The 1,153,433-nt window shown below is 37.3% G+C and overlaps 5 protein-coding genes, 8 long non-coding RNA genes, 1 other non-coding gene and 1 pseudogene across 35 annotated transcripts; 6 read left to right on the top strand and 9 right to left on the bottom strand.

The window, feature by feature from the left end:
• Nucleotides 1-137,478: 137,478 nt before the first annotated feature.
• Nucleotides 137,479-142,385, bottom strand: LOC130454643 (uncharacterized). The gene is made up of 2 exons (XR_008912432.1): nucleotides 142,106-142,385; nucleotides 137,479-139,859 (listed from the first exon to the last, which is right to left on the bottom strand). It is a non-coding gene; the product is annotated as an uncharacterized LOC130454643 (long non-coding RNA).
• Nucleotides 142,386-189,549: 47,164 nt separating this feature from the next.
• Nucleotides 189,550-194,169, bottom strand: LOC103106811 (uncharacterized). Its single transcript, XR_473457.3, has 3 exons — nucleotides 193,758-194,169; nucleotides 193,343-193,448; nucleotides 189,550-192,503 (listed from the first exon to the last, which is right to left on the bottom strand). It is a non-coding gene; the product is annotated as an uncharacterized LOC103106811 (long non-coding RNA).
• Nucleotides 194,170-249,554: 55,385 nt separating this feature from the next.
• SKIDA1 (SKI/DACH domain containing 1) lies at nucleotides 249,555-272,142 on the bottom strand. 2 transcript variants are annotated; one of them, XM_007504889.3, is made up of 3 exons: nucleotides 271,926-272,142; nucleotides 269,161-271,827; nucleotides 249,555-252,923 (listed from the first exon to the last, which is right to left on the bottom strand). In XM_007504889.3, exons 1-3 carry the CDS (start codon nucleotides 271,981-271,983, stop codon nucleotides 252,844-252,846), a joined length of 2,805 nt encoding a protein of 934 aa, XP_007504951.2. In that variant the 5' UTR covers nucleotides 271,984-272,142; the 3' UTR covers nucleotides 249,555-252,843. The 2 variants fall into 2 exon arrangements, with proteins under 2 accessions (XP_007504951.2, XP_007504950.2); XM_007504888.3 differs by lacking the exon at nucleotides 249,555-252,923 and having other exon boundaries at nucleotides 265,906-271,827; nucleotides 271,926-272,139.
• LOC103106113 (uncharacterized) lies at nucleotides 272,128-275,354 on the top strand. Its single transcript, XR_473455.2, has 2 exons — nucleotides 272,128-272,231; nucleotides 273,259-275,354. It is a non-coding gene; the product is annotated as an uncharacterized LOC103106113 (long non-coding RNA).
• Nucleotides 275,355-278,743: 3,389 nt separating this feature from the next.
• On the top strand, nucleotides 278,744-550,066 carry MLLT10 (MLLT10 histone lysine methyltransferase DOT1L cofactor). 16 transcript variants are annotated; one of them, XM_016426361.2, is made up of 21 exons: nucleotides 278,744-278,760; nucleotides 289,594-289,753; nucleotides 292,356-292,435; nucleotides 361,129-361,183; nucleotides 379,336-379,445; nucleotides 390,510-390,613; nucleotides 394,797-394,890; nucleotides 396,602-396,697; nucleotides 436,049-436,144; nucleotides 442,548-442,803; nucleotides 445,964-446,533; nucleotides 491,255-491,433; nucleotides 519,980-520,097; nucleotides 521,436-521,508; nucleotides 526,203-526,357; nucleotides 528,040-528,228; nucleotides 528,577-528,665; nucleotides 528,759-529,120; nucleotides 530,415-530,511; nucleotides 531,820-532,041; nucleotides 533,275-535,566. In XM_016426361.2, the coding sequence occupies exons 2-21, from the start codon at nucleotides 289,594-289,596 to the stop codon at nucleotides 533,347-533,349; spliced, it is 3,180 nt and encodes a 1,059-aa protein (XP_016281847.1). In that variant the 5' UTR covers nucleotides 278,744-278,760; the 3' UTR covers nucleotides 533,350-535,566. The 16 variants fall into 16 exon arrangements, with proteins under 16 accessions (XP_016281847.1, XP_056656109.1, XP_056656108.1 ...); XM_056800131.1 differs by lacking the exon at nucleotides 278,744-278,760 and adding an exon at nucleotides 289,102-289,232; XM_056800130.1 differs by lacking the exon at nucleotides 278,744-278,760 and adding an exon at nucleotides 289,124-289,274.
• LOC103104883 (uncharacterized) lies at nucleotides 487,601-488,211 on the bottom strand. Its single transcript, XR_473453.2, has 2 exons — nucleotides 488,085-488,211; nucleotides 487,601-487,845 (listed from the first exon to the last, which is right to left on the bottom strand). It is a non-coding gene; the product is annotated as an uncharacterized LOC103104883 (long non-coding RNA).
• Nucleotides 550,067-552,381: 2,315 nt separating the features above from the next.
• Nucleotides 552,382-811,547, bottom strand: DNAJC1 (DnaJ heat shock protein family (Hsp40) member C1). Of its 2 annotated transcripts, XM_001376748.4 has the most exons (12): nucleotides 811,009-811,547; nucleotides 718,220-718,321; nucleotides 717,638-717,684; nucleotides 711,454-711,619; nucleotides 710,339-710,436; nucleotides 709,025-709,118; nucleotides 667,011-667,101; nucleotides 654,716-654,882; nucleotides 590,087-590,206; nucleotides 560,528-560,576; nucleotides 556,626-557,074; nucleotides 552,382-552,597 (listed from the first exon to the last, which is right to left on the bottom strand). In XM_001376748.4, the coding sequence occupies exons 1-12, from the start codon at nucleotides 811,174-811,176 to the stop codon at nucleotides 552,529-552,531; spliced, it is 1,620 nt and encodes a 539-aa protein (XP_001376785.2). In that variant the 5' UTR covers nucleotides 811,177-811,547; the 3' UTR covers nucleotides 552,382-552,528. The 2 variants fall into 2 exon arrangements, with proteins under 2 accessions (XP_001376785.2, XP_007504944.2); XM_007504882.3 differs by lacking the exons at nucleotides 717,638-717,684; nucleotides 811,009-811,547.
• On the top strand, nucleotides 557,074-562,400 carry LOC103104052 (uncharacterized). The gene is made up of 2 exons (XR_008912431.1): nucleotides 557,074-557,979; nucleotides 561,694-562,400. It is a non-coding gene; the product is annotated as an uncharacterized LOC103104052 (long non-coding RNA).
• A 90,032-nt stretch (nucleotides 811,548-901,579) lies between the features above and the next one.
• Nucleotides 901,580-902,962, bottom strand: LOC100617987 (dnaJ homolog subfamily A member 1-like; annotated as a pseudogene).
• Nucleotides 902,963-954,759: 51,797 nt separating this feature from the next.
• Nucleotides 954,760-1,019,443, bottom strand: LOC130454642 (uncharacterized). Of its 3 annotated transcripts, XR_008912429.1 has the most exons (6): nucleotides 1,019,288-1,019,422; nucleotides 1,016,738-1,016,772; nucleotides 1,002,084-1,002,252; nucleotides 959,631-959,768; nucleotides 955,742-955,795; nucleotides 954,760-955,037 (listed from the first exon to the last, which is right to left on the bottom strand). It is a non-coding gene; the product is annotated as an uncharacterized LOC130454642 (long non-coding RNA). The 3 variants fall into 3 exon arrangements; XR_008912428.1 differs by lacking the exon at nucleotides 1,016,738-1,016,772 and having other exon boundaries at nucleotides 1,019,288-1,019,443; XR_008912430.1 differs by lacking the exons at nucleotides 1,016,738-1,016,772; nucleotides 1,019,288-1,019,422 and adding an exon at nucleotides 1,011,403-1,015,026.
• A 549-nt stretch (nucleotides 1,019,444-1,019,992) lies between these two features.
• Nucleotides 1,019,993-1,020,066, bottom strand: TRNAN-GUU (transfer RNA asparagine (anticodon GUU)). The gene has a single exon. It is a non-coding gene; the product is annotated as a tRNA-Asn (tRNA).
• A 32,961-nt stretch (nucleotides 1,020,067-1,053,027) lies between these two features.
• On the top strand, nucleotides 1,053,028-1,053,873 carry LOC107650177 (uncharacterized). Its single transcript, XR_001625187.2, has 2 exons — nucleotides 1,053,028-1,053,256; nucleotides 1,053,722-1,053,873. It is a non-coding gene; the product is annotated as an uncharacterized LOC107650177 (long non-coding RNA).
• A 2,636-nt stretch (nucleotides 1,053,874-1,056,509) lies between these two features.
• COMMD3 (COMM domain containing 3) lies at nucleotides 1,056,510-1,138,972 on the top strand. The gene is made up of 10 exons (XM_016426356.2): nucleotides 1,056,510-1,057,149; nucleotides 1,123,016-1,123,232; nucleotides 1,134,629-1,135,169; nucleotides 1,136,555-1,136,666; nucleotides 1,136,757-1,136,820; nucleotides 1,136,911-1,136,945; nucleotides 1,137,291-1,137,351; nucleotides 1,137,435-1,137,491; nucleotides 1,137,579-1,137,638; nucleotides 1,138,573-1,138,972. The coding sequence occupies exons 1-10, from the start codon at nucleotides 1,057,058-1,057,060 to the stop codon at nucleotides 1,138,630-1,138,632; spliced, it is 1,299 nt and encodes a 432-aa protein (XP_016281842.2). The 5' UTR covers nucleotides 1,056,510-1,057,057; the 3' UTR covers nucleotides 1,138,633-1,138,972.
• Nucleotides 1,138,973-1,140,622: 1,650 nt separating this feature from the next.
• BMI1 (BMI1 proto-oncogene, polycomb ring finger) lies at nucleotides 1,140,623-1,150,510 on the top strand. 3 transcript variants are annotated; one of them, XM_056800129.1, is made up of 11 exons: nucleotides 1,140,623-1,140,846; nucleotides 1,145,767-1,145,900; nucleotides 1,146,247-1,146,343; nucleotides 1,146,974-1,147,029; nucleotides 1,147,127-1,147,177; nucleotides 1,147,339-1,147,447; nucleotides 1,147,543-1,147,588; nucleotides 1,148,013-1,148,111; nucleotides 1,148,463-1,148,543; nucleotides 1,148,630-1,148,768; nucleotides 1,149,079-1,150,510. In XM_056800129.1, the coding sequence occupies exons 2-11, from the start codon at nucleotides 1,145,789-1,145,791 to the stop codon at nucleotides 1,149,216-1,149,218; spliced, it is 930 nt and encodes a 309-aa protein (XP_056656107.1). In that variant the 5' UTR covers nucleotides 1,140,623-1,140,846; nucleotides 1,145,767-1,145,788; the 3' UTR covers nucleotides 1,149,219-1,150,510. The 3 variants fall into 3 exon arrangements, with proteins under 3 accessions (XP_056656107.1, XP_056656106.1, XP_007504940.1); XM_056800128.1 differs by having other exon boundaries at nucleotides 1,148,630-1,150,510; XM_007504878.3 differs by lacking the exon at nucleotides 1,140,623-1,140,846 and adding an exon at nucleotides 1,144,951-1,145,681 and having other exon boundaries at nucleotides 1,148,630-1,150,510.
• Nucleotides 1,142,373-1,144,943, bottom strand: LOC107650178 (uncharacterized). Its single transcript, XR_001625188.2, has 2 exons — nucleotides 1,144,846-1,144,943; nucleotides 1,142,373-1,144,432 (listed from the first exon to the last, which is right to left on the bottom strand). It is a non-coding gene; the product is annotated as an uncharacterized LOC107650178 (long non-coding RNA).
• Nucleotides 1,150,511-1,153,433: the final 2,923 nt, after the last annotated feature.

Genomic DNA, 1,153,433 nt, shown 5'->3' with positions numbered 1-1,153,433 from the left:
TCTATGAACTCATTTTTTCCCACCACTCACCAGTTTTATGAAATAATACTACTCATAATCTTCTACCATACTCCTTTATAGGATTTTGAAAATCAGTTAATATTCTAAATGGATTCTGCACTTTGCTGCCACAACAAAGCATTATTGTATTGTTCAAAACGCTAAATTGTCATTTTCCTGCACTGCCCTACAATTGACCTTGCATCCTTTCTATACAATACTACTTAGCCTGATTGAATCAAACAAATATTTGTAGAGTACCTACTCTGTAAACACAGCACATGGCCACTATGTTCTTCACACAGTAGGGATTAATAAACCTTAGTAAATGATTGTTTTATTTTTCTAGCATCTTGTATTATGAAGATCAACATAGAATTCCAAAGCAAGAAGTCTATGTCCCCAAGGAACTTACAATCTAGTTGGAGTAAGATCTCTATGCATGAAACAATCAGAGCAGAACTTTAACATAAAAATAATTCTTCCCATGAGGCAATGTAGCTTAGTGAAAGAATTACTGGACTTCAATTAGTAGAGACCTGAACGCAAATCTGTTGACTAGTAAAAACTGGATCCCTTGGTATGGCCTTAGCCTCTTCAGAATGCAAGCATGGCAAAGCTAAAAATCCCAAAGATGGATGCCCTTCAATTGGGGAATGGCTGAACAAATTGTGGTATATGTTGGTGATGGAATACTATTGTGCTCAAAGGAATAATAAAGTGGAGGAATTCCATGGAGACTGGAACAACCTCCAGGAAGTGATGCAGAGCAAGAGGAGCAGAACCAGGAGAACATTGTACACAGAGACTGATACACTGTGGTACAATTGAATGTAATGGACTTCTCAATTAGCGTCAATGCAGTGATCCTGAATAACTTGGAGGAATCTATGAGAAAAACCACTATCCACATTCAGAGGAAACACTGTGGGAGTAAAAACACCAAAGAAAAACAACTGCTTGAATACATGGGTCAAGGGGATATGGTTGGGGATGTAGACTCTAAATGAACATCCTAATGCAAACACCAACAACATGGAAATAGGTTCTGATCAGGGACACAAGTAATACCCAATGAAATTGTGCGTTGGCTGTGGGAAGGGTGGGTGGAGGGGAGGGAGGGAAATATTGTGATTATTGTAACCAAGGAATAATGTTCTAAATTGACTAAATAAATTAATTTTTAAATAAATAAATAAATAAAAATCCCAAAGATAGGGTACTAGCCTCTCCATTTTCTTACTGCAATGGTACCAATAGGGTTAAATTTCCTACTTCCCTGTTTCTTATTCCTGAATCCTTATTTGATGACTTGGAAAATACTCTCAATTTACTGGTCTTAAAGATAACAGGGCAGTCTCCCATTGGTGTCTTTATCTCCAATGTTGTTTTGAGCCCTGAAAAGATTAGGGTCTTTGACTAGAACACAGGCATCCCACTTCACTGTGTGCAGTCATAGAAGCTACACATTGAAATTTACCTGCTAGCAGCTGTCTTCCTCCTTCCCCTTGTGGCTAGCAAAGAAGTTTTGCTCTTCAGCTCAGCTCCCCTGAACTACAAAACCTTCATACTGGGTAATTTAACTTATTTGAGCTAGGTCTTTTATCTATAAAACAGGGGAAATAATATAGGTAATATCTTCCTGACAAGATTGCTGTAAAAAAGAAATTTGTAAAATTTAAAGCACGTAAAACTGTCAGTTATTATTAATTATTATTATTAGTACCATAGTATGGCCAAGAATGCATACTCGAGTCCTAAAGGAATTTAAAACATGGGAATGATTGTGGAGTACAATGAGAATTGGATGGATTTATGGAGCTACTGAGTTGATTTTGAACTAAAAAAAAAAAAGGTTAGAGTCTATTTCAGAGCCTGAATAATCATTGCCCATCTCCCATCTCTGTAACCATGAGAAGAGTTATCTTTTCTGAGATATGGCCCCACTTACCTCTCTCTTCCCTCAAAATTCTAATAAGTACAGAGAAATTCTATCCATCAGAGGCAGTTCAGGTTGGTACAGTGGATAGAGCCTTGGGTCTGAAGTCAATATAACCTGAATTCAAATATGTCCTCAGACACCTATTAGCTATTAGACCTTGAGCAAGTCACTAGACTTCTGTTTACCTTGGTTTCCTCATCCATAAAAAAAGAATAATAATACCACCTAATTTCCCAGGGTTATTGTCAGGATCAAATGAAATAATATTTGCAAAGTGCTTAGCATAGTACGTGGCACATAGAAGGCACTATATAAAGCTAGCAATTATTATTATTATTATTATTAATTTATTCATCTGGGAAATAAATTCAGTACAGATTCCTGGGACATTCTTCCCTCCACAATGTTAAAAAGAATGCCACCAAAATGAATGCTATTTAATTAGAAACCATTTTAAATTTAATTTAAAAAAAATAAAAAATTACACCTTCATCTTTTCTCCCTCCCAAATGGATTGAGAAGCCCTAGACTTCTGACCTAGACAGCCTGTACCTCTGAGGCCAGTTGACCTTTTAGAACTGCTATGCATGGTGCTCATGAATTCTGATTGAGAAAAAATACCTTTTATTTCAATATAATCAGTTTCCTTTATGATCCTATATATTTAATTTTCTTTATGTTAAAACCTCATTCTGAGAAGATGTGAATAGGCTTCACCAGGTTGTCAAAGGGGTCCATAGTGTCCACATGCTTAAAGAGGTTAAGAACCCCCTTTCTAGCATGAGGGCCACCTGGAGTGGATCATATATACGCATGTTGCATATATATCTAGAGACTTTGAAATGGACCCAGAGCCCAGTAGTGTACCCAGTCTAGAGTCAGGGTCTGCTGATCTCTGACATTAACTGACCAGCTATATGCCAGGACAGTCCAAATCTTACAGCAGGAACTTTTCTTCCCTTGTCCTTTATTCGGTGCGTATTTAAAATTAAATAAAATGGCATCTTTTCATTATAATTAGAAATACTCATTCTTAAGATGGATATTTTCCTTCCTTTCAAACAGACTTGGACCTGTACTGCTGCTTTTTAACCTTTCCTTGGTTTTTAGTCTTCACTGGACTGTTTTTTTTCTGCATTTGGTATTGTTTCCAGCCAGGAAACCTCAGGCACTAGATCATTAGCTTCCTCTGTTTTCCCTTTTCAACCAGTAAAAACAGACAAGTGTTTTCTAACCAGCCCTCTAGGAGTCAAGTCTGCCTTGAATGCCACACGCTGGTCCTGAGAGCAAGGGAACCATCTTAGAGTAACTCAGGAATTCAGTCTCCTAAGAGGGAAAAATGCTGACCTTCACTTTGCCCTTAGAAGAGTTCCAGCACCCATTTTTTTTTCTTTTTACCTCTGTTAGCTCCCATGAAAAACCTTTAAATTGTACGTCATTAAGTTATTTCACTACTGATTGCACTGTAAATGTCAAGGGGGGAACCACAGTAAAATCATTAGGATCAGAGGAAATTTCTTCCGAGGCTTCTTAAAAGACTTAACAACAACAAACTAGAACCTAGCAGGGAGTCTTGCAAAAGATGGGATGGGAAAGAAAAATTCCCCTGATCCCTGACTATTTTCAAGGAATGTATATAGTAAGTACTGATAGAGTCTGTATAACTTTATTATATATAGATATATAGATATAGATAGATAGATAGAAAGATAGATAGATAGATAGATAGATAGATAGATAGATAGATAGATAGATAGATAGATAGATAGATATAAAGAGAAAGGGGGAGGGAGAGAGAGAGTACTCTATAACTTTAATTCATTTTCTAAAGAAACTATGAGTCACTGAAAAGCAGTTTCTCAGTGTCAATAAATGCTTTAAGCTGCCAAAACATTAGTAATCATAAATGCTTAGATCTCTATAGTACACAGTTTCATAAAGCATTTTGTAGACATTATCTCATTTGATCCTCACAACAATACCGGGGGTAGATGTTATCAATTTCAGCATTTTATAAAAAAAGGAAACGGAGTCTCAGAGACATATAATGACTTCCTCAGGGTCATGAAGTTGGTTAACTGCCTGAATCTATATTGAAACCCAAGTCAGGGCCATGAGCCTGCCCTTTGCTCTCCTAAAATCATGGTTTGAGGAGCTAAAAGGGACCATAGAGAACATCTAGTCCAATGTCATCATTGTACATAGAGAGAAACTAAAGCCTGGAGAAGGGAAATTATTTTGCCATTTGTTTTTCAGTTCATAAGATCTGAGATTCAAAGCTGGAAGGGACCAAGGGATCTGACAACCTCTCTAACCCAACCCCTCTCATTTTTATAGATTAAAAAACTTGCCCCCAAGTTACACAGGAATTATCAGAGGTGAGGGTGGAGCCAAGGTCCTCTTTAGCTGATACCTATTACCTACTTTCTCCAGAAAATAGTCCTTTCCTTTTTCTTATGCTCTCATTAGGAATCTGAGCAAAGAGGAATCTGTGAACTTCCACCCAGGCTTTGGAATTTCCTAATACTTTTCCTGTGATCCAGAGAATCCTGTTAGTCTTCCAAAAAGAAACAAAAACCTTTTTGCCTCTAAGGAGTACAAAGCATTTTTGGACAGATACGCTATACTGTAGTACTTCCACATGGGAGATAAGGTGATGAGCACTACAGCTACATCAAAGGTGATGATAGCTACACACACTGTCCCACAAAATGTCTTTGAATCCTCCTTAATGAAAAGAAGAAGGTCCCGTGCTATAGCTGCTGCTCCCGGAGACAGACAAGTCCCTGCCGGAAAGAAAGACAGCCACATGAAGTTAATCCAGACTGGTTCAATCAAAAATATCACGCAGGATAATAAGCAAAAGGTTTGAGGATTTTGAAACCAAAAGTGCTTCTCCTTTGTGAGGTTATCCCTCTGAAAGCCAACCCAAAAAGGCAAGGGGGAGGGTAGGAGAGGAGGAAAGATGAAATAAGACAGACTTTGTCTTATTAACCTGGCACTCATGCCTAAGGATTAGAAACTGGCAGTGGCGGGCACCTCAATGGGGATTCTAAACTCAACAAGTGAATGTCACTATGGAAACGACTCAAGTGAACCAGAAGTATGAAAGAGCTAAATCTCAGAAAAATTTCTGAGGAGAAGGAATATGGCTATGAACCAATCAGTGAGTTTGCAAGGTATGCTGGGAAGGCTAAAGCCACTGACCAAGTCACCTTTTGGTACTGAAATAAACAGAAGGTGATTGTTCCTTGGACTGCAGGCAAGAAGGATTTTGAAATTTGTGGGTAACTTTTCTCCCCAGACACACATATATATATGAATAGACACACAATGCATTTTTCTAAAGGAGAACCCTAGTTGGATCACTTGAAGTTTTCTAGTCCAGTTGGCCAGGAGTTCAGTTACTCAGAGCCTCCAAATGGATAGTGGGTTGGCAAAGTACAGCATACTGACAGGTTGCGACATGGAGTGAACCAAGGGAAACCCATATCCATCTTGAACAGAAAATAAACTAAGGTTTAAAACTAATCCAAGTCATTGAATAGGTAGGTATTTTACTCTAAAAAAGGAATCAGATTCCAGATTGTATTTTTTCACCTATGAGAGGAGGGGGTAGATTTTCAAGTCTAAGAAGCAAGAAGGCAGACCTGATCACCACTGGGCATCCCCTCCTGTGTTATGAGTCTGTAATAATAATTACTTGGAGTATCCAGTGATTTTCAAGTACAAATTGGACTTGATCATCTCTTAGGTGCCTTCTACCTCTAAATTCTGTCATCCTTTGACCTTGGGCCTTTTCCTGCCTTTTCTTCAGATTCTTACTTTAGTATTTAAAGGATTTGGGATTTCTACTATAACAAAGTGAGCTCTGGCCCACTCCTGAAAACCAGGCTGATCCATCTGGTCCTTAGTGAGTTGGGGTATGTCTCTTTCTCTACTGCTACTAGCTTGAACCCTCACCATCTATGTTCTACCCTCTAACCCCATTATTAGGGGCTTGTGACTATGTCCCTAGATCCATTTAACTACTTATTATCAGTTACCTTTTACAAAACAATATTTACTTCAAAGAAATTGCAAATACTAATGTTAAAACATTTTCCCCCAAGATACAGAGGCAAACTCCCCCCTATATAATTGTGGACTTAGCTTAATTCTTATATAACATTGATCCCATCCAATTCAAGTCTAAGTCTAGCATAAATGTTGGATGAGTCCTTGTCTAAGCTCCTGCTGGCCTGGGTCCAGAAGATCACTCCCTAAGGGTATTCCTTGCTCCTCAGGACTAGGCTAGCCACAAAATCCAGCCTGAACTCTGATTCTCAGATTTCCTAGGGCTCACTCTCCTACATTTCTAAATTCCCAGGGTCAGAAACTCCTTCCCCTTGCCCTAGAACAGAAAAGAACAAATGAAAGGATCAAGGACTAAAGCCATTTTTCAGAGCCACATGGTCACTTCTTGGTGGTCAACCTCGTAGTGAGTTTCTCTAGGCAAATCTTTAGATGACAGACATACAACCCATCAGCAGGCAGTTCCATATTTCAGATTCCAAAGGTCAATAAATACTGACCTACACAGTGATAACTACAAGCAATTAGAAAAATTCTTTTCAGAATCAGAGCAGAGGGAGCCATTGGACAACTGTGGAGGGATAGAGATGCAAAAAGAAGAAAAGTGGTTCACTGTTTCACATATAATTCATTTTTTTGTTCTTTTTTATATTCCATAGGTAGTAAAGATATATCTTTTATTATATATATACAAATATTTTATATTTACATTGTTTTGTATATTTTGTTTTTTAAATATAACATATTTATATATTCTTTTATATACTTGTATATTTATGAACATAAAATATATAACTATATTTCTTTTTATTATATAATTTGTGGCTCCATTCATAATAAAGAAGACATTTTTTAAACATGAAAAGAGACCCTCAAATAGTCTTTTTGAGAATGTAAGGAGATATTTCCCATAAATAGGATGGATGTGATGCTTTATATTTAGTAATATAGGTGATAAGAAGAAAGATGAAGACTTTCTACCTACCTCCAAAGCATCCCCAGTCCAACTCTTGGAAGATTATTTAAAGCAGAGTCATGCTGATAAATATTTAATAACTGGCTTTATAAAAATGCAGAACATACTTTTTCTCTATTACCTTAAGTCTAGATAATCAGCAAAATAATAAATCACAAATGGATTTGTAGCATTTGCTGATTTCTAAGTTGTAAATACTTCCACGGAAAATTTAACAACCAGTTTTCACAAGCTAGTGTGAGCTGGTTCCAGCAGATACCTCTGATTTAGGGATAGGAGTTCAAGAGAGGAAAAGAGTTGGAAGCAAGTAGTGACAGGGATTTTACCATAGCATTCCCTGGCTTTCCTCAACACATTCAAAGCCTGCCTTGAAAAGAGAAATAAAGAAAGATCTCTTTTTGCCTGCTACATTTTGAATTCTGACAATGATAAAGAAATTCCCTAGTATCAAAGGCACAAAGTAGATCCATGAAATCCAAGATAGCTCTTGAAAACAGAAGTGTGTCCAAGATATCCTGCAAGATAATTATTAGTACTTGACCTGAACAAATCATGCACATGTAGATCCATAAGATCCAAGACTCAAATGAAAAGTTAAACTCATCAGCAATAGTTTTCACTAACCTACTGATGGCCCTTCTTTCTGAAGTTCTCACCCTACGCATTGTTCCTTTTCATCCTTCCAGTCCCTCTGCCTTGGCTGGCCATTTCATTAACTAGTGTTTCATCTGACCAGTGGATCTTATCAAAGCACGACTGATATAGGAATTTCTACGTGTAGAAATGAGACTTAGTGAGAGGAAAGGCCCCTGAATTGACCACTTACTGTCTAACTGAAGCAATAAGTGCACTTTCTGCGATTCCTTTTTAAGTAGAAGAAACACTTTCATTAAGTATAGCATATTATAACATTTATAGCTTAAATCTTAATGGTTTTCTTGAACTTCCCTATTTCCATTAAGAGCATCACTATCTTTCCAGGTACTCAGTTCAAAATCTCAGTATCCTAAACTGGTAAAATGTTAAATAATCATCTCTAGGAGAAAGGGGAAGAAGGAATGTTTGCAAAACACAATTTTAAGTTTAATCTGCATTATTAACATTTTCCCATCATTTTCTTAAATCTAAACAATCAAGAAAAAATCAAATTGAGCCCTTTATAGCATTTGCTCATTTATGAGGTATAAATGTTCACACTGATTTTGTTTTTTAAACCCTTACTTTCCATCTTAGAATCAATACTGTGTATTGGTTCCAAGGCAGAAGAGTGGTAAGGACTAGGCAATGGGGGTTAAGAGACTTGCCTAAAATCACACAGCCAAGAACTGTTGGAGGCCACATTTGAACCCAGGACTTCCCTCCTCTAGACCTACCTCTGTAACAGTTAAATTAGTTTCTCTACTAAAAGTATTATATTTTTAGAGATTTATTAAAGATTATTAGAAATCAAGGATAAAGAAAATACAAAATAAGAAAGCATGTGCCTAGGGCACATAGCCCATTCACAGCCACTTACATCTTGCCTGCATGTGCTTAGAAGCAGAAGCAGAGAGACCCAAAGTAGGCGGAGAGTCAGTTTAAATACAAATTTTGTTCTCGGCCCAGGTGGGGATCTCAGGTGAGATTATAGGGCATTCTGGGAAGTGCCAAGGACTTCTGGGGATTGAAGTCTGGGGTTCAAATCTCCATTTTTACACCTCTCAATCCACAAGTTTCCCCCCTCACAATGGAATGGTAACAATGGCTGGGGATAAGATTGCTCCATCTCATCCTTGTCTCAACTCCTCACTCCATCCCACCTCCCATATCCAATATCTACAATACCAAACCCTGCCATTTTGATGTCTTGCATTCTTCCCCTTCTCTCCATCCATACAGCCACCAGGTAGTTGAAGTCCTCATCACTGATCACCTAAACTATTATGATGACTTCCTAGTTGACCTCCCTATTGTCTCTCCCTCTTCAAGCCATTGTCCATACAACTGCTGACAGGATTTGTCTAAAGTGTAGATTTGACCATGTTAACGCTTCTCCTCAGTAAAATGCAGTGGTTCCCTATCAAGTTCAGAATCAAATATAGATTTTTCTGTTTAGCATTTAAGGACCTTCTTGATACTCTTCACACATGATACTCCATCTCCCAGCTCCACACATTTGCACTGGCTGTTCCCTATGCCTGGAATATACTCCCTCTTTCTCTTCACCTCTAGAACTCTAGATTCCCATGGAATCCCTTCATGATTCAGCTTAAGTCCTACTTTCCCTATTAAACCTTCCTTTAACCCTCTTCTCTCAAATTGTTGGCATCTTCCTCTCAAAACTTACTTTGCGGGGGCATCTGGGTGACTCGGTGGATTGAGAGCCAGGCCTAGAGATGGAAGGTCCTGGGTTCAAATGTGACATCAGACACTTCCCAGCTGTGTGACCCTGGACAAGTCACTTAACCCCCATTGCCTAGCCCTTACTGCTCTTCTGCCTTGGAGCCAATACACAGTATTGACTCCAAGATGGAAGGTAAGGGTTTTTTTTTTTTTACTTACTTTGTGTCTATTTTGTATCTAAAGTAGCTAGATACAATTTTTATACAATCAACATGTTCTAAGATCCTTTGTGTAAGCTGAAAACCAGGCATAATAGCAAACACCATTATTTAAGAAGTATTTTTTATTCAAACATACTGAGATATTTTATAACTTTTCTTAAGACTTATCAGAGCTAATTGCTCGGACTTTGGGATGATAACTAATAACTAAATAGCATTAATGAAACAAAGAGAAGCACTGCTCTGTTATGGACATGACTTTTTACAGGTGAAAACTCCAAGATTCCAGACAAAGAATGATGTGAAAGCTAACGTTTGGCACAAAACAATGTAATGCTCCTTACAGACTCTTCTCAAAGCGAGAATAAATATAATTGGGTGAACTGCTGTGAGACTTTACATCACCTGGGAAAATGGCACAGTTAATTAAATTTTTATTTTACACATTTTTTTCTGCCTGTATTGTTTTTGATTGTCACTTGTGTAGACCTGAATTCTCATGTACTGAGTTCAAGTAAAACAAGGTCCTGCTTTTACTTATATAAGTACATGATGTCTCCTTATTTAGAATTCTTGAGGACAGGGACTCTTACTTTTCTTTATAAATGGTTTTAACACCGATGAAAAGCAACTGCTTGACTACAGGGTTGGAGGGGATAAGACTGAGGAGAGACTCTAAATGAACACTCTAATGCAAACTCCAACAACAGGGAAATGGGTTCGAGTCAAGAACACATGTGATAACCAGTGGAATCATGCGTCGGCTATGGGAGAGGGAAAGGCGGGGGTGGGGGGGGGATGGGAGGAAAAGAAAATGATCTTTGTTTCCAGTGAATAATGTATGAAAACGACCAAATAAAATAATGTTTAAAAAAAAATAAAATAAAATGTAAAAAAAAATAAATAAATGGTTTTAAGATGCTTGCTGAATTATTGGAGTATAACCTCTTATAACATCAGAGTCAGCATGCTAAAAGTTCAAATATTTCTCCCCCTTTTTATTTTTTTTATATCCCTTACCTTCCGTCTTGGAATCAATACTCTATATTGGTTCCAAGGCAGAAGAGTGGTAAGGGCTAGGCAATGGGGGTCAAGTGACTTGCCCAGGGTCACACAACTGAGAAGTGTCTGAGGCTATATTTGAACCCAGGACCTCCCATCTCTAGGCCTGGTTCTCAATCCACTGAGCTACCCAGCTACCCCCTCTCCCCCTTTTTAACTTCTGAAAGAAGCCTAGGCTTTCTCATTCAATATCACTCTAAAATAACAGAAGTATCTTCAAGGTCTGTATTAATGCCTGACTTGGGCAGATCACCCACATGAAGCTAACAGCTATCACCCAGTGTCACTGAATATATGTCATCCTTAAACTAATCATAAGAAACTGCCAAGTAGAGCACCTCTCCCCTCATCACAGACCTCTATACCTGAGGTTGATGAGGAATTGTAAAATTAGAAAAATAGCATTTGCACTACCAATCTCAGCAAGTTATTGCGGCAAATGTACTTTGTAAACATTAGAGCATTGTATAAACATAAGAAGCTCTTGTTACCATTTTGTTAAAGTCTATTACTTGCTCTATTGTTTTTTATGGTAAGTAGAATACAAAGAAAAATTCCATCAGATAGGAACACAATTCAAGAATTCATGCCTAACTCTTCATTTCTCCCTTCTTCAAGAGCACTCTAAGGAGCTAGAGGTATGAGCACAGTAATAATAAATAACATTTTTGTAGCTCCTCAAAGTTTTCGAAGTTCTTTCCTATCCCATTTGAACCTCACAATAACACTGAGAAGTAAGTACTAGAATTAACGGTTCCATTTGGGAGCAGGAGGAATAGGAGCAGGCTTGTCATTTCAATTGTGTAGAGAAAGTGTGCTAAAGAATTCAGCATCTACTCTGCACCTTCTACTCTTCTACTACTCCTCTTCTATAGGCAGATGTCCTCTTGGGAAGAACTAAAAGAATGCAGAGCTAGAAGTTTACATTTACATTACAGACCAAAGCAATATACTGTTACGAGAGGTGCCCAGGTCACTGAAACGCTAAGTGATTGTTCAAACAAGTAGTCAGTGTCCATGGTAGGACTCCAATCCAGGACCTCTTGGATCTGAATCCGGCACTCTAGTTAATTCCTCAGCATGAGAATTTCCCAAAATAGAAATCTATCTTCTGAAGCATCACTTTCAGCAGTTCTCTTTCTGATGCTTCGTTTTGGAGATGTGTCTGTCCTGGAGAGTGAAAGGTGGTTTAATGAGTGAAAAGTTTTAAGCTCAGCTGTAAAGGATGATTCAGATATTGATATCCAGCTCCACAGCTTTTAGCCTTGGTTCAATGACATTCTTTCACAAATCTAAATTTGTACAAATGACTCAACCTCTGAAAGTCAAGATATCAGTGGATCAATGAGCATTACTGGTTCCCTTCCTCTGGACGTCCTCCAACTTGTCTATGTCTTTCTTGAAATGTGGCACCCACAAATGAGTACAGTATTCTTCCTTCATTCTAGACACTACCCCTCTCTTAATGCAACCCTCTTTGGCTGCCAGTTTTTACTGTTGATTCACATCCAAAAAAACACAGTTGCCTCACCTGAGAAAGAGAATCTCTATAACTTCCTCCTAGAACAGTCCTTCATTTGCTCTCAGCAGATATTGTTGTAAATTACTTCCTTTTTTTTAACCCTTACCTTCCATCTTGGAATCAATACTGTGCATTGGCTCCAAGACAGCAGAGTGGTAAGGGCTAGGTAATGGGTGTTAAGTGACTTGCCCAGCTGGGAAGTGTCTGAGACCAGATTTGAACCCAGGACCTCCCATCTCTAGGCCTGGCTCTCAATCCACTGAACTACCCAGCTGCCCCCCTGTAAATTACTTCTAAATGTTGTTTTGTATATGGGAAGGTTTGATTTATTTATTCTAAATAATAAATATATCGATATGTTTATTTATATTCTAGACTTACTAGTGATAGGCATCTAGAAAAGGCACATGCTTGGAAAAATCTGAAGAAGTTGAAGTCAGTTACGAAGGAGTGAATATGCATTGGACTTAGAACTAAGTCAATTATCTGGACTCTGCAAGTAAGCTGAGAACTAGAGATAGTCCCTCAGCCTGGAAAAAGGAATGTTTCTAAAAGGATGACTAGGGTTCCCCACTTTGAAATGAAAAAATGATAGCATGTGGCTGACCTTTATGGAAAACACGAAGAAGATAAACTTCTGGGGGTGGTAATATGGTTACCTAGGCTTGCAGAGCCCCAAGAAGAGCACTGGTCTAAATGTTAGCCAAGAAAAACAACTGAAGGAGCCAAGTTTCACCTACAGTTTGGTAAGACTTGCCTTGACAACTGGCTAATGAATTCTCTGGCAGAGAGACAAGTCAAGGCTGGGACAGAGATTCCTAAAGTGAGAGAGCCAGCAAGACCTCCAGTGAGGGCAGAGGAGACAACCATAATGATGTTAGGACTGGATGTGTCAGAGTCAAAGGGCAGGATCTTTGGAGAAGATGATAATGATGGTTGCCCTTTGCATAGCACAGACTGGATTTAAAAGGACTTTACAGTCATGATCTCTTTGGATCCCTTGGAATACCTACCCTTCAGAGCTTTCATGGGGTTCAAGTGAAACAAAACATGAAGAGCACTTTGCAACTAAAACTTAATTGAAATATCAAATATCATCATTCCAACAACTCTGTGAAGTAGGTGGCAGTATAAATATCCTCATTTTACATATGTGGAAACTGCGGCCAGAGGAGTCTACGGGACTTGTCTTCCTTTAACTAGGAGTTCTTCTTCCAGGAATACGGTGAAGACCCAGACTAGGAAATGGGTTCCAAGAGACCTTAGGAATCCTAATGGTATTGCCAATTTGAATCAACCTTGGCTAGAAGCCTGGAACTTTGTCCAGCCCAGGCAGAAGGACTCTTGGGAAGAACTAAAATAATACAGAGCTAAAAGTTTACATTTACATTGCAGACCAAACTAGCTACTACTATGAGCTTTAAGATGCCTTAAAACTCTTCCATTTTGTTTATTATTTTAAGCCCTATAGTTTTCCCATGAAAGGTGTTCTGGCTCACTGGCTAGAGGGCTGGTCTTGGAGTTAGGCATCAAGTCCTGCCCCTGATAGGTATTAGCTGTGTGTCTAAACAAGTTGCTTAACCTCAGTGCTCCAAAGCCACTCTCTAGGACCATAATTCCATAGCACAAGAAGTTCTTAACTTTTGTATGAAATCATGGACCCAATTCAGCAATCCAGTGAACTTTATGGACTCCTCAAAATATTTTTCAAAATAATAAGTGAAGAAAATGCTAAGATTCAGCCAGATATAGTAAAAATAAAGTCATACTTTTTTCTCCACCCAAGTCCAGAGACTTCCTGACATGTAGAGGTACAAGTTCAAAACTTTGTTCAAAAACTTTGCTGGAGAACTATAAATGACCTCAATAGGTAATTGCATGTTAGGAGTTAACCTACATTGTTGAAATCATACATCTACACATATGTCTATGTGTAGATCTCCCTACAAAAACCATTTCTCCAGTTAAAATGCATAGAAAAGCCTTTTTATTTAAAAAATAAAGTTGTATGCTTTTTTCAGAGGCAGTAGGGGAAAGAAGCATTTAGAAATCTGTGCCCCCTTCTTCAAGAGATCAAGAAAAATTTTGACCTTAAAAGAATGGGAGACTGGGTGGTGGCCCAGACTTCCAAAGGAAAGGAAGCAGCACACTCAGTAGGAGGCCCCCAGGGCAACCTCCAGCCACCAGGAGAATTTATTATAGCAACATCAGGATTGTTTAGAATCCTTCTTTGAGAAAATCAAATGACACTCAAGTTACAAGAAAAATGATAGCTTGAATCCTAAATTGAAGTCAAAGGACTGGGGATAGGGTCCTGGCTCTGACTTAGCCCATGCTACTATAGAGTCTGATACTAGATTAATGGATGTGGATTTTGAAACATAAAGCTTTAAACTGCTCTGAGTGCTTGGAGATCCTTTAAAAAAAATACAATAGGCTGTGATTGCTTTAATGGATTGCTTTCATAGCCTTTGCCTTCATCCCTCCCCTTCCTCCCCTCTCCCCTTCACCAAGGCTTGGTGATCTGAGTGTTTCATATTCTAAAACAGACCTTAGTTGCCAAACAAATGATGAATTGTTCATGGTTAGAGGCATTGCAACTCCAGAACATTCTGACTTCATCCAATAGGGCATTCTCTCTCATTATCAAATATTACTAAATATTAGCACATTAGGATGGAGCCCACAGACTCATTAATGGTGAATGTAATTGAATCAGGCTGGCCATAGAAGCTTTTTCCACTGGGCTAAATCTGTTTTTTATCAAATTCCCCCAAAGTGAATATATTTGCATATACATCGGTGCATATGCTATGGAAAAAGAAAAAGAAAAAGAGACAATCTGTAATAGAAGAAAATGTGGAAGAGCGTGCTAAAGGCAGTAGTTTCATTTCCCAGAGTGCCTTGCCTGGAACCACTTTCTTATATGCCCCCACTCAGTAGGAAGGTCTAGAGCAACAGATAAGTGATAGCCTGTGAGATCAAAGATGCTGCAACTTCCCAAATGTAACAGCTTAAGATCCATACATATATGAAGCTGTTCCTTTGCATATATGCTCATGCATCTGCATATCACATGAAGCTGCCAACAAGGAGATAATTCATATCTTAAAATGTGTCAGCATCTTTGGGTCCATGAGCTCAAACTAGCCAAAAAATGTTTTGCAAGGGCACAAATTTCTAGAATTCTACTGAATGGTGGCACCATCTGGTGGATGCAGGGAGCACTACAATAACTCTACAAGACTATTCTCTAATTTCACCATGTTTGGGGGGCTGGGGGAAGGGTAGTACTCTTTTTTTTTCCCAAAGATGATTTTAGAAGTTTGATTTTAAAAAATTCTTTCCAACAACCCACGTTGATAATCTCCCTTCTCTAAAGAGCTCTAGCATTTATCAAATGTGGCATGAAAGGAGCACATGATTATAGACGTGGGCTTGTCATGTTCTCTGGTCGATTTTTGTTTGGGTTTGGGGTTTTTTTGGGTAGCGGTTTTTGTTTTTTGCTTTCGTGTAATGAAGGAATCTCAGGCTACGCTAAGAAACGCATCGTGTCCGATTAGGCGTTAGGAACTCTGCTGTACTTTGCCCTGCTCAGACTTCATCTGGACAATTGTGGCCAATTCTGAGTGCCACGTTTTGGAAAGGACATAAAGAAGGTGGAAGCATCCAGAGGAGAAGAGCCTTAAGATAAAAGGATGAACTGATGAATGAATGAAAAAGTATTTATTAAGTGCGTACTATACACAAAGATCAAACCAGATTGAGTATCTATGTAAGTAACAGTCAATATCTGCTCTATGGAAAAATCAGACAAAGGTAGGACAAGAGAGCTGGCTTCAACGATTTCAAGACCACTCACTGGAAGGATTAGACTCATTCTGTCTAGCCCAAATGGCAGAACTCACAGAACTGGATGGAAGCCACAGAGAAACATTTTGGTTTGATATAAAGAAAAAACTTTCTAGTTGGGGTTTAGGTTTTTAAAGATTATTCTATTACTAATATGAAAAACGGGTTGTGAGCAATAATACATGTATAACCCAATGGAATTGCTTGTCAGCTCTGGGAAGAGAGAGGGAAGAGGGGGGAGAGAGAAAATGAATCATAACCATGGGAAAATATTTTTAAATAGATAATTTTTTTAAGAAAGAGAAAAAAGAAAAAAGGAAGAAAAAACTTCCTAACAATTAGATCTATAGTGAGAACTAATGGATTCCCCCTCCCTGAAGATGTTCTGCCAAAGAATAGATGAATATTTGTTAGTGATGTCATCAAGGGGATACTTGTAAGGACTCCCTTTGTAGCAGCCCAGACAAGCACAAATGTGCATTTCTCAGGCTACTCAAGGACTATGATTTCTAAAGGGAAACTGAAGTCATTAAGCAGCTAGATGGCAGTACATAGAGAGCTGAACCTGGAATCATATTCATAAGTTCAAATCCTTCCTCAGAAACTTATTAGTTGTGTGAACCTGGGCAAGTCACTTAAGCTTCAGTTGTATCAGTTTCATCAACTGCAAATAAGAATAATAATAGCTTCTGCTTCTGTGAGAGTCAAATAAGATATTTCAAAAATGCTTTGTAAACCTTAAAGAGCCATATAAATGTTTGCTGTTGTTAGTATTCACACAGCAATGAGAAGAAATTCTTACCAAAGTAGGAAGAAGAAAGGGATGTCACAAGAGCACTTTCTTTGCCATCACTTCATTTAAAGCAGAAGGATAGTAATTTTGCTTTTTGCAATAAAAAGGTAATGAAGAGTTCAGTATAGGTGGGGTTAATATGCCCTCTAAATAGGGACAGATCGGGGCAGCTGGGTGGCTCAGTGGATTGAGAGCCAAGACTAGAGACAGGAGGTCCTAGGTTCAAATTTGACCTCAGACACATCTCAGCTGTGTGACCCTGGGCAAGTCACTTGACCCCCATTGCCTAGCCCTTACCTCTCTTCTGCCTTGGAGTCAATACTGTGTATTGACAAGACAGAAGGTAAGGTTTAAAAAAATAGGGACAGATCATAGGATTAGAGTTAAAAGGAATTTCTCAGGACATCTAGCCCAACTCCCTCATTTTGCAGATGAAGGCAACTGAGAGCCAGAAAGAATAAATGATTGGCCCAATATCACCAGAAAAGATCAGAGCTAGGTTTTGAACCCAGGTCCTCTGACTCCAAATTTAGCATCTTGCCTGCACCAGCTGCCTCCTATTAACACAAGAGGTGGGGGTTTGAAAGCAAACATAACCAGCCAGCAGGAGTTGTAGTTTTCTAACACTCCTTACGGTAACTCATTAAAAATGGGACTATTTCTAACAGTGTCCTAATAGAGTCTGTTGCTGGTGGTGTTCATTATGTAGTTCTAGGGAAGCCAGAACAACTATTTTTATGTTACAGTGATAGATTCTTTTGATACATCAAAAAACTCATAGATGTTGGTATTCCCTTGAACAATGCAGATTGAAATTTTCTGTCCTCCCATAAATCATTCCCAAAAGGTACTTCCTCTAAACCAGACCTCTGATATCATACGGATTCCAAGGAGTCCATCAGTCTATCTCTTATTCTCACTATGTGATGGGTCCATCTTTTGAGATCTCTCAGATGACATCTTTTACACTGCCTTTCCAGAATCATTTTTCCCAATATACAAACACTGAAGGCCCTTCAACACAAACATATCATATTCTGAATAATAGACATTCTTCATCCACTTGGTTTTTCCTATTTGGATAGTTAAGCCAGTCCCTTTTGAATGATCATGAATCTTATTTTTAAGAGGGTCTGCAATGTTCCAGATCTTGATAAAATCATGACAAATAAACAGGAGCATACGAAGGAATTTGACATCTAGAAGAGGGATCCTTTAACTGTAGCCTATGAACTTTTAGGAAATAATTTGATAATTATTTCAATATAATTAATTTCCTTTGTAATCCTACATGTTTAATATTATATATTTAAATATTATTCTGAGAAAGGATCCACAGGTTTCACCAGACTGCCAAGGGTTCTGTGACAAAAAAAAATGTTTAAGAATCCCTAATCTATAAGGAATCCCTCTTCCATTTGGAACTTGACATTGCTGAGTAATTTTGGCTAACCTACCTTTTCCTGTATTATGACTCTCATGATATAGATAATCAAAGGGCTAAACCCAAAACTCTTCCTAGAACCTGGAGTGGGGAGAGCTTTGGGGTTTCTTCCTAATGCTATTGATCCAAACCCTGATCCTGGTGTGTTCTCAATAGTAATTGCTAAATACAACTAGTATCTCCCCTACAAATAAATCATTGGTTGACCCAGTGATTAGTATCCTACTATCAATTTTACCAATTAACATCAACTAGCTTTTACAAAAAGAGATTAACCAAAATAGATATAGCACAAACAGAAGTACAAAAACTCCTTCCAAACCAGGGACACACTTTTTCACCCTGTAACCATTTCAGTTCCCCTGGGGACTGGGGCTCAAATTTAGGGCAGTTCCCATAAAGTATCTGCCCCTAAAAAAATCTCTTCCAAATGCTGCATGACTGATGGGCAAAGTCGCACCAGAAAATGGCATTTCATCTGCCAGGTCCCGTTCATTACTAGACTAGCATGTCACTTCTCTCAATAGGCTAGGTAGCCATAAAACTCTGGCAGGAACTCTACTTCCTAGGACTGTGTAGACTCAGACTTTCAAAACTCACATCTGCCTACAGCATTCCTTTACCAAAGAAAAGGAAAGAATAGACACAAGAATTAAGACAGAAACAACAGTAGGATCATGTACTCAAAAAATATGGTCCAGATTTGAAGTCTGAGTCCTTTACCCACCCAGAAGCCCAGGCACTTTGTTGTCTTTGCTCAAAGGCAGCCAGGGAAGAAAGAGATGAATTTTTCTCCACGGAAGTCCCTTATATGCACATTCAGTTCCAGTTCTGCAGCCAGTCAAAAAGCCTCTCCTCCCCACACAGTAAACAGAGAGCAAACAGTCATCTGATACCTATGCATGCTCCAAAGATTACATGGGGATTGCATTACATGGAGAACTCTCTGCCTGGCCAAAAGGATGGTACATTTATTGTCCAGTCCACCATTACATAAATGTTTTATAATTTCTTATCTGTGTACGTGTTGTTTCCTGCCTTTCAAAAGAATTTAAATTCTTTGTAGACATTAGATTTTACTTTTTTAACTTTTGTATCCCCAGCTCATCACAGAGCCTAACATACAGTCTTCATTTAACAAATGTTTATTGGATTCATTAAGGATTCCCATAGGACTCATGTGTTATTCTCATAAATGTGATAGAAACAAAACAGGAAACTAGGTCTGTGGTCAGCTGTTATTGATACTGTCATGATCACTTATTTTTTGGTAATGATAAAATATAAGATTTTTTACACTTCTTTGGCATGCTTTTCACTTTCAAATAATTTGAAAACTGATCCCTCAGTGGTCTCAAAATTTGTATCAGCTCCAATGAGGAGCTCTCCAGTGTGTATTTTGTCTAGTCCAGATGTTCTTCTCATCCTTTTTCTTCAGTGATATTACTACTTCTTCCTATAGCGCATTTTGAACTATGAAGTGGCAGTCCAAATATGATGACTCTACTGTCATATATGGCAAAATAAAAAGTTTCTTATAAAGCTTTTTACGGATTTTTTTCCATCTACTTGTTCCTATTTTGTCCGATTTTGTCCTTAAATGCCCTCAGAATGACTTTGTTGAGTTTCTCACCAAGTTTTCTGCAATCTTACTTCTCCATTCCAACTGCTTCTCTCTATTTCATGAACCCATATTGCCTGCACATACCTTTCTTCCTCTTTAAGATATTACAAATTTATATTTTAAGCTAGTGTTCCTTTTTACTGTTGTATATCTCTGCTTAGCCCTTGCTAACTGAAGTAGAATCTTGTTTCTTTTGGTCCCCCTCTTTGAGACAACTGATTTATATCCAACCAACTTCTTTAACAAACTATGATAATCTGTGTTGTTGTCTAGTCTTTTATCTCTTTCTTATATTTCATTCCCATTAGGTTGTTTGTATAGATCAGTATGGATTTGCCTTAATTACATCTTTTTCTCACTTTTGGTTTCTTAGTTGGGCACTAACTTTGATCATTGCTTTAATAACTTGATGGTCCGACTATAAGAAGACAGTTGTTTCAGAAATGATTTTATATCCATTCCTAGTTATTTTCTGTCTGTTAAGATATATTTAGTTTTATTTTTGTCAATTTAGGCACATCAATGCACTGCTGATAAAGCTGTGAAATAACCCAGCCATTTAGGAGAGCATTTTGGAACTACCAAAAACCAAACTGAGCACACCCCTTTGACCCAGCAATATTACTATGAGGCACATACCCCAAAGAGCATAAAGGCAGAAGATAAAGGACTCATGGATTTAAAAATATTTATATTATCACTTGTAACAAATAGTTGGAAAATAAGGAAATGCCTTCAGTTTGGAGATGGTGAAACACAATGTAATATGTAAATATAATGGATTATTATTATAGTATTAGAAATAATGAAAAGACTGGATTCAGAAAATCATTGGAAGACTTAATATGATGATGCAGAGTAATTAAGAACCAGGAGAACAATTTATAGTCTATAACATTGTTGAGGGGTTTAAACTCTTTGAAAGATTTAATCCTGCTCAATTTAATGACCAACAAGAAGATGAATAATAAGGCATTTTACCCAACATCTGCCAGAGAAGTAGTTGATATAAGAAGTAGAATAAGATATTCCTTTTCCAGCATGGTCAATGTATGAGTTTGGTTTTGGACTATTATTTGCCATAGGATCATAATGCTAGAACTAGTCTAGTCCAACTCCACACTGCCAGTGCCTTCCCTCTAACATTACCGACCGTTTATACTATCTATATCTTGTATGACAAACAACCTCATTCCTGATATTCTGAGAGAGTCAAAGGAAAAATCTTAACTAGGGGCGATTACCCTAACTGGAAGAATACTCCCTTCTGAAAAGATCATAGGAGCACCATACCCAGTTAGTGACTGAACAAGGGAAAACCAGATTACAGTTTCCCATCAAAAAGTTGAGCCCAGGAGACTTAATGAAACAATCTGTTCAACAGAAAGAAAACCAGCAAATGAGCAACCTGCCTAGCCCAGCCAGGAGCCAGGCTGATAGCTGCATGGCCTCACACAGACTGATCCAGTCAGCGTAGACACCATGTCACCAGTTGTAGAAATGTATAGTAAACCACAAAGAGAATCAACACTAAGACCCTGCAGTTCTAGGGCTGTGAGACTCTTTGGCCAAATGTGTCTCCTACAAATAGGTCTCATCACCCTTGAAGGTCTTTAAGTTCATGTCCACTCTTTCCTCCATCTTTGTGGGAGAGTAATGGCCCTAGAATTGGTTTTGTAACTATTGTTGTTGCTATGGCATTTGAGTAAATATCTTTGCTAAAGAATTAAATCTGATTGTTGAAGGGAACCATACTTACGGGGGCTTGATAAACAGTGTTTTAATAAATAGCCACCCACAAAATTACCTTAGAAATCTGAGAGTAATCATAGTCTTTAGGGACCCAAGTTGTCAGTAATGGTGATGGTAATTGAGCCCCAAGAGGGCATAACACACACAGATATATTGTAATCTGTAACTGTTCATATTATTTTCTCTTGCCCAATAGAATGTAAGTTCTTTATGTACAAGGATCATGTTTGTTTTTGTCTTTATGTTCCCAGCACTTAGAACAATGCTTGGCACACAGTAAGGACTTAAATCTTTGTTGACAGAATGGATGCAATTATTGTAGAGATAAGGAAACTAACTGAGGCACAGGGAAGTTAAATTATTTACCTCTAAGGTCACAGAAATTAGAGACAAGAGGCGAAATTTTAACCCAGATCCAGATGACTCTGCTCTACCACAAAATTGTTTTTTGTTTTGTTTTGTTTTCATTTCAGGGAATGAGATTTAGATGGAAGAGGCAAGTATTAAGTATATTTTTTTAAAAAAGAAATATTAGAAAAGAGGATCATTGAACTGGAAAGACCTCCAGGAATTCATGCAGAGCAAAAGGAGCAGAACCAGGAGAATATTGTACACAGAGACTGACTGATATATTGGGGCTCACTCGAATTTAACAGACTTCTCTACTAGCAGTAATGCAATGATCCAGGACAATTCTGAGGGACTTATGAGAAAGAACACTATCCACATCCAGAGGAAGAACCGTGGGAGCAGAAACACAGAAGAAAAACATGATTAATCACATGGTTCAGTGGGGATATGATTAGGGTTTTGAACTTTAAATGATCACTCTAGTGCAAATATGAACGTGGAAATAGGTTTTGAACAATTATACATGTATAACCCATTGGAACTGTTTGTCAGCTTCGGGGGGGAAGAGCAGCAAGGGGGGATCATGAATCATGTAACCATGGAAAAATATTCTAAATTTTTTAAAAAAAATTTAAGAAAAGAGGGTCATTAAAAGATTTTTTAAACCATTGGGAAAAATCATAGAAGAAAATAGAGAGAATTTGGGGAACACCAAAAAGCAGGAAAATTTTTAAATTAACATGAATTTATTATATGCTTTAAAAGTCAAACAATTTGTAATGGAGATTTGATGTTTCCTATACAATCTTTTTTTTTCCTATTCTTTTTTGCATAGGAAATTTTTCACATTAATTTGTATTTGTCAGCTAAAGAATAGAAAAAAGAGTTGTTTTTAAATATATGGTGATAGGAGCTGGATATATGATTTCACTGGCTAAGGGAACCCTTGGGTGAAGTCAATACTTTCTCTACAAATTATTACCTTGAAATGTTATTTAAAGCAATGGCATTAAGTTCAAATAGCCACTTAAGGATCCCTATGAGTACTCTTTGATTTAGAAAGTTACAATTTAGCATTATCTACATTTTATTGTACTTTTATTTATTTGTTAAATATTTCCTAATTGCATTTTAATCTGCTTTGGCCACACCATCATGGAGAATGTGATGATCAGTTTCATGCTGTTGGACACCTCCTCACTGGATCACTAAGCAGCTGAGTGATTTGCCTAGCATCTCATAGCCAGTATTATCAGAAGTGGAACTTGAGCCCAGGTCTTCCTGGCCCCCAGGTCAGTTTTCTATGCCTTAAACCATGATGCTTCTCTTAAACATATAAGTATATATACACGATATCCCAAAAGTCTTAGTGCAATTTTATACTAACAAAGCTTAAAACTACAGTAAGACTTTGGGGATTCTCTATATACATAAACATATATATGTATATACATATATAATCAGTTTCATCTTTTGTCTTACTGATTCTCTTCTTAAAGAAATTATTCATGGTAGATAATTGAAATACTTCTCTATAGATCACGCAGACCTTTGGTCTCTCTTGTTTCTTTCTCAACCACATTTTCTAACATTTTTGCTGTCCTTCCTCATGATATATATACATATATGTATATGTTTGTGTCTATTCTGTATAGCATATATAACAGACATACGTGTATATATGTGCATCTGTGTTTAAAATCTTTCTATTTCCTCAATCTCTGCTACAGATTTTGTGATGTAAGCTGAAGTCCTCTTGAGTCTAACTGCTGCTTGTTTATGACGTTGAGTATTATATATATATATATATATATATATGCCACCACTCCTTACCCTGGTCTGCCAGGACCCCTGGCACCGTGGCCCAGCAGTGAGTATCAAGCAAAAGAGCTGCCTATCTATACACTATGCACAAGATCAGACCCCTCCACAATTGATCTGGGTCAGAGCCAAAAGCAAACCTTTGTTCAGCTTCTGTGCTGGGAAGCTCCATGCAGCAGTTCCTGGCTAGACCCGTCTCCCTGTGTAGGTAGAACTCTTTGTACCCCAAAGCAGACTTGGGATAGAAAATTACTTACTATAGGGTTTTTCTCCCTTGGATTGCCTGATCAGAACCCAACCTAGTGTGTTTTCTAGATCTTTGTGAAATAGTTGTTGGGGAAAGTCCAGATGTACCGCTCAGTTCTACTTCATCACCTTGACGAGTCTCTGCTTAGGCTATTTCTAAGTAACAGAAAGAACTCCAGATGTTGAGACAGGTGAACTTAATTGTGACTCCCATCCCAGTTACTTGTAACATTTTCTGAGCCTCTGTTTCCTCATCTACAAAATGGGAACATTTCCTCTAGTTCTTACTTCACAGAGTTCAATTGAGATGAGGCCAGTAAAATTAATTTCAAATCTTAAGGTAGTAGATTAATGTCCTTCCTGCTACCACTGTGATTATGATATTATTTTACACTACTATTTATTATCCTCCTCCTCTGCCTTCATAAGCCTGACCACAGCCATAACTTGGTTTAGTTTGTGGTTCTGCATCCCAAATCACAGTGCCTCTTTACCCAAGCTCTAGAATCCTTTTCCCTATTGATATGCAACAGCCACATCCTATTTCCCATCTTAATTCCAAGCTCAATACTCATCTGTTTGTTCTGCTATTCAGGCACTAATTGCCATCCCTGATTCTGTTTGAGATGTTTGACCTGGTATTTTAGAACCAACTCTTAATTGTGTTTTTATTTAATATGGACAGCACATATAAAACATGAGCAGAAGGAATGCTATATATATGCAAATTTTATTGTATTTTACTCTCTAACCTAAGAGACTTGCCAAACTGGGTTAGACTCTGAAGAAGTTTTTCCCTGAAAAGCTTCTGTATGCTTTTCTCCCCTCCATAAGGAGACAGAGAGTCTGTGGACACTGGGGACAGGGTTAGACCAATAGCACTGCACAGGCAAGACTGACTTAGCATCTTGGCTGTTCATCTATGTTTACTCTAGAAATCTTGCATAAAATTGGCTGATTTTACAGCATTTCACGGTGTTCTCTACATTTTCCTTTTGTAGGATCAATCAATCAACAAATATTTCTTAAGCACCTGTTATTCACCCAACACTCTGCAGGATGCTTCAAATCAAGATGTTAGATCCTAGGTCAAGTTAGTGTTCTATAATCTAAACTTTAATTTTTCCAATATGAAAGTGTCTTAATCCATTTACTTTCATATGCCTCAATGTGGCATGAACAGGCTACCAAGATCTACAAGGATATCTCAGCCAAATGAAAGATCTGGAAGGTTCTGCCCACCCAACTGGAAAGACTTTGAAAACAAGCATGGTGACAGATTTAATATCTATTGCCCAAAGATCAGCCTAGCTAAGCATAGAGATAGGTTTATCACCAAAAGATTGGTAAAAAAAAATAATAAAGTTTCATGCCATGGCAACACATGAAGACCTTTAATAAAACACAAAAGGAATTCCAAACAGATAAAATCATGGAACTCTGAAATCCCAGGGGATTTTTTTGTACAGACTAGCCATTTCAGAAATTTCTCATTAAATAAATGCTGGGTAAGCAGTACAACTTAAAAGATTCCACTTCCAGCCCCCATCCAAATCTATCCTTCACATAGTTGCTGAATTGTTAATTCCTAAGACATGGATCTGGACACATCCTTCCTGTGCTCAAAAACTGCAGTGGCTCCCTGTTAACTTTAGGATAATAAATAAAACCCATATCCAGAGATTTTAAGTCTTCCATAATCACTTCCCATCTATATTTCCAGTCTTGTTTCAAATTACTTCCCTTTATCCATTCTCCATTCCAATCAAACTAGCTTGCCAGCTGTTCTCCATACACAACATTCCATCTTCCACTCCTAACCTCCATGCCTCTGTAGGCACCCCACCATCCCCCCTCCCCAAGACATGTATGGAATGTATTCCCTCTTTAACTTTGTCCCTCCTCCTTCAAAGCATAGCTCAGGTGTTTCCTTCCCAGAGACTCTGAATTGATAAATGCTCTAACTTGCTCTTGAAATTACTTTTATTACTTTGTATAATTTTGTATTTGCTTGCCTTTATATATATTATATCCTTTAATAAGACATAAGTTCCTTGGGAGCAAGGACTATGTGTTGTTTTCATATATCCAGCATCCAGCATAATACCTTACACCTAAGAGGGGCTAAATAGATGTTGATGAGTTGAATTGTTTTATTAGATGAACAATATGTTTTCCAAGGGGGGCCAAGAATTTAATATAATAAGACATGAATTCAGGGACAGCTAGATTGTTCAGGGTATAGAGAATCAGACCTGGAGATGGGAGGTCCTGAGTTCAAATCTGACCTCAGATATTCCCTACATATGTGACCCTAAGCAAGTCACTTAACTCCAATTGCCTAAGCCTTACCACTCTTCTGCCTTAGAACCAATATATAGTATTGATTCTAAGACAGAATGTAAGGATTAAAAAATAGGAATGAATTCTTTGGGAGGCACATCCAAAATGCAAGAGTAGAAAGAAGTAGGAGTGCAAACTCTCCTCCAAACAGATCTAGAAAATTACACTGGCTGAATTCAGATAAAGAAATTCAAGACAAAGTCACAATGGGTCATTTGTCCAGCCCAAATCAACATAAGGGGACAGAGAGTCTGTGGACACAGGATTAGACCAAGAGCATGCACAGCAAACATTCTAGCACAGACTGAGACTGTCCATTGGTTCCAGACACATACAGGGTATCTACAACCCTATATTAAGAGCATGAGGGACAAGAGCTACCAGGTATTCTGTCACCACTACCCACAGATCCAGGGTAGAAATATGATGTCCCAGGTAGAGAGGACCTGGGTGGCATATTGAGAAAAGCAGTAAAGTATAGTAGTAAATTATAGTAATGTGTCTCTGAAGCCTGCAGAGTAAAGGCAATTAGCCCAGGCATGAATTCCAGACCAAAGGACAGGCTGCAGTTAAGTCCTTTTGAACTTAGTAGTTTCCCAACAGGCTGACGGTGAATGAGTTCAACAGTTGTCTCCTGTTACTCAAACCCAAACTCGGATCAGGAATGTGTGGAGCTCAGACCAGAGGAACACTATTCAGTTGGGAGCATTGAAAGCTTACATGTCACCAACCTGAGTTGTCTCTGAGATCCTAGAATGACTCAATATTCAACACCCCAAGAAAGCCCCAATGTTACCAACCCAGAGCTTCCCTCCATAAATGCATAGAGCCTGGCTCTCACATCAGGTTGAAAGTCAGAAAGTAGGTGGAAATAATGAGAAAAAAAGAAAAAGAATCCCAGCATAAAAAACAATTATGATGACAGGGATACTTAAGATAAAAACTCAGATGAAAAGAATGACTCCAAAATATCTATAGGTAAAGCATCAAAGAAAAACATAGCCTGGGCACAAATCCAATGAGAATTCCTGGAAGATAGGATGCAAGAATTTCTTTGAAAAGAGTTTAAAATGTTTTTGTCAATGAAATAAGAATACTAGAGAAAAACTGGAAACAACTTATGGTCTATACATGTGATGAAATATTATTATGTTTTAAGAAAGTATAAAGAAGATGGTTTCAGAGAAACTTGGGAAGTTTTATGTCAACTGATACAGTGATAAACAGAATCAGGAGAACAACTAATACAGTATTAATATTAACAATAGAATAAAGACAAACAACTGTGAAAGATTGGTGATCTATGTAATCACCAATTGATTTCAGAAAGAGTCATGGAGGACTGAGAGTGCAGAATGAGACTATGTGTGTGTATATATATACATACATACATATGTATTATAGCCAATGTGAAGGTGAATTTTTCCTGATTTAAAAAATAAAATATAATTTTTAAAAAGAAAGTAAACCACATAAAATAATTGAATTTTGCAAAACACAAAGAACAAACTTAACCCTAAAAAAGAGATATGAGGAGATACCTCCCCCTTCCAATTTCCTTGAAGAGATGAAGGATCCACTGGTGCATGACATTGCATACAGTATTTTAATTGATCAGTTTTGCTTATTTTTCTCTTATTCATCTTTTTTCTTTTTAAAAAATATGTATATGGGATGGTTCTCTGGAAAGAGAAAGAAGGATATAAGGGGAAATTTAGGGGATATGAAAACAAAAGATATCCAAAAATGTACTTAATGTGTTCCAGACCATTACCATAGTTAGAATTTTATCATGCCATTATAAATATGTATATATATATATATATCATATATTTTCTCTTTCTTTTTTTTCCTGTGTCTTACTTGGTTTACCTCATTGCTGACTTACTACAAACTAGGTTTAGGCTATATCTATAAGCACTTAATAGAATAAAACATGATTCAAGTTTTCAGTCTTGAGCTAAGGAACTAAGGAGTCAGCAAAGCAAGGTTGATCTAGAGAGGTTAGAACTGGGAGAGGTGTATGGTAGATCAAGTCTTAGCTAAACTGTGACTTAAGGGCTACTAAAAACAAAAATCAAGCAAGGGATCAAAAATCTAGGTAGTCAAGGACAGAAGCAAAAGATTAATTGATCACTGGATAATAGGGATGGGTGCTAGACAATTGCAACCTAGCCAAAGTGAATCATTGTCAAGTGTGAAGAGTCAAAAAAATCCAAAAATTCGCAGTAAAATCAAGGGAACAAGCAGATATGTCTTATAAAGAATCAAAAGCCTGAAGTCCAAAGAACCAGGAGGGAGGCTCAAGCACCAGTAATTATTGGGGGGAAGGGTAGTAACCAGAAATTGAGGCATGGATGGTTTCATAAGAGACCTGCTTTCATACTTGCAGTCAAAGAAGAATCATCAAGATATCCAGGTATCAATGGTCCTAAAATGACAGTTATGAGCAGTAATTGTAGCTTGTTAAAGAATCAGAGGACAGTGGCAACACAAGAGTTTTGGTGCTTGGATGGATCAAGGAGTGAGAGAGTGAAGATTGTAGAAGGGCCATTATAACCATTCCAGTGCACTTGTGGTTCATTAATACATCCATAAGTAATAGAACCAGGATATTGAACCAAACATCTCTGCTGAAGAGAAACTTCATCCCATTATTACAAGAAGAACCTCCATTAAGAGACTTGCCAGAGTCTCTTTACTTTAAGAGTTGCCATTACTGAGTTTGAAGCATCAGTTTCCTCTGAGTTTTACCAGAACTCTGAATTTAGACTTCTGGTGGGATTACTTCATATTCATATTTTTTTTCCTCAGACTGAAAGTTGACCTTGAATTTGTGTTGTAAATAGACACAGATGCTATTCAGCATCTTCCACTCCAGTTTCCCATTAGAGAAGAGCATAGATCAAGTCCTAGCTAATGCTGCCAGCCATATTGCTAAACTGTGAGATTACTTTACATCTTCAAATGAGTAGCATTCAGCTCAACGCATTACAATCAGAAAGAAGTGGGAATGGAGCATCAAGGAGATCATTAAAAATGGAAATACTGATGAGACCACAACTTCAATAGTTCCTCCCACAAAAACTATGGATACTATTATTCTAGCTTTAAGAAGAAATAGAATTTGGTGAGAGGAAATTTAATTATCTTCTAGACTAGAGGAATCACATACTCCCTGACTCCCTTGGTGCAGTCCAGACCAGATTAAATTATAATTGGGAAATATTTTACAAAGTAAATAAAAATACAAAACTGCATAAATCATGTTATATTGCGGTTTTCCAAGTTAATATGTACCCTGCAGGGATCCATTACTAATTGAGTTTGACACCACTGTTCTAGACTGTTAACCCTCTTGATTGGATAGAGGCTAAGAACAGAGAAAAAGAACTAAAAGAACTTCTTTCCCAAGGATTTAGTTTTAAGCCAAACATACGCTTAAGGATGTTCAAAAATGTTATACCTCTTTTTGAAGTGGCAATTAAAAGCTGAGGGGGTGCCCATCAATTGGGGAATAATTTGATTTATCTTGTGGTGAAGATATTTTGAAGAAGGTTCTTAAGAAACTTTGTTATCCTGAGAGAACTAAATCAAAAGACTGAGTCTCCAGAGTTGAAGAAAAATGAATAATTGCAGCTGATGGCTAAAGGTGACTTTAGCTGTGATCTTCCTCATTGCAATACATTGTTATAGTACTTAAACATGTTAATTTTTAAAATCTGTTAATAAATTGTATAACTAGTAACATTTAAACTTGTGAGACTAGGAAGTGAAGGAGAGAGGGAAGAGAGACAGACACATACACAGAGAGAGGAAAACAATGAGAGAAAAGAAAACTTATAGTAGAGAGTTATTTGTCTTATTGAATAAGTTGTGGTGGGGGCTCAGGGCTAATTGATTAAGTATTGAGAGAGACTGTATATTTCTGTAATTCATGAGGGAATAGCAGAATATACCCCATGATTGCTTTAGAAAGAAAATGAAAATTACTAAGGAAATGAGTCAGTAGCAATGACCTCCCCATCAAGGCTACATTGAAAAATAAAGAGAGAAAATCCACAAGACCTTGAAAAAGCTAGAAAGCACAGCAAAGGATGGAAGCAACATCAAGTTCCTCCCATCCAGCCCTAGGCTTGAAATGGAAATTGGATCATGGTGATGATAATTATGATAAATTAAAACCTGATTGTTCCTTTAATTCATTCCATATGCAGATTATAGCTGCTCTTACAACTTGCTCCTTTTCCAAAAAAACAAAAACTCACCATGTAGTCCAACTATAACTGTAGTACTATAGTTAAAGCCAGCATAATAGAACAACAACAAAAAAAAATCAGATAGTTCAAGGCATTTGTTTTGGGTTCTGCTTCATAATTTGTGTTAGCCTTTCCATGCTTTGCATTTCTGTGGAGACTTTCATCAAAGCATCTCAGTTAGGGGCTTGTGTTTTATCTTTTTATAAAACTCACATACTTTCCCCAGACTAAGAACTTGTGGGCTGCATTTCCCCTAATCAAGCATTTCAAGGTCTGAGATATCCAGATCTTAATAACATGAGGTGATCAGTAAAGCATACTAGGGGAAAAAAAAAGAAAAAAACATGTAAATCAGAATTGTATATAATGCTTTAATTGGAGCCTTTCAAGGCACCCTGCCCTGATGTTGAAAACCATATTCATGGGGGGGGGGGGGGGATCTGGATCATTTTAAAGCTGATATTTAGGCCACTGAATTAATAAATGGTTATGGGATGGGGGTGGGGGGTAAATGACTTGAAACCTAGAAACCAGAGGAAGGGAAATGATAAATATACTTAATTCTTGGGACAGAGAAAACTCCAAACCATCAAAACCATGAAATCAGCATATTGACAAATTTTATGGCTAAGTTACTTCGCTGCCTTCCTGCATAAAAGAACTCAAATCATTGACATTCTTTGCAGTTCTTCCACCCACTTCAGGCAGCCAGCAGGAATGCAGGAATCAAAGCAGCCGCATTCCTGTCTCTATAAAAAGTGAGCACACTCAGCAAATGGCAAAGATTCAGGTCATCATTTAAAGATGATTGCCAAGCGGTAAAGATGAGCTCAGGAAGAGAGCAAATAACTGGATCTAAAGTCAATGATCTATCATGTTGCAGGAAACAGTCCAAATTTTTCTGTGTCCCAAGGGGACGTGGTTCTTAGCCGTGCTCCCTTTGACGCGCTAAGTGGGGCAAAAGTAGCTTGCACCCGTGTGGGACTTTGATGTTCACTTAAATTGTTTTTACATCTAGTCCAAGAGAATTGAGGTAGAATTATATTTATTACAACCACAAGGCTGTACAAATGTATTTACTGTATAAGCCACTCTTTCTTCAAGTCGGAGCTGTCAACGGCTCTTCTCGGTATTTTTCTTAGAGCCCTTTAGGAGCCAAGAATGTTTTGTTTCTTAAGCCATGTACCTGAAGAGCTAAAATAACAATCTTGTTAATGAGAAGACAATAAGGCTAACTGCAGTGCTGTACCATGTTATTGTAAGCCTTACCTTTTAATTGCCTGGTGCTGGCAACTTAACAGACAGTAATGAGTACGTTCTTCTGGGGCTTTTTTCTCCCCCCTTTTGCACAGAACTCCTTAAGTGCATTGGAAACAGAGTTTATCTTGTGTACTGAGTAGGGAAAACTCTTATTAGGAGCCGCCTGAAGCATGTGGAAGGAGCAGTTTATTTTGATGAGTAAGGTATGTCTTGATATTTTGCATTCAGATTCAAGAGGAAAAGGAGATAGGGTGGATTAGCCTCAATCATCTGGGAGATGACATTTCTCACTGTGTTTGAAGTATTTTATGAATTAGGGAATGGGACTGATTTTGAAGCTTAAATTAATTTAATCTGTTTGCTTTTGTTTGATGCAGCAGCTGGACTGCCACACCCTATTTCTTTGAAAATACTCAGCTTCAGGGCCCAAGTGTAAAGCAGAGGTGGTGTCTTCCTTTCTGGGGAAAAGCGGAAATCAGTTTTCAATTTCCCCTCCTGGACGTCTGGCATCCTCAACTAAGGACTGGCCTCTGATAGAAAGGTAGAGGCCATCAGGCTTGCAGATCATGCTTTCAATTAAAGGAGAACTTGCCAGGGAAAGCAGACATGACAAAGAAAAGGGAAATTATTATCCCCACTCGGAATCCCAAGCACATTTTCATTGAAAGGGCCTCAGGGTGAGAATGAAAGGGGGAGAAAGGTTAAAAATGGTTTGGGTCCATTAATGATGATTGACACCCAGTTTGCCACATACTTGACACCTCCCATAAAATTTTCCCTTGAGTCTTTCAGTTTTATATTTCACATCTTACCTATTGTAGGTGCTGAGTTAAACATTCCTCTGATCTGAGGGGGATTCACAGGTGTAAGACCATGAAATACAAACTTGTACTAACTACTGGCATCTGTCCTCACTCTCCATAGCTATTCTTTTGCATTCAAATATCTGGCACATTTTCTTATTGATACTCAAAAAAATCAAAGACAGGCTGGGTCACTAATAGATTCATTAGGCGATTTGTAGGTCAGGTGCCAAATAGCACTTCTCAGATATTTACTCATTTATTCACTGAACTTATGGCTAGATCTTCTCTTCCTCTCTACCACACCATAGAGAAATCTGACCCAGCTCTAGCTAATCATCTACATCTTCTCCTTTCCTTTCCCACAGGGGAACATTAACTATCAGGTCACAAACAAAGGTCCTGTTTTCCACAGATACATAAGCAGATTAAATAGTTTTTCTTGTGCCCAGCCCACAAAGTGTGGCACCCGGGAAAGAAGACCCAAACTCAAACACCCAGACAGGGAGAAAGGAGATTCTCTGACAGCCAGATGTGGAGAGATGTTACTCGGGTCCTAAGGCTGGAGTGAAGAGGAAACATGTCCAACTCACAGCATGCATTTCTGCAACACTCACTGTAGTACTCACCAGAATGAAGGATGATCCACCGCCATCTGCAGAGATTTGCACCTCCCAATGAGTTTTGCTCTTTGGCAATTACTCTCAGAGGAGAGAAGGTGTGAATGAAGATGCCACCAGCAATGACTCCTTGAAGGGATGGGTTCCAGCTGTTTTCCAAATCTCCCTGATATTGCTACTGCTTTAATGGTGAAAACCAGGCCATGGCTCATGCTATCTATACATGCCTTTCTCTTTATTCCTTTTCCAAAAGATTTAAAACTAGAATAACATAGAATCATAAGTTTAAAGATCAAAGGGGCATTCGAGGTCATCACTCAGTCCAACTCTGCCATTTTATACATGATAAAACTAAAATCAAAGAAGTGGCTTGCCCTGAAGTCACCAAGATATTAAGTAATAGAGCTGGGACTCAAACTGGGTTCTTCTGAATCCAAACCGAGGACTTATCCCACTTGACCATGGCTTGAAAAAAGAAGTCTGGTTAATAATAATAATAAAAATAACAAGGTCAAATTAGTTTTCACTAGTCCGATTCTCCAAAATTCTTATAGTCTTTTCCCACATTTGACCATTATAAAAATGATGGGAAAGGTGTAGTTGACTACTATAATGCCTGATTAGCAAGAATAAAGAACCACTTAGTCAGAATGGTCTGGGTTCAAGTTGTCTTTGATACATATCAATTATATAGTACAGAACAAGACACTTAACCACTCTGCACTCCAGGCACTTTAAGACTATAAATTACAGAGTAGGTGATAATCTGTATTAGCAGAGGGGATTTCTTTACCAGGGAGTTCTTTGTACTAAAAAAAAAAAATTCCCAAATCCAAACTACCTCTTTAACCTCACAAAAAAAAAAAAAAACTTACTTCATTGTACCAGCCACAAACAGAGCTGCCTCTTCTCAAATTCCTTCTGATGGGGTATGAAAGGGGGAAAGTCTGGTCTCTTTTTGGGAAAGAGGGGAAAAAAAGAAAGAAATAGCTAGCATCCTCTCACATTACTGCATCCCTGTTAATTAATCAACATCTGCATAGCCAATATCCTATAACAACCACATGAAATATCACTGATGGGTCTAATACTGATTGACCATTTTGTCAAGTAATGATGTTTGTGCAAAGAAAGAGCAAGAGTGCTCCCAGAACTTACTATCCAAATGCCTTTGAGTCTCTTCAAGTTTTCCAAGAGTGATAAAAAAGTGTCAAGCTTTTCTCACAGAGACTTTCAAGTTACTCCTGAGAACTGTTCTTCAGATAACAAATAATAAATAATTATCTTGTCAGCTAGAATGATATTTTACATTTTTCTTCAAGGAATGATGTTGAACATTTGACATCTTAATTTTTTTTTCTTTTTGTTTAAAGAAAAGTTCCTACTTGTATCTGTGAGAAGAAAGTCTCATCTTAAGCTGAAATCAGCATAAATGTTAATTTCCCCAGATGTGTCTTGTCCAAGTCTTCTAATACTCACTGCCTACACAGACCAAAGATGGCAGTAGTAAAAAAGAGCATGGAGCAGATCCCTTAGTCCAAATGGCTTCAATGATCAAGCTTTAAGTCATGGCCTTCTTAAAATCCTGGAAGCCCAGACCAAATCTTTCCTGCTGTTGGTAGGAGGAGAAGTAGAAGAGAGAAAGTTGGAAGACAGAAGAAGAGCACCTGGTTCCACAGAGGAAAGCAATCTGAAAATAGCCAGGGACTCAGAGATAGTCAGATTCCTACTGTGGCTGCATTCCCCAGTGCCGTCCCTTTTCCCTCCCTTTTCTTTCTTTCCTGAACTGCCCCTGCTGTCTCCAAGGCCAATCCCTGGATGGATTCCACCCTTCCTTCTACTCACTGTTCCATCTCCTCCCCTGCTCCCTGCAGAGGATTGAAAATCTTCCAAAGAACTAACAGTTAGAGCAGGTTTTGCCTCCAAATAAGCAGCTGTGGCAAGTAACCAGTTAGCGTGAATAAATGCAGTGTCTCCATTATACCTTAGACAAAGGTCTTCTCTTACAAAGCTACAATGGACTGGAGCGGCTGCTCCAGCCGTGGTTAACCAAAACATCATCTTGCTGGGCCAAACCAGTTTCCCGGGGGCACCACCCACCATTACTTCCACCAGTCTGCTATTCATGGAAACGGAGATTTGGTGTAAACACAGGCTTTCTACTCAGCAACAGAGTATGAGCAGAGTAAATGGTTTGTAAAGAGAATTCCTTACAGCTTGCCACTCTATTTGTCAAAATTTAGTCCTGCAGTTACATTTTCCATCATGCCTTGACCCCTGTGGGGAAAAGCACAGGGCACTAATTTGAATGGGTTATTTACTGTATTTAATAGGCACAAAGAACCACCAACTGTGTTTCCATTCCAAAGATACTTGTTAGATAAGCAATTTCTAACTTCCATAGGAAGCATCTCGGTCAATCCATCATTACACATTTATTAAATGTCCCCTATATTCAGCTCTGCTAGACGTTGGGGATACAATAACCCCCAAAATGAGGCCATTCCTGTCCTCAAAGAGCTCATGTTCTATCAGAGAAACAACATGGATCTATAAAAGTAGATTATATAAATATTTATTATACATATATGTACATATATACATAAATATATAAATAAAGCTTCTCTTGGAGAGAGAAAGACAGAGACAGAGAGAGACAGAGAGAAAGACAGAGAGACAGAAAAACAGAGACAGAGAGACAGAAAGACAAAGACAGAGACAGAGACAGAGAAAGACAGAGAGACAGAGAAACAGAGACAGAGAGACAGAGAGATAAAGGGAGTCCAGTGATGAAATCTAGGGCTGCTTACCTTTATCTGGCCACAAAGCTCATTATTAAATTGAGAGCAAATAAAGTTTAAAGAGGGCAGGAAATGCCTGATCATGAGCAATGCCAGTCACTTGACAACAATGGGAGGCAGTAGGGGGGAGAATGTGGAAAGGGGATAAATTCACCACAATAACAGCAGTTAGGGAAACCATCAAATTCTCTCCAGGCAGATCACTCTTTAAGGGGCTCAGCAAACGTGACAAGACTCCAGCTGGTCATGATTTATGTCCAGTTTGGGGTAGTAGCCCCCTTAATCTGCTATCAGCTGGTAAATAGCCCTGCTGTATTTTGGCACTCCAATGGCATTTTTCTCTCTCTGGGGCTAAAAGTTTCCAGGCTTTTCCTCCTCCCCTCAGTTTCTGCCTCCTTCAGTTTCTCCTTCCCAAATAGGAAAAACTACCCTTCCCATCAGCCTCCTTGCTAATAAGGGCTCACCAAAGATAAAGGCAAGATAATTTAAGGAGGGATGGGAGAGAAGAAGCAATGGCAGCTGGGTTCCCAAGGAGAAGAGGTAGGACTTGACACAGAAGGTAGTACTGGAGTTTCCTCGAGTTCTGTAAGGCTGGAGAACACATACTCCATCCAGATCTCCACCTCGTAGAGTGCTTCTTGAAAGCCCAAGCTTACAAAGAGTAAATCTCATTAAACCACAGTCTCTTTGTGAAACCAGTTGAATAATCCCTGTTTTACAGGTAGGCCACAGAAAGGTTAATTATCTTCCCCATGCTACCTTAGAAACTCAGTAGGGAGCCAGCACAGGAGGAGCTCTATCCCCCTGCCACTGCTAGCTATCAAATCGGGCTGCCTCCTTGATCCTGCTCAAAGTTCCATTGCATCTTGGAAGATGCACCACCTTGTTGCCCTCTAAGAAAATAATAGCAGAACTGTAACTTTGACTAGCTCAAAATCAATTTATTTTTCCAGGCTTAAACCATATTAATGGTAGCAGCGCATAACTACAGACCTTGATGTTTGCATAGTATTTAACAGTTTACAAGGGTCTCTCTTGAACATTATTTCATTTGATTCTCACACTAGATCGTGAGGGAGGTAGGGTTGGAAGGGATTTAGCAAGATCTCGCAGCAAATAGCTGGGAGAGCCAGAATCTTAGAAATAATCTAGTCTAGCTCTCTCATTTTAAAGATAAGATGAAGAAGCAGAGGCCAACAGATGGCAAATGTCTTGCCCAGAGCTAGCATTAGAACCCAGGTCCCCTGATGACAAGTTGGGTGACTTACTCTACCATACTGCCTTTCTAATAACCTGATTTCAACAGATAACTGTGGTAACTTTGGACTACTCACTTAATTCTGTTTACCTCAGTTTCCTCATCTGTAAATGAGCTGGGAAAGAAATGGCAAGCCACTCCAATATCTGTGTCAAGAAACCCTCAAGAAAGATCGTGAAGTATCAGACACAACTGAACAACAACTTTAAACATATGCCAGGGAGCAGATACTTGCATACTATTTACTTAATATTGGAGCTTTTACAATGAATTATAAGGAAAATCTAAGCTGGCTTCATTAAATTGTAAATTCATTGTCAAAATAATGATACCCCAAAGTGACTAGAACAAGAACAGGGAATAAAAATTACCCATAACAGAAAAGTAAGAACAATCTTTTCATGATGCCTAACATTCTTCAAAGGATAAGTGAGTCAGGTAGCCAAGCAGAAATGATCCTACATATGATTGGGGACTCTAAGCGATCACCCTAGTGCAAATATCAATAATATTAAAATAGATCTTGATCAATGACACATGTAAAACCCAGTGGCAGTGCGTGTCAGCTGGGGGGGGAGGGAAAGGAAAGAACATGATTCTTGTAATCATGGAAAAATATTCTAAATTAACTAGTTAAATAAAAATTTCCAAAAGCTCAAATAAATAAATAAATAAATAATATCTCAGACACAGATAAAAAAATTAATTAATTAAAAAAAAAAGAAATGATCCCACACAAGGGCTATGGCATACAGCAAAATTGTTCCAACAAGCCTTCACAGAACCAGCTCCTACAAACACAAACCATAAGCCCTACAGCCTCCAATATTCAGTTACTCTCATTTGATTAAGAGTTTTACTTTGTGCCAGGCACTGTGCTGATCACACACACACACACACACACACACACACACATAGTGAAAACAACCCCTGATTTCAAGGAGCTTCAATCCTAATGAAAGATCTAAATTTGGACAAAAATTCAAACTAACATTGAAAAAGAACACTGTCCATATACCTACTATGCTCTTATGGTGAAGATAGGATTAATTCTTTTATTCAAGATATCTTTTAAATAAAAATTAGAGATTCTATTGATGTTTTCATCTCCTATACCAAGAATAATTTCTTCACAATATGCCATGATTTGTTCATTATGGGCTATGATTTTTGCTATCACTTCTTAATTGTAAGTTTGCAGAGAACCCACCTTTCTTAAAAATAATACTAATAATAGTAATAAACCTGCAATTTTATGGTGCTGTCACTAGGTGGCAGGAGTGTCTCAGACTCAATCTTCACTATCAAACCCATGGTTTTGGAGAAAATTGGATGGGGCTCTCCACCGAAGCAGCCAGAGATAACTAATCAGGAATCCTCCACCTTTTATCAAAAAAGAAAGATCTTTAATTAATTAATTGATTTAAAATAACTTGATCTTGTCAACCGCTGATTTAAAGAATGGCATTCTAAAGAAAAGGTTCCAAAGACAAACCACTGTGATATAATTTGGTACCTTTCTCACTCACCTTAACTTTTGCTTCCTCAACTTACCTGGAAGTTTAAATAATTGCCAAAAGCCCATTTCCGGGTTTTCTTTTCATTCTTCTGAGTTATCTCAATATTAAAACGCCAAAGCTACTTACGTCTTAAATGGCCAGTTCTAGATCCTCTGTTTCTTCCATGAGTGTGATTTTTCCCGCTCTGCCCTAGCTGTGGGAAGCTACTTAGAGAAACAACCTTACTTTGCCTTTCTAGCTCTCTGAGCTTCTGAATCCCTGCCTCCTTTGTGGGAAGCTTTGGGGGAAGGGAGAGACAGCGGAGGGAGAAATTACTAAGTAGCTATGTAATGCTAGTGGAATAAAAGCCCTATTTTGGAAGCTTTCTCTTTTATTCACAGTTTTCTCCTTCCACAGCTCTCAGGCTGTGAGCACGTTTAAATTATATTACATACAATAGAAAAATTACATATTAGCCCTAGGTAACTGATTACCCTTAGTAACTTCAAACTAAATGGCGGCTTCTGTTACAAACTGCCTCAGTTTAAAGAATGGTATTTCTTACACAGAATAGTATATTCTGAATAAGATTCAAATGTAACTTTTGGAACAAAGATCTAAAACTTCTCTTACATTTCTGAGATTGTGGTTTAATTTGCCATGAATAGGTTTGTAATCTGGGGAGCAAAAAAAAAAAAACAAATATAATCGCAAACTATCACAATTAAAATACAAGTAATGGGTTTGCTTAATCTAATCATTTGAAGACAATGGCTTACTTCTGGGGAACTCAAAAGGTTATTACAGGCATTATTCAGTTGTCCAGCTGAAAGGACCCAGACTATGAATTCCTTAAAGCTTGGGGAAGTGGAGATCCCAGACTTAGCCCTCTTCCCAGAACCCCCAAAGCTTTCACAGCAGTCAGGCAAGTCACTTAACCACCCTAGGTCTTGTATCCTTTGTAAAATGAGGGTCTCTGAGGTCCCTCCTAGCCCAGGAATGACCATTATGGAAGTATACCAAGTTCCAAACCTTCCTGAATATGGACTCTTTACGGGGGCCAAGAGGGTACAGAGACCAATAAGGGATACTTCTCAAGGGAGGGAGTATTGAAATTTGGGGGTTTGATCCTTTGTAACAGGGAATTTTTGCAAGCACATCAGTCAATCCCAAAGCTTTGAGTTCAAATCCATCCTTAGACACTTATTAGCTACATGACCCTGGAAAAACCATTCAACTACTCTTTGCCTCAGTTTCCTCAATTTTAAAATGGGAATAAAAAGAGCCTCTACCTTACAAAGTTGTTGTGTGAAACAGATGAGGTAATATTTGTAAAAAGCACTAGCTCAATACCTGGCTAAACCAGATTGAGGGTAACTGACATGTTTCAAACCCATCAGTGAATTATGGGAATATCTATGTGAAAACGTCCCCCATTGGAATGGGCAGATGACAATAGTCTGTTCCATTGATCACCAAGTAGGCGCTGTGGGGTACCTGGAGCTTGGTCATACATCGATGAGCATCTACTGCATCCTGGGCCTTCACCAGTCACCCTAACTTTTGACTTGTCACTGGACTTCAATGACTAGAAGAGAGATTGAGGCTCATGACTTTGAGCAACTCTGACTCACTTCAATACAATTTAATTAACAAGCAAGTCAAGACATCACCCCCTGATGTCATTGGTCCTCTTCAAAAATGAAAGATGAACGACAAAAGGGAATCTGTTTCATAAGCAATCATATCTTTTGGTGCTTTGTAAATGGAAATGGCCTTTCTTATCGATATTCAGGAAGTGCACAAAATTTAAATAAGTAAATATTAAATATGTACACAATAAACAAAAGTAATTGATGGGGGTGCAAACATCTAAGCTGAAATAACATGTACTGGATAGAGCAAGTAAGCAAATTTGCCTGAAATGCAAAGTGCCTGAGAGAAGAAATAATGGACTGAAAGATGGACTGGAGCCAGATGATGAAGATCTGTAAATTCTTAAACCATAAAGTTTGTATTTAGCCAAGAGGAATTAAGGAACTTTTAAAGAAGAGACAAGAGGCACAAATTATCTCCCAGGACAGACCTTGAATGAGTCATTTGGAAGCCACATATGGTTAAAGACAAAGGTTCCACCTCCTTGTGGCAAAACCACCACTTTCTAAGTAATCACCATCACTAAGCCATTACTGTGGAAACCTGAACTCTTCCTAACCCTCTCCATTTTCATGTTGACTTTATTTTAAAAGTTTTGTTCCTATAGCCAAAAGGTTATAAAACTATGCATACCCTATGACCCAGCAAAAGCACTACTAGGGCAGTAGCCCAAAGAAAATTTTTTTTAAAAAGGAAAAGGACCTTTTTGTACATAAATATTTGTCGTAGTTCTTTTTGTGGGAGCAAGGAATTGGAAACTGGGGGGATGCCCATCAATTGGGAGATGCTTGAACAAGTTGTGGCAAGAAGGAGATCTCAGAAAACCTGAAAAGACTATGAATTGATGTAAAGCAAAGTGAGCACAATCTGAACACTGTAGACAGTAACATCAATATTGCAAGACAATCAATTGGGAATGATATAGCTATTCTCAACAATACAATGATCCAAGACAGTACTGAAAGACTCATGATGAAAAATGCTATCCACCTCCAGAGCTGTTACTGTTGTTTGTCCTTTGTTTTCCTAGAGAACCAATGATATCACAGGATGACATCTTAACTTGATCATGAATTGGAGGTAAGTGAGTTGCATAAAGTCATCGCCTCATTGTCTTTTCTGGAGTCAGGGAAGTCCAGAGACAGGACAAAAAGCAGGATGACTGGCAATGGCCTGGAATGCAGTGGATGACTTTGGCATCTTCAATATCTGGTCAAGCTCTAGGTGCTTCACAGTATCTGTTTTGGCTGTCTTCATGGTTGTTGGACCAAATCGTTCTCATCTGCTCATTCTGTTGGAGGAAATCTTCAGGTGCTTGGGGTGGACATCCCCCTAACTTAATGACCCTCAGCCTGGTTTAGCTCATTTTCCAAGATGGTGTTACTGGAACTGGGGATTCACTGTGCCTGCTACTATTTCTTGGAGTCACAGGTGAAAGTTGGTGAAAGGTGAATCTTTCATGACATCCTCTCCAACCAGCTTGCAGATGGATAATTCATTTGGAAGGTTTAGAAGGGGCCAAGATCACCAAGTTCTCCATTTCAGTCAACTAAGAAACACTTCCAAGGACTATTAACTAGGCACTGGAGATTCAAGACAAAAAAAATAAATAGATGTATTTGTCCTCAAGGAACTTAGATTCCACATTTCTTCAGAGGAAAACTCAAAAAGGTTAATGCACAAGCATACCCAGGGACAAAGCAAACAACCAAATGGAATGGGGAAGGAGGGCAAGTATTTGTGAAACACCTTCTAGGTACCAAGCACTTTGCTAAGCGCTTTACAAATATTATCTTATTTGGTCCTTATAATAACCCTGGGAGGTAGATGCTATTGCTACTGCATTTTACAGATGAGGAAACTGTGGCAGACAGTGGTTAAATGACTTGTCCGTGATCCCACAGATAGTGTCTAAGGCCAAATTTGAACCCTGGTCTTTCTGAGAATGTCATTCCTTCTGTTCATAGTTCTTTCTTTTCAAATAATCTTTTATTTACTGGTCTGTATATATATGACGTGTCCCAACTCTGCCTTTGTCTGCCGAGCACCTGACGTGGTCCTTCCATGACCTAACCACTGTATAGTTAGAAATTCTTGAACCCCTAAAACTACATTACCCAAAATTCTTTTCTGTATTACCTAGAATCCTTTTCCCTTTTCCTGAGTCCTTGCTTGGGTGATGGTATTAAAGTTGGCTGTGACTCCTCCCATGCTCTCTTTTACTCTTGACTGGGTTGAGTTCAGTTAGTTCTTTTACTTTAGTTATTATTAATAAAACTTCATAAAATATAATAGTTATTGAATATTAATTTTAATGTTTACAGCACCTAATAAATAATTGTTTAATTGAATTTCCATTTAACCCTTAAATTATCCATCTTGCAAAATTGATGTTAAGCTCACATGAGACAGTGTACCTATCTAAACCACAAAAATGGCCACAGCTACTCAAACAGCATTTTTACGCATGAGGGAAACCATACATGGATGGGGCTTGTACACAAATAAAACGCCTTCAGAAGTACAAGGGATAGAAGCAGCTAGGTGACTCGGTGGATAGAGCACCAAATCCAGAGTCAGGAAGACATGGATTCGAATCATCTGACACATCCTAGCAGTAGGATAGTCCCTTAATCCCCATTGCCTAATCCTTCCTGCTCCTCTGCCTTGGAACTGATGGACAATATCAATTCTAAGACAAAAGATAAGGATTAAAAAAAAAGGACTAGAGGTATGGGATGAGCCCCCCAATACTGAGACTCAACAAGAAACGGTCCTTTCCTTGCTTAGAAATAAGCAAATTGGAAAGAGAGACCTCTCTGCCAGGTTCTGGAAGTCCTGCCTGGCCCTAGGCGATGCTTCCTTGTTCTGTTATTTGGACACCAGGCTACTGATCCTCTATTCTTCTCAGTCTCTTGACTCTGACCCTTGTTCACCAGTTGCCTCCTATCAGCTGCTCTGACAACAGCCCCTGTTGCTTCCAGCAAGCTGCCCCTTTCCTTCTGATCTGGGACGAGGTTACACATTTCTGCCGCCCTGTCCAACCTGTCCAAACGGCCCCCGTCTGTCTTGTTTCATAACCTATGCATGGAAGGCTTTCTGCTCCAGCCCCTGACCCTGCTCTGCCCTTCACACCACACCCAGTAGGGGCCAGAGAGAGCTACACAAAAAGCAGCATATGTGTCAGCAATTATCAATACTCGCCCTGAGATGCTGACTGTGAGTCATGGAAAACCACAGAGTACAAAGAATTAAAGGGTCATTCAAGGGGCAAATTGAAAAGCATGTTGTTTGGCCAGGCCTGACTTGGGCTGATTAGGGGTGAGGGGTTTCAGGTTCACAATTAGGGGGAAAACGAGACGTTCAAAGACCATCCAGCATTTAACAAAAAGAAGTTTACGGAATAATGGCACGGAAAGGATATTCAGCAAGGACACAGCATTGTTTCAGTTGGGTTCAACGTTCTTGTCTCTATTTGACACAGGGAAACATTTGGCCAGAAGTGTGTCAAGTCTGAGGATTTCTCATTAACTGGTCTTTTGTATTAAGTGAAGAGGAAGTCACACCAACAGCTCCAATCTTATTCTTCCAGACAAATTAAGTCTCTAAAACAGTATCATCACCTTTCAGGGGAACTAGCCCAGCAGCACAGACAGGGGTGTCAGTACATTTTGCTCTGGACACATGTGTTGGGTATGAATAGAACATGACCAAGTCTATCCCCAACTAAGAATTATCTAGGAGGATAAAAAAAAATATTATTACAGGAACCAGAAAAGAAAGGACAATTATAAAGTAAAAATGATCAATAACCAATGGAAGGATTTTGCAACCCCCTTCCCCCAGTACTAGGCAATGCCAAAAAAATTTTGAGGAAGCCTCTAGGATATTGAATGTGTATAAATGGAGATTTTGAACCTTTGACTTCATTCCCCAGAAGTCCTTAGTATTTCCCAAAATTCCCTATAATCTCTCCTGCATCTCCACATTGGCGAGATCACATTATTGGTATTTAACTGGCAGTAAAGCCTCCCAGACTCTCTTTTTTGCATGATGTAGCATCAGCAGTGATGGTGGTAAGGTGGGGAAAATTTGAAAATGGCTAACCAGCCATGGGCACATGGTTTTTATTTTGTATCCTCTTTATTCCTTGATTTCTAATGATCTTTGATAAACCTCATAAAATATAATGTTTTTATTATTAGAGATATAAATTTAGATTTTACAAATGGACTTCTTTTGTAGGTCTTACCAGGAGAAATGGACCAGAGTCAAACAGGATGAAGTGTCAAAGGATCATGTTTGCAGTAGAAGGCAAAACCTACATCAGAGAGAGGAAAAATCCATCAAAGATATATCATGGTCTAGTGGAAGAACTATTGGATTGGAAGTCCCAAAACAACCCTCAAGGACCAGCTCTGCAACTTTCTGCTTGACCCTGGAAGAACCATTTAATCTTTCTTTCTGAACCTCAATTTCCTCACCAATGAAATGGGGAGAAAATGGAAAGAATACACATTTATTAAGCACTTGCCTTGTACCAAGCACTAGGCTAAATAGCTCTATAAATATTATCTTATTTGATCCTCACAACAATCCTGAGAGATAGGTGCTATTATTATAATTGTTCTTTGGACTAGAAGAGGACCAAAATGACATGAACCATGGATAAAGTAGATTTATGTGAGGCATTGATGCACAGACCTCAGCCTCATTCTCCCTTCTAGAGACATTCAAGTCCAATGGCAAGACAAAGTGGCTGGTGATGCAGTGAATGACCTTGGCTTCTTCTATGTTTAACCCAGCTGTAACACTCCATGGTGCCTGCTTCTATTGCTTCCATGGCCATTGGAACAAATGGTTCTCTCCTGCCCCTTCTGCTCAGGGAAGTCCTCACATGCCTAGGGTAGATAGACATCCCCCTCCCAACTCACTCCAGGTTTTAAGCTTGTCCATTATCCTTCACCTGGTTTAGCTCTCCTGCCAAGATGGTTTACCAATGTGTGGCCATGAGCTTCTTGAAGCCATGGATTAAAAGCTGGGTGGCAGATAGATACCAAAAAAAGGAGAGCAACCCTGAAAAGAGACTCAGCAAGCCCTCACACCAAAGGTACTAGTCTTTCCTTAGCAGCCCTTATACTCCACTATTATTATATCTACTTTTCATATGAGGAAACTGAGGCAGAGAGGTTAAGTGGCTTGTCTAGGATCACAAGGTTAGTAAGTGTCTAATGCCAGAACTCAAGCCTTTCCGACTTTGAACACACTGCTCTCTCCACAGTAACATCAAGCTGCCTAGAGAGGGGAATCGCCGCCTATATCACAGGGCTGTTGTGACAAACAAATGAAATCACATATGTGAAAGTGCTTTGTAAGTAATAAGAACTAATACTTATATCTGCTTTAAAGTTTGCAAAGTATTTTATGTACTTTTTTCATCTGAGCCCTAACACAATCCTGTGAGGTAGACATGATGGGCATTTTCACCTCTATTTTACATTTGAGAAAACAAAGGATCACAAAATCAAAGTGGCTTGCCCATGTTCACATAGAGATAAAATATCAGAAACAGGATTTGAATCCAGGCCTTGCAAACTAACAAATTCAAAACACTGCCCACAATATCAGCTAAAATCCCTCCTTTTAAGCTATTTTCAAACCTTGTGTGGGGGCTCTTAATTGTTGCTTTTTGTGTGTATTTTAAATATATATACATATATTTGTATGTGTGTGCGTGTGTGCGTGTGTGTGTGTGTGTGTGTGTGTATCCCCAAGCTTGCTCTGATGGCAATCAATCATTTATGTAGAAATAATCCTTTTCATTTCCTTAAAAGTATATGGAAGGACTTTTCAGAGAATTGCAGCATCTGTTCCATTCTGTAAATTAGTAAGTAGAAGTTTAAGGGGTTTGAATAACTTGTCTAAGCCACCCAGAAAATCATTAGTAAACATGGGAGCAGATTACAGGAGTCAGATTACCATGCCTGGCTCCCATCAATAGCAAATATTTCTTTTTGTCCAAATTATTTGGTAACTGCTTCACTTTGTCAAGTCAAACTGCGTATTCTCTTGGTTATGGATGGTGAGTTGATGTTACTTCTATATCTGTCTGGGCCCTTTGATGGCTTAATTATGTCCGACTTCTCTGGATTGCCAGTTCCCTGGCTAAGTTCCAGGTCTCCCTTTGTGTTCTGCAGCACCTAGCATAATTTCAGTGGGTGTTAGATAATAGCAGAAAAAGGAAGGAAGGAAGGAAGGAAGGAAGGAAGGAAGGAAGGAAGGAAGGAAGGAAGGAAGGAAGGAAGGAAGGAAGGAAGGAAGGAAGGAAGGAAGGAAGGAAGGAAGGAAGGAAGGAAGGAAGGAAGCAAGGAAGCAAGGAAGCAAGGAAGCAAGGAAGCAAGGAAGCAAGGAAGCAAGGAAGCAAGGAAGCAAGGAAGGAAGGAAGCAAGGAAGCAAGGAAGCAAGGAAGCAAGGAAGCAAGGAAGGAAGCAAGGAAGCAAGGAGGAAGGAAACAAAGAAAGCAACAGAGAGAGAAAGAGAGAGAGAAAGAGAGAAACAAAGAAGAAGGAAGGGAGGAAGGAAACAAAGAAAGAAACAGAGAAAGAGAGAGAAAAAGAAAGCAACAGAGAAAGAGAGAAAGGAAGGAAGGAAGAAGGAAGGAAGGAAGGGAGGGAGGGAAGGAGGGAGGAAGAAAGGAAAAAATTAAACATCCTGAGAAAAGGCTTCCATAATCAATGCAGGAAGTCTCCCAGGAAAACAGTTTTAAAATAATGTGATTTCCAGATCTCAGCTCCCTCCCCCTTTCTCTTTTTTCCCTGTCTTTGCCAAAGTCTTGCATCCCATTTCTTTAATTAAGTCCCCAACACTTTCCATGGTGAAAGGATGGCCTTTGTATTAGTTCAGCCTTGCAGAAAACAGTCTCAGGGTAAACAATGGCCCCAGCAAACTCCAGAGCTGTACCACCCACAAGCCCCCCATTCACCTCAATGAAGTGTTAACTCCAAGCTTATGGGGGCTATTAAAATGCCAACTTTATTAAGCACACCAATCAGAGAAACAAACAGTCACTAGAGTCAGGGCATCTGGGTTATGCATTTGCCTCTCTGCATAGGTATCTTTGCGGCCTCGGTGTTCACGTCTTTTTCTTTTTCTTGCCTTTTTAGCAGAGGACTCACTTGCTGTTCCTACCAGGATGATGGACCAGTCCTTTACCTGTGGCCCTGCTCATAGAGCTACTTCAGGACAAGCTAAGTGAACCTGAGAGCCAGCCAGCAGTCCGACCTGGTCAGCCCTAAACCCAGGCAAGTTTAACACTGGCTGCCTGTCACACTGGGGTTCAAAGGGATGCTTTTCAGACAGGCGCTGTCACTTAAAGAACAAGTGGCCCCATGATTGCTTACAAGAGTTCAATACCTACACATACAGCTGGGAAAATTAAGATTTTTACGTGCACACGTTTGAACTGCCTCATTTTATTTCTGACCCCCTCCCCCCTTTTTTAATCACAAGTGTTTTTGTTAAACTGAAAGGGTCACACCGTTAGCAAATGTCTGAAAGGAGATTTGAACTCAGGTCCTCTACCTCCAGAGCCAGCACTCTGTATCCTGAGTCATCTATCTAGCTCCAGCTACTTGCTTTTAAAACCCTGAGATTAAGGATGACTCCTGTGTGAAAGTCACAACACAACCATCTTTTACAAAATAGAAATTAGTCAATATACCAAAAGTCTATCCTCTGCCACATCAGGAATAGATAGATCTTCAGTCATCTCAGATATTCTGTTAACAGAGAGGTCTGCAGCTTTTATGAGGAGAGTTCTTCCAAGATAGATCCAGCTAACCAGGCTCCTCTGATCACATGCTGGATAGGTGTGGTCATCCTGGGATGATAAGATTTAGAGGAGACTCTAAGGATTATCAAGAGCTACACTGGAAAGATTTCTCACTTTAGAATCAAGCTGTTATCGTCCAGTGGTGTCTGACTCTTCACCATCTGATTTGGGGTTTTCTTGGTAGAGATCATGGAGTGGTTTGCCATTTCCTTCTCCAACGGTCTAATTAGAAAAAAAATCCTTTTACCTTTGGACTCCATCTCCCAGAATTCTTTTTCATCTCCCAGCATCCCTTTCCCTTTTCCACCTCCTTGCTGGTCACATTTGAATATAAGTTTTGGTAACTCCTCCCTCTCACTCTCTTCTCCCCAAATGTGGCTTGAGTTAGCTCCCTTTTTACTCTTGCTTTTTTAAATTTTAGTTATTATTAACATATATTAAATATATAATTTATATTTTAAATTTTTATATATTTAAATTTTTATTTATGTTTATTTTATATATGATGTATATAAATATATTTATATATTAAATCTTATAAATATAATACTTGGAGTACTGGATATTAATTTTAAAATATAACACCTCATTTTACAGATAAGGAAACAGGCAAACAGAGCTAAGTGACTTGCTCAGAGTCACACAGGTAGGAAGTATCTGAAATTGGATTTGAACTCAAGAAGATGAGTCTTCCTGACTCCAGTTCCACCATCCACTGAGCCACTTAGATGCCCAGGACTTGGGTTTAAATGCTGCGTCTGCTCCTTACTACTTTGTAAACTCGGGCAAGTCACTACCTCTCTAAACCTCAGAATTGGACAGAATGTCCTCTAGACTTCCTTTCAGTCTCTAAATCTAAAATCCTAATGCAATCCTCATTTTACAATTGAGGAACTTGAAACATGGAGTTTAAAATGATAACAAAAATCAAACCCATAACCCTAACCCTATTCCCATTCCCTCATTTTACAACTGAGGAAAGCAGTGAAGAATGGATGATACCAAGGGTCACATGAGTTGTATGAAAGGTAGCAGGATATTGGTACATAGAGAAACATTTTTAAATATGTGTTTTCTAACATTTTGTGATCCAAATTCTGTCTTCCTCCCTCCCTTCTCCCTCCTCGAGACAGCAAGTAATCTGATACAGTTTATACATGTGCTGCCATGCAATACATATTTCCATGTTTATCATCTTGTGAAACAAGACACATATTGCACATACAAGAAGAAACTAGTGAAGGGAATAAAGTGAAAAATGGTGTACTTTGATCTGCAGTCAGATGCCATCGGTTCCTTCTATGGTGGTGGAAAGCATTTTTCATCGCGGTCCCTTGGAGTCATGTTGAATCTTTGCCTTGCTGAGAATAGGTAAGTCATTCACAATTGACCATCCTGCAATATTGTTGTCACTGTGAACATTATTCTCCTGGTCCTACTCGTTTCATTGTGACATGGTTTATTAAACAATCGCTACATAGAGGCACCCAACAAGAATAGACACAGTAACAGTGGATATAGTCATAAGTGACAGGAGAGGAAACTGCACAAAACACTGACTTTGTGGTGGTAGATCCAAGTCATCAAGAGAAGCATCACTCAGGAATACTATTGTGACTTTAACAATGGCAAGCCCAATGCTTTCAGAAAACCCTGGAATGACTTACCTGGACTGATGCAAAGTGAAGTGAGAAGAACAGGGAGAGCATCACACACAGCAATGGCAATATTGAGCGATTCTCAACAAGATCCATGATCATCGTGATGAATAGTGCTATCCACTTGCCGAGAAAGAACTGATGGAGGCTGAATGCAGAGGCTATTTTTTATTTTATTTTTTTTGTCTGTGTTTTCTTTCATAACATGGCTAATATGGGAATATATTTTACATAACTGCACATGTATAGACTGTATCAAATTGCTAGCCTCTCAATGAAGGGAGGAAGAAGGCAGGGAGATAGACAATTTGGAATTCAATTTTTTTAATAAATGTTTAAAATTGTACATGTAATTGGGAAATTTTATATATACACATTTGTGCATATGCTCATGTATACATATGTGTGTATATACATATACATAAATATAAATTTCTATGTGTGTGTATGTGTATATATCACCTAGTATCAATTCTAAAATAGACAAGGGTTTTTTTTTTTAAATAGTCATCTAGCCAGATGCCCCTCTATTTTTTTTTAACTTTTCTGTCTTAGAATCAATACTGTGTTTTGGTTCTAATGCAAAAGAGTAGTGAGGGCTATGCCGTAAGGGTTAAATGACTTGCCCAGGGGTCACACAGGTAGGAAGTATCTGAAGTCAATCTACACTAAGAGAGAATGCCCAAACCCATGAGATCACGTACCCATCAAAGGGATTGATTCTCAAAGAAATGGAACCTATAGGAGTGTGTCAGTAGGAATCAGCATATTACTTTTCAAGCTATGAATCGAACTTTTCTTAGCTCTTGAGCAATGCCAAATTATAGATAAATTGGAGGCTATTTCTTGTTGGTGTACAATGGATAAAATGTCAGAAAGATTCAGAAAATAAAATCCAGGAAGAAAGAAACAAAAACAATTCCTACATGAGTGAGAGGATACCACATATATTAAGGAGTGTCATATTTAGTAAATATGAAAAGGCAAATGCTATATAGCACTCTTGAAAAGTGGCAAAAGTAATAAACTTGGTCATGTAAAAGATCAACCTGCTTAATAGTAGGAGAAGGAAACAAATGTTTGCATCTAACACCTACTACATATGAGACACTGTGCTAGGAGCTTGACAAATATCATTTCATTTGATCACCACAATAATCCTTTGAGGTATATGTTGTTATCCCCATTTTACAGTTAAGGAAACTCAAGCAAACAGAGGTTAATTATCCAGGATCACAGTTAGTGTCTAAGATTGGATCTGAGGTCAAATATTAATACCTAGAAAGCCATTATTGCTGATCATGTTTCATTAAATCAAGCCCCAAGGTAATGTCCAAATTATTCTGTTTTTCTTCCATTTTGTTATGTTTAATATTGCATGAAAGAAGGAAACCATCTGCTATAATTTGGAAATGGTTTGTTCTATAAAGATTTTTGTTGTAATGGTATTTTACCTGTAGAACGCTATTAAACAACTTATATTCAGTCACCCATAAGAGCAGAAAAGCCTAAAAAAAACAAACAAGATGGCTTTATGTACAGCAAATCATATCCTCTGTAATAAAATGACAGGTCCTATCAAGAATTACAGAATCTCTGAGTTGGAAGGGACCTTGGGGACCAATTAGTCCAGCCCATATCTGTACAATAAACTCCTTTGGGACATATCAGACAAGTGCTCATCCAGCCTTTGCTTGAAGACCTCTATCTGCTACTTCCCATGGCAACCCATTCCATATTTAGATGGCTCTAATTACTAGGAATTTTTCCCTTAGATTGAGGCAAAATCTGCTTCTCTGTAATTTCCACCCATTATCCAGAGTTCTGGCCATGACCAGTCTAATCCTATTTTCACATAACAGCCCTTCAAATCCTTGAATACTGGGCTCCCCACTTCTGCCTAAGTTTTATCTTCTCTGGGTTAAACATCACCATCCTCCTAGGGAGTGATCCCAGGACCATTCAGCTTCCTGTTTGCTCATAATGCTCTATAACTTATCAATGTCCTTCATAAAGTAGAGAACCTAGAACCTGACAGAGGACTCTGGATTTGGTCTGGCTGGGATAGAATACATCAGTACTATCAAACTCCTTAGTCCTGAACGTTATATTTCTCAATGCAACTTAAAATCACATCAACTTGTTTTGGATACCACAAAGCCCTGTTGATTAGTCAGTTCATTGATTTGTATTGATCTTGGAGCTTCTTAAAATCTTTCTCAGATGAATGATAATCCAGTCCCATTTCCCCAGGCTGACTTTTAAAAATCCAATTATACCAATATAATAAAAATGACCATCCTACCCAAACTTATTTATCTATTTAGTGCCATACCCATTGAATTCCCAAAAAATTTCTTTACTGATTTAGAAAAAAACATAACAAAGTTCATTTGGAATAACAAAGGATCAAGGATATCCAGGGAAATAATGAAAAAAAAAACACAAATGATGGGGGCCTTGCAGTCCCAGACCTCAAACTATATTACAAAGCAGCAGTCATCAAAACAATTTGGTACTGGCTAAGAGACAGAAAGGAAGATCAGTGGAATAGACTGGGGGCAAGCAACCTCAGCAAGACAGTATATGACAAACCCAAAGATCCCAGCTTTTGGGACAAAAATCCACTATTTGATAAAAACTGCTGGGAAAATTGGAAGACAGTGTGGGAGAGATTAGGAATTGATCAACACCTCACACCCTACACCAAGATAAATTCAAAATGGGTGAATGACTTAAACATAAAGAAGGAAACCATAAGTAAATTGGGTAAACACAGAATAGTATACATGTCAGACCTTTGGGAGGGGAAAGACTTTAAAACCAAGCAAGACATAGAAAGAATCACAAAATGTAAACTAAATAATTTCAACTACATCAAATTAAAAAGATTTTGTACAAACAAAACCAATGTAACTAAAATCAGAAGGGAAACAACAAATTGGGGAAAATTTCTAAAGAGCTAAATCAATTGTACAAAAAATCAAGCCATTCTCCAATTGATAAATGGGCAAGGGACATGGATAGGCAGTTTTCAGATAAAGAAATCAAAACTATTAATAAGCACATGAAGAAGTGTTCTAAATCTCTTATAATCAGAGAGATGCAAATCAAAACAACTCTGAGGTATCACCTCACACCTAGCAGATTGGCTAACATGACAGCTATGGAAAGTAATGAAAGCTGGAGGGGATGTGGCAAAGTAGGGACATTAATTCATTGCTGGTGGAGTTGTGAACTGATCCAACCATTCTGGAGGGCAATTTGGAACTATGCCCAAAGGGCGATAAAAGAATGTCTACCCTTTGATCCAGCCATAGCACTGTTGGGTTTGTACCCCAAAGAGATAATAAGGAAAAAGACTTGTACAAGAATATTCATAGCTGCCCTCTTTGTGGTGGCCAAAAATTGGAAAACGAGGGGATGCCCATCAATTGGGAAATGGATGAACAAATTGTGGTATATGTTGGTGATGGAATACTATTGTGCTAAAAGGAATAATAAAGTGGAGGAATTCCATGAAGACTGGAATGACCTCCAGGAAGTGATGCAGAACGAGAGGAGCAGAACCAGGAGAACATTATACACAGAGACTGATACACTGTGGTGTAATGGACTTCTCCATTAGAGGCAGTGTAATGTCCCTGAACAATCTGCAGGGATCTAGGAGAAAAACACTATCCATAAGCAGAGGACAAACTGTGGGAGTAGAAACACCGAGGAAAAGCAACTGCCTGACTACAGCAGTTGAGGGGACATGACAGAGGAGAGACTCTAAACGAACACTCTAATGCAAATACTAACAACATGGCAATGGGTTTGAATCAAGAACACATGTGATACCCAGTGGAATCACGCATCGGCAATAGGGGGTGGGGGGAGGAAAAGAAAATGGTCTTTGTCTTTAATGAATAATGCTTGGAAATGATCAAATAAAATATTATTTTAAAAAAAAACTAAAAAAAATCAATTATAAGACAATACTGATCCTTATTTTATTTCATCTTATTAGTTCCTACCCAACATATTGGATTCTTTTTTTTCTATCCAGTATGTCCTCTTATTTATTATTATTTATTTATTAGCCTCTTAGTTTGCATCATCCACAGATTTGATAAGTGTGCCCGTAGGCAAGTCACTGATTAAAATTTTAAATGGAGGGAGAGGGGGGCAAAAATGTGAGACACATCCCTAAGGTTACCATCAACTCAATAAATACTATTCTTCCAGTCTAGTCATTGGGTCAGTTTCAAGTCCACCTAAGTGTACTATTGTCTAGCCAAGATCTTTCCATCTTGTAAAAAAAAAAATGGAATGCAAAAATTGCTCAACTGCTTTATTGAAATCTAGGCAAGATATTGCTATTTGTCTAGGCAGCATCTTCCACCCACTCTAGTGTAGGCCATGCCTTGATTATTGCAATAGCCTGATGATGGGTATCTCTGCCTCTCTCAACTCTCTCCTCACTCCATCTGTCCTCCATTTAGCCAGTAATTTTTCTAAAACACGGGTCTTATCATTTTACCCCTCTGATCAATAAACTCCAGTGCCTTCCCATTGCCTCCAGAAACAGGTATAAAACTCTGTTTGGCATTCGAAGTCCTTCATGACCTAGTTCCCTCCTACCTTTCCAACCTTACACCTTACTCTGAGACATGAACCCTTTGATCTAGTGACTTTGGTCTCCATTTCACAAGCAAAACTCTCCAGGCATTCTCTCTCATTGTCCCTCTTGCCTGGAATGCTTTCCCACTTCCACTCTGACTCTTGACCTCCCTGGCTGGCTTCCTTTAAGGTCCAACTAAAATCCCACAGTCTACTGGAAACTTTCCCCAGCCCCCTTAATTCCATTGTCTTCCATCTGTTAATTATTTCCTATTTCTCCTGAATATAGCTTTCTTTGTATATAATTGCCTCTTTTTGTATGCCCAAAACAGTGACTGGCACATAGTAAATGCTTAATAAATGTTGATTGATTGAAAGAGTTAGTCAATTGCTTTCTTGAAATCTCTGTAAACTATTTCTAAAGTATCCCCTTGACTAACCAATTTTATAACCACTTCAAAAAAAAAATGAAAAGGAATCCATTCTGGCATGACCTATTCTGGGTGAGCATGGACTCTGGTTCTATGGCAACACTGCTTCTTTCTCAGGATGGTCAATAATTATCCCTTAAAATTCTAAAATTTGAATAAAAATCTAACTGAAGTTTATAAACTCTCCCTCCTCCAATGTTCTGAAAATTGGGTTATTTGGCATTTTCCAGTCCTGAAACTTAGAAATTAAGTTAAATTACCCAGTGGCACAACAGTCAGTGTCTGAGGTAGAATTCAAGTCATCTTGATTCCTGGTCCATCAGTAAATCCAGCTATCTGTTTCTTTAAAGTTAGGTGTACAGTGGTTAGAATCCTAGGAACAGAATAGATCACCAAAGAAGATGGTATAGAGGGAAGAAAAGGGATTCCAAAGCAGAATCTAGGGGGACAACCATATGTATCATGTGGGAGTCAATTATGAGCAAACTTTAAAAAAAAAACTAAGAAGGGATAGAGATATAGATATCAAAAGAACTAAGTACAGTGTCAAAAAAACTAAAGCAGAAGAGGATATATGGGAAGAGGGGGAGGGAGTGTCACAAAAATTAAAAGTTAAAAGAGCTGAAAGTTAAAGAAAAGTCAAGGAGGATGAGGACTTTTAAAAAGGCCCCCAGATTTAGAAGCAATAGAATATATTGGAAAGAGCCCTGGATTTGGAATCAAGAGAACTCAGATGTGAGTCCTAGCTCTGATGCTTACAAACTATATGGCCATGGACAAGTCACTTGATTTTAGAGTCTCAATTTCATCACCTGTAAAATGAGGCTAATAAAAGGGTAGGAAAGGGGTTCTTAACCTTCTATTGTGTTATGGATCCCCTTGGCAAACTAGTGAAGCCTATGAACCCTTTCTCAGAATAATATTTGAATGGACAATATAAAATATAAAGGATGACAAAGGAAGCCAAAAGTTATTGGAAATGAAGGCACATTTTTCCCCCGTCCAAGTTTACAGAGCCCCTGAAATCTTTCCATAGACCCATATATGTGTTTTTAGGTTAAGAAATCCTGGTTATCTCATGAGAAACAAAGGACTTCATGTAAGGCATTTTGTAAATATTACATCGCTAACTAAATAAATGGTAGCCATTCTAGTCTATGAAGAACTTAATAGAGAGGGAGGACAATGAAAACATGAGATAAGAAGGCATGGAAGAGTTGTGGGCTATACCATTAAAGAGTTTACCTATCTCAATAAGATTGAAAACATTGAAACATCAAAGCACTGAGCTAGAAAGAGTAAACTAGTTACTGATCTTGGAATCAGAAAGAGCTGCCTTCAAATACCATCTCTGACACTTACTAGCTGTGTGACCAAGAGCAAGTCAGTGTACCTCTTTGAACTTCAATTTCCTCTTCGTAGAGTGGGGGTGGTTTGTAACACTCCCTCAACAGTATCCTTGTGGGGCTTAAATGAGGTATGCCAAGTGCTTTTCAAATTTTAAAGAGTTATGTGTCCATTTGTTTTATTATTACTAATCACGAGGGGAGCTCCACAGATCCAAAGGAAATAGTCTCTGCCCTCCAGGGGCTTACAATCCAATCATTCAACAAGGGAAAGAAAAAGAGATGAAGCAAATCAAAATGCTTGAAGCTTGTTAACTATTCTAATTTTTACAAAAATCTTGACGAAATAGGAAAGAAAATTATGGACCCAAAGAAGTTCTTTAAATTAATTCAAGAACTTAAGGAAGATTTGTAAGGCATTACTATGTGCAAGACACTCCACTAGACACTTGGGATAGAAACATGGAAACAAAACATTGCCTTCAAATCCGCTCGTGTTTCTGACCAAACATTGATGTGGATCACTTAGAGATGAGCATTCCATTTGTTAATGATTACAGAAAACAGCAGGAACTTAGAATATGGAAAGGTCACCAGCCCTCGCTAAATGTGTGAAAGCAGGGGAAGGTTACAAATACAAGCAAATGGAGAGTCTTAAATTGAATCCACACCAGTGTTATACTTACACAGGAAAGTAAATCCATGGAGGAAAGAAATATTATGTAATAGATCAAGAGTCTTCTGGGAGGAACCTGATATACCTCTGGTTGGTTACCATGACTACAAGTTCATGCATCATGATCCCATGTCTTAGAAACCACTTTCTGCTGACCAGTGCTATATAGTCTTCTCTCTCTCTTCCCTGCCAATCCCCAGTAGAGGGCCTGGGTAAGAAAAGTTTGGTGAAGCAAGGGCCTCCCTGGCAGTCTGTCCCCCATCTCTATAGCCTCCCTCCCCAGTTCATTTCCTTTGGCCACCAAAGTAAAAGGGATATGTCACTGTTGTGACATAAAGAATCCTTGGAAGACTCAGTCTTTGGGACCCTGGTCTTTCCCTCTTTTTATTCTCACCAGGAATTCTTCATTATACTATGTTCAGTCTTTTAAAGTAAAGAAAGTTTTACAACAGTGAGGAAATCTCTAGGTACAAGTCGTAGGTGTAACTAAAAGTAATGAGATTCATTTCTTTGAATGTTTTGTGGAAGACAGGGACCAAACATTCTCAAGCTAGCAGCTGCAGTGAATAAAAGTTTGCGGCTGACATAAAAAAAAAAAAGAGTGATGGCTATTTTTAACAAAGAATCAATTTCAAAATGTATTCAAGGGAAATGTGACATGTCAGCATCAGCTTACGGGAATGAAGTCATGTCAAAAGCAAGCATTTTCAATACAAAAAAGGATTATTTCCAATTTAGCTTTAAAATTTTTAGTAAGAATTTTTGTGTAGAACACTAACTAAGCAATGAGGATATAATGTTTTTTAATGTCATCCCTATAAGTTTTCCTGTTGGGATCTCTTGCAGGTAGTTGGGAGAAAAATTTTAAGAACAGTTTCTCAGAGAGAGCTCTGTCTCATATCTAAAATACAGAGAATTTTGTCAAATTTATAAGAACATAAAGGCATTCCCCAACTGATAAATGGTCAAAGGATATGAATAGACTTTAAGGGGATGAAGAAATCAAAGATATATAACTATATGAAAAATTGTTCTAAATCATTATTAATTACAGAAATGAAAACCAAAACAACTTTGAGACATCACACCTATCAGATTGACTAAAATAATAAAAGGGCAAAATGGCAAATGTTAGAGGGAGTCGACCGTTTTGGAGAGCAATCTGGAATTACACCCAAAGAGTTATAAAACTGAATATACCTTTTGACCCAGCAATCCCACTATTAGGTTTATTTCCTAAGATGATCAGGGGAAAGGAATGGAACCTGTGTGTTCTAAAATATTTCTAGCAGCTCTCTTTGTGGTGGCAAGGAACTGAAAATTGAAGGAATACCCATCATTTGGGGAATAGCAAACAAGGCAAATCATATGATTGTGATGGAATATTGTTGTGACATAAAGAATGACAAGCAGGTTAATTTTTAAAAAAAGAGACCTAAATGAATTTATGAAGAGTGAAACAAGCAGAAGCAAGATAATGTTATATACTGCAACAAAAATATTACTTGAAAAATGACTTGTTTATGTTCAATAGAATGATAAATAGAAATAAGACATAGTTTCATATATATATACATATATCTTTTTTGTCAAATGATGCCTTCTCTAATAGAGGGAGGGTAGGATGGAGTTAACTCGGTATTTTAGTATAACAATCAAATAAATTTAAATAATAAAACATAGCTAAAAATGAAATAAATAACATCCCTTTGCCCTTATATAGTGGAAGAGGTGTAGGATTTGGAATCGGAAGCCCTTGGTGCAAATCTGTGTGCTGTCACTTACTAATTTTATGACCTTGGATAAGTCACATATCTTTGTCTCAGTTCCTCACTTGTAAAATGAGAAGGATGAACAAAATGATCTCTAACATCTCTTCCAGCTTTAAATCTATGATCTTATAGCCAGTTAAAACATTTACACAAAGAACATTAATTCAAGATAGAATGTGACTAAGTTCTTAGGAGAGGTTCATGGGAGACAGATGAGTGACTCAGGGAGAGGTCATATCTAGCTAAGAAGATCAAGGATGGCTTAATGGAGAGGTCTGGGTTGACTCTTGAAGGAAATAAGATTTCAACAGATAGCTTTATGAAAAGAGTTTGTTCCAGGAATAAGGGACAGCCTGCCCATGGAAGGTAGAAAAAGAGAGAAAGAAATTAGCAGCTAGTTCATTGTCTAGTCAAGATGTAATACAGGGAAGTATGAAATGAGGCTGGAGAGAGAGCTTTGAGTAAGAGCATAGAAAACCTTGAATGCTCATGTAAGGGCTTCATAAAGCATTGCTTGGGGGTACTGGGAGGTTCAGTCACCCAAGATCAGTATATGCAAAGGTGAGACTTGAACTCAGATCTTCCTGACTTCAAAGTCAACACTATTGACTGATCTACCTGAGAGATGTAGAAAAAAAGTGGATTCTGGTGGTTGTGTTTTTAAAAGTCAGCCAGGCATGGTGGCCAGAGGATCTGTAATCTCTGCTGGTGGATCTCTTAGGCTAGGCACTTCTGAACTACATTGGACTGTGTTGATCAGACATCCACATTAAGTTTAGCATTATGATGAAGAGGAGGGAGGGCGAACCAGGTTGCCCCAGGAGGGGTTCTGCCCACATTGGAAACAAAACAGGTCAAAGCTTCCAGTGCCAGTGCAGGGGAATCTGGTCTGTGAGTAGTCCTTGCACTTCCAGCTTAGGCAAGATGGGGAGACTCAATCCTTTAAAAAAAAATTTTTTCTCCATGATTTCACAAGTAAAATCTATATGAGATTGCTTACCGTCCATCTCCAGGGGAATAGGGAGGTTGATGGGGACGGAAGGCAGAGAATTCGAGATATACTATTCTTTGAAAAATGTTGGAAGCTGTTTTAACAAGTAATTGGGGAGAAATAAAAATAAAATTTCATACCTTAAAAACTTTAAAGATCAAAATCCAAAATTTAAAGACATTCATAGCCATTAAATGTCCACAAAAGATTGGCCATAGATAAATACAAAAACAGACTTTCCAAGAAGGTTTGCATCACAGCACTAATAAGAGCATCCTCCCCCGAGAAGGACTCCCTTGAAGGGGACATCCAAATGACTGTTTGTTGAAAATGAAATTTGTTGAAAAATTAATCACATGACTTTACCGTCTCTCTTTAGCTATAGGGTTTGGTAAATGTTAGATCTACCTTATTCATTAAATGTGCTTCATGCAATTGAACCACGCACTAATCAGGCTCTCAACAAAGGATCTCCACTTTCACCTTCTAGACCCACTTTTGCTCCAGCTCCCAGCCTAAATAAAGCCATCTTTCTTAGCTCTTCTGCTCACTGGAAAAGAAAATCCCTTCTGTCTAGGCTCTCCCCGCTTTACACTCGTGTTCAGGTTGGATTGCATTCCAAAGCGCCCCCTGACATCCCAAGCAATAATACTTCAGTTGGTCCTTCACTCATAGAAATTCCCCTGAACTCGTTTCCTTCTTTCCTGGGTACACAGACCTCCATTCAGCTCCAATGAGCTGCCCCCTGCTTCTTTCCTGCTCTGCACTTTTCAAGCCTTCCCTAATGACTGCTCCTTGAAGCCTTGATCAGCTCTTTCCCACCCTGAAGAATGGTCTCTTTTCACCCAAACAGTGTCTTCTTTATTCTGCCTATCTCTGCTGTTTTTTCTCCAAACTAGACATTCTTTACCTGGGACCCATGAATATGTTTTTTTTTTACATTTTGATAACCATATTTCAACATATGGTTTCCTTTGTATTTTATGGTGTGCCTTTCAAAACAATATTCTGCAAAGGAGTTCATTGGTTTCACCAGACTGCTAGAGGGATCCATGATCTCCCCCCAAAGAATAAAAACCCCTGCTCTAGACCATTTTTAATGCCTCCATATTAATCTCTTCTCAATTACATGAGATCTGTCATCCTTATTCACCAGTCTCCTTCCACTCCAGTCAAGACTTTCTGGCAATTGTCCTTTTCATTAAAAAAAAAATGTATATTGTTTTGGTGGTGGTGGTGGTGGTGGTGGTGGTGGTGGTTTTAAACCTTGCCTTCCATCTTAGAATCAGTACTGTGTATTAGTTCCAAGACAGAAGAATGGTTAGTACTAGGCAATGGGAGTTAAGTGACTTGCCCAGGGTCACACAGCCAGGAAGTGTCTGAGGTCACATTTGAACCCAAGACCTCCCCTCTCTAGACCTGGCACTCAATTCACTGAGCCACCCAGCTTCCCCTGAATGTATATTGTTTTTAAACTCCTCCATTTACATTTCAATTTCTCTTGTATCACACAATTGGGGTTACTCTCAAATCTGAGGATATTTGGGGGTGGGAGGATTCTCAGGCCCGAAGAACCAAAGAGCTGCCTATTAAACAACACAATCCAACGATGAATTATTAAATTCTTGTTGTATTGCCAATATGGAAGTATACTTTGTATGATTTCACATGTATAATTATGTCAAACTGTCTTCTCAAGGAGGAGGTTGAGTGAGAGAGGAAGAAAATCTAGAACTCAATTTTTTTTAAATGAATTAAAAAATTTACATGTAATTGGACAACATTTAATGAAATAAATAAAAATGTCAGAGAGGGGAAAAACTCTTCTTATGTTCAAGGGACTGAAATCACATCGTCTTAATATGTATTAGAACTACCATTGCCAGAAAAAGAGACAAATGCTCCAAAAGTCTGATGTCATATGGAAGTAATACCAGATCTATAGTGTGGACATGGGCTCAGTCGTGGCTCCCTTATTTTCTATCTGTATGATCTTAAGTGAGTTGCCTTATTTTTCAGGGCCTCAGTTTCCCCATTTGCAAAATGAAGGTGGTGTACTAAATTATATCCAAAGTCAAAGAAATAACCAAGAGAATTGAAGGGGATATTTCTGACATTCAACCTGTTCCCCTCATGCCCATTAAATAGTAATAACAATAATAGACAGCTCCATAAGTGAGAGTATTTAAGCAAAGGTTCACAAGAATATTTTAACCAAAGCAGGGCCAGAGATGGGAGTAGGAGGACAAAGGGACCCTGAATTGGGTAACAGGTTAGACCAGATGACTTGTAAATTCCTTTCCAACTTGACTCTCTGCTTTTTATTCCATCAGCCAAGTCTGGAATATATGTTCTGTCTAAATCAGGTCAGGAGACCCAGAAGGCTAATGGGACAAGCCAAGGGGCAGCAGGGAAGTATGTTCTCAGGTGCAGTGCTCAGATGTGGGCAACTGGTACATTGAAGGATCATGCATTTAGAGCCAGCCAAAACCTTAAAAGGCCATCTAATGCAATCTTTCATTTTACATGTAAGGAAACTGAGGTCCAGGGAAATAGGTCATACTGGGAGTAGGTGGCAAAGTCAGCATTTGAACCCAGACTTTCTGTGCTTCTGCACTGTTCCATTCAAGGATTCTCCAGCTCTCTTAATGGGCTCTCCACTCGTTCCCAAACCTCATACATAACCTAACTGAAAAAGAATCAGGGAGGTTGGGAGCCCACTTTGTGAGTGAAAACAGTGTCTTTCCTTGCAAGGTTTGAAAAGAGGAACTGATATTTCCTAACCTGCTGCCAGTCCCTGAGTTCAGGTCTTCTAAATACCTTTTCCCCCTTATAATATTTAGTTCAAAATGGAACACCACCTCAGAAACCTTGCAGGGATCAGAGGAGAGCCACAAAGACATTTAAGGGGTTGGAAAATAGGACCTCTGAGGGAAGGCTAAAGGAACCAGGATTATTTAGCCTGAAGAAGATAAGGCTCAAAGGCAACTTAATAATGCTCTTCAAATTTTAAGGATTATTCCACAGAGTATGGAGACCAGCTGTTCTCTGTCTCCAATGAGGAAGAAACAAAAGGAAATGAGCTTCAGTCTCTCCGTGAGTGATTTAGGCTAGAAAATAATTTCTGACAATGAAGGATATCAGACATTGGAAGAGGTTATCAAGGGAGGTTGCGAGCTCTCCTCTCTGGAATTCTTTAAAAATCCAATAGAGTCTCATTATTCTGGATAGATTTAGGTGTGATCCAGTCAGCAGACAGGGGAATAGATGAGATGAGTCTCAAGTTTCTCTTCAAACCCTCTGAGTCTATGATTTTATGTTACAAATAGCTGGGGATTTTCCTCCCTCAGAATGCACAGCTGCAGAGCACTTTTTGGACTCTAACATTTGAAGAGCACAGTTGGGGGCTGGGAAGGGGGGGGGTAGGAAAGGGGAAGCAGAGAGGAGAAAAAAGGAGATAAAGATAGATAGGAGAGATAGACATAGGAGAAGAGAAAAAGAAAGGGGAGAAACAAGGCAGCAAGACTGTAGAGAAAGGAAGACAGAGAAAGAAGAAAGAAAAAGAAAGGAGAGAAAGAGAAGACAAATAGACAAAAAAGAAAAGGAGACAGAAGCCCAGAAGAGCAAAAAGAAAGGTAAGAGGAAAAAAGAGATAGACAGAGATCTAAGAAGAAAGAAAGAGAAGGTGAAAAGACTGAGAGAAAAGAGAGGGAGAGAGGTGGGGAAAGAGAGAAAGAAAGTGAAGATAGGGAGGGAAAAGGGGACCTGGAATTCAGGCAAGGCATACAAAAGGGAAGAGGAGAGTGGTACCTTTTTCCTTAGGAGAATGAAAAAATCCCAGCAAATAACTAACTTAGGTCCTTAGTAACAGTAGCAATTTCTAAAGTGAGAATTCCTCACTTTTTCATATGAAAATTAGCTTTTCCCATAAATACACTAATTGGCAACTCTTTTTTTCCCCTTCCCTTCATGGGTTTTCTGGCATCAATTTGAACCCCTTTGTACTTTGAGTTCCTCTTTTCCACATACAATATTAGCCCTTTTCAGTTTCCCATGTAAGAAAAAGCCATGCTTGTTTCTTATTTCTATAACCATTCCCTGAACAGAATCAAACCTTTGGTAAAGAGTTGTCACCACCACCCCCCGTCAGGCTGATGCCCTCTTAATACTTCATATTTTTAACTTCAACAAAATTTTTGAGCCTCTGTTTTCTTTCCTTCTTCCTTAACAAGTATAAACTCTAAGAGTTTCTATGTTTTTTTTTTTAAGAAAGTGAATGTCTTTTCTTAAGGCTACCTTTTCATTCAATCTATAGAAAGGGGGTTGATTATCTTCTGATCTTTCTGACTCTCACAGATTCTAAGAAAACACAATGAATGCCATGTGAAGAGGAAGGATGAATGAATATCTAGGTATTGGGCAAAAAAAATTAAATTTCTCAATTATCTGGATAGTTCAGGCTAAAGCCATTATGTGTTTGGGTTCCTTGTCATTGTGCCTATATAGACAAGAAGGCTGACGACTTGATTTAACGAGCATTTACCAAATGCCTGTTATGTCAGATACGGTGCCATTCTAGAAGAAAGAAAGAAATGGGTTTTTGCCTTCAAGGTGTTTATGTTCTAATAGGGAAACAATACATGTGTACATAATATGAACATAAAAGGAAATACAAAATATATACAAGATCTAAGATTTGAAATAAGACTAGGATCATGCGGAGCATAGATATGCCTCTCCATTTGATTGTGGGTTCCTTGAGGGCAAGGTCTGTCTTTTGCCTCTTTTTGTATCTCCAGTGCTTCACACAGTACCTGGCATATGGTAGGCACTTAATAAACATTTATTGACTGATTTATTGATATATGGAGAGATCACGACCATTCCAACTCACTTCCTAGGGAAGCTGGACTGCCACCTTTGTGGGGAGTAGGAAGATGGTGGCAGCTGGGTACTCACTCACTCTCCTGTTTCCTAGAGGATTATCAGGCTTGGAATTATATCTATCTATTACATATCAGATTTTATGTAGTCTATGAAGATGATTCTTTGGGGATGTTTGGGGAAAGCCACTTCCACTGGTTAGTAGGTGTGAGGTAGAAATCTAGAAACATAATTCTGCCTCAGATGTAGACAGTAACAACAAAACCCTGAGCAACTTAATTTCCCTCTCTACCATATGCTTATTGCACAAAAGACAGCAATAGATAATGAGCAATCATATTTATCAAAACAAGCAAGTAAAGCAATAATTGGGGAAGCAATATAGATTGGGCAATAAAATATACAAGAGTTAGGGGACCAAGACCCAGGAGTAAGAGATCTCAATTCAACTGGAAAGAGAATGTTCCTACCAAAGAAATTTACTCTTAAAGTTTCTGGGGAAGGAGGAAGAAAATGAAAAAAAAAGGGGGGGGGGGTAAGGGACAGTTAGGAAGTGTAAAAATTAAATTAGTATCTAGTAATAAAAATATTATATTTTATGAGGTTTATTAAGGAGGATTATTAGAAATTAAGGAATAAAGAAGACACAAAATAAAAACCACATGCCCATGGCTGATTAGCCCATTCAAAATCCCCGCACTTGGCTTACTTGCTACACTTGCTACATCATTGCAATGGAAGAGAAAGAGGGAGGCATTACTGCCAGTTAAATACCAATTGTGATCTCACGTGGGGACTCAGGTGAGATTATAGGGAATTCTGGGAAATACCAAGGACTTCTGGGGATTGAAGTCTAGGGTTCAAAATCTCCATTTTTACAGTAGCACAGCAGATAGAATGCCAAGTCTAGAATCTGGAGGAACTAGGTTCAAATCTGACCTCTGGTATGTCCTCATTTCATGATCCTTGACAAATCATTTAACCCCGTTTGCCTAGCCATTGCCCTTCTGACTTAGAATTTACTATGTCAGAAGTAAAGGTTTTTTTCAGAAGTTTCTGGAGATGCAAGTGCTAGGAGTCAAGGGATATGTTGGAATACCAGTTCCTCCCTACAGATTTTAATGTGGGGGCTTCCCAATCACCATTCAAAGTCGGTCCCTTCTAAGGATTGCTCAGCCATTGAAACTGCTAATACTGTGGACTCCAGCACCTTTCAAGTCTCTCCTCCATTGCCTCATGTTTAATTTCTCTTCATCGTTATACACACAGCTGATTCCCCCAACACACAATAAGTGCCTAGAAGGCAGGTCCTGCCTTGGAGTTTTTCTGTATTTATATCACCTGGACCTGGCACCTACTGGCATAGCAAATGCTCAATGGATTCATGTTGACTAATTGATTCTTTGAAGGCAAGGGGGCCTGCTTCACTCTTTGAACCTCCCCCTATTCCTTCCACAGTTCTTTGCCCACATTCTGGAGTGGGGAAGTGGGGGGCCACTTCTGTTCATTGAAGGAAAGTCTTTAGCACCTGTCTGTGCAAATGTTCGTAAACGAGGAGGCTGTCACTTCCTGAAGAGAGGGAAAAACCAGCCTGTTTTTCCCTTTTCCTGAAGGAGGAAAAAGGTGGAAATCTCTTGAAAAGGGGGAGAGAAGGGGGCATGGAGAGAGATGGGGATGAGATGAGATGAGATGCTGGGCAAGCAATTTTATTATAAATCAAAGGAGAGAGAGAGGAAATGGAACAAAGCCTAGAGAGACTGACTAACTAGATGGGGCTAGTTTTTAAGAACAACTTGCTATTAAGACAGTCAGGCAGTCTCAGTGGATAGAGAGGCAGGCCTAGAGATGGCAGGTTCTGGCTTCAAATCTGGCTCAGGCACTTCCTAGCTGCGAGGCCCTGGGCAAGTCACTTAATACCCATTAGCCTAGTTCCTTACTTCTACCTTGGAACCAACACATAGAATTGGTTCTAAAATGGAAGGTAAGGGATTAAAAGAAATAATTTTTTTAAAGAACAGCTGGCTACCACCATTGCTGATTTTGCTTTTTGCCCACCTGGGGCCAATCAGGCCAGCCTACATCCCAAGTGAGAGGGGTGTCCCATCAGCAGCAGCAGATCAAGTACTCAAATCCCCTCCTCTATTCTGTTCAGAAAAGCAGATCCAAATCTGCTAAATCCAAAGTTTTCCAGAATTTAAAATCCGTGTATACTTTCTCTTTTAATTAGCACTGAAGTCAGTTTAGATGAATATTTGATCAACAACAGTAAGCACTTAATGTTTATTGATTGATTATTGATTGTTGTGAAAGAGAAGTCAAACAAAAGAGGGCTGTGATGGCAATGTATACAGATCCAAACGAAAGGGACTGAAGTTTGGGTCCATTGTCTAAATCATGAAGAGACTATCTCACCTGAGGGCTCAGGACCTGACAGAGAGAACAAACCATATGAATCTGAAACTCATGATGGTCTTACATGATCCCCACAATCACCCACTGGGGTAGGCAAGCACTGGACCAGGATCTGCCCCTTTCTATGTGTCACGAACCCCTTCTCAGAATACTTCTTTGCTTATATATATATAGTAGGAGGAGACAGTAAATTTAATTACTTTTCCCCATCCAAGTTCATGGACCCTCTGAAATCTCTCCAGGCATCTTAGGCTATGATGCTTTGCATTCTAAGTATCGTTGTCCCTCTTTTTCTTTTTCACGTCAGGAAACTAAAGCTCTCAGTGAAATACAGTGACTTGCCCATGGTCCAGGCTGGTAATTTAGGGTGGGATTTGAACTCAAATCTTCCTGATTAAATGCCTTATCCTCTGCAAAGCCTCTGGCCCACCCCTGATGATAGATTCCATGGCAGGGGCTAGAAGCAAGCAGCAAGATCAGTGTGATTTTTTACCAGAGAGCAAGCAGTCAGGGACCCTAATGCAGCAGCCAAGAGCAAGGTCTGGCATTGTGGACGGACACTTAGGGAGCATCAGGATCCAAAAAGGGAGAACTGGCAGGCCTGGTGGATGAGTGGACAAGCATCCAGCAAAACCGGGCATCAACACAAAGGCTGACCTCATCCAAAAAGTATATTTTTCAATTTGGTTCAGTTGCTCACTGAACATGGTGCACTTTCAAGCCTTCACTCCTCAGTAGGACAAGCCTCAACCCACATACGCCTCTCGTTGTGCTTCAGCTGTTGACAGCTCCCCATCACTGCTAGTGTTTTCTCTATTGGAAACAGCTGAGTCTGGGCAGCCACAGGAGGCATCCAGGTGCAAAGATCCTGAGTCAAAGGACCTAAAGTTGCATCCTTTTTGGGCCAGTTAATCCCCATCTGTTTGCTGTTGGGCAAGTCTCCTAATTTCTCGAGGCCTCTTTCCTCCTCTGCAAAATAAACTAGGTGACCTCTGAAGTCCCTTTCAACTCAAAATCCGGGATCCCAAGCAGACCTGTGCCTCTAGACATTTCCCCAAAGTCCTATAGTCCCTTTAAATATCAACACATATTGTGTCTCATTTCCTCGGGGCCTTAGTGGGGTGATAAATTCCTAATCTGATCAATTAATCCACAATAAACCATTAATGAGCCCTAATGGACTAATGTGTTACCCTTCCTAAGTAATATCCTAACATTTAACTAGGGCCTCCAGGAAACAATGCTGTCATCCAAAGAAATTACTGTAAGGATGGGAAATGCAGGCACTAGGAAGCCAGCCAGCATGGCTTAACTACCACCATATCTATTTATATTATACTCACTGGAGTCCCATAGTTCAGATATGGAGGGGACCTTAGAGATAACTAGATCCAACCCTTTCATTTCTAAGAAAATGGGGGATGTCATGTAGGAGAGAAAGGTGTCATGGGCCAGGCAAGCCAAACCACCACCACCACTTTGGCCACCATCTCCCCTTTGGTAACTACTAAAGACAGAAAAGAAAGCTTTCCCTATCAAAATATCCATCATTTTGGGAAGAGAAATGACAGAGAAAATGACACTGAAGAAGATGCATTGCCCACTTTCTGGCTTCTACTCCCTAAGGACCATCAGGATTTCCTGCCTCCAGCTGACCCCTCTTAGATGTCTTCCCTACCCTGACTGCCCCACTACCCCATCCCCATCCCCATCCAAAGCTCTTTCCACTCCACACTTCCCTTGGAGGGGGAGATGGGTAACAACTGTGTTTATTCCTTTAGATTCAAGGAGAGGGAGAAAGTCCTCAAGCAGCTAATTGGAGCTAAACAACTTGAGATCCTAGATTTTCTGTACCAATGAAGTAAAGATTTTCTAGCTTACTCTCTTGGAGTTTACTCCCCCAACTATAGCCATGGGTTCCATGCACAGAGGAAATACTCTATGAAGATTTAGGAAAGGGAGGTCCTAACCACTCCAACCTAGATACAGCCCAGATCCATAGTCAGACCTGTTCACTAAAGTCCAAGAGTATAACAAGAGTCAATTCAAACAGATTTGATTATGCACTGGGACTAGGACATTAGCCACCATTTTCACATAAATCCCTCTAGATTTTTGACAAGTGGGAAATTGACCCAAGTTTTCTCCCTCTTCCTCTGCTCAGAGCTAGAAGAATTGGCCTGATTTGGTTAGATGGATTCAACCTTAGTTAGCATAACCACTTCCTTCACTGCCCAGGGAAGTTAAAGTAGCCTCCTAATATGCCTTTAGGCAGAGGGCTAAATTATATCCTGAGCTACTAGGCCAATCTGTATAAATCTTCTAGCTCAACTTTTTTTTTCCTTTTTTTAAGACTAAAATTTTTTTTAAAAATATATGTTTTCTCTCTCTCCTACTCTACCCAACTATCCTCCCCCAGTGGAAAAAAAGAAAAGAAAAGAAAACCTTTGTAACAAATATGGAGAGTCAATAAAATAAATTACCTTATTGGCCATGACCAAAAAATATATATGCCATCATCTCTTGGAGTCAATGAAGTCCAGTGAAGGCTTAACATAACTGAAAAGAAGGAAGCATTTGAGGATTTTCTGACCACTACGAGCCTGTGATCTCTCCACACTAGGATGTTACATAGGTCCTTGTCTTTATCCCACTCTGCAACAGGGCCAGACCTAGCAGGGATGTCTAAAGATCCCAATATCCCCTCACAAAATGACAGGCTCCTCAAAGCTTAATCATGCCAGCTGACTAAGATGGAAAGAGATACCAAATCACAGGGAATTTCCAGTGCCACAGCTCCTGATGTCCACTCACTGCTTTTATTGCAGGGCTAATAGGTAGCGACTGTGCCTGTTATCATTGACTTATCAATAAACACTCAAGTGCTAGTAATATCCATTCACCCGTGAGAGGGAAGGAAGTTGATGTGAGAGTAGTTAACAGACAGCTTTGCAGAGTGATGAAATGTTGGAATCAAGAAACCAGAAAATGAATCCCAAGACTGACACAATAGCTGTGTGTGACCATGGGTCCCACATGGGTAACACATCCAAGTTTTTTGAACCTCAGTTTCTTCACCTGCAAAACAAAGATAATATAGATAACGCCTACCTGTTAGGCAATTTAGCATTAAGCATTAAATTTTGGACTTGGAGACAAAAAGACTTGAGTTCAAAGCTGCTCCGTGTACTTACTAGCTACAAGACCCTGGACAAACTACTTGTGAGAGATGAAAGTCAGATTCAGCATGCAAAAGAGCAACCCAAGCAGGGGAGAAGCAAGGAAGACAGAGAATTCCAGGAAGGAAAAGAGGAGCTGAGAAGATTCAAGAGCAGTTACTTCACTTCTCTTTGGGAACTCCTCAAGGGTAGTTGGTCTAAGAGAAATCTTTGAAACAAAAAGACCTTCTGAGCATTTGACCATCTCTCTGTAAACTCAAACCCCTTGGATCCAGCTGATGAGAAAAAGAGTGGATAGAACTTTTATTATAAAGCCATCCATCCAAAGAAGATTTTCCTCTCTATCCCCTAAAGTCTGCCCTTGAACTTCGTACTACAACCTGGGTAGATAGAAGTCAAGACAGCTCTCACAACTGACCTAGGAGAGTCAGGCAGGCAGCCTGGCCCTTCAGGATTTGGGGAGGAGGCCAGTTGTTAGTCTTAGGGATATCCTACTTCCCACTTTCCACTTCCTTACCCAATAATCCTATTTACCCTATCTTGTGTGTATCCCTTTAGAAGAGTTATTCCTTAGATCAAGTGCCTGCCTTATAATATCCAGGGAGAGAGACCTGAAGCTTAGGGAGAAGAGATATACTTTCTCCTCAAGAAAGAAGAATCAGTTTCAGTCCTTGACTTTACATTCCATCCAGTCTCTGAAGAGATATACTCTGTAATTCTGAAAACTAGTGCTGGTTTCACTAAGGAAAGAGAAGGGAGGAACAATCTATACCCCCTCTCCACCTTCTTGCTCCATTCCATCTCTCTCACTCTCTAGCCTCAAGTAAATGTAATGGGTGGCTCCATCTCCCTATCCATTACAGCTGGCACCCCAGACAACAAAAATCCATTACCAACAGTCACATCTAGCAATTGGAAGAGACTAGGGGGAGGGGGGCAGCCATCTTGGGAGACAGAATTCTAAGCAAGTACATAGTAGTAGTCTCTTGGTAACCGAGGATGACGATTGTCTTTGTACGTTTTCATCTATGATAGATGAGTGTGCACAAAGACACTTGTGCGTGACGGAGATTTAAGTGGAAAAGTCGATGCACAGAGACAGTCCCACTCTCTTGGCGTTGGAAGCCTGGGTCCAATGGCACGAAAAATCGTTACACCTGGAGACTTCCTCAGCTGCATTGGATGGCCGTGTTGTCCTTTGTGCTCCAACACACCCTGAGCACATCACAATGCTTTGCTGCGTCGCCCTCTCAGCCGTTGAACCTTCTTGTTGGTTTCTTCTGCCTGTTCCACCGAAACAGTCTTCACATGCTGGGTGAGCAAAGCCCTAATTCACCAGGGGTTGACGACCCGATGGCTACTCTCACAAGGTTTAGACGGCCTGTCGAAGCCGTTGCCCATACATACATACATACAGGGATTAAAACAGACATCTTTGTTCCTGTAAAAAGAGAGGTTTATAAAAAGCAACTGAATAATGGGTGAACATAAGAAGAGAAAATGTACCAGAAAGTAATGTGGACCTTACTAGTGTTAGCCATATTGGCACACTAGTACTATTCAATATTTGGTACCATTACAAACATGGTTAACAGTGTGATTGGGGCTGCAGTTAATATCACTAAATATTGGGACCAAATATCAATAGAGATATCCACACTATGGCCAACTTTCTCTGCTGTCTATGGTACAATTATGATGATATGGCAATTATACACCACCATCAGAAAGGGACTTAAAATAATTCTGGGTAGAGACATCAACAACAACCTAGAAAATAGACTGGATCAAATGTTCTCCCAAATGGCAGCCATTAGTGATATGTACCAGGACTTCACAACAAAAAAATGAGAAACTGGGGAAGGGAAAGGAACTTGTGACAGGGAATAATACCAATGATACTGACAATGGCAATGACAAAGACAAGGACACTGAGATAGCAACAACAACAGCTTTAACAGTAGGGGTTTGCACTGAAAAAATACTGACAGATAAATAGATTAACACAGAACCCATGTATCCTGAAGAAGCCCCAGGAGCACAGAAAATCATGTCTCTCAGGGACTATGCAAAAGTTATCCCAGAGAGGGGATGCCCTTCAATTGGGGAATGACTGAACAAATTGTGATATTTGTTGGTGATAAAATACTATTGTGCTAAAAGGAATAATAAAGTGGTGGAATTCCATGGAGACTGGAACAATCTCCAGGAAGTGATGCAGAGCGAAAAGAGCAGAACCAGGAGAACATTGTACACAGAGACTGATGCACTGTGGTATAATCGAATGTAACGGACTTCTCCATTAGTGTCAATGCAATGTCCCTGAACAATCTGCAGGGATCTAGGAGAAAAAACACTATCCACAAGCAGAGGACAAACTGTGGGAGTAAAAACACCGAGGAAAAGCAACAGCTTGACTACAGGGATGGAGGGGACATGTCTGAGGAGAGACTCTAAATGAATACTCTAATGCAAATACCAACAACATGGAAATGGGTTCGAATCAAGGACACATGTGATACCCAGTGGAATCGCGTGCCGACTATGGGAGAGGTGGGGGTGGAGGGAGGAAAAGAAAATGATCTTTGTTTCCAATGAATAATGTTTGAAAATGACCAAATAAAATAATGTTTAAAAGGGAGAAAAAAGTTATCCCAGACTCAGGAGTTTTACATATGAAAGTGTCCAGGACTTAGAGACCCTAAAAAAGAGAGTACTGAGATTTTGTTCCGAACCATTCAAGTGTTTGCGTGAGCTGAAAAGAGCATTTAAGTTATATGAACCTAGCTTTGAGGATGTGGAGATTTTACTTTCAGAACTGTTTAGCCCCCAAGAACAAGCCCAATTCATAAAGAGAACTAGGGAAGACAATAATTTGACAAGCTGGCCCGAATTTTGTGAAGATTTTGATTTTTCTGGACCTTTGAACCTCATTTATCACAGAAAGGCTCATAAGGACTTGTCAGAAGCAATTAAATCATTTTGCAACAGACCAAATGCATGGAGCAAATTCGAGAGACTGGAGCAGGAACAGAAAGAGCATCCTTCTGTCTATATCAACAGACTCATGTAAAATGCTGAGGCGATATTAGGTTACACGCAGGATAACCTGGAAGCCATTCCCCATGTTAAGAGGCAGTTCTTAAAAGGATGTTTACCAACACTCAAACATTTCTTTAAGAACTTTTGTCCCAATTATGAATCATTGTCCATCCAAGACCTGAGAGATTCAGCGACTTTCCTGAACAACACACATACCCAGCAGCAAAAAGAAAAAGAAGAATTGAAACAAAAACTGGAAGAAACAAAAGAAACCCTCAGGCAGAAGGAGATAGAGGAGGTCAAAAACTTTGGAACTATTAGAACCTTTGCATGACAAAGACCACAATATCAATCTAGGGGACAAGAAGATAGTAGGAAATGTTTCCTGTGCCAGAAAATTGGACACATAGTGAGATTCTGTCCAATGAAAGCAAGATATGAGCAGGCTTACAACAGAAACTCACAACATCAGAACCAGGCTGCACAAAATAAAAGATACAAGAACTATGACAGGGAACAAACCTTCAATAATACAAATAAGCCCAAATGTTGTGACCATTGCCAACTAAAAGAACAGACAGCACCCGACCTCAAGACAATACAGCATTTGATCAATGAAGGCTCAAAACCCAAATATTCGGATGTCCTTTCAAAAGGAAACCCCCGATACACAGCATGAAGCCAGAAGAAAGCAAGATTTCATGCACAGAGGGTGCAGGGAAGGAAAACAGGAGATGTCACACCAGGGAGGACAATAAAAGAATTGGTGGTGGGAGAATGAAGTCCAGAGAGAGAGAGAAAAAAAAAACAAGAATTTAAAACAGGGAAATAGGAGAGATGGAAAGGGAGTTACAAAATGACATATTAGACATAAAGAACAAGATATTTGAGTAACATAGGGGCACAGAAGAAAGCAATGGGAAAACTAAAGAGAAAATCAAGAAATACTTGGAAAATTTCCTGACATGCAAGTATGGGTTGGATAGAGAGAGCACAAAAAGTTTTAACAAGTCCTCCAGTGACAGACAGCATCACAAAATAACGTTGACAGTAAAGGGGCATTGTACTGATTCTCTAAACCCCAAAGACAAAGAAATGAGCATAAAGCAAGAGACAGCCCAAGGAGAGTCCAAAATAGCAGATCCCAAATCACAAACAAGCATACCCCCCAAAGGCTGGTGTGCATGAGCATACATTTACACTCAAGAAACAAGGAAAAGCTAAAGGAGAGTGAAAACAAATCAACCTTAGACCCAAGAGCAAAAGATTTCTAACCAAACACTAAAAGAGATTCACAACACCCAGAAACAAATAATCCCATACCATCAATAGAATTCAATGAGAACAGATACTGGGAAGAGGAGAGCAGGCTCTCCCAAGGACCAGAAACTTCAACAAACTCCAGGGAGAGGGTTAAAGGAGAACAAAGTAAAGAGCTAACAGCCAAGTAATCTCTTGAGTAGCTCAGAGCCTGAAAATTCTAACAGGCTAAATGCAGGGGGACTCTCTCATCAACATTCCAATGGCTGTCACACTCTACTGGAGACAAACTCCCAGGCTGAAAAATCAAAGGAAAGATAACCAAACCATCAAAATTTCTCAAGAAGGGGTAGAGATCCACAATTTAACAGATGGGGAACCAAATTTACCAGCAGAATACACAGAACTACAACAGATTAATGGGCAAGAGCTAGTTCAGGACTTGGGGAATGTAGAGTCAATAAACACGATACCAGTCCTGCAAAGCCACCACAATCAAGAACCTTATGTGTGGATTAAAGTTGGGAAAAAAAAGACTACAAAGCTCTGATGGACATCAGGGCAATGAGATCTGTTCTAAAGTCATTCCCAGGGAATGGCACCATAGATGGATCAGTCACAATAGCTGGGGCCACCAGGGAAATAGAGAGAGTTCCAAAACCAAAACCAAAGATGGTGAAGCTAGGTCCTTTATCTATAGATCACACATTCCTATTGATACCTGGGTATCCTGACAACCTTCTGGGTAGAGATTTTCTATGTAAAATCGGGGTGACTATCCACGGTGAACAATCAGGGAAAATCTATTTACATCTACCAAAACAATCTTTGAAGCACTATCCATGTTTTTTCTTGGGGCAACTTGATAAAACACCTAATCAGCTACACACAGAAACACCAATATTTGACATCCCCAAAAGCATCCCACAAGGCATAAGGGCTGCATATCCAAATGATGTAGGGAGGATAAAATCAGCAACATCAGTGAAGATTGAGGTGAAAGAAGGGACACCTCCCCAAATCCCTCAATAAAAATTGAGCAAAGAGGCTATAGAGGGCATAACACCAGTCATCAAGAGTTTGCTGCAGCAGGGCATTATTGAGATCCATGATCTCAGAGTTCAATAGCCCAATATTTGCAATCAAAAAGAATAAGAAAAACCCTGATGGAAGACCAAGCTGGCAATTCATTCAGGATTTGCGAATGATCAATAATTTTATAAAAAAAGAGCCCATTCAATCAGTTGGAGACAAAAAGACTTGGGTTCAAAGGCTACTCCATGTACTTACTAGCTACAAGACCCTGGGCAAACTACTCAACTACTCGACCTCAGTTTCTTTACCTGTAAAGTAGGGATAATTCTAGCACCAAACTCATGGGGCCCTTGTGAGGATCACATGAGAGAAAGTATACAGATACTTTGCAAAGCTCAAAGGAATATATAAATATTATTATTACTATTATAATTGCTATTTATTATCTCAGGATTGTTGTGAGGAAAATGCTTTATACACCTTAAAGCACTGTCAAAATGTGAGTTTTAATTATTATTATTTTTCTATTTTAAATTTTACTATTTTAATTATATATATTACATATATATATATATATATATATAGCTAAAAATGGTTAGGATGGCTGTTGGCATGCCTGCATGTAATCAAACTATGTGATGATTCTGTTCATTAATCTACTGATTGGGAAGTTTAAGAGAGGACATCCTCCACTCAGGGTTTTGTAAATGTAAAATTTAGGGTTGTTGATTGAATATATTATATTAGTGGTCGCCAGGGATTGAAATTCAATCCCAATGAAATACTCAAGTTAGTTTGGGATTTTGAAACCCATAGTTTACCCTTATTTAAAAAGAGGTAAGTAGCAGCCAAGCCACTGATTATAAACAGCAGGAATAAAAATGTGAATGATGTGATAAAAAGCCTTAAAAGTCAATTAGAGGAGGCATCTAGGTAGCACAGTGGATAGAGAGCAAAGCCTGGAGTCAGGAGATCCTGGGTTCTGCTCTGGTCTCAGATACTTCCTAGCTGTATGACCCTAGGCAAGTCACTTAACACCCATTACATAGCCCTTACCCCTTTTCTGCCTTGGAACCAATATACAGTATTGATTCGAATATAGAAGGTAAGGGTTTTTTAAAAGCCAGACAAAGGACTTTATATTTTATAATAGAGTTAACAGGGAGCCACTGACATTAATTCCTCCCCTTGGGGAGTCTAGTGACTAGCACCTGATCCCATTTAACCATTCAACTTTAGATTAACTTTTATAAAGGGATATTTTTCTGAAAGATATAGCAAGAACAGACATACAAATATTCTCCCCAGAACATAGGAGGAATAATCCCCCCCCCATCCCACCTAATTCTGTCAAGGAGAGGATCAGACTCAGTTTTACTCTAGTCCTATATAAGATTAGTTCCACCAAGTTCATGTAGAAAGCCAAATCTCTGCCAACTTCTGCTGGGCAGAATGGATTCCTGGACTTCTCAGATTTCTGTGAGTTTCAATCTAGGTAAAGATCAAAACCTCAAAGACCCAGGTCCTTTTCTTAGGGCTATATGGGAAGGAAGGAGCCAATTCTTAGGCCATCCCCACTTGTAGGAGTCATCTTCACCTTTCAGATGGGAATGCTGCAAAAATCCCTAAAGGTAATGGGTTTGGCCATTATAAAGAGGCTAAACACTCTGGCTCCCCTGCCAATGAACAAAAGCTGCTCCCAATCCCAGAGGAGGAAAACCCTGAAGGTCCACACCTGTTCCGGGCCTTGGGTCTCCCAAAAGTTATCCCTAGGGCAGTGAGGTAGTACAGTGGATAGAGTACTAAGCTTAGAATTGAAAAGACTCATTTTCAAGAGTTCAAACCTGGCCCCAAATATTTATGGAGTGACTCTAGACAAGTCGCTTAACCCTATTTGCCTCAGTTTCCTCATCTGTAAAATTAGCTGGAGAAGGAAATGTCAAACCATTCCAGTATCTTTGCTAAGAAAATCCAAATGAGGTCATAGAAAGTTGGACACTCCTGAAACAATCAAACAAAAGCCTCTCTAACATATTTACAGAGAAAAAAAAAGAGGGCAGTAAACTAACACATTAACCATAGATGTATCCACTCCTCCACCTCCCAGTGAAAGGATGGTTAAAAAAAAAAAAAGCAGGGGGGCGGAGTCAAGATGGCAGCTTAGCAAGCAGCAAAAGTTCAGACGTCGTGGAAGACCCTTCCTTACTGATACAGACTGAATGCTCCTAGGGCACCGAAATTCAATCTGAACAACAGGACAGAAGTGGGGAACCCTCCTTCTGGACTCAAATCAAAATGTACACCCCCCCCCAAAAGCCAGAATCCGAGAATACTCAGGGCTAAGGGGAAGGCAGAGGGTAGGTCCCAGGACCCCTCCCCCCCACAACCCAGAGGGCTGAGCCCCCAGCAGCAGCAGGAACCTCTGAGCAGGCAAAGGTGCTGGTTTGCAGGGTCTATCTTGTGAGCAGCGGGGCGCCGGGCTCAGAGCATCCAGCCTGGACAGTGGGGAGGATGCCAGGGAGAAATGGGCCGTCCCTCCATCCAGTCTCACCATTGCCTCGGGGCACATCCAGACCAATCCAGTTAAATCTAATCCCATCAGAACTCCTCAGAGTTTAGGGAGGCTGGCAAAGGCCTGGCAAAGGCACTGGAGAAGCAGCTGGAGAGAACTGGAGAGAGCCTGGGTGGCCCAGCCTTCCAGGAGTCTTCAGAGCTCAGAGTTTCATACCACATACAGCCCAGCCCAGTTGAATTCAATCCAATCAAAAGCCTCCAGAGGACAGGGAAGCTAACATTCCTCCACTAGAGACTGTACCAAGAGATCTGACAAAGCTCCAAGAGGGGAGACTGACAGCCCCAAAACCAAAACAAAATGAGAGGAGCAAGAGCACAGCCAAATACAGGGAGCAAAGAAGGGATAAACTCGAATAAACAACAGAAAAAGAAGAAAGAAATTACAATAGACAGCTTCTGCACAGGTAATGAGCAAAGAGTGAATGAAACCGAGGGGGAGGACCCAGGAAAGGAAAACTCAGAAATCCCAACGAATTGGATACAGGCTTTGGAAGAACTCAAAATGCAATTCAAAACACAATTAAGAGAGGCTGAAGACAATTGGGAAAAGAACTTAAAAACTAAGATAAGTCATCTGGAAACAGAAAATAGTGTCTTGAAAGCCAAAATCAACCAGCTGGAAAATGAGGCAAAGGAGATGAAAGATGAGGAAAAGCAGATGAAAGATGAGGTGAAGAAGATAAAAGATGACCTCCAAAGAAAATCCAATCAAAAGGAAAAGGATGACCAAAAAACTAAGGATGAAATCCAGTCTTTAAGAACCAGAATACAACAACTAGAATCGAGCGACCTCACAAGGCAGCAGGACACTATAAAACAAAACCAAAAGAATGAAAAAATTGAGGAAAATATGAAGCATCTCATTCACAAAACAGAGGATTTAGAAAATCGTTCAAGGAGAGACAATTTAAGAATTATTGGCCTACCAGAAGACCATGACAAAAGAAAAAGCCTGGACATTATATTACAAGAAATTATTAAAGAAAACTGCCCTGAAATCCTTGAACAAGAGGGAAAAGTGGAGATTGATAGAATCCACAGATCACCTCTGTACTTAATCCCCAACTGACAACACCCAGGAATGTTATAGCCAAATTCAAGAACTATCAGATCAAAGAAAAGGTATTACAAGCTGCCAAGAAGAAGTCATTCACACACCAAGGAACCACAGTGAGGATAACTCAGGATCTGGCTGCATCCACACTGAAAAAAAGAAAGGAATGCAATACGATATTCCGGAAAGCAAGGGAACTAGGTCTACAACCAAGAATCAACTACCCAACAAAACTGACTATATTCTTACAGGGGAAAGTATGGTCATTTAACAAAATAGAAGAATTTCAAGAATTCATAAAGAAAAGACCAGACCTGAACAGAAAATTTGATGTCCAAGCACAGAACTCAAGAGAATCATCAAAAGGTAATTAAAAAAGAGGGGGAGAAAGAAAAACAAAAACAAAAAAAAATTTTAAGAGACTCAATAAGTTAAAATGATATGTATCCCTATAAGAAAAGAGGTCATTGGTAACTCTTAAAAACTGTTGTTATTACCTGGGCAGCAAAAAGAAGTATACTTAGAGGGAACAGCAACAAACTGTATAGGATGAAAGGACAAGACATAAATAGGTATATAGATATATGCATGCAAAAATACATACGCATGAGCATGCATATATATATATATATATATATATATATATATATATAACTAGAGCTTAAAAATAGGTTAATATTAAAAGAAATGGGAAAAGAAACAAATGGGGGTAAATTTATATGTCATAAAGAAGCTCATGGTGGGAGGGGGGAGAACATCAATACACTGGAAGGGTAAAGAGGTCAGAGACAGGAAATACTCAACTTTTACGTGCTTTGAAAGTGACTCAAAGAGGGAAAAACAATCCAATCCATTGGGGGAAGAGAATAGATTTCCACCCTATAGGGGAGTAGCAGGGTAACAAACGGTCTGGTGGGGAGGGAAACAGTACAAGAGAGGGGATTAATTTTAGAAAGACTACAGGGAAAATAAGTGGGGATAAATAGGGTGGGGGGTAGAAAGGGAAGCAAAATAAGGGTGAGAACAAGGGGGACTGTTCAAAAGCAAACACTGGTGTAGAAGGAAATAGTGAAAGAAGAAAAGGCAGGAATAGAAGTGGAAATCAAAATGCAGGGAAATACACAGCTAGTAATCATAACTCTGAATGTGAATGGAATGAACTCACCCATAAAATGCAAGCAAATAGCAGAATGGATTAGAGTCCAAAACCCTACCATATGCTGTCTACAAGAAATACATATGAGAAAGGCAGATACATAGGGTGAAAGTAAGAGGGTGGAGCCAAATAATATTGGGCATCAACTGACAAAAAGAAGGCAGGAGTCGCAATCATGATACCTGACAAAACCAAAGTAAAAATAAATCTAGTTAAAAGAGATAGGGAAGGTAATTACATCCTGATAAAAGGCAGTATAGACAGTGAGGAAATATCTGTACTCAACATGTATGCACCAAATGGCATAGCATCCAAATTTCTAAAGGAGAAACTAGAGGAACTCAAGGATGAAATAGATAAAAAAAACTATACTAGTGGGAGACCTGAACCTTCCTCTATCTGAACTAGATAAATCAAACCAAAAAATAAATAAGAAAGAGGTAAGAGAAGTGAATGAAATCTTAGAAAAATTAGAGTTAGTAGACATGTGGAGAAAAATAAATAGGGACAAAAAGGAATATACCTTCTTTTCTGCAGCACATGGTACATTCACAAAAATTGACCATGTATTAGGGCATAAAAACATTGCAAACAAGTGCAAAAGAGTAGAAATAATAAATGCAACTTTCTCAGATCACAATGCAATGAAAATAATAATTAGTAAGGGAACATGGAGAGGTAAATCGAAAATTAATTGGAAATTAAACAATATGATTCTCCAAAACCAGTTAGTTAAAGAACAAATCATAGAAACAATTAATAACTTCATTGAAGAAAATGACAATGATGAGACATCCTTTCAAACCCTATGGGATGCAGCCAAAGCAGTACTTAGGGGGAAATTTATATCCTTGAGTTCATATATTAACAAATTAAGAAGGGCAGAAGTCAATGAATTGTGCATGCAAATTAAAAAATTAGAAAGTGAACAAATTAAAAATCCTCAGATGAAGACTAAATTAGAGATCCTAAAACTCAAAGGAGAAATTAATAAAATTGAAAGTCAAAGAACTATTGATTTAATAAATAAGACTAGAAGCTGGTACTTTGAAAAAACAAATAAAATAGATAAAGTACTAGTCAGTCTAATTAAAAAAAGGAAAGAAATAAACCAAACTGACAGTATCCAAGATGAAAAAGGAGACCTCACCTCTAATGAAGAGGAAATTAAGGCAATCATTAAAAACTACTGTGCCCAATTATATGGCAACAAATATGGCAATCTAGGTGATATGGATGAATACTTACAAAAATATAAATTGCCTAGACTAAAAGAGGAAGAAATAAATTACCTTAACAACCCCATTTCAGAAAAAGAAATTGAACAAGCCATCAAAGAACTCCCTAAGAAAAAATCCCCAGGTCCAGATGGATTCACAAATGAATTCTATCAAACATTCAAAGAACAACTAATCCTAATATTAAACAAACTATTTGACAGAATAGGCCAAGAAGGAGTTCTACCAAATTCATTCTACGACACAAACATGGTACTGATCCCAAAGCCAGGCAGGTCAAAAACAGAGAAAGAAAACTATAGACCAATCTCCCTAATGAATATAGACGCAAAAATCTTAAATAGGATACTAGCAAAAAGACTCCAGCAAGTCATCACAAGGGTCATCCACTAAGACCAGGCAGGATTCATACCAGGAATGCAAGGATGGTTCAATATTAGGAAAAACATCCACATAATTGACCATATTAACAAGCAAACTGACAAAAATCACATGATTATCTCAATAGAGCAAGGATGCCCATTATCACCTCTATTATTTAACATTGTGCTAGAAACACTAGCAGTAGCAATTAGAGAAGAAAAAGAAATTGAAGGTATTAAAATTGGCAATGAGGAGACCAAGCTATCACTCTTTGCAGATGATATGATGGTTTACTTAAGGAATCCTAGAGAATCAACCAAAAAGTTACTCAAAATAATCAACAACTTTAGTAAAGTTGCAGGATACAAAATAAACCCGCATAAGTCATCAACATTTCTATATATCTCTAACCCATTTCAGCAGCAAGAATTAGAAAGCTAAATACCATTCAAAATCACCCTAGACAATATAAAATACTTAGGAATCTATCTGCCGAGACAAACACAGGAACTATGTGAACTCAACTATAAAACACTTTCCACACAGCTAAAACTAGACCTAAAAAATTGGAAAAACATTGATTGCTCATGGATGGGACGAGCTAACATAATAAAAATGACAATCCTACCCAAATTAATTTACTTATTTAGTGCCATACCCATTGAACTACCAAAAAACTTCTTTACTGAATTAGAAAAAACCATAACTAAGTTCATTTGGAAGAACAAAAGATCAAGGATATCCAGGGAAATCATGAAAAAAAAATGCAAAGGAAGGAGGACTTACAGTCCCAGATCTCAAACTATACTATAAAGCAGTGGTTATCAAAACAATTTGGTACTGGCTAAGAGACAGAAAGGAGGATCAGTGGAATAGACTTGGCGTAAATTATCTCAGCAAGACAGTTTATAACAAACCCAAAGACCCCAGCTTTTGGGACAAAAATCCATTATTTGATAAAAACTGCTGGGAAAATTGGAAGACAGTGTGGGAGAGATTAGGTTTGGATCAACACCTCACACCCCACACCAAGACAAATTCAGAATGGGTGACTGACTTGAACATAAAGAAGGAAACTATAAGTAAATTAGTATACATGTCAGACCTTTGGGAAGGGAAAGATTTTAAAACCAAACAAAACTTAGAAAGAGTCACAAAATGTAAAATAAATAATTTTGACTACATCAAATTAAAAAGTTTTTGTACAAACAAAACCAATGTAACTAAAATCAGAAGGGAAATAACAAATTGGGAAACAATCTTCATAAAAACCTCCGACAAAGGTTTAATTACTCAAATTTACAAAGACCTAAATCAATTGTACAAAAAATCAAGCCATTCTCCAATTGATAAATGGGCAAGGGACATGAATAGGCAGTTTTCCGATAAAGAAATCAAAACTATTAATAAGCACATGAAAAAGTGTTCTACATCTCTTATAATCAGAGAGATGCAAATCAAAACAACTCTGAGGTATCACCTCACACCAAGCAGATTGGCTAACATAACAGCTATGGAAAGTAATGAATGCTGGAGGGGATGTGGCAAAGTTGGGACATTGATGCATTGCTGGTAGAGTTGTGAACTGATCCAACCATTCTGGAGGGCAATTTGGAACTATGCCCAAAGGGTGATAAAAGACTGTCTGCCCTTTGATCCAGCTATAGCACTGCTGGGTTTGTACCCCAAAGAGATAATAAGGAAAAAGACTTTTACCAGAATATTAATAGCTGCGCTCTTTATGGTGGCCAAAAATTGGAAAACTAGGCGATGCTCATCAATTGGGGAATGGCTGAACAAATTGTGGTATATGTTGGTGATGGAATACTATTGTGCTCAAAGGAATAATAAAGTGGAGGAATTCCATGTGAACTGGAACGACCTCCAGGAAGTGATGCAGAGCGAGAGGAGCAGAACCAGGAGAACATTGTACACAGAGACTGATACACTGTGGTATAATCGAACGTAATGGACTTCTCCACTAGGGACAATGCAATGTCCCTGAACAATCTGCAGGGATGTAGGAGAAAAACACTATCCACAAGCAGAGGACAAACTGTGGGAGTGGAAACACTTAGGAAAAGCAACTGCTTGACTACTGGGGTGGAGGGGATATGACTGAGGAGAGTCTCTAAATGAACACTCTAATGCAAATACCAACAACATGGAAATGGGTTTGAATCAAGAACACATGTGATACCCAGTGGGATTGCGCGTGGGCTATGGGAGAGGTGGGGGGGGGGGGGGAGTGCAAAAAAGAAAATGATCTTTGTTTCCAATGAATAATGTTTAGAAATGACCAAATAAAAATTAAAAAAAAAAAGCAATCCCTAGTAGCTTCCATGTAGATGATGCCATCTTCAGTAGTCTAGATATTCACCCAACCCACAATATAGATGCATGGACCATGGGGTGGGCAGGGAGGGCTAGGGGGAGTTTGCTAGAAGAAAATAAATTCAAAATATTGTTAGTTACTAAATCTGGGTAACAGCAAGCAGAATAGATTCTCTGGAGCGTAGAATTCATGAAGAAGTGTCATGTGAAATGTCTAGAAAAGTAACAGGAGCCAGATTGCCAAGAGCTTAAAATGTCAGACTGAGGAGTTTGTATTTTTAGCCTAGAAATAATAGGGAGCCACCAGTGGTTTTTGAGCAGAGGAATGATGTGCCTTCAAGCCTTGTCCCACAGACATATAACTTGGAGTAAAGAATGACACAAAGGCTCTGCCCTAGGATCAGAACTCCTCTGTCATGTGGCTCCTTAATTTCTCCATTTATATGACTTCTTGGCTCAGTTCCCCTAAGACCTACCCAATACTTGCAACCAAAGCTATGTCCTGACTGCTTGACCATATTTTCTGGTTCCTTCCAAACCTGGGTTCCCTGCCCAGTGATGCTCCCTATAATCCACTTTTCTCTTTCTTATATAGAATATAAGAATTTCATTGCAGGGTGAGATAATTTGCACTGACCAGGAAGTTGGACTTAATCTTGATTTGTAGAACTGAAATCAACAGCTCTAGGCTATCTCTGAGCAAAGTTCTTGGTTATGCCTCTCAATTCTAGAGGAAATTCTAGAACCTCTTGGCAGGAGTCAAGAACACAGACTGACAGTCATTCATAAATAATAACAATGCAAGGGGAAAGGGAGAGGGAAAACCTGAGCCCCCAACACCAGGGCACTGTCACCCCACTATCCCTCCCAGACTCCATTCCTGAATTCCCTCTTAACATTTTTACACCAAGCACTTCTTGACCAATCAACAAAGCACCTACTCTGTGCAAAGCATTGTGCTATCCACTAAGGATTCATAGACAATAATGAAAGAATCCCTGACCCTGGAAGCTTACATTCTTCAAGGATAGACATGTATACATCTAAATACAAAAAAATAAAGAAAGAAATACACATTAGTTTGTGAGCAAGGGAGGCACTAACAGCAGGCATTAGAAATGGCCTCATGTAAAAGGTTGAAGTTGAACTGTAAGTATTCTGTAACTTAATTAATTTATGTTACAGCTTAATTGGTTTACTTATAACTTAACTGTAATCTCAGAGAATTCTACAATGCATGTCTATGATTAGAAAATGATAATGCCTTTTTTTGCTCTGTAATGGAAATTAAATTTTAAAACCACACTTTCAGCCACCATAAAGTCACAGTCGGCTTGGATAGACTTCCCTGAAATAATTAAGGACAGAGCAGAAGCCCCATAGAAGCAGACCCCAACAAATTCAGTCTCACACTAAGCATCATGTCTGTCAGAAACCTAACAGAATATTCCACTCCTTTGTGAAAGATGGCTCGCTCCTATTAGAAACCACTGGGTTGTGGACTCTGAGGTGGCTACTTGGCAAAGTATGCATGTTCCTGTTGAGTATCATTGACTTAATCAACTAAGTGGCAAAAATTGACTCCTTTCTTGGCTCAGAACCCAGAGTAAAAATCCTCCTAGACCAATAGTTCTTAAGCTAGAGTCTATGGCCTTTTAAAAAACATATTTTGATTGTTATTTTAATATAGCTTAATAAATAGCAAATATTGTTATTTGGGTGTTTTAATAATATGGTTTAATTTAAATTTCATTTAATCTTTTAATAATAAATTTAATGTTTTAATAATAATTTAACTGGTTTCCTTTGTAATCCTATCTACTTTATTTCATACATTTAAAAAACATTATTCTGAGAAGGGGTTACTAGGGTCCATCAGATGGCCAAACCAGGGCCCTTAACATTCAGAAAAGAGTAAGAACTTTGGGATTAGACTGCCAGTTGTTAAACTAACATGTCATCTTACACTAAGATCCTTCTGGGATTTTATTTAATGTTATTTAATGTTATTAATGTTAATATCTGGAAGAATGCTAATGTCCAAAGCACTATGTTTTTTAAATATTCAACTGTATAGCACAGAGTATAGAGTACAAAACTTGGAATCAGGAAGACCTGAGTTCTAATCCTGATTTAGACTCTTCTAGCTCTGTGATATTGAGTAAGTCATCTATTAAATGGAAGAAAAGCTATTAGGAAGCTCAAATGAGTTAACATTTGTAAAGCATTTTTTTAAACCTTAAAGTGCTATGCAAATTCTAGCCATCATTATTATTATCAGGGAAAGAAAAGGATCTGTTTGTTTGTCTTTTAAAGAAAAAAATTATCCTAAAGGATGGCAAAAAAAAATCTGTACATATAATTACCAGTAGCAAAAGTTAAATTCTGGACCCATAAGCAAAAGTATTATCTTGGCCTTTGTTGTTCCCTCAGAAGATAAATTACAGATTGCATGCTAATCTGCTTTGAGAGAGGGAATTCCCTTCACCAATGAAATCATGTATGTGTGTGTGCATGTGTGTGTGTGTGTGTGTGTAACCATGGATATCTACTATACATTGTATGTGTATAGTATCTATGTGCATTTATATATCCACATATATAATTATATATTCTACTTTTATTGATTAATCATAAGGAACCTAAGGGTCCCTCTCTCTATGTTGCCATTAATAGGAGATAGATAGATAGATAGATAGATAGATAGATAGACAGACAGACAGACAGACAGACAGATAGATAGATAGATGGATGGATAGAGATAGATATTCTATTTTATTACATTTCTATTTTTACATTGCCATTAACAGAGAATATGTGTGTATATGTGGTTTATATATATGTACACACACGCATATGTCTATATGTGTGCATGTCTGTTTATATGCATATGTGTATAATATATGGTATATATTTATTGTATTATATTATATGTATACATTGCATGTATGTTGTATGTGTATTATATATTATATGTATTATAATATGTGTACATATGTATACCTATGTGTTATGTACATAATATCCATCCTTTGTTAACGGTAACCTAGACAAAGAGACCTTAGACCCCTCAAGATTAACAGTCTTTAGTTTTAAACTTGAATGGGGCTCTCCCACCAAGTGAAATCAGCAGGCTAGAAAGCCTCAACTATCTCCTGATTTTTAGCATCAGTAAAATCCTCACTGTTTTTATCATGAAGATATACACAGGTCCTTCACTCTCCAGCAGGTGCTGCTGGTACTCTAATCCTAATGCAGTGCATTGGAGGATATAAATCATAAATTAAAGGGACACACTGAAAGGATTTTATGTGCAAGTGACTCAATGATTTCCTTATTTATTATAACTGACATGCAATTAGTTGACCTTCTAACCAATGGTTTCTCCTAAAACAAAGCCCTTTTTATGTTCTTATCTCTATAAAATTAGTGTTCCCTGCTGACTTTTTAAAAAAAGGAAAGAAAGAAAGAAAAGAGAAAACCTTAATGGAATGTGCAGCTCCTTTTCTAAGTCTGGCTAAGAGAATGTTCATTTCTAGGAATCTCATTCATCACCGTTATCTCAAAAACTTTTTTCCCCTCAACTCATGAAAGCTTGGTTTTAAGGAAATATATTTTGTTGTCTTCAGCGAGAAAAGAGAAAAAGAGGATACTCATTCTTTTTCAAGAGAGTTGTACAATCTCAATTAATACATAAGCAAGGGGGTCAATTTGACTGGCCTATTTACAAATGAGCCAAGATGGTTGGTGAAGATTCTGAGCAATCTAAACTAGGAACAGTAGATTCTCTGGTACGAGCTCAAGTATGTAGCCATTCAGGACCACAGAGCATTTTAATCATGTCCTGAATTCTTTTCCTCAAATGTTTCACTCATTTCTTTATTGCCCTTCTAGGAAGTGGGGAATTCCTATTAAACACTGTTTCAGGCTTGTCACTTTTCCAAACTTGTCCTCTATGGAAGGTCATTTAGAGAAGCAATTTTTTTTATTCTAATGAATTTTTCTTAATAAGATCCAATGAGGTAATGTATGTAAAGTATTTTTTACAAATCCTAGCACTAGCTATTATTATTACTGTTATTAGTATTAATGGCCAGCCTTTTTCGCCTGATCATTAAGAGAACAAATGGTTTCTCTCTGGGTAAGGACAATCTGGTACCATCAAAAATCAATATATTTCAGCTTTTACAAAAGAGTAATCAAAAGATAACTAAGAATTTGCTTCTGATGATTTAACCCAAAACAAATACCCCCACAAGGGGGAGAAAAAGCAAAAGCAAATCTTTCTTCAGAAGATCCAATTCCACAGGTAAGGAAACAGCATATCAGAAGAAAGTTTCAGGAAGCTTTGGTTAATGACAAAAGTGGCTGAGTAGCAATATTTGTGCCCATGGCAAGATACACGACAGGCATGCTCAGTTGGGGAAATGGGAAGAAGGGACTCCCCTTTTGGGGTACTTGGGGTTACACAATGAACCTGGAGACAACAGCTGCAAGGGGCCGGGGCATCCTTGGGGCATAAGGACTGAAAGTATTGCCCTTACCTTCTAAATAGAAATCAAGTGAATCAACAAATGTAAATTGATTTGCAAACCTTAAAGCACTATGAAACACTAGCTATTAATATTGTTACTGTTGTTAGTTTTGTGCTCAGGCAAAGAACTGGTGGTCCCACCCTAATTATGGCTGTATCTGAGCCACAAGGACATAATCACTCATCACAACTCCAGCCCCAAGATTAAGCAGCTAAAATCCTAGAAAGAGGACCTCTTGTTCATCAAGGTGATTACCCTGCTCTGTCCTTCTGCTTACTTTCTCAGCTTTGCCCTTGACTGTAACAGCTGGATTTTAACTGCATCCAATCTATACATAATAGGTTTGCTCTATTCCTGCTAACCTTGGCATCAGCCTCCTATGGTCCAGGTGAGAGAAAACTGGACTCATAGAGTCTCATCTATCTGGGTCAGGAGTTCTTTTCTTTTAATAAACCCTTGCTTTCTGTCTTAGAATTTACACTAAGTATTATTTTCAAGACAGAAGACAGGTAAGCACTAGGCAATTGGTATTAAGTGACTTATCCAGGGTCACCCAGCTAAGAAGTATCTGAAACTAGATTTGAACCAGCTCTTCCTGACTCCCAGCCTGGACTTCTATCCACTGTACTACCTAGTTTCCCCTTTGGTCAGGATTTCTTATCCTTTTTTTCATCATGGACCCCTTTGGCATTCTGGTAATACCTGGAACCTCCTTCTCAGAATCATATTTTATTTTAATTCATAACTGAAAGAAGTGCTAAATTTCAGTTAGAGGTTATTGAAAATAAAATGTGTTGGAGGGTGGGGTGTGTTTCATCCAAGTTCACACATTAAGAATCCCTTGCCTCGATCATTCAAAATGAACACAAATCAAACTTAAGAGGAAATTAATCATATGCTAGAGAGCCATTTTGGAAAACTTCTTGCCTCTAAGCTTGTTGGCTTAACTAAAATGAGTATCCTACGTAGAATGATTTTTCTGCAGCCACCTTCCATTGAAATTACAGAAATGTAGCAGCCCTTATTTCCTATGACTGCCTAGTCAGTTTCCTTTAAGTCCCATACTTCCTAAATCACTTCTTTTGAAGAAGTGTGAAGTTATAGGTATAAATGTAATCTAAGATATAATTGTTTGTTCTACATGTTTAAAGTGGAAGTTGCAGAATTTTGTGGAATTCAGGTTTTTTCAGTCTAAGGTTCCAAGCCTAATGACTTCTTTTAGGAAGTTCCAGTAGCTCCATCATAGGATCCTCTTAATTCAACAAACCAACACTTGCAGTTATCAGCTGTGTGATCCTAGGCAAGTCATTTAGTCCCACTTGCTCAGCCCTTACCATTCTTCTGCTTTAGAACAAATATCAATTCCAAGATAGAATGCAAGGGTTTTAAAGAGGAAGGAAGGAAGGAAGGAAGGAAGGAAGGAAGGAAGGAAGGAAGGAAGGAAGGAAGGAAGGAAGGAAGGAAGGAAGGAAGGAAGGAAGGAAGGGAGGGAGGGAGGGAGGGAGGGAGGGAGGGAGGGAGGGAGGGAGGGAGGAAGGAAGGGAGGAAGGAAGGGAGGGAGGGAGGGAGGGAGGGAGGGAGGAAGGAAGGGAGGAAGGAAGGGAGGGAGGGAGGGAGGGAGGGAGGGAGGGAGGGAGGAAGGAAGGAAGGAAGGAAGGAAGGAAGGAAGGAAGGAAGGAAGGAAGGAAGGAAGGAAGGAAGGAAGGAAGGAAGGAAGGAAGGAAGGAAGGAAGGAAGGAAATAATGCAGATTAAACTAAAATGTGTCATGGATGCTTCTAGGAACTCTTACCTCTGGTGTAAGGCTCCATCAAACACTGTGCTTTTATACAATTTTGTCTCTGAATTTGAAGGATCCAATCAACCCCTGGGAGCAGAGGAAGGTTTCCTCTCTAGAGGTCTCTAGAGACCAAGCAGGAAAGAGGAGAACATCTGTAAGGGCTTGCTTTTTCTTTCAATTCAGCAAAGGACAATTAACCAAAAGAATCTCTAGTATCCATGAAACAAAGAATTTAAAGACAATACTGGCCCACCTGGAGAAGGCTTGCCAGCATCTCTCTAAAAGCCTTGCACAGAAAGTGGGCCAGATAAAATCCAACTAGTCAGGAAGCTGGATAAATAAGGTTGCTCTGCATTTCAAAAGTAACACTTAAAACTGAAACAGAAGTCAGCTGGAAGTCTTGAAGTCATAAGATTCTGAAGACCATTGGGGTTGTTACTGGTTAGAATCAACAGAATTTGAAAAGGTAGAAATTGGCATGCAAATTTAAAAGTTCCATCTGAATAGATTCAGCAAAGCAGAGAATCAACAGTAGAGGAGGGAAGAAGAAGAAACATAAAGGTAGGAAGTAGAAAGATTCAGAAATTGATGAATTACTGACATTCCAAAAATAAAGATTGAGCAAAAGATAAAACTTGAGCTAATGTTCTGATATAAGAAGTGTACACAGAGATCTGGCACTGAACTCAAGAAGACCTGGGGTCATCATGATCAGAATCATTTATTAAGCTTGACTGTGTGCCAGGCATTGTGCTGAGTGCTAAAGATACAAAGAAAGGCAAAGGACCAATTCCAATGGGAAGAGGCAACATGCCAACAACTATGAACATACAAATACATGACATAGACAGAATAAAGGGAATTAAACTCAGAGAGTTCAAGTCAAGGGTGTGCTAGAGCTAGACTTGATAAGCCTAGTAAATTTTTCAGTGTGAACATCTATACCTAGAAAATCAGCCAACACTGTAAATCAAATTTCAAATTATTCTTGGGTTGTTTCTGGATCTAAAAAAGTGATGAAGAAGGGGAAGCTAGCTAGATAGCTCAGTGAATAGAGAGTGAGATCTGGAGTCAGGAAGTCTTGGTTTCAAATCTGGTCTCATATATTTACTAGCTGTGTGATCCTAGGCAAGTCATTTAATTCCACTTGCCCAGCCCTTACCATTCTTCTGCTTTAGAACAAATATCATTTCCAAGATAGAAGGCAAGGGTTTTAAAGAGGGAGGGAGGGAAGGAAGGAAGAAGGGAGGGAGGGAGGAAGGAAGGAAGGAAGGAAGGAAGGAAGGAAGGAAGGAAGGAAGGAAGGAAGGAAGGAAGGAAGGAAGGAAGGAAGGAAGGAAGGAAGGAAGGAAGGAAGGAAGGAAGGAAGGAAGGAAGGAAGGAAGGAAGGAAGGAAGGAAGGAAGGAAGGAAGGAAGAAAGATAATAATGCAGATTAAACTAAAAAGTGTCATGGATGCTTCTAGGAAGTCTTGCCTCTGATGTAATACTAGCTGTGTAACTTGGAACAGCTCACTTAACACCTGAATATTCTAGATAATTCTTTAAAATTACACTTTGAGGAGGCACCTGGGTAGCTCAGTGGATTGAGAGCCAGACCTAGAAATGGGAGGTCCTGGGTTCAAATCTGACCTCAGACACTTCCTAGCTGTGTGACCCTGGGCAAGTCACTTGACCCCCATTGCCTAGCCCTTACCACTCTTCTGCATTGGAACCAATACATAGTATTGGCAGAAGGTGGCAACCTGGTCTGGTAAAGGAAGTTTCTCACCTGAAGCTTCCTACATCAATTAAATCAGAAGTGCAGTCCCTATCATTAACCTTCCAGTATAAAACTAATTCACTACCTACCAAAATAAATCCAGCAACTATATGAACACAATTACAAAACACTTTACATACAAATAAAGTCAGATCTAAATAATTGGAAAAGCATTAATCATTCATGGGTAGGCCAAGCCAATACAATAAAAATATCAATTCTGCCTAACACAAACAATTCAGTGCCATATGAATCAAACTTCCCAAAAATTATTTCATAGAACTGGAAAAAATAAAAAGAAAATTCATCTGAAAGAACAAACAGTCAAATTTAGTGGAAAAAATATGAAAGATGGAGGCCTACTCATACCAGAACTCAAACTGTATTATAAAAGCAGTAATAATCAAAACAATCTGAGACTGGCTAAGAAATAGATCAGTGGACCAATAGGTAATCAATACACAGTAGTAAATTACTATAGTAATCTAGTATTTGGTAAGCCCAAAGATCCAAACTTTTGGAAAAAGAACTCATTATTTGACAAAAATTACTAGGAAAACTGGAAAGCAGTATGGTCGAAACTAGGCATAGACCAGTGTCTCACACCATCTACCAAGATAAAATCAAAATGGATACATGATCCTGAAATAAAGAGTGATACCATAAACAAATTAGAGGAACACAGAATAGTTTACCTGTAAGACCTATGGATAAGGGAAAATTTATGACCAAATAATACATAGAGAACTATAATGTAAGTAAAATGGATAATTTTGATTACATCAAATTTAAAAAGGTTTGTACAAATAAGACCAATACAACCAAGATTAGAAGGGAAATAAATAGGAAAAAATAATTATAGCAAGTATCTCCGACAAAGGCCTCATTTCTCAAATATATAGAGAACTGAGGCAAATTTTTAATACAAGTCTTTTCCTAATTGATAAATGGTCAAAGGATATAAACGGTAGATCCCAGATGAAAATTGTCAAAAATATCTATAGTAATAAGAAAAAATGTTCCAAATCACTATTGATCAGAGAAATGCAAATTTAAACAACTCTGAGATGTCACCTCACACTTATTAGATTAGCTAATAAGACAAAAAAAGGGAAATGATAAATGCTGGAGAGAATGTGGGAACACTGGAATACTAATACACTATTTGTGAAGATGTGAACTGATTAAACCATTCTGGAAAGTAATTTGCAGCTATGCCCAAAAGGCTTTAAAACTGTGCATATCTTTTGACCCAACAATACAACTAGAAAAGAAAACAGGATCTATGCATACAAAAATATTTGTGGTGACAAAAAATTGGAAACTAAAAGGATGTCCATCAATTGGATAATGGCTGAACAAGTTGTAGCATATGGTTGTAATGGAATACTACTGTGCCATAAGAAATGACAAATTGGATGATTTCAGAAAAACTTTGGAAAGATGTCTGAACTGATGCAAAAAAAAGTGAGCAGAACTAGAACATTGTATACAGTAATGGAAATGTTATATGATGATCAACTAGGAAGAACTAAAATATTATCAGCAATGCAAGGACCCAAGGGATAGCAAATGCTATCCACAGCTATAGAAGGAATTGTCAGAGTATAACAAATCAAACCATGACATTTCTTGTCTTATTTCTGTCATGACTTTTTCTTACATGTGTGATCTACTTCTTCCTTCACAACATGAGGAATAGGGAGATTTGTATTGCATGACAAAACTAGAATGAACTATATTAAATTATTTGCTGCCTGAGGAGGGGGAAAAGGAATGAGAGAGAGAATTTGGATTGTAAAAGGTCAGAAAGAAATTGTTTAAAAATTGTTTCTACAAGCAATTGAAAAAAATAATAAAAGGAATGAATTTGTTATTAAAAAAAAACTGATTCTCACATCTAAACTCTACTATTAGATTATAAGCTCCCTGAAGGCTTGAACTGAGCTTGATTTTATTTTAGTTTTACCAATTTTAAGGGAAGTACCTCTAGCTTAGAAGACACTTAATAAATCTTTGTTGAATCAAATGGTTTTATTTAGTTCAGTTAGGCTGAAAAGAAAGGTAAAGTGTTATTTTTAAGACTTCCCTTAAAGGAATTGAGTTTAGAAAGCTATAGTGCCTTTCAGAAGAAGAAAATAGTATTTACTATGTGTTCGTGTGTCCTCAGTAACTTTTCTGTGAACAGCTGTAAAATTTGACAAGCTCCTCTGATAATAATTCTTTTTATTTTTATTTTTTTTTAGGAATTAGGGAAAGGGGAAAGGTAACAGGCTAAAACCATGGTGGTGAACCTATGGCACACATGCCAGAAGGAGCACTTATAGCCCGCTCTGTGGGCATGCAGGCTGTCTCCCCCAGCACAGAGTTCACCAAAGTTCATTACTAGAAACCCAGAGAGACATGAGACTGGGCTGTTCCCCTCCCCCTCTCCATGTGTGCCTGAGAACATTTCTCACATCACCTGCCCCTCTAAAAGGTTTGCCATCACTGATCTAAACCACTCATTTCACTTGTGTAGAGAAGCTCTACTAAATGGAAATTTCCTCCATAATACATATTTGCACCTTTTCTTCAACTTGTTGCCATAGTCACCTAGCACTGAGAAGTCAACAGAATTGCTCAGCATCATATAATCAGTATTGTGTCCGAGGCAAAACTTGAATCCAGGTCTTCTGAGGACCAAGGCCAGCCTTCTATAATACCACATTGCCTATCAATAACAAAATAAATACAAATTAAAACAAACCTGAGGCTTCCCACCAGATTGGTAAAGATGAAAAGACCAATGGGGGAAAGTGGGCAAGGCTGGAAGGAAGATAAATGCACTAAAATATTGCTGGTAGAAATGTGAGTTGGTCATTTGTCCTTCATTTTTGAAGAGTACTAAAAACATCATGAGGTGATGTCCTGACTTGCCCTTGAATTGGATTTAAGTGAGACAGAGTTGCACAAAGTCATCAGCCTCACTCTCTTCCAGAATCATGGAAGACCAAAAGCTAGACAAATGTCAAGACAAATGGCAACAGTCCAGAATGCAGTGGATGACCTCAGCATCTTTAAGGTCTGACCAAGCTCTAAGCACTCTACAATCACCTGCTTCAGCCACCTTCATGGTTTTTGGAACAAAATGTTGTCATCTGCCCATTCCATCAGGGGAAGTCTTCGCATATTTGGAGTAGACGGCCCCCAGGACTCACCCAACTCACAAGTTTATGGTCCAACCTGGTTACTCTCAACCTGGTTTATCCTATCTGCCAAGCTGGTTTACTGGGATGTGGCCACTGTGAATGCTACAGCTTCTTGGAGCCACAGGTTAGAATTGAGTGTCAGGTGGAAACCAAAGTAGAGGAATAACCCTGCAAAGGACTTGATAAGCCTTCACATCAGAAGTACTACTCCTTGAACACCCATATACCCCATTGTGAATTGGTACAGCCATCCTAGAAAGCAATTTGCAATCATTATGCCCCAAAAGTCACTAAACTAAAAGTCACTAAATAAAAATATATGCTTTAATACAGCAATACCACTCTACGCATATAAACCCAAGAGATCAAAGAAAGAGGAGAAAACAATATATGTACAAAAATATTGATAGCAGCTGTCCTACTCACTTGAAAGTCATGTTTTTAAAAGCCTGTCCTTTTACTTGCTTATCTAAATATTCCTCACACATCTTCCTGACCAGTTGTTCCAAGTTGTTTTCTCCTACTAGAATCTGAGCTGCCTTATTAGGTGTCATGAATTTGATGATGTTCCTGGTGTATGTTAGTGTTTGGATTGCTGCCATGGCAAATACATAGGCTTATGTGATTATTTGCCATGCCACTGTGTTATTAGTAAATGGCATAGTTGTTATGAAAGCAGTTGAATTAACCATCATTCCTATAGTGTCCATCACCACTCCAGTAACTGCACTGTACAAAATATTGTAAATCCAGTAGCAGGCAAAAGCAGTCAATACCATAACTCCACACACTATTTGCAGCAGCATCTTTTCACTTTAATTTGTATCCCTTAGCCTGGGGTGGGTCAGACTGTTCTTGGGGTGCCAAATTGCAGCAGATATTGATACTAGGGGAATTATGGTAATGGAGAAAGTTAGAGAGGTAACACCAGGAAGCAAGCCAGGGAAAGACTGAATTTTGAGCCCCTCCCCCTGCACTACTTCCTGTTCCTTTCCAAGTGTCTTAGAAATATTCTCCTTCACTAATGGTAAGCTTGAAAATTTCCCCTAATAACCAAATCCCACAATCAAATCTTTCAACTAAAAGATCTTTTATTCTTTTGGGTAGAGGAGGGAAGAAGAATGGAAGGGTGAGAGGAAATTAGGTTTCCCTAAATTTTCTAAGTTATCTTGTTGATTGAAGATTTCAAGATATATTCAAATTCAGGAAACAAAGTTATCTTTCCCTAAGGGGAGATGTGACAACAATGCTGACAGGTTTCTTCTGGGCTAAAAACCCAAAAGTCTTTTCAGCACACAATCTTATGGATAAGGCAATAGCTAGAGAGAAAGTTTATCTTCTACCTTTTGGTTCAACAGCCAGAGAAGGAATCTCTTTCAGCCAGCTCAAGCTGCTTAACTGCTTTTCCCAAAGGTTCCATGGAACTGTTTCCTCATCTCAGTTGATTGGTGTTTCACAAAGTTCTGAGCTCCTTTTCTTTTTTGCAGATGCATTTGTCACTTCTCAAAACCTTCATTTACAGTCACCAAGAAACAGATCACCCCTCAAACATTTTGAATGTACCCTCATTTCTAGCTCCTTAGCCAATAAGAAATCTCCTCATCCTCACAATACCAGCTCCTCAGTCTCTCATGGCTGCAAAAATGCTCCCTAAGCTTCTACATCATGTGTAAGATTGAAACCAGTCAAAAGCTCTGAATGGTTCACCAATAAGGGTAAATATGAGCATGTTCTAAGGACTGGACTCTTATAATCCAGTCTCTTCCTTACAAATGCAATGGACAATAATAACCCTAAAAGACAGATAATAAACCATTGTTTCTTACTTCTAGGAAAAGTAGCAGACTGCTCTTTATGTAGAATGACTTCTGTTTTTCAGACAGAGCTTACAAGTAGATTTGTTTTCTTTGACTATATTTAATAGGAGGGAAGGTTTTCTTTTTTTTAATAAAATAAATGTGGATCAATATGGTAAACCATACATTTAAATGTAATGGACTTCTCTACTAGTAGCAATACAATGATCCAGGACAATTCTGAGGGACTTATGAGAAAGAACGCTATTCACATCCAGAGAAAGAACTGTGGGAGCAGAAACGTAGAAGAAAAACATATGATCGATCACATGGTTTTATGGGTATATCATTGGGAATTCTGACTTTAAACTATCACTCTATAACAAAGATTAATAATATAGAAATAAGTTTTGAACAATGATACATGTATAACCCAGTGGAATTGCTCATCAGTTCAGGGAGGGGGGAGGGAAGAGGTGGGAAAGAAAGAATATGAATCATGTAACCATGGAAAAATATTCTAAATTAATTAACTAATTTTTAAAATATGGTAAGCCATCAGGAATAGAGGGACTACCAGACTTCCTAAGGAACCTGACCAGTTGGAAAACAGAGCAGGTCAAGGTTTCCATGACAATCAACCATCAGATCTGGTCTATGAATAGCCTCTGTATGGCCACCCTGCATGAGATAGAGACCCAATCTCCAAAGAAAAAGAAAAGAAAAGAAATTACACTTTGTTTTGATCTTAGGTCTACATCCTTTTCCCAGACAACTAGCATATTTCTATGAAGTGTTAGACAAGCATTTGATCTGGGCAGAGCACCCTAAAACTGGCCTCCAGATGAAGGATAGGCCTTAAGGAATACAAACTAGAAAAGTTGATTGAAGACAGCTATGACAGATTCATAGACACTGTAATGTTAGCCATCCGGTAAGGGAATGTCCTTGCAAATAGCCTTCTGATTTGTGAATGACCTCCCCACCCTAAAACACCCACAAAGCCAGGAGCATCAGACACTGTCTGCCATGTACTACTGGTGGACTCTTTAAACTAGCAAATGTGTAAACGAAACTACTGAGCCTGGCGAGAATCTACATTGGAAAACTTCTTCTATGGGGATACAATTCCCCTTAGCATACAAATTATACTAAAATGTAGAGGACTTGTGATTATCCGGGTTACTTTTTGCCAACAGCCTTCATTTTTGAAAAAGCACCCAGGTTCTCAAGCACTGATCATGGTTTAACTTGCGACCCTGAATGCATTTTAGCCTACACATTACTGCCCAATCCCTCCTGAAAGGAGCCTACTCCATACAACAACCAAATTCGACTGATCAGAGATTCTCCAAGTTTTGTATTTGGTCTCCAACACCATTAAGAAGCACCACACAAATCAGAGGTCCAGCTTACTTTAATTTGTTTGCTAAGAAAAGTTTTTCAAAACAAAGTAGTCAAAGGCCCTTGGGTGTACTTGCGATTATATACCTATGATTTGTTGAGCAGACTTCTGGGGATGGAACTGTCTCTTCATATGACTGCAGCTGAAAAAATAATTCTTTGGCAGCAAAATAAATGTATCTCCTTGAGTGCCCGAGACCCAGCCTCTAATTACACCAAAATCACATTGAGAGTTCTGTAAGGTGCTCCCATTGCCTCACACAAGAGATCTGAGGAACTGACAAAGGACGGTCAGATGGGAGGGAAGGAGGGAATATTTATATAGTACCTACTATATTAGCCAGACACCATGCTAAGCATTTTATCCTCAAAATAACCCCAGAAAGTAGATACTATGATTATTCCCATTTTGCAGGTGAGGTAAAGAGAAGTGAAGTAACTTGTCCAGGATTAGACAGTTTCTAAACATCTGACAGCATATTTGATATCAGGACTTCCTGACTCCTGACCCGGGGCTCTCTCCAATGTAACACCTAGCTACTCTTGGAAGGAGAATGTTTCTTTCTCCTTTAGGCAACTGAGACATCAGAAGAAAACCGAGGAAAGCACAAAACAAATTATTTTTATTTTTTATTATTTTATTTTACATTTATTTTTAATGTATTATATTTTATATATTATAAAATAGTTAATAATTTACAACCATAACAATAACAATCATAAATAAAAAATAAAAACAACTAAACATCATAAATAATCATTTATAAGCCACCTTGGAAAGAGTTTTTCATATTTTCTCTTTTGAGTCTCACAACAACCATCTGAGGTAGGTGATATTATCATCACCATTTTACAGATGAAGAAACTAAACTTAAAAGAAGAAACATGACTTTCTCAAGGTCACACACCCAGTAAGAAGCTAAAATAGGACTCAAACCAATTCTTCTGATTCTCGATCCACTGCTCTTTCCACAATGCTTGAAGTTTGTATTTTTGCCAGTGTGGACAGTTCCTTTTTAAGGGATCTAAAAATCCAAATGTGAGGCACCCCTACCTAAGAGTTTCTTCAATGAGGGTTGATTTGATGAGAAACTGAATTCAGTACTCAAATTGTCTATCGGTTCAGCAATGTTCCTATCAGTGTGCAAATCAGAAACCATCCATAGGGCATCTGGGTAGCACATTGGATAGAGCATCAGATCTAGAGTCAGAAGGACCTCAATTCAAGTCTGTCCTCAGATGCATCCCAGCTGTGTGACCCTGGACAAGCCAAGTAACCCCATTTGCCTAACCCTTGTTGCTCTTCTGTTTTAGAATTGCTGCCAAGAGAGAAGGTCAAGGTTAAAAAAAAAATCCATGCCCAACCATCATGTATAACTCTTGTTCCTCTCCTCCCAAAAAAATTGTCCCAGGTTGGAATGATAAGCATTCCAGCTGTCTACATAGGACTTCAGTGAACACTTCTTTTGAACCCTTACATTCTGTCTTAGTAACAACTCTAAGACAGAAGAGCAACAAGGATTAGCCAAATGGGGTAAAGTGGTTTGCCCAGGGTACACAGCTAGGGAGTTTCTAACTCCTGACTCCATGCCTGGCTCTCTATCCACTGAGCCTCCTAGCTGCCCCCTTTAGTAACACTTGTAAATGAATATTTTATATTCATATTTTATTTTTATATAATATTTTACATACTGTATAAATAAATTTTATATAATAAAGTTATATTTTATTGATCACAATAGCAGTGATGGAGGAAATATGGTACAATGTACAGAGAACTGGCCTTGGAGTCAGGAAAATTTAGGTGGAAATTCTACCTCTGATACATACTAACTTTATGACCCTGAGCAAGTCATTACATTTTCAATGCTTTAGTCTAGGCAATTCTATTCTTTTTTTTCAAAACTGATATATTTATTTGGAGAACAGATGGGCAGAGATGATTTTTTTCAACTCATTGAGCAATTATTGAGCACCTGCTATATACTAGGCACTGTGCAAGTCAGGAATAAAAATGACAGTCTCTGCCCTCAAGGAGATGACATTCTATTTCTTTTTAATCTTTACCTCCCATCTTAGAATCAATATTTAGTATAGGTTCCAAGGCAGAAGAGTGGTAAGGGCTGTATAAATGGAGATTTTGAACCCTAGACTTCATTACCCAGAAGTCCTTGGAATTTCCCAGAATTCCCTATAATCTCTCCTGCCTCTCCACATTGGTGAGCTCATGATTGGTATTTAACTGGCAGTAACGCCTTCCATGCTCTCTTCCTTTGCAATGATGCAACAAGGATAGTGGTAAGCTAAGTGTGGGGATTTTAAATGGACTAATCAGCCATGGGCACATGGTTTTTATTTTGTATACTCTTTATTCCTAATGATCCTTAATAAACCTCATAAAATATAATATTCTTATTATTAGAGATATAATTTAATTTTTACAGGGCTGGGCAATTGGGATTGAGACTTGTCAGAGGTCACACAACTAGAAAGTATTTAAGGACAGATTTGAACCCAGAACCTCTCATCTCCAAGCCTGGCTCTCTAGTCACTGATAAGCAACTCTTTTAAGATCAGAAGTTATAGAGAAGACTCCAGCCTGTATTGGTAAAAGGAGTTTCCACATCTGAGAGTTGGCTTAAAATTGGAGGGACAATCCCTATCCCTACTATTTATAGAGCAGTAATAAGTATATTCAAGACACTCTCTGCAGAAAGTATGTTTGTCTATCCTGAACTGCACTGCCAATTTTGTGGATACTAAATTAAGCTTGAAATGACAATGATGGTGGGCCCTTGTGAACTTGGGGATCCTTGGACCCCTTGTAATAACTCCAAGTCACCCCAGGGCTCTTCAAACAGAGTAGAACCCACTGCATCATGCCACAATCTTTCATGGCTAGACATCCTTACAAAGACTAATTCTGTGACATGGGCATGGAGAATAGACTCTGGACCTATGATGTAATTGGTGTGAGGAGCTCCTGGTGAGGAGTTCCCTCTTCCAATATAGCTTGGCATCTTCTCTGTACCATGTAGCCTTAGAGCTGGACCTGGAATCAGGAAGATCCAAGTTCAAATCTAGCCTCAGATTCTAGCTATGTGATCCTGGGCAAGACACTTAACCTCTGCCTCAATTTCCTCAACTATAAAATTGGGACGATAATAAAACCTCCCTTTAAGAGTTATGAGGATTAAATGAGATAATATTGATAAAGCACTTAGCACTGTGTCTGGCACAGAGTTGTTTAATCATTTCAGTTGTGTCTGATTTGGGGTTTTCTAGGCAAAGAGCTTGGAGTGGTTTGCCATTTCCTCTTCTAACACATTTTACTAAAAAGGAAATGGAGGCAAATGGGGTTAGGTGATTTGCCCAGGGACATACAACTAGTAAATGTCGAGGCTAGTTTTGAACTCAAGTCTTCCTGACCCCAAACCCAGTACTCTATCTTAGTTGATACTTATTAAGTTTGGAATTCTTTAATGGGAGTATTATTCAGGGAGTCACACATACAGTCCTTTCTGTTCTGATGAGTATGTGGAAATGAACATTTTAGTTGATATTAAGTTCCAGTGCTCTGTCTGCTGTGCCACCTACCTGCCTTGGTACATTGTAGGTGGTATATAAATGCTTATTCCCTTCCATTCCCATTAAAACAGGAATTCTTAACATTTTTTGTGTCATAGACCCCTTTGGCAGTCTACCTCTGATATATACTAGCTGTATGTTCCTGAGCAAGTCATTATATTTTCAATGCTTTAGTCTAGGCAACTCTATTCTTTTTTTCAAAACTGATATTGTAGGGGGTAGCTGGGTGGCTCAGTGGATTGAGAGCCAAGCCTAAAGGTAGGAGGTCCTAGGTTCAAATCTGGCCTCAGTCACTTCCTAACTGTGTGACCCTGGGCAAGTCATTTAACCCCCATTGCCTAGCCCTTACCACTTTTCTCCTTGGAACTAATACATATAGTATTGATTCTAAGATGGAAGGTAAGGGTTTTAAAAAAGATTGATATTATATTTATTTGGAGAACAGGTAAGTAGAGACAATTATCAAAATATTTTTAAACCAAATTCACAGACCCCAAATTAAGAACTCCTGCCTTAGAGAGTTGCCTAGAGTAATAAGAGTCTAAGTGTCTTGGCCAGAGTCACACACTCAGTATGTGACAGAGGCTGAATTTGAACCCAGGTCTTCTAAGATCAGAGGCTGGCTCTCTTTATTCTGCCAAAAGGTATAATTAATTAAGCACTAGTAGTCACTCCATTGCTAAGGATATTTATTTGGTTACCATGTCATGATTCTCTGTTCAGCTGTAAAATATCTTGAGGCTGAGTGCTGACAACTGTGAAATTTAAAATATGCAAGTGAATATTAAATAATAATTCTCATTTCTGTAGCATTTTACAAAGCAGTTTTCTCATAACAGCCCTGTTAGGCAGGTGGGGCAAATGAATCATCTAAAGAAAAAAATCAGATTGAGCATAGTTAATCTATATCAAAATTTGAACTTGGGTCTTCTGACTTCAGGGCCAGTGTTCTGCCTACCATGCTGTCCTCTCTTGCCACAAAGACCTTCAAACGATGTCAGTAAAATACCTCTATAAGTTTGGAACTATGCCCACACTGCTCTAAAACTGTGCCTTCCCTTTGATCCTGTCATGCCACTAACTGGGTCTGTATTCCAAAGAGATCATAAAAAAGAGGAAAAGCCCTACTTGTACAAAAACATTCATAGCTGCTCTTTTTGTGGTGGCAAAAAACTGGAAAATGAGGGGGTGTCCATCCATTGGGGAATGGCTGAACAAACTATGGTACATATTGGTGATGGAATACTATTGTGGTACAAGAAATAATAAGCAGGATGATTTGAGAAGAAGACTGAAAGACCCCATTCATTTAGGATGCAGGGTGAAATAAGCAGAACTGAGAGAACTTTTTACACAGTAATAGCAACATTGTACAATGATCAGCTGTGAAAGAATTAGCCACTCTCAGCTAGCAGTCCACCCCTATCTATGGGCAAGGGAAACAGTATGTACAGAGTGGCTTAGAAGAGAGCATGCTCAGGCTTGCGCATGGCTGGGAAAGCCTCTGACCCTTGACCCCAGCTTCCCCCAGGTGAGGCGGGAAAACAGGTTTCTTTGTGCTCACCTGGCTAAGAGAAGCCACACCTATACCTTGTCATTAACCAATGATAATCATCCCTATGTATTGCATCATATCAAAGAGATTAAATACTGGGCCACAGCAAGTTCCGCCCCTCTTCTCTCTCTTTCACTTGGACCTCAGCTCTCACTGATGCCTGTCCTTGCTGTCCTTGCTCCATCTTTGATTCCTTTCCTTCTCTACCTCTCCCACCTGGGACCTGGCCTTTGGCCAGGCACTCTCTTTTCTCTATCATGTCTCTGACCTGTGTGGTATTAAATTTGGATCACTGGACGGGTATGAGCCTTCTGAGTAGTCCACTGATCGGAGTTATTGCTGTGGCTCCTTGATAATTAATAAGGCCTGGATTTCTGACTCATTCCTGCCACCTCATATCTCTAAGTTGGCTCTGCCACCCCCCTCGCGGCATCCAGAACTTCTATCCTTCCTCTATCTTCCTATCTTGAGGCTTCTCGCTGGTTCGAGGAAGCTTCAACAATGATCTGGGACATTACCACGAAGAATTCTATCCCCCTCAGTCAGATGAAGATCAAAGCATTCTTTTCTTTATTTATGATTTTATTTTGGGGTGGATCCCCCCCATCTCACACTCCTTTCCTTCATAATCACTCATTTTACACCAGGAAAATTATGGGGTTTATGTGAGAAGCACCAGCGATGTTCCTCGGTTCTTCTCCCTTTAAATACACCTGTTAATTACACCCCAGCTGGTGCAAAAGTACAGCTATGCTTCCCAGAAGCAGCAGTTGGGCTTGCCTGCCTGTTCTCACCCCTCCCTCTCCCTTGGCAGCACTTCTCACCCATCTATTGCCAGCACTCAGGTCTGACCCACTCTCATGCCAGGCCTCTGTTGCCTTGCATACAGACAGCAAGGTGGCTGTGAGCAGACAGCCCTTTTCAGGATCCCTTATGAGAGTTGTAGCCCAGGGGAAAGAAGGTGTATCCCAAGACAGCTGGGTTCAATGAAAAGACTTGGTAGTTTTTGTAAGGGACAGAGGTAGCCATGCCACATCCAAGTACCAAAGAGACTAGTCAGTCAACAAACATTTATTAAGTTAGTGCCAGGCACTATGCTAAATACTGGGAGTGCAAATAAGGGGCAACACACACACACACCCAAAAATTCAATCAGTAGGATTTTAGTGGTCAATTTTACAAAATTTAGAATCATAAACCTAGAACTGTGAGGACCTTGGAGATCATCTAGCCCAACTCCCTCATTTTATGGTTGAGAAAACTAAGGATGATTACTTGCCCAAATGGTAAATGGCAAAGTTGGGATCTGAACCCCAGAGCTTCTCCCTCCAGAGATGCTGCTCTTGTACTATACTGCTTGCCCCAACTACATAAGACAAGGTGGGCTACACGATAGAAACAGACATTTTCATCTGCCAAGCAGACAGAGCAAACACTCAGTTCTTAAGAATGACAAGCTGTCCTGCCTCTGTGTAGGAGTTTGGCAGGAGTTTGGCAGTTGGATAAATTGTTATACCTACCTTTTTCCCCCATTTGCCTTGGTTCTCCCAGTTTTTGTTTTCTACTCTGTGTCCAGAAAACTAGAAGCACAAACCACTTTATTCATACAGACAAATAGCTTTCCTTGGCTTTCTAATTATTCCCTATCTCCCCTTCCTTCCATATATATATACCATAAACCTTCATCTCTCACCTGGACTCTTATAAGAGCTTTGGAGTCAGGCTCTCCCTGCCTCCAAACTCTCCTTCCAACCCATCCTCTACAAAGTGACCAGAAGGATTTCCCTAAAAGCATGTCTAATCATATTACCCCCGATCAAAAAATCTCAGTGGTTCCCTACTGTCTCTGAACTAAAATGCAAACTCTTCTCCTTGGTATTGAAAGCCCTTCACTATCTGGTTCCAAGCAATCTTTCCAGGCTGATTACACATCATGCTCCTTCACTCACACTATATTCCTGACAAGCTGGTCTACTTCCTGTTCCCTAAATAAATTTCATCTTCAACACTGATGCCTTTGCATAGGTTGTCAATTATGCCTGGATACTCCCTCCTCACCTTTAGCTGTTAGAATCTAACACCACAAACAAACAAACAAACAAAAAATTCAGCTCAAGTTCCATTCCCTAAACAATAATTTTCCTGACCATCAATCCCAACTAGAGCTGCCTGGGAATTAGGATGACCGAAAACAACACTATCATATAGATTTTGAATTTTACCTATATACATTTTTTGAAATTTTTATTCTCATCCAAAACACTCTTCCATGTTGATCATTGTTGTAAGGACACACTGATCAAAACCAAAACCCCAAAATAAAACTGTAAACACACTGATGTGAAAGATAGTATGCTTTGATCTGCATCCATCTGAATCCAACAGTTCTTTCTCTGGCGGTGGATAGCATTCCCCATCATAAGTCCTTCAGAATTTCCCAGATCATTGCATTGCTGAGAGCCAAGTTTTCGCAGGTGATAATTGCACAATATTGGTGTGACTGTGTACAATATTCTTTCAGTTCTGCCTGTTTCATTCTGCATCAGTTCCTGCAGATCTTTCCAGCTTTTTCTGAAATCATCGTGTTCATCATTTCTTAAAGCAAAGTAGCGTTCCATCACTGTCATGTACCACAATTTGTTTAGCCATTCCTTGATTGAGGGACATCCCCTCAATATCCAATTCTTTGCCACTACAAAAAGAGCTGCTATAAATAATTTTGTGTGAGTAGGTCCTTTCCTCTTTTTTATGATCTCGTTGGGGTACAGACCCAGTAGTGGCATCACATAATCAAAGAATATGCAATCTTCCTTCAAGACTGAACACATGAAGCATAATAATTTACCTTCTGCAGGAAAATCTTTTGTGATCTCTACCTCTCGGATCCAAGTGTCTTCTGTCATTTACTCTGTATATACTTTGCATGTATTTGCACATGATCTCCCCAATTAGAAAGTGTGCTCCCTAAGGGAGGTGACCAAGTTTTTGCCTCTCTATCCTCAGAATCTGGTGTAGTGCCTGGCACATAGTAAATGCTTAATAAAAGCATGTTGCCCAACTTAATACACTCTAAATAGAGCAGCAGGCAAAGAAGGAAAAACGCATTAGCAGTTACCACATATGAAAATGCTCAAACGCCCTAATGATATGAGCAATATCCAGCCAGCCAGCCTTGACTTACCACTTTGCACCAAACAGAATTGCAAAAAATGAAAAAAGTTCAATAACGGTAAGACTTTGGGGAGAAACAGGCACATTGTTGGTGGAACTAAAAACTAGTACAATAAAAGTCACAGCATTGACTCTACCTCTTGATCCAGGAATTTTGCAGCTAAAGCTTTATCCTAAATGTATATGTGTATACATACATATGCATATATACATATATGGGGAAATGAACTTATATACACAAAAATATTTGTAGCTATTGTCCAGAGGTTGGAAATTGGCTAAATAAAATATGGAATATTCATATAATGGAGGATTAAAGTTCCATTAAAAAATTGAAGAATATAAGAAAAAATGATAAGAAGGAACATATAATAATCATCTTTGGAAGCAAGGACTATTTCAATTTTGTCTTTGGGGGGCAGCTGGGTAGCTCAGTGGTTTGAGAGCCAGGCCTAGACATGGGAGATCCTAGGTTCAAATCTGGCCTCAGACACTTTCTAGGTGTGTGATCCTAGACAAGTCACTGGATCCCTACTGCCTAGCCCTTTACCACTCTTCTGCCTTAGAACCAAAACACAGTAGTGATTCTAGAACAGAAAGTAAGGGTTGTTTTTTTTTTTAATTATATCCTCAGCAACTAGTACAGTTTCTTTTTTTTTAAATAATATTTTATTTGATCATTTCCAAGCATTATTCATTAAAGACAAAGACCATTTTCTTTTCCTCCCCCCACCCCCTATTGCCGATGCGTGATTCCACTGGGTATCACATGTGTTCTTGATTCAAACCCATTGCCATGTTGTTAATATTTGCATTAGAGTGTTCATTTAGAGTCTCTCCTCTGTCATGTCCCCTCAACCGCTGTAGTCAGGCAGTTGCTTTTCCTTGGTGTTTCTACTCCCATAGTTTGTCCTCTACTTGTGGATAGTGTTTTTTCTCCTAGATCCCTGCAGATTGTTCAGGGACATTGCATTGCCACTAATGGAGAAGTCCATTACGTTTGATTATACCACAGTGTATTAGTCTCTGTGTACAATGTTCTCCTGGTTCTGCTCCTCTCCCTCTGCATCACTTCCTGGAGGTTGTTCCAGTCTCCGTGGAATTCCTCCACTTTATTATTCCTTTTAGCACAATAGTATTCCATCACCAACATATACCACAGTTTGTTCAGCCATTCCCCAATTGATGAGCATCCCCTCGCTTTCCAGTTTTTGGCCACCACAAAGAGCGTAGCTATGAATATTTTTGTACAAGTCTTTTTCCTTATTATCTCTTTGGGGTACAGACCCAGCAGTGCTATGGCTGGATCAAAGGGCAGACAGTCTTTTATCACCCTTTGTGCATAGTTCCAAATTGCCCTCCAGAATGGTTGGATCAGTTCACAACTCCACCAGCAATGAATTAATGTCCCTACTTTGCCACATCCCCTCCAGCATTCATTACTTTCCATAGCTGTTATGTTAGCCAATCTGCTAGGTGTGAGGTGATACCTCAGAGTTGTTTTGATTTGCATTTCTCTGATTATAAGAGATTTAGAACACTTCTTCATGTGCTTATTAATAGTTTTGATTTCTTTATCTGGAAACTGCCTAGCCATGTCCCTTGCCCATTTATCAATTGGAGAATGGCTTGATTTTTTGTACAATTGATGTAGCTCTTTGTAAATTTGAGTAATTAAACCTTTGTCAGAGGTTTCTATGAAGATTTTTTCCCAATTTGTTGTTTCCCTTCTGATTTTAGTTACATTGGTTTTGTTTGTACAAAAACTTTTTAATTTGATGTAGTCAAAATTATTTAGTTTACATTTTGTGATTCTTTCTATATCTTGCTTGGTTTTAAAGCCTTTCCCCTCCCAAAGGTCTGGCATGTATACTATTCTGTGTTTACCCAATTTACTTATGGTTTCCTTCTTTATGTTTAAGTCACTCACCCATTTTGAATTTATCTTGGTGTAGGGTGTGAGGTGTTGATCTATTCCTAGTCTCTCCCACACTGTCTTCCATTTTTCCCAGCAGTTTTTATCGAATAGTGGATTTTTGTCCCAAAAGCTGGGATCTTTGTGTTTATCGTATACTGTCTTGCTGAGGTCGCTTTCCCCCAGTCTATTCCACTGATCTTCCTTTCTGTCTCTTAGCCAGTACCAAACTGTTTTGATGACTGCTGCTTTGTAATATAGTTTAAAGTCTGGGACTGCAAGGCCCCCATCACATGTGTTTTTTTTTTTCATTATTTCCCTGGATAACTAGTACAGTTTCTAGCACAAAGTGGAGATCACTGACTGTCTCCCATGTCCAGGATGCTCTCGCTTCTCATCCCCATCTACCAATTTGCCTGGTTTGACCCCTTAAGTTCCAACTAAAATCCTACCTTCTACAGGAAACTTGTCTCTAATTCCTTCTTAATTCTTGTGCCTTCCCTTTGTGAATTATTTCCAATTTATCATGTAAATCATTTGCTTGGACATCATCGTATAGATGTTGTCTCCCTCATTAGACTGGGAGCTCCTTGGGGACAGATTTTGCCTTTCTTAGCACAGTGTCTGGCACATAGTAATAATAGTAGGTGCTTAACACTGATCAATTGACCTATATTAAATGGTAGGTTTTAATTGTTTATTTTATATGTTTAATTGTCTTTGTGAATAGTTATAAATTTATAATTAAAATTTGACTGAATACTATATGTATAAGAAAATTACAATATTCTAGAGATAGCTATTTATTTTAAAGTCTTCTGATCTGATAAGTAAACATTAAAACTGCAATGGATAGCAATTAATGGCAAGCCCCCAAATTTCCTATACTTATTTTTTTTTCCTCTCTTAGGCTTGTGCTTGCAAGTGTGGGAAGCAAATTGATGATAATAAGATAGCATGTTGATGTGAAAAAGAAAGGGGGGAAATATAGGAAAGGAATGCATTGCATTTGCTCAGATTTCACCTATTTTAAGCAACTGAGTAAAAAAACAATTTTTAAAATTATAAAAAATACCTTCATAGTTTCTCCTTTAACTATACCATATATTTTCCCTTTTGGTAATTAGAGCATTTCAAACCTTCTACAATAGTCTGTCCTTCCACTTATCCTTATGTTTTTCTCTTTAAATTTTTATTAATGTAGTTGGAAATTTTTTCATGCATAGGGATGCTTTTTAAAAAGAAATATTTGCATGGTACTTGGGATTATCATTCGTAATCCTCTTCTTTCCTACCCTCCTTTTCCCACTACCTTCTTATCAAATAAAAAAAGCTACTAGTGATATTACAGTTGCCAGAGAAACAAAAGCTATCCCAATTGCTTCCTTGTTAAAAATGGCTTGCTATTGCTAATAGCAAATAAAAAATAGACAAGAAATCTCGTTACTGTTGCTTAGTTGGTGGGAAAGTTCAGGGCACAAATAAGGTTCAAGATGACCTTCAGGAGAACACACCGGCCACATTGCTGCCAAACCACACTCAAGAGGATAAAATCTATAATGACAGTTAAAAACAATTTCCCCCAGTAATACCCGCCACACCTGTCATAAACAGCAGCAATTGAGCTCAAGAGATAACTAGGTCTTTGACTACTGGATAGCAGTCATTACCAGTTCTGGCTTCCAGAATCACTGAAGTTTCTGGATGACAGCAAATCTTTTATAAAGTCTGATTATTATAAGAGATATTTTCAACTCATGGAGATGGGAAGCTAGTGTGGGTCAAAGCAGATGAACAATGGGGGTAGAAAGGCAAGAGAACCAGCCCCCAGCCTCTCCCCGATTTGTAGATTGCCCTCAAGCAGTAGAATTTCTTTTTTTAAGTGGAAGAAGACCAAGAACTTCTGAGCTACAATTCCAAAATTGGCCTTGATGCATTGGCTTCAAAGCCTGTTGCCCTGATAAAAGAGAAAACAAGAGAGCCATATGCTAACGCCTGCCCAGATAATGCACCAAAAGGCTGGGTGGTGATGTTATACCACAAGGTCAGAGACAGCTATATCTTTTCTAACACCTTCTAACCCTTCCCCCAACTCTTTCTGGTACGGCTGTATCAGAGGTTGCAGGACTCTCACAGCAGGAAGTTATATTTGCCTAGACTTCAGCATACACTCCATTGCTAACAGATTTTTTTTGGGGGGGGTTCCCCTTTTTTTGGTGTGATGCCTTTTGTTATTACATCACAGTAATTTCAAGATATACCCTTCCTCCCCACCCCACCAGCTTTCCCTTGTGACAAATAAGTTAAGAAAAACCAAGTGCCACAGAGAAGGTATCTGACAGCATAGCCAACATTTCACACTCAGTCCTCCATCTCTCCAACCAAAGGAGGAAGATTCTACTACTCGTCTATTATGAGAACTGACAGATTTTTTAATAGTATTTTATTTGATCATTTCCATGCATTATTCATTAAAGACAAAGATCATTTTCTTTTCCTCCCTCCCACCCCCCGTAGCCGACGCGTGATTCCACTGGTGTCACATGTGTTCCTGATTCGAACCCATTGCCATGTTGTTAGTATTTGCATTAGAGTGTTCGTTTAGAGTCTCTCCTCTGTCATGTCCCCTCAGCCATTGTAGTCAGGCAGTTGCTTTTCCTTGGTGTTTCTACTCCCTCAGTTTGTCCTCTGCTTATGGATAGTGTTTTTTCTCCTAGATCCCTGCAGATTGTTCAGGGACATTACACTACCACTAATGGAGAAGTCCATTACGTTCGATTATACCACAGTGTATTAGTCTCTGTGTACAATGTTCTCCTGGAGAACTGACAGATTTAACAAGCTGTACCCTCCCTGTTTTTACAAAGGAAAGGATGCCACTGAATGGTTCCAAATTATAATGACCAAGCTTGATCTCAAAGAAGAAATAAAAGAAGACATCTCTCCCTAAATCCTCTTATTTGCATAGATGAGAGACTACAGATATGGAATGTCAGACTTTTAAAATATATTTTGCTAAACTTTTTTTTTCTTTTTTATCCTTTGCTACAAAGGATGGTTCTCTGGGAAAGAGAGAAGGTGGGATCCACAGGGAATTATAGGTGTTGTAAAAACCATATATAGCAAAGTGAAGCGAGCAGAACCAGGAGAATGTTATACACAGTAACAGCAATAAGGTCTAGTGATCAACTGTGAATGACTTAATTATTATCAACAATGCTAAGATTCAAGACAGCTCCAAGAGGCTCATGATGAAAAAAGCTATCTACCACTACAGAAGGAACTAATAGCAATACATGGTTTCTTCCACAACATGATGAACGTGGAAATATATATTGCATAAAAGCACATGTATAGCCTATATCATATTACCTGCTGTCTCAGGGAGGGGGGACAAGAGAGGGGGAGAAGACAAAGCTCACAAAATGTCATAAAATGATTATTTAAAATTGTATTGATATGTAAAAAAACTATTTTTTTAAATAAAGGTTAGCACCATATGCAAAAAAAAATAAGAGTATCACTAAATGTTTTTCAAATATCTCTTGCTTCACAGAGATATTGTGAGATTTAGCTGTTGAATTCTAAGGAAATGTTTCAAGTGTCTCTAATGAAATTTGCCTTCTAAATATTAAATGGTATTTTTGTCAGAGTTCCCCAAATCAGTGGAGTCAAACTCAAATAGAAAAAGAACCATTAATCCATACATAAAGACCCCTATAGGCCACACAGTGACTTAGTTTTAAAATATAATGTTGGAGGCAGCTAGGTGGCTCAGTGGATTGAGAACCAGGCCCAGAGCCCTGGTTTCAAATTTGATCTCAGACATATCCCAGCTGTGTGACCCTGAGCAAGTCAGTAAACCCCCATTGCCTAACCCTGATCGCTATTCTGCCTTAGAACCAATACCCAGTATTGATTCTAAGACAGAAAGTGAGGGCTTAATAAATAAACAAATGAATTAATTAATTAATTAATATAATCTTATCTCTATTTTAATTGCATTTTATTTATTTTGTTAAATATTTCCTAATTATATTACAATCTGGTTCAGGCTGCACTGTAGAGTAGGAGGCCCACTTTGTGACCTCTCAACTGAATCACTGACTACTGGAGCTTCTTATATGGCAGCGATGGGCAACCTTTTGAGCTTGTTGTGTCAAAATTTGCCAAAAAAACAAGCATAACCCGGGTGGTGTGTCACTTCAAGAAAAAAACCATAATTTTGTGATATTTATAGTTTAAATAACAAAAATGTATAATTGTAGTATGTAACTGTATTTAATAAACCAAAAACTAATTATTTAACTTACCTGCTTAGTGACTTCTTTGTTCATCTGTCAGTCGGTTTCTTTGTTGGTTTTGATATTATTTAATGCTGAGAATAAGGTCTCACCAAAGTACGTAGAGGGAGAAATTGTGAGTAAAGCCATTGCTACATTTTTCAGGGTGCTAAAAGTGTCTGGTAATTGGTTTCAGTCTTTCGCAGGCCAACCCCACCCTGCCCCAGCCAGCTGGCCTGGGGGCACCATGAGAGCAACAGCTGTTGCCCCCCAGCCTGCCTGCCCATGGGTTCCTTTCCCATGCACACTCCTCCTCCCCACCCCCGTGGGAGCCCCACACAACCCAGCTGCCTGTCACACGCTGTCCACTGCTGGCCCCCACCCCTGCAACCAGTGTGTGGAGCAGCCCTCCCCTAAGGGGCTGGGTCAGGCCATGGCTACAGCCGGCTATGGGTGCCTGGCTCCCTGGGTGGCTCCTGGGCCCAAGGAACACTGAGCCCTCATGAGGCCACATGTCATCAAAAAAGGCTACATGTGTCAGTGCTGACACACATGTCATAGGTAAACCATAATGGTTATATAGTCATACCTGAGATAATAGGAAAGAGCTCAGAAGGCTTTTTCAAGAATAGAGCCTTCATTGACCTTATGAAATGAAGTTACTATCGCCTAGGCCTTGGGTAATTCTGTGCCTAAATCTTCAAGTATCATTCTATAAACAAGAATATAAACACCCACCCTCCCCAGGATCAGAACACTAGATCATAGGAAAAGACACCCACACAAATTTCTCAGAGATGTCCTGCCCTAACACAAAAAAGCTATCATTTTACAGATTTAGAGCTGGGAGGGACCTTAGAGGTTATTTATTTCAATTCCTCACTTTTACATATGAAGAAAGTGATACCTATTTGTCATAAACATCTCCTTCTCTACACTCACAGTCACCACTCTAATTCAAATCACCTCTCATTTATTCTAGTGAAGTAACTTTCTAATTGGTCTTCCTTGCTTTCCCTATTCTAAATCATCCTCCAAACAGCTGCCAAAATTATTTTCCTAAAGTACAGGTCTGATGATGCTACTTCCTTCTATAAATTTTAGTGGCTCTATATTAACTATAGGATCAAATGTAAAAATCTTTGGTATTAAAACAAAACACAATATAGCCTTTCTTCTTTTGGTTTTTGTTATCTTTATTTATCATCTTTTTTGTTATTATTTATTTTATTATCTATTTTTACCTTATTGTTTTATTATACTTATTCTGGCTTTTATTCTGAGATTCAAGTATACTGACCTACTTTTTGTCCCTCATATCATTCCATCTCCCCATTCTTGCTCTAACTGTTCCTCATGCCTAGGATGCCCTCTCTCTTCACTTAAATCATACTTTCCCTGATGAAGAAGTCCTTTCTTAGCCAGCCTCTCCCTTTCCCTAAGAGATTACCTTCCATATGCATTATATATATATATGTATATATATATGTACACACATATATATCACATATGCAATTATCTGACTTAAAACTGACTTAAAACTACTCCACCCTTCTCAGACTGTACTTTAAAAGATTTGATTTAGCTATTTCCTGATTTGTAACAATGGAGATACTTGGTCTGACAGAATCTGGTCTTGGGAACTCTACATTGCTCCACCCTACTTAGTTTAACGAGGTCAGGAATGTCTGCACCCATACTTAAGAATTAAGTATCTAAGAAGATGGCCTTCAGCAACATGTGCAGAAACAGCTGACAGACCCCTGCGCTGTCCTAAGTCAAGCTAAGCTAACATTGGTACAGATAAGACGCAGGAAAGTGATGTAAAACCATCTATATAGGGCACGTCACTTCCTCTCTTTGGCCTTTTTCCCTGGAGAGGTGGCTCTGGCTGGCAATGTGCTAAGCGTTCTGACATCTTAGCGTGGTGGCAGCTATTTGTCTGGGTTTTGGTGGTGAGTTTTCCCTTGAGCTAATTCAGGTTCAGGCATCCTGGCTGAGCCCTTTTGGAGTTCAGGCTGATTCCTTCCTCTTTACTCTCTAAAGCCTTACCTTCCTAAAGCCCCTAATCTTCCCCCTGGAACAAGCCAGGAGGGAAAAATCCTACACCCTTTCCTTCTCCCTTCTTCTTAATTTATTTCCACTATATTAATTAAATCACCATAAATTTCCAGCTGACTTGGGTATTTTTTTTATTTGGGATATCCATGGCAACCAATAATTAATATAGTTTAGGTCACAACACTAAAATTATCCTTTACAGATTATTGTCTCCTCTGTTAGCTTGGGAGCTCCTTGAGGTCAGGGACCATACACACTTTCTTTGTATCCCCAACCCTTAGCATATACCCTGTATATAGTAAAAGCTTAATAAACGCTTGCTGATTGATCAGGGTCACATGGGTAATAAGTGACTGAGTTGAGATTTGAATCCAGGTGCTCTGACACAAAGCCATCACATTTTCTCCATTTACCTGCATTACTATCAGCATAAGGTCTTATCTCATTCTATTTTCTCTCCTTCCAAATTGAAGACCACAGTATAACAAACCCACATAGAGCCTCTGATGCTCTCTACTTTTATATGCTTCTTACATAAAACTACAGAATAAGAAAGGGAAAGGTGCCCTTCTAAAGCCTCTTGTCAACAGCTGCTACCTTCCTATTTAAGGTAAAGTATTAACCTTCTAAGGCTCTTCCACTTTGGGGGGCAAATGAGTTCCTGATTCATCTTCATCTCCTAAGAAGGAACAATGTAGGACTTGATAAGGTCTTTATTTGCTTGTCATACTGAGTTAGTGATAGGTACTGTTGTTGGATTTATTTATGGTTGGACTGAATAATTAATTGGTGATCATCAGGGATTTAATTTCTAAATCCCACAATAAATTACTAAAGTAAAATGGAATTTATGGTAGTTTATTTTTACAATAGAGGGAAGATATTAAGGAAGAGAGAAAAGGGGAGAGAGAAAGCTCTGACTTCCTCTAACCCAGGTAGAAATTCTTAGCACCAGTCAGGGGAAAGGAGTCTCAAGACAATGGGCCTTTCTCAGAAGTTCACACCACCAGAAAGACAAGGAAACTAAGTCAGCCTTTCACTCACTACAGTGACCCTCTAAAAAGAAAGCAGTCTGAGGTTTTCTGCACAAGCTCCTCCAGGGATCCAGTTCCAAAGCCAAGTGTTTTCACTCCAAGTCTGAGTGTCTATCTTCCAGTCTCTCCTCTGAGTGACTCTTCTTCACTCCAACCCCAAGTCACTAATCTCCAGTCCAGCTCTAAGTGACTGATCCTTTGATCTAATACCCATGTGTGCCTCTATTTCCTCTATTTAAAGACCTTTATCTCTTGTGTCACCTCCCCTAAATTTTACGTCTACCAATCACAGCAGATGCTCCTCTCCAGGACTGCCCACTCAATGTATGAAATGGGTGTTCACACCTTTTGTAGTTAGTTAACACCTTTTTTGTTAGTTAACACCTTTTTTGAAGTTAAAATGGGTAGATCTACTTTAAATACTGAGTTAACACTTTGGGGATTAAAATCTAAAAATAAACAAGAGATTACAATTTAATCTTCCCAATAAAGGAAGAGCTAAGTACCTTCATTGTTACAATCAGGAGATAGCCAAATCCAATCTTCACACTGTCTTCTCCTGAGTCAATAAGTCTTCTCAAGACCACCATGGTTCCTTTGTGCTAATTGTCATTCCAAGTATTCCTCTGCCTTCTTGTACTGAGAGGACTCTACTAAGGAAGGTAAACAGTGGGCTTCTGTACTTTCCCTTCTTGAGATCATCCAAGGCCAGGAGAGGTTTGAATTTGTATTAATCACAGACTGACTTATTGTTAAAGATATCATAGAGGCAGTTGGTGTAGTAGAAAAATTGAGAAAATGGATGTGAAAACAGAGGACCAAGTTCAAGATCTCAGTGACTTGACTACCATGTGTCATTGGGGAAATCACTTAATCTCTTGGGGTCTTGGTTTACTCATCTGTAAAAAGAGATTGGATTGCCTCTAAAGTTCCTTCCAACTCTAAAACCTATCTGTACGTGTCCTATCTCCCCAGACTGATTGTAAAGTTCCAATGGAAAAAGTTCTGGAGTTTGAATAAAGAAAGAGTTAGATTTGGATATTTATCTCCAACCCTTTTAGTTGATCCTGAGAAAACCATTTGACTTCCTGAGTCTCTATTTTCTAATCTGTAAAACTGAAATAATAATAGTTATAATACCTACCATACAGGTTTATGAGGATCATATAAAACAGAGGTATTTAACACAAGACTTGCCATACTCCCAAGTGAAGATGAACCAGATTTGAGGGACAACTAGGTAGTTTAGTGAGTAGAAAGTCAGGCCTAGTAAATGGGAGGGTCTAGATTTTAATATGACCTCAGACACTTCCTAGCTGTGTGACCCTGGCCAAGTCACTTAACCTCAGTTGCCTAGCCCTGACTGATTTTTTTACCTTAGAACCAATATACTATCAATTCTAAGAAGGTGAGGGTTTTTTTTTATATTATTGAGAAATATTGAACAAAATAAATAAAAATATGACCATCATTTCTATTTCAGTTTCCTACCATGAATATAAGACAAATGTATGTTAAAATGCTTTGCAAAACTTAAATTATTATATATAGTGCACATGTAGGTGCATGTATGTGAGTGTATATATATATATGTATATATATATATCAATTAGTCATTTTGCTTTCCTCATTATCACCTAGCCCCTAATTTTACATATAGTAGATATTCAGCCAGTATTTGCTGGATAGAAGAATTAATTAATATTGTTCTCAGGGTATCCATCTAATATAACTGAATCTTTTTGTTTTCAATCTATTCAAAAGAAGGGCAGAGACCCAAATAGGGCCAAGTTTTTAAATATGTTGGTAGGATAGCTCACTTCCGTAATATTTAATTACAAGAAAATGGCATAAGCATATATACAAGGAAGGGGTGTAGTCTTAATGGTTTACTTTGATTTCTTTGTGTTGCTGTGATTTTTTTTTTGCTGGCATTTCGTCTAAGTCACTAGATATTGCTGTCCTAGTCACTCAGACATTCATGCCATGGCAGGCATTGCACTATGCCTCAGTCTCAATGATTTATTCCATTTCCTCCACATAGAATGATTGTCTTCAACACAGCCACAAAATCCTGCACACACCCCACATACACCTCATCAATTACAGTTCTGCACAATTCTTCCCTGCCCCCCCACCCACCCAGTAGCTCTAGGCCACTCTGTATTTCCAAGCTTCAATGGCCTTTAGCAAGGATAGCAATGGCTCATCCTGACAGCAATATCGGCCATTTGACTATCGGGCTACAGCTACTTAAACCATCCAGGCACTGTTGACTGAGAAAACTGAACTGTGCAAAGTCCAGTCTAGCAAATGAACACAGAGGCCAGCAACCCACCAAACATAGAATTAATGGATGGTCAAGAAATCACTCTGCTGACACTACCTATAAAAGCAGACAGAGAAGAGCTCAGCCCCTTTCCACTTTAAGAAAGTCGACTTACCACCAAGGTCCCAATCAATCGGTCAGTCAATCCACAAGCATTTATTAAGTGCCTACAATGTTCCAGGTATTGTAGCAGGCTTAGAGCAAAGATGACTACAATGACAAATATAAAACAGCCCCTGCCTTCCTAGAACGTATATTCTTTCTATAAAGGGGGTCAGTATGCACACATATAATATGTATGTACAAAATAATTACAAGGCAATGAGAGGTGGGGGGAAAAGGAAAGGCTTTATGTGGGAAGTGGTATTTATGTTAATAGATGTAAGGAGGAAGCATATGAATATGAAGACTCAAGTTCAGTTCGAAATTCTAAATCTCGTTCTTATCCCCTCTTCTAAAGTGGCAGGGGAAATATAAACTATTTATGGTAACTGAATATAGTTCTCTCTGCCTCAAGAAAGGCAGAATATGGGGCAATCTCATTGAACTGAGAGCTAAGTCTAGAGATGGGAGGTCATGTGTTCAAATCTGTCCTCAGATATTTCCTAGCTTTGTGAACCTAGGCAAGTCACTGAACCCACATTGCCTTGCCTTTAACACTCTTCTACCTTAGATCTGATACTTAGTATTCTAAAACAGAAGATAAGGGTTTAAAAAAATTGTTTGAATTTGGCCACAGCAGTAAATTCTGTTTTGTTACAAATAAAACTATGAATTTCTTTAAATAAACCTTTAGAGTAGAGAAACATTTCCCTAACTAAATTAGTTAAGATACAGTAGTATCTTTTACCATTTACTTGCCTAAGGCACTACTTATAACAAATGAGGACTCTTCCCAATGCTGATTCAAATTAATAATGGCTAGTGGAATTGAGGATGGGAGGTGAAGCTATTTTGTTTCAATGTAGAAGACTTTGAAACCCATTATGTTTATGGCACACAGCAGTATCCACATGTATCCCCAACACTTAGCACAGGGATGCGTGCTTGCTAAGCAAATATTTGCCATTGAATTGAACAAGGAACAAGGAAACCTTTGTTAAACATTATAATCAATATAAAGGAGCACCAGCCAATAAGAATCCAGTCTTTAGAAGCATAGCCAGTATGCTCTGCCTTGGAGCATGTACAGGTATTCTGTGACTGTTTCTGGTCCAGTTGATAAATGATGAGAAAAGTTTCTGAGCAAGAACAAAGCCTGAATATAAAAGACCACAATGGCCTATCTGAGGGAGGAGGCAAGAACTTTCTATAAGTTTGGGGGGGTGGGAGGGTGGAAGAGAAAGCTAGTACCAGAGGCCCACTTTCCCTAAGCACTACATGATTGTTGCTTCTATCCATTTTGTGTCTAATCTTTCCTGCCTTCAAGAAAGAATGCCAGAGTTTGTGGAAAGCCAAGCCCAATTTGCCACACCGTCCAAAAAGGCATCAGGGACTCAACCCAACAGTAGACTGATCCCATAACCAAGATGCCAGAACCAACAAGGATCTGATCATCAGTGATGCTGAATTCAGAAGTGAACTCCTTTGGATAAATGCTTATAAAAGCCAGAGTGGTATAGGGAAGTATAGTCCCAGTTGGGGTGGGAAGAAGAATGTGTTTGTATTTCTGTTCTTGCTATATCTCCTCCATAGATATTTCAGTATATCTGTTGTAAACACTAGTTGATTTTAATTGGCTAAATGATACTAGAGAATTATTCAGTGATGATTTATAATGGAAGGGATACAGTGGAATGGAATTCCATCAAGCGGATAGAATTTAAAGGACACCTCCTGGGGCAGCTGGGTTGCTCAGTAGTTTGAGAGCCAGGCCTAGAGATGGGAGGTCCAGGGTTCAAATTTGGCCTCAGACACTTCCCAGTTGATTGACCCTGAGCAAGTCACTTAACCCCTATTGCCTAGCCCTCACTGCTCTTCTGCCTTAGAACCAATTCACAATATTGATTCTAAGATGGAAGGTAAGAGTTTAAAAAATAAATAAAAGAGATACCTCCAAACCCTCAAGGGTACTTTCTAGAACGCTGAAGAGAAGTAGCCAGCCTTATTCTGAGGACCCAATTCATTGGAGTAAGTGGGAGCTTGGATAAGGATTTAAAGAATCTAATATGGCTATATTGAGAGAAGGGGGGACAGCCTCTAGTTTCAGATTTTACTAATTCACAGAGATTAGATTAGACCAGTGATGGCAAACCTTTTTAGAGGTGGAGTTCTAGGCCCCACCCCTACCTCACCCCCTAGACCAAGTGCTGTGCCAGCTCCCTGTCAGAGATCAAGTGCTATATCCCACCGCACCCTTTCTCCAGACAGGGGAGGGAGGAAGTGCTCCCATTGGGCTGCAGGATGGAGAGCCCAGTGAAGTGAGGAATGTCCTCAGCAAGTATAGAGAAGGGGATGGTGTGGCCCCAGCACTCTGCTCCCCTCTAACCCTGCCATCTGTGAGCTACCCACCTTACACCTGTGAACTCCCATTGGGCTGCTGGGCAGAAAGGCTGGTGATGTGAAAAAATGTCATCAGGAACAGTGGAGAGGGGAAGGGAGCAGCTCCACCTGAGTTCTTCTGCCTCTCTAGTAATGAACTCTGGGAAGGGAGTTGGGGAGAGAGTGGCCATGTGCCCACAGAAAGTGCTCAGCATGCCATCTTTAGCACCTGTGCCATAGGTTTACCATCACTGGACTAGACAATGTCTCATAATGCTAGACCACAAAACAAGAGTTTTACAAGGTATGCCAGGTCATGCCTGCTCCCTTCCTCCCTACTGCTTCTTCCTTAAAACATAGAAGGAACCCCAATAAATTGTCCCATTGTACTACAAGGTAGCCCTGTGTAGTCCACATACTTATCAGCATAGCTACTATTAGTAAAAATTAATGTATTAATTATATGGCTTATAAGATCATACATTATAAACTGAAGGGAATCTTAAAGACTATATATTCCAAAGTCCTCATTTTATAGGTGAAGAAACTCAGGTGGGAGAAAAGAAGTGAGTTGCCCACAGTCAGATCAGAAATAAGGGATAGAACTATCCCATCAGTTACCCTCCATGACTTTTTTCTACTATGCCATAGATGTTTCCTGAGATTCAGAAAAAAAATTCATAAAGAAAAATCTCAAGTGGTCATAATTTTGGAGTATTTCTCACAAATCCTAATAAAGAAATCCTGTGTTATTCACTACAATACAGTCTCTAGAAAAATCCAATCTGGTGTTGGCTTTATTTGTGGTAACTAACAAATAACTAACTCACTTTGGCTATCCAAGGACAAGTCTTTATAGCAAAGAAAATATAATTGAATGATTGGCAAGCATCTATTGGCAAAACTTGATGGAAATGGATATTTTTAAGATAATGATTAATTTTTAAAAGGTGTTATGTCTTTACTGACTTTTCTTTAAAAATCCTGTAAAACTGAATTAGCCTATAATAGAGGGCAAATGAATATAATGAATCCAGGATAGATCTTACCTGAATCCAAACATCTGTACACATTCACTATATATATATATATACATATATATATATATATATATATATATATATTTCTCCTAATGACAAACAATATCTCCCAACTCCATCTCAAAGATCCACTTGCACAGTAGACCAAACCCAAAATTTTCATATAAAACTCAGCTGAGCTTGAGGATGAACCTGTTAGGTGCTGAAAGAATGAGGCTGTTTTTTAAGATTCCCAAGAGGGCTTGACATTTTAAGAGAAAGGAAAATTTTAAGACAACATAGAGGGGAAAAGGGGGGAAAGCATCTGGGCCACACTGGAGAAGAATGGTGGTGGTAATTCTAATTTACAAACAACATCTAGCAAAGAAAAAAAGGAAAAAAAGAGAGAAGAAGAAAAGGGTGAAAGAGAGGATGGAAAGAAGGAAGGAAGGAAGGAAGGAAGGAAGGAAGGAAGGAAGGAAGGAAGGAAGGAAGGAAGGAAGGAAGGAAGGAAGGAAGGAAGGAAGGAAGGAAGGAAGGAAGGAAGGAAGGAAGGAAGGAAGGAAGGAAGGAAGGAACAAAGAAATGAAGGAAGAAATGAAGGAAGAAATGAAGGAACAAAGGAAGGGCAAACATTGACTCAAAGAAACTTAGAGTGAGAAGGGACATTAAAGATCATTCAATTCAGTTCTTTCATTTTATAGATCAGGACACTGAATGCCAGAGACATTTATTTGCCCAAAGTGATATAGCTAGTTACTAGAACAGCTAGGATTAAAACTCAGAAACCTAAACCCCCAGCTTCTGGAAAAGCCCTAAATATTTCTTCAAAGCCTCTCTCTCTTTCTCAATTGAACTAACAGCAAGGAATGAATGAGATGTGCTGGCAATGAGGAATAGCTGGGTCAGTCTGTGAAGGGAGAGAGACAGACAGACAGAGACAGAGAGACAAAGAGAGACAGAGGCAGAGACAGAGTGAGAGAATGGATAAAAAGAGTTACTTGGATATAGGGTGGGGCTGACTTATCTGTGTTTCCAAGTGAGTTGAATGTGCTCCCCCTTCACATCCCCTTCATAGAATCCCTTTCTTCCTTCAAGTGACTATTTAATCACTACCTTCTACAGGAAGCCCTCCCGAATCTCTCCCAAACGGCTTTGGATTTAACTACTTTATATTTATTTTCCTTCCCTTTATCCTGGGCCTACTCATATCTTTGTTGTGCTCCATGTTAAAGTAAGTTCCAAGAAATAAGTATTGTCCTATTCTTTGTTATGGTAATTCTCCTCCTCACATGCCTAACATACTACAGGTGTTTCATAAATACTTGTTGATTGATTCATTCTTATCAGGTGAGTCTCAAAGTGTGTGCATTGGATAAGACAATTTGTAAGGAAAATTCTGGCAAAGGAAAAGATTTTTGGAAAGGATTTACCATTCCAAACCATGATTTCAGAAGCCTACCCACATGGGCATGGCATAGAAGAATGTGTGACGAGAGAAACTATCCTGGATCCCTTCTTTTTTTTTTCTTTTTTAAACCCTTACTTTCTGTCTTAGTTCTAAGACTGAGGAGCAGCAAGGACTTGGCAATTGAGGTTAAATCACTTGCCCAGTGTCACACAACTAGGAAGAGTCTGAGGACAGACTTGAACCCAGATCCTCCCCACTCCAGGTCTGGCACTCTTATCCACCACAGTACCCCATGGACCCCTTCTTAAGTAAGGCCAATGACAGCAAGCTGATTTTAAGTTTAATCTTTTTTTTTTCTGTTTTGAGGGAATCAGAGCAGGAATTTGAACATAAAAATTTTCATCCAGCCTTGCCAAAGAACACTCACACCCTGTACTTAAACTGTGGCAGATAAAATGGTGGAAGATACAAATTATGCTAGATATAAGAGAGGGTGAGTAAATTTGACCACAGAAAATATGGTTCACTACAGTGTCTTGGTTTTAAATCAAATATAAGGTGGTCGCCAGGGAATATATTCCCAAATTATGAATATGCCCAAGTCAACTGGGTTTTATAGAGAATTTAATTAATAATACAATGAGTAATCAAAGAAAGAGAGAAAGAGAGAAAAGGTATAAGTATGAAGGCCTTTAAGCCAACATGGCCTAGACCTGAGTCTTGAGAGAGATCAGTCAGTCAGTCTTTTATCACTCACCACAAGATTTGTCTTAAGCAAGGATGTCTGGGGAACAGAGTCTCCCCAGAGGGAGTTCCAGCCAGAGTCAGCCTCCCAAGGGACTTCTTCTCAAGAGATCTTCAAAGGGCCTCCTCCAAAGGGATCTTTCTCCAAGGATCCTATCTCCAAGGCTCTCAGGATCTCCAAGCATCCAAGCCTCCAAGGATCCTTGCTCAAGAGATTCTTTTTCTTATATAGGAGGTTTTATCCTATGTCACCTCCCCTAAGTTCTTCCATCTACCAATCACCGTAGATGTTTTCTAAAAGACAGCCCATATGAATTCCTGCTAAGTCGACTAACCTCCTCAGTAAGTCTGAACCAGAGAAAACACAGCTGAGTCGACTAATCTCATTAAGAGAAAACTTGCCCGACCCTTTTAGGTACCTAGCATCCCATTGTAGCAATTCTAAAAAACAGGCATGGCTCAAAGAACTCATTGCCTTATTATAAGCATGGGTCCAAGTACTTTCATTGTTTAGCAAGGAGTTTTCTCCCCTAAAGCAGTCTTAAGTATGGGTGGAGTAGAGGTCCTCCCATAGCTGATCCTGACAAGTTCTCACATCAAAATGGGGAATGTTTCCAGTAGGGAATTTGTTCCAATGGAGGATTCCTCAATGTGGAAATTTTTAACATTCAAAAGTCTGAGAAATTTCAAGATTTACAGTGTTCTATTGATCTTGCCTATTTGGGTGTTTGAAAAAAAGGAAATTGACCCCCACAATTCATAGATACCAAAACAATCCTATAGTGAAAGGAAACAGTAAGGATACAAATGTAGTGTAGGCAATCCAGCCATCCCTGGGTCCCAGGCTGGTCCAGATCCTGGGAGAGACTGCGACAGTAACATACAACGAGCTGTGAATTGGTCAGCTCTGCCCAGGACTGCAGACAGATCCTTATGACACATTGCACCCAGGGCCTACATTCTTTTGTACAAGGGAATACATAAGGTACTCAAATTCACTTTACAAACACATCAATCTAAGGCGAGAAGCCCCTCTGCACTTATGAATCTACCAATCATAAATAAGTCAGCCCCAAATGCAGACGCAGGCTGATACAATTTCTTTCCCACCTTGCAGCTGTACTTTATGAATTCACCAGTCATCTTACCTATTCCTGCCAATATATGTTTTACTGGGAGGCAAGGACAGGTCTAACTAGCTTACATCATTATAAGAGATAGCAGTAACTGCTGTCTACATGAAGTCAGGATTTTTTCTTCATCTCATCTCAAAAACAATTGTCGAAAAGGTATATCATTATGCTAGGAAAGTGGCTAAACTTTGTACTCTTAGACCCAGCAATACTTCTACTGGGTCTAGAGGGAAAGGCGTGATATATGCCAAAATATTTCTAATATTCCTTTCTGTGAAAGAAGAAAACTAAAACCAAGTACGTACCCATTAAGAAGAGATGAGGCAAATAAATCTCAATGTGTGGATGTAACGAATATCATAACACAGTAAGAAACAAAGAGTATGAAAAATTAAGAGAAACCAGTAAATATTTATAGGAAGAGATGTAGTTAAATAACAGAAATAAGAGCAATATATATGAAGACTATAGTGATATAAAGGGAAAATAGCACTATTAAAATATTAGGACTCAGATCAGTGCAATGACCAAATTTTACTACAAGGAACTGATAATAAAACCTATTTTTCTCCTATTAGAGACAGCAAAGTGACACAGTAGATAGAGTGTCTGGTCCTAGAGTCAAAAAGACTCCATTCTGAGTTTGACTCTGGCCTCGGACACTAGATGTGTGAGCCTGAGCAAGACACTTAACCCTGTTTGCCATAGTTTCCTCATCTGTAAAATGAGCTAGAGAAGGAAATGGCAAATTGCTCCAGTATCTTTGCCAAGAAAATCTTAAATGTGGTGGTGAAGAGATGGGCAGAACTAAATAATGACTAAACAACAATCTCCTATCAGAAAAAAAAAATTAAACTACAGGTGCAGAATGAGGCAAACAACATGAGAAGTAGTATTTTAGTCTGGTTTAATTGAATCTCTTTGTTATAAAGGCAGATTCTTTGGGAGCAGGATATGGGAAATGATAACCAAGTTTTTTAAATGCTTATTGACTTTAAAACATCAATTAAAAAATGTTTTCAAAAAAAGCATAGTACTGACTATTTGATATCGAAAGATATACCTTCACAATACTGCTCCTAATTTTGTGCTAGTAGCTCTAAACCTCAGTAAATGTTTTACGTGAATCAATTCATTGACACAATATTTGGGTCTGATGATTTCTGATGTGAGGTCAACATTAGAATATTAAGTGTTTGCATTCAGTCTAATTTTGCTCTGCTTGGAATCTCATAACTTGTTCTGAAGATCATGCTATTTGACTTTTTTTTTTAACCCTTACCTTCTGTCTTAGAAGCAATATTTTGTATTGGTTCCATGGCAGAAGAGTAGTAAGGGCTAGGCAATGGGGGTTAAGTGACTTGCCCAGGGTCACACAGCTAGGAAGTGTCTAAGGACAAATGTGAACCCAGGGCCTCCCATTTCCAGGCGTGACTCTCAATCCACTGAGCCACTTAGTTGCCTCTATTTTATTTGATTTTTACAATAAAAGTTTTGCTCATTCATTAAGCTAAATATATTAAAAGTTCAATCCAGATTCTAATCAGTTGGCAGATTATAATAAGTGACTACCCAAGAGGCTACATTATATAAGTACTAAATTAGGAAGGAAAAAAGTAAAGCCCAGTTAGAAACTTTTCCAAGGAAGTGGGCCATAGTTACTATGAAAGCCTAAGCATACCCTTCTCACAGAACCCTATTCACCTCTCTGATCTGTATCAGCCATTCAGAGAGCCTTCAGAATAAGTATAAGCAGGGCTACATGATTCAAGGAAATCTGAAGCTGAAACTAAGGAAGGAGGTCAGTAGGGGGGTAAAATTAAAAGGGTTCGTATTCCTAAATATAGGAAGAAACTGTGATAAAACTTCAATGACTTCCTATTGCTTCTAAGATAAAAATACAGATTCCTCTGTCATATAAATCCCTAAATCTGTCTATAATCTAGCTTTCTAGACTGATTTCATATTTCTCTCATTCTATATTCTGGACAAAATGACCTGCCATTTCCTAAACACAACAGAAGCTCTCCCACCTTTGCACATGCCATTTCCCATGCCTGAAATGGACTTCCTTGTCATCTCTGTCTCTTAGAATTTCTGGTTGCCTTAGAGTGAGTCTCAGCTTAAATGCCACCTCCTAGAGGAGATCTTTCCCAAACCCCTTCAGTTGTTAATTTCCACCAAATTACTATGTGTGTATTTTGAATTGACTTATCTGGTACATGCTTCCCTCCAGGAGAGATGTAAGGTCCTTGAGAACAGAGAATGTTTTGTTTCTGCCTCTGTATCTCTAGTGCCTAACCCAGTGCCTGGTGTTTAATAAATGATGTTGAAGGAATTAATGAATGACTCTGAAAGCTAGCTTTATTAAAGAGGTAGGAAAACGTGTTAAATAGCATTGCTTAAAAATGCAAATACAATACATAAACAAAGTAATTGCTATATGAAAAGGAAAGATTTTTCTAAGAATGGAAATAGAGCCAGGAGAATGTTGGCATACCAACTGAGGGGGGGAAAACAGCCTCTAGGGTAGTAAAAAATAAAATATTCCCGAGTTCAAGATATTACAGGAGAAAATGAAGATAGACCTGAAACATTTGCTTTTTATTACCCAAAGCTTTGTAAAAAAATCATAAGAGTATATTAAAAAGGAAAAAATATATATGTTTTTACTTGATTGCTTAGACAGAACTCTTTTCTTCAATGGAGTTGGAAGTCTAAATGATCCTTTCTGACAATTTGCAGAAAATAATTTCTCCAGTATTTAAAGGCATAGGAAAACACAACTCCCTTCCACCATTTTTCAAACTATCATTGCTCTCACTCTTCTTTCCCTGCAGACACAAAAGAAGTATCCTTTCTGCTCTCTAAAGTCAATCCTGTTATTCCAAGTCCTTCTTCCCTGCTCTAGCACCTCAATGGACCCTTCTGTCTCTTGTATCTTCAGACTCTGTCACCCAATTATGGCCTTTTCATCTGCCTGAAGACAAAGCATAAAGTAATTGCTATATGAAAAGGAAAGATTTTCTGAGAATGGATATAGTGCCTGAAAATGCTGCCTAAGTCTCCCTAATTTAAAAAAAGAAAAAAAGGTTTCACTTGACCTTTTTCTTCTATCCAGATACTAGCTCATCCTTCTCTTCCACTTCACTTCTAAACATCTCAAAAATATTGTTTCAGCACAATGCGTTCACTTTCTAACAATGCTTCCTCAATCTCTCATAACTCTGGTTTCCATCCACATTGATCTTCTGAAACTGTTCTCTCAAATGTCATCAATAAACTTGTCACCAAATTCAATGGCCTTCTTCAGTCCTCATCTCCCCATCTTGACCTCACTGTAACTTTTGACCCTTGTGACCATTTCCTCTTTTCTAGTTGTTTCTTCCTTTGATTCAAAGATGTATGTTATATCCATCATCAGAGCTAACATCTACATACTAGTCTACTTATATGCGAGGCATTGTGCTAGCACTTACAAATGCTATCTCATTTGATCCTTACAACAACTCAGTGAGGTAGGTGAGAGAGACAGGGACAGAGAGAGAAAGAGACAGTGAGAGAGAGACAGAGAGAGAGAGAGACAGAGAGAGAGAGAGAGAGAGAGAGACAGACAGACAGACAGACAGACAGACAGAGAGAATTATTTCAGTGCAACAAAAGAGTACTGGTGTTAAATTTTTTTCTTAAACTTAATATCTGTGTGACCTTGGACAAGTCATGATTCCCTTGCCCTTGGGTTCAACATCTGTAAAAAATTAAAAGGAGTTTGAACCAGAGGGCCTTCAAAGTCACTTCCAGTTCTGAACTTTGAAGTACAATTAAAAGTCTTAGCAAAAATGATAACAGAATAAGAAATAGATAAATAAATAATTAAACTAATAAATGAATAGACAATAGAAAAATAGATAAATAAATGAATGACTAAATGAATAGACAGATGGAAAATTTGGTAAATGAATGGTGAATAGGTAAACTGATATAGTCTTAACTGCTGCAGCACTGAGAAATTCAATAACTTGCCCAAGATTATGATGTGGTGTTAAACCTTCATCACTTAAAGCTGACTCTCCACTCTCCCATGCTACCAAAAACATATGAGATTATTTTTACACAAAAAGACTAGTCTGAAAGTCTAATAACAATGATAAGAATAATAGGTGACAGTATAGCATACCAATTAATAAAGCACTATACATACATTCTCTCATTTGATGCTCAACAATGGCATACAGTAGATGCAATTTTCCTCTATTTACAGATAAGCTAAGAGTTGCAGTGACTTCTGTGGCTACTCACATGTCAGTAGTCACCTAGACCTTCACACTCTCCAAGGTCATCTCTTCACTGGGCCATGAGCTCTCCAGTTATCCTCATCAAATGAGATAATATTTGTAAAAGTGCTTACTTACCACCAAACCTAGACTATAATAGATGTTTAATCAATGCTTGGGGCAGCTAGCAGGGGAAAGAATCAGGAAGTCAGGAAGAGCAAAGGTCAAATCTGACCTCTGTGATACTAGGCAAATCACTTAATTCTGTTTGCCTCACTTTCCTCACTTGTAAAATGAGTTGGAGAAGAAAATGGCAAACCTTTCCAGTATCTCTATCAGGAAAACATGTAATGGGGTCACAAAGAGTTGGATATGACTAAAAACAACTAAATTTAAAAAATCAGTGCTTATTCCTTTCCTTTCCTTTCCCTTCCCTTCCCTTCCCTTCCCTTCCCTTCCCTTCCTTTCCCTTCCCACATCCTCCTTTCTCTAGCAAGACTGTAGAATTTCCATATCAATTAGAGAACCTAACTGCTTAGAATTCCCATTCTAAGTAATAAAGATAGCTCCCATCTCTGTGGGAGTCCACCATATGCATTAGATATGCAGTAACTTGGGTTTGCAATTGCTTTAACTCCAGGATTTTCATGCTTAAAAAAAAAGAATATATTTTTAAAATTCTAATACAAAAATTAAATGGTTACTATAGAGCATTTCAGCTCCTTTCTATCAGCCTTATTGATATTTTATTCATCAATAGAGGGAGCCCCAGATAAAAACCTTCCCCCTTCCCAGGTAGACTGGCATTTTCATTGCAGTTTATAGTCTTAGGAAGTCCTCAGAAAGACTAGATGACTTACCTAGGTCACAATGGATACCTTTATGTCAGTTCATTTGAGGCGGTATTGAATGCAGCTTCTCTGACTGCAAGGCTAACTCTCTATACGTCATGCTGAAAGAATAAAGGTATCTCCATAGACTTTTCTAGCTAGAGACCTTCTCCAAACATAATTTTATAAGCAGGGAAGGTTAGGCATATAATGCTAAGGTTTTATGACCTATCACTATCCACATCACTCAACCTTAAAGCATATGCCCAGAAAACTAGAGAAGGGATCATAAGATCATATTGACATGGGCACTGTACCCCAGAAACCCAGGCGAACTATCGCCAAGGGAACTCCCTTGTTGTTTTCCTGACTCTGAGCCTAAAAACATCCAATGACCCCTCTAGGGTCCTGTGATGACTATCTTCCTTTGATCGTCCTCTAGATGGTCAGAAAGATGCACCTTCAGACCACACCTCAATCCTATCAGACATCTGTTTGTCCCCTAAAACTAAGGAATCTTTATGTCCCCAGGCAGACCCCAGTAGGATCACCCCACCTCATGCCTGAGTGACTAACTGTTGTGAAGAATGTATAAAATCCCCAGAACCGATGTCATGGTGGGGGGGGGGGGGACAGCCTTTCCTTTCATGCTGTCCTCCCAGGGAACTGCTCCCCATCTTGCTGTTCTGCCTTGCTATCCTCCTGGCCACTCTCAACATTACTTTCTGAATTAATAAATCTCTTTTTGTTTTTAAGCTAAGTTTTGGAGTCATTGCATGCTTGCAAAAGGCATCCTTCCCGAACCCCAAAGGGTATCCTTCCGTGCCCATAACAATAAGATAATACAATTTAAAGCTAGAAAAGTCCTCAGTAGCCATCCAGGCCAACTTCCTTTTGCAGAAGAAGAAACTGAGGCCCAAGAAGGTTAATTGATTGGCCCAAGGTTGCACAGGAACCAAATGTCTGAGGCAAGTTCTGATTACAGGTGAGTTACCCCGATTACATCCATTATCTTTGTAGTAATCCATTAGTAATAGTAATCCATTAGCTTTGCTAAATATGCTTCTATATTTAAAGTGCATCGAAGACATTTATATTTATACATATATATATATATATATATACATACCCTGTATCCAAAGATGGTATTTAATAGTTGTCATGGCCAATATGAATCCTACATATGAGTTCCAATAAATCATTGTGTTCAACATGAGCAAAGGGGTGAGTGGCTAACAGAGTAATTCTTTTATCTAAATTAACAGAAAAAGTGCAAGAAGAATGGATTGTAAAAGACAGCGGATAATCCAGAAATAATTTCTTTTCTACTTTGGAATGTGTTTTTAGACTTAGATTTAGATAGGAATATATCTGGTGTTCTGGGAATCACTTCAAGCAAAATAATGACCTGACTCTGGAGAAGCTGGGAAGCTGTCCAATTTTCACATCCTGCTAAGTAAGCCCCTCCCTGAAAACCATTCCATGCTGGAAAGTTCTCTCAGATCGTTGCAAAGTTTACCCTCTCTCAGAACTTCCACAGGCCATTTTCCCACTTTTTGTCAGAAGCATGGGGGCCATGGATGTAGAATGTTGCATGTGCTGTCAGAAGTATTTAATGAGAATTAATTAATAAGGCAATGAGCTAGCTAATGATTAAAGAAAGAACTTCCTTTTTAAGTCCCTCCTCCCAGGTGAATTCCTTCTGTCTATCTTCCTGGTCATGCCTGTTAAATTGATGAAATATAAATAATAATCCCCAGAATATCCAGCTCGAAGGATTGACATGAGTTTCAAAGTGCATCACATATATGTAAAACCCTGAAAAATCTTAAAGCTCTATCTACATGTGACCCATTATTAAATCTGTCTCAACTCTAGTGTTTCTGCCAGTGTCATTGTGATTCTTTCCCCTGCTTCAATGTGTTCACCATATTTATTCATAACCTGAACCTTTCTTGAAAGAGTATTTTTGTTGGTCTGCCACCCCTCTTGATAAAGACGTTCTAGACTAATATCCAGAATAATACATACATTTTCCCACGTGGCACATATGGCAATTTGTTTTACTTGATTATGAATATTTATTATAAGACTTTTCTTTTCTTTTTTTCCTAATTGGGAAGGGGGAGTGGGAGAGGAAAACAAATGCTTGATAATTCAAAATCAAAAAAGTTTATTTTTGATTCTGATCAATTCACGGTCAACCATGATTCCAGAGGTCCAGTGAAATAGTATGCTACCCAGTTCCTGGCAGAGGGATGATGAACTTTTGGATATAACCAACATGAAAACTTGTTTTACTTGACTCTACATATTTTTTAAACCCTTCTTTCATGTCAATCAATATTAAGTAGCAATTCCAAGGCAAAAGGATGATAAGGACGAAGCAATTAGGGGTAAGTAACTTGCCCAGGGTCACACAGCTTGGAAATATCTGAGATCACATTTGAACCCTGGACCTGGTACTCTATCCATTGACTGACCTAAGTGCCCTGGAGAATTTTTAGAATAATATTTTAATAGCTACAATATTGCAAGCTTTCCTTTTCAGAGAATTCATATCAAGCATGACAAGAAGAATCCCTTATCAGGTTATGTTATTAGGAAATTCCTTTTTGAAAAAACAGGTTTAAAGCTGCATTCTCTAGTGTCATTGATTTAACATTAGACTTCATGTAGATTGTGAATTAAATTGGCCCATGTGGGCTAGCCTGGGAACCTACCCATCATTTATAACACAGTTTCTATGGAAAAGTGTGTTCCAAAGTCCAAACCACTGCCTTGTGTAGAAACTTTTGGAACAGGGCATGGTCATTAGCTCCTGGCTGCCTGGATTTCACCATGGGGGGAAAAAAGGCCAATAAAACACACAGTTCCTTGTATAAAGTACACTCCACAAATTTGTATACAGTAGACACTCCATAAATATTTGCTGATAGATTGATTAAAGTTGGGAGCTAAGGAATTAGTCAATTAACAAGCCAATAGAGCAATAACCAGTCTAGTTTCCTAGTGTATTTAGGACCAAAAAAAATCCCCCAAAGCCAGAAAAAAGCCTCAGAAGGCTTATCCCTCCACAATAATATCTTTCTCTAAAACTGCTGCCCCAAATCTTCTTTTCCCATTGCCTCTGTGGACACGTTCTCCTCTTGGAAAGTCCACAGAAAATCCCACAAAATACCTCTTTGACAATTACTCTGCCCTCAGAAGAAAAAGAGGACCTGAGACTAAATGAAGTGTCTTCTGTTCCTAAATTACATTTTCTGGTTTGTGAGAAAAAATAAATAAATGCAAAACATACACTTTGGGGGGGGGGCTTCTGTTTGTGGTATTGCTATTCAGCATAATACTCCCTTCATGGCTCTAGCCCCATTGAGCCTTTTGGCTCCACAAACCAATTTTCTCTCATGTGAATCTGCTTTAGGACCTCATATTGTTATGTAAAGTGAATCAATAAGCCCTCCCCCTCCCCATCCCATTTTTATTTGGAGAAATAAAAAGGACAAACCCCAGAAAACTGTGTGACTCCAACTAAGAGGGATAATGGATGAGTGACCTGTTTATGGTTTAACATCACTGATTCCTGTGATATGCAGGACATGGATGGATTCCTGCTAAGGATGAGCCTATAATAGTTTGCAGTCTGAGTTTTGCCACTGTCTTTCCCAATGTCTTCAGCCATTTGAGTTCATAAGCAGTGAAGATAAGTGGTTAGAACAGTTGGTCTGGACTCCTGAGTTCTATTTCTGGCTCTACTAATGACTTCTTGTATGACCTAGGGGCAGATTTATGCCTTAGTTTCCCCCTGTGTCAAGTAAAGATAGGAATACCTGCCTGGTTCTCAGGAATTATTACCCATAATGAGTCTGGCCAGGTCTTCCCCACACAGAGTGAAGAGGAGAGTGGGCAATTATATGGTACATTTAGAAAGCTAAGGCAGACAATTCAGGACAAAACTAGGCTAGAAAGAATCATTCATCCATCCAGCAAGTATTTATTTCTTGCCCATAATGTCCATTATAATGCTAGGAAGCTGGGGGCTGGGGGTGGGGGGAGGGTCTGCTACTGGGGGTCTATTTATAAAGATGGTTTAGAAACAGTTGCTGTTCCCAAGAAATTTATAATTAAGCCCAGTGGTAGTAAAAAAAAAAATCATAGATTCAGAACTAGTAGAGCAACTGGAAGCACAGAGGATAGAATGCTGGGCCTAGAGTCAGAAAAACCTGAGTTCAAATCCACCCTCAGATACTTATTAGCTTTGCTACCCCAGGCAAGTTATTTAACCTCTATTTGTCTCAGTTTCTTCTACTGTAAAATGAGCACCCATTTTTCAGGGTTTTTATAAAAATCAAATGGGATATTTATGAAGCATTTAGCACAGTGCCTGGCACATAACAGATACTATATAAATATTTTTTCTCTGCCTTTCCTCCTTACAGATCATCTAGGTCAATCCCTTCATTTTACAGAAAAGGAAACTGAGGCTCGTGGCAATTAAGTGATTTGACATAGGTCACTCACACCGGCTGCATATGGCTATGCTTGGATTCAAATCCAGGCCCTCCAATTCTCAATTCTCCTCTCTTCCCACTATCCCAAATACATACAAAAATAACTATAATACAAAATACCGACATCATAAGAAAGGTATGAACAAAATGCAAAGAAACTTCAAAGGAAAAGGAGATTAATACAAAAGCACTTTCTTCTTGGTTTTCTTCTGAAACCATTCATTTGGCTGATTATGGGATCCCAGTTCCAAAGTGCTTGACAGAAATCTTAGCTGAGGGCTATGGTATTGAAATTGTTATTGAAACAAGGTTGGGTATTTTTTTTCCCTTCAAGCATCCAAACTGTTTAAATGATTTGAAAATATAAAAGTGTTATCTCTGTTCTATCAAATACTATTGAATGCAGGGAAGCTAGATAGCACAACAGATAGAGCACCAGAGCTGGTGTCAGGAGGTCCTGGGTTCAAATTTGGCCTCAGATACTTCCCATATGTGTGACCTTGGGCAAATGATTTAATCCCAGTTGCCTGGCCCTTACCACTCACTTTTCTGTCTTGGAATAAATGCTTAGCAAGCCACTTGGCTCAGTTTTAAAGGAGACAAGAGGTTCTAAAATACAAAAGTGAGGAGGGAGTTTATTCTAGGTATGAGAGAGAGCCAGTACAGAGGCTCAAAGACAGGAGATGGACAATAATTAGGGAGGAATATCGAGAAAGCTACTTTGGCTGGACCACAGAGAACAGAAATAGGAATCATGTATGAAAAGGCTGGAAAGGTGGGTTGGATCCAGATGATGAAAGGTCTTAAATATCAAATAGAGGAGTTATTTTATATTTGTTTAGAAAGAGAGACAGAGAGTTTTATATATATATATATATATATATATATATATATATATATATATATATATACACACTAGTATAGATCAGACAGACAGACAGACAGAGACTTGATATCTGGTCCTGGGGATAGTAGGGAGCCACTAGAGTTTATTAAGCAAAGGAGTGACATAGATATCTGCATTTAAGAAAAATCCCTTTCAGCAGTTGTATAGAGAATAGAGCTAGGGGGTGGTAAGGAGACCAATTACTAGGCTATTACAATCCTTCAGGTGAGAGATAAGGTCCTAAACTAAGATTGTGGCCATATGAATGGAAAGGGACAAATTCAAGAGATATAAGGGCAATAAATATAATAAGATTTGGCAACAGATTAGATACAAAGGGTTAAGAAAATTGAGACATTGTATATAATATCAAGGATTCTGATCCCCTTAACAGAAATAGAGAAGTCTGGAAGAAAGGCTGATTTGGGGAGAAAGAGGAGTTCGGTTTGGATGTGTTGAGTTTGAGATGTCTTTAGTATTTCTATTTGGCAATCTAACCACGGAACTAGAGCTCAACAATGAGGAGAGGGATCTACATACAATATATTCAAAGTCTTATTATTACATCTCATCTAAATCTATCTAAATGATCTTCTGAAGCATATTTTAAAATTCAAAAACATGCATGTGTAATTTTGATCTCATGAATTGTTGTTTCTTGCAGTTGTTGTTTGTCAAGGAACAGAGAACAAGTGACCCAAAGGGCAACATCAAGTCTTGGTGGATGTAAAAGTAAAACAATACATTCCAGTTATCATAAAAGATACCATCAAGGACCTGTCTGATTAGAAAATGAAATGTGCCCAAGTCAAGGAATAAGAATGAGAAGCAATTGATAAAGATCTCAAGGGCTACGCTAGTACCCTTAAGATATTTTTAAAAACCAGAAGAAGGCTTCTATCATGTCGGATGGATTCCTCGGCAAAAAAATTTACAAAATAAGGACTCATAATGAAAAAGGATAGTCAGAATCACAGAAGGAACAGACAAAGTCTGAATGCAATTGAAGCATACCATTCTTCTCTGTATTTCCTCCATGAATTTTTCTCTAGTGTAAGCAATGTATATCTTGTTTTACAACATGATGAACAAGGAAATATGTATTTTATGATAATATATGTACAATCTATATGATATTACCTGCCTTCTTGGGGAGGGAGGAGGCACAGGAATAAAGGGAGAATGAGACCTAGATTTCTGGACATAGCTAACATGAGATTTTGTTTCTCTAGGATAAGCATATTTATTATAATTTATTACATATTTATAATAAATCACATGCATTATATTGTTATGTTTCACATTATATTGTTATTTCTTAAAAAAATAAATTACAACAAAAAATACACGAATGAGAATGAAATAAGAAGTCAGAAAAGTAGAAAGGCTGAAATCTGTTTTTATTGAGATGTGCCCATTCCATAAAGTCCACGTTCACTGATCCATTGAAGCAAATGGTTGTTTATTTTCTATTTTATTTCAACTGGATACAAATAACGACTCATATTTCAGTCACCAAGCATTTATGAAATGTTTATCATATACAAGACACATTGCTGAAGGCAGGAGATATTTAAAAAAAGAAACAAAACAGAGCAGCCCTACTATCCTCCAGGAACTTACAGTCTAATGGGAACACAACATGTATAAATCAGAAGATACAAGATAAATACAGAGTAAATCAAAGGTAACAATGACTCTACCAACTAAGGGTGGGAGGCAAGAAAGACCTTTGGAGCCAATTCTTTTTTTTTTTTAAACCCTTACCTTATACTTTTAAACCCTTACCAATACTGTGTATTGGCTCCAAGGCAGAAGAGTGGTAAGGGCTAGGCAATAGGGGTCAAGTGACTTGCCCAGGGTCACATAGCTGGGAAGTGTCTGAGGCCAGATTTGAACCTAGGACCTCCCATCTATAGTCTGGTTCTCAATCCACTGAGCCACCCAGCTGCCCCCCTGGAGCTGATTCTTAAAGAAAGTCAAGGTTTAAAAAGAAAGCACTTCCATCACAACCCTACTCCAAGTCCCAGGGAGTGGAGATATTATTTATTATATATCTTCTCTGGGAAAGGCCAAAGTTTAAGCATTAGAATTATGAGGATCCTTAGAGACTCTCTACAATTTTTCTTAGAGAAGCACTGTGGAAGAGAATATATGAAGAGCAAACTCCTTCAACTTGACAAACAAGGACACTGAGGCCCTAGGAGGTTAAATGACTGGTCCAAGATCCATAACCAGAACTTTGGGACTTCTAAACTCCCAGGCCTGTTCTCTTTCCCCTAAAGACAGATCATAAACTTTCAGAGATGGTGGGAAAGGGAAGCTCTTCATTTTACAAATGAGGAAACCAAGTTAGGGGAAAAAAAAGTCCAAGCTCATGCTATTAGGTAAGCAGAAGAGCTGGGGTCCAAACCTATACCCTCAAGGTCTAGATGAAACATTCTCATTTTGCATTCTATGTTCTTTACCCTGTATGTTTTACCCTGGAAAAGTTCTGTGTACTTGATAAATGTTATAGACACCAGCACCTGACACATAATCTTGAGATCTTGTGCCTGCCACATGAGAATAATTTATGGAAATAACCATGCAATCTCATACCATACATCTGTTGCTTAGACCCTCCCTATTTTCAACTTGTACCGGATGTATTCAGAAGGAAGGGTGACTAACCACCCCTACCCCCACCCTCCCCTGACCTTGGCTAATGGGAAAACATCTTCAAAATAGCAAATTTCTTTAGTCTGTTAATGAATCACTTGGATGGTTCTTTCAGAGGCCAGACAATAGTTAAACATGTGCATTTTACCAAAAAACATGGGAACAGTCTTAGCTAAGTAAAAAGGCAGGAGTTACTGTTGACATAAATCAAGTTGGTTTTTCATGAGTTGTTAAGGCAGGATGGAAAGTTCAGCCAGTCAGAGAACTCGGCTGGTTCAACATTCCACACCTCATAAAATCAGACTGGAGGTACCCAGTCTGAGAGCTGCTCAGCCCTTACAATGCCAGAGCCAATGCGGAAGAGAGAAAATGTGAAAAGCAAACAGCCAGGCTTTAAAAATGCAAATTCAACATGTTTGGGTTCAACTTTTTTAAAATATGACCCTCTCTACCCCACTAGTCATTCCATTCAGAAGGAAACTCTTAATTGAGTACTAAGGAGTACCAGGATCTGTTAGAATCACAAGTCTCCTCATCTAGTCTCATGATTTAAGAAAAAAAAATGCCTCTGGGAGTATGCCTAGAATAACTTTTGAGAGCCTGTACTCCAATAAAGAGTCCTTTGCTAAAACTTGGATCAGATGTTCATTTATTACTCCCACCTCTTAATCAATTAAAAATATATTATAAAAGCACATTCTTTAGAAAAGGCAAAACATAGGAGTTATTCTCCTCACTACACACACAGAGCACAAATTCTCCAAAGTGAAAGGAAACTTACACATATGTCCAAAGTGGAGAAAATGTGCTTGCATCATGGGATAGCTGTATGAAATATTATTACACTATCAGAATCAGACAGAAATTGATGGGTAGGAGGTAATGATTTCCCCATGCAAGAACTCAGCCCTGAGTGGGAGGATGGGCCAGAAGGTAAGAAGAGCATGTTGATGAAGAGCAAGCCTGACGATGTTACGAGCACCCATCTAAATTAAATCTCCAGACCTCCTTATCAGACCCGGATGGAAGACAAGGGTCCTAGCAAATCCTGCTTCTTCTACCGTGCTATTTTTGATGCTCCAGCAGATACCTGGGAGTGGCCTCACCGATTTTCCATGCTTCTTGGCAATTCTTGGCACTGGTCTGTTGCTGGCCCGGCCAGCTCCTGTGGACAGACATTGACATAGTGCCATAGATATATGGTTCTCCATCCTACTCCCACCACTTATAAATAATGGCAACATCTTCAAAAATCGTGCACTTGTAGGGGCAGGGGGAGGGGGTGGTGAGAAAGAGTGAAAAGGTGTAGCTGGCAGAGGGAGTTGCTTTTACTAATCAGGCTCATCCTGATTCCATAGCTCTCAGCAGGAGCCCTGAGCTCAGAAAGGAATGCTTTAGACTGTGGATATATAAATCCCTTTTAAAATAATGTGAGGATTTTTTTTTCCCAACCGACTCTGATAAATCCTGAAACAGGATCGTTTTGCCATGTTACTCACCTTTGTCCCTCAATTGGGACCAATCAATCAATGGGAAAAGTGTTTATGGAGTGACTACTCTGAGCCCAGCTCCAATAGTCTCTGAGGGGATAAAAGAGAAGAATAGCATTCCTGCCCAAGAGGAGTTTATGGTCTAGTTCAGGGGTTCTTAATCTAGGGACCAGGAATAGATTTCAGAGGAGAAGAGTCTGTGAACTTGGATAAGAAAAAAAGTCGATGCTTTTCACTCACCTTTTGTTTCCTATTTTATTTTTATGCATTTAAAAATATTCTGAGAAGGGGTACGTACATTCACAGGCTTCACTGGACTGACTGCCAAAGGGGCCCATGATCCTCCCCAAAAAATAATTAAAAAGCTAAGATAGGAATCCTAGGAGGCAGCTGGGAAGTGTACTAGATCAAGTGTTTAACTGCAGAGAATCACAAATCAATCAACAAATATTTACTAAGCACCTGTCATTTTGTAGACTCTGTACTAGATGCTGGGGATATAGGAATAAAGACTGAAACCATCCCTATTCCCAAGTTCTAATGAGGGACACAACAATGATATAAAAAAATATAAAGTTAATAAATGCAAATATGTAAGAAGGCATTAAATCAAAGGAGTTTGGGTGCTGTAGAGGGATCAGAAAAAGCTTTTTCTAGAGAGTGGTGCCTAAGCTGCTTCTTAAAGGAGGATAGAGACTTTATGAGGCAGAGGGAAAGGCTTGGGGGATGGCCAATAAAAAGGCACGGAGATGGGAGATGGGGTGTTGTGATTGAGGAACAAGAAGGCCAGCTTGACTGGACTGTACAGTACGGGAGGGGAAGTGATGGCCTATGAATCTAGAAAAATACAATGGGGCTTCAAATCTGGCCTCAGATACTGCTCTTCTGCCTTGGAACTGATATCTCGTGTCCGTTCTAAGCCGGAAAGTAAGGGTTTAAAAAAACACACTGGGTCAGGTTGTATAGGTTGTTAAAAGTTAAACAAGGGGTTTTATGTCTTAACCCAGTGACACTGAAGGAAAAGTTCCCTTGGCAAAAGTTTGTAGGATAGACTGGAGTAGGGAGAGACAGCAGACTAGGGCTAAATTTGAATCCTGTCTCAAACATTTACTAGCTCTGTGACCCAGGATAAGTCACTTAACCTCGTTTCCTCGGGTGCTGATAATACCACTTATCTTCCAGAGTTGTTGTAAGGACAAAATAAAACAACATATAAAGCATTTTACAAACCTTAAAGCTCTATATTAATGTTAACTATTATTATTTGCAGAGAGAAGATTAGCACATGAAACAATTAAAAAACAATATAGGCAGCATGAAAAAAATACGATACAGTCTGATATACACTATAAGGACAATAGAACTTCAAAGAAAAAAGAATTTAGTGTCAGAAAGTTTTCCTAGAGGAGTTAATATTTTATCTGGACTTGCAAGGGTAAAAATCTAGATTATCAGAAAGGAAGAAGGATAGCATTCAAAGGGAGAATGTATCTTATTGAGTCAGTGGTGCAGTGGATAGAGTGCTGGGCTTGGAATCAGGAAGACTCATTGTCATGAGTTCAAATCCAGCCTCAGACACTTACTAACTGGATGACTCTAGGCAAGTCATTTAACCCTGCTTGCCTCAGTTCCTCATCTGTAAAATGAACTGGAGAAGGAAATGGCAAACCACTCCAGTATCTTTGCCAAGAAAATTCCAAAAGGGATCACTAAGAGTCAGACATAACTGGAACAACAATGTTTTAAGGAAAAAGGAAAATATAAACAAAGGTAAGGTACTTGGAGTATCTTGCATGGGCATTTCACTTTCAAAGACTGTCCTGGCTCCCTCAAAGATTAGATGCTGGAAAACAGAAATCAAATTGAATGGGCAGCCGAGTAACAGATCACAAAAGGGCTAAGGAGAGGAACATAAACCTACCTGCAGGAAGCAACCCTGGGCTTTAGCAAATATCTTCAGCTGGGCAATAACCAGATTCTGTGTTAGCTTCTTCAGTTTCTCTTGGACCATAAGCACAATTTCAAATATCCCCAAATCAGGATTTATCCTTATATGAAAGGAAAGAAATTGGTGAATAAATTCCACAAAGGAAGGAAGGAAGGAAGGAAGGAAGGAAGGAAGAAAGGAAGGAAGAAAGGAAGGAAGGAAGGAAGGAAGGAAGGAAGGAAGGAAGGAAGGAAGGAAGGAAGGAAGGAAGGAAGGAAGGAAGGAAGGAAGGAAGGAAGGAAGGAAGGAAGGAAGGAAGGAAGGAAGGAAGGAAGGAAGGAAGGAAGGAAGGAAGGGAGGGAGGGAGGGAGGGAGGGAGGGAGGGAGGGAGGGAGGAAGGAAGGAAGGAAGGAAGGAAGGAAGGAAGGAAGGAAGGAAGGAAGGAAGGAAGGAAGGAAGGAAGGAAGGAAGGAAGGAAGGAAGGAAGGAAGGAAGGAAGGAAGGGAGGGAGGGAGGAAGGAAGGAAGGAAGGAAGGAAGGAAGGGAGGGAGGGAGGGAGGAAGGAAGGAAGGAAGGAAGCGAGGAAGGAAGGAAGGAAGCAAGGAAGCAAGGAAGCAAGGAAGCAAGGAAGGAAGGAAGAGAGAGAAACAGAGAGAAACAGAGAAAGAAAGAAACAGAGAAACAGAGAAAGAAAGAGAGAGAGAGAAACAGAGAAAGAGAGAAAGAAAGAGAGAAAGAAAGAAAAATCCTTTCCAAAGATGGAGTCACAATTTTGCAAGAAGTATCAAAAAATGCTAGGAAATCTTATACCCTCAGAATGGCTCATCATATGGGGGAAGAGGGGCAGTTTACTCATTCATTTCCTGATATGAGAGTTGTGGGAGTGTGGGGAATGGTTATTCTGATATAAAACTGAACTAAGAGAAGTTGCCCACTAGATCAGGACAGTAAGATCTAAGGGAGGTAAATATTGGCCATTCTTTTCCATCCCAACCCAAAAGCCCTAGCTTGGCAGCCTGTCCAAATTATCATGTAAATTTAGTGTCATCTTTCAGGCTCCTCCTTTTGGAAACTTCCCATGCATCTTACAATCAAAGAAGAAAAGTGACCAATGTAATTTGAAAGAAGCTGGGCTTTGGGTTTTTGGTTTTGTTTTGTTTTTTAATTAAAACTACAAAGGAGAATGCACTACTCTGACTTTAGAAGTGAAACCTCCATGTTTGATAGGGGGAAGTCGGAGAACTCATTAGAAGTTAGGGCCCCCTGAGACCAACAGGCAGCCTCATTAAATACAGTCTCTGTGGTCCATGCCAGATGTGCTGGACACTATTTTAGAAGAATTTTTTTTTTACTTTACCTACTAGCAAACTCTATGTTTGGCAGGTAATGTCCTCTGGGCAACTGGATTTTAGTGAATGGTTAATGGCCATTGTCTGAGTCCTACCAGAGCTTGTCTAGAGACTTTCAAATTGAATTGGATTGGAGAGGGAGAAACACAGCAAGTTTTAATCACTGCAATTCCTTTTTCAGAGGATTAAGTTAATTCCTCATTTCTGCTTTGAGAGCCAAGATCAAATCAAGATCTTTAAAAAAAAAGTCAATAGATGATAAAACAAGATGAGAGCAAAACTGTTGCATTGATTTTGCTCTATGGAAAATTGCATGAACTCTCCAACCCTGTTTTGAAGCAACTTAAGTTTAGTGAAATCCAAACTAATCCAACAAGCATTTATTAAGTGCCTAATAATAACAATAACAACATTTATATAAATAAATGTGAGATTTGCAAAAGGCTGTGTGTATATATATCGTGTGTATATTCATTTGATTCTCACAAAAAACCCTTGTGAGGCAGATGTTATTATAATTACCATCTAATAGATGAGGAAACAGGCTGAGGAGTTAGTTCTATGACTTGCCCAGTTTTACAAAACTAGTAAACATCTGGAACAGAATTCAAATTCAGTCCTTCCTGACTTTTAAGTCCATCACCCTATCCATTGTGATACCTACCTACCTACTATATATAAGGCTCCAATGGTCAATTACAGTTTCTCTAGAAGTCTCTGTCTCTGTCTCTGTCTGTCTCTCTGTCTCTTTCCCACTCTCTCCATCTCTACTATTCCACCCTTCCTTCCCCTGGTCATCACCATGATGTATAAAGGCACCTACTGGAGCTAGCGACCTTCTCCTAATGAGCCAGCTAATAAGCCTAATTGCATCCTGAAAAATCTTGTCTGGGACAGGGCTACCTCCAGTTTGTGTCTTCTTTCCTTTCATACAGAGTTTTGTGAAATCTCAAAAGATTGCAATAGCCAGCAGAAATCTAGGAGGCAAAACTCCAGCAAGAACCAACCCTGAGGAGTGACTGACTAGCCCCAGCCCAACAGTGGATCAACCCAGAGGCCAAAATGTCAAGAACTTCAAGCAAGGGAGCAACTCCATAGTTATGTTGCACCCAGAAATGAACTTGGGTGGAGGGGAAGATGCTTATACTACAACTTTAGGTTTAATCCTTCACTCTCCCCAAGCAAGATATAGACTAGAAAGTGTATCTGGTTAAGGTAGAAAGTTTTTGCACTTTGGTTCTTGCTAGTCTTTTGAGAAAATAATCCTTTAGTAAAAGATAATTTTTACTTGATACTAATTTTAAATTATTTATTAAGGAGAAATCAATTGGTTAAATTGTTAAAAGTATTCCAATCACTGATATGATGATACAGAGATATTAACTGACAGTGAGTGAGTGAGAGGAATAGGGAGAATACTATAGAGAATGCTCACTAGATAGAGACTCAAACCCTCAAACCCTCAACCCCTCAGAAGTACTCCTAGAACTCTTAAGGGAGATGGAGAAGGAGCCTACTGTCTGAGGACCTTATCAAATAATGGAACTAGGGTACTGAGAATGAGCTCAGAGCCTGGTTACACATGAATAAATAAATTCAATATACAGAATCATAGATTTAGGAATGAAGGAACCTTGGAAACTATCATTTTACAGAAGAGGAGAGGGGTATGGAAAAATTAAGTGACTTGTCCAGGGCCACATATGTTTAATGAATGTCTGAGTCAGGATTTGAAATCATATCTTTCTGATCTCAAATATAGTGCTTAATCTATTTCAACTTACTTCACCACTTAAATGTAGTAAGGATTCTCTGAGATCACCATCCCAGAATCTGGATGATACATCTGCTCAGGGTTGGGTGATGTCTCTTTTTCTACTGTCATTGACTTGAGCCCCCTTCTAGGAATGTTTATCTCCCTGACTGACACTATTGACCAGCTCCCAATACCATCTAACCAATTAGCATCAATTCAATTTTACAAAGAAATATTTGCTTTAAAGATATGGCAGGAAAAAAGCATAAACATTTCCCCTCCAACACCTGAGGAACATACTTTCTCCTATATCACCTTGATTTCTGGGGAGAGTCAACTCACATTTTTAATGAGATTTCTCATAGCATTGGTCACACCAAGGTGATGTTCAATGTTGTTGGATGAGACTGAGTGTTGAAGGTTTCTCCTTGTTCTAAAGCTGGCCCAGCAGCAAAACTCAATGAGGAATTCATTCTAGGATGCTTGGGTTCCCATATTACTGTGCAATCCCCTCTTTGGACCTTTTGAAACTTGGCGGGTCATTGCCTCAAAACTAATCACACTTATCTAAAATGAAAAAACAAACATGGAGGCAAAGGAAGAAAGAAGGTCAATATTCCAAAGGGCCATGTGTAGGACTCAGGTGGGGAAAAGACCCAAAGTCTCTCTTCATTGACTCTCACTGGACACCATTTAATAGTAATATATCAGCCAAAGAGAAGTCAAACCCAAAGGGAGAGAGAGACCACCAATAGAGAGGGGCAAAGGCAGACCAATGGCCTTTTGAATGCCACCACAGCCAATCAAAGAGCCTCTTATTTGTCCCCTGGTTAGTCAACCAAGACCAGTTACAGAATGTTAACCCATGCTTTGAAGTCCCTCCATGATATTTCCTTTAAACATTGTCAGGACTCTACTAGGAGATGGCACACCAGGTTTCCTTCCACATGAGGAAACTGAAGAATTGCTTGTATTTGTTCACTTCCAGAGAAAGAATTGATAAACAAAAATAAGCAAGACATAGTATTATATATACATATTTTCTATACATATGTATATCTATATATACATATTAGAGAAAAGAGACTTTCTCGAACAGGAAGAGAAAAGAGAATGAGGGAGTTACCTGAATATTTTGATGTAACGAACAAACAAATCAATTACTTAATTTTTTTAAAAAATAAAAATTGAACCAGCAGCACTCTGAGCAAACTTATGGGGACTGAGTTCACTAGTCAATCCCCTGTTACACAAATACAAAGTAATTTTCAAGAAGTCAGGAGTGTATTAGAGTCAACTCTAAACTGCTCAAGAGAGCCAACTATTAAATTTACAGCTCAGAAATTGCACAAACTACAAATCAGGACTTGTTTTTTCATTTTATTGATTGTCTAGTCTTTAGAAAGTCTTGGAGATCCATGTTAATAACTCAAATTAAAATTTTTCAATGTTGTTTGTACTTTTTTTCCCCCAGAGAGTTGATTGTTAAACACTGACTAGCACACCTTTGGGAGCAAAACAACTGGGCAGATTAGGAAAGACTTCATGAAGGCTGTGGCATTTGAATTGTCTTAGAAACTAGAGACGGTATAAGAGAGAAGTGAAAAGGAAGAACATTCCAGGTATTGGGAACCATCTGTTCAATAGTACAGAGCCTGAACATGCTTAAATAATACAATCTGGTTTGCACATAACACATTTTTCCAGTGACCTGCAAACTCATTAGGTTGCTGTTAAAGAATAGCCCATTCTCCATAAAGCAAGGTCCTTGTAAATGCTCAAATTCAAGCTATGAAAGTCAGCATCATACAAGCAAACCTAATGAAAATCAGGCAGGGGACCTAAATTGAAAAGCAGATAGAAAGCCTTAAATAAATTCATACTATGCCTCCTTTCTCTTTGCTTCCCATTTGGTTTCCCAGGGAATCAGCGTTTGTGGAAATGCATTTTCTGCGGGAAAGAGGTTTGTGTTGCTAGCACCTCCACAGGGTTACTGGGAAAAAGGGGCCTGGTAAACCTCACAGCTCTCTGGGCTAGTGGACGCTTACTAACTGAGCTAAGGTCATTACTCTACATTTCCCTTCAACCTTTCCGATAACAAGATAAAATTAGTTAAAAGGATTATAGGACTCAGTTGTCAGCATTCCTCTCCCCTTTTGAAGGTCTGGCAAAGACAGAAAGGGGACAAATGACTTCTCAGGTTCATGCAGCTTGTCAGTTACTTAACGAAGAATAACTCTCTGAGATAGCCAGCCTGCCAAGCCTCTGCTGGAAAGATGGCGGTCCAGAGTTGTATGTTCCTTTGCAAAAGATACTTTTCCAACTGGTCATTATATATTTCTAGAGCTCAGTTAATGGGCACTTTCCACACTGGGGAAACATCTTTGTTGGAATGGAAAAAAGGATGCAGAGTACAAACCCTTTATTTGTGTGAGCACAGTAATTATTTACAATGATAATAATTTTTAGAAGTCTAAACATCAAAAACAAATGAGCGCAAGAAAAAGTCTCCCTTAAACAGAATTGGACTGCTCAAATCCTTGCCACCCTGAACTTGTTACACTCAGTCCTGGCACCTGGAAACCCTTCTCTTTGGGACTGAAAAATGAATTCCAAAGAGGATTTATCTGATAAAATAAACCAAGATCTATTAGCATTACCAAATAGCCCTGAAAATGGATCATTAAAATCCAAAAGGAAGGTTCTGGTCCATTAATGAGCCAATAAGTCATTGAGCTGTGGCCTTCCCTGGCTCTCTCAGCATCTCTGGAAACTGACACCCTAGCCTCAATGGCAAACCTTTTCTGAGAGTGCCCAGAGGGCAAATTCAAGTTTTCTGTGAGCCCCCAGATTACCAGAGGGAGTTGGGGGACAAAGTGCTTGCTTTGGGTGGCTGGACAGAGGGGTGGGGCATGCAATAAATGTTCCTGGGTATTGGGAAGAAAGGGAACACAGCAGCTCCCCAAGTGCCAGCTCTGCACAGGTGTCACATCTTCACCAATGCTGCCCTAGAAAATGTACTGTAAACCTGTTATTTTGGTGTGTACCTTTTACCCAGTTTCATTCCTTTTTCCTCACTTTAACTACAGACAAGTGCTTAGCACAAATGTCTGGCACATAGTGGGAGCTTAATAAATGTTTATTGATTGCTTGATGTTTGAAAAAACCAATTGTTATGGACAGCAAAGAGGATTTCTTTTTCTTTTTTTTTATTGCCAAGCAAAATACCTTTCCATATTGGTTATTATTGTAAGAGCACACCCATACATAACCAAAACCCCCAAATAAAACCATAAATACACTGATGTGAAAGATTACTCCAAAAGTTCTTTTTCAAAAGGTAAATAGCAGTCCCCATCATGAGTTTTTCAGAACTGTCCCAGATCACTGCATTGCTGTTTCACAGATAACCATTGTCCAATATCACTGTTACTGTGTAGAATGTTCTCCCAGTTCTGCTGATTTAGCTATGCATCAGTTCCTGTAGATCTTTCTAGCTTTTTCTGAAATCATCCTGCTTATCATTTCTTACAATAGTATTCCATCACCAATCTGTACCGTGATTTGTTCAACCCTTTCCCAATGGATGGACATCCCCTCAATTTCCAGTTCTTTGCCACCACAAAAAGAGCAACTGTAAATATTTTTTTACAAGTAGGTCTTTTCCCCTTTTTTTAATTTCTCTTTGGGATACAGACCCAGTAGTGGCATTGACTAGATCAAAGGGTATGCATAGTTTTATAGTCCTTTGGGTATAGTTCTAAATTGCCCTCCAGAATAGCTGGAGCAGTTCACAACTCCACTAACAATTCATTAGTGTCCCAATTTTGCCACATCCCCTCCAACATTTACCACTTTCCTTTACTGCCATACAGGCCAATCTGATAGGGTGGTACCTCAGCTTGTTTTAATTTGCATTTATCAAAGAGGATTTCTATCTAGTTCCTCACAACAACAGGACCATGATGTATCATGAAATCCCAAGGCTCTGGATAGAAAAATGGAAATACTTTCCTTGTTTTGTCAGAGATAACAAAGAAGGGATGATGACTTATATTCCCTTTACATTTTTTAAAAGTTCTATTTAATAGAAGACACGAAAAAAGATTTCCCAAGCTAAAAGGGCTAATATAGGAATAAAAAAATAAGAATTCATTAAATGCCTACTATGTACAGATATCTCACTTTATATAGTGGAAAGATCACTAACTGGGTGTCAAAAGATCTAAATTTGAGTCCAGGCTCTGTTCCCCTCCCTAGTTTTCTGTGACGTTGGGTAAATCACAGAATTTCTCTAGACCTCCGTTTACTAGTCTGTAATGGGGGAATAATAATAATAGCTCAAATTTAAATAATGCTTTAAGGTTTGCAAAGCACTTTACATGTTATGTCATTTGTTCTTCATAATTCCCTGAGAAATAGGTACTATTTTTATCCCCATTTTAAAAGTGATAAAACTGAGAGAAACAGAGGTTGGTTAAGTGACTTGCTCAAGATCACATAGTAAGTGTCTGAGGATAGATCTGAACTCAGGTCTTCTAGATTCCAAACCTAACAGCTGCTTTTTCCTATGCAAATGTAATGTATAATTCTTTTTAAACGTTCTGGTATCAAAGCTTGTGGAGATAAACCTCTGAAGTCTCCAGCAAAATCCTCTTCTTGTGTTCACTCTCCTTTTCCCCCTCTTTCTACACTCATTCTCCTCTACTTCCATCCCAACTTAAAGGAATATAAACTGGAGGAAAGGGACCATTTCTCTTTTGTTTACATTCACAGTGAATAACCTGGCACCTGCACATGTTGTTTAGTCTTTTCTGCCTCTTCAAAACCCAATTTGATGTTTTCTTCACACAATTGTTTGCGAAATCCTTATCCAGTTCATTTTACAAATGAAGAAACTGAGCCAGAATTTAGTGACTGACCCAGAATTACACAGCTTGAAAATATCTGAGGTTGAATTTGAACTCTAGTTTTCTTGACTACAGGTCCCTCTTTCTAACATACTACTTAGCTGCCTGTACTTAGTAGGTACTTGATAAATGTTTGTTGAATTAAATTTCACATTCACACCTTGCTAAACTTCAAACCCAGATTTCTCACACCACCTTGGTCACCTGCTGTCCTGTTCATATGTTGATAAACAGAGCTGGAGTTTCCCCAGAACAATACCAATAATATAATATCCCCAGGGGGGCAGGACTGGGACCAGACTTCCCCAGGTAAGGATGAGGAAAAAAATAATAGAGGAATACAAAGGTGGATATTATAAGGACCTTGCCTGTAGGTAAGGACAAGGAAAAAGATAAGAATCAAAAGATAATAGACACAGTGTGGAGTCAGAAGGGTTTCGCCTAACTGCCTGATGGCAGGCAAATACACTTTACTGCATGTTGCTAACATCTTTAAAAGGTACTGAGACAGTCCTTGGGAAAGTGTACCAAGAATGGTAGATATGACACCTAGTGCAGGATAAAGGATTCCAGGAATTAGGGTGAGAGAACATTTCCAAGAAATGTAGATAGGCCACATTCAGAGGAAAAATTATGGGAGTTAAAACACCAAAGAAAAACAACTGCTAGAATACATGGGTCAAAGAGGATATGATTGGGGATATAGACTCTAAATGTACATCCCAGTGCAAATACCAACAACATGGAAATGGGTTCTGATCAAGGACACATGCAATACCCAGTGGAATTGCACATCGGCTATGGGAGGAGTGGGGGGAGAGGAGGGATGAATAGAAAATGATTTTTGTAACCAAGGAATAATGTTTGAAATTGACCAAATTTAAAAAAATTATGTCAAAAAGAAATGTAAATAGGCATTTGGGGTAAGGAACAGTCAGCAACAGCATGTCTTTGCCAGCAATAGACATGTAATACTATGAGAGACCTAAAGAAAGGGAGGGAGAGGGCACTTGGGCTCATTCTCAGACAAACTCTGAGTTTCAACCTCTTGACAGAGGGCGCTCAGATCTTTATCTTAGATGGGCTCCAAGTTATCAACCTCTGACACAATAAGATCCTTATGTTATCTCCTCTCAACTGGATCCTCCCAATAGGCTATAAGCAAACATTCTGCTAGTCCCCAAGACTGGCACAGACTCTACAAAGAGACCATTCCAAATCTTCTCATTTCTCTTTTAACTTCCCATGGCACCCACTCAACTCACACTTTCAAACAAATATCTTTCCATAGGCTTCAGGTGGGAAAAAAAAAATAAAGGCCATTCTCAAAGAGCTCCCTCTTGTTTTCTCCTTTGCATCTCACAGTTTTCAAAACATCTTCCCCTATAACCTTCTCCTTCACCCTGATCTTAGATGAAAGCATCGTCCTTTTCCCTGCAAAGGTCAACTAACCCCTCTCTACAGTCCCTTAATCCAATCCCATCCCATCTTCTTCCAGAGAGCCTCCTCTATCTTTCCCATTCTCTTATCTTCAATTGATCTCTTTCACCTGCTTCCTTCCCTGTTGTCTCTAAGCATGCTCATGTGTCTCCCTCCCCATCCTTATAAAAGCCCTCACTTCATCTTAACAGCCCCAATAACTATTACAGTAGGCCCTTGTTTTACTCAAACTCAACACAAATTAATTTGAGTATCCTCGATTGGCAATCAAAATAATAAAGGCAAAAAAAATTTTTTTAATGTTTTAAATTATTTTCAAAACCCATGCCATTTCCCCAAGCTGTGTAAAGTCTCAAAACAGCTTGAACAATCACACTCACTCCCACTCAGAGAAGCATTGGTGTGACTCATTATATGGTCTTGCTACAAACTTTAGCTCCCACATCCATCTTTGTCCAGAGTTCTCACTTGTAACGAATTGTGTCCACATCAGAGCAATGCTTCAATTTGTTTCATTAATGCTATTTAGTTATTAATAATGAACCCAAGTACAAGAATAGAGATGCTAGGAGCTCTGATAAGCCTAATAAAAGATATAAAATACCTAGGTATATTCATATAAGAAATACAAAATAAAGGGTTCACTATTATGCATAATTTTCAACTTATACAAAGGGTCTCGGAATGTATAAGAAGTGTAAAATGAGATCTATGCAATCTGATTTTCAGCTAAAATCCTTGAGAAAGCCAAAGATATACTAGATGGCCCTATTTCTCCTCTCTCTGTCTTCTAAACCTACTGCATTCTGGTTTCTAGGTGTATTATTCAATTAAAGCTACTCCTCCATAGTTATCTATGATCTCTTAATGACCAAATCTAATGCCCTTTTCACAGTCATTCTTCTTGATCACCTTTGGTAATCAACTCCCAAGATTCAATTGTTAATATAATTCTCAGATTTAAATGGTCAACTCCATCTCTGGCTTGTAACCTATCAAACACCATACTCTAGCTCCTGTCTCCATGTCTTAGAATTCCCAGAAGTGAAATGCTGTCCCTCTTCACATCTACCTCTTGGTTCCATTTGTCTTTTCTAGAGATTCAACCCAGATCCTACCTTTTGCAGTTGGCTTCTCCTTGTTCCCTTCACCACCACCACTGAAGCTATCAATGCCCTCTCCTTTGAGATTACTTTCCATGAACTCTGTATACATTTTGTATATTCCTACTTATTTATGGGTTGTCTCCACTATTAGCATGTAGGATTCTGAAGGTCAGGGACTGGTCTTGCATTATTTTGTATACCCAGGTCTTATGTACCATAGTGCCCAACACATACTAAGCTCTTAAATTTTTGCTGATTGAATGCTGCCTAAAAATCATAGGAGAATAACAGAATCATTACAATTTACTTTTAGAATAGGAATCCATTAGTCCTCTGCACACACAAAGAAAGAGAGGTGTCTGTCAAAAGCAAAAAGGTAGGATAAACAAATCTTTGACTTCTTAAAATCTTCCCAATTTAAAAAATATAAAACCAGAGGATAAGAACGGACAACAGATAAGGAAGCACACAAATTCATCTTGAAGAAGGATAGAATTCAAGGGCAGCTAGTGGATAGAAAGCCAGGCCTGAAGATGGGAAGACAGGTTCAAATCTGATCTCAGATACTTCCCAGCTGTGTGACCTTGGACAAGTCAATTAATCCCAATGGCCTAGCCATTGCCACCTTTCGGCCTTGGAATTAATATTCAATATCTATTCTAAGACAGAAGGCAAGGATTTTTAAAAAGAAGCATAGAATACAGCTTCAACCCCCTTCTCAGTGAACTTCAGAAACATTTTCCAGAATGGGCCTCACACTCTGGACCAGTGAACTCTCAAAAAAAGATGGTGACTCCAGTCTTTAGATGTAAGTGGCCCCAATGAAAAGAATCAGAGAATTTTAATCTATCGATAAGCATTCATTAAGTGGCCCCTATGTCCAAGCCCAGAAATAAAACAGTCCTTGGGACTTTACATTCAAATGGGGCAGTGGGGAGGGGAGGGAAGGAATAACATCCACAGATGGGTATGTGTAAAATACATAAAGAGTAGATTTTAGAGCCACAAGAAACCTTAGTAATCAACCAATCCAGTCCCTTCATTTTACAGATGGGGAAACTGAGACCAGGAAGGTACATTAACTTCAAGACATTTAATAATAATTGACACTTAGTATTATATAGTGCTTTAAGATTTGCAAAGTACTTTACAAATATTATCTTATTAATAATGCTACAAGTATTTGCTATTATTATGCCCATTTTACAGATGAGGAAACTAAGGCTGAAAGGATTCAATGACGTACTCAGGCTCACACTACTAATATCTAAGGCAGAATTAGAACTCCAAATCCAGGCCGTTGCCAAGTCCAAAAAGTTAAGTGGTGCAGTGGATAGAGCTCTGAACCAGATTTGGGTTTCCTCCTCCATAAAATGGGAGTAACACCACCTACCTCCCGAAGTTATCCTAAGGATCAAATGATATAACATCTGTAAGGCACTTTGCAAAACTTAAAATGCTAGATAAATGCTAGCTAGCCACCACGCCTTCTTATATGGTTCTGAGCCAGCTAGACTGGATTCTGCCCAGGATTACAAATGGGGAAACCAGTTGAGAACCAAGACCTGGAAAAACCAGGGCGTCCCGGCGCTCTCTCCGCTTTTCTCCAGCTCCTCTAAAGCGCTAAAGCAGCTCTCCCCTTGGAAGGAAGATCCTCCTACTGGCCCTTCCCCCAACGTTTCCTTGTAGTCCAGCCTCAACTCCATCCCCCATGGGCTCCTAGGGTCCTCCCGAATTATCTTTTTTTAAAGCCGTTTTTCACATTCGCCAACTGCAGTGAGAGCAAGAGGGGATAACCACAATGAGAAAGAGGAAGCGTCCGAGGTAAGAGCCTCTTGTGGGGGCCAGAGGGAAATGGGGGGCGGGGAGACGAGAACGGGAGAGGGGAGAGGGGGAAGGGGCTTGCAGCTTAGCAGAGTAGACTCCTGGGAGCTCATCTGGACCACCAGCAAGGTCCATGCCTGCCGGGGACCTCGGAAGAGGGCAGGCTGGAGTAAGCCGGTGACTGTTTATGCATGTGCATAATGGGACGGAGGAGGGAGGGGGGAGGGGAGAGCAGGAGGGCAGGCACTGGGTGTGACGTGATGCAGCTGCTCCCCCGAGCCCGGCACATCCTGACTCTGAAGCCGCACCTCCTGGAGGATGTGCAGTTCCCCTGCGTGGCAATGTGCACTCCCTCCAGGTTGGGGGGGGGGGGGGGGCGGGTAGAGAGGAAGAAGAGGAGGAGGAGGAGGAAGAAAAAGAAGAAGGGGGGGATGCTTAACGGAACACAAAGCAAATTCAGGTTGGAACAGACTGAAACAATCTGCGGAAGAAATATGAAAGCGGCAAAGGAAATCGAATCATGAATGGAAGAAAAGCGACATTGTAGAAAAAGGCCACACATTTCATGAATTGGAAAGAAAAGGCAGGCTACTAGGGATCCTCCTCACTGAGCTTGCAACTAAGATCCTGTTAAAGCCGACCTAACTCTGTAGCAGAGTTATGGTAATAAACCACCATCACCACCCCTCAAAAAAAAAGAAAAAGAAGGCCAGGAAATGTAGCTGCTTTCTTGGGCTTTTATTTACATGCCAAAGAGACTTCAACCGGGTTCAAAAGCATATTGGATGAAGTCTAGCATGAGCTCCGGAGTTCTGTGGGCATAAAATGTGATTTAATGCACCACAACTATTAGAAAGCAATTAAAATCATTGTTCTGGGGTGCAAAACCCTAGGGAAGATATTAACAATTTCTCTTTTCCAATTAACAAGGAAATGTTCATTATACTTTCTGAAGAGAATACAAAATAGCATCCATTGTGATTGGCTTTGAAAAATATATAAAAAGTGTGATTTTTAAATATAACTAGTGTTAGTGTGAAATATAAACAACACAACAGAGCTGAGAAACCGCCTAGAGCTTTCTCTTGAACTTGTTACCTTACAAGTGGAGGTATTTCATAAATACTTTGTATTGGTATAATGCCTTTTTAATTTTTTCAATGAATTTTTGTGTGGAATATAGGTAGGGAGAGTGACTTCTTTGATATAGGAAACTCCTAAATGAAGAAATTCTGCAATGCTATCCTTTCTTTGCAAACAGAAGACTGGGAGAGATCCCGAAGCACTGAAAAATTAAAGGATTTCCCCAAGGTCGTACAGTTCAATATAAGAAGTGGGTATGGAAAACAAGTATTTCTGCTTGCCTACCTAGCTTTCTTTCTGCTATGCTAGCTAATCGGTGTCCATCTATTATCTCATCATCATCATAATACTTCACATTTGTATAGCGTTATAAATTGTGAATTATTTCACATGATCACATTTGTAAATTATATTATTACATTTAGTTCTCACAGCCCTATACTCTAGGTAGATGAAGAAATTGAAACTAGAAATATTCATTGATTGCTCATGATCACACACCTATTGTTGAAGTAAACAAATATGATGTTCTCTCAAGATTCTATCTTTAGCCTGTGTTACTGTATGTGGTCCTTGTCCTCAGCAACTTCATAGTTTAATGGGAGAGACTATGTAGGACCAAAGATAAATTGGAAATAATAAAGAGGGGAGGCACTAGAAGTGAGGAGGATTTGTAAAGGTTTCCTGTAAAAGTTGGAATTTTACCTGGGACTTAAAAGGAGAGAGGGAAGTCAGGAGGCAGAGAGAAGGAGGGAGAACATTCAAGACATTGGGTCAGAGAAAGGAGAATCAAATGTTTTGTAAGTAAAATCCAGTATCACTGGATGCAGAGAAAGTGGGGTGGTGTAAGGAGGGTTGTTTAAAGTTTAAGAAGATTGGGGGGGGGCGCCCGACCAGATAATGAAAGGGTTTTGAATGCCAAACAGAAGATATTTGGGTTTTGATTTATACTTAATATATATTTTCTCATTCTGGAGGAGATAGGGAGCTTCTAGAGTTACTAAATAGGGAGCAGGGTAGGGTAGTGATATGCTATACTTTAGGAAGATCACTTTGATGGCTAAGAGGATGATGGACTAGAGTAGAGAAAGATATGTGGCTGACTTATGGCAGGGATGCCAACCAACAGGTTATTGGGATGGTCCAAGGGTGGGATGATAAAACTCTGAATCAGGGTGGGGGAATATCAAAGGAGAGAATATAAAAGTAATGTGATGAAGGGAAGTAAAATCAAGAGGTCTTGGCAACATATTGGATACAGTGGAAAGAATGAGGAGTGGTGGGTGACATCTAGGTTTTAAACCCAGGTGACTAGGGGGATGATAGTCCCCTTAAGAGTAAAAGGGACAGAGGATAAACTGTGGGAGTAAAAACGCCGATGAAGAGCAACTGCTTGACTACAGGGTTGAGGGGATACGACTGAGGAGAGACTCTAAATGAACACTCTAATGCAAATACCAAAAACAGGGAAATTGAAAAGAAAATGATCTTTGTTTCCAGTGAATAATGTTTGGAAATGACCAAATAAAATAATGTTTAAAAAAAAAAGCCACCAGAGAGGAAGAAAGCAAAAAAAAAGAGTAATAGGGAAAGGGACAACTGTAGTGAACAGAGACTCGGGGTCTGGAGTCAGGAGGTCCTGGATTCAAATTTGACCTCAGATATATAATAGCTATGTGACCTGAGCAAGTTACTTAACCCCAAATGCCTAGCCTTACCACTCTTCTGCCTTAGAACCAATACTTAGTATTGATTTGAAATAAAAATCCTTCCTAGATGAATGGTGAAAGATTAGTGATTATAAGATGGAAGGTAAAGGTTTAAAAAAAGTAATAGAGAACTTAGGAAAAGGTGATGATATGGAATGGGGAATGAGGGGGTACAAGTTTAGTTTTAGACATGTTGAATTTAAAATGTCTACTCAATATCCATCTAATCATCTAGTGCTCTCCCACCAAATTCCACATATAAATATATTATATATACATGTATTTACTTATTTTGTTATATTTACTTATCCATGTTTGTATTGTTTCCCTCTGTTAAATCTGACACCTAGGAGCCACTTAATAAATGCTCACTTATTGATTGTTTCATGCTTTGGGAATATCAGTTTAGCAACTGTATGGAGGGTATATTTGGAGAGAGGAAGAATGAATGCAGGGAAAATGATTAAGAGGCCACCATAATAATAATGCAAGAGAGAAGCAATGAGGGCCTAGGCCAGGGTGGTTGTAACTTCATCAGGAAAAAAAAAAGGCAACAAATCCAAGAGATGGTGAAACAATAGAATCAAGAAGACAGTCACCACTTGGATAAGTGGGAGGAATGAGGAGCCTGAGGTTGACTACTAGATTACGAACTCAGGTGACTGGAATACCAGTGGTACCCTTGATGGAAATAAAGTAAAAGGTAAGTTGGCAGTAGGGATGCATAAGTAAAAGGTAACTTTGAAGGAATAATGAGTTCTGTTTTGAATGTATTAAATATCACAAGCCAGGCAATTGGAGAATGAGATTTCAGGAGAGCTGGCAATATACATCTAAGCCATCTCTGTACAGAGATGATAAATGAATTCAAGGGAGTTAATGAGATCACCTTGAGAATATAAAAAAGAGGAGAGGAGGAGAGTGAATGGTAGAGAAGGGGAAGGGAGTGAACCCAGGCATGAGCCTAAGGATACACCTAAGGTGGGGGAGGGGGGACGGAACAGAGTGGGATGGGAAGATGAAAAGGGAGTTGGATGATGATCCTACAAAGGAAACAGAAAAGGATCAGCTCCCCCAGATAGGAAGGGAATCTAGGGAGGAAAAATAATAAAGAAGGAGGATGTGGTCAACAATATCAAATGTTTCAGAGAAGTCCAGAAGGGTAAGAACAGAGAAAATGGCCATTGGATTTAGCAATAAAAACGTAGAAACTTAGTAAAAGCTGTGGCATCTGTAGCAGCCACACCCCAGGATAACTGTCTAGGCAGATGGACTAAACCAAGTTGAAGATAACAGTTCTCAGACCTGTCTGTGAGTTGAGGGGGTGTCTACCCAAAGCATTTGACCAAATTACATTAAAAGTCACCCATTAGAAAAGGTAGCTGAGAACAATTTGTTCCAATGGCCACAACAGCAGCTGAAGCAGGTATTGTAGAGTGCTTAAAGCTTATTCAGACATGGAAAATATCATGGTCATTCTGCATCCAGGGCCATCAACCATTGTCCTGACTTTTATCTTACCAGTGGACTTAAATGACTGGAAGAAAGAGTGAAACTGATGACCTTGTGCAATTCTTCCTCATTTAAATCTAGTTCACATGCAAATCAAGATATCACTCAATGATGTCATTGGTCCTCTTCTAAAACAAAGAATAAGCAAAAACCAAGAGTAGAAACTTTTGGTCACCTCGTAGAGAGTAGGTCCAGTGGAGGAGTGAAGTCAGCTTGCAACAAGTTAAATAGAATTAAAGCAGAAAGCAACTGTCATAAAAAGCTTTTTTCCCTAGTTTTGTGATAAAAGTGAGACAATTTAGGAGGCTAGATTGGGGGAATTGTGAGGTCAAGTGAGGTTACATTGTGTTTTGTTTTTAAAATAAGATCTTTATAATGTTTGAAGGCAGCCAAGAAGGAGCCAGTCTATATGGAAAGTTTGGAGATTTAGATGAGAAGGAGATTACTGAATGAATTACCAAATGAGATAAGAATAAGAGTATAAGGAAGGAAACAAGCATTTATTAAATGACCACAATGTGCCAGACCCTGTGCTAAGTACTTTACAAATTATCTCATTTCCTACTTATGCCAAAGTAAATTCAAAATGGATACATGATTTAGAAATAAAGGATGAAATCATAAACAAATTAAAGAAGCATGAGATAGCTTACCTGTCAGATCTATGAATAAGGGAAGAATTTCTGTCCAAATGAGACATAGAGAACATTATGAGATGTAAAATAGATAACTTTGACCAAATTACATTAAAAGTTTTTACCCAAACAAAACTAATGCAACCAAAATTAGAAGGGAAACAACAAATTGGGAGGAAATTTTTTATAGCAAGTATCACTGACAAAGTCCTCATTTCTCAAATATAGAGAACTGAATCAAATTTATGACAACGCATTCCCCCATTGACAAGTGGTCAAAGGATTTGAAGAGAAAATTCTAAGATGAAAAAATTAAAACTTTCTTTAGTCATATGAAGAAATGCTCTAATTCACTATTATTTAGAGACATGCCAATTAAAATAGCTCTGAGGTACCATCTCTCACCTATCAGACTGGCTAATATGCCAAAAAAGGAAAATAATAAATGTTGGGGGAGATGTGAAAAAATCGGGACACTAATACACTGTTGGTGAAGAAAGCAATTTGGAACTGTGAATTTTAAAACTATTCCACCCTAATCAGACCATTCTTTAGAAGATGTGATTTAGCTATTTCCTGATCAGTAACAATGGAAATACTTGGAATAACAGAATCAGGTCTTGGAAACTCTACATTCTCCACCCTACTCAGTTTAACAAGATTTTGAAGGTCTGCAAACTCAAGATTTAATTATCTGAGGAGATGGCCTTCAACAGCCATGCAGAAAAAAAAGACAGACTTCTGGGGCTGTCAAGCTAAGTCAAGCTAAGTCCTCATTGGTACAGATGAGACAGAGAAAAATGATGTAAAAACGTCCATATAAGGCATGGCACTTTCTGCCCCCCCCCCCCCCTCTTTCCCTGGAGCGATGACTCTGGCTGGCAGCGAGCTAGACATTGTGACATCTTGGAGTGTTGGGTGGTGAGTTTCGCCCTTGAGCTGATTCAAGTTCAGGCATCTTAGCTAAGCCTCTTTGGAGGTCAGGCTGATTCTTTCCTCCTTCACACTCAAAACCTTACTTTCTAGATCTCCTATCTTCCTGCCCAGGACTAGCCCCTTCCTTCCTCCTCCTTAAAATCTTCTCTACTATATCAATTAAATCACCATAAAATTTGGCAGCTGACTTGGGTGTTTTATTATTTGGGATTTCCCTTAGCGACCACTTAAATTTAGATTTTTTTCGGTCTCAATCATAATTTCACCCTTTACAGAACCATGCCTGAAGAGCCACAAAACTGTGAATATTCTTTGATCCAGAAATACCATTCCTAGGTCTATATCCCAAAGAGATCAAAGAGAGAGGGAAAGGACCTACATATTAAAAAAAAAAAAGAATAGCTCTTTTGTGGTAGCAAAGAACTGGAAACTAAAATGATGTCCATCAGTTGGGGAATGGTTGGAACAAGCTGTGGTGTATGATTATAATGGCAATACTATTGTGCCATAAGAAATGGCTAACAAGATGATAACAAAAAACCCTGGAAATACTTAAATGAAGAGATACAATGTAAAGTGAGCAGAACATTGTATACAGTAACAGCAATAAAATATGATGATGAAATGTAAATGACTTAACTGTTATCAGCAATTCAAGGATCAAGAACAAATCCAAGGTACTCAAGATGAAAAAACCTTATCCACTGCTATAGAAGGAAGTGACAAAGTCTGAATATAGGTGGAAGCATGCCATTCTTCCCTTTATTTCTTGCATTAATTTTTCTCTAGTGTAAACAACATGTGTCTTCTTTCAAAATATGATGAATATAGAAATATGTATTATATAATAACACATGTACAATCCATATCATGTTACCTGCCATCTTGGGGAGGGATTGGGATGGGAGGGAAGAATAGAACACTTTCAATCCATTGAGCCACCCAGCTGCCCCCAATAGTATTATTTCTAATACTATGTTTGCCAGAAATGATAGCCAATATTTGTTGTAGTTCAAAAATGGCTTACACGAGATTCTTAACCTGAGGTCTATGAATATTTTTTAAAAATTAAATTTTTTATTTCAATATAATTGGCTTCCTTTGTAATCATATATACATATGATTTCATACACTTAGAAACATGATTCTTCAAAGAGGTCCACAGGCTACACCAGTTCATTACACAAAAATGGTCAAGAACCTCTATTCAAAAAAAAAGTTCATAAACAAATGAAAATAGAGAAGATCACGAAAGACAAATTGGACAGTTTTGGTTACATGATATTTTAACTGTTTTCACAAAAAAATCCAATGTAACTAAGATTAGAAGGGAAACAGATAACTATTTGGTGGGATGGGGTGGAGAGAAAACTTTGTTGCCATTTTCTCTAACAAAAGCTTCATTCCCAAGATATAAAAAACAGATTCAGTTTTATGAGAATATGAGCTATTTCCCAATTGATAAATGGTCAAAGGACATAGTTCTCAAGGGAAATAATTTTTTTTAATGCTCTACATCATTAATAAGCCACTCTGGGGTTTGCCCATCAGATTGGCAAACAAATAAGGAAAATAAAAAGTGTTGGAAAGGCTACAAGAAAGCAAGCACAATTATGTTCTGTTAATAGAATTGTGAATTGGTACAGCCACTCTGGAAAGCAATTTGGAGCTATACTTCCATAGATGGATGGATGGATGGATAGAGAATTTATTAAGCACTTACTATGAGCTAGACACTGTGCTAAGTGCTTAGAATGCAAATATATGGAAAAAGAAAGACAATCCCTGGTCCTAAGTAGTTTACACTCTAATGGGTGAAGACAATACATAAAAGAAAACTAAAAAAGCAAGAGAAGAGAAAGGTAGAAAGTCTGGAGAGTCTGGAGGCTGCAGGGGTGTAAGCAGCTTCAGCTTGAAAAGGTCCTGGGGGTAAAACCCAGTGGAATTGCCTCTTGGCTCCAGGAGGGAGGAAGGAGGAGGGGAGGGAAAGAGCATGAATCATTTAACCATGGAAAAATATTCTAAATTAATTCATTAAATTTTTTAAAAAGAAAAGAAAATGTCCTGAGGGCAAAGATGGATAATTAGTCTTAGAAGTCTGAGGTTAAAATGTGTGCTCCATTTAGTCATCCAAAAAGTTGCTAAACTTTACATAGTCTTTGATCCAATGATGCCACTCCCAGTCCTATTCCCCAAAGAGATCAGAGAGCAAAGTCTTATATAAATGAATGAATGAATACATGAATTGAACAAATGAATGAATGAAAAAATGCATTTATTAAATGTTCACTATGTACAAACCATTATTCTGAGCCTGAGTGCATAAATAGAAAGTAAGACAGTTCCTGCTCATATTCTAAATGGGAAGATAACATATTTGGAAAGTTTCAGCTGCTAGTCAGAGGAAAAGGTCTCATGATCCTTAGATGCAGCAGCTAAGATAGTAATGACTCTTTAGAAATGCCTGTAAAAATAGACTCGAATCCAGGACTTCAATCCCCAGAAATCCTTACTCCACTTCCCCAGAATGCCCTCTAATCTCACTGAATTCTCACCTGGGCTGAGAGCGAGATGGGGTATTTAAACCTGGTTGTGAATAGGCTCGGGCCTCTTTTTACTTCCACTTGGGAGCACACACGGCTCTCCAACTACCAGGCAAGATGTGAGTGGTTGTGTCTAGGCCTCTCTGTCTCTGGCCTAGACATGTGCTTTTCTTACTTGTATATTCTTAGGTTCTCAATCTTAAATAAACCTCTAAAAAAATAATACTCCTTGTAGAGAGAAACTAATTTCTACCTGCCTCAGCTTCCCCAAAATTTCAATCTTTACATGCCGAATGAGATAATTTCAGAGAAATCTGGGAAGACTTATGTGAATTAATGCAGAGTGAAGTGAGCAGTACTAGGAAATAATTTATACTCAAATGACATAAAAATGCACACTGTTGAAAGGCTCAAGAGCTCTGATCACTGTAGTAATCAACCAGGATTCCAGAAGACTGAAGAAGGCTCCTTACCTCCTGCTAGAGAGGTTGTGGTTCAGTAGGCTCAATGTGACAAACATCTTTGGGCAAAGACAACATAGAAATTTATTTTCCTTGACTGTGTAAATATGATACAAGGATTTTGTTTTTCCTTTTTTCCCCTCAGTTGTATGAAGGAGAAAAGAGAAAGAAAAAATACTTAATAGTTGAAAAAAATTAAAACTAGAAAAAAAGAACTTCTGTCCTAGATGATTTCTAAGGTCTCTTTTACTGCTTAATTCTATGACAACCCATGACAGTATTAGAGAGAGGCCAGACTGCTAGCTGGCTGGTTGCTCAGACCATGGGGTAATTATACCCTAAATCCAGGGTCTCTTTCTTCATTTTATTAGTGATAATCAGGCTCTGGCAGATTGACTTATACTAACCAAATTCACAAGACTGATTGGTGTTGATTTCTAATATGAAATACACGAAATGGGTCATATGCACAAAGGGTGCCTTACAGGTCTACCGAAATTACAAATAACTAAATAAAAATAAAAAACAGTGCTTGGTGCTTATCAAACTGGAACAGAGGGAGTTGTGTATTCTTAAGGAAAATTTCCATTAAGCAAAGGAAATTTAATGAATTGTGCTTGTTCACTTTAAGAATTTCTGTCTAAAAAAGTGGTCATTCAGAGGTCATTTCAAACCAAAGCATCATATCCCCTGAACAGTATTAGACACACAATGAAGAATTCTTTTTCTTTGGCTTTTTTTTTACAAGATTCCATTCAGATTACCACCCTTGGGTTATGACAAACATTACCTTGGCCATGTTACAATACAATTAAGTAGGTTGCAGATTTCTTTACATCAGCTGCATTCCAGTCATGCCTTCCAGAAGAGATTCTGGGGAACACCCTCAGCTCCTAGATTAAGTTTGGGAGAGAGAGAGATCCACAAAAAATGCTGTCAAGAGACAAAATGCTGTGTCCTCATCAGCATTTCCACAGAAGATCTTTTTTGTTGTTAGTTGTGTCTGACCCTTCGTGACTCCGTGGGGTTTTCTTGGAAAAGATACTGGAATGATTTGCCATTTCCTTCTCCAGTTATCCACATTTTACAGTTGAGGAAACTGAGGCAAACAGAGATTAAATGACTTGCCAAGGGTCACACAGCTCGTGTCTAAGAGCATATTTGAATTCAGGTCTTCTTGATTTCAAGCTCAACAGTCTATCTACTGGGCCACCTCGCTGGCCCTTATTAATTTGTTAAGTTAATTCTGGAATTTGCTAACTTCATCCATTTCATGTTTCAGAGAGTAACATCTGCAGATATTGACTCTGAAATCTGGAGGTACATAGGACCAATTTGGGTCTTGTAGTTTCCTCCGAGGCCAGGGTTCTTAATCTTTTCTGTGTCATGGGCCTTTTTGGCAGTGGAAGCCTAGGAACCCATCTGCAGAATAATGTTTTAAATGCATAAAACAAAATACAAAGAATTATAACAAAAATCAATTTTATTGAGTTACTGTTATTAAAATATATGCAAATATATGTTAACACTCAGAAACCCCAGTTTAAAACCCCTGCAAAGAAAGCTACAAATAAAGCTTAAAGTCTCTATAAATGCAAGCTGTAAGTATTACTGAAATGGTCACAAAAAGAATAACTAGAAAATTTGTGAAATATCTTTGTTTATAAGTTTAGCAAACCAGCCAGTTCAGTTGTTCAGGTCAGTAAATCTTTCTTCATTATTTACTCCAAGGCAGAACAATGAGCTGGATGCTAACCAAACGAGATGTTTGTCCCCTTGGAGTTTGCTCTCTAGTAAAAGAGAGAGTGTATATCCATAAATAATTATGATATAAATTAGTCAACAAACATTTATTAAGCATCTACTATGGGCCAGGGACTCTGTAGGTCCTACATATAGAAATATATAATTCCTACCCTCCAAGGGCTTACATTCTATTGGGGGGTGAGGGGAAGACACAATTTGTTCCCAGATAAGTAAATAAATAGGAGACATATGCAAAATAAGGGAACAATGATTTGCATGGGGGAGGAGGAGTAGCATTAACCAAGGAGTAATGAAAAGCATATTTTTTTTAAAGGGAGCATTTGAGTTTCCTTAGAGGGAGCACGGTAGGCATTCTAATAGGGAGAGTACATAAGAGGAAGAAATGAAATGTTTTTTAAAAGATATTTTACTTTCTCAATTATATGTAGTAACAATTTTTTGCATACATTAAGAAATAAAATTTGTATCTTAGTTATATGTTGTCATCAAATAAAATGTTTTCATATTTCATAAACATGTGTGAATCTCCTAAGCTTTGCATATCACAGCAGGAAGCAAAACTAACTCACTCTTTTCATAAGAAGGGTAACTAAATAGTGTAGTGAATCAAATACCAAGCTTGGAGTCAGGTAGACTCATTTTCCTGAGTTCAAATCTAGCCCAGGAGACTAGCTGTGAGACCCTGGGCAAGTCACTTAACCCTGTTTGCCTCAGTTTTCTCATCTGCAAAATGAGCTGAAGAAGGAAATGGCAAACCACTCCATTATCTTTCCCAAGAAAATCTCAAATGGGGTCATGAAGAATCAGACACAACTGAAAAATGATTGAACAACAGCATTTTCATAAGGAAACACCAATAACCAAGACATCTATAGAGTAATTTCTAACCAAACTAGGGACACATCTGACAAAATCTTATTAAAAGTAAACTATTTGCATATAGGATGGGTAGGAAAGTGGAGATCTTACCTTCTTTCTTAGAATTAATATTAATTATTGGTTCTAAGGCAGAAAAGCAGTAAGGGCTAGGCAATTGGGATTATGTGACTTGTCCAGGGTCATATAGCTAGGTAGTGCCTGAGGCTAGATTTGAACCCAAGACCTCCCATCTCTGGGCCTGGCTCTCTATCCACTGAACCACCAAGCTACCTTAGGTATCTTACCATTATGTGGATACCACTGCAGCATATAGCCTTTTTTTTTTACACTATTATTTCTTCTCCTTATATGTCTGGCCCATTTCCTTTCCTAGTCATATATCTTTTTTATATTTTTTCCACCATTTTCAGCAGACAATTCTTCCATTAGTGATACGCTGAAGCAATGTATACCCAGTACGTATCTTTCTATTGCCCTTTGAGGGACTTGTAATTTTGATTCTTTGGAGACTAGCATTCCATGATTCATAGACACACAGCATCACAGAAAAAGTATTAGTATCTGAAAGATGAGATTTTGTTTCAAGGAGCAGCTTGGTGTCATTAAAAGCACTGGGCAATTTTCCAAATACTATCCAACTCACTTTTCTCTTCTTCAGTTCTGGGCTCAATTCACTGTTTATATGAAGTGACTGTCACATACACACACACACACACACACACACACACAGATGGGCCAGTTCTCTGGGCTGTGTTATCGCGGTCTGGTTAATAGGTCATCTTTATCCTTCTGGATTTTTCCTATTTGTATGATTAGATCAAATACTTTTGAATGATTGTGTATCTCATTTCTTAAGTTATGTAATGCTCATCATGTTTGATGCAATCAGCAAGTCATCTGCAAATGATGGCTCGAAAGGGCTGGAAATCCCTCTTCTCTTTGGGCTCTGCATTGGGCATTCTTCAAGACAGTTGCAAACACTTTTATTGGGCATAAAATCTGACTGCCTTATGCCTCACGTGGGATTAATAATGAGAGAACAGCCAAGGAGAGCTGTCGGTGTTGTTGCATCTCTCAAGGAATTTTGTATAATCTTAATATATGCATAATAAATGCCTTATTCGAGGAAACCCTTTAAGGTTGCATTTTGCTCTCCCAAATCAAATACTTTTTTATATCCAGCAATGAGCACAGTGACGGCTAATATTTCCTGTCCCTTTCAGTCAGACGTATGACTGTAAAGATGTGGTCTGCTTTAGAATATTATTTGCAAAAGCTTACTCATTCCCTTTACATATCTTGATAAAAGAAGTCCCTGATATATGAATGTGTACTTTATTCTTATGAAGACTTTTTCAATATGAGAAAGTATGTATATGAATTGGTAGTTATTAGTATCATCTTGATTATCCCTTTGAATAGTAATATGATGAGTTTCCAGAGTCATTTAATATCTTCATTTCTTTCAAATGGATTATTCACATGTTTATGCATGTGTATACATACACTATATATATATGTATATGCTGAAGATCAGTTATTCAATGTATCTGAAAGCTGTGACACTTTCAGAACAGGAACTCCTTTTATACCCCACAATGTGTGTATGTGTGTGCCTCTCTGTGTTGTATATGTAGGTATCTGCTTTTTTATCAACTTCCTATTCTTGTATATCAAAAGCTGGCCTCTGATCACCAGATCTTCTTATTCTTATTTTTTCTTTTAGTTTAGTGTTATTACTTTTGCTCTAACAAGTCAATAATCTGACCAATTGCAGATCCCAAAATGAAAAATGATTCACATTAGCAAATAAAAGTTTCCTATGTTTTAATGCTATTGGAGGCAGTTGAGTGGTTCAGTGGATTGAGAATCAACCTAGAGATGGGAGGTCCCAGGTTCAAATCTGACCTCAGACCCTTCCTAGCTTTGTGACCCTAGGTAAGTCACTTAACCCCCATTGCCTAGCCTTTACCACTTTTCTGCCTTGGAACCAATATAGAGTATTGATTCTAAGATGGAAGATAAGGGTTAAAAAATTGAAAAAAACAATAAATTTTGTGCTATTCATGCTTATCTCTAGTGTCTCTCAATTTTTGTTTTAAAGGAATTATTCATTATAAGAATAAGACAGTCATAAGTCTATAAGGTTTTGGCTTCTTTTAGTTCCTGATCCTGAGCCATAATTTTGGGAAGCTCAAGTATTGGGACTCATAGAAAACATTTTCACCTGAGATTCAGATGACCTGAATTTAAGTTTCAACTCTGCCATTAGCTAGGAGATATTGGTCAAATTATTTTAACCCTCAGCTTCAGTTTTCTACTTTGTGAAGTGGGGATAATGATACTTGCAATGCCTCCATTGCTAGGTTATTATGAGGAAAGTGCTTTTCACACTACAAAATGCTATGTATAAAAACTAATATTATCACTATCATCATTATTATTGATTTCTTGTCCAGCCTGGATCACTCTTTGGCTTGAACCACCAAACTCTTCCCCTGTACCCAATTTTTCAGTGCAATTTGTGAGAATTAAATTTTTTGCCTCAAACCTGTGATTTAATTGGTTTATGGAGCTTCCAATGAGGAAATAATCAGTCTTTCTTTCTTTCTTTTTTATTTCTTTCTTCCTTCCTTTTATTTTCTTTCCCTCCTTTCTCCTTTACTTTCTATGTTAGTAGCAAACAGGAGTAAGTGACTTACCCAGGATCACACAGCTAGGACAGTTTGAGGTCAGATTTTTAACCCAGGTCCTCCTGACTCCAGACCTGGCATTCTCTCTACTGTGAAACCCAGCTGCACTTAGAAAGTGTATTTTTGAAAAGGGGAATGACATGGTCAGACCCACACCTCTGTCAAAAGAGAACTCTATCTCTAGTAGAGATGTAAAGTTCAATAAAACAAATCAATTCATTTTCCTGTAGGCTAAGGGTATGCTTTACTGTCAGACTCTGCAAAAATTCTGCAGTCCTTTTCCACTTTATATCCTCATCCATAAGTTCTCCAGGTTCTGCTTGTTTTACTTTGTTTCTATTGATTTATGTATTCCCAAGTTTCTCTGAAATCTTTAAATCCCTCATTACTTATAGGGCCATACTGTTCAATCACTTTCTATAGCATATCTTGTTCAGCCATTCTTCATTTGATGCGTACCTTCTCAGTTTCGAATTCTCTATTCCACAAACAGAGCTGCTATACTTATTTCTACATATATGGGTCCTTTTCTTCTTTGTTTGATCTCTTGGGGAGGAGTATAGAGCAAATAGATATATAACTAGGTCAAAAGGTATTTATGACTTATTAGCTTTTGAAGCATAACTCTAAATTATTTTCCAAAATAACTGGATGAGTTCATAGTTCCACCAATAATGAATTTACGTTTGGGTCTAGTCCAGAGCCCCAGAGTATCTCTGTTTAAAAAGGACCTCTTTATCTGTGCAAACCTAGAAATGCTGACATCATGTTACAAAAGGATTTATCATCGAATTCCACAAAACAGCCAGCATTAATACATTTCCATAAGATTTGCTTTATAAAAATTCAATTTACATGTCATTTTCCAGAAACACTTGCAGAAAGCAGCATACAAGAAAAAAATACCATTCTAATGAGTTCCACATTGATACTTCAAGGAACTGTGCTCTTCTCAGTCTGGGTATTCCTTCCATTCATGCAAATCACAAATCTTCTAATGTTTAGTAGATAGTCTTTGACCCTTGATGTGTCAAAAATTCATTACTTGGTAACCTTGTAGTGATGACTTTTTTAAATTTATTTTTCCTAGTCCTTAGGTGACAGATAAACAATTCATCACCAGGACCCCAGACCTCAAAGCCTTTCGAGCTTTGTTGGTAAGACCTGACTCAGTTGGTCCTCCATTGGTATCCATGTGGTATCTCTGGAGCAGGATTTTGCCTTTGTATCCCCCAGTGCCTAACATATTGGTTAATAATAGGAGGGAGGGAGTCATTAGGAAATATGAAAAATGGATAATTTGAGCATTGGTTTTATATAACTACATATATAGTTTTATATACATATATCATTATATTGGTTTTGTTTTTCTTGCTTTCTTAGTGGAATGGAAGAACTGAAAAGAAACAAGATAGAATTTCAAATTTTTTATAATGAATTATATGAAGAAGATATGAGAATAGAAGAAAAATGGATAAACAAGCTCTTTAGGTATGAGATTTTAGTAGAGCAGTGGTTTGGGAGCTGCATAAATAAATGGCATCATATGACAGCAATTGGAGATCATTGAAATAAAGAGGCCAAGTGAGTCTTGTTAGAGAATTCCTTGTTTTTCCCCTAGCTCCTGCACCGGCAGTAGGATATAAAACCTTACTGAGAGGATGAGTCAATACAGTTTGTGTATTTTGATATAGAAGATGAAAGCACATTCTTCTCTCCCTAATCTATCCAACTTCAATGGGTAGAACAAGGGAAAATTTAATATCACAATAGATCTTTATTACAGTGACACCTCACGTATCCAGAGGTCACTTATTGGGCAACTTTAACTATTCGGTATACAGGCGAGAACCCTGAAGTAAGCAAAAAGAAGAAGGAAAAAGGCCTCTGAGCAACTAAAACAGATGACACAGCATCGAAGCACTATCCCACCAGGTGGTTGGGAGTTTCAAATGAGATAATATTTATGAAAGCATTTTGTAACTGTGAGACTATACTGAGCACAGTGGAAAGAGCACTCAGCTGGAGCACTAAACACCTCTGTTTGAGTCAGTAATCAAACTGGGTGGGCTGTCTTCTGAGCTAAAGGTAAATCTCCTAATGAAGTCAGAGCCTCAGTTTCCATATTGGAAAAATAGGAGAGTAACTCTTACCTTTAAAGGCAGTTGGGACTTTCTGTTGATTGGTCCTTAGGCCTGGAGAGAGAAAGATCTGAGTTCAAATCCAGTCTCAGATACTTACTGCTATGTGAACCTAGTAAATTAGTTAATCTCTGCCTCAGTTTCCTTAATTGTAGTGGTAGTTGTCTCTCGGTAACCGAGGATGACGATTGTCTTTGTGCGCTTTCATCTGTGATGTAGATGAGTGTGCACAAAGACACTTGTGCGTAAAGGAGATTTAAGTGGAAAAGTCGATGCACAGAGACAATCCCACTCTCTCGGCGTTGGAAGCCTGGGTCCAGTGGCATGAAAAGTCGTTACACCTGGAGACTTCCTCAGCTGCATTGGATGGTCGTGTTGTCTTTTGTGCTCCAACACATCCTGAGCACTCCACAGTGCTTTGCTGCGTCGCCATCTCAGCCTTTGAACCTTCTTATTGGTTTCTTCCGTCTGTTTGGCCGAAGCAGTCTTCACAATCCAGTCTCTTCTGTCTCCAAGTTTGGTGCTCTATCCACTGAGCAACCTAGTTGTCCTATAGAGTAAAATTTTTGAAATGCATAAATTGCTCATAGTTTCATCCTATCAGATGGATGGGGAATTGGATGCTGCTGACTGATCACAAGACATACCCAAGCAGGCAGCTGAGTGTCTCAGTATATTGAGAGCTAAGCCTAGAGATGGGAGGTCCTGGGTTCAAAACTGGTCTCAGACACTTCCCAGCTGTGTGACCCTGGGCAAGTCACTTAACCCCCATTGCCTAGTCCTTACCACTCTTCTGCCTTAGAACCAATACATAGTATTGATTCTAAGATGGAAGGTAAGGGTTTAAAAAAAACTCACACCCAATCCTATGATAATCAGGAAAATGTCTCTTCCCTACTTCTCATAGTGACTTTTATAGCTTTCTGACTAGAGAGTTGCCCATCATCTCCACCTCCAAACCTGCAGAGTCCACATAAGTAGTGTCAAACTCAAATGGAAACAGGGGGCACTTCCCATACATAAGGATCCCTGTGGGCCATATATAGACTTAGTTTTAAATGTAATATTATCTATGGCTTAGGGTGTGTTTGTTTATTTTGTTAAGTATTTCCTAATTACATTTTCATCTGGTTTCAGACTCGGAAATATTGCGGTCCTCCTGTGGCCCCTGGGCTGGTGTTTGATACCTCTTGCCCACATAAGTGAAGGCCAAGGTCTGGATTCACTTCTTCAAATTGTGGCTTTCTATCTCATTGCCTCTTGGATCCAGCCCTTCCTCCAATCACTTCTGTGGCTCTCCATTACTGTTCATTCAACAATTCCATTTGGCGCCATCTGTGCTGTTCCAGGGACCATGGTGGATACATCAGTCTTGAGCACAGATCCCTCCCTGGCTTTCATGCATCTCAGCATCCCTGTCTGGAACTAGCTCTCTTCCTTCCTCCTTCACGGATGCAGTGACTTACAGAACAAGTTCTCTCCAGGTGCAGCAGAGGTTCATCATTCCTTCCTCATCTTTGCCAGCCCCTTTCTGTCCAGCTGTTGCTCTCTAGGTCCAGGTGGTATAACTCTCCATTCTTCATCTGTCCAGAGCACATGGGGACCTTATTATATAGAAACAGCTTTCCCCCTGCACTTGTATCCTGGGAGTTTGCAAGGGAGCAGACAGCCTTATCCACCTTCTCTCTGTGCATGCTGGTTACACTTGTCTCAACTACAGTCTTGGATTTGGGACTGAGATAATAATCATTCTGCTGAGGAAGACATAGCCTAGACCTTTGAAGGAAGAACTTGAAAAGCTTTATGAATCGTTAATTCACTTTTTGTCTTAGTGATGATATTTAGGACAGAAAGGGCAACCCCCCCAAAAAAATGATAAGGTCGTTGCTGACTACCATACCATCTTTTTGTATGTTTATTTAAACTCTTACCTTCTGTCTTAACATTGATTCTAAGGCAGAAGAGGGGTAAAGGCTAGGCAATTGGGGTCTATTGACTGCCCAGGGTCACACCTAGGAAGTATCTGAGGCCAAATTTGAACCCAGGACCTCCAATTCCAGATCTAGTACTCTAGTATACCTCGCTTCCCCTTCATATCATCTTTTTTTAGGCAAGGATTTTTTAATTTAACCTAATATTAATTTTTTCAGCACCATATAACTTCTAAATGATCAGTACTTCCTCTTCAAGCAGAACTGCATTCTCCTTAATACTCAAACTCAATTACAGTCAACATGACCACAGAATCAAGGGGAGAAATGATTTCTGTTTAAGTGAATACATATTAACAAAGGGCAAACAAGTATCAGAAAATACTGTGGCAATGGGCTTAGTTCTTCTACTACTTCTCATACTGGTATGCAACGTAGTTACGGTTTTAATGTAAAAATTTTCAAATAACAAATAGAAAATGTTCATGTATATCGGTTCATGACTTTTCATATTCATTCAAATATAAAATGCTTAGCAATGCATAACCTAAGGGCAAGGTGTGCTGCTTTGCTTAGTTCTTAAATGGTACCTATAGCCAAAGAAGTCAGTACTTAATAAGTAGTAGAAAGCGGAATCTACGGGAAAAACCACTATCCACAGTCAGAGGAAACACTGCGGGAGTAAAAATGCCAAAGAAAAACAATTGCTTGAATACATGGGTTGAAGGGATATGGTTGGGCATGTAGACTCTAAATGAGCATCCAAGTGCATGCAAACAACAACAACATGCAAATAGGTTCTGATCAAGGACACAAGTAATACCAAATGAAACTGCATGTTGGCTGCAGGAAAGGTGGGTGGAGGGGAGGGAGAGAAATAGAGTATTGTAACCAAAAAAATAAAATAAAATAAAAAATTTAAAAAATAAATAAATAAAATAAGTAGTAGAAAGTGCAGTGTATTTTGGAAACATTTAAGTTGTGTGCTCCTCAAGTTTCCCCATCTGGTAAATGAAGGACTAAAATTAGAGGAACCTTCTAGCCCTAAATGCCTCTGGGATCAGACCAGTTTGGTAAACTTTTCTCATGTTTAAATCTTTTCTCAAAGCAAAATAAGCAGAACTGGGAGAACATTGTCCATAGCAATATTGTATGATGATTATCTGTGAAAACTTGGCTACTCTAAGCAATGCAATGATCTGGGACAATCCTGAAGGACCTACGACAGGGAATGCTAGCCACCTCTAGAGAAAGAACCATTGGAGTCATCTTCCATATCAGTGTATTTTGGGTTTTATTTTGGGTTTTGATTACATGTGGCTTTGCTCTTACAGTGATGGCCAACATGGAAGTGTGTTTTGCATGACAATAAAAAATGGGAAAAAATTCTTTTTGCAAAGCACCTTAAACTTACAGAAGCAGCAGGACCTGGTGAATGGAGTGTTGGAGTTAGAGTCAGGAAGACCTAAGGTTCAAATCCTGCCTCAACTACAATGGATGTATAAGCCTGGATAAGTCACATAACCTCCCTAATCTTCAGTTTCCTATGTAATTGCATAGGATGATTATAAGGATCAAATAAAATCCTGGATAATTACTGTCTGCCTCTTCCTCCTACTCATATATAAACTAAGCTCTTTGCAAGTAGAAATTGTTTCATTCATTGCTCTTGTGTTTGCAGCACCAGGAACAAAATAGGCACTTCATAAATCCATGATGTTTTATTGATTTGCAATCAACAAGCTTTATAAGAATGTAAATTACCATCATCATCATGATGACTGACCCAGGTGGACTGTGAAGTAAGTGAACCCTTTCTTAGCAGTTAATGGCAAAATAAATTGAGTCCTGAGTCTGGAGTCATGAAAATCTAAATTCAACTCAAACCTCCAATGCTTAATAGCTGTATAGCCTTGGGCAAGTCACATAATGTCTGTATGTCTCAGTTTACTCATCTGTAAAATGGGAAAAGTAATAGCATCTACCTCCTAGGTTGTCTCAAGGATCAAATGAGATAATATTTGTTCAGTGCTTTAACCTAGTGTCTGGCATTTAAGAAATGCTTGTTCCCTTCCCTTCCCCTTTCTCCTTCTGACCTAATCTAGACCTACCTGGATGTGGCTACAGACAAGAATATCTTAAAACACTTAAGCAAATCACTTCCAATTTCCTGGGCATGACATTACTCTCAATAGACTAGGAATATTCTTTTTGTCCTTTGACTTCCCCAGACAATTCAGGAACCTACCTGGAGATCTGTCTAATCACTGCCCCCGGCCAGAAAAGTGATTATACACCATATAATAGCCTGTCTGGTTTGGGAGATTATCGGGAATAATGTGGGTGGGGGCCATAGTTCCATCAATGTGTGTATAAATTTCAAATCACGACCTGCAGCTGCTCAACTCTGTCCCTATCACCTCTATGAGACTGGACCCCCTGCTCAGCGCTACCATATATTGCTTGGCTAGAACCTATAATCTTCCTCTGTCTTCCTTTGCCTTGCATCTATTTTCAGTCTCCTGTGTCTTCAGCTGTAATCCTCACACTACAAGCCCAGACTGGGCATACCTCTAACAAAAATTGCCTGGGAGGGACATCATTTATCTCAGATCAGTGACAATATCTCCTGCTCGTCTTGCCCATACAAAAACCAAACTGTTGAATGAAGACAACAAATGTCTTTCTATTCAGCCTGTCTTTGGAAGCCATTAATTCACATCTTTGGAAGGCAAGTCCTTCCAAACTCACTACTGGCTCTTACTTATTTTTCAGAATTACATTTAGTTTGGACTTGTATGAACTGACAAAGAATGAAGCAAGCAGAGCCAAGAGAGGAGAGCGCAAAGCACCATGACTACAGCAGTGAAAACAAAAATGCTAAAAGGAAACCAACCACATTCAGCTGAATTGTAAGACCCAATTTTGGTCCTAGAGAAAAGATGAAAATAATTTATTCAATGACAAACAACGTAAATGAAAACAATGTCGAAAGGCATCAAAAGTCTGATCAGTACATTGACCAATGATGACTCAAGGACACTGATATTAAAACAGGTCTCCTGCCTAACAGCAAAGATGTGGTGGAGTACAGGTGCAGAATGAGACATACATGGCCAGATCTGATCAGTGTGTTGGTTTGTTTTGCTTAATAGTTCTTTGTTACAAGAGAGAATTCAATAGGGAAGAAACAAGAGAGGGAGAAGAGTCATTAGGAAATTATAGTAATGTAAAAAAAAAAGGAAATTATAGCCGTGCCTTTTTTTTTAAAAGCACTGAACAAATATGATCTCTTCTGATCTTTGAGACAGCCCTAGGGTATAGGTGCTATTATTATCATCCCCATTTTACATAAGAAGAAACTGAGGCAGACAGAGGTTAAGTGACTTACCCAAGGCTATACAACTAGAATCCCAGAATTTTAAGGAACTTCAGAGGTCAATAAGTCTTACCTGTACATTTACAGAAATTCCCTCTATCACAGCCTTGATAAATGATCTCATATTCCTCTGCTTGAAGATCTCAGGTGATGAGGAAACCAGTATCTCCACAGCTTTTTTCTACTTGGACTGGTCTGATTATGGAAAAGTATTTCTTTTAACTAAGCTGAAATCTTCATCTACTGCTAATTTGTACTGCTTTCTGGAGCCAGCAGAACAAGGTTAATCCTTCTTCCTGGTAATAGCACTTTAAAGACTAGAAAACTGTTCTCCTGTAGCCTTAAGCCTTCTCTGTTCCTGGCTGAACGTTTTTCATCCTCTTCAACCAGTTTTCTTATGGCATGATTTCCAGTCTTCATGCTATCTTCATCACCTAATTCTATACTCATTTCAGTTTGTGAATTTCTCAGTACTCTCCTATGGCTTCCAGATCTGTCCAAAATACTCTAGATGTGATCTGACCAGGTCAACAGATAGCAGATGTATCCCACAGCCTGAACATTGGTTCTCTATGGTCAACTTGAAATCTGGGAACCCCAAGTTTGCTCCTGTCCCTTGGGAAAATACCTTAGGGGAGTCCCAGACAGGTGTTGTTTCAGACTAAGCAATAGACTTTAAAGTACTTAATGATCTTAATTTAGGTGAGACTAGTAGATATAATCAAATGTTGTTGGTTTTTTGGTCTTTGTAGTTTCTCCCACTGTATCAGAGTCCTCACCCAGGAAGCCCAGCCCTCGGCTGGACTCTTTCTTTAGTATCCCTGATAAACCTGTCTTGGACTTCTCATTTCCTTGTAGTCATTGTAAAGCCAATCAATCATACCTTCCTGTCCTTAGTTCTCCAAAAGATATAGATAGAAGTCCCCAAGTTCTATTGTTCTTTGGAGAATCATCTAGCAGTGATTCTAGAGCCTGCAGGGTTCAACTCTGTGTGGTATTTAGCACTTGGCTTTGTGTGGGGGGCAGATATTTAAGGACCTGTCTCTTTCCTGATTAAAGATTCTGGTTTCCTGACTACTTTAGTGGTTCTGTGTTTTTCCAAGTTGACACTATAAATGCAACTTAGGTCACTTTTTTGGCAGCCATGTCACACTTTTGGTCCTCATTGAACTAGAAGTCCACTAAAGGAAACTCTTTTAGTCACATCTCCTAGACTTATATGTGGTAGAGACCTTATGGGTCCCAGCACCAGAGAATGAGTTAGAAAATCAAATCAGCATTAAGACAGTCTGAGTACATAAAAAGTAGGGAGGCAACAAGACAGATTATAGAGCTAGTTGTTATTCAGTCATTCCAGTTGTGTCCAACTCTATGACCTCATTTGGGGTTTTCTTGGCAAAGATACTGGAATGGTTTGACATTTCCTTCTCCAACTCATTTTACAGATGAGGAAACTGAGACAAACAGGGTTAAGTGACTTACCCAGGGTCACACACCTAGTAAGTGCAGGAGGCCAAATTTGAACTCTGGAAGATGAGTCTTCCTAACTCCAGGCCAAACACCTTATTCCCTGTACCTCCTTATATATGTAGTAGAAGAGATCAAAGATAAAGTTGTCAAAGCCAGAGTATTGAGAAGAGCCAGTGAAACAGAAATTTGCCCCTATCCTGCACATGGCACAGCCACTGCAGCCAGAAACCTGAGAGGGCTGGCCAAATCAGTAGTGCAAGGTCAAAGACAGGGTCAGCAAAATCAGGAGATGGGCAGGCCAGGAAAGCTCTGAACTCAAGCAAAAAGTTCTCACCATTTGTCAAACTCAATAAACAAAGTACATCTGCAACTCTTGAAGCTAGAGTGCATTGGGCTAGTCCCTGGCACGCCAATCTTCCAGATGATTTGCAGCTGTGCATGGCTTTAATTCACCTCAGAGGCAGCTGTGTGCAGATGGTGGTCGACACCTTTAAGAAGAATCCTTATGAGAAAAAGAGTCTTTCTCCAACTTATTCCAGGCTCTGCTCCTTACTGTCTGTATGACCCAGGACAAGTCTTTTCTGCTTTCTAGATCTCAGTTTCCTTATCAAGAAAATGGGAAACTAAGATTAGAAGATCTCTACTGGCCCTTGGAGCTCTAACCTCTCTCTCACTGCTTGTAGGCAACTTTCCAAGACTCTAAATTGCAGAGAAGAGGGAATTCTTTCACTCCAGAATTACCCTATAAAATAAATTCACAGGTCTAGTCTCTATTCCTTACTGTGCCTTAATTGTTGCTGCTGTTGTTTTTTCCTGAAAAATTACTATTCTTTTTTCCCAAAAAAGAAATGATGTGTAAAATATTATGAAAAAAAGAAATGATATAATTTTTGAATAGCTTATTAGTGAACACAACCATGCCCCACATTATAGGCTATCCAATATATACAAATTCATCATTATATAAAACTATATAAATTAATATATATTAATATTATTATATATTATATTAAAATAATATATGTAAATATATAAACTATATAAACTATATAAAATTGTATTAAAAATAAATTTATCATTATATAAAAAGTCTCAGGAGATACATGTAGGATAAGAGTGAGGTTTATGCTAGCAGGATATAATAGATATGCAGAATAAAAGCAATAATACATGCAACATGGGTTTTTTTAATTATTTTTACCTAAAGATGTCTCTTTTGGGGAATAACAAACTTTTTTTTTAAGCCTGATTTTCTCAATACACCTTTAAAGGTTTTTAAAAATTGTTTCATATCTGATCAAATTGAGATTTTAAGAACCTCATTTTTTTATTTGTATAAAAGTACACCTACAAATTATAAGTACCTGTTAATAAAGGTCTTTAAATAAATCTAAATAAATAAATAAATAAATAAAAGCAATAAAATAGACCCATGATTAGTCTATTTAAACTAGACTTTGTTCTGGCTCCTATTTCTTTTCATACAAAGATATTCCTGGGAAAGATCACCTTGGTACCTCAGGCTCAGAGTACTAGAAATGGGATTTCAGGACACTATAAAAAAGGACTAAACCAAAATTTAAAAAGAATATTCTGTTGGAACTTGAGCCTCCAAAACAATCAGCATTTCACAAAAGGCATAAAAAGAAGAGATGTAATCTTAGCCTGGTGGCATTCTGCTGGCTTTTGTTGGTTGCCCTGAATATGGTAGCTGCTTAGACTACCCTAATCAAGGAGACTTTCAAGCCTTTACTCCTTGGTAGATGGAAGTGAAGAATCCAGGAAATGTCTCTAAAGCGCTAAAGTCATGTGGACAATTCCAGAAATAGCTTGGTAATCACAAGGCCATGGCAATGATAAAACCAGCAGCAGAGATCAGTTCAATGACATTTCCAGTGGGTGTCAGCAGCCCTGGGCTGCCAGAGGCATGAATCACCTTACTTTCCATTTGACCATGGTCAGATATGTTCTCTTTGTGTCCCTTCCCTATGGGCAGTATGAGAACTTAGGAGAAAGTGCACCTGGAGTATGCATGGGACAAAGAAGAATTTTTTATTTCTTCTTAATTTGCCAAATAGCAGCAAAATGTTTTTGAAATAATGGCTCCTCTTGCCATTAAGGAATTTTCTGTTTGGAAGAAGGGTGTGAATAATAGAACTAGATCCTAAATGTATACAAATGAAATTCATCATTTGAAAGAATGGGGAGATCACTAAGAAGAAGGGAGAAGTCTTCACGAATGATGATATGGCACTTGAAGGGATCTAGAGAGTGTAAGAGAGGAAGGGGAGACAAGGGAGTATGTTCTAAGCATGAGTTCCAAATACAAAGGCATAGCCTAGAGTTAGAGAGCATGAGAAATTTTTAGGTTGAAATACTCACATCCTTTTACACATTTATATTTTCTTTTTCCAGCCTTCCAGAGATCTATACCACCTCTAATTAATGTTTACGTTGTAGTTACTACTTACATTTACACCCTCAGTATACTAACAACCATCCAGTAACAAACACAGACTAATTACTTCCCTCTATAGGGCATAAATGTAAAAGCCAAATTATGTAAATTTCATTAAAGGAGGGTTTTCAGAATGGAACTAAGCTGGAGAACATCTGATCTCTACTCTGCTACATCTGCACTATGATATATATCGGACTATGATATAGATATCATTCCTATATAATGATAAAGAGGGAGGAAATTCAGAGTTGTCGGTTCAAATCAACCGATCAGTAATACAAAAGGATTAAAAGAATAATCTCCTGGAATGGGGTAAGGACAGTGAGAGATGGATGTGCTTGTTTTTGTTTTGATAGCTGGTGAATGAATTCTTAATTAGCTAGGGGTCCCAGGACACACCAATAAAAGGAGCAAAGAGGGATTTTTCTTTTACCTCAAGCAACAAACAACATTATATATAAATGAGAGAAGGAGAATGAAAAGCAGCACCCCTGCATTTTGTTATTTTTGTCAGAGAGAGCTTGGGGAAAGTGAAATTCTGAGAACATTCCCAATGCTGAGAAGCCGTTTGACAAGCTATTAAGGGGAAATCCTTCCAAGCCCTCATCTTTCTAATTTGTCATCCATCTTTCACCCAATAAAAACTGTGGCTGCTCATACATAATGCCCCTACCTAAGCACCTAAATGATCAGCCACCATCACTACATCAACATTTAAAGAGATGAATAGGTAGAGCTAAGTGATGTACTAAGAGACTCTTTGCCTAGTTTGCTTTCAATCACATGAGAAAATACCATCTTTGAAAAATTCCTATAATAGAGAAAACATGTAAATTGGCTTCAGGCATGGTGCAAAATCTATCCACTAAGAATGTGGTCTCTCACTGGGATTTCCCGTATCCAGACCTGACATGCCCCTCCCACCTGGAGCTCAGAGAGATATCATAGGTCCTAGATCTGCAAGGAAACTGAGAATGGAGACATCTGGAGGGAGACATCTGGCCAGAGAAGTGAGAGAAAGATAACCAGAGAGATGAGAGGCAGAGTAAAGTAATAATAGCCCAATTACTGGATCAGATGGCAGAAGCTTAGATTTATACAGACAGCTCTCCTCAAATTCCCCCTTCCACCTCCCCCACCAGCCCCACTCTACCCAGATGGTGGATCTTAATAAGAATAGAGATCTCTTTCCCTTTCCTCTACCATTATGATCATCTCCTCCTGCTACCTAATCATTTACTTCCTTCCACATCTTCCTTCTACCTCTTCTCATGATCCTTCCAATGTTTCCAGACAAAATGATATGGCCTGCCAGCCTTTACCTGATTCCTCACTTTACTCTACCCTTTATGATTTATTTTTATTTATGTCACCTCTTCTCTTTTGGCCATGTAAAATATGGCCCCTCCAGAACAAACCCAGAAGCTCAAACAGCACTAAAAGTTTGGGCAGATGGAAATAAAACTCTATGGAAAGCCTAGAGCTTTTTAGCAAAGAGTTCCTACAAATCTGAAGTGCAAATGCTTTGTTTCTTGCCCTGATTCTTGTAAAAATCCCATTCCTTGTTAGTCTCCTTTACTGCATTTTTGTTCTCTTTGGTCCTTTAAAATTTGGTTTATCCTAAAGCTCTCTCTTTGGTCCTCTCTTCTTCCTCTACATTCTTTCCATTACTGATTTCATCTACACCCAAGGGTGCCATTATCATTAATCTCTATGCAAATTGCTCCCAATCTATGTAATCAACTCTAATATCCTTCCTGAGGATCACCAACTGCCTGATGGACAACTTCAGTTGGCTGTCCCATTGGCACCTCAAATTCAAGTTAAATTAATGTCATCATCATATTCCTTAATCCCCTGCCTCTTACAAATTTCTCTATTTCTGTTAAAGTCACCACCATCATCTTCCTTAAACTCAAACTTCCATAATCTTTCAGTTGACTTTAATATCTTCTCTCTCCCTCACCCCCCCCAATCCAAACCCAACCTTAAAAATTCAGACTTTTCTCTTCTCTCTACTCAAGTGGTCACCAACCTAATATAAGTATGCATTGTCTCTCATCTAGGCATTATAATAGTCTTCCTGCCTCTAGTTTCTTTCTTCTCCCCTCCATCTTCCACAAACTGCCAAAATATTCTTCCAAAGACACAAGTGTGTATATATCACTCCTGACTTAGAAACCTATTCACCTCATCCCAAAAATGTATCCTCTCTTCTACTGTCTCTCTAATTCCTTATATGATCATAGACTTAGAGCTAAAAGGTTCCTTAGAGGCAATCAAGTACTTCCAACTGCCTCCTTTATAGGTGAGGAAAATAGGTGAGGCCCCAAGAACTCACTGTATTGTCCAATATGACACAGAGAGTAGATGACAGAGAAGAAAAATAATATTTTCTAGAAGTTTATCAGCATATAATTTTAAAGAAGAGAGAAAAATAAATTGAGGGAGGGGAACTGGCTTTTTTTTTTCAGAATAAAGAAGACCTGACCATATTTGTAAATCAAGAGTAAAGGACAAGTAGGGTGGGAAACACAGAGAGAAGAGGAGGGAGAGGGAATAAATAATCAATGCTACTTTTTCCAGCATCGTTCTTAATCTTAGCAACAGACAAGGTATATGATGACAACGACCAGAGTTGGAGATGGGGAGAGTGTGGTTACAGAACACAAACAAGAGAATATTTGTGAAATATTCTCAGTGCTTTTGTTCAGACAGTAAATGTTCTTTTCACATTTTTTGTGGATCTATATCTTTCCCTTCCTCAGTTTCATAGTCACCATTAATGTGATTATTTGTATAGCCACAGTTGAGGTCCCAATTAGTTCAAATAATGAATTCCCCTGAAGTGGTTGCATTACTTGAGTTCACATTTAATATTTCTATTGGGTAAAATCAATTATCATATTGTGCCATTGTAACTTTGAATAGCGCAGATCAGAATCAGAAGCATTGCATAGGTAATTCATTGTTTGCACTAATTAGAATATGGCAATAGCCTTGTGCCACCTATAGAGGTGATAGATCTTGAACATTAGACCAGATCCTTAAGACCAGAATTAAGAAAATCAAGTACCCACCAAAATAGAGTTTTCTCATATGTAAGTGCTTTGAGTATCTGCTTTTATTAGTGTGAGCTCTCCCATGACACAGATCATAATCCTATCCCTTAGTAGGGGGTCTTCATATACCACCACGGCTGAAATAGTTATCATCACCCTTTGGCCACCCTTCTAGTGAAGAAGAATCTATCTGAACTTCATTAGGATAATCACGAGACCACAGAAATCGGTCCTCCACTAGATATTTCCTTATATAAAAGTGTTTTAAATGCCTATACATGTAAACCCAAGTTTGGGGTTTTAAGGGCTATGTTTGATCTGGGGACCTTCCCCCCCAAAATAATTTTTATCTCATGCCTCACTTGGGGTTTCAAAAATTAGGGTGTTTTTTTAAAAAAATTCTCTACCAATGTATATAAAGAAGTTCCTAAACTTCTGTGCAAACTCTCAAGCTAACAAATCTATCAAATGATTTCACATATGTAAAACACTTCACAAAACCTTAAAGCACTATCCAAATACTAGCTATTATTATATATTGGAAGCAACAGAGATGCACCACTCATGAAGGAACCTCAGAGTGTGATGGGCACAGCAGAGAACAGACTATGAGAGAACAGTCCAATGACATGACTACATGATATTGCCCTACCATGCGTGTACTTTGTCCACACTTATTCCTCCATGTAAGATAATTATGACATCTCAGATAGATAGGAAGAATTGATTTTGCTATTTTCCTTGCCACAGAATTTCATTAAATGGATCAGCTTTTACCAGTCGACCAGAAGAGAAAATTAATTCAAAATGACACATAAGTGGGGACTCCTGAAATATGATTTTCCCTGAATGCAGTCCTACAGAGTACTTTGAACCAGGAATAGTTTTTCTGAAGAGCCCCTTGTGTGAAAGCATCTTACTCAGTGCTACACACATGATGCTGAACCAGAGAAAGGTCAAAGAGAACATCTACATCATATCAATCAACAAACATTTAATAATACTATGTGCTGAACACTGTACTAAGTGCTATGGATCCCCCCCCCAAAAAAAAGTAAAAACAAACCCTGCCCTCAACGTGTTTACATTTTTTTTAAACCCTTACCTTCCATCTTGGAAGCAATCCTGTGTATTGGTTCCAAGGCAGAAGAGTGGTAAGAGCTGGGCAATGGGGGTTAAGTGACTTACCCAGGATCACACAGCTGGGAAGTGTCTGAGGCTGGATTTGAACCTAGGACCTTCCATCTCTAAGCCTGGCTCTCAATCCACTGAGCTACCCAGCTGCCCTCCAAAGTGTTTACATTCCAATGGAAGAGATATATCTGAATCTGGATTTGAACCTAGGACTTCCCATCTCTAGGCCTGACTCTCAATCCACTGAGCCACCCAGCTGCCCCCTTGAGCTTTTTTTAAAAATATATTTTGTTTTCCCAATGATATGTAATAATTTTCAACATACGTTTTCCAAAATTATAAGACCCAAATTGTCTCCCTTCCTCCCACCCCTTCCCCCACCCCCACCTCGGAGATAGTAAGCAATTTGATCTGGATTATATGTGTATTATAATGCAAAACATACCTCCTTATTGATCATTGTTATAAGAGAATACTTATATAAAACCAAACCCAAAAATAAAAACACAAACAAACTAATATGAAAAATAGTATGATTAGATCAGCAATCCAACTCCACTGGTTCTTTCTCTGAGAGTGGATAGCATTCTTTGTTGTAAATCCTTCAGAATTGTCCCAGATCATTGTATTGCTGAAAATAGCCAAGTTTTCACAGATGATCATTGTATAATATTGCAGTTACTGTATATAATGTTCTCCCATTCTGCTTATTTCACTCTGCATTAGTTCATGTAGATCTTTACATCTTTTTCTGAAATCATCTTGCTTATCATTTCTTGTACCACAATAGTATTCCATCACCAAGTACCATAATTTGTTCAGCCATTCCCTAAATGATAGATATCCCCTCAATTTCCAATTCTTTGCCACCACAAAAAGAGTTGCTATAATTATTTTTGTACAAGTAGATCCTTTTTCCTTTTTTGTGATTTCTTTGCACTACAGACATAGTAGCAGTATTACAAGGTAAAAGGGTATGTGTTGTTTCAAAGCTCTTTGGGCTTAGTTCCAAATTACCCTTCAGAATTGTTGGATCAGTTCACAACTCCACCAACAATGCATTAGTGTCCCAATTTTGCCACATCCCCTCCAACATTTATCACTTTCCTTTAATATCATCTTGGCAAATCTAATAGGTGTGAGGTAGTACCTCAGAGTTGTTTTATTTTGCATTTTTCTAATCAAGAGTGATTTGGAACATCGTTTCACATGATTACTGACAGCTTTGATTTCTTCATCTGAAAATTGCTTGTTAATTTAATTTCTCCTTTAAAAATTTGAAGGCTGGATCACTAGGTGTATATGTTTATTATTGACATTATTTCATTGTCTATGGTACCTTCTATCAAGATATAATTTCCTTCCTTATCTTTTTTAATTAGATCTATTTTTGCTTTAGTTTTTTCAGAGATCATGTTTTCTACTGCTACTTTTTTTTTTACTTTATTAGCTTTAGCTAATAAATTCTTCTCCAGCTACTTACTGTTATTCTGTGTGTATCTCTGTGCCTCAAATGTGTTTCTTATAAATAGCATATCATAGGATTCTGGTTTTCAATCCATTATGCTACCTACTTCTGTTTTATGGGGAAGTTCATACATTCACATTCACGGTTCTGATTACTAACTATGTATTCCTCTCCATCTTATTTTTCCCTTTTGGTCCTGCGCTATCCCTCCTACTTCTCTATAGAATAAGAAAGAATTCTATATGCCAATGAGTGTGGTTGTTATTCTCTCTCTAAGTCAATTCTGATGAGAATAAGATTTAAGCATTGCTTGTCACCACCTTTCTCCTCCCCTCCATTGTTATATTTTTTTCTCACCTCTTTAGGTAAAATAATTTACCTTGTTTAATCTCTCCCTTCCCTTTTCTCAGAATAATTCTCTTTTTCATCATTTAATTTGTTTATCATTTCATCCTAAACAACTTACTCCTGTACCTTCTATGTATACTGATTCTAACTTCTCTAATACTGACGCCAAGGACACAGCCCACACGTGGGCTTAAAAAAAAATTTAAGATTTACAAATATCATCCTTCCATGAAAGAATATAAACAATTTGACTTCATTGAATTCCTTAAATTTTCTCTTTCTTGTCTAACTTTTTATGCTTCTTTTGAGTCTTGAATTTGAACATCAAATTATTGATTTAGTTCTGCTCTTTTCATCAGGGATGCTTGGAAGTATTCTATTTTATTAAATGACCATTTTTCCCCTAAAGGAATACACTCAGTTTTGCTAAGTATGTGATTCTGGGCTATAGACCCAATTCATTTGTCTTTCAGAATATCATATTCCAAGCCTTCCAATCTTTTAACATGGAAGCTGCTAAATCCTGTGTAATCCTGACTATGGTTCCATGATATTTGAATTGTTTCTTTCTGCCTGTTTGCAGTATTTTCTCTTTGGTCTAGGAGCTCTTGAATTTTGCTATAATATTCCTGGGAGTTGTCACTTGGGAATTTATTTCAAAAGGTGATTGGTGGATTCTTTCAATTTCTACTTTGTCCTCTTGTTCAAGAATATCAGGGCAGTGTTCTTTAATAATTTCTTATAATATGATACCTGGGATTTTTTTTAATCATGGTTTCCAGGTAGTCCAATAATTCTTAAATTGTCTCTCCTAGATCTATTTTCCTGATCAGTTGTTTTTCAATGAGAGATTTCATGTTTTCTTCTATTTTTTCATTCTTTTGATTTTGTTTTAGTTTTTCTTGATGTCATGAAGTCATTAGCTTCTACTTGCTCAATTCTAATTTTTAAGAAATTATTTTCTTCTGTAAGCTTTTGTACCTCTTTTTTCATTTGGCCAGTTCTGCATTGCATGACTTTCATTTCTCCTCTCCATTTTTCTTCTAGCTCTCTGATTTTTGAAATCCTTTATGAGATCTTCCAGAGCCTAGGACTAATACTCAATTTTTTTTGAAGTTTGAAGTCCCTCTCTGAGTCTATGCCTTGCTCTTCTTTGTCTCCATAATAATTTTCTTTCTTTAGGTATCTTTTTATGTTTGTTCATTTTACTAGCCTTTTTCTCAACTTTTATTTTTATCTTAAAGATGGATTCTGTTATCAGGGTAGAGGGGGAACTATTTTAAGCTTTAAATTTTCCTAGCTGTTACTCTTAGCTCTAATTCTAGCAAGTTTCAATTCTTCCAAGATAGTATTATGGCCTGTAGGTTGGGAAATATGAAAGCCATATCCCACTGTTGAATCAGTCTCCACCAGGGACTGACTACTGGTATCTTGCAGAGTTCAGAGCACTATGAGATACCTTGTGCTGGGGCTAAGGGCTGAACCTAAGGCTTGGGCAAGAGCTCTGGACTTCACTCTGGATTTACATAGGCTAAGGTACCTCAAAGAAAGGAAATCTAGGAGAAATCTGGCTTTGAATGGCCAACTTGGACTGTTCATGAACATTGTCTTGTGCTGGGGTTCAAGTCCTCACTACAAGCTTGGGCAGGGGCTTGCACCATTCAGGCACACTGTGGACTGCCTTTATACTGAAACACAGGGACTTGTTGCAGATTTGCACTAGGGCTTTGAACTTCAAGGGATGGACATGGGATACTTTGCTGTTGGCTTACATGGATCTCATAGCCTCAAAGTTGACTTGGGGCCAGGTTAAAAACCTGAAGTGGTAGGTATGGGGTTGTGGGGATTACTGTTGGTTTGAATTGGTACTCCTTGGTGTAACCTTACTGTGTGCTATGTGGCCTTGTTGTGGGACTGTATTGCTTTTTACCCCAGTGAACCAGACTTTCTCTGCTTACCTTCCAAATTGTTTTCTGCAGGAAAATTGGTTCACTCCATCTCCTTGTTGGTTCTGTCACTCCACTATTCATTTTGAAACAGTATTTTAAGGTTGTTTGGAGCATTCTTAGAGAAGTTCTGGCTTTCCTTGCCTCTACTCTGCCATCTTGGCTCTTCCTCTCAGTTAAGCTTTTAAAAGTCATTCCTTGGGAAAGATTAGGCTTAGATCAACACCTCACACCCTACACCAAGATAAATTCAAAATGGGTGAATGACTTGAACATAAAGAAGGAAACTATAAGAAAATTAGGCGAACACAGAATAGTATACATGTCAGACCTTTGGGAAGGGAAATACTTCAAAACCAAGCAAGAATTAGAAAGAGTTACAAAATGCAAAATAAATAATCTGGATTACATCAAATTGAAAAGTTTTTGTACAAACAAAACCAATGTAACCAAAATCAGAAGGGTAGCAACAAATTGGGAAACAATCTTCATAAAAACCTCTGACAAAGGTTTAATTACTCAAATTTATAAAGAACTAAATCAATTGTACAAAAAATCAAGCCATTCTCCAATTGACAAATGGGCAAGGGACATGAACAGGCAGTTCTCAGCCAAAGAAATCAAAACTATTAATAAGCACATGAAAAAGTGCTCTACATCTCTTATAATCAGAGAGATGCAAATCAAAACAACTCTGAGGTATCACCTCACACCTAGCAGATTGGCTAACATGACAGCTTTGCAAAGTAATGAATGCTGGAGGGGGTGTGGCAAAGTGGGGACACTAATTCATTGCTGGTGGAGTTGTGAATTGATCCAACCATTCTGGAGGGCAATTTGGAACTATGTCCAAAGGGCGATAAAAGATTGTTTGCCCTTTGATCCAGCCATAGCACTGCTGGGCTTGTACCCCAAAGAGATAATAAGAAAAAAGACTTGTACAAGAATATTCATAGCTGCACTCTTTGTGGTGGCCAAAAATTGGAAAATGAGGGGATACCCATCAATTGGGGAATGGCTGAACAAATTGTGGTATATGTTGGTGATGGAATACTATTGTGCTCAAAGGAATAATAAAGTGGAGGAATTCCATGGAGACTGGAACAACTTCCAGGAAGTGATGCAGAGCGAGAGGAGCAGAACCAGGAAAACATTATACACAGAGACTGATACATTGTGGTACAATCGAAGGTGATAGACTTCTCCATTAGTATCAATGCAATTTCCCTGAACAATCTGCAGGGATCTAAAAAAAAAAATACTACCCACAAGCAGAGGATAAACTGTGGGAGTAAAAACACAGATGAAAAACAACTGCTTGACTACAGGGTTGGAGGAGATAAGACTGAGGAGAGACTCTAAATGAACACTATAATGCAAATTCCAACAACAGGGAAATGGGTTCGAGTCAAGAACACATGTGATAACCAGTGGAATCATGGGTCAGCTATGGGAGAGGGAAAGGCGGGGGGGGGGGGGGGGGGGGGGGAAGAAAACGATCTTTGTTTCCAATGAATAATGTATGAAAACGACCAAATAAAATAATGTTTAAATAAAAAACAAAAAAAAACAAAAAACCAACAACTATTAAATATAATTACTTCCATAAAAAAAAAAGTCATTCCTTTTAATTCCATGTTAGTGTTCAGTTTTTAGTCTCTAACGGAGAACCATTCTTTGAGGAAACCTTCTCTTCAACTTCTGTAAGTCTTTGAATTAGCCATTTCTCTGGAAAGAACAGTCTAAGTTCATGATCAGTATAAAGCCAGATATCATCTAGAGTTCCTTTCTCTGTGGCAGTTTTCTCTAGCCACCTCTCAGCAAATTTTTTCTCTGCATAAGTTATTGATAAAAACTGTCAACAAATAGAGATAAAGGGTCAGCTGGGTGGTGCAAATAGAGTGCCAGACCTGGAGTAGGGAAGACCCAGATTCAAATCTGGCCTCAGACACTTTCTAGCTGTGTGACCCTGGGCAAGTTAATAGACTCCATTTGCTTAGCCATTGCCCCTCTGTCTAAGAGTTATTACTAAGATAGACAGTTAAGGGTTTATTTTTAAAAATTAATATAGTAAAGATGTAGAGGGAGGGAAAAGGGTCCTTGCTATATTTGCTTATAGCAAAAAACTGGGGTGGTTAACTAATACCATAGAAATTGTTATGAGATTTGAACCACATAACTTTTGAGATCACTTCAGGTTCTAAATCTCCAACCCTAGGGAAGGCAACTGAATGAAATAAGCCTGCCCAAAGTAGAGAGTTAATTTTAAGAAGTAGCATGAGAAAAAGTTAAGAAAGCTCTTAGATAGGAAATAGGAAGCCATAGAAGATTTTTGAGCTGGAGAGTGATGAAATGGAAGTGATGTTTTAGGAATGTAGCACCTAAGGGCTTCTCTCCTTCACCCTAAGTTCAAAGCAAATTATGGGAATGAGTAACCCTCCATTCAAAATCATAGTACATGCATTCCCATCAATGATTTTCATTTACCAACCAATCAGAAGACACATTAAAAGCAAAATACATTTAATTAAACATCATAGCAACATCTGGAGAGAAATGATTCCCTCATGCACCAAGAGTTCTGCTCTCTCACAGGTTATACTCCAGCAGTAGGGGAGGAATAGGGGCAGCTAGGTGTCTCAGTGAATAGAAAGCCAGGCTCAGAGACAAGAAGTCCTGGATTCAAATCTGGACTCAGACACTTCTAGCTGTGTGACCCTGGGCAAATCACTAAATCCTAATTGCTAGTTCTGACCTCCCCTCCACCTTGGAACCTGGAATCTAGTCTTAGAGTCTAAAATGGAAGGTAGGGATTTAAAAAAATAGAGGAGGGAACACTTTGAGGACCATGTATCTACATCCTCAAAGCAACTCATATCTCTAAAAATACTATATCTTGACTCTAAATGATTACCCTGGTACAAATATTAATAATATGGAAAAAGGTCTTGATCAATGAACATGTTAAACCCAGTGGAATTGCGTATCAGCTATGGGAGGGGCTTGGGGATAGGGGAGAAAAAAACATGAGTCTTGTAACCATGGAAAAATATTCTAAATCATCTAATCAAATAAAATTTTCAAAAAATAAAAATACTACATCCTCCTCTGAGTTGAGGTCATCTACTTCTCTAATCTCTCAGCTGTGTCACTCTCTGATGGTCATCTTTTCAGAGCCATTCTTTTCTATCATCTTTTGGGCCTTAGATACAATGATGATCCCTTCCTCTTAGAGCAAATGTTCTTTAACCTAAGGTTCTAGGAACTATATTCCAATAGAATGGGTTTCCTTTGTAATCCTATGTATTTTGTTTATATTTTAAAAGATTATTCTGAGAAGGGATTCTTAGGCTTCACCTGATTGCCAAAAAGGTCCATGACACATATACAAGGTGATAACTGGTTATATGGATAATCACAGGAATTATTGAATCATCTTTCTCTCTTTTTTCCCTTTAGAAAAGAAACACAAATAGCATAACAAGAAAACTAGTTATAAGGATCCCTTAGCCAGGAATTGACCAAAGTGAAAGGTTGATTTTTGACTCTTTGACTCCCAAAGGACCTGAGCTTTGAGCTCTGTCACCTCCAGGCAGGAGATTAAAGAGCTCTAACCTCTACAGCTAAAAAGTTCTTCCTCAGAGAGCAGGAATACCTCAGTGAGAATTTGGCTCTATTTTTATGCAAACTACAGCCAACTGGCTAAAGAAGACCTTAAATTTTTTTGTCTTAGGAGCTGATTCTTCTCCAATCTTTTGGACTCTCTTCAACCCTTATCTGATTTATAGTCAAGAAATTCCTTCTAATTCATATCATATCAACAGTCTGGGCAAATCACCTCAGGAGGTCCACTTTAATAAATTCAAAGAAGTTTTAATGAGGAGACTCATACCAATTCCCCACCCTGTTTTGCCCCTAATGTTCCATGCAAATCATGGAGGCTGAGCTGAGTGGTAAAAATTGAAAAGAGACCAATTTCCCATCAGACAAAAAAAAAATCACTGTGTTCCCCAGAGAAAGTTCAGTTAGGCAGCAATATACAGAATAAAATGGAAGTGGGAACAGCCTGGAGACAAAAAGTCCAGTTAGGAGATTGTTGGAATAATCCAGTCAAGAGATGACAAAGATGGCACTGGAACTGGAAAGTAATGGCCAGATCCAAAACTGATTATGAAGGAAGTAAACAAGACTTATTACATGAGAGAGACAAAGGAGAAGGTCCATTTTTCTCATGTAAATTCATCCTGGTTAAATGAACAACTTTGGTTTGAAATTAAATTTTTTTCAACTAACATAGATTTATTTTTATTTCCCCCTCTCCTCACCCCAAACAGGAGTTAGCAAACTTTCACAGATGGAAGAAAGATTCTTGGCAACTCCTTTTCTTCTGGATTGGGGGAATTGAATCAATCAACAAGCATTTATGAAGTTTCTTCTCTATGCCAAACACTGGAGATAAAAGGAAGAAAACAAAGGTTTCACCCTAAGCACATTCTCAAAACTGTTTGAAAAATGGAAAAAGCTTTGCTCCCCTTCCTAAAATGCATTCTTCAGTGTTATCCACCCATCCAAACTGTACTCATCCTTCAAGCCACAGACCAAGTCCTACCTCGTTTATTGAAACCTTCTTCAATAACTCCAGCTTTTGTTTCTTACTCTCTCTGAATTCCTATGGCATGAATTTTCTGAAATCATAGACTCCAGTACTAAATCCACAGATCCTAATTTGTGGACCAAAGAAACTGGGATGCAGTGAGGGTGAAAGGGGCACCATGATGTTATTTCAAGGGCTCCCCAAGCCCATGTTGAATTCATATATGTGTGTGTGTGTGTAAATTCTATTGTGTATATATATATATATATACATATATATATATATTCTATAGGCTGAATAATGTATTTCCTGATTAGCTGTATGATTTTTTCCTAATGAAAATGTTATTGCGGTCAATAAAACATTCATTCTTAGTAGCTTCTGGTCTTTGTGGACTTTCTTTATCAAAGGACACTAAACCAACAAGTACTTTCCCGTGGGGGTCTGCAAATCGTTTTGATGCTAAATGGGACTCCTCATACTTGAAAAGGTTGGGAGTCACTAAACGACATCTAGTTATGTGACATAGGGTGGGGATAGTAGACAGAGGCTGGTAGGTGGCCATTGCTAAGAGCCAGTCGGGGTCTGGTTCAAAGCTGAGGTCTTTTGCCAAAAGGTGTCAATATGGGGAAGTACAGGAGGAAGTCAAAGTGCAAGAGTACTGCTAGGAATGAGTAATCTAGAAACCACTTACCAGGTAATCAAGCCAGGAAGCGAGCAGAGGTGAGGGTGGGCTCAAACCGGCTTCCCAAGGTTTTAAGTATGCCCCACCTCTACCGGGTCCTACTCCCGGGCAGCTGCTGTTCCGTAGAGATAGAGAGAACCCTGAACTTCCGGCTAGAAGACCCCAGGCTAAAGTCCCCTTTTCTCCACTTAATTATTGGCTTATCACGTGCAAATCACCTCACAACTTGGAACTTGTTTCCATATCAATTAAATGGGAATACCGTTTGTCCGACCTATCCCCTGTGGTTGTTGTGATAATCAAATAAGCAAAATATACGGGAAAGAACCCGGAATAACGTTTTTTTGTGATTCTCTAATTATGTCTCGCCATCCCCCACCCCCACCCAGTAGATTGTAAATACTTTGAAGGTAAGAACCAGCACCTATATTTCTTTTATATCTTCCACAGCAACCAGCACAGTGCTAGGCACTTCGTGGACGTTTGTCAATCAAGAGGGGAAATGTTGATTGACAGCTGCGTAGTTAAGTATTCTGCCCGATAGCTCACACTCTGGGTGAGAGTGCTTTGTGCTCTCAAAAGAAAATTCCCTTGAAATCGTTGAGCTTACAAGTATTTCAGAGCCAGTGACTATAGAATGCTAAAGCTCTGTCAGCAGTCCGCACATAATCAACTCTTTGAGCTGTTTTCGTTTCTTTCTGCTCTGAAAGTCTGAACTCCAGAAAGCCCCTTCCCCCGCAATGACAGCTGCAGCAACAATGGAGAAAGTCCAGGGCAGCCAACAAATCACACCACCGTGGAAATTTTAGGTCAGTGTATTTGGATTGTTGGCTGCACAATGAGACAAGGGGTCAGAGATTAAATTTCACTTCCCATACGCAACAAGGGTTAGTGTGAGCCCCTCAAAACTCTCTCTTTAAGCTGGTGTATGCCTATGGCAATTTTTGCCCTTGTGGCAAATAGTCAGAATTTTTTCACTGTGGTTCATGAAAACCTTTTTATAAAAGCCATAAAATAATTTCTCCACGGTCTTTGCCTGAACAAGACTGAGAAGAGCTGTGATTTTTTTTTACTCTGTGAATCATTCAATTTTCTATTTTTATATTACTTTTAGTATTCCTAAATATGAAATTATCCTCCCTAGGGGGCAAAATTCCTATATGAATATATATATATATTCTTAATTGTGGGAATTTTGGGAAGCTAGTGGTTCCCATTGCTCTGAGATAGTAACCAGAAGAAGGTTTCCAAGAATATCAGAGCTTCCCAGCTCCTTAGATCCTTCTCCTTAGGAGGCATTCATTCAAAGATGTCTGCAGCAGCTAATATTAAATCCAAAATGATTAGCTTCCTGTGCATGCAGCCATGACTATCTTCCTCTAGTTCCACAAGACCAAGAAGGATACCCAATAGAAATCTCCTTTATTTGGTATGGTTTGGTTTTTAATAGGTTACAAGATTAGTAGGATGCAGCACATTTTCTATTCCTCAGAGTTGTAACTTCAAATTTTGCATCTGGAGCAAATGAAATAGGTAGAACCACCTTGAAACATGTCCTCACATCACACACTCATACCATGGAGAAACTGAAAGGTTTCTGTCTAGGGCAATGTAAGAGGATCCATTCTTTCTGGGTCATGGAGGAGCTCAACTGGGGACTAAAGTGGGCTTTATGGTCACTTTCTGTTACTTCTCTATCTAGGTAGTCGAGGCACTGGTGATAGAGCAAAACAAAAACTAAATCTAGAAGTTCAGATCCTGTCTCTGATGCTTTCTAACTGTATAGAGAGGTTGGCAATTCATAGCCCTCCGGGGTCTCATTTTCCTCATCTATAAAATAAGGAGGTAGTCACTTTGGACGTCTTTTCTAGATTTAAATCTATGAGCTGATGATGTTATTGTTTCTGCTGATGGACTGTGAGTGGTTTCTAACTATGGATCACCTAGGAAAAGTCCTGATGGTCTCATGTCACCTTCCCTAATTCCAAACTGTCTTTAGATCCTATCTTATCCAAGACCTCGTAAAGTCACCTAGATCTAAGGGGAGAAAGTGATTCCCAAAGGAACTCTGACAAATAGATACTCCTATATCTGACCTTCAGTTCACATCAAAAACTAAAAAAATAATACTTTTATGGTGTTTAACTGGCATTAAATAAAGAAGGGTATTTAGTTGGTGCTTATTGTTGGTCCCAAATCTTGGTTTTTCAATTTGCCTGGGTATTCAGGACCTGGAGAGCCTCTGAGGTTCCAGATAATATGAAATATAGAATAAAGCAGTTTTAGATGGAATATGACTGTTCCTCAGACCCTGTTCAGTCAAAATTACTCCTCTGGCTTCTATGGTTTGTGGAGAGTATCACATCACTCTCTACCCCTGGAGTCCTGATCCCATTGGCTCTATCCTTGGTGCTTGCATTATCAGCTATTAACTTAGTACTTACTCTCTTGTAAAAAGAAACTTCTGCTCACCTCAACAGCCATTTTGAATGTAATTGTCTTATTCAGAACATAAATACCAAATAAAATTTCTCTGTTGAATGTGAAAGAGAAAGGGGTGATTTACATGAAACTGTGAATCTCTTATTGCATATAGCTTGATTTGCCTTTGAAGGATCAAATGAGATCATATTTGTAAAGGGCTTAGCACAGTTTCTGGTATATAGTAGGAGCTTAATAAATGCTTGTTCCCTTCCCTTGTTCACTGACTCCTCACCATAAATTGCATCATAAATTTAACATGAAACTTTGGAAGCTGATCTACTTGTCTGTGTTTCTGTTCTCTGTTTATTTTTTTCTCTTTCCTTTCATTTTCTTTTTTCCCAACAGCCTTCCCATGTGCATTATCTCTTGGACTATGAGATTAAAAAGATCAAAGATCATGTTGTCTATATTTTCTCTGTGGCATTTAGCAAACTAGGAATGCTCACTCTATAGCAAGCAAGCCAAGCACATGGATGGCCTAGAGAAGACAGATAAATCAAGTGGATAACAAGGGTCACCAGGGATCTATGGGACCCAAGAAGTCTCTTTTTAAATCAATTACAAGTTTGCATTTTCTAGCTTTAGAATCAAGAACCCTTGAGTGCAAAGGGCCTCACAAAAATGTACCACCAGCTCTAACATTGGTATCAAGGCAAAACTTTATATAAAAAGGCTTTTCTTTTCTATTTATAATTTGAAATTATATATATACACATATAAAAGCATTAAAATGCAAATTACACCATCTAAAAATGAATTTCACTTGAGTAGGAACTAGAAAATAAATGAGATCATTGTCTTTGGGCACTAAATTTAGGCATAGCTCCCTGTGGTTGGCCAGGTGGGTTTAATTCATAAATAAATAAGCTAGATTAGTGGGAGATATAACAATGAAGAAAGATAAGGAGAGAGATTCCCATGGGTTTCCTTTGAATTGATATTCTTATGTCCAGGCTCTTCAGCAATCCATCCTTTATATAGTAACCTAGCTGTTGTTCTTTCTTTCTGTTTTGTTTTGTTTTATAAACCCTTCCCTTTCCTCTTAGAATCAATACCATGCATTTGTGCCAAGGCAGAAGAGTGGTAAGAGCTAGGCAGTGGGAGTTAAGTGACTTGCCCAGGGTCACCCAGCTGGGAAGTGTCTGAGGACAGATTTGGAACCATCCCTGGCCTGGCTCTCAATCCACTGAAACACCTAGCTACTGCCCCCACCAGCTATTGTTCTTAAAGATACATAGCTGAGCACTTCACTCCCCAGCTCAAAAATCATCAATGGTTCCCTACTGTTTCTGGGCACGTAAAGACCTACTTTTTCCACTTTACCTTCTATAACTCAGCTTCATACACTGGTGTACTGGCTGCTCCCCAAAATCAGCTTTCAATTTCCCAACTAAATGTTTTTGCACACATCTGGAAAGTACCTCCTCCGTACCTCCACCCCTTAGAATTCCTAGACTCTATACACGGAGATTCCTATATTCATGTGCAATCTTTTTTTTTTTCATGGTATTTGTATCAACAAATGTTCATTTCTGGGGACAGCTGGGTGGCTCAGTGAATTGAGAGTCAGGCCTAGACACAGGAGGTCCTGGGTTCTGTAAAGATTAAAATTTAGGGAAACTGAGGCAGATAGAAATTAGTTTCTCTCTGGAAGGAGTATCATATTTTAGAGGTTTATTAAAGGTTGAGAACTTAAGAATATACAAGTAGGAAAAGGACATGCTAGGTGGGCTATGAGGCCCACCCAACTTTCACTCACATCATGAGACACTGTTTGTTTGCCAGCGGAGACAGGAAGTAAAGACACCCAAAAGCCTTTGCAATCAGGTTAAATAACCCATCTCGTTCTTGGCCCAGGTGAGGTTACAAAGCATTCTGGGGAAGTGGAGCAAGGGCTTCTGGGGATTGAAGTCCAGCATTCAAATCCATTTTTACAGTTCAAATCTGGCCTCAGATACTTCCCAGCTGTGTGACCCTGGACAAGTCACTTGACCCCCATTGCCTAGCCCTTACCACTCTTCTGCCTTGGAGCCAATACACAGTATTGATTCCAAGACGGAAGGTAAGGGTTTAAAAAAAAAAAAAGAAACTGAGGCCAGCAGAGTTAAGTGACTTGCCCAAGGTCACACAGCTAATAAGTATCTGCGGTCAGATTTGAACTCAGGCAGATGAATCTTCCTAATTTCAGGCCTGGTGCTCTATCTATTGTACCACCTAGATACTCAGTGAAAGTTTGCTGTATTGCCAATGAATCCCAAACATCGGCATTAGATCAGCACATTCAAACCGCCACCCCATTAACTTGTTCAATAAAGAATTGAATAAATGCAAAGATTCTTGCAAGGTGAAATTGATACCAATTGGTTTCTCACTTCCCTGAACACAAAGTTCCCATAATTACTAAATTATACATAATTATACATATTTATTATAAATTTTATAAAATATATTTATTATAAATTATACATAATTGCTAAATAAATACAGGAGAGTGCGTAAAAACTTTGTGTCCTTGGTGAGAGTTTTAGGGACAGAATGCTAGTTTTTGGAGACAGAAAACCCAGGTTCAAATACTGCCTTGGATTTTCATTTTCTGTGTGATCAAGGAATAGTACCTTAACCTCTCTGAGCCTGTTTCTTCATATGTAAAATAAAGATATGATTCCTGCAATATTTACCCCACAGAAGTGTTTTAGAAGTCTCAAATGAGATCAATATCTGGAGAGAGAACCATTTTCCAGAGAGTATGTCTTTTGCTGCTTTAGCAGTTAGAATACAATGTGAGCCCCAGGGGATACCATGGCAAAAAAGAGCCAGGGGGTTGATGGCAGTCTGGTGGGAGGTGTATCCTGTGATAGTGTTTGCTGATAGAGTACCTAAGAATACAGGATGCTCTTATGGGGAAGCACACTACTATAGATTTGGGGTCCCTATGGCAAAGCCCCTTTTGCCCCATTCTACTTAAAACTCTGTATCCTGCAAACATTTATAGCATTTTCTAATTCACTTACTCTATTCTATTTTCTGTAAAAAGTTATTTCTTCTACAAATATTCCCTCTCCTTACTGGATTATAATCATAAAGACAAAGTCACATCATACTTATGAATTTTTTTTTCTCAGTACTATATATAATGCTTTACACACAATAGGTGTTTAATGTTTGTTAGATGAAATATTTATCTGTGGATTAATTGATCAAATTAACCCTCTCATGTTCTCATTGTTCCACTTTCAGACATACACTAATTCTTCCTTAAAAAAGCTATCAGAGACATTAGAGCATTTAACCATGAAGTAAAGATATATGCTATAAAGTTTATGGGTAAAGGAGATAAATACATATATCACAACATCAGAAATACCAGCTCATACTCAGTCTACAGAGAATTACATAGACTGTCTGTATCGTGACTATTAAGTGTAGATTCTTCAAAAAGAAAGGCCAATCTAAAAAAAGAGAATACCATTGAAAATCCATCAGTATGAAGCACAGAAACTAACACAGCAGTTCATGTTATCTAGAATCAGGTGGTGTTATTCATTCACATGACAGTAAAGCCCTGGTGTTATATTATATTCATAGGGTCAATGTCAGGATGCCTCAGGATATTGAAATATGAATACAGTGGTATTCATTACTGACAATGAGTACAAGATAGATATTGACTCTGGTATGTTCCCTTAATGACTGATTATAATGTCTTCCATGTATTTTCTCATAAAGCCTATTGCCAATATTCTTAAGGCACTGCCATTCATTCTTCAAGATTACAATGACAACTGCTCAGCTGATACTGCTGGAAATTTCCTTGAAGGTATACAGTATGGCTCCTTAATAGAGAAGTTTTCACCCACAGTTGCTAGGGGAAAACACAAAAGCTTCTTAAGAAGGGACTGATTTACTCCATATGGAATCAGTGTCCAAGGCAATCATGCCAACAGAACAATATGAGAGCAAGCATCAAGATTTTGCAATGTGTTCTCCAATGATTCCATTGGGACCTGCCTCAAAGCTTTAACTCATAGCACCCATGCCTAGGAAAAAGATAAATTCATCTAGGATGAAGATTCAAGCCTGAGAGGTATGATGAGCAACTGCAGGCAGTCAGACCACTTCCTCATCCTCTTTGACCTTTTTTTAGAATGATACTATTGACTTTCCCCTCCTGGATATTCTTTCTCCTCAACTTTAGAGAATGTGTGCTGCTGGATCTCCCTTCTCCTTTCTACATTCTCCTTTTATTTCCTTTGATGGTTCCCCATCCTCTTCCTCACTCTATGAAATTAGTACCTCTCAAGGTTTTCCTCCTGACCCTCTTGTCTTTCTTTCCTTTCTACATACTCTCCTTTAGTAAACTCACTAGCTCCTATGAGTTTAACTACCACTTTTTCCAAATAGCTCATTACATATATTTCCAGCCTTGACCACTCCTCTAAATGCAATACTATCCTCATTTTATGTCATATTTGCAAATTTGCTAGATATGAAGTAAAACCTCAGAGTTGTTTTGATTTAAATTCCCCTTATTATAGTTATTTGGAGAATTTTTCCATATGCTTGTTAGTAGTTTACAATTCTTTTGAGAACTGTTTGTTCATATCCTTCTACCATATGTATATTCTGTAGTCACTTTTGATCTGACATATTTCTGTTTGTTGTTTATATATCTTGGATACTAAACTCTTATCAGAGATATTTAATTTAAAGACTTTTTCCAGTCTATAGCTTCTCTTCTTTGCTGAAATGAATAAATTTTATTTATATAAAAGTGCTTCAATTTCATGTAATTAGAATTATTTACCTACTGTAATTACATCTATCCTCTGCTCAAGAAGACATCTCCTCATATGAAAAAAATGTCCTAAATCCCTCCTGATTAGAGAAATGAAAATCAAAACAACTCTGGGATACCATCGGACATGTAACAGAGTAGCCGATATGACAGTAAAGGAAAATAATAAATGTTGGAAGGGATGTGGCAAAATTGGGACACTGATACATTGCTTATGGAATTGTGAATTGATCCAGCCATTCTGGAAGGCAATTTGGAATTATTCCCAAAGGACTTTAAAAGAATACATGCTCTTTGATTCAGCAATACTGGGTTTGTATCCCAAATAGATTAAAAAAAAGGGGGGAAGTTCCATTTGTACAAAAATATTTATAGCTGTGCTCTTTGTGGTGGCAAAAAATTGGAAAAGGAAGGGATGTCCCTCAACTGGGGAATGGCTGAAAAAATCGTTATTTATGGTGGTGATGGAATGCTATTATGCTATAAGGAATGATGAACTCCTTCATTTCTATAATAACTGGAAAGACCCACATGAACTGATGTGGAGTGAAATAAGCAGAACCATGAGAACATTACACACAGTAAATGAAATGTGGGACAATCAAATGTAATTGACTTTGCTGCTAAAATCAATGCAATGATTCAGGACAACTTTGAGGGACTAATGAGAAAGAATGCTATCCACATCTAGAGAAAGAACTGTGGGAAAATAAATCCAGAATAAAATATGTGATTTATCACTTATTTATATGGGTATATGACTTGGGAGATTGGTTTTACAAGATGACTCTATTATAAAAATGAATAATATAAAATTGGATTTGAATGATAATATATGCATAACCCAGTAAAAGTGCTTGTCTACTCTGGGAGGGGGAAAGGAAGAGGGGAGGGAGACAACAAGAATCATGTAACTATGGAAGAAAATTTAAAAATCAAATCAAATCAAATTTTAAAAAAAAGAATTAATCTCCTATCCATAACTGAGAAATTCATATGATCTGCTCTTCTTATAGGTGTTTTTAGAGTATGATCTTTAAATATTCAGATTAGATATCCATTTTGAATTTATTGTAAAACTTGGTGTAAGAAGTCAGTCTGATTTCCGCCAGACTGCTTTATAGTTTTTCAATAAATTCTTATCAAATAAGGAATTCTTTCCCAAATAATTTATGTTTTAGAGTTTGTTGCATCCTGAATTATGGAGTTTCATTATTTCTGATTCTCCTTTTTTTAGTTTATTCTATTGGTCTATTTTTTCCATTTTTAACCAGTAATAAAGGGTTTTGATGACTGCAGTTTATAATATAGTTTTTTGTATTATTTCTCTCATATTATAAATCTTTTAATCCTCAAAATGAATTCCATTATTATTTTGTCCTGGGCTGTGAAGCTTCTCATTGGTAATATGACTGGTATAGTATTAAAACTGTAAACCACTTTTGGGAGTATTTTCATTTTTATTATGTTGGCATGGCCTACCCATGAACAATCAATGTCCCCCTAACTATTTTAGTTGTTTATTATTTCTTTAAGAAGTATTCTATAATTGAATCTTTACAAGCATTGAATGTTCTTTGATGGATTGACTCCCAAATGTTTTAGGCATTTTGTAGTTATTTTGAATAACTTCCATTTCTAGTACTGCTTCTCAGATTTTATTGTCAAGAAAAATGTTGATTTTTTTGGATTTATTTTGTAGCCTGCAACTTTGGACAGCTATTAATTATACCATTTAGTTTCTTTGCTTATTCCAAAGGACTTTTTAAGTAAACCAGGACTAAGAAAATGGTTGGTTTTTTCTACTCAGACTATTTTATGCCTTTTATTTCTCTTTTCTTATTGTTATTACTAGTTGTTTCCAAAATAATAGCAAATAAAAGTGTATAAGAAAGGTAATCTTTTCTTTAATTTATTTTGAAAGCTTCTAATATATTCCCATTGTATATAATGTTTGCATTTGGCTTTGGATGGATTTTTTATATTATAAAAGACTCCCCCCCCCTTCTCCAGCCCTCCCCATACTTTCTAGGACTTTTTACATACATATAAGCTTTAGATTTTTTCAGAGATTTTTTTCTGCATCTACTGGAATAATCATATGGCTGGGTATGTGCTTGTTTTTAATATGAATAATTATTCTGATTGTTTTCCTAATGTAAAAATAATGATGCTGGCCTGTACTACCTGAAGGTTAGGTATGTTACATTTCATCCTTCTCCCAGGTTCTCTAGTGTCATTAAGGCATTGGGGAATTTCTCCTTTCTACCACTGACTCAAATCCCTAACAATTGCATTTCCTCAATTATAGGTGTCCAAACACCCCAATTCCACTCAAAAGTCAGATGAGCTTTTTTTACAAAAGAATATTTATTGTCAAAGATATAGCATTACCAAACATACAAAAATTTCTGCCTAACATCTGGGAGACATAATCTCCAACACATCACCATTTGTTCCTGGGTAAGGGAAAAGAATCAGATTCATCGTTTAGCTGAGTTTCTAAATAGAATTAGTCTCACCAAGTTCCAGTTCCAAAACTTCTCTGTGCTTATCTCTGAGGACCAAGGCTTCTCAGGGCTTCTCTGATGGGCTGGTTGCAACATAAGGATTAGAATACTAAACTCCAAAGTTCCCCTGGTTCAGGCTCCGGGGTTCAGGACTCCCACTCCTTGTATCCAGAACTAAAAATGATAAATGAGAGACCTAAACTTCAAGTCTATTTTCTTGGGTCATAGCGCCTAAGGAAAGAAGAAAATAATTTCAGGTCTTCCCCCCATCTCCAGCTTAATGCATCAAGTCTTTGCTGTGGGTGAATAAGACCTTCATCTCTGGGTGGTGCTGGGGAAAAAAAAAAAAAGAACAACTGTGCCTCGCTCAGGTAAATATAAAGATGCAGGCAGTTCAATTTCCCAAACATGTATAGACCAACACAAATGTGTTTTTCCTGAAGCAAGTACCTGCTATCTCCTATTTGGGTGCTTCCATCTTGGATGGGCTGGACATATGCCAAAGCCCTGTTAGGCAAATATTGAACCATATTTCCATCCCTGGTATATAGTCATCATAAATTATCAAGGTCTTTCTTAAGCCAATGTGCCTAGCCCTGAACACAACAAACTAGACAAGACCCATAAAGGTTCCACATCTGGAAGCAAAGTCTCTTGTAATACAGTCCAACATCACATTAGTTTATTTGTCTTCTCCATCACAAAACTGCCTCATGTCATAGAAAGCTTGCTGGGCACTAAAACCTTCAGATCTTTTTCAGAACTACTTTATCTAACCTTGTTTCCCCATCTCCTAGTTGTGAAGCTGGTTTGGGGGGGACCAAGTGCAAGATTTAACATTTATCCCTATTGAATTTCATCTGATTAGATTTGGTCTAATTCTCTAGGCTGCCAAGATCTTTTTGGACCCAACTTTGTCATATGCTGCGTTTGCTGTCCTTCTGAACTTTGTGTTGTAAGTAACGTTGCTGACTACCATCTAAGCTTCTCTTTCCTCTCCATCACTCCACCTCCCATTGCCATGTTACTTCATATAATTCCATGAAGTGCTCAAAAGTACCCTAGAACTAAGTATCTTGGCAGTTAGGTGCCTCCTCTGCCTTCCTCAATTTCCTCCCCTGCAAAATAAAGAGGATAATAAGAGCACCTAATTCCTAGGGTTGTTGGGAAGATTAAATGAGATAATATTCATGAAGCACTTAACACAATGCCTGGCACAAAACAGGTACTTAATAAATATTTGTTTCCTTCCTTCCTTTCTTCTAATCTACTGTGAGAAATAGCTGAGTAGTCTTGAATAACAGAATTTTTACCAGGGGGCGAGGGGAACTTAGGTTTTATCCTGGGGTTTTTATCCTGGAGTTTCTGCCCTAACCCACCCTGTTCCTCACCTCTGTGCCTCCCCAGTAGCAGCTTTATCTACTCATCATGGAGCATTATCCCACTGCTGCACCTTCAGCTGAGAATATCTTTCATGTCACCTAACCTGTGCTCAAAAATACCTAGTTACAACTCCATTGGACAAGAATTAAGTTTGATTTAGCAAGAATATTACAGAAGGAAAATTATGAACATGAGAAACTCTTTTTTTAAATGGCTCCAAGTAACCCCTAACTCCACTTTCAAATCCCTCATACCATTTCAGTTCTTCAGCACTTTTTAATCAATCAATAAACATTTATTAAGCACCAACTTAATACAGTGCCAAGCACTGTATTAAGCACTACATATATAAGATCAAGCCTTTATTTCAGACAAGACTACATCTTACTCTGTTGCATTTAAGGTATCTATGAGCAGGAATTCCATCTAAGCTGTCACCATCACATGTCATCACCCTCTAGAAAAATGGTCAGATTGAAAGGATGAGGCAGACCACTAAGGATGCCCTGAAGCAGATTGTTGGAAGAGACAGGCCAGTAAGACTTGCCAAGGATCTCACTGTTCAGTATGTCATTCCATGTTAAACCGGTGGAATTGTGTTGAATTACAGATGTGGGCAATATATCAAGATTTCCCTTAACTGTTTTCATCCACAGTTTCCTGAGAATTTACAAGACCCAAAAGAATACATTCTTGATGCTTCTCTGTCTGTGCCTAGTCTTGAAATCTTAATCTATAAATAAGCAGGTTTGGTAAGTAGGGACTACCACATTGAACCATCTGAGCTTGGGTAGTGTCATGCAAGGACTAAGGTACAGGTGGACCAGCTAGCTTCATCCTAGCAATCATCTGTGAAAGTATTCCACGGAGAATGGCAGAATAGCAGCAAAACCATTACGTTGTAAACACGATGAGGACAGGAACCATCTTTTCTATCTTGGTGTCTCCCAGGGCACAGCATAGTGCTCTGCATACAAGAGGCTTATGATCAATGTGAGCTGTTATTGTAGACATACATACATCAGAACTATCTGACACTGATTTTTATCTATCACTCTTGGGGGCCAGTGGAAAAGGTATGGCATTTGCACTTAAAGAAACTATATTCATATCCTAATCTATATTATATATCTAATACCTAAACTATATATAATATATGTTATATATATTAAAATCCTAATCTATATTATATATCTAATACTTAAACTATATATAATATATAATATGTATTCATATCCTAATCTATATTATATATCTAATACCTAAACTATATATAATATATGTTATATATATTAAAATCCTAATCTATAGTATATATCTAATACTTAAACTATATATAATATATATTCATATCCTAATCTATATTATATATCTAATACCTAAACTATATATTTAGAGAGAATATATATTCTATATTCAAATTCTAATCTGACATCTACTAGCTGTGTTATCTTAAATAATTCAAGAAATATTCATTATACATCTATGTGTTCAGGCACGGAGGATAAAAAGACAAATTGTAGCAGTCCTTACCCTCAGGAAGCTTACATTATGCTAGGAGACTACAATTTGGAATTAAATCAATATAAAGCAAGTGATATTTTCAAGAAATGGAAATGAATTCCAAGAGGGGAAAGAGTATTAATAAACACGTAGAATGTGAAAGACATCATATAAAGGGGCAGCTACATAGCACAGTGAATAGAGCACCAGTCCAGGAGTTGGGAGGAGCTGGTTTCAAATATGACCTCAGACATTTCCTAGCTGTGTGACCCTGGCCAAGTCACTTGATCTTGATTGCCTAGCCCTTAGTATCTTTTATCTTAGAACTGATACTAAGATAGAAGGTAAGGGTTTAAAAAAAGTCCTCAAATAGAGGTAGCACCTAAACTATCATTTGAAAGAAATTAAAGATTCCCTAAAGTAGAGAGAAAGTGAGATTATACTCAGAATATGGGAAATCATTAGTGCAAAGATAGAGAGATGAGCTATAGAATGTCATATACTATCATGTACAAGGAAGAGCCAGTGGGCCATTTTGATTGAAATAGAGCTCATGAAAGAAGGAAATATAAAATACCAACAAAAAAAAACTGAAAAGTTATATAGGAGCCAGATCACAAAGAACTTTAAATGCCTGGCAAAGGAATCTGAATCTTATTTTAGAGGCAAAGAGGAGATATTGAGCATTTGGGCTTCATTTAATTTCTTTGAGCCTCAGTTTCCTTATCTGTAAAATTAGGAGATTGAACCACATCATCTCTAAATTCTCAAAATCTGGTTGATCAGAGTCACAAAGGGACAGCAGCAATAAATCTCTCAATACTGCAAATTCCCCAGTTGAGTATCCTGATTTCTACCCCCATATGTTTAATAGTGTAGAGATGAGGTTCCTATTGGCCCTATCCCTCTGTTAAAAGAGAAAGGCATCCTCCTCATGGGCTGTCTTTAAAGACTACTGTCAGAGCCTACAGCTGCAGCACCTTTGGCTGAGTGTGTTAGAAGGGAAAAGAAGGGAAGGGTGGCCAGTACCCTGCCAGTCATAAATACTGATGCCAAGAGCATTATCCTTTCACGAAGCAAATAATGTTCCCAAAGCTCCTTCCCTGTGCTGTTTCCTGATCTTATCCTGGGTGGGCCCCCTGGCTCATGACCTGCTGCTTGTAAATGCAAGTCGAGCCTCCAGATCTGGTATTTCTTGGCTCCTTTAAAGCCCTGGCCTCGAATTCTGGACTGAGCTCACTCCTCTGATCTGTGGTTTCCCCGAACTCTGGCTTTTTATTCAGACCATGCCCTGCCTCATCCCCCCTGGCTGTTGATTCTCTTATACCCTGGCACAGCCTGCTAACTTGATGCTACCCTCTGGCACAATTTATCCATCTCAGCATGGGCCAGTGGAATACTGTAATTCTGCTAACTGGAGGGGAGGGGTGAGAGAGGGAGTTCTGTATGCATGGGCTGGGGCCAGAGGCCACTGGCACAACATTAGTGCTTTTAACCACTTCCTATGAAAATTATACTCCTTTTGAGATCCCGGAGTTGAATGTTGTGGGGATCTTTAGCATGGACTTGTTTGGTTTTTTTCTTTTTTTACCAAAGTGATTTCTGCATTAATTAAAGAACTTTGGCATGACAGCAGGTTTAACCTTCTCCTTAGTAACTGAAAAGACTAACACATGTTATTCCAGAAGCCCCATATACAGGTGACTTCTCTTTAAAGAAATCAGGATGGCAATGCAAAAAGGAAAGGCTGAGTAGGCTCAATTCCATTCCCCACATCTACACTGAATGTATGGGACAGATGGAGAAACAAATTAATAACCAAAAGGTCGCCAGCTTTGACATTCCTGGAACAGAAATGCTTCCAAGTGGGCATAAATCCACAAATTTTCAGCATTTGGAGGACTAATTCATTTCATGACCCTTATCAAATAGTCAAGAAGGAGCAAATGGAGCAAATGAGGAATGGATCTTGAAGTGGTTTGAACACTTAAAAATAAGGCATAGTATTTTACCTGACTTCTGCATTAAACCTCCAAGAGCTTATTTGGAATTTCATTGGCTAACAGGGATGGGGCTGACTACCCAAAAGACAAATTATACATAATTTGACATCAAAGTGTGTTTCCTGAAAGGAGAAACTGGGAGCAGTTATGTGGGGAGAGGGGAGTGAAAAGGCAGGGACTCTGACAAATTCTCCAACACTCTTCTTTTTCCTCTTTTGCTTCTATCCAAGTGAAACTCTGGAAACTTCAGCAACCTAGATCATTTTGCCCCTATCCAGATGGCAATAGAAACCTCAACAGATGGTGTCTCCCTCCAAAAAAGGGTATCTTCAACTCCCCTTCAAGTATCAAGGCTAAGATCTCAAATATGGAGCCAGTTGTATTTAACATAGTATAAATACATAAAGAATGCAAATCACACCCAAAAGAAAATAAGGAAATCTTCTTTCCTTTTTCGGTGGTCCCCCTTCTCTCAGACACCCAGATAATACTTCTTATTTATAATGTTATTTCATATTGAGTCATTCCTCTGTGTCAGGAAAAAACTGGTGACTGAGTCAAGCATTACTTTCTTCTGATGGGTTCCATGTTTCCAGAGATTATAGAGTCAGTCCCAGTTTGTAGAGCTATAGTGAGACCCCCTTAAAGGGGAGAACTCAGAGTCACTAAAGAATTGGTCCCTTCCCCTGGATCTTCCAATTTCATAAGATCCATCATAACCAATGAAGAACCAAGTCCAAGTTTTTTTTTTCCTTTTTGTGGCGATTCAGTGGTTCATTGATCAATGGTGTTGGCCCCCTCCTCCAGGCCTTAGTAGTTTCCTGTTGCTCTAATCTTTCTTCCTTCTTCCTTCTATCACAGGAAAGCTTTTAGCTGTCCCTATTTTCTCTATTTTTCTTTTCTTTTCCTTTACTTGATTTTTTTTATTTGGTCATTTCCAAACATTATTCATTGGAGACAAAGATCATTTTCTTTTCCTCCCCCCCACCTCTCCCATAGCTGACACGTGATTCTACTGGGTATCACATGTGTTCTTGATTCGAACCCATTTCCATGTTGTTGGTATTTGCATTAGAGTGTTCATTTAGAGTCTCTCTTTCCCTATTTTTCCAGTTGAGTTTCAGCCATCTTACCATATCCAAATAGCCAAGAACATTGTGCCTTTGGTCTATTTTTCAGATTATTTTTGCTCTTTCAGACAGTCCCAAGGTTAGAGTATTTCAGATCAATTAACATAGTCCAGATCAATAGTCTGAGGCCAGTACAAGGAACAGCCAAAACTGAACACCAGGTAGGTCAAAAACACAGGGTTCGAGTTTGAGCAAAATATCAGTTGATTTTTCATACTCCGCTTCTTGAGAGTACTTAGCATGCTTTTAAGTGTGGCAACCAGTCTTGTCCTCCTTGTTCTTCCATATGAACTATACAACCCTATATTCGCACTGATGACAGATCTTGGAAGAAAGGCACCTGCCAGGGCAGCAGTGATTACTCGGGCTCTGGGACACGGATGCATGGCAGGAAAAAAACAAACCCATATGCACTCAGCAGAAGCCATTCCACATGCCATCACAGGCAGCAGGATCAGCTGTCGATGCAGAAAGACTAAGAGAGGAAAGGCACTGGTCTATGGCAGAGGGAGGGCAATTACACAAACAGCAGAGCTGTAACCATGATCTTAATATGGGCATCCCTCGCACCTGGCCTTTAAGTTAAAAAAATGCTGCTTTTTTTTTTTTGTAGCACGCTAAGGTTCTCCAAGTGTTTCACATACATTACCTCATTTACCAGCATCACGAACTCCTGATGCTGGTGATCTTTCCAGCTGCCTCACTTAAAGAGGTTATTACAGAGCCAAGAAGTCCTGAACCTCTGAAAACTCCTTTGACTGGTATGGCTACACTGCCCAAGGTGCATGTATGTCAAGCCTGATGAACTCAGACACTGCCCCCAGCCTCTTATTGGACAGCCCAGTTAGGTTCCAGTTGCCTGTGTCTCTTCCTCTCATCCTTTACCCCTTCCTTATAAGGCAATTTTTACAAATACTCTCATATCACTGGTCCCAACCATCCTTCTCTACAACTATACTTCTTCATTAAATTGGGAGCTTCTTGAGGGTAGGGACAGTCTATTGCCTCTTTTTATATCCCAGGGCTTAAAGGCATAGTGCCTGGCATACAGCAGGTGCTTAATAAATGTTTATTGGCTGACTGGCTACTCTCTTCCACTCTGGATGCTGGCACATACTGTGCTGCCAGCCATTTCTATCTAATATATAACTTTGAGCCCTGAAAGGACTGTGTCTTCAACTCAAGTGAAAAAGCCACTGCCTAGTTCCATGTCTATTTCTCTGTTCCATTTCACTATAGGCTGCCAAGGTCGTAGGACCATGGCATATACACAAGACTGTTCTCCACTGGCATCTTGTAAACAATAACAAAATGGTGCAGTGGATGGAGCCCTGGACCTAGAGTCAGGAAGACCTGAGTTCAAATCTGCTCTTAGCCTTATTGAGAAATTCACTAAACTTCTGTTTGCCTCCATTTCCTCAATTATAAAATGAGAATAATAATAGCACTTACTTTCCAAGTTTATTGTGAAGATCAAATGAAATAATATTTGAAAAGCATCTGGCATTTAGTAGGCACTGTAATTATTACTATTATTGTTAATTGCTATTCCTCTGTGTGGCACTGCTAATTCCATTGTGAATTGTTCTAAAGGTGACTTGCCTCCCTTTGCCTTCCTGGTCCTCTTCCTCAAGATTTTCCAGCTTTCTCCACTACTCCTGCTTAATTTTCTACAGTGTCTATTTCTAGATTTCTGAGCAAAGAGAGAGTGGAGGGGGCTGAGGAGTGTCCATTTCCCAATTTCCTCCTACCAGTGTTAGTTCTTAAAAATGCCTTTCCCTTTAAAAAAAATGATTAAATGAATAAATAAAACCCTTACCTTCTTTCTTAAAATCAATACGAAATGTCAGTTCCAAGGCAGAAGAGATATGAGGGCTAGGCAATTGGGGTTAAGTGACTAGCCCAGAGTCACATAGCTAGGAAGTGTCTAAGGTGAGATTTGAACCCTCCTGTCTCTAAGCCTGGCTCTCTATCCACTAAGTCATCTAGGAACCCTTCTCTTTCAATCTGGCAGGCTTCTTTATCTGTTAGTCAATCACTACAGCCTCTTTCTCTGCCCCCTCCCTCTGTCACAGGATGAGAGGGAAAAGGAAAACTTCCCAAACTAAAGACCTGTTAGTCTGCTAAATCTCTGTCAGTCAGTCAGCTAGAACTTAATAGGTATCTGTTACATCCCCAGCATTGTGCTAGGGGCTTCTGATGCAAAAAAGGCAAAAAACCAGTCCCTGCTCTCAATTAACTCACAACCTAGTAGGGGAGACAACATGCAAACAACTATGTGCAATATATAAGGGGTAAATTAAGATAAAGAGGGAAGGAACTGAGTGACCAGTGAAGGCTTTTTGTAGAACGTGGCGTTCTAGTGGAGACTTGAAGGAAGCCAGGAAGTAGAAATGAGGGGAGAGGGAAATCTAGGTGGAAGGGATAGCCAGTGAAAAGATTCCTATTCAGGAGATGAGTGTCTCATTCCAGAAGCAGCAAGAAGAAAGGTATCATTGTATTACAAAGCATGTGGAAGTGTAATTAGCATAAAATAAAACCCTGCTTTATATACTTACTTTAGTCATTATTTGATACATTATTATGATGCATAATCACTGTTGAAATCTCTGTTATATAAAGCAACCTATTGTATGTTTTCTTTTTGTTATAGATTCTGTTAAATTGGTATGAAAAATATATCAATAAATCAAGGCTCTTTGACTTCATTAGCTTAGCAGTTCCCTTTCTTGAGGCAGATTGAAACCCATCTTTTAACTTGCCATTAGGAAACTCATAGAGGTTAAGATTTTCCCAAGCTCACTCAGCTGTTAAGTGTCCGAGAGTGGATTCAACATAGGTCTTCCCAACTCCAAGTCCTACGCACTGATCCTGATTGCTGAGATCCCAGTATATCTAGCTAGCTCCAGAATCAAACTTGATTACTCTCAGCCATCTGGTCATCCCTCCTCAGTGGCCCAGCTTCTGTCCGGGTACCACTCCTGCCTTTCCACCTCTTATTCCAGAAATCATCATTATATCAAAAGTTCATATACGTCTGGAAAAGGCATAGCAATCAACTAGCCCATTGCTCCATTAACCACCCAATAACTTCCTAGACCAAAATATCTGTTCCAGATTGCCACTCTTCTCCTTAAAGGGCCTTATCTCCCTCATTCAAATATGAGTTCCTAATTAAAAAACTAGAAAGTGAACAAATTAAAAATCTTCAGATCAAAACTAAATCAGAGATCCTAAAAATCAAAGGAGAAATTAATAAAATTGAAAGTCAAAGAACTATTGATTTAATAAATAAGACTAGAAGCTGGTACTTTGGAAAAAACAAATAAAATAGACAACATACTGGTCAATCTAATTAAAAAAAGGAAAGAAGAAAACCAAATTGACAGTATCCAAGATGAAAAGGGAGATCTCACCTCTAATGAAGAAGAAATTAAGGCAATCATTAAAAACTATTATGCCCAATTATAAAAAATATGGCAATCTAGGTGATATGTATGAATATTTACAAAAAATGTAAATTGCCTAGACTAACAGAGTAAGAAATAGACTACCTAAACAACCCCATATCAGAAAAAGAAATTGAACAAGCCATCAAAGAACTCCCTAAGACAAATATGAGTTCCTCAAAGGCAGGAACTATCTGACTTTTGTAGTTGTATATAATAAATTTGTAGCACTGAAGAAGCTCCCCCCCCCCTGCCATTTTTTTCCCTCATTCACAAGACCTCACTCTCATAACTTAAAAAATATACAAAGAGAATGAAAGTTTGTTGTTGTTTTTATTTCTCTGTATACTCAGAGAGTGCTTAGGTAGAACCCCGGTCCTAAGATTCAGCGTTTATTAAACTTTAATTATTTCGTTTGTTACAAAGTCAATTTAGAAGTTTGCTTAAGAATATCTGGAATGTGAAAAAGTAATAGGGTTAGCAAAGGTAATTCTCAGTTAGGACCTAATTTACCAAAGCAATTTAGGATACTACATACTTCCTTTGTTTTTACACTAACTCTCACTTAGCTTAAAATCAGAATGAAAACCAGGAGATGAACCTTACAGACTACATTGTTAAGCTGATTGGTTTGAGAATCCATTTGAACTATCTATATTATGCAATGGACTCTGACTATAACACTGCTCCAGCTGTGAAATCACATTGTAGGTGAAACTGCTTTATAATGAAAGCATCTTGGTACTTGGCTACCTAAATGACCTCGAACTGAGATCTAAGGAGATCTGCTTTAAGTGGGATTCTACTCAATAGAGAAGGATGATATTGTGAGATTCCAAGTATCCCTGTTTATAAATATCACATATATGTGTTCTTGGCTAAAATCTAAAAGAGCACACATTAATGCACCTTAATAACTCCAATCTGTTTATAGACATACCTGACATTGAGTTTGAGTTGTTACTTGAAACTTTAATATTCCAAGGACTCCCACGTGGGTAACGGCCACCACCAATGCCCAAAACTCTCCTTTTGCATCTTACCAAAACATTTAATAAATTGTTATGGTCAGCCCTATGTTGATAAAACTCCATTCTTAGCGAGGCTCTGAAATGCAATTGTCACTTACAATCATGAATGCTGTCCCTGGAGCAACCAGTGCCTCCTGCTTCTTTCCAAAGGAACTGGACGGAGTAAAACTAACCAAGATCAGATATTTTCTCTGTGTATCAAACAAAACTTACTTAACAGTAAGTACTTTGGAATTACTTTCTTGCTGCTGGAATAGCCAGAGGCTACATAAAAAAATATGCAAAGCTTCCTTAACTACTTCCAGTCAACCCTGTGTTTTAGCCAGCTCTTGGGCACTTTGAGAATGGCAAATTCTCTGGTTGCTTGCAATCAGCTGTATATGACTCCTGCTTGAACACTTTGAATAATACCCCTTCTCCTTATTGGCCCCTGAGCAGTTAGAACCAATGATTAAGTGGACCTTTAAAAAGGGAGTCCTATCTCTCTCTTCTTTGACTATCCAGGGAGAATCATGTAGCTCATGAAGAATCTGACTCTCCCAGGAGGACACCCAGTTTGGACTGGCTGCATGGGTCCCAAGAAGATGAGCCCCTTGGTAAAGAGGGAGAAGGATATAGTACTCCATGCCCATTGGGCTCAGCAGCAATTTTTATTGCTAAATTGGTATATATTTAACAATAAAAATTGCTGCTGAGTCTAATGGGCATGGAGTACTATGTAGACATGGGGATGAGTAGGAAGGAAACACTGGACCAAGGTCACTGCATTATTACCATAGAAATTTCTCTCATGAGACTCAGTGAACATAGATTATTCATTAACTCCACATTTGCCCTGGCACCCAAAGCATACTTACACATTTATTCCTTCCTGCATGCACTTCCTGAATCCTCTCATTCCAAAACATGCTTTCCAAGATCCCATTTTAATCACTTGAGGATTACTTTGTCCTGTAGAGACACAGAATCCTTGGAATCTGAGAGCAAAAAGGATTTCTGAGACATTTAAATCCAGTCCAAATCTGAGAAAGAATCCCTACTATTACCTACTTGACTAGATGCTAGCCAGTTTTTGCTTAAAGACCTCTAGTGAGGAGGAACCCACTCACCACCATCCAAAGTTTCCCATTCCACTTTTACATAGCTCTAACTGTTGGGAAATTTTTCCTAATTTAAAAAAAACTGAATTGGCATCTTTGTAGTTTTTACTTATTGGTCCTAGTTGAGTCCTTTGAGGCCAAGCAGAGCAAATTTATCCTTCTTCCACTGGATGGCCCAGAATGACTAAACTAGTTGCGGTATATGGTATACTTCTCCTGCACCATAAAAAATGGCAAACAGTATGAGTTCAGAAAAACTTGGAAAGACTTCTATAAACTGATGCAAAGTGAAGTGAGCAGAACTAGAACACTGTACACAGTAACAGAAATGTTATATAATGACCAGCTGTGAAGAACTAAACTATTATCAGCAAAGCAAGCCACCAAGATATCCACAAGGGATTCATGATAAAAAATGCTATCCATGGCCAAAGAAGGAATTATTTAAGTATGATTGTAGATCAAAGTATGCCATCTTCCATTTTATTTCTTTTATGAGTTTTTTTTATTATATGTGTGGCATGTGTCTTCTGTCACAGCATGAGCAATATGTATTGCATGAAAGCACTAATATAACCTATATCAGACTATTTGGGGGGAGAGAAGGAGAGAATCTGAATTGTAAACTATCAGAAAATAACAATTATTTTTATATGTAATTGGAAAAAATGTAAGTAAAAAAACAAATACATGAGGCTATTATGGATCCTCAGGCTCCACTTCTCAAAGCCAAATATCCCCTAGTTATTACAACTGATTTTCGTATGGCATAAAGTCAAAAACTTTCATCATCCTACTTCCTCTCCATTGAATTCTCTATGGCTCATTAGTGGCCTTAAAATGATCCCCAAAATTGAATATAATATTATGGGGGTTGTCTCACCCCCACAGTACAAGATTATCCTCCCTTCCCTCATTCTGGACACAATACCTGGCTAAATGTAGCCTAAAGTTTACATTAATTTTCTTGAATTGTCACATCACACTATTGGCTTATATTGAGCTTGCAATCTTGCATAGGTCCCAGATCTTTTTTCACATGAACTGCTTCTTCATCATACTTCTGCCATTTTTTTTAAGTTGATTGTTTTTAGCCAAAATATCAGACTTTATGTTTCATTTGGACTGTTTGGACCAAGCAAGTCTTCACATTTCTTGCCCACAAATTCCATCTTCTTATTATTCACTTCAGTGTTCTAACTTGTCAAGACCTTTTTGTATCCTGACTCTCATTCATCCAGTGTGTTAGCAATCATTTCCATCTTTGCGTTACGTGCATATTTGATAAGCATGCTATCAAGTCATGAATTAAAAATGTTAAACAGCAAAGGGTCAAGCCCATACGTAGAGGATTCCACTACAGTCCTCACTCCATTAAACTATTAATGACTACTCTTTGAGTCTGGCCATTCGCACAGTAATTATACTATTATCTGTCCATCTCTTCTTTTCATAAAAATAGCACAAGAGACTTTGTCAAATGCTTTGCTAAAATTTAGGTAAACTATATGTACATTTCTCTGCTCTACCATTCTATGATAGGTAAGGGAATACTGTAAGATTAGTCTGGCATAGCCTTTTCTTTATGAAGCCAGACTAACCTTACAGTATTTCCTTACCTAGATGGCTAGTGGCACTACTCTCTCCATGTGTACAAATTTATCCACAACCTATCTACATTTTCTCATTTTATAATCTATGTCTTTCCATTCGCTTAGGTCTCTATCAAATACAGTGGATGTCTTCTTCTGTAATGAAATTATATATATAAATATAGATGGATATGTATGTGTTTCTATACATTGAGCTATGGGCTATAAAATTAAATTTCAAACCTATTCACAATTCTCTAGGAATTAAAATTCTACTAAAATATACATAGGCACTTATTTTATCCTTTCTATTATTGTCCTATAGTATTTGTGGCTTCATGTCTTCTTAACCTAAGTAGACTGCAACTTGTTAGGTAGATTACTAAACTGTAAGCTCTTTGAAGACAAGCACTAGGCATGGAACTTCTATCTTTATCCCCAACAATGTCCAACACGATATTTGGTACATGGAAGTCCTGGACTATTTTTTATTGGTTAAGAGGAAGCTTTTATGCTAAGGGTAGATTTTATCACTCTATTCCAATTAATAGAGAATCCTGGGGAGGGCAGAATTTGGATGAAAGGGAAAATATCCTTAATGGGAAATGTTGTTGGCCAGTCATTTTTCAGTTATATCTGACTCTTCATGACCCCATTTCAGGTTTTCTTGGCGAGAATACTAATGTAGTTTGCCATTTTCTTCTCCAGCTCATTTTTATAGGTGAAGAAACTGAGGGAAATAGGACTAAGTAACTTGCCCAGAGTCATAGAGCTAGTAAGTGTCTGAGGGGAGATTTGAACTCAAGTCTTCCTGACTCCAAGTCCAGTGCTCTTAGTGGAGAATAGAATTTTAAGCAAAATAAATCACTTAAACTAATACTCTCTAATGAAGGGTTTTCATATACATGGAAGCAAATCTCAGTGTGATATCTTATTTGTTAAGAAATACAGAATTGGAAAGAGTAAGAAAAACTTCATTTTAGGAACTATAATGAGGAGGTGTAAATTAATGGTTATTTTCATTTACAAGCCAGAAAGTATACACTTAAGAATCAGATACATCTGAAGATAAATAACAATGGGATTATAACAGGTTCTTAAAGGTCAGTAAAATCCCATTCCCCAGTAAAACAAGCTGGTCTAAGGGAAAGGGAAGGAGCATTTTAATATAGCACTTACTGTGTGCCAGACCTTGTGCCACTTTCACAAATATTTTTACAAATATTTTACAAATATTATTTAAATCAAACCTGATATGTAACATAGGCATCATCAGATGAGATGAGAAAGAGCTACTTTCCATGAAAAGGAGATAACTTTGGTTATAGCATAAAAGAGATCAAATAAGCAACTCCAAGTCTCAGAAATGAGAGACTGTCCTAGCATAAATTTGGTCCAAATTAAGTGATTTGCCCAAAGAAATACAATGCATTTTTGATTGAACCAAGCCTAGCTTGACATCCCAGACAATTTGCAAGAACAATGCTGCCTCTCATGAAATCGGAAATCAAAGCCACTAAAGACTTCTGTCCTGTATAAAAGTCCTATCTATTTACTTGCTTAGATAGGGCCAGAACCTCCTTTAACTTTCATGACTAAAAGAAGAAAATCCAACAATGAGAAACAGCAGAGAAATAGAAAGACTTCTCTGATATGTTGCATACATTGTTGTTAGTTGTATTGTTTGTGCTTAAAATATTGTTGTTTTTTTAAATGAGGAAGGGTTTCATTTCGGGAGAGTAGAACAGGAAGAACATATCTTGAAATGACTATGAATATAAATGAAGGGCATCAATTTAATTATTTTTAAAGAATGACAAGTTCTTAATGTTCACTGCAGAAATAGCCTATATAGGGGGAAGCTGGGTAGCTCGGTGGATTGAGAGTCAGGCCTAGAGATGGGAGGTCCTAGGTTCAAATCTGACCTCAGACACTTCCTAGCCTTGGAGACAATACACAGAATTGACTCCAAGATGGAAGGTAAGGAAAGGAAGAAAGAAAGAAAGAAAGAAAGAAAGAAAGAAAGAAAGAAAGAAAGAAAGAAAGAAAGAAAGAAAGAAAGAAAGAAAGAAAGAAAGAAAGAAAGAAAGAAAGAAAGAAAGAAAGAAAGAAAGAAAGAAAGAAAGAAAGAAAGAAAGAAAGGAAGGAAGGAAGGAAGGAAGGAAGGAAGGAAGGAAGGAAGGAAGGAAGGAAGAGCTTATATAGATTGAGGATTTATACTCTAAATGATTATTCTAATGCAAATATTAGTAATATGGAAATAGGTCTTGATCAATGATACATGTAAAACCCAGTTAAATTTCTCGTTGGCTAAGGGAGGAAGGGAGGGAAAAAATACGAATCATGTAACCATGGAAAACATTCTTAATTAATTAATTAATTAAAATTTCTAAAGAATAATGAATAAATATGTATATGTATATGTATATATATGTGTATATATATAGATATATAGATATAGTCTGACTTTCCAAATTTATAAGAATTTGGGGCAGCTGGGTGACTCAGTGGATTGAGAGCCAGGCCTAGAGATGGGAGGCCCTGGGTTCAAATCTGGCCTCAGACACTTCCCAGCTGTGTGACCCTGGGCAAGTCACTTTACCCCCATTGCCCAGCCCTTACCAATCTTCTGCCTTGGAGCCAATACACAGTACTGATTCCAAGACGGAAGGTAAGAATTTAAAAAAAAAAATACAAGCCATTCCCCAACTAACAAATGGTCAAAGGATATGAACAGGCAATTTTTCAAATGAAGAAATCCAAGCCATCAATAATCATATGAAAAAATGTTCTAAATCACTCTTGATTAGAGAAATGCAAATTAAAACAACATTGAGGTACCGCCTATCAGATTGGCTAATATGGCAGTAAAAGAAAATGGTAAATGTTGGAGGGGAATGTGGCAAAATCAAGAAACTAATGCATTATTGGTGGTATTGTGAACTCATCCAACCATTCTGCAGGACATTTTGGAACTATGTCCAAAGGACTATACAACTGTGCATACCCTTTGATCTGGTAATGCCACTACTGTGTCTGTATCCCAAAGATATAATAAAAAAGAAAAAAAGGACCTACTTGTATAAAAATATTTCTAGCAGCTCTTTTTATAGTAACAAAGAATTGGATTGGGGAATGGCTGAACAAATTGTGGTACATGTTGGTGATGAAATACAATTGTGCTATAAGAAATGATAAGATGATTTCAGAAAAAGCTAAAAAGATCTTCAGGAAGTGATGCAAAGTGAAATAACCAGAACTGGGAGATCATTTTACATAATAACAGCAATATTGGATGATGATTATCTATGAAAACTTGACTACTCTCAGCAATGCAATGATCTGGGACAATCCTGAAGAACTTATGACAGGGAATACTATCCACCTCCAGAGAAAGAACTGTTGGAGTCATCTTTCATATTAATGTATTTTTTGTTTTATTTGGGTGGTTGATTTTGTATGAGTTTGCTCTTACAACAATGACCAATATGGAAGTGTGTTCTGCATGACAATAAAAATAAAGTTTTTAAAAATAAAATAATTTTTAATATTTCAAGAGCCTGACTTTCACCAAATTAGTGTGGTCTCTTGGGGAACCTTTTCCAAATTCAAGTGCCCAGAGGGTAAATTCAAACTGTCTGTGAGCCCTCAGATTACCAAAGAGAGTTGAGGTAGAAAGTGCTTGCTTTGGGCAGCTGGACAGAGGGTTGGGGCATGCAAAAAATTTCCTTGGGCACTGGGAAGAAGGGGAAAAGAGCAACTCCCCAAGTGCCAGCTCTGAAGGAGTGCCAGGTCTTTGCCAATACTGCCTAGGATCTTGGTGAGCTACACTAACTCCCTTAAGTATAAGCTTACTACTTAGGTTAGTGTTTCCTTAGTGGGCTGAAGAGATACTATATCCCAGTGATGGTGAACCTTTTAGAGACAGAGTGCTATGCCATGCCCCTCCCCATCATCACATGCTGGGTACACTCCTCCCCTCCCTTACCCCACATGGGGGAAAGAGAAAGTGTTCCCATTGGGCTGCTGGGTGGGCAAAGTGAGGAATGTCCTCAGGGAGTATAGAGATAGTAAGGGGAGTAGCCTAAGCACTCTGCTCCTCCAGCTCTGCTGCCCATGAGTTGCCCTCCTTATCCTATATGCACTCCCATTGGGCTGCTGGGCAGAATAGCAGGTGATGTGAAAAAATGTTATCAGGTACTGTGGAGAGGGGGAAGGGAGCAGCTCCACCTGAGTCCCTCTGTCTTTCTAGTAAGAAACTCTGGTGGTGGGTGGTAGGATTAAGAGGTAGGGAGGAAGGATGACCAAGTGCTCACAGAGAGTGCTCTCAGTGCCATCTTTGGCACCTGTGCCATAGGTTCACCATCACTGCTATATCCTCTCTTCTTTTTTTCTTCACTTCCCTCAACCCAGCTTATTACCAAGGAAATCCCCAGTGTATTATTAGGTCCTAAGAAGAATAGTCTCCACTTAGTCCAAGTCCTTTAAAAAATTTTTAATTCAGTTAATAAAAATTAATTTTCCTTCTTTCCAACTCCCTTACTCCATTAAAAAAAAAAGAAACAAAGAAAAACCAAATCCTTGTGACATATCAGAAGAGTCGAGCAAAATCAATTCTTTTATTGGCCATGTTGAAAAAATGCATATCTTATTCTCCACTCTGAGTCCATCACCCATCTGTCAAGAACTGGACAGCATGCTTCATCATCACTACGCTGAAATCTTGCTTGGTTATTGTATGGATCCAAGTCCAAGACTTATTATTTAATAATGTTCTAAAGAGTCTCCTTGTCTTGATTATAGGATATTTGGTAGGAGAGGTATAAATTAATAGTCACCTCCATTTACAATCTCTAAGCTGCTCCCCACAAACACATACACAAATATGTACATGCAGCATATGCATAAGCTCACTCACACATACACACACTCATATATACCCTTATTCTCTCTACCTTCCCCCTACCAAAAAAGAAATTTTGTAAACCAAATTTTCTAGCTAGAGAACTACTTTCTCTTAGGAGGCAAAGGAAAAATGCCAATGATTGATGGCTTCAGCTAAAAGCATAGAATGGTGAGGTTATTTATGGTTCTTCTCTTTAGGACCTAATAGAGTCAGATGCTATCCTAAAAGGTTGAAAATCTTGCTGTGGGGATGTTTTTACAGGACAAAAGCAGCTCCTGGAGAAAAGCATAAATACTATCTGAAGGAAGCTATAACAGCTCCTAATTTTGCTGTAAGTGCTCAGTCAAAGACAGATCAACATGTTTCACTTGATTAAAAATGGACAGTGTTATACTGAGAGCTTTAAAGAAGCAGTCATCAGGGCTGGAACAGGACTTTCCACGTCACATTTTAAGATGGAAAGAGGTGGTGTCAACTACCCTGGTTACCCCACCACCGTTAGAACCAGCTCACTGCTTCCTTTTCTGAGATGAAAGTTACTTTATTTCTTTGCCTCTTCTTCTCATCCTCCTTTTGCTAAGACTAAACCCAAGATGACTATTTTGTCTTTTCTTTGTAAAAATGAAGCTGAAAGTCCTATAATTATTGTGATTCATCTTGGTCTTGAAAAAAGAAATGAGAAATGCACCCCACCCATTCTATGCAAAGCGGTGAGGGCCTAGAGGGGTAAAACACTGTCAGACTTTTGTCCTGTATTAAATGGCTTTATCAAACAACTTTCCTCTGTTTTTTAAATGTCCCAAAAAATGGTTCTTTGAGGAAGGGGAATATATTAGGACATGAAAGTGATTTTGTTATAAGGAAGAGCTTAATTTGGAGGAAGTTGAGAAGGAAGAGCATGAACTGAAATAATTATGAACAAAAGGCATCAATGTAATTATATTTTGAAAAATGAAAAGTTCTTAATGTTTACTGCAGAAACAAAGAATCTGACTTTCACCAGATTAGTTAGTTCCTTATGCTAGGGCAGCATTGGTGAACCTTTTAGAGATTGGGTGCCCAAACTCCACCTTCAAGTTAACTGTGAGCCCCAACATTATTCCAGAGAGAGGAGGGAGGAAGTGCTTGAATTGATCTGCTGGACAGAGGGACAGAAAATACAAAAAATGTCCTCAGGCATGGTAGAGAGGGGGAATGGAGCAGCCCCCTTCCTTGGCCAACATGGTTCTAGGGTCTTGGTGAGTTATACTAACTCACTCAGACTAGAAATTTACTACTTAGTTCAGTGGTTTCTGAATAAAATAAATAAAACCTATTGATAATTTTTAAATAAAATCTTTGGTGGTTTTTTATTCACCTTGGCAAGAAAGATGTTAAAAGATGAGGCATTTCCAATGGAAAGTTTTTGCCCACTTCCTGTTTTAAAAAATTTAGAGTCCAGAAAAAAGACACCAACCAGTAGTACCACTTGTTTAATAGTGTTCTTAAACAAAACATTGGATTTAATGAGTGATGGAGAATAAATCATGAACCCAAAGCAATATGGAAAATTTTAAAACAGAAGACTAAATGATTTTGATCAAAAGAAAAAAGAAGGAAATAAAATAGGAGACCCTCCCATGAAATTCTGAAGCAAATGATTTGCTGTTTTCCTGTAAAAGAGGTACCCACAGCAATTTGGAATTATGCCCAAAGGGCATAAAAGAATGTGTACCTTTTGATCCAGCAGTACCACTACAGGTCTGCATTACAAAGAGATTTTTTTTTTAATGGAAAATACAAAAATATTTGTAGCTGTGCTTTTTGTGGTGGCAAAGAATTGTAAACTAAAGGAATGTTCCTCAGTTGGGGAATGGCTGAATAAATTGTGGTATATGATGGTGATGGAATACTATTGTGCTATAAGGAATGAACAGGATGATTTCAGAAAGAACCAGAAAGACCTACATAAACTGATGCAGAGTGAAATAAGCAGAACCAGGAGAACATTATACATAGTAACTGAAATATTGTGGGGCAATCAAATGTGATAGACTTTGCTACCATCCAAGACAGTTCCAAGGGACTTATGAAAAAGAATGCTTTCCATCTCCAAAGAAAGAACTGGGAGTAGAAATGCAGATGAAAACATGATTTATCACATTTATTTGGGTATATGATTTGGGGGGGTTGTTTTTATAAGATTGTTCAATTACAAAAATGAATAAAATGGAATTATGTTTGCATAATAATCAATTGAATTGCTTATCAATTCCAGGAGGGGGGAAGGAAGAAAGGAGGGAAACAACATGAATCATATAACTTTGGAAAAGGAATGTATAAATTTGCTATTAAAATAAAATAAAGATAAAACTAAAAAAAAAGAAAGAAAGAAAGAGGTGCCCACAGAACAAATGTATTGGATGTAAGGAAACCAAAACTTGGTTATATCTTCTAATTCTGGTAATGATTGATACTGTTTCCATATGTATGGTGCCAGAACTGTTCCAAAATTATTCTTTCCACAATTCTGAGTCAAGCTAACCAGCTAGCCATGTTTTCATGTAGTTAACATACAATCCTAAAAACCATTATATGATAAAAGGATGTAAACTCTTTGAGGTCAGAGACCTTTTTTAAAAATCTTCTCTTTGTATCTCCAGTGTCTATTACAATGCCTTGTAAGTAGTAGGTATTTGATAAATTCCTTTTGAATGATTGGATATGCAACAAAAAACTCTAAGTGTACATTGGTATTTATGTCAAGATTTGACCTTCTTCAGATTCTTCTACAGATCACCTGTTGCCTTCCCAGCTTCATAAATTGCTCAGTTGACCTAACATCCTAATTGAACAACAGATCATTTTTATAATTTTAGGTACTCCTCATGGGACCTAGGATGGTGTCTTGCAAGCAATAGGTATTAAAACAAGATTTTGGTGTCAGCTAGGTGGCTCCAGGAATAAAGAGCCAGGCTTGTCCTGAGATCAAATCGCCTCAGACATTTCCTAGCTGTGTGACCCTAGGCAGTTGTCTCACCCTTACTCTTCTTCTACCTTAGTATCAATTCTAAGACAGAAGGTAAGAATTTCATTTTGTTTTGTTCTCAAAAAGAAACAAGATTGGTTAGTTAAATAATCAAAATACAAGAAGTGATTTGGCTTTTCAAACAGCTATATAACAAATCATTTCCACCAACAAAGTCTCTTAATTATTAGAATGCAAGCATCGTATCTTATTTATCTTTATAAATCTGCAAGTGCCTGATGCAGTACATAGAACAGACTCCATAAATGTGAACTTCAGTCTGGTTGAATTCAGAGAATCACAGAATGTTGGAATCATAAAGGATCTCATCAAATCTCTACCTGGCTGACAGCATCCTCTCTCAAAGCCCCAAGATGCAGTTGTCCAGGCTTTACTTAAAGACCTGAATTGAATTAGTAATTTTTATAAGTCTGATAGGCGTGTACCTCCTCCACAACAAAACTGTTTGAAAATATCTCCAAATAAAATTGCCATATTTGCTCACATAACCCCTTTCCTTGCCAGATATTTTCACTCTAAAATGGAGACATTATGCAAGCATCTGGCTTATTGCAGAGAACCTTTATGAGATTCTCACCCTTGTTAATGAAAAAAACAGTGTTACCCAAAGTTATGCAGGAATAGGGGCAAAGCTCATTAGAATCCAGATCTCTTGACATTTCTACCTCCCTCTGTGGGGTTCAAATTCCTTTATCTAGACTTTTGCACCTCGAAAAGTTAAATCCAAAATCCTCCACACTCTAGCCCTGACTTACTTTTCTAACTTTCTTTCCTATGACTTCAGCTGGAATATATTCACTGGCCTGTGAACATTTGCTCACATAAATTGCCACCTGACAATCCCCTCTACTTGTTTTCTCCACCCATATGATTTCTAGTTAGCTTTCAAAGTCTAGCTTGAGTCCCATTTGTCTGATAACCTTAGCCCAGAGTGATCACTCCATCCTCTGAATTTCTCTGACATCTCGTCTTCATCACTCATTCAATATCCATCATAGATTCTCTAATATCATTAATTATCACTCATGTCAATCAATTAACAAGCATTTGCTAAGGGCTTACTATATACCAAGTATTATGCAATGGCGGAGTGAAACAGTTCCTGCCCTCAAGTACACAAAAATTAATTCCAGATAGCTGTGGAGAGGGAGAGACTAGCAGCTAGGGAATGCATTTACAAAGAAGGAAGCATTTGAGCTGAGTTTCAAAGGAAATTTGAAGAAGGAGAGGTGACAAAGCAGTGCATTCCACTCGTTTGAGACACCCAGGGAAAAGATGTAGAAATGAGAGATGGAGTGTTGTCCATATGTGGAACAAAAATGTCCGTTTGGCCAAATAGTATGGTAAGGTCCTTGAAGAATCATAGGATTATATATTGAGAGCTGGTAACAAAAGTAGAAGCCATCTATTCCATCCCCTCATTTTCCAGATAAAAAAGTGAGACCCAGAGAGGTGAGGTGATTTTCTCAAGGTCATACAACATATAAAAAGTCAGCAGTGAAAAAGAACATTGAAGAAGGAACAACTCCTCCACCTTAACCAGGATCCATAGATATTTGGCATCAGGGAATCTTCCGTGTCTCAGGAATAGAAGGATGATTTGAGGAAAAGCATTAACAAGCAGGACAATTATGAAAGCATTATGTACAATAAATTATAAACTTTTTAAAGCAAGCAATATAAAATGGAAACTGATAGCTTCATGTGTAATCCTCTTTTGTGCTCTGCTATGTACATAGAAATATTCTTTCTTGATGTTTTAAGACCAGAATTTAAAATATTTTTAAAGTAATATTGCAGACTGGATTGTTCTTACTTCATAAATGGGATATGGGGTGTCTGTGGAACAATACACAGAATCTACCTCAAGGATTGCCAGCCTCTTCAGGTGAAATCCTGAAAGATTACCCTCTCTGAGATGGAAAACCTCAAAAATCATTTAAAGGAATTATGGATCAGTGACAATACAGAGTCTACCCATAGAAGTGCTATAGAAGAAAGGGAAGTTCTGAGATGCATACAGTTAGGAAGTAGACAATAACATAACTTCAATATGTCCTCGACTATTTGCCAAGCAGCCAGTGGTTTTCCCTATTAGAACTGTTCAGTGGCTACTATCAAATTCTTGTGACAAAGGAAGACAAAGAAAAGACAACTGTCATCTGCCAAGCAGGATCCTATTGCTTGAATAGATACCCCAGACTATCTTAGAGGCTTCTACCCCTTTTCAGTGACTTATGGAGAAAGCAGTTAGAGATGCTGACTGCTTGGAAGTGTTGGTGTATCTGAATGATCTTCTTGTCTTTGGGAAGATGTTGGGGAAAGGGGATTGGGAAGGGAATAAGCATTTATTTAGTACCTACTGTGTGCCAGATTCCATGCTAAGTATTTTCACACATTTGATCTCATTTGATCCTCATAACAATCTAAGAGGTAGATGCTATTATTATCTCTGACTTACAGTTTAGACAACTGAAGCAAACGGAGCTTAAGTGACTTGTCATGGTCATGCAGCTAATAAGTGAATCAGGATTTGAATTCATGTCTTCCTCACTCCAGGCCCAGTATTCTATTCAATGAACCAACAGATGTCTCTAGTATCTTCTTCTTTTCTCATCTAATTTCTTTTTATTTTATGACTTTATATTTCTTGTTCTTAGAGTTTTGGCTTTGAAACTAGAACTCTATAGGAAAAGAGCTAAGCTAAGAGCATGATCTCCTTCCCCTCCTTAAAGACTAACTAAGATGAGACAGGGAAAGAGAATAATGCCTCCCATGTGTTGGGGGAGTAAGTTTGTATATTTGTGATGATACTTTATGAAGTAAATATGCATTTGTTAAAACGAAAAAACCAACAAAACTTGGAAAATGGGTGGAGTTCTGTTATGAAATCTCGGTATGCAGGAAACACACAAGATAAAAGACTGATGTCATTACCAATTAGTTGAAAGATTAGGCCATGTAGCAGTCTTTAAAAATAGTCCCAAAGAGTCATTGGGACCCTACCAAGACAATATATCACAATCACCTTTTGTCTGTTAGGGAGCTAGACTCTCTAGTGAGCAGAAAGAGTGAGAGATAGTGAATCAGTCAAGCAGACTCAGAAGAAACCCATTATTGAGAGATCATTGAAGTCAGAGGGAAAAGGGAATCTGTGAGATAGGGAAAGGAAAAACAAACTCAGAATACTTCACCATTTGCCCCAGTATGTCTGGCTCTGGTTGACATCAGGCATCTTTTTATTTTAGCATTCACAAATAAACTTTCATTTTAAAATATGTGTATATGTAATTTATTGATTTTTGACATTCTTTTCCTTTAAAATTTTGAATTCCGCATTCTTTCCCTCCATCTCACTCTCTTACACCCACTGAGAAGGCAAGCAATCATTGTATTGATCAGAGTAGCCAAGTTTATCACAGTTGATCATCATTATGACACTGCTGTTACTGTACACAATGATCTCCCAATCCTTCTTGTTTCACTTTGCATCGGTTCCTATAAAGTCTTACCATATTTTTCTGAAACTAACACCCTTATCATTTCCCACATCACAATAATTATCTCACAAATGAACAAGCTTTTACTAAGTGCCTTCTGTGTGTCAGGCACCATGGGGTGTTCATACAAAGAAAAAAATAAAAAGTCTCTGCTCTCAAGGAATGCACATTCTGATGAAAGATGTTGCTGTTATTCAGTCATTTTCAGTCATGTCTGACTCTTCCTAACCGCATTTGAGGTTTTCTTGGCAAAGATATTGGAGTGGTTTGTCACTTCCTTCTCAAGCTCATTTTACAGATGAGAAAATTGAGGCAAACAGGGTTTCCTATGGAGGGTAACATATATATGTAATACATATATATGCATATAGAAGATACATATTAATAAATACAAGGTAATCTTAGAAGGAAAGACATTGAGGGGGTGGAGCTCCTTGACACATTCCCATGTGGGAGCTGAATTGTCAACTGAACTTGGTAATTTTGCCCTCCTGGCTACTTGGGAAGGTAGATCTGGAAAGTGAATGGGTATGTCAAAGACTAGTATGTAACACGTGAATTGGGAACAGAATGGGGGTTAAAGTCATGGGGTGAACCTTGTGAATTTATGTATTCTATTTATAAAATATATCATACACTATATATACTATACCATCCAACTGGTTTTTAAAGTATTATATGTGCTAAGTATACAAGCATAATTATGTATATGAACATAAATATATATATCTACTTGAGTAAACACTTTCATAAATTATGTTGGTAGAGGTAAATCATTGAGGGCTATAACCAGTGACATATTACATGGGAATTGCTGAGTAGATGTGGACCATTGTAGGATTTGATTAGATAATTTATATTCCTGGATTAATTTAGGGTATCAGTAGAATCTAAAACATCATGATATCTAAATTGCAGATGTTGTCTGATGGGGGGGGGGGGGTGAGAGCAAAGTACATCAGGATTATTTCCCAAAACTCCTTATTTCCCAAAGCTATGTCCCTCAACAAAAACTAAGATTGTCATTAGCTTTCTTGGTTATTAATGATGCATAATTCAATAATTCATAATGAACTTTAAGTTCTTTTTTTCCAAATCATCTGCTGTCTAGTTATACCACACAAGCTTCTATTCATGAGATTGCTTTTTTAACCCAAGTCTAAGACTTTACATTTATGCCTATTAAATTTCATATATGGTCCTATGATCTAGTCTAGCATGATCTGGGAGAGAACGCTGTAATCATCTAATGTTTTTAACATTTTGCCCCATCTCTTTCAACAAATCTTTATGTAACAGGAGACTATAAAAATAAAAGGCACACTGTAAAAATAATAAGGCAATGGATTGATTATGGATTATAAACTGATTTAGATACTCTGCTTGCTGTGCTTACAAAGTATCTTCAATTTATACAAGTGAAATAAAGCTTATAAGTGAACTTTCAGGGCCAGGCACAAAGATGCCAAAGAGATTCTTGTTATAAAAAACAAAATCTTTATTGAGAATATGGATATAAAAGAATAAAAAGGACTTCTAACTCTAAAGGATTCTAACTCTACCCAAAAAAAACCTCCCTGGTTCCCCAAGGAACCACTTCTGTTTCCACAGGATACCCTGATCCTTCCTGATCTGTCCAACTCATATTTTTACTATTCTAAATAAACTAATACTATTATCCTTATATTCTTGATTTCATCTCCAAGTTATAAAAATAACAAAGGTTAGCTGACTGAGCCTTAGCAAGAACCAAGTTAGGACTCTGAGCCTTAGTAGACTCAGAGTCCAAACCAAAGACCAAGTCTTTCTTTGGTCTTCTCAGAGTTAAAACAATTTATAAAAACAGCAATCAACAGCTTCTCTACTTCTTTTCTGTAAACTAATATAACAAGACCCAATTTCTAATATCATGCTTATAAAACTGACCAATAAACCTAGTCCTAAGTGTATCAGTACACTCAGACAATGCATTTCTCTATGTGGATGAGGTTGAGAAGCCTGTTTCTGGGAAAGTTGTCATAATGTATAAGTGCTTTGAAGAGATTTTGGAGTACATGCAAACATTTCATAACTGGTTCCAGTTAGTTAACCACATGGTAAATGGAAGTCTCTTTGATTGACTGCAGTTATAGAATTACAAATGAAAGAATCTCCCCAAAAGTCTTACTTAGCCTTAGTCTCTTTTCTTGGTTGGACTTCTTTTCTTTGGTTTTCTTTGGACTTCTTCTTAGTTAATAATAGCTAGTGAGAGGCAATAATATAATGTAAGAGGACTCAGGCTTTCTCTACATCCAAAGCTGATATGTTGCTCCATGAATAAATGAATCTCGTGGGTTTTTTTGCCTGCCTTCTGTCATTTTAGGTGAAGGAAATTATATGCTATCATCTTGTGAGTTGTGAAAAGTCAGAAGAATAAGATACCAGAGAAAGTACTCAGGCCAGTGGGGCATCATAGAAAAAGTTGAGAAAATTAGGAGTGTAACTTGGAGAAGAATGAAGACATAGTTGACTTGAACATTTTCCTAAAAATGGAGAGTTTTGAAAGAACCAGCCAATCAGAGGATGGAATTGGCAGGAGTCAATCAATAAACATTTATTAAATGCCTACTGAATACTAAGCACTGTACTAAGTACTTAGGATACAAAAAGAGTCAAAAGAGAGTCCCTGACCTCAATAAGTTTACATTTTAATATAGGAGGCAACATGCAATCAAGCTATATACAGAATACATAGGAAATTATTAAGAGGGAACATACTAGAATTAAGAGAGGTTGGAAAGGGCTTATTGTAAAAAGTGGAATTATAGTGGAAACTTAAAAGAAACCAAAGGAGCCAAAAGGCAGAGATGAGGAGAGAATTTTTCCAGTCATAGAGAACAGCCAAAGAAAATGCCTGGATCCAAGAGATGGGGTATCTTGTTCTTGGAACAACAAAGAGTCTAGTGTAACTGAAACAAAGAGTAGGTACTTAGGATAGTACAGTATAAGGAGAATCAGGAAATAGTGGGGTACCAAAAACATAAAGAGAAGAAACAATCAAGGAGAAGAGGATGATCAACAGTATCAAAGGCTACACAGAGGTTGAAGAGAATGAGAATTTTTAAAAGGCCATTGAAAAAAAGAATTGACAACTCAAAAAAAAAAAATCTTCGTGCCTTCCCTCTGAGATTATCTGCAATTTATCCTGTATCTGTCTTGTTTGTACATAGTTGTCTGCATGTTAGACTGGAAGCTCCTTGAGAACAGGGGCTGTTTTTCCGCCTCTCTTTTGTATCCACAGCATTTAAGCAGAGTACTTCACACATAGGATTCACTTAATAAATGCTTTTTGACTTGGGTAAAAAAAAAAAGCCATTGAATTTGTCTATTATAAGAAGCCACTGGTAAATTTAGGGAGAATTTTAGTGAAATGATGAGATTGGAAGCCAGATTGTAAGGGGTTAAGAAGAGAATAAGAGGAGAGAAAATAAAGGTACCTATTATAGATGGCCTTTTCAAGGAGTTTAGTCACAAGGGGCAGAGTGGATATAGGGAGATAATTAGTGGGTATGGAAAGATCAAGTGAGTTTTTGGAGGATTGGAGAGACAAGGGAATGTCTGTAGGTTGTTGAGAAGGAGCCACTAGACAGGGAGAGATTGAAAATAAATGATAGAGTGGACTTAACCAAAGGAGAAATCTGTGGGAGGAGACTGGATAGAATGGGATCACTGGTGAAGGTAAAAGGGTTAGTCTTGGTAAGCAGTAAGGCCAATCTTTATATGAGACAGGGCTGACAAAGGGAATAGTGGCAGAAGTCATATGAGTTATATGAGGAGAAAGAAGTAAAAGAGAGAGCTCATGCTAACATCCTCAATTTTTCCTATAAAATACAAGGCAAGATCCACACCTGTGAGGCTGAAGAAAGGGGGGACGACAAGAGATCTAAAGAAGATAAAAAAGATTTAGAAGACCTGATGTAGAGAGAGAAGAGGATTTCAAAATTCTTGAACATGGAAGTAGTATATTTGTGAATAATGGCAAGATGAAAGGATATGACCATCTTTGCGTGAGGCTGTGGTGGGGTAGAAGAGTAGATCATGGGAAGTGTGTAGGTTGAGGAACTGCGTGTTAAGGGTGTTTGAGGGAGGGTATATATATATATATATATATGTTGAATTCCCTAATGGGAGGGTAGGAATTTAAAAGGGTAGAAAAATTGTGAGTCAGACACCAAACTCACTGAGGAAGGAAAGACAATGACGTGGAAGTCTGTGGACAACAGCTTTTTTTTTTTTAAACCCTTACCTTCCATCTTAGAATCAATACTGTGTATTGGCTCCAAGGCAGAAGAGTGGTAAGGGCTAGGCAATGGGGGTCAAGTTATTTGCCCAGGGTCACACAGCTGGGAAGTGTCTGAGGTCAGATTTGAACCCAGGACCTCCCATCTCTAGGCCTGGCTCTCAATCCACTGAGCTACCCAGCTGCCCCCTGGACAACAGCTTTTGACTGAATGGTAAATATGAATTGCATGTCACAGTGCCTAGGTCACTGTCAGGTGACTAAGAGATGATCATTAACTCGGGCAGCTACTGTATGGGTTAGTTCATAACCTCTGCGATTTCAAAGTCTAACCTTTGTTTTGATATTTCATAACAGATGAAAAACTTTGGTTTTGATACAAAGCTAACAGCACACAATTCCATATGATGTCATAAGTAATGTGACATAATCAATAAGTAACAAACCACCATTTACTCATGTACTATAAATGTCCTATATCAATTTTCAGCAACCAGCTAAGAGTTACATACAGAGCATGTGCAAACATGTAATGTTAGAACTCTCTAACTCAAAAAATACTAGGCTTTTTTTCAACTTAACAAGGATTGTATTCCTTGGAGGACTATGAATACGTAAAGTTTGAAGTTTTTATGTTCAGCCATTTCTTGAGTTATTTGAGGGCAAAGCGAGGTCACTGGAGTTTTGGTTTTTTTTTTTACGGTAGGAAAAGTGGATTTTTTTCATACTCATTTAATCCAAAAACAGCTGAACTGATTTGACTCAAGCTTCCCCAAACCTTGCACGGAGGCTCAACCTGTAATGTTTCAACCCCTAAAGTATGCGAGGTCTGAGAGAGTGATGTCTGTGGCTGACAAACATTTTGTGTAATGGAATGCTTCCCCAGATTTACTGGTTGGTGGTTATTTTGAAAGGCTTTAGATTGCTAAAGAACCTTCCTTCTTCTAATAAAGATGTCATTAACTAATTACAAAAATGACTCCTATCATATTTGAGTTATAACAAGGAAAAGCCTAGTTATAATTCATTGATGTCCAACAAACCCATCATCCTTCATGATTTGATAAATAAAATCAATTCCTCTGGCAACTGACATGCATTGACAGAAATGAAACAAGAGGATCTAGAAAGGAAAAACCGAAAGTCTATTTTGAAATACAGTGAACATCCAAACTATTCTCATGTGTATTTTGTGGACTAACTTTTTATTTCTCACCAAATGAGATTCAAGTATTTTTTTAATTCTTTGGATTTCTACAGGAACTTGCTTCTAAAGTACTGAAAATGCTCCCATGAACTTTTTCCCTCCATCCTCATAACATTCTTGTGAGTGACACGGTTTCTTGAAACATGGTATGTTCATTTTAAGTGATGAGGTAAGACCTTGGACTCTCTTTGCAGATTTCCCCTGGCTATGGACTATTATTGTCTGCTTTATTAGCTTAGAAAAAAAAAAAACTTTGGAATGAACCTCCTTGAATTATCTGTCACTTGGATTCAAGGAGGAAAAATGTTAGAAAAAAATAAAACTTTCACACACATGAACACTTGCAGACTTGGTTTAAATAAATGATGCAGCTGCATATAGCCTCAAGATTTTAGAAGTCCCCAAATGCAAAGTTTAGCAATACTATTATATAATAGGATCTGTGGCATAGAGATACATGGTACAAGGAATAAAATCAGATCACTTGTCTGATCTCACGTTATTTTTTATTTTTTGTCTAGACCTATAAGTAGTATTCTGTATGCTGCTTGGAAATGTCCTCCACCCTACTAATTGGCTGGGGACCCTGAGAGGAAAAGATAGTAGAGGTCATTTGGTCCGAGGCTTACCCAAATTCTGTCTACAATATATCAGCTAGATGCTGGATTTAAGGGAAAGGGACATAGCTCTTGGTCCCATGGAACTTGCCTATTTATAATTCGTTGATAATAAAAAAAAAAGGCCATAGAAGAAAGATGTACCACTCTAAGAAGTAGTTGGTCACCTGGTGACCTTTTGAATTGATTTGGAACATGCTACAACATTCATGAGACCTAACCAGTCAACTCTCTCAGAACTACAAATTGGCCAAAAATGACCTTAATTTTGTGGCTTACATTTTTATACTAAAGAGGAAAAGGACTTGGCAGCTTTTACAAAGGCACCAACTCTGTGTAACTCTGGGCAAGTCACTTAACCCCATTGCCTAACCCTTACTGCTCTCCTGCCTTGGAACTATACACAATACTGATTCTAATAAGTAAGGATTTAAAAAAAAAATGCACCAACCTAGGGCAAAAAGACTCTTGATACTACTTCGACATACGAATCAGGAAGAGTTTATTTAAGAATGCACAGGATACTCCCTGAACTCTGGTTTCTTCCTCTTCCCATCAGAATTAAACTCTGCCCTACCCCCAGGCCCTAGACCCTAGACTTTCCCATTATCTTGTCCAGAAATGGACCACCAGGGTCATTTTCAGCCATTTACAAACCATGCTACCTTGCCTGATCCCCACACACTTTCTAATTCTTGTTTATCTTCTCCTATTAGAATGCAAGACTGGCAAGAGACTATCTTGCTTGCTTGTATTTGTAGCTCCCATGCTAAGTATATGCCATGTTTAGTCATGTCTCTCCATAACATTCATGGAGTTTTCTTATCAACGATACTGGAATAGTTTGCCATTTTCTTCTCTAGTAGATTAAGTGACTCGCCCTGGGTCACACAGCTAGTGAATTTCTGATATCAGATTTGAATTTAGGTTCTCCTGACTCCAAGCCCAGGTCTCTCTCCACTGAGCCACCTAGCTGCCTCCAAGCATATGCCTGGGACATAGAAATAACTTAATAAATGCCTTTTTACTGATTCATTTATTCCAGTAGAGGCACACTGCCAGTGTGGAGGCACCAAGACAGAAAGGAATGAGTCAACAGTTCAGGTAGGGAGATTAACTTTAGAGAGAAGTATGTGAGATACTTCTCCTGTGACCAAAGAGAATGAGAAAAGAGTTGGGGAAGAGGATAAGATTTAGAGAAGGGAGAAGCCAGGACTGAGAGAATATACCTTGCATAGCCTCCATCTTCCCAGTACATTACTTTTTCAAAAATGTCTAAATTGAGTGAATTAAAGATAACAAGGTAGCTGATTGGGTACAGGAGTCTAAGGAAGGAGTATTTTAGGACCTGAGCATGCTTGAAGACAGAGAGGAAAAGAAAAACAACTGCTTGAATACATGGGTTGAGGGGATATGGTAAGGGATGTAGTCTCTAAATGAACATCCTAATGCAAACACCAATGTTCTGATCAAGGACACATGTAATACCCGGTAGAATTGCACATCAGCCACGGGAAGGGTGGGGGTAGAGGTGAGAGGGGAGGAATAATGTTCTAAGTTGATAAAATAAATTAATTTAAATTTTAAAAAAAGATAGAGAGAAAATTGTACCTGAGTGTGAGCTGGAGAAATCTTGGTGACAACAATAGTAATTACTATTTATATTGTGCTTTAAGGTTTGCAATATGATTTTCAAATAGTATCTTCATAATAACAAGAGAGGGAGGTGCTAATATTATCCCCATTTTATAGATGAAAAAGTGAGGCCAAATTTGAACTTGAGTTTTTCCTGACTCCTGGTGCCACATAATTATCTCTTTTATTTTTTAAACCCTTACATTCTATCTTAGTAACAACCCTGACAGAAGGGCAAGGGCTAAGCAAATGGGATTAAGTGACTTGCCCACAGTCACACAGCTCAGAAGTGTCTAAGGTCACATTTGAATCCATGTCCTATCCTGCTGCTCTATCTACTGTACCACTTTTGTTGCTCCCCTTGTCTCTTCTTTGGAGAGCAAGATCCTAGCAGAGGGGAAAGGAATGAGTTACTAGTTCAGGTAGAGAGATTAACTTTAGAGAGAAAAAGTAGGGGAGATACTTCTTCCACTGTAATCAAAGAGAATGAGAAAAGAGAGGGTGAAAATGATAAGATTCGAAGAAGGGAGAAGCCAGGACTGAAGAATATACCATGGATGCCTGTATCTTCCCAGTGAAGTAGAAAACTAGGTCATCCAGTATTAATTGTGGGGGTTTAATAAATTAATTGTTAATAAATTAGGGAAAGGTTTAGGGAAGAAGATTTTTGGAACAAATCTTGTGGAGGATGAGATAATAGGGAGTCAGTAAGGATGTAGTAAAAGGTTTATGGAAGAAAAGTAAGGGTCTAGGAGAGGTCGAATAATATAAAGATATAATAAGTAAAATCAGCTCCGATTCATGATCCTTCCCAGAAAGATTCAGAAATAGAGCAATTCCATATTACTATCTAAATGAGGAAGGCAGGGCAGTTGAGCTCTAAGGAAAGGAGACAATAGTTGCTGCTAATTGCCCAAAAGAGAACACTAGTTTCTTTGCTACATTGTGGCTTTATAACAGGTAGAAAAAGAGCAGCAGGTCTCAGGAGTTGGTATTTGGGCTGAAGCTCTGTGTTTTGGGGAGATGGAGAACAAAGATCAGGTGAGGCGTTTTTGTGGCAAAACAATTTGGCTCTGAGGTATCCGATGCCCTGTATGTCTGTTTGGATTCCCCTGTGTTGTCTGTGTCCCTGGGAAATGTCTTGTGTATTAGGCTGTGTAATTCACTCCCCTAGGGACACCAAAGGACCAGGCGAAGATGGAATAAGGTTGGTGACAAATGTATCTTTGAAAATACCTTCCAAGTCCTTCCCGATTCTCTCAGGCATGCCTTTGCCAGAGGTCCTGGGAACCTGGCTGTCTGTGGTCACAGAACCCTGACAAAAGCAATCTGGCCCATAAATCAGTTTGCAGTAAGCAGCAATGTTTTACGACACAGTGAGGCAACTGAGGGATACAAAGTAAACTGTATACTTGAAGGGTATCACACAAAATCCTGCGTGACTCAGTTAACTTGCAGTTTGAACTGTTGAATAATCCCTTCCAAATACTTCCTGCCATCACTTCCTTTTTTCATTAAAGTTCCCTTCCCCTAGATCACTGAGTCATAGACCCCTTTGGTAGACTGGTGAAACCAACAAGCCCCTTCTTGGAATTTTTTAAAAATTTATAATTCAAGGAAATGCTAAATTTCACTTAGGGAAAATAAAGATGTAATTTTTTGTCCTATCCAAGTTCCTAGCCTCTTGAAATCTGTTTATGAGCTCAGGGCTTAAGAACTTCTGCTCTAGTCCCTGATATATGATTTTTCTTAATACTGTGTTTCACTGCCTGACCCCAAAAGATGGTGACATGTAACCCTGAGTATGATACAAATATTTTTTCTTTCAACTTTCTCCCTGAAACCCTCCCACCCAGATTCTAACATCAACAGGAAGGGAGTTATTTTAGCATTTTATTAAATTGGGGGGGGGGAAATAAATAATAATTAGTGACTTAGTAGTGCATATTATCAAGGAAAAAAAGAATGATAATGGTTTCGCCATAATCTGTCCTGTTTGTATTACATCTGACATATTTCAATGAATTATGAGTTCACAGGATTATAATTTCAAACCTGGTCATTTAGTCCAACTAACTTTATAGATGAAAACATTAAGGTCCTGAGAGGGAGAAATGACTTCTCAAAGGCCACACATATAGCAAATGGAAGAGCTGAGATTTGAACTAAGGTTCAAATGACTTAAAAATGCATTCCACTATCAGGATTCCCCCGAATTTTTTTGGAGAGGCACTAATAATTATAACTTGAAGTCATATTCTCCAAGGAATAGGTTGAGTGAAATTGTAGGTGTTTAACCTGGAAAAGATTTATGAATCCATCATCATTATTATCAAATATTTAATAAATGCGTATGTAAAAGAGGGACTCAGCATTTCTGATGGCAGATCTAGTATCTATCAATAAGTGAAAAGCATATGGAGATAGATTCTTTACAGAAAAACTTTTGGGGGATTAGGACTGCTGGAGATAACAATACTTAACTCACAAAATTGCTCTGATAAGTTGAGTTAAACATTATGTTCTTTGTAAATTCTCTGTAAATGGTTATAGGAATGTCCGGGTTAGGTTTATTTGTTTTTTTGTTTATTAACTAGACCCGTGATTTCATCAGGCATTCTGAGGGAGGAATTCTCCCTGCCAATACAGATCAGCACCTATCCTACTACTTAAAATCTTAGAAAGTTGCCTAGAAAGGGCAAAAGGAAAATAGACATTCGAATGATGGAGTTGGGGACTGGTACAACTGTTTCTGAAAAGCAATTTGGTGAACTCCAAAAGTCACTAAACGATGTACTCTTTGACTCAGTGATAGGTCTACTAGGCACACTGTTCCTCACAAAAATCAGAGGAAAATGACCTACATTTATAAAAGTATTTATAGTAGCTCTTTTTATTGGCAAAGAACTAGAAACTAAGGGGATGCCTGCCAAGTGGAGAATGGCTGGACAAGTTATAACATATGAATATGATATGGTATTATTGTATATGAATGCAATACAGTACATAAATATTATCATGCCTAAAGAAATTATGAGACAGCTTCAGAGAAACTCAGAAAGATTTGCATAAACCGATATAGAATGAAGTGAGCAGAATCAGAAAAATAATTTCTATAATAACAATATTGTAAAGAAAAACAACTTTGAAAGACATAAAAAACTCTGACCGATGCAATAGCTAATCACAATTTGAGAAAATTGTCTTCTTGCTTTTCATTTAGATTAAGATAGAGGGATCAGCACAGATGAGCAGGCATGGATGGATAGCAACCTACACCAAAGATTTTATTACCTTTCTTTTCCCCAACATTCACCCTCCTTTTCAAATTTCCCTGTTTCTTTTCAGGGAGCCACCATTGATGGTAGAAATTATATACCTTTAACTCCTAACTTTGACCAATTCCACATATCCAAGTAGTTGTCATTTCTATGACCACAAAATCTCTCCAATCCATCCCTTTCACTCTACTCACACAGTCAAAACTCTGATTCTTGGATCCTCATCATCTCTTACCCAGAATATCTTAATGGCCTCTTAATTGGTATCCTTGCTTCAAGTCTTTCCTCATTCTAATCTATCCTCCACAAACCTGCCAAACTAATTTTTCTAAAGCAATATCTGATCATATCACCCCCATTTAATAAACTCTAATGTCTCCCTATTGATGCTAGGATTAACTACAAATTCCCCTTCTTGAAATTAAAGCTTCTCACACAACCTAACCACTACCTACCTTTCCAATCTTTTTATACAATATTCTTCTTCCAGGTGTCTATGGTCCTGACACAGTGGTCTTCTTACTTCTCATGCACATATAAAAATACAACTGAAATATTTAAATAGAAATAGGAAAATAAAGTATGATCATATCCATTAAGTAGAATCATATAAAGAAAGGATAGATTATTGTTGGAGAATTTGGGGTGTGGGTTTTGATTTTTTTTGCAGTATATAGTAAAAATTTGCCTACATAGAAACCTGAAACCTGATAGAAAGATGATATATTTACTAATTGTTATAACCTATTATTTGCTATATTATATTTCTTCCAATAAAAAAGCATCTAGGAAAAAATTGAAACTAACCTATTTGGCTAACTACATTGATCAAATTAATTTAATAATTTATTATTAAAAATAATTGTTTATAAATCTTCTCTATCACGCAGGACACACAGGTATACTTTTCAAAAATAATAATGTCTATTCAATTAGAATGTTATTACGCAAACATAAATAATAATAATTTCTATTTAGTAAGAGCCAAAATTTTATGCTATTAAAAATAAAATAAAAACTATTTTTAATGTTTGCTATTTTATCATCTTATTCTTTTTATTTTTTAAGTATATGAAATACATGAGTACAACATTACATGTATATAATGTATAAATAAGTGTATATTGAGGTCACATGCCCACAAATTTTTTCCTAAAAGCAGTACACAATCAAAAAAGTTTTGAGACTACTCCATTATGGCATACAACTAAAATTAAGAATGATAAAATAATAGAATTAGAGCTGGATGAGATCTCAGAGGTGACATATGTAGTATACCCCCCCTTCATTTTACAGGTCAGGAAAGAGACCCACCAAGAAAAAATTACTTATCCAGGGTCACACAGATGTTGAGTAGTTCATCTAAAATTCAACCAGATCTCTACTCACCTTGAATGCCAAATCAATAGCCCTTTCTATTTTACCCCATTGCTTCCCTGAGTACAGATACTGTAGAGAGGGAATTTATGCATCAAACAGGAATTGAACTGAATGACCTCCAAAACTCATTCCAACTCTGAGATTCTATAGCCCTATACTATATTGTTTTTATCTCATATTAAATGTACTTTAAAACCTCTGGTATGGTGGAAATGAAGGCAACCATGGTGATGATGAAGGAAAGTGTTCTTTGAAACTCTCAGTTTATTTAATAATGAATAGGCATCTGCCTGTGAAAAAAAAGTTGATCCCTGTACTATTCTTACTGAGAAAGTATCACAGGAGCTTTGAGTTTGAGAAGAGGTATGGTCTTTGTTTCCTTGACAACTATATCATTTTGTTCCCATCTGTTATCAAAGACAGCTAAGTGGCATAGTAGATGAGGCTCTAAGGCTAGTGAGAAAGACCCAAGTTCAAATCTGACCTCAGAGACTTACTAGCTGTATGACCCTAGTTTGTCTCAGTTTTATCTTTAAATGAACTGGAGAAGGGAATGGCAAGTAATTCCAGGATCCTTGCCAAGAACATCCCTAATGGAGTTACCAAGAGTCAGAAATGAATGACCAACACATCTAGCACCACATAGCTTGCTTGGATTTTGCTGTTATCACCTGAAAGAACCCAGTTACATGACAAGGAATCAGAATAGATCTGTAATAGAATATCACAACAATCTACATAGTAAAAAAAAGCAAGCACATAGGCAAACTGGATAAAGGAAGCACAGAAATTAAGGAACATATTTTTTTAATATTTACTTGAATATGAGATGGTTTCATGTGTACTAGTTAGAAATCTTACAGACCCTAATTAATAGCAATTTTTGATAATCATTCAAAAGGTTGCATTAGACTTCTATACACTAGCCATATTTGCCAAAAGATTTCTATTTCAACAATAGATTAAAAAATATTGAGCCAATAAGACCAATATTATGATGAATTTATATTTTTGTTTATATAATTCAGTTAAATGTAATTCATAATTGATCAATTGATTCTGATTTCTAAAAGCTGGGGAAAATACAATTTTGAAAATAAGCAAAGTTGTTTCCAGCTGTTATAAAAGGGCTTTGCAAAACAAAGCTCTTAAAACACTTCTCCCATTTTGTTGTAGGTATCAATTCTCTCTAAGTAGCACTTACTACAGTTCTGGATCTTTTAATTTAGCATGTTTCTTTTGACTTTCTTATTATCTATTGCAAGATTTTGTAGATGCTAAAGCTTAGTCGACTTGGCAATTTTTCTTTCCTACTTATTTTGGCAATTTGCCACCAAGAATATAAGTCTCCTGAGACATGCTGTCAGAGACAACACTCCTGGAACTGCCTATGCATTTTTTCCATGCGTGATAGGAAGAGCAAGACTCCCATAGGAGCAATGCAATCTCTTTTGCATCCAAAAAAAAAAAAAACCCTGAGAAGAGTTGGGCACTGATGTGAAGCATTTGGCATGATTTTCAGGAAAACTCTCCCAAAAAAATTTGGATATCTTTGATTTAATGGAAAAGGCTTTCTCTGTTGCTCAAAAAATTTCTGGGATCGAAGGAGACATTTTTCAGAACCTTTAAAGTTGCCTAATGTACTCTAGAGATTCTACCCAAAAGGCAAACTTTCAAGGAAGCTATCTACCTGATATAACCAGTCCAATTATATGTCTAATGTATTTTCATAATTAAAAAAGTTTTTTAAATAACACTATTTGTTTAATTGTATAGAAGATGACTCTGACTAATGCAGTGATAAATAGAATCAGATGGTATTTTTTAAGGAGAAAAGTGGAAAATTACAGGTGCAATAGTCATGCTTCAGATATGATCAGTGTGATGGTTTACTTTGCTAAATGATACTTTGTTATAAGGAAGGGCTATAATGGTCAAAAATAGTTGTTGGGGAGATAGAGTGAGTTAAAAAAAGAATTAAATATTTTTTTTTAAATTTAGGTCAAAAAATAAATTTTGCATTAAGCTTAACTGAAGTTTAATGTATGTAAAGAATGTATATCTTTTCATTTCCTTGGCTTAAACCATATAGTTCAAACTAGTCAAATTTTTAGGGACTCCTCAGGATGAAATCTAGAATGAAGGGTGGAAGACAATAAGAGCTAAGCTATCTGGGTTGCACTGTAGATGTCTGCCGAGTTAGTTACTATGGATGCCAAGCATTCTCACTGAGATTGGAACTTTTAACTTGAGCTAACATTGTAATATTTGCTTAAACGTGGCCCCATCAAGCTCCAAAACCTCCTAGTCTCCCAGAAAGAGAATTAATAAATGGCAGAAAAAACAAACTGGTACATTATCTGCCAACAAGGGAAATAAGATTTTAAAAATAGCTTCCTAAGATAAACTTAAAGGTGGAATTTGGGAGTTTCCATATTGTTATATTGGCTGTAAAAATCAGACTTCTCATTAATATCAATTTCTTTTTCTGATAATGTTCATGGAGCTCTTTGGTGATAGATACTGTCTCCTTGGGATCAAATATTTTCAAATGAAGAGACATGTCTGGATCTTCCTGTAAGCAATTTGTTATTTTCATTTTGGAAAGATTGTTATCTTTGTATATATAAATCCATGTGTGTATTATGGATGATGGATTTATTTAATTCCCTCTTATATTTAATAAATTATCATATCTTTCTGGAGGCTTGCATAATTTTTCCCACTTCTCAAGACTGCTATTGTACTAGACAGAATGTATTATCCAACATACACAAATATGTGATAAAAAAAATTGTGGGTTGTTTTTTTTTTTAGTTCAGCCTTGATTTAAACAGTTATATGCTAGCATTTAAGATCTTTGGATAGTATAGCTGACTAATATATCACTGCTTTCAGGAGGCTTTTCCCCATAGCACTGCAAATCCATGATGAGAGAAAGGAGTGTGGGAAAGTGTGGGTTGAGTAATAAAATGTCCACAAAACAAACCTTACAACTGCATATAATTGAATATTTCACATTTTAACTTATCTAAACTGTGTTAGCTCCAAAGTAGCACTTATTAGACTTTTTTCCTGCCTCTCCATTGACCTTCATTAGACTTGCTTTAGGTTTATGAGGACTGTAAAATTAGAGAACTTCAATAAAAAAAAAAATTAAAACCCACCAGGATGGTTTTCCAAAGCACACCCAGCATTAGTCAAGACTTCATTATTTCAGCTAGTTGGAAATATCATATCTCCAGCTATAGTCTGTTCAGTAAAAGAGTTCTGTGCCTGATGCCTAATGAAACCAATTTTCACTCTGGCAGAACAAATTCAGGTTCTAATACTAACTTGAATTCCCAGTTTCTATTGGATGTCAGAAATCAGATACTTTGAGGGAAAATTGTGTCAGAGCATCTGCCTTTTAAGCATTATTCTATTTATTTCACCTAAATAGCTCACAGGAACACTTCTTCACTGACACCAAATCCAGACAACAAAAACTTGTGGGTTTCCTTTTTCTTTAATAATGCTGATTTTATATGTTTCTTTCCACTATGGCCTGAATTCACCACAAACCCCACCCATCCCTACGATGGGCTAGAGATCTCAAGTCCTTAAAATAAGAGCAAATACTATTGTCACCCACTAAAGCTGACAATCCCAATACAGTCACAGTCCATTGGACAATTCTGAGATTTTATTACCCTGGACCTGATGAGCACTGATGTCTTTGGGTGCTTGCCTCTGTGCTGGAAAGAAAAAATAATAATAATTTCAGTCTGTCAGTTAGGATGTTTTGTCAATAGTTTCATTGTTCTGTGTTTCAATTCATCACATCTTGCCTGATATTGAAATCTTACCTTCCATTTTGACATTATTAAAGTCATTCAGAAGAGATCCCTTTGCAACCCCCATGATATTTTTTTACTAAGAATTGTATTTTTCAGTGCTACAAAGTCCATCATGTTCTTAATGAACTTTAAAAACAAATTTTTTTGCATATTTCCAAAAATTCATGATGAAATTTTCCTGTGGACTGTGATATGATAGGAGATATGATACTTATCTTGCCATTGTGACTTTCCTTCCTGACAAGTATGATGCTGTGAAGTGTTGTTAGCTTAATAAATAGTTATTAAGTGCCTATTATTCTGCCCACCTATTTCAGAAGAGAGCTAAATTTTGCCCCTTTCCCCCAATATTGGTACAAATCAAAGTAATTGATATGACTCATCTTAATTTTAATAAATAAAAATTACTGAACAAAATATAACAATTATCCCTAGAATCACAATAATGCATTCTCATTAAAATGCTTTCTCAGTTTCTGAAAATTAAGGATTGATTTTTCTCAAACCTAATTGTTTTTATTTTTCAGAAAACAAATTTTTCAGTCAAGTTTTGTCAAATGCCAAATAAATGTTTTAAATTATCCCGTGGTTCAGAATTTTCTAATTCATGAATGGAGTCCATATCCGATATTTTCTAAACTGAGTTTTGTTGTTGTTGTTGTTGTTTTTTTGGTTGGTTAGGTGAATATTTCTACATTATACGTTGTTTATTTCATTCTTTTCCAACTGAACCGTAATCAGTTTCTACCCCCTCCAAAAAAAAAAGTTATTCCAGATGAAGTTTTCATTTCTGAATATTTAGAAAAATAATTAGTGTTCTTACTTTAAACATGTTGGTGTTTACAAATGATACTCTTAACACTGTACTCAATTGTTGTTCTTTTAAACACAAAGGAAATAAATTTCCCAGCGAGGGCTTGTGTTTTATTGATTCACCAAAGATCCCTGATGAAGTGTCCACACAATGAAGGGCCAAGTCCAGTTCTTCAATATAGACACTGTTCCAACACAGGCTAGAAAGTTAAAATATGAGCATTGATTTACTGACCATATATTAGGGCATGATTAGAAAAAAATCTGTGGATAATGTGTATACTTTGTGTGTTCATGTGTGTGAAAGAGAGGAGCCCAGAAAGGGAGTGAGCTATAGATGGATAGTATGACTTATCTCTGTTATGAGATTTATGAATGGGGAGTGGAGAGATAACTCAGGACCATTCTCTCCAGTGACAATAAATATTATAAAAAATCAGCCATCACAGAATTATTTATTATAAGGCTCTTGACTGCGGGGTTGGTTACAGTGAATGTAGTGCTTCTGTGTGTGAACATATGTATATCTAGCCATAAGTATCATTTATTTGCCCTTGCTAAAACTTCAGAACCCTATTGCTTGAAAGCAAAATGAATTAGACTTCAAATACATGAGGACAAACTCTTCTGAAAAGTTTGCACCTCCTAAATACTGTGAAAGTTAAATAATAAACAATAATAATTCTGAATTAAATAACATTGCAGGATTGCCTCTGAGTTGTTGTTTTGTTTTGTTTTGAATTCAGGGAAAAGCATTCTCTCTCTTTTGACAAAAAAATTAAAGAAGGAAGGAAATACTGTCTGTCTCATTAAACAATTTGGCTACTAAATATTTGTCTACACATGACGAGCATGAGACAGAACAGACCCCAAACGTGATGGACATCAGTTTTCTGAACCAGTCCCCACCCCCTTTTTTTGCCAGTTTCACTCTAGGGCCTCGGGGCTAATCTTTTGCTGGCTCACTTTCACTCGGACCTGGCGTTTCGCTGGGACTGACTGGGCTTCTTCTCCCACCACGAGCAGCCACCAGCTTTGGCTGGCTTCCCAGTTCCTGCGGTAGCTCCCAGAGCTGAGCCAGTCCAGGAGCGAAAGCCTAAACGCGCGCGAAGCAGGAAATCCTCGCGGCAACCCGGGAGACCTTCCCTGCAGCTCGCCTTCGTTTCTTTCTGAGAGTGGGGGTGAAGAGGTCAAGGGAGGAGGGAGCTGGACAGGCCTGAAAAAGCTGTTACAAGAACCTCCACGCTGCCCCAGAGAGCAAAGCTTAGCCTGCCTGCTGGGACTAACTATGGGAATCCTTCCTATCTCGTCTCAGGCCAGCCGGGATGCCCAGCAACAGAACTCCCAGGCCTGGGTTTTCTTTCTTTCCAGTCCCTTTTCTGGAATCCCATCCTAGCCCAGGTCATCTCCGGCCTGTAGTGCCGTCCCCCTACTGACATGGGCTCATCAGAGGCGGGGGATGTGGAGGCCCTAGTTGAGGGACTGGAGGCTGATAAACACCACGCACTGACAGCATACACACACGAACACACCAGTACAGCAGGGGTAATAGGTACGACTGAGGCTTCTCTTGCTCTTCCCTCTGCCTGAACCTCCAATTGTCTTCCAGTAATCGAATAAAAACGGGGTTTGTTTTTTTTCCCTCGGAGGGAAATGGGTTTGTCGCTGGGGAGATTAAGGTAAATTAAGCGGGGTAAAGAAGGAATGCTATGAAGTTGGTCTGATTGGTTTTCTTGCTTGCCTCTCAATTAAAAAGTTACCGCCCTTCTTGCCTTTATTGTGGTTGGAAACTGCAGAGGGAGAGAAAAGGACCCGACTGCTCCTGGACCAAAGCTAGCTGATATTGACTGGTACCTGTCTCCTCCTCTTTGGCTACCCCCAGGCTAGATTAGGAGAGGGTTCCCACAGCAAAGGTAAACTGAGCGGGGGAGAGTTCAGAATACTGGGGTAGGTAAGAGGAAGAATGGCCAAGGTAACAGAGGCTGCTGGAGTTGCTCCTGACAAATGGGACTTAGTCCTGGCGGTTTGCCAGTCTCCCTTCTCACCTTTCCTACTTCACGAAGGTTTGCTCTGATACCACTCTACTTCTATCTAGTCCTTCCGGGCTTTTCCTCTCACATGACTTGAAAACTGTAAGGAGATCAAACCTAGGATTTTTCCTGCCCTCCGGATGAAAGCTGTAGCTGGGAAAGCTCACCGTTTAGGTCACTGTAGAAACAAACTTGGAGAAGTGGAAGCAAAGAGAGAGGAGAGCATTATCCAACAATCAAGGGAAAAGAAGCCTGGGGTGACACAGAGATAGACCTCCTCTTCTACCTCGGAAGAGATGGGGGGGGGGGGGACGGCAGAAAAGAGGAAGGGAGTGACCAAGTGAAAGGAAAGGAAAGGAAATTGCTCTAAAAAGGGCCGGAACCTAAGCTGATTTTTTTCGTTTTCTGCTTTTTACTTGAGTTCCAATCTAGCTGGTTTTCCCCAGAACTCTAGTTTAGAGAGAAGAGTACTTCTCTTGAGTCAATGGCTTTGCATAACTCACGAAGACGTGCATTTATTCTGTTTAAAACTGTATTATTAAAAATTAGCTTAACGGATCTTCCATCCTCCATTGTAGACTGCATTGTCATATATTCTTCTATCACATGTACATACACAATAAAGAGAAAGAAAGAGAAAAAGAAAAAACTACGAGAACTGCTGGGATACTGGGGCTTTAGTCCCTGCATTGCCGATCAGCGAACCCAGGCCAGTAGTTGTTCCCAGCAGAAGGGTCAGAAGGAGAGAGACTCAGCCCTCCAGAAACTTCAGCCACTTTTACCTCCTACTTTTACAGGAGTGAACTACTGAATATGAAGGGGAAATGGAAATTACTAGGTAACCAGAGAGGGACCTTCTCGGGATTTCCTGACTGAGGTATAAAGGGAGATATGTCTTCCAGGATGTGGTTAGTAGTTAGTAATTAGCACACTTCCACTTCCAGGGTTCTCTCTCTCTCTCTCTCTCTCTCTCTCTCTCTCTCTCTCTCTCTCTCTCTCTCTCTCTCTCTCTCTCTCTACCTCCTGCCTTCCCTCCTTCCCCTCTCCCTTTCTTCCTAATTTTTTTTTATTCAGCCTAAAGAAAAAGGATGTATCACTATTCCAAATGCAACGATTGCCTAGAAGATTGCAGGCACACAATTATTGTAATTATCTAAATCGATGTCTGCGCATCCGCGAACCAAGCTCTACAGGTAGTGATGGTGTGGTACATGAAAAAATTAGGTTCAGCCTCTGAGCAATATAAATGTTTCTGGCGAAGAGCTCAGAGTAGAGATTGTGTGCTGACATATAAAGAGAGGAATACTGAAGGGGCTGTAGACTGGGCTGTAAGCTACTGGGGAAAGGAAAAATAGAAAAGCTCCTCAGGAAAATCCGTTCCACCTTAAAAGAGTCTTCCCCTTTAAGAGAAGGTTGAGTAGGAAATGGCTGTAGATGCGTCTTTCACCTGTAGGGGGAGGTGCTGCCCCGCGATTCCGACTCAGCTAGCTAAGCTTGCGTGTTAATTGCTAAGCACGCTTCTGGAGTCCCACTCCGTCTCTAGCAATCTCCCCCGAGGGGGGCGGGGAAGAAGGGGGAGGGAAGAGGCCAAGCCTCACTTAAATAAGAAATCCAAGTCTTTCCTTGTTTTGTAGCTGCACGGTGCCTCTGTGAGGAGTTTGGGGGAGGGGATTTAAATCATTTTGCTGAGGGAGAAAATATGGGGAGTTGCCTTTTCCCCACCCCCATCTCTCCCCTACCCTCCTTCTGCCCGCCACGATTCCCCTACCCAGCCTGGATCGCGTTTCCCAACCTCTTTGTTCACGTTTTTAGGAGCTGCTGGGTATGGGTTTACCTGGGAAAAGAGGTTCCATTGCAGCATCCAGAGGGGGTACCACTGCCTTTTCTCCCCCTTTCCCTTCTCCCCTCCCAGTTTTTGTCCTTCTTCTTCTCCTCTGGATTTTGTCAGCTCCTGAGACACTTCTTCAAAGGGTTTTGTTTCTGGTTGGGGGTTGAGGTGGAGCAGGGTTGTTTGGTTGGGAGTGGGGAGGATGTTTGTGCAGCCTCTCGTGGGTCTGGGAAACAGGTCCTTTCTCCGCCCTTGCCTGCTGCCTCCTTTCAAAGCTCAACCCAGAGACAGAGGTAGAAAGACTTGAGGAAGGGGGAAGGGAAGTGAGAAGCTCGGGTGCCAAGCCTACGACAGCCTTTACTCCCAGACGCTGTCAAGGGCTGCAGAGCTCTTGGAATATCCTGCAGGACCAGCTTTCTAGGGACGAGTTCCAGACTGGGGATTCCCGGAACCTTCTGGACTAAGGCCCCAACCTCTGGATATAGACTATTTGCGTGGGGTGGCTCGTCTTGAAGAGAAGGCAACTGGAGTACAGAAACCTTAGAACTGGCCCCTGGCTCACAAACATGAACCTCACCTCGAGCTCTCTGCAGCCAAACCAAAAAGCCCGCCGATCCCTTCAGCATCGCTCGGGAGAAATCGGAGAGTGAATGAGCTTTGTGGTTGACGCTTGGCTCCCCAAGCCGACACAGTCGTGACCTCCCCTAGGAGGGAAGAGGGGAGCAAGGTTTCAGGGACCGAAGAAGCCGACTACTAAAGAGTAGCATGCCTGTCCCCCTGCCTCCCCCATTCCCCCCTCGTGTTGAGCCCCCAAGCACTCTTCCCAATTGTGTTTTCTTAATTACAGTTCCAATTTGTACTATACTTAATTTCAAGTTCTATGAAGGCATCTTGGAGTTAAGTGGAAGGAAAGGGGAGAGGGGAAAAGGCAAAGGGGCTAGAGGGAAGAGAGCAAGGCATTGATAAACTGAAATAGCTAGCTAGTCTCCTCGCGGCTCCTTGGAAAATGGACGACAAAACAAATTGAATAAACAGGTTTCAAAAGTTGATCGAGATTTTGTGCAGAAATACACACAGAAATACACATTCCCCAACAGTTAACAAATACAATATAGTCCTAGAGACACCACCTAAATTACACGCACAACACGTCTGCCCCTGGCACTGACTGTATAAAAAGTCATGTCGTAGTCCCTCTCTCCCTTGTCTCCTCCCCCCACTCTCCACCCCCTCACACTCCCGGACACCGCACACACAATCTCGCACACGCTCGTTTTCATTGCACGCCGCGGTGGTTCAAGGTGAAGGAGGCCCTACAACGCTCGAGCTCGGCCAGCAAAAAAGGCATTCAAAGACAAGAGAAAGGAGAGGGAAATGTTGCCAAGGCTCGGTCCGAGACACTGCGTAGAGGTCCAGCGCAGACCCGGCTTCTCCGGTCCCTTGGCACAGCCCAGTTGGTTACCAATGAGCTGGACGTGAACAGTTCAAGTGTTTCCCTCCCCCAATGGCTTCAGCGGGGCAACCCACCACAGGGTTTAGCAGCCAGCTCCACATTTCAATCTAAGCTGCCCCGGCTCCTAGCCAAATTCCGCGCTCATTTCCTAGAGGCAAGGGGAACATTCCCAGTGTTGCGTGTTTTAGGCTCGGGAAACCCCTGGCAGTTTGGGTTTGGGAACAAGTTGGCGGAATGAAAAGCCCCATAAGGCGCCAGTAATGTCACTGCAGGTTGAATTCCTGTTCAGTATCATTTCAGTTTTAATTAATCTTTTAAAACTGTGCTGTCAGGTCGCTTACAGAAAATTAATCAAACCTGGATCTTTGCTGCAGAGCAAGAATTTCGATCGGAGTCCTTTAAAAAGTACTTGACTTTGCAAAGTCATGTCTCTAACAGTATCCCTTATTCTCCCTTTAGCAAAGAAAATATTAGAGGACTCAAAACATGTTTGTTTGGTTCCTCAGAATGTTACTGCTGCCCATTCCTAATCTATCCTGTCTTCCAGCAAAATATAACGAGATAAATTGCCTTCCTCCGTTAATTCGAAATATAATTACATTGAATGATCTTTGTTTAAGAGCCCAGATAAACTAAGATAATCTTAATTTTAATGTGACATGACCCCTATTTTTCCTTGTGAATAATGAGAATAAAGCAGCCATTAATTAATACCGAGATATCTCCATATGAAGATGATATCTAGTTGCACTGAGACGCTGAAACATCAGTTGTATTAGTAATTGATACTGTGTAATTGAACATGGAGATAGTCGTCTATTTTTAACCTGAAAGCTCAGAGTTTATTTGGTGATTACTGAGAACCTAATAATTAATTTTTGTTCCTACTTGCTGCATAAATAATTCCTATGGCTCTGACTTCCCAAGCAACAACAGTGGCTTCTCATTAAAGCCTAAATACTAGGAAGGGACGTTATTATATCGTGCAAAACAAACGGGTCCTCTATTTATAACTCATTCATTGAAATAAGGTATCTTCCTTCCTGTGACACTCACTTTTCCTTGCATTTATCTACTTAAAGCAAGACTGTGACTAAAAACATGCTTTGGAACAAAATTATCTCTGGCTAAGAAAAATTATAATTTTTAAAAAAATTTATCCTATTTGAGGTTGTAGGGTTTTCTTGTTTTTAAACTTTCGGAGTCCTATTGAAGAGTCAAAAATTCTTTGCTTGAAGTTGTTATACATTGTACTCTTATCTAACATACAACCTGCATGATCTCACTCTATTTGGTTAAAAATAGATTTTGTTCAGACACATTCCATTTTCCAAGAATTCAAGATCAACATTCACAATTTCCTGTGTCACATTTGCATGTTAACACAACTTTTCTGCATGGAAAAAAAAAATCCTCCCCTCCCCCAAGAAACAAGAAAATCTTGATAATCAAAAAGGGAGATTGGATCAGATCATTTAAAGAATCTACTTATTTTCTGAGTCAGTGTGTTCCAGAATTAAACTTCACAATTAAAATGTGTTTATAGACTGCCCAGTCTAAAAAAAAAAAAAATTTTTTTTTTGCTGTTATATATAATGAACATGGGGGGGGGGGGGAGGGACTAGACATTTCCTCAACAGCATCTCTCTCCATACCATGAAATGTTTTGTCCCACACAATTGTTCCTAGGAACCCTTCCTATCTGTGCATTTTATTTAATCGTCGATGTTACTGCTAAGATGTTAAAACTATTTCTGCTTTAAGGTTCACATTTTCTCTTCTTAATACAATTAAAAGGTTCAATCAGTATGTGAAGGAGTTATTCTTTCTTTCTCCTCCCAGATCTGATATTTTCCCACTATAATTTAGACTGAAATGGGATTAAAACAGGATCTAGAGTTCTAATCTTGGTTGATGTTTTGGTGTATTCACGGTAATGAGTCCTATTCCCTGGGGTCACGAAGCCCCCAAATGTCAATCAAGCAAACTGATTCAGAAATGCCATTGTTCGACTCCCACGTCACTCGCCTTCCTCTCATTTTACTTAACAATACGGGAGTTCTCTGATCAGTCATTCGGAATATGGGCATTATCTAGGGAAAATTCACAAAGTGTCTTGATCTTCCATTGGAAGATAACTGTTAAGGGGTTTCCGCCAAACAGACTGTGTGTTTATATTTCTGCCTTTAGACTGAGTTACATCTCCGAAAGAAAAAAAAAAGGAAGGGGGGAATCCCCAAAGAATCTCTTGAAAGAAAATCGTAACGTAACTCTGTCAAAAATTAGTTTGTCTAGATGAATGTTAGTTACATTTCTATTTTAGTACCGCAGAAGTGGTCCGACCAGGTCTACTTGCAACCTTCCACTCTTGTCCATTTCACCCTAGTTAGTCCTAATGAGTCTGGCCCATTGAAGTTAAGAAGGCGTTTATGTAGAGAATGGGAAGGGGAAGAAAACACCTCTCCCCAAGAGTTTTAACTGGTTTTTATCTCGGTCAAATCGTTTTTGCTGTTCCTGTTTCCCATTCGCTGTCCTTACGTCACCTCTGCCTCAGTTCCAGCTCTGGAACAACTCCCAAAGCTAAAGCCATAATGTACCGCTTGCCAGGCATTGCTCAAATGAGTAATCAAATAAACGCTCAAGGGTGAACGTGAGGGGTATTGTGGGCCTCTCTATTCGTAGTTCCGGAGAGGTCTTCAGTGCGGGGGACCCGGGTTTCTCCAAGGATTTCCTTTCAGATATTCGGATATCCAGGTGACAAGATTTCGTAAGAAGAGGCCACAGTTGCCTCCGCAGACTCCTTTACCTGGTAAGCTGTAAGGAGACACAAATCAAAAGTCACGTTACGGGTTCTCAGTTCAGCCAAAAGAGCAACAATCACTCAAATACTGCCTTTGCCTTCTTGACAAGGCATCGTGAATAAACAGGAACATACGTCTTATGCTCACACATTTTCATCTCTCCGAACTCACTACGCTTAGAGCTGATTGTGATTGCGTGTGTTTTGGTGCTTCTGTTTCTACAAAATCAAAGCGCATCTTTTAAGCAAAAGGTTCAAAAGTTGGAATATCCTTAGATCAACCAGGCAAATCTCTCTTCCTTGGGCCTGCCTCAGATTTCTGCTTGCTAGAGGGCCTTTTAATCTCTCTTTCCTGAGATCTCCAGCGGGTATGGGGTTTGCCCAGAAAAAGCCCACTTCGTACGGGAGACTTTACGTATAGAAGCGGCGTTGCATCCCAGACTCTTCGCCCCTCCCGCGCCAAGGCGGTCTACTCGAGGGAACTCCGGGAGAGAGGCCGCCCAGCTTGGCAGGAATAGCAGAAGCTCCGAGCCTGCCTGCGGCCGGGCGAGCTGCTTGCTAGGGGGAGATGCTTTTCCCTTTTTCAGGAAGCGGGGAAATACCAGCTACGAGCAGCGGCGCTGGGGCGACCGCGGAGGCTGCTGCTGCTGCCCCCAAGCAGCGGTCTCTGGCCTCAGGCCCAAGGAGATCATCACACTTCCCGCCAGCAGGGTCTGGCCTCTTCGCCCCAGTTCTGAACAGAGGGGGAAAAGCAGAGCAGCGCTGGACAAAGTGGATTATGGGAACAAATTCCTGAAGGCAGCCTGTACCAACAAACTCCCAGACCGAACCTTCCTTGTGAGACAAGCTACAATGCCCTAGGTCCGGGGTGTAAAGGGGAGAAACAAACCTCTCATCGCAACCCCACCTCTCTCTCGACTCATGCCTTGATTTCTTTAGGCCTCGGGTACTCTCTGGCCTGAGCTGCTTCCTCAGCCCTGAGGGGGCCTTCCGCAAGACCACCTCCATTGTCTCCTTCTAGACCATTCTTCCTTCCTGATCATTCTTCCTTCCTTGGCTTGCTTCCGCACCCCCTGGGCTGAAGGTCCAGCCAAGTTCTAACATTCTCCTCCTCCACTCTAGCTCCCTTCCCCCTCGATTCCCTTCTCTACTCCAAATCTTAGTCCCCTATTTCTCCCCAGTGCCCAGGGCTGGCTGGGGTACAGCTGTGGAAATGAAATTGTTCTGGAGGATAATGGTAGAGGCCAGGGGCCTTTGGTCCAGCCTGGCTTTGTTTTGGGTTGAGTTTGGGCATTTTTTAGGAGGGAGGCTTACTTAGTTGGGTTGGAGGTTTTCTTGGGGGGGGGGATTAATCTTGAAGCTTCATGTTAAGTGCAAACTTGTATTTCCCTTCACAAGAATGGCCAAATTTTCTCGGTTATTTGCAGTTTTCCAAAGTCCTACATACAGATCAGTGAACCTTAAGCGCCCCTTTCAAGCCCTTATTGTGGAGGTTTGTCAGGGTCCCTCCACTGTGATCACAATGACAGGTGAATCCAGCAGCTCTAAGGAGATCCTAGCCAGGCCCTAGGACCCAACAACAGAGGAGAAGCTCTGGAGACCCCCTGGAAAGCAGCCAAGAGTAACAGATTCCCCCAAACCCAGAAGGCTTACACATCTGAATTTCCACCCTTCAGTTTTCCATGCCAGGGCCCAGATTCCAAAACATATTTCCCCTGTTTGGCCAAGGTCTGTTTCTTTGGGAGCCAACCAGGTACTGTGTTTACCTGAAATTCCTTTTATCCATTAGTTCCCACTCTGCAGGAGATAAAGAACTTTTTGTCATTTGGATTTACCCAGAACCTCCATATATGCTCATCTTTGACTTCATTAAGACTGTCTGGAAAGACCCATTAGAATCTTCACCCTACTTCTTTTCATATTCATGGGTTGTTTTTTTTTCCCCCCCCAATGGAAGAGAAATTGAGGATTGAAGGAAGCTTCAGGGAGCAGAAAGATTCTGATTTCTAGATCTACTTCATCTATCATCCAGAATCTCTCCTCTCCCACATAGGAGGAGAAATCCGATCTCAATACCTCCAGCTCTCCTCAGAGCTGTCCCTGGGTGTTACTTTTTTGTTCTTCAGTCTACCATATCCCAATTCAGCCTCCCTCCAGCACCCACTTCAGTGCAGAGATGCCTTTTGGGCCCTGGGAGAGGAAGAAGATTTTGGTATACCAGGAATCTTGAATCCTTGACTCATTGCTACACCTTTCTTCTATAGACATATCATTTCCCTGGGATGGGGATGAGGGGTGGGGAGGGAAGGAAGGGAGCTAAATTGAACTTCTCTCTATTCCTTCTCCCAACTTCAGTCAGAATCTAAATCAAAGGCAATTTAGGTAAGCCAAAAAGTGTCTATTCAAGAGTCCTTCTCCCTAACTGAACTCTTTGGAAACCAAGGCATATGCAATTTCCCCCTTAAGCTTGCTTTCCCCTTAAGCCAGAAATGTGACCTGTAAACCTGGTTAGAATGAGGCCAGTAAAGGTCAGAAAGGACACAGACCACGGAAAAAGGTTGACTAGGAGGGGGCCTCTTGTGATTTGGGGCCAGTCATTCTTTTCTTAAAACTAGGGCCTAGCCCCAGGGTCTCCTGGGTCCTGAACATCTCTATGAACTAACAGGAACCTACTTTGGAGTTAACTAGAAAGGGGGGGTGGGAGGGAGGATTTATCGAGAGGTTGAGAGGTTGGTGGCTTCCCTCTGTTCCCTTCACTGGAGTGAGCTCAAGGGGCCAAAGGGAAGGGGAAAGGAACTGGCAGAGGAAATGGGAGACTCAAGCAGCCACAGCAGCTGCTGCTGCAGCAGCCATAGCACTTCTTTAGTAACAAGGCAGAGGACTTCTTTCTCCTCGTTATAGAAATCCTTTGTATGATGTTGCATTTCTTTCTCAGATTTGCAGCGGCTGCGGCGGCGGTGGCGGTAGCAGCAGCAGCAGCATCAGAAGGAAGAGGGGGGGCAGTTGCAGTTGCAATTGCAGTTGTTGCAGGCAGCCATCAGCAACGTGTAGTAGGCAACATACTTGAAGTCCGCAGCTTGGATTTCGGGCTCGAGTTACATGCAGCTCTGGGATTATAAACAATCCCCTTACCGGCAACTATTTTAGAGCCCTAAACATACTCCTGGGCCCAGGAGGATGCACAGGTCGGGTCTTGGTGAGGTGGAGGCAGAGAATGCCAGAGCTGGCCTGAGAAGCCTATGGAGTGTGTATGTAGGTTCTCATATCCGACCATGTGTACAATCCAAATTGACCCATTTGGAATGTTTATCCCCCGTCCAACTTCCAGCACAAACGCATTTTTAAAGTTGTACCACAGAGAATTAACAGGGTGGTGCATCCTCTTCAAACTCCTCTCGATCTCCCCACCCGGGACTTTAATGAAAAGGAAATTTGTGCAAAGGCAACAATCTCTGAGTCAAAACAAAGACTCGCCCACTGACATGGAGAGAAGTCCCCAAAATGTAGCCCTCTCTGACTCTAGAGGAAAGCTCCTAGTGTGATCAACCTATAATTGTGGTTGATATTTAATCCTCCTTAGTACAAAAGCTCATCTTTTTACTGCGCTGAAACGCCATTGAGATGCGACTAACCTTTAGGGTTATATCCCAAACTGGGAGCCTAGAGCTTAAAAGCTGATTGTCCGGCCCTCTTCTAACCTGAACAAAAAGGATCTGCAGAAAATCGCATTTCTTTCCTCGCAACAAAGCATTCCTAATCACTTCAGCTTGTGGGCGAATTTTTATTCCCGTGTCCACTCAGGGTATTGAAATCGATCGCTGCAATATTTAATATATTACACTCTCAGGGTCGTCTCTCTTGTAAGACCGAATTTTTTCTACCCCATACCCTCACTGAAGACGGTATTTTACGGTGTTTTACCCTTCCCCCCTCCTTCAGACCCTGTCTGTTTATCCACCCGAATTCTAAAGACTTCGGTTTGCAGTTAGGCATCTCCAGCTTTCATTTATTCTGCTCCTCCTAGCCCAGAAGACACTATAGAAAGCCACTCTCAGAAGTGAAAAAGACTGGAGACTCAAGAGATCTGAAATAGTGGAAGGAAAACAACTTTATGGGTAGCCACAAATATCACAATTAAAGAAGTGCCCACCAAAAGTTTAGCATAATAGAATGAATAGGGTGAGGGGTAATGAACTGTTGAGTGAAGAGAACCTTAAGTTTCCTTCCATGAAAGTTGCATAATTTACAAGTTCAACAGAACTTTCAGTTTTTATTTCCCTTTCCTAGTGACCTTGTAATCCACAGTTGGGTTTTGCTTTCTGTCCTTCTTTTATCCCCACAAATTTGTAGCCAGGATATTTTTTGTTGATGATGGTTCAAATATTAGTGATGGCATTAATTTTTTTTTTGCTTCTTATTTAAAAACTTAATTACAAGTCTAGAAAAACACTGGAGTTATTTTGGGTCATGATGAGGAGTTTCCATTACAAGAGCATATGCATGTGTGTATTTATAATTTACTTCGAACATATATGTAAATATGTACACATATACATATAATGTTTGGATAGGGAAAACAGGAAAAAAGTTTAATGGAAAGAAAAACTGGACATTTTGTAGAGTGCTCTTGGGTCCTGATGAGCTGCTGTTAACATGGAGTTAAAAATTAAGTAAAGCTTGTGGCTATGGGTTGTAGTTTTTAAAAATAATATTTAATGGACACTGTATTCCATACTGGCAATTTACATGCACAGTCTCATCTTAGTGCATAGTTATATACTTTCTACATCCTAGAACACTAAGATGAGAATGTAATATGGACATTATACTCAATTTTATTGGTTTCAATGAGACTCTGCATATCTAGATTTACATTGTAATGGCTTATCTCTTTCTGGGGTGTTGCAAGGAGATAATTTTACACATTGATATGCTATTCCATTTGCCAGGATCCTGAAGAGTAGAAACCATGTCAATGGAAAAACCATAATGACCCCATTCTTATTATAGCAAGTTGCAGGGACCAGTGGTCTTAACATAATGTTTAAAGGAAATTTCCTGCTCCCCCCCCCCTTTTTTTTTGGTAATCAATGTTATTTTTTTAAGAGATCAAAAATTTTAAAAACAATGGACACAGGGTTTGATTCAAAACAAAAAAAAATGTTTAAAAATTGATGATAATGGGGCAGCTGGGTAGTTCAGTGGATTGAGAGTCAGGCCTAGAGATGGGAGGTCCTAGGTTCAAATCTAGCCTCAGACACTTCCCAGCTGTGTTACCCTGGGCAAGTCACTTAACCCCCATTCTAGCCCTTGTCACTCTTCTGCCTTGGAACCAATACACAGTATTGATCCCAAGATGGAAGGTAAGGGTTTTAAACAAAACTGATGATGATGAAAATGATTTGGATTCTTCCAAGCCATCTCTAAATCGTTCTATTATTTCAAGATACTGTGTAAAGCATAGTGTTCGGGTTGTGTAGGGTATTCTAGGAAGGATCTCATGATATTCAGAGACCCTAATCATATCTAGGTGCAGGCAAGACTGTTGAGGACCTCCTAACTGTCTTTCCTGCTCTGGAAAGCTCAAATCTTAAGGTAGATAGGTAATTTCTGTATAACAATTATTTTACGTTGAAAATTACTTAATGAACATTATTTCATAGAAATATATGGTGAAACAATGCGATTTCCTCAAAAAAACAAACATTTTGGAGTTTATTTTCTAAAGAACATGGCCAAGATTTTGATATCTTTAATTCCATTATTTATTTGTACTTTAAAGCTCACTGCAAATGAAAAAATAAGAAAAAGACAAAAATTTTCAAATACTGATTCTCATGATCTGAAAATTATTCTAATAATAGAAAAATGAAGGATTTGAAAATGAACTAAGCCTATTTATTAGAGAAAAAAGATAACTTTCCTTAATCTTTAAAACACACACACATATATTGAACAACATTGGTACTGTGGATGCTTCATTTTTATCCTTTATCATATCTGAGTAAAACTATTTAAATTTTTTTGATTGCGAACAGAGAAAAATCAAACTGGCTTTCTAAAGACTCATTTACCACATGTTGATGTATAACACTTGAAGCAAAATTAAAAACATCTCTTTTCATCTGGCACTCACTGTGTTGGTGTTAGTGCTGCAGCCCCTGTGTTTATGTAGTTGAGTTTTCTTAGGTCATCAGATTCAATCTGATGTTCATAAGCTAACCTGAATAAAGCTGCACAAGCAGCCTCCGAAGCCCTACCTATGAAGTCACAGCCACTGGTGCTATCACAGAGAAACTGCATCATGCCTTTTTTTTTTTCCTCTCAGGTTCAGCTTGATATAGGAAGGACTGTTCTGAAGCATTGCCTTCTTCAAAGAGGGCCTTGATGGATAATGTCTAAGTGAAATATCATCCTTTCCACCTCTGGAAAAATACTAATAAATATTGGCATTTCCACAAGAAGTCTTCACAAGGGTGCAAGGGTTAGGGAGGGGGAGGGGAAGGAGAAGGTTGAAAGAGAGGAGGAAGGGAAGAATGAAGCAGATACAGAAAAGGCGAGAAAGATAAACATATTAACCTCAAAACCTGAGACTTTGCAGATTTCGCTTTGTGGATGCTTTCTGCTCCCTCCCCCCAAGTCTACCTATCGGTGGATCTCCCTATTATTCATTCAAATGAATACCCATATTCAGCATTGAAGACTTGGGATTTCACCAAGCTGTGATTATTCATTGAGTTTCTAACGACATTGCAAGCACTAACTTAACGACTAGGGTGAAGGGGAACATCTATGCAACTGGGAAAGAGAAAAAGGAGATGACAGGCAAAAATATTTTCAAAATATATGACATTATTACTTGAAAAAATTCTCAAATTCTAAACTCTTTAATAACATTTCAGTCATCTGAATTAAGAGAAGGCAGCAGTCCTTCATCTAACACCCTACTTCCCCCACTCTCAGTCTTTGGATCTGAGTTTATGTCATAAACTAACTTAAGGAAAGAAAAAGAAACACAAGGCAGTTCTTCAACATAGCATAGTCATACTACTGGGGACCTTGCTTCAAATTTAGCTTTCCTCAGTGCTCTCATCGTTTATCACATGAATTGTATTTTCGATCAGCCAAGCAATGTAAAAAGGGAAACACTAACTCTGCTAGCGATATTTCCACCTTATTGGTGTCCAGTATCTGCTTCTCCCCAAAGCCTCTACTCGCTGAGAATTTTTGGTTTATTTATTTGTTTTCCAACAGCAAGCACTGGGTCTGCAGGCTTCCCTGTTTCCTTCCTTTCTTCCTTCCTTCCTTCCTCCCTCCCTTCCTTCCTTCTTTTCTTCCTCCCTTTCCCCCTCCCTCCCTTCCTTCCTTAGGTCTCATAGAGAGGTGACCAAAGACACTGCCAAATTGGTGAAACTTCCCCCCCTTCCCTAACACGGAGAGAAGACATTTAGAAGGAGCTAATGTCTACAAGTCTGTTTTTATTGATAAGTCTTCTGAATTAAAAAAAAAAAGGGAGACAAAACATAGGATCACACCGTGTATATGCATGGATGCTTCCACCTCCCTAAAGAACAGTAATCTCAAACAGGGTTTCTCTTCTCACACCCTTTACATCCCACGCATCCTCCTACACGCTTCACACATTCCGAACTCAGGACACCGAGGTGGACAGTGAGCTAGAAAAGCAGGGAAACCCCAATCCAGCCTATGTATGTGCGTTTGCTGTGTCTTGCAATATGCTCATAAGCATCTTTCCTGGTGAGCAGCAGGCTTAGATGTGTCCTCTCCAAATTCTTTTTAACATCCTCCAAACCTCATCTCTCCATCCTCCCCCTTTCTCTTTTTAATTAGCCATTTTAAAAGCAACATCTCTCCGGTCTTCCTCCCCCCACCACACACACAAAAAAGATATCAAGTCCACACGTCAGAGCAAGCCAGAACCCCAACTTAATAAAGGACTTAATAGAAATGCAGGAGATCCTCCCGACAGCAAATAGCGAGCAAATCGGTGGCCCAAATTGGAACTGCTCTCCAACTATCAAAACGGATTTATTCCATTCTAAACAGGTAGTTTTGGGCTTCTAGGAAAATAAGGGGGAAGGAACTGATTGGTTGTAACACAGTACAAATATGTGGAAGGATTTAGGTGGGTTGCTCTAGACAAGGTTTTATCTCCACGTGTGAGAGAGTCGTGTTTTCCAACTAAACGGGAATGATCTTTGGGGAAAACCAAATTACAACATGATGGAAACATCCTGTTTGGAGGCAAATGAACTGTGGAAGCCTCAGTATCTACTCGGAGTGCAGTAATCTGACTGAAAGGGAATGAGGAAGCCAGGCCCTTGAATTTGGCGAATTCGTGCATTTGAGGCATTTCGACTTAATATTGATCTCAAAACTCAATTTTGAAAATAGCCTCTACCGTAGGAGTGTGGGTTGTGTTATCCCAGTATTTGCACGCATCGATTGGGACTAAAATAAAATTCATCATCTTCTTCGTAGTAGAAGGGCAGCATCCAAGAAAAAGAAGACAGTTATTGAAATAGTGAGGAGGAATAGCAGCAGAAAATGAATAGTTAATATAGGCCGTATGAAAAATCCTCGAAACAAGTGCTTTAAACCTAAACCCAGGGGGATTTCACGTAATAGCTAATTCGGGGTTTGGGGGGAGAGAGGGAGAGAGAGAGAGAGAGAGAGAGAGAGGAGAGAGAGAGAGAGAGAGAGAGAGAGAGAGAGAGAGAGAGAGAGAGAGAGAGAGAGAGAGAGAGAGAGAGAGAGAGGATACTGTTGAGAGAGAGGATACTGTTTTTCTCAGTGAAATTTACATGTCTTTGTGATTTGCATTTGCTAAAGTCCAGACTTTCACACGCTTTCATTCCCAGGCTAGAGAATGAAACTCACAACCACCTATCTGGTGTTTTCTTCGCTTCGGCAAAGAGCTCGAGGCTTTCTCTAGCCGAGTTGCAGAGGAAGCTGGGAAACCTGCGCTGCTTTTCCCCGGTATAGTCACCGAATCTTAGGGAAATGCTGCAGGTCCGAAGACAAGAAGATCACTTTCCTGCCCCCTCCCCCCCCTTCTCCTTCAGGACCCAGGTTCTACATGTTGTCCTTTTCTGAAAGTTAATCAAATAAACACAGTGCTTGTTTGGTTTTGCCCACAACCTTCCCCAAGATCCAACTGTCTGGAAAGACAAGAGGTGGAGGAGCCGGGAAAGGAAAATGGAATGCTTTCTCTTGAAATGAAGAATTATTGTTTATTGTTGGAGAGGTTGTATCCTTTAATTAAACACCTTTTCTCCTATTTCTTCTGTCTCGGGATTCAAAATTTTAAATTAGGTTTCTTAGGCAATGAATATGTGTGAGAGAGAAAGAGGAAAGGAAAGAGAGGGGGGCTAGGATTGAAGAGGGAAGAGGAGGAAAAAGGTCTTCAAACAAAAGCCTAGAAGTGACTGCCAGTGGGTTTATCAGTTCTTCTCTCGCGCCTTGCAGCTTTTCTCACATTGCAGATTCCCTCCTCTGACCCTACATTTGGGGCTTTCTCAGAGACCGGCCGAAAGGGTCTTTCCCCTGAATCCAAGGGCGCTGCTGGAGCACTAAGGACAAAGCCGCTGCTTTGAGAGACAGTGAAAGAGCCAATCACACAACGCTGCTCCCAGCCTAGAGGCCTGGAGGCCCCAACTTAGCCCCGGAATGACAGCAGTGCAAGGGTCGAGGACGCCTGGGTCCATCACCCCCATCGCTACCCACTACAGACTTTCAATTCCTAAGAGAATGACCACCATCCACTTTAGCCTATGTTAGGGACCCCTATACTCTCCCTCTGGGCCTTAGAACTCATCCCGGCAGGATTGCCCCAGAGCCGGCCCTGGGGCTTACCCAGCAGCACTTTACAAGCTGCTCTCCAGTGCCAGCGGGTTAAAAACACACCTTCTAATTAATTAAAATCTGGAAAACCCCTCCACCTCCCTTGCCGAGAGGCAGAGCACGCATAGCCAGGCTATGGCCGCTTCTCGGAAAGGTCAGAGCGCCTCTGCTACGGAGGATCCCAGCTTTTGCGTTGGGCCACAGAAGCAGAGCAGCCATTTACTGCCCCTTGATTGCACCAAGGACCAGGTTACCTCATAAAGCCATTCACACTCAACAATGAGGATTTTCTCAACAATTAACAAGAAACAACATAATAAAGCCATTTACAAAGACCTTGCTATTTACTATAAATTAGGCACTCTTTAAGAGACCAGTGCGTAATTTCACACACTTTACAACTGTGGCTGCATTTTAAACACCAGGGAAAACAAGCTTGTTGCACTTTTCTATTGACCTGTCTACAGTTCACCTCTACTTTCCCTCTTCTGGAAGTTACTGCTTTGTTTGCTTTGCTCACTTTTAACTTCTCCCATCCAGGGATGTTTTTTTGCAATTCACAACTTCATTTTCAGCTGAGCTAGGAGATTCAAAGAACCACCACAACACAACAGCCCACGTTATTCTCTCTCTTTGTGGGTTATTCCCTCCCCTCCCCCCCCCCCCATTTTGTATTACACATTCTCAGCGTGCCTTCTTCTTCCTATGCCATATATTCGGCCATATTTACGTTTTGTGTAGCTTCCCTTCATGATCACTGGTATTTAAGTCGGGCATAGAAACGAATGTGTTTTAGTGACACTTAACCAGCTCTCAGGCCAGAACAAAAAGATGATTCGCGTTTGCACGTGGAAGAGCTTGAACGTGGACTGAGTGGTGGAGAAAGGGCAGGGGGTGGGGAGGGACACGGGGAGGAGCATTAGATTGCTGGGGATCAGACAAAAGGAGAGCAAAGTTAAAAAAAAAATCAGCAGAGAAACTACCAAAATGGGGGAAGAAAGGAGCAGCCCAAGAGATTGCTCTGGAGACTGAGCGCCCTTCCCGGCCTCCCTCAAATGGGAGAGCCAGAGCAGTGGCCCAGCTGAACTGGCCTCTTTGATGTGAGGCCCGGCGAGAGGTGCAGGGGAGAAAGGCGCCGTGGCGGAAGGGTTCAAGCTCTTCCGCCCAGGCTAATGAGTTCGTAACAAATTCAGTGGAGAAGCCCGTCTGGGAAAGAGGAAATTTTTCACAAAGAAATTTGTTTTGCCACTAGGCAAGATGGCGGCATTTAAAAAGTCTTCCTAGTGCCTTGTCGCTACGGCTAGAGAGCAGAAAGCAGTCCAGGGTCAGGCTAGCCCCCGGCTTGCTCGTAAGGTACTAGGGCCCTCCGGGGGCCGGCCAGCAAGAGTGGACCAGCCTGCTAGGATGCCCGGCCATCTCTGACCCCTTTCCGCATCCGGGCAGGCCTTTTCTACTTCCCGTGGTTCCTACGGACTCTAGGCCATTCCCTCTTTCATTTCACGGAGCCAGCTAGTCCCAAATGAAGCTTCCCCAAACTGACCCTTGTTTACAAACATAGCTAATGGGGAGAGGGGTGCGGGGGGGTTGGGGGTGGAGAAAGAAAATGAAGAAGGTGGTATAGCAGGGTGGGGATAAGATTTGGTGGGCGAGGAAAACGAGACCAGCAGTGGGGAGCCCAAGAGAGGGATGGTGCAAGCAAGAGGTCTTCGGCAGCTGGAAAGGACAGAACGCCTTGTTTTAAAAACTGTCAATTCCCCCAACCCCTATTGTGAGAGCATCATGCAAAACATCTCAGGCCTTTTAAAGCTGGAGCTTGTGAGTCCTCCACAATTTGAAAAGAGGTAGAGAGAAGCGGGGGGCCTGGGGCATGGCAAAGAATGATAGCTGGGGCAGTTGTGGGTTTGTTGTTTGTTGTTTTTGTTTTTTTTAAGCCACAGAGAAAACCCAGAAAACAGGTAAAATTCAACCCTTCTCCTTGATCTGCTCTATGTCCCCACCCCCAAGACTAGTTTGCAAAATGCCCTTTGGCCCAAGCCAGCCAAGCAGGCTTTTTGGGATTGTTTTCTTATGGAATGAGCGAAAAGACCAGGGAGAAAATCCTGAAAATGACTAGTGGCTAAGGGAGCAAGACTCAGTAAGGTGGGTGGATGCCTTTATCCTTCTTTTCAATTTCCTGAGGTTAGTTGCTCCCTTAAATTTTTTTTCTCCCACTTTGGAGGAGCTGCTTCCAGTAGCATTAGGAACTCCCTTCATTTACATATTATATTCAGGCAGGAAGCTCTATTTTTCCTGGATGAAACACTATTCACTACATTTTCTGACTTTTTGTATATGCTAATATTTTATTAAAATAACTTCACAGATCATTCCTCAGGACCTGTAGAGTGTTATTTTTCTTGGTTTGTCTTGGGGGGTGGGGGGTAAGAGAAAGGGAGAAAGGCTTTTGAGATGCAAGTTTTTACATCTTTTACATCATTCTTATTTCTGCAGACTCTACCATTTCTAGACAACTAAAACGTTGGAAGGATATTACCAAACTATAGAAAGCCTTCCAGAAAAGGATAAGACAAAAATCTATGTACCAGCCCCTTTAATTTGGGTTATTGCTGCTTAGTGGTAGCTCCTTGTTGTTGTTGATATAAAAATAAACAACCATTATTGAGATTAGTCCACTATAATCAAGTGAGCCTGTAGGAGAGAACACCCACTTTAAAAGATAGTTGAGAAAGGCAAGTTATATATTTTAAGGCACAAGATACCTGACTGTGGAAGGCAACAAAGCACATACAACCTTTTAAAAAAAATACTCGAAAGAATTAGTAGTATTTCAAAACTTTATCTTCACTATTTCCAGGAAATTTCATTATTTTTATGGAAGATGAAACCTTTAATATTTTCCCAAAAAATCAGATACTTTCCTACTTTACTTTCTGTGAGTGTTGATCTTTATAAACACAGGACCCAATGACCCTGGAGCTTCACAGTGAAGTGTGTGTTGTTGTCTTTTTTTTTTTTTAAGTTCAATTGCCTGCAAAGATTTCATGTAAAAGTGTATCAGCAATGTAACTAATTTTTTTCCTCTCAGCAAAACTTACCTTCTTTTGAACAAATGAAACATTTATAACAACTTAGGAAATTTAGTTTTTTTCATTAATCATATAACAATAATAATAAACTGAGTTGAAAATAATTCCCACAGCAGAATGGAAAAAAGCTAAGGGACCCACCAAGTTTTGAAAGTTTACTTGCATTTTTTTAAGTTACTGTAGAGTACTTGGTACATTTCCTCAACAGAAGCCCCTACTCAAGTTTTCCCTGTGGTTGACTGGCTTGCAGTAGAATTGTGTGGGTAAAATTCATGTTGACTATTTAAATTCTCTCCTTTTGATGGTGCCTTTGTTCATAGACCCCACCAGAAAAGTCTGTAGGAATGACACACTCTGGAATGCCTCAGCCTCGATGTTGCTCATTCTCCAGCTCCCATAAACTGAAACTATTGATTCTCTGAGGGCAGGAGAGTAAGTGTCAGAGCTGGATGCCCATATTTTACGTCTGAAATTCCATAGGGTCCATTTGTTTCAAATTGTGCTTATTTCACCTCTCTCCTCCTCTTTCTACCCCTCTCCACAAAAAGGGTATCTGCAGACTCAAAAAATAATGTCCTCAATTTACAATTCAGGAGAAAATAACTTCATTTTCAAGAAATGCACAAGTTCTAGATGAAGTAGTAGAAAGACTTTGACATTTCTCAACTAAGTAGCTATGAAAGAAGACAAATTGCAGACTTTCAAGGTGGCTTACACTCTTAAAAAAAAACAGTTTTCATTCCAAAACAATTCACTATACCTAAATAGTACTTTCCAGTGAATCAAGAACTCAGCCTGAGAGGCCAGCCACAACTTTCTGTGAATGGAACTGTGAAGTACACTGTCTCCAGAACACATTTACAAACACAGATTTAAGGATAACTTTCCCCAATTTATGCATTGTTCATAGCCACCTTTTCAATAAAACAGTTGTTCTAAATTTTCAGTGCATCTACATCTGGCAGCTTTCAAGAAGGGAAGGAAAGGAAGCATTTCCAAAGCATCTGTTTACTCCATCCCATGGATTTGGATGCAGGTATTCTTAGCTTTCCTCCTTTGTAATGAAAGGAAAACCACACCACATATCTATTCATCAGCACTGAGATCAGCCTAGTGTCTTCAGGAGATATTTATAGAGGAAAGAAAAGTTTCAATGGAGGTAAGATTTAAAGATTTTTCAAAAATAGACTGTAAACTAATTTCCACTAGAAATGTTGTCTCCAAACCATAAGTAAACATTTCATTGGTGTTTTGTTTTCTTGTGTGATTTATGATAAGGTATTCTCCAGGTATTGATCAGAAGATGCAATTGCTTAGATTTAATTTGGCAAGGATTTGGGATATGTAACACATTAGGGACAGAAAATTAGAGTACAATTATTAGACCTAAGTTCCGCTAGAATTTCAATTGAACTGGGGCTCTATTTCCTCTAACTTGGAACTTTTTATCCTTGATTTATGACAAGTTTGCAAAGTTTTTTCAAAAGATTTCACCAGCACTCTGTCCATTCCCTGGCTCTTCTCATCTCACTTTTACAGAAAAACACTAACCCTTATATATGCATTTTCTCCAAACAAAACTTAAAATTGAAAAAGCCACGAAAACCATTCATTCCTGTTAATTATACTTCAATCTTGAATAAGTGGAAATGTATGGAACCAGGAATTTTAAACAGTGTTTTTAATTGAAAATAAAGCTAAAGCATGCTTTTCAACAGTGCAAATTTCCATAATTTTGATTTACTGCTTCCATCATCACAACATATTACACCAGCATGGCCCAGACCAAGGGCTACACCCTAGCCATCTGCATGTCCCACTACTTTGATATTAAGTGCAAATATAGATAATCACCTCTGATTGTCACTTGCAGTAGAGATACTCTTGTTCTATATACAGGATGGTGAGAACTAAAGTTTAGAGAGATGCAGGAAAAAAGAGATAGGGAAACAATTCAAAAGCCTGAGTTCTGGTACCAAAAAGGCCCTAGATAGCCTGGTATTCTCATTGGTGGTGTTCTAGCCATTTTGACCCCTTATTTGACTTTTCTGGGTTATATTTAGTGTTTTGCTTTATCCATTATGAGGAGGAAGGCTATAAATTGTCCTCCTACCCAGGGAAATATTTTAGTTGCTTTGCAAGCTTTAAGGGGTAGGTTCAGACCACAACTTCAGTACAACATTAGTGGGTTAACAGTAACCTTATTTAAGACCTTTGGGTGAAAACAACAACAACAACAACAACAAAAACAACAAAAACAACCCTACTTTTCCAATTGCAAGGAATGGCTATACAAGTAAAAACACACCTTTCCAAAAATACAATTCCATATTTATTTTACTCATTGTAGATGAGGCAGCTTTTACCAGTACTTGAGTAAGACTCAAACCCCCAACCTTTCCACTCTATAGAAAAAAATAGCAAGTGCAACTGCTCTTAAGGGATGGGGGTGGGGGTGGGGGAGAAAAAGAAAACGAAAAGATACCCTACGCCACCGGAACAAGAGCTCCAGGAAAGTAGAGTATGGCCACACAGAACCCTCTTGATACCTCCCTGTGTAACCAAGTAACTTAACAAACTTTCACTGAATTAACAGTTACACTTCCATGTCCGAAATCTAGTGCATAAACTTAATGGCTCATTGTAATATTTATTATTCAACCTTTTGACATTTATTTGTAGCAGTTGAATTGAGGTACCCGGTGCATTATTAGCATTGAAACAGTAAAGTGTTCCAGCTCTACCATAATAACTGAGTTTTACTTGAGTCTTTAGCCTGAAGTAGTCTGTGGAATGTAAACCAACCCTCCTCCCACCCACCCCCACCCCACTAAAAAAAAAAAACCACAATGGAAAAAAAAAGTAATCCGATTTCTGTCTTCACAATGTGATAAACCAGGACTCCAAAAGGGGTGTAAAGCATAATGGACTTGTACAAACCATCCCGTGCAGTTTACAACATAAGGAAGGTAATATGGTTCAAGAAAATATCTCCCAAAATATTTTTACGAATTAAATTTCCTGAATTTGTGACTAGGTGGAAGAGGTATTGCAGAACCGCCCAGCTGCCATTTCCATATAGGATGGGCCTTGTGAGGAGGTTGGGAATCCTTAGTGGTGTTTAAGGAATAAGCCGGCAACAAATCCCCATCATTCCCAATAATTAGTGATGGTGGACAGGGAAAATTTGCCATGAAATTAAATGGCCTTTTCACTGCTGATGCTACATTGCTGGCTACCCTTTTTCGTCTATTGGTAACTGTAAAATCATCCAGTGTTCCTTCATGTGTCTCAGTTTTACCTGTAGGACGAGGGCTTCTAGCTGATTTCAAATTTGGTTTGACTGGAGGAGTCTGCAGTACAGGTCGCTTTCCCAGCACCAGTGTCCTGTAATTTTTTCTCACCCTTGCACCAAATTTATACTCCCCATCCTCAGGTTTTGGAGAACCTAAAGTGCATGAAAGGCCCTGACTCTGAGTCAGTGGGTTTAAGGAAGTGGTTTCTTTTTCAGTGCATGCAAAATCTTCCTTGGCTGTTAACAAAGCGTCCTCCTCCTTACTTTCAGTCACACTGTAAAACTCACCCTTTGTATCATTGCACTCACACTTTAGCTTATGTTTAACAAGGTCAGGTTCATATTCTTCATTAGCACTACTGTCCTCTATTTTGATTTTAATATTGTGCAGAAATGGCAATGCTTTATTGCCTAAGTCAGGGCACGGAGTTTCTGTTTTTGTTGCTGCTGCTGCTGCTGCTGCTGCTGCTGATTCTGAGTGTGCAGAAGCGACAGCAGCATCCACCTCAGGATCAGTTTGTAAAGGGGGCAAATCCGTGGCAAATTCAGTACAATGTGGGGTTTTGGAACCTTTTTCTGAATTTGCTGCAGTAGCAGCAAAAGAATCATTATTTAAGAACCTAGAAGGTATGGTATTGTTATCTGCACAGTGAGTAGTAGTAGCTTGCAGGCATTTCCTCCCCTCTCTGAGTATTCTTTGTGGTGGAAATGCATTGTTTGTCTTTGGGCTAGGTGAAGAGGCCCCCTCTGCAGCGCAGTTAATTGTCAGGTCAGTTCTCTTTAGGTTATTGGAAATTTCAGAGTGTGGGAATGTGATCTCAGATACCCTATCGTTCCTTATCTCTGTGAAACAACTTCCCAGGCTGCCCGGGCAGCACACGGGAGGCTCTTTGGGTGCCCAGCTCTGATGACTCCAATCCTCTAGCGATTCTGCTTTGACATTACTTTTGAGGTCGGGCAGCTTGCCGGCCTCCTCGAAAGCAACGGGTTTGGTTGCAGTAGCGGTGGTGGCCAGGTGGTACAAGAAGTTGGCCTGTGCCTGCATGTTGGGGGGTTTACAAAAGCTGGTACGCCTGAAACGGATGCTCTGCACTGAGACCTGGCTGGAGCCGGAGCTGGAATCCGAGTCCGAAGACGTGTCCTCTTCCTCTGAGCTAACCTCGCTCGAGTCCGACAGGCCACTCCCGTCCTCCTCCTCCTCCTCTTCTTCCTCCTCTTCCTCTTCCTCCTCTCCCTCCTCCTCTTCTTCCTCCTCTTCGGAGGACACGGAGTTGCTGGTACTGGATAGGCTGGAGCCAAAATCCGAATCGTTAGCTGCATGGTCCGAGTATGAGCTGGATTCGGAGTCGCTGCTGTAACTCTCGGGGAAGCTGCCCAGATGTGACTGCTGCTGCTGCTGCTGCTGAGGCGGCGGCGGCGGCGGCGGCTGTGGCTGGTGATGGGGGAGGTGCGGAGGGTGGTGGGTAGGTTGTGGTGGTGGTGGCGGGGGTGGCTGCTCTTGCTGTTGTTGTTGCTGCTGCCGCGGGTGGTGGTGGTGATGATGGTGATGGTGGTGGTGGTGAGGGGGACAGAAGCCGTTGACTAGGTGAAACCGTTCCAGACAAGTGGCCCCCGCTGCGGCTGCCGCCGCCGCCGCAGCAGCAGCAGCCGCAGCCGCCGCCTTGGCTTTGTAGGACCTGGGCAGGATGAGGAGGCGCCGGGCGCTGGCGTGGGGATTCAGCAGGCAGTCTTTGCCGCCCACCTCGCAGGCTCGCTTCCGCTTGTATCTGTAAGTCAAGCTGACTGGGCTTCCCGCGGCCCCGGCCCCGAGCTTGGGCTGCGGAAGGGCTGCGGACGACTGGTAGTAGGCGGCGGCGGCGGCGGCCGCTGCTGCTGCTGCCGCCGCCGCCGCCGCCGGGTGTTTGCTGCAGAGCAGGCTCCGAAAATACGGGGGATCTGAGTGGAAGGTGATGTAATTCCCGGGAACCGGAGCAGTTTCATAGTTTAGGGGGGGTTTGCAAGGCGATCGCGCGATTTCCGGGTAGCGCTGACCCGGGGATTTGCTAAAAATCTGAGGTAGATCGACGGCCGGTAGCGAGGCGGCGTCCCCCGGACGCAGAGTCTGCCTGCTGATTGGCAGAGCCTGTGCCGATTCATTCAATCCCAGCCAAAGTTGGTGGTTGTCCTTCCAAAAGCCGGGGTAAGGGTCGGCGGCGGCGTGTTCCGGTTGGAGCTCCTTTGTTGACAAAGCCCTGCTGACTTTCCTCCGCTTGGTTTTGAGGACTCGTTCGGTTTTGCAAGAAGTGTAGAGAGCTTCCACATCTTCCCGGGAGATCAGAGTGCATTTGGCTGCGTGGAAGGCAACGCTGTTGATAGCCTTGAGTTTCCTCAACTCCTCCAGGTCGCAGTGATGCTTTTTCACTTTCAGATGATCCATTCGCTTATGTACGGTGGTCCTTGGAATGTTTTTCAGCAAGTCTGTGAAAACCTGGGAGAGTGCAAACATTTGCTTTCCTTTAATGATGAGGTACCCGAGCCTCACGCCATCCACCTCTTCAAAGCCCGACTTCAAGTCGCCCATTTCGGGTCTTAAATGATTCCCACCATTTGCAGTAAATATATATGTGACGCATACATAGAGATGTATGTATGTTAATCCTCCACCAGATGCTGTATATGTCTCAAGGCATCCTGCTAATAAAATAACAAAGACTGTTATTCCCGGTGAAAGGGAGTGCCAAAGTCGAGGAGAAATAATATAGACATATAGGTGGAAAAAAATAGGAAATTACATTGACTAGATTCTTGATTAGCTTTTGCTTTTGTTTTTTGAAAAAAGGAAAAAATCATCAGGCTCTTGGCTTGCCAGAGTGTCTAAGTTGCTGTTGAAGATCAGTACCTGTGCCCCTTTATTCCCTGCTTCTCCATGGGAGCACTATGATAATGGAATGTGAAGGGAGAAAGAGAAAAGAAATGCAGCTGCTATTCCCGCCGCTGCTTTAGCTACAAATAAAATGACAGAGTGAAGTGAGCTCGTCCGGAGACACCTTCATCAATTAATTCCCCTAAAGCCAACGCTGATTGGACACTCCTGACAGGTGATGCAATAAAAATTGATATTCCACCCCTTCCCCCAAAAAAATCTCCCACTAATTAGCATACCCTTATACTGCCACCTCCCCTCCCAAAGTAAATAATACAGTTAGTATATAAATCTTTCTATTAAACTATCGGAGCTCAAATACACTGACTCACAGACTTCATCGCTAGTAGGACGTGCATGCCTTGTAGGCTTTAAAAAACACTATATATGTATTTAAAGGAATACTGCTTATTTTTGCTTTCTTAGCATTTTACGGACACATGTATCATCCTTTTAAAGGAAAGGGACTTTAAAAAATATTACTACGCCTATATAAGCAATCATTCCCCTCTCCTTTCTCTCTGGAAAATGGAGCTAAGGGGAAATGTGTAAGAATCGCCTGGTATTTCCCTTAAGGGAGTGGGGAGGGAGGCTGGGAACTACAAAGTTAAACCCTCGGCTGTTCACCACCCCTAGCAGATACTTACGTTTTGGATTTCCCTTGATTTTCCTCTTCTGCTTAATCGCCTTTTTACATCCAGTAACAAAGTTATTTGGCTGTGGAGGCTGTCGAAGGCTTCTGTTCCGAAATACGGTAACAGTTGAACAGAATATCTGCTCTGTAGTATGGAGGGAGGAGGTGGTTTCACGTCAGACCCATAACAAAGCATAGATAAGCCAGAAATGTGTACACTTTTCACAATTAACAAGGCAGGATCCCCTGCAATATCGTAGTAGGATCCCCAGCACAGGCGATTCCAGGGTCTTGGATTGTGCAGTCAGGATTCAAGGGAGCTGATTGCTTCTGCAGCAAAGAAAAGAAAATGTAAAACACCCAAGGTGCTTCCAGAGGTTTTACGTAATAATGATGAAAAAAAAAAGTGCTGCTGTGTGATGTAGACTTTCAGTAGTGTATGATGCTCCTGGTTGGTAGTTTTCAGTGAGCTTTTCAGTCTTCTATTTTTCCATGGAAGCCAAGCATTTCGATCTTTTCTTAAAAATTCACTTTGGATGTATAACATTAAGATTTAACTTCTTCTTAGGTACCTCAAAAGACATTTTCGTGTCATTCACGAGGATATCCCAAAGACTGCCAAGTGAGAGCAAGCTTCTTCTCAGTTGGATTACAATGCTTCCCTTGGCAGATTGCAAGCTGCTATGTACAATTCTGCAAAATCCTACTAACTGTCCTCTGTTAACGTTTGCAACTGCAAGCTGGATGCAACATAGACACTTATATAGATTCTTGCTCTTCCAAAAATAGACACATCCGAGTGGTCAAAAGAATAAACGGATATTTGGGGAGGGGGGGGCTGCAATGAGGGGGAAAAGGTGTATAATAATGTCTTCCTTCTCATTCAAAAGTTCCAGCTTCCACTGCCAAGGCCTGGAGAGTTTAGCACCAGTCGATAAGACAAAATAAAAATAAAAATCAAGGATTCACCAAGGTGGGGGGAGGATGGCAGTAGATAAAAAAGGTAGTTTTGCATGACAAGGAAGAATCTATGCCACTGCTCCCCACCCCCACATCAGCTCCTTTGCAATTTCCCAGGAATTCTGAAGAGAATTGGGAATTTCAAGAAGTACATCCGGAAATTAAGGAAGTCTATTTAAGAGAGTCTGTAACTCAGGAGGCTGGGATTTGAAAAGTCAGCCCTGGACTACTGTTGCACTCAGCACCGATGTAATCGCCGCTCTTCAACTTAATCAATGTGTGTACAAACCACGATGTCTAGTTCTTGCCTTTGAAATCTAAGGATAGCATTTCCATCCAAGAAATCAGAGCTACAGCAAATTACATTTTTGTCCCTTGAATGAAAGAAGGCTCATTGAATGGATCTCGTGATATTTCAGGCTTTCAACGTAACCGAGAGGCAGAATGAACAATGCCTCGTCACAGCTCAGACCATCCACCGAGTTAGCTTTCTGGTGCCGCGGATTTCTCCTTCACTTTCACGGGAGGCAGAATGCAAAATCTCTGAGCAGAAAGCAAAGTTTCGAGGCAAAACAGATGCTGGTATTTGTTTTACAAAGTAGAATCATCAGAGCCTTTCTATAGCCTGAGACAATAATGTTTAAAAATTCCTCCTGATGCACTTATATACTGCCAACTCTCCTCCCTCCTCTCTCCCCTCCGCCCAATTCCCCTCCCCCCTGCTTTAAGGTTAAGACTATAGAGTCAAACCGTAAAGAAACAGTAAACTCAGAAAGCCTTTGAGAAGAGATCATAGAAGGTTGGATAGACAGATCTCTCTAGCCAGGTAGTTTAGTTGTTCTCTAGTCTTGTTTAGACTCTCTCTCTCTCTCTCTCTCTCTCTCTCTCTCTCTCTCTCTCTCTCTCTCTCTCTCTCTCTCTCTCTCTCTCTCTCTCTCCCTCTCTCTGTCTCTCTCTCCCTCTCTCCCTCCCTCCCTCTCTCTCTCTCTCTCTCTCTCTCCTGCACAAGGTACCATGATTTTAGTAACTTTCAGGATTACCTGAGTCTTCCCTCTTTGCCATTTCTTAATATATTTGTGGCATAGGATGCTTTTTAAATACTAGTAGAAAAAATCCTGGGTTAAAAAAAGATAACAACAACCAAGATACAGTCAGTGATAGTCAAATAGAGAAAAACAAGAGCCAGAAATCTTGGGAAATGTTAGTTCTATTTATATCTGATATGTATCTCTGTATGTGTTCACATATTTACACATATATACATTTTTATACTTCTTGTAAGAATCTTTCTGAACGTCAAATGTATTCTTTTGTTCCTTTAACTTTCCAGCATGGTTGTATTTGTGTGTGTGCAGAATGTGACAGACAGCTTTCTTGTGGCCATCAGCACACGTTGTATATCCGGGGTCTTCTCCAGGCACCTTGGGGGTCGATCCCGATAAAAAGATCTAGTGGAGGCCCCTGCCCGCACACACATGAAAGGCAGGGGACTTTAAGATGGATTTGCATGCACACAGGGGATTGCGATCAATAGCTACCAACATTTATGGCTTAGATTATTAATGTGAAAGCTGGCCAAAAGAATGGAGATGAAAAATTAAAGGTGTCTGTTATCAATTATGTTTAAAGTTATGCAATAATGTACTTACTTTGAGTGTGTGTACAGATCCAGATGTATATAAAGTGCTATCTCTCAAAAGCAAAGGGGTTTCTTTGATAAATTTGTCGACCATGTCAACCTCCTTTACAATCAACCATGAACCCAATTCAGGAGATGAGCAGTCTTAATTTCTTCTTAACAAAATATCTATTGATTTCTCTGGTTCCCAAATCCATACATATGTTTGTTGATACACCAAAATCCACATATATGCATGTATAGCTCCATGAATGGAATATGTGCATGCTTAGATGTATACACAAGACATACCCTAAATTTATTAATTATGTGTGGTAATTTTTATGGTAAGGAATGTGTAATCAATAACCTATGGTAGAAAGTAGTTCAGCTTTCAAAGCAATGCTGCCTGGTCAAAGGAAAACTTCATTAATAAATAAGGATAAAATAAGATTCTTAACATCCATTTACTACAGTATAAAAAAATTGTGCCTTCATTTTTTAAAAAGTGGATAAAATCAATGAGAATATGAAACTTTATTTTTGCATATCCCCTGTGAATGCACTAAATTTACCTTCAGATGCTGTATTTTGATTTATTTTCCCTGCATTCTTATGTTTAAATACCATTGCAATTCAGTCTGACCTCTTCCCTCTGGAGCGGAGTAATGCACACAGCATTTACAGTCTTTTAAATGGTTAGCTGGGAAATGCAACAGCAATTTGCAGCAGTAGTTTACTAATGGGGAAATTCTTTTGAAAACCTGAAGGAAAACCTAAGGGTACTTTTGCATTTTCCACACTACAACTGTCATATAATTAAAGTACTGAAGAGCATTAAAATAAACCTTTTCCTTCCAAGCTTTCACCCAGACATACATAATTTAAATGAGGATTCAACCCCTCACTCCTCTCCCCCACCTCCTTCTCTGTATACATTTGTTTTAGTGATCCATGGGCACATTTTGTTCAAACTAGATTCAGAAAGAAAAGAGTTTGAGTATATCACATAGACACTAATAATATAAGTATAATAGTTTGAAAGAATAAAGGAATTCATTCTATTAGCAAAATGCAAGTACAATACTTAAAACAGCATAAATTATAATATGAGAAAAATAATCATATTGAATCAGTTGAAGATGTGGGACAATGAAGTACTATCTGACAGTCAAAAGATCCATAACTTAATTTATCCAATATTACATCTTTGAAGGTTTTTTGGGGGAAAGGGGTTAGGATAAATAATAAACTAAACAACAATTTACATTCTAACTAAGTGTTCTTCCCTTGAATTTTCTTCTTCATTTAGACAGTCCAAACTGACCAGGAATAAGGGCATCTTCTAAACTGCTTATCTTTCTATTCTTGGGCATTTTAAAATCCTGTTTTTAACAGGAGTTTGGGACACATAGTACATGCCATGTTGTCTACTGACCCATAATCAAAATGCAGTGACCTTCTACCCTTTTTTTGCCCCTTGACCCATCTTGAATTCAATGCAGCCATTATAAATTTGCAAATCCTTGGAGGTAAAGAGGGTTTTGTGAGGCTTTGTTCTGAAAAGGCCCTAAAAGTGTGCATTTTGAATTAGACAAAGGTACAGCAAGGGTCCCTGATGCAAGAGACCATTTTCTTACATACAGGTGAGCAATATGCCACTCAAGAACTATTCCCAGAAATCATATACTGTGAGCTAAAAAGCATTGATAAACATAGGAGATTAGAAAGTTATGAATTGCACCAAAAAAGCAACGTGGTATACAAATCACTTTGCTGATGTAAGGAATGGTCTGGACATAAACCTCCAGTTCCCCATGTTTCCAAGGACTGTGGGGACCCTGGTGATCAAGAAAGGATTGGGAAGAGAGAGAGAGAGAGAGAGAGAGAGAGAGAGAGAGAGAGAGAGAGAGAGAGAGAGAGAGAGAGAGAGAGAGAGAGAGAGAGAGAGAGAGAAGAGAAGAGAGGAGAGATATGATCTGAATGTACAGGCACATTCCCTTATCTTTCCTGCTATCAGCCAGTTTAAAGGACACCATAATTATGATGGTGATAAAACAATGCCTGCTTATGTGTGCTGAATAAATAAAGAATGTTTACAGCTCAAGAATCTTTTAATTCCAATTAAATGCTATCAAAGAAAAGTCACTTTTCCTTCTGCAAGCGCCTTTCCCCCCAATTATCTTGTTTTGTTGTAATATTTTCCTAGGAGACACAAGGGCATTTTAGAATGTGCCTCTAAATTTAGAAAAAAAATCTGGAAAAGTAGGGTGCAAAACAGATTTCTAAAATGACACCCAAATACCAAGAACCACAATTTATTTGGATCACCAGAGTTTTTATTTGTTTATTTTACACAGGGACCAAATGTGTAGAGATTCAGTGCTAAGTGACACTGAAGTGTCAAGCGCCATCAGTAGGCTGCTGAAGCTTCTCTGGAAAACTCAGTAGCACCCATAGGCGGCAGAGAGCAAGAAAGGATACAAGGGACAGAACTAGCTTCTGAAAGCAGTCTTGGTTCCAGATCCACTGGCAGTAACCCAAGGGCCTCTAGGAATATGGACTTGAGTCAGTATCTTCCACTGCTGCTCTTAAAGGGAGCACAAAAAAGTGGGAATTAAAAAAAACTCATAAGTTCCCATTTAAAGATGCACAAGGATCCTTTCAAATATTAATTATATCAACAGATCTCATCACAATCCGACTAAAACAAGGTTTTTTAGAGCAATGTCCTAACAGCCTGGGCACTAATTTTTTATTGGATTATACAGCAACCAAGAAATTCCCTTTGTTGGTTTGTTTTGGAATCATTGGAGTAAAATTAAAATTAAGTCACTTTAAGCTGAATAGCTATGTTTTGTGAGAACGGTTTTCCCTGAGTAAATGGGAAAGAACCGTCTTTACCCAATTCCTCACACATTCTTCAAATTCAAACTTTCATTTCCAATATTTCTGGGTTCTTACGGTTTTGTTTGTTGTTTTCATAAGCACATGGCACAACAAACGTTATGTAAAACGCATGCATAGCGTTAAATGCTGATACAAATCTGCCTTTCACTCCATCTGTCTAGTATCACAATTACTAAGTGTAAACTTAAAAAAAAACTTTCCATAGATAAAATGTTTAATATTTCTTGGCAAATTACATTTGTGATGTAGTGCAAAACATTGTGTTAAAAAAGCTTGAGTATTTATAAGTTTTCTAGATAGTTGTAGGCCTCCTTCCTATTGAAAGTTTAGACCTCCAATACCCTCGATTCTACTGGCAGAATTAGGATGGACTTAGAGGGTCCTAAACGTGACTGCTTCACTAAGGCGGGGGGCTACAGCTTGCAACAACGTGCTTGGCAACTTAATCCTACACTAAAAGAGGGCAGAGAGCGAAATTGAATGGAATACAAACTCTTCCGACATTTGTAGTTACTTTCGAGGCGGATTGTGTATTTTCAGAAGGATGGGAACTACAGATTTTTGAAGCAAAAAGAAGAGAAGGTAAGTGTCTGTGCTTGTATTCGGTAGTTCTTAGAGAAACAATGAAAGAACAAAGGGAACCCACCATTTCACCATTTGAACATTTTTTATATCTCCTTCGGTCTGAAGCTAAGGGCCAAGGAGCCCAGAGGACTCATTTAACTTTGTCTTTAGGTGATCTGTGGCATGTCCTATGTGGACTAAGAAGAGGCAAAAGTTGAGGGAATATTTAAATAATAATAAAAGCTTGCTATAGCAGATTACCACAGCACAATCAGTAGAGTCCAACCAGAAGTTGCTAAATGCCTGTAGATAAAGCCCATGAAATAGTCTTTAAATAACAAATCAAACTTAAGATCAAATAGCCTTTCTTGAAATTTTAAGGGTTCCTCTTTCTCAAAACAGATGCCTGAACAATTGTGGGAAGGGGGAAAATGGTAAAAAGGGATGTAATATTTAAGGCGTAAAACTAGTTACAAGAATTGATCTCTAGCTGCTGACTAGAAAGGCATTTAAAAAAGGAAAATAGGATTAAAGCCTCGATACGATTGTTTGCTAATGGAAGAAAGTGCAGTAAAAGCTGGGTACAGAGAGGGGATTCGTGTACAAATAAATAGTATTCGCTTTGGCTGTGTCGAATATCAGCAAAGTCTCGCTTTGTCGGTCGGTGTAGCAGAATGAGTAAGTGACCCAGTGCCGGCGGCATTATATAAATAGATCCGAGAGGGAGGGGGAGCCCCCAAAGCGGACCGGCACGTGAAGCACGCGTTTTTACTGCCCCCAAAGCGGCCACCGATTCACCCTACCCCCCGCCTCCACCCCATCCCCAAATCCGTATATTACCTGCCCTGTTACAGTGACACATGTTTATGTTTATAGTCCTGGTTTGTACTAGTGTCAAGAGCCCCAGAAAGAGGGGGAGGGAGGGAGGAGGAGGAGGAGAGGGAGGAGAAAACATAACCACCCCCACTTGTTGTTAAAGCAAATTTACTGCGTTATTGCATGCCGTGTAAAAAAAAGGGGGGGTAGCGCATGGGGGAGGAGGGTGGAGAGGAAGGCGAGAGTTGGGCTGCGGGTTTGTGGGCGGGTGGGGGCTGGAGAGCCGGAGCCCAGCTCCTCCGCCTCGGGGAAAGGCAGGCCAGTACTAAGGGAGAGCGGCGGCGGGGAAACACAGGGGCCTTCCCTCTAGCACGCCGTCTTCACGTGGGGGGCTCGGCGGGCGCGCGGGGCTCCCAGCCGCTGACCTCTCACCCCGACTCCTCTCGGCGTTTTCCTTCAGCAGCAGCGGCCACTTTTTTCCCAAAATCCCTCGCGCGAACCGCGCTCGTGCCGAGCTCGAGACTTCCCTAATCCTCGGCCGGCGCCGCCCCCCCTTTCCCTCCCCACTCCACACCATTCCGGGCGCCTTTCCTTCCTTCTTCCTACTCCCCCCCCCCCCCCCCCCCGTTCCCTAGAGCCCCGGGGAAGGATTCTCCCCAGCTGGGAGCCCCCGCCTTCCCTCTTTTCTTCCCCCCTTCCCCACCCCGCTCCCGTCTCCCCCCTCTTCCCCCCCCCCAGTCCCCAGAGAGCTCCGGCGGAGATGGAGGGAGGAGGCGGGGGTGGTGGCATGGGGTGGAGGTGGGGGAAGTGGTGGAGCTGGGCCTTCCGTGGGCTGCCTGGCCCAGCTGGAGAGGGGGGGGAGGGGAGAAGAATGTAGGGAGGGGGCTCAGAACTGCTCTCTGGGGGCTGCAGCAGCCACCCCGGCTGTGGGGTGGATGGCCAGTACCTGTTGAATATTTCTGGACCCTATTAATCTTAATCCTTTTCTCTCTCCCTACTAACCACAACTCTAGCTCCTCTAAGGAAACGTGGGAGGAAGAAATGAATGGCTTTTCTCTTTGATTATCCGCCTCCTTTCTGCCCCTTTTTATCCTTAAAACAAAAAGAAGAAAGCTCAAACTCTCTTCTCTTTCCCCCTTTTCTGGCTAGTAAGGCCATGGGTTTGCTCCTTCCCCTCCCCCACTTCCCACAATAAAGTACTCTTCCTTTGGAGAGGAGCTCCCTTCTGCCCAAGGGGTTATACTGAGTTCCAGCCCCTCCTCCCCATTCCCCTTGTGTTTCTCATTCCCTCATTTGTGAAATGAGCAGACTTGGTAGTAATTTCTATTTCTTACCTTTCCTTTTCCCTTCTGTCCCTGACCTATAGTTTCCGGGAAAAGTTGTGCTTTTTCTGTTCTCCGAAGCTGCTTCGTTGGTTCCGTGCCTCAACTCCTACCCCCTCCCCCTTCTAACATGCAAAAAACTCCAAACACCCTAAAAAACCAACTTTGATTGTTAATGTGCTGCTCAACACATGCTGTTCTCCTCAGCTTCAGTCACAATGCATTTGGGCTGAAATAGCAACCTAGAGTTGGAAAAAAATCACGTTAAAAGGGAGAAATGAAAAAGGTTTCGCTCTTTTCCCGATCATAGTATAAGTCAGATTTAAGTGAGGAGATTCTTTTCGCTTAATGAAATAAGTTTCCTTTTATTGGCTACATTTTCTCCCTGTCCGTCTCTGTGAAGTGGAATATTCTACCTACAGGAAAATTCACAAAACGTGGGGAAAAACAACCGCATGGATTGCCCTCCCCACCTTTTAAACAATTGAGTCGCTTTTTTAAAACAAGAGAAATATATTGGGAGCTTTGAATAAAGTATCATAAACAGTCGAGAAAAGGAGAGGGCAGAAGGGCGGGCTCCAAGCAGCTTAGCTGGAAGAAGGAAGGAAACGCGGGCAGGTTTGGGAATACTGCAGTGAGGCAGTCAGTGAATGGAACTGGCGGGCGGGCGGAGGATCGCTGCAGTGACGCCTGGGTGGGGTGGGGTAGGGTGGGGTGGGAGTCTGGGGGGAGGGAGGACGGCGGCTGCGGATGGAATCTGGCAGTCTGCAGTTAGGCAGTGAGAGTGGAGCTTTGGAGGGTTCGGGGGAATCCTCGGAGAGGGAGCTAGGAGAGCTCAGGAAGATAGGATGGGGTGGGGGATAAAGGCTGTGAGGGAAGAGGAAGAGGAGGGGGCGCCGGGTGCTGCGGTAGTGAATGTGCAGAATAAGAGGAAATGCAAGTTGGGATCCTTTTCCTCTAGCAGCTTCCATTGTTCAGGGGCCTTCGCGCAGTTTTCTCCAGATTCTCCGGCGAGGGAGGGAGAAGAGCTGGAGCTACCCTGCTCTCAGCCCATCCCCCACCCGCCCTAAACTTCAAACATTGTTGGGTCAGAGCGACAAGTTTTATTATCTGACAAGGCAGGCTAGAGGCTCTCAGCTAAAGACCCGGTGGAAAGGGAGGCTTTAAAACGTGTCAGGAACTGAAGGAAGCCGAGTAAGGCTGCAATTCATGTGTTAAAAGAAAAGGAAAAGGCCAAGCAGCTTATAGATATGTTTATAAAGTAACAGCTGTTAATAGACAGATGTGGACTATATATATGTATACGTATATATATATTAAACCTTTAAAGTTGGAAGGGTTAATTTAAAAAAAAGTTTGAGTTCGGGGAAAATATTTCTAGATGGATAGTAGTTTGGAAAAACATGTTTGTCTTTGTACATAAAGGCTACGTTTACTTTGGAGCACAAAATATCATTGATAGAAAATCAGGAATCAAATTGATTCAGTTAAAGGTAATCTTTGGTTCTTACTGAAAAAAGTTTTCAAAATAATAGTATTGTTTCAAAAGAAAAAAAATTTATGCCTTGTAACCAAAATTTTGATAGAAATTGTTGCAACTACGCTCTCAAAAACTAAACTTATTTTCCCCTGAGTCAGTTGCAATATTTCTGACATAGTCCGAATTTTCCAAAAATTCTAATGAAAAGAGGTTTTTCAACAAGTGATGGGAGACTCAGATAAACCTGTGGTCACCCTAAGTGAATGGTGAAGGAACAAAACAAGCCCTGTAGATCTGTTCTTTCTAGAGAATAAGAATTCTTTCTGAGTAAATTTGTAAATGACTTGATATTCCCTGTAAAATATCCATTCACGAATTCCTAAAAATTCCACTTGGATTTTAAAAAAATTATAATTGACCTCTAATGGAATATTACATTTGCACATCATTATGAAAACATCATTTGACAAGAATTTTAAATTACAACAAAGAAATTAATGGATGATATTCATAAAATGCATCTCTTTGCACATCCCCCTAAAGAAGCAAATTCAAGGTAGGGGTAATGGTAGCTCCTTTTTTTTCCTTTTCTTTTGAAACACCGCAGGCAAATTCAGAAATTGTTTGCATTCATAAACACCAACATATCACTTTTACCTTGTTTTTCCCTTATGGAATTCTCTCATTGATTTTTTTTTTTGAAACGTGGAGGGAGTAAAAATAATCTGAAGAGTAAACATTGTAAAAAAATTTTTTTTTAATTTATGCTTATAATTAAATGCTCTGAATTTAATTCTCCTTAAGGGCTGAAGACCTTCCCTATTCTCCTCCATATTAGTTCTTACTCAGGACCTTCTTCCAAGCAAACTAGAATCAGTTGGAGATTTATTTTGGTTACACCTAGCTAATCTTGGTTTGGAGTTGTGAGCTCAACCTCTCTGTTCCTTTGGTGTCTGAAGGCGGGGGAATCGTTATTTAGATACCAAGTCCTAGATTGTATCATTTAGAAAAAGTATATGTTGTAAACTACAACCACAAAGAGTTTCTCTTGTGAGAAAAGCTGAGAACAATCGGGGAAGAGGGATGGAGGACAGAGGTGGTTTAGTTGTAACTGGAGGGAGAGGGTTATATGCAAAATTCCTGGTCCGTCTTCCCTGCTACCTTTCTTTGATTTTACATATTACCCTATTTCCTACTCTTGCATTCACCAAGGACCATTGCTTTTTTAATTGGGGGGAAGTACCACCATATAAAAATTACCCACATTCCGACTCTGAAGTACCACAGTAAGATTGACAAAAAGGGATCCGAGGCTGGTGTGTTTAATTCGCCAGGAATGTTAAGCTTCATAAGATTCACCCTATGGGGTCATGTTAGACTCTGGCACTGTTATCATACAATTTCAAAGGATAAAATTATACACATTGCAGATTTTAAAAATTGAAATTAGGTGCTTGACAATCAGTTGTAACATATTAATCAAAGGGTTTTAAAAATATAATATTGGAATTGCATTTGTTAAGCTTTTCCCTGAAAAACAATGCAATTAATTAACATATTCTTGGGCCTGTTTTTTGAATTTAGGAAGTAGTGGCCTCTATTGAGAAAACATTTTAAATAAAAAAGTAACCTTGCTTTGTCCAAGTTGTATTTGCAAATCAGTTTCATTCAACTTGAACTGCAATCCCTGGGTACTTCATTTACAATCAAGTTCTCTTCTAATAAGCAGATTTTCCTCTTTTTCTTGATCACCATCTTTTTTCTTACCTAAATTTAATTTAGAGTAATTTTTATCTTTTAAGTAGTTTTTAGTAACCAAAATGTGTTACTTTCTTTAGAAATTCATTATGACAAATACAAATCTAAAGCACTAGGGAAAACTGGAAATGTGGTTATTTAGAACATTATTTGGACAATCACTTTGAAAACTCAAAGTATACAATCTTTTAATACTACTACTAGCCCACCTAAAAATGATTCTTCAAATAAATAGTAAAGGGTTGAAATTTTTATTCAAGTTATATGAGACAAAAGAAATGAAGGTAGACTTCTGATTTACTCCCAGCATTGGTAATTAATTACATGGTATTTGATGGAATGGAACTATTCAATATATAACACTATTATCAGAAATCAGAATCAAATGCAACAGCCCAATTTTTCTCTCATACTTGTCTAATCAAACTTTCCAAGTGAACATTAGACTCTGATGTCAAGAATGTATTTCATTTAAATTGCATGTAATTTAAATTTTCCCATTTACCAACTGGAGATTTCCTGGGATTAATACAATAATATTTAGTGTGATAGTTTGAATTTGGGGCTCTTTTGTAACATAATTGCCATTTATAGACAAAAAAATATTTAGCATTTGAAGATTGTTTAAGTGTAGATAATTACAATCACCTGGCAAATAAAAATCCTTCATCTATGTCCTCTTAAACTAGAGAATCTTTAAAGAAATTAATCACCTATCAGGAATTTTCACTTTAATACCTTCCTTAATTAGAAATTTTAGTTCAATATTTTTCTTAGAAAGCTAAATATGTCTTCACACTTCAAACTAAAACTGGCCCTGAAATGAAAATTTAAATATCAATGTTCGAATTCATTCAATAAATATTTATTGAGAGCCTACTATGTGCAAGTTACTTTGTCAGATACTCTGGCACTTGAAGGCCATTTAGTAAATCTATTCCTGTTTCTTAAATGGAATTTGCCAAAAGCCAAGAAAGGTGATACTGCAATTATAAAAACTAAATTGAAATTATTACTTTAAAGCAGTGGTTCTCAGCCTTTCTAATGCCATGACCCTGCAATACAGTTCCCCATGTTGCAGTGACCCCAAACCAAAAAATTATTTTGGTGGCTACTTCAAAACTGTAATTTTGCTACAGTTATGATTCGGAATGTGAATACCTGATATGCATTCTGTATTCTCATTGCTACAAATTGAGAGGTTGAGAACCGCTGCTTTAAAGCAAGATATGGCTTATGACCCTGGGAATACCATAACATATATGTGGTATATATATAGATATATATATATAGATATACACACACACATATATATGTATATATATATGTATGTATGTATGTATATATAGATGTCTAAAGAGATACAAAGTATAAGATATAGGTATGAATGAACATATAGCATTATAGATATAATAGCAAAATTAGTTTGCCAAAATAGCATGCAAGTAGCTCAGCTTTAAAGTTATTTTACCCAAACTAGCATAAATAAATATATTCCTTTCAACTTTCTAGATAACAGATCTGGATGCTTGGAGACCAAATAGGTAGAAAAACAAAATAAAACAAAACAAAGCAAAAAAAACCTTTCTAATTAATCAAGGATACACATTGTAGTATGAATTGTCTATAAATATATCCTGTCATATAAAATAGATATTGTCTTTTTCTAACTGAAGTTTTATAACTTAAATAATGTGAAACAAAATTATCTAAGTATGGTTATGTGACATGAACTCTATTATTGATCATGGCTAGAAATAATTGCTGGATCTAAGCCAACCTACCATTTAAAACAATATTTGCAGAGGTCAAAAACATGAGTTAAGAAAATACATTATGAAAAGTGACAATATCGCTTATTTTTTCTTAGTTTTATACACATATCTGATTCAAGTATATTTTGATTAGAGTTATTATGATATCTACCAAGATAACCTAGTGATTTATTTCTAAGGGATAAACATGACCAATATTATTGGGCAACTATTGTTCTAAATATTTGCCTCTGGTTAAATACTTTAAAAAAAGGAATATAAAATGAAGGCCCATACAAAAGGAAATCAACAAAACAGTTAAAACAAAGGAAAAATTTAAGAGTTCATACTTCCCATGGAAGAGGAAAAAAACCCATTGTTCATATTTTTCATTAGGCTTGGGTCAGAGGTCAAATAAAAAATATTTTCCTTGAGCCTCTTATGGTAGTCATCAGATGATTAGCTCACAGGAAAAGTTGAGCTATTACTGATATAAATGTTATATCAAGAGAAATATTAGGGAAATCCAGACTTTCATCTTACTCAACAAGTACTAGATATATTTTTCAACATGTTTTAACAATATTGAACAGAACTAAAGAGAAAATATTTAGCAATAATATGCCACCATTTAAAGAAATTTCAAGTTTTTATTAATTTGGGAATTCTATTTAGATTTTTTCATCACTGTTCTTTTTTTTTTTGCACCAAAAGATATAAAAAACAAACCCCAACCCTTTTTCAAACACACACACAGCCCAGTTGATCTTTAATCAATTTTTGAAACTCAAGTATAATGCTCAATTATTTAGAAGTATAAGAACTACGACAGTACTGAACATTTTATAAGTTATCTTGATATATACATGTATTCAGAGAAAAATGTTAATGCATAAATTGTATCATGAAGATTTCCCAATATTCTTCCTATTCACTCTGCAGAGAAATGTTAAGCAATATACTTCTGATATGTTACTTGTAGAAAAAAGTTTTACATCTGGTAAATAAGTCTGAATTAATTTAGATTTACTAGATTCTCATCTGATTGTCATAGTTATATATGGAGGTATTAAATCACTTTCAGAGATGATTTCTCAATGAAAAAAATTGATTACTTCTATATTAGTGCTTAATGCCTCTATATTATTAACAAAATTTCATGCCCAATTTTGTTTCTTATTATGTTTGCTTTTTTGAGGTAATATATTCTTATTTGGTTTTTTATTTCAAAGGTTTTCTCCAAATGATTGTTTTATGCAACTATCTAGAGGTTATCTAAATTTTACTATCAAATATTATAGACTACTAATGTAAGGTAGTGATCATGGAGTCCTGTTCATATAAATTAATTCCATCAAAAGAACTAAGCTTCAATCCATTAAAAATAAAAAATGTATTACTAAATAATTTAGTGCATTAGGGCTTGACTGCATTTTTGAACAAGGGAAGTTTCACATTGATCTTAACTCAGAATTACTGCACATTAGGAGTCTAAGCAGGAATTGGGTATTGAACTGGTATTCCATTGTATTAGTATATGGATAAAGTATATAGGTAAAGGGAGTATCTGAAGCAATGCGATTTTACTTGAATGCAGTTTTCAGTTTTACACATACCAATGAACTAAGGACATAGCTCTGATATCTTCAGAATGTCAATTACTGTTCCAAAAGGAAGAGATCACATTGTACATATTAACATTTATATATTATAATAAAATTTTTCTCAATTTACTGAATCTACTAAGGAGAAAACATTTTCTTTATAGCATCTGGTCAATTTGAATTTTCCTCTGCCTTCTTATAGTCTATTAGACTTTAATGAGTTTCTATGCCCTTTCTTTTACCATATTGTCACACATGTGTATGTATGAGCATCATAATTCTATTGTGAATTTCTAGTGAATTAGCGAAATTGTTTCCATTCTTATCTGGGTTACAAAAATATTTGGATTACTTTAGAAACTAAAGATGTTTCTTTTATGAAGAGAGGAATAGGTAGAAGTAGGGCTCCATTGTTTTCACTTCATATAATTATATTTTTTCTAAATTATCACTCTTAAATATGCTATCCTTCCATAAATACCTTCTCTGAACACTTGCAATTTGCAAGTTCTTAAACTCAAAACTGCAAACCTGCTTTTAACCATGTCTGCTCTTTTAAATGTTATTTACTAATACATTCTAATTTCAATGGAAAGTATGTGACTGGTTGACTGATGTAGAAAGAAACTATGTTAAACTATTATTTTTATGACATTGATGTTATTTTGAATCAAATGCTCAGTTCACAGGAAGGGAATTTTACAGCTTGAAAGTGTTCTATATCCTGTTATGCTAATTAAACAGTTGAGGTCCAATTCATTTTTTTTTGTTGTTGTTGTTGCTTATATGCATATAAAAAGACAGCTTGCCCTACCTAAATATGAATACAAATTTCCAGGAAAAAACATTTAAGACCTGAGTCAAAAATGCATCCAGGCATCTTTTGGGATTAACAAATTAAGAATTATACACCCCCTATAAGGCAAAGGGTTTGTTTAGGTGTTATCAGCTCCTACCACCAACCCTTCAATGTTTAACACTAACACATGGTTTTGGCTTTCAAAATGAAGATGTATTAGAGTTCATTTGTCACTGCAGCCAACATAACTGAGTCGCTGGATTTGGTAGACCTTATTTCCACGTGGTCTACTAACTTTGAGCAGTTTCCATAATGGGAATTAAGAGGCTAGAAAGGCTGCAGCCGAATTGATAAGTTAGCAGAACCAACTACAAGCAGCCATGCTTCATTAACCCACCCTCCATTCTTAGGAAGCCTAACCATATCCCCAATGCTAGAGTCCTTAAATGAGCAAGTGCTCGAGGAGGATTCGTTCAGGTAGACAGAAAGGAGAGACCAGGGATGCCGTCTTCATCAGCAATTCATCGAATAAACCCTCCAACTGCCTTCAGCTCTCATGCAATGGCCTCATTGGTAAGCTTGCAGGCCGAGGAAGGAGGAGGCTGACCCGACGACCCCCTTCGTGCGCGTGCGCGTGCGCGTCCCGGCGCGCTCCCAACCTCACGTTCTGGCCGAAGCTTTCCGCGGTCTGGTCTCCCTCCCATCCCCCTTCACTTCACTCTCAGGGATGGGAATGGGGGAGGGGAAGAAGAGCCGAGGGAGAGAGGAAGGAAGCCGCGCCGTCGTGCCGGAGGCGCGCACGTTTTGCTTCCCCAGCCCCACCCCCTTCCTCCAGCTGAGGCGGGCGCGCACGCTGGATGACGCTAAGGAGGAAGCGAGCTCCCTCTCTCCCCTCCCAGGCTCCCCGCTGCCCCGCGGGAGCCCCCCAGTGCGCCTGTGCGGAGGCCTAGTTGCTATGTGTGTCCTCTCCAGGTTCCTGTGTTAGCATCCCGGGTGGAGGTGGGGAGGGGAGAGGAGAGGAGGAGGAGGAGGAAAAGTAGGAGGAGGAGAGGAGGGGGTGGGGTGGGGGGAGGGGGGGAAGGAGTCAGCACGGACATGGCTCCTGACTCCAGTGCAGAACGTGAGTGACTGAGCAGCAAAGCCCGAGTGAGCGAACAACGAACGGGCGGGCGCGGGCTGGGGGTGGGGTGCGGCCGGGGGGGGGGGGCAGGAGCGGGAGAAGGGGGAGGGGGAAGGAGGCGGCAAGGCTCGAGGGCAGGAGGGGGGGTCCTCGTGAGCTCCCTCCCCCCCTCAATGGTCTTTCTCCCCTCCCCCGCAGATGGTCTCTAGCGACCGGCCCGTGTCACTGGAGGACGAGGTCTCCCATAGTATGAAGGAGATGATTGGAGGCTGCTGCGTTTGCTCAGACGAGAGAGGCTGGGCCGAGAACCCGCTGGTTTACTGCGACGGGCACGGCTGCAGCGTCGCTGTGCATCAAGGTAAACACCCAACCAACCGCCCGCCCGCCGGGCCTCCCCCAACTGCCACCCCGCGCTCCGCCCGCCGCGCCCCCAGCCCCTCGGCCTTTTCCGGCGAGGTCCGGGGGCGGAGGGGAGAAGTGCGTGTGGCCGCGCCGTCAAGGGGCGGGGAGCCCCTCGGGCTGCGAGCTCCCTGCGGCGGGGTGTGGAGCAAGCCGGGAGGGGAGGGGGGGAGGGCAGCTGCCGCCGCTGCGGCCAGCCTAGGGAGGGCGGGGGCCGTGTGCGCGCCCCTCCTCTCAGTCCTGGGGTAGGGGTGGGTGGGGGTCTTTCTTCCCGCCCCTTTGCCTCTGGCTGGCTGGCTGGCTGGCTGGCAGGAGCTCTGCAGACTTCCTGGGCTGTGGGGACGGGAGGGCTGCTGGGAAGCGGGGGTTGCCAGGCTGCTTCAGGTTACTAGGGAAGGAGACTGTGGCGGAGCCTGCGGCGCCTGGTGGTGCTGCCGAGGCCGCCGCCGTCGTTGCTGCTGTTGCTCCATCTCCCCCCTGCCGCCGTCTGTGCTGCTGCTACTTCTCCCGCTGCAGCTCCTACAATTACTGCTTCTGTGGCTGGGGCGCATCCGGGGAAAGGCTGCCGCCGCCACCGCTGCTGCTGCTGCTGCGTGCTCGGGTCTGGTGGCTCAGGATGCTGGCGGCCGACCTTGACCGAAGCTCGGACTGGTGACCAGACGAGATGAACCTGTTGTCAGGGACTCAGGAAGTAGTTTGCTTTAGGATGTTGGTTTGGGGGTCTTTTGACTTGGTGAGTTGTAGAATCTTCAAGCTGAGGGCGCACACTTCGGGGAGGGAAAATTGAACAGTGCTGTCATTAAGCTTTGTGGCTGTAGTATTTTATGAGCCAAAGAAGTAAGACTGAAACAACTTCATTAAAACAACATTCTCCTCCCAACCTCCAATTTATCTACCATTTTCAGGTTTTTTTCCCTTCAAAATTTCGGAACGGTTTTGCAGGTTGACAGTAGTTGAAAGGAAACTTGGATTTTTTTTATTTTCTAAAATGAGGATCCAGTGCTAATGTGATTAACATGAGAAATCAGGTGCTTTTATGCCTTTAAAGAGGTTGAAATGCACTTCTCTTTTAAAGAGTTAAGTTCTCAAAAGAAAGGACTTGAGTGCAGCAATGAGAAACATGAGAAAAAGACAATAATTTGATCCTTTGATACTGGTGTTTGGGGGTTTTTTTATTTTTGATATCAAATGATGTTAAGATTTCCATGAGCAATTATGGAGACTTATGACATGTACATTATAAATGTATTATGTAATTATCTTAATTCCTATACTTGAGCATTTGTATTATGTGTTGCTGTTTTTTTCCCCAAGACCTCTTCTATGCTGTGTAACTTGGGAGAATTAATTTTTTATCTATATAGAGTGATCAAGAAAGCCTTTTTGAGATTTGACTTTTACTTTTGACAATAAATTTTTCCTCATGTATTTAAACCTAATCTGTTTTTACAGATGTTTGAAGTAGTGGTGTTAGAGAGGGAGGGATAGTGTTTAGTACTGGAAATGTACCATTTTCTCTCAAGTGGCTAGTTCAATATCTCAGCAATGAAGAGAAATGTTAAAAGTATAAAAATCGAATACCAGAATGCATATCAAATGTTGGTGCCTTTGACAGCTTAAAAAAATTGACTTAGAACAGAACTTGCTATGATTCTATTTTGTAGCTTGAGGGCATGGTCTCTTGGTATGAAATGTGGGTAAAAATGCCTTGCTAACCTGAATTAATAGGCTTTTAGTAGAGACATTATGTTTTGACCATATTATTCTTAATGCTAAGAAATTTGACTTTGGTAGAACTCTTCTTACTAACCAGCCACCATGAAACATGTTTTCTTTGGAAACATTCAGTTACACTTTGAATTCTGTAATGTAATTTGCCTTAACCAAGCAGCAATCTATGGCCAGAGGTGAGGGCTAAGAGTTGACTGAACACTTGCTGTGTTCTTTGTACTATTGTTTGTGCATAGCTTTAATTCTGAGATGTATCATCATGTTTATTAGTGCCTTGATTAAAATCAAGGAGGTGAAATTTCAAGATAGGTCATAGCACTAGCTTTTAACTACTCTTGATATATTTAGATGCATTTAGAAATAAAAATAGAATGATAGTCATTCAGAACATAGTATGTTTTCAAGGGATTAGAATCTTTGGAGCCACTCCATCCACATGGAGCATGACATTTCATTTTTTAACTTTTCCACTTTAACTCAGTTTTTGAAAATCTTTTCTTTTAAAGTGTAATCTGTAATGTTTGTTATCACTAAATTTATGCCAAAATGAGAGAAATAAGTTTTGAAATTTTGTTCCATAGAAGATTCATGAATTGTGTTAATTTTTATATAATGTTCTTTCCTTTGCAAATGTTTTGGTTCTGATTAAAATGCAACACTGTATATATTTTTAACTTTAAATATAATTAGTTTTTCTTGTTAACTAGAATATTTAAAAATCATTAGTTATATATCCTGTCATTTTGAGTAGTCGTAGAACAGGTTTTGAAAGGGTCTTTATTCTGTGTAATTTTTATATGTCAAAAACGATTTTATTTTTATTCCAACAGCTTGCTATGGCATTGTTCAAGTACCTACTGGACCTTGGTTTTGCAGGAAATGTGAGTCTCAGGAAAGAGCAGCAAGAGTGGTAAGGATTGTGTTCATTGAAAACATTAACCTATTTTAGATACTACAATTTAATATAACCTTGCATTTCTTCTGCATTTTGTGTATTGTCAAGCTTCTGTTTAAAGTTTTAAGAATTAATTTGGACAGGATATTCAAATATATATTTTTAAAAACAAGAAACTTGGGAAATGTTTAAACAACCCAACTACTTAATTGATTTCCTTTGAACATTTAAAAGGCAGTAATTTTAAAATTGAGATTCCTTAGCAATTTTTGTGGATCGAAAAACCCAGAAATATATATAAAGGTTGAATCATCTTGTCACATTTTAGCTGTATATATAGGGAAGCTGGTTAATGTGTTGCTTCTGGGTCTTTTTTAATGAGAAAATATTCAGAATTTCAGCTTAGAGTTTAATCTTTTTACTAAATCTGAAGGCATGCTATATTAGTCATATTGAAAAATACTCTATGTTCATATATTGCCACATTTGACATTACTAAAAAAAAGCTTTTTTACTTGATTGTTCTTTTTATAGTCATGATGGTTTCCTGTGGTGAAATGTTTGTTATTCCTAGACAAAAGCAGTTGTCTAGAAATTTTTTAGGAACACTGAAGAGATGAATGGTTTCATAATTTTTGTGTATTACTCTTGTTTAGTGTGATCTTTCCTCTTAGTTTTGGGTGAAGAAGTTGGTAGAAAACAGGAAAACAATTCTTCTCTTTTTAGACCTCTAGCAAATGAGCAGTTTATATTTTTGTGTTTGGTCATTAAGAGCAACAGGTGCATTGATTGTTTGGAAATATATTGGTCTCATAGCAAAATCTGTTATATATATATTTTGTGCAGAAAAGAGGAAACAGAATATGACTCAGAATAGGAGTATAGGTTGGATATGGTTGGAGAATTTAGCTTTAAAATTTTGATGACTTGGAAGGTTAATTTTCTTAGTCTTTTTTTTGGCTATGACTAAAATGATGGGTTGGAGAAACTGATAGTACATAGCAGAGTTATAAAATTCTTTTAATAGAAGGATTATGTAATGCTCATATATTCTATTTGGAAAACTAACAGATAGGTAGGAGAAAACTAATAATAAGTAACAAGTATATAATGCTCACTCTGGCCCAGGCACTGCTGAGCACTTTATAATTTTTATCTCATTTGATCTTTACAACAACCCTGAAAAGTAGGAGCCATTATGATTTCTGTTTTCCAGTTGAGGAAACTGAGGCAGACAGGTTAAAAAGTGACTTGCCCATAGTCACAGTTAAAAGTCTGAGGCAACATTTGAACTGGAGTTTTTCTGACTACAGGCCTGACATTTTATCCACTTTTCCTTATAGGAAAAGAAAGAGAGAACTGATTAGAAGGAGGCAAGAAAAAGAGCCTTTAATATCTGCTGTAGGTTCCCAATACCTCTTTTTGTCTTTAATCAAAGAATAAGTGGGACTGATAGGATTAACTTTAATAATCTAATTATTTTGTCTGCTGGAAGATGACTAGGAATGGAAGAAATTTTCTAGAATTTCTTTAGATCCAAGAAGAACAGGAAAATAGAGATTCTTTTAATAGTATGTTCTGCTGTTTTAAAACTTTATGAAGAAAGTTAGACAGTTTTATTTTATTAGTCAACTTAGAACATTTTTCCTTGGTTACAAGAATCATATTCTTTCCTTCCCCTTTTCCTCACCCCTTCGTATAGCTAAGGCGCAATTCTACTGGGTTTTTACATGTGTCCTTGATCAAAACTTATTTCCATGTTGTTGATGTTTGCACTAGGGTGATCATTTAGAATCTACATCCCCAATCATATCTCTGTCAATCCATGTAATCAAGCAGTTGTTTTTCTTCTGTTTCTACTCCCACAGTTTTTCCTCTGAATGTGGATAGTGTTCATTCTCATAAATCCCTCCGAGTTGTTCTGGATCACTGCACTGCCACTAATGGAGAAGTCCATTACATTTGATTGTACCACAGTGTATCAGTCTCTGTATATAATGTTCTACTGATTCTGCTCCTGTCACTCTGCATCAGTTCCTGGAGGTCATTCCAGTTCACATGGAATTCCTCCAGTTTATTATTCCTTTGAGCACAATAGTATTCCATCACCAACATATACCAGTTTGTTCAGCCATTCCCCAAATGTAGGGCATACCTTCATTTTCCAATTTTTTGCCACCACAAAGAGTGCAGCTATGAATATTCTTGTACAAGTCTTTTTACTTATTGTCTCTTTGGGGTACAAACCCAGCAGTGCTATGGCTGGATCAAAGGGCAGACAGTCTTCTATCGCCCTTTGGGCATAGTTCTAAATTGCCTTCCAGAATGGTTAGCTCCATTCACAACTCCACTAGCAGTGCATTAATGTCCCAATTTTGCCACATCCCCTCCAACATTTATTACTTTCCATTGCTGTCATATTAGCCAATCTGCTACGTGTGAGGTGATAACCTCAGAGTTGTTTTGATTTGCATCTCTCTGATTATAAGAGATTTAGAACACTTTTTCATGTGTTTATTAGTAGTTTTGATTTCTTTATCTGAAAATTGCCAATTCATGTCCCTTACCCATTATCAATTGGGGAATGGCTTGATTTTTTTGTACAATTGATTTAGCTCCTTATAAATTTGAGTAATTAGACCTTTGTCATGTTATGAACCCCCCCCCCCCCAATTTGTTGCTTCCCTTCTAATTTTGATTGCATTAGTTTTGTTTGCACAAAAAATTTTAATTTAATTAAAATTATTTATTTTACGTTTTGTAATTTTTTATGACTCTTGCTTGGTCTTAAAATCTTTCCTAAAGATCTGACAAGTATACTATTCTGTGTTCACCTAATTTACTTATAGTTTCCTTCTTTATATTCAAGTCATTCACCCTTTTATCTTGCTATAGGGTGAGATGTTGATCTAAACCCAGTCTCACCCATACTGTTTTCCAATTTTCCCAGCAGTTTTTATCAAATAGTGGATTTTTGTTCCAAAAGCTGGGATCTTTGGGCTTATCATAGATTGTCTTGCTGAGGTCACTTCCCCCAAGTCTATTCTACTGATCCTCCTTTCTGTTTCTTAGCCAGTATCATATTGTTTTGATGACCACTGCTTTAGAGTATAGTTTGAGGTCTGGTGCTGCTAGGCCCCCTTCACATTTTTTTTTTCATTATTTTCCAGGATATCCTTGATCTTTTGTTCTTCCAAATGAACTTTGTTATGTTTTTTTCTAATTCAGAAAAAAAGTTTTTTGGTAGTTCAATGGGTATGGCACTAAATAAGTAAATTAATTTGTGCAGGATTATCATTTTTATTATATGTTAGCTTGACCTACCCATGAGCAATTAATGTTTTTCCAATTATTTAGATCTAGTTTTAATTGTGAGGAAAGTTTTGTAGTTGTGTTCATATAGTTCCTGTTTTTGTCTCAGGCAGATAGATTCCCAAGTATTTTATATTAACTACGGTTATTTTAAATGGAATTTCTCTTTCTAATTCTTGCTGCTGAGATGTGTTGGAAATATATAGACATGCTGATGACTTATGTGGGTTTATTTTGTATCCTGCAACTTTGCTTAAGTTGTTGATTATTTCTGCTATCTTTTTAGTTGATTTGATTCTCTAGGATTCTTTAAGTAGACCATCATATCATCTGCAAAGAGTGATAGCTTGGTCTACTTATTGTCTATTTTAATACCTTCAATTTCTTTTTCTTCTCTAATTGCTACTGCTAGTGTTTCTAGTACAATGTTAAATAATAGAAGTGATAATAATGGGCATCCTTGTTTCTCTCCTGATCTTATTGGGAAGGCTTCTAGTTTATCCCCATTGTAGATGATGTTTGCTGATGGTTTTTAATTATTATTTTTAGGAAAGGCCCTTCTATTCCTATATTTTCTAGTGTTTTCAATAGGAATGAGTTGTATTTTGTCAAAGGCTTTTTCTGCATCTATTGAGATAATGTGATTTTTGTTGGTTTGTTTGTGGATATGGTCAATTATGTGGATGGTTTTCCTAATATTGAACCATCCTTGCATTCCTGGTATAAATCCCACTTGATCTTAATGAATAACTCTCATGATCACTTGTTGGATTCTTTTTGCTAGTATCCTATTTAAGATTTTTGCATCTATGTTCATTAAGGAGATTGGTCTACAGTTTTCCTTTTCTGTTTTTGACTAGCCGGACTTTGGAATCAGTACCATATTTGTGTTGTTAAAGGAATTTGGTAGAACTCCTTGGCTTACTCTGTCAAGTAGTTTGTTTAATATTGGGATTAGTTCTTTGAATGTTTGATAGAATTCATTTGTGAATCCATCAGGACCTGGGAATTTTTTCTTAGGGAGTTCTTTGATGGCTTGTTCAATTTCTTTTTCTGATATGGGGTTATTTAGGTATTCTATTTCTTCTGTTACTCTAGGCAATTTATATTTTTGTAAATATTTATCCATATCACCTAGATTACCATATTTATTGCCACGTAATTGGGCATAATATTTTTTAACAATTGCCTTAATTTCCTCTTCATTAAAGGTGAGTCTCCCTTTTCATCTTTAATACTTTTAATTTGATTTTCTTCTTAACTTTTTAAAAATAAATTGACCAATACTTTGTCTATTTCATTTTTTTCAAAGAACCAGCTTCTAGTCTTATTTATTAAATCAATAGTTCTTTGACTTTCAATTTTACTAATTTCTCCTTTAATTTTTTAGGATCTCTAGTTTTCATCTGAGGATTTTTAATTTGTTCACTTTCTAGTTTTTTAATTTGCATGCCCAATTCATTGACCTCTGCCCTCCCTAATTTGTTAATATATGAACTCGAGGATACTGCTTTGGGTGCATCCCATAGATTTTGAAAGGATGTCTCATCGTCATTTTCTTCAATGAAATTATTGTTTCTATGATTTGTTCTTTAACCGATTTTGGAGAATCATTATTTAATTTCCAATTAATTTTCGATTTGCCTCTCCATGTACCCTTACTAATTATCTTTTTTCTTGCATTGTCATCTGAAAAGGTTACATTTATTATTTCTGCTATTTTGCACTTGTTTGCAATGCTTTTTTATGCCCTATTGCATGGTCAATCTTTGTGAATGTACCATGTGATGCTGAAAAGGTGTATTTCTTTTAGTCCCTATTTATTTTTCTCCACATATCTACTAACTCCAATTTTTCCAAGATTTCATTCAATTCTCTTATCTCTTATTTATTTTTGGGTTTGATTTATCTAATTCTGATAGAGGAAGGTTCAGGTCTCCCACTAGTATAGTTTTTCTATTTATTTCATCCTTTAACTCCACTAGGTTCTCCTTTAGAAATTTGTATGCTATGCCATTTGGTGCATACATGTTGAGTACTGATATATTTCCTCATTGTCTATATTGCCTTTTATTAGGATGTAATTACCTTCCCTATGTGAGATTTAAAATGGTTAAGCCCATAAACTGTAGTGAGTTAAAATAGTGGAAGATATAAATTGTGATAGATATAAGAGAGGTTGAGTAAATTTGACCGCAGAAATATGTTTCAGTACAGTGTCTTGGGTTTTAAATCAAATATAAGGTGGTCGCCAGGGAAATATTCCCAATTATTCAAATACCCAAGTCAATTGGGTTTTATAGAGATTTTAATTACAATACAATGAGTAATCAAAGAGAGAGAGAGTAAGAAAGGAATAAGTATGAAGGGCCTCAAGCCAATATGGCCTAGACCTGAGTCTTAAAAGAGAAATCAGTCAGTTTTTTAACACTCACCACAAGGTCTGACTAAACAGGGATACTAGTGACACCAGGCCAGCGTCCTTCCTCAAAGGGTCTTCCAGCCAGAGATTGTTTCAAAGGGCCTCTCTCAAGAGCCTCCAGAGCTCCTACCCCAGAGGGACAGAGCCCCTCAGAGGAGCTCCTCAAGGAGCTCTCCTTCAGAATGAGATTTCCTCCAAGAGCACTTCTCCTCAAAGAGATCTATCTCCAAGGAAAGAGCCCTCAAGCATCAGTCCTCAAGGAAATGAGTCTCTCAGAATGAGATCCTCCAGAATGAGAATCAGAAATCGAGATCCCTGAATGAGATCCAAGCTCTTATTTTTAAGGGCAAAAATCTCCTCTGTCACCTCCCCTAAGTCCCTACATCTACCAATCACTGTAGATGTTTCCAAAGGACCGCCCATTGTGAATTCACAGCTGAGCAGTTTTAATCTTTTTAGTAAGTCAGAAAAAAAATGCTGCTGTGTCGACAAATTTCATTAAGAAAAAACCTCTGAATAAGTTATCACCCTTTTAGGTTTAAGTAGTTTACAAGTTGCCCCACCTTTATAGGTACTTAGTATCCCATTGCATCAATTCTAAAACAGTCATGACTCAAAGAACTTCCTGTCCTTTCCATAAGCATGGATCAAAGTACTTTCATTGTTTAGCAAGCAGCCCTCTGTCCTAAAGCAGTCTTAAGTAGGGTGGAGCAGGGACATTCCCATAGCTAGGAGCCCCCACACTCAAGTAGAGTTCTCACCATCTGCTAGGGAATTTTTTTTTAAGTAGAAGATTCCCCAATGGGGGAAACCCCTAACATTCATAAGTCTGAGAAATTTTGAGGTTTACACTATCTCTTTTAACTAGATCTATTTTTACTTTGGCTTTGTCAGATATTATGATCGTGACTCCTGCCTTCTTTTTCTCAGTTGATGCCTGATAGATTTTGCTCCATCTGCTTAACTTCCCCCATGCGTGTCTACCTTCCTCATTTGTGTTTCTTGTAGTCAACATATGGTAGATTTTGGTTTCTAATCCACTCTGCTATTTGCTTGAGTTTTATGAGTGAGTTCATTCCATTCACATTCAGAGTTATGATTACCAGCTGTGTATTTCCCAACATTTTGATTTCCACTCCTATTCCTGCCCTTTCTTCTTTCACTATTTCCTTCTACACCAGTGTTTTGTTTTTAATCAGTCCCCCTAATTCCCACCACTATTTTACTTCTCTTTCTACCCTCCCTTCTTATTCCCCTCTTATTTTCTTTACAGTCTTTTTAAACTAAATTCCTCTCCCCCCCCCCCCCCCCCCCCACAGTTGCTTTCCTTCCCACCAGTCCATTTGTTACCCTTCTACTTCCGTATAGGGTGCAAATCAATTCTCTGCCCCAATGTATTTCATTGTTCTTCTCTCTTTGAGTCAATTTCAATGCATGTAAGAATTGAGTATTTCCTATCTCCAGCCTCTTTATCCTTCCAGAGTATTGGTGTTCTCCCCAACTTTCACCATGTGTTTCATTATGACATATAAATTTACTCCATTTTGTTTTCTTTTCTATTTCTCTTAGTATTAACCTCTTTTTTTACTTCTAGTTTTTTATATAAATATATATTTATGCATACACACATATGTATACACACATATTTATGTCTTGTCTTTTCATCCTATACAGTTTGTCACTGTTACAATTCTTTTAGCTCCCCAGGCGATAATAACAATTTTTAAGAGTTACCATTATCCTCTTTTCTTGTAGGGATATATATCATTTTAATTTATTGGGTCCCTTAAAAAGTGTTTTGTTTTTTCTCCTTTCTTAATTACCTTTTGGTGATTCTCTTTTGTTCTGTGTTTGGGCATCAGATTTTCTGTTCAAGTCCGGTCTTTTCTTTATGAATGCTTGGAAGTCTTCTATTTTATTAAATGACCATACTTTTCCCCTGCAAGAATATAGTTAGTTTTGCTGGGTAGTTGATTCTTGGGTGTAGATCTAATTCCCTTGCTTTCCAGAATATTCCATGCCTTTTGGTCCTTCAGTGTAGATGCAGCCCCATACTGTGTTATCCTAACTATAGTTCCATGGTATCTGAATGGCTTCCTATCAGCAGCTTGTAATAATTTTTCCTTGGTCTGGGAGTTCTTGAATTTGGCTATAACATTTCTCGGTGTTGTCAGTTGTGGTTTAAGTACAAGGGTTGATCTGGGAATTCTTTCAATTTCCACTTTTCCCTCCTACTCTAGAATGTCTCGGCGGTTTTCTTGGATAACTTTCTGTAGAAGATATCCAGGTTTTTTCTTTTCTTATGATCTTCTGACCAATGATTCTTAAGTTGTTTCTTCTGGACCTGTTTTATAAAATTTTCATTTTGTGGTTAAGGTGTTTCATATTTTCCTCAATTTTTTCATTCTTTTGATATTGTTTCATAGTTTTCTGCTGCCTTGTGAAGTCATTTGCTTCTAGTTGTTGGGTTCTAGTTTTTAAAGACTGAATTTCATCCCTGGCTCTTTGGTCATCCTTCTCCTTCTGATCTTTCATCTCCTTTGTCTCATTTTCAAGCTGATTACTTTTGGCTTTCAAGACACTGTTTTCTGTTTTCAGATAATTTATTTTGCTTTTTAAATTCCTTTCCCAGTTGTCTTCAGCATCTCTTAATTGTTTTTTGAATTGTATTTTGAGTCCTTCCATAGCCTGTGTCCAATTTACTGAAGTTTCTGTGTTTTTGCTTGGTGTTCCTTGATCCTCCTTTGTTTGATTTGCTCTTTGTTCATTGCCTGGATAGAAGCTGATGATTGTAAATTCTTTTTCCTTTTTCTGTTGTTTACTTAAATTACCCCTTCTTTCCCCCCTGTAGTTGCCTGTAGTCTTGTTCCTTTCATTATGTCCTGGATCTGTTGTTTGGGCTGTTCTGTCCTGAAGGGGCTTCTTCTCTGTTTGATCAGATTAGTCAGATCTCAGACTGGCAGCAGAAGCTTCAATGGAGCTGGGCTTCTCATCCAATTTTTTTTTTTGGCTCATCCTTTTGTCAAGGTTGTTTTCATTAGTTTGTTGTAACTTTTGCCCTTGGGGCTTAGTCCAAGGCTCTCAGATTAGTCTGTGGGGGAGGGGTGTTGGAGCTTGAGCTTCCCTGCTCTCTGAAGGCTTCTTATCTGCCCTATTGATGAGATTGAGCCAGGGTAGAGGAGTTGGTCTACCAAGCTGGGTGTTCCCTGAGGCTAAAACCTCCAGGAAAAGGGAGGGGAGAGGAATTGAGTGTTTTGGCTGAAACTGGGCATCCTCCTCTGTGCTTCTCCTCCAGCTGCCTCTATGCTGCCTGTGTTGGACGCCCTAAGCTTGGCACAGCTTTGCTGGTAAGTTACTCCCTCTGGATTAGCACTCTTGCCTGCCCAGAGGTTCCAGCCACTGCTGAACTATAGATGGGGGAGGGGTCCTGGAACCTTCTTCCTTCCCCTTAAACTCATGTGTTTTAGAGTTCAGGCTTTTTTGGGGGTGTACCTTTTAATTTGGGTCCAGGAGGAGGATTCCCTAGCTCTGTTCTGTTGTTAGATTTGGTTTTTAGTCCCCTTTAAGTATTGTGTTTTTGATCAGTTAGGAAGGGTTTATGGAGGTCTGAGCTGTTGCTGTCTCTACGCCACCATCTTGACTGCCTCTGAGTCTGATCAAGGACTCCAGAAAGTTATATTTTAAACACTGCAAACTTTCTGGCATGGAACAATGTATTTTCTTAAGTTATTCATTCAAGAAATATTTTCTGAATACCTGCTTTGTGCAAGATATTGTGAGTTACGAGAGAAAATAAGAAACGGTCATGACTTTTTGGAATTTATTCACAATTCGAAGTAGGGGAAGGTGATATACAAAGTATGATGTGATGGAATTAAAAGGGTTATATGACCTGCAGTTTTGTTAGTTGAAGATGCAGTTTACTTTGTGTGGTATTTTTTCATTCAAATTGTATTTGTATGATGATAGTTTTCCTAAACTTTTATGTTGAAATTGTTTGTAAGCGCTCTTTGAAAACCTTTATCATATTTTTGCAACCTGTGTTTTTAACGTTTGAACAGGAACTTTAAGAAGGTACCATATGAGTGTTTCTTCTCCCTCTAGAGGCAGAATAATACTTTAAAAAAACCCAGTCATATAATTTTCACTCAGATTTATTGTGAGAGCACTTTTAGTAATTGATTTTAAATGGATATCTTTTATTCAAACAAAAAACTAAGTATATATGAAGTACTCAATGTATTTGTGATGTCATCAATGTGGCTGTTGCTCCATGATACAGATTGCATTCCTGGTCTGTCCATTCTGTGCTACCCTTTTCCATGTCCTTCCATAAGAAATACCTGTTATGCTGAACAGCTTGCTCAATTTCTTTTGACACTGACAATTACAATGGAGCACAAAGACTGCTTTGGTTATCACTAATTTTTGCCAAGTGGCCTGCCTATTCTTTTTCAGTCATGATTCTTTGACATTCTTTGTTATGGTCCTTTGTAGTTCTTATTTTGATAAGGATTGCACCTTGCTTATAACTATCATATACCAGTCCATTTCCCTCTAATTGATAATCATTTTTTTTTAAGATTGTAGTATTTTATGACTTATAGCAATAACATTAGTGGAATATGTTTTTTAAAAATAGGACTCTGTTTCAGAGAGGTGTTTGGGGTTGTTGAAGAAATTTTGCATTTTCCGGAGGGCAATCTACCCTCCTCGCCTCCTAATTTATAATTTTGGGCCCAACTCGTGTATTTGCAATGTCCACAGTGTGTGTATGTACCTTCATTGATGGATGATCTTTGTGGATTATCCTTTTAACTGTATATCTGACCAAAAGGTGTTCTTAATATATTTGTTTTTTATCCTTTGTAGATGATTAGGCCATATTCACCCTCCCCCCCTTTTTTTAAAACCCATACTTTCCATCTTAGATTTAAAACTTAGGTATTGGTTTCAATGTAGAAGGAGTGGTAAGAGCTAGGCAAAGGGGAGATTAAATCACAGCTACGAAGTGTCCACCTAGTTTAGAACATGTTCTGTTGAAGAGGAAGGCTTTCACAGCTGATATATTGTAGTATACCATATTGTTACTGTCACATAATTGATTTAAAATGTAGTGAATACACAATCTTACTGTGTTTTGTTGGCTGACTATAAAAAGATTTTTGATTCTTTGGAGTTTGCCACCTTAAGATCTCTCAGTAAAGTCTCCCATGCATGCATTAAAATTTAATAAAACAGCAAAGATAATCTTGTTTGACGTTCTGATGATTAACATCAGATTGAGCATAACGCCAAGAGATAAGCTCACCAAAGGATAATAGTCTATTATGGAGAAATGCTACCAGTAGTAGTAAATAATTATAACTAGCATTTATGTAGCCTTCTAAGGTTTGTGTAGTTCTTTTCAAATATCTCATTTAATCCTTAAAACTGCCTTTAAGTTAGGGGCTGTTATCCCTTTTTATAGATGAGGAAAAGGAAGCAAACAGGTTAAGTTATTTACCTAGAGCGACACAGCTAGTGTCAGTGCCAGGATTTGAACTCGGGTCTTCCTGGCTCCTTCTTCAGTGTCATATTCAATGATCCATGTAAGTTGTCTACTGGAAATCCAGTACTCAGTTGAAGAGTGATTTCCTATCATTGGCAAGATAGTAATTTTTTCTATTTGACGATGACATTATTAGGTTTATATCAAAGGTTAGAACATTGGTGAGACTCCTAAAGAAGATCCATAACCATTCAAGAGTGAAATATTTTAAAGACATTTCCTAGGGTTAAGGAATTATTTTTTTAATTAAAAAAAAAAAGATTTTGCAAAAGGTCACTTCAGAATTGATGAAATGTTCCATGAGCTTATAGTAGTGTGGTCATTTGTTAATTGCCTTACTATAAGCAAAGAGTCATGGTCTTGATATTGATAAAGGAGAAATGTTGATGCTCAATTAGTTTATAAAATCCTTGACCTGTACATATAAAAACGATTACCCTAATTTTAGGGTAGGATGAATGAATTTGTTTTTCAGGTAAGGTTTTGTACCTCATGTGCCAGATTGCTAAATAACTTTGCAATTTTTCTTTATTTTTAATTTCTTTGCTAGTTTTTTCTTCTTGAGTTCTCATTTAATAAATAAAAACGTTTAAAATCTTGCCTCATCTTTCCTAGGAATTAAAATAGAATTTGTGCCCAAACTTTGTTTTTCTTGGAAATTTTGGTTTTATGTTTTGGAGTTTGTGTTTTGAGTGTCCTTGTCACCATAATGGTTTTCATGGTTGAATCCATCCCCCTTCTCCACCTTCCCCCGGTCCCCCACCAATTCTTCCAGCTTTTGGACTTCATGTTTGATGTTAGAGTCTCTCTTTTGATATGTTACATTTATGGAAGAAAAGTTTGGTATGGTTTTATTGCTGTTTTCTGGGGGTGTATCGAGTATTGTGGTTTTTCTAGGCTCTTGGACAATTTAGGTTGGGGCCTACAAGCTTTCTGTGTTCCCAAAGTGATTTGATGTAGTGCAAAATCTGGTTGCTGCCCTTCTAATCTGAACTCTGCAAGTTTCTGACCTCAGTTTGGGTATGACTAACAGTGGAATCCGCTGGATTTGTTCCTTATCAGCCAGCTGGGAAGCTCTCCTGATTCAGCACAATTGAACTGCAGATCTTTCTTTGGTCTGAGATTATTATTCTGAAAGTTTCAGACTGGACTAGAAGTTGGAACTGAAACCCTGTCCTCTTTCTGGAGTCTGAGCCAGCTCCTGTTTGTTTTCTAAAGCCTACAATTCTTCATCACTCACGAAATATCACACCTCAGTGAAGATTCCCGCTCTCAGTCTTCTTTGGATCTTTGATTTGGGAAGGTTGAGGGTGACAGAGCTTCCATTTGGCACTGGTTCCTGCATCTTGAAGGAGTTCACACGGTGCCCTAGCATAGTTCTCAGACTTTGTCTTACCTTGATGCATAGCCTCTCCCAGTGCTGGAATGTTCCATTGACATATATGTGACCAGATGTCATCTCCTATGTCAGCAGACCTCTTTGTCTCCCCATGCCAATGTGAGCTATAAAAGTAACTCCTTGATTTTTTTTCCCTTGAATTTTTCTATCAGAATTCAATCAGATGTATTTTCTAGAAATATTTGGAAGAGTTTTGGTTTAGTTTGCTCTACTTCTTCCTACTCTGCCATTTTGACTCTTTAGTGAGGTGAATAAGAAAAAGTTTAATGGGAAAAATGGCCTTTGATCTAGAATTTGAAGACCTTTTCATAAGCTTCTGCAAAGGAGTGGAAGTATGAAGATGGGAGCATGGAAACATAGCATTTATGCATTGGAAAATATGACTGGAAAAATATTAAATATTTAATCTGTGTTAGCCACTCAGTTAAGCACTGTAAATGCAAAGAAAAGAAAAAAGTCCCTGTTTTCATTGTATTTAAAGGAGCTTACATTCTCTCAGAGAATGAGCCCTTATAAATATAAAACTAAATTTAAAACTACTTTTTAAATCTGTCTCTCTTGTCCCCTGAACCCTTACATTGAGCACATTCTAAAAAATAACTTGAAACCTTCAATATATAGATACAAAAAAACTCTCCCAAATTGGGCATATTGGAAAATATTTATTTGTACTGCCATTTTAAGTGTCAGTCCTTTGACAAGAAGTGAAGGATATGCTTTGTCTTCACTCTTAATTGAACTTATGGATGCATTTACAGTTCCACTTAATATAGTACACTAGGATAACATTTTTCCACCACCCTTCAACATTGTCATTACCCTTTTTTGGCATCTTTGCCAGTCTGATAGACATGAGGTGGAACCTCATATTTGCTTTAATTTTCTTTTGGGGGGGGGTGATTTGGAGCATTTCTTCATGTGGCTTTTGATAACTTTTTTCCTTGAAAATAACTTATCTCTTGACTGTCTATCAACTGGGGAATGGCACTTAGTTTAAAAATTTTAATCAGTTCCTTATGTACCTTGGAAATCAGATCTTTTTTCACAAAAACTTACTACAAAGATTTTTCAGTTACCTATTTCTCTTCTAATTTTTACTACATTAAGATTTGTTTAAGCAAAACCTTTTAAGTTTTTTATATAAACAAAATTGTCTATATTATCTCATGTGAACCTTTTTACCTAATGTTTAGACATGAACTCTTTCCATCTCTATAGATGTGAAAGGTAGTATCTTCCTTGCTCCTCTAATTCATTTATGATGTGATTTTCTATTTGAAGTATGTCCATTTGGACCTTATCTTGGGATTTGGTATGAGGTGTTGGTCTAAACCTACTTTCTGCCAGACTGCCTTCTAGTTTCCCCAGTAGTTTTTGACATTGTGAATCCTTTCAGTAGCTAGTGTCTTTGGGTTTATCAAAACTCTTAACTGTTTTTTTTTTTAATCTTATATCTAGTGATCCCCATCCTCTGAAAAACTCATGCCATGATTCCTGCTTTATAATACAATTTGAATTCTACTAAGACTCCTTTCTTTTCCATTTATTTTCATTATTAACTTTGTTCCTCTATATGAATTTATTCTTTTCCCACCATCCTTATTGATTTTGAGTACTGTAATTTTGAGGCAGTTTTTAAAGATTGTTTTGGAAGGATTGTCAGAGTGATTTAGGCTTTCACTGCTACTAAGATGCCATCTTGGCTCTGCCCCCTTCGAGATCTCCCTACCACCCTTATTTAGAAGGCAAACAATTTCATCCACATGCAGTCTTGCAAAACACATATCCTTAGTCTTGTTGTTAAAGAAAACACAGCATTTTTAAAAAACCAAGAAAAATAATGTTAAAAAAATTATACTTTGATGACCTACATTTAGACCCTCTTCTGTTATTTCTCAGGAGATGAACAGCATTTTTTTTAAATCTTCTGGAATTATCTTATATCATTGTATTGCTGAGAGCAGCTAAGTCATTCACAGTTGATTATCATAAAATATTGCTGTTACTGTGTACAATGTTCTCGTTTTGCACACTTCACTTTGTATTAGTTCATGTAAGTCTTACCAGGTTTTTCTGAATGCATCCTATTTGGTAGTTCTTATATAGCACAATAAGATTCAATCAAAATCACGCATCTCAACTTGTTCAGGCATTCCTCAGTTGATGTGCATCACTTCAATTTTCAATTCTTTGCCACTACGAGCTGTAGAAATAAAAGTCTTTTTCCTTGGATCTCTTTGGCATGTAGACATAGTTGTAATATTATTGGGTTGAAGGGTATGGGTAGGTCTTTGGACATCATTCTAAATTGTTCTCCAGAAAGGCTGAAAGCAATAACTCCGCCAGTTGTGCATTATTGTCCCAATTTTCTCATTTCCTCTCTAACATTTTATTATCAACTTTTTTGTCATTTTAACAAATTTGATAGGTGTGAGGTACATCAGAGTTATTTTCATTTTCACTTCTCTAATCAATTATGATTTAGGTAATTTCTTCCTTTCACTATAGATGACTTAGATTTCTTTTTCTGAAAATTATAGTTAAGTGGATAAAGAGCCAGACCTGGAGTTAGTAGGTCTTGTTCATATCACTTGATCATTTATCAGTTGGAGAATGCTCTCTTCTCTTTCTACTTTACTCTTAGTTTCTAGAATATCTGGACAATTTTCCTTGATAGTTTCTTGAAAGATGATGTCTAGGCTCTTTTTTTTGATCATGGATTTAAGGTAGTCCAATAATTCTTAAATTATTCTCCTAGATCTATTTTCTAGGTCTGTTCTTTTTTCAATAAGGTATTTCACATTTTTCTTCTATTTTTTTTTCACCACTCTTGATTTTATTTCTTGATGTCTAATGGATCCGTTAGCTTCCACTTGCTGGGTTCTAATTTTTTTTTTTTGGGTACTTCCTTTTCCATTTCGCCAATTCAGCTTTAAAGAAATTCTTTTCTTTAGGGAATTTTTTATACTTTTTCCATGTGATATTTTGTTCTTGAAGGAGTTCCTCTCTTCCATGGATTTTTGTGCCTCTTTTACCAAGCTGTTGACTATTATTTCCATGATTTTCTTGCATCACTTTCATTTCTTTTCTCAGTTATTCCTCTTCCTCTTATTTGATTTTTAAAATTCCTTTTTAGTTTTTCTTTGAATTATTTTTGAGCCTGAGATCAAATTATATTTTTTCTTGAGACTTTGCATGTAGCTGTTTTGACAGTGTTGTCTTCTGGGTTTGTGTTTTGACCTTCCTGTCATCATAGTAACTTAAAAAAAAAGAGACTTTTTCTTCTATTTTAGCTTTAGTTCTTTTCCCTCTTTTTTTTTAAAAGTCTTCTCTTCTGTCTGAGAATTGATTCTAAGTATCAGTTCCAAGACAGAAGAGCAGTAAGGACTAGGCAATTGAGGTTAAGTAACTTGTACAGGGCCACACAGCAAGGAAGTGTCTGAGGTCAGATTTGAGCCTAAGTCCTCCTGACTCTAAGTCTGGCACTCTATCCCCTGTGCCACCTGCTGCCCTCACAATAGCAACCTTTAATGGATAGGTTCTTTAGCTGTTGTTTTTTGCTCATCTTTTCAACCTCTTTTCTTGACTTTTAACTTCATGTTAAAGTTGGGCTTTGCTAACTAAGTGGAGGTGGCACTATCCCAAGCTTCATGTTTTTGTGCTACCGTTTTCAAAGCTTGTTATGGGAATTTGTAAGTCTTCTGTTCTTTTAAAGTGGTATGATCTAGGGAAAGGTATGGTCACTTTTCTCCTGGCCTGTTGCTCTGAGCTATGAGTGTCCACAAGTACTGTGGTTTTCAGCCCTGGAACTGTGACCCTTGTTTTGCTAATGATCCTTCTTGCCCTGGGAGTTTGTCTTGGAATTGTGTATGGTCAGTGTAACAGAATTGTGCATCTAGTGCCAGCAATGGGTCCGCCTGGTATCTCTTTCCTCATCTCTCCCAATTTAGTCATCCCCTAGGCTTTTTGTTGAGTTCTATTCTCACCCCAGTGACATCTACCTTTTCTACCTACTTAAATTGTCTTGGGCAAGAAAATTATTTTACTTTGTCCTTCTGTTGTTTTTGCTCTCCAAATTTTTTTTTTTGAGATCTGATTTTAAAGTTATTTGGAGAGGAATTTGGAAGAATTAGGTGAGTCTTTGCCTTGCCTTAGCTCCCCATATCATTTTCAAAAAGTAATAATTTTGTTTCTTCTTTGTGCTTATTCTCTCACTTTCCTTTTTGTTATTGATATAACTTTTAGCCCTATTGTTTTAATAAGTAGTGCTGATAATGGGCATTATTCCTTTATCCTTGATCTTACTGGGAAGTCTTCTAACTTCTCGTATATGTCCTTGGATTTATATCAATAGTATTTACTAGATTGAGGAAGGAAAAGAGTTTGCATTTTTATGGGGGAGATAACATGCAAATAAATGAGCCATATATAAGATAAAAACAGAGTAGATGGAAAGTAACCTTAGAGGAATAGACTCTTAATGGGCAAAGACCTCCAAGTATATGATGAAGCTAGGTTTTGCAGAGATTTGAATACTAGTCAAAAGAACATCATCTTTCAAGAACAAAGTCTACTTTGTAGGCTGAAGATTTTTTTTTATTAGAATTTCTATTGTACAACTGAAATATACTTTTGAATGATTATTTTGATAGCAAGTGTGCAAGATCAGTTTATAATTTATCTGAGCCCTCACTGGGTGAGGTACTGACAGTAGGATTCTTTGCAGTGATAACCTTTTATATCATCTTTATTTCCTAAATTATTATATCTTCTCTTATGTAGCAAGCCAGAATAAGAGATGGAAGTTGGGAAGGGGATTGGATAAATATTTCAGTGAAACTGATCAATACATAAATAAAGCCTGACAGTATAATGGATATTTCATGCCCATATGCCTCTTCAAAGGAAGATGTTGCTTTTTCACACCTTTTCCTGGGCAAAGTTTCTTGGTTATTATATTGTTCTATTGTTCTTTTGATTTACACTGCCATTTTGCTATTGCTTTGTTTCTGCATGTTACTACATCACTGAATTCTGTTTGAGTTTTTGCCACTTAAAAAGAGTGGCAAAAAACTATAAATAATTATAATTTTATTGCATCTTTTCCCTTTGTATTTACTCTCTTGGTAGTACACACTCAATAGTAATATTTCTGGGTCAGAGGGTGTGTATAGTTTGGTAGTTATAGTTTAATTCCAAAATTTTTTTTTGCAAGGGTTGTAGCAATTATACCCCCACCAACTATGCATTATAATGCAATATTGTATCCTACAAAAGGAAATTAACCTTTATTTTGGTGCTTATTATTTGTTAGGTCACTGTACTAGGTGTTTTAGAGACAAAGATGAGTTCAAACATTTCTTGTCCTCTCAGCTTAGAAGTTGTTAGGGGAAATGATATTTATATCAAAAATTGTGATAATATACCTTAGAAAAGAAATGCTGAACAAAAACAAAGTTATATGAGAAATTTCAGGAAGTAATGCTTCCATTGTGTGTGGGCTATAGAATTTAGGAGAGGTAAATGTGAAAAAATATAGTGAAGAATATCTAAACAATGTAGAAGAAGTTGAGTCAAATATTACTCCTAAGCATCAAGCTTCATAGAGGTGATGGTATTTGAGTTAGAACTGAACGGGAGTAATAGCATATTGGGAGAAGGAAAGATCCATTCTAGGTATGAGAGGACAGTATAATAAGCAAGGGCAGAGAAACAGAAGAGAGCAGGATAAGAAATTCAGTATTGAAACATGGACTATATGAAGGGTAATTGTATGAAATGAAGCTAGAAACGTAGGCTAGAGTTTGTTAATAGAGAAATTTTAAGTTAGAGCTACTTGCTGTAGCAAAGGATTTCTTTGTTTAGAGGGAGTTAAAAATGAGAAAGCTAGTTTATTTTCTTCCACCCATTTCAGTTATTTCATGTGGTAGCAAATTTCCCTTCAAAGGATTGATTATATGGCTAGAGGGGAAAAGGAATAAATGGCTAAGGGCTCCAAGGCAGTATTCAGATTGAATTGATGGCACAGTAGCTCCAAATATGGTTTATAATCTTTTTCTTTTTGCAAAGAAAAAGTTCTTTTCTCAAGGATACTTTTCTCAAGGATACTCCTTCCTTGTCAGGGCTAAGCTGAGATTGGGAGTTATGTTTCTAAGATGGGTAGTGGGGAGAAAAATTTAATTTGCTATATATCCCTGTTTCCAAATCTATACTTTAGGATCTTTGAGTTCAATACTTGACTGAGTAGGAGATTATGGGATTGGATCATTTCTGGATTTGCTTTAAATTTTAGCTAAATGGGCAATGTGGAAAATCTATTCTATGATGTCATTTACCATAGAATAGCTTTTTGGATTCAATACTGATAGCTTCTTAGTGAGTTGTAGGAATAAAAGCAAAAATTGAGATATAATTAATATGGTATAGATGCTAATTGTTTGGCAAGTGCCAGGAGGTAGGCCTTAGATTTGTCTCTCTATAGAGCACTTATAGGCTTTAAAGGGAAGCTGCTTAAAGCTTTCGTTGTTGAGATTCCATGTGTAAATTATGAGGATTATAACAATGCTTTACCTTTTTAAAATAAGTTTTTGATACCCTTTTTTATGTCACCATTTTCCCCCACTATCCTAGTCCTCAGGGGATCATTCCATATAACCTAATTTTTTTTTATAGAGGAGGAAAAGAAAATATATCAGCAAAACCATTCAGCACATTAAAGAGCTTGCTTATTAATATGTGTGTATAAATGTTTATATGTGTGTATTTTATAGTAAACCGTGTTAATTTATATTCCTCAGAATGAGGAAGAATAACACCTACAAAAATTTAAGAAGTAAAACCATATCAACATATACATAAGAAGGCTTATAGAACTTAAGAGACCAAGTATGAAAAACAGTGAAACATTCAAGTTTTGTTGGCCCTGCACCAGCCTTGCATGTCAGAATTAGTTTATACTCTTTTTACTAGGTGTTGGAGATCTGTTGTAGGTTTCTGAGTTATTAATCAGAGCAATTCATTTTCTGTTGGAGTGGGAAGAATGACTTAGAGAAGAGATTGGTTGTCATTTATTTTGTTACAAATAAAAATTAACCTGGAGGCCCATAACCAGATCTATAAGCATTAATTTTTTTAAACCCTTACTTTCTGCCTTGGAACCAATACTTTTATTGTATTGTATTGGTTCCAAGGCAGAAGAGTGGTAAGGGCTAGGCAAGGGGGGGGGGGGGTCGGGTTGTCAAGTGACTCGTCCAGGGGTCACACAGCTGGGAATTGTCTGAGGTCTGATTTGAACCTAGGACCTCCCGTCTCTAGGCCTGGCTCTCAATCCACTGAGCTACCCAGCTGCCCCCCAGCCTTTCTAATTTAAGGTAAGATCAGGTCCTAGATTTCAGCCCAGCTTGGGCTTTTACACTGCATTGCCACTTGCCAAGCTCCAACCCAGGGAGTTGGTCTGTTCAAGAGAGAGCAAAAAAAGCCCCCCTCCTTCCTGAGTGTGTCTTTAAAACCCCATCAGTTCCTCCCTCTATGTCAATGTTGCATATTGATGCTTACACTGATGCCAGGGGACACTAACATATGACACCTATGTCCCACCATTGGGGTACTTGGGATAGGTCCTTTAAATAATTTACTTCATATAATCTTAATATTGAGGTTATAGTTGTTTTTTAAATGGAATGGAATCTCCATTATGTAAAGCTTGCTTATTTAGTATATTGTCAATTCAAAGTTACTTTTCTTGTCTTTGATTCCTTTTGGCCTTCTGATTCTATTAGGAAACTTTTTATGATTTTTTTTTTTAAGAGGTAATAGGGCCCCTGAGTAGTTAGAATGGAAAAGGGTAGATGGATATGAAGACTGACCAAGATAATATGCTGTATAACGTGCACAGAACCTGATAACTAATTAGATATAGGTAGGGAGAGGAGTCGGAGTCAAAGGTAATTAGAGTTTTGATATTTGGTGACTAGGATGGTTGGTATCATCATCAAAACTGGAGAGTCATAGATTTTTTAGAGGTCGAATGCAGTTAAAAAAAATGTTACCTTCTGTCTTAGAATTGGTACTAAGTATTAGTTTCAAGGTAGACGAGCTTAAGTAAGGACTAGGAAACTGGAGTTAAGAGATTTGCCCATCTAGGAAATGTCTGACATCTGATTTGAACCTAGGCCCTCCTGACTGTAGGCCTGGGGCTCTATCCATTGTGCTACTTACATTCAGGTGGAGAGAATAAGCAGTTAGAAACATGGGACTGGATCTCTGGGGCAAGGTTTCCAGAATTTTAGATTTGGAAAGACCTCTACCAGTCTCTACCCTAAAAAAGAATTCCTTCCCTGGCAGGTAGTTATCTTGGTTAAAAGGAGAATCCATTGCCTCTGGGGGTAACACATTCACCTTTGGAGAACCCTTACCATTGGGAAGTTTTCCTGTATCAAGGCTGTGTTCCTTTGTACAACTTCTACATTCTGTTCCTAATTTTGTGTTCTGTGTCCAAACAGAACCAGCTAAATTCATTCCTCTTTTACATATGTGAAGCTATCATTTTCTCTCTGAGAACATCTCTTTACCAGGTTAAATGACAAATTCTGAACTTAAACACCAACAAAAGAGCATTTCTGCATATGTAGCAGATTACAAAAAAGAGGATTATATTTGAGACTATGAATCTCCATTTCATACCATTTGCTTTTTTTAAAAAGTGTATAATAGTTCTTCTATGCTTTACTTTAAAAACTGCCCTGAGGATACTAATACATTGCTGGTAGAGTTGTGAAGTGATCCAACCATTTTGGAGGAAAATTTGTAATTATGTCCAAAGGGCTATAAAACAATGCATACCCTATTGATTCAGTAATACTTCTACTAGATGTGTATCCCATAGAGATTTGAAAAAAGAAGGAAAGGACCTATTTGTACAAAACTATTCATAGCAGGGTTTTTTTTTTTTTGTGGTAACAAAGGCTTAGAAATTCAGGGAATGTCCATTAGTTGGGGAATGGCTGACCATTGTGGTTTGTGTTTGTATGGGAATAATGTGCTTTAAGAAATGATGAATGGAATGATTTCTGGGAGAGCTGGAAAGACCTATATCAACTGATGAAGAATGAAATAAACAGAAGCAGGAGAACATTGTACATAGTAACAGCAATACTGTGAAATGATAAATTGTGAAAGATGTAGCTGCTTTCAGCAATATAATGATCTGGAACAATTCTTAGAAATTTATGACAAAGAATCCTATCCTTCTTTGTCCCTGCCTTAGAGAGAGAGGACTCTATTCTCTCTCTCCTCTCCCCACACCTTTATTACATCTCCAGAGAAAGACTGGTGTCTGAATGTAGATTAGATGGTATGATTTTTTAAAATTTTAGTATATTTGTTTTATTTGAATATTGTCTTACTACAATGAACAATATAGAAGTATGTTTTGTGTAATAATACATGTATGACCCATATAAAATTCCATATCAGTTCCTGGAAAGAAGAGGAAATGGAAGGAGAAAATTTGTGTTTTATAACTTTAGAAAACTTACCTGGAAAATTGTTATTACATGTAATTGGTAAAATAAAATATCCTTAGGAAAAATAAATGAAAACTGTCCTGAGGGGGCAGCTAGGTATCTCAGTGGATTAAGAACCAGGATTAGAGATGGGAGATCCTGGGTTCAAATTTGACCTCAGATACTTCCTACCTGTGTGATCCTGGGCCAATTACTTGATCCCCACTGCCTAGATCTTGCTACTCTTCTGCCTTGGAACCAACATATAGTACTGATTCTATGATGCAAGGCAAGGGTTTTTTAAAAATTGCCCTGGGGTTCTGGACTTTTAAATTTTTATGCATTTAAAGACATGTTTCAGTAACTCTTACTTTGACATCCATATTGCTATACCATTTCCCTTTTAATCCTGCCTCTAATTTAAAAAGCAAAAGAGAAAAATGTAGTAAATATCAAGTAAAATGAAATCATATAGCTGTAATGGTCAGATAGCTATGACTGTTTTTGCATTTTGAGTGAATGGCACTTACGGCATCATATGTACTTTGGAGACATAGTTGGTCATTTCAATGATCAAAATTCTTAAATCCTTCAAAGTTGCTTTTTAAAAAAAAATAATGTTGTTTTGTGTATTAGCTTTTTATTCTGGGTCCATTGCTTTTTGTTGTACAAAAGCTCTAAAAAAATAGACTCATTTTTATCTCCTTTCACTTTTAAAGCATTATGATATAGTTTAATAATTTATCCTCTCTTTCCAATTGTGAAAGTTGTAATTAGGAATTTAGAGGTCAGGATTTTCCCCCTAGCAGTTTAGCAGTGGGAAAGAGAAGGTAGTAGCTCATTAGGGATGAATTGGATCATTGGAACATTTTTGCTTTGTTTTTGCAGGAGTTGAGAGATTGGAGAGGAAGGAGGAAAGAATGTGGGAGACTTGAATCTATTTGTAGGGCTGATATAAGTCTGTAGAGTAGTTGAGATTGCATGAGTGAAAGGAGCTGGATAATGGATCAGTGTACTAGCGGGGGTCAGGAACTAAAGTTTGAAAGGTCTAAGAGAAGGGACAGATGAAAAGAAGCACTGCTTCCCCCCTTAGATAGTTACAGAAGGGAAGGGGAGATTTGATCAAGGTTCACAGCTGACAGGTAAGGAGGAAATCCTCTTCAGTCTCATTTCTGGCTTCTTCCCTTAATAATAGATATTATCCTGATCTCCTTAGTACATTAGATGAATAAGATGTTCAGCTTCTTCTGGATTAATAAGATCTATTTTTTTCTTTTTGGCATTTAGGAATGGTAGGTTTGGGGTAGAGGGAAAATGAGGAAATTCCCAATTTCTATTTTTGTCCTAAATTCCCCTCGGGTTGAGGACTCAGGTCTGGGGATCTGAGCCCCTTTTGAGATTGTGGATTCAGGCTGTTGCATTTTCCTGATATAGAGAGATGTACAGTTATTGAAGAGATCAATTAAAAAATCTTCTTGGGGGGGATAGTCTCTTATCTTCCCCAAAGAGAAAAAGTCTCTATCCACCACTACTGAGGAAGGATGGCTAATCTGATTTCTTCAGATGGATGAGGGATCACAACAGGTTGAGCTCAGCAAGATGCTCCTTTCTCTTCCAGTTCAAAAGAGAAGAAGAACCCCTCTCCAATTGCTGATCTGCTTTTCTTAGCTAGAGGTTCTAATACTCTAATAGAGTATCCCCTATTGACAGCAAAATTCCATTCTCTTCTTGCATGAGGTTTTCCTGCAAACCAAGTCCTTGCAATGCAGTCTGTAAATCTCTCATCCACATAAGGTTTGTGGATAAGGGAGAGGAGAGATGGCATATGACCCCTAAAGCCTCTGGGAAAGACTAGTCTTGTCAAGGAGGGATGTCTTCAGAGATTGGAAGTAAAGAATGTGGGATCCGTTGAGGTGCTGAGAGGAGTTGGAAGCTTATTAAGAGAGTGCTTATCTAGGTCACCTGTGTGTGGTACATTTAGGATCTTGAAAAAAGACTATTGTTAGTGTCAGTAAGGAATGAATAAAGCAGGGGTCCCCAAACTTTTTTACATAGGGGGCCAGTTCACTGTCCCTCAGACTGTTGGAGGGGTGGACTATTAAAAAACTATGAACAAATCCCTATGCACACTGCACATATCTTATTTTAAAGTAAAAAAACAAAAACAAAATGGGAACAAATACCCTATTTAAAATAAAGAACAAGTAAATTTAAATCGACAAACTGACCAGTATTTCAATGGGAACTATGGGCCTGCTTTTGGCTAATGAGATGGTCATTGTCTGGTTCCATATTTGTCACTACAAACCGTAACAAGTGTTGCAATTGTGCATCGGTTAGTCTAGGTCTGGTTGGAGATTTCAGATATTTCATTCTGGAAAAAGTCTGTTCACAGACATAAGTGCTGCCAAAGATGGTTGCCATTTTGAGTGCATGGTTCCTGAGATTAGGATATGTCTCAGAGGGAAGATATGTATAGAAATTAGGCAAGCTGCTTGACTTGAATGAGTCAGAGAGTCACAATTCTGTAGTTCAGCCAGTTCCATTTGGTAAATTGTATCCACGTTTTCAATGTCAATAGAAAATGGGTAACGGAAAAGCTGTATGGTCCTGTTCATGGAGATGAAACTCTTTAAATCTGAATTGGAACTCCTTTTGCAACTTTTCTAGTGAATCCACACACGTTTCTTTTGGGAATGCAATCAAGGGTTTTTCCGCTAACAGATTTTGAGTTAAGGGGAGATGGCAGAAATTTTCCTCCTTCACTTGTTTGATAAGGAGGCCTAATTTTACTTCAAATGCTTTCACATATGATTGCATATCACAGATGAGCTTCCCTTTTCCTTGAAGTTGCACATTGAAATCGTTGAGTAGCTCTGTTAACTGTCAGAAAGGAGAGGTGCCATTTCCATTCTGCATCATTGAGCTCTGGTACTAATTTATTTTTTAAAAGCATAAAAGCTATAATCTGTAGAAGTAAGTCATAGGAATGTCTCAAAACTCTCCTTTGACTCAGCCCAATAGACTTCTGTGTGGTACAGAACATCTTCATAGGCAACATTTAGTTCCGACAGAAATTCCTGAAATTGTCTGTGGTTTAGTGCATTAGCTCTAATGAATGAAGTTAACACAAGATACCACAGTTTTCACAACAGAGTCCCACTTCAGTGATTTTTATTACATTAGCAGCACTTGTTAGTGAATGAGGCAGCATATGGCTATTGGATGAGAATGGTTACATTTGTCCATCTCTTGGTTAATGTGAGCAATTACTCCTTTCTTAGACTTCACCATGCTAGGAGCACCATCAGTTGTCACACTGACTAGTTTAGCCCAGTCCAGCTCCAAATCCTCACAGTTTGGGAAACTTTTTTATAGATATCCTCTCCTGAGTTGTTTCTTTGATGCTTTGCTGTGCAGCAAGCTCTTCTGTGACTTCAAAATTGTTATTTGTTCCACAAATAAAAATTAGAAGTTGTGCAGAATCACAAACATCATTGTTCTCGTTGAGTGCCAAGGAAAAATAGGCAGGTTTTCTTGTGGAGTTTTGCAGATGCTGATGCAAATTGTTTTCCATTTCTTCAATCCTTTGTGTAATTGTAGATCCTGAAAGACTAACTGTACTAAATAAGTTTGCCTTTTCTAGACACATCTCTTTGACAACATAAAGAAGGCACTCCTTAACACATTCTCCCTCCATGAATGGTCTTCCAGTGCATGCTATTAACTTGGCAACTTGAAAACTTGCAGTGATGAAATATTTAGCTGCTTCTGCTTCACAAAAGTATTTTGCTGAGTTGTCAATGTATTTTTTGGTTTTAATACTTTTATCTTTTCTCACATCTCAGATCAAACGATCATATTTATCTTTATGTTGAGTTTGATAGTGTCGACGTAAATTGTATTCTTTGTGAGCACAAACACTATATTCTGACATATCAAACACACAACTTTTTCCTTGTACTGCATGAAATAGTAATCATAAGTCCACTGTTCTTTGAATAGCCTACACTCTGAGTCAATTTTTCTCTTTCTTGATGTCATTGTTTCCTAGGGATTCCAAATTGCTATTAGTAAAATACATATACATACATATATTCATATATATACACACAGCTCTACAAAAACAACATACCAACAATAGTTTTGCCCACACAGAGGCATACAGACTGCACTGCCCATCAATATAGTCGGATCTGTGTCCATCAATGCAACCTTCCCAGTCCACATCATTTCAGACTCAATGGTGGCCATATTGGTGGAACTACACTTTATCTCAGGCTCACATTGGTGCGGTGTGGGAACCGGCATAATTACAGAGCCAGTTCCTCCACCACCTTTCCAGTTCACACTAACCTGTGCAAACTGCATTGCAATCTGTGAACTCACGGGAATCTGATCACATGGATAAGATGGACCCATGCGATCAGATTCCATGGCAGGAAAAAAGAAGGCATGATGCTAGTGTGTCCTCTTGCAGTTTGTATTTATGGATCTGTAATTATAGACCATAATAGGAAAAACACATATCTCACTTCTTCCACATAATACAATGGCCCTCATACTCCCCCAGATGCACAATATAATGAGCATAATGAGGGCCATTGTACTACCCTGCTTCCCCGAAAACACTGTCTTATATTAATTTCACTCCAAAAAAACAGGGTGTCTTATAAAACACCCAGTGGCAGTGGGTAGAGGCCCACTGCTGATGTCACAGGCCAGATCACTGCTATCTGATGCCTGTATACAGTACTGGAGGCGGTGCTGGGCCGTTGACACGGTATACCACTCTCCAGGATAGCGGAGGCTACAGCTCTGGCTGTGATGGGCCTGTCACACCTTGTACAGGCCCATCCGTCATCACCATCACAGCATACACAGTGCGGAATCCCCTCCCCCAGATCGACACTCCCCTTGCTGATGTCTTCCATTGTGCAGCCACATAATCCTTTGCAGGGTGCCTCATTCTCGTTCAGTTACTCTCAGAACAAGTTGCCATGCAAACGATTGTCACCAGAAGTAGTACTGTATGTAAGCGATGCTGGGCTTTGTGGTGTTGCCACATACAGTGCTCCTCTCACTAACCACCAATGAAAGAGGTGTTCCTTCCAAAGTGTGGTGGGGGCAAAATAAGTGGCCTCAGGGGCTGCAGTTTGGGGACCCCTGGTATAAAGGATTGTTGTGAAGTTGTGCAAGTCCATTGGATAGTTAACATCAATTTAGAGCATACCAAATCGGCATCAATTCCTTTAGTGCCACTGAGCAACTTGAGAGTAGGAATGAAGAAGGTGGATGGCAAAAGTTATCCAGGGTTGAGGGTTTTAGTCAAGGAACTGCTGCAAAAAGGAATTTCAGAATTTAGTCTCAGCACTTGAAAGGTAAAGGATAAGATGGAAGTAGAATGGAATAATTGAAGAACATAGGTGTTGGAGAATTAGTAGTAGTCTCTTGGTAACCGAGGATGACGATTGTCTTTGTGCGCTTTCATCTGTGATGTAGATGAGTGTGCACAAAAACACTTGTGTGTGAAAGAGATTTAAGTGGAAAAGTTGATGCACAGAGACAGTCCTACTCTCTCGGCGTTGGAAGCCTGGGTCCAGTGGCACGAAAAGTCGTTACACCTGGAGACTTCCTCAGCTGCATTGGATGGCTGTGTTGTCCTTTGTGCTCCAACACACCCTGAGCACATCACAATGCTTTGCTGCGTTGCCCTCTCAGCCATTGAACTTATTGGTTTCTTCCGCCTGTTCAGCAGAAGCAGTCTTCACATGCTGGGTGAGCAAAGCCCTGGTTCACCAGGGGTCGACGACCCGATGGCTACTCTCACAAGGTTTATCTGGCCTGTTGGAGCCGTTGCCCGGGGTGTGGCCGCTGCCGCATGCTAGCAGCTACTTGGAGCCACAAGTGAGAGCTGGGTGTCAGGTGGGGATCAGAGGCTGGAGAGCTGCCCTAGGAGGGCACGACAAGCCCTCCATACCAGAGATACTACCCCTCCCTGAACACCCCATACACCCCAAATTAAAAGCAAGCATAAAAAAGGTTGTTGTTTGAAGGAGGTCAGCTGGGTCTTGAAAAAACCAAAGATAATATTGTATGGAGTGAAAAGTTAGTAAATCATAGGTACCAGAATGATTCTGAAAGAGTTTTATATTACTTAGGAGTTTTGGGAGATGACAAGGGCAAGGATTGGGTAGAAGTAAGTAATAAAAAGAAATCAGTTAAAGTTGATTTTGTTTGCACCAAGAGGTTTGGAAGACTGTGTTTATTGATAAAAATTTTATGCTTTCATTATGTATGTTCTTCAGTGATCCTTGGAAAGATGTATTTTAGTAAACTCTGATATGTCATTTCTGTAATTTTAATGAAAACCAGAGATTGGATAGTATTGAAAAAGAAAAAAAATTGGGTATGTGGTGAGTGGTACAGACTTTGGAGCTAGAATGATGTAACTTCAAGTCCCACCTCTTGATTCAGGCTGGCAATGTGACCTTGGGAAAAAAAATCACAACCTCTAAGTGCCCTGGACTATTCACTAAAACCCTCACTTGCTGAAAAGGTGTGTTATTCAGTATGAGTAACCAGTATGCTTCTAGGCAGGGGAGAGACCAAGGATTTCTAGCTGTCACCTGAATCTTTTTTTTTTTTTAATTTTAATCAGCTCATTGTTCTGTGTTGCCTATTTATTTTTAATTTTTTTTGAAATTTTTATTTAATAAGATGATTTGTAATATTTTTCCATAGTTACAAGACTCATGTTCTTTCCCTCTCCTTCCTCCATCCCCCTCCCATATCTGATGCGCAGTTCCACTGGGTTTAACGTGTATCATTGATCAAGACCTATTTCCATATTATTAATATTTGCACTAGGGTGATCTTTTAGAGTGTACATCCCCAGTCATATCCTCATTGACTCATTGTCACCAGAATCTCAAGTAAAATTGTAAGATAGCCTGGTGTAGTGGTTAGAGCATAAATCTAGGGGATAGGATGTCTAACTTTTGAATTCTACTTAAGACATTGATTACCTGTGATCATAGAGGAATAAAAATTTAGTATCCATCTCGCAAGGAAGAACTTTGGAAAAGCATTATATGAAATCTGTTATAACGTGCAGAATTTGACCTGAGCTCCAGGTATTGCCTTCTGAACTACCTCTCCATAATACCCCAATTATTATATACGATATTATAATGAAGTATTAGGTAAGTGGCCTAATGGATAGAAAACTGGGCTTGGAGAAAAGATTTGAGTTAAAATCCTACTGTATAGACATTTATTAGCTTGTGCTTCTGGAGAAGTAATAGCCTCTGTTTGCCTCATTTTACTGATTTGTAAAATGAGGTAAAAAATAACATCCACCTCCCTGGGTTTTTATGACAATCAAATGCGATAACCTGGGCTTTAGAATTGCTAAGTATTAATAATCTAAATTCTAGTCTCAGCGAATTGGTAAAATAATTCATAGTAAGGTGCTAATGATAAAATAATTCATAGCAAGGTGCTAATGATTGATTAGTTAATCCTGGAGGTATTTACTTAAGAGCAGTTTTTTTTTGGTAGGGATAAGACCTGGACTTGTAATAGGGAATTTTCAGATGGCCTTTACCAGTGGAGATAGGAAACTTCTACACAATTTATAAGAGTTGCCTGTATAAGTGGTGACAAACTTAAATAGAAACTGATCCCCATCGTCTGCAAATAGACTTCAAAAACCTCAAATTAATATTTTCTATTCTTCCTTGTACTTTTATTTATTTTGTTAAACATTTCTCAATTATGTTTTAGTTCAGTTAGAGCTGTACTTTGAAGTTTTGCAGTCTTCCAGTTTGATACTTCTGGCATTAGAGCATTGTCAGGTTAAGCTGCTTGTTCAGGGATTATCAGTATATGTAAAAGATGCAACTTTTAACAGAATCCTCCTTGAACTCCAAGTTATCTTTCTGATCTGAATATGTGAGAAGATAATATCGGTAATTTTGTGGAAATTGGGATTTTCCATGTGTCTATCTGAACTGTTCACTGCCAAATTTCTCTAAGGCTTAGTATCTGATTTAGTACCTTATCTTCCTTAACCACTTGTAACTTGCTCCTACTTCTAATTTAATTGCTATAGGTTCTCTTGATTTCCTGGTTTCAAAATTTCCTCAATCCATTTTTTTCAGTGATTTCTCTGCAGTTGAATATATTAATATTAGGCCATTCTGGTTTTTTTTTTTTGGAAACTTCAATTCTATGCTTTGTATGGCATTACAGTATACTGATTATTCTATCTTTCTATTAACTTTTGTGTCTTCCTATTTCCTCTACCTTCCAAGAGCTGTTCCTTAACTCCTTTCTGAAAGTTCTTATCAGAAATTTTATTCTTCTCATCATTTAAAAAGTCTTATTTGACCCTAATTTCCCTCTCACATCCTAGTCTTTTGCATATCCAGTAGCTTATTGAATATTTTCTGTTAAATGTCCCCCAGAACCTAAAATATATTGTGTTTAAGGTTGAATTCATCGTCTTTCCCCTGCAGAGTAATTCCTTCTATTATCTTAACAGTTAGTTGTGGATATCATGACTGTCCTAGTTACCTAGAAACAAAATCTATGAATCTTTCCTATAATTGCCCCACATATTCAGTTTCTAGTACTTTTGATTCTTTGGAAATGTACTTCATACATGTCCTTTTCACTGTTGTCACCCTATTCTTCTCTGCATGCCTCCTTATCCCCAAGATAAATCCTTATATACTTTAGATGTTGTGATTTAATTGTCATATATTAAATTTTTTAAATTGATGCTCTTTTTAAGAAGTTTTAGGTAATGCCATTTGGTATTATATGAATGAATGAAAAATAATTTTTAAGTAATACTATGTATTGTAAGATTTTAAATTTAGGTTTTATGCTATATATGATAGTTACAAAATAATATTGTGGTTGCTGAATTTAAAATGTTATAGCTTTATTTACAAAGAGATGGAAAGAGTGAAAGTGGAAAAATGTAGCTGAGACAGATTTTAACAAGTCTACCAGCCCTACTCTGGTGAAATGAGATTCAGTCCTGCAGGGGTTTCCCCTTGTCCATTGTCCTTACATGGATTTCCTGGTAATCCTGAGCCAGAAGTCCTGGTGGTGTCTTCAGCTAGAGTTCCAATCAATCAGTAAGCTGATGCAGGATCCAGGGAAAAGGTCTCCTCCAAACAAGGCAGGGATGTCCAGAACCAATCTCTCCAAATGTTAGGAAGGGAATGAATGCTAGACCATGTTGGTCTCTTTCTACCCCTTTTTTCTAGGTCACTTCCTGTCACTCCTTCACAGAAACCTATGACAGTTTTTCAATTTGCCTAGCACAGCCCAAGAGGTGGCAGCAGTGGCCTTTGCTTGTGAACTCATACTTAATGATAAGTAGGGGTAAGAACTTGAGTTCATGATTTGATTAGCTAAAAGTAGTCTTCATATTATAAAACACTGTGCTGCTAATTGTTGAGAATACAGATAAAAAGTAATATTACCCCATTTCTCAAGAAATTCACATTTCTTTTTCTTTCCTAAAATTGTTTATTTTATGATATTAAAAAAATTTGAGTTGTAATTTTTTCCTTCATTCCTTCCCCTCTGATTCATTATTAAGCAAACGATAATATCAATTACATGTGTGAAATCATGCAAAACAGTTCCTTACAATTATGTCGAGGGGAAGCAAAAACCCAATAAAAGCAAAAAACAAAGTGAAAAAAAAGCATGCTTCAGTCTGTGCTCAGAGTTCATCCATTGTCTCTGGAGGAGGATAGGATTTTTCGTCATGAGATCTTTGAATTGTATTAATTAGTGTAGCCAAGTCTTTCAGTTGATCATGTTATATTACTGTCATTGAATACAATGTTCTCTTGGTTCTGCTCACTTCATTTTGCATCAATTTGTAGAAGTCTTTCTAGGTTTTTCTAGCTGGATGCTAGGTTTTAGAAGCATCCAGCTAGTCATTTCTTATAGCACAATAGTAGTCTAACTTGTTTGAGGGCATTCCCCAACTGATGGGCATCCTTTCAATTTCCAGTTCTTTGATACCACAAAAGGAACTACTATAAATATTTTTTGTATATTTAGAGTCTCTTCCCCTTTTCTTTGATCTCTTTGCAATATAGACCTAGCAGTGATATTATTGGATTAAAGGATATGCACAGTTTTGTAAAGCACATAAAGAAACTCATTTTCCAGTGGAGGAGATTTCTTTTTTTTTTTAACATTTTAATAATATTTTGTTTGATCATTTCCAAGCATTATTCATTAAAGACAAAGATCGTTTTCTTTTCCTCCCCCCCACCCCCCATAGCCGACGCGTGATTCCACTGGGTGTCACATGTGTTCTTGATTCGAACCCATTTCTATGTTGTCAATATTTGCATTAGAGTTTTGTTTAGAGTCTCTCCTCTGTCATGTCCCCTCAACCGCTGTAGTCAAGCAGTTGCTTTTCTTCTGTGTTTCCACTCCCATAGTTTATCCTTTGCTTATGAATAGTGTTTTTTCTCCTAGATCCCTGCAGATTGTTCCAGGACATTATACCACCACCAATGGAGAAGTCCATTACGTTCGATTATACCACAGTGTATTAGTCTCTGTGTACAATGTTCTCCTGGTTCTGCTCCTCTTGCTCTGCATCACTTCCTGGAAGTTGTTCCAGTCTCCATGGAATTCCTCCACTTTATTATTCCTTTTTGCACAATAGTATTCCATCACCAACATATACCACAGTTTGCTCAGCCATTCCCCAATTGATGGGCATACCCTTGCTTTCCAGTTTTTGGCCACCACAAAGAGCGCAGCTATGAATATTTTTGTACAAGTCTTTTTCCTTATTATCTCTTTGGGGTACAGACCCAGCAGTGCTATGGCTGGATCAAAGGGCAGACATTCTTTTGTCGCCCTTTGGGCATAGTTCCAAATTGCCCTCCAGAATGGTTGGATCAGTTCACAACTCAGTGGAGGAGATTTCACATGAACAGCTGTAAGACTGATGGAAAGGTCCCTAGGACTTTAGGTATATCGTTAAAGCATATGGTAACTCATTTTCATTGATAAAAGCATATTATTTTTGATGTTTTCTGAGTCTTCAGTAGCTGTGGCTGTGCCCATAGAAGAAATTGCCTAGACTTCGTCTTGACATGATGGCTGCATGGGTTGGGCTTTGTAACAATTAAAATTCCAAGAGAGTGGCTTCTGGGTAAGAATGTCAATTTATTGGTTAGGCTAGCATGAACCAATAAATTAACTGCTCAATAATCTTTTTCCTTGATCAGACTTTGAAGTCCCATCAGAGCAGACCCATAAATAGACAATTTTGTGAGATTATTCAGCCCTTCCTTAGGACATCCCAAGACATCTCTAATTAGTGAATAGCCAGTGAGAAGATGAGCCTTTAAAACTCTCCACTCTTTCGTATCCCCTGGTGATGGCAGATTAGTTATATACAGGTCTTATTTCCCTCAGCTACTGGTAGGGAATTTAGTTCCACTCTATCAAGATTGATTCCTGTAATGTTTTTTAATGAAAGAGTCAAGGACTCATTTGTGCTATATGAAGAGTACCTCAAGCAGAAGCTGATCCTATTTATTGAGTAAGGCAGATCTCACAGTCTCCCATTATCTCACTTTCCTATCTATTCTACAATTGGAGAAATTCTTTGGGTGGGGTACAAAGAAGTGAGTATAGAGGCCAAGGACCCGAGTTGAGCTTTTAATTTAAAACCCCAATATAGAAATAATTCAGTAAATGTTAAAAATAAATCCTCCCAGTGTGGTAATTCTTGGCTTACCTCAAGCCAGTTAGTTAATTGTCAGTTGGTCAGCATTTGGTAACAAAACCAACAGAAAACATGATTATCCCAATAGGTACAGAGCAAAATGAAAAAATATACTCATTCATATTGAAAACACTAGAGAACATGGAAATAAATGGAACATTTAAAGTGATAAATAACAACTATCTAAAACCATCAGCATTACCTGTAATGAGGATAAGCTAGAATCTTTCTCAGTAAGATCAGTAGTGAAGCAGAATTGCCCATGGAACAAATTAGAATAAGCATTGAGGAAATAAAACAATCATTCTTTGCCGATGGCATAATGAAATACTTGGAGAATCCTAGGAAATCACTAAAAAACTTATTGAAATAATTAACAAGTAGCAATGTTGCAGAATATAAAGTAAATGCACATAAATCATTGACATTTATTTATAATACCAACAAAGCCTAATAGTGAGAGATTGAGAAATCCCATTTAAAATAACTTTAGATGGTATAAAATCCCTGAGTCTACCTGCCAAGGCAAACCTAGGATCCATATGATTGCAACTATAAAATACTTTTCACCCAAAGTCGGATCTAAACAATTTGATTTTTTTGGAAATACAGTACAAACTAAATATATATAATAAGTTTTATCACATATAATAAAAATGGCAATTCTAACTAAATTAATTTACCTATTCAGTGACATATCAACTAAACTGCCCAAAAGTTATTACATAGAGCTAGTGAAAATAATAAAATTCATCTTGAAGAACAAAAGACCAAGAAATATAAAGGGGATTAATCAAAAAAATTTATGAAGGTGGTCTCACTATATTGGATCTCAAACTGTATTATAAAATGCTAGCCATCAAGAAATCTGATATTGCCTAAGAAATAAGAGTATTGGCTCAATGGAATAGATTAGCCACTCAACACACAGTAATAAATGACTATAGTAACCTAGTGTTTGACAATCCTAACAGATATTTTGGAAGAACTACTCACTATTCTAAAAAACTGCTTAGGAAACTAATAATCAATATGACAGAAACTAAGCATAGACCAATATCTCATGCCACATACCTAGATAAAGTCAAAACAGATATATGATTTAGAATCAAAGGGTGATACTATAAACAAATCAGGGGAACACAAAATCATTTACCTGTTAACATTTGGTATTGATGGTGGGTAAGTAAAGTGGGTCCCTTCTGTATAGTATTTGTGTAAGAATATAAACTGGGACGCTGGTCCTTAGGATTTTAATACAATTTATAAATTTACTTGAATAGGTAAAGATCAGAATTACATAAAACGATAAAAGTAAAATAGCCTAACCTTAAACTACCAAATGGGTGGTGTCAACTTGAAATCTAGAAACCCCCAAGTTTGACCATATCGCATGAGAAGTTTCTCCCAGAGGGAGAGCCCACATTCACTCATGAGTTTCAGACTTAAAAATAGACTTTAAAGCACTTGATGGTCCCAGTTAGGTGGGGCTAGTAGACACAATCAGGTGTTAAGTACTTTTTTGTCCTGGTAGTTTCTACCATTGTGTTGAAGTCCTTTCTCTGGTAGCTCAACTACTGGCATGATCTTTCCCTTTTGTGTCCTTTGTAAAGCATCAGTCTCTCCCTGATAATCCTGTCTTGGACTTCTCATTTCTTTATGGCCATTATAAAACCAATCAACTATACTCCCCTCACCCCACTTCTCTAAGAGGTATATAAGTTCCCCAAATTCTGTTGTTTATCAGAGCTTTCATCTCTCTTGGTGATACTCCCAGGGATACTGTTTGCCAGAGTGCCAGAGCTTTCAGCTGTGTGTGGTTTTATTTATTATTAGTGCATGGAGACCTAATATTGAACACTATCCCTCTTCCGGATTAAAGACTGGGTTATGTTTCCCAACACTAGACATCCGAATTCTCTATTTGAGAGCAGTCAATTACCCAGCCAAACTGCTAACTGAATTCCTGACTTGAAAACAAATTCTTGTATTAATCATCCCCCAAAAGAGAAATGAAAACAAAATACTCTTTTCAATTTGCATTGTGAGTCTGTAAATTAAAAAAAAAAATTTTTTTTTAATAAACCCTTACCTTCTGTCTTGGAGTCGATACTGTGTGTAAATTTTTTTATCTGGAGATGGATGCCATGTTTCATCATGAGCCCTTTGGATCATTGTGTTGATAGCCGTTTCCAAGACTTTCCAAGTCTTTATAGTGTTGTCATTGTATACACTTAGCATCTATTCTTATGTGCAAGGAAGGCATTTTATTATAATTAGGAGGAATTAGGAAGGGTTTTCTGTAAAAGTTGGGATTTTAGTTGGGACTTAATGCTAGGAATTGGAGATGAGAGAAAACTTTCTAGGATGAAAGTAACCAATGAAAATATCCAGCATCAGGAAATGAAGGGTTCCATTGAAGATCATCAAGGAGGCCAGTGCCACTAGATCAAATAGTTAATTGTGGGTTGTGCCTGTGTGCTAGTGGTGTAAGGTCTTAAAAGACTTTGAAGATGAGTTGGGGCTGGTTGCTAGCTCATGAACAGTTTTGAATGCCAGAGGATTTGTATTTGATGCTGAAAGGTGATAGCCACTGGTATGTTTTGGTTGAGTAGGAGGATAACAGTTGGACCTGTGCTTTTTGGAAAATCACTTTGTTGGCTTGACTGGGGGATAGATTAACTAGAGTGGAGTAATTTGTGACTGATAGACCAATTAACAGACTGCTTCTATAGTTTTTGTGTGTAGAGATGAAGGACTATACCAAAGTGGTGGCAGCATCAGAGGAGACAAGGAAGGGAACTTATTTAAGAGATATTACTCAGATAAAACTGACAACCTCTGGCAACATCTAATATCAAGGTTGATACTTGGTTGTGAACCTGGAGGACCAGGAGGATGCAGGTGAACTCAGCCATCAGTAATGGGAGTAATTTGGGAGGAGATAATATTAAATTTAAGATGTTTACAGGACCTCTAGTTTGGAGATATTAGACTGGAGGTTAATAGAGACATTAGATTTGTTCATATAGATTTTAGAATCATCGGCATAGATAATTTAGTTCAGAGTAGTTGATGAGATTACCAAATAAAATAGTAAGTAGAAGACCCGAGGGCCTAAGACAGAGCCCAATGGGTGGGACATCTATAGTTAAGGAGTATAACTTTAATGAATATTTAGCAAAAGTGTCCCAAAAGCATTGAGAGTAGAGAGTATCAAAGAGAAAAAGATGTTTGACAGTATCTAAAGCTACGAAGAGATCAAGAATTTCAAGGACTGAGAGAAGTTTCATAAGTTCATAAGTTTGGCAATTAAAAGATCACTGAGGAAAAAGGAGTCAGAGGGATTATAGGAAGATATGAAGAAGAGAGACTACTTCACTCTCCAAATTCCTCCACAAGCAAAAATAGCTCTATAGAATCAATGCTAAACGTGGCATAAGCAGAATAGAGTTGGGAGTAAATCACAGCAACTAAGGACAATTTGGGAGGAAAAGCTCAAATTTCTCTGGCTTCACTATCAGTTGATGGAAACACCTTGCTCCAAGGAGAATCGACTATCTTCAAGCCCTGAGGGTGGGGTGAGTCCCTAAAGGCCTTCAGAAGTGGGAGGCAAGCTGTCTGCTTTCAGTGGCAAAACTACCACTCCTCCCCCCATGTTGGAGCACCTGAGGTGAATTACTGACTGGAAATTGGGGGGTTTGGGACAGGGCCTATACCTGGCTCTTACAGAAATTAGAAGAACTGAGTAGGGACTAGGAAATAACAAACACAAAAAATCCTGAAACCTGAGGTATCATTTCCCACATCCTGGAAATAGAGCCAAACTCTAGCAGAAAATTAAGTCTATTGGTTTGGCTAGTATTTTTTTTTTAACTCTTACCTTCCATCTTAGAATCAATACAATGTATTGGTTCCAAGGCAGAAGAGCGATAGAGGATAGTCAATAGGGATCAAGTGACTTGTCCAGGGTCACACAGGTAGGAAGTGTCTGAGGCCAGATTTTAACCTAGGACCTCCAATCCCTAGACCTGACTCTCAACCCACTGAGCCACCCAGCTGCCTTCTGCTAATTTTTTTTTTTAAGTAAGTCAAAGAGAAAGAACCCAACTATAAATAACCACCGTTAGGTGGACAGAGAAGTTCAAATTCAGAGGACAATGAAGTTATAATACCTAAGTCTAAAACAGCAAAGAAAAACATCAAATGGTTACAAGCCAAAAAAGAATTTTTGGAACAGTTTTTGTAGGATTCCAGGAAGAATCTCTGGGCCCGAGTCACAAAAGGCTTAGACCTGGACTGGTCTGACAGCATTCCAATGTATGATTTATGAGCAGACCATGCGGTCTTTGTTCTGGGAGTTTGAAAAGAGCGGGCTGAACTTACCATGCCTCTAGCTTGTACGTCACGGATTTGTCGAGCCAATGTAAATCCACTATATGTGTTACCTGCCTCTGACTATGTGTTACCTGCCTCTGATGTCATCACATCAATAAAGAGTCAGGAAGGATGCGAACCTCCCTCTCTTCCTTTCTTCCTCTGTCTGTCTCTCACTCCTACCTGCCTGCTGGCCACATGGATCTCTCCTGTTATGGAGAGTAAGTGTGCCTCTAAAAATTCTCTCCCTTTATTCTCTCTCTTCCTTCTCACCTCACTCCTGACTCCTTATTCATGCATTCTGGTTAATTTCTATCTTCCTGCATTGTGTGCCCAGCAAAAGAAGATGGAAGGGAAGCCGCGTCCTTCCACAACAAGATATGATCTGGTGTCTATCTCTATTCATTAACCTCTCCCCTCGACTTCTCTCTCTCCTCCTCAAAATCATAATTCCTTTAATTATTCCTTTTCATGTAGCAGTTATAGGTAGACTGCTGTAGTTTTAAAAACTAAATGAGAGAGGTTGAGGAAAAACTAGAAAAAAAGCAAGAGCAATGCAAGAAAATTACAAAAGAAAGATCACCTAGTTGGAAAAAGAGCTTTAAAAACTCATGGAAGAAAATAACTCATTAAAAATTAGATTTGGATAAGGGGAAGCTAATGACTTCCTAAGGCAACAAGAAATAAAGTAAAATCAAAAGAATGGAATAAAAGAAGAGAATATGAAACATTTTATTATAAAAGTAACTGACCTGGAAAATAGTTGAAGGAGAGCCAACATAAGAATTGTTGGACTACTGGAAAGTTCTGATTTTAAAAAAATTTTTAGACGCAATACTCCCAAGAAATCTTTATGGAAAATTGTTCAGAAATTGTATAACTAGAACATAAAATAATATTGAAAGAATTAATTGATCACCTTTGCAAAGAGACCACAAGATGAAAATCCCCAGGAACATCATTGCTAAGGTCAGTAACTCCCAGGTTAAGGAGAAAATACCAGAAGCTATAAGAAAAAAAATTTAAATATGTGGAGCTACAGTCATAATAAGACTTAGCAGCTGTAACATTAAAAACATTAAGGGCATGGAACACAATATTTCAAAGTGCAAAAGAGTTGGGTTTACAACTAAGAAAAATAAACTGAGAAAAACTGAACAAGATTACACAAGGGGAAAAAAATGGATATTTAAAAAACTAAAGGAGTTTCAACTATTGTTGGGGGAAAAACCAGAACTCAGTAAAATATTTGATAAAATATTTGAATCATAAAAAGGTAAACATGAAAGACCAAATTATAAGGGACCAAATTGTTTACCACTTATTTGGGTAAATATTGTCTATAATCCTTAAGAAAGACATCTTTATTTGTGTTGTTTGAAAGAGCATATATAAATATAAAGAGCACATATAAAACTTGAGGGCAAGTCGAAAACAATGAAATGGGCTAAAAATAAACTAGAGTAGAAAAAGGTAAACTGGAACACTTGTCTCATATAAAAGAGGCATGAGTGGAAGAAATAGCAGAGAAAGGGAGAAAAGGTTCTAGGGCTAGTAGTAGTACTAGAACCCTATTCTCACCAAATTTGGATTAAAGAAGGTAACCAGAAAGGTAAAAATCTTCTTAAGGTACAGAGAAACAAGAAGTTAACCTTCCTGAGAATAGATAGATAAGGAAGGGACTAAGAGAAGGGAGTATAGATTAAGAGAAAAGAGGGCACATGAATAAGAAAGGGAGGGATTTCCTAGAAGGGAGTACATAACAAATAGGGCAAGGTGAAGGGATGAAAAAGGTCTCTGGATTAGAAGGAAATCTATATCAAGAAATAAAAGGGTAGGGTTGGGGAATAAAGAAGGGACTTTTGGAAAGGGGGATAGATTAAGAACTAGGAAGTAAAGGGGGAAGGGGCCCTGGAATGACTTTTAGAGGAGTTGAGTTGAGTTGGAACAAGGAGGGCAAGGAGAGAGGATAAGGGAAGGGTTCTAAGAAAGGATGGGAACTGGAGAGACAGTGGACAGAAAAAAATTGGACATCTGAGGAGGGATACCGCAAAAAAGGACAAACAGGAAAAATAGAATGAAGGGAAATGCATAACCAATAATTATAACTTGGAACGTGAATGGGATGAATTCACACATAAAATGGAAATAGCATAATGGATTAATACAATTTACAAGAAACACACTTAAAAATGAGAGACACACAGAGTAAAAATAAAAGACTGCAGCAGAATATTCTTTGCTTCTGTTGATACAAAAAACCCAAAACAAAGCTGGAGTAGAAATCATGATCTCTTTTAAAGCTAAAATAGAGAGCAAAAGAGACAAACAGGGAAACTATTATGTTAACAGGTACCATAGACAATAAAGCATAATCAATATTAAATTGCACTATATTATAACATCCAAAGAAAAGGAAAAGATATAAATTGCAGGGACAGCTGGAAAGTAGTTTGGCAGAAACCTAGGTGTATAGACCAATATTTTATTAATTTAGATAAGATCAAAATGGATAAATGATCTAGACATAAAAGGGAGGCATCATAAATAAGTAAATTAGAATAATAGGGACATAGTACCCATCAAATTTATGTATAGGAAGGAAATTTATGAGTGAACAAGAAATGGAGAGCATTGTGAAGTGTAAAATGGATAATTTTGACTACATTAAATTGAAATTTTTTTGTGTGTAAATAAAGCAAATATTGCCAAAAGTATAGGGGGAAAGCAAAAAAATGGGGAAACATTTTTCATATAGTTTCTCAGAACCTTGTCAAACTTATGGGATAATGGCTCTTGATAAATGGATAAAAGATATGAACAGACAATTGTTGGGTGAAAAAATTAAAAAGCCCAATGTAGGAATATGAAAAAAAAATGCTCTAAATAGTATCTCATTAAAGAAATGCAAACCAAAATAATTCTGAGATATCTCATAGTCATCAGATTGCCTAAAATGACAAAGGGGCAAAACGAAAGATGTGGGGATGTGAAAAAAAGAAAAAAGGTACACTAATATTACTTTGGTGGAACCATGAACCAATTCGACCATTTTGGAGAACCATTTGGTATTATGCCCAGATAATTATAAAACTGTATATACCCTTAGGATGTGAGGATGGGATTAACTCTCCTCTGCCCATTTTTAGATTTTAATCACCAAAAGCATATATACCTCACTTACCCTTAAGTATGGGAAGGTCTGTGACCCACATGTGCTATATATAGTGAGTGACAAATCAGAAGTGACTGACTACCATTTGGGGCAATCCTAAGAAAATTTATAGACTATAATTGGTCCATGTTTAGTAGAGGAAGGCCCAGGAAGCATCTTTAAAAGGAGTCACAACTTCCTGTGAGGACAAGTTTTTGTTCTTTGGCGTTCTGAGTTCAAGTTGGAGGCTGGTGAAAAATTTGCTTCATGGACCTGAGACTGTGGACTTGGTGAGACTGTGGACTTGGTGAAACAGTCCTTAAATCTCTCCCTTTGAACTATCATGTGGGTGAGTGAAAAGGCTGACTTCTCTGATTTTTTGGAGATACTACCCTCCAGAAGGCCCCCCTCTTGGGAGAGGCTTTGTGGCTATAACCCTTGTTTAATTTAACTCTGGGCCCCCCATTGCTGGGCCTCTTAAGCCCTGCTTAGTTTGGACAAGGTTGGAGTGAATATCGACTCTCTTTGATTTCCTTATTTTCATTCTTTCTCTTTTTGTAAATAAATTACCATAAAAAATAATTTGGAATTGAGTAATAATTCTTTGCAACCATATTCTTAAATAATTTAGTCCAACCCTTTAGTTTTAACCCCTTACATTCTGGCCCTGACAAGACTTAGACCTTTGCTGGGTCTATTTCCCAAGGAAATCAGGGGGAAAGGAAAAGAAATTACATGTTCAAAAATATTTATAATTACTCCCTTTGTGGTGACAAATTATTGTAAGTTATGGGGAATGTTCATCAATTGAGGAATGGCTAAAACAAATTGGGGCATATGGTTTTGATGGCATACTACTGCTTTATAAGAAATAATGAGCAAATTTATTTTTTAAAATCTTGGAAAGAACTACATGAGATAATGAAATGAATGGAACCAAGAGACCATTATATACAACTACAGATTTGCTCTTTGAGGAGTAATTTGAATATTCACCTCCAGAGAATGAACTGAGAAATGGAAATACCGAAGACTCTGTCTGTCATCCATCCATCCATCCATCCATCCATCCATCCATCCATCCATCCATCCATCTATCTATCTATCTGTCATCTACCTACCTACCTACCTGCCTACCTACCTGCCTACCTACCTACCTAATCTGAATTAGCTTTCTGTGGTGTGAGAAGGGGTTGAGATATCTGGAAATAAATTCTAATAATAAAACAAATTTTTTTAAAGAGTGAATGACAGTCTAAAATAGAGGTATCTAAAGTCCAAAAGGTCAAAGATTTTGTAACATGAACTGATGAGGTTTGTCAATAAGGAAGAAGGGAGGATACTGAATGGACATTTAAAAAGTAGCTTAAGACCACTTAGCAACCATCTTATAGATGATTCTAAACCAAAATGGAGATTATTGATTAACATCAGTGTTGTAGCCTTGATATCCCCAGGCCTGTTTCTATTCAAAGATTATTGTTTTAGCTTGGGAAATAAACTGTAGATGCCCCCCCCCCCCCAAAAAAAAAAAGATGAAAAAGAAATCACTGGTAACTTTGAATAGATAAGTCTCAGTTGAATGATGAGATCTGAAGCCTGATTGTAGAGATTTAAAGGAGCATGGAAGTGGAAGAACCTTTAGTAGATACCTTTCACAAGACGTTTAACCACAGCATTTCAGAGACATGGGATTTTAGCAGGGATGGATGGCTTATATTGAAGGCCAAGTAGCCATTATTAATGTATCAAAGATCTGCACTGTTTCACAACTTCTAGGCACAGTTTCAAATTGGCTTTCCTTTATGATTGGAATCATTAACAATTCCATTTAATATAGTGCACTAGATAATTATTTTTCCCACCTTTCTTCAATATGTCATTACCTTCTTTTGTCTTTTTTTTTGTCTATACTGTGTATTGGCTCCCAGGCAGAAAAGTGGTAAGGGCTAGGCTTGCCCAGGGTTACATAGGTAGGCAGTGTCTGAGGTCATATTTGAACCTAGGACCTCCCATCTCTAGGCCTGGCTCTCAATCCACTGAGCTACTCAGCTGCCCCCTCATTTTTGCCAGTCCTGATAGATATGAGATGCAACTTCAAAACTTTAATTTGCATTTCTTTGAAGGTAATTTAAAACATTTCTTCATAGGATTATTGATGGCTTTTCTTTCTTTGAAAATACTCATTCATCTCTTTTGACCAAATATTCACTGCTGAATAACACTTAGTTTTAAAATTTGAATCAGTTCCTTAGGAACCTTGGAAATGAGATCTTTTTTTTCAGAGAAACTCTGACTACAAAGATTTTTTTTTTTTATGGTTACTTATTTCTCTTCTAATTCTAATATAATAGATTTGTTTATGCAAAAAAAAATTCTAAGTTTTACATAATGAAAATTACCCATTTTTTCCTGGGAGCCTTTTTGCCTCTTGTTTAGTCATGATCTGTTTTCTCTTTTTATATTTTTGAAAGATAGTATCTTCCTTCCTCTAATTTGCTTATGATATGACCATTTTTATTTAAGTTGTTTGTCCATTTGGAGTTTATTTTGGTATATGATATTGTGTTATTCTAAATCTAATTTCTGCCAGACTGCCTTCTAGTTTTCCCAGCAGTTTATTTATTTAATTTATAGTATTTTTCCACAGATACATGAATCATGTTCTTTCCCTCCCCTCCTTCCATCCTCCTCCCATAGCCAACGAGCAATTCCACTTTCCCTGCAATTTTTGAAAAATAGACCTTTCATTAGCTGGTGTCTAGGATTTATAAAATCTCTTTTTATTTTTATAATTTTATTTTTAAAGTTTTTCATGATTCATGTTTTCTGCCCTCCTCATCCCTCCTCCATCCCAGAGTTGACAAGCAATTCCACTGGGTTACTTACACATACACGCACACACACAGACACACACACAATCACTCCAACCCATTTCCATATTACTCATTTTTGTAAGAGTGATCCTTTAAACCAAAATCCCAAATCACATACCCTTATAAACAAGGAATAAATCAAATGTTTTCTTATAGTTTTTTTTTTAAGCCCTTACCTTCCGTCTTGGTGTCAATACTGTCTATTGGCTCCAAGGCAGAAGAGTGGTTAGGACTAGGCAATGGGGGTTAAGCGACTTGCCCAGGGTCACACAGCTGGGAAGTGGGTGAGGCCAGATTTGATTCTTATAATTTCTACTACCACAGTTCTTTCTGTAGATATGGATGGCATTCTTTCTCTTAAGTCCCACAGATTTGTCCTGGATCATTGCATTGCTATTGGTAGAAAAAAAAACCCTCTTATTTAAAAAAAAACAACAACAAAAAACCCTTACCTTCTACCATACAATCCTGTGTATGGTAGGCAGAAGAGTGGTGAGGGCTAGACAATGGGAGTTAAATCACTTGCCCATGGTCACACAACTAAGAAGTGTCTGAAGTTAGATTTGAACCCAGGTCCTCCCCCTCTAGGCCTGGCTCTCTTCCACACCTAGGGCTCCCTTATCAAAGTTTTAAATTGCTTTTTGTTTGTTTCTGTATGTTGTATACCTAATTTGTTTTGGTGATTTTACTTTTTCCCATCCCTCTCTTAAAAATCCATATCAAATTGTTTTAATGATTACTGCTTTATAATGTGAATTTTGATACTGATAGACCTCTTTCCTTCCCATTTGTTTTTATTATTACTCTTGAGATTCTTGAACTTTTTGCTTCTCCATATAAATTTTGTTTTTATTTTTTTCTAGCTCTACAACATTCCTTTGGTAGTTTTATTGGCATAGCACCAAATAGGTAATTAGATAATAGTTGTCATTTTTATTATATTAACTTGATTTAGTCATGAACACTCAATATTTCTCCACTAATTTAGGGCTCTTGTTTCTGTAAAGAGTAGTTTAGTGTTGGAATCAGGGCTGAATTTTTCAAGATAGACTCTGGTATTATATAGCTTCTGTAATTACTTTGAATGAAATTTTTCTTTCTAATTCTTCCTGTTGGATTTTGTTGATAAACATACTTGTATGAAAAACTGATGATGATGTAGATTTATCTTATATCCTGTAACTCTTGAAATTAATTTTTACTTTCAGTTAATATATAGTTGACAACAGTTTTCCTAAGTAAATCACTGAATTTCTTAATCACATTTTCAAAAAATGATAGTTTTTGTTTCTTCCTTGTGTTTATTCTTAGTTTTTTTAAATTGTTATAGTTTGCTTTTCTGGTACTCTTGTTGAATATTAGTGGAGTTAATAGGCATTCTTCCTTTAATCCTAATTTATTTTATCTCTAAATGATTATATTTACAAAATAGAGAAAGGATCAATGAATTGGGAATGGAATTTAAAAAACTTGATGAAGAATAAATGAAAAATCCTGGACTAAACACCAAGTTAAAAATCCTAAAAATTAAAAGGTGAGGTCAATAAAATTGAATACAAAAAAGTCATTGAATTAATCCAGGAATTGGTTTTATTTTAAAAAATCAACAAAATAGAGAAGTCATTGATTAAAATGATTTTTAAAAAGAGAAGGAAAGTCATAAAATTTTTCTATATTACATGTAATCTTTGCTTTAGGATTTAAATATTAATACATTAAGTAAGATTCATTTTTCTTAGATTTTAAAAATAGAAATATTAGATTTTGTCAAAATACTTTCATCTTTTAGTTATAAACATGGCCTTTTGAAAACATGGTTTATTTATAATGTTAATGTTGAATCAATTATATTTCTGATATAAACCCAATTCAGTCATTATATAGTCTTTGTAGTATGTTTTAGTCAACTTGATATTAAAATTTTTTTCAATGTTTTTAAAAATAATTTTATATGTCCATATATGCATTATGTTACCAGAATTTATCCTAACATCCCTACCACTTATCTCTTCTAGAGAAATATCTCATATGACAGGACATTTTTTTAAGAGAAAAAAAAATATAAAAGCCCCAAATAAGAAAAATTTCATAACTTTGAAAAAGTCTGAAAATATATATGCAGTGTTCTACATCCTTGAACCTACCTGCAAAGGAATAGAGCTACTAGTGTCTTCTCATTTTTATTCTTTAGGGCCATGTTTTTCTTCTTTTAATATTTCATAATTCTTTTTTGGTTGTTTTGTGGTTATTTCCATTTTTGTAGTCATTGTGTGTGTGTTTTCTTATTTCTCCTTATTGTACCAGATCATGTAAATCTTTTCATGCAGTACTCTGTGTATGTTCATTTTACACATCACAGTAACATTTTCCTTACATCCAAGTACCAGTTTGTTTAATTCGCACATTTTTTAATGTTTTGTCGATTTTACTTTTTGGTAAGTTATAGCCACGTTCCAATGACAACTTCTTCCCCTTCAAAACCCCTCAGCCCTCTTGTAACAGGTAAGTACAGTGAAATAAAACTAGTTCCATCTATTATCCCAGGATTCTTTCTTCTCCCATCTGCATTTCACATTCTTCTAATGTAATTTCCCACTATCTCTTACTTCACTTCATTTTCTGAAGTGATATCCCCTAGTCATTACCAAGTCCAATCCTGTTTGTATGCCCTTTTCTCCCCGCCCCTTAATCCCTTACCTTCTACAAACTGTTGATTCTAAGGCAGAAGAGTGGTAAGGGCTAGGCAGTTGGGGTTAAGTAACTTGCCCAGGTCACGTGTTTGGAAGTTTCTGGGGCCATCTGTGAACCTTAGGATCTTCCATTTCCAGGCTGACTCTTTATCCTCTGAGCCATCTTGCTGCCTCATCTCCTATTATCTGTAGTAGTGATTTCCTCCATTATCATCCCTGCTCTCTAATCTTTAGTTTCTTCCTGTCTGATGCCTTATTCCCTCCTGCTTTTATACCATATCTCCCTCATAATAATAATAAAAAAACAAACTCATTTGATTCTGCCATTCCTGTTAGCTATAGTCTGAGATTTTCCTTTCCTCAACTTGTCCTGAAAAAAGGGTCTATATTTGGTGCCTCTACTTTCTTTCCTCTTAACTCTCCTCTAAACCTGAAGTCTGTCTTCTGACTTCACCATTTGATGGAAATTGCTCTTGTCAAAGTTAAAATTTTTTAACCCTTCCCTTCCATCTTAGAGTCAGTACTGTGTATATTGGTTCAATGGCAGAAGAGTGATGAGGACTAGGCAGTGACTTGTTCAGGGACAGACAGCTAGGAAGTGTCCAAGGCTAGATTTGAACCCAGGACTTCAGACCTAGTTCTCAAGCCACCTAATCTCCCCCCTCCCTCCCATGATCTTGTAATTGCCAAATGTCATTTTTTCCCTTCTGGATCAAATGAGACAATGTAATGTGGTTATTAGCATAGTGCCTAACACATAATTGGTCTTAAATGTTTTTCTTTCTCTTTTCTTCCTGCCTCCCTCTCTGACCTCTGAAGTGTTTGATGTTATTGATCATTTTCTCCTGCATACTTTCTTGTCTTTGGATTTTTGTGATATTGCTCTCCCTTCGTTTTTTTCTATCTGTTGGACTGCTCCTTCATGCCCACTAGCCATGGGTATTCCCCAAGACTGTCCTTTTCTCCCCTTTCCTCCCCTCCTCTTTCCTACTTCTCCCTGGGCAATCTCATCAGCTCCCCTTGGGTTCAGTTATTTTTATGAAGATGATTCCTGGTTTGATATATCTAGCTTTATTTTTTCTGAGTTCCAGTTTTGCATCAGTAACTGCCTAATTGGACATTTCAAACTGAATTTCCCAAAGGCGCCTCAGACCAAACTTTGCAGAAATAGTACTCTGTATATTTTACCCCAAACATCTTCCTTTCTCAACCTCCCTTTCATTGTCAAGGACACCATTATTCCTTCAATGCACTGATATTCAAAACTGAGGTGTCATCCTTCATTCCTCACTCTCACCACATATATCCAGTCCATTGTCAACTCTTCGTGTTTTTACCTTGTGTAACATATTTCCTCTGATGCTAATGGATCTGCCCAGCAGAGATTCCTTGATTGCATTTAAAAAAAAATGTGTTCTAACTGTTATAAACTTAAACCAAATAAAATGGACTTTTTCATATATGTGTATATAGAAAACACATAAATTGTTACATGTATGTATATATACACACATATATTGTTTTTTCATCTAACATTTCTATAAAAGTTCTAATATACTTAAATGGAGAAGGCAGTATGTTATAGTACCCAGGATGTTGCATTGATTTTTGAAACAGAACTCTGCTTCTGATGGTGCCATTTCTCTTCCCTGGGCCCCATCAGTAATAATAGTTGTTTCATGAGAAAATTTAAAAGATTGCAATGGACCTTCTGTTGACATCTTCTAAAGCCTCTTGTAGTTCTAAAGTTTTGTGATATCTCTCTTCTTTTGTTATTTCCAAACCTATGGGACATACTAATATTAGCTAGCATTCAAAATGCTTAAAGGTTTACAAAGCACAGCCCTATGACAGTAGTAGTAGAGAGCAGTGTATTTGTTTAGTTTGATAAGTTAGTAGGATACTGAGGCTTAGAAAATGAAAGTGTCTTTTCTTTTCAAGGGTCTCAGAGCTACAGATTTCTAACCCTGACCTAACTCCAAGACCAGTGTTCTTCCAAGCAGTCACACCATTTTTTTTTGCATCTTAGCTGGATTGAGTCTATTAATGTTTTTTATGATGAATTTTAGATATCCATGGCCACATTTTTTGATTCAATTATTTTTTAAAAACAGTCACTAGTGATTACTTCACTATTCCTTGCTGTGTGCTTTAATTAAAAAAAAAAAGTTGTGTTTTTTTTTTGGTTCACTTTATCTCTGGGGATAAAGGTCAGATAAATGAGTTGATCATTGAATTTTAGAGATTGGTTGTTTTCATATCTAGAAATTTTAAGTTTTCAATTTTTTCCTCTAAATCATTACCTATTGTTTTGGCTAGTGCCCCTTCCCCAGCTTGCCTTTTATTTATATTTGCCTTCTTTTGTTTTAGGAGACTTTTATAGGGAGTAGAAATACCAGTTTGTTTATTTTGTACCTACTATTTTTCTAATTTTAATTTTTTTAATGTTCTAGGAAATTTACCTATTCTTCATAGATTTTGTTTGCCTTTCAGTACTTTAAAATACTTGACTATGAAGAGAAGTGCTGTTTTTTTATAATTCATATTAACTTTATTTGTCTTTCTCCTTGTAGCTATGGACTATTTCACATAGAATTCCTAGAAAAACAGACTTCTTAGTCCTTAATTTCCATTAAGCATTTGTTTTTCACATAATCAATATTGAATGAATACCACCAGCAGTATTAGGTAAACTGTAGCTCAATTATTAATAATCCATTTTGGCAGTTAAATTATAGATTCTCAGATGACTGATTATATGAATTGTTTTGGAGCCTTTTATATGGGGGTCCTGCTGACTTCCATATTTTGTTTTAAGAGTTCTGTTATTTAATTTTATGCCTTAGTGTTGTATTCTACTTTTATTTGTATTGCATTCTTTTCTCTGTGGTCTGTATTCTTAGAGATTTGTGTTTTTTTTGTTTTTAACATTTCCTTTTTAGATCTACTCTTTAATTTTTTTTTTGTTTGTTTGCCACAACTTTCTACAAATTATTTTCTTGTTTCTAGAATTCGGTGAGTAGATACTTGGCTTTAAAGTTGGCTTTTGTCTCAGACTCTAGAGAAGTTCTGCAGCTTCTCATTTTGAAGCACTGAGAATTATTCATGGAATGTTTGTCCATTTTGAATCATGGACTTAGAGAAGTGAAGTTTTTTTCACCTTTCCTGCTCACCTCCTTCTGATCTCTATTCCACTTAATTCTTTTGATTCATGGCTAATATTGATTAAGGACTATTTTATTTTGTTAGTTACTCTTTAAGAGTCTATATGTCAGGGGGCAGCTGGGTAGCTCAGTGGATTGAGAGCCAGGCCTAGATACTAGGTTCAAATGTGGCCTCAGACACTTCCTAGCTGTTTCACCCTGGGCAAGTCACTTGACTCCCATTGCTTAGCCCTTACCACTCTTCTGCCTTGGAGCCAATACACAGTATTGACTCCAAGATGGAAGGTAGGGGTTTTAATTTAAAAAAAAAAAGAGAGTCTATATGTCAGACACATTGAAACTCAATTTTGAATACTCTGAGAACTAATATTTTGCAATTGGAAAGAGTGTCATTCAGCTTAACCAATTCAGACTGTAATATTGATTAACTTACCTTTGCTTCTTTGTTCAGAGTTTTTTTGTGTAGTTGAGAATCTTTGTTGAATAAAGGTTAGACAGAAGAAAGACTTTGAACTTTCTAGCTTCTGTCCATTGGGCAAAGGGCAATAATTTTACTACTTAATAGAAAAGTTTGTTTATAGTTTTACTTCTTGTTCTGTCCGACTCTCCTCCCCCCTTTGTACAAGGTTAAAGGTTATTCTTGCATTATTCCAAATTAATTTCCAGGTCAGTAGAACCCATTTTATAGCTTCTCCAGCAGTATAAGTGAGCTTTGGCACCTCCTATCATTGACTTTCTACCTTTTTTGGTAATCTTTGCCAGTTTGCAGGATATAAGATGAAACTTCAATTATTTTATTTTTATTTCACAAGGTATTTGGAATATGTTTTGTGTTCATCATTTAGTGTTTTTTTTTTTAACCCTTACTTTCTGTCTTGGAATCAATACTATTTTTTGGTTCTAAGGCAGAAGAGTGGTAAGGGCTAGGCAATTGGGGGGGGGGGGGGTCAAGTGACTTGCCCAGGGTCACACAGCTGGGAAGTGTCCGAGTTCAGATTTGAACCTAGGACCTCTCATCTCTAGTCTTGGCTCTCAATCCACTGAGCCACCTGGCTGTACCCCCCCCCCCCCCCCAATCATTTAGTTTCAATATCTCTTCTGAAAAGTATTCATAGACTTAAAATTTTTTTTTTGTTGGAGAATGGATATTGTGTTATTTTCACTTATATCTCTTAGATATTAGCCTTTTGTTAGTAATATGTGCTGCAAATATTTTCCCTATTTGGCTATTTCTTATTTTTTAGCATGTTGAGTTTTTTGAGTGTGTACTGAAATAGTGGATTGAAATGGTAGGTACACTGAGGTGTGTTGATGATACCTCAGTCCCCTTTTAGTGCAATAAAGCAGTCTTTGCCTTACAGCGGACTACTGGGCCAGCTGCAACTAAGTTTTCCAAGCAAGTTTTAAAAACTAACAGGTTTATTGGTAAATGAGACGTAGGGAGGGAGGATTTAGGATTGAGGATGCCCTAATCACTAATTCTCTCACTTCCCACTTCTGTCTAAGTCCATGTTTCTGTTTCTTGAGGCTCCCTATAAACCCTTCTTGCTTCGGGGTTAATACCCCTAAAAGCCCTCTCTATTCTTCCTGACATAAAAATCCTCCCTTTATTGGTTTATCAGGATGTGATAGGTTTCAGGATGAACTCTGGATGTTGGATTTCAATCCAGCTGGTCTGGGTCTGAGGTTGAACCTTAAGCCTCATACCAATGTGGTCCAGGCCTCTGGACCATGATGTCCCCCCGTCCTCCTCCTTCTTTTTTCAGGTTTGAGAGTCTGTAGGATCTTCTTCAGGACGATTTCTTCTGGTGAGGAAAGGTACTCCCCAAGAAATCAAAAGAACTCCCTTCTCTCACTCACAGGCTGGTAGAAACAGGGTCAGCAGGGATAAGCTCCTTCCTCTCTCAGCTCTTAAGACAGGAAGAGCACCATTGGTAGTTGCTCCTTGAAAATCTCCTCCCACCTTCCAGAATCTCCTGTCTTAGAATTCCTAGCATGTGGTCATGCTAGCCTCTTCAAACCAACTTTTAACTATACTTAAATTCATTCCTGTTTCTGTAATTTCTACCATACCAGTACAAAATGTTTTTGATTTTATTATGCAAATGGTCAGTTGTGTCTTTTATTTTTACCTTTATTCCAGGGTTCTACCTACTACACCAAGTTATCTTGGCTAAGCATATTAGAATTATACTGTCTTAAAAAAATTTTTTTTTGTTAATGCATTTTATTTGTTACAACTACCATTTCTTAAAAATACTATTACAAAACTTACCCCCCCCCCCCAGTTGATTATACCCTAGTTGAAATGGGGCAAGGGAGGCTATATCTTTAATATCAACACTATAATAGTAATATTGATCAAAAGCCCTTGACATCAGCCCCCATTACCTGTTTTCCCTTCTAATGTTTATTAAGAATATGCATTTCTCATTGACAAGGCAAATTGTTTTCTATGATCCCTTGATTCTACTTCTCCCACATTACTTGAGTCTATCTATTTCCTATCCAGTTTTCAGTCTTTCCTTCTTTATAGCCTTTATGCATATCTATGTCAATCCCATTATTAAAAAAAGTTGATTACTATTCTGTTTTAAAATTACTGATATTCACTGATGTCTTCCTCCAGAGAATAATCCTTTGTAACAAAAAGTAAAAAAAGGATGAGAAAAGAACAGTTCAGCAAAACTAACCAATTATTCAAACATGATCCATATCCATAGTTCAGCCTTTGCAAAGCATTGAAGGATATGCCTTCTCGATGATTCTTTTGGGGCCAAACTTCATTGTTATAATTTGTTTCAGTTGTTTACTGCTGCTTCCTCCCCATTTGTATTGGTTTCCTAGGAATTGTTTTCATGATTTTGTTCATATGAATCTTGTTTAACTCTTCCTTCCAAATCTGTGGGCATTATTTTTATTTCTCGTTTTTTACTGTTATAAGAAGCGCTGGCATATATATTTTGATGGTTATACAACTTTTTGCTTTGTTTTTGACCTTTTTAGGTATATGCCTAGCGGAAGGATCTATGAGTCATGGAATACAGCCATTTTTGCCACTTTAGTCACCTAAAATCTCTTAGCCTCCGTTCCTTCTTCTATAAAATGGATATAACATCAATACCTATCTCTAGATTGTAAATACCAAATGAAATCACATATAAAGTACTTTGTAGCCATAAAATTCTATCATTATGCTAGCTATTATATGTAATATATAATTCTTATTAACTATTCCAAATTGCTAAAATTGACAGGAATTTGAAAAGTATCTCCACTTTACATCCAAGTTATTATATTTATGTTATATGTTTTCCATTTCATGGAATCAAAATGACAAGTTTTAAATTTTGTAATCAAAATATTTAATACATTTTAATAGTATGATTTCTTATATTCATGTAAGAGAAGAAACTTTGACTTAATCTGCCAGAGGAAGAAGACAAGCAGATTCATCATACTAGAAGACCATCTTGAGTGGGGGGAAAAGCAGGGAGGAGAGAGACTTCCAAAGGAAGAACAGAAGAACTGAGAAGATCCAAATGGTTGAACATTCCTCTTTGGGAAGCCTACCAGAGAGATTGATCTGAGCAAACCTCTGAGCCTGGAGCCACCCTCCTGTGAAACCTGAGCCCAGTATCCAGTGAAGATAAACTAGAGTGAATAGGACTTTGCCTCAAAGCTATTCACCAGAAGAAGATCCTCTAAATCCCTCTAGACCAGTGGTTCTCAACCTCTCAATTTGTAGCAATGAGAATACATAATGCATATCAGGTATTTACATTCCGAATCATAACTGTAGCAAAATTACAGTTTTGAAGTAGCCACCATAATAATTTTTTGGTTTGGGATCACTGCAACACGAGGAACTATATTACAGGGTCACGGCATTAGAAAAGTTGAGAACCACTGCTTTAGACAGTCCTTTGAACTTGAAGATAGCTAGGGCAGCTAAGAGTCAGGACAACTCTCACCGTTGACCCCATTGGGACATGCAAGCAAAGCCTGACCCTGCAGGATTTGGGGAGTAAAGGGGTTCAGTTGTTATTATTAGGGAATTCTTCCTATTTTCCTCCTTCCCAATCACCTTATCCCACAATTTACTTGCCTTACCTTTTATATGTTCTTTAGAATAAATAGCCATTTTCTAAATCAATAGTCTGATGCATAGTGTTCAAGGAGGAAGACTGGCAGTTTGGGGGGAAGAAAGTTACCTTCTCTCCTCAGAGAGAGAGAAGCTGTCTGTTTTATATTTTGTTTCAATAAAATCTCTGAGGGAACAGTATCTGTGATTCTGAAGGAAACCGGAGTGGGGTTTACCAGGGATGGAGAGGAGGAAATCCAAAATCTATTCTTTCTCTTCAACCCTTGGGTACATTCCATCTTTACCACACTCTGGTCCTGAAATTAGTGGTGGGAGACTCCATTCCTTCTCCCTCCATTGCAGTGGCACCCCAGAATACAATAGAATCCATCAATTTCAAGCACAGCAAGATAGTGCATTATGTGGATGATCTTGCATCCCCAGATGCTAGAACATGCCTGCAAGACTCAAAAACTCTGCTCTGTAAAGATTAAAATTAATAATAATTATGTTTAAAGTTTTATTAATAATAACTAAAATAAAAGGAAGTACCTGAACTCAGCCTGGTCCCATTAAAAAAAAAGGAAGAGGGAGGAGTTATAGCAAACTTAAATACAATCCCGTAATCATGCAAATGTGGAGATTCAGAGGAAAGGTTAAAGGGAATTTTGGGAAAGCTAGTTTTTTAGGAGTTCAAGAATTTTTAAGTATGCAGCTCATAGAATAATACAAGAGAGGGCATAAGGTCTCACCAAGAGTAGAATATCTCAGATTCATTTTAGAAAGGGGCACTAAGAAAGTCTGATGAAAGGATAGCTGACATCCAAAAGCTGGGAATTCCTAGAACAAAAAGACAACTTAAGGCGTTTCTTGGGATTTGTGGTTTTTTGAGGCACTGGGTCATAAGTTATTCCAACATCTCCAAATGCCTCACTGATTTAACAAAGAATGAGGTAGAAGAACCAACCCCTGCAGCTTACAAAGGATCACACATGCTTATCACACACTGAAGCAAGCAATTTTATCAGTGCCAGCATTAGGATTACTGAAAAATTCAAAAGATTTCCACCTATTCTTAATTGAAGCAAAGAGGATAGCTTCTGGAGTCCTAGCCCAGAACATTGGACTGCAGATGAGACAAATGGCATATTATAGTACCATTCTAGACCCAGTAACCCAGGGCATGGTCCATTGTCTTAGAAGCATAGCTGCTGTTGTTCTGATGGTCAAAAAGGCAAATGACTTAGTGCTAGGATGCAGGTTACATGTCCATTCTGTCCATCAAATTGAAAGGCTGCTAAAGATTAAGGACAGACTAACAGTATGAGGTCATATTGCTAGGAAATGAAAATCTGTCTTTCCATTGATGTGTACCATTAAATCCAGCAACCCTGATACCTGATTTGCCCTTAAGAGAGGAACCATTGCAGGAATACACAAATTATATAGACAGTGCAGTGTCTAGACAGGATTTGAAAGACATTCCCCTCATCACTTTAAACATTTTTATTTGGTCATTTCCAAACATTATTCATTGGAAACAAAGATCATTTTCTTTTCCTCCCCCTATACTCCCTTCCCACCAACTCTCCCATAGCCAGAGCACGATTCCACTGGGTATCACTTGTGTTCTTGGTTCGAACCCATTTCCATGTTGGTATTTACATTAGTGTTCAATTGGAGCCTCTCCTCAGTTGTATCCCCTTACCCCCTGTAGTCAAGCAGTCGCTTTTCCTCCATGATTTTACTCCCATAGTTTATCCTCTGCTTGTGGATAGTGTTTTTTATTTTTTTTATTTTTTTAAAAACCCGTACCTTCCATCTTGGAGTCAATACTGTGTATTGGCTCCAAGGCAGAAGAGTGGTAAGGGCTAGGCAATGGGGGTCAAGTGACTTGCCCAGGGTCACATAGCTAGGAAGTGTCTGAGGCTAGATTGGAACCTAGGACCTCCCATCTCTAGGCCTGGCTTTCAATCCACTGAGCTACCCAGCTGCCCCCTATAGTGTTTTTTAGATCCCTGCAGATTGTTCAGGGACATTGCATTGACACTAATGGAGAAGTCCATTACCTTCGATTGTACCATAGTGTATCAGTATCTGTGTATAATGTTTTCCTGGTTCTGCTCCTTTCACTCTGCATCACTTCCTGGAGGTTGTTCCAGTCTCAATGGAATTCCTCCACTTTATTATCCTTTGAGCACAATAGTATTCCATCAACAACATATACCACAATTTGTTCAGCCATTCCCCAATTTGAAGGGCATCCCCTCATTTTCCAATTTTTGGCCACCACAAAGAGTGCAGCTATGAATATTCTTGTACAAGTCTTTTTACTTACTGTCTCTTTGGGGTACAAACCCAGCAGTGCTATAGCTGGATCAAAGGGCAGACAGTCTTTTATCACCCTTTGGGCATAGTTCCAAATTGCCCTCCAGAATGGTTGGATCAATTCACAACTCCACCAGCAATGAATTAATGTCCCTACTTTGCCACATCCCCTCCAGCATTCGTTACTTTCCTTTGCTGTCATGTTAGCCAATCTGCTAGTTGTGAGGTGATACCTCAGGGTTGTTTTAATTTGCATCTCTCTGATTATAAGAGATGTAGAACACTTTTTCATGTGCTTATTAATAGTTTTGATTTCTTTGGCTGAGAACTGCCTGTTCATGTCCCTTGCCCATTTATCAATTGGAGAATGGCTTGATTTTTTGTACAATTGATGTAGCTCTTTGTAAATTTGAGTAATTAAACCTTTGTCAGAGGTTTTTATGAAGATTGTTTCCCAGTTTGTTGCTTCCCTTCTGATTTTAGTTACATTGGTTTTGCTTGTACAAAAACTTTTTAAATTGATGTATTCCAGATTATTTATTTTGCATTTTGTGACTCTTTCTAAGTCTTGCTTGGTTTTGAAATCTTTCCCTTCCCATAGGTCTGACATGTATACTATTCTGTGTTTGCCTAATTTTCTTATAGTTTCCTTCTTATGTTCAAGTCATTCACCCATTTTGAATTTATCTTGGTGTAGGGTGTGAGGTGTTGATCTAAATCTAATCTTTCCCACACTGTCTTCCAATTTTCCCAGCAGTTTTTATGAAATAGTGGATTTTTGTCCCAAAAGCTGGGATCTTTGAGTTTGTCATATACTGTCTTTCTGAGGTCACTTACCCCGAGTCTATTCCACTGATCCTCCTTTCTGTCTCTTAGCCAGTACCAAATTGTTTTGAAGACTGCTGCTTTATAATATAGTTTAAGGTCTGGGACTGCAAGGCCCCCTTCCTTTGTATTTGTTTTCATTATTTCCCTGGATATCCTTAATCCTTTGTTCTTCCAAATGAACTTTGTTATGGTTTTTTCTAGATCAGTAAAAAAATTTTTTGGAAGTTCCATGGGTATGGCATTAAATAGATAGATGAGTTTGGGTAGGATGGTCATTTTTATTATATTGGCTTGTCCTACCCATGAGCAGTTAATGTTATTCCAATTGTTCAAATCTAGTTTTAGTTGTGTGGAGAGTGTTTTGTAGTTGTGTTCATAAAGTTCCTGTGTTTGTCTCGGGAGATAGATTCCTACATATTTTATTTTGTCTAAGGTAATTTTGAATGGGATTTCTCTTTCTAGTTCTTGCTGCTGAGCTGTTTTGGAGATATATAGAAATGCTGATGACTTATGTGGGTTTATTTTGTATCCTGCAACTTTGCTAAAGTTGTTGATTATTTCGATTAGCTTTTTGGTTGAATCTCTAGGATTCTTTAAGTAGACCATCATGTCATCCGCAGAGAGTGATAACTTGGTCTCCTCATTGCCAATTTTAATGCCTTTAATTTCTTTTTCTTCTCTAATTGCTACTGCTAGTGTTTCTAGTATAATGTCAAACAATAGAGGTGATAATGGGCATCCTTGTTTCACTCCTGATCTTAATGGGAATGCATCTAGTTTATCCCCATTGCAGATGATATTAGTTGATGGTTTTAGATATATACTGTTTATTATTTTTAGGAATGACCCTTCTATTCCTATGCTTTCTAGTGTTTTTAATAGGAATGGGTGCTGTATTTTGTCAAAGGCTTTTTCTGCGTCTATTGAGATAATCTTGTGATTTTTCTCAGTTGCCTTATTAATATGGTCAATTATGTGGATGGTTTTCCTAATATTGATCCAGCCCTGCATCCCTGGTATAAGTCCTACTTGATCATGGTGAATGACTCTTCTGATAACTTGCTGGAGTCTTTTTTGCTAGTATCCTGTTTTAAGATTTTTGCATCTATATTCATTAGGGAGATTGGTCTATAATTTTCTTTCTCTGTTTTTGGCCTGCCTGGCTTTGGAATTAGTACAATGTTTGTGTCATAAAAGGAATTTGGTAGAACTCCCCCTTTGCTTATTATGTCAAATAGTTTGTATAGTATTGTTAGTTGTTCTTTGAATGTTTGATAGAATTCACTGGTGAATCCATCAGGCCCTGGGGATTTTTTCTTAGGAAGTTCTTTGATGGCCTGTTGGATTTCTGTTTCTGATATGGGATTATTTAAGAAATCTATTTCTTCTTCTGTTAGTCTAGGCAATTTATATTTTTGTAGATATTCATCCATATCACCTAGGTTGGTATATTTATTGCCATATAGTTGGGCAAAGTAGTTTTTAATGATTGCCTGAATTTCCTCTTCGTTGGAGGTGAGGTCCCCCTTTTCATACTTGATGCTGTTAATTTGCCTTTCTTCTTTCCTTTTTTTAATTAGATTGACCAGTACTTTGTCTATTTTGTCTGTTTTTTCAAAGTGCCAGCTTCTAGTCTTGTTTATTAGCTCAATAGTTCTATCACTTTCGATTTTACTAATTTGTCCCTTAAGTTTAAGGATCTCTAGTTTGGTTTTTTTCTGGGGGTTTTAAATTTGACCACTTTAGAGTTTTTTGATTTGCATTTCCAATTGATTGATCTCTGCCCTCCCTAATTTGTTAATATATGCACTCATGGATATGAATTTTCCTCTAAGTACTGCTTTGGCTGCATCCCATAAGGTTTGAAAGGATGTCTCACCATTGTAATTTTCCTAAATGAAATTATTAATTATTTCTATGATTTCTATTCTAACTAACTGATTTTGCTGTATCATATTATTTAATTTCCAATTAATTTTTGATTTGGCTCTCCATGTACCCTTGCCGATCAATATTTTTATTGCTTTATGATCTGAAAAGGATGCATTTATCATTTCTGCTTTTCTGCATTTGAGTGCCATGTTTCTGTGACCTAGTGTATGATCTATTTTTGTGAATGTGCCATGTGGTGCTGAGAAGAAGGTGTTTTCCTTTTTGTCCCTATTTATTTTTCTCCATATGTCTATTAACTCTAATTTTTCTAAGATTTCATTCACCTCTTTTACCTCTTATTTATTTTTTGGTTTGATTTCTCTAAATTTGATAGTGGTTGGTTCAAGTCTCCCACTAATATGGCTTTACTGTCTATTTCCTCCTTCAATTCTCCTAGTTTCTTCATTAAAAATTTGGATGCTATACCATTTGGTGCATACATGTTGATTAATGATATTTCCTCATTGTCTATACTCCCTTTTAAGAGAATATATTTAACACTGTGGTATAATCGAACGTAATGGACTTCTCCATTAGTGGCGGTGTAATGTCCCTGAACAACTTGCAGGGATCCAGGAGAAAAAAACACCATTCATAAGGAAAGGATAAACTATGGGAGTGGAAACGCCGAGAAAAAGCAACTGCCTGAATACAGAGGTTGAGGGGACATGACAGAGGATGGACTCTAAATGAACACTCTAATGCAAATACTATCAACAAAGCAATGGGTTCAAATCAAGAAAACATCTAATGCCCAGTGGACTTACGCGTTGGCTATGGGGGGTGGGGGGGGAGGAAAAGAAAATTATCTATGTCTTTAACGAATAATGCTTGGAAATGATCAAATAAAATATATTTAAAAAAAAATAAAAAAATAAAAATAAAAAAAAGAAAGAGAATATATTTACCTTCCCTATCCCTTTTAATCAGGTCTATTTTTGCTTTGGCTTTGTCAGATATTGTGATTGCAACTTCTGCCTTCCTTCTATCAGTTGAGGCCCAAAAAGTCTTACTCCATCCTTTAATTCTAACCTTGTGAGTATCAACCCGCCTCATATGTGTTTCTTGAAGACAACAAATGGTAGGGCTTTGGGTTCTAATCCAATCTGCTATTTGTCTACGTTTTATGGGTGAGTTCATCCCATTCACGTTCAAAGTTATGATAGTCACTTATGGATTCACTGGCATTTTGATATCTTCCCCTAGTTCTGACCTTTCTTCTTTAGCTATATCCTTTTGAACCAGTGATTTACTTTAGGTCAGTCCCCCTAGTCGCCTCCCTTGATATGCTTCCCTTTCTAGCCCCTCCCTTTTTATGCTCCCTTCCCCTCCCACCTCTTCTTCCCTCCCTTTTTGTACTCCCTCCCCTCTCCCCCTCCTTGATTTTCCTTTCTTTCTTACCCTGTTGGATAAGATAGTATTCAGGATCCCACTGGATCTAGATGCTCTTCCCTCTCAGATTTGATTTCACTGAGAGTAAGGTTTAAGTAATTCTACTTCACGCTCTCTTCCTCTCCTTCTCATATGAGAGTTCTTCCCCTCCCCTTCCCATGTGTATCTTTGTATGGGAAAGATTATTCTATTTAGTCCCCCCCCCCCCATTTCTTGAAGTAAATGTTAGTATTATTGATGCTTTCCCCCTCCCTTTTTCTTTGCCCCCCTTTCACCAAATCTTCTTGATGCCCCAATCTTTCCCTATGTATGATTCTTCTTACTACTCTTATGATGCATACAATTTTTGAGAGTTACACAATACATTTTCCCCACATATTAATATATATAATTTGATATAAATGTTTTCCTTATAGAAGAGAGTTTGACTTAAAGATAAAGATAAGATTTATCTCCTTATCCCTTTCTTTCATATTTACCTTTTCATGTTTCTCTTGCTTTCTGTGATTGGATGTCAAATTTTCCACTAAGTTCTGGTCTTTTCTTCGTAAATGCTTGGAAATCTTCTATTTTGTTGAATGCCCATACTTTCCCCTGGAAGTATATAGTCAGTTTTGCTGGGTAGTTGATTATTGCTTGGAGACCGAGCTCTCTTGCCTTTCTAAATATCGTGTTCCATGCTTTGTGGTCTCTTAGTGTGTTAGCCGCTAAATCCTGTGTGATGCTTATGGGAGCCTCCCTATATCTGAAGCTCCTCTTCTTGGCTTCCTGTAGGTTTTTTTCCTTTTCTTGGAAGCTCTTGAATTTGGCGATTACATTCCTGGGGGTTGACTTTTGGGGATTTAGTATAGAGGGTGTTCTATGAACCCTTTCTATTTCTATTTTGCCCCCTTGCTCCAGAACATGTGGGCAATTTTCTTCTATAATCTCCTGTAGTATAGCTTTGATGTTTTTGTTTATCTGTGGTTTTTCAGGGAGACCAATAATTCTGATGTTGTCTCTTCTTCCTCTGTTTTCCAAGTCTGTGACCTTTTCAGTGAGATATTTCATGTTTTCTTCTAATTCATTAATTTTTTGGCTTTGCTTATTGATACTTGCTGTTTTGTAATCTTGCTGTCTTCCAGCTGCTTAATTCTGGTCGTTAGGGACTGGTTTTCCTTTTCAGCTTTGTCTGACCTTCTATTAGATGCTTCCAGCTCTTTCTCCAGTTGTGAAGTCTTGTCTATCAGACTGCTGATCTCTTTTTCCCATTTTTCTTTCCAAAAAGTTTCCATCTTTTGGGCATGCTCACTGTCTTCCAGCTGCTTAATTCTGGTCGTTAGGGACTGATTTTGCATTTCAGCATTGTCTGCCCTTCTATTAGATGCTTCCAGCTCCTTCTCCAATTGTGAAGTCTTCTCTATCAGACTGCTGATCTCTTTCTCCCATTTTTTTTTCCAAAAGGTTTCTATCTTTTGGGTAAGCTCCAGTGTGAGATCTTTCAGAGCTTGTGGATAGTTTCCATTTTGGGAGGCATGATCTGATTTTGTTTGGATTTCATCCTCATTCTCTTCTTTTCCTTGGGTACTCCCTCCATAAAAGTTTTCAATAGTCACTCCCACCCCCCACCCCCCACCCCCTCTTCTTGGAGGCTTGATTTTGGGACATGTGAGCCATCCCTTTAGTGGTTTTATAACACTTTCTTTTTTTGATCTGGGGTCTGGGTGATATGGGCGGCTTTTCTGTGAATTTAGGTTGCCTCAGACTAGTTCTTCCCAGCCTCTGAGGTTTCTTAGAGCGCGGGTCCTTTTGTTCCGCCCAACTGCCCAGGCAATCAGTGCAGACCGTGTAGGTGTTTAGCTCCACCCCGATGTTCAGTGCAACCGCCCTGAGTTCAGCTCTGCATCCCCCTGTACTCAGAGCAGGATTCTCCCGTGAAACAGCCCTGAGAGGTCGTTTCCTTGCAATCTTTAGATCCCAAGGACCCTGGCCCCCCCCCCCCCCCCCCCCCCCCCCGACAGAGACGCTCCTCACTCACTCGCTGTCCCAGTGAGCGTTCTGATAGCTTACTCTGGTTTGGTGGGGGGGAGGGGCGTCTCAGTTAACGTTTTTGTGCGAGCTTTTCCTCCTCCTTATGGTGTGGGAATGTTCAAACCCCCACGTACCTTCATTTCTGTGGAGTATTGGAGACTCCCTCCATTCCTCCAAAGGTGATTTTTATGCTCTTTTGAGGTAGTCTATTTCATTCGTTGCCAGGGAAGGGAAGAGAGTCGCGTCTAGATTGCAGCCATGTTTACCCGTAAAACACACTTCCCTCATTAATCCTGACTTAGAGTCATTTCCTTATGGATCCTTTTATAAACAGAAGGGCAAAAGAGTTATAGGTGCATCTGTGGTCACAAGATGAGATGCTCTGGCATGCTTCTCTGCCTAGCCATGTCAGCACCCAAGGAGCAGAATTCAAAGCTCTTACCTTGGCCTTCATCTTGTGAAAAGACAAAAGAATTAACATTTACTGTGACTTGCAGTATGTATTCTCGATTGTACATGAAATCACCGACATGGAAGAAAAGGGGGTTTGACAACAGTTGGGAAGAAAATTGCGTATTGAAATCTTATATCCCAATTGTTAGAAGCAGTGTTATTGCCAATAGAAGTAGCAGTAATGCATTGTAGATCTTACTCCTTTGGCAAAGATAGGATATCCCTGGGTAATAACAGAGCTGATGTCACAGCAAAATATGTGGCTAGGTTTGGTCCCATACATGTGCTGAACTTCTCTAGCTGAAAAGCAAATCACTCAAGCTTACAGTGAATGAGAGGTTCACTCATGGAAACAACAACTTTGAGCAAAATTAATAAATAGGATATGGAGAGTGGAAGGAGGAAAACCTGTTCTACCCAAGATACTCTACCAGCATCTCTGCAATGTCACACGCTCCAATTGAAATTATGGAATTAACGCATTATTAGACAAAATCAGATGATTTTGGGTAGCCTCAGGGATATCTATATATGCAATAAGAGTGTGTCAGGCATGTGACCTTTGCAGACGATTCAACTAAGGTCATTTCAAAAGCAAAGCATTAAGGGGTAGAACACTAGATTTCACACCCTTCGAATGCTTGCAGATAGATTACATCAACATAACTAGTGACAGAGGATATAAGTATGCTTTAGTGGTAGTAGACAGATTAACCCAGTGGACAGAGACATATCCGGCTAAAAAGAATAACACGGCCTTTGTGGTTAAGATACTATTGAAAGAAATAATCCCCAGATATGCATTCCAAATAGTATTGACTCAGATAGAGGAATTCATTTCACATCCAAGATCCTGAAAGAAATATATCAAAATCTGGGTATTAAAGGGAATCTACATGATATCTATCACCCAGAACGTTCAGGGCAAGTCAAAAGGATGAACAGAGAATTAAAAACTCCAGTGGGAAAATTATGTGCACAAACACACCTAAAGTGGACTGAAGTTCTCCCACTTGCACTTGTTCTACCTTAGAACTAATTTCTTTCAAGGGAAAGGCTTTTATGATCATTTTTCCCTGGGGGAAAATGGGAGAAGAAAAGAGGAATGGTAGTGATGATAAAAGAAAGAGAATAAAATATCAATGAATCATTTTAAAAGTACATAGAAGAGATCATAAGGAAATTCAGCAGGGGACAATGAGAAATGGCAGTGTTGAAACTATCACTTTAAAATTCCAAGTATTCTTTAAAAATTTTTTTTTGTTTTTTTTATTTTTATTGTCATTCAAATCACACTTCCATATTGGTTATTGTTGTAATAGTAAAGTCATACATAATCAAAACCTAAAATATACTGATATGAAAGATTACTCCCAACAGTTCTTTCTCTGGAGATGGATAGCATTCCCTATCATCAGTCTTTCAGGATTGTCCCAGATCATTGCATTTCTGATAGTAGCCAAATTTACACAGATAATCATTGTACAATATTGCTGTTACTGTGTACAATGTTCTCCCAGTTTTGCTTATTTTATTCTGCATCAGTTCCTATAGATCTAGCTTTTTCTGAAATTACCTTATCATTTCTTATGGCACAATAGCATTCCATCATGTAAAAAATAGACTCGAATACAAGACTACAATCCCCATGAGCCTTTGCTCCACTTCCCCAGAATGCCTTGTAATCTCACCTGGGCTGAGATCGTGAAGGTATTTAAGTTGATTTAAAGGCTTTTGAGGGGCACTTGGCTCTTTTTGGACTTCTGTTTTGAAGCAGGCTCGTCTCTTGCGTGATGTGAGGTTATTTTGTCTAGGCCTCTGGCCTAGACACATGTTTCTTACTTGTATATTCTTTAATCTTTAGCCTTTAATAAACCTCTAAAAAAATATAATACTCCTTGCAGAGAGAAACTAATTTCTACCTGCCTCAGTCTCCCCATCTCCCCTAAATTTTAACATGTACCACAATTTGTTCAGTCATTCCCCCCATTGATGGACATCCCCATAATTTCCAATTCTTTGCAACCACAAAAAAGAGCTGCTATAAATATTTTTGTACAAGTCAGTCCTTCCTCCTTTTTTTTTTATTATTTATTTGGAATACAGATCCAGTAGTGACATTACTAGATCAAAGGGTATACATGCACAGCTTTATAGCCTTTTGGGTATAGTTCCAAATTGCCCTCCAGAATGGTTGAATCAGTACTCCTCCAATAATTAATTAGTGTCCTAGTTTTACCACATCCCTTCCAACATTTACCACTTTACTGCCATTTTGGCTACTCTGATAGGTGTTAGGTGGTAAATCATTGTTATTTAATTCTCTAATCAAGAGTGATTTATTTAGAATATGTTTTCATATGATTATTGATGGCTTTGATTTCTTCATCTGAAAATTGCTTGTTCACATCCTTTGACCATTTGTCAATTGGGGGATGGCTTGTATTATGATGACTTAGTTCTTTATCAATTTGAGAAATTAGACCTTTATCAGAGACGTTTGTTATAAAAAAATTTTACAGGTTGTTTCCTGTCTAATGTTGGTTATATTAGTTTTGTTTGTAAAAAAACTTTTTATTCACTATACTCAGAATTATTCATTTTTCATCTTATAATATCCCCTCTCTTATTTGGTCACAAATTCTTCCCTTCTCCAGAGATCTGTGTTCCCTTAATTTAGTTATGGTATCACTTTATGTCTAATTCATATAATCCATTTTGACCATATTTTGGTGTAGGACAGTGATGGCAAACCTCTCTATGGACATGTGTGCCAGCATGGTGCACCCGCCACTGCTGTGGCTCCTCCCCCCCCCCCCCCACACACACACACACACAGGCAGAGGGACTCTTGAGGTGCTGTTTCCTCTCCATCATGGCTGAGGACTTTTTTTCTTCCTCCTCTGTGTGGGGCAGGGGAGGGGGAGCATGGTATTTGGTCTCTACCTATTTATATATTTTGGCCATTTGTCAACTGGGGAATGATTTGATTTCTTATAAATTTGCTTTGCCACTATTTAAAGTGTTTTCTGGCATGAACAAGCAGATTGGGAGAGATTTTATATATATATATATGTATGTAGGTACAATCTCCCTCTCTACTTCTTCTGTCGTCTTTATCTCTCTTAGGTTGTTTCTTGTTTCACTGAGGACACTGTTTGAGAGTAGAAGAAAAGAAGGGGAGCTAGTTTAGCTGAAGTGTTGATGTTCCATTGCCTATAGCTTTATGTGAACTTTAAATGCTCTTCATTTGGAAAATTCCTTTCCTGCCTTTCTTGTTCCAGTGATCAGTTTATAATTTCCTCAAGCTTCCAATAGCACATTTGTAATGATATGTGAACTCAAATTACTCTCCTACTCCATCAACTCCTGTTTGAAAAGGAAAGCTAAACAACAGTAGTATATACTTTACATTGTCTGTGCATGTATCCAAATTGTTGTTCTCCTTATTAGAATGTAATGAATAAGGGCCTTGTCCTGTTACTTGTTTTCCTTAGTGAATAGTATTGGGCTGGTTCCTATAAGAGTTTTAATAAACACTCATCTCTAAGTTTAATAAAGTAACACCTTGAGTGATCCTTTCAAGTTGTAGGAATACTTTGATCTGCCTGGATTAAATGAGGAACAGAAGCTAAGCTGGTTGAGAGGGAAGGAAGTTGAGTAATGCCTCAAATGGGAGAGAGGGAGGCCATTTTTCTTTTTTTCTTTCTATTAGCCATTAGCTATGACAACTACTTAGAGAGAATTCTGTAGATAGAACATTTATTAAGCAAGTACCATATACATGGCACTGTGTTGTGATCTAGAAATAAAAATAAAACAAGGAAAGGAGCCAGTCTTTCCTATCTTGCTGCTTACATAAGAGAAATAAAATCATAAAGTGGAGGAGATCATAGAAGGGAAAGGCAGCTGGTGGAGCCAACTGGAAAATGAGCAGGAAGTCAAACATTATTTATGGGACTGCTCAGGATAGGGATTGTGGACTTTTGGAGATACTTCCTAAACATCAAGAATCCCTATGGGTGGAGTCATCCTGGGGGCCAAGCTAGATGGTGTTTAGATAGATGAGGCTTTTTGGGGGGGGGGTGTGGTGGCAAAGGTACTGAAGTGGTTTGCCATTTCCTTCTATAGCTTATTTTAGACTGTGCCTCCTAACTGCCTGGAAAGCAGTCTCCTTGGCTGATGTGTTGTACCTAAAGAAAGCTTGTTTAGGGACTCTTAAAGGGGATAAAAGACGCCCAAGCCCTGAAGTGTGAGAAGCTGTGCATTGCCATTGCCACCTGCTGTAGTTTATATGTTTATCCTCCCTGCCATTTTACGGTAGATTTGAGTATACTCTTTCCATGGATACATGTATGTATTTGTGGGAGAGTGCTTTAAGGGTCTGTGGAGAAAATGTTTTATAACTCCTGTTGTGTTATTGTGGATTCCCAGTAAATGCTTTTACCAAGAGTTAAATGTGTCTACAGAGGTTGGTGGTTATTGGGAAACTCATGGAAGGGGTAAAGGTGTAGTTTGTGACATAGAAAGTATAAACCCACAAGGTTGCTCCTAAAATTGAGGAGAAACTATCTTGGAAACCAAATCTATGAATGCTATTTGGAAGTATTTACTGAGGGTATCAATATGTTTGTTACTATGGATCATCCTTTTTGGCTAACCCAGACTATCTTTTAACTTCAGTATTATTCAATGTGTTATTTCTGTTTTTGATAACGAAGTTTGTCATCACACAAAGTATATTGTTGGAATATACCACATGTTAGTAGAAGCATTATAATATATTAACTTTTTGCCTGACCGATGATAAAGAAGGATGTTATGGTTGGCTCTGGAGTTAATTATCTTTTTATGTTATTGTGGATAAAGGTTGTAATAGCTATTAGGCCAGCTCTTGTGGGTAGGTCAGAGAAGAGCAGGTAAAATTCACAGCATGAAATTTTAGATATTATTCAGAGAAAAGTAATGTCCCAGTTCTGTTTGATGCAAATGCTGTTTTAGGGTTTGACTTTTTTTTCTTCAGGAAGAGTTATATATACACTGATGTCGACATTGATGTAGAATAATTTAGAAAACTATGTTCCAGGCTTCTGTACTTCAACATCAAAGTTATGTAAAATTCTACTTATTTTCAATGTTACAACTCTTTAAATTGCTACTTTTTGTTACTAATGTAGAAGTTAAGAAAAAATAACTTTAAAAAGAAGTTGGCAACTAGTAATTTGGAAAATGTTGTACTATTCTTAACTAATATGGATTGTCTTTTGGGAATATTTCTTCTTAAATTGTAATATATTGGGGAATTACTAATACGGACTGTGTCCATGATTTTAAATATTTTAGCCTTAATAGGATACTATTGAACAATATGGCATCTTGCAGTTTGTAGAATTGTGTACTAAGTTCATAATTTCCTTCATTTTTTTTGTTTTGTTTTTTCTCTAGAGATGTGAATTATGTCCTCATAAGGATGGTGCTTTAAAGAGAACAGATAATGGGGGTAAGTACTCTAATTTGTAAAATGTTCATTTAAAGTTGGAAAAAAAATATTTTAAAATGTGAATATGTTAATTTATCAAAACTCGGTGAACTTTAGCATGGCAAATTATTTTGAGGCAGTGTGATATAGCCAAAGGATGCTTAGTCTGGGTATCAAAAGATAGAGGATTTTTTTTTTTTTTGCTTCTGTCATCACCTATAGGAATTTAGGCAAGTTTTCTAACTAATTGTTTTCAGTTCCATGTATTCATCAAACACTGAGGTGCTAAATGGTGCTATGTGAGGTTTAGAGGGGAAAGCAAGATGGTATTATTATTCCTTATAGGATGGGCTGAACTTTGGGTTAAAAAAAGTATCACAGAATATATATTTAGGCATAAGAAATTATTTGGGCAAAGACAGGGAGACTGGAAAGCATAGGATTTTTTGGGCAAATATAGAAGTTGTTCAGTTTGACTAGAGCAGACGCCTGCATGGAAAGGAGTGATAAGAAGTAAGACAAAAAAAGGTAAGCTTGTGTCATGTTGTGGTTGACCTTGAACGAGGCAGAGGAGTTTGAACATTGTTGATGAATTGGAAGTCACCGAAGATGTTTGAACAGAAGGGTAATGAAACTAAAACTTTGCCTAAGATGTATTATTCTGTAAGTGGTATATTAAAGATGAATTGGAGTGAGGAAAGAGTAGAGGCAGTAAAACTGATTAGGAGAATACTATTGTAGTTCTTGTAGGTTGTAGTAACATCTTAGATTAATATATGACAATTCAGAAAGAAAGCTATTTTATTGAGGTGTGATTGTCAGGATTTGATCATAAATTAGGTATGAGAGCAAAAGGGGAAAAGATGTGTCAAAGATAATCCATGGATTTAAATGTTGGAAACTGGGCAAATGGTGGTGCAACATGGAGACATTCATTTAGTAAGTTTTTATTAAATATTTACTTTGTTCCAGGCACTGAGTATATAAAGATAAAACCAAATAATTCCTGCTTTTAAACTTGAATTTTCCTGGTTGGGTAGGGGATGAAATAGGAAGTGATATGACTATCTAATTCAGATAGGTAGAAACAAAGTTTAAACTAAATAATTTCCATGTTTATTCCATTACAATAAAATACCAAGTTTCCATTAGTAGAAGGGGGAATCTGGATTAGCAGCACTTGAGCTGCTGAGCTTTGAAGGATGGTTTGGGGATACAACAGTTAAAAGAGGCAACATTGTAGGTATAGTGGACAGCTTGTGCAAAAGCAGGGGCAGAATATGGTGTATAGTGAATCATCTGTGGACCAGTTTGGCTGTAATTTGAAATATGTAAAGGAGAGAAAGATCTGTTAAGTCCAGAAACACAAGCTGGAGTCAAATGGCCTGAAATTCCGAATAGTAGTTTGCATTTTTACAGAGACATCTGGGAACAGCCAGAACAGTATTGGCAAACCTTTTAGAGACCAAGGGCCCAAACAGCAATCCTCTTACCATGTATGAACCCCCAGCCCCTACCTTACCCCATTAGGCTGCTTGGCAGAGGGGCCAGTGATGTGAGAAATGTCTTCAGGTGTGTGTGTGTGTGTGGAGAGGGGGAAAGGCGCAGGCCCTTCTGGTAAATGTGCCATAGGTTTGCCAACATGGGCTTATAGTCAGCAATGATCTAATTTGTAAAACTGAGTAATGGAGGAGGAGGGGAAATGGATTTTTAATAGAGGATTTCTAAGCATTCTTGATGAAAAGATCAGAACCATGTAGAAACTGAAGTTGAGATATAGTAGTGAAACACAACATAAAAAGGTTAATAACACAAGTGAACAGTCATGGAAGTGATAAACTACTTCTATAAGGATAAGGGATAGGAAAAAAATATAAACCTAAATAAACTTGGTTTCCTATAGTCTCGAGGGGGGTTGTGCTTAACTGGCCCTGGGTTGTCCCTAGGTTATTTTTTTTCATCACCAATCCATCTAAGTCCTTCCCAATCAATATATCTCCTTTGGGAGCTAGTTTTCTTTTTCACTTCCATTCTAACATGGGACATGATACAGGTCTTCCTTCTATAATGTATCATCATCAGAGATCATAGAGGGAATATAATTAGACACAAGGATTAGGAATGATTTTGTTATGTCTTAATGTTAAGAGAAGAATGAAAAGAGGGTTAGAGGAATATATTTGTGGGGGAGGTGGAAGAGAAAGGAAGATTAAGGAGAATTATTTCACATAATTAGAGTAGAAAAGGAGAACGAATGGGTGGGCCACAGCTGGCACTTGAATCTCACTCCCAGCTGGTGAAAGCATAGAAGGATGTATACACATAACTTGGATACAGAAATTTCACTTAACAGAGAGGAAAAAGGAGGGAGAAGGGGTAGTAATTAGAATGAAAGTAGATTCAGGGAGAGTTTAGTTCTAAGCAAAACAAACTTTAAGAATGTCCTAAAATATGTCACTATAATAATCTCTATATAGCTGTTTTTGAAGTGTCAAAGTCTGGAGAATATGCGGTAGGGCCCATAAATTATGGAATGGCTGAATAAATTATGATATAGAAATATGATAGACTATTATTATAACGGAGATGGTTTCAAAGAAACCTAGGAAGACTTTTAACATGAAGTGATGCATAGTGAAGTGAACAGAATCAGAACAATATATAGTGATAAAGATATTGTAAAGATAAGCAACTTTGAAAGAATTAAGAACTTTAATGAGTGTAATGACCAATTCTGATTCCATTCATGATACCAGTTTTTTGTTTGTTTGTTTGTTTTTGTTTCTGTTTTTTAATTGCTAAGCCTTGACAGATCTGGAGGTAGAATCAACAGTTTTTGTAAACTTTATATTTGTGAGGTGAGGGATAGCAATGTTTAACTCTATGGTTTTAAATCTAATTGACTGGGATAAGAGCAAAATTAAGAGAAAAAAGAGGAAGTTAGGAAGAAGGGGAGGTTTTAGGGACAAGGTTAATTCTGTTTTGAACATCTAGTTAGGTTCAAAAGGAAGAACAGGTTTAACAGAGAACATTGTAAGATCAGTTTCAAACATGTGCTTGAGGTACTTGCAGCTTATGCCAAATGTTTTATAGTTAATTGGATATCAATTCCAACTGGAGATGTGAATGTGGGAGGAAATGTACATAGAAGAGGCAAAGGAAGTGAATGAGACTGTTGTGAGAAAGAATTTAAAGGACCAGAAAATGTGGATACATAGGGAATACTTTCCTTAAGTGGTAGGAAGGGGAATGAAGGGCCAACAAAGAAAATAGGAAAGGCAAGAATCTCTATTTTGAATGTTGGCAGTAGTAACCAGTGTAAAAAACTGCAAAAAGAATTTAAATTTTCGGACAGAGTTGGCAAAACTTTTAGAGATCAAATGCTCAAACTGCACCTTCAAGCTGCATGTGAGGAGCTCCCTAACCCCCCCCCCCCCCCACCTGCTGGGTGACGGGGCTGGGCTTGTGAAAAATGTCTTCAGGCAGGGTGGAGAGGGGGAACAGAGCAGGTCCCTCCTGCTTGCCAACATGGTTCTAGGAGAATCCTTGAGGTTAACAACTATTATCATGTACTTTTCTGTCTGCATTCCTAACACTGTGCCTTACCTGTGGTATATGCATAAAGAATGCCTCTCTCTCTCTCTCTCTCTCTCTCTCTCTCTCTCTCTCTCTCTCTCTCTCTCTCTCTCTCTCTCTCTCTCTCTCTCTCTCTCTCTCTCTCTCTCTCTCTCTCTCTCTCTCTCCTCTCTCCCTCTCTCCCTCTCTCCCTCTCCCTCTCCCTCTCTCTCCCCTCTCTCTCTCTCTCTCTCTCTCTCTCTCTCTCTCTCTCCCCCCCCTCTCTCTCTCCTCTCTCTTGGATACTAGACCTTATTAGAGAAATTTTATGCAGATTCTTAGCCTGCTTGACCACTTTCCCTTCTTATCCTATGTACGTTAATTTTGTCTGAAGCTTTCCAGTTTCATGTAATAAAAGTTATCTTATATCTTTTGTAATTGACTGTCTTTTGGTTAAGACTATGTCTCCTGCCCATAGCTGTTAGAGGTATATGATCTATTCTAATTTTTTAATAATTTGTTATGTGTTATGTAATGAAACATTTTTATTATATTAACGTTGTATGTCCATTAAGAATTTATTGTGGAATATGATGTAAGATATTGGTCTAATTTCTGCCAGACTAATTTCCAGTGTTATCAGCAATTCTTATCAAATATGGAGTTTTTCCTAGTTGATTTCTTTTCCACTTTATCTAAGACTGGGTTATTGAGTTTCATTGTTTCTCGTTGTTCGTAGTCATAGTTCAGTGTTGCGGAACCTTTTAGAGAGCTGGAGTACCAGGTCCCCTCCCCCCCACTGAATGCCAGGAGCACCCCCATGTCCCACATTTTTGGGGAGGAGGAAGTGCTCTCATTGGACTCCTGGGCAGAAGGGCAGGGGATGTGGAAAATGTCATCAGTCACAGTGGAGAGGGGGAGGGGAGTAGTAGATTGGCTTTTGATATTGTATATTTGTATCCTTTTACTATATATTCTAGATAGCAGTTCTTATCAGAGAAACAAATTTGTCGCAAGGATTATTTCTCAGTTCACTATTTCTTTTCTAAGTTTTACTGTATTTTTTCCAAGCATTTTCAATTTTATATTATCAAAACTATCCATTTTATCTTATGTGATGCTGACCTTTGTTTAAGAACTCTTACCGTATGAATAATTATGAAAATTATTTCCTTTTGTGCCCCTCTAATTTATTTATGCTTATTACTGTTCTTATCCAAAACATATATCCATTCAAAGCTTATTGTGGTATATAGCATAAAATTTTATTTCTGGCAGACTTATTTCCAGTTTTTCTTACTTTTTAAAAATTATCTTTCTCCATGCAATCTAAGTCCTTGGTTTATTTAAAATTTTGCTATTATGTTTGATTGCTTTTAGGTCTAATTTTTAAAATCTCTTTGATTTATATTTTTAAATAGTACCTAATAGTTTTGGTGATTTCATCTTTGTAGCATAATAATCTGGTTCTAATTGGTCCCTTTCTCACTTTTTCCTTATATCCTTTGAGATTACTTGATTTCCAGGTGAATTTTGTAATTTTAATTTTCTTCTAGTTTTTTATAGTTTGCTAAGATATTGAATCTGTAAATACTTTTGTAGAATTAGCATTTGTATTGTTTGCAAGTACCTGGTACATAGGAAGTACTTAATAAATGCTTGTTGAATGATCATTGTACTAAGCATTAGCAATTTATATTTTTAAATACTTGTCTTTATATATGTAAGGAGTATTTTGCTTGCATTCATATAAGTACTGTTGTTTTCATTGGTTAATTCCCATCTATTATGTACTGTATGTAATTATTTTGATCAGTATTTTTTTATTCTTTTGATGAAATTTGTTGGTAATATTCAGAAAAGTTGATAATTTTTCAGTCAGTATTACTATCCTGCTGTGCTAAGAGTTTCTTTTATATATAGCTATTATATATATTTATTATATATAGCTATTATATATATTTATTATATATAGCTATTATATATATTTATTATATATTATATATATTATATATATTTATATGTATATATTCATAGCATGCTCCTTGATTGAAGTTATTGTCTTGATTTTTAAAAAAATTTTAGTTGAATTTCTTGTTTTTTCTAGAGATCAAGTTAGGAAAGGAGGATATTGGATTTGGAAATTAGGTAGGGTGTCTCTCCTGACACTTTTGAGAGCAATTTCTGTAGAAAATTGGGAATGGATAAAAGCAGGGTTTGACCAGACCAATGGTCACTAAAGTTTTTTGATTACTCACACTATTCGCAAAAATTATTTGAGCCTATGTTTCATCAGCATAAGTGTGTGTGTTTTTCTAGTAATGTATACATTATAAAATATTTAAAAGTTGCAAATTAATGACATGAAAACATTCTTGAATGAAAAAATTAGAAATATTTTAGATAGAAGAATGAGATTGAATATGTGTCAGTATTTTAAGAAAACTCAGTTTAAAATTTGATGATACCTTAATTTTAAGATTTGGTTCTAAGATGAAAAAGACAATTTATAAAGATTATGTAGTTTCCAATGGAAGAGAGATACTTCATTGGCTAAGCTTACTAAAAATCATGACCCATAGGCTTCAATTCCTTCTACCACTTGGGAAGAGATTTTTTTTTTTTAGTTTTTAAAACATTATTTTATTTGGTCATTTTCATACATTGTTCATTGGAAACAGATCATTTTCTTTTACTCCCCCCAACCCGCCACCCCTTCACTAGCCCATGGGCAATTGGTCTGGGTATCACATGTGTCCTTGCTCTGAACCCATTTCCTTGTTGTTGGTATTTGCATTAGGGGGCTCATTTAGCGTCTATCCTCGATCATGTCCCCTCAATCTCTGTAGTCAAGCAGTTGCTTTTCCTCGGTGTTTTTACTTTGGGAAGAGATTTTTATTCAAGTTCTGTGAAATATTTTCCTTATTCCTTGATGCTGATGAGTTGATTGCAATGCAACTTTTTTTTAAGTCAGGATTTGATCTGATAGGTTTTCTATATCTACATGTAGTTTTGGATTGGAGTTTTCTACAGAGCTTCCTGCTATTGTGTCATCTTGGTTCCACCTCTCGCTTCCTAGAAGCACTTTTTATTACCTGGAAAGACTGGAATTTAACAAGATGATTCATTACATTTTTTAAGATAATTAAAGTTGGGGTAGGTATTCCACTTAGCAGGAAAAATGGTGGTTAAAAGACTAAATGGTAGAAAGGTAAACCACTACTAGGCTACTTTTTTTTTGTCTTGAGTATTTTCTCATTTGCTATTGGGGTAGTATAGTGGTATAATTAATTTAAAGGCTGAGTAATAGATAAATAATTTAAGTAGGTATTCCTGGGACCTAATGATAAGTAGGTCTTTGTTTTTGTTTTTAAGAACAGTTGGTGTTGCAATTAAGTGTGTCCCAAAAATCTTTGTGCTGTTTTTAAAGATTTAGTAGCTGAAAACAACATAAAAACTTTTGGGATATGGATACATGATATAAATCTTAGAAAGCCATGCTACAGTTAGAGGATAATTAAAGGGTATATCTTTGATACTTGTAAATAGGGTACTAGAGATTAAAACAAAATAGGTAAATTATGACTTAAAAATTCATGTTTGAAAAGCATTTGTTGATAGAAAAAAATGGGATAAATGGAAATTAGCTTCCTAGGCAATTCTATCTTAGTTCCTATCAAAAGAGTTAGGATGTTTCAAAAATAGAATTAAGTTATCATTTACTTATAGTCCCATTTTACTAATTAAAGGCATTCTGAATTCTTGCTCTGGATTGTCAGGAATATATTTCTCTTTGGCAGCAAAACCAGCTCTCCATACCACCTTTTTGTTTTTAGCAGCAAGATTGAGACATTTTTTTTGACTTCTTATGATTCTTAAGTTGGGTAGAGGAATGGTGGCTTTCTTGATAGTTAGAATACGGATACTCTTGAGTACTGGTACAGATAAGCTTTGTTGTATTGCACTTTGAAGATAGTTGACTTAAAAAAAAAAACAAATTGTTTGGAAATGACCAAATAAAATAATGTTTAAAATTAAAAAAAAAAAGAATATCTTCCTCCCATCAGCAGTCTCTTAAGTAACAGCATTGTGGAGATATACAGAAAGTAAATTAAAATCTAGATAACATAAATCTTGATCTGGATTTTTAATAAAAGCTTTTGTTTCATCTTTCAAAAAAAAATACAAATTGAAGGTTTGTGCAACCCTACACTGAACAAGTTGATAGGCATAAATTTCCCAACTGCATATTCTCATATTGTATCTCTATCACAATTTGGTAATTCTTGCAATATTTGAAATTATTTTATTATTATTATATTTATTATGATAATTTGTGATCAGTGAATGATCTTTTATTTTACAATTATATTATGAGGTGCTATAAATTGTACTCATATAAAACAGCAAAATTAATTGATAAATATTTGGTCTCAATTCCCCATCTCTCTGTCTTTTTAGGCCTAAGACAGAACAATATTGAAATTAGGCCAATTAATAACCCTTCAATGCTCTCTAGGTGTTCCAAATGAAAGGAAGGCTCAATGGATATGACATTTAATTATTGTCTTATTTTAAGAAATTGTCCCAGCTAGGGGGCAGCTGGGTAGCTCAGTGGATTGAGAACCAGGCCTAGAGATGGGAGGTCTTAGGTTCAAATCTGACCCTCAGACACTTCCCAGCTGTGTGACCCCCAAGCAAGTCACTTGACCCCCATTGCCTAGCCCATATCACTCTTCTGCCTTGGAGCCAATACATAGTATTGACTCCAAGATGGAAGGTAAGGGTTTAAAAAAAAAATTGCCCCAGCTACTCTTTAGCAGTCACCATCCTGAGCAGTCAGTAGTCATAAACATTAAGGCAAGATCCTCTAACAGCAAAAAGATTTTCTGATTCACTTAAGGTGCAAATGATAGTGTTTTTAAGCAATGAAGTATTTTTAAAAAAAAATTTCTTGATTTCAGAAACAAATCTACACTTAAGTTTTCCAAGGTTATATGATTCATGTTGACTTCCCTTCCCTGTTTTTCCCCCCTCCCATAGCTGACAAGCAATTCCACTGCGTTTTACATGTATTATCACTCAAAACCCATTTCCATATTCATTTTTGTAATAGCAGCAATCTTTTAAAACCAGTCCCCCAAATCATATACCCTAATAAACAAGTGATAATTCATGTTTTCTTCTGCCTTTCTACTAACAGTTCTTACTCTAGATATGGATAGCATTCTTTTCATAAGTCCTTCAGAATTGTACTGGATCATTGCATTGCTTTTAGTAGCAAAGTTTATGACATTTGATTGTTCCACAATGTTTCAGTTAAAGCGTATAATGTTTTTCTTGTTCTACTTATTTTTACTCCGCATCAGTTCATGTAGGTCTTTCCAGTTCTTAGAGAAATAAACTGTTTCATCATTTCTTATAGCACAGTAGTATTCCATCACCATCATATACCACAAATTTTCAGTTGTTCCACAGTTGAGAGACATCCCCTCTGATAATGAAGTATTCTTTTTTTAAGACACAGTATTCTTGCTCACTCAATATAATAGACTATAGTAAAATATAACTTTTATTATATGCACTAGAAAAACAAAAAATTCATGTGACTTGTTTTGTTGTGATATTTGGGTTTTTTGTGATGGTCTGGAACCAAACCTGCAATATCTCCATGGTATGCCTGTAACCTCTTTTTTTTTTTGGTACTAATAACTTCTTAGCTGATATTTTTCTTAAGAAAAGTCATTCCTCTGCATTTGTGTAAGAAAAATCAATTCTGTGTTCATTTTTGGGGATTTTTAAAAAAACTAAAAATGACTTGTTTTCTGTTATTCCTTTGTATTTTGGAAAGAGAAAAAGAAAAATTACAGAAAGTCAAATAAAACATTCTCACATCCATTTACAAAATGCATCTTTATTTTTCTTGAGCCTACCACCTGTCAGAAGGTGTGTATATATTACTATTGGTTCTTTAGGGCCATGGTTGTGTATTTTTGATTGGTTGCTAAGTTTTCATTTCTGAAACATATATAAACAGCCAACAGAATAAGTAAAGTGCATTATTTCAGATTGTACTAACATCAGATTAGATTAGGGGAAGTTATGATAATATAATAATTGCTGATATTTATATAGTGCTTTCGGGTTTGAAGAACTTTACAAATCACTCATTTTATCCTCACTACCAACAGGAGACAACGGTAGGCTTTATTATTATTATTATTATTTCTATTTTACTGATGACCAAACTGAGGTAGACTGATTTCATGAATTACCCAGAATCACACATCTAGTGTTTGAGGTCAGATTTGAATTCCAAGTCCTAGTCTCCATCCACTGTGCTGCCCTAAAACAGGTTAGCCTAAGTGCTTGTGCCTGTTTATTGCCTAGGTTGTTCTATGTAACTGAATGTACATGCCATACAGCTGGTTTTTGTGCATGCGCATGCATCTGTGTTTGTCTTGGACAAGTTCTGTGGATGAATAGTGATTTGGTACTAGAATTCAATTGGATTGGATTGCTTTTGGAAAATTATAATACATTTCTGAGCTTTTCTTTTAAACTGTAATGAATTCAGAAAGTTACTTTCAAAGCTGTTGCTGCTTGTGATCCTAATTTTTTTATTCTCTTCTAAGTTTAAAAAAAAACATTTCAGTGACCCTCCCTCTTCTCCCCTTTCCCTTCTCCCTTCTCTCCTCTCTTTCTCTTCTGCCCTTCCTCTTTTCCTTCACTCTCCCCTCCCCTAATTTTCATCACTCCCCTCCACAATTACAATGCTTTTAATGGCCCTCAATTTTTGGCCAAAATGAAATCTACCTTTTTAATATTATTAGTCATATGTTGAGTGTTATGAAGTGCTACATTCTCTGAAGATGCAAAAAATGCATGTCATGTAAAGGACAGAAGACAGAGGTGCATGGTTAGTGTGAAAAGGTTACAATTTTTTTTTTTTTGGTGAAGTAGGGAGTCCAGCCTCTTCATATGGATCATCTAAGTGGCAGAAAGACAAAGTGACAGACTTGGAGTCTGAAAGACTTGATTTCAAGTTCATATTTGACTGTAAAGACTTTCTATGTGACCCTGAGCAAGTCACTTAACACTGCTTGCTGAATTCAGTATTATCTTCTGTAAAATAAGTTAGAGAAAGAAATGGTAAGCTATGTTGAGTATTTTTGCCAAGAAATTCCCAAATGGGTTTGTTTTCTAATTTCATTAGTCAGCCATGACTAATCAACAATGAAAATGAAATTGAAGCAATTATTGGGAGTTATTCTATCCAAATGTATGTCAATAAACGTAAGTGAAATAGATAACTATAGCCCAAAATACTAACTGACCAGATTAACAGGTAAGGAAATGGAATACTTAAATAACTCCATCTTAGGAAAAAAATCTGAATAAGCCATTAGTGAGCTCCTCAAGAAAAAATTCCCAGATCTAGATGGATTCAGAAGTAAATTTTACAGAATGTTTAAGAAACAATCCTCATACCACATAATCCAAATGTTCAAATATATAAGTTATTTGAAAAAATAAGCAAAGAAGGAATCTTATTAAATTTGTTTTATAACATAAATACTTCTGATACCTAAAGTAGGAAGAGCAAAAACAGAAGACTATAGACCAATTTCCCTAATGAATATTGATGCAAAAATTCTAAATAAAATCTGAGCAAGGTGATTAAAAACAACATTTCATGAAGACTGTACTCTTATGTCCAGGTGGGATTTATACCAGGAATGTAAGGCTAATTTAACATTAGGGAAAGAATCTGCATAATTCACCATATCAATAATAAAATAACAAAAATCATGATTATATTAGTAGATGCAACAACAAAAAAAGCTTTTGACAAAACACATGTTCTTCTAAAAAAAAAAACCCTAGAAAGTATAGGAATAATGGAATTTTCCTTAAAATGATAACTAATATCTCTCTAAAAGCACCAGCAAATATTATTTGTTATGGGGACAAGCTAGAGTCTTTTTTGTAAGATCAAGGGTAGAGCAAAGGTGTTGGTTAACACTACTATTATTCAATATTGTGCTAGAAATGTTCGCTATAATAATAGAAGAAAAAGAAATGGAAATAATTAGAATTGGTAATGAGAAAACAATACTATTACTTTTTGCAGAAGATGTGAATGGTAGTCTTAGAAAACCTTAAGGAATCAACAAAAAAATCTAGTTGAAATAATTAACTTCTGCAAAGTTATTGTAAATGAAATAAACACACAAAGAACATTGGCAGTAACATTGCCCATCATGAAGAGACAGAAAGAAATTCTGGGAAATCTACCTGCCATGACAGACCCAGAAATTTTATGCTCACAATTACAAAATATTTTTTTCCATAAATAATGTCAGATTTAAACAATTGGAGAAATACTAATTTCTCATGGGAAGATTGAGCCCATACAAAAACATGACAGCACTGCCCAAATTAATTTACTTATTCAATGTTATACCAAACTACTAAAAATTATTTTATAATGTTAGAAAAAAATAATTCACCTGGAAGAACAAAAGGTCAAGAATATAAAGAGAATCAGTGGAAAAGAAATGTTGAAGAGAAGATGTCTGAATAGCACCAGAGCTCAAAATGTATTATAAAGTAGTGATTTATTAAAATGAATCAGATCTCAATCAGATCAGATCTCAATGGATAGAATTCTGGAATGAGAGGCGTTTTAAAGATTGGCATGAAAGATTGGTCAGAGCAGTTTTGGTTTTTGTTGCTACTAAGACGTCTTCTAAACTTTCATTACTCAAATATATAGAGACCACACTAAAATTTGTAAGAATATGAATCATTATTCAATTGATAAGTGATTAAAGGATGTGTATGAAAAGGCATTTTTCATATGAAGAAGTCAAAATATAGTCATAAAAAAATTTACAAATCATCGATTTTAGAAATACAAATTAAATACCTGATATATCACCTCACATCTATGAGATTAGCTAATAAGATAGAAAAGGAAATAATAAATGTAAGAAGGCATGTAGAAAAATAGGGACACTAGTGTACTCTTGGAATTGTGAACTGATATAAACATTCTCAGAAACAGTATGGAACTATGCCCATAGGGTTATAAAACTGTATACCTTTTGACCTAGCAGCAACACTACCAAATCTCTATCCCAAAGGTCTCCTCCTCCCCCGAAAATAAAGAAAGGGACCTTTATGTAGAGAAAATATTTATACCATCACTTTCTGTTGTGGTGAATTTAGATTTAAAAATTGAGGGGATTCCAATTAATTGAGGAATGGCTGAATCAATGGTATATGATTGTGATGGAATACTACTATGCTATGATGAGCAGGGTGATTTCAGAAAAACCTTGAAAGACTTATATGAACTGATGGAAAGTAAAATGAGTAGAGCCAGAGAACAATGTATACAGTAATAGTAGTATTGTATGATGGACGATCAACAAAATGACTTGGCTATTCTCAACAATACAGTGATTCAAGGCATTTCCAAAGGTTTTAAGATGAAAAATGCTATTTACCTCTAGTGAAAGAACTGGTTAAGTAAGAATGCAGATCAAAGCATAATTTTAAATTTTTATTTTCTTGGGGTTTTTCTGTTTTGTTTTCTGTTTTCTTTTGTAATGTCTAATATAGAAACAATTTTGCTTAACTGGACATGTATGATCTGCAGCAAATTACTTGCCTTTTCAAGGAGCTAATTTGTAACTCAACTTTAAAAAACATGTTAAAATGGTTTTTACATGTACTTAAAAAAAGTTATGTAGTAAGAAAATACAATACCTCTTTCACTCTAGAACTGCAAAAAATAGTCAAAAAGGCATTTCCTTTAGAAAGGGGGGTCTTCAAAAAAACCTAGAGACATTGCAGAGTAACCCTTGGGTCCAATGAAGTATGGACAGGTGCCTCTGCGGTCTTCAAGGTCCTGTGTCAGAATGTAATTATAAAGAAAAGCTATCTTCAGAAGCCTCATGATGGCCAGAAACTCCACATTTGGAACTTTTAAAGTCCTGGTAAAGTGTAGCTAGCAGTAAGTAACTAGTGATATTTCAGGGTTCAGGTCACTCCTGGCCCAGGTACTTTGGCTTTGCTAATACTCTGCCCTGATATCCTAGCAAGGGCATTTGAAAGTCCAGTGTTCTGATTCAGGGAGACTTCAGCTTGGTTAGTAGAGCACAGTAAAGAATGAAGCCTGGTCCTGGCACAGATCTGAACTAAGAACTGAACATACACATAGCAAATCAAGGAAGATAATGAATGGTGTAAGAAAAAAAATTACAAATGCCAAATGGAATAGTATTGTATCACTACATTGAAATAGCATCCATGATGAGAATTCTTTAATTTCTTAATATAGTTATTCTGAGATTTTTGAAACTACAGACTCAAACAATCCCATGTGATATTATGATTTCCGTTCTTGACTCATCTTCCAAAAACATATTCTAGATCTAATTTAAAAAAATAAACTTGTTTATAGAACTTTTCCTACTTTGCTTAATTTTGTAGGGTGTTTTTTTTTTTGCCAGATTTTTCTTTTCTTCAGTTATTTTAGTATTAATCCAAGTCTGCTTTCTTTCTCTCTGAGCTTATATACTTTTTAGAAGGGTTATTCTACTTATGGATTCAGTTTTTCTTGTTTTTTTTTTTATTTTCTATTCAGTATCAAGAACTCTGGTTTCATTTTTCTTTAAGTTATTTTATATGTTTAATTACTCTTTCATACCAATCTGGAGTTTCTTGGTATTCTGTGATCTTGGAGGAGTTTGTAGTGTTCTTGTCTTTAGGACTGTTGTCTTATTTTCCTTATAATATGTTTAGTGTACTTTAGTTTCTCTTAAATGTTTCAATTATTCTGTTTTTAAGAGATGCTTTGCTGCTTGTGAATCCTGGCTTTTAATCATGTCCTCCCTCCCCCAAATATACTTAGTTTTTCAGTCTTAATCTTGTATTACCAGTTATTGACTTCAAGTTCCCTTTCATCCTTTCTTTCCCTGCCCGCCAGTACTCCACAGATCCCTAAGATTTTGCCCAAAAGCCCTTCAGTGGAATATATGCTCCAGATTGATTAGACTCTCCACTGCTGGGTTTTAGGATACTCTTTTCCCTCCTGTGGTTCTTAATACTTTCCTTGTCCCTTGTCCTCCCTCTCTATTTAATTCTCCTATTCCTTCACTTAACTCTTCAGAATCAGTGTCTCCTGCTTTTTTTTTTTTTTGTATTGTGGAATATGGTTTAGGTGAAGGTTTGTGCTGAATCATTACTTAAGGAGGTGCTGGCCAGGGGTTCTTGTATGTGGAGCATAGATTCTTAACCTGGACTTCATGAACTCTTTAAAAGTGCTAAATGTATTGTATTGTTTGTTTGTTTTTTAACATTTAAAAACATTAAATTGCAAAAGGATATTGAACTTCAACAACTGTACAATCTTGCAATAACTTCTTAGTCATAGGCGTTTGTGTTTACTTGGGCTCACATACAGTATTGTGGACAGGATAGAGACTTAGTTTTGGGGTGTTATTTTCTCAGGTCTTTTCTGTACCTTCAATGGGTTCTTTTTTCTTATATTGTCAATTTACCTTTACTGTGGGCTTTTTCTGAGCAGTTTGGATGACTTTGGGTTCTTGTAAATAAAAGCATTATCTTGACTATCATATCAGAACATTTTTGAGACTAGACATAATTAGAACTATGCAGGGTTGTTTTACAACTAAGATGCATAATTCTCTTAATATCTATCTCTTTCTAGATGTGCCCTTTTAGATGGAATTAATTTATATTAGATAACAATTTTAGCTTTACCTCTAAATATCCAGACTAGTCGATGGCTATTTAACAACTAGAGTATCAGCCTGCAATCTATGTGTCCTTAAATTTTTTTTTCTAAATTTGGGGACCCCCTTTGACCTTAAAATTTGTTAGAATTTTTATTATTCCTTAGGTTTCAATAAAACCATTTCTTTCTAGATAGATATCCCTTTCCTAATCTTACCTCTGTGCCAACACTATTCCCCCCTCTTCTGGCTCAGTGAATGCTCTGTTAACTTGGTGATTTTGAAAACTGTAAGGGATCAAAATAAATTATAGATGGTCTATCCCATGACTGCCACAAAATATATGGTGTTTTCCTTAGATTGCTGTGGGAACAATGTTAATAAAGACTATATATAATGTGCGTTTTAGCATTGGTAGTCTCTATAGGTAAGGAAGGACAATGAGGGAAAAGATGACTTTGAATCCTTTTTGATACTGTAGTACTAGTGGTCTCCTGCTGAGACTGAGAATTACTATCTTATGTTAGATTACCTAGGGCCAGACCTGATGGGGATCCACTCTTTGCTAGGAAGAATTATGGACTAAACTAGTCCCAATTTAAGTTTAAAAAATCATTTGGGAATTAGGCACTTTGAAATAATCATTTCTTTTATTTCACTTTACTTCTTGTTACTCACCATTAATTGAGGAGGTGTTGTATTATTTTCCTCACCAAACATTTATTATTAGGTGCCTAATTACTTATATCATTATTACTGCATATAGCAAGGCTGGGTAGGCAGACCAAATAATTTAGGATCACTGCCTAGAAGTGCCTATCTTTACTGTTCCCATAAACCCTTTACTGTTTCTTTAAACCTCCTCACTTCATTCAAAGGTACATCTTAGATGCAAAACTATGATATGCTAAGAATTGTAGGATTTTACTAATACTTTTTTAGTCTTAATAGAGTAAGCCTGGAAATGGTATGTTTGTCATTCTTTATCTAATGATAAAGTCATCTAAGTGGTACAGAGCACTGAGCCTCTAGTCATCTGAATTGAGTCCACCCTCAGATATTTACCAGCTCTACAACCCTGAGAAAATCACTTAATTTCTCTCTGCTTAGTTTCCTTATTTGTAAAATGGAGATTATAATTAAAGCACTTATTTCCCAGGGTTGTTGTGAGGATAAAATGTGATATTTGCAGAATTTAAAGCAATGTAGGGAGTGAGAAAATACACCTTCCTTTCTTTCTTTGCAGGCCAGGGGAATTAGGTGTTGAATGTATTATTATCATATTTGTAAAGTACTTTCTATATCTTATGGTGATATATAACTTACAGCTATTATCATTATTACAAGTAGTTACAAGCAATCATTTCTGAAAGTTTACAACCTTTAGTACTGGAGTTTGAAAATTAGTGGCTTATCACTAAAGATAAAATAGATTTTGATTACATGAAATTAAGAGGCTTTTGTATTAATATTATCATTTCAAATTTCAATTGAGGAAAATCCATCAAATATCTGATAACATAAAGGTATTTAACATATATATATATATATTAGTAAGAATCTGGTCTGAAGTAATAAGCTATTGAAAGATATGAACAAATGTTTCTCAAAAAAAGAATTGCCAACTACTAACCATGAAAGAATACTACAAATCACTAATAAGAATGCCAGATAATACCTCACAAGCAGGAAAAAGACAAAGACCTGAGTTAGAAATTATCAGTATTAGATTTGTTATGGAAAGATAAGCATATCACTAAACTTTTGAAGAAGCTGTGAATTGGTCATATTATTATTCGGGGGGGGGGATTTGCGATTAGATTAAGAAAATGACAGTTTTGATAGCCTTTGATCCAGAGAGTCCACTGCTAATAATTATATCCAGTCAGATTAAAGACAAGTAGAAAGTTCCAATATTTAACTAAATAGTTGTAGAGAACTGGAACCACAAAGCAGGTGCCCCTTGATTGAAGAGTAATAAGCAAATTTTGATTCAGAACTGTAATGGAATATTACCGAGTAATAAGAAATTATGAAAATGAAGAGTTCAGAGAAGTGGGGGAAGACTTCCAAAAACCGATAGAATAGAACTAGGAAAACAATGTGCATAATGCAAGTAAGTGTAAATTGAAAGAACAAAACCTTCCCAAATTAATTGGGATGATGTTTGGCTCTGAAGAAGGGAGTGAGAAAATACACCTTTCTTTCTTTCTTTCTTTCTTTCTTTCTTTCTTTCTTTCTTTCTTTCTTTCTTTCTTTCTTTCTTTCTTTCTTTCTTTCTTTCTTTCTTTCTTTCTTTCTTTCTTTCTTTCTTTCTTTCTTTCTTTCTTTCTTTCTTTCTTTCTTTCTTTCTTTCTTTCTCTCTCTCTCTCTCTCTCTCTCTTTCTCTCTTTCTCTCTTTCTCTCTTTCTCTCTTTCTCTCTTTCTCTCTTTCTCTCTTTCTCTCTTTCTCTCTCTTCTCCTCTTTCTCTCTTTCTCTCTTTCTCTCTTTCTCTCTTTCTCTCTTTCTCTCTTTCTCTCTCTCTCTGTCTCTCTGTCTCTGTCTCTCTCTCTCTCTCTCTCTCTCTCTGTGTCTCTCTCTCTCTCTCTCTCTCTGGAATTAGTTGTTGATAGTTGTTGAATACTGCCTGTACTTTCAGACTTAGTTGATTGTGTTGGTTTGTTTGTTGGTTAGTTTTGCTTAAAGATTTTTATTGTAAAGGGCATCTTCCTAAGAAGGTTAGATGACAGTGATATTAATAGAGGTGATATAAAACAAGTTAAAGATTAAAAAGAAAGTGGTTTTATTTATAATATAAACATTTTCATGAGGTACCAAGGTAAAAGTTTTTTTCTTCCCTTACTTTTAAGGTTGGGCTCATGTTGTTTGTGCCCTGTATATTCCTGAGGTTCAGTTTGCCAACGTTTCTACGATGGAACCTATTGTACTGCAGTCTGTTCCACATGATCGTTATAATAAGGTACAGTATATGTAATTATAATTTTTATATAGTAATTTAGGAACTTTGGGTTTTAAAATTGTAAAATAATTATTGAAATGAAATGTCCCAGTTCCTTGCTTGAGACGTTTGACTTCTCTATCGGGCACCTAGATTTGAATACTAGATTCAGTCTGAGGAGAAAATGACTTATAATTAGTGTCCATGTGGCCCATAATCCATAAAAGTATGTCCCAGAGTAAAAATTTTGAGCTGACAGTTAATTTTTTTCCATACTCTGATCTGGAACCTCAAAACTATTGCTATCTTGATATACTGATAGATCTTACCTTTTCTCATTTTCTCTTTTCCCTTCTGTCAGGCATGCTTGAAGTATAAACTTTCAGTTTTTAATTAACAAGCTTTTATTTTCTTTCCTTCCCCCATCTTACCCCATTAAAAAAAAAAGTTAAAACTTATACACATAATCAAGCAAAATAAATTTCTATTTTGTCCATATCTAGAAATGTCTCATTTTGTGTTTTGATACAACAGATCAATTTTTTTATAGCTTATTTATAAAGGAACGAATAAATTCAAAATATGCCTAAAGAGATCTTCTGTAACATTTTTTTTGGGGGGGGCCCTAGAGCAGGAAAATGTAAGATACTTGAGGATAGGAATTATTTTGCTTTTGTCTTTGTGTTCCATCTCTACCATACAGAGCAGAAATTGGTAAATGCTTATTAATTTGAATGGAAAAATATTACACAATACACCTTTACCCACCAGCCTTTTTCTCTCTTGATCCAAACTTGGAATGATTGCCTCCTTCTTCGAGACAGCATTCCTTACTTTGTAGTTCCATTTCTATTTATTATTTTCCCTTAATCCTATGGCCTACTTCTATACTTTACCTTAGTCACAGACAGATGGTCATTCTCTCTCTTCTTTTTATCATTACCCACTTCCATGTTTAAAAACAGTTCTCAGTCTCATAATCTATCTTTTCTTGTGACTTACCACTCCTGAATCTGTTGTTCCTGTCTTGCTGGCTTTCAATTGCGTCATTCTGTGTATTCTTCTTTCGGTTTAGCTAATCATTTTAACTCCATAGCATTAAAAAAAAAAACAAAAAACCCCCAACACTTTAATTTCTGTCTTAGAATTGATACAAGTATTGGTTCCAAGGCAGAAGAATGTGGTAAGGGTTAGGCAATGGAGGTTAAGTGACTTGTCCAGGGTCACATGGCTACAAAGTATTTGGGGCCAAATGTGAACCTGACTCCAGGCCTGACTTTACCGGCTGAGCTCCTAGTTGCCTCTAACAGCATTTTTTACTCTTTAATTCTTGCTCTTTTGTTCAGCTGCTGCTCATTCTTTCTCAAACAACCCTGAATTATTCCTACCGTCCCGACCCTCTTCTCCTCCTTACTGTATCTGTAGCAAATTAGATAATTGTGCATATTGGGTATAGGATAAATTCATGTTATCCATTTTTAACTGGGCCCTTTCACCACTGTTACTCCTACCTAATTGATTGCCTCTCTCAATACCTATGCAAGTTATTCTGAATCTTCTTTTCTTCAGGCTTCTTATTACCTAAACCTCATTCATCATTTGAGGATTTTGTCTCATAATTTACTCAGGAAGTTGAGGTCATTTTCTATAACACCCTCTTTTGCCTCTTGTGTTTCATAACACCTTAACCTTCATTCCCCACTCTCTCCTCTTTTACTCTCTTATAATGAAGTATATGACCCTTTTTGCCAGCACCACATCTCTCTTTGATCTTTCTTTTGTCTTCTTTAGAAGATATCCCCTCCAATAATTTCCTCTCACTCAATCTTTCCTTCTCTCCTGGCTTATCTATGCTGTCTTTAATCCTGCCCAGTTTTCCACATCCTTTAAAAAGACCAAGACCTATTTCCATATTATTGATATTTGCACTAGGTTGATTGCTTAGAGTCTACATCCCCAATCGTATCTCCATCAACCCATGTGATTAAGCAGTTTCCCACATTAGACAGTATAGTCCTTTTAAGCTCTTTTTCCTAATTGTGTATCTTAGAATTCTCATTGTGTGTCTTAGAATCGATACGAAGTATTAGTTCCATGACAGAAAAACTTAGGTAAGGAATAGGCCAGGAAGTGTTTTGAGGTCAAATTTGAACCTAAAATGTCTTGATTCCAGGTCTGGGGCTATATCCATTGGGCTACCTACATGTCCCTGAATGCAGTTTTGAGTTTTAAGTGTTGTTAAGACATTCAGTTGAAGAGAACAAGTAGTTGGAAACATGGGATTGACTCTCTGGGGTAAGGTTCACAGAATTTCAGATTTGGAAAGGACCTTTATTGTCCATTCTGTATCCTAAAATGAATTTCTTTTATGTTACCCCTGATAAGGAGTTAACCCATCTTGATTTAAAGAAGGAGAACCCATTACTTCTGGAGGCAATACATTCATCTTTGGAGAACCCTAATAATTAAGAAGTTTTCATGGTATCAAGATTAAATGTTCATTTTGTTCATAATTCTTTGTTCTGTGGCCATACAAAAGTAGCCAAATCCCTCTTTTACATTACTGTCTTCCACATACTTGAATGTAGCTATTATTTCCTACCAGGAGGACTTCTCTAGGTTAAACAACTCCAATTTTTTTCTCTTTAAATTTTATTTAATTAATTAAGAAAGTTTTTCCATAGTTACATGATTCATGTTCTTTACCTCCCTCCTAGCCCCCTCCTGTAGCCAATGCTCAATTCCACTGGGTTTTACATGTGTCATTTATGAAAACCTATTTCCATATTATTGATATTTGCACCAGGTTGATTGCTTAAGAGTCTACATCTCTAATTGTCGTATATCTATCAACCCATATGATTAAGCAGTTGTTTTTGTTTTTCTTCTGTGTTTCTATTTCTGCAGTTCTTTCTCTGAATGTGGATAGCATCTTTCTCATAAGTCCCTCAGAATTGTCCTGGATCATTGCATTGCTGCTAGTTGAGAAGTCCATTACATTTGATTGTACCACAGTGTTTCCGTCTCTGTGTACAATGTTCTCCTTCTCCTTTCACTCTGCATCAATTCCTGGAGGTTGTTCCAGTTCACATGGAATTCCTCCAGTTCATTATTCTTTTGAGCACAATAGTATTCAATCACCAACAGATAGCACAATTTGTTTAGCCATTCCCCAATTGGAGGGCATTCCCTCATTTTCCAATTTTTTGCCACCACAAAGAGCGCAGCTATGAATATTCTTGTACAAGTCTTTTTTTATCTCTTTGGGGTATAAACCCAGCAGTGGTATAGCTGGATCAAAGGGCAGGCAGTCTTTTAGAACCTTTTGGGCATAGTTCGTTCCAGATTGTCATCCAGGATGTTTGGATCAGTTCTCAACTCCACCAGCAATGCATTAATGTACCAACTCCAATTTCTTAAGCCATTTAAAAAATATTTTTGAAAATTCTGAACTTCAACACCAGCAAGAGAACATTTCCACATATATAGCAGATCACAAAAAGAGAATTTTACTTGAAACTGTGAATCTCCATTTTGTACTACTTGATTTTTAAAAAGTATATAATAATTCCATGCTATTAAAAAACTACCCTGGGCTTCTGGACTTTGTTTTGAAAACTCATCTGATCCTTTTATTCATTTAAAGAAATGTTTTAGGGGCTCTCTTACTTTGGTGTCATTATATTGCTATTCTACTTCAGTTGTGCTGGCCAGATGATTGTGTCTTTCTCCATTTTGAGTATTTCACCTTTTTCTCTGGAAGCGAAGGCATTTGCATGTATATCATCATGTGTTGATCATTTCATTGATCAGAATTCTTAAATTGTGGGTATACCCCAAGCCTCAATCCTAGATTCTCAAGATGACATCATCATCAACTCCCCTCAGTTTAAATATTCGCTTTGCCTTTGATCTTCATTTCTATCTGTTCAAATCAATCCATCTGTTCCTGGCCTTTTTCCTGAATTCCTGTTGCACATCACCAGTTATTTATTGAATATCTCAAACTGAATGTTTGGGGAGACATCTTAAATTCGACATATTTAAAGTAGAACTAGTTATCTTTTTTCCCTCCTTCATTTCTAAATTCTCTTCCCTTTTTCCTACCCCACACCTACTCAGTGAGAAGTCAAGAAAATGTTCATTACAAATATGTGTACCATCATGAAAAACACATTCCTGCTTTAGCCATGACCAAGGTAGAAAAGAAAGTATTTCAGTTTGGATTTTGAGTATCATTTCTCTCTCTGTAGATAGTATATTTCATTATGCTTCCTTTGAAATAATTGTGGTTGATCATTGGATGGATGGAATTTATGGATCAGGAATTTATATATTTTACTACCAGCCTCCTCTGCTTCAAAACGGCTATTTTTATTGAGGTCACCTTTAATTATTTTAGACTTCCTGGATTGTAACCTCAGCATCAGCTCTGATTCCTCACTTTTCCTTACCCTTTATTTCAGTCATTGGCCAAATCTTGCCATTTCTGTCTTTTCATAGTAGGCCTTCATCTGTACCCTCCTCTCCATTCTCAACCATTATAGTTCAAGCCCTCAATAGTTCTCACCTCTCACTTGGACTATTGCAATGACCTCTTAATTGATCTTCTAGTCTCGAGCTTCTCTCCACTCTACTCCCATATATCCTTTACACAGCTGCCAAATAGATTTTCTTTATGTGCAAATCAAATCTGACCATATTACTCTATTCTAGTGGCTTTCTCTTGCCTTTAGGATGAAATGTAATGTGGTGTCCAGATTATCATGCTTGAGCAAAACTGACAACATATTGTTTTCCCATCCGTTTTTGAGTTCTGAGGTGCCTAAGGCCAAAGTGTTTAGCAAAGTTTAGTGTCCAAACATCATGTAATACCCTTTTCAAAATGTTTCTCTTTCCCTAGATCTTGTTCCTCAAGCTTGTTCTTTGTTCTTGTTAGGTAATCCGTATATTTTTTCTAGAATGTGGAACCCATATACACCTTCCACATCTAATACATGGTACTCTTATTCTGGGTTCTAAGCCTGCTCTATGACCAATGTCCTGCACTGGGAACTGTGTGATCCTCAAATCTGGAAACCTAAATAAATGTATTGCTCATTCAAATTCCAAAAATGATGGTATCTATTGTTTTGTACTCTTTCTGATTCTGCTGCTTGTCAGTAAACACCTCATTAGTCGATTTCATATCTCACATTACACTCAGTTCAGCCACATTGACTGAAGGATCTTTTGCTCACATGTGAATTCCATCTCTTGTTTATGCCTTTATTTTTTTGTGCTGTAGTTCTCATTCCTGGAATTTACTTCTTTTTCTCCTCTGCCTCATAGGTATCCTTCATTCTTTGAAGACAGTCCAAGCACCATCTTCTAGCTGGAATACTTTGCTGATCTCCCCCACCTTTTAGGGCTTTCATTCCCTAAAGGTCTTGTACTTTGCTATCTTCTATTTATTCTTTATGTACATATGTTTTTAACTTTAGTCTTCTTATCCCTTGTATCTAGTATCATGCATGATTCACAAGAAGTACATAGTGCTTATTGGTGTGCCATTTGATTGGACCTAGCGTTTCAGATTTCAAACATCTATCACTGATCATTCCTTCTTGTCCATTTGACTCCATTGATCTCTGTGTGACTATTGCCTCTCATCATAGTCTATATCAGCAGGGATGAATATTGTCAGCATAGAGCAGATTTTCACTATAAGTACTAGGATTGCTTAAAGGAACCTTACAGGTCATCCAGTACATTTTCTTCATTTTATAGTTAAACTTAAAATCAGAGAAATTAACATGTATTGTCCCTGGTTACAGTGATAATGAATGGTAAGAGACAGGATTTTAACAAGATTTTTCAGTTCAAATTCAGTCTTCTTTCTACTGCAATCCATCACCTAAAATAACCTAAAATCCATCTCAGATTCATTAATATGTCAATGAAAGTAATTAAAATATCATGCCACTTAGTTTTATTTACTCAATTCTAAATTTAGTAACCAGCAGGAAAAACAATTCAGATTTATAAGCAAAATAAAAAGATTAGCATATGTAAAAGTCTAACATCACATCATTTAAATCTTTGTTTTTTAAAAAGTATTAGCTTTTTGTAGAATAATAAATAATTTTTTTTACATATGCTTTGATTTCTTTTATTTCTGGGTATTTTTTTCCTGCAGATTTTGTTGCTGTTAATTTTTTTTTTTGGATAATTGTGATCATTTTGTATTTTGATCTTGTGGTTTCTTTATTTTGAATTACTTCATCTAATTTTAGCATATTCATTTTTATTACACATTATTTTTTATGGCACAATTATATCCCATTGTGTTCACAACTTGTTTGTCCATTTATTACTAATCATTGAGCACATAGCATATCCTGTTTTTCACTAATAATTACTGTGACTTTTAAAATTATTTGCCTGCATTTCTATTGCACAGTCATCCATTTCTTTTGACTTGTGATTCTGGATCTTCTGAGTTACACAGCCAATTTCAATTAAAAAAGTAGCAGTTTTTAAAGGGTTCTTTCAGAAGGTTCTATTTTTTCTCCCCCTTAGCAAAATGTTTGATAGCATCATGGTTATCATATGTATAGGGATAATAGTAAGGGGGTTAATAAAAAGGAAAGGAATAATAAGACTGGAATTTGAGAGCTAGGACGAAATTCACAAATCATCTGGAGTAACAATTCTTATCCTGGGATGTATAAACTTTTAAAACTACATTTCCATATAACTGGACTTCCTTTGGAATCATCTTTATTTAATTTTACTAAAATACTATTCTGAGAAGGGAACCTTTGGTTTCACCACATTTTCAAAGTAATTCATGATGCAAAAAAAGTTGAAACCCTTATTTATTGCCAGAAAAAAATTTCAAATTAGATTCCCTTGTAGATTTTAGTAAGTTGGTCATTTAAATAATTTAATTTTTTATTTTAATTTAATAATTATTTAAAATTGTACTAATTTAAAGAATAATTATATCATTATATGTTGCTGTGGTTAAAAAAATATCTGGGTTGAAGTCTCTCCTCCAGTACTTAACTTTTTGAATTTGGCAAATCACTTAAGTTCCCTGGTTCTTCATGTTTTAAATGGGGATAAAAGTACTTGAATTATTGTAGGTCTAAACCACTACATAAATATATTATTAATGGAATAAATTATATTGCCAGCAGACAAGTTGAAAAGTAGAATTCTAGGAGAGATTTGGAAAGATGATGGATGAATGAACAAAGACATCCTCAGCACATTTGGGGTTGGATAATAGATTTTAAGGACGTGAAATTATCATCAAATAAAAAGCTTTTGCAAAACTCTGTTATATACCATTTATTTATGTAATGTGGTTTTAGATAGCATATATATATATATATATATATATATATATATATATATATATATATATATATATAGAGAGAGAGAGAGAGAGAGAGAGAGAGAGAGAGAGAGAGACACACACACACAGAGAGAGAGACACAGAGAGAGAGAGACAGAGACAGAGACAAATGCACCTTGGAAGTAAGAGTGGTCACTCCAGGACAGGAAATTGCCTTTGACAGCTTTCACCCAGACAGGAATAAAGCTATTGTTAACAGTCATTCTGAGAAAACCCTTGTTTTGCACCTGGATATTTCAGTGTTGTAACTTTATTTACTGTAGCTCTTAACTGATTTCCTCATTTTCCCTTTCTATCCTTTCTACTCTGTGTCTTTACCTTCTTGAAGGAAAATGTAAAACCTTGTGAATGAATAGAGCATTGGACCTAGAAGTCAATTCCAAGTCTCAGATACTTAAAGTCGTGTGTCCTTAGATAAGTCACTTAACATCTGTCTACTTCAATTCTTATCTGAAAAATAGGGATAATAATAGCATCCCTATCTCAGAGTTGGAACAAAAGAAGATATTATTTAAAGACACTTTACAAACCTCAGAGAGGTAGATGACAATAGCTGTTAATACTGTGACAGTAATGACTCCCACTACATTTTCCTACTCAAAGTTTGTGAAATATTGGAGCCTATATAATCGTCTTGTTTCTCTCTTTTGCCCAACATAATTCTTCAGAAGAGAGAAAAATCGTATGTCTTTAGGAAGAAGACAAGGAAATAATAATTTTTGGAAAGCTAAGTCATTGACAGACATCTGAATGAAATCTTCATCAAAACTCTTAAAAGAAGTGAGCTATAGCCATTTTTGGTGCCAGATAATGTTGTTTAAGTGACTTGCAGTTTGAAAAAAATCTTGGTGTTATATTTGCTCACAAATTCTTTTACCCCTTCTGATTTTACTTCTGCTTTTCTGGACACTCAAGTTTCCCTGTATAGCTGCTGTCCATTATTTTCCATTTTGAATGGAAAAATTGTTTAATGCTTTTAGAAAAACACATTTAATGCCCTTTTGATTGTACAATACAATTATCAAATATTTTTAAGGAAAAAGAGGATTATAGATTTATATCCTTTCTTGATATGAGTTCTTGCTATTTTATATATCTCTTCCATCTACTAGTTCTTTGTTTTCTACTCTTTTCTCCAGTTTTTAATTATGCATTAATTTATATGTGATTAATTGATGCAATATGTTGTGATTGATGATAGAATTTCTCCTATAGAGTCATTCCTTTTTCTCTTTAGTCTAAATACCTGTCTTCTCTGAAGAGAACTCATCTTGGCTGAAATTAAGGAGTGTTTCTTTAAAAAAAAAAGAATACTGCCATGATAGAAAAACAATGGTAAAAACATTAGATTTAAAAGGATAAAACAATGCTTATGTTGCTGACTTTTGTCTTTTAGTAGCATGGATAAATCCTTAGCTTTTTTTACCTTCATTTCCCTCAACTCTGAAATGAGACTTATTGTACCTGTTCTGATTCATTCACAGGGTTGTTTTCAAAATGAAATGAAATATAGGTTATGTGAAAGGACTTAGTTAACATTAAAGAAATATAAGTGATATTACTAATAACCTCTATATTAATATCTTGGAAAAGATTAATTCTATATTAACTTCTTCATTTAGCCCTTAGGATAAATTTTCTTTTTCCTTTATATATCAACACTTTATGTATTCCATAAAATGCCTTTCTTTGATTGCTAGGCAGTACATTATTCAAAGTCAGTTTTTCATCCGTTTAAAAATTATTTCTATCTTTTTATTTTTTAAACCCTTTCCTTTTGTCTTAGAATCAATTCTTTGTATTTGTTCCAAGGGAAAAGATTGTTTAAGGACTAGGCAATGGGGATTAAGTCAAGGGTCACACAGGTAGGAAGTGTCTAAGGTCAGATTTAAACCCAGGATCTACTGTCTCCAAATCAGATTTTAAAGAAGTGTAATCAAACCTCTTAGAAAACATGTTCTCAAATTCCACACTCAAGCTGCCTATGAGCAACCTTCATTACCCCAGATAGAGGAGGGAGGAAGTACTTGTATAGGATTGTTGTACAGAGGGGAAGGGTATTTGGAAAATGTCCTAGGGCACTGTGGAGAGGGAGAAGGGAGCAACCCTCTCCGGCACACAAGGGCACACATGCCCTGCCTTGGCCAACATGGTTCTAAAGGATATATCTTTAGGCAGTATAGGTTGACAAGTAAAATATTGAAAATATTTTCAGCCAGTGATGGTGAACCTATGGTATGCAGAACACTCTGAGTACTCAGCAACTGTGGCCCCCTGAGAGGGAGAGGTAATCCATTAGAGCTGCTCCCCACCCCCTCTCCACTGTGCCTGATGACATTTTTTCCCCACATCTCCAGCCCCTCTGCCTAGCAGCCCAGTGGAAGTTCACAGAGACTAAGGTGGGTGACTCACAGGTGGCAGAGCTGTAGGAAAATGGAGAGAAGTGCTTGGGGCCACTGCTATTTCCCTCTCTATACTTGATGGGGCCATTCCTCACTTCTCCTGCCCCACTTCTTAGCAGCTCTCCCTCCCCTCTGTGGGGTAAGGGTGTGGGGGAAGGCATTGCACTAGGTCTGGGAGGGTGGGGTGGGAGCAGGGCCTGACCCTTCAGCTCTTAAAAGTTCACCATCACTGGTCTAAGCTCTAAAATTAGCAATTAAAAGTAGTAAAATTTTATGTAAATTGAAGATAATTTCCTTACAAAATAATGCAATAATGGTTTATCTTCCCAAATTTTAATAGAAGGGATTATTGTTATTAACTTTAGCAGTAATTGTAAAATCAATTTAGCAAAGGTTTTTTAGCCCACAATGTGTGTTAGAGCGCACTACTAGGTGCTGGAAATACAAAAGCAGAACTAACTGATCCTAAGGCATTCATATTTTATAGGAGTAATACAGCAAGGAGGTATTATGGTGTAGTAGAAAGAACATTGACTTTGCATTAAAGAGGATTTGACTTCAAGTCCTAATCCTAATTAATTGCATTCGTTTGCCTTTGTTCACTTAATTTCTCAGATCTTTAGTTTCCTGGTGAGATATTTGAACTAGTCATCTACTCTGAGGTCCCTTCCATTTCTAAATCTGTAATGCTATGTAAACCAGTAGATTATTGCAAAGTAATTTTGAGAGGGAGAGTGTACTAATACTAATACCTAGGCTAAGTTGGGGACCAGAAATGGCTTCTTACAGAAGGTGGTAGCTGAGCTATGTGTTGGAGGATTCCATAGATTTTACCAGGTGGACAGTGCACCTTAGACACTCAGAGCCAGGTACCCAAGTCAGGAGGCGCCATGTCAAGATTTAATACTCTGCTTAAGTGCTACCGTTAGATGCTTTCCTAAAACTTGGAGCAAATGATTTTGGCTTTATGTGTATTCTTTTCTGTAATGCAGATAATCAAAAATTTTCTTCTGTTAAGTATCCTATAGAACTGTGAAGCAGAGAGTACTGATGAGTTATTTCCATATCACATTATTAATTGGGATAGAGGAAGCAATCTACCTTAAGAATCAGCACAGATACTTTGTAATTGTCAGGATTTGGACTTAATTTCATTTTTAAGAGGTAATACTTGATTAAAATGAAGTAAATCTGAGGAATATTTACCAATCATGGGCCAGACTCTTGTTTAAATATTGCTGCAATTTTGCATTGTCATTTTCTTTTTTCTTAAAAAAGACTTGCTACATTTGTGATGAACAAGGAAGAGAGAGCAAAGCCGCTACTGGTGCTTGCATGACATGTAATAAGCATGGATGTCGACAAGCTTTCCATGTAACCTGGTAAGTATTTTACATTGCTATTTTGAAATCTGTGGACATAATTTGATAGTGAAAAAATATTTACAGTAAATATTATAGGTTGGTTTTACATCTATAAATGGCATTATTTTTGTTTAAATTATTATATTCATTATTTCATTAGCACTTGGAGTATTCTGATAGTTTTGAGCCCAGGAACCCAGTTTCCTGTCTGCATCCAGCTTCCACTTACCAACCTAAACCCCAAAGCTACAAAAACTTATTTGTAGGATGTGAAGTTTGGGATGTCATACCGTAGAAGATATTTAATAAAAGCTGGATAATTTAAAAAAATCATTAAGAAATATGATTGATGTATCACAAAATATGATTTAAAAATAGAATTTTTAGATATCAGAGAGAGTACTCTGTAAAGATCAGGAGTGAAATTGAGAGGGATTATTTGGCTTAGTACCTGGTGCCAACAAATATACCATTGCTTCATGGAATATCACAACACATTTCATAATAGCCATTTACAATTGTATATGTTTAGGGCATTCCTCTGGAGATTTCTTTTTTAGCTGACATTGATAATGAACCTGAGGGAAATTTCATTTCCCTTTGTTTGATGACAAATTAATGATTTTTTTTACCTAGTTTTATTATGATCTATTCATATCTCCATCTTTTCTATGAAAATAGAATAAATAAGAGATTCTAAAATGCTTTGCCAAAGTTGGCTAAAACCAAGGTGAACTGTATCTAAAGCAGAAATTCTTTTTTTTATTTTTAAACTCTTACCTTACAGAAGAGTGGTATGGGCTAGACAATGGGGGTCAAATGACTTGCCCATGGTCACACAGCTAGGAAGTATCTAAGGCCAGATTTGAAGCTAGGACCTCCTGTCTCTAGGCCTGACTCTCAACCCACTGAGCCGCATAGCTGCTCCCTTAAAGCAGAAATTCTGAAAAGCTCCAAGAACTTAATTTTTTTTAAAGCAAACTATTTATCATTAATTTCCTTTGTAATACAAGTGTTTTTGTACTTTTAAAAATGTTAATGTTTAAAAATGTTAATGTTATGACCCATTTTAAAGTAGATAAAAAAATTAATTTGGTAATCCTGACATTGCCTTGCTTGCCTATGTACCCATCTGAACTTTATTCTTTTCTGTTTTCCTTTAGTTATCTTAGGTTTTTCATTGATGGTCGTGTGTGTGTGTGTGTGTGTGTGTGTGTGTGTGTGTGTGTGTGTGTGTGTGTGTGTGTGTGTGTGTGTGAGTGTGAGTGAGAGAGAGAGTGAGTGTGAGTGATTTTCTTTTCCTTTATGTTCATTAAACATTCTTTTAATAATATTTAGAATTTTCTAGGAATCAAGGTCTAGATCAGTGTCTTGTACTTATTAGACTCTCTTCCCTTAGTTTTCTTAATTTAAGTTTTGACACTGTTGTCTTTCTCAAAGTTGATTACATTTCTCCCATTCTTTGTAACCTTTCAAGAATCATTGGCACTGACTAGGGAAGCAAACCTTCTTGTTAGTTGTTTTATCACCCAAAGGTTTTAGTGTGGCTGACTTGACTTGAAGTCATCAGACTGCTAGATGCTGTCTTACTATATCTTTCCTTACTGTGAATATTATCTCTAAAAGCCATTTTATTTCAGTTCTAAGTCAAGAATTGTTTTCTTGGTAGAGAAATTAGAAGTAAAACAAAAGTTGTTAAGCTTTCTTTTCGGTTTATTATCTTTTATCATCCTGTCCATCCCTAGCAGTGATCCTATCCTGTTTTTGATCTTTTCCTCCCAGTATAGTCAAACCCTGCTGCCCCCACTTCCAGTGTGATCTTTAGCTTTCTTTAATATTCTTGCCTCATAATGGATTTTACCACTCACGGCAGGATGATGCCATGCTTTTATTTCAAACTTCGTTACTAACTTCTCTCTTTAGTACATGTGTTTTTAAGTTGATTGCTTAATCTTGACCTATTTAGAGAATTCCTCCTTTTCCTTCAAACTTCAGTGGTAATTGCATATTTAAGAAATTCCCATCCTTCCTGGGCTACTTTCCCTAGAGAATGTAATTTCATGGAATTCCACTTATTCTTTAAGAACCTTTGAAATCTGCTCTTCCAGAATACAAGGGTCATGTCATATATTCCTGGCTTTTTTCTGTTTCTGTATCACAGACCCAAGGAGAAGGGAGGGATGTGGATACTTTCTTTCATTGTTCACACAATATTTATCCCAGCAACCAATCTTCCCATTTTGATGAGAATCATTTGCAGAGTAGAAATCTTCCATTTTGGTACTTCTCTTTTTGAAGGATGAATTTATAATAAAACAAGTGAAGGAGATGTTAGATACCCTACTTTGAACTAAGAGAATGTTCTAGATGAAATTTAGATAATTGAAATTTCCTATCACTCTTCTATCATGTTCCTGTGTCAGTTTTGGGTTGTTTTTTTTTTTTTCAAGTCATTTGCTTTGCTAATGTTGCTAAATCACATTCTACCTCTGTTGATCTTTGCCCAAATGATTATTAGTGGTCTGCCAAACCATTTAGCTTTCAGATTTTTTCATATATATACTTACTTACTAATAGATTTTTTTTTTAAACCCGTACCACCTTCTCTCTTGGAGTCAATTGACTCCAAGGTGGAAGAGTAGTAAGGGCTAGGCAATGGGGGTCAAGTGACTTGCCCAGGATCACACAGTTGGGAAGTGTCTGAGGCGAGGTTTGAACTTAGCACCTCCTGTCTCTAGGTCTATTTCTCAATCCATTGAGCTACCCAGCTGCCCCCACTAATAGATCTTATTGATATCCACAAGGTAAAATTTGCCTGCTTGGGATAGTATCACTAGTTCATCAGCATATTACTTTGTGTGTTCCTATTTAGGTATATGAGGCCATGAGTTTTATTACTGGTCCTTTTTGTCAGAATGATCAGATGTTTGCATTTGGCCAGAAGTATAACATTAGTGTTTGCTTCAGAACAAAGATTTAGGGTTTTAACACATTTTGGGGGTCATGTAATCTAGCCCCCTCATTTCATAGATAAGGAAATTCTAGCTCAGAAAGTTAAATTATTTACATCTGGACTCACAACACTCTTTTCTAATACATTATACTATGAACATATTTTAATTATTGACTTTGATTTTACTGTTTCTAAATATGGTCATATTCATTGTAGAAAGCCTATGTGTCTTTTGTGAATTATATGTGATAAAATTTTAGACTGAGGATTTTGATCAGTGCTAACTAAACAAAAGAGAAATATGTTTACTAAGGATTCTAATTAGACTTCCCAAATTCTTTTTGGTATAGTATCGTGTATAGTTGTATTAGATTCTCATTCATTCAACCCTTAGCTTCCATATTGGAATCAATGCTGTGTATTGGTTACAAGGCAGAAGAGTGCTAAAGGCTAGGCAATGGGGCTTGAGTGACTTGCCCAGGGTCAAATGGCTAGGAATTGGCTGAGGTCAGATTTGAACCTATGACCTCTTGTCTCTTGGCTCTCAGTCCACTGAGCTACTCAGCTGCCCCCTGCATTAATTTTAATAAAAGCAACTAGGACAAATTTCCAGACTCAAAAGTTATGGCATTTGTATTGAGTCAGGACAATTGAGTGACATTTTGCCATAGCATGATGTTAATTTCACCATGTCAAACAATATACAAGTTTAAATGTATTTAAATCCTTGTAAAAAGTACTTTGATTAAAAAAAAAGATAAGCTGTTAAGTATTTGTGAATAGAGTAATTCCATCCCATTTTCTGTGGTTACATTCCTAAGAAAATGGCACAGTTACTAACTACAGGAACTTAAACCCTAAGCTGTGAGCCTGAACGTCCTGTGGATATTGTGGATGAGAACAGACTGAGCTGAAGAGAGAGTGATCATTCGGACTTTCGGGAGGTGGGCGCTTGGCAAGAAAGGGAGAAAGAGAAGGAAGGAATGGAACAGGAAAAGGGAGGTAAAGGATATGATGACAGGATGGTGAGCATTTAATATTTTTCTTGCAAGAACTAGGTATAAATTTTAAATCTATGGCGTCGGAAGAACTTTTTCAGTTCTTTAGAGTTCATTACAGAATTTAGTAGTAATCTCTAGAGTAGAGTAGTAAAATACTAAAAATCTTTTGTACCTTTAGGAAAATTTTATGTATTAAGGATATTATTGTGGCTTGAATGTTTTTTATATTTTTGGCTTTTATTTTCAGCGCCCAATTTGCAGGACTCCTTTGTGAAGAAGAAGGTAATGGGGCAGATAATGTCCAATACTGTGGCTACTGTAAATACCATTTTAGTAAACTGGTAAGAATTTATCTTAAATTTAATATGAAAATTAAGTTGTTTTGTTTTGAGAGTAAGTGCATTGTCTAAAAAAGTTTTTCCATTTTTTTTCTTTTATATAAGTAAAATAGTCAATGAATTTTTATTTTTATGTATATTGCTTAAAAGAAAATCTGCTTTAGGATGCTTCTCAACAGAATTTTAAAAACCCAATAATTAATTGAACTTTCAAATATTCTTTTAAATAGGACAGTTACTAAAGATAATTTAGTATTTTCAGCTTAATCTGGAGTTGAAATATTTGAATGAATTATCCACTTTATGAATAATTTGTGCCATTGGTTTTTCCTTTTCTAGTTTCATGACTTCTGTGGATTTGGCTTCTTATTCAGAAGAGCTGATCAAATCACTACATTTTGTTTCTTCTTGTTTTAGGATAGTGAGGTGAATTAAATTTCCTTTGGGAATTAGTTTTAAAATTAATATCTGTGCTTTCTTATATAAGCATTGATATTTGGATTATGTATTAGTCGATGATATTATATTCATATATTCCTTGAGAAAAGCATACACAACGTGCACACACACATATATACACACATATATATATTTGATGTCTTACTGATTTGTACATAATGGTTTTGGGTTTTAGTTTTTTCTTCTGTTTTTTTTTTTTTTACACAATGGCATTTGCTAATGGAGGAAAGAAAAAATAGTTTGTGTGCACATGTGAACACACACAAAATGATAAACATTAGATAGAGCCTCATTTATTAAATCTAATCTAACCTGGAATAATTGTGAATGTCGTTCATTGTAGGTATGAAACTACTTCTATATTATTCCAATGAAATATACAAACGTATTAGCTGGAGGTTTAAAGGTCAAATATTCTAAGAGAAATAATAAACGAGATTTAGTCGTTTTTAGTATGAATAGACCTCTGTTTTCTAGTACTTTAAGATATTGTCCCAATTACCTTATTAATTGTGTGGCTTTTTAAAAGATTTAAGCTGTATGTTTGCATGATACTGCCAAGATCTCGTATGGCCAGTGTTATTTAGTTTTACACCTATTGCTTATGATCACTCAGAGAAATGCACTCACATTTTCCTTTTTTATGCAATGGCTTCAATTTTCTATAATACAGTTTTTCTTACTATCTGTTAGTTATGTTGTTATTAATGTCTTGTAAATGCATGGGTCTGATATTTACATTCTTTTTTCACTTATTTCCTAATAGTAGCTAAATAATTTTTTTGTACAAAGAATGATTTTAGAGAACTGTCTTTTGTCACTGCTATTAGCATAATTGGAAGATCTCATGCTTTGTCTAGGTGCATGTAGTGATTTTCCAAATATTTACTACTTCTAATTTTAGCAGTTGCCTTAAAGACACTTTTCTCCTTTCTAGCTATACTTTTAAAAACAGACATTAAAAATGTGGTGAATTTATTTTAAAATAGTCTATATATTTTCCTTTATCATGGAAACCATGGCATTTAAAATATATCAAGAGCAGAGTTAGGTTTTCTTTTACTTTGCTTTGGATAATTATTTGACGTCTGTCCAAGCTAATTATAAAGAGTGAAAGAATTTTTCATTTTTCCTGTTAAGATATTATATAAATCTCCCACTTGAACTGGCTTATGCCTTTAAAAATAATTCCTTTACTATTTTATATACATATAAACATATGTATATATATATACATATATATTTTCTCTTTTAGAAAAAGAGCAAACGGGGATCTAATAGGTCATATGATCAAAGTTTAAGTGATTCTTCCTCTCACTCTCAGGATAAACATCATGAGAAAGAGAAAAAAGTAAGTGGATTTGTTGTTGCTAATCACCTGGCACATCTACTTAAAAGCATCTTTTTCCAGCTAATTTTTATTTTTGTTAGTTGGAGGCTTTCACATATATTAAAAAATTGAGATTAATAAAGGGTTGTAGGTCAGATTTTATACGACACTTTACAGAAGTATAAACAACATTGCTACCCGTTTCTTTTCAACATTAAAAAACAGCATGAGACACAGCATGATAGGGATATATTTCTTGCATGTATTTTCAGTAGCCTTGTGAAATCTCTGGGTGATTTAAACAATAATGTTGGTTTTTATGATGACTGATAGGTTGTAAATATATTTTTTACTAGATTTTTTTTCCTGTGTCATGGAAGGAGTTTTGAATTTTATGTTGTTTGTTGACCATTATTTTCAGTGATGTTGGCCACCTAAGCCTAGTCCTTATAATGGCAATAATGCCATGCCAGTCACATGAGAACTCTAATCTTTTAATAAAAATATAAATAGCATGCCTAAGAACTATGCCACCCTGCTAACTAACCCCTTTTCTGCTTAGGTTTTAAAAGCTACATGATTAATCATAACCTAGGAGCTAGTGTTCTTTATAATACAAAGAGTTTATAGTTCTTTAAAGACATTTTATGCATTGGTCATAACTTGGAAAAAAAGAGTATGGTATAAAATACTTAAACGCAAATATTTTAAAAGGTTTTGAGAGGTGTTCAAAAGCAAAATGAAATCTTATTTAAAAATTTTTCATCTAGATGTTTTCTACACTCAGGATTTGATGATCATAATGAAACAATTGACATAGTGCACTCTAAAAAGAGCAGTTTTAAAATTTGTGCTAAGACATTCCTGTTCCAGTAGTGTCAGAAAATGTGATAGATTTTGACAGACCAGTTTTTTGTTATATTACTTGTTTTACCTATTTATATAGTCTTTGAGGCCACTATTAAAAAGCAGTTATTTTAAGTAGTTACATAGTCTGTCTGCCCCAAATAATGATACTTTTAGATAGACTTGTTTGGGTTGGTAGTTAAATTTTCCTTCTTTTTCTTCTACCTTCCTCCCCTCATTTAAATTTAACATATTTTTTGGTATATCCAAACTATACTATAGTTTTGGTGTCCCTTAAATTAAGGAAATATCTGCATCAAGCACAATAGGAACACTGTAGTTTTAATGGAAATAACAGATGTGTGTGCTACTGTTCATTGCTATTTTGTATTAGTTCAAGGAACTTAGACCTTTGGTATCAAAGAGGCACGATTGCTTTGAACTTTCAGAGCTTTGGAGGGTTTTATTTAGCCTTTTAGTTTGCATGAACTGGGGACAGTCAATACCATGTCTAATTGATTACAAAGATCCTATCCTTTGTTTTAAATTATATTATGTCTTAACATTGTTTAGAAATACGTAGAAAGAATAATATAATATTTAAATTATTTAAAATTATTTTCCTTCTCTCTATAAAAGAACAAATATTAAGCCATAACCACAGCAACATTTCATTTAAATTACTGAAAGTGTCTTCCTTAATTCTAATATCCATTTATTTATAGGAAGAATTGATTAAATTTCCTGGACTATGGAATTTTTAGTGTCATCCTTAATTGTGAAAGCAAATTAATTTTTGTTGAATATCATGTTTTTTAAATTAAAAATCGATTCACAAGGTTCATATAGCATTTTATTTTGTGAGGTAGTAAAAGTTAAATAATTTTCATTTTTAGACATTACAGCATAATAGAACCCTCATCTTAGTAATATAATCTGTGTTTTGATTATGGTTATGCCCCTAGAATTTTATTTTCCAAACCTAAGTGGAATATTGGTATTCGTCTCTAACTTGCATTTGTGATAGAGTAAAAGGGTTGTTAGATTTGAAGTCTGAAGTCTAAAGGCTGAAATCCTGTCTCTGTGGCTTAATATCTATGTAACTTTGGACTATAGTTAATTATCTATAAAACTAAAGGACTGCATTTTCTCTGAGGTAATTTCTAGCTGTGATTATATAATCCCTTGATCTTATTCCCTATTCCTGGAATGTATTTTTTGTGTATCTATCTGTCCAGATTTTTCTCAAGGTCTCAGCTTGGATGTTCTCTATCGTCAATCATGAAGATTCTTCTTTGATTCTTCCCACAGGATAGTGACCATTTCTTTCTCAAATACTCTTTCAAAAAAATGTTTCAGTGATGTCTTTTTTTTTATTACTATAGCCACTTCCCATTAAGTCCACTATCCTCACTCCCAAGATCTAATAACAGTGGGTTTGAAAGAGAACATTTGAATAATCTTTTGTGACCATTTCACAGTGTGCTTTGATTACTAGAGCATTCATTTGATTTGCAGCCATAACACCTTGCTTCAGATTCTAGGTTTCCCCTACTTCAGAAAGTTATGTTACTTTTATAGAACTCCATTTCTTCATCTGGGTAATGAGAAGTCTTTAGATTAGAAATAGAATATATTGCTTCTAAAGTTTCTTCCATTTTAAACCCATGATCTTATTAACAAATAACTCATTATATCTGAACCATCTATAGAACTAAATGTCTGTAGCCCCCTACTTCTCTACTAAAATTCTTCAAATGTCTGTCTGATAGCATTTTGTATCTTGACCCTCACTTATTCTACATAATAATGAACTCATTTTGTTGAATCATGGAATTTGAGAGTAGGAAGACACCACAATAGTATTTGGGTTAAAGTCATTGTTTGAAGAATTTCTTCCTTCTGTCTGATTATGAGGTTCTGGAATTCTGGGAAATGGAAGCTTTTAATTTTTGTTTCTCTTTTTTTCTTGGCTTTGTATCTTCCAATGTAGACTTTGAGCCATGACGGAGTTGAATGGAATCAACATAGTGAGCATAGACAAGTCACTTTCCCTCTATAGGGCTCTACTTTCTCATTTGTAAAATGTGTAAGTTGGATTAGAGAAAAAGAACTAACATGAAATCTTTGGTTTGTTAAAACAAAATAGAGTTAAATATTTAATTGTCTTTACTACAGTAAGTTTTTTATGTAAATATAAAACATGTAGAATAGTCCGACTAATTTAAGTCTTTACAGATTTTCTTTGATTATCTTATTTGACTTCTCATTGAATATACTTTGTAAATGGTTTGTAAATACATTGCTTTCTTGGCTCCTCTGTATATTTTGGTTCTTGCCATTTGCCTGGAAAGAATAAATTGTTTCTTTTATGGCACAGGTCCCAAAGGAATGATCATTTAGTTTTTTGGTGTCTGAAAAGTTTTGATGATGAGAGATCCCTCAAGCTGAATTTTGAAAAATTAAATGATTTTGCTATCATTATCATTAGGAACAATTATGTTTCAAGACTCTTCCCATTGTGATTATAATCTGTAGCCTTGGAGAAATGAACAACAGAAATCCATTCAAACTATGGTTGTTCAAGATGTCAGATTTACTGAATCATTTTCATGGTTTTCTGTTATTGTATGTATAGTTTTTAAATCCTTTTTCTTAATACTTTGTAAGAATTTTAACCAACTTTATCTCAGATTATGGCAAAAGTATTCTCAAGATGGAATATCTAAGGTTTTAAAAATTAATTTCCCTTCAATTCCCATTCTTCCATTTCTTTATTTTTCTCCTGTTTCTTTGTTGGGTGCAATGTATTTATCAACTCAATTGTTTATATGTTCTTCCGTCCTTTGATCACTTATGATAAAAACAAGATTCAAGTTTCAAGTGGGACCTGTCCGCACTTTTTGGTAGAGACTTCTACCTGAACTCCATAATTATGTGAGATAATTTTCCTTAGCCTTTTTTTCTTTCCTCCTTTAGTATATTTCTCTTCTTTCTTTCCTCTAGGTCTCTGTCTAATTAGATGCCCTCTATGACCCTTGGAATAGTAGCATTTATAGGGGGCAAACATATCAGCTCTCCAACCTTAGAATGTAAGCAGTTAACTTTGTTATATCCTTATGATTGCTTGCTCATGTTTATTTTATGTTTCTCTTGATTCTTTTATTTGTACTTGGAATGCTTGCAGGGCCTCTATTTTATTAAATATATATTTATCCTCCATAGTATTTTGCTCACTTTTGCTGGGTAAGTTATTTTGGCTTATATGCTTTGTGTTTTGGTATTCTAAGTGCTATTCTTTTATGATGGTGGCTGCTAAACTCAAGTGATGCTGACATTCCTCATTACTGGAATTTTTTTTTTCTGTGGCTACTCACAATATTTTTTATTTGATCTAGAAGTTCTAGATGTTGGTCAAAATATTTCAGGAAATTTTGATTTTGGGGTTTTTCAGAAGTAGAGTAGTAGATTCTATGTTTTATTACCTCATTTTGAAATATATATATATATATATATATATATATATAAATTTTCTCATGCTTTTTCAAATAGGACTCATAGGTCCCTTTTTGGAGGGTGGGATTGAGTCCTAGCTTTCAGGTTGGTGATTCTTAAGTTTTCCAGGTCAATTATTTTTTCCTGTGAAATAGCTTACATTTTCTTCTAAGTTTTCAGCCTTTTAACTTTATTATAATATTGCTTGTTTTCTCATGGAGTTAGCTTCTCTTTAATACATTCTAATTTTCAAGGTGTTTGATACTTAGTTTTGTCCTCCTGTGTCAAGTTACTTTTTTCTCTTTTTCAAAACTTGCATTTCTTTTCTTGTTTCTTCCTCTGGCACTCAGTTCATTTATATTCAAACTCTATTCCTCTCTACTAGTAATTTTAGCAGAATTTATGCTGAAACATAGGTGGAATAATATCACAAAGTTCCAAGAATGCTTTAAGAATGCCTTCTATTTCCTCACAAGTTGCTATTATTTTATTTTCCCCCACCCAGCTGTACTTTTGGACAAGAACCTTATTGTGAGGAAATCCTAATCAAGAAGGGAGCAGAAAGCACTGAGGGTACTTGAGAGGTGTGAGTACAAAGACTGATGATACAGTCTTGAAGGATGATTTTCCTGATGATGAGGTTCTTGTGGGTATAGTGGAATCCAGTCCAGAGGAATATAGCTCAGTAGAGAAAATGGGAAAAAAAATGAGTGAGGGAAGATAAAGAATTTTTAAAGCATTACCTGGCACTTTGTGGTATTACTCTATTTTTATTTTTATTTTATGCCTTACTCTGCCTATGGAAAAATAGCAATAAAAATATTTTGGATATAAATACTTTTTATTATCAAATTGTTGCTTTATCTAAATATGTGGATTGGGGTATGTGTGTGTGAGTGTGTACATGCGTGCGTTGTGACTTTATTATATAATGGTTGCCGGGATTCAGTTCTAGTTTTAACATTGTTAAATCAATGAGGGAAAATATAATTCTGTTTTTGAAAGTTATTTGTAGTAAAATTTGAAGGAAACCAATGCATATAATACCTATAATTTCAAAATTGATAGTCATTAGGGAAGCCTTTTAGAAAATAATTTTTCGTGATCATAATAGAAGTAAAAATATCATCCAGTATATAATTTCATTTAACATTATAGAAGTCAAACATCTAAATAACAATAAATGGTCATCTAAATTTTCATTTGACAGTTTAACTGAAGAATATTTAAGTAGACCCATTGAAACAGAAGAGAGTTGTTCTACAAGTCCAAAGGTGTCTAGGCTGTTCTAATACCTGAAGGAAATCTTATAAATAAAATCAAGTTGCCTTTAACATATTCCAGGAAAAAAACAACGGAGTTGATTTTTAATATAAAGAAAATACATTTATTTAAGTTGCCAAGAGCAATTGGAGATGAAAAAGGGGGCATGTTCTGATTTTAGGTGAGGAAATATCCTTGGATCACTACTTGATTCATTATCTGCTTGTCTTCGAGGACAGTAGAAAGTGTTTATGAATAAACCTTTATGGATCAAACAGAAAAACCTCACAATTGTGATTTAGGTTCTGGCTATATTACTTAATTTGACTATAGTTAGGAATTGGAAAGGTAGTGATGTAGTATGGTGAAAAGAGCTATTGACTTGCAGTTGAGAGGCTTGACATTTATTAGGTACTTTGTGACCATAGGCAAGGTGTTTAACCTTTTAAAGTTGCTGCTTTCTCAACAATTAAGTAGGGATGATAATCTGCTGTACATACTTACTTTATAGGATTGTTATATATAATGTGTTTCGCAAACCTCACAGTAAGAGTTTCCTAAATGTTATTTAGTAATTCTTACCCCTGCCTTGTTTATAATTTTATTTTTCATTATGGATTTAATAATCGTTAGCAAACATTTTAATATACATGGAAGAACAAAACTATGAAATCTAAAAATGTGAAAGTTTTTTATATACATCTGTGATGTGGTTAAAATTGTACTTTGTTCTCTTCTGAATCTTTTTGTTATATTCTATAACAATATTTATGCTCTTTTCTTTGTTCTTTAGTGTTTCATGTTCCATAGTGGAAGCTCTGTTATTTTCAGTATGCAAAGAACAAAAAAGAGGGTTGTATATAAAATTATAAATTCACTAGTTTTATTAAATGCACATTACATTTAGCTTTATAACAAAATTAACTTGTTTGTGTCCTGCTTACTTATAAAACACCTTCCTTCTTTCACTCCACACCTTTCCTCCCTTCTTCCCTTCTACTTTTTTGTTTCTTTATACCTCAGTACTATTCCATTATCTTCATATGATACAAATTGTTTATACATTTCCTAGTTGAGGAACACTTATTGAGTTTCCTCTACTTTGCTTAAAAATTAAGAAAATTTTTTTAAAATGTAAAAATCCACAAAAATAGCATTCTCATATAAACAGCAGAATTATATGAATATTGTATATAAAGAAGCTAAGTTTCATATTTCATTTCACTGTTCACATTTTATTCCCTATTATATTTTATTTTTGAAGCCTATAATAAATTTCACATATAACTTTAAAAAATGCCCTTGTTTTTGTTTGCTTTCTAAACTTATGCCTCTATTCTCTGCATTTTAAAAATTGTTTCAGTGATGTTCCCATAATTTTGCATCCATATTGCTACCCTCAACCCCTCATTACCATTATATCCCCCTTCATTTAAAACAGAAGAGGAAAATACAGACAAGACTTAGTTGTTTCAAGCTCTGAAATTCTCGGAGAAAATGGCAATAAGTAGGTTTTGCCAGAGAAAAAGGGAAAAGTGACTGGTTACTAATGCAGTAGTATTTCCCTGATGGGAAGTAATCATTAGATCAGGAAGTAATTTATATCAAATGGAAAATGAATATTCTGGATTCATTTGCTAGATGTAAACATCTCTTTAAGAATTACTATTAAATAATTTTCTTACAACTAAGAAAAATACTATTCCAAATAAGCCTAATCAAGCAAAATGGATCTATAGTGGACCGTTGTCAAAGATACATGTCCATTTTGGAACCTTGTGCTCATCACCTCTATTAGGTGATAAGTGAAATATGCTTCATTCTTAGTTTTCTGGAGCCTTGGTTTGTCATTGCTTTGTACAAATTTCTTCAGTCATTCAAAGATATTTTTCCTTAAAATGTTGTGTAACCTTATACAAATTGTTCTGGCTCTGTGCATCTTACTGTACACTATTTTGTAATGTCCAGGATTCTTTGAAGTCATTTAAGCAAAATAATATTCAAGTCTTTTAATAATGAGCCATATTTTGTTCATCTATTTACCAATTTGTAGAGACCCTCTTAGGTTAGGTTCTTTTCTCTCATTTTTTCTTTTTTTCTTTTAATCTCTCTTTTAGGACTATTAAATTTGTTTTCCTTATGACTGTTTGATATCTAGTGTTATGCTCTTTAATCCCACCCCATCTCTTGTTTCTTAGTTTGATATATGTCTACATTAAACTATTTGAGGATATTCAACCTGTTCCACCCTTCTATATTTCAGATGAAAGAAAAGTTCATATGGTGGCTGCTTTCTTTATTCCTTCCTTCATATTTATTATTCTTGTTTTCACATATATCCTAGATATGAGAAATGGCAAATATCCCTTTTCTTCCTTTTTATATTAGCACATTCTTCATTTATGTCTTTTCCTATCTTCCTCCTATTAAAACTCTTAGAAAAGAAAAAACCCATATCTATGTCATTATCTATGATATAGAATATCATCTATTACAGACCTTTGTTTTTCTTATTGAATACCTTATATATCCTTTGAAGACAAGAAGAATCTACTTCTTTTTCTACTCCAGTAGAATTCTGGCATTACCTCATTACATAGCCCCTTCCTATTGTTCAGATGAACTTATCTTTCCAGGTTATTCTTTACTATTGTATTTATATATTATTATTCTATTCACCTCTGGTCTTTTTATCAGAAATGCATGAAAGATTTGCAGTGAGAACAATATCCTAACCCCCCATCACTTATCTAATTTTGGCTATTTTTTCCTTAAAAGTTTTCAAACCACTAACCATCTTCAGAGATAGAACTGATAAACTCTTTGGTTAACAGGAAGAGATTTACTTTCTCTTATCAGAAATCCATTCTACAAGGCAGGACTTAAGATAATTTCAAGTTGGTTCCATTAAACAAAGCCAGTTCCCTGCCTGTGCTGGCCATCATTTTACACCAGTCAAACATCAGAGGGCATGCATGGAGCTCCTACTCAGGCAACAAGTGAAGATCAAAGCAAACTTTTTTTTTTCTTGATTTAGTGGGGAATGTTTTCTTTTGCAACATGCTGGTATGGAAATATGATGTTATTTTTTTAAACCTTTACCTTCCATCTTGGAATCAATACTTTGAATTAGTTCCAAGGCAGAAGAGTGGTAAAGGCTAGGCAATGGTGGTTAAGTGACTTGCCCAGGGTCACAAAGCTGAGAAGTGTCTGAGGTCAGATTTGAACCTAGGACTTCCCATCTCTAGGCCTGGCTCTCACTCCACTGAGCCACCCAGCTGCCCCCCTGGAAATATGTTTTATATGTTATAGGTATAATTGAGGCATCAAATTGCTTCCCTTTACAAGGAGGGGGCAGGGATGGGAGGTAGAGAGAGAATTTGGACGTTAGAATTAAAAAATAAATTTAAAATTTTTTGTATGTAATTGTGATATATTTAATGAAATGAATAAAATTACATGGGAAAACAATGGTATTACTTCCTCAAGTCTTGTTTGATTTGGGGAATGAAAAGCTCTTGACATCACTTCCTTGTTGCCTGAGTTCAGGAGCTCCATGTATGCCCTTCCTATGTTTGGTGTAAAATGTTGGCCAGCACAGGCAGGGAACTGGCTTTGGCCCCCCTTCCTCTCTTTTCTTGTAGTTTAACAAACTGGATAAACATTTTCTTCCTCAATTTCTTAAATTTAACCAATTAACAAAACAATAAATCAAGTCTCAATTTGTACCATTTCTTTTTTTTAACATTGTTTTTTAATTTTGAACTCCAAATACTCGTCCACCCTCTCCATCCCTTGAGAAGGCAAGCAATAAAAATTATATATAATACCCATTATACATAAAAAGTTGTGCAAATACTTCCATAGTAGCTATGTTGTCTCCTGTGCCTAAAAGAAAGAAAAATAAAAAAATTAAGAAAATGACTTGTCTTCATTTAGAATTTATCAGTTCTCTCCCTGAAAGTGAATAACATTTTTTTTTCCATCCTGAGACCTTTGGAATTATTTTCGATCATTCTATTGATCTTGTCATTGTTATACTAGTTCAATAATTTCCTGGTTTTGTTTACTTCACTTTACATCAGTTGATATACACCTTCCCAGGTTTTTCTAGAACCATCTTGTTTCTCATTTCTTATAACACAATATTATTCTATTTCAATCACATACTACAGCTTGTTCATCCATTCCTCATCTGGTGGGCACCCTCAAAGAATTCCGATTCTTTGCCACCACAAAAAGTTCTACTATGAGAATTTTTGTACATATAAATCCTTTCCTTTTTTCTTTAATTACTTTGGATATCGACCTAATAGTGGGTATGCACAGTTTTAAGGCCCTTTTGAGCATAGTTACAAATTGTTCTCCAAATGGTTGGACCAGTTTACAACTCTACCAATAATACATTAGTGTGCAGATTTTTTTCCATATCTCTGCTAGGATTTACTGTTTTCTTTTTCTGTCATGTTAGCTAATCTGATGTGTGAGGCATTATCTCAGAGTTGTTTTAATTTACATTAATTTATAGTTCTTTAGAGCATTTCTTCTTATGACTTACAAAATGGATTTGATTTCTCCTGAAAACTGCCTTTTACCAATTGGGAAATTATTACTCTTATTTTTATAAATTTGGCTCAACTGTATATGCATTTGAGAAATGAGACCTTTATCAAAGAAAATGACTAAAATTTTTTTTCTTCCAAGTTTTTTGCTTTCCTTCTCATTTTGTGTGTGTGTGTGTGTACTTACATGCAAAAGCCTTTTAATTTCATGCAATCAAAATTATCTATTGTACTTTCTGTGACTCTATCTTTTGTTTGGCCTTAAAACCTTTCTTCTCCAAAGATCTGACAGGACAACCTTGTCCCCCCTCTTATGATATCCTCTTATGTTTAAATAATTTACTCATTTTGATGTAATGTATCTTGGTAGATAGTGCGATATTGTTATGGGTGGGAAGGATCCCTTTGGGGTTCAGGAAGGATACCTTTTGCAAGAATGCAAGACTCCAAAACTTAGTTTAAAAACAAAAAGAAATTTATTAATTTAGAAAGTAATGTTGAGAATGGCCAGGAGGATAGGATAGCAAGGTGGGACAGCAAGATGGGGAGCAGTTCCTGGGAGGACAACATGAATGGAAAGGCTCTTCCTCCATGGGGACAGCATGGGTAGAAAGGCTGTCCCCCAGATATGACATCAGTTCTTGGGATTTTATACTTTTTACATCAGATGCTAAGTCATGGCATGTTATTAGTCCCTCAGGCACTTGGTGGGGTGAGGTGGTCATCTGACTGGGGTCTGCCTGGAGGCATAAAGATTCATCTCTTTGTCCCTCTTAAATCTAGAGGACAATTAAGGAGGATAAACATCTCAGGACCCTAGGTGGGGTCATTGGGTGTTTCTAGGTTAAGAGTCAGGAGGATGCAAAGGCAAGGGAGTTTCCCTGATAATGGTTTCTGAGTTTCTTGGGATACAGTATCCATGTCAATATGATGGCCTATGCTTACCTTCTACTTTACTGCTTTCCAGTGTTCCTTTACAATTTTTGTCAACTAGTGAGTTCTTTTCCTCAAAGCTTCAGTCTTTGAGTTTAATATTGGATTACTGTAGTTATTTACTACTGTATATTGTGTTTATATCAAATACTGACTGGATGGTTCACTATTCGACCTTCGCCGCCTGACTGCAAAAACAAAGACAACAGAGAGACTCATCCTGGAAGCTCTCTTTGCAGATGACTGTGCTCTTATGGCCCACCAAGAACATCATCTCCAAACCATTGTGGATAGGTTCTCTACCGCAACAAAACTGTTTGGCCTGACTATCAGCCTCAGCAAAACAGAGGTGCTGTTCCAACCTGCACCAGGGAGGCCAACGAACCAGCCGTGCATTACAATTGAAGGCACGCCACTTTCTAACATCAACACTTTCAAGTACCTGGGCAGCACCATCGCCAACGACGGGTCCCTAGACCATGAGATCAATGCCAGGATCCAAAAGGCCAGCCAGGCACTCGGGCGGCTGCACTCCAAAATCCTCCAACACAGTGGTGTAAGCACTGCAACGAAGCTCAAAGTGTACAATGCAGTGGTCCTCAGCTCGCTCCTGTACGGTTGTGAGACATGGACACTGTACCGGAAGCACATGAAACAGTCGGAGTAATTCCACCAATGCTCCCTCCGGTCAATCATGAGGATCCGATGGCAGGACCGAATCACCAACCAGGAAGTCCTCGACAGAGCCAACTCCACCAGCATCGAAGTCCTGGTCCTCAGAACCCAGCTACGATGGTCTGGACACGTCATCCGCATGGACCCACAGCGAATACCAAGACAGGTATTCTATGGTGAACTGTCAGCTGGACTCAGGAAACAAGGGCGACCAAAGAAAAGATTCAAGGATCAGCTAAAGTCCAACTTGAAGTGGGCTGGCATGACACCAAAGCAACTAGAACTCGCTGCCTCTGACAGAAGCAGCTGGCGAGCCCACATTAACCATGCCGCCACCACCTTTGAAGATGAGCGACGTCGACATCTTGCTGCTGGGCGTGAACACCGACACCAGGCCACAGCCGCACCTCCCATAACAACTGGCGTCCCAGGCCCCACGTGCCACAAACTGTGCGCCTCAGCCTTTGGACTTCAAAGTCATATGAGGGTACACCATAGATGAAAACGCACAAAGACAATCGTCATTCTCGGTTACCGAGAGACTATTACTATGTTGTGTATCAATTTGTTCCATTAATCAGCAATTTTGTTAGTCAGTATCAGATTCTTTTCTTTTTTTCTTTCCTTTTTTTGGCTTATTACTGCTTTGTAATATAGTTTGAAACCTAGTACTAATAAACCATCTTCCTGTATATTTTTTTCCTATAGATTCCTTTGATATCCTTGATTTTTTATTTTTCCAAATGAATTTTGTTTAAAAAATTTTCTGGCTCTAGAAAACAATTCTTTGTTGTTTTGATTGCTACAGCTCTGAATAATTAGATATTGTCCTTTTATTTATAAATAAAATGAAACCTCTCCATGAATAATTAGTTTTCATCCATTTCTTTAGATCTGTGTTCATTTGTGTGCAAAGTGTTTTGTAATTGTGTTCATTTAGTTCCTGGGTGTGTTTTGGCAGGTAGATTTCCAAGTACATTATATTATCTGTAGCAGTTTTGAATGGAATTTGTCTTTCTCATCTTGCTGGCACTGTATAGAAATGCTGTTGATTTATGTGTGCTTATTTTATATCCTCCAACTTTGCTAAATTTTTTAATTGTTTCAGCTCGTTTTTTAGTTGATTCTCTGGAGTATCTCCAAGGATACCATCATATCATCTGTAAAGAATGATAATTTTGTTTCCTCATTGGGTTTTTTATTTCTTGAGTTTCTTTTTCTTAATTACTAAAGGTAGCATTTCTCTGTTTCAAGTATGTTTCTTGTAAGCAACATGTCGTTGTATTCAGGTTTCTGATTCACTCTACTTTTGGTTCCAATTCACATTCACATTCCCAGCTAAGATTACTAACTGAATTTCTCTATCTCATTTTCTTCTGTTTATCTTTTTTGTACTTTTTTTTTAACCTCCTCAGAGGTTTTGCTTCTGGTCATTGCTTCCTTTTGATCCTTGTCTCCTTTCATCCACCCCTCCACGTTCCCCCTTTCTTTTTACTGTCTTCCCCTGCTACTCCCCTGTTGAATAAAATAGTTTTCTATACCCAGATAATTGAGTATTCATATTCTTCTATTTTTGAAATTTTTCAGATGGAAGTGAAGTTCAAATATTGCCCATCCTGCCCCTCCATTATCTACTCCACTGTGAATATTCTTCCATGGATGATTTATTTAAGTGAAATAACTTTTTTCATTCTTCCTCTGCCTTCCCTTTCTTTTAGTGCATCCCTCTTTTTCACTCCTCCATTTTTTATTTTAGATCATTCCAACATAATTGACTTTGTTTTCTGTCTATGTAGCCTCTTTTAAACTGCTCTAACAATGATAAAATTATTAGGAGTTTCATGTATCATGAGATGATACATAAAAATGAATATGAAAAGTTTAACCTTATTAAGCTCCTTGTGTTTTCTCTTTCATGTTTACCTTTTTAATTCTTCTTACAAATCTTATTTTTAAATGTTGTTTTCTATTAAATCCTGGTGTTTAAATCAAGAATGACAGAAAGTCCTCTATTTCATTAAATGTAAAAATTTTTTCCCCTGATGGATTTTTACTCAGTTTTGCTGCATATATTATTATTGGGTGTAATCCTAGCTCTTTTGCCTTCTGAAATATTATATTCCAAATTTTCCTGTCTGTTGTTATAGCTGCTAAATCTTATGTGATCTTGACTATGACTCTATGGCAATTGCATGATTTTCTGGCTTCTTGAAGTAATAAGAGTTGCTGAGTTGTTCTTGATTTTTTTTTACCATGTCCACACAGGGATCCCCTACATTAATCTTTTTACTGTCTATGATAGATGGGAGGTCCTAAAACTGTTGCTGCAGCCTCCATGCCACACACAGCTCAGGTCATGTTGCTCTCAATCATCTTCTTCCCCATCGTAGACCTCTCTCCTTTGATCCTTCTCATTTGTCTTCAGCTTGAGAAATGATTCACTCTGACCTTTTGTTAGCTATGCTGGTCCCAAATTTAATTGGACAATTCTACTGTAAAGTTACTTCTACACCATCACCCTTGAATTTGCTTCCTCATTTTGTTTCAAACACAGGCTAGCTAGAGAATGGCCTAACCTAGGTCTAGCTCAGAACAAGGTCCAGTTTTCTCTGTAACATTATATTTAACTTTTCAGATTGTTATGCTTGATGATAAGCTTTAAACTTTTTGTGTTTTGGAATGTTGTCTTCCAGGATCTCTGGTTCTTAGTTGAAGATTCTAATTCATGTACAATCCTGATTATTTTTTTCTTGATGTGGGAGCCTAAGACTTTTGATATTTCTCTCTCTCTCTCTCTCTCTCTCTCTCTCTCTCTCTCTCTCTCTCTCTCTCTCTCTCTCTCTCTCTCTCTCTCTCTTCTCTCTCTCTCTCTCTCTCTCTCTCTCTCTCTCTCTCTCTCTCTCTCTTCTCTCTCTCTCTCTCTCTCTCTCTCTCTCTCTCTCTCTCTTTTAGGTGGGGGGGAGAGAGGGAGATGGAGTTTTCTGTAACTATTTAAAATCATAGTTTTCAAGGTGTCTGATGATTCTTAACTTCTATTTAATTGACCTGCTTTCCAAATCATTTGGTATTTCTTGTGTGTTTTCATCAGTTTCTCTTTGTTCCTTAGGCATTTTAAAGGAGTCAGTTAGTTGGGTAGTATTAACTACTTAACTGTTATGAGCTATTCACTTTTAGATTCTTTCCTTTAGAACTTTTATTTTTAAAATTACTTGTTTTATTCCTTCTGGGTAATCATATCTTCCTCATGGACAGTTTATTTTCCTTCAAATGTTTGCTTGAAGTTGTGACAAAATTACTCCCCTTATTTTATGACATCTCTAGGTTTACAATAATTTTTTTTATCCTAGTTGATAGCTTTCTTTTTTAATCCTGTACCTTCCATCATAGAATCAATACTTGATTCCAAAGTAGAAGAGTGGTAACAGGTAGGCCATTGGGATTAAGTGACTTGCCTAGGGTCACACAAATAGGAAGTATCATAGGCTAAATTTGAAACTAAGGATGTTTTGTCTTTGGGCCTGGCTCTCTATCCACTGAGCCACCTAGCTGCTCCATATATCTTCTTTGATTATCCCTTTTTTATTCTCTATTTTGGATTCATTTATTTTATTTTTTACTAATTACATGTAATAACATTTCCACATGATCTGTTTTGATTTTGGATGAGGTGATGCTTCTTGAACTGACCGTTATTTCCTGGAATTCTCTCTTTTGGATTTTTGAGGGTCAGAGTCCTGGATCATCAAGGTGCTATTCTTAGAATTGAGATATAGAGACTTCAGAGATCCATGTCACTGCAGTGCCCATATTAGCTCCTTGTTTCACCTTCTCCTCTAGCCATAGGTTCATAACTACTCTGTCCCTTTCAAGAGGAACCATCCTTTCCTGCTATCTCTGAACAGGGAACCCCTGCAGGTATCTCTGACTGTTTTCTAAATCCATCAGTGGTTTCTATTTCTATTGCCTATATATTCTACTGGCTGACTTTTTGTCTAGTTCTGGTGAGGAAAATAATCTCATATAGTTCTTTTTTCATGATCATCATTTATGTTGTTGTACATTTCAGACTTTTCTAGAATAAGCATGTGAGACCTGGGCAGCCATCTTAAAAACTCAATTAATTTTTACTACACAATATGCTTCTACACCTATTTTGGAATATAATTTTGTTTTAAACAGAATATTGTCATTCCCCCAGATTTTACTAAATAACCTAGGAAGACATTTTTTCTACTATGCCTTTAATTCAAATACTGTTTAGAACTTTATATTTTGTCATCTTGACCATTGTTACAGACAAGAGTGGTTGCCATAAACTGTGACCGTGAAAATATTGGTTCAAGACTTTGAATTGCCAAAAACATAAAGATAATTTTTAGTGTCTTGATTTTATATAAAAAAATAAGTGATTGCCATGGGAAACATTCCCAAATATGAAATACCCAAGTCAGATGGGTTTTATGGAGATTTTAATTAATACAAATGAAGGAAATAAAGAATGTGAGAGAGACAGAGTAAGAGGAAATAATAGGAAGGCTAGGGCCTAGGCCTTTCTTTTAAGAGAGAAAACTAAGTCAATCTTTAAGTACTCACCACAAGATTGTCCCAAGGAAAACTCTAGTTTTCAGAGACACCCTCCAGTTCAGCTCCTGAGCTCAACTGATCCAAACTCCCCTGTACTGGTTCAGGCAGCACCTTTTAAAGAGAATTTTCTCCTATGTCACCTCCCCTAAAATTTCACATCTACCAATCACAGTAGACGTTTTCCAAAGGACTGACCATTCTTAATTCACATCTTGTTATCACCTTCTCTGGGTAGACTAAAACTTCTGAGTATTTCACACCTCTTTGCTAAGGTTAATTGCCTAACCTTTTAGTGACTAATTTGACCTAAGGTTTTGGCCTCATGTAAGTATGAATTAAGGACTTTTTTTGTTGTTCAGTAAGGAGTTTACAACTTTATCTTCCCCTAAGGTATGCCTAAGTATGGGTGGAATAATTTTAAAGTTCCCAGTACATTCCTGATCAAGTACCTCCATTGTTTAAATGGGGGATAACCTTAACCTTAAGATAATGTTCCAAGGTAGAGTTGAGAATTTTTAAGATTCACACCATGCAACTTATAATGTATTATCAATACTTATTCAAAAATGATTTCTAATGAATATTTTAATACAAATTTGAACTCAGTTCTTGAATACTTCAAATGAATATAATTCTCCTTGATTTATCTTATTTTAAAATTATATATTATCTATGATATATATTAATAAAATTTTAAAAATTAAAAAAAGAGAAACCAATATATCATAAGAATACTTACAAAAGTGAATGATATGGTGAAATATAAAAGATTTTATTTTTTACCTCTCCCTTAATATTATTTAACTTCATTAAATATCGTGTATCAGGCAACATGATTATACAACTTAATCTTTATAATGTGACTTTTCAGACAGATTATATCTGAATTCAGATTTGGCAGTATGTTCAAATTTGACCTCATTTGTACTTAAATAACCCCTGTGCTCCATTCACTGTCAGTTGGAATAAATTTGGTTGCATTAATCTCAGTTTTGTTTAATTAGATTTGAATTTTTGTTTTTATAGAAAAAAGTCAATTTTGTGGGTTTTATACTCTATATGCTTAATGTACTATTTCAGTGGATTAGTTATCCAACTTAATTGAGGATTCTTGGTAATAAATGTTTTTCTTCCATTTATTTGTGCATTTGTTTTCCCAGTACTTACCATATTACCTGGCATATAATAAGTGGTTACTGCTTATTTACTGACTTTATAGCCTGTTTACCTGTTCTCTTTTGAATAATCATGCTTTGCATTGAGGAAGTCAGCTTCTGGGAGTTTTATAAGCAGTCTAATGTCTCATGATCGAACTTTTGGAGGAACTTGCCTTTTTGGTTTAGCTCTTTTATTTAGATCTTTTCTATGGAAGTGAATGGTAAATAGTTGCCCTATTTTTTGTCTCATTTGATAGTAAATTTACATTGCTTTCTTTATTTTATACCTCATTTTGATGTTAAATAATAAGGGTTTTTTAAAAAATGGAATTCCCTCTGTAATCTTAACACTTGCATGACTAACTCCTTATTGCTGGTGAAACTCCAGGTGTCTTTTGTTAGGTGTGCTTAGTTTTTTGTTTTAACTCATTTTTTGATAGTTATCAAATGGTAAACACAGTAGCATCTTTGACTTCCTTAACCTTTCAGTCAGTTATGTGACTAAGAAGGACACTGCCACCGCAATTTGTTTATGAAAACATGTTTTCCCATCTCATTTAAAAAAATAAAGGATTTTAATTTGTGTATTTTGTTTTAGTGTTACCTTAATTTACATATGACTCTCCCTTTTCATTTTCATAAATGATATCTCTGAGGATAAATATGGAACCTTCTAAATAAAGAATCATATATGTTTTATATTATTTTCCTTGGAAATATCCTCAGTATTTTTCTCCATTCTATGATGTCTTGTACACTTGTACTTTCATGAATGTGGGACTGTGGTTTTAAAGTCCATATGAATGGTATTAGTTCTGTCACTTATAGTGAAAATAAAGTAGGCAGAAACTGTCTTCAGGGAACTTACAATTGGAGAGAAATGGGTAAATGATGAGGAATATGTTCTGTAGATACAAGTAGAAAGACTGTGACTTTAAAGGGACATGTTTAAGTAGCTTTGATCAACTGGGAAGACCTCTTGGAGAAGGTGGCATTTTTGTGTTAAGAGCCAGGAATATTAGGAAGCAAAAATTGAGGAGGGGTGTGTGTGTGTAGCATTCTAGTGATAGGGGATAGCCAGTTCAAAGATATGGAGATGTGAAATGGAGCATTGTGTGTGAAGAATTAGAAGTTGACCTATAGCACTAGACTTTGGAGTGTATGAGGAAGTAAAATGAGAAGACTGGGTAAGTGGGAAGATTCTAATGTGCTCCAAAATATTTTTTTCCCCTTTAAATTTTATTCATTTATATTGTCCCTCCTTCCCCTCCCCACACCATAGAAAGCTCATCTGGCAAAATATATAGTTTATGTCTTTCATGTTTCCACTTTTCAATTCTCTGGAGGTGAGCATTCACAAGTTTTTCTTCATTAAACCTGTAGTTGCATATAATGTTCTCTTCGTTCTACTTTTTTCACTCTTCATCATAGCATGGAAATATTCTCATAATAAGATCTATTATTTATGTAGTAGCACTTTAAGGTTTGCAAAGCATTTTGCAAGTATCTTATTTGATATTTGCAATAACCTTGATAGCTATAGGTACTATTATTATCCCCATTTTATACATGAAGAAACTGAGGTAAAAGGAGGTTAAATGAATTGTACAGGGTCACATATCTAGAAAATGTCAGAAATTGTATTTCTTATTTGATATTTGCAATAACCTTGATAGCTGTAGGTACTATTATTATCCCCATTTTATACATGAAGAAACTGAGGGAAAAGGAGGTTAAATGAATTGTACAGGGTCACATATCTAGAAAATGTCGGAAACTGTATTTGAACTCATATCTTCCTTTTGCTAACTTTGGTACTCTATCCACCATAATATTTGTTGTTTTTCAGTCATTCATTTATATATGACTCTAGATGATCCTATGGACCATACTGTTCATGGGGTTTGCTTGGCATAGATACTGGAATGGTTTGCCTTTTCCTTTTCTAGTGGATTTAGGCAAACAGATGATAGGTCATTTGCCCAGGGTCACTTAGCTAGTAATAGTATGAGGCTTGATTTTAACTCAGGACTTCCTGACTTCAGGGCCAACTTGCTTTCCATCAAGTGATCTCTAGCTACCCATAAAATGAAATTTTGACTTGGTTGCTATGGTTATTGGTTGTTGCTTACTAACTATGTAGTTGCCTGGCGGTTATAATAGCATCACTGGAATTTATTTGAGCATAATCAAACTTAGGTGTGTGGAAGATAGATTATATTGGAGAAAGACTTGAGACAATGATATGACAGTAGGTGAAAGTATGCACTAGGGTGGTGATTATATAATTGGAGTGAAAGGGAGGTATGCTATAGAGTTGTTGAATATAGATTGGAAAAGATCTTGGCAAGTGATTGGACCTGCTTGATAAATTAACAGTTGGCAAGGTTGGAAGCAGTCTTTTGGAGGAAAAGTGTTTTACCGATGAATATAATTCTTATGTGGTTGCCTTTTCTAGGAATTACTCAATTGGTATACAGGTATTGAATGACATTAATATTTATATTCTCATGACAAATAATTACAGTAGTAAAAAGAAACTTTCAGTGAAATGGAAGGATGATTCTCCTGTTCTCTTTGGGGTGGTAGAGCAAACAAAGTAGTTACCAGAGTTTGTTTCATCGTATACTCAATGACAAAGAAAGTGAAGTTATTATTTTTATGGAACATCAGATTGTTTTGTTTTGCATTACTTAATGATGAGCATAGTAATTGGAAATACCACAGTGAAGATTAATGAAACTTCTTATGCCAATAATTGTGATAGAAGGTTTAAAAATAGAGAGTTTCTGTGAACTTGGCCAACTAAGTCAACTTACACTTTCATATTTGGTTACCTTAATGAAAATGTTAAAAGGGAACAGAGATTTCTTAAAACAAAGTTGAAATGGCTCAGCATTGAGAAATGAAAGAGGACAAAGTCTTATCGACTATACAGCTATCTCAGCCCTCATGATTTCTTCATTTCAAAAGGCACCGGATTTAACAAGTACTGAATGTCACAAAAAGAAAAGAAATTGACTCTTTTTGAAAAGACAGGAAATAACTGGTTACTTATGTGAAAATCATTTCCCAGTCAGCTGTCTGTGTGTAGCCAGACCATGGACTGCTTAGAGAAAAGGTCAAAATCAACATTAAGTTAGAAGAAAGGCTAAAGATGGGGAAGACACTGAATAACTGGAGTACCTTCAACATGACCTATTCAAATGGGCTGTTAATTCAGAAAAATAGAAAGTGGAAAAATACAAAGGTCTTTTATCAACATTTCCTATTAAAAAAAAATAACAGGATATAAAGCAGTCACCACCAGTAACCTGCCAAAAGAGCCCAGAAATTGTGTTAGCCATTAAATATTAGTTTTGCCAAGTTGCTAGTGATGGCAGCCAAGGGAAATATTGTTTTAATTATTCATAATATCTAACCTATTTTGCAAATTGTATTTTAAACTCATTCCTTCTAAAAAACTTCTTTGTGAGCCATAAACATTCATACGTTTAGGGTTAGAGACTGCAACTGTGATTCCATTCATATAGGATAGGACAATCATTCTGAAAGTTTTTGGTCTCAGGACCCCTTCGCACTCTTAACAATTATTGAGGACTCTGAAGAGTTTTTGCTTATTTGGGTTTTATAGCAATATTCAATGTTACAAATTAAAATGAATTATTTAAAATGTTTATTAATTTAAAACCAGTATTAAACCCATTGCATATTAGCAATATTTAAAAAATATTTTTGAAACAAAAAAATAAGCCATGACTTTGCATAATTTTATAAATATTTTTAATGCCTTGCATGATAAAAGATAAATGAATTTTTACATCTGCTTCTACATTGTCTGTTGCAATATGATATAGAAGAAAATTTAGCTTGTACATATAAGTAGTTATAAAAGTAGGAGTATTTTAACAGTCTTTTCAAATAATTTTAGATACTATTTAATGATATACCAAAACTTGACAAACTATTTTCATAGTTGCAGTGTGGAATCTGAAACCATATAGTGAACTTTCAGTATTTTGTTAAATTAAATCCATTACTCTTGTCTTGCAACTTGAATAGATTTATACTGATACATCATTTTTTAACCTCATATATTGGTAATTTATAAAATATTGGTTCATTTATTCTTGTGTGTAATGCAATATCAAAACATCGTGTTTGTTAATATTACCATTTATTTTATCAGAAAAAGCTTTAAGTATTGGGAAGACTGTCCAGCTCATAATGGTAGATTTCCAAAATTTTGATTTTTACAAGAAAGCTTGAAATTTGTCTTTCACAACAAATACTGTTTTATTCAATATATGGTTTTTCTATCAGTCCTTTTTTTCAAGGAAAAATGGTATTAGTGGAAAAATTTGTCATCTCTTTGTCATTTGTCATCTGCAACTCAAAACAGTAGTATGAAGACTTTTCCTCAAAACAACCACTATACTTTGGCATGCATAAGTTCTTTATATGTAATTCCTATTTGGTCACAAAGAATATCAAAAGGACATTTACAATTACTGCTGGCACAGTTTGATACCACTGTCTTAATACTTGCCAAAAGTACATGCAATTTTACCTCTCGTTGCTTTTGTATCATTAGTGCAAGTATCTAGTTATTCCAGGATAAACTATGAGGTTCCAAAAAGTTATTCAATGCTTTCAAGATTTTAGTACTACTTTGATGTTTATTTGGTGCTGAGACCAGAGGAGTATAAACAAAACAATAAGAGCCAGCTAGTTTTGTAGATTCATCCACTTGTGAGGAAGTTATATTTTTTCAGTCAAAATATTAATTCTTCATGTTTGCAGCTAGAAATTTTATTCACAAGTCATTTAGAATCTGAAAAACTGTTTGTGAGAAAAAGGCAGATGTCTCAGAAATGTGAAAATAGTTTTGACCTTAGAAAAACACCCTATCCCCCCCTAACAACCACCCCAAAAGGTTTTTAGGAACCCCCAGGGAACTATGAACTATACTAGGAGATCTGATGATATAGGGAGCACTGGAGAGAGAAAATTCTCACTAATAATGAAGTTTGAACCCTTTTGGTTTTTTCCTAGACACCCCCCCCCCACACACACACACACACAACTGTTTAGTTATCTTGTCAGCTCCCATAGGTTTAGTTATCTTCTCTGCACAGATGAATGTGAGCACTTTGAGTTCAGGCATTATTTGTGTCTTTTTGTGTATCCCCAGTTGTTAGCACAGTACCTGGCACATAGTCAGAACTAGGCACGTGTTAATTTGTTGACTTGACTTCTCGGTATCTTCAGTCACCTAGAGTACTCCAAAGTTGCTCAGTATCATGAAATCACTGTGGTTCATAGACCTGACTTTACCCCACTTTACCTCACTTTTGAATGGCAGGGCTGCTTCAGAGATGGTTAAGTTTTTGCAGATTTTATTTGGAGATAGTGTTTTTGAATGTAACATGGCAAAATATTAGGTGTCATCTTTCATTCCTTCACTTCGTTTTACCATTCTTTATCTAATCAGTTACCAAGTCCAGTGACAATTGTATTTTCTTTTCTTTCTTTTTTTATTAAAAGATATCTTATTTTCCCAATTACATGCAATAACAATTTTCCATATGTGTTTTCTGAAATTATAAGATCCAAATTGTCTCTCTCCCTCCCTTTCCTTCCCTATCCCCATCCCAGAGAAGAGGGGTCTCTAATTTCATAACATTTCTTATATATGCCTCCTCCTTTCCTCAGAAACTGCCACCACTGTAGTGCAGGTCCTCATCACCTCACCGTTAGACTATTGTAATAGCCTATTTGTGAGTTGGCCTGCCTAAAATCCCCACTTTAATTCATTCTCCACCTAGCTGTTTATTTGATCTTAAAATGTAGGTATCTCCCCTTGCAAACAACTCCAGTGAGTCTTCATTATCTCTAGGATCAAATATAAAAACTCTTTGGTTTTTAAAGCTGTTCATAAACTAGTCCCCTTCTACCTCTCCAGTTTTCTGATACCTTACTTCCACATAATTTTGCATTCAGCAGTACTTGGCCCCTTGCTATATTCTTCACAGTGACCTTCCATCCCCCTTCCTGTGTCCTACATTATAGGAGCTCTGTCCCTACTCATCCCCACCACTTAGCTTCTTTGTTTTCAAGTCTTGACTGATTCCACTTTTCCAGTCCTCCTTAATCTTAGTGCCTCACCCCCAATTCATTCTATACATATGTTTACATAGTATTTGCATGCTATTTTCACCTTTAGACTTACAGCTCTTTGAGAGCAGGAACTCTGGTTGTTTTTTTTTGTTTGTTTGTTTTCTTCTAAATTTTTCTTTCTATCCTCAGCATTTAGCACAGTGCCTGGGACATAGTAGGTGCTTAATAAATGCTGACTAATTGACTCAGTGTCCTAGACTGCTCTTTCAATAGTAAAAAGTTGAGGATCTGCATTGTCTGAGAGAATTTAAAAAAAACGAAATCAGAATCTTCTCCTTCCCCTGTAAGAAAAGAACCTAATACCTATGCAAGTATGTTATATATCAGAAGTGCCTGTTGTTCAAAGGCTCTCCCATAGTTGTTAATTCTCTTCCCAAGTGATGTATATGTCTCATCTTTTAAGATAATTCTCATTTTGAACTCTCTCTCTCTGTCTCTCTCTCTGTCTCTGTCTCTGTCTCTGTCTCTCTCTCTCTCTCTCTCTCTCTCTCACACACACACACACACACACACACACACACACACACACACACACAATTTTATAGAAGTCTTCAAGCAGATTGTTTCATGTTTTCCTTATTTAAGACCATCCTGTTTCAATCAAGATACCTTTCTAAACCATCATGGCCATTTTTCTTGCTTACAGTTCTTGTAAAGTGGCACCTATATATTTAAGACATTCTCTTTGTAAGTAATATTCTTAGGAATAGGTTAGAAATAAAACTGGTGAAGGGAGATTGGAAATAATTTGCTTTTAAAACATTGTTACTTGTGTATTTGGTTTTATAAAATTGCATAATATCCTCCCAGGCATCATTCTTCCTCTTCTCAGTCACACCTTATAAAAAAGATTCTTAAATTTTTAACCCTTCAGTATTTTACATGTTGCTGGTTTTCCCACCTCGTTTTCTGTCTCTTTTACTGATTTCTAGTCTTCTTGGTTACTTATTTTGATTGATTCCTCATGGGTTCACTTTGTAACCCCATTTCTGTTTACATATTGTTCCGTGGCTTTAGCTACCACCACCATGCAGAGAGCTTACCAGATGATATATCCTCTGTGATAGTGTTATATAACTCCTACAACATCATCTCTCCCAAGCCTCAGACTCAAATCTCTAGTTATAGGATATATCTAGCTGGATATTACAGTAGAATGTCTAACACAACACTGGCCTTTAAATTTCCACGTATCTACCCTTACCTGGGGTGAATTGAGAGACTTAAGCTATTTTATTTTCCTAATTGCATGTAATAATTTTTAATATAAGTTTTCCAGAATTATAAGGTCCAAATTGTCTCTTTCTCTCTCCCTTCTTGGAGATGGTTAGCAGTTTGATTTGATTTATACATGTATCGGTCACTGTAAGAGAATATGAATATAACACAAGATCCCCAAATAAAACTAAATAAACTAATATGAAAGATCGTATGCTTTGATCTGCATCTAATTCTGATAGTTCTTTTTCTGTAGGTGGAAAGTATTCTTTTGTCATATGTCCTTCAGAATTATCTCAGATCATTGCATTGCTGAGAAAACAGGCAAATTTTCAGTTGATCATTATACAATATTGCTATTACTGTGTATAATATTCTCCTGGTCCTACTTATTTTGCTCTGTATCAGTTCATATAGATCTTTCCATCTTTTTCTGAAATTATCTTGCTCATTATTTCTTATAGCACAATAGTATTCCATAACCAACATGTACCGTTGTTTGTTTAGCCATTCCCCAATTGATAGACATCCCTTCAGTTTCCAATTTGTTGGCATCACAAAAAGAGCTGCTATAAATGTTTTTATAAAAGAGGGGTCCCTTCCCATTTATTTTTAACTTTTTGGGCTGTAGACCCAGTAGTGGTATTACCAGATCAAAGGGTATGTATGCACAGTTTTGTACCCTTTTGTACATAGTTCCAAATAATTCTATAGAAGGTTGTTGGATCAGTTCATAACTCTACTAACAACTTATTAGTATCCCAATGGTGCCATATCCCTTCCTACATTTATCCTTTTCCTTTTTTTGCCATATAGGCCAATCTAGTAGATGTGAGGTAGTAACTCAAAATTGTTTTAATTTGCATTTCTCTAATTGAGTGATTTGGAATATTTTTCATGATTATTAAAAACTTTTATTTCTTCATTAGAAAATTGTGTTTCTCTATCCTTTTACCATTATCAGTTTGGGAATGACATTATAAATTTTACTTTGTTCTCTATAAATTTGATAAATTAGACATTTATTAGAGAAATTTGTTATAAACTTTTCTTCTCAATTTTCCTTGGTTATATTTTTCTTGGTTACATTTTTAATATTATATTTTTACAAAAAGCTTTTTAATTTAATATAATCAAAAGAACTTTATATCTTATGGATTGTATCTCTTGTTGTTCATAAATTCTTCCATTTTCCATAGATTTTACATAAACTATTCTATATTCCCCTGATATATTTTTGGTGTCACTCTTATATCAACATCATATAACCATTTTGAACTTATCTTGGGATAGAGTATAAGATATTGGCCTATACTTAATTTCTGTCATACTATTTTCTGCTTTTTGTAATAAGGGAATTATTTGAATGGTATATGATAACTAAAGTTCAGGGCTATTAATCTTCTTCCTTCCTCCCTTCCCTCCCTTCACCTTTCTTCTTCCCTCCCCTTCCTGTTGATTCTCCTTCTGGTTTCTCTAAATCAGCTCAGGTGAGTTTATGATGTCTCAAATAAAATATTCTTTCTTTTCTCTACATTAAGGGATTTTTTGGGGAAGAAAGGAAATATAAGAAATGGAGGGAAAGAGGGTTTGGGGTTTCCCTAATACTAGAATGAGTCTTAGGTTGAAGGATGGTGGAATATACTTCAATTTGAGAACGTGGGTTGATAGATCTGGAAGTTCAGTCACTATATCAAAATAGAGCAAATCAGAGAGAGCTGGACTTTGTCCTTCTTTCTTCAAAACCAAGAGAGAGTCCTGACGTTACTGTCTTCAAAGCCAAAGACAACAGACTTCTTTCTGTCTTCCAAGCCACAGATATAACAGACTTCAGTTGGTCTCCTACCCTTCCTCCAACTGCTACTCCCGGTCACATTCCAAACAGAATGCTCTTGTTTGAATGACAGGTCATCAGTCCCAGCTATTCCTGCCTCATTGCATGCTTTTCCAATTTCTCTCTTCCACATTTTCCCAGCTGTTTTTTGTTTAATTGAGTTCTTATATCAAAACTGGGGAATTTGGGTTTATCAAATGCTTATTTGCTATGTCATTTACTCCTGTACATCGTGTGTCTAATTTCTTCCAGTGATCCACCACGCTTTTTCTTAAATAGTACCTGACTGTTTTGATGATTATTGGACTTTTCGTGCCAATGGACCCAGGCTTCCAATGCCGCGAGAGTGGGACTGTCTCTGTTTATCGACTTTTCCACTTAAATCTCCTTCACGCACAAGTGTTTTTGTGCACACTCATCTACATCACAGATGAAAACGCACAAAGACAATCATCATCCTCGGTTACCGAGAGACTACTACTAATATAGTATGGTTTGAGAACTGATTCTGCTAGGCCACCTTCCTTCACATTTTTTTTTTGCATTAGTTCCTTTGATATTCATGGCCTTTTATTCTTCCTGATGAATTGTTATTTTTTTTCTAGTTCTAATTATTTTGTACTTTGATTGCTATGGCACTGAATAAATAAGTTACTTTCAGAAGAATTGTCATTTTGATTAGCTTTGCTTACCCATTAGCAATTAATTTTTTTCCTAGTTGTTTAGATCTGACTTTATTTGTATGAAAAGTGTTTTGAAATTGTGTTCATATAATTTCTATAATCAGTATATCCTATAATCAAGGCATTTATATTCCCAGGTATTTTATATTGCCTAGAGTTCTTTGAAATGGAACTTCTTTCTCTCTCTTGCTGTTGATCTTTGTTGGTAATATATAGAACTACCTATGATTTATGTGGCATTATTTTGTATCTGGAAACTTTGCTAAAGTTATTTAAATTAATTTTTTTAGCTAGTTCTCTAGAATTCTAAAAGTGTACCATTATATCATCTGCAAAGAGTGATAGCTTAGTTTCCTTATTGCCTACTTTAAATCCTTCATTTTCTTATTCTTAAAGCTAACATTTCTAGTATAATATTAAATAATAGTAGCGATAATGGGTATCCATTCTACATACCCCTGATCTTACTGGGAAAGCTTTTAACTTCTCTCCATTGCAGATAATACTTGCTGATAGTTTTAGCTAGGTACTATTTATCATTTTAAGAAATACCCCATTCATTCCCATGTTTTCTAGTATTTTTAATAATGATGGGTGTAGTATTTTGTCAAGGGCTTTTTTTTGCATCCATTGAGATAATCATGTGATATCTGTTAGTTTCGTTATTGATATAGTTAATTATTCTGACAGTTTTCCTGATATTAAATCATCTGCACTACTTGGTATAAATCCCACCTGATCATAGTGAATGATCCTTGTAATACATTACTGTAGTGTACTAACTAGTGTTTAAAATTTTTTGCATCTATCTTCATTAATGAAGTTGGACTATAATTTTATTTCACTGTTTTTGCTTTTCTGAGCTTTAGTAACCATGCCATATTTGTGTCGTAAGAAGAATTTGGTAGCAATTCTTTGCCTATTTTCCCAAACAGTTTATATAATTGGGATTAATTGTTCTTCAAATGTTTCATAGAATTCACTTGTGTATCCATCTGGCCCTGGGATTTTTTTCTTTGGGAATTCATTAACAGCTTGTTTAACTTCTTTTTCTGATATGTAGTTATTTAAGTATTCTATTTCCTCTTTTGTTAATCTGGGCAATATGTCTTTTATAAATACTGATCCATTTCAATTAGATTGGCAGATTTATTGGCATATAATTGAAGAAAATAGCTCCTAATGATTTTTTAAATTTCCTCTTCATTCGTGATGAATTCATTTTGCATTTTTGATACTGGTTATTTGATTTTTTTCTTTCCTTCTTTTAATGAAATTAACCAATGCTCTATTTTATTTGATCATAAACTAACTCATCGTTGTATTTATTATTTCATTTAAAAATTATTTATAATATTTTCCCATAGTTATATGGTTCATGATTTTTTCCTCCCCTTTTCCTCCCCCCCTCCTGGAGCTGACATGAAATTCCACTGGGTTAGACATGTATCATTGTTCACAACTTATTTTCATGTTATTTATATTTGTAGTACAGTGATCTTTTAACATCAAAACCCTAATCATAGAAACACCAAAGAAAAACAACTGTTTGATTACATGGGTTGAAGGGGATATGATTGGGGATGTAGACTCTAAATGATCATCCTAGTGCAAACATCAACAACATGGAAATAGGTTCTGATCAATGACACATGTAAAACCCAGTGGAATTGTGTGTCGGCTATGGGAAAGGGCAGGGGTAGGGGAGGGAAAGAATATGATTCTTGTAACCAAGGAATAATGATCTAAATTGACTAAATAAAATATATTTAAAAAATTTTTTTAAAGCCTAATTATATCCTCATCAAACCATGTGATGAATCCTATGTTTTTCTTCTGTGTTTCTGATCCTACAGTTCTTTCTCTGGATGTGAATAACATTCTTTCTCATTTCTTCTGGATTGTCCTGGAGCATTGCTTTGTTGGTAGTAGAAAAGTCTGTTACATTGGATTGTACCACAATGTATCAGTCTCTGTGTACAATGTTCTCCTGGTCCTGCTCCTTTCACTCTGCTTCAATTTCTAGAAGTCTTTCCAGCTTATTTATTATTTCAATGTTTCTCTTGTTTTTTTAAATTTCTCCTTTTAATTTTAGGATTTCAAATTTAGTCTTTTAGGATTTTTATTTGTTGTGTTTTTTAGTTGGCAGGCTCAAATTCATTGATCAGCATTTCCTCTATTTTATTAATATGGGTATTTAGAGATAAAATTTTTCCCTACAAGTATTGCTTTGACTGTATCCCATAAAATTTGATTTGATGTCTGATCATTGTGATTCTCCCTAACAAAATTATTGATTTTTTTCTATAATTCTTTGGTTCACCCCCTTTTTAGAATTAGTTTATTTATTTAGCTTCCAATTAATTTTTGATTGGTTTTTGTATGGACCCTTATTGATTATAATTTAAATTGCTCTATGATTTGGAAAGAATATTTTTTCTGCTTTTCTGAAATTTCATTATGCCTGATTATATGATCAATTTTTGTGTGGGTGCCATGTACTTTTGAAAAAAAGGCATATTTTTTTTTGTTTCCATTAATTTTTCTTCAGAGATCTATTCTAATTTTACTAAAATTTCATTAATTTTCATCATTCTTGTTTATTTTTTGGTTCAGTTTATCTAGATCTGAGAGTAGAAAGTTGAGATTCCCCAGTAGTCTAATTTTGCTTTCTGTTTCCTCCTGAAATTCATTGAAGTTGTCCTTTAAAATTTTTTCAGCTATATCATTTGGTGCTTTATATGTTTAGTATTGCTATTATTTCATTGTCTATGGAACCTTTTAACTACATAATTTCCCTCATTATCTTTTTAAATTAAATCTATTTTTGCTTTAACATTGCTTCAGATCATGATTACTACTTCTTTTTTTACTTCAGATGATGCATAATAAATTCTGTTCTAGCTACATTCCCTTAACTTTACTCTGTGTGTCTTCCTCCCTCAAAAGTGTTTCTTCTTATCAGGACACTTGAGGATCAATGAGACAATGTATGTAAATTACTTTATAATTCTTCTCTCTTTCCCCTCTCCCCCACCCCCCTCCCTATATTTGTCTATTTCTCTCTCATTTTCCTCACTCACTCACTCTCATCACACCAGTAATAGCATGGCTTAATGTACTTAAATTTTGCTTTACAAAAACTTTTTAAATGCTCCAGAAGTGAATAGGACTATGCCATCTTTTTTTTTTTTATGTCAAGAATCAGTGCTGGACGGGAAGATAGCTTCTTCTCTTTTAAGATACACTACTTTGTTTTTCAACTTTCTAATGCCTTGCTCTATGAATATTGAGTTCTTTTCCAAGTGTACAACATTGACTCCAAGGCCTACTTCATCCAGGAAACTAGGACAGTTCTGATTATTAGGGATTTGAGGGGCAGTTGTTGGGGATAAACCAAGGATTTTTTAACTCTTTCAGACTTGATAACACTTTAAACATATCTACTCTAATGTTGGAACTGAATATATGTTGGCCAAATAAAGTTGAAATTTTAATTAAAAAAAAAAAATACATGTACATACCATGCAGATACAGAGACAGAGCCAAGATGGTGGATAAAGTACATAGGCACACTTGATCTCTACCAAATTATACTCCAAATTGTTATGATATAATGTCTCTTAATAAATTCTGGAACAGCATATAGCCCACAAAATTGGTGTGAAACATAACTTAGAAAGTAACACAAAAGATCTACTGCTGCAGGGTTAGAAATGGTGCACAAAGTAGTATGGTGAAGAAGATCCCACTACTATAACAGGCCTTTGAGATAGCTGAATCAGCAGCAAAGGCTTCCTGAGCTCTCAGCCACAGAATATAAGGGGAGTTGGACAACCATTCAGGAGAGATTACAGAGATCTCTTATCTGGCTTTGTGTAGAAGACTTTTGTTGCATTCCCTATATACAGATCCAGATTGCAGTCTTGGTTTGAGGTTTCAGGGCGAGAGAAGCACTAATAGAAAATAAGGTCAATAGTACTGCATCTAAAGCTTCTAAGAAAAATATTGATTGGTCTCAAGAACAAGAAGAATTAATGGAGGAACTGAAAAAGGATTTTAAAAATCAGAGAGAAGAAAAATTGGGAAAAGGAATGATTGATACTGAAAATATGAAAAAAGAGTTAACTTTGATAAAGAAGGCAATAAAAAATACTGAAGAATCTAATACTTTAAAAAACTGAATTGTCTAATTGATAAAAGAGGCACAGAAATCTATTTAAGAGATGAACTTCTGAAAAAGAGGAATTAGTCAAATAAAACAGTATATAAAACTTCACTGAATAGAAGAACTTCTTAAAAAAGCAGAATTGGCTTATTGGAAAATGAGGTATAAAAAAATCACTAATTAAAAAACCTATTTAAAAAAATAGGATTGAGGATGCGAACCCAAGATGGACGAGTAGGTACAGGGATACAACTGATTTCTACCTAATTACTTTTCAAAATCAATAATATAATGCCTGAAAATGAATTCTGGAGCAGCATAATCCATAAAAAGACACATTTTTCAGTCTTAAACAACTTAGAAGGATAGGATGAGGGCTCTAGCTTACCAGAGTGGTGGTGGAGCACAGTACACCAGGACAGGCCTCACTGAAGGACTGAAACAACCTCCAAGGCTTCAGAACTCTCAGTCACAGATTGTAAAAGGAGTAAAAAACTGCTCAGAAGGAGATAAAAGGGTCCTTTTGCTGACTCTAGGTTCAAGACACTTGTTGCATTGTCCATACATGGAACTAGGTTACAGTCCTTGGGTACAGTCACAGGGTGAGGAGGAACACCAGCATACACCAGCACTTGGATCCACAGTGGAGCAGAGGACCCTCGTTATAGTTCCAAGTGATAAGAGTCCTTGGGGTTATTCACAGACCAGAACACAGGCCAGGAGAGTATTAAACACACCTCTCCTTATATTCAACCACCTTGGAGTAAATAAAAGTGAATAGATCACCACTGTCATCTCTGAAGGCAAGTATACAAAGAACCTAATGTTTTGAACAGTGTTCTCTTTACCACTGTTACAGAATCCAACTAATAGTTTTTTTATGCTAAAAGAAAAGGGAAAAAAAGGAAAATGAGCATATAACAGAAGAGAGACTCACTGTAGGAAGTTATTTTGGTGACAGGGTAGACTCAAACTTGGAAGATGACAGCAAAGAACATATGGCTGCACCAAAGCCCCCAAGGGAAAAAAAAATTTGTTGCTCTCCGGTACAAAATAATTAATGGAGGAATTTAAAAAATCAAATGTGAATATAAGAAAATTTGGGAAAAAGAAATGAGGGTGATAAAGGAAAATCATGAAAAAGGTTAAAAGCTTCATAAAGGAGGTACAAAAACATATTGAAGAAATTAATACTTAAGAAAAAGAATAGATCAGTTGGCAAAAGAGGCATAAAATCCAGAGAAGAGTTCCTTCAAAAGTAGATTATCAAATGGAAGAAGATATACAAAAATCCACTGAAGAGAAAAATTTGAAAGACAGAATTGCCCCTTCAGAAAAAGGGATACAAATACTCACTGAGGGAAGAAACTCTTTGAAAATTAGCCAACTGGAAAAGGAATTACAAAAGATCACTAAAGAAAAACGTGTCTTAAAAATTACAATTAGGTAAACAAACTAATTTCACTTCATGAGAAATCAAGAAATGATCGAGGACTGTCAAAAGAAAATGGGGAAAAAAAAGAATAAAAATTGTAGTATCTCATGGGAAAAATGACTGACTTGGAAAATCAGTCCAGGAGACAGGAGAGATCATTTAAGAATTATTGGTCTACCTAAAAACCAAGATCAAAAAAAGAGCTGAGACATTATCTTTGAAGAAATCAAGGAAAACTGCACTGATATTCTCAAACCAGAGGACACAATGAAAATGGAAAGAGTCTACATTACCTCCTTAAAGGATAATTCTCAGGATTATTATAATCACAGTCAAAAACTCCTATGTCAAGGAGAAAATACTGCAAGCAGCCAAAAAAAAAAAATTCAAATAACATGAAGCTACAGTCAGGATAACAAGACTCAGCTCTTTCTACATTAAAGTGCCTGGGATATAATATGTCAGAGGGCAAAGGAACTAAGTCTTCTACAAAGAATCATCCAGCAAAATCTTCTGGGGGAAAAATTAATATTGATGAAATTGAAATCTTTAAAGCATACCTAATGAAATGATGAGAGCTGAATGGAAAATTTGACTCAAATGCCAGGTTCAAGTGAATCATAAAAAGGTAAATGGAAAAGGGAAATTAAAAGACATTCAATAAGTTTAAACTGTCTATATTCATACATGGAGAGGTTGTTCTTATTATGCCAAAGAACTTTGTCATTTTTAGGATAATTAGAAAGAGTGTACATAATTAGAGGGCAACAGTATGAATTAAAATATTATGGGATGATAAAAAATAAAACAAAATTAAGGCATGAGTGAGGAATGCATTGAGAAGAGGGGGAAGGCGAAAATAGAATGGGGCAAATTATTTCACATAAAAGATGTGTGAAAGAGCTTTTACAGTGGAGGGGAAGATGGGAGAAATGGAGAGGAGAGTGTGCCAACCTTGCTCTCATCAGAATTGGCTCAATGAGGAAAGAACAAATAGTCAGAGTATAGAAAACTACCTTACCCTACAGGAAAGCAGGAGGGCAAAGGGATATAGAAGGCGTGGCTCATAGAAAAGAGGGCAAATTGGAGAATATGTTGGTCAGAAGCCAAATGCTTTTTTCAGGATGAACAGAATGAGAGAAAAAGATAAAGAAGGAGTGAAATAGGATTGGAGTAATTAATAGTACTCATAATGGTGAAATTTTTTCCCCCTGCTTAATAAAGGCCTCTCTTCCAAATACACAGAAATAAGCAGATATAAGAAGGTATAAGAATACAGGCCATTTCCCAATTGATCAATGGTCAAAGGATATCAACAGATTGTTCTAAAAATTTAATTAAAGCTCTTTGTAGTTATGCAAAAATGACTATTAGTATTAATTAGAGAAATGCAAATTAAAATAACTGAGGTAACACCCTAAATATATCAGATTGGTCTTTTTGACAGAAAAGGAGAATGACAAAATGTAGATGGGAATATTGAGACACTAATGCACTGTGGAGGGTATTGTGAACTGATTAATCCAATTTGTACCTATGCCTAATGGTTTATAAAATGGTACATACCCTGAGTCCTGGCAATATCATAACTACGTTTGTGTGTGTGTGTGTGTGTGTGTGTGTGTGTGTGTGTGTGTGTGTCTGTCTGTCTGTCTGTCTGTCTGTCTGTCTGTCTGTCTTGTCTGTCTGTCTGTCTGTCTGTCTGTCTGTCTGTCTGTCTGTCTATCATTTCTAGGCCTGGCTTTCTTTTCTTTCATTGAGCTACTCAACTTCCCCTTGTAGAAAGTATATATATAAAGCAGCTTTCTTTGTGGAGCAAAAGAATTGGAAAGTGACCATATGCCCATTAATTGGTGAATGGATAAGTAATAGTATATGATTGTAATGGAATGATATTTGTGTTGTAAGAAATGATGAACAGAAGGACCTCAGAAGAACCTGTAAAGACTTATAGAACCTGAAGCATAGTGAAGTAAGCAGAACCAGAACAAGATTCTACACAGTGACAGCAGTAATGTTCAATGAAAAATGAGTCACTTAGCTAAGAGTCCAAAGGATTCATGATGAAAAATACCATCTGCTTCCAGAGAAAGAACTCATGCAGTCTGGATCCAAACCAAAGCAAACTCCTTCCTTCCTCTCTCTCCCTCCCTTCCTTCTTCCTTCCTCCTTCTTTTCTTCCTCAAAAAGATTAGTGTGATAAATTATTTTACATGATTGCACAGGTAAAATCTGTATCAGAGAGAGGAGGGAGATAATTTGAAACTGAAGATTCTTTTGTAAATGTTCAAAACTTTTCAAATGTAATGGGGGAGATTAAATTAAAAATTTTAAATAATAGATTTGTACAAATCCATATACATCTCAATGAAGATAATGATGATTGATCAATAATTTTTTCTATGTAGAAACTCCTAGCAGTACAAATTACAATCTTTTCTTAACCTTCCCATTCTATGTGTGTTTATTCTCCACTAACAGAGGTCTTGTAACTGGCTGTTTATTGACCTTCAATTTACCAAGCTTAAATATTAAAATGTAAACTCTTTGAGGTTAGGGTTGTGGTTATTTTTGTTTTTGGTTTTTGTTTTTTTTTTTCCTATGTATCCTCAATGGCACATAGTAAGGGTTTAATCAATGTTTATAGATTGATTGCTGTTGTGTGATTAGTGATTGGGCTTGTAAACTATTCATTGGAAACTATTCATCATGTACATTTGACTCAATCTGCATGACCCTCCCACCATCTTTTTTTCAGGCATATATTACTGATTATCTTTTATACTGCTTCTAGAGCACAATTCTTTATTTGTATGTCAAAAATTATAGTTCTGGCTTCCCTGTAGCTCTCTCTTCCTTGTCCTTTTGTGATTTCTTGCTTTAATTCTTCAGAAACTTCTATGACTTTTGGGCATAAGAAGATTTATATTTTTGTTTTAGGTGGGAGCTTGGATTCATTAAAGGAACTATATAAGAGGGTCCTAAGATAGGGCTTTGTTACATCTTTTGGAGAATGATTTAAATATTTGCCTGAGTCACATTTTTAGGAAGATAATCTTTAATGCAGTTTTGTGCTGTCCCAAATCAAATGCTTTTTAAGCTACAAAACCTTAATGTTATAAATAAATACTTAGTATCAGATTTACAAGTATTTATTAGTAAAAGAGAGAGAGATTGATAGAGTAGTAGAGAGAGAGATCTCTGTCTTTCTATCTTTAGGGCTGGATCTTTTTCTCCATTTAGCTGGCTCAGGCTGAGGCCTGCCAGAGATGACCTGATGAGATAAGGAGCAGCTTTGATAGAAACACCAGCCCAGTGACAGGTACAGAAGCAAAGCCTGCAACTCAGCTTCCCGCCCTTAGTTTTCAAACCCCGTCTCTCCACCTCCCTTTCCTTGGCCAGTGTGTTTCAAACGTTATGCCATCTGTCCTTTCATGACTACGTTCACACTGATAGTGACTGTTCCAAGACACAGCATCACTCACATGACTCTGTGACAACTATGTCCCACCTCTGGGGTACTCGGGATCCAAGTGCCTCTAAATAATTTACTTCACACAACCAACACAGTGACATTTTATTTTATTCCATACAGTTTTTTGATGGAAGAGATGAGCTCTTTTGTAGAATATATACACTTTCTGTTCCTGGCCCAAAGTTCATTAAGGATGACTTCAATATGACTTGCTTATTCTCTCACATATTAAACATGGAAGTTAAGACTTTCAATGCCTTTTACTTATATTCTCAATTACTTGTGGGGGGGCAATTTTATGGCAAATATGCCATATGTAAGTACTTTGTATTTTTCTTTCAAATTTGAGAACATTCCTTAACACTATCAAAATTATTTTCTCTCGAATTTTTATTTCTTTCTGGAGCACATTTGGAACTATCATAGTAGAGACTAAGGCTCTATTGCCATGGTATATAAAGAAACTTAAAGAAATCTCAATAAATTTTTTTATTTGTTCTCTTAGAAGGATTTGACTTCATTGAGTCTCTTGCCAATTATCTGTGGACCTGTTTTTCAATTCAGTACTCCTCAGTATAGATTTAATAATGTTAATAATTGTATGCCATTATCTCCCCAAATTTTTCAAACAAGTTTATATTCTAAACATGTATTGCCTTTTACTATTATTCCCTTCTATCCAGGCAATGAACTTACACTTTAAAAGATGAAGTATTTGCTGTCTAGGACAGCTTCCACACCATACCCCTTTTGTATTGCAGAAAAAGAAAACTCTTTTTGCAAATTTGCACAGTCAACAAAAATACATTCCCACTCTGGGTCATGTCCAAAAATATCTATCTCATTCTGCATCTTAAGCTCATTCTTTTGATAGTTTTCTTGAATTACATTTGTTGGTTATGACCTCGATAAGAGTTCTTAAATCTTTCCAAGTTTTGCGTAATTTTAAATCTTCCAACTTGGTAGTGATTTTTAATGTGCCTGATAATCAGTAGCCATTTTTTGTCTCTTCAAATAATAGAATTTCAATTTTTGTGAAGGTTTGTTTATTTGCCTTATGTCTCCTGACTTTTATGGGAGGAGTTAAATTTTCTTTTCTTTTTTCTTTAAATGAACTTAACTGTCATCCACAGAGAAAAGCATTTCAATGTGTAGTTTACGTAGATTGGTCTCTCATTTCTTGCTCTTAAATCGTATTTTCTCATTTAAAATTTTTTTTTCCTTACACCCACCTTTGCATTGAAATTACTGAATTTGGAAGTGTATAGTAAGTTCATTTGGATAGTTTGGGGAGTTGTCCATCTGATTCTCTTTGTAGCAAAAATATCAAATTTGATAAGATTCCAACTTTTGGTCACCAGATAAGAATTTTATATTTAAAGTGCTAATAATCAAGTTAATATTTATAAACGATCTAGAAACAAAGTGAATATTTAATAACTATCTCTACTTTTTTTTTTGGTCCTTCTGCCATTGTTTTTTTTTAAACCCTTACCTTCTGTCTTAGAGTCAATACTGTGTATTGGCTCCAAGGCAGAAGAGTGGTAAGGACTAGGCAATGGGGGTCAAGTGACTTGCCCAGGGTCACACAGCTGGGAAGTGTCCGAGTCCAGATTTGAACCTAGGACCTCCCGTCTCTAGGCCTGACTCTCAATCCACTCAGCCACCCAGCTGCCCCCTCTGCCATTGTTTTGACAAGAATCCAAAGCCAGGTTTTCCTTGACAAATAAGTGAGGGTTTTGTTGTTGTTTTCATGAATTGGGATAAAATCACTTACAGTATTTCTAGTTTTCTGGCATTATTCTAAATTTAGTTAGGTTTGCCTTTTGAAAATAGACCGTTTCTGTTGCTATGACTGAACATGGAGCTTTTGTAGCTGGTTGGAATTTGTCAGAGATTCAGTTCTTCTTAATCTTCACCTCAAAATGATGATGGAGTATCTAAATAGGAGGTTTTGGACCTTTTTATCATTTTCATTCTCTCTCTCATCATTGACACTATTGCATTCTTGTTTGTTCAAAACGTTGATATAAAATTTGACTCTTCTCTATTGAATTACATTAGTTCTGTCAGTTTTATCTCCATATTGGCTGTTATATCTTTTCTTTTTCTCCCTGTGCCCACTGCAATAGGGATCAATATCATTTGTCTCTTAATCTTTCTACCTCTATCAATTGTCCCTTTTCCTATTATCCTTTATTCTGTGAAGAAATGAGGCTTTCTGTACATAACACCTCTGTTCTCAGAAGTCTTCAGTGACTTTTGCCTAATAAGGGAATTTTCAAGTCATTTCCTTGTCATTTTAAATGCTCCATAGTCTTTTACCACCCTATCTTTCCTCTTTTTTATTAATGATTTACCTTCATTTACTTGATGTTTTTGCCAAAAGTTCCATTCACCAAACAAGCTTTCAACTTACCCCACTTTTTTTATTTGCCTCATGGTTTTCTTGGTGCCATCAATGATATTCCTTTTTCTAGGTTTTGGATTCTGTTCTCCTTTACAAAACTTGCCTCAAATGCATGCAGTCTCATGTCTTCCAGGAAGCCTCTTATTATTTCTTCCTATCAATAGTGAGCTTCTCCCAAACCTTGGTTCTAATGCAGTCTGTTTTACCTTCATATGTGCTTTTGTATTTATGATGTGTCTGTCTTATAAGTCACATCTCCCTCCCACATAATATGCCCTATAAATTTCAGTGTTCCCAGTACCTAGGACAGTGCTCAGTGTAAAATAGATGCTTTGTAAATGTGAGAAGAAAAAAAATAACAGAAAAAATCCTTTACCCACTTTGTTCTGGTAAAATAAGCATGGATCATCATATAAACCTAATAAACCTGTATTTTACTTTTCTTAATTTTTAGAAATATAAAGAAAAAGACAAACACAAACAAAAACATAAGAAGCAACCAGAACCGTCACCAGCCTTGGTTCCTTCTTTGACAGTTACTACTGAGAAAGTAAGTTAAATTATCATAATTTATTATGGTATTTTACAGATTATTAAATTTATATAGCATGAGATATAAAATATATAGCATATAAAATAATAGCTCAATTGTAACTTTATTCATGGAATATTATATTTTAGCTCCAGAGGACTTTTTTTTTTTTACTGTTAACTTCTTAGTTCCCTGAAACACTTGCCCTCTTCCCCATCTTAGTTCTTTCATTTCACACTCCTTTACTTTTCCCCATTCTCCATTTATAGACTCTAGATCTTCAAAAGTAAATTAATAAGGGGCATCTGGGGGGTTCAATGGATTGAGAGTCAGGCCTAAAGACTAGAGGTCCTGGCTTCAAATTTGGCCTCAGATACTTCCTAGCCTTGTCATTGTGGGCAAGTCACTTAATAACCCTTATTGCCTTACCCATACTGCTCTCCTCTCTTGGAAACAATACACAGTATTAATTCTAAGATGGAAGGTAAAAGTTTAAAACTCAAAAAATAAATCAATAGGTAAGAAGAACTGAAAATCTGAAGTGCTTACCATAGGAATAGTAATTATAAAATAACTTAAAAAAACCAAGAATGGGTTGCTTAGGTTTTTTTTTTTTTCATAATTAATTTTCATTCAATAATTGCATCCCCTTCCCTAATAGAGATATCCAATCCATCTGACTTTTTAGCAGTCTATATGATTTAATTAACACTGTCTGAGCTCATTTCCAAATTGTACATGTAGTACATATTAGTACACTGGATCTTGAGATAGAGACTTGACAACTTTTTCCCTCAGGGCTTTAGGAATTTTGATATTCCTATTCATGGATCATTCTGATCTAATATAGTCTTCTCCAATATTTATTAACCGGTTGATATTATTTAGCCTTTAAGAAGAGGTATTTGTTGAAATGGTAGCCAGAGCAGTTATTAAAAACATCTCATCTGAGCCTGGAAGATGTATGCTTTTTACTTCTTGCCCACAATTTCTTTCTGGAGGCACATATTTAAAGTACTGTGAAAATGAGATTCATTGGGAGAGATCCTGTTGGGTTTAGATATATCCAGTGATTTCTGATCCTAAAAGTTCATTTCTCCCTTTGCAGGATCACCTCCCAAGTTTTTTACGTATAGTACTGGTACTGTACAGTACAGTTGCTGTGCTGCTCAACTGGAATGGCTCCTTACATGAGAACATAGTATTTATTTAGGCTAATGGTTCAATTAATTGTTGGACTGAATAAAGTTGATCACTCCTCATGGCTGACTTCTTCACAAACCCTTACCTACTGCTGCTCCTCATTCAAGGGATGTGTTCTACTAAATTCCAATGGTGAATGTAACTCTGATAGCACTTGTGGTGCTTTGTGTCACATCTCCAGTTACTTATTCACCTAAGAGTAGGACAAAAGAAACTATAGACAGTATCACCCTGTCATTAGGTCCTCATAGAGATTGAATGAGAGAGGAGAGGAGACTTTCCCTCTCTATCTTAGTATCACAGAGCACACTTCCTCATTTTGAAGCTACCAAGGAGGAGTAGGAGAGATGGTTCGTCCTTAATTCTCTCGCTTCGGCCATTTAGAAGACTATGTTCTTGTAGTACCAGCCTCTTGTCATTCCTGGTCAAATATTTGCCCCCTACCTAGTATCCATCTTAGCTAATCACCCTTTTAGACTGGAGTGATACCTTAGAATTCGTATGGAGAAGACTGCTGTTCTAGAATGACGTACCTTTTAGTATTAGAATCATAAAAGGGCACAGTTTTGTTGTCATGGATGTTATAAAAAAATTATATTTACCTTTTTTCCTTATTTATATTTGAGTGGAAATGAACATAGTCATTTGAAACTCTCAGTATTTCGACTTTTAGAGGAATGCACATTTTGAACCATAATCTTTCCATTTTTTGCCCAAATTTTGTTTTTAACTATGTATTGCATTTGCCAAATGACCATTTCAATTGAATAATTTCCTGCTTAATTTAAATTTTCTTTTAACTTCTTTGTAGTTAAAATTGAGGGGGTAAAAATACAAGTTATTTATTAAATTAAATACCTTTTTTGTTCCAGTTGCTGGGCTAAATGTTTTAGAAATAATAGGTCAGTCTAATTATCATAGCAACTCTGGGAAGTAGATGCTATTATAATCTCCATTCTACAGTGAGCAAGCTTAGACAGAGGTTCAGTAAATTAACCACAAACACAGCTTGTGTGCAAGACTAGAATTGAACTCATTTCTCCTTACCCCAGGCTTTTATTCACTGAGACATTAGCTGCTTCAGCCCAGAGAGATCCAAAAATTCTGAAATGATCATCTTTGGGGAAGTAATTGCAAAATTTTAATTTGAACAACTAAAAGTGGATTATTTGATATCTTGTCATAATTTTCATTCATTTAGTGATTCCCCCCCCCCCCCAATATATATATACACACACACACACACACACACACACACACACACACACACACACACACACACACACACACACGTTTGACTTTTCAGCAAAACACAATTTTGTAGGAACCCCTCTGGACCGGTTTCCAACTAATACTAAACTAGTAAATTGGGTCACTAAATTATGACTGATTTCTTCTCTCAGACTTTTCCAAGGTTACACAGCTAAGAAATGTCTGAATTTGGATTTGAACTCAGGTTTTCTTGACCTCAGGTGTAGCACTCCATCACTGCACCACTGCAGCTTGCTCATTCAGATGAATTGAGTAACAGATAAATGCAATTTTTAAATGTCACTTTCTTCCACATACTTTGCAGTCTATCTTTTTGTTCTTCATATACAATATTCCATTTTTGTTGCTGTGTCTGTCCTCTATGATTCAAATTAATTCCTTCCAGTTTCTTATTATCCCTAATTTCCATTATAATTCAAGTGTTACCCTTTACATAAAGTCATTGCCCCCCCTTCCCCCCGAATGATTTGTATTTATTTTGAATATTGTGTGTGTGTGTGTGTGTGTGTGTGTGTGTGTGTGTGTGTGTGTGAGAGAGAGAGAGAGAGAGAGAGAGAGAGAGAGAGAGAGAGAGAGAATGAATGTATATGTTTACACATATATGTTGCCTGTCAGTAAAATGTAAGGCCCTGAAGGCAAGGACTGTTTTTCTTTTTGGGGGGCCTAGCAGGATAGTCTAGCACATAGTAGACACATAATACATTATTATGGCTTGATCCATTAACATTTGCTTTGTGGGTTGTCATGGCCATTAAAGGATTCCAAACTCCATACTTTAAGCCCTTTAGAAGAATGATATATCTCACATATGGACTCTTTATATAAACTAAACAATATATGTTTGGAACTTATAAGATAACCATAATAATTCTTTACCTAATTATGCTTTGTAATATTGAGTTTAAATTAAGATTACTATAGGGGCGTATTTAACTTTTCTTTTAGATGATAGAGTTTGGCCACTACAACTAATTTTTCCTTCTTGGCTGGCTTCAGGGATTTTGACGAACGAAAATTTTGTTTTGTCATGACATGGCATTTTGAGACAATGTGTAAAAAGGTGCTTTGTAAACCCAATTTCCCTTTTCTTTCTTGAAAATTGTTTTGATGTCTTGAATATTATTTTTTCATAGAAATTTCTGATATCATTGGTTTGGGATTTAAACATTGAATTGCTAATCTCCTGGTTTATAATTTGTGATTGATGTTTATTATATGTGTTATTTGCTCAAAATTTAAATTTTGGATCATTTTTAAAAATCTGTATTTTTGCAATTTTGTGATTTAGCTTTTGTATTTAATAGTTCAAAGGTTTTCTACTCTTAAAATAGAGAAAATGAACCTTTATTTTAGTAACTGCTGCAGACCTAAATAATGAAGAAGGGTATTTTCCAGTTAAGGTTTTTTTTTTTTTATGACATGATTCATGAAGAGTTGTCTAAGAGAAGCTAGGAAGGTATTTGTTACTAACATGTTTTAATATAAACATTGGATTATTTTGTGAAAACGTAACTAGTGTTCAGTTTCATGATGACAGTTGAGCTATACTGTAATTGACATACTAACTATTGAGCCTTCTACATTAAAACTCTTAACTGAAAAGGTAGGGATTGCCTTTTTTTCTTTTTTTTTCTCTTCACCCTATATATGCCCGTGGTCCATTTGACTAGTCCTGTTTTCTAGATTAGTCCCAGTTTCCTCTAATGGACTAAGTATCAATAGATAATGGCAAAAAAATGTTTGAATGACATAGACATAACAAAATTATATGGGTCTCTAAGATTATGCATGAGTATGATTTTATTTGAGAATAAGTATCAGAGTTTTATTTTTACATTTTTTAACCTTAGCTCCACTTTTGTTTAGCTGTTTGACATCACTTATAAATCTAACTTCTCCCTTCCTCTTTTTATTTTTGATAAAAATAGAAAAAAATTAATATTTTAACTAAAGTTCATTTTCTCCTCTGATGGAGTATTTTGAATCCATTATCACTTCACAGTTTTTTAGGATTTAAAATTTCTCTTTTTCGGGGGTGGGGGGAAATTAATTTTGATTAAATTATGGCCATTGAAGTTTATTTGGCATTATCAATCATGGCTTTTTTTGTATTGCCTTTTCTAACATGTTAAATTTTGTAAATAATTTTAATGAATTTATGGTCTTCAGCATATGGGCAGTTTTGTACTTTAGGGCAATAGACTTTCCAATTAAATTGACCAATCCTAATTTATACATATATGTAGAAGCTAATATTATATTTCCATTTCAGTACCCCCAGTGAGTTTTCTCTCCTTCCCTCACTTGACACATGAGTGAAGAGTACCAATGTGTTTTTTTTACATGGCTTTTGACCTGCACTGGGTCATACAGGGTCAGATGTGAGTGGGATGGAGAACTTCAGGACCAGCCCAAGCTAATGGAAAAATGATTGAAAAGTGAGCTGGGGTGGTTTCCAAATTGACCTGCCCAGCATGGAAAAGGTTCGTGTTTCTAAAGTAAGCCATGAAGTTTAACCAACTTAAATCCTATTGGTCTGTTAAATGGGATTTTATCTTTTACTACGCTCACTTTGAAGCCTGTTGGGCATGTTTGTGGATTATATAGTTCAGGAGAATAGTGATCAGCTGTTTTGTTAGGTGTCGTGTTTATATTTGAAAAATGGAAAATGAGTAGTGAGATTAGAGAAAAATCAGAAAATATTCCCATAAATAGTTAATTTTCATCAGAATATACCCCATACTCTCCTTCCTCACTATTTCCAAACGTCAGTTCTACTAAGAGCTTTAACCATTTTGCTCATTACAAACCTCAGAGTTCATAGCCCTCTCCTCATTTTTCAAATGTATCTGACTTTGTATTGAGTGGTGGATATATGGTGGAGGTTTCAGATTCTAATATGTATTTTGCAAGTTTTGATTCCTCTTATCACCTTAGGAATATTGTTGTGATTAAAAAGACAGTCATTTTCTTTTAAAAATATATTTAGACTTAAAAGTATTACTTAAGATTGCGAGAACTAGATTTTTTAAATATATCTAGGGAGATATCTACAAAATCTTACTTTTGGAGGCATTTTTATTAATGTATGCAAATTGCCAGTTTTTGGTTTTCTGATATGCCTTTAATTGGACAGTTTGTAAGCATGCAAATTTTAATAAATTTATTTAAGCAAAATTTTAACTAGCCTTCCAAAAGGAAATAATCTATCGATGGATGATATGTAAGCAATAAAATTTGAAGTGTATTTTGAAGTACAGTAATTCTAAAGTAGCATTGCTCTACAAAATAACCTTTTTCTGTAATTCCTCTTACAAACTGAACACTGAAATTTTTTCCCCTTTGAATATTTAAATCTGTCTTTTAAAAATCTTTCTCCCTCTTCCTTTAGTTCTTTAAAACATTCTTGCTCTGTTCTTAGTAGATTTCTTCCTGTTCTCATGGGCATAGTGATTTAAAGTAGTCCTCCCTAGTTTTTTGCAGTTGTCCTGTTATGCTGAATGCCAAAATTGTTTTATAATTTAATAATAAAAATGTAGTTTGAAGATGTTTTAGGATACCTTCAGTTTTATTCTGTCACTTAATAAATATGATTATTTCTGTAATGTTCACTTTCACTGATTGCTGCAATCTAATGCAATACTAGTCATTGTCAGCTGATATTCCAGTTATGAAGAAGCATAAATTTAAAATAGCTATATGGATAATATTAATTCAATGTTAGAGTAAATTTAAAGGTGTTTTTAGATGTATGATATAAATTGGTTTGATTTGTAGCATTGAAAAAATGAAACTTAGGTTATTTCCTTGTGTATATTCTTAAATATGCAGTAATCATTTTTCATAAGGTGACATGCAGTCTGGGGTTTTTTTTTTGGTGGTCTAATTTAGTCCTTTTATTTTTTTCTTTTTTTCTTTTACTTCCTTTTTTGAATCCAAATGTTAGACATATACAAGCACTAGCAACAGCTCTATGTCAGGCTCTTTGAAGCGCTTGGAAGATACAGCAGCTCGATTTACAAATGCAAATTTCCAGGAAGTCTCCGCACTCACTTCAAGTGGAAACGATGTGTCAGAGACTAGAGGGTCAGAGAGCAAAGGGAAGAAATCAGCAGGTCACAGCTCAGGTCAGAGGGGAAGAAAGCCTGGTGGTGGAAGGAATCCAGGAACAACTGTGTCAGCAGCTAGTCCTTTTCAGCAAGGTATTAATTATGGTGCTATAGTTATAATATTGTTTTCTTGTTCATCAAAGTAGTTAAATTTTATAAAAGATAATTGTTCTTTTAGTCTTGGCTAATAAAATAAGTTAACTTGGTACATTTACAAAATTAATAATTAAATGCCTATTTGCCCAGTCTGGGTTAATATGTTTTGAAATAGGCAAAAAAAATGTTTTTTGTTTTTTTTTTAAGATGACCAATGGTTTCTTTTATATGCTGATATATGTTGAAGTTGATATATGTTGAAGTTGAAATGAATTATCATTGTAAATAAATTAAATATAAAACTTAAAATTGGGGTTTAAATAGCAAATACACCGCTTAAGATTTGGTGATTATATTTCTTTTGACTTAAATTTGTGTACCTCTAGCCTTTAATTTTCTCTTAGTTAAAAATAATTACTTTCTTATGCCAATAGCTTTTGGATTTTTCTATTTATATTATAACATAGGCCTTTTGCTACCATAAATATTTCCTATGCTTTAAAATGGTAATTTTCAAAAGACAAATTCCTTTTTAGACTATGCTTTTTAGGCTTTTCTCTCTTATTGACTAATTTGGCACATTTATTTCCCTTTTCCAATTAAAATTCCATTTCCTAAAATTGTAAGAAAACAGTTTATTGCTAATATTTAATGTATCTTGAAGAAAATGTGTCCTTTAAATTTCTAGTAGAAGACTCATTTTCAGTAAAACACAGTGCTTCTCAAGCATAGTCATTTATTTCTAATGAATATGCTTAAAATCAATTTACTGTGCCTTAGAATATACTAAGATTTTTGTTTTAGTTTTTTTTCTAATAGCTATACATTGGGTTGTTAAGTGTACACACACACATACCCCACCAAACGCCCTTCCCTCCCCCCAACATTTGATCTGTTTTTTTGTAAACTGTTTAGGGATATAACACGCAAATTTTTTTTCTTCCTTTATTATTTCATTAATGTAACTTGAATTTAGTTCAATTAAACAAATACTTATATATAAAATTTCTGTCTGTTTACCCAGAAAAATGTAGACTAGTATATTTTGTACACAAACACTTCAGGCATAATAATTTTTCCAATTCTTTTTCATTCCTTCTATTTAAGGAATTATTTAAAAGGTAAAAATAAAACTGGTAGATACCCCCAAGATTTATTTACTGTATATTTTGGATTAAGAAAATTGTTGATTTGTGAAGTAGAATTATTTTTTACTTTTACTTTTGAAAAATAACAATCTTATTAAAGTTTTTGAATTACATTTATTCTCATTTTAAATCTGATATTCTTAACAGGGGACTCACTAAATTATCTGTAATTAATACCCTGTTTTTCACTAGCATATTTGCATTTGAGTGAATTGTTTTTGTCTTTGAATTCAAAATTCTATGTGTAAAAGTAGTCCTTCATCTTCATAAAAATTTAAAGAAGTTTCAAAAAGCTAATATGATACAAAACACTAGATATATTACTGCTATATTTTAAAAAGCAGACTTTTTGAATTATATACTTTAAAATTTTTTTCTGAATCTTCAATTTTAGTTATAAGAAAATGCAGGAAATTGGTTTTGGTTTATATAAAAATATGGAGTTATGTTAAGGTATTATCAAAGTATTGGGTATATTATATATATATATGCTTAAATATCCTTAAATAGTATTTAATTTATGCTATGGTGAGTTTTTAATAGCAGATGTAAAAACAAAAAAAATTATAGAAGCTAGACAGATGGTGACAGATCAGGATGTATGATGGAGAACCTCTTTATAGCTGTTAATTAAGTGACAAAACTGGTTGTCCTTAAATAATTGAAATAATGAAAATTATATAGTATAAGCAGACTGTTAACATGTATGCTTTTTACTTAAGTAGTTTTCAAATGTAGTTCTTAATGGGCACACCAACATAATATTTGGTGAATTTAAAAGCAGAATGTTTTATTTGTCCATGAAAAGATTGGACAAAGTTCTTATTTTTGAATGGAAAAATCTTTGTATTTAGATGACTTATGTGTTTCCTGATAAAAAATAGATCTCAGTAATATGATTTTTCTTCACATGTACAAATGTTGTGCTGTTAAATTTATTACTTCAAAGTTTCTTTTTGCTCTTAGAAAATGTGCTTAATTTTTGAGCTTCTTTTTGTTGCTGTAGTTAAAACATTGGTTAAGTTTGCAAAGCATATATGCTGGGTCAAAAATCAGTCAGAATTTGTCAGTTCACTTCAATTAATAACAAGTATATTTTGCTATACTTTTATAAGAAGAGATAATAGTTAAACTGTATTTGGTTGTAACTATTAAATTTTCAGTGTGAAATAAGAACAATTAATGGATAAAATGCATACTCCCATGGTGGTCTTAGTTGAGGACGATGATTTGAGTTACTTGAAAGAGATATTTAAAAACATTCTATCTCCTATCTCTTTGCTTTTTCATTTGATCCTGAGGAGAACAAAAAGGAGTAAAAAAGGCACCAAGATTGCTTTTACTTTTAGCTGTTCTGGGAATGGGTTGAAAGACATCTAGGAAGCTGAGGTCCTGTCAACCCCTGATAATCTTGGGTTTTATGGTTAGAATAAAAAATGGCAAAATTAATAATGGACATCTTTTATCAAGTAATTAGTTATTCATTTTATCATTTGACCAAATACTATAAGAGAAGGTACATCATAAAGTGGATGAGGAATACTCAAGTCCTCTTTGTACTGTTAATGTTTTAATGAGGATGAAGTTCCCTTTTCCTTTCTTTCCCCCCCCAAGTAAAATTAAAGTCTTGTTAGATCTCCTTGCTTTTTATAATATCTTAGCTAATTCTGCATAGATACTTGGGAAAAAGTAGAGGGATAAAGGTCTTCCCAAAGGTAGGCTCTTTAGTAGGCTTTAAAATCACATTACAATAGTCATAGTCTCTTGCTTTTTAAGATAAAAAGTATATATTTGCTACTATGTAGTTTTACTTTAAACTGTGATGATTTTAAAATGTGGTGTGTTGGGAAGCCTAGTATTTATTCATTACACAGTAACAGTCTTTAGTTTCATGTTACAATTTTATTCATAATATTTTCTTTTTGTCAAATGAATAATTTAAATTGTTTTGCTGATGTGATCTTTTGTATCCAATTCTTCCCCGTTCCACTCTTGTCTTTTTACTACAGGAAGTTTTTCAGGAACTCCAGGCAGCGTAAAATCATCTTCTGGAAGTTCAGTTCAGTCTCCTCAGGATTTCTTGAGCTTTACAGAATCAGACCTGCGCAGTGACAGTTACACTCACTCCCAACAGTCATCATCAACCAAAGATGTACATAAAGGAGAATCCGGAAGCCAGGAAGGGGGGGTGAATAGTTTTAGTTCCTTAATTGGTCTTCCTTCAACTTCAGCAGTTGTTTCACAGCCTAAAAATTTTGAAAATTCACCTGGAGACTTGGGTAATGCCAACCTCACTGCTGCAGGATACAAACGAGTCCAATGTTCTGGCATAGAAGAGGAAACTGTAAAAGAGAAGAAGAGAAAAGGAAGTAAACAAAACAAACATGGGCCTGGTCGACCAAAGGGAAACAGAAACCCAGAGAGTGCTTCCCATCTTTCTGTTTCATCTGCTTCTCCAACTTCATCTGTAGCATCTGCTGCAGGGAGTCTAACAAGCTCTAGTCTCCAGAAATCTCCTCCATTGCTCAGGAATGGAAGTTTACAAAGTCTTAGTGTTGGCTCTTCTCCTGTTGGTTCAGGTAGGGATTTGTCAGTTTTTATTTTCCACAACATGTCAGTTTTTGTGTGCATATATGTGTATGAGTGGGCGTGTCTGTGGGTGTGTCTGTTTAAATTGCATATGTCCATATGCCCACTGAAAACACTACTTTTTATTGTATTTTAAATTGTAAACCGGCACTCTTCAGTTTAGACTTCTGGGAATCAATTAGAAAACTCACAAGCAGTTTATAGCATAGTACTGTTAAGAGTTTTGGTGTTTTTATTCATCTTAAGTTGTGCTCAGTTCATACAGGACCACCATTTTACTAGGCCAGTTCTTTTCCTTTTCCTAGCATCATCTCTTTTTCTGCTTGGTGTTAGCCACCATAATCTTGTATATGGCATAATATTTTAAAACTTAATTGGATTTATTCTAAAGTTTCCTGCTTATGATCTGTTACTTTTCTGGAATTCAGGCTGAAGTATAGTTATTTCTGTGAATATTTTGTAATTAAAATAAAGACAATGTAGTTTCTTGAGAATTAATGTGAGTTTCTAAATATCTTTACTTTTGAGAACTTTTCCCTTGAAATTTAGGTCTATAATTCTTAGATATCTGAAATATTCAACTATTACTCTTATTTTAATTAAGAAAAATTTGACAGTGGTAAATTAGTTAATTTATGAAGGACAATTGTTATTTGTTTTAATGTAATGATGTCATTTGTGTTTTGAATATGCTAACAATTTTAATACTTTATATATGATATTACATGAATTTTTCCAAATTTGTTTTTAAACCATTTAAAATGTTCTACAGGCCACGATGATTTAAATTGTGGTTATTGTATTATACTTCTGTTTAAACTTTGAAAATGTATGTGATCTATTTAGAAATTTCCTACTCAACGTTTCTTTTTTTGACAGTTTGAGAGAATTGTACTTGGGTTATGGATTTGGGGAGGCTATGAAGAGAATGAAAAGGTCTTTTTTTGTATCTAAATCTTTGTCCTTAGGATATTACTATTAAAAAATCCCAGACTTTTTGACCAAATAGGATTTATTTGACATTGTTGGTTATTTATAAAATACGTTGGTAGGAAAAATGTGGTGAAAACAAAGGGAGAGAGAGCTATCTGATAATGTTATGGTGACATTTTATTAAATTGAAATTATAGTTAATCTTCTGTAGGAACTTTTAAAATGCAGATTTTCTCAGTCAGATTTTCATTCAAGTAATTTCATCAGTATTTAAACATTGTGCTTTTAAAATGTTCTAATAACTAGTTTATATGTTTGAAACAATATTAATATTCAGTGTACTTTAGAAATATTTATCTGTGAAATATGTGAGATCAATGTAACTGAATTTTAGTGGGATGCTTATAATACTGAATATGTAGAGTTTTAAATTTTTTCTCTCTTACAATTTTCTGACATACTTAACCAAGAATTTAAAATTTTTGTTCTTTGAAAACTATTTTTGTAACCTTAATAATAAGTCTTAATAATTTTCTTATATGTTTGAGAATCAGTAGTTACTAGTTTGGTTATTTAAAAGTTACTTAATTTGTGATTTAGCTATATAACTTTGTACTCTTAAGTATTAAATATTGTTTAGGGCATTTCATATATTCCCAAATTGTCAAAAAAAATTATATTTGGTACCCTTAAATTTAACATACTAAATTCTTACTAAAATGTCTAAATATAGTTAAGATTATTTGTTAAATCAGAGTATACTGCATTTTAGAGGTATTTAGACATTTTTTTGTCCAGTGTTTCTGTGTTAGCGACTATTTCCAAGATTGTGTAACAGATGGAATGTATTTGTGTGAAAATGTAGTACTTTACTTTTCTTCCTCTCCCCTTTTGTCTTAATGTATTTCTTAGTGGAGCAGTGTGCTAAATGATATACTGTGATTTCACACACATGTATTTAGTATTTATTTGTAAATTATAGCATATTAGGCTCAGCATTTTAAAGGGCATATGCATATGTAGGGACCAACTGCCTAAAGCATATTTTAAAAGGTTGCTTTTTGAACTTCTGATTAAAACGTTATGATTAAAAATTATAAAATGAGACATTTTAGTTCTGGAAAGCAATTTTGTAAAAGTTTATATTTATATAATACCATTTAAATATATGTATAACATAAAACTAAGTCACCCTGGGGGAGAGACAAAACAACATGTGTTGGCTATGTTAGGCCAACTCCACTCCCTTGATCATATTTTCTCTTATATTTTCTTTCAAATTCTAGTGGAGACAATCTTGGATCTTGAGCCCACGATCTTTGGAGTAGTGTAAATCCCCTAAATTACCTAGACTTGCTTCCCGTCTGGACTTCCAAGTTATTATTGAGGAGAGAAACCATGGAAAGGGCCCACATTCCTTATCAGCAATAGCAGTAGCTGCTGACCAGCTGTCACTGACAGGCAAATGAGCTCAAGATCCCTCAGAATGAGGGATCCTCCACACCACTGTTTTGCTTTCTAGTTCAGCCCTCACAGCCATCATATATGGGAAAGTAATTCCTGTGGAGAAGGAGCCAACTATTCCTTCCCACTGCCAATCATTTGCCAATCACAGAGCAATCAGCTTGCCTTAGTAGCAAGGCCTTGTGGAGGAAAGACAGGTGACAGTATGAGCAGCATAGGACAAGTCTCCATGTCACCACCTCTACCCTCCAATGGAGGCAGCCCAGCCCCAGAGCTCAAGAGCCTGGAATATGACAGTGCTCAGCCTAGTATCCTCAATCATTATCCTGAGAAGTAACCCCTGTGGAAACTGTTTGTACAAGGGACTCTTGAGTCTTTGGCACTATGAAATGCTTCAACCTCAAACTGGTGTAAGGTTATCTGTGGAAATGGCATTCTTACCGGTTTTATTATTCTACCCTAAAGACCATAGGATATTCCTTCTGATTTATATAGCTGAAACATTCTCTATGTAGTTTCTCCTATTAGATTTTGAACCCTTGGAAAGAAGGGTCTGTTTTTTTTTTCATCCCTGCATCTCTATCACTTAGTTCAGGGCTTTGTGTGTGATAAATGTCATTCATTAATAGTTCATTCAAAAACAAGCTTTGTTTCTGATGATCAAGAAAATGTTATATTTGTCCACATTCAGTATGATTTTAATATTTTGGGAGCTAGAGGAGGTTCCATAACTGTAATTTCACTGGCATAGGGAAATTCCAATGAACAGATTTCTTCAACCAGTGCAGATCAGCAATTTGTCATCTTAGAGTTTCCTGGGATGTCTATAAATTAAGTAACTTTCCTAGGGTTACATAGCCAGTATATTTTAGAATCAGAACTTGAACTCATGTCTTGGCAAATCTAGAAATCACATCTATATCTTTTCAATGCTTATAATGAATTCTTTTATTATCCATTGATGCTAGAAAGAGCAAAGAGAATACATATATGTAGCTATAATATATATGTGTGTGTGTACATCTATATGTATTTATAATTTAGCTAGAAGCATGCTTCATAGGCAAACTGGAACGAAATTGACAATCTTTCTCTTTTATTTATTTATTTATTCATTCATTCATTCATTCATTCATTCATTTATTTATTCATTTAGTCATTCATTCATTCATTCATTTATTTATTTATTTATTTATTTGTTCATTTATCTATCTATCTATTTATTTATTTATTTATTCATTTATTTATTTATTTATTTATTTGGGGGCCTAAAAATTTTGACTCTGTACTGGTTACCCTGATCTGAATGAATGGAAAGAGATTACTGGTTCAGTGGAAATAGTGCTAGATTTAGAGGAACATAAATCCTGCACTGCTGTTCCCTGTCTAATTTGTCTTTGGTTGAATTTCTTACCTTATCTAGGCCTCAGATTCTTCATTTGAAAAATTAGTTAATTGCACTTAGTTAATTGGACTAGATGACTTATTTTGTTCTATCTAGTTCTAATCAGCGACTTGTGATCTTATAAAACTAACCCTTTTAGGAAGTCACTTAACACCCATTGCCTAGCCCATATCACTCTTCTGCCTTGGAACCAATACACAGTATTGATTCCAAGATGGAAGGTAAGAGTTTAAAAAATTTTTTAAAACAAACAAAAAAACTAGCCCTTTTACCTATCGATCATCAAAAAGGTGTCAGTAACTCTGCTAAGCATTGTAAAGCATAAAATCACTCATTGCTTTGAAGGAACTTATATTCTAATGGGGAGAAGACAATCCTTCCAAAAGAGCCGGGGTGGGGGGGGGGGTTAGGAGAGTGTTAGGGAAGATACTAGACTTGGGACTTGGTAGAGAAAATTTTGTGGAGTGGAGTTAGAAAGACAGTCTGGAAAGGGGATGAAGATATCTTTGGCCTGAGCTTCCTTAAAATGGAGGTTTGGGAGAAGAACCAGTGAGGCCTCTGAGTTGGAGAATATTTCCAATGTGAGAAGTACTTTACTTTTATCATTCTGTTCTAAATATGCTACTCTTGCTGAATTATTAGGAAGTTAAAATTCAATTACTATTTTTCTATAATGACTTATGCATGTCTCCCAATATCTTAGTGATTGAGCCAATGATATTTTACCAAACCCATTCTTAGATATCATAAGTAATGTGTGGTGTTTTTTTTTTGTTTTTTTTTTTTTTGCTTAATACCTGTAACCATGTTACAGTTTGCTTGCTACATACAATGTTACTCTTAGAATCTGGTGCTTTTTCTGACTAATCACAAAGCATTTATAAAGCATGCGCTGCTTTGGGATACAGACACTAAATGAATAAGTGGAAATCACTTTTGGAGGAATTTTTCATTAAAATGGCAAAATGAAAGGTCATATAGTGCAACATAGAGATCTCATATGCTCCATCAATATTTTATGAAGGTTTTAGATCAAATAAATATTAAGAACTTTAAAGAGAAATAGTAAGTTTCCATCTAGCCAAGGGATAGCCCAGAAACACAGCCAAAAGACTTGAGGTTCCAAAAGAGAGATCAGCACAAACTCAAGGAATCAAATCTAAAGTTCTGCCAGCATTCTGATAAGAGGTTGTGACAGAGCTGAAGCCTAGTGCTCTGAGCACAAATATGCCAATGGAAGTGGAAACTTATTTCAGAAAAAGTGGAAATGTGGGGATAGATAGAACAAAACAGAACTTGACAACCTCATCCAATGGTGTGTAAAGAGGTGGAGCCTGTCCCCAGCACAATGTCCCCAATAGAAGATATTGTGCAAAACAGTGAAACAATAATATTGGCTAAGAGTTGTCCATGTGGTAAAACTTAGAAGAGAACAACTTTACCAAAAGAACCTCAAAGGAAAAAAGAGGTTTGAAAATCAGAGCCATAAGAACATCTAAAGGGTGTATTGCAAGAGATCTCATCTATTGAGAGGGGGGAAATCAGGACAGTAAATAATACAGGAAAGAAGGTAGACTTACCAAGTAGCTGACTCCCTGAAAAATAGAATGGAGTAACCAAGAAAAGTGAAGATTTATATTTCTTACAGAATTTTCTTTTTGTGTTCCTCTAGGGATATAGATTTGCTCTTCTCTTTGATGTTCAGAACTTAATACAAAAAGAAAAATGTTACATTAAACACTTTCCATTAACAAGACTTTATTAAATGAAATAGGAGCCCCTCAGATTTAGGTAGAAAACTAAAATAAAAAGAATGACAGCCATTTTCTGGTAGGGTAAATTGTCAAAGGATATGGGCAGAGAATTTTAAAAGAAAAAAAAAACAAGCATGCAAACAAAAAGTCTCCAAATCACATATAATAATAAAAATAGATGAAAATTGAAACAAAGGTAATACTCTACCTGAAGCCAATCGGATTGACAAAAATTATAATTATTCAAGACTCTGAAGGAAAATAGACTTTAGAACTATGCCCATAAAGTCACAAAACTCCATATTTTTTTCTCAATAATACTACTTTTAGATCTTTAAAGAAATAAAGAAAAAGGAAAAGAAACCTTGTGTATAAAAAGATTTATAATAGCTCTTTTTGTAGTAAATGACTTGGAAAAAAGGGGAGATAATATCCATCACCTGGGATGTGACTGAACAAATTGTATAAGTATAGTGGACACAAAATGGTTTATTTCAGTGAAACCTGGAAAGACTTGTATGATTTAATGGAAAATGAAATGAGCAGACTTGGAATTATTTCCAAAATAAAAACATTGGTAAAGAACTCTGATCAAAGTAGTGGCCATCCAGATTTCCAGAGGACCAATGATAAAACATGCCAAGTTCTTTTTACATCAAAGGAGTGATGGGTTCAAGATGTGTAGAACAAGTTATAAAATTTTGAATGTGGTCATTGTGATATTTTTTGTTTTTAATATGATATATAGATGTTTCACTTATTTTATAATTTTGTTGGAAAGAAGATGGAAGAAAAGATAGACTCGTATGAATAAAGTCATCTCCTTTCTTCCCTCAGAGGGTCATTGAAACTTTTTTTTTTTAATGCTTATGACAGAACAGAAGGGAGACCCGAGGTAATCAGTCAAACTGGGCAACTTTGAAAGTTTAAATAATGAATTTATTATATTTAAAAAGCAATCTTATATGTAGTGATTCATAATGTAATATACATTCTTTTTTGTTTTGTTTATTTGAATATGTTAATATTTTTGGTGTTTATTAAATGCAGAATAAAAAGAAATATTTTTAAAGTGGTATTGGGAGAAATTGCATTAAAATTAAATATACTGTGGATAATGAAATAATATAAAAACTGAAATATATCTAATACAGTCTAGCATCTAAGAACTTAAAGGAAAAAAGTTACTTACAGTACAGGGAGATGAAATTGATAGTGAAATTCCAGTAGTTGCAGGAGTCAGTGTAACATGTCCTCATTAAGATCTAAACAAATATAACAAATTTTATGAAGGAAGTTAAGGAGTTGAATAAAATTTTAGGAAAGTTATATATTCTAGATAGCCAAAGCTTACTGAATATGAGGAAAAATAATTATGTATATCTCATCAACTATTTCTATACAGCATTTAACTATGTCTCAGGACATATTGAAAAAGTTCAATAAATATATGTAAAAAAGAAATAATGAATGCATTCTTTTTGACCATGATGTAATAAAAATTAAAATCACATGAAAATTGAAGAAATGATTCGTACATATGTACGAATGTTGATTAAATAATTTAATCATTAAGAATTGTTAGTCATTGAACATATCAGACATAATGGGCTGTTTCACAAAGAAAATGACAACATTGAGATAATAAAACTTGTGGTCTCCAATCAAAGCAGTCCTTAGGAGAAAATTTATTTCTCAAAACTTTGATCAAAAAAGAAAGGAGAAAAATATCAGTGAATTAAACATGTAACTAAAAAAGCAACATATAAAAAGAAATGCAGTCACATCAAAAACAGAAATTCTGAAAGTTAACAAATAAGCAGAATTGAAATCAGTAAAGCCCATTGATAATAAAGTAGAATTGGGAGCTTTTTGCATGTATATATAGTGTGGAGTTTTATAATATAGATTAACCATTTAATAATCTGATTAAAAAGAAAAGAAAACCAAATTGCTAAAAATCAAAAGTAAAAAATGTGCAACAAATGAAAATAAAGTTAATAAGGACTTGTGTCCAATTACATACTTATTAAATGCGTTTTCAGAATCACAAAATACTCAGGTTAATAACAAGAAATATAATTTAAATAGCCCAGTTTTATAAAAAGAAATTTAGGAAACCATAAATGCAGTTAAAAACACCTATTACCTTCCAACTTAGAAATAATACTGTGTATTGGTTTCAAGGGAGAAGAGTGGTAAGGGCGAGGCAAATGAGGTTTAATGACTTGTCCAGGCTCACATAGGTTAGGAAGCATTTGTAGTCAGATTTCAACCCAGGACCTCCTGTCTCCAGACCTGGCTCTTAATCCACTTAGTTAGCTGGCCAGGGCCTTCTTCATCCATACCAGTGTTCAACAAAGATCTTGGCCTGGGACCTGTGTGTCCATAGTGAGCTCTGCTTCTTTTCAATAAAGCTCTAGTATGTTATTAAAAAAGAAAAGGACTAGATTCTCAACCTAGCTTACCCCAAATATTAGAGTAGGGTCTTTTTTTTTTTTAATTTTAAAGAAAAATAATTTTTTTAAACCCGTACCTTCTGTCTTAGAATAAATACTATGTATTCATTCCAAGGCAGAAGAGCAGTAAGGGCTAGGCAATGGGGTGTCAAGTGACTTGCCCAGATGCCCCCCCCCCCCCCCCCCATTTTAACCTTTACCTTCTAACAGTTCTTAAGACAGAATGGCTAGGCAGACATGGTTAAGTGACTTGTCCAGAATCACAGAGCTGAGTGTCTTAAGGTCAGATTTGAGCCCAAGACCTCAAGGTCTAGCACTGTATTCACTGTGCCACTTGGCACACTTAGCTCACTTAGCTGCCAAATGTACTTCTAAAGAAAAAAATCCTTTATGAGAAGAACGTTAGCAAAAAATATACTATCAGCAACTTGAATTTATAGCGAGTGCAGAGTCAGTTCTATTGTAAATATAATAGACTCTGTTAATAGCAAAACAAAAACCGCAGGATTTTGTAGAGGATTTCGACCATATGTAACAACTTTTTTTTTTTTGTCAATCAGATAATTAAGAAATACTTATTACATCTTTATTATGGCTGGGAATACAAACAGATATAGTCTGTACTTTTAATGATCTTAACTCTTCTAATGAGTCTTCACTCAAAAGGGGAGATACTAAGCTTGTTTTGAAGGCAGGGAATATAATAAATCCTTATTCCTTAGCACAGTGTCAGTCATAGCAGAGGCATTTAATAATGCTTTCTTTAAAAGCATAAGCAATATATACAGTGCAAATGGAAGGTAGTCTCAGAGGGAAGGTTTAGCATTCAGACTAGAAGGGGCTCAGTGGGTATCCTGCAGAAGCACTTTCTTGTCCTGATTTTTGAAGGACACCATGATAGAAAGCATTCTTCACAGGGGAGGCAGCCCTGGAAAACAGAATCAAAAAGGGGATTGTTGTATGTGAGAAATAATTAAGCCAGAAGAGCTGGGTCACAGAGTACATGGAAAGGAGAAAAGTAGATGACTGGAAAGGCAGAAAGAGACTAGGATGTGAATGGCTTTGAATGCCCAATAACATTTTGTATTTTGTTTTGGTGGTCATAGGTAACTACTGGAGTTTGTTGTTTGTGGGTATGAAACAATCCACACTTTAGGAAAATCACTTTGGCATCTGGATGTGGGGGTGTTCGGAAAGAGGACAGACCTGAGGCTGGGAGACCAACCAGAAAAGTAGTTTAAAATCCTTCTTTTAGCTCTTACCTTCATTCTTAGAATTAATCAGGTGGCTACTTTGGGAATGGAAAGAAGGGGAGAATATTGTAGAGGTGGAAAAAAAATACTTGGCAAGATTTGGTAGTTGGGGTGAGGGTGACTAAGAAATCAAAGATGACACTTGTCAGTCTTAGGGATTGAGGGACTGTTAATACTCTTGACAAAAATAAGAGGGAGAAATTTTTTTTTGTGCATTTGAGATGCTTGTGGATATTCAAAAGGTAATGTGAGACTGAAATTTTAGGAGAAAATGGAAGAGTGGTAAGGGCTAAGCAATGGGAGTTTAGTGAATTGCACAGGGTCACTCAGCTAGGGAGAGTCTGAGGTCAAATTTGAAGCCAGGACCTTCTGTCTCCAGGACTAGCTCTCAATTCACTGAGCTACCCAGCTACTCCCTTAACAAGTTTTAAGAATAAAATAAAATCAATCATTTGTAATAGGTAAATATTAGAGGCCTTTCCAGAAAGATTACATAAAGCAAAATTATATTATCACTAATATTTAATGAGAGTTCCAGATACACCAGTTATTATAGCAGTAAGACAAAAACTGAAATAATCCTAAGTAAAGAAGCAAAAAATCTTTGCTCTTTGCAAGTATGTTGTTTTAAATTTAGAGAATACTAATTCAATTAAAAATTATGGAAATAATAGGGATACAGACTGGACCAATACTTTATTAACATGTGGAAACTCCTTCCATCAATGCTAATTGACTCCTCTAACACTCTTATGACTTAAAGATGCCTGGGACTATGAGAGGTTAAATGACTTGCCTGTAGTAGTTAACTAAATAACATTTAGTTAAGTTGTAGAATGTGGAGTTTAATCCACATAAATCATCATCATTTAATGTTGCTTAACTAGCAGAAATAGACTTTCCAGTCAAAATAATGGCAGAATATATAAAATCTTGGGCGGGGGTCACTTAAAAATAGTCATAAGAATTTTATGAAAACAACTACAAAACAATCTTTGTAGAAATAAAGGAAGATAAGTAATTGGAGAGGAATTAATTGTTCATGATTATTCTTTGCTAATCTAATAAAAATGATAGTAACAGATACATTCAATTCCATACCAATCATACCTACTAAACTTTATTGACCTAAACCAAATTATAACAATTTTATGCAGAAACAACTAAGGTTAAGAATCTCAAACATCTTGGGGGGGGGGGGTGGAGAAAACATCCCAGAAGTACCAGAAAGATATCTTAAACTATACTACCAAACTTTATATTTTGTTCATACATAGTACCTTGACTTTCAGCTCCTCCCTTATTAGACTTTTAGCTCCTTGAGGACAAGGTACTGGTGCCCTCAGAGTTTAGTGTCATACCTGATAAATAATAAATGCTTATTGATTGATTATTAATAATATTAATAAATAATAAAAACTTTGGTGTATCTTTAAAAATAGAAAAGTTTACTAGGCGAACAGATTAGGGACACAGAACCAGCATCATTAAACAGAATAGCATACCTTTTAATGCAACTCAAGGAAACTACTACTTAGAAAATATGAAAACTTACTTGGAGATAAACTTACAACAAAGACCAATGAGCTTCAAAATATTTTTCCTAAATTAAAAGGCTATATCATAAATCAGTGAAGAATAGTAATAGCTTTGTTTTTCATAACTGGATTTTAGACAGTTTAAGTATAGGGAGGATCATAGGAAGTCAAATGAACCATTTTGATTTCTTAAGAATGAAAACTTTTATACTAACAAAACCAATATTTGTACCAAATTTCTGTGATGAAGATCTGATATCTAAAAGATAGAGGAAATTGATATATGTTGCCATTTACCAATCCAAATATATGAATAGGAAGTTCTCAAGGGAAGAAATCTGATGTCAACCTCAAAAAAAAATACTCCAAATAACTAATAAGAAAAGTGCAAATTAAAACAGCTCTGAGGATCAACTTTATACCTATCATATTGTGGCACAGATATCAGAATAGAGAGATGATCATTTCTGGAAGTGATGCTTGTAAAAATATAAGCATCAATTGATCAAGTGGTACAAACAAACTAGAAAGCTATTTGAAACTATAAAGGATCACTAAGCTACCATACCCTTTAGGCAGCAATATCAGCACTAGTCATGTGCCCCATTGAGATCAAAGAGAGAAATGACCTATGCACACAAAAAGATTTATAGCAGCACTTTTGATGTAGCAAAAAGTTAGAAATGAATTAAGTACTTACCAATTGGGAAATGTTTGGATAACTTATATAATGTGAATTATGGAATCTTATTGTTGTTAGTCAGCCAACATTTGTTAGATATTTCCTTTAAGCTTTGGTGCTTATTTCACCCTAAAAATTTTTTTTTACCCTGGTCAAAAGGACATCCCAGATTCAGAGAGACCTGGGAAAATTTATGAACTGATGTGAATCTAGAAGAACTATTCTTAAAACGACCACAACATTGTAAAGGAAAACAATTTGTAATAATTATGTATAGTTAATCAAACTTATTTTATTATTCATTGTCTGAAAATTTATTTTCTTGTGCATCTATCTGCAGTCTATTGCTATTTTACTTTTTTAAAAGAGAAGGCTTTTTATGGGCTTAAGGGGAGAGATGTGAAGTAGTAATAGTGTTCTCAAAAAAGAAAAGGTTTTTAAAACATCAATGAAACATTTAAAAATATGCAAAAGTTCAGAAGTTGAGAGTCAAGCAAAACAGTGTCATACCAGCATGTTAAATGGACATATATATCTAAATACAAAATTACATATATTTGTGGGTATACATAGATATTTCTACACAAATGTAAATATATACATATTTATGTACATATGTACGTGTGCTAGTTATACACGTTTTAAAAGCCACATGTAATACTCATGACTTCATATAGAATTCTCTTCCTGGTGGTCTCCTTTGTATGTAGGAAAAAATAGGTTGATTTTCTAATTCATAAGAAAATTTTCTCATCAAAAGCATTCGGTAATGTTCTGTATTATCCAGTTATTTTTCATTTAAAGGATAAATGTGATTTTTATTGACTTCATAAGCCTTATTTGCTGTTCTCAAAATGATTTCTGGATTTATAATAGTAGATAAAATAGTATCCTTATTGAATTTGAGGAGAATTGAGAATAAGCAAAAGCCCCCCCCCCCCATATATATATTTTAAAAAATGCATAAAACAGAAGGAAATACGATAAGTACTGAGAAGACGGTTTTGAAAATAATTTGTGGAATTTGTTACATACTTTTTAAAAAGTAAGTGGTAAAAAATGGAAATTCAGTTTCATATACCATTCTTAGCATTATTTATATATGTAATTGCTAACCTTTTTGGTGTCTAAATTTAAAAAGAAATAAATTTAAAAATAATATTTAACTGGAAAATTTTAGTTTTGGAAGAACATGTCCCATGTCCATTTGATTAAGGGCTTCTGACAATTCTCCATTAAAGTCTTATTTTGATGCCTCAGACTAGTAGGTTTTGACTGTGTTCCTGATAAGCAGTCTTGCCTGTTGTCCAGCAATCAAACTTGCTAAATCTGGCGAAACTTTTCACCAGAAAATTAGCCTTTGGCAGTGACTGAGGGATGGGTGACAGCAATTCATGGAAACTTTCTTCTGCAGCATGGATTGATGGCCAGCTTTGTCTATAGCATCCTCACAGAATTTTTTTTTCTTCTTTCTTTTATTTTGAATATTTTTCCATGGTTACATGATTCATGATTCCCCTCGATCCTTCCCTTACCCTCCCAGAGCTGACAAGCAGTTCCACTGGGTTATACATGTATCTTTGTTCAAAACCTATTTCTTATGTTATTCATATTTGCAGTAGAGCTATATTAAAACCCTAATCACATTCCCATCAAACCATGTGGTTGATCATGCGTTTTTCTTCTCTGTTTTTGCCCCCACAGTTCTTTCTCTGGATGTGGATAGTGTTCTTTCTCCTAAGTCCCTTAGAATTGTTCTGGATCATGGCATTGCTGCTAGTAGAGAAGTCCATTACATTTGATTTTAACACAGTGTATCAGCCTCTGTGTACAATGTTCTCCTGGTTCTGCTCCTCTCACTCTGCATCAATACCTAGAGGCTGTTCCAGTTCACATGGAATTCCTCCAGTTCATTATTCTTTTGAGCACAATAATATTCCATCACCATCAGATACCACAATTTGTTCAGCCATTCCCCAACCAAAGAACACTTCCTCATTTTCCAATTTTTTTGCCACCACAAAGAGCGCAGCTATGAATATTTTTGTACAGGTCTTTTTCCTTATTTCTTTGGGGTACAAACCCAGCAGTGGTATGACTTGGATCAATCACTAGGTTGTGTTTTAGCACCCTTTGGGTATAGTTCCAAATTGCCCTCCAGAATGGTTGGATCAGTTCACACCTCCACCAGCAATGAATTAATGTCCCTACTTTGCCACATCCCCTCCAGCATTCATTACTTTCCTTTGCTGTCATGTTAGCCAGTTTGCTAGGTGTGAGGTGGTACCTCAGAGTTGTTTTGATTTGCATCTCTCTGATTATAAGAGATGTAGAGCACTTTTTAATGTGCTTATTGATAGTTTTGATTTCATCCTGTGAAAACTGCTTATTCATGTCCCTTGATCATTTATTGATTGGTTAATCACTTGATTTTTTGTAAATTTCAGAATTTTTCTTAGTAGTACCTATATAGTATAGTGGAAGGCAACACAATTTGTCTGCTAGTAGGACAGGGCCTGTCTTCAAAAAACAATTCACCACAGAGCTCAAGGAATATAATAAATTAAGAAAGATAGCAATCACATCTGAGCTTCTTAATGAGGTAATAACAGCCTTGAGTAGCAATTCTTCTTCTTTTTTTTTCAAGTTAAACCACTGCCTTTTGTTTTAGAGTCAATACTGTGCATTGGTTCCAAGGCAAAGAGTCATACAGCTAGGAAATATCTGAGGTCACATTTGAATCTGGGACCTCTTATCTCCAGGCCTGGCTCTCAGTGCAATGAGTCACCTAGTTGTTCTCTTGAGTAGCAGGTCTGAAAACCAAGGGAAAAAATAAAATCTTGAAATAGAAGCAATAGATATTTAGCTATATTTAAACTTAGGATAATTTTGGTGAAAACATGACTAATTATATTTGATTGTGGAAAAAATATCTTATAAAGCCTTCATCTCATTTTTATGCTTTTTTTTCTTCAAAAAATCAAAATTAAGACTACTCTAAAAATATATTTTTCTATTTAATGTGATTGTTACAGGAGGATATAAATTATTATCTTTTAAAAATATTTATTCAAACCACAGCTCTATTATAATAATGGAACAGCCTTTCCTGAAAACAAAAACTTTAGTATCTGTAAGTGATTTCTTTGTTTTCAACCATCATCTGTAGTAGTAATGGAGTAATGTGCTACGTGTGAAAATAGGAAGACTTGGGTTCAGATCCTGCTCTGACCGTATTAGCTCTCTCATTTAACTTTTATATGCCATAGGCTGTCTCTAGGATATATTTACTAAGTCATTATCAGTTTCTGTTTCTTTTGTGGAAGGTAGCTTTCCATTTTGATTAAATTGAAGATCCTTCTATATTCCCCTGTCTTTATCTCAAGACACTAATGAATGAAAGTGAGTGCTGGCCCTGGATTTAGGAACATTGGAGTTCAAATCTGGTTTCCCACACTTAGTGCTTTTGACTCTTAACCTTAATCCTAACTTTGTGACTTTTAGCAAATTATTTTATCTCCACTTTAATTACCTCATTCATGCAATGGTAAGAGCACCTATTTCCCAAGAAGGTGGTAAAGATAAAATAATATTTTAAAGTACGTTGTGCACCTTAAAATGCCATTGGCTATTATTGTTGTTGTTGTTGTCCTGTCTTTAACTAGGATCAATAAGCTGATTAGGCACCAGAAGAGCTAAGCAGCATCTTTGGGTGTTGTTTTCATCTGACTGATATAAAATAGTAAAGAGGGAAAAATGAAGTGGGAGAAAAAGAAAAGGAGTGAGAATAGAAGAAATTATTGTTAAGGGAAAACATTGGGCAGGTGATGGAGAAGAGCTGTGTTCTATTGCTATGTTATTTTTAAGTGCTGCCTGCTTTTCACCTCATCGACTAAATCTGGTGACTTTTAACTCCTAATTCTATAGCATTTTTGTTTGTCAGGTATTTAGATTGCACCGAATTTACTCCTTCCACTTTTAGTGTCATTTCTCATTAGACTGTACTTGAGAGTAACTGGGCTGCTATGCTATGCCTGTTCATATACTTTCTGTCCTCGTGTTTTCAAAAAGAAGGTATTAACAAATATTATTAAATCACAACAGAGGCTGTGATTTTAGTCTTGTTGTATTTAATCATTATATACTTATATATGTCCTTTTTTCCTTCTCTGTTAGAATGTAAACTCCTTGTGAGTAGGCATTATTTTATTCATTGTATTTGTATCTTCAGTGCCTAGCACAGTGCCTGACACATGGTAGGCATTTAATAAATATGTCTTGTTTAATTGACTCCATTGTGGTTTTTTAAAAAAAATTAGTACCTCCTGCCTTTGAACTATTCTTTTAAAGCAAAAATTGTGGTAGAACTGAATATCAAGGGCAGGGACCATGCTCCTTCTCTCTATATCAAGAGTTCCTTCATTTAAAGCAACCTAGCAGTTAATTTCTATAAACATTGTTAACACATATGGCTAGAAATTTGCTCATTGCTCACCCTGCCCTATCTTTTAGAGATGACAAAACAACAATAATGGCAGGGACCCCGTGGCAAAAATGCCCAGTAAGGTACAGAAAACACTTTTAAAGATTCCTTTAAAAGTGTGAGATATTTAAATGAACATGATACCATTCCATTGAATAAGATTTTATTAAGTGCCTGTGATGTGCTGCTTCAGACTGGATACACAAATAAAAAAATATCCTTTCTGTCAAGGAGCTTATATTCTGGTGAAGGGGAGTGTACATATATGTGGACAAGAAAAAATGTTTAAAAGTCTATATGAAATAAAGATACCATAATGAGGAAGATCACTAATAAGGCTACCAGAAATCTCTTAATTACCTAATCTAATGGCCTTTTCTCATATTCATTCTTCTTATCCTCTGTAGTCCCTGACCTGACACACAATTACCCACTTTTCCTTTATATTCTTCTTCATTCTTGGTTTTTTGTGTAGGTGTCTTTTGTCACTGTTCTTTCCTAATCTCTTCATAACTGTCGGATTGGTCTTTCTCCAATTCTTTTACTGGATCTTCATTCAGGTTACATCTGTTCATCTGGATGTGCCCCCAAGGCTCTTTCTCTGAACTGTTTGACTTGGTTTTCTCATCAGATTCCATGGCTTCAGTGCCCATTCTAAGATCCTACTCTGACCATGGTTTTGACCTTCAGTATCCTGTCTTCAATTTCCCATTGACATCCTGAACTGAACACTTGGGCATCTTAACCTCAGTGTGTCCAAACCCAAAATTATTCTCTTTCTCCCTAAATTCTCCCCTTCTGTTAGCTTCCCTATTTTTTAAAAAAACTCATCTTCCATCTTAAAATTGATCTCAAGGGTCAGCTCCAAGGCAGAAGAGTGGTAAGGTTAGGCAGTTGTGGTTACATGACTTACCCAGGGTTGTACAGCTGAGAAGTGTCTGAGGCCAGCTTGGAACCCAGCACCTCCCATCTCTAGGCCTGACTATCCCCTGAGCCACCCAGCTCCCCCCTTTTTTTTTTTTACTTTTGAGGATACCACAATCCTCTCATTTATCTGGACTCCCAACATAGTGTCCTCAGCTCTTTGTTTTCCACTCCCTAGCCTTCCCCCCAATCCATAGAGCTGTGGAATCATGTTATTCCTGGCTTCATCATCTTTGCTTTCTCCCCTCTGACACTGTAGCTACCCTGCTGCAGACCCTCAGGAATTTATGCCTAAACTATAGTAATAGGCTACTATTTGTTTGGTCTCCCTCCTTCAAGTACATCTCTAGTCTCCTCCACTCGTTTCTCTAAAGCATGGGGCACCTAAGCAGCACAGTGGGGTAGGGTGCCTGACCTCTAGTCAGAAGGACTCACTTTCCCAAGTTCAAATCTAGCCCCAGGTACTTAACTAGCTGTGTGACCCTGGGAAAACCAAGAAAACCCCAGCAGGAGCATGAAGAGTCAGCCACACATGACTGAAAATGAGTGAACAGGAAATTTAAAAAGCACAGTCTGATTATATCAATCCTCTATTCAGCAAATTCAGCAGCTCCCAATGACTACCTATTGCATCAAAGATCATATAAGGTCCTTTGTTTGGCATAACCTGACCATTTCAATCTTATTAATCCTCTGTATACTCTGAGCCACCCACACTAGTCTACTTGGTGTCCCTCTAACACATTACTCCATTTCCCTCCTATGGACATTTGTACTTGCTGTTCTCCATGCCTCCATTATTTTCTCATTTGCTCTCTCTTCTTCTCTCCTCCCCTCCCCTTTGTGTGCCTCTCACTCTATCTCTCTGTCCCTCCCCAAATGCCAACCCCCCCCCCCCATCTCTGCATCTTTTGGTCTTAGCTAGAATCCCATTTGCTTTCCTTCAAGTCTCAGCTCATGTTCTAGCTCCTACAAACCACCTTCGATCCTACTGCCCTTTCCCTGAGATTATTCTCCAAATAACCTGTGCATGTCTTTCTGCATATTTGTTGACATCTTTCCCTCCCTGGGAGAGCAAAGCCTGCTTTTTTGCTCCTTTTTGTATCTACTAACATTTAGCACAGTTCTTGGCACATTGCAGTCATTTAAATACTTACTGACCCAACTGATTGACCCATGGGGAAAGACCTCTTAAAGCTAGTGATACTTGCATAGTGCCTCAAAGACATTTAGGGATTCTTGGAGGCACAAATTAGAAGAGAGAACTGCCCAGCTGTGAGGAAAAACCTTTGGAAAGACATAGAAGCTTCATGTGCAGGGAGCAGCAAGTAGACCAGGTTAGTTGGAACATTGAATGAAGTGATGAGAAAGTAGTTTTTAATTAGCCTGAAAGATAGGTTGGTGTCAAAGGTTTTAAAACTAGGAGATAACAGAAAACCATTGTTAGTTCTTGAACAGGAAAAAGCTGTGGTCAAATTTTTTCAATTACATCAATTAGGCAGCTGTTTGGCTGATGGATTGGAGAGGGGAAGCGCTGAATGCAGGGGCACCAAATTAGTGCTCTTTATCAAGGGAGAGGATATTGGTAGTCCTTCTAAGTGGTGGGGTTTGAAAGTTCCTAAAGGTAGAAACTGATATTTCTCCTTTATAAAGGAACCTAAATTATGTGACCACAGAATGGAACCACAACCTCATTGCCTTCTGTAGTAATTCCTGCTAAGCAAGTGAAATTGGAATAAACTGTAGGACAGAACCAAGAAGAGTTGGCTGCCACATCTCAAGTCTACAATCATGTACCAATCATTTAATTTCTTTGAGCTTCATCTCATTTTTGAAGTAAGGATAATGTTTGTGTTATTTACCTCAGAGGTAGTTTGCTTTTCATTGATTATAACTTAGTTTGTAAAATAGAGGATTACTAAACTAGTAGATGAAGGTAATAATAAGAATATAATCTGCCCAGATTTTACAAAACCAAGGATGTTCCAAGCATGCTTTAACTAGCTCCAGTGAATTACCTTTTGAATTTTCATCTTTTACTCAAATATATTACAAATTAGGGTTTGATTTATTGTTTTCCTGATTTGTCTAGACTTAAGAAAGTTATGGAGAAAATGTTAATGAAGCAGATTGAGGTTAAACTTGTGGGGCTCACTTACTCCTAGTGAATTGTTAAATGTTGCCTGCACACCTCTGAGCTAATTTTTTAATAAATAATCTTTAGTAAAAGAACACCTTTCCTGTAGGTGTTGTGCTATATTATTCCTGATTTCTTTCCTTTCTACCCCCCCCCCCCCCAATTTTGTTTGTGGTCACATTTGACTCCCTGACTCTGTATCTATTAAGATGCCTAGCTCCCTCTATTCCATGATGACCTTTCCTTTGCTAAACCCCCACCCCCAACACTAGCAAACATTTTAGCTTCTCTGGGCCTACCCCTGAGGTCCCTTCCAGCTTTTAGTTGATGATTCTGTTTCAGTTTTTTTTATTATTATTATTACAACTTTTAGAAAATCAATTTTCTTTCTCATCATATGTTAGCTCTTAAAGGACTGGAATTATTTTGAATCCTCCTTGCTTAGCACAGTGTTTAGCATATAGAAAGTTCATGTTGATTTGATGTAATTCAATTTTATTAGTCGTTATAGATTCATGACACAACTTGAAGAGTGGAGGTAATATTCAGTTCTTCACTCTTTGTGGAGATGGGACTAGGGAAATAGTTTGCTTGGTTTTGCTGAACTGCTGGCCTTTCATCCTCACCTCCCCCTATCTTTTACAGTTTTAAGGGATGATTTTTTACATAGGAGTGTAGGGAAGGATATATTTGGAAATTAGAATGATTTACAATTAAAAGATATCAACAAAATAGATTTTAAAAAGAATCACAATGTAATATTATGCCCACCATACTGATGAAATGTTGATTATAACAAGTTGGATATGTTATTTTATTCCAGATCAGTCATGTTTCTTTCCCACTTTGCCCCCAATTTAAGCCTTCTTTTAAAAAAAATTGAGATCCAAATTCTCTACCTGTTCACCTTTTCTCTCTCGCTTCCTCTTACCTACCACCTTCCCTGAGATAGAAAGTGATCTGATAGAGATTTTACATGTGCAAATATGTAAAATATCTTTCTGTATTAGTTATTTAGAGGAAGAAATCTTGGTTGAAGAAAAAAAAAGAGGAAGGTAAAATATAATATGTTTTAGTTTGCATTCTGATTCCATCAGTTATTTGGAGAGTAGATGGTATTTTTCATCATGAGTCTCCGAGGTCATCTTGGATCACTGTATTGCTTAGAATAATTAGATCATTCACAATTGTTTATCAAAAAATATTGCCGTCACTATGTACAAGGTTGTTCTGCTTCTGCTCCACACTTCACTTTTTATCATTTCATCTAAATCTTCCCAGATTTTTTAAAGAGTATCCTGTTGATCATTTCTTGTAGCACAATAGTATTCTATCAAATCATATGCCCCAACTCGTTCAGCTGCCCTTCTGTTGGTGGACAACCCCTCCTTTCTCAATTTTTTTTTTTGCCACAAAAAAAATATTACAATAAATAATTTTGTTCAAATGAATTCTTTTCCCTTTAAAAAAAATCTCTTTGGGATAGTGTAATGGTATTGTTGGGTCAAAGAGTGTGCACATTTTAGGGTCCTTTGTAGCATAGTTCCAAATTGCTCTCCAGAATAATTCAATCAATAACTACCAACAGTGCAATAATATCCCAATTTTCCTGCAGACCCTTCAATATATGTTATTTTCCTTTTCTCTCATATTGACCAATTTGATTGTTATGAGGTGGTACCTCAGAGTTGTTTTAAATTTCATTACCCTAATCATTACTGATTTAGAGCATTTTTTCATTTGAAAATAGATGGCCTTGATTTCTATATCTGAAGACAAACTGCCTATTCATATCCTTTGGCCATTTATCAATTGGAGAATGACTTATGTTTGACTTAGTTCTCTATATATTTGATTAATCAGGTCTTCATCAGAGAAACTTGTAAAATTTCCCCCTCACTTTCTGTTTTCCTTCAAATCTTGATTGCATTGGTTTTATTTGCATAAAAGCGTTTTAATTTATTAAGATAATTATTTTATGTCTTACAATAGTCTCTTATCTTCTTTGGTCCTAATTTCTTCCCTTTTGCATAGATCTGACAGGGAAACTATCCATGCTCCCCTGTTTTGCTTATGGTATCACCCTTTATATATTTAAGTTATATACCCATATTGTCCTTATATTAATGTACATTGTGAATTGTCTTTTCCTAGTCTCTGCCATATGATTTTCCCAAATAGTTTTTGTCACATACTAAGTTCTTGTACTAAAAGCTTGGACCTTTTGATTTATCAATACTAAATTACCGTCGTGTAATTTATTACTAGGTTTTGTATATCTAATCCACCACTCTTGTTTCTTAGTAACAGCTTGTTTTTGATGATTACTGCTGTGTATACAGTTTGAGATCTGGCATTTCTAGGTGTCAGAGGTATGAAAGGCAAAATTGAGATTATTTCTGCCTTTGTTAATGTTAGAATTTGCTGATTAGAGTTTACTATTATTGGTGGTTTGAGTTCTTTGTCTTTGTTGGTTTTTCAGTTGGTTTACATTAGGGGTTACTAAAATATTCTGAAATACTTTGGATTTTCCCAGGTTTGAGAATTACTATTTTTATTTTACTCATGTTATCCTTAGGTCATTTCTTTATTTTTATTTTAAGTCACATCTCTTTGAGTGTTTCTGATGTACCAGTACAGTATATTTATCTCCTTGGCTCTCTCTTTTACTTGTTAGACCATTCTGTGGTGGGAAATATTTTCTAGACATTTGAAATCAAGAATATATTTAGTTTTGTCCTTCCATATATGGTCTCTTTTGAATTACTGGTTACCCCTTTTTCTATATCATATATACCATTTTAAAATATGTAGTACAATCGTTATATTTTGTGTTCTCCTTTCTCTCCCATTTTGACCTCTTAGTCTCTAAGCAAATATATTGTTATTCCCCTTTGTTAGACATAATTAATTCTTATCCAAGAGCCGAAGAACATTGTATTTTCTAGTCTAGAAAACTGAACTTTTCCTAGATGGTACCTTATTAGCTAGTTTTTATATCTTGTTTACCTCTTCATAATGTCTTGTGCATTCATTTAACAAATATTTATTAAAGGTAAGGGAATAAAAGTCTACTTTGCACCTACTATGTGCCTTGACACTACTCTTAAGTAGTGTATGAATATTATTTTATTTGGTCTTCAAAACAGTTTTGTGTGGGGTAGGTGCTACAATGGGGATCTATTTTACAGTCAAGAAAACTGAAGCAGATGAGTTCATTTACTTGGCCTTTGTCACACAGCTAGTAAAAGGTGAGACTCAATTTTTTCCCTCACTCCAGGCCTAGTAATGTATTTATTGCATTTTCTTTCTTCATGTACATTTTCCCCATTTAATACAAAGCTCTATATGCCACACACCTTGCCTTTAAGTACTTTACATTTGGGGACATGGCACTGACAACAGTAACTGAGATTCAAGCAAATGTGTTTAGGCAGAATCACTCACTGGGCAAAGCTAGACAGTCATGACTGAGAAACAGGATTGAATCCGTTCATTTTTAGACCTTCTATAAATGTTAGGTTAAATGTTGGCACTGTAAATGTGAAATCCTTGTCCAGTGACTGAATGCACATACTGTTGCTGCAGCTCAGCCATATCATTCTTTTTTTTTTTAAACCCTTACCTTCCATCTTGGAATCAATATTGTGTATTGGTTCCAAGGCAGATGAGTGCTAAGGGCTAGGCAATGGGGGTCAAGTGACTTCCCCAGGGTCACACAGCTAGGAAGTGCCTGAGGTCAGATTTTAGCACAGAACCTCCAGTCCCTAGGCTTAGTTCTCAACCCACTGAGCCATCTTGCTGCACCTCAGCCATGTCATTCTTAACGTTCGCAGGAAGAAGACAAAATGAATTTGCTTTCATTTGGGAATTTCTCCTCAGAAATGCACATAAAAGACATTTATGTCAGTTGACATCAGGAAACGTTTCATGGGACATTTGGTCATCTTGTGGTACAGTTTCTTATACTGAATATTTGAAAAAAAGAAAATTATGTAGATAATTGTAGTTTCATATATCCACTGCAGAGGGTGAGAAATTTTATGTAGAATACAGAAGAATATCCAAATTAGTCCAGTACAACACTTTTTAATATTTGGTAGCTTAGTGGATGCAGGCAGGCAGCAAAAACATACAGAGAAATATAGTTCAAGTTTAAGAAACAAAGAAAAGGGACAGATAAGTGACTCAGTGGATTGTGAGCCAGACCCAAAGACAAGTGGCCCTGGGTTCAAATCTGGCCCCAGACACTTCCTAGAATGATGTCTATTTTGTGGTTGCTGTACCCATATTCATTGTCAAAATAGGAAATCTGTTTGATAGAATGACCATTAAGGGTAATGATATCAGTGCCAGCATCAGAAGTAGATAAGTGGGTATTGCTGTTAATTTTTCAAGATAGAACCTGATTCTGTGTAATCCAAACTGCCATTCAGGGACCTTTCTGATACTTGCTTTATCACTTCTTGGTATCATCTTATTGGGCAGGAGGTCAGATCTAGAACTGGGACCATGCTTGTGAGCTTCCCCTGCAGCACCAGGATCACCTTTCCTCTGGGCTTAGTGCCAGTACAAGTAGAGAGGACAGTGTTTTGAGCCACGCTTCACTTATCACACCAGTTTGCCAAAGGGACAGTCTACTGTCTTCTGGGTAGCACTAATTGCATAGATTGTAGTGACCCATCTGCAGCCCTCATCATCTGGAGCAAATATCAAAATCCTTTGACTACAACCTTCCTCATTTTGTCTCCGGAACATGGCTATTGTCACATTAGATCCTGGTGCTGAGCTTGGGCCAATTACAGATTTTTTTTCTAGCATATAAAAATCATATCTCTGCATCATAAATAATAAAATCATGAATGGGCATAAGCCAAATGTCATCACAAAAACCTGAATTGACTATATCTTAGGTCAGAAAATCATTGGTTATTGATATGAGAGTCATTTGCAAATAAATGCTTTATATTCAATCAGACCATCTACTTGAGAGTAAAGATCAAGACCAGATTAGCAGAATAAAAATGGAATGTGGACTATAATTAAAATAGCTCTAAACCGACTGATTTAAACAATGTATTGATTTTGAAAAATGGAAAATTAATTTTAAAAGTCAACACAAAGTATTACCATATCCTGAGGAAGTTCTTGTGATTTGTATAATCACCACTGCTAGGAGTCCAAAAGAGCCTAGAAAATGCCTTAGACAACCAGTGTTCCATATCTTTGCCCAGGAGAAAGATATGACAGCCAAGAGCAACATTGATTTGGCATATAAATTCATTTACAAAATCTTAGAAGGTTAATAAAAGCTTTTGAAAAACATTACTCCCTCATTAACCATGAAAAAACAGTAAAAGAAAAAAACAAGTTTACAAAGCTCAATCAGAAACATAATTAGGGCAAATTACCCTGGGAAGATTTGAGGTCAAACTTGCAATATGAAAGATTTGTCAGAATTTCTGTGGATGAACTCTTTTCTCTAGTAGTGACATTTATTTATCTGGATTTGTAATATGAATCCTTGATGTACAGTAATATGGGAAGGGTGAAATGGTATCTTTGAAATAAAAAAATACCAGCTGGACTAGCAGATGTATACACAGAAGAGATCTGTGCCATAGATTGAACAATTTTCAGGGCATTGATTGTCAAGATTGCACGAAAGGGGGAGGATATCATGTGCTTCAAATACTCTATCCTTTTACCTTAAAAAAATGTGTGTATGTGTGTAGGGGAAGGAGATGAGTTATTAAAATATGGATAACTTCTAATCCATATTCCTACTTTCCTATGTGCCTAATATATTTATAAGAATAATCTACACATGTATGTATAAATTAAGATGATTGAAATTTAACGAAAGTAGGAGAAATGAAGCAGGTTTTTTGAAGTGGTATTCTATAGTAGACCATTTCTTGATAGTAATTTCCCATTTCACTGAAAGGTAGAAAATATAAGAACTTGCTTTTTGTTAATTAAATTTAAATTTTTTATTTAATTACAGAAGAATACATCTTTAAAGGTTATATTCTTCCAATATTGTGTGCCCCTCAAATATGCAAAAATCATACAAGATTATTTGTAAGGTAAACTTTTGGGTTAAGTGAGAACTGTCAAACCCTTCTATTATTAATATGTTAAGGAATAGAACAGAAAATATACACTCACAAATGTATTTGCCCAACAGGAAGGTTGACCAGCACAAAATCCAAGTAGAACAGCAATTGCCTATATATAGTGAAGTCTTACAGATATTCCTCTTTGTGTATATCATGCAGATTATGTCAAAATTGGTACATTTCAATTCCTTGTAAATAAGTGGAATCGGTCTCAAGAGTTTGGCCCAGTCATACACACAGGATAAACCATTTTTGCTTTTTTTGCCTCCATAAAAAATGTTATGATCATTTTTGAAAACTAAAACTGACTTTTGTGTAGGCAGTTTTTATTATAAATCATATCTTTATCAGTATTTTTAATGACTGATAAAGCAAACCAAGGAGACGAGCTTTTCTAATACTGGGGCTCCTTGTGTAATTGAAAACATCCTGTGCAGAATTGAAAGAAAAGGAGGAAGTTTTCTGAATGTATCTCTTCACAGATGACTTTGGATTAATTATATCAACCCCAGAATGTCATGTAACTTCCTCAGTGAAATTCCCATCCATATGAGAAAGATTGAACTAAACTTCTCACCCAATAAACTAAGTGGATTAACAATTCTTTTTCTGCACAGTGTTGGACAGTCATTGTGTTGTGTCATTCTGTCAATTTATGATGGGAATAGAGTTGTGACTTCATTGGAATAGAGAATTCAGGGATGAGGGAACAAACTCCACTAATGCAGTCAGCACATTTTCTGTAACATGTAGTGGTAGAGGATTGCTTAGGCCACTGAAATATGATATGATTTTATCTAGGATCACAAATAGTGTGTGTCAGAAGAAAGACTTGAATGCAAGTCTGGGAACTAAGGCCTGCTCTTATCCTATGCCATGTTACCTCATATCAAAATTTATAGTGTGAGTGTATGAGTGTGTATATACACTTTATTGAATGCATAAACACATATATTCTCTATATTTATACTATGCCAAAAGATTTGCAGAATACTTTTTCCTTGCCCCCTACCTTTGAGGCTATAATTATTATCACCCCAATTTTCCATGTGATAACTTGGAGGATCTAAGTAAGTTACTCATCATTAAAAGTAAACATTTGAGATGAGGTTTGAATTTCAGAATACAGGTACTGTATATATACACTCCCCTACATTGCCTCTCACAATATATAGGATTTTTGCTTTGACCTATAGCACTTTACAAAGTATTTTTGTCTAAACCTCATGCAAAATGTTTCATGTACAGCTCACAATATGTGAAATACCTATTCTTAGTTCATTGTGGGAAAGAAGAATAAACATTGTAATAATATACTTAGATTTAAGTGGTCCTTGCAAATTTGTTGTGTACTTTTTTCACTTTTAATTTTTTATTTAATTTATTAAAATTTTATAAATTCTAAACTTAGAAACAAACTAAAGAACGTTTTCATACACAGCAAAACAAAAAAAGAATTGTATATGAAACTTTGTCTTAAATTCCTAGTCTATACTTTTTTAAAAGAAAAAGTAAGTCTATACCTTACTTTTCAAAACTGTTGTTCGTGTTCTCTGTTTTCTTCTGTATTATTAAAATTGAATGTTATAATAGTCTCTTTTTTGCATTATTATTGTTAACTCTCATCCTCTAGATTCCCCCTTAACGTTAAAAAAAAAAAAGAAGGGGGGGGGAGTTTGACAGGTGAAACAAGAAATTTTGCAAAGTTACCCCATCCAGAAAAATATGTCTCTAGATTTCCTGTCAATCACCTCTGATAGGAAGTGAGTAACATGCTTCATCATAGGTTTTCTGGAGACAGAGTTATTCAAGTAATTCAAACTTGTATTGCTCTCCTTGTATAAATTGTTCTGAGGCCTCTTATGTTACTCAGTGTATACAATCAAAGCTTCTCTAAAACTGTCTCTTTCATCATTTCTTACGGTGTCATTAATATTCTGTAGTATTTACCACAATTGTTTAGCTCTTCCTCGGTTGTCTAAGAGTCAATCTAAGGTACTCAGATTCAAGTTCTTTTCTTTTCTCCCTCTCCACACTCTACTTTAAGATCAGAAAATTAATTTTGCTTCTAACTTTCCCTTCCTGGTATTATCCTCCCTCTTAACTGCCCTTTCCTTCCCATTCATCCAGTCCTGTTGAGTTTTACATGTTACTATGCCAAACTGTATATACATGTGTATGCATGCATCTATGCGCAGCTTTCCTTTTTGTAAGGTTCATCCTGAGCTTATTCTTCCCACTTCTTTCTCCATTTGTGCATATTATCATCATGTCCCCTGGTTATGAGAACCAGTCCATTTTTGTCCCCTTCTTCCAACTAATGTATTATTCTTTTCACCCTCTCTTCTCTTTTCTATCTCAGAACCTTCAGAACAGAACCAGTCCACTCTCAGGACTTCTCTTATTTCTGTTTAATTCTCTGAGTGCCCTTTGAAGCCATTAAGGTTCTGAGTAGACACTTGTTTCTTCTCCTGTGGTTAGAATGTTAAGCATTGCATTATCATATAGCCCCCTTTTAATTGCTCAAGTAAATTTACCTTTCCTGATTTCTCTGTTTTCCTTTATTTCAAGCTTCCTACTCAGCTGTAGTTTTTTTCATCAGAAATGTTTAAAAGTGCTGAGGTCTATTGAAGTTCCATTTTTTCCTTTTTAAGAAAATATGCGGTTTTACAAAGTACAAAGTTTTCTTCTTTTTAACCCTTACTTTTCATCTTGGAATCAATACTGTGTATTGGTTCTAAGGCAGAAGAGTGGTAAGGGCTATGCCATGGGGGTTAAATGACTTGCCCAGGATCAACAGCTAGGAAGTGTTAGAGGAGAGGCCAAATTTTAACCCAGGACCTCCCCTTTCTGGGCCTGGGTCTCAATCCACTGAGCCACCAAGCTGCCACCAAAGTACAAATTATTCTTAATTGCAAGCCATTTTTCGCTTTTGGAATATTATATTCCATGTTCTTTCTTTCTTTCTTTTTTTTTAAACAAGAACTTCTAGGTCTTAATGACCTTGATTTTAGTTCTGTGATAAATCTTGAGAGTCACTTCTTTTGGGATGCTTACAGAATTTATTTTTTTACATGGAAACCCTGGCTTTGGGTTCTCATATTTCTGAGGCTTTTCCTTTTGGGGTTCCTTTCAGAAAGTGATCTGTGGATTCCATCTCTGCTTTCACTTCTTGTCCTCATTAATTTGAACAGTTTTTGTTTATAATTTTTCTTGATGCATGGTCAAAAAGCTTATAATATCATAGATTTCATGAAGTCCACTGATCTTAAATAATTTCTACTCAAACTATTTTCCAGGTCAGTTTTTTTATCCAATATTTTTATATTCTATTCTATTTTTTTCATTCTTCTTTTTTGTTCTAACTCTTTGTTAGCATAACGAATCTTTAATTTCTATTTGGTCTGTTCTAGTTTTAAGGAGCATATTCTATCTTAGAACCAATACTGTGTTTTGGTTCCAAGGCAGAAGAGTGGTAAGGGCTAGGCAATGGGAGTTAAATGACTTGCCCAGGTTCACACAGCTAGGAAGTGTCTGAAGTCAGATTTAAAAGAGTACATTTTCTTAACTCTTAAGATTTACCACTTTCCCTTCTAAGCTACTTACTCCCTTTCTCATTCTTTCCTCCAGAGTTTTTATCTTATTTTTTAAAAATCTCATAATTTCTTCTATGTATCTTTGTGGAAAATCTAATATCCATCTTGAATCTATGCTTGCAGTGTTATAGAGATAGAGTTACAGTAGTTTTGTATTTATCCAGCTTTAATTCCTGAATTGTTTCAGTCTTCAACCCTTGATGCATTTTTGGATGCAGTGGTTAGCCCATTCCTCTTGAACTGATTTCCTGGGGATCCCTCTGGTTCCTTGAGGTTCAGAGTGCTAGATCTTCAGAACCTTTTCTAGTGTCTTGAGTATTAGGAGCTTTACAGTTCCTGGGCATAGGTTATCCTGGTCTAAGTGCTTCTGTACTATGCTGGTAAGCACTGTCATTCTATTTCAATATGCACTTTTAATGCATCATCTCATTTGATTCCCATAACTAAGGAAATAGCATAAATGTTATTATCCTCATTTTTTGACTGAGGAAATTTAGACTCCGAGATATATTTGCCCATGCCTATACCCCTCTAGGAAGGTAAAATTCAAAATCCATTTTTTCTTCTAGCTTTGTAACTGGGATTCTTTCCATTCAACCAGCAGATATTAAGGGTCTATCTTGTGCTGGGAACATAAATACATAGAATGAAATAATTCCTTCTCATAAGAAGTATACATTCTAATACGGGAGAGAAATAAATTTATCAATATGCTCACAATAAATATAAAGGGAATGTATGCACATGTACAAATGAGTATAAATGTATAAATATAATGTAGTTGAGTTTTGGAGGGTTCACTAACAGTACTGATCGCTATTAGGATTAGTTTTTAACTAGAAAACAAATTGGAATTTTAGTAGAATATAGCATTTCACTCTTCATTATTCTAGGTCTAATAAATTTGGGGCTGTGTGAAATTCAAGAAAAGAGTTTGCTGATGAAATTTCATAGACCAATACTTTACTGAAGTGGAGTGAGCCACTTGTACATGCCATGATTTCATTAGAGACCTTTGAAACAATAATTTAGTTTATGATAACATTGGTCATTACTCAGGCTAATTTATTTTAAGTGGTAAAGTTATTTCTAAACTGTAAATCTAGGAAAACTCATTTTTCCTATTCTGTGAACAAATGGGAATAAGCAAGAATTAAATGTGTTGTACCTAGGCTGTTATTTTAAGTTTTTCATATTGATTTTTCATTTTTCTAGCCACAGTATTTGAGAACTTGTTAAAGATCAGGATGGGTCTTGAATGATAGCTTCCCATAATTGTCATTTATTCATTCCATATTTTGGTGTTATATGCATAAATGTTAGGCTGTGAGTCTACTGAAGTCTCTTCACCACCATAAATAGTTTCTTCCTTCTAAGAGCTTAGAGTTCAGTTGGGGATGAATGACCTACATGTGAAGAAGCAATACTGTGTGAAGTACTGTTTGATTAAGTTCCATTATTAATTGGACTTTATGAATTTATTTAAAGGTATTTGAGCTCCTTATTCTCTATTATTCTTATTCCTTTGCCTAGAGTTTTTGTTTTATTTTTAATTAGGTATTCATGTAGTCCTTTAGAAATCCCACCCTCCCTACCTTTGGTTTCTTCTTGCAGTTGTTGCCAAGTTAGGTCATCAGAATTCTAGTAGAAATCTTTGGGCATTTGTGTACCCTGGAGTAATTCCTGAGTCCAATTGGTGTTATCTTTGGTTAACGCAACCTTTAGTTCTTGCATTAGGACTTTGTGCTAGGGCCGGGCTCTATTCCTGACTGAACCATCAACCATCCTGTCCTGAATCACCTGGGTTCCTGTGCTGACATCTATGTTGCAGAGTTAGACAGACAGACAGACAGACACACACACACACACATACACACACACACACACACACACATGCGTGCTGTGAGATTTCTTCAGGATTCTGCCTGATATTTTTTATTCTTATTCTTTGGGCCTGCTTGGAGTATCCTGGTTTGAGCACTGCTTCTGTATCCCTTACCAGTTACTTTCCTGTTAGATTCCAAAGCATGTACCCCTCCCCCCTCCCCCCCAGTGGATTTCCAATGACTCTGGATTTTCTGTTGGAGCCCTTAGCCCTTGCTGCCTAAAAAAAACCCCCAAGTCTTTTGGTCTACATATGTCTGGTTGCATTTGTATGATGCCTGGTTGGTTGCTTTTGCTGGCATTGGCTTTGCTTGATGCCTTTTTCTTCAATAGGTGGAAAGACTAAGTTACCCCTAGGTTCTCATTGTATTGCTTCCTTTTCATTTGATGCAGTACAACTTTTAGGCTTTTGGTGTAGTAACTGGTCATTATCTTGACTAGAGTCTCACCTAGTCTTCCTTTCTCATCCCATTTCCAGCTATTCTAAAATATTATGTCTTGCTCTTCTAAATGCTCTGTACATCTTTGACTCCAACCTGTATTCACATTGTCATCAAATGGATGAGAGTTGAATAGAAGCAGAACCCCCTGAGTGGCCCTGGGTTTTATCTCTTGTCTTGGTCAAGTGGAGGGCAAAATTGGCCTGGCAAATTAGTTAAATATCATTTTCTTCTAGAGAAGGCATTATGAAACATGGAAAAGTTTTAAGTTGCCTATCTCTATGAAAATATTTTAAATAATACTTTCAAATCATACACTGCTGAGACATTTGGTTTACATTATGCCAATGTACTTTACTGTACTATGATCCTTTACATCTAAGCTGTGGGATTCTGTAACAAGTTACAGTAGCATTTCCAGTTATTCAGTAATAATCACCTTTGGATGTAGCTAGGAAGTGATCTGCTTATATTTTCCTGAATTTCATGCCTTAGTGTGGATTATTTTGAGATTCTGATATTTTTAGATGATCTCCTTTTGATTCTTTAGAAAACATGACAATTATTTTAATGTAAATAATTATCTTTTGTATGATCATATAGCATATTAGGTTTAATTTTAGTAGCTAATGTGTTGCCAAAGAAAATATATATCATTAAGGAATCATAGTCTTATCTAAATAGACCTAGGCTTTTAATTTTGATGACTTGTAATTGATCAAGCAAGTGATATAAAGCAGATGTATTGAGATATATTCTACGTATTCATTCAATGCCTATGCATTTCTTTTGTGGGTCTGAATATGATCTTAACAGGAAGCCCTTTTTTTTCTCGACTCAAAAGAGTTCCCACAGTTGATGAATACCATATATACAATGGAAAGTTATATTAGAATCTTCTCCAATGGTTCATTTATCACAAAGGTAGTCTTTTGTGAAGCATTCTGATTGAAAGCCTGCATATTCTATTGATTGGATAAAATTCAGGGCTATAGTGAGTCAATTGTTCAGTACCTTAGTGAAAACTTTGTAGATTGCCTGCAGGAGTCTGATAGGTCAATAGTTCCTCAGGTTGGTTTTATTATTATCTCTTTGTGAGGGAAAATGATAATACTGTTGTTCCAGTTTTCTAGTGCTCTTTTCTCTTTAATTATTTTTATGAATAATTTTTCCTTTTCTTTTGGGCTTCATTCATATCCGTGTAGAAGTAATGTTGTCTATGTTAACAATTTCCTCACTTACTATTCAAAGTATTTCTTCTAACTTTCTTTGAGAATTAGGAATTTTTTTTTTTGTATTTCTGTTTTTATAATTTTGTGTGTGCCATGACTTGCTAGCATGTATTGTATATCATAAGATCATGTATGTATAAATGTAAAAATAATATGTAATTATAGTGAGAGTGCAATTGATGGACTGACTATATTTTCTGTTCAAGAGAATACAGATGGGGAAGTTCTCCAGTACTTTGAGTGAATCCCTTGTTGAGATTGATATAGAACTGGCATGTATCGATTTCAGCCTCCATTTATGGAAAGACTAGCCATGTAGATGAGATTACAGATCTATGGTACTATAGACACTTGATCTTGTTCTTTGTCAGCTATTAGCAACAGATGAAAGGTAGACCGAGTGTTTTTATTTAAGCCCTTACCTTCTGTCTTAACACTAAAAAAGTGGTTCCAAGGCAGAAGAGCACTAAGGGCTAGCCAATTGGGGTGAAGTGACTTTCCTAGTTCACATAGCATTGGTACTATATGAAGCCAAGTTTGAACCTAGCTGCCCTGACCATGCATTTTTAAATTAGAATTCATTACTAATAAAAAAAATTGTTAGTGAAATTGTATTTTCATTTAGTTGTTCATTTTTAAAATTTTCTGGATGTAATTCCAACTCAGATTTATAAGTTGGAAAGATAGCTTTAAATTTGTTTCTTCTAGCGGTTGTTCATCAGCATATTTGAAAGTAGAATCATATATTGAAAGCTAAAAGGGGTCGTAGAGGTCAGTGCTTTGAAAGTCATAGATGCTTAATAAATATTTATTAATTAGTTTATCTAGTCCAAGCCTTTCATTTTATGATGAAAAAACTCAAGCCCAAAGAATTGAGTGATGAATGAATGCAAAAATATTTACTAATGAAGGTAAAGAGGCTTGAATTCACAGAGATCCATCTCTGAATCCAAACCTTTCTTACTATGCCACTCCTAAAAGAAAGTTATGCTGGAAATTATTGGAGGTTAAAAAGATACCATTCAGTATTTGTAGATAAACAAGGTCAATTCCAAAGATAAGGAAGTGGTGTAGAAGGGTAGTTCTGCTAAACAATATATACACCTAAATTATAGATTTGCCATATTTGTATGATTTTTACTAATCTCTTCATTGAGAATATATTTAAGCAAGATGTGTTTTTATAGTTTTCCCATCAAGGCAAGATATGAATAGTGAGTAAAAATGAAATAAATCCCGTGGAGAAAAGAATAAGGAGGACAATAAGGAGCTTAAAATATAAAGTGGTTAACCGAACCACTTTGTGAATTCCTTAAAAACTAATGTAGACAAAACAAAAATCAATGATTCCATGAAAGAGCAGTTATAAATATTTTCATACAAGTGGGTCCTTTCTCCTTTTTTATTATCTCTTTAGGTTATAGACCAGTAGAGGTATTACAGAATCAAAGATTATGTAGTTTAGACATAGTTCCAAATAATCATTCAGAATGGAGTTGGTTGGATCGGTTCATGACTCCCAACAATGCATTAGTCTTCCAATTTTGCCACATCTCTTTCAATGTTTATCATTTTACTATCATATTGTCCAATCTGATGGGGATGAGGTGGTACCTCAGAGTTGTTTTGATTTCCATTTCTCTAATCAAGGATGATTTAGAATATTTTTTTCAAATGATTATTGATAGCTTAGATGTCTTCATCTGAAAATTGCTTGTTCGTATCCTTTGACCATTTGTTCTAAATTTGACTTGGTTCTCTATAAATTTGAGAAATGAGACCTTCATTAGAGAAATTTGCTATAATCCCCTAGCCCCCAGTTTGCAAAAGCTTTATAATTTAATATAATCAAAATTATTTCTTTTACATCTGGTAATGTTCTCTCTCTCTTATTTGGTCATAAATTTTTCCCTTCTTCATAGACTGATAGGTAAACTATTTTATGCTCCCCTAAGTATGAGCCTTTATGTCTAAATCATCTATAGGCCCATATAAATATGGGTTTATGTTTAGTTTCTGCCAAATTGTTTTCCAGTTTTTTCAGCAGTTAAAATCTTTGGGTTTATTAAACACTAGCCTGCTAAGATTATTTATTCCATATCTTTTCCACTGATCCACCATTCATTCTTTTTCTTAGCTGGTATCAGATTGTTTTGATGATTACTGCTTTATGGTACAGTGTGGGATTTGGTACTCCTAGTCTACCTTCATGTTTTTCATTTATTCTCTGATATTCTTGACTTTTTGTTCTACCCAGTGAAGTTTCTTATTATTTTTCTAGTTTTATAAAATAGCTTTTTTGGCAATTTGATTAGAATGGCATTGGATAAATAAATTAATAGGTAGAATTGTCATTTTTATTATATTAGCTCAGACCTACTCTTGAGCAATTAATTCCATTTGTTTAGATCTGACTTTATTTGTGTAATTGTCTTCATTAATTCCCATGTTTGTTTTGGTAAATATATATTCCCAAGTATTGTCTGGTGTGGTTTTTAAATGCAATTTCTCTTTTTGTCTCTTGCTGCTGGACTTTGTTGATATGGAAGTTCTTAAGAGAAAATTGAGAAAGCTCAGAAGGAAGTGTAGACAAAGGAGACCCGAAAGTAGCTCAAAAACCACTTTTCTTCATTATTGCCAGCAGCTTTCCTCATTTTTCTCCCTGCCCTAAGTTTTTTGTGCTCCCACCCCTCTTACATATTACCAAAGAAATGTTCTTTAAGTGCAGATTGGATCCTGCTATTTCCCTATGTCACCTTCCTTTTATCTGTAGAACAAAATGTCAACTACCCTATGAGCTTGTATAGCTTTATGCAGTCTGGCCTCACCTTGTCTTTCCACCCTCCCTGGAACTTTTTCTCCCTTCTACTTACCCCACATTTTGAATGTGGCTAACCTGGTCTCTGTTTCTCACATACCATACTGTCTCCCTTCTCTGTGCCCTTTGCATTGAGTGCCGACTGCACCTGGAAAGCACTCCCTCCTTACCTTTGCTTCAGTCCCTCTCTTCCTTTGTTGGGTAATTGTTGTCCTTCTCAAAGAAGACCAAACTGACTGTTAATAGATTGGATTTCAGTGAGACTTAGCTACAGTCTTTCAGAGTGATCCAAATGCATTGGCATGACAGAAGCCAAGATAAGTGCACCTTTTTTCCATGTCTAGCCAATCTTTAATGATTCCACCAGTACTCCCTTCATGGCATTTGGAACAAATTGTTCTCATTTGCCCCTTCCATACCCCCTAAATCTCTGGTGGATTTAAGGCTTGTTGGTTACTCTCTACCTCATTTAGTCTACCTGCAGAGACAGTGTGCCAGTGTGTGGTTGCTTCTTGGAGCTGCAGCCCAGAGCTGATAGCAAATGGGCATCAGAGGAGGGAAGCAGCCCCTTACTTGATTTCCTCTGTTAATGCCTTCCCAAACTGACTTGTATTTAACAATTTTTGACAATTAGTATCTATTCAGCTTATGTTTATATTATACATATTTGTACATGTACTTGTTGTCTCCATTAAAATATAGCTCTTTGCAAGGAGGAATTCTTTCATTCTTTATACTTGTATCCTACAAGCCTATCTCATTTATGGTTGTAGTACATCTTAGTACTTAATAGACACTGATTTCACTTTTTGATAGACACCGGCTTAATAATTAAGAGATTTTTTTAAAATGAAAATTTCGTTATGAAAGGGAAAATAAGGGAGCTTATATTTAATTCTGGCTGAATCAGAGAAAATTTATTAAGTTAGGGAGTAAAATAAATGATTGTCACTTGTCCTTGTTGAAGATTATTTTGGTAACATTGTGGACAAGGTGGTAGAAGGGAAAGAAAGAGTTAAGGTAAGAGGTTTTAGGCCTTTGTGGTTGTGCAGATGCAATGTGGTCTTGGCTGGAGTAGACTGATGAATGTGTAAGTAGAGAGAGATGGAGACAGATAAGAGGGATGTGGAACACATTAAAAATGAAAAGATTTGGATTTAGGATTGGCTATAAGAAAAAAGAGAAACTGAGAAATCAAGGATGATGCCAAGATTCACTATTCTCTTAGGCAACAAAGATTTGATTGTGTTTTTATTAGAAATGAGATTTAGTAGAGAGTTGGGATGGGGAGCCAGGAGGGAAATAAAGAGTTCTGTTTTAGAGGTGTTTAATTTGAGATATTCATAGAACATCAAGGATTTTTGAAGGCAATTAAAATAAAGCCTATTAAAAATATGTATAATGATGCAAAACAAATTTTTATATTAGCCATGTCAGGAAGGAAGGAAAGAGGAAGAGAGAAAAAGAAAGAAAATAAGCTTCAAGCTGTACACAGAATGTCAGCTCTCTCTGAAGTTGAATACCACATTTTATTATGAGTCCTTTGTAACTGGGGCTGACCATTGTGTTGGTCAGATTTACTAAGACTTTCAAAGTTGATTATCTTTATGATGTTGATGTTATTATATAAATTGTTCTCCTGGTTCTTGTCCCCTTCTCTTTGCGTCAATTTGGGCAAGCCTTCATAGGTTTTCCTGAAACTATCTCCATCATTTTTTTATCTTTTTTTGGGTTACCTAGGTGTGGTATTATCATGTCAAAGGGTATGGACATTTAATAACTTTTGAAGTAGAGTTTCAAATTACTTTCCCAAATGGTTGGATCAGTTTGTCTTCCACCCCCACCCCCACCCCCCCAGCCTTTTTTGTTACTTTTACTATTTTAGAGGTATGAGATGGTTCCTCAGAGTTGTTTTAATTTGCATTTCTTTAATTATTATTGATTTAGAACTTGCTTTTTTTTTTTCAAATAGTTTTTGATAACTTCTTCCTCTGAAAACTGCCTGTTTGTTCCCTTTGTTTGGTTATCACTTGGCACATGTCTTTTATTCTTAAAAATTAGGCTCCTTTCCCCTAATTTTTGCTGCATTGGTTTTTTTTTTTATTCACAAACTTTATAATTTTATATCAAAGTTATTTATTTTACCTGCTGAGAACCTCTCTGGCTCTTGTTTGGTCATAAAATTTTCCACTTTCCATTGATTTTGAAGATAATTTCTTCCATGCTTCACTAATGTCTGTTGATGTCACCTTTTATGAGAAAATGGATTATGTTCATCTTTTGAACTTACTTTTAGCATATAATGAGAGATAATGGTTTATGTCTAGTTTCTGCCTAATGACTTTCTGTTTTCTCACACAGTTTTGCTTGAATGATGGATTCTTTTCCCCAATAGCCAGGATCATTAGATTTTTTAAACATTGGGTTACTATGTCAATTCTCTTCTGAATCTATTGTGTATTTAATCTGTTCCACTGAGCCATCCCCCTTTCTATTTCTTAATCAGACCCAACTTGTATGGACAATTATAGATTTGTAGAATTTCCTTGGTCTTTTAAATTTTTTCATCAGTTTGCTTTAATATTCCTGACACTTTGTTCTTCCAGATGAACTTTCCTATTTTTTTTTCTAGCTCTAGAAAGTAATATTTTGGTAATTTGATTGGTATTCAGAGAGATGAATTCTGAATGCAAAAGTATATGGATAAAAAGTTTTTTAAATTGATGGAATCTTCAGTTTTTAGAACACAAAGGAAAAAATCATTAACTGACAATTTAAAAAAATGAATTATCAGAAAAATAGGTTTTAGCAATCAGAGATTATTTCTATGAGGACCAAGGAAAAAAGATTGAGCAACAAAAAGATGTAGAAAAATCTAAGGGGCTAAAAACATTACAAGCAGGGAAAATTGAAAGTAAAATCTACATGAGAATTTGCTTTGAGATGATGTGGGAAATATTTACAAGGAATTTGTGAAACCCTCTGTAGGTATGAACAAAAAGTCAAATTTAAAAGTCAAGGAATTTTCTTTTTTAAAAAATATTCTAAACTTAATGAACCTCAAATAAAATAAGAAAAAGACATATTGAAAACGGTGGATCTCCCTTATGTATAGCTTGATTTTTCTGTTAAAAGAGTATAATAATTTCATCATTTAATTTTAAAAAACTACTCAGGGATTTTTTTTCAGTCCTCATTTTCTGAGGATCAATTATTTGTATTGGTTCCAAGGCAGAAGAGTGGTAAGGGGTAGACAATGGGGGTTAAGTGACTTGCCCAGGGTCACACAACTAGGAAGTGTCTGAGGCCAGATCTCCCAGCTCTGGACTAGGCTCTCAATGCTTCCCAGGGGATGTTTTAAATAGTGGGGAAGAGACAAGATATGATCAAATACTTCACCATATCTTCTCACTCAGAGAAATTGTTGACAGACAACTCTGAGATTGTACTATTTTTTAAAGTTTGAATTTGTGGTAGTACTTTGGTGAATTTGACTTAGATTTGAAAATAACCTTTCTTTCTCCTTTTTCTTGCCTACCTTTACTCCTGGGGTAGAAAAAATGAAAACTCTTGTTAACAATATTCATAGTAAAGTAGAAAAAATTTCTACATTGTATGTGTCCAGAAAAATATGCCTCCCTGAGCATATTGATCCTGGAGAGGCTACAGGACCCTTCCCTGAATCTCAAAGATAGAATTTACAGAACTGAAATTTAAACCCAAGTGCTCTTACTCTGGAGATATTGTACTTTGTGGTCTACCATTGTCACTTGCCTCCTTTGAAATTGTAAGAGTAGTAGTAGGGTGGTCTTTGGTTATTATTATTATTTTTTTTTTTGCATGTAGTCATCACCAGATTTCACATTTGCTTTATTTGTTACTTTTTGAGTTAAAAAACAAAAATCAGTAATAGAGATCTTTATGGAAATAAAGGACAGGGATATACTTAAAAAAAAAAACTCAAACAAACAAACCAAAAAAACAACCCTTAACTTCTGTCTTAGAATTGATATTAAGTACCAGTTCCAAAGCAGAAGAGTGGTAAGAACTTGGCAGTGGGAAATAAGTGACTTGCCCAGGGATACACAACTAGGAAATGTCAGAGGACCTCCTGTCTCCAGGCCTGGCTCTCAATCCACTGAACCACCCAGCTGCCCCCAGGTATACATTTTATTTTATTCTTCTTTTGAGTATTTTCCCATGGTTACATGATTCACAGTCTTTCCCTCCGCTATCTCCCCCCTCCCGCCCCCCTCCATCTTTGAGCTGATGAGCAATTCCACTGGATTATACTTGTATCATTGTTCAAAAACAGATATACATTTTAAAAATAAGACAAATGCTTAGATTTGCATGGAGCTTTAGCTTTTTTAAACAATGTATAAAAAGTAAAATTAAAGAAGTCTACTATATTTTCTGGTCAATTACTGCATTAGCCTCCTCTTGATAGTTATGCTCCTTAATGAGCCACTTCCTCTTAATGTCATATCTGAGGCTTTCTTTATAAAACTGGTAGTCAATAGAACATAGCTGCTTTGTCACAGTCTTTGGGATGAGTGAGCAGGAACAGTGTGATTTGTGTTTTTAATTTTTCATGTTTTTAATTACCCACATCTTTACTTTTGACCTATATCTTCTGAATCAAACTTCAGACTTAGTAAATGCTTCGTGCCATTTCTATACTGACTCTCTTGCCAACCTCCTGGATTCCTGAGGTACTAATTTTATGCCTCCTTCACCCACCCATCTATCACCCTTCTCTCTTATCCTTTCTGAAGAATCCTTGATCATTTTCTGTGACTGTAATATATTCTTATTCCATTAGGGCATATATCTTTGAAAGTGCTTTAGGATCAGTTGAGAGATAGCATATGATGCATTAAATTACTCTGCATTTGAAAACAATTAATTTCTAATTAATACATGTCAGTTTTGTTCATGCGTTTATGTAGCCCAAACCTATCCCTTTCTCCTAAAAGTCCAAAGCTTAGGGATTATTTTCCAAAAGCTCTCTTTTAGATCAAATGTACACTGAAAAAGACTTTTTCACTAGTGCCTTCAGTTTACAATAAAAGTTTTTCCATTTTATTCTCAATCTTATAAAAAGAAAGCCAGAACCTCCACCCTTTGAAAGTTTGACATCAACAACAACAACAAAAACCCCTTAGCTTTGATGTTGGTTTTATCTAGATCAGTGTTATTTAGAACATTGTCTCATTTTCTCCTGAACCATTCTAACAGCCTCAGTTCATTTTCCCTTCCCCCCTTAAGCCTAGCTTTCATATTCTTTTCAAAGAAACCTTAATACGAAGGTCTGAATATATCATTTGCCTGCTCAAAAACCTTCAGAGCATCTCTCCTGCTTACCCAATGAAAGATAATTTTTCCTTAGCTTGACATTCAAAATCTTCCACAGTGTGGTTCTAATTTATTTCATATTCTTATTTCATAGGACTCTACTTTAGTCATCCTTTAGCCAAAATGGACCACTCCTAGTTCTTAGCCTTTTCTGGACTCTTCTGTCCTACTTGGAATGTCTGTGTTCTCATTATATTTGTTGATCATCTCGTCCATCATCCTTCATGGAATGGGAATTAGCCGGAACCTTAGAGGAATTATTTAATCCAAGCACTTGCACAAATGCCCTATAGAATATTTAATTCCTAAGCAGTCATATAACTTCAGCAGATTTACTTCTGGTGATGGGGAGTTTGTTACTTCACAAAGCAGATCATTCAAATTATGATGTAGAAATAGTCTTCCATTGCTCCAAGTGTGTCATCTAGAGCCATATACAGAATGAATATAGAGTCTAGGAATAGTCCTTATGTGATAAGCTTTCAGGTATTTGAAGACCACTGCTATGTAAAATGTACTTTAATAATGTGTTTCTAGTTTTAGGAGTTATTTGACTTATGTGAAAGAGGCAAAAAGACATCACCACAGTGCTTTAATAAGTCTCCTTTTCAAATCTCCAAGTGGTCACCTGGCTTTTTCTGGACCATGCTCTGTGGTGTCAAGAAGCATTTCGTTCCAGTTTCCAGCTGTATGTAGTATATCTTGCACAGTGTGGAGGAGACAGGATCTGTTTCTCCATTTTGAATGTTACGAAAAATATTTGCATTTTTCCAGTCTTGGAACAGTTCTGTTCTTCCAGTCAATAAACATTGATTAAGTGCTGTGGATAAAAAGAAAGGCAAAAAAATAGTCCCTGTTCTCCAGAAGATTCACAGTCTAACAGAAGTGACAACATGCAAGCAACTAGGTATACAAACAAAGAACATGCATGATAAATTGGAAATAATTAGCAGAGAAAATACACTAACATCAAGGGGAATTAGGAAAGGCTTTTGTACAAGGTGAGGTTTCAGCTAGGACTTGAATTTAGCCCCTAAAATATAACTTATTTAAGCCTACCTAGTTCATTTAGCCATTTTGTGACTTGAAATCATCTAGTCCAGCTATATGTTCTTCTCTGCCTTTTAATTTATTTTGGATTTCAATTCTCTCAGTCATTTTAAAATTCTTTTCAGTCAAGATTTTTTCTTGACAGAAAAAAAGCAAATGATGACAGTGCTTATGTAATAGATGCAAATCATGTCATAATAATCTTATTTCCTTTGTTGTGAATAAATCTTCATGTGGGAGGGGCTGCACTGTTAGACCTTTCTTCCCAGCCCCTATATTTGCTATTCATCAGTTAACCCATCTGCTATAATCATTATTTCCTCTTTTTCCCCCCTTTTCCCTAGTATTCCTTTTTTAAAAATTCCCTATTTGTGGTCTTTATTTTGAGCAATATTTAGTTTATTGTGAGCATATTGTAGATTTTCTGATGCTATTAGAGCTCTAAGCTTCTCAGAGAACTCTTTTTATAGTAACATAGTAACATGGTTCTCTTTAGACAGAAAACTCTCCCTTTGCTTCATTGGCATTATTTTTTTATTGTAAGAATTTTACTTGATAAGCTTCCATTCCTCTTAAGCCATCTTCCCTTTTCAAATTTCAGACCATTAATATCTGTGACATTTTTTCCATTAGTATGGATAATTGAGAGGGAATGGTATTTAGCCATTACATATAATTGCCAAAAAGCTGTATTTCATAAATATAAAGCTTTGGTTGAAAAGTCAATATGACATTTCCCAGAGGACAGATATATTGACTACTAGTGGATATAAAGATTTTTTGAGACTTTGGACTCGAGTCGAGAGCTATTCTTTTGAGATACTGAAGCAAGAGGGTAATATATGTTAAAAGCAGTGTGTCAGGAAGACATTTGGCAGCATTGAATAAAATTTCATTGTGGGGGGGGATATCCAGCTATATATGTTCTTTAGTACATTATTGCTTTTTGAAACTACAGAACTTCCTACTTGTGTGACCCTGGGCAAATTATTTAACTTCATTTGCCTATCCCTCATCACTTTTTTTGCTCTAGAATCAATACTTAGTATCCAGTTCTGAACCAGAAGAGTTTAAAAAAACTTATTACGTGAAACTACTGAAATTCTTTTTTGACTTATGAGTAATCATAATCCTAGTTATATTTTTTTCCTGTAATATTTAAAATACAACACATGCTGGTCATACATATGCCATCTCCAAGGTCCAGGCGTCCTCACAAGCAAAAGAATAAAAATCACACTTGCCTTTAAGGAATTTTAAATGTATGCACATAGATCAAACTATAAGATAATTTGATGGGGAAGATATGAGTCCTTTTTGGCTGAGATTGGGGAAGCCTTTGCCTGGGAAATGATAACTAACCTGAAACTTAATGGAAGCAAGGATTCTAAGGCTAGAAACTGGAAGGGAGTTATTCCAGGGCATGGGGCCTCAGCTGGTTTGAAGGTCCAGAGATGCCCCCTGAGATTTGAAATAAGACTGGAAAGTTAGGTTTGCATGAGAGAGTCATATGATTTTAATTCCAGATTGTGGAGTTTGTTTTTTATCCTAGAGGAGGTAGAGAGCTTCTAAAGTTATTTAATATAGTAGTGACATGGTCAGACTTGAGACTTAAGAAGATAGTTTTAGTTGTGGAGAAGATAGGTTGGAGAGTAGATTGATTGGAATCAAGACTATTTGAAGTAATCCATGTGAGAGATGAATGATTATTAATGAATAGAAAGGATCAGTAGAAGATTATTTTGGAGGTAGAATTAAATAAGATCCAGTAGAACTAATTGGGTATGGGGAATTGAAGGAAGAATTCGAGATCACTTTGAAGTCATGAAAGCGGAGTACCTGTGAGGACAGGGAACTTATCAACTCAAGTCACAAAAAGAAACATTGTTTTAGGTAGGAGGGAAAATAATCAGTTCTGTTGTACATGTTGAATTTAGATACAAATAGCATAGCCAGCTGGAGAAGTCCAGTGTGAGATCAGAGATCAAGAGAACCAGTAGAGTGGAAGCTCTAAGAGAGGAGAAATGGTCTTTTTTTTTTTTTTTGGCACCATGAGTCCTTGCTCAGGTAAATAAGGTCTCAGGTCCAGAGCTCAAGGAACCTCTGAGGCCATTATTCTGACAACTTCATTTTTCAGATGAAGAGATTTAGACCAGATAGGTAAACAGGACTTGGTCAAAGATCACACAGATTCTACACCAAGCAGCCTCCTCAATAGTAAATTTTTTAATGAATGTTGATAGTTGGTGATCTGTGCATAGAGAGATTGGGTAAGTCTGTTGAGTTGAGAAAATAAAGATGAAATCTCTAAAAGAAGACAGTTTAAAGAGAAGAGAGCCTAGGACAAAGCCTTGGAAGATAGCATTGTTTAGTGGGAGAAAAGCAAGATTGATGACCCTGCTAAGGGGATAGAGGAATAGTCCAACTTTCTAGAGGAAAACCAGGAATTATCAGTGCTTTGGAGTCTTGATGTGTAAAAGGAGTGGTCACCATTGTCCCAAACTTCAAAAAGGTAGGGAAACGTGGTTTGAGAAAAGACTTAGTAACTAGTGTCTGTAAGAGATGAAGTCAGATTGCAAAAGGGGTAAGAACAAAAGAAATGAAAAAGCAATAAATGGCCTTAAAGGACTTTTGTAAGAAATTTGGCCACTAAAAAAAGAGAAAGAAATAGAAACATAGTTTGAAGGGGATATTAGTAAAAAGTGATGGGATTTCATCATTGTTTTGTTTTTAAGGATAGGGTAAATTTACTGATGTTTATAGGCTGCAGGGCAGGAAACAGAGAAAAGAATGCAAAATGGCCATGGGAATAATGGAAAAAGCAAGCTCCAAGACACATTCTTGCTCACAGTCCATAATTCTTCCCTATCTTCTTTATCATTAGCTATGATAAAAAATCTGCCTTTTCACCCCTAAACTTTGTAAAGAAATGTTTTCCTATTTCCCATAGCTTTGATAATTCCAATTTTCAATGAATTGTCAAAATTGAATTTTTGATCCCTAAAAAATAAGTAGTCAGTCTTAAGGATCTTTAAGAAGTTAGTATTTGGAAGTTGGTGGTTAGCATTACCACTACTCTGAGCTTTGTTTCCTCTTATTTTCTTATGGAGAATACATTGATGTACCTTGTTGATTAATTTTGGATTTCAGTTAACACAAGAAAATATCTTTTCTTTTAGGTATTTATAGCAGCAATGATGTAGCAGTATCATTTCCGAATGCAGTATCTGGCTCAGGATCCAGTACTCCTGTTTCCAGTTCTCATTTACCTCCACAGTCTTCTGGTCATTTGCAACAAGTAGGAAGTTTGTCTCCTTCCGCCACATCATCTGTAACCACTGCTGTTGCTACAACTCAGGCAAGTAATTACAGTGATCTACAAGGTCACTGGATTTATTCTTGTCATTAAGTGCCTTTTGTCTCCTTTGAGGGGAACTAATTATTAGCAGGAAAAATTGCCTTATCTCATGATTTGTGCTGACATGGCCATTGGGAAATAATACATATTTCTTGTGTATGTCTTAGGAATCATAGGTTTTTAAAAAGATCATAAGATCATATAGAGCTAGAAAGAACTGGACCAGGAAGAGGGTAAATTAGAAGATTACTTTTTATTTTCTAGGTTCGTTAGTCTCTCAGATTTACCTTGGGTTGACACAAAAATTTTAGTTAATTAATGAAACTTTAAATTCTTTTTTTATTCTAAAACAGTATCAATTCAAAATATTAACCATTTTATGTCTTTTTAGACTTCCTTAGAAACATAGATCATGAATTTCAAACATTTTAAAAATAGAATGTCATCTAGCATTGATACTGATAATGTTAATATTTTGAAGAAAAAATTCTTCTAGCCCAATTGACTTTCAACTAATATTGGAAAACATTTAGTATGATCTAAACCCAGTACAGTATAATGAATGTTTGGACCCTCCTTTTGAATAGTATTTCTTGTCATGACTTAATTATTATACTCAAATCCATGATCTCATTGATTCAAGAGTTTCTTTCAGTGATTCAGGTAAGGTCTCTTCTATGCCAACCCAAACTGTGCCGCTCTTTCATATCTTCAGGGGATCCATACTCTCTGCTAAAGACTCTCTGCTAAATGCTCTCATTCTCCTGGCATTGCAAGGGTAACAGTGGAGAACTCTCTTATCTCTTTTTCTTGCCTTATGAACAGACATAGCAACTGATGAAAGAACGTATGACTTTAGGGGAGAGATAAAAAAAATCATCAAATATGATCTTTTATTGTCTTTGGGGATCATAGATATTTATCTTTTAAGAGCTAAAATTAAAAGTATCAAATGAGAAAAGTTTGGTTTTGATTGAGCATTTAAATGTATGTATATCTAGTAGTCAGGAAAAAATACTTAGAAAGTTTCCCTTCTATACATAAAGCATATTAATGTACTGAACACCAATCACTGTTCTGTAGCTGACATTTTATTAGGACAGTAAAATATGCCATAGAAAACATTTTAAGATCTATCAACACTTGTATATTTCTAAATATGTGAGATTCTTTTTCTTACCTTACAGTTCTACTATACTGGACCATTTATTGAGGGTGGGGGATGGTGTGAGTGACAGGAAAAAACATTGAACTCACTGTCTCATAGGACCTGGAGATTTTAAGGACCTCAGAAATCCACCTAATTTATACTGATCATTGTACAGAAGAGGAAAATGAAGCCTAAAGAGATCATTCCCATGTTAGTAGCAATTTAGTTCATCTCCTTCATCAAAGAGGATAAAAGTGACTTGTCCAACAATTCACAGGGAAGAACTGACAGAGCTGACCATTGGACCTTGTCTTCTGACTTCACATACACAACTTTTCCCACAGCAACACAAAGGCACATATGTAGGACATAGGAGACCCAGGAGTTGAACCCAATAGCAATTTTTTCAGCTGAAACAACAGAATTTTTCAGAGAAAAACAATTTGGAATGTTTGATCACTTCAAAAGTACTAATATACTTTTGGTTTCTATTCTAATGCTGCATGTATTGTATTTACATTTAGGTGAGCCCTTACTTAGAGACTTTTGTAAATAAAAAAATTTTAAAAATACTTAAATAATAGACATTTGGTTGTGATGACAAAACTATAACTAGAAACCTTGTGTTTAAGACATGTAGGGTAGGGTGGAAGAGATCAAGTCAAATGATTTTTGGTGAAGTAGAGAACTGAGGAGGATGGGGAAGGGTAAATTAATGAAATACACTGGAAATAGATGGCAGGGATATCCCATTCTGGGGCTTAGGAAAAGTTTGGTCTGAGTTACTACCTGGGGAAAGGAAAAACCTATGGTGCTTTTAAAATATTGTTGCTAATGAAGTTGTAAGCATAGCTATTTCTGTGCTGGTCAGGGTGCCATTCTGAGTATTTAAGTATTTTGATTTATCACCAGAGTTCTGATATTTCATTCCCTAAATTATATGAAATCAAATGATTACTTTTTAATGTTTTTTAAATGTAAGAATAAATATTACTATTTTCTTAAGGGAAATGATTTACAATATTATTATTCTGTTAAGTGTAAGCATTAATAATAATAAAAAAGACTAGGCCAGTGATGGCGAACCTTTTAGAGATCTCATGTTGTGTCATTGCCACATACCCCTTTCCTCACATAGGGAAGGGCATGCTGGAGAGAGGGAGGGGAGCAGCTCTGCCCAAATCCCTCTGCCTTTCTAGTAACACACCCTGGGGGTAGCAATTGGGGAGGGAGGGTGGCCAAGTGCCCATAGAGAGTGCTCTGCCTGATCCCTTTGGCCACCTGTGTCATAGGTTCACCATCACTGCTCTAGGGGAAAAATTGAATATTAGAACAGAACATGGAAAACCTTATACAAATAGTAGACTTCATGAAAAATAGAATGAGGCAAAGATAATTCACTGAAAATTAATTAGGAAAATGTTAAAGATTAAAGTAAAAGAAAAAATGTAAGATATCCATTTTTCAAAAATAGCAGCAAGTAAATGGGTTATAAGAGAGATAATTTAAGATTCATGGGACTTCCTGAAAACATGAGCCATTATTCAACTTCCTGAAAAACTAGACCCTGTTTCAAGGAGTCATAAAAGAAAACTGCTCAGAGCTTTTAGAATCAGTAGGCAAGATGAGAATAAAAAGAATCCACTAGTCAACTCCTGAAAGGAAACCCAAAGATGAAAGTCTCAGAATGTTAGAGCTAAATTCAGAGCTTCCAGGTCAAAGAAAAAATACTGAATGCATTCAGAAAGAACTTTCAGGGACCAAGGAACCAGAGAGTATCACCCTAAAATTATTACAGCTACAGTAAAAGAGGGGGGAAAAATCTTGAAATACAGTATTCTAAAATGGTGAAAAATTAAGACTTAGAACCAAGATAAATTAACCTATAAAATAGAATCATTCTGGTATGAGGAAAAATAGACCTGTAATAGAATAGAGGACCATCAAGGATTTCTGATGAAAGTACCAGAGATGAGAACATTTTTTTTATTAGTAGGACCAAAATTGAGAGAAACTTAAGAAGGTAAATACATTTGAGCAATTGGAAGTAAATAATATAAGCCAGCCATAACCTAGTAAGCACCAAATATTATCCCATTTGATAATATCTAAATCAAGGTTCCTTCACCTTATTTTTATGTCATGTACCCCTTTGACAGTCTGATGAAACCTGTGGACCCCTTCTCATAATAATGATTTATGGCCTACATTCTTAATTGAAGAAAATGCAAAATTTCACGTAGAGATTAAAGAAAATATAAATGTAATTTTTTTCCAACAAAATTTATGGACCCCAAGTCCTTAGAACCCTTGGCCTAAATTAGATTTAAATGCAAATCTGGGGGTTTTTGTTTGTTTTTTTGGGGGGGGAGGGGGGATACATATGTTGTTTTTTTTTTTCATTTTTTCTCATTTACATGTAAACAAAAATTTTTTTAAAGTTTTCCAAACTCTAGGGGGCATCTAGGTAGCTCAATGGATTGAGAGCCAGGCCTAGAGATGGGAGGCACTGGGTTCAAATCTGGATTCAGCCACCTCCCAGCTGTGTGACCCTGGGCAAGTCACTTGACCCCCATTGCCTAGCCCTTACCACCCTTCTGCCTTGGAGCCAATACACAGTATTGACTCCAAGACGGAAGGTAAGGGCTTAAAAAAAAAAAGTTTTCCAAACTCTGTCCTCTCCTTGAGAAAACTAGCAGTTTGATGGAGATCATACACATGCAGTCAAGCAAAACATTTCCTCATTAATAATATTGCAAAACAGACCAAAAAAACCTACAAAAAGCCAAGAGTAAAAAAGTTTTTAAAATCTGCTTCACTCTGTATTCAGCTCCATCATTTCTCTCTGGAGGTAGATAGTATTTTTTATTGTAAGTCCTTTGGAATTGTCTTGGATCTTTATGTTTTTTGGAATAGCTAGGTTTACATTTGCAGTTGATTATCATACAGTATCACTGTTACTGTGTACAATATTCTTCTGGTTCTACTCATTTCACTTTGAATCAGTTTATAGAAGTCTTGTCAGCTTTTTCTGAGAGCACCCTGCTGATCATTTCTTATAGCACAATAGTATTTCAGCACCCCCATATACCACAGCTTGTTCAGTCATTCCATAGTCATTGATGGCTGTTGCCATAATTCATGTTTGCCAAACACTAGATAACTGTGGCCATTCCCTGCTGTGTCTTGTGTGCTTGCTCTTATTCCCCGGAGCCACAACTCTGTTTCTTAGTCAGGGCTAGCTATATTGGTTGGATGGTTATTGCTATGTAATGAAGTTTTAATCTGATACAGATAAGGGCTTTCTTTTTTTTTTAAACCCTTACCTTCCTTCTTGGAGTCAATACTGTGTATTGGCTCCAAGGCAGAAGGGTGGTGTAAGGGCTAGGCAATGGGGGTCAAGTGACTTGCCTAGGGTCACACAGCTGGGAAGTGTCTGATGCCAGATTTGAACCCAGTGCCTCCCATCTCTAGGCCTGGCTCTCAATCCATTGAGCTACCTAGCTGCCTCCCAAGCCAACTTCTTATGAAAATTTTTAATTGATTCCTTTGATATTATTGACCGTTTGTTCTTCCAAATGAATTTTGTTGTTTTTCTTTTTTCCTAGTTCTATAAAATAATTTTTGGTAGTAATTTGATATGTCACTGAATAAAATTAACTTGGGTAGAATTGTTATTTTTATCATATTAGATTGATCTATCTATGAGCAATTAATATTTTTCCTAGTTGTTTAGATCTCACTTTATTTGTGTGAAAAGTGTTTTATAATTGTGTTCATATAGTGTCTGGGTTTATGTTGGTAGGTAGACTCAAGAATTTTATATTATCTACAGTTAATTTAAATTTTTCTATCTCTGCTGGACTTTGATAATATATAGAAATGCTGATGATTAAATGGTCTTGTTTTATAAACTACAACTTTGCTTGTGTTGTTGATTATTTGAACTGATTTTTACCTGATCCTCTAGGATTCTCCTAGATGATATCATATCTTCTGAAGAGAGTTGTTCCCTTGCTGCCTATTCTAATTTTCCTTCAATTACTTTTTCTTAATGCTGTATTTAGTTACAGTATTGAATAATAGTTTTAACAGGCATCCTTGCTTCATCCTTGATCTTATGGGGAAGGCTTCTAACTTATCCTCATTACAGATAATACTTGTTGATGGTTTTTAGATTAATGTTAGTTACCATTTTAAGGAAAGTTCAATTCCTGTAATTCTAGTGTTTTCTGATAGGAATGAGTGTTGTATTTTGTCACAAGCTTTTTCTGCATCTATTGAGATAATTGTATGATTTTTGTTGTTGATGTGGTTAATAATGCTTATGGTTTTCCTAATACATAACTAGCCTTGCATTCATGGGATAAATCTTACTAGGTCATATTATATGATCTTTGTGACATCTTGATGTTATCTCCTTGCTAATCTTTTATTTTTAAAATTTGCTTTAATGTTGGTTAGTTTTTTAAAAATAGTTTATATAATTTTGGGGTTGATCATTCCTTAAATGTTTGGTAGAATTAATTTATAAATTCATCTGTTCCCGGGGATTTTTTTTTTTTTTAGGGAGATCATTTATGGCTTTTCCAAGATAGGGCTATTTAGGTATTCTATTTCCTCTTCCCTTAATCTGGGCAATTTAGTTTTATAAATATTAATTTATTTCACTTAGTTTGCAGATTTATTGGAATGCAATTGGGCAACATAGCTCCTAATAATTGCTTTAACTTCCTTTTCATTGGTGTTGTATTACCCTCTTCATTTTTTGGTACTAGTAATTTGGTTTTCTTTTTTTTTTTAAATCAAATTAAATAGTGATTTATCTTTTTTTTTTTTCATAAAACCAGCTCCTAGTTTTATTAGTTCAGTTGGTTTTTGTTTTGTTTTGTTTTTGTTTTTGTTTTTTAGCTTTCTATTTTATTAATCTCTATTGATTTTCAGCATTTCAATTTTGGTGTTTAATTGGAGGTTTAAAATTCATTTTCTACTTTTTTTTAGTTACTTGCTCAATTCATTGATCTCATTTTTCTCTAAATAATTGATGTAAGTGTTTAGAGATATAAATTTTCTCCCAAGTACTGCTTTGGCTCCATCCCATAAATTTTTATATATTGTCTCAATGATGTCCCTTTAATGAAATCGTTTATTGTTTCTATAATTTGTTCTTTGACCCATTTTTTGTTCTTTTTTTTTTAAGCCCCATCTTAGATTCAAGATTATATATTGGTTTCAAGGTAGAAGAGTTGTAAGGGCTAGACAATGGGGGTTAAATGACTTGCCCAGGGTCACACAGCTAGGAAGTGCCTGAGGCAAGGACCTCAAGTCTCTTTCTAGGCCTGGCTCTCAGTCTACTGAACTGTCTAGCTACCCTTCCATTCATTTTATAGGATTAGGCTATTTAGTATGTAATTAATTACTTTAATCCTTTCTGTAACAACTCTAGGACAAAAGGGCAAGGTCTAGGCAATTGGTATTAAATGACAACCAGGGTCACACAGTGTCTCAGTGTCTGTGGCCAGGTTTGAACCTAGTTCTTCCTGACTCCAGGACTTGTGCTCTATCCACTAAGCCCTAAGCCACCTAGCTACTTCTCTAACTAATTTTTGATGTTTCCATAATCCTTTATTGAACACACACATATATTTAATTGTAATATAAACTGAAAAGGATCTATTTATTTTGTTTTTCTGCATTTGGTTGTGAGATTTTTATGCCTTAATATATGTAATACATGGTTATTTTTTTGTGAAGGTGCCATATACCATATAAACACTTGTTTAGTTTTCTCCAGAGGGCTGTTATAACTTAACTTTTCTTCTTCCTTCTTTAAATTTTATTTTGTCAATTTAGAACATTATTCTTTGGTTACAAGAATCATATTACTTCCTTCCCTCCCTCCCCTTCACTCACCCTTCCCCTAGCTGACACACAGTTCCTCTAGGTATTGCATGTGTCCTTGATCAGAACCTATTTCCATGTTGTTGATGTTTGCACTAAGATGATCATTTAGAGTCTACATCCCCTAACTATATCCCCTTCAATCCATGTAATCAAGCAGTTTTTTGTTTGTTTTTGTGTGTTTTTTTCTTTCTTTTTTTTTGGTGTTTTTACTCCTACAGTTTTTCCTCTGAATGTGAATAGTGCTTTTTCTCGTAAATCCCTCAGAGTTATAACTTAAGTTTTCTAAAATGCTATTCCTCTCCTTAATTTTTTCTTTTTTAAAAAGAGTTTAATCTAGCTCAGAGAAGGGGAGAAAGTTGAAATCCCCAACTAGTAAAGTTTTACTGTCCATTTTTTCCCGTAGCTCATTTAACTTTTCTTTGAAGAATTTGGATTCTATAGAAGTGCATATATTAATAGAGAAGAGAATTCGTCCCTCCAAAATCCCTCTTGTCTTCAAGGGTCACAGAAAACTAAACCAAAGAAACTTAGGGTTTGGATGTGGGTTTAAAATGTTCTTTGGTAATAAAGAATGAAAGAAAAAAAGGAAGAAAAGATACCTTTTGAGTAATTTGGAAGAATGGGAAGGAAAGGTGGGGGAATGTGAGGCATCTTTATGAACCCCAGTCTTACCTGACCAAGCAAAGGATGACTGAATACATACACCTGTTCAAAGAGTTTGGTATAGAAATACATGGAATTCAACAGAGAAACTAGTGGGGATAGGGAGTGTTAAGCAAGGATTAAGTTATAGAGTATAGAGTTTGAGAAGGAATTGTTACAAGCAAAACAACTTTCATCTTACTGTGGGAAGATTACAAAAGAAAATGTAAAAACTTGTCATCAAGGTCTGGGCCTGGTAAAGAAAGAATGGATAGTGGAATGAATCAGACCACTTCTATCATCTGAAGTGAAAATAAATACAAAATTAGTCATTTACCCCTAAAAGTACGGTACATACAATACTGAAGGGAACCAGAGTATAAAAATAAGATCTTTACAAGATGTACAAATGATAAGTGTAATGGAGCTGGAGAAGAATTTATTTTGTTTCAGGCAGACTTTTTTTTTCTAATTACAAATTGTGATTTCTAAGACAAGGCAACATTAAAAATAAAGATGGCTAGCCTCAGACACTTCCCAGCTGTGTGACCCTGGGCAAGTCACTTGACCCCCATTGCCTAGCCCTTACCACCCTTCTGCCTTGGAGCCAATACACAGTATTGACTCCAAGACGGAAGGTAAGGGCTTAAAAAAAAAAAGTTTTCCAAACTCTGTCCTCTCCTTGAGAAAACTAGCAGTTTGATGGAGATCATACACATGCAGTCAAGCAAAACATTTCCTCATTAATAATATTGCAAAACAGACCAAAAAAACCTACAAAAAGCCAAGAGTAAAAAAGTTTTTAAAATCTGCTTCACTCTGTATTCAGCTCCATCATTTCTCTCTGGAGGTAGATAGTATTTTTTATTGTAAGTCCTTTGGAATTGTCTTGGATCTTTATGTTTTTTGGAATAGCTAGGTTTACATTTGCAGTTGATTATCATACAGTATCACTGTTACTGTGTACAATATTCTTCTGGTTCTACTCATTTCACTTTGAATCAGTTTATAGAAGTCTTGTCAGCTTTTTCTGAGAGCACCCTGCTGATCATTTCTTATAGCACAATAGTATTTCAGCACCCCCATATACCACAGCTTGTTCAGTCATTCCATAGTCATTGATGGCTGTTGCCATAATTCATGTTTGCCAAACACTAGATAACTGTGGCCATTCCCTGCTGTGTCTTGTGTGCTTGCTCTTATTCCCCGGAGCCACAACTCTGTTTCTTAGTCAGGGCTAGCTATATTGGTTGGATGGTTATTGCTATGTAATGAAGTTTTAATCTGATACAGATAAGGGCTTTCTTTTTTTTTTAAACCCTTACCTTCCTTCTTGGAGTCAATACTGTGTATTGGCTCCAAGGCAGAAGGGTGGTGTAAGGGCTAGGCAATGGGGGTCAAGTGACTTGCCTAGGGTCACACAGCTGGGAAGTGTCTGATGCCAGATTTGAACCCAGTGCCTCCCATCTCTAGGCCTGGCTCTCAATCCATTGAGCTACCTAGCTGCCTCCCAAGCCAACTTCTTATGAAAATTTTTAATTGATTCCTTTGATATTATTGACCGTTTGTTCTTCCAAATGAATTTTGTTGTTTTTCTTTTTTCCTAGTTCTATAAAATAATTTTTGGTAGTAATTTGATATGTCACTGAATAAAATTAACTTGGGTAGAATTGTTATTTTTATCATATTAGATTGATCTATCTATGAGCAATTAATATTTTTCCTAGTTGTTTAGATCTCACTTTATTTGTGTGAAAAGTGTTTTATAATTGTGTTCATATAGTGTCTGGGTTTATGTTGGTAGGTAGACTCAAGAATTTTATATTATCTACAGTTAATTTAAATTTTTCTATCTCTGCTGGACTTTGATAATATATAGAAATGCTGATGATTAAATGGTCTTGTTTTATAAACTACAACTTTGCTTGTGTTGTTGATTATTTGAACTGATTTTTACCTGATCCTCTAGGATTCTCCTAGATGATATCATATCTTCTGAAGAGAGTTGTTCCCTTGCTGCCTATTCTAATTTTCCTTCAATTACTTTTTCTTAATGCTGTATTTAGTTACAGTATTGAATAATAGTTTTAACAGGCATCCTTGCTTCATCCTTGATCTTATGGGGAAGGCTTCTAACTTATCCTCATTACAGATAATACTTGTTGATGGTTTTTAGATTAATGTTAGTTACCATTTTAAGGAAAGTTCAATTCCTGTAATTCTAGTGTTTTCTGATAGGAATGAGTGTTGTATTTTGTCACAAGCTTTTTCTGCATCTATTGAGATAATTGTATGATTTTTGTTGTTGATGTGGTTAATAATGCTTATGGTTTTCCTAATACATAACTAGCCTTGCATTCATGGGATAAATCTTACTAGGTCATATTATATGATCTTTGTGACATCTTGATGTTATCTCCTTGCTAATCTTTTATTTTTAAAATTTGCTTTAATGTTGGTTAGTTTTTTAAAAATAGTTTATATAATTTTGGGGTTGATCATTCCTTAAATGTTTGGTAGAATTAATTTATAAATTCATCTGTTCCCGGGGATTTTTTTTTTTTTTAGGGAGATCATTTATGGCTTTTCCAAGATAGGGCTATTTAGGTATTCTATTTCCTCTTCCCTTAATCTGGGCAATTTAGTTTTATAAATATTAATTTATTTCACTTAGTTTGCAGATTTATTGGAATGCAATTGGGCAACATAGCTCCTAATAATTGCTTTAACTTCCTTTTCATTGGTGTTGTATTACCCTCTTCATTTTTTGGTACTAGTAATTTGGTTTTCTTTTTTTTTTAAATCAAATTAAATAGTGATTTATCTTTTTTTTTTTTCATAAAACCAGCTCCTAGTTTTATTAGTTCAGTTGGTTTTTGTTTTGTTTTGTTTTTGTTTTTGTTTTTTAGCTTTCTATTTTATTAATCTCTATTGATTTTCAGCATTTCAATTTTGGTGTTTAATTGGAGGTTTAAAATTCATTTTCTACTTTTTTTTAGTTACTTGCTCAATTCATTGATCTCATTTTTCTCTAAATAATTGATGTAAGTGTTTAGAGATATAAATTTTCTCCCAAGTACTGCTTTGGCTCCATCCCATAAATTTTTATATATTGTCTCAATGATGTCCCTTTAATGAAATCGTTTATTGTTTCTATAATTTGTTCTTTGACCCATTTTTTGTTCTTTTTTTTTTAAGCCCCATCTTAGATTCAAGATTATATATTGGTTTCAAGGTAGAAGAGTTGTAAGGGCTAGACAATGGGGGTTAAATGACTTGCCCAGGGTCACACAGCTAGGAAGTGCCTGAGGCAAGGACCTCAAGTCTCTTTCTAGGCCTGGCTCTCAGTCTACTGAACTGTCTAGCTACCCTTCCATTCATTTTATAGGATTAGGCTATTTAGTATGTAATTAATTACTTTAATCCTTTCTGTAACAACTCTAGGACAAAAGGGCAAGGTCTAGGCAATTGGTATTAAATGACAACCAGGGTCACACAGTGTCTCAGTGTCTGTGGCCAGGTTTGAACCTAGTTCTTCCTGACTCCAGGACTTGTGCTCTATCCACTAAGCCCTAAGCCACCTAGCTACTTCTCTAACTAATTTTTGATGTTTCCATAATCCTTTATTGAACACACACATATATTTAATTGTAATATAAACTGAAAAGGATCTATTTATTTTGTTTTTCTGCATTTGGTTGTGAGATTTTTATGCCTTAATATATGTAATACATGGTTATTTTTTTGTGAAGGTGCCATATACCATATAAACACTTGTTTAGTTTTCTCCAGAGGGCTGTTATAACTTAACTTTTCTTCTTCCTTCTTTAAATTTTATTTTGTCAATTTAGAACATTATTCTTTGGTTACAAGAATCATATTACTTCCTTCCCTCCCTCCCCTTCACTCACCCTTCCCCTAGCTGACACACAGTTCCTCTAGGTATTGCATGTGTCCTTGATCAGAACCTATTTCCATGTTGTTGATGTTTGCACTAAGATGATCATTTAGAGTCTACATCCCCTAACTATATCCCCTTCAATCCATGTAATCAAGCAGTTTTTTGTTTGTTTTTGTGTGTTTTTTTTCTTTCTTTTTTTTTGGTGTTTTTACTCCTACAGTTTTTCCTCTGAATGTGAATAGTGCTTTTTCTCGTAAATCCCTCAGAGTTATAACTTAAGTTTTCTAAAATGCTATTCCTCTCCTTAATTTTTTCTTTTTTAAAAAGAGTTTAATCTAGCTCAGAGAAGGGGAGAAAGTTGAAATCCCCAACTAGTAAAGTTTTACTGTCCATTTTTTCCCGTAGCTCATTTAACTTTTCTTTGAAGAATTTGGATTCTATAGAAGTGCATATATTAATAGAGAAGAGAATTCGTCCCTCCAAAATCCCTCTTGTCTTCAAGGGTCACAGAAAACTAAACCAAAGAAACTTAGGGTTTGGATGTGGGTTTAAAATGTTCTTTGGTAATAAAGAATGAAAGAAAAAAAGGAAGAAAAGATACCTTTTGAGTAATTTGGAAGAATGGGAAGGAAAGGTGGGGGAATGTGAGGCATCTTTATGAACCCCAGTCTTACCTGACCAAGCAAAGGATGACTGAATACATACACCTGTTCAAAGAGTTTGGTATAGAAATACATGGAATTCAACAGAGAAACTAGTGGGGATAGGGAGTGTTAAGCAAGGATTAAGTTATAGAGTATAGAGTTTGAGAAGGAATTGTTACAAGCAAAACAACTTTCATCTTACTGTGGGAAGATTACAAAAGAAAATGTAAAAACTTGTCATCAAGGTCTGGGCCTGGTAAAGAAAGAATGGATAGTGGAATGAATCAGACCACTTCTATCATCTGAAGTGAAAATAAATACAAAATTAGTCATTTACCCCTAAAAGTACGGTACATACAATACTGAAGGGAACCAGAGTATAAAAATAAGATCTTTACAAGATGTACAAATGATAAGTGTAATGGAGCTGGAGAAGAATTTATTTTGTTTCAGGCAGACTTTTTTTTCTAATTACAAATTGTGATTTCTAAGACAAGGCAACATTAAAAATAAAGATGGCTAGCCTCAGACACTTCCCAGCTGTGTGACCCTGGGCAAGTCACTTGACCCCCATTGCCTAGCCCTTACCACTCTTCTGCCTTGGAGCCAATGCACAATCTTTACTCCAAGAAGGAAGGTAAGGCCTTTAAAACCCCAACAAATAAATAATTACATAAAGATGGCTAAAGGAGATAAGCAGGAAAAACTACATAATGCCCAAAGATACTTTTTATAGTAGAAAAGAATTAGAAACCATGATTTCTCTTCTTAATTAGGGCATCACTGAGCAAAATATGATATGTAAGTGTAATGTAATATTGTTTTGTTGTAAGAAATAATGGAAGGACTGGGTTCAGAGAAATTTTTTAAAAATGTGTAGGAACCCAGTGAGTAGAATTATCAGAACCAGGAGAATTATTTTTATACCATGACTATTGCTGTGTAACTGAAGGTATCTTTGAAAGACTTAAAAAAAATTCTGATTGATGCCTAAAGCCAAAGATGAATGATGAAGTCTGCACCAATTCCACCTCTTGACAGAAAGGTGATTGACTAGAAGTGCAAAATGATATTAATTTTTCAGACTCGTACAGAATATGGATTTATTTTGCTTGATTATATATATTTGTTGTTATGAGAGACCTTTTATTGGGGGGGGGGTCATAATGACGCTGGGAAAGAATAGAAGAAAGATTTTAGACCTAGAGAGATCAGAAGAGGACATAGGAAAAGTAGGCAACATTAATATAGACTTTAGAAAATCAACATACTCTCTACATAATGGATTTCACAGTGTAAACAATTCATTTTCCTGTTCATGTAAATATTTGTTGAAAGGAAATCATGTGTATTCAAAGAAAATTTAAAAAAAACAAGGGGTCTTCTAACAGTAATTTGTGAATTCTATATAACTGGACATGAAATACAGTTTAAAGCAAGTCCCACAATCTTATTAAATTTTTCGTGCCTTTTTTAAAGCCTTATTTACTAACCTTGTTCTAGGCCACATTCTCATCTCTCCTATCCTTATTTCACAGCTCATGTCAAATTATCCTGTCCCTTCCCCATGTCAAAATGGAGCCCATTTCTGATTTTTTTTGTTTGTTTTGAGCTCCCTTCTTCAGGGCTCCTGTTTTAGCGGCAGCAGCGCCCCACCTGGCCCTTCTGGGGCACTGCGGACCCCGCCCTGTGTTCTTCCCTCAACCCATCCTGAAGTGGAATCCTGGAAGGAGCCCCAAGGCTCTTTGCTGGGCCCCCATGTTTACCACAGTTCCTTTCCCACTCCACAAAGTTCTTCCAGACCTCTTTTCCTCTGCCCACTCTACTGGTCTTTCTTTTCAGGATCCAGAGCCCTCTTCCCCATGGAAGAGCGCTTTCTACCCTGTATCCCCCTTCCCTTTGGCTGGCTCAGGCATTAGCAGCATGACCCTGGGCAAGTCACTTCTCTTTGGATCTATTCCATTTTCCTTCTTTGTAAAATGGGGGTAATAACGGCTGCCTTCCTGGGTGGTTGTATGGATCAAATTGGATAAGATTTATAAAGCATTTAGCCCTGTGCAAGCCTTTCCTTTCCTTCTTTCCCTCTCTGTTTAAGACATTACTCTTTCCAGTAGCCCGGATCGAGGGGGCATGTTCTTGAACCCTTCCCTCTTGTCCCGCTACTCCAGTCAGTCCCACATCCTGCCTCTTCTGCCCCTTCTTCCTATTCACACGCCACGCCAGCTGTTGGTCCCAGGCCCCATTATGGGGTCACTGAATTATTGCCGCAGTTGGGCTCCATGACCTGGCCGCCCCTTGCCCCAGACTGGAAGTTCTCTAGCTTCTTAAACACTGTGCAGCAGCCTGCTCTGTGGTGTCTTGGGCTTCCTGGAAGATCTTCCCTATACTTTCTTACACTCAAGACTATCTCCCACCTCGGAGCCTTTGCCAGAGTGCTGCTCCTCTTCCTCTTGACTTCATAGGCCCCCTCCAGTGGAAGGTGCCACCCCGCCCCTCCCTGGCCCCGCCCTCGGCCCCCCCTGCCTGACTGCTCTGGGGATTGCTTGTCTCTGGGATTCTGATCCCGCCCCGGGGGCTGAGCTCTCCTGTGGCCTTCTTGCCCTCCCTCTGCCTTTTCTGCTCCTCCGCAGCCCCTCCCAGAAACTTTGGGGGGATTTCTTGGCCTTGAGAGCCCTGCTGTGGGCCTGAGGACTGTGAGGAGAGAAGCTTGCACTAACAGAGGCGAAGAGGCACCGGCTCTCTGCTAAACAAGTTCCTGGAGGGGTGTCTGCAGTGCCCCTGGCTCCGGGAGTGCTGGGGCCCGGGCCCGGGCACTCCCCTCCTGGGCCCGGAGGAAAAGGCCCGCATGGTGGGGGACAAGAAGGCCCACTCGGTTGAGGTGGAGGCCTCTCGGTGTGGCAGGGACCGTTTAGAGACAGGATTCCGAGGAGGCCCCTGGGAGCTTCTAAAAGGAGTCCGAGGCCTTCTGGGGTCGTGCCCCGGACTTTGGGCCAGAACGTGCCGGGGACAGCTGGGGCCTGCTACGGGGAGGCTCTCCAGATGGGGAGATGCCAGGAGACTGACCGATGGGGAGAAGGCAGAGTTGTCACGCTTCCAAGCTAGGCCTGCTTTCTTGGCGGGGAGCCCCACGTATGTCACTGAGAAATACAGCTGAAGAATATTCCCTTGTATTGGGAAGGAAGGAGCAGTGTGTAGGCCCAAGGCCAGCACATCCCCTGGCAAGGCAATTAAGTGACACAGCAGGGCACAAGTTCAAATCCAGACTCAGATACTTCCCAGCTTGGTGACCCTGAGCAAGTCACTTACCCTCCTCCTCCCTTGTCTCCCATGAATAAAAGAATGCCTGCCTTCCGCTGTGGTTGTGAGGATCACGTGAGATCATTTTTGCAAACCATAACATGATCTTGGAAGGGTGACTAGTATTAGCACTGTGTACTGCATGGGTAGGAACTGGGATACTACCAGGCCACTCAGCCGTTCAGGGAAAGAAGGGGACTCAGTTACCTCCTAGACTCGAGATGGAGGACCCTCTAGACACAGGCCCCATGTTTTCCTCTCCTGCCAGGGCAGAGGGGCCTTCCGGTGCTGTGGCCTTGGGGAGGCATCGTGGAGGTCAGGATCCCCTACTTCTGGAGAAGAGATCTGAAACCCCTTCTCTGTCTCTCTCTGTACCCCCTCCCCCCCATCTCTCTCCTTTACCTTAAGCAAAAGTTTCTCTCCCAATCGCCTCCTGTTTTTTCAACTCTTACCTCCAAGCCATCCGTTCCATAGTAGAAGAGCAGTAAGGGATGGGCAATGGGAGGTAAGTGACTTGCCCAGGGTCACCCAGTAAGGACCTGTCTGAGGCCAGATTCAAATCTAGGACCTCCTGTCTTCTGGCCTGGCTCTCCATTCACTGAACCTTCTCTCGAAGTATCCTCTTCCACCTGATGCTTCTCCTTTACCTGCCTGAAGCTTTCATTATGATGTTCCAACCATCCAAAGCTCCAAAGGGCAAATGATTCCCTTTTCCCCCACTCAGTCCAAAGATACTTGTGAAGAGTGCTGCCTTGTCTACGCGGCTCCATAGTCCGTGCGTGCAGAGGCGGCTCCATAGAGAGAGGGGCAGGGAGACCCTGGCCAAGGCGCCTCGCGGAAAGGCCTTGGCTTCCTCCTCCATAAATGCTCTCAAGACTGGGGGCCCTTCGAAGGGCTGTGGACAGGCTTACAGAAAAATGGAGACCCTGCGCCAGTCATTGTTCCCTTCCACTTGATGGCTGCGCTTCTGATTTAGAAGGGACTCCCATTCATTCAGATGAGTGTCAGGGTAGATAGGCCGGCCTTCCTGGCCCTTTTTTCCCTCTTCTTGTGGTGAGCTGTCTCCCAGAGGGTACTTGTGTACAAGTGTCTCCTGGCACACACCTGGAGAGTTCTGGGGCCCTCTTTGTGCCCAGAGAAAGAGCAGATCTGGGCTGGCTAGAAAGACTTGACACGGTCCACCGCTTCCACATGTCCGCTCCATCATTTCCTAGTGCTCAGGCGAGGCGAGGTGGCCTGGCTCATGGCAGAGCGTGGGGCTCTCGGTGCTGCCTCTGATGCCTTCCCTCCCTCGGCCCAGCCAGCTCTTCCATTCTGTCCTAAGGGAAGTAGAACAGGACATGACAGGGAAGATGGAGCAGCTCGCGTTTAGGATGGATCGCATTGCTCCAGCACGACGCCTTTGGGGATGCTGGTTGGGGTTGGAGGGTGTCCTGGAGGAATGCTGCAAACAGGGTTTGGATTATTTCTATCAGAGGTGTTCTTAGGTAGAATACCCAGCACCCCACCTCCAGCGGGGGGAGCACCAGTTCTGTCCACACTGGACTTGGCTGCAGTGACTTGGCCAAGGCTACAGAGCCCAGAGCTGAATATGGAAGGAACATGAATTAGCTCTGTTCAAATGAACTCCAGAGATACTATGTCTCTTCTCCTGAAGGAAATACAATTATTTCATTATCTGTCTTCCTGATAGGGCTAAGTTTGACCAGACAGAAATGGAGAGGATTGTGTGGTCCCTTAGACAAATGTTGGACATGAGGTGACTTTTTAAATCTCCAAACACATCTTACCAGTAAATCGTTTTAGTCATTTATTATTTGTGCACATAGTTTTTTCTTGCGATCATAAAGTTCTTAAAGGCATGGATTTTTTTTTTTGAGAATCCCATAGTGCTTTTCATAGTCACACAGATATTAAATTTGATGTATAGGCAAATTGCAGCTTTAGTGTTTCTGCTCTGTATGCTTGAGATCCCTTACAGTTTCAATTACAGAAGTTATTCTCTTTTCCCGAGCTATTTATGTAAGAGTCTTAATGATAGACTGATAAAATGATTGTAACAGTTATGATAATTGTGTAATTATATAAGGAAAAGAAGAGGCACTAAATCCTTGCCCCTGCGATTCTGATTGTCATTTCCACAGCCCCTTCCCAACCCGCACACACAGGAGCAAAGAACTTGTCTAAGCTACCCCGAAGCCCAGGCTTGCCCAGCCTGGGGTGGCTGTCCCCGAGGGGTCTCTGCTGCACACACTGGGGAAGGGAGGGAGAGACCTGAGAGGGACTGATTTAAGCTGGGCTTGCTTGTGTCCTTTTTTGGTAGCAAGGTCAGGGCACTCGGGAATACGGTTCCAGAAGAGAGAAAGCAAAAGGATAAGTGAGGGAATCCCTAAGACGTCCTTTTATTTCTCTTAATTAAATGAAGAGTTCTCTGTTGACATCTTTTTTTATCACTGGACAAAAGCTCCCACTAACATTCTCCAAGTGCATTTCTTTCATTTCACTCTTTACACAAAGTCTGTTTTAATTACTCTCTGGTTACTTCCAGGCTGAATTAAGCAAAAATCTCATCTCTTCTCTTTCATTATGGCTATGGGTTGGGGGGGAGGGGGATGGGGAAGGAGGCAATGAAGAGGAATTTGCAGCCAGAGGGAAAATTCCCTGTAACATGTGACTCTACTCAAGAACAAAGAAAGAAATCTTAGTTGCTGGTAATCCTGGATTCCTTCAAATTAAAATCTCTGCTGTTTCTCCCTAGTCTCCTTCCTGGAGTGGGGGCTCCTCCAACTCCCCTGGCCAGCTTGCCCGAGAGGGGAGAGGCCATGGGGCAGAGGCATGTGGAGAAGTTGGCCTTCTGCTTGGCAGAAGGCCGCCTGCCTCCTCCCGAGGCTTATCTGGTCCTGCTCTAGCAACACTGACCTCTGGTAGTAGAGCTCAGGGTAAAGCTACTTCAGTTTTGCTGAGGAGACAATAGTCCTGGGGCCAAATGCCGCCCGCCAGAAAGGTGGTGGCCCCTCCAAGGTGGAGGAGGGGCTGCCCCCAGGCGCCGGGGATGGCCCCTAGGAAGCTACCCACTCCTTGGGGACCCAACTTTCCCTTAGGGTCTGCCCCTTGTTTTAGCTGGGTGCTCCTTCCTTAAAGGGGGCATCTCCCTGCCTTCCGGCACAGGTACATGGAGGCCTGAGGCCAACGGGTTTTGTTTGTTTAGGAAAAACTTGTTCAACTTAAATAGCTTTTCCTTACATTTTTATTGCCTAATGAGAGCAGCCATTCTTCCGGGGCTGGCCAGGCGCCAGCAGGTTAGAGATTCAGAGGTCATTCTTGATCTTTGTGCACTTGGTTTAAAGAAAAACAGACCAGCCTGTGTTTGGCATCTCTGCCACTATTAGAAAAGTGAGTGTGCAAACTGGGGAGGGAAGGGGGCGGGGAAGCGGGGGGGGGGGGATTTAAATAGGCCCCCGTGATTGGTTCGCTGCCTTTCCTAGGCAAGGCCCTGAGGAGGTGGCAGGCAGGGGGCTGGGGAGGCCAGGGGAAAAATGACTGAGCAGAAAATGGCCTTGAGTCTCTGGAGAGCTGGCTCTCCGCCCGTCTCCAAAACTTACCTGTTCAATATGTTTGTTAGGCTTCTTTTGAAGCTTTAATGAATGACCAATTCAAAAAAAGGTGCTATTTCCTTCCCTAGTCCTCCACCCGCCATAGAGCTACCAGGATAACAATTGCAGTTTCACAGAATTGGAAGATAGAGTGGCTTCTAGCCTTGTTTCTTAATGATTTGATCTGCCCTAGTTGTACAGTGGGCAGAGGTATAAATTAGTTTCTGTAGGTGTGCCATTAATTTTTCATTTTGCCTTTCAAATCCCACTGTTTCCCAGTTACATTCATTCTTGCCTGTCTTCGGGAGCTTGCAAGTGCTGTTGTTTGAAGGGATTTTTAAAAATTAGTGAATTTAAGGCTGAATTTAATTTTTAAAAATACTTCATTAAGGGGCTACTTTTTGGGGTTTGCTTTTGGATAGAATCTTGATATAGATATGTATATACCTTTATGTAATCTAAATTGTCTGTTTCCTCCACATGGTACTATCGGAACAAAGGAGATAGGATTCCCAGGTCTTAAATTGGATGAAGGAAATTTAAGAGGTTTACCTGATGTGGAATAGATGTGGACATCAAAGAGTTTCTTTGGCAGAATTTTTGGTTCCTAAGGTTCTTGAGTTTACACTAAGACTTTTATTACATATTCTTTGTATGTTTTTTATTTTAGCAGGTTTCTGATTGATTTATATGTTTACACAGTTTTAGATAAAGTGAATTAAGAACTGTTTAATCCTACATTTGTGAAAGTATCTTTACTCAGAGTGTCTTAAAACTTTGATAAAATTTGTTCAAGCTCAGGATGTATATTTAAATTTTCACTAAGGATATTTTTGTAATAATTTTGGCAAATGTCTTGATTAATGGTTGAAGTTATAGAAACAGAACTGTACCATTAAGAATATGGCTGGTCTGTGCAAACTTTGAAAGGAAAACTGTACTGTGTTGTTTTGTTTCCTTCTCTGGAGCTGACATGGTGTAAAAGGTGGAGGCCTCAGAGAAGCAGCTTATTAGGAAAAGTAAAACATCCTTCCCCTTTTTAGAAAGAGGGAGATACATCAGATGATTTTTATCATGAGTGAGTTAGACGTCCCATGCACATGAACCCAAACCAGAATGTCTATATATGCAGAATCACAATTCTTCTAAAAGCATGTGTTTTAAAAATATAAAAATGGACACATAAGAGCTTGTGGTATCAGTAGCCTTGTAGCATCCCATTTTACTTACATTGTGTGTTGCTTTAAAAATAAGATTACAGAGATTATTCCTGGTAATAGTTTTGTTTTTTGCTTTTTTTGGTGGGGTTGGGGGGTGGAACCATGGTTTACTTTCTCATAAATCAGTTGTTTAAAAGTTAAGGTAGTTAGCTTTCTGGGGATGTTAACTTTCAAAAACCTTCTAACAGGTAAATAGTTTATTCCAAGTACATTTTAGCTTTAACTCTTAAAAATACATTCTTCCATTGGCATATTAATGTTATTAACATTTTAGTAGGTTTTGTAGGTAATTTTAATTTACTTTTGTTGTTTTTTCAAACATACTATATACATATGCTACAGATTACTTATTTGTGTCTGTGATAACTGGAAGGTAATTCTGGCTTTACCTCTAGGGAACATTTGACAAATTCATGGAAAAAAATACTATGAAATCCCTTTTGCTGTGAGTAACATTTACCTGCCTATTTGTATAGATTGAAATCTTAGTATTAGGGAGGGGAAGAAATGATTCTTACCTTTATACACTCTTTCCTAAATATTATAAAGTTTGTCAAAACATTATAGTACTAACGTGTTAGAATTGACTTAAAAATTAAAAGAAATGGGGTGTACTGATTAGAAATAAACATTAAGAATCTGTTCTGGAATTGGTTGTTAGATCCTTTCCTGTTGTCCTATCATGAATGAAGGAGTTCAGTAATGGTTTAACTACAATTAAATCCCTCCCCCTTCTTTATGGAAACTCAACTGTGGGCATTTCAGCATTAGCCTAAACAATGGTTTTGAATATGTTAAGCCCCTAACAATTAGGGAGCAGTTTGGGGCATTGAATAATGTGGAATGATGCAATTGAACCTGACAGCTTCAACAGTCAGCCTACTCATGGGACCTGAAAGTTGTTCACACTTGGTTTCATCTCTCATCACACGCTGAGTATTAAAACCTTACTGGTGGGGAGCTGAAACAGACAGAAATGGGGCCTGTTAGCAGAAAATATTTCAGAGTATCAAACCTGAAAAGAACAAGGGAATGGGTAGGATTGTGTATTGTCACATGTGTTCTTGTTTCTCAGAGACCATTTGTAGTGTAATTTATCTATAAGTGAATAGAGTTTTTGTAATAATTGTATTTCAGAAACATGTTTCATTTTTCCATTAAAACTTTTTCTTACTCCCTCATAAAAGTTGCACTTGCTAATTTAACAAATCAAAGTATGACCATTTAAAACAAAATTTTGTAATCTTATTTATGCAGTCTTTTGAAGATATGTAAATATGCAAATTTTTGTTACCTTGAAATGTTACCTAACCTTAAAGGAAATGAATGCCTTCATTTTTCTTGATACTCAGTTCAAGATGTTACTATGTTTCCCATTTTTAAATTACTCTTAAATTAGAGTGTTTTTTTAGGAACATATGCAAGATGAGTTTTGCATTAGTTGTGTTCTTCCCGTGAAAATTGAGTGTTCTCTTTAAAAAGAAAAGATTCAGTTTAGGAAATATCATTAGCAAGGCTAAGTACTGCATTTTAGAACTTGTTTGAATCCTTTGACCTTAATGCGTATTGACAGGATGATTACGCATTTTTAATAAATGCTTGCTGCAGCCTGTTTCTCCTATGAGTGTGGTATGAAGTTCCTGGTTCACCTCTAAATAATGCATCATCCCAACCTTTCCTAAAAGGGAAATTGTAGTATACCTAAGATGCTTTTTCAGCCATATACACACATATACATACATACATATATTATATATATGTATGTATGTATGTATGTATGTATGTATATCTTCTCTCGATTACTGCTTTTGTCAACCCAAGTGAAAAAGAAAACAAATTCAATTTTTAGCCTTTCTTCAGTATTTGTATAATTTCAGTTAATGTGACTTTCTCACAAGGAAAGACATGCAGAATATCCCCAAATTCCCTTAATTTAGTTTACATTACATTTAAACTTCTCATGAAACATATGTATGTGGCTGTAAACAAAGATTTAAAATTTTGGGAATCAAATACCAGTTGGGCGAAAAGCTAAAACTGAAATATTTTAAATCATGCCAATATTTTTGATCTGGTGTGCCAGTCTATTTAGAAAACTTCATTTCTTTAATGTCTTCTATTTCAAGTTTCTTCATCTCCTTGAAAAAGACTTGTTAAGCTTTAAGTATATTTAACATAGTAAGTTTATCCAGATTTGCTTAGGAAAGTCAATGTTTTGTCTCAATCACCTAATATGTTCCATCTAAACCTGTGTTGAGTCTGCTGTAATAATTTATAGCAATCAGAAAAGTTTTGCTGCATTGATCTGCATGTTTGTGTAGCAGAAATTGCACTTAATTAGGCTCCAATGAATTATGAAAATCAAAGTAGCACAACTTAGTATCAGAACTAAAAGCTTTGCCTGACTAGAAGTGATTAAGTTCCCATTCCCTAATTTTAAATTGCCTTTTTGAAAGTCTGAATTTTTAAAAAATTTAAAGCAAAGCCCTACTGAGGCTGTTTTAATTTGAAAAATACTATACATTAATTTGATGGATTATTTAAGTTTTTATTAGGTGACTTGCTGATTTTAGGGATGGAAATGAAAGAAAACTTATGTTTTCTTCAGGCAGTTTCCCTGGCCCCAGAGCATAGTCAGTGACCTCTGGTGGTGGTCTATGTAGGAAAAGCTAGAAGAGTCATCAGAAAAGCTAGTTTCCTCATCTACAAAAGAGAGTTCGAACTGTGTTCTCTCCAAAAACCTGTTCCAGAGGATTGTCAGTTCCTTGAAAAGGAAAGGAGGAGAATCCATAAGGAGACTTGCTGAAGCTCTCTTGCCTGGCTGCAGGGAGTGAGTCATGGTGTGTGTTTCAGAGAGAGAGGGGAGAGGTCGGGCACTCTGCCTCTCAGCTTCATTAGCAGCTTGCTTTGCTGGGCATCCCTCTCCTATCCTCCAGCGGGCCCATCCTGTGGGGCTCATCCTGAGCGGCCGGGCATGGCCTTCCAAGGACCCTTCCCCAGAGGTGGCCCACATCTCCAGCCCTGTGTGTTCTTTGGTGGGGATGCATTCGCTTGTGTTCTGCCGGGAAGCTTCGGTGGGCTCGCACGGAGGGCCAAGTTTGGCCAAAGCCCCTCTCTTCGGCAGGTGGCCTTTCCCAGTCTCTCCTCAGCCCTCCCAGGGAGGTTCTTTACCCTCCCTCCACCCTGCTGCCTTCCTGGTCCATAGAAAATCCTCCAGTGGGCTCCCTCTCTGACCACTGGCTCGGGTTCTCCCCCAAGTCCACCATGTTCTTCCTCATCTCTGCCTCCTTTCATGGCCCAGCAGAGACCCCACCTCCTCCAGGAAGCCCTTCCCCACCCCACTCGGTGCAAGGACCATCCCTGGGCAGGTCTGGGGCGCTGAGGCCACCCTCTGTGCTACCAGCAGGTGCTGTGGATGTGGCGGTTGATTGGCTGGTGCACATTGGTTTGGTTGTTCTTATGCTGGCTTCCTTTTCTTCTTTGGTTCCTTCATTGGTGCTCTCGCCCCCCCCCCCCCGGGGGGGGGGCAGGCACTCTTCTCCTGTGCTGGGAGAAAGCCTTAGCTTTTGCCAAGAGCTTGGCCCAGAGTGAGTTTTCCCCCACAATGGTGTTCTTAGCACAATCACCAGGGAGCTCTGGTGGTTTGCATTTGCTTTCCCACGGAGGAATGACTCGCCGCCACTGATATTGTGAAGTGTTTCTTTTTCAAAAAGTAGGCAGGAGGGCAGCTGGGTGACTCAGTGGATAGAGAGCCAGGCTGAAATACGGGAGGTCCTGGGTTCAAATGTGGCCTCAGACACTTCCCAGCTGTGTGACCCTGGGCAAGCCACTTAACCTCCACTGTCCAACCCTGATCGTTCTTCTGCCTTGGAACCAATACACAGTATTGATGCTAAGACAGAAGGCAAAGGTTCAAATAAAAATACATGCAAATGTTTGGCTGTTCAGAATGTTATCCTTAGGTACAAATTGTTTTTCCTTTGTATTTTGATATGCCTTTTCCAGGCTTTTCTTACAGTTCTCACTCTTTATGGATTGTTCTGTGTGAGTCCAAATATTGCTCCTTGGTAAGTGAGCTATATCTCCCTGTCAGTTTGCAGGTAATGGGGAGCCCTCTGTCCCCGGGGAACACTTCCCCTCCTCACACCACCCCCACTCCCCCATAGATTTTGCCAGTTTAAGAGAGAGACAAACAAAACTAGAGCAGGGGTTCTTCATCTCCGCGGCGCCCCCCCACCCCCATCCCCCTGGCAGTCTGATAAAGTCTATGGACTCAGAATAATGCTTTTGAATGAATTTTAAATGGTACATAGGATTTCAAAGGAAACCATTTGTATTCAAATATAGCTATCAAATTGTTCACAGATCCCCCTCAGATTAAGATTCCCCAAATTAGAGCAAGTTGTGAGTTCTTAGATTCTGTATTTTAAAATTTGAAATCCAGAATCCCCCACCTTCCATAATAGACATGAGTCCTAGTTGTTTTAGGTCTGGCCCACTGGAGAAGCATCTCTATCTCCTGACAGAGGAGCCAGAATTGGAATTCAGATCTGTGGACTCCCTCAGTGTGGTCCTCCTTTTATTTACTAGGCGTCACTTTGACCTTTATGGAAGATAAAATTAGTTCCAAGCTGCCACCCAGGTGAAGGCTGGGCTCAACACAGAACAAACTAAGATTGTATGAAACGCTGATGTCTTAGAGGTAGGTCTAAAACCCTGGGAACGCTTTATGGCTTTGGCACAACTTCTGCGAAAGCTTCTGTTTGCTTTCTGGCTGTGACTTAGATAAACAAATAGCCATGCTCTTAGTTTACCATAGCTGATATCCATTGGGTTTTTTTTATTTCTTGTTCATATACATTTTTATACCCAATTGTCCGTATCCATTATAATTCCCCATTAATGTTTCTTTGTCTTTAGTTTATTAACAACCTTTTTCTGTTTCCCTAATCCTTAGGGGTTTTGTTTGTTTGTTTGCTTGTTTTGTTTTGTTTCTTTGTTTTTGTTTTAATTTTCTATTCAGAGTAGACTTTAAAGTGAGCTTCCAGTTTTGGTGCTATAGAAATTGGAATTGTTGTTGTTATTATTATTCTTTCACTTACTACCCTGACTAAGCCCATTATTCCACCACAAAGATTTTAGTATTTTCCTTTAAAAAAAGCAAAACAAAAAACTTTCATTCTCTACTCCAATCCAAAGGCTGTCTTCCAGAACTTCAGATTGCCTCAACAATTCTGGTAGCATATTTTAGAATGATTAGTCAAAAAAATGACAAGTAGCTCAGAGTCCATTAAAATAGAAAATACTGAGACAATACTGAGTTATGCTTTATTGTGCTCTCTAATTAAATAGGGTTCAGTAGAAATTCATATAGAATTTTTAAAAATACTTTATCTTGGAAGAGTAAAAAGGAGGGGTATATTTTCCATCAAAAGGTTATTTATTTTAGATAAATACTCCAGTAGTCATGAATTTTAAACTACTATAGATTTTTTTAGAATGTTCTGAATAAACAATTCTGAAGGCCTTATGACAAATGATGCTATCCACCATCAAATAAAGTACTATTGGACTTGGATGCAGATCAAAGCATACTGTTTTTCACATTGGCTCATTTATGTTTTGTTTTGTTTTTTTTTAATTTGGGTTTTATATGAGTATTCTCTTACAATAGTGTCCAATATGGAAGTATGTTTTACATGATAATACATGTATAACCAGGACCAAATTGCTTACCATCTCCCAGAGGAGGGAAGGAAAGGATGGAGGGAGACAATTTGGATCCTATAATTCTGGCAAACTGAGAAAATAAAATATCTTCCACAACATCACAGAATTAAAGAAATATTATGAAACACCATTTTTAGCTATAGAATTTCATAACAGTAAAAATTCAACTATCTGGAACTCTTGAAGAGTAAATGATTTTCTAGTAGGTGTGTGTGTGTGTGTGTGTGTGTGTGTGTGTGTGTGTGTGTGTGTGTGTGTGTGTGTGTGTGTGTGTGTTTTTAACTCAGCAGTGCCCTTTAATCAACACTGTTTTAAAATTTTTAGCCATTTTAATGGAAATCTTTTAAACACATATTACATAATTCAACTTTTTCTTGATTAGGATCATCACTGCAATATCAATCATTACACTGTGTTGTGATATAATCACATTCTCAGATTTATTAAAGTGTTTAACTCTTTCCTTTTGGGTACTCCTACCCTAGTTGTCTCTGACCCCCCACCACTCCTTCTGTCCGGATTGATTTTCTTTTTCTTTCCTTGCTGCCATACTATTTTTTGTTCCTGCCTACCTGCTTACATGTGGCACAACCCCCTGCCTTTTCTGGCTTGAAAACCAGATGATTAGATTTAGAGAATTGTCTTGCAAAGTAAATCGTTCCTGAAGACTGAGTGTTTGGTACTCCAAGTGCATAAGCTCTTGTGAAAGTACTTTGTAGCATCTCTCTTGACTGCCCAGAGGCCTTTATCCCTTACTTCTGGTTTTCAGGAGTCACATTATTAGTCAGGTAGAAGAACTGGGTTTTTGGTTATGTGATATCCATGAGGAATTGTGTGCTATTTGGCTTGTATTAGAAGAATATTTGTTAATGTCTAATAGAATGTTCTTGTTTGGCAATTTTTATCTCCTTTTTGAGGCTACTAATTGATTGTTAAACAAGACTTATATTGTGAACTTAATGGATTCTTATGCAAATCTTCAATTAAGAGGACAAATGAAACAAGAAACTGACAGATTGAACTTAAAGCTACATGAAATGGTGAACTATAAGGCATACAGTATGGAACAATAAAAAACATGAACTGGATTCTGCATCACTGAAAGCATTCCTGTGAATTATAAAAGTCCATTTATCATACTTAATAAGTTGGCCAGGAGCCAAAATGTAATGGTTGGGTATGATTCCTTCCAGAAACACCGTTTATAGTCCTGTACTATTTTGCTTGTAATAACTACTGTGTCAGCTTGGTCTCTAGTGCAAGGTTATAAAGCCAGACTGGGCCACGTGTTTGACTTCTTTAAATGAGGAATACATTCATTCTTGGAAGTCATTTTTAGATCTTTTCTTTTTCCTGTTTATCTATATGAAATGATTCCATTTTACGGATCAGTTGTCTGAAAAGTGCATTTTGTGCAGTGTGAATCTCGTATCCGAAGCCTACTCTTTTAAGTGAATGTGATGATGCACTTTCTGAATGTAGTATGTGAAGGCTGTAGTATTCTTCGAAAGGGAGAAAGCATGCAGCCCAGTGAAGAAGGCATTTTTATTACATTGGATTATGCAACACTTTGGCCAGCCTCCTTTGCTTCATCTGTTTAAGGGTTCATTTTCGCTTGTTTGGCACAAGTCCCAGTCGAGGCCTTCAGAATTGTGGTTAGCAACATGAATGAATTACAAACTTTGGACGAGCTCTTCAGTAAGTCGAGCTGGCCAGCTGCCAAAAATACAGTGCCTTATATGGGGTCAGGGCAAAGCTGCGATTCGTCGAACCCTGTATTGTATAGAAAACATACTTGTGATGCCTGTTTGCTTTCTTTTAAAATAAAAACAAAACAAAACAAAACAAAAACCCCCACCAGGCTTCTAAGTCTAATAAAATAGGAAGTAACAAAATACTATGCAGGTTTTACTAATGACAGAGTAAAGCAAAGGAAATATGGCCTGGGAGGCTAAACCGGAGAGCTGGAAGTTAGACCTTTTGACCTCCTCAGTGGGCTTGTGATGTCAGGGACCCAAGCATTTGTGAGACATCTGTTGTCTACCTGCCCTTATTTTGTAAATGCCTTAATAAGATTAAATAATTAGTAGGAGAACCACATGGTCACCATGCCCCTGAGTTCTGATATTGACTACAGACTTTCAAACTGGGAACCATAGAATTGACTCTACCTTGCATATGTCATTCATTTGAAAAGTGTTACTGAAAACAAAACTTGCAAATAGCATTTTAAAAATCAGAATTTTGGGAAAGCAGAATTAAACTTCTCTGGTCTTCTCCATTTCATCAGAAATCATAATCTCCTTAGTGCTTTTTCACAGTCAAATTTATTCTCTTAGTTACTATTGTATTAGTGAGAGAAGAATATCTGGTGACTAGGTTTGTTTGAAAAAGCTAAAAAAGCAATAAGTAGTGAAAGCTGTCAAAATACAAGTTATTTATCTTTGTACTTTTTTCCCATTTAGGCAAATACTCTGTCTGGATCTTCCTTAAGTCTGGCTCCATCCCATATGTATGGCAATAGGTTAAATCCAAATTCTGCAATGGCAACTCTTATAGCTCACTCAGAAAATAGTCAAGCAGGTAAGTTTCCAGAAATATTGAAATTCGCCCTAATTTAACTGTCTTCAAAGCTAACTAATTTTATTTGTAAAACTCTAGGAGTAGTTTCTAGAGGATTGTGATTTTTTTTTTTTTGCCAAAAGAATCACAGTTGGAAGTAAATGCTCTGCTGTGCCGCAGAATAGCCATGTGCATTTTTTACTGTCTGAAATGTAAATGTTTAAGCAGAGCCATCAGCAGGCAGGAATGCAGCAGCGTCTCCTGTGACTTCTGTGATTGATGTGTTCAGTTCTCAGTTCTGCGCAATGAAAGTAACATAACACGGGGCTTCTCTGTGAAGGGCCTAAACCTTTATTTGCATAATTCATGAAATTGCATTACACAAACTTGGTTTAAAAAAAAAAATCCTGTTAGAGAACTTCTACAATGTTTAGTAATCCTGTGAATATTTACCAGTTGACATTTTGTAGCATTTCCCTCTTCTCCTGTTTTAATGAGCCCCCTGGATTTGCTTTGTTTCATTCCATCCTTAAGGATTTGTTGACATGTCCAAGTAGTCATGCCTGTTTGGGGGAAGGGAATGGGGTTAGCAGTTTACCAAGAATGGATCAGTCATGTCTTTGCCCTCTCGGGGGTCAGAGGTCACTTGACTCAGAATAAGGGGAGGACAACCTTGAAGGGGGCCAGATAGGGTTGTTATTTCACTGAGAGGCCAGAGGGAAAATAGTCCGTTTCAGACCTACCAATGGAAAGGATTCTGTGTTAGCTAATGAAGTCAAATTTTAAAGGGCTTTAAAAATGGGTCCTGTTTTATTTACTGAATTTTTCATATTAAATTGAAAAACAACAAGAAGAGTGAAAGATCCAGATAATAGTAAATCCAGATCTCAATATCTACACAGAATCAGTAAGGGTCAGCATAAAGCATGAGGTGTTTTATGGCTTGTCTTGGGATGCAAAGTGTTAAAAAATACAAAGCATCAGGATTTGCTGTGATAAGCATACAGATGAGCTGTCCACAGCTGTGATTCATTACTTTCACCGTAGAAATTAAAAGTGGCTGAGGGGAGGGTACTGCAAATGCAAACCACGCTTCCGTGCTGTAAAATTGAAAGGAATGAAAGAGCTGAACATAATCCATGGCCTTCTCCACCCACAGAAACGTGTAGGGACAACGCCTTACATGCTACAGTTCAGCAATTTTAAACTAGCAACATATTAGTTCTTTTACCTTCGTGGTTACTGCAGAGATAGTGCTTAAAGTCTAATGTATGTTTTAGGGAGAAAATCAGAGCCTTGGCTTAAAACCTCTTATCTAGTGAGAGTCACTTTATCAGCTATGAAATATTTACACTGCAGATCCAGATCTCGGAGACAATGGCCGCAGCCTTGTTGGCAGGGGAAGCTCACCCAGAGGAAGTCTCTCGCCACGGTAAGCATTATTTACACTATAGAGTGAAGGCAGAGGGAACATTCACAGGTCTGGAAACTTCTTTATCTATTATCAGTAGCATATACATATGGGAGACCACAAAGAATTAGGTAGATGAATGGCATATCCAGACAGACAAGAAAAGTGGTTTTAAATTCATGTGGATGTTCATTTAAATACATATGATTATGTTTACAAGTTAAAAGAATCTCTTTTCTTAAGTTTATAATTGCTTTTAGCTTACCTGTTTTTATCATTTTTATTTTTGCCTGATGATAACATCTAATCTTTCAGTTTTTTCAATGGCCTGTTTCTGTTATAAAATATGTTGTTTTTAAAAATCACTTACTGTACTAGATGAACATTTTATAAGACTTCTTGGGGAAATTGAACTTATTTCTTTTACAGAATAAAATTTTGATATCATAAAGAAAAATTGATTTTAAAAATAAATGTTTGGTTGGACCACTCAATCCCATTCAGATACAGATGTTTGTTTTTAAACCAAATCATCTTGGTGGATTTATGCTAATATCGTATATAATGTTTATCAGAAGATGTAGATTTTCAAATAAAATCTTTATAAAATTCTCTGTAGAACAGGGAGCATACTCAGTGCAATGTGTATCACAGAAATATGTAAAATTATCCTCATCTCATAGAACGTGCTTGGAAATCTTGGAAAATCTTTAAATTGTATTATTGAATGTTTAGAATCTGCATTAGAAAGAGGCTGCCTGATCTCCATCGAGAAGAACATTTTGATTCACTGGGTGATCTCAGATGATTCTAAGAGACTTTGAGCTGCAGAGCTTTCACCTGACTGCTTGGAGAAAGGGAATTTCCTCACCAGGAGTTCCTTCCACCAATGCAGTGACTCGTCCAGACTAAAGTAAAGGGGGAAAACTGTAGGGGAAAGAACTCTGCACGCACTACAGCTATGGACAGTCCAGGATTGAGAGTGCCAGATCTGGAGTCAGGGAAGCCCGAGTTCCAGTTCAACCTCAGTCTCTCACTGTGTGACTCTGGGCAAGTCACTTAACCTCTGTCTGTCACAATTTCCTCATTTGTAAATTGGAGAATAATCATCACACCGACTCCCCAGGGTTCTTGTGAGGATCAAATGAAATCATATTTCTAAAGTGTTTTGTAAAGCTTAAAGCTCTCTCTAAAAGCTAACAGCTTCTCCTGGCTCCTCTGCCGGAACAACTGGCTTCTGTGCCTTATCCCGTCACTAACAGCTAGTGACAGTGGCTCTCTGGGCCGCCATTATCTCATCTGTAAAATGATGGTGTAGGATTAGAGGGGGAGTCAACAAACCACAGCCTGGGAACCCGATGCAGCCGGCCACCTGTTTTTGTCCAGCATGTGAGCCAATACATGGTTTTTACATGTTTAAATAAAGTTTTATTATATTTTAAAATTAAGGGGAGGGAATCTAACCCAAACCATTCTCTGCTCCAGGCCACGCCAAGTGTATTGACCCCTGGTAGATGCTCCGTAAGGTTTACAAGCGCACAGGTTCCCTGCTTGAGCACTCCAGGAGTTGTGTTGAGTTCTGGGATATGGGTGTTCCCTTGGATCGCTACACATTGCAGCTTGCCGATGGTGGGATTTTACATTCTAGCGGAATATTTCCTAATACAAGTGTGACATGTTTCCTGGTATCATTTTAGTGATATTCTGAGAGTCAGTTGTACATTTCAGGGTCACATGTATCTCTGTACACTCAGCTTAAAGCAAGGTTCATCCTAAACCCAGCGTTTCCAATACATGAAGTCTGACTATGTCCATTGGGCCACTTGCACTTAGTGGGGCAAGAGAAATTGAAAAGGGAATTAGTTTTTAGAGGAAAAGGAAAATTCTAGGCATGGCCATCTCCCTAATATAGTATAGCCTCTCCTCATCCTTGGTTGGTAGTTTCTATCTATAATAAAGAAAACCCTGTAATTATTAACATGTTTTGTAGAATTGAGAGGAGTGAGTTTAGAAATTCTGGGAGGAAAAAAGTGTCCTTAATAGGACTCAACCTATAACCTATATTGCTACCTGCTTTTCTCTCTAAACCCCTATACTAAGGAATTCCGAAAACACAAGTTATAGTCATTTCAGTAACCTCAGAATGTTATGTATATCATAAAAAAATGTTGTTCAGTTTTTTTCCTTCAAGGTATTAGAAAATGTTTTTATTTTGAATTTATCCATGAAAAAAAGGCCAAAAAAGTTAAAGCTTGAGGTTGTGTGGAACAATAATTGAGGGCCCCCTCAGTTCAGAAAGGATCTAAATTTCATTGGACTTACCTTAGTAATAAGCCTCTTGGCTTCTCCCACCTTTCCCCCTCTTCCTTTCCTCTATCTCCTTTCTTACTAATCCTGCCCATGGGGATTTCAGGAGCTAGGAAGGACCCACCCCAGTTACTCATTGTGCATCAAGCCCTGAATGAAATGAAAATAAAGTCTCTCATATGAGAGAAATTAGTCAAACTTTAATCCAAAAAAATTGTAGCCTCAAAGCTTTGTTAATTTTGCAGCATGATGTGCAATGAAATCTTTGGAGAGTCACACTACTTAATAATCTATGAATTGCTAGTGACATTATTGGCAATGCCCTTAAACCTTCCGAACCTCAGTTTCCCCATCTAATGTGGATTAAATAATATTTGAAATACTTCCCTTGTTGGAAATGAAAAATTGTAACCAAAAAATGCATTCTAAAGCGTCGTTAGCTATAAAATGTCAATTGCTCTCTTTCCTAGGTTTTCTTGGGTATGTCCTTAGATGTTTTAAAATGTCTGTTGTGATTTCTTTTTAGAAACACTTCAGTAAGGCTGGTAAATTTAAGTATTAGTTTTTAAGCTATGTAGCCCACAATTAATTTCAAGTAATTTATTTTGCCCTGTTAGACCCACTGGAGTTTCTTTCCTTTGGAAATCAAGAAATGTAGATAATTCAGTGGTTAATTGATCTGCTATGTTTCCCCTTAAGGGTTATTGCTAATGATGGGAGGATTACCTTTGACTTAGAGTTGTAATGTATTTTTTATTTTATTTTTTTAACCCTTACCATCTGTCTTGGAACCAACAAATACTGGGTATTGGTTCCAAGGCAGAAGAGTTAGTAAGGGCTAGGCAATGGGAGTCAAGTGACTTGCTCAAGGTCACACAGCTAGGAAGTGTCGGATCATATTTGAACCCAGAACCTCCCATCTCTGGGCCTGGCTCTCAGTCTACTGAGCTACTCAGCTGCCTCTTGTAATGTAGTTTTAAAAATTGATTTGTTGTGGGAATATTTGTTTATAAGTTTAAAAAACTGAAGGTATTTTCCTTTAGTGGGGAGAGTATATTTCCATGTTCTACCTCAGAACCAAAACAGATTTTTGTCAACAAAGTTACAAATCTAAGATCCTTTGAGATCTGTCCAAACCTTGATGCTTATACTTCCTGTATGATCTTGAGCAGTTCACCTTCCTTTCTGTGTCTTATTTTTTCATAATGTAAAATGAGGTTCCTTCCAGCTTTTTAAATCTGTGATCCCAAGATCTCACTTTAGTGCTGCATGCATCACCCATGTGGTTTTTCCAATTGGCTATATATGTTTTAGGTAATAAAGTAAAGGAGTTTCCTTTAGGCACATTTTATAAGGCATCATTCTTTAAAATCTCAGGAATGGAATAGATCTGTCTTCTGTACTCAACCTCCTTTTTTTTTTTTGCTAAAGATTGCCGTCTAAATTATATCTTAGAAATTATTTTTAAAAAACCTTTCTAACTTTTTTGTATTTAAAACTATTAGATATGTTGAGCTAGATATTTCATTTACAACTTTAAAATGTTTATTTAAAGTTAAGTACCATTTGAAATGTGTACTTTATACATTATAGAAATGTCATTCATCACTCCACAGATTAAAATTGCTTTGGAGTCTCATATAAAAAACAACAAAAATCCATCCAAATAGACCCTAAAGATCTGACACTTTTTATTCATGTCTGATAAATATAAAAAGATCCTCGCCCTTAAAACAATAATTAAAGATCTCTAAATTGTAATAAGGCAGAGTTTTTGTTTCTGTCAACATATGCATGTCTCTTATGTAAATAAAATTTGACCTCAACCTTGATGTTTCTTAAATTTGTTGTGATACTTGAATGTTTTAATTCCTCAAACTTTTTAGTTAGCCATTATGATGGAAGACTGTCACTGAATTTTTCAGTATTTTGGTTACACGTGTTTTTAAGTCCCTGTTTTTTTATCCATCAAGAGTAGAATTTGGTAAGATTGATAAATGAATTCTTTTTAACTTAATGTTTTTACCCATCACATCATACTGGGCAGAGTTGGTTAAAGTTTTAAGGATTCAGCATTTTCATTGGGGGTTTTTTCAGGTCATTTCAAAGATTATGTATGCTATTTCTCTAGCTTGTGCTGGAATAGAGTTTAGGTAATTTCCACATATATCAACCTCATGATAAATTTTGAAGGGGCAATATTTACTACTGAATTTTTGGTGAAGTTTTGTCTCAGACATTTAGCTTAAGCAACTATGTACTGGAAAACTGGATGTATTAGGTAGAAGGCTTTAAATAAAACTAGGTAAGAATGAGAAACCTTAGTGAACTCTTCCTTGTAAGTATTTCCCTGTTTTGTTTTGTTTTGTTTTGTTTTTAAATCTGTGGATTATAATTATTTCCAACAGCTCCCCTGTAAGCAGCTTGCAGATTCGCTATGACCAGTCAGGCAATAGCAGTTTGGAAAATCTGCCTCCGGTAGCAGCCAGCATAGAGCAGCTTTTGGAGAGGCAATGGAGTGAAGGACAGCAGTTTTTGCTAGAACAGGGCACCCCTAGTGACAGTAAGTATTCCTTTTCTTTTATTTGAATAGCTGCTGTGTCTGAAGCCATAGCTGCTGAAGAGTTTAATTGTGTTATTTAGCAGTGTTAAATAAATTATTGTATTAAATATTGATTATTATTGACTTTTGTCGTTTGGTTCCATTCTTATGTTTGAAATTGCAATGATTAGCTAATTATTTTAAAGAGAAATAACTTGTTTTTTGGAGGGTTCATGTAAGGCCTTTTTTCTGAGCATTTTAATATTTTCTCAATTTCAGTTATTCATTGGGGCCCACAAGTTTGTGAAACAAATATCTCTCCACCTATTTCAGCTAGTTTTTAACTGAGAAGGTAGAGTTAAAGTATAGATTTAAAGGGGAAAAAATCAGGAAGGAGTCTCAGGATTTGGGTTAGGATATAAGCCTGCTTTGTCTCATTGAAAAAGCTATTTTTCTTGGTGCTAGTGAGCCAAGTGCTATCTAGTTGGTATTTTTATGAATGGTATCCTGACAAAAATGCTAATTGTGAGGAAATTCATGCCGGGATAATCCTTTAAACATGATAGCTGGAGGACAGGTTTAGCTTAGTCTTATTGCATCTCATTTGGGCACACTGAGGGTTCCTTTGTATGTTCTTGAAGAGGAGGGATAAAAGTTAAATCCTTGGGAAATGACCAGATGTGCCCAGACCAGTGGTGTTGTGTCTGGAGGAGCCCCAGAGGTCACATTAAACAAATACAACTTTTAATACAAAGAAATGTGAAAGTGGTCAAAGTGCCCATCGGGGCTGGGCTGCCCATGGCAAGCTTCTGGCTCTGGCAGGGAGACAGAGTTGGGCTGCAGGCAAGGCGGGACCTGGGATGCTCCTCCTCTCCAAGGATGGTGGCTGTGGGGCACACACAGTGCTCCCTGCTGGGTGATCCCCTGAGCAGCCTTGGTGGCAGCTGGAGGAGGAGGCCCCCAGCCAGGTAGAGAGGGGAATACAAATTAATTTAAAATAAATAACTCAATATACTGTTAGTGGTAGAGGATTTCTGAGTTGATAAGTCAATTTTCTTTTTTCAATGTAGCCTTAATAAAAATTATGTACCTATGAAAGCCAGTCCTTATTTTTATTTGAACTCAAAGTTTTATCTGCCAACATTTCTATTTTGATTGTGAATAACATGGACAGACCTTTGGGACTGAGCTGGGCAGGTTCCCATTCTTTTCAAGGTATGTTCATAGACAGAAATAGAAATTAGACATCCAGAAATAAAACGTGTTTTGCCAACTTAGACAAAATGCACACATTTCCATCCTCCTTGTTTTCTTTATTATTCTTTTACGTAGAACTAAGATTGTTGATGCTTTAATGCCTGATTTTTCAAACAGTGGATTATTTAGAGGTTTTCAGGTAACAATCAAATAGAAACTTGCTTCTAAAAGTGATGTCTTTTAGAGTAGGCCCTGAGGGGGTGAGTGAGGCGGTCCTGGGAGAAGCCCTTTATATACCCAGAAACTGGAATCCCTCTGAGGCCCGTGGGGGTGGGGTGGAAGCAGACCACGTGACATGAAGGTGACCCCCGTGAGGTAACCCTGATGACTGGTGAGCGGGAATCCTGAACACAGGCTGTGAGTTTGGGCAGAGCTGGGCAGGGCAGGAGCCCACGCTAGACTTGGGCTTCTCCCGGCACCCCTCTCACAGCTCACTGGGTTGCCAGTTCTAGGAATGCTGAAGTCCTTACACCAGCTTCAGGTCGAAAACCGCAGACTGGAGGAACAGATCAAGAACCTGACGGCGAAGAAAGAGCGCCTCCAGCTCCTGAACGCGCAGCTGTCGGTGCCCTTCCCCACCCTGACCGCCAATCCCAGCCCGTCGCACCAAGCGCACCCGTTTCCTGCACAGGCCGGTAAGCAGCCAGGACATTCTCTGTGCACGGAGCGGGGCGGCAGACCCCACACTGCCTTCCCCACCTTGAGCAGCTCAGAGCCGGAAGGGCCGGCTTCCAGGCCTGCCCCGCAGCACATTGTCCCCAAGACCGGTGCTAGGCAGCCACAGCAGGCTCAAATGGCATCCCGTCCCTGCGGGGCTGAGTGTTGATTTAGAAAAGCTGTTGTTACTTCGTAGAACTTAGCCTTGGGTGGGCTTGGCGCACCCCCTGCTCTTCTGGGGCTTCAGCAAGAGCATGGGGGGGGGGGATCGCTCCTCCATCTTGGCCTTTTACAAGAAAACCTGGTTTTATTCTTTCTCTTATTAGCTCCCACCGCGGATTCCTTGAATAGCAGTAAGAGCCCCCATCTAGGGAACAGCTTTCTGCCTGACAGTTCTCTTCCGGCGCTGAATCAGGTAACTTTGGGACCCTGGCAGCCTCCGCCCCAACCTGGGACCGCCCTGGGCCGCCGGCTCTTTGCAGCCCCGCTTTCTGTTTCCCTTCCTTAGGACTTAACTTCCAGCGGACAAAGCACCAGCAGCTCCTCGGCCCTCTCCACACCGCCTCCCGCCGGGCAGAGTCCGGCTCAACCAGGCTCCGGAGTGGCCGGAGTTCAGCAGGTCAACGGTGTGACGGTGGGGGCACTGGCCGGGGGCATGCAGACGGTCACTTCCACCCTGCCCGCGGTGCCAGCCGTGGGGGGGATCATTGGCGCTCTGCCAGGTAACCAGCTGGCCATCAATGGCATCGTGGGAGCTTTGAACGGCGTCATCCAGACCCCGGTCACCCTATCGCAGAACCCGCCTTCCCTCCCCCACCCCGCAGTGCCGCCCAGCGCAGCCCACGCGCTCCCCGCACCGCTCAACAGCAGGTAAGCGGCTCCCAGAGTGTGTCCGCAGCCCCGCACTGGCTCCCGGCTTTTTAAAAATGAGGTTTTTGTCCAGAGGGCTGTAGAGCATGTGCAGAAGAAGTTAATCCAGATGTTCCAGATGAAATGACTGAATAAGAGCGCCGGCCTGCATTTGTGGAGATCACATTCCGAAAAAGAACAGGCGACAGAAATTGGCTTTTGTCATCCGTGCTAGCCTGGCAAATTCTAGTTGACTAGGTTTTTGTGTTCATCATTGTTGGTCTGTCGTGTTGTTGTAAAAGCCCTCCTCTCCCAAGCCATCATCTGTGTGTTCCTGTGGCTTTGGGGGAGATGCATAAATTCTCGGGAGAAGTAATATTGTCATGGAGCCAAACGCTCCCCATTTACTCTTTTTTTTTTTTAAACCCATACCTTCCGACTTGGAATCTGTGCGTTGGTTCCAAGGCTGAAGATCAGTGAGAGCTAGGCAATGGGCGCTAAGTTAAGTGACTTGCCCAGGGTTACACAGCTGGGAAGTGTCTGAGATCTGATTTGAACCTAGGACTTCCCGGCTCTAGGTCTGACTCTCAATCCACTGAGCCACCCAGCAGCCTCCTCTATTTACTCTAAAAGAGAAAATGGAATATGTTCGATTACCTTTTCAGAACTAAGATATTAAATTTAAAATTTTAGAGAACCAGTCAAATACAGCATGACTTTAAAGGACTGACCAGATAATTTAGTTTTCTCATCATCCTCTTGTATATTACTCGAAGGAAGCAAGTGACTAGTAAGACCTCAGAAATATTTTTATTCAACAAGGTTTTTGGAATTTGGGTATATTCAAACAAACTTTTAAAAGTGTGATGTTTTAAATTTTCTTTTGCCTCCCCTCCTTTCTTTGAAAGCTTAAGATACTGAATGCTATTTGCAATTGGTTTTCTTTTTCTTTCTTTCTTTTTTTTAAAGATGCAGTTTGTGAACTATTAAGGAAATTGTCCTTGGATAACTTGAGTATGTGTTTTAAAATATTAACTGAGAGTTTGGGAAATTCTGTAGAATAAGCTAGCATTAATTTTTTTTTTAATTCATGGGAAGATAGATATGAATGTGATTGAGAATTTGTAGATGTGCTGACTTCAGAATAACCAAAGAAATGTTTCTCCATATATCTCTTTTTGGTTTTGTCTCTGCATTAAAATACAAAAGAAGAATACTTTGTTTCTAAAAACAAATATATAAATACAAATAAAAACAAATAAAAAAATAAAAAATTATATGGTAGAAAGTCAGAATTTTGATCATTATTTTTCAGTGCCTCAGGACTAGGCTTATTGTCTGATCAGCAAAGACAACTACTTCTACACCAACAGCAGTTTCAACAATTATTGAATTCTCAGCAACTTACATCAGTAAGTCCTTCATTTCTTTTGTCATGAACTTTTGGTTTAGTATTTATGCAACTTATCTCTTTAGTATATCGATTTCTTTACATTTATGGTAGAAGAAATATGTAATAAAAGTCTCACCCTAGGTTGATATATTTGAAAAACTCCATTTAGAAACAAATCAAGATCTAAAATGAACAGGTGTGGGTTTTTTTTTGTTTTGTTTTGTTTTGTTTTGTGGATTATCCTCAAAAAAGTATACTTCCTCCTGTTATCCAGTGAAGTCCTGGTATACCTGGAGTAGATTTTTATTGGATAGTAAAACTTCAAATAACTAGAAAGTTGTTAGACTGGTCTGCTTATTCTATTCTTCTTTTAGTTTAGGATTAACCAGAAAAATCTTTTTTTGCTTCAAGTCTTAAGTGCTAAAAAACCTTTCTGAAATGTGGAAGTATGTTTCCTGCCTTTGTAATTAGAGAATGCTCAATATGATTTATATATAGTATAAATAACAAAGAATCTCTTTGATTTAGGATATTGTAGGCCATCAAAATCATTAACTTGCATATTGGCTTTTACTGTTTAGTAAATATAGATGAGACACTTATCCTACAGTTTATTTGGAAGATCGTGCTTTGGCCAGGGGTGAGGAAGAGGAGGGGAGGGGATCTGATGTTCTTGGCTCTTATTTTCTTCCTCTTGAAAGTAATATACAATAAACTGGTTAATTGAGCATTCTGTTTAATCAAGAGTTACTGTAATTAGTAGATATTACATTTCCAGCCCACATTGAATTACCTTGTTAGGTTTTCTGCTGTAAAGTAAATGCTTGGTAAATATTGTTGAGTGTAAAGTGACTAGGACTAAAATTATTTAAATCTTATTCTCTTTGTTAAGTCAAGACTTGAGGGGATATATCATTCCTGTTATTGCAAACATCTTAGACATAATTGGTTTCTTCTTTGATGATGGGAAAAATTTTCTATAGAGAACTTTCATATGAACAAAAGAAAACAGCTCTTGGTTACCATTTGGCCTTTCAAAAATACATATTTAGTAAAATAGGTTCATTTAATTAGTGAGTTTTCTATGAATTCTCTTTGTTAGGAAAAATGGTTGTTTTTGAGAGTATTATTTTCCCATCAGAAAAAATAGGATAGCATCCCTTCCCTGTGAATTTGAAAAGAACAGATTTGGAAATATCTAAGATTTGACTCTTAAGTATGGTATGGGTTAAGAGACAAGTATGTGCTGAGGGCCTAATGGATTAGGAGCTCATTTCTGCCCCTATTCCTGTTTTCTCTCTAACCCTTTTCCTCTGTCTTTCCTTAGGAACAACACCAGGCCCTCCTTTATCAATTAGTACAGCAGCAGCAACAGCAGCACCAGCAGCAGCACCACCACCAGCCCGAACTACAGCAGCTCCAACTCCCAGGGCCATCGCAGATCCCCATCAATAACCTTCTTGCAGGCCCCCCAGCACCTCCCCTTCACCCAGCTACCACCAACCCCTTCCTCACCATTCATGGGGATAGCCCAGCTCAGAAAGTAACAGTAAGTAGATGTTATTACTCTCCACACCTTACAAGGGCACTGTCATCATTGAACCTTAGAAAGTATCTAGGGCCCATGGGGGCAGCAAACTGAACTGCCAAAGGTTATACACTGCATACGTAGTAGAGCCAAGATTCAGAAGCCCAGCCAGTCATCTTTTCCAAATTTAGTGGTCGTCCCCCCCCCCCCCCCTTGACTTTGATTGACCTAGTCTCCATTTGTATATGGGTAAAAAGTTCCCCTGATAGTTTTTTTAAATTTCAATTTCAAATGTTGTTTAAAACAAAATAACTAAGTCAGTTTGTTATGCATTTTTAATTATATCAGACTATTTTTATACACAGGTTTAAAGAATATTGCATACTCTGATATTCCTTACACACACACACACACACACACATATATACACAACACACTTAATTAGTTCTATAGCTTGGCCACTTAGATTTTAATTTCAGCTTTCCCCAATTTGTTCTAATAACTTTTGCTTTAAAACAAAGTACTAAAATTAACGTGAATTCTGTTTTAATCTGATGACTCCTCCTAGAGAAGCAAATCTCAGTTACTTCCCTGCTAGAACTGATTTTATGAATTTCTTTACCTCTTTTTCTCATTTAAAATTTTTGTGTAAAGTTATAGTCTAAAGTGTACTTGATTGAGATAAAACTAAAGATTGAGATGGTGTAAAAAAAAAAATCTGGTAGCAGGAACATAGCAGAGCTTTCTTCCAAGTTACAGAACAAAATTTCACTTAAAAATTAGCTGAACATGAATCTGACCAAAAGTAAAATTCGAACTCCAAGTCCTAGATGAGAGCAAGCTTCAGGCCAAGTGTGCTGGGAATGGGAGAATGAAGAGCTGCCCTGGGGAGTGCAGAGAGGTCACAAACAGGAAGCACTGAGTGAGTTCTGGGAGTCGCTTTCACTGGGCATTCCTCGTAGCCTGATAAAAGGTTTCTAGTCTGTGCTTTCTGACTCTAAAAACCACAAATTTGGCTCTTGTTGGAAGGAAGGGATTCAGCATGTGTTTAACTAAAAACAGCCAAACTCAGATTCACAATTCATTGTCTGATTGGCCGAGTCGATCACTTTTATTTTTTTAATTGCCCCTGTTTTAAGAACAGTCCCTAGCTTATTAATTTTGAAATAACTGTCATTATCATGGACTTAGTTACAGCTTTATTATTTTGCTGATACTTTGAATTTCAGTAGTTCTATATTGATTTTTGAATAGTTTTGTGTCTTCCTTCCCAGTTCTTCAAACACAAGTTGTTGCCAGACTGATGAGGTGAAGTTACAAGTCAACTAACATTGGATTATACAGCAATATAAATGTATCTTTTGGTTAACAGAGACCAGGAGTGGAGAAGAAATGAAGCCTTGATGAGGATATGGGTGACATTATTTCATTTAGGCAGCTTTGGAGAAATACAGATGTGAGAGGAAGAAGGCCCAGAGCCTAGGATAACTGGAGATATTGAATTAGTGTAATTCTAGGAAGTAATCTCTTTCATGCCTCATAAATAGCATTCCTGGAAAAATAAGAGGAGTTAAACATTCTGGCTTGATACGCTGCTCAATTGCATTTTGCTTCTATCTATAAAGTTTAGAGTATACCCACCCCCAGAGACTCTTGGCTCTCCAGCAAAGAAAGACCTACCTTATTTAAATCCTGTTTTCTATTCCTATGGCACTGATCATGACTTAGGATGTTTTGTTTGCCCAAAATTGATTTGCCAACTTTGATTTAAAATATTTTGAATTTTAATTGCAGAGACTTAATGATAAAACTGGGCCTGTTGCACAAGAGAAAAGTTGACCCATAGAAACATTTTGGAAACTCCTTATCCTGCTGTTTTAGCACTTCTTATGGCTGCTATTGCAGGCCTCCTTTCTGCAACTATGAAGAATGCAACAAGGAGCTAACTGCACAGCAAAGGATTATTTGTCATGAGGACATTCTTCTAACGCTTTGACTTACTTCCTTGTTGCTTTGTTGCACTGAAATGGAACTCTTCTCCCCTCCTTCCCCGAGATTCCATGAACTTTGAAGGAAAGTTCATCAACTAATTATTTTTGTCCATGCAACAACGTACATGCAATGACTGCACCAACTATAAAGTGAAATATAACGTTGGTGCACTAGTTTTTGTTACAAATTGGAGTTATAAATAGCAAAACTGAAGACTTATTCCAATGACAAATTACTTGATTTTAAATACGTAAATTGAAAAGAAACAACCAACAAGACCATGATCTTTTGCTGTGGCTAGATATGCTTGACTGCAGGTCACATCCTATTGACACAATCTGAGGGACTGTCCAGAATATTTTCTTGTACTGGAACTTTATTGTATCGAGAATTGCTTGAAATAAATGGGTCATCAGCTGGGACTTGGGCAATTTTTTTGTTAGACTTCCTTTGTAATGGGACTCGAGCTATATTGTTAATCAAGTTATGATGTTAATGTCTACTGCTAAATGCGTTTACCTTAGAGTCGGTACTGACTTATTTTGTAACACAAAGCTATTAACCTTAAAGCAAGTTTTAGGCTGCTGGGTGAATTCGATCAATTCCTACAGAAAGAATCCTTTCCATAAGAGAAGGCCACTCTGGAAAGTGCTGGTCATGTTTGGCCTTGACCAAGTGCCTGGAAGTACCTCCATTGTGTTGCAATGGCTCTAGACAGCGGAGCTCACACTGCAGGCAGCCTCGTAAGCAGTGGGAGTTTGGGACATTGTACCAGCAGCCTTTCCTCTGGTTCTGCCTTTATTAAAACTTTCTATGCCACTGTAGATAGCTCAGGCAAAACTATTACCTGGGTGTTTTTCCACTAATGAGTCACCACAAAAGAAAGTGGACGGGTAAGAAAGATTGGTTTTGTTTAACTCCTTCCCATGGCTGCCGGTGATGGAAACACCCCAGTGTTGGAAACAGGTAAAACTTGTGTCACGACACTTCCACTTAGGGTAGCTCAGCTCCTGGTGTGATAGTAAGGCAGAGTAGAAATTAAACAATCGGGGAAATAACCACTGATCTGTACTTGGATGTGTGAATTATTAGTGGAAAAGACCCAGCTGTAATTAGACCTCCACTGTGTACTTAGCTGGAAGAACATGTTAATTCTGCAATATGTCTCTTGGTTAAACATTGCACAGTTCTTACCTCATTTCTGTAAATAAGGTTTTGTGAATCTGTTTTGTATTGTGAAAAATTAATAAGAAAACATTGATATTTTGATTTGTAATATTTCTAATTGGTAGATTTAATTGAAAAAGTAAAAAATTAATTTATTTTTATATGTTCAGGGGGATTTTAAAGAAATTGTCAAATCATTTTTGTAGATACTTTACAAAAGGTAAATCAGTGAGGTTTATTTTACTTGGCCCACTGGTTGTTATTCTGTAACAATTTGTATAAATGGTAAAATTTGAATGTGCTGTTATTTTACCTAGATGTAAAATTCTAAATGTATTAAAAGAAATGTACAAAGTTTTTTGTTAATAAAATTTAATAATGTTTATAGATCTGTGGAGAGGATGGAGGTTGGAAGACCTGCATTTGTCACTTAAGCATTGCTTGTGTTATTTTGTGTACTTGGTGTCATAATAATGAATTACGCATTTAAAAATGAACATTCTTTCCACCATCTCAGCCTCCCCCGGCCCTGCTGCCCACACAAATGAGGCCTTTGCTCAGATGACAGACAGTGATCTAGATAAGGTCACTTCATCGATGGGAGCATACTTGTTAAAATAGAATTCCCTTTGTTTTTACAGTTAGCCGCGTGTCTTACCTAGCAGAGAGCGTGGCCAGAAATGGTGCAAGGAAGAAGAGAGTGTGAAGGGCCTCAGATAACTCCGTATCCCCTACAGAGCAGCCTCCAGTGGTCACGAGCTGACCAGGGGGAGTCGACCAGGGGGATCCGGGCTAGCTGCTAGGAAGTGAGTTCCCAACTTTCTCTTAGAGAAGCCGGCAACATGCCTGCTTATGCCTTCTCTCCTGTTTGTCTCTGTCCCAAGTCAGAATGGTATTTATTCTTCTAGGAAAGTGGCAAGTGAGACTGTCCGTCGTCCTTCCCCTTCATTTCTCCCATCCTCTCCCAGGGGTTCTCATGCCCCTCCCTCACCTGGGCATGCCTTGGTGTAGGGGAGGGTCCCCAGGAGACAGCCTGAGGCAGAGAGGCAGCCTTTTCAACCTTTCTCCTGGTCTCTGGGAGGGAATGAGTGAAGAAATGCACTCACCAAGCTCAAGGCCTTGTGCTAAGCGATAAGAGCACAAGTCAGAATAGGCAAGACAGTCACTACCCTCAAAGACGTTTACATTCTTGCTTGGAGAAGAGGAAAAGAGCGGCAAAATGCATCCTGTACTCACTGCTGGCTTTCTTCCAGTTTGGAGAAGCTCGATGACATAATAAGGCATAATCCGAAATCCCCAAGTGTTTCCTCCTTGGACAATGACTCGCGTTAGCCCTCCGGTACGGCACATCCGGGTGGGAAGGGGGAAGTCTGGGGCGTCTGGGGTGCTAAATACAGTGAGGTGTTAACCTCCTGGGAGAGTAGGAGGCTGAGGATTATGAGGTGGTCGCTGCGCCCTTATTTAGATCCAGAAGTGGAGTTGAGGAATACAACCCACCCCAGCCCCCAAAAGGCGGCCAGTCTCAGAATTATAGGATTATAAATTGGATTGGAGACTTTAGAGCTCAATTAGGCCAGCCTCATTTTACAAAGGAGGAAACTTGGGTCCCAGAGAAGGGAGTGCTGGTCAGTGGATGGTGGGCTTCTGCTGTTATTCATAGCAACTGTGCACATCCCATCCCCTCAGATTAAGAACGGCAACTTAATGATGGCTGCTGGCCCTTGATGACCACATCCTCCAAGATGTCCCTGCCACATGGGCTGCCCAGAGTGCTTGCTTGTTCTCTCGGGACAGGGGCGGTTGGCTAACATCCCGACAAGGCAGCATCTCAGCCCAGTTTTTCTAAGCCAAAGGTGATGCTTCGATGTTTTCCCTCTCCGACCTGTTGGACCTCAGCACAGAGCATATCTTCGCCCCACCTTTAAGATCCTGGATGGACCATCCCGTCAGAGACGCCACCTTAGGCATGAGCACTTCCAATGAGTCCAAGGCTTGTCCTCAGGCCACCCTGGCACAGGTGCTCAGCCACAGTGGGCCCAAGGAGGGGGATGTGATGCCCCCATTCATTACTCCTCAGGCTCATGCTGGATGCTGGAAAAGAAGAGAGGGAGAGCCATTGAGAGAAGAGGAGCAAGCAGGAACTCCAGAGATGCAAAGGGAAGCATCCCTTAACAATATCCCCAAAGGGCCTCCCTTAGATTTTCTCTACCCTTGAGAAGAATTTAATTTTAGGATCTTAGATTTAGAGCTAGAAAAGTTCTTAGCATCCTGGCTCATTTGGGGAACAGAAGACCCTCCAAGGGAGGTACTTGTACTAGAAGAGCTGCCTGGACTCCAAACCTCCATACCAAGTCCCATGATTCTTACATGTAAATTCATTTTTGGCCTCATCTTTGTTTCTCAACTTCTGCATTGCATGTTGCTTGGAGCTATCCCGTTTCTATAATCAACTGCCAACATGGAAGGAAATCAAGAATATGACAACCTTAAAACCGATGGAAAGACATGTTTTAGTTCAGTATTTGCTTAGGGCAGCTATAGAGGCTCATGCCCATGGCATCAGGTGTACCTGATGGGGCCCAGGGTTGTGGCCTAATCCACCTTAATATTGTTTCATTTTTGCTCCAACCAGAGCTCTGAAAAGTTTTTGGTCTCGAGTAAGAGTTGATTTTTGGAGCCGTTCTTAACCATGTGACCAGCGGCTGACATTGTATGAGAACACCAAGTTTTTCCTCAATTCAGGGGCTTCCTCTCCTGAGTGGTTGACATTCCTCAAATGATCTCTTTTTTTAATTTAAAATGTTTATATTTTTCAATCAACAAAAATTGACCTTCCTTCCACCAATGAGAAAAAAATGAAAACAATCCCTGTTGCAATCTATATAATAGAGCCATTCTTATTCTTTCACCGGCACACCCTCCCCCATCCCCCACGAGCCAATCCCAACCTCATCCTTAGGATGTGGATCATGTGTTTCATCCTGTCAAGATAATTTTAGGGTTGTGACTTAAAATCTAGATTTAATTGATTGTTGGGGAAAATCCCAAATAAAATACCCAAGTCAGTCTGGAAATTTATGGTAATTTAATTAATATAGAGGGAAGGAATTTAAGGAGAAGAAGGGAAGACTATATAGGATTCCTCCTGCCTGGCCTATGGGGGGGGGGGGTTAAAAATTTCCACCTCTAGGTGTCTGAAAATTAGAGGCTTCTAAGGGTATAAAGTTGGAAAAGTAAAGGAAGAAACTCAGCCAGAAACTCGCCACTGGACCGGACAAATAGCATGTAGCTATGCTAAAATGCCAGAAGGCTCAGCATGCTGTTCTCAGCTAACTCTCCACCGTCAACAAGGTCCCAGAGAGAGCAAAAATTCCAAATATGTAGACTTTTCATTCTTGTGGCTCCTCCTCTAAATTTTCACGTCTACCAATCATATCAAAGGCTTTTCTCCAGGACTGCCCATACTTTTAGTTCTCATCTTCTTTGATTTGATTATATTTTTATAGTTACTTAACACCTTTTTGTATTAAGATCTTAAAATAGACTTAAAGTTCTAGCTTCACTATAAGGTGAGAACTAAGTACCTTCTTTGTTCAATCAGGAGATTAAAACTTTATCTTCCCCTAAAATATGGTCTAAGTAGGGTGGAGTAATTTAGAGTTTCCAAGACATTCCTGATTTTGTTAAACTGAATATCTTCATTGTTACAAACAGGAAATAGCTAAATCCAATCTTCACAATCCTGAATCCCCACCCACTGTGGGGCATGCTGGGGCGCATGAGTGGAAATGTTTCTAAATGGTTTGTCCTTACATGTGTGTGCTTGGGTGAGTTGTTCTCCTGGTGCTCACTTTGCTCGTTCGTCCAAGTCTTCCCAGGTTTCTCTCAAAGCCCATCTCCACCGGAGCCCCACAGCACACCATGTTCATTCTTTGCTACTACAAGAAGTTGCTGCAAACCTTGTTGTCCCAGGATCTCCTCTTCTTTTGTCTCTGTCACATCACAAAATACTCGGCATTTCCTGCCCTTTGAAGCCTTGTTCTTCAGTGCTTTCCAGAATTGGGACATGTCACCGAGGGACCTGTTTTCCCACTGCCTCCTCTGCCGCCATTTCCCTTTTATCTTCACTTTGCTGATATAGTTTGTGAGATGAAACCTCAAGAGTTGTTTTAATTGAAATTTCTCTTAGTCATTTAGAGCCTTTTTCTCCTTCAGGCTATTGATAGCTTCCATTTCTTTGGAAAATGCCCCTTTATATTCTTTGATCCTGTATCAATTATAAAATATATTTTCTTTTAAATTAGAATCAATTCTATACATACGTAAATATTCCCTACATAGAACCTATAAGAAATGGGAGGGACCTTTGTCAGAGAAACTTGCTGTGAAGACTTCTCTCCAACTTGCTTCTGTCATTTTGGATGCATTAGGTTTTTTTTTGTATAAAACCTGTTTAATTTTGTGAAACCTCAATTATTCCTTCTACATCCTGAGATTCTCTCTCCTTCCCCCCTTTCCCTTGTTCCCCTCCTTCCCCCTTCCCCTCCCCCTCTCAGTCTCTGTCACATTGCTTTCTCTGGATGTGGCAGATGGTTTCCTGGTGGCTTCATTCTCTTTCTTAATGCCACTCTTTATTTCTAGGTCACCTGTCCATTTGGAGCTTCTCTCGGCATACAGCAAGCTGTGTCTGTTTGTCTGTACCTAGATTCTGACTGACTGCTCTCCGGGCTGTCCAAAGGTTTTTGTAGAATATTGAGTTCTCATCCCAATAAAGTTCCCTTGTTTCTGCATACTTCTCGAATCCTGTTGATATCCTTCCAATATTCAATATAATCCCAGGAATGTTTATTCAGCCCTGGGGATCCGGTACAAAAAGAAAGACAGATGCCTTCTGGGAGATTATATTTCGGGGATAAAATGCCCCAACCATTTAGGCACACACAATTCCAGTGATAAGTCCGATGCCAGGTACACAGTATTTAATCATTGCTTCCTCATGGACGAGGAAAGGGAATCAAGAAAGACTTTCCAAAGAAAATAGCAAAGAAGCGGAAATTTGAAGGAAACGAAGAATTCTCAGTTGGAGGTGAGAAATTCATTCCAAGCTCGGGGATGATCTGTTCAAAAGTGTGGAGGTGGGAGATGTCAAGTTCAAAAGTGTGGAGGTGGGAGATGTCAAGTTCAAGAGATAGCAAGTAGGCCTGTTAGGCTGGAACAGAGAATGAGAGAAGGGAACAAAGCAATTTATCAGCCTAAAAAGTTCATCTGGATCCAGACCTGGAGACGGGAGGTCCTGGGTTCAAATATGACCTCAGACACTTCGTAGCTGGGTGACCCTGGGCAAGTCACTTATAATGCCCGTTGCCTAGCCCTGAACACTCTTCTGCCTTGGCGCCGACCCTCGGTATCGATTCTAAGAAGATTCGGGATTTTTTTAAAGCCCCTCTGGAGGCAGGTCCTGAAGGACTTTACCTGCTGGACTGAGGCGGTTTTACTTTATCCTACAGCAGAGGTTCTTGAGCTGGGCTCGGGGAACTGTTTTTTAATTCGTATTTTCCCGTTTCAGTATTGCTGGTTTCGTTTGTATCCTGTGTATTTCTTATTGAATGAGATCCTGATGGGGTGTCTGTCGGCCTTAATCAGAAAAAGATCAAGAACCTTTCTTAGCGGTAACGCACAGCCCCCAGCACTCCAATATGGCGGAGTGAAGGGCGCCTTCGGATGATGACCTGTGGGAGGCGTGACGAGGGCGGGAGGCGTGGCTAAATCCCGGCTTGGGCTTTTAGGGCACCGCCTTGGAAACCAAATGAAGGCTCCTGACAAACAGAATTCCTCAGTGTTTCCCAAGCACTCACTGAGTGCGGAGGACATGGGTTGGAGGAGGGGACGGACAGAAAGGAAATCGTTCTCCCCCTTCCGTCTACAATCTTGCTTCCGGGAGATACACCATTTAGAGATACAATTTTTAAAAATTGGGGCTGATGGATGGGGGCCAATGCTCCTCCGATGATAGCAGTTGGAGTTCAGAAAGGCTTCACCACAAATGTGCCCCAATTAAAAAATAATAATTTTCATTTTATTTAAATTATTTAAAATTTTATATATTTAAATTTTAATTTAAATAAAACGAATGAGCTTGATTTTGATTCCTGGTGAAATTCTAGCTCGAGTTCCCAAAGCCTGCGGTGAGTCCACATTGAGGGAACCAACGTGATCACAGAGAGGGATGCCATCATAGCAACCTGAGTTTCTTCGGTGCCAGTTTACCAGAGGGATGGCCCACGGGTGCCTGTAGGGGTTGGGGTGGGGACTAGGGATGTTGACAGGAGTCACCAAAATGTTAGCAAGAATTTGAAACAAATTATTTCATTTTGTCCTTGTCGGGAAACCGTAGATGTAGATGAAGACACAGAATTGCACTTTTAAATGTATTTAGAAGAGCTGATGGCCAGACTTGAAAGTTTTGAATGATTTCATGTCAACTTGGATGGAGGTCTCTAGTATAATTCCTCTGGCATCGGTGCTTGTGCCTGTGCTATTTACCACTTTTCTCAATGACTCGGATAAAAACATCATTTTCCTCCAAAACTGGTAAAGAGATAACAGATTTAGTATCCAAAACAATCGACATACTTTGAAAAAAAACCAATAGAATTTTTAAAAATCCACCATACAAGGTAGAGGAAGCTTGGTCAGACGGCGTTTCTGAAAAAGGTCTGGGAAGCTTGATGGGACAACGCCTGCGGGATAGGATTCAACTGTGATTTAGGAGCCCCAACCAGCTCCTGTTATTTTGGACTTCTTTAAGAGAAGCTTGACTTCCAGGATGCCCCTTCAGCGCTGAAGTACAGCGCTCAGCTCCACAATTTAGAATTAAGGATTGACAGCAGTAAGCCAAAGTACATCCAGAAAAGGCTCCCTGGCCAGGTCATAAGAGGATCCGTTGGAAAAATGAAGTCTGTTCATCCTGGAGAAGATGAGACAAAGGGGAAGTCGGAGGGGGCATGAAAACACTTCAAGCATTTAAAGGGTTGTCTGTGAAAGGAATTAGACCTATCCTTGGTCCCAGAGGGAGGGAAGAGATGGGAGCCGTGTATGGAAGTTGCAAAGAGCTATATTTGGTCTTGACGTGAGGAAAAACCCGTCAATAGACTCTTGGGAATGTGGTTCCCCGTCATTGAAGATTTTCAAGCAAAACCTACGTGACCACTTGTTCAAAATGTTATCATGTAAGAACAGCCTCCAAGGTCCCGTCTGACTCCGAATTTCTGTGAGCGATGAAGGTAGGGGATGTTGTGGCCGCTGCTTGTTGGACGAAAGAGGAAAAGGTAGACGATGACAGCTGGTTGGAACACGCGGTGCCTGGAGGATGCTGGTTCCCATAACAAAAAGGCATCTGACGCTGCCTGGGAGTTGGGTTAGAGATGTGGGGAGGCATCAGGGACTTGGACAGGGAGAACTTGATGCCGAGGGAGCAGCCTGGGCAAAGGTTGAACGTCAAAAGGAGCACTTCTGTGTATGGGGGGATAATGAGGAGACGTCTGACTTTCAGGAAGGAACCGCTGAGCCCAGATCACGGGAATAGGTAATAGCAGAGTCGTCATTCATTTTGGAGCAATGGCAGTGTTTTAGATAGGCAAAAGCAACAAACACATTCCATCCAGGAAGGAAAGACGACGGTCAGGGCACCTCTTGTAGAGCAAAATCACCTCACTGTAAGGTACTGGGACTAGGTGATGACAGATTTTAAGAAATTTTCAAACAGAAGTTGACAAGACTGGATGAAAAAGAACAAGTCAAAAAAAAAAAGGTTTTTAGTCTGAGCCACTGAGATACTTTTTACAGCAATAGTAAAACTTCAAACTTAAAAAAAGAACTCACAGCCATTTTTTACAGCAAATAGTGACTGGGATTTAGAGCTCATTGGAACAAGCTGGTGCATTTGGTTTCTGATACAGGTTTGAGGCAATGGTATGACATTCAGAACAATCCAAGGCAATTTCTCTTCTGTTAGAGATTTGTCCTGTCGCGTTCCTGGGAGTGGAGTGTACAGACCAAGCTGGAACTTGAGGCAAAGGAATTAGAGGCAGAGATGGAGGTTGAAGTCCTGAGAAGAGAATGAACAGGGCGGCCATGTAGTCCCGGGCAAAGCATTTCTCTGCAAATGATGTGGCCTAGTTTGGGCCTTCCCAATGAAGGGTTGTTGTTGAAATCCTAGGCTGGGAGGATGCTTCCGGGATTCAGAGTATCTCTTGGATTGGGATGGACTTTCCATTGCAATTTAGAAGATAATCCATGCACACCTTCACACACTGCACGACCCTCTACGCGTTCTCCCAGACTCCCCTCCCACCACAATGCCACAAAATGGCAGCAGAAAACTTTGTAGAAATTTCTGACAATCTTGTTTGCGTTACAGGATGTCTTTCTTACATCTACCGATTCAGCCTCTTTTTTTGTATGGGTAATCGCTCCCCTAACATGTCACTGGATCAGCAAACCTTAACTTTCTTTTTCTTTTCTTACCTTCCGTCTTAGGATCAATACTGTGTATTGGCTCCAAGGCAGAAGAGTGGTAAGTGCTAGGCAATGGGAGTTAAATGACTTACCCAGGGTCACACAGCTGGGAAGTGTCTGAGGCCAGATTTAAACCCAGGACCTCCCGTCTCTGGGCTTAGCTCTCAATCCATCAAGCCGCCAACCTGCCCCCAGAACCTTTACTCTCACAACCAAAAAACCCAATTTAAGGAAAAGTGTGCATCTGACCCCGCCAGGCCCACGCCACACCACCATCGTCAGTCCTCTGATCCTCCCAGGGAATGGGGGGAGGGGCATTTCCGCACGGATTCTTTGGCACCAAAGTTGGCATGAGATTTAGTCTAGATACTGATCGGAATAATAGCGACCTCTAAGGGAGCAAGTGCTGGCCTGGGAGTGAGAAGGATGGGCTCCGTTCTGGGCTCTGACCCCCAGCAGCTGCGTGACTGGGAAAACGCCCCCCTTCTCCCCTCCCCGTGTGTCCCCTGCCTCCCAGGCGCTGTGCGAAGCACCCACCTCCCCGCCCCCACCCCCCACTAGTACCTCATCTGTGACTAGAAGGAAACCAGGATTGGCTCATCCCCGTTGGCTGATTTCCTTGGAAAAGGAGGAGGATTTTGGAGCGCTGACAGACCGTTGGTGCTCACAACATCCTCGGAAGGTAAGGACGTTCCTCGAAGTTTGAGGATCGGAGCCACACGGAAGTCGGGGGGGCCTGCAGTCATTTCTCCGGGATAAGATTTAATCCTGTCGCTGCCCGGGGGAGCTCGAGGGGGCCAGACGCACAATCCAATGCGGGAAGGAAGTCCCCTCTATAAACAGAAACGCGTTGTCCTTTGGTCATTCTCCTAAAGCGTAAAACTCTGTTTGGAAACGCCAAACTTTCTCTTCTGATGGGGTTTCCTTTCTCACCCGCAAGCCCATGAATACTTCTGGTGTTTTGCATTTGGCTGCCTTAGGAAGCAGACGGGCCAATTAGGAGATTTCGCATTTTTGGCACCCTCAGCATTCAAGTTACAACAGCATTTCTCACTCTCCCGATCTCCTCCCGAGAGCACGTTCAGACAGGTGTTTCCGGCAGCTGAAACGTCTGTAGAATTCTTGAAACAAACAAGGTGCCCGCTTTCCCCCCAACCTTTTGTCCCAGCACTTAGCCGCGCTGCCTTCCTCCATCCTTTCGGCCCTTTTCTGGTGTCTTCAGTAACTTCCCCCTCTGAATCCCCGTAGAATTCCTGCCTCAGCGGGCTGGCCCTGCCCTGCCCAGCGGAGGATGCTCCCTCGAAGCCCGGCTCCCGGGGCATCATCAGCATCCAGCAGCCCGTCAGCTCATCGCATCCAGTGGCTCTCTTTGCTGGGGGCTCAAGCGCCTTGACGGGGTCCAGATGCCGGGCTCCATCCCGACAGGACTCGGAGGTTTGCATGGGAGAAGCCGGAACAGCTTCGTCCTGTGTGCTTTGAGGGACTGATGAACCTCCCAGAGTCTGGACGGCCTTTTCTTGCCTGGGTAGTCCTCGTCTCGCGTCCTTGACGATTTCTGACGGTCGGGTAGTTCTGGCTTCCCGCAGGCTCCTCTTGCCCCGCCATTCTTGAACAGCTTCATAGGTTCTAAAGTGACGACTTTTTCTGTGTTTTTTTTTAATGGTTCACAGAATGGCCTTTTTTTGGCTGGTAGGAATTTTGAGGCTTTATTTCATGACTTTGGTTCCTTTATTTGAGTTGGTTCCTGGATCCAAGTCAGACCCATTTCCAAGAAAGGGTCACAGAAAGTTATCTATTGAAGCGATGAAAGCCTAACAGTAAAGTGAACCATAAACTAAGACCCAAACCAACCCTTTCTCCCCCGGGTGGGTGAAAAACTGTTTTGCATACTCGGTTACCTCTTGTAACAAAGGGTAAGAGTTAATTCTTTTTAAACCCTTCCCTTCCGTCTTGGAATCAATACTGTGCACTGGCTCCAAGGCAGGCAATGGGGGTCAAGTGACTTGCCCAGGATCACATGGGGGGGGGGGAGTGTCTGAGGCCAGATTTGAACCCAGGACCTCCCATCTCTGGGTCTGGCTCTCCACCCACTGAACTACCCAGCTGCCCCCAACAGTTCATTCTTAAAAGCGATGAAGTGCCCTCTTCAGCTGCCTGGGGACCCATTTCAGGGCAGCCCCCATCCTAGCACCCACTGACTTGGGGTGGGGGAAGCCCTTTGTCTGCAGACATCGACCCTATGCCCAACCATTGCCAGCTTCCTAGTCCTGGCACAGACTCTGGAGGAGCCCGGCGGCCCCGGGAACTTGGGATTCCTGCCTGTCTCTTACTGTTGTGCTCTTTGCAGGTGAGACGCCAGCCGGGGGAAGGAAGGAAGAAATCGTCTCTGGAGACTGACGGTGTCTGACTGCCCTCCCCCTGGCCATGAACTCTTCATCGGGTGGTTGGCCATCCACCTGGCATGGGCCAGGGGCAGCATGGGAAATCCTGGATTCCTGAAAAAAGTCAAGGGCGAGGCATTCTGGGAGCAGGAGCTTCCCACCGTCCATCCAGCCGACGACTGCCACGCACGAAAAGCCAAGATGGAGTCACCAAAGACCTTCAGAGGACAGACGGGCTGTCCCTCGGGTTTCCCTCAATGGCAGAGGGTTCGGCCCTGTGGGGCTTCATGGACCCTCCCCCACAGCCCCGGGGCTGGCTGCTCAAAGTGCCCCCAAGTGAGCTCGGTGGCCATCCGCGTCCAGACCCTTTGGTTTGGAATGTCTACAATGCTCACCTCAGAAGCGAAACGGCGTTGAGTCATTTCAGTCGTGTCTGACTCTTTGTGACCCCAGTGGAGGTCTTTGTGATGAAGATACTGGAGGTGTTTGTCCATTTTTTATCCAACTCATTTTACAGACGAGGAAACTGAGGCAAATGGGGCTCAATGACTCACCCAGCATCACACAGCTAGATCTGAACTCGAGGGGCAGCGCTCTATCCACTGCTCCTTACCTACCCTAAAGGACACGAAGGCCACCGTCTCAAAATGACCTTCAAACCGTCTCCTGTTTCACCAAAGTGAAGCTCCTGTTTTTGTGAAATGGATTGAGACCAAAGTCCTTCTGAAAACTCGGAAGCCCTCAATTTACCCTTAAAAATCATTCTCTGAGATGATAAGTCAGAAGATTTCAGGAAAAAAGCTGGAGATCTGCAGGAACAGCAGAGCGAAATAGGCAGGATTGGGAGAACGTTGTACACGGTAACAGCGATGTTGGATGATGATCGTCTGTGAAAACTTGGCAGAGAAAGAACTGTTGGAGTCGCCCTCTGCATCATTTTTGTTTTATTTTGGCTCACATAATGCACAGTTTTATTTGGAGGCTTTGGTTACGGATGCTCTTACAACGATCCATGTAAAAGTATGGTTCACATGGCAATAAAAATACAATTTAAAACGAAAATGAAAACAACTCTCTAAAGCAATCCAGAAAACGGTGTGTTGAAATGGGTTTGGAGACAGAAGACCTGGGTTCAAATACTTGTTCTACCCTCTCACTAAACTACCTGTGTGGGGAAATTGGACTCTAGGGGGCCCTTCAGCTCCCAACTCTATTCTATGGTGCTCTGATGATTCGTTGTGACGAACACAAGGGCCTGGCCTTGCTTCGTGGGCACAAGCTCCAACAGGTGCTGCCATCTTGGGAAGAGTATATCGAGAGCCAAGGAGAGTCTCCAGAAAGCCCGAGACCGGGTGTCCTGTGAGCTGTGGCGCCATGTTTTTCTCTCCGATGACAAGAGAAGATCTGTTCTGCCCATGTACTTCTCTCTCGCCTCACTGACTGAGATATGGGAATGACCACTCTGGCCAGGAAGTCACTTCCATTTGGAGAAATGGGGCACTTCCGGGAGTCCTAGTGAAGAGGAAATAGGATTACCATTGAACATCTGATGGGAATAATCCTGGGAAAATGCATCCAGCCATTCCTGCTGCCTCTCTCCTGGTGTCTGTGCCCAAAAAAGATCCTAGGAGGATACGGGGAAAAGGGACCGACAGCTAAAGAAACGGAGCGCCTTCGAGATGCCGATGTAGGGTCTCTTCCAGGCAAAGCAACGCCACACAGATGGGGAAACTTCGCCATAACTTACGTTTTCTTGGTCTCGCTCTCCTTTGGGTGGACTGTAATGACACGTCCCCAAACCAAACCTGCCCCGACATACGTGTCAGCGAGCCGAACGGATCTCCCAGAGGGTTGAGGCAGGAAAGCGAGCCGGGTCTGCCTTGGACTTCTGGCCAAGACCCTTCTTCCTCTTCCTCCCCGAAAATCAGACTCCTAAAGTGGTTCAACTTTGTATTCTACGAGGAGCATTTCCTTCTCCTGAACCAGAGGGAAAATGAGTGTAACGTCTCTGTTTTACAGGGCAATAATCCAGCCTCCCAAGTGAATCAAGGCCAAGGCTGAAGGCCAAGTAGTTTATTCAAACAAGGGGCTGGGAATGCTGCCAAAGCAAAGACCACAGGGCTGGCCCACCCTGTAACCCTGTTATCACTCCTGGCTTTACAGGTGACTTAGAGACGGGGACAGCCCCGCCAGGAAAGAGAGAAAGAGCAGTTTTGTTTTTACAAGTGACTAAGATGAAAATCAAATCTGAAGCTCGAGCACGGAAGTAACCCTGCACTTTAAAAAGTTACTTCTATTTTTCAGTCGGCCAAAATCTGCCTTTTCTGCGTCTTGCCCCAATTCACTCTCCCACCCATATTGTGAACAAAAGAAAAACAAAACTCATGTATTTTCAAGCAAAATAAATTTCTACCTTGGTCATTGTCTTAAGAGAATTCTCCTATGAAATCAAAACCAACCCACAAAACCATAAATAAATTCATGTGAAAGACAGGAAAAAAAACTCCAAACTAAAAAAAAACTTCATGTCCCAAAATGTATGCCGCCTCCTGCACCTCGAGTCCTTCCCTTCTCTTCTAGGAGAACTTGTTTTATTATTAGTCTTTTGGAATTGTAGCTCTTTGATCAGTTCCTCATTCTCTCCGAGTTGCTTGTGTCTACCATATTGTTTTCATTGTTCTCCATAGTCCTCTTCGCTTCTCTTTGCATCGGTTCACGTCTTCCCAGTGTCCCCTGATTCCCTGTCTCTCCATCGTTTCTTCCAGCACTTACTTGCATGCCATACCTTGTTCAGCCATCCAGAAACTCATTCCTGCTGTCTCAGACTTGATATTAAGGCTAGGCTCTGCCCTCTTCCACAGAGAAGGACTGGGGAGATCTTGCTTTCTTGGGAGTATTGAGTGTTGCATTTGTGCGATCCAGGGCAAAGTCCAATGGCTGCCTCCTTGGTCCGAGCTCTGCAGATTCCTAGCGTTGGTTTGGGTCTGAACAATGGGGTGTCGCTGCTGGTCTCACTTCAATGAGCCAGTTGGGAAACTCTACTGGCTCACCTTCCTCTTGGGGTGGGATTCATGTGCCTCAATTATTCCTCTACAGGCTTCATGGTACCTCTCTCTGTTCCTATGATCCAGAACCTCCGCCTTTCTCAGAACACTTCCTCAAGGCTCCTCCCTAGGACAAAACACCATCCCTCGTCTGCCCTGCCTCGATGAGCTGGAAATAGGTAGAGGGCAACCAAGCTGTCCGCTGGCTCCCCTTCCCATTGCACGGGCTCTGCATGGACCTTTTCCTGTCTGGACACGATCTCTCCTTGCTCTGGATTGCTCTGCATGACCGCAGACCTCTCTGTGGCCATCTGGCCGGAAAAAGGGCTCCCTCTGACTTTTCCCTGGGATTTTCCCACCAGAATTTGCTTTGGAGGAGTTTGGGATGATCCCAGCTCTGCCTCCTCGCTGGGATTTTTGGCAGTAATTCAAATGGGACTCAAGCACTGACAAGTCACCTCATGGGTCAGGTTTTGAATATGGAATTCCCAGTATCCGGGACAGTTTGGGGAACAGATGGGTTCTTGCTCCCCGTTTGACTGGACATCAGAGATCTGGCCTGGCTAACTTTGGAAATGTTCATGACTGAGCAGAACCCAGGACGATTTTGTTTTCTTTTGTTTTGGGGTGCAGCAACTTGCCTTAACCTACTAATGAAGTGGCGGTGGCTTGGGTTGGTAGGTATTAGCTATGCAAAAGACCAATGAGATACCCTGGGTATTGGAAGTATTGATTATTCAATTCATACATTTGCACAAGGTCATCTAGGTGATTTAGCCGCTAAAATACGGGGTTCAAATTTGACTTCAGACACTAGCTGTGTGTCCCTGAGCAAGTCAATCTCTTTTTGCTTCTGCTTCCTCATCTGCAAAATGGGGATAAAAAGAGCACCTGCCTCCCAGGGTTGTCAGGAGGACCATGTGAGATAATAATTGTAAGTGCTATGTAAATGGTATTTTTAAGCCATTATTATTATTTTTTAATTTTTCAAAATTTGAATTAATTTTGTCAATTTAGGTAAATGGCATTTTTTATTATTGTCCCATGGCGAGAGAGTAGGGAAGGAGGCCAAGAACAGAGGACTTCGGATGCCTGCGTCCAGGCGCCTCGGAAAGCATCCCATAGAGCATGGAGAGAAGGATGGGGATGTTTGGTGGCGTGGAAGGTGTCTGTGACGCTCCTCTAGCTGGCCCCAAACACGCACCTTCGCTCCTACGATCCGGCGGTTTGTTTTATAAAATGTGGACCTGAAGAACTTGTTTCTCAGATCCTCCTTTCAGGAAGTTTGCTGGGCCAGACGCTGGGTTCCCGTCTGGAGGGTTTAACGTGCCTCACTTCCAGTTCAGGACGACGGTGCCGGGGCCGCAGGGGAGGACGGGTCACGGGCCATCGGCTAGATCCAGCCCGAGAGAAAAGGTTTCTTTGGGGAAACGACTGCCAAGAGTTGGCTAGTATCACCCCCCTCCGACGGCGGCCCCTTGGAGCTCAGTCTGGCCCACCTTCCTCGGGCTGCCTTTAACTCTTCCTGTGTTCCAGGGAAGGGAAAGAAAAGGGAGACGCGAACAAAGCCGAACCGTGGCCATAGCACGGAGACTCTCTCTTGGGGTGCCTCCGGTTCCCCCACAGGGCGCAGGTCTCTGTTAGAGGTCTCGACGGATGCCTCCACAACATGGGATCTGGGAGAAATTGTCCAAAATGAGATTGAAGAACAGCTTTTTGGGGGGAAGGAAACATCCTCTGAACACCAGCAAGTGGCGGGAGCAGCTCACGTCTTTTCAGAAGCCTTTTGGTCTGTGTGTGAAAAAGGATTCATTAAACACGTCTTTGGATGTCGGAGGGCTTCAGGGGAAGACACAGACGTTGATCGCCTCCAAACATTTGCAAAAGGAAACGTCTTTCTTTCACTTTCCTCTGGAGGACAGACTGTGAGAAGATGTCCGTCCTGGAGAAGAGCCCACTGTTGAAGCCTTTCCCATTGTAATACAGAATAACATTTAAAATTCTGTGTTGGTAAATTCTTTTAAAATGAGTAGTTTAGTCATTTTAAAATTTAAAATGATCTATTAAATAATTTAATAAAATTAATGTATTAATAAATGTTATGACTTGGGGAGTGCGGTCTGGAGGGACAGATGTTGGAAGAGCAGGTATGAAGATCCTGTCCTAGATGACTCACCCTCAGGGATGGGGATAGGAGCTGCCAGGAAGCTCTATTTTTCACCGAATGGACGTCTTTGGGAATTGTGAGGATTTTTAATGACTAAAAAAATGCTCTAAGTCTCCTGTACACATGGAGGTTGCTTTGGGGACAAGTGACTGGGAGGGCTGAGGAAGGGCTCTTCAGCCGCCTCTGGAGAGGGAGATAATCAGACAGACGAAGGTCCTTTTCATCCTTCTTTGGGATGGAGAACCTGTGACATGGACACATCCTGGTTGGAGCCCTTCATTGTAGATGATGCCCAGCGAGGGACGGCCTCCACCTGTCTGCTCTCCTCTCTGGGGAGTCCTTGCCAGTCGCCTCTCCCGTAGGGGACGGGGCAAATGGCTTGATGGCTCTGGGTCCGAGTGTCCTTCCTGGAAACACGAGGATTTCAATCCCCGACGTCCTTTTCTGCCTAAAATAGCAGCTAAATAGAAGAAGCGGATCACAGGTTGCAGGTGTAGACAGCAGACGCTTCATTTGCCTTTGCCTGATAGCCACGGTGCACCATCCAGGGCCCGAGGGTGGCCTGGATCCTGGCTGCTGACTGACCGCGCTCCCTCCCACTCAGCCCATTCCCTCTGCCGCAGAGGGCATCCGGAGGTGGCCGGAGCAGAGCCGTGCAGCGGCTCCCTCGTCATTCCTTCCTCCGGCGTCCAGGCAGTGTGTGTGGCCGCACAGCGCAGCCCCCTGAGAATGGAATGGAGAGAAGAGCCGTGGCGAGAGGCGACCAATCCCCTGGCGCTCTGCATCAGAGCCTGATCACGGAGGGTCTCAAGGAGCTCCAGGGCTTTCACCAAACCCCTTTTTAAGGCTTCCCCATTGGTTTACCGTTTCCATGCATTCCTTTTCCCACTGGCATGAAGTGCAGAAGCGCACATGCAGGTGCGCACATATGTGCACACACACACACGCGCACACACACACACACACACACACACACACACACACGCCAGTAGGAAACTCCCAGCAGGAATTACAATCGACTCTTTCCAATGAGGTGGGAACGACGATGTTCTCCAAATGCAAAAATCCAGTTTCGCTTCTTTAACACAGTAAATGTTTAAGCAAGATGGCAGATTTATTGGCATTTTTTACTAAGGCACATGACGTATAGAAATACTGAGGTACAAAATGCAAACCACCGCAGACATTTAAACTCTTCTCTCATCCCGGAAGGGGAAGGACAGTCTTCTTCCCCAAACATTCAGCTTTTGGCTTGTTTTTTCTTTTGTACTAGTTCAACCAGGAGCTTGTATCGCGCCACACATTCTTCCTGTAGGGAGAAAAGTGAAAACATTGACTTTAACAGGACAACCGGCGGCTTTCAAGGTTCTACCAAGGCAACCATCATGAATCCAGTCCTTTTATAGGCCATGATGGACATTTAAATTTAACAGTATTTATCAAGCATCGATTATGTGCAATTTATTGTGTTAGATGCTAGAGAAATCGAGAAAAAACTAGCAACTCTCGTCCCCTGCGGAGCTTACGATCCAGTACACGAATAAAACAAATACAGAAATACTAAAATGCACATATTTGGAAAATGTCCAATAGGACGCAGGAGTGAGATCTTATGGGAGGAGGAGGAGGAGCAGAGTGGAAGGCTTCTAGGAGGAGGTGGTACCTCAAGTAGGACTTGAAAGAAGGGAAGAAATTCAACAGGCAAATATGGCTCAAGACCCTTCCAGGCATGAGTAGCAGGTAAGCAAGAAGAGATGGAAATGGGAAAAGACAGGACAAATTAGGACAGAACAAAAATAGTTCACGTTGGCCATTATAAAGACTATGTAAAAAGGGTTAGAGCGTCCGATCTGCAGTTGCAGGATTGGGCTGTGGTTGCTATGGACCCCTCAGAGTTTGTCTTTCCTAATATTCGTAAAATCGAGGTTCTTGGTGATCCCTGAGGCACCTTCTACCTTGAAATTGTGCCTCTAAGAGGCTGGCATCCCTCTCCTTCCAGATCTTGCTTCCCTGCCCTAATCCACTGGGACCTTCCAGTTCCTGCCCATCAGCACAGACCCTGACCCCCCTGAGAAATCAAGTGCAATAAATAAGGGGTGTCTTGACCATACCCAACTGCCATGGATTCTTGGTAGTTTTCCACCATTGGGGGACTTGAGAAAAGCTGGATTTAGACTCAAGTTTCCCTTTGTTGATCTATATAATTATCTCCAGCCCTCACTTCCTGACTAGAGGAGATGTGAGAGAAAGAAACTGTCCCTTTGTTCATCAGAGGGACAAAGAAATTGAGTTTTCCTTTATTAGCATCGATGGCTCAGATGATCTTCCTTGGCTTTCCATGCTGTAAGGGCCAGAGCCAAGCTCCTAACTGTAAGGGTTAAAATTATGGTTGAGACTGAATGTAATAATTATATTTGGTCGCCAAGAATTTTATTTATAAAATCCTAATGAAACACCCATACTCAGATGGAAATATTGTGGTGATTTAATTGATATAGTGGAGGAGATTAAGAAGGAGGAAGGAGGAAGAAGGAAGGGGTTAGTACCAGGCGGGAAGATTAGGAAATCTAGAAAGTAAGGTTTTGAGTGTGAAGGAGGGAAGAATCAGCCTGACCTCCAAAGGGGCTCAGCCATGATGCTAGAACCTGAATCAGCTCAAGGGCAAAACTCACCACCCAACGCTCCAAGATGTCGGAACGCCTAGCCCGCTGCCAGCCAGAGTTGCCTCTCCAGGGAAAGAGGAGAGAGGAAGTGATGTGCCTTATATAGACAGTTTTACATCACTTTCCTGCGTCTCATCTGTACCAATGAGGACTTAGCTTGACTTAGGACAGCCCAGGGGTCTGTCCTTTTTCTGCACATGCCTGTTGAAGGCCATTTCCTCAGATAATTAAATCTTGAGTTTGACACAGACCTTCCAAATCTTGTTAAACTAAGAAGGGAGGAGAAATGTACAGTTTCCAGGACCTGATTCTGTTATTCCAAGTATCTCCATTGTTACTGATCAGGAAACAGCTAAATCGGATCTTCTAAAAAATGGTCTGATTAGGGAGGAATAGTTTTAAAATTCACATCTCGTACCCAGGGTCTACTCTGCTGTTAAAAAGAACCTCTGCTCAGCAGAGATGGGAGGGATCCCAATTCCTAGTAAAAACTGTCTAATTGTTCAATTCCCTTCCCTGAAACTTCTGACTTCACTTTAGTTTTGGAGTTTTCTGCGAGTATTTTCTGATATAAAGCTCAAGCTAGAGAGTAGAACCTGATGCCTGAAGGCCTCTTCAAAATCTAACAAGTGATAACTAAAAAGAAAACCTAACACAAAAAAAAGTAGCCTTGGCCAAATAAATTCTTGAACAGGAATGTGTGTGAATTTAATTCTTTGATGACTGTCAATCCTGCAAACAACTAGCTGACTGTGTCTTCCCCACGACCAAGGCCCAGGGAAGAAGCCTCCCCTGGGGTCACAGCTTTGAGCTCCCCCTCCTGTCCCAACGGCTTAGGGGTCCATCAGCAGGCTATTTGGATGGCAGGGAGGGTAATCAATGGCTCCCCCAAATGGCCTGGTCCCATACCCAAAACTAGACCGTAAATGAACAAACTTGGTTTAAGGTAATGAACTGTGGACTGAAAATCTCGATAGTTTCTGGGTCTCTCTAGCTACATAAGTTAGGGGGACCCACCAGCTCCCTATTTCTAAACCCGGGTGAACTAATCAAATAGGCAAATGTCTGTGTATTCTTTTAAGTGAGTCACAGAACAGATGTTGGCAGATGTCCGGCAGACATGGGGAAAAGTGAACTTTATTTCTGATTAACTAGAGGGGATGGACTGGGCAAATCTGAGTCGTCCAGTTTGGCTCCATCAGCATTCTCTACTTGATTTTTTTTAAAGCTGGATCTTTCCCTTTAGAGACATGCAAGGCCACAAGCTTGATTTTCTAATGCAGAATTAAAAAAAAAATTTCTCAAGAATTTAAATGAACATCCATTTGCCCAGAGGCTATTAAGCCATAGGCACATCCAACAGAATAGAGATTTGTTCTTTTGATATCTGAAAGTGTTCCTGGTGTCTGGGAATACAGAGGCAACTAAAGAACAGTTATTACAATAAATAATGCCCTGGGACACCCCCGCATCAAGAAAGACCTGAGTGGGGCACCTGGAAGCTCCACAGATTCCAATTCTCAGCATCCTCGATCACAAGGGAGGGGACTTCCCAAGAAGGGGGAATTCCCAAGAAGAGGGTCTTCTGTGGTTCTTTTTGGAGTCTCCACTGGAGACATCCATTTACGGATGGATTTTGGGGAATGTGAACAATTATGAGGGTTCTCCGGGTGAGAAGCGAGGAGGCAGCTGGCTAAGCCATAGTACGGGTGATAGAACTTAAACTGGATGTCCGACAGTCATTCCAGCATTGGTCGCTGCGTGAAGCAAACCAAGCATCTTGACTAGATGGTCTACAGTGGACGTGCATCATCCGCATCATCCGGGAGCCCAAAGAAGGGTCTCGGGATTGTGAAGAATTTTTGTTTTCCCTCAACACTGCTCGAGCTTTCAAAGATGATAATTCATCGACTTTGGGAGCTTTTGGGGGCAGGGCTGAGGCCGACTTGGGGCCGGGGGCTTAAGGATTTTGTGTCCTGCCTCCCTTTGTTAGAAGCCTGGTGAGCCCACAGACCCAAGTCAGAAGCTGTCTTAAACGCAGACAACAAAATACAAAGGAAACGAATTATAATGAAATATAATGATCAAGGCAGATTTTTTTTTTAAGTTCATGGATCCCAGGTTAAAATCTCTCAGTCTAGAACATGCCTTCATTTTACAGAGGAAGAAATTGAGTCCCAGGGACTTCCCACAACTTGCCCCAGGACACAAAGGGAACCAGTAAATGGCAGAGCTGGGATCTGAACCCGCGGACTCTTGGGGTCTTCGGCATTATATTCTTTGCACCTTCAGCGGCCTGGGTCGTGTGTGCGTTAGGGGGTGGCAGGCTCAGGGGGTGGAAATTGGGGAAACCCTCCCTAGTTCGAGTTTCTAAGCTCTCTTCTCCGTCAGAAAGCCTGGCTTCGTGGAGAAGACAAGCAAGACATTGTCTAAAATGGAGCTACTGAGCCTCTAGGAGAAAGTGGCTCTAACTAGAAAGGTTGGAGGACAGACGACGACGTGATTGGCCTCCACGTCAGAGAGAAAACAGACGATGATTGGCCCCCACGGCAGAGAGACGACAGACAGACGACGCGATTGGCCCCCACGTCAGAGAGACGACAGACAGACGACGTGATTGGCCCCCACGTCACCGCCGGCCTTTCCTCCGTCCTTCCCGCCCCCGGGAACCGACCTTAGACTTGTCTGGGACACACTTGGCTATCTTGTCCCAGCGGTCCGACGTCCCCTTGGGGTACTGCTGCAGAGCCAACTCCAGCAGCTTCTGCTGGTTCTGAGTCCAGAGCTCCTCTGCCGGCGCTGGGCGGCTCCTGGCTCTCCTGCGCGCCGCCTCCTCCTCATCACTGGGCTCGTCTGGCTCGTTCAGGTCAAAGTCTTTCTGCCTCTTCCCTCTGGACTTCTCCTCCGGCTCTTCCCTCGGCTTGCGCCTCCGATGCAGCCTGGTTTCGGGCATTGGCAGCGTCTCCCCCGGCTCTCCCGAGTTCTCTCCAGGCTCCTCGGGCTCCTCCTCGGCCACCTCCTTTTCTTCTCGCTGCGTGATGAGATGGTCTGACAGTGTCACCGCCGCTCTGATGGGCTTTGAGGTCTGCGCTGTGGACTTGAGTTCTGAAAGTCGAACCATTCCTGCGGGAAACGGGAAAACCAACTTAGCTGGAAGGGCAAGCTCGTTTCAGACGGCAAAGAATGCGATATATTTTAAAAAATAATAACAGGGAGGACAGAATAATTGATAAATTAACCTCTATCTGCCTCAGTTTCTTCCACTGTAAAATGGGGGTAATTGCACCTATCCCCCAGGGTCGTTGTGAGGAGTGCCTGCTGCACCGTAGACACTCCATAACTAGTACCTGTTGCTATTGTTACATTTGCAAAACTGCTTTTCAAAGTGTCTCTACTTAGAATTAATATTTGATCATTAAGTGCAAAAATTAAAATTCACTACTGAATTTAACATTCAAGGCAACTATGGAAACTTAAAAGTGCTCATCATGGCCAGGATGTTGTTTTATTGTTTTAGCATCCCTCTGCCTGCTAGAATGGGCAGCATCAGCAGCCAATATTTGAGGCCATTTTGACAAAGTCGTTTCAATGTATTTAACTGAAATTCCAGATCATGATTGAAAAGTGTGCTTCTTTGCCCCCCACATGGCAGGGCATTTCCTCTACTAGGAGCGGCTTTACTGCCACAAACCCACCCCTTGGACCAGCCATTTGACACGAGCTGGGCTAACTGTAAGACCTCGAAGACCTGCAAATGTTCTCTATTCCTTTATTTTTAGGTTTTCAAACTATAGTTATCTTCAAATTGCAAACTGGTCCACTGGGCCTTTGTGAGAACCTTCTCGGATCTTCCTGGCAAAAACTTTCTCTTTTTGGACCCAGGCGGCCATCCGTGCTCCCTGGAGAGGATTCCAGATTTAGGCCATCACAGCTGGGTACCACGAAGAGCCACCCTTGGGGCTCTGCAGAGACACTGCTGGGGATGGAAGAGGCGAGACAATTCTGGGCTCTCAGTCCTACTTTGACATGTAAGCTCTCTCCCCGTCTGTGATTTCATTGACTCTTGCTCTAAATTTCCAGTGTAGAATGCAGACGCAGGTGGCAACGTGTACCTACCTTATTCTCCAGTTTCCAGCTTTTCCTTAAACACAATCTGAGCTCCACTACAGATAGAACTTTGGGGGCACGATAGAAGATTGAAAGAAAAAAAGACTGGGGGCTCTGCCTCGTGGAGTTTGCTCCAGGGGGCTACAAAATCTCCTCAGACACTGAGAATAGCCCATAAAAAAGGAGCAAAGCAGGAAAAGGTGCTAACTGAGCCCCCCGGGAGGCAAAAGGGTGGTTATTACTGGAGGGAAGGACTTAAGGAAGCATCATGGAGATGACATTTGATTAGGACTTTAGAGGATGGGAGGTCGGGAGAAGAGAAGGGAATTCTAGGTACAGCACGTCATGTGGGCAGACACTGTCCAGTCTAGCTGCCGTATCCCCCAGGTAGAGGGAAGTAGGAAGAGAGGAAGCTGGAAAAAGTGGGTGATGTCAGATTGTAAAATCTTAAATATAAGGCTAAGAAGTCTGAGCTTTCTTTTTCAGGTAACAGGGAGCCTCTGTAGTCTTTTGAGCAGCAGAAGAGTAACGTGTTTGGCTTTTACAAGAGTGACCTAGACATGGTATGATAAGACATTGGAAGAGGAGAATAAATGCCAAAAAGCTAACTGGAGGATATAATAAATAGTCCATGAATGTGGAAATGGGGACGAAGTAGGGGTGGAGGAAGGCATGGATACAAAAGAAATTCTAGAGCAGAAACAATAGGACATAAAAATCGATGAAGCAGTGGTGAAGGAGAATTTATTTTTTTTTGGAGGGGGAAGAAGAATTAAAAAAAAAATCAAAGTTAACATCCACATTTTGAATAGAATTAGGGGAACCAGGAAGGGGATCAAAGACTTCTTTTTTTGTTGTTATATTTTTAGCAAAACTTAAGTTTGGTTGGGGGCTGCTGAGTAGCTCAGTGGATTAAGAGCTAGGCCTAGAGAGGGGAGGTCCTGGGTTCAAATGTAGTCTCCAGGCACTTCCTAGCTGCGTGACACTGGGCAAGTCACATTACCTCACTGCCTAGCCCTTAGTGCTCTTCTGTCTTTGAACCAATACTTAATATTGTTTCAAAGATGGAAAGTGAGAGTTTAAAAATATTCAACTTAGTTTGGCATGTGAATTGAATCAGTAATGGTGAGACATTCTGGTAGAGATATCTTGTAATCTTGAATCCAGAGATCTCTTAATTGGGATGAGGAGCTCTTGGTCCTCTTTCTAATGTCCTAATTTCCTCTCTAGAATGGAGGAAAACAACAGGGCAATTCAGAGGACCCCAGAGTGCATCATCAACATTTTTGCTCAGAATTTGAAGGACAAGAATGTTGTTTTGAGAGACAAGGGGTGGTGAAAAGCATCTCCTTAACTGAGTTCAGTCAGGAACCTTGTGGTGTCCACCCAGGCTTGAGGGACCCATTAATTATTCATATGGATCTGATCTCCAATAGATGATAGGGCTGAAGGCGTAGGAATATATGGCAGAAAGAATGCCTGTGCATGCATGAGGAGGGGAAGAATGGTTCTCAGAGACTGCTCTTTAGCAACATGTACGAAACCAAAACATTTTAATTTTAAAAGATTTTAGACTTTTTAAGGCTATTAAATCTACCTGTCTGAGGCAACTAGGTGGCATAGTGGATAGAGTACTGGGACTGGAGTCAGAAAGTCCCATCTTCATGAATTCAAGTCTGGCCCCAGATAATTCCCAGTTGTGTGACCTGGGCATGTCACCTAATCCTGTTTACCTCAGTTTCCTCATGTGTTAAATGAGCTAGAGAAGAAAACAGCAAACCTCTCCAGGATCTTTGCTAAATCTTTGTATGGGGTCATGAAGTCAGACACAACTGAAAATGACTCAACAATAACAATCCATTATCCATCCATCCATCCATCCATCCATCCATCCATCCATCCATCCATCCATCCAATCTGTCCATCCATCCATTAATCCAATCTATCTGTCCATCCATCTATCCATATACCCACCCATCTCTTTCCTGTCTGTCTTTCTATCCATCCACCCAATATCTGTCTGTCCATCCATCTATCCATATATATCTCTTTTTCTCTCTTATCTGTATTCCATTATGTTTTTACTTCTTTTGTTGAATATTTCTCAATTACATTAAAAAAAAAACCCACAAAACTTTTACCTTCTGTCTTAGAACCAATACTATGTGTTGGTTCCAAAGCAGAAGAAGGGTTAGGCAATGGGGGTTAAATGACTACCCAAGGTCACACAGCGAGGACATGTCTGAGGTCAGATTTGAACCTAGAATCTTCCATCTCTAGGCCTGGCTTTCAATCCACTAAGCCACCTAGCTGGCCCTGTCATTTATTTTCTTAAAATGCTGTGTTTTTATGATGGAAGCCATGCCCAAAGTAAGGCAGAGAATCTCTGATCTTGAACACCCCTGCACTAAGACCTCAATGTAGAAGGGGATGGAAGCCTTCCAGGAAGCAGTTGTCAGTCACACCTACCTGGTGTACACATCACTGAGTCCTTCAGCTGCTTGGCTTTCACTGTCACCTGTTTAAAAACACAAAAACCCAACATCTCTCTTTAAATAGCCAACTATTACAACTGGATTTTAAAATTCAGACCCCATAGAGACTGCCCAGAGGGACCGCTGCTCTAGCACCGAGAATGCGTCAGATTATTTCTGTGTGTGGGTATGTGTGTAAGTCAATGAGATTTCACAGGTTTTTATAGAGCTGTAGATTTGACAGAATTCTTTTTAAAGAGTTCTACTTGTAAAGGACCTAATCAAGGCCCCTTAATTTATGGCAGAAGCAGGATTGGAATTCAGGCCACCTCACACTAGCAATCCAGTGATTTTCCCATGATACCACATTCTCTCAATATGCCAGTTTATATTTTTATATACAAGTCACTTTCTAAAAAGGAAACTTCATTTTAAAAACCTACAAACCAAGGATTCTATCTTTCTACTCCTCCTTTTTCTACCTCCAAATAGCAAAACCTAAATCAGCCCAAAAGCATGTTTCCTCCTACCAAAAAGCATAAAGGAAAAAGGGGAAAAAAATTCAGATGTAGGTTGCCCAAGCAGTTGGGATTCACGACTGAAGAGCAGTCTACTTAGAATAAGAAAAGAAAGGAAGTGAGAAATAGAGAAGAATTGAGACAAAACATCAAACTGATATGGATAAGTTGGAAAGAAAGCAGAAATGGATAGATAGGTGATCTCTAAGAGGGAAAAGCTGGGCCCAAGCTCTGCCTTTGAGGCTCTCTTTCTTACTTTATATATATATTTATTATTTATTCATTTATCTAAAAATTATTTAATTTAAAACATTTTTTACATTTTATAAGGCTCTCTTGATGGTGGCTCTGGGCAAGTTACTTACTAATGCCAGTCCTTAGAGGACCTCTCCAAGATTCAAAATGGCAGACAGGGAGCAGTGTGCCATGGGAGAAGAAAAAATGTCTTTATCAGGAGCATTAGTGGTAACCCGGATCTTGATTCCCTGTTCCCACTCTGCCCCTAAAAGGTAAGCAGAAATGAGCCTAACTTTTAAACTAAAATGCCCATGTAGAAGAAAAAAGGTAACACAACTATTCTCTAATATGATATTTTAATTCGAATACAGACTTTTTTCTTTTTTTTACTTTGTATCAAATTCAGGAGCTGGGAAGTTAAGTTCTAAAAGAGCTGTATTTTGGTTTAAGATAATGAAAGCTACAGTGTCACATGTTTCAAAAGGGGATGCGGATCGCCTTCATCTGTCTTCAAAGAGAACTGAACCAAGGGAAAGATTTTGAGATTCTGCTGGAGAATAATTGCATGCAAAGTTGTGCTTAAGTTTAGACTGAACAATTTTGCTATATATTGGTCAGTTGATAAACATTATTAAATTCCATCCATGTGCCAGGAACGTGGCTAAGTGCTGAAACTACAAAGAAAAGGCAAAAGACAGACCCTGCCATCAAGGAATTCCTGGTCTAATGTGGAAGACAACATGAAGAAAGTCTGTAAAAACAAGATATAAATGATAAAAATAGGAAATAAATCATAGTGGGAAGGCTGATCAGGTAAGGCTTCCTGTAGAATTAGGGGTTAAGCTGAGAACCCTTTTAAAATTAAAAAAAAATCTTTCCCAGTTACATGTAATAACAATCTTTTATATATGTTTTCTGAAATTATAATATCCAAATTGTCTCTCCCCTTTCCTTCCCTCTGCTGCTTCCTGAGATGAGAAGCAATTTGATCTGGGTTATTCATGTATGATCTTGGAAAACTATTCCTTATTGGTCATGTAAGAAAATGCTCATATAAATCTAAACCCTCCAAATAAAAACACATGCAAATAAAGTGAAAAATATTTTTCTTCCATCTGCATTCAGATTCCATTGGTTCTTTCTCTGGAGGTGGATTGCTTTCTTTGTCGGAAGTCCCTCAGAAATGTCCTGAATCACTGTATTACTGAAAGGAGCCGAGTCTTTCACATTTGATCACTCCACAATATTGCTGTTCCTGTGTATAATACTCTCCTGGTTCTGCACACTTCACTCTGCATCAGTTCATGGAGATCTTTCCAGGTTTTTCTGAGATCAGCCTGCTTACTGTTTTGTATAGTGCGATTGTATTCCATCACCATCATTTATTCAGCCATTCCCAATTGATGAACATCTCCTCAATTTCCAATTCCCAAAGAGGTGCTATAAATCTTTTCGTAGAATGGCCCTTTTCCCTTAACATTTTTTTTTATCTCATTGGTGTACAAATGTAGTAGGAGCGCCACTGGATCAAAGGGCAGTTTTATAGGTCTTTGGGCATAGTTAGTTCCTCATTGTCCTCCAGAATGGACGGATCAGTTCACAACTCTACCAACAATGCATTAATGGCTCAATTTTGCCCCATTTGTCACTTGCCTTTATTGTCATATTTGCCAATTTGATAGGTATAAGGTGGTACCTCAGAGTTGTTTGAATTTGCATTTCTCTAATCAATGGTGATTTAGAACATTTTTGTATGACTATCTGAAAATCGTCTATTCATATCCTTTGACCATTTGTCAATTGGAGAATGACTTATATTCTTATAAATTTGACTCAGTTTTCTATATATTTGAGAAACAAGGCCTTTATCATAGAAATTTATTTAAAATTTCCTCCCAAGTTTGTTGTTTCCCTTCTAATCTTGGTTGCATTAGTTGTTTGTACAAAACCTTTTAAACTTAATATAATCAATTTTAACTGTGTATTCCCCTTTATACTATTTCCCCTTTTTGTTCCTGTTCTTTCTCCTTTCACTCTGTCCTTCCTCACAAGTGTTAACCTTTAACCACTGCCTCTCTCAAACGACCTTCCCTTTTGCTATCCCCTGCTTCTTATTCTCCTCCTGATTTTCCATAGGTTAAGCTAGAATTTTATATACAACTAAGTATGTTCTTCCCTCTCTGAGCCAATTCTGATGAGAGTAAAGTTTAAACAGTGCCCATCATCACCTTCATCCTCCTCCCCACTTTAAGAGTTTTTTTGCATCTCTTCAGGTAACATACATTATTTATCACACTCCGCCTCTTCTCTGTGTGACTCTTTTTTTCCCCTTGATCTTTTTTTGGGAAGATATGTCATCTTATTCCTGCACCCTTTGTCTATGTATACTTCTAATTGTCCTAATAATAATAAAACTGTTAAGACTTACAAGTAACACCATCTATATAGCAAAAACAGTCTGACCTCATTAAATTTCTTAAGTTTTCTCTTTTCTGTTTACCTTTTTAGACTTCTTTGGAGTCCTGTATTCAAACACCAAATTTTCTGTTTGAGTCTGGTCTTATCATCAGAAATGTTTAGAAATCTTATATTTCATTAAATAATAATTTTTTGTCCTGATAGGATATATTCACTTTTGCTGGGAAGGTGATTCTTGTTTGTAATCCTAACTCCTTTGTTGTCTAGAACATCATATTCCAAACCCTCTGATCTTTTATGTAGAAGCTAGTAAATCTTGTGTAATTCTGAATGTGGCTCAAAGACATTTGAAATGTTTCTTTCTGGCTGCCTGCAGTATTTTCTCTTTAGTCTATGAGCTCTGGAACTTGGCTATAATATTTCTAGGAGTTTTCTTTGGGGATGTCTTTCAAGAGGTGATCAGTGGATTCTTTCAGTTTATATCTTCCCTTCTAGTTAAAAAAATTTGGGGAGTTTTCTTTGGTTATTTCTTGTAATATAATGTTTAGCCTTTTTTTTTTAAATCACGGTTTTTAGGTAGTCCAATAATTCTTAAATTACCACTTCTGGATCTATTTTCCTGATCAGTTATCTCCTGTAGTTTCTAAGAAGTCAATAGTTATGTCACATGCTCTGAAATTGTGACTGTTGTCTTTATCCTCAGTCATTTTTGTCTGCTTTTCACCAAGGGTAAGGTAATAAGCTAGTTCACAGAGGAACTTGGTTGTCCAAATGAAATCTTGTCTTGTCATTATATTTTTAAATGGGCCAAAGTGAACAATCAGAATAAGGAGATGTTCTACATTCTGAGTTTAGGAAACTGAGACTATAATTAATTGAAGGTTTTCTTGTATAATGGAGGAAAAGAGGATGCAGGAAGAACTATGAGAAGGCAAACGAGATAGGTAGATATCAATGTTAATACAATCAAGAACAAAAAAAATGTATATATGAAAATCTTTGAGGACTTTCTGTTCTTGGGAACAGGGACTTATTTGGGGCTTTCTTTGGAACTATGTCTTACCTAGTAGATATTTTACTATACATAGTAAATGCATAATCAATGCTCATTGAGTAATTCCTCAACATCTTTTATTTATATATCAACTGACATGAATCTCAGCTCAGACAAATGATTAACTTCGTAATCTTAATATCTGTCAGTTAATATCTCTGAGCTTGTTCGTTTCTCTGTAAAATGATAATGATACTTGTATAACCTAGGATACATACTCATTATGACATCCAAGTGAGAGCAGTTTATAAAGGATAAAGTCCCATATAAATATCAGCAATTATTTTAGAATGATGACTAACCCCTATTTCTGTAGCATTTCTCTTGTCTTCCTATTAGCCCTTATCTCAGCGGAGGACATGGGAATAGATGATGATGGCTAAATCCTTTGGGTTCACAGATGGGCACAGTATTATCAGAGAATCAACAATGCCTCTGGGCAGATCGGGTAGTCCCAAGATTAAGGGACCTGATAGCTGAAAACTCAGTGTGTTACTGTTTTTACTGAAGACATATTGCCATACCTAGTGTCTTGGTAAAAGTCGTGTCAAATCCAGTTTGGGATAGCTCTTCCTTTTTATGAATGACGTATGAGTGACTCCTAAAGTTTGGCATAATTTCAGCCAAATGTTAATCAAGCACTCCATGTACAATATGATACTATCATATACTCTGTTATTTCACTATAGTTGGCACAGCAGAAACAAGGAATTTGAACCAATTAAATGACCAAAGTTGATTCTAAGGGGCTGATGAGAAGGTTTATCTCCCTACTCTGGGTAGAGAGACTTTAGACTATGGGGATGGAATGGGATACAGATATGGTCCATGGGAAGGCTTATTTTATTTAACTGTACTTTGTTAGAAAAGATGACTGTAGTGAAGAGGAAAGTTTTTAGTTATTAGGACGTAATAATGATATAAAAACTCTCAAAAAATAAAAAGGGAAATGAATGCATATTGCTATTTTCATACAGTAGTCTGAAGTTCTGTGGCATGATTATTTTCTGCCTAAATGCTTATGTCTTATGAAAGCACAATTATTATATTATAAAAATACTAAGAATATACATCTCACAACACTGGAAAAATGACGAATTGTAAACGGTCACAACAAAGAATATTTTGAGAAACAAGATGGATTGCTATCATCATATGAAAATAAAAAAAAATTTGCACAAATAAAGATAAATGCAAATAGAATAAGAAGGAAAGACATAGATTAGCAAAATCCTTGCATGGAAGTTTTCTGATAAAAGGCTGACATTCAGAATATTTAGGAAATAGATATAAATCTGTTTCGTCAAGAGTTATTACTCAATAGAGGAGTAGTTAAAGGATACAGAAACAGTTTACAAATTATAAGCCATCATCTAAAAAGGTTCTCAAGTCCCCAAGAATGCAAATCAACACAATGTGAACATCGATTCACACTCATCAAATTGGCAAAGGTGGTAAAAGATGGAAAAACTGAGTGTAGGAATGTGGGAAAATAACCTCTAAGCTATATAGCATCTCTGAATATCTAAAATTTTTTTTTTGTTTTAAAAATATGTATTTGTTTAACTTACAGCAGGCAATGCTTGGGGCTACTGCTCTGGCTCCGTGCTTATCCAGCATCCCAACTGTGTTTCTTAACAAGAGCTCAGAGAGATGGATATGGCTTATCATTTCCTTGAGGCAGCAGAATGTTTTTTAGTATCCCTCGCAATCCACCAGCACCTGCAAATGGCCTCGCATGATAGTAGGTATATAGTAAACATTTTTTAAATGCTTGCTAAAAGAATGCTTCACGTGGAAGCTGGTGTTTTTAGCTGAATCTTGAAAGAAGTGAGGAATTTTATGAGACAGAAGATGGCAGGAAGAATGCATTTTGGGCACTTCTAGGCAAAGGGCTAGAGATGGGGGATGGAGGAAGAACATAAAAGTATGGCTCGCTCAATACAAGAAAGATGTCAGGAATATTCAATTTCAGAATGAACTGAGCCAAGAGAACAAAAAAGTTGGTTTCTTAAAGCGTTGTTGGGTAAAGAGAAGGATCAAAGAAGGGATAACACAGTGGCTTGGGACGGATGCGATATCATAATTGACAAGTGAGAAAAGACAGAACTATTCAATATTGTCTCTGTTTTCTCTGCTAAGAAGAATGACCTTTGCACTGGAAAGGACTGAACAAAAATGACTATTCAACACAAGCAAGGAGACCAGAGCATAAAGCTGCCCTTGATGAAATGCACGGGCGTCTGGCTCTGACGAGCGACATCCTTGGGATGGGAAAGAACCATTCGCTGTGGCTATGGAGTCGCTGTCAGCTGAATTTGAAAGATGATGGATCGCAGCAGAGGTAATGCAGGCCCAGAGAAGGCCAAATGTTCCAATTTCCAAAAAATAGAATAGAACAGAATCTGCGAACGACAGGCCAGGGAGCATGACTTTAATCCTAGCTGAGTTCTAGGAGCAAGTGGTCGCCAAGTGGCTGCACACGGAACTCCGGGTTCCCTTTTTTGACAAGGATACTAAATTGGTAGAGCAGAGGAAAGTCGTAGACTTTGGGAAAGGATGTGATAAACACCTCATGCTGTTCTTATGGAAACCAGGGAGAGATGTGGGCATAATAATAACATAACTGGATGCATTTCTAATAGATGGGGTGAGCTGGCAATCTCTACCCAGTCCTCTCAATATCCTGATGGATGGCTCAGAGTAATAAAGCTTGCGTGATGCCCATGTCAAATACTTGATTGCCATGAAGGGGGGAGGAAGAGCCAACAAACTGGAAGGCATCACAAAGATGGGCAAAGTAAGGGCACGAGGCTAAATCAAATTAGGCAAAATTTAATAGGGATATACACAGAGATTCACATGAGTTTAAAAAATATATACTTTTCCAAGGATGAGAGAGACAGCAGTTTGTTTGAAAAAAAAAATCTGAGAATTTTAGTGAACTACAAATTCAGCAGATCCCCCCTTTCCTCCCCCTCCCTCTCTTCTCTTCTCTTCCGTTATATAGACTCCGAGGTTGCCTGAAGAGAGGCAAAGCTTCCTGAAAAAAAGAAACAATTCTGCTGTGATTGGCTCTTCTCAGTTATATTCATCCAATCCCGTGATGAGCTGGAAGCATTTCTTAATTCTAGTGCCTTCCCTCTCCGGAGAATTCCCAGTTTCCCCCGTCTCTGGTCTATAGCTGCCGGCGTGTTGTCTCTCCCGTTAGTCAGTGAGCTCATCGAGGGCAAAGACTGTCCGTTCTTAGGATCTTCAGGGCTTACTCGGCACAGTGCCCGGCACAGGGCAGACTATCAGGTTACAGAAGTCTTCCCAGGCTTTTCTGAAACCTTCCTCATTTCTTACAGCTCATCGAATCCCATCACCTTCATATGCCCTAAGTTGCTCAAGCGCTCTCTCGCCAGTTAAAGAGCATCCCTTTCGCGTCCAGTGATTTGCCGCTGCGAACAGAGGTGCTCCCCATCCTTTTATACACGCGGGCTGCTTTCCTGTTATCTTGATCTCTTTGGCTTCCAGTGAGTTTTTAATGCCTTCCCACGGATGCTCATTTACAATCATTTTCATTGCATTGTGGCTTTGGATCTCTTTGGGACATACATGGAATAGTGGTACTGCAGAAGGCAACGTTTAACAGGTTTTTAAACACAGTTCTACATGGCTTTCCAGGATGGAGGGGCAGCTATTCACAGCTCCGCCAACGGTGTATGAATGTGCCTATTTCCCCACAGGCATTTGTCATATTTCATTTTTGCTACTTTTGCTAATTTGATGGGTGTGAGGAAGTACCTCAAAGTTGTTTAATGTGCATTTCTCTAATTGTTAGTGAATTAGAGCAGAGATGTCAAACTTGACCTCATTTGTCTGCAAAACTTCAGGAGTTTTGAACGCTCTTTGAACAGATGAAAATGTAACTGGGAAATGTTTAAAAAAAATCAGGGAGAAAGAACCTATATGTTCTGAAATATTTATAGGAGCTTTTTATGATGGTAAAGAACTGGAAATTGAGGGGATGACCATCAAGGAGGGAATTAAAATCTTGCACAAAAAATTAAAAATACAAGACTCATGATTTAGACTCACAGTTTGACAATAATGATTTAGAGCATTTTATTTCATTTTTTTAAACCCTTACCTTCTGTCTTGACATCAATACTGTGTATTGGTTCCAAGATAGACACACAAGTTGTGTGAACACACAGCAATCCCATAATAACTACTAAGGGATAAAAGGATACACTTCTGGGGGTACTGCTTTGTAGTGGGATTTTTGTGGGGGAAGAGCGGGAGAATGGTGGTTGGGCTGTGGGATGGGATCTAGATATTGTCACACCGACCAAACTCTAGACAGATTTTTTTGACACAACAGCCAAAAAGATTGGAATTTTAAAAAGAAAAAAAGAACAAAGGCAAGGAAATATCACTGAAAGAAAAATCTGTAATCTTTTAATTGTAGTTTAGTTAATTATAAAACTAAATTCTTGGTTAATTCACCAAACTATACAAATCCAAAAAACCCCCAAAAAACCAACCAAACTGGCTTGGGAGACCCAAGATAAGAAGGCCAGAAATTAATGGGGAATGGCATATGACTGTCATGGAATACTACTGTGCTATAAGAAATGATGAGCAAGTTAATTAGGAAAAAAAACACATGGAAAGTCCTACATGAAATTATGAAAAGCAAAATTAATATAACCCAGAGAACATTATATGCAGCTACAGAAATAATGTTTGAAAAAAGACTTGTGAATGTTCAGTCCCAGAGAAAGAACTGATGAATAGAAACATGTAAGGAGTAATTTCCACATTATGGAGGTTTGGTGCCCTCATGATCTGGAAAATCCAAGCCCAATTTTTTGGTCTTTCTTTTGTAACAAAGAAGTCTAGATTTTTTGTTTTTCATTTATGGAGTGCTTACAGTATCTGATTGTAAAATTTGGATTATTTGGTCAGAGGCTATATGTAAATCAATGTTAAGATACCTTTTTATGTGTCATATGCTGGCTTTCACATTCTTTTCAAAAGCTTTTACTTATTTTAACCTTAAAAAAGAAAGATAACATATATTTATATTATAACAATACCACAATATATTTTATGAATTTCTGAGTTTCCAAACTTTTCATGTGTTGTCTGCGGGTCTTTGCATGTTATCTGCAGTTTCTGCAAAGCCCTCAAAAAATTCTCATTTAATTTCTTATGCCAATCTAGGATAAATTGAAACTGCAAAAGGTAAATCATGAGGTGGAAGAATACCTTTATACATATGATGCCTTTTCTAGTATGGGGAGGGTAGAAAGAGAGGGAGATACCTAGGAATTTTAATGTAACCAACAAACAAAATAACAAAAAAATTAAAATCTTGCACAAAAAATTAAAAATACAAGACTCATGATTTAGACTCACAGTTTGACAATAATGATTTAGAGCATTTTATTTCATTTTTTTAAACCCTTACCTTCTGTCTTGACATCAATACTGTGTATTGGTTCCAAGATAGAAGAGTGGTAAGGGCTAGGCAATGGGGGTCAAGTGACAAGACACAAGGAAGAGACACAGCTGGGAAGTGTCTGAGGTCACATTTGAACCCAGGACCTTCCATCTCTAGGCCTGGCTCTCAATCCACTGAGCTACCCAGCTGGCCCTGATTTAGAACATTTAAAAAAATATGACTATTGATAGCTTGGATTTATTCCTTTGAAGAATGTGTCTGTTCATGTGATTGACCATTTATCAGTTAGGAATTAGCCATCCCTTTCTTTCTTCATTTTAAATGTAAATTTATTTATTTGTTATTCCCTTCCTCCCATTAGAGAAGGCATCATTTGACAAAATGATATATGTATATATCAAACTATTTCTTACTTATTTCTATTTATCAATTCTTTCTTTGGAAATGTACATATGCAAGCCATTCTTCAAACAATATTCTGTTGCTCTATAAATATTCTCTTGGTTCTGCTCATGTCACTCTTCATAATTTCATGCAGGTCTTTTCATGTTATTCCCAAATCAACCTGTTTGACATTTCTTGTGGCCCAGTAGTAGTAATCCAGCACAATCATATGCCACAACTTGTTTAGCCATTCCCCAATTGACAGGCATCCTTTCTACTTCTAGTTCTTTGGAGATGCTAGAAATATTTTAGAACCTATAGGTTCTTTTCCTTTTTCTCTGATCAACTTAAGAAATAAACCTAATAGTGGTATTAATGGGACAGAAGGCACACAGATTTAGAACTCTGAATAGAATTCCAGATTGCTCTTCAAAACAGATGGATCAGTTTGCAGTTCCACCAAGAGTGTATGAGTGTCCCTGTTTTCCCACATCCCCTTCAACATTTGTCATTTTGCCCTTTTATTATTTTAACCAATCTGATAGGTGTGAAATGATATCTCAGAAATGTTTTGATGTACTTTCATATAATTTATATATAGCTTTGACTTCTTCATTCAAAAACTGTCTTCATATTTTTTGGTCATTTATCCACTGGGGAATGGCTCATAGTCTTATATATTTGATAAAATTCTCAACATATTTTAGATGAGACATCTATCTGAGAAACTGTCTATAAAACCTTTTCTGCATCTTACTGTTTTCCTTATAATTTTGGCAATATTATTTTTATTTATACAAATTCTTTTAAATTTAATATACTTTTAATTATCCATTTTATATCTCACAATGCTTTGTATATCTTCTTTATTCACATCAGATCTTTATTCTCTTCTACTATCCATAAATCTGATAGGAACTATATTTCTTATTCTAATTTGCTTACGATATTCTCCCTTTATGCCCTGGCCATGTGTCCATTTTGACCTAATTTTGGTAAATGATGTAAGATATTAGTCTATATCTAGTTTCTGCCAGGCAGCTTTCCAGTTTTCCCAACAATTTTTGTCAAATAATGAATTCTCATTCCAAAAGCTTGGCTCTTTGCTTTGGTCAAACACAAGGTTACTATAATCTTTGACTACTCTCTGTTGTATGTTTGCTCTGTTCCACTGATCTGCTTTTCTACATCTTAACCAGCTAGCATCCTTGTTTCACTCCTGATCTCATAGGGAAGGTTTCTAAGTTATCTCTGGTATAGATGTCTGCTGAGGGTTTTAAGTATATACTTGAAAAATACATTTATACCTATGCTTTCAAGTGTTTTGAATAGGAATGAGTGTTTTGTCAAAAGCTTTCCCCACATCTATTGATAAAATCATGATGTTTGCTGCTTTTTTGTTGCTATAATCAATTATGTTAATAGTTACCTCATATGAAGCCATCCCTACATACCTGGTTTGAATTTTGTTTGGTCATAATATGGAATCTTTGTGATATACTGTTGTAGTCTCTTGGCTCATATTTTATTTAGGATTTTTGTATCCAGTTGTGAATGAAATTGGCCTATAATTTTCTTTGTTTCTGCTCTTCCTGGTTTAGGTATTGGCACCATATTTATTTCAAAAAGGAGTTTGGCAGGACTCCTTCTTTACCAATTGTTCTAAATAATTTATTTAAAATTGGAATTAGATGATCTTTAAATATTTGGTAATATTCATTTGTAAATCCATCTGGTCTTGATGCTTTTTTTCTTAGGAAGTTCATTTATGACACAGTTTTTTAATCTTTATCTAAAATGGGTTTATTTCAATATTTTATTTCCTTCTGGGTTAGTGTAGGAAATTATATTTTCATAAGAATTCTTCCATTATACTTAAATTGTTAAATTTATTGGCATATAATTGGGCAGAATAACTCCTAATAATTGCTTTGATATCATTTTCATTAGTGGTAAATTAGTGATAGAATAGGACAGATGATTACAGGAACATTATAGCCAAGTTTGGCAACTTTTCTTAAAGATTTTTTGAAATAAAGAATTTATAACCTACTTGTGGTTAAGAAGAAAGTAAAGGCTCCAGAATATATTCTAGATCTAGAGATCTTTAAGAAAAGCAACAGGAAATGGAATGTACCAAAACAAAATATGTGCTCCTATTCCTTTCCCCCCTAGAAAAGGCTGGTAACAGTGATCTATGCCTCACAGTTTTTAAACTCACCCTAGAATGGTGGTGATATTTTAATTCCTCAGCTGATAATGAAAATTATGCAATTGTGAAGTTCATTGGTCTCATTTGCTCATAATTATTTTTGGCTAATTTTTCTTTTCAAATTTAGCACTTATCACTTGCTGAGAATCAATGTTTTTGCTTTCCAAACCCAATTGCAATTTGTTACCTGAACATTAAATAAAGCATTCAAATAGGTTCCCACCTGGTGGGAAACAGCATGTTGTTCATATTTTTAATATTTCTTCAATATTTCTAAAACTTCTTTCTGGACGAAAGGGCAGAAGATATTGCCACACAAAGTAGAAAACACCAAAGATTTATGTAATTTTTGAGCTGGAAGAGACTTCAGAAATCAAGCCAACATCCCACATTTTATAGATGAGAAAACTGAAGCACAGAGCGCTTAAGTCTTGTAAAGTTCAAGGGCCAGGTCTTGATCCCAGGCCATCGGATGTCCAGATCCATGAGTTTCTTACCAAATGATACTGACATTTTACTACTAATGAAAGGGTACTAAGAACTTGTGGGAGGGATAAAAATGTTCTTATTTGTCACTTTATGGATAAAAAGTGTGTAACTTTTATGCTATAGATTAATTCTGAAGATTTTATTTTAGCCAAAATGGTTAAAAAACTATCAAGTTGTCAACAAACTTCTCCATTCTTAATGGTCCATCTGATGGCAGTGAAAACCAGGAACTTCCCAATGGATAAGGACCATGTCCTGGAGCAATGGACTTCTTTACTTTCCAAGGACCTGATTTCTTTTAAGTCTAAGGTTCATTTTTCTGGTCCCGGGGCTGTGGTCTTATACCAAACTCCATGGATGCTGGTTGGCTTGGCCTGAAAGCCACGTTTAATAAAATCTGTCTTTCACATTTTTCTAGTAATTGGGAGAAAGAGACACAAAATGGCGGGGAAATGCTATGGGAAATAGAAAGCATGACTTTTACCTGGATAATGGACAACAAGCATGAATCATATTGAAATAATTGCGTAAGATGGTCAGTGTGAACTTTCTCTCTCAATAACCAATTAAGACTTCTCAAAGGACAAGTTCTTTCATTTCTCTCTTAGTTTGGTCATCAGCCCAAGGAGACAATTCTAAAGGCAACCAGAAAGCAGTCATGTCATGTATCAAGGACTCTTGAGGGTAGAATTGTTGTGTCTCTAGGCTAGAAATAGCTAATAGGGTTAAGGAACTAGTGGGGAGTGGGGAGGATGGAATAAAAACCCATTTAAAACTACCTGAGTGTATCTAGAAAAAGGTGACATTTAGAATCCTAAGAATGACATTCTCATAATACAACTCGATTGAATATATTCTCATTTTGTGTATTAGATTATAGTATGAATTAAATCAGGGTCCATATATATATATACTCATACTATAATCTAGACAGAAAGAGAGATAGAAATAGAGACCCAAAGACAGAGACTGAGGAAGAGAGGGAGGCAGAGAGAGAGAGAGAAAGAGACATTTACTTTAAGCCGTTTACTACACCTCTTGAAAGAAGAGGGAGGGTTAACCTGGTCCTTAGAGCCAATAACTCCCCAAAACTAGAATGTGTTTTATCTGAACACTGTGTGAGCTTCAGTCACAAAGGCTTCTAGAGGGTTGGCTAGCAGGCAAACTGGGGAAACCAAGAATTTGCAATATTACTAATTAAACATAGTCTACAAATGCATTAATCAACTATAATCTACTTTTGCTGTGCTTTAAACACTCAAATTTGTTAGAGAACATAAATACATTAATATTATGAGAGGAAGTAGGATAAGAGATTAAGAGTTGGACAAGACCTAAGTCGTCATGTAGTCCAACTCCCTCATTTTCTGAAAGAAACCCTGAGGCTTTAGAAAGGCTCTAAAGTCACACAGGTGAGTCAGGGCCACAATCGCATCCCAGGTATTCTGATTTTAGGTCTAGAGCTTCTTCTAAGCAGATTATAGATGACTGGATTGTAGCTGTATCTTTTTTTTCAAATGTGATGAACTCCATCAAAGTTTTATCTGTCAAGTGAGGGAATTGGACTATATAAGAAGTCTCTAAGCTCCTTCCAACCTGAAACCTATGATTTTATAAACAGAAACAAGGATTTAGGTCCAGAAATTTGGAATGTTAAACCTCTGATTTAAGCTAGAAATTATATTTTTAAAGCATAAAAGTTAGCGAAAAAGTTACCAGACATCTCTACACAACAGCTTTCTAGCATCTCAAACTCAACAAAAATTCAATTTTTCTTTTCCCCAAAATATGGTTTGGCTTTTCTTCCTTACTTCCCTATTTCTACTCATTTCCAAGACAACACTACAACAATCTTTCCTCTCCTTCACATCCAATTAGTTGCCAACTCCTCTTTGATTCTACTTCCCCAATATATCTTTGTCTTTTGTTCTTTGCTTCCAGTCAAAACCTGTAGCTGAAGCTCCTGCCACTAGTACCAGTGTCAGGCAAAGGAATACCTGCATCGGTGCCATCCCCCATCATGGGGCTTTTGGAAGGTAGAAGCTGCAACCAACTGGGATATCTCTAGTCTTATGGTGGAGCAAAGTGCTAACCTATTTTTCCTACAAACAGTCATTCTCACCGAGTGAAAACTCACTTTCCTTTGCTATCTTCCCCAGTGGTCTCATTCCCAACCAGTTTTTCTTCTTTGGATTTCTGGACTTTTCACTCAAACATCAGAAAAAAAAAAACCCAACCTAACCCAACAAGCCTCTTTGATATCTTTTTTTTACTCTTTCTTCTTGAACTCAAAGAAATCTGCCTTTCTTGTCTCTCATTCCTGCTGATTCCTGGGCCAGCAGGAGGAGTTGGTTTCCCATTGCCACCTACCTCGGTCATCATTCCCTCAGCACTCTTTTTCTTCTCTGAGGTTCAGTCCATTCACTGATCTCAGAAGATCTGCTCTTGGGAGTTATTGGCTCTGAGGACCAGGTTAACCCTCCCTCTTCTTTCAAGAGGTGTAGTAAATGTCTCTTTCTCTTTCTTTCTGCTTCCCTCTCTTCCTCAGTCTCTCTTTGTCTCCCTCTGTCCCTCTCCCCATCCTCTTCTCTCTCTCCCCTTCTCTCACCCCCCACCTCCAAACGAATCCCAGTCCTCCTATTTGATAATGCAACACACACACCAATGCCCCCTTCCTTAAAGAAGTTCATTCACCTCAGGTGACTTCCAGCTTCCCTCTCCCTTAGTCATGTGCAGGGCTGGTCCTACCTTGAACTTCATCATAATTGTGTCACCTTTCATGACTTTAAATTCTAACACTCGATTGTCCCCACTTCTCCTCTGTCCTTTCATCTTTCCCCTGCCTTCCTTCTGAACCTAATATTTGTCATCACCAAAACTTTCTGACCTTTGCTCCTTTGTACATCTGGTCCATTTGACCTCCCTTAATGGCCTTGACTGGGGAGCCAAGATGGTGGAGCAGGTACACAAATTCATCTGAACTCTACCAAATTACATGATGTAATGCCTCAAAACGAATTCTGGAGCAGAATAACCCACCAAGAGACAAAGCAAAGTAATTTTTCAGCCTATCACAACTTAGAAGGCCAGCACGAGGGATCTAGTGTTCCAGGGAAGAGGCTAAAAGTAGCAAAGGACTCCAGAGATCTCAGCCACAGGTGGGATGGGGATGGGGGAAGTCGAATGGACCAGAGGGAGAATAGAGGGTCCCTTTGCCAGCTCTGCATGTAAGACTCTTATTGTTTTACCAACCAAGTCACAGTCCTGGGGTTCCATCACAGGGTGAGGAGGAGTCCCAGCATACAATAGCCACAGGGGCCCCCAGTCTTAGTTCCAAAAGGTAAGAGTGCTTGGGGTTGCTCCCCGACCAAAGCATAGGCCAGGAAAGTATTAAACACACCTTTCCTTACTTGTTACCACCTAGGAATAACTCAAAGAAGAGAGATCCCCAGTGCAAGCTCTGAAGGGTGCTGTACAAAGAACCTGAAGTTTGAACAGTGTCCTCTTCCCCACAATTACAGAGCCCAATTTGAATAGTTTTTTAAACTAAAAGAAAAGAAAAAGGAAGGAAAACAACAAAAAAAATCAAAAAAAGAAACTCAACTTAGAAAGGTATTTTGGTAACAGGTTAGACTCAAACTCAGAAGACACAAAGTCAGTACTGTTTCATTCAAAGCCTTCAAGAAAAATATGAACTGCTTTCAAGTACAAAAAGAATGAATGGGGAAGGGTCTCAAAAAGGATTCCAAAAATCAAATAAGTAGAAGAAAAATTGGGAAAAAATGAGAATGATAACAGGCAAATCATGAAAAAAGAGTCAACAGCTTGGAAAAGGAGGCACAAAAAATGAAGAAATTAATACCTTAAAAATCAGAATAGGTCAATTAGTAAAAGAGACACAAAAATCCAATGAAGGAAAGAACTTTAAAAGAAGAACTGGAAATGGAAAAAGATATAAAAAAATGCAAAGAGAACTTCTTGAAAGGCAGAATTGGCCCAATGGAAAAAAGAGGTACAATAATTCACAGAGGAAAAGAACTCACAAAACTGGCCAGATGGAAAAGAAGGTAAAAAAGCTTACTGAAGAAAATTATGTCTTGAAAATTAGAATTGGGCAAGTGGGAGTGAATGACTCCATGAGTCATTAAGGAACAATTAAACAAAATCAAATAAATAAAAAAAATAGAAGAAAATGTGAACTATATCATTGGAAAAGCAACTGACCTGAAAAATAAATCGAGGAGAGATAATATGAGAGTTATTGAACTACTTGAAAGCCATGATAAAAAAAAAAAAAGATGTTAGACATTATCTCTCAAGAAATCATCACAGAAAATTGACCTGGTATCCTAGTATCAGAGGGAAAAATAAATTTTTATTTTATTTTTATTTTAATACATTTACAAATAAATTTTCTGAAGTTGTTTCATTCATATGGTCTCTCTCTGATCATCCCTACTCCCTCCTGGTGCTGGCAAGCAATTCAGTCTGGGTTATATGCAAAATAAAAATTGAAAGAATCAATCAAGCATCTCTAGAAAGAGATCCCAAAAGGATAACTGCCAGGAATATTATAACCAACTTCCAGAACTCCCAGGTCAAGAAGAAAATATTGCAAGCAGTCAAAAAGAAACAATTCAAGTGTTGTGGAATCATAGCCAGGGCAACACAAGATTGAGCAGCTTCTACATTAAAGGATCAAAGAACCTGGAATAGAATATTCCAGAAGTCAAAGGAACTAAGGCATCAACCAAGAATCATTTACCCAGCAAAACTGAGCATAACCCTTTATAGGAAAAAAGGGACATTCAGTGAAATAGAGGAATTTCAAACATTCCTGATGAAAAAAAAAAAGAGCTGAATGAAAAATTTGACTCAAATATAAGACTCAAGAGAATCATAAAAAAGTAAACAGGGAAAGAGAAATCGAAAGACATTCAATAAGGTTAAACTGTGGACATCCCTACATGGGGAGACGATTCTTGCAACACAAAATAACTTTGTCACTCCTAGGACAGTTAGAAGAAATATACTTAGAGGGTGAATGTGTGAGCTGAATATGATGGGATTATATAAAAAATAAAATAAGATGAAGGCATGAGAAAGAGGACTGTACTGGGAAAAAGGAAGGGAAGCAGAATGGGTAAATTATCTCAAATAAAAGAGGTATGAAAGAGCATTTATAGTGGAGGGGAAGATGAGGGATGTGGGCAGGGGAGCATGACAACCTTACTCTCCTTAGAAGTGATTCAAAGAAGGAAGAACATACATAATCAGTTGGGTATAAAAAGTTATTTTGCCGTACAGGAAAGTAGGAGGAGAATGAGAGAAGAGAAGGGGAGTGGAACTGATAGAAAAAAGTACAAATTGGGAAAAGTGGAGGCTAGAAACTAAACAGATAGGGTAGAGAGTAATAAAGTTATCATTTTGGTGCAAATTTTTTTTATGAGTCTCTAATAAAGGCCTCTTTTTCTCAAATACATAGAGAAATGAGATGAATATAAAAGAATATATGTCATTCCCCAATTGAGAAATGGTGAAAGGATATGAACAGGCAGTTCTCAGACAAAATAATTAAAACTCTTCATGGTCATGCAAAAAGTGCTCTAAATCACTATTAATTAGAGAAATGCAAATTAAAACAACTCTGAGATACCATCCCACATCTATCAGATTGGCTATTATGACAGAAAAAGAAAATGACAAAATTTGGAGGGGACAGTTGAGACAGGAAGAATGCACGATTGGGGGAGTTGTCAACTGATTCAATGATGCAGGAGAGCAACTCACACGTAGGCCCAAAGGGCTAGAAAACAGTACATACTCTCTGACCCAGCAATACTATTACTAGGTTTGTATTCCAAAGAGATAAAAAACAAAAAGGGAAAGGATTTTTATATAAAAAATATTTAAAGCAGCTCTTTTTGTGAGGGCAATGAATTAGAAAGGGAGGGGATACCCATTCATGGATAAATGGCTGAGTAAGTTATAGTATGTGATTGTGATGGAATACGATTGTGCTATAAGAAATGACAAGCAGGAGGAGCTCAGAAAAATCTGCAAAGTCTTACACGGACTGAAGCAGAGTAAAATAAGCAGAACCAAGAGAGCACTGTAGAAAGCAATAGGAACACGGTACAATGAACAACTATGAATAATAGCTATTCTCAAAAATATAATGATCCAAAACTATCCCAAAGGGTTTATGATAAAAACTGCCATCTACTTTCAGAGATAAATAACTGAGCGTCTGAATCCAGACCACAGCAGATTTTTTTCACTTGCTTTAATTTTTTTCTATTTGAGTTTCCTTCCACAAAAAAATTAATATGGAAAATGTTTTACATGATCACACATGTAAAATGGATACGAGGTGGCTTACTATCATAGCAGAGGTCGGGGTTTGGGGGGATGGAAGGAAAGAGGGACAGAATTCGAGACTTAATATTCTTTGAAAAATGTTAGAAACTATTTTTACACTGAGGAATTATAAAATAAAATTTAATTAGAAAAAATAGTCTTCCTTTGTTAGTTAACTGATTCTACAATCAGTTGTCCTCTACACACGCCCTGACAATTCTCAATCCTGAACTAAGTCTAAGCCGCTGAAATTCCTCAGATGATTTCTCTGACAATTTCTGAGCAAATGGTGGTTCTTCTTGCCAAGGCTACTCTTCTCCCTCCACCTCTGATTGTTTCTCTTCTAGCATGGAGTCATCCTGCAGTTCTGAGTTTAGTGGCGGAGTCTTTGCATACCCAGGTCTATTCCATCCTTTAAAACCCTTTATTGCCATCCCCTCCAGCTGTCACCCTCTTCCCCTTCTGCTCCCCAGGCTCCCTTCTCTGCTAAACTCCCAGAAAGAAGACCCTGGAGAGCTCCGCTCCCTCCTCCTCTCCCTCTCTGGCTTCTGATCTCATCATTTGACAGAAACTGCCTTTCCACAGACTACCTTGTATCTGAAGGCTTTTCCTCCTCTTTTTTGGCTTGGGCACAGCTTCGGTCACTGCCCCCTCCTCCGGGAAGCCCTTGTCTGGCACTCTGCTCCCACCCTGTCACCTGCCTGCTGGACACCTCCTGGACGCCCCCACAAAAGATTCCTCCTCTTTCAAGCTCCCTCTCCCACCTCCACATGGAAGCAGTCCCTGAATCTCATTGGTTTCCGCCCCCTCCGCAGGACACAGCTTGCAATCATCCCCTTCCCTCCATCAGGGCCCTCCTTCCCTCCACTTTTGTCATTATCCTTTCCTGGGACTCCTGGTTTCTCTCCTCTGTCACCCCCAGGTCCAAATCCCTGTCTAAGGCACCGTCTGACCGTGCGACCACACTGTTAAGAAACCTCCAGTGTCCTCTGATGCATAGAGGATGAAGCAAGAGAGCCGGGGCTTCTCCTTACTTTTCAGGCTTTGTCACACTCCCGGGGCAGCTTGGTGGCTCTGTGGTTAGTGCTGGGGCTGGAATTGGGAAGATGCGAGTTCAAATCCTACCACAGATACTTACTAGCTATAGGGCCTTGGGGAAATCACTTAATGTCTCTTTATCTCCTTTTCCTCATTTGCAAAATGGGATTATGATATTCCTACCTCCCAGGGTGGTGCGGATCCAAAGAGATGACAGGGGAGAGGGCTACTGTGACTATTATTAGTATTCTACTTTTCTCCTCTACAAACTATATTTCGGCCAGAATGGAGGACTATTAGCTTTCCCCTGAACTTGGTGCTTCATCTCCCCCTCTGCATCTGCACAAGCCATTTCCTATGCTTGGAAACTACTCTTTCCCCTGTCTGCCTCTTAAAAGCTTTCCTTTTCTTCAGGGCTCAGCTCAGGCTTCACATCCTCCAGGACTGTCCTCTTCCCCTGGCTGTCAGTATCTTCTGTTTACTTCTCCATGTCCCTGCCATCTCCAAGGCAGGGCCTTCCCTTTTGTCTTTGAATCTCCAGCCCTGAGCGCGGTGCCTAAAGCACAAAAGGCACTTAAGGGTTCATAGCCCGGAGACGGATTCCCGGGGCTGCCCCTGGAATTTTACCTCTGACCCTGGCCTTCCTCCCGAGTGGTCAAGGACTCCCAAACGGCCCTTCGCTGTTCATGAACATTCCCTCATTTCCTTGTCTTTGGGGTGCCCATCTCCGCAGGATGGGGCTGTGTCCAGCCCCCAAGACCCGAGTCAAATGTCCAAAGCCTCGTCCCGCCAGTGCAGCAGACAGGCTCTCTTCTGAGAACTCAGAATCCGCCTTTGTGCGTGTCCTGTGCGCGCTGCTCCAGAGTAGGTCTCTGCCTCCTCCTCTAGAGAAGGACCGACCTTTCCCGCTAGTTGTTGAATGCAAGAAATGCCAATCTCAGGGAGCCATCAAGAGGGCCTCTGGGAGCACAGCCCACGATTCCCACGGACGGGCCCGTGAAGCTTCGCTTTCAGAGCAATACGTCTGACTAAACGAATGCTAGGGGCCATCTGGAATGGAGACACAAGAGGGACCCATCGCGTGCTGACCCTGTTGGTTACTCTGGACAGAAGCAATCTTCCTTTTGAGAAGTGGAAGTAGCCATTAGGAAGGAAAGAGGAACTAGGCCTTTCAGGTCTCTCTATCTCAGTGCCATGGGCTCTTCCTGGGTTGTGGAGCTAACGCAACCCTCAGCGGCGAGGATGGATTGATTCTCCTTGTCTTCTGGCCAGGGCGTAAGAACATCTCTTTTCTTCTTGGCTTTGCTAGGTCAAGGTAGGGGTGCTTTTCTATTCTTTCTTTTAGAAGAAGTCACCCCCCCCCCATCAGATTAAAAAAGGGCGAGTTCACAGAGATTCAAACTTAACGAGCGTCTAGCCATCTGTGAAGTTGGTTGGCACCATTCTCCTAAGTGTCGGCTCTTTCCCCAGGAACCAAGGAGCCTCCAAGCATCTCAGCTAATTCTTCCCAAAGACCAAGGGGCTTCCAAAGATAGGTACCATTCTTTTTTGCCCTAATAGCCCTTATACATCGCAATAGCTCCATCTGATGGCCAGAAACAGAGTCCCTAACCCTTTGTTTCCAAGCCTAGACGTCCCATATGAAGGATAGCTCCAAGTCCTCAATTCATTGGAAGACTTCTTCAAATATAAGCCAATATCTTAGCTAAATAAATGCTATGCCCTTAGACCAGGGGTCCTATGATAAGACTTCACAGCTACATGAACTTGAGTGGGGAAAAATAATATCTTCATTTTCACTAACATCTAACTGAAAGTTAGAATTTCTTTCAGTTAAAAACATTATTTTGAGAAGGATCTGGAGGCTTTACTAGATTCCAAAAGGGGTCCTTGATCCCCCCCCCCCCAAAAGGTTTGGAATGACTACCTTAGACCAATACAATGATGTCTAGTCTTACTTGAGTTCTCTTTGATGACTCATCACTTGAGTCCTTCATTTTAGTTTTAAATTGAACATTGAAAATTCTGTTTTCATGTAATAAATAGACAACTTGTGATTTTCTTTTTGAGATTCACTCATTCAACAAGAATTAAGTTCCTTCTATGGCCTAGGCACTGTGCTAGATACTTGGGATATAGAGACAAAACAGTGCTTACCTATAGGGATGTTACAATCTATTAGAAGAAAACAATTTGAACACAGATAAAGAAATTTAAAAACACCATAAAGTAAATATAAAGTAATTTTTGGAGAGAGGGAAAGGGTACTCATCAAGAAGACAAGTTCAGATCTTGCTACAGACACTTACTACCTGTGTAACCCTGGACAGGGGGAGGCTGAGTTAGAGCTGAGCCTTGAAGCAAGCTGGGGATTCTAGAAAGCAGTGGTGAGGAGATGGTGAATTCTAAGCAAGGGGAAAAGACTGTACAAAACATAGGCTCTGAGAAGGGGAAATGTAATATCATGCATGGGAAACAGCAAGCTGGCTAGCTTGCCTGGATTGTGTAGGAAAGTATAAAGAATGAGTAATAAGCCTGGAGAAGTCTGCTGGGATTAACTGGTACAAAGCTTTAGAGGTCAAATCTGGAATAAAAATTCCAGAGTTTGAAAGGAACCACCGGAAAACAGGGAACCCCTGAAGCCTCTCGAGTAGGGGCTTTGCTTCAGGAATTTCCATTTGGCAGTGGTGTAGAGGATGGACTAGGGAGAGAAGAGAGGGGTTTGAGAGAGGAGAGCCCAGGTAGGAGGCTCTTTCAAAAGTCCAGGAGAAAATAGATGAGGGGCTTGTCAAGGGTGGCAGCTGTGTGAGTGGGATGAATGCATGGAAGAAATGTTGTGGAGGTAGAAGGGGCAAGACTTGGGAAACAACTGGATATGGGAAGTGAGGCAGAAAGAAGAGTCAAGGATGATTCTGAGGTTGCAAATCTGAATGACAGGAGGGATGGTGATGTCCTCAAGAAATGGGGAAATCTGTTTCAGACATATGGAGTTTATGACTCCTATGGGACATCCAGTAGGAAATATTCAAAAGGAAGTTGGTGATGTGGAATTGTAGCTCAGGAGAGAGTCTACAGCTAGATCTGCCCAGAGATGATAGCTGAACCCAAGGGAGATGATGTGATCACCAAGAGAAAGATTCTGTTCTGTGGGAGACAGAAAATGCTATCCTGTTGATTATTAAAACCATTTAACACTATGTTGAGGTCCCATCTAGGACCTATTAATATATACTACTGTAGTGTAATTTGAGAGACTCCAAATAGTCTCACTACTCCCAAAATAACGTTTTTGCCAGTATGCTACATTTTTCTGAAATCTTCAAATTCCTATTGGCCGAGCACTTGAAGACCTGCTGAAAAGCAAATGTATTATACAGTGAGCATACTACCTTGGGTAAGGCCAGAAGGAAAAAAGTTCACTGAATGTTGAATAGTCTAGATAGGCTGAAAAAAATCTGTCATTATTGTTAACTTTTTATTTTGAATTGATTCATCACATTAATTAACAGGACACAGAACAAAGTCCTGATAGAATGGGATACAAAGTCAATTTTTTGGCACTTGCATGAGGAGTGCCATAGTGGGGAAATGACTCTAAACAAACGGGGGCAACAAACATGGTGGAAGGGTAGGTAGGTGGAGAGGCAGATGAACAGAATGAAAAGGGGGGATGAAGGGGGAACTTCTGAAAACAACTTTCTTTTACCTCATAATCTTTCATTTCCTTCTGCTTTCAAATTGGCTCAAATCTTTCCTATCTTTAAAAACTAAAAAAGCTTTGCTACATCTTCATCATCTCTTTTTTCCCCTCTAACTCCTTGAAAAACTTGCTTCCATTTATTGCCTCCACTTTCTCTTTTCTCACTCTTCAATCTTTTCCAATATGGCTAATTGATTCAGCTCATCTGAATCTTCTGTCTTTAATGTTAGCCAAATTCTCTTAATTGCCAAATAATGACAGTCTCTCCTAATTCTTCCCAATCTAATTGCTGTATTTGACTGTACTCGGCCTCCTCCTGGATGCTTTCCTCTTTGGGTTTTCTGGGATGCTGCTTTCTTCTGGCTCATTTCTTACCCGTCTGACCATTCTTCCTTGGTGGATCTGGAGAGCTCCTGATCCACATCACAATCTCTTCACTGTGTGGACTCCTCAAGGCTCTTTTCCCTTTGTAGACTCTCTTGGTCTCTCCCATGACTTCCAGTTTCAAACTGGATGTCCTGGAGAGACTTTACATTCAACCTGTCTAAAGCTGGACTCATTTTCCCCTCTGGTCCCCAACCCTAGTCTGAACGTGTCTCTTTCTGTCCAAGGTACCCTCTCCAGGTGAATAACCAGGATGGCCCTGGGCTCCTGGCTCCTCCTCACTCCACATAGCCAATCAGCGAGTTAATCTTGCTCTCACTACCCCGAGGACATCTCTGGACTCCCAGGGCCACTATGCAGCGGTTCCTCCTCCTGTCTTACCTAGACGATTACAAGAGCCTCCTAATTAGTCTCTGACCGGGTCTCTCCCTACTACGGTCCATCCTATATGCTGCTGTCAAAGCAATTTTCTTTAACTGCAGACCTGTCTGTGTGACTCCCCTATTGAATTAATTCCAGTTGCTTCCTCTTGCCTCTAGAATAAAATATAAACGTCTCTGTTTAGCTTTTAAAGCCCTCTACCCCTGACCCCAACTACCCCTCCTGCCTGCAATGCAGTCCCTCCACTTCCCAGAGGAGCTTGCCTTGAAGATGCAGCTCAGATACCACGTTCTGCCTGAAGCTTTTTTTTTTTTTTGGACAACCCCAACTCTTTTTGCTTACCTTCCCATAATGCCTTGCATGAATTACTTTGTGTGTAGGTGTCTTTTTTTAACTTTATATTTTTGCTGTCTGTTTTGCTCTCTCCCCATTAGAATGTAAGCTCATTGTGACTAGCAATAGTTTTCCTTATTTTCATTCATACTCCCAGCCCCTACCATACTGCCTAGCACAGAGTAAGAGATGAATAAATATTTGTTGACTGACTATTTATGGTTACAGCTGCTGATAAAAAAAAAAATCAGTGTTTGTCACTGACATACAGGGAGCCTTGTTAAGGGGGTGATGCAATGAGGCAGTTTCAAAACCAACAAAACTTACACTTCCCCAATGAGCCAATTCTCACCGTTGAAGCTACAGAGTGGGAAGCAAGTTAATCACTTTATCATCTTTCCTCTGACATCTGGGGCAGCTTATCTAACTGTACACCTCTTACCTCACGCTGTGGCCCCATGCTAATCAGGAAAGTCAGTTCCAATCTCTCCACCTGTCTATTGTTCTGCAGCCTACCTGGACCCCTTTCCAAGCAGGCGGCAAATCCCCCATCAGTCTGTTATCACAACCAAAATGCAAGAGATTAGTAGCCAACGAGGGAAGCAGAATCAGTTTACATCCTTTTAGGCAAGGGAACAATATGGCTTCCCAAGTAGGAAACTGGAGATCCCCCTGCCTTTAATTTAGAAAACCTGCAGTTAATAATCACATTAAAATCTGTTTTGCATGCCAGACAGTTTTTGTTTCATCTGTTGTTTTTACAATTTCAAGCACCCTTTGTGGTTACCAAAATTATTTGCTAAAAGGCATAAATTAACATTTTAAGCATTTTATCTAGACTAAGGTAGGTCTTGTCTGGTCACATTTCATTATCAGGTTAGGTATATCAGAGCTAAAAGATACTTATGCTTTGTCTTAATTAAAAAAAACGGAAAGCTAATGACATTACTTGTATTCATCTGGGTTAGAATTTAGCAATCTAACTCAATGTTAATTTGACAGTAATACACTTAAAACCTCCTTCCTAATTGAGGATTAAAATGGGTTTTTCACAATAAATCCACTGACAATCCAAATCACTGAATCACTAAATCACTGACAATCCAAATGTAGAATTTATGATTTTTTTTAAAAGGTCAATTGTTTCTCTAAGCATTCAAGGATAGGAATGAGAACTAAGCCTGCAGCTACAAATTCAACAAGGAAAATGGGTCAAAGAACAGATGTGTGGAGGCTGACAGGGAGCGCTTGTACAGGTAACCAGGTCAGCAGGCAGGAGCTTGTATTACAGTAAAGTGAACCTGGTTTTCTTTTCATAATCAAATGCTTAATGAAACAAATCAAATTAATAACATTTTTTTTTGGTTAAAAGTTGTGCCAATTTTCATTTAAAATGCCACTGGAGCCATTCAGACTCATTTTGACTGGAATTCAGTGAGATTTAAAAGCCACACACTAAATCATGTGTTATCTTTCATGTTGTTATGTGTCTGGATTATGCATAAAGCCACAGAGAATGAGAATCTATCTTTTGGGCTGAGTAACTGAATTTTTTTCTTGTGCTATTAGAATGGAATATGCTGTTCTTACCTATGAAAAAGTTGTTAACAGAATGGAAATACAAAGAAAGTCCTCGAGGTAATTTATGGTGTTGCAAAAATTTAAGACCATCGATTACATTGCCTTATAAATGTTTGAAAGGTTCTTGGAGTTATAAAATTTGTTTTAAAATATCAAACTGTCCTAGTCAATCCCTTCTATGATATAAAGGAAAAAGTAGTTGCCACAGGCACCAATTCAGGCTTCTTTGGGAACTGTTTGAACCATCAAGGTTAAAGATGGACACAGGAGAGTCAGCATCACATGATGTTTTTTGCAACTAGGAAGAGGATTTTTTCTGCATGAAGCTAAGGCAGCTCTGCCAGGGTGGCACTTGGGCACAACATTTTTCCCTTTAGTCTTTAACATAATAACTTAGTCACTCCAAATCTCATCAGGTACATTTTATGCATTCTAAACATTTCTTATTCTCACTATTTTATTCTGATCCACTTTCCCCTCCTACATTTTCTTCAAACAAAGTAGAGAACATTTTCGCTTCTATGTGAGATTTTTGAACAGTAACTATTAATGAAAACCCTCTACAAGCCAGAAAACTCCATATTCAAATGACCTCATCAGTCTTTAAATGCCAGCGTGCCATATTGGTGGAGTTGAGAAAGGGGACTAGGAGATCATTGAATCTAGGGAGGGAATAATTATTTATTAAGTGATGCTACATGCCAGGCACTTTGCTAAGCACTTTACAATTATTATCTCACATTAACAACCCTGGGAGGGAGGTGCTGTTATTATCCATTTTACAGTTGTGGAAACCAAGGCAGACAGAGGTGTCTTCTAAGATAAAAGGAAATAAAGCCCTTTGACTCCAAATTCTGTGCTCTTTCCATTACGTTGCCAGGCTCATCACTTGGTTTCATCAGGTGGCCAGATGCATTGTACAGAGTACTGAAATTGAATTCATCTAGCCTCAGACATTTAGTAGCTATGTGACCCAGGGCAAATAATCTAACCTCTGTTTGCCTCAGTTTTCTCATGTAAAATGGGGACAATAATAGCACCTACCTTCTGGGGTTGTGAGGATCAAATGAGATAATATTTATAAAGTACTTTGCACAATGTCTAGCATTTAGTAGGTTCTACATGAATATTTATCTCCTACTCTACCTCCATCAAAGTCGAACTTAAAGATTTTCTGCTCTTATAAATGAACACTTTGAGAAAAGTGCCAGTTTTGTGGCCTTTTCAAGAAAACACTACCTTCCATTTTCTCAAGTAATTTTCAGCAAATACAACAACATTAGTCACTTTGAGTAACTTCCAGAGAGAAAGGTTCCACATAAATGCCTTCTATTCTTTCAGAATGTTTACAAAAAGATTAACCAATCAATCAATCAATTAATTAATTAATCCTGAGATCCCTTTATTGTAAGACTGACAAACAGTACATTTTGGAAAGTAAATGGAACGTTTCCCCACCTCTGGGAGTCCTAGAAGTAGAAAGGCTCTTTTGAACCATCATTCTCTAGTTAGATTCAAGACAGTCTCCTTTCCCAGAAAATAAAACATGCTAAAAACGTTATCAGGGCACAGATTGTAACTGCTATGCTTCCCAACCTGTCTTTCAACTTAATATAATACACAACTTAAAACTCTAGCGTGCTAGAGTCTCTTTAGTTCTTTATAAGGAGTAGTTGTAACTTGATTAATGACTTGCTCATAGTCATCTAGTTACCAAGTGGCTGAAGTCATGTGCTAAGCCCCTTGGTCCACTGTCTCAAAGTACAGACCTCTTTCCCCTACACCATGCTGGCTCTCCAAATAAATACATACATACATACATATATATATATATATATATATATCTTTCGATATATAATTTAATTTATACCCTTTGAAATGGGGGGAAAAAACCCAAACACCTAACTGGACAGCAGCCTTTCCATATTCCCATTTGTTTCCAAATGCAAAATGTGTAAATTTATCAGGAAAGTGACTTCTAAATGTATATGATTAATTGGCTTTTTTAGAAATGGACTACAAGACATTTTTTTGCCAGGTTTTTCTTGAATTTAAATCGACCCAAGACAAATGAATACTAGAAAGCATAATATAGTGTAAAGAACTCTGGATTGGAGCCAGAAGACCAGGGTTCCAATCCTGCTTTCCCTAGATGTTACTGAGTAACCTTGAGCAAATCACTACTGTTCTTTGACGTGTAACTCTAAAATGAGGAAATCTTTGAGCTCCAATGTCCCTTTAAGAGCTGAACAAAATGGACTTATTTAAAACTTTGCCTTCATTAACCTCTCAAATGATATATAATAATGGTTATCTATGGAGTATAGCTTGCCAAAACTATTGTCAGAAATAGTGTGTATTTTTTTAACTATAAGAAGCTCCCTCCTTTATTGATTTTCTAGGAAGATTACAAAGTGGATTTTAGCATCAACTTTTTGGCATAACCAATCAGGTTCCTATTCTTTGCCTATGATTCTATAACTCATTCAATGGAAAGGTATTAACTTTATTCGAAAGGCAAAAACACCTTTTGTATCATGAAATCTTTTAAAATTTAATTCCCGAAAACCACCTATATAAATATCAGCAAACTGTACCCACATCTATGTCTATGTAAAGAAATCAAATTTAAAATCCAGTTGATATAAAATTGTATTTCACTGGAATATTCTTTCACGGTTAAAAGGAGTCACCAAGAACATCCGCACTGTCATAGTTTTCCTGATTAGGTTAGTCACTCAGCTCTCCTGGCTCTGGAAGTCTGCATACAGCTGATCAGTTACAGCTGTTAATTGCAGGGGGGGGGGGGGACATGGGGGGGGGGGGAGAGGGGGAGAGGACGACATCTGCTTTTTGCTTAGTTAGTTAATGGTTCACTTCCAGGTCCTAAAAGGATCGTAGCCTTCCTCCAAAGACAATGTCGGACCCCATCTCTGTCTGCCTTCTTCTACACAGCCTGTCTTGTTCTGGTTTGTCACTCCCCATACAATGCAAATCTGAGTGAACTCACATCTGTCACTGATCGACCCAATTCGTGAGCAATCTTTTCCCATCGACCTGGGGTCCCCCCTGGGAACTTAACCATACTTCTTGTCAGCTGGCTGAGGTCCTCTTCTGTCCATTCAGGTGCCTGTAAAACATTAAAAAAAAAGAATAATGGGAAATTGGAAAAATTGCTTGCCAAAATGTTTCCACAAGAATGTTAATAAATCACCCGCCACAATGCTTTTTTGCAAAAGGCGCTACATTTTTAATAGGGTTCTAAGAGCTTATGAGGGTTTCCCATTTTAGGAATTAGATGTGGAATAAAAATGGGATGTGGCTCTCCGTTTAAGAACTAGAGTGCAAAAGAAACAACCATTTATTAGTTTTTCAATGGGGGCACATAAGAAAGATCGCTTTTCTCCCCAAAGGAAGGAAAATTTCATTTTTAAAGAGAGGCAGGAATTACTCATTTGTAATCCTTGTGGATCAGTGGTGTTTGGGAAGCCTTCTGTATGCTTATGAAAGGGTATACATAACTTCTAGTACTCACGTATGGAAACCTGTGGGATGAGAGCTGGAAGGTGGGAAAATGAAGGAGAAGCAGAGAAGGAAGGTTTTGGACTTTGAGAGGCAGCATAAGGTAGAGGAAAGAGAGTTAGGCACGGGGAGCTGTCACTGCGCTCAAGGAACACAGTTCCTGTCCACATGGAACCTAGAAACTCGTGGGCTAGGAAGAGTTGACGAACCCCAAGTTTTAGGTTTCTAGATTCCATGTTGACATTCCTCTAAGCCTTAGTTTCCTTATCTGTAAAGTGGGGGTAAGGCTACACTTACTACCTGCCCCACTTAAGAGCCAGTAACTAACAGCCAGTAGTAAGTAGGGAGGGTTTTATCATCCTGTCCTGCTACCACAACTGCTGAGAGCCTCCCACATATTCATCTGTAGAGTCTACTACAGACACCCAGAAATTCGATGTCAGGAAAAGGTTGCCCATGGGGAAAGCCAAGATCGAAGTCCATTGGTAAGTGTGAACCCACCACAGAGATATATATGAGTTATTATTATTAGCTTAAAAGTTTTCTATTCAAAGAAAGCAAAGACCACTTAAAGGTATAAATTAAGCGCGGTTTACTGTGTGCTGTTACAAATCAGAAGAGAGGCGGAGAACATGTCTGAAAAGTGATGCATTTTGGTTGGTCTGGCACTAAAGTACCGTCCGCATTCTGAAGGAATGATTGATCGAGTCAGTCCCAACCAGCCAGTGGTTCATCATAATGGGCTGCCATTTGGGATACTTGGAGAGGCCAGGGTCCGGGCTAGGATTGCACTCCTGAACACACAAAGGTTGCACTTTACTTTGGGGCACACAATGGCTTTCAAAATCCGAAATCCAGCATTAGCTATCTCCAGAAAACCAGAAAATAAGTAGATCCCCCAAATTAAAAAACGGCATTAAAAGCCCAACAAATTCTAAACATTTTCCCTCTCGCTATCCACAGCTAAGACAGAACCTGACCCACTCAAGAGACAATCAGAAGCGAATAGCTAATCATTCCAGGACAAAAATGGACCCTGTCTGGCTTCGCTGAATTATTCTCCGGAGGCATCAGCCATTCCCACATTATAAAAAAAGGAATAAATAAACCCAGCAACAGTTGTAAGTAGAGAGAAGATGCAAAACTAACCTTTTTCCTCTTTAATTTTTATTTTTAAAGAAGCCTTTGAGACAAATACATCTTCTAATCACCATTTCCGATAATGAACAGGCATATATTAAGCAGTCTGCATTACAGATCCAGGAGCAGAGCAGAACAACAGTCAGAGGTGAGTGACCCCAGGGACCATCTCCACAGCTACAGCAAAGCTTCTCCCTGACACTAATCCTCCCTGTCATTCTCCTACTGTGCTCTAACCACACTGACATCCGCCTGCCGCACTGCGAGCTTAACGGCCCTTCCTGACTTTTTACTGTCTCCCCCAATCAATGGTTCAAGCGTGCTCTTTTCACCATGTCCAAATGGCAGCTTCACTCATAATCAACGTGCTCTGCCCCAGTAAAAGGGCTTTCCGAAAGGCTCTCCCATTTGCATTCATTTGCAAAGCAAACTACTTTTATTCACTTTGTTCTGCTATCAAGAATGTTCCCTGAAGCAGATAAATTGGCATAAATACAACCTGCCACTTAAGAGTCAGTAAATAATAGCCAATAGTAGGGAGGATTTTATCAATCATTCTATTTTGTCTCCACTAAATGCTGAAAGCCTCAAACATATTCATCTGCAGAGTCCACTACAAAACACCCAGAAATTCAGTGGGGAGAGCCCAGGGAAGTCCCCAGCTAGGTGGGACTTGGCCGCAGCTGGAACTTCTTTGCTATTTAGAGACAACCAGAAATAGAAATCTTCCCCCACCAGAAGACCTTAAAATGCACTCTGATATTTTAAGCTCTACGCAGAGGGGAAAACGGGTCTGGTGAAGCACTTCTAGGACAGTAAAGCCAGTGAAGACCAAGCGAAGCCAAGGGTGGCTCCGTCCCGTTCTCAAGGTCCACGCTTGCATCATTAGGAAACAGATGCCTTAATAAACTTCCTCTGAGAAACACAAAGGGGTTAAGTTTCAAATTGAATTTAAATGTAAAAGCTTGCTGTACAAAATCATACGTGAATACCAGGAGGTTGAAGCTGCATATAGATGTACATTAATACAGTGTTCGAACCACATAAATATGGTGTATCAAAGCAATTTCACACAAAATCAAATCATCATATTTCTGCATGAAATATAACAAATGCATAATAAACATTTTAGGAGCAACAAAATTGTCTAAAACGTCAAGAGTGTAAAACATTACTTCATATAGGAAAACAATTCTTTAATTCACGCTTTCTTTCAGATTAGATTTCCAAATAAGCGGCACATTAACAGTGAGCATTAAAAATGAATCTAATTTTAGTTCCTCATTTGTAGTATCTAGCTCTGACAATACAGCAGCACCATATCTTTCTGGAAAAAAAAATTAATACAAATTGCCTAATCTAAATTTTACCGAACGTCTGTAAAAATCTTAGCTGCTCCTCATAACTGTGACACCGATACCCTGAAAACCACCCAATGTTATGGCTATCAATCGTCTTGGTTTCACGGTTTTCAGTCATGGTAACTATTACTAAATATTTAAAAATAAAATAAAAACAGACCCCTAAGAACGGACCTGAAAATCGGAAGGGAAGAATGCCCTTTCAGCAATCCATTGTTATCTGCCATGGCTGTAAGGCTCTTGGTGGAATCTGTAATTCCTCAGCAATCCTAAATTGTGTCTTTAGACGCCACAGAGCCTCCTGTGATCTGGCTCCTCCAGCAGCCAGGAGGGTGGCCATGGTGTGAATGCATTCTCCCTGTTCTAATCTGGAGCCAACTGTAGCGGGAGAGTCAAACGAATGCATAAGCATACTGCTTTGTCACTTAAACCATGTGTGTCCAATATTCCTGAAACGCTGGGCCAAAAATTCATCTCTACAGTAAAGTAATGGAAGATACCACATGGGGTGGGGACAGCTGTTGTGACTCCACAAGCATGCAGACTGTGCAGCAGAGAAGCCCGCTCGGGAGGAAATCTCCATATTGAATACAAAATGGTACAAGTAGACAGTTTTCAAATTATTCAGTATTTTAATATAGTAATACAAAAATAGACGCCTAGAAGAAAGAACAGATAGGAGAATTTAAATTACACGTCCAAAAAACACCCACTTAGAAAGAATTTTTGCTATAAAACTTGCCTTGTTTGAAATTTTTCTACCTTTCAATGGAAAGATCTTTAACTCTTTTGGGAAGGAAAATGCCGTACTTTTTAGATAATTGATTTCTTGTTTCACACTTTTTAAAGCTCGTGAAATGTTGGCCACAATGTATGAGATTACTCTTCCCCTCTTACTTCTGTAATAGCCTTTGCTTCTAGAAAAGCAAATGCTGAGTTCAAGGAAAGTAAAAAGGCAGGAATAGGTAATGTTACATATTTTATTGCTGAATCCTCACACTTTAATATCAAAAGGCACATTCCTTTAAAAGGGAAGGAGTACCCTAAAAGCAACTGAAAAATACCGTCATTAAAACATTATGCCCAATCCCCCCCAAATTACTCATGTCCAACAAGAAATTTTTGTAGAATCAGGAATTTGTCTTATAGCATTAAACTGTTTTATTAAAAGGATTCAGCTCAATTCAAAAGGCACATTGTATCCTCAGATAGCCCCGATACATGTTTATGCTAAAGTTACATGTTGTACAAATATCACTAAATTTAAAAATTACTTACCTATAATGATCCACCCAACATACCTAACTTCATAAGTGATATACCTAATACTCGGCTAGTCTTCAAGTTTATATTGAGTAAACTTTTTAATTTTGAAATGTATATCTGCTTTTAAAAATACATTCTCCTGCTAATAACCACACACAAATTCTCAGTCCATCCAGCCTTAATAAATATTCAAGTAGAACAATGGAATATAAATGTAAATTCCATTTCTTCTAAGCCTTAGATACAAAAGGACTAACTTTCATCTTGAAAGTAAAGGTTATAACTTTATTTCAAATTACTGTAATAAGATATCAAGTTTAACACTGGAATCTACCTGAAACCCACAAGTACCCCAAAGAGTATTTAGTGGCTTTGTGGAAGGAAATTAATTTTATCAATAAAAAATGGCACTGAGGAAGAACCTTCTTTCTCAGTTCTTCCTGCCTAGAAGCAATAGCTAAGCATCCTTATAGGAATAGGGTGCCATAAGGCTGTCCTCATTTCACTTGCTACCATTGGTATTTGTTTTTCTTTCTCTTTTTCCTATTGTACCGATTTCTAGCTATCAATGAAAGAGTATTTATTAGGTGCTGTGAGGGATGAGAAAATAGCATATAATGTAATATCTGCTTACTGTCTAGTTAGAAAGACAAAATGAGCTCATGTGGAACATTCAGAAGCCTTAAGCTTTTCTGCAATGACTATAATGCTGCATTAGTAAATAAGCATTTAGTAAACTCCTACTATGCACCAGGCACTATTCTAGTCCCTTGGAAAACAAAAAAGGCAAAAGATGGTCCCTGGCTTTAAGGAGCACTTACTCTAATGGGGAGACAACAAGCAAACAAATAAGCATAAACAATCTATATACACTATAAATGGAAAATCTTTAATAATGAGAAGGCACTAGAATGAAGAGGGATTGCAAAAGGCTTCGATTTTAGTTGGACCCTGAAAGAAGCCAGGAGGAGATGGAGGGGAAGAGGGAGAACATTCTAAAGAGCCAGAGAAAATGCCTAGAGCTGGGAGACGGAGCATCTTGTTTGTGGAAGGGGCAGGTGGCCAGGGTCAGTGGACTGAAGAGTATGTTGGGAGGGCACAAGGAGTAAGAAGACTGGATAGGTAAGGGTGGGCTAGGTGAAGAAGGGTTTTGAAAACCAAAGAGAGGATTCTGAATCAACAAGGAGTCACTAGAGTTTATTGAATGACATGATGGGACCTGCAATTGAGAAAAGGAGGATGGAATGGGGTGAGGAGAGATATGGCAGGAAAGTCAACCAGGATGCTATTGGAGTGTTTGCAAACCTGGTATTGACAAGCCTTGGAAACAGATTGGATATGGGGGAGTGAGGAATTAAGGGCAATATCTAGTGTATGAGCTTTGGGGGATAGTGTTGCCTGTGATTGTAAAAGAGAAATTTGGAAGGGGAGGATTTGGGGAGAAGATAACGAGTTCAATTTTGAATGTGTTGAATTTAAGATGTTACTGGACTGAAGATCCAAGTTTGAGATGCCTGAAAGGCAGTTAAATGCAAGATTGGAGGAGGAAGAGATCACCGTAGGTTAAGGTCATTTTATGAAGAGCTGTGGCTTGACCTAGGCTTTGGATATGCTGATTTGTTCAGTGTCTTTCAACCTTCTTTTGGAAAAAAGTTACTTATGATACATAGGAATGAGTCTTCTAAGTTATCTATAAGACTTTGACCTCTTTCATTTCTCAAAAGTTGAGCCATAGAGGCTGAACCAATATATTTTTTGTCCATCCCTTCCTGTAACTACCTTTGCATTGGAATCAACAAAGCAAAGTATGTTTTTATTTGGTTTGTTGGATCTTGTGAAAGGCTTCAAATAATTTTTCTACCTTTTCATTCTTTCCAATAGATGTTCATGTGTGTGTGTGTGTGTGTGTGTGTGTGTGTGTGTGTGTGTGTGTGTGTGTGTGTGTATATATATATATATGTAAAAATAATTTTCTGTGTGGTCTTTTTTTGTGTATTATATCACCAAACACTTAAAGATAAGATAAGTACATGAAATTGTATTCCTCATTACATTTGGATATATAATGAAATCAACTGTACCAACTCTTTTATTAACCACTGCAAGATGAAACCATGAAGTGTCCTTCCATTTAGTTGTGACTTGGTTTGTTTTCTGGTTTTCTTTATTATGAAAATGACAGTTTTAGCATAAGTTTAGTTCTTCCAAAAACATTTCACCCAAAAGACCAATTTACTGATCCTTGAACAAAGATTTTACATTTAAAATAACTAGAGTGGTGTTTATATTCTAAAATATCTTTATGATTCCTCATTACTACAGAAATTGGTTTTATTTGTTGACATGACTAAAAGATGCATCACTGAATGGTAAGTCTAAGAGGTGAAGTTTCTCTGCAGTTAACTAAGGCTGGTCCTTGGACAGAAGATGTAAGCTGTGTGAAGAACCCTCCTTAAAGTGTTTCCTGCATAGCAGAATCTTCCCAAATTTACACTCTCCTAGTAGAATCTTGGTTAGAATTGTATAGAGAGCAAACAGGAAGAGCAAAAAGAAGTAAAACTACCATAAAACTTAAAAGAAAATTTTAAACCACACAAAACAATGATGCAACTTAAAAGGAGTTTTAACACAATAAATAGATTCAAAGAGTAGAGGACAAAAGAACAAAAACACCACAAAAAATGGAAAAGCTACCAACAATAACATTAGAAAGAAAACTTATTTTTCTGAAGACCCAAACACACATATAATAAATGCATTGAAGTAATATAAGGAAGAAAATCAACTACATTTGAGATAAAATAAAGGAACTAAATAAAAGTAAAAAACTGTAGGCCAAAATGGTGGAATAATTTTAAAATTTTTGAAACATCTGTGGAAAACTTAAATAAATGGATAGACCTGATGAAAACCAATTCTTTCTTTTTTTTTTTTAGCTGATAGGATAGCAAAAGGAATGGAAGAAATAAGAAGAAACTCAGAAATTTTGACTGGTAAAAGATTTGGAAGCAATCAGAAAGTGATGGAACTGGAGGAAATAAGAAGTAATAATTCACTAGCTCTTTACATTTTACCACATGCTTTATGTATGTCATCTGACTGATCCTCAAAAGAGCACTTACCCAGTAGGTGCTATTATTATTATCCCCTGGATTGGGGGAAACAATGTGGAAATAGAAGAGAAAACAATGAATCCACCCAAAGGGATCTCATCGTTGGGCATTCTGGTTGGCAGAGAGGGGGGAGGTCAGAAGGGTCTCAGGTCAGGGGTGGCTCCTGAAGTTGGAAGAATTCCAAGTATTCTAGTGAGTAGAGGGCAGGAGAGAGTGTATTCCGGCGGGGGGATGATCTGTGCACAGGAATGAGATGGGAATACATAGAATAAATACTGTGTATGAGAAAGAGTGAATAGGCTAGTTTGTGGGGAGTGAAGAGAGCCACATGTCAGGTAGGCTGGATTCAGACTGTGAAGGGCACTTCATACCAAGCAGAGAAGTTACTATTTTATCCTCAAGGCAATAGGGAGCCACAGGAGCTTTCTTAGCAGGGTCTGACATGGATGTAGAGAATTAAGAGGGCTTTCAAAAATTAAGAAGATAATTTAGTTATATAATTATGACCCAAAGCGAAGGGCTACTATGAGGGACAGCACTTTCTAAAATCTGAATCTGATATATTTCTATATATTCCTCATGTTTTCCATTGCCTGAGACCACATTATCTTAACATTCAATAGTTTTTCATTGATAAGCATTTTTGTGTGTGGAGTATGAAAGAATTTTTTTTGTTCCATCATGCCTATTTCTTTTCTTTTTAAAAACATTTTAATGAACATTTATTTTTAAGAGTTTTTTGTTCCTTTTTTTTTTTAATTGCAGGGGTGGAAAGGAGAGAACATACATTTTTGTTGGCTGAAAAATAAAAAATTTCTAAAAAAATAAAGTTTCTCATTTACTGTGTTAGATTTTGGGAAGCCAGAACTAGTTTATCAGATGTATGCGAATTAATTTTGAAAAAGTTACTGGATTCCTTGAGAAAGCCATGGCTCCTTCTCTCAAGTAGCTTATACAAAGTAAATCATTTAAGCAAATCAGTCATAAGCCCCTGTCCATAAAGAATTTGTAATATGAACAGACATACATGAATGAAAGAATTAGAGAACAAGCACCTTGGAATAAAGAGCTAAATGATGCAGTTAAGACAATCAGAAGACAGTAATAAAGTGTTAATTGTACTGCATAGACAGTAAATGTAAAAGTCATCAGAAAAGGAGATGCTAAGGGTTAACAAGGAAGGCAACTTGCTGGGGGATTTAGAAAGCTTTTAAAAATTGTTTTTCTTCCCCTCTCATTCTTGGTTATTTTCCGAGTTGAAAAGTAAAGGAAAAAGAGTAAGGAGCCAGGCGGGGAGGAGGATCCCAAAGGTGACAGTGAAAATGATTCATTGTTCACATTCTATTGGCTCCTGTATGCTTGTGGGAAGATCATCCCCCATCCTCGATAGCTCTGGAATTTGTGCGGTCACTTCCAAGTTTAAGGAGAGTTTGAAAGAGTATCCCGTAGGGCCTAACAAGAACCATGGATGACTTGCTCTTTACTTGGATGGCTTTACTAATTTCTCGACCAACTCATCTAGACTGTGAGGCAGAGAGGAAAAAACGTGAATTAAATTTTGGTTATCCTTTTGGTTGGGTCTTCCTGTCTTTTAGCCTTTTCCCACTCCATTTCCTCCTTCATTCAGCTGTCCAATTGATCTTCCCAGAACACAGATCTGGCCAATCAATTTGATCAACTCCAATGGCTTCCTATTTCCTCCAGGATCAAATATAAAATCCTCTCCTTGGACCCATCACAACGTGGACCCCTCCTCCCTCTCCGGTCTTCTTACTCCTTTCTCTCTGACTCTTTGATAGAGCGACACTCAAGATCTTCGTCTCCTGACCCGAAGCATTTTCTCCGGCTCCTTCCCATGCCTGGAAAGTCCCCTGCCTCCTGCCGGCCCTCCTTAAAGTCTCAGCTCTTCTCTGAGAAGGCCTTCTCTCCCCACTTAATGCTCAGTATGGTGTCGGGCACACTGCCGCTGTCCAGTCATTCAGTCCTGTCCAACTCTGTGACCCCACGGACCACTCTGTCCACGACATTTCCTAAGCAAAGATACTGGAAGTTTGCCATTCTCCAGCGGATCAGGCAAACAGATGTAGAGTGATTTGTCCAGGGTCCGACAGCTAGAAAGCGTCTAAAGCCACAGCTGAACTCGAGTCTTCCTGACGCCCTGAGCCACACTTCACAAACGCATGTTGTCTGACAATGAAAGACAAGAGATGAAGTTTCTAGTGATAGAAAAGTTGTAGACAGAGTGTTAAAAGCCACGAAGCAGAACTATTGTTGCTATTATTACAAATAGTATATCTGGTCCTAGTGGATCATTTATTTTAAATATTTGGGGGTTATACTTTCATTAGTCTGATGCTTATTACAAACATGCTGAAGTTTCCCCCATTCACGCTTTGCAGGTGTCCTGCAACCCAAACAGCCACTGCACCCTTTCCTGCTGACCAAATTTGTTTCTATAAGGAGACAAAAGAGGTTGCATCTATCTACCCAAAGCAGGTGCTAAAGAATCCTTGTTGAACCTTCTTTTATGTTGTTTAATTAAACCACCTTCAAATCTCTCATTTTCAATGAATCTGAACTAAGAGGATCCTGGCCCAAATCAGGCCCTCTTCTAACATGGGAAACTAAGGAATGTATAGTTAGAAAATCTTGAACCCCTAAAACTACATTACCCAGAATGCTTTTCCCTTTGTGCACATTTGCATGGTCACATTCTTTTTTATAAGTTCTGTAGCTCCTCCCTCTTTCTCTCTTCTCTCAGGACAGGGCTGGGGTTAGGTAGTTCTTTTTCTTTAGTTATTATTAATAAAACTTGTAAAATATAATACTTAAGACATTGAATATCAATTTTAATCATTATAAGAGATTCAGGAAATGTCCTGGGGAGGAGGAACTCAGAACCCTTTGGGGTGCCTTTGGGTCACTCGGATCCTTTTTGGATATTAAGACATATCTAGGGTATATCTTAGTGCTGGGAATAACCTTGAAACGACGTGGCTCTGGAGGTTTCTCTGACCCAGGCAAGATTCAGTTCTGAGCAGAACTCTGAGCTGGTGCCAGACTGGATGGAACTATTCCAGAACCCTCTGATTCTGTACTTCAAACCCTAGGACTGACCCACAACGGCATCGGTTGCCCAGCTTACTTGCTAGGCTATATCAGCAGTCTGAGTTGACAGAGGGTAAAGTATTTAAGAAAAAAGGAAAATGAAAGAATAAATATTAGCAAAGGAATTAAGAAAAGAAAGAATAAGGGTACTGCCAAAAAGCTAAATTAATCCAGGCCACCAGTTGTTCTTCATATAACCAACTAAGCCTTCTGAAATGTGTCACACCAGTTTATATTATGCCATTAGTTTACACAGAGGAGACAAAAAATAATTTAGAACAGTGGTAGGCAGAGGTGGGGAGCCTCAAGCAAAGGGAGAACCAGAACCTGATGGAGTAATTCAGCTAAAAAAAAGATGACCCAATTTATTTACTAGACAGTCTTAAAAATGAATCTATCAGGCAAGCCTTCAAGCAGAATACTAAACCTAGGAATACCCAGACCAACTTGTAATTTTAAATTTGTCACTGACCAAAACAATCTGAGTCATGTAAAAGAAAACTTGGGTGATTTTTCTTCACATGGCTTTGTCTATTTTTAATGGAAAGATGATTATGAAATGAATGACGAATTATACAAAACAAAATAAAAAAGAGTAATTTATTGAAACTGAACCAGAATGAAATCATATTCCCCCGGGTGCTGACCATTATGTATAGAGAAACTCGATAGTATAGTCTAACTTAAGGATATTCATTTTCCCACTACTACCTTGAACAAGAATTTAGTATCTGTCTCTAATTGGAGGCTTATAAGTTGGGAATAGTATATTACAATTCATAATGTATAGCTTAACAGTGAATATAAACATCATAATTGATGAGAATGAGATCAGACATAAATGTGACCTATTTTAACTGATAGAAGGTATTATTAATTAATAACCCATATTTGTTCTTTCACTGATTACTTGAGAATGAGTTAACCATTTACCTGGTTAAAGACAACTCTGGCTCCAGCCTATCGTAATAACTCAATATAAGAGGACGTGACTTGGTATTAACCCTCCTGGGAGGTTCCTCTGTTTTTCAGCAGAATGTTATTTTGGTCTCTGTTCTTAGGGGGTTTAACCAAAGGAGAAACTGAATGGGCTAGTTTATTTTTCTTTATTTTTTTCTTTATTTTCTTTTTTACAGACTTGTCTGAATGCTTGATAGAATTTGCTAATAAATCCAGTTGGTTCTGGACTTTTGTTTTATTTTATTTTTTGGAGGGTCAGGTTTGGCTTCCCCAACTTCTTCCTTTGATTTGGAGGCAGGAGACTTGGGTTTGAATCTTGATTCCAACACCTAGCTGTGTAGGTAGCCATACGCCAACCTCTCTGAACCTCAAAGATTTCATTTGTGAAAATGAGGTACTTCCATGGTCCTCTCCTCAATTCTGACTCCAAAGTTTCACGGTCAGAGGGGAGACCTTGAGTTCCCCCAAGGGATGCCAGCGCAGCCCAAGCACCAAGAGGTCCTATCGAGGACTCATCAGAATGGTCTTAGGTATGCCTGTAGTTGGATGATAGATAAGCTTGGGGAAGGAACGTAACCAGGGTAGCTGTAGATGGCGGAATGTTTTGGCTTCAAAGACTCTTTACTAGATTATGGAGGAGGTCATCATCTGTACCACAGATAGGAATAATCACATTAATGAAATTAAGAGTTCTTGAGTCATTACTTCCTTACATTCTTACGTCATAGTCTTACTTGAACTACTCATAGTCACATATTTGCTGTGATGAGAGCTTTTGATAAACCTTAAAACACTATTACATAAATTTGAGTTTGCTTACAATATTAAAGGCAAAGTATAGATTATTTTAATTCAAGGATAATTCAGAAAATGTTAATAATAGAGAGTTTAAAGGAAAACGATGGTGGAATGCATTTAAAAATAGCCTTTCCTAGCCTTCTTTTTTCTTTTTAAAGTAAAATATTGTCTCAAACAACAGATATCAGCACTTCTTTGGAAATACTTAGAATACTTCCGGTTGAGATTTTTTTAAATAAAAAATTTGAGAATTCTATTTAACAAAAAAGAATGAGTCAGATTTCTGACAAAAGTACCAAATGAGTGACCTTTATATAGAAAAGAAATAAAAATCTTAGGTTCTCCCTAAGACAAAGATTTGAATTATTTATACTAAATTTAATGATAACTTTATATATGATATGTGAAAACGTAGAAACTATATCTTTCTCAGAGTAAGCCTGGTGAATTGGTGGAAATAAAGATAGAATTTACTATTCTTTATTTTAATAGTAATAGGGAGATTTAGCTAAACTAAAGTGAATACTAGGTCTGTCTATCTAAACTTTATTTCAACTATAAAATAATTATTAATTTTAATTTCACTTCATTCAACTAATTAGGTTTTAAAATTTTCTTTTCAAAATAAGCCTTTTTCAGATCTATAATCCACTGCTCATGCCAGGTGTATCAGGTTTCTTTAACATTCATAGTCTGATTTCCTTTATTGGCATAAATGAAGGCCTGAGTTTAGTTTTTCTTCAGTGTATCTAAATAGATAAAATGACCACCTGCCATTATTCTCTTTTTTTCTTAAATTTCCTTAGAAGAATGTGGTAGATAACAAATTCTTCTCTGTTATTTTTAATTAGGCAAGCCTTTTAAGTCAGGCAGCTGAAATGCATTTTAGTTGTCAAACACTAATTACCACAAATGTAAGAAATAGTTTCTACCTCTTGTTAAATCTATTGAGCATACTTCCCTTTTCCTATCATCAGGGTTCACAAATGATGTATGCAATCTCCATTTTGTGAAGTCATTTGACATACAATATGCTGAAGAAAGGAGGTTCTCTTTCATATACTTTCCAGGTCAGGAGGTGAAATAAGTGGCATTATAATGGCAGTCTATGCAGAACCAATTTGACTACAATTTTCTTTAAGAAAATTGGACAGTTTAAAGGGATTATTATATAAGCATTAATTGCCGTACATGTTGGGCTTGTTGTTACAAAAAGAAAGAAGGATGACATTTATTTTCCTAAAAAAAATCATCTTTAGAAAAATAATATGGGCACATATATAAATGCTACCACTCTGTGCCAAAAGGTTAAGTGAAAATGCAACATGCAAATCTGTCAATTTGCATTATAGAATTAAACCAGAAAATTAAGAATCTAGGCTGGATCTCTGATATTAAATATCATTAATCTTCATTTAAGACTAACTTGAATAATCTGATCTCCTGTTATTTCCTTACAACAACCAAAAATTGTCTCCACTATACTTCATTTGCCAGAGTGTGTTGGATCACAATTAGTATTCTTGATTAGGCTTGTGGGGAAATGAAACATAATAACATTAGAACAAAGTAAAAGAATCCAAATTTCTAACATTATTATCTGTAGGTCCTGCTCTAGCAAAAAATCAAATAGAATTTGTCTCTAATTTAGAGGTAATGCTCATTCTATTCTTCATGTGTAATAGGAATCTATGCCATCCAAAACGTAGTGGGTCAGTAACATGCATCGAAATGGACCATAGCCATAGGCATTACATCAAGCATTATTTTACAGACCTTTCTGGACAAAAACAAGCAGCGGCTGGGCACGTACCTCCATCTGGTGGGCAGAGATCACTAAGAGCCTGTAACGCCCATGAGGTGCAAGGCACCGGGGATGCTAAGATGGAAGATGATAGAAGACCTCTCCTTGAGGAGCTTTAGAAAAACCTAGTAGGAGGCACCAGATGTATATAGTCACATATGATGCAAGTTAGAATTTGATTAGGCACCTCACAGAGATGAAATCGAGCTGTTAGAGAGGTCACTTCTAGCTGGAATGATCCAGAAAGGGTTTTTGGAAGATGAAGACACTGACCTGAACCATACAGAGAGAATAAAGACTTCGATAGACAGAGACACGGGAGCATGTGTAAACTCACAGAGGCAGAAGAGACCTATGCATTAGGAAGATTAGACACATTACAGGGGTGAGCACTTTGAATTTAATTTAGGTGTATTCATTATCCAAGGCTGAGCAAGTAAAAAGAATATAACATCTGTGAAAACATGAAAGATACCTATTAACTGGATTTCTAACAACTGGAGTGGATAACACCCCATCATGAGGGTCCTTTATAATAATGACAACAAGTTCAGATCAGTGGGATTACAGCAGTATAAATGAGCATGCTCTGAAAATAATCCACTGCTACACAATGTCAGGGAGTAAGTGGTCCTGGATGGAGAGGCAGAAGCCCGAGGTTAATCCTTGCATCTAAGGTTCTGGCTGCCCTTCCCCAGTTCCATGGTGAGCCATCCATGGTCTTCACCCCTGCAGGTGAGTCTGGAAGGGGAAGTCCACTTCTCGTAAGGTGCTCTGGGGGGAGTCACCTCATGCTGGAGTGACCACTTGACAGCCTCAGCCCTTTTTGAAATCTCAGTTCAGACAGACCGACAGATACCTCATTGACTGCATGAAGCTACAGGAGAACTATTGACTTGTTCTGCCATCTTGAGAAAGGCTGGTTGAATTGAATGGATTTGCATGGGTTTGGTTTCCTTTTATTGAGGAAAGGATTAGGATCCTTGTCATCAGGTTGGGTGGGAATGAATTTAGAAATATAAAACTTACATCTCTCTCTGAAATAAATAAGGGATATAATAGCAAAATGAGAAAACTAAAACTGGGGCTCTAAGGAATGGGAGATTGCATTTTATACAGTGATTTATATAGTCACAATGGATCATATTTTCTTGTATATCTCTGTAATGGACTTGATTAGACAATGTTTCAAGAATGAAATCAAAGGAATGAATGAATGAAGCCTTTATTAAACTCTTACAATTTACAAAGCACTGTGCTACTATCTGGGTTAAAAATGGCCTTTGATCTCAAGGGTCTGAAGGGAGATGGTGGTTTGACTGCCTGACTGCTCCCTGTCTAGTCCTCAGGGTCCCTGTTCCTTTAGCTTGCCTGGCTTGCCCACCCTCTGAGAGATTGGCAGGCGATGGGCATGGCTGGCCTTCCCTTCATCAGATTTGCTTTTGGAAATGATGGCCAGAAGGGCTCGGCTAGAAGCAGCAATGGCGACCTCGGATGGGGATGGTGCCACCATTCCAAGGACTCTTGTGCCTCCCCTCTCTCCCTAAGAGCACCCATTGCCTGTCCTGTGAGGGGTGCTTGGTCAGCAGGGCATGGGAATGATTAGATCCTTTTCCCCAGGGCTGTTCTCCCAGGATGATGGCTGTGAAGGTGGTCTGGAAACAGGAGAGGGAGTTTGAGGTGTGTATACTGACATCATACATGCAAATACTACACACATAGACATATATTCACACATGTATACAGTGATGTGTACATATGTAATTATGGATATATGTATGTGTACATCCACATAGAGATATATCAATAGCTCAGACATATATGTATAACGCACAAATTTAGATGGCATATATGAAATATATACTCATATAGTATTTGTGTAGATACCTATAAATATTAATGTGTATTATGTTTACATATTCACATAAAATCTAAACTTGCACACTTGAAATCACTTAAAATAATTTTCTGTCAAAACCAGTTAACAATCCATGAACTGCCTTGGTCGAGGAAGCAGGTGATTTCATTAGTCAAATATTCTGGTTAGTAGAAACTTGTTATATATTCTATACATGAATTTCCAATTTTCAAATAAATAAAATAAAAATATTCTTATAATTAAATCTATATTAAACAATAACAATAAAACAACATATTTAAACAGCATTTCAAAGGTTAATAAAATGCCTTCCTCATAAAATCCCTTTAAAAGTAGGTTGTATAAGTATTATCTCCAATTCATAGTTTAGAAAACTGAGACCGAATCATGACTGGGGAGTATTAGCATGATTTAATACCAGGTTTCTCACCTTCAAATCCAGGGCTATTTCTAACCTATTCTACTGCTTCTGAACAGAACTCAATCTTTTTAAAAAATGATTCAGAAGCCATGTGATATTCTTGTAATACAAACAACATGGATTGTTGAACTTGAGAGATGCCAGTTAAAAAGAAAGATTGAAAGCTCACAAAACATCAGACAAATCTAGCTTTTATTGAATTGTGACTTTAAGCAAATCACTTAAACTTCAGGGACCCCAGTCTCTTTATCTGTCAAGTCATTTAAACATTTGCTAAGGACCTACTGTGTGTGTTAGACAACTACAGAACAAAGAGCTATATGAGGGTTGGAGGGAAAAAGTATTGATTATCCCTAATGGTTATAAGGGAAGGCTTTATTAAGGAAAGAAGAGCTCTGACCTACCTAATCTAAACTTTGTGCCAGTAACAGAGCTCAGTACACAGTAGGTGGTTTTTGTTTTGGATTTTAAGACTAGGTAGGTAAGAATTCAGTATTAAAATGAGGAGGAAGGAAATAAATAACTAGAATAGGGAAAGGCATGAAGATTTTTTTTTTTAAACCCTTACCTTCTGTCTTGGAGTCAATACTTTGTATTGGTTCCAAGACAGAAGAGTGGTAAGGGCTAGGCAATGGGGGTCAAGTGACTTGCCCAGGGTCACACAGCTGGGAAGTGTCTGAGGGAAGATTTGAACCTAGGACCTCCCATCTCTAGGCCTGACTTTCAATCCACTGAACTACCCAGCTGCCCCCAAGGCATGAAGATTTTTAGGAAACTTGGGCTGTATGGTCTCTGCCACTTCTCGTTCTATACTATATGGCTTTAAAATCATAAATAATTACATGATGCTCATAAACAAAGAACTACATAGGAAAGGATCTATGACTAAGGATGAACAATGGAGAGAGCACAAATGGGGAGAAGGGCTCACTATAAAAACTGTCAGACTTCTGAATATTGAAAAATTCTACACATCATATTTTAGAAAAATATTTTGTGTTTGTTTTCTATATATTTATATTTCACAGGTTAGGGATCCAACTCAACCAAGACTACTACATAACACACGAGAGTGACAATTTTCCTGCATAGGTAGAGTTATAAATTATTTTTAAGTGAGAAATTCTGACATTTTATGTAACTACATCTTTTCCCAAAAACCTCATTTTAGGTGATAGAACTGACTGTTTGTATATTATTTTGATAGTACAAGATAAATATTGAATTTTATTATTGTTAAGAAACCACTCATTAATTCAATGCAACGAAGATACCTAAGCAACACCTAGACATCAAACCAGTTCCTACCTTCAAGAAGTTTAATACTTTGTTCATACGGAAAAGTGTAATAGAAGATAGGAAATGAAGGGGATAAAGAAATCAGTCCCAGAAATTATTTTGGAGGGCAACAATGCTACCATCTGCATAGAAGTAAGTCACAGAAAGCTTTAAAGAGAAGGTGGTGTCTGAGAGGAGCTTTAAAGGAAGATGTGAATTCTGAGAGATGAGAATGAGGCAGGAATGGGAGTGGGCTAGAAGGAATGCACAGGGTGGGGGGCATCCTTTATTGAGTTAGAGGAAAACAAATAGTCCAATTTGGTTGGAATATAAATTGGATGACAAGGAGTAATGTGAAATAAGATTGTAAAGGTGATGGAGAGTCAGACTGTGGAGAGCTTAAAATACCAGGCTGAGGAGTTTGTGGCTTATATATAGACATATCTTTTTGTGTGTGTGTGTCTCTCTCTATGTCTCTCCCTCCCCATCTCTGTCTCTGTCTCTCTCTGACTGTCTATCTCTGTCTCTCATCAAAGAAGGTTTTTTTTTTTAAAGAACTTTAGCATTTGTGCCTTAGGAAGATTCTTTTGCCAATACAATGAAGGATGAATTGGAGTGGAGAGAGATAAGACACAAGGACCAAGTAAGGTGCTACTAGAACTAGTTTAAGTGAGAAACAGTGGGGCTGGAAGAGGACTTAGACATCTGATCAAAAGCAGGTGGAGAACCCATGTAAAAGAAGCTGCTTGGGAAACTTGCCTTCTCTCATTTTTAAAAGTAATTTTTTCATTTCATAAGAAATTGTCCTTTTAAATTATTTCTTTAAAAATTTTCAGGCATATGAAAAATAATACATGTCATCACCTATTTAACAGGTACAAATGATTAATTCTTTATAAAACCAGAAAAGAAACTTTTGGCTGTCAGAGCAATACTGGAGATGTTCTTGACATTTAATAGTTATAATATTGTAAATAGTTAACATTTTTCCTCATTATATTGAATAATAGGATATTCTTATATTATTATATATAAATATTTTATATACAATCTATATTATATAAATATTGTATATAAATATTTATTATTTTATTATAATTATTTTAACTAATTATATACAATTTTCTGAAAAAGTAATGCTATAACATAATTATGGAGGTATCTCTTACTAAATTTTAATAAAAAACTGTGCACATCAAATTTTAAATAAGTGTGGAACAGAAATGGGCACATTTTAAATAGGCAGATTTAGTGACTAAAAAGGTAATTAATCACCATATGGAGATATATTAATGCTGTTAGGCAAAGGAAAACATCTGTATAAAGCTGAATGTAAAAACTGATCAGTCTGCAAAAAACTTTGATTCAGTATAAAATCCGGATGAGTGTATCTTAGATACTTCAATGCAATAATGATAAATACCAGAAGCCTATGCCAGTAGCAGCTAGAAATACAGTTTCACAGTTTCCATTTTTATAACAATTCTTTTTCTGAGAGTCTGCTGTCTTTCAGGTATGGCCTAATTTCTTTAAACCCTAAGCTGATGGATTGTTGTTAATTTGCAGGGCTCTCTGAGGAAATGCCTACGGTACACTTCACAAATCCTTTCGATAGGATTTATGGAAAGAATTGGAGGAGAATCCCAGAGACTGAAAAAGGGTGGGAGGTGATATTCTCCAGGAGCAGGAGGAGTAGCCACACTAATGAGATCACAGACCTACATACCAAAAGATGACTTAAAAATTTACATATTAAAAAATTTACATTATATATATATAGCGCCCGGCTTTCATCACTGCGGGGAATTCTTGGTGGTGAGGAAACTCCCCTTTCCAAAGGAGATCAGCACCTGCTCTACAATTTATAATCTTAGAGGGTTATCATCTGGAGGCCTTGGGAGGTTAAGTGACTGTGTCTGTTTTTGTTTCTGAGAGAGAGAGACAGAGACAGAGAGAGAGACAGAGAGAGAGACAGAGAGAGAGAGAGACAGAGAGAGAGACAGAGAGAGAGACAGAGAGAGAGACAGAGAGAGAGAGAGAGAGAGAGAGAGAGACAGAGAGACAGAGAGACAGAGAGACAGAGAGAGACAGAGAGAGAGAGACAGAGAGAGAGACAGAGAGAGAGACAGAGAGAGAGACAGAGAGAGAGAGAGAGAGAGAGAGAGACAGAGAGACAGAGAGACAGAGAGAGAGAGAGAGAGAGAGTGAGTGTGTGTGTGTGTGACTTGTCTGTCTGTCTGTCTATGTGTCTGTGTGTAAGGGGGAAAGAATCCTCTGGTGGAATACAAAGCCTTTACAGATCAGCTTACCCATCAGCTCCTATTTACCAACCCCAAAACATTTTTTTTTCCCTGTGGGAAAACCTCTAATGGGACTATTCTCAGTTCCTGATTTCAGTCATTTCCTGCTGCAGGAGGTTGGTAGGAAACTTGCTACAATGGAGAAGGCAGGGAATGGTCCTTGGAACAGGAAGGGGGTCGGTCCCACCAATAAGTCCAACAAGGATGCTCCCATCTCTCCATCTCTCACTCTGCCCGAAGCCAACCTCCCTCCGGCAACAGGCAAGAGAGGAAGCTTCTGGCCAGGGTGTTTACAGTGTACCCCGAAACGCAGGTCGGATTGTTCTGTCAGGAGGCAGAGGGCATGCGGGGCAGCTCTGGGGAATCTCGTTCCCTGTTTCTGTGGTCCTGCGTTTTATCCCCCTGGGTTGTGCATCCCCCTGGGTCGTGCATCCTTGGAGAAGAGCACCCCACAGCCACTGGGTTATATTCTTAGTTGGCAGAGATCTTCAGACAATAATGACAATTTGGTGTCTAAACTAACAGAAACAGCCATCCAGGAAATCTCTCAGTGCCAAAAAGGGTCTTCAGACCCAAGTGTCACATAGGAGGAACTGATTCAAATGTATAAGGCTAAGAACCATTTCTAATAGATACATGGTCAAATGATACGACAAAGTGGTCTTCAGAGGAAGAAATCTAAGCTATCAACAACCACAGGAAAAAAATCTTTCTACCTTACTATAAATAGCAAATTAAAGCAATTTTGAGGCTCCCTCTCATGATCATCAGACTAGAAAAGATAAGAAAGGGGAAAATGGCAGTGTTGGAAGGGCTAAACTAGTGTACTGTTGGTGGAACTATCCAGGCATTCTGGAAAGCAATTTGGAATTCTGACCAGAAGCTTAAGACACTCTGCTAGTTATGCCACTACAGAGCCTGTATGCCAAAGAAATCCAAAAGAAGAAAAAGACATAGGTGTACAGAAATGTTTGTTTCAATTCTGTTTCATTTTTAACCTGAAAATGAAGGAGGTATCTGTTTATTGGAGAATGCCAAACACACTGTGAAATGTAAATGTAGTAGGAATATTATTGTGCCATAATAAATCATGAAATGGACAATATCAGAGGAACCGGGAAAGATTTTTATGGACTGATGCACAGCCAAGTGAATATAATTAGAAGAACGGTTTATATGATAAAATATATGAGAAATCATATGAGAAAAATAACTTTTAGAGACTTTAGAACTCTGATCAGCACAATGACAATCACGAGTCCAAAATAAAAGAAGATAAAACACTTCCTGCCAGAAAGGTGTTGAACTTAAAAATATAAAATAAGACATTCATTTTTAGATGCATCCAATATGGGAACTTGTTTTGATGGACTAGGAAGAATTAATTTTGGACTTTATCTATTGGTTTTTTTTTTTAATTGCTCAATTAGAAGAGGTGGCATGGGAAAGCAAGCTTAAAACATTAAAAAAAATGAATGGCATATCAACAAAAGGCATCAGTAATTAAAAAAATCTTCAGACATTTCTGAAAATTCTTCTGAATGTTACTAATGGTAGGAAATTATGTTTATGATGGCATTCTTTATACCTGAGTCGTAATCCATTTCCTCTTTATATCTTACTGGTCATGATGCTTTTCTTTTTTGGCTTCTTTTTTTAAAGACATCTTATGTACTCTGACAAAGTTGTACCAGGCCTTGGCTTCACTGGAAGTACTTATCATCTTCCAGACAAGTAATCTAAGGCATAAAGAGGTTAAATTATTTTCCTAAAGCCATGTAAGTCTATGTAAGAATCACATCAAGACTCCAAGCTCTTATCAAAAGGACTGAGCTTGATCAGGCTATGGTTTTTCACAGTGATACTGGATTAAGATATAACTTTCACTATATTATTTTATAAGAGAAAGTTGTCTTCGAAAACTAGCATTTGTAAATTTACCCTAGAAAATCTTTCTGTGATCATTACTACTTATTTTCTGCTATTTCTTGATGATGAAAAGCAGAAAAATCTCATAAAGGATTTGATTACTATCTACTTACACTGCCTTGTTATTTTTAGAAAATTGTAGAAGGGTAAATTGTAGAAAATCAAAGGTAGATGCATCACTATTGCACTACTAAGGCTGAAGTAAAAATCACATTTAAAGACTAACATCGTGTTCCAGAAAATTTTTCAGAGCATGACATTGCATTAAATTTAAGGCCACACGACAGATGATAAAGTGATGGAAATTGGTTTAAAAGTTTGGGAAGTGATATAGAAGGGTAACACCTTATAAATAATATTTCAAATGATACAAGTTTTTAAAATGAATTGGCTTATCACTGATATAAAATTATAGAAGCCTAGAATCCTGGAACTAGAAGGGAACTCAGGAAGTCATCAAATCAAGCCCTCTTTTGTCTGTCTGTCTGTCTGTCTCCCTCCCTCCCTCTCCAACCTCTACCTGTTCTGTTGCAGTTTAAGTCTTTTTCTTCTTACATTCATCCTCTTTGGAAAAGAATAGCCAGTACTTCCCTATTAAATCTTGATGAATTAAATGAAGTAGAATTCTTTTCCTGCTACTTTGAGGACAAATGACATAAAAATAAGTTCCTATAAAAAGTGTCTTCCCTTCTCTCCAAATGCAAAGAAAAATAAGAGAGCAACTTTTTAGGATAGATCAAGAGAGAAAACACCAACCACTAGGAAATGGTAGGGAAGGTTTCCTGAGCTCAGCCTTCCAGGAAAGTAAGGGTTCTAAATAGGTAGAGGTAACGAACTTGTGCTTTCTAGAATTAGAATTTTCTTCCAGGAAGAAATTTGCTTTTCTCTTATTTCATCCATCCATCCAAATTCTGTTCTTTGGGGCCAATCACGACAAATCTAAGTCTTCTTTCAGATTACAGCTCTTCAGATACTTGAAGAGAGCTATCATGTCTGCCTTAAATCTACTCTTCTCTAGATGTTTATCTTAGAGGTTACTTTGACTGATCCTTGTATGGCAGCATCTCGGGGCCTGCTTTCTGCTTGGTACCTGTGGGATCAAATCCTTTCAATTTCAATGAACTCATCTTTAAAAGGTGCATTCAGATACTATGTTCCTATTTCTAAAATATTTAATAGTTTTTTGGAACTAGAAAGGACCACAGAGCTCATTTAATCCAATCTCCAAATTTGAAAGATGAGGAAACTAAGTATTAGAGAAGTTAAATGATTTGCTCCCAGTCATGCACCTAGTTAAAAGCAGGTCTACTCCCGAACCTCAACTGCATATATTAGTTTTAGTGTCAACCTAATATATATTGTCATTTATTTTGGTGAATAGTCCATACCTTAATATGATCATTAAAGTGGGAATCAGGAAAAAAAAAATAAAAGCAGGTCTAGGAGAGAAACTTAGTTTTTTTGGATGTTTAAGTTAGGGTTCTTTCTGCTATACAACCTATACATTGACAATTTCACAAGTTATTAGTGGATGGACATTAGAAATCATCACCATTGACAGGCATATAATTCATACTATGACATAGAATATATTTATGAGGAAAAAATTGTTAGATGGAATATTTTGGTGTATTTTTGCAAAATATTGGTGGACTGACAGTATTTAATTGCACTGGTCCTATAACTACTAAAAGAGGCCTGGATACTTCATGTCAAATACTCTGAATAAGTTGGAAATAGAATAGTTTAGAATAAACATCACCCACACACCTTCCTGTTTTGTTTTGAAAAGCATATAGCCAAGGTTTACTAGATATTTGCTGCCTGAGAGAAAGGATGATAGAAGTTTATTACTTAGAGATCACGAATATTTTATAGTATGAGTAATCTTACATAGTATATCATTAACAAGAAGGTTTGCATATATTTAATAGAGAAGAGTAAAAATAACAAAAGAGAAGTCCTTCATCAAACTAGTCAGTCAACAAATAAAGAAATGGAATCCTTTGTAGAATTATGACTATGAAGTAACTTGACATTAAAAACAAGCCATCTATATTCAGCAAATTTGAACCTTAGAGCCTATTACAAATTCATAGATCTTAAGACATAAAAAGGGCCAAAGGGATCATCCTATCCTACTTTCTACACTGTAGTATGGCAGAAAGATGACCAGAAGAAGCAGATGTATGTTCTAATACAGACTTCTCTCTCTGTCTCTCAAAAAATCCTTATCTTCTATCTTAGTACCAATTCCAAGACAGAAGAGAGGTAAGGTCTGGGCAATGGAGGTTAAGAGATTTAATTGCCCAGGGTCACATGGCTAGGAAGTATCTGAGGCCAGATTTGAACCCAGGACCTCCCGTCTCTAGGCCTGGATCTCCATCCATTGAGCTACACAGCTGACCCCTGACTTTTCTCTTAATTGTGACCTTGAACAAAACATGACATTTTTCTAGGTCTCCATTCCTTCTATGTAAAAAAATTTGTTTTGACTAAATGATCCCTAAATTCTCTCCTTGCACTGATTCTATTAGAATCTTGTACTCAATAAATATTTGTAAAACCTATAAATCAAACCAATGGAGAGAAATATAGAGATAAATAAAAAGAAGCTTTTTAAACTGATAAGCACATCCCCCACCTAAGTTCCAGTTTTTTGCCTCCTAAGAGTAACTGCACTAGTTTAGGCTCTCATCTCCTCTTTCCTGGACATTGTAATAATTTCTCAATTCCATTCTTTACTCTTTTAAAATCATTCTCTGCACAACTGCCAAGTAATCTTCCTACACCACAGCTCTGACCATGTCTTTCCCTTGCTTAAAAATAGTCAGTGGTTCCCTATTTCAACTGAAGGATAAAACAAAAAGTCATCAAACAGGCATTTGAATCCCTCCTCAATCTGGATCTGACCTTTCCAGACAGTTCATGCGACTCACCTTCATGCATTCCATGCTCTAGTCCAACTGCTCTACTAGGTATTTCCAGTGGTTGCCATTTTGTTTCCCATCTCAAAATCCTTATCCATGATGTTTGTCCCCAGTATATGAAAGGCATTTCCTTCTGTCTTCCTACCCACTGAATCTGTAGCTTCTTCAAGGTTTAGCTCGGCTGAGCCTACCTTGATCCTCACCGATCTTAGGGAGCTGCTAGGAGAGGACAGGTGATTTGTCAGATAACCAACATGCTAGTGGTGGGCCTGGAACCTGGGTCTTGCTGGCTCTTGATCCAGATCTCTTATCATTTTACTATGTGTTGTCTCAGGATAAAACAAAACTCGGTGCTTTTAAAATACTTGTTAAAAAAATTAATCATTCAAGCCAAACACATATCAGAAAGATGATGACTTTCAAAATGACAAGATTCATTTCACATCTTCAGCACCTTCATAAATATCAACAAAAACATATGAAAAAGGCAGAAGTGGCTTATTTGGAGACACACAATGACAGGGAACCGATGATGAGTTTTGTCTTCGGAGGAGCACCCCTTCGTGGCAGGTTGAGTTTCTTGGGTCCTGTGTTCACCATTTGCAGCAGCAGTGGGTGCTAAAGACAGCGGGTACAAGAGTACAGACAGTTTCAGGGCTCATGAGTCAAGGCAAAGGACAGAAACACGGCACAAGGTACTTGGGCAGCGCAAAGCCAAGCCCTTGGAGTTGGACCCAGAGGATGGGGTGACAGGCACAGCTGATAAACAGAATGAGAGAAGAATGATTAGCAGAACAAGTGCCAAGGAAATGGAATAGATGTCTATGAGGAGAATCAACAAAAATAAATGTTGGTCCTAAAATCCTCCTGCCAGAATTGTCACCCCATTGACAAATCAGATCCCCATGTCAGTGTTCCTGTGAAGAGGGCAAACCCAGTGCTCTCAGAGCCAGAAAGACCCAAAAAGATGTTTAGTTTTACCTGAATCTGCCTAAGAATACCAGGATAACCTTCCCCAAAGATGGGCAGCCTGGCCTCAGGACCTCCAGTAAGGGAAGGCCCATTCCTCTCCTTCTTCTTTAGATTTCCCCATTAAGAATGTTTTCCTTCTATCTATCTATCCTCCCTCCATCTCTCACATTCCCATATATTGCCCCATTCTCTCCTCTGAGAGCATGGGGAATGTCCCAACACACATTCCCAATCTAGGAAGCAAAGCTGGAACACAGGGTAAACAAAGGCTCCCATGATCATAGTTATTAGAGTGCCAGGGATATCTAACACACACATTCAAAAGGGGATTAACACTTATAAGCAAAACCTCAAAGAAAAATTGAGCTTGACTGTCAAGTCAACTAGAACTCCTATAAGATATAAAGCAAGAATTTTTGAGAATTAATTAGTGATAATAGGAATGAAATGAAAGTACTAAGAGGAAGGAATTGGAAAAGAAATGAAAACTATGGAGGAAAGATTTGGATAGAGCATTAACAATTTAGCACAAAAGGGGCAAAAACTTATCCAAGCAACTAGCTCCTTGACAATTAGAATGGACCAAATATAAGTAAATAACTCCATGAGATAATAAGAACAATAAGTTAATAGATTAAAAAGAAAATATAAAGCATCTTATATATAAAAAGCAATTTATGTGGAAAATAAATATCCAAGAGAGATCATTTAAGAATCATTGTACTACCTTGAAAGTCATGAATGAAAGAGTCTGGATATTATATTTCAAGAAGCCACAGGAAAAAACTTCTAAGATCTATTAGAACCTAAGTGCAAAGTGAAGATAGATAAAATCTACCAATTTTCTTTTGAATGAAACCCTGAAATGAAAATTCTAAGGAACACTACAATCCAAATTCAGAACTTGCAGATCAAAGGAAAAAAACAACATACAAAGCATCCTAAAAGAAAGAATTTGAATGCCGAAAAGTGTGAGTTTCAAAATGTTGTGGCCAGGGAACTGCATCCCCCAGCATGCCTCAGGGGTCCCTCCCTAGCTACTTCCTGGCGTGGGATTGGTCTTGAATGGACCAATCCCGTGCTAGGGAAGGCCCTACCCCCCCACTTCCAGGTGCAGGATTGGTCTATATAAGGGACCAATCCCCGGGCCCACGGGGGAACTTTGAATCTTAGTCTGAGAGAGGCTAGTCAGTTTCAGGAGCTCCGGTTGTCTTTCAATTAGTTTTACAGTTTAAAAAAGAAAGGGCTTTTATTTTAGTCATTTCAGAAGCCACAGAAGATCACAAAGATTTAGAAGATATTATTATTTCAGAGGAACAAAGAACATGGAGTACAATACTCTAAAAGGCAAAAGATACAGGGAGAGAGAAAGGGAGAGGTTTATAACCATGAATGACTTATCTAGAAAAATAAGTATAATCTTAAAGGGAAAAAAAGGGTATCTTTAAGGAAATAGAAGACTTCCAATAATCTCTGATCTAAAGGCCAGTGCCAAGTAAAAACTGTGGAATAATAACATCAGTGTTAAGAGAAACATTGAAAGGCAAACATAACTAATAAAAGTAACTATACAAGGATGAAGTGGTTACATTCTAATAAAGGAAAATGACACAAATTCCTCCTCAACTCTAATGTCATCAGAAATCAGAGAGGAAATAAGACAGAAGAGTGGGGATTGGTTGTTTTAATATTACTTTAAAACAAAGGAAAGAAAGGAAAAAAATGAATACATTAGAGAAGAAAGGAGAGAACTATTATATCCTATAATTAGGTTATGCAAATAGAGGATTATACAAAGAGGAAAAGGTAAGAGGAAGGATGGAGAGCTATAGTCTAAATGGATGATGGACTATGGTTATCTAGGAAGCACTCTGGTGAGATAGGTTAAGTTCCTTTTTTGAAAACTTCCAGATATCCTTAGAGAATATTTTGTAACTAAGAGTTCTTAAACTTTTTTGGGTCACGGATTTGGAAGTCTAGTGAAGCTTCTGGAATCCTCAGAAAAATGTTTTTAAGTGCACAAAATAAAAATGTAGGATTACAAAGGAATTCAACAATATTGAAATACAGTAATATTTTTAAAACCCCCCACAAACCACGGATCCCAGGTCTTTCTGAAGATCCTCACTGCTCTGATTTTGAGACTCAACCTAAGATTAGAAACCAATTTTTATTATAAATATGTTTGTTTTTTTCCTGTCCTCAATAGTTGAAAAACTAATCATTCTGGGAACTAGATCCTAGAATTAAAAGTAAATTTACTAAGATTTGATGTAAAGAACAATCCTAGGTTGAAAAGTAATTGTGGTTCTAATTAAAGCTATGAAAAGAAAAAAGGACAGTACAGGAAATGAGGAGAAGTCATCCTATTTTTCAAAGTTTAACATGCATCCAATTTGCAGCATATAACTATATTGTAGGCACATGGTATTTATAACTATCCATGGATAATCTATGGTTTCATATGGCTATGAGATAATCTAAAATTAACAGTGAATGGTAACATAAAGGGGCTAGACATTGATTTGCAGTGGGGAGGCCAAAAAGACAAAACAAAAGTAAATGAAAACTGGAAAGAAGGAGATAGGTTGAGAGTTGATGTATAATTATATAAGAATAATGATGGGATTAAAAAGGGAAATTGAAATGGAAAGCCAAACTATGAAGACTGTGCTAAATAGTCAATTGAGAATACAGGTTTTTTTGTTTTGTTTTGCTTTTTTCAGCATAACCTAACCACTTCTAGAAGAGAGGAAAGAATTCTAGAGCAATGTGTGAAAGTCATTTTAACAGGAGAAGGAAAATTGATAAGTGAAAATTAAAATTTATGGAGCAGCAACTGCAATGTAATTATATTATTTAGAAGGAAAAAATATTCCTGAGGACATAGTTGGAGAAAATCGACAAATGATGTCAAGCCATCACTAGTCATCTCTCAGAGTAGGGTGTGATGTGACTAGAAAATCCATTTCAACAGCAAAACTACAGCTTGATGACAGAAGTGCCAATCCTAAAACTCCATTACCTCAACTTTCCACTCTTCCTTTTTCTGACATACTCTCATTACTCCTACGTGCCTTCTTATATGAGCAATGTCTAGAGCTGTTAATACTGGAAGCCCATAGTTTACGTTGTATCATTTATTTTTGTCATGTCAAAAAGAGGGAAAATCTTACATTATGAATGTACTACAAAAATCTGCATGTATATGTACATATCTACATTTATGAAAGTATAAAAATATTTTGTTTAAGTCTAATAAGCAAATCTGAAAATGTACAACAGGAAAATCTAATGCTTTCTGGTTTGGCATCTCTGAGTTTAATGATAATGGAGGTTTTAAAGATTTATACACATGAAAAAAAATTAGAACACAATTTTTCCAGGTTTTGTAGGAAGCCAAAATGCCTATAATAAACAGTATTTTGAATGAGATTAAGTCTATTGTAAGAAATGGGTTAAAAAAAAACCCCAAAATCAAAGTTAGCTTTACCACCACACAATAACATGATCCCAGCCAACGAGATATGGCAGCTGCATTGATCAGACTAGCAGATTGTCTAGAAGTAGTCCAATTATTTCCTGCCCACATAAAACATTATTTAAGTGAAATAGAAACTTTTAATAAATTTCCATTTCAATCACTTTATTCAAGAAAGCTAGTTAAGAAAAGATGTGACCAAATCATTCAGCCTATGAATTTTTTTTTGTTTCTTTGATTGGTGCTTGTTTTTAATCAATTACCATGAGGACATTAAATTCACATTTTCACTTTGATATGTACTTAATCAGATTAATCAATAACATCTTCAGTTCTGACATGTTGATCTCCCAAGTCACAGCACCAGAGCTCAAGATAGAGTATAATTAAGTGCCTTGTTTCACAGTTCAGTTGATTATGAATATTGTCACCATTGGCCACATTAATTTACATCCATTGTCAATTACAGAATAGAAATAACATGTTCAATTCTGAGATCTAAATGATGAGACGTGAATTTGGGGAGAAGCCAATCCATTGTTTGTCATTCAGGTTTTTCTCTGTCACTAAATGATGAGTCTAATCTGACAGCCCTTACGCGGCCTTTCTATGTACAGAACTCCAATGGTAATCAACAGAACACTGTATACAACAAGAGGAGGGCAGGAAAATTTATTTTTCTCAAATTGCAATCATTGTGAGGACTATTAAGAGCAGTAATCTATCTTTAATTTTCCTAAAAGGTCCCTCCTTAATGAAATAAATATAGAAATAGAAGAGAGCTTGTTTTGAGGTGATATCCTCCTGACAAAGTCAGGTACCCTAAATATAAATCTATAAAATAACAAGAGCGCCTGCCAAATAATCAAACACCAAGAGTAGCGAGATATTTTTTTGGATTAGCTTTACTAAAATAATGCACAAAGAAGCTGCTGAGGGTTTTTTTTTTTTAAATCAGTAATCTATAACAAAGGAATGAGTCTTTAAACAGGTTAATTTTTATGTCTTGTCAACTCTATTAACTATGGAGACATTAGAGTTAATAAGCATGAGTAACGTTTCAAAAAAAAACTCAACAGGTGATAAGTTTACAAGGGACCTAAAGGCTGAAATTTGCTGAAGGCACATCAACCTTCCCTTTGAAAGTTATCTAATTCAGTTACACCCTTAAAATTATATGCAGATATTAGATCAGAAATCGTCTTCAGCAGAGATACCATTGAGAAGTTGGAATAATTTTATTTTGATTTATTTCTAGAGCTTTAATAAATGTGTAGCATTTAAAACCATACATGCTCTAGATTTCATTTAAATCATTTTGCAGGTAAAAAGATTTTCAGGATTTTACTTTTTAAACAAATATAATAAAGACCTGCATTTCCCCAGAAATAATCTGGATCCCTCAAGATACAATCAGTCCCAAGAAACTGAAATGCAGCCCAAATGTTAAAAGATAAACAGACTAAGCCCCTACAAAAAATCCACAGTATTTTGGTTTCTTCCTTCCTTAGGCAATAAGAGTTTCTTCTTTCTCATGGAAAGCTAATGATACACATCTGCAACAACTATTCTATCTACTTCCATTACAGGTTTATGCCAATTTGTTTAAAACTTGGAGAAAATTTACTTAAGGAGGCAAATGCTACAAATAACAAAACCTGGAATATCTTTTTCCATCTTTTGAAGAAATGATATCATTAATAATCAACCTTCTTGTCAGAAGACTGCCCCAGGGAAGGATAAAAAGAGAGTTTGAACAAGATGTAACAGGAATTGCATTAATACTGTCATTTAAAGTAAAACTGGGCACTTTCCTCATGGCAGCACAAATACAAGCACCCCCATTTTAGAGATGGAAACACTAAGGCAGGGAATATAACAGAGAGTAAGGGTCACTGTGCTATCTTGAACTTCGGGTTTCTGACTCCAAGTCCTGGATTCATTTCCTTAATCTATATTTTCTTTGACACTATCTAGCTTCTTCTTAGGGCTAAGATAATCTATGTCAATGATCATTTGCCTAAAAGCCTGTATAAGACACCCTGCATTGTGGTGTGGCTAGTAGCCTGCTCTCTCCAGAAATGGATTTGTGACTTAATTTTATGGAGATTGATCTAGCATGTTTTACTGTGTCATTTCAGCATTTATTAGAAATATATTGGAAAAAAAGAACTACATTGGGAAAAGTTCAAAAAACCCACTTCTGCTAACTAGACTAATTTTTATGAGCCAAGTCCATACAAAACAGCTTGGTTAAGTATGGAGAGACTAGTCGCCAGGAGGTTGGCTATCACTTCTTTGGTCATGCACCCCTTTAAATAAAGAAAAACAGAGCATGCTTTTGCAGTCATGGAAATGGAGTGATGGACACGGAGAGAGGCTGAGAATCATACAGTTTTTAGGCCATCTAAACACGATTCACTGTTGGTTCTCTAAAAATAAGATCTTGGGCTAATGACCGAAGAGCTGAGAGCTTTCTAGAGGAATTGAATCATGTCATGAAATTAAATCGATAATATGGCTCAGGACCACAAATAAGAGAAGCAAACAAAAAGAGAAGTAAAAAAAAAAGTGGTTTGTAGATGACACGAAAGTCTCACCATGTATCCTGAACACACACTTCAAGAAGAGAATCGGGAGGCAATAGACATGGCAAGCACCCAAAAACATCAACTTCAGAAAAGAAATCAACTACATCTCAAGAGAGTGAAAATAATCTGCTACTGTGTACAGTTGGGAGACACTGACTTGTTAAAGCAAGGATCCAAATTAACACCCGACTAAAACTGAGAAGACATGGAACGCAAAGCAAAACAAAAGAAAACGAGCAGCCTCCAAACTCAGATATTTACACCGAAAAATCAGTAGAGCAAAATGGAGTCTTAAAGTTTCCCTTCCACCAAAGTGACTCTCAGAGAGACAAGATTCCTTGAAAGAAGGGGCAGCTAGATAGTCAGTGGATAGAAAGCTGGGCTTAGTGGTGGAAGATCCTGGAATTCAATCTAGCCTCAGACACTTCTTAGCTGTGTGATCCTGGAGGAGTCACATAACCCCCACTTGCCCAGTCCTTACCACTCTCTTCCTTGGAACCAACACATGGTATTGATTCTAAGACAGAAGGTAATGGTTAAAAAAAAATGGTTGAAAGACAGAACAAATAGATAACTTTAATGATCATTTGATTATCAATATTGAGGAAGACACAGAACAGGGAGGGAAACCCATGCTCACCAAAAGTGCTTTAGCCACCAGAAAGGAAACCATTATATTTCACGCCATTTCTATGCATTTGGTAATATTTTAATTTGAATGACAATTCTTTGTGCATAGTTCAACTCTTCCTCTGTTGAACTGGATGCTAACCTCCCTGAAAGCAGAGGCTATGCCATTTTTCTTTTTTTTCCTTTTATATGCCTCGTTTTAATTTCATTTGATCTACTTAATGTTTTAATTAAATTAAGCAATTTATACTAAGGTGGAAAGAATACTGGACTGGGAGTTAGTAGCGCTGAGTTCTAATTTCTGTTCTGTGAACTATCAAGTTTTGAAATCTATGACATGTCACAACTTCCCTGGACTTGAGTTTTTCCCATCTATAAGATGAAGGAGTCAAGAGTAAATAATTTCTAAAGTTCTTTCTAGCTTTAAAAACAAAAGACACTCTGATTTTAAACACCTAACATGTTAATAATTATGTTAGACTCCATGAGGGTCACCACCAAAAATATGTTTTTTAATCTCATTAAGTTTGACAGTTTTGTTTTTATTTTTTTCTTTTACAGCCAACAGAGACGAATCTATATACTATCACCTAGAATCATACTACTTTGAATGAGCCCAATCTTGTCTCTCATCCTGGAAGCTAAGCAGGGTTGTGTCTGGTCAGTACTTGGATGACAGATCACCTGGGAATAGTGAATGCTGTAGGCTTTGCCTTTAAATGTAGTAGGTCTAATAAAGGGAATTCTGGATTTGGAGTCAGAAAGGTCTAGGCTCCAATCCCACATTGGACATTTACTAGCTGAGTGACCGGGGGAAAGTCAGAATCTCTGGCCTGTGAGGTGCCTTCCAGACCTATACTTTGTAGCTTTTGTGGTCTATATTAAAGACTTATGGACATTCAGAGAAGGGACATGATTTCATCAGAGAAGGCTTGTTTCACAAAGGACATAGGCAAGGATGAAAATGGAGTTTAGGGAATATGAATGCTGCAGGAAGAATTGGAAGGGCTGGAGTCAGAGGGCATCCATTCAGAGGTTATTTCTGATCGAGGATAATGACAATATAGGTATGAAGAAAAAGGGGTGAAGAAGAAAGCAATCAGGAAGGCAAAAGAAATAGAACTTAGTGACTGGTTGGACCTAAGTGAGGCAGAGAGGAAGGAGGCAGAGACTATGGTTTGACTTTGGGTTTGAGGAGTTAGAAGCATAATGGCGCCCACTCAAAGAAACTGACAAATTGGAATTGGGTGGGGAATAGATAAATTCAGTTTTAGTCCTATTGAATTTAAAGGTAACACTGTAAGTCCATGGAAATATTCTGTAGACAATGGAAACACAAGGCTAGAGATTAGGGAAGAGGATTCACCGATGGAGAGATTAGGAATCATTAATATACTGACAGCTTTAGTCATGAGCAAGGCAAAGCATAGTGAGAGAATGAAAAGAAAAGGAAAAAAAGTAAAGAACCAAGGTCTTTACCTGGGGGGATGCCCTCTATTAGGAGACATGAAAAAGAACAAGAGCGAGTAAAGGAGATGTAGAGGGAGAAGTCACAGAAGAAGGAAATCCAGAAGGGAACGGACATCTGGAACAAATACAATATTGTTTTCTACATTTTTGTCCATTTCCTCTGCAGAAGGAAAGGAAAAGGAGAATAAAGAGAAACAACTTTAAAATATCCTTAGTTTTCCTTCAGCAAAATTGCTTTTCTCTCCTATAATAAAGATATTTTATTTTATCTTTTAAGACACTGAGCGAAAGGGACCCTAGAGATCATCTAGTTTTATTCTTCCCATTTCTTATTCCTAATCAACCAACCCTTCTCTCTAACCCCAATATTAAATATATTTTCCCATAAGATCAGTGCTCCAATTATCTAAAACTATGTCAAAGAAAGGCAAAGGAAGAAAATAGGAATAGTTTCTGAATTTTTATGTCCTTATAAGGGATCTTGTATAAACTCATCAATTGGGATATACAACAACAACAACAACAAAACTAACACCTTAGGCTTTAAGCTTCTAGGGAACAAAGACAGTATCTTTTAGAATCCAATATAGTTGCTAAGCTTGGTATTCCATAGTAACCAATCAAAATGTCTGAGTAGGAAAGACATAGTTCTTAGGAACAGAAAATGTTTGGAAATGATGTCAAGGACAAATGCAATAAAATGACCTTATAAAGAGAACTATATAGAGAGAGTACATATTTCTTTGGAATAACAACTTGATTCTTTGTTCAAATCAAAGAATATATGCTCCAAATGAATCCTAACAACAGGAAATTAAAATAGTAATCAGTTCCATACCGTCTTTCAATGTTTGGGGATGAATTAAAAGCCCAAACGGTCCTAAATACTATTTCCACCAGATAGTTTTTCATTAAGGAAGGTTTCAGTTTTATGTAAGCAATGATAAAATGTTGAGATTATTAAGAATTCATGGAAGAATACTGGGAATCAAAAATGAAGCTTTGGTTTGTAATGTAAAACAGCACTGTGGCTATAGTATGATTTTATAAATAAAGCTAAAATAGTCCTGTACTTTATAACTTTACCATTTTTTGTTCAGAATAAGTTTCTTTTTTTCTTTTTTTTTGGTTGGGGAGGAGGATTTACTTATCAATCTTAGTTCTGTTTTGGAGTATACTTATTAGCCTAATGTATTTATAATTACTGCCACCATTTCCAGACAAAGGAATGTTTTAAAGACTAGCCCACTAATTTCTTGGGCTAGTAGAAATTATGAATGTTTTAAATCAATTGGATCAAATCTTAAAGGACTCTGTAGAATAATTTCTCTCATATAAACCTGTTTGTCATCTATAAACATGATCACAATGAAATACACTATAAATCTCCTCCAAATCATTCGGCAGTGCATAAATTCTGACCCTCCAACAGGGAAACCAAAGGAAAAAAGTCATTAATAGGAGGTTTGTAAATGCTACACTAAAATTACTGCTTAAGTCTCTATAATTACATAGAAATTAAAATGTAGTTTTAAAAAATTGTCCTATACAACTTAACTAGTGGCACTTAAGACACAAAGTGTTAACTCATTTATATTTTGATTGTTAAATGCTTCAAGGCAATTGGTTTAATGCAGAAAATAATGGCGAAAAACACTTCAGTAAATGTGATTGTAAGACACTCAGGCATGCAGATCAAATAGGCTATAGGTTGGCTGGGTAATTAGATCTGGCCTGTGATACTGCGTATTTACCTCTTTTCTCTATGAAAGTAGTTTATGAATATCATCTTCAGTAAAATTTGATGACTTTAAAAAGACATTTAAAAAAAAAAGCTACAAGGCAGATATTTACATTTTTGGAAGTAAATTGCCTTGTTTTCCCTCCTGAGCTAAGGAAACTCTATGTCAGCTCTTAGTGAGGGTAGCACCCAGTGGTTACCATATTGGATTCCTACTTCCAAGAGAAAATGGTTACAACAGGATCTATTAAAGAAATAAATGATGAAATAAAAGTATGGAAAATCATTTTAATTTGTTTAAATACATGGACTTAAAAGAACAAAAGAAATGAGGATACTGTACTATGAAAAGCCAAGTTGACTCTGACCTGAGAAATCTGCACCATCAGGGACTCAAATATATAAAGGATCTTTCATTTCAATAATATGTGGGACTCTTGAGAAACAACCTCGTCTCTCCAATCTGTCCATGAGTTAGTCGTGGATAAGTGCCAGAAATTTACCAGGGGACGTCAGCAATTAAGTAACCTGCCCATTCGTGGTTTAACAGCTAGTGTCCGAGGTAGAATTTGAACCCACATCTTCCTATACCTAAGCCCAGGATTCAGTCCACTGTGCCATTGTCATTCCTATTTCTTTTCTGAGTAGTGATGAAAATTTAAACAATGGCAGTTCTAACAATATTTTTTCCAACCCATCAGTTGCTGTATAAATCAAACTGAGGGTGAAACGAAAAAAATATGGTATATTCTCTCAGCTGTGGAATGAGGGTTTGGTTTAAAGATGGCATAAGGTAGAGGTTTGTTACTATAAAGGTGAATTCCCTATTTTAGAGGAACCCTATCTATTCCTTAGAGGTAAAGACTGAGTTCTACATATAAGATATAAGAGAAAAAGGTTCACATTAATGACTGCATCTAGGCTATAATTTTTTATAACTATGTCTTTCAGTGCAACTTGCCCAGGTAATTTAACAGCAAAGGGGATGTCAAAGGAAAACAGTGTTATGCTATTTGTAGGAAGTTTCTTATCCAAAATAAATGTATCCCATTTAAAGAAATTCTACATAAGAGAAATGAATTTATAAATATAAATTAATATGGTAAGTGATGAGAATTTAGCAGGAATGCTAGAATTTTGGATAATTTTATAGTGGAATTTTATTACCATTCATTTCAATAAAAGCTAAGATTAACTTGAGGCCAGACTTGTGCCTCAGAAGCTGAGATTGTGCTGAGAGTAGCTAGTACAGTAAGGCCAGTCTTCTTTGTCCCTGTTATGGAACTGTTAGTCCTTTTTCCCTTGAGGGGAGTAAGAGTTCTTACTTCTTGCTACTCCATCTCAATGTTCTTTCCTTCTTTTTTTGGTCCTCTGATTGAAAAATGCAAAATATTATTAAAATTCAAATAATTTCTTTTTTTCTACTTTGAAAGTACATGACAAATATCTATATTAACCATGTCCACATCTGGTCCACATAGGAAATAAAGTCCTCAGGGACAAAAAAACTTTAAAATTTCTTATTGTCCCAATAGTGTGGGATATAAACAGATGTTAAAAGAGTTGTCACCGTCTCATTTTATTTAAGAGCATTATCAATGTTAGCCACTTCCCTGAAAAGTATTGTGGCAAAAAGATAAGGGATTCCTACATAAGCGTAAATCGTAAGAATGCCAAAAAACATGATTAGCAAAACCATAGATTTTCAGTGGCTACTGAATTTCTGCCAAGTGAAAGACTATTTCTGAAGCTAACCAGGAAAATACCTCTAATGATCTGAATTAATACTCTGATGCAAAGCTTTCTCCAGTTTGCCTAATGATAACTTTTAAGTATTTAGTTCAAATGCTAGGCTGGAGGTAGACAGTAAAATAAAATATGTAAGAGAAAAAGGAAATTGTAAACTAGGTAAAAAATATCATGGAGGATATCAAAACAGCAATCCCAAGACTAAAGGTGGAATGGAACAGATGCTCCATCCTACCTAGTTCATCTGCAGCATTTTAAAATTGTAGGACAGCATCAAGAGGGGGGAAGTTAGCTCAGGTTCAGGTCTAGATCTAATCTTCACCTCTCAGTTGAAACTGCCATAATGCATACCAGACACCACAATTTAGTCATTGTGAATTACAGAGCCAAAAACTCCCCATTTTTCAGAATTCCAAAAGCTGCAGCCAATTGTCCATCTTAGCAGAGTTTCCAAAATCAGCCAAGGTGAGGAGAGAAACATTTGAAGTCTGACAATGAAGAGAATTTTTGTTTGTTTTTACAAACATTGCTTCCTAGCTCTTGAAGCCAATCTGAGATAAGCCTAAATTTAAGAAGACGTTAAGTGGTTGGGATTAGTTTGGATTTAGTCCTTTATCTCTGGCATATTGGCCACCTTGGAGCTGCAGGTTAGTGCTAAGGTTGTCCTAGGCTCAGCCTTTGAGTCTGGGAGGTCTTTGTTTCAATCTACTCCTGAGCTTACCACACTGACTTTTGTGTCAACTCCCTAAACTATAGTTTTTGCTAAACAGACTAATCATGGAGAGACCTTAAGAATTTGGGGAAAAGATTAAAAAAAATAAAGAAGTGCCAAAAGAAACATCCAACGGTTTTGTTACTATCTTATTACATGAATATGTTTATATAAAGTGTAATTTTGTAAAAAACTGTAAAAAAAATTTGTAAATAAAAAAATGAGTCCAATTAATAACAAGAATAGCTAGCATTTACTGGGCTTTAAGGATTGTAGTGTATTTTGCAAACATCTCATTTGATCCTTACAACAACCCTGGGAGTTAGTGTAATTGTAACTATAGTCTCCATTTTACAGAAAAGGAAACTGAGACAGATAGAGGTTAAGTGACTTGGCCAGGGTTTCACAGCTGGTGAGTATCTGAGGCTGGATTTGAATTTAGATTTTCCTGACTCTTAAGAGCAGTCCTCTACCCAAGCTGCTATATAGTTGCCTCCTATACAGATTTGTTTGTTTAGCGTATCAACATTTTAATTTTGTTGATGATTAAGTTCATAATAACAATACACATTAAAAATATATATTCATAATATGTGATAAACTTAATTTAGATGATAATAGAATTTTGCTCGTGTAGACATACAGCATAAATAATTTCTCTTCTCAGAAGTTTTTTTTTCCTGTTAAGAAATTTTTGGTCCTTGGTTTTCTAAAAAAATGTCTTCAGGTGTTTTGTTTACTAATACTCTGAGAAGGTTTCTTAGCATCCCACCGCTGATCCCAAGCACAAGCTCCCTAACTTTGCAGTGCCCCAGGCAACCAAGAGCAGATGCCTCTCTGCTTTAGTTCAGGAAGAACCTCATAGGGAGCTACTTAGAGCCAACTCAAGCCAGGTCAAGTCAACTTTCATTTATTAAATGCCCATTATGTACTAGGAATGGTGCCAAAGGGTCTTAACCTGGAATCTGTGAACTTGTGATTTTTAAAAAATATATATATAACTGTATTTCAATATAACTGACTTACTTTGAAATTCCATGTATTTTATTTAATGCATTTAAACACATGATTCTGAGGTGGAGTCCATGGTATTCACTCACTGGATTGCCCAAGTCCCCTTGACTAAGACAAAAAAAAAAAAAGATTAAGACCCCCTACCCCATAGCAATGAAACCACAGGTCCAGTCCAAAAATAAAATTAATTCTTAGAAGCTTACCACAGTTGTCTTGGATACCATATTTGTGTATTGTGTCTACTGTTGGAAAAGTATGCCTTTCCCAACCCTTCTTAATTCTATCCGTTTCTTTCTTTTGACAATTTCCTATTTCTCCGGTATACAGCCTGTTTGTCCATGTCTGTTTGCATGTTGTCTCCCCTCTCAGACTGTGAATTCCTTAAAGGACAGGGGATCTTTTTTGCTTTTTCTTCATTTCCCCAATACTTAACACGGTGCCTGGAATATTTTAAGAGCTTAATAAATGCTTATTGACTATGTTAATATCAGAATACATATTCTTGATGACTCTAGAGATCCTTCTACAGAGTTAAAGTTTATTTGTCATCAGTAATGAGAATTGGATTATTCTGAATAGTGTTAAACTCTCGAATTGATGCTAGTATTAAAAAGGAAAACACCAGTTTAAAAGTTTCTAAATTGATTTGTCCATCATTGAAAACTTTGGGTGATTTTTCTATTAGTTTTAAATAATAAATGATATGCTTCCCTAAGACTTCACTACCTCCAGTGCTGATCCTGTCAAAGTGACAGGCAGAGAGAAAATGGCAGGACAGCTCTGACATAATCCAGGTTAATAGTCCCTCAATAAGAATCACAGTGTTGTTTCTGAACATTACTTCTTAAGGGACCAGCGATGAGATACTGCGCTTGGAATCTAGTCCAGGATTGCAATGAATAAACACCGTCCCTTGTGTTGGTCGTCTGGGCTTTGGGGGAAGACGAATCTTTGGATTCTGTGCAGTTCCTTCCAGAAAAATAAGTGCTTACATCATGAATGAGATCAGACATAGGGGACATATATATAGTATAATAATATATAGGAGAAATATATAATAAATAATAAAATAATATACATATAACATACAAGCCTATTTTTATTTTTTATTTTATTTTTATTCACGAGCACTTAATAGTTTTTTTTTAATAGTTTCAAGTGCAGAATTCCATTTGTGGAACTCTCTTTATTGCTCTATTGAGCTCTATTTGGGACAACTTCAGATTTTTGCTTTTGGAAAGCATTTAGCAAAGTCGAGTTGTTTCCTTGAAAAAGGGAATCTCAAATTTATTAAGCATCTGCTTTATACAACATCGTAATCCTGCTAAGACAGAAGTGGTTCATTTGTGAAGGAAAAAAAGCCCACAGGAAACAGTATTCAGGTAATCTGTAATATGATGTCTGACTAGAAGAGGCAGCATATTATTTGCTACTAAGGGAAAAGCCCTCTCAAGTTTCAAACAGCACAGATGTGGGAAGATTCAAGGCAGAAGAGAGCAGGTGGTATGGTAACAGTCATTAATTATAAGATGTGTAGGCTTAATAGAAGATCCTCTTTTAAAGATTTAATTATCAATATTTTCTTGGCCTTCTTAAAATAGACGTTAAACAGTTTCTATAATGGAAAGTTTCTAAATTAAAGGTAAATCTATCACAAAATTTTGCTGACTTCCACCAAGAAAGGAGAAATTTTAAACTGTAAAAATTACTTTTCTCAACCATCTATGAAATACAATTCTTAAATGAAATTAATGGAACTCAAGGTAGTTTTAAGGGAATATGAATGCATAAATATCCCAGCGAATCAATGTATCACTGTATATACAGTGCCTGAATTTCACCTACTAATGAGATTTTTATAAATGATCTGAAGTCAACATATATTTTTTTCTATTCATTCATGACTCTTTTTTTTTGGAATGCCTACACATTTATATGTAATTGCTGTATATTAGCTCATATGCTGAGCCATTTCCTTATCTAGGTCTTTTAACCAGATTAGAAAAATTTTGAGGACAGGAACTATGTCCTCTTCCTCTGAATATATCACATATTCTTTGTTTATCTAGAAAAATATCTTGTAAAAACTAAGTTTATAATCACTTTTTAGAAATGATGATTATTGATGGGCAAAGAAATAGAATTTTCATAAAGCTTGTTTTGTGAGCAAAATCTTCCAACACACTATTTTTATAAACTCGATGGCGAATACCTCAATGCCTCATCATTCATGTCACTAGGACTTTTATCATCATCCTACCAAAAGAACTGCCCTTTTGTGTTTTTACAGCTTCCTGTAATGACTAATTCATTAAAGCATTTTTATTTTACCCAGATTATTACAGAGAGAACAGGATACATTCAGTGAAAGTATGTTCTTGAGACTGTTACTATTTATGAGGTAAATATATGGAATTTTAAGCACTGAAAATCAACTTAATGATATACGTAGTTTTCCACCAAATGAAACTGAGATTGTTGTGAGGAAATAGCTCTGTAAATATGAGAGCACTATATAAATGTGAGTTATTATTAAATATAATTATACTGATGCAATGGAAATTTTTAATCTCTTCTGACTTTAAGCTTCTAATCATTCTTAGAACATATAAATGCTTTTGAGAAATTATCTTAAATTATTAATTTTATTTAAAGTTAAGCTGATGAATGGCCAAAACATTCAGTGACGAGCTGATATCATCAATATTAAAACAAACAGTTGAATACTAGGGCAAAAGCTTGAGATCTTTCACTAGGGATTTCAGCTGTTATCAAACTAATTACATTAAAAAGCTTTTTAAAAAATCCCAATTCCCTCTTAGCAGCAAAACAGATCATTTACCTATAGGCAGTTTAAGATCTATTAAACAAAATGCCTTGCCGTGGCTTGACTCCAACATACACAAGGCCTGTTCTATACTCTGTCCTATTCTAAAAAGGTATTGGAAAGAAAAATTCATTTTTATTGCTTTAAAAGTCATCTATAGCAATGCTAGGAAGGTAGCAGGAAGGTAAGAGATTAAATGGCTACAGAGTAATCTGATAGGTGGCTTAATAATATATACAGAGAAACAAATTGATGGAGAGAAGCAGGAAACAGACCACTATTTACATCCTCTAAATATCCCCCTAAATCCCAACAGAAGAATCTGCATCACTATTTACAGTGAATTCTGGAGACAGATACAGAGATGAAAGTATAGCTGCAATATGAGCAAAAGAAAATGTTATATTCTCTTCTCATCAAAGAAGAAATTTATTTGAAGGGTCAAAAACAGTAAGGAAACATTTTTTCCCTAGAAGGTTGTCCCCCAAATAAGATAAGGTCCTGCTTATAGATAGGAAACCTTCAATATTAACCAACACTGATAAATGATACGAAACACACATTTCATCAAATTCATGAGTTCGTCGGTGTGGGCGCTCCTTCCACTGACATGCACCGCCATCTTTTCCTGTCTTAGTTCACGAGATGTCACGGTGAAAACATTCATCATCTGGGGCAGGGGTCTCCGATGAGGTCAACGATTCAATTAAAAATATTCATTAATCATCTACTCCCATACAATGAACTGTGCTGGGTACCAGGGAGCCGAAGATGGAAACTGACACAGCCCCCCTCGACTCCAAGGACTTACAGTTTAATAAGGGAGATAAGACTCGGATGCAGATAAGTCCAAAGGGGGGTAAGCTCTGGTAATGGGGCGATAAAAGGTCTGGATAAAGTGCTACGACGAATTTGAGGGAGAGGCTAAATTCACTCCAGAGAAGGAGAGACCCCTTCACCGGAGAGGCAGTGCCTGGGCCGGGCCACTGAGGAAGAGGATCTCAACAGGTAACATGGTGGATGGAGCCTATTCCCCACACGGAGGGCACTGGGCATGAAGGCTATGGATCAGGAATGGGTTTGTCCGGAAGTGGAGTTTGTGATGGAAAGTAACATGAAATACAGCTGCAATCATGGGCTGGATTGTGGGAGGTCTTAAATAAGAGCCCAAGTAATTTGTATTTTAGTCTCGAGGTAATAGGGGTCCAGGGAGGCATCTAACTAGGTTAGTCATCAGAATGACAGATACGTGATCTATCTCGGAGCTTTTCCATTGTGTAAGGCTTTCAAGAAAGCTTGAGCTTTCATTCTGGGGTCTTCATAAGCCCACTAAATAATTCACAAAATATCATTTCACTAGGACCTTAGAGCAGAGGCATAAGGGACTTCAGAGGGCCATTTAACCCCCCTTCATCATTTTACAAATGAAGAGGCCCAAATAAATGAAAGGACTTGCCCAAGGGCAGACACAAAGTCAGCAGCACAGCGGGATCTGAACCCAGGTCCTTTGCCTCTACAACCAGTTCTTTTTCTACTATAGACATACCACATTGAACCACAGAGGGAGAGATTAAAAATTAAAGCATAAAAGTCTGACTTTCAGTGTTGTTTTCAGTACAAAAAGGGAGCAGGAAACACCCAGAGGGCACGGTGGAGTTTTCATAGACATGTATGGATTTCACCAACATGTGCCTGGGATTTCTTTGACATCCATCTCTGTCTGTCTGTCTGTCTCCTGTGTCTATGTCTGTCTTTCCCCACCTCCCATCCCCCTCGTCTCCTTCACAAACTTGGGCATCCTTACTCACAAAGCAACCATTTTCTCCCACTGAACTCTCCATTTACTTCTCTGTTTTAACTATCTACCCTCAATTTGATGAAGGAGTTCAACAAACACTTCTTAAGCATGTACGTGTGGTAGGCGAGAGTGACAGAAAGACAAAAAACAAGAAATCCTTACTCTCAAGAGTACCGTCTGTACCCAGTTAAACAAATACGGGGTCAACATATTGTGATTTGGGGAATGTGGAGGGAGCATTAACTGGGCTTACGGCTGGCTTGTGTGAGCTGCTCCTAAGGGCGCTAGTAGTTTCAAGTGACAGGAATGAGAAGACGCCGACTCCAAGCACGGAGAACACCAAATGTGCCATTTTGGTTAGACTACAGAGAGCAATCTATACAGTTGACCTAAAAGGCACTTTGCACTCAGATGACGAAGGACTTTAAAACCAAATAGGAGTTTATATTTTGTCTTCGAGGCAATAGGGAGCCAAGTTGGGTACTATCAGGATGGGACTTTGGGAATACCAGTTTGGCATCTGTATGAAGGCTGAATTAAGGAAGAGAAGTAGGATGCGGGGGACCAATTGGAAAGCTAGCCCAGGAGAGAGGGGACTGGAGTCTGGAGAAGAGTGATTTTGAGGTATGTGAAGAGAAGGGAACAAAAGTGAGTGATGCTGTGAAGGCAGAATCAGCAAGACCCGACCACTGGCTGGATATGGGGAGCTTCCTGGGTGACTAGGAGGAGGCTGGTGCCCTTCACTGGAGTAAGTCATAGCTGGACTGGGAAGGGCTTTACAGTCGCGTTAGGAGCAGAGGGAATGAATGCTGGACATTAAGTTTCGGATGTCTGAGGTAGATCCAAGGAGATGGCCAGCAGGCCGGTGGAGATGTGAGTGGGGAGTTTAAGAGAGAAACAAGAGCAGGACGTGTAGATTTGGGAGTCACCTACGTGTAGAAGACAGCTGAACCGAGGGGGACATGATGAGATGACAGAGAACACGGGGAGAGGAGAAATGGGCTCGAGATCGAGCCACGCACCGGGAAAGGATAGAGAAGGTCATCCCGCAAAGGAAACAGAGGCATCAGTGAGAAAGACAGGAGAACCAAGAGAGGGCACTACCTGGAACACTCAGGGATGACAGAGTATCCAGAAAGAGGGGCGATCAATAGAGCCAGATGCCCAAGATGGGCCACGAATACTCCTCTATCTCTACTTGGGCGAATACAGATATGAAATCGGGATGTCCATGTCGATGTGGGCTAATCATTGGCATAGGTAGATGAGGGATGGGGATGAGGTCAGTCAATATGAATTATTGGCTAAAACTAGGGATATAGTCATTGATTATAGACTATTTTCTATACGTATAATTGGTGAAAAAAATTAAAACCATAAAATGATTTTTTTAAAAGTCCTGTTTTCTTTGCCATTGCTGCCTCCAATCTTAAAAAATAATCATTTATAAGAGTTGATAAATAGGAAGTAATATAAAAAATTATAAAACAAAAAAGCAATGGTTGAAAGCTAGATTTCAGAGATAATCAAGGAAAATAATGACAAAGACAGTTTTAGACAGTAAAGTGTCCTTTGCTAGAATCCTAATTGAATCCAAGTATCATTCTACCTTACACTTTTCAAATTGAACTGTTTTATTTCTAACTAGCATACCCAAGTAAATATATTTATCACATTTACTAAAACAGCATTCATTTCTGAGGGCCTTGTTCTTAGCAGGTAAATCAATAAAACGGTAAAGGGGAAAGTGAAATTGTAACTGTAGGACAAGGTTTTGTAGAAGATGAAATAGTGGTTGAGGAGGCCTGGGCATAGAAGATGTGTGTTGCACAGCCTTCGATTTCTTTGAGGTCTTCTATCCCAATACTAACCAGTCCCATCTAGCTTAGCTTATGAGATCTGACAAGAGTACAGCCCATGGCAATAACGATGCAGCATAGTGATTTTATTTCTTATTTTATTCATTGCAGCCCCAGGGAGAGAGATAACGAGAACAGGAATGAAACCCAGGTCTCCTACATAAAACACTGCAGAACACTACCACTAGGTCACCAGGAAAAAAAAAAGAGAGAAAGATTTTATTTTAAAAGACTTTATATATTATAATACTCAGTGGCAAATCTATAGCTCAGCTTTCTCAATGACTCATTAAAAACCTCATGTGACTAGCTCATACATGTGAATTAAAATGTCCATATTCAGTAGTCTGATATCTGCCCAATGCTGAGTTAAAGATATAAAATTTAAAATGACTTGTAAAATTTCACTTTTCATCTAATACTTATATTGAATATCTGTTCTTCCAACTTTCTTCTACTTGCTATAAAATAACAGAAATTTAATAACTTATGAAATACTTGGCCAAACAAAAATCTGCTTAGATGTTACCTGGGTGCTATTCTCCTAAGAAAAAAATTCTATTATTAGATACATATTAAATCTAGTCATATATTCAGATCTGTAAATATGGTTATCTTTTATTTTTAAATATGATGTTACTCTAGATCAAATTTCACCTGCCAGAAATCTCACCTAACCAATATTCTACAATGGCACCTTCCACAATATTAGTATTTGCCCAAAAAATCACCCCCAGCAGAAATTATTTTAGCCCCTTTTGCACTTTATCTCTGTACTCTTTGTGATGCCAGGACATTTCTTTTCATATGACCTGCCACCCTCCTTACAATCAATTAAATTAAAAAAATAGTTATAACTGAGAATTAAAAAAAAAAAACCAAAACACCCCAGATATGTGCTAGGTAAAAAAATAAAACAGGTCACTAAGTATCAACAGGAATGAATGAAGGTGTGCATCCTTCTGAATTGGAGACTTATTTAGTTATAAAATATGGAGCTGGAAGGGTCCTGGAGTTAGGCCAGCTGAATGTGGATGGCAGGTCTGTTATTACTTAAATGATTTTGGGCAAACCAACCAATTATGCTCCTTTGTTTTAACCTGTCTGGGTCTTTGCTTCCTTAATTGTAAAAATATGGCAGTTATGATTCTGGGTTCAAAAATTATCTATATTACTAGCTATATGACAGTCATTTCACCCCCACTGCCTGGCTCTTACCATCTTCTGCCTTGGAGTATTGAGTCCAAGATGGAAGGTAAGGGTTTTGATTTAAAAAAAAATAAAGGTTAAAATAGTCTCTGAGGTTCATTCCAGTTCTAAAGCCAGAACCCTATATCTAAATGATCCTTAAGTTCCTCTTCATTTCCTACCAGGCTGCCCTTCTCTGCATTTATCATCACAGCACTCCCCAGGCCCTGTACCTTTCTTCAGTTTTCTCATGTGATTTCCCTTCCTTCCTTGTGTTTTGTTATTATTACAGAGACATGTTGTTGACTTTTAAGGATTTATTTTGTAACCTGTAACTCTACAGAAGCTTCTGTTTCAATTAGTATCCTAGTTCATTCCCTAGGATTTTCCAAGTAGACCGTTGTAGTTTTATTCCCTCTTTATCTACTGGCATGCCTTAATTTCTTTCTCTTGTTTTATTGCTGTTGGTTGTTAAAGAACTATATCAATAATAGTGATGAGTGAGCATCCTCTGTATTCACTAGAAAAAGGATCTAGTGTACCCACACTGCATACTTTGGTTTTAGATAAATGCTCTTTTATATTAAAAAAGATTCTTTTCTGTCTGTACTTTGTAGGATTTTTAGCAGAATAGTATTTTGTCAAAGGCTTTTTCTGCATTTATTGAGATGATCATGTGGTTTTGGATGATCTGGTTTTTAATATGATTAATTATGTTGATTGTGTTCCTAATGTTGAACCATATTTGCATCTCTGGCATAAATCTTACTTGGTCATAATGAATAAATAGGACAGGATTTCATTTAAAATTTCAATTAAAATTTCTGAGTCAATGTTAATTAATGATTTTTAAAAAGAAATCTTTCCTTGGCTTATTGGGACTAAAGTTGTCTTTTATTCTAGTAGGCTTTTTTCCTTAATTTTTGAGAATAATTGTAAAATATCAGTATTAACTGGTCTTTAAAAGTTTTGCAGAATTCTCCTGTGAATATCTTCTCCTCACCCCCCACCCCACCCTCTTTGGCATTATTAATCTATTTTATTTTCTGAGAAGGTTAAGAACTTTCTTAAGTTTTTATGTTTTTGAATGTATTTATTTCTGTGTTCTCACTTTTGTTAACAGAACTGTGCATATGTTCTAATTAATCTTTTTATATCTTCTGGTTTTGCTGTGATTTCACTTTGCTCATTTGCCATCTTAGTGATTGGATTTTCTGTTTTCTTCTTTTTAATCTAATTAGAGTTATAGTCTTTTCAAGGAAAAGCTTTCAGTTAATTTATAATTTCTATGTTTTGGTTCTGGATTATCTGGTATTCCTCTAATTTATAATTTCTCTACTTTTGTGCTTATTTTGTACATTGGTTTTAACATTCAGCTTATTAATCTTTTCTTTTTCTATCTTATTAATTTATGTTTGTAAGCATATGATTTCCCTCCGAAGATTGGGTAAGCTATCCCCAAAACTTAAGTATATTGTTTCATTATTACCATTTTCTTTTATATATTGTTTCTTTTTTGTTTTGTTTTGGTCTGTTCTGATTTGTTCTTTGATTCAATCATCATTTAGGATTTCTTATTAAATCTCCGTTTTGGTCTCCATCTAGTCCCTGGACAAACTGCTATTTTTATTGCATTGTGGCCTATAAAGGATATACTATCTCTTCCTTTTTACATTTGATTGCAACATCTCTGCATCTCTGCATGGGATACTATTATAAAAGTTTCATATAATGTTGAGAAATATATATATTCTATTGGTGTTCCATTTAGAAGACACTATAACTCTAGTTTCTCCAGAAATTTGTTCAGTTCCATATTTTCCTTTTTAAAAAATCTTTTTGTTATCTTTCTCTTTGTTCTGTTTATATAAAATCAAGAGAGGGATAATTAAGTGTCCTGTAACATTTTTTTAATGCCTATGTCTTCTTGTAACCCAGCTGTTTTCTTTATAAAAGAAAAGGCATTTGGAGTTTATTACTGTTATTGGTTTATTTCTACAGTTCCCTTCAATATAACAGAATTTCGTTGTGTATTCCTTTTTAGTTTTTTAATGTTTTGTTTTATCAGATGGTACAATTATAAATCTTGCATTTTTTGATTCACTTAATTCGTACTTTCCCCCCATTCACTCAGTTTTATTTTGTGCATGGTTTTATTTTTCAAATGTGTTTCTTATAAGCAACAGATTGTAGGGTTTTGTTTTCTTATTCAATCTGAATGTTTTTTCATTATATTGGATTGTTTAATCCATTCACATTTAAAGTTATAAGAGTTTGGTTTATATATTCTTCCATCTGTCTCTAATGTTTGGTTGTTTTTTTTAAGTTACAATTCCCCCTAATTTGGTTAGAAACAGAAGAAACATAGAAACAGTTACTTTACATTAATTGTTTTTTAAGGTGGTCTTATTTCTACACTAGCTCTCTTCTTCTCACCCCTGATCCCCTCCTCTTGTTTGTTACCCGGTTTCCCTTAAGGTTTTTCTTATTGGTTCCTTTTTTTTATCTCTACCTTTTATCTGATTATATAATTATTTCCCTACTTTTTCCTCTCAGTTAGTCAAGTAGATTCCTCCTTCCTCTGTTCCCTTTCAATTAATTGTATTCAACAGTTTTAAAATTAAAAATAAATTAAAATGTAAAATTCCTTCCAAAAAGGACTTCTCTTACTATCTTGATTTCCATTCTCTTTCTGGCTACTCTAAATCCTCATTCTCTGATTCATGATCCCTATAATTATCTAGTTTCTCTTTTTTCTCTGTATTCCTCATGCAATCAAAGTTTCTAAGATATCCATTCTAGGCAGTTCCTAGGTAGTTTCTGCCACTTCCTTGTAGATTCTACCCCATTGATTCCCCCTTTTCACTGTGCCTCACTCCCAGAACAATACCAATTTGACAGTGTTATACGAGGACATCTTTTTGTTTAAACGTTTTCATAAAAAAAAAAATTGAAGATATCCAAGGCACAACTTCTTCCCAGCACAGGTTTTTAGTTACCATTTTGAGTATGTCAGAGAGGAAACTAAACCAGAACACTGATTCACTTGCAGGTGAGGTATCCACAAGTTCTGTCTAAGATGCTCCACCTCTTCAACATTACCTCCACCAAATCTTTGCTTTCCCTTTTGCCTCCTTGGGCACATTTAGAAGAAAGTTTTTTATGGGTCTGTCTGTTGTCCTTCTGTAGTTGCTCCATTTTTCACTCCTCTTTCTGTTGTTTGGGGAATGTTCAAGAAGCAAAAAATCTTTTTGATTCTGTTTTTTTTTTCCTAAAAAATTTAAAATTCTTTTAAATAATTAATCATCCATTTTTTTTCCATGAATGATTGAGCTCAGATTTGCAGGGTAGGTCACCAGGAGCTCTACTGCTTTTTTTTTTTCCATTTCATTCCCTCTTACATTTTCAGGAGGGTGCAGAATAGTCTTGCATTATTCAAATTTCCTTTCCTTTGTATATGAAGGTCTTTCTTTGGATTGTTTTTGAATGGAATTTTTAAATTCGACAATTAAGTGTCCTGGAATGTGTGGCCTTGGGGGGGGGGAGGTTCTGGATGTGATATATGAATTCTTTGGGATTTCATTTTCTATGTTTGGAACTTCTGGCCAGTTTTCTTCTATTATTTGCTGTATGATAGTCCTAAATTATTTTTTGTTGTTGTTGTTGTTGTTGTTGTTGTTGTTTTGGTACTATCATGTTCTTCTGAAAGCCCCAAGATCTTTAGGCTGTCTCTGTATCCTGTCTTTGAGGTCAGTATATTTTGTGTGAAGTGATCACATTTTCTTTTCATGTTATTGTTTTTTGTTTCTCTTCTAGTTGGTCCTTCACTTTTATAAATTTGTGTTCTCAATCTATTATTTTATTTGTTTGTTTGTTTCCTTGGTGAGACTTGACTTTGAAGAGTCCGGTTTTTCTCTTCCACTCATTTTTATTCTGAAGGCCATAAATGATGCATTTCTGGTACAGGCAGAAAATTGCCATGCTGGTGCTATGGGGTTGTCTGCCCTAGTACTGGCAGTGTCCATTGTGGCCCAGATAAACTTCTTCAACCTACAGCCTGGGTCTCTATAGCAATGGAAAAGTGGGGGAATGGGGTTGAGGAGTAGGATTTGTTGTAAGCCTTCGTCAGGTCTTTGGGTCTTCAAATGAGATGGTTCCACAAGCTTAGGATCAATGAGTGTCATTTCATGGTATTTTTTTTAAACCTTCTTTTGGATTCTAGGTGTCTTAGGTCATGAGGAAAGCTGAAGTTGTTTTATGTTTGTTGCCCAGTTTCTGTTTTGGTAAAGTTTGAGATTTTGTGGGGAATCAGAGAAAATGTCTGCTCCTCTGACTCATTGCTCCCATGACCTGGAATTGTCTCCATTATAGTTCCTTGAGAGCAAGAGTTGTCTTTCTTTTTTTCTTTTTCTTATCATGTATTTCTGACACTTAGCACAATGCCTGGCACATAGTAAGCACTTTCAAAATGTTTATTGATGATTTACTTTTTCTAGCCATAAATTCTCTACAGTCATCTGAGATTTTAAAAGGAGCAAACTGAGATCTCCAAATACTAAATGACTTGCTTAAGGTTCCAGAGAAAATGACAGAGAAGCCTAGAACCTTTTTTTTTTACTCCAAAATCAGTGTTCTTTCAACTGCACCAGTGTTCTTCACTATATCCCACTGCACAGGTTCACTAACAATAGATGGAATAATAGTCTTGGAAGATGTTAATATTCTACGGAAAGGAAGAAGTCAATAAGGTAAAGAAAATCAAGCCTCAGAGTGAATTGAAGGTGTTTTTAGTTTAACAAGCATTTATTTAAAGATCCTTGTGTATGCACACCCTAGTCCTATGCACCTAGTAGGAAGACTTAATTTCAAATGCAGATTGAAGCATTCTTTTCTTCTCTTTATTTCCTTCATGAATTTTTCTCTTGTGTAAGCAATATGTACCTGGCCCCCATAATGATAAACAGGGAAATACACATTGTATGATAACATATGCACAACTTACAGCATATTACCTGCCTTCTGGGGAAGAGGGCAAGGGTGAGAGGGAGAGATAGAACATGGATTGTAAAATGTCAGAAAATAGTGAATAAATACTGTATCAACATGTAATCTGGAAAAAATTAAAATAGTTTAAAAAGACAATGAAAAGGAGTCAAAGAAAGTGAACATTCTTCATAAACATGGTATTTGTAGACCTACAAACTATACCAGAATACAGAAAAAAAATAAACAGAAAAAGTACCATCATTTCAAGTTAGGAAAACTCTGATTTTTAAAGGTATATCCTTTTTTTTCTATAATAAACATGTTCTTTTAAGTTGTAAATGAACATTTAATTAAAAAGAAAAAACCTCAAAGAGCATTTTAAATATAGTAGGGGAGTTTACTATTTAAAGAGTTCTTTGATGACTTCTTTGATAAAGTGAATAATCATCCCATCCCTTAATTTATCTCTTTTGTAAATGATAATTTTTCATGTTTCTGTTTTTCTTTCACATGGGACACACCTGTAACTCCTTCTTTGAGCACCCCCTGGGTAGATGCATATTTATGCATTTAATGATAGCTTTTAGCACACACTGTCTATAACTTCTGCCCACCAGAACAAATGCTTTTTTTCATAATCCTTTTGCTATTGACAGCACATTATCAGGATAAATAATCATTTATTTATAATCATAGCAGGCATGAAATACTGTGGATTTCACCTGTTGTAAATTTTGTGCTGCCCAAGTTCAGCTTTAAGCCCTGCCAACTCTTACCTAAAGCTTTAGTCAAGGTCACAAATGCCAGGGACAGAACTTGAACTCAGACCTCTTACATCTTGGTGCTTCTCCCGCCCCATTGGGCACAAGCTGAAGAGTGAGGCTCTCTCTGAGAATCCAGACCTAATCCTGGGAATGAGGTCCTTTAGACATCACGACACGACTCGTCTGTATCTGTTAGGTCCCTGGCATGCATGATTGTCTTTTATAGTTATTGTGTATGTCACCTGTCCTTGCAAACCCCAAACCCCATGAAGGCAGGGACCAATTTTATTTAGTCTTTGTATCTCACCAGTACTAGCACAGAATTCTGAACACAGTAGATTTTTTTTTTATTCTTTCCATCTTAGAAGGGCAAGGGCTACATAATTGGGGTTAATTGACTTGTCCAGCCTAGAAGTATCTGAATCACATTTGAACCCAGGTCCTCCTGATGCCAAGCCTGGAACTCCCTCCACTGGGCCACCAGCTGCCCCATGGCACCTTAATAGATATTTACTGGCAACCCCATGAAAAGGAGGAAAGGAGGAAATGTAAAGGAGTAAAAAATGTTCCTGTTAATTCCAAAACCAAGATCACACCAAGATCAGTGGAAAAGCCAGTCCCTATGTGCCTTTCATCTAAGTTGTTTGTGCCATACTGGCATTAGACTTTTAGCCACCATTCTGTTGGCAAGATCTAAATGAAATGGAAGTCATGGTATATTTCTATATATCACCTTGCAAGATTTTGTGGACTATTTATCTTTTCCACTAATTTCTTCTGTGATTTGGAAAAAAATCTCTGTAGTCCCTAAACTGACAATATCAAAAGTCCTTGAAGTTAGTGAAAAAGTCTGAAGAGTGATTTCTGACACATGTCAGACTTAAACATTATCAAATTCATTATGAAGTTATAATAGAATTCAATAGGAAAATATAGTTAGTTATGCAATATCAGTATTATTAGTCTTTTCAGAAGCATTAGTATTACATATAAGCCAACTTGTACAGAAAACTGAAAGGCAAAATTAAATGCCATAAAAAATAAAAATCTTGCCAGAATGAAGGCTAAGAATAATGAAATGAGACAATACAAACATATTTTTTGATCATGTAAAGAGGGAGAGCAACTCAAATCAACTTAATGAGCATTTATTGCCTGTTTTCAGTCTAGTGGGCAAAAATCTAGAGATACAAAGATAAAGACCAAACACTCCTTGTTCTCAAGGAATACACATTATTCTGGAGGAATACAACATGCTGAAAAAGAAACGTGCAGCAATTGGAGAAAGCAAAGACTCTCCATGACTGGGGAAGTTCAGCGAGGTCTCCAGCGAGGTGTGATACTGAGGTAAGCCTTGAAGAGGGAGAAGGATTAGGAGAGGCGCCATAGTTCAGGAGGAAGGACACTGGGCGACATGGGGATGCAGAAGATGGAATGTTGCATTTGGGGGCCAGCTAGCAGTCCAGTTTAGCTGGAATATAGCCTACATGAGGTGAAATAAGGTTGAAAAGGCAGGTTGGAGGTGGTGTGGGGAAAGGCAAAAACACTGATCCAAGGAGTTTATGTTTTATCCTAAAGACAACAGGAAGGGGCAACTAGGTGGCTCAGTGGATGGAGGACCAGGCCTGGACACAGAAGGTCCTGGGTTCAACTGTGGCCTCAGACACTTCCTAGCTGTATATGACTTTGGGCAAGTATTTAACCCCAAATGCCTAGGCTTTATTGTTTTTCTGCCTTGAAACTAATACTTGGTATTGATTCTAAGACAGAAGCACTGTTTAAAAAAAGGCAACAGCAAGTTACTGATGTTTTTTGAGCAGAAAAGTGAAAAATACAGATTCGTGCTTTAGGAAGATTATTTTGGCAGATCTATGGAGAATGGATTAAAGAGGGAAAAGGACAGTGGCATGAAGACCAATTAGGAGATCAATAAAGCATTCCTGGTTCAAAGTGATGATGGTCTGAACTAGGGTGATGGCTACGTGAGTGGAGCAAACAGGGTAGATGGCATGGAAGTGGAATCAACAAGATTTGGCAACTGGTTGGAGAAGGAAGAATAAAAAACAAATCAGAGTTTTGAACCTGAGTGACCAGAAGGATGGTATTGACATGGGCACTGTACCCCAGAAACCCAGGCGAACTATTATCAGGGGAACTCCCTTGTTTTTCCTGACTCTGAGCCTAAAAGCATCCAATGACCCCACCTAGGGTCCTGAGATGACTATCTTCCTTTGATCGTCCTCTAGATGGACAGAAAGATGCACCTTCAGACCACACCTCGATCCTATCAGACATCGGTTTGTCCCCTAAAACTAAGGAATCTTTATGTCCCCAGGCAGACCCCAGTATGATCACCAAGGGGAGGGGAAGGGAGGGGAGGCCCAGTGACTGGAGTGTTTGAAGGAGGTGATGAACCAGCAAAGGAGAACAAAAGGATCGATCTTAGATAGGAAGAGAATCAGAACAGAAGTATGTCTGAGAAGTAGAGAGAGATCTAGGAGAATGGAGATCTTAAGATCACTCCAAGCTAAAAAAAAAATTAAGAAATCCAAAGAGAAACTAGAGAAAGCGGCTTCTCCCACCAAGGCACTGCACAAGAAGTCAGTCAGAAGTGGGTCAGCCATAGAAAGGGGGATAGAGAGAAGTCGGCTCCCAAGTAGGCAAACAAGCAGGAAGCCTTCCACTTGACCAGAGAGATGCTACCAAAGTGTAGGACCTAGAAGGCTCTCTGTCCCAAGAGAGCAAGCATGGAGGGCTTCCTTCAAAAGCCCCACAGATGGGACCTTTGGAACCATCAGGTACTGCGGTAACCAGGGCAGACACAGGAGGGTTTACACTGTCTCTAACATCATATCCTGAGATCCTAGAAAGGTCTGTGAGGATTTGGTGGTCTGAACCTCAAAGATCCAGAGGAACCTAAAACCTGCCAGAATTCTTTGGGTGGACACATTGTAGGTGGTGGAGGCGAATGGAGGAACACAGATGGTTCAGGGTGAGACCAGAGCCCCCGCACCCCCAAATCACAAGGGGCAAAGCCTGTTCTGACCACAAAAGAGTCCACACCTGTACTTTGAAGCACAGATAGGATTTGGACAAAACGGAGAGTAGTATATGAAAAATATTTAAATCTTGAAATAAAAGATGAAGTAGCCAGGCAGCAGAACCAGGATATAACTACCCATGATATGCAATCCCATTAAAGAGGATCCACCTCCAAACCTTGTGTTTGATGTCATGGTAGACAGAAATAAGCCCTGGGGCATGTATAGTGGTAGGCACTAGTGGCCTGGACTGCATGGAAGAGAACTGGTACTGGGATGTAGCAGAGACCTGGAGTGTATGTGAGAAAAGCAGGGTGTGTTTTGGTGGATTCGTGTCTGTGATGGAGTGTTGACAGCGAGGAGACCTGGTGGCTCTGGCTGAGACAGAGGATGTCTTGGGGAACCAGAGATTATTCCCAATAGCTGTCGTGTGTGAATACTGGGGATTTGGAACCCCACTGGCCAACATACAAGAGTATCCGAGTGACTGTGGGTGGTGGCACATGCCTGGAATCACTATTACTTGGGGAGGATAAGCCTGATGGATTGAATGAGCTTCTGACTTCTTCGCTACAGGAGGGCCAAAGCCAAATAGGTGTATGTGTTCAATGTGGCACCATTGTGTCAGCATCAGAGAGAGGGGGCCTCCAAGTTATCTAAGGAGGAGTGGATGGGCACTAGAGCAGGTCAAAACCTCCATGTGATGAGCAGTGGGCTCAGGCCCACAAGGGGCCATTGTACTTCCAGCCTGAGTGAGGCAGGGAGACCTAGACTCCCTCCACCATCACCTTTTGCCCCCCTAAAATGTATCCCCTCAAAACGTTTGTTTGCAATTCCGGTGGATACACTGGGATTTATCATAAAGGAGGATTTGTGTGTCAGGCACTGGGAATGTTCAGTAGCATCACCATGGGAGAGCCACCAGGAGCTCAATCAGATTTCTGTCATGCAGAACATTAGAAAATGCTCCTTCTTTTAGCTCTCTCTAGTAGCTGAATGGGAAGACTTGCAGTCAGAAAGATCTGGGTTTCATTTTGGCCTCAGGCACTAATGAGCTGTATGGCCCTGGGCAAGTCACTTAATCACCATCTAAGTTTCCTCCACTGTAAAAAAAAAGGGTAATAATGGCTATTCCCTCTCAAGAGTGATTTTAAGGCTCTAACCACAGACTTGTAAAGTGCTATGTACATCTTTAGTGCTCTATAAAGGATGGCCCTTCTTATGATTACCACCCTACCTACTTTTGGGGCGAATGTGTCTAGTACCTTTATTGAACTATAGTTTCTACTTAAGAAAAATAAAATGCTTAGCAACCAAGCCTATTCTTGTATTCCTACCTATATAGAATGGAAACAGAGGGGTGAGGACTGCAGAAAAGACTCAAGACTCAAAGGTGTGGATCACAAACTGAACATTAATGAGGACTACAGGCTGTTGTCAAAAGTGGGTACAAAACACTAAAATCTATGAATGAGCACGTGACCTCCAAGAGCAAGGCAGTCATTCTTCTACTCTGCTCGGCACTAATCATGTCCTTATTGGATTGCTGTATTCACTTCTGGTCTCTATAAACAGCCTGAAGAAACTCGAGAAGGACCACAGACAGGCAGCAAACATGATTAAAAGGATGGTTGGGATTATTTAGCCTAGAGAATAGAAGGGTAAAAGGTGGCTTAATTGTTTTTAAGTACATAAGTGTTTATCATAAAGAGATACAGAATAATTATTCTTCCTTTCCCTAGAAGACTAGGCATGAGGAAAGAGACCACATTTCAGCAAGAGAAGGTTCAGACTCACAAGAATGATCTTTTGGATTTAAAATTAGAATTAAAAAATTAAAAAATGAATTTAAGAAAATAAAAAATTTTAAATGGAACTAAAAAAAGGCTTTGAAATCTGTGCCTAGAAACTGGGAAGGCAAAGATCTTGAGCTATTTTTTAAAAAAATCTCTCAAGTAGATAATCAATAAGTATTTAGTGTATGCCGATGATGTGCCAATTACTCAACACTAGCAAATGCTCAGTCTATAGAAGATGTCATTCCACAATAAGACACAGTCACTGCTAGCAAAGCCTTCTGGCTAGTTGGGCAGGCAACACTAATACAAATGAAACAATTAGAGAATCGGGGGCAATAAATGAGACTGTAATAGTTGTTCAAAAGAGGGAGAGATCAGGGTGGTCTGGAATAGTAAGGAAGGTATTTCGGATGATGTAGGACTGGAGCTGGGTCCTAACAAATGGGTAGGATTTGGATAATTAGAGGAAGAAGAGGAAGCATACTAAGCATGATAAACATTTGGTGTAAAAAGAATGCAGGTAGGAATAAACATGGAACAAATAAAAGAGTCTAACCAGAGAGGTAGGTGGATGTTAAAGGGTAGTAGACAAAGAGGGTGGGTGGGGAGGTAAGCTTGATAGATGATGGAAGGCATTAAAAATTAGGAATAGGAGTCTGAATCTGACACAGTAGGTACAAATTTCTCCTGGAAGGCTTTTAAGGGAGCCAGGGATAGGATAGCAGTTCTGTTTTAGGCCTCCAGGATCCATCAGATTGCATAAAGATCAGAGTTGGGGAATATTGTTTTAGCAGTAATTCAGGTATAAGGTAATACAGGAGGGCTAAAGTGATAATAGTGGGAATGAGGAGGAAGGGGTGAATTTAAGAAACATTTCAAAGGTAGGGAAATGGGATAAAAGTGAGGGAGGAGTCAAGGATAATTCCAAGTTCTCTATATTAAAAGCATGGTGGATTCAATGCAACTCAACAAGCATTAAGTGCACTATGTAGTACTATTGACATAAGTTAGGGAGTGAGAGAAAAGGGTTAATTTAGAGGGAAAGAGGATAAGGCTAGTTTTGGTTGTGCTAAGACTGAGGTCGCAAGGTCATAAAGGTGGAGTATTTTAAAGATGGAAGGGAATTTAGAGATCACACAATCTACCCCCCCCCCCCCCAGTATAAATGAGAAAGTTTAAGGTCCCATAGTTAATTAGTGATAGAACTGGTATTAGAGCTTAGGTCTCTTGACTATCAGGGGTCTATTTGGGTAAAGAAAGCTGATATGGAAGACCCAAATGGAGATGTCTCAAAGTGAGCTTATTTAGAATTTATAAGCATCTTCTTTCAAGAGAATTTGGTGCTTAACAGAATTTAAATATACCCCTGAGTGATACATTGGGGATAAAAAGTTTATAAGAAGTAAAGAGGCATCTATGTGTCAGAACTCTGAAATTACCTCCAATTTGTTGGGTAAATATCTTTTCTGTACATAATTTGCATAGTTATCTTCCCTATTTGACTGGAAGTTTCTTGAAAGCAGGGACTGTTTTTTTCTCTCTCTCTCCTTGTATATGAAGAGCTTAGTATGATGCCTGAAATACAGTAAGCACCCAAAAATCTTTGGTGACTTTAACTGATCTTCAGTTTCATATACAAGTCTTTTTCTTATTCTTTCTTATATGGTGAAATGTTTATTTTTGCTGAAAATTGTTAAGTTCAGAATAAAAGCAATTTTAACAAGATGACACTAAATCCTTGAGACAAGCTGAATACTATAAGTAGGCTATGAATTTGGCATAAGTTTTTTTTTTTAATAGCTAAGAAAGCCAGAAGTGCATTGTATTATGTAGTTTTCATCTTCTAACAAAGCAAATATATGAAATTTATCTGTAGCTATAAACTTCTTCCTGGAACTAAAGTCAAGCAGGAAGTTAGTAGGTGGGCTATATGATGGAAATTGGGTAACAGTGGAAAGTATCTTTAATTACAGGTTTACAAAAGTCAGATAAAACTGGTTGAAACAGATGATTATGTATCTATAAAGGCTGAGGACATAACATTAAAATGTAACACAGCAAAGGTATTTCTGTAGGCGGCCAAGATAATCTGATCCAGATTCTTTCTTCTGAAGATGGATCAAATACACAGCTAGAACTTGAACAAGCAAGGCATCTCAAAACTTAAAGGATCTAATAGACTCAATTATTAAACATCATAAATGAACCAGAGAATAAGTTTCTTGACTGTGACAAAATCACAGAATTTCAGAGCAGGATGAGAATTCATTGACCATTAAATCCAATCATATCTGAAAAAACTACTGTGACAAAATCACAGAATTTCAGAGCAGGATGAGAATTCATTGACCATTAAATCCAATCATATCTGAAAAAACTATCTTCTTTCATCAAACCCAACAAGGGGTCATGCAGCTTTTGCCTGAAGACCTCCAATGAGGGGAATTCCACCCTCTCTCAAGGCAGGCCATTTGACTTTTGGTTAGCTCTAATTGTTAAAAGTTTCCCTTTCTAGAACACTATCCTCATCCAGAGAAAGAACTGTGGGAATAGAAACACAGAAGAAAAACAACTGCTCGATCACATGGTTCGATGGGGATAAGATTGGGGATGTAGACTCTGAACAATCACTCTAGTGCAAATATCAATAATATGGAAATAGGTCTGGATCACTGACACATGAAAAACCCGGTGGAATTGCTTTTTGGCTACAGGAGGGGGATAGGAAGAGGGAAGGGAAAGAACATGAATCATGTAGCCATGGAAAATCATTCTAAATTAATTAATTTAATAAATAAACTTAATTTAAAAAGTTTTCCTTTCTAGCTGTGTGACCCTGGCCAGTTACTTGACCCCCACTGCCTAGTCTTTACTACTCTTCTGCCTTGGAACCAATATGTGGTATTGATTTTAAGATGGAAGGTAAGGTTTTTAAAAACATAATTTTTAAAAAAAGTTTTCCTTTCTATTAAAGCTAAATTTGGCCTTTCCAGCTTCCTCTCTGTGTTCCAAGTGATGCCCTCTTGGGCTAAAGAGAGCAAGTTTATTCTTCTGCATGATACCTCTCCCAATACTGGAAACAGCTAGCACGCTTCCCCCTCTTCCCCTTTGTGGTCTCAACAACCCTAGTTCCTTTAACTGACTGTCATACAGCTTCACTGGTCCCTTAACCCTTATGGTTGCTTTCCTCTGGGTGTTCCCCTGACACCGCAGCACCCAGACCCCAGCACCCCCGACATGCATAGTCTGTCTGGGGTAGGAGTATATTTTATTACTGCAGCTCCCACTGATCTTCTCTTCTTCATACACCTCTTCCTACATTTATGTGAATATTGTGATTTCTAGCATTTCATTCGTTTCTGATCCCTCCCCCCCATTTCTATCACTTCTACCTCCCCAGGAAGGGGAATATATGGAATATAAGTTCTATGAGAAAAGAAACCGAGATTTATAACAAAGGAGCCCACCGGAGAGGGGCAATCTGGTCCCCTTTCCGGTCTTCCCCTTGCTCTCACCCTGTAAGCATCGTTTACGTGTCCAGTCCAATTCTAGAAAACGTTCTCCATCATATTACTTGTGTGTAGGGTGGCTGCGTTGGATTTCCCAGCATTGCCGGTCAAACAGAAGTTCCCTTTGCCTTCGTGTCTTATGGTGAAGCAGGGGTTGAAATGGTTACAGAGGAGTCTGATCAAGGGCTAACAAGACCACACGGCTGTGTGAGGCCCTTCCAAAGTCTATTTCTCCCCTAATGATCCCTTTCCCCCGAGGGCTTGTCTGCGGATCAATAGTGCCTCCTCATCAGCCTGGGAAGCAACCTCTGCGGCCAGGCAGCAGCTCGTACAGATAGGAGGGGCCAGAAAAGAAAGGGCTTGCCACCCCAGGCTCATCAGAAACAGATATGACTTGATCCGTGGAAATGGCCCTAGAGGAGAGGAGTCCCCGCCTGCTTGGATGCCGCCCACTAAGAACCAGAGGAGCCCTCTGTCTGACTTGTCGCCGCCACCTTGGGGGGCTCCCTACCAGACGGTGAGCTCCTCGAGAGCAGGGCTCGTGCCGGGGCTTTCCGCACAGCAAAGGGTTCATGGGTGCTTTAGTCTTTCGTTCATTCAATAGCTTGGCGCGATGGAGTAAAACATGTAATTCACGGGTCGCTGTTTCTAGAGCGACGACCTCAGGTTCAGCTGCTCTCTGATACAGATGGCCTCCTTCTAAAGAACAACCGCATCCCCTTCCCAGCGCCAATGTGGTTCTGCAGAGACTTTAGGGTCCGCTCAAAGGTTTTAAAGGGTCCCTGTGACCACACTCAATTTTCACCTTATAGTCTATATACGGAGTCATTTCACTGAAGTGATGGCTATCATCTACGGTACTTAACAGCGATGAGTACAGAAGAGGCAGTGAAAAAATTCTGATGAATTAATCACTTTGGAGAAAACCATTTCAGTAGCATTGAGGGGTGGAAGCCGAACAGCGAGGAGTTAAGAAAGGCGGGTGCTTGAAGGGGGGCAGAGAGAACCAAGTGGAGAAAGTATAACCATAGATCAGACATTCAGAAAGCTTTGTAGCAGAAGAAAGGAGAGTTTGGTCATTACTTAGAAGGGAAAGAGAAAGAAAGAAAGAGAAAGAAAGAGAGAAAGAGAGAAAGAGAGAAAGAGAGAAAGAGAGAAAGAGAGAAAGAGAGAAAGAGAGAAAGAGAGAAAGAGAGAAAGAAAGAAAGAAAGAAAGAAAGAAAGAAAGAAAGAAAGAAAGAAAGAAAGAAAGAAAGAAAGAAAGAAAGAAAGAAAGAAAAGAAAGAAAGAAAAGAAAAGAAAGAAAGAAAGAAAGAAAGAAAGAAAGAAAGAAAGAAAGAAAGAAAGAAAGAAAGAAAAAAATTCATGAAGGTAATCTTGAGCAGTCCAAAGGGAAGCAGCTTTGAGGTCAAAGGGAGCGGGTAATGGGGAGCAGAACTCGGGTACAACAGAGAAAAGAGAGGCCTAAAGCTTAGACGTTAATTCCTGTAAAGATAAGGGAAGGCAAGAAATGCTTTTTAAGATGAAAATTTTTTTTATTTGTAAATATACAAAACCTTTACACTTATTATCTGTGAAATGCTATGCAATAAGAATTGGTTGAGACTGAAAGTAAGGATTAAGATGTCTAATTGCTTGAGCATAGAGATTGAACAAGATGACTTTTTGTGGTCCCTTCCAGCTACATCTACCCCGTCTCCAGGGATTATGTCTGACATTCTTATTATGGTAAATAAACCAACATGTGTTTAAGTGCCATCTACCTGCCAGGTATACTGGAAGGTTTTAAAGGGTTGAAAAACAAATGTGAAATAGCCCCCGTCTTAGAGGCAGCAGGAACCTGAACTGGAGTGATGGATACAGGAATAGGAAGGAGAAAGAAGTGGGAGAGGGAGAGCTAGAAAAACACTGAGAAGAACTATGAATCTGGAAATATTAGCTTAGAGATGATCATGAAACTCATAGGAGCTGAGGAAGTCACCAAGAGAGAAAGCAGGAAGAGAGAGGATCAAGGACTGAGAATGGAACCACACTGACCAATTACTAATTTGTAATTGTAGGAAGGCTGAAGATCTGCAGGAGAGAGGTATCCCTGCATCACCTTCCTTACTGCTCCTACCCTAGGATTTTCTTGGCTTCTGAGTTCCTAGAGTTAAATTCAAGCTCGGTCTGTCATTGCCCAACAACAGCAGCCACAGTGCAGTCACAAGGACAGAAGGAAGATTGAGGCAAGGACAAAAGAAAGAGAAAGACTTTCTGCTTTGATTTTCTGATGATAACAAAGTGGCTCAAGGATTGAGGGAGGATATGATGTGGAACATATTCACATTTCCAGGGTCTAATCAGCATTGGCCTTTACCACAATATGTAGATGTAAATACAACCAGATCTCTCTTTAAATAGGGCTTTAAACCATTAAAAATCAAAACTGCTATCAACAACTACTTTGGGAAAAGGACTAAATGATAGAACGAATGAAAACTAAAAAAGTTCTTGGATCATTAATCTATTAATCCAGTTAAATAAAGCATCAATTTCAGAAATGAACCTTTAAAAATCTATAATTTTCTGTATTTTCTGAGACACAAAGGCTGATTGTTTCCCTCAGTCAAAAAGAAATAAACAAATATACTAATTCAATAACTGGTTTGAATTTTACTTACAAATTTACTTTTCAGTTAAAAAAAAAACTTTTCCCAGGAGGAGCTATGAATGGGTACGATGTTTTTCAATAAAAACTTGACAACTTACAGTGAGAATTATGAACATGCTCATTCCCCTTGACCCCTTGATGTTGCTGCTAGAATTATTTCTTAGAGATAGGGGCTCTTCCCAAAGCATTTCTTAGAAATTGAGGCAAACAGGAGCTGGAGAAGGAAACGCCAACCATTCTGGGATCTTTGCTGAGAAAATCACAATTAGGATAACAAAGAGTTGGCCTTGACTGGAAGGACTTAACAAGAAAAGGCTTGGCTCCAACTGACCTTCCTGGGCTTATTACTTATTACCCTTCTTTGACGCATTTTGCTGTCCTGTTAAACTGGCCTTTTTGCTGTTTTTCACAGGACACTGCATGTCCCATCTCTAAGCTATTTCCTATTAAGATCCCTTCATTCTCTCAAAATTTCTAGTTTTCTTCAAAGCTCAGCTCAAGAGTCTGCAGTCTTTAACAATCCTTCCAAATCCTACTTATATCTGTATGTAGCGTTTCCCACAGAGGAACATAAATTCCATGAGGGCAGGGACACTTTCTGGGTTGTCTTAGAACCTCTATTGCTTAGCACATGTGGCTCTTGTTGTTCAATCATTTTTAGTCACATCCAACTCTTTGTGAGCCCATTTAGGGTTTTCTTGGCAAAGGCAGGTGTTAAAATAGTACTTACAAATAATAATATTTATATAGTACTTTAAGGTTAGCAAAGTTAGCAAAAGTTAGCAGAGTTAGCAAAGCAAAAAACAACCCTGTAAGATACATTTTATGATCATTCCCATTTTAAAGGTGAGGAAATTGAGGTAGGTTTTGAATGCAGGTTCTTTTGCTGCTTATTATTATAATGATGAAAATTAAGTTCCTGCAAAAAAGACGGTATTATTTTCAATAATTTAAATGGGCCTAATTGTTTTAAAATACAGTCCACTATCTGGCTACTAGTTGGCAGCTCTTTACAATTTATGTTATTGTTTTAAATTTTCATTTACCTTCTTTTTTTGTATTTTGTTACGATTCTCTAACCAATCATCCATTTGTTCTTCAATTTCTTCTATTGAAGTTCCATGATCATAAGAAGGCTTATAAACACTGGGTTCCAAAGATGTATACATGGGGAATTCTGGTTTTGCTTTTTTAACTTTAGGTTTCTTTTCCTCTACAAAAAAAAAGAAGAAGAAAAAAAAGTATATCATTAAAGTTTTCCAAGAGTAAGAAAGACTTGAAACATTTTATTCTTAAAGAAATATATCTAGCTAATCTATTGCAAAGAAGACTTTTTAATATATTCAGTTCTTAGTTTTATTCTTTAGCTATCATCACTTTGCACCAATAAACTCATATAGGGAAAAAATCAGATTGTGATTCTTATAGAACGAGAACAATGTGTAAAGTGCTTTGAGTTTTCAAAGCATATTCTTTTCATTGTCTTCTAATATTCCTTTAAGATAGGCAGGATAGGTTGTAATGTTTCCCCTGCTCCTTTTTTTTTTTTAAACAAGGAGCAATCAAAGTCTCAGTACTAAAGGACACATTCAAAAATGTAAAGGTTAGGAGCAGGACTTCAGGACCATATATTCCCTGAACAGAGGCAAAGGAGCCAGGTGAAAAAGTACAATAAGTAGCTTCATCCACTCTAGAATTGCATAAAGGTCTGCCAGAAGTCCATCCACTGGCAGCAGAAAAAGCCAGAAAATACCAGCACAGGTGGTCAAGACAGAAAGCTTTTTGTACAACAAGAGACTGAACAGAGGCACCTACAAAGCTCTGTACCTGCATATAGAAAGAGCAGAGAGCTCCTAGGAGAAACCCATTATTGGATGACAGAAGGATGCTCAGAGATTGGGACAGTTCAGGCACTGGGACTCCAAAAATCACTTTGACTCTATCCAGCAGAGCTATAGACAGCTCTACTGATATAGTGCCCGGAATCTCAAAGCTCTGGGGCATTCTACAATCTACCATTACTCTTAGAATAGACATTCCCCTGGGGGCAACTGGGTGGCTCAGTGGAAGAAGAGCCAGGTCTAGGGAGGGGAGATTTGGGGTTCAAATCTGGTCTCACATACTTCCTAGGTATGTGATCTTGAGCAAGTCACTTAATCCCCATTTCCTAGCCCCTACCAGTCTTTGGCCTAGGAACCAATATACAATATTGATTCTAAGACAGAAGGAAAAGGTCATTTTATATGTGTCTGTATGTATGCATGCATGCATGTATGCATGTATATATGTATGTACGTATGCATGCATGCATGTATAGGCACATACACATACACATTCCCCCAAAGGTAAATCAGAGATTTAAATCAGAAAATCCAATCTAGAAGAAAAGAGTAACTTCACTGACAACTTCAAACAAAAGTTAAGTGAAAAAATGGATTTTACACAATGAATGGCTAGAATAAAACAATCAGATAAAAAAATGAAATCAAGGCTCTGGAGGAAAGAATAGGAGAGAGAATATGTAGCTTGCCACAGAAAGTGGCAAACCTTAACCAAATAATGAACTCCCTGGGGGAGAGGGGGAGAAGAAAGATGGAAATGGAGAGGGAGAGAGGAGACAGAAATGTCTGAGGCCACATTTGAACCCAAGATCTTCCATTTCGAAGTCTGGCTCTCAATCCACTGAGCCACTCACCTGCCCTCTGGAAAAAAAACTTTTAAAAAAATAATATTTTTAGGGCAAAAATGTCAAAAACACTGAAATAAAAGGAGCTTTCATTGATGTGATCAAAAGTATCTGAAGACAGAGCTAAGAAATGATTTAAAAACACAAGGCCTAGTATTATTTGTAATAGAGAAACACTGAAAGTTATTCCAGTAAGATATGGGATAAAACAAGGATATCCAATGTTTCTACTATAATTTGAGGTAATACTAGAAAGGTTAGCTATAACAATAAGATAAAGAAATTAAATTACAGAATAAGCATAATCAAGAAGGACATATAATTATGTTATTTCTAGCTGATGTGGAATAACAAGAAAATCAACTAAAATTAAGACCAAATACCGAAAAAATACAAAAAATACAAAAAAAACCCAATAATAATACCAAAAAAAATTTTTTTAAATCATGGACCTTTTGGAATACTATTAATAAAACCCAAGAGGAAAAGGTAGTAATAAAAATCATTTAAGTTAATAGCAACAAATTAAGTATGTGGAAATTAAACTAGCAAGATATATAAAGAACATATTAAACAGCTATGAAACAATTTTTAATGAAACAATTTTAAAATTTATTTATTTTGATATTTAAATTTTAAAATTATTAAATTTAAATTAAAAGGAAGGAAATAAACACTTATTAAGCTTCTTCTATGTTCCAATGCACAGCACTTTACAAGCATTATCTCTTTTGATCCTCATAACAACCTTAGGAAGTAGATGCTAGGTGCAATTATCATCCCACATTACAAAATGATTTTTACATAAAGAAAATAACACTTAAATAACTGGGGAACTAGTCAATGATTATGATTGCTCTTTGGCTCTATATTTAAAATGAAGATACTCCAAATGAATAACGTGTAATGAAATTAGAAATAAAGATGTCAGTCTTTAAAAGCTAAACAAAGCAGTCTAAATTTTATATTGGAGGCAACAGGAAGCCACTGGAATGGGTTAAAAATAGGAGAGTTATTTGGTAGGATCTGCATTTAAGAAAGATTAATTTGGCCGTATTACTTGGGATGGAATGGGGTGGCAAGAGTTTTGCGGCAGGGAGGGGACTGCACAATTATCTCAGTGAGAGGTGATGAAGGTCTAAAATAAAATGGCAAAGTGAGAGTGGAGAGAAGGGGCAAGACGTGAGGGTAGACACGGCAAGATCTGGCAACAGATCTTACATGGGGGAGGGTGAAGAGTCCAAGATAATACAAAGAGGACCACCCTGAGACGTTACACGCTGCATGGTACCTTCAACAGAAATAGAGAAGTTTGGGCAGGAAACAGGAAAAGAGAATCAGTTCAGTTTTATGTGTATTGTGTTGAAGATGTCTTGAGGGCAATGAGTGGAAGTGATGTTCCGATGGGCAGCCAGAGCCTGCGACAGATTTTGGAGAGGAAAGGAGAGAAGAGGAGAGAATGAAGAGAGGGGGAAGAGAAGCAAGACCAGGAGGGAATCATGAGGCACACCAAGGGCTGGGGGCTGGGATGCAGCAGAGGAGGAGATGGATCTCCTCATCCCTATGTTCCCTCCAGCCCATCCTGCTCTGGACAGCTGCTTTCCCCATTTCTGTTTCCTTTACTACTGTTTCCATGTCTTCATTTGGAATGTCTGGTGCTATGGTATTGGAATTCAACCTGGTTGTTTTACTGTCCTGGAGGTGAAAAAAAAAAGGTTTTACAACCATCTTGCTGGAATGTTTACATTTTTTTCTTTCATCCTCCTGGCAGTTTCCTCCATAAATGCATTTGGGATATCTTTGCTTAGTTTGGTCCATAACCAATCTTTTCACAACTTCTTTCTCCTTATTGGCAGCAGTTTTCAATTTGTCTTTGCATTCCCACATCCTAGAACTGTGTCTGACACTCAACGTGTGTTTAGTAAATGCTTATTGATTGTTGTTCACCGTCCACAATCTTCCACTCCTCTCCTTTGGAATACTTATTCTATTCTATAACACTGGATCATGGAGCATGCCTGGAGTGACAGCCAGAGAAAATGCCCCTTTTGAGCCTTCAGCATCATGACTTGTATATCATTATATTCTAAACTAGAATTATTGGTCGCCATTTTTCTTTGCTTAGAAAGGAGACCAGATGGGCAGCTAGGTGACTTAGTAGATGGAGAGCCAGGCCTAGACAAAGGAAGTCCTGGAGTTAAGTCTGGCCTCAGACACTTCCCAGCTGGGTGACCCTAGGAAAGTCATTTAACTCCCATTGGCTAGCCCTTACCGCTCTTTTGCCTTGGAACCAATACTTGGTATTGACTCTAAGCAGAAGGAGAGGGTTTAAAAAAAGGGGGGGGGGGGGTCAAGTGCTTAATGGCCAAGGCATTTCTGGGCCATTTTAGACTCCTTATTATGGTTACTGATTTGTATCATTTAATCTTCTTTAAGAAATTGTTATGATCAATGCTTATATGCCTTCTTCTATTCGTCTCCCTCTTTTCAAATGTCAATAGTCAGTGGGGCATTGAGCATTTATAAAGCACTTACAATCTGCCAATCATGATGCTAAGAGCTGAGCTGTTTGAATAGGTCAAATACAAGTTGCCATGGCTTTTTCCATTCTCATCCTCTCTTCTAGATTTATACTAATTTTCCCTTTTGCTCTGCTAAGAGGAAAAGTCTTGAACACCCATTGCCAGGCAGTGCCATGCTGTTGGATGACCAGCCCATTTGAGTTGGATGGTGGATGCCCATCATCTAAGATAAGCATGGCTGATTGGGGCTGTAACTGACAGAGGAAGAGAGCAAATTTGATTGTATTAAGGGACTATGCAATATTTTCAACAGTCTCAAGCTATTCTTCTAAGTACAAAAGCGTATATTTTTACCTATATGTTCTCCCAGTAATGAGTGATTATAAATATTGGAATATTATAGAATCTAAACACTCAAAATGGTACCTGACATAGAGGTCGATGAAGCATTTCTTTTATTACTGCATTTCACCCAGGTGGGCACAAGCGCCATATGCTTTAGTTTTTTTTCTACTACTGGAATACAATAGAGTATGGCAATTTTAAAAGATCACTGAACAAAAGTTTAGTGTCCTGGCAAACAAATAAAAGCAAAAGAAACATACCAGAGACCCTGGAATCATCCCCCAAGAGCACATGATTGGCAGTGTTGAGTAATAAATCATCTTTGCAACAATGCTGTAGTGTTTTAGGATTATATAATTTGATATTAACAAAGAGGCCAGGATGTTATTATTCATTATTGATAAAAAATAAATGAACAATCACAATAAGATACAATTCTGAAGTCATTTTCCATCTACAGCTTCTGTTATGTTTAATTCAAGAGTTAAAGCATAACTTGGGCGGCCAAATAGCACAGTAGATGGAGCGCTAAGATTCATCTTCATGAGTTCAAATCCAGCCTCAGACATTTACTGGCTGTGTAACCCACTTAACCCTATTTGCCTCAATTTCCTCATCTATAAAATAAGCTGGAAAAGGAATGGCAAAACGCCTTGGTATCTCTGCCAAGAAAACTCCATATGGGGTCACGAAGAGTCAGATGCAACTGAAAGTGACTGAACCCCAAAAGTGTATCTCATCTTTTGTCAGATTTTGCCTTATGGACTAGCATGCCTGACTCTGACCGTGTATCTGGCATAAAAATAGAGGACCCCAGTGTGAGAAAAGTTTCTAACTCTTGAGTATGGCATTTACTACAGGTAAAGCACAGTGAATCCTGTGTTAGGATTATCCCTGAGGAGAGATATGTTCAGTTATTACTGGAGGTTAAGATTTAGTGGAGAAAAGCAGAGAAAAATAACCTATTTTTGGGAATAAAAATTACCTACACAATGGAAACTGAATGTTTGGCTTAGATTTTTACCATATTTTAAGACTTTGTGAGGCCAAGAAGACAGCTCGGACAGGAGTAATAATGGTAAGAATAAAAATGACAAAGCCAAATTATCATAAAAAGATTTGCCCATTTTTCTCTCCATTATGTAAGGAATATAAATTAGAAAAGTTAAAAAAGCTATAATTACACAAATACTAAAGATTAATATAAAAGTTACATCTTACTAAATAGTCATAATTTAAATTTAAACCATAAAAATAAAACAATCCAAAGAAGACATGAGGAATGCCAAAAAATTTCCCAAGCAGACATCAACAGAATTTTGGCACAAAGATTTCCCAAAAGGATAATATTTACTTTCCAGGAAATTACCTTTTTCACACCTTTTGTCCTCTCTAGCAAAAACCCCATAATTTTAATAAGACCTCCATGCTGCATTTTCTCCGATTTGCAAATTATATGGAATTCCCCCTACACAGTTCTAGTTCAACCCTCAGAGAATATTACACAATCTCAGCAGTAAAGCAGACAGACATGAGGGCAGATTAGCAATTAGGTCATGAAAAACAGGCAGCATAAAACAGCTATTGCTAATCTGCATGAGATGCATTTACTCAATTAAGTAGATGGAAATGTTATTATGAACTCAGTATTCCAATGATGGTCTTTAAAATTAAGAAGGATGGGGGCAAATGAAATGCACACTGGGGGATTTTCGGCCTTTATATATTAATTCTAAAGTATACAATGCAGAACACCATAATGAAGTTAACAAAATTAATTAAAAGATTCTTTGCATGTAACCATTGGAGACTAAATTTTTAAAAAGCCCAAACACATGACAGTTTTTGACATTATTAACAGTGAATGTGTCTGCTCTTTAATATCTTTAACACTGAATACTATCACCTTCTCTAAATATACAATGGATTTCAGAAATTGGAGATGAAAAAGCCCTACTACGTCTTCTAAAGTCCTAATAGGTAAGCATCCAAAGCCAAGCACCAAGGTTTTTTTTTTTTGGGCTGTTGTTTGTTTGTTTTTGGTTTTGTTTTTCTTCTCAACAATATATCTCTGAGCACTCATTTGGCACTCATTCTAATAGCTAGAATTACTGGCTGATCCATCTTTAAACTTCTTAGCTAGTTGAAAGTTTTCAGATATTTAATTAATATAATTTTTAAATAGGTTCCTCAGTCTTGGGACAAAAGAACATGTCCAGAAGAGATTAATACATTTGTATTGGAACAATGGGTATATAGATTCAAATATTATGAATGTTTTTGGCAAAGGAAAAGATTGAAATAAAATAGCTGCATTTTTAAGGGGAGAATTTTTAAAGGGAGAAAAAAACCTTCTGAAAAAAATTTAAAGTGACCCTAAAATTTTGGAAAGTCTCATTAAATTGTTAAGGGGACAGTTACTTTTTATATTGCTGCAACATTTTTTAACTTCTATTTATAAATACTGTAAAATATCATCCATATTTAAGTGCCTAAATAGAAACAATGACAGAATTATTCACTACACCCCATAATTGGAGATACTGAGTATTAGCATAGCAAACAAATATCCAAAAGAAAAGGAATAAAAATGATATGTTTTGTTGGAGGCAGTGAAGAGATTACAAAGAATGAACACTAGCTTTTAGTTGGAATTTAGATTTTTGCCTTTCTTGCTCAGTTTAGAGAAAAATTATTATTTTCCTTTTTTCCCTTAAAAATATATATATTAATAGCCTTATAACCTCATAAAAGTGGGTAAATACATTCACGAACTAACTAAACCTCATCCTGTCCTCCAGGACATTCTCCAAGGGAAGGGGCATGCCAGGGACATCCTCCAAGTCTTTTAACATTAATTAACATGTGCTGGTTACCATTAACATGTACCACTGCAGCAGTAAGAACAACAAGCATTATTCATTCAGAAATGAAGGATGAGGAAACTCTAAAGGAGCCCAGGTTCTAGTGCAGTCCCACACGTCTGTTTTAGAGATGCAAAAGCCTACTGTATTTATTAAGTGCCACGTCTGTGCCAAGTTCCGTGCTGGGTATTTGGAAACAGACAACGTAAAACTGTTCCTGCCCTTAGGAGCAAGGGAATTCTACCAAGGGGAAAAATATGGATGTACACACTCACAGCCACAAATAATGTCTGAAAGGAACAAAAAGCATTCTTTCAAGGGAGAGGAGCCATGAGCAGCTGGGGGACAAGGAAAAGATTCAGGTAGGAGGTGGCAGATGAGCTGAGCTTTGCAGGAAGCTTGGAATTCTGTGAGGTCGTGGTGAGAAAGAAGTGCGTTCCATGAGAGTGTAAACTGTACAGAATAGCCTGGGTCAAGATAGATCTAGAAATTGGCAACAAAATCGAAATACTCAGATTTCCTGTCTAGGTTTCTTTTATTATAATACACCCACTGATCACCTTAGACAAAATTTAAAATATTTCTATGCATTGTAGTAAGTTGGGAAAAAACCCAATTTATTCTAAACTCTATTTTAAATGTGGGGAACCTCATTCAGTCTAATTAAAATGATTAAGGCTTTCGGTGTGAATTCAGATTCTCTGACTGCTGGTCATTTTCTATACAATCAACTATTGTCTGCTTGGGGTCAAGGAAGGTTTTGATTACCTTTCCTATCTTACTGATGATACTTTTCAAAACCTGCCCAGTTTTTGGAAATTATATATTCAATCTCAAATGAATTTAAAAGTTCTTATAAAATACTTTGTGCAAAAGGATTGGAGGAAGTGCTGGGGAAAAGAAAAGGAAGGCGGTCACTTCACAGAGAAGATTTCAGCTTCCAGCTGGATGGAAAGGTCCAGGGTCCTAAGGGCTGAGCAAAAAAGCAGATAGAAATGTATCTTTTTTAATGTCAGCTCCACTGAGAAGACCCACAGAGATTTCTGAAGTTGAACCACTTGACAGTGCCAACCAAGGATTCTGGGGGAGAGAACATTCTTTTCAGGGCCATATAGTAGATGTGGCTTTAGTATCACTTCTTAGGTAGAATATTAGGACATGTAGCATCTTTATTTTAACCGTTAATGCTTTATTTCTGTTTAATGATATGTCTTTTTGTCATTGTTTTCAGGTTCCATTATTAGTGTACATTTTGTGTCCCTGAAGCAAATAATGTAATCCTTTGGGGCAGGTTTAAAATTTTAATTTATATTGTTTTAAAATCTTTTCTATAGGGACAAGGACTGTGCTCTCCATACAGTAGGTGAAACACACAAGTACTTGTAAAGTAATATTTCCCAGGGCAGAGAAAATATTAGCTGCCTTGTGTGGCCTTTCTATTCAGATCTGATCTTGGAATGTCAGAAAGAATGCCAAGGCAATTAGCACCTGATAACCAAGGCATTTCCTATCTGGTGAATGGGAATTTTCACAATTCTACAGAGAGGTCTCCACTTTCCAGTGTAGGATGGAAGCATGCAATTTTTCACTTTGGTTTATTTGGGTTTTTGTCTTGAGGTTTTGATTGTATAGGATTTTTCTCTTATAAAAATGACCAATATGGAAATGTTTTGCATAATAATACACGTAGAACCCAGATGAAATGGGCTTGCCATCTCTAGGATGGGGGAGAGAAGGAGAGAAATTTGGTTCCTATAACTCTGAAAAACATACGTGGAAATTTGTTATTATACATCATTGGTAAAATAAAATAACTTTAAAATAAAAAAGAAGCCTTTCCTGATCCTTGTTCTCCTTTCCCCCATGGCTAGTGCTCTCCAAACCTAAATACCTTGCATTTAACTATTTTGTATTTATTATTCAATTATTCTATATTGTGTCATTGGAATCTGAACCCCCAAACTACAATTCCTAGCACCCCACTCCCCTCATGTTATGGACTGATGTAGGCAGGATATAAATTTCATGGAGTCCCGCTTCTCCCTCTCTCTTCTTGTGATCTCAGGCAGCGGTGGACGTGGGTTTTTTGAGAGCCAGGAGAACTTACGTGGCTTTACTTTTATTAGACAATTGGGTTTTTATGCTTCCATTTTCTTTTTATTCCTTCTACTTCAAGTGATTATTAATAAACTTTATTTGCAGTGGACATTAATTTAAATCTTACAATATTCATGTGTACATACCCACATGCACACATATACACATTTTCTGTATATACAAGTAGCAGAACATAGGAGAGAACCAACTTTAGAGCAAGATGACCTGGATTCAAGTCATGCTGCTGATAAAAGCTGGCTGAAACACTTAAACTTTTAGTGATTTAGGTCAGTGGCAGCAACCTCAAAAAGAAACAGAGGCTGTTACGTGGTACGTAAGGATCCCCTCTGGCCACATTTTATCATATTCGTTTGTATTTTTATTTATCTTGTTAAATATTTCATGATTATATTTTGGGAGGGTTGGAGGTGGCAGTGGCTGGGTATCTGATACTTCTGCCTAGGCAACTCTCTAAGACTCTAAGTTTCAGAGAAAGTAGAGCTTCCTCACCCAGAAATTCCTGGTGATGATAAAATTGTAAGTCCAGTTTTTATTAATAGATAATCAGCATAGGATGCAACCAGATACATGGAGATGATAATGTGGGAATTAATTAAACTCAAAAAGCCATTTATTAAGTTCCTATTGCATGTAAGGCACTTGGAGAAATACAAAGTTTAGGGAATGAAATCTCCTGCCCTTGTCAAACTTATTGTATCCTAGTAGGAAAATATTCACAGGTAACTATAACAATGAATACATGATAACTACATCAGGGATTGTAAAACAAGATGCTCTGTAAGATAAGAGGAGAAAAGTTGTTACTCTCCAAAGGAGATCAGAGAAACTGAGTAGTTATTTAGGCTCTAACAGACTGGTAAGAATTCAGTAGGCAAAGATGATGGTGGTGGATATATTTCAGGCACAAGTCTGAGCAGAGAGATGGTGAGAGAAGAGATCAGAATGTTGGACCAAACATTAAAAAAATGAAATATAAAAGAAATCAGCGTAAAGTCTTATACTTGGGTTCAAATCAATATCATGTAGGGAAGACAGGGCTAAAAAAAAAGGCCTCCGAAAAACATCTGAGTGTTTAGTGGGCAGAAATATCAATGAGCCAACAGGCAGAAAGGCTAATTTTAGATTGTGAGACAGAGGAATCGTGTCCCAGGAAGAGGGAGGGGATGCCCTACGGGCCTGTTCTGGTCAGATCCCAACTGGGGAAGAACCTCCGGAAGAACGCTTGTGAGGATGGCAAAAGGTCTCAGGTTTGTGCTTTGTGAAGATTGCTTTAAAGACCTGAGGATGTTTGGTATGTGAATGAGAAGACATAATAGGGGGAGATGGCATCATTGTCTTCATGTGCTTCAGCAGAACTGCCTTCTGGAAAAGTGAATAATGGAATAATGGCCAGGCACGGGTTGGATTAGATGGTCTCTGGGTTCACTTCAGTTTCTGAGGCTTTGTGAACTATTATTAGACTGATTAAGAGCATTTTAGTACATTCAGAAGTTTGGGATTGGCCGCCAGGATTTGAGAGATTGTGTAACCACAAACCTCTTCTGGTTAGAATATTGGGGGTATTTCAGTGACTCATGGCATTCTCAATTTTTACAAATGTGGGGAAAGGAGACCTAAATTAAGAAATCCAAACTATCAATATCTATATGAAATTATGTTCTTTATCACTAATAATTTGAGAAATGAAATAAATAAATTAATGGAATTAATAACTAATTGAATTAATAAATAATTAATGGAATTAATGGAAACAAATCTGAAGTACTAGCTCATATCTATCAAATCTAAGATGGAAAAGAAGGAAAATTACAAATGTTGGAAGGATTGTGGGAAAATAGATGCACTAATGATTTGTTGGTAGACAACTATTCTGGAAAGCAGCTTGGAACTCTACTCCAACAGTTATTAAACTGTGCATACTCTTTAATCCAGTGATGCTGCTACTAGGTCTAAACCAAAAAAGATCAAAGAAAGAGGAAAAGGATCCATATGGACAAAAAATATTTATACCAGCTCTTTTGGGGGCAGCAATGAACTGGAAACTGAGCGGATGCCCATCAACTAGGCAATTAATTCATATAGTACATGAACATAATGGAATCCAATTGTGCCACAAGAAATGATGGAGAGAATTTCAGAAAAAGTTGGGAGACTTGTATGAACTGATGCCATGAGGTAAGCAGAATCAGGAGAATAATTTATACAAGAACAACAATATTGTAAAGATAACCAACTCTAAAAGATATAGTAACTAATAAACACAAAGACCAATTATAATTTAAATGAATTAATGATGAAACATACTATCCACCTCAAGAGAGAAAGTGAATGGACTTAAGAGTGCAGTGTCTCTCTCTCTTATGCTCCCTTTCTCTCTCTCTCTCTCTCTCTCTCTCTCTCTCTCTCTCTCTCTCTCTCTCTCTCTCTCTCTCTCTCACGCTTTCTCTTTCTCTCTGTCTCTCTCTCACACACAAACACACACCTTCTTCCTTGCCACCCCCCCCCAGCTTATTTGTTTTGCATGATTATACATAATTGTAATAGGTTTTGTTGTTTTTGTCTTCTAAATAGGACAGGGAGCATAAGAGATAGGGAGAGAATTCAAATAGAAAATGCAATAAAAGTGAATTAACAAAAAAAGTGATCTTAATTAGACTCAATAAAAGAAATATGAACATTCGGTTTCCTTTCATTAAAGTGGCATCAAAAAGCCAAGAAAAATTACATTTTTATGCTATTTGAGTAGATTTTTTTGAGGAATTTTACTTGATATTGTTACTGCAATAAGACAATGGTTAAAACTCACTTTGAAGCGTTTCAAGTTCAGCTCTAGCCAAGGCATCTTCTTTTTCCTTCAATTTTGTCTCTTTATATTCTGCATAAAACTGTCTGGCATCCTGAAAAAAGAAGTTTTGAAGAAATTAACAAAAATAGTTTGCTTTAGCAGCACTTTCAACTTAATTTATTGTACACTGAAAAAAACAATTCACTTAATAAGAAGTCACAATGTTTGATATCTTCATATTTCATGGTAAACCAAAAAAAGAATATTTTTCAAGATTTTCTTAGGGAGTTGAGATATTGAAATTACATAAATATAATGCCAATTTGAGTAAATTTTATTTTCTTTATGACCAAGAGCAGAGATAAACCTTATTTTAATTTATCATTTTGTATAATTTTTTTCATTAATGTGAGTGATGACTATTGTTAAAATCAGAAAGGCAGGAAAAGAAGCACTTAGAGAACTGAATTATTTGCAAATTTCATTATAATGGCACTAACAAAACATGATCACCATTAACTTTCCATTTTTATTACTTATTGATTTTATTTTTTTACTTCCATTCTTTATCGTAGAAGTATTAATATCTTAATTATACTTATTGTCATAGATTTTGATCTTATTAAAATAAATTCTTACTCTTAGCTTTTTCAATATTACAAGGTCAGGTCAGATATAATTGTCAAACACTTAAAAATGGAATCTACAATCATTTATTTAATAACTACAAACCAGAAGAGGTTTGAGGAGAGCTCCATGACAAAAATGATATGATCCCTGACCTCAAGGATTTTGCCACCAATTGTTTTTGTTTTTCAGTTTTTAATCAGTCGAGTTCAGTTCTTTGTGACCCCATTTGGGGTTTTCTTAGTGAAGATACTTGGAGTAGTTTGCCATTTTCTACAATCATTTATTTAGTAACTACAAACCAAAAGAGAAGGTTTGAGGAGAGCTACATGACAAAAATGATATGATCCCTGATCTCAAGGATTTTGCCACCAATCATTTTTGTTTTTTAGTTTTTAATCAGTTGAGTTCAGTTCTTTGTGACCCCATTTGGGGTTTTCTTAGTGAAGATACTTGGAGTAGTTTGCCATTTTCTTCTTTAGTTCATTTTACAGATGAGGAAACTGAGGCAAACAGGGATAAAGGACTTGCCCAAGATCATAAAGCTAATAAGTAAAATTAGGTAAAATGAGGCAAGGTGATGATTCCTAAGCAATTCAAAAACTGGTCCAAATTGTATGTTGCTCTATTTGTTAAAAAAACAACAACCAATTATGCAAACCACTTAAGTTAAATATACAACTGACTTAAGAGAAAAGAAATATTTTAAAATTCACTTTTCTCATTTGAATGTTAAAATATAAGATACACATATATTTGTAGCATTTTACACTAAATAGGACAGAAAACAAAGAAAGTTGCTTTTTCTTAAATATTAACCAGAGTAAGCAATACTTTAAAAATTAGGGAGGGGTAAATTATTTATTAACCTATCTATTCATAAAATTCAGCTTTTTTTTTTTAAACCCTTACCTTCCGTCTTGGAGTCAATACTGTGTATTGGCTCCAAGGCAGAAGAGTGGTAAGGGCAGGCAATGGGGGTCAAGTGACTTGCCCAGGTTCACACAGCTGGGAAGTGTCTGAGGGCAGATTTGAACCTAGGACCTCCCATCTCTAGGGCTAGCTCTCAATCCACTGAGCTACCCAGCTGCCCCTAAAATTCAGCTTTTTAAAAAAAAAATTGAGTTCCAAATTCTCTACCTCCCTCCAGCCTCTCACAAACCCATTAAGGCAAATATGATATCACTTATATGTATAAAGTCATGCAAAACATGAAATGTTATATTATCCGTGTTTTTTAAAAAAGTAAAAAGCAAGAAAAATTTAAAAAGTGAGAAAAGTATGCTTCAATTTACATTCAGTTTTCTCTCTGGAGGTGGGATAGCATTCTTCATCATAGATCCTATGGAACTGTCATGGATCATTGTATTGAAAAATAGCTAAATCTTTAATTGTTGATCATCCTCTCAATATTACTGCACAATGTACAACGTACAATGAATTTCTGGTTCTGCTCATTTCACTTTGCATCAGTTCTTATAAGCCTTCCCCTAAAACTATCCTGTTTGTATAGTATTCCATCACAATCACAAGCCACAACTTGTTTAGCCATTCCCCCAATTGATGGGCATCCCCTTAAATACCAATTTTTTGACACTACAAAAAGAACTGCTATAAATATTTTTGTACATATAGTTTATTTTCCTTTTTTTAAAGGATCTTTTCTGGGATATAAATGTAGTAACGGCATTGCTGGGTCAAAGAGTAAGCACAATTTTATAACCCTTGGCTTAGTTCCAAATTGCTTTCCAGAAGGGTTAGATTGGTTCCCAATTCCACCAATATTGCATTAGGGTCCCTATTTTTCCACATCCCTTCAAGCATTTATGATTTTCCTTTTCTTTCATGTTAGCCAATCTGATAGATATAAAGTGGTAGCATCTCAGAGTTGTTTTCATTTTCATTTCTGTAATCAATAGTGATTTTGGAGCATTTTTATGTGATTATTAATAGCTTTGTCATTGTCTTCTGAAAAAAAAAAACAGCCCGTTCATATCCTTTGTTGTTGTTCAGGCATTTTTCAGTCCTTTAAAGATAATGTTGTGGTTTGCTATTTTCTTCTCTAACTCATTTTAGTGATGAGGAAACTGAGGTGAACTGGGTGACTTGACTAGGGTCACATAGCTAGTGTCAGGGGTCAGAATTGAACTCGGGAAGATAAGTCTTCCTTACTCAGGCTCACCATTCGTTCCACTGTGCCACCTAGTTGCTCCATTTATCAATTGAGGAATGGCTTTTATTAAAAAACACACACACACAAACAAAATTGGTTTGGTTATCTACTCTTTATCAGCTAAACTTGCTTTAAATCTCCCCACCCCCCAGTTCCCTGCTCTCCTAATTTTGGCTGCATGTTTTGTTTGTCCAAAACCTTTTTAATTTCATGTAATCACAATTATCCATTTTAAATCCTGTGATCCCCTCTTCTCTTGTTTGGTCATACATTCTTACCTTATCCAGAGATGTGATAAAAAGAATTTTCCATACATCCCTAATTTACTTATGAGTGATATCATCCTTTATGTCTAAATAATTTGCCCATTTCCACCTTACTTTGGTACACAGTGTGAGATGCTGGTCTATGTCTAGTTTCTACCCTTCTACTTTCCAGTTTTCCTAGAAATTTTTGTTATAAATTATGAGTTCTAATCCCCAAACTTGGATCTTTGGGTTTATTAAACACTAGATTAGTATGGTCACTTTACTACTGTGTCAGAATTTTTTGATGGTTACTGATTTGAAATACAGTTTAAAATCTGTAATTGCTGGGTCATCTCCTTTTGAATTTTTTTTCTTGGATTCCCTTGATATTCTTGATTTTTTGCTTTTCCAGGTGAATTTTATTTTTTAATCAGTCTATAAAATAATTCATTGATAGTCTGATTTGGTATGGCTTGAAAAAATTAATTTAAGTAGCACTGCCATTTTTATTACATTGGCTTAACCTATCCATAAGCAATTAATATTTCTCCAACTGTTTAGATTTGTCTTTATTTGTATGAAAAGTGTTTTGTAATTGCATTGATATAGTCCCTAGGTTTGTTTTGGCAGGTAGACTTCCAAATATTTTAAAATATCTGTAAGTATTTTAAATAGAATCTCTTTCCATCTTTTCCTACTGGGTTTTGTTGGTAATATATAGAAATGCCAGTGATTTATCCTATACCCTGCAACTTAGCTGAAGTTAATTGTTACAACCATTTTAAAGTTGATTCTCTAGGGTTATCTAAGTATACCATCATATCATCTGCAAAAAGTAATAATTTTTGTTTCCTCACTGCCTATTCTAATTCCTTCAATTTCTTTTTCTTGTTTTAGTGTCATAGCTAGAAATTATAATACGGTATTGAATAATAATGATGATAATTGTCATCCTTGCTTCACCCCTGAGCTTATTTGAAAGGCTTTTAAGCTTGTTGATGGTTTTAGATAGATACTATTTATAATTTTATGGAAAGCTCCATTTATATCTATTTTCTAGTGTTTTAATAAGAATTAGGTTGAATTTTGTCAAAAGCTTTTTTCTTCCTCTACTGAGATAATGATATTATTTTTGTTGGTTTTGTTACAGTTATGGTTAATTATGTTTATAGTTATCTTAATACTGTTCAGCCCTGAATTTCTAATATAAGTCCCACTTGACCATGGGGTATGATCTTTGTGATATAGTGCTACAATATCCTTGGTAGTATTTTATTTTAAAATTATGCACCAATAAAGCTTTATTTCTCTGTTTTTGTTCTCCCTGGTTTAGGTATACTTGTATCCTAAAAGAAATTTGGTAGCACTCTTTACTTACTTTTCCAGATAGTTTATATAGTATTGGGTTTTATTATTCCTTAACTGTTTGGTCGAATTTGTAAAACCATCTGGTCCTAGAGATTTTTTTCTTAGGGAGCTCATTAATGGTTTGTTCAATTTCTGTTTCTAAGACAGGGTTATTTAAGTATTCTATTTCCTCTTCTGCTAATTTGGGCAATTTATATTTTTGTAAATATTCATCCATTTCACTTAGATTGTCAGTTTTACTGGCATATAATTGGGCAAAATAGCTCCTAATAATTGCTTTAATCTTGTCTTCATTGGCGGTGCATTCACCCTTTTTATTTTTGATGCTGGTAATTTGGTTTTCTTCTTTCTTATTTTAAATCAAATTAACCAATGGTTTATTTATTTATAGGTTTTTTTTTTCATAAAACCAGCTCCTATTTTTTACTTATTAGTACATTTTTTTTGTTTTTCTTTTTACTCATCCTTTTTAGGAATAAGTAATTGACTCACAAAGGGGTATACTCCAACATGGGTGCCTTTTATCTAGGACCTAGATGCCACCTAGAGACAAGGGAATTTCTACAAATGGGCATAATTGTAGGAAAAGAGGCAACAGTTATCAAGCTTTCTGTTTTATTATATTGTTTGTTCCAGACATGTGAATTAATTGGTGCAGGGAACTCCTTCTATTGATACAGACCAAGAACTTATCAGTATGGATTGAGAGCCAGGCCTAGAGATGGGAGATCTTGGGTTCAAATCTAGCCTCAGACACTTCCTAGCTGGATGACTCTGGGCAAGTCACAACCCTTATTGCTCTTCTACTTTGGAACCAATACACAGTATTGATTCTAAAAAAGAACTCATCAGTAACCTTTGGTCTTAGCCAGCTAAGAAGTTGAATGACTTGCCCAGAGTCACAGAGCTAGAATGTCAGAGGCAAATCTTAAAACCAGATCCTCGGGACGCCCAGGTTAGCCCTCTATTTACAATATCACATGATCTATTACAAAATTACTTCTACTTTTCTTTGTGTAACCAGCACACATCCTAATCAGATCAAGGTCAACCCTGAATTGCAGCATCAATAAAAATTGGTTGCAGTACCTCATGCTAATCAATTAGGATCAAAAGAGATAAGAAGGGAATGAGGAAGGGAATAGACTATTCTATATTGGTGCCTACTATGGGACAGGCATTGTGCTAAGAATTTTACGAATATTATCTCATTTGATCTCATAAGTCACTGCCCCACTTCCTCCAGATTCCTAGAATTTATTTGGGGAAATGATGATCTCCCCTCTTTCCCCTCCAAGGTACAAGGTGCTCTGGGTAAGAAAGACGATAAGGAAAGTCTAACAGACAGGCAAGACTGGAAGGGGATCTTTGAGAATGGGGAGCCCTTGGGAGGAGGGACAGCAAGTCCACTGCTCAGGGAACAATAGGTAACAGGAAGGGTTCTGTTGCCTTGGGCAGCAATACGCCTCCAAATGTGCACAATGACTTCCAAAGAAAGGCAATGAAATAATGTTCTGGAGGCAATAATTCCATAGGCAGAGCTGACTATAGAAATGGAGCTGTTGAGGCAAGGAAGAGGAACTGCATTCTGTTTTTTTTAAGCTATTGTTTTCTTTTCCCCATTTTTTCTTCAACCTGTCTTATTTGAATTTTGAATTCCTTTTTGAGCTCTTCAGAGTCTGAGTCCAGAACTGGATTCTTTGGGACCAAAACCCTATTGGGACTCTGAGATGATAGTATAAAGTGTGACTTTAATGTTTTAACTTTCTTACTTTGAAACCATTTGGGAAACATATCCAGCAGCAAGAGTTAGAAAGAAAAATTCCATTTAAAATTACCCTAGATAATATAAAATACTTGGGAATCTATCTACCAAGACAAACACAGGAACTATATGAACACAACTACAAAACACTTTCCACACAATTAAAACTAGATCTAAACAACTGGAAAAACATTAACTGCTCATGAGTAGGATGTGCTAACATAATAAAAATGACAATCCTATCCAAACTAATTTATTTATTTAGTGCCATACCTTTCAAACTACCAAGGAACTTTTTTAAATGAAAAATGAAATGTATAATTTTGATTACATTAAATTAAAAAGATTATATACAGACAAAACAATTCAACAACAGGGAAGCAAATTAAAAACAATAAATAAGAAAAAAATTAAAGCAAGTATCTCTGACAAAGGCTTAATATCTCAGATGTATAGAGAACTGAGCCAAATTTATAAGAATACAAAACATTCTTCAATTGATAAAAAGACAAAGAACATGAACAAGCAATTCTCAGAGGAAGAAATTTAAAAAATTTATAGTCATATGAAAAGATACTTCAGATCACTATTGATTAGATAAATGCAGATTCAAACAACTCTGAGATACCACTTCACACCTTTCAGATTGGATAACATGACCAAAAAGGAAAAAAAAAAATTTTTAAACATTATTTTATTTGGTCATTTCCAAACATTACTCATTGGAGACAAAGATAATTTTCTTTTCTCCCCCCCCCCCCCCACCTCTCCTATAGCCGATGCATGATTCCACTGGGTATCACATGTGTTCTTGATTCAAACCCATTTCCATGTTGTTGGTATTTGCATTCGAGTGTTCATTTAGAGTCTCTCCTCAGTCATATCCCCTCAACCCCTGTAGTCAAGCAGTTGCTTTTCATTGGTGTTTTTACTCCCACAGTTTGTCCTCTGCTTGTGGATAATGTTTTTTCTCCTAGATCCCTGCAGGATGTTGAGGGACATTGCATTGACACTAATGGAGAAGTGTGTTACATTTGATTGTACCACAGTGTATCAGTCTCTGTGTACAATGTTTTCCTGGTTCTGCTCCTTTTGCTCTGCATCACTTCCTGGAGGTTGTTCCAGTCTCCATGGAATTCCTCCACTTTATTATTCCTTTTTGCACAATAGTATTCCATCACCAACATATACCACAGTTTGTTCAGCCATTCCGCAATTGATGGGCATCCCCTCGTTTTCCAGTTTTTGGCCACCACAAAGAGGGCTGCTATGAATATTCTTGTATGTGTCTTTTTCCTTATTATCTCTTTGGGGTACAAAGAGCCCAGCAGTGCTATGGCTGGATCAAAGAGCGGACAGTTTTTTATCACCCTTTGGGCATAGTTCCAAATTGCCCTCTGAACTTTTTTTTTTTTACTGAATTAGAAACCATTTGGGAAAATATCATTGAAGATGTCTCTGTAGTAGCATAGCAGTAGAGAGTTAAATTGGGGCCAAAATACAGAAAGTCTTGAATAGAAGGCTGAGTTCAAATTATCTTGTGGGCAAGGAAACCTTGAATAGATCTGGAGCAGGGTTTTAAAAATGGCTATTTGTGAGAGGGAAACTTGACTGCAGTGAGAAGAATGGATTGAAATGGGAAGAGATTTCAGGCAGGGAGTGGAGTGGTAGACAATTGCAGTGTTTTAGGCATGTAGTGAGAAGGGTTTGGGTTAGGAATGGGGCAGCTGAATAGAAATGGGCAGGAATAAGGAAAATTTTCAGAGTATATGACAGAACCTGATGACTCATGGAACCAAGAAGGAAGAAAACTTTGAGGATGGCTAAAAGGAATATTCCCAAGATGAAAGAAACCCAGGAGGCAAGATCATTTATGGGAGCAATTCCTAGCCACAAACCCAAAACCATGTTGGCTCCACTCTGGCCATCATCTCCATTTCATCCCTATCAAAAACTTGGACAAGCCACTGGATCTACCCTGGCCTCTGATAGGTGAGCCTTTGCCTTATCTTGCTCTGGCCATTAGCCCCACAATCTTCTTTCTACCTCCTCTTTATGTGTCATCTTTTCCCTTCGCAGGCAAGAAATTATCTTCAGCTATATGAAGTGGGTAAGACTTTATGACTAAGCAAGGGATAAAGAGAATCATAGATGATAAAATCAATAATAATTTTAAGTACAAAAATTAATTTTTTTTTGCAAAAACAAAACCAATACATTAAAAATCAGAAAAGAGACATAATTGGAAAAAATGTGTCCAACAAGTTTCTCTGATAAAGGTCTCACTCATTTCCAAAACATATAAGGAATTGATTTAAATTTTTAAGAATATGATATATCCCCTACTTAATAAAATGTCAAAGGATATGAGCAGAAAGTATTCTAAAGAAGGAATACAATCTATTAATAGCTATATTAAAAATGCCTCAAACCATTAATACTTAGAAAAAATGCAAATTAAAGCAGTTCTGAGGTTCTACCTCATACCTATCAGATTGGCAAAGTTAATAAAAATGGGAAATGAAAAAAATGTTGGAGAGGCTTCAGGAAAACAGGCATATTCATGTTCTGCTGGTCCTGTGAATTAGTCTAGTCATTTTGTAAAACAAATGGAACATTGCCCAAATAGTTACTAAATTGTGCATACCATTTTATCCAGCCATAACATTACGAGGCCTATACCCTAAAGAGATCAAAGAAAGAGGAAAAAGCACACAGAGGTACAAAAACATGTATGGCAACTTTCTGTGATGGCAAAAAACTGAAAACTAAGGGAGTGCCATTAGGGAATGGCTGAACAAATTATGGGATATGAATGTAATGGAACACTAGTTGCTATAATAAATGATGTTGCAGAGAAATAAAATATAATAAAAATAAAAACTATATAATAAAAGTTTCAGAGAAACTTGGGAAGCTTTTTATAAATTTTGGAGAAAAAATATATAACAATCACACTGTAAAGATCAATAATTTTGAAATATTTAAGAATTAATTAATGATTAATGTGATGATTAACGATTCCAGAGGACCCATGATGAAACATGCTACCCACCTCCTGACAGAGAGGTGGGATTCAGGACACAGATTGAGACTTTTTTTTTGGGTATGGAAAATATGGGAATTTATTTTGATTGACTCTGCATTTTTGTGGTTACAAGGGCTTTGTTTCTCTTTTTCTTTTTTTAATTGTGGAGAGTTGAAAGACAGAAAATAGGTTTTTGATCATTGAAAAAAATAAAATTTATAATATAAACAAAAGAACATTAGCTCCTTTGGGGCAAAAATTGCCCAGATTTTTTGTTTCCCTAGAGCTTAGCATAGAGCTTAGTATACAGAAAACATTTAACAAATGTTTCATCTGTCTATTCAGAGGAATTGGTAGCTACCTTAGGTTAGTCTCAACTCTGAACTGAACCATTTAAGCCACAGAACTTCAAAGTTTCTTTTTCTTAAAAAAAAAAAAGAGTCTTTTTCATTTTTATGAGCTGGACCAAGGAAAAGGCCTGAATATAAAATCACGGATCTCTGCTATATAAAACTTTTTTATTTGTTTTTCAAATTTGACTAGTAATTTCAACACTGCCCTGCCTAATGCATCACTATTATTTCTTCATTTTCCCCACTTCCTATCCCCCCACCCAAACCCCCTTAATCCTTGTTACAAATAAATATAGTCTCTTTTCTCCTGGGCAACTGCTTTTAAGGTAAATGAATTTATCATATTCAGTTCATAGAAAATTTTTCAGAGGGGAAGTTATGAAGAAAAGAAAAAGAAACTGGTTAACTAGAAGGGAGAGTGGTAGAAAATGAATGGCTGGGGAAGTTTAAAATACAACTCTCTTCTTTCATAATTCTGCCTAAAAAATGGGTTCTCTGGCTCCAGATTCTCAAGTTCACATTTTTCACTTCAGATTCTTCAACTACTTGTAAAATGTGACACATCTTAGTGAATGACATTACTTACATCTACTCTATTTGCATTTCTGCTGGGAAAACGATCTACTAGAGAACTAAGCAGTTCTCTCACTTTCCCCAAAGTTTAAGATCTGAAGCTCATTCATTCAACACTCATTATATTCTTACTGTGTGCTGAGCACTGGGTTCAACATTGGAAAAGATAAATAAGACCCGATTGTTGCCCTTGTGGAGCTAATGGGGGACTAAAACACACATAGATGACTATAGCATATAATCATGATGAATGCATCATGTCAAAGATAACCTAATTAAGCAGTTTTAATCAATTTATATTTATTGTTTTATGCTTTTTTAGATCTATAGCCTCAGCATGAAATTCTATTAGATATCTAGAATAATGATAAATTATAACCAGCTTTAATAGTAAGCAAAAATCCCCATTGTTGATTGAATAATTGTGTATGAGAATCAGTAATCAATGATTATGGTGAGTAAAATAACAAGGAAAATCCCTTCAAGTGCCCTGCAAAAACATCATTGCTGAGAGTTGTATACATGTCTCCAGGGTCCTGGATTATGTACAAACATTTCTGTAGCCTATAGATTAGTGACATCTCAGTTGGCTTTGAAGCTACAGAGTAGCCTTGGCTGTTACCACATATGGAACAGAGATAACATAATCAGCCACAAGATAAGAAGACTTTACTTTTTTAAAAAAATGTATTTATTTAGAATATTTTCCCATGGTTACATGATTCATGTTCTTTCCCTCCCCTCTTCCTGGAGCTGACGAGCAAGGACGTTACTTTCTTGAAGAAGGAAATCTCCTAAAAGGTGAAACTCTAGTTGCCCTCCCAGAGAAGAAACATTCAGCTGACCCTTCCCCTTCTGGGGGCAGGGGAGGGGTGTAATCTGACTCTCTAGCATAGACTATCAAAGCTTGGGTGGTCCAAATCCCAGCATCGGAGTATCTCTGACCCTGACATTTTGTGATCAACAGCTCCTCTGATAAATGTCAGTTTGAGCTCGGAAATTGCTTCCCAGTGTTTATTTTTCTTTTACAATCATAGAGATTTGAAATAAATTATATGAAATGATGAAAGGGAAGAATATTAATCGGGGCAGCAATATCAAGAAGAAAGTGGCATTTGAATTGGACTTCAGAGCAATGGTAGCAATTCAAAAGGGGAAGGTGGGGAGGGAAGATATTTCAGATAGAAGAAACGTGTAAGACATGATCGTGACAGCCAGCTAGATGGAGATGCTGGGTAGGCACTTGAAAATGAGTGTCCTGACCCAGAGAGGATGAAGTAAGAGATCTGGATCTGGGAATTACATCTTAAGTTTGTATTTCATAAATGTTTTCTGGGTTGAATTATCTGGATAAAAAGAGTTAATGAAGACAAAGGAAGTACATGATATTGCTCTGGAAAAATGTATATTGTAAAGATGGTTGAGAACAGATAAGAGGGGAGCACTCAAAATAAGGAAAGAGAAGAGAACGATACTGTATATAAAGAGAACTGGTCTGGACTCCCCAGGGCAAAGGCACGAGTCTTTGCCAGAAATTGCAGCAAATCAGTCTCGGTACCCCTGGAAGTCACTGAGACCACCATGATCTGTGAGAGCTCTTGAACTACTGCAAAACAACAGAGAAGACATTCAGACTCTGAGGATCCAATCTCTTATTCAAAAGGGTAAAGGATAAGAGAAAGGTGTACATCTTCTTCCTTTTCCTAGTGGGAAGAAAAAAGTGTGATCTAGAAAGATTTCTTTTCCTGTTAGGAAGAGGGAATAACACAAGGAGGGCATGTCCAACCAAGTTTGTCTCATAGCTATACCCAGTGCATTTATATATACATATATATATTTTTGCATTAATATTTATTGTCAGATCTCCATTCCCAAATCTACCATGCTGGTGCTGCCTCTTTTTGCCACATCTCTTTTCTAAAAGACAGATCTGCCAATCAGAAGAGCCCTGGTTCCATGTAGAAGGGATAACCAGAAAAGTAAGAAGAGAGCTAGAAGAGTGCGGTATCTCTGAATCCAAGGAAGGAGAAAGTAACAAATGGCTTTTCACATTATGCCAGCCAGTGGTATAATGAAAAAAGCTCTGGACCCAGAGTCAGAAAAATCTGAATTCAAATCCTGCCTTAGAAACTTACTAGCTATGTGATGCTGAATAAGTTGTTTAATCGCTGTCTCAGTTTTCTCCTCTATAAAATGAAGACAATAACAGCACCTACTTGCCAAGGCTGCTGTGAGAATAAAACGAGTTAATATTTGTAAACCACTTTGCAAACCTTACTGAATAAATACCTATGGGCACTTCTCTCCCCCTGCAAAAATTACTTTATAAACACTCTGCATTTAGTTTATATGTATATATTTTTTTCTCAAATAGAATATCATATTGAGACATGGGGCTATGTCATGTTTGAATATGTATTACCAGTACCTAGCTTTGGGCCTGGCGCATAGTAGGTACGAAGTAAATGCTTAATGAATTCTTTGATTGGATAGAATGGAGCTGGTGACCAAAGAGGCAAATACTAATGAGGTTAAGGAGAATGAAAAAATGAAAAAAGACATAGTGATTAAAGAGAGGCATGAAAGTGAAAGATCTAAGCTAAACTTAGAAAAGGCAGACTGAGAGAGGGGCTCAAAGAATAGGAAGGAGTCTTAATACTGAAGATCACAATAAGGTCAAAGAGGAGTTTTATAAAAAATAGTTAGAAATGTGGATGATAAGCCACGACCAAAAGTTAGAATTTCAAAATCCTCAGTCATGAAGGTGGTGCGATTCTGATCATAGATGAGCATCTCTTATGTCTTGTGTGCTAAATTCTGGGGAGAAATCAAAATAAGAAAAAAAGATTCCACTTTCAGGAAGCTCACATGATTACTTAATTACTTATGTTGTGTATAGATAGATAGATCATTATATATATACGTATATAAAAATAATCACAAATATATACAAAATAGTTGAAAACAAGATAGTTAGGGAACAAAAGTATGAACAATTGGGAAGATCAAGAAAAACTTCTTCTAAAAGGTGATACCTGAACTGAGCCTTGAAAGAAGTGAGGAACTCTGAGGTTGCAGTGAGGAGAGAGTGTCAGATGGTCATTCTGACAGCTGTATGGAAGAAGGAAAGACTTCAGCTGGAGAGACAAATTTTAGAAAAGACACTAATAAGCTGGACAAGATACACTGTAGGCAGCTTCTTGCTCAAGCATAATTTGGACCAGTTTGTCCCTGAAGTTCCAAAAGAAGAGTGAGCAGAGCTCCTCTCTCTCCTGAGTTCCCTTCTGACATTACCAACTGTCCCCTTGAACTCTCCCCCAAAGCATATCAAACTCAGTATGTTCAATATAGAATTCATTATGCATCCCCTCATCTACTGGTTCCATTTTTCAGGTTTCTCTGTTTTTGTTATTCTTCTTTTGAGAAGTGTTCAAATCCTTTGACCACTTATCCTTTGGGGATCTCATCATATATTTGCACCAAATCCTGGAGATCAGACTTTTATCAGAGATCTGATGTAATTATTTTTCTCACACACCACTTTCTTTTCTTATCCTGTCTTCCCTGATTTCTATTCACCCATCCAGAATGACAGCTTTCCATCTTCTAGCTCTTTCTCTTGACACACGCTGATTCCCACACCTGAAAGGCATTCCTTCTTCAGCTGCAACTCTTCGCATCTTCAGATTCAATGCTCAGTTCAAGAACAACTTATTTGAAGCCTTTTTATACCCTAAGGGTTCTCTTTTTCTGCAAAGTATGTATTCACTAACATAGATTCAGGCTGTATCTTCTCAAAGAGACAGTAAGCTTCCTGAGGACAAACACTACTTTGATTTTATTTTTATAGGCAGTGTCTTATACATAGAAGGGGGTTAATAAACATCTGTTGAATGACTCAAATTGATGCTCTCTGATATCACACTAAGCTATTTCAGGCAAAGGGCTATGCTGAGCCAAAATTATATTCACCATAGGGGCTACACCAAAGGATTCATGCATCATAGGAACGCTGCTCATGTTTGCTGCTGATGGTGACAACATTCATTTTGCATTTGCTGTGATGCATTCAGCTCAATGTTAGGCAGCTGTGGACAGTAACTCAATGGAGAAATTGCTGTCAGCTTGACCCCTGGGCTTCATTCTTTGGGGATTTTTCATGGCTTTAGGTCACAATAAACCTCCAGCAGAGAGTGACTGTTATGATGACTACAAATTATTGCAGAGCTCTTTAAGTTTGGAGTGAAAATGTCCGCATGGATACCAAATGCTATGTGATGAAATAGAAGTTAAATGAAAATTATTGACTTGATTACACTTCATCAAATAGGAGAAGACAATTCATGGCTGAAAAAATTAAAAGAATGATAAAATGTATAAGAGCATAAAAGGGGAAGCAAAATACTTTAAGGAGAATGTATTTTTCAACACCAGAGAAAATTCTGAAAAATGAGAACATTAATGTAATTTATTGGTACAGTTATTTTCTCTGTTTCTTTTCCAATTTCTTCTGATGTGAGTGCTTGAATAGAAGCTTTCCCAACTTCTATTACTGAGTTAACTACAGTGTTTCCATAATTAGAGTTGAAACTTAAATTGTGAGCTGAAAACTGAGACCTAAATTTCAGAGCATAGGGAATTGTTTGAAATTGTTATAATGTTTATTCCAATATGAATTTAAATAATATTTATAAAGCATTTTTTAAAAGTACCTGGCACATATTAAGCACTTAATGAATGCTTATTTCCTTCTCTCCATTTAAAAAGAGAACTTTGTTAGTGAGAAATATAGTCTATTACCTATTCACATACTAGTAATTAAAGTTTAAGTAACTTTTCTTCATCAAGATATACACAAAATCATATTGCTTTAAAAATTTCACACTTCCCAAGTGTTTGCCATAGGCTGATATATTTAGTACTTTTCTTCTACAAGGAAGTGATGATGGGTTCTTGAAGGTAATGACAGTGGAGCTTAAGCTCTAGAAGGTTCAAATAAGTTGAAAAGAGAAAAAGAAAGGAAGGAAGGAAGAAAGGAAGGAAGATGAAGAGACATTTATTAATATTTGCTATGAATTGAGCAATTTATAGAGATATGAATACAAAAGGGGAGACTCTCCTTACAGTAGAAAGATGGCCAGTAAATTGGAAGTTAGAGTGATGAATAAAGACATAGAGGAGAAGGCTGAGAGATCTTTGCCAGCAGCATTGGCATTATTGATTTTACTGTAGACCTGGATGGAGGAGGAGGGGAGAAGTTATATCTTGAATTCCTTAGCCTTTCATAATTTCCCATTCCATTCTTTCCTATGATTTCTTGTAAATAAAGAACAATACTCTGCTATTTTATTTCCTTTCCTTTATATTGATAGGTCATCTTCTGGGCTACTTGGAAAACTTGCTATTTGTCACTGAAATGGATAAATTTAACCTCCATGTGTCTTGGGCTTGTTTTTCTGGTGGTGGCCTGTTGATTCTCTCATTTGATGTTTTTCAGTCTATATTCCAACATTCTGAACACTTTCCTGGTATTATTTTCTGAATCATGGTAACCAAGTTTGTTTTTTTACATGTCATGGATTTTTAAAATTTAAAATTTAAACATTTATTACAGGTCATGGGCTGGCCAATTGGTGATAAATTATTTGCAGGTAGCAACCAATGAATCAAATTCAAAACGTTCCTGAGGCTTTGGCAGCACCCTTCCACTTTTGTGGGAATGGTGGAAGAATACAGAGAATAGGTGTTGAGAAGTATGGTTCTTTTCCTCTAGGAATAAATTAACTCGTTTGTTGTACAATGATTTTACAATAACAGTATTGGCTAAAAGGATCTCCTCAGAGAGAAAAAAAAGACAGTTGATGGAATTGGTTTCATCCTGTGCCCAAAGGCAACAAGAAACATCACTTAATGAAAACATGGTCATTTAGCCTTACACAATTGATAGCATAAGCAAAAAGTTTACTATAAAGATAACTACAGTTTATGTACCAACATCTATTGCAGAGGATGAGGAGGTAAAGAAATGTTTTGACCAGGATAATCTTCCAAATCAAGTAAACTTTGATGTTCATGACCTACAATGTAAAGTTGGGCACAAGGAAGGATAGGTAAATTTTATATATATTTGTATACATACATATATATATATAAATATATATATAAAGATATGGTTCAGCATTCAGTGAAAGAGACCATAGAAAGGCACAGAGATTATGCCTTCATGCATATTTTCTGCAGAAAATAAATGGAAGACACCAATTGTGGAAAGCACAAGACAAGAACACATAAAAAAAACAAGAAAGTGGAACATGGAAAATGACAGTCATTTTCAAAATCAGACGGTGTGTAATACTGATCAATTAGAAAAAAGGTCCAAATGAACCTCATTTAATAAAAAAAACACTGTGTGCAAGTACAGTGTTCTTGACTGATAAATTAAAAAAAAAAACACTTGACACTGAAAAGTGGAAAATGGATAAAAGTGAAGCCATTTGCTGCTTTATTAAGAAAGTTTAAGTGATGAAAAACAAGAACCAAAATGAGCATCAAAAGGGCCCCAAAATTGCCTCAGTCAGCAAACACTTGGAGACAGCAAAAATAAATAAATAAAAATCAAGTGACCAAAAAACCAAAGACAACACTAGTTATGATTTTAAGCTCATCAGCAAAAACATTATAAAAGGTGATGAAAAAGTACAAGCAGAATCATCTTACAATTGGAAAAAGGCATCAGGAAGGAAACTAAGCTTGCAGAAAGTTTTCCATGTCAGTCAAGCCATTTTTTCTCAAGAGCATTTCTCAATGAAATTTGAATACCCCCCCCCCGCCCCCTAAACTCCCAGGTCAAAAAACAAACAAACTCTTCCTTCCAATGTGGATATTGAATGCATCTTTCTTTGTGATTTATAATTTTAAAGGGTTGTCTAGAGAACGGAGAGGTTCAGTAATTTGCTAATGCTTTCAGCCTGTGTGTGTTAAAGATAGGATTGAGCCTAGATCTTCTGTACTCTAGAGGTACTCATCTGTGCATGGTAGCTATCATTATTTCGGATGCATGATCTCTTCTCATTTATTTCCCATTGCTCTTCTTCATATTTTTGCAGGCTCTAACTCTTTCAATTTCTTCTCTCCAGAGACACCAATTCTCCTGTAGGTCACTATCTTAGTTTATATGGCATTCAGTTCTTCTACTTTTGCTTCCCCCGATGAGGGTCTGCTTTTAGGTGTGCTTAAATCATTTGCCTCTTGGACCTTTGTTAATCCATCGATAATTTCATTACTCATTTACCTTTTGATAATTTAACTTATTTGCTTTTTTAAAAAAATAGGATTACAATCATGCTACCAGATAAAGTCTGATCTTGTCTTTCTTAGTCTGGTTTGCTGGGTCATCGTCTATCTTCAACCCACTAAAAACAGGTATTACCCTAAGATCTGTCCTGGGTCTTCTTGTCTTCTCTTAAGTCCACCAAGTTTGGCGATCACCACTATGCTGATTACTCATATGTATGTATGTGTATGTGTGTAAATGTGCCTATATATTGCCCAAATTTCTCTCTTGAACTCTAGTCCTGCCATGTTAATAGAATCACAGATCTCAAAGTTTGAAGCATGTAACCTATGCATGTATATATACATATAATCAAGCATCTACATGCAGAGTTTCCTACCACATACCTGCCCTGTGCTTCATTTAATGTTTGTTTGAAGATAGCCAGTGACAGTGAACCCTGTCCCCAGTAAGTCAGCCTACTGAGCTTTGGGATAGTTCTAATCGTTAGGGCAGCTAGCGGGTGCAGTACATAAGAGTGCTGGTTCTGGAATCAGAAAGACCCGAGTCAAATCTGGCCTCAGACTCTTGCGAGCTGTGTAATCCCAGGCAAGCCACTTACTCTGTTTGCCTCAGTTTCCCCATCTGTAAAATGAGACGGAGAAGGAAGTGGCAGACAAGTCTAGTATCTCTGACAACCTTAAAAGGGGGTCACAAAGTCTGAAATGACTGAAGAATAAACAACAATTTTTAGTTCAATTTGTTTCCTTACATCAAGTCTTCATTTCCCTTTTTGCAACTTATATCCCTAGCTTCTAATTTTTTCTTTTGGGGTCAAGAAGTATATGTCTAATATTTGAGGCCCGTTTTCATATTCTTTCATAAATCTTTTCTTCTCCAGGCTAAATATTCTCACTTCCTAGAATCGATCCCTTTATGGCATGATTTCCTTGCCATTCACCATCTTCTAGATGCTCTCCTGTGTGTCGCTGTCTCTCCTAAAATGTGGTACCCAGGACTGAGTATGATACTCCAGATATGATCTGATCAGCCCCATTACAGCACCATGCCTTTGCATTTAGCAGTTAAGAGATCATTAGTAACCATGGAGAGAGCCATTTCAGTACAGCGAGCAGGTCTTTTAACCCCAAGTCCTGGATATTATGCCTCTCTTAATGGAGCCTAAGAATGCATTAGTTTTTGGCTACTAATCACACTGTTGACTCACATTAAGCTTGCAGTCCACTAAAAACCCTTCGATAAGATGAATTGCTGCCGAGCCACGTCTCCTACATACAGTACTGGTGAAGGTTGAGCTCTTGAACCCAAGTAAAATACTGTCTACATATCCCTATAAAATTCCATCTTATTTGATGCGGTGCACACGCAGTTGCAGTTTGTCAGAACACTTTGGAATCTGCCTGCATTCTTCTCTCTAGCTTTATGTCAACTTGCAAATCTGATAAACAGGACTTCTCTGCATTTCTCCAGTCACTGAACATTGGTTCAGCAGCCCAGGACCAATCAGAAACCCTCAGGGCACTCTCCTAGAGAGACTGTCTTCCAGGGGACGCGGCACCATTACTGGAGGGAGGGGGTTGTTGATCAACTAGTTATGAATCCACCTAATGATCTAAATAGTGAGAAAGCTGCATCTCCAGTGGCTTCTTATTGCTGTTGGGATCAAATCAAATTCCTTAGCTTGAATTATATGGTGCCTACCTACCTCCTTTCCAGGATGATTTTGTATCGCTCCTATTCACATACTCTGAATCCCAGCCAAACTGTCCTACTAGTTTGAGGGACTCAAAATTCAATTTCTTGTCTCTGGGCTCTTGTACAGGCTTCCCTGCCCTCTTTGCCTCCCCAGTAAGCACCCCTCTCCCCACCTGCTGGGAATATACTCACTCCTTATCTTCTCAATTTTTAGACTCTTTCGTTTCCTTTAAGATTCAGATTGGGGAGGAAGGGCAGCTGGGTGGCTCAGTGGATTGAGAGTCAAGTCTAGAGACAGGAGGTCTGGGTTCAAATCTGACCACATATGCTTTCCAGCTGGGTGACCCTGGGCAAGTCACTTCACACCCATTGCCTAGCCCTTACCACTCTTCTGCCTTGGAGTCAATATTGACTCCAAGACAGAAGGTAAGGGTTTAAAAAAAAGATTCAGATTGGGGGTCCTCCCCATCCCTAGTTATCATTCCTTTTTTCCTCAACAGAGTTGTTATTAATCTGTGTACAAAAGAATTGTACCATTAGCACAGAAATGGAAAGGAAAGGAATAAACAATTTTAATGGCGAGGCAATTTGTCCCTCATTCTACCCACTGAAGCTTATGTTCTGATACAAATTTGAGAAGGGGGGCTTGGATCATCTATTGCTGGGGTTATTGTTCCCTTGACTCTGGTAGTGTGAGCATCCAGCTCATTGGATTATGAGCCTAGAACTTCCACTTCATTATCCCCAGTCTAGTCACTGTATTTGGTCTAGTATTTGGTCTTCAGAGAGAACTAGGCTTAGTGGAACTCCTGAAAACTTCAGCTGAGATCCGAGGGGGCTGCTCTGCCTCCTTTGCCTTTCTGGTGTCCTTTCTTACCTTGCACTAAATTAGGAAGAAACAGAGGGTGGTGTGATCACCCTGTAATGCAATCACATTTACATGCAAAGCCCTTTTGATGCTGTTTTCCCCCTAATTATAAGTTTTCCAGTCAGCTAAATTTTTACCTGTTTTTATTTCCTTCTATTTGAGGAAAAGTCCTGATTGTCTGTCTGACTTTTCTGAGCTTAGTTGGGTATAGAAAAAAAATCAAATTTACATTCCATTATTTCCACACCAACCAACTCAGATCCACCTGAAAATGATACAGATTGCCCTGTTTTACTTATAATTTTTTATCATAAACTAAATCAACATCAATAAAAATGAATATTTCTATATACAAATAACAGAAGACTACATGAAACAAAGAAGAAACTTTTATTACATATAGTTAAATATATATGTATATATTTTTGCAAGTATATACATACATAAATATGCACATTTAATGCTAAAGCATTGTATAGTAAATAGAGAGCCAGCTTTGAAGCCAGGAAGATCTGAATTCCTCTCATCAACACATATAGACTGGGCAAATCACTTAACCTCTCAGCTCTAGGCAGCTTACTACTCCTCCAAGTTGGTAGAGAGAATCTGCTCACTTGGGAACTACCTATATTAATGAAGCCACAAATCTACTTCCTATTTTTATTCAATTTAACATGAGAGCACAACACGGCCCCACCTATCTGTCCCCATCTGGATCTAATTTCCTTCTTCATTCCTTGTATTTTTAAATGTTTCAGCGCTGCTCTTTCATCTTTTTTCTTTCTTTTTTTAATATCAGAATCCCAATGCTGCCTCCCCTAACTCTCTCTGACAAAAATTAGAATCCTTCCCTTTTGGTTAATAAGTTTAGCAGGGCAAAACAAATTTCACATTGACCAAGTCTAGAAACGAATGTCTCATTTTTGTCTGTTGAGTTCATTAACTCTTTTCAAAGAGGTAGGAATCATGCTCTATCAATTTTCTGGAAAAGTGACAGATCATTACAATGATCAGAATTTTGAATGCTTTCCAAGTTGTTTTCCTTCACATTATTAAAGTAATTTGAAAAGTCTTCTCTTGGTTCTGCCCCCTTCCTTCTGCATCAGTGCATTAAAGTCTTCCAAAGGTTCTCTGAATTCATTACTTGCATCATTTTTTATAGCACAATAATACTCCATTACATTCGTACACCATAATTGTTCAGTTAATTCCCAGTTCATAGGCATCCATTTTGCTTCCAGCTTCTTTAGTAAAATAGAAAATAGAATAGAAAATAGATATAAATATCCTTTGTACATATAGTCCTTTTAACCTATCTTTGGCTTCTGTTGGACACATGCCTAGAATTGGTCAGATTTTCTTCTTTGAAAGAGTCTTACTTCTTTTTAATTAAAATGAATTAAAGATACCATGCTGTATTTCTTGGGTGATTTAACAGATTTTTTCAAGGATAATTTTGACTACATCAATTTTCCCCTTTATACAATGAATTTAGAGCATAACCCTTATATAAATTATCATTTTACTGTATACCCTTCAATAGGACATGAGGTTCTTTTGACTAGGAAATGTGTTATATTTGTCTGTGTCCTCAGTGTCTACATTGCATATGTCATATTGCCTCAATAGACTGCAAACTTCTGGAGGGCAGGAAATATTCTTTGTCTTCGTATTCTTCAGTCTAGCTCAGTCCACTGCCCTTGAGGACTGAATAAATTGTTGAATAGAATTGAATTTCAAGGGTTAAAAATGACCTTTTCTTAGTGCTCATTCTCCTGAATCTCTCTTCAGCTCTCAATACAGTGGAATATCTTCTCTTTCTTGTTGCTTTTCCCTCTCTTAACTTCTGTGACACTGTTTTGTCCTGGACCCTCTCCTCATCAATTTGCACTTTCTCTCTTGGTAATCTTTATCTACTGCCATCACCTTTATATTGATGGCTTTAAACATATAGGGTGAGCTTCATCTCTTCCTTGATTCCATTCCCACATCTCCTACTTCCTACTGGGTGGGGGGCTCAAGAACTGGAACGCCTCTAATGTTCTCCTCAGACCCAAGAGAAGCAGTTTGGATAAAAAGTGGGCACTGAGGTGGGAAGGCGAGACACATGCAGGCTGTGACACCTGCATGGGCACATGCTCCAGGCAACTGCGAGATTACAAATTGCAGAGGAGACGCCTGCTGATAGGCATTAGTAGACAAAATATCCTCGCCAGGAGTTTCTACACCAATAAAATCGCAGATCCCAACCAGCTTCCACTGCCTCCCACCAAAACAAAACACAACCCAGGAGCAAAGGTCAATAAGTGGAAGTCTGGAGGAGCTAGATGGAAGCTTAAGGAAAGGAAAAACTTCCTAACAATTAAGATACCCAAGTGAAACAGCCCTTGGCTGAATATGGTGGGTGCAGGCTCCCTGGCAACGTTAGGCAACGTGGGATGGCTACTTGTTGAGAATGGCACCGAAGAGGTTCTGCCAGGGATACAGACCCGACTATCTGACTTGGATCTCCCCTTGGATGCTCTGAACGTGATCCCAGCTGAACAAGCCCAACCTCTCCTTGTTTCTCCATCCCGTGTCTGTTAGAGATCCTTCCATTCTGCTAGTCACTTCCACGGTCCCCATCACCCAAGTGACAACCCTCAGAGGTTCCCTCCTATTTCCTGGAACACTTCTTTTCATTCATTTGTGGAAGTGACCCTCCCAGGAACCTCTCTCCCAAACGTACGTCTGCAGTTGAAGAGAGATTTTAAGAGCTGACTGCTGACCAACTTCCCCATGAGTAAAAACACGGGTCCAAGTCAAATAGGAGCTGCCTCAAATGTTTAAAAATGGCCTCTAGCAAAACACAGTTGTTTCAACCAGAACTTCTCACTGATTAGTGGTCAGGGAACAGTCAGACCCGGTCTCTTTAAGAACCAGAAGGGCATTTTCCTCTTTGTTGGGCAGTCTCTCGGGAGCTCAGGGATTTTCTGGGTAGAAAACAATTTCCCACCCTTCCCAAGCCCAGCTTTCCGGGGACCACTTAGGAGTGGTTGGCTGGGCAGCAGATCGTGGTATGGCTCTCTGCTGCCCTCAGCTGGTACCCAGTCACAACAGCCCTTCTACCACTCACTGCTCAGCGATAGATGCCCGGATGCTGTCTCCTGTTCTCCAAGGCTCGTCCCCACCTTTCCCATCACTTCAACAGCCAGCTACATTCTATTTCTCTCCTCCATCGCCCGTCTCAGGAGCCCTGCTGCTGATCCCACGGAGAGGCTGACTGGTGTACTTTGAATGGAATACTAAGTAACAGTGCTCCAGAGGAACAAAGAGATACCTCAGCCAGTCACTAAATATGGGATCGAGAACAAGTTACTTAACATCTTGTAGCTTTGGTTCTTAAGTGGGAATATTTGTACGCCCTACTTTACAGCGTGGTTGTGAGGCAAGTGCTTTGCAAACATTAAAAAGCCATGGAATTATGGGTTATAATTATTCATCTTCCTTGCCCTCTAGTTTCGTGCTCTTCTTGAAGATGGGCACCCCTGAACAACATTGGCCTGGCGCCTGCACGTTCTTCCTTTCAAATCACAATCTTACTGCCTTCTCTTCGACTTTCCTACCTCCACTCAACAATTTACTTTCTGACATTTCTTTCACCCAGTTACAAACAGTTCTTGCTTTATGTGTAGACCATGCCACAGACCTCCATGTAAAGTGATTTTTAAGTAATTTGAATTTGTCCACAGATGTGGGGAAGGGAGAGAGAGAAGGAAGAAAGGAGACCACACACCTATGGAGGGGAGGCGGGCTGGCACATGTTTCAAAGACATTGTGGGGGCTGGGGACAGACACAGTACCCTAGTACAGACAGAGGGAAGACAGACACGTGGGCTGTGGTTGGTAGCAGATCTCTCCTCACCTCTGTTCTAGTTTCACTTGAAAGCCTTTTTAGGCTTTTTTTTGGGTGGCTGTGGTTCAGGGGAGGCCATGGAGCACTGAGCCCAAGGGGGAGGAATGGGGAGAGCTAGAGCACAGTGCTGCACAGTAAAGTTAACAAAGCTGGGGGGTTTTGGGATTCAGATTTCTTTCAGAATTCTTTACATGAAGTAAAACATCTATAAAGTGAAAATTTACCTAAAACAATTATCTCTGTAATTGCTTTCATTGCCTCCTGATTTCACCAGACCCTCTTTCTGCCCTAGATTCTATAGTCAACTATTTCAGTGACATTCTCAAACTCTGCACTTTCTCCCAAATCTTTCTGCTCACATTTGATACTAGTGACACAGGGAAGAGGAGCACTTAAAGTGGGGCAGACATTACACATTGCATATTGATGCTCACTGAGTTAAACCTGAGCCTCAGATGGCTTGGTTAATCCTTGGGTTACTCTCTCACTGAGACTGAATATACTTCCCACTGCTATTATTGTTAACTCCAACAACAAACATGTATAGGCGATGTTGTAGCAGGCACAATGCCAGCTGAAGTTCCTGCCTCTCTTGAAATTCCTAGTCCTTCAATCACTTGTTTTCTTTTAATGTTTACTCTGGACTGAGCCACACCTTGACCTCAACATATAGCTCTCTTTACATCTATTTTCATACCCTTCCCTTTAGTCTTAGAGGAAGTCTTCTAAGTCTTAGAGTCTCTTCCCTCTAAAGTTAACCTTCCATCCAATATTCAGGATTCCATCCCTTCATGCCCTGAATGGATATCTTTGGGATTGGCCTCATCTCCAACCATCTAGTGTTCTACCTATGTTAGTAGCACACGTGACTTCAGTCTAGTACCTGGACAACTAGACATCTGGCATGAACTCTCTGCTACTGTGGCCGCAAACTCCTCAGTGTTTGGAAAGGGAACATGAAGCCTATTCCACCTTTCATCATCACAAAATTCTGTAAGGAACAGTCACTAATCTCTACTTGACAAAAGTCATCTGGGTCCTGTGGCTAACACATTTGCACCTTCTCTTCTCTTAATTCCAGGGTTTGAGAACCTCCTTCCATTTCTATTATCTATCCCCATACTCTTATCCCTGTTTAAACCGAATCTTGCCATTCCCCAGTTTCTCTCTTGTCTTCCATTTCCATTGTCCTTTAAGAATCCTGACGCAATCATTAACAAATGTGTCTTCATCCATCAGTCAACAAGAATTTATTATGAGCCAGGACACAGGTCCTGAGTACATGATAACAAAAACAAAACAGTACCTGCCTTCAAGGAGTTTCCATTCTATTGGGGGAAAACATATACGTGTAAATACAAAATATCTGCTAAATTGATACAAGATAATTTTGGGGAAGGGGATGTTTTATCCACCGGGAGATTCAGGAGAAATCTCGAGTAGTAAGTGGTGACTGAACTGAGCCCCAAAAGAAAGTGAGTAGAGGTAAAGAGAGATTGTATTTCTCAATCTGTTACTTTTAATACTATTTCCATCTCACTCTTATGGGAACCTGACTCCTCTGGAGAAGATGCTGAAGACCTGACTACACTCTCTTTTGCTGGTTGTTCCTTTCCCACTATGTACTCTGATGTTTCAGTCTAGGAAGAGGAACTAAAAGGTTCCTTTGCCCCCTCTCAGAGGTAGTCCTGAAGTCAATGACCTTTTAGTTCAGGATCAATATTGGGACAAAAGGTTGTTTTCTTAGTCCTGACATAGCAAGGATGGGCAATAAGGACCCAGTGCCATTAAGTGTCTATACTACAGCCTTCTCCTTCTCCAGATGGAAATGAATCTATTTTTATAAAGGCAGAGTATAATGATTCTCATGTTTTTCAGGAATCACCCAAGTCAGAAGGACCCTGACTCTAGGTGATGGGACCTTTTATATCCCTAGGAGACCAGAAAGCTACCATTAACTCAGCCAGAGACCACTAGGAAGCAATATCAAAGGAAGTAAAGCTTGAGTCTTACTCCACTCCATGATAATCAAATCCCCAATTTGCAGCCTTAAAGGGGCCCTGTTGGAGGGAGGGTGCTGAGGAGAGGTCCCACTGGGTACTGGTCCTATCACTCCCTACTGACAATTCTAGACTCTCCTCTCTGCCACTATCACAGAAAAACCTTTTTGTCCCCTCATTCTGTATGGGATGGTTTGTAATAAATACTGATTCATTGTTAAAATTTACCAGAATTCAAGTCACTATTCCTCCTTTTTCAAGCTGTTTTGTACTTGGCTTACACTCTTCTCCACTTCAACCTCTGCTTCAAACCTGATTTCAATATATATTGATATCTCCTCAATATTCAGGCCTTCCCATTTAGTAATCTAATCAATTCCTTTATCCTGTGGCTACCAACAAAAAGATCATAGCTCAGTTCTCATTATCACCAATAACCTTTCTACCTTCATGATTTTAACCTCTGAAGTTTCTCTTCTCCAAATCGTCATATCCTCTCCTTCAGTCTTCCTCTGCCTCACACCTTTAAAACCCATTCATATTGGCAGCAGCCTTTAGTCTCTTTATTACTCCCCAATCCTTTTAAAGCACTGTTCCTATTTTGCTCTTGTTCTATCCTCCCCTTCTTTGCTACAAATGGTTTATCTGTTGTTCCACACATTCTTTTCCACTCTTGTCTTACCATCTTTCATGCCCTCCCAATTCTCAAACCTGGATTATCTGCGTCATCTATCGTCTCCACTTGGATTCTTGAGTCAATGAATGCAGAGTTCTTATCTCTACTCACTCCCAACCTTTCCTATCAATGTTGAGAGCATCACCAGTCTTTCTAGTCATATAAAGTGGCAATCTGAAAATCAGATTCGGCTCTTCCTCCCTCACCCATATGGCTTCTTCATAACACTTCCTGCCTCTCACATTCAATCAGTTACTAAGTTTTGTCAATTCACCCTCCATGACATCTCTCACTTCAGTCCGCTTCTCGACAACTCCCGTTCAGGCTCTCCTCACTTCTCCACTGGACTGCTATGAGAGCCCTAAAGGAATATAAATTTAGATTTAAATTGGAAAATACTCCAGAGGCCACCTAGTCCAACCCCCTCATTGACAGATCAAGAAATAGACCAGAGAGGAAAAATGACTTGCACAGATTCTCACAGAGGGTAAATGGTATAGCTTCCTTTCTAGTTTCCTTGTTTCTAGTCTCTCCCTTCTTTAATCCATCCTCAACATAATCTACATGAGTTTGATTATCCCTCAAACTCAAAAATCTCTAATAGCACCATGGTGTCTCTAAGGTAAAATACAAACTCTTCATCTTGGCATTTAAAACTATCTAGAATTTGACCTCCCACCTAGGACATTTCATATCATTTCCTTTCTGTAAATGCAAGCGCATGCCAATAGAGAACCTTGAGGCATGAGGCCATTGGTCCACAGATTGCCATACCAGAAAGCTAGTACTCAGGGGGGGAGGGGGGGGGGAGATTCCCAGAGGTCTCATTTTCATTACACTCAGCTTCTACTTCCACATGAAGTTTGTGGCATAAAGTTGAACATATGTGCACACTAGTTCAATTTTCAACCCCTACATCATGGGAGATTAGAAGGAGAAAACAGAACATGACAATGATTGGGAATGATACAGACTGTACCTCTGAAATTGTACATAAGTTGTGTAAATGATTAAGCAACAAAGTTGACTAGGAACATCTAAATAGAACTGAAAGTTTTGTCAAACAAAAGATTTTCTCCAATCACATGAAAAACAAGACTTGGGTTTCCTCAGTAATCTGATAAAACACAAATTTGAACAAATCAAAGGCTGATTAGGAGTACAGTTTTGACTACCTCAGGGAGGAGGAGAAGGGGAAGGAGGAAGAATGTCCAAAAACAATCGTCAAAAATTTTTTCTATGTGTAACTGAAAAAAAATTAAAAATTGAAAAGAAAATAATTGTCAAATACTGTTTCTACGTATAATTAAAAATACAATAATAAAAAGGAGTACATTTTTGTTTCTTCATAAACAAATAAGCTTTGAAAACTATATTGTCCCAATTCAAAAGAAATGTTCTTTGCTGTTTGAAAAGTGACTATTCTCTCCTGAGATAAAGTAACCAACCACATACACACACTCATTAAAATTACCTTTCTCGATCAATTCACAATTCACAAAAACTGACAAGTCAATCCTAAAATCACTATCTTTCACAAAACTATATGTAGAAAACAATGACATTCCTATAGAAATATCCAAGTACCAACTGAGAAGTGTATTTTTTTTTAAAAGATGAAATGTAGCACTCCTAAGTAAAGTAATGACACAACGTTGGCTTACATAGTGCTTTCCCCAAGGTGCAAACTATAATGCTTACATAGATTTTTTAAAAAGCTATGGAACTCTATTTTATAGATTATAGCCTCTTCAAAGACCTGATTCAACAAATTTATAAAATAAGTATTTATTAAATGCTTTCCAAATGCAAAGTATTATATTAGGCTATATGATCTTCTGGATATGTTAGTAAAAATGTCATCTTCCATGATCTCAACTGACTAAAGGTGATTGGCATTTGGGCTAAAATAAATTACAAGTTTTTGCCTCCCTTGCAATTGAGATAGTGCCTCTTCTATGCCCAGGGAAAAGTAGGGGTCCCATTTAACAAATGAAGGGCTGGGGATAGATGACATCTAAAGCCCCTTCTAGCTCTACATGCTATGATTCCATGGTTCAATGGAGATGAAAACTCCTGCACACCCTTACTATATCAATTCTCCGAGTGCTCTTCACATCTAGAAAGTAAAAAATACAAATGTCTGCCTACAGGAAATATATCCACAGTTTCCTCTCACATATAGATTTTAGGGTAAAAAATTTTGAAGTATTGAAAGAAAGAAACAGAGTTTAATTTCTTTTAGCCCCTGGGCTAGTGGGTCTATGTTAACATGAATACTTGGTTTAGATCACACACGTTTTTCTGCTACAGAATTATCATGTTTCTCTAGTGTTTTAAGAGAAAGCTTCCAAATTAATTTCCTAAAATGCATTATAGGGATTTGTTTATGAAGTCATTCACTTAAGTATTAGATCAGTGATATGAAAGTACAATAAACTCTTAGAATCCTGACAGCTAATCCACATTTTCAATTTATCTTTCAACTTTTTCTAAAGGAATTCATAAAGGTGATAAAATGTCATCATGGCATTCATTATCTCTTGCTTACTTTCCTCTATGACACAAATGTGATAGTTTACCTTAGGTCAGTGTTTTCCATCAATCTGAGGTGACAGTGCCTATTTTCTATCATAGAATAAGAGATTAAAGATACAGGGAGAAGGAAGAACACTAAGAAGACATTGGATAAAGAAACAAGACAACTTTCTAGCCTCTCCCAGTACATTTTAGATGGACTCATTATTTTGTTTGAAATTTAGGTATCCTTCAATATATGAAACACTAGAGATACTTTCCTAAAATTGTGCTTCTAAAGACAAATACTCCAAAGTAAATTCAATTTTCTCATTGATTTCGTATTGTAAGTGTGATGGACTTAAGAGTGAGGAGGTACATATCTTCAAATTCTTCCTTCTCCAAGTCTCAGGTTACAAACTCTGTAAAATGGGGAGAATACCTGTATTTCTCACTATAGAGAAGTTGCTATAGGGCTCAAATAATATAAGTGTAGAGGAAGTGGCTGCCTCTCTAGCAACCTTATATATAAAGTTCCCTTTCCAGGGAGCCCTAAATCTTATAATAGCTCTGTAATTCTTGAGAGAACAGGCACTTTTCTGAATAGGTTAAACGGTCTGACCACACCATCTATATAAAGTATTTTTCAAATAGTGAAATATATAAATATTAGCTATCATTATAAATACTGTCAGAAATGTGTTCCTAGAAAATCTCACATTATTATTTAATAACATCAGTTGATGTGAGGGAAAAAAACCTTAAAAATAGATTTTTTTTTTGCATAAAGTACTCAAAAGAAACTAGTGAATAAGAAGAGCAATTTCTGGTATTTTCAATTTTAGTCTTCCCGGGGGGGGGGGGTAAAACAGGGAGGTATAGGAGGCAGCAATGCCAATGCTTGTGCCAGAAGGGCTATTTGAGAACTGAAGAATCATCATTGGAGGTAGTGCCATATTTGATGGAGAAAGCATCCTCTTGTGCTGGTGATAGGGAGAAGTGAGCCAGAGTTCTGCCACCAGATAAGAGAGGATGTGGTGTTCTCTTTTATCATGTGGCTTCAACACTAAGCCCTGTGCCTATTTCACACTAGAATAGTTCTCCGAAGGCAGTTTTCTAACAACATCTGTCTCCATGCCTTGTCTTTCCCTTAGTAATGGTGTCACAATTTCTCTTTGGTTACTTATGAAGGTGTTTGTCATTTAATTCAAAACAAAGCTAAACTATTTTATCCCATTGGCCTGAGCTACCCAGTATATCCGGGTGCTCCCCAGGAGAATCATGACCATAGAGGTAGTATGGTATAATGGATAAGTGAAGAGGTATTTGTCCTTACAGTCAGGAAGACCTGGTTTCAAGTCCTGACTCTTAAACATGCTGGTTGTGTGACTCCAGACAAATCACTTCTCTCACTGACTTGGTAACTTTAAGACCTGAATTTCAGAAAAAAACAAAACAAAAACATCCTAGTTGTATTGATAGAAGTTCCTTATTAGGAATTCTCTATACCTAGAGCTCCCTCTACTAAAGAAATGGCAGGCTTGATTGCCTTCCTACTCAGCCTTCCAAATGACCCAAGATAGCATCTAGCTAGAATAGATAAATATAACACATTTCCAGTAAAGTATGGCAGAACCCAAATGGACTGATAGCCACAAAATAGGAGTTTCTGTTTCGCCCTGTTACCAAACCATTGTGTGACATTGGGGAAATTGCTTAACCTTTTGGGGGTCTCCTTTCCTCACCTATAAAATAAAATATTTGAATTAGATGATTTTAAGAATTCTTTTTTCACTTTATTAGCTCCCACTCAGTGTATGAAGGCTTTTGACAGTATATCTAGCAGAGGGCCTCCCCAAGAAAATCAAGTGCATGGTTGGTGAGTTTTAACACCTGGAAATTTTTTTGTATTTCCCCTTTATCTGATCCATTTTAACACTGCTAGTTTTGAATTTAAAGTAACAATACTCCTCCTTTGGATTGTCTGTCACTAGTGCTTAATGCCATCTTTTCAGAGAATGGGAAGACATTACCCTTACATCTTAAGGTATCTAAAAAAGAATTTTTTTTTCTTTCTTCCATTCAATTGACATACTGAACTATCCTGAAAACTCAGATTAGCTTCTTAATCTTTCCTTGTCTTTGACCTTCCTGGCTATAAAACAGGAAGACAAATCTGTTGGTCTGAAATCCTTCTAAAAAGTTATTACAGTATTTTGGGTAACTTTTTGGATGCTCCCTTTTTTGCTTAGAAAATTATTGCTGAGCTTGGAGGAGGTCAGGCAATCTTGTCCCTTTCTAAGGTTTCCCAGTCCATCATAGGCCATTCACTTGCTAATTAACCACGAGTATTTTATTTGTTTGGGTCCAAACCAGCAGAAGGAAGGGGCAGAGAAAGAAAGGGCTCTGAAGGTATCAGAGTCATTCATTGCATGTCCTTAGGAATAGTCACAATGTGAGAAGCACAGAGGTAAAGGAGGCTTTCTATCTCGGAGTCTTAGTAAAGCACAGCATATTTTAAGAGGAAGTGTTTATGATAGCCTCATGAGGATCCTGTTCCAAGATTACTCTCCTAGTCAGTTCTGTCCACAAAACTACGTGGTTCCTCGAAAAGGCTGTGAACTGCTTAAACCTGATCGTTACTACTTTTCTTATGGGCTGCTCTTGTTGGACCAGGCGAAAGGAAAGGTTAAAGAGCTCTTAAGATTTAGGAAGGGTTCAAAACTCAGGATTGTTTTTTTTTCACAAAATGTCATCGAGGAAGTTCTTAATGTTGTTTTCAGATACATTCTATTGAAATATAAGTTCAAAAACACACCCCAAAGGCAAATGCAAATAATGTTTTGGATTAACACATGTCTATCCTGTTTCAAATTCCACAGACAACTGAGAGTTCACTATAATTAAGGTGGAATAACGCATGAAGATTTCCCATTTGTTGATTTTATGTGACAAACTGGCGGTTTTAATGATTTAGTATAAATCACCATATGTTAAAGAAACTGGCTTGTGACTAAAAGGAATAAGACTTTAAATGAAGCAAAGTTTATTTGGCAGGGGGCGGATGAGGAGGGAGGTGGATTGAAGGCCAGTTATCTGAAGACAGAGTCGGCTTTTATCTTGTCCTGAAGGAGGAGGGCAGAAACTTCACAATCAAGAAGTATGGATTATAAAAACTAAGGTGCTGAGTGCAAGATCTGGTGGGGAATTGGAAGGCTGAGAACCAACGGAGAGATAGAATGGAAGCTAAAGAGATAGGTGAACAATAGGCCACCAGTAGACCCTAGCTCTACTCTCCGTGCAGCCTTCATCCACTGTTCACCTCTATGAGATGATAATAATAAAACAGTCATAGAAACAATAATAGCATTTATATAGTATATTTATATAGGTCTGCAACTATTATCTTCTTTGATCCTCACAACAAGCCTAGAAGGGAGATGCTATTACTATTCCCATTTTATAGATGAAGTGTGACAGAGGCTGGGCACATAAGAAAAGTGCCAGGCTGAAGAGTGTGTGAAATTGATCACCTCAACGGGGGAGGGGTCCCAGGATGATATAGTACCAAATGGTACAATAATACTTGACCAAAACAGTGATGAAGAACAAGAATCCTATGAGTACATCAAGCTCTATGGTAAAGTTCACAAAGATTTAGATGAGTGGGACACAAATTGGCATAGTGAATACCTGAATTCAGGACAATCTTTTCTGGTTCTGATTCTGAAGAATCAATTGAAAACATAGGAAACTGTTTATCAGTAGAGGAAATACTGTATATTACAGGAGTAAATAGTTATGAAGAATTTTGTAAGAATTATGACAGGGGACAGTGACACTGAATTGGAAATAATTTGATAGAGAACAAACTGAAAAAGAGATAAACAATGAAATGCTATTATCACATCTGTTTTCTCCAACCTTGAGCATCCCATAACACAACCGATACCATCTATTGAGAAGACTTGGTACCAGGACTGATTTGAGTTCTATAGGGCAGCAAACAACACAAAACCTGATAAGAACCCAGACTGGTACTAGGCATAAGATCTGACACATGATCCATGAAGAAACCTTAATGAAATCAGGAAAACCCCTAAGCCCATAATGACAATCCCTGGCTGAAAAAAAATTTTGAGACTAGTCCATGAACTCCAGTAAATGTAGATGAGAAACATTCAAGATGCTATTGGAGCATCTTACCCAAACAAAAATTATTACGTGAAACCAAAATAGAATAATGGTCAAGACAGATAGTATAAATTTGGGTTAGTTAGATCAGGGAGGATTAGTGGAGCCTGTGAAACACAGGAGAAGCAGTTCCTTGTGGAACCTGGGAGTTTATTTGGGTGGATTTAGAATCCCTTAGAATTATTAAAACTATATACAAATATCCATCTCAAGCCTATACTAAAATATCATTAACCTCTACAATCAACCACAAAGGAATATAATAATTGCCTTACAATCACACATTAAGAAAGATACCTACATTCATTACATAAAAAAAATCTCGCTTGCACACATGAGGATGGCATGAACATAGTGTATAAAGTTTCACTCACATGCATCACATATTCACTTTTACATGTGTGACAAGGAAATCACTTTAAAAGACTGATATATATTAATTTAAGGTCGCCAAGGAATTCAGCTATGTAATTCCTAAATGAAAACTCAAGTCAGCAGTCAACCTTTTATGGAGTTTAATTACAAACAGGAGGAAGAAAGGTATTAGAGAGAGAGAGAGAGACAGAGAGAGACAGAGACAGAGAGAAAGGGGAGAGAAGGGAATAGGGCTTAAATACCCCTTCTGTTTAGGCTGGGCCAAAAGGCCCAAGCCCTTAGATAGCTGAGGCAAAGAAAAGAGATCAGTCCCTATCACTCACGTGACCAAAATGGAGAAACAGTCTCAGGGGCCTCCACCTCCAGCTCCAGCTTCCTTCAGAGCAAGCTTCTCAGAGCACAACCTCTCAGAGTAAAACCTCTCCAACCACCCTTCAGTCCTCAGACCCCGCTATCTTTAAGGAAACCATCCAAGTTCCCTCCCCTCAGTTCTCACATCTACCAATCACTGTCCATGTCTTCCCTGTGCCAATGGTGGCTCTAGCTTAACCCAGGACCGCCCAGAGGTCTGTGGCTTTGCACATGTCTGTTGAAGGTCATATTCTCAAATAATTAAATCTTGATCCTTTGCTACAGCCCTTCCTAAATCCTGTTACCCTGAGTAGGATGGAGATTGGAAGTTCCAAGACCTGGTTCTGTCATTCCAAGTATCTCTATTGTATCAATTCTAAAATCAATCATGACTCAAAGAACTTCCTGTTCTATGCTTAAGCATAGGTCAAAGCCCTTTCCATTGTTCAGCAAAAGGTTTCTGTCCTAAAGTAATCTTAAGTAGGGAGGAAAAGGGTCCTTCTCCCATGCCAAGGGGGTTCACATTCCAATAGATTATCAGTAGGAAATTTTTCAAGTATGAAATTTCCCAATGGTGAAATTTCCAACATTTATAAGTCTAAGAAATTTTAAGGTTTACACATTGGTGTGATAATAGGAAGACACATTGACAACTAGAAAGAACTTTGAATCAAAGACATTATGGGAATGAACTTCAGGAAAATGGGTCCCTTAAGATTATTCGCCAATCACATTAAGTTCACATATAGGGAACTGCATCCACATACACATTGGAATAAATATGCATCCACCATGACATACGAACAAATTTCACACTGATATTAGGGGCTGTGCTGTAAATATGGACAATCCACAAATTGTATATCTGTAAATTGATCTTTAGTATCAGAGGATATATATACCCACATATATATACATACATATGTGTACATAAATAACATGTAACATATGTAAATGTGTAGATAACTCAGACATATACATATGTAGCATACTAACAATCTGATGAACAAATTTAGATAAAAAGGAAAGGGTTAAAATACTAACCATTAACAGACAGGGGCAGAGAAGTTTAGGGTGGAAAAGGAAATGTAACTAGGGAGGTAACATAGGGATAGAATAAACCAGATTTCATTAGATACAAGTTAATATATATACATATATCTAATTGTTATGAATTGTTACATTGGAATTAGCATTATATAAGGCATAGGATAGTTTAATTTTATTTAAGAATTAAATTTTATATTGATTGCAATAGGAATGACTTGTGTTAAGAAACTGTTATAGTATAAAAATTCTGTTGGTACATAATCCTAACCCTCTTCCCACAATTCAGTCTTAGCCTAAGATAGGAACTTAGATTTGCAAATAGACAGATTATGATAAGATTTATTATTTTGGGAGGGGGGAGGTTAGATGGGAACAATAAGTAACATAGATAGATTAGAATAGACATAGAATGTAAGTAACTGGCATGGGCCAGGGTGGCACCGCGAGAACAACAGGAAATGGTGGATTTGTGACAGAGGCTGGCACATAAGAAAAGTGCCAGGCTGAAGAGTGTGTGAAACTGATTACCTCAATGGGGGAGGGTCCCCAGGAGTTTGGAATCTTGAGGAGGAGAAGACTGGCTGGTAGAGGAGTTGGGCTCTCTCAGTCTTAAGAAGCCGAAGGAAGAGGGTGAAAAAAAGACTTTCTCCTGAGGGTTACCCATTTTTCCTGCTCGTTACTGGAAATCTTTACCCCAATATTTCCTAACTGAGGGGACTTTCTAAAGAGAAACCTGAGCAGACTTCACCTCCGCTCCTGTTGCCCAAGGGTGAGTCAACCTGACTTTCTCTCAGGGGGCTCAGGTTGCCAAGGCCTGAGTTCCCCCCAAACTCAAGGAGGGAGGGGAAAGAGTTTAGATAGAGACAGGGACCCTTTTCCCTACACTCCTTTCCCATTCTTCCCTGCCCATTATTCCTTTTGTATTATCTGATTGAGTTGACATTAAAAGTTATCTGTTCCCCAAGCTGAGTGTGAGTGAATAGATCAAGGGGAGACACGTTGGTATTGAGTAGTGGAAAGGGGACAAGAGGGACAAGAGCGGATATGGGAGAGCAACTTTAGCTAAGGAGGGAAGGCAGAAGGGGGAAAATCTTCAAACTCTCCTCTCTTCTCCTCTCTTTGAGCCAACCCTAAACATCAGCTGTCTCCCCTGAACCCCACTTTGAGAAGGGGGGGTGGGTCTCCACTCTTTCCCCGTCTCTATACTGAAAGGCCAAATCGCTCTAAATACAAATTTACCCCCCCCCCATAATATAGAAGAAACGAGTAGGCAGAGGTAAATTGTCTTGCCCAAGATCATATGGTTACAGGGTCACTTTACTAATAAGTGTCCTAGGTCCGATTGGAATTCATGTTTTCCTTATTTCAGGTCTAATGCCTTATCCCCTGAGATCCAAGGGCCAAGGCCAGAGGAAGGTCTGATTACCCTGGACTTTCCACTTGATGAGCCACTTCAACTCTATCCTCTACACTTGAATTGCTTATCTTAGTCCTTTTATTTTTTTTTAAACCCTTACCTTCAGTCTTGGAATCAATACTGTGTATTGGCTACAAGGCAGAAGAGTGGGAAGGGCTAGGCAACGGGGGTTAAGTGACTTGCCCAGGGTCACACAGCTAGGAAGTGGCTGAGGCCAGATTTGAATCTAGGACCTTCCATTTCTAGGCCTTCATCTTAGTTCTGATTTTGTCAAGCCAAGACTTAATCTTGGCTAACATTGTTTGCATTATCTTTCCCCCAAATCCTCTCCTCTTCCAAATTTCCCCATTACTATTGAAGAGAGTACCATCTTTCTAATTATCCCCGCTCTGAACCTAGGTGTCATCCTTCACTCCTCCCTTCCTTGCTCCCCCACCCCAAATCTATAGTTGTAATTCCAGTTGATTGTACTATTACAACAGCTTATAAATATATATACACACATATATTCCCTCTTCTTCTTTGACATCACCATAAGCCTACAATATTTCCAATCCTACCTTCTACAAGAAATCTTTCTTGCTTTCCTTTAATGTTAGTGTCTTTCCTTTGACGTTTTCTACAATTTATTCTGCTTTTTTTTTTAAATAAACCTCCCAACCTGGATAACAAATCTAAGGAATCTAAACTTCATAATCCCCCAGAGCACATGAGTATTAATGGAACGAAGTCCTGGCAAATAGGAAATGATTTCCCTCCAAGGCAATTAGTCTTGGGCAATTTTGCTCACTTCATTCCCTCCAGGGGCATCACCAACTCCATAAATGAAGGGTAAGGGGCTCGGTGAAGGCAATGACTAAGGCAAACGCAGGACCATGAGGGGATGGCTAAAGCTGAGAAAGAATGGCTCTACCCACATGAAGTTGGTGGTTAGGAAAGAGGGAGATAAGAGAGAGTAGCCATCTTTCTGCTAGCCTAAACTCCTCCAATACCCTGTTAAAAGAAAAAACTTTGAAACATCCATCATAGCAATGAACCTATATTTTTGTGAGTTCACTTGGATTCTGCCATAAGATATAGAACACATCAGTAAAAAATGTGGGAAGCATATTTTGTAGACTGGAGAGGAATGTCTAGAAAGAGATGATAACTTATTTATCCATTTGACTTCGTCAAATTCTGAGAAAACTTGTATGTCCTCTCCAAACCAAGACCAAAAACTGACATTTTCTTTGATAAAACTCAAAAAGGTCTTCCATTTAGTGATATAATTGGTGACTTAAAATTCTAAGCTTCCAAAGTGCTTTCCCCGAGGCAATTCCTCTAGAAATACACCCTTGACAATGTAGTTGGGGTCTTCCAGGGCTCCCTCAAGTAATGCTAGAGGTTCCTTTAAAGGTAACTACTAATCATCCTTTATGGGATAGATTCATCTTTAGCAATATACCTAAACTATTGCATCATCTCCTACTTTACATTTACACGTCTATTTACTTGATAAAAACCTAGATGGTTCCTGTCTCCATGTTCACTTTCTTTTCCTCATGTTTTCCCTTCCTTTGTTCATTTTTCTTCTTTTGTGCATCCTTTTGCCTGTACCCATTTCACCCCCATGAGTGTTTCTCAACACAGTACGTCAGATTCTCTAGGTATAGCAAAGATTTAGTCAGGCTGAGAAGCTAAGGGGTATAGAGGATAGATTCCTGGACATGGAATTAAGAAGACTTGAATTTCACCACTGCCTTTGATATTACTTGGGCATGTCTTATAACTTCTTTGAGCCTCAGTTTCTCCATTGTAAATTGGGGATAAGAATCATCCCACAGAGCACCTTCCTCACAAGGTTGATAAGAAGATCAAATGAGATAATGCATATCAGATGCTTTGCAAACCTGAAAGAAACATATAAATGTAATCCACCATTCTTACTTTATTTCCTTGTATCCCAATACTCTCATCGGAAGAATATTTGAGACATACACAAAGGCAGCAGAAATGATGCCCTCCAATACCTCTGCCTTTAGACTGCCACTGATCTTTATATTTCTAAAGTTTTTTCAAATCTCAGATACTATTTGTCTAACTGTCTAATTTTATAAATGATGAAACGGCCCCACGGAATTGGAGTGATTTAACCAAGTGGTCATATGAATAGTATACAGGTAATATTTGAATCTGAGTCCCCAAACTACAAAGCCAGCGGTCTTTCCTCTATCACTTTGCCTTTTTCCTGTCATAGATCAGAGCTAGATGTGAAGACAACTTTCCATTCCATGTTAGAGGAGGGTATGTTTACATTCACTCTGGCTTTACTGGAATAAACTTATGACTTCTTGGTATTTTTATTCTAATTATCCATTTCCTTCCTAATCTAAAATGTATTAATTATCCTATAAACATAAGGTACACATGTTTTGCTGCCTAACATTAGTGATGTTGGGGTTTTTTTTTTTTGGTCTAAATGACTATTATAGGTTATGACATCAAAATGTCAATAATGTCTTAAATGGGAGTAGCTGTCCATGAACGCTGTACCTCCCTCGTCCTCAAAACCCAGTTCAAATGCTATCTCCTCCAAAAGACATTTCTTAAATCTAGAGATTTAGAAATGATTTCTCTTGTCCTCTGAATTCCTAAAATGACAAATCTTCATGTACTACCCTATGCTGTAATGGTATATACATATAAATATATATTTTTTCATTCTTTATGAGATTTTAAACTCCTCCAGGGACAGTACTATGTCTTATTTATCTCCAAATTCTCATTCAGCATCTAGAAGAAAAAAATACCCAACAGCCTTGCATGTAGGGAGTCCTCCATAAATATTTGAGGAATGAATGACTTGAGTTTTTGTTTCAAAAGATGAGGCAGCCCAAGGGAACGGGTTTCCTTTGGAACTTCAGTAAGGAGATGGTCAAAGCAGCTTGAAGCAGGGCAGCCTTTTCTGCCTCTGTGAGGAGTCTGGTGGTTAGTGCTAGCCAAAGAATCTGGATGTCTTGAACTGTGCTCAGAACCTTTTCCATCACTACTGGCAGTGATAGGGCTGAGGGTAACCGTTACTAGTCGGCTCTGAAATGATTATTTATTTCTAGCTTGGAATGTGCTTCTGAACTACTGACTATATAGATTTGCATGGAGGAAGAGCGATTAAAAAATGAGAGGGAGTTTCCTCCACTGGACTCCTTCCTTCTGAGAACTCAAAGAGTTTCATGTTACCTCATTTTGTCCTCATCTGGTTTTTAATTAAAGCAAATTTTATAAGAGTATCACATAGAATAATGTTAAAAAAATTTAAAAAAAATTTAAAAAAAATTAAAAAAAATTAAAAAAAATTTAAAAAAAGAGTATCACATAGAGCATTCTCTTAAGCAGGTAGGGTGCATGCATTTCTAGTACTGTTTTATAGAGGGGGGAAAAAGAAGGACGGGAGAGATTCACTGTAGATTGAAGAAAAAAAAGGCAAAATTTAGACTAAGTTGTAACTATTTGGTGTTCTGTTTCTTTTAACCAATTCTACATCAGTCAGGTTAAAATGTTTGGTTATTACTATAGAATGGCCCAAAATCTTAGTGCAGTTTAAGTTATGTAACTATTTGTTTCCATATCACTTACATTGCTGTGAGAGGAATATTCGAAACTATAATTTAATGTCCAAATAATGAAAATCCAATAAACCTCAAACTTAAATAGAAGCAAATTCAAAGTTTTCTTAGGTGTCAATTAAAGGAAGACATACGTAGGAAAAAAATTAAAAGGTTTTGGTGACCCATTCCCTGAATTCCAAAATCTGAAGACAAGAGAAACCATTTTTTTAAAAGGCCAAAACTTTAAAGAGAGATTACTCCAAAGTCTAAGAAAATATGACTAACTGAAGGAGAAAAACAAGTAATTAGCACAAGGCAGTTATCATGTGGTATCTAAATTCATATTTTACAGATATGCCCCTAACTTTTGTTTACGGCAAAACACAACAGCTCCTGGCATGTGGTTTTAGTTATCGCTGGGAGACAATCTCAAAATAATGAATTGCAAATCCAAACCTACATGATGTATTAGTTTCATCTGGGTTAATTATTCTTCGGCATTTGGTTGTATCATTCCTCGATGTTAACCAGGCAGTATGTAAATTCTACAAATTGGATTTAATTTCAAATTACTTATAAGTGAAGATCATAAAGGAGGGATTAAAATTGACCTTTGTGGCTTTCTATTTATGGTATCTCCTTATGGACTATATTAATATTGTTTATACTGTTACTATCTGCTATATGGATCTTATGCTGACAAAAATTATTTATATGTACAACATAAAATCTGACCTTACACTTTGGTTTTTTTCCTTTCAGGAATACATTTGAAAAAATGCACATGCTTTCTCTCTTTCCTATTAATTCACCATTCTAGGTATCACTATGAAAATGACTCATTTATAAAAAAAAAATTTTTTTAAGGCTAAGAAAATTTTAGAAATTAATTTTAAAAAATTCACATTTTCCCCACTAACTCTAGCCATCCTAAGATAACTAACTATGGAGATTGATGGCAGACGTTGGAAAAGAACTTCTGCCATCCTAGAAACTTGTTAAGCATTTTTAGTTCTATTTCCTCAATTAGGAAATTTTGGTAAAAAGTGGAGGAAGAAAGGAGTGTTAAGAGGTCATAGAAGTCACCAATTTCCTTAGATAATTATATATAGATAACATCTTTAAAATGTGAATCAAGTAGATATATCTGCAGCAGGTAGACATTAGCTTGCTTAATTATGAAATAATATAAATATTATTTTCTGACAAAAAGTATTTTTCGAGTAAGAGTAGCCAAACTCTAACTTTCTGCAGGCTTGGCCTAGGAGATGAATATTGCCCAAACAAACACACACATATATGTATGTGTCATACATACATATATATGCATATATATGTATATATATTCAGCATTAGTTTGAGATGGTGAAAACACTAAATTTCATGGCAAACGTTTATTAGACTATTTATGTAAAAGAAAGGCTTTCTGTTGGCTCACCAACAATTTAGCAGTTCTAGAAGCATTTGAATTTGTTATCAATGCAAGAAATTAAAATATCATTTACTCACCTGAAAAACCACTCGTGTTATTTTCCACTTCTTACTAAATTTCTATCTTATAATAAAAACAATAGAAAATTCTACAAAATTGTACAGATAAATGCATATAATATATAAATGGGAAACTAATTTAAAGTTTTAGTTGTTAAATAATTGGTAATAAGCTATTTCAATCTCACTCTTCACTGAGTATACTCTTTAAATTATAGACTGTGATAATCATAATTTTCTTTGCACATATTTTTATTCATACACATAGAAGATGCTTTTTAAATTTAAAGTACAATGACATTTTAAAAATAAAATAAAAAATAGAAATTATATGTAAAAGGTAGAAAAAGAGCCTTTAATTAGGAATGTATACAGAAGATTCAATAAAACAAGCATATCTTTTATGATAATTAAAGCTTATCATCTACTGATAATTAAAATGAAAGAATCAAATATTTATAGAGAATAGAGAAAGAAAGGTGTCTTTTACCTGTATGAGCTGAGGCAGAGCTTTTAAAGTCAGGCAGAACCAAATTCCCAGCTTGCATGGAAGCAAATCATGCCACTGTGGTTTCATTAGCAATCTAAAGTAAATAAAATTTTGTTTTAAAAATAGTAAAGCTGAGAAATCTGGTAGGTAAATGGAATATTTTAGTAAAAGGTCAAATTTTCCCTGAATACAAACAATACTGAAACATCAGATTATGAATACTTCCTTAAAATGTGTTATGACACATAATAAAATAAAACTTGTTTAACCTTTAGAACACACTCAACAGATTAACTTGAGTTTTGAGACAAAATATAGTAAATAAAGCTAACATAATAAATAGAGCAAGTAAGAGGATCCAGGATTGACGTTTTAAGGCAGGTAGCATCTAATCATCTTATAAAGATAAAGAACAAAAAACTACTCTTTTAACCTGGGCTTTTCATCACTTCTACAAAATGAATTCTTAAACCTTATGATTACTTCAGCTAAAAAAGACTAACCATCACCAAAATGTTCACAAGTGCTGACAACCAGATATGAAGACTGTAGCATAAACAAACCAATACATAAAAATTAATGTCATTTGCAGTTCACTGAAGCATTACTCACTGATGTCATCAGAATAGAAGACAAGCAGAATAGACTCTGATCTCCATTCCACATTGATCCAGTTCATGCCCCTGCTGTGTGAACTATTTAAACCCTTTATTTCTTTCTATGAATCAATAGAAGAAATGGTGGTATCTTTTAGAATGTACTGAATGTCACTCTTTTCCAATGTCACTTCAGAACTGAACAGCAATGACAGAATTTTCCCACTAAGTCTCTTTTTCTAGAGTTTGTTAAATATCTGGCTTAAAACAAAGATAAAACCCTCATCAATTTCACCATCAAATACACACAAAAATAATTTGTCTTCCATTTTTTCAAGTTGATATTATTTAAGAGTTCCCACGGGAGAAAAGAGAGGCACATCGTTCTCTCCCCTTGTAGGAACAGAAATTGTCTTTTAAACGATCCACGAAGTAACTTTTCTTTGGGACGTGCCATTCCCCTGGAGTTTTCTCTATGGACCTCACTCGTGAATGTAAAACAGACACGGAGTGTTTTGCTAACCATCACCTCTCTAGAATAAACAAAGCTGGAGCTCTTCGAAGGTGGAACCCACTGCCTTTAGGGAGACATACACAAGTACTTATTATCAAGAGGGGGAGCCCTTAAAACATTCAAGGCAGTTTCTTTTCTAACAGAAGCTGGGGAACCTCTCCAAGACCTATTTTAGAAACATCAGGCATTCATGCACGCTCCCACCTTTCATTTTTCTCTAGAGCAGTCAGCTTCCCCTCGTCCGCACTCTTGCCTCCTGTCTTTTTCTTCTTTTCTCTCTTTTTTTTGCTAAGCAGTTCATCCTTAACATATAAAGAATTATGGTTACAGGTTATCATTAACACGGACTCTCTGAATGTTCCTGGGACTCTTCTGTGAAGGGCAAACATTACAGAGTAGTGTTTATGCAAATGGATGTAGGGTCCTACATGATTAAGTAAAATCATCTATCTTTAACAATAACTGTTGCCATGGTATCCGCTCCTTAAACACACATGAAGTCCAGCTCTGTCAGTCATGTGGATCTCCATAGCAATCAAAGTTTTCTAAGAAGAAAAAGCATTCAACTTGCCTTTTCTCATTCATCAACTTTAATAATGTCGCTTCAACAGGAAGGAGTAAACAGATGCTAATGCACACATTCTGTTTAAACTATATTTTATTATTTTTAGCATAAAAATAAAAATCCATAGAAGAATATATAACTTGTTCACTGAAGAGAAAACTAAATCAAGAATAAACTGGTAGTTTACTTTTGACTTGACAGGCTCTGGAAGTTTCTAAATTATACTTAAATAAAATTTGTGATTTAGTTAAAAAACAAATAAATTAAAATGTAATATTCTATATGTGGTGACAAAAATGTTTAAAATAATATTTAAGGATTACGAGCATAATAATGGAAGAAAATATTTATTTCTGCTTTTCACTGATCAAAACAAGGCTTCTCTTATGTTCTGATAAGCCATATCTCAAGATTTCTGCTGAAGAGCAAGCGTATGACTATGAATTAAAATGTGAAAATTATTGTGAAATGATTGTTCTTAATGATAAATAACAAAATATTTTTTTCTTGAATTGTTGATTCTGAAATATATCAAAATCTAAAAACAAAAACATATTTAGGAGAACATATATGTTTATATATGTGTGTGTGTGTGTATATTTATAATACTAGATAGGTTTAAATTCTCAAGAGTAAGCAAGGCACTTTCTGAAATACTATTCACACACATGTGTCTAGGTGTATTCATTCAGAATATATACATGCATATCTGGGGTGAAGACTACTGATCATCTGATTTATTACCAATACTTACCAGCTGTTTTTCCAGGTAGATGGACCAAACCACGGCATAATGGCCCACGGTGAGAATAATGAACAAGAGGAATGCCAGCTCAGCATTGCTCATTTTTCTCACCCGCCTATAGTAGAATACAGGCTGTCGCCAGTCTGGTAGTCCATTGATCAGAATATCATCATACCTAGAAGTAGCAAATATAAGAGGCTCTCGTGAGGAGCTCACCAACCCACACACACACACACACACACTGCAAAGAAGGGCTCCAAAATCTATACAAATGACCTGGGGGTGGAATGCCAACATTATGCTCCTTCCTTCAGTTTTAGACAAGAGTCAAGGCTTCACACCAACACAACATGCTGTGGATTTAAACTCTGACTCTAAATAAGGGGCTAAGTCTTCTGCTCCTACAGCACCCCCAAATGATGGCCTCGGGGAACAACACCTGCATGAACTGAACCCTATTCTCCACCTGTCTATCATGGTCAAAGGTGAAGAATACATTATGAAAGTGAGTAACAAAAGGATGGATTTTCATAGAAAAAATGAGTTCTATTTATTATCATGAATCATTTATTAAAGTTATGAACCCACTATAAATGGCTATTTTCTCTTATTAAGTATCTTTTATTTCAATACAAATATTGGGGTTCATAGTTGAAATACATATTATTATTATTATTATAAAATTTCTTAATGACATAAAATATTTCTTCTAATGACAGATATCTTAAATTACTTTAGGGAAATTAAAAATCCATCAGCTTCAGGGAAAAAACGTGAAATGGTAAATTTCCATAGATGATTCTTTTAATAAAATTGTATATTTTAAAAACATATTTAAGTGAAAGTTTCCCATGTTTTTTCCAGAAGAGCAAACAACAGGAACAACTTCTTGTGAATGCTTTTAGTAAAAATTTCGTGTTGCTGTCTTATTTGGCAGATTTAGTACTTTAAAGATTTAATTTCCTTTAAATTTAAATTTACCTGCTAGACAAATACTTTTAAAATAAAAAAGAGAAACATCTAAAATGCAAAACTCAAAATAGGCACATTGAAATACTGTATGTTCAAGATACACAACCTGTTCATCTTAATTGAACACAACTCATTAAATATTCTAATCACACCATTTCCAGAATTAAATCTGCACTGAAAGGCCTAATTTGGTGCAACACATTGACCAAAATATTTTAATTAAAAATATTCTGAGTTAGTCGCAGGCCTAATTACAGGAATAGAAATAGGGCCTATATTGTCAGGCAGGTCAGTAGAACTCAGTAGTAGGTTTTTCTCAAGTAAATTGACCGATCTAGGAATAATAGCGCAGCTGCTAAACTGCCAGTCTTGACATGTAAATCAATTTAAATGCAACAACTGCAGTAGCTACTTTGATAGTTATTAAATTGATACCTTGGAGATGTGCTAAAAAAATAAAAACCATAAGATTTATTACAGGCAAACTTCTGCTTTTTAGCAGAAAAGCAATAATTTTAAATGCAAAATATATTTTATTTAGCAAACCTTGAAAACTTGACTTTTAGACAAACCTATATTATTAATAACACTGTCACATCAGAATGACCATTGTTCAAAGCAAAAGACATTAATTAGTACTAGAGTTTTTACCAGGCAAATTGTTTAATGCACAAGAGTCTAACAAATTAAAATGTGCTTGTGTACTACTAGGCTGATTATGCAAAACTCACTGATGTCAACATTTTCAGTAATATTTAAAAATAATATCAAAAAGCATACATTTTATCACAAGACTTACTTTTTTGTTCTAAATAATTAATTTAAAAATCTTGTGAAAATCTATCCATTTTACAACAGAGGACACTTCAGAAAGCAGTGAATTGATTAAAAAAAAAAAGACATCACAAATTTAAAAGGCATAAAACAAAAACTACATTTAGCTAAAGCCAAAGAAATCTTGTGTTTAATCTAAATACATGTTCTGGGCTATATTTGTTGACTGATAAGAAAGCTGAATAAATACAAAATCATTATCAGTAAATCTCTGATGCAATAATTTAAGATAAAGAAAAATCTGTCTTAGAATTATTTTTCTTATTATAGTGTTTTTTATTCTGATAAAGTATTTTAAACAATGCTTGAAGAAAAACAATGCTGCTAAAATTCCTAAGTATCAATAATAAAATATTATCCTCATATCACATTGCAATACATACTAACAATATGTATCTGTCTTCAGCGTATATAAATCCTATTTAGTGCACAACCAAATTTAAGATAGCAGAATCTCATGCATTAAACACACTAAACACTACTAGGTATTTACTAGGCTACGTCTGCCACTCTGAACAACAGCCTCTAAGGATTAAGTCTTAGAATCAATGCTCTATTGATTTTACTATCAATGAACATTATGGCTCACACGACTGGCCATTTTAAGGGAAGATAGCTTCTATTATAGCCTACTTTTTAGAATATATGTTGTTAAAAGATAAATCACTGCTTTCATTATAAAGCACTGAAAAAAATAATGGAATCTTTCCCAAAACTGGCTTAGGCCAGTGTTTCTTAAGTTATTTAGGAAGAAAAAAATGCCTTGGGGACATGTTAAATTTGAAATGGCACTATATGAGGCACTAATTTTAAAACTTATTTTTCATTGTGAAAATATCATATAAATGAATCATTCAATTTGTATATTGAATTATTTAAATGGAGAAGGCAATTGTTGGAAACTAAAGTCAGAAAAAAAGTATATTCAAGAAACTATTGATGAGTAAATCTCTTCAAATTGTCTTTCTTAAAATACTTTCCTAAGTTTCCTTGAACTAAATTATCTTAAAGAATATTAATTCTTCAAATGCATGTATAAGTATATAGAGTAACAAGTATTCCATTGATTGCTTTTCCTAAAATTTACACAACAACATTCATGCAGGAGTACACATCCAATGATAATGGGATTTATATGATTTATAATGAAAAAATTAATCATCACTCCATGAAATAGCACTGTTTGGAGGTAGAAACCACTGAGAAGCAAATTCAATTTCTAAAAAACCCATTTTAGGCATTTATATATAGTTTGGCAATAAGTAGTTCTATGTTAGAATAATGTTCAAAATATATAATAGTAACTTGATAACAAAGGTAAAAAGATATTTTTCTTAACCAGAAATTCTAGAAATTTGTGGAATAATCTCATTTTAGAATTTGACAATTCTCATTTAGTTTTTAAAAACTGGGTGATTCTAATAATGAATTGAATCTTGACTTTTCCATAATAAGTTTCAATTTAAGGATTAAAAAAAAAAAGAATCCTTTAGGAAATTTACATATTTAAAGACAGGTAAAAACTGTTTCATTTGAAGTGTGAAGGATAGTTAAACATGTCTAAAGTAATTCATGACATTTAATTTTTAAATTCAAATTTTAAAAAAGGCTCATGTACTTCTTTTTTAAAAAGTTGATGAAGAAAAAACTCGATGTAACTGTGGTCTAGTATGGTTTGTACTTTTTTATGTGGTAGATTTATTATACTTCCTCATTAAAGAAGAGGTGTACATGGAGACTTGTTATTTTCACAAGAATGTTTATTTTGGATAACTATTAAACATTTCCTATAGTTAAATTTATATTAATAGAGACATAGTTCACGAAAGTTACTAGATTACCATGATTTTAATTTTATTTAAAAAATTTTTTTTCTTTTGAGAAGTAAAAAAAGATATCAATATCAATCATACATACCATTCACTAAAATAAAGTGATTAAACAAATTAACAGCTGTAACTACCATGATAGCAGGAAATACTTATTTAAAAATCTATTGATTTCACATAAAGGTATATATCTAGATATGTGCATATATAGATAAATTCATGTCCATGAACTAAGAATTATGCAACTATCTAGTCTCTGCTTATGAGTGATTATTTCAAACACCAATCCGACACAAAATTTAATGTAATGGAACAGGCAAAGTTTAAGTTCACCACTTTGACTGTAAGTTAGTTAAAAATTTCAGAAAGGCTAGTCAATGAGTAAAACAGAATATTACTGTGAAAACTATGATTTTCTTTTGGCATTCAAGGTTTAAAAATAATTTTTAAAATTTGGTTAGTTCCTGCTATTCCCTCTTTGAATTAAAAAGAAAAACCACTATGCTTCTAACCTCTTTTCAAAACTGCATTTATATCTAAGAAAAATCAAATCTGAAGATTATCCAGGATATATTTTCTAAAGTTGTTTTTTCCCCTCTAGGGACACAGTATTTTCCATTATTTGTTGCTAATGAATACTTATAATGATGGAATGATTGCAATATCAGAAAGGAACCTTTTAAAATATAAAACTGACTATGACTTTGTTTACAAGCTATTACAAGCTTTAGGTAAATTTCTGGGGAGGAAGGTCCCTCCTGTATTCTCAAACATTCACAGGTCACCTGTCCTCAGGCACGTGGCTTTCAAGGAGTGATTCTCAGCTTGATTAGTTAAGACTTTTGCCTCAAGAAAAACCAGTTGCCAATGAGTTAGTTGTGCCTCGAGGGGTATAAATACTACATCTGTTTGTGTAACTGTCAGTTCCATTTTTCAACCTAGACTCTAATACAAATACAAAGGGAAACTATCCTGAAAGAAGACATAGTAGATGAGACTAAATGCTCTACTCTAATTTGGAAGAAGCATTTTTTAACCAATAATCTTTTCTTCAGAAGATAACAGCAAATCAAGAATGAAAGGAAAACATAATAAAAACACAACAAAGTTTACTGCCTGACCAATAATAGAACTTTAAAAAAATTAACATTTGTATAATGAAAATGCTATGGCAATTCCCAAAGTTTTATTTTCTTTAAGAAAAAGAGATATTTTAAGGTCTTTTTCTTAATCAAGAGATAATAGTTAGAAAATGAAATAAAATTCTCTAACAGAAACTTTCTTGATATAGGAGTCAAATCTGAGCGTTTGGAGAAATTAATTTACAAAGTATTTACAAAATAACCAAAACTGTCTTCTACCCATTTCCAGGACTCTTTCAGCATATAGTATTATCTCAAAGCAGAAGAATCTTTGTTCAGGCATATGAACTAATGCTAAATCAAAGGGGTTTAAGAGAAGATTCTGAATCCTAGTTCCACACCTAGAAAGTGAGGCATTCAAATGAGTTTTAATAAATACTTTGGGAAACAATACATTTCTAAAAAATAACTTTCAAAGAGTTATGTAAAGGTAAACACTCATTATGTTGTCTTTTAGGTATATTAATGCTCAGTGAAAGTTGTTTTTAATGCCATAGCTGCAAATTTCTAATCTCTGCATTTAAAAATCCCAACCTTTAACACCTGAATGTGTGCTAATAAGGTGATCTTAGCTTGGTTCTAGTTTTTGTGTGAGGGCAGGAATATACCACAAATGTGGAGGTAAAAGACATCTAACTCCTGGGTTCTCTTCTGTCCCAAGTATCACTTACAATGACTATATAGGCATCTTTGAAAGTGGTACAGATAAAAATTAAGAGTCCAGTGGCTGCCACTCTTTGCTTGGTGATTCGCATCATCAACCTCGTCTCCCTCTCAAGCACACCTCCAAACTGGGAAAGACAGTAGCCATGAGAAGTTATTTTATTCCTAGGAACATATATATGAGGTCATGAGAGGTATATATGAGAAAGGAGGCTGAAATGAAGAAAAAACAGGTATCGGCAGACCTACCTACAAGTTTATTTTCCAATATGAGGTAGAGAGATTAGGATTGGTATTTTATGGATAAAATAAGACTTATAGGAAAAAACAGAATATTTAAATTCTAAAATATAAATGGAGAGTCTCCAGAGGGAATCCATATAAGCAACAAGTGGGAACTACTATCAATATACAGACCAAAATAAGACAGTTGTTTGATGTAGAAAAGGGGCTTTTATTTCCCAAGGCAAAGAGGCATATGCCTAAAATCTTATTTAATCAAGCCATGACTTGCTAACTTAATGACACATGATAGATGCATTGATGTAACTTGGTGAATTGATGAACTCCATTCCAAGTGCAAACTGTTTCCAGTATGTATTTCTATTTAGAAATGAAAAGAAGTCACTAACTTGTGAACCATCAAAATATGTAAAGTACATGATTTTATTGATTTTATATGGTTCTGTTTATTTTTACAACAACTACACAGAACTTAAAAAGTTAAATTTAAAAGTAGAAATAAAAACTCACCTCTGTCTTCGTTCATCATCCTTTAAAACTTCATAAATAGCCACCAACTAAAACAGAAGCATTACTTTAAGGTAAAAATATTCCCAACTAAAAAAAAAATTACTTGTGAGAACAAAGATGCTTTCTTAAATATATACACATTTATAGTATTTCCTCACACAAAATGTAAATTTAAAGAACCTTGACTAAGAGTTATATTGGCTTTATACTATGTCATTTTGGACATCAGAAAACAGGTATCAAAAGAAATCTTCTGTTGTGCCTTCTTTAAGTGGCATGCTGAATATGTAAACAATAGCAAAACCAGGGATAATAAGGTAGCAAATATTATCAGAGTTACATCCCTTCAAATGGACAGTGCATGCCCTGTCTGAATGACTGAGGCTATAAAAATGAATTCATTTCACGGCATGAAATTAATAAAAAAAGACAAATATCTTCTCTTTTTCCAAATATTCATTTTCAAAAATACATATTCTAAATGTAAGTCATACTTTAGTTACATATAAACATACACACATATAGCTATTTACTTATTACTTGACACAAAACATGTAGTTGTAAACAACATTTGTCACTTACTTGTCTAAACTGAGTTTCTGCATTTTCATCTTTATTCTTGTCTGGGTGTAAAGTTAGTGAAAGCTTACGGTATGCTTTTCTGATGTCTGCAGATGAAGCATCCTGAAGGGGGGAAAATGAAGGAAAAAAAACACAAAGCAAACTTTGTCAGAAACAGAAATTCCCAGAACCTTGTTAAGATCTAAGAAGACAGCCAACCAAGTGCAGGACCTGAGGCAATGTAATTTGAGCAATCATTCTAACAACCAGGCTATGCAACTAGCCTGACCCACATGACTGAACAATCATTCAATCTAATTTGGCTCTCCTCTTAACTTCTTTCATTACCATATATATAGTCATTACAAGAAGACAGTATTTGCCAAAACTTTTCAAACACTTGCCTTCTTAAAATTAACCAATAAATCTTTTTTAGTAATTAAGAGATCAAAAAGAGACAACTTAAGAATTAATATATCTGTGTGCCTTCAGAGAAAGTCTTCATTCATTTCAGATTCTCATAGTCAACTGTTGAATTCAAGGCCTTGCCATATGCTATTTCCTTAATATTATTTACTTTCAAGTCACTATCTCAAAACAGCTTCCTCAATTTGAATTTTACACGTAGAAAAAGGACGCCTATGAAATAACTTCAACTTGGATTTAATTTAAATTCAAATGTAACTATAAATGGTTATATAGCATCTAATTTTGCCTCACTCACTCTGATGGATGATTTCACAGTCAAATTTAGGCATAAGTTTACTTATTTCTTGTGGATAAATATCATTTTGCCTTATTTTAAAAGTTAATACTAGATGGGCAAAGAGGGCTTTCAAGCAAAGATAGCATTAAAATGAAACTGTTTTCATGTGTGTGCATAGATAAATTAAACTATACCACTCTGTACAGCTGAAGCTGGGTTATTAAAAAAGAACAAAAGACATATACTGTCATGATGGCACTCAAAACTGTATCTACAAGAAGGTACGATAATTTAATCAGAAAATATTCAATCACATTTAGCGATGTACTCAAATTAGGGGAAAGTGATAATAAATTTGGTTGTTAAATTTTATTTATTTTGTAGATCAATATTTTGTAAATCAATAGACATTTGCTCAAAATATTAAAATTTATTTCTAAAATTAATTTAACATAAAGGTAAAAAAAAAACAACCTGACTAAAAAACGGTGTCCTATAACTGAATAGGTATCAGAAGAAGGACATAGAAGGGAGATAATTAAAGACATTATAATTACTCTTTCATACTTTCTAATACAAACCATTATTTGCATTACCAGTTTTCTGGGATTTACAGCTATAACTCAATATAAAAGTATGAGTTTTGAAATAGAATATTTGGGTGATTTTGTTGTGATGAAGGAATAAAAGTAGGGAATTAGTTTTGGTTGTATGACAATTAAGCTTTTATTTTTAAAAATTTCAAATATTTTTCAGCCATCACAAAGATACAATCTTTATGTAATACCCATGTCCTTAATAGTTGAATGTGAGTTGGTTTTCTGTATATTTTAAACTATAAATCACATGCTTTATGAGAAATTACTATTTAATGGGAATCTATGGCAAACCCTTTTGTGCAGTGAAGGACCCTTTTGTGATGTAAATACCTACCCTGTAATTTTCTGTTTTAATTTAAACTTGTTATATACTGAGTTTAAGACACAGCTAGATACTATAAAAACCAACTGTATTACCCATTCAAAAGCACCCTAAAATAAATAAGATCACAGTTTTCATGCACATGAGTAATGTTTCTGATCTCGAGCTATAATGTTTAAGTATGTATACTATATTGCACAATTAAATTCCTGAAATGTGAAGCTACACTTTAAGAGGTGCCCTAGAAGTTAAGCAGAGCCACAGAAATAGAGCCCCCCAAAGTAACTGTTTCCAAGCCAAAAGTGAATTAAAATTTCTTGTCCAGAAAAAAGAAAACAAAAAATCCCTTTGAACTAAATTCATAGACTTACAAATAATAAATTTATGATTATAAAGAATCATTTGAATATGGTGGGGGAAAGATATATAATAGAAAACAGTTAGCTTATGCAATGAAAAGCTACAATGATTACAGTATGCTTTTTCTGAATGGGATTCTAAGTGACCTATGTTATAATCTCAACTCTTCCATTGGCCACATTTCTCCTTTTCATGTCAATAATGTGATGATCCCTACTTGAACTTGTCTTGGTTTTGATAAAGCCTAAAATATTTTGCTTTGAACATTCATTGAATGTTTACTATGTCCACACAGGAAACAGGTACTGGAAGAGATGCAAAGTTTAGATTAAGATACGATTCCCCTTCCCCTGTCTAGTTGCAGGAGAGAGAACACAAGCACTAAAATACACTTCTACAGTGTAAACTTGGAAGAGAGGTCCCCCCAAAGCGCTGTGTAATGTGTGAACAGGAAAAGTCACAGAATCACAGAATTTCATAGTTGGAAGCTGCCACATTGTACAACTCATAACCAGAAAATCCCATCCGTAGCAGAGCCAACAAGCAGTCATCTGGTTTTTGCGGTAAAACATCCAATGAAGAGGGACCCACAATCCCCCGGAGGCAAGTAAGCAAGCAAGCAGGCATTTATTGCTTGAGATTCCAGTAGCATGCTGGTAAAGCAGACAAAAGCAGGGCTGGTTCTACCTTCAAGGAACTTGTATTAAATTAGAGATAAAACACCCACACAAGAATGGACAAAACACAGGATACCTACAAAATAAATACAAAGAAACTTGAGAGACACTAAAAACGAGGCGAATCAGAGCAGACATCCAGTTCCAGAAGGTGCTATTGGAGCTTTGCCTGGAAGGGAACAGGAGGTTCCAGGAGATGAAGGGAGGGGGAAAGAGCATTTCCTCATGATATCAGGTAGGTGGGTATCATAGCAAGCCCCCCAATCAGCAAGAACACAGTACGTCAGTCTGGAAAAACAGAGTGAGTCTGACTTGTGAAGGACTGTTGTAATCCTATCCTGCAGATTTCAGAAATTGACCGAAGGTTCTTGAGCAGCAAGAGAAGGCGGATGTGTATTAATTTGGCAGCCATGCGGAGGAATGATGGACAGGGAAGAGGATGGCCATCACCTCTACTCTCTCTTCACTTTCCTCCCTTCTCCATCTGAACTCTCTCCATGTCCAGTTCCACATTCGATTGTTCTCTACTTTTGAATCAGTTGCCCCTGTCTCCTATCCCTATTTTGGCTATCAACCTCCAGCTCCCTACCTCTTCTGTTCCTACTTATGTGCTGCTAATGGTAGCTAAAGTAAGTCAGTAACACATTTTTTGCCCTCTGACCTTACCTGGGCTCTCACTGGAGCAAGAATGTGCTCTTACTTCATCCCTCATGATTCTCTCTCAAGCTCTTCAGGGCTCTAAGTCTAAACTCCTCCTCTTCTCAAGTCTACCCCATGACGGCACTCTCTTCACCCTCTCAGAGCAGGACTTTGCCTCACACGTTATTAAGGAAATAGGAATATTCTCCATAAGCTTCCTCTTCTTCCCTATTCTGGAGTATGAACTTTTTAAACCTGATACCCCACAATTCCTTCCCCTTGATTCTAATTTCTCATCCAAGAGCAGTTCTTACAATGCCTTGATCCTATGCCCTACTGTTCCCTTTGTCATCTACTGTCCCCATAACCATTCCCCCATTCCAATTTTTCATTTTTCTTTATGTTTTGGCTCATTCCCATATTGCCTACCTTGGTCTCCCCTATCTTAAAACAAACAAACACACTCCCTCTACCCCCCAATTTGGCCCTAACATTTCCAACGAGCTATCATCATCATATATGTCCCCCCCCCCCTTCACTTTTTCTTAGAAAAAGATATCTCAATACGATGTTTAGGACTTCAATCTTTGATAAGCAGAAATAGGACATTTCCAACAAGCTATCATCATCATAGACTTCCCCCCCTCACTTTTTCTTAGAAAAAGATATCTCAACATGATGTTTAGGACTTCAATTTTTGCTAAGCAGGAATAGGACATAACACAGCTAACTTTCAGAACATGTTTGGAAAACACGTCAAATGTGAACGTACAGAATGCTAGCTTGTTATTTAAAAGGAAGAACAGCAACCCAAATTGTGGATTCTTAACTTTCTGCTTCACTGCTAGAGCAGTTTTATCTGAAAATAACACACAGCCTGTATTTTGTTAACTTAAGCAAATAAAAGTTGTTAAAAAAGAAAAAGATATCTTTCTTGTTACCCTCCATTTCCCTTCTCACTTCTCACCTTCTTTCAGTCTGGCTTCTAACTTTATCACTCAACTAAAACTACTCTCTCCAAAGTTGCTAATAATTTTTAATTGCCAAATCTGTTAGGTTTCTTAAAAATTAATTCTCACCCTATTGGATATCACTCCAGCATGACACTTCTAACTACTTTCTCTTCCTAGACACTCTCTTTCTTCTCTCTAGATTTTAGTGACTGATTTCTCTTTCTCTCTTGGTTTTCCTCCTGTTTTTACCCACTTTCCTTGGTTGGATAATTATCGATCTTCTGCCCTCTAGGTGTGTGTAGCTCTATATTTAAGGCACAAAATGAGGGAATGTCAACTTCTGAAACTGAAGCCAATAGGAATCTGCATAAAATGAACCAGATTAACTAACTGCAGAAGAAACTGACTTTAAGAGATGATTTATAAATATTGTTGGTGTTAGAGTGCTTCCCTAAAGAAGAAAATTATTATAATAAAATGTAACTGGTGGTAATTGAATTGTGATATTAACACTAACTATGAAGTAATTTCTAAGTGACTATAAAATTCTTGAGAGCAAGGATTGACTTTTGCCTTCCTTTGTATCCCCATTTTTTAGCATAGTGTTTGACAAATAGTAAGCACTTAATATATGCTTATTGACTTAACTTAGTGACTGATAAAGAAGACTGATTAAAAAGGAAAGTGGGAATGCACTTGACTAGCCATGAATCCCAAGGCTGCCTCAATTGACCAGTTCCTGCAGTGAACAATCTTAATAAGTGAAACATGATCTAAGAAAACCCAGTTTCATTTGTACTGTGATTTTTAAAAAATTCACCATCTAATTATTAAGTTTCTTTCTCAGTGTGAAAAACTACTGGGAAGAAAACAAACTGACCATTTGATATAATTATTCCCATAAACAAATTGGCATACAGGATAATTTATTAGTTTCTTTGGAGTTTAATTAGTATGAATCAGCTCGTAGAACTTGATCCTCTCTGGATAAATTAAGAGAACCAAACTTCTTAGCCTTCAGGGCTGAGTTTCAGATGCTGGACCTGAGACAGTATCACCAAGATATTGTACTTCAGGAGGCTTAGCATGAGCAATAAGCTGACTTCTCTTTAATATTCTCCTTTGGCCATAACAAAGTGCCATTGGAGTTCAAGACCAAAGATTAATGACAGTATTAATCATGGAAATTGGTGGACATAGAACTTGAGCTAGACTTTGAAAATAGCCTAAAGGCTGACAAAAGAGTTACTATAGTGAAACCAAAAATATGTTTAATATTCTTTTTAAAATGCTACCCAACCATTTCATATATTTCTGCCAAAGAACCTTTCTAATTCTACTTATAACACTGCCCTGGAGTTGGGCTTGTAAGATGCTTCACAATATGCATACCACTTTATCTTGCCAACCTTACTTTACATTATTTCCACTTACAAACTCTGCTCCTAACTAGTAACCATTTCCAAATATCTTCTATGCATTGCTTCCTTGATTCTTTGTTCATACCATCTCCAAAGTCAGGAACACCTCCATCATTATCTTCACCCATAGAATACCACATGCTTTTAAACAAAGCTTTCCCTCATCCTCTCAATCAAGATTAATCCCTTTCTTCCAGTGAACTCTCAATGATACCTCATTTGTAGCTCATTCCATTTTTATCAAAGTTGTCTAATCTCAATTTCATCTCTCCTCAGTCATGAAAATATGGTTAGCCAAATCAAGAATGCCCCTTCCCTCATTCTGGAATCTTGTGGCCTTATGACTTTACCCAGTTAAGCCTCAACCCTGAGTAATTTCTACCATCTGAATCCCCTTTTCCTACTTCTAAGGTGCAGAGAAGAAGAAATATAAAATCTTGTTAATTGGACCTGTTATGACTATAGACTAACTTCAACCAGTCATTCTCTATAGAACAGAAGTCCTTTTCTTCATCTCTTTAAAAATTTAATCATTAAAATTTATTTTATATAAGATAATTAACCAACAAATCCTGATAAAACATACATTACCCATAAAAGGTAATCTTAAAAAGCTTATCACCTTTTAAAAGAGACACACACCTTCACACTTGACAATATAGTACCACCATTGACAATTATATTAAACTAGTTTTGATGTTTCTCCAGGAGGACTATAATTACATTGTTGTAGTCATGGTGCACACTGGTATTTTGGCTTTGCTTTTTAATTGCACCAGTTTTTTAAAGTCTTCCCATGTTTTTATGTTTTTCATATTCATCATTCCTCACAGATTGCTAATTTTCCATTGCATTTACATACCATAATTTGAACCTTCTTCAATCATTTGTTATATATTTTGCTTCTGGCTTTTTGTTATCACACAAAAAATGTTACTATGAATATTTTTGTGCATAAGGATCTTTTCTTATCACCAATTACTTTCCTAGGATACAATTCCAATTGTGGAATCCTTGGGTCAAAAGGCAGTAGCTTTCTTTCAAAAATTCCATTTCATATTCCAGAACAGTTGAACCCATTCACAGCACCACCATCAGTGAATTAGTTTGTTTTTCCACATCTTGTAACATCCATTGCTAAGAGGATGTATTTGAGGTGTTATCTCTTGTTTTTTTTTATTTAATTATAAATTTACATTTTTTCTCAGTTACTACTGATTCTGAACACTGTTCCAGAGGGCTGTTACTACACACTTTTTCAGAGGGCCATTACTGCATATTTTTTTCTTTCTGAAGTTGGTCTTATGGTTTGACCCTTTTTATTTTATTTTATTTTATTTATTTTAAACTGAAGAATGCTTCTTAATCTGATCTGTGAGATGGTACACTACCTGGATAAATGATTTCACTGTTACAGAGAGCAGGAAGATGAATAAATTCCCCCTCCCACTGCAGGTCAAGGTCTTCTCTAGAATTTAGAACTTAGAAGACTGTTTAGAGCAAGGGGAAGTGACTTGTCTCTATAGTCAGTTACATCTCCAGTCTATACCCTGAACTTTCTGGCTCTGAAAGCAGGAATCTATCCACATCATCCCACACTGCCTCACAATCTTATATATGTAAATCAATTCCTTATAGATCATATTGGTCAGACATTTAGCTGAGATATTTATGGCAGTTTTTTCTGCCCTTAATATATCTTTTTCTTCTGGATTCTACATTTTAATTTGTGAAAAAGCTTTTGACTTACAAATTGAAAAAAATTTTTTTTGCCTTTTAAAAAACTTCTTTTATCCTGTTTCTAGTTACAAAATTTTCACTATGCATCATTCTGAATATTATACACTTCCATTCTTTAATTTTGTAATGGCCTGATCTTTAAATATTTACTTTTATCCATTTGGAATTTGTTGTGATAAAATGTAAAATGCTTAACTAAACTTTTTTTTTGTTATGTTGCTTTCTAATTTTCTCAGTACTACTAGTTAAATAAAGATTCCCTTTTCACCAATAACTTGTATTCTTGGCCTTATCAACTATTAGATCGCTGTGATCATCTCTTATAAGTCTTGCTTATTTTACTGATCTATTTTTCTACTTTTTAATCTAGTATCAAATGGTTTTGATAAATCTTGTTTCAACCCTGATTATTTCCCTCCCCCCACTTTCCTCCATGGTACGCTTTAATATTTTTGGTCATTTATTCTTCCAAATGAATTTTGCTATAATTTTGTCTAGTTCTATAAAGATTCCTCTGGTAATGTGATCAGCATAACATTAAAGCTGGGAGTATGAACTTTATATCATTTTATAATTACTTGGGTCTTCTTTTATTTCTGTGCAAATGGTTTTCTAGTTGTATATATATAAATCCTGTGAGTGTATATATTATTTCCTTAACATAAAATTATTATGAACTTGAAAAACAATAATAAACATGGACATTCTAACATTCAAACCACAGAAGATTTCATATGAAAATATTATCTCATGTACTTTATTTTTCCAATATATAGAAGTAAGAAAATTGTAATGAGTCCTCCAAACTTCTACTTTTCATGAATCAAAAAAATCATTGATGCTCTTTTCTTTCTTTGTATCACTATTGCTAACTATCAGTTGTGCCCCATCCCCTTAATAGAAGTCCTCACTTACAACAAAGTAGAGATGAGTAAAATAAACCAACACATTGCCTAAGTCTGAAATATCTCATTTTGTACTTTTAGTCAATCAGCTATATTTGAACCAAGAAATGAAAAACATCTTCATCATCCATCTTCTAAAGAAATTATCAATGAAGAGTAGTTTTCTAATAGGTTAATTTCTAAATATTTCATGCCAATTTATCATAAATGGAATTTCTTTTATCTCTTTCTCTTGGCTCTTGCTAGTAATGATTTCTATATTTTTATTTTGTATCCTATCACTTCATCAAGGTAATTGTTCTTATTTTTTCCCCATTGATTCTCCAGGAATTACTAAGCAAACTGTCATACAATATGCAAAAAGAGGTAATTGTACCTTCTCTTTGCCTGTGCTTATTTTTTTGTCACAATGTTTTAACTAGCCTTTTGAGTATTACGTCAAATGGTAATGCTGAAAAAAAAAATAGGCAAAGAACTATATTAGACAATATGGAAACAAATCTAAAAATGAAGAATTTCAACCCACGAAATATTTATGATCTTCTAGTCTTCGTCTGAATCTATGTCCTTTGCTAATATTTCCCTCTTTGATTACCATTTTTATTCCATCACATAGAAGATATATTTAATATTTTTACCTTTCTGCATCAATGAAATCATTATTATAGCATGGAATTTGATCAATTTTTGTAGCAATGTCATATGATAGTAAAAATAAAAAAAATTTCACAAGATTTCTTTGTCTGCATTTCAAAACAGTCTAATTCAGATAAAGAATGTGTGGAAGTCATTAATCACATTAAATTTTTATTTTTGACTCTATAGAACTATCTTCAACTTTGTAGGTTAAATTATGCTTCAGCATAAGTTAATTTCCATTGCTTTTCAGTATATCTATCATATTCTCATCTTTTCTTTCCTTTTTCATTGCTCTTGTAGAGTCCTGTATAATTCTAACTGGAGTAATATGGTATATGACCCATCTCCTCTGAAGCTTGGGGAAAAAGAAATCACATTTCTAGAATTCCTTTAGAAACTAATGGATTCTATTAACATACACATTCCCTTCTGATGGCAATTTTCTTTTATAATTCTTGAAATAATATGCTCATAGTTTTTTGTTTGTTTTTATAGCTTTTAAATTTTTATCACACTTTTTGCAGAAATACTCCATTCCATCTTTTTAAAATCACCTTTGCTACATTATTTTACCAAAAACTTCACCCCTCACACCCCATGTATTTTTTAATTCAATAAATATGTTGAATGTATTTAAGCTATTTCCACCACGATTCAGATCATAGCCTTCAATATGCATTTACTATGACTCTTTTTATCGTGAGCTTTAGTATTTGTTTGCATCTGAGAATTTTTGTAACTACGAGTGCCATTTTTCACTTGGGAATACAAAGGTGCTGATATTGCTTGCTACAAAAATAAATATATTTATAATTATATTAGTAATTTGAGCCTTTTATCCCAGGCTAAGATACTTGTATTATAGAAGCTTATATGTCCTTATATGTTTAGAATCTGAGTTGACATTTCTATGCAGAATTTATACATAGAATTTATTTGCAAAAAAAGCTTTATAGTTTTAAAATTAAAATTGTTTACTTTGTCCTTCTTTAAAAAAATCTCTTCTATCTGATGGTACACAAATTTCCTCTATGTATTATTTTGAATATTATAAATTATCTCATTTTTAAATTTAGTCTTTAAATATTTAGAATATCCATATGGAATTTACTATGATATAAGATGTAAGTGTTGTTATAAGATATCAAGCTGCTTTCTAATTTTCGTAGCAGTTCTTGTTAAGTAAAAAAATTCTTTCATCAATAGTTTGTTTTCTTGAGTTTATGAAACACTATATTGTGTGCTTATTTGAAAACTTCTGAACCACTTCTAAAAAAGCAGATTGGGAGAAATTAAACTTCAACAATTATCACAAACTACAAATGCCATAAGTTCTCCTGAAACACATAACTTAGATATGTAAATGGTTATGTTTTTTAAAAGGAAAAAATGTATTAAGTTTCTATGATGTGCTAGGTATTATGCTAAATCCCTCATAATTTTATTTCATTTGATCCTCCCAACAAATCTGGTTAGGAGGTACTGTTGTTATTATCCCAATTTTATAATGGAGTAAATTAAGGTGGAAAGAAGTTAGGTGACTTGCCAAGGTTCATATATCTTTCCTCAGAGAAAACCACCCAAGGCCTCTCCATTGGCAATGGTCAGACAATTTAATGACAACTCTCAGAGAGTTCTTAAACCAACTGCAATGAAAGACTTCAATTTAGCTAAACATTGGGAATTGTTTTTAAAATGACTGACTGTCCTTAAGAACTCTCCTGGGGGAAAAGAACACATAGATAAGTAAATATAATTATAGAGGAATTTCTACATTAGAAATTCCACACATTGATAATCACAATGAAATAAAGGCATCTAAGAGAATTAGGAAAGACAGAAAGAGACAGAGAGACAGAATGAAAATATCTTACAGAGTTTTTGCTCATGACATAAGTACCTAAGTGTTTAAAGGAAAATATAATCAGGCTACATGAAAAAAGGGGGGACAAAAAACCTATGAATAGGGGACTTTAATTTTTCCCTTTTAGGAGCTAGACAAATCTAAGAAAAATATAAACAAGAAAGAATTTAAGAAACCAAGTTATCAAAATAAAAAAAGAAAAAGAATTCAAGAATATTTTTAAAAGTGATTAAAAACTGTTTTGCCTATATGTCAAGGAAACAATGTTTAAAAGAAATGGGTATTTATAAGAGTATCAGTACAAAATACTGATTTTAATAGAAAAATAAATAGAAATTTTAAATAAACTGATTTCACATAAAAAATGGGATAAGGCAGAAATAAACTTCCAGGGGAAAATACCCTAGAACTTAACAATAGAATCATGTTAAATTTTTCAATTTTCAATAAAAACTGCTGTGAAAACTGGAGAGCAGTCTGGCAGAAATTGAGTTTTGACAATTATCACAAACTGTATATGCCATAAATTCTTCTGAAATATGTGACTTAGATATGTAAAAGGTCCTATTTTTAAAAAGAAGTAAAAACACTTATTAAGCTTCTACGATGTACCAGGTATTGTGCTAAATCATAATTTTATTTCATTTGATCCTCACAACAAATCTGGGAAGGAGGTGCTATTATTATCATCCCCATGTTACAATTAAGTAAATTAAGGCATAAAGAAGTTAAATGACTTGCCATGGTTCACAAAGTACTAAGTGTCTGAGGTCAAATTTGAATTCAGGTGTTCCTGACATCAGGCTTAACGGTCGAATCACTGTGTCGCCTCTAGTTGCAAATTAAAGATGAGAAGAGGAGAGGAGATAGCTTTTTCACAACTTCAGATAAGGGAGAGAACCTGATCAAACAAGAGACAGCTAATCATATTAGATAAAATGAATAAAGTAACATAAAACTGCAGAGTTTTTGCATAATAAGCATAAGCAATGCAATTAGAATGGAAACAATGAACTACAAAAATTTTTTGCGGGAATTCTTTGAAAAAGTTCTGATAATACAAAATAAACCCACACAAATCATGAACATTTCTATTTGCCACAAAGTTCAACAGCAACAGATGGAAAGGAAATGCCACTTAAAATAACTATGAACACAATTATAAAACCCTTTTCACACAAATAAAGTCAGACCTAAATAATTGGAAAAATATTTACTCTTCATGGATAGACTAAGCCAATGTAATAAAAAATGACAATCCTACCTAAATTAATTTACCCATTCAGTGTCATACTAATCAAATTACCCAAAAATCATTTCCTAGAACTAGAAAAAACCAATAACAATTCATCTGAAAGAACTAAAAGGTCAATAATGTCAAAGGCATTAATAAAATAATAAAATATGAAGGAAGGAGACATGGCAGAAGCAGATCTCAAACTAGACTATGAAGTTGTAATCATCAAAACAATCTGAAAAGAGGAATGAAGGAGCTTCTACAGTGGAGGGGGAGGATGCAAGAGGTGAGGAGGGGTGTGTGAACTTTACTCTCATTAGAATGGCTTTAACAAGAAAAAGACTACATACCATCAGTTGATAAACAGGAGGAACTCAGAAAAACCTGGAAAAACTTACATGAACTGACTCAGAGGGAAATAATCAGAAACAGGAAAACATTGTTCACAGTGACAGGAATACTGTACAATGCTGTTCTCTACACTACAATGATCCAAAATTATTCCAAAGGATTCAAGATAAAAAAAAATGCCATCTGCTTCCAGAGAAAAAGAACCTGATGGAGTCTAAATCCAGATTAAAAAAAAAAACTTTTTCCACTCTTAATTAACTTTATTTGAAAGGATTAATATAGAAACATGTTTTATGTGATAGCACATGTAAAAGCTATATGAGATTGCTTATCATCTCAATTTGGGGGAGAAAAGGAGGGAGAGAATTTGAGTGTCAGTATTCTTTGAAAAATATTTGAATTAAATTCTTTGAATTAATGACCAAACAAGACATAGAAAACATTGCCAAAAATGAAATGGAAAATTTTGATTACAATAAATTAAAAAGTTTCTATACAAACAAAACCAATGCAACCAAGATTAGAAGGGATGAAATAATTTGGGGGGAAATTTTTTATAGCAGGTATCTCTGACAAAAGCTTCATTTCTCAAATATATAGAGAACGGAGCCAAATTTATAAGAAATCAAGTATCCCCAGTTGATAAGTTATCAAACAGATAGTTCTCAAATGAAGAAATTAAAACTGTGAGGAATTGCTCCAAAACACTATTGGTAAGAGAAATGCAGATTAAAACAACTCTGAGATAACACAAAAGGAAAATGATAAATGTTGGAGGGAATGTGGAAAAATTCAGACACTAATGCAGTGTTGGTGGGACTGTGAAGTAATCCCACCATTCTGGAGAGCAATGTGGAACCATACCCAAAGCACCACAAAACTGCATACCCTCTGACCAGCACTACCACTAATGGGTTTATATCTGAAAGACATCAGGGATAAGGGAAAAGGACATACTTGTACAAAAATATTTTTAGCAGCTCTTTTTGTAGTGGCAAGGAATTCAAAACTAGGGGTGTGTGTCCACCAACTGGGTTGTAATGGAAAACAACTGTACCACAAGAAATGATGATCAGGATGACTTAAAAAAAGAAAAAAAAAACAACAACCTAGACTTATATGAACTAATGCAAAGTAAAATGGGTAGAACCAGGAAGACAATGTATAAAGTAACAGAAATATGGTATGATGATTAACTGTGAAGGACTAAACTATTATCAGTAAAACAAGGTGCCAAGATAGCCTCAAGGGATTCATGATAAAAATATGTATTGCATGAAAGCACTGATAAAACCTATATCAAATAATTTACTGTCCCATGGAAAGGAGGAAGAAAAACACAATTAGAGAATCTGAATGTAATTGAAAAAAAGAAAATTCAAGAAAAAAGAAAAATTTCTGATATCTATGATCTATGGAGAACTGATATCAATACATACAATTATGCACTATTTCTCCTTTTTGAGGGATAGTCAAAAGATACGAATGTGTAATTTTTCCAAAAAGAAAAGCAAGCTATTATCCATATAAATGAATACTCAAAATCTTTCACAATGTGAGAAATGCAAATTAAAACAATTTCTGAGGTTCTTGTCTCATCTTATTACATTGGAAAAGATAAGGAAAAGATTTTTTGAAAAAAGGAAAATAACCATTGGAGAAGCTGCAAGAGGATGCACCATTTAGCCTAAATATTTTGGAAAGCTAAAAATTTAAATGATACCTAAAAAGATACTAAATTGTCCATACATTCTGAGCTGCTATGTTATTGTAAAGTATATACCTTAAAGAAATCAAGACAGGAGAAAAAGCTTCACATATACAAAAATATCTATAGCAACAGTTTTTGTCGTAGCAAAGAATTGAAAGCAAAGTGAGTGCCACCAAGAAAGGAATGACTGATCACATTATGGTATATGAATGTAACAGAACATTACTGGTGCAAGGAAGAGATGCAGAGAAATTTGGAAGATTTGTCTGAACTGATGCAAAGTGAAGTAAGAAGAAAAGAGAGAACAATTTATATAATGACTACAAAGTTTTATGATGAAAGACTTAAAAATGCTCATCAGTGTATGGTCACAACTATAGAAGACTGATGATCAAATATGCATCCCACCTAAGACTGTGGGTACAGAATAAAATATATTTGTAGATAAGACCAAAATTTTATAATTATTTTTCTGTTAGATGATAGGATGAGAAGCTGATAGGACATGAATCTTCCAAATGAAGTAGAAAAAATAAAAGATCTGAAAAGGAATAAACAATACCTTGGGAAAACTTTAAGACCCAAAGAGAGTAATTCTTATTCTAAAAAAAATGACTGAAAATCAATTTACCACCCTGTTGCTACTAGCATTAATGCCTCTAGCCCTGCTCCTACTTGTAAACACAGTCCACTTACTTCAAGATGGCTGAAGCTTTTGGCACAGCCTTTGAGATTTAATTCCTTGGCCGGGTCCAAGGGAACCAGGGTACACTTAGTTGGCTCTAACCCTCTGAGTTAGACTGAGACTGAAGCTTTGGGAAATAGGAAAGGGGGAAGAATGTGGAGGAGAATGGAGAATGAGGGTAAAATGTGGAGAAGAGAGGGGCTGTGAAGTGTGGCACTCTTTTGCAGTTATTTGATACTAGAAGAAGAAAAAGAAAGCTAGTAGAAGGAATGCGAGGAAGGAGAAAAGACCTAAGAACAGAGACTTCTTAGAATTCTACCTCTTAGAAGACTCTTTCCTACTACCTTCAGAGTCAGTCTCTCGCAGTCAGCCTTTGGACTTTAAAGGTCAGGCTCAAAAATGAAAGCAGAGCCCAAAAAATGGGACAGGGATAAGTGGTGGAAGAGAGTAACTACAAAATGGTGCCCCAGAGTCTAAAAATGAAGTTGTCTCAATGATCATTCTTATCCCTCAAAGACAGCAGAACTCATTCAACTGTTGCAATTCAAGAGGATATAAAATAAATAGCAAGGAGTGAGGACAGGATACGATACACAATGTTGGGCACACAGGAGAGAAATCACGAATAAGAAGCACCTCAAAACAAAGACAACACTGAAAAATCTGTGGAATGATTGGCTATTGTTGAGTCATTCTCAATCATGTCTGATTCTTTATAATCTCACTTGGGGTTTTCTTACTATTATTTCCTTCCCAAGTTCATTTTACAATGAGAAAACTGAGTTAATGGGGTTAAATGATTTTACTAGGGTCTCACAGTAAATGTCTTAAGTCAGATTTGAATTCAGGAAGGAAAATCTTCCTGACTCCAGGTCTAGCACTCTATTCATTCACTGTGCCACTTAGTTAAATGACTAGTAATAACACATAAAAGCTGATTAGAAGAAATGAACTATCAAAGAAACAAGCATTATGTTAAATTAGTATTTGGAAACAGATTTCTAGTCAAAATCTACTGAGAGAGTCGAAAGTATTACAACAAATTCTATGAAACCCTTTCTAATTATAATGGAATAACTCCAAGGAAAAACAGCATGCACAATGCCTAGCAAAAAGTAAATAGTTAATAACTGCTTGTTTGTTCATTGAATGGTTCAGAAAATGAGATAACTAACTGTGAACATAAAAGAAACCAAGAAAAGAAATTAAGTTATCTGAAGGCAAAAATCAGAACGTATAGCATATGTAATAAAAATAAATAGTAAGACTCAAAATCTATTAATAGACTCTCTGAAAGAAAGTAGAATTAGACTTAAAAATATAGAGGCATATAGAAAATTAAATTTAAAAAGTCAAAAGACTACAAGATTGGTAGTTTACAGGAAAACATGACAAAACAAGAAAACTGAACCTGAAGATATGACTTGAAAATTTAGTGGAAGGATTACATGCCTTCCAAATATTAAGTAAAAAAAAACACTGAATACCATATTCCAAGAAATCATTTAAGAAAATGGCTCAGAAACATTGGAAGCAGAGAGCAAAATAGATATCATATGAATCCAGAGAAAAATCAATGGAAAAAAATACAAAATTTAATTCGCCTATTTAACTATAGTTAAACTTCAGTATTACAACATCAAACAACAAACATTTCAGGTCAAGGGGGAAAAACTCCTTTCACATTTCAAGGAGAATCAATTAGAACAGTCTGGAAAAACTTCTTCTTTTGAGAAATCAAAGGAAAATTTGGAACATGATGTTCCAAAATGCAAAGTTGCTTGGTTGGCCTAAAAAAGCCATATCCTATAAATCTGAGCCCAAGTATCAAAGAACATAACTGGATGTTCAGCAAAAGGAAAGCAGTTGAGTCATGACTTCTAGAGAACCCAGACATGAGTACAGTGTTCAACATGCAAAGCAAACAAGCAGGAGAAATTTCATCACAGTTAGATAGCAAGGAAAGGCTAAGAAAAGAAATGCTTTTATAGGGCTAGATGAAGTCATACATATTGAGTAGAGGCATCAATTAATTTTTAAAAAATCTTTGTATATTGTCTAAAAGACTGAAACAGAAGAGGGAAATATCAAAGGGCCAAGGAGCAAAAGATATGAGAAAAATGTGGAGGAGAAAAGGAAGAAATGAATATTTCATTGGTAAAGAAAAATCTCATTCCTTCATTAGCAAATTAATAGTTTAAGTAATGGAATAATAAAGAATTCCACTCAGGCAGAGAGAGAAAAGACTAGAACCTAGAAGATGATAGGAAGAGAGGCATGGTAAAAACCTGTTCAAAACTTAGGGGGGGGGGGGGAAGCTTTCAATTTCCCTCCATGGCTTTAGAATGAATGGTAGGATCATAATGACAGGCCACTGGAAGGTAGACTGCCAAGGGAAGAGTGAGAGATGGGTGTTATCCTCATTGGAAGAAAAGGAACACTTTGCTGCTACCATTACAAAACAATCCCAAAGAAGTGATTGAAAGGGATCTTGAAATTTATGGCCAAACAAGGGATAGAGAACATTGTGAGATACAAAATGAATCATTTTAATTATAATAAATTTAAAAGGTTTTATACAAACAAAATCAATGTAATCAAAATTTGAAGGGAAACAACAAATTGGGGGGGGGATTCTACAGCAAATTTCTCTGATAAAGGTCTCATTTCTCAACTATAAAGAACTGAGTCAAATTTATAATGAGCAAGCAATTTTCAGGTAAAGAAATCAAAGCTATCAACAATCATATAAAAATGTTCTTATAGAGAAATACAAATTAAAATAACTCTGAGGTACCACCTCACATCTATCATATTGGCCAATATGACAGTAAAGGAAAGTGATAAATGTTGGGGGGATGTGGCAAAATTAGGACGGTAATGAATTGTTGGTGGCATTCTAAATTAATCCAACCATTCTGGAGAGTGATTTAGAACCATGCCCAAAGGGCTATAAAAGTGTGCAGACCCTTTGATCCTATAATACCACCACTAGGTCTGTATCCCAACGAGATAAAAGAGGAGGGAATCTACTTGTACAAAAATATTTATAGCAGCTCCTTTTGTGGTGGCATAGAACTGGAAATTGAGGGGATGTCCATTTATTAGGGAATAGCTGAACAAATTGTGGTATATGATGCTGCTGCTGGAATACTATTGGGGTATAAGAAGTGACGAGAGGGATTATTTCAGAAAAAGCTGTAAAGACCTACATGAACTGATGCAGAGAGATCACCGATCATTATGATGCTGAAAGACTCTGCTACTCTCCACAATGCAATGATCCAGAACAATTCTGAAAGACTTAGGACAAAGAATGCTATCCCCCTCCAAAGAAAGAGCTGTTGGAATTGGAATGTTGATCAAAGCATGCTATTTTTCACTTTAGTTTATCTGTGATTCTATTTTGGGGTTTTAGTTTTATGTGTGTATTTTGTAACAAGTCACCACATGGAAGTATGTTTTGCATGATAATACATGCAGATCTCTGATCAAATTTCTTACCATCTCTGGGAGGGTGGAGACAGAGAGATTCTTAGGATATTATAATTTTGGAAAATACACGCTGAAAATTGTTATTACATGTACTTGGAAAAGAAAATATCTTCAAAAAATTAAAAATAAAGTAACTTTATCTGGTTAAACAAAAGAAAGGGATCTTGAAAAGAGTGTTATAGTGGATGGATAGGATGAACACTTCAATAAATGAACTTCCTCAAAGATGAGCTCATCCATTTTAGGACTAACTCACAGTACTGCAATATTTCCATAAAATTTTATTTATGGACACTGAAGTGTTAAGTTTACATTATTTTCATGAAATATTCTTTGAGTTTTCTAAACCATTTAAAGTATACAAGAATCATTCTTAGCTTGTGGACTCTATAAAAACAAGTGGTAGGCTAGATTTGGTGAGACAAATTCATACATACTGGTTTGTCTACACAGGCAACAGCTGTCCTAAATCTATAATCCTATGGGAAGACTTAAATGAATTGGTGCAAAGTAAGCAAAACAAGTAAAACAACATAAATAATGACTACAACTTTGTAAATGTAAGGAAAACAAGTAAACATCATTGCAAAATTATAATGATCAAGCCTGGACCCAAAGAAGAGACAGATAAGAAGCTGTTTGGTGTTGGCAGTTAGTAAAAAAATGGTTTCAAATTTGGACTCAGATACTTCTTAGCTGTGTTACTGTAACCAAGACACTTAACCTCATAAAATCTACGAGCCTCTACAATTATGCGAACACTCTTCACCTCAGTCTTAGGAGCTCACTACATTTCTGGTCTACATAATCAAGGTTTGTGACTGAGGGTCTCTAAGTAGCAGGTATGGGTGGTTCAGATTCTCAACCACACAAGACTAGGTTCAAACAATGCAATAAAGGTTTTCTCCCAATTCCCAGAATTGAATAGGAAGGGAACTCAGCTAGCTCCAGAATTGAGTCACAAGAGGGAAGTCAATGTGAATCATTCAGTTCTCACAACTAAACACTTACTGTCCTAATCCCCTCAATTCCTTTACCTCTGCCTGCCTCAGTTTCCTCAGTTGTAGGATGGGGATAAATAACAGCACCTACCTCTATAGTTATTATGAGAATCAAAATGATAGCATACATAAAATGCTTTGTAAAACTTAAAGAGCTATATAATTGCTAGCTCTCATTTGCCATTCCTTTTGCAGAGGTGAAGGACTAAGCTTAGTTTTGTTGAACTAGCTTTTAAAACTTTTTTTTAATAAAGAAAAGTTCCATGGAAGATGGGCATGTTGATAAATGTTGGTAATGGAAAACTAAACATATCACAAAAGTATATTTTAAAATGCAAAAATGAAGATTAGAGGCAGAGAAATGGTTTTTTGCAAGTTGAGAAAGGGACAAGCAAGAAGCTGGAGAAGGAGAAGGGGAAGGAAGGAATCTATAACAATTAAGGCAAATTCAAATAATTTGGGACTGGGATAGGTAATGTGAAGAGGGGATGAGATTAAAATAGCTAAATTCAGGTGCAATGTGCTTATTTAATAGTAAAAGGAAACTGTCCGACAACTTGAAGGACACCGTGAATGAAAGTCTTCCTGAGTGTAGGAACAGGTCTCTATCCATTGAAACCCAAGCACTAATGTCAAAGGAGTTAAGCAGGAATATATTATGAAACACAAAAAATATGGGCTGAATAGTAGGGCATCTAGTTTTAAAAGAAAAACTACGCAAATCATACAAAAGATACAATTACAGAATAGTAGGAGCCTTTATCAAGCAAGACTATAACAATAAAAAACATCAACATGAAGGAAAAGATACAGTTGAAGAGACGGTTGAAAAACAATAAACTGAAGACTGATGTCAAGCCTTTCCTCTCTCTCCAGTCCTTCCTTCCTCTAAGATGCCAGAATGACTCCTAAAACACAAATTGAATCATGTCACATTCCCTGATCCAGCTCCAGTGGCTATTAATTGCTTCTATAACGAAGTCTGAGTCCCTTTGTTGATTATTTAAAAACATCTATAACCTTATTCCAATCAACTTTTCTATCCCTTTATATATTTTATCTTGTGTTTATCATCTGAACGTGAGCAGAAAAAGATTCAGAAAAAGAGAAAGGTCAAGAAATTTTTCATGATACATGGTTTGCCATGAATGATAGCTAATTGACATTAACTCCATCTTATCTACACAAAAATACTGGTATGATGAAAAGATAATTAGGTTATGGTGGAATAAGAGAACAAGCTATATATAAACACTGCTTTTCTTAGTATACAGAGGTAAGACCATCTGCTTCAGGGAGAAGTGGATATCTTTTGCTAGGTATGTTATATAGGGATTTAACAGGTTTTCTATAAATTTGATTAGAAGAATCAATTTCAATTAGGATAACTTTCCATTTTAAACAAATTATACTACTTTGTATACACTTTGACATTTCACCTTTTCCCCTTGAAACAAATGCATTGTTCTCGATATGTCAAAATGACAGTTTTACTATTCTACCATTATTTGAATAATTTAAAAGTAAATAGTAGAACTCAGATGATTAATTCCCAATGCCTTTAGAGTTACTGGACGGCAACAACACTTTTCTTATTCTTAATAATCTTGTTCAGGTGTAAAATTGAGATTTGAACTCTGGACTCCATTCCCCAGGAGTCCTTGCTAGCTCCCAGAATGCCCTCTAATCTCACTGAATTCTCACCTGGGACGAGAACAAAATTTTATTTAAAAGGGTCGTCCCCGTAGGCAGGGCTCTCTTTTGGACTTCCGTTTTGGGGCAGATGTGGCTCTTTCCATAATGTAGGTGAGGTCTTGTCTAGGCCTCTCTGGCCTAGGCACGTTTTCCTTATCCTGTATTTTCTTTAATCCTTAATCTTCAATAAACCTCTAAAAATATAATACTCCTTGCAGAGAGAAACTAATTTCTACCTGCCTCAGTCTCCCCTAAATTTTAATCTTTACACAGGTAAGGAGGTCACAACTTTAAAGGATTTTGTCTCAATACTGAAGTGAGAAATCAAATACTGCTTGTTACATATGGGCAAAAATGGACATCAATTATAAATGATAGTCAAAGGTTGTGCCCACAGAAACATAATATTTAATGACACCAAAAAAAAAACCCCAGAATATTAAGTAAAATATAAATGCCCATATTATTATTAAGAATAGTATTTGGAAAAAAGTTAAAGAAGGAAAGCAAGCTCCAGTATTCTCTATAAGCAAATAATACTTGAGAAACGGAGAAGTGCAACCAGAGATATTAACTAATTGTAGTAGATTTTGGCCTGAAATAAATTTTAACATTTTGTTGTCCTAAAATGCAAACAAAACCAATAAACAAAATATTTTCTATCTCCTCTCCTGCATTCTTAACATACATTCTCATAGTTGATAACTTAAAGGAGTACAGTTAACAGTTAGAATAAAATAATAGTAGATGTAACATTAATCTCCTTAAGGAGATCCCTAAACCTAGTTCCCATTAATAGAAAAACTGCTGTTATAGATGGGCACATCCCATTTCTTTGTATATTTGAATGAAATTATAGGCAAAACATCACATTCACTTTTTCCCTTGCTTCTAGGAGGGCAAAAATAAAACCAGACTTCAAAACATTCAAAGTATTATAGATCCAATTTTACATATAAAACAATATTGTGGCAAAGTAAAAACCTCTCAATGAGTAAGTTGTGGTTTTTAAAAGCCTAAAGTATATTTTCTCTGATTCAAAATAAAATACTTTTAAATCTTATTTTTATCCATCTATCTATCTATTTTAAATCTATACTAAGTTATCAGTTTTAAGGCAGGAAAGTGGTAATAGCTAGGCAATGAGGGTTAAGTGACTTGGCCAGGGTCACACAGCTAGGAAGTGTCTGAAGGTCAGATTTAAATCCAGGATCTCCAGTCTCTAGGTGGAACTCTCAATCCACTGAGCTACCTAGCTGCCAACCCCCAAAAATTCCGTTTATAAGAAATATACTTAAAAATGAGAAACACAGAGTAAAAATAAAAGGCTAGTGTAGAATTTTCTATGCTTCCGCTGTTGCAATGTTTATTAATTCTTAAATTTTCCTCATTCATTCTTGGTATTCAACTTACAAAAAGAATAATCACCACTTGTGTTGGATTTTCTAGCCTAGTAACTTAAGGTCTAGATATACAACTAAAAATATTTGTATATAAGATTTGAAATTTTTTACTTTTCCTTCTAAATCTGTTTTCAGATAATACTTGGAGAAAGGTGGAAAGATCATTTGTTGTTGGAAACATTCTGAGAGAGAAACCAAAAACCCAAGTACTCTTAGCAAATTATGATTTATAGGTCAAGGTGGTCTGTATCTCCATTTCAAGTAACAGAAGAGAAAGAATTGGCCTATAAACTTACATGATTTCATAGTTCCAACCCGTAGCCCCATTTTATCTATCTCTAAAAGAGCATCAACAATTTTTTTTCTAATGCAAAGAACACAAAAATAATATAAATGGTGACTCAGTTTTTTTCACAGTTCAATTGAACATATTTATTTGTGTACATGCACATGAGTTAGTACACAGGTACTTAAAATTTTTTTAATCCAGATTTTAGAACCAAAAGAGCATTTCTACCCACATAGCAATATATATGTGCATATATGTTTAATATATATAAAATAAAGATTGTATATGAAACCATTAATTTCCATTTCAAATAAATTGCTTTTCAAGAAAAGCATAAAAAATGTTCCATGTGTTTATTTTCAAAATTGTCCTGCTTTCTCTGTGCTTCTTTCTGAACTTGTTTCTGAGCTGCCCTTCTATAACTGGCAGGAAGATTGTTAACTTCCACTCTTTTCCCAATTAAAAACTGAGAGAGAGAAAAGGGGAAAAAACCCTTTGTAACAAGTATAGTCAGGCAAAACAAATCCACATAGTGGCCATGTCCAAAACCATATGGGTGGATGGAATGAATGGGCATCAAATGAATCTCACTTATATATGAATTGAACAACAGACAGCTAGAAACACACATCCACAGTTTGGTGCATAAATTCACCAAATTCAATACAGGGGAATTTGGGGGAGGAATGGTTAAAAGAGAGGACAATTCTTCGAGGAGGAAATAGTTATAAGAATAACAAAGCCTTGATAAAGGGCAGGGGAATAAAATGAAAAAAGAAGAGAAATAAATTCTATTGGTTTTCCTTTTAACTGGGAAATGTCTGGATGGCATATAAATAAAATGAAATATTATTTTTCCAAAAGAAACAATCCAGAGAATACTAGGAAATGGGATGCAGATTGAAGAACCAGGAGAAAATTTTATTTAAGGGCAATAGCAGTATAAATAAAATTTTTTTTAAAAGATTTGAGAGTTGATCAAAGCAACTGTGACTCCAGATGACCAATAATGAAACATCTTGCCTACTTTCCGATAGAGTAGTGTTAGATCAAAGGTGCAGAAAGAGATATACACTTTTTGACATGGCCACAACATGAATATGTTCTGCTAGACTGATTATTTGATACAAGTGGACATTTTTTCTGGCTGTTTTTAATTAGATGGGAAATGCAGGAAAGGAAAAGGTCATAATAGTAATGCCAAAAAAAAAATAAAGGGAGATCACTGAAACTTTTTTTAAATGTGCAGAAGAAAGTTCATAAAGAAGCAAAGACAAGAAGGATAGTTTTGAAAATAACCCATGGAATGAATTATATACTTTAAAATATGAAGTGATATGGAATGGAGACTCAGTATAAAAGTCTCTGTATTCTGTTCTATATATGGAGAGATGCTTGTGTTTTTGGTAGTTTAGAATAAGAATGAAATGTAAGTAATCTGTCAATGTCTACTCCTTTATCCATTTCCTTTTTTTTTAGTAATTACATATTACATTATCTCATTTTAATTCTTTTAACTTGGCATAGGATTTTGAATTTGTACCTTAAAAGGCCCTGATCTTACATAGCAAAATGTTCAGAAACAACTTACAAATCAATAACCAGTTATTTCTTTTCTATTAAAACATTCTTACTTTCATTTTGATATGTTTTTCATATTGACCAGTCAGTGCCTTTTGTCTCTCTTCTTGAACAAAGTATTCATGATATAGAGACATAAGGCTTTTGTGTAATTTTTCAAGACTGTCATCTTTTTTCAAAAAATCCAGTTAAAAATCCAGTTACATCTTAATTTTTTTTTTCTGAGAGGCAGAATGATATGGTGGGAAGAATGCTGGACTCAGGTTCAAATCCTAATTCTCAAATTTACTAACTGTATAACTTTGGCCAAGCCATTTAACTTCTCTGGGCCTCAATATGCTTATTTACAAAATGGTTACATTAATAGGTTTATGAATTAGAGCCAATCATCCTGGCAATTAGAATTTTGGCTCCCTGAATTTGAGGAATTAAATAAAGAATCTTGACTACTTTTCCTGTCATTTGCAACTTCTTCACTTGCTGGCAAATATCTCCAAATGAGTGATCATGTGGTAATCCACGACTCCTCAATAGGGAGTAGACAAAGAAGCCTATGCTTGTCTAAAAGGTCAAAAAGAGGCTTATCTTAAAATATTCTCTAGGGCTTATTGGGGATTGCAATGTGATACTATAGGCTTCCAAATCTGAGTTCAGATAAGAGCAATAATAACATGGCAGCTCCCCAGATTATGGCAGTGCAGTGTTTCTAGAGTTTGCTTCCCAATTAAAAAAAAGAAAAAGACCAATTCTAGGGAGCAGCTGGTTGGCTCGGTGTATTGAGAGTCAGGCCCATAGACAGGAGATTCTGGGTTCAAATCAGACCTCAGGCACTTCCTAGCTGTGTGACCCTGTCACTGAACTCCCATTGTCTAGCCCTTACAGCTCTTCTGCCTTGGAACCAATACACAGTACAGACTCTAAGATGGAAGATAAGGGTTTATTTTTTTAAAGTTCCATCTCTGATATATGTCAGATATATCCCTTCCTTTCAATGGTTCTAATTTGGTGAATAGGGCAAGTCATTATCAGCTGCTTCTGCTCCCATATCTATTTTGAGGTCTTTAAGCCTACTAAATGGCCAAGGTACAAGAGTATGAGAGTGGAGTGTTCCTTTATTTACTCAAGATTGGTTAACAAGGGGGACATGGAAGGTTTTACCTATGATTCAAGATGTTCTTGGGACATCTGGACCCAGATAGACAGTAGTCTATAAAGTTATGGGAGAGGGAATACCTTCCTGGCCAGTGTAGAGATAGGAATTAAAATAAAAAGTAAAGAAAAATTAACACTAATAGAAAAACATGCCAATTATCTGCCATGTACCAGAAGAATGACCTTGAGTCATTCTTTGAAGTGAAGAACTGAATGCCTCGGACAGGTGCTTTTTTCCCCCTTTGCAATTCTACATGTGAAGTGCTAACAGGGATTCATTAGGGGATGGCAGAATAAACTTCGAATGCATAAAGATCCTAAGAGGGAAATAAAGGCTTTACTTATTAATGTAGTAATATATAATGTATGCATAATTATTCATTTACACCCTCAGATTTAGAAAGGATAGTACTTGTATTTTCTAAATTCTAAAAAGCAGAAAATAAGAATAAAGAACTATAATGATCAGACTTTTTGAAAAGTGTCATAGAAGTTAAAATTTTATTCATAGGACTAATCTAGGACCAAGTGACATTCTTTCCTAAGCCTACCTAAAGTCACTGAATATTAAATTTTATTTAACTGGGAGTTTTACTGATTTCTTCATTGAATTTACATACTTCCTCATCCTCTTCAACAAATATTTAGGTACATGTTGTGATGGCTTTATGGTGCCCTTTTTTACAAATGCTTTTAATAAACACTGAAACACAGCTGAACAAGTATGCCATGAAAAGAGGTTTCTTTGTTGCATTTGGACATATGATAAAATCAGTTCTTTCATTTATCTCTCCGAGGAGTCCTGGGAGTCATCTCCCTATTTAGCTCCAAATTACTTTGGTCTTTGGTTTGTTTATAGCAACAGTGTCAATGTTGCATGATTCAGTGCTTCTAGTAGAATATCAGTTTGCTGGTCCTTGGACAAGAATCTCACATTTAAATTACTGCCAGTTAAGTACCATTTAAAATAGTTCCCAAACTGCAATTCTTGGCATTCTCTGCCTCTTTCTCTGCCACCCTTGCCTTAGAAATAGATAGAAGAGGGATCCTCAAGAGGGATGATCATTTTGTATTTTACTTTTTTTCATGGCTCGCTGTGGCCAATTCATCATCAAGTGGCAAGACTATTGATAATGAGTTTCTCAGTATATTGCTAGATTCATCCTTGAAAAGTAGTCATAGTCTATCACTGTAACTAATTGTTATATTCTTTTATAACATTTGTCAAGGTATTAGAAATTAAACACATAGGAGGAAAATGGAAGACTATGCACGTATACCTCAAAGGGCAAAACTTCATGGGGGGGGTTCTTCTCAAATTTATTTTCATAGTATGAGCAGTTTTATTAAAGGCATAATATGATAAAACTGGACATGAGGCATTTAATCTCTTAATTTCTAGTTTGTTAATTATTTCTTTATTAAATGCTTTAAAATAAACAAAAGGCTTCTTGCAGAAGAAGTTTCTTGACACACATATATTAGTGATGTTCTAAGAACTCCCATGGTTTTAACCAATGGCTCCAAAGGGCCCCTTAATTTTCATATTAATTTAATGGATTCAGAAAATAAAGAATAGATGTAACTCATAAGCACAATGATTAGCTGCTACATATTATAAATTAAATGATAATGTAAGGCTCTTTTAGTTGTATTTTTTGGCAAATAAAGAAAACATCCATTCTAGGTAAGAGTGAGATAATCAATTTGTTGACTACAATTTCAATAATTTAATACTTTAAATTAACAATTAAATTTAAATACAATTTAATTGTTGACTACAAGTTTAATTTAATACTTAATGCATAACCTTATCATTGAGAATATTCCAACTAATGCTTCAGATCATAGTCTTTCTATTATTTTTTATCCAGAGCACCTGTCCAAGGTAAGCATCTACCCTTCATGGGATGCCTGCCCAATCTGCTAAGGGCCTTCTTCTAAGTCTTTTATTATGAAATAGTTACTAATATAATTGCTCAAACTGTTCGCCTGTAATTTCTCCATGTGAATGAGCTACCACCTCCTCTTCCAGGCATCAGGAAAATACTCAGGCTACTTATTTTGCCCAAGTCATTGTTTTAGTCCACTTAGGCCAATTACATGTCTCTTACTTTGTGATAACACGGGCAAACAATTTTAACAAGCATATGTCTCATTTTATGATCCACTTAATATTAATAGTGAGAAGATTAAATTTCTGATGATTCTGTTGACACTGGCCTCCATTGCTATTCAATCTTTCAGCTTCCTGGTATATTCTGACTATCCCCCACAAATGAAATGCTCTACCGTCTCCACTCAACTGCCTACTAGTTTTCCTGGCTTCCTTTAAGTCATGACTAAAATCCTATCTTTTACAGGAAGACTTTCCCAGCCCCTCTTAATTCTACTGCCTTCCCTCTATTGATTATGTCTTTTTAATGTAGCTTGCGTCGTATAATTGTTTGTTGTCTCCTTCATTAGATTGTGAGCTCCCTGAGAGCAGGGACTATTTTTCACCACTTTCTGTAGCTTTAGTGCTTAGCAAAGTGCATCACATATGAGGTGCTAAATAAATACCCAGTAAAAATGTTCAGAGTCAGGACACAGAGTGTCTTGTTCAAGGAACAAGAGTTCAGGATGATCCTTCGATTGCGAGTCTGGTGACTGGGAGAATGTTGGTATCACTGATAGTAATAGGGAAGTTTTGAAGAGAAGAGTTCAGGAGTGTGGCTGGTCAAGTTTTAGACATACTGAATTCTAAGAGAAATCTGAGGCTGATTTGTGCTCAAGAAGTCAAAGGAGAAATCACAGATGGTCATTTTTCTAGCAGGAGTTGGTTAAAGCTTCCATGTTGATTGGCATTGAGATTGGGTCCATGAGTAGCAACTATACTTCCAGTCTGAGCAAGTTAAGGACTGGACCCCCTCCCCCAAATACTACCAATTAGTTTATAAAAGAAATCTTTAAAATAAAATGTCTCATTTCCAAAATCCAAAGTTTTCAGGTTAAAGAAAAAAAAGGATTGTAGGAGCAGCCAGTACAGTTCAAGTCCCAAAGAACCCCAGTCAGGGATCATACAAAATTTAGGAGTTACCATAAAGGAAGGGTAGAGCATGGAATACAAGATTCCAAAAGGGAAAGACAATGACTTCCAGCAGAGAATGACTTATCTAGCAAAAATAAGTATATCCTGTATGAATAAAATTGGGTCTTAAGTGAAATGAAGACTTCTAAATATTCCTTATGAAAAGACCAGAACTGAATAGAAACTTGGAAAAACAAACACAGGAGTCAAAAGAAATATAAAAAGGTAAACAAAGATGATTCGTTAGAAATTATTTTATAAAGATGGAGTGTTAACATTCTAATGGAAAGAATGATGATTGCTTGGTTGTTGCCCTTTGATCTGGAAGGGAACTAAAATGACATCACTGGTGATATCGTTTGATTCAAGCATAAATTGGATTTCAGTGAGGTAAAAGATACTCAAGTTGTCAAACTCTTTCTCTCTTCCAGAGTCATCAAAGTCCAGTGGCAAGAAAAAGTCAAGATAACTGGTAAAGGCTCAGACTGCAGTGGATAACCTGGGCTTCTTCAATGCCTCACCAAGCTGTAAGGGCTCCACAATGCTTACTTCTGCCACCTTCATGGCCACTGGAACAAATAGTTCTCATCTACTCCTTCTGCCAGGGGAAGTCTTCACGTGCATGCCTAGAAGGGAAACCTCCCCTAACTCACTGCCAGATTTGAGACCTGTTGGTTACCCTCAACTTGGTTTAGCCCATCTGCCAAGGTGGTTTATTGTGGTGTGGTTGCTGTGCATGCCACAGCTTCTCGGAGGTACAAGTGAAATAGTTGGGTGGCAGGTGGACACCAAAGGCAAAAAACAGCCCTGGAAAGGGCTTGGCAAGCTGTCACACCAGAGGTACTAGTCGTTCCTCAATACCCTGCATATCTGTACAGAGGATGATGAAACGAGTAAACCCTATGATAACAGAGATAATGTCAAATAAGATAATGCTTAGGCCTGGGTTTATGAATATTTTTATAATCTTAAAAGAAGAACAGAAGTAGAAGGGGAAAGAATGTACCAGGAAAGAAAAGGGAAGGAAAAAGCAAGGACTTATCTCCCATAATTGGGGGACACAAGTACAAGATAATTACAATGAAGAGAGGATAACAGTAGCACTTGAACCTCATTTTTATCTGAACTGGTCAAAGGAGTGTAGGGCATACATAAAGAGAAAATTTTAAAATAATAAAACCATTTCTGTTAAAAACACTATAAAACATTGAATGAATGGATCTTTCTTTAATATCTAAATAGCATAATCCAAGAGGCAACATTACATGTAACAGAGAAAGGCTAGATTTCCTTTCCAATATGATGAAGGACAAAGCAAAGACATCAATCACTACCACTATTATGTGATAGAATACTAGAAATCCCAACAATAAGAATAAGACACAAAAAAGAAACTGGGTAAATACATATAAGCAAAGAAGGAACAAAATAGCTGGTTTCTAGAGATGATAGGATGATTTAGTTAGAGATTCCTCGACAGTTAACTAAAATTAATTGAAACTATAACATTGGCAATGTTGCATTATGTAAAATTATTCCGCATAAATCATCAGTACTCCAGTATAAATATAAACAAAACAAAAGGGGAAGAGTGAGAAAGTGAACTTCAAAATGAATATAGTATTTAAGACATAATAGTTATCATAGCAAATGAGAGGAATAAGAAATTATCTTTCAGATATAGACCCGGGGAAAAGTTCATGACTAAATAAGGAATAGAGAGCATCGAAGATAAAATGGACAAATTTGATTGTATCAAATTAAGGTTTTTATACAAACAGAACTAATATAATAATCAAAATTAAAAGGGGAAAAGTTAACTGGGAAAAAATCTCTGTAGCAAGTCTCTTTGATAAAGGTTTTATTTCTAAGGTATATTAGGAACTGATTCAAATGTATAAGACTACAGGGTTGTCCACCTATTGAGCAATGGCTAAATTATATATATGACACAAGAAATGAAGAAATGGTGTGTTTCAGAAAAATTTAAGAAGACTTCTGGGAATTATGAATGAACAAAATGTACAGAACTTGAACACTTTATATAATAACATTATAAAGAAAAACAACTTTGAAAGGATTTAGAATTCTGAATGATGCAATGATTAATCAGGTTAGAAGAATACTAAAGATGAAGCTCAATATACACCTTCCAAAAAAGGAAAGGACTTAAAAATGCAGAATATAACACATATACACACATATTTGCATATATATATTTCAACTGGGAAGTACTTGATGAGGGCAGGACAGATAATAAGTGCAAACAAATAATACACAATAAATAGCTTGAACATATTTAACTTTGGAAAGGAATTTTTAAAAAGTTTTAAGCTAATTCCACATGTTATCATCATCCGAGAATTTTCAAGTTCATATTTATGGTGAAATCAAAAGTCAGTCTGACCAAGTCAAGGATTCTGTTATACTTTAAGCCTTGAACAAAGACAGCTTTTAGGCCTAATAACTAGAGTCAAGAACCAGAAATCCAATCAATCCTGTCGCCTTGAGAAAATTGTATAAAAGGCTTCATGACCGAGTCTTTTTGAAAGAAAAATATGCTGGTCAATGCCTCAGCAGCTTGTAAAGTAGTTCAGTGATGTCAAAACACAGGGAGGCAGACTGCAGTCTAGGACACAGAATGTAAAAAATGGAAAGGGGAAAAATCACCAGAAGAAAAAAACCCCTATGCGGCAGATGTGGGGCACATGATGATAAGCTGTTTTAATAACAGAACCACCTTACATTTGTATAGGCTCTTAACTTTTTCAAACCACTTTCACATTCCATTTCATTTTATCCTCGTGCGCCTGTGAGGTATTTATTATTATCCTCATTTGACAGATCACCTGGGCAAAATAGAGCAGCAGCTCAATTGTTCCGAAGTACAAGCCACAGGGAACACAGAATCGTTGAATCCAAATGTGATCAGAGATGCTGCTCTCTGACAATGATCCTGTGTTATCTTACTTGAAGCATCTATCAAAGGACTGACTCTAGACCTTATAGAAAGAGATACTATAGGCCCTCCCAGGCGGAGCCTTTTTGTTCATATGCAACTTTCTCTATTAAAACAGTTATTTTTAAACTTGACAACTATTCCTCGCACACTGCTGAACAGAGGTAAAAGAAATCACAAAACCAGGCTGACCGGGTCTACTACAAATTTATGTTACTTAATTGCTAGTGGCCCTTCCATATGGTACAGCAAACATTCTATTCCTCCCTAATCGAGTCGTTATCCTACTCTCATCTCCCCTCACACCTCTCCTGGCACTTCTGTCTCCATGCGTCCCTGCTGGCCTTCTCCTGACTTTGCCAACCAAATGCACTGCCATCATTTTCTTCTGCCTTTTACCTTAAATCTCTGCCTGTCTCCTGGCTTATTTCCTGCTACCCATGTCTCTCCCAATCTGAAAGAAACTCTTCCTTGGTCCTACCACACCCAGTAGCTATTTTTCTATGTTTCTTGGCCTCTGCATAACTAAACTCCTTGAAAAAGCCATCTAAGCTAGGTAGTTCTATTTCCTCTCCTCCCTCCCAGTACTTTTCTTTAGAGTAGATTATTTATATTCTTAGACCCTTTATTCACTGGGGAATGACTCTTAGTCTTCTGTATTTGCTTTAATTCCCAATATTCCTTGGATATCAGACCTTTCTGAGAGATATCTGATACAAAGACTTCTCTCCAGGCAATAGTTTCCCTTCTTTTCCCGGTTCCATTGATTTTATTTTTGCAAAATCTTCCATTTTATGTAATGGTTGACTCTCCAGTTCAATTCCATTTCATTTCATTGAAGAAGCAGTTATTAAGTATCTACTATGTGGTAGGCACTGAGTATTCAAAGACAAAAAATGAAATAGCCTCTGCCCTTCAAGAGCTTAGTTTTTCCCCAATAGGTACACAGAGAGGTAAATGCAGAATGCATACAGAAGAAATAAAAAGGAGCTATGAGGGGGCAGCTGGGTGGCTCAGTGGATTGAGAGTCAGGCCTAGAGATGGGAGGTCCTGGGTTCAAATCTGGCCTCTGACACTTTCTACCTGTGTGATGCTGGGCAAGTCACTTGACCCCCATTGCCTAGCCCTTACCACTCTTCTGCTTTGGAACCAATACACAGTATTGACTCCAAGATGGAAGGTAAGGGCTTAAAAAAAAAAAAGGAGCTATGAAGGGGAGCAGCAACAAGTAGGGGAAGTAGAAGGTAACCATGGAGCTGAGTAGCAAGGCTCCAAAAAGGAAAGGTGAGATCTCAAGAAAGAGCCCTAGAGGCACAGGGGACAGACTAGGTAAGGCACCAAGGTGGGAGATGGAGCTTTGCATGGGGTGGGGGGATACCACGAGACTATAAACACAGCCTCCTTTTCCCTTCTATGATAGAATGTTCCCCTTTGGGGGAAGATAGGCAAATAGGTTGTATCTGCATGGGCAGAAAAGCCCCAACATTCCCATAAGCCTGTAGATCTGTGATGCTGACAACCAACCAAGACATAAAATGAGGAGACATTTTCACCAAAGGCGTTTGCCATCATTGTGGAGCTGATCTAGAGCAGGAACCAAGATGAAGAGGAATTCTTAAGGGTTAGGGGGCCCCTCCACACATTCCTTTTTGTAGATTGAATCGGGCTGACTATATATCAAAGAACACTGTGGAGTGACCCAAGTGAACATCCAAAAGAATTTGGCTGAACTATCCACAGAAGAGAAATCAAGATGAAAAATACCTGTTGTCTCATTTATGGTTTTTAATGGACAACTGATAGGACCAGTCCTTGTGTGCCTTTGTGTAGGTCTTAGAAACTGAGGATGGGGGGGCAGCTGGGTAGCTCAGTGGATTGAGAACCAGGCCTAGAGACGGGAGGTCCTAGGTTCAAATCCGGCCTCAGCCACTTCCTAGCTGTGTGACCCTGGGCAAGTCACTTGACCCCCATTGCCTTGCCCTTACCACTCTTCTGCCTTGGAGTCAATACACAGTATTGACTCCAAGACGGAAGGTAAGGGTTTAAAAAAAAAAGAAACTGAGGATGGAATGCGAATGGACCTAGAGTTGAGCAGAAAAGGGAAATGGGCTGGACTAGCTCTTGGGAACCAGTGTTCCCACTTTTAGGAAAACAAAAGTCCTGATTTCAACATGAGTATTCTTCCAGGGGTAGGACTACACATCGTTAATACCCCAGTCTCTGAAGTTAAAAGTTCTGGGTGGCACGTGGCAAAGGAAGGCATGAGGAGGCTGCAACCTCTTCCCAATGAATAAATTGAAAGAAGAGGCACATAAAGGAGATCGCCAAAGAGACATATATTCAGAAAAGGAGGAGGGACAGTTACCTGTCAAGAGCAAAAAAATAAACAGGCAGACAACCTGTATGGTCCATCGGTACCTGTGCAATCAAAAAGATCCCGAAGGCTCCTATCACATGAGATAGAACTACTCTAAAGAATTTACTGCAGGATATGGCAAGAGTCACTTGAGATGAGGAGAGAATGGGTTGCAATTGTACAATGGTGGGGAGTATCCAACATTCATGAGGCTATAAATCCATAAATGACTGACTGATGTTAAAACTTTAAACCACACAATCCTTACAGAAGAGATTAGTTACAAAGACTTTTCCTCCTAAATGAGTTTGTTAAAAGATGTTATGTAATAATATAACTCACACTTATATAGAAATTATTTACATTAATTTTTTTCAAATTGACATGAAAATGTCATATATAAATGGCAGTTTAATAAATGATCATCTTAAATCATGAAATAAAAGAGAGATGATCTGTACTTCTTGGCACTGGTATGCAAGATAAATTTGGGATATAGCTTGCCTTAAGAAAACCAAAGGGGGGCAGCTGGGTGGCTCAGTGGATTGAGAGCCAGGCCTAGAGATGGGAGGTCCTAGGTTCAAATCTGGCCTCAGACACTTCCCAGCTGTATGACCCTGGGCAAGTCACTTGACCCCCATTGCCTAGCCATTACCACACTTCTGCCTTGGAGCCAATACACAGTATTGACTCCAAGATGGAAGGGAAGGAAGGAAGGAAGGAAGGAAGGAAGGAAGGAAGGAAGGAAGGAAGGAAGGAAGGAAGGAAGGAAGGAAGGAAGGAAGGAAGGAAGGAAGGAAGGAAGGAAGGAAGGAAGGAAGGAAGGAAGGAAGGAAGGAAGGAAGGAAGGAAGGAAGGAAGGAAGGAAGGAAGGAAGGAAGGAAGGAAGGAAGGAAGGAAGGAAGGAAGGAAGGAAGGAAGGAAGGAAGGAAGGAAGGAAGGAAGGAAGGAAGGAAGGAAGGAAGGAAGGAAGGAAGGAAGGAAGGAAGGAAGGAAGGAAGGAAGGAAGGAAGGAAGGAAGGAAGGAAGGAAGGAAGGAAGGAAGGAAGGAAGGAAGGAAGGAAGGAAGGAAGGAAGGAAGGAAGGAAGGAAGGAAGGAAGGAAGGAAGGAAGGAAGGAAGGAAGGAAGGAAGGAAGGAAGGAAGGAAAGAAGGAAAGAAGGAAAGAAGGAAAGAAGGAAAGAAGGAAAGAGAAAGAAAGAAAGAAAGAAAGAAAGAAAGAAAGAAAGAAAGAAAGAAAGAAAGAAAGAAAGAAAGAAAGAAAGAAAGAAAGAAAGAAAGAAAGAAAGAAAGAAAGAAAGAAAGAAAGAAAGAAAGAAAGAAAGAAAGAGAAGGAAGGAAGGAAGGAAGGAAGGAAGGAAGGAAGGAAGGAAGGAAGGAAGGAAGGAAGGAAGGAAGGAAGGAAGGAAGGAAGGAAAGAAAGAAAGAAAGAAAGAGAGAGAGAGAGAGAGAGAGAGAGAGAGAGAAGAGAAAGAGAAAGAAAGAAAGAAAGAAAGAAAGAAAAAGAAAGAAAGAAAGAAAGAAAGAAAACCAAAGAAAGTTTCAAGTTCATATTCAATCTATTTACTTTAAACCAACACATGCAATTATTTAAAAGAAAAAAAAAAGTTAAATTAATGACATTTACTTCTCTTCTATCTAAATGATAAATAATCTATTTTAGCCATTACTGAGGAAAGATTATTTCTAAGAGGTAGTATACAATGTACATTAAATCCTGTGAATACAAGTCTAAAATTCAACTCAAAAATTGTTCCCAACCAGCATACATTTTTGTAGACCACCAATGAATGGATCTATGGAAATAAACTAAAATGACTGAACTAGAAATAGATTGCCCTTTAGCCACTCTGTAAAAACAAAACATTAACTTTAAGTGTAAAAGTCTAAGCCAAATATTAGCCAGTAGCCCACTCTAACATTGGTCATTATGTTAAATAATTTAAAATTTTTCAATCAGATTAAAAATATGACATATCCTATTACTATATACATTCTTCTCTGTGGGTCCATTAGCAACTACAGCAGTAATAAACAATGTTGAAATAAAAGAACAGGGACTCTTCATTCAATATATTTTAGGCTAGAAACCAAAAAAATATTTCTTAAAATTAGTGATCTTAAAATTGTAGGTAGGAAAATATTTTTAGAAAAATAATTAAATTATATTAAAAAACTGCAAGTTGGCTAAAATAAATTTAAAACTATTTCCTCATAAAATCTCTTACAAAATCAAATAAAAAGTATAGACACAAATGCTGTTCTTAAATTCATTTAAAAAGTACAGCTTCTGAGGATAGAAATACAGACTATAATAAATCATAGCATGGAAGGAAAATATTAATTGATTGAACTATAAGTGCTGACAGCTGGTTACGATCAATCCACAAACCTTGGAAGCTAATTAGTTAAGTAGTAGTTAGAAAAGATAGAACCTATTTATTTATGCAAATGTGAAATTTTTAACTAGCCAGACCTGCATCTACAGTGCATTGGGTGAGGTCTGATCTCCCATTGAGATAAAGTTTCTTTGAGCTGCTCTTCTGCATTAAAGTGTGTTTATCAGCAAAATGCTCCCTTTCCCCCCAAATCATCTCCAGTGAGACAGGATAAGGGAATAGGCTACAAAATGTGACAAGGAATTTCAAGTTATTCTGCTCTTGATTTGTACTGAGCTTCTCTTAGATGAACTCTGATTAACATACCCATAGTACACTTTAAAGGCAGTGAACTAAATCTGCTCAAAATTTTGCATAGTAGGATCTGTCTGTGCAATATTGATTTGAGATAAGGTGGTTGTGTCGCAATAATATATCTATTAAATGCTATTTATACTCAGAGCTTTGTAATTTATTTCCTTCCTAGAATCATTTTGTGAAATAGTTCCTGTCTTCCTTGAATTGCAGTAAATTTGTGGATCTTAAGTGTTCTGAGTTGAAATTGTATTTGACCTTTAAAGTCTCATAGTTGGTTTAAAAGCAGCAGTTGGCACTAACACTTGATGCCTACCTCTCATTTTTTTGAATTATGACATTAGAAAGAGATCTAAGGTATCAAACTTCTTTTGATAGAAAAGAACAATGACTAATATAATTGCAAATTAAATGAACAATTAGCTAAACTAGGGCTATTTTTCCATTTTAAAGAAGAACATTGTATGGTTATATAGTTTTATTTTAGGAAGAAAATGTATGCAATTTAAACAATATTTTAGTTTTCTAGTTTAACCTGTTTCACAATACATACTAAGTTTTAAAAAACTAATAATGAAGCTGTTACCAATGAGGAAAATATCTCCCTCTGAAATCTCAAGATATTATCATAATAATTTAAAAAATCCATATGCCACAAAAAGCCTGGAAGACATTCATGTTAAAAAATGTCAAGAACTGAGATCAAAAGGTACCCTTAATCCTATAACTACAAAATCCCTTTAATAACTGTAGTCACTTAAAATTCCAATTATACAGAGGCAAGTCTTTTAAAAATAAATATTTGCTTCAATAAGGAATTTAATGAGTAGATTTACATTAAGTGATAGGATTTTTTTTTTGGTATGGATATGACATCCTAATGCTTCAGCAAAACCTCAGAATCAAGCTTGATAGTCAATATGTATACTACTGGTTGTCCAAATGTCTTAGTGCAGTTTACAGCTTTAATAGTTTTTAACTACACTAAGACACTTGGAGATACCCTGTATATTATACTGTCTTTATGGTTTTGTCATATTCCATAAAATGGATGATTTTTATACTAAAATGCATTTTATTTTATATAGTTTTCAGAAAGTGCTTAAATTCTTATCCCACCCCATAAAATTTCAAGAACAATTACTGAGTTGCTCTACAGTTACATCTGACTGGTCACTTAAAAAATTGACAAATGTCCCCAACAATCAAAATTTAACTATTATAAATCAAATATTTTAAAATAAAACAGATAAAGCTTTTATCATAAAATTTTATATTCATTGTATTACTGATAGTTTTTCATACCAAAAACATTCTACCCATTATTTGCAAGTCTTTTCAAAAGGGATTTTAGTCATTAATGAGTTTAAAAGACAGTAATTTTCATCTTAAGGATCACTTGTATATAATTTGAGAAAAATTTTATTGATTATAAAATTTACATGTGACAGCTTATTTTAAGCCATAAAATGTTTACAACTGTTCCTCGTGTAAATTTTTCCATTTTCAGAATTCAGAAATTACTCTAATGACCAGACTGAGGTAAATTTAGGCTTAAGCACACATTGCAAATAATACATAACATTATCAATAGCAAACTCAATTAAGAAGTGTATTTCACAAAATTTAATTCTAAATATTTTCAATATCAGAAACAAACAAGCAAAGAATACATATAACCATTAATTCAATGGTAAGGAACCAAATGTAAATATTGAAAACACACTAAATATTTCTGTCTTCTAAAATGTTTTACCTATTACATCTGAAATACAACAAATAACTCATTATTTCTTCCTTTGATTTATAAACCCCCCCAAAAAATTAGTCCTAAATCATGAATCAAATTCATATTATGGAGTATATAATTATAAGATAATTTAATATGCCTATATAGAACAAGATTGTACTCTCATAGGAAATACAATGATGACATTGTTTCTTGTATAGATTCCAGCTGATGCAGAAAAAAGCAGCACTAGATAGAAAAAAAACAATTTCTGAACACTCCATTTTTGGTTTACAGATTATGGGTCAGTGCATATAAACTGATGAAAAAATAGACTTGAAATATGCTATTTCATAAAAATTAACAGATGTAAATTTTTACTAGATGAGTTAATATTCTGATTTATTTACTCTTGATGTGATTAATTATCCTCATAAAAATAAAAGTAATGCAGAAATATTTACCTTTAGTGTTATCTGCATGAAAATTAATGTCTAAAAGTTCACAATGTCATCAGAAAAGTTACAATACTAATCTACATTTAATATAAAAATACCAGACCAAAGAAAATGCTCAGAAAAAACCAATGTTTTCAAGGACGCTTTCTAAGCTTCTAAGTAAGAGATTTATTTATTAGAATAAAGTATTCATTCATTAAAATACATTGAAAACATGATACTATAAGAAAAGTTCAGTGAGATTTCATATTTTACTATACATATAGCAATTACCTGCCTAAAATTATAAAATCATTTTATATACAGATGTTTGTAGTTGAATACAATCTATCTTATGTAAAATAAAAAATAAATTATATTATTCTAGAAAAATGAACATTGAGAAACTAATAATTTTACTGAAAATTAAGTAGAGAATAAAAGGAAACAAATAAGGGCATTCTGACATATCCATATTGGAATTTTTTTGATACAGTTAAAAAAGTAAATATCCAACAGTGAGGAGGTGATAAAACTTTTACATGGAATAAAAAGACAGATGATATTCTACTATACCCATAACTATGATGGTAGAGCTGTCCAGTGATGTTCCTTCTAGAAATTCTTACAATGGGCATGTGTTTTTCAAACTCGGTATTTCTAGCAGGAGCTGATTCAGTGCTTTATTGTAGCTATAATAGGCTGTTTTGACAAATCAAAGGAGATTTGGTTTAAACACCACGATAACTGCTACAGATTGCCTTGTGCTTATTCATTATGTTTTCACCATACAGTTTAATAAAAATCTGTTAACTAGACCACGTTTCAAGATAATTTATAAATTGACTAGTTTAAAAGGAAACATAAGAGGAAATGATAGCTTTGTGAGTTCTTTTCTCAAAGTGCTTTCAACTCCTATTTGGGTACTTAATTTTGTTTTCTGTACACTGAAAAAATGTATGGTAATTGATAATTCTATCAATATAATGTAACATAATTTAGTGATACTTTTTACAAAGGAGACTTTGGGCCAATCAATGGCAGTGCCTCACTGAAAATTCTGGAAACAGTTTCTTCAAAAAAGATGAAATCATTGTTTAAATAAAGTGTTAAATTAGGAAGTTTATGTGTCCATGAAACCAACACAAATGGCTAAGAAGGTAAAAAATAGTAAAGCAATTAAATAATTCCAAAATAAAATTTGAATAAAAATTTCCCATTTAATTGTGAATTTGGTTACTCACAGTCAGAATTAACAGGTGCCATATTTTTCCCAATCTTTAAAATTGTTAGAAGGCAAAATTAACTTTTCTCTCATAAAATAACTTTCAAAACAAAGTAGGAAATGTTGCTGCCTCATTCTATTGTCGAATATTCTAAATGAAAGTATTTTTAATACTTTTGCAAAATCTGTTGAATAATGCAGATTATTCTATAAAATAAACTATATATACAATTCTCAAATTTCTTATATTTCTTTACTAAAATAATTACAGTTTAAGGGTGATAGCTAATTTAAAGGATATCTTAATTTAGAAACAATTAGTAACAAGAAATAAGAAAAAAGTAATGAGATTGCTCTTGAAAATTTAAAGCGATATTCTTGAAATATATTCCCTCCTTATTAAGAACCATAACACTAAACCAGATAGACAAAGAAAGCAATAATACATGCCTTTGGGAAAGCAAAAAAGAGAGTTGGTATTAGATATTACTAAAATAACTAGACAATTTAAAAAAACTATTTGGTAGACCCTAATTACCCTCTAGGATTTTTTTTTGATGGGGAAGGATTTTTTGTTAATTGTGACTACTTTATTATTTGTCAATAGCAGAGAATTACATCCTATGAGCTCTACTCTTGGCCATGGCTAAACTTAGTTTTTCTGAGTAGGGAAAAATTTTCTCTCTCATACCTGTGAACCTGAGGCTTTCCAATTATGCACTCACTTTCCAAGCAAAAAGCAAAGCCCCATAGCAAAAAAATTGGAAACAACAATATAAAAACCTTCTCTATGACATTCTTAATGTTAGAAGATTAATTTGGTATTCATTTAAAAATAAATGTTGACATAATCATGACAAATTGTAAGCTTGGTACTTGTTAAAAAGCTTTGAGTAATAAATAAGATCACAATTAATATGGTATAGTGGGGAAAATTCATGAAAAATTATCTTTTGTAAAGATATTCTCTTTTTTCTTGTTATTGTTCCTTTGAAAAGCCTCAGTAGGAATTCCTCCCCCCCAAAAAACAGAGTATTGAGAATGTTAACAACCGTTCTTAGAGGAGAAAAAAGCAGCCAATAACATCTTTCATTTGACTACCAAGCTAAACAATACTAATAAAATATGAAGATTTAATTTTTAAGTTATTTTGCACCTTATTTTAATTTAAAATTTATAGATATTTGTGCTAGGCACAAAGAGAATTTGAGGTATGTCTATATGAAAAACAAATTTTTAAAGGACAAATGTGTGGGAAAGTAAGCTAAGCTACTAGTCTAAGTTTCTATGTAATTAGAAAAGCAATATCAATTCTATTTCTCTAATTCTTTTAATAAAATAACATTTTATTATCTATAACTTTTATTATGTCAGCCATGTCATCTTATTTAAAACTTGGAAATAATAATTGTACACAAAATATTAAATTTAATGTGGAAAATGTTATTCATTGCAGTCAATGTAAAAGTTGACAATAGATAGTAATTATTTACTTGAACAAAATTCAGGTATTGTATATTCCTAAAAGTCTAAGCTTCTCTCAACCCCCAAAACAATGTAGCCAAAAGTATTGTAAAAATAATAATATTTTTATGAAAATAACTAGTTTATATGAACTTCATTATAAAATACTCATATTCCTAAAATTAAGTATATGTAATATTCAAAGATTTCAAGTTGCTAAAGCTTTTAACTGTACTAAGACTGTATATTTGCCAGTCTATCTGTCATATATTTAATAGCTACATTTTAATGCAATTATTTCTGAAGCCCAAGTTAGTTGGGTTAATTCTAGTTTAGAATTCAAACAGTCCCTCAACTACTAAATGTCTTATTGATTCATTTATAAGGTATAATCCTCAAAAGGATTTACCTTGAATATGGTAGAAATTTAAGAAAATTCTGTGAATGAATAAAAGTTAGTGACTTTCCTTTATATTTCAAAATAGGAATATACATAGATATTCTAATATTCTATCAAAAATATGGCAAATTACCAAGCATTTAAATATAAATTATCTTACGTTGATCAATAAAAATACTTTAATATTTGACATTTCAAATGTTACTCTCAAGTTATTATTATGAACCAGTGAAGAAATAATTGCACTTTTCCTGATGGAAAGAAAAAGGTATAAATTCATTCTTAAATACTATTGGGGGAAGTATGTTTATGTTTCACAGCATTATTTCAAACATAAAAATACATTTAGAAAGGTGTAGAAAATATGCTCCCTTAGAAAGTACTGAAGCTCCATCTAGAGGCTTTTCCCCCCCACTACTGTCACTTGTAATATAAGTAATATCACCTATAAATGTGAATAATATTAAAATGTCAGAGACTTCCTTTGTACCTCCCCTTTTGTTATTCATAATAGGGTCTTGCCCTAACCTTCCCTTGTAGCACTAGTTCCTTCACTGCCATCAAGTGGTAAAAAACTAAAATTGAGTCTTAAAAACTGAAATCTGCCCATTTCATGCCACCTACTCTTTGTTTTAATGCAAAAAGTACATATTATGGACATATATCTGACCACTAGACACAGGCCTTTCCTTATATCAAATTCTAGAAAGCAAAATTTTAGTATTTGCTTTCATAAAATAGGAAAAACCTATATTTATTTGCAAGCCTGAAATACCTTTGTTACATTTTAAATTATTTTAAGGTACAAATTAAATATTATATGACACCAGGTTTTATCAAGTTAAATGTATAAGTAATCTAAAGCAAGACAACTCATCATATTTTTTGCTGATTAAAGAAATATGAAAAAAGCCCATAGTGATATTTACTATTAATGAAATTCAATGTATTCAGTTCATTACTAAAAGGGAAAATACCAGTGATGACATAATTGAGATGATAATCTTTATAGGAGACTTCTCTTAAGTGGGTCATAGTTTAAGGAATTAATTTTTCACAAAGAGAATTATCTTTTACCTCAAATCTGCCTTCTTCTGAACTTTCCTATTATTCTAAAAAATTCTATTCTTCCTGTCATCCAAATTTTCAGCCTTAGGTACCCTGATGCTTCATCCTTCCTGCTCCTACATGTTCAATAAGTTGCCAAATCTTGTCATTTTACCGCCAATCTATCACATTCAACTCTGTTTTAACTATCATTATCTCCCACCTGGACTATTGCAATAGCGTTCTAATTCTTGTCCTTGCCTCAAGTTTCTCCCCCGCTTCAACCCATCTGATGTAATTTTCCCCAAAGCATGAGTCTGAACATGCTATTCCCCTGCTCAATAAACTCCAGGGGCTCTCTAATACTTCTAAAGTCTCTTCAATTTGGCATTTTAAAAAGCTCTTTCCAACTGGGCTCCCAACTAAATATTGTATATTCTTTCCCTTCGGGCACTAGGGTACAGTCAAATTGATTTGATTGCTGTTCACTTCATCCAATATGCCATCTCCCCTCACAGTGCCTTGGCACACAGCTCTCTCCTCTGGTTTTGGAATATGTTTTCTCTCTCTTCATTTATCCTGTTTAGAAGGGCTAGTTACCATCGAATCTCAGCTTAAATATTACCATCTTTCTATTCAAAACCTTTTCTGATCTCCCTCAGCTACCAGAACCTTCTCACCTGAACAAAAGTAGGGGAGGGAGGGAGAGAGGGAGAGACAGAGACAGAGAGAGAGAGAGAAGGGGAGAGAGAGAGACAGAGAGAGACAGAGACAGAGGAGAGAGAGAGAAGGAGAGAGAGAGAAGGGGAGAGGGAGAGAGAGAGTAAGAGAGAGAGAAGGAGAGAGAGAAGGGAAGAGAGAGAGACAGAGAAGGAGAGAGAGAGAAGGGGAGAGGGAGAGAGAGAGTAAAAGAGAGAGAAGGAGAGAGAGAAGGGGAGAGGGAGAGAGAGAGAGAAAGAGAGAGAGGAGGGAGGGGGAGGGGGAGGGAGAGAAAGAAGGGGAGAGAGAGGGGGAGGAGGAGGGAGGGAAAGAGAGACAGAGTGGGGAGAGACAGAGACAGAGAGAGAGAAAGAGAGAGAGAAGGGAAGAGAGAAGGGGAGAGGGAGAGAGAGAGAGAAAGAGAGAGAGAGAGAGGGAGGGAGGGGGAGGGGGAGGGAGAGAGAGAAGGGGAGAAAGAGGGGGAGGAGGAGGGAGGGAAAGACAGAGACAGAGGGGGGAGAGACAGAGAGAGAGACAGAGAGACAGAGAGACAGAGAGAGACAGAGAGAGACAGAGAGAGAGAGAGAGAGAGAGAGAGAGAGAGAGAGAGAGAGAGAGAGAGAGAGAGAGAGAGAGAGAGAGAGAGAGAGATTTTGCTAAAATAAGATAAGCTCCTCAAGAGCTGGGATTGAACTTTTCATGTATTTCATGCATGTTGTTATACCAGGTCTCTGTTGTTGGTCTGTTATTTCAATTGTGCCCAACTCTTCATGACCCCATTTGGGTTTTTTTGGCAAAGATACTCAAGGGGCTTGCCATTTATTTCTCCAGTCTCTAGAACAGTTAAGGTTTAAGAAAAATTTGTCAATTGATTGATTTGAAATCAAAGGCCTGTTTAAGTTTAAATCTTTGGTCTCCTATTTATAACTTATATGAACAAAGTCAAGTCACCGTTATATAAGGGAGTTGATTATGGCCATTTCTAATGTCTCTTCAGCTATCTAAACTATGACCTTATAATCCATTCATAAAAGTTTTCCTTGAGTTCCAAAAAAGTTATACACTGGATAACAATGGCAACCCAAGCTATCTAAACTATGACCTTATAATCCATTCATAAAAGTTTTCCTTGAGTTCCAAAAAAGTTATACACTGGATAACAATGGCAACCCAAGAAGGAGATAAAGATAGGTCTGAGAAAAGATCTAATAGAGATGAAGGCCAAAAGAACCAACAGGAAAATTTCTAAAAGAAGAAAAAGCAACAGAGTAATTCAGGTCCACTGTCTTCTTTAACATAACTAAATGAAAAAATGTCATCCAACTGACAACTTTTAAGCAAATGTCATAATTAAATACATGTGCCGCAAGTCCCATTGACACATTACCAAATAATTGCTCTAACTATAACGTATTTACAAAATCTTTGATAAAGCAATTTATACACAAAATAGTACAGACATCGAATTCTGAATCAGTACTTCCCTCTCCTAAATGCAGAACCAAAATTGTTTAGACAAACAACAAAGTACAGTAGGAAGAAGCAGGGAGAATAGGGAAAATTGAGATAAAATATCACCTACAGTACTCGCTAAGAGATCAAGGACAAATCATTTAACCTCTCCAAGCCTGTTTCCTCATCTGTAGAATGGGTATAATAACTACCATAGTATTAGTATTAACCTCACACTGTTGTTGTGAAGGTAAAATGACATAGCGTTTGTATAGTGCTTTGAATGCCTTAAACACACTGTGTATAAATATCCAAAAATAATTAATATAGAATATATTTTATATGACAACACATTTAGGCCTCAAATATATATGTGTGTGTCATATATGATTAGTAATAACATTAACATTTATAATATTTTTAATATCTCTGAGTCCTTTAGGGGGCATGATTTATAACATAAAGGCTTCACAGTTCTGAATTAGCTTTTTGGCACTTTTCTGTTTAGATCCTGAAATGACCTCATACAGCTATAATTTCACAGAGAAAAGTTAATTCTGGTAAAACTGACAAACTCGGAGGCTTTCACAGAGAGTACCAATTCTCATTTTGAAAAGAAGAGTGACAAAGCAATCAGCTATACTATTTTTTAAAATTGTTATCAATAACAGTGCAACCTATTCCCAATCGCCACTGATTTTTAAATTATATCCCATGATAATAGAAATGTCTTAAGAAGAAAATCCTAGAAATAGGTTTTCTTTTAAAATGACATACAGAGACAAATATAGAAGGTCTAAATGAGAAACAAGCCTTAAAGGACAAAGTACATAGAGGCAAAAAATAAGAACACTCTAAAGGAAAGAAATATAATAGAAGAGAAACCTCCCCTGAAAATTCATTTCAGTTTAAGGCCACTGTCTTAAATGTATTGGTTAAGAGGCATGGCTACAGAGGTCTGTCTACTCATTGCTCTCTGATCAACTTCACCTTAAAAAAGAAATTAATTATATGGTAAGAAGAAAAATGTCTCCAAAGTCAGGATATTAATTTTGTTGTGTAACTAACCATGGCATTGGTGGTCAAAAAGGTTTGACTAAAAGAAGTTGGGAACATTTTCAAAGGAAAAACACTTAAGAGATTTATTTTATATAGAGCTACTTGAACAGATTTACATTTTTATTTTTGAATGTCTTTATTACTTTCTAGAATTCTTCACCATAAAGGTATGTTCTTACCAAGGTCCCATTTTATTAACATAGATTTTTGCTTTTATCATCACTTTTGATTACCCATTTATCTATAAATAAGCATTTGGCTAATAGAAAGATCTTTATTCACTTTATCATGTTAAACAAAACTTTTCACAAAATTCAAAATGTTGTTCAGTTATATCTAACTTCATAGCACCATGATCATAGCATTCTGAGGCTGTCCATGGTGTTTTCTTGGCAAAGATATTGGAGTGATTTGCCATTTCCTTCTCTTAGAATTCAAATAGTTAAAAAATAATCCTATTTTTATAAATTCAAATTTCCCTGTCAATCTTTATTATAATGTTCACATGCATTTCTTTGCCATTAGTGCTTCTAAAGGATTGGATTAGCTTTAATTGAGGAACTTTCAATATTAATTGTTTTATACTCATTATAATACATGCAGACTTGAGAGAAATTTAAATATTGATACATTGGAAACTGTAAGTTTAATAGCATACTAATCAAAATAAGCAACACATTTTAAGTAGTTGAATTTTTTAAATTACCCAATTAGCACAAATTAGCACAATTATCAGAAACTTTTGTTATTGAAATCTTCCAAAAATATAGTAGTATACTGTCCCTGATTGAATAAGCTTAATATGATGAACACAATTGAAGTCCTTCATTGATTACTAGAAAACTTAAAGTGTGTCAGCATTATCATTCTGAACTTCTATTATTAATTTAAAGCAATGTATTTATTATAAGTGTACAAAGTGGTGAACTACATCTTTACTGAAGTCAGGATGGAACCTATGAGATAAAAAATCTATGAAATATTTCACACACTGATACATTAACACTGATAATCAATCTTCACCAAGATTTTATTTCTTATAATTCATCTATGACTAAGCATAGATCTTCCTTTATCTTCCCTCAAGTTTACCCCGGGCAGGAATTGCCCACTAATCTAAGTTACCACTGAAGTCTACTCTTTCATTCCAGGCATTTTTCTCCCTTTTGTTTTCAGTTTAAAGTTAACAATAATCACTACTTCCCTTGCAAACTTTAAAATTACTTGTTTTAGATAGGCATTTAAATGATGTTTCCTAATATCTCTCAATTAGCACACTTCTTTAAGAACACCAAAAAAACAATTTGCTTCAAGTCATAAACTACAAAGCCAAGGCACTAAATCCCCAAAACTTCTGATCACTGGGGCAATTTTCCACCAAAAAAAAAAGTTTTTCTTTAGTCTTTCCTATTTTAGAATAACTAAAATTCATCTTTAACATAAGCAAGGCAGAATTTGAACTCCCCCTTCAATAGTACACAAAATAGAGCCAGTTGTTTTTAGAAAATGTTTTTTCTTTCAATTTTGATCCTCCTTGAGTTCATATGTTACCCTACATCCTTCTACTTGCAGGGATATTATAATATCCTGTTTCTTCCTGGTTCCTCTTCTTACCATAGAGGCAGAGATAGAGGATGGATGAGATTTCACAGGTAGACAAGTGGAAGCCAATTTGGACACATAAGCTCAGTAAGGGGAGAGATACAGAAACACACGTGTCCCCCTAACTACAGCCCTGAAGCAAAGCTTTTCTAAAAATCTGTTTCTTGGTGTAATTGTGCACCCTGCTGCTATGTATGATAGGGGGTGCTGTTGAGTGACACAGCCTATATTTTACTCTTGCACACCCTGTAGATATAATCCCACTGATGCAATGTCTAGCCCTTTAAAGCTTGCAACATAACATTTATCATTTATTGAATTCTCACAGATCAAGCGCTAAAACAAAAATTACCCAAAGGTGTCAAGTTTTATATTTTTATCCTAATGGTAGTTACTACCTTTAAATAGCTAATAATTTCTCATCAAACATGCCACCATTGTCTGTAGTAATTTTTAAAAGAAAGAAGCAAGAGAATTCTATGTGTTTACAAATTTCTAAAATGACTTAATATATTGAAATATTCCCCCTAATTCTTTGATATCTAAACAATTTTATAACTACTAAGTCAACAATTAAATTTAGGGAAATTCTATAAATAGTTTTTTTTTTGGTTTTGTTTTTTCAAAAACCTCTAGATCTGCTATAGTTTTCCTCAGCATACTTCCACTGATATAAACTATGTTCATCAATGTTTCTCCTTCCTTACATGTTTTTATGGCTTTAAATATCAACCAACAAGTACTTATTAGGCATCTCCTAAGTTTTTGTCATTATGCTAGGCACCAAGTATACAAAGGCAAAAATGAACCGGTTCCTTACAATGGGTCAAGGAGAATTTATTTATGTATATTTTATTTATATATGTATATATAAAAGAATACACAAAATATATAGAAATTAAATACATTAGAGATTATAAGAGCTAGGCTAAAAACACCTTATTTTTTAAAAAAGTAAAATGGTAATGAAGTAAAACCCAAGTCTAATATGGGGTAAGAACAATACAATTGATTATTCAATTTCAGAAATAACACTACTCAAAGTAAGTTCCTCAGAAGAGGCAGTCCATGATAAAAACCACTTTTTACTCTTAAGTAAGGATGTAGAGCTTATACATTGTATTACTTTAAATCACTGAAGTTTGTCATGCTTCCTATCTGCTTTTTTTCCAAAAATGCAAAGGGCAGAGACATCTGAGTTAGAAGCTAATTTAGTTACTTATATCCTCAAATTATCACAGCTATCATCAAATGTCTGCCAGCTACAAAAGGCATTTGTAAGCTGTTTTTCAAAGAAGTTCCTCATTAAAAAATGCTAGACTATTTAAATGCTATGTTTACCCTAATTAAAAAAAAGAGTGGGTGCTGTGAATTTTATAATTCTTTGGTATTCTGAAGAAAGTAAAAAAGACTTATTATTTTGAAAACAATTACCTGGAAAACTCACACATTCCCGCTTCTCATTATACTTACATTATTTTAAAAGGATCAATAAAAGAATCAGAAAAATTTGCATTTGTATGTTAAATTTAAAAGATAAAATCAAAATAGAACTAGGTCAGAGCTGAAAAAACTTTAAGGACTATCTCTGGAAAAGTTGCAAAATTAAGAAATGCTTGCCAGAGTAAAAACTCTAATAAACATTTTTAAATGAAAGATTTGGATTTTTTTTTCTAAGTTGGGAGAAAGTATTTGTCATCCTGTTCAAATATTTGTCCCTGTCTTTCCATAATGAATGCTTTCCTCCTTTCTCCTTTGTAAATCTTGACTCCCTTGCATAGCATCTCTATTTAAACCTGACAGACAAAAGATTTATTTCGAAAGGTAACCCACATAAACACGTAAAGTTGATATGTCTTCTTCTGTTACATTGTATAGAAATGTGCTGGTACAGAGTTATTTACTGTTTTTCACTACACCCACTCAACAGGTAGAACGATGAACATCACACAAAGTTGTTGAGATCTTTTAAATAAGTGGTAGTTATAGGTATTGAAGTTAGATATATGTACTACTATAATCGTAATTTAGAAAAGATTTTCTGAAAGACATTTCCAACTCTCTTGGGTTTCACAAAACATGTATACACATGTTCTTTATTATATTAAACTTTAAATGTTTTGAATTTCTGGTGCTTCTAAACTTTTATTTATAAACTGCTTAGAACAAGGATCTCGATATTGCATGCTGTCTGATCACATTTCAAAAAGCTAAATATCTTCATTGTAAAAATACATATAGTTAAGTTGCACAAAAATCACTTATTTATGGGAATCAGGAAAAATCTCTTGATTCTTTATTTTTTCTTCTCACATTAGAGTTGGCACACTAATAAGTCATAGGATAACAAATTAATAATAACTAAGAGCTAAATAAAACATATTTGGGCATTTTTGCTTTTATCAAGCAATATATTTTAGGTTTTCTTAAGAGACAACCCATTGTATAAACAGCCTTCCAAATTCATCACAAGACACCCATATCTGGTAATTTTCCTAACTGTTAACTGACTTCAAAAAGAACTCTATAAGTCAGGCTGTCTCCCTCTCTTCATGGAGTAACCTATTCTTTTTTTTTTTTTAATTATGATGTGAAGAACTTGAGAAATCCTTTAAACAAGAAACATGATTTAAATAACTGGTGAAAGAACACTAACAAATTATTCCAAGTAACTCTCTGGAAGAAAAATAAGATAACTTGGTACTCATGCTTATTTTTAAAATCCTTTGTTATGCATAATTAAAGAAAATTTCCTGTCCAGATCAGTTGTTTTTAGGCTGTATTTTAGTGGCATCCTGAATTAACAGATTACACTGAATATATTCAGATTATTTTACAGTTAGAATAATAATTACAACTCAGGGTCAAATGGTACATTATGTTTGTACAAATACAATGTTTAGGCTATTGCAATTATTTGTTATAATTTAGAATTTAAGCTAACTGAAGATACTAAAAAGGACAAAGAAGTATGCAAAACAAAAGATCATTTCAAATGTAATAAAATGTATTTCATATAATAAATGCAAAAAAAGTGGAACAATAGTCAATATATCAAATACATCCTTTACTTCTCTCTTATCCTGTTTATATGAATGCACAATTGCATTACAATAAGAATTTTGCTCCTGAAGAGCTCATCTGGCCCCTCAGCTAGTTGGCAATGACGAAGCTGCAGAACACAACTGAGTCTTTGTTATGCTTTCAGCAAAGTCTTAGTGATTGGTCTAAGGAATGCTTCCATTGTTTTCTCACCTTTTCAAAAGAATAGTTAAGCCAAAATAAATAAATAAATAAATGAAAGTTGCCAGCTTGGCCCCTCTCAGTGTGCAAAACAAAAATCTAGCATTATTTATTCATTTACTCACACAGCAACTATTTTTTTAAAAAGGAGTGAGGTACATAAAATTCACTCAATTTTGGAAGGGAAAAGGTTGTTTTAATGGAATATACAATCTGATATTTTAAATATGTGCAAAATAGAGCATTCATTATCACAGGGAAAGCAACAACAAAATTCTCAGGAGTACCTAAGCTATCCCTCAAGTTCCAGGTTTTTTATCTTGAATAATAAAGAATAAATCTGAGAATCTATATAAGGTAAGTACTGGAAAAAATTGGGATTTTCTAGGAATTTACACTTAGCCCAAAAGGACAACATGAAGTCACAGAGATCAGGTTTCAAGTGTTCCTTCTGAAATATAATGGTTGAATCAACAGGGACTAGTCAGTCATCTAACCTACATCGCCCCAAGCAACACTTCAAGGCTCTAACTTGTCAAGCAGTGGCCTTACTGCATAGGCAGAAGTATTTTTTTTTTAACTGAGAATTCCTTGTATCAGTGAAATCAAGTCTGGTCAATACCACAACTACAACTACCATCATTACCAAAAAAACTGGGTAGAGGTGACAAAAGCGATCTGATACATAATTCATTTATTCCTTGATAATAATTCCTCAGCAACCAAATGAGAGGCCTCAAACACTGTAAGAACAGATCTTAAATGGCAAAAGTAATGGGAAAACAACTGAAATGTAATTCCCAAGTAACAAGTTTTAGATCATAGTCACAACAATAAATAAATGTATATATTGGAGCTGGAAAAATTTAGAAACCTCCCCTCAATAAAACCATTTAACCAAATTATTAAGACAGAATCCTACAATGCATTTGCATTAAAGTTTTCTTAAAATGAATTTGTATTTCATGGAGTGCTACATTTATTTCTAAGCTGGATAAGCACTAACTCCAAAATGTCTTACTGGATTCGGTGACTGTAGCCTAAATAACATAATAAACATGTTTTATATCTTTCATGTACACACACACACACACACACACATATACACAACACATGCATAAATAAAAAACAAAAAAATTTCTTCTTACAACTAAGTTGTAGAACATGATATTTAAATATAAGTGATCATTTTGAATGTTTGCTATGCAATTAATTTCAAAAATTAAATTAGTGTCTTATTTAAGAAAAATCTGCTAATCGACATTGTTCCCCTAACAGTTCCTCCCATGAATTGTAGTAACTATTTAAAGGAAACAAACAGGCTCTTCTACCCAGAGGTGCAGAGGGGAAGAGAATAAGGATCTGTACAGAACCTACTATGGCAGGCACTGTGCTAAGAGCTTTAGACATATTTTATGAAAGAAACAAGATCAGTAGAAACCACAACTTGCTTAGGGTAAAATGGACATGGAGTCGTTTCCCAGACCAGAATTAGAAAGATGGATTACTATCCTGAAAAGAACACTTATCTTGGGATCAAAAGACCTGAACCTGAGTTCCAATTCTGTCATTCAGTAGCTATCTAATCTAGGATAATTGACTTTAACCTTTTTCATTCTCAGGTTTCTGGTTTGTAAAATGGTAATAATAATAATAATTAGAATTACCTAACCACACAATTGTTTGGTGAGATTTGGGAGCTAGAAGCATCCTTAGAGATCTAACATTTTTACTATACAGATGAGGAAACTAAGGCTCATGGATGTAAAGTGACTTACCAAAGTCACATAAGTAGGAAGTAGCAAAGTAGCAATTCAAATCCAGGTTTTTGATTCCAAATTCAAAATGCTTTACATTTCATCTAGGCAACCCAAATAAACGCTAAATTTAGTGCCAAATAAATAAAATGTGTTTCTGTAATAATACATTGATCTTTTTGCCCCTCTTGTAAAAAGAGAAGTGAATTTTACTTTTCGGTTTTCAGCTTTTTTCTGAAATAAAAGTGTCTCTTCAAAACTTGAATAGCTGCCCCAAAGATAAGCAAGTGATTTCTACCCTATAAATCCCATCTTTTTAAAAGTCCCAGGGAAAGCCTTTGTCACAAAATTATCAAGTACTATGGAGCAATAATGCATATACATATATATGTGTATGCACATAAAGATATAAATATATGCATACTTATGTGTATTTCAAGGTAGTAAGAGACTATTTAAAATGCTAGAAATTGCAGAGCTGGTGAAATAAAAGTAAGAAATTCTCCAATTTGTGAAATCTTATGCAAGGGATTCTAATTGTATAGAATTAAAGCAGGGATTTAATTTGGTACAGATTCAAGAATACCTCTGGATACTAACTATTGAGTTTCTTGGTTCCTATAAAAATAGAATTTCTTATACCAGATTATTGAAGAACACAGCTTGTTACAGAAATAGGAGCAAAGTGGCAATCCTGTACATAAAAACAGAGGAAGGGCTGGCTTATAAAAAAGGTTTTGTTTTACTCTAGAAATCAGAAATAGGTCTAAAGGTTATAAGTTTCATAAAGACATAGTTCAGCTCAATGGAAGACTTACTATTAGAGCTATCTAATAAAGAATCAGCCCCCTGGGGAGATGGAAAGTTCCTTATCACAAGAGATATGCAAGTAGGGGCTAGATAACTGTCTCTAAAGAATAGTAGATTATTGCACTAGAGAGAAAGAAGACTTTCAACTCTACAGAGCTTATAATTCTGTGCTGGGATAGTCAAGGGGAAGGACGAATGAAGTAACTATTCCTTCCAAACACGACCCACCTCCCATTTTACCCAAGGAGTCAATACAAAGACGAGGTATATGTGGACTTTTGTTTTATAGCCAACTGCTGAAATGCACCTAGTCTAGCTATCGAGAGTAGGTATCTAAGTGCCTTCAAACACAAAGAAGTTTAAATCATGCTAATTAAAGAAACATTAGGCATTAGTCCCACAAGATAGAAAAGAATTGTGTTTCCAAATCACATTCAAATGCAGTTTAGTATAGCACAGCTTAACAAACCAATATTAATAAAATGGATTTTGGCAATTAAGTACAAAGTTCACAACAGTTTTATGACCTATTACTTAAAAAGCATAAGAAGTAAAGGAATGTGTTGGTAAATGCTGTGGAGATGTTTTTCTAGTGGTGGATATGATTTATTACCTACAAAATAGATTCTGCTTAACTCAATCAGCCCTGAACATTTTCTTTATTAAGAATCTAAGAAAATAATTCAAAATGACTGCATCAAATTATAAGCTGTGGATGGTGGAACTAGGCTAAATTTAAGGAAGTAGAAACTCAAAAATAGGAGCCAGGTACCAAAAAAGAGGACAAAATGAGAGGAAACAGCAGCTGCTAAAAGGGGGCAGAATCTTAAGCACTGACAAAGGTTAGGCAGGTGGGGAACAGCAGCTGGGAAGCAGTGAATGAGAAAGGAGGAAGAAAGGGGTCCTTTAGCTACTGAGGGAGACTGGTAAACTGATCCTCCCTCATTGGTGATTCCACTGTGTAAATAAAAGGGTAGCAGCATGGTGGGAAAGTACTTAGCAACTCTGTTTACACAGACAACACAACAGGCCACTAAAATGGCAAATTGAACTGTGCGAGTCCAATTAACCCTTTCACCTTAGTGGTTTTTACTGGTTGTCTTTACTGCGCTTATGTTAGATCTCCACTATACATATATTAGCTCCGGCCATAATTATAAATCATCACTGGGGGCACTGATGAATCCTGCAAATTCTTAGAAGCCCATCCATTGCATTTGGTGTTCTGAATCACTTATTTACAATCTTCATCTGTTTCTAATTAGAAAACACCTTCAAAGGGGAGAGGCTATGTAGAAATTAAAATTGTTGGTTAAAATGGACTCGAATACAAATGATTTTTCCATTAAAATGTAAAAATAAAAGTTGACTTAAGTGTCTATTTTCTTCTAAAAACCAGAATATTGGGGAACAGAAATTGGGGGATGACTAAACAAATTGTAGGACATGAATGCAACAGAACACCAAGATACTTTAATAGAAAATTAAGATGAAGAATTCAGAAAGGCAAGGAACAACACATAAGTTGATTTATACACACACATATAAAACAATGGAAATTAAAAGACCAACAAAAAGTGGAAATTGAATGCTGGGTAATTGTAATGACCAAGCTGTCCCTGGAGGATAGCTGAAAAATACATCTCCTTTCCCTTCTTTGCAAAAGTGAGGGACAGTACAAATGCACAACATTGCACATATTGTTGAACTAAGCTGATGTACTAAGCAGTTTTGTTGAAAAGTTTTTTCACTCTTTTAATTTAGGAATATAGGTGGAATAAAGGTGACCAAAAAAAAAATCAACAATTTAAAAAAAAATTTTAAATGCAAACTTTGCAATGTTCAAGCACAAATTAAGGGCCTTTGTTTTATATATGAGAAATCTTATCATATAGGGAAATCTTACCACAAATTGTTAAAGTTTAAAAAACAAATAGCTGCTACTTGGGCAGTTATATTTGTAATTATAATTTGCTACTTAGAAGACACTTTATTATATAAAGCTTAACACTTGAAGTGTTACAAAATCAGGGTCTGAAAAACAATAATCAACCCAGCATTGGCATTTATATACTTGATTTTGATTATGGGGACTATTTTCTCTCTTCTTTCAAACTGTGGGGCTGGGAATGGATCCAGCCATTCTGGAAAGCAGTTTGGAACTATGCCCAGAGAGTTATCAAATAGTGTATACCCTTTGACCCAGATATGCCACTCTTTAGGCCTATATACCAAAGAACTCAAGGAAAAGGGGATAGAACACATTCGCACAAAGTAATATTTATATCAAATGTTTTCATTGTTGCCCCCAAATTAGAAACTAAAGGGGTGTTCTATTGGGAAATAGCTAAGCAAATTGTGGCACAGAAATGTAATGGAATATTATTGTGCCATAATAATGAAATGAACAGTTTCAGAGGAACCTAGGAAGTCTTTTAAGAACTGACGTAGAGAACTAAGTGAGGAGAACTTGGGAACAATTTCTATGATAATAGCATTATTGAGGGGGGGAAAAATCCTAATCAATGCAATGAGAAACCGTGAGTCAAAGAAAATGAAGTTGAAACATGGCATTCCTGACAAAGATTGATTAAATTAAATGTAGGGGGAAAAAAATCAGACATTTTTGGATGTGGCCAATGGGAGACTGATTCATTTATTTATGTATTTATCATTTATATATTATTTTTATTTATAATATTTATATATAACATTAATATATATTATTTATTTATTAAATACAACGGATTTGCTTAATGGGGAAGGGGTAAATGGGAAGGACAGATTAAAATATTACTTTAAAACAATTTAAATGAAGGGAAAACTAAATTATATTTTCCTTGAGGAAAGAAATGTTATCTTCTTCAGATTCCATGAAACTAACTTAGATGTTGTGGACAAAATGGAAGCTCACACATTTGATTATATTCACAATTATGTTACTGAACTACAAAAGAATGATTAGTCTGTCTTTCATGCCAATGATCTACTGGGGAAATTGTAAAAGTGCAAGAAGGGAAAAGTACAAAAACAAACATCTATAATTTTTCAATAGCAATTTAAAGACACTCAGGATGGATATTTAATATTTATTCCTCATTACACTTTATTCATCATTACAGTGGGTGGTCTATATTCTAACATAGGCTTTGAAAAAGGTTGAGGTACTTATCTCTTCATCCACTGATCTTAGAGTCACAGAAATGAATAAACATAACTCCTGTTAACATGGTGGATAGGCAGACTAGTCCCCAAATCTAACCACCATAGTTACTAATTGGGAGGAGCTGAGAAGGGCCAGAATTGGTCTCTTGCCCCAAGAACAGGAAAGGGTAACTTCAGATTCATATTTATCTCTACTCTGTCAGGAAATATTTTTTCCTTTATACTATTTTTACAAAAACATTGCTAAAAACCAATTTCTGATCAATTCCATTTAACACTAGCTATCCTTTTTATCCTTTTATGTATTTGAAATCCTACATAACACATAGGAATGTATTACACATACATGCCCTGGTGGATAAGGTGCTGGAACTGGAGTCAGAAGACCTGAGTTCAAATTTCATCTCTGAGAGGAGCCATCTGATCATGAACAAGTATAATACGACCTCTCCGAATCTGTTTATTCATCTATAAAGTGAAATGATTATCTTTACTTCTTTCCTCACAGTGTTGTTATGAGCATCAAGTCAGAGTACATAAAGTATTTTGCAAATGGCAAGTTTACATATAGCTGTGTATGTACAATTATTGTAAGTATATGGGAAAGAAAAGAGTTTTCATGGATTTTCAGCTTATAATGGGATAATATTAGTGACTCTGGTTGGAATGTGGTAGAAAGCAGGAAAATGGAATGAGAATATCCCCTTGGGCTTTTCTTCTGCAGTGACAGATCTAACACAAGTGCCATAAGAGCAGCTAGAGCAGACCCAGTAGAAGGAGTAAGGAGGAACAGAAGCCAGGGGTTAGCAACTGAGGACGGAGCAGTAATGACCTTACACTAATGCTCACTGTTGAGTGTAAGCATCCTGGTGGAACAGCGGATAGAGTGCCAGACCTGAAGTCAAGAAGATTCATCTTACTGAGTTCAACTCAGGCCCCAGACACTTACTATCGATAGGACTCTGGGCAAGTCATTTAACCCTTCCTCAGTTTCCTCATCTGTAAAATGAGTTGGTGAAGGAAATGTCAAACCACTCCAAATAACTTTGCCAAGAAAACTCCAAATGGGGTCATGAAGAGTCGAGACTTGACCAAAAACAACAAAGCAACAACAATCCTGATGCTTCTTATTACCTGGAAAGACTATAAGAATTAGGGTGCATCCCCATATGCCCTCCTGCTCACAATTCTAAAAGTGCAACACTGGAGTCTTAGTGCTAAATATTTAGGTAAAACACATTCTTCAAAGAAGCTCTAGTTTAGTAACTTTCAAAATACATGCCAATTTGGGGAAGGAAAAACAAAATTGTAAAAATGTGTTAAATTATCCACAAGTAAAATCCCAATCCATCTAGTCTAAGTACTTTATCTAGTTAGTTTCTTTCTAACAGTTTTCCCCATGTTTTCTCAAGGAGTTTTGCATTAGTTTACTTTGCTGGATTTCAGATAGTTATGTAAAAATCACTCACATCATTAAAGGCCTGGATCTTGAAAAAGAAATTCCCCAAAGGACAATGACAAATTTAACCAAAGCAAGGACTTGTGTAGTATAAGAAATCTTAGAAGCAACATTTGGGCAGCAAGGTGGCACAGTGCAGAGAGTGCTGGGCTTGGATTCAGAAAGACCTAAGTTAAGATCCAGCCTCAGATACTTACGGGCTGAGTGACTGTGGGCAAGACTCTAAAACTCTTCCTCAGTTTCCTTATCTTACCTCCAAGGATGGTTGTGAGGATCCAATAAGATAAAATTTATAAGGCGCTCTGGAAATCTAAAAACACTATGTAGATGCAATTATTATTATGATTATTATTCTCACTTCTCTGTTCAACATCCCAAACCCTTCCGGAAATTATGAACTTGAATTTAGAAGTAAATCTCCAAGTTAAGGAGAAATATTTTATAAACACATATACTTGGGACTTATAAAAAAAAGGATCACTTATTGACTCTTCTTAATCTTGTCTATGTGTGTGAACTTGGGCCTTAGTTTTTTCCTCAAGTATAAAATGGAGTTGAATAAAATGTCCTCTATGGTCATCCCTTCTAGACTTAACTCAATAATCCTATGGCCAAATATCATAATGTTTGACATAAGAAAAGAAATTTAGTTACCATTATTAAAAAAACCAGAACACATTCATAAAGTGCCTTAATGTTTATAAGACACCTCTGTCAAATCAACTATTATTCCCGTTTTACAGATGTAGAAAATTAGGCTTAAGTAAATTAAGGAATTTGAGTATATAAGTAGGAATGAGGGTGAGAAAAAGTTCTTTGAAGGTGAAGTGTATCTAATCTAGGCTTAGATACAATGATCACCCTTTTTCCTCCTCCCTTGAAAGCAATCTCTCCTTTCTCAAATATCTTAGAACATTTTTTCTGATACACCATATATAATATTTATAAAGATCCATATCCTTCCTTATAGGCACAACAATCTTTGAGGATAGTGAATGTTTCATTCTTTCATCTATCATCCAGAGCATCTAGCATCATGCCTCAAACATAAGCAAGCATATAGAGTGTGCAGTGTGGACACTTAGTTTGTGGAGAACGCTGACCCAAAGGGGGGAGACACTCAAACATAAGGAATCTAGATTCAGAGTAAGAATCTGGCCCTCTCCAGATGCCTCCATAACTTCTCTTCACAACAACAGACCCAGGGCTATGACTGACAATTCTACTTTTCCAAAAGATCTTGATGGGTAAAACAATCTCAACTCAACTTGAGGGAAGAGGGAATCCAAAGATTTTTATCCATGCCATTGTTCCCCGTATGATGTAAGTAATCAAAGATCAATGCTACTTAACATTCACTGAGATCAATATGTCATAACGTGCAATACGAGACAGACCTCACTGAGGAGGAGAGGTGAGAAGGACCTGAACAAGGACGGTGGCTGTGAGTGAAGAGAAGATCATGTATAACGGAGATGGTGAGGAGGTAGAAATGACAAGATGCCAATAGACTGGAGATGTGGAATGAGTAGGGGCTTCCTTATTATTGCCCAGGGCATCACCACTCTGCCAGTTACCCAGGCTACCGACCTAAGTGCCAACCTTGATTCCTCAGCCCTTCTCACTCTCCATATCCAATCTATTGTCAAGTTCTGTCCATTTTATTTTTCTCACATCTCCTGCACTGACTCCCTTCTCTCTGCTGGCACAGCCACCAGCCTGGTGGTTCTCTCTCGCGCATCATTTCATGCTTGGACTATTGCAATAGTCTGCTGGTTGGTCTCCCTGTCTCTCTCCCTACTCCAGTCCATTTAACTGTCAGATTAGTCTTTCTAAATCAAAGAGTCGATCATTTTTTTCCTTGAACAAAAACCAGACTGGGAAGATGGTGGTGCCCTGGACAGGAACAAGGAAGTTCAGAATGGAACTATGGGGATGGTCAAGAAGTAGTTGGAGATCTTGGCCTAGAGACTAGGGCTGAAGACAGAGAGCTGAATCATCTACACAGAGATGATAACAGAATGTGGATGAGGCAGAGTGAAAGTGTAAGTGAGGGACTTGATGAAGCAGAAGAACTGGTTATTAAGGCAGGAGAACTGAAGTTTGAGTTTCAGAGTCTTAGATCTGATGGTGCATGAGATGTTCAGGTCTCAGGTACAACCATGCCAGTGTAATGGCTAAAATTGGATCACTGGAGTTATGAATAAGAAACTGAGTTGGCAGTATGAAAGAGGGTCATTAACACAAGTACTAAAGTAGATAATCATTCAAGTGAAGATAAAATCCTTGCAGATGGCAGAGATGATGGCAGGGGATGAGTCAGATAGGAAGAGTGAGCTAAGAGGTCGGGTTGGTTCTTGGAGAAGTTGTTATGGATAGATTAGGGCCATAAGAATGTCATTCACTAACAGGGCCACCACTGTAATTCAGGCCCTATTCACCTTCTGGATGTCGCCCCCTCACATCCAAATTTCAAACAGCAACCAAATTGATATTCTTCAAGCACAGGTTTTGACCATATCACTTTCTTGTTGAAGAAGCTTCAATGTTTCCCTACTGCCTCTAGGATAAAAATTCCAACTCCTATGTTTGGCACCTAAAACCCTTCACAATCTGTCACTAGCCAGATTTATTTCACAATATTTATTTCATATTACTCCCCCTCCCACACTCGATATTCTCCAGCCAAGCTGGCCTACTTGCTGTTTCCTGAACACAACATTCCAAAATCTGCCTCCATTTGGAATAAAAGTGTGATCCCAATGCAAGGAATGCTCTTCTTCACCTCCGACCCTTTGAATAGGAAGCTCCCTTCAAGAGCCATTACAGGTACCATTTTGCTGAAAGGCCTTTCTTATTTCACCTCTCCCCCATCGGTGTTTTCTACCATTCACAAAATGACTTTATTTACTTTTAATATAATTGATATTTATTTGTCTACAGACATGTTTGAGCCCTGTTGAATGTAAGTTTTAGGAGGACACAGACTGATTTTTGTTTTGATATAACTTGCACCTCACTCTAATACCTAGCAATACTATGGTAGAGGACTCTTTTTTTTACTTTATTTTTTATTTTTTTAAAATATATTTTATTTGATCATTTCCAAGCATTATTCGTTAAAGACATAGATCATTTTCTTTTCCTCCCCCCCACCCCCCATAGCCGACGCATAAGTCCACTGGGCATTAGATGTTTTCTTGATTTGAACCCATTGCTTTGTTGATAGTATTTGCATTAGAGTGTTCATTTAGAGTCTATCCTCTGTCATGTCCCCTCAACCGCTGTAGTCAGGCAGTTGCTTTTCCTCGGTGTTTCCACTCCCATAGTTTATCCTCTGCTTATGAATGGTGTTTTTTTCTCCTGGATCCCTGCAAATTGTTCAGGGACATTACACCGCCACTAATGGAGAAGTCCATTACGTTCGATTATACCACAGTGTATCAGTCTCTGTGTACAATGTTCTCCTGGTTCTGCTCCTCTCGCTCTGCATCACTTCCTGGAGGTTGTTCCAGTCTCCATGGAACTTCTCCACTTTATTATTCCTTTTAGCACAATAGTACTCCATCACCAACATATACCACAATTTGTTCAGCCATTCCCCAATTGATGGGCATCCCCTCCTTTTCCAGTTTTTGGCCACCACAAAGAGCGCAGCTATGAATATTTTTGTACAAGTCTTTGTGTCCATTATCTCTTTGGGGTACAGACCCACTATGGCTGGGTCAAAGGGTAGATATTCTTTTATCGCCCTTAGGGCATAGTTCCAAATTGCCCTCCAGAATGGTTGGATCAGTTCACAGCTCCACCAGCAATGAATTAGTGTCCCTACTTTGCCACATCCCCTCCAGCATTCATTACTTTCCTTTGCTGTCATGTTAGCCAATCTGCTAGGTGTGAGGTGATACCTCAGAGTATGGTAGAGGACTCTTACTGAACGGAAAGTAAAATAAAAGAGACTCAAATCCAACTAGCCTCCTTGTCTCCAATTCTAAGCTCTCCCTTCTCCAAACCAGTCTCCATACAGTTTCCAAATTGAAATTCCTGAAGCCCAGAACTGATCAGATGAATCCCCTCCTCCAGAAGTTTTAGTAATTCCCAAGTGTCTCCAAACTCTCTGTTGAACATTTAAAATTCTTCCACAATCTGGCAAATGCACCCTTTTCTAGTCTTATTATATATTACTCCCCTCCTTGTATTCTCTGGTCCAGCAAATTAGTCTGCTAGTTGTGCTTAATATATACCATTGCATTTCCTAATTTTATGTATGCTTTTGCTCAAGTCTCTAGAGCCTCGAATGCACGACTTCTTCCTCTTCAACTCAATGCATCTCTGATTTCCTTCAAGACCCCCAAAATGCACCACCTATATGAGACCTATCTTGATGCCTCCAATTGCTAGTAAGTACATTCTCCCCTGGAAACAACTTAGCATAGGTTTTTAATCAACTTATAAAAGTCCCATTCTTCCCCTCCCCCCAACAAATTCTGTAAGCTCCTTGAGGACAGACACTGTTGTGTTTTTGCCTTTATATCCCTAGCACAATGACTGGCACAAAGTGAGAACTTAATACATGTTGGGATGAATAAATTCCTCTCTTTCTGCCTGACTAGCTCAGATCATCTATATAATGTCATCACTGCAAAAGCAGACCCCAGGATAAGAGATTTCTAATAAAGACATATTTGCTTGTATTTAACATCATGCACACACCAACAGATCGGTACTAGGACACTTTGGCTTGCTTGTTAAATGTCTAATGGCATGTACGCACACATGGATATTTGCATATATATGAATATTATAATAATTTTGCTTGCCTGTTGCATTCCTGAAGAGACCTCACTTTACCAGGCCTCCCACCTTGTACACAGAGTTAGCAGATAACAGCTATATTTCCAAGACACATGAAGTGGTTGCCTGCGATGTGTATTATAAATGTGCAAAGTTAACTTAGTTTCTCTCTCTGCCCTCCTCAGCCAATTATTATGTCCAAATACTCCAAGGCCCAGATTTAGACGCAAAGGTAAGAGGTGGCACACTGTTTTTTCTTGTCTATTAAATACTAGAAAGTCTTAAGTAGAAATAGAGGAATGAAGGATAAAAGAGGAAAAGATCATACTGCAGGCCCAATGCCCCGAAAGCATCACGGGATAAAGACTGTGCAGTTGTGTGGTCTCTCTGTCCCCAGAGAAATGGCCTAGAGAAGGGGTGCCCCAGGGAAGAACTGGGAAAAGCACAGGTCAGGGCCCAAGATGCCAGTACTTCCCCTTCACTAAGAACACGTAGAGTGATGAGAAAATGACAAAGGCATCCTCCCCCTTCCCCCCACCCCCGTAGCCTACCTGGGGAGTGAGGCTGCCTTTGTCACTTTCTCACCACAGACTGGGGCGACATTCCACAGCAGTGAAGACAGTTAGGGAATGCTGCCCATAGGACACTGATGTGATTATTTATAGCATTTCTATGACAGTGCAAAATCCTGAGAGTACAAAGAAAAAAAATCTGCCCCTCGAAGACATTCCATTCAGCTGAGGGGAAACAGCACAGACATAAAAAAAATGAAGTCATTTCTGGAAGAAAGGCAAGGGCAGAGATCAGTCTAATTTCCTTTAGGAAAGGATTGAAGTCAACCACAGAGCACACACTAGGCATGGGAGCCGGTCTGTGCACAGACTCCAAGCCAGTGTCTGTCCAAGGGGCAAGAAGTCAGGCTGATATCCCTCTAGCCAATACTGTGTCCTCCATAAGACAAGCTGTCTCCTGCCCCTTTTGCAAGACTGTCTCCATCGGCTGGAATGCTTTCTCCTCACTGGTACTTCGAGGATCTCCCCATCCCCTGCAAGGTACAGCACAAGCCTCCCGCTGACCTTTCCTGATTCCCTCCAGTTCCTTCCAGATTTCTATACCTCTTTCCTGATTCCCCCAGCTCTTAGTATTCCCTTTTCCATCACTATGCATTCCTTTTGTATAATCTTAACATATTAACATGTTAGATCCTCCCAGTAGAATATAAACTATCATATTTATAAACATGTCTAAGATAATGACTGGCACTCAGTGGCCTCTTACAAAACGCTTGGTGATTGATTCCAGCAAAAACAAAGCGAGAATTATTAAAAGAAGGATTGTATTTTATATTATAATAGTGTTATATAAATGTTTATATGATAAGTTTATATATTACCCTATTCAACTGATTTATGTTTTATAAATCATTTATTGTTATATTTACATGTATTCACTTATTTAATTTATAGTTGCCTAAATATGTTTCTATATCTTATTCCATGAAAAGTTGGGAATTAAATCTTTGGTTAGGTAGGTAACCCCATATTTTAGCATTTGACATGCCTATTTTTATATTACAGTATTCTCATGGGAATAATACCCATGATAAATATAAAGAATCCATATGTATGCCATTGGTGGCACAGTGCTGGGTCTGGAGTCAGGAAGATTCATCTACTTGAGTCCAAATCTGGCCTCAGACACTAGCTGTGTGATGTTGGGCATGCCACTTAACCCCGCTTGCCTCAGTTTCCTCATTTCTGAAATGAGCTAGAGAAGGACATGAAAAAATACTCCCAAAATCTCTGCTAAGAAAACCTCAAAAGGGTCAGACATGACTGAAAACAACAATACAGATTCAAATAGTTACTGCATTTACCATCCTTGGTTTACTGATTCTGAAAGAATTAGAATTAAAGATTTTATATTGAACCTAACAAACATTTCATGTTTCTAATGATTCCCAAGCTGCTTTATGATTTCAGTATGACAGACACAGCGATGAATATTTAAAAGTGAGTTAATGGAACAAATCCACTTAAAAGAATAATAGAAAATTTATTTTATCTTACATTTGTTGTTCATAAACTTACAAAGAACTTTCTTCACAACAACCATGTGAAGTCAGTAGCACAAGTTCTATTATCTTTGTCTTATAGATAAAGAAAGCAAAGGTAATGGATTTTTCATTCATTATGCTCAGCATGCCTCCCGCTCCTACAGAAAGGGCCATGAGCTGTGAAGAGGGACGTCAGACAGTGACCAATAGTGCCACAACTTATGTACATGATTTTGATGACTGACCAACCAAGAAGTCCTATCCTCAATGACTACCACAGATCATATTATCAACAAATATATCTTACTTTAGTAATTAATTAGGCATAGCCTTAATTCCATAATCTTGAGTAGGTACCATAATGATCTTTTAATTTCTGATTCTGCTCTCATAAGTTTTAGTGATGATGGTTACCAATAAGAATCAGAATTTCAGAGCTGGAAAACTAGCTAATATATGTTGCAATCAGACTTGCTGTAAATTCAATGGACCCAACCTAATTAAATTTCTCTTCTCACTTCCTATGACTTTAATTGCCCTTTACTACCTACACAATTAAACAAAGCTGCTAAGCCTGGAATTCAAAACCCTCCCCAAACTGAACCTATCCTCATTATCTACAACTCTTCAACATTCGTCCTGCATTCTGATGGGTTCACTGTCCTCTAACATGACATCCTCATTTCCAATTCTAAGCTTTTTTCTTTAGCTGGCTCTTCAATCTGGAATCTCAGCCTTCCTCCTTCCTACCCTCCCCTTCAAGGTCTTAGAACTTAACTCAAGACTGACTTCTTCCAGGGAATCTCCCTCAGCTGCTGCAGCCTAATCATTGCTCCCCCCCAGTGAAGTTCTAGAATACTTGTCTGTAGTAATCATTCTGACATTTAATCAAGCACTATTTCACACAATCATTTAGCTCTTTCATGTAGATATACTCCCCAAAAGAATATAAACTCTTTGAGGAAAGAGATCATGGTCCATAGTTTAAAAAATATGTAACAATACGGAGTATGTAGCAAATATACAAGAAATACTTGTTAATTGACAAGCACACTCATTGCCTTTCACCCTGATGCTTGAATTAAGATGAAATTTTCTCCATAAACGAATGTTTTCCTCAGACTTTAAAAATATGTTTAATGTTCCTTAATTACGAAAATCTTAGATAATATTTCCATTATGACCTTAGGCAAGTTACTACCCCCCTCTTGTTGTCAGTTCCCTCAATAATTAACTCTAAAATCCCTTAGAGATATGAACAGATGTTCCTACCTCTGAGGTTTTAGATCTATGGTCAAGAGCTTCCCTCCTCATCCTTTCCTCCAAACCTATTTCAAACGAGGGATCAAGAATCACATTGCTCGCTAACACTTAAAGACAGAGTTTCAGTTCTTAGTCTTTACTATTGCAGAATCTCTCAGATAAAACAAAATGGAGACTATTTTAGGTTCACAATCACAGTTTAGATTCTCTCTGATAGTACGATGAAAACTCTTAACTATATACACTCCCAAAAAGATCGCATCATTTATGCTGGAGCCAAACCTTCTATCATCTACAATATAAATATGAGTGCTGTTGACTGCTCAGACAAAATATTTCGTAAAATTAAACTTATGTAGCATTTGTTTCACAGCCCAGATTGAAAGCAGCCTCAAAAGCGTGTAATTGTCTCTCCTGTCTAATGCACACTCCACATACTTCTCTTACAATCTTCTCTATCACCTTACTTTTAAGATTCACTGAAATGAATGTTTATTAAACACCTGTTATGCACCTGACCCTTGGGGTGTGTAGATTTAGTCTTGTTATGCAAGCTTGCTTTTCAAAGTAAAACTAGAGGGTAAGGGTTTGAATTTTCAAAACTCAAATCTTTTCATGAATGATCTTCTCTCTTCCTTTTACAGTGGTCTCTAAATTATGAGCAGTGTAAAAGATTTAGAGGGTCAGAATCAGTCTGCAAACTAGGAGATTATTCAGTAGTCTCTACAATCCTGGATTATGGAGATCCTGTATATGTAAATGCATTTAGAATGGTAATGCAGAGGTTGAAAGCACTGAACTGTGTACTCATCATCAGGACCTCATTAGTTGGCTGACTTGGCCAAGCTGCTGGGAATGAAGGCAGTAGTGTTTGTTTACCAGAACGTATAAATATATTCATAGCTTGGCACCAGTGTATTTACAACTACTTTTATTCAACATAGACCATAAATATTCTTCACTTGACCCAGTCTATTAATTTTTCAAGTGACTAGAGCCTAAACTTACGAGAAGATGATTTTAGGGGGATATAATCCCCTAAGTCTTTGTAAAAATCATCAAAAAAGTATTTGGTAATAACTTCTAAAAGAATAAAAAATAAAAACAACTCGTATTTGTCTTTATTGTATTATTAGCTAATGGGCTCCCCCCCCCCCCCAGCCTAAAGTAATAGCTAGCTTTATTTCCCTTAGGGATATTACATAGATTAAAAACAATTTACAGTTATTTCAATGTTCCATATAACCTGTATTAGGACATTTGTTGTTAATTTGGACAATGCTGAATATATTTGAATATCTCAAACTCTCACTGCTCAGTGTTTACTGCAGTTAAAAATGAATTCTGCCACATCTTCCATGTGTCAGAATCAGCTCTGTGCGATGGCAGTATCAGAGTCGGTGAGCTTCTTTCAACAGAGGCACTATTATTGCTCACTGAAAACCACTGCAAAAGGTAGACGAATCTTTGAGAGTTTTGGTTGAGCATTACAACTGCTTAAGAGTTCTACTATCACACATTAAAATTCCACCATCAGTATTATATTCTACATTTTGATTTAAAGAAATAAATTTGCTTTTATTGCCAGATTCATTTTCACAGTATTTGCTAAAAATAGTAAATCTGAATACTCAAGGGAAGGAGATAGTTGGGACAGAGCAAAGCTTGTGCCACAATCTTAATGCAATGGGCTTTATCCTTTCTCAGCAATTACTAATCTTTTAAAATCTGTGCTACCATCACCATTTGCTTAATTGTATAAAGCCCCCTTTCCCCAGAGTACTCTACAGCATGGATTTTTAAAACTAGTTTTGTTGCCATAATGTCTTAATACTTATGTATTGATAGGATCATAGCGGAAAGAAACCTCAGGGATCATCTAGTTTGAATATCAAATTTTATAAACAAGGAAACAGGCCTAGATTAGGTGAAATGGCTTATCCAAAGTCAAAGGGCAGTAAAGAATGAAGGCACTCTGGCATGTCATAAAATCACTAATGGAAAGCTCTTCGTCCTACATTAGGTACTGCTTCTCTTCAAAAATACTGACAATGCCCTTGAGATCAAAGGGAGGTTTTGAAGGGCAATGCACCCAAAGTCCCAGTCATCAGGGACCTCACCTGGCAAGAAGTCACCCACTTTTAGCTTGAAGATACCAGGGACAGGCAAAGCCCTGATGCATGAGGCAACACCTTCCATTTGGGAATGGCTTTAAGGGAAAGTGATCTAATTCGCCCCCCCCCCCAAAAAAAACAACTTAATGAATCTGACTTCAAAGGATGAGTATAACATAAATTTGCTAAAACAACTTCTTTCTGTAAAATGGAAACATATTGTTAAACAGGAATAACATGGCTACTCTGTACTACGTTGGTAAATGTCATTATGTTAAATCTCAGGGACTCAAAGAACAGTGCTTCTATCAGTTGACAGAAGATACAAGAAAACTTACTATGTCTAGCTCACTCATCAGTGGAAATAAGGACTTTCTTTCTGAAAATAACTGTATTGACCCACTGTTGATATCAATACGATGTCTACTTTTGAATTTTTCTAATATTGATAATGGTTTGTTTTGCGTCACTCTTTCCTTGAATTCCTATTCACCAACCATAGATATTTACCAAATGGCAGGTTAAAGCTAGAAGTACACCATGGAATATAGTTTTTCTCTGTGTAAACCATGTTTCTGCATGAAATTGGTCTTTGTGAAGGGTAGGCCCTTAAACAGCCTCATAAACTATGGACTATGTTATGTTTTTTTATTATAATAGCTATGAATTCATATATTCACTTATAGCACCAGACGGAAATTTATTTCCCATATAACCATGCTGAATATTTTAATTTTTAACATTTTTCATAAAACTCTTCTAAAAATATGGTATATATTTCCCTATCTCAGTAAACACAGTACTTATGCTGAACAAACCAACCTCACTACTGTTAACATTATCATGTATTGTACTATAAACATAAACAAGATGAAAATGATATAGTAGTAAACATAATTTTGCTAAAATGAAATAGATTTGAAGTCAGTGGTCTTCAGACAACTGAGCCACACGATCTATCTCCAATTCTCTTTAACTTATTGGTCAAAACCCTCCTGCCATTGCCATCATCTTTGAAAATCCCGAGTCCTTTCCACAAAGTGATAATGTAGTGAAGTGAGCCTTATATAAATGGAGATTTTGAACCTTTGACTTCATTCCCCAGAAGTCCTTGGCATTTCCCAGAATTCCCTATAATCTCTCCTGTGTCTCCATTTTGGCAGGATCATGTTATTGGTATTTAACTAGTGGTAACTCCATCCACATCCTCTTTCTTTGGGATGATGCAGCAAGTATAGTGGTGTGGTAAGCTAAGCGTGGGGATTTTAAATGAGCTAATCAGCCATGGGCACATGGTTTTTATTTTGTATCCTCTTTATTCCTTGATTTCTAATGATCCTTAATAAACTTCATAAAATATAATATTTTATTATTAGAGATATAATTTTAGATTTTACAGTCTCAAGTAGAAGTTCTCCCACCTTGTAGATATTCATATGGTCCTTGGATTTGTTGTGTGGCACTAAAGCTATATATTGATCTCAAGAAGAATAATTTGTAAAGCGATTTTTGTCTTGAGTTCCATTTCAAATTCACCTCCACTGTGATAAATGCCATCATCCATGCCACCAACTCTACTTTCTGGGGGAAGATTGTGGGGTTTAAAATGAATATTCAATAATTAAGTATTATATTTTTAAAGTTTTTATTAATAATAACTAAAGTAAAAGAACTACCTAAACCCAGCTCACTCCTTAAATACAAACGTGACCATGCAATGTGTGGAGAGAGAAGAGGAATTCTGGGAAATACTGAAGGACTTCTGGGGGATGAAGTCTAAGGGTTCAAAATTCCACTTATACAAGATGAAGAAAGGAGGCTGCATGCTCTTGCGCGTGCCTTGGCAGCTCCCATTCTAATACAAGCTTCAGGCTCATGTCCTCAGTGTTGAAATTCTTCACCCCCACCCCCACCCCCCAGTCAGCATCGCCTCTCAGGGTTCATGGGAAGATGGCTCCTGCATATGGCATGACGTTCATAGGCGTCTGACTTCTACCTCAGCATTATTCCACACCCCCAACTGATGTCTTACCACTATATCCCTTTGCCTAAATCAGGGCATACTTTTATATGAAGAACGTACTCATCTACTTTTCAACTTTTGCTCAAAATTATCTCAACTATATGAGTTTCAAGGTCTTTTCCAATTCTGAAATGATGCGTCAGGCACGTAATGAATGCCTGGTGAATATGGAAGCAGGCAAGGGGAGGAATCAACATTTATTAAACCCCTGCTATAGGCCAGGCACTATGTGAGACACTTTAAGGCTAGGAAAAGGAAGAGCCTTTATAGAGTGTCTTCCATATTCTAGAATTGTGCTAAGCACTGTTTACAAAGTTTAACAAAGATTATCTCATTTAATCCTCACAACAAACCTGTGAGGTGGGTTCAGTTCAACAGTTCAGGAAACTGTTGAGGCAGACAGCGTTTAATTGCCTCGCTGGCCATCACACAGCGGGTCAGTGGGGGAGGCTGAATTTGGCTTTGGGTCATCTCGACTCTAAGCCCCAAAGCCCCACGCCTTGGGCTCCCTGATGACTGTCTGACGGACCTCGCTTCATCGAGCCTAGGCGTCACTGTCCTGTTACATTTCCATGAGTCCATGATGGTGCAGGAGTGACAGGTGTTACCTAGATGGAGAATTAACCTGGTCTATTTTAAGCACCCTGCCAATACTATAATCAATACTGAATTATCTGTATACAGATAGCCTCAAGCCTAGTCCCCCCCCCCCCCAGGGCGTGGCATTTCAGAGATGGACCTCCGGGATTCTTTCCTTCCCTCCCACGTTCTCCCAAGGGCCATATCGAGGTCTTACTCCTCCCTGAGTCAGGGGACGAAAGCTGACCAGAGTTACCCGGGACCACCATAACCACCACAACCAAGCGCTTAGCAAGCATCGTTCCCCAACACTTCACTGGTTTATGCTGCAATTCAGTCTAGGCCCTTCCAAATTCATCATTCATTTTTAAATTTCTACTCATTTATTAACTATTTATTTATACTACAGCTAAAACACAAACAAAGGGCTTGCAGGAGGGAAGCTGGGAGTGTCTGGAAATTTTTCACTTAAAAGGTGGTACCTGAGATGAGTCACGAGAGAGACAAGGGACCCTAAGAAGCAGAAGTAAGGAAAGGGTGCATTCCAGGCATGGCAGGCAGGGGGAAATGAGGCACAGAGATAGAATATTATATGTGAAGTACACCAAAAAGTCTATTCTGGCCAGACCAAATGACCAGACCATCATCTAGTATGAGAGATAATGAAGCTAAAAAGGAAAAGATGTGGGGCTGAGTTGCAAAGGGTTTTAAAAGTCAAATAGGTGTTTAAATTTTGTCTAAGGCAATAGGGAGCCACAGAAGTTTACTGATTAAGGGAAGAAAATTACTTTGGCAGCTGTATGGAGGATGGATTTGGAGTGGTAGAGCTCATTATCTATCTATCTATCTATCTATCTATTTATAATATTTATAATATATATAAATATATAGCAAACCAGGTGATGGGTAAGCAGTGAAATTAAATATTTTACACTGGGTTAATGCTATTTCCTTCCATTCATACAAATACTAAATTTTCTACTATAAACAAGGTAACACAATTTCTAGGTATAAGAATTAATTTAAGAAATATAACTATATGGGTGAATAAGGGGAAGGCATTGGTTATTAATGTATGCATACTTCTAAGTTCTTTAATTGCACTGATATGATTAAGTTCCCAGATTACTTCCTCTCCTAATGGAAACTATAACCACTCTCTGACTTGGCAAATGGTCTTTGAGAATTACTATAGTCAGAAAAACATCCCCCTTTGCCCTCTGTGTGGATGGGGTAGCAAAGGGTGGATTGGAAATCAATAAGATCTTGACTAGCTATGGAACCATGGTCAATACACTTATCTCTCTGAGGCTGAGTTTCTTCATCTGTAAATTGGGTATAAAAATATTGTAGTGCTTTCTGGACAGGATTATTGAAAGGCTACTGAGAGGCATGTATAAATCCTGTAAAAATTAAAGAGACTCATAAGTACCCATGGTTGTTATTATTATGGGTGTCTCTGAATGGAGCTAAGCTAAGCTGATGTTTGAAGGATAGACACATAGTTTGACTTTAGGCCCATATTTAAAACCTGTACACTCTGTCATAGCTTGTACTTCATTGAAATAACTGTTTGAAAAGTCAGGATCACCTTCATAACACATGACATGAAAACTTACTGCTAATATCAAAGTGATGTTCTACATATTTATTATTTAGGTCTCAGATTATTCATTTGTAAATATGATACATATATACATATGCAAATATACACTTACCCATTTGGCATTAAAATTAACTTAATGGCTATCAAAACATTTTGAGAACTTGTTTCTAAAAATCATTATACCTGGGCTACAAATAGAGTATATATATTAAAAATTTTGTTTAACTCTTTCATGCCTTAAAAATATGTATTAATACTGATAATCATATATCCTGATATAACATATTAACGATCAACATGCAATCAGTGAAAGCTACAACAGAGAACAAAGAAATATGTAGTAACTTGACATTTTGTCTTTATAAATCAAGAAGCATATTACATCTAATCCCAATGTATTTGATCAAGCTTCTATTCTGATTAATGAAATGCAAACAATTGAGGAGACTCAAATGGAAAAGTTTTGCTTCTGGCCTAAAAAATTATAGTAGCATTAATATACTTATTAGAATGAAATTAAGATTATAGTATAGTTTTTTTTAATCAGTTACTATTCATGACTGTGATTAAGAATATGGTGAAAGAAGAGTTGCCAGCCATCCTGTTCTACATGGTAAATCATTTACAATGTGGGAGGAAGATTACGATTAGAAGAGAGAAAATTTTAGCGTAATTTTAGAAAGCTTGTTCATATACAAAAAATTGGAGAAACAAAGTTATCACTTTGCCTTTATATACACATATATATGTGTGTACACACATATGCACTTTTTGCTTTTGAAATTGTTTTTACAAAAGATTTTTTATGTTTAAGTCAGTATCTATGGTTAAATTTCAGTCTGGAACAAAATTTGTCAGTATAAAATAAACAGATTTCCAGTGGAAAGGAGCCCCTTTTACAGGGTTCCCTAGAGTGAAGTGTTGGCTTGGACAGTGTTTATGTCTATGGTTCCAATGCCTGAATTTTCTTCTAAGATTATTCAATAAGGGAGGACAGCCAGAAAAAAAAGTTTTTGTGAGATGTACACCTGTCTCCTAAAAACAGATGTAGATTCTTTATTTGGTTATATGGTGAAATAATTATTCATGCCACAAAAGGAGTCTGTCTTTTTTCCCCTTCTGCCACAAGGAATTTGATAGAAATATCAAAAGGAGGTAGAAAATAGAAAAAAAAACAAACCAGAAGTTCCTTATTCCATCACTGTGTACTGGTCTAAAATGCTTTCAATTTGTTTTTAAATGTTTGCGGAACAATTATAACATGTAATAAATCAATGGCCCAGCCTCTGCTCCATCCTAAAATGTACCAGTTGTGAGTCCCTTTGAAGAAAACCAAAATTCATAATAAATTTATACCCTAAAATAATTACATTACTTAAAAGGAATTAAATTATTTAAATAGCTCAATAAAAGTTATGAATGGAAATGAAGAATAAAAATGGTTAAAGTATTATTTAAGATTTTTACTCTGCTTACTCCATCAAAAGGACTGGATTCAACAAATGCTTTGAGTATCTGTAAATCATGAAAGAAAAACATTTCTAGAGAGACTTTCTAAATTACATTTACCCAAGTGCTGACACCTATGTTTTATAGACTTTATATAATTTGAACTGCTAATGTTTTGAGTATTTCTATTTACCTTTCTAAATATGAATTTCTATTTTGTTTTCATATCACCTACAGTTAATGCTGTATTTCTCCCATTCCTCCTTCCCCAGAGAGCCATCTGTATAAAAAAATTAACAGGGAGAAAAAAATGTTCCACAAAACTAACACACTTAAAGTATGATTTTATATGCAGGGTTCCATAGCCATAGTACCCCACCCCTGAAAAGAAATGAGGGGATTGTCCTCATATCTCCTTTTGGTGCCTGACTTGATCATTATAATTTATCAGCATTCAGTTTTGAATATTTTGTTTGTGGTGGTGTTCTTTTCATTTTGACTGCTATAGCTGTATATATTATTTTTACAGGTTTTGCTTACTTCTCATCAATTTATGCTTTTTTCTGACCTCTTAAAACCATCAAATAACCAAGCTATTAAAACTATAGATTAAGTGGAGAGAATAAACTTTAAACATAAAGACGTATGAAAGGAAAATAAATGTTTATCCACCACAATGAAATCACAGGCTCTGTCATTATGAGAAGGTAATCACTATAAAAGTACTACGTCCAGGCTCCCTTCACTGTAGCATAGGAATGAACCTGGGTCTTTGAAGGCTTTGCCGGGTCCTATCAGCACACTGAAAAAGCTTTGAGTAGGAATGGGGAAGCCAGCATCTGCTGCTTGAGGACTAGCCTCACCCCAAGAGAATCACCATTAGGTCATCAATTCTGTAGCACTGGTGATCCATTAAGCATCAACATACAGATGTTCCGCAGCTCACCTAACATCTGTGGGGATAATGGCAAAGTATTAAAAGAGCAACTAAAGAAAAATAACCAAAATGACAGTTCTGATGCTACCTACAAACATCTATTTAACATCTAGCCTAAAAATATTAAAGATAAATTAGTCAACATATTCCTGAGTAACTGAATCATATCAGTATTGACATTCTTGCCACAAAGGAAATCAAAGGATGTTAAAATTTATTAATAAATGAAAAGATGACTAAAGGAACTGATGAAGTAGATTTCACTGTGCATGCAAAGGCACACACACATATAGATTCATATGTGTATATATGTGTAAATATATACACACCCATATACATACACACTCACATACGTATATACACCCACACCCACAGATACATGAAAATATGGTTGGTACAGCTCTAAAAATGAAAGAGGCCAAAGACTCACAGGGTAGTCAGATGTCTCTCATCTGCACAGGATTAAAATTTTCTTCAAGGAACTGGAAATGGCAAGCACTAATCAACTTCACAAAGATTAAAAAGTCAATATTTTAATACATATGAAATGGCTGTTTATCAATCTAAAAGTCATTTCAGAACCAGCTATATGCAGTCAGATCACCATCTAATTAAAGAAAAGGTCCAAGTCAACATCACCTTAGAAGGATAAAGATAAGAAAACATGTTCGGTTATAAGAACTTTAACCCAATCTATTTAAATAAGTTGTTGACTTGGAAAAATGGGAAGTGCACAAAATAAGTAACACAGACTTTTGGAGATCAACGTTTCTTAAAGGAGTTTGATAGATTTAAAAGTCATTATAAGAATGACTCAAACAAACAAAAATACATGTAGTAAGCTGTTACATGCACCAGGCACGGGGTTAATTAAATGTTAGGCATACAAAGAAGAAAAAGTCAGACCCTGCCTTTAAGGAGTTTCCAATCTAATAGGGGATACGACGATAAAACAAACAATTACAAACAAGCTATAAACAGAATAAACAGAAAATGATTAACAAAGAGAAGACACTAGAATGATGAGAGATTGGGAAAGGTTTCCTATAGAAGATGGGATTTTAGCCAAGAATTAAAGGAAGCCAGAGAAGTCAGCAGAAGATGAGGAGGGAGAGCATTCCAAGCAAAGAAGACAAACGATCCCCCTTATAAACACTGCCAGTGTTATTTAACCTCATTATCAAATGGTAAAATAGCCGTAAAGTGCAAAAATGTTTGAGAATATGAGCTAACTTGCAAAATATAGGGGAGAATGGTAGAAAGGTATAAGCAATACTTTCTCAGAAACAACAAAAAATCGTGGAAGGAAAAATTATCTGTCAAAGACCTAAGAATGAGAATCAAGTAAGTCAGATCATCCCAAAGCAAATCATAAGTAACACCAGAAGGGCAACAAATACATGTGAAATGGAACAGGTGTTCTAAACTTTTCTAAAGTAACATTCTCAATATCTGGACAATTTTTACATAAGCAGGTGGAGGCTATGCTGAAGAAGTTGAAATCAAGGAAGAGCAGCTAACCTGATTTAAAAAATCATACAGAAGATATATTTATTGTAAGAGATACAGTCTTACAGATATTTAGGAACTTATATGCAAGGTTTTTCAAAGTGGAGATTGCAAAATATCACAGTCAGTATCATTGCTTCCTCCCCCAATAAAAAAAAAAAACATAAGCAACCATAAACAACAGGACATTTCTCTTAAGACTTAGGACTACTTCTACAGAAATCATTTTTATAACAAATTCTTTTCATCTCTGAGATGAATAGATCCCCAACATTTGTAGCATGCTAGTCCTAAAATGTGCTATAAAAGAGGTAAAAATATCACAAAAGAAAAAAAAATGAGTCAAGACCAACTATATAGACTAGAACAAATATATAAAGAGAAGATCCATGCTGGAAGTGATGGTTTGGAGGGCACTGAGGAATTGAGATTCAATATGTCTTAAAGAAGGGAGAATATCAAAAGCATAGAAAACATCATAGACTTTATTTTTTTAAGAACAAAGGGAAAGAAAATATAAGTAACTACCAGCATGTATGCCCATTTTCCCATTGCTACAAAATTGTTCATGAGAATAATCTAAACACATATAGAAGGGATCTTTAATGATGATAAGAGAAGAACAGGCAGGTTTTTACAAATTATACTCTACAGCAGACCACATTTTAGTCATACAATTGATGGAAATGTAAAGAACGTATAATATCCCACTGCACTATTGTTAACTCCACAAGGCATTTGATTCTGTTGAGCAAAATGCCATCTTTAAAGCTCTCATCAACAAGGTGCCTTTTATACACGTGTCAAAATCATACAAGATTCCCAGAAAGATATAACAACAGAATTAACTTTGTTCACTGGCCCACTGATTATTAGTATCAAGCAAAGCATAAAAGAGGGAGACATAAGTTTGGCTTTTATGTCATGCAGGATTTACAGTGCAGAGTCCATAGGGATGAGGGATTTCCTGCTCATGGTACGGTTCTACAAATACTTCTATTTACAGATTGCCTAGTTCTGATGGGCAGAACCCTAGACCTTTGCAGAGGCAATGCAGCTAGATCCATAATTCCTTAAAAGAGTTCACCCTAACTCTCCAAAAATAATTGTCCAGGCTATACAATATGCAGTAGGACGGACGAGCCTTTGAATTTACCTATCAATACATCTGACACTACAAATAAAGAATGCGCTGAGCTCAGAACAGAGCAGGATGAAAGGAGCAGGCTACAATTACCTTTGGGAATTGAGGCAGTTCTTTTAATGACCCTCCTGGCCAAGCTTCTATTTAAAACAAAAGACCCTCTTTCTAACATTAGAACCTTTCCACTGATGTTATATTGTGGTGTCAAAGAGAAAGAATTTAAGTTGAAGAGCACCCAAAGGCACCTGAGTGGGGAACAGTGGACATAAATAGGCTGTAAGACGTTACAAATGAGGAACTCTACAGAAGAGTCTCCTATAAAAAATGTGTAATTAGGAAAATGATAGTTCAGTTGTGTAGCAAGAGCAAGGGATAACTGATAGATGGTATATGTGCCCCACTGAGATCCATCAAATGTCATCTATGGAGGGAAGCCCTTGGATGTTAGAGGAAATCCATGTGGAAGCATTCTCAATGTCCCCAGATCTTGACACAGTGCCTGGCACGTTGCTGTTCAGTTTTTCAGTTGCTCTTTAGTCTTGCCTGACTCTTTGTGACCCATTTGGGGTTTTCTTAGGAAAGATACTAGAATGATTTGCCTATCCTTTTTTGCCTTTGCATTTCCTTCTCCAGCTCATGTTACAGATGAGGAAACTGAGGCACATAGGATTGTCCATGGAATGCTTGTTGACTGACTGATTCATTAAGTACCTGCTATGGGCTGAGGGTGAAAGATAAATAATGAAACACTCTCTTTTCCAGGAACTTAACTTCTATCTGCTGTTAAGACACCAGTGAAGTAGGACCCTCCCTCAGGGAGAAAACTCTCCTATGACAAGGTCAAAACCTGGGGTTTCTACCTCCAAACTAAATAAACTGGGGACTTCTAAATTCCACATTGACACAGTGGAAACAACATTTACACAAGGAGCATAAACAATATAAATACAAGGGAATGGTGGGTGTTTGGGGAGGAATTACTAGCAAGTTGGAGGCACAAGGAAAAGACTTATTTATTTATTTATAGGGTGGCATTTAAGATGAGCTTTGAAGGAAACAAGGGATCCTAAGAGGGAGAGGGAAACAGTATGTTCTAGAATTGTGGCGCCCATGGGTAGCACCCATGTTTAAAGGAAGGTAGGGATCTTGAGAAAGAGGTGAAAAGGAAGAGTGCTCCAGACACATGGGGCCACCAAGTTGGGAGAGAGAACACTGCATATGGGGAATAGTTAACAAGTCAGTTCTCCAGTAACCCAAAGTACATAAAAATATTAAGATGAAATAAGCCTGTAAAGATAAATGAGAACTAGACTGTGGAAAGCTTTAAATGCTAGATTAGGAAGAAGGTAAATTTGGAGCAGGATGGGTTTGAGGAAAAACAGGATGCATTCTGTTTCAGACATGCTACATTTGAAATGCCTTTAGGACACGCAGGAGCTGTCCAGCAGACAGCAGGTAATGCAGGACAAGGTTCAATTCTTGCCTTTACTGATTTTCCTACCACAGTGACCAATAAGGAGCAAGCAACTTCAACTTTGGGGACTTGATTCCTCTTCTAAAAGTGTCAGAGTTGAATTGTACAGTATCTAAATCCCTGCCAGCTCTAAATCTATAATGATCCCAGTTGTGACAGATTAGGGATGGGTATATAGATTTATGAATCATAAACATAGAGAGAGGAATTTTAACCCATGGGAGCTGATGAAATCACCAAGACAGAGTGCAGAGGTAGAAGGAATGAGAGCCCAGGAAAGCATCCTGGAGGTGGCCCATGCTCAATGGACAAGAAGATGATGGTCCAGCAAAAGAAATTAAAAAGGAACTTCTTTATTTCTGTGTAGTTTGTGACAGAGGATGTGAGATCCCATGAAGCTGACTGATGATTGATGCAAACTAGCCCACCTTATCTACCAGCTGCCTTTATGTCCTTGAAAAGCCTCTTGAAGAAAGTTGGATTTGAACTGAATCCTAAAGGAATCTGGCAAACTAAGAGGTACAAGTGAGCAGGGTGAGCATTCTAGTCTTGAAGGATAGCCAGTAAAAAGGTCTGGAGTTGAGGAGTGCTGCGTGTAAAGAAGAGATGTAGACCAGGGTAACTGAACATGGGATATATGGAAGGAAGTAAAGTGTAAAAATACTAGAAAAGTGAGGGGACAGGTTATAAAGAGCTTTAAGTGCCAAAGAGAGCAATTTGTGTTTAATCATGGGTTTAATAGGGAACCACTGGAGATTCCCACAAGTGACTAAAGTGGAGACAATAAGACTCTACCGTGCTGGATGATTTTAAGAAAGGAATGGTAAATCAAATGTAGTCCTGAAAGGACTCCTACCTTATATCAACATCAAAAAAAACTCCAAGTAAAATATAAAGGAAAAATATTTTCAAGAATGTGGAGCGGAGCATACTATCAAAGGAAATATTTTTTTAAAAAGGAAGCATTCACCTTGGATATTTATCGCTTCTTGGAAATTTATCATGTCTTGCACAAAATACAAATAAAAATTATTTAAAAGATGTATTCCCTATTGAAGGAAAAGTTCTCCAAATGCTTCTAATTGTTAATAGCTTATATTAATAGCAATCAAGTACTCATCAAAAAAGTAGGGGAAAAAGTGGGAAAACTATATTGGCTAGATTGTTTCTGAACAAAGAATCACCCAAGTCAGTGTATCAACATGTTTATCTACAGTATTCAATGAACTAAGTCAAATATTAAATAAGAGGAACAGTTTGGACTGGATTCCCTCTAGGAACCTCAAGAGTGCTTTCAAAAAACTCAAACTGATTAATACTGCAAAAAACTCTCTTAATTATCAAAATTCTCTCTGTGGTGCTTTGGGATTATGAATCACTGACCACCATGATCCTAGAAAAACAAAAATTAGAAATGATCCAGTGTACAATGGAAAGATGTCTAGTAAGCCTAAGTAGATTGTAGTATGCCACCAATGATGGCTTTCTAATTAGAAGTGGAATAAAAGACATTAGCAGTGTCATCATAAGACATCATTAGAAAGGGAAAGTTAGCTGGTCTACTACTGAAGAGCAGCCAGAATTATATATCAGGATTCTGATACAGGCTGGTCAAACTTGGTTTCTTCTCCCTAGGAGTAGAGAGAAACAGAATCAGAGACATCAATAAAGATGATTAATCTGTAAGATGTAACCACCAAAGAAATTATACCAACCCAGGGATGCACGCATGACTCGTACATTTTAAAGGGCAGCTGAATAACTTGTTTTCTTTTAAATATGAAGCAAAGTGCCTTTCATGGACAGGAGTTGGGGTCACTCACAGTTCATTGGCATGATGTTTTGGACAGAGCTGGCTGGACCCTGGCTGAAAAATCACATCTATCATGGCAGTATTTTATTCCCTCACAGGACTCCTTGAGGGAGCTTATTGAAAAATCTACTTTTCTCCTGCAGGCCCTACTGTACACAGAAGGTGTTAATTAAGGTTGCTGAAGGAATAGTCAGTTACAGCAGTCAAAAAAGTGAATGTCATTTTTATTAATAGAGACAGTATTCAGAACAAAGCTGGCAACAATTTTATTATACCTGTGATGGAATTACATCTATAATGTTTGGTTTGGTTTAGGGCACCGTGTCCTAGTATCAAGGGAACACTCTGACCATGAAGGAAGGAAGGAGAGAAGGAAAGGAAGGAAGGGGAGAGAAAGGAGGAGGAGAAGAAGGAAGGAATGGAGGGAAAGAGTAAGTAAGGCACAAAGGGTACTTTAAGTAGCTACTAGGTGCCAGGCACTGTGCTAACCTCTTTACAAATATCATCTCATTTTATTTTGACAACAATCCTAAGGTTGGTGCCATTTTTAACCTCCTTTTACAGTTAAGAAAACTGAGGCAGACAGAGGTTGAATAATTTGCTCAGTAGTTTGCAGAACTACTAAGTGTCTAAGGCTGCATTTGAATTCAGGTCTTTCCAACTCTAGGTTCAACATTCTATCCATTGTGCCACCTGGCTGGCTATGGAAAGTAATTAAAACTTTCAACTTCAGATTCTTCATTTATATAGTGAGGAATAATAAAACTACCTGCCTCACAGGATTGTTGTAAGAAAAGTACTTTGTACAATATAAAATACTGGAGTTATTATGATAATTTTCCGAATTGCTAAAGGCACAAAGCTGGGAAGGGTAATTGATCTGTTGAATCATGATCAGTAGCTAAAAAGACTTTGACAGGTAAAAAACAATGAGCCAAATCTAATATTAAATTTAAAGAATAATAAATACAAAATATGACACTCATGCAGTTGATTTTTTAAGTCAAAGCACAAAGCATTAGAGATTTAAGCTTAAAAAGCAATTATCTGAGAAGATTTGGAGGTCTTGGTTGTGAAGAAATAATGTTGATAAATTAGAGTTGTGAGGAGAAGGACGTAATAAGATTCTTGGTTTGTTGTCCACAACAGTACCTTTTAACTCTCCTCTCTGAAGGAAAGCCAGGAGTGGCTTCCCTTCCTTAGGTTAATATAGAAGGTTATATATATATATATATATATGTTTAATAATATGAAAATAAGGATTAATAACAAGAAAATCTGAACACTAACCAGGAATTGTCTCTGCCCACCTGCTACATCCACAGTGGATACCTCACAGTGGAGTCTTCTGTTTTTCTGGCTACACTAAAACTACACTGACACTAAAACCCTAAAAGCTATCTGACCATAAATCTACCCAAAATCCTTATTCAATTAACTTAATTTGATAAAAAGATTCTCTAAGTACATATAAATTCAGTCAGCCAAGATGGCGGCTGCTAACTAACAATCTGGTAACCCTGGTATTGCCCAGAGACCAGACAAACGGCTTCAATCTTTCTCCTCCAAAACTGTTATCCAGCAAAGCAGATCTACCAGCTTCTTCTTAGATGTGATTCCTCTCAATCAGGAAAGTAGAAACCCTCTTCAGATGGTTTTCAGAGTTCTTTCTTCCTTTTCACCAGCCAAGAGTAAAGTCTCTGATGCCTGTCTCCAACAGAAGCCAGAGTGAGAGCAAACTCACTAACCAAAGCCCAGTGAGTGAGTGACCCAGTCCAACCATGACCCAGTCAGTCGGAGGACCTCACCAACTGACAGAACCTTTCCCTGTGTTCTTCCTTCCAAATTGTGGTCTCACGAACTGCTCTCTACCTTGCTTGTACCCTCAGAGATCCATTTATCAAATATCTTACTTTAATCAACATCTTAATCAATATTCTAATTTCCTTACTATAATTGACAATCAAACTAATCAATCTAACTGTGGTTTGGTTGAAGTCCATGAAGATTCAAAGAGATCCCATTTGTGAAGTGCTTTATAAACTATAAAACATTACACAAATTCACTCATTACTGTTAGCCAAAAGTTTGATGTGGCTGCTGAAGAGCCACAATAAAGGATCTAAGGGTTCTTCCTCCATTCTTTGCTGGTGGAAATAAACCTGGAATATTGTGTGTGGTTCAGGGTGCCTCGTTTTATTGTATTTATTTTTAATTTGGAAAATTTTATTTGTGCCTTGTTTTAAAAAGTAAATACTGACAAAAGAATGCATATAGAAAGAGGGACGAGAATGGCAAAGGGAATTGAAACCCATATCACATAAAAAGTGGTTAAAAGAAGTGGGGATACTTAGCTTGGAAAAGACTAGACTTAGGGCAGCATGACAGCTATCATGATTATTTGAAAAAACAGTGTATATAAGAAATGAGGAGCAGGAGGATTTTGGGAAGACTTACATGAACTGATCCAAAGTAAAGTGAGCAAAACCAGAAGATTATTGTACATATTAATGGCACTATTGTAAGATGAGACACAATGAATGACTTAGTTATTTTCAGCAATACAGCCATCTAAAATAATTATGAAGGACTCAGGATGAAAAATTTCATCCCCCTCCAGAGAAAGAATTGATGGGAGAGGGCACTTGGTGGATTAAGAGCCAGGCCTAGAGATGAGAGGTCCTGGGTTTAAATTTGGCCTCAAACACTTCTTAGCTGTATGACCCTGGGCAAGTCACTTGACCCCCATTGCCCAGCCCTTACCACTCTTCTGCCTAGGAACCAATACATAATATTGATTCTATAATGGAAGGTAAGGGTTTTTTAAAATAAAAGAAAAATAACTGATAGGAATCTGAATGCTGATTGAAATGTATTTTTTGCTTTATTTTCTTCTTTTTTATATGTATCTTCTTCTACAACATGACCAAAAATGGAAATGTGTTTTGCATGACATCACGCAGGGAGGGGGAAAGAGAGAGGGAATTTGGAACTCGAAATTTTAGAAAACTAACATCAAATACTGCTTTACATACAACTGGGAAAAAGCAAAATACCAAATGATATGAGAGAAAGGAGGAAGAGGGAGAAGGAGAAAGGGGGAGAGAGAGACAGAGAGAGGAGTGGCAGACAGAGAGAGACAGAGAGATGGGGAGATAGGGGGACAGAGAAAGGAAGGGAGGGAAGAAAGGAGGGGAAGAGAGACAGGCCAACAGATAGACAAGAGACCAATTAAGATTGATCAGCACGTGCAGGAAGAAACAGACATTATCTTTGCAGCGGCAGATGTTGGTTTAATAGGTAGATGATATCAGGCAACAATTTTCAGTCCAACATAAAGAAAACTCTTTTAAAGAGGTCTGCAAAATGGTGCAGGATGCTTCATGAGGTACTAAGTTTCCAATCACCAAACTACGACTTTGCCTATATATTAGGTGAAGGGCTGGGCTATAGGCTTTCTAATGTTGATTCATAGTCAAAGATTCTGAGTCTTTCTCCGTTTCTCCTTCATACATGCCCCTGCTGTCTTTCAGGCCCTATAGACATGGCTTCTTGGACACCTGGAGGCATAAAAGACCCTTCGGACTTGACAGATGTCCCAAAGTCAGACAAGGCCCCACATCTCTAAGAAGGTACCCTAAGGAGGACTCCCAGTTCTGTATATAGGGATGCACAGAAAGACTGAGAAAAGTGAGATGGGCTCCAATCTATGCTAGTAGAAGTAGAACCCACAAATCAATGAGATCATAGATACTTTCATTATTCGGTTATTTTTCAGCATCTGACTCTTTGGGACCCCATTTAGGGTTTTCTTGGCAGAGATTCTGGAGTGGCTTGCCATTTTATAGATGAGGAAACGGAGGCAAACAGGGTTAAGTGACTGGCCCAGGGTCACAGCTAGTGTCTGAACTTAGGAAGATGAGTTTTCCTGATTCCAGGCCCATAACTCTGTGCACGGCACCACCAAGTTGCCCATAGAAACACTAAAATATTCATCTTTGAATATGCTGCTTCTGACACGGAATTCAACTTCACATAACCATCATTGATGATATTCTCTTCACTGTCTTCATTATCCACACGGCCAGGGTACTGACTTTTTATCCTGCGTGGGGATTTGTACCTCCACGAGATCCAGTCACCTCCATGCCTGTGGTAGGGGATGTGGCTACGCAGCAACAGGACATTTAAATAACCCAAACCATGACGCCAGAATTTCTGGATACAACAGAGAGTACCGCTTCAAAGATGTCACCACAGAAAATATCCAAAGATGCCGTCGGTGCTTAAAACACGTCCGAGGCTCCTTTCTTCGGACCCACTTTACAAGTCACAGAAGAAAAACAAATTTATTCTTGACATAGCTACTACACCTCTTACGCAGCCAGGTGATGAAGTGGGTAGCACTGCAGGCCTGGAGCGAAGAAGATCTGAGTTCAAACCCAGCCTGTCGTGGCGAGGACCTCACAGACTCCTCAGGACAGGCTACCATCCTAGATTCTTTGAATTTTAATCAGTATCAGGTATACAGTAGAGAAAAGACGTCAAAAATGTTCTGATGGTCAACTGGAAGAAGAGCAACCAACACGTGCATGAAATTAAGAAAATAGATATTAGATAGAAGAAAGTAAACACACAATGGCTTCTCACAAGCTGACACTCAGGCAACCTCCTTCTCTGCCACGTTCAGCGTCCCCAGTAAAATCAATCCATCTTAATACTGACACATGTGGTAACGAAATAGTGGACAGAGAGGGCATCTCTGAAGCCAGGAAGTCCTGGGTTCGAGACCCGTCTCAACTAATCACACACTAGCTGTGTGATCCTAGGAAAACCGCTTAACCTATCAGTGTCGCAGGGAACCTCCAAAGACTCTAGGTTATCAGGATTCCCAAGAACAATAAAATCCCAGGTCTAGCCTCACATCTTCCCATTAGCACAAGAGGATATTATGTGGAGGCAGCTAGGTATCACAGCGGATAGAGCGCCAGGCCTGGGGTGGGAAAGTCTTAGTTTTAAATCTGGCCCCAGACCCTCCCTAGCTCTTGTGACCATGGGCGAGTCCAATTTGCCAAGCCCTCGCCTTTCTGTCTTAGAATTGTTATTAAGACATAATGTAAGGGTTTTTTAAAAAAGGGTTTTATCTTTCATAAAATCCTGTCATCAGAAGGGTTAGAAATACCTGTGATGATGACAATCTAAAGAAAATACAATCTAGGAATATTATCTATTACTTTAGAGCTTTTTCCCACTTCTTGTTCTCAATTACCAGAGTTTATTAAATTTTTAACTCCACTGGCAAATGGAAACGGGGCATAAAAGCTAAGAATCAAAAGCACACAAAGGACCCAACAGAAAAGTCAGATTTATTTATTCCATAAGCAACCACTACCAATCCCAGCTCCTCATGGATCCATCATTCTCACACCTACCTGAGAAGGGCTGCCAAATACAAAATCTGACATTTGATGTCTGAAAATACTAGTTGGAGTAAACAAAAAATAGTTTATAGGTTGCTATGAAAATAAACAAAACTGGAGGACAGCTGGGTAGCTCAGTGGATTGAGAGCCAGGCCCAGAAATAGGAGGCCCTGGGTTCAAATCTGTCCTCAGACACTTCCCAACTGTGTGATCCTGGATAAGTCACTTGACCCCCATTGCCTAGCCCTTACCACTCTTCTGCCTTAGAACCAATACACAGTATTGATTCTAAGATAAAAGGTAAGGGTTTTAAAAAAACAAACAAATAAATAAATAAAATAAACAAAAGCTCAAATATTTGCAGGCAACAAAGTTCATTTGGAAGAACAAAAGATCAAGGATATCTAGGGAAATAATGGAAAAAAAATACAAAGGAATGGGGTCTTGCAGTCCCAGATCTCAAACTATATTACAAAGCAGCGGTCATCAAAACAATTTCGTACTGGCTAAGAGACAGAAAGGAGGATCAGTGGAATAGACTTGGGACAAGTGACCCCAGTAAAACAGTATATGACAAACCCAAAAATCCCAGCTTTTGGGACAAAAATCCACTATTTGACAAAAACTGCTGGGAAAACTGGAAGACAGTGTGGGAGAGATTAGGTTTGGATCAACACCTCACACCCTACATGAAGATAAACTCAGAATGGGTGAATGACTTGAACATAAAAAAGGAAACTATAAGTAAATTACATGAACACAGAATAGTATACATGTCAGACCTCTGGGAAGGGAAAGACTTTAAAACCAAGCAAGACATAGAAAGAGTCACAAAATGTAAAATAAATAATTTTGATTACATCAAATTAAAAAGTTTTTGTACAAACAAAACCAATGTAACCAAAATTAGAAGGGAAGCTACAAATTGGGAAACAATCTTCATAACAAAAACCTCTGACAAAGGTCTAATTACTCAAATTTATAAAGAGCTAAATCAATTGTACAAAAAACCAAGCCATTCTCCAATTGATAAATGGGCAAGGGACATGAACAGGCAGTTCTCAGCCAAAGAAATCAAAACTATTAATAAGCACATGAAAAAGTGCTCTACGTCTCTTATAATCAGAGAGATGCAAATCAAAACAACTCTGAGGTATCACCTCACACCTAGCAGATTGGCTAACATGATAGCAAAGGAAAGTAATGAATGCTGGAGGGGATGTGGCAAAGTAGGGGCATTAATTCATTGCTGGTGGAGTTGTGAACTGATCCAACCATTCTGGAGGGCAATTTGGAACTATGCCCAAAGGGTGATAAAAGACTGTCTGCCCTTTGATCCAGCCATAGCACTGCTGGGTTTGTACCCCAAAGAGATAATAAGGAAAAAGACTTGTACAAGAATATTCATAGCTGTGCTCTTTGTGGTGGCTAAAAACTGGAAAATGAGGGGATGCCCATCAATTGGGAAATTGCTGAACAAATTGTGGTATATGCTGGTGATGGAATACTATTGTGCTCAAAGGAATAATAAAGTGGAGGAGTTCCATGGAGACTGGAACGACCTCCAGGAAGTGATGCAGAGCGAGAGGAGCAGAACCAGGAGAACATTATACACAGAGACTGATACACTGTGGTACAATCGAACGTAATGGACTTCTCCATTAGTGTCAATGCAGTAATCCTGAACAACCTGCAGGGATCAAGGAGAAAAAAACACTCCCCACAAGCAGAGGACAAATGGTGGGAGTAAAAACATCGAGGAAAGGCAACAGCTTGACTACAGGGATGGAGGGGACATGTCTGAGGAAAGACTCTAAATGAACACCGTAATGCAAAAACCAATAACATGGAAATGAGCTCTGATCGAGGACACATGTGCTACCCAGAGGAATCACGCATCGCCAAAGGGGGGTGGGAGGAAAAGAAAATGATCTTTGTTTCTAATGAATAATGTTTGAAAATAATCAAATAAAATAATGTTTAAAAGGAAAAAAAATTTGCAGGCAGTGGGCAGGCCTCCTCCCCACTTTACACCTTCCCAGAGCCTGGAATGCGTCTGCATATTGTAGGGGTACCATATTTGCTACCAGGAACCTGCCTTTGTGGGTCAGCAGAAGTTTCAAGAGGCAATTGAAATGTAAGCAAAATAGGAGAGAAATGGATCATATTTCTCATTGATCTCAATAGTGGCCTAAAGTAACTGGCAACATGAGAAAGCAGCTAATGACATCTTATAATCAGCACTTCATGTTATTATATAAATAAATGGGCAACTGTAAAATTGGAGTCCCCTCTGCTTGCTAAGGCTACAAATCAAAGGAGAGTTCGAATTCTGTATTTTTTAGGGTTGCAGATGGTAGCCAGGTCTTCTTTGGATCTGTGACCTCATCAATGCCGAGATTCGTTTCAGTGTGGCAGATTTTATAACCTCTCCTTGCCTGCCAGGCCTGCCCGGCTCTTTTCCGTGTCTCCTTTAAGTTCCCTACAGCGTGTCTACCAAACATCCTGGTGGGTCTTCCTCGTGTTCTCTTGACATCACACAGATGCCAGCATAGCATGAAGGCTGGCTGTTGCTATATCACCTACCATGTTACCAGACCATCATATCTTCAGGGATGACACTCCTGACATCAAGCTTTCCTCAGTCATTTCTTATGTATCTGGTGTTTTCACCTGCTAAATGCCACCAGTACCTCCAGTGCCTTTTGGGTAACCCTCAACTTAAATTCTTTGAGCATTATGATGCTCCATGACCCCCTGAAGAATATAAAAAGCCTGAATCCCCAGAGACCAAATATGCAAAAATGTGGATGTCATGTGACTTCGATAGCCCCTCTAAGTACCTGAATGACCCCACCTAGCAGGTTCTATACCCTGAGAAAGGGACTACAAAAGGTAGCCCCTTTGTAACATTGCTTAGGGTTTTCAGAATTTTGGCACTCTGCAAAAAAATATTTTGCCAAAGCATTTTCCCCTTCCCTTCTCCCTGTTCCTTCCATCTAAACCAAGTCAATTTCCCTGGAAAAAAATCCAAAATAATTTCCTGAAAGCCAGACTAGACCGGAATTGTGCTCTATTTTTAACATAATGTCAAAGCTATATGACACCTAATTGGCCAATCCCCTCCTCTCTTTCCCCAATCGATATACACCCAGCCCTGAAGCCCAACAAGAAACCTGCACTTTAGGAATACTCGGCAAGTAGCTTCCCAGTGGTATGATGGCGGAATAGAACTTGGTCATCTACTGAAGGGAAGAAGCAGTGTGGATAAGGGGAACACCCTGGCAAGGCTCTTAAGAAGAGGATTATCATCACCTTCCTGGTGTGGGGGAGACAAAAGACCAACTAATTAATAGAAGAGTCCCGCATCAACTCTCTCTTTAAGTGCTTTGTTTAGCTGTAAGATATTTTAATATAATATTGACCCTGGGCTGAAAATTACATTTAAGAGAGAATTTGAGGGGAAAATTGGCAATATTAGTCTCTTCTGATTTCTAACTGCCCCACTTATTGCAACATTCCAGGCCTGAATCTTCCTAAAGGCACACTGGTGGGAACATGGACTCCCTGCCTGTGGCTTGGGGACACAACTTATCTGGGCCCTCAGTGGGCAAAAGGATGGGATTGAACTACATGATTTCTAAGGCCTTTTCTGGTTCCAAATCTATAATCCTATTGAATGATAGATTTGGAATCAAGGGGACTTGGGTTCAAATGCTGGCACTGCTACTTCCTACCTGGGTATCTCTGGAAAGTGACTTTCTAGTGACTGTTCCCACCTCTATAAAATAAGGGCAGAGAGGAGTGGACTAGATGACCAATATGGTCTCTTCCAACTCTAGCTCCTGGTCTACCTGCCCATCACTAAACACATCCCGTGATTTGAGAGTGCTGAGCCTAGGCTTACTCAGCTCTCCTGAAGCAACCCTTTCTGAAATTCTACCCATTCTGCAAAGGCCAGCTCAGCACCACTACTTCCTTGGAGCAATATCAACTCCTCCCCTTCCCATTCCTGGCAACAGGATCTAACCTATTTAGAGCTCCCAAAGCCAGCAATAGAGCTTGTGCTCTGCATACAGGAGGCACTTAATAAAATTTTGATTTGCTGAAATGAACTGAAGAAGTCTCCTAATCACTTCAAGATCTGATTTTAAATGCCATAATTATTTAAATAATTATTACAACCATGTCCTCCTTCCCAGTAGCAAAATACTCCTAACAGTTTTTTTTTTTTTACCAGTCTTGCTATTACAGTGGACTAGAAGGCTAGCAATTATAATATCTATCTGGGTCCTTCTGTTTCTCCATATTATAGATTTTTGACCTCCATTTTAAATAAGTCTCTCCCCATTTGCCTACATTTCTTTATTTTCTCATCATTGCCATTATGGTTGACTGCTTCCAATTGTCCCCTGCCTAATTAACTTTGCAAAATAAGTTGCATAAAATTATAGGTGAAATTTTATATGATACCATATGCTAAATTATACTATATAACTTGGATCCTAAATCAACGAAAGCCCATTTTCTTATATCTGATTGGATTTCCCCGTTTAGTTTTCTGTATGTTCATAGAAGAACACATTTTATATGAATTATACAGCAAGTATACTTGAATTCTCTTTTGCAAAATATGTATAGGACTTTATATATCTCTGGTATTACGGTTGGTAAAAGCCAAGGAAAAGAACATGTAAAATGATGCATAAAGCAATATATGCTATTTTGCAATCACTTAAAAAAGCTATGATGAATTCTAAACCCTTTCTATATTCTAGACATTAAGAGTTCGCTTCAAGAGCTTTATTATCATTAACTTATTTGTACATAGATTGAAAGTTCATAGACTTTGAAAGTGAGGCAAATTTTGTCCCTACAGCAGGAAGTAGCACTGGGTGACAGCTCATAAACATACAGACAGTTATTACATAATAGCTAGCACATATGGATTGAAGTGTGAAATGCTCACACTTCATGGTTCTTGCAAGAAAGAATGTTAAGCTTATGGTGACATGGCAATTAAGTGCTATATATACAATGATGGAATGAAAACAGAATGTTTGAAGATTAAATTCTCACTTATTCTAAGTTTAGTAGTTCAGGCAAACTATATTTACCTATGTAAGGAAAAAAAGTGTTGCCTGCCCACACTTAAAAGAGGTAGTAAATTTACTTTCTTCACTCTTCAATGGATTTTACAGGTGGGCTAAATCCACATCTCAAGAAATAATGAGCCTCCTAACTTAGGAAAGAAGGTGGATACCCCAAAGGAATGAGAGGCATTATCAATGTTCCTGGAAGGCACCTGTACTCAGTGTATACTTAATGATTCGTAATTGCTTAATTTACCCCTAAGCTCCCACCCCCTAGAGGAAAAACAAAACAAAATCTAAACAGCAAATAATGCCCAACAAACTAAAACCAATTTCTCCTTAAGAAACTTCTAGTCCTTAGCAGAAAGTGGTAGTTTCTATTCTTTTTCCCACTGTATCTCTTTTACCCTGAAAAAAGACATCTCCTGCAGAAGAGTACTCTTGGCCACATCTGCTTTGAAATGACACTAGGTTTGGGGCAAACCTCAACCGGTTATAGTAATCACTCTACTGTGCAAAAGGCAGTGTAGGGAGTGAGAGGGTGGGGAGGGGAAGGAAAGGAAGGAAAGGAAAGAAAAGGAAAGGGAGGGAAGGAAGGAAGGAAGGAAGGAAGGAAGGAAGGAAGGAAGGAAGGAAGGAAGGAAGGAAGGAAGGAAGGAAGGAAGGAAGGAAGGAAGGAAGGAAGGAAGGAAGGAAGGAAGGAAGGAAGGAAGGAAGGAAGGAAGGAAGGAAGGAAGGAGGGAGGGGGGAAAGGAAGGGAGGAAGGAAGGAAGGAAGGAAGGAAGGAAGGGAGACAGACCCACTGCGAAGGTATCTTGGGAACAAAGTTAAGCCTTCTTTGAAGGGGACAGAGAAAAGGAAGAATGAGGAAAAGGGTACGGGAGGGTGAAGATCTAGACTAGGTGAGCCATGGGATCACACACACTTCTGGAATCATGCATGGAGCAGGACACCACTGCCACCAGTTTGTGAGATTTTCTTCCGCAGCAGGGTGGACTGGATAAATCAGGGTATGTGTGATTATGGGTCCGGCACCAGGGCTTTCCTACTTGCTAAAGGGTTTAGAATGGTAGGACAGTAAAGTCACAGAAGCAGGAGAGGCAGAGCAGGGATTCCTTAGACGGGGTGGATGGAACTGATGAAGCCAGACCTGAAGGGGATACCGGGTGACTTAAGCCCCTCTGGGAGCTAGAAAGCGAGGGCACGCCTGCTTCTTTGCTAGAGGAGGGTCCCCTATTTATCCAGAAAGGTGAAGTTAAGTGGCACTCGAAGTTGGGGGTACAGGGCGACCCAATCCCCCATGGATTCCCCACTCGCCAAGAGAAGACACCCACGTACACTCAGGTTTCTGCTAGCTCTAGAGCGTGGCAGCCTGTATAGGGCAGGTTCCCCGAGAAAAACCAAGGGATGAATGGCGCAGAGAAAGAGTCAGTGGGGGGGGAGGGAAGCCAAGTCACGCGTGGGTGCCCACGCGACCCCGCTTACCTGCTGCACGCCGAGGAAGTGGTAGAAGTTGCTCTGCACCTCCTCCACCAGGTCGAACAGTTCCAGGTCCGCGTTCTCCCAGCCCCAAGCGGGCTCAGTCTGCAGCAGAAGCAGCAGCAACGGGAGTAACAGCGGCGGCCACGAGAGCCCAGGACCCTGGGCCGTCATCGCGCGAGTGCCGGGCTCTCTCACTCCCCACGCACGGAGCTCAGTGCGAGATGCACCGCCCCGCGCCGTGCGAGGGCCTCCTCCCCGCCGGGGACAAGAACCGGAGCGGGGACGTGGCGGGCGCGCCGGTGCTGGTGAACAGAGACGTCAGACCTGGACACAGCCACGCACGGGGCAAGAGTTCAGGCCACGAGAGCCCAGGACGCAGGAAGAAGACCCACGCTCTTGCTGCCCGCCGACCCACACTCTCCGGCTAGGCCGAGGGGCCGGGGGAGCCAGCAGGGCTGAGCTGGGGGCGGGGAGGTGGGGAGGCGGAGGAAAGGGGCGTGGCTTACCTTCGCCTCAGCCTATAGGGAGGCTAGCTTCCGGTGAAATCACGTCTCCTAGCAACCCTGGGAGAGGCTGACAGAGCCGGAAGTGGGGGAAAGCCGGCCTCCCCCAGAACACGGTGGAGGCGATCACGGGCCCCGGCCCCTTGCCCGCCCCGCCCCCGTGCCTCTCAGACCTTAAAGAGAATCCTGAATGGACGCGGGAAATTGGAGGAATTGAAGGAAGATACCTGGCACGTTACCCCTCCCCCAACGCTCTTCCTTGACATATTTACCCTTTCCCAGATCGTTAAGGTTTGGAACTGAGCCTTCATCTAGTCATGTCACACAGTTTCCCAATCTCTCCTGGCCCCAAGTTCAAGAAGGATCCCAGGGGTATACCAGGTGGCTGTCTTTTTTTTTTTTATGACAAGTCTGGTCTTTCAAGGATTTGTTTCCCCTCCTCAAGGAAAGATTCAATCTCTTCCTCTCTTTACCCCCCACCCCCGTAATAATACTACAAGACTTTGATTGGATCCATGTTTAATAGTCACCCATAACAGCAATGGAGGTTAGGGTTAGGTGATCCAAGTAAGGTGGGCTTAGGGGGCAGGCAGGAGAAAGTGAGCTTTGATGCGTGGTGGGAGCCTAGGTGTAGAGCCTAGGAAGAAAAATTCCTGAATTATAATTCTGGGATTCGAAGGAGAAACAGAGACAGAGGAAGACAGAGACAGAAGGGGTTGAGGAGGGCCGGCGGCGGGGGAAAGAAAGAAACCGAGACAGTGACCGAGGCATATGGTGGCATGACGGGAGTTGCAGGCTTGTGCTCGGGCTCATGGGAAATGTAGTCCTTTCCCCTCCATAGGGTAGAGATTGAATAATAGGAGTTTTAGGAGGTTCTCAATTTCTGTTCTCAGTTATTTACCACCTCTCCTCTCAAACCACAGGCTCTTGTCGATTTTCTTCTGAGGGTTCTTCCTCGTTTCGGCTGTAGAATCTCCTGATTCCCCGCCCCCCACCCCCTCTTGCTTTCGCTTTCATTTACCCCACAGCTCACTCTTGTTCCTGGTTTCCCAGAGCCATAGAGGAACCTCAGAGAAGATCCAAAACGCCTATTCAACTTTGCAGAGTAGGAAGTCTAATTGGTCCCATTTGGAGAATTAAGGCTAATTTTCATATCTCATTTTAAGAATAGAACTTTGACAAAGGTTAGAAAAATACTTGAAATGTGAAACATCTTTCTGATACATTCATCCAGTCTTTGCCTAGTGCCTTACTAATCTTTTCTCAATGTGAGAGGCACTTCACTTCTGTAGAACAAACGTGTAAAATGTATTGAGATTAAAAATTGGTCCATTTAATATTGTTAATGTATTAAGATGATTCACTAAAGAAACAGAGGTGAATTATTTTTCACCTGCAAACCCAGACCACCAATAAATTCTTGTCATTTTTTCACTGATCTAATCATTCAGCAAGTATTTATTAGGCTCTTCATGGGCCAGGAACTATGCTAGGCATCAGGGATTCAAAAATTAAAATGCAATTACCTTTGCCTTCAAGGAACTTATATTCTACTGGAGGGTTAGAACAAAGTGAGTTCAGATAAGGAAATACAAAACATATACAAAATATGCCTGCCTGAGTTTCCTCAACTATAAAATGGGGATAATAGCACCTATGTCCCAGAGTTGTAAGGATGTCAATGTAGAAAATTTTTTATTACACAAATTCACTTGTTTTGAAAACACTTAATCAACTTCAGCTTTATTTAATAATGTGCACAATAATAGTTAACAGATTACAATTAATACTGTGAATCAGTTATGTTAATTCCACATACCTTTAAAAAGTCATAAAAATTTAAAGAGTTTACTAAGTAATAAATGTATTATTAGGAAAGAATAAAAATTATTAGTAAAGTAAGATTACTAGCCATTAATTTTAAAATTATACTAGGATCAGGATTAAATATATCCTTGTGAAATAAACAGTTTAGAAAAAAAGAGTTCATATTGAAGGAATATTAATTTTGTCAGATTAATTTATACAAATTAACAGTCAAATTTATTATGCTGAATAATGAAAATTTGCCTACCCTTTTAATACTCATAAATAAGTGCTCATCTATGTGGTATTTATATGCACAAGTGAAGAGATGTTAACATGTAAAAACATAATGTTCCTCCACTTATGGAAAAATCATAGATCATTATATGACCATCAAATTGAATTTTAAAATGTCCAGTTCAAATATACATTCAATCAGCACAAATACTTAAGCAGTATATTTTTTGTAAATAGGTAAGAAACAAAGTTTATGAGGATTTTGCTCATGCCCTTTCTCAATGGAGGGTGAGAATGGAGGAAAAATAAATACCTGTTAATTGTAAATAAAATTTAAAAAACCAAGAGAGTTTGTGGGGAGAGAATTCTAAGGAATCCAAGAAGGAAAGAGTAATCAATAATGTCAAATGCTGCAGAGAGGAAGGAGACGAGAAAAGGCCATAAGGTCTGGCATTAGATAACTGGTAACCTTGGAAGGGCAGTACTAATTAAGTAGTAGAGCTTATAAACATTTTAGGGTCTTAATATTCTTCTTAACTGTTTCCCCTCCATTTGAATCCAACAAAATAAAACTTCTATCCAATTTTAGGCAGTGAAGTAACTAATATTTTATACATAGACATGCTCTCATTGAAGGTTAGAGCTGGAAGGTATTTCCTATTTCTGTTAAGGCTGCTACCATCTTAGTCACTGAAATTCACACATCAGTGTCATTCAGAACTATTCTGTATCAACCAGTCCATATATGCAATCAATTGCCAAATCTTATAATTTCAATCTCTCACATAAATCCCCCTTTCTCCATTCACACAGCTGACCTCTTAGTTCAATCCCTAGTCATTTTGTGTGTGTGTGTGTGTGTGAGAAACCCTTATCTTTCTGTCTTAGAAACAATACTGTGCATTGTTTCCCAGGCAGAAGAGCCATAAGGGCTAGGCAATGGGGGTTAAGTTTCTTTCCCAAAGTCACACAGCTAGCAAGTGTCTGAGGTCAAATTTGAACCCAGGACTTCTGGTCTCTAGGCCTGGCTCTCAATCCACTGAGTCACTTAGCTGCCCCCCTAATCACTTTTAATTTGAAATATTGCAATGGCATCCTAACTGGTCTCCTTGCTTTAAATCTCTCCCCCCATCCCCATAATCTGTCCCACACAGAACTGCTAAAAAGATTTTTCTAAAGTGAAGATCTGACATCATTATCCCATCAATAAACTACAGGGCTCCCTAATGTTCCTAGGACTGAATATAAACTTACGTTTGCGATTTTATACATGTTCTCAGTCAGGCCTGATGCAGGCTGGTTCAGTGGTTCTGGCTCCCTGCCAGATTGAAAGGAAACATGTATAGACCATATAATCTTTCACAAAAGAAATTTAATGCTAGATTCTTTTTTTAAACTTTATTTAATTAGTCAAACATTTTCCCTTGGTTACAAGAATCATAGTCTTTCCCTCCCCCTTCCCGGTAGCCAACGTGCAATTCCACTGGGTTTTATATGCGTCCTTGATTAATGATAGATTCTTAACAAAGATACTTAATATTAAACAGGAGAGTATTTTCAGTAAGGATAGAGCATTGTTTCAGTGCAGCACAGCACCCTTCTCATTTGCCAAAGTGGGTCTCCTTATAACTTCCTAGTCAATGAAGGATAAAAGACCAGACCTAATGACTAATTCCAGGGGTCTAATATTTGAACTGTTGATAATAGTTCCTGGTTGACTGAAGATAAAAGCCTTGCCCAAGACAGAAGTCAAAGACAGGAGCCCCTGACTCATCATGGGTTAGACTTTTATCCTCAGTCAATCAGGAACTATTATCAAACAGTTCAAATATTAGACCTCTGCACCCCTTCTCAAGGATGCTTTCACTGAAAAAGCAAAGCAAAGCTAGACAAGCCAATGTGGAGTAGATGTAGCTGCTCTAATTACCTTTACACACTAATTATATACTAGTCTTCTCTATGCCTCTGTAGTCCAGACAGATTGGCTTCTTTGCTGTTCTTCACCCAGGACACCCTTTTGCACTGGAAGTCCCTCTATTCCTGGAGTACTTTCCCACCTCATTTTCCCCTACCCTCAAATTTCAGCTCCAGTTACATTTTCTGCAGCAGATCTTTCCTGATTTTCCCTCTCCTCATCCCCAGCTGCTATACCTTCCCTTCTGGAATTATTTTCCATCTACTCTGTATAAAATTTGATTATAGCTAGTCATTTACGTGTTGTCTTCCTTTGCATATGAGCCCCTTGAGAGCCTGCCTTTGTATGTATCCCCATATACTCTTTTCTCATCGTTGTTTCTTGAAATCCTTGGCTCTCTTCAGCTCAAACGCTTCTGTCTGACTCAGACCTTTCTTGGTCCCCCATCTGATAGTGTACCTCCCCCCATGCCACTTTGTATCAGCTCTGTATGTGTTTTGTATACATGTGGAAGTTACCTCCCCTGTTACAAGGCAATCTTTTTGAGGATAGGGACTTTCACTTTTGTCTCATGCCTAGCATGGTGCCTGGCTCATAATAAGAACTCAATATATGATTAACGGATTGATCTGAGCTTACAAATTGAAAAGAAAAATGAAGCCCATAGATTAAATATTGTACAAAAGGCCACATTTGTGTGTGACCATTCCCTTTGTGAGACTAAAATCATAGAAATGTTAGAACCAAAAGACTTTGGGAGATTATCTAGTCCCCAATTTTTTAACCAATTTTTGTTTCATGTTTCCCTTTTGTAACCAGTAAAGTCCTTCTGAGAAGAATATTTTTAAATGCATACAGTAAAATACAAAAGAAATGATATCAAAATAAAGATGTAATTTTTTTCCCTATCCAAGTTCATGTTTATCCTGAAATCTCTGCAGTCTGGGGGTCTTAGATGAAGAAGCCCTAACCAGACCCCTTTAATTCGGGTTTAGATTCTTGCCTAGAAAGGGTAGCAGAAATCTGTTTGTATCCTCAGTTCTTAGCAAAGTGCCTGGCACATAGTAGGTTCTTAATAAATATTTATTGAATTGAATTGAACCCCAGGTCATATACTCACTAGTTGGTAAATCAAGGACTCAATGTCTTCCTAGAAAGGTTGAGAAAAGGGGAAATTTCAGATATTCTCTTTTTACAACTCAAATAGATTTTTTATTAACATAGCACATCCATGTCCTTTGGCATCCTTCCTCTACCACCACCCACAGAGCCATCACTTATAACAAAGAACTAAGAAAATAAATAAAGAACATTTAGAGCATTTCTAAAATTTAGAAATTTTAGAAAACCAATTAACACATGAAAACTGACACTGTGTACACCATTCCACACCAGTAGTTGTGGCTTATTTCAGCAAATGAGGTGGGGTAGGGTAAGGGTAAGGTATCTTCTCATATCTCTTTTTTGGAACCAATTTAGGTCATTATAAATTTGCAACACTCAGTTTTGCTAATTTTATCGTTGCTTTTTCCATTTACATTTTTGTAATCATTGTGTATATTTTCTTGGTTGATTATTTTACTTTGCATCAGGACATATAAAGCTTTCTAAGCTTCACTATATTCATCATTTTCATAATTTCTTATAGCACAATATCTTATTCTATTCAAGTCTCACATTTTGTTTTTCCCTTACCCATTTTCATAGATTCTAATTAAAGTTCAAGTTGATAAATATTTATTAAGCATCTATTATGTGTAAGGTCCTATACAGTGGTTAGGGACTACAAAAATAAATATTGGCCCAGTCCCTATTCTCAATCTTCATCTTTTGTTTTATTTCCCTTTTAATTGTTTTGTCAGTTTTTCAAGGTCAGCATGAGCATCATGTAAATGTCTTTCTGGAGAAAGACTGGTAAATATTAGCTTTTGTTATTTTTTTCTTTTTTTAAATATTTTTTAATTCTGAATTTTGCAAACCAAGGAAACTGAGTATTTTTATATACAGAGAACAGACAGAGATTATATCTGGAACTACAAATCTATTACATATTGCTTGCTTTAAAATAAGTATAAATATATAGTTATATAAAATTCAGCATACAGTTTCAAAGTTGCATAACTTGTCTTCAGAATGTCCTTTTCAACATTCTATTCTTTAAAAAATAATTTCGGTAACCCTCTTTTTTCTTTATCACCTTTATTTTTGACATCACTATAACTAACCTCCCTCTCCCTCCCAGATTCCCCTATTCAATTTAGAAAGACCCAATAATCTATGTAATAAAGAAACACAGTCAAGAAAAACAAACTCACACAATGACAACATTTGAGAATGTATGTCTTTTTCTGCACTTTGAGTCATAGGATATTAGATCTACAGCTGGAAGTGACCTCAAGGGCCATTGAGTCCAATACTCTTCATTTTACAGATGAAAAAACCAGAAGTCCAGGGATATTATATCACTTGCCCAGAATCACACATAAACCCAGGTCCTCTGTCTCTAGAATTTATCACCTTTTTCTTTTTTTTTTCTCCGCTTTAAACATTGTTTTATTTGGTCATTTCCAAACATTATTCATTGGAAACAAAGATCATTTTCTTCCCCCCCCCCCAACCACCTTTCCCTCTCCCATAGCCGATGCACGATTCCACTGGTTATCACATGTGTTCTTGTTTCGAACCCATTTCCATGTTGTTGGTATTTGCATTAGAGTGTTCATTTAGAGTCTCTCCTTTGTCATGTCCCCTCAACCCCTGTAGTCAAGCAGTTACTTTTCCTCGGTGTTTTTACTCCCACTGTTTATCCTCTGCTTGTGGATAGTATTTTTTAGATCCCTGCAGATTGTTCAGGGATATTGCATTGACACTAAGGGAGAAGTCCATTACCTCCGATTGTACCACAGTGTGTATAATGTTTTCCTGGTTCTGCTCCTTTCACTCTGCATCACTTCCTGGAGGTCGTTCCAGTCTCCGTGGAATTCCTCCACTTTATTATTCCTTTGAGCACAATAGTATTCCATCACCAACATATACCACAATTTGTTCAGCCATTCCCCAATTGAAAGGCATCCCCTCATTTTCCAATTTTTGGCCACCACAAAGAGTGCAGCTATGAATATTCTTGTACAAGTCTTTTTCCTTATTATCTCTTTGGGGTACAAACCCAGCAGTGCTATGGCTGGATCAAAGGGCAGACAGTCTTTTATCACCCTTTGGGCATAGTTCCAAATTGCCCTCCAGAATGGTTGGATCAATTCACAACTCCACCAGCAATGAATTAATGTCCCTACTTTGCCACATCCCCTCCAGCATTCATTACTTTCCTTTGCTGACATGTTAGCCAATCTGCTAGGTGTGAGGTGATACCTCAGAGCTGTTTTGATTTGCATCTCTCTGATTATAAGAGATGTAGAGCACTTTTTCCTGTGCTTATTAATAGTTTTGATTTCTTTGGCTGAGAACTGCCTGTTCATGTCCCTTGCCCATTTATCAATTGGAGAATGGCTTGATTTTTTTGTACAATTGATTTAGCTCTTTGTAAATTTGAGCAATTAAACCTTTGTCAGAGGTTTTTATGAAGATTGCTTCCCAATTTGTTGCTTCCCTTCTGATTTTAGTTACATTGGTTTTGTTTGTACAAAACCTTTTTAATTTGATGTATTCCAGATTATTTATTTTGCATTTTGTGACTCTTTCTAAGTCTTGCTTGGTTTTAGTCTTTCCCTTCCCAAAGGTCTGACATGTATACTATTCTGTGTTCGCCTAATTTTCTTATAGTTTCCTTCTTTATGTTCAAGTCATTCACCCATTTTGAATTTATCTTGGTGTAGGGTGTGAGGTGTTGATCTAAACCTAATATTTCTCACACTGTTCTCCAATTTTCCTAGCAGTTTTTATGAAATAGTGGATTTTTGGCCCCAAAGCTGGGATCTTTGGGTTTGTCATATACTGTCTTGCTGAGGTCACTTACCCCAAGTCTATTCCACTGATCCTCCTTTCTGTCTCTTAGCCAGTGCCAAATTGTTTTGATGACTTTTTTTCTTTTCTAAAAATATAAAATATCTCCTAAACTATTTTTTCCTGATGTCACTCAGACAACAAGTATTTATTAAGCTCTTGCTGTTTCCCAGGCACTGTGCTAAGTGCTGGAAATACAAAATATGAAAATTTTATACTCTATCTCATGTCCTAAAACACCCTAGTCCCAAAGCTCAATTCTGTCACTTAGCATCATCAAAACATGGCTGATTTGTTCAAAGGGAATAGTCCAACAAAGGCAAAAATCCTTCCATTGCTCTGTCATTCTGCTTTCTGGGGGAAGGGGAATGAATGGCTCTGGAAACATTATGACTATCTTGAATTGGAAGGGTTTTTAACAGGTCACCTAGCCTATCCCATCTACTTGGCTGAAGCAAATTCAATCTCAGGAAAAGTCAACTATAGGATATCTGTTAAGGTAAAATTGAAACCCTCCCTAGTCTTGGCACGTCAGAGGGTTCTGGCTCATCTTAAATATTGAAAATAACAAATAGGATTTAAGGTTAACTAATTTATTGATGTGGGACCCATGGATAACCTTGAATTGGTTCACCTATTCACACATTGATCCAACAAATATTTGTAGAATACTTACTACGTTCAATAATATAGCTGTCATTGTTTCAAAATATTTTCACATCAACCTTCTCTGGTTGGATTAAAGAGGCAACATGATGGTGGATAGAAAGTAAGTCTTATAATCAGGGAGATCTCGTACTCATATTCCTTATCTGTGAAAAGGGACAATAATAATACCTGCCTAATAGGGAAGTGAGGCTCAAATGAGATAATGCATCTAAAGTGTATGTAGAGTGCTTTATAAACCTTCAAGCTTTCTATAAATGTCAACTATAATTACTCACTTTGCTTTAGATATCCGGTGCACAGACATTTACTAAGCAGTTGCTCTCTGCTAAGTACCAAGGATAAAAGGACCAAAATGGTGGTGGTGGGGAGACTCCTCATGCTACTTACAATCTATGGGGGGCAAGGGGAAGTCAACAGGAATCTTAGATCTATATCTGGTGTATTTTAAAGGCTACCTGATCCAACACTATGATGTTACAGATAAGGAAACTGAGGCCCAGGATAGTTGTTACAGAGTTCACAGAATATTTGAATACATGTCCTCCAAAGGCAGAGCCAGTATGTCATGCTCCAGATAAACAAAAGATCAATAAAAAGTAATTTTGTGAATGAAGAAAACAAGGAACATAAGATGGAATGGGAAGGGCTATGCTCCAATCTCAAACCCTCTTACCTCAAAACCAAAGCTCTTTTTCCCCAAACAGCTGCCTCTGTAGGCACTTTTCTTGGTGGTACATCTCTGTTGATCATTCTAAAAGAAACAAATCAGCAAGACCTCTCCAGATAATGTTAAAATTAGCTCGGCAATGCATCATAAAAGGTTTCTAGCTATACTTTATTCATAGTTCTACAAATAAGGAAAGTAACTTCAAGTCTATAAGGAAAATCAAGTCTATTTATAGGGGTTCAAGTATTATATAACAATATTGCCTTTTCAGTTTTAAACTTGGGTCATACCTATGTCCTCATCCCTGCACTCAGGGTGACTTGAATTTTCAAAATCGTTCCAAGTGCCAAAGGTCTGCCTGTTTTCATCTATTTTCTTATCCAAGCTCAGTGAGAACATGTTATCCATGTTTCTTTTTCTAAATTCAGTTTCAAGGTTAAAAGATAGAGGCTGCCTTAAAAGCACACATACTCACATACTTCCTTGGCCAAGGAGGAAAAAAGACCCAATCCATATTCAATTATTTGATCTCCAAACACCCCAGTTGGTCATTATTCTCTCCCTGTGAAGCAGCTGCTATGTTTCCAGATAATGATGTTGCCAACTTCACACAAATTTTAACCTACAATGAAACCTGACATTTCTTCCAACATCTTTCCTAGTTCCAGTTGTTTTTAATTTTTTTCAAGGGTTCTGTCTTTGCTCACTCGAATTAATCTTTAGGCTTGAAAATGTGCTTTTTTTCTTCTGTTCTTTTTACTAATGATTCCAAATTTACCAACCTGGATATCCTCCTTTAAAGACTTCTCAACTCAGCTCAAGCACAACAATTCCTGTGTTTTCCTCCTATACAAGAACTCTAATTAGCCTGCAACGGAGGAATTTAACAGGCCTCTTCATCATCTCTTCTTTCACTCTGAAGGACTTGGTTTTGGTAAGCTGGCTTGGAGCCCTAATCTGATTTGTGATAGTATCTGTGAATTCTACAGCAATTGTTAATGCATTAATTTTTTGTGTGGAACTACCAACTCACATGAAAATGTATGACTGGACTTATCAAAGAGCAAATATTATTTTAAAATCAGGAATTAGCAACATGGGCCACACATACACACAGATGTTTATAGATTCAGGGTAATTAGTCACAACCTGTAGGGTATTCAAAATTTTAAACTTGTTACCCTAAATATAAATGTTATGCTGGGATCATGTTATTTTGTTTTTTCTCTATAAGTCTACCTCTTCCTTGTTCCTCAGCACGACCTGATTCCCATAGGTAATGCTTGGGCTAACTTAATTGTTAGTATTTTTCTGTCCACTAAAGTGCTTTCAACTCTAAGGAGCTAAAAATCAAATTTCTCAACTTTTCAAAATATTTTTAAACATAATAATCTCACCACCAGAGGGCAAAGAACAAAATCTAAAGGCATAGGGATATTCACTTTCTAGACAAATGAAGTAAACAAGGTCTTCTACTATTTGTGTGGACATTTTAAAAGTGTTAGAATGCGAAGAATCTCCATAAGGAAGCTACTAATTCTAAAAATTAATCTATAGATTAAGACTTCCCTGTTTGTTGAAAAGGAAAAAAAGCCTTGTTAGATAACCATAGTCTAAATCTAATGATCTTTCTCTTTCTGACTCTTTCCAGGATCATTTTTTAAGAAAGAAAGAAAGAAAGAAAGAAAGAAAGAAAGAAAGAAAGAAAGAAAGAAAGAAAGAAAGAAAGAAAGAAAGAAAGAAAGAAAGAAAGAAAGAAAGAAAGAAAGAAAGAAAGAAAGAAAGAAAGAAGGAAAGAAGGAAAGAAAGGAAGGAAGGAAGGAAGAAAGAAAGAAAGAAAGAAAGAAAGAAGGAAAGAAGGAAAGAAAGAAAGGAAGGAAGAAAGAAGGAAAGAAGGAAAGAAAGAAAGAAAGAAGAAAGAAAGAAAGGAAGGAAGGAAGAAAGAAAGAAAGGAAGGAAGGAAGGAAGGAAGGAAGAAAGAAAGAAAGGAAGGAAGGAAGGAAGGAAGGAAGGAAGGAAGGAAGGAAGGAAGGAAGGAAGGAAGGAAGGAAGGAAGGAAGGAAGGAAGGAAGGAAGGAAGAAAGGAAGGAAGAAGAGAATTAATGCTTCAGGAGGTAGTTACTTTGGGTAAATTGAATTATTTTTTCTTCTCTATGTAGATCTGAATTCTACCTTGGGGTCACTCTAATCTATTGGTCTTGATTTTTTTCCTCAAGAGTAATATAAAATGTCAAATTTTCCTTTCAGATGCTTGAAGAAAACTCTCATAACCCCCTTTATTTTCTGTATTGCTGTGCAAATCAGCATTTTAATTCAGATACACAGGTTGGGAATTTTTGCTTCTTTTCTCCACTGACTTTTAAAACTTCCAACAATCTCCAAACATATCATTCACTCTATTTCTTAAGTCAGTTGAAGATTAGCTCTGTTAAGAATTCCTTCACATGCTTGCTCTTCCCCACCCCACACTTCCTCCCTGTTTTTTTCAAATACTCCGTCATCTCATATCATAAAAATATTTACCAAATTCTATCTTAAAAATACTTTAATTGATTTCTTTCTCTACTTTTTCAAGTTTCTTTGCATATATTATTCCAATTTGCCCTCAAAAACTACCAAGGTGGCAGAGTTGGATGGAGTACTCGCCTGGATTCAGAACGATCTGAGATCTCACCTAGATATGTACCAGCTCTGTGTCTGTGGGCAAGTCTCTTAACCTTGATTTGCCTCAGTTTCCACATCTAGAAAGATGGGGATAATACTCATACCTTCTTCTCAGAGTTGCTGTGAAGACAAAATGTGATAAGGAACTTTGCAAAGTTTATAGAGTTATATAAATGTAAGCTATTATTGCTGTTACTGTGAGATCTGAGGGAGTAAGAATATGTAGGAATAGAGAGATAAGAGCCCTTCTGATCTTCCAAAACTTCCTACCAGCTGCTTCTTCTTATCTAAAACCCCAAAGCATCTGACTACCTACCTAGACTAATTATCCCAGATTGTTGATAAGTTACCCCTTAAATTGTCTCTAAAAGGCTACTGAGAATGGACTCACAGGTGGACTGAGTCCTTCCCCAAGCCTGGGGTTAGCCTCTGAGGTAAAAACCCCAGAGTCCAACATGTTAAAATCTTTGGATTACTTCAGTCAAATTGACACAACACTGCAGGGAAAAACAGATCTCCTCCTAGATATCTTCCAAGGCACAAGAACCTCCAAGGTTCTCCACAAACTGGTCAGGTCATGGTAGCTGATGGAGCTGCTGTTCTCCCTTCCACCTCAGGGATAGGAAAACAGTGAAGAGTCCGTTAACTCCCAAACCTCTCCTCTGCAATCCTTCTCATTCCAGAATATTTTCCCAGGGTTCATGGCTAAAATTTCCTCTGTCCCTTTTAGAGACAATTTTGCATTTTCCCTTATATCTTATCTCTCTATTCCTACATATAGATCTTATCGTTTTATAGATAAAGAACTTGAGATCCATAGAAGATTAGCACATAAAGTCTGTTTCCAGAAATATAAGTATTTCTAGTTTGGTAGAACTTATCAAAATTTTCATTCAGTTGGTACAACCTTTGGGAATCCATGGTCTAGTGGTAAGCCTTTACGAAAATAACCATAATCTGTTTTATAGTCTCTGGAATCCTTGCTCAGTTTTATTGGAAACCTTCTCTTAAATCCCAGTCATTTAGGATGATAATTTGGGAGTTCAAAGGAAACTCTGATGTCCTCTAGTCAAAACTGTTCACTTTCTAGAGAAGGAAAATGAAGCCAGCAGAAGTTAAGATACACACAGTAGCCAAAAGCATCACTGCCCCACCCCCTGCAGTTTGGTCCAAAGTGAAGCTATTTTGATAAAGTAATTAAAATTAAAGGTCTTGGGTGAAACAAAGCTTGGAATCTTGAACACAAAGCTCATGGAGTAAAGGAAAAGGTAGGCCATTTCTCTTTGTTAATAGAAAAATGAAGGCATTTTTCTTTAAAGGTTTTTTTTTTATAGCAGTACCAGTACATCAAGGGTCTGTGGTGGGGTGAGGGGTGAAGAATAGGGTAGATGGAACCTATTTGGGTTTTGTACATTTGTAGATTGGCTGTGTGACCCTGGGCACTGCTTTTCCATCTTAAAAACCTAAATCTTAATGTCTTAAAACCTAAAAATCAAACTGCCACCAGAACAATTCCTAAGTGGAAAGGAAGAAAGAGGGAATTTATTTCTCTCTTCTTTCATTCAGCTTTCTTTATTGAAGTGAAACCAAGGTAAAATAGTGTCAGGGACCATCTTGGAAGAGAATAGAAGTCAAAAGAGTAGGTAGCCTGAAGGAGTTTTAGTGAAGAAGGATTGATTAGTCCTTCCCACTATTAGTGATGATGAATTTTTGGGCTGATCATGTGTATCTTGTCTATTGGTCAGCTTGGCCTCCCCCTTGGAACCCCACTCCTTGTTGTCTGCTAGTCTAAATCACTGTCTAGCCATTAGCATTCCAGGATCTTGGGACATTTAACTATGCTTTATCTGTCCATTGCTTTCATTGTGGACTGACCTAGAAAGGGAACAAAGTGACTAAAAGTATCATTCTAGGCTACTTGGGGACCACTTAAAAGGGGAAATGGGTTTATCCTACAAACACCTCATCCAAATTCAAACACTAGTCAGTTTGAGAATTGTAAGGGAAAGAGTAAAATAACTTCCCCATTTAAATACATAATTTAGTGACATTGACAGAGATAGTATAAGGGATCCCCATTATAAGTTGTGTAAGATGCTGCATTTTTTTTCTGACTGAGAATTTTCATTAGGAGATCCTCTAAGTCTGGAATTCTCATTTCCATATCTTGGCTTCCCTGGCTTCTTCCTTCAAGTCCTAACTAAACTCCAACTTTCTAGAAAAAAGCTTTTCTCAACCTCCCTTAATGTTTGTGCCTTTCTGTCAGTGATTGTCTCTTAATTATCTTATCTATATCTTGTGGAACCTATTTCTCGATAAATTTAACTGGACCATTCTACAGAGTTCCCTCTCCCTCTAGGGCAGCGGTTCTCAACCTCTCCATTTGTAGGGATGAGAATACATAATGCATATCAAGTATTTACATTCCGAATCATAACTGTAGCAAAATTACAGTTTTAAAGTAGCTACCAAAATAATTTTTTGGTTTGGGGTCACTGCAACATGAGGAACTGTATTGTGGGGTCAGGGCATTAGAAAGATTGAGAACCATTGCTCTAGGGCCATAATGGCAAACCTATGGAATGGGTGCCAAAGATGACTTGCAGATGCTCCCTGTGGGCACAAGCACAGAGCTGCCCTTCTCCCCGTGACTGATGACATTTTTTCACATCCCCCACCCCTCTACCTAGAAGCCCAATGGGAGCACAAAGGGGGTAAGGTGGGCTGCACACAGGTGGCAGAGCTGAAGGGGGGCAGAGGGTTTAAATTTTTTTTTTTTATAAATAGTCTTAAAAAATGATCAATTTCTTGCTCATACAAGTAGAAAAGCAATCTCTAACTTCTTGAACCAGATAGCCTTGATCTTAGAGCTGAAAGCAAATTGAAGAGATTGAAACAGAATTTTAGAGCTGGAAAGAATCTTAGAAATTACAGGATTTTTCAGCTGGAAGGGAACTTTAGAAGAAACCTGATCTAACCTACTTCCTAATTGTACAGGCAGGGAAACAGAGTCTCACAGGTTAAGAGATTCACCTAATGTCATTTTGCTAGTAGACAGTGGAATACATAACAAATAGAATGCATTTTTTATGTTAACTGGAATGTGTATTGTAAAATTCAGACACCTGAATTCTCTTGACACATGAGCTATGCAACCATGGCTAATTCTCTTAACCTCTCTAATTCTCATTTTTTTAATAAAATGTAAATTGCAATGCCTATGCTTGCAGGACTTACCACATGGGATTATTTTTAAGATCACATGAGCTAGCATATATAAACTATTTTTTAAACCTTAAAGTACAATAAAAATGTTGTTTATCATTATCATTAGAAACCATATCTCCCATCTCCTAATGAGGATGTGTTTGGCTACTAAACCAAATTGCTTTTCCTTGAACTTGATTTCTAGTTCAAAACTCAGAAAGATTTATTTTATAACATGTTATGTTTTGTGGGGGACCGCCCAGTAAAAACAATGCTTTTTCAGAGGAAAGTAGAACATTTGGGACATTCAGTCAGGTCGTTAAAAACTGAAACAGAAATACTTAGGCAAAACTTCTTAAGAGGATTTTATTATATTAAGAAATATACTGAAGCTTTTGAACCTCAATAAGGTTAAGTGCTTCTGGTTGACAGAAGAGTTTCTGTCAATTTATTTTTTTGAGGGGTTTGTGTCTAACACTAACTGAATTGAGCTACATGTAACTGAACAATCAGGAGCAGAAGTACCTTGTTTTTAAATTTGTGTTTCAAAGATATCACCATGGATTGGCACTTAGAAGGTGTTCAACAAAAATTTGCTAAATGAATGAATGACTAGTCTTGAAATTTGGAACCAACTAATTCTTCTAATGGTTTCATATGCCTTATATAAAACTCAGAGAAACAATACATAAGGGATTCTTAACCTGGAGTCCATGAATTAGTTTAAAAAATACTTTTGATGACTATTTCAAATATTGTATATTTCCTTGGTAATCCCATGTATTTTATGCATTTAAAAACATAGGTTTTACCAGATGGTCATATGTTTTCATGGCACAAAAAAGTTAATAATTCCAGCTATAGCAGATTGCATCTTTTCAATTTAGGTGTCAAATTTAAAAAATATAAAATATACTATCTCTTTAACCAAAAAAAAAAAAATCGCCCAGGATAGTTTTTCTTGTTCCATTTCCTCACGATTAACCTAGACCTACTGCCATCTTCACTACATAACAGGAAAGCTTCATAATTTGCTGTTTTGAATATTTGTGGTGTGCCACACCAATTTATACTATGCACACACAGAGCCCACAACTCCCCCTTTTCATTGCTCTTTTAGTACATCTAGTAGGTGCTAATCTCTTTAATACCTCTTAGCTACAGTGCCTGATTAATTTGTTACGGGAAGGTTAACACCTTGTAGTACTGCCTCTAATTGAAGGTAGTTTTCCACCTACCCCAGGTGCAGTGCAGAAGCAAGCATGGAGAGAATAAGAGTAGTTAACCTCTCTCACTCAGGCTCTCGAGCCTCAGAAGCCCCGTTTGGGGGAGGGATAGGGATAGATCTCCGCCTTTGCTACTCTTCTGGTAGAATCGGGGCTGTGCTGCTAACCGAGAGAGTGTGAGGAGTTGACCAATGGTCTGGGGAATGACAGGTGTTTTTTATGCTTTGATAGGATTTAGAAGAAAGGCAAGAGATAGGACAACATTTGCCAATTGCCTTTAAGCGGAAAGCTAAGCAGGAATTTCCCGACTGCTTTTTAGAAGTATTCCGCCCTTATCCCGAAGAGCAAGGAAGGCAGCAGCACACTTGCTCCTCCAGGACCTATGGAATACATCTCCGCAACTAGTAAGGTCTGCTTTTCTGTCATCCTCCTCGATGCCCTATGTGCACGGGGACTACAGGACCCCGATCAACAGGCAGAGGACCCATTTCAAGAAAATCGAGAGTATTTTTAACAGGTCCTCGCAAAGGGGATATCGTCTGTCTCAGATGTGGTTCAGGGAGTAGGGTGACCTTACACCGCGAAAAATTAGGTTCTGATTTTAAGGTCAGACTTTCTACGCCGGGTTCCCTCTGCCTACTCATGCCGGAAACGAATGTCCTTAGTGAAGTAAATGACAAATAGAATGTATTTCTGATGCCTGCTGGAATGTGTAACACATAACTCAGTTTATAGGCATAGTTAATAGATATATGTTTACACACATCTTTCCATCTTTCAGCCAACTCGAATCCCTAAATACAAACTTCAGCATTAGAGCACATTATGGGGATTTATGGTGCTCACTGTGGGACTTTAGATCCATAAACAATTAACTAGATTACTCATAGAGTTCTTTAGGCAATAAATTCTATTCCCAGTGTTTATAGAGGTCCTATCACTACAGTGCCAGAAGGCTTCGCATTATTACCATTATTATTAGTTAGCATTTAAAGAACATTGTATACAAGGAAAATACTTTTTATAATTCTATCAGCTAGCTCACATAACATCTCTATTTTACAGATGAAAAAGTTGAGAAAGTTAAGAGACTTTGTCATGGTATAAATTAGCAGCATGGCTAGAAAATTCTCAGCTCCCAAGATTCTTCCTTGGGTCTTGCCTACACAAGATATATTTGATTTCTTCTATAAATATTAATGCTTTTTACAGAATACTTTATGTAGTAATGATGTTGTGCTTTCAGGTCTGTAATGCCCTTTATTATTTCTAATATAATAATATATGATAATTATAATAATATATGTATAATATGGGTTTTTGCAAAGTTTCCTTTAATTTAATTTTTAATTTAATTAATATTTCATTTAATTTTTACAACAACCTTTTGAAGTGAGTCAATCTTACAGGTATTATTATACCCATATTACAGGTGAGGAAACTCAGACTGAAGGAGGTAGATGAGATAGGATTCAAATCCAGGGCTTTCTTTCTTGAGTTCTAGCACTCCAGCTAGCATGTCATGTTATAGTAGGAGGGTTATTGTGAGAAAACTTTACAATATGATGTGAATATGAGATGATGCCTAAATGAGATGGTGGAATTCAAAGTTTCTTGAGAGGTAGCCTGATACAATAGTGGATAAAATTAGGAAGAGTTGAGCTCCAACTCTGCCTCAGATACTTAACTAGCTGTGTGACCCCAGGCAAATAATTTATACTTTCTGAGTCTTATTTTCTTCCTCTGTAAGATGGGGATAATAATAGCATTTACCTCACAGGGTTTTTGTGAGAGTCCAGTGAAAACCCCAAATGGGGTCACAAGGAGTTGGACATGACTGAAATGACTGAATAATAACACTGGCCCCTTTGAACACACACTGGTTCTCCCTATTTAAAAACAAAACAAAACAAAACAAAAAAGCTAGTCTTCATTTGACCCTGCTATATCCTCTAATTACTATCCTATAATCTTCCTCCATTTGCTAGCTAACTCCTGGAACAAGAAGCATATATCTACCACCTCTGCTCACCATTCACCATTGAAAGCCCTTGAAATGTGACTTTTGAGCCCCCTAATCTTCTGAAACTACTCTTGGAAAATCATCACTGACTCATTAATTGCAAAATTAAGTGACCTAAATGATCTTTCTCCAGTTGTAGTTTACCACCTCTTTTCAAAACTCTTTGTTTCCATTATATTGTCCTGCTTCTCTATGTTGATTCCTTTCCACCCCATGAGTGGGAGCTAATGAAGGCTCAATCATCATCCCTTTCTGAACTATTGTCCTTTATATATAGATCATATCTATTCTCATGGTTCCAATTAACTACTCTGTACAAATAACTCTGAAATATGCATCTTCTCACTTAACCCACATCTCCAGCCTTTACCCTATATCTTCTGCTCTCAGCTAAAAATTTCTACTGGAACGTCTGGCATAAACACAATATAGCACAAATCACCCACCTCTGTTACCCTGGGAAGAAGGGATGAGTTCTTTCTGGAGTCCTACGGAGTGAAAAATATTCTTTGAACCAGGGGGAAAATATATAATAATTAAAACAATGGAAATTTAAAAATGAACTATAAATTTTGATAATCACACAGATTTGAAAAAACATACCTCTTTGGCTTCTTTGCAGGCATTAGAGACTACCTGTTCTAAACAATGTATATGCATATATATGCACACAAAAATACATGTATCCATGAATGTATATATTTACATATATACATACACACATTCCCATATGATTCAGTTGGTGGGTCAGTTTTGTTCAAATGTTTTTTTGCTTTCTTTCTTATTTTTTGTTATAGAAGATAGTTTTCTTAAGAAGGGGAATGGGAAGGATATATTCAGAAATAAAGGCATTACAAAGAAAAAGGATTCTTATATAAAAAATGATAGACACGATAAATATAGAAAAGTATGTAAAGGTTTATGTGACTATCTGATGCAAATAAGCAGGGCCAGAAACATGATACTCCAATTACTACCGTAATGTACTTGGCAAGAACAATAACTATGAAACAATTAACACTTCATGTCCCAAAAGTAGAAAGAATGACTTTAGCCTCAAAAAAGAGATATGGGATGGCACCTCCTCCCAACTCTTTGTCTAGGTCTGGATCCACAGGCATGAGACCTTGCAGATAGCATCAGGTTTTTCCAGTGTGTTGATTGGGTTTTAATGAATTTGTTTTCTTTTAGTTCTTTCATTGTTCATTCTAACTTCTTTGTTTTGAGATGTCTTTCTAGAAAAGGGGAAGGGGAAGACAGAAGGGGAAATCTAGGTTATGTAGAAAAAAGGATATCAATAAAAATCTATTTAAAATAATTTTTTTGAAAAGCAAAGTACTCTCAATCAGAATGCTCTCTTATTGCCCCACAGAAACACATATGGAAAGCAGGGATGGAGATCCTTTTTATTTCAGAGCTAGTAGTAGCTAGGTGGCATAGCAGACAGAGTACTGGGCTTAGAGTCAGGAAGATATGAGTTCAGATCTGACCTCAGACACTAGCTGTGTGACTCTGGACAAGTCATGTCACCCTGGTTACCTCAGTTTCCTCATCTTTAAAATGAATTGGAGAAGGAAATGGCAAACCATTCCAATATCTTTGCCAAGAAAATCCCCCAAAGGGGTCACATAGAGTTGGGCACTACTGAAATGACTAAATAACAACTGTAGCAGGTATAGTGGTAGCTGGATGAGAGAGGAAGGGGGAATACCACTTTGGTCACTGGGTTGAAACTTAAATAATATTTTCTCAGAAAGAATAATATAATTTCTCATATAGCTTATAAAGACCTATTTAATCCATAATTAACCTGAAATTTGAATCCTTTCCCCTCTAGATAACTCCACATTATATCTTGAAGATATGGTAGACTACTGAGGGAATTGACTTTATGAAATATTACTGATTTGGGGGGAAATCTGGGAACCTGCTTGTCATTTATTAAACAAATTCAAAAAAATGTTTAGTAACCCTATACTAAGTGAATACTACAGTTAAAAACTAGGGGACTTATGAAATTTAGGTTAGACAATATCCTTGTCTTCTTGATTCAAACTGATAATGTATATATAAAGTGTTTGTGTTATACAAATGCATCCTGAGTGCCTCTGGGACCCTGAGAAATATATGAGGGGAGTCATTTGCTGAAATATGTAGAACCTAGTGAATTAAGATCTTTGGGCAGGGAAATGAGTCAGAGCATCTATGAGTGAGTGTGAGTTTTGCAGAAGTAACTGTAGGAACTGGGGTTTACAGAGGCAGCAAGCATGTACATAGTACAATCATGGCTGGGGACAGAAAAATCATGGTTTCTTCCTTTCATTTTAACTTTCCATCCAAACCTCCAAACCCTGCCAGATAGCGACACCTGCTGGTTATACAGATATGCATATTATTATAGTCGAGAATGGTACATAAAGAAATTCAAAATAATGAATAAGTGCATGAGAAAGGTAAAAATCACTACCTGAAGACTGGGCAAGAAGTAGCGGAGAATAAGTCATTGATGAAGGCTTCTTAGAGGACATAGTATTTGAGATGGACATCTTGGAGGAGGGGATATCTGAGTTGCTCTTTAAAGACTAAGTAGACCTGGAAAGACCTATGTGAACTGATGCAGAATGATGTGAGCAGAACCAAGAGAACATTATACACAGCAAGAGCAATATTATATGATGATAATTGTGAATGATTTAGATTTTCTTAGTGATCAAAGACAATCCCCAAAGATTCATGATGAAAAATGTCATCTGCCTCCAGAGAAAAAACTGATAGAATTTTAATGCAGACTGGAACATATACTATTTCACTTTATTTCTTCATTTTTTTTCTACAGTTTTTTTTGTTTAAGTTCTCTTCCACAAAATAACTTATATAGGAAAATGCTTTACATTGTTGCACATATAAAATCTATGCCACATTGCTTGCCATTTCAGGGAAGTGAGGGAAAAAAGGAAGGGGAGAATTTGGCTAAAATTTAAAATATGATTAAAAAATAAAGACTAGGAATTCAAATATTGGAAATTAGAGACTTATGCTCAGATACTGGGAACGGAATAATTAGAAGAATTTGGAATTTGATAAGTCATATTTATTTTTTTAAGTAGGTTAGTCTTATTATTAAACTTTCCCTTGCCTCCAAAACACTTAAGTGATATGCTGCTATGTCTCCATAGCTAGAGGGTACAAATGGATAAAGCTCTGATCTTGGAGTCAGGAAGACCTGAATTCAAATCTGATCACAGAAACTAGCTGTATAACATGTAACACCAGGCAAATCAGTTAACCTCTTCGGTTTCCTCAGCTGTAAAATGAGGATAATAACAGTTCTGACCTCACAGAGTTATGAGGATCAAATGGGATAGTATTTGTAAAACAGTTATCATAGTACCTAGCAACATAGTAGACACTATATAAATGCTTATTCCCTCCATAGTTAAAAACTGACTAATTAGGGAAGTCAAATGCATAACATACAGTACATTTCTTAATGTCTCAACTACATGCTTCCTTTCTGTCTGTGTATTCAACTCTGCAAAATCCTGGAATATGGATTTCTTCTTAAGCTTTTCAAGGGCTCTAGAACAGTAGCCTGGAAAGTTTCACATACAAAAAGGAGCAGGAAGTTTGGGACCTACTTTGTTCAATCCTGGTTCTCACCATTAAACTGTCTCAGATTTATAGTGGGAGCAAAATCCAACAGCAGCAAGAGAATAGTCAATAATCATCTAGTCCCCATTCCAGTACTTTTCAAAATAATGGTGAAAGGAGGTTAATAAAAAAGCAAAACCTAGATGATTATAAATAAGTATAGAGGCTTCTCCAAAAAAGGAATTCTATGGAAAATTCCTTGTTCCCCTCATCTGAAAAATATAGGGGTAAAATTAAACCAAGAATTCCTTTATTATCTCTCTTTCTTCTGAAGTTTGAATGTGAAAAGTCCCAATGTATCCTTCCTGATTCTGTTGTTCCCTGGTCAGTTGCATCTCATATCCATTTGAAACATGGTCCTGCTTACAGACTACATTAGCCCTAGGAGAGTTAGAGGAAAGACAGTAAAAAGTATTTCTTATCTGATTGTTACAAAGACATAACCGTTTTTCACAGAGAACTAAAAGACCCTGCCAAATATATAAAAACATATTACAGCAATTTCATCAACCCTGCCAACCAGTATCTAAAATTGCTTTTCACTTTTTAAATGCACAGTATCATTTCTCACAGCACTATTCAAAGTATCATTTCTCTGAAAGTTTACATTCTAAGTAACATTGCAATTAAGAGGTTTTGGTTTTGGCAAGGATGGCTCTTTGTAGTCATTTAGAGAGTAAATTTCCATTACTCTAAATCAATGGATCTCAAACTTTTTTAAATTTCAGGACCTATTTAGGCTTTTAAAAATTATTGAGGACCCAAAAGAGCTTTTTGTTTGTGTAGATTATATCTATTGATATTTACCATATTAGAAATTAAAATGGATACATTTAAAATACTTATTGCTTCATTTAAAATAACAAGTTACATGCCCATGTTATGTTAACATATTTTTAGTGAAAATAGCTACATTTTCCAAAATAAAAAATCATGGCAAGATGGCATAGTTTTTAGATTTTTGTATAACTCGTCTAGCTATAAAAAAAAGAAATTGGATCCCCATACTGCTTCTGCCTTCAGTCATTTGCAATATGTTATTTTGAGGTATGTAGAAAATCCAGCCTCACACAGATATGTAGCTGGAAAAGGGAGAAATATTTTAATATCCTTTTCAGATGGCTGTGAATATTCTTCTTTGATGTTATACCAAAATTTGATAAGTGGTAGTTTTGTAAAAGTTCATAGCAATGTAGAATAGTATACTAATCAGTAGACTTTCCCTATGTAGGGGCAATAAAAGCCATTTGTCTATATTGAACTTTGAATGGATCTTTTACTCATACATAATTTTGTAATATCAAGCATTGGTTATTTGGAAAATATTGGTTCAATGAATGATGCAGGACTTCTGAATGTTGACATATTTCATTATACAATATTTTTAAAAATCCCATTTGTTATTAGCACCACCGATCTCATCAGAAAAGGTTGTCAAGCTCACAGTGCCCAATATAAGTCTTCCAAAATTCTAATTTTCATTTGAAATCTGAAATTTTACCATTAGTAAGAAATATTGTTAGTTGCATTCTTTGAAGTGATAGGCTTCCTTTGTTCATTTTTGAGAAAATATCTGCCAAATACCCAAGTCTGAATAACCATGACTTGTCAATCATTCTTTCATATAAAATGAATGAATAAATGAATAAAGCATTTATTAAACACTTTTTGCATGTTGCTAAGCACTAGGGATATAAATAGAAAAGTAAGACAGTCCCTGCTCTCAAGGAGCTCACATTGCTGGAGAAGATTTCAGTTGTAAGTCAGATGGAAAAGTACCAGAATCCTTAGGGCATATTGGTAATGCAGATGTTAATGCTTCTTCTTTACTGTCATTTCCACTGATAAAATGATATCAGTTTAGATAGATTTAGATTTAGATTTAGAACTATTTTAACGAGTGCCAAAGACTTTAGTGGCAAGAATTTTGTTTCTGGATTTTCAAAAGCTGTGACTATAGCAGCTGCAGGAACAGTTAGTTGCCAGGCTACATCTCTATAGGGATTGCTTCCCAGGATTTTGACTGAAGGTGTTGGGTTAGAAGAATTGATATTCCCAAGGCTCTTGGGTTCAGAGTTCTAGGAAGTCAGGGTCTGAAGGGAAATGGTGGACAAAGTTGTTGTGGTGGTTTGACTTACCAGGTACATTCTCCCTCCTGCCTGTCTCTGAGGGTCTTGTTGCTTTGGCTAGTCTGACTTGACTGCCTTGCATGTAGCAGTTGATTGAGAGTAAGAGAGCACTCTCGGTTATAGATATAATGAGAGACTTTCTGGAATATATGGAAGCTAAGAATTTTAAGGGGTGGAGGTGAGAAGAGAATGAATCAAATGTATGAGGAACAGTTATGGAAAGGCACAAAGACAGGAAATAGAATACCTGGATTGAGAAATAGCAAATAGGACAGTTTGGGTAGAACATAAAGACCTTAAAGGGAAGTGATATGAAATATGAGTAGAAAAGCATATTGCATCCACATGATTAAGATCTATAATTACCAAGCCAGAAAGTTTGTATCTAATCCTTGAGGTAATAGGAGCCTACTAAAGATCTTGAGAAGGGGAGTAACATGGTCAGACCTATTATTTAAGAAGATTATTTTTCCTATACTGCATCAACTTCTTGGCCATAAACAAATATCTCATAGTTAGATGTTTGCAAACTGGAAACTTCGGGAATTCCCACTTATTTTTTCAAATCTCATATATTTATTTTTGATAATATTTTATTTTCCCCAATTACATGTAAAAATAATTTTTATCATTTGATTTTAAATTTTGAGTTCCAAATTCTCTCTCTCCTTTACCTACCCTTTTCCCCCTTGGGAGTGCCCACTTATTGGAGAATGGGTAAAGATTTTTTTGGGATTTGGATGTAGTGAAATAATATTATGCCATAAGAAATGATGAAATGTACAGTTTCTGGTGAAAATGGGGAGAAGTCTGTGACTAGAACCAGCAGCACAATATATATGACCACAACAGAGAAATTTGGAAGATATTAGAAATCTGATCGATGCAATGATAAACGAGGGGATATAAGAAGGAAGATAAAACACAATGTCCACTTCCTTCCAGAGAAGTGAAAGATTTAAAATTATATTGTATGATTCAGGACAATTCTGAGGTATTTATGAGAAAGAATTCTATCCTCATCTAGAGAAAGAACTGTTGGAGTAGAAATCAAGAAGAAAACATGATTCATCACTTGTTTATATGGCTATATGATTTGGGGTTTTGGTTTTAAAAGATGACTCTCTTACAAAAATGAATAATATGGAAATATATATTGAGTGACAATACATGTATAACCCAGTGGAATTACTTGTCCACTCTAAGAGCAGGGAGGGAAGAGGGGAAAGAGACAACTTGAATCATGTAATCATGGAAAAAAATTTAAAATAAAAAAAATAAATAAAATTACATTGTATTGGTAGACATGGCCAATGTGGGAATTTATTTTCTTTATTTTTCTTCTATTTTATTTCTTTCTAATTTATTACTATGTAAATTTGTTATGATGATATTCTTATTGATCATACGGCAGTAGGAAGGAAAGATAATGCAGAGTTTAAACATGTTCATGATGTTTTAAGAAATATTTTCTTAGCCCCTTTGTCCACTTTTAACTCTTTACCACTGTTAGAACAAAAGCATAAAGGCACAATACTGGACTGATAGATATTTTTATTTTCATCTGTTTCATGGACTCCCAAAATCAAGAACTCTTCCCCTAGTAGGCAGCCTGCTGTTAATGGACTCTGTGCTCATCTGGTAGGGTTCTTGAACAGCTGACTCGATTTGCAGCCAAGATCATATTTGAAGACATTCTAGTTTGTAGAACCCACTATATACCCTGCTAACATAGTTTGCAAGTGCTGACGGTCACAGATGTACCACAATTAGACTTCAGAGTAGGACTTCAGGGGGAGGGCCATTGCAAATATTAAAGAAAATTTGCCACGTGATCTGTAGATTGTCTCTGAATTATAGTGACATTATTGGGAAAATGGCATATGTTTTCAAGATGACTACTTTGAAGCATATGACAAATGTTTAAATTATGGAACACTTGTTAAAATATCAATATAATACTTTTATTGCTAGACCTCATATAGACTCATCAGATTTACATTCATCATTTAATCAATAAACATGTATTTAGTGTTTATTGTATGCCAGGCACTGTTGTAAGTGTTGGAGATGGAAAAAGAGACAAAAGATAGTTCCCAAACTCGAGGATCTCACAATCTAATCATCAATACATTGGACTCAGGGTAAATAGCCAAAGAAATTTCATCATCATCTTGTCCTATAACATAACAAGTTTGTTGAGTTTGTTAGAATACCAACTTCAGCTCATATTTATTATGAGCTCGTATTATGATTTTGTTCTCAGTTTTTCTTTGCCACAAAAGAATCATATTGCAATGCTTTGGTTCCTTTCTGTTCCTTTGTTAAGGGGAATTTCATTTTCCTCACCCCACATCAACTACTCCTATCTTTACTTCTCATTAATTTCTGAAATTTTACATAAATATTACAAGTGCTGAATTCGACTTCTTATAGTAGACATGAAACAAGCACCTACAATGGATATTCTGTGCAACAAACAAAAAAACGAATGCAAAAATGTGTGATATGGGGGTATAACTGTATGTTTTCCTCACCAAGGATTTAATTCAAGGAAAGGTATTTGTGACTTTCAAAGAAAGGATGACAGAAAAATTGACTCTTCTCTCAGGTGACTGACAATAGCAGAAATTAGCCAGTGAGTGGAAACCCATAAAAAATAAATCAGTGGCTTGATGCTGTATGAGCTGGAGAGCCAGTCTGAAAGGAGACTGGGTTATCGCTTCTTAAATTTCATCCTCTGTGACACATTCACCATGTTATGACATTTATTTATGGACTTATTAATGAAATGACAGAGCGCTTTGACTCAGAATACCACATTATAGATTCATTCAAAAACATTTAAAGCTGCTCATCCCAACTCATTCATCACTACTAATGGGTGAGGCTGAAACCACAGTTACACACACACACATACACACACACACGTGTACTGATATATCTCCTGTAGAAAACACTATATACAAAAATCCAGTTAAGCTAGAAAGATGATTGTTTGCTTTATGAAATAATTGCCATGGGTTTCCTTAAATAGCTTACTTTGATTTGACTTCCTGGAGAAATGACTTAGACACAGCTTGTTAGTGAAACATATCTTGCATAAGCTACCTACTTATTATTATTTCATGATGCAGTATCATAGCATGGCACTGGAGTATTAATCTCAGATTTTGTGGCTGTGTTAAATAACCCACTTATATTAATGTAAGCTCTTCCCCTACCCTCTGCAAAAAAAGACCTGGTTTAAAATAAATCCTGCTCCTCTTTAAAAGACTTTTGACACAATCTACAACACTAATCCAGTACTACTCTAATTTAACTACCACTATCCATCTGTAAAATGCCAGGGATATTGTGCCTCAGGGAAAGGATGATGAAAACTTGGTAAAATAGTGAATTTAATGAGTTGATACATGTGAATTAGCTGATCTGTATGGTTGCTATAAGAGTTTTACTTTGGGGCCCTCCAATATGTAGGACAGATTCACTGAAGCTTCCTCCTCCTCCTGCAAGTTGTGAATCTGGCCCAATGCAATGTAAATTTGGACTATCACCAGTACCTATTGGAAATCTGATTAGTTGAAAGCAGTGATCATAACCTACAAAGTTGGTAACCTAGGCTCCAAATAGCCAGTCATACTTAATATTATCTTGCTTTAAGGATTAATAAAAATGTTTATGATCTCAAGTAGTGTGATGAAATATTAATTGATTAAATCAGGGTAAAGCAAAAGTCAGATTAAAAATGACAGTTCTTAGTAATTATGGAAGATTTAAATAAATTATAGGTAAAATATCAAAAGCATAAAGTTTTCATGAAATAAACAATTTATAGTAAACAACAAAAATTTCCATTACGCTTATTGTGGTAACTCAAACCTGGAATCAAATTGGGTGCCTTTGACTGAGAAATGGCTATAAACTATAGTATATGAAAATCATGGAACAATATGACACCCTAAGAAAGGATGACTAAATGGAATTTATAGCAATGCAAGCAGGCTTCTCTGAATCGATACAGTGAAAAGTAAAGCAGCCCCTAAACAATACACACAATGATGCCAACAAATAAAAATGAAGGTAAATGCTACATGATAATACCACTCCTCTTGGTCCTGGAGGAGAGAAGAGGAAGAGCCTCCCTCCTTTCAGTAGAGTTATTGGGGTTGCCTTTTCTTTTTATCTTCAGCACTTACAACAATCCAGGAGCATCGACATTTAATAAATGCTCATTGAAGCATTGATTGGGAATGGGGTATTATATGCCCAGTGGGTCAGCTGGATTTGCTTACCTATTTTTCTTTATTACAAGGGAAAATTTATTTGGCAATAGAGGTGAAAATTACTAGGATGCAAACCCAAAAGACATCAAAGGAATTTGAAAGCCATATTTAACATAACCTCACAAAGAAATCCCTCTAAGCTTAACAAGGTGAATGCAATTTACCAAAATTTCCATTCTCTTAATCCATATAAAATAGAAGTGCCCTAAAAATATAAACAAACTTTGAAAAATCTCCTTGTTCACATCTGAGAAAATTAAAAAAAGAAAGCTTTTGTGAATATTTCACATTTAACATTGTGGCCACATCTGGAATTCCAAATGAATGCATTGTAGCTTGTCTACCCTGTTCATTTTTTTGAACACTCCTCATTTCAATAACTAAGTCAACCATGTCAGAGAGAATCAGTGATGAAAACAAGCAAAAAGATGGGTTCAGGACAGTTGGCTTTATTGGCTTTGTATAAACATGTTCTAAGGTTCACTCCCTGAAATCAATGTATATTTTTATTATCACATTATCAGAATGTGCTCCAACCTACCTTATTGGTCTTATTTTACTTGCAGGAAAGATAGAGACATTGTTAGCATAAGCAGAGGCACTGGTTTCCAATAAAATGACTTACAAACGGAAAGAAAGTACTGACTAATGGCAGTGATATGGAGTATCTGTCAGCATAAATGTATTCTGGGAGTTGGGAACCACAAAGCTATAAGGCTGCAGTGACTCTCCATAAACAATATTGAAACATTCCTTCTGGTTCTGCCTTTCTTGTGATTCATCCACCGTCAGGACTCCAGGACCAGGTATCAATAACCAACTGATTCCCATTGGATAGGAACTCAAATTGTACAACAGCTTTTATTTTGCCCAGAGTTTTAATAGGTCAGGTCCTTAATGTATTATGTACATAAAAACCACAGCTGGGGATTTCCCCCCATGTTGTTTCATTTACTAAGAAATTGAAAAAGCAGCTGATTATTTCTGGGTTTGACAAAATGACATCAAAAACTATATAGCACTCCTTTTATTGATAATTCGGATGTTTTTGTTGTAATAAACCAACACTCTACATTTCAGAGCTATATAATGCTGCTGGACTGCATGCTATTTATGTTTGCTGTAATAATGAATAGTACCTTAGAAATGCAAAGCTAAGAGTACATACAGTGCATACTGTATAAAAAGCTATTTGTAATAACAGTGGATTAGTCTTATAATTGTTATCTGCATGCTTCATTTTCTGTTAACAAATATAAATAAAAGCTAAGAATTATGGCATTTTATAGTTCTGAATTCCTTCATATTTGCATGGTAATTTGAAAATATTTAGAGAATATAGGGTTATAAAATGATACTTTTTCAACCAATGGTGTCAAAGCAAAGACCTGTTCTTATTAGCTGTGCAAGTGACTTGGATAAGCCATTAAAATCTATTTTTCCACTTGTGGAATTGGAATGTAATATCTACTCTGCCTACTCCAAAGAGTTTTTTCAGGATCAAATGAGATAATGTTTGTCAATGCTCTTTATAAATTATAAAGCATTGCCTAACTGTATGAAATTTTTTCTCTCTCATTTATCTCTTTCTCAAAGGAGTTCAAATGAAAACCGTCCTCAGACAAGCCATTATTCTGCTAATATACTTTTATTTTTTTAATGTTCTGTGAACTTTGCATATGCAGATAAAATAATGAGTTTTTGTTATTGAATAAAAATATTGGGATTTAATATCTTCTGTAGGCTCCCTCGAAGCATCTTCAGGACAATTCTAGTAGTTGGCAAGGCCATAGGGTTGACATACCTCGTCCTGTCCCCACATGCTTTGAAATTCTTTTGCTAGTCTCCATATTCTGAACATTTCTCATTACTTGTAGCTTATAGAGACTGAGTTTTTGGAATGCCAAAAAAGTATTAAAATATTTCTTAAGTTTTTATGACTCAAACAAAAAATTAGGAAAAAATTACAGCAAGTATCTCTAACAAAGACCTCATTTCTCAAATGTGTAGAGAAATGAGTCAAATTTATAAGAATACCAAATATTCCCCAATTGACAAAAAGTCAAAGGATATGAACAGGCAATTCCCATATGAGTAAATTCAAACTATCTTTAGTCATAAGGAAAAATGTTCCATATCACTATTAATTAAAGAAATGCAAATTAAAAACAACTCTGAGGTACCAACTTATACCTATCAGATCAGTTAATATGACAAAAAGAAAATGATAAATGGTGGATGGGATGCTGCAAAATTGGAACATTAATACAGTGTTGGTGGAGCTGTGAGTTGATAAAAATCATACTGGAGAACAATTTGGAACCATGCCCAAAGGGCCATAAAACTGTGCATACCCTTTGATCCAGCCATACCACTACCACGTCTAAATCCCGAAGAGATCAAAGATAGGGAAAGAGGACCTACTTATATGAAATAATTTCTGGCAGCTCTTTTTGTGGTGCCAAAGTACTAGAAACTAAAGAGGTGTCCATCCAGTGGGGAATGGCTGAACAAGTTGTGGTATACGATTGTAGTGGAATACCCTCATAACCTAAGAAATGATGAACAAGATGATCACAAAAAGACCTGGAAAGACTTATATAAAGTGATGAAAAGTGAAGTGAGCAGAACCAGGGGGTTGTACACAGGAACAAGAGTAATATAAGAGGATCAACTGTGAATGACTTAACTATTATCATCAATGCAAGGATCCAGGACAACCCTAAGGATCTCAGGAGGAAAAGGATTATCTACTATTGTGGAAAGAAATGACAAAAGTCTGGATGCAAATTGAAGGATATCCGATATCATTTTTTTTCTTTATTTCCTTCATTAACTTTGCCCTAGTGCAAACGACATGTTACTTCTTTCACACCATGACAAACATGGAAATATTTATTGCATGATAACATGTGAACATCCTATATCATAATATCTGCTCTTTGAGGAATGGGGAGAGGTAGAAGGGAGGGAGAGAACGTGATTCATAAAAGGTCAGAAAACTGTTATTAAAATTGTATCAACATGTAATCTGGAAAAAAATTTTATGAATCCATTTCATGTCTAGGTGACTCTGGGTAACAATTTCATCTTTCATAAGGATACATCTCCACCACAATTCATTTGTTGCATTCTCAAGGGTATTTTCAGGTCTGTATTTGTAATTCAGGATTTGTCATGTTAGTTTATGAAAGAAAGAAAGTTTCTGATGTGAAATTCAAACCTCTAAGTCATTTATTGCTAGGGCTCCAGTAGGTGCCAAATTCTTGCAGCCTTTAGTGATGAACTGTTATATATGGTATTATTTTAACAATTATTATTATTGAAAGAGGATGGAAGAATAGGAGCTGATTCATACATAGGGGATTCAATTTGTTGTTCACTTGTTTTAGTGGTGTCCCACTCTTCATGACCTCATTTAGAGTCTTCTTGGCAACGATACTTGAGTGCTTTGCCATTTTCTTTTCCAGCTCATTTTACAGAAGTGGAAACTGAGGAAGTAATTTGCACAGGGTTACACAGCTAGTGAGTGGCTAGGGTCAGATTTCAACTCAGGTTCTCTTGACTCCATACCTGGCACTCCATCTACTGTAGCACCAGTAGGAGGATGGAAAGCTCACCTCAAAGTCAAGAAAACCTGGAAGCCCTGTTTCCAACAAATATTTGCTTTTTGACTCTGAGAAAGTCCCTTAGCTTTCCAATGTCTTCAGACAACTCTCTAAGATTATAAGTTGCAGAACAGCTCTCTGCATTAGTATAGAGAATTTCTTTGCAGAAGAATCCCACTGTCCTGATGAACTCTATCACAAGCATTTGGTAAGCAGACACTGTGTGTCAGGCACTGTGCTGGGCATTGCAATGCATCTACAAAATTAAATATCCAACTTCATCAGGGTTAGTAGGACCAAGATTCTAGTAAGGATAAGGTTCTTAAAATATTCATGCACAACATTATGCTAATTTCATTAGGCACTAGAAAACTAGAAGACCTCCTTAATAAAATCAGTAATTGGGGACCAAGATTGGTCTTACTATCCACATTGAAAAAGTAAAGCTGTTTTTTTTTAAACCTTTACCTTCCATCTTGGTATCAATACTGTGTATTGGTTCCAAGGCAGAAGAGTGGTAAGGGATAGGCAATGGGGGTCAAGTGACTTGCCCAGGGTCACACAGCTGGGAAGTGTCTGAGGCCAGATTTGAACCTAGGACCTCCCAGTCTCTAGGCCTGGCTCTCAATACACTGAGCTACCCAGCTGCCCCCTTCCCTGGTTCTTTCTGATCTTGCACAAAGTTGGGTTTATCCTGCTTGGATTAGTCGGTTCTCCTTAACCCTAATCCTTTTTATGGAGACCAAGATGAAGGCAATTGAAGGAAGCAAAGTCCAGATTGTCCCCAAACGATCATTTTCAGTGACTTCTTTACAGACTGGACGTGTTTGTATCTGTACATACATGCAACAGGAAGAAGCAGGTCATTTCAGAGGGCTGCCTTCTCATGGCAGGAGGCAGAGGGTCTGTCTTTCCAGAGTGAAGCTCTCTGGTTACATTGACTGAACCACTTGAGCTCTTCTATATGGCATAAAATGACTTGTCAAAGATTACTCGGCTAGGAAGTGTCTGAGGCCACACTTGAACCCAGGACCTCCTGCATCTAGGCCTGGCTCTCAATCCAGCTACCCAGCTGCCCCCTAAAGCTGGTTTTAAAAAATGTTTATTTCCTGTACTTTGATATGCAGTTCAACAGGAAGCCCAGCTAGCTAGGCGATAGGGACTGGACTTCCATGTTGTGGTGCATAGTAGGTGCTTAATAATTATTTATTGACTGACTCTGAAAAGGAAGAGTGATAAGCCAAGGAATAATCAGAGATGTAGGAGATGTGTGTCAATCTAAATTGCTTTTGCATGTGGCCTCTTACTACATGCTGGAAGGACCAGGATAATATCTTGTAAGAGACTATAAACAATGTGCCACCATTTCTACCAGTTAAGGCTAAGGAATGGTGACCAAAAGGAAAACTCCAAGCCAAAAGCTTTTCAGTGTCCTAGCCTGGAGAGATTAGAGGAATACAAGGACAAAAAGACAAAGAAAAGGAACTTGAATAAAAGGGCATCTTCATCATGTTAAATGCGGAATGAAAGCAGCTTTCCTAGCCTTTGATTTTCCATAAGGAGACTGAGGCTATGAACCTCAACATGTTTTTGTGTTCCACTTAACTCAGCTTTCCATTCTGAGAATTTTCTTGTGGACATTTTCCTCCCTTCCAACATAAAGCCATTTAAAATGTTTTGAGTCGAATAATTTTTTTTTCATCCAACACATTTCAGCCAGTCACTGGGAAGGTGCAACACAGCTATATTCTTGAAGCAGATTGAAAAAAATAGTTCCTGTTACCTGTATCTCATTAGCATCCCCAGAATAATTCAGCCCTGAACACCTTTCCTTTTCAGGAAAGATCTATCCAGAAAGCTGGGTTTAAAAAAAAGTCTCATTTATTTTTCCTTTGCTATGTTCAGCTGCCAAAAAATCAGAAAACTGAACACCACAAACCTAACGACTCAATTCCACCTACCAACTTCCCTGTTTCTGTCATTATCACTGTTCTCAAAACCTAATTCCTCTTCAATTCTTGTCTGCTTTCTTCCACATTTCTACTTGGTTACCAAATCTTGGGAAATGTATCCTGTAAAAGGTTTTGGATCTGCTCCCCCCTTTTCCATTCCTCTCCCCCATCACAATTCATCTCTCAATTACTTCTTACCTGGACTATTATAACAAACTCCTAATTGATCTGCCTCTCTGTGCCTAGTTTCTGACTACTACAAAGTCTCCTACCCAGTGGAGTGGTTTGCCATTTTCTTCTCCAGTGGATTAAGGCAAATTTAGAGTTAAGTGAGGTGTCTTGAGTCACATAGCTAGTATGGGTCCGAGGTCACATTCGAACTCAGAGCTTCTTGGTCAGGTTTAGTGCTCTATCCACTGAACCACCTAGCTATCTAATACCACCCTCCAGAACATGGATACTCCCCACTCTGAAAACTTTAGCTCCCACTGTTCACTTCCAAATACTCTCTATATCTTACTGCTCTGAGCAGATCACTGCCATTCCCTAAGCACAAGACATGTTTCTGCCTCCCTTTGCTCATGCTGCATCTCCTGACTAAAAATAATAACCCATGATTTCAAAACCCTTTACAATATAGAAAATACTGCCTTGCCTCTATTTCATCACTTATACTACTCCCTCTGCTTAAGCATTGTACTTATACATGCTCATGTGTCAGAAACAGCCTCTTGTCTTTTCACCTGCTCCTTCTGTTTCCCTTCCACTGTGATATATATAGAAGGATACATGTAACTGACATGGTACCCTTAAATTGATGGGGGGATCTTATTTCCCAGAATGCTGTGGGCCAGAAGTACAAGGTAGAAACACAACAAAGAGCTGCTGAGAGGAAAAAAGAAGCAGGGCACGAATGGAGAGATGGGAAGCACATTTAAGTCCTCTTGCCATAGAGGACAAAGAGGTTTCACTATCAGTAAAAGCTGGGGAAGAATGGTCCATTTTGAAGTTCCATTGCTGGAGGAATAGTGAAGCCATAGATATAGATGTAGGGTCCCTCCAGCAGTGCACTTAGTTGGGGGCCTGAGATTTTCCCATGTGGTGGCTTGAATCTTTCTTAAAAAATTGAGATTTTCTCAATTGGTATCAAGAGTTCTTTTAAAAGAACTGGGATTTTCCCATTTGATGCCCTGAACTTTTTCAGCAGCCTGAACCAGCGCTGTTGGGTCTATAATAAAGTATAAGAAATGTACTCTTTTGGAGGTGAGATTGCTTCATTAAAGGGGTTGAAGAATGAACCCTTTCTTTTTTATTTTTTATGACTGCCCCGAACACCCAGTGTTTAAGTGCTGATTAGAAAACTTGGGTGTTCATGGAACTTTATGGAGCAGGGTGATAACGTGGTCAAAACTGCTTTGTTTGTGTCTTTAAATATCCAATGTCTCATGCATTGTTGGCTTTTAATAAATGCACGTTAATTGATTAAAATAAGTAAATACTGAGTGTTTGCTATATGGAATTGCCTCCCTTTCATTTATTTATTTATTTATTTATTTTGCTAAGACCAACTCAATTGTAATTTGGTAGAAAAGGCCTGATTGTGCAGAAAAAAAAGCTTGATGGGATTGAAAACAATGAAGTTAATAATAACAATTTAAAACATATTAACTCTTTTTTAATTCATTTTTTTTACCAAGTTAAACAATGGCTTTTAAAACTTAATTGCTTCTGTACTTATCCAATTCAATGAAAAAAAAGGTCTTGGGAGTTGTGCTTGTTTTTTTTTTTTGCTTGTTTTAAATTAACAATGCCCACAGGATAAAGTCCAGACTCCTTAGCTTAGCATCCAAGGACTTCAACAATCTGACCTTAACTTGCTTATCCAAACTTAACTGCCACTACTTCCAATAAAAAACACAGCCCTGCTCCTCCAACTGGACCATTTTCCTCACTGTCTCCTAAACATAGAATGTTTATTCCTGTCTCTGAGCAAGAATAGCACTACTCAAGCTAATCTTCCTGCCTGGAATGCCTGTTGACCTATTCAAATCCTATCCATCCTTCAGGGTCTGTTTCAAGGCCACTTCCATCTTGAAGACTTCTGAATCTTATATCAGTTGCCTGTGCTTTTTACTCTTCATCTCAGTCCTTAAACGTATGATTTTGTGCTCTTATCTTTCTTCTCCTTATACTTCATTTCCCCAGTGATGTTGTCATCATAAGCTTCTTGAGGGCAGAGATTGCATCTTATATTTGTATATCACCAAAGTACCTGTCTCTGTGTTAGTACATGGAGATGTTCACCAAATTGGGTGCCAGTTGCATTTTTTATCATCTTCCTTATTTTTACCTCTGCATTTTGGGTAGTTTTCATTTGTCAGTCTCGAGGTTGAACCAACACATTTGCAAATGGACAGAGTCAGCCTGACTTTGTCAAAAACAGGTTATGATAGACTAATTTAATTTCTTTTTCTTCTCTATTTTTCTTTACAAGGTTACTAGCCTGATAGAACAGGATAATATTGAAGTGTGTTTATTTATATTTTAGCAAAAGCACTTCACAAATGCCCTCATTTTATTCTTCTGAAAATATAGAAATATGTTTGCTAGATTGGCTTGTAACCAAGAGGGATTTGGAGCTGATTGATGATTAGACCCAAGAAATGGTCATTAATAGTTTGATGTCAGCTTAAAGGGAGATTTTTCCATGGACTGTCCTGAGATGTTGAATAGTTGTTGTTTTTTATCAATGACTTGGAAAAAGGCAGAGTGGGCATATTTATGAAATTTAAAGATGATTCAAAAAGGGAGGAACTAAGCTAACATAAGAGGCTAGACTCAGAAAGGATCTCGAAAGACAGAAATACAGGGTTAACTTTTAATAAGATGAAATTTAACAGAAACATTAAAGTCTTAAACTCAGGTTCAAAAATATCCACTTCAGAGTACCAGGATGTAAAAGGTGTTGCTAGGCAAATATTCAACAAGAAAAGGTCTGAGATTTAATAGACGGGAATTAATACAAGTCAAACAAACAAAATACTAATATAATCATATGCTGAATTAGGACAGGCATGTTATCTTCTCCTAGGGAGGTGATAGTCCTGGTATCCTCTGCCATGGTCAGATCATGGAGTACATTGTTCAGTCCTGGGTAGCACATTTTTAGAAAGGACATAAGATAAGCTTGGAAGCAGTCTAAGGAAGACAACCCAGATAGTGAAGGGCAACTGGGTGGCTCAGTAGAGTGAAAATCAGACTCAGAGATGGGAGGTCCTGGGTTCAAGTGTAGCCTCAGACACTTCCTAGCTGTGTGACCCTGGACAAGTCACTTCACTCCCCATTGCCTAGGTCTTATCACTCTTCTGTCTTGGAACCAATACACAGTATTGATCCTAAGATGGAAGGTAAAAAAGAATGTGTCATATCAGAGTCTTTTCTTCTTTAGACTAAATATCCTTAGGCTCTATCACAGTGGTTGTCTGTCACACTGCAGGCACTTTAAAAATATTTGTTGATTAATACAAAGGAACTGGAGATGTTTAGATTGAAGAAGAGAAGGTCTAGGAGGGGGCATGATAGCTTTCTTCAAAGCATTTGAAAGATTGTCATATAGAACATGAATCTGACTTATTCTGCTTGACCCCAGAGGAAAGAACTAGGAATAGTGGGAAGAAAGGACCATTAGGCTTGATGTTAGGGCCATGCTTCCTAGCAACTAAAACTATCTATAAGTGGGATAAAAACTTTCTTGGGAGATAATGCATTCTCTCTCAGGAGAAGTCTTCAAGTTGGATAACTCCCCTTTTGGATATGGAATGGAGGGCATGGATTATAACAGATAGTCTCTGAGTTCTATTACACTGTGATCTTATCTGATTTGGTGATATGATGTAGATATGCCATCATTCATTCAACAAATGATTATTAGGTGCCCACTGTAGGAAAGGCACTGGGAATAATTTTTTTAAAATACCCGACTTTGAGGAGCTTACAATCTACTGAGTTGAGATTACAAAATGTGCACAGAAAATTTAAAAAAAGATTGTGAGTGACCATAATAAAGAGAAGATCCGGACAAAACATAATCAGGACATTTGAGAAGGAAAAGGGCACTTACAATTGGAGGAGGGAGGGAGAGAACAGGAAAGTAGTGTCATCTTAGATGAACCTTAAAGGAAGATGATTTTAAAAGGGATAAATGAGTAAAGAATGCATATCAGGCATGAGAGAACAGGCTATCTGAAAATATGCAGGCAAGAGAGTTCTGTATGTCAAGTTCTGTAAACATCTAGTAGTCTAGAAGTCCATATAGTGCGTATGATGTTATAACCCATTTATTGAGGGTCTTAAAAACAAGGCTGACTTTTAAAAATCCCCCCAAATAATAGAGTCATGAAAGGATTTTGAGCAGGGTGGTGACAAGGTCAGATCTGTGCCTTTGGAAGACCTTTTTAGCAACTGATAACTTGTAGAGGGGAGACCCTAAAGGTAGGATGTTTAGTTTGAAGAACATACATTTTACAAGACTTAATTAATATTGGGACTTGGTGGGAGGGAGTCTCTGACTGGAAACTGGATCTGGAAGGTAGCTCTTATTTAAAAGGAACAAAATAGATCAAATGGAAGAAGGGTCATATTGTGTATTAATATACTCATGAAGACATTCAGAAATTAGAGAGGAAAGCATAGTGGAGAGAATTTGCTAAAAAAAAAAGACTGAAATAAAAGCATTGTTGTTGGTACAGTATAATGCAGACTATCTGGAGAGAAAGAGAAAATAGCTTAATATTTTAAAGATCATAGTACCTGGGGAAGAGGGCTTCACTATCTTGACATTTGCTGTATCTTTCCCCAAATTATGGAAGCTATTAAATTCTTGGATGTTCTTAATGAACAATCAACAAATATTCATTAAATGCTTTTTATGTGCCAATCACTGTGTGAGGCCCTAGGAATAGAAAGAGAAAAATGAAATGGTCCCTGACTTTAAGGAACTTACATTGTCTCAGTGGACACAACACTTATACACTTAACCATATGCAAATTATGTGGAGAAGCAACAGGGCTTAGACCTGTGTTTTCATTGACATTGAGAACTCCCCCACCCCCAAAGACACTCCTTCCACTAGTGCATACCCAGGTCACCCAAGATGGCATTATCCAAGTGTGAGATACTGGGAGGTCTGGGCATTTGCCCAATCCTCAATAGATTCATATTCCAAAAAGTAGAGGTAATTGCCAAGGGAATTGCTATTCTACATCTAATTTCAAACAACAAAAAGGTACCCAAGGCTGGAGTAGAAATGTTGAGAACCTTTTGGAGAAATGATCACTCCATCATAGGATTTGTGTCAAAGAAAAGAAAACTCAGAAATAATTTGGCATACATTGTAGGTCTGGAAAGAGCAGTACTCAAAATATCCAGAGGAAAGAAATTTATGATGTCACAGACTGAAATTCTACTGAGAATGTCAGGTCAGGAAAGATGGGAAGCTCTCAGAGGGGAAATTCTGAAGACACGGAAAAAACATTAACTCTGATGACAAAAGAAAGGGGGAGTTGTGTAAAGAGATTAATACGGAAGTGTAGGAGTACATTGACAAATTTGAATTTTCAAATGACACAAACAGAATTCTACTCTGACATGTCACTGGAGTGAAATAGAGGTAGCAAAATGCTAGACAGTGTTAGCAAAATGTAAGTTCTGGCAAATTCTGCCATCTTACTGGAGAGACACTGTATGTCATGGTTTTGGCAATAGGCTCTTAAGGAACTTATATTCTCTCAGTGGACAAAACACTTACACACATAACCATATGCAAATTATGGGGAGAAGCAACAGGGCTTAGACCTGTGTTTTCATTGACATTGAGAACTCCCACTACCTCCAAGGACACTCCTTCCACTAGTACATACCCAGATCACCCAAGATGGCATTATCCAAGTGTGAGATACTGAGAAATCTGGGCATTTGCCCAATCCTCAATAGATTCATATTCCAAAAGGTAGAGGTAATTGCACCAGTCTGACTACTTAAAAATGGAGAGATTTACTACCAGTAGGCTGACCACTCAGCGATGAATTCTTTTCTCATGGCAATACATGATATAATGAAAAAGTACAAACTATCTCTTAGTTCTGTGTGCTACATTTCTGTTTCTGTACTGTTGGTGGTAGAGAGGTGTGTTAATTTTATGGTTGGACTAAGTATATTTAATTGGTCACCAGGGATTTAATTTCTAAATTCCAAAAAAATGAATTACTAAAGTCAAATAGACTTTATGGTAGTTTATTTTACAATAGAGGGAAGATATTAGGGAAGAGAGAAAGAGAAGAAAAGGAGGGAGGGAGGGAGGGAGAGAGAGAGAGGGAGAGAGAGAGGGAGAAGACAGAGACTGAGGAGAGAGAGAGAGAGAGAGAGAGAGAGAAATAGAGAAAGGCTTCCTCTGAGCCAGGTAGCAATTCTAAGGCCCCAGTCAGGGGAAAGGAGTCTCAAGATGATGGGCCTTTTCTGGAGGTTGATGCCTCCAGAAAGGCCAAGGAAAGGAAGTCAGCCTTTACACTGACTGCCTGTTAGTTCAATCAGCAGATTCTTTATCAGCCTCAACTCCAGTAGAACTGCCTCTTACAGGAGGCTCCACTCCAAGTGTGTCTCTTTCAAATTCCCAGAAGACCAACCATATTCAGGTCCTTGTCTCTTTCTTTTAAAGACCTTTTTTCTTGTGTCACTTCCCCTAATTCCATGTCTACTAATCACAGCTGACACTCTACTCTAGGACTGCCCAGAAGGCAGATAGTCAATTCTGATTGTTATCCACTATCACACATGTGGGTCACAGACCTCCCACTTCATGATTAAGTGGGATATTTACACCTTTGGTGATTAGATCTAACATGGGCAGATCTTCCTACTCAACTTTAAGTACTGCATTTACATTTTGGGGAATTAAATCTAAAAAAATAGATTGTGGATTACAATTTAATCTTCACAATCAAGAAAGAGCTAAGTACCTTCATTGTTACAATCAGGGGAGAGCCAAATCCAATCTTCACAGGTGGGAGGAGAATAAAGGGGCCAGAACTAACAATTGTTAGTCCCTCTATAACAGATGGGGTATAGTTTATCTTAGTGGTAATAGGAAGACATTGGATTTGATAAAGTAGGAGATTCACAAGTCAGTCCTATGCTTAAGGAAAATGACTGGTAGCAGCAGGTAGGATGGATTGGAGTGATGGGAGATTTACTACAGGAGACCTATTCGAAAGGTGTTGGAATAATCTAGGCAAGAGGTGTTGAAGTTCTGAACTAAGGTGGAATATGTGTGAATAGAGAAAAAGGTCAGATACAAAAGATATTTTTGAATTAGAAATGGCAAGACTTTGCAATTGATTAGATTATGCTGAGAGAAAATAGGGAGTCAAAGATATTGCTGAAGTTGTGAGTCTGGAGCACTAAAAGGATGATGATACCTTTGATGAGAATAGAGAAGTTTAGAAGAAGGGAGGGTTTGGGGGAAAGTTCAGTTTGGGGATGGGCACTTTGAGATATATATCTTAGACAGATACTGCCAATGGACACTGATCTGGGCCCAGAATTGACCAAGAAGAGGACATCAAACTTAATTGATTTTGGAAAATTACACAGTTCTTTTTATGATTCCAGATTTCTTCTTCACACAAAGGCCAATCTTTGTTTAACACTAGTATTCTTCTGGCAATGTTTTCTGACTGTAAATCATGGAATAATGTACATTCCAAAGAATCAGAGAGGAAAATCATCCAAAGGACAATGGAGGGGCATGTGATGGGCCTGAGAAGGCTAGAACACATTACAAATGAATACCGAAAGATAAGATGGGTCAGTTATTTAGCAAGATGATGGGGTATCTGATGGATAGCCTACATAATCCATTGATTGAGTAGGAGAGTCAACTCCAGATTTGCACTTAAAGAAAATTCCTTTGGCAGCAGCAGATAGACTGCATTGGAGTGATAAGAGACTTTTTTCAGGAAGACTAATTAGGAGGCTGTTGGAATTATGTAGGGGAATGGTGTTGAGGGTCTAGACTAAGGTAGTATCTGTATAGAGAGAAGGGGTCAAGAGAATCTGAGAAAGACTTCTAGTATGTTGAGTGGACCACCTATTTATAGGACATAGATGGGAGTTGCAGGATGTCAATAATCACGATTGGGTTAAAAAAAAAATGCCCACATGGATAACATTATAGAGACACATATAGAAGAAGAAATTGAGGTCAGGTCATGGAATTTTGATCCAAAGCATTGAATTATCCTTTAAGTATAATATAAGGGGTGCTAAATCTTAGATTAAACTACAACTGGGAAAAATGATGTGGGATGCTTTTCTCTTTCAGAATAATACCATTTTTTTTGGACTTGAGGTGATAATGTCAGAATCTCATATTCAGAAGGGATCTCAGAATTCATTCAATTCAGTCCATTTCTGAATGTCAATACCCTCTAGAATGTATCTGACAAATGGTCATGAAGCCTTTATTTAAAGACTTCTGGTGGGGAGGATCCCATTACTTCCTGAAGCAGCCTGTTGCACTTTTGGATAACTCTCATTGTTAGGAAGTTTTTCTTTATATCATGTCTAAATTTTCTTTTTTGAAACTTCCTCCCATTGTTCCTAGTTCTGCCCTTTGAGGACAAGAAGAAGTCTAATGGGTCTTCCATGAGATAGCCTTTTATGAACCTCACAATTACTTTTATGTTCCCCATAAGTCTTCTCTCCTCCAGCTAAACATCCCCAGTTCCTTCAAGGGTTCTTTACAAGATATGCTGTCAAGGTCTTTTACCACCCTTTAGCATCTTTCACCTGATTGCCTTCTGGACTTTGCAGGTTATCAATGTCCACCCTAAAATGTGGCAACTCAAACTGAACTTTACGCCTTTCCATTCATCCTAAGATTGCACTACCTTTTTTGGTTATCTCATTACACTATTGACTCCAATTGAATTTGTCATCTTCTAAAACCTCTCAGATCTTTTTGAAGGGAACCATTCTTCCTCCTTCTGCTCTTTGCAGTATTGATTTTTTTTATTTAAAGATATTTGATTTTCCCAATTACATGAAATAACAATTTTCAGCATACATTTTCCAAAATTAGATCCAAACTGTTTCTCTCCCTCTCTTCCCAACTTTCCCTGTCCCCTCTCAGAAATCATAACCAATTTGATCTGGGTTATACATATATTATTATAGCATTGATTTTGTTTAACCCCTTAAAATAACCTTAGTAGATTCTCCCTAGTGTTCCAGCCTGGCAAAATCTTTTGGGATCTTAATTCTGGTATCCAGTGTGCTGGTTGGACAAGTCACTTCATCTTATACCTTAGTCCCTTAGTGTCTTCATCTATAATATGGAAATAATATTTATATTTCCTACTTCATAGAGTGATTGGAAGAAAAGCAATTTGGAAACTTTAGGATCAAGTTCTATCTAAATGTAAGCAATGTTTATTTATAACTAATTTTAAGGAATTGCCAGTTAGAGGGCAAGTAGTGCAATTGACCCTTCAACTAAATCTATGATCATACAATCTTAAGTTACTGATAGGAGCAAACCAATCAAAGAATTTCAGAGGGAAAAGGGTTAGCACAAATATTTCTGAAAAGTTGGCTGTCATACAGTTTGTGGCAGCTGATACAGTGAGAGTTCTAGCTATGCAGTCAGAGAACTTGGGTTCACATCTATCCTATGATGCCTTTGTGATCTTGGGAAAATTACTGGATCTCACTGGGTCTCTATTTCCCCAATTTTAAAACATGGAAGTTGCACCACATAGCCTTTTGGATCTATGATTCCTTCGGGAAACAGAATTTTATCATCAAGAAGCACATTAACTCCTTTGGTTCTCACAATAGTCTTATAAGGTAGACATCATTACTATTATCCATTCCATTAGACAGATAAAGAAATAAAAGAGAATTTAAGTTATTTTTCCCATGTGCCAAAGATCACTGGACCTGGATTTGAATGCTATCTCTGAGATTTCCCATACCTGACATTTAAACTCACTGAGTTTCAGTTTTCTTATCTGGAAAATTGGAAAACTAGGTTCATGAATTTTGAAATAGAAGGGACCTCAGAGATTATTTGATCCAACCATTTCATTTTACAGAGGAGGAAAGCAAGACCAAGGGAGGGGAATATGAGTTAAGCCAAAAAGTCAACAAGCATTTATTAAACATTTATTAATTGCTACACACTGAGCTAAGTCTTGAGCATAAGAAGAAAGGCAAAACCTGTCCTCAAGGAGCTCACTGACTAATTGGGGAAGCAAAATGGAAACAATTATGTACAACCTAGGTATAAACAGAATAAATTAGAGATGGTCACTGAGGGAAGGCACAAGCAGTGAGGGAAGTCAGGAAAAGCTTCTTGCAGAAGGTAGGATTTTAGCTGAGACCTGAGGGAAAATAGAGCATCTAGGATGCAGAGATAAGAAGAAAGAGCATTCCAGGGATGGAGGAGAGCCAGTGAAAATATACTGTGGGAAGATGTGTCCTGGGAGAGGGATAGTAATGAGGCCACTGTCACTGGGCCATATAGTATGTAGAGGAGTATAAGGTATAAGGAGAAAGAAAACTAGAAAGAGTCCAGGTTATGAAGGACTTTAAAATGAAATAGAAGAGCAGCTAGTTGGCTCAGTGGATTGAGAGCCAAGGCAAGTCACTTAACCCCCATTGCCTAGCCCTTGCCACTCTTCTTTCTTAGAATTGATACACTTACCGCTCTTCTGCCTTAGAACCAATACACAGTAATAATTCTAAGATGAAAAGTAAGGATTAAAAATGAGTTAGAGGGGCAGCTAAGCAGCACAATGGATAGAGTACTGGGCCCAGAGTTGAGAGGACCTGGGTTCAAATATGACTTCAGACACTTCCTAGCTGTATGAGCCTGGGTATGGTACTTAACCCCAATTGCCTAGCCCTTGCTGCTCTTCTGTCTTAGAATTGATACTAAGACAGGAGATGATAGTTTTAAAAATGAATTAGAATATTTTATATTTGATTTTGGGGTCTTTATAATTGATTGAAGGGAGGGAGGAGTAACGTGGTTAGATCTGCTCTTTGGGGAGATCACATAAATAGCTGAATGGAACATGGACTACAGTGGGAAAAGACCTGAGGCAAAGAAACCAGTCAGAAAGCAGGCTGTCGCAATAGTCCAGGTATGAGGTGATAAGCTCCTGCACCAGGGTGGTAGCAGTGCCAGAGGAAAGAAGAGAGCATATATAAGTGATACCATAAAGGTAGAAGTGGCAAGTCTTGGCAACAGATTGGTTATGGTGGGAGTGAGGGTCAATTGGTGAGAAAGAGTGAAGAGTTGAAGATGACATGGAGGTTGCAAACTTGGGTGACTGGAGAATGATGGGACAGTAATAGGGAAGTATGGAAAAGGAGGGATTTGGGCTGAAAAACAATGAGTTCAGTTTTGGACAAGGTATCTAATAGATAGTTGGAGATGTGAGACTTGAGATAAGGAGAAAAGTTAGGGCTGAATAAATAAATAAATCTGAGAATCATCTGTATAGAAATGATGGTGTGGGCTGATGAGATTACCAAGAGAAATAGTATAGAGAAGAGGACCCAGGAGAGACTTTGGGAGATACCTGTGTTTAGCAGGCATGACCCAGATGAAGATGCAACAAAGGAAACTGAGAAGGAGCCAACAGACAAGCAGGAGGAGAACAAGGAGAGGGTGGTGCCCTGAAAACCTAGAGAGAATTGAGTATCAAAGAGCAGAAGGTAGCCAAGAGCATCAAAGACTTCAGGGGTCAAGAAGGATGAGGATTGGGAAACAGCCATTAGATTTGGCAATTAAGGGATCGTTGGTAATTTTTGGAGATAGTGGTTTCCATTGAATGATTAGATCAGAAGCCAGAGAGTGAAGAATAGAGTGAGAGGGAAGAAAGTAGAGCCAGAAATTGTACATAACTTTCTCGAATATGAAAGGGATAATAATAACCACCAGGGATGGATAGATCAGGTAAGGATTTTTAAGAATGGAGGAGACTTGGGGGGTACTTATAGGCAGCAAGGAAGCAGCCAATAGACAAGGCAAGTCTGAAGATTAGTGAGAGAATGGGGTTGAGAGAGGGAGCGATTAACTGGGGTAGAATATGGTCATTTGTATACACTCAGACACATAAAAGTTTGCATTGGCAAAGAGAGGGTCAATTTCTCTGAAGTGACTTGCTCAGTTATCTCAAAGGACTTTTGAGAGGTTCACATGAATCCTATATTGAATTGAGTCCAATTACAAATGAATTACCAATTTTAGGGTACTTTATAAATATCAGCTATCGTCATGCAAGTCACTTAATTCTGTTTACCTCAGTTTTCTTATCTGTAAAGTGAGTTAGAGAAAGTAATGGCAAACCACTCTAGTATCTTTGCCAAGAACACTGTCCCCCCCAAACCCCCTAGCAAGGAGTCAGACACAACTAAAATGACTAAACAACAACAACAATCATTATCATTATTATTATTTGATTCAAGTAAGTGCCACAGATTTTCCTGCCTTTGAATTTTTATGTTTTTGCAGACACTGGTAGTGAGCCCACCTAAAAAGGTTTCCCTAATGTCATCTAAGTGAATTTTAAATAAAGCATTTCCTTAACATCTTTGTCAAAACCAGATTTAGGGAATATTAATATTTTATATATTATTATTATATGTTCTATTCTATATATTTATATATTAACATTTTTTTAGTCAATCCATAGGAGGAAAGGTTTATTTTCCTCCTTACAGGAAGCAGTCATTTTGTTTTTCTTAGTCTTTCTCCATCACAATAGAACAGTATCTTAGAAGGTATAAAAACAAATTAAATCTGAAAACATGCATTTTCCAAATTTGTTGCCAGTTTAAAAAAAGTGATTTAGGGAAGTGGAAGGCCCTCTCTGTATATATTTCATTTTCTGGTTTTCTTTTTCTTTGGCCTTTTACCCTTCTTTTTTTCATTAAAGAAACAAGCAGTGAACACAGAAACTACAATTTAAGGGGGGGGGAGGAGTCTGTGGTCAGAAAATCAGTCAACCAGTCTTGGCAACTTGCTTCATTTTCCGCCACTCTGTTCCAACTCTTAAAAGCCAACTTTCCAACTCTGAGAAACGTAATAAAGGGAGCATAATAGCAATCATCCCTTAAATTCTAAGGTTTCAATGTCACTCTGAAAATGGTCATTTGACTTCATGCAACACTCAAATGATAAGGGTTTGTTTTTAGAACCTTATTTAATAGATGCACAAAGTGAGGTAGAGAGGTTGTTTGGTGTAATAGGAAGGACCGTGAAAATTAGAGAATCTGTGTACTGATTTTATCTCTGCTACTGTGTTACCATGGGCAAATAGCTTAATTTTTTTTTGCATTTTTGGTTTTTTTATGTGTAAATTAGGGGGTTGGACTCCAGGGTCACTAAAGTCTTTGTAGTTCTAACACTTTTAACTTTTCATTTATTTGCTAATATCAAGCCCAGAATGAAATGACTGATTATTAAGTCACTGATAGAAATCAGGGAGAGAAGCTGCTGTTTTGCTTTCCTCTCTTATGGATAAATTCCTACATCCATCATTATGAAATTAGGGTTTTATGATATAAAATTCATGATTTGTGTATGTAATTTTCCTCCCAGTGGCAAACTGTATAGTGAGGGGCTGTGTGTGTGTGGACAAATGGTCAAAAATATCTCTTCCAGGATTTTGTTTTTATATTAAAAGAAGAGAGAAACTAGTATAATGGCTAGAGCTTTGGACTTGGTATCAGAAAAACCTGAACTTAAAGTTTTATTTGCTATGTGACCCAGGGCAATTAGCCCCTTAAACTCTTCATCTGTAAAATGGGAATCATATCTGTGAGATTTCAGGCAAGTCATTTAACCCTTAGGAGCTAGGTGGCACTGTGGATAAAGGGTTGGAGCTAGTGTCCAGAAGACCTGAGTTCAATTCCATCCTCTGGGATACTTACTGGCTGGGTGACCCTGAACAAATCATTTAATCTTTATTTACTTTGTTTCCTCAACTGTGAAATGGTAAGGATAAATTGTACCATCTCTGGTGCTATGCAAATACAAGTTTATCTTTTTATTTTTCCCAAGTTCCCAGACAGCACCCAAAGTCCTCACTGTGGAGTCCTAATATTCCCCCAAATCCTTTTTACCCTTGGACATCCTATGCCACCCTCTCTATTGCCCCAACCTCCAATTTAGCCCCATGTGAAAAACTTCTGATTTCACCTCTACTGAGCCTTTCCAAATTTTCTTAAATCTATTCATGTGTTTCTCCTTTGCCTCTGCTACTCCCTACCTTGTATTGTATATTTCTGTGTACATCTTTTTGTCTCCTACCCACTCCTTTTTCCCCTTTGCCACAGCTTATGAAATAGTGTCTACAGATCATTTTGTCTCACCCTTAGAATGTGACAATATGATGGCAAGGGCATCTTTTTTTTTTGTTAAATTTTATTTAATTAATTAATTTAGAATATTTTTCCATGGTTCATTTCTTTTCTTCCCCTCCATTCCCCCCTCCCCCATAGCCTACATGAAATTCCACCAGGTTTTACACGTGTCATTGATCAAGACCTATTTCCATATTATTGATAATTGCACCAGGTGATCGTTTAAGGTCAATATTCCCAAATCATATCCCCATCAACCCATGTGATCAAGCAGTTGTTTTTCTTCTGTGTTTCTACTCTGGAAAGGGCATCCTTGCAAAGTGCTCTTAATGGTGAACTTGAGGAAGAAGTATATGCATAGTTCACTCATCAGACTGGAATATATATGTGTATATATATATATATATATAACTTCTCAACCACATGGGAACCATGGGAAAGGGAGCCCCATAGCACCCCTCTCCAACAGCTCCAAATTTGGGAATCCTGGAACATGACTTTCTAACTAGTTGATGGGGATTTACTAGGTAGTCCAAGTCCAGAGCAAGCCTTCTAGCAGGAGTGAGGATTCTTTAGGCAGAACCAGCCTTGGGAGCTCTCCCATGAGTAACATTTGACAGTTCCACAATCGACTCTTTCAGAGAAAATATATTTCTTGGGGCTTCATATCTTTTGGGGAGAAAAGAAGATCATGTATAAGCTCCCAGTGTAAGGACTTTGGTCATAACATGGGAGAGCAAGGGATCCACATTGCATCCTCTGATATTATTGTAAATTATTCAATGGGGAAAGGGGTAACCTGACTAGCATCCTTACTTGTATTTCCTTTCTAAGTGTGCTAAGAACCTGGTAGACTGAGTTCATTGCTGTGGAAAATAGCCTACCTTGGAATGTCAGAGAATTGGTCAACAGACAACTTAAATTCTATTCTTTTCTGAGAAGATTCCAAACTACAATGTGCAAGGGGGAACGTTATTAGTTGGTGGACTTTAGGACACTAGGGGAAAATAGGGTTCACAGGAGAGGGAAGAAAATTTGTATATAGACCTTTGTGAGTCTTTTATATGTTCTTTTGTAGTGCCTAAAGACCCCTGAGAGTCCTTTGAATTTATGCTTTTTTCCTTCAGGTGAAATAAAGATCATCCTGTAGTCAATAAATGAATTTATTACTTTGAGTTCTTATATTGGAGCTGGGGACCCTGTTGCCCACATTTATTGCCCACAAATATTATATTTGTCATAGACTATATTTAGAGATTTTTGTGAAGTAAACTGGATAGGAGAATGATTAACCAATGATTGTGAAATGGTAAATCCCCAAAAGAGATCCAATTTGAGTAAGTCAGAGTCTGAGAATTCTAGTATAGTGATACCAGTGTTGTAGAGTCATAGATCATAGATTAGAAGCAGGAAGAGATCTCAATGGTTATCTGGTCTCACCTTGTCACCTAGAAGTTAAATGACATGCCTAATTTCACTAATATAGAAAATAAAAGAATCAGGGTTCGAATCAGGGCTGTGCTGGATCTAGTTACAGCTGGCTCAAGAGACCCAATTGTTAAATTTTCTTTTATTTTTTCCCCAATTACATATAAAGGCAGTTTCCAACATTTCGAAAAGAAAATTGAGACTTGAATTCTCTTTTCCCTTCTTCCATAATGGTAAACAATCTCACATAGATTTTACATGTGCAACCATGTAAAACATTTTCCATATTATTCCTTATTATTCAAGCAAACTTGGCTAAAAAAATTAAGAAAGAAAATGAAAAAAGTTTGCTTCAGTCTAGATTCAGACCTCCATCCCATCAGTTCTGCCTGTCAAAACAGATGGTATTTTTTATCAGGAATCCATTGGTATTGTTTTAGGTCATTGTATTTCTGAGAATAGCTGTGTTATTTATAGTTGTTCATTTGTACAGTATTCCTGTCACTGTGTACACTGTTTTCTTGATTCTGTTTATTTCACTCTGCTTCTGTTTGTATAAGTCTTTCTAGGTTTTTCTGAGCTTCTCTTGCTCATCATTTCTTATGACACAATAGTATTCCATTACGTTGATTATTAAATTTTCAACATTTATGCTTGAGAAATTGGTAAGTGCTACAAATCAGGGATTGATTATTATTTTGTTAATTATTTAAATTTGAGAAGTGATGGAGAAAATGTTGATAATGCAGACTGGCAGCTAAGTGGTTCTATAGTGTTCAGATTACTGGACCTGGAATCAGGAAGTCTTGAGTTCAGATCAGATCTAGTCTTATATACTTACTAGCTACATTACCTTGGACAAGTCATTTAACCTCTGCTTGCCACAGTTTCCTTGACTCTAAAATGTTGATAATAACAGAACCTAGCTCCCAGGATTACTTTCAATGTAAAAAAGATCATATTTGTACAAATAAGATGATATTTGATATATAGTTAACACTACCTAAGTTAGCTATCCTCCTCCTCATTATATTCAAGTTAAAAGTGTGTTGGGGCTATATTCTCCTCCCTCCTCCATAGAGGGCTGATTGTTAAACATTTATCAGTGCATCTCTGATTCAAATTCAGGTTTTCTGATTCTGAAATACTTTTTACTTTATTCTGTATCACCAGACTGCATATGCATTCTATAAAAACTCCTTCCTGGGGGATTGTTGTAATGGAATTGTATTTATAGTTGAATACATCAAGGACCCACAATTTCATGGCTGTGGACACCCTTCACAGATGCAGCAATTTATTCGTTAGTATTCATGAGCTACTGTGCCTGAAACATCCATCACCTAATGACCAACTTTGTTGTGATAAACCTCCCTGAACTCAGTGAGGCTGGGCAGTAGATATATTAAGGATCTTTATTTTTAGAGCTATACTTAGCTACCTTTTTAGCTTTATAGGAACCGACAACACATGTGTTCTGCTCGCACAACCTGGGGAGCCCAAGCTGATCTCTTTGTCATTGACTTCAGATTTGAGTGAAGTGTAAAGAATATGTCTTTAAAAGATGCTGTCTTCTCTTTGGCAGCTGGGATAAGAAGGACTCACTCATTATTGGTCTAGTAAAACTTGATGACTTTTACATGTGAATTCAGATTGTATTAACATTAGCAACATAAAACTAGTAACATTGATGTAGTGTGGAGATTGGTGCTAACCAGGAAGACCTGAATTAAAATCTTTCCTCTGATAGTAGCATTGGGACCTTGGGCAAGATCACACTCTGAGCCTTAATTTCCTAATTTGTAAAGTGAGAAGGTTGGGCTTAATGGTTTCTAAGGTCTTTCCAATTCTAAATCTATAATCCTATGTATGTAAGAAATCCAATGAAATGGGGTAAAAGAAGATATCAATTGCAGAAAAGAAAAAATTGCAGTGGATAGAGTGCCAGACTAGGCGTCAGGAACTTATTTCCCTGAATTCAAATTTGTTCCCAGACACTTATTAACTGTGTGATCCTCGGTAAGTCAGTTGACCCTGTTTGCTTCAATTCTTCATCGGCAAAATGAACTGGAGAAGGAAATGGCAAACCATTCCAAGATCTTTGCCAAGAAAACCCTAAATGGGTCCATAAAGAATAAGACACTTCTGAAATGACTGAACAACAAGAAACAAAAAATAATTATAATAATGTCAATAAAAGCCTTTACCCTGTTTTTAAAATAGCAGACATGCTTACTTAGAGTAAAAGTGTGTTTTGTGTGGACCACAGAATCATGGAATTATAAGGGACTTGAAGAAGTCTGCTACTCCAGCTCCCTGCTTTCAGGTATAACTATTCCTCCAACCCCAGCAGATTGTCTTATTCTTATGAGTCTCCAAGAATAGAAATTCTACATTTTTTTTTGTTATACAAGTCAGTACATGAACATCAATATATGCAGGAAGTTTGTCCTTTTGGGTAACCTGCATCTTTTGTTATAATTTAAGCTCACTTCCTGTAGATGGAAAAATAAACTAAAAAGCACTCTCCATCCACAGCAAAATCTTGACTATAATTATAAAGTTGTCCTCCAGTAACCTACTTTTAAAGAAAAGCTATCAGCAACAGCTTTAACCTTTTTATTCTTTTTTCTTATTCTCCACATGTTGGATTCTTTTGGTTACTCTCTTGACCTCTTTTCATTCCCTCCTTTTATTTTTTCCATAAGATGTGAAAATCCAAAATAGGATACCAGAACAATTAACGTGCATAGTGTAATAAGGGATTATTAAATAAATCAATAATTTAAGATCAGATTTACTAATCTCCTCCCTTCCTCCCTCCTTTCCTCCCTTCACCCTCCCTGGTTTTATCTCCCTCCTTGTCCCTCCTCCCTTCCTCCCTGCCCTTCCAGTCGATTCTTCTGTTGGTCTCTCTAAATCATCTCAGAGTGAGTATTATGGTGTGTTAAATAAATCACTCCTTTCTCTTCTCTTAGATTAAATAAGGGGTTTATTGGGAGAAAGGCAAAGATAAGAAAATGGAGAGAAAGAGGGTTTGGGGTTTCCCTAACACTAGAATAATTCCTAAGATGGAGGATAGTGGAATATAGTTCAGATTGGGAAAATTGGTTATCAGGTCTGTTAATTCAGTCACTATAGCACAGCAGAGAAAATCAGAGAGAGCTGGACTTTTGAACTTTCTTTCTGTCCCCAAGCCAAGAGAACCCTTCTGCCTTTCTGTCTCCAAGGCAAAAAGACCAAGATTTTCAGTTTGTTAGATCCTTCTCAACAGTCTTTACTGGTCACCATTCCTTGAGTGACAGCTCTGGAGTCTTTTGCTTTTCCAGCCTTGTTGCAGACTTTTCCAATTTCTCTCCTTCACAATAGAGCACTTTAATTTTGTTTTTCTATTAAAGGAAGAGAGAAATTAGTATAATGATTACAGTTTTGAACTTGGTGTCAGAAAGACCTGGGCTCAAACAAATAATTTTCATTTCCATTTTTTCCCATAGACTGAATCTCCTTCATGGTTAGTATCAGTATCTACAGTTAATAGATATGTCTATTTATATGTCTGTCTATCTATTTCTCTCTCTTCATTCATTCATCCATCCATCCATCCATCCACTTATCTATCTATACACACATATATGTATGTATATGAATATATAGGTATGTGTATTATACATTTATGTATATATAGATAGCTCTATATGTACACAAATATAATATCCATATTAATATATCATGAATGGATGAATGAATAATTATATAGATTAATAAACAAACAGACAGGCAGATAGATAGATAGATAGATAGATAGATAGATAAAAACCAAATGGGACCATTCTATCCTTAACTTTCTTGGAATATAGAAAGATAGATAGATAGACAGACAGACAGGCAGGTAGGCAGAGAGACAGACAGGCAGGCAGACAGATAGATAGATAGGTAGATAGATAGATAGATAGATGGATGGATGGATAGATAGATAAAACTAAATGGGACCATTCTATCCTTAACCCTCTTGAGATATAGATAGATAGATAGATAGATAGATAGATAGATAGATGGATGGATGGATAGATGGATGGATGAATAGATAGATATTTAGATAGATAGGTAAAACTAAATGGGACCATTCTATCCTTAACTTTCTTGAGATATAGAAAGTTAGACAGACAGACAGACAGACAGGTAGGCAGAGAGAAAGACAGACAGACAGATAGATAGATAAAACTAAATGGGACCATTCTATCCTTAACCCTCTTGAGATATAGATAGATAGATAGATAGATAGATAGACAGACAGACAGACAGACAGACAGATAGAGTCATTGACAAATACAACTGACCAATACTAGTAGTTTTTGTCAGGGATGGAGGTGAGGGGAGAATCCTTTTCAAACAAACCACATCGTTCCAGAAGAAAAAAAACAGTATAGAATAGGGGGATAATTTTTTTCTCAGTTGGTAAATATATTTAGAAAATGTGCTAATAAGAGGGAGGCACAAATTTTCCGCCTGATTAAAACTGACACCTGTTGATTTTAGTGGGAAAGGATGTGAATACTAGTAAGCAGAAAGAATGAGAGGAAGCACAGTTGGTCCCTGGATTCAGATGGAAAGGGGGATGGATCTGTCCTCTAGTTTGCCACTAGAATGAGTTGTGGGGAAGGGTTGGGCATTAGGAAAGAGGTATCATAGGTTCACAACACTGGAGGACAATGTTAGGGCTGGGCAAGGGAGCAAGAGTAGCCAAACCATGAAACCTGGGGCTAACGTGGGACTCTAAGTTGCCAGGATGTTTTGAGGAGACACTCCTCCCACTCCGTGTCAGCTCCCCAGGTCAGGACTGCGTGGATTTCATTAAATCAACTGCATGTGCTTAATTTGATGCCAGATCATTCCTCACTGGAGTCTCCCCTAATCCTTGCTAAATTTCTATTACTGAATTTTTTGGAGCCGAATGGAATGCCTTCAGGTCTCCCAATTAATTTATCATCATGTCCACAGGCACCTAATAGCTTCTCTGACTCATACACATGCAAAACACACCTCACTTTGCATGTAGAAAATCAAGAGCATAAAGCTCATGAGATCACATGTGGTGGAAAAAATTTCGAAATGAAGCAGTCTGAGTCTTAAAATGGAGAGTCTGATGGCCTTGATGGAGACTCTGAAGACTGTATGATCCTGAATGAGCTCCGAGAGCTCCTGCCTACGTGTACATGGATGTTGACATTCCTGGGGCCCTGAATCCTGGGGAGGATTTCTATTTTCACAGGGCATGTTGACCTACCAAGTGTGTGATGCCAAATGCTTGATACAAGTGAGCAAAAGCCCCATTGAAATAGTCAAGCCGTTCCTTGGTAAGCTGTGCAGGCAGGAACCTTCCCCCAGCAGACTGAAGTCAAAATTAAGGAGGCCAATTTATTTCTGTTAGCTGCGGTAATGGAATTTTTTCCCCCCAGACTGTTCACACATGTCTATTTACCTGCATGCAACAAGTGTTAACAACTCCCGAATCAAACATTTCTGACTATAAAAGTTAACTAGCCAAAGCTTTAACCAAATTTAAACCTGCAGGAGACCCAGGCAAAGGAAAAAATCCCAAACAGAAATATTTATTGCAGACCTAACATAAATAATAAGCAACCACCTAGACCCATGAAAATTCAGCTCAATGGTCTTAAGTTTTCTTAGATCATTGCTGCTTCTGTTCCTATCTTTACTGCCAGGTTACAGTTTGAGGTTTTGGGGTGTACAATATTTGGTCTGGTTTCTGGGTCTGCTTTTAAAAAATGACTATAAAACTTACTTCTGGTCAAAGCTTGCATGGCATTTTGCAAACCCATGAGTCATTTTATTTGACAACTCTGGAGGGATTTCATTTGAGAAGGAAAGGAAAGACAAAGCTCACATATACCCTGTGTGATAGAACCATATCACGTATGAATATAGCAAGGATGCCATTGCCATTCAGTCTATTAAATAATAGTTATCCTCAAATTTGTTCATTTTTAGGGGAAAATCTAAATAAAAGTTTTTTCCTCTCTAAAAAAAAAGGAAGATAAACTCATAATAGTGAAAAATATCCCTGTGTGGTCACAAACAAAATTAATGCGACTAGCAACTGAGAGGAAGCAGTCAATTGGAGAAAAAAAATCATTGCATCAATTATTTTTGACAAGGGTCTGATATCTAAGGTATGGAGGGAACTAAAAGGAACAGATGATGCCAAACACCACTCTCCAATGGCCATCCCAATAGTCCTAGATTATTATTATTATTATTTTTAAGCCCTTACCTTCTGTCTTGGAATCAATACTGTGTATTGGCTCCAAGGCAGAAGAGTGGTAAGGGCTAGGCAATGGGAGTCAAGTGACTTGCCTAAGGTCACACAGTTAGGAAGTGTCTAAGGCCACATTTGAACCCAGGACCTCCCATCTCTGGGTCTGTCTCTCAATCCATTGAGCCACTCAGCTGCCTGAGCCCTAGATTATTAAGAGAATCAATACTATTAATGACCACATGAAAATAAAAAAATTAATGCAAATTGAAACTTTGAAGTTTCCCATCACACCGCACAAATTGGGAAAGATGATAAAAGAGAGAACGGTAGATATTGGAAAGGTTGTGGAAAGGCAGAGTTGTGAATTGAGTATTCTAGTCCAGCTCCATTATTTTACTAATGAGGATATTGAGACCGAGAAAAATTATATGGCTTGCCCAGGGTGACACAGATAGTAAGTGGCACAGGCAAAATTTGAACTTGAGTTCTTTGACTCCAACTGCAGCAGTTTCCATTGTACAAAAATATTATCTTCAATAATATACATAGTTATAAAGGCACGACAAGATACAGATATATGCATGACAACATAATAAAGAAATATTAAAAATTATATAATGTCATTACATGAAATCTAAATAAGGAATACATCTTAGACAAACTACTGGACCACCCTTCCCTGCACTGATATTGTCAAACAATATTCAAGTAATTATATGGAAATGAATTATTATTTTCAATAGTCAAACTATGATAATAATCACCAAAACATACAAATTGTCTCCTTTTATGAGAACCTCAGTTGTTTTCTTAAATTAAATTTTATTTTATTCCGATGCCAATTACATGTAAAAACCCTTTCCAACATTTTTCCAAAAAATATTGAGTTAAATCAAATTCTCTCCTGTGGGTTTTAAAATTAATAATCAATAGCTATTATATTTTATATAGTTTTATTTATAATAACCAAAACAAAAGAACTACCAGACTTTAGCCGCAGGTTCAAAAGAGAGGACGAGAGAGGAGTTACAGCCACTTAAATATAATCAAGCAAAATGTGGGGACACAGGAAAATGGAACCCTGGGAAAAACTAAGGGACTTCTGGGAGATGAAGTCCAAAGGCTCAAAATCTCCATTTATACACTCCCTCCCTTCCTGCACCCCAACCCCTACACCCCTGTGAGATTGTAAATAATCTCATATGGATTTTACATGTGTAATCATGTGAAACATTTCCCCATATGAATCCTTTTGTGGAAGGAAATTCAAACAGAAAAAAAAATTAAGAAAATGAAAAAAGTTTGCTTTGATCTGGATTCAGACTCAGTTCTTTCTCTCTGGAAGTAGATAGCTTTTTTTTTTTTAAATCATGAATCATTTGGGATAGTTTTGGATCACAGTATTATTGAAAGTAGTTTTTTGTTCAATGCACAGTATTCCTGCCATTGTACAAAGTTCTCCTGGTTCTGCTTATTTCCTTCTGCTTCAGTTTGTGTAAGTCTTTCCAGGTTTTTCCGAGTTCTTTCTGCTTCTCATTTCTTATAGTACAATAGTATTCCATGACAATCATACACATACTCAACCATTTACCCATGGATGCATATCTCCTCACTTTCCAATTTTTTGCACCCACAAAACAAGCTGCTTTAAATATTTTTGTCCATAAAATCCTTTCTTTTTTGTTTTTTATCTCTTTGAGAAACAAACCTAGTAATGGTATTGCTGACTAGAAGATATGTACTGTTTTATAGCCTTTTGGGCATAGGTCCAAATTGTTTTCCTGAATGATTGAATCAGTTCACAACTCCTCCAGTAAGGCATTCAAGTTCCACCTTTCCTATATCCCCTCCAAGTTTTATCATTTTCCTTTACTATCATAATAGCCAATCTGATAAGTGTAGGGTGGCATCTCAGAATTTCTTTAAGTAATTTGCATTTCTCTAAATAATAGTAAAAGAGAATTTTTTGCAAGACTATAGAGAGCTTTAATTACTTTGAGAACTACCTCTTCATATTCCTTGACCATTTAATATTGGGAAATGAATTGCTTTCTTATATTTTCAACTCATTTTTCTATGTATTTGAGAAAAGAGACTTTTATTAAAGAGACTTAATTTTTTTGCACCATTATGATTACTGTGCATTACTTTCCACTCTATTTACTCCTATTTAATTTTTGACCTCTAATCCCCCAATTTGCCTTCTTTTTTTTTATCAGCCCCATCTCCCCTTCTATTATCCCCTCCCCTTGCTACTTTCTGGTGGAGTAAGATAGCTTTCTATAACCAATTGATTGTACATGTTTTTCCCTCATTTAGCCAATTGTGATTAGAGTAAGGTTCACATGCTCTCCTCCCCACTTCTTCCATCTTCCCCTCCAGTATGAAGGCTTTTTCATGCCTCTTTTACATATAATAATTTGTCCCATTATATTTTTTCCATTTTCCCTCCTCTTTCTTATGCCTTTACTTAATTTTACTTTTGTATCATCTCATCATATTCAACACATACCCTTGCCCTCTGTCTATGGAGATTTCTTCTAACTGCCTTAATAATGAGCAAGTTCTTTGATGATAGAAGAATCATCTCCACATGGAATATACACAATTTAACCTTATTGAATATCTTTTAATTCTCTTTCCCAATTATCTTTTTATGTTTCCCTTTAGACTTGTATTTGAGAGTCAAATTTTCCATTCAGCTCTGGTCTTTTCATCAGTAATGTTTAAAAGTCCTCTATTTCATTGAATACCCATTTTTTCCTCGGAAGGATTATGCTCAGCATTGCTGGGCAAATGAATCTTGAAGTCCTAGCTTCTTTACCCTCTGGGATATCCTATTCCAGGTCATCTGATCCTTTAATGTAGAAGCTGTTAAGTCTTATGTTATCTTGACTGGCTTGCTCCATGATATTTGATTTTGTTTCCTTTTGACTGCTTACAATATTTTCTCCTTGACCTCGGAGTTTGGAAATTTGACTTTAATTAATATAAATTAAAAATAATATACTATTCCTGGAGTTGCCTTTTGGGGAACTGTTTCAGGAGGCTATCAATGGATTCTCTCAATTTCTATTTTGTAGTTGGTTCTAGAATATCAGGGCAGTTTTCCTTGATCATGTCTTTTGGCATTTTTTTAAAGATTATGTCTAAGATCCTTTTGATCACAGCTTTTAGGTAGACCAATAATTATTAAATTATCTCTCCAAGATTAATTTTCCAGGTCAGTCATTTCCCTATGAGATATTAAACATTTTCTTCTTTTTTTCTTCATTCTTCTGACTTTGTTTCTTGATGTCTCATGGAATCATTAGTCTACTTCTAGTCCAATTCTAATTTTTAAGACATGATTTTCTTGAGTGAGCTTTTGTAATTCCTTTTCCATTTAGCCAATTCTACTTTGTAAAGAGTTCTTTTCCTCAGTGCATTTTTGTATCTCTTTTCCCAAAGGGCCAATTCTATCTTTAAAGAAGTTTTTTTTCTTCAGTGCATTTTTTGTATATCTTTTTCCATTTGGCTAATTCTGACTTTTTAGGTGTTTTTCTCTTCTTTGAAATTTTTTGTGCCTCTTTTACCAAATGGTCTATTCTGTTTTTTAAGTGATTAATTTCTTCAGTATTTTTTGTGCCTCCTTTACCAAGCCACTAACTCTTTTTTCATGATTTTCCATATCACCCTCATTTCTTTTCCCAATTTTTCTTCTACTTTTTTATGTTTTTCAAAATCCTTTTTGAGCTCCTTAATTCTTTTTTAGTTTGAGAGCAATTAATGTTTTTCTTGGAGTTGTAAGAATTTAAATTTAGGTTTTTGTGCTAATATGAAAGATCTAAAGTAATATTGTGGTCACCAATTTAAAAATATTACAGCTCAAGTCAAAATGACTTTTAGCAGCTTTAGTTACAAAGAGATAGAAAGAGTGAAAGTGAAAAAATGTAGATAGACAGAAAGTACTGCCTTGTTACAAATACCCTAAGTTTAATCCTAATGTCTCCAGACCGCAAATGTGAATCCAAAAGCAAATATCACCAGAATCCAAAGTCCTAATTAGGAAGCCAAAATTCAAAGAACCAGGAGATGCGGAAGAATCCATGAGAATTTTCAGTGCACATAAGGCTAAGACCACCAAGAAAATCACCACGCTGAAGGGAATGTCCCACTGAAGCGCCAATGGGCAGGGAGGGTCTTCTCACCAAAGAACCAAGTAAGGAATCCCTCCACTCACCACCACAAGAAGATCTAGGGTAAGGATCTAGGGGAAGAGTCTCCTCTTCCAATCTGGCTCACCAACACACAGAGAGTGAATCAGTCCTCAGGCTGAGTGAATCAGTGCCCAGGAGGAGCATTGTTCTAAGCTTCAGGTTCTTTGATGCCTTCAGAGGTCTATCTGCTTTCAATTCTTCCAAGGTGGTATAATGTAAGGAGAGGTGTGTTTAATACTCTATCAGTCAGTGTTCTGGTCTGTGAGTAAACTCAAGCACTCTTTTATCACTTGGAACTATGACTGGGGTTCCCCTGCTCAGCTGCAGCTACAAGTGCTGATGTATGCTGGTGTTCCTCCTCACCCTGCAACTGTGCTCCAGGGCTGCAAACTGGTTCTAAAATGTGACAAGAGTCTTGTATTCACAGCCAACAAAGGGACCTCTGTAATCTCCTTCTGAGCAGTTGTGTGAATTCCCCTTCCCATCTATAGCTGAGAGTTCCAGAAGCCTTGGCTGCTGCTTCAGTTGGACCTTTTTCTTCGATAAGGTCTGTTGCCTCTGTGGGACTTACCCTGGCATATTATGCCTACTTCAAGCCTGGAGCACTAGATCCCTTGTGCCAACTTTCTAAGTTGTTTTGGATTGAAAAATGACGTATGTCACCTTATCTTTTTGTGTGTGTGTGTGTGTGTGTTATGCTGATCCAGAATCCGTTTTAGTATTTTTTTTAGCGTAGTTTGGTAGAAAAAATGGTGGGTCCTGGTACCTTTTCCCCCCACTTTGGCTCCACCTCCTGTTTTTTAAATAAATATTTGTAGGGTTCATTGTGAATCATGATTTCTTCAACTTTCTTTTTTCCTGATTTCACTGTCCACCATCATTCTCCTTTCTTTTTATGTGTCCAACTAAATTTTTGATGCAGTGGATAGAGAGAAGAAGCCTAGAGTCAGGAAGATATGAGTTCAAATCCAGTTTCAGACACTAAATTGCAAGACTGTTGACAGGATCAAGTTAGATAGTAGGCATAATAGAAATGCTTATTCTCTTTTGAGTACTGTACCCCATCACTTCTCAGCCTTTCAGCAAAGATCAGATATTGGTTATAGAGTGCTTAATATCTGTTGAGTTATAGAGATGTTAGGCAGCTACTTAGTACAGTTCATAGAACCCTGGACTTGGAATTCAGAAGACCTGAGTTCAAATCCTGCCTCAGACACTTGCTGAATGTCTTTGGGATAGTTTTCTCATCTGTAAAGTGATGATAATAATTATGCCTCCTTCCTCCCAGGTTTGCTGGGAGAGGCTATAAACATGCTATTTATTAGTTGAGCATAGCTAAGTGACTCAGAATTTAAAGTCCTGGACTTAGAATTAAGACCTCTGTTCAAATTCTGAATCAGAGGGTACAAATTATTTTAACGTCTCTCAGTCTCAGTTTCCTCATTTGAAAAATGGGGATAATAATAGTACTATCCCCTCTTGGGGTATGTGGGGTATTCAGGGAGGATTAGCACTTCTGGTGTGAGGGTTGGGCTGAGTCCTTTTCAGGGCTGTTCATTCACATTTTGTGTTCACCTTTCACCCAGCTCCCACCCGTGGCTCCAAGAAGTTGTAGAAAATGCGGGAACCACGCCATGATAAAAGTGTCTCTGCAAGAAGGCTAAATTAAGTTGAAGGTAACTGACAGCTTCAAACTTGATGGTGAGTTAAGAGGATGTCTACCCAAAGCATGTGAAGACCTCCCCCAGTGGAATGTGTAGATGAGAAAAATTTGTTCCAATGGCCATGAAGGTGGCTTCAAACATGGAAGACACTAAGGTTATCTACTGTATCCTGAACCATTGGCAATCATCCTGACTTTTGTCTTGCCAGTGGACTTCAGTGACTCACTCTCTAGGAGACTTTGTACATCTCTGCCTCACTGAAATTCAATTCACTCATAAGTCAAGATATTAAAAAATGAAAAGTGAACAACAAACCCCTCCAAGATTATTCTGAATATCAAATAAGATAGTATATATATAAAATGTTTAGTGAACCTTATGAATGCTAGCATTATTATTATTATTATTGATATTATTAAAGGCGGAAGGAGAAATTATTTCTTATCATGGCACATAGGTGGTTAGTAAGTATTTGTTAACTGATTGATTTAGGAAAGTTTAGTGAGATGCTAGAGGGTAAATAAGATGAATATCAGATTCTAATATAATGGTAACACTGCAAATGATTACTTAAAGATTTTAATTAGAGAAGTAGCTGGGATGGGTGAGTGGGAGAATTATAACCATAAGGATTTACCTGTAGAAAAGACTTCTTTGATGCTAGGGTCTGTTTTGGGGAGTCCTGGACAATTTGGGAAAAGTTGACTGGGAACAAGGTATTTACAGTCATTCTGTACATGCTGGAGTATAGCATCCCTTCTCATTTGTTCCTTTACAGCTTAGTAGAAAGCTAGGAAATCATCACTTATTTCTGGGGTAACACATCATTATACATTTTCATCATACATTTAACTCAATTTCAATAAACAGAAAGAGGAGTTAGTGGCTATTTAGCTCATGGACTACTATGTTGGTATAGATAAGAAAGAGGTCATGTTTACAAAAAGAATTAGTCTTCTATCATTGTATTTTTTTTCTTCACTCAACTTTTCTTCATGCATTATTTTATTTGTTTACCATGAGGCCATCTCCCATTAGCAAGAGTCAGTTAAAAACTCAATAGCCAATTAGAAACTCAACATGATTATATTCTTACCAACTATTGAGTTCTATGGCTTCCAAAGAGTGGTACCAACTTCCTCCTGTCAATGGTTGGGTGTAGGTGTGACTATATAAAGAAGTCAGATAATTTGCTAAAAAGAGGGGTGGATTTAGGATGAGAAGAAGCTTAGGACTGAATCATTTAACAATTGTTAAAAGAAAGACACAATATTTCTGAGCCTCAGTTTCCCCACCTATAAAAAGTAGAAAATTATATTTTTACCTCATAGGGTTGAAGTATATCCTTGTTCTTGGGTTGAGTTCATGGAAAATACCTCCTCCTCGCCTGGTACATTGTCACTCTGGAAAATTCTGTCCTAGTAGGCCCTCCTCTCCTCATGTATGACCCCCAAGGACACAATTTTGGGATGGGCCCTAGCCATGCTTCAGTTTGCTCTCACCTCACCTTTCTGTAGGTCTTGCTTCCTTTTGCATCACCTCTATAGATACCTTTCCTACTTTTTAGCAGGATGAATATATGCAGGGGATAGTCTGTAGCCAGATCTAACCAGTTTCCTCATTGTTAAATTTTTAGTAAGAACACTTACACATCAGAAATCAGCAGTCTATAAATCTGAGCTTGATGCAGTGTTTCACTGCTTGTATAAACTTAAGAAAGTGATAATAATGTACACTAAACTTAAAAGTATGTATGCATTAATTTTAATTTTTTATTCAAAGATATTTGATTTTCCCAATTAAACATAATAATTTTCAACATGCATTTTCTGAAATTATAAGACCCAAATTGTCTCCCTCTCTCCCTTCCAACCCCTCCTGTCAGAGATGGTAAGCAATTTGACCTGGGTTTTACATGTATTATCATGTATGCATTTTTTAGAACCCAATTGTCAAATATTTACCAGGATACCCCTGGGTTGCTCTATAGACCTTGCCTGAGCTCAGTGCACTAGAAAGTTCAGGGAATGAAATTACCACTAGACTGGGGGCTTGTGACTTTAGGCTGATAATAGTAATAAAATAATACTGATAACTGACATTTTGCTTTAAGTTTCATAAATAATTTTGCATCTATTATCTCATTTGAGCTTCACAATATCTCTGCCTTTATATGGTCTTCCACTACTGAAGTAAAAGAGCTTTGAAGTCAAGTACTATCTTGCTTCCATGTATTTGTATTCATAGTGCCCAGCTAGCCCTCTGCCTGTCATATATTAAGTACTTTAAAAATACATTTTTCCTTCCTTCCGTCCTTCCTTCCTTCCTTCCTTCCTTCCTTCCTTCCTTCCTTCCTTCCTTCCTTCCTTCCTTCCTTCCTTCCTTCCTTCCTTCCTTCCTCTTTCTCTCTTTCTCTCTTTCTCTCTTTCTCTCTTTCGTTCTCTCTTTCTCTCTTTCGTTCTCTCTCTCTCTCTCTCTTCTTTCTTTCTTTCTTTCTTTCTTTCTTTCTTTCTTTCTTTCTTTCTTTCTTTCTTTCTTTCTTTCTTTCTTTCTTTCTTTCTTTCTTTCTTTCTTTCATCTGTCTATCTAGAATAGTTCTTTATAAACCTCAAAGTGTTATATATTACAAACATGATTAAACTCTAAATGTATCAATGACAGAAAGAATATGAATTCAATTCAGTTCAATTCAACAACTAAACAATGGAGTTTATGTTGTGACTAGATGACCGTGTTTAACACAAGGAGAACAAAATTTAGATGAGACACAGTCCCTGATGTTTGCCTGAAAAGTAAATGTACCAATCATTCAATAAGTGGCAAAGTGATGAACTATTGCTCTCATCATTGATCAGTGGACTAGCAATTCATAAATACTAGTATAGATTGGGGGAAGGATTATAACATCCTCTAAGTTACTCACCTGTGTGTGTTTGAACACAATAAAGCACACACAGCCCATAATGTATGTATGGTTGATAACTACATAGCATTTACTTCATTTTATTGTTTTTTCCATTTGCATCCTTGTTGCCATAAGCTAGGCTCTTTTCCTGGCTCTACTTATTTATTCTGCATTAATTCATATAGATCTTCCCGTCTTTCTCGGAGTCCCTCATATCCTTCATTTTTTTTATGGCTCAATAGTATTTAATTTCTTCATAAATCACTATTTTTTAAATGTATCCCAATCAACCAACTTACTAGCTGTGTGATCCTTGCCATAATCCATTGGAAAAAGAAAAGGAGAACCACTGCGATATATCTGCCAAGAAAAACCTATGGACAGTATCAGTGTGCTATGGTCCATGAAGCCATGAAGAATTGGACACAATTGAACAACAAACAATAAATCATTGGGTTCCTCACTTTCTTTCTAGTTCTTTGTGACTGCAAAAAGTACTGCTTTGGATATTTTGTATATATCTATGTATAAATCAGATAGATAGATAGATAGATAAAACCAAATGGGACCATTCTATCCTTAACTTTCTTGGGATATAGAAAGATAGATAGATAGATAGACAGACAGACAGGCAGGTAGGCAGAGAGAAAGACAGACAGACAGACAGACAGACAGATAGATAGATAGATAGAAAAATAGATAGATGGATGTATGGATGAATAGATATATATTTAGATAGATAGATACAAAAATAGATAGATAGATAGATAAAACTAAATGGGACCATTCTATCCTTAACTTTCTTGGGATATAGAAAGTTAGATAGACAGACACACAGGTAGGTAGGCAGAGAGAAAGACAGACAGACAGATAGATAGATAGATAGATAGATAGATAGATAGATAGATAGATAGATAGATGGATAGATAGATAAAACTAAATGGGACCATTCTATCCTTAACCTTCTTGGGATATAGGTAGATAGATAGATAGATAGATAGATAGATAGATAGATAGATAGAAAGGTAGACAGACAGACAGGCAGGCAGGTAGGCAGAGAAAAAGACAGACAGACAGACAGATAGAGATATCACTGATCTCTGAGTCAAAGGATATGACCAATTTAGTTATTTAAAAATATTTCTGAATTGTTTTTTAGAACTAGACTCAATAAATTCCTCAGATTTTTGTTTCTTTTCCTCTCTAGTTTTTCCTGTTCTCTACTGAGGGAATCTTGCATTTTAAAAGCTTCTAACTCTGCTGTCCACTGTTTCCCTTTGCTCACTAGCCCTTCTAATCCACATTAAGACAAAGTTGATTTTAATGGGGCCGTTCCACTTTTTGCCGCCTCTCAGTTGGTGGCCTTCCAAGTGTGAGAGATCAAATGTTTGATATAATTACCAAATGTACACATGAAAGGACATAACACATCTGGACTTTAGGAAAGGGTTCCATATAGGACACCACCATACAGAGTTACATTAGAGAAATTAGAAGGTCTTCATTTAGTTACTGATATCATGAAATAGATCTCATATGGACTATAAACAAGGACCAGTTAAAAATGAAGCCACATCTGGTTGGACCATGTTGGTTTAGATTACTTGCTTTGGAAGAGCTTAGGGTCAGAACCAGTTTTGTTTATCACTTTCATAAATAATCTGGGGGATGGATTAAAAAGCTCTTTAATTACAGCTTTAAGTGATCCCAAACTAGGAGGTGTTATACATGATACAGGAAGAAAGTACCAGAACAAGAGGAGCAGATAACAGGATAAGATTTTTTCCCTACCAGGGAATTTTTAAAAGATAATAGCCTGGGGTTAGAATAACTTCAAAAAGAAGAAGCAAAAGGAAGAAGAGATTAGAAGAGACATGTTGATCGAGTTCATGGAAAACAAATTAATTAAAGGCTGACACCATGGTGTCAAAGCTCAAGTTGTCAGTACTGTATAGGATTCTAATTAGAAAGCCCTTTGGTACACAGCATCAATTTTTCAATTTAAGCACCAATATGATGTAGCCTCCACTCAGAATTTCCTGGATAACCTATAGAATACTTCTACTCTCTATAGATCAGTGTGCACGGATATCAATGTGTTCTTTGTTTCTAATTTTTGTGGGCCAATACATTTGGCAAGTCTACTCTTGGACCATTTACAAGTTTAGGATATATGACAGTCTCATCATTTCTTAATTTTTCTGTCCCTTTTTCCCTTTCCCTTTCCACCTGATCCCACCCAGAGGCAGAGCCATGGACAGAAGTTGCCCAGTGTGGAATCCCACTAGCCTTTTTGGCAAGTGGAGTCAACCATAGTGTACATGCAGGGAGGAGTGGGAATTTGCTAACAGAATCTGCAGAAAAGAGAGGCATTGTGCCATACTGGATAGGGTGTTAGAGTTGGAGTCAGAAAGATCTGGGCTAAAGTCCCATCTTTGCTACATGGTGGCTCTATAGCCCTAGGCAAGTCAATTACCTTCTTAGTAGCCCCCAGGTAACTTTCTAAGATAGACACACATACCATATGTATGTGTAACTATATATACCTGCACATATTTATATATACACACAATATATCTTAGAATAAATCTTATATATGCATATATTTATAAATATATAAAATATAATATATGTCCTAGATCAGTGGGAAAGAGATATACAGCTTGCCAATAGAAGGTTGTGGATCAAAAATTGCCAGATATTAATTTATCCTAAGGAACATGAAAGAGTCTTAACAGTTTTGGCCAGCAAAATCCCTCCCTAAGATAATTTACTTTTGAAATGGAATTCCATTAAGTTAAAATCCAGTATAAAATCACAGTTCAATAAGAAAATTCTCTGAAGGCCCTGGACCCACATTCCCTATCAGCTTTATGAGTTTCTGTTGCTATTCTATTGCATTTTATAAAGATCTTATTTGCGTAACATTGAGTCATATCATCTACTCTGAAACATCCACGTTTCAGTTTATGCTTTGCCTGTACGTCTTTTAATATTTTTCCCATTGAGTCAGAACTTTTCCTTGATTCCTTTGATGCCTTCTAAAAAACTGTAAAAAAATGGTTTGAAAATGGAATTTAATTTAAGAAGCATTTATTTATTTAAGCACCTCCTATGTAGCAGGTGTTATACTAAGAACTGGTGATAGAAAGACAAAATTGAAATCACCTCTGACTTCAAAGAGAATTCATTCTTCCATCATTTATGGTAGTTTTACTTCTTTTTAACACCTCTATTACTGCTTTCTCACAAGACTTCTTTTCTCTCTCTCTCTCTCTCTCTCTCTCTCTCTCTCTCTCTCTCTCTCTCTCTCTCTCTCTCTCTCTCTCTCTCTCTCTCTCTCATTTTCCTGACTTCTTTAGGAAGAAAGAAACTTATAGAACATAGAAGAAAGGATGAGAAAAAACAGGAGCCTCCCCAAGAACCTTTTGACTGGTTTATTCCAGTTCCTGATATGTAGAATTCCAAAAAGCATTAGGAAAGAAATTACTCTGAGGGGAAAATTTTTCAGAAAAGCCCATATTTACACAATGAATGTCACACACTCAGAGATCTACATTTAGATGACAGAAACTAAAGGAAATTAGAGGGTCAATTACTAACTTAATTCACTTCAACAAACAAACTTCCACATGCCACTAGATTTCTCAACCAGAAAATAAGGGTTCTGGAAAAAGGAAAATTGGATTAAAGGGATAGACAAGAAGAATTCAGGCTGACTTCTTCAGATTTTCATTTTCAAATTCATTAAACTGGAAGCAGCTTTTCTCCTCCTCTCTGAATTTGTAACTAGTTGATTTGTTTTTCCTGCAATCAAACTTTCTCTTTAAATTCCATATCACCCAGCATATTCCCTCCTTAAAAAAAAAGAAACAAATCGAGAATTTATACCATTCCCTGGAGGTGTTTCTCAGTCTAGTTTTCCCAATAAGCATTAATTGGAATACAGTCTAAGACAACAAATCAGAAGTACGGGATGATGGAACAAGCTTTACAGCAGGAGTCAAGGGGAGGGGCTGGGTTCAAATCCTAAGGGTTGCTGATTGACTTAAATATTAGTCTGATACACTAGCATTTTCTTGGCAGTCATGAAATACCCACATAATTTTTGGCATTTAGCCTCTCTTTGCCTCAGTTTCCTCATCTTTAAGATAGTTGGACTAGATGACATCTAAAGCCTTTTCAGCTCTTATTTCTGGTATCTTCTAATGTTACTTCCCTATTAAAGAGAATAAAGTCAGAGTTCATATATTTTAAAGTAAGAACTGCTTACTTACTGAAGATCTGCAGGAATACTACCTAGACTATATTCATCAATTCATTCATTTTTTACATTTCTGCCTTTTATATAATTAAAAATATATTTAATACCTAAAATTTTATATAATAATATAATTGATGCTGAGTATAAATCCCAAAAATTAGCACATTAATTATGGGTTATTTTAGAAAGACATGGAACATGTGCTCAATGGTCAGTCTGCTTAGATAAAAAATAGCCAATCAATCGAAGTTTTCTAAATTAGTTAAAAGTTTCTAATATGTGTAAACCACTTAAAAAAAGTAGGTTGATCTACTACCCAATTTTTCTATTCCAAACAAGGATTTACCAATGCCATATCACATACATAGATGCTTTGTTGAAAACTGTAGAATATCCATTTGTTGTTCAAGTTTACGGCTTGACTCATAACAGAATAGGGGAGCATATGTGTTTCTCTGCATTGTAGTCACAGGAACTTATCTATTCAACTCTTCAAATAAGCTAAAAGAGCCTTGGAAATTTAATATGCCACATTTTAAAAGTCCTAAATAGTCATTTTAGAAAACTGTGAAGATGCTGAGTTACCTGCCTTGAACTGGGGTTAATTAAAAAGTTTTAATCACACGCGGTGTGAATTAATGTTTCTAAATTAAATTCAAGAAACAGAATTTTTTCCCATTAAGGCCCAGCCCTCATTCAGGCTTGTCTGACTGTGACATCAATAGTGGCCACAGGCCAGTGAAACTGTATGTGCTCAAAATGCAATATGAGCTGTGTTCCTGGGAGACTGGAAAAGCCTGAACAAACAGCTGGGCCATTTTAATTGCTTACTATTTTCAGAGTTTTATAGCAGTCTTCTCCTGGTACCTAGTTCAGAAGTGAAAATAATGTGAACTTTTATTTTCAAGAAATCTTCCTATTTAAGGGGGAGGGAGAGAAGGAGACAGATGCAATCTTATCTATAGGAGAACATGCCTGATAGAGTTTAGGTTGGGACTAATGCTTTGAATCTCTTTTCCCACTTTTTAATCCTTCTTTCTTTCCTTTATTTGGTCATTACCATCTGCCTTTTATGCTTTCCTCATCTAGTAGAATGTAAGCTCATAAAGGGGAGGGTTGTTATAGTTTGTCAATATCTTCAGTACCAGCACAATGTCCTTCTGAATATAGTTAGGCATAATAATACTTGTAACAAATGCTTGTTGGATTGAATGAAACACCATTTTCTTTTCTTTTTCTTTTCTTTTCTTTTTTCTTCTTTTCCTTTCTTATCTTTTTTTTAGTTTAGTTTTTACAAAAAAGAAGGAAAATTTAAAGCTTACCAGTTCAAGACAATTCAGAGAATTTTAAAGAGACTTGCATGACTGGGATGAAGTTATCTGCTACAAGATAAGGCAGCTTTACATGATTCATGTTCCAGCATAAGAGGGCATCCCTTTAAAGATATTTTACTTAAAAGATGCTGAAAGCATTTCCCAAACTGTTTGTCTTGTATATCTACAAGAACTCCCAAGTCTGTTGTATGGTAATAGGGGTGGGAAGGGACTGGCCAATGAGGATTCAGACCTTAGAACATGTCCACATCTTCAGCCTCCTGCCAACCCACAGGGAGGCTTTGAGAGTCTGCTTCCAGAAATGCATACAAAGGGGTTCTTTCCCTCTTGACTTCGGGACAGGCACAGATATCCTTTGTTTAATGTTCACTTACTCCATGATGGCTAACAGCTTTTGAATTGGTTAAACTAGAACTGAGTGTACACATAAAAGATTGGGATAGACCAACTTTCTTTCTTCCCAATAGGCTTTCAGGAAACTACCATGAATTGCCCCACTCACCCACCATAGGTCCATGAAATTTTCTTTTGTTTCTGTTGTATTTATTCTTTTCTGATCTTGGGTGAATGAGATGAATGGACCAGAGTGTGACCTTTTGAGTTTTTGAAAGGTTGGGAGAATATCAGAAGACCCCTATATAATTGGAACCAGTAGCTTTCATAGCCCAATCTGGTGAGGAGCTAGCCCTGAGAATTGGCTTGCTTGACCCAGTGCAGCAGTGATTTGCCTTAGCAGCCAAGACACTGAGACCTGCAAGTAAGAATGCTTTTCTTTCAACTGTACCCAACCAAGAAGTGAATCTGGTGGGGAGAAAAAAATTTTGTAGCTCTCCCTTCCAGGTTGATTCCATTCTCACCAGGGACCAAGTATGTAGAGGGGAGATTGTACTCCTGTTTTGGGGTACTGCTATACTTTTTGCATTATGCCTTCTCAGTAAATATATCCTTGTAAATCTAATTCATGTTAATTGGTTAATTGATATTGAGGAACTCTTAACTGTCCACTGATATTTGGGAGGACCCACAGGATAGGGACTTGTAAGTGAAGGAATGAAAACAAAACATAGCCCTTTATGGTTATGCCTAGAATCATAGAGGAGTAGTGGCTGACCTCTGGGGTCCCAACCTGCAAGTGGAGTTGAGGTTATGGGAGAATGAACCCAGAGGATGCACTATACTACAATATTCAGGTGAAGAATTCAATCTAACCAAATAGACATATCAAATTGAACATTTTTTTCATTATTTAATTCCAGTCATGTTACTACCATGTTTTGATATTTTGATACATTCATGGGTTTATGGTTTAATATATAGCATGGCGGTCTTGGAGACGGAAAGAACTGGGTCTAAATCTGACCTCTGACTTACACAAGCTGTGTGCTCCAAATAATTCTCCAAGACTAGGTTTTCTGTACAATTGCTGATTGATATCAATGGAGGGAATTGGTTATTCTCCTGAAAGCATCTAGCATTCCTTTACCCCTGATCTTGCCTATGATCTATCTTTAATATGAATATAATTTACAATAGTGCAGATTAAAATCTATCCAGTCCTTCTTACTAGTGCAACTATTATCTTCCCTTTCATACTCCCAAATCCTTTGCATGAAAGTCTACCCAACACTATGACCCTTCCTTTAGTCCTTTTGATGTTGTCCAATTGCCAATGGAGCTCTCAGACAGTAGACAGTCTACAAAAATAAATGAAAACAAGCAACACTTAAAATTTGTATTTCATGAGGAAAAGGGACTTCAAACAACTAGGTGTGTACAATAGTTTAGTTGACACTGCCAACTTTTAAACATACTGCCTTCCAACCTTCCTTAATGGTGAAGTGTAATTTCTGAATTTAATTTCCAAGGGATTTACTTAATGGGGAAAATACAGATGGGTGGAAAAAAACAAAATCCTTCACACCCTCAATGCTGCAGGGAAGGGAGAGGCTGCTGAAGCACCTTCATGGAAGTCATCTTTAATCCAAGCACCTCAAACAAGAAATGTGCATTTGCTCAAGCTTTCTCAGCTAAGACCCCATTAAAAGCTAAGCACTAAATGTTTTGACTATACATTGCAAAACACATGACTTAATGCCACGATTCCTCTGAAAATATTTGACTGTTTTTCTTCAGATTTGCTTTGACTTTTCATACTTGAGAAAAGAACACAATATTAACTGTGTGCGATTTTTCAAGGTTTTTAGTACATGCAAAAAGATATTTTAAAGGGTTCTCTCACTTTCTCACACACATACATACACGGAGTGGGGAGGGATCTCATTACAAAAAAATACCATTATAAAAAAAGAGTTCTGTATAACCGAGTTTTTTCCATGACCTGGCAGATGGCTCACAGAATTAATGCTTTGATTTGATTATACCAAATTCTATACAGCCAAAACACAATACGAGTGTTCTCTGGTCTCTGCCTATGTAGCCTTTACTCCCTCTAACTAAAGAATTTAATAATGTGATATTTGCATTGAGACAGACAAGTTGTAGCTGATACTCCTATCTTTTGTCCTGCCATCAAGTAATAATTAATTACTTGGCAATTTCTTCACCCTTTCTTATTTCAGAAATCCTAACTATTAAAGCATACTCAAGCTCTCAGAAAAATCCAACCCAATACACAACACATATTAACATCAAAAAGGAAGGGTGGCGTTTGTGTGTGCATGTGTGCAAGTAAGTATATGTATGTATGTGTGTGTGTGTGTGTATGCCTTTTATTCCACATCTCAAGCATTTTTTTCTAACTTAATGGGTGTTATTCTGGAATGCAATATGGAGATTTTCCCCAAAGGCTATAAGATTGTGCATACCCTTTGAGCTAGCAATACCACTACTAGGTCTATATCTCAAAGAGATTATAGAGAAGGAAAAGGATCCATGTGTACAAAAATATTTTTAGCAGATCTCTTTGTGGTGGCAAAATATTAGAAATGGAAGGGATACCCATTAACTGAAGAATGGCTGAACAAGTTGTAGTATATAGTTGTAACAGAAATTGTGCCATAAGAAATATCAAATGGGATGATTCCAGAAAGATTTGTATGAACTGATGCAAAGTGAAGTGAGCAGAACCAGGACAACATTGTATATTATAATGGGTTTATTGTATTATGATCAATTGTGGAAAACTAAACTATTATCAGCAATGTAAGGACTCAAGATGAACCCTAAGAGACTCATGATGAAAAATGCTTATCACAGCCAAACAAGGAATTGTCAGACTATAAATGCAGATTGGACCGTGCCGTTTCTTATCTTATTTGAAACTTTTTGTGCCTTATTTCCTTCATGAGAACACTGGAATAATTTATATCTGATTGTTTACCCCACATGAAATGAGGATTTTTCCAGTCTTCTACCAACTTATTTCTTTTGTTATTTTTTCAGTTACGTAGAGAAACAATTTTTTTAAACAATTGCTTTCTGAACTTTTGCAATCCAAACTCTTTCCCTCTTTCTGTCTCTCCATCTTCCCCAGGCAGCAATCTGATATAATTTATAATCTATTCCATCTCTACATCTTATAGATAGTGAATATAATCCCTAGTAATAATTCTTAAAACAAAATCCCATTATAATAAAACATTTTGGATTTTGTGGGGTGTTAATTATAAAATTTTTCTATACCCTCACACATAATTTCCTTTCAATTCATTGTGATTTAAAAGAAATTAAAATGATTTGTCCCATTTTACTCCCATCTTATATTTGTCTTCAAGCAAAATGTATTTCCACCCAAGTGTGATATTTAATAAATAATATTAACAATAAAAATATTTATTGTCTACCATCAGTGTTTCACATTGCATGCAAAGCCCATAAAATAATTGAATATATCATTTAACTGAAAGAAAAGTAGAGTTAACAGTGGCCAGAACACACTGGACCTTATTTTGATCCAGAATACTGAACTGTTTACTGCTGTTAGTTCTTTTTACCTTTCACGAACAAATTTTCCATCTATACCAGTCGTTACCATTCTGTGGTTCAAGGGATTCATGCTAAAAGTTCTTTAATGATGTTCTAAGGAGAAAACAATTGCAGAATATTATGAATAGCATATTAAAGTGTTCTGAGAATGCACAACACATTTCTTTTGCTTTATTTAAAGAGGATGATGGAACAAAAATGTTGAGAATACTGACCTATACCATTATTTATGATGCTGGCAGTTCTCTGTAATGTCATTTCACCTCAAACTATTTTTCCATGGAACCAATGAGCTACTTAAGTGAGGAATTCCTATATACCTTTGAAGTCATATTTCCCCCTCATTTCCATGCTAGAAACATTGAGAAACAAAAAAATTAACTTAAGTTCCCTCAGAAAATGACACTGAAACTTTCAAGTCTAAAAGTACAGTCTATATCACAACACGTCTCTTTTCTTCCTTAGTGTTTTCAAATCATTATGAATGGGCAATTCCATAATTTCACTTCTCACTCACAATGACTTGTTCTCAGCAGGCATTAACATCATGATGAGGCATTGGTTCCATATTGCCCCAGAAGGGAAAATGTCATAAGGAGACCCAGAAAATTCATTCTCTCTCTCTCTCTCTCTCTCTCTCTCTCTCTCTCTCTCTCTCTCTCTCTCTCTCTCTCTCTCTCTCTCTCTCTCATGTCTTCCATTCAAATGCTGACCAAGCCTGATCCTGCTTAGCTTATGAGATTTGATGATATCACAGATCAAATCTAGAAACAACATGATGAAAATGGCCTGTATGAACATGTAACAGAGAAGCAGAAATAAACCTGTGCTTAGAATTTTGTGCCACCATTTCATAGGTATGTATGCACTTATTCAACTTGGAGCTTACTGTAGTGAAGAACAGACAAATTTAGAAGGCAAGCTGGGAGAGTGATCAGATTTCACTCCTTTCACATTTAGGGGGAAGGTGGTGATTGTGGCATTTCAGAATGGAGGCAATGTGTGGCTGCCAGTGTCTCTATAGTGCCTCCCCACCACCTGTCCACTGCTTAGAGTCACTCTGTCCTGATGGACACTGCCCAGAATTTGTCCATTTCAAGGTAAAAGTCATTAACACCTACAGAAGAAGAGATGCAAAAGCAGTTTGCTGAAGTTCTGTTTGGTAAGATGCCAGGAATATGAGAGTGACATTGGCTCATAGTTAGATGAAGACATCATAGAAAAGGAAAGCTATGAGTCTCTTCTGCTCTGGTCTTTTAAAGGGGGAGAGGGCTGCCAGGCAAGTATCAAACCCTTCCCAGAGCTTCCCTACATCATTGTTTGGAAGCAATTGTCTAGGGTAGGCATTAGTTTCAGTGTATTCAAGATCCTTTCTAAGTTTGAAAGTTAAAGTTAAAAAGACTTTCCTGTGATGTTTTCTCTCTTCCCCTGAGTCTGTCTGAATCTTAAGCTTCCCTTAAGGCTGAGATGGAGAGTTACCTCCTACAAGGAGCCTTTTCCCTGTTCCCCAGCTCCTGGAGCTTACCATCTACCCACAGTTATTTGGCATTTGTTTTGTATTTACATTTATTGATCTCTGAATATACTGTATCCATTCAGGAAATCTGTCAATATCAACAAGCATATTGTAAATGTCTACTGCGTATCAAGTCCTGGGGAACCCAAGAAAAATGGGGAACAGCCTCTGCCCTTAATAAACTTACAATCTAGTTAGGGTGAGGTACTAAGGAAGCATTTATTATGTATGTAAACATACACACATACACATATAATGGATGCATACCATCGTAATAGAATGTATATCAAACAGGTTTTAAAACATACGTGCATATCATGGGTAAATGTACACATGCATGTATACCAATATTTCATGAGAGCAAGGCAGTGTATATATTAACATTATATGCCCAATGATTTACATATATGTGATGTTATATATTTGTATTTTTATATATAATATATATCACATGAGTGTATACATAAAACAAACAAGTGTATATATATATACACTTCATGAGTTCGGGGCAGTCTATATAGACACATATTGTATATAATTCACATATATGATATACCATAGGCAATGCATGCTTATTTCTATGCTATGTAAATATGGCATATGCACACATTATGGGTTCATGCTGTTATGGGAGAAATATCCCCTCTGAGTTCATGTGGTAGGAAGCTCTTATTTACTGCAGAAGCCATGGAGGTAAAAGTCTAGGTTGTACTCTTATGTTCCAGTGTAGGTTCAGACCTCTGAGAAAACTTGAGCCACGCTACGGATTCTGACAAGACTTCTTATAGGCAAAATCACACCGGAATGGCAGAGAAATAATTCTTTTCCATATGGCAATCCTGTACATTCTTCTTACTCCATTAGAGTTAAAGAGAAGATCCATCATCCCGTACTTCCTTCAGGGTCATTGAAGTTGAACAGAGTCAGAACCTGATATAGTCCCTAAAGAAACAAACACCAAACAAATCCTATAGGTAAAATAAGTCAGGTTACAGAATAAAGGACATTTAGAGGATTTGTAAGTAGACTGATTGAAGAAGAGGATTTAAAGGTTGCCAAGAAGTTAGGGGCAGTTGATTTTTCCTCTGATTTCTTATCTAAGAGATGCTTAAGGGTCTAAGTAAATTTTTACATCCCATGGGACAGTTTTTGTTCAGGTGAGGCTAATGTTAAAATAGATTTTTAGTTAACTAAAAATTTTAGGAGGAATGGCTCTAAATCCCAGATAATAAAAGGAAATTCCCAAATCCCCATAATAGCACGTAACATACATGCATGTGTATATACACACACTCGCATATATATATATATACATTTGGGAGAAACATGGACTTGCCATTTTGGTGCTTTATTTAATCAGAAAACCCAGCCCAACAAGCTGGGCTTTTGGATCGTGTCAAGATAGCTAGTAACTACTTAGGGACAGAATTTATGCTTCAAAAGCATATGTATACACTTATGGATTCTGTATCTATGTATGTATCGACTTCATGCAGGCAAGGGCTGTTTTCTTTTTGCTTATGAGGGTTGATCCTGTGTGCTTCATGGATATTGAATCACCATTTACAGGTTGATAGACTGCTAATTGGAGAAAGTGAATTTTATCCTTCGTTTTTTCAAATAACCAAATCTTTTTGTTTCCTTTTTTAATCTTTATTTTCTTCTTTTTTAAAAAAATAGAGTTGGGGTGGGGGGGGCAGCTAGGTGGCTGGGTGGATAGAGGGGCCAGGCTTAGAGACAGAGGTTCAAATATGGCCTCAGATACTTCCTAGTGAAATGGGTATATTAAAACAATGGGTAAAACCTATAATTATAACAAAAAAATGTGTGACCCTGGACAAATCACTTCACTCCAATTGTGTAGCCTTTACTACTCTTCTGCCTTGGAATACTTAGTATCAATTTTAAGACAAAAGAATTTTTTTCCCTTAAAAGAATAGAGCAGGGTTTCTTCTATTTTTGTCTCATCTAGCTTTATTTTCCTTGTTGGCTATCAGGGATTAGAAGACTTTTCTCAGGAATATGTGCCAGTGGCCTGACCTAGGGGCCTGAAATAAAGACCACAGACCTTCTAGCTACAGTTTGGGGGCTTCAAAGGTCAGTTCTTGAGATCTCTTCTGTCCCACATAGGCTTTTCTGCTGGCTCCTGGAAGGGCGCTTAGACCCTGCTTCCAGGTTTTCTTCTATTTCAGACTCAATATGCTACTTCAGTATGCTCCTATCCCAACCAAGGCAGGCTCTGCCAAAAAGCTAAGAGCGCCTGCCCTTGGATTTGGGCACACTCAGTTGCCACAGACTGGAATAGGAGGGAGGGGGTGGAGTCTGGGATTCAGTTCAGGAGCCGGCCTTTCTGATGCTACCAAGCAGCTGAAAAAGAGAGAGAACCAGGCGGAGGGAGTTTATGGGGGAGACTAAAACTGAGTATTGCATTTGAGGTAATTCTACAAAAACACGAGGGCAGAAAGATGAACGGGGCGGGGGAGAGTCCTTTATTTGGGGGCAACTTGAGATCGCCATTTGGTGCTTAATTAGTCAGAAAACGGAGCCCAACAAGCTGGGCTTTTGGATTATGGCAGGATAGTTAGCAATCACTTAAGGACATTGCTGTTGCTTCAGAAGCAGAGAACAGTATGGGCAATTATGCTGACATGGAAATACTAAAGGGTCATATTCCTCCGGGTTCGTTACTATGAACTTCTGGCACTAAGAGAAATTAGCCTTAAGAAAAAGAGACAACCAACTAAATAGAAATGGGTCATTTCTTCTCTTTTTAAAAAATTTCTTTTTCTAAATTTGGTTTTCCAGGGACCAGGTAGTTGTGAGGGATACCCCAAGGCTCTTGGGTTGTCAATAGGATTGCATGGGCTCCTAGAGAGGAAGCAGTGAATCATGGTGTGTACAGGTGGGAAAGTGGTTTGATTTAATGGGTAGAGGACCCATTGGGGACCAGAGAGTTTTCCCAAGGCATCTACAAATCCATTCAAGAGACCCAACATAATGTTGAAATTTTCCTAACTTTAATAAGACTTCTTATCTATGAAGAGAAAAAAAAATACTCTCAGCCTATTGTAGTCAAGAGAAATGGCCAAAAGCAGAGGAAAATCTGAGATTAGAAGAAGATGGACCCAAGAGAGGCAGATGGAACATTCAGGAAACCAGCGGGGGAAGAGAGAATTGAAAACTCCATGGAAGATTCAAAAAGCTGAAACTGTTGGCCAGAGCTGATTCTGGTCACTCTCTTACCAAAGATTAAAAAGAGCTTATGAGGAAAGTTGCTCTTCCAATACCCTTTTATGTAACTGTACCCCAGAGGAGACAGCTCATTCCTTCTTTCTCTCCATCCAAATACAAGAATTCTAGCCCTGGTGAGAGGCTCAGGAGGAAAATTCAAGATTTGGAGGCTATAAATCCTCTAGTGGTGATGATCCTACACCAGGCATCTCTGGCCTTTTATGAGACATAGACCCCTTTGCAGTCTGGATAAAGTCTATGGACTCTCCAAAGAATGTTTTTAAATGCATAAAATACCCAGAATTACAAAGTAAATGAATTATATTGAAAGTTATCAAAATGCTAAAAAAAAAAAAACCCAACAAACCAACAACCCTAAAACTCCCAAGTTCATGGATCTTACTAAGAATTTCTGTCACTAGAAGATCCCATCCAGCACTCAGAATTTATGAACTTCAATGAATAACCTCTGAGTAGGCAAGATTTTTCAGGGCTCATACAGAGAGAACCAAGGGTGGGGTCTGGGATAGAAGGAGGGAGGACAAAGCTTCCGGTGACTTCTTTAGAATGTGTGAAATGGATTTTCTTTAAGCCCCAGCCCTGAGAGTTAGAGTCTTCGTGTTTTTCCACCCTCTGGCTAATCAAGATAATTCTGTGTAAAGTTACAGCCCCTTGCTTCACAGTGAAGCTCTGTTCTTCTTGAATGCTTGCCTGAGATTGTAGGTTTTCAGCCTGTTCCATTTGGCTGCTCTCCTCTGCATGGCACTCTAGAGATGACAAGTATATTCAATATCATCAATGTTGAATCAAAGAGTGACTCAAAATGTTGAAAAGTAAGAAATTATATAGATTTGCCATTTAATGGATTTAGAATCTAATGAGCAATTTCCTCTGGGAATGACTTAGGTGCAGTCTGGCAGGGGCACCAATTGAGAGCCAGTCCCTCAAGGATTCTTCTTCCCCTGTGATTTAAGAACACACTATATTTTATGATCCAAGAATGAAAAATTAGACAGAAAACAGAAATAATTTGAAATGTTTTGTTAGATGATAGAATTAGAACTGGAAGGGACCTCAGAGAATGACTAGTTCCCTTCCCCGTCCTCAGTTCACTAATGAAGAAGCTGAGGGACAGAACGTTTAAGGGATTTGCCCTATGCCACACAGCTAGTGTCTGAGGCAGGATTTAAATCTAGGTCTTCTTGACTCTTAAGTTCAGCGTCCTATCCACTACATTACACTGTTTCCTTAAAAAAAAAAAAATCCAGGACTGGATTGTATCCCATAAGGTTTTTCCTGGTCTTCCACACTCCCACTTTTCTCTCTACTGGTGCCTCTCCTCTGAGATTATCATTTGGACTGTATTGTCTCCTCCAACAAAATATGTGCTCTGGGTTTTTGCTTTGCTTTACATCCCTAATGTTTAGTACAGTCCCTGGCACATAGTCAGTGCTTAATAAATATTCATTGACTAGATGATTGACAATGTTGTATGAAATCTCAGGGGATCGCCAACCAACTTGTGACTGTTATGGATGTTTGTCATGACTTTATTTCCTTTTGCTTAGATGTCTCTGTTTTCAAGATGTTTTGGATAGCTGGATAAATTTATGGAGAGGCTAATCAACTTTAGAGCATTTTAAAGATTATAAAACACTTTTCACGCATTATCTTACCTGAATCTCAAGCCTGATCAGGTAGTGCTCTCTCTCTCTGTCTCTGTCTCTCTCTGTCTCTCTGTCTCTGTCTGTCTCTGTCTGTCTCTGTCTCTGTCTCTGTCTGTCTCTGTCTCTGTCTCTGTCTGTCTCTGTCTCTGTCTCTGTCTCCCCCTTCCCCCTTTGGAAGACTTGTGATTTCATTGTTTCAGGGAAATACTAGTGAGAAAACCCCCTTACTCTTGTAGAATAGCACTTGCTCTGCTTGAGACATTGAGGGGTTGAGACTTTCTCAGTCACATATGCAAGATGTCAGAGGTAGGATTGAACCCATGTGTTTTTGCCTCAGAGCCCAGTTCTAGGTCATGCTGCCATTCACAAAGTAAATAATATAGCTATCATTCACCTCACTATGTAGATGAGAAACTGAGGCTTAGAAAGTTAAGCAACTTGCCATGGCCAAAGAGCATCATGTTCAATATTTGAATTCATGTCTCTCCTGACTCCAAAAAAAATTTTTCCCCACTGTATTATGTGATGTTGGCATTATGTAAACTCTTGTTATGCCCTCAGTAGAATGTAAGTTCCTTAAGTATTTCCATATATGCTGAATCGAATTCTATCACTACCAGTGTTGATTACAACCTATTCATGTCTTTATTCATTGTGACCCTTGTAAGCCTTCCATAAAATATTGTGTTAAAATTACATCTTGTTCTGGTCCCCTAAACTCCATTGCTTTCTAGTCAGCATAGAAAGTAAAAAGTTTATAAGTAATCAATAGAAAAATACAGTAACAGGAAGTAAGATTGCAAGGAAAACTTGGAAGTCATATACAAACCATCCCAAAGATCAAAGAAGTATAATTTACAAATTGGTTCATATATTATACATATAACACATGTATAATATAGTCAGCATAGTAAGCTTCTAAACAACCAATATAAAGGGGCAATAGCAGGAAATAAACACAAAAAGAAACTGAAAGTCATATATAAACCATCCCAAAATTAAAAGAGTGTAATTTACAACTCTTTATATATATTACATATTTAATACATACATATATACACATGATCTAATCAGCATCATAAATAAGTTTATAAGTAGCCAATATAAAGGGACAATAGCAGAAATAAAACTGCAAAGGAAAACTGAAAATCACATACAAACCACCCCAACGATCAAAGGAGTAAAACTTTCAAACTGTATCATATATTAACCAAAATTCACATACTGGTAATATGTGCTGAATCAGTGGAAGCCACCTAGCTAGTCTTGTAAGGGTCCTTCGGTTGTATGCTATGGAAATTCCAGACAAATTCTAGGCAGTAAAGACCAACAGATCACTGAAAGGGGGCAATAATTTTGAGAGGATGTGGACATGTTAACTATAAATTTTTTACTGATAACTCTGAAATGATTGGGATAATGCAAACTAATCCTAACGTGGCAGAAATAAGAGCCCGTGCCAAAACCTATAAAAATGGCACCTCAAACTCTTGCCCTCCTGAGCACTCTTCCCTCTCCCAAGGGTCCATGCTGCGTGACTGCTCTGGACTTCGATCCATGGTTATGTGACTGATACTCTGCCTTTCTCCCTTCCCTTCCTCCTCCTACAGCTGCCTGTCTCCCTTCACCAGCACATCCCTTGTCCCCATGCTGTCTACCTCTTTGCCTCTTTTGTGCCTCATCTCCATACTTTATGTGCTGTTTGCCCCCACACTCTCTGTAGTTATTAAGGTGTGATTACAGCCCTGTTTCCTGCTGCCATTGTGGTCTTTCCTGGCAAGTACCCAAAGAACCAGACATGTCTCCCCCTTCTCATAACTTCATAAATTAATGATCAATTCAAGTATTTAACTGATGTGGGATTAGGATGAATCACAAAGGGACCTCTATAGCTCCATCTATGTGCTCCATTAATTCAAGGGGAGAATGAGCAGGGTGGTTTGGCTCGATTCTTTCCTCCACCTCTCCTACCTCTCTCAGAGGGGACATAGCATTGGCAGCCAGCAATGCCTGCTGAACTTATAGAGTAGAACCACATGGTGCCAAAGAGAATTTACCAACCCAGTATTCATTGAATGTAATTGGTGCACTCATGCAAGTGTGGGAATTAAAAAAAATCTTTGGCAGTACCCTCGTCTTCCCTTGGCTACTTCACTGTAAAATGGCACACATAAAACCTTAAATGCCTCAGGCCATTCAGGGTCAGTTTATGTCTGGATAGAATTGATTTCCTGGGTTGTGATTATGTGTAAAGCTTTATTTCCCAGAGCCAGCCCAAAATTGGAACCCAACAGTGGTGGTGAGGTAGGAGCAAGTTTCCTTGTATTCTTTCTCTGTGAGTAAATGGTATTATAGAAAGGACTGAAATTAGAATCAGGAAGACCAGAATTCATATCCTGCTTTCGATACTAGCTCTATAAACCCTGAAAGTCCCTTAATGTCTATGAACCTCAAGCAATTCTTTAGGTTTTATATATTATCGTAGAGGGATAGCAAGGATTTCCATAATAGGGGCTCTCTACTCTGAGAAAAATCTCAGGTCTTTTGTCTTCTCACTATTCAAACAAGTTTGTATGCCATCAAAATGGAGCAGCTAGCTGGCATAGTGGATAGAGCACTGGTTCTGGAGTCAGGAAGATCTGAGTTCAAATTTGTCCTCAGACACTTACTAGCTGTATGACCCCAGGGGAAGTCACCTTAAAGCATTTTATTTAAATGCATTGTGTGTATATATATATATGTATATATGTATACACTAATAAATACACACATGTTGATAGGTACATGTATGTGTTTATACATGTGTATTACAGTTCTTTAATGATTCCAAAATACTTAAATGGTATCTTATCAAATCCTCACAACAACCCTTTGAAATGGCTGCTATTATTATAGGGGAAAAAGCAGTGTACAAGACTCTTGGCTAACCAAGTGTCTCTCATACATAGGTGATATGTGAGGGTGTGTATTTAATAGACTTAAAGACAGAAAGGACTTTAACAAGAGTCACTTTGCCTTACCTTCTCGCTTTACCAATGACAAAATTGAGGCTGGAGGATTAAGTCATTTTCTCAATGTCCCAAAGATGGTAAGTGACAGAGTTGGGATATGAAAGCAGGTCCTTGGCTGCTAAATTCTGCATGCCTTTTCATATTATCAACATAAACAATAACAACAATAAATAAATGCTTTAAAATAATTCATGCCAGAATTCTTTTGATTGTACTGTGTCTTCTGCTCTTTATTCTGCCTTCCAATTTGGCTTTGATTTTTCACTCTAGCCAGTCAATGATCTGACGGCATACTGATAACTCATTCAGAAATAACTCCCAGGTGGGTAATCAGTCCCTTCTTGTCAGTTTAGAGAGTCAATTTTATTTTCAGAGGTATCATTTGGGGCTTTCCACGTGTAGTTCTGTCTGGGTCTCTCCTTGAAACAAGTATTTTGATGCCCAGGTGTGTGCATCCTTGCTTGCCAACCCCTGCTTTATGCCACACTGTACGTGGTGGGTGCTTCACTGATGATTGTGTTGATCAGAGTTCTTAAGAATTTTGAAGTTTTTTTCAAGAAAGAAATTGCCTCGCTTCCCAGGCAGCTGGTTGAATCCTACCTCCTACTCATCAGCATGTGCCAGACTCCCCAAGTTTTACAGATACATTTTTCGGGGTGAACCAATGAACTAGCAGTCTTTATAATCAAATCCAACCTGTCCTAGAAGCTCTCCCAACATTCCCACACTGAGAAGAGAAAGTGGGATTCCTTTTTGACCAGCTACTTTAGTAGGAGCTAACATACAGACGAGATCCTCTGGCTAAAGGACCATGGAAGGGGAATATTGTCCATGCATTGGGCAGATCAGGCAAGAGAGAGGTTAAGTGGCAGAATATTCCAAGGTGATTTTCAGGTACAGAACTAAGGGTTCACCTTCTAATGACATGGTCCTATTGACCAATATAGAAAGAGATCTTCTGATGATATTCAGACTCAGTTAGGCAAAATCAAGATGGCCCTGGAGAACCCTGGCAGCCCTCAGACAGAAAAGCTTCTGTATCAAAGGCTGGATTTAGTCATAGAGTGGTTTGTTGGGGAGAAGGGGAAGAGGATAGGTCCCTTAACCCATGTAGTCATCTGGAAAAGACTTGAGCCCATGCACAAAGGCAAAGTCCAAATCCAAGTAAACCCCACAGCACAGGCAAGGAGATGGGGAGTGATGTTGTATCTGTACTCTGGGTAGATGGTTGACCACTAGGTAAGCTGAGCTACTCAGTGCCATCAAGGTAGAAAGGAAAGAGGAAATGATGAGAATAGTAATAACAACAAAACCAATAATACTTATAACAGTAATAAGAGAAATTCATATAGTCATTCAAGGCTTACAAGGCATTTTACATACTGTTTTATCTGCCACTCAATAACCCTGTGAAAGAGATTCAAAGTAATATAGAATTAAAGTTGAAAGATAACTCAGAGGTCATTGAGTCAAATCTCATTTTATATATAAGAAAAATGAAACCCAGGGCAGGGGAATGACTTGCCCAAGTTCATACAAATAGTTAATGGCAGAACTGGGATTTAAATCTAGGTCTTCTGACTCAAAAGACTAGCCTCCTAGCAATCCAATTAGAAATCACTGGGCAGCTTTGAAAATTGACTTCTTTCCTCTTCCCAGTGATATCCTGGATCTGGTGGTTATCATATTATTAAGCCAAGTGAGCCTCCTTTGTCACTTGTCCAAACAGATTCCACTCAACTGCATTTTCCACTGTCATTCCTACTGCATTTTTTATGTGGAACTCCTTGAATGTACCACTCCATCTCTCTCATCATCTAGAGGCAGCTGATAGGGCAGTGGATAGAGTTCTGGGCCTGGAATCAGGAAGATCTGAATTCACATTTGGCTATAAACTGCGGGACTCTGGGAAAATCACTTAATCTGTCTGCCATGGTTTTCTCAGCTCTAAAATGGGGATAATAATAGCACCTACTTTAGCAAGGTTGTTGTGAGCGCCAAATGAAATATTTATATTAAAAATGGTACCTAGCATAGTGCCTGGAACATAGTAGGTTTATATAAAATGCTTATTCCCTTCCCATCTCCATGCCTTGGTATTAGCTGACTCTCATGCCTGGAATGCTCTGCTCTTCCACCTCATCTTTTTTATTTTGCAGAACTCAGCTCAGGATTCCACCTCTGTTTCCAGTCCTTCAACTGCTAATACCTTCAACTTCTAAAATCCATTCACTTTGTATTATATATATTTCCATGTTGCCTTCCCAATTAGAAAGTATGCTTCCTAAGGGCAGGTTCTTATAAATTATTATTTGCTTAACACAGTACCTGGCACACATAGTACTGGTTAATAAATGCTTATTGATTGAGCTTTGCCTGTTCAGGAAAGCTTCTTAGCAATTTAAGAGTCTACAGCAATTGCCTGGATAACTCAAGATAATTTCTAAATATTGAAATCCAACCCATCCTTCCACCTCCAGTTCTAGTGCTCCTTCTCCATGAAGTCCTTCTTTATTTCACCAGTCTGAAATAATTTTTCCTTTATGGAGTATTACATAGGATGTTGTATTTCTCTTGAGACTTTAAATATATTCTATTCTGCACTATAATTATGGCACAGTTAAATTTTGTGCATGGAATGACTAATTTACTTGCTATATTCTAAGTTTCATGAGGGCAGGGGTCATATCTGAATTATCTTGGTGTCTCTCAGGGCACCAGGTATAGTACTTTGCAGTTATTAAGCACTTTAATAAATGGTTATTGAATTTTAGATGATTGTTATTCATCTAAGCATTTATCGTAGCTCAAGATTGGGACACTAGTTTTTATTTGGAGTGCAGGTAGAACAAATATAATTTATAAACTGTTTCTGCTGGTCTATTCCTTTGTGTGTGTGTGTGTGTGTGTGTGTGTGTGTAGAGGTACACAATACATATATTATATACACATACATATAAACACAGACTTTTGATAGAGATTTATGATCAAACCCATCTTGAAGATAAGCTTTATGATTTATAGTTCTAATGCTGGAAGGAACATCTGTCCAATCTGTTCATTTTCCAGGCAAGAATACTGAGACTTAAGGTAGGTAAGTGACGTTTTTAAGATCCTGAGATTCATAAATATCAGAGGTAGGCTTGAAGCCAGGTCTTTCAACTCCAGAGCTAGGTGTTAACCAGTGAAATTGTATGTGCTAACCCTGGCACTTTTTATAGAGTATAAGACTTGCAAAACTCAAACACATTTCTTCATTAAAAATCAAGGCAGAATGTTTAAATGAGCAATTAACTATCAATATGAGACTAGAAAGAAATAAAATCCATTAATTATATTGTTCTTTTACTATGAATTTTAAGTGGGTTTTAGTCTTTTTTCCCTAACTGATTCCATCTTCATAGGAAGTAGAATGCCTTTTTAAGAACAAATGTATACTATTCAAATATTTATTGACTTAAAATAGTTTTCCAAGGGAAGTTTGCATAAGCTATTTTGGTTTATTTGCACAGAAGCCTGGAGCATAAGACTTAGATATTGGTCCAAACAGGAAGCTCCATTAACTCCTTCCCTTCATTTTCGCATAGGTGGGACCCTGGAGGATTATTAGAAATACCACAAAAAATAAGGACCAGATGATGAACCTATTTCACTGGTCAGTGTCCACACAATTTTTTTCAAGTAGAATTAAAAAAAAATAGAATTTTAAAAAGGAGAGGTTAAGAACTGTTGTCACTGCGTACTTTATCTCCTGATCTTCATCCTTCTGTGTCAATGCCCAATGTCTTGGGCAGTTCATAGTCCAGAAGAGAAGGCTTTCACATGGACAGATATAACATAGGGATGTATGATTATGGTTATTGTTAACTCATCTACATTGTAATATAGTGACAAACAAAATGAGTAACACTTTCTTGTCTTAAAGGAGAGGGCCACAGACTCTGTTGATAGTCTTGGCAAGAGTACCAACATCTCTCCCAAACTCACCACATTTCTCATTGAGGATGAGCCAGATAGATAGTTAGGAAAGATCATTTTTATAGAGCCTCAGGTTATCATTAGGTAAATGTTGTTTTGGGGGTTCTATATTTGGCCAATATGCTAAAAGACTGAATTATCTTTCCATAGATTTCTGTTTTCCTCCATATTTGTCTCAGATTTCTGAATCCTACTGTAAGGATGAGAGTTGGTTTTGGGAAAATGCTTACAGTAGTTAATTCCTTTGAATGTCAAGTGTGCTGAGTCACATCTGATTAGTCTATACTCTATGACCAACCATTTATCTCCCAAAAGATGAAGGAAGCAATGAGGGAAACTTTGATAATAGACTTGAGCAGAAAGGAGAAACTGATTGCTGGAAAAGACATGACAGAATCTTAAGTGAAAGTGACCATGCATATCTCACGATAGATAAGGAAGGCAACACTGGACAAACCTTGACATATACTCTAGACTATCAAAGACTTGTCAAAAAGTTTTAAAAGCTCTACTGCAGACAAGAAAACGATTAAGAAGAATGCTATTGCTTAGAATAGAGGGAATGGTGGTAATGAGCCATGGAAAGAGGACAGAACTCCTGAACTCTTGCTTTGATTCTGTTTTCCCTGTCAAAGAAAATAAGACAATAATAATCACACTAAGTTATACAGAACAAAAATGGTTGATGGAAAATTGAAGGGAGAGAGTACCTGGGATTACCTTGGGAAAAGAGAACTCAGAATGATGAAGTTCCTTCTATCAAAGAAAGTAAGCATCTTCTCTGCAACTTCTAGCCTGGAAAAGCTGCTTATAGCACTGATAGGATCAGTAACTTACCTTCAGTATAAGAGCTGGGCTTGAATCCTGATCTTTCTGATTATCAGGCCACTTATATCCACTAGGTCATGAAACCCAAGATAAATGAAGAAGTAGGAATAAAGCATTCAACTTTTTTCAAAGAGTTTAAGTTGAAAGACCCAATTAAAAGAAAATTAATATGATCAGAGGGCTTTAAAAGTGGGCATCCACAAAATTAAGAGGCATGGTACTATTGTCCTTCTGTATTCTGCTGTGGCCAGAAAATATTTGGAATTTTATGCTCAGTTTTGGAAGGTACATTTTAGAAAGGACATAGATAAGTTGTAACTCATTCAGAGGTGACTATATTGCTGACAGGACTCAAAATCACATCTTATTAAGGATTATTTGAAAATATCTAGGGTTGGAACAGGTGGAAGGTTTGGTGGATAGAGCAACAGGCCTATTGTTGAGAGTACCTGGATTTAAATCTCATCTCAGGTGCTTCTTAGCTATGTGACTCTGGGCAAGTCACTTAACCCCAGCTACTTAGCCCTTGTCCTTCTGTCTTAGAGTTGTTACTAAGACAGAAAGTAAAGTTGTTTTTTTTTAAAGAAAATAGCTAGTGTCATTTAGCTTGAAGAGAAGATAAAATGGAGATCTGAAAACCATCTTCAAATATTTTAAGTGTTGTGGATAGGAAAGGGGTTTTACTTATCCTACTTGGCCCAGAGATAAGGACTAAAGAACATTAGATAGCAGTTTTAGAAAGTGATTTCAACTTTAAATTAGAATTATGCCCTAAAATTGGAGTTATCCAATTATATATCTGTGCTGCTACAGGAATTAGTGAGTTCTTCATCACTAGAGGTTTTCTAAGATCAATTGGATGGTGCTATAGGATCAAATATTGAGAGCTGAAAGAAATTTCAGAGACCACATCATCTAATTCCATCATTTTATAGAGAGGAAACTGGGACTTATGGATTTTCAATGACTTGACCAAAGCCACACAGGTAATAAAGCATCACTGGTGGAAATGGAATCCACATCATACAATTTTTTTGTTACCTTATATAATGTTCTTCTGATTCTGTTCACTTCACTCTGCATCAGTTCATATAAGTCTTTTCAGGTTTTTTCTGAAATTATCTTGTTCATCATTTCTTATGGCACAATAGTATTCCATTACGATCTTATATCACAACTTATTCAGCCATTCCCCATGGATAGATATCCTTCAGTCTAATTCCTTGCTACCACAAAAAGAGCTACTCTAAACATTTTTGTTTCAGTAGGTGTTTTCCTCCTATCTTGTATCTATTTGGGATGTGGACTTAGTAGTGGTATTGCTGGGTCCAAGGCTTTGCACGGTTTGATGACCCTTTCATTCATTCACTATTGTAGACAAAAGCCAGCATTACAACGAAGAGTATTCACTGGCCCTCATTAAAAAGGTTTGACATTGAACAGCATCTCTAGAAATATGTTCATCATTTTCCTAAGTTTCTCTATTGTAATAACACCTTCTTTCTTGAGATGGGTCATAGTTCACCAGCTCTGCCTGATCCATTTCTTTCTATTAGAAATTTAGTTTTTCAATAACAAAAAAGCCACTCTCTGATAAGTTTACCTAAAATTCAATTGATAGAATTAATTTCTCATAAGATCAATGATAAATTATCATGCCTTCATTTAGCATACATTTGATATCACCAAGCTCAACAATCTGACCAGGATGAAAAATAATGACAATAGATCTACAATTGAGAGTTGATTCTGGTTTCTGAAAGCCATACAATGCTTCAACCAACTGGATATCCACATACATGAAAAGGTCCTTGCTTCCTTGTATAAATATATTATTGTCTTTCTGATCCAAAACAATGATATCTCTGCTCAAATCTGGCTTCTGGTCACCTTCACCATGGAATGTTCTCTTCTGACCATCTTTCATGCCCTTGTCAATGTGAGCCTCCAGAATCTTTGTCTCTCGATTTTCCTTCCATTTCAGCTTTTACAGCTGTCTTTAGGGGGTAATTCATTCCACATGCCCTTGGAATTCTATGCAAATTGATTGAATTTGTTGAACTATTCCAGGCCTATCTGATGAATTCTTATTTATATTCCAGTACCTCTCAATTTGGACAACATTTTACAGCTCCTTTCTTACCACCCCTTCTTCACATTTATCATAAATTACATGCTTTTACCAAGCTAGTTTTCTTGTTGCATCATTATATAAATCTTCTAAGGTCACAGACAACTAATGAACAATATTTTTATTTCTCCATTCCATTTGCATACTTCATCCACTGGAGAGCCAAAGCCACCATTAGAACCAGCTTCTTTGATGGCTCGTTCTCCATCTTGGTCATATGTCTTTTCTTTGAGTCAGAAAGCATTTCAGAAACTCAAGAAATTTGAACTTTTCTCCTTCATTTGGATTCTTATTGGGGTGATATTTCATGGCTAATTTTCTATATGCCTTTTTTTAGTTCTTCCTGGGAGGCATTACCCCCAAAACCTTATAAAAAGTTGTTTCCTTGACCATTTTCTATCACTATGAGTAATGTATGCAGTCTGCCTTATCAAAATGCCCATGTGGGGGGGGGGGCGGAGTCAAGATTGTGGCTTAGAAGCAGCAAAAGTTCAGACCTCTGAAAACCCTTCCTTACTGATCACAAACTGAATGCTCCTAGGGGACTAAAATTCAAACTTAACAACAGGACAGAGGTGGGAAACCCTCCTTCTGGACTCAAATCAAAAGGTACACCCCCCCCAAAGCCAGAATCCGAGAACACTCAGGTCTAAGGGGAAGCCAGAGGGAAGGTCCCAGGACCCCTCCCTTCCAACCCAGAGCGTTGAGCCCCCAGTGGCAAAGGGAACCTCTGGGCAGGCAAAGGTGTTGGTTTGGAGGGTATACCTTGTGAGTAGCAGGGCACAGGGCTCGGAGTGTCCAGTATGGACAGAGGGGAGGAAGCCAGGGAGAGACCAGGACCCGTGGCTGGGTCCTTCCATCTGGCTCCAGTCTCACCAGGAGGTTTTTGCCGAAGGGCACATCCAGACCAATCCAGTTGAACCTAATCCCATCAGGACTCCTCAGAGCTCAGGGGAAGCCAGGACCCCTCCCCTCCCTAGAGTGCAGGGCCTCCAGCAAGGACAGGAACCTCGGGGTGGGAAAAGGCACTGGGGAACCTTGCGGACAGTGGAGAAGCAGCTGGAGAGAACTGGAGAGAGCCTGGGTGGCCCAGCCTTCCAGGAGTCTTCGGCCTCAGAGCACATACAGCCCAACCCAGTTTAACTTAATCCAATCAAAAGCCTCCAGAGGACAGGGAAGCTAACATTCCTCCACTAGAGACTGTACCAAGAGATCTTACAAAGCTCCAACAGGGGAGACTGATAGCCCCAAAACCAAAAAAAATGAGAGGAGTAAGAACACAGACAAATATGGGGAGCAAAGAAGGGGTAAACTCGAGCAAACAACAGAAAAAGAAGAAAGAAATTACAATAGACAGCTTCTGCACAGGTAATGAGCAAAGAGCAAATGAAACAGAGGGGGAGGGATTAGCAAAGGAAAAATCAGAAATCCCAGTGAATTGGATACAGGCTTTGGAAGAACTCAAAATTCAATTCAAAACACAATTAAGAGAGGCTGAAGACAATTGGGAAAAGAATTTAAAAACTAAGATAAGTCATCTGGAAATAGAGGCACTTGAACTAAAACAAGAAAATAGTGTCTTGAAAGCCAAAATCAACCAGCTGGAAAATGAGGCAAAGCAGATGAAAGATGAGGTGAAGAAGGTGAAAGATGAGAAAAAGGAGATGAAAGATGAGGTAAAGAGGATGAAAGATGACCTCAAAAGAAAATCAGACCAAAAGGAAACGGATGACCAAAAAGCCAATGATGAAATCCAGTCTTTAAGAACCAGAATACAACAACTAGAATCAAGTGACCTCACAAGGCAGCAGGACACTATAAAACAAAACAAAAAGAGTGAAAAAATTGAGGAAAATATGAAGCATGTCATTCACAAAACAGAGGATTTAGAAAATTGTTCAAGGAGAGACAATTTAAAAATCATTGGTCTACCAGAAGACCATGACAAAAGAAAAAGCTTGGACATTATATTACAGGAAATTATTAAGGAAAACTGCCCCTATATCCTAGAACAAGAGGGAAAAGTGGAGATTGAAAGAATCCACAGATCACCTCTTGGACTTAATCCCCAACTGACAACACCCAGGAATGTTATAGCCAAATTCAAGAACTATCAGGCCAAAGAAAAGATATTACAAGCTTCCAAGAAGAAGTCATTCAGATACCATGGAACCACAGTGAGGATAACGCAGGACCTGGCTGCATCCACACTGAAAAAAAGAAAGGCATGGAATATGATATTCCAGAAAGCAAGGGAACTAGGTCTACAACCAAGAATCAACTACCCAGCAAAACTGACTATATTCTTCCAGGGGAAAGTATGGTCATTCAACAAAATAGAAGAATTTCAAGAATTCGTAAAGAAAAGACCAGACCTGAACAGAAAATTTGATGTCCAAGCACAGAACTCAAGAGAATCATCAAAAGGTAATTAAAAAAGAGGGAAAAAAAAAAACAAAACAAAACAAAATAAAAAAAAATTTTTAAGAGACTCAATAAGTTAAAATGATATGTATCCCTATAAGAAAAGAGGTCATTGGTAACTCTTAAAAACTGTTGTTATTACCTGGGCAGCAAAAAGAAGTACACTTAGAGGGAACAGTGACAAATTGTATAGGATGAAAGGACAAGACATAAATAGGTATATAGATATATGCATGCATAAATACATACACATGACTATGCATATATATACATATATATAACTAGATCTTAAAAATAGGTTAATATTAAAAGAAATGTGAAATGAAACAAATGGGGATAAATTTATATGTCACAAAGAAGCTCATAGTGGGAGGTGGAGGGAGAACATTAATACACTGGAAGGGTAAAGAGGTTGGAGACAGGAAATACTCAACTTTTACGTGCTTTGAAATTGACTCAAAGAGGGAAAAACAATCCAATCCATTGGGGACAGAGAATAGATTTGCACACTATAGGGGAGTAGAAGGGTAACAAAAGGTCTGTTGGGGAGGGAATCAGTACAAGGGGGGGAGGGGGCAGGGGGTTAATTTTAGAAAGACTATAGGGAAAATAAGAGGGGGAATAAGAAGGAAGGAGGTAGAAAGGGAAGTAAAATAAGGGTAGGAACAAGGGGGACTGTTCAAAAGCAAACATTGGTGTAGAAGGAAATAGTGAAAGAAGAAAAGGCAGGAACAAGAGCAGAAATCAAAATGCTGGGAAATACACAGCTAGTAATCATAACTCTGAAAGTGAATGGAATGAAATCACCCATAAAACGCAAGCAAATAGCAGAGTGGATTAGAATCCAAAACCCTACCATATGCTGTCTACAAGAAACACACATGAGGAAGGTAGATACACATAGGGTGAAAGTAAGAGGGTGGAGCCAAATCTATTGGGCATCAACTGACAGAAAGAAGGCAGGAGTCGCAATCATGATATCCAACAAAGCCAAAGTAAAAATACATCTAGTTAAAAGAGATAGGGAAGGTAATTACATCCTGATAAAAGGCAGTATAGACAGTGAGGAAATATCTGTACTCAACATGTATGCACCAAATGGCATAGCATCCGAATTTCTAAAGGAGAAACTAGAGGAACTCAAGGATGAAATAGATAGAAAAACTATACTAGTGGGAGACCTGAACCTTCCTCTATCTGAACTAGATAAATCAAACCAAAAAATAAGAAAGAGGTAAGAGAAGTGAATGAAATCTTAGAAAAATTAGAGTTAGTAGACATGTGGAGAAAAATAAATAGGGACAAAAAGGAATATACCTTCTTTTCTGCAGCACATGGTACATTCACAAAAATTGACAATGTATTAGGGCATAAAAACATTGCAAACAAGTGCAAAAGAGCAGAAATAATAAATGCAACTTTCTCAGATCACAATGCAATGAAAATAATAATTAGTAAGGGAACATGGAGAGGTAAATCAAAAATTAATTGGAAATTAAACAATACGATTCTCCAAAACTAGTTAGTTAAAGAACAAATCGTAGAAACAATTAATAACTTCATTGAAGAAAATGACAATAGTGAGACATCCTTTCAAAACCTATGGGATGCAGCCAAAGCAGTACTCAGGGGGAAATTTATATCCTTGAGTTCATATATGAACAAATTAAGAAGGGCAGAGGTCAATGAATTGGGCATGCAAATTAAAAAAATTAGAAAGCGAACAAATTAAAAATCCTCAGATGAAGACTAAATTAGAGATCCTAAAACTCAAAGGAGAAATTAATAAAATTGAAAGTCAAAGAACTATTGATTTAATAAATAAGACTAGAAGCTGGTACTTTGAAAAAACAAATAAAACAAAGTACTAGTCAGTCTAATTAAAAAAAGGAAAGAAATAAACCAAATTGACAGTATCCAAGATGAAAAGGAGACCTCACCTCTAATGAAGAGGAAATTAAGGCAATCATTAAAAACTACTATGCCCAATTATATGGCAACAAATATGGCAATCTAGGTGATATGGATGAATACTTACAAAAATATAAATTGCCTAAAGAGGAAGAAATAAATTACCTAAACAACCCCATATCAGAAAAGGAAATTGAACAAGCCATCAAAGAACTCCCTAAGAAAAAATCCCCACGTCCAGATGGATTCACAAATGAATTCTATCAAACATTCAAAGGACAACTAATCCCAATATTAAACAAACTATTTGACCGAATAAGCCAAGAAGGAGTTCTACCAAATTCATTTTATGATACAAACATGGTACTGATCCCAAAGCCAGGCAGGTCAAAAACAGAGAAAGAAAACTATAGACCAATCTCCCTAATGAATATAGATGCAAAAATCTTAAATAGGATACTAGCAAAAAGACTCCAGCAAGTCATCACAAGGGTCATCCACTATGACCAGGCAGGGTTCATACCAGGAATGCAAGGATGGTTCAATATTAGGAAAACCATCGATATAATTGACCATATTAACAAGCAACCTGACAAAAATCACATGATTATCTAAATAGATGCAGAAAAAGCCTTTGATAAACTACAACACCCATTCCTATTGAAAACACTAGAAAGTATAGGAATAGAAGGGCCTTTCCTAAAAATAATAAACAGTATATATCTAAAACCATCAGCAAACATCATCTGCAATGGGGATAAACTCAAAGCCTTCCCAATAAGATCAGGAGTAAAACAAGGATGCCCATTATCACCTCTATTATTTAACATTGTACTAGAAACACTAGCAGTAGCAATTAGAGAAGAAAAAGAAATTGAAGATATTAAAATTGGCAATGAGGAGACCAAGCTATCACTCTTTGCAGATGATATGATGGTTTACTTAAGGAATCCTAGGGAATCAACCAAAAAGTTACTCGAAATAATCAACAACTTTAGCAAAGTTGCAGGATACAAAATAAACCCACATAAGTCATCAGCATTTCTATATATCTCTAACCCATTTCAGCAGCAAGAATTAGAAAGAGAAATACCATTTAAAATCAGCCTAGACAATATAAAATACTTAGGAATCTATCTGCCGAGACAAACACAGGAACTATATGAACACAACTACAAAACACTTTCCACACAGTTAAAACTAGATCTAAACAATTGGAAAAACATTGATTGCTCATGGGTGGGACGAGCTAACATAATAAAAATGACAATCCTACCCAAATTAATTTACTTATTTAGTGCCATACCCATTGAACTACCAAAAACCTTCTTTACTGAATTAGAAAAAACCATAATTAAGTTCATTTGTTAGAACAAAAGATCAAGGATATCCAGGAAAATCATGAAAAAAATGCAAAGGAAGGAGGACTTGCAGTCCCAGATCTCAAACTATACTTTAAAGCAGTGGTTATCAAAACAATTTGGTACTGGCTAAGAGACAGAAAGGAGGATCAGTGGACTAGATTTGGTGTAAATGATCTCAGCAAGACAGTTTATGACAAACCCAAAGACCCCAGCTTTTGGGACAAAAATCCACTATTTGACAAAAACTGCTGGGAAAACTGGAAGACAGTGTGGGAGAGATTAGGTTTGGATCAACACCTCACACCCTACATGAAGATAAACTCAGAATGGGTGAATGACTTGAACATAAAGAAGGAAACTATGAATAAATTAGGTGAACACAGAATAGTATATATGTCAGACCTTTGGGAAGGGAAAGATTTTAAAACCAAGCAAGACTTAGAAAGAGTCACAAAATGCAAAATAAATAATTTTGACTACATCAAATTAAAAAGGTTTTGTACAAACAAAACCAATGTAACTAAAATCAGAGGGAAGCAACAAATTGGAAAACAATCTTCATAAAAACCTCTGACAAAGGTTTAATTACTCAAATTTACAAAGAGCTAAATCAATTGTACAAAAAATCAAGCCATTCTCCAATTGATAAATGGGCAAGGGACATGGATAGGCAGTTCTCAGCCAAAGAAATCAAAACTATTAATAAGCACATGAAAAAGTGCTCTACATCTCTTATAATCAGAGAGATGCAAATCAAAACAACTCTGAGGTATCACCTCACACCTAGAAGATTGGCTAACATGACAGCTATGGAAAGTAATGAATGCTGGAGGGGATGTGGCAAAGTTGGGACATTAATGCATTGCTGGTGGAGTTGTAAACTGATGCAACCATTCTGGAGGGCAATTTGGAACTATGCTCAAAGGGCGATAAAAGACTGTCTACCCTTTGATCCAGCCATAGCACTGCTGGGTTTGTACCCCAAAGAGATAATGGACAAAAAGACTTGTACAAAAATATTCATAGCTGCGCTCTTTGTGGTGGCCAAAAATTGGAAAATGAGGGGATGCCCATCAATTGGGGAATGGCTGAACAAATTGTGGTATATGTTGGTGATGGAATACTATTGTGCTAAAAGGAATAATGAACTGGAGGAATTCCATGGAGACTGGAACAACCTCCAGGAAGTGATGCAGAGCGAGAGGAGCAGAACCAGGAGAACATTGTACACAGAGACTGATACACTGTGGTACAATTGAACGTAATGGACTTCTCCATTAGTGTCAATGCAACTTCCCTGAACAATCTGCAGGGATCTAGGAGAAAAAAAAACACTATCCACAAGCAGAGGACAAATGGTGGGAGTAAAAACACTGTGGAAAAGCAACTGCTTGACTACAGGGGTGGAGGTGATATGACTGAGGAGAGACTAAATGAACACTCTAATGCAAATACCAACAACATGGAAATGGGTTCGAATCAAGGACACATGTGATACCTAGTGGAATCGCACGTTGGCTATGGGGGGGGGTGGGGAAGAAGGAAAAGAAAATGATCTTTGTTTCCAATGAATAATGTTTGGAAATGACCAGATAAAATAATGTTTAAAAAAATGCCCATGTCTGGAGTGGAGCTGAATTTTCTGAAAAGTTCACTCAAATCCTTTTTTTTTTTTTAATGGTATCTGGGATTCAATCAAAGTATCCATTTTAAAGTAAATTTTATCCAAATCTCTGGCAACATTTTTTGATGATCAGAATCATTTGCAACTTTTAAAACATTTGTTTTCTTTTTTCCCAACCAAGACGTTGCATTTTGGCTGGAGGAAAGTAATTCCTGTGTTTTTTTTGGAGTTTGAGTGAAAAGCATGTTATAAATACAAAATGTTATTGTTATTCATGTTCTCTGTGCAATCTATATTTTCTGCACAGTTTCTATCCCTGGAAACTGGGTCTTTTCTTTCTTAATTATGAACCATTTGAAGTCAAGCTGACTGTGAAAAGCTAAACTGAATAGTTTCGTTTATAAACCAGGGACTGGACATGGTCTAGTTATCTACACAGCTGCCCTTTTAATTTCCCACCCAGCAGGAACAAAAAACTTTATACCCCTTCCTCTCCCTGGGGAGATAATTGACTCACTACTGGGCTGAGTCATAGCCCGGAGATGTCCTTGATCTCCATCACCAGACTAGTCCCCCAAACCACTAACCCTTGCTTTGATTATCAAGTAAAACTAGGCATTGTCTATCTCTTTCTCCTCTTTCTACCCTTGCTCTGGAATTGATCTACTTCCCTGTGACTCCATCAAGGATCACCGTGGTAGTAGATATGCTACAGCTTGTATCCACCCCTATGCTCAAATGAGTGGAATTGTGCATTGGCTGCAGAAGGAATTTGACTAATAAAATAAAATTTAAAAAAATTAGATGTAGTGTCTCCCTCTAAAAGTCACCTTGTTCTTGATCAGTGATACACGTAAAACCCAGTGGAATTGTGTGTCGGCTACGGGGTGGTGGTGGGGGAAGAGGAGGGAAAGAACATGAATCATGTAACCATGGAAAAAATATTCTAAATTAATGAATTAAATACAAATTTTCAATAAAAAAGAAATAATGAAGTCTTCTTGACTCCAAAGAAGATAAACTATAAGTTACCTGGTGCTGTGTTTTTATTTTCTTCTGTGTGCATATACTTGCATCATCACCACTAGGAGGGGAATGTAAGTTCCTTAAGGGCAGGCTGTGTTTTATCTTGTCTTTTTCTGGTACCTCATACAGTTCCTGGTCTATAATAGATGCTTAATATATGCTGGTAGACTTGAATGGAATTCTAGCCAAGTTGATAACATGTAGGCGGCATAGACAGGCTGTTCTCATTCTTTTCTGTCCAGGCTATATCTGCCTGGAGCCTAAGGGAAGGAGCCAGCTGTCTAGCTCTCTTGCCATCTTAGGGCTGTCTTGGGATGGGAAAAGGAGGGAGCCCCAGACAAGACCAAGTAGAGAGGAAGCCTTGCACTTCCTCTGAATTATTATTATTATTATTTTAAGGCCACAAAACTCAGGAGATGGGAAAAAAAAAAACTAGTGTGGTAAAAACATACTCCCTGCTGAATTTCCTGTCTCCCATTCTCCAAGTCTTCGTTGGAGAAGCCAAGTCCCCCGACCTCTGTGAATAAGGTCAATTGGCTGACTGTCAGACCGATATCAATATTTACATTATGTTATCAGGTCTGCCGGGGAAAGCGGGGCCCAAACAGATACAGAGCAAGATGTGCGTTTTACCTCCCTCTCTCTGGGTTTTGGAAATTCTGCTTCCTCCACTCGGAGAGCCTCAGTTCTCACAGGAGCCTGTCCTTTTATCTGGAAATGCTGTCGAAGCCATTGTCACCCCCTGAAGTTAACCCCTCTCTTGCTCAGTTGGCAGTCAGTGCATTGGAGGTGCAAATTGATCGACATGACTTGTTACATCTGGTATTAAAGTAATCTTTCATCTGTGAGATGTATCGACTTCACTTCAGTAAACAGCAAGGAAGTGCACTTTAAATGAAAATGGACATAAGTCAGCTGTGAGGAATATCAATGGAGGACAAAAGTAGGTCAGTGGGGCCTTGCTCAATGTAACTTAGACCCTGCTAGAAAGGAACTGCCAAAGAAAACTGCAGGAAAGGAAGCCGGCCACCCAGAGCCAAGGCTCTCTATGGGCACATTCCGCGGATCATGGGAAATCTGCTATGTACACACTGAAAAGAGAACTAAATGAAAGTGATACTTGCAAGGTATTGGGATGATGCCAATCTCTTCCTCCCCAGTAGCTTACCTCTTTCCCAAATCATCCTCTTCCATTCTCCTTCCCAGCTTACCATTTTAGTCTCTATAATACATGCAAAGATGCAGCTTGCAAGAATCTAGATTTCTTGAACCTTGAATGTCCCCCAGTGTCCAGTATAATGCATAGCTCATGGGAGGCGCTTTAAAAGGTTTAGTGAAAGAATTAATTAATTTGTGGAGCAAGCCTTATCTTTTGCATTGTATCTGGCTTTGTGTGCACAGGGTCAAAGCTTAATGAATTTGACTGCTGAGAAAACTCTTTTCTTTTCAAGGAATTCATAACTGCATGTCAAATTCAGAGAACATGGTGATAGAAAGGGGGATTTTCCCAGGCATTTTAAATGTATCTACCACTTGTACTCGGGCATCATTTCAAGCTTTTCTACAATACATCCCTTCAGTGTCAGCCATCAGTTCAAAACGACTCCCCTGACCTACTAGAAGCCTATTTATAGTTTAAAGGATTTGTGTTTCATTTAATCTTAATAGACCATATTTATGAATTGCTTTATGATTTACTTTATGGAGGTTAGCACAGTGCCTGGCACTATGTAGGAGCTTAATAAATGATCACTTCTTTCTTCCCTTCCTTCCTTCCTTCCTTCCTTCCTTCCTTCCTTCCTTCCTTCCTTCCTTCCTTCCTTCCTTCCTTCCTTCCTTCCTTCCTTCCTTCCTTCCTTCCTTCCTTCCTTCCTTCCTTCCTTCCTTCCTTCCTTCCTTCCTTCCAATTTACAACAACCCAGTGAGGTAGGTACCATTGTCATGGCCATTTATATGAAACACAAAAACTTGGGTAGGTTTAAGTGATAAGGTACAGAAATATAAAGTATAGGGACCTGTGAATTCATATGGTATAGGGTATAGGGTCCAGGTGAGGAAACTCTCTCTATATGGTGGAACCTTCTCTGTAATTTACAGTCTTAGAGAGCTATCTAGAAGCCAAGTGATTTGCCCCTGGATCACACACTTTGTATGTGTCAGAGATAATAGAACTTTATCTCAGACCTTCCTGAATTTGAGGAAAACTCTCTATTTACTCTGCTCTATGGACAAAAAAAGATTTTTGAAGAAAATGCATGTAATGCATATGATCACTTAAAAATGTGATATTTCCCCAATACTTGTAGAATTACAAATTAAAGCAACTATGTTACCTCTATAGACCCATCAAATTAGGACAAAATAACTAAATGAGGTAAGAGTCAATGATAATGGGTCTGTGTAAAACCTAATTTCTAGTGGTATTGCATTGGAGACCCTTTTTGTAGGGTAATCTGGAAGAATACAAAAAGGATCATAAAATTAATCCTGACTAATGCTATGGTTATTTCATTATTAGAAATATGTTTTTAGTGTTATAAAACGATACCCACTAACATTTTAAATAACACTATTTGTAAGTTTAAAGAACTGGAAAAGAACTGAATATCCAACGACTAATAAATAGATCATAAACGATGAGTTATCAACATACTAGAATGTCATTAAACTAAATATGGAGACAAAAATTAGGAAATCAAGAAATATGAAATAAACTAAGAGAACACTATATATCCAATCTAAAACTATAGAAGAGGAAAATGGAAGCACTATTTTGAGATGATAGGGCAAAGAAATAACAAAGATATAGAAGAAGTAACTAAAAAACTATTATAGTCATACATTACTTGATTATTTCTTAAGGATAAATGTATGTTTACTTGGTTTTTAATCTAAAGTTAGTTGCATAATAAATTGTATTAAACATATTTTTAAAAAATAGTTTGCTCAGATGTCCAAATGTCTATAGGGAACAACAAATGGACAGACTTACTTAAATTTTGAAAGAAGCAAATTTCTATTCCTCATTGATTTTCAATAAAGTTTTGCTATTTTTTCAGGCATTCTTTTACACAAGTAAACATACTTATCCATGTATGCTACCCCCCCACCCCCAATTTTCAGCAAGTTATTTCCTCTTATATACCCTACCACTGAACACTGACACATCCTTTTGTTATGACAAATTTTAGAATTGGCTGACTACCAAATTGACCCCACCAGGGGTGGAAACCCTGGTCATTTTCACTCCAAGTGAGAAAGAACTTAGGCTGGAACTAAGTTGCTGCAAATGGCCCAATGACCTGATACTATGATGCTTGGGTAAAGTCTTTGCTTTACTGCTGTACAATTATAGTAAAAACACAGAGGGAGGACAGAGCATTTTTCTAATTGCCCCAGAACTCAGACTTTTCTTTACTTGACTTTTCTTATTAGTTGTATTTCATTGTGCTCTTATAAAGGTATTTTGTGGAGTGAGAAATTTGTAATGAAAGAACTCAATGTTGTGGAGACAGGTCAGAGAGGCTCTGCCATCACTCTCCCTTGTGCTTTTCCTCTCAGACCCTACATTTCACATGTAAACATTTAATTTTAAAGTACAGTTTGCTGGAGGAAAAACCACAAGAATCCAAAACAGTTGAACAAATATATTTAAACTATTTTGATTGCATTTAATTATAAATTTTCCTGTATCTAAAGTAAATGAGAGTTTGAAATTGACCAAATAAAATAAAAAAAATAAAGTAAATGAGAATCATCTCTGTGAATGAGAAGTTGAATCCGAATGATTAGAAGTTCAGTCTTCTTCCACCTTATGAAGAGAGTAAACTGATGCTAGAATTTTATGCTAAACATTTGGAATACTCTCCCTAGTCAATTGGGATCCTCTTGCAAAAGTTTTTGACTGTATGAAATGTGAACATCTGTCCCTAAATGGTTTGGATAAAACCTATTGGGGATTGGAGAAAGCCTAGAATATGCTAATCAACAAAACAGTCCCTTAAAATCTTATCTTATTGATTTAAAATTTTTTGCATCATTTTTACTTCCAGTTATATCTTCACTCCTCCCCCTAATAAGAAGTCATTCTCATAGTAGTGCATAAAATAAAGGGAAAAAAGACATTTGATAAAACCAGCATATTGCCCATGTCTGAGGATACTGTATATACAATTCTAAATCACTTTGAGGTGATGTGCATCCATGCACTTAGTTTTCATGTCTTCATAGAGATTACCACAGAATGGTAAAGAAGTCTTTCATACAGGAATAAAAACAATGCTCAGGTTCTGGAGGGTTCCTATACCCACAGACCTCCATCACTGCAAAGAAGAGAGGGAATTTCCTTATCTCTTCTTCAAGAGCAAGCTTAGGCATCACGATTACATAGGTTTCAAGTGCGTTTCTTATAAACAATATTGTTGAATTGTGGTTTCTAATTCATTCAGCTATCCATGTCTCTTTTAAATAAATGGGCGACTCCATCCCGTTTATATTCATAGTTATGATTACTAATTCTATCTTATTTTCTTCTGCTTATCCTTCTCTCTCTTTTCTCACCCCTATTCTTGACTATTTCATGAGTTTTCTCAAATTTCATGGATTCATCTTTGGGTAAAATCTAAATCTTCCTTCCACCAAACTCCTTGCCCAGCAATATGACACACAATACTCTTAATGAGCCTTGAAGTCTGGGAAGCTGTTCTTTTCTATCCAGACGGGGATTCTCACCCTGCCTGAAGAATGATTTAATAATAAAAAACTACAAATAATTGTCAAATAATAGTTGAAAGAGTTTTTAGGATTTTAAAAAATTGTAATTTGTACTAGGGATATAAAAAAAGGCAAAAGACATTTTCTGCTCTCAAGGAGCTTATAGTCCAGCAGGGAAGAAAATATGCAAACAAATATATTCAAAGCAAGCTAATTAAAACTAACTAGGAAAGAATTAGCAGAAGGGAAGCATTTGAACTAAGAAGGATCTTCGAAACTTTCTGTAGAATGTGGAATTTTAGCTGGGGCTTAAAGTAAGCCAGGAAGGTCAGTAGTCAGAGCAGAAGAGCAATAGTGTTCTAGGCATGCGGGACAGCCAGGAAGAAAACTCAGAACTGAGAAGTGGAATGTCCTATTGGTAGAACAGCCTGTAGACCAGTGCCACTAGATCAGAGTATATATTGAGGAGTAAAGAATAAGAAGACTGGAAAGGTAGGGGGCTAAGTTGTTACAGCTTCTATTTTTAAATCACCTTAATTTCTAAATACATTCTTCCTCTGTGTCCTACTCAGTAAACCATCTCTTGTAACAAAGAATGAAAAAAAAATGGAAATAATAGCAATTCATCAAAGCTATGCAACACATCTAAATCCCTCCTGATTTAGTACTACCTCACACCTACCAGACAGGCCAATATGGCAAAAAAGGAAAGTGATTAATGCTGGAGGGGATGTGGCAAAATTGGGACACTAATACACTGTTGGTAGAGTTATGAATTGGTCCAACCATTCTGGAGGACAATTTGGAATTATACACAAAGGGCTTTAAAAGAATGCTTACCCTTTGATCCAGGCATACCACTGCTGGCTTTGTATCACAAAGAGATAATAAGGAAAAGTACATATACAAAAATATTTATAGCCTCGCTCTTTGTGGTGGCCAAAAATTTGTAAATGAGGGAATGCCCTTCAATTGGGGAATGGCTGAACAAATTGTGGTATATGTTGGTGATGGAATACTATTGTGCTCAAAGGAATAATGAACTGGAGGGATTCCATGTGAACTGGAAAGATGTCCAGGAAGTGATGCAGAGTGAAAGGAGCAGAACCAGGAGAACAACTGTACACAGACTGATACACTGTGGCACAATCAAATGTGAAAGACTTTTCTACTAGTAGCAATGCAATGATCCAGGACAATCCAGAGGAACTTATGAGAAAGAATGCTCTCCACATCCAGAGAAAGAACTGTGGGAACAGAAAAACAGAAGAAAAAGATATGATCGGTCACATGGTTAAATGGGGATACGATTGGGGTTTTGATATTAAAAGATCACTCGAATGCAAATATGAATAACATGGAAATAGGTTTTGAACAATGATATATGTATAACCCAGTGGAATTGCTTGTCAGCTCCGGGAGGGGGGAGAGAAGATGGTTGGGAAAAATCATGAATCATTTAACCATGGAAAATATTCTAAATAAAAATAAATAAATTTAAAAAATGTAAAGAAAAATTTAAAAAACTATCCAACACACTCCCTAAGTCTTATAGTAAAGCAGCATTTCACTATGCCAACTATCTGCCAGAGATTGCCCTATGTGCTTGGAATACAAAAAAAGGTAAAAAGACAATTCCTGCTCTCAAGGAGCTCATGATCTAATGGGGGAGACAACATGAAACCATGTACAAACAAGACAGAATGAGTTAGAGATAATTAATAGGACAAAAGTACTAGCATCAAAGCAGTTCAGGACAGAACTTGTAGAAAGTGGGAATATAAGTGGGTTTCCTCTCTAGGAAGGCAAAGGTGAGAGATTAGCCAATAAAAATGCTCAGGGTCTAGAGAGGCCCCATACCCACAAACCTCCATCACTGCAAAGAAGAGAGGGAATTTCCTTATCTCTTCTTCAAGAGCAAGTTTAGGCATCACAATTACACAGTGTTCATTTTCAAACTATTGTTCTTTCCATTTGCATTGCTATCATCATTGTATACATTTTCTTCCCAGTTCTATTTACTTCATTTTGCATCAGTTTATATAATGTTCCTAAGTCTCTAACTTTTTCACATTCATTTCCTATTTCCTATTTATCATTTCGTTTGGTAAAAAGGTAGAAGAGAACAAGCATTTATATAACAAGTGCCAGGTACTATACTGAGAACTTTAGACATATTATCTCATTTCATCCAGAAAACAACCCTGGGAGAGAGGCTGTCCTCATCCCCATTTTATTGTAAAGGAAAATGAGGCAAACAGATTAAGTGACTTGGCTAGGGTAACACAACTCATACAAGTGTCTGAGGCTAAATGTGAACTCAGGTCTTCCTGACTCCAGATCCAGGGCTCTATCCACTGTGCTCTGATGCATTCCACTTCATTCCAGTGCTGCAACTTGTTTAATCATTTTTCAATTAATGCTGCCTACTGTTTCAAATGGACTTTCCCCCATTTTGTTCACTTTCCAATGGAAATGAGCAATGATTGGATTCATCTACTCATATTCTAAAACTATATCAACCTTGAAGGATCATGGGATCATAGATTTAGTTCTAGATGATACCTGAGAAGCGATCTAGCCTAATCTCTTCATTTCACAAATGAGGGAACTGAAGTTAAGTGATTTTTCCAGATTAAACAAAGAAGAGTCAACATTTGAACCCGCGGCCCTCTGATTTCATATGTGATTTTCTTTCCACTAAAACTGAAGGAATAAGAACTTAAACACGGCTATAAGGATGGTCTAATGGCTACATATGTAATTTAAAAGAAACAAACTCATTCTTGCTCCACAAAAGCTAGAGATATATAAATAATTGATCACCTCTATGTACTAAGAGGGAAAGAATAAAAATATCATTTATCTTTCTTGGTATGGAAAGTGCCGTACATACTGGGAGTGTAGAATTAACCACATTCTGACCTGCTGCCTCAAGAGAGCTGTTTAGAGTTGTCAGAAATCACTGTATAGTTTATGTATGTGTAATGTTTATCTTTGGACTGAGTGTTCATCTGGGGTAGAACTGCTTTAAATGACAGATGTGGAAAATTTAAAGTGCTTGGAATGTGAGAGAATAGAAATTTCCTGACTGCTCTTATATCTTTAATAGCCTGAAGGTTATTATATTACCTATATGTAGACATGCATTAAAATTGGGAGGGGGGGAAGGGAGAGTGTTGAAATGTAGAGAACCTTGTTAAACAGTGGGACTGACTGTTAGAAGAATTCACCTTCTTTCCACTTTATTTTTCTTTTAAGAGCAATGTTCAATAGATCAACACCAGGAGGTGTAAATTCAGCCTAAACAGTGCTCAGATTTGGGGTGGAGGATAAGTGTCTGGGGTACAAGAGAAGTTGGTTACAAACTCCAGGAGAATGGCGTGAGGGTCACCAGAGGAGAAACAGAACTACTAAATAGATCCTATGAAAAAGGGCACCAGAAAATCCTTAGTAAATTTTGTACCCCCAACATAGTAATCATCTCAAATTGTTTGCTTTAGAGATTCACCTTGTTCTTTTATTTTTTTCCAATCCCAACTTCTAGGGAAATTTTTCATCAGGTGCCCAATGTCTTTCAGACATTTGCCCTTTCATTCCTTAATTAGAGCCATATTTACTGGTCCTTGCCCTAATAGCAAGGACCAGTAAATAGATAGTATGTGCAAAAGATAAGCAAGACTTTTCTCATTCTCTCTCCTTCTTGTCTTTATTCCCTCCCTCTTTTTCTTTGTTTCTTTCTTGGTTTCATTTTCTTTCTTCCTTTTTTTCTGAGAATTCATTCAGTAATAGTTACCATAGATGAAGGTATAATCAGTCTGAAAATATTTACTGAATGTGTTCAGCATTGCAAGGGATGCTATGAAAGAGAGAAAATACATAAAATATGTTCCTTAGATCTAAATAAAAATATATTCTCCTGATGTTAAGTTCTTCAAGTCCTCCTAATTGTAGATGACATTATATGAATTGCATTGATCCTCAGAACACTACACAATTTATTTTCAGAATAAGACATTGGTACACTAAGAACTGTTTTAGTCATTTACACTGGAAAAACAAAGTGGATGAAAAACACATTTTCAGATTGTGATAGGCTGCTGGCTGGGTAGCCTGCTTGACTCGTCTTTAAATACATGTATCTTAGATAAATGTTCCAATGAATGAACTAAGCACACAATTATGTAATATATTGAAATTGGAATAGATTGGATTTGGATGACTGGAAAAGAACATGAGCAACTCATGCAGCAAAAATGAAAATACAGCAAACAGTTTGTCCTGAGTAGAACATTGATATGCTAAAACATGAAAGAACAAAAGGATGACTTTTAGGTTATCAGTAGTTATTTTTAGGGACAATTATGGAACTATTGACATGCAATAAGGTAATAAAGTACAGAAATTTCAGCAATAGAGTTAGTCACTGCCCTGATGGATCTGTGAAAACACTGAAGCAAAGCAAGTGAAATTGTGAGAAACACATGATAAGTTTAGAAGTGAGTGATCAATAAGTTCTGGAATATTCAAGGAAGACTACTTAAATAAGGTAAGGCTTGAGTTATGCCTTAGAGGCTGGATTTTTGGACAGGTTATGAATGAAGCATAGAATCTCAGAGCTGGAAGGGAACTCATGTCCCATCTAGTACCTCATGTTTCATCTTCCCTTCTGATTCAACCATGCTGCTGTCCATCCAGACCATCTTTTTCCCTTCTTGCTATTGCTGCCATATACCTCTCTGGTCCACCAGACTTGCACCTCTGCCTCCTGGACCACCAGAATCCATGCTCCTAGGTCCTTGGAGGAGTTGATACCTTTGACAATATAGAAATCATAGACCAGAGACTTCAAGTTGAAAAGGAACTTAGAGACCACCTAGTCTATTTTACACATGAGAAAACTGAGATCCCAATAAATTCAGTGACTTATCTATGAGACTGAACTAGACTGGACTTAACCACTCAAAACTCATGTCCTATTGGTAATAGATTAGAAACATTATCTTATTATCATATTATTTTCAAATTTACATTGATACCTTTTGTTTTTAATACTAATCATTTTCTGATCTGCCTCACATCCCTATCCCTAATTGGTTGTTCCCATGTAAGAAAGAAAAACAGTTAAACAAAACTGACCAATAGAATTCCTACAGCATATGTAGCATTCTGCATCTGTAGTCCTCCACCTTTCTACTGAGGTGGAAATTGTATTTCACCTGCTTTAAAAAATAATGTCCTTTATATTATTTTTCAAAGCATTTGGGAAAAGATGTTTACCATACAACCACTTACTATGTATCATATGAAGGACAGAGCCTAGTTTACCACTGGAGATCATTGTTTTTACTTAATAAGATTAGGAACATGAGGGGGGGAAAGGAAAACAAAAACCACTTTTAACTAATAAGCATGAAGAAAAGTTATCGGTGAGTGACTATCATATAAGATGAGAGACCTGGTCAAGAGTACTTCAAAGGAAGTACTTGAGGAAAAAAACTAAAAAACAACATTCTTCAGAACTTCAGTCTTTATTGATTCTCTTTGGTAATTTAAAAAGCAAAACCATTAATAATCAAGTTATGTGGAAAGGAAAAATCATGTTTGAATATGTTCAGTAACTTATAAGCTGCTTATGGAGTTTTATACTTCTTTTAAAAATAGCACTGACATTTGTTAACAGTCAGACCCAAAGGGGTATTTAGAGGCTGGGTTTAATTTAGGTACTCTCTTCCATCCACTGCTTATATTATTTTTAGTATATATCATTGACGCTTTTTATTTTTATTTCATAGTTATTTTCAACCTATCTTAAAGACTGAATTGTCTTTTGTGACCAATAAAGACAATGAAACAAAACCATTTGGTTTAGAAACTTTTTCTGATGGCATATACAATATTCTGTCCTAGGAGTCCCTCACTTTTCTTCCATGAGGAAGGAGATATATTTCATTATCTTTTCTCCATTCCTTAACTGTTTTCCTCCTATTCTTCTGACTTTAAATTGTTTATATCCATTTTAATTTTGTTTATGTTGTTGTGTTCATTGAATATATTATTCTCTTGGTTCTGCTCATTTCAATCTGCATCAGTTCATAAAAATTTCCAATTCATCTCTTAATTTTTCACGTTCTTCATTTCTTGTTCAACAGTAATATCCCAGCACATTCACATACCATAGTTTGGGGTTTTTTGGCCATTCCATAATCAATAGACACCTGCTTTCTATTGCATTTTTGCCACCTTAAAGAAGACTACTATGAATATTTTGGTATACATTCAATTTTTGTTTTTGATTTTAACTCCCTATGCTCAGGAGTGGGATTACTGGATTGAAGGGAAGGGTGAGTTGAGTCATTTTTCTTATATAATTGCAAATATATTCAGAATGGGTATACTCTTTACTCATTTCCCTTTTGATCTTCCACTCTCCTGGTCCTGACTTTTTTCTTGGTTAATCAAGTTATACAGCAGGTGAAGTTGAGATCCAAGAACTCATCTACTCTTTGCAATAAGGTTAGGCTCAAATTAGGGAGATAAAATTGACACAAACTAACATGAGAACAATTATTAAAAATGTATCAGCAAATGCATCATGAAATTATGGATCATAGATTTAAACCTAGAAGGAAATGTCTAATCCATTATCTACATGGTCCAGAGCTAATCTAATATACCCTCTCCTTTTGCAGATGAGGAAACGGGACCAGAGAGTGGAAATGACTTACTCAAATTTATATAATTAGGTGGCTATATTAGTATTGAAACAATGTAGAGGTAAAGTAACATGACTGGGATTATGACAGGCTTATGGGAGGAAGTTTTTGAAAAAAAGAGTTGAACATGGGTTGACTAACACTTTTCCTTTCTTATTTCTCTTCCTCTTCTATAATCAGACTCTCCAGATTTTCTTTTCACCTCAATATGCTAGACATCACCATCTTCTTCCAAAGTCATTGCTTTGATTTTCACTCACCTATTCTGTCAAGGGAAGTGTTTAGAATTTGATCAGATATTGAAGATGCCAAAGCCATTCACTGCATCCTGGGACATTGCCAGTCATCCTAACTTTTGTCTTGCCACTGGACTTCTCTGACTGGAAGAGAGAGTGAGGCTAATGGCTTTGTAGAACTCTGCCTTGCTTAAATCCAATTCATAGAAAAATCTAGAAGTCATATCTTTGAAAACAAAGGATAAATAACAGCAATACCAACAACTTTCATTTTATTTTTCTAGCAGAGCAGAATTCCTAGATGGGGCTTAGAATTGACCATTTACTAGTAGTCGACTCCTAAAGAACTAAGAGGCTATAGTTAACAGTCTAGGCTATTGGGGTTATTAAAAATAACCCAAATATTAGAAAAATGGGGTTGGTAGAAGATACCAAGAACCTCTCTAGCTTTGTAAAACTTTTGTAGATAAATACAGGACCATAAATTGAGAGCTCGAAGACACCTTAAAGATCTTTACTCAAAGACTTGTCATTTTACAGAGGAAAAAATTGAGACCTAGAGAGGTAAAAAGATCAGCTCAAGATCACACAGTTAAATAAGGAGCAAACCTGAGATTAGAAACCAAGAACATTAAATTTAGTGCTCTATTCACTATACCATACTATTTTCCAAAATTAAACTTCTTCATTGCCCATCACCTCCTCTCAAGTTGCCCTGCAGTCTGCCTTCAAACCTTTCACCTTTATTACTATTTCTAAGCCTAAGTTATCCATTTCTTTAATACTTTCTTCTTTGGGGAGGTCCTTATCTTCTCAATATCTTCCCTGCCATTTATTGATATGAAGTAAAGGTATTCAATTCTATTTTTCCATTCTCTGTAGATTAATTGGTTCCATGAGCATTGTCAGCAAAAAAAAAAAATGACCATTTCATTTTTATTTAAACTGATTTTAATTTTGTGATTGTTCCTTTGGTTTCTTTTTTTCTTTTTTTAAATCTTTACCTTCCATCTTAGAATCAATACTGGGTATTAGTTCCAAAGCAGAAGATTGGTAAGAGCTAGGCAATAGGATTTACTTGACTTACCTCAGGTCACACAGCTAGAAAGTGTTTGAAGCAGATTTGAACGCAGGACCTCCCACCTCTGGGTCCAGCTCTCAATTCACAGAGTCACCTAACTGCCCCCGTTTTGGTTTGTTTATAGGCATGACCATAGTGAAATGGAAAGACTGAATGTTAGCTGCTTAGTTTGCCTGTGTAGCTCCTATATCTTAATCATTCAGACCCCATGGTGGATTTTCTCCAAGAGGGTAAGGGGCGGGGTTTAAATTAATTAGATGTTTGGCAGTTCTCCACTGCTTTTTGTATTGTACTAACTTGATCAGTGTCTTGCACTTTCTTTGATTTGATTCAGTATGGCTGTTTGCACAGACAATACAGCAGGGGCATAGATTGTCTAGGGTGATTTTAAATGGAATTTCTATTTCTAATTCTTGCTTCTGAGATGGGTTAGAGATGTATAGAAATGCTGATGACTTATGTGGGTTTATTTTGTATCCTGCAACTTTGCTAAAGTTGTTGATTATTTCGATCAGCTTTTTGGTTGAATCTCTAGGATTCTTTAAGTAGACCATCATGTCATCCGCAGAGAGTGATAACTTGGTCTCCTCATTGCCTATTTTAATGCCTTCAATTTCTTTTTCTTCTCTAATTGCTACTGCTAGTGTTTCTAGTACGATGTCAAATAATAGAGGTGATAATGGGCATCCTGGTTTCACTCCTGATCTTATTGGGAATGCATTTAGTTTATCCCCATTGCAGATGATGCCTACAGCAGGGATATAGAAACATTAATTCTGTTGCCTGTGGACAGGTTTCTGAAAAATACGATGGATTTTATAGTTTGTGCCCCTAGAGAAGTACACCAACCATGTCTGGGGCAAGTGGCAGGAACTCTGGGTTGAAGGATGCATGGGGTAGAAAGGGTGTAGCCTCAAGAACACTCAAGAAGAAGGAGACCCCCCCCCCCATGCTGGCATATGAAAGCAAAATGGGTTGGGTCAAGGCACTCATCTCAGCCAGCCATCTCATATCTAACTTAACCAATTATTCTTGTTAACTAAGTTCTGATGTTTCTATGTTGCTTAAGGATTGCACATGTTGTCAGCACCCACTAAATCCAGTCACCTCCTAAATTCAACAGTTAGAGGAAAAGCTCAAGTCACCCCACACTCCTTACATCTCTGTTCCCTGTCATATGTTGTGGATTGGTTGTTTCAATCATGTCTGACTCCTCATGACCCCCATTTGGGGTTTTCTTGGCAAAGATACTGGAGTGGTTTCCTTTTCCAGTTTATTTTACAGATGAAGAAGTTGAAGCCTGGGGAGGTGAAGTGAATTGTCACAGACAGTAAGATTCAGAGATGGGATTTCAACCTCGGTGTTCTCACCAATGTACCACACTGCCTCTACCTAGATTATCTGGGAAAAAGTTATCTGTCCCATTGGCCTGGTATATATTCTAGATCCTGTACCCACTGGCTATGAAAAGTATGTGACAGTGGGCAGCTGGGTAGCTCAGTGGATTGAGAGCCAGGCCTAGAGATGGGAGGTCCTAGGTTCAAATCTGACCTCAGACACTTCCCAGCTGTGTGACCCTGGGCAAGTCACTTGACCCCCATTGCCTAGCTCTTACCACTCTTCTGCCTTGGAAGCAGTATTGGTTCCAAGACAGAAGGTAAGGGTTTATTTAAAAAAAAGTATATGACTGTATATTTTTCATAGTGTATGAAGAGCTTTAAAAATATTAGTGAGCAGAAAGGAACACAGGCTTAGAATTTGTCTTTTCTGTTCCTATAAGCCTAGAACAATTCAAGAGACTGAATGTCTTATTTGCAATTCTGATCTCCCTAGATAAGTGGAAACTCTCACAACACTGAACATAACTCTGATAAAAGAAGTGCTTTAGAGAACTAGCTGCTTTAAATTAGTTCAAGTTTTCAGACCCAGACAAATTATATCCTAAGGTATGTCCTTGTAGATGTGATAGCAAGACCATGCTGTTAATCTTTGAGAAATCATGGAAAATGGAAGAGATGCCAAAAGACTGGAGGCAAATATTATCTTGAATTTCAAAAAAGTTGGGGTGGGAGACAAACTGTAGAATGATAAACTTGATTCCTGAAAAAATTCAAGGCTGAAGTAAGCAGACTTTATGAGTACTTACTTAGAAAGGAAAACTCATCACTAAGAATCAGAATGAAGAAATTATCTCATTTTCTTTGTTTTAGAGGGTTACTATACAAACAGAACAGGGGACTACCACAGATTTAGTGTATTTTGAGGCATTTTGCAAAGTCCCTTGGATCATCTTTGCAAAATGGGGGCTAGTCAACAGTTGCATTATGAATTCATAGTTGGTTGAAGAATGATGACAATGGATCGATGTCAATTTGGAATGAAATTACTATGAGCTTGCCATGGGATTCTTCCTCTGGTCCTGTTACCTTCAAAATTTTTACCAGCTTCTCACATGGGAAACTGGAAGGCATGGTTATCAAATTTCCACATAATACAAAGAATGGAGGATATCCAATAAGATTGATGTCAAAATCAAAACTCCAAATGATTTCATCAGGATAGAATGCCAAGCACAACAAACAAGATAGAATTTCCACCAAGAGAAAGGTGAAGTTCCACACACTTATATCTGAAAAAAAAAAATGAACAATGCCTAAGCAATATAGGCAAAACTTGGCTTGATGGTTTATCAGGGAAGACCTAAAGGTTTTAATTGACTATAAAATAAACTGGATCCAAGTGTGATGTAAATGATTTTTAAAAAAGTTAACATGACATTAGGTTGTTTTAAGGGAGAATACCACTGGTTCCTGCACTACTCTGACCCCATTTGGGGTATATTGTTTAGTTAAATTTTCTGTATTGTAAGAGGAATTTTGATAAACTTCAGAATCATCAGACTAGGGCCATTGTGGCAAACCTATGGCACACATGCCAGAGGGGGGCATTCACAGCCCTCTCTGTGGGTACACCTGCTGTTGCATCAGAACAGAGTTTGCCAGAGTTCATTACTAGAAAGCCAGAGGCACACAGGACTAAGCTATTCTCTTCCCCCTCACCTGAGGATAGTTCTCATATCACCTGCCCCTCTAGACTAGGGTAACCAGGATAATGAGGGTTTGGAAACAATGTGAATGAAAGATAAAAGATCTTGGGTGGTTCACTTAGATAAGAGAAGGCTTAGATGAATTGAGTGGGAAATGTCTTCAAATAACTGGATTGGCATGTGGAAAAGGAATTAAACTTAGTCTCTTTTTTTCTAGCGAACAGAACAAAAGCAAATGGCTAGAATTCACAGGGGTAGAGATTTCAATTTAATACAATAATTTGATAACAATTCAAGCTGCCCAACAATTGCTGAATTTGACTTGCCTTTAGGAAAAGCCTAGATAACATCCATCAAATGTAATGAACAGATTCACTAACCAACACATAAGGATCTTGCAAACTGCATATCAATTTAGTTTTAAAATGTAATAATATCTTAGTTTTCTTGTATTTTTATTTATTTTATTAAACATTTTCCAATTACTTTAATCTGCATCAGGCTGCATTTGGAAGCAGGATGGGCCCTATCATCATGTATTTGATACCTTTGAGAAAGGAGGTTGAGGTACATGACCCTTCTAAGACCCCTTCCAATTTAAAGATGCCAGATTCTCTTATCCACATCCCCACCCCATCTCCAAATGTCAAATAAACAAAAAAAACCAACCAATCCTGATTAAAAACAATTGAAGAAGTGTGAAATGTTTAATGTAATCCCTTTGCAGAAAATACATTTAAAAAGAGAAACTACTAACATGTCTTGAATTGCTATTATAAAAAAAGATGCCCTGAAATAAACTGCCAAACAGTTGTATTCTGGTTCCAATTCTACCAAAATTAATCTCATCTCTTAAAATGTATTTCTAGTACATGGTTACCTTTTCCTATTAGTGGAGCAATATTTTGGTTGGGGAAGTGGATGAAAAAGGCAACAAATTAGGAGTAACTTTGTATTTTTATGTTCAAACTGGTATATTTCTGATTTTTCAGACACTGTTGTGTCTACAGTCTAATGTTAAAAAGGCCCTCAAATATTTTGTCAGCAAGTCAAAAACTACATAGCAAATAGCTATCAAATAATCCTTTTCCTTTGAATAAACAATAATTCTTTTTTGTCATGAGTAAAGAAATCTCCACTTTGAATTTGAATCAGGACACTAAATTCCCTATTTCAGAGCACCCTAAATTCGCCATATCACACTCTCCCTCATTATATCACCCATATTATGTTTGATTTGACTCCCCATCTGCAACGTGCAATACCCAAGTTGCAGTGAAAAATCTAAAGCAAATGATAGCAAATGTAGCAATCGCTCTTGATTTATTCTCCCAGCGTCCACTGATATTGGCAGTTGGGTTTCCAAAGGAAAGCTAACTGTGTCTCCCCTAAGGGTTCAAAGGCTAACCCTAAGGAATTGGAGATTTAAGTAATATTGTTCATGAGCCCCAATCTGGTGTGCTTTCCAGTGTCAAAGCTGATATATTTCCAATATCAAATTCACCAGTTAATATCAACCAGCTTCAACAAAGAACTATTTATAACAAAGTAGAATAAGAACGGAAGTAAAGAACATTCCCTCAAACCAGAAGGTGGGTGCACTCTCCCTTCTGCCTGCACCCAGGTCCTGGAGGGAGTATGCTCAAAAACTTAAAGTGATTGGTATAAAACATCAGCTCCCTTCTCCCTCCACTCTGGATGATACTTCCTGCCTTCAGGAATCTTTTTCTCCCTTTGATGAATCTCAGCTCTAAAAATTTCTGGGTATTGCATAGTGAAAGGATGAATAATTCCATTGCTTAGCTGAGCTTGTTTCTTGCTGTTAGAATCTGGGAAAGCTTTGATAAATCTATTACTAGTCATACTAGTCTCATTAGCCACCGAGGCATTCCCGGACTATTTGCTTACCTGCAGTTAAGAAAGAATAAGCCAAAAGAGAGAAAAGACATATATAAAGGCACCATGTATTCATGGTCGTGTGAGGAAATCCAGATCATGTGAGGAAATCTAGGTAGAAGATAGATCTCCTCATCAAGAGCTTTTCGGCAATTTGTGCCTCATTCATTTCTAGGGAATGCAGGGGTGATTGTCTGCTCAAATCATATATATGTGGAGTAAGTTTTATCTCAGTGGCTAATTAAAGGACCTTATATCATGTCAAAAAAAGTCAAAATGAAATAATTAGAGGATATCTGCATATGCTCTGAAGCAGGAGAAATGCCTAGAAGCAAGCTTATCAAGCCTCCAGGGACAGGGCAAATGAAATAACCTATGTATGTAAAGAATTTTATTAATTTTGCTAATGTTAAGGTATTACATAAATGCTAGTCATCATCATCATTTTTATTATTATTACTCTAAACACTGGACCCTTATTTAGAACAAATATTCTACAATATTTTCTAAATAAGTAGGGGTACAATAAGTACTTTTGCAAATCTTAGAATGCTTTATAAATGCCAGTTACTATGATTGTCATTATTATTCCCTTGCTCCATCATATTTAATATTTGTGGCAAACAGCCCTTTGGGCAGCAGATACCACTACTTGCAAAGTGAACAAAATCTATATAGATAATATCTCTAAGAAAAGCACAACTAGAAATACAGAAATTGAGGTAGTAGGCACTTCAAAAGTCATCAAGTCTAATTCCTTCATCTTGCAGATGAAGAAACTGAGGCTTGGGTAGATTAAGTGATTTGTCGGATATCACAAATGGCTAAATTGTAAAGCTGAGATTTAAGTGAAAGTTTTCCATCTCTATATGCAGCATCATTTCTACTGATTCATCGTGTTTCCCTGAATATAGGGGTCTGGTTATCCAGACCTTAAATGTAAACTTCTTTGATGCTCCACACAAATAGAGCCTTTCATTGTTGCAGCCACTGTTTTTCAGACTTGTCTTTGACTACAAGGTGACTATTTAGAAAGAGCCTTTTAAAACATATTTAAGTAGGGCTTTATTTAAAATGGGGTTTCCCTGAAATAGGTCATCCATGGGAATTTGAAACCTAAACTGAATAATCAATGATGGGCAATCCTAGGAATGGGCTAGCAGAATAGCATGTTACTTACTGCAAAGGGGCAAAGGGATTAAGAAAAATCTAGGCTGATGAGGAGTCAGTATGCTCCCAAGTGGACATCATCTTCTGGGGAATTAGGTGGAAACCCAACAGTTCACCAACGAATATCCCAACTATACTGTCTAATCCATTTGTAAACAGAGGTAGACATCTGAGGGAGAGGGCAATTTTTTGACAACTGGGATAAGTGAATGGTGACAAAATGCACCACTGCAACTGAACTCAATTCAACTGGCATTTATTAGGTATATCCTCTGTGCCAGACTTTAGGCTAGGGGTAGAAAGATGATAACAAAATAGTCCCTCTCCTTAAGGAGTTACACTTCACTGGAGGGAAACAATATATAGACAAATTCAGGGAAGGGAGGAGAAACAACTGAAGGTATCAGAAAAGTCCATAAGAGCACACTGTTTCTGTATCAGTCTAGGTTCTTCTTAAGCCCTTTTCCAGTAGGAAGTAGCCCTTGATGTGATTCTTTAAAGGAATTCCAAGAAGAAGTATCATAAAGAACATTGGGAAAAGGAGCTCAACCTGCAGAAAAATACAGCTGCATTTTTATATGTTAAAACTAGAAATTTAAAATAAAACAAATGACTGCACCATCGTGACGTTGCTGGGAGATGAGAAGAGACAAAAAGAAAAGAATCACTGGATGTTCGGGTCTCCTCTGCCAAGCCCAACCAATTACATTTTGCTATTATAGCCTTAATCTGAGACAAGCGATTCCATTAGACCATTTTATAGCAGAGGCTGAACTACAAACAAATGTTCTAACACAGGGTTTCCTAAACGTTTTTTGCAGCAAGGACCCCTTTGACAGCTTTGTGGATCCCTTCTGAGAATTTTTTTCTAAATGCATGAAATAAAATATATAGAATTACAAAGAAAAACAGTTATGTTGAAATGTAATTATCAAAATAGTAACCAAAAAAAGTTTATGGACCCACAACAGCACCTCTTTCGGAGATTGGTGCAAAATCCACCCTAAAGTGGATTATTTCTAACCATATGACATTAATTTAATAGCAACTAATATTTTCCACAGTGGTATTTAAATTTGCTTCCATCACTGTCACTACACTCCCTTTAGAGACCAATAGTTATTTATAATTTAAAAAGCAGTCATAGGAATCAGCTTTAAGACATCATCCTCTATTCTTCGGTTGTATTAGGGAATGATATTTACTTCGAGAAAAAGATGGATTGTTGACTACAAGGAATGTAGAACACTGAACGTCAGAATAATTACTAGGTTGTTGGGTTCTGGAGCATATAAAGAGATGCCAAATGGAATTTGGGGAGGGAAAAAAGTGTACAAGCAGGATTATTTATAAAATTTGTCATTTTAAAAAGGCATCCTAAATATCATAACTCATATAATATATACCTTTTATTTGTGAAAATTTGCATGGTTATTAATGTGACCATGAGGCTAATGTAATACTGGAAAAATATTCATTTTATTTTTTCAGACAAAGAATCTATTCATTCTGCCCTTACACAGGCCATCTCTGTAGACAAGTCCCATTAATGCTAATATGCAGCGTTCTAAGAATAGAACTCCCTTCCAGTGTATATTTTCTCAAGAAGTCAGATGTGTGTAAGTGAAAATATGGAACAACATGGATGTTTGGGCCAGGAAGAAATCCTTGCTGCCTGTGGTTCAGGAGAATGTCTTTAGAACTCACAGATTGGGGGCGAAAAAAACCATTCATGCCAACTATTTACTGACGCAGTTATGTATGAAAAGACTAGTCATTTCATGTGGCATTTATGAACCTCAAGCTGATGGAAAGTGACATAATTTGTAACACCAGCAGTTTTATCATAGACCTAAACTAACGAGCTGCAAAACCAGACTTCATTTTGCTGTAATGCTCACTTAAACAAGCTATTGCCAAGAAATGTAGGCATAAATGAATATGATGGTTCAAAGCGAAGAACTAGCGATGGTGTATCAGTTCAAAGCTATCAAGCTGTGATGCTCTAACAAAAAAGAATGTTGCATTTTAGGTATGTGTTAGGCTAGAGATGAATTCATCTATGGAGGACTCAGATAAACACAAAGCAGCTAGCACAAACCAATATGGCACTATCCCAGGGATGTGGCCTATATTGGGCATGGGCTTCCAGCTAGTGAAGCCTCCTCCCCATCTTGTGGAAGCAGAGAGACAGAGACAGAGGAACATGCACAGAGAGACAGAGGTATAGGATCAGAGAAAAACAGAGAAATAGACACAGAAAGAGGGATACCCACAGAGAAACAGAGGGACAGAGAGCAACAGAGATGGAGTAAGAAAGAAACAATGAGAAAAAGAAAAAGAAACAGAGAGAGGAATACATACACAGAGAGTGTGTCAGGGAGCTAGATCAGAGAAACAGAAAAATGGGAAACAGACAGAGAAAAAAATAGAGACAAAGTTGGAAGAGAGAGAGAGAGAGAGAGAGAGAGAGAGAGAGAGAGAGAGAGAGAGAGAGAGAGAGAGAGAGAGAGAGAGAGAGAGAGAGGGAGGGAGGGAGGGAGGGAGGGAGGGAGAGAGAGGGAGGGAGGGAGGGAGAGAGAGGGAGAGGGAGGAACAGAAATTTCAATAAGGCTATGTGGTAAAGGCTAAGATTCTGGATTCCTTTTTGTACTTTTCTAATTACTTGGTCAACTTCTTTATAACAAAAAATCAAAATGCAATGAAAATCAATTTGTTTATCTAGAGACAAAGCCCATTATAAAAATACAGATAGCTAATAAACAATGTAAGGGTAAGTGATGGTAGTTTGGGAAGCAAGAGCAATGAGGTGAGGGAGAGAGGAAGAAGAGAGCGCATAAATTCACTAGCTGCCAGTAGAGGTAGTCAGAGAAATAGCAGCATTTTGCCTGATATCACTTTTTAAGAGGATGAGTGAGGTTCTAACTGTTCATGGTTATAATTCAGTTCAGTGTAGCAGTCATTTCATTTGCAATTAGCTGGCTGCTGCCACTGGTAAACATTGGCATCCCTTAGGCTCCTCTCCCCTTTGAGGGACACTAAAGTTCTTAGGCTTCCTCATCTCAGCTTACATCTTCTGTTCCTCATCCTCCTTTCAGTCCCTCTTTCTACCTGGGGAAAAATGTGTTTCCTACCAACTCTTTTTTTTTCTCCCAAAAAGAGGCTCAGTAAGCATCATCTGATAGTCCTGAGACTCTGGAGGAGCATATAAGGCCCATACAAATGGCTGCTGTTGGCTTTTCAGAACCAGTGAAACCTCTAGTTTGTTGAAGGGTGCCCTTTTCCTCTCAAGGTATAAGGATGATGGCACCAGGTCATAGAACCCTGCCTGGAACAAGATAATTTCTACAAGTCTGTTATGAATGATCTTCCATGAAACCATTCAATAGAATTCAGCAAAGGTTTGCTAAGCACCTACTATGTGCAAAGCATTGTATTAGGAACTAGGAACACAAAGACAAAAACAATTACATAATGGAATTGTAGGGCAATGGAAAAGCACTAAGTGAATTTGAATTTAGAGGACCCAGGTTCACATCTTAGCTCTAATCTCTTAAAACTGATGTCACTTCAGGAAGCAGCACCAGGTCTGGAGTTAGAAAGATATAAATTCAAACCTAGCCTGAGATGCTTGCTAGCTGTATAACCCCCTAGCCAAGTCACTTAACTGTCTGACTCAGTTTCCTCATCTGTAAAATGTGGATAATGATAGCATCCACCTTCAAGGATTTTTGTGAAGATCAAATGAGATAATTATAAAGCACTTAGTACAATATCTGACACATAGTAAACACTAAATAAATGTTTTTTTTTTATTTTTGAGTTAGTAAGGTTAGAGACTATCTAGTTCAACTTCATTTCTAGATGGAGAAAGCAAGACTTAATGAAGTTAGCTGACTCGCCTAAGACCATACAGGTAGGAAGAGTCAGAGAAGCTTTGAACCCAGATCCTCTAATGCCAATCATTGCTCTGTCCACTAGGCTATGCTGTTTCATTTTTCTCAAGTATAAAATAAGAAGATTGGACTAGAAGACCACTAAGGACTGCCAAGGGCTACTACTACTTCTTCCAACTTTCAAACAAAGATGGCAGGATCACTTGAGTCCATAATATGGTATTGCTGAATCAAAGGGTGTGCAATCTTTTAAAGTCCTTTGGGCATAATTCCAAATTGCTTTCCAGAATGGTTGGATCAGTTCACAACTCCACCAGCAATGTATTAATGTCCCAATTTTGCCACATCCCCTCCAATGTTTATTATTTTCCTTTACTATTATATTGGTTGCTAGGTGTGAGGTGGTACCTCAAAGTTGTTTTGATTTGCATTTCTCTAATCAGGAGGGAATTAGGACACTTTTTTCATGTGCTTATTGATAGTTTTGATTTCTTTGTTTGAAAACTGTCTATTCATGTCCCTAAGAGCTATATTTTAATGAGGCAGAGTTGCACAAAGTCATCAGCCTCACTGTTCCAGAGTAACCAAAGTCTAGTGGCAAGAGAAAAGTCAGGACAACTGGTGATGGCCCAGGGGGCAGTGAATGGCCCTGACCTCTTTGATGTTTGAACAGGCTCTAAGTGCACTATAGCACCTGCTTTAGCCACCTTCATGGGGGTTGGAACAAATTGTTCTTGTCCACCCATTCTAGCAAGAGAAGTCTTCACATATTTGCGGTAGACATCCATCTACGTCATTGGTGGGTTTGAAAGCTCTCAGTTACTCTTACCCTGGTTTAATCCATCTGCCAAGATAGTTCACCAGGGAATGGCTACTGCATGTGCTACCACTTCTGAGAGCCATAGATGAGAGTTGGATGAATGGTGGATACCAAAGGTGGATGAGTTGAGGTATGTGGGGTGCTCAAGGAGGACTAGCACTTCTGGTAGAAGGGCTTGAGGATCCCTTTTCATAACAAATGAGGATCTATTGAAAGAACTAGGAATGTTTATCACCTAGAAGGAATGACTTGAGGACATGGCAGTTGGCTTCAGGTATGTGAAAGGCTCTCACCCTGGAATTAAGGACAGAGTTAATTCTGCTCTGCTGCAGAGGGCAGAACTAGGAATAATGGGGAAAAGAGGCAAAAAGGCAAATTTAGATTTGAGAGAAAGGGAAGCTTTCTTACAATAGGTAATATCCCCAAAGACAAGGGTACTAAATTTCCCCTTTTCGGAGGTCTAACAAAAGCTAGATGTTGCATTTGTCAGATATGCTGTAAGGGGAATTCTTTTGAAGGTACAGGTGGAACTAAGAAGCCCTTAAGCATCCTTCCAACTCAGAAATCCTGTAATTTGCAGCAGGAGACAACAAATTAATCAAAACATTTTGCTGTTCCATCATATTCAATTCTTCTTGACCCCATTTGGGGTTTCCTTGACAAAGATACTGGAGTGGCTTACCATTTCCTTCTTTAAAAACAAACAAACAAACAAACCAAAAACCTTTACCTTCTGTCTTAGAATCAATACTGTGTAGTGGTTCCAGGGTAGAAAAGGGTAAGGGCTGGGCAATGGAGGTTAAGTGACTTGCCCAGGGTCACACAGCTGAAAAGTATCTGAGGTCAGATTTGAACCTGGCCCCTCTTATTTCTAGACCTGTCTCTTAATCCACTGAACCACCTAGCTGCCCCAACCATTTCCTTCTTCCGCTTATTTTATAGCTGAGGAAACTGAGACAAATGGGGCTAAGGGACTTGTCCAAGATCACACAACTAGTAAGTGATGAAGGCTGGATTTGAAGTCAGATTTTCCTGTCTCCAAGTCCAGTGCTCTATTCACTGTGGAGGAGAGAATTTACAGTCAAATATACACCCTAAAATATCATCTATTACATCACAGAATCACCTAGCTGCCTGGTAGTTGGTGGTAGTTGTCTCTCGGTAACCAAGGATGACAATTGTCTTTGTGAGTTTTCATCTATGGTGTATAGATGAGTGTGCACAAAAACACTTGTGCGTGAAGGAGATTTAAGTGGAAAAGTCGATGCACAGAGACAGTCCCACTCTCTCGGCGTTGGAAGCCTGGGTCCAGTGGCACGAAAAGTCGTTACACCCGGAGACTTCCTCAGCTGCATTGGATGGCCATGTTGTCTTTTGTGCTCCAACATGCCCTGAGCACTCCACAGTGCTTTGCTGCATCGCCATCTCAGCCGTTGAACCTTCTTATTGGTTTCTTCCCCCTGTTCCACCGAAGCAGTCTTCACATGCTGGGTGAGCAAAGCCCTGGTTCACCAGGGGTCGACGACCCGATGGCTACTCTCACAAGCTTTAGCCGGCCTGTCGAAGCCGTTGCCTGGGGTGTGGCCACTGCCGCATGCTAGCAGCTACTGGGAGCCACAAGTGAGAGCTGGGTGTCAGGTGGGGGTCAGAGACTGGAGAGCTGCCCTAGGAGGGCACGACAAGCCCTCCATACCAGAGATACTACCCCTCCCTGAGCAAACCAACCAACCAACCAATTTCTTTTCAAGCCCTTCACTTTAATAATACGAGGTGTGTACATGGGTGAAGAAGATCTTTTGGAACAGATTTAGCTTATCTTGAAAAATCAGCCTCTAAAACCTGGAGGAATATTCCTGTTTAATACAATGCCTTATTCAAAGAGCCAACATGGCCTTTCCCTTAGTTCATTGTGGAGAATAATGGGGCATCTGTTTCTCACTTTGTATTCTTTTCATTTGTGTGTCGAAAATATCATCCCATTTCTAGGAACCTGGTTCCCAGGAATAGACTCCATCTTCCAGTTGAGGACTGAAGCTGCCAGCAAGTGAATCCTGCATTCGCCCCTCAGGCTCTAGCATGTGCTGGGGGCTTGGGGGTCACACAGCTCATGTGAGGGGAACAGCTTTGTCCTGGACAGGAAAGAAAAATGTTTATCAGCCCCCGCTGACATGGCTACAAACAGAATACCCAGTTCTTTCTTCCTGCTTTGTCAAAAACCCTGCAGCAAAGAGCTTCACTGATGAATAAAACATTTCTTCCCCAGGTTAACCCAACATAAAGACAAATCAACATTGAGCAAATACATAAATTAACCAGCAAGATGTTTACATTATTTTGACTTTCTTTGTACGGAGTTATGATACACCAGACCTATAAAGATGAGATTTCTAAATAAACTCAGGACGATGGATACTTGGATTGTTTTCTGTTGGTTGTTTTCAGTAATAGACTGAACAGCAAAATGGGAAAGTCTTGGATCTGGAGGCCAAAGATCTGGGTTCGAATTCTGTTTCCTCTCCTCAGGGTATATCTAAGCATAAACAAATTATTTAGTTTTTATCATTTGTAAAATGGAGAAAAAATACTTATACCCTCTAACTTATAGAAGTATTAATGATCCATCCTCATAGAGTTATGCAGATGTGAGTGATTAGGAATGGCAATGGGCTGCACTGAATCATAATAGCTCACATTTATGTAGTATTTTCGGTTTTCAAGGCACATTTCATTGATGATCGCATTTGTCTTTTGACATTCTTTTGGTCCTGTGGTTACCCTCAGGGGGAAGGGAAGGGAATCTGCTTTTGGGCAGTACTTACTCGGTGCCAGGCATTGTGTAAAGCACTTTATAAATGATAACTCATCTAATTTTCACAACAGCCCCATGATGTAGGGGCTACGCTATCCTCATGTTTTGGTGGGACTTCTTTGTCATGGCTGTCCATACCTCATGCCTGGATCACTCTGCTTCCTCACATCTGTCTCTGAGAATCCTTGTTGTTTTCCAGTCATTTCAGTCATGTCTGACTCTTTGTGACCCCTCCTGGGCTTATCTTGGCAAGGATACTAGAAGGTTTGCTATTTCCTTCTTCAACTCATTTTACAGCTAAGGAAACTGAGGTAAACAAGGTTAAGTGACTTGCCCAGGGTCACATAGCCCATAAGTATCTGTGTTGCCTCTTAGAATCCCTGGCTTACTACAAAATGCCACCTTTTGCCAAAGACCCTTCCGATGAATTTCCCTTTTCTCTCCTCTCCCTCCCAACTACTTTTAGCCTTCCTTCTAGGGTACCTTCCCTCTATTCTGTACATTTTTCATGGATCTGAATATTTATACATTGTCTCCCCCCATTAGAATTTAAGTTCCTTAAGAGAAAAGATAGTTTTTGCCTTTCTTTGCCTCTCAAGTATTTATCACAATAATTGATACATCACAAATACCTGATTGATTGATTAATAACTGCTGAAGAGGGTTGCTAGATGGCATAGTGGATTGAGAGCCTGTCTTGGAGACAGGAGGTCCTGGTTTCAAATCCAGCCTCAGATACTTCCTAGCTGTGTGACCCTGGGCAAGTCACTTAACCCTCATTGCCTAGCCCTCACCACTCTTCTACCTTAGAACCAATACATAGTATTGATTATAAGATGGAAAGTAAAGGTTTTATAAATAAATAAATAAAATTGAAAGATAATAATGATGATGGTGGGAAATTGTAAATATATTAGAAGCAACTGTGGCTCAGTGGATAGATGGATTGTAGTACTGGGCCTGGAGCATGAGAAATGATGTAAGAGGAATCAGTGAAGATTTACATAACCAAAAAAGACAATGAGATGATCTTAAGTGATTACATACGCAGTGAGTGCTATGCTGATATTTCCAAGTATTCCAAAGAAGGAGAGTTAGACCTATAATATGATGAATGGATTCACTATGAAGGATTTATGGAAAGAAACCAACAATAACCTCATAAGATTAAAAAGCAGGTAGGGATTGCAGTCTTCACCACTGGAAGGAGGATACTCACCAACGACATCATGGATCCATCAAATTTATATCTGAACTAGACAAAAGGAAATTTGGGATCTTGGAAAGTATAGTTTTATATTCTCTTTATGGAAATGGTAGTCAAGTCTACAAGAATTATCAACAGGATCTTGATAGATAAAGAAAATAAAGACAGAATCTTATAGAATCCACATGGATATCTTTCCATCTTTAAAATTTGGTCAATGGAAGCTTTTGATTTGAAAGTTTTTAATAAGCTTGCTATGGCAGGCTATGTAAACATAGACGGTCACTGAAAATGCAATGAATCTTCTCATAGATACCTGTGATCGAGAGAAATGGGCAAAGTCAGAAGAAGAAATGAGATGCAAAGAAGATGAACTCAGTAGTATATATGTATGTACATATATATGATATAGACCATATAATCATTCCGAGTGAGTTTTCTAAAAATTAATTGAGTACTTACTATGGATTGACCATGCCACAAAAGTGAAACAGAAGACCTGGTGGGACATTGGATTTCATCCTTCCACTCATGCAGACCAGTAACTCATCTGTAATTTATATCCTTAGAGAGTTGCTTGGGGTCCAGAGAAATTTACATGCATAGGAAATGTCAAAGTCAGGTTTTGAACTCAGATCCCTATACCACATTGCTGCCTAGCCTTTCCTTTTAAGGCACATATACTATTTTGGGACGAAATAAAGTACAGTCACAAAATGATAGATGTTTTCTCCCTAGATGAGCAACAGTGATCTCAGTCAGCAGGCAAAGAACTTACTAGGTATATTGGTGGCGGGTGGGTGATATTAGACTTCCATGGAAGTCAGGAATTATGATCATTCATAGTGGCTCTGATGTGACAGATGAGTCAGGCAAATTTGAGCCAGGGTTGTCAAAGTACCAGGGAGAGTTCCCTGTGAGCTGGTGGCATCTGATGCTCCTTTATTCTTCAGTGTTATTAACTCTTGTTTTCCCCAAGACTGTTTAGTTTTTGGAAAATCCCTAATCTGTCAAAGCAAGTCTTGTTCCTGGAGATGAGGCAGTCACCTAGTAGCTTCTGTGACTACAAACTTGTTGGGTTCTGGTCTTTCATCTTCCTCAGTGATGTAACCCCCTTCTGAAAGCAGAGTTCCGGGTGCAAATAGCATGGATCTTGACCCATGAGATTATATGAGATCCATGCCTGTATCTTCTCTGAACCTTGGTGTTCTCATCCGTTAAATGGGGATAATAAAAATTTACCTTTCTCACAGGGTAATGTAGGGGAAAACAACACAAAAACTATAAAACAGAATGTAAATGTGAATTGAACTTTTAAAAAAAAGACAATGAAAAAGTTCTAGTCAAGTATGTCATGAATGCTAAAAGTGAGAAGGTGTTCATTGGGGCAGGGGCATGTTAACTATAGTCAGTAACCCTTCTTCCCTCATTATTGCTTCCATCAGTGTCATAGAAACAATCAGCCTTAGCTCTCTCACCTTTTCCCTTTTTCCAACATTCCTCTAACATTTACTAAGAACCTATCATGGGGCAACTAGGTGACTCTGGATAAAAGTTTGGCCTGGAGACAGGAGGTTCTGGGTTCAAATATGACCTCAGATACTTCCTTGCTGTGTGACTCTGGGCAAGTCACTTAACTCCAATTGCCTAGCCCTTATTGCTCTTCTGCCTTGTAATTATTTGAATCTCAGATGGAAGGCAGTGTTTTTTTCAAAGAACTTATCATGTGGGAAGTAAGAGAAGAAATACAAAACTAAAAAGCACATGGTCTCCCAAAGAACTAGTATTTTCAAATATTTTTATTTAAACTCACATTTACATAGTGATTTAACATTTTCAAAACACTTCACATGCTATTCATTTGATTTTCAAAACAACTTTATCTTTATTAAGTAGGGCTATCCCCATTTTCAGGTGGGGAAACTGAGGCAAATAGAGATTATGTGACTTGCCCAGGGCCACTCAGCAAGTGTCTCAGGTAGGATCTGGTCTTTCTGAGTCCACATTCAGTCCTCTCCACTGGACCATTTAGCTGCCCACACATAGCACTCCACCAGTATTGGGTAGAAGGAATATTGTTTATGAGCCATCCTGGATGGATGGAGCTTGATTTTGAGTTATACTTCGGAGGAAGAATATGCTGTTATGGTCTGGGGCAAAAAGGATCAGTGCGAGGAGATGAGATGACTCGGGTTCAGGAAGCGACATTAAATCACTCAGAATGGCTTCTTTAGGGATTTAACACCAAAGTAGTTGAAGTCTACTGGATTTCCCGAAGGGAGAAGGCACATGACAGATGCAGCCTGGACATTTTAAAGCCAGACCTCATACTGAGGTGATGCCCTGTCAACAGCAAATTTCACACCCTCTGAAAATGCAAGCCAGAACCTGGCCACGTTAAGCGAACGTATGAACTGGGGGGCCATGTGAAGGGTGTTGAGACGGAGCGTCCTGACTGATATAAAATGCCAGCAATCAACTGCTTCGAGGTGCTTTCACAGCAGCAACTTATTTCCATGATAAGAAATGACATTAGATTAAGAAAACAACCTTGTTGCCTGAGAAATATGCCCAGCCTTGGGCACATGCTGATTGTGTGACCTTGGGCAAGTCTCCTAATCTCTCTTGTTGCTCCAAACAACTCTCTCAAGAGTTTGCAAACATTGAATTATACTAGTATAGTTCCCTGAGCCAATCATCTCCCCCCTCCATTATAGATACATATGTATGCATGCATTTATATTATATATGTATATATGTGGGTGTATGAATATTATCTGTATATAAAATGGGAGGAGGTGACTGGTGGAGGAAACTATAATATATACACATATATGTATGCATATGTATATGTGTATTTGATTGAACCTATGATTTTTTTGTTTCTTCAATGTATAAATAGCAAGAGAATTGCCTGGAGAGCATTAAAAAGTAAAGTGACTCAACCAAAGGCATACAGACAGTATTCTGAAATCCAGACTTCCCCTGGAGGAATGGGTAGTTGAGAACAATGTGTCCCAATGGCTGTGGAGCACTCGAGTGTTTAGAGCTTGGTCAGATATTAGACGCCAAGGACAGCCATCCATTGTATCCCATCGTCCAGTCGTCCTGACTTTTCTCTTACCGCTTCGATGACTCTAGAAGAGAGAGGATGACTTTGTGCAATTCTGCCTCACTTAAATCCAGTTCACACATAAGTCAAGACATCATCCCATGATTCTCTTCAAAAATGAAGGAAGAACAACGAGTAGATGCGAGAGGCAGGGTCTAGATGGACTTGTGTTCCTTTTCATTCAAAAACTCTCATCCTACGATCCACATGTCTGTTGATCTGTTGCTCTTTCCCCCTTTATTCCTATTAATAACATCTCCAACTACTCTGGTGATTCAAGACTTCTAAAGCACTTTCTCACAACAGCCTCCTGAGGTAAGAAGGATTAGCACTATTATTCCTATTTCACAGATGGGAGAATTGAGGCAAAGAATATTAAAGCTAAGCTTGTAACCCAGGCTCCCTGTCTTCAGGTCCAACACGCTTTTCATGCTACTGTAGAATATAACTATTAACCTTTCCTTTATTCCCATAGCTGAGTAGCAAATGCCTCTACAAGACAAAGGGCAAAAGACTCGCTGTACAGAAAGAACTGGGTATGGAGACAGGATGCTTGTTTTTAGACAATCATTCTAAATTTTGAGGGGCCTTTTGAAGGTGTAACACATGGCCCAGCTTGTTATTGGCTTGATGGGTTGACAGACCAGTGTAAAACCCTTGGTGGTCATTTTTTCCATCAGAAAACGCACTGGGTCAAGTTTATAGTGTTGCTATTGTAAGCTCTTAGGGACAAAAAAGGGTTAGATTAAACTTTCATCAGCATTCATGGCTGTGTGTGGATGGCCTTTTTGCAGTGCTATATATGGTACCACTGAGAGGTGTAAAAGCAAACTTTATTATTAGATTTGATGCCAAAGGCACAAATGGCCTTTTAATTTGTTTATAGAAAAAGCATTTAAAGTTCCCAGTAATGGAAAGAAAAAACAACAGATTTAACACAGAGGAGACTGAAGCAAGATATCATCAGTGGCCCTTTTGGCGTTGTTTGGCATAAACAGAATCAGAGCTGAAATCCAGGTCACCATTGAAATAAAAGTCCGAAGACCCTCTTACCAAATTGATCTTCTTCTAGTAACACCCAGTGTAAGTGGGAAAAGGAGTGCCGGGGGGCCAGTGTTTGTTAAAATGGGAGCCAGGGGCCCCGGCTCTTTGTGGAGGGGGCTAAAAAATTCTTAGAAAGATTAGTAGTTGCTGGAATACAAATGGACTAGTTGGGGCAATTTATAAACTGAGTTTACTTAGTCTCTCAGGTTTATCCTCTTTCTCTAACTCTAAGGTTGCCTGTTTTACCAGTTATTACCACATATTAATGACATACTTACCATGGTAATTACCATCACCGTGTCTTGTCTACACTTATACATGTAAATTGTTTCCCCTGCTAGAATAGTATCTCCCTAAGAGCAGAGAACGCAACTATATCATCTTTGTATCCCTTGCACTTACATATTTGGCACATAGAACTCAGTTAAGGCACATTAAACTGGCTTTTCTTTTCTTGATAAACAATGTTTGCAACTGGTTTCCATCATGGTATTGATCCAAAAGACACTCAGAAACAAACGCCTTCTTTACACAATCTGCCCATGACCCATAAAGAGTGACTGGGGATAAATGGGTTTGAGAGATAACAAAGAAACTCTAGCAGAGGCGAGAACAAGAAGAGCATGTCCCGAGAACCATGGAAGAAGGAAGCAGGTCTGAAGACTCCAAGAGACAATTTTATAATGCTAGATTTTTCTGATGAGCTGAAGAAAACTTTGGCTAAAGAAGAAGTTTTATCTGTGTAGAAACCCTGTCCTTTCTCTTTCTCCCCTCCCCTCCAGATAAATGCTTTCTAAACTACATCTTGCCTGGCTATCTTCAAGGCCGGCCAATCATATTTGCAACAGTTAGGGCAATGGGTATAACATGACCTTCCAAAGTCCTTTGGTTTATTTATAATCTTTCTAAGATCATGGCGTTCCACACATAATTAATTCTCAGACATCTATATTAATGTCTATAGGTCAAGACTGACTTTAAAGAGAAGTTTCCTGCAGCAGAAACCATACATTTTTTTTTTTTAGTAATTTTGACAATTGAGAAAGTTAGAATAGAATCTATAAATAACTTGCTTATGATTATACACGTCAATAGTGACAGAATAGAGACCTGAATAGGATTCTCCTGATTCCCAGTAGAGTACTTTTTAGACAGTTTATCCAAAATAGGCTGAATTTTTTTGGGGGGGGCATTATAATTTCATCAAAGTCTTTGTAATGTTCGAGGTCATAGTGTAATTAATCAGTACTACATCACTGGTGAGTAGGAATATCTGGAGAACCTTGGAATTTATAGATAGACAGATACAGAGAGATAGATAGAGATGCTTATTAAGTGCTTTCTGTGTGCCAGACATTAGGCCATGCCATTAAAAAGTCTTCTTCCATTTGGATTCTGAGTTGGACATCCTCTATGAGAGTAGCAAATTTCCCTAGGGAGCACATATCCATTGCCCTATTTTTGCTTTGCTTGATATTAATGATCAAAAGATTGGAAAACAAAGTTACTTCTATTGTTATCTTTCAAGAAATCTTGTATTATTTTTAACTTATTGTAGAAGACATCTTTTGGCCTTGAAGGTGGAATTTTGCTCTACCAAATCATGTGCTTTTGTTTATTGTGAAAAAAATGAGTATAGTGGGAGCTTATATTTTCTTTACCTTTTAGCTGTTTTATGAATGACTGTAAAGATATTGGCTACTAAAGAATGTTGTTTGCTGAAGCCCACCTTTTCCCTTTTCATACCCTCATCAAAGATGCCTGGGATGTGTATGAAGACCATTCTCATAAAGAATTTGTTGAAATGTAAAAATTATCTGTAGCAGCTACAGATCATTTCTCAGCCATAATTTTCTAGAAATAATAAAACCCATGACTATTTCCATGTCGTTGATAGCCTCTCTTTTATCTATCTTTAGAATGGATCCCTTTGTGCTCTCAAAATTGTTTCATCTCTTACATGAACCTCCTCTATGTATCCTTGTTCAAGCTACATTTCTTTTCTTCATTTCCCCCCCATACTAATTAGATTTTTTATGCAGTTTATCTGGGATTGCAATGTTGTCTGCCAGTAAGTCAATATGTACTAGATGCTGTGTGAAGAACTTGAGATACAAGAAAGGCAAAAAAATCCCTGACTGAAAGGACCTCACATTCTAATAAGGAAGAGAGTAGGCAAAAAAGAAAAGTTATATAGATAAAATATATCCACTGTAAGAGAAAGATAATTTTAGAGGGAAAGTGTTAATGTTTGCAGGAAGTAGAGGTGGAAAGCCAAAAAAGTCTCCTTCAGAAGGTGAGATTTATGTTGAATCTTGAAGGAAACCAGGAGATAGAAATGAGTTTTTCAAATATCAGGAGGTAGCCAGTGAAAAGGCACAGAGAAGGAAGATGCAGTAATAAGAAACAGTAAGAAGACCAAAGTTGCTGGAAGTCACTCCACTAACTCTAGTGTTAAAAATATTTTGTCATAAAAATTCTTTGGCTTTTTTTTTTACATTTTTCACCTCTTTGTGGTTCTCCTCACATTTTCATTCTTAGACATGCTCAGAATTATCTGGGTTCACTGGGTGTCTCAAGCTTTCAGTAAAATTTCCCCCTCTCTAATGCTTCTTAATAGAATTCATAAGCTTCGACTATTCTATTCTGTAAAGTTTCATGAATATTTTTGAAGTCTAATTTATTGTTGTCCTTAGATACCATACCTTTCTGCTTGAAAAGATCAAGTATTTGTTCACTAGGATGGTTTTAAGTTCTTTTGATCTCTACATTGTGAACAATTCCTTAGTAAATAATGATGTCTGTGGATATTTCTGTTCTTTTATCCATTTCCACTTTGTTCATGTCAAAGGTTTGTTTAAATAAGTCAGGTAAAAATTATATCACTTGTATATCATATTTTTCTTTTATTCTTCAAATTTTGTATTAGATTTAAGCTTTGTTCTATTTCATGTTCTGTCTACACATAAATAACTGATCTGGTAATGATTTTTATATCAGTAACCATATATTTCATCCCTTTAAAATATTATCAACTTCATCTGACGTTCATATTTGCTGTTTACAATAATCAGCACCTCCAAATACTTTTTTGAAAGAAATAGTTATGATCTTTGGTCTCTCTCATTTTTTACTTCCAAACCATGATTTCCCACATGTTATTTACCATCTTCCCCAATATAGGCCTTTGATTTGAAGCCAACAAAAGTTGCAAGTATAGCCTTGTTTAACAGAATGTCTCTGATATCCCATCCTTCTCTAAAAGATGTTGGCACAGAAGCTGCAATTATGTTTATGGAGGTCACTTCGAAAATATTTATCTTGAACAATTCAGTATGTCTTGTTGCCTTTGTACATACAATAAAACCAACTAGCCAGTTCTCTTATTTGTCTCTCTAAGAAAAACTTATGAGCCATTTAAATACAACTTCCTTTTCAATTGCAACAAGAATGTCAAAATTGATATCATACAGTTCCTCTTGTAGTATACCATGCTTTAGTTACTAGACAATCATCTTGCATTTAGAACAGCAAGCATTAAATAAATGTTTGTAGAATGTCTAAATGCTACATAATTTTTATTAACCTCAGTCACCATCACTGTAGAAGCAAAAGGGGGATATTCAAGACAAAGGCAATTTTGCATTTTTCTTTGTTTCATGGATTTCCATAAACTACTAAATCACTGGCCAGCTATTTTTAAAAATTAGATTTTACTGGTATATTCTATTTTTACAACAACTAAATTTCTTTTTCACCCTTCTCTTTGTCCCTATTCAGAGAGCCAACCTTTATAACAAGTTTTTTTCTTTTAAGGGAAAGAAAAGGAAAAAAAAATCAGCAAAAGCAATAAAAACATTGAAAAACTATGATGTTACATAGTGTCCCCCCCTCCCCCCAGACACTTCACTTCTACAAAGGTATTGGGAGAGTTGTGTTCTCATATCTCTTCTTTGGGGTCAAACTTGGTTTTTATACTTCTAGAACATTCAATTTTGATTTTTTTGCAATGTTTTCCTCCATTTATAGTTATAGTTGTGTATGTTGTTTTCGTGAATCTTCTTACTTTATCTTACATCAGTTTTATGAAAATTTTCTGTTTCTTTATATTTGTTGTTTCTTACAGCCCAGTAATAGCCCATTATGTTCATGTGCCACAATTTGTTTAGCCACTCCCCAATTGAGGGGATTTTGCTTTGTTTCAACTTCTTTCCTACCATTAAAAGAGTTGTTATAAATATTTTAGTGCATATAGAACCTTTATTTTTATTGATGACATTCTTGAGTTATGTGTCCCAAAATGGATTGCTTTCCCAGAAAAATCATGCCAACCCATAGTTCCACCAACAATGTATGTGTGCTTGCCTTTTCATAATCCCAAGTTTACTATTAACTATTTACCTCTTTTATCATCTTTGCCAATTTTTTATGAGCTTTTCTGTGCATACCTAGAAGTGGGTTCTGATATAGACAATAGCACTAATTGCTAAGAAACATACTTGAAGATTTTGGAGGAATGATTAACCCTGTCAGATTTTGTGTCCTGTTGGTGTAGCCTTTGAAAATTAAATTTCACCTTCATAACATGATGAGGCATCGGAGTAGTAAACATTGTAATGTTACATCTGCCTAATGTTCTGAAAATAAAGCAGAAAGTAGCATAATTCATTATTAGTTTGACCTGTATTATCAGAATATAATCACCCTGGATGTGGAGATCTGGCTTTATTGTCTGTTCAATGTCACAGACAAGTCTTTTGCTGGGGGAAGGAGGCAAGGAAACCTCAACACCTTTCAGTTGTCAGATTTTCAAAGGCTACTTTACCTAGTGAATCATTTACATTAATTTTGCCTTCATTGTTTAGACAAGTTATAATTCACCAACTATAATTTACTGAAGTTAAAATATAAACTATGTCTCCAGGTTGAATGGAGTGAGAGGGAGATGTGATTACACATCTGGCACATCTAGTTAACATTGCTTGACCAAAACAACCTCCTTATCAATACTGTCTTGTTAAAGTTCAATTAGGTTCACTTCCAACTCCAAGGAAGGAGGAGACAACAGTTGTTCTGAGCTGAGAGAATGAGGACTATGATGATGGCAGTGAGAGCAGGAGGGGCATTCTTGGTTATATCCTCTTTAGCTATGAGTTACTGGTTGACATTTTTACAGTTTGTCAGTTTTAGAACTGGAAGGAACCTTCTAGTCAAACTCTCTTTTTTTGTTTTTTAATGTGAATTTATAATAAACTTTAAAATAACTTAAGCATTTTAATCCAAATTTAAACTCCACTATTAGCCATATAATCAGAACTATTTAGAATAAAATCTACTTTAGTAATAACTTATTTTATATCATCTTCCAATCTTTTATCCTTTTTTTTATGTTTATATTAGGTGAGGGGAAGGACAATTTATTAAGCACTTACTATGTGCTAGGCACTGTGCTAAGCACTTTATAGATATTATAGATATTATATAATATAGATATCATAGATGTTAACAACTTTGCAAGGTAGGTGATATTATGATGCTTATATTACAGTTGAGGAAACTAGGGCAGAGTGGTTAAATGACTTGTTCAAGGTTACAAGCTGGTAAATGTCTATGGTCACATTTGAACTCAGACCTTCCTGACTTCAGGCACAGTGTTCTTCAGGTCCACTGTGCCACCTAACTGCCGGTGTATGTTATTTCCTATTGCTTTCTATTGTTATGGATGTATAAACTAGTCTTTTTTCTTAACTTTATATTATTTCCCATGTCTTACCTTATTCCTTTATATTCCTTCTCAGATCTTTAATAATGTAAAAGTATTCCATTGTATTGACATAGTTTGTTTATTCGGTCTTTGCCTGATCACTTGCCTCCCATTTTTGTTTTTGGTTTTTTCAAATAAAGCAGCTGTAGATATTTGAGTATAGGGAGGTATTTTCTTTTAAATTTAATCCTTAGGATTAAATTGGAAAGAGCCAACATGACATAGTAGATAGTTGGCCTCAGAGCCAGGAAGACCTGGGTTCAAGCCCTGTTTCTGAGACATGTCGGCTGTATGAGCTGTATGACGCTGGGCAAGTCACAACTTTCAAGTCCTCTGGCAACTCGATATGTTATAGAGAAAATGCTGACCTGAATTAGAAGAGGGAGTCTCTTCATCCAGGCATTCCCTATATCAAGGAAATCACAGTTACATTCTATATCTTGGGATTATTTCTCATAATGGAATTAATAGTTCAAAAAGTATAAGCAACATAGATTCCATGTGTTGCCAGATTGCTTTCCAAAAATATTATAACAATTTGCAATTCTCCAGTAATGTACTTGTTTCCTTGCTATGCCATAGTACTGAATATTGCTACTTTTAATTATTTTCCCCATCTGATGGGTGTGAGAGCATTATTTTAATTTGTATTTATTTGATTATAGGAGAGATTAAATAATTTTAGATGATTTCTCATAATTGGTATTCTTTACAAATTGCTTTCATATACTTTTCCCATTCCCTTATTATCCTCATATATTTGTGTCAATTCTTTAAAAATTCTGGTTGCCAGACTTTAGTCATATATTTAGTCTCAAAAATTTTCCAATCTGTTGCTTTTCATTTTATTTTGTAGATACTGTTTTTATTTACAAATTCTTCATTTTCACATATAAATTTACATTGTTCTTGATAACATCTTCTATTTGCTTGACAGACTAAAAGTCTCTTATATCTAACATCTGCTCAAATATGTAAATTGATTATTTTGTCTCTTTATTTTGATAATGAAACATTGAGATTTCATAAATTACTAATTTCCCAAGAATCATATTATCTCAGTTATAAAGCATTGTAAGGCTCATAAAAAGCACTTTCCTCATGAAAAGGCTGTGAAGTAAATAGCATAATGTTAAGATCCCCATTTTGCAGATGAGAAAAACTGATACCCAGAGAGCTTAGATGATTTATTCATGGTCATGAAGTTAGAAGGGAAAGTTGAGATTTTAACCCAGTTCTTATTATAATTTTTCCCTCTAAGTATAGAAATAATTTTTGACAATTTTTTCTGACATTTTGTGATTCAGACTTCCTCCCTCCCTTTCTCATGCCCCCTCCCCAAAATAGTAAGTAGTCTGATATAGGTTATATCAGTGCTTTCATACAATACATATTTCCATATTCCCCATACTGTGACAGAAGATACATGTCACACACACAATAAAAAAACTCATGAAGGTAATAAAGCAAAATATGGCATACTTTGATCTGCAGTCAGATTCCATTGGTTCCTTCTTTGGCTGTGGATAGCATTTTTTATCATGGACCTCTTACAGTTAGCTTAAGAAAATGTTTTTTTGTTTTGTTTTGTTTTTAGTTCTCAAAGTTCCATTTATTGAAAAATTTTATTTAATTAATTTAGAATATTTTTCCATGGTTATATGATTCATGTTCTTTCCCTCCCCCCGCCCATAGCCAACATGCAATTCCACTATGTTTTACATGTATCAATGATCAAGACCGATTTCCCTATTATTAATAATTGCACCAGGGTGATCCTTTAGAGTCTACCTTCCCAATCATATCCCCATCAACTCATGTGATCAAGCAGTTGCTTTTCTTCTGTTTCTACTCCCATGGTTCTTCCTTTGGATGCGAATAGCGCTCTTTCTCATGAGTCCCTAGGAATTGTCCTGGGTGATTGCATTGCTGCCAGTAAAGAAATCCATTCCATTCCATTGTGCCACAGTGTATCAGTCTCTGTGTACAATGTTCTCCTGGTTCTGCTCCTCTCACTCTGCATCACTTCCTGGACGTCGTTCCAGTCTCCATGGAATTCCTCCACTTTATTATTCCTTTGAGCACAATAGTATTCCATCACCAACAGATTCCACAAATTTGTTCAGCCATTCCCCAATTGATGGGCATCCCCTTGTTTTCCAATTTTTGGCCACCACAGAGTATGGCAATACATATTTTTGTAGACATCTTTTTTTGGGGACCTTGTTTTGATGATGATGGTTTAGTTTTTCACAGTTGATCTTTGTACAGTATTTCTGTTATTCTATACAGTGTTCTGCTTGCTTCACTATACATCAGTTTATATAAGTCTTTCCAGGTTTTTCTGAACTCATCTTGTTTATCATTTCTCATAGCTCAATAGTATTCCACTAAAACCATATACCACAATTTGTTCAGCCATTCTCCAACTGGTGGATACCCACTCAGTTTCCAATTTGTTAGCACTACAAAAACAGCTGCTAAAATATTTGTGTGCAAGTAGACCCTTTCTCCCTATCTTTGATCTCTTTGAGATATAGTCCCAGTAGTGATATTGTCGAGTCAGAGGGTATGCATAGATTTACGGCCCCTTGGGCATGAACTCATTTCTATTTTATTTTTTTTAATATTATTTTATTTGGTCATTTTCATACATTATTCATTAGAAACAGAGATAATTTTCTTTTTCTCCACCCCCCCCCTTCCCTAGTCGACGGGCGATTCCACTGGGTATCACATGTGTCCTTGCTCCACCCATTTCCTTGTTGTTGGTATTTGCATTAGGGTGTTCATTTAGAGTCTCTCCTCAGTCATATCCCCTCCACCCCTGTAGTCAAACAGTTGCCTTTCCTCGGTGTTTTTACTCTCGCAGTTTGTCCTCTGCTTGAGGATTCACTTCTATTTTAAAATGGGATGATCTTCATTATCCTGGCTCATTTGCTTGTGAAAATCTGTTGAATTTCACAACACAATTTCTAACTCTATTGCTTAATGCAGAGGTGTCAGACATGCAGTCCATCATGGTATTGAAGTAATGTAGTAGAAAGGGAGAGGAGGGCCCAAGACCAAAGCCTTGACACAGAGAGTTAGAAGGTATGACTTGGATGAGGATCTAGCAAAGGAGACAGAAGCAGGTCTGAGAGATAGAAAGAGGACCAGGAGATAATGATGTTCCAAAAACTCAGAGAAAAAAGGATCCAGCAGTAGGATGATTAATGGTATCAGAGGCTACAGCGTATAGGAGAATGAGTATTGAGAAACACTTAAAAGACCAGTGGCAACTTTAGAGAGAGTAGTTGTAATAGAATCATGAGGTTGGGAGAGAATATAAGAGGTTGAGAAGAGAGTAGACATCTGTAGTAGCCCAGCTTAGATGAGCCACCAAGGACAGAGTGTGGTTTTACAAAGTGATATATTCTGAAATAATTTCATAAAGGGAGAATCTCAGCAGTAACTTGGCATCTACCAATACCTGGTAGATCTTCACTGAATCTACTTTACCTCAATAGCTGACAAGGATTATCAGCAAGAAGCTTTTGACTTGAAGTAGGACCCCTGCATCTACCTTTACGTATACTAGACTTTATATTGGACTTTATCATAGACATCCTTCCTTTCCCTTGCCCTGCCAGTGGTCTGAACTTTGGGGAAATAAAAAGTAGCTCCTTATTAAAAAATATTGGGGAACCTAGGCTTAACATTTTGAGGCTTAACATTGGGTTTTGATGAACAAGAACAACTACTTAAAATATGAACTATTTCTTTGAACTTCAAATTTATAATTTCTTTAGGGAAAAGCTTAAACTAGGTACCTTCATAATTTCAGGGTCTCTTAAAAAGTCCAGGTGACCTGGAATTTACCAATATATTATTCAGCCATTTCAGTTGTGTCTTCCTTCCCTGTGGCTCCATTTGGGGTTTTCTTGACAAAGATACTGGAGTGGTTTGCTTTTTTCTTCTCCAAATTTACTAATTACTATGATTTTTTTAAAAAGTCACTGACAAATGTTTTCTGATGTATAATAATAGTAGTAGCTAGTACTTATATAGCACTTTAAGGGCTGCAGTTTTATAATTTTTGTAAAACATTTTACAATTATTATTTTACTTAATCCCCATGACCATCCTGAAAGGTAAGTACTCTTCTTATTATCCTGATTTAACAGATGAGGCAACTGAGGGAAATAGAGGTGAAAAAGCTGGTCCAGGATCACACATCTAGTAAATGTCTGATGTCAGATTCTAATTCAAATCTAACTCAAAGCCCAGTGCACTATACCAACTCACTGTCTTTTAGGAAGCTTTTTAGCCCTGTCACTTCAACATGTTCAGTTTTTCTGTATTAGGTGAAAGATGAAACTAATTGTGGTTTTAGATTCTTTCCAACTGAGTGCCAATAATTTTATATTCTGTAGTATTGTTGGCATGGAACTCTACCTGACTTTGGATTATTTATTATAAAAATTCTTTCATTTCTAACAATCTCACTCAAATGACACACTTTATATGTCACAGGAGGAAATATATGCAGGCTCCATGACATGACTATAGTATATGTAAACCCTCATAAATATTTTACTCTTTTAATTAATATCATTTCATTGAACTTGCATCCCGAGGCTGTTTTGGCAAAGATTGAACATTTTAAAAATAAAATAAGGAAAATAAATATGTATCATTCTTTCCTCTTCACAATAATGAAATTCAGCAACTTCTGAGACCAAAAATGTCACTGTTTCTTCCTTTGTTTACAATGAAATGCTACACAGAAATGGAAATGATTGAACTATAACAAAACCACAGCTTCCTACGACTTGCACAAAGTCCATTTTAGTCAATAATTTATATCATAACATTTATTTAAGAGTCTCACAGTTTCAACAATTGCCTTTTCTGCTTTGAATATTCAAATTCCTATGAAAAAGAGGACTGTGCCTTCATTTTAACACTCTGTAGAAATTCATTTAAAATGTTCATTTATTCTGCATGTTTTCCCTCTAAACATTCCCTACTTCCCTTTCGGTATAAAGTGAGCATACTTCTATATCATATACAGCCATCTTCTATGGGGGTGGGTGGTGGTGGCATTTCTTGAATGGCAGAAAAATTGCCTTTGTTTACCAGGTTCTGAATTATCTGCAGAGGCAAGACATGTTACCCAACCTAAGCATATTCCATTATATAGGTAAATCTGCTTCTGAGCACATCCCCATCAAGCCTCAGCCCCCGTGTAACTTCTCATTTCTCTCCTAACACTTCCATTTAATTGGAATACAGTTTTTCCTTTAGTAGAAAATACTAGGAAGTAAGCTACTCAGAACCATCATTCTATCACAAAGTAATGGCTGCTATTATCCATCCCACTTTAGGTTTTCATCACAATGGGGATGAGGAGCTACACGAATTCAGTCTACCCCCTTCTGATAGTCTTTCTATAACACCTTACATTTACACAGCACTTTAAGATCATGTATAATAGTCTGGGATGCAGGTTAACATTATTACCCCTATTTTTAAAATGATAAAAATTAGGCACTCAGAGGTTAAGTGAAATCACTTACCTTGCCCAAGGTTCCATAGCAAGTTAGTGCTAGAGCCAGTTACTGAGAGCTCCTAACCCCTGAGGGTTCCATTACTTAACCACTAGTCTTAGCATTCCATATATCACTATTGCCAAAGCAGGGGACACCCGTCACTCCTTCATTATTAAGCTAATGATGCTCATTGGGTATTATGAAATATATGCTGTCTACCCCCCAATGATCAGTAAATAACTAAGCCTTTTAAAGATGCTATTTACCCAGGTTAGTCTCATTAGAGGAATCTAATTTATCTGCTAGACTACTAGCAAAATACGTGCATTAATACTTGTATTCGTTTTGAAAACACATTTTATATATCCTGTCAATCACATAAATCTATATCTAGGGATTTTTTTAATTGGCTTTACAACTTGACTGACTAGAAATGCTTCTTGCCGTCATTTCAGTCTCTTGTGCAAATCTTTCTCAGTTCACATATCATTGACCTCAAGAAAGATAAACCTTCCATGTCGATCAACTTGAAAAAAAATGCAATTTACATTTTACCGAATTTTTTACAGCAAAATGTAAAGCTTGATAATTTTTCATTTTATTTCCCCCTCAAATGCCAAACATAATTATACTGCATGATAGGGTAATGGTTTCCAAATCTCACATTGAAGCTATTTTTGAATTTTATTTAAAATCATTGTTGTAGTTTTAGACTGGGAGGGAGGCAAGGACATTTTTTGCCATGGCATTGAGGTCTCTTAATCCAGATTTTCTGTCTAGATAAATTTTTATAAACATTTGATTTGTAAACCCTTAAAAATAAAGCATGTTAGTAGAATTTTAATTCAAAGCGTAATAGCCCTGCCATGATGTAGTACTAGCAGTGGAATAATACAGAGCAATGTCATCCTCTTCCCAAGAGTGCAGATAACAATCACTTCTTTACCCTTAGGGGAACTCCCTTGGCCCAGTTTCATAGTTAATGCTAAGTCAGGCTTTATTTTGAGTATTTTGGTATTGTTCATTTGAATGGTAGCATAAGAAAATGATTTAAAAACTGAACTTTATTTTATTTTGTGCCAAAATCAAATTAAAATACTAACTCAATGTGGCAATTGATTTTGTGCATTATTTGCTGAGACCAAAGTTTGGAATGATGGAGGGTAATACATCCTAAAGTTTCCTGGATATTTCAATTTCAGCTAAGGTGAATTTAAACTTCTATCCCTGTACTTGTAATTCAGAGGAGTGAGAGAGTGCATCCGGTAAGAATTTCAGGAATACTCAGGTCTTCTTTTTGCACCAATAGGGCAGAAAAGTCTGACTGAATAAACAGAGAATCATTTTAGCCTTTATGGATAAGATTAAATAACAAACCAAAGATTACTCCTCTTGTGGTAAGAAGATAAGAATGAAATAATTTGAAGCATATTTTAAAGACTATGTTATAAACAGAGCTGTTAAATATTTTTTAAAAACCATTAGACTCATGAGAAAAAGATAATATAAATAAGGTGAAATGAAATGTGGCTATGAAAAATTTTAAGGGGTTGGTGAAATGTTGGAATAGATGAATACATCATATTTATAAAATGCATTGCAAAGGAAAAAATCTGATTGTTCCAAGTATTCCTCAATGCATTAAATTTAAGAAATGTCATTTTCTGCTTTTGGAAGTTGATAACAACCCTAGTGTATGGAGTGTAAATACATTCAAATTAAACAGTTTTCATTAGCTTGTTTGGAAAAGATTGTGTGTGTGTGTGTGTGTGTGTGTGTGTGTGTGTGTGTGTACCTGTTTATCTCTCAGAATTGTATCCTCTCTTTATACCCACACCATATAAAATATGGCAACATTTTTAGGAGAAAAGTTGTCATAAATTATTTCATCTCCAAAAAAAGCATGATTTCCCACTCTCTGAGGCAATGGTTCAATTCCTGGGCTCACAAAAATCAAGTACTTTCCATCCCTTTCTGCCCATGCTTAACTCCAACATTTAATCCCTGATGGAAAATCTTGCTACCTACTTGACATACTGGAAAGTGACTTTGCGGGTTATTACAGCCTGTCATTCTTGACCCCTGGAGAATTTTGAGATAAATTAAATTAAAACATATTTTGACATATTATAGTCATTTGTTATGCAATTCATAGAAATAGCTATAGAACTAAGAAAAGTTTTAGTATGACTTTAAATTTAAAATAACTTTTTATTTAATTGTCAAAAAGATTTCTTAACAGATACCCAACTAATATAAGCCCAATCAGCATTCTATTGTTTTGAAAGAAAATTCAGGCCCATGATATCTCCCTCCACCAAAAAGAACTCCATGCCTATTCTGAAATTCCTTATTGCTCTTTTTTAACCCAAACCTTCTATCTTAAAATTGATACTAGGCATCCATTCCAAGGCAGAAGAGTGGTAAGGGATGGGCAATTAGGGATAAGTGACTTGCCCAGGGTTACAACTAGGAAGTGTCTGAGGCTGAATTTGAACCCAGGACCTCCCATCTCTAGGCTTGCCTCTCTTCACTAAGCTACCTAGATGCCCTGTACCTATTACTCTTGAGGATGCCACCACAATTTTGGTCACCCATGTCCATAATCTTGATGCTCTCCTCAGCAGCTCATGTTCAATCACCTCATACATCCATCAGTTTACAAAATCTTGCTTCTACTTTCCTAATTTGTTGTCTATACTCATAATAGCTACAACCCTAGTTCAGGTCCTTAATTTCTTCTCTGGACCACTGAGTAGTCTCCTCTTTCTTCTTCTTGCCCTGCTTCTCCCCAGTCCAGTCCATCTTCCACACAGCCCCCAAAGTGGTTTTCCCAAGTAAATGTCTGACTGTTTCAGTCCCTTAATAAATGCCAGGAGTTCCTTCTGACTTGTAGGATCAAATATAAACTATTCTGCTTGGCATTTAAAGCACTTTGCCACCTGGCCCCTTCCTATCTCTTTCGTTTTCTTATATATTATTTTACAACCCAGCCACAGTAGACTAATTGCTGGCTTCACACAGGGCTCCATTTTCCCATCTCCAGACCTTTGCACTGATGGTTTCCCTTCTCTGTTCCACGTCAAAAATTTGTTCCTTCCACAACTCCATCTCTGTCAATTTTTTGTTTCTTTCTAGAACCAACCTAAGCCTGATCTTCTATCTGCCCAGCCTCACAAATGCAGTGCCGTCCCATCGAAGGTGCGTAGCACAGTGCTTGATATTCAGCCTCCTATAATACTACGCCCTTATTAAGTGCTTTTTTGTTCATGCTTTTCATCCATCTCAGTTACTCTTGTTGGGAAAAGCTTTTCTGTTTGTGCAGATCCACAACTCTTGGGCCGCTGGGAGGCTTGGAAGGTGCCCGGAGCCCCAAGAATGCTCCATACTTTGCCCAAGACCGCATATCCAGTATGTATCAAAGGCCAAGTTTGAACCTAACTTTGTAAGTCAATAAAAAATCAATCACTATTTATGAAGGCGACTGCAATGTGTCAGGCAGCTAGGTGGCGAAGTAGATGGAGCGGTGGGTTTGCAGGCAGAAAGAGTCACCTTCCTCATTCCAAATCTGGCCTTAGATACTAACTGTAAATGACTCACTTAACCCTGTTTGCCTCAGTGGCCTTATCTGTCAAATGAGCTAGAGAAGGAAATGGCAAACTCTCTGGCATCTTTGCCAAGAAAACCCCAAATGGGGTCACGAAGCCTGGGAGAGGACTAAAAATACTGAACAACAAATATGCCAGGCACCGTGCTAAATGGTATAGTTATAAAGAAAGATAAAAGGGAAAAAAAAACGTGCCTCTGAAGACTGCTCTCTACTATAACCACTACCTCTAGAGTTAATTCATATATATTTTTATTTTAGATAAAGAGTCAGCATATAAAATTTCCTTTTCTAGAAAAAATCACTTTACAATTCTTTGTTCCCATGTTTTAAAGAAAACTACTCTACTATAGGGGTTTCCTTAGAAAGTAGCGTGAAGACTGTGTCAGCATTTTCGCAGCCAGAGAGTAGGACCTTGAAAATCTAAAGACTGGAGAGCTATAATAATTTATAGTGAAATGATATGACCCAAGTACACATTCTATTGTACCTACAGGTACAACATAAAAACATTATAGATCATCTAACAATATGTGAAAATGTCACTGCATTAATTTTAAATAGCTATTTGTAATACTGTGCTTATATCCTGTTTGACTCGGGGCAATATATTTCCATTTCTTATGAAATTATTAATTCTCATTAAACTCTAATGATCCTCACTGTGAAGATCAGAACTAATTAACTGCTCCTTTCACCTACATTAATTTATTAGTTACTCATGATGAATCTGGTAAATGTTTCTGCTTTGTTAGGCCGATGGAAGTTTTATGGACTGATCCTGACACCACTAAACATACACGGTACACAAACACTTCCAAGAATAAACATTGCCATCCTTAGATAAGCAAGTCTGAGAACAGATGGAAAGCAGGGGTAAGCTATGATAAAATAAATACTTACCTGACTGACTTCTATAGTCGCTGCCCCCAAAGGGCTGTTTACACAAAGAGGCTAGTGAAAGGGTCAATGTACATGGCCAGTTTGGAGAAGGTTCTGTGTGATCATCTTCAGAAGTGGTCTCTGTCTGGAAATCACGAGGTCTCAAGGACCAAATTCCTTGGCCTAGACTCACAATAGGTAAAATGCCTCTCTAGTTTTCTCGAACCTGGGATTTTCCAAACAAATGAAACTAGCTGTGACATCAATGTGTCATTGACGGAAACAAATAAGGGAAATTTTAAAAAGTAAACCTCAATAGTCAATTTCTACGTTAGGGTGATTTTCATGAGATTTATCTTTATTTTGGGGGGCTTGGTAGAAATGCATCACAGGTATTCATATATTCAGCAACATTATTTATCAAGAATTAAATGAGAACAATAATTTTTAAAGTTTCAAATTTCAAACTAGCTTGTGGAGTAAAAAGTTTAGTATCTCATGGCTTCATGATATTAAGTAGTAAGTCAACATATATTGGAAAGTTACTTGACATAATTTTACCAAATATATCCCTGTATATTCAATTTAACCTTTCTTCTAATGCTTCATTATGGTATGGAAGTGGTGGTTTGGAAGGATGCTTCCAACAAAGAAAAAAAATCTTGCCATCGTCTGGAAATGCTTCAAGTACAGGTCCAGTAATAAACTGGGTGTCTGTTATCTGAGGACTAACATAACTCAGTCCCGAAAGGCTCGTTCCTGGTAAATTACTTTAGGTATATCAACTTATTAAACTGAGGCATTTACACATATATTTTGGGGAAGGCATTTAAGTAAGTCATCTATATATTTCAGATACACAAAATTTTATTGATACTGTGTAAACTGAAAAAAATCATCTTAGTTAAACTTATGGAGGGGAAAAAAAACAGTCTCACAAATCCTATCTCTTCTGGGGTGCTGAATACTTTCCTCCTCTCACTTTCTCATCTGCATCCTCAAATCATTTAATCCTCTATAGGAATATTTTTTCTAATTTTTTCAAAGATCTGTAGGTCATATGATTGATCTTGATCTCCTGCTGTTATGAATCAGCAAATATGTATTAAGTATTTCCTATGTGCCAGGCTCTTTGCTCAATGCTAGGGTTACAAAGTCCAAAGTGAATGTCCTTGTCCCCGAGGAAATTCTATATTGGAGAAAGATTATTAGAATGCTGGAAAGACTATCCAACAAATGTCCACCTCCTGGTTTGGCTCAAGGGCAGCACGCATAATGAATAAAGGGGAATGTTATCATGTATAATATATTAAAAGTGTAAAACAAAGATCACAGCAATGATCTACCATCAAATGTGTAACATCACTGTAACTTGTGAGAAATTGCTTATCTGAGTCAGACAAAGAAGTTGAAAATGGCTCAACTTACCTGAATTAGAGGAACTTAGCACAATCAGGAGAGAACTGGAAGATTGTGGAAAGAATACAGGAAGATGGGACAAAAACAATTTCCACTTCTTGTCAACAAATAACGGCTGGGATGGAAGTGTGAAATTCAGTACTTTTCCTTGCATGAAGGAATAAATAGGACAACTGTGATTAGTATAATTATTAATTCTGTCACAACCAATGATGTTATTTATGGTGATATTTTGTTATTATTGCAATTTCTTTCTGAATAGCAATTGTGCTTCCCCCTCCCTGTTTTTCTCCTAGAAACAGAAACCCTAAATAAAGCAGCTATGTCATGTCTTACTGGTAAAGATCTTTTGTAACACTGAACTATATAGCATGGGGTTGCCTTCTGGAATTTCCATCTGCTATTGACTTTTGAGTCTATTCTCCTTCGTTGTGATGAAGATAAACCACATCTGCTTGCCCTAATGCTTAGCCTGATGGTGATGGAGCTGTGCTTAGTGACAAAACACCAGATTGGAGTCCAGTCAATATGACAAAATAGCCAAAAAGTACAACGATGCTGTCCTTCACAAGTATTCTACAAAGTCTCAAAAATTCACAGGACTGAGTTCTGATTGGGAAATCTAAGATAAAAATCATAGTAAGTCATTTTTGCAGCCCAGATTCACTACTGATTTGCTTTCCAATTCTTTCTTCCATAACTTTCATTTCTTTTTTCAGTTTTCCCATTAGCACTCTCATTTATAGTTGAATTGTATACTCTAGGACTATAATTTCATTTATAAAATTATTTTTATTACCACTTCTAAAAATTCTTGCTTCATCTCTTCTAGGAATTCCAGTTGAATTTGTGCCAAAGCTGTGTTTTCCTTTGTGTGTTTGTTCATTCTTCCAACCTTCCTCTGTGACTTTGGACTTCATGTTGAATCCAGGCTCTGCAAAGGGGATCTCTGGAGAGTGCTTGATCTTATTTTGTGGCCTTTTGGGTCCTGTTACTGTTTTCTCAATGCACTGAGTGTTGTATTATTCCAGGATCTCAGAAACAATTCAGACAGGGGACCTGTAAGCTTTCATGCTCCTAAAATGATCTACTTCAGAGTGAAGCCTGATTTACACCATCGTTGTCAGAGTTTTTTGTAAGTTTCTAAACTGAGTTTGGAAATGAGCAAGAGAAGTGTGGACTTCCTTCCCACTGTGTTGCTGATATGGCCAATGTCAGCTGGAAATGAGGAGGAAGAAAAGATGTGTGCAGCAAGGAATGTTAGAAGCTCACTTTCATTTGAATTGATCAAAGATGGGCAGAATATTCACAGATTTTAATAAAGCAATGTGTTTCATTCAACAGGAGAATAAGATGGCAAAGGAGAAAAGGATCAGGAAAGAAGATTAAGAGGAAGATCTGTCCTAAACAAAAACTAAACAAACAAAAAAAAGGGTGAATTGTGAGTAGAAGTTTAAAAAGGATAAGAACCTATGACTGAGCTCTGAGTATGGGAAAGAGAAGAGAGGCAGGAGAGCAGATGTACATTAGATTGAAACTAGAGCACCTGCTGGTATATGAGGTATTTAGGGAGGACTAACACATCTTGTAAATTTATAAGATATTTATCCATCTTTTCACCTATCATCTGTGGCTTCAAGAAGCCATAACATTCACAGTGGCCATACACCAGTAAAACCTTCTTGGCAAACAGGCTAAACTAGGTAGAGAGTAACCAAAAAGCCTCAAACCCATAAGTGAGTTAAGGGGACCTGTAGTCCAAGCATATGAAGATTTCCTGGTAGAATGGGCAGATGGAAACAGTGAAAGTGGCTGAAAGATGTGCTATGGAGTGATTAGAGATGGGTCAGACATTGAAGATGCTAAGGTCATCCATGTCAACCTGGGCCATTGCCCAGTATCCTGACTTTTGTTTTGCCACTGGATTTGATGACTCTGGAAGAAAGAGTAAGGTAGATGAAAGTGAAACTCTGCCTCACTTAAATCCAACTTACTCTCAAGTCAAGAAAATAAAGATGAACAACAGAGCACCTGGTGGTCACATTTCTTTATCATTATTCTCTTCTTTATAAAGAGGGGGTGGGAAACTGATCATCAAAATGACCAACCAGGATTCTAGTTGGCCATTGGATGTGACCAATGTGGGAATCTGTTTTGTTTGACTATACATATTTTTCCCAAGGATTTTGCTCAATTGTTCAATTTGTAGGGGAAACAGAGAAAGTACATCCTTGTTATTTGAAAAAATTAGAGGATACTTTTTGTCAAAAAACAAAATATGCCAGATGGCACGCTCAAGCACCAGTTGTTAATTACTCAAGGAAGCTGTCATTTATAGAACTATGCATGCATTAATCAACCACTCATGAAGCATTTCTTAAACATCTGCTATGGTTCAGGCTCTGGATTGGGTTCTGGGAATACAAAGAACAAAATGAAGCTGCCTTCCAGGAGCTTATATTTAGTTAGTTGAAACAACATGTACACATCTAAATAGACCTAGATGATGAAATCCTGATTGTTATTATGAGTCAAGGGTTTCCATGATGGCCTCTGACCCATTTTCAAGATTATTAAATTGGTTAATTGCATGCAAATACAGATTTTGAAGGCAAACATTCAATGTTGCTTTGGACAAAATTTCCTTCATGAATCAAGTGGATTGACAAAAACTATTTGCCCATCCAAAATGTGTCTTATAAGGAAATCATTCTAGTTATGACCATATAATAGAACAAATGCTTGCACTTGCAGTTAGCTGAGGCTCGAGTTAAACAAAGCTCTATTACTTGCAATGATGGGGTAGCAATGAGGAGGTCATTAAACTCTTCTGAAGTTTAGTTTTCTTATTTGTATAATGGGAATGAACATACTCACAATGGCAGCCTCAGAAGGCTGTTTTGAGGAATGTGTTCTGGCCCATAGCTAAGACTTGAAGAAGTGGACACCACAGAGTCTATAGGTGCAGGTCCTAAGGGCAGAAACTCAAACTTTGTTGCTAAGAAACAAGGGACATTAAAGGTCTGAGGAATGCAGACTAGACACTTGCTCTTTCCCAAGATACAGCAGTAGAAGAGGAGTGAGGAAGGAGCACACACTGTTTAGTGTGGTTGCTGAGGGATTGGAGCACCATCAACTGTGGTCACTCCCAGGAGAATACAGTCCCTAGCTGCTGCCTCTGGGGGAAGTAAACCATCTGTTCACAGTTGCTGTGGCAGAACTGCCCAAGTGCCTCTGGTTGGAGCACCTGAAGTTAATCACGGTCTGGGCTTTGAGTAGAAGACTGGGAGTACATCCAACCCTGGACTATAAAAATTGAAGAAAAAAAACTAAATAAGACCACCAAAAATAAACACACACACACAAATCCTGAAACCTGAGGTAACATATCTAAAACATTAGGAACCCTGGGACTCCAACAAAAAAGTCAATAATTAAGTCTATTGGTCTGGCCACTAAAGTTTTTAAAAAATAAATAATTAGCAAGCAAAGGAGAAAACACCCAACTATGGGTAGCTACTACGGGATCAGAGAAGATCTTGGCTTAAACTCAGAGGACAGTGAAATAAAAACACCTACTTCAAAAACAACAAAGAAACAACAAATTACCACAAACTCAAAAAAGAGCTTTGAGAAGAGCTTAAAAAGACCCTAGAAAGAAAATAATAGAGGATAAGATAAAAATAGAAAAAAAAATTAAGAGCAATGTGAGAAAATCAAGGAAATTATGAAAGAAAGATCACCCAAATGGAAAGAGGGATCCAGAAACTCATGGAGGAAATAATGTATTAAGACCTAGAACTGGACAAGAAACTAATAATTTCCTAAGACAACAAAAAAATAATAAAGCAAAATCAAAATAATGAAATAAAGGAAAATAACATGAAATATCATCATAAAATAACTGATCTGGAAAATAGATCAAGGAGAGGCGATATAAGAGTAGTTGGATTCTTAGAAAGTAATCATTGAAAAAAGAGTTTAGACACCATACTCCAAAAACAAAACAAAACAAGAAAAACTTCCCAGAAACTCTGGAATCAGAGGGTAAAATAGAAATTAAAAGAACCCAATGATCACCATCTCAAAGAGATCTAAAAATGAAAATGCACAGGGACATCATTGCTAAGTTCTGTGGCTCCTGGATTAAGGAGAAAATACTACAAACAACAAGGAAAAAAACCAATTTAAATACTGTGGAGCTATAGTCACAATAACATAAGACTGTATAAATGAAGATTTTATAACTTTAATTTTAATCTTTACAAGACTTAGCAGCCAGAACATTAAAAGGACCCAGGACAAGGAACAGAACATTACATAGAGCAAAAAATTTAGGCTTGCAACCAAGAATAACATATCCAGCAAAGATGAGCATAATTACCAAAAAAAAGGATATTTAACAAACTAAAGGACTTTCAACTATTCCTGGTAAAATACCCAGAAATAAATAGAAAACTTGATCTATTCGAAACATAAAAAGGTAAAGAAAGACAAACATATGCAACCCAAAAGGTCAAAGAGGTTGATTCCTATATGGGAAAATGTCATCTATGGCCTCTGGAAATGGCATCATAGCCTGAGTGTTTTGAAGGGTATACATTGATGGATGACTCGAGATCATGGTAAATGAAATGGAATGGGGCAACATGGGAGCAGAATAGACCAGAAGGAGGTAGGGTGGAATGACTATCTCTTATAGAGGAGAAATGAATTGAGGAATTGCCACAGTTAAGGGGAATTGGGGGTGGAGGGCTGGAATAATAGAACCCAACTCTAATCAGACCTAGGATAAAGAGAACAACATACATAATTAGAAGGATAAAAACTTCTTACTATACAGAGAAACAGGGGAAAGGGGGATAGGATAAGAGAGGGACTTTGGGGAACTGAGGGAATAAGAGAAGGAAGAATGAGTTAAGAGAAAAGAGGACAAGTGGATAACTAAAGGGATACCTAGAGAGGAGTACATATTAAAAGGTAGGGGAGCAAGGTGAGGGGATAAGGGAAGGACTCTTGGGACAATATAGAAGAGAGATTTTTAGAATCAAACTCTTATCAAGAAGTAGGAGTGGGAGCAGCTGGGTGGCTCAGTGGATTGAGAGCCAGGCCTAGAGACTGTAGGTCCTAGTTCAAATCTGGTCTCAGACACTTCCTAGCTGTGTGACCCTGGGCAAGTCACTTAACCCCCATTGCCTAGCCCTTACAACTCTTTTGCCTTGGATCCAATACACAGTATTGACTCCAAGACGGAGGGAAAGGGTTTAAAAAAAGGAAGGAGGAGGACACAGTTGGGGAAACAGGAAGAGATTTTTTGAAAAGTGGATAAAGTAAGAATTAAAAGGTAATGGGGATGATACTTGCGGGTGAACATGGTGGCAGTCTAGATGCAAGGCTCTTCTCCTCAGCACCTACCAATATAGACTACTTCAAAAGACCAAAAAAAATTCAAATTAATTGAAGAGAGTCTACAGTAGGTCATAGCATTGAAGGTATGTGGGATTTGGGCATTTCCACACTATAAGTGGGCGAAAAAGCTTCCACTAAAATGCAAGCTGATCTACCCTCCCCCACCCTACCTACAGAGCCAGAGTCAGAGCCAGCACACACTAGAATCAGTGAGTGAGCAAGAGGCACCTCTAGGTCCTAGGTAGTTGACAAAGACCACCAAAGACCTACCCCTGAGAGCAGCTAGACCTGAAACCCCAGTAGGCTGAAGAGCACAGATTGTGGGCACCTGCAGGCAGAGAGCACAGAGAAGGGCAGCAAACAGTAGAAGCTGCAGAGATCTGAGAGCTGGCCTCAGGCAAAATCCTTGCTTCTTAGCTCCATACACAGAGAGCCTGCCCATCTCACTCAGATTTCTGACTGGACATGGAAGGAAAAACCACCATAGTGATGGCAAACAGTGTCCAGGAACAATAACTTCCCAACACCAAGAAAAACAAGAAGGGGTTGACCCTGGATAATTTTTACAGAGAAAAAATCCAGGCTGCAGAGGAAATAGAAGAGGAAATACAAATAAATGCACAAAAACCTTCCAAAAAAATGGAAACTGTTCACAAGCTCTTGAAGAATTTAAATTGGAGCTTATAAAAAGATGAAAGGCTTCTGGCAAGAAAAGAGGGAAATAGTTCAAAAAGAAAATAACAGTTTAAAGGACAAGAACTCCCAATTGGAGAAACAGCTGGAAGCCACAAAAAGCAGGACAGGCCAAACCAAAAAAGAAAACTAGTCTTTAAAGACCAGAATTAGGCAATTGGAAGCCAATGATCTTGCAAAACAGCAAGAATTAATAAAGCAAAATCAAAAGACTGACAAAATAGAAGAAAAAATAAAATATCTCACTGACAAGATGATGGATCAGGAAAACAGATCACAAAGAGACAATTTGAGAATCATTGGTCTATCTGAAAAGCCAGAAGTAAACAGAAATCTTGACATCATACTACAAGAGATTATCCAAGAAAACTGCTCTGATGTTCTTGCACAAGGGGGAAAAATAGACATTAAAAGAGTTCATAGAACACCCTCTACACTAAATCCTCAAAAGACAATTCCCAGGAATGTAATTGCCAAATTCAAGAGCTTTCAAGCTAAGGAGAACATTCCACGAGAAGCCAAGAGGAGACAATTCAGATACCAAGGATCACCAATCAGGATCACACAAGACCTGGCAGCTTCCACACTAAAGGACCACAAGGTATGGAACATGATATTCAGAAAGGCAAGAGAATTGGGTCTTCAACCAAGGATCACCTATCCATCAAAACTGACTATATACTTCCAGGGGAAAGTATGGGCATTCAACAAAATAGAAGATTTCCAAGTATTTGTAAAGAAAAGACCAGAACTAAGTGGAAAGTTTGATATCCAAACACAAAGATCAAGAGAAACATGAAAAGGTAAATAAGAAAGAGAGGGAAAAGGGGGGGAAACATTTTTTTATTCAAACTTTCTTCTTTATGGGCTACAAGTAGATCAAATTATATATATATATTAATATATGGGGAAAATGTTATTTGTAACTCTCAAAAATTATATTCATTATTACAGTAATTAGAAGAATAATTCACAGGTAGAGATTGGGGTAATAAGTGCTATAAGATGATATACAAAAAAAGAAAAAGGGAGGGGAAATCAAAGATGGCAACAAGAGATACTTGAAGAAATAAAATAAATAGGATAATCTTTATCACACAAAGATACACATGGGAAGGGGAGGGGAAAAATACTCTTATAAGAAGGAGAGGGAGAGAGTGCTAATAGGTAATACTTAAACCTTACTCTCAGTGAAATCAATTCTGAGAGAGAGAAGAGCATGTAGATTCATTGGGGTCTTGAATTGTTTCTTATCCTACAGGGAAAGTGAGAAGGTAAAACTTAGGGGGTAAGGGGGAGAGAGTACAAAAATGAAGGGAAAGAGAGGGGGGAGGGAAATTAACAGACCCCAAAAAACAAGAAGGGAACAAAAAGGAAGGGCCCAGAAAGGGAAGCAAGTCAAGAGAGGGGATTAGGGGGACTGATTAAAAGAAAACCACTGGTTTAAAAGGATATAGCAAAAGAAGAAAGGACAGAACTAGGAGAGGATATCAAAATGCTGGGGAATACACAAGTGGCAGTCATAACTTTGAACATGAATGTGATGAACTCACCCATAAAATGAAAAAAACAAAAACAAAAACAGGAGAGTGGATTAGAAACCAAAATCCTACCATATGTTGTCTACAAGAAACACATATGGGGCAGGTAGACACTCACAAAGTTAGAATTAAAGGTTGGAGCAAAACCTATTGGGTCTCAACCAAGAGAAAGAAGGCAGGAGTTGCAATCGTGATATCTGACAAAGTCAAAGTAAAAATAGATCTGATTAAAAGGGATAGGGAAGGTAACTACATCCTGATAAAAGGCAGAATAGATAATGAGGAAATATCAGTAATCAACATGTATGCACCAAATGGTATAGCATCCAAATTTCTAAAGGAGAAACTAGTGGAGTTGAAGGAGGAAAAAGATAGTAAAACTATACTAGTGGAAGATCTGAACCAATCACCAACAAATTTAGATAAATCAAATCAAAATTCAATAAGAAAGAGGTAAGAGATGTGAATGAAATCTTAGAAAAATTAGAGTTAATAGTTATATGGAGAAAAATAAATAGCGACAAAAAGGAATGCAACTTCTTTTCAGCAGCACATGGTACATTCACAAAGACTGACCATGTACTAGGGCATAAAAAACATGGCAAACAAATGCAGAAAAGAAGAAATAATAAATTCAACCTTTTCAGATCATAATGTAATATAAATAATAATTAGTAACGGTACATGGAGAGCCAAATAAAGAATTAATTGGAAATTAAATAATATAATTCCCCAAAATCAATGGAAATAATTAATATTTTCATTGAAGATGACAATGATGAGACATCCTTTCAAAATTTATGGGATGCAGCCAAAGCAGTACTCAGGGGGAAATTTATATCCCTGAGTTAATATAGTAACAAATTAGGGAGGGCAGAAGTCAATGAATTAGATATGCAAATAAAAAAACTTGAAAGCGCACAAATTAAAAATCCCCAGATGAAAACTAGAGATCCTAAAAATTAAGGGAGATATTAATAATATTGAAAGTGAAAGAACTATTGAAGTAATAAATTAAAAAAACAAACAAAATAGACAAAGTACTGGTCAATCTAATAAAAAAAAGAAAGAAGAAAACCAAATTAACTGTATCATAGATGAAAAGGGAGGCCTCACCTCCAATGAAGAGGCAATTAAGGCAATCATTAAAAACCATTTTGCCCAATTATATGGCAACAAATATGGCAATCTAGGTGATATGGACAAATATTTACAAAAATATAAATTGCCTAGATTAACAAAAGAAGAAATAGAATTCTTAAATAATCCCATATCAGAAAAAGAAATTGAACAAGCCATCAAAGAACTCCCTAAGAAAAAATCCCCAGGGCCTGATGGATTCACCAGTGAATTCTATCAAACATTCAAAGAACAGCTAATCCCAATAATATACAAACTATTTGACGTAATAAGCAAAGAGGGAGTTCTATCAAATTCCTTTTATGATACAAATATGGTACTGATCCCAAAGCCAAGCAGGTCAAAAACAGAGAAAGAAAACTATAGGCCAAACTCCTTAATAAACATAGATGCAAACATCTTAAATAGAATACTAGCAAAAAGACTTCAGCAAGTCATCATGAGGGTTTTTCATTATGGTCAGGTGGGATTTATACCAGGAATATAAGGATGGTTCAATATCAGGAAAACCATCCACATAATTGACCATATCAACAAGCAAACCAACAAAAATCACATGATTATCTCAATAGACACAGAAAAGGCCTTTGGAAAAATACAACACTCATTCCTATTGGAAACACTAGAAAGCATAGGAATAGAAGGGCCTTTCCTAAAAATAATAAACAGTATTTATCTAAAACCATCAGCAAACATCATCTGCAATGGGGATAAACTCAAAGCCTTCCCAATAAGATCAGGAGTGAAACAAGGATGCCCATTATCACCTCTATTATTTAACATTGTACGTAGCAATTACAGTAGAAAAAGAAATTGAAGGTATTAAAATTGGCAATGAGGAGACCAAGCTATCACTCTTTGAGGATGATATGATGGTCTACTTAAAGAAGCCTAGAGAATAAACTAAAAAGCTAGTGGAAAGAATCAACAACTTTAGCAAAGTTGCAGGATACAAAATAAACCCACATAAGTCATCAGCATTTCTATATATCCCCAACACATCTCAGCAGCAAGAATTAGAAAGAGAAATTCCATTTAAAACATTCTACACAATATAAAATACTTAGGAATCTATCTGCTGAGAGAAACACAGGAACTATATAAACACAACTACAAAACACTTTCCATACAATTAAAATTAGATCTAAACAATTGGAAAAACATTAACTGCTCATGGGTAGGACGAGCTAACATAATAAAATTGACCATCCTACCCAAGCTTATTTACTTTTTTAGTTCCATACCCATCAAACTACCAAAAAGTTTTTTACTAAATTAGAAAAAAACATAACAAAGTTCATTTGGAAGTACAAAAGATCAAGGATATCCAGGGAAATCATGAAAAAAAATGCAAAGGAAGGTGGCTTTGCAGTCCCAGATCTCAAACTATACCAAAAAGCAGTGGTCATCAAAACAATATGGTACTGGCTAAGAGACCGAAAGGAGAATCAGTGGAATAGTCTTGGGGTAAGTGACCTCAGCAAAACAGTCTATGATAAGCCCAAAGATCCCAGCTTTGGGGACCAAAATCCACTATTTGATAAAAACTGCTGGGAAAATTGGAAGACAGTGTGGGAGAGATTAGGTTTGGATCAACATCTCACATCATACACCAAGATAAACTTAGAATGGATGAATGGCTTGAATATAAAGAAGAAAATTATAAGTAAATTAGGTGAACACAGAATAGTATACATGTCAGATCTTTAGAAAAGGAAAGATTTTGAAACCAAGCAAGAGTTGGAAAAAAATCACAAAATGTAAAATAAATAATTTTGATTACATTATTTGTATAAACAAAGCCAGTGCAGCCAAAATTAGAAGGGCAGTAACAAATTGGGAAATAATCTTCATAACAAAAACCTCTGACAAAGGTCTAATTACTCAAATTTACAAAGAAATAAATCAATTGTACACAAAAATCAAGCCATTCTCCAATTGATAAATGGGCAAGGGACTTGAATAGGCAATTTTCTGTCAAAGAAATCAAAACTATTAATAAGCACATGAAAAAGAGTTCTAAATCTCTTATAATCAGAGAAATGCAAATCAAAACAATGCTGAGGTATATCACCTCACACCTAGTACATTAGCTAACATGACAACAATGGAAAGTAATGAATGCTGGAGGGGATGTGGCAAAGTTGGGACATTAATGCATTGCTGGTGGAGTTGTGAATTGATCCAACCATTCTAGAGGGCAATTTGCAACTATGCCCAAAGGGAGCTAAAAGATTGTCTGCCCTTTGATCCAGCCATAGCACTGCTGGGTTTGATAATAAGGAAAAATACATGTACAAGAACATTCATAGCTACGCTCTTTGTGGTGGCAAAAAAAAAAATTGGAAAGTGAGGGGATGCCCTTCAATTGGGGAATGGCTGAAAAAATTGTGGTATATGTTGGTGATGGAATACTATTGTGCTCAAAGAAATAATAAATTGGAGGAATTCCATGTGAACTGGAATGACCTCCAGGAAGTGATGCAGAGTGAAAGGAGCAGAACCAGGAGAACATTGTACACAGAGACTGATATGTTGTGGTACAATTGAATGTAATGGACTTCTCCATTAGTGGCAATGCAGTGATCCTGAACAACCAGGGGGGATCTATGAGAAAGAACACTATCCACATTCAGAGGAAAAACTGTAGGAGTAGAAACACAGAAGAAAAACAACTGATTACATGGGTTGAGGAGATATGACTGGGGATGCAGACACTAAATAATCACCCTAGTGCAAACATCAATAACATGGAAATAGGTTCTGATCAAGAACACATGTAATACCCAGTGGAATTGCGTGTCAGCTATGGGAAGGGTGGGAGGAGGGAAAGGAGGGAAAGAATATGATTCTTATAACCAAGGAATAATATTCTAAATTGATTAAATATAATTTTTAAAAAAGTTAATGTGGAATGGACCTTTGGAAAGGTGGGTCAATTAGGAACTAGGAGGACAAGAGAAAAAGATAAGGAAGGATTTGGGGAAAGGGGTGTGAATTGGAGAGATATTGGTCAAAGGAAATTGGACCTCTGTTCAGGGATATGGTGGGGAAAAATGCGGAGAGAGACTGAGGAAGAATAGAATAGATGGAAATGCTCAGCTAGTGACTATGACACTAAATGTAAATGGAATGAATTTACCAATGGCAAGAACAAGGATAGCAGAAAGTATCAAAAACTAGGACCTGACAATGTGTTGTTTACCAGAAACACACTGAAAATTAAAGACACACATAGAATGAAAGTGAAGTACTGGAGCAGAATATACTGATTCAGAGAAGGCAGGGGCAGCAGTCATGCTTTGCCAGAGGCCATCATACCCCGACCGTTTGACAAGGTCACAGTCCAAGGAAGGAAGGTCAGCAAAGCAGACCCCAGAATGAGCGTCCCCTGATGATCCCCCTTTGTGACTTCTTTCCCCAAATTTTCCCCACTAGTGGACTTGTTATGATTACTATTCTCTCCCCATTACAGGAGAAATAACATGAGAGCAAATACTTATAGGATCAATAAATATATACCCTACTTTAAGTCCCCTAGGTTATTACCCAAAAAAGATTGCAATTATAGAATAAAAGCCCAAAGACTACTGCCCATGACCCCTCCTTTCTCTATCACAAGATATGCTCCAAGGCCCTACAACATAATGAATCTTATCCTACAGTTACCACACTTGAATGAATTTGTTGGCACAAAAGCCAAGCTGTATCACTAGGTATCTCAAAGTAACACAAGAAAAATGGAACTTGTAATTTGAGGAAAACCCCAGAATTGGTCTGCTGCTAAAGTCCTCACACCTAGATATGAATATGTTTTTCTTTTTATCTCCCAAGCAATTATGATGGATAGTGAAAGCTGACCAAAAGCACAATGATCCTCTCAGCAGGTCAAGGGGTATTAATCTACAAATGGCTTTATTCACATTAATCACATCTATCACAGAGTGTTGTAGAAACCTGGTAAATGATCACAGAATTCTTTGTTGTAATAAATCACAAGAGTGTTGTTTAGGTGATTTGATAATATCCAATCAAACTCTAGAATGTCACATACATCGAGAATTGATTATGCGTGTGTACCAAAAATCTTTATAATAAACATACCATGATACCATGGCAGTGCGCTGTGTGTGATGCCTGTGTACATGGGCTGAATGTATGGTATATCTCATTTCATTTATCCAACTGTGATGTCACATCTGGACAGACAAACCCTGGGTCTTCAGAGAGCCCACTGGATAGACCTCAAGAATGATTTCTGATAGATTCAGAGCTAAAATGGATATAATTGAAAGGGATAAACAGAGTAACTATATTATTTGGGGAAGTACTATGGATAATGAAACATTATCAGTATTGGATCTACATGTACCAAGAGTTATAACATCCAGATTTTTAAAGGAAAAACTAAATGAGATACAGAAGGAAATAGATACAAAATAATAATAGCAGGAAACTTTAATTTTCTTTTCTCAGAACTAGATAAATCTAACCAAAAAATAAATAAGAAAGAAGTTAAGATGAATAGACCTTAGATAAGTTAAATATCATTGAAACCTGGGGAACCCTTACATACCTGCATGAGACTAGTATCAGATCTAAACCTAAGTACACACATAATCCAAACATATTTTTTGGTGGGACAACAATGATTTAGAAAACATATTTTGCAAAAGTCTTTCTCTAACACTCATCATACTATGGAGGTAATCCAGCATTCCTGAGGGGTTGTAGCATTTGAACAAAAATTCCACTGGGTGTGACCAAGCTAGAAAGTGTTAAGGCCCTGGCAATAGACTATGCCTGCTACTTAAGGACCAATCTAGTAAAACATGGCCCTAGTATGTTATCTAAGAACCAGATGGGCAAAGCTTATCAGATTAAATGCTGAAAGGAACATGGAGAAACAGGCCTAATACTGCATTACTAGAGCAGCTGCAATTTTTTTTTTAGAAAACCATATGGAAATATGCATCAAGAGTGGTAAAGTTGTTATGCTCATTGACCTAGAGACCTCATTACTAGGATTAGACAAGTGCATTATTGAGAAGGTAAAAGGCTGTGTGTATATGAAAATATCTGTGGAAGCTTTATTTCTTTTTATTTTTTATACCTTTACCTTCCTTCTTGGAATCAATTCTTTGTATTGGTTCCAAGGCAGAAGAGTGGTAAGGACTAGGCAATGGGGGTTAAGTGACTTGACCAGGTTCACACAGCTGGGAAGTGTCTGAGGTCAGATTTGAACCCAGGACCTCCCATCTCTAGACCTGGCTCTCAATCAATTGAGCTACCCAGCTTCCCCCAGAAGCTTTATTTCTTTTTTTTCTTTTTGCTATATTATGTTTTTATGTTTTTGTTTCTTTTTTTACATGTAAATAGATGTACATTATATTTTTCCCTTTTAAACATTATTTTATTTGGTCATTTTCAAACATTATTCATTAGAAAAAAGATCATTTTCTTCCCCTCTACCCCCCCCCCCATTCCACCACCCCTCCCAATGGCAATGCGTGCTTCCTCTGGGTATCACATGTGTCCTCGGTCTGAACTCTTCCATGTTGTTGGCATTTTCATTAAGGTGTTCATTTAGAGTCTTTCCTCAATCATATCCCCTCCACCCCTGTAGTCAAGCTGTTGCCTTTCCCCGGTGTTTTTACTCCCACCGTTTGTCCTCTGCTTGAGGATAGTGTTTTTTTCTCCTTAATCCCTGAGGATTGTTCAGGGACATTGCATTGCCACTAATGGAGAAGTCCATTACGTTCGATTATACCACAGTGTATCAGTCTCTGTGTACAATGTTCTCCTGGTTCTGCTCCTCTCACTCTGCATCACTTCCTGGAGGTTGTTCCAGTCTCCATGGAATTCCTCCACTTTATTATTCCTTTGAGCACAACAGTATTCCATCACCAACATATACCACAATTTGTTCAGCCATTCCCCAATTGATGGGCATCCCCTCACTTTCCAATTTTTGGCCACCACAAAGAGGGCAGCTATGAATATTCTTGTACAAGTCTTTTTACTTATTGTCTCTTTGGGGTACAAACCCAGCAGTGCTATGGCTGGATCAAAGGGCAGACAGTCTTTTATCACCCTTTGGGCATAGTTCCAAATTGCCCTCCAGAATGGTTGGATCAGTTCACAACTCCACCAGCAATGAATTAGTGTCCCTACTTTGCCACATCCCCTCCAACATTCATTACTTTCCTTTGCTGTCATGTTAGCCAATCTGCTAGGTGTGAGGTGATACCTCAGAGTTGTTTTGATTTGCATCTCTCTGATTATCAGAGATTTAGAACACTTTTTCATGTGCTCAGCAGCTTTATTTATAATGAAAAAATAACTGGGAATAGCACAAATGTAATGATTGGGAGAAATGGCTGAATAGATTGTGATATTTGAATGTAATGGATTATATTAAATAATTAGAAATGACAAATATTAGAGATATAAAGGAATTAAGGGAAATATATGAAGAGATGAAAAGAAGAAAAAAGAATAAGAATACATTCAATGATTACATTTTAAAAAATAAGTCACACTCTTATGAGAAAGAACACTATGCAGATCCAGAGAAAACTGTGGAAGTAGAAACACAGAAGAAAAAAACATTTCCTTGATCACATGGTTCGATGGGGATGTGATCAGGGATGTAGCCTCGAAATGATCATTCTATTGCAAATATTAATAATATGGAAATAGGTCTTGATCAATGATACATGTACAACCCAGTTGAATTGCTTGTTGGCTACGGGAGGGGAAAGGGAGGAGGAAGGGGAAAGAATATGAATCATGTTACCATAAAAAATATTCAAAATAAATTAAATAAATTTTAAAAATTAAAACCAAGTCACACTGTAAAAAAATATTTATAGCTGTGCTTTTTTTTGATAGCAAGAAATTGGAAAATAAGGGGATATCCCCATTTGGGAATGGCTATACAAATTGTGATATATGATGGTGATGGAATACTATTGTACTATAAGGACTAATGAATTGATGGATTTCTATAAGGACTGGAAAAACCTTCATGAAGTGATGTGGAGTGAAATAAGCAGCACCAGGAGAACATTATACATAGAAACTGTAACATTGTGGGACAATCAAAGGTAACTGACTTTGCTACTAATAGCAATGCAATGATCCAAGAAAATTCTGTGGGACTTTCAAAAAAGAATGTTATCCACATCTACAGAAAGAATCATGGGAGGAGAAATTCAGAAGAAACTATGTGATTTATCACTTGTTTATACGGGTATGTGATTTGGGGTTTTGGTTTTAAAGGATTATTGTTTTACAAAAATGAATAATATGGAAATGGGTTCAAATGATTATATATATTTATATACACACATATATGTGTATGTATATGTGTGTGTGTGTGTATGTATAACGTGGTGGAATTGCTTGTCAACTCTGGGAATGGGAAGGGGGAAAACATGTATCATGTATCCATGGAAAAAATTTAAAAATAACTCACAAAATCAAGAGAAAAAAGTGTCAAAAGTAAAACAAATCCAAAGGGAACTCAAAAGCGAATGATGTTTATATTAGCACACATATAATTTTCACACTTTAAAGCAAATTGTAAACAATGTGGAGTTTGTGGTTTTGCACATTTTTCATACATTTATTTAAATGTTTTGTGGTGGTGGTGGTATTTACTAAGTAGATAAACTTTTTTTTTTAATTGCATTGTACCTTTGACCAGATGGTCACTGATTCTGAAAGAGAAAAGAGCAGCTAAAAGGAAGTAGAGTATGTGCCAGGGTACCCAGCATGAGTTACTCTAACTACCTAATTTTCTTTGGGCAGTGATCAAAAAACCTTGGTTAAGAACCCATTTAGATAAGAGTGAGTGGGAAGGAGATGGGAAGAAGTGAAAATAAACATTTGTTCATTTAAATCTTTTTAAATTTAAAAACCATTTTAATTTTTCAGGATCATTCTAGGGGAAAAACTCATGGACTATGGCAGACAGATTCTCAAAATGACTTAAAAATTTCCTAGTGCCATCTCAAACTTCTATGGAAACAATAATCAGGCCTTCACAATAGTTTTTTAATGGCATAAAGAGTTGTTGTTCTTTAGTTGTTTCAGTCATGTACAATTCTTTGTGACCCCATCTGGGATTTTCTTGGCAAAGATATTAGAGTGGCTTGCCATTTCCTGCTCCAACTCATTTTACAGATGACATAAAAAGGTTAAATGACTTTGCCCAGGGACACATAGCTAATAAGTATCTATGTCCAGATTTGAACTCAGGAAGAGGAGTCTTCCTAACTCCATGCCCAGTGCTTTATCCACTATGCCACATAGCTGCCCAGAGCACAGAGAAAATTTGGTTGTTATTATTTCTGTGGATGAGTCTGCATTTTCCTTTGTTGACTTGTTGACTTTGCTGATTTGTAGAAACATTTGACCAGTCAATTCAATATCCTCTCTATTCCTATTGCCATCACCCTCGCCTGGTCTCTTATCACCATATATCTGAACTATTGCAACAGCCTACTTCTTCTCTTCTCTCTCCCTCTTCCAATATATGTCTCATATTACTGTGAGATTAATTTTCTTCACCAATAGATATGGTTGTTATTCTTTTGTGAATACAAGAAAAAATTACTCAATCCAAGACTCATAGAGCTGGCATTCTTCTTGTGGTAGTGAGAGAGAGTACCAAATAATGGATGGATGAGAACACAAGGTATGGAGAAAAGTACCAAAGGAAAGATAGAGACAAATGCTCTAGAAAATTTGAGCCAGGAGAGATGACTCTTACCCGGTAGGTTGGAAGGAAGGATAAAGATAGGCTTTATTGGGGAAGTGGGAATTGAACCTTGAAAAAAAGATAAAGATTCTGAATGAAATAAGAAAAAAAAGGATAAACAAAAACCACTTCCAGAGGCTACTCTGTCTACACCTACTCTCCCCGCATTCTTAATGAAAGAAACAGTTTGATGATACAGAGCAGGATCGTGGTAGCTCGCTGTCCAATGACATAATTTGTATCCTCCACATGCAGAGTCCAGTGTAGGACCACCATATTGGACATGTGCAGAAGTGATCCTCTTTAGCTGAAGACTACAGAAGAACACTGTCAATAGCAGAACCGTTAGCAACATTCTTGCAAGTACATCTGACACTTATTCCCCACCCCACCCGCCACCTCCATCTCCTGAGCATTCCCTTCTATCTGTCCTTTTGAATCTCTCTAATTGTCCTGTACTGTCACAAAAACTAACATGGAGGATAAGATATATCACTAATAAGCATAATGGAAAGTAAAAAGTAGAAATGCCAAAAGAGAAATCCAGGCAAAGTGCTTGAGGATGATTTTAGGAAGGAGAGAAAATTTTCATTTGGGAGGATTAGAATTGGTTCATTCACCAGTCAATTAATCAACAAGCATTTCTCAAGCATGGTTCAGTAGATAAAATGCTAGTGCTGAAGTTAGGAAGACCTGAGTTTAAATTCAGTTCAAATAAAATTCAGGTGTGATCCTGGACACATCCCATAACCTCTGTCTGCTTCAATTTCCTCAAGTGTAAAATGAGGATGACATTGGCACTTAACTCTCAGGTTTGTTGTGAGGATCAAATGAATAATATTTGTAAAGTGCTTATAGCATATTGTTGGCATATAGTAAAAATTATATAAATGTCAACTATTATTATCATTATTTCTCCTCCTACTATTATTAAGTGCATAGCTAGATGACACAGTGAATAGAGTGCCAGACCTGGAGTCAGGAGGATCTGAGTTTAAATCCAGTCTCAGATACTTACTAGCTGTGTAACTCTGGGCAAGTCCTGTAACCCTGTTTGCCTCAGTTTTCTAATGTGTAGAATGAACTAGAGAAAGAAATGGCAACACACTCCAGTATCTTTACCAAGAAAACCCTATATTGGGTCATGAAGAGCCGGACAGAATTGAAAAATAACTCAAAAGCAAGCAGTTATTAAGCACCTACAACATACCAGGATATGTGTTAAATTCTAGGGATACAAATACAAAGAACAAAACAATCCATATACACAAGGAGCTTATATTCCTGTAGGAGAAGGCCCCTGAATTTGTCCTTGAAGGAAGAGAAGAGTTCCAATAGTCACTGATGAGAAAAGTTTCTTCTAGCCATGACGGATGGTCTGGACAAATGCATGGCTATGAGAATGTCCAGTCCAAAATCTAGGATCAACCACAGGTTAGTTTGATTGACTAAAATGCACATTAAATGTTTGGAAAAGTTTTATTCTTTGCAATAAACTTAGTTGGTAAATATTATCTTATGGGGAAAAGAGATCCTGTAAAATTTTTGAGAAGGATGATATGGTCAACACTGTCTAGGTCGACTCAGTCTTGATTAGGGCAAATAAAGAAGCCTGTGAGGTAAGTAGCATTTGCACTGCATATTTCCATTGGGCTGGAACTCATTATCATATTTTACACAACTTTAAATACTGTGAATTCAAAAGCATATCACTAACTTCACAAGATTTCATTATTTGCAATATTAGGAACTTAGTTGTAGGAAGATTAATTTGGCAAGTGTGCAAAGGATGGATTGTCAAGAGGAAAAACAGAAGGCAGAGAGAGCAGGAAGGAGGCTCTGATAATAGCCCAGTAATGAGGTCCTAAAATAAGGTCAAGGTAGTACACTCTCTGTGGAGAGGAGGGAATGGTCATAAGAGATATATGGAAGTAAAATCAATATAATTTGGCCAACTGATTAGATGATGCAACTCAGGAAAAAAACATGAAGCTAAAATAAAATTCTATAAATATATGTCTCCTATGAGCTATGAGGTTTTCAACTATGGACAAAGAAGTTGACTAGAAAATGATTTTATACTTTACTATTTGAACATTATAGGAATTAAATTAGTTATAAATTCCAGCCCAGCCTTCTTAGATTAGTAACTCTGTTGTCTAAAATACTGAGATATCAATTTTATGGACTAATCCAGTGCAAATACAAAAGGAAAAAAAGCTGATATTTACTAGGGAGATAATGTCACTTTAACATGATAAGGCATGAATACCGGCGATGTTTATTTGACCTCCTCCCAACTATAGGTTAAGAGACCTTGGCCAGTATGAACACGATATGCCAGAGAACAAAATCCTTTTTGTTTTGTTTCTTTGAGCCCAGCACTTTAGGCAGTAACTAAAACATTTCCCCCTCAAAGTATATTTATATTCACTTGAAATACAAATGTGTTATGTTAGGAAAGATGCCCTGATGTAGTTGTATGCATATGTTAGATGAATCTATACTCTTTTAGCTCTGGGGACTATATGCCTAGGATATTTACATGACAACTTTGAACAATTTCATCTCACATCTTTTTATCTTCTGTTTATGTACTAAATTGTAGAAATCATGTTTTGTCCAAAATTATATAAAATGAGCTGTACTAAGTACTTTGTTGGAGCTCAATTTTTCTGGAAAAATAAATATAGTAAAATTACTGATGATAATAGTGTTGACTTTAATCAGAATTGGCTGTTTCTTATATAAAAATGCCAACAGGTAAGAGGTGATATTTAATTAAAAAAAAAAGATTCAAACAGAAAGTTCTCTTCATACTACAAAGTCATGATTATAGACTACTGCCATTTCTCTTTTTTATACCCTTTCCTTCTGTCTTAGAATTGAAACAAATGCCATTTCCAAGGAAGGGTGGTAAGGGTTGGTAACCAGGGTTAAGTGACTTGCACAGGGTCACAAAGCCTGGAAGCATCTGAGGTCAGATTTAATCCTAGGACCTCTCCAGTATCAAGGCCCACCTAGCTGCTCCTTGTGTCATTTATTTCCAAGGAGATGGATGACCCCTGATGTATTTTCCAGAAAGTTGGGATGAAAGCAGGAAGAAATATTGACGTTATTTCACTCTTCTGTCCATCTAGAGGAAGAAACAATTTCACAATTCTGCGACATAGACAGCCTATAGGATAAAATTCAGATATTTTAACTTGGACATTCATGCTCATTCTTATCTGCTATTGTTTACTAAAATAAATCTTTGTTCTTTAGTCAAGGTGCTGCCCTAAATTTTTCACAAACATATACTCACTTATCCTAGACTCTCAGCCTTTGTTTATACTATTATCCAAACCTTAGAATGTTCTACCCTCTCTTCTAGATTCGTCTATTTATTATCCTTCAGAAGCCAGCTCGTCTCATATTCATGAAGTTTTCACCAACTATGAGGTTCTAGATATTGTTATTCAGTTATTTTTCAGTTGTGTCTGACTCTTCATGACCCCATTTGGCGTTTTCTTGGCAAAGATATCCAAGTGGTTTGTTATTTGCTTTTCTGGCTTATATTATAGATGAGTTACTGAGGCAAATGGGATTAAGTGACTTGCCCAAGGCCATACAGCAAATGTCAGAGGCTGAATTTAAACTCAGTTCTTTCTGACTCTGGGTCTGGCACTCTATCCACTGTACCACCTAGCTGCTTCAGATGATCTAGATTCATTTCTCCCTATTTTAAGCTCCTATACGATTGGTTTCTCTACTCTATTTAGGTACAATTATATTGGTGTATGTCTTATCTCTGGGCCTTAGAAATCATCTGGTTTGAGTAGCTCATCTTATGTATAAAACAGAGATGTAGACTCACGAAGGAAGAAAATAACAGATTCAGAATTTGAATACAGCTCTTTTGATTCCATGTCAAACACTCCTGCCACAACATCCTGTCTCCATTTAGTAGTCATTTAACAAGGATTTGTTGGGAAATCACAGACGTGAATTCCGAGACATTCTGGTTAGCCCTGGTCAAGCACAAATAGCAAACTCATCAGTACTTCTGTTCAAGGTTCTGATTAGGATCTCAACCAAAGCCAATGAGAAGAGGACAGGGCAGGCTTTTCATTCTTCCATCATTCATAACTCTGTGGACTCACTTGTTGCCAACTATTTACAAATTCTTTCTTTCCTCACTCCACAGAGCGAATATCTTTATGATTTGTGAGTTCAACATCAGTGGCCGAGGAGAACCCTACTACAGAGAATTAATATAGGTTAGAGAATAGAGAATTAATAAAAGTGTTCACCTAAGAATCAGGACACCTGGGTTACAATTACAGTTCTATTATTAATAGTGTATGAACTTTGGCAAACTATATTATCTCTTGGTATCTGCTTCCCCAATTGTAAAATGGGGGAAATCATAGCAGCCCTGCGTACCACAAGAATGTTATCAGAGAGGAATGAGATCATCGATGGGAAAGTTGTTTGTTTTTTAAGTTCTACACACTCTACAAATAGAAGGCATTATTTATCAGTCCATCCTTGTGCTCCCAATCATTTTTTACCAATTTGAGATCTCCAGGTATGATATGTCTTTAGTGTGTGCAACATATTTGCTTTCAATACTTTAAAAGATCTGTGATCTTATCAATGTGGTATTATCTCCTCTAATGTAGACTGCAACCCCTTCATGACCTCATAGTCCATTTATGAGTTGTTGTGGCCAAAACCAAATTAATTATCTGTTGCCTAACCTTCTTGTTCAGAATCCTTTCAGTTTCAGTCATATGGTCTGGCACTAGGACTGTACTGTAAACCTTTCCAGAGCTTATATTTCTTGTATAAGGCATTGAGAACCTAGGGGCATCTCTTTGCCATGAAGGAGTAAGACTTTGTAAAGTTCGAGACTTCTAAAGGACTCTACATTTGGAACTATTGTGACAAATAACCACAAATCTAATCACTAACTTTCCTATTTTTTGAAAATTATCTATGTAAGCCTACCAATCTAATTATTTCTCCCTGAAAGCTTGCTGCTTCCGAATATAGCTGTTGGGTGTAAATTCTAGTTATAATATTTAAAAATACTTAACTTGCAGTTTTAGGAGCTGGATTCAAGTTTAGGGTCTAACACTTAATAGAAATATGGGCAGGGGAAACATTACTTTTAAAACTCAGTTTCCCCATCTATAAAACAACTATTAATAATAGCTGAACTTTCTACTTGATACCATTATTATGTTATTATGATGAGAATAAGCTTTTGTAAAGTAAAAAGCATTTTTTTCCTAGTCAATTGTTCTTTTGCCTCTTCTTTAATCAATTCAATTCTGAAATCATCTGATGAATTTGAAAGCCTTAATTTTCTAAAAACCCAGATCTTTCTTACTTTTAATAAGGTATATGTTCAAAACAACAACAACAACAAAACAAAATAATGAGAGACCTCTCATGGCTTAAAGTTATTCAGTGATGCTCATTTCCCAATTCCCATCATTCTATTTATATCAGGAAACAATTATTTTGGGGACTCATCAGAATTTGGTCTATTTTAGATCTTCAGTTGCAAGCCACTTATTGGTTAGAAAGATAATTAACAGCTATGATTCCATTATCAGAAAGTTTTATGGCCTACAGATCACTCTATGGCAACCAGTGAACACTGCTTATTCTTCCTGGTTTATGATGATAAATTTCTAACTTTGACACAAAAAAGAAAAAAATGAGGATAATTCAGAAAAAATTTTCAGGCTCTTCTACTATACATGATCATTGATTTCCTTGAAAACTTGGGAATTATTTTCAAATGTTCTTTGCTTTTTCATTGGAGAATATTTTTCCAATCTGTACTCTTTTGTGTTTTTGCACATCATAATAAGCTTTTATTTATCTATGATTACCAACCACCCACTATAATGTCAGATGTCAAACCTTACTATAATTCACTTTAATTTTCTTCTTCAGTCTTATGATAAATTACTTTACATAAGCCTATGACAAAAAACTTAACCCAAATTTTACAATAAGCTATATAAATACCCCATAAAAGTAAAAGAAAAAATTCAGATTCACTCTCTAATAAGAAGGGAGGGCCAAAAAAATATTTTATGAGTGTCTTCCAGATCTCAGAGTTACCTTGCCATTAGTAGAAGGGATGTCTGTATAGAATAACAACATTGTATGTGTTGAAACCTTATTAAAAAAGGGTGGTACAATGGGTACAGTTCTGGGCCTGGAGTTCAAATCCAGCTTTGAATACTTATAGCTGTGTGATCTTGAGCAAATCATTAAACTCCATTTGCCTCAGTTTCCTCATCTGTCAATGAGCTGGAGAAGGAAATGGCAAACTACTTCAGCATCTTTGCCAAAGAAATCCTAAATGGGGTTACAAAAAAGTCAGAAATGACTGAAAAACATTTATGTACATGCTACTCATCTGCCTACAAAGTGTAAGATCACAAGGGGCAGAGTCTGCTTTGCTTCTATATAGAAGCAGTGTCTAGCACAGTCCCTGGCATGGAGTAGGCCATTAAGAAATTTTTTGTTAATTGATTTTAAATGATTACTTAATTTAGGAAAAATAAACAGGGAATGGCTTGGGATCAAATAATAATAACTACCTAAAAGGCTACTTTCTTATAATAATTCTTTCCAAAGTTATAAGATTCTTTGGAAAATGTGATATATAACAGAAATGACTAATTCTCAAAACTAAGAACTTTAGTTCTTATAAGACATGTTTCCAAAAGCTAATTGTGAATGAAAAAAATCCCTTTCGAATAGAATCTACTCTCTTCTCTGATTGTATCTAAAGGCCAAGTTGACAGAAAACAATGGAATATGGGAGTTGTAACACTTGTTGGTTAATTAACATGCATTCACCATAATTACTTAAAGGTCCTTTTGGTTTACTATGTCACTAAGCTCTAAGCATTTAGTTAACCTAGCTATAGTCGTAATATCTTAAGCATCTTTACTTGTGAAAAGTTATCCTGTGTCAATAAACTAGATTATTTGAATATACAGAAGGGGCTCATGAATAATCTTAATTATTTATGTAATTAAAAATTAGGCTAAAAGTGAGATTTATGGTATTGCCAGAAACAATCTTTTGTTTCCCTGCTAAACAGGCTACAGGATCCTGCAGGGCAAAATAGAACATAACAAAATTTTTGTGAATTTTCTAATAAACTTATACCAGTAGCAAAGGAAGGTTTTTAGTTTAATTAACTAATAAATACCTAAGACTACCCATTTTTGCATCCTCTAACAATACCTGCAATAAAAAATGCAAGGGGATTACTGGAGAGACTAGAAAATATCAGTCAAATATCCACAAGAAATTCTTTAAATGTAGAGCTTTAAAATTCAATATATTTGGCCCTAATCCTCTAATTTTTTTTTAGGATTTATTGAAAAAAAATATTGTATTATTTAATTTCTCAAAAAAGAAAATAAAGCTTACATTTTAACTACCAAGAAAAAAAACACAATATACATGGCAACAACATATTTTTAGGGCCATGATTCAAATTTTCAAAATATGACAGTGACTTTATACAACTTTTCACATTTTGACTGGATATCTTTCATTATTTAAAGAAGCGGTTTCATTTTCTTTGTCAACAGAGTAATGATATCTTTAAAATAGCTATCATTTTGTTTCTTGGTTGTAAAATTCAATTTTACAAGGAATCCTTGGTTTCCCTTCTGAGACTTGGGTTTTACAATGATTTATTTTAGTTGACTATATAGAAGTCTGGACATTTTGGTATAGTAGTCTACCCCAATCACAATTTCCCCTGAATTTTACTTTCTAGAAAATATTCAACAATGTTATATGAATTTGATGGTACAACTTTGGAACAATAAAAATGAATCTTACAGGTCATTCTATAACATAAAATGTACTTTGGCACCTCCACTCTTTAGAATCTTTAATGCCCCAGATCTTGGCCATGACTTTGACATTCATGCCTCCTTTTCTCGATTCCCTCTAGATTTACTGACACTGGTGGACCCTATGAACTCAGATAAATTTAAAGGTCTGAAGACCCTTCCCAATAGAAAAGAGGCCAAGCAAACAGGTAGCAATAAGAGTAATGAGAAAGGGCTTCAGCTCACAAAGACTGTAGAGGAACTGATACAGAGCAGTAACTCTGTGCCAGGCACTGTGCTAAATTCTGAAGAAACAAATACAAGTGAAAAAGTCAGTCCCTGCCCTCAAGGAGTATGCATTCTGGTGGAAGAAGGTAATACATTAAAGGGGGGGGTGTGTGTGTGTGAAAAATAAGAGAGAAGGTAACTCTCATAACTCTCTGATAGCAAAATCCTGAATATAAGGCACAGCTGGGAAAGGAATGAAATATCACCCATTGGAGCCTGTCCCCAAAATGAGAGCCTTGGAAGGAATTCACTAATGGGAGATGTTTTCTGTGACTGTTTAGCACTGTATATATACTACGTTAATCTCCCTAGTAGAAGAGGATAAATGATAGAATTCTTTTCTACTCTCTCACACAAAGGAAGATGAGGTCCCTTTTAATTCCATATCTTATAATTCAAAAATGTGCTTTAATAGGATGGAAGAAATATTTTAAGAAAAAAAGACTCTGAAGGGATCATGAGTTGAAGTGTAGAAAGAATGAGGAGGCATAAAAAATGAATGAATTGTTGAAGCTTCATATGGTGCTGAAAACATTGCTTCCATAGAAAGTGGATCTGGAATCATTGAGGTGAAAGCAACTTCCTATAATCCACACAAAGTTGAAAATCCCCCAAATGACACCACAGGCAAGTTACTATTACTGGCCACAGGAAGAAGAGGCATATTGTGATAATTGTAGTTTCCTTCTTTAAAAACAAACAACCCTTACCTTCTGTCTTAGAACCAATACCAAGTATTAGTTTCAAGACAAAAAGTGATAAAGGCAAGGGAATTGGGGTTAAATGACTTTCTCAGGGTCACACAACTAGGAAGTGTCTGAGACCGAATTTGAACCCATCTCTTGAACTGATTCTCAATCCACTAAGCCACCAATTACCCTATACTGTGGTTTTCTCCTAAGAATTATAGATATGTGTGTATGTGTGTATATATAATATGTTTATATATATGTATATATTTATGAGGCTCTCCATCATATGATGGAGAGTCTGTTAAGACTGTTAACTACTATTCATTTAGATAAAAACAAATTATTTTATAAGAAGGAATGGCTCAAGGCCAGCCACAGTCTAGCACATGAAAGGGGTCCGAAGCACTCTTTTCTCCAGTGTGTTAAAAACGGAGCAAAAGATGACCTTAACGTGAACACTTGAGCTTAAAACTATAGTGAAGACCCAAAGGGAGGAAAAGAGCTACAACTTTCTGCTACAAGGGAAAACTGACCAATCATAACAGTGTCTTTGGGGGAATCATTGCATTAGTATTTTATAATATATTGTATAGTTAACTGGCCAATTCCATGCTGATACTTTCCTAACCCCTGCTAAATTTGACATTCTTTAATTCTTTAATTTTTGTTTCCTAACTCAAATCAATCCTCTAGATTTATTGATATCATGATCAGGCTATGTTACTAGAAGTGAGACAAAGATCTTTAGCCTTTTCTGGCTTCTTTGACATACCAGGTCCTTTCCTTTTGTATAGAAGAAAAGCAGGATGGGCACCATGTTTTTTTTTATAGCACTGGTCTCTCATAGCTTCAGTAGCTCCTTTCCTGTTTGAGGAAGTAGATCTCTATGGATATTTACATTCATTATTTGGGAATAATAAGCCTAAGACTTAAAATATGTTTCTGACCACAGGCTAGATCAGAGTGAACCGAGGGACTCAGAGGAGATCATAAGATAAAAGAAAAGGCAGACATAATATTAGCCAGGGTATATACACTACTGTCAGTGAACAATCTATCTGAGGGAAGGGAAAAGCTTTATGACTTGTGACTGGAAAAGCTGAATAAAGATAGTTGTAGCCTTCCCATTCAATGGAGAAACTTATTTTCCATAGCACCCTTTCCCCCAGTGGGTGGAAAACAGAGTAAAAGATGACCTTAAAGATAACACTTCAGCTCAAAACTATAGTGAAGCCCCAAAGGGAGGCTGAAGGATGGACTAAAGAGATCTACAACTTACTACTACAAGGGAAAATGGACCAATTATAATATTACAAAGGGGAAGAAAAATGTGATTTAAAGGGCTGGCTATTGCCTTCCCCTGTAGAACAGGGTTACTAAGTTGAACATCCTTAGTAGACATTGGAGAGATGAACTAAAAATATCTAAATGACTGAAGACTGTTGGAACAGAAATGATACCAAGTGGGAAAGAGATGAGAAGCATTAATCAGTGGACAGCAGGTCCAGAAGAGAGCAAGCAACTTGACATTATGAGAAAACATTCATAGCTCTGCGGAATGAAAGGGGTGAATTACTCTCCCACTTGGATACACCTGTGTACATGCCCTTCTACATGGATGCCCAGATGACTGAAGAGGTATATTTTAAGGCTCTCTGGAGGGATGGAAAGAACTGTTCTGCTGTTTCTTTTATTACTGGGCTATTTCATTAAAAGCCTTTGCTTTGAACTAATTGTATCCTTTCTGTTAACTAATTTAAACTTACAATTGGGGGCTTGTGTATTGTGATTTGAAGAATGGCCTAAGTCACAAAATATAAAAGATTGAGGGCATTTTTCTGGGGCTCCTGGATGTTACATTGTGTCTGGTGAATTCTGAGTTATACCTCTGCCTTTCCCTTCCAACAAATATTCTTCTATCCTGATGATCTTCATTAATCAATGGTACTTGGAGGCTCCATTCCCATAGGACAGGACTAGTTAAAATTAAGTAAATCTTTGGGATATCATGGTGGCCTTAGGTAGTCTGTTGAAACACATGAATCTATTCTCAAAATAATGCTTGTTGCAAACATTCCCAGTCAAAGGAAAATTACAAATTTCAGTTAGAGATTAATGAAAAGAAAGACATATTTTTTCTCCCGCTATGTTGATGAACCTCCTGAAATCCATCCATAGATCTCTTGAGACAAGGCAAGTATGTGGATCTCAGGTTAAGAACCTTGCCATAACTGATACAAATGAAAACTGGAAAACGTTATTTAATGTAGGCCTTTGCTCTCAGACCAAATAATAATGAGGCTGCTTATTGCTCCAAAGACTTTCCAGTTGGGAAAATGAGCTAACAGTCCTGATTGCTGAATTGCCACAATAGTTAGAAAAGACCTCTATGGAGTGGCAATGCCCAGTGTTTTGGGGGATTTGCAGGAAGTAAACAGTTGGCCTTGCCAGAATGTATAGTGGCTTATCCTGTTAAACAGCAGGAAAATAAGTCCTTTGGATTTTTTCACTAGGCAGAAGGGGAGCCTTTCAAGGTTTCTGATTCAACATAAATTATTTCTGGACATATATCCAGGGAAATATGGAATTTATTGTGGCTTGATATGTTGGGTTTTTTTTAACCCTTACCTTTCATCTTGGAGTCAATACAGTGTATTGGCTCCAAGGCAGAAGAGTGGTAAGGGCTAGGAAATGAGGGTCAAGTGACTTGCCCAGCATCACACAGGTAGAAAGTGTCAGAGGCCAGATTTGAACCCAGGACCTCCCATCTCTAGGCCTGGCTCTCAATCCACTGAGCTACCCAGCTGCCCCTTTTGATGTTTTTTGAACTGGATTAATCAGTTTTTTGCAAAGTCAGCCGTACTCACTTATGATGAATTATCTCAAATGAAGGTGGCTGTCAATTTATTCATGTTGATATAATAATGTTCCTTCATTGAATTCTACCTCTGGCTATAGCCAAAGCTGTGGTAGTTACTCCAATATTATCCTGGTCCACCTACCGGCCTCACAACCCCTACCAGGGAAGCCATGATGAAAGATAAGATGGATCATTTCTATATGCCACAACTTCAAGTAAATAAATTGTGCATAATCCTCCACATAATAAAAAGCTTTCTGAACTGAAAAAGAGGTAAAGAATCCATAATCTGAATTTATATTCCCTCCTTGTGGAGCTCTAGCAGAGGTGGACTCTATAATTCCCCTCCTGGCACTGAGCCAGTTGAACCAATAAAACATGAAGCAGTATATTAACCTAATCTCATTAGAAAGTTTAAAAAACTGTGGAAGGAGGAAACATAAGAATACCTGTGAAAGAAGAGAAGATGTTAAAACCTGGCTTCAGATATAACCTTTGTTTCCACAGGACAGCCAGCCAGCCAGATGCCTATACCCACTGTTCAGCTTGAGGGGAGTGCTGAAATCATTCTGGATATGGCAACACAAAGATATGTTTAGGAGATTGGTCAGTGAGAGGGTAGACACTTGATAGAAAGCCTGATTTTTTTTTTTAATCAGAAGTCATATAAGGCAAAGGAAGAGAAAAAGAAGATAAAACATGCTTATAAGTAGAGTTCTTAGTTGTAGTTGGGACAAGAGAGTGCAGAAACCAGCATCAAAGCTTGATTCATCATTATCTTATCAGATGGCAGATAAGACCAGGGCAGAAAGTAAGAAGGTAGATAGAGAAAGTATGGGGACAAGAAAGCTCTGAAGTGGCTGAAGAGAAGGCCGAGGATACACAAGCCTGACTCAAGGTTTGATACAACACTATAGTTGTACCAAGTCAGATAAGAAAAGGGACAGAATACAAGAAGACAAAGAATGATGTAGGGGTATTGAGATCCTAAACAGAGCAACCAGAAGGGAGATTCATAAAGAATGGGGTAAAAGGGAGACAAAGAATAGTCACAACACAATAAAGAAATATTATTAGCAGAAAGCAGTCAGAAAATCCTTTATTAGCTCCCCCACACTGAAATAAAAAAATAAGCAGTAAGAAATTCCTAAATGGTTAAAAAGGGAAAAAGAAAAATTAAAAGATGAAATAAAGATGGAAATAAGGACTAAAATAGGAAAGAAATCAGATCTTTCAAAGAAGGATGTAATAAGTCAAACAAGAGAATAAACAATATGATGGAGAGTCTCTCCAAGACAATAGAGCTCTAAAAAGATCATGGCAGCCATTGAACTAAAAAATACAAATATGAAGGAGAAATTATCACCAAAAAAAAAAAAAAAACCAAAACCCTCCAATACAACATAAATAAAACTTTAAAGGTTATACAAACATGTGATTTCTACATTTTTAAAAAAATGACTGACTGAAAGGTTAGGATTGTAGGACTAATTAGAATTTCATATGTTTTCTGCAAACTCATGTGAAGAAAAAAGCCTGAATATCACAATATGGGAAATAATTCAGGAAAATTTACAGAAGTATTAAAAATGCCATAATACTGATCAAAAGAACCCATACATCAATAACTGATAAAAACTCTAGTCTTTAATGCCCAAAGAACATAGTTTTTAAATTTCAAAATTACAATGTAAAGTAATAATGCAATCTGTTGAGATAAAGATCGTTAGCTATCAAGTAAAGTCCATTTGAATAATTATTACTCCTTACATATGAAAAAACAAATGAGATTAGAATTTGGTATTCCAGAAATCTAAGGAAAGTGTGATGCTGCTGAGAATAACACATATTTATTAATTGCTCATCTTGTTTCCCAGAATGGTGCCAGGGGCTGGAGATATAAAGGCAGAAAGGAAACATATCAATGCCCTGAGGGCTACAATGGGAAATTATCCCTAAATGCTCAAAATAAATCATATGTTTCCTCTTTAACAGTGGATATGGGGATCCATTGGCTAATATTGCATAATCTAATAACTTCATAGGACTCAAAGAGAATCCATTCATTTAAAGCACTTCATAAAGTAAACATATCTCCCATTCAGTTATGGCATCTAGCAATACCACAAAGCACAAGTCCTTCCCCAGTACCAAGACTTTTGGAATACTTTCTTTTATATCTGTCATGGCAAAGAAGATATTTGCTTGCCTGTGAGAAAATAAAAAACCATACCCACACAAACCATATGGCCATGTGATTAACTTGTCTTTAGAATACCAATTTCCACAGAGCATATCTTTTTGTTGACTAAGTCTGAGAGCAACTCTGCAGGAATTCAGTTTAAAAAGAACTAGGAAGTCATAAAGTCTTCCAACTCTATTAATGGAATTTTAATACTGTTTGTCAAGAAGAGTGAAAAATGAAACTCACTCCAACTTGACAGTAGGACCCATTATGTCATTATCATCTAGGAATTGTACTCCCTGGTCTCAATACCTGACCTACACCATCTGGTGGTGATGACAATATTTACCAAATTGGACCTCCTGGATACATACAAACTTATCTGGATATAGGAAGATAACAAAGAAAAATAAGATGCCAGATACAGTATGACTTGAATGGATACTAGCATATGTCTTTTTGTGTAATAGATACTCCTGTAGTTTTTTAGGGAATTATGAGTTTGATACTTCAAGATCTGCTCTAATGGATGGATGAATGCAGAAATATGGTTCCCACACTCAAAATATTTTTCATATTCATGCCCAGAGCACACTCCTACTCCTCACTTCTGCCTCACTGAAATCCTAGCTTCCTTCATGGCTCAGTTTAGGTGCTATCTCCTGTATGGAGCATTTTCTAATTTTCCCAGTTGTTACTACTCTCACCATATAGTTCACATATATTTCATGTTTTCTCATGTATTTTATTGTGTATACATGCTTTGTCCCTTCAATAGAGTGTAAACTTCTTGAGGAGAGGAATTGTTTTACTTTTGTCTTATATTCCCAGAGAGTAGCATACTTTCAGTGGTTTATATATACTCAAATGGATCTGTAATCTCAATGATTCAGGAATTCCTACCAATGATGCCCATCCATGCCACTTCACCCTTACCCAAGTTTATGAAAGGTCACTCAATATACTAGAGTCCTTCCTCTTCTCTCTCTCTCTTTTTTTTTTTTATAAAAACCCTTACCTTCTGTCTTGGAGTCAATACTGTATATTGGCTCCAAGGCAGAAGAGTGGTGAGGGCTAGGCAATGGGGGTCAAGTGACTTGCCCAGGGTCACACAGCTAGGAAGTGGCTGAGGCCAGATTTGAACCTAGGACCTCCCGTCTCTAGGCCTGGCTCTTAATCCACTGAGCTACCCAGCTGCCCCCTCCTTCCTCTTCTCTTAACATAATATAGATGCCAGTGAAGCACTGTAGCTATCTACTTTTCCTCTCTCACTCTTACCACCTGATACATCCATTATCTCTGTTTAATAATACAATATTGAATGATATCCTTTACTTCTGTACTTCTTCAGAATTTCTCAGTGGTAATATGAACCAGTCTGTTCACATCCATCATGCACATCTCTACTGACAGCTATGTGATGGTCATCTTTCTTTTTATTGTCATACAAAACACATTTCCATATTGGTCATTGTTGTAAGAGCAAACTCATATAAAACCAAAACCCCCAAATAAAAACAAAGATACACTGATATGAAAGATGACTCCAACAGTTCTTTCTCTGGAAGTGGAGAGTATTCTCCAACCTAAGTCTTTCAGGACTGTCCCAGATCATTGCTTTGCTGAGAGTAGCCAAGTTTTCACAGATAATCATCATCCAGTATTGTTCTAATTGTGTAGAATATTCTCCCAGTTCTGCTGATTTCGCTCTGCAGATCTTTACAGCTTTTTCTGAAATCATGTTAGTTACAATTTCTTATAGCATAACAGTATTCCATTACCAATATGTATAATTTGTTCAGCCATTTCCTAATTGATAGATATCCCCTCAATTTCCATTCTTTGCCACCCCAAAAAGAGCAGCTATAAATATTTTTGTCCAAGTAGGTCCTTTCTCATTTTCTATTAAATCTTTGAGATACAGACACAGTAGAGGCATTTACCAGATCAAAGGGTATACACAGTTTTATAGCCCTTTGAGTATAGTTCCAAATTGCCCTCCAGAATGGTTGGATCAGTTCACAACTCCACCAACAATGCATGTGTCCCAGTTTTGCCACATCCCCTCCAACATTTAACACTTTCCTTTACTGTCATAATGGCCAATCTGATAGGTCTAAGGTGGTACTTGTGAGATATAAAATGGTGAAGCCCATAAACTATAGTGAGTTAAAATGGTGGAAGATATAAATTGTGATAGATATAAGAGAGGGTGAGTAAATTTGACCACAGAAATATGTTTCACTACAGTGTCTTGGTTTTTAAATCAAATATAAGGTGGTCACCAGGGAAATATTCCCAATTATTCAAATACCCAAGTCAATTGGGTTTTATAGAGATTTTAGTTAACAATATACAATGAGTAATCAAAGAAAGAGAGAGAGAGTAAGAAAGAAATAAGTATGAAGGGCCTCAAGCCAATATGGCCTAGACCTGAGTCTTAAGAGAGAAATCACGTCAGTTTTTTAACACTCACCACAAGGTCTGACTAAACAAGGATTCTAGTAACACCAGGCCAGCTCCATCTCAGCTGACTTCACCAGAGAGCCTTCCAGCCAGAGACTGTTCCAAAAGGCCTCTCTCAAGAGATTCTTCCCAAGCGGTCCTCATCAGAGATCCTCCAAAAGGCTTTCTCCAAAAGGATATCTTCAAGAGATTCTGCTTTTTCTTATATAAGGGTTTTTCTCCCATGTTACCTCCCCCAAGTCCTTACATCTACCAATCACTGTAGACGTTTTCCAAAGGACTGCCCATCTGAATTCCTGCTCAGTCGACAAATCTCCTCAGTAAGTCTGAACCAATGAAAACACAGCTGAGTCAACTAATCTCATTAAGACAAAACTTGCCTGACCCTTTTAGGTACCTAGCATCTCATTGTATCAATTCTAAAAACAGGCCTGGCTCAAAGAACTCCTTGCCTTATTATAAGCATGGGTCCAAGTACTTTCATTGTTTAGCAAGTTTTTTCCCCCAAAGCAGTCTTAAGTACAGGAGGAGTAGAGGTCCTCCCATTTCTGATCCTGGCGAGTTCTCAAGTAGGGAATTTGTTCCAATTAAGAATTCCCCGATGGGGAAATTTTTAACATTCCCAAGTCTGAGAGATTTCAAGATTTACATACTTCAGTGTTGTTTTCATTTACATTTCTCTGATCAAGAGTGATTTAGAGCATTTTTTTCATATGATTATTAATGGCTTTGATTTCTTCATCTGAAAGTTGCTTTTCATATCCTTTGACCATTTGTCAATTAAGGAATGGCTTGTATTCTTATACATTTTGCTTAGTTCTTTATAAATTTGAGAAATTAGACCTTCATTAGAGACATTTATTATAAAATTCTCCAGTTTATTGCTTCCCTACTAATATTGGTTAGATTAATTTTGTTTGTATAAAAGCTTTTTAATATAATCAAAATTATTCATTTTATATCTTAAAATATCCTCTATCCCTTGTCTGGTTATAAATTCTTCCCTTCTCCAAAGATCTGCCTGGTAAACTATTCTGTGATCCCCTAATTTAGTTACAGTATCACTCGTTATATTTAAATCATACATCCATTTTGACCTTATCTTAGTATAAGGTGTGAGATAATGCTCTATACCTTGCTTCTGCCATGCTGTTTTCCAATTTTTCCAGCAGTTTTTGTTAAAGAGCAAGTTCTTATTACAAAAGCTGGGATCTTTGGGTTTATCGAACACTAGGTTGCTAAAATAATTTACTCTTGTATATTATATATCTAATCTGCTCCACTGATCTACCATTCTATTCCTTAGCCAATACCAGATTTTTCTGATGATAGTTGTTTTATAGCACAGTTTGAAATCTGGTACAGCTAGGCCTCCTTCCTTCACATTTTTTATTAGTTCCCTTGATATTCTTGACCTTTTGTTTTTCCAGATGAATTGTTATTTTTCCTAGTTCCATAAAATATTTGGTTGTTTGATTTCCATGGCACATGTTTAATTCTTCAGAGTTAGTAATGTTTCAAGTCTTGAGCTGAGTGAAGATTGAAACAAATTTTTTTGGTTATGGGTTACATAGGCATTTTTTTTGCTTAACTATGTATATTTGATATAAAGGTTTGGTTATTCTAATTTTTTCAGTGGGGTTGGTGGGAGGGAGAGAATATGGATTTTTGTTAGTTGAAATAATTTTAGAAGACAGGCATAATAAGTGAAAGTACAGATGCAGGGAAAGTAGAACATATTTGGGTAAGAATGAATGGAGAATAGAATGAATGTAGAAAAATGTTAGGCGATACTGAAAAGTTATAATGGAGACAAACTGTGAAAGGTCTTGTGCCCAGAGATTAGGAAATGTGAAGTGCAGAAGAAGAGCCAACACATATAGTCTTTCCTTCTGGCCAGGAAAGAATACACCTCTAGTTTACAAGAATTAAAGAGTTTATGTGGGAGGATATTTTTTGAAAGGGGAAATCTGGACATGCTTGTATGTAGATAGATATACGGGAATTTGTAGAAAATACATGAAAGATTCATGAGAGAGGGAGTTGACCAATGCAAGGTCTTGGAGGAAAAAAAAAGGATCAGATCAAGGATATAGGCTGAGTTTGGTTAAACCTTTGTGAGGTCATGGGAAACCTAATCCTGTATGACTATGACGGTGTATAGAATGGCCAATATCCCTTTAAAAAAATTACACATAACAATACTTCACCAGTTTTAAAATTCAATCTTCTTTTCTTCTTGGCAAATTGAAATGTTTGTTGATGTCTAAGTTAACCATGAAAAAAAATAATTTTAAAGAGTAGTTGTTGATGCAGAAAACTTTTGAGAAAAAAAAAAACACTTTTTGAGAATTAAGGAACACCTTGTCAGGTGGTCTCAGTGTTTTCAGTGAAGTAGGAGGCAGTCATCAGCTCTACATATGCATAAGTAGGGACAAAGGCATTAGGGGAGTATAGGTTGGGAGTTTGAAAAGAGATCCGGAGGAGAGTGAGAGACGGAAGATAAAAGACAGAGATAGCATGGGTCATAGAACCAAGTCCTTGAAGAGACAATGATGGCAAATACATTAATAACTTAAATAAAGGACTGCATGTACCAAGTGTCATAAGAGAGATGTGTGTTATGTGATTCTGAAGTGGAAATCAGGTACAAAATAAAAAAATTCAATGTCATATCTAAATTTACATTTGTGTTTTCAGATCAAAATTTTTTTCTATGGAAAGAACAATTAATTAGCACTATCCATTGATAGCTCAGTATTAGAATGCATAAAATAAATGAGAATGTAATAACCAGAATGATAACTTAGATTGCAATCCACACTGTGTTGGGTTTGTGTTCTTTTTAACTCTTGCCTATGATTATAGCATTATCACAGACTCTCAAACTGGAAGGAATCCCAGAGAGGCCATTTACTCAGAACTGAACTTGAAAAGGGATCCCATTCACAATACTCCCAGCAAGTGCCCATTCAGACTTCACTTGAGGACTTGAGTAAAGGGGATTCTGCTAACTCCTGAGACAACCTGTTTCCCTTTTAGATAGCCCTAATTATTTGGAAATTTTTCTCCGTATCAAGCCTAAATCTATTTCTTTGCAACTTAAGCCCATTGCTACTAAGTTCTGCCCTCTTGGACCAAGTAGAAGATGACAAATTCCATTTTCCTTAAATTTTATTATCTAAGCAAATATTTATTTTTCTTGTTGAAGAATCAAATGATCAAATTAATAGCTGTAGGTTGTTACCATGAAAGTTAAGTGTAGCAGTCATTTGGACAAAAGTAAAATGTTCTTTCCCCCACAGACAGGCCTGCAAAGAGCAGGGGGTGGGTGTGCTGGCACAATCTGGGAGGCCATTACCCATTGACCTGTCACTGGGCACTTAAAGCAATAAAGCTTACAAATGGCAGCTGTTTTGGCTGTAGCCAGAGCTTTCTTCCTAGAAAGGAAAGAGTAGGTCCAATGGGAATGCTTGCCCAGAAGGTCTATGCTCTATGTACATCCTGGATCCTACTTCTAAATTAGGTTTTGAAACTTCATGGTATCAGCTTCCCATGTTATGAATGATTTCATTTTTCTATTGCCTTTCAGAACCCTGCAAAAGTACTTTTAAGTGAAAAGATATATAGTATTTATTGTTTTTGTCATGCAGTCTGCATGCATTAATGTGAGAGGGAAAAAATACTCTTATCTTCCTACATAGGCAGTAATTGTGTTAACTTCAGTGAAAAAACAATTAGAAATTGTCATCAAGCCTTGTTCCTATAGAAATGCAAAGATCAACCACTGAGGTTGACTTTTTATTTTAGATCTTAGGGAATCCAAAAGGCAAAATAATCCCCTGCAAAGTAACTATTTTAAGCTCTCATATATTTATGACAAATTCTTCATGAATGAGGCAAGACTTAAATGTTGGTTTCCTTACACTTAATATGATGGTTATGAAAATAAAGGTGCATAGGAAAGGCGTATGCACGGCCTCATCAGTAATTCACACATTCACAGTATCTGCTAGGTCTTATAGAAAACAATGAGTTCCTTTTAGTGAAATTATTGTCAAAGGGTATGCACATAAACTAAATACTGGTCTTTAATTTTGAGAATATCTAAGCAACCTAGAAAATAGAAGTAAGGAGATATTCAACAAAATAATTATAGAAAATACAAAACAGAAAACAAAGCAAGCTTAAGTTATTCTACATTCTCAGCAAAATCATGAGTCTAAGCTCATCTATTCTGTATAGCTTCTCTAATAGCACCACAAGTACTTTACATATTAAAAACTCTCCTGACGGGCTTAAATTGTCATTCCATTAGAAATCTTAAAAATAAATTAACTGGTAAAAGAGCTATTATAGGCTAATTTCCTTAAATGTTTATATGACTCATTATAATGTCAAAAACTTCCTTCTTCTGATACCCCCCACCAAGCTTGTATTCATGGACCCTGTGGGACAGTGTCATTTATGAGATATATATTATATGTTGGAATCTATTCAGTTTATTCCAATAGTTTTAACTATAGGTCATGCTTTCATTTTTCTTTTTTATATCACCATTAACATAGTCAGCACATTTCATCTTTCAATTGAGCACATGTGGACAAAGTACAGGATATTTGAAACCAGGTGGCACATGTGGACAAGTACAGTATCTGCACTAATGTAAAAGAACTCTACATCATTTTTGCAAAGATCCCTTGATAATGCCCATCGAGCCAGTAGAAGCCTTGAAGAGCCAGAATAAGAGATTCAATCACATGGCTGAGTAGGAAGGGGGTCAATTTGTATGCATCAGCCCTGCTGTGACTGAAAGAATATAGGGGGTTTGAGTTGGTGGGGGGCTGTACGTGGACAGAGGAGAGACAATGCCAAGAGAATTGAAGGGAAAACAGATAAAAAGAATGGAAAAAAAGAAAGAATGAAATGGACTAGAAATGAACTTAAAAGCAGAGAAATAGAAGAGAATGAGAAATTGGTTCCATCAGAAACATTAACTCTTATTTGGTTCCACAGCAAAGTCTATTTCCAAAGGAGCTTGTAGATGGGCAGGAAAATACTACAGGAACTCAGGGGAGGCCTGGATCCTCTGACCTGAGGTAGAAAAACCAAAAACAAGGGGTAGGGAAAGGGGAAGTACTATTGTAGAATACAGAGAATAGTAAAAGGATGAAAGATAAAGGAAAAGAAGAGGTCATTTATCTCAGGATTAAAATGTATATAAAACCCACACAGATGATGTGAAAGCAAAAATTATATATCAGAACATAAGACTTACAACAAATCCCATTTTCTAGACTTTAAATGGCTCAGATATGACAGATTTCTATTTCTGGTATTTTGTGGCTCTACAAGAGAAACCATTTGAGTGAAGACAATATTCTTTCATTAGCTACAGTATCACAAACTGATCATTCTCCCATCATCACAATTCCTCTTGTTCTAATCAAATTATATTTTTATATACTCTCTGCATATGGACAGCTGGTGTATTTGTCTTTGAAGGTTGATCCTAAAGGGTAAGGACTATATCTATGCAATTGTCTTCCTATAACTATTGCTTAATATACTTCACATGCAATTAGGCATCTTTTACTTTATGAAATTGACATTTAAGTAGAAAGATTTCAATTTGGGGTCATAATATATATTCATATAAATTATTTGAATTATCCTTCACTGACCTTAATCCCAAAGTATCATATTTATTTAGTACATATTTAGCATGTATTTACTTATCTCCACTGACAAAATGCAAGCTCCATGAAGGCAGGGATTTTTTTTTTTCATTTCTAAAGTCTAGCATGGGACCTGGAAGTATTTAAAAATGTAGTCAGTTAGTCAACAAGAATTTAATATGAACTTAGTATAGCCCAGGTACATTGGTAGTGCTGGGGATAAAAAGAAAGGTAAAAAACAATCCTGTAATCCTGTAATCGCTGTAACTATAACTATCACTTTCTTTTCTAGTTTCTTGGTTTTCTGGTCAGGCTGCATTCTATAACTCATATAGTGAAGATAAAGGTGTTTTTGGTTTAGAAATATATGAAATCTACAAAGTCTTAATTTGTAAAAAATAAAGAAAAAACCCTGAAAAAAACCCTGATAGTTTCAAATTCTAATGGAGGAGAGAACATGTAAAACACTAGGTACATCTGAGATACATACAGAGTAAAGAGAAGGTAATCTCAACAGTGAAGATATTAGGAGCTGTTGTTCAGTTATGTCCAACTCTTTGACATCCCATGGACCATAGCCATCCATGGGTTTTTGTTGTTGTTGTTCTTTTTTTGGTAAGGATATTGGAGTGGTTTTCCATCTCTTCCTCCAATGGATCCAGTAGGTTCTTTTCTTTTCTTTTCTTTTCTTTTTTTTAGAAATGAGTTAACACAAGATTGAATGAAGATTTATTTAAGGGTGAGGGAGACATAGGTTTGTTTGTAGGCCACATGGAAGAAGCCAGTTAATAAGGAGAGACTGAAAATGAGAGAAAGCAGGGAAGACAGTGGAGGTAATTTGCTGGAGAAGTTGAGATCGAATGAAGTCAAGGACCTATATAAATGGGTTAGCTCTGGCAAGGAGAATGACCTCTTAATCTGAGACCAGAGTGAAAAGGAGATAGTTGGAGAAAATATCTTAATGATATGAGACAAGAAGGGGAGAAAGGTGAAATCTTGGTGAATGGTCCCAATTTTGTGTGTGGGGGTATAGTATGAACTTGGGTTCTCATCTGAGTGAGCTGATGAAAGATAACATGGACAGCTATCTTTCTTCTCCCAAAATCCCCCACCAAACTTACATGTACTCGGGGACAATGTCATTTATGAGATATATATTCTATATTGCCATCTATTTAGTTTATTCCAATGGTTTTAACTATAGGTTTAATATACATATATGACTTATGAAAGAGAAATGAAGTCTAGGACAGCTTATTGGTTTGGTTTTAAGTAAAATGAAATTGTTTCATCAGTAAATAACCTGCACCTCTGAAGAACTTCACTCAATATTCTATAGTCTTAATCTCCAACAAAATTTTAGTTGGAATTACCTTTTCAAACCAATGAGATGGTTTCTTTCAAGAGTTCACTTTACTTAAACCACTGACTAGGCAGACTCTAGGCTTGGGACTTTGTAATATAGTTCAGTAAGGGAAGTTACTCCCCCCTACACTGGTGAATTGTAGAGAGGGAGAGAAAGGGTTGGGAGAATGAGAGGGGAGAAGAGGTTGATCTTCCCCTCTCTTCCCCTTGGTGAAGGCAACTTGAGCTTGTCTCTCTGAGGGACAGAATATGTCTCCTCAGAGAATGGGGTTGGGAGGTGAAGGTTAAGGACTGGAGGAGAGGGCTTTAAAGAAATGACTCACTGCTTCCCTTCTTGATCTTAGCTGTTGTTAAGAGGCAGGATAGATCTTCTTGCCTCTGAATCCTCCCAATGTCCCAACAACCACTTTCCCTTTGAGATCTGGATTGACTCCTCAACCCTAGTCTTGAGCTAATCCTCCTCTTTGGGGAGAAGTATAATTCCCCCAAAATCTTCAGTCCCCTTCTTTGGTATCAGAAAATAGGCAGACCTGATCTAATAGTAACACTTTAATAGAGAACCACTCAGGGAAGGGAAAAATGAAAGTTTGGGTAAGGAAAGTGGGTAGCAGGAATCCCTAAAAGCTGGCAGGCTGACCTCCCCCCTCAAACCTAAAGGGGTCCAGGCTCTCAGCCTTGAACCCCTTTCTGGTCAGCTGCTGACTCTCTTTATTCCTGTGCTACTCTAGTCAAATTGCTGGGATTTAGGACAAGTTTGGGAATAGAGAGGTGCAGAAAATCCTTGGAGAGGATCTTCTCAATAGATAGCTTTTTTTTTTCAAAGTCCTATCAATGATAGTTGAGCTGAGCAAGAATTCAGGGGTTCACTAGGAAGTTGTTCCTATCTAGGGGGGATCTCCAGCCACCGAAATCCTCAAATCTGGCTCTCAGCTAAAGGAGTCAAAGCTGAAGTGGCAGTTTTTGAGTTCTCTTCAGCCTCTGTTCTCTTTGGAAATCCTGGGTCTCTTCCTTTCTGCCCCTCCCTCACATGGGCTGCTTCTTGCTTCACTAGATCTAATTTCTCTCTTTTGCCATTTCTTCTTTTTGCATATTCCTCTCTCTTACAGCCTCAAGATTTTGTATACCTTTATTTTATCCTGAGTCAGGAAATCAGAATCCAAGGTTGCCTTCTTAATTCACACTTATTACTAAAAATACCTTTCACTTGATTTTTAAAGAGACAAATGTAATTTCTTGAATTTAAAAAATCCCATTAGTAAACATCTTTTCAGAAATATTGAAATCATGGATTTCTTCCCTGGGCAATTGGAAATAGTTCTACTAAAAGGAACATTTTCTCATTATCTAGTCTAATATTCTTTTCTCCTTTGCTAAATATTAAGAAGTAAGCATGAGAGATGTTTCCTCTATTTAACTATATATAATTGTTATTATCAGATTTTGTTTTCAGACAATTAAATTGTTTGCCTCTGTCCTTTGTGTTTGCAAAAGAAGAAGCACTATACTCACTTGGCCCTTTTCCATATATTAATCTTCGCTAGGATACTTCTCCAGGAGAATTAGAACTGGATTTTTCACCATCTACTTGGTGGTAGTCTTCCCTTTCATTTAAGAGGTCAGCATTTCTCCTCTGAGTTATTTATATCTTCAAAGTGACAGGTCAATCACCTGTTTTTCCCTGAAAGAACATGGTGTACACTTTTAGCAAATATTTTTTAGCAAGCTACTCATGAGAGTCATACTTTTTCTTTCCATTCATTCAAGCTGTCCTTAAAAGTTTACAGCTCATTTCCCAAAACAAAGATTTGTTTAATTTGGAAGGAGCAATTCCCTCTCTAAAGTTATTTAGTTTTTATGTGCATTTTATATTAGCTTTCATGTTGGCTGCCAAATGGATACAAACCTTTTAATAAGTCATAAGTAAGTGGACTTCCGGGAAGATGGCTAAGTAACTAGAAGCCAGAGAAAGGGCTCCACTAGCATGCCACCCCCCCTTCTCTTTATTTCACTCAACCAAAACACAAAGATAAGAAAATAAATAAAAATTTTATAAATAATGAGAGAACCAAGGGAATCTACACCATGTCCTGCAGCAGCAAAAAGAAAAGGTGAGAACCACCAGAGGAAAGACTGCTTGCTTGTTACCAGGAGCAAATATAGAGGGGAAGTTATAAAGGACAAGACGCTAAGATTACAGCTATCATAACACCACCACCTGCAGCCTTCAGGCTGAGTAGTCATTACTAGTTCAATGTCAATTTGGAAAGAGGTCTCCAGGGATAGGTATTTTGCCATTTAAACTGTTTAACATTTAAAAAATTTTATTAATGCCTTGGATCATGGCTTAGATGGCATGCTTGTCAAATTTGTAGCCTGTGCAAAGTTTGGAGAGTCACTAATGCAGAATCAGAATCCAAAAAGATTGCAATATCCTAGAACCTTAATCCAAATATATCCAGATGAAATTTAAGAAAGATAAATTCTATGTACTACATTTATATCTATAACATTTCAACTTGACAATATAAGAAGAGAGAGTGGTGAGAAAACAGGGCATGTGAAAAAAGATGTTTTTGTGGAATGCAAACCCAGAGATAATAATGTGATGTGACAGTAAAAAATAAAAATAAAAAATTGAATGTAATTTTAGGCTAGTAGCCTTGTGTATAAGACTAGGGAGGGGATAGCCCTTTTGTACTCTTTCCTGGTCAGATCATATCTAGAATATTGTGTTAAGTTCTAGGTGACACATTTATGGAATGATTATACACTGGAGAGCACCAAGAGGAGGGCAATGAGGATGGTGAAGTATTTTGAAATCATGTTACCTGGAGACTGATTGAAATAAGGATGTTTGTTTTAGAGGGAATAGATGAAATATTATAATTGTCTCTAGGTGTTTAAAGATTGTCATGTGAGAGATTAGACTCATTCTTCTTGTCTCCAGAAAGACAGACTAGAAGCAATGGACTGAAGTCGTAAAGAGACAGATTTAGACTTGAGGTAAGAAGGAAAGCATGGTAAAATAGATATAGTGTTATATAGCTAGTTCAAATGCTGCTCCTAACACTTACTAGCTATATAACTGGCCAAGTCATTTAACCACTCTGTGGCTCAGAGCCTGAGTATCCTCATCTATAAAACGTGAACAATAGTATCTGTAGTGTCTATACCACAAAATTGTTAAAAGAATCAAATGAATAAGTGGATAACATCTTGCAAACTTTAGACACTTAGATCTATATCTAGATAGTTAAGTAAAAGTTCCTGCCAGTTTGTGATCCAAAGGGAAGTGAGTTGCCTCAAGAGGTAAGAGTTCACAGAAAAGTTATATCATAGATGTGGCAAAGGGGATTCCTGTTTGATTAAAAGCAGATGGCTTCTGGGGTCTTTTCCACCTCTGAGATATTGTGATTTTGAAGCGGAAACCCCGCCCCACCAAAGCCTCATTATAAAACTGGTATTATCCTTGCTACTCAAGCTACTGTACTGAGAACCTATTAGGTGCTGAGAACATATGCAGGAACAAAGGAGCCTATAATCTTATTATACATTGCCTTAAGTAGACCATAGCTGAAGCTTTATCTTCAGTTCAGGATGTTACATCAACTGGGCTGAAGAAAATCTGTTGATATAACTGTCTTTGTTTTTATGACATTGCTATCTCCCTCTCTCTAATTACTCCTTCCCAATCTCTTTTGCTGGATTACCCATTCCCTAATTATTACTTGTGAATTTACCCCATGGCTCTGTTTTAGCCATTTTCTATTTTCTCACTACACTTTGAGCAATCCATGGATATGATCATCATCACTACAAAGATAGTACCCAAATCCAACTATCATCTTGAATTTGTAGAATCATCTAGCCATTACCTGGGAGTTCCATAGGGATCTCAAATGCAACATACACAAAATGGAACTCTTCTCCATTCACACCCTCTTTTTGCTGCTTTTACTATTTCTCCACAAGGTATCTTCTAATCACCCAGATTGGTAACCTTAATCATTCTCAATTATTCAGGTACAGGTTTTTTAGGTGACCTCCACTAGATCTATTTAATGTGTCTCTCTCTACTCTCATAGAAACCCAGGCCAGGTCTTAAACTCCTAATTTATCTCACCACCTTCCTTCTCTCTCCAATACTTTCTGCACCTAGATGCCAGTTGATATTCCTCAGAATATGTTCAGAAACCACCACTGACTCTTTGTTAGTCAAAGACTAAATGCAGATCCTGTTTAGCATTTTAAGCCTTTCACAGTCTGGATCTAACTTAACTTTCCCAATTTATTTCATTACTCCTCTTCAAGCACTCTTCCTTCCAGCCAAACTTCCTGTTCTATTTTTTTTTTTGCCTTCATGTCTTTGAATAAACTATCTCCTCCTCCTGGAAGACTGTTTTCTCTCCAGACTTCAAATCACACAGTTAATTAATTCAAGGAATGCTACCTCCTATATAAATGAGGCTGTTCCCAAAAAGCTAAATTGTTTGTGTTTCTATACTCTTATCAAAATTAATATATACTTTGTATTATTTAGTTTTTACTTATATGTGTAATGCTATCTCCCTCCCAGAAGAATATAAGCTTATTGAGGGCAAAGACTATTTTAATTTTTGTCTTCCTCATCCTCAGCATCTAAATGATTGCTAAATTGAATTAGAGGAAAGCTTGTCCTAGAGGTATACAGTTTGGAATTCAGATAACTATCTCTTGGAGATACATGAATTTGTATCCTTTCCCTGATTACTATTCAAGGGAATAGACACAATGTCATGATCTTCCCATTACATGAATGAAAGACTAAGTTGGAATAAAAAAAAAATTCCAATGTCTGGATTCAATACCAAGCTTTTACATTTACCAGTTGTGTAATCATGGTCAATTCACCTCAGGGTTGGGGAAGAGGGAGAAAAGCAAAAATCCTTTTGTATGATAAACGCTACACCAAAGAAGAACCAAGGAAAAAGAACTCTACAAGAACTGCTGCAGAACCCTAAGGTAAGTCTACATCAGAAAAAAATGGAAATACTAAAAGATCAATTGATCAGTAAAATATATAGACAGGAATTAAAAGATTAAAACTTGGTCCAAAAACATAAGGAAAAAATAAGTATAAAGGAAAATTTACAAAGATGAAAAGCAGTGTATTTCAAAAATCTGTATTTTCATTGGTTTAGACTATTTTACCAATACAGCTAGTTACTTCATTATTGCTCCATGCTTATCACAATGTCTGACACATAGTGGGTGCTTAATAAATGCATGTTGAGCATGGCTGGGTTTGTACCCCAAAGAGATAATAAGGAAAAAGACATGTACAAGAATATTCATAGCTGTGCTCTTTGTGGTGGCAAAAAATTGGAAAATGAGGGGATGCCCTTCAATTGGGGAATGGCTGAACAAATTGTGATGTATGTTGGTGATGGAATACTATTGTGCTCAAAGGAACAATAAACTGGAAAAATTCCTTGGGAACTGAAATGACCTCCAGGAAGTGATGGAGAGTGAGAGGAGTGGAACCAGGAGAACATTATACACAGAGACTGATGCATTGTGGTACAATCTAATATAATGGACTTCTCCTTTAGTGGCAATGCAGTGATCCTGAACAACTCTGAGGGATCTACAAGAAAGAACACTATCCACAGTCAGAGGAAAAACTGTGGGAATAGAAACACAGAAGAAAAACAACTGCTTAATTACATGGGTTGAGGGGGATATGATTGGGGATGGAGACTAAATGATCATCCTAATGCAAACACCAACAAAATGGAAATAGGTTCTGATCAAGGACACATGTAATACCCAGAGGAATTGCTCATTGGCTACGGGAAGTGTGGGGGGAGGGATGGGAGGGAAAGAATATGATTCTTGTAAACCAAGGAATGATGTTCTAAATTGATGAACTAACATAAAAAAATAAATAAATAAAGTATATTGACTGACTGGCTTATATTTTAGGAGACTTCATGAATTGTTATAACCTCTCCCTACCCCCCCAAAAAAGGTACCACCTTCTTGTGATGAGCCTCTGAATTATGATGAGCCTTGCTATTTTGCTGGCACAACTTTCAAAATCTAAGGCCATTTCCATACAAGAATAGGATTTTAATAGAGGCAAATTACAGATAATGGACTATATCTGAAAAAAACATGGCATAGAATTAAAAACATCAGTGAACAAGATAAAAAGCAAAATAAATGGAGTTGAACAAAGCTCAATACTCTGTTAGCCAATAAGCATTTAAGTGACTACTATGTGCCAGATGGGAAAAAATAATAACATTAAATGACAATTTACATACCTACCAATTTTAATTTAATTTAATTTTAATTTTAAAATATTAAAAGTGGATTAGAAACAATAGCAAAAGGGAAAGGAAAGGAGTTGACAACCCTCAAAGCAAAATTCCTATATTCAATAAAAAGCAAATCAGCTCTTTTGGGAGTTATTTGGAATAGAATGAGTAGCCTAAAAGAAAATCTACATTGTGTTGAACTATAGTAAACAAATAACTGCATGGGGAAAAAATCCTATTTAACTCTTTCCTATAATAAGGAAGAAAAACAAAATATAGAAACAAAATATAGCATTTGTAACATTTCGACTCAGAGGCAATAGAAATTTATTCAGCACCTACCATGAGTCAGTCTTTGCTACACAATGAGGACACAAAGAAAAGTATAAGATTATCCTTGCCATCAAAGAGTTCACAATTCAAGAGAGGAAAAATAATATATAGAAGGAAGCTGAAAGGAGGGATGAGGTGTTTACTCTGCTAGGGGAGTGATGAAATCCTGTAGTCCTAGAGCGCTAAAGATTTAAAATTTTCAGAGTAGATTTCATCTTGCAGTGTGATGAGTTTCTGGATACCACAAAGTCTAGGAAAGCATTAAATCCACCTAGACTGGGTTTTCCTGTTAAAGGAGCAAAACTTCCAGAATAGATTAAAAACCAAAGTCATCAATAGGTTCCATACAGGAGGCTCATTTATTACAAAAAGATACAGAAGAAATGACTGAGTGTAAAATTGGTGTAAAATATGCCATGCAATGGTAATTTTTCAAAAGTATAGCAGTAAGGTTAACAAATATAGTGAATTCAAACCAGAAAACATGAAAGAAAATAGACCAAGATATTATGTTAAGATGAAAGGAACAGTAAATAATGACTTTTGTTTTACTGAATCTGTGATATCATGAATTAATGAGGAATTTCCTCTCCTAATGTAGCTGGACTGACCTTGGTTGCCTAATCACTCAATATCATATAATTGGGCAGTATAAAAGAAAAGCTAACTTTAATATAAGGCAGTTAGGTGGAACAGTGGATACAGCAGTAGACCTGGACCTGGGAAGACCTGAATTCAAATGTAGCCTCAGACACTAGCTTTGACCATAGACAATTCACTTAACTCTGTTAGCTTCAGTTTCTTCATCTGGAAAATGAACTGGAGAAGGAAAAAGCAAGATACTGCAGTCTTTATCAAGAAAACCCCAATTGGGGTCATAAATAGTCAAACACAACTGAAAACAACTGAACAATAATAAAATTTAAATATGAGAAACAATAACAAATGTTATAAAATCAAACAACTTAAATACCACATAATCATAATATGACATCTACTCATAAAAACAAAGAAATCACAAATCTGAACTGTTTACTGAACAAACTCAAAATAAGTTATATGAGAAAAGCAGGAAATACATGTTCTTTTTAACTACACAAAGAACGCTCACAAAAGAGAATATGTAATAAATCAAAAAGAAACCCTGACTAACTTCAGAAAGCTGAAAATTATATGTACCATATAGATTATGATATAATGGAGTAATAAAATATTTAAATAAAATATATAACATGAATTTTAATTAAGTAAAGAATATTTTCTAAGTATTTAAAAGATAACACTAAGACAACAAAATCAAAATCTGTGGAATAAAGCAAAAGCTATTTTTATGGCAAACTAATAGCAGTTAGTACATTTGAGTGAAAAAAGAGAGATGAAAACAATTGACTATACCAAAAGACAGATGGCAGTAATCAAAGAAAGCTCTAGACCAAGTTCCCTAAAAAATTTACAAACAAAATAATAAGGGAACTATTAGCTAACACATTAAACTAAAGCAATGTTAAAAAAACAAACATTATTTGGGGGAAATGACACATATACATATAAATAAATGTTAAATATTCTCAAAACTATAATATCAATTTGGATATGCTCTCTAAAGTGCAGATACTTCCTCTGTGGATATCTATGTTGTCCATATTCTCCTATGAGTTCACCACAGGTGCTCCACCTAATGTGCTTGACCCAACTTCACTTTTTCTTGACATTACAAGAATATCAGTGGAATATTTGGGCCTGTCCACTTCATCCCTGACACTCTCCATATAACCTATCTCCCCTTCCTGATGGCAATTTTTCCTTCTGTTCATCTTTAAAGTTCCTCATTGATTATATGTTGTGATCTGCTTATATCTACCATGTATTTCTCTATTGCTCTTTTTGTGAGAATTTTCTTATTTTATTGATGTCTTTTTTTAAACTCTAGATTTCCCTTTTTCCCATTTCCCCTTGAGAGACATCTTAAAAAGAAAAAAGAGAAAAAATTCAACATATTTTTAAAGGATGCTATGTGCAATATTCACCATCTGCAGACTCTAACCTCTGACTAGAAGCAAAAGGAATTGTCTTCTCTTCCATCTTCAGGTTTAGCCTTATTCTTTACAAGCTGGAGACATACAGGTCTCATTGTTTCATGGTTTTATATTATGTATATTGTTTTCCTGGCTCTGCTTCCCTTACTTTGCATCATTTCATGAAATTTCTCTAGATTTTCTGTATTCATTACGTGCAATTTAGCCATTCCTCAATTGATGAACATCTACTTTCTTTCCAGTTCTTTTCTACCAAAAATAGTGCTACTATAAATATTTTAATGTATTCAGAGTATTTATTTTTGCCAATGACTTACGTGGAAGTCATTGGCAAAAATATATACTTCATCTAGCAGTGGAATCCCTGAACCAAAAGGTATGAATATCCTAATTTGTTCATATTCTTCCAAATTGCTTTCTAGGATTACTGAACCAATTCATAGCTCCACCAAAAATGCAATAGTGTACCTATCTTTATATATCCCTTCCAATACTCTCTGTTCTCTCATCATTTTTACCCATTTGCTGGGCGTGAGGTGGTACCTCAGTGTTGTTTTAATGTGCATTTCTCTCATTAATGATTTGGATCATTCTTTCATATGGTTGTTAACAATTTATAAATTCTTTAAAGAAATGTTTGCTCATTGTTATATCACTTATCTTTTGGGGAATGGAGAATGGCTTTTTGTCTTCTAGACATTCCAAAAACATGTTTGCGCAATTTCATATATTAGTTGTCTATATATCTTGGACATCAAATCCTTATTAGGAAAATCTGACACAAAGATTTTCCCCAGGTGACTTTTCTTATCCTAGATTCATTAATTTTGTTTGTGATAAAAGGCTGTTAAATTTCATGTCCTCCAAATTATCTATTTTATATTTTGCAATTTGCCTCTCTTTTCATTTGGTTAAGAATTAGTTCTCTACCTATGACTATGAAATGCATATAATCTGTTTCTCTTCTACTTTTTAATGGGATTCTTTAATCATAACCACTTTGAATGTGTTGTGGAATACAATATAAGATCTTGGTTAAGTCTAATTTTTGTCAGGATGCTGTCTAGTTTTCCCAGCAGTTCTTACCAAGTAAGGAGTTTCTTCATAGGTAATTTATGTTTTCAGGTTTATCAAGTAGTAGATTATTTTTTCCTACTGTTTTTTGTCTAGTATGTTCCATTGATCTCATGTATTTTTTTAAACCAATACCAAATGGTTTTGATTTCTAATCAAATAGATGATTTGACTTCTGACATTTACTAGCTATGTGACCCTGGGCTAGTCATTTAACTTGTTTACCTTGATTAAGAGGAGAAAGAAATAGCAAACCACTCCAATAACTTTGTCAAGTAAACTCCATGATAGTATGGTCCTGAAGTTAGTTACAAAGAAGAGTTGGGCATGACTGAATAACTTATAATTAAGGTATCATTTCCAAATTTTAAAAATTCTTTGAAATTCTAGACAGGGATTGTTAGCCTGGGGTTTGTGAACTTGTTTTTTTTTTAATATTTTGATAAATGTATTTCAATATAATTGTTTCCTTTGTGATCCTATGTATTTTGTTTTATGCATTTAAAAACATTCTGTATGGAGTACCATAGGCCCCACTAGACTGATAAAAGGGTCCATGACACAAAAGGATAGTTGTATAAAAACTTTAATTTCTCCAAAAGAATGCTATTGTACCTAGCTCTCTAAAGTATTCTTTTTGGTAGTTAGATATAACAGCAAAACTGTAAATTAATTTTGCTATTATAGTAATTTTAATTACTTCTTTAAGGAGAATTTTAGAATTGATTCCTAAATTCCATGTTGACAAAGCTATACAAATATTGAGCATGCCTTGGTAGGCTGTCTCCCAAATATTATATCATTTAAAAATTGAGTGGGGCTTCCATTTCTATTATTGTCTACCATATTTTGTTACTATTATGTAAAAATCCTTTGGTTTTTGTGGATTTATTTTATGGCCTGAAATTCTGTAATTTACATTCTCATTTAATTCTTTGCTAATTCTTTTCATTCTAATTTCTTTGCTAGGATTTTCTAAATAAACCACCTGATAGACATTTCCAACTCTTTGAAGACTATGATGTTCTATATAGCCATACAATAACATTGGAAGGAAAATAGCATTAAAAATATGAGACTTACCAGAAGTTTGAAGCCATTAAAAGAGCTTTGCAATTTCCTGGAGACAATTCATACTGTTCATCTATTCCTTTTAATTTCTGAGCCCAATTTATTCTCCACTTGTCCTGTTTTATCCCCAACAGATATATCAATAAATAAGTTCTATAGTTTTGTTCAACCAGGTCATAATATAGGTTAAACATGTTCTTAATTGGCTTAGTCTTTCAGAGGCAGCCCAGGGGGCAAATTTTTTGAGTTCAAAAGTAGCTCTGAAACTTCAACTCTGAACAAATCACTTAACCCCTCTCAGCCTCAATTTCCTCATCTGCAAAATGGAGATAGTAATAGCACCTAACTCCTAGGGCTATTGTGAGAATTAAATGAGATAATATTTGTAAAGCATTTAGCACAGGACCTGGCACATAGTAAACATTATATAATGCTCCTTTTACGTAGTCAGGTCACATTTTTAAGTGGTTACAAATACCACTGGGCTCTGCAATGTTTCAAAGCTTGATATAACTTTATCATTGTAACCCATGAAACAAAGAAAAATACAAAATATATACAAAGTAATTGGCAGGGTACTAGCAGCTGAGAGGATCAAAAAAGGTATCCTTTGGGTGGAGATTTCTCTCCCCAGAGGCAGTAGGGAGAATAGTGCATTCCAGGAATCAGGGTCAGCCAGGAGCCAGTACAAAGGGTAGGAACAGAAAAGGAAAGAGCCATTAGTTTGCAACAGATATCTACTTGTTGTTCTAGGGAGAGGGAAAGAGAGAGAGGGAGAAAGAGGGAGGGAGAGGGGGAGAGAGAGAGAGAGAGAGAGAGAGAGAGAGAGAGAGGAATGCACTCCATACTTAACTCTATTTCTGAGACCCCCTTCCTGCATCATTGACCAATTTGAAATGAATGTCCCAGACACTTCGAACTTATTTCTGTCCAAAATCGAATTTATCTTTTCCACAAATCCACTTCTCTTCTGAACTCCCCTCTCTCTCTGTTGAGGTCATCTACATCCTTCCAGTCATCCTGGCTTGCACCTTCACAGTCATTCAGAGTCACAAAGACTACAGTCTTGTAGGTAAAGCACTGGGCTATCCAGAAAGGTATAATATAGTCTCTGCCCTCAAGGCAGTCAAAGTCTTACAGGAAAGATAACACATTAAAAAGAAGCTGAAGGGGGCTGGAGATGAGGAAGAGGTTAACAGGCAAGCAGGCATAACGAAGTTCAGTAGTTGAGCTGAGAAATGATCTGAGGAAGTATTTCATATTGCAAACTAATGAATTTCTGGAGACAAAGTCCAGGATAGCAGTCCAGCAGGAAATGAGGAGTCTCCATTCCCATTCTTCCTCACCCTAGACTGAAGGATGCCCCTTGTTGCTATCTCCACAATTCCATCTAACGATACCCTTTTGTCTAGTCATAGTTATTTCCCTAGTTTGGAAATTCATAACTTCTCCTTGGGATATTGCAGTAGCCTCTTACCTGACCTCCCTGTCTCATTTCTTCCCTTTCCTTCACATAGATGCCAAAAAGGTTTGGCATATAGACCACTGGATCTGGATTCAGAACAAATCTAGCTAATGGTTACTAGATGTGTGACCCCAGGACAAGTCACTTCAACTTGTTTCCTCGACTGCAAAATGGGTATAATAATAACATCCACCTTGCAGTAGATAGAAGGTACTATATATGCTTATTCTCTCTGAGGATTGCTCTGCTCAATAAAGATTAGTGATTCCCAATTACTTATAGAATCAAATAAAAAATCTTTCATAACCTGACTTTATCCTACTCATCCAACCTTCTATCATTCCTTTTTTTGTACTTCTCAATTCAAACTAGTCATGCTGTTTCTCACACATGATTACACTGTCCATTAAACAGTCCATCATTAGAAGGTACTCCCTTGTCACTTCCAGTTCTTTTCATCTCTAGTTTTCTTCAATGTTCAGCTCAAAGAATACCTCCTACCTGGGGCTTGATTCCTACAACTTCTGGTGTCTTCCACCTAAATTATCTTGTATTTATTTTTTGTCTACTTTGCATATATGTGTTGCTTCTCATTTATAGTAAGAACACAATCTCCTTAAGGACAAAGACAGTTTCAATTTTGTCTTCCTATTCCTAGAATCCCTAAATGCTGGAAACATAACAGGAAACTGACAAATACTTAAATGATTGCTTTATATACCACTCCTTTGAAAGTTCAGTTCAGGTGCCCTCCCCTATGGAGTTTCTTTCTTGATCCCTTCCTCAACTTATCTTGAATTTACCTATCTGTTTCTATCAAGTTCATCTCTAAAATGAAAGGACTAGACAAGTGACCTCCAAAGTCTCTCCAGCTCCAAATTTATGATCCTCTGATTCTGTTCTATCATGCCAGTGGAATGTAAATTCCTTGAGGGAAGAAATTAGTTGTATTATTTTTGTAGCTCTGGCACCTAACACAATCCCTGGAATAGAGTTAGACACTTAAATGCTTGTTGAATTAAATATATTAAAAGTCTTTTAAAGTTTAATTAGCTGCAAGTGTTAGGTTTGCCTTTTGTTTTTGTTTGAAATTAATAACAATAAGTAATATTTACATAACACTTTAAAGTTTGCAAAATGTTTTACAAATATTTTCTTATTTAATCTTTGAAACAATATTGAAAAAGTAGGTACTTTTATCCCCATTTCATAGATAAAGAAATTGAGGTAGCGGGTTAAATTACTTGTGTATTATTTAAGGCCTCAAGTCTTCCTTACTCCACATCTCTAAACAATGCACCAACTAACTGCCCAAGTTCATGATTACTTAAAACATTTTAAAGATAATAAGGAATAAATTGCTTAGGGTTTTTCTCCTTTGTCTTATATGTTCTTCCCATTTAAACTGTGGGAGTAAAAACACCGATGAAAAGCAACTGCTTGACTACAGGGTTGGAGGAGATAAGACTGAGGAGAGACTCTAAATGAACACTATAATGCAAATTCCAACAACAGGGAAATGGGTTCGAGTCAAGAACACATGTGATAACCAGTGGAATCATGCGTCGGCTATGGGAGAGGGAAAGGGGGGGAGGGGAGGAAAAGAAAATGATCTTTGTTTCCAGTGAATAATGTATGAAAACGACCAAATAAAATAATGTTAAAAAAATCATAAAAAAAAAGTAAATGGAATAAGCATCAGGGGTAGAAGGAATAGAAAGAAAAGTAACTGAAAAGTTAGCCTTTCTATAAGTCTTCTTTCCTAAATTGTTGTCTCAATCTTTTGTTCTTTCCAAATACTCATGCCCACATACTCAGATTAGAGTATAAATTCATTTTCTATTCTCAACATACAAGATTTCATAGTCTCATTTTAAATTAGTAACCTGAAAATTCAAGATCTTAAAAAATCAAAATCAAAGATAAAAGGAAAAACTCTCAATACTGTAAAACACATTTAAAAATTTTTAAATATTGACACTTTTATCATAGACTTTTAAATAGAATAGCATTTACTACAATTTCACAGAAATGGTAAATATATCATTTTCATAAACTCAGAATAATTTCTCAGCATAGAGAACAGCATAAGTTGCCAGTACTAGCACAGGAGTCTATATCATACTGTAAACAAGGGGAATGCCTTCAAACTATATATTGAAGTATAATTTTAAATCTACAAATTAGAAACCTTTCAAAAGAATCACTAATTAAATAAAATATTATTTAATATTTTATTATATATTATTATATTACAATACATAATAATATTAATAATATTGTTATATGATAATATATTATTAATAATAATAATAATAATAAAATAAGTAATAGCTATCATTGTTTTTTTAACCCATACCTTCCGTCTTAGAATCAATACTGTGTATTGTCTGAGTGTCGGAGGCTAGATTTGAACCCTGGACCTCCCATCTCTGGGCCTGGCTCTCAATCCACTGAGCCACCCAGCTGCCCTCTATCATTATTTTTCTTAAATCATCTCCTAAAATATTTTACCATTAAATGCTGTTTTTACCCAATCTCTATTACTTTTCCTCATAATGACAAAAGCCAAAATCTGAAGATAAAATTCAGGTCACATGTCCACACAAAATTTCCTAGAAAACATCAATGTACTAATGTAAGTTAGTATTCTTTTTTTTTTAACATATGAAGAAAAAAGGTTATCAAATCTTTTCTGCTTTCTTTACTTTAGCATCTGACATAAGGGTAGCAGAACTGAAGAAAATGACAATGATACCTAGGCTATTTTCTTCCAATATCTATTTTGTTCTAAAGAAAAAGGTTTTTCACATGCTAAAATATTCAAGATATCTGACTTCCTCACCCTTTTAGAAAGAGCTAATGTTTTGCCTCTATCAAATCTTCATATTCCTCTCCTTTGAGAGGTTACATTTATATTTTCTGTGATATGTCAATAGTTATTGCACATCAGCAAATAATCAAATGGAATTTAAGGAGTTTCTTGTTTTAAGTTTAGAAATTGATATATGCATTATGATGAGATTCTCCCTATACACAAAGTAAGGAAGATTATACAATTTAAGTTCAAGAGAGATTAGTATTTGGAAACTTACAGATGAAAATAATAAAACATAAATTCAATGCTATTAAAGGCTGAATTCACATTCTATACCAAGTAATTGTTGTATATTGTCATGGATAGTTGATATAAGAAACCAGAACAACAATTTACTAACGCATTTCATAAAGTTAAGAACTGAAGGGACTTACAAAAATCGAACTCTCTCAGTATATTAAGTGAGAAAAATGAGGTCTAAATAAGAATTGAGTTACTCAAATTGAGATTTTCCCTTTTTGTGAAGCATAAAACTAACACTACAATTCAGTGTCTAGTAATCAAAAAAGCTTTGTTCTTTCTTTTCTGTCTAAAGATTTGTTCCCTAAGCAAGGTATTCCTAGATTTTTCTGTGCACATTTATTAACTGTTCACCTAAACCTGAGAAAATTAGAAACAGGGGCTATAAGCAAGAATGTAGTTTAGCATTTACCTCACCCTGAGCAGACATCCCAGGGAGATGTTCTTACATGGTACCTAGTCCCCATATCTCAACCCTCAGCTTTGGATAATAGCTTTTTTTTTTCCAAATTAGCTGAGTTCAGGAGATGGAAGACATTTGCTACTGTTGCTGTGTTTACATATGCACAAATGATAGGCCTTTACTTCTAATCATTCCTGTATTTCTAATCTAGCATATAAGTGCAAGCTTTCAGTTTTTTCCCCCAAAGATGGGTTTGTAGTTTAATATTTCATATTTATACATTACACTTTAGTTTTCATGCACAACACACTAGTTTTCATTTTAACAAAATTAAGAATTATAGTAAATAATTTAATAATACCTTTTAGTATACTTGAAGGGATTTTTGTTTGTAACCTGAGGAGATTGAGAGACAATATTTATGCAATATCACATAAAAAAACCCTATAATTTTAGAATAATTTATGACTTTTATTTTGACTAGGTTTTAAGTAAATCTGCCAAAAGAAGTAACAATTTCTCACATTTTTACTCTTCAGGAACAAAATGTTCAAATTTTTTTCTCAGAATTGCTTAAAATATTTTAAGTTATATACACATGTATATAAGTACAATTATCATACTATTAAGCAATCTATCTAGAATAGCCTGATAATCTGTTTAGCACAAAAATTTTTCCAGTGGTTCAAGAGTACTATATTAATATATAGTTTATATGGTCCATATAGTTATTTGTTAATACAAATATGCCACACTATTTCATATGTGTATTCATTAATTTAAATATACTATACTGTTTCATCTACCTACTTAAATTAATAATACAGTGCTCTAGAACCACTTTGGAGAAATTTTTGTAATTCATGAAGTAAATAACATACATATACATATACAATGTACTCAGCAAAACATGCTAGTAAGCTCCTCATTCTAATCTTTTCAGGTTATTAACTAACCTTGAAATAAAGTTTTATAATTACATGGTTGAAAAAATACATCTACCTTCCTGTATTAATGGCCATGGAATTCAAAGGACTTTTAACACCTGTGTTACAGAAGAAACTCACAGGAAAAAAAATCAATACAGGTTTTTAAAAAATAGGTTTCTTGCTTTTTGTTCTTTTAGATCGAAGTCATCCATTCAATACCTTCCAGAGATGCACTGATGACTTTAAGTGAAAATATCAGTGTAGCTCCAAGTGAAATACTTATTCACAAACATTACTATTCTTGCTTATACAAAAGCCTTATTTTCAAAAGAATTATTTCTCAGTCATACATGATTAAGCATGATTGGCAGTTAAGAAGTAGGACCACATTGATGGTTTAAGTTTGTATTGAGCAGAGACCATTTTTACAGTGGTCTGGTGAAAAACTAAAGGATTTTGGATGGGCAACAATTGTGTTACCAAGATTTTCATGTGTAACTGTGTACAGCATGCAAATATATGTTATCAGGCCAACAAATATTTTACCTATCTCAAAGAATTGGATATATGTTTATACACACACATACATACATATATATATATATGTTTGTGTTTATCTGGAAGATAAAATCAAATAGCACATCTAAAGCACTTTGCAAACCTTTCACCATCCTATAAACACTATTATAAAAGTTAAGTTTATATTTATATCTATCTCAAAGAAAATTGTGTAATGCCCTTTGGAAGTTTTAAAGTGCCACATCAGTGTTAGCTATTATAAAAGATATTTATGTATTTACATCTATTGCAAAGATAGAATTAATTAATATATATAAGAAACCTTGTAAGTTACATAAACATTAGCTATTATAAAAGATATTTATATCTGTTCCAAAGGTAATTATAGATTTAAGGGATATATCTAAAGAGCTTTACATTGCTATATTTAGTTATTTATACCATTTATTTATACTACTTATATATTTATATCTATCCCAGAGAATTATAGAATTAAATATGTGTAAAAAACTGTTTATATATTTACATATCTATAATTTATGCTATGTATTTGTTTATACTATTTATGAAGTTACTATTACACTTATTCCAAAGAAAATTACATAATTAAATTATAAATGTAAAGAGCTTTACATTCACATATTTACTTACACTTATAAAATTTATACTATTTATGTATTTACATCTATATCAAAGATAACTAAGAATTAAATATCTGTAAAAAGCTCTACCTTTATAAATTTACCATATATCTATGATTTATTTAATTATATTATTTACTTATGTATTTATACTATTCATAATTATTAATTACTACTATCCCAAATTATAGAATTAAAGTATATATAGAGCTTTTATATTGACAGTAATATTTTATATAATTTACCTAACTGATTTACATAACATATATTTAAATTTATCCCAAAGACAATTATAGAATGAAATATCTGTAAAAATCTTTACATTTATATACTTACTACTTATATATTATTTATATTTATAATTTAATTATACTATTTACTTATGTTTATACTATTTATAAACTTGTCTTTTACATCTATCCCAAAAATCATGATAGAATTAAATTATATAGCTTTATGTTGATATATATTATTCATACAATTTACATTTATCCCAGACGATTACAGAATTTTGTGTTATTGAATTAAATACTGTAAAAAAGCTTTACATTTAGTTACTATTTATATTTCTATGACTTATTTAATTATACCGTTTACTTATGTGTTTATACTGTGGACTTTGCTGTTTACCTATCCCAAAGATAATTAGAGAATTATATCATTTCTGTAAAGGTCTTTGCAGGCTGCATTAATGGTAAGACCTTTTTATATATTGACATCTATCCCAAAGATAGAAATGAATATCGGATGTATACATATATCGCTCTAATCTTACAAGGGCTATCTTGTCACATATATATATTTAAAATGTATCATTTTTACATTTTTATCGAGAAAAAACACATCGAAGCCCAGCGGCGGACAAGAGGTCTTCTCCGATGTCCCATATCCCGCTGCGCCTGGGTAGTGACAGCGGCCTGGCCGCCTAGAGGGCTCGCGGAACTCTAATGGAGGCTCCCGAGCCCCGCCCCTTGACCCCGCCCCACGCTCGGCCCGGGCACGTGGCCGCGTTTCCTCCCTCTGCCTACCCCCTCCCTCGCTGTGGCTGCTCAGAGCCACCCCTCCCCCACGCCTTCTCCCCGGTCCTTCGCGAGGCCCAAGGCAGGGGCATGTGGGGCTACGAAAGACAGAGAATGAGGAAAAGAAAAAAAGAGACCGGGCCAGAGGGAAACGAATGGGGCGTGGGGGCACTGACGTCTCCTGAACTCCGTTTCATCCTCCAGGCCGGCCCCTCCCAGATTCGGCTTCGGTCTCGGTCTCTGCCTCGGCCTCGCCACCTTCTCAGGAGCGGAAGGCGCTGGGGGAGGGGGTGGGGTCGGGCTGCCGCCGGAAATGGAGGAGTCACCGCCTGTTTTTGCTGCGAAGGGGGTGGGCGCGGTGTCCTCACCTTCCCCCATACTCCTCTCGTCTCCCAACTCGCATCTGCGTATCTTTCCTTGCTGGAACCTGCCAAGCCTTCCCCTTCCCTTTTCCTCTCTACTAGAACGTCTTGGACAAGAAATGCTCTACAAAATTTCAAAAGAGAACCGTCCCTGGGTGGGCTCGAACCACCAACCTTTCGGTTAACAGCCGAACGCGCTAACCGATTGCGCCACAGAGACCGTCTTGCAGATTAGTGCCCAGGCGTACACCCTATGAATAGCTCTAACTGATGGGTGGCTGGGGCTCAGGCTCTGCTCAGTGTTGTTCTCTTCCTTTGGAGCTTCAGCTTCTGGAACACCCCTAGACGGGAGCTACCTCTCTTCAAATCCTCAGCTTTCCTCCCCATGCTAGGAACTCTTTTCTTCCTGCAGAGTGCAAAAGGTGGAGATGCCATAAGATCGACTTGTGGATGTTTGCATGGAGAGAGAGAAAAAATTCCTTGATTTTTTACGTCTCTTTACGGAATGTAGGAGTAATTGTTGGAAATTGAGAATAATGGAAATAAATCATTTATATGGAAATAAACGATAAAACTCAAAGTTTGAGACAGGCTCTTCCCCCACCCATCCTCTATTTCCCGGACTACTCCTTCAATACTTTCAGTTAGCTTTTACAGAAGCTCTCGGAAAGTGAAGTTGGTGCAGTGTTCCCAAAGGATAGCTGAAATGTATTAAATGTCAACACTGCCAAATAGCATTAAGTACCTATGGCCATGTTGCTTTAAAAAAAAAAAATCTCGCAAATATTTGTCACACTTCCGTCCTTTGTTCTTTAAAAAAGAACACCAGGAAAAAATATTGTAACATTCCTTAATCTCTGTGTACTATGGAATCCACCATAAAATCTAAAATCTGCCCTTGATTCTCCCTCAAGTAAACTAAATTTGAACCACACCAGTTATAGAAAACACACCCCTCACCGGGTATTTACCATTAGAAGGCTTGGGGAGAAGGGAGAGAAGACTAGCTATGGGAAGGAAGAGTGTATGATTTATGGTTAACATTTTCACTTCTATTTTAAAGAAAATTCTGAGCACAGAAATATTGGAGATTGTATATATTTACAAATACTACTATATGGAATTTCATATATACATATGTAGCTATGTATACATGTAGTATATATATCCTTAATTTTTTAAAAAAGCTAATGCTTTTAATTATTCTCCAAAACTCCAACTTCCCCTTTTCTTATGTTCCCCTTTCCACGCGCAATGCAAGATAGCACAGTTTTTGTTATCAACGGTAAATTAACATTTCCTTCTTAAGTCCTTCACAATTATAGAATCACTCTTAAATATGCCTCTGCCTAGAAAATGGAATCAGTTATCACCATGCTGAATTTAATGAAGTAAACACCAGGAGACCTCGTCCAAGGTTAAACAGCAAGTGAGAAATAGGAGTTTCTGTTTCAGAATCGGAAAGTTTAAAAGACTTTCTTTGGAACCAATTAGTATTTCTGGAATGAGTTTGGATGTTGAGCAGCTTCCTATTCCATTTCCCACCAACTTTAAACTGAACCTTAGAAGAGTTTGAATATGAAAAAAAAAAAAAACATACCAGGAAGACCTTATTTTAGATCGCAGCACAGATTGTCTTTCATTTACCTAAACTATTTTTATATTTTTACATTTTAGCAACCTTCCTGTTGAGAATTAGAACTACCAAGAAATTACTTTTCTATTCCAAAAATGTTGTGTTCTAATGTCCTTAAATTGGAAAAATCTGCACATCAGTGGAATCTTCATGAAATACTGACTTTCTTGTTTGAAATATAATTAGGAGCAATTCTGGCCACATCTATTTGGATCTTTATCATTAAATTAACTCATTTGGCTAATTAGAATAACAAATAACAGGAGAGGGTAAGGAGCATGGTTAAAGTAGTTCTTAACAAAATGGGCAATAGATTCAAAAAATTTAGCTTCTCTCACACAAAGACTAGCAGTGAGTAGAAGTGGAATAGTTCCAGCTAACAGTAGGAAAATCAATTTATTGAATACTGAGAATGTGTCTTTGTAAGTAACCTTACAACTGTTTCCTTTACAAATTAGCTTCAAAGACTGATTTGTAATTTTGTATACTTTTTCGTATACAAGTAGATAAGGAACCTCAGTGTAATTTTTTAAATTTCTCTTTCTGTTGGAAAGTACTACAGGAAGGCATCCATTTTTCATGATATAAAATCTGAGATTGAGAACAGAGAAAGAGAAAAATTATATTGCTATAGTATATTGAATGGCATTTTATTGTAAAAAAGAAAAATGTTTAAAAAATGAGAGGGCAGTGTATATTTTCCTAATAACCTACCTTTAGAATCTCTTAGTTTTGATTATATTCGTTTTCTAAATAAGACTATCATATTGAGATATTATATCAATTTTTGCAAATTTTTATTCTTCCTTAACATCCTGATCCCGGAGGATGGGCTATGAAAACAAGTTCAATTTAACTTTATTAATGCCTATATCTTTAGAATGTTGTATCTGGACATGAAGAAGGCTAGGCAATTTTCATTTTTGTGTGCATTTGCAATCACACATAATTGAACTACAAACTTACCTTTTCCAAGAATGTGGTTTGTCAAAGGGGCTGACCTGTGCAGATTAATGGGCCTATACATCTTACTTTCTTGGTGGAAGAAAAAAGAAAAGCTGTAATTGAAAGGACATCTGTGCAAATGGGATCCACCTGTCTTAACAGACAAGGCTTGCAAGACAGACTCAAACAGATTTATGGACCTTCCAGGTACCATGAATCCAGTGTTTTCAGATAATGGACCTCCAACCCTAAGATAACAGAACAAATCTTCACTGATCACAGGAATTTCATCAACACCACAATAAGTGATCTTAATTTGCCTACAACTTATTTTTAACAGATCTTTGCTTGTTGTGCTAGAGCATGAGTGCTATTGGCTGGGATGATGGAAAATCCAGTAGATTGGATTAGTTGTAGAAAGAGGTGGAAGAATTTGTCAACAAGAACAATATTGGAAGCAATTTTAAACAAGATGTGCGCAAAAGTAAATGGTTTATCCTACTATCAATTTTTAAGGCCATGGTAAGACTATTTTAAAACACACTTTCTGAAAAGTGAATTAATCCTTTCAGTCAATATATTTCTTTAAAAAAAGCCATCTTACTAAAATTGTCATCCTAAAATAGCTTTATAGTGAAGTACTTGACATAATCATCAAATTTAGAAGTCAGGGGGAATAACATGGTACTAAAGAGAAGATGGGGAATAATCTTTATTTATTGATTATTTAGTCTATATCTAATTGATATGTCCCTCAGAGAATTTTGGTCTAAATAATCTGTCCATGCATGTCTTGTGAAAAGTGTCTCTTTCATCTGAATTATCAGGAAGCTTGTCTCAATTTCCTTTTGGATTTGTAAATGCAGGTTAAGGAATGTAAAGATAAGATGAACATTTCAATCCTCTTATAGACAGTATGCTTATGGTAGTCATTCAAAAATTTACTTGAGTATTATAATCTTTCATGAGCCCCAATTTGAACATGGAAAGCATCCACAAATATCTTCGTTTTTATTTCATAAGATCTATAGAATTTCCATTTTACCTGTTCCTTTTCTGTTAGAAATTATAATTCCCAATCAGTTTCAATAATTTGAACTTCTACCATCTATTATCAGTTCTAGAGCAGGGCCACTTCTAAAGACCAAGCCATTTCATCTAGAACATGAAAAGTCATGCAAAATGTAAAATGTATTAATTTTGGATACACTGAATTAGTTGAATGCATTGGAAAATTTTCTCCTGTAGGACCATATGGTCATCATAGCACATTCTCATAATTCCACATGTTCAGGATGTAACTACATCATACCATGATTTGTAAGGAAACCAGAAATTTTGGTATCAAATGGTTGTTTCATGCCCATCTACACAATAGCACATGAAAACAAGTCTTGGTTTACTCCATCTATACACTGAAACTGGTGAAAACATTGAGAAATCAGCAGTTTTACTTCTTTCTGAAGCTTCCTTTTAAAATAAACAATGAAAAAAAAAAACAGAGCAGATAGCCCCTGTCAGGTTGCCTCAAAAGAAGGGAAAAAAAGTTAAAATGGTGCCAAGAGAGGAATCTATTCTTCAGCTTTGGGTTGCCAATCCATCACTAAGTGATGGAACAATCAGTTGGTGAACTCAAAAGGAGAAATGGAAGCAAAGCTAGCCTAAAAGCTGAATTAAACCAATTCAATAGGCATGACAGATTCTAGTAGGGACCCATTGTGAATAACTCATGAAGAGCAACCTAGCTGATCAAAGGGTGGCATCTCAACACCATGGACCCTTCCTCTGTCAATTAGGTGCTTCCCTTAGAAAATAGTCTAACAATGTTACTCCCCTTCTCAAGACCCTTTGGTGCCCTAAGGATAAAATATTTTCCTCTGCCTAGCATTTAAAACTCTTTACGATCTGGATCCAGCCTATCTGCTAGACTTATTTGATATATTTGCTTCCCCTTTTCAAGCTCTACTTTCTGACCTACTTGCTCTTCCCATTACATGACATTCCATCTCCCTTCTCTATGCCTTTCATAGACTGCCCTCAATGTCTGGAATGCTTTCCCTCTTCACCTCTGCCTCCTCAAAACCCTGGCTTTCTCTGAAAAACAGCTCAGAAACTACCTCCTAGAAGAAGTCTATTCTAATTCAACCACTTATTTGTACTCCACCCACATAGAAATTCCTTTGTAGTCATTCTGTACATATTTTGTATCTGCTTATCTGTGTTCAAGTCTCTGTCCTGCCTCTAGCCATGGAATGCTAGCTTCTCTGTGAAGGAAGAGACTGATGTATTTTTGTCTTTGTAACACCGAAGTCTGACTTGAGTTCTTCCGTGTCTACCAGAGAACATGCTTAATAAATGCTTATTATTTGACTTGCATTGCATTGCATCAAACTGAGAGGGGAGGCCTGGTTTGTAGCTGTCACCTTGATTCCTACTCCACAGATTTCATAAATTTCAAGTGAAGAGGAGAGCATGACTGCCTCCTTCCTTTCGATTCTCAGGCGGTTGCTCTCTTAACCTCCCCACCCCCAAGAACTTCACTGTCCACATCACTCTTCTAGTTCCACTTCCCACTTCTACACCCTCTGGGTTTTTTGAGAAGTCAAAAGTATTTCCTCTGACTAAAAGGCTGGGAATTGAATTGGTGACACAAATAAAAAAGCCACCAAAATGATCCATGGTTATCCATATAGGTAGCATGCTTTAATCTGATGTCATGTATTTAATAATCAGACCTTACTAAATACTAAATATGACCTGGGACAATTCTGAAGGACTTCTAACAAAGAATGCTATCTATGTCCAAAGAAAGAACTATTGGAGTCAGATGCAGATCAAAGCATACTCTCATGTTAGTTTATTTAATAGTTTTATACTGGGGTTTTGGTTTTATATGAGTATTCTCTTATAACAGTGACCAATATGGAAGTATGTTTTGAATGATAATACATGTATAACCCAGATCAAATTGCTTACCATCTCTGAGAGGAAGGAGGGTGGGAGACAATTTGGATCTTATAATTTCAGAAAATGTATGTTAAAAATTTTTATAACTGTAATTGGGAAAATAAAATACCTTTAAATTTAAAAAAGAATGCAAAACAAAATAAATAAATAAATACTTATCATGAGCCATGAACTGTGCTAGGTGTTGGAGACACAAAGACAAAAAATGAAGCAATCCTTGCCCTTAATAAGCTTATATACTACCTCTTACAAACACATATGCTACTTTCCTGATCATCCCATTTGCTAGTGTCTTCCCTCCTAAATTGTCTTTTAAAAAAATATCTATTCTGTGTTACTTATATGTATATATGTTTCTTCCCTTTCAGAATATTAAATTCATTGTTTTTTGTCTTTGAATCCCCAATTCTGTGCATCCACAGCATGGGTCAAAACACTTAACAGATACTGATTGATTAATTGATGTACTTTATTAGGGGAATGCAAACTCACAGTGTTACTCCTAGAATTGAAGTAGCAACCACTCTCTGTAGTCCCAGGCCTCAAATTCAAGTTAATAGGAAAGGGTTGACTAAGAATAAAGGGAAGGAAGGGAGAAGAAGGAGATACAGGGAGGGAGGAAGAAAACAAACAACTGAGGGAACGAAAAAAGGAAGGAAATAAAATAATAACAATTCTAAGCAAAGAGAGATAGCAGAAAGGAGGAAGGGAAGAAGGAAAGAAATGTAAATGTTATAACTATTTTCTTTGCAAAACAATTCACAATAGGATGATTTAAATAATATTTTTCTCTATTACACTTAAAGTTTGGCTTAAGTGACTACTTAATATGCATTGTTCACAAGGCTCCAGGGATACCAAGATAGGTGAGACATGGACTCAGCTCTCAAGGAGTTAACACCCTAATGGAGGCAGAGCAAGTCCCCCAAAATTCATTGTATGTGGAAGAATGAGATTAATGCACAGAAGAACTCCAGAGAAAATACTGTGATAAATCTGAAGAGAGTTGAGTTTCATTTGAGGGTTGAGTTAGGGAGATTTTCATGTAGAAGGTTCCATACAAGTTGGATAAGTCCTAAAAGGAGTCTGTGAGGAGGTGAGTAGAGGATTAAAGTAACAAGAGAAAAAAAAATCAACTTAGTTTTTTTTCCTAGAAATTAAAAAAATGATTGATTGATTTATCAAGAGGGGAAATCATCATAGATGATAACACTTAGAATTAGGCTGTCATGGTCCTGGATTCAAGTCTGGTCTCATAGGTTTCCTAATTGTGTGATCCTGGGCAAGTCACTTCATTCCCATTGCCTAGCCCTTACTGCTCTTCTGCTTTGGAACCAATGTGCAGTATGGATTCCAAGATGGAATACAAGGGTTAAAAAAAAATTAATCTTTTACAAAATAACTACTTTAGACCATTTGTGTTTCTTTTAAAATCCTTCCCCTCAATTTCATTTTTAATAGAATTTATTTCCAGGTATTCCAGCCCTTTCCTCCCCTCTCCATCCCACAGAATATGTAATCATGTTTCTCTTTATCAGTTCATTTTCCAGAAGTGACTATTCATAAGTTATTCTATGAATATTAATTCTGTAGCTACATGTAATTCTCTCTTGGACTTACAACTTTTTAACATATCTCATATACATTAGAATTCATTTAGTTATATGTAGGGCCTCTACTTAAATGTCAGATCAAGATGAATAATTCTATTTTATTAGTCATATTAATGGTAATGATTGATGATTATAAAGTGAAATTTTAAAGCATTTGTTTGTATGGTCACTGTAAGAGGTGAATGTGTGCTTCAGTATGAAAAGTATAATAGATTTCAAGATTTGGGGTCAGATGTGACTAAGGGAAAGAACAGGAAGGGGGGGAAAGCATTAGAAAAAGGATATGGAGATGTAAAAGAATATTCTTGTCCATGACACGGTGTTTAGTGGTTTCAAAGACATCATCTCACAAGGAAACTGTTCTAAAATGTGTCTTAAAGACAGATGACATTGACAATTTTGTTAAGTGCTCTCAGCCAACTTTTTTTCAGCAGCCCAAAACAACTTAAATTAAATAATAAACAGGAATTATGGTGTGAAAAAGGAATGATGTAAGGACAAGTGCAGATGGAATTATGATTTTGAGAAAGTGTTCAAAAGGACAGGTAGATGAATAAGCAGTTCAGTGATTCTATAGTAAAGGTGCCAGTTATTTAGACAGAAATATCCTTAGACAAGAGGAGAGCAATTTATTGCAGTTTCAACAAACACATACAGACTCACTAAATATTCCTTAGGAACAGTCAACTCTCTTCAGGTTCTATATTTAACAAATAACTTTTTGATCTATAACTTTGTTTCTACATTGGCCCCCCTCATCAGGAAAGGGGTGTCCTGTCAAAGCTTGGTTCTAGTTATTGGGTCAGGTGTATCTCCAATTCATTCATGTAGTTATTCAAGTATTTATTAAGTGCCTTCTATATACAAGGCTTCAAGAAGGCTAAAGTAAAGCAAAAAAAGTAACACCTGAGGAGCTACTTGGAAGATACAACATTTATAAAGATAATTATGTACATGGTTACTTGAGGAAACAGAGAACACAAGCAACTAGGTAAATCAGGAAAAGCAGAAATTCCCATAAGAGGTGGTACCTGAATGGACCCTTGAAGTAACTTAAGGATTCTAAGAGTCAGAGATGAGGAGGAGGTGCGTTTTAGGCATGGCAGACAGCATATGAGAAGGAACCGAAGTGGCAAATGAAATGTAGAGTTCATTGAACAGTAAATAGGCTAGTTTGGCTGGAACACAGAACACAGGAATGTAATTGGAAATAAATCTGGAGAGTCCAGAGCCAGACTCTGAAGGGCTTTAAGTGCCAAATAGAGGAGTTTGAATTTTATCCTCAGGACAGCTGATTGGGAAAGTAGGGAAAGAAAGAGGAGAAGCCTAAGGGGAAAGAGTTGTGAATAATTGAAATTTGAATCTGAGATAACTGGAGAGGTAGTGATTCAGAAGTCTGGATGCAGGGCAGATTTTAGTGGGAGAAGGTATTTCAAATATGTTGAGTCTCACACCCTGTTCCAAGATAGGATCAAAATGGGTATATGATTTAAACATAAAGAGTGATATTGTAAATAAATTAGGGGAACATGGAATAGTTTACCTGTCACATTGATGGAGAAGGGAAGAATTTATGACCAAACAAGAGATAGAGAGCATTATAAGATGTGAAATGACAAATTTTGATTATATTAAATTTAAAACTTTTTGTACAAACAAAACCAATGCAACCAAGATTTTAAAAAATAATAAAATAAAAAATATGTTGTCATATATCAAGGCAATAATGTGAGACTAGCTCAGAAAAAAAAAATGAGAGCTGAATCTATAGATATGGGATTCATCTTCCCTTGGACCATTTGAGATCAACTAGAGAGAAAGAATAGAGGAGGAAGTGGGAGCCCAGGGCAATTAATTATATCATATATACTCTGGTAGGTACAGATATTTTGAATTTATTCCTGAGAGAAATTGCTAAAAATTATTATTTTTAACACTGTAAGACTGAAGCTTCCACTTTCAATCACAAATATAAGGCATAGAAACTGAAAGGCCCAACTCCGAAGACCAATATTTTAGCCATTCTCTACAAGATGTTAAGGGTGACAAAGAAGGGTGACAAAGATACAGAACTTGCTCAAAAATCAATTACAGTATTCCCTTTACAAATGTTTGGTGTGTTCATGTGTTAGTACAAAAATTGCTATCATGACACAACATGCTAAATTCTTTCCATCATTTATTTTCAATCTAAATATCTTTTTTTATTGCCTGAGAAGCCAAATATTTAAGGATAATGACGAATTCAAATATGTCTATGGGATGCTGAACAGGTTGGGAAGAGTTTGGAAAGCCTACCATATGATGAATTTCTTACCAATCCTTGAAGGTGTTAGAATAGAGACTAACATACCTGCAAGTTTTTCACATTTAAATATTTCTCTTTATTTCATTTTTTGTCTTTTTATAGAAGAGATTCCTCCCTTGAATTTGGCATTAGACTAGATGACCTCTAAATTCTCTTCCAACACTGACATTCTATAACATAATTCATATTTATCTCTCTTTTCTCCTCTGATGACAACACTGCCTTGCTACTATATCTCTTTTCTTTACCTTTATTAAAATATTTCTCTGCCACTGATAGTAGATTCAAAGCATGTCATGATCTGAGGAAGAATTAAGCCATTTCTGTCTTATGACATATCTTAAATATATAGGAAAGATGCTATAACTTAAAGGTGTTTATTGGATCTTGAATGATTTAATTCAGCTTTAATTAATTGTGATGACTGGGATCAAATGTTTATAGAGGTAGAAGGGACCTTTGGTCATCTCATCAAAACACTTCATTTAATGAAGAACTGAGGCCAAGAGAGGCATAATAATAATAATAATAATAATAGCATTTATGTGGGGCTTTAAGCTACATAATTGCTTAAGGAACCTTTTCAATAGTCTCATTTTATCCTTACCACAACCCAGGGAGGGAGGTGCTATTATTATCTCCATTTTATAGTGAGGAAATTGAGGCAGTGACTTCCCAGAGTAATCATTAGTAAGTGTCTGAGGCAATATTTGAACCCAGATCTTTCTGCTGCCAAGTTCAGCATCCTATCTAGTACACCAGGAATCTGATGCCTCAGAGAATCAGAGCAATTCTTACTTAAATTCACAGGACACAGGAAGGAAAGGCATAGATATTTCTAAGACTTACATCACCAAAAGAACTGGAAATTATTTAAATGCCTTGTTTGGACAGACATCAAAAATTTTTTTATTCAAAATGCAGCCTAAATATTCTATAAGAGACTTTTAATGCAAAAAAGCTCATACCGAAGGAAGTACAAGAAAATATTACAAAATCTTAGACAAGTATTTTCAAAGGTGTTCTCAGTTTAGAGACATCAGGTAAAATATCATATCATTACAGAATTAAATAAATGATTTGAAGTATTTCCATCAATAATACAACAAAATTCACATTTTATGAGCAATGTTGGGGAGTAAAGTACATGGACCATTGGCAGTGATCACATATACATTACTTAGAGCAATATAACGTGATGCAATTTATTTACTTCCAGATTACCAACTCATGACATATAGACTGCTCAATAATTAATATATGAGTAGTAAGCTCCATATTATTTTGACTCATTCTTTCCTTTCTCTCCATTGAATTTTAGGTCTGGGTTTGTCAAGTTAAAATAATATTGTACATTATATTCTTGGGGGGGAGAGATATTTGATTTCTAAATGGAGGAAAAATGATTACATTCAAACCTATTTTTGTCACTTTCCTTATACCCATATTAAGAAAGTGTTCCTTTTCACTTTTAACATCCACATTGCGAAACATTTACCACAGTTGTCATGACAAAAGAAGGAGGGGAAAGGGAGAAAGGGAGTGTAAATTGATATGAAAACAAAAAAGTGTTGGTAGAATCTAAATATTTATGAAGATAGGCATCATTGAGTAAAGAATAAAGAGATCACCTAAACAATCACTCTCTAACCTTGGAATCAGAAGACCTACCAGGACTACACATACTGACTCAGTGACCCTGGGTCATTTCAACTTTCAATACCTCCAGGCAACTCTCTAAAGCTTTAAGTTGCAAAAAAGGTGCTGATCTGTATTGGTAGAAGGTCTTTCCTTACCCAGAGTTTCCTAAACAATTAAATCAAAGGTGCAGAACAAAAACATGTAAACAACAAATGTAACATACTATTTAGCCTCCTACCACTACCAACATCCCTCCTGAACTGATAAAGTTCAATCTTCCTCCCCATTCCCCTGACACACTTCTGTACATATGTGCACAATTTTATAAGCAGTATAAAGTTTATGCAAGTGACCTTGTTTTTACTTCTTAAAGAACTCACTAGCACGTGAATAACAGCATGTCAAGTAGGAACATTCTCCACACCAAACACTCAACAAAATAAATCCACTTCATGTATAGCTCTGCTAAGGTTCCTTTTTGTTCTATGCCATTATTTACCTCATAGATAATAGAATTTTCATGCCAGCAAACTTCTTGGAAGTTACCTATTCAAATCCTTTCACTTTATCCAAATATACCAATAGATTTGTAGTCTTATCAAGTTGGAAGTTCCTTCCAACAAAATCAATTACAACCCACCTATTCCTGACCTTAGGGTAAGGAGCCAAGTCTAGAAGTCAGGTCATTTGATTCTCAGTCTATTGCATTTTTCGGTGTACCATGAGGCGTCTAAAAGTTGTCCATTCACTTTGCTACTAGTAGCAATGCAACAAACTAGGACCCTCCTGAAGGATTTATGGGAAAGAATGCTAACCACATTGAGAGAAAGAACTATGGGGGTAGAAATGCAAAAGAAGAACATATGACATAACTTATCACATGTATATATGGGTATGTTGTTTGGGGTTTAGGCTTTAAAAGATCACTCTCTAGCAAAAATGAATAATATGGAAATAGGTGATGACATTTGTGCAACCCAGGAGAATTGCTTGTCAGCTCTGGGAGGGGAGAGGGAAAGAAAATGAATCATGTAAACATGGGAAAATATTTAAAAATGAAAAATTAAAAAAAAAGTTGTCCATTCAGGGGCACTTTCTGCCATAATCTGATTCATGATTCATTTCCCTTTGTGGATAATAACTTAATAGAAATTATTCAGTCTGGTGTTGAAGCACTCTAATCAAACAGGAGCAGTGCCAAGAGCTTTCTTAGTCTACTATTTACTCTAATCTGTATATTATGTAAAGGAAAATATACCTCTATTTGCTGAAAAATGGTTATGTTTTTCAAAACTTATCGGTGCCCTGGTAAGGCAACAAAGGAGACACAATGATATGTCATTAGCTAGGAGTTACAGTGACATGTATATTAGGTTCATTAAAAATATATTTGGCCAAACTTGTTGAGGGGGACGCTGCAATAATTTTGGAAAACTATGTACAAGATTGATTCTAAAATCCATTTTACCCCAGTCAAAAAGGGATCAAAAAGTAAGGGGAAGGATAGTAATTCTAGTAATTTTTGCCTCCCCCCTCCCCTTTTAGGAGCCAGAAAGGAAAGACAGATCCTGATCAGCTTACAACTGAGATATAGACTCTACTTCTATACTTGCTGGGAAAGAAGTCACAAGTAAGATTGACCTTTGTAAGCCACACATGCATTTCTTGGGCACATTGCCATCAGCATTATAGTCCTCTTTCCTTTCTATAGACTTTGGATCCAAGAAGCCATAACACACAGAGTTTATACACAATGGCCTTCCTATATTGATTTAGGAATGTTATATTTTCCAAATTGACAATTCTCTGTTTGAGAGATATAGTCATCTGTCCAAAAGGATTAACAACATCAACCAGTCTCTTTGTATTGTAGCTAATAGTTCACATTCATATCATGTTCTAGGGTTTCTGAAAGAATCATGGGTGGAAAATGAAGTTTATATTTTAAAATATTCAGTTCATTCTGAATGTATTTCCTCTCCAAAAGGGAGAAAAGGTGTGGATAATAGTTCTGCCCTTCTTTCCAATGGGAAGTCCCTGGAGCAAAAACAAAAAGGGAGATTCAAATCCACAGCTAGCTATATTATTTTAACTTCACAGTCTTTTAAAAAAAATTAAGGTTAAAATTTGCTTCTGTAGGGTAAATAGAGTACATTTTTGACATTAATCTACTGCCTAATCATGGGCACCAACCTCAAATAAAAACAATGAAAATTTTCAAAGGAAAAATATTGGGATCAATAAATTTCATAACGAAAGGCATAAGACAAAGTAGATGCTGGTTCATGCAGCTGTTAAATCAGCCAGGAAAATGCACCCGTGTTTAAATAAGAGTCTTGTGTTCTCAAATAAAATCTTTCTGTATCAAACTACCCCTTCCCCCCCATTCCTCCCCCGCGGAGGGGGGGGGGGGGAGAAATAGAACAAAAAAAAGTACTAGGAAGAAAGGAAGTCGATGAAGAAAAAGCGCCAGCGAAACAAAATGGAGAAAGAGAAAGACGTGATGGAAGGAAAGACGGAAAAACGAGGGGAGGGGAGAAAAATATATATATTAGGAAAAAGAGAGGAGGAGACGGGAAAAAGAATTAAGTAAAGGAGAAGGGTCGAGAGAAAGCTAACGGTAAAGGACAAAGAGAAAGAGACCGAAGAAAAAGCTAAAGAAGGAAAGGAAATAAATGAAAGGAGCTGGAGAAACAGGGGCTCCATTTTCAGCCGCGCCATATTCTCGTTCTTTTCACGGGATTTTTCGTTTTGTTTGGTTTAGTTTCAGTGGACAGAAGCCAGCACATTTCTGCAGCCTCAGCAGCCTCTAGTAGGACAGATGGGGAGAGTGGAGAAAGAGAGCAGGGAGCGGGCAGGGATACCTCTTTGGCTGTTTGGGTTGCCCGAACCCTGCCCTTCTCAGGCTGAAAGGAAGCCAAAGGGTTCCCCGGGATCCTTTCGGTCCACTTCCAGGGCCCCTCCTTTCTTCTTCAGGGCTCGCTCCTTTCAGCTATCTCCACTAAATCCAGCTGAGATCCCAGAAAGCCGAGGGCTTTGGACAGCAAACAGTTGCAAAGAAATACTCCGAGGGGTTAGAAAGTGTTCCGATGTGCCCAGAGCTGTGTGTCAAGGGGAGAGGGCAACAAGCCTGGGAACCTCTACAGTGGGTAGGGTGTAAGGGGAAGCAGAGGCAGAGGCAAACAAACAGACAGACTGGAGGATAGGCAAAGATATCGACACAGAGCCACTAGCAGGCAGGTTGGCCGACGACTGACAGACAGGCAGGCAGGCAGACAAAACAAGGAGAGAAGCGGGCGAAGAATGCGCCTCTGGAACAAAGGTGGGGTGGGGAAACTTTTGGAGAAATACTGGGACCGTAGGTAATTCTCAGGACAAGTGTTAATGATTTCAGGCAGGACTGAAAGAAAGATCACTACAAACCAAAACCAAACAGGGAGAAAAAAACACCTGCCTGCCTCAGCCAGACAGCTGGGAAGCTGTGGCCACAAGTGGGGGGCGGGGTCTGTGCCTGCTCCGGGCTGCCCAGGTACTAGTGCCATCATTCTTGGGAAGGCTCGGGTTCTCAGCTCCAGCACACTCTTCCCCGGTTTTCTTTCTTTCTTTCTTTACTTCCTCCCTTCCTCCCTCCCTCCCTCCCCCCTTCCTTCCTCCCTCCCTCCCTCCCTCCCTCCCTCCCTCCCTTCCTTCCTTCCTTCCTTCCTTCCTTCCTTCCTTCCTTCCTTCCTTCCTTCCTTCCTTCCTTCCTTCCTTCCTTCCTTCCTTCCTTCCTTCCTTCCTTCCTTCCTTCCTGCCTTCCTTCCTGCCTTCCTGCCTTCCTGCCTTCCTGCCTTCCTGCTTTCCTTCCTTCCTTCCTTCCCTCCTTCCTTCCCTCCCTCCTTCCCTTCTTCCTTCTCTCCTACCTCCCTTCCCTCCTCCCCTCCTTCCTCCCCTCCCTTCCTTCCTTCCTTCCTTCCTTCCTTCCTTCCTTCCTTCCTTCCTTCCTTCCTTCCTTCCCACTCCCGTCCACTCCCAACACTGGCCTTGCTTTATCTCTCCCATCTCCCTTTCCAAGTCCACTTAAATTTCTAGGGCAGTGTAGGGTTGTGGCAAGCTCCTTTCGCCCAGTTCCGGGAAGGGGCCTGGTCACCAGGAGAGAAGGCCCAAGTGCAGATACCATTCCTATTACTGGAGAGCTCAAATTTCCTAAGGGGTGGGGGTGGGGGGGCTGCTTTTTGTGCTTCAACATAAAGTCCTGGAGCCAAATCACTGGAAATCCTAAATCGAAGCCTCAAGTTCCCTTTTCTCGTTTCTTTTGAAATGTAATGAGCTTCCAGCACGTGCCTCGTTTACATTTGCGTCCTTTTCGTCTCCAATACCCCCTTTGTACGTCTTGATTCCGGCTTCCCAGCTGGCTGCCCTCTGCCCATTCCCACAGCCTTGCAGGTGCAAGGTGAGTTCCCCTTCTGTGTCTCCTCGTCGCTCTTTCGTCTGGGGAGGCAGCCCCTGAATCGTTGAGGCAGCCCCTGAATCGTTGAGGCAGCCCCTGAACCGTTGAGGCTGCCCCTGAATCGTTGAACCTGCTCCAAACAAAGAAATGAGAGTGGCAGGTCCACACAGCGAAAAGAGTCAGAGTTCGGACTGCTCAACTCTGTCTGACCCAGCCTAGTCCCTGCTCCGCTCCTGCCCTTTTCAAGCTAGATATAGGTAGCTGGCTGTCTCGAGATTTAGGAGTCCTCCAGCAGATACATAAGTAAGGTGGCTGCAAATGGAATGCCAGCACCATTCCTTTTCCCCTGACACCCCCCCCCCCCCCGCAAATTGTGCTCAAAGGTTCCCTAGAAGTTTGCATCCCCGGGGACAAAGCATTGCCCATTAGAGAGAGGCTGCCTCTCAGAGGTTGTTCCCTGATCCATGAAAAGCTGAGGTGCTTTTCCCAGTTCCTGGCTCTCTTGATGCTTAAAAAAACCACAGAATTAAACTGAGGAGAGAACTTTTTTTTGAGGCTGAAAGCAATAGATTTCCCCTAGGCTTTTTGAGGCAGGTCCTCTGGCAGAGACGCTTTGGGCGAGGACCCAGAAACCGCTTTTCTTTAGTTTTCTCTTCTCCTTGCCTCAGCAAGTCTCTCAAACAGTATCTTTTTGCCCTTCTTCGAGTTCCACCAACTCATTAAGTTTGCCAACCTGGAACAGATAGCCAACATTGGTGTGTCAAGCAGTCACAGTCTCTCTTGCAACCCACAAAGTCATGCAAATCTTCCTAACTGCAAAACTTAGGTATTCTCTTATACCAATAAGATTTATTAACTTCCCAGGAAGAATTTTGTAATTCAGTTGGCATACCAATGTATAATTTTTAAATATAACCTGGATGGCAGTGAAATTATTATTTGGCCTTTATATTCTATGCCAAAATGTGTATGTTGCACAGTGATTTCCAGAAATATTTAGTATCTTGGCACACAGCTTTTGATGGACTTTTTTTCCTCATCAAAATGCAAGAACTGGGACCTATTACTTGTCTAAGAGACAATAAAATTCTGTTTATCTGGCAAGTCTCTCATTATTTCATGATGATATATTTTTCTTCACAAAAAAGATAAATAAGTACTGAAGTCTTGAAATCCCCCCCTGAAACTGAGCTATTTCTTGGTCATTTTTTCTTGAATATTATAAAACAATTTGAGATTCTAAAAATACACATGTTCACATAGCTGGAAAATCAACCTAAGTGGGAAAATGTATAATTGATCAGGGCCTAAATTCACAGCTAATATATCCAGCTTTTATATCACAAACAGGTATAAAATACTTAAACAGCCTTTTAAAGCTAACATTTTTACAGCCTCAAATGATCATTTACTGACAGCACAAAACTTCTATATTTCATATAATTATAAGCCTCTTTTTTATTTAATAGAATTATAGAAATTGGGAAAACTACTGTAAAGCCTTCTTTTTTCCTTCCTTCTTTTATTAGGGATTTAGGATTTTTGCCTGCTGATTTTCCTTTAATTTCATCCTGTAACTTGCATACTGGGGTATATACCTTTAGGGAAAAGCTACTTTTATGAAAACAAACATAAAAAACCAAACGTGTCCTAAAACCAGTTACTTCCTCTTCCTCCAACTGTTGCTTCCTTCTGAAATAAATAGAAGTTGTACCACAAACAGGTGTCCTGTCAACAAATAAAGCTGGATGAAATCAACTACTTATTAAGGCCTACTTTTCATTATTGCTAAAAATAGTATATAGTATTAAAAGAAACTCAGTATTCTTTCTTTGGACCATGTGCTTATCTCTCTCCTAAGGGAAAAAATGTTAGAACACTTCAGGGGGGGAGGGAAATAACAGTGTTAAGTTAGTCAGTATTCTATATTATATGAAGAATATAATTGCTCCACAATGCAAATGAAATAAGTCATTTCTAGATGACTATTTAACCATTTACTGAATAGATGCCCATTCACTGTCTTTCCTGGGCAAAAAAATCCTGTCTAGCTCCAAAGCTTATGATTCTCTGTTCTTATTTCCATACAAAGCTTTAGTGGATTGTGTTTATTACAATTTCCATTATTTAGGGAGGGTTTTTGTATATTTTTCCCAAATATTTACACTGGGCCATTTATCTATTAACTGTTTTGAAGTGGGAGTAGGTAGGGAGCATGGCTCACAATTTTATGAAGTTCATAAAGAAAAATATTGATCTAGAACTTTGCAATGTAATTGATTAGCGAATGATACATGCAAATATGTTATTTTATTTAAAGGAAATGATTGGCCTTTAGATAATTAAAAAACATACTTTTTCGAGGGTAAATTTATTTATTTTTATATATATAAAAAAAATAAAAATATTTATAAGGCATTTATCTATCTTAAAAGTCTCTTTTCTTATTAAATTTTAAGCCACAATAACCCAAGTAAACATATCAATTCCCTTGGAAAAAAAAACATATTGACATTGTCTAGATTTGTATGAGATTATCACAAATCTCAGAAACATCATTGTATTAAGTACCCTTTTAAATCTATATATAATCTTGAGCATTGGTCATGTCATGCATATAGGTATTTCCTTCAGATAAAGAACATAAAAGCACATGTCTAAAAATAAATTAATTTCACACAAGCAGGAAATAAAGAGCTTCATTCATTGAACAGTGGCTGTTAATATTTTACCATAATTCAACTGGTTTATTGTATTATGAACCACAGGTTATTAAGAAATATAGTAATTCAAATATTCAGTTTATCAAGGCCAAATTTTTGTAGGATGTTTAAAATGAAAAGATAGATGATATATATTCTCTAGAAACTGCCTTTGAGGAGAGTGCTTAAAGAAAATTTCTCAGCTGTTTCTCATTTTTTATTTTGGCAATGTCTATTCATTGTCAAGCTTAGGAGATATTTATGAATATCTTAAGTGATTAAGTTTTCACTTTTACTCCACATGTTTGGTGTTACTTAGAAATAGTCCTTAGTTACTTGGTAGATGGCAATGTACCACTTTAAAAAAGAATCTTGAAGTGTGACTAAGAGAAATAATTATGCTTCATTGAATATAAAAATATGGTTATGAACAGTTTTTAGCAGTAATACATTCATTATAAAGTGAAGCTTCAGCTAACAATAGAAACAATAGAAAACATTCTTGTTGATTATGTATTTTGCAATAGCATACCATCTCTTTCCTTTTAATATTCGGTAAGGTTACTTATTGTTACCTATTTCCCTATGATGCCAACCATTCCAGACAAAAGTGGAAAGACTCAATCTTCTGGATGTCTTGTCTCTTACCTCTATTGTAAAGTACTTTTGGCTAAATTCTTCAATTTTTACCTGGTTGCTTGGCCTCCAATAGATGGACTCACAATATCTATTTCATAATTGTATTTTGACAGTATTTCTAAAATTAGAGGAAAAAACAAAAGGGCAATGATCAGATGTGATTTTAGAAGTTTCTTGTCTGGCTAAATAAGAATTGTATGCAAGTCAGTAATACTTTGGGTATTTGCTGGCCTATACATGTGTGTGTGTGTGTGTGTGTGTGTGTGTGTGTGTGTGTGTAATATAAAATGTTGCAGATTAATTATGCTCTAACCAAATAAAATGGTATGGTTATAAGTAAAAGTCATTTTTATGGAATCGTGATAATTCTTAGAAAAATGCATAAAATACCTCAAAGAGCTGAAAAGATTAAAAATATTTTCTGTGAGGAAATAAAAAGCAACTTTAAATGAGTAGAACCATTATGGGTCTGTTTAAATGTTTAAAAAGTTAAAATCATTGTGTTTTTTTTTTCAGAAGAAATCATTTGCATGTCTTCTATTCTTTGTTTTGCTTTAGAAAAACCTAAATGCAATTGGGTTTAAAACTGCTGAGGGCACAGTTGACTTTATGCATTAGAAATAACTCCAAGGAGCTATTGGAATTATTGGCTGCCAACAATGGTCTAAACTCAGCGATAACAAAATTTCATAAATCAATTATATGCCCTGTTTGAAGATTCTAAAGCTTAATTAACTTACTTGACCCCAATACAAATAAGGCTTTGTTTCTATGCAGCATGGTCTGAGAGCTTTGGGTTATTATTGTATTGTATTGCTGTCCTCTACAATTAACAAATGAATGGAGTATTCCTATACTCTACACTCTACTGCAGGCAATCTACAATGGAGCTATCCAATTGTTTTTCAAATATGTGTAGCAATGTATTCAATATATATCATTTATTTTTCACTATGGACCTAGAGATTACTTAATTATTTTACAAATTATACAATCCTAGCAAAAATCTTTCAGAGAATCTTAAAATTACAAAGAACTCATTAGGAAATGCTCTTCATTACAGAACGAAATAAAAATAATCACTTGAAATGGCCACTATAAATTAATTCTAATTCATAATGTAGGATATTCATTTTGCTATGTGATAGCCAAAATATATAATATCTAGGGTCAGGGAAATCTAGAGCTGGAGGAGACCTTAAAATCATCTTTTCTAATCCTTTCATTTTACAAGTGAGGTAACGTGCCCAGAGATATGACTGTGGCTTTTTGTAGGTTTTAGATTGTGGCAGAGCAGGGTCTAGGAGAACAGAGATTTTAAAAATTACTACAAGGAAGATGGAGAAGAGAAGGAGGAGGAGGAGGAGGGAAACAAGGGCAACACCAGCAACAACAAAACCTTGAGTCTTCACTTCCAGGGCCACATCAAATTACTTTTTCTACTCATTGCCATCTAGTACTTAAATTATGGCTACATTTACAAAATGAAGTTTTAAAAAATAAGATAATTTAACATAATGTCGGGGGAATATCCATGTAATTCAACAAAGCATTCACTTCTGGCCTATCTTCCTTGCCCTTGACTCTAACTCTTTGTTACTACAAGTCAATTTCTTACTGAATAGAGTTTGGATTTCTCAGGCATAGTATAGGTGACAGCCAAATGGTGATTTCAGGGGTTTCAGGAAAATCTATTAATCCCTAATTAACCTCCTCCATACACACAAACAATTTAATGCCCTATAACCTTTCCCTAACCTAGTGAATGTGAAGCTTCATTTTTTCTGTTTTTTGGTTCAGATCTATGATTTCATCTCTTTGTAGAAACTTGCATAATTGTTACAGAGCCTTAATGTATAGTCCAAAATGTGTTTGGGGATTCAGAGAGGTTAAGTGAGATGCCCATGTTCATCTAGCCCACATTCTATCATGTGTCAGAAACAGGACTTGAAACCAAATTTGTATGATTCCGAGATCAGTTCTCTCTATCCACTATCCCAGACTGCCTTCCTGAAGCTTCTTTCCTTTCAGAGATTTTTAACCTGAGAGTCATGAACTTAAAAAATATTTTTATTACAGTATTTCAATATAATTGGCTTCCTTTGGATGCTATGGTTTTATGTATTTAAAAAACATTATTCTGAGGAGTCCATTGACTTCACTTGAAAGGCCAACAGGCTCCATGACACACAAAAAAGGTTGAGAACCTTGGCTTTATGACTTATTCCCTGTTATAATACTAGGAAAATTAGTGATTTAAGCAATTATCAGTCATTTACACCTTTAAATGAGTTTCAGATTCTTTTCTGAAAGCAGATGTTAATGGAGAAAAGAAAGATCAGAAGGCATTAGGTGATTAGAGGCAAGTAATGAGCTACAGAGGAGAAAGGGCTAAGAATATGAATTTGGGGGGCAATAACTATTACCTGCTTCATAATTTTGCTTGCTTAGAATTATCTGGATAATTTATCATACTGCAGAGTCAGTCAATTTTTCTATCATTCCTTACACTTGAAAAATTTGGTGGTTGTACAAATTACTTAGATAATTCAGTCCTTCAATATACTTTATACACACTGATGAGAAGAAATAACCTAATAGATAAAATGTAGGACTGGGACCAAAAAACAACAACCCTGGATTGGACTTTTGCTTCTAGTTGTATTTAGTCACTTAAACTCTCACAGTCTATTTCTTCATCTGTGGCATCTACTTACAAAATTGTTGTGAGAATCAAAAAATATCATGTATGAAAAATGTTTGTAGCCTTTTAAAAGTGCTATGTTAATAGCAGTTATTGTTTAATGCATAACAGCCAAATAATATTTACAGATGCCTACAAAGTAAAAAAAAAATTACACAATGATGTGGCTTCATAACTAGGTGCCAGACTTATGCACACTGATTGTTCCCATTAATCAATTTTTTTTTAAAAACTGCTAAACTTCCTCTTTTCATTGCATTAAAAAATGTCACTAATTTTAATAAGTTTGCAGTAGGTTGGTATACACACTCTGTGGAAATAGTAATAATAAGCCACATGTCAGTCAATATAAAATGGCATAACACTTTAAACTGATTAAAACACTTTATATAATACAACTCTGTGAGATAGGGATAGCACATTTGGCCTGTGCTTTTAAACTTATAAAATATTTTATTCTCTAAGACCCTATGAGAGAGAGCTATAGGTAAAGTGTTAAAGATACCCAAGGGCAGCTAGTGGCAAGGGGATAGAGTGGAGGCTCTAGAGTCAGGAAGACCTGAGTTCAAATCTAATCTCAGACACTTAGTGGCTGTGTGACCCAGAACAAGTCACTTTAACGCTGTTTGCTTTAGGTTCCTCGTCATTAAAATGAACCAGAAAAGGAAATAGCAAACCACTCTAGTATCTTTGCCAAGAAAACCCCAAATGAGATCCCAAAGAGTTGAATATGACTGAACCACAACAATAAGTTGCCCAAAGAAGCAGTTAATAGTGCAATCATTACAGTATAGAAACATGACCACTTCATTTGAGAACAAGACTCTGCATATATACACTTGTGGGCTATTCTTAAAATTCCTTTTAATTTGTTCAACCAGATTTCTAAAATTACTTTGTGGAACTATAAAATGAGATCTTCAAATGTTAAAGCTGGATCTTTAGTGATCATCTAAAATCGAATAACCATATCAAGCAAATCATTTGTCACCTCTGAGATTTAGTTTCCTTATCTATAAAATGAAGTCAATAACACTTGGTCACCTTCCTCACAAGTATATTGTAAGCAATTAAGAGAGACCAGCAAAAGCTACTTGCATGATATGACAATTCAGTTGAGACTTGATGCAGTCAGGGAAGCCAGATGGTGAAGGTGAAGAGAAAGAGCATTCTAGGCAGGGGAGACAGCCAATAAAAATGCATGGAGTGTGGAGATGGAGTGTTCTGTTTGAGGAACAGCAAAAAGGCCAGTGTCACAAGATCACAGAGTAAGAAGACTGGAAAGCTAGTGAGGCCCCCGGTTATTAAGGGCTTTAAGAAATAAGCCCAGGATTTTTCCACTTTATCCTGGAGGAGATAGGGAACCACCAGATATTATTGAGTAGTGGGCTAACCTGCTCAGTCCTACATTTTAGGATGATAAAATTCGACAGCTCTGCAAACGATGGGGTGGTGTGAAGAGAGATGAGTCCCTGAGATCAACCAGAAGGCTATGCAATAGTCATGGGCTGAGGTAGTGAGGGCCTGTACCAGCATAGTGGCACTGCCAGAGGAGATTAGGTGCATTATCCCAGAAATGTATGTGAACGTAGTCTCAACAGGATTTGGCAACAGATCAGATCTAGGAGGTAAGGGTGAAAGGAAATATGGCAGTGAGAATGACATCTAGATTGTAACTCTGAGTAACTCAACAGCAAATTCCTGCATATTGTTTCAAAAAATAAGTTGGGGACAAAATAAGACTGGTAGCAAGTTATCTCAAAGGGATCTTCACATTTTAAATGGATGAGGAACTTATGATGAGTAAATAGGGGATGAAGAAAGCTAGCATGATTTTTGGCTGATATCTTCTAGAGCAAAGGAGTTGATGACCCCGTTGTACCCTGCCCTGGTATGACTATATCTGGAATTCAGTATTCAGTTCACTTTTTCAAAAGTATATTGATAAGCTAAATAAGGAGATAATCTGATGGTAAAGGGTCTCTAGAGAAGGCCATGTGAAGAACAGCTGAATGAGCTGAGGATGTTTAACATAGAGAAGGAAACACTTAGAGGTAACATAATAGCTGTCTCCCAATATTTAAAGGTCTGTCATTCAGAAGAGGGATTAGACTTGTTCTACTTGGCTTCAGAGCGTAGAAGTGGGGACAATGGGCAAAAGTTACAGAAGAGCTGCTCAAAAGTGGAACGGGATGCCTTAGGAGTTAGTGGGTACTCTGTTAGCTTTGTAACCATAAGAAAGTCATGTAAGTCTCTTTGAGTCTGTTTCCTTATCTGTTAAATGAAGATAGCAATATATATAGTATTTATAGTGTCTGTCTTATAGGATTGTTGTAAAGAAAACATTTTGTAAATTCTGAATCACTAAAGATAAGCTATTGTAATCTTATTTTATTAGCATTGCTATGTTTTGTGAATGATATATGTAAAGCATTTTGCAGACCTTAAAACACTGTGTAAATGCTAGTTATTATTATTATCATTATCCCTGTTGTTGTTCAGTTGTTTCAGTCATGTTTGACTCTTTATGACTTTATTTGGAGTTTTCTTGGCAAAGATAATGGAATAGTTGTTTATTTCCTTCTCCAGCTCATTTTATAGATGAAAGAACTAAGACAAATAGAGTTACGGGACTTGACTGGGGTCACACAGCTAGTAAGTATCTGGAGCCAAATTTGAATTCAAATCTTATTTATTCCAAGCCTGGTGCTCTCACTTTGCCATCTTGTTGCCCCACTAGTGTCCTTAAACACTTAGTTTACTGGGTAAATAAGTATTTGGCACTTAACAAATATTGGCATAAGTACTTACTAAACACTGAACAATATTTTAAAAATGAATCTAACTAACTTGTTGATCCTTTATAATACTTTATTGATGAACAACTCAACTGTTTATCAGTAAATAAAGATGTGATTCGACAAGCTAATGCTTCTTCTGGGCCAAATAAAGAAAGCACTAATATAGGACAAGATCCCTCAAAAGTGTGGCATTCCTTAATGGTCTTGTAGGTTTGATACTGAGTTTTGACCCATAGAAGGAAACAAGCAGATTGTACGTCAAAGGCTTAGACTGCAAGGTGAGTTGTGTCAAGAGAAGGAGACCTCCCCAAGATACAGTCAGGTTTTAAAAGGACTCAGTTTCTTTGGATGATGATGTTTCTCTAGCTCCACAGTGGATAAGACTTAGAGTTGAAGAGGATACAAAAATTAAAGACAACAGTAAAGTGAAAAAAATCACTGGGATTGAAATCAGTAGAGAGTTCTTAGAAGATAAAGATCTGGATGAAGACCAAAGAAGAACTGAGCTCAAATTCTACCTCAGAAACCTATCAGCTATATGACCTCCTGGTTAGTTTCTATTAGCCTCAGTTGCCTCATAAATTGGGAGAAGAATTGAATGTATTTCATAGGATTCTTGTGAGTCATATGTATAAAGCACTTTGCCAATCTTAAAGCACTATAAAAATGTTAGTTCTTATTATTAAATCCTGTTTCCAACATTTACTAGCTATGTGACCATGGGCAAGTCATTTATATTTGATTAGCCTCAGATTCCTCCAGTGTAAAATGGGAATAATAAACTAGTATTTATCTTACAGGAATGTTGTGAGGATTAAAGGAAATATTGTACTCTCCCATGCCAAATTAGAAATAAAATGATCAGTTGGGGAGCCATAGTTTCAGCAAGTTGGTGGGTAGACAGAAAAAGATAGTTGGGCTAGACAAGGGCCTTAAGATCTTGCCATTTGAGAATTAATTAAAGGAAGTGAGTCTATCTAATATAAAGAGAGGACTTCCAGAAAACTGGTAACTTCTCTAGCATGTAGATTGCTGCCCATGATTGAGGTTTGTCTCCTTCAATTTGACTCAAGAGGGCAGAACTAGAAATGATAGGTGAAAGTTGTAAAGAAGTCAATTTAAATTTAATATAGGTGTAACACACATAGAGATCTTGGAGATTAGCACAATGTCCAGCACATAGAAGGCATTTCATGTTTATTTACTGACTGATTAACTGAATTTTTGGAACTACTTTTCCAACTCTTCCTTACGGTGGCAGGTTAGCTCCCTAGAACATTACTAGCTACTTCTCTCCCTTAGGATTTTAGGTACGATGCTGAAAGTTTATGATTTGTTTTTTGATAGCTCATGAGCCGGGATCTGTTGTTTTCATCTATCCCTAACATGATTTCTAGTTAACATTTCCTTCAAATCTAGATCTAAACAATGATTATTGTCACAAGATCAATTAACCAATTAACAGCATGGGACATCTTACTCATCCCCAGCATATACATCTCTAGAGACCTTTGGATAACACTCAACTTTAATTCCTCCAAGACAATGATATTTCATGACTCATGGCCATATGTCATTGGAAGAAAACTGCCATTAAAAAGATGGACCTTAATGTGTGGGCTTCTTTGTCTTGCCTATATTCATTTATTATAAGAGAGGGATTCTATGGGGGCAGGATATAAGAGGATAGTGATAAATATGTGAGAGAGAGAGAGAGAGAGAGAGAGAGAGAGAGAGAGAGAGAGAGAGAGAAGCATAAATCGAATTTAAATATTCTTGTATAATGAAATGCTTGCTGATTGTTTTTAAGGTCATTTTTAAATAAAAAAAATAAGCCTCTATTTCAAGTAAAACTTGATTCATTAAAAGTCTTTTCAAGAGCCAGGAGAGTGGCATGCATAATGACTGACTTCTAAATAGAAAGAACAAAAATAATATAACTGAATTCCAGCATTATAAAGACCAACTTTAGCTTCAGAGAAACTTTATCCATACTGTATATTGTATCTACTGTCAGACATCACTTAGGAGTGGTTAGTTTTATTGAATTACTTTGTTTCTTTCTTATAAAATCTTTACATGGGATGGTCTAGAAGGACAGAAAGAAGGAAGATATAAATTCAGAAATTAAATTGACAAAAATCAGTAATAAAATGTACATATTCTGTGTATGTGTGTATGTGATGTGTGTGTGTGAGAGAGAGAGAGAGAGAGAGAGAGAGAGAGAGAGAGAAAGAGAGAGAGAGAGAGAGAGAGAGAGAGAGAGAGAGAGAGAGAGAGAGAGAGAGAGAGAGAGAGAGAGAGAGGAGAGAAACTGGCAATCTAGATCATTATCCTTCCCACATTTAAATGTATCCAATTCATTGTTCATGTGCATTGTCTACTCTGTGGTTTGTTTTTCCAAGTCCATCTCATAGTCTGGACAATAGACATTCTTTTTTCTCTTAAGAATATTTTATTTTCCCCCAATTACATGTAAAAACAATTTTTAACACTTTCAAATTTCTGAGTCCCAAATTCTGTCCTTCCTCTCCTCCTGCTCCCTTTTCCCTCCTGTGAGACAATAAGCAATCTGATATAGATTTTCATATACAATCATGTAAAACATTTTCCCATATTAGTCCTTATGTTGAAAACCTGAACAAAAATCAAAACCAAACAAAACAAATGAAGAAAGAAAGTGAAACATAATATGCTTTGGTCAGGTTCAGACTCCATTGGTTCTTTCTCTGAAGGTAGATAGCATTTTCCAACATGAGTTCTTTGTGACTGGATCATTGTATATATTGCTGAAAATACCTGTCATTAACATTTGTTCATTGTGCAATATTGCTGTTACTGTGTACCATATTTTTCTGGTTCTGCTCACTTTACTTTGCTTCAGTTCATATATGTCTTTCCAGGTTTTTTTCTGAAATCACCTTCCTTGTTATTTCTTATACTACAACAGTATTCCATTACAATCATGTACCACATCTTATTTAACCACTCCCCAAATGACAGGCATTCCCTCAGTTTCCCACTTTTTTGCCACCACAAGAAGAGTTGTATTAAATATTGTTTGTATAAATAGATCCTTTTCCTTTGTGTTTTTATCTCTTTGAGATATAGATCTAGTCACGGTATTTCTGGGTCAAAAATACAGGGCTTTATAGCCATTTGAATGAACATAAATTGGTCTCTAGCATGGTTGAACACAGCTCCTCCAACTGTGCATAAATGTCTCAATTTCCCCACATCTTCAAAATTCTCCTTTTCTGTCATAATAGCCAATCTTATAGGTGAGAGGTAGTACCTCAGAATTGTTTAAATTTGCATGTCTCAAATCAATAGTGATTCAAAACATTTTTTCACTTGACTATAGATAACTTTGATTACTTCATCTGAAAACTGGCTGTTCACATCTTTTGACTATTTATCAATTGGCAAATGATTTGTTTTCTTGTGCATTTGCCTCATTTCTCTTTTTATTTGAAAAATAAGGTCTTTATTAGAGAAATTTATAAATTTTTTTTCAGTTTTCATGACTATGTATTTCCTTCTATACTATTTCTCCCCTATTTCTCCTACTCTCTTTCTCCTTTCACATTGTCCATCCTCAAAAATGTTTTGATTCTGACCACCATCTCCCAAGACTGAACTCTCTTCTATTACCCTCCCCCCATACCCTTCCCCTTCTTTCCTATAGGGTAAGGTAAATTTCTATATCCAACTGAGTTTGTATGTTATTCTCTCTGATCCAATTCCAATGAGAGTAAGGTTCAAGTGACTCTTTCCCCATTCATGCTTCCACTGTAAAAGCTCTTTTGAGCTTCTTTAATAGGGGGTAATTTATCCCATTTTATCTCTTCTTTCCCCCTTCTTCCACTGTATTTCTTTCTTTCACCACTTGATCTTATTTTTTAAGGTATCATTCCATTATATTCAACTCACACCCATGCCTTCTATGTATACTCCTCCTAATTAATAATATTCTTTTTTTTAATATATTTTATTTGATCATTTCCAAGCATTATTCGTTAAAGACATAGATCATTTTCTTTTCCTCCTCCCCACCCCCCATAGCCGACGCGTAAATCCACTGGGCATTACATGTAATTAATAATATTCTTAAGAGTTACAAATATCTTCCCATGAACAAATGTAAATAATTTAACCTCATTTAATCTCTTATGATTTCTCTTTTTTGTTAACATTTTTATGTTTCTCCTGAATCTTATACTTGAGAGTTAAATTTTCTATTCAGCTTTGGTCTTTTCATTAGGAATGCTTGAAAGTCCTCTCTTTCATTGAATATCCATTTCCTCCCTAAGGACTGATTTTCCTGGGTAAGTAAGCCTTTGCTATAATTCTAGCTCCTTTTGTACTCTGCAATATCTTATTCCATGACTTCCAATCCTTTAATGTAAGGAGCTGCTCAATATTTTGCTAACATGATTGTGGCTTCCTAATATTTGAATTTCTTCTTTTTGGATACTTGCAATAATTTCCGTCTTAATTTGAGAGTTCTGGAATATGGTTATAATATATCTGAGAATTTTCATTTTGTGATCTCTTTTGAGAGATAAACAGTTGATACTTTCAATTTCTATTTTACTCTCTTATTCTAGAATATCAGGGTAGATTTCCTTGATAATTTCTTGAAAGATTATGTCTAGGCTCTTTTTTAGATCATGGTTTATAAGTAATCCAGTAATTCTAAAATTATCTCTCCTGGATCTATTTTCCAGGTCAGTTGTTTTTCCAATGAGGTATTTCACATTTTCTTCTATTTTAAAAATTCTCTTAATTTTACTTTTTTGTTTCTTGATGTCTTATGGAGTCATTAACTTTCACTTGCCCAATTCTCCTTTTTATTCTTTTCAGTCTTTTCTTCAGTGAATGTTTGTACATCTTTTTTTTCACATGGCCTATTCTGCTTTTTAAGAAATTATCTTCAATGAATTTTCATGGCCTCTTTACCATTAAGCCTACTCTTTTTAAGATGTTATTCCTTTTGCAGTTTTCATGCTTCCTATAGGAAGCTGTTGACTCATTTTTCAAAACTTTTCTTGGATTGCTCTCATTTCTCTCCCCAATTTTTCTACTACTTCTCTTATTTGAATTAAAAAAAAATTTTAGCTCTTCTAGGAATTCTTTTCCACTTTTTCTTGGAGGCTTTAGATGTAGCAATTTTGACTTTTTCTGAGTTTGTCCTTTGATCTCCCATTGTGAGCTTATTTTTGTTGTTACTTGCTCATTGTCCAGCCTTTTTCTTGCCTTTTAACTTGAAAAACTGTTAAAGGTTGGCTCTGCTCTTGTGGTTGAGTGGTCACTGTTGCAAACTTAAGGTTTTATTGTGTAGCTGTATTCAGAACTAGTTCTGGGCATTTATAAGCTTTCAGTTCTTCCAAAGTGGTAGGATTTCAGGAGAGGTGTATTTACTACTTTCCTAATCTATGCTCTGGTCCATGAGCAAATCATAAGTAACCTCTTTGGCCTTAGAAATTTGATCAGGGTCCCAGATCCCTACATAACAGCTATAAACAATGCCATCTGAAAGATCTATCTTTCTATAGAAAATCTCTTACATTTGGACTCTGTGCTAGACATTCTCTGTGATAGTAACAAGTATTTTTGGTGATCATGAGTCTTTTTTTTATACCTCACTTGATATTAATAGTCATCATTGAGCTCATTGAGCAAATTTATCTCTTTTGTTATATCTCAGAATGAATTTTATATGCATCACAATGCTGGTAGTTGTTTAATAACCTGTTCTCTGAACATATAGGATCATGCTTTTAAATTTAATCTGTGTTGGAAAAATTCTATCCACCACTTTTTAAGATTAAATTTAAATTTTTTCAGGTTACTTATTGATACAACTTTTAATATTCATTTTCTAACATTTTGCAATCCATGTTCTCTCTTCCGCTCCCATCCTTTCCCCTTCCCTAAGAAGGTAGTTAATATAATATAGGTTTTACATATATTATCATATATTGCATATTTCCTTGAGTGTCATATTGTGAAACAAGACACATATTGCTTATATTAGAGAAAAATTCATGGAGTAAATAAAGTGAAGAGTGGTATGTTTAAGTCTGCATTTAGACTCCATCTATATTAGTGGATGTCTTTTTTCATCATGAATTACTTGAATTGTCCTGGTTCTTTACATTTTTGGTAATAGTTAAATCATTCACAATTGATCATCATACATTATTGTAACTGGGTACAGTGTTTTCTTGGTTCTAATCACTTCACTTTTCATCAATATATATGTCTTTCCAGATTTTTTGTGATCATCTTGTTTGTCATTTCTTAGGACAAAATAGTACAAGCATATGCCACAACTTGTTCAGTCATTCCCCAATTGATGGATATCCCTTCAGTTTCTGGTTCTTTGCTACCATAAAGAGCTGCTATAAATATTTTTGTATAGGTAGATTCTTTGAAATTCATCACTTTTTTAAAGCCTAGAAACAAATCATCAAAACAACAAATCAAACCTTGATGTGAAGCATTTGCCCCTGTCTGAAGTCTTTCTCTCTCAAAATTCATTTCAAAGCAGCTCTAGTACCCCCTTGTTGTGTGATTTTGATATATCCATCTGAGATACCATGTTAAAGGAGAGTTTTTAAGATCTCCAGAATGTTCGAGTAAAATTTTATTTTACTGAATAGAAGCAGTCCATAAATAATAAACATAACAGGATCTTATATTCACACCACATATTTTAGTCCATTGCATTAGGTACAAATTATAAAGGTATAGTTTATTGTGGACAATATAATTGTAGAAAATATAACTGCCTTCTTTCTCATACCTTCATCAAGTCTGCATTGGTTATATGTATGTATTATTCTCATGAAATTTTTATAAAGATGAGAAAAATAGATGTGTCTTGGTAGTTTTTGGTATTATGCCATTCATTTTATATTGCTTACAATAATATCATAGATTATTTTGGGAAGTTTTTGTAATTCTCCTCTCTTTTAGATACTTCAACTCAAAATTGTACTACTTACCGCACAGACTGTGTGGACTTTATTTAGGACAGTTGCTCTTTCCATTTTTTTATTCTCTTTAATATCATTTTTACTTCCTCACACCATATGATAATTCCACTGTCAATCATGGAGCAAAGGAATTTCTGTAAATTCTCTGTAAAATCTCACTTGTGAGATGATTTTATGTATATGTCATTCACCACCTTTCTGTAAACCAGTCTTTCTCTTCACTGATCCTCAGTTTCATAAGGTAATATTATTGCTCATGGCTTCCATCCTCCTCCTCTAAAAGATATTATGAACTAACTTATTCTTTATACTGGTGTAATAACTGGCTGCTGGATCTATTTGACAAGGAAATAGAGCATTTGCTGGTCAAAGTAGTTTCTAAATTCTTTTTTACCCTCTCATTTTAAAAATGAATTTATACTACAACTTTCATGAAATATGGTAATTATCTGTGTTGATGTCTGTGCTTTTGTCTATCTTACTTTTTTCATTTTTCAGCTTCTTTATAGAGCTCATGTTGAGGTTGTCTGAATAGAAATCCCTATCTTCTCATTTTTATTATTTCTTATAGTTTAATAATGTAGTGAATACACAGTGTTCATATATTACATGACTTGGGTGTCTAATTTTACAATTTACAAAGAACAAAAAGCAAGATTAGGGATGATAAATAAGTCCTCAGCACATGATAAAATGGCATATCTTCCTAGGAAAGCCTCTGCCCATTCCCATTCAAAGGATATTTATTTTCCATTGAAGTTTTGATTCTCAAACTTTTCTTTTGACAGTATATGAAGTCATATACAATTTGTTTTTTTGAAGTGTATATTAACTCTAAATTCTGAGGGTGTACCCTGTTTGGAGTCACAAATGTCTACATGATGATCTCTTCCTTGGTTAATAATTCAACTCAATTCAATAGATGCTTACTATTGTCGAAAATATACAAAGCCATTTTAAAAATCTGCTTCATGGTGAGAATAGAATTTTAAAATCCTAAAAGAGAGGAAAATAATATCATATTGGAGTAATGTCTGAATCAACTGTCTTCAGTTAGACCATCAACTTGTCAGAGCAGGTGTTTTTAACCTGGAGTTTAAGGAGGAAAAAATTCGATAATTATATTTCGATACTGTTGATTTCCTTTGTAATCCTATATATTTTATTTTATGCATTTAAAAATGTTATTCTCAGAAGAGATCCATAGACTTCACCCAACTGCTAAAGGATTCTATGCTACAAAAAGGTTAAGAATCCTTGAGTTAGAGCAAAGATTAAAAATTTAACACCAAACTTAAAAAAAGAATAAAAATGAAAATATATAGAATGCAATCCAAATAGCTCCAAAAGAAACTGTTTGTGGAATCTATCAATAAAGAAAAATGCTTGGAAAGGGAGGTGAGGGATCACATATTTTCACCCATATTGCTTTTCTTATCCTCATGAAATATGACAAGACCTAGAGGAAGGCTCTCAGATATTAGGCAGATTCTCTATGGAGGAGATATGAGCAGTCATGGAAGAGACTTCTATGGATCGAAAAGGTACCAATTACAATCTGCTTCACTGGCTTTGCAATGGTATCTAAAGGCATCTTCCCCAACACCTCCTTCCCAACTTGATGGTTGGTTTCATGAAAATGCCTGAAGAAAACTGGGGAGGCAGGGTATGTTGATGAGGAGAGAATCAATGTCCTGAGAACAGAATTGAATAGAGTCAGAATCATTCTAATAACATCACAGTGAAGCTTGAGCCTTTATGATGGAATCAGGTTATCAGTATAACCAGAATGGGAATACTGAGGCTTTGTCCAGAGGCAAGAATTGTCTCAGTCTAGATAATCTAAAGGGCCACTAGGAATACTTTTTTTTTTTTTTAAGGGAGAAGCCTGGGTCAGAATCTGGTGCTAGAACAGAGACATTGTAAAGTGAAGCCATTTACAAGATTGTGACAGTGGAGGTGAGGATCTCCTTGACCTCATCCCTTCCTCTGATAAGATGAGAGTAGAAACTCAAAACAAGGTAGGTCTAGGGATGAGAAACCAGTCCTCAGTCCATGCTGGAAAACCATATCCTCCTGGGGGGTGTCTCTTCCCACCCCCATTTAAAGATTATTTCATTTCCCTTGAAGTTTTGATTCTCAAACATTTTAACAGAAAGGGTAGGTGGGCATAAAGGGGTGGTGCATTGAGTTTGGGACCATGGATCCCTAGAAGGACAAAGGATCCCTTTTTCTTGCTCTGATGCCTATCCTGAGCTATAAAATAAAAATAACAGGCTGAATTCTTTTGTGAAGAAAACAATAACTTTAAACTGAGTAATCATTAATATAAACAATAAAACTACATGACATCAGAAACCATTTCTCTGTCCCTCTCCCACTCCACTATGGGCCACAATTTTTTTTCACCAGATAATAGCTTGAGGTTTTATTGAACACAAATTAAAATGTGCAAAGCAATTTATTCACTTTTTTTTACTCCACAGTCTGGCATTTGGATTGGTGATTTGGAAGATCAGCTAAATTAAACTGCTTTCTCCATAACTTTGTAAATTCTTAGAGCAAATATTGTGAAGACAACATTTGTCATCAAGAACAATGTCATGTCTTTGTCATTATATATCAAACATTTCCTGAATCCACTGGCCTCCATGTCTTTTTGCTTCTATAACAAATACTAAAAATCATGATACAACTCTTGAATTATCTATGGGCTTTGTTGTTAGTCATTTTGCTCTCATTGGTGTTGGATGAACTGTCTCATTCCTTTCTTGACTATTTTAGGCATCAATGAGGAATCTAAGGGTAGGCATGTTACCAGTGAAGAGATGGCAGAGGGAGACCACGTTTTAACAATCTTATACTTAAAAGTCCAGGAATGGGCATCTAGAAACTTTCATTGTAGTCTCTTTAGACATTTAATTTGGGTCTTTTCCCCACTTCTGTAAAATTTAGGCAGCAGTCAAAGAGGCTTCTAAGGCCATTTCCAGTGCTATACTTCCTGATGAGAGACATAAGATTAAGATTTAGAATAGAATTTGTCTCATCAATTCCCTTAATTTTACAGAGAATGAAAGTTAGGCTTAGTGTGTTTAAGTGACTTTTTAATGAGACAACTAAGTGAATCATGCCCTGGAAGAATTGTCTTATAACAATGTACTTAATCAATTCCTGTTGGGGATTTTAAAAAAATTCTGTCTCCTTAGGTAACCTTTGTGGGTGAGGTATCTCAAAAGACTCCCATATACTGTCTGCTAGGACCATGATCATATTGCAAGAGGTCCTTTCTTAGAATGCACAAAACGTGGACCAAGCACTATCAGCAGAACTAGTTGATGGCCAGGCAGAGCATGGACATCCCCCTCAGCACAAAGCATGAAATTTTAGCCTGATAAGGCCCAAATACATTCATTGACTTGTTCACATTCATTAGTCTGCTGGTTGGAGAGTTGCCAATGTAGAGCAAGTAAGAGAAGAAGCCTTAGAGGGCCTGGGAGGAAGTGGTCTGGATAAAAGAAAGAGAATCTTAAAGATAACATCTTATAGCTACCAGAAAAGATAAGTCAAAGGTCCAGAAAATGGGAAATTAGGCCAGAAGCCAGGGCATTTACTGGGGCAATAGGAAGGTCTGGAATCCCCTTAACACACAGGTGTGTGAAAAAGGAATTACAACTATAGGAAAGGAAAAGGATGAGTAGATCTTAATTCTGAAAAGCAGAGCAGTTTCATCTTTATCTTTGTATCCTCAGAACCAACACAATGCCTTATACATAGTATTTATTTAATGCTTCTTGAATTAAATTCTTTTTTTTTTCATGTTCAACTGAACAATATTTATTTATTTATACAGTCAATGTTTTATTTTTTTTTTGAGCTAACCTTAGAAAAATCCTTGGTATAACATCTATTAAAATGTTTTTTTTCTTTTAATTTTAAACATTATTTTATTTGGTCATTTCCAAACATTATTCACTGGAAACAAAGATCATTTTCTTTTCTTCCCCCACCCCTTCCCACAACCTCTCCCATAGCCGACACACGATTCCACTGGTTATCACATGTGTTCTTGACTCGAACCCATTTCCCTGTTGTTGGTATTTGCATTAGAGTGTTCATTTAGAGTCTCTCCTCAGACATTGAATTAAATTCTATTGATAATACAATTATTTGTGTGTAAGAAATAATATTTGAAAGTGCTTAGAACAGTGCCTTGCACATAGTAAGTAGGTGCACAGTAAACATTCCCTTGCCTTCCCTTTCTTTCCCTAAGTAGGAAAGCAGCTCTGAAAAGGGGTCAGCAAGTCCTAACACCGGAGGTGTTAGTCTTCTCTGAACATCCATACACCCAACCAAACTAATAAATATTTGTTGAATAAATGGACTAGAAAGGAAAAACTGGGCAATCCAAAGATTGGAACATAAAGAATGAGCCATCTGACCTAGAAACAAAGCATGGAATAACATGCAATATAATTAGTTATTCCTTCCTAGTACTTAAAAATAATCTTATTTCAATATTTTAAAGAATATTTTAAGATACTGTTCTGTAGTGCTTTTCAAAATGTGGTGTGAGACATCCAGGAGTCAGTGCTCTATCCACTGTGTCACCTTGCTGTCCCTTAAAAACCCTAGATCCCCTTAATTCAAGGCAGCATCATGCCTGAGGTTCCCATTTCCATATTGATTGAAACCCTCCAAACTACTCTTCCCCAAATCTCCTCTAGGTGCCTGAAAGAATGGCATAAATGAGATGAAACATAAGTAAATGGGAAAGGAGTAACCAAAAGGACTCATAAGGACACCAATCACAAATAATGCATTTATAACAGACCACCATAAAAATAATTGCAACTTGGGTTACATGATCTGTTACAAAGCATGAAACCATAGAGAAATTCTATAAAGAACTCACAAAAAAACCTGTGGTAAAATCAACAGATACATTAATATTCTACAGCTTCAGTGAAAATTTGGACATAGAAAGGGATAGTGAAAAATTCTTTCAAAAACATGCTTCAGATATAGAAAGTGAAAGAGGCCAAAAGGCTTTTAGACTATAAAGAAGCCCACTGCCTGTATATTATGAGTGTAAAGAGTTGAGAGGCACTGGACATCATTGGTACCAAATGATATCACAGAAAGAGAAATTGTGTGTTAACAAAAGGACCCATGGGGGATTTGTTTCCATATCATCCACCTGTGTTTAATCAGACTATCACAATTTTGGAACAAAGTTAAAAATTGATACTAGACTAGAAGAAATAATAATAATGGTAAAACATGGCAAGTAATGGAGGAAACTCTTTCCTGACCTACTTAAACAAGCTGTTGGCACTGAAAAATGGGAAGTAGGTAAAATAACCGACTTTTACACAGACTATCATTTGCTATGGAAGTTCAACTGATATGAGTCAATGACCATAATGAAGAAGGAGATCAAGGGAGCCCCCAAACCACCTGTTAGTAACACCTGATTTCCTTTCCAGATGGAAAGTTTTGTCAATACTGATTTAGAATATAAGCTCTTTTTCATTTTTTAAATGGAGGGTGGTAGAATGTTATGAATAATATTGACACTAAACAGCGAGAAGCAGCAGAAGGGAAAATAAGTTCATTGAAGCCTTGGCAAGAGACCCAAGCAAGCAAAATCATTACTTGGCCAGCCAACTAGTATTTATTATGCTTTTGGATATTTATAGATGAAACTGCACAACAAACAGATGACAGATGAAAATGTTTATGAAGACATATATAACTTTCTTCATCAATGACAATGAAATATCCAAATTTGGAGTCTAACATTACAGTTCCATGTGTGCAAAATGAGGAAGGGGAAGCAAAGATGTGAAGATCAGCTACATTCAATCAAGGATACACAGAGGAATTCCAATATTGGAGGATCAAATGAGTTTAGGTATGTAAAGTTCTTTTCAAACCCTAAAAATTCCATATACATGTTAGATATCATCTTAATCACCACCACCATAATTATCATTATTATCATCATCATTATTGTCATCATTGGAGATGACATCTTTTGATGGCATTAAGGAATTCAATATTAATATCTCTGAAAGTTTTGGAGGATGAGGGAATCTTATACCTTGCTACCAAAAGAAGTTAACTGATAGAATGTTTAATAATAGTGAATTATATGACTTATTTTCCAGTTCTGAAAACCTTAAGGGAAGAGAACATATATATGAAGGACATATTTAGGCACTCTGTTTCTCTGACAGCCAAGAACCAGGTACAGTGGGGAAATGGAAAGAAACTAAATCTATACTTGATACAAAGAGGAAAAACTTCCATTAACAATTAAAGCTGTACAAAGCAGTGGGTTTTTCCTTATTGGAGGCCCTCAAGCAGAAGCTATATGACAATTTGTTGTATTTGTAGCAAAGATTCTTTCTGTATCTTGTTTGGACTGCTTAGCTACTAAGGTTGCTTCCAATGCTGGACTTTGGTGAAAGTAAGCTTATCATTTGTGGACAATTAAAAAAATACATTTTATTCTCTAGGACAATATAATGCCTTAAATGTTCACTTCCAAAATGTCTCCCATGTATGTAGAAAAACCAGACAAGTTTCCTGGAAACATGTAAGAGAAGAGATAACTATAGCTGATTGCCCTTTGATTATTAATGTCAAGGGCAATGTTAAAACTAGGAGACCTATCTTCACTGAAAGTATTTGCCACTGTCATGGAGGATACCAGCATCAGGGCAGATGAAAGAGGTAGTCACTGTAGATCATAGGATCGTAGATCTAGAACTAGAAGGGTCCTCATAAGTCATACAATGCAGACCTTTCTTTTTGTAGATAAGAAAAATGAGATCAAGTCGATTAAAACTTGCTCCCAATAATAAAGGTAGTTTTAGAAGTGGAATTTGAAGTTAGGTCTTTAAACTTCAGAGCCAGTACTTTTTCTACTATACCACTCTTCCAATAATATGGTTCTCTAAATGCTCCTATCAGTAGATGACACCATGCTGATTATATCCAGTCACAGAATATTACAGAGTATCCTAAACAAGAGCTATACCCACCAAAAAGAATCTGTCAACTATCCACACTAGGAAAATCAAATAAATTGATTGTGCATGTTGTTCAAAATATGACATGGAGTTGGACAAATCACCCATTGACCTGGTCCATTAATATAAACATTTTGGACAGATTGTATATGGACAATTAACTAAACATATAAATAAATAGAAGAAAAGAAAATGGGCTGGGTTGCCTTTGGGAAACTTCTCAATGCTTTTAATATGTTTTTCCTTGGGAAAAATTTGAAAAATAACATTATTCCAATAAAGGCATGCGGCCATGAATCATGGAATACCAGTCTTTGAAGAATTAAAGTTAGGATTATATAAAGGTCAAAAGTAGACATGATTAGGTTGAAACACACAAACACACATATACGTATATAAAACACTAATAAAGAATTATCTGAGAGAAGCATCATAAAATATGTCACTATATAGATATATGGCCAGAAAAGAAAGTGGGTAGATCATATAGAGAATATGAGGGACAACAGATGGATGGCTCACTTACCCTGATAGCCTTCACACAACATCAAGAGATCTAGAAGAAGGACTTGGTATGCTGGGTGGATCCTCTGTGAAGAATTTAGAGAAAAGCATAGGTTCAAACCTATATTGTTGGGGAAAGCATCTTATCAATGTGATCACAGATCTATAAATATATCAAAGCAGGGATCAGATAGTAAAAGATGCTTCCCTCTCCTACAGTTTAGCTGAACAACCTTCCTTGTATTAACATTTGTCATTTCATTGATTACAAAGTACTTGCAGCCTGAGATTGGGTCTAATTTCATTGTTTTTTATTCTCTGGACCTATCATAGTGAATTGTATATGGTAGATACTAAATAAATGTTGACTTGTTTGTTGCTCTGCCAGTAGATTTCATCTTCCTGTACAATGCTTTTACATTTTAAATGTCTGGTTGAATATATATTGTGCTAATGAGAACACAGAGGAGGAAAAGACCCAGAGATAAATGAAAGGGAAATGGTCCTGATTCCCAGGCCATAAACTAAGGAGTAGGAAATTCTGATTCCTCCAAAGGAAGTAGTGGAAAATTTCCTGGCAATTAAAAGATTGTTGGGTTTTTTACTTCTGTCAATGGAGAGAATGCTGTAAAAAAAAAAAGAAAAGAAATCATGGATCCATTGAAATCTGGAAGTATAAAATAACAGAGAACATTATAAATTCTATTTTGTCACTAAACTGTATGCAAGATGAATTTATATTTCTCTTTCTGACAATTCCAGTAATTAAAAAAAAATTTTACCTTCTGTCTTGGAATTGAAACTAATTACTTATTCCAAAGCAGAAGAGCAACAAGGATTAGGCATTTCAGGTTAAGTGACTTGCCTAGGGTCACACAACTAGAAGTATCTGATACTTGATTTGAACCCAGGTCCTCCTGCCTCCACGTCTGGTGTTCTATCCACTGTGCTACCTGGTTACCCCTAACTACAGTCATTTCTTGCTGTGTTTCATTTCCCCTCATGGAAACAGACAGAAAAATAAGTAAATAACTTCTAGGCCAAATGATATAGGACATTCAAGATGTTTGCCTTTCCTATATACTATCTAAAAGCCTAATTACTTTTAATGGCTCAATCAACAAGAATATATTAAGCATCTCCATCTGTCAGGCACTGTGCTAGATACAAAGGATACAAGTTCAAAAACTGAAACAATTCCTCCTTGAAATTAAAGGGATACAGAAAGAATATATGAAATATATACAGTATAAATATAGTTTATATATATAAATATATACAAAGTAATTAATACAAGAATAACAAGGGCACTAGTAGTTAAGGAATCTTGAGAGGATCCATACAGAAGATGGTGCCTGAGCTTCATTTTGAAGGAAGGGTGGGACTTTCTAAGGCAAGAGGCAATGGGACCATGCATTCTGGGCATGGGAGACAGCCAGTGGAAAGATACAGAGACAGGAGATAAAGTATTGTGACCGAGGAACAAAGAAAAGAAAAGGCTGATTGGGCTGAATCATAGAATGTGGGAGGGAAATAATGACCGATGAGGATGGAAAAATAGATTGGGGTTATTGTGTAGGACTTTAAAAGTTAAACAGAAGAATTTACTTTTGACTTTAGCCTAGTAGGAAGGCACTGGAGTTGGTTGAGTGGAATCACATAGTTATATTTTCCCTTGAGGAAAGTTACTTTGGCAACAGTGTGTAGGATGGATTGGATCAATGAAAGACTTGAGGAAAGGACAACAATGATAATGCTGTTATTATCTAGGCAAGAGGTGATGAGATATTGAATTAAAGTGGCATCCATGTGAATTGAGAGGTCTTAGATTTGTGAAATATTATAAAGGTAGAAATGGCATGATTATGTACCTGAGGTAAGGGATAGTAAGGATACAAGAATAATACCTACATTACAAACCTGGCAGACTGGAAGCAATAGTGATACTTTTGTCACAAATAAGGAAGTTTGGGAGGGGGAAAATTTAAGAGGAAAGATAATGGTTTACTTTTAGACATGTTAAATTTGAGCTGTCTATGAGACATTGTGTTGGACATGGTCAATGAGGAATTGTGGACCAGGAACTGAAAATCAAGAGAGAGACTAGAGCTGGAAAGATAGAACTGCCCAAGGGAATTGATTTTCCCAAGAGAGATCATAGAGGGAGAAGAGAAAAGGGATCATTCCAGATACTTGGGGAAATAGTCACAATTTGGAATCATGATGTGAATGATCAGCCAGCAAAGAGATTTGGAGACCCATCAGAGTCAAATAGCAGATGAACTAGGAGAAAATAGTGTCATGAAAACCCAGAGAGAAAACTGGATCCAAGAGAAGAGGTGGGGACAACATTGTCAAATTTAGTAGATATATCAAAAAAGATGAAGTGGAATGCCAGATTGTTAAAGGTTGAGACAGTAAGAGAAAAGGAGGAGAGTAATGGTAGAGGAAAAGTATATAGACAACTTTTTCAAGTATGTTGGCTGAAAAATGAAGGTCGAGACATGGTGAAGGGTTTTATATTTTTAAGAATGGGAGTGACTTGGGCATGTTTGAAGGGAGTAGGGAAGGAATCAGCTGATAGGAAGAGATTGAAGATAGGAGGTGGAGGATTGAAGATATAATTTGATTAATAAGAAGGACAGATGGGATCAAGGGCAAATGTGGAGGGGTTGGCCCTGACAAGGAGAAAGACTTCTTTTGTCAGAAACTTGCAGGAATAAGGAGAGGTTGTGAGATAAAGAGAATGGGAGAAGAGAGATCTTACATTGAATGACCTGGATTATTTCAGTAAAATAAGAGGCAAGGTCCTCAGCCAAGAGAGATGAAGGAAGAGGACATGTAAAGGGCTTACAGAGTGAAGAAAAGGCTGGGGTGAGTGGGTAGGGAATCAATTAGAGGAACAAAAAGACTGCCTTATTGTGGTGGGGACCCTGTAGAATAATATGACTTTATAATGTAGCCAGCCAACTTAGATGTAGGACTTCCTCCAACTTTGTTTAACAGCAAATGAGTAGGAGTAGAGGAAGCAGATCATGGGAGAAAACCAGGGTTGATATTTCACAAAAGAAGAGTGATAATAAGACAAAGTTGCAAAAGATATGAGTAGATCATATTTTAGAGTTGTAACAGTTAGCTATTGGATTGAGGTTAGAAAAGGAACAAAGTGAAGACCAATCCCTAATGACTATCTATCAACCTGAAAGCAATCTCTAGTGATTTGAGAAAGTGTTGAAGGGTGGAGGGACTGGATTAAATGAAGAAGACAGGTAAAGGAAGAGTAAGCTATGAGATAGGTATGATTGGAGGTTATAGGCAGATAGGGTAAAGTTTGAGTTACTAATTAAGGAAGAGGAATCCTTGTGGGTAATGGCAATATGTAATGTCAGATATTCTCCATGACAGTGTTATATACTTTAAGCATGTTATGATTAAAATTAGTTTGTCTGCTAAAAGTATTATATTTTTAGAGATTTATTAAAGATTTAGAAATAAAGAAAAAACAAATATGGAAGCACGTGCAACCTACATCTTGCAGGCTAGGTAGAGAGCCGGTGTCCCTAGAAGTGGAAGCAAGGAGAAAGAGAGGGTCAGTAGGTGGAGAGCCCCTTTAAATAATATTTTGTGTCTCACACTCACGTGAGACTACAGAGAATTCTGGGAACTGCCAAGGACTTCTGGGGATTGAAGTCCGGGGTTCAAATCTCCATTTTTACAAGCAGAGGTCTCCTAGTTACAGCACTTGAATTGACATTAGTAATCAGAAATACTTTTAACCTACACAATATCTCAATCCTTTTCTCTCCTATGATACTGCAACCAAGCTGACATAAGCCCTCATCATATCACCCTTGGACTATTGGATTGGTCTTATTGGATTAGTTTTCTTGTTGGACTCCCTGCCTTAAGTCGCTTCCCATTCCACTCCATCTTCTTCCTCACTTCAAAGTAATCTTCTTAAAGCTAGTGTCTGACTACCCTTCCTCCATTCAATAACCTCTAATGATTCCCTATTACAGTGAAGGCAAACCTATAGAACAAGTGTCAAAGATGGCATGCAAAGCACGTGGGCACACATGCTGCCTTCCCCTGAAACCTCCCCCAGTTAGTTACTAGAAAGCCAGAGGGACTAAGGATAGAGTTGTTCCCCTCCCCCTCTCCACATGTCTTAGGACATTGCTCACTTCACCCATCCCTCTGTCCAGCAGCCCAGTGGTAACACCTCCTCCCTCCCCTGACTGGGATAAGGCACTGGGGTTGGGGGGTTCACATTCTGTGTGAGGGTGAGGCACACACAGCAGCTTATTGAGTCTGTAGTGAAGGTGATTCCCATGGTGAGGTTGGAGAGGAACTAGATTTGAGGGCAACATGGCTCATAGCATTGCACAAGGCTGGAAAGGAAAAGAACTAGAGGGGAGTGGATCACTCTAGCCACTTTCCTTCCCCCCTCCACATTGGCTTCTCATCACCCACCCTTCTGCCCAGCAGCCCAATGGGAACATTTCCTCCCTCCCCTGTCTGGGATAAGGGAGGGGGGGGTTCTGAGGGTGGGGTGGGACAAGGCAAGGCATTCAGTTTCTGGGAGGGGCAGGCAGGATAGTTAGTATGGAGGGTGGGGATGGGGCCTGGGCACTCTGTCTCTAAAAGGTTCACCATCACTGCCCTATTATCTCTAAGACCACGTATAAAATCCTTCATTTGGCTTTTAAGGTTATTCATCACATGGTGCCTTCCTACCTTTCCAGTCTTCTTCTGTCTTACACCAGCAACTTCTCTTTCTCTACATACTCCTTAATCCAGTGATTCTGGCTTCCTTGTTGTCCATTGAACAAGATACTCCATCTCCTAACTTCAAGCTTTTTCACTGGCTGATCCCCATGACTGTAATGCTCTCCTTCATCATTTCTGCCTTCTGCCTTCCCTGGCTTCCTTAAAGTCAGCTAAAATCCCACCTTCTAAAAGAAGCCTTTACCATTCATCTTTAATTTTAGTGCTTTCCCTCTAAGGCTAACCCCAATTTATCCTGTATATATATTGTTGGTACTTATTTGCTTGCGTATTGTCTACTCCATCAGATTGAGCTCTTTGAAAACAGGAACTTTTTTTGCCTTTTTTTGTATTCTCAGTGATTGGCACACAGTAGGCATTTAGAAAGTGTTTGTTGGCTAACTGACTGCCTGAACTCCCTTAGAAAGGGAGGAAGAATGGCCTGGGGCTTAGTATGCTACAACTACCATAATTCTGATTCTGTTATCACCAAGAAACTAAAACATGAAGAATTATTTTGTAGAAATATATTTTCATTCAGGTAATTTCTTGATAAGAAATTCTGCTAGTGATTCACTCACTATACACACACACACACACACACACACACACACATTAATATTTATACCTTACTGCCTATCATTAGTGTACATGCCCCATCTAACCTGGCATGCTGCCTTAAATGTGACAGGCAGTTGATAGAAATTTGTTGAAAGAAATTGAATTCTAGCTACAATACAATTAAAAACACTCTCCCCATCCATGACTCCTACCAAACTCCAAATTCAACAGGTTATATAGATAACTGGCTCATAAAAAGTCCTTATACCCCATGGTAAACAAATGTTTTGGTGAGAAGTCTCTCTTTAGCATCATAGAACACACTGGTTTGAATGAGATTTTTAAATACTTCAAAGGGGACATCCAATTTTACCATGAAGAAATTTACATCTGAGATTAAATGTCCAATTTTATTCCTTTCTACCAAAGCATTTGCCATGATGTAGACATGGGCTTAGAGAGAAAACCATGAAATAATTCACTCTAATTGATACCAGAAATGATCTTGCTATCTTTTCATATATATTCATCATATATACTCATTGATAAAATGAGTTCTATTTCAAAGAAGTGGGTGCAGAAGTCTAGAAAGTAAACGTAATTCTTTTTTACTATTTACTTTTTACCTGCCGTCTAATTTAATGATGGTAAGCATTTTTTAAAATCAGTTTTTCTAAATAAAACAAATGTTTTTGGTTTGGAATTTTTATATGAACCAGCTGCATGGCATTACCCAGTTTGGGTAAGTTAATATATTCTCTAGACATATAGTATCATGTATAATAAACTATTCTTAACAGTAAACAAAAATAGTTATAAACTAATAATCCACATAAGGATATAATATTGGATGATGAGACTTTTGCATGACTAGAAGGCATCAGTAATGTTATATGTTTCAGCTACAATGTGCATAATGGAGAAGATACATTTCTGATCTATTTCTACATTATTTAATGAGTATTTGGTCCAATTATCCTTTCTGTTAAGGTAGAAAACACATCATCAAAGATGCAGCATAAAATATTTTATGTTCTTTTGCTTATTTGTTTTCTCCCAAGTCAGGAAGGAATATCTCCCCACATTGTAAACAATCTTAGCAGGGCTGGAAGATTTCATATACTGTCCCAAACAGCTATCTCTCCACCAAAGGATGGCCTAACCAGGACTGAAAATGCTGGGAGTGGGGGGAAAAAGGGGGAGGAACAAATTATATGTGAGTAGTGATTGTCCCACTCCAAGTCACTTTTTTTTTAAAAATAATATTTTATTTGATCATTTCCAAGCATTATTCATTAAAGACAAAGATCATTTTCTTTTCCTCCCCTCCACCCCCCATAGCCGATGCGTGATTCCACTGGGTGTCACATGTGTTCTTGATTCAAATCCATTTCTATGTTGTCAATATTTGCATTAGAGTTTCATTTAGAGTCTCTCCTCTGTCATGTCCCCTCAACCGCTGTAGTCAGGCAGTTGCTTTTCCTCGGTGTTTCCACTCCCATAGTTTATCCTTTGCTTATGCATAGTGTTTTTTCTCCTAGATCCCTGCAGATTGTTCCCAGCCATTACACCATCACCAATGGAGAAGTCCATTATATTCGATTATACCACAGTGTATTAGTCTCTGTGTACAATGTTCTCCTGGTTCTGTTCCTCTCGCTCTGCATCACTTCCTGGAGGTTGTTCCATTCTCTATGGAATTCCTCCACTTTATTATTCCTTTTAGCACAGTAGTATTCCATCACCAACATATACCACAATTTGCTCAGCCATTCCCCAATTGATGGGCATCCCCTCATTTTCCAGTTTTTGGCCACCACAAAGAGTGCTGCTATGAATATTTTTGTACAAGTCTTTTTGTCCATTGTCTCTTTGGGGTACAGACCCAGCAGTGCTATGGCTAGATCAAAGGGTAGACATTCTTTTGTCGTCCTTTGGGCATAGTTCCAAATTGCCCTCCAGAATGGTTGGATCAATTCACAACTCCACCAGCAATGAATTAATGTCCCTACTTTGCCACATCCCCTCCAGCATTCATTACTTTCCTTTGCTATCATGCTAGCCAGTCTGATTGGTGTGAGGTGATACCTCAGAGTTGTTTTGATTTGCATCTCTCTGATTATAAGAGATTTAGAACACTTCTTCATGTGCTTATTAATAGTTTTGATTTCTTTATCTGAGAACTGCCTATCCATGTCCCTTGCCCATTTATCAATTTTGAGAATGACTTGGTTTTTTGTACAATTGATTTAGCTCTTTATAAATTTGAGTAATTAAACCTTTGTCAGAGGTTTCTATGAAGATTTTTTCCCAATTTGTTGTTTCCCTTCTGATTTTAGTTACATTGGTTTTGTTTGTACAAAAGCTTTTTAATTTGATGTAGTCAAAATTATTTATTTTACATTTTGTGATTTTTTCTATGTCTTGCTTGGTTTTAAAGCCTTTCCTCTCCCAAAGGTCTGACATGTATACTATTCTGTGTTTACCCAATTTACTTATGGTTTCCTTCTTTATGTTTAAGTCACTCACCCATTTTGAATTTATCTTGGTGTAGGGTGTGAGGTGTTGATCTATTCCTAATCTCTCCCATACTGTCTTCCATTTTTCCCAGCAGTTTTTATCGTATAATGGATTTTTGTCCCAAAAGCTGGGATCTTTGGGTTTATCGTATACTGTCTTGCTGAGGTCGCTTTCCCCCAGTCTATTCCACTGATCTTCCTTTCTGTTTCTTAGCCAGTACCAAATTGTTTTGATGACTGCTGCTTTGTAATATAGTTTAAGGTCTGGGACTGCAAGGCCCCCTTCCTTTGTGTTTTTTTTTCATTATTTCCCTGGATATCCTTGATCTTTTGTTCTTCCAAATGAATTTTGTTATGGTTTTTTCTAAATCAGTAAAGAAATATTTTGGGAGTTCAATGGGTATGGCACTAAATAGATAAATAAGTTTGGGTAGGATGGTCATTTTTATTATATTGGCTCATCCTATCCATGAGCAGTTAATGTTTTTCCAATTGTTCAAGTCTAGTTTTAGTTGTGTGGAGAGTGTTTTGTAGTTGTGTTCATATAATTCCTGTGTTTGTCTCGGGAGATAGATTCCTAGGTATTTTATTTTGTCTAAGGTGATTTTGAATGGGATTTCTCTTTCTAGTTTTTGCTGCTGAGCTGTGTTGGAGATATATAGAAAAGCTGATGACTTATGTGGGTTTATTTTGTATCCTGCAACTTTGCTAAAGTTGTTGATTATTTCAATTAGCTTTTTGGTTGAATCTCTAGGATTCTTTAAGTAGACCATCATGTCATCTGCAAAGAGTGATAACTTGGTCTCCTCCTTGCCTATTTTGATGCCTTCAATTCCTTTATCTTCTCTAATTGCTACTGCTAGTGTTTCTAGTACAATGTCAAATAGTAGAGGTGATAATGGGCATCCTTGTTTCACTCCTGATCTTATTGGGAAGGCTTTGAGTTTATCCCCATTGCAGATGATATTAACTGATGGTTTTAGATATATACTGTTTATTATTTTTAGGAACGACCCTTCTATTCCTATGCTTTCTAGTGTTTTTAATAGGAATGGGTGTTGTATTTTATCAAAGGCTTTTTCTGCGTCTATTGAGATAATCATGTGATTCTTGTTGGTTAGTTTGTTGATGTGGTCAATTATGTGGATGGTTTTCCTAATATTGAACCAGCCCTGCATCCCTGGTATAAATCCTACTTGATCATGGTGGATGACCCTTCTGATCACTTGCTGGAGTCTTTTTGCTAGTATCCTATTTAAGATTTTTGCATCTATATTCATTAGGGAGATTGGTCTATAGTTTTCTTTCTCTGTTTTTGACCTGCCTGGTTTTGGAATCAGTACCATGTTTGTGTCATAAAAGGAGTTTGGTAGAACTCCCTCTTTGCTTATTATGTCAAATAGTTTGTATAGTATTGGGATTAATTGTTCTCTGAATGTTTGATAGAATTCACTGGTGAATCCATCAGGTCCTGAGGATTTTTTCTTAGGAAGTACTTTGATAGCTTATTGGATTTCATTTTCTGATATGGGATTATTTAAGAATTCTATTTCCTCTTCCGTTAGTCTAGGCAGTTTGTATTTTTGTATATATTCATCCATATCACCTAAATTGGTGTATTTATTGCCATATAATTGGGCAAAGTAATTTCTAATGATTGCCTTAATTTCCTCTTCATCGGAGGTGCTGTCCCCCTTTTCATCTTTGATGCTGTTAATTTGCTTTTCTTCCTTCCTTTTTTAAATTAGATTGACCAGTACTTTGTCTATTTTGTTTGTTTTTTCAAAGTACCAGCTTCTTGTCTTATTTATTAAATCAATAGTTCTATCACTTTCGATTTTATTAATTTCTCCCTTAATTTTTAAGATTTCTAGTTTGGTTTTCTGCTGGGGGGTTTTAATTTGATCGCTTTCGAGTTTTTTTATTTGCATTTCCAATTGATTGATTTCTGCTCTCCCTAGTTTGTTGATATATGCACTCAAGGATATGAATTTACCTCTGATTACCTCTTTGGCTGCATCCCAAAAGGTTTGAAAGGATGTCTCGCCATTGTCATTTTCCTCGATAAAATTATTAATTGTTTCTATGATTTCTTCTCTAACTAAACGATTTTGGAGTATCATATTGTTTAATTTCCAATTAGTTTTAGATTTGGTTTTCCATGTACCATTACTAATCATTATTTTTATTGCCTTGTGATCTGAGAAAGCTGCATTCATTATTTCTGCTTTTCTGCATTTGTGTGCTATGTTTCTGTGACCTAATGTATGGTCAATTTTTGTGAATGTGCCATGTGGTGCTGAGAAGAAGGTGTATTCCTTTTTATCCCTATTTATTTTTCTCCATATGCCTATTAATTCTAATTTTTCTAAGATTCCATTCACTTCTTTCACCTCTTTCTTATTTATTTTTTGGTTTGATTTATCTAAATTTGATAATGGTTGGTTCAAGTCTCCCACTAATATGGTTTTACTGTCTATTTCTTCCTTCAATTCTCCTAGTTTCTCCATTAGAAATTTGGGTGCTATATTATTTGGTGCATACATGTTGATTAGTGATATTTCTTCATTATCTAAAGTTCCTTTTAACAAAATATAATTACCTTCCCTATCCCTTTTGATTAGGTCTATTTTTGCTTTGCCTTTATCAGATATCATGATTGCCACTCCTGCCTTCTTTCTGTCAGTTGAGTCCCAGAAGGTCTTACTCCATCCTTTAATTCTGACCTTGTGGGTGTCTACCCGCCTCATGTGTGTTTCTTGAAGACAACATATGGTAGGGTTTTGGATTCTAATCCATTCTGCTATTTGTCTATGTTTTATGGGTGAGTTCATCCCATTCACGTTCAAGGTTATGACTGTCATTTGTGGACTCCCTGGCATTTTGATAACTTTCCCTAATTCTAACCTTTTTTCCTTTGGCTCTACCTTTTAGTCCAGTGATTTACTTTGAATCAATCCCCCTTATCCCCTCCCTTGATATGTTTCCTTTTTTAGTCCCTCCCCTTTTGTTCCCTCTCCCTCCCCCCTCTCTTTCCCTCCCCTTTTGTTTTCCCTCTCCCCTTCCCCCCCTTGGTTTTCCCTTCTCCCTACCCTTGTTGGGTAGGATAGAATTCAAGATCCCAATGGATCTGGATGTTTTTCCCTCTCAGAGTTGATTTCCCTGAGAGTAAGGTTTAAGTAAAAACTCTCTTCCTCTCCTGCTTATAGGAGTTTTCTTCCCCTCCCCTTCCCATGTGAATCTTTGTGTGAGAATGATTATTCTATTTTGTCTTTCTTTTCCCCCTATTTACACATTACATTTTCCCCACCTGTTAGTATACATAGATTGATATAAATGTAGTCCTTATAGAAGAGAGTTTGAGTAAAAGAAGAAGATAACATTTTTCTCCTTTTCCCTTTCCTTCATATTTACCTTTTCAGGTATTCCATGCTCTTTGATTTTCGATATCGAACTTTCCACAGAGCTCTGGTCTTTTCATTGCAAAAAGTTGGAAATCTTCTATTTTGTTGAATGCCCATACTTTCCCTTGGAAGTATATAGTCAGTTTTGCTGGGTAGCTGATTCTTGGTTGAAGACCCAGCTCTCTTGCCTTTCTGAAGATCATGTTCAATGCCTTATGATCATTCAGAGTGGAACTTGCTAGGTCTTGTGTGACCCTGATTGGCATTCCTTTATATCTAAATTGTCTTTTTCTGGCTTCTTGCAAGATTTTTTCTTTTGTTTGAGAGTTTTGGAATTTGGCAATTACATTCCTGGGAGTTGTCTTTTGGGGGTTTAGTGTAGAGGGTGTTCTGTGAGCTCTGTCAGTGGCTGTATTGTTCTAGAATCTCTGGGCAATTTTCTTTGATTATCTCTTGTATTACGATGTCGAGTTTGCTATTTATTTCTGGCTTTTCTGGAAGTCCAATTATTCTTAAATTATCTCTTCTCCCTCTATTTTCCAAATCTGTCATTTTGTCAGTGAGATATTTTATGTTCTCTTCTAATTTCTTGGTCTTTTGGCTTTGCTTTATTAGTTCTTGCTTTAAAGCCTGGTTTTCCTTTTCACTTTGTCAAACTGGTTTTGTAGATGCGTAAATTTCTTTTGCATTATTTCCCACTTTTCTTCCCAGAAGGCTTCCATCTTTTTGATCATTTCAGATTCAAATTCTTCATGGGTTTGTAGAGAGTTTCCATTTCCTTTGGAAGGTTTCGGAGCATTTGCTTGTGTTTCCTCTTCTATCTCCTCTGTGTCTTGTATTTTTGCTCCATAAAATGTGTCCAAAGTCGCCCCCTTCTTCTTGTTTTTTTTTTAATTTTGGGACTTTTGTGCTTCTGTGGAGTTTGCCATCTCTATCTGAGTGTGTGTGTGGGATTAGCTTTTCTTATCTCTGTCTGGTGTTCAGAGGTTTTAGCCCTAGGCAGATTGTCCTTTCTATGCAGTTGTTGTTCTGTGTTCCCGGGAAGCCAGAAGTTGCTGGTGTGTCCCTGTTACTGCCCTCCTCTCCTCGGCACCCTCCTGATACTTCTCCGTTGCCTTACTTCTACTCTCTAAGCCTAGCTTGGCCCTTGTTCCTGTGCCTTAGCTGGCCAGTGCTTGCACTCTGTGGGGGGAGGGGCCGCGGCTTCCTGGAGCTCCGAGGGCTCCCAATGAGATTAGCTTTCCCTGGGTTGAATTTAGTATGCCTTGAGGCAGGGACTTTTTTCGTGAGATTCTGATTGAAGGATCCAGCCAGGGGGTTACAAGCTCCCCCCTCTCCCTCTGTTTCCCTGCTGTCTGGGTGCCCCCTCGACTGGGTTAGGTTGTTTTCAGGGTGTGGCCTTCAGAATAGCTGGCCTTGGGGTCCTTTTGTCAGCCCTGCGGGTTACTGTTGTTTCTGAAGACCCTGCTCTCTGAGGGGGAGGGGCCTCGGCTTCCCTGGGCTCAGGGGAGGGCTCCTGATAGGAAGATTAGCTTTCCCTGGATTTAATTGAGTGTGCCCTGAGGCAGGGACTTGAGACTTGGATGGAGGGATCCAGCCAGGGGGTTACAAGCTCCCCCGACTCTCTGTTTCCCTGCTGTCTGGGTGCCCCCTCGACTGGGTTAGGTTGTTTTCAGTATGTGGCCTTCAGAATAGCTGGCCTTGGGGTCCTTTTGCCAGTCCTGAGGGTTGCTGTTGTTTCAGAAGCCCCTGCTCTCTGAGGGGGAGGGGCTGCGGCTTCCTGGAGCTCCGAGGGCTCCTCCCAGGGGGTTACGAGGTCCCCCGTCCCTCTCTTTTTCTTTGCTGTCTGGGTGCCCCCTCCACTGGGTTAGGAAGCGGCCTTCAGAATAGCAGGCCGTGGGGCTCTGAGGTTGCCTCTGCTGCCTCCGACTTGGACTCAGCTCTCTGGATTGGGGGGGATGGGTCCTAGGACCTTCCTTCTGCCTACCCCTTAGGTCCGAGTGGTCTCGGGTTCTGGCTTTTGGGGGGGGGCGCTGTACCTTTTGATCCAGGTCCAGGTCCAGGAGGAGGTTTATGCTGTTGATCGTTTTGAATTTTGGTGCCCTAGGAGCATTCGGTTTGAAATCGGTAAGGAAGGGTTTCAGGAGATCTAAACTTTAGCTTTCTCTAAGCTGCCATCTTGACCGGAAGTCCCAAGTCACTTTTTAAAAGAGCATATAAGAGAATTTCTTGACTAATAGCCATAATATCTGCTTCTTCAGAAAAAGTAGAGGAAAACAGAAGTCGCTTTTTTTTATTATCACTCTCATAAATATACAAAAGAGGACAAGTCAAAATACAGTACTTTATTGAGGAGTTGGGGTGAGAGAGAGAGAAAAAGAGAGAGAGAGAGAGAGAGTATGGAGATAGTATGAAGAGAGTAGACAGTGGGGCCCAAGAAGAGCCTTGGGGCTTATGGAGGCAAGAATGTCTTAGAGAAAGGTGTAGTCTACAGTGTCGAAATCTTCAGAGATGAAATAGAATGAAGAATGACAAAGGTCATTTCTTGGATTTAGCAACTAAGACATCATTCAGTAAAATTGCAAAGAGCAATATCACTAGAGCAGAGGGATCCAAAACTGTAAGGGTAAAGGGTAAAGGAGTGAAAGGTGAGTAAATGGAAGCATTATGTTTAGAAGAACTCTTTCTCAGAGTTTGGTTATAGCACAGTGACCATATAAAGTACATATTGTAATATGAGACCTTGAATTAATTTTGGGAAAAGAAAAGGCTTTTTTTTAAGAGTAGAGGAGATTGTTAAGACTAGAGGAAATTGGGGAAAGCTGGGTGGCTCAATGGATTGAGAGCCAGGCTTAGGGATGGGAAGTCCTAGGTCTCAGATACTTCCTAGCTGTGACTGTGGGCAAGTCACTTGACCCCCATTGTCTAGTCCTTACCACTCTTCTGCCTTGGAACCAACACACAGTATTGATTCTAAGATGGAAGGTAAGGGTTTAAAAACAAAAAGACTAGAGGAAATTTGGACATGTTTATGGGTACCCACCAATCTATTCTCCATTGATTCTATATTTGATGAAAAAGGCAATCTCTTTCTGAAGGCTAATCCTTCCAATTGAACTCTTAGTCCTATTTGCTCCTTTCCTTCTCCTCCAGGAACTTGCTGCTTATTATTTCTTGTCTCACTTCTCCAAACTTTCTTATTATTGATTCTGCTTGTTTCACTCTTCATAATTTCATGTGTGTTTTTTCCAAAATTATTTGGTTTGTCATTTCTTACAGTGCAGTAGTATTTTTTCACAATCATATGCTACAACTTATTTAGCCATTCTCCAATTGATACATAAAATGAGATATAAGTAAATTAGAATAGAGATTACATTAACCAAAGATTTATGAATAGGAGAATAATTCCAGCTTTGTGAGATGTAAAATGGATAATTTTGAATATATCAAATTGGAATGTTTTTGTATAAATAAAACTGATGTATCCAAGATTAGAAGTGAAACAGTATGTTGGGAAAATTTTTTAAAGAAAGTTTATCAGATAGAGGTCTCAGATCTAAATTATATAGAGAGAATATTGTCAAATATATAATGATATGAGCCATTCCCCAGTTGATAAATGGTAAAAAAACATGAACAATTTTTGGTTGAAGATATCAAAGCTATATATAATTTTATGAGAAATGTTCTAAATCATTACTGATTAGAGAAATGCACATCAAAGTTATCCTGTACATATCTTGAATGTACACAGTACTTTGCATGTTGTCTCTCCTATCAAAACATGAGTTCTTTGAAGCATGGACTGGTTTTCCTTTTTCTTTGTATTCTTAGACTCAGATATATAGCAAGAATTTAATAAATACTTATTAATTGGGGGAAGTTAGGTGGCTCAGTGAGTTGGGAGCCAGGTCTAGAGTTGGGAGGCCTTGGAATCAAATGTGACTTCAGATACTTCCTACCTTTGTGATCCTGCACAAGTCACTTAACCCCCATTGCCTTTATAGCTCTTCTGCCTTGGAACAATACACAATATTGATTCTAAGACATAAGATAAGGGTTTAAGAAATATTTGTTAATTGACTGACTCAGAAAAATGAGGATGAAAAGAGAAAGGGTTGAAATATGCTTGTCAAGGGATAGTGAATGACCAGTTAACAGAAAACACCTATCCTCTGACTTCTATGATTGAACAAAAAAGTCAGTACTCAATCAAGGCATGAAATAATGACTTTCTCTGCCTCAGAATCTCCTATAATTCTGAGACCTGAGTAAATGATGATGAAAAGAGTAGTGATTATAGTCCTTGTGAACAAGTCTGAACTCAGACTCTGTACCTATGCAGAAATTTCATCCCAAGATCATACCTAAGAGATGCCTCACATGAGTTGAAATTGCTCTGCTCCAAATTTATAAATTCCCAGAAATGAAGCCCCTGTCTCCAGTACCTTAAATACATTGGGGCTTGCAATCCCTCTGCTGCCCCAGATTCTTAGAAGTTGAGCCTGGGCAAATTTATCTATTTCTAGTGTTGGTTTTATGTCTGATTCTGCATTGACTACTGCCTTTATATCAGATGGTTGTTGAAGGGAGACATCTTTTTTGTTTCATTTATAAAGAAATCCTTTGTGTTCTTTATTTATATGAGAGACTTCTTATGGGAGGAAAGCCTTTCATTCATTGTCCATTCCAGGCAATCTGGCCTGCTAGCTGTTTCTTATATATAGCACATCTCATCTCCCACTTCTGTCCTTTTTGCAGAAGTCATGTCTCATGCCTGGATTGCACTTTGTCCTCATCTCTGCCTTAATTCTTGATGATTCTTCTGGTCTTCCTCAAAAACAAAGGATGACCATGACGATTAATTCTTTGATGATTCTCAAATCTTTCATAGCACAGCTTAGTAGCCTTCTTCAGTGTCTGGCACATAATAAATGTTTAATAAATGCATGGTGACAATCCTCTTCTCTGTTAGTATTCTCCCTCTTGAAATTGCTTTGTATTACTATTCATATAATTTGTATTCACTATTCTACTACATTTACTAATTTACTAATCTCTTTACTTGTAGTGGATGCCTCTAGAGGGTTGCTTTCTCCAAAGTTAAAAACCATCTTTTAATTGCTAAGTGCAATCACTTTTCTAGTTCTCATTTTTCTTGGCCTTTCTGTAGCCTTTAATATTGTCCATCACTCTCTTCTCTTTGATATTTTCTTCTAAGTTTTCATGGCACTACTCTTTCATGGTTCTCCTATGCAACTAAGTATTCCTCCTTAGTCTCTTTTGCTATCACTTCATCCATATCATGTTTGCTAACTATGTGTATCCCACAGGACTCTGATGTTGGCCTTTTTCTCTTCTCTCTGGATTGTTTTACTTGATGATTTCATCAGTCCCTACAATTTCAATTATCACATATCTATTTTGATGAATCTCAACACTATTTATATAGCCCTAACTTCTTTTTTGAACTCCAGACTTAAGTCTTCAACTGTCTATTGGAAACAGATATCCTACAGACATCCTAAATTTAACCTGTCTAAAATTGAACTCATTATCTTTCTCCTCTCTTGTTGTTCATTATTTGTTTTTGAAGAAGACTAAGGGCATTGTGATGTTGGAGTAGTGAAAAATAGGTGATATCTTGACTTTCATGTGAATTTGATTTGTGAGGAAGAATTGCACAGTCATCAGCCTTGATCTCTCTTCCAGAGTCCTTGGTATCCAGAGACAAGGCAGAGGTCAAGGCAAATGGCAATGGCCCAGGATGCAGTGGATGACATCAATGTCTTCTGGGTCTTACCAAGCTCTGAGCACTCAACTTTCAACAGCAGTTTTAGTTGCCTTTGTGGCCATTGTAACAAGATTATTCTAGTCTGCCCGTTCCATTATGAGAAGCCCTCACATGCTTGAGAAGGCATCCCATAACTCAATGATGGGTTTTAGACCCATCAGCTACCCTCAACATGGTCTGGGCTATCTGCCAAAATGGTATGCCAGAGTGTGACCATTGCATGTGCTACAACTACTTAGAGTTTCAAGTGAGAGTTAGGTGACAGAAGGATGCCAAAGGTGGGTAAGCAGCCCTGAAAAGGACCCAGGAAGTCCTCCCAACAGAGACACTGGTCCTCCCCGAATACCTCTTCTATCCCTTTCTTGATACTGTGAAAGGTATCCAGTCATCCAGGCTCACAACCTACGTGTCATTCTCACTTCCCACTCCCACTCTTGCTATTTCAATCCCACCCCCAGTCAATTTCTTGGTAGAACTTTTTGATTTCCTCTTCATAATATCTCTCACATATCTCTGATACTATCACCACCTTGTTTTAAACTCTCGTTGCTTCTCACTTGACTATTGCATAGCTTACTGTAGGGACTGTCTGTGAAAAGTCTCTTCCAACTCCAGTTCCCCTTCCACTCAGCTGTCAAAGTGATCTTTCTAAAGTATAGGTCTGACCACATCCCCCTTTTCCCTTGATTCAGTAAACTCCAGTGGTTCCTTTTTAATTCTAGGATCAAATATAAAATTCTATTGGGCTTTAAAGTCATTCATAATTTGGTTCCTTACTAATTTTCTTTCCATTCTTCTTATACCTTATTCCACAATCCACCACTATCATTTACTCTGTAATCTAGTGACCCTGGCTTTGCTATTCCTCAAAAAAGATACACCATCTGCCAACTATGATCCTTTTCACTGACTGTTCTCCATGCCTGGAATTCTTTCACTCCTTATCTAAGCTTCTGGTTTCCTTGTCTTCTGTCAAGTCTCAGCTAAAATCTCACCTTATAGTAAGAAGTCTTCCCCAATTTCCCTTAATAATACTTCCTTCTGAGATTATCTCAACTGATTTGGTATCTATCTTGCTTGTAACTAGCTGCTTGCAGGTTGTCTCCCTTAATACACTGTAAGCTTCTTGAAAGTACAATTTTTTTTTGGTTTGACATTCTTTGTATTCTCATAGCTTGGCACCGTGTCCAGTTCATAGAAAGTGCTTAATAAATGCTTCTTGATTTGACTTGCTGACTGAGAATCCAATTTTGATTATTTCACTGTCATGGATAATTAAAATATGTCAGAACAGAAATGCTGGCAAATTTCTTCTATTTTATAACTATTTGTTGTCCGCATTCCAGTTCAATTTAGCCATTCTCTTGGGATGATCTGGCTTAGTTTCTTCTCACGCTGAGACTACATTTTTAATAGACTTTTTTCATGTAATTTAAAAAAGAATTGTTGTATGAGGCAATGCAGCGTAGAATCACCTGCCATCCTTCTGTGTAACATTTTACCATTGTGCTTGCATTATAAAACAGAGTTGGTTGGGTTGTTTGTGCCACTTGCTTTGACAGGGAAATCAAGTGTTTATTGAATGAGGTGATTTCTGCACTCCTTTGTCTTCTTCATTGTTGTGAATGCTTTTGTAAGAAATTATGGAGTCAATATCTTGACCTTTTTCTGTTCTCCATTTTGAATGCCAGTAGCTTGTTTGAATAGGCACTTTCCAAGGGTACATAAGGAAGCGACTTAAGTCATGAGGAGCCACAAGCAAGGATTAACGAAGTATATTTAGACTAGAAAAGGTCAAGGGAAATTAGAAGGAAATATAACTCTAGAAATTATGAGCCCATCAGTGGGGGAAAAAAAGCTGGCCCTAGTCTCCAAATGCCAACAGGAAAATGAAATTCAGTCCTGCGAGTCTAATTTTTTTCTCCTAACTTGATAGCATCAATAGAAGCAATGACAGTAAGCATCAACAATAGCACACATATTTTACCCCATATATTAAATATAAATTGAATGCTTACATGCCAGGTACTGTAGAAGGTTTTAAAATTCTAGTATTCATATCAAACAGCACCCTGCTTTCATCAGAATAAGGTTTTTATTTTCGAGGTGGACTACAGTAATATAGCAGAGGAAAGAAAATTGTTGAATTTGTAATCAAAAGGGCTGTGTTTGAATCCCGACTTTATCATTTAACGACTATTTGATATTGTCAAACTGCTTGTTGTTTTTGTTTTTCTGAGCCAATGTTTCTTCATTTTTGAAATGGGAGTAATAATGCCTGTTCTATTTATCTCAAAGAGTCGATCAAAAGATAAAATATGAATTCCTATTAAGATGTTTGTTAACCCCAAACAGCTCCTAAAAGAAAATTGGATTTCTACCTATCAATCTGTGATATTTAAAATGGTTGATGTATTAAACTGTAGTGAGTTAAAATGGTGAAAGATATAAATTGTGATAGATATAAGAGAGGGTGAGTACATTTGACCACAGAAATATGTTTCACTACAGTGTCTTGGTTTTTAAATCAAATATAAGGTGGTCACCAGGGAAATATTCCCAATTATTCAAATACCCAAGTCAATTGGGTTTTATAGAGATTTTAATTAACAATACAATGAGTAATCAAAGAAAGAGAGAGAGAGTAAGAAAGGAATAAGTATGAAGGGCCTCAAGCCAATATGGCCTAGACCTGAGTCTTAAGAGAGAAATCAGTCAGTTTTTTTTAACACTCACCACAAGGTCTGTCTAAACAAGGATTCTGGTGACACCAGGCCAGCTCCATCTCAGCTGACTTCACCAGAGAGCCTTCCAGCCAGAGACTGTTCCAAAGGGCCTTTCTCCAGAGCCTCTCTCAAGAGATTCTTCCCAAGTGATCCTCATCAGAGATCCTCCAAAAGGAATTCCTCCAAAAGGATATATCCTCAAGAGATTCTGCTTTTTCTTATATAGGGGTTTTTCTCCCATGTCACCTCCCCTAAGTCTCTACATCTACCAGTCACTGTAGATGCTTTCCAAAGGACAGCCCATCTGAATTCCTGCTAAGTTGACCAATCTCCTCAGTAAGTCTGAATCAGAAAAAATGCTGCTGTGTCAACCAATCTCCTCAGTAAGTCTGAACTAGAGAAAACACACCTGAGTCAACTAATCTCATCAAGAGAAAACTTGCCCAACCCTTTTAGGTACCTAGCATCTCATTGTATCAATTCTAAAGAACAGGCCTGGCTCAAAGAACTCCTTGCCCCACCATAAGCATGGATCCAAGTACTTTCATTGTTTAGCAAGGAGTTTTCTCTCCTAAAGCAGTCTTAAGTACGGGTAGAGTAGGGGTCCTCCCATAGCAAGGAGTTTTCTCCCCTAAAGCAGCCTTAAGTATGGTTGGAGTAGAGGTCCTTCCATTTCTGATCCTGGCGAGTTCTCACATCAAAATGGGGAATGTTTCTCAGTAGGGAATTTGTTCCAATTAAGAATTCCCTGATGGGGAAATTTTTAACATTCACAAGTCTGAGAGATTTCAAGATTTACAAATCATATATTTATTCAATACCTTCCACATTTTCAATTAAACTTGCCCCCTGACTTCAAGAAGTTTAGAATTTAGTTGGGTTTATAAGACCTATGCATAAAAAGATAACTCCACAAGGTAAAACATAATGTGTAATGTTTCATTGATTGCCCCCCCCACAACTTTACATTACATCTAAAAATCAAATCACTATTCCTGAACAAATTCTTCCTTTGTTTCACCCCCTATCTCCCCGATTGTAATATCCTCTTCTTTTCTACCTTGATAATTTCTTTCTTTAAAAGCATCCTTCAAGGTCCATCTCAGATTCTGCCTCCTCTCTGAAGGCAGAGACCCCCAATCAAGTCTCCTTCCTCTGAACTTCTAGCATCATTCATTTAGCATGTATTAGGATTTGCCTTGTAGTGTTATCTTTTTATGAATGCTTTATCAGCTAAACTCTAAACTCCTTGAAGGCACGGATATGCTTAATTAAAAAAATAGATGGTACCTAACAAATATGTGGTTGATGGATAGAAGTTCATGTGATGAAATTATCTTTTAGGAGCTGTTTAAGGGAATGCAGTTAACAAAGCACTTTAAGATGTATTCATGTTTGATCTTCTAAACAACCCTATGAACCCAATGGAATTACTCATCAGCTTTGGGAGGGGGGAGGGAAGGAACATGAATCATGGAATCATGGAAAAATATTCTTAATTAATTAATTAATAAGGATAAAAATAAACAACCCTATGAGATAAGTAGGACAAGAAAGGTAGAAAAGCTAGATTGTGTATAAATTGTAAAAGTCTTAATCAGCGAATATTATTAAGTACCTATGATAAGCTAGTCACATGAGGATATAAAAACCAAAATGAAACAACCCTTGATCTGAAGGAATTATACTATTGGAGGGGAGGGAAGAGGAGGAATGACAGTTTAAGGAGTCTGGATTCCTGTAGGCATCAAGTAGTCATTCAAAGACATTGAGCAGGAAGAAGATATGTTGCAAAAGGTCTCATGATCCAGTCTGTATGATTTCTACCTTCATTTAAAAAGTGCACTTGGCATTACCACCATCCCTGTTAATTTCCCCGACATCATGAGTTCTCATTGACTACAGAAAATTAAAATGTAACAGTGGAAGTATCTCTAGAAGCTTCTTTGGACCACTTTCCCTGCTAGATCTCTTCACAGGTTGGAGTGCCACAGGGCAGTTGCTCACCACTATTCCTCTAAGGTCTCCAGGGGTAACCTTAAGGTGATCGGTTTTTTAGATTGTCATTTATAAGCCCCTAATGGTGTGCCAACCTGTTGAAATTCATTAAATTTTATCAAAGAGATTTAGCAAAGGAGGTTACAAAAGCAATTGGTTTAAAAAAAGAAAGAAAAACAACACATCCTCTCCCCCAAATGAAGGCACAATATTCCCTTGCACACAAAGTCTTAGAAAGAATAGGCTTGAAGAGACACATATGTAGAGAACATGTGCTGCCAAGAGGTACTCCAGACTCTCATCCCTAGAAATCCTTTTCTCCCTTTGTGAATGTCTCAACAGTAGCTCCTTGTTGGGTGAGCAGCCCAGCTGGGCCCTAAGTGTCAGTGCCATTGATTCCATAGATGGTACCATCTTTCCTCCACAAAGGTGTTGCGCCCCCTCAATGCATCATCCTCCGGTGTCTCTACATCCATTTTCAGGTAGTTGCTTTGCTGGCCACTGCTATTCTAACAGCTACTCCTGCAGTCCTCAATCACCACAGAGATCCGTTATAAGAGCTCTGTATCTCCCTAACTTACCAGGTAATCTGAGCACTCCCATTTTAGAATTCTGGTTCACTTAAGATCAGCATAAACAGAAAGCAAACAGAAATGCCATCCGAGGGAAAGCAACACACTGACTCTCCCAGAATTGGCAATTCAAAACTATCCTTATAAATGGAAGCTGCCACAGAAAGAGATGAAGAGATGGACAGGTTGCAGTTTTGCATGCACACTCATTTTGGGCTCAGCATCTTCTGAGTTTTTGGTTTTTATGACTCCACAACCAATTAGAAGACTTTTCACTAACACAAAGTGCCAACTCCTTTGCTCCTCAGGGCTGAAGTAAACTTACCAAAATTCCTATATTGCTGTCTTGGAAATGAGAGAAAAATATCCATTTATGCCTCAAAGACTGGGCCTTCATTGACCACTCTCCTTCCCCGTCCCAGTTTGGAGGAAAGGAGGCAAGGATATATAGGCTTGATAGGAGGAAACTACCCAACATTCGAGCTAATCAAAAAGTAGAGAGGGCTGCCTTAAGAAGTAATGATTTCCCCATTGCTTGAGGATTTCAGGCAAAATCTCGATGATCACCGGATGTAGAAGTTTAAAGGAGCTTTTTGGGTGGGCAGGTGTTGAACAAGATATTTTCTGAGATTCCTTCTAGCTTTTGAGATTCTGCAAACACAGACAGAAAAATAAAAATTTTGGCATAATGAATCAGTTTTTGTACTAATCAGACAAAAGGGGCTTAAATCAATTTTTCATGACTAAAGGATTTAAACTTAGAACTAACCTCTATTTTGGGTAAATTGAACACTTTCTAGAGACAAGCAGAGGAAGTTTCTTTTTCTTACACATATCTTATATTTCTTCTAATTGGGAAGCTCAACAAACAGAAAACTCAGAAGGTGCTGAGCCAGAAAAGAGTATTTATACGTTCAAATACTTAAAGACAGCTATCATAGGCCTGCAAGATCGCTCCTTCCTCAATCTATAGATGGCCCTTCAAATATGATGGCATGATCTTTACAGCTCTCTCCATCCTAGTTGTCACCCTCTGGATATGCTACACATTGCCACTGTCCTTGCTACTAAAAAGTTAATCTGGAAAAAAAAAATCATTCATTTTTCATGTTATACATCACAACTTACACTATAGGGATTCAGATCAGAAGAAATTTTATTATAAGGAGATTCAGATGGAGAACTTCCTTTGAACTGAACATACACTGAACTTTAATATTCTAGAAAAGGAGATTTGTTTATCTCAGGGAGAGAATGGAAATGACAAGAACAAGGACTTTTTCTTTATCTATGATTAACCAAAGAAATGTAGAGGACAAGGGTTGGGGTAGGGTGAGCCCTAATTTGGATAAGTGTATATAAGTGTTTAATATAAAAGAAATTCCTGCTTGCATATTAATCCAACATTATGGCCTTTGGGGCCCTTTCCAGTCGTGATATTCTGTAATTCTTCAAATCTGAAAACAGAAAGGGTAAAGGGAGGGGCAAAGAGGAAGAAGGACAGGAGTCAACGGGGATAATGTGACATGTTATTCCTTAGCTTTGGGGTTTCATTCCCTACTAAACCAATTGCTCTCTCCCATGTCATAATTTTCCCATAATCTTTTATCTCTAAATCTACCTAGACAAGCCTATTAGTTTTTTAGATGCTGACATATGGCTCGCTGCTTTTAGTTTATTCCTGTTAAGGAACGTATTTCAATCCAGTTTGAATGATGAGGCAAATACACTAACATAACTTGCTCATTTCCTCACTAGTTCATTATAAAGCAGGCGTCAAATCAAACCAAAGCTGGGGAAAAGATGCCGTGGAGAGGCAATAATATTTCACATTCATGAACTGCTTTTATCTTTTCAAAACCCTTTCAGTCTACCATCTCATTTAAATCAATAAATACCACAGTATGCTGGCTTATGCTTAGCTTGTGTAAACACAGGCTCTTGGCAGATTTAACAAATCTATAATCAGAATTTGAAAGAACTTTAGCAGTTGTCTGACTCAACCTCCTTTCCAATGTAAGAATTCCTACCTAGTATCGCTTAGAGATGGTCAGACAGTTTCAAAATATTTAGGAACATTATGCTCACTCTTTTGAGGAAATCCATTTCCTTGTTAGTTTCTATAATGAATACTTCTATTTCATATTCAAATATTTTAAAGCATGCTCATCCCTCCATCACCAAAGTCATCTCTCCTCTCAGCTAAATATTTTCAGTTCCTTCAACTCTTTATTATGACATCATTGCCAGAATTCTCACTTTCCTGATATCATTTTTTATGGACACATTTATTAATGTTTCTTTTTAAATATGGTGTCCTAACCAGGATACAATACGTCAGGTATAGTGGAGAGCACAGTAAGACTGTTATTGTCCTTGATCCACACACAACGATTCTCTTAATGCTTTCTAAAATTAAGAACAATTTAAGCTATGACTCATATCAGGAGCTCCTACTGAGCTTTCAGCTCACTAAAAAATAAAAATAAAGAACAGCCCAAATCAACAAACCCAGGTTGTTTTTTTCCTCATATTAACTAGTGTCAAGCTATATATGTCTAGTCCGATATACAACTAAATATTTATAAGCTAACTGTAGAGCTTTACATTTATCCACATTAAGATTTGTCTTTGTCATTCATAACCATACATAGGACAGAGATGATGATCATGAAAGACAAAAATGTCAAATATAAAATGTGAAAGGTTTTGCACAAATAAATTCATTGTAGCAAAAACATTACACAAAAATATGGATTTTGAAAAGTCTTAGTGTGTTAAAGGTTAAAAAATCTATATGAATTGAAATAAATCTATAAATTTGAAAAATTAAAATTGAAATAAATCTATAAGATAAGCAGTCACTTCCCAAAAGACAAAGTGGTCAAAAGTTATGAGCAATTTTCCAAAAAAGATTTAGAAATGATGAATAATCACTAGTAAAAAGATAAATATAAACTGAAATAACTCTAATATATCTCACACTCGTCAATTTGGTAGAAATGGGGAAAAGTCAATTTTGGGGAGCTCACCTGAAGTTAGGCACTACAAGCAGGACTATAAATTGTTTCAGCTATTCTGAAAACAATTTGGAGTGGCTAAACTGTTTATATCTTTTAATCCAGCAATTGCACTATTGAGTTTATATAGCAAGGAGGCTAATGACAGATTAGATAAAATTAGATTGGACAAAACACTTTTTAAATTCTAACATGTGCCAGAATTGAGCTAATCTCTGGGAATACAAATAAAAGCAAAAGTATAATCCCTGCCTTCAAGAAGCTTACATTCTAGAAGGAAAGACAAAACAACACAAAACTACAAAACAGAAGGGGATAAATGGAAATTTAATTCAGAAAGTCAAAAGCTGAGGTCACATAGTTATTGGTAAGACTAGAAAGGGTACTTCCTCAAATGGAAGTTCCAAGAAGTAACTTACCTATTAGAGGAAGAGGCTGTAAAGATGGAGGCCCTCTAGTCTGAAAAAGTCAATGGGACAGAGGTGGGAAAATGGTTTGGAGAGTTAGAATAAAAAAGGGTCCTTTGCATACCAAAATATTTATGGTGGCATGATTTGTAATATATAAAAGTTAGAACATTTATGAACCCAGTGATTAAGGAATAGTTGAACAAATTGTGGCATATAAATATTGCCAGGGCTATATGTAGCATAGGGGCATCATCTTGTGCCTCTGAGAGAGGCAGAATAGACTTCTCTAACCTCATTTCTCTTGACTCTTCTTCAAGGGATGTAATTCCTGACAGGAGAGAAAGCAGAAGGGAGAAGCTGACTACTCTGTTTCCCTCAGAGAGAGGGGATACCAACCTAGAATTATATCTAATGACTATCTTAAATATTATTAGCCAGGGGCAGCTAGGTGGCTCAGTGGATTGAAAGCCAGGTCTAGAGATGGGAGGTCCTGAGTTAAAAATTGGTCTCAGACCGAACTCCGTGACCCTGGGCAAATTGCTTAACCTGCATTGTCTAGCCCTCACTGCTCCTCTGCCCTGGAACCAATGCACAATATTGATTCTGAGACAGAAAGTAAGGGTTTAAAAATATCACTAGTCTAAGGGATGAAATTTTCAGATTTAAGTTAACCTCTGATCACAGTTTCATTAATAGGGGAAACAAGAGGACTTCACACTTTATATTTAAAGCTTGATCCCTTTCCCACCAAATACCAGCTCCAAGGTGGATACACATAGCAATTCTCCAAGAAGCCCATTTATCCACGTCAAATAGAAAAAAAAAACAGAGAAAGTATACATAGGAGAATATATGTCAGATAATTCAGAGTGAAAGAGCTCTCCCATTGGAAGGGAGATACTCAACCAAGAAAGAGTCTCAAATCTTACCCAAAAGGAAGTTCTTGGAAGTACTAGTGAAGGAAGCCAGGGATAGGGATATGATGGCAACCAGCTCTTCTATTGACTTCTCAGAATTTTCTTTCAGCAACCTGAAGTGGGACTAGTAGCATCCATCTTCTCTCTCAAAGCTGGAAGTCAGAAGTGCCCCCCATTTGCCTGTAGCATCTGAACCCCAAAGAGATTACAAAACCCCAAAAGACCTGAGGAGCCTTGGGTATTACAACTGTCTCCATCTCTACCTCCCCTTTCATGTAGGCCCAGGGCACTGCTTTTCATCAATAAAGAGAAAGTTCCACATTACTGGGCTTTGGTACTTGGGTTATATGAATGTATGTTATTAAATCATAAGGAACAGCAAATACGAAGAATTCAGAGAAGAACAAGAAGATTTATATAAACTAACACAACATGAAAAAGCCAAGACCCAAATAATAATATATGTATACATAACAATGTTAAAGAAGAAAATGCTAAAAGGCAACAAAACTTGTTCTTTCTGAAAACAAGTTTGGAATTATGAGAGAAAAGTTTCCGTATGGTGCACACTTTTTGGGTCAAGGAACTCCTTAGTGGGCATATACTCCAAAGAGGTTAAAGGCAGAAAGAAAGATGCCATCAGGGAATTGTTAGACCAAAGGATATTAACAGGTGAGTAATCTACCCAAGTAGTCATATTGGAAATATAATGGCTCCTTTGGTTGGAGATTGCCTTACAAATTGTGATACATAAATACAATTGTGTTCTGGGTCATGAGTGACTTAAGACTATCTACTGGTTCGGGCTCAAATTTGGATCAAAATGAGATACTCAGATCTAATATTTTATTAAAAAAATTAGTTTCTGTAACAGGAACATGGAAAGGCTTTTTGACAAAAATCTAACTCCAATTCATATGAGCACAGCTTCCCTTTTCATTTGCTCTCCTGATGTATGTAATTAGAAATCGTGCAGGTCTTTTGTATTTAGATAACCAGATGCTCCTGGTTTGGGTGTTAATCTCTTAACCCAGTGAAGTCTTAATGTTTTTTTCACTACATTTTAGGGGAATAACTACCCTAATCTATGTCTTGGAGGCTTTAGGAAATATTGTTCTACCCACATATTATTTATTATACCCCAAGAAATGCCAAAAGATGCAGAATGGTCTGAACACATGGCTTACATGATTCTGGATAAGACATTTGACCAGTAAGGGATCTAGACATGCCTCTAAGACTCTAAATTGCTCATCTCAAATGATAAAGGGAGGCTTCTTAATGGACATTTCCTATACCATAGATCCTACCTCTTGTATCCCCTCCTACCACCACCATAGAAAAAGAATATTACAAATATAAGAAATTCATACAAACATAGAATGACATAAAGTAATCCAGAGCAAAGAAAGTTGAATCAAGAGAACAAAATGTAGAATTACTACAATAATACACTAAAAATGACACTAAGAGGCACTGGAATACATTAAATGTAACAAATAATCTTGGTTCTACAGAACAGAAGGTGAAACATACTTCCTCTTGGGGGAGAAACAGTAGACTATGAAAAATGATGTTGCACACAATGGTAGACAAGCTCACTATTTTGTTTGGATTTGCAAAAATTTTCCTTTGTTATGAGGGAGGGTCTGAGGGGAGAGAAGGTATATTGGAAAGTGACTTAAAAACAAAAACAAAAGAAATCAACAAAATGCTTAAAAAAGCAAACAGAATGGACAATGTTGTTTCCAAATTACTAAAATTAAAGCATACACTCTTCCTTCCTATTCATAAACAATAAACTACAAAAATGGAAATGCATGTGTATTGTCAGTCTTAATCACTGAATTAGGTGGCTTTGTTTAATATTGCTTTATAGAAAGTTATTCTGTATGTGCGTGTTTATTAGGAAATGGCTACTATGCTAAAATAAAATGTATAAATTGAAATTATTTTAAATTGTCTTATTGGTTTTAGTCTATTTGTAGCCTGTCAGCATCTTTTTTTAAACTGGATTTGAGGGGCAGGGTCAAGATGGCACAGAAGGTAAAATAAACTGACATGATTGCTGTTACGGGAGGTGAAGAGGTACACCCCTGGGGTTCAGGAAGGATACCTTTCTGCAAGAATGCAAGACTCTGAAACTTAGCTTAAAAATAAAAAGAGAAATTTATTAATTTAGAAAGTAATGTTGAGAATGGCCAGGAGGATAGTACAGGTGAAACAGCAAGATGGAAGGCTGCTCCTTGGGAAGACAGTATGAATGGAAAAGCTGTTTCCCTGGGAGGACAGCATGGATGGAAAAGCTGTCCCCCAGACGACATAAATTCTGGGGATTTTATACTCTTTACAACATGCTATGTCATGCTGTGGACATGACTCTGGAGTGGTAAACCCTCAGGGGTTTGGTCATCTGTCTGGGTCTGCCTGGAGACATAGGGAATGACCCCTAAAAGATTCTTTGGTTTTAGGGAACAGACAGATGTCTAAGATACAGCCCAATAGTATTGAGGTGTATCCTGGAGGTGCATCTCTCTGTACATCTTAAATCTAAAGGAGGATCAAAGGAGGACAATCCTCTCAGGTCCTATAGGGGTCATTGGATGTTTTAGGTTAGGAGTCACAAGGATGTAAGGGAGCAAAGGAATTTCCCTGATAATAATTTGCCCGAGTTTGGGGGGGAGGTACAATGCCCATGTCAATTGCTACCAAATTACTCTCCAGACAGCTATAACATAATACTTCAAAATGAATTCTGGAGCAACATAACCCATAAAAAGACAAAGTGAAATAATTTTTTAGCCCAAACAAATTAGAAGGCCAGCACAAAAGATCTATTGCACTGGGGTAGAAGTGGAGTACAAATGAGCACACCAAAGCAGACCCTATCATGGAAAGAGTTCTTTGAGGGGGCATTTAAGTCAGCAGCAAAGGCCTCCTAAACTCTGAGACACAGATAGTAAGGAGGATTGCACAATTGCTCAGGAGATTACAGGGGTTCCTTTGTTGACTTTGGATTTAAGATCCTTGTTGAATTGCCCACATTCAGATTTAGATGGTGGTTCTGAGTCAAGGTCTTAGGGTGAGGACGAGCACTAACACACAAGAGCTTGTAGTTACAAGGGATCTGGGGAACCTGGTCACAGTTCCAAGGTGAAAAACAGTGCTTGTGGTTGCTCACAGACCAGAGCACAGGCCAGGAAAGTAGCAAGTATACCTCTCCTTATATCATACTACCTTGGAAGAACTGAAAGTTTATAGATTCCCCAGAGCTAGCTCTGAAAGTAGTTGTACCAAGAACCTGAAGCTTAGAATAGTGATCATTTCACTATCAAAACAGAGCCCAACTTTAATAGTTTTTGTAAGTTAAAAGAAAATAAAACGTTGAAAAATGAGCAAACAACAAAAAAGAAATTCAACATAGATAATTATTTTGGTGACAGGGAAGACCAAAATACAAACTCAGAAGAAGACAACAAAGTCAATACTACTGCATCCAAAGCCCCAAAAAGATATGAATTGCTCACAACCCCCAAAAGTATAAATATAGGAGCTCAAGAAGGATTTTTAACATCAAATAAGAGAGGTAGATAGAAGAAAAATTGGGGAAAGGAATAGAGTGATACAGGAAAATCATGAAAAAAGAGTCAATAGCTTTGTAAAGGAAGCACAAAAAAATGCTGAAGAAAGCAATATCTTTAAAAAAGCCAGTTGTTAAAAGAGGTACAAAAACCATTGAAGAAAAGAACTTTTTAAAAAGCCAAAATGGCCAAATGGAAAAAATACAGGAAAATAAACTGAAGGGAACTTCTTAAAAGACAAAATTGGTCATATAGAAAAAGAGGTACAAAAATTCACCAAGGAAAAGAAATAATTTACAAAGTAATATTGGTCAAATGAAAAAGGAGATATAAAAGTTCACTAAAGAAAATAATATCTTAAAATTAGAATTGGGCAAGTGAAAGCTATTAACTCCACAAGATCTTAAGAAACAATCAAAAGAATGAAAAAATAGAAGAAAATGTGAAATATCTCAATGGAAAAACAACTGACCTGTAAAACAAATCCAGGAGAGTTCATCTAAGAATTACTGGGCTATATGAAAGTCACAATCAAAAAAAGAACTTAGAAATTATCTTTCAAGAAATTATCAAGGAAAACTGCCATGATATTCTAGAACCAGAGAGTAAAATAGACATGGTAACAAACCAATCACTTCCTAAAAGAGATTCCCAAAAGATAATTGTGTTTTAGGGTGGCAAACTTACATTTTCTTATGAACCTCATCTCTTACTTATAACAAATGCCAGGAATAATATAACTAAATTCCAGGACTCCTAGGTTAAGGAGAAAATATTGCAAGCAGCCAAAAAATTCAAATATCATCAAGCCATAGTCAAGATAACACAAGATTTAGCAGCTTTTACATTAAAGGATCAGAGTGGCTGGAATATGATATTCCAGAGGGCAAAGGAGGTAGGATTTCAATGAAGAATCCCTTACCCAGCAAAATTGAGTATTACCCTTCAGAAGGAAAAATGGATATTTAGTGAAATAGAGGACTTTCAAACATTTCTGATGGAAAGATTAGAATTAAATGGAAAATTTAACTCTCAAATATAAGACTCAAGATAAGCATAAAAAGAGAAAAAGAAAAGAGAAATCACAAGACACTGAATAAAGTTAAACTGTTTACATACCTATATGGTGTTAAATTTATTGTGGTTGGACTTGAATAAGTAATTGGTGGTTGCCAGGGATTTAATTTCTAAATCCCAAAATGAATTACTAAAGTAAAATGGAATTTATTGTAGTTTATTTTACAATAGAGGGAAGATATTAAGGGGGAGAGAGAGAGAGGGGGGGGGGAGAGAGAGAGAGAAAGAGAGAGAGAGAGAGGGAGAGGGAGAGAAAGAGAGAGAGAGAGGGAGAGGGAGAGAAAGAGAGAGATAGAGAGGGAGAGAGAGAGAGAGAGAGAGAGAGGAAGAGAGGAAGAGAGGGAGAGAGAGAGAGAGAGAAAGAGAGAGAGAGAGAGAGAGAGAGAGAGAGAGAGAGAGAGAGAGAGAGAGAGAGAGAGAGAGAGAGAGAGAGAGAGAGAGAGAGAGAGAACTCCAGCTTCCTCTGAGCCAGGTAGAAATTCTAAGGCCCTAATCAGGAAAAAGGAGTCTCAAGATGATGGGCCTTTCTTGAAGGTTTGCACCTCCAGAAAGGGCAAGGAACTAAGTCAACCTTTCACTCATCACGGTGACCATCTAAAAGGAAAGCAGTCTGAGATCTCCTGCACAAACATCTCCAGGGGTCTAGTTCCACAGCCAAGTGTCTTCACTCCAGGTCTGAGTGTCTGTCTTCCAGTCTCTCCTAAAGTGTCTCTCTTCATTCCAATGCTGAGTGATTTGTCTTCCAGTCCAAATCCGAGTGACTGTATGATCTCGATTCATTGATCCATCTTTGTGTGCCCCTGTTTCCTCTATTTAAAGACCTTTTCCTCTTGTGTCACCTCCCCTAAATTTTTACGTCTACCAATCACAGCAGACACTCCTCTCCAGGACTGTCTGCTCTTTCACTCATGGGTCACAGACCTCCTACTCAATGCATGAAATGGGTGTTCACACCATTTTGTAGTTAGTTCACATCTTCTTGTGGTTAAAATGGGTAGATCTACTTTAAATACTGAACTAACACTTTTGGGGATTAAAATCTAAAAATAGACTGGGGGTTATAATTTTATCTTCACTGTCAAGGAAGAGCTAAGTACCTTCATTGTTACAATCTGGAGATAGCCAAATCCAATCTTCACAATGGGAAGATGATTCTTATAACACTAAGAACTTTCTTACCGAAGTTAGAAGTAGTATACATAGACAGAGAGCAAGGGTGTGAGTTGAATATGATGGGATGAAATGTAAAAAAATAAAATTAAAGGGTGATAAAGAGAAATGTATTTGTAGAAATGGGAAGGGAGAAATAGAATGGGATAAATTATTTCATATAAAAGAGGCATGGAAGTGCTTTTACAGTGGAGAAAGATAAAGGAGAATGGAAACAGAGGACATATGAACCTTACTCTCATCAAATTTGGCTCAAAGAGGGAAGAACATATATAATCAACTGGGCATAGAAATCTACCTTAACCTAAAGAAAAATAGGAGGGAAAGGGGAGAAGAAGAAGATGTGAGATACAGTGATCAGAAACTAGATGGGGAAATAGGATGGAGAGGAACACACAGTAATTATAATGGTACAAATTTTTTACAAGTATCTAATAAAGGCCTCATTTCTTAAATACGTAGAGAACTGAGTCAAATGTATAAGAATACAAGTCATTCCCCAATTGATAAATGGCCAGAGGATATGAGCAGATAGTTCTCAGACAAATAATTAAAGCTTTCTATAGTAATGCAAAAAAAAATGCTCCGAATCACTGTTAATTAGAGAAATAAAAATTAAAACAACTCTGAGGTACAACTTCATACCTATCAAATTGACTATTATGACAAAAAATGGAAAAAGACAAAACCTAGAGGGAATTTGAGTAAATTGAGGCATTAATGCCTTGTTGGGGGAGTTGTGAAGTGACTCAACCATCCTGCAGAGCAATTGGATCTATGCACAAAGGGCTTTAAAACAATATATACCCTTGGGTCCAGCAATATCATTACTAGACTTGCACTCCAAAGAAAAACAAAAAACAAAAAGGGGAAGGATCTATATGTATAAAAATATTTAAAGGAGCTCTTTTTGTACAGGCAAAGAATTGGAAAGCAAGGGATATCCATCAACTGGGGAATGGTTAAGTTAGAGTATATAATTATAATGAAATACTATAGTGCAGTAAAAAGTGACAAGCAGGAGGACCTCAGAAAAACCTGGCAAGAGTTCCATAAACCGAAGTAGAAGGAAGTAAGCAGAATCAGGAGAATATTGTACACAATGATAGCAATACTGTATGATGAACAACTATGAATAACTTAGCTATTATTGGACTCATGGTAAAAAATGTCATCTGCTTCCAAAGAAAGAACTGGTGGAATCTGAATCCAGACCAAAGCAAACATTTTTTACTCTCTTTCTTAATTTTTTTGAGTTTCCTTCCACAAAAGGTTTACTATGGAAAAATGATTGCATGTGTAAAATCTTTATCAATGTCCTTACCATTTAAGTGGAGGGAGGGAGAGAATTCAAGACTCAAAATTCTTTTTAAAATGTTGGAAACTTTTTACACATAATTGGAGAGAAAATTAAATTAAGTAATAAAAAAAGAGACTTGATTTGATCATCCAGTGGGTTAGTTACAATTCTCAGTTTCCATGTGACCAACCGACCTACCTACCACACTAGTCCTGTAGATTATTGTATTCCTTCCATGTGAGGTATTTTGGAAATAAATAACCCAACTTGATTTAAGTCCTCAATTCAAATAAGTGAGAATTTCAAAAATCATTGTTTGTATCAAACTTGTAGCCTATATGATACTAAGACATTTTATAATTTATATATTATATAGATCATATACATATTAAACATTAAATCTGAATGTGTCTTAAAACAATCAGCAAAGGAGTCTTGAGTGTCTTATTCTACATTACATACCCCTTTGTAGATGATGCTGGCCTTCATATTGAATTTGTTTTCTTAGACAGTCCTTCACTTCCTTTGACACCAGAAAGACTCCAGCATAGGATTTCTCTGGATCCTCCTTGAATTAAAATTTTCAATACTTTCTTAATGCTTTCTGGCAGAACCAATCCTTTTTTAAAACTCTAAACTTCTGCAAAGGATGCATGGATTGCCCATGTGTTTAAGTTCTAAGCCTCAGCTCTCAGCCTATGGTTCCCTGCCTGTTCTTTGAAGAAGCTAGAGGTGGTTCTAATCAATGCTGGAACTCTAGCAACGATTGCCAGTACTAGATGATTGTCGAGAAATTTCATTAGGAAACTCCAGACTCACTATTCCATAACCCAAATGTGAGTAGTTTTTTTGTTCAGTCCTCAGAAGCCCAACTCTATAGCCCTGAATACAATGAATGGAATAAATGTTAACTTGGTATCTACTGTCTAGCACTGCAAGACATTCTGAAAATTCATCTCTCACTGTCACTGCTACATTTGGTCTTTTGAGTACAAATGGAAAGGATTCTGAAAAGAATGAAGGAGATTTAATTTCTTCCTTCTCCAACTACCTTTCCATTCTCCAGCGGCAATCCAATGGGATTCAGTTACTGGCAAAAATAGTTTCAAATACCTCTCACTAATGCACTCATGTGCATATCTAGTCTAAGATGCAGCAAAATGTAGTATGGTCTCTTTGGCTGTACTTTGCCAACAAGGTTCCCAAAGTAGACTGCTTTTCTGGTCCTGGACCCAAGCCTTTTTGCCTTTCAGAAAATGGTGACTCTATAAACTGGTCCATCTCTCAGTGGGCTTGGTCCAACTTTCTTTGATGGAATTGTGTTTGTCTTTGTCATCTTCTCCTTTAGTCCCTATGGATCATAGCTGAGGAGATGTCTTAGCGTCATAAAGGGCCAGCTTTTTGCCATTCTCTTGCTCCTTGCAAAATGGAATCTGTAAACTAGAGGACATCAGATCTCTATTCCTGGCAGAGTTATAGAATGTATTATTAAAAGGATGATTAATGAATATTCAGTGATAAAAGTGATAAATACAAGGATCCGATATTTCATCAAAAAGAAGTTTTGCTGGAGGCAACTCCGTAGTTCAGCGGATTGAGAGCCAGGCCTAGAGCTATGAGGTCCTGGGTTTAAATCTGACTTCAGAAACTTCATAGCTGTATGACCCTGGGAAAATCATTTAGTCCTTACTACTCTTTAGCCTTGGAACCAATACATAGTATTAATTCTAAGATGGAAGGTAAGGGTTTTTTTTTTTTAAGTTTTGCCATGCCAAACTCATCTCCCATATTGACAGACTACTAGACAGACTACTAGACAGGGAAATGAAGATAGAGATTATCTAGATTATAACAAGGCGTGTGACAAGGTATCTTAAACTGTTTTTGTGGAAAAGATGTTGAGATATAAGCTAGATGATAATTAGAGTTTGCAGATGAATGCATAAACTGCATGAATGGCCAAGTCCAAAGTAATATTAACAGCACTCATTTATTTGGTATTATAAGCTTTGTAAAACATTTTACACACATCTCATCTGATATTCACAATGGTCCTGTGAGGTAGATGCAATTTTTATTACCATTTTATAAAAGAAGGAAATGGAGAAATTCGAATCTTGATCTTATTGACTCCAGGTCAAATACTCTTTTTACTATGCCACATGAATGGCTGAATTTATCAGGAAGTATCCAGTCAAATGCCTCAAGGATCTGTGTTTGGCTCTGTACTGTTTAATTTTTTTTTTTATCAAACATTTAGGTAAAGATATAGATGACATACTTATCAAGTCTGCAGCTAATACAAATCCAACCCATGCTAGATAGCAGACTCAGAATCCAAAAAGCTATTACAAATTTGAAGGTCAGGTTCCATCCAATTCAGCAGGGATGAATGTAAATTTGGTGAAGTGACTTGGGTTCCAAAAAGTCAATTTCACAAACAAAAATGTGGAAGTATGTGGAAGTATGGACAGACACGAACAAATTTGACTATGTTGGTGGGCTGCAAACTCAAAATGAGTTTACAGTGTGATGTATGCAATCTTCACCTGATATAATCTTAGATGCATTCAGAGAGGCACAATAACCAGGATTAAGCAGGGGATGCTCTGACCTGGTCAGATCAAGCTTCATCCATTGTGTGCAGTTTGGAGTGCCACATTTTAGGAAGGATATTGATAAGAGTATCCAGAGCACAGGAAGTGAGATGAAAAAACATCTCAAAACCATATCATAAAGGCATCTATTGAAGAAACCTGTGATGTTTAGATGATAGTATGTGAAAGGCTGTTACACAAAAGAGAGACAAGACTCTGCTTGACCCCATAGGACAGAACAAAGAGTTATAGGTGGAAATTGCAAAGAAGAAAATTTAAGTTTTATGTAAGGAAAATACTCTACACATTTCAAGCTATACAAGAGTAGGTAAAGCTGCCTTGGGAAGTAGAATGTTTCTCATTATTATAGTTCTTCCTACAAAGGCTAGACATATTGAAATAATATTCTTGGTCAGTTATAGGTGAGACTGAACAGCCTCTGAAGTTCCTTCCCATTCTTGTATTTTGTGACTCTCTTTCAACAATACCACATTCTGTTATGCACCATCACTAATGACCATGTTATAAATCTACTTGTTGACATTTACCCTACACATTCTCTTCCCCCGAAAGAACTAAAGGTTCCTCCTGGAATGTCAAATTCAGGTAAGTGGCAGGAAACCAAACCTTGTTAGCAGTTTCTCATCAGTGCTCTTTGTGCTAATATATATGCTGTATAGGGATGGGAGGACATTAAAACCAGACTCCTAACTTGGGTCCCAAAGTTTTCTGGCTAGTGTTTAATGAATAACAAGAGTTGGTCAGTTCGGCATTGCGTCACCATTTTTTTTTTCATCTGTAAAACTAGGAGTTTGGACTGAATGACCTCTAAAGTCCCCTCCAACTCTTCCATGTCACTCATGAACCCTCCCCTACAAACTAACTCCCTACCTACACTTTCTAAGCTTCCATGATCAACTGCTTCATCATACCAGTGAATCTTCTACTGAACCAATTCTTCTACTACTCTCTCCCTTTCCATGCATTGACTCAGTTTCTCTGCCCAAATATGTCAGTTATCAATCAACTTATCCCCCCCCCCCTTCACCCAGCATGGTTTCTAATCATCCACAGTAACTCTAAGGCTCTTCTCTGAAGCTCTTAAGTAAACACACAAGTTGGACTCAGCTTCCAGGGCAGTTATTCTTCCTTTCTAGGCATCTTCAGGATCTGAAACTGATAGCCATACACTATTTCTAGATCTATTGCCATTGCCATTGTTCAGGTCCTAATTACCTGACTCCAAATTATTATAGTTGTCTCTTCACTAATTTATGTTTTCTTTTCTTTATGGCCTATTTTGTTGCCAGATTAATCCTCTTAAAGGCAAAACTCTGATCATTTGGCTCAAATATTTTCCTTCGCTCCTATTGTTTTCTAAATACAGTTTATTTTTCAGCCTGATAGTCAAGGCCATCTATGAGCTGCTCTTGGACAATCTTTTCAGCATTGCGTTCCATTACTTTCCTCCTCATAACCTGTTCTCCAGTTCAGCTGAACCCTGAATTAAGTGGGGTATGGTAACCACAGAAATGTTTACTCTTCCTCAAATATGGCCTGGCTTTCCTATCTCCATAGACCTTTGTCTTTGGAAAGCCCTCTTCCCAACTTCCATCATGTCTCCACCTATTGAAATCCTATTTTCCTTTCCAATCTTATATTAAATTCTACCTCCTCTATGAAGCCTCCACTGGTCCCCCAACTGGAAATGGTCCTTCTCCTTCCCTAAAGTCCCAGAGTACTTTATATATCTTTTATGGTGCTTGAGGAAGAATAGTTTAGTGGGAAGAGCTCTGGATCTGAAGTCAGAGAATAGGGTTCAAATCTTTCCTTTGCTTATCCTTGCTGTGACCTTAGGTGAGTCATTTAAGCTCTTTACTCATTAGTTTCTTCATCTATAAAATGAACAGCCAAACTAAATGAACTCTTAAGTTCCATTCTAGCTCTAAATCTGTGACCTGAAGATGAATAAAAAATGGCACTAGGATATAAAGGCACAAACCCATGTTGCATGTATGATCTAAATTATATAATTTAGCACTTAATTATATACTGCCTTAGATTACCCTCAAATGTCTAGTATCGTTTAGTCTTGTTTCTCCAACTAAATTGTAAGCTCTTTTAAGTTAAGGATTTCATATAATCACATACTATAAAATTCAGCTATTAATTATATTTCTCTTATATCCTCCATGTGACGGTTTCTAGCACAATGTTGAATATATATTAAATATTTAAGAACTACTTGTTATTGACTACAAAACTAAATTCCTCAACTCTGAGCTGTCATTGAATTAATCTCTTCTTCCTTATTCTCTCAGGGAGTTTGCACAAATATTTCCAAGTACATACCTGATTGCATTTTTTCCCTATCACTTTGGAATAAGCTAAGTTCCTAATGCTAACCCAGATCACTCCATTTCAGTATCCTAAGGAATGATTTCATTGCAATGCAAATGGAAATGCTCATTGATAATCTTTCCCTAATATGTGTTCAGTCAAAATACACATTCTAAACTACACTGGAATTGGAAATTGGAGGCAACACTAAGTTACTGTTTATCCCAGGAAAAGAAGCTTTTCAGACAGCTGTGCAGCCCAACTGGAAAACCTAATTGTCTGGAATGGAGCCGTGGATATTCAACATAAAGCTTCTGTTGCCAAGAAGTTGCCTCTTGAATAACCTACATGCATTCTCAGAGTTTTAAAAAAAGGAAAAACCTCCTGGATGTGTGTAAATAGTGAGGAAGGTCAATCTGAATTGGTAAAAACTCGAAATTATAGAAAAATCTAAAAATAGATTTTCATAACTTCTAGGTTTATATGATAGCAAGCATTAAACTAATACAACCTTGATAAAAATCCTCATATTACAGGCCTCGTATAACAATCTGGTAAGGAATGATAAATACAGTAGTATAATAATCATAGATGAATAGATCCTCCTAAACTGTTGAAAATACGCTCATACTATTAAATATCTAATCATTGATGAGATCTTGTTTATACAATTCATTATAACAATAAACAATTTTTTCACAGGTAGTTCAAAGGCAAATTTCTTCCCAATTTCTTCCAAACTACACAATTTTAGAGGGGAAGGCAGTATACTGAGGTTGTGCAACTAGCCAGATCTTGGTCATCACTTTGCTTTCAGGTTTCTAATTTGTAGGAAAAGAAGGTTAGGAAAAGAACACCAAAACAAACTGATCTTGAGTATTTTTAATGACCACTTTATCACCAGAATTAGTGATGAAACCCATAGCTCTCCATTCAGCAGAGAAGTGGGAGATGGCAAGACTGGAATGTTGTAAATTGTTAGACACAACCACTGGGATGACTGTTTTTGCTTAGTAATTTTTCTGAGTTACAAGGGAGGATGAGGGTATGGTGTATCCATAAATGATTGTAATTTGTAAAAGATATCCAGTGCTTAGCATAGTGTCTGGGTCATAGTGGGCACTTAATAAATACTGTTTTATTGATGTAGATATTTAAATGAGATGATCTTAAAATTCTTTATTTGTCTAAGTCTGAATTAATAAAAGACCAGTTGATGAGATTTCACTGTAATGGATATGGAAAAAGTAAATAAAAATCTTTGTAAAACTTGTACAGCATCAATATAAGCCTGGGACCTAATGTAGTGGCAGAGCAAAGGGAATGTTTATACCAATAACATTCACATTTTCTAGAAATCAAGGTCAAGGTCAAGTCTGAGATCTTATTACCAGCCTAGAAAATCTTATTTTTTTAGATGACAGAAAGTGCTTCTGTAAAATTGGAAAAGTCTAAGTTCAAGTTTGACCACTAGAGACCATAGGTCAAATCTGAAAATGTAATGCAAATATAGGGCAAATGATCTTTATGCTGACATATGACATATCTTCTCAGAATTAAGAATGAAGAAAGAGTTGTACTCTAACCTTTAGCATCCATAGGTCAGATCTAAATATCATAGATACTGATGAATTACTAATAAGCTAGAGAAAACGACATTATAAGAGGCATATACAATCCTCAACTGTTAATTAGCAAAGAAAAAAATCATAAAGTCATTTGGTTGTCCACATATTCACATTCTTGCCTATAACACGTTCCTTGACATCAATGTGAATGCTTCTAGTCAAAGAACAGTGTCAAGCTTCCAAAACAAAGATCAGATATTCTGAAAATCTCATTTTAAGTTATGAAGTTCAAAACAAGGTAAATTTAGACGGAATTTCCAAGCATGAAGATACATAACAATCCAGAGACTTTCATATAGGATTATAGCAGACCAATACATCATTCCTTATCTCATTCCTTACAACAGCTGTTCCATTTCTTTTACTCTCTCCTCTGACTCCCAGGTATCCCATCTATTGAGTATTTGACACTGGGGACCACTCTTTCCTAGATACTTTCCTCTCTTTTACTTCACAGGGTTTTGTTTTTGTTTGTTTGTTTGTTTGTTTTTGCTTCACCTATCTCTGTAAACACTTTCTCTGTCTTCTTCACTGATTCTTCATCCTTTTCCCAACCCATTAAGATGGATGTGTCCCAAGGTTTTGGTCCCTACCTTTTGCTTTCCTGTTTCTATACATTCTCTCCAAAAATTGTTTTGTTTCCTCTTTAGCTACCAACTTAATAATGATGATTCTGAAATCTATAGCCCCAGCTCTGACTCCTTTTTGTAGCTACAGATTTGTATCTCCAGCTGCCTGAAGGATCTCTCCGCCTGAACGGCACCCCAGCATTTCAAACTTAGTCTATCGAAAACCAAGGTTATTTTTTTCTCCTCATAAATCTTTGCCCTCTTTTCTATAAGTGCTAGCAATGAATGCATTTTCCATGTTTGAAACCTGAGTAATACCTTTGCCTTTTCTCCTCATTTGAAAACTTGGTTAGTTTTCAAGTTTTCTTCTACTTCTTCAATGCCACTTACATCTATCCCTCTCCTATCTGCTTATCATAACCCTAATGCTTGCCCATATTATTACCTGCTAAGATTACTGTAATAATCTCTTGTAATCCATTCTCACTCCATCCTTCATATGACCCCTAGAGTTGCCTTGCCTGTCTAGTCATGCCTAGTCATGTCTGCTTTCTATTGAAAAACTTTGAAGGGCTTCCTATTCCATATTTGGTAAAGTTCAGTGTTTTTTATTTGTGGTTTTTGCTTGATTCCTTTCTATATTTATCAGATGTCACAATTCTCAAAAAACAAAACTCCTTTACATCCAAAATGGAATGATTCTCTATCCCTTAAATCCACCCTATTTTCCCCATCTCAAAGCCCTTGTTTCTATTGTCCTTCTGTTTAGAACATCCTGTTTTATATTCTCCCATTGAAATCCTACCACCCCTTTAAAATCCAACTGAAAAGCTCAGGGAACTTTTCGTGTCTCCCTGTCACATCCCCAAACACACTCAGTGGGTAACAACCTTCCTTCCCTGAGCCTCAGGTAGCACTTTGCACTTCCTTAATGTACTTATCATTTGGATTCATGCATAACTCTCTATGTGTCTTATTCACACCTCTTAGACAGTAAGCTCCCTGATTTGACCCAATTGTGACTTACCTATGAACTGTTCATCTCCTTCGGTACCTAGCAGAGTGCTCTAAATATATCAATAACCTAATAAGTGTTTGTAGAATGGAATCAGATGTCGTAGGAAATCAAAGATCTGGAGTTGGAAGAAACCTCAGGAACCATCCAACTAAACCCTTTTATTTTACAGATCAGGAAATAAAAAAAACAGAGACTTGTCCATGGTCACATACGTGGCATCAGAATTGGGATTTTAACCCAGGTCCTAGGATTCTAGAGATAGTACTAATGGCTACATCTAAAATTACTTTAGTTACATTTTTAAAAACAGACCATGTAAATGACAAAATGGCAAAGTGACAAATGTTGGAGGAGATGTGGAAAAATGGAGATACTAATACACAGTTGGTGGAACTGAACTGATCCAACCATTTTGGAAAGCAATTTGGAATTACACCTAGAGCGCTGTAAAATTGTGTATATTCTTAAATCCAGCAATACTATTGCTTTATCTGTTTCTCAAAGAGATCAGAGAAAAAAAAAACTTTATGTTCCAAAATATTCATAGCAGCTCTCTTTGTGGTGGCAAAAAAACAAACTGGAAACTACCCACAAATTGGGGAAAGGCTGAACAAGTCATGATATATACATATACGTATATGTATGTATGTATATATACTACTGCACCATAAAAAATAAGAAGTGAGTTCATTTTTTTAAACTTAGAAAGAACTATATGAAACAATAAGGAGTGAAATGAGTAGAACTAAGAGAACATTATATAGAGCTATAGAGTTAATATTTGAAGAATAACTTGTGAATGTTTGCCTGCAAAGAATGAAATAAAAAATGGAAACATGAAAGACTTAATCTGTATATACATATCTGTTTGCCAGATGATGCCTTCTGTGGTGTGGAGAGGGGAAGGAGGAACTAAATTTCCTGAAAATAAATTCTATTAATAAAAATATTTGTTATAAAGGATGGGTATTTGAGAATGGGTGAGTAAAGGGATAAAGGAGGAGATTTAAGGGATTATAAAAATTATAAAAATATTTTAAATTTTAAAAAACCAGGCCATGTAAAGAGAAAGATTCTTCAAGTTGCAAATAGGTCTGTACCAGATAGTAAGTCAAATATCTTTTTCTGAAACTGTTCTCAACATACTCAGTCAGATAACTTCTGTCAACTCAGTCAAGAAACTTCTGGCATAAGATATTTTTCATTGACTTTGGAAATCAAACTGAGGTTTTTGGGCTATGTTCTTGTACAAAACAATTTATACTCTGAATGTTTTACGTATGCTTTGTTATTCTTGTTTTTCATCTGGACCCTACTAAGTCTTTGAACCATCTCAGACCTAAGATTCTGGAGTCTAGTGGGGTGCACCAGAAAGAATCTACTCTTTATAAAAATCATGCTAGGGTGTTATAATAGAAATATTATTTCTACTATAACAAGGGGCAGCTCTGTGGATCATTGGATAGAGAGCCAAGGCTGGAGAAGAGAAGACCTGGGTTCAAATTTGAGGACAAGGAGACTTCCCAATCATGTAACCCTAGGCAAATCACTTAACTCCAGTTGCCTAGCCCTTACCACTCTTCTGCTTTGGAACAGGGATACTTGGTATCAATTCTAAGACAGAAAGTAAGGGTCTTTAAAAGAGCATATTAATGATTACAGATTATGGATGCATGATGTTTTAAAGTTAAACTTGCTTTCATCTTCCCAACTCATAAATGTTTTCTTCTCCAGGAATTTGGGAACATGACTTTAGAATCTTTTGTAAGCTTATGTTTGTTATTTGAGAGCTAATTCTTTTTTTAAAAAGCCAAAAAGAAAATAAAACACTACCAATAAATAAAAATGGAAGGATGAGAAATTGATAGAAAAAACTAACATGCTTTACCAGGCTAAATATGCTGGGGCCCTTTTGGTACTTCAGTAACTAAAACCCTTTGGATGGGGTCCAAGATTGGCCAGCTTTATATCAAATTCCACTCTCTATATTCATTGATATATAGGAGTGCTATAGAATTTGAAAACTGGAAGGGACCTCAGAAAATATTTAATTCATCCCACTTATCTTACAGCTGAAAAAGCTAGAACCAATCTGGTGAGATCACCTGCCTAAGACCCATGTAGCTATCTAACTCAAGGTGGGGTCTACAACTGTAGATCCTAATAGTATCTAGCACCCAGAAAACTTTGCCTTAGTGCTTGAATGAATAAAGATACTCTTATTGGGTCATTCCCTTTTAAAACTCAAAATTCCCTTCTCTCCCATTCTAAGTGTTGCTTATTTCAGCAGTCTGAAAGTATTTGAGCTTTGTCTTTATTTCTGCTTACTTTTGCTTTTTTCAAATTGATGCTTATTCACTAGACTTTAATATTCTACCAAGTAGTCCATAATGTTTTCTGGATACATACAAAAATAGGAAATGGCATAATCTTTGTATTCAAGAATCTCATATATTTGATAATGATCATAGTTGTTACTGAACTATAAGCCTGAGCAAAAACTGGTTGGTAGACTATCCCAGAGATTCATCTCTTCTCATTCAGCCACAAAAGAACTAAGTGGACATTTTTCTTAGATTTTGAAACAACTTCCCTTCCCTCTAAAACAAAAACAAAACAAAAACCTCTTGTTTTTTTTTTCTGCTTAATGGAAGGATCATATCTTTATTTTAGGGGACAATTAGGGTCTTTTGTCTTTCAGTTGTCTGCAACTCCTCAGTTTCCCAAAAGATTGTTTCTAACTCTAAAATCTTTTTTGACCCTCCTTTGATGATCTTTTTGAGTTTCCTGGGAATCAGCTTCAATGGCAATATGATTACTTTAGGAATATCAAATGCTAGTATGCTGTATTTTCTCCTCATTTTCCCAACATTCCTTTGGAGAGAACACAAGTGCTGAAAGATGTGATCAAGTAACAGGAGTCATGTGCTGCCCATTTTTAGTGGACAGGGTGTCCAGACATTCTGCAAAGAGACTGCATTGATATTGTTGTGCAGACTGCTTGTGTAAACTGTTATTGCCTGGCACCTATACACTAGGGCAAGGGTCCAAACCAACTTGTGAAGTGGGCAGTATGCCATACAAACAGATGGGCACTAAGATAAGCAGCCAAGAGACTATGTATGTGCTTCAAGGATAGGTGTTGAGAACAGGGTTCCCAGCTGAGAAGATCAAAATGAATGTCTGTCTCAAGCTTATGGTTAAGAGGATGGAAAGTCATGCCTCATTTGGCATAAATTGGCTGAAATTCAAGAGTATAGAAGATTCAATCAAAATTTAAACTTATTAATTCTTTGGTTAAATATAATAAAAAAATAAAAACAAAGAGCCAATCTACTGACCGCATTTTCTTTTAAGCAAAAAAGATTCATCTTTCCTAGAGAATTTAATGTTCCCCCCAAAATGTTTGATTGTTCTTGCATTTCAGAAAATTAACTAATTAATTTCTTTTTAGTTATTAAACATTTTATGCATGCTAAAACATAGCATTTCATTACTTATAATAAGACACATTGAACTGATTTTTAGGTCATAGGAGATCTTGAGGTTAAATGTACATTTCAATGTGTTGCATTTAATCAGTTTAAATCAACATTATTTTATCTACTTTGGACATTTTAGAAAACTGTGCTTAAGTGATTTTTATTAATGAAGCTCATTCTTTGTCTTAAAATTTTCAGTGTCTTAAAAATATCAATGTCTTAACTGTGGGAGTAAAAACACCTATGAAAAGCAACTGCTTGACTACAGGGGTTGAGGGGATATGACTGAGGAGAGACCCTAAATGAACACTCTAATGCAAATACCAACAACATGGAAATGGGTTCGAATCAAGAACACATGTGATACCCAGTGGAATCCTGCTATGGAAGAGGTGGGGGAGGGGGAGGAGGAAAAGAAAATGATCTTTGTTTCCAATGAATAATGTTTGGAAATGACCAAATAAAATAATGTTTAAAAAAATGTCAATGTCTTAAAAGTAATGAAAAATCTAGAATTCTAAATTCTACTATTTTCATCACAAGTGTTTTGGAAGAAAATTCACAGATCTTACATTTCACAAAGTTGTTGTGAGAAAAGTACTATGTAAACCATAAAATCCTATATGAGTTACAGGAGATGGTATTGGCATTGTGGTTATCTCATAGATGTGGAGATACTAGCTCTGGGACCTTTGACCTGTGACCCCTTTGGAACTCTGTTACTTTATCTTTAAAAGGAAGATGAATTAGATGATCTCTAAGGTCTCTTCCAAAATTTTATGATCCTATAAAAACAAATAACATGGTGCCCAAAACCCAAAATAGCAATAAAGTTTGCCTGAGAGCCCCCTGGTGGCTGGTATGACCCCCTAAGAAGACATACCATTTGGTTTCTGCAGTTGAATCTGTATTGACTTGCATGGGGAGGCCCCACAGCAGAATCTCAGAATGTTCTTGTGGGAAGTGATCTTAGGGTTCCAACCCTTTTGGTAGATTGATTAATGATGAAGACAAAAGCTTTTCTACCAGTGGTCCCAATAAGCAAATCCTTGACTAACTCTCATAGCTCTTTTTAGGGATGGGTAAGAATCAGTATTTACTTACTATTGATCATTATGGTATAGGATGGGATTTCTCCATAAACCCATTTCACAGACCTTGACATGTTTTGTACAGAAGTATTTATTAAGCAATTGGGAACATGGAAAAGAAGCCATTCTCTAAAATCAATAACTTAACAAAAGTTCAAAATGTCACAGTAAGATAAATTTGACCAAGAATATTTTTGGACTCAAATCTGAGTTCCTTTACACCATCCCACTATATTAACTAATGGGTAGCTTTTAATGATAGTTTATCAGTTATGCCCCTGGATTGTTCAGTCTCCTTTTGTGATGACTCATTAGTTTCAACTGGTCATTGAAAGATGGGTTACTTCTGAAAAAAAGATTTCATGGTGAATTTTATTATGTTTTCCAAAAATGTTATTCCAAATGAAAGGAAATGTTCAATGTTTCCTTAATCATATAGGTTCTATTTCACAGTTCAGGGTTTCTTATTCTGGTCTTTTCAACTCTCCAAAAATCCTATGACCCACTGTTGCCACCGTTTCTCATATAAGGCCCCTGTGATCTACTTTAATGATGAAATCAAAACCATTAGGGAGAAATCCCTTGGCTACTCTCACAGTTTGCCTTTCTAATCTGTTCTCCTTCTCCCCTTTCTTGGATAGTAGTAGCTCTCTTGCCAGTTTCTTGACTCAAACCCCTACAGCTGTGCCCAGACTCTAGTGCCTTAAACCAATTCAGTAATCTCATCCTCAATATGTTTCCTTTTTCTCACATAAGCAGTCCATCTCTTGTCCTCTCTATTTCAACTACACAAAAACATCAGCAATTCACAAAAGTCCTCACTTGATCCAATTGTGCCTCCACCTATCACCTCATTTCCCTTTCCCCTTATAGTTAAAAATACCTAAAGTGGGATGTTCACTTTGAGAGAGTCTATTCTCAGTTTTCTTCTCAATTCCCCCTTTCATGTCAATTCACTTAATTAAACAAGTATTTCTAGAGCATCTGCTTTGCACCTAGGAAGGCAATTTGTCCAGTAAGGGATAAAGAAGTATGTGAAATGGGTCCTACCCTCAAAATCTTATACTTAAGATCTTTTGGGGAAAACAAGAGTTATGCACATGAAACAACTAGATAAAACACAAAATACAAAAGAAGTCAAGAAGGGGAAAATTACACTGAAAAAAACATCTCTGAAGCTTTCAAAGGCATTGTCTTGGCCAAATTACATCAGTTTTTAGTCATATCATGATCTTATCAAATTTAAGCATTTGTATTAAGCATTTGTTAGTTATAGGGCACTGTTCTAGGTGCTGAGGAGCTACAATGTTTAGATAAGACATCATCTCTGCAGTCTTGGCATGAAGAGCTCTGGTGAAAGGTTATGACACCAACTACAGGTAACAAAATAATACATGATAAGCATGTTAGAGAGATATAAGTAAATGAAGAACAATGAAAAGTTCAAAGTGAAGGGGGAGTTTTCAACCCATAGTAGGGTAGGGGGTAGCAAGTAGAGGAGATTAGAGAAGACTTCCCAAAGGAGATATAATTTGAATTGTACTTTTTGGATAGTAATTCAATAGCAAAAGGGAAGAGAAGGAAGAAAACAGCATGAGGCAAAGCAGAAAAAATAGAGAGTGGAGAGTGTGTTTATAGCATTCAGAAAGTAGGCTTATTTGTCTGGAGCATGGAGTCCATGAGAGGGAGTGATTTGAGATTAGGCTGGAAACATGGACAGCCTTACAAAGAAAAGATCTGGACTCTAATATGTTCAACCATTGCAATTCATCCTGTTGAACATCCCTTTCTTGATGGCTTCCATTACTTTCATTTGAATTTCTCTGACTACTCTTCTGTTGATAAAATATCCATTTCCCCCAACACTGGTCTTGGAGTTTCAAAGAGTCCCTGGCTCTTTCCTTTACTCATTCAGGAATCTTTTCCACTTTCAGTTTCTAATACTGTCTAAATTTTACTTCAAACTCATATTTCAAAAAAGTATCTTTACTATCCAAACTGGCTTCTATTTCTATCTTCAACTTTCCTGTTAGTACTGCTGTTCTAGTGTCTAGAAAAATTGGAATCATTCTTGATTCATTGATCATTCTTCTTTTTACCCAGTATTATTCAATCTATCACAAAATACTCAGTGTTTGTTTACAACAGAGGTTCTTAACCTTTTTGTGCACAAATAAACTATATAGGATCACAAAGGAAACCAATGATATAAAATAAAATGATAAAAATACTTTTAAAAAAGCAAGTTCACAAATCACAGGTTAAAAACCCTTGCTTTATAGTGTTTCTCAAATTCTTCCTTTCCTCTCCATGCTCACTACTATTACTTAAGTTCAGACTAAAAAATCATCTGCCTTTACTATTTCTACCTTCAATCTATCCTGAATATCACTGAGATTAATTTTCCTCATTTCCTTAAATGTTCTAATTTTTCTTACTTTCAGTATCTTCCTGTTCACTTCAAAAAAAATTCCATGGCTCCCTATTTCCTATTGTATCAAGTGTCAAGTCCTCTACTTGGCTTCCATGATGCTTTCTCTCTCTCTCTCTCTCTCCATCTTATCTCCTACTTTCTAATAGATACACTCTACTCAGGTTAAAATCTCTAAAATGAAAATATTTCTAAACATTTTCTATTTAGTCCTCTTTCTGCTCCTTATCTCTTCTACATTGATTCAAGTCCTGCCCATTCATTAGACCCATTTCAGATCCTCTCTCATTCTTTGACTACTACTGTCAAGTAGTATTTTTAAAGCATTTTTAAGAACCTATTATGTACCAGTTTTTGTGCTAATCACTGAGGGCACAAAGAAAGGCAAAGATTGTCCCTTTCCCCAAGGACTTCACAATTTAATGTAAGGAGACAATGTGCAATCGATTCTATACAAATAGGAAATATTCAGCATAGACTGAATGGACAATGTGGCTGGGAGGACAGTGCTAGTATTTAACAAGATCAAGAAAGTAGGATATTTTCACTGAGATCTAATGGAAGCCAGGAGGTAGACATGAGTGGAGAGGAATCCAAACATGGGGAATAGCCAGTTAAAATCTAGAGTTGGGAGATGTGCGATAGAGGCTGGCACTAGAAAAAAAAGTGCCAGACTGAAGAGTATATGAAATTGATCTCTTTGACAGGGGAGGGGCCCCAGGAGTGAATTTCCTGTGGGGAGAAGACTGGCTGGAGAGCAGGGAGGGTCTCTTGGTCTTGAGACATTGAAAGAGAGAAGGTGGATAAAGACTTTCTCCTGAGGGTTACCCACTTTTCCTGCTGGTGACTCGAAATCTTTCCCCCCAACACTTCAGAATTGAAGGGACTTTGAAGAGAAACCTGAGCAGACTTTACCTCATTTCCTGTTACCCAGGGGTGAATTAACCTGACTTTTTTCTCAGGGGTCTCAGGCTTCCGAGGCCCGAGTTCCCCCCAAACTCAAGGAGGGAGGAAAAGGGTTTAGATAGTGACAGGGACCTCCTTTCCCCACTTTCCTTTTCCCATTCTTCCCTGCCTGTTATTCCTTTTGTATTACCTGATTGAGTTAATATTAAAAGTTATCTGTTCCCTAAGCTGAGTGTGAGTGAATGGATCAAGGGGAGACCTTTTTGGTCCTAAGTAATGGAGGGAGGATAAGAGGGACAAGAGTGAAAAAGGGAGAGCAGCTTTAGCTAAGGAGGGAAGGCAGAAAGGGGAAATCTTCAAACACCCTCTCCTCTCTCTGAGCCAACCCATTACAACTGCTGTCTCCCCTGAACCCCGCTTTGTGGAAAGAGGGTTCTCCTCTCTTTCCCCTTCTCCATACCAAAAGCCCAAGCTCCCCTTCTGGATACAAAACTTATCTTTTATTTTTTTTTTAAACAGATGGCATGACTTTTGTAAGAAGCATCAAGGAGGCCATTGTCACTAATTCATAGAATGTGTTATGAAGTGCTTAAAAACCCTACAGTGGTTTTATAGTTAGTAATCCAGGCAGACAATATTCAGGCCTTATTTAAACCTTTTTATTCTTTTGGTCTGATATTCAGTGTGCAAGTTACTTTTCCCCTCCCTAACACTGACTATGTTTCTTCATCTATGCCTCTATTACTCAAAATTCCTCCTCCCACTTCTAGTCTCCTTGTTTGGACTATTGGACAGAATCCTAGTCTTAACCCTCAAATTCATTCTTCTCAAACTCTACTCCACATCCTCCTCCATATGGTCTTTCAGTGTGACTCTGGTCTTAAACCTTGAATTCTCAGTTCCAAGGTATTCTTTTAAAGGATTCCATCCTACCCCTTTGCCATGTTTTTTCACATCTCTTCTCTCACTCTGGAATCCAGGTTACCATAGGTAATATTTGGTCTTTCTGCCCATCTGAGAGGCTTTGAACCTTGCCTGCAACACATATGGAATAGGATCAATGTGCACTAGGGTTTCATTCTTCTTTTCCCCTTTTAGGATTAGTAGTCACCAAAAAGGCACTAATATTGCCTTGGGTCCTGATTGGTCCCTTCTTCCCTTGACACCACCTTCCTGCTCATAAAAAGGTATGAAAAGTCCCATCTATGTGGTGTCTGACTTAGTGGATGTCTGAAGACCCTTTCATTCACCTCACTCTGCCCTGATGACTAGATACATTTCCATATGGAGATTAGGACCTATAGAAGTCAAGGGCCACTGTATCCTTATTGTCTATCCTTGTTTTACTAGAGTCAAGTAACCCTCATTTTGTTGAAGGTTAATTGAATTGTTAGTGCTTCATTTTGTCCCAACATTCAACCTGAACTATCTATCAAGGTATCAGCCTCAGGTCTACTCCCACATCATGAGAATACATGTCACAAAATGGCTCATATGCCATGGAGACTTATTTTCTGATATTAAAAATATTTGTGTTTATAAAATATGCCAATATTTAAATGGTCTGTAACTTCATCAGTTTGAGGACTTGCTCTACTGACATGGTTTCTTAGATGATTTCTCTGAGTTGTCATCTCGGACAAAATTATTCATCCTTTGACCAATCACCTTTCTGTGGGGGTTGCTTTAAATTTGATGGGGCCAATTTTTCGGTGGGAAAAATAAAGTCTGTCCCTCGATCTGTCCCCTAAAAGAAACCTTTCCACTTGATAGAATCCATATAACTTGAATTCCACTGGCATATAGCCTTACAAAATGCTGACTGATTTCTCTTCCCCTCCTGAGGAGGGCTTTAGGACAGGACTTTAGCAAAGACTCAAATTGTGAGATTTAAGATGGTTGAGGTCTTAAACTGTAGTGATTAAAATAGTGGGAGATATAAATTGTGATAGATATAAGAGAGGATGAGTAAATTTGACCGCAGAAATATGTTTCACTACAGTGTCTTGGGTTTTAAAATCAAATATAAGGTGGTTGCCAGGGAAATATTCCCAATTATTCAAATACCCAAGTCAATTGGGTTTTATAGAGATTTTTAATTAACAATACAATGAGTAATCAAAGAAAGAGAGAGAGAGTAAGAAAGGAATAAGTATGAAGGGCCTCAAGCCAATATGGCCTAGACCTGAGTCTTTTTTTTTTTTTTTAAATATATTTTATTTGATCATTTCCAAGCATTATTCGTTAAAGACATAGATCATTTTCTTTTCCTCCCCCCCACCCCCCATAGCCGACGCGTAAGTCCACTGGGCATTAGATGTTTTCTTGATTTGAACCCATTGCTTTGTTGATAGTATTTGCATTAGAGTGTTCATTTAAAGTCTATCCTCTGTCATGTCCCCTCAACCTCTGTATTCAGGCAGTTGCTTTTTCTCGGTGTTTCCACTCCCATAGTTTATCCTTTGCTTATGAATGGTGTTTTTTTTTTTCTCCTGGATCCCTGAAAGTTGTTCAGGGACATTACACCGCCCCTAATGGAGAAGTCCATTACGTTCGATTATACCACAGTGTATTAGTCTCTGTGTACAATGTTCTCCTGGTTCTGCTCCTCTCGCTCTGCATCACTTCCTGGAGGTTGTTCCAGTCTCCATGGAACTTCTCCACTTTATTATTCCTTTGAGCACAATAGTATTCCATCACCAACATATACCACAGTTTGTTCAGCCATTCCCCAATTGATGGGCATCCCCTCGTTTTCCAGTTTTGGGCCACCACAAAGAGCGCAGCTATGAATATTTTTGTACAAGTCTTTGTGTCCATTATCTCTTTGGGATACAGACCCAGCAGTGCTATGGCTGGGTCAAAGGGTAGATATTCTTTTGTCGCCCTTTGGGCATAGTTCCAAATTGCCCTCCAGAATGGTTGGATCAGTTCACAACTCCACCAGCAATGAATTAATGTCCCTACTTTGCCACATCCCCTCCAGCATTCATTACTTTCCTCTGCTGTTATGTTAGCCAATCTGCTAGGTGTGAGGTGATACCTCAGAGTTGTTTTGATTTGCATCTCTCTGATTATAAGAGATGTGGAGCACTTCTTCATGTGCTTGTTAATAGTTTTGATTTCTTTACCTGAGAACTGCCTATCCATTTCCCTTGCCCATTTATCAATTGGAGAATGGCTTGATTTTTTGTACAATTGATTTAGCTCATTATAAATATGAGTAATTAAACCTTTGTCAGAGGTTTCTATGAAGATTTTTTCCCACTTTGTTGTTTCCCTTCTGATTTTAGTTATATTGGTTTTGTTTGTACAAAAGCTTTTTAGTTTGATGTAGTCAAAATTATTTATTTTACATTTTGTGATTCTTTCTATATCTTGCTTGGTTTTAAAGCCTTTCCCCTCCCAAAGGTCTGACATGTATACTATTCTGTGTTTACCCAATTTACTTATGGTTTCCTTCTTTATGTTTAAGTCACTCACCCATTTTGAATTTATCTTGGTGTAGGGTGTGAGGTGTTGATCTATTCCTAGTCTCTCCCACACTGTCTTCCAATTTTCCCAGCAGTTTTTATCGAATAGTGGATTTTTGTCCCAAAAGCTGGGATCTTTGGGTTTATCGTATACTGTCTTGCTGAGGTCGTTTTCCCCCAGTCTATTCCACTGATCTTCCTTTCTGTTTCTTAGCCAGTACCAAATTGTTTTGATGACTGCTGCTTTGTAATATAGTTTGAGGTCTGGGACTGCAAGGCCCCCATCATATGTGTTTTTTTTCATTATTTCCCTGGATATCCTTGATCTTTTGTTCTTCCAAATGAACTTTGTTATGGTTTTTTCTAAATCAGTGAAGAAGTATTTTGGTAGTTCAATGGGTATGGCACTAAATAGATAAATAAGTTTGGGTAGGATGGTCATTTTTATTATATTGGCTCGTCCTATCCATGAGCAGTTAATGTTTTTCCAATTGCTCAAGTCTAGTTTTAGTTGTGTGGCGAGTGTTTTGTAGTTGTGTTCATATAGTTCCTGTGTTTGTCTTGGGAGATAGATTCCTAGGTATTTTATTTTGTCTAAGGTGATTTTGAATGGGATTTCTCTTTCTAGTTCTTGCTGCTGAGCTGTGTTGGAGATATATAGAAAAGCTGATGATTTATGTGGGTTTATTTTGTATCCTGCAACTTTGCTAAAGTTGTTGATTATTTCAATTAGCTTTTTGGTTGAATCTCTAGGATTCTTTAAGTAGACCATCATGTCATCCGCAAAGAGTGATAACTTGGTCTCCTCCTTGCCTATTCTGATGCCTTCAATTTCTTTTTCTTCTCTAATTGCTACTGCTAGTGTTTCTAGTACAATGTCAAATAGTAGAGGTGATAATGGGCATCCTTGTTTCACTCCTGATCTTATTGGGAATGTGTCTAGTTTATCCCCATTGCAGATGATATTAACTGTTGGTTTTAGATATATACTGTTTATTATTTTTAGGAATGACCCTTCTATTCCTATGCTTTCTAGTGTTTTTAATAGGAATGGGTGTTGTATTTTATCAAAGGCTTTTTCTGCATCTATTGAGATAATCATGTGGTTCTTGCTAGTTTGCTTGTTGATGTGGTCAATTATGTGGATGGTTTTCCTAATGTTGAACCAGCCCTGCATCCCTGGTATGAATCCTACTTGATCATGGTGAATGATCCTTCTGATCACTTGCTGGAGTCTTTTTGCTAGTATCCTATTTAAAATTTTTGCATCTATATTCATTAGGGAGATTGGTCTATAGTTTTCTTTCTCTGTTTTTGACCTGCCTGGTTTTGGAATCAGTACCATGTTTGTGTCGTAAAAGGAGTTTGGTAGAACTCCCTCTTTGCTTATTATGTCAAATAGTTTGTATAGTATTGGGGTTAATTGTTCTCTGAATGTTTGATAGAATTCACAGGTGAATCCATCAGGCCCTGGGGATTTTTTCTTAGGAAGTTCTTTGATGGCTTGATGGATTTCAATTTCTGATATGGGATTATTTAAGAATTCTATTTCCTCTTCTGTTAGTCTAGGCAGTTTGTATTTTTGTATATATTCATCCATTTCTCCTAAATTGGTGTATTTATTGCCATATAATTGGGCAAAGTAATTTCTAATGATTGCCTTAATTTCCTCCTCATTGGAGGTGCTGTCCCCCTTTTCATCTTTAATGCTGTGAATTTGCTTTTCTTCCTTCCTTTTTTTAATTAGATTGACCAGTACTTTGTCTATTTTGTTTGTTTTTTCAAAGTACCAGCTTCTTGTCTTATTTATTAAATCAATAGTTCTATCACTTTCGATTTTATTAATTTCTCCCTTAATTTTTAGGATTTCTAATTTGGTTTTCTGCTGGGGGTTTTTAATTTGATCGCTTTCGAGTTTTTTCAATTGCATTTCCAATTGATTGATCTCTGCTCTCCCTTGTTTGTTAATATGAGCTTTCAGGGATATGAATTTGCCTCTGATTACCGCTTTGGCTGCATCCCAAAAGGTTTGAAAGGATGTTTCGCCATTGTCATTTTCCTTGATGAAATTATTAATTGTTTCTATGATTTCTTCTTTAGCTAAACGGTTTTGGAGTATCATATTGTTTAATTTCCAATTGGTTTTAGATTTGGTTTTCCATGTACCATTACTAATCATTATTTTTATTGCCTTGTGATCTGAGAAGGCTGCATTCATTATTTCTGCTTTTTTGCATTTGTGTGCTATGTTTCTGTGACCTAATGTATGGTCAATTTTTGTGAATGTGCCATGTGGTGCTGAGAAGAAGGTGTATTCCTTTTTATCCCTATTTATTTTTCTCCATATGTCTATTAATTCTAATTTTTCTAAGATTTCATTCACTTCTTTTACCTCTTTCTTATTTATTTTTTGATTTGATTTATCTAAATTTGATAATGGTTGGTTTAAGTCTCCCACTAGTATGGTTTTATTGTCTATTTCTTCCTTCAATTCTCCTAGTTTCTCCATTAGAAATTTGGGTGCTATATTATTTGGTGCATACATGTTGATTAATGATATTTCCTCATTGTCTAGAGTCCCTTTTAACAAAATATAATTACCTTCCCTATCCCTTTTGATCAGGTCTATTTTTGCATTGGCTTTATCAGATATCATGATTACCACTCCTGCCTTCTTTCTATCAGTTGAGGCCCAGAAGGTCTTACTCCATCCTTTAATTCTGACCTTGTGGGTGTCAACCCGCCTCATGTGTGTTTCTTGAAGACAACATATGGTAGGGTTTTGGATTCTAATCCATTCAGCTATTCGTCTACGTTTTATGGGTGAGTTCATCCCATTCACGTTCAAAGTTATGATTGTCATTTGTGGACTCCCTGGCATTTTGATTGCCTTCCCTAATTCTAACCTTTTCTTCTTCGGCTCTACCTTTTAGTCCAGTGATTTACTTTGAATCAGTCCCCCTTGTCCCCTCCCTTGATGTTTCCCTTTTTAGTCCCTCCCTTTTTGTTCCCTCCCCCTCCCCCCTCTCTTTCCCTCCCTTTTTGTTCTCCCTCTCCCCCTCCCCCCCTTGGTTTTCCCTTCTCCTTACCCTTGTTGGGTAAGATAGAATTCAAGATCCCAATGGATCTGGATGTTTTTCCCTCTCAGAGTTGATTTCCCTGAGATTGAGGTTTAAGTAACCCCCCCCCCCTCTCTTCCTCTCCTTCTTATAGGAGTTTTCTTCCCCTCCCCTTCCCCTGTGAATCTTTGTGTGAGAACCATTATTCTATTTGGTCTTTCTTTACCCCCTATTTATACATTACATTTTCCCCACATATTAGTATACATAGGTTGATATAAATGTAGTCCTTATAGAAGAGAGTTTGAGTAAAAGAAGATAACATTTTTCCCCTTTCCTTAATATTTACCTTTTCAGGTATTCCTTGCTCTTTGATTTTCGGTATCAAACTTTCCACAGAGCTCTGGTCTTTTCTTTGCAAAAAGTTGGAAGTCTTCTATTTTGTTGAATGCCCATACTCTCCCTTGGAAGTATATAGTCAGTTTTGCTGGGTAGCTGATTCTTGGTTGGAGACCCAACTCTCTTGCCTTTCTGAAGATCATGTTCCATGCCTTACGATCATTCAGCGTAGAACTTGCAAGGTCTTGTGTGATCCTGATTGGCATTCCTTTATATCTAAATTGTCTTTTTCTGGCTTCCTGTAGGATTTTTTCTTTTGTTTGATAGCTTTGGAATTTGGCAATTACATTCCTGGGAGTTGTCTTTTGGGGGTTTAGTGTAGAAGGTGTTCTGTGAGCTCTGTCAGTGGATGTATTGCCCCCTTGTTCTAGAATCTCTGGGCAATTTTCTTTGATTATATCTTGTATCACCATGTCCAGTTTGGTGTTTATTTCTGGCTTTTCTGGGAGTCCAATTATTCTTAAATTTTCTCTTCTCCCCCTGTTTTCCAGATCTATCACCTTGTCGGTGAGATATTTTATGTTCTCTTCTAATTTCTTGGTGTTTTGGCTTTGCTTTATTAGTTCTTGCTTTAAAGCCTGGTTTTCTTTTACAGTTTGGTCAAACTGGTTTTGTAGATGCGTGAATTTCTTTTGCATCATTTCCCACTTTTCCTCCCAGAGGGCTTCCATCTTTTTGGTCCTTTCTGATTCAAATTCTTCATGGGTTTGTGGAGAGTTTCTATTTCCTTTGGAAGATTTTGGAGAATTTTCTTGTATATCTTCTTCTATCTGCTCTGTATTTTGTATTTTGGCTCCATAGAATGTGTCCAGAGTCGCCCCTTTCTTCTTATTTTTCTTGGTATTTTGGGGCTTCTGTGCTTCTGTGGAATTTGTCATCTCTGAACGTGGAGGATTGGCTTTTCTTGTCTTTGTCTGGTGATCAGTGGCTTTAGTCCTGGGCAGATGTTGGTTCTATGAGCGTTCCCTGGGTTAAACTGAATATGCCTCACTGGAACTGGAATGGAAGGGTCGGACCACGAGGCCACACTCTCCCCCTGGCTCGATTTCCGGAAGTTGCCTTCAGAATCGCTGGCCGTGAGGCTGTTTCGTCGGCCTGCGGGGGGATGGGCTGCCGCTTCCCCAAGCTCCGAGAGCACAGACTTTCACTGAGACTTGGATAGCAGGATCCAGCCCGTGAGGCTGTCTTGCCCGCCCTGAGGGTTGCTGTTGTTTTGACCAGCTCTCTGCAGCGGAGGCCCCAGGCAGTAACTTTCACCCGGACCGACCAGCTCTTTGCAGCGGAGGCCCCAGGCAGTAACTTTCACCTGGACCGACAGGCTCTCTGCAGCGGAAGCCCCAGGCAGTAACTTTCACCCGGACTGGGACTTGGGTAGAAGACCCTGAGGGTTGTTGTTCCTCAGACCCTGCTCTCTGAGCCCGGCGCGGCTGCCGCTTCCGGGAGCCTTGGACTCTGCGCTCCTACCCCTGAGGTCCGAGGGATCTCGGGTTCTGGCTTTTAAGGGGAGCCGTACCTTTTGAACCGGGTCCAGGTCCAGGAGGAGGGTTCCCAGGGTCTGTGCTGTTGATCGTTTTGAATTTCGGCGCCTTAGGAGCTTCTAGTTTGAGATCGGTCGGGAAGGGTTTTCCGGAGATCTGAACTTCAGCTTTCTCTAAGCCGCCATCTTAACCGGAAGTTAGACCTGAGTCTTAAAAGAGAAATCAGTCAGTTTTTTAACACTGACCACAAGGTCTGACTAAACAAGGATACTAGTGACACCAGGCCAGCGTCCTTCCTCAAAGAGTCTTCAAGCCAGAGATTGTTCCAAAGGGCCTCTCTCAAGAGCCTCCAGAGCTCCTACCCCGGAGGGACAGAGCCCCTCAGAGGAGCTCCTCAAGGAGCTCTCCTTCAGAATGAGAGTCAGAAATCGAGAACCCTGAATGAGATCCAAGCTCTTATTTTTAAGGGCAAAATCTCCTCTGTCACCTCCCCTAAGTCCTTACATCTACCAATCACTGTAGATGTTTCTAAAGGACCGCCCATTTTGAATTCACAGCTGCGTAGTTTTAATCTCTTTAGTAAGTCAGGAAAAAATGCTACTGTGTTGACAAATTTCATTAGAAAAAACCTCTGAATAAGTTATCACCCTTTTAGGTTTAAGTAAGTTTACAAGTTGCCCCACCTTTATAGGTACTTAGTATCCCATTGTATCAATTCTAAAACAGTCATGACTCAAAGAACTTCCTGTCCTTTCCATAAGCATGGGTCAAAAGCACTTTCATTGTTCTCAAGGAGCTCTCTGTCCTAAAGCAGTCCTAAGTAGGGTGGAGTAGGGATATTCCCAAGGCAAGGAGCCCTCACATTCAAGTAGAATTCTCACTATCTTCTAGGGAATTTTTTTAAGTAGAAGATTCCCCAATGGGGAAATTTCCAACATTCATAAGTCTGAGAAATTTTAAGGTTTACAAAATAAAAACATAAAAAGGTACCCTTTGTTTCACCTCACATCTCTTTATGCCTTTGTCCTAGATACCTGCTTATTTTGCATTTCTTCAGTTGTAACTCTGTGGATCACCCCTTCCCTGGAGAAACTTTCTTCTAAAAAAAGATATTCCTCCTAATTATGGTCAACACTGTGATATAACAGCCAAGAAAGCTGCTCCAATCTTTGGCTATATTAATACAAGCATAGGTTCCAGGAATGAGGATGATAGTCCTACTGTACTCTGCCTTGGCCAGATCACACCTAGAGTATGCAGTTCTACTCCGAACACCAAAAAGGAAATGTGGTGCGGTAAGATGCACAATGAACTTGGAATCAAAGGCCTGATACAATTGAGTTCTTAAGTGAGAAGATTTATTTACCAGATTCATTATTTCTATTTCTAAGTAATGCTTCAAAAAATTTTCTAATTGAGGGATGGGTGGTCTGTGTTTCAAGCCTCTTTCCTCATTCCTTTGTCTTGACATTCTCTTACATTCCCTGCCCCACGGCATCTTCTAAATTGGGATAGAGACTGGGTTCCATGTTGTTCCATAAACAAGAACTAGCTTAAGCCAAGAATGTCTGCAAGTAACAGGACAGGGACCTTGAGTCCAGCTTTGCAAAAATAATTAGATAATTTCATTCTTCACTGGGTGTAACCTGATTTCTTCATCTAGACATTGGAATCCTAAATTGGGTGTGTGGTTTTCAATCATCCTGGAGAGACTGAGGGAATATTGGCCCAGTTCCTTGTTAGATATTCACCAATTAGAGATGACATGGGAAGGACTGAATAAGGAGCTTCCAAAATTGTAATTAATGGCACAAGATGCTGAATGTCTCTGTCTTTGATTACTGAGAGAGATCACTGACCAATTACTTTATTGGTTATTGCTGGTTTGATCAATAAATTGATTTTCTTATCTAGAAACTAGTCTCTGAGAATTGTTATTCAACAAATAGGCAAGTCACTTAGGATGTCTCTGGGTTTCGGTTTCCAGACCTCAAAAATAAAGCCATTGAACTAAATGATCTTTAAGGTTCCTTTTAAGTAAAGATCATATTATCCTCTGTGTGTTCCAGTCCCCTCTCCCAGAGCCACACTTACTATATCACTCTTCAGGGTACCAGCAGTTTGGGGGTATCTCTTGTCTGCTGCTATTGACTCCATTTGCTATTCCCTTATTTTACCACTTAGCATCAAATAGATTTTACAAAGGGTTTTTTTTCTTCACAGACATAAAAAAGGGGCTGCAAGGTAATTCAAAGGACAGAGAGCCAGATCTGGAGACAGGAGGTCCTGGTTTCAAATATGACCTCAGACACTTCAGAACTATGTGACCTGGAGGGTCAAGGCATTTAACCCCAATTGCCTAGGCATTGCCATTCTTCTGGCTTTGAACCAATACTTAATAATGAATCTAAGGCAGAAGGTAAGGGTTTTTTTTTTAAAGGTATGACAGGGACAAACATTTTTTCCAATGCCTTCAGGGTCTATTATCTTCTACACCCTCAAATTTCTAGGCAAGCAGTCTCAGAAGGTTTCCCAGTCACTACGTAACATTGATCCCACCAAGTTTATTTCTCAATGCAGCATAACTGGTAAATGAGTTTCTCCACTGGACTGGAGTCCAAGAGGTCACTCCCAGAGATCCCTCCATGCTCCTTGGGGCTTTAACACTGGACTAGTAGCAATACCAAGTCTGGATTCAGACTTCCAGATTCCTGAGGCTCATTCTCCAGACCAAGTCAGAGATTTTACTCCCTGCCCCAGCATGAAAAGAAAAACTGAAAACTTCAAAGATAGAGGCAAGTTTTTCAGGGACCATGTGGCCAGGGACCATAGAGGGGAATAAGATATGAGAAGAGTTCTTTCCCCTTATAACGTGTTGTTATATGGTGTTTATCCATGCTGCCTCATATCTGAATAGAGCAAAGAGAGCTTCAGAGTTGACATGACTTTTTGAAGATGTTGATATTTTTAGAAAGGTTCTTCCCAGTCACATAGTTAACTAATCAGAACAAGTTTCAAAATCCTATCTATTGATCTATCTCTCTCTCTCTCTCTCTCTCAGTCTGTCTAACTCTCTCTCGGTCTGTCTGTCTAGCTATCTGTCTGTCTAGCTATGTGTATATATACATTTATATATACACACTATGGAGAGACTGTGAAATGTGTATATTCATGTATATATACATACATGTATATGTACATACATGTGTATATGCATATATACATCTTCCCTTATGTGTCCACTAGATTCTACCAGAAGAAACTCTCTAGTATATTCTGTGGGTGGCAATATCTGAGACACTTTGTGCATTCTCCAGACCACCGTTGATGAAGTGGACAGTGTCAAGAGATGTGGCGACAGAATATCAAAGCTATTTGATCGTGAAATATGAGAATCAGTTGAAAGAACTGATGATTTTTAGCCTGGGGAAGGGAAGTTTTAGGGGATAGGAGACAGAGGGGATGATATGAAAATTGTCTTCAAATGTTTGAAGGTCTGTTACATGAACAAAAGATAAGACTTGTTCTTTGGGACTCTGGAGAGCAGAACAAGTGGCAGAAGATGAAAATTGCAAAGAAGTAAATTTAGGCTTGATTTAGGGAAGAGCTTCCTAATAAATTGAATGGTCACAAGCTGGAATAGGCTGTTTTAGAAAGTAATGAGTTCTCCCTTATTATAGGTCTTTAATGCTGTCAGCTATATTGTAAAGAATTGCGTTTTCAGGTATAGATTAGAGCAGATGGACATTGAGTTCCCTTCCAAAAATGAAATTCCATGGTTCTATTTATGGGAACTCTAGTGATTATTTACCTCATTTCTACTTCTACTCAAATATGAGCTTCTTGAGGATATAAGTAGGCACTTGATGATGTCAATGAATAATCACTACATCAAAAAGCAATGTACCAAAGAGGACAGAAGGCTGGTCTTAGACTCTACAGGACTGGGTTCAATTTTTGCCTCTAATATATACTACCTGTGTGACCATGAGCTCCAGCCAATTCTTTAAACCTTTGATTTATAGATGAAACCATTATCTTTATCAGTAGACATATTTTCTACATGAGGAACTCTCCTCACTGATGAATCGATAGATCTATACATCCCACTAAAAATATTTAGTAACTTCTACTTTTTGCACTAGATTCACACTAATTTTAGATCTGAATGGGAGCTTAAAATCATTTATCCCATATAATTGGGGTTATAGACTCTAAAAGATCATCCTAGTGCAAACATCAACAACATGGAAATAGGTTCTGATCAAGGACACATGTAAAACCCAGTGGAATTGCATGTTGGCTGTGGGAAGGGGTGGGGGGAGGGGAGGGAGGAATAGAATATGATTTTTGTAACCAAAGAATAATGTTTGAAATTGACCACATTTTAAAAAAATCATTTATCCCAGTGATTCACAAACGGTGTTTTCATGAATCCCCATAGTTCCACAAATGAAGCTAAAACTTTCCCCTGAGGAAAAAACCAACAAAATAAAATAATTCATAAAGGTAGATGAGAATACATAGTTTGTATCTGTTGTTCTTCTATTTCAAAAACTCCTTTTCCTGAAGTTGCATCTCATCTTGGGGTGGAGTTGAGGTAGATGAGCATCATGGCATGTGATTCCATTTGCTAATTTCTATTTTTATGATGAAAACATTTAGAGAAAAAAGTATTTCCCCCTCAGAATTGCTTTAGTTGTGTGCAATTAGAATTTTGCTTCCCAAGATGTGCTCTCCCAGCATTCTATTTACATATCTATGCTATGTACTAATGTAGGGAAGATAACAATTTTGTGTAGCTCTGCCCTCTCTTTCTTCTCCAGGAAACGTGGCTGTGGCAGTCCAGTAAGTGCCAGGAAGGATAATTTTACTCATGTGCCTTTACTCAGGTTTTTACTTTTGTTCTTGTATGTCTTCTACTTCAAGTGATTATTAATAAACTTTATAAAATGTAATACTTGGAGTTATTGGATATTAATTTAAATTTTATAGTTGTATGATGTGAGTTTCGGTATTATCATTTTCTTTAATGAATTTTCTATAATTTCTATAATTTTTGCCTCAACTAGTTATTTCAAATTATGATAGTATTGAATTACTTTTAATTTTTATTTAAGCACCTATTCTTTATTAAATATAATTGTATTGCATTGTGACCAGCAGATGACATGTTTAATATTTCTGCTCTTATAAATTTTTGGTAAGGTCTTTATGCCCCCAAATGTGGTCAGTTTTTTAAAGTGCCATATAAAGCTGAGTATATATAAATTCCTTTCTCTTCTCATTCAATAAATATCAGTATTTGATTTGACATGGATGGTTCTTCAATCAATTATCATCTTTAATTGTTTCTAATGTTATATTCAGATTCTTACTTTCTATCTAATTTTTCTATTGATTATAATCATCTCTGTCTGAAAGGAGTATGTCCCTGACTATTGTAATTTTGTTATCTATTTCTCCATCCAATTTGTTTAACTTTTCCTTTAAGTATTTGGATGCTATAGTGCTAAGTATATGGTGCACTTAATGATAATATGATTTCCCTGCTTATTCCTTTTGAGCTTGTCTATATTTTCTGTAGTAATATCTGAATTATGATGGATACTCCTTTTTTGAGTACAGTTGACGCATATAGATTTTTCTCTATCCCTTCATTTTAACTCTATGTGAATCTTTGTGTTTCAAGTGTTTCTTATAAACAACATACTGTCAGATTCTGCTTTCTAATCCATTCTACCATCCTCTTAGGTTTTATAGGTAAGTTAATGCCATTAACATTCAGAGTTATGATTGTAAATTATATATTTTCCTCTATCTTATTTTGTTGTACCTTTCTTTGCACTCACCTCTTTCTTTTCACAATAAAAGATGATAATGGAAAAAGGAAATTTACTTGACTCTTGCAATTTTATAAGTAAATGACCTGTTTCTTTTATGTTGTAGATCTTTTCTTAAACTTGTGAGCTTTGTGAGGTCAGGAGAATATGCCACTGAGAAGACCCTGGAACAGCCATTCAGCCTAGCAAACTTTGAGGCCAAGCCAGAGATAGCAGAGATGAGAACCCATCCAGGAACAATGATGCATTTGGATATGACCTTGGACTACATTGTTTTGTATAAAACTGCATTCAATCTGAGTCTACTCTTCCCAGAAACCAAGGTGATATAATGGAGAATGTGAGGTGTTAAAAGAAAATGTTTGTACTTATTATATCTTAGAAGTAAATATCTCTTTGTAAAAGCTCATTGATATCAAATGGAACTGGTGACTCATATTAAAGAAAATACACTTAAACTGGGGTCTCAAGTCAGTAGAAGTAGAGATAAAACAATTCTCTAGGCATACCCTCATATATAGCCTACCTCACTTTGGGAGAGTACTTCCTACAATCAGTTTCCACTGGCCCAATGGCAAAGTCTGATTGGAGCTTAAAATAATGATATTTCTTGAAGAATTCCTTTTCCATAATCTACTTAATTGATTCTAAATGGCAAAGCAATATTTGGTAGAAATAAAGGAGGACTTAATTATCTGGAATTTTTTTTAAGTGGAACAATATCCTGGAGTATCTATAGTATATTACAAGCAAGGAGTTATAATGAGGTACTATGGAAAGAAAAGTCATCCAAGAAACATAGAGTGAAAAAGAAGATGGATTTATCAGATAGTGAGGGTGAGGGAAAATTGATAGACAGTCTGTGTGTTCCATTGATATTCTTAAAATGTCAAAATAAATCAAAGAATTTCCCCAGTATATTGGGCTAACCCTGGGCAAACTTTATAGGAGGTATGGAGAACAGGAACAGAGATGAATAGGCATGGGTTGGTTCTTCATCCTGGAAAATAATATTAACAGTGAATTATATTTAAGGATAAGTGGGAGATTCACTTGAGTTTTTGAGCTTATTTTAAAATTCATTTTATGTTATTTGTCAAATGAGTACAATATATTGAAAAATCATTTTAGATTTTACTACAAGATTTCTGTTAAAGTTTTTTTTCAAAATGAAGAATTCTGCAGCTATGAAAGATCAATCAATTATTAATTTATTCATTTTATAGATGAAATTAAGGCCAAGATCCTTTAAGAAACTGGCTCAAGGTCACAAAATTAGCTAATGGTAGAATTGAAACTACGTACCTAAGGGTCTCCATGTTATCACAGAATTACTAAATCTATCAGCCCAACTCACCAATTCAATTGCTATAAGAACCCAAGTTATCCCACAGTAACATAAATCCAATCTATTTTTAGAAACCTTATAGAGTTTATAATAGTTAACTGTCTAGGTATGTCACTTTGAAGCCACCCAAATCTGCCCCCCAGTGGCCTGTCATTAACAATTATAGAGTCTTCCATATGGACTTGGACTCAAGATGACCTGGGTTCAAATTCTTCCTTTAAAAGTGAGATCATGGGTTTAGTGCTAGAAGGTACCTAAGGTGCCTTTGAGTCTAACTCTTTCAATTTATAAATGAAGAAACTGAGGTTCGGAGAGGTAAAATGACTTGCCCATAGTCACATAGCTAATAAGTAGTTGAGACATGATTTAAACTTAGATTTTTATTTTAGCAAGTATTTGATTTACTATACCATGCTGTCATATTAGTTCTATGATCGTGAGCAAGTCACTTCCTAAACTTTTTATTTCCTCCATTGTAAAGTAGGTAGAAAAAATATCCATCAAACATTTTTTACCTTCGTGACATCTCTTGCCTCCAAATCTTTTCCACTCAGGCAGCTTTTTACCTTAGTTCAGGACCTACTCACCTCTCACCTAGATTATTGCAACAGCCTTCTAATCTCCCTGTCTCACTCTTTAGCCTCTTTGGTCCATCCTATATATTGCCTACAGAAGCTAATTTCCTTAGGTGTAGATCTGACCAGGTAACTCCTGCAAAATAAATTTTGGTTGATTCCTTTTGCCCCTTGATGAAATAGAGACTCTACATATCTTTTAAAGTCCTGTATAGTTAATTTAGCTATAATCTATCATTCCAGACTCAGGGAATGTTTTACTTTCTCCTGCCTTCTGCAATTCAATCAAATTGTCATCCTCCCTGTTCCTTAAATACAGCTTTTCTATCTTCTGTCTCTGAGTCTTTGCATTGACTTTCCTTCATGTTTGGAATACATCTCCTCTTGTGTATTTTGCTGTTTTGCGTGTATTTGTATTTATTAGAATTGTACTTGTGCTGTATGTACTGTATTTGTATATGCACTTGTCATCTTTCCCAATATAATGTAAGTTTCCTATAAGGAGAGATTGTTTCATTCTTTTTTTTTAATCTCCAGTAACTAGCACAATGCCTGGTCCATGATAGTTGCCTAATAAATTTTGTCAATCAATTAATTGTGCCATTGTCAATTGTTGCTCATCTTTCAGAAGTGGGACAATGGCATCATAGGATGGATTTAAGTGAGGCAGAGTTGTAGGAATTCTTCAGCCTCACTCTCTTCTTCCCTAGTCATCAAAGTCCAGTGGCAAGACAAAGGTGAGGATGTCTGGCGATGGCCGTGGATGCAGTGGATGATCTTGGCATCTTCAATTAGGGATCAGCCTCTAGGGACTACATAGCACTATGTCAGCAGCCTTTGTGGCCTTTAGAACAAATTATTCTCTTCTTTCCATTCTGCCAGAAGTTTTTACATATTAGGGGAGACATCCCTCTAACTCCCCAATGGGATTGAGGCCCGTCAGTTACCCTCGAAGAAAGCTGGAACATTATAGACTCTCACTATGTAGAAACAATATTTAAGTGATCACCAGAGAAACCTCAGAGGAATAAAAGATAGGCAATTTATGAAGCAAAAGCCTAGAATAAATGAATGGTAGGCCCATGTATTCTGGAGTATCCACACAGTGTCAAGTGACTGAGAAGGAAAGTCCTTAGTATATTGAGTGGATTCCTCGTGGAGAATTTATAGTAAGATATGGACAGGATCCATACATGTCTGTAAGACATAGATCATAGATGGACTGCAAATTGTATTCCCGGAGGGAATCCTGACATCTAGGAGATCATAGATCCATTTAAGTGTTGAAGTATCTCCCTCACAGGATGTCTGTGAGGCTTAAATAATAAAATAGTTAGAAAGTACTTTGCAAACTCTAAAATGCTATAAAAATGTCAATTTTGATGAAAATATCTTAAGTGTTTGGCCTGTTTCTCACGCCTGTTGAGTTTGGGTATAGAAGTATGGTCAAAGTAGTTTTACTAATAACTTTCAAAGATCTTCCCATTTTCTTTATCACTTTGTGACCTATTTACTACTCAGATTACCAAAATGAAGGTGGCAGATGTTTCCTCAGTGAGCTTGTAAAAGAGAACCAGTGCAGGCACAAAAATTCCTAAACATCTAAGAATCTCCTATTAGGCTATCATTATCTATTGTTTTCTCTTGTTTCGCTGTCTTCATGTGTGTTCTTTAATATAAATAATATTCTATGAATAAAAATGTGAAATATAAGTATTTGAAAAGAATATCAAAGATATGAGTTCTTCTTTCCCATTATCACAATGATTTCTTTGTTCTAATAAGTCAGATAAAATTCTACATAACTTTTAAAGATTCAAATTCTCTTAATTCTTTGGGAGTAACCTTACTTTTCAAAGAATCCAAGACTTCTTTTAAAATTTGTAATTATAATTAATTGAGATTTAATCTTCTGCACATAAAATGAGAAACTACTATAGTGAACTAATTAGTGTAGTACACAAAATTTAAATCATATGAGAATCATTTTTATGTAAAATACAGTAAGTTAGTAAAGCTTAATACTGCACCAAGACTTTTTGGACACTGAACAATAAATATATCTTTAAGGTCTTTAAGTGGCTAAATTTGAGGAAAACTAGAGTTTTAAGTCACATGACAATCCATAGTTTCTATAAGAATACCTAGTTATATAAAGTTGTCATAGTAATGAAAATTAGCATTACAGAATTTATTTTTATAGTAAATTTATATAAATTACCTAATTTATCTTAAAATATACTTTGGCTTAGAGATAGAAAATCTCTCTCCATCTGTCAAACAACTTTGCCTTTTTTAATCTTATGTTTCTGCTATAGAAACTGATGTCATTTTAGCCCATTTTAAAATGATTTATAAATTCACCATTAAAATCCTGTAGTTTCTGAAAGAATTATTCATAGAAATACTCAAATGCTTTTTAAAATGACTTTATGCCTGAAGATGCTATACTTTGGTTCTAAAATGCCAAATAATAATCCTTATTTTTCTGGTTGTGCCTCAGTCTGGAATGATCTATATATATAACTTTGTACAAGAATGATAAGTTTTGTATGAAATATTGATGAAACTTCTATGTAAAAGATCCTAAAACAAATATGCTAGAAGTCACTTTTGAAAAATGTCAGAAATTCAACTTAGTATTTCTGCTTCTACTTTGTTGAGTCTTTTAATGAACTAGAATAGTCTAGGAAAACCAAGCTTCAGAAGTAAAATCATTTGGCATTTTTAACCTTTAAATTCAGTCTTCTGACCATTTTTTTTTACCATGCACAAAGAATAAAGAATCTTACTTAGAATGTTCACTAGCAAAATGATTCCTCTTGTATAGGGCCCAATTTTAATATGACAGACTATCGTTGTGATGGCCTCTATGATCACACTAATAATCATAGAATGGATTAGTTACAAACTCCACCAGTCTTAAAGTTGTTTCCTGAGTAACTTCAGTAAAAGAGGATTATAAATGAAGTAAAATGAAGATTAGTGTCAAAGAGCTATTTTGAAAATGTTTCTTTCAAAGCCCTTAAAAGTATTTTAATGATCAGTTTAAAGAATTCCACAAACTTCTAGAAACAGTATATGATTTATATTTCTATTAGAAATCATTAGGCAAGTATGACTAATTTTTCTGTACATGGGCAATATCAACAAGAAGGTTTCTTTCGAAAGAAAAATTATTTGCTATCTATAGAAACAACTTCTAAAATAAAAGCAAAATCTCCTTATTATTAATTCCTTTCACCTGAAAATAATCATTTTGATTTTCATTTTACAAATAGTCTTTTCACTTAAAGCTAGTATTTTTAGCCCAAGTATTATCTTTCTCATGTTGCTGTTTACAACTACATTTCTATAATATGCCTCATTTAAATTTTGTATTATTCTTAAGTTACATGATAAATATATTTTTAAAAATAGTAAATCTAGATATCTTATATTGTTTTCCTTCTAGCTACATTTCCCTTTATTCTCCTTCTCTCTCCCAAACTTCTTAGACACAGTCCACATCTAAAGGCACCAACTTAATTGAGGCTGAAAAATTAAATATAACATGAATTTGGATGAGGAATACAGAGTAATAAGTTGAGGTAATCTTTCCTTTATGCATAACAAAGTACAAAATGAAAGGAAATTTATTGTTAAACAGTTTGATTTGAGTAATTAAAAGAAATTGATAATGAAGGCCCCAGTTTTGCTACTTTACATTCTCAACTAACCAAATAATTCATTGTGCTCCCTTTCACAATAAACTTGATTCACTATTTCTTTATCATGGCATTAAAACTGAAATGATTTTACAGAATCTATGTGAACACAATTGCATTGACTGAAATATTTATTCATTTATAGGCATTAAAGTAATTATCTTATGAGTAACAGTTCAAAATGTTATCTTTTGACCAATTATATTTCTTTCTATGTGATACTTTATAATGCTCACAACAGAGGCTTTAAAAAACACATAGAGAAGAGGTTACAAGAATACTTTAAATGAAAGGACTTTTGCTTATTATTTGTATAATTGCTTTCACAGTTGCCTATTCAATTGTCTTGTGTAGACCTACCCATAGAATAAAAAAGCTAATTAAGGCAAATCCTCAGGTAATGTCAAAAATGACCAAAGCCATTAACATATGGCTGAATTTGTAAAGAAAAAATGAAGTGGAGAGTTGGATAATTACTTAATTGAGAAAACAAATCAAGCCCTGGAGCAGAATTATCCATAAAATTGCCTCAAATTTACACTTCAAGCCAGTTATATAGACACAACCCTATATGTCTGATAAAAGGATATAGCCAAGACATATGCACTTTCTCTATACTATTTGTCAAGTGAGCTTTTACAAGGAATATTTTTGAACTGTGAAATTTAGTTTAAGTTCAGTTATTCCAGTTAAGTAAAAAAACAACCGCTATCACTTAAATTGAGGAGTATTAGCAATGAATACAACTAAAAACGCTCCAGTCATACAATGTAACTTATTTGATTGTCTTTCTAATACTAAAACTGTCTCCTTTCAGAAATTAATGCAGAAGAAATCCTTTTCATAGTCATTTTCAAAGAATTCACCAATACCAATCATTTGGTTTCATCCATCAATGCTCCTTTTCCCTTTTTGGCTTCATTTCCTTTTTTATTTTGTATGATTACATTGTTTGAAGTAATGTGAAGCGCTTTGTGGATGAAAAATAAAATTCCAAAAAAATGTTAGTCAGGTAGCTGTTTAAAATATAACCATTGTATTATATAATTCACAGTCTTTTTACATTAACATTTTCAACTTGTGAATAAAATTTCATTGTTCAATATTCTTGAATCTCTTGACAAAATTCCTCTTTCTGTGACATTAAGACTACAGGACCATTCACTTTTAGATAAGAACTCAGTACTCAAAAGAAGGGAATTTAGCCTTTGTCATTCTCCAATTTCAAGTCCAAAATAAAAGTTCAGGACTAATAGACTAGGCCCTTCCACCCCATTTGGAACATTACTGTTTGAATTTAGAGTAGCCCAAAGAAAGTTGCTATGGGCAAAGAAATATTGCCAAAGTTTTGGCATAAATCCTATGGAATTTTTGTATATTAATGTCAGTAATTTGTATTGTAAAGTTTATTTAAGTGTATTTTAATTGTAAAATGTGTGTGTATGTATCAAAATAAAGCTTTTACTTAGGGATATTCTGCTACAGCAAATCAAAGGATCAGTTTGTGGTTTCCCAAGAAGACTGAAGAAGTAAGAAAGAATAGTTACTGGCAGATTTCAGGGAGAAACATTTTTTTTTTAATTTTTAATGATCTCTTTGTAGCAGTAGAAATCTTCAGATTATTTTGCAATTGCTCTGAATAAACACAAAGAAACATTAATGGATAGCTTTCCTAAAAATTTTGTTGAGCTTCAGATATATTTCAATTTCAATATAACATATTTTCATTTAATTTGTATATGAATAAAATTCCAAGGCATGAAATTAAATTTGTTTTGTCCATTTTATGCGATGTATTCTCTTAAATTTTTTCCTCTTTTGATGGCATTATTTTCTTCCTTTAATTTTGCCTTCACCCTGTTGTGTCTTTCTTTTTGTAACTTTCCCATCATCTATTCAGCTTTTAGAAATTTCCTTATATTTACTGTCCCTCAATTCATATTAGGATGTGAAAGCTTGGAAGGGAATCTTCATCTTTCATGCCTTAGTTTAAGATTGCAATATTCCAGTCAAGGAAATTTTTATTTTACTGAGAAAAATCAGATGCTTTTCTTAAATGAATTCTATTATGTCTTCTGTCCTAAAAGTAGCTCCAATATATCAAGAGTGAAACTCTGAATGGCAGATGATTTTTTGATATGTACAAAACTCATATTCTAACTAAAGATGTAAGATGGTCTTCAGTGCCAGAGTGAAAGTTCTAAAAGCAATAATTTAATATGATAAGCATTTTTGGTCCTCTTTATTTTTTAGCACACAAATGCTTTCTATGACAAAGTAATTTCCAAATAATTCCACCAGTATGACTCAAAATTCTGACAGCATTATCCTGATCACAGGTCCCAAATTCATCCTCAAGGAATATCATCTATTTTTTCATAGAGATCCCTTGAGAATGGAATTCTTGTCTCAAATGGTCTATCAAAGGCACAGTTGACTGATCTTCACAGAATGATATATGATTTACCTTTTAAAAGTGATTTTCCCTAATGGGATTACATTTTAACATTTCAAGGCTAATGAGTTTTTGCATAATGATTTTACTTATTGTTTTCCTTGTTTTTTTTCCTTCTTTAGGTTTTCATGTTTAAATTTTAAGGCTCCATGATTAGATGGTTCTATGAAGGCTGTAGTTTTAAAAACAGCTACTAAAAGGAGAAATAATTTCTTAAGAATATATTTCATTATGCAATCTCAGTGGTTTAAGAAAAAGGAACAATAGCTTAAATGATTTAAATGTGTGCATAATAAATCAATTTTTCTAAATTCGAGAGGGAAGTAGTTACTTCTAACTCTCTTTCCCAGGAAGAATTCTGTAATCCTTAGTAAGGTTATTTGACTTTTACTTCCCTGTATGTTAGGGCACAAAGTGCATTTTAATAAATTTTAATTCCGCAGAAAAATCAATATACAGCAGGAATATGGCTCTGTGACAATATATAAACTAAAGCATACATTTAAATCTTTTACTCATGTTAATTTTAAAGCGACGACTAGAAAATTATTAGTACTTAAATGATAAATATGAACTGTTCTTCACAAATATATATCTTTATACACATTTAGTTTAGTTTACAAGTGTTTATTTCTCCTTTTGTCATCTTCCCCTTGGTTTATTTGACAATTTATGTTACCATTTCCAAATAACGTCCATTAAACATGTGATTAAAACTTTGCAAGGTCCTATTTTTGAAACAGTTATATGCTGTCACAACTGATCTCTTAAGACAAAAATATTTCCCATTTCCAGTGTATCCCCCACTTATTTTAAGAGTGTATGATATAATAAAAGAACTGTATGATTGTCTTAGGTGGCTTCTCAGTGGGATTTTATCTATTTTGTCAGAAGCCCTAGTTACCACACTTTCTTTCTCTGTGTCTCTGTCTCTCTCTTGCTCTCCCAATTAGTTCACCAACAGTTAATTGTGCTTTGGATACATGATAATATAGACTTCCAAATCCCTACAAGCAGTGGAGGGAAAAATAGAGAAAAAGCAGACAGAATGGGAGGATGTTTCTTGGATTAAGGTATATGTCAATTAGAAAATTGATGTTAATGGAAAGGAAAAAAATTCCCATTTTAAATTTCATTGGGAAAGATATATATTTATGCTTTGAAGTTTGTTTGCTAGCAGATAATGCATGTTCTTTATTGTCTTATTTCATCTAACTAGAAAAAAAAAGGCCCAATTCTTATGGATGAGGATGAATTATAAACTAATACTAAAAGTATGTTAAAACAACTAACACCCATTTCATGTTTGCTGGCATTACACTATATTCATAAATGATTATTGACATAAGCACAGGGTCACTTACAAAATTAACCCAATTCACAAAATGTACAACTTCTATAAATGGCATTGAAGTCTTCAAAACAAAGCACACTTTTCCCTAGAAATTTGAAAATAAAGCAAGAGATGTATTTAAATAGTATAGACTAGAGCTTTTAAAAGAGAGTTTTATATTCATATAACAAAATTAAAAATTTAACAGTAGGATGTTTGGGAACAGTTTTCCAAATGGATTCCATAAGAGTTGGCCTATATCTTAAGTATATCAATAGAGTTATGTGTTATTTTCTAAGAAATTCTAAGGTAACAACTCAGAAGATACAGTTAATGTTGTTACATTTTGGAACATTATTTAGAACATAGGAATCTTAAATACTTTTCAGGTCTTTTGGTAAGAAAATCAGATATTTATCAGCATCATCTAGCTTAATGTTCCATTGCAAGTTAATGCATGTTATGATAAAAAGACAGCAACACTGATCTTTTTTTAGTAAAGAATTTTAAGTTGTTAGACTATTTTAAATCACTGAAGTGAAAAGAAATCCTTTTAGGCCAAAATTATTACATTTATTATCATTGTCAAAGCAATTTAAATTTAATAAAATTCCCATTGCTACAATTTTCAATGAGAGCAAGTAAGAAAATTTCCCTCTACTTTCAGAAATGCTTCATTGGTAATTTTTCTTGAAAGAATATGAAAATATATGGATGAAATGATACACAAGAACACCTTTTTCTGAATAACTGTCCATTTTAATGAACATGTTTCTGCAATAATTATTTGTCTTACCAAATTTGATCTATATTTACATAATATGTATCCTCTCATGCTTCAAAAGGACACTGAACTGAAAGACCCTTATAGTAAAGATGCTGAGAAAACATCATTGTTAAAATCTGAGTCAACCTTGGAACTTCTAGTATTACTTGGGACTAACACTGAATATGTTGAGGTAGAAAAAGACACACATACCCAGTTGAAGAAAGTACTTACATATGTAAGAGGTTAAAACATTAGCTACTATATATGCTACCATTCTTGACTTTCTGCCTACAAACCCTCATTCATTTGGTTTTAATTTGCATTCTTTATAACAAAAATCTATGGTAAATGAAACTTTTAAAAGACAAGTTGAATAATGCTTAAATTGCCACTTCAGATTCTAGTAACAGTATTGATAAGTAATACTTCTGTTGGGAAACAAAGTATAGTTCTCTAATACAAATAACCTGAATTCAATATTATTTTACATATAATCTCTGACTCCAAAATTAGTATTTCTAATGAATGAATTAGTATTTCTTTTGAGAACTTAACTTTCACCCTTTGAAATTTCATATTAAAGTTTGTAATCTCTTATGCTTTATTTTCCCTGTGTTTGTATATGTAAGAAATAGGAAGGAAAAGACAACAGATGCAGAGAAACCAAGAGAATGAGAAAAGAGAGGCAGAATAAATATGGGGTCAAGATACCAATGAAGAGGGAGGAGGGGGGAGCTGGAAAGGTGACAATGGTTATTTCCTAAAGAACTTGGGAAGAAACCACCTAAATGTCTCATCAGTAGTGGAGTCTTCTTGAGGTGAAGAGGCAATGCCAACTTTTTATCAGACCTCAATTATTCCTTTTAATGTGGTGTATACTTATTCAGTTTGCAAGTGGGTTGTTGACGTTCAATACTCCATATTATAGGTTCTTAAAATGTTGACTTCATTTAAACAATTTAATAGAGAAATGAAAACAAATACACATGGCCAAGTAAATTTTACTAGTAAGACTGTTTCAAAGGTTAATCATCCTTAAAGACTGAAGGACCCTACCCCCTTTCCCAAAGATCTATATTTACCTGAAATTCCTTTGTTTAATTTCTTGTTATTCAAAATTATATAAACTGGTATCTTACATTCTTTTTAAAAAACTACTTTTGAGTTCTGGGCCAAATAGAGAAAGCTCGACATGGAAAAGCAGCTTTACTTTTGAAAAGTATAACAACAGTAATTCCAATCAGTTTTGCTCCTTGAAATTTCACTCTTGACAACCGTTAATATAAACCTATCTGTAGAGCTGCTACTGAACAATTAAATGCGAACAATCTCCTGAAGTCGGTGACAACAGTGCAAAATGTTTAAATCTGCTAGTTTGCTTTTCAAAGCTCCGTCTTGGCAGCCACAAGGAAGCCGCTTAAAGTCCTGGCGAATATATTCATGAATAATGTATTAAAGCCAATTGCTAAAGCGCAGAGTGCACGTAAAAAAATCACAGACGCAGGAATAATCAACTGCTTTGTTCCCACCAGGGCCATACGAGAGCCGTATCGTCGCCGACCGAGCCCCTAGCCCCGGCTCCTACTGGCTGGGCCAGCGTGGACCGGCTCAGCAGCTGGGCTGCTTATCCGAGCCCGTGGCGGAACTCGGGACGTCCGCACGATCACCCTCGGGGAAGTTCGGGATCCGGCCCGCGGGGCACCCCAACCCTAGCTCGCGAGGCCGGCACAGCCTCGGGGGCGGCAGCAGCTGTAGTGGCTGCTGCGGCTGCTCGGGCTGTACTCACAGCCTCTCGGGTCGAGCGGCCGCCTCCTCCACCTTCTTCAGCTTCAGCCGCCGCCGCCGCCGCCGCTCGAGCGGCTCGTGGGCGGGATCAGCTGAGCCGCCGGCGCGTGTCACGTGGTGTGCGTGTCGAAGGTCACTCGGCGCTCACAATGGAGCTCTCGGAGTATGTGCAGAGAGGCTGCCAGATGCTGGCCGATCCCGGCTGCTTCGACCTCGCCGCCTTCGCACTTCTCCTCCGGGCGGCCTTTCGGAACCTGCTGGAAACCCGGGCTGATGAGGCCGTGCTAGGTAAGCCGCTGGTCTCTAAGCCGGCCTAGCCGGACCCGGGGGAACTGGAGTAGACAGGAGGAGCAAGGCTGCGGGCAGCGGGCGCCCGAGGCGGAGGCGGCGGCGCCGGGCACTGCCATCCGCCCCCTCCGGGCTGGCCCCGGCCCGGGCCCTTGAGCCTGCGCCGCGCCGGCCCCAGTTGGCACCTGCCCCCAACCAATGACTTCTGTGCCTGGCGCGGTTCCCCCTCTCCAGCTCTTTGTTCCGGTGGAAGAAAAACCCTTGCGTCCGAGGGTCGTTTGTGGCCTAAAAGAGCAGGTTTTCAGCACTGGGCGAAGCTGGAGCTGTTTTGACAGTTGGGCTTCATCCGGTCAGTCCCCTGCTATTTACACCCAGGGGGCTGAGGAAGAGACCCCAGATCTCTGCAAACCCAGTGTCGGAAGAGGCGACCAGTGGAGAGAGAGTCGGCTTCCCAAGCAGTTTGATGCATATTGGACCAGTTGAAATGGACCTGCCCGGGTGAAGTGCAATGCTATAGGCTTCAGCCAACCAGCCTGCACGGTTTCGTTTCAGTATAAATGCACATCATTTCCGAGCCTAGGAATCTCACGTATTTTACAGTTATTTTTAAAGCTTTAGAGGCTCAGGAGATGAACCTTCTTCAATAATTCAATCAGTGATTGCAGAGTGCAGTACCTACCTGTACTCTTTGGGGCTAATGTGAAGCAGGTGATTTAATAGCATAAATGCAAAGGATGCTGGGGAGGGAGACACGGAAGATTGTCCGTTTTTTTATTGTTTCCCTGAGCTTTTGAATTAATCATCTGTTAAAACCAATATGAAAATTAAAGTTGATCAAATAAATATCCTAGGTATCCCTGAATAGTAAGTTTACAAATACTCAGCCTTCAAAATCTAATTATATAATATTACTATGCTCTGGGGGAATTTAATGGACTCTTTCTTCTTTTATTAACAATGTTCATAAAAATACATTATTAAACATTTTTAAAGGGAAAGCTCACAGATTTTCTGGTTACACAACATGCCTTAAAGTTTTCCTTTAAGTCTTTCTCCAGTGCCTGTGTAAAAAAAAAAAGTTTCTTTACATGACTTTTTTTGGGGTTCAATAAGGAAAAGTAAAGGAAAGAAAGAGGTTTTTTTTTTTTAAATTGAAACTAGTCAATAGCAATAATCCTAAATTGTTTTACTGCTTTGCAATTGACCTTGTCTCATCTCATTTCTCTGGATTTACCTCCCTCATTGTTGGTGTTATTTTAAGTAAACATGTTGAGGACAAAAGGTTATTTTTTTTTTCATCAAAATGATGGTGCCTTATTTAGAATGTACCTAAAGATTTGATATGTACCAGCATTATCATATGTATCATCATTAATTTATTTTAGATCATCCAGACTTGAAACATATTGATCCTATGGTATTAAAACATAGTCATGCAGCAATTGCAACTTGTATACTGGAGGCAGGAAAGCAGAAAGCTGACAAGTCAACTCTGAGGTATAGTTTATTTTAGTTGACATTTTTTCAAATAGGTGGAATGTATTCCATTTAAATTTCAAAACTAAACTCTGCTTTTTCTTTCCCTAGCACATGTCTAGAAGACTGTAAATTTGACAGAGAGAGAATAGAACTCTTTTGCACAGAATATCAGGTTATAGTAACATTCAACTTATTTTCATTACTAATTAATATTTTCTCCTCTTAAGTTTGCAAAGATTTCTTTTCTTTTTTGTTTTAATAGAAAAATAAGGATTCTCTGGAAATTCTACTGGGAAGGTAGGCATTAAATATAAAATATGAAGCTGACTTCTACTTTTCACATGCAGGGGGGAATATGGGGTATGTTAGGTGAAACAAACAATACAAGACCAAAACAAAGATCCTGTGCTAAAGGAGAAAGGCTAAAGGGCAAGTGAAACAATTGAATTTAAGTTAGTTTATTAAGATAAAGTTCATTAAATTTTTTGCCCAAAACTGCCCTTTTAAGTTTACAAATTAAAAATGAAATATAAGGGCTCCAAACATACATATTTAAATTGAGACTTTGAATGGTTATCATCCTTGTGTAAAGGAAAGACAAGTTTTTCTGGAAATATTACAAAGTATCATTGTACTTGGCAGAATTGGCAGATGTCCTCTTCTTATAACTGATGTTTCCTGGCGGTTGGAATATCAGATTAAGGTAATGTTTGGAATCTTTTGGAAACAGTTTTGTGTGATCTCCTCATTTTAATTGAGGGCTGATTAATGTGTTTGTTGTTTTAGACCAATCAACTTCACAAACTGTATCGACCATCATATTTGGTGACCTTAAATGTTGAGGTATTGTATAAACTTGTTTTTCCCATTTTATGTAGAGAAATGAAGCTGAAAACTTTGTTTTAATTGACATTTTTTTCTCTTCCCCAGAATGAGGACTCTAGATCCCATCCAGACATTAGTTTTAATTGTACTATGGAGCAATTACAGGTATAGTATTTATTGAGATGTGAGATTAAAAAAAAAAACAAAACTATTACAGCTATCAAATGGTCAAATAAGATTGTGGGGGTAGATGGGAGAACTTTTTAAATGTATAATTTTAAAATTGACTTCCCTTTATTTATAGGCCTGGAAACTGCCAGATTTTTTTGTTGTTTTTTTAAATTTTGCTATAACAATGTTCTGTTTCAATATTGCTTACTCTACTTTCCCTGCCCCCATTTGGTTTCTATTCACAACTGAGATTTGGGTGACAAAGGGAAAGCAATATTAAATTGGATGTCCTATTCATTACTTCCAAAAATTCTTTTACACCTGCATAAACTATTTAGAACTTTTTTTACACTAAGAGGAAAGGAGATATAGAATTCCAAAATGATTTCTTAATAACCAAGTGAAGAAAGTAAAATGCAAAGAACACATTACCCTTGTAGATCTATTCAAAGTCATGACAACTTATTTTTTCCCCTTACTACTTGAGAAAATAAAGTTCATTAGTCGAAAGTTTGATGTAATTGACAGATTTTCAAAGACTTCTCATACTAAATTGCCCTTCCTGTAACCATTCATTAGACCTTTATCTCCGGAGAATATGTATGCATGACCTTTTGTAAAAAATCTTTGAGAAATCTAATCTTGGTTGTGCTCTACCATTCTATTAAATGTAGAAGATTCTCACTAAAAGCTTTTATTTCACTCCAAAAGCAGATAACCAATTCGAAGATACTCTTAGGGGGAAATAAAGGTGCCTTTAAAAATATTTAACTGGCAATAATTAGTTAAATGTATTAATCAAAAACAATTAGCCTAAGTGAATTTCAGACCTCTTTAGAAAGTATTTCTCCCAGTTCTTTTTCTCCCTCCCACCTCTAATCATGAGTTTATTTCTCTCCAAAAACTATTACATTACATACATATTTAGGACTTAGTGGGAAAACTTAAAGATGCCGCCAAAAGCCTGGAAAGAGCAGCTCAGATGTGATTAAAGGACGTTAACAATCTACTAGGGTCAAGACGAAGACCAGCGCTCCCCGGTCCATCGGGCAAGCTATCCATATCCCCTCTGCAAGTCGAATCCCCCCCCCCCCCTTTTTAAGTAGAATTTGTATTAATTCCCATCTTTTGAACGTGTGAAACTTATGGAACCTAACTTTTCTACATTATTACAATATAACTGAAGGCAGAAATACTGTTGTATGTTGAAAATAATTTTAAAAAGTGTTGTTTTTCCTCCACTGCCCGCTCCCTTCCTCTTCATTCTTATTTCCTTTACTTTCATCGAGTTCTGTGCTTAAATAAATTGAGATGCTCCTATTTACAAATGGACGGTGAAATTGGGGTTTAGATTTTTTCCCCTCTTCCCCTTTTCAATGAGGACACAGACGTTAATTAATCCAGTTCAGAGTTAAATAGAAGTTCCACCAGAGACTTTACGCCCGACTGTACTCCCCAGAGCTCACCAGCCCCAGAATCAGTGGTGGGCTGCGCCTGCCCTCGAGGCAGGCGCCTCCAGCTCCGAGGGATTCTCTCCTGAACCGAGACCCCCAGGGAGGAAAGAACTGCTCTCGTAGCCCTCAGAGTGGGGGTTAACCCCAGCCGACCCCTCTGGGCCCTGTCTACCCCAAGTCGCCCCACCCCAAGGTGCTCCCAGAGGTCTGGGGGGCAGTTGCTAGGCATCCTCCTTGGTTTCCAATGCCAGATCTGGAGATTTGACCGCGTGTCGTGGACCCCGCCCCCTCCTGACCCCTACCTCGCGCGCGGGCCCCCAACCAGGGAGCCCGAGTCCCTAGGGGAACGGCCGTCCTGCGCGTGCGCGCCCGGCCAGGGGACCAAGGGACCCCCCCCACCCCACCCCCATTCCCTTTACACTCCTAACCCCACCCTGGGGCACGGGCGGCCGGTCCTGAGAGACAGTGGCGAGATGACCCCCCTGGACTCCAGGGTCCCCGGGGGCTGGGGCTGGCCGCAGCCCGTGCCCCCGGAGGCGTGGCGGGGACCGGGCACTTTCCTTGGCGGGAGACAGTGTCTGCAAGAGCGCGAGGCCGAGGTGGCGGCGCAGCCCTCGAGGGAGATAAAAGGACGTCCCGCATCTCCGGGGAACGGGCCAGAGTGTGGCGGCGTGCGGGGCCAGAGTGGTCTCCGCACCCGGAACGGTGTGGCGTGTGTGGCACTATGGAGAAATGTCTCCCGGCAGCAGCAGCCAGCGCCAGCCTGCGCCGCCACTGCCGCCGCCGCCGCCGCGCAGTGTGCGAGGGAGGGAGGGGGAGGGCGAGAGGTGGTGGAGAAGGGAAGGGGGGAGGGGAGGGGAGGAAGAGCGGGAGGGGGCGGCTGGGGGGAGGCCGCTAGCAGCGGCGGCGGCCGCGGGGCCCCGACTACACCGACACTAATTCCCAGGCCGCCCTTAAGGAATGAGGGGAGCACGTGACCCGAGGGGGAGGGGGCCGCGGGGGAGGGGGCGGGCGGACTCTGAGCCATTTTGGGGCCGGTGTCAGTTTCCACTCTCCCTTCAACGGTGCATTTTTTCCACCCTCCTCCCCTTGCCCCCTCCCCCCAATCTTCATCCTTCCTCCTCCCGCTCCCCCCCCCGCGCCCGCTCGCTTCTACACACTCACACACACCACCCCCCGCCCGCCCGCTCCCTGCTGCACGCCTCCCTCCCCAACAACTATGAAATAATAATCATAATAATAAAGGGAGAGAAGGGGAGAGACAATGGGGATGTCGGAGCGGGAGCCCCGATCGGGATTAGAAACACCTCCCCACCCCGCAGAATAATCTAATCGTCCCCACTCCCATCCCTCCCTCCCTCCCCCGCTCCCCCCTCGGAGAGGAGCCGGAGCCCGATCAGGAGCAGGAGGAGGAGGAGGAGGAGGAGGAGGAGGAGGATCTGGGGGTTTGGGAACTAGCATGAGCTGAGCGAGCAGCAGCGGCGGCGGCGGCGGCGGCGGCGGCGGTGGTGGCGGTGGCGGCGGCGGCGGCGGCGGCGGCGGCGGCGGCAGCGGCGGCGGCGGCGGCGGCGGCAGCAGCAGCAGCAGCAGCAGCTCCTCTCTCCTCCGCTCGTTGCCCATTGACAGCAGCGTCTGCAGCTCGCTTCAAGATGGCCGCTTGGCTCACATTCATTTTCTGCTGAACGACTTTTAACTTTCATTGTCTTTTTCGGCCGCTCTGATCGTCCCTCGCCGGATCCTTTTTCCGGGTATGTATCCAGGGAGGCGCCTAGTGGACCGTAGGCGGGTGGCGGAGGGGGCTACTCTGGGGTTTGGGGCCGGTTTGGGTGCCTGGAAGGGGAGCCGAGGTGCCCCCCCTTCTCCCTTTCTCGCTCTCGCTCCCTCTCGCTCCTCTCTCGCTCCCTCTCTCGCTCCCTCTCCCTTCCCCAGCTCCGTATGGAGAAAGCTCTGACAGTCTGGGCTCCGACCACACATACACACACGCACACCGAGACCCACACACATACACACACACGCAGAGACACACACCACCCGAGACCCATACTCACAACCCACAACCACCACCAGCACTAGGCTCTCTACCTCAGTCGCCTCCACCTACTCCAGTTCAGAGACGCACGAACATCCTCATATTTTAGTTCCTTTCTCCCCGGAGCTCCCCTCTAAAACCTCCCGATGCACATGGCCCCCGAGGAGAATATTTCTATTTCCAGCCTATGCAGCTCCCCTGGACGCAGCGCCCTTTGTTGAGAGACAGATTTTGATTAAACGGGGACCGGTTCCTGAAATCGGGAGCTGTCTGGGTCAAGTGGTTTCCCTCCTCTCCCAAAGAATTGTATTTTGAGGTATTTAAACATCTACAGAACGTCCCCATATTATAGGGATGAAGTATGTGGGGGGCAGCGATCCCGCCAAGATGGGTGTTAAGCTGGAAAAAGCTGAAACAAAAATGTTATTAACTTAAGTTGGACAAACACTTGTATGAAATTGGATGGCTTGTTAAGATGGCGGTTCCCAGTTGTTTCCAATGTCTCTTGCATTTATGCTTAAAATGGTAAAGTTTTTACACTGGTACTAGCTGGGGGTCAGTTTTAAAAGAAGTTCTCTTTAAAAATCAGTTGGATTGTGATCTTTGAGAAATGGACATTTTCAGATTTGGAGCTGTTTTGGAGCGAAGATGGTGACTGGATGTTAGCATGTGGGTTTCTGTTTTTTCCCTCCCTCGAATCCCCCCTACAGCTACTTTTTCTTTCTAAGCTCCAGTATGGGGGTATGCTTAGAATTATGACTTGACAAAGTCAAGTAAGCATTACAGTACTTATTTGATGCTTGTCTAGGTCATAGCTGTGTGTAGGAAAGGGGTGTTAGAAAGTTTATGTGGCATGTGTATAGAATCATTTGGCCTTGACAGCTATATAGTGAGATGCTTTCCCCAGCAACTTATCATTAATAATCAGAAGAAAACCAATTAAGAGACCCTAATAATTCTGATAGTCATAGAGGATTTCAGAGACTCTTAATGGGGATGGCTCAGAATTGGGAAATTAAGCACCTAACTCCACAAAGTTTGGGAAACTCGAAGAATATTTGTACACTTCCAAGTGTGGCCATATGGAGTTATAGGATTGCACGAGCAGTTGACTCTGTATTTTATCTATAGGACTCTTAAGACCAAAGAAGTTCTGCAAAGGTACTCTTCTGTATCAGGGTAGATAGATGATAGTTTCAGTCACTTTAGGATTCTAATATTCCACCTATATACTAGGTCATGCCATCACAGTGCATTAACAATTGAGTTTATTTCAGAGTGACTGATTACATTGTCCAAGCACTTAATTTGATGAACATAATTATAAACTTTTTGTTGTTCATTTCTATCTTTACTGCAGTGTGATTGTGCTTTGTCAAATTTTGCACTTATTAAAAGTTCACTTAAAGCTGAATAAAATACTCCATTGTTGAATGGAATTTAGAAATTCAGCTGGATGTAATAGATGAATTATTACAGCCAACTTCTTGGTTGTATGTTAAACAACCAAACTGGCAAAAGTGTGGTAGGACTTAAGTTAACCTCCACTTTGCACATACTTATAAAGAGTTGCTTACTCCAGTGATGGAGTTCATTTGCATTTCTTAGATTGCAAATAGCCAAGCTGATTGTTAACATAAGAACTTGCTTCTGTTTTCTTTCATTTTGACATAACTGGTGTCAGGCCTCTAACAAAACTGACAGCCCTAGCCTGAGTGTCATATAATGTCAAGTTATTACCATTGGGTATTTTTAACATTGTAATTGTAATTACAATTGCACTTTTTCTTGCTTAATTGACAGTTTCTATGTTGGAACTCTGAGTTATTCACAGATGTTATCAACCTATCTAGGCAGAGAGGCTATTCCTCAAATCATGTTTAAGTTGTAAAAGGACCATACTTGAGGTCTTCATTAGTTTTCCTGCACTTTCAAAAGGGAGAGTAGGAAGAAGGAGCTGAAGTTTTTTTAGATAGCAAGGTGATGTGCAGCATTATGACAAGTCTTATCTGATTGAGGCCAACCTCTTGGCAAATATGTAGAGATTGTGTGAGTTTTAAGTCAGATTTAGTATTTTCCCCAAGATTTTGGTCTAGAACTTCACACTTGGAACACTTCTTAAGCCAACCAACAGAGATGACCCTCCACAGCTGTTTGTTCAGTTTATGCATGTTTGGGATTCAAGAGGAGTTGATTGTCCATAAGCTATCTGTGAACTGTAGCCATCTTTTCCGCATTGGAATCACTTCATAAACTGAATGTTTAATGGAATCACTTTGATACACTTTTACAAAGTGAAATACTGCCTTCTGGGCTTAACTTTTTGGAGAAGAACGTGTCATATAGATAAAGGGAATTTTGTTTTGGAGGTCACTGAAGTGATCTTTGTGCCCAAAATATAGTGAAACATATACCTTGCTTTTCCATGATTCTTTGAGATTTAACGTAAATGTATATTCTGTCTATTCAGTATGTTAAGAGGCTTGTTTGTTTCAAATGTAGTTATCTAGCATTCTTATTTGTCATTCATTGGAGTTGTGATCTCTTCAACAAAAGCCTTTTTAAGCCCTTTCTTAGTAGGTTGACCAGTAGTCGAAGCCATTAGACATCGAGGTGTGTTGTATTGTGTTTCTCTATTATGTATCCAAATCTGAAGAAAATTAGAATAACTGTTACATCATTTCGTGGGTTTCACAAATTCACAAGTTTCTGTTTAAGAAAACTTTCAGAATATGTGTCAGAAAGGTCAGGACACTTAGCCTGTGTGCTCCGTTTGAGGTCTCAAATAAAAAGAGGAGTGGGGTAAGAAAGGTTTTTTTTGGAGGACTTGTAGCAATTTGATTTACTAGATTGCCAGTTGGTGTTTCGTATCCAGCAGTCCTTCCCTGTAATGTATCTGTTGGTAATGCCATTTCATCTTCTAGAGCTTGCTATGAACTGCAGGCTGAGAAAATGACATTTGTTTTTCACTCTAGTCGCTATTCTGTGTTGACAAGGTGTTGATTTAACGTAGGGAATGGGCTGGTCACATGGTCCTTTGCATATTGTCACAATCCTACTGTTTAAAGTTGTTTCTCTTGCTTTCATACTCAGTTTGTTCAAATAACCTAGAGGATTTCCCACCGCCACCCCCTCCTCCCCCAAGTCGATTTCAGTTTTCAGTCTTTCCCAACTTTTTTAAAGTTCGTCCAAATCTTCAGGAGAATTTAATTCTAGAAAGGGGAGCTTTTAAAGAGATTCCACTCAATAAACATCTTGCAATTTGAGCTCAGAAGGTTTGGGGCTAAGTGCACAGTTGGCAATTCCTGGGGAAAAGAAAGAAAAAAAAAACCTTCGTGAAAATTTTGCCCTGGCGAATTGCTAACAAGAGAAACCCGGAGAGCCTAGGTCTGAAATAAGCTTCTTGCATCGAGTCGACGTGGAAAGAGGCCCCCGAGAGTGTCCGAAATGGCCGGGAGTGACAATGGCTCGCTTTTCCCTTGCCCAGTCTCTGCCGTTCTCTCAGACGCTCCCCAAAGCTCCAGATTAGCCTTCTGTAGCCTCCACCCCGCGCCCCAAACCCGGCACTGCTTCCTAGCACTAATTCGGAACCTTCCTCCCCCGCCCGCACTAGGCTCCGCGCCTCGCACCCCCTCCCAACTCCAGTTGGAGCCCCTCCCCCCGGTCTTCGCGGCTTGCTCCCCTCCCCCAGCAGCCCAGCCCGGGCTTCCCCGCACACCCGGCTCTTCTCTGGGGCTTGGGCTGTGTGTTGCAGCGGTGGCCGGATGCCAAGTGTAAGTGTAAGTTGCTATGGAAACCCCGATAGAGGCTAGTTCCGAATCCGGAGCGAGACAGAGACAGAGGCGCCGGGATCCGCCTCTTCCACATCCCCTACCCCCTGTGTCTGCTTCGGGAGTAGAGGAGGACTCGGGGAAGGCTTTGCTCCCGGACCCGCCCGAACTCAGGCCCCAGCCCAGGATCTCGGCTTGAGGTGCGCCTCGAAGCCGGAGCAGCTAGGGAGGCGACTAGGCTCCGGAAATGCCAGTGATGCGGAGAGAGCAGGATTTGTTTTCCCTTTTGTGTTGCATGGAAATGTGCAAGTTGTGGCTCCTCGAACTGACTAAATCAACAACCTTGGAGGAGTGGAGGAGGTGAACCGAGCCGAACAGTCCGCCTCCGCCCCCCTCCCCAGCCCCCGGGGGCGACAGTTGACTTTGGGAGGGCAGCTCCGGCCGAAGTGCCTTTAATCAATTAAGGGATCTCTTTCCCGCGTTTGGCCGGAAGGCTTGGAACAAAACTATGTCGTTGAGAAACGCGTGCGGGGCCAATGCTGGGCCAGTGCGGGGTCTGCTGGTGGACTTCGGATGCAATTAGAAGATCGCCTCTTGGTCCCATTCAGGCTCCTCTTCGCCTTCCCGGCATGACCTCGACCGGCTAGAAGAAACTTGAGTTGGGTCTGGATTCATCACTGTAGTGGAACGAACTTGGGTTGATGAGCAAAGTCCTTCTTTAGACACTTCTTCCAGCTCACCTGATGCGTTTTCGGATCCCATTAACTGAAGTTTTTGTCCGTGTGTGCGTGCGCGCAGCATTTTCATAGTGGTAGGATACTAGAGAAAATCCCCCTGTGCATTATAGCCATTCTTTCTGTCTTTTTCAGGACCTCCTCTTTTTAAGCAAAAATGCATCGAACAACCAGAATCAAAATCACAGAGCTAAACCCTCATTTAATGTGTGTGCTTTGTGGAGGATACTTCATTGATGCCACCACGATTATAGAATGTCTACATTCCTGTAAGTACCAGCTTCAGCCCATTGTGGGCACTTGTGTGGGCTGTATTTCCCTTCTACCCTCCTACACTGTTTTAGATGGAAGTTAAAGAAAATTAAAGAACTTCCAAAGTTTGGCAAAAGGTGGTCCTCCAGAGCAATGGGAGCTCTTTCTTACACACAAGATAAGCATGCAATAGGCAAGTCTTCTGAAGATGTTCATTGATGCCCCTTTAGTCCACTGAAATATTATTCACTTTGGCATTGAATGCTTGTTTTACCCTTTTCCCGGCTGTAGTTTACCTCTCATTTCACTGCTTCATTCTCAAGCTTCTAAACTAAGCAAAAATCTTTCTCTTTCTGCTTCCAGTCTGTAAAACATGTATTGTACGTTACCTGGAGACCAGCAAGTATTGTCCCATCTGCGATGTCCAAGTTCACAAAACCAGGCCACTTCTGAATATAAGGTAGGAGAAAGTTAAAATTCCTTGTAGGTTTGCTTTGTAGCAAGTTATAATCCTTGGATTATCCTCTTACTTGATAGAAAACTTTCTATTGATGGTGTATATAAAATGTCATTAAAGCTATTTGATAGCTTCAGATTTAAGAAAAAAGTATTAATTTTAAAATGTAATATTAAGAAAGATTTTAACTTCACATAGTATCTTTTTAACATTGAATTTTGACCCATTTTATTTTTGTTATAATATGAATATAACCTTGAGACAATTTTAAGTCATAAAAATGTAGATGGTTCCACATTTCTTTTTTGTACTGTCCCTGTTCATTCAGGGAAGTTATTATTTAAAAGTCTATTTTTTCCATGTGCAAAATGGAATAGAAATTAGAGGTCATTTATAGATATAAAATAGTTTGTCATACATTTTACAGAAGAAAATAGTATACTATTTTTTGAGTTCTGTTGCAGTATCTTATACATAAATATTTTTATTCTGAGTATTTTTTTCATATATTAGCCTTATTCTAAAAAATGTCACAATACAGTTAAAACTTTAAGTCCAAAGAAGAAAGAGGAAAGTAATACTTTATACCTACTGGGTCTAATTAATAGTTTACTTTTATGTTTGTTTTTTCAGGTCAGATAAAACTCTTCAAGATATTGTATACAAATTAGTTCCAGGCCTTTTTAAAAGTGAGTAGCAAAATGTAAAGATGATTTTACTAGACTGTCTTGTGATTTTTAAGTACAATACCAGGTTAAAAACATTATTTATATTTTTGCCTTTCAGATGAAATGAAAAGAAGAAGGGATTTTTATGCTGCTCATCCTTCAGCTGACGGCAAGTCCTTCTAGCTTTTACTTAAAAAAAAAAATCTCAGTTATGTGATTTAAAAAACAAACAAAACAAACACCTCAGATTGAAACTGCATGACACCTTCCATTCTTCTGTTGTCTTTTGTGCACACTTTTAAAATTAAATATATCAAAATTTCCATCTAGCTGCCAATGGCTCTAATGAAGACAGGGGAGAAGTTGCAGATGAAGATAAAAGAATTATCACTGATGATGAGATAATAAGCTTATCCATTGAATTCTTTGACCAGAACAGGCAAGTTCCATCAGGGGGAAAAAAATCAATTTTTTTATGCTAGATTCTTATTAGGTATATTATTTTAATTATCCTTATCTATTTCCTTTCCTTAGATTGGATCGGAAAATAAACAAGGATAAAGAGAAATCCAAGGAGGAGGTATAGTCTATTTTATATGAAACTTGTGCAGAAGAAAAATTTGGGGCTTTTTAAAATTTTTATGAGTTTTCTTATTCTATTCTTTAGAAAATATCAGTAGCACATAAAATCAAATAGATAGCAATGTATTACTAATTGTTATTAATTACTTGAGGTTGATAATCAGGAATTATAATCTACCTTCCATAGTCTTCCAAAATACTTAAATTCATTTGATATATGCATGATCAAATAACTATAATTTGAGTTGCCCTGACATCCTAAGTATTGAAATATTTCACCCAAGGTTAACAAAGAATTCTTAAAATTTTGAATTATATAATATTGTTACAACTTTAGCCTGTCTACATATTTCAAATTAAGCCTTTTTGAAAGGTTATGATTCTAGAATTGAAAAAAATAACTTTCCTAAATATGCTCCCAGGTGAATGATAAAAGATATTTACGCTGCCCAGCAGCAATGACAGTGATGCATCTAAGAAAGTTTCTGAGAAGTAAAATGGATATACCTAATACTTTCCAGGTACTGATTTTCTTTGCAACTTTTATGTATGTTATTTATTTTCTGTTAACTTCAAGTTTGTTTTTGCCTTTTTTTTTTGCTTATTGGATTCTGAATCAGCAGTAGAAACAACTAAACAATTGTAATGCTTTGGATTTTTGATTACCAAGATCTTTATCACATAAAAAATCAAAGATGCTAAAATTAAGTTTGTGACTAGCATGAAATCCCGTAGTATGGAGTACTGTTTTACCTCATAAAAAGGTCTTATTCTTCTTTTTAAATAAATATTTTCTCCTACTATGAAATTGAGGAAAAAACTATATTTTAACTTTATTGTTATATTTATTAATTGAATAATTTATATCTTAGATTGATGTAATGTATGAAGAGGAACCTTTAAAGGATTATTATACACTAATGGATATTGCCTACATTTACACCTGGAGAAGGGTAAATATCTGCTCTAATAATAAGAGGCTATGGTTGGCAATAACATTTAAAAGGCTTATGACTGTCTCCATGTATTTACTTTGTAGAATGGACCTCTTCCTTTGAAATACAGAGTTCGCCCTACTTGTAAAAGAATGAAGATCAGCCACCAGAGAGATGGTTTAAATAATAGTGGAGAATTGGAAAGTGACTCTGGGAGTGATAAGGCCAACAGCCCAGCAGGAGGTATTCCCTCCACCTCTTCGTGTTTGCCTAGTCCCAGTACCCCAGTTCAGTCTCCTCACCCTCAGTTTCCACATATCTCCAGTACTATGAACGGAACCAGCGGCAGTCCTAGCAGTAACCACCAATCTTCCTTTGCCAACAGACCTCGGAAAGCATCAGTAAATGGCTCTTCAGCAACTTCATCTGGTTGACCTCTCAGACTGTCCCCCCCAAAAAAAAGAAACCCTGATTTATATAGATATCTTTATGCCATTACAGCTTTATAGATGCTAATACATGTGACTATCGTCCAATTTGCTTTCTTTTGTAGTGACATCGAATTTGGCTATAAAAGAGGGACTAGAAGTGGCATTCATGTGGACGTTAATTGCAATGAAAGATTGTTCCTGTAAAGAAATGATTTCTGAGGAGGCAGGCAAGATTTTTTTCTCTGTACTAGGAAAGATGTGAAATGGTTTTTGGAGCCATTGTGGGGATTTGGGAATCTTCTGCAGTGGATGTAAGGATTGGAACATAATTTGTTAATCTCAACTAACGCCTACATCACATTCTCTTCAATTGTTCTTGTTATGCTGTTTTGTGAATCTGTAGAAAACAAGTGCTTTTCATCTTGAAAATCAACAAAACGGAAAGAATATGCATAGAATAATGCATTCTATGTAGCCATGTCACTGTGAATAACAATTTCTTACATATTAGCCATTTTGATTCTTATGTTTCATTTTTACTTCTCCATTGCTGTGCAGAATCGATCAAAGGAAAGTAAACTTCAGTTTTACAATCTGTATGCCTAAAGCGGGTACTACCGTTTCTTTTACTGACTTGTTTAAATGATTCGCTTTTGTAAGAATCAGATGGCATTCTGCTTGTTGTACAATGCCATATTGGTATATGACATAACAGGAAACAGTATTGTATGATATATTTATAAATACTATAAAGAAAATATTGTGTTTCATGCACTCAAATGCGGTTGTTAAATTCTCCAAACTGGTTCGACCCTTGCAGATATCCTATGTTTGAGCCTTGCTTATCAGCAGAGAACATTTTTAGTGTGGATAACAAATTCCAGAATCAGCTATTTTGAAAGCAGTTGGCAAACTATTATGATGTTTGTCTTTTTTCAGTAACATGTTTTTATTTTTCAAATTGTGTTGCAGCCAAGAAAAAAAACTCTGTAGCCGAGGAATAGGGAAGTGATTTGTTCATTTTATTTCAATTTTATTATTGGATGTGCTGAAATTATTGTGTTTTAAAAAAACACGTTGAATCACTATAGACATAAAACATGTGGTAGAAATTTTAAGAAACGAACAAATTGCTGGATGAAGACATTATATCTAAATTCACTTTAAAATATGGTACAGTAGTAATTTCAAATTTAACAGGTACTTCATTTCCAAACAAAGAAAAATGCCTCTCTTTAAGTGTCTGTAAATAGGAGCAATTTATAAGCTCCTAATTAAGCTCCGTATTAATTTTAAGTAGGAAGAGCATGTTAAATTTAAAATATGAATGGCCCCAATTGTTTTTCAGTTTGTGCTTTGCTTTGGTCGAACTTTGTGTGTGTTCATCACCCATCAGTTATACATTTGTGAGGGTGTTTATTCTATATGAATATTGTTTCATGTTTGTATGGGAAAATTGTAGCTAAACATTTCATTGTCTCCAGTCTGCAAAAGAAGCACAATTCTATTGCTTTGTCTTGCTTATAGTCATTAAATCATTACTTTTGCATATAAGTAGTTATTTTTTTCTGCCTTCTTTGAAGTTCCAGTGACTACAAAATTTCCATGAAGTCACAAAATATATAAATTTATTTCATCCTAACTTTATATACTAACAATTGAGTTTCTGGTTGTAGAAATAGAAATAACTTTAATTTATAATTGATTGGCAAAAAGAAGCCAATAAACAGATCATTGAGACACTAAAGAAGCACTTAATACAGAAAAAAAAAACTGTTATCCTTTCTGGAAACATTGCAAGAGATGATTGGTGATAAAAACAAAAGAGGATATATTTGTCTCTTGAAAGTGAAATTTACAAGCAATGTAATTTTTTTAAAGATCAGTTTCTTTCTTTTAAACTTAGTCCACATCAGGTCTGTGCCTATTCCACAAATAATTCTTGAGTTAAAATGAATATTTTTCTTCAATTCTGGTTAGAGGAACTGTTTTTTTTTTGTCTCCCCCTCCAAACTTTCTGTGTTAACCTTAACAGCTGAGGAAACAAAACAGATTAATGTGAGTTTCAGTAATTTTTCAGTTTTGGATATTAGTATTATCAAAGAATGTGTCTAAGTGGTGCCAGTGAATTATACATCTTGACACAACTTTATTTGGTGTATACAAATCTAAAGTAATATAAATTAAAGTGGAACCCCAAACTATAAATTAAGCATTGATCTATTTAATATAGATTTATAAATTCTGAAGTCAGCTTATAAATATAAAATCTAACTTTACCATTATTAATATTTATGTCATTCTTGTGGATAGTAAGAATGATGGGGAATAAATTTTATTCTTTTCCCTCTCAAATAGATTCTAAGTTGTCAATGAATTGTGAAATTTGCAGAAATTTTCAAGGGATGTTTCAGCTAAACCCTCCACATTCACAAAGTTATTTAATAAAATGGGGATAATATCCTGATGGTCCTCCCTTAGAGCCACTGGATTCAGGTTATGACTATTGTAATGTAAAACTTTTGATAATCTAGTTGAAAACAAAACAAAAAAAATCCCCATGGAGTTCCACATCAAAGATGATGCTAATTTATATGGTGATCATTGCAGAAGGTCCCAGAAAAGTTAGTTGAAAGGCTTGAGAATTTTCCTTCTAAAAAATCCTTGGAATTCCATAATATAAAGCAAAATGTTGAATAAAATATTGGATAGAAGAAGTCTTTATGTTTACCTCACTGGAAAGAATAAAATGAAGTAATGAGTTCTATAAACAATCAGAAATCTATTCTGTTTCTCACACTTTGTAGCATTTTGTAAGTATCTTTTAATATAACCTATCCCACTACATAAATTGAACTGTGTGTGTGAAAAATCCATTAATTTATCAGATCTTTTATTCTACTCTTTGGATTGGTAAGTGCTTGAGAAAGTAAGACTGGATTTAAAAAATCACAGAATAGAACAACAGGGTAAACGTAGATTCAATGAAGTATTGAACCTTCTTTCCCCCTGCTTGGAGTTTTAGTTACTCTGCCACAACTTTCAGTACCTATCAGCATTTCTAATTTTTGTTGTTGTTGTTTTGTTTTTTTTGGTATAGGCCAGGAAAAGCATTTTGAAGTCAATGGAACCTTTTCTGCATGAAGGTGTCTATGGAAGTTACCACTAACATCCTGGGGATCTGAAAAAGTTTGAGCTTTAAATTGGATTACCACAACCATTTGAGAAAATGTTTATTTTTAGATTTTATCTCAATATGGTCAACAACCTTTGTGTTGAAATTTAAAATGGAAAAAAAAGTATTGGACTTTATTAGAGGGCAGATTTTCTCCATACATTTAAAGAATGAACAATCAACACTGCATCTCCTTCCAATGAATCTGAAATGAGAGGCAGGAGTTACTTTGGTTCATTAATTACAAGGAACTACTACTAGATTTGGTTGCCAAGCATTGTTTGAGGGAAAAAAAATACTATTAAAAGAGAATGTTCCTTTCAAAGGCTTTGAAATTTCCTGAAATTCTTAGGATATTCCTTTTCCAGCATTTCACCAATTGCTCCCTTGAAAAACAGAATCTTGGAGGAGATGCATCAAGGCAAAATGGAAAGAACACCTGCCCCAAGAGACCTGAGCCTGGGATTCTAGTTTTAGGCTTTCCCACTAACTAGTTGTCACCTTAAATAAGACTTTTAAACATCTCTCTGCCTCAGGCTCTCCTCTCAGGAGTTTGAGCTAGATAATCTCTACCATCTCTTTCCATTCTAAAACTTATTGGAATTCTGATAAAATAAACTACTGCAGTTCCGAACTTTGCCACTATAGATACCATTAATAATTCTGAGGTAGTCAGAAAGACAGGGTTCTTTACAAAGAATCAGATTATCTTCATTTTCTCGTGGTGAATGATATCCTGGGAAGATGCAAAGGAGCATTTAAGCGGACAATGACATGCAAATACTTAACATCGCCCTTTTTGACGATGAGATTCTCAGAAAAGGTTCACTCAGTTGTGTGTTTCCTGTTTCCGTTGCTAATATTTTAACGTTTTTCGTCTAGTTTTGGCTCTTGAAACGGATTTCCTTTTATCTTATTTGTACCGATTTTCCTTTCTTTCGTGTGCATTTTCAAGAGTTTCCCTATGAGTGATTTCCCTGTCATTTTCTGCCTCCCTTGTGTCATCATCAATCGCTGAATGTCAAGAAAATCCAGCAACCTCTGAATACAGTACTTGGGAATTTTATGAAGAATTGTATTTGCAATTGGAATTGTATCCCTCACCCCCACCTTCTCCAAGTGCTCCCACCGGTCCTTTCCCTTTCCCTTTAATTTCTCTTCTAGCGAGTTTCTTTTTCGTCTGCTCCAGAGAAGAATCTATCAACAATAAGTTCCGAAGCCTCAGGTGTCTACTTGATAATATTAACTCCAGGAAGACAATAAAGATTCAATCTTTTGTTAAAAGTTATTTCAAAGATAGTC

The sequence above is a fragment of the Monodelphis domestica genome, chromosome 5 (genome assembly GCF_027887165.1).
Source record: "Monodelphis domestica isolate mMonDom1 chromosome 5, mMonDom1.pri, whole genome shotgun sequence".
NCBI lineage: Eukaryota > Metazoa > Chordata > Mammalia > Didelphimorphia > Didelphidae > Monodelphis > Monodelphis domestica.
Note: the sequence above shows the minus strand (reverse complement) of the source record. Positions and strands in the feature narration are given on the sequence as shown.

Coding starts and splice junctions, on each gene's coding strand:
- SKIDA1 (XM_007504888.3), bottom strand. CDS start 271,983: ATGATTTTTTCCTTTTTTCAAAAAACAAAAGCAAAAGCTAATCAAGAA. Junction 271,828..271,925: donor TAATCAAGAATCTAGTCAAT/GTAATTTCCTAT, acceptor TTATTTTATTAG/CAGGATGCCTTGAGACATAT.
- DNAJC1 (XM_001376748.4), bottom strand. CDS start 811,176: ATGACGGCCCAGGGTCCTGGGCTCTCGTGGCCGCCGCTGTTACTCCCG. Junction 709,119..710,338: donor GCTCTAGAGAAAAATGAAAG/GTGGGAGCGTGC, acceptor TATTTACTTTAG/ATTGCTAATGAAACCACAGT. Junction 552,598..556,625: donor GTGTCCCAGACAAGTCTAAG/GTCGGTTCCCGG, acceptor TTCTCCCTACAG/GAAGAATGTGTGGCGCGATA.
- BMI1 (XM_056800128.1), top strand. CDS start 1,145,789: ATGCATCGAACAACCAGAATCAAAATCACAGAGCTAAACCCTCATTTA. Junction 1,147,589..1,148,012: donor AAGAGAAATCCAAGGAGGAG/GTATAGTCTATT, acceptor ATATGCTCCCAG/GTGAATGATAAAAGATATTT. Junction 1,148,544..1,148,629: donor ACATTTACACCTGGAGAAGG/GTAAATATCTGC, acceptor TTTACTTTGTAG/AATGGACCTCTTCCTTTGAA.
- MLLT10 (XM_007504883.2), top strand. CDS start 289,594: ATGGTCTCTAGCGACCGGCCCGTGTCACTGGAGGACGAGGTCTCCCAT. Junction 361,184..379,335: donor AAAGAGAACAGATAATGGGG/GTAAGTACTCTA, acceptor CTTACTTTTAAG/GTTGGGCTCATGTTGTTTGT. Junction 442,804..445,963: donor AGCTAGTCCTTTTCAGCAAG/GTATTAATTATG, acceptor TTTTTACTACAG/GAAGTTTTTCAGGAACTCCA.
- COMMD3 (XM_016426356.2), top strand. CDS start 1,057,058: ATGAGGAAGGGGAAGCAAAGATGTGAAGATCAGCTACATTCAATCAAG. Junction 1,057,150..1,123,015: donor GGAGGATCAAATGAGTTTAG/GTATGTAAAGTT, acceptor TTTATGTTGTAG/ATCTTTTCTTAAACTTGTGA. Junction 1,137,352..1,137,434: donor GGTTGGAATATCAGATTAAG/GTAATGTTTGGA, acceptor TTGTTGTTTTAG/ACCAATCAACTTCACAAACT.